The following is a 939,679-nucleotide window of genomic DNA, read 5'->3' on the forward strand; positions in this document are numbered from 1 at the left end:
TCTCTTTCGTTCTTCTTAATTTTTCATCATTAAGGATTTTTTCGTATCGAATATATATATGTATATATGTATACGTAGCAGTTGAGTTTTTGGAATTGAATTCGTAGAGTTTGGATATTTATACGATTTATATTAAATCTGTATGTATTTATATACGCAATTATGTAATAAAATATTGTATCAATATTCAATAACGTATTTCTGGAGCAATGTTGAATAATATCTCTATAAAAAATGGCTCTTTTTTTAATTTTCTTTTCTGAATATATATATATTCAGAACAGTTATTAAATCTATATCCCTATTCTACTTCAATAAAGTATTTCTGGAGCAATGTTGAATAATATCAATGGCATTTTTAACAATTTTCTTTTCTGAATATATATATTCAGTAGAGCAGTTATTAAATCTATATCCCTATTCTACTTCAATAAAATATATTTGGAGCAATGTTGAATAATATCAATGGCTCTTTTTTTAACAATTTTCTTTTCTGAATATATATATATTCAATAATATATATATATTAAGTTTTCAGAATTAAATTTAATAAATAGGTTCCTTAAATATGTATAATCTATATTCTTATTCTACTTCAATAAAGTATTTCTGGAATGTTGAATAATATCAATGGCTCAAGGAATATATGATTGAAAAGGGGATGTTGTTTCTTTTTTAACAATTTTCTTTTCTGAATATATATATTCAGTAAAGTAGTTAAGTTTTCAGAACGAATATTAAATTTATATCTCTATTCTACTTCAATAAAATATTTTTGCACTATTATTGAATAATAATGACTCAAGAAATATATAATTGAAAAGGGGATGTTGTTTCTTTTTTTAACAATTTTCTTTTCTGAATATATATATTCAGTTAAATTTTCAGAATTAAATTTAATAAATAGATTCCTTAAATATGTATAATCTATATCTTTATTCTACTTCAATAAAGTATTTCTGGAGTAATGTTGAATATCAATGGTTCTCTTTTTAACAATTTTCTTTTCTGAATATATATATATTCAGAACAGTTATTAAATCTATATCCCTATTCTACTTCAATAAAGTATTTCTGGAGCAATGTTAAATAATATCAATAGCTCTTCTTTTAACAATTTTCTTTTCTGAATATATATATTCAGTAGAGCAGTTAAATTTTCAGAATTAAATTTAATAGATAGTTTCCTTAAATATGTATAATCTATATTCTTATTCTATTTCAATAAAGTATTTCTGGAACAATATTGAAAAATATCAATGGTTCTTTTCTTAACAATTTTCTTTTCTGAATATATATATTCAGTAATATATATATATATATTAAGTTTTCAGAATTAAATTTAATAGATAGGTTCCTTATATATGTATAATCTTAAATAGCAAATATTAAATCTATATTCCTATTTTACTTCAATAACAATGTTGAATAATATCAATGGTTCTTTTTTTAACGATTTTCTTTTCTGAATATATATATATTCAGCAGAATAGTTATTAAATCTATATCCCTATTCTACTTCAATAAAGTATTTCTGGAGCAATAATAGTTGAATAATATCAATGGTTCTTTTCTTAAAATTCTTCTTCTTAAAATCTTTTCTAAAATTTTCTTTTCTAAATATATATATTAAGTTTTCAGAATTAAATTTAATAGATAGGTTCCTTATATATGTATAATCTTAAATAGCAAATATTAAATCTATATTCCTATTTTACTTCAATAACAATGTTGAATAATATCAATGGTTCTTTTTTTAACAATTTTCTTTTCTGAATATATATATATTCAGCAGAACAGTTATTAAATCTATATCCCCATTCTACTTCAATTTTTAAAATATTTCTAAACCAATGTTGAATAATATCAATGGCTCGAGAAATATATGATGAGAAATATACGACAATTAACCTGGCCCTGTTATCTTACTCACCAAACCCTTCTTCTTCGAAAACCAAAACTTTTTCTCTCCCTCCCTCCGAATTTTACCGTAAAAATATTCGATCATCTCGAGCATTTCGATTTTTAACCGATCTGACTGCAAACTCGTTCGAATGTGACAAGCTTGTTTCGCCTCGCAATCGAGGTCATTTTTATGGCGTAAGATTTCGAAGCGTTTATATACACAACTATAATTTCACGTTCTCGACCCCTTCACGTCCCATCAAAAAGGAAAGAAGAGAAAGAAGAACCTGCTGGCGCAATAATTACTCATCCTCTGCCGCACCTGTGAAACCCATCCCAAGACGCGTTAACAATTCAGGAATGGAGGAATGGAAGGAAGAGGGGCGGCACGAAGGTTCGTATCGAAGAACGGCGAGGAGGAGGAGATTGAAAAATATAAAATAATAACAAAAAAGGGAGGAGCAGCGCAAAGTGTTTCGCCCGGTTATGGAGGTCGAAGTTCGTTACCGGACGCGTCACGGAAATGGCGAAACCTTGTCAGTCGGCGCGGAGGAACGCTTGGAGAGCTAGAAAAGGGGGTCGATGGGGGTGGAAAGGAGGAAGGGGAACACAAACTCCTCCGCCAGGTGGAGGAGGGACCCCTCGCCGTCCAATCGAATTAATTTAAGTCTCTAAGCGAGGTTCCAGCAATTTCCGCAATTTTTCTAGCTCTCCACCATTTTCGACCGCTCTGCCTCGCTATTCCCCCCACCCTCGCTCTTTACACGAGCCGGTTCCGCGAGAAAGAGGGCGAAATATCCGGTTCTCCGTTATTATGCTCCGCTTCCTCTCCTCCAACGTCGCCGCGACGTTGATCTGATTAGACGTTTTCAGATCTCTTGGAGAGATCGGTGGAGGGCGTGCAACAGGCTCGCGTTTAGCGCGTGGAAATGTGTGCGTTTCGTCGAATATTTTTGCGTTTAGCGTGATCTGCGTTCGAAGGAATTTTCGTCGATCGTAGAAATTGTGGAAGTTACGAAATTTGACGATTTATCGATTTGTATTTAGCGTATAGTGTGAAATTTCTTGAGAAAATTTGTCTAAAGGTGTTGAAGTTGAAGTTGTAAAGAGAGTATTTGAATATTTGATATGTGTATAATACGAATTTTTTGAGAAAATCTATTAATAATAAATAATAAATTATAATAATTAAATTATATAATAATTAAATTATAAATAATAAGAATAATAAATTAATAATAAATCTATCGATTCGTGTTTATAGTGTGAAATTTCTTGAGAAAATGTATCTAAAAATGTTGAAAGATGTAAAATATTGAAGTTGTGAAAAGAGTATTGGAATATTTCATATGTCAATTTGTATAATATACAAATTTTTTGACAAAATCCATCTGATTGAAAGAATTAATTGTGGAAATGTTGAAATTGTAAAGAGAGTATTCGAATATTTGATATGCTGATTTGCATAATATTTTTTGAGAAAATCTATTATCGAGTTGTGTTTAGCGTATAGTGTGAAATTTTTTGAGAAAATTTATCTAAAAATTGAAAGAAAGAAATGTTATGGAAATATTGTAGAAATATTGAAATTGAAGTTGTAAAGAGAAAATATTTGATATGTCAATTTGTATAATATACGAATTTTTTGAGAAAATCCATCTGATTGGAAGAATTAATTATGAAAATGTTGAAGTTGTAAAGTATAGTGTGAAATTTCTTGAGAAAATGCATCTAAAAATGTTGAAAGATGTAAAATATTGAAGTTGTGAAAAGAGTATTCGAATATTCGATATATGTCAATTTGTATAATATTTATATTTTTATATATATAATTTATATATTTTTATTTATATATACAATATATATATATAATATACGAATTTTTTAACAAAATTCATCTGATTGAAAGAGTTAATTCTGAAAATGTTGAAGTTGTAAAGAGAGTATTCGAATATTTGATATGTCAATTTATATAATATACGAATTTTTTGAGAAAATCTATCTTAAGATTAAAAGAATTAATTGTGGAAATGTTAAAGTTGTAAAGAAAGTATTCGAATATTTGATATGTCAATTTCTACGATATACGAATTTTTTGAGAAAATCCATTTGATTGGAAGAGTTAATTGTGAAAATATTAAGACGAAGATATATTTGAATATTTAATTTGCGTATAGATACGTGTTAATTTTTTCGATGTATCTGTGTCTGGTTCTGGGGATAAAAGTTACGAATACTTGATCGATTAGACGTGAATTTCCCGAGAAGGCGAATCTCTGCGCTCGAAAATGTTAAGAATTCAGTTTCTTTTTTTTCTCAGAAATCAAAATATAAATTAATTCAACGAATATCGAAGATCTTTCACGAAACTCGAGTTAATTTTCGATTTATTCACAAGCGCAACGAGCTTAGATTATTCGTCGAGGAGAAGCGAATTCATCTCACAATAAAAAAATTCGTGTCAAGAGATCCCTCTTCTAGACCAGGATTTAGAGGGAGATATTTTTAAGAAAAGAAAAAAAAAATCTATGAATAAATTATTTGCGCGGAAGGAATTAAAGCTTATAGCGACGATTCAATATTCAGAAATTGAAATCCCTTTCCCTTCCTTATTTGCCGATCCCGATACAATTGTTTTGAATCAATTCATGGCGATATCAATTTAGCAGAACCGTCGGGGAACATCAATATTTAATCAACCGTCGTCAACCTGACTTCCCTTTGTTCCAAATTAATGAAACAGAGACGGAAGGTTTACGTTGACCGACCCCCGGGATCTTTATTAAAGACGCCGTGTAATACGTTTCTCGGCTGATATTGAATTTTAAAAAAAACCAAAGTAGCGCTTGCAATTTTTGACGAACGAAATACACAAGGAGCCTCGAGACAAAGCCTCCCTTTTTGTATCTGAAAATCATTACGATATACAGGCTCGTGGATACCCGCCATCTGGCCTCGTTAATTTTGATCGATTTCGACGAAAGTGGCAACAAATTCTGAGGAAAGATTTTTACTTCACTTCGACGCGAAGATGTGGAATCGTCAATGTATCGATGCTGGAAGGAAGGGAAACAGTGGAAAAGTATATTTAACGTCGACATCCACGTTTTTCCTTTAACCTATTTGGCAGGAATTAATTACACTCGAAATTATCCCAATCTCGAGTCACCGACTTGACACTTTCGTCGACTTTAACGTCGGAGAATACATATTCTTTTCCATCGATGCACTTTTTCCACCGCGATTACTTAATTGCGGATCGTTTCGCGTCAGAGAGAAGAAGAGGGAGATCCGAATCGAAAGGTACGAGTGTTGGAGGCGTACAAACACCTCGACAAGATAGATCGTTGTTTGCCGTATATAATAAAATCCGCCGGTCGAAAACCGGTTCGCCTGCAAATATTTTAATGCAAACAGCCGCTTGGTGGATTGATCGAAAAAAGCGTAATTAAAGCGAGGCCACGACGGAGCAAGTGAATGTATTATTGCGCCTGTAATAACATCTTCTTCTTATTCTCTCACTTTTTTCCTTTCGAATTAAATTACCGATCCCGAGTTATTTTATGCGAGGCCACGATCTTCCTTTCCTGCTCATCGATACAAACAACACAGCGATCTTTCCACGAGAGAGACCTCCTCTTTTGCGGGAAATTTATTTCTCCCGCTTCTAACGAGGCTGCTTTCAAAAGGGAGGTGAATATTAGAGGGGATGATTTTTTTACTCGAAGGAATCTTCGATCTTCCAATCACGCGAACTTTCTATTCATTTTTATCCGTTTGGGGAAAGGGGTTGAAGGATAAGCGCGAAACGAACAACATCTCTCTGTATCTCTCCCTTGGGCGGTGTCTTTGGGGGGCGTTTAATTTCCGGCCATCATCGTTCTTGCCCACGATACGCGGCTGATGATAAACCGATAGCGATCGCGCGATTTCTTCCTTCGAAACAGGCGACCGAACACAGCGAATAAAACGAAGGGGTTGCAAAGAGTGAATTTTTCGATCTTATCACGATTTTGTTAAAGAAAAGAAAATTTGTTATTCGATCGTCGTAAACACGATGTAACGATTTCCCATCCGGAAGAGGTAATAGCGTGGAAAGCTAACTTGACTAATCAAGGATTCATCCCAAGCTGGCGTGAAAAACACAATTTAAATGTAAATTTCTCTGGTTTTCAACAAGCCTCCTCCCCTGCTTACTCGTTACAACAAGTTTTGATCAAGTTTCTCTTATTATTAATCGTATCTTTTTCTTAATTCTTCGAGAGAATTCTCCGTTTCCTTGCCGAATTTGGAAAAAGGGGTAAGAGAAATTTCAGGTAGGAAAGATTTATCCTTTTCTCTGTGGGAAAGAATCCTCATGCTCTCTCGACAATAATCCTGATTCTGATTCTGAACAAGCTGACAACTTGGAATGCATTTTTCACGGGGAATATTGTTGTTACGGTGGAGGAGGCGCGCACACAGGCGAAGTGGAGAACAGTGCTAATCGCGTTCCCCGCACAATTTACATTTAATCAAAGGGAAAGCCCATTGGCCACGCTTCGTGCTATTTGCTTGCCATTCAAATCCCTCTTCCCTCCCTCCCTTTCTTCCTTCCACACCTCCTCCTCCTCCTCCTCTTTTCTCTCCATCGTGCACGTTTCGAGCGTTCGTACGTGCCGTGGACGGAATACGTAAAAGCCAGGCGGATGGTGCAAGTTCTTCGAGGGATAAAATCTCTACGAGCGGGTCCTGGCTGCTCTCTTTTTCCCCCTCGAAATTAACCAGGATCCTCGTACGATTGTCTCCTCGAAAGCTAAAAGCTAAGAAACTATTAAAACTATTCAAAAAATCACTTTCGGGTTCCAAAAAGTTAAATAAATGCTTTAAAAATTATTAGATCGATGCAACATTCTTTAAAAATCCGTCTCTGTTATCCAAATATAAGTAGATAGAGAGAAAGAAAGAGAGAGAGAGGTGAAACAGGAGAGGAAAGATGCAGTTCTATTCTAAAAATCACTTTCAGATTCCAAAAATTCAATAAGAATGCTTTAAAAATTATTAGATCGATGCAACATTCTTTAAAAATCCGTCTCTGTTATCCAAATATAAGTAGATAGAGAGAAAGAAAGAGAGAGAGAGGTGAAACAGGAGAGGAAAGATGCAGTTCTATCCTATTCAAAAAATCACTTTCAGATTCCAAAAATTCAATAAGAATGCTTTAAAAATTATTAGATCAATGCAGCACTTCAAAAAACCAGGATAGATATATTCTTTAAAAATCCGTCTCTGTTACAAACACACGTAGATAGAGAGAGAGATGCGAAAAAGAAGAGAAAAGATGCAGTTCTATCCTAAGAAATTATTAAAACTATTCAAAAAATCACTTTCAGATTCCAAAAAGTCAAAAAGATGCTTTAAAATTAAAAATTATTAGATCAATGCAACAGTTCAAAAAACCAGGATAGATAGAGAAACATTCTTTAAAAATCCATCTCTGTTATTCAAACACACACAAATAGAGACAAAGAGAGAGAGAGAGAGGAAAGGAAACAGGAAAGGAAAGATGCAGTTCTATCCTAAGAAACTATTAAAACTATTCAAAAATTTCAGATTCCAAAAATTCAAATAAATACTTTAAAAATTATTAGATCAATGCAATTTCAAAAAATTAGGATAGATAGAGAAACATTTTTTAAAAATCCGTCTCTGTTATCCAAACATAAATAGATAGAGAGAAAGAGAGAGAGAGGTGAAACAGGAAAGTATCTTTAAAAATTATTAGATCACCAATGATCGCAATGCAACAGTTCAAAAAACCAGGATAGATAGAGAAACATTCTTTAAAAATCCGTCTCTGTTGCGCAAACACACATAAATACGCAGGAGAAAGAGAGGAAAGGAAGGATGGCTGCGATCGCACCATTCCCCCTCCTTCGCTCCTTTCACAGGACAGTTTCACGTCCTTCAAGCCGGGAGCGGTGTGCGAATCTGTCCGATAAAACAGCGGATGGACCATTAGCTAATCCTCTGGGAGGGCGACAACGCCGCGAGGGAGGATGGATGAAGGAAAGAGCGGGCGAGGAAGGGAGGAGAGAGAAAGAGAGAGAGAGGGAGAGGGAGATTTCAGGGCGGGCGATTGATTGGGGCGACGCTCTCCCCGATCCCGATCCCGATCCCGATCCCGGTTGATTAGAATGGAGCAACACGAAATCCCTCTCTAACCGGCTAATGGCACGCCGCAACCTGTGTTTACCGTGATCTCCGGGTCCGCTGTACGCCGCTCGCTCGCGATTCGTCATCTGCAATGCCAATGAAACAAGCGGCCGTGGAGAAGGTGGCGAGACGGGGATTTCGGCCCGCGATTTCGGCCCGCGCTTCCTCCTCCCTTCCTTCCCTTTTCCTTCCGAACGATTGGCATCGAGGCAGTCGAGCGCATCCACGATTAACGATGGAACCGTGTCGTTTCGAGGATCGTCGTTGGGAACGTCGAGAGGGAATTGGCTTCGTTTTCGTTCCTGCCCGAGATCGAGTTTCCTTGCTTCTTTGTCTGTTTTCACGTTCAAATCGTGTGAGATTTGTGTGAAATCGAATTTTCGTAATAATTATTTATGTCCGTTGTTTCTTTCCAATTGTTATATTGTTCTTCAAACAAGACTCGGTGTCCATTTCGTTTCTGGCGAATCAAGTTTTCTTATTTAAGCTTTTAGCAAATTCGAATTTCGATCATAATCGACACTAGCGCCACGCGGTTATTTATACCCGTTGTTTCTTTCGAATTGTTATATTATTCTTCAAACAAGACTATTCATTTCGTTTATAGAAGATAAAATTTTCTTACTTAAGCTTTTATTTTCTTCGTCGAGAAATCGTATGAGATCTGCACGCGGTTATTTATATCCCTTGCTTCTTTCGAAATTGTTATATTATTTTTCAAACAAGACTATTCATTTCGTTTATAGAAGATAAAATTTTCTTACTTAAGCTTTTATTTTCTTCGTCGAGAAATCGTATGAGATTTCGTGAAACCAAATTTCGTAATCGACACTAGCGCCACGCGGCCATTAACTAGTTGGACTTGACAAATTTGTGCGGTTATTTATATAATTGCTTCTTTCGAAATTATTATATTATTCTTCAAGACTTGGTATTCATTTCGAATCAAGTTTTCTTATTCAAGCTTTTATCTTCTTTGTCGAGAAATCGTATTAGATTTTGAAACCGAATTTCGATCGCCATGCAGTTATTTATATCCCTTGTTTCTTTCGAAATTATTATATTATTTTTCAAACAAGACTTGGTATCATCCATTTCGTTTTATTTTCTTTGTCGTTCAAATCGAGAAATCATATGAAATTTCGTGAAACCGAAATCGACACTAGCGCCACGCGGCCATTAACTACTTGGACTTAACAAACTTGCGTTATTTACGTCCGTTGTTTATTCGCTTTCGCAGTTTTGTTCGATAAATTAATATTCAATTTCGTTTGAAAACGAATAAGAAATAAGGATAATTAATCTGCTTTCAAGATTGTAGCAAAACTAGTTTCATCTTGATAAAAAAAATAATAATAAATCCAGGTTGAAACGAAACAAGCTTAATCTTCGTTTTATCGATATAATACGCGATAATTTGCGATAAAGGCTGACAACAACTGGTGGGATAATAAATTAATGGATGCTTTTAACGTACAACACAAGACGCGGGCGTACGCCGAGGACAAGACACGACACAGGCATCGAATGAAATTATCGAGGTTCTGTGTCCTCCTCGCTATTCACCCTTCGACCATTCCTTCCCTCGCCTATTGGTCTCCATGGTTCATGGGCCAGTAGAATCGAATATCGGTCCGCTCCCGGCAGTCTCAATCTCGATGACAATTATTTCCATTATTAGAAATTTAATAAAGAGTTTCGAGGGGATCGGGGTTCGAGGGTGATTCGTGTCCACATCCATCCTCGAGGAATATCTCATCTAATTTCGTATCGATGGGAAGCAAGAAAGGCGGAATTTGAAAAATATTACGTAGAATTGTTGTATTTTGTATTAATTTATAAACGAAATTTAAATCAAGGATAAGTAACGATATATTTTCGTTTCTTTCCCTCGGAACGTATTAAGACATTTTTGCCAGTGGTACGGATTCAGAAATGGGACGGCGCACGCTGCGTTTGAAATAGGAAACAGGAGAACACGTTGACAGATTCATCTGTATTCAGCAAGGTGAAAATCTTACGATTATGTGCGAGCTGTGCGCCGAGACGTGGAAAGACGTGACCCTTGTTCATCAAAAATTTATTCCGTATATTTCGTCCATATATATATATTTTTATTTTATTAACTTTAGAAACTTTAAAAAATCGACAAGCTTTGTTATATTTCTAAAATATTGCTTTGTAATAAATTTCATATCGCGATTGTCGTCAAACATTTTTTGTAAAGCTTCCTAAATACGATTAATTAAAAATACTGGGACATCCTTTCGAAGTAACGAAAAAAAAAATATATATATATTAATTCTTGTATAAAATTTGACAAAGGTAATCTTTGATAAATTGAAAAAGAAAAATAAACTCCGCTCCAGCGATTACTTGCTCCACCTGCAATATCCCCCCCTCCTTTTTCTTCGATTTTTTTTTAAATTTTCATTCGTTCCCTCCCCCCCACGTTGGAGTTTCGAAAGAACGAAATCGCGGTACGGAACATTTCCGCTATACTCCTACAACTTCTACATTTCAACAGTGTGACATTTGAGAGAATGGAATCGCCGCGTACAACCCCACTCGCTTTATTCTCTTGAAATTTTAACATTACTACGCTGACATTTGACGGAACGAAATTGCCAAGTATAATACGATCTTTCACATTTCTTTCCGTCACTCCTCCGTATTTTATAAACGGGCGACAGAATTGGGCTACGATTAAAATTATCATTATATATCGTTGATAACAACCATTTCGATAACAATATCGAAATTCGATATCGATTCACGTACGATGATGTTGACAATTTTTTCAATCCAAAAAGAAAAGAAAAAAATGGGTACATTCGAAAATCTAAAAAAAAAAAAGAAAAAAATAGGTACAATCGAAAATCCAAAAAGAAAAGAAAAAAAATAGATACATTCGAAAATCTAAAAAGAAAAGAAAAAAAATAGGTACATTCGAAAATCTAAAAAGAAAAGAAAAAAAATAGGTACATTCGAAATTATAAAATTATCAATATTTTCAATCCAAAGAAAAAAAAAAAAAATGGGTACATTCGAAATTATAATAAAATTATCAATATTTTCAATGCAAAAAGAAAAGAAATAAAATACATTCGAAATTATAAAATTATCAATATTTTCAATCTAAAAAAAAAAGAAAAAAATAGGTACATTCGAAAATCCAAAAAGAAAAGAAAAAAAATGGGTACATTCGAAAATCCAAAAAGAAAAGAAAAAAAATGAGTACATTCGAAAATCCAAGAAAAAAATGGGTACATTCGAAATTATAAAATTATCAACATTTTCAATGGGAAAAGAGAAAAAAATAGGTATATTGGAACGTTCGCCTCGAGGATTCTCGCGGAGAAGAAAGAGGAGTTTGGAAAAAGAGGTTGATATACGGCGGCTATCGTGTTACAATTACTAACACGGTCAGTGAGGCTGGCGAGAAGGGCTGGGAACGAGAAGCTCCTTGGTACGAAGGGCTGACCTCAGAATGGATGGTCCTCTTAATTTCTTCAATAATGGGTCTAGCAGTGGCAGCAAGGGGTTGGCTGTTTATCAAGACTACGATAGGTCAGGCCGCGAATCCTTCCGTACGAGCTTCTCGCACGAATGGCCCCGCCTTCGCCTTCGTGATCGGAACAAAGGGACCTGAAGTATCGGTGGAGCAAAGGGGATCGAGAGGGACAAAAGGAGAGGAGAAAAAAATGATTACTCCTCGAACAACTAAACTCGTGATAAATAAGAATCGTGAAATTAGAATAGGGAAAAATTGGAAACGATAGAGATAGATCTCGATCGCGCTTTCTCTTATTTATTATTCCACCGCTTGTGCAACCTGGCTTAAATCTTCCCCGCGCATTTATGCCGCGAAACATAATAATCCTCTTACGAGCGGCGCGACTTCATTAAGCATTCAACCGAGTATCTGACGATGTATTAAGGGTTGTAAGACGCGGTGAATTCGAACCACGGGAACGAAAACGGTGTACAAGCTTTGCTTATATGGGATTTTTTTACTTCTTTTTATTCCTTCTTTCTTTCTTTTTTTTCGTTCGATCGAATGCTTTGAATTCTTTAAAAGTGGAGATCTTCATTTTTTCACTCGGTTTCGAAACTTGGAGATATATACTCAATTGATTGACAAATTGATTGGAACGTTAAAATCGTTGAATCGCGTAAATACTATTGAATAAGTCTATATATATATCCTCTTTTACATTTAATTATCTTTGATTATCGATTCTACCTACCGTTCTATTACCCCCGTTTCTCGTTTGTACAAATTTAAACGGACCCAACATCGAGTGTTAAATTAACTACAGCTATCGTCGAATCGACCGCAATACCGTATTTAATTGATCAACGTTAAATCAATATAACGGTCAGTAAATATAATCAACGCAATTGACAAACTAATAATAATAATAATAACAACAACAACAACAACAATACGAAATACCGTGAAAATGAGAAGTAATTTATTTTCGTCCCATATATTCGATTCACGTTTCTGACACGAGCAATAAATAAATAAATTAGTCGAAAATCGTACCCTTCCCCCCCTTCAAAATTTCCTTCAAACTTTCCATCGAATTTCGATAATATTTAAAGAAACATACATAATTTCATTTTAACAAATAATAACGTACGTAAAAAAAAGAAAAAAAAATAGCAGCGATTCGAGTTTTAAATCAAAAATCTCTCTTTAAAAAAAAAAAACCTTCTCCGAGAATTTCCTTCCTGAAAGGCAACGTTCATCAAGAAGGGGGCGAAGGGGGGCCGGTTACCGGAAAGTCAAAGTCGGTCGCAGCGACCCAATTCGATTATATTTAAAAACCTCTTCCCCTCCTCTCCGTGGTCGAACTTGAGGACGTCGATTCGTCGTGGTTCCTGCTCAAATTTACATTGTCATAACGAGGGTCGCGTTTACAGCGGTTTCCCTCTCTATTCCCCTCCCGCACCGTCTTTCGTCGTCATCTTCGAGTCCTTTCCTCCTCCCCCGCCACCTGGCTCGTGCGCTTCAAAAAGCACAAACGAGCTCGCGATAGTTCAAAGGCGGGCCGAGATATAAAATAAACTGTCTCGTGCCGCGGGTTTGTTATTTCTGCATTACCGGCGAAAGAGAAAATATGTTGGTTGCCGGTCTGTTTGCCGTGCAAGGATAGATTGGCGTCTTGTGTAAATCGTGGTATATACTATATATATATATATATGTACTATATGTATATAGTATATATGTATACATATATACACATACCATTCGATGCCATTAGCCGACAGCAGAAGTTTTCCCTTTGTGCCTTTCCTCGAAATATTCTTCTTCTGTTTCACGGGGATAATATACGGGGAGGAGGGGGTAAATAATGATGCACCGAAGGCACACCCTTGTGCAAGGCGAACTGAAAGAACGGAGGAGGAGGAGGAGGAGGAGGAGGAGGAGTTGGATTGTTACCCCTCGCTTGATCCGTGAAATCTTCTTGGGAAATGATTATATTCGAGGACCGATGGAAATAAGGGGCTTAATTCTTTTCCACGTGGCTCGATTTTATTGGCGATGATTTGGCGGAAAATATCAATTCCTCTTATTCGTTATATCGATCTTATTAAGAAAACGAACTGGTTAGAAGCGTGGAAATTTGCTCTTTAAAAATCTTTCTCCTGTTTATTCCTGTACGACTTCTAGTTTTCAATCGTTAACTCTAAAAACTGTATTAAAATTTCATAAACTTTGAACCGCTATAACTTGGAAGATAATCATTCTTTATCGATGAACGAACGATGGTTAGAAGCGTGGAAATTTGCTCTTTAAAACTCTTTCTCGTTTATTTCTGTACGACTTCTAGTTGTCGAAATATCGTCGTGTAAAGGAAAGGGTAATTTTCGATCGTTTACTTTAATTCTAAAAGCTCTATTAAAATTACGAAAACTTTGAACCGCTATAACTTCGAAGATAATCATTCTTTATCGATGAACGAACGATGGTTAGAAGCGTGGAATCTTGCCCTTTAAAACGCATTTTGATTTATCCTGACACGAGTTTCGGTTCCCGAGAAATCGTCGTGTAAAGGGAAGGATAATTTTTTTACCGTTTACTATCTCCTTCCTTGTTGTCTGCTTTCTCACTCGCACTCGCATCACCTATCCCAAACTTTATACAAGCGACAGACGCATATCTGGATCAAAGATACAGGCCATTGTGTTAAGTAATGTAAAAAGTTTATATAGAATGTATCTATATATGGCAACCGATTGAGATCAAAATGAACCAAAAAAGAACTTTTTCGTCTATTCTTCTTCGTCTAGTCTTCTCTTGCAATAAATCCACCATTCCTTTACTTCATAAAATTCAACAATTTAACACAGTGAAATATAAGTATTCTCAATATTTCTACGGGCCTAAACAGTGATAATAAAATATAAATAAAAACGATAAAACTGTGAGAAGACAACTAAAGTTAGGAATATTATTTCTTCAAAACATAACAATAGAAATGCATTGTAATAAATCTCATCTTGTATAATTTCTAACTATTTAATATATGATTGTTACACATTTTGTCCAGTTAATAATGAGATATAACAGAGACAAGCACGATCCACATCATGAATTAATTTTCCACATGATGAAAGTAATGGGATAAAAGAAAATTTTGTGTCCCTAATAAAGAAAAAAGGAAGAAAAATCCATCTTTAAGATCTTAAAAAAAAAACGGAGAAAAACGAAGCGAGACGATATTTTATATATCCTGTCCATTCATCCCGTGCAGAGAGAGGCAGCAGGTCTCCTTCTGCACGCCACGGATGGCCGTCTCGCTGAAGGTAAATAAGGCGAAATTCAGCGGGTTTCGCATTCTTTGCAGGCGTGCAACCTCGTAAATCTGTCTATCGTGTGTATTCGTCGCGTTATGCGCATCTCAAAACTCGTTGGCGGCGGGCTGGATCGGCATCGAATGGACGCATCGATCACGTGTTTCAAATATGGCTCCCTCCTCCCACAATTCTTCGCCACACACCTTTCCCTTCCGCCGCCAGGGGCACGACGATCGATCCCAAATCGATCCATCAGAGCCTTGCGAGTCACGAGTGGTAGTCGAGGCATGAGATATTTTACGTTACGGGCCGGGCCAGAGCTAACCTGTCTAACAACAAAATGGACAGTCACGTTAGCCCCCCTCCTCCTCCTCCTCCTCCCTGTATGCTTCGTGTTAACCTAACCTCGGAAAATTTGATACGACGCGGAGAGAAAAATCGCCCTATATCCGGGCTACAAATTGTCAGAATTTTTTTCTTTCAGAATAGAACTTTTCTAAATAGATTTTAGAATAAAGTGCACGTGTATATATATATATATATAGATAGATTATTTTCCTCTTCTTAAAAAATTTACGAAAATTAATATCGTTATAAGAAAAGAGATAAAATCTAAAAATTTTACTCAACAAAAGCGAGCAAGAAATACAATATTACGATATATATGTAGTTTCTTTATCGAACATTAATGACGGTAATTTTATCCTTTTTTCTTTTTTTTACGTTTTTGAAAGAGTATCGAGTGAACCTAACCTAAAAACTGGGTGTCCACATTGTTCCGTTCGATCCAGGAGGATCGAAGGATCTCTCGCGTTAAAAGGAGGGAAAAAGTTCGATCGTTATTCTGTGCTTTCGTGTCACGTTCTTACGCGTGTCGTGTATAAAAGTTAAAACCAAAACCTCGAAAAACTGGGAAGGTTGGTGCGAGACTGATCGTTATATTAGCATCGAGGAAACGATTTTCGAAAGAATCGTGCGCCACCGTTCGTTTGAATAAAAAAAAAAAAAAAAAGGAAAAAGCTTGAAAGCGCTCAACATGCAAATCGGGCCATCGGTTTTGTTAATGCGAATATGCAAATGCGGTTTGTTTACGGCGCGTATAGGCCCACGGGTACAACGTGGAGAGAAAAATCGGGAGCGAAGGGAGATCGTGAGACCGAATAATCGAGTCTTTTCTTCCGCCTCTTACCGCCTCCTCCCTCGTTCACGCTTTCGAGAGCGTGTAATATTAATGCTTCGTAAATACGCGGCCCGGCTCGAGCGTGAAACTCCTCTCATTGAAACAGGAATCCAACTTTCGAACCAAACTTTCGATCGTGGAAAATTCCTTCTTTTATTTTTTCCTATTCAATTTTCACTCGATGAAACGAATCGTTGGGACTTTGATTAGTAAAAAATTTCGATGACGCTTGAATATATCAGAGTTAAAAGTTACTCTAAGTGATTATTAAACGTTTATTATTCGATCTCGTTATAAATCATTTGCAATCGCTATCACCGTTTTCAACGATGTACGACAACTTATTTAAATTCATTTAAATTCCTTCGATTTCTTCTCCACGTTTGTGACGATATTCACAAAGATACAGGCGATAAGCAAACGAAATCTCGAATTGATTGGAAGAGGAGAGTTCGCGCTCCCGAAATTAGGCCGATTCCATAAAGCATAGGCGAGAAATTTTCATTGGAACGGCGACGATTTGTAGCGACGAGTGTATACGGTGGTGTTTTGCGGTGTTCCGACCTGGATACAGACATCTCCAATATTTGTCGAGTGTGTAACGGTGCTTTCAAAAGAAATATACGGGCGGGCGTGGTGCAGTTACTAGCTTCTTTTTTCACGGGAACACAGAAGTTATCTCTGTTCCGGGAGAGCGGTATCCGATGAAATCTATTTTTCTTCCACCGTGGAACGGAACCATCCTACCTCCTTGTGCTAACACAAAGGGAAAGGGAACAATAATTTCACGATTTCCGACGGTTCGAAAACGCATCGCGGGGGGATTTTTCAACGGGGGAAAAATCGGAAAAAGATCGGACAGCTTGAAATTGCTACCGCGCTTTCCAAAAAGTGGGAAAAGCTCCACTTTTCTTTCTCTTCTCTTTTCGTTTTCTTTTTTTTTTTTTTTGGAAATGTTTCTTAATTTTATCTCTCGATTTAATTGAAGAAAAATACATTGATTGACATTTTAATTTGAAATTCCTTCTCTATATCCTTTCCAAAATTCTTCGATGATTTAAACGATAAATTGTTTAAATCAGAAAAATACGAATTCAAAGGGATTCTACGATAACTTTTCCAAATTCTCCGATTCCAAATCAATGATAAATTATTCAATTAGAAAATGATAAGAAATTGGATTCGATGTTATTTTTTCCAAATTCTTCGATTCCAAACCAATGATAAATTATTCAATTAGAAAAATACGAATTCAACTGGATTCGAGCTTTTTCAAATTCTTTGATTCTAAAACCAATGATAAATTATTCAATTAGAAAAATACGAATTCAACTGAATTCGATTGACAGCTTGAAATTGCTACCGCGCTTTTCAAAAGGTGGGAAAAGCTCCATTTTTCTTTCTCTTTTCTTTTCGTTTTTTTTTTTTTTTTTTTTTGGAAATGTTTCTTAATTTTATCTCTCGATTTAATTGAAGAAAAATACATTGATTGACACTTTAATTTGAAATTCCTTCTCTATATTCGATATCCTTTCCAAAATTTTTCGATTTCAACGATTTTTCAATGATAAGAAACTTAACGAAATTGAAATTCCTTTTCTATATCCTTTCCAAAATTTTTCGATTCCAAATGATAATTGTTTAAATCAGAAAAATACGAATTCAAAGGGATTCTACGATAATTTTTCCAAATTTTCCGATTCCAAACCAATAAATTATTCAATTAGAAAAATACGAATTCAAAGGGATTTTACGATAGCTTTTCCAAATTCTTCGATTCTAAAAACAATGATAAATTATTCAATTAAAAAAATACAAATTCAATTGGATTCGACGATATTTTCCAAATTCTTTTCAATTCCAAATCAATGATAAATTATTCAATTAAAAAAATACAAATTCAATTGGATTCGACAATGGCTTTTCCAAATTCTTCGATTCCAACCCAAATAATTGATAAATTATTCAATTAAAAAAATACGCTTTTCAATGATAAGAAATTGGATTCGATGTTATTTTTTCCAAATTCTTCGATTCCAAACCAATGATAAATTATTCAATTAGAAAAATACGAATTCAACTGGATTCTACGATAGCTTTTCCAAATTCTTCGATTCTAAAAAACAATGATAAATTATCCAATTAGAAAAATACGAATTCAACTGGATTCGACGATATTTTCCAAATTCTTTTCAATTCCAAACCGGCGATAAATCGCGTTTAAAGAAAAGAGAGAGAGAAAGAAACGCTATATTATAAAAAAAAACAAAGAAAAAGGAGCGAGAAGAAAAGAAGAAAAATAAAGGAGAGCGGAGAAGGAAACGGAAATAGGTATTACGCGAATCCACGCGACATTGAAAAATCTTTGGAATATAATTTTACGCGGCCGCAGCGGCTGTTTACAAAGAAACATTTAAATGAAACTTTCGCCGGGGCAAACGACAAAAGGACACGGGCTACCCAACCCAACCAAGCCCTAAGAGGCATTTTTCATCTCCCCGATTCTCCCCTCCCCTTCCGCTCCTTTTCCTTCGTCCTCTCCCTCTCAAGAGGGGAAACTAAGGCTGGAGGAGCGGAAGGAAGGCGCGAGAGGCGACGGTTGAACGGGCGTGAGAAGGCGCGGTTAAACGTTTGAAATTTCGAGGGCCGCGAGTTTCCGCCTATTCCATTCTTCCCCGTTTAAACAATCCTCTTCTCCTCCTCCTTTCCTTCTCCCACCACTTCGCGCGCCCCTTCCACAACCTCCTCTTGGAGAGATCCTGCTCTGGATCCTTGGAGAAATCGATCGAGGAGAATAACTTTTGAATGACGTTCTTCGAAATTTTTATTTCTCTCTTTTCGACTGATTGGATATGCGTAATTTATAAGAAGGATATATAATGTAATTTTCTGTAAATTACATTATAGGAGGAAAAGATTTTAAACGATAGAAGTCAATTATATATATTAATACTTTTTACATAATTTAAATACGATTAATAAAATTCGAATTTCTGTTCGAATTGCAATTGTATATTTTCACGATATATATATATTCGAGAATTGAGGAGGTAAAATTTTGTTGAGCTGCTCGAAATGGCAGGAATAAGGGTAACGTTAGATGAAATAAGATCCGGCGGGTTTAAGATACCGCGGAAAAGTTTGCGTCCTAACTTTCGCCGAGTTGTTCAACGTTGTCCCAGGAAATGATAACTTCCTCCTCGCTCCCCCTTTCCTCCTCTCCTCCGTTTCATTGAAAAACAACGGACGGAATTTGGAGATATTTCGTCGCGATTCTTCCGTTAGGTTCGCTCTGCGATTTTTATTTATCGCTTAATTAAAGAATAAAAAGGAGCGATCGACGTACCTCAAATGACACGCATCCATATACGGTCGGAAAATCCGTCCCCGCTGGGTTATCGCCGATTCGATTTTTCGAGAACAATTCGCTCGACACGGGGAGGAACAGAAGGAGGGGGGAAGAAGAAGGAAAACTCGCGACGGTAGGAAAACACGGTGGTACTTGTTCCCTCAAAGGGAAGCGCCGCGGGGCGATGCGCATATAGACGAGATTCAGTCCCCCACCGAGGGGTTTTCATTCCGAATCCAATAAAAGCTTTCAACAGATTATGCATGTCCTCTTTCGCGTACGAAAACGCGTGTCCACGCCTTCTCGGCCCAAGTTGCAAATCCGGAATTAACGCGGTTCCCAGGAATACATATGATTCCATTGCATAATGGATGGAAAATCTTAATATCGTTAATCCGTTTCAACATCTCGAACACGATGTTTATATTTACGTTTCGTTCGTTTAAAATATCGAGTCCAAAAAATGAATCGATGAAACACAAATCGAAAGAAGTATTTCCGTTGAAAGCGAAAGAATCTTTTTCAAAAAATATCTTTCTCAAAAAAGTTTAGCTTAAAATATAAATTTAAAATTGCTACTATCTTTTATAGTGTGTTTTATTAATGAAAATATTTATAGTTAAAAAAAATTGTTTATATTTTTATTGATTATTATTGAATGATAAAATTTAATATTTTCAACTCGATTCAAATGCAAATCCTTAAATATATATCTATAAAGAAATCTTATACCACGAATTCGAGGCTAATTTCCAACTTATTTTCCTCCGTGATACGTCGTACGTGTAATTTTTATCGTATTATAAAGCGCGCCGATTATCTCTCGGGCAAAAGCGCATCTGCCCGCTTCGTTGAGCCGTAAAAGTAGAAGTTTCAGGGTAAATACGTCAAGAGTAAAGATGTCAAGTGTTTGCCGGCTCGCGGTGTTGTTCTTTGCGGATGAAATTGTGCGTGCGGCGCACGTCTTTGTGCGGCCGCACGGCGGAGAGGCCTCCTCGCCTCTCTCGCCACCCTTGATTAACCACGACAAACACTTTGCGCGCCACGATTCTCACGGACAACGTTGATAACTAACTAAATGAGAACGTACGACGCGACACCAGCCGTGTGCAATTCCACGCTGCGAAATTAAACGGTGGAGGAGAACGGTGCGGACAACGAAATCGAATATCCCGCCCTGTATCTCTCTCTCTCACTCTTTCTCTCTCTCTCTCATAGTTCACGCATGCGCGTCAACGATTTCAACGAACCATCGAATCGAATTTATAGCGACAAGCTATTTATTTTCTTCCTATATGCTACGCGTATTAATCTTGAAAAAATTCCTGGGTTAAACATCCTATTGGGACGAATTTATAATTTATAATCCATCGTTTGTCTTCTCGATTGAACGAAACGATTTATAAAATTCGTGACGGAAAAAGAAAATATCTTCGTCCACCGTTAAACGTGTTATGTATCCCGGCAAACATGCTGCTACCCAGCGCCACCTACACGGCCGCCTAACTTTGTTCGAAACAGGGTTAGTTTAATCTAAACAGAGTTAGCGTTAACACAGAGTTGGGAAATCTCTTTCCAACCGTGCTTGCTTTCTTCGCAATACGTTCCTTCGACGTATCGTCCACGTTGGAGGAATGAACGTGGATTAAAAAGAGAGAGAGAAAGAGAGGAAAGAAAAGAAAGAGACAGAGACGAGAAAGCGGGTGGGGGAAAAATTTATACGCGGCGGCGAGGAGAAGGGAAGGGAAGGGAAGGGAACGAAGACTAGGTGGCGCTAGTCTGATTATCGCGATCAAGCCGAGAAGGTAGACGCGTGCACTTTAATCTCGTCGAAAATCCAATTAAACTACTTTGCGATTGCGGCGCGTCCCTGTACCATGTTGGTTTCCGACATATACGAGAAATTCGTAACCCGCGCTCTGTAACTTGTTTGGCTCCGCTCTCTTGCTCCCGCTTCCATCCTATTACGTTGAAATATACACGACCATTCGAACACCAGCCGCTCGGTTAACTGCTACAAAATGTTATTTAAATCCTAATAACGACGCGGTTGATACGCTCTCCCTCCTCACCATCCAGTGTCTTGTCATTCGTGCGCCCCTACTTTTAATTCTCGAATATCATATATATATATATATATATACGAGGAAAAGAGAGGAGCGGTGAAAATTGAAAATTGTAATCGACATGTTCAAGTCGGATTGAAACGAATGAAATATTTTTTAACGTTCGAAATATCGTTGAAATAATGCGAAAAATTACATACCAAAGTTTTATTGTGCCATTTATTTAGACTTTTCTAAAAGAATATATATATATATATATATAATCAATATTCAATTAATTGAATCGGACGAATGCTGGCTCTCGGTTCGAAATATTTTTTACCGTTGGAAACAATTTCTTATTTTAAGACAATAAGAAAAAATTCGTCGTTAGTTTACGAAAAGAGGACAGAAAGGAGAAGAGGAATAATGGAATTCTTTTTTTTTTTTAATAAATATACATATATGGAAATACTTCATCGAACATTCTTCCCGCGAATTAAACGAGTTCGAACAGAAGGATCAACTTTGGATGGAACTATCGAAATTCCGTTGACACGAATTCCGTTGCCGAGCTACGATTCTCTCTCTCTCCTAGCCAGGGGGAGGAGGGGACACCGGGGGCGACCCACTTCGCTTCGCCGTCCCTACCACTGTTATTTATGACTTTTGCCGATGGCGAAAGCAATCGACTGTTAATTGAGGCCGGTACGTATGGTCATCCGTGCTATCCAAGTGAATCGAACTAGCTGCACCGGCTAATATTTCATTATCAACCGACCGGTGTGCTCTCTTTCAACCCACACTCTATGATTATTATTTATTTCGCATATCCTGTATATAGATTTAAGGCCGACGGTTATCGCGAACCGAACGAGAAAAAAGAAGAAAAAAAGAAAAAGAGAGAGAATTCGTATTTTCATAACAAAGTTATAGATCGAATCGACGAATCAATCTCGATCCTCTGGGGAAGTGTTGATTGAAAAAATATCCCCCCTTCTTTTTCGAGGGGAGAGTCGAACGATTTTTCAAACTTTTTATCTTTTTATCATCTCGAAAAAAAAGTCACTTAAAATTGTTACGAGCAAAAAACTGTCCCCTCCTCCATTATCAATCGTGAAAAAGAATCGAAGGGGTCGGTTCAACATTTTCTAATTGCAAAACATTAACAAAGAACGACTCACGAAATTACAAAGGAAGAAGAGACGGCCGCCTCCTTTCGAACGTTCGAGCGTTCTTACTCCTCGAGTGCTCGAGTCTCGAGCACAACCTGTTTTTCGTGCATTTATATCGCGAGCCACTCGATCGATCGTTCTTTTTTTCTTTTTTTCCCCCTCCTCGATAAGTAAGTCTCTCTCGAAACGAGCCCTTTGGCCTCCAATTAGCGTAGACAAGACCGCGTAGCTTTTCATCTTTCCCCCTCCCTCCCCCATTTTCGGTTCATTCGAACGAGATTGAACGCGCGTCGATCGTCGTGAATCTCTCGCAGAGGGAACACGAGACGAGGAGGAGGGCCTCGAGAGACGACGGGGCGAAGAGCAAGAGAGCAGCCGATGACGAGTTTGAAAGAGTTTCAAGGACGAGTTGAATCCTATCGACGATCGGGGAAGACAATCTCGAGCAGATCGAATCTTCTCTCCCGCTGTTGTTTCTTCGATTCGATTCTCGATATTCCAAGAATTCTTATCAAGATCAACGAACTTTCGACCAACACTTCTATCTCCATAAAAATTCAAACGATTCGACTCTTAGAAATGGAACAATTTAACAGCAGTATTCAAGCTGAACTTCGAGTCAGTGTTACGTACTACGACCGTCTAGATAGGTGGAATCATCGTTAGGGGTACAGTGGCGGCAGGTCGGTCGCCTTAAGCCATTCCAAGATGGCGGCGAGAGGGGAGAGGCATGGAATCGGTTACTGGCCTCCGAGGTGTCGTTCGTACGGCAAGTTGGCGCGGGCCAAAATCCATGGAAATCCGTCCCCTATCGTTTCGCAAACAATAAAACGTCATCCATGGAAACACTTGTTCCAAATCCTTGCACATCCTGGGATCCTCCGCCCTCCCCCGCCTCGGGGGATTTCTATCGGCGGATGGGAAGAAAGTTCGGCCATGCGAGAAATAGAGAAGCGTCTCCGCCACGAGACTATATATATATAAAATATGACGCGAGTTTAAGTATGAGTAAGGGAAGTTTGTTTGCTTTTGATACCTGGAAGAGGATCGAAGAATCTTCAGGAGGACGAAACTATTTTTAATTTCGAATAAAACGAGAGAGAGAGAAAAATAAATAAATTCTTCGCGAGATAATATTATTGAAATCGAGAAATTAACCCTTTAACTGCGAGTTACATTGGTTTATAGAGAGAATGTAAATTTTCGCCGCTATTCGAGACTCTTTCTCGTCTATATTTTTATGAACTTTCCCTGATATGGATGATAAGCCTTCTACTTGTTCCAGTTCCTCGAGAGAAAGGCGCGTTGAACAAAACGTTCAGTGTAAATTTTGAGATTTTACTGTATATACTCTTTGTAATTTAGAAAATAATTAGAACTATATTCTTTTTCGCCTGTGCTAAAAGTACGTCAATTATTAAAATACTCCGCGACGAACAAAGTTAAAAAAAAAAAAAATAACTCGTCGTTCGACGAAGACTATAGGGAAAAAAAAGGAAGAAAATACCCATACACTTTCATTTCCATTTCAATTTTCTTAAATACTTCTCTCTCTCTACTTTCTCAAACAAAGAGGAAAGCGTTCACCATCTATCTCTCTATCTCTCGCTCTCTCTCGCTCCCATCGTAACGCGCACACGAAAAGAAAAAAAACAGAGAAACAAGGACGGACGAATACAAACTGCTCCAACTTAAACGCACACCTAACCTATCTCGTTAACCGAGCAACTACTTGCGCTCCCTCAACTTTCCCCTCCCCGACTCGATCGCATCCATTCTTATCGTTCTTCCGCGCGCCACCACCCGAAACGCGGCACTGTACAAATTAATCTCCTAAAAGCATCGGTGGAGGAGTGGGAGGGAAGAACCCTTGCGAAGGGCCCTCTCTCCTCGCGAGCGTGCCGTACTTAAGAAACTTGCCACGACTCCGGAAGGGGAGAGGGGATATATCGTGAAAGGGCGTATTCGTCGTCTGAACAGCTGTGTGGGGAGCAAGTTTCGAGAACGATGGGGGTGGGGGAAGGAGAAGTTCACGAAGAGTGTGTGACAAGGATGATTCGACGAACGGTCGAACGCTCCTCCCCTCCCCTCCCTTTTTTGTGAGCAATCGTGGAGAACTCGGTTACTTGAGAGATCGCTTATCGCGTTTGCCGGCCCGAAATGATGCAATTATCGCGCCTTGGCTTCGGTCCAAAATAATCGACGGATCGTATTACATAGTCGCTGGAATGGAATTGTCGAGGCGAGGAGTCGAGACGAGTTGAGATTCGAGAAATTATCGAGCCTTTACTTTTTCTCAAAAAGAAAAATTGGAAATTCGATACGACGATCGATTTAAATTTCTCCTCTTACGATTAAAGAGAGAGTCGTATGAAAGGTATAATAAGATGCACGCGGTTTCTTAAGCGTGGAGCTTGGATCGAGTGGATCAAGTTTCCCTAGGTCCTGAGATGATCCCGGGAAGCCGGGAAACTGAATTTAACATCCGTGAAAATTATATTTTGATATATGGAGCGTAGAGGTTGCGTTTAAGCCGAAGAAACTACCCGCGTAATCACAAATTCACACTGTTTCTGAACCCGGCAAAGGGGTTCATTGTTGTATTCTCCAACAGGTAAAGATATAATCGCGAGATTGCTCCCTCGAAATTGTTGTTCCAGCGAAAAGTTGGAAATGCTTGCGAAATTGATTCCTGTTCTTGATACAATTTGTATTTTTAACCCAATTATTTTGTTTTATTGTTCTATTTGGAAATTATTCGCACGATGAAGAATACGATTAAATCATCTATGCGGCTGAGAAATCATCCACGGGTAAGATAATTTTTTATATTACCGAATATTTATGGTAAAAATAATACAAAAGAATCGATTATATTCGTACAAAATTTATACGAATTCGATAAACAACGTTTGAAACCACATTGACTCGATGCTCTAATTATTTCACGAGATAAATGTAACGTGAATTCGATAAACGGAAATATAATTCTATTCAAATATTCAAATACCATATATATATACAATAACCGTATATTTAAATATCGATTAAATTAAATTAAAATTTTAATAATTACGTTACGGGCATGAAAAATATATCCAAGATATAACGTGTCGCCATCATTGAACCATCCGTTACCGTGTGAGTCGCAACCAACAACTTTACGAACCGCGTCTCGCTCTCTCTCTTTACACAACTTTACGATTATTGCGCAGCATTTTAGGCGCACCGTGTGTACATAAATACGCGTCGAGGATGTAGCGCTAGATCCGGCCCGGAACAGAAACGGTTGAAGAACATTGTCTCGCTCGGCCTCCGTGTTACACGCAAACCCATTCGACTCTCGTTATAGTCCTCTTATTACCGCTTTATATATCTTTGTTTCGCAATTTCGCTTCGCCTTCTTTTTTTTTTAATTCCATAAATAATTTCGAAGGAAGAAACGATTTCAAAAATTATCATTCCGTTAATAGAATTTTTTTTTGTAAATAGAGAAGAAAGTTCAGGGACGATATGTATAACAAGATGTTTTAAAATATTCTTCTACACATACGTGTAATCTCGAAACTCGAAGCAACAAAATTGGATCGGACTTCGAATGAATATAATGGCAGACCAACTGCTGTCGCGTTGCGATATCTCAATCGCGTGGAGAACCAGTAGAGAAGGTACTTTTGCCAGCCGATGTTCTATCCTAGATATCTCCATCGATAATCGTTCAAAGAGGAAATCGTTATAACGAAGAAATATCTGACGAGGCTCGAGGGCGTAAGCCGTAAGTCGAGTTCCCATCCCCGGCATTTCCGCGGTCGGGATCTCGTTTGATTTCTTCTCCTCGTTTGCGGCTTCTACTCGCAAGAATTACGACCCAGTTTCGCCGCCTGGAAAACTTTCGTCTCCACTTCGAACCGGCAAAGTTTCCACCATAATCTCCTCCTTCCTTCGTCACTTCTCCCTCCCCTCCCTTCTTCGAAAGAATCAATCCGGCGACCAGCTGGTCACGCCGAGCAGCCTCCCCCCTCCTCCTTCTCAGAGGTCAAAATGTTTGCGCCTGACGTCTCCACTCTAATTGCTCGAGAGAAAATTATCGAGAATAATAAAATTCTCTTTTTGCTCTTCGATCTATAAAATGATTTTTTTTCTTTTTTTGAAAAAATCGGCGCGATGAATCGTCCGAAAGGAATCGTCGAATATCGAAAGGATTAAAAAATAAATCCAATGCTGTACATAGAAATCGAAGTGAATCCGGGTCCCTTCCAACTTCGTAAGACCGTATTTATGCGTAGCCTATCGTCGATCGTAATAGTCGGACAGACTATTCATAATTGAATACGTATTACGACCCGTTCGATAAAAGCTCATCCGTATTTTCCAATCCGCAATAAGCAGAAGTGGCTCGCCAAAGGAATCGTTTATTACAAACGATATTGAAAACGATGGGCATCGTCGTATCCTCGAGTTCTTCGCCGATCTCGTCCTTTAATAACGTTTGCTTCGAAGCTTTTGCTCATCGTGATTCCTACGAATTTCGATAATCCGAAATTTCGTGTGGTTGTTCACGGCGGGTAAAATTTGTAAGAATAAAGTTAGCTCGATAATTTGTCAACTGTCGAGCATTTGAGAGGAAGTCATCGTTCACGGTAATTTTATTCCAAAAATTTTAACTTTTGTTATTACTTTTTCAACCTAACCTTAATTAATTAACGTCTAAACTCCGTTTGCATTTCTTGCTAGCCTGACTTCTTACGATTTTGAGTTTTAAAAATTTGGTAATTTGTCACCAAATTACACGAGTGATAGTCAGATAATCTAGATAAAACACGAGAAGAGACGAAAAGTATGAAAGATAATTTGGAAACGAGGAAATAATAATATACCACAATTGCGATTCGAATTACTGAAATACTCGTTAAAAATAAACACACGGAAAACGAAATAGTTCGAAAGATGGATCACAGAATCTCTCCCTATCGATTGGCGAGCCTTTTCTCGTCCAGGCGTCCAAGCGACAAGCGCGATAAAGTCAGCGCTGCGCGAGTGAAGATAAATTAGTCGGGCCTTCATAAACATTTCACAGCTGGTGGCGACACCTATTCCCATACGAGTGCGCGCGCATCGTCCATCCCTCTTTTGCTTGCTCTTCCATCGTATCTCCGTCCCACTCGCGCTTAAACAGCAACCGATATTCGGCTCCCTCTCGAATACTCGTGTCGCGTCCTCGAGTTTCGCGGTTTTTCGTCGGTTAATTTCTTTTCTTCCTTTTTTCCCCGCCTCCCCCCTTTCTCGTTCCTTTTTTTCCTTTGCTATACGCTCGATCCGCGCACGGGTAACTGAATCTCGCCGGCATTATCAATGCCGTGGAAATTTATCGCCATCCACGGTGGATGGGAATTTCGAGGAGCAGGATGCTCGATGGAGTACGGATGAAGGTGTATGGATGGAGATGGTTTCGCTTGGCAGTTTTATCGTTATTGTTTTATATTTTTCTTTCCTCCCTTTTTTTTCAATCTCTTTTTAACTCGGATAAAATAAATTTTTCCCCTCTTTCAAGTCACTTCAGTTCCCCTTCTACTATTTTATTTTTGATTTCGTGGAATATTTTGTGGCGTGAGTAAGAGTGGAACGAATGAACATTTCGACTGCTCGTGTATTCAATGGGGATAAATTGATGATTTTAAGGTTAGCAAGATTGGTTAAGAAAAGGGGAAGGGGAGGGAAACTTTTCCCTAATTCCACGAAATAAAATCGGAGATCCAAACCACGCAGTGAGGTTTCCAAGTTACAACCAACCCAAATTGAGTTACAGTTTCGCGAGTTGCGAAATGAGTAGCTTCGAGATCGAGGGAGGAGGAGGAAATGTATGGATCCAGATTATCCAGGCCAATTTTTCTCCCGGCCGACAGGGTGAAAGATCGTCGCGATTTGCGAAAAAATGGTAGCAACCCCCAAGGACGGGGGAGTGGATGAACAAGTTCTCGAACAAACCGTGAAAATAATCTCCGTAACTGGTAATTTAGAAATATAATCGGACAATTTCCTCGTTCTTTCTCACAACACGATATATCAAAAATATCCTTGAATAAAGTATCACAAAGGAAACGATATATTTTACAATAGAAATTAATCAGTATCAAAAATTTTCTTCTCAATTTATATAAGTATCCTCCTCTCGACGTGTATAACTTAACCGTAAGATGATCGATGGGAGTCGTTTACGTCCGTCCATGCGGGCCGTGAAAAAGAAAGAAACTAGTTCGCCGATATATATATATATATATATACACGCCGCGTCCAGCCGTTTCTTCTCCCAAACATTTGTCCGTTTCCCACTGGTATCAAGAGATATTCCACGGAATGACAAGGGGCCAGGACAATGGAGGGGGGAGGCGTTATCGTCGTTCGCGATACACACACCGTTGCCGTAGTCGGAGAGCAAGTGCTTTAAGGGGCAGGAGGAGAGGGGAGGGAGGAGAGGTCCGAGTGGCTGCTTTTAAAGAGTACAAAGAGACGTGTATATGTGCGCGTGTGTATACGTATGTACGAGGTCGCGCCTCTTTGTCGATCGGACCGAGACGCGACTTTTCCTCGCCTTTGTACGACGCCACGTGTACGACACGTTGATCTGAAACCAGATTCGGAAGGGAGGGATTTTCGAGGAGTGTTCTTTGGCCGAACTTACACTCTTCCTTGCTACTTCTTGTGTTCTCTCGCTCGCGCGAGCTTTGGATAAACATTGCGGATAGGAGAGAGATTTTTCGGATGTTTTGTTAACGGTGAGATTAGATATGGAGGAGTTATACAGTTTTATTATAGATTTTGGATTTGTCAAGTATTTTTCAACTTATATTTTTCTACAAGTTTTCGAGAGGTTTTGGGATATTTTGTTACTGTGGATATGGAGGAGTTGTTTGCAATTTTGGGGATGATAATTTTGTGGAAAGGTAATGGCAAGAGTACGAATAAACGATTGATTTTTTAAATATATATAATTTGGTATGATTTATTGATAAGTATAATTTAATTTTCTAATTTTCTCAAACGTATTTTATCGGACCAAAATAATATACCGGCCTCGATTTAATCCACCGGCATATAACTCCGTGCACCACTTCATTAACCGCATATTTTAAATTTCAAAAATGGAACAGCAAAAGAAATTACGGGTTAATTCAATTAAATATCAAACTGAAACACGGACGAAAATGGGAACATTTAATTGGAATTGGTTCCCCGGAAGGAAGAAGCCAATCACGCGCGCGATTTTTAATTCTCGAGAATCTCGGTGGAAACGTAGCTAATAAACGATACCATGACCATCCATTAATCGAAAATCGTATTAGAAAACGAATTCCCTCAACAAAGAACGGAGAGATAGAGAAAAGGATTTCAAAATGAAGATTTTCTTCGATAGATTCAAATTTTAGATATAATATTTCCCTCTAATATGATAAATATCCTATAAATTTTTCACATCTCTCTACGCGTATAATAAAATAATACCGATAAATCATCTTTTCGATCGATTCTTATTTTACAATATTTCATACAATATTCCGTCCAAATACGATAAATATCGATTCACAATTACCAATCACGCTCTCGAAGACGTTTCTTTCCTTCCTTTAATTATTCCTCCACGCAATAATAGGATAATATCGATAAATCTTCGATCGATTCAAATTTTAGATACAATATTTCGCCCAAATACGAATATCGATCCACAATTACGAATCACGCTCTCAAAAACGTTTTAACGTCCCTTCCTTTAATTATTATATTATATTATATATATAATTATTATATATACTAATTATTATATTATATATTATATTTCCTTCCTTTATTCCTCCACGCAATAACAGGATAATATCGATAAATCTTCGATCGATTCAAATTTTAGATACAATATTTCGCCCAAATACGATGAATATTGATCCATAGTTACAAATCACGAATGATTAATCGAATCACATTGCTCTCGAAGATGTTTCGTCATCAACGTTCCTTCCTTTAATTATTATATTATGTATTATATACAATTATTATATTATATATTATATTTCCTTCCTTTAATTATTCCTCCACACAGGATAATATCGATAAATCAGCTGGGACGCGTTTCGAAATTTCCAGTATTTTCGCGCAGCGTTTAAAGTATTCATATAGAACGGTTTAACGGTTTAGAAACCGTGCGCGACACGTCACGCTCATTTCGGGACAGAAGCAGCAACGGCGGCCAACGGGCGGATGACGAATCGCGAAAGTTGATAAACGTTTCGCGCGACATTAAACATCCCCCCAACCCCCTCCTCGCGTTAGTAACGAACGCGCACAACGTTTCCGCCGACACATGCGGGTGTTCGATGGTAATTGATTAATCGGATGTGATCGCTGGACCGATCGAATGATAATGGTGTATTATTTGAGGTAATCAAGCTTATCGTTATCGAGCACACGGGTGAAACTCTGTTCGATAGACTGATTGAGGATAGATTCGATCTTGGCTTATAATTTTCTCCTTCGTCGTCTTGCCACCATTATCGAAATAGAAAATAATTTACAGGCTTTTTTTTTACTAATTTTAATTCAAATTTAATTTTCGAACCTTTTATCGTCCTCTTTTAATTCTTCTTAGAGAAATTAAAGAATTCTCCCAAAAAAATATCGATAAATCCGCACGATTTTCGGTCGATTTTCATCGATAAAGGGAACAAAGTGTATTGTAAAACGTGCATCACTTGCATATTCATCAAACTTCGACGACCATTTTTCAATTTTCTCTTCGTCTTAAGATCATCCCCACTCCTCTATTGCCTCGGGAACGAGATGGCGGTGGTGCCATTTCCTCTCTAAAGATGTACTTAAGGGTACGATGACTTGAGAATTGTCACATTTTTCACTTGTCTTTTCTTCTCTTTTTTTTTTTCCCAATAGAATAGAATAGATTACATCTCTCTTGTAATACAAATTGTCTAACCAATCTTCAAACAGTGGATAAAACTAACATTTTTAATTGAATAATATATTTTTAACAGCATAATTTAGAGAAACTGTAATTTTGTTTTCTTCTTTTCTTCTGTATACATTATTTGTATATCGATCATTTGCTGTCTTCTTTTCTTTTATTCTATATTAATTAAACGCAATGTTAATTTCTTTTATATATTTAATTATACACATTTTTAACGAAACAATAAATATTGTTTTCTAAAAATTGAATGAGCTCAAAATAAGGGAAAAAATATTCTTATTGTTCCTTGTCTCATATTTACCAGGTCCATGGATAGCGATTCAAGATTGATGGCCAATTAACAATGAAATTTCCATCGATTCCTCCTCACCTCGCCCTCCCCTCTCCATCGATCTGTTGGAAAATTTCGACGAGGCGAGAAAGGTTTCGTAATTATCCGTCGATCCTGCGTCTTAATTTCTTCTTTCTTCAAAAGAAGGGTATTTTTAGAAGGAGAGGGGGAGAGGAGAATGGAGCAAAGCTGCTTTCGGACGAAATGGTTAATGCTTCGTTATTTTTTTTTTTCCTTTTTTTTTCAACTCTCCAGAAAGAGTTGAAAGAGCTTTTTCTTTTTTGGAAGGAGATTATATATTCTTATGGGAAATATTTCAAGGATATTTATAATTTAGATGAATTACTCGGCGATATCGTTGCAGGCTGACGGAATATAATGCTCGTGGCTTTCGTTAATTCTCTTTCCTTTTTGTAATGGTGAAATTTCTTGTGATCTAATATTAGAAACCTCTCGTTTTACTTTTTGTTTTCTGCCTTCGATTTGCTTTTAACGTTTAGAAAAAAAAAACCTATTCTTTAATCTGTTCCATTATCATGCATAACTGTGTTAAAATTGTATCACAAATAGAAGCCAAGTTAAAGAGAAACACAATTATATACAACTCAATCCACATTTTAATCAATTTATCTTTCACCCCTCTTTCAAGATAAATTTAAATTTTATCACAAGCAAAATTTAAAGAGAAACGTTCTTATAAACTCGATCCACAGTTTGATCAACTTTTATTCCTTTTTGCAAACTATTCCTCGCGAGAATACGATCAACTTTCCCCACTTTAAATTTTATCACAAACAAATGTGAAAAGGAAAACACGTTAAATATTCTTAAAAACTCGATCCACATTTTAATCAATTTAATATTTGCACAACAATTAATCCTCTTCTCAACTAACAACGATCGATAATTAACCCTCCCCCTCACACTCTTGTTAACTTTCACCCTCGAGAGTCGATGAAAATGTGCACACTGCCTCTCATGAGCCAGTCAAAATCGTGTATCGCGCTTTAAAAAGCGTTTGGCCGCGGGGGAGGGGAGTATAAACTCGTGGAAAAAAGGGAGGGAAAGGAAAAAAGAAATAGAGAGAGAGGAAGGGCGTGTTTTAGTTTTTAAAAACGCTCAACGTCAGCTTGCCTCGCGTGGGGGGCCCTGTTAATCCTTCCACAAGCCTCTTTGTTCCCCTCGCTTCCTTTCGACTCGTCATTGGAACATTTCTTTAGAAAAATAAATTTTTATATCCTTAGACTCCTTCTTTTCGAATTATTTCGATTGTTTTTAATTTACTGTTTCAAAATAACACATCTCCTCCAGTTTTCGATCCAATTCGTTTAAATTAATAAGAGATAACGGGTTTCCTCCAGTTCGTGAAAATTAGAATTAAAATAAGAGAGGAATTATTATATCGTATTATGATCGGTATATATTTATCTCTTACGTTAGATTCAATAAGAAAAATCGTTTCCATTGTATACAGTTTCATCCTCTCGAAAAAGATGGTTCGAAAATGGAACGCCCTGCATGGGCGGGGGAGTCGGTCGCGTGGAAAAAAAATGCTAATTTTTCGTAGCCGCACGTTACCCGAAACGTTCACGGGCCGTCTGTATCACGTTGCTTCTTCACGCTCGAATATCCAACGCGCCGCTTGTTTTTTCACGGGGAGAGGAGAGGGGGCCGTTGGACGTTTACAAATAAGAGGAGGCGGCTTAACGTCCAAGGAAAATGGCCCGCGATATGGCGGCCGCCACTGGAAACGGCAACACCGCGCGAAGGAAATACGATTCCAGTGCGGTGAATCGAGTCAAAGTCGCGTCGAGACGACAATTAGACAATTTTGGAGAGATCGTGCGTCATTTATTTAACAAATAATAATAATAATGCTGCGTGAAAAGAGTAAATTTTTGATGTCGATCTTAATATATCGCTACGTGTACTGGAGTGGACTGTACACGTTCGAAAACGACGTTGAAAAATATTGTCCCGAGGAAAATATATAATACGTTTAAGGATCCCGTCTACGTTTCCTGCACGTGTAACCGTGGCCTTAAAACGTCATAACTCTTAATTAACCCTTCCGTAACGTTATTTTAAGGGATTTTAATGAGATATTTTCCAGGAATGTATATATGTATGACATATCGTGGTAAGATTACGAGGATTGGATGAGCGATGAATGTATAATTCGTGAGTATGAAAAGAGAGAGAAAAATGGGGAAATGCGAGGAGTGATTAGGATACGAAAGCATCGACATTAATTTTGAAGGATTGATATTGAGATCAATTTATTTATATATACTTCTTTCTATTTTTTTTTTAACAAACTTCGATACGTGCAAATAATTATTTTTACTTTCATAAAATAATAAAGATGGAGGAAGAAGTTAAATGATGAAATTCGATGGTTTATTATTACCGAAGGAAGACTTGTCTTTTGGAAATGGAAGAAGAATATTTTTAATATTACTCATCAAATGGAAATAATAAAGACGAATGATGAAACAATCAGCGTTCGATATTTTTGATAATGTATTTATCGATAATAAATTCTGCATGCACGTATACGGCACACGGTCGTGATATTGATCGATGGATTGTTAAAAGCTGGGGCAAAGATAAGCAAAGGATATCGAATTACCGTAACAAATGAGAGATGAGGGGGGGAAGCTTTTTCCTGACTGGAGTGTAAACAAACTTCTAGGGGGGAGGGAAAAGCTTTCATCGATCTACATCAGGTAACGGTTAAGTCAAAGCCCGAAGCTTTTAAGAAAATAATGGAGATATGGTGAAACGTTACACTTTTAGTTCACCAGTGGATAGAGTTCCACGAAGAAGGATCCGAAATTTCCTGCCTGGATACCAATGCTGATGTCCGCGGGATATATCAAGGCTTCGTTCACTTCCAACATTTTTTTAATCTTTCTTTGGGAAAAAAAATTCCACGAGTCGAAGAACGAAATTTTGCGATAAAGATAATATCAAAAATTGTTGAGCGAAAAATTAAAATATTGGAGGGAAAGTTAATTATAAAATTTATCGAAATTAACAAGTGCCTGATATTTTACGAAAAAATTTTGCGATAGTAATAAAATTAAAAATTGTTAATAAAAAAAAATTAAAATATTGGAAGGAAAGTTAATTATAAAATTTATTATCGAAATTAACAAGTGCCTGATATTTGACGAAAAAATATTCCACAAAATTTTGCAATAATAATAAAATTAAAAATTGTTGGTAAAAAAAAATTAAAATATTCGAACGAAAGTTAATTATAAAATTTATTATCGAAATTAACAAGTGCCTGATATTTTACGAAAAAATATTTATTCCACGAAATTTTGTAATAATAATAAAATTAAAAATTGTTGGTAAAAAAAAAATTAAAATATTTGAAGAAAAGTTAATTATAAAATTTATTATCGAAGTTAATAACGAAGTTAGAACGCTTGATATTTTACGATGTTAAAAAGAGTATTGCAATAAAAAGAAATCTCAAGTGGAAAGTTTTTGATAAACTGAATCGCTTAAAAAGAAACAAAAAAAAAAAAGAAAAAGAGAAATGAATCATTCGCGTAAAAATTGTTACTAATTAATTATACAAAATAAATGATAAATTTTAATATGAAAATATAATTTTCAAACGTAATATTTTTGATGCTCTTCCGATATTTCGAATATGAAAAGAAAGAGAATAAACTATGGAATGGACGCGAAACGAGCAACAGAAACGTCAACCGCAATCGGGTTAAATCCCTACCACTTTAACGAGCCAGGAAGAAACTCTTCAACGACTCATAAATTAACCCATAACTTCGCTTCGTTCCCCTATACCGCTTCCAAAAGGCCAGCAGCCGGCAGCTTCTCAACTTCACGGTTACATCGTACCACGAAGATTTACGCGCTTCGCGCGGATGAACCTCGAACGCTCGTAATTATTATTCTTGGACGGTTCTATCCGCGATACGTCATAAACATGCGAGTCCCTTGTAAATTGTTTTCAAATAACAGTTTCATCTTATTATTCTTTGACGATATCCCAATATCCACGTTTGAATTATTACCTTATTCTTACGTTGGTATATTCTCCATAGAACGTTTCAATTTTTCTAGATTTTCATTTGTATTTTTGAGAAGAATGTAGATAGCGCTTCCCCTTTAAAATGAATTTCGTTGATACTTCTCGTCCACGAGGCATTCAAAGCGAGGCGTAAACTTTCGACGCTCTTACTTCCCTCTCTCCCTCTCCCGTTTCCTCTCCCGCTCGTCGCTGACCCAGTCTATCCCCACCACCACCGACCGCGCTCTGGTCAGTGACAGACGCTGAGTCACCGTTTTTTTTCTAGCTATACCACGCACCTTACCAAGGAAAAAGTGGGTTACGCCGAACATTGTACGCCACTTGTCATTCATCGTTTCCTGCGTCATGCGTCGTTTTTTTTTAAAAAGTTACATTTTCCAATCTCGTACAACGAGAACTTATCGAGAACTTGTCGAAACGACGTGCAAAAATAGGATTTCAACTTGTTAATTTTAATTTTAAATTCGATTCATTTTGGTTAGAGTGTTACTTTGATGGATACGAAGATCGATACGATAATTACAGGATCGTAAAATTAAGACTTTTACAACGATTTTTCCCGTTCGATTATTCGAACAACAGAACTTGTGTGTGGCATTCTTCACGTAAGCGTAGTAAAAGGTTATTAAGGTTCATACGCGGCTATTGTTTGCGTAGTAACTCACATCAAAATTGCAGTCACGTCGAACTGTTTAGGCACTAAATCACGAAAGGCGAGAACGATATTTTTAGAGGCGAGATAAGGCACGTTTTGAACTATAAATTGCCTTGTTTGATGTATCACCGCTCTTTTATGCGACCACCGTTCGAGCAACTCGTAAAAAACAGACGGTTCAGAAATGAAAACTACGCCGGTGTGCGCGCGATGGCCAAACTGCATATAGATTAATATAGGCATCGATGATACGGATATAGCCGATAATTTATTACGAAAATTTTTATTGCATTGTATTCAACGTAGATAAAATTGTAACTTTGTTTTCGTTCGATTATTATTATCGTTTTTAAATATTCTTCAAATTAATTTTCCTAACTTGTTCCATTGTTATTGTTATTATTTCTTGTTTTACCGATTTTAAAAATACTTTTGAAATGAATAAACTTTATCATTTAATTAATCGAAAGAAAAGAAAAATGGAATACTCGGATCTGTCTATCTTTGCACTTACCTGTTCAAATACTGTTGCTCCCGTGGATCAAGGAGAAACGCGGTTGTGGTTGTTTCAGGCAAACACGATCGGTGTTTCTTGAGTGTTACGGAACCGAGCTCGATGGCGACAAACGATCACGACGAACGGAAAGATCGGTCGAAAAATGCATGCGAATTGATAAGTAATAATTTCATATATGATAATTTTTCAGAAACACGGAAATGGGATTAATTCGTTTGATAAGACGAGCAGACACACGAGGCACGATATCGACGAATCTGAAACAGAAAAGAAAGTCCTGAGAGGGGCGCATCCTTGCAAAATTGCGAGACAAAAATTCTCTCCACGTTTAAATCACGCGTGATCTAAAAAAAAAAACGTTAAAAATTGTCTTAAAAAATCGAATTATTTATTAATCGTGCGAGAAAAAACTTTTTCATCTCGATGATAATTTTTAGTGACAAACGAGCGCTATAGATTCACCACGAAAAATTGTCTTTCCTCAAAATCGAATTATTAATCGTGCGAGGAATATTTCAACTCAACATTTGAAAAACTTTTTCATCTTGGTGATAATTTTAGCGACAGATTTAGTGATATCGATGAATACATACCTCAAAATTGTTTACCTCAAAATTGAATTATTAATCGTGAAACGATCGCTTGAGCTTTTTTTCATCTTGGTGATAATTTTAGCGACGAATACATATTTCAATATATCCCAAAAATTGTCTTTCCCCAAAATTAAATTCATTTCAACTCATCACTTGAAAAAAACTTTCATCATTCGATGATAATTTTAATCGACGAATAAAACAAAATATATATAGATTTGGAATAGAGGAATAGAAAAATTTTTTTCATCTTGGTAACAATTTTAATAATTAACGAGCGCTGCAGATTTAAAAATTGTCTTTCCTCAAAATTAAATTCATTTCAACTCATCACTTGAAAAAAACTTTCATCATTCGATGATAATTTTAATCGACGAATAAAACAAAATATATATAGATTTGGAATAGAGGAATAGAAAAATTTTTTTCATCTTGGTAACAATTTTAATAATTAACGAGCGCTGCAGATTTAAAAATTGTCTTTCCTCAAAATTAAATTATTAATCGTGCGAGAAACATTTCAACGATAAAACTGTTCATCTCGAATTATTAATCGTACGAGGAATTCATTTCAACTGATCACTTGAAAAAACTTTTCATCTCGATAATAATTTAACGACGAACTAAATTTACTACGAAAAATCGTCTTTCCTCGAAATCGAATTATTAATCGAGAAACACTTCAACTCATCACTTGAAAAACTTTCGTCATTCGATGATAATTTTAGTCGACGAATGAAAAAGATAGATTTACTGCGAGTATCGATGAACGCGTATAACAATGGTTTTTACAAAAAAAAAAAAAGAAATAGGGGAGAGGTGAAAGGCAAGAGCTGAGCCGGGTAAACGTATTACCGTTTCGTAATCCGCGAGGAGACAGAGGAAACAATCCCCATCCAGCCCCCTCTCGTCGAGTTTCTCCTCTCCCTCGAAAAAAAAAGGACTGCGTCGTCTCCTCGAGCTGGAGGGTTTCCACTTGGCGAAATGATAAGGGCAAATTTAATAAAATCATCCCGCGGGGGAAACGTAGGAAAGCTTCATAGCCGTGATATTGTTCGCGGAATTCCTGCAGGAGCCAGAGAGAAAGAGGTGGGAGGGGAGGGGAGACACGTGGATGAGAGATGGTTGGCCGAATTTCGGGAGAAAATCGATGAACTTTTCATCGAGAAAAGATTCGATATGCAATTTTTCTCTTCTTAAATTTCTCCCGTATTATCTCGTTCTCTTCTATTTAAAAAAATCAAAAGAATTATAATCACAGTGGATCTATGTTCGATTTGTGATAAATAATGAGAAAATTTTTAAATAAATACTTTCGAGGGAAACTTCATTCACATACTGGATTCTACTGGTTTCGTATCACTCGTGACAACAATACGAATATCAATGAAACTGGATTATAGAAAAGGAAAAATTCTTGCGTCTATCCGATCTGTTTTCTCATCCTCGGGCGACGGATAGAACAGAAGTTTGTCAAAGTTTGATCTATTTCTCCGTGCGTATATCGTGTTTATCGTGTAAATTCTATTTCTTAAAATTCTCTTTAAAAGCCATCTCTCGCTTTTCGTATCGAGAAACAAATCTCGAAGTAAAATGAAGGGGGGGAAAAAGGAAAAAATACGAAATAAAATTTCCCTTTATATCCATACCTCCAACCCCTCCCCTTCATCGAACATCCAATTGAAAGATTCAATCCATCCTGTCAAATCCCGCCAGTTCATAAAACTAGAAATAGGATTGCACAACATCCGTGGAAACGTTGAAACACGCCTCGATCCAACAACCTTCCACGTCTTCCACGTCTTCCACGTCCTTCTTTTTCTTGTCTCGTCTCCCCCTCCTCCACCTCACAACCACAATCTCTTCAGTCTTATCATTCCGCGCGACACGCGAATACCGGGGAGAGAAATTTTCCCTCCTCGAGAACAGCGCATTTTTCGTTAATGCCGTAACGAAAAAACAGCTCGACGAGCGTTTTCTCGCTAAGGTATCCAGGCCTTCGTTCGAGGCTAAATTCTAATTCTAAATTCTAAAGTTAAAAGAGAGAGAGAGGGAATACAATTCAGTACAAATATAAGGAATACAATTCTACTCGATCATTTTTAAATACCGAGCTAATAAGTGCTTGGTAAAGTTCTATATAACAGCGCGTTCCACCAAATATCGAATATATATAAGTAATTTCTTTTTTTCACACGGGTGTCGCTAGTGTGTCACTAGTGTGACCAGCCAACTTCATTCCAAACCGTGTTGTCACTTACTGTGTTTACTTACAAGAAAAATTCGTTTTATCATAAGACGTAAAGTATAATCACGTTAATTTTAAATGAAATTATTTTTTAATCGACTACTTTCGAGCAACAAATCCACGTATGAATCGTCTCGAGTCGTTGATTCGAGCGAATATATGTAATATAATAAAATTCTTAAGACGAATCCGGAGCGCATATTCGAGCGTGTCGTCGTTTAAAAACCACACGAACAGCGAGCGAGGCGAGAGAGATAAGATAACGAACGAGACAAAGGAAAGGATAGAATCGAAGGAAGGAGGAAGAGAGAAGAGTTAGGGCTGGTGAATGTTTCAGACACGAAGGTGGGAAGGGGGATTATTTTTTCGAGGCGCCTACGTAATTGGCGAGTTGAATCATTGATTAGCCGGCAGGCAGACGGCTTATGCTCGCCGCTCCCTCGTTTCTCCCTCCTTTTCCTGGTGGTTCGCGATCCACCACCGTTCACAAGGGTTGGGGATAAGGACCTAATGTAGGGACGTAAGATATTACCTCGCCGGATTAAAACTCGAACGAGGGGGGTGGGTATGCTGGGCCTGGCTCAGTGATAATGCAGAAATTTAATTAGTCAGACGATGCGTTTTCGCACCTATCCGACTGGTTACCGACCGGTGGATAGAATTAGTGGATCGACACGGGAGAGAGAGAGATCGAGCTCGTTCGGATGCCGCATGAGAATGGAGAAGCGGATGGAGCTTTTTCGAATGATTTTTAACGGGGATTTTTTTTTCTTAAATAATTAATTATATTAATGAATCGTACAATATAAAATTTTAAAAATAATTAATATTCGCGATTAATAATAAATTCTGAAATAAATGAATAGATGAAAGTTCAATGCGGAAATTAAATTTAATAGAGATAAATATAAGTGTCAAATATAAACTTAATTTAGGTGAAACCTTTTGATAATTGTAAATAAATATAATTAAAAAATTTATCAAATAATTAAAATTTTTGAAAATTAATTAATATGGCGGCTCTTTATATCCAATTAGAGAGACTCGTTCAATAATTCGACGATTATTGCCGAATAAGTCTAGTCGTTTTTGAAATTTATTTGGTTTTATCGTCACGATTTTTTCTTTTCAGAGGAACAATTGTACCCTCGTTTCTCTTTATTCGAACGTCCTTTCTAACGAATTAATTTCCACTCGTTACATTATCGAGAACATTTCTTAAAATAAGATACATCCCGCTTCAATAAATGTATCGAAATGCGACGTTGAAATTTGACAGCTCGGTCAAACCAGAATCAATCCTCCGTCAATCTTGCCCGAGTTGAACTCGATCCACGTTGGTTATTTCAAATTTTGCGATTTATATCCAATATTAACTCGGGCCAAGTATAAATAATTTTCGTTAAATCGTCATCTACTTTCGTTCACCGAAGATATAGATTTCGACTTGATTCTCCCCGAAGAGTCCTATATTTTTTTTTTCTTTTTATACCAATCTGATACATTCTTTGCACACGAATTATACGAGAAACAAATTCAATTCAAAAGTCATACTTGAATCGTACTTGATACTCCTAAACCTAATACAAATCAAATAATATCACAATCCCGTTTAAAATAAAAAAAAAGCCGTGATCGAAATCGCGATTCGTGGATGAAATTCCCATCCCACGGAGGAAACAAGTTTTATTTCGTGCGCCGCTTCGAGTCGATAGGCGAAGCGAAGAAAAAGAAAGAGACGGAGGAAGGGGAAAAAGGACGAGAGAGAGAGAGAGAGGAAAAGAGTTTCCATTCTCCCCGACAAAAGTTCTCTCTCGACAACTCGTTCGAACCGCCTCCTCCCCTTATTTTTCCTGAAACTTTTTCTCGATTCCTCCTCGGTTGTAACATAATATTTCTCGCGGTCTGATCGCGTGCCTCGACGGGAAGGAAACGTGTGTGACGTGGTTGTTGTGTGCGATATCAGGAAGCGTTGCTCCAGAGACGGGCAGACGACTGGACAGGTCCTAATTGGGGCTGGGAGTTTTTTGGAGAGGATGAAAATTCCCTGTTCCTCATTTACGCAAAACGATCTTAATTTGGATAAGATGTGACTCGAAAGAAAATTATTTAGGATTCTACAGAAAGCTGAAAACAGCTGTCAGAGTTCATCGACGACTCTTTCTTTTTTCGACCTTGGAAGGAAAGAAGAATTAGGGCGGAAAGTTTTTTTAGGAGTTACACTTAATTGACAAGTGAGGATCAATTAAATTGTGAATTGCGTCAAGTACGGGATAGAAATTTCTTTTCGTCCGATAAAAATCGGTGGATATCGATCGAGGACTCGTTCAGGATGCAGTTATAAGGGGAGGGTGAATAGAAAACGACGGTGGGTGCACTGGAAGGCGAGTATTATTGGACGAGCTATTCAAAGGAATCGTTAATTTTCCATAACCAGCTTCAGAGAAATCGGAAATCGCATCCTGAAAAACTTTCATCGACACTTTTGCCCCGGCTCTTTCGTATCTCCAGAGTGATCTCGACCTGGAATTCGTATTAGAGGATCTTGTTAAGATAACGGGGGCCTTTGTCGATCGCGAACTTGTTACTTCTCTGAATGGCGCCACCCTTGCCAGGAATAATTGCGCTAAATAATTAACGATTAATTACTCGATAAAAGCATATCGAGGAAAAATCAAGTTGAAATTCTCCTCCACGTAATACGCTTTTCGAATAATCCGAGAAAAATTATTTTCACACTCTGTTAAAGTATATTAGAATATCTCGTTTCTCTCTCTCTCGAATTAATTTCCAACCCCGAAATAATCAGCCGAGATAACGAGCAACACGCGAGGAAACATTATTCTCGACAACTGACGCGTAAAAACGTCACAACGTTCTCATCCCGCGTAGGTCTGTCGCTGCTAACCGCGATCGATATTATTAAGTCGGTTACCAGTGTGCGTTCAAACTTTGAACGAACGTTTCCAACGACTCGCGCAACGAAACTTGCCTCGAGATTTCTTTTTTTTCTCCACCCTAATTTCGCGAAAATTCACAGCGTCGAAAAAACAAATTGTTCGAAAAAACAATTCGAATTCATAATTTACGTTAAAACGCGTTCGAACATATTTCGTCGCGCGGTTAGGAAATTCGAAATTCCTTTTCTCTCTCCTCCCCTCCTCTCCCGGAGACAAAGGCGAATGATAGATAGGCGAATTGGAATCATTGGCTGTTCTCCTTACCTTGTCAACGACCAGACCGCTCTCTCTTTTCCTTTTTTTCTTTGTTTTCTCTCCTCGCCTCGACGCCTCGCCGTTTACTCTCTCACCCTGCCCCACTAATTTCAATCGAGAAATTCTCCTCCATCAATTTCCCCCATGAACGCGGCCACCGTGTTATAATAATATCTAGAAACTATCACTCGTATGGAATTTAGAGATCACACCGAAATCAAAGATCCGAGGAATAGGAACGGACTAAAACATACAGATAAAGAAGGAACACAAAAAATATATATATAATAATATCACTTGAATCGATTTTGTCACATGGTAGGCCTTATTGACGTTATTTACTGGATGACGTTCACTCCATGGTAACGGAGATCGATTGTTCGCTCGCGATTATCGAAAGGGACGGGGCGAGATTCGTTCAGGGGCCACGTTCGTTCCGTTGGGGAGGAGAAGGAGGGGAAGAAAAAGAAAGAGGAAAAAGAAACGATGGGATTAATGGGGAAAGGGGATCCGGGGAGGGGATGGAGGGTCTCCCTGTTCGATACCTGTTGCTGGCCGCTTCTTGTCACGTGCCTCGTGTCTTTGATAAATTATCTTCATCGGTCTCCAGATGTATTATTGTCTTTGTAGAGAAACAATGAAGATTTCTGAAAGGATGGTGATTCGTAGTTTGATTTTAGTCAACGAAATGCAAAATACTTTCGCCTTCCTAATTAATATTCCATTATCCAATGTTCTTGATTACATATAATTTGTCAATTTTTAAATGATGATTCGATACTCCAATATTCTTAACTATAAATAAATATACGATAAAGAAAATATGAATATTTGTAATTTGTGAAATGATGATTCGAATTATTCGAGTTTTTAGGAAATACAAAACACTTTTTTTCCTTACTGATACTTCAATATTTTTAACTATAAATTTATTTATATAATGATGAAGAAAGTATGAACAAATATTTGTAATTTGTGAAAAGATGATTCGAATTATCCCAGTTTTAATACAAATGAAAATTGAAATTCAAAACACTTTTTTTCTTTATCGACAATATTCTTAACTATATAACTTAAATATATATAATAGATACAATAATAAAGAAAGTACCAATTAGCTATCAATAATATTTAGAACAAATATTATTAGAAATATTATTAGAAAATTTATTATTAAAAATAATTAAACCAAATCATTATTAGAAATATTATTAAAACAATTTATATATAATTTATTCTTAACTATAAATTTATTTATATAAATATATATATACATATAATGATAAACAAAGTACCAAAGTTATCAATAATATTTAGAACAAATATTATTAATATATATATATAATGTATATATAATATATAGATAGTATGAATAAATATTTGTAATTTGTGAAATTGTGAAACGATTCGAATTATCCGAATTTTAATAGGATATCCAATATTCTTAACTATGAATTTATTTATATACATATATGCAATGATAAAGAAAGTACTAATTAGTTATCAATAATATTTGGAACAAATATTATTAAAAATATTGTTAAAACAAATCATGATAATACACGTATAAAAATAAAATGAATAACAAAAAAAACAGTTTGTCTCCCCCACCGATACTATATTCTTAACTTAAAATCTATTTTGCCTCTACAATCGATCATCCAAACCCCCTCTCCCCCCGCGCCAACTACCCACTCCATCACTACACTCGTAACACACACGAATTCCCAACCTATCCATTCATAATTCAACACGAGAACATCGCACGAGAGCAAACTTTTATTACGATCCGCTCCCCTCCCCCTCGATAAACTATTCACCATTACATCGACCACACAAAACCACCCACCCACCCTGATCCATCAAACAAACCGGATTCTTGCAGAATTCTCGCATCTGCGGATGGAATCTGCTCGATCATCAAACGTGAAACGTTTCAAAGGCGAGAACGATGGAATAAAAGAGATAAAGATCCGCGCAAATTTGGAAGAGTTGGAGAATGCCAGAGGATTGAAAGTCGTCTCATTACGAGCTCCAGTTTATCGGTCGCAGGACAGGGTTAATAGAGGAGTGGGGGAAACGTTACGAAGTCGATTCGATTTTAAACGAATTAAAAAGCGCGCCTTTCCAGTAGGATCGTTTCAGGATTGAATTTCTGACTCGAGAAGATTATTCCACCGTTTCGAAGAGGGTGGGGACGAAATTTGAATGGAGGGGAAGATTACTAGTTTTTTGGGTAATATACTTGGAAATCTTGGAAGTGAAAATTTAACACTTTCATTTCCAAGTTTTAATTTTAATTCAAGATTCGATCGTTTAATTAATCGGACGTCGTTTCGTGCGGAATTTTTAAGAATCGTGATACGGAATGTTGTACGAAATGATGCGATTCGAAGATATCACAAATCATAATTCGCTTGAAACAACACAAAATGGCTTCCATCGATTGTTGGAAGGGATTCGTCTTGATTTTGGAAAACGCGCAACAGAGGGCAGGAAAGTTTATTCGGCGGCTTTAAAGCCAGCAGAGACTCGCCCGCAGCGAGCGTTATACCCAAGCAATAAGCGTTTGCATAACCCAAGATTGACTTTAAGTTCCAGGCCTCGCCGCCGGATAAGCCAACTTCTTGGCTTGCGCCACGTTCAAACCAATGAGAGCGTATGTTTAAGTCGCAGTTAAGCAACCCCCCCGCTTGCGCAACTTCCTGTGCTCCACTTACAAAACCGTGCTACAACCCTTTAATTATCTTCCCTTGTTTCGCGCGTTCACGCGACGAGGAAGAAGAATATTCTCCAGATAGGGGAAGATTCCTCGGATTTGTGGTTCGGTTTTAAATTAAGAATCTCCTTGCTTAAAATAAGGGATTGATAAAATGTAAACTTAATTTTTTACCATCGTGAAGGAAATCTCGAGTCAGAAATTACGCGTTTTCTGTCCCGGCCACTTCAATTTCGGCCACCTCACCTCGAATAAACTTAAATGGAACTCGAAAGTAGTTTGGACGAAGAACCAAAACTGGGTTAAGTCGTCCGTTCTTAATATTTTAGCCGAGGAAGGTAGACGCGTAAATTCTTTTCCAAAGTTTCGAAAATTAACACGATAATTCAGGTGGATAATAAATATTTGTTTACGAAAATACAAAAGAAAAACTTGCGAATAAATATAATTATTCGTCGTCGAGTAAATCTTTCGAACAATTTTGCGTGATTGCATCTTTCGCCTCGAAAAGAAAGAAGAAAGAGAGGGAAAGGAATCTCTGATAACAACAAGTTCACGGCGCAATTAAGTCGTCTCGAGTCGGATTAATTCGAATTTTCAACGAGACAACCAGTTATTCCAGTTTCCTTATTTGATTTTACCTCCTCCTCGAGTAAATTTGATTCCCCGCGCAGCGTGGAGCACGGAGGGTGTGGTGTGCCATATCCCTTTGTGCATGTATTAATTCGCAACTAAATGGATCTTGGCCGGCAACGCTGCGAGGGTACGCTTGAAACATCCCCTCAGGACGCTTCGCAAATCTTCACGCGTTAGCGAGAGGGGCGAGGAGAGGGGGATACGCACGAATTCGTGTAATAAAATTATTCTTCTATGCACGCGTATATATTAGATTATAGGAAACTAGATCGAGAACTTTGGATTCGTTGTTAATATCTATAATTAATTTCTCGTCCTCCTGGAAGAATCGTTTAAATGTGATCGATCGAACGATTATCGAATTTCGAGTGGAAATTTTCAAAAGGAGAGGTTTAACGTTTATACATTAAACAGTAATTAAATACAATTTGGATTTGGTTATACACTCGGATTGGGCTGTTTTAACTTGAACATGTTTAAGCGAAGTTAAAGCCAAGTTAAATTGAGTTGAATCGAATTAAATGGGGTCAGTGGAAGATAGAGGGGCAGTAGAAGTGAATAAAACCGAATTATTATTCGGTCAAGTTGGATTGAATTAAGATCCGCCGAATGGAGCCAAGTTTAATCAACCGGCGAAAGTAGCGTACATCGATTCGATTATTGATGAAGTGAGGAAATATAAATTGGAATAAATTTTCTGGAAGAGAAAAAAAAAAGGATTTCAACGTAAAATAACCGAGCATAATGCGTTATAATTTTAACGCGAATAAAGTACAAAATTTTAAAATCATACCGAGTTATTATTTCACAGATCCGCGTAACAGAATCGTCGAATCGTATTTCTCACCCAATTGGACCCGTCTATTCCATTGATTCTATCTCGTACGTAAAATGATTAGGTAATATCATGATTTGAGAGTGTAACCGGAGCCCCGAAACGTCGGCAATTCGATGGTCCGATAAACTTGTTGACTTTGAGATACAACCGTCGTATGAAATCCGATCGCTATGCACGGCCAATAATTCCGGAAGCTTGAACACGCGGATGTTACAGCAATCCAAGCCCAATCCATAGAGCCACGGCCCGATTGATACCAGATGTAACATGATATGACATCATTAAGCCATTATTCGGTGAATTTATAGCGCGGGATCGGTGGAGAATTTGTGGAGGCGACGCAATTCGAAACAGGGATTGATCGATAAACGTGGACAGAGAGATAGATAGAGAGAAAGAGAGAGAGAGAGAGAGAGAGACTGAGTGTATTACGTTATATCGTCGTATCGATATGTCGACAAAGGTACGTTCGAATTCGGTACGAGACAATTTCTCGATATCTCGATTTTATTTTATATATCTTGTTCGACCGATTCGTCACAATTGAACGATAATTCATCGATTTCGTACTTTGGATACGTTAACACGATACGTGATCATCAAACGCAAGGAAAAAAAGAAGTCGAAAGTCGAAAAGAATATTCGTTTCGTTTAAAAATACTTTAGCTTCCACTCTTGCACAACTAGAATAATAACTTCGTAAGTAAAAATAATATTTACGATTCTGAATATTTCTACTCATAGCTCCTCAACCACTACGTAAGCCTGTGAAGGTCAGGATCGTCAACAAAGCGCGCGTGGTGGGGATAACGTTTGCTAGCGAAGGACCTCTCTTCTTGCCCCTCTCCCGTCCCGCGAGACTTTTTTTCACCAGCGAACAGAGTACGCGTTTCCACGCGACTGCACAAGTTTCCAAAAGATCGTTCGACGAACAGTTCGCGTTAGTCGGTAATTCGAAGCAAATTGTCAGGAAAATATCGAAACCGAGAATCGTTCCCATTTACGTATATATACTTCACGCGACTGTATATACTAATACGATCGATATAAGGATTAATCGGGCACCAGTTAGAACGTATTAGATTACGACGTGCTCGCGTATGCACATATACGTTCGACCGAAATCCGTTGGTCCCGTGTCTGCTAGTCACGTGGCACGTTTACGGCGCAACTTTCGGGATTAGATCTTTCGTGTAACACACCGCACATCCGTATATATGCCGGTCGTTTTCGGTCGTGGATTGAAGTCGACGTGGGATGGATGTTGTGCCGGGCGCGGGAAAAGGCGGAGTAAAAGGTGGCATGGAAAATACAGGAGGGGAGGGAGTAGTAGTAGCTGCCTGCATAAAGCCGCTTTCAACGGGAATATTCGTTGGCAAAGTTTGTTGGCAAAATAAAGTTGGCAAGTTTTAAAATTCCTCGCGACCGGCCTAGAATATAGATCGGTGAATCGTCTCGCGTGAATTTCATCATCGTCCCGCCCCCAGACGATGTCTATTAAAGTCACCATCACTGCCGAAACTTTCGCTGTCCGTTTTACGTGTATGTATAAGCGGTGCTAACTACAAGTTTAAATAAATCGTTGATCCATGTACCGGTAGTATCATGGATTGAGTAAGCTTCGTATTTGATTTAATTTCCGATTTTGGGAATCAAAAATATGGCGCGTAAGATATCGAATTCGACAGGCCCGTCCTCTCGTCACTGAAACTAACGCTCGAACCTGAAACACGCGAAAGATGTCTGGTAAACGAGAAGATGGTGGATACGTCGCATCCTCTATCCGACGGATAAAAACCGTAATACAATAAAGGAGAGCTCGAAAAGCTATTTAGCTATTTAGCTACGAAAAAGGGGCTTCTGCAGGAGAAATAAAACGTGAATCCAATATATAAAAAATGCGCAAACTAAATTAAATTACTGTCGTAAAATCTATCGATATTTGAACAAATTATCTTTATATTTCATATAAATCAAGTAAGAAGAACAATTGTCGTTAAAAGCAATTAATTCTCGTTTCCATCCACACTTAATGGACAAGAAGAAAATACACAGAGTTCCTCCCCTTCCTTCCCATATAATTCCCGTATAATTCACGGCGGAACAAGCCGAGTTTTGATAAAGCGGACGAAGATGAAGAAAAGCGTGGAACGGTGTAATAAACGGAATTCATTGCTTGCAACGTGGCAACGAGAACTCCCACCGCTTCCGCAATGCAGTTATACGCGCGCTGCTATTTACCGGCCGGGCACGCATAAAGAGCAACGTTTTATTCGTTTTATTCGCCCGACCCCTTCCCCCCTTCGCTCCCCGCGTGTACAGAGCCGCATAGTCGTCGCGGTGCCCGCTCGCAATTTGATTCCCGCCACATTCTACTTTCGCAACACCTGCACGCTCTTTCTTCGCCGCCCCTCGGTGACCAACTTTTCGAAATGAATTTTAACGGGGATTCCGTCCTTGCAGTTTTCAAATTTTTTTTTTCTCGTACGAAATAATTAGTCTCGCCTCGCGATTATCATTATCTTCTATCGTAGGATAGAAGTTTTTTTTTTTTAAATTCTCTCGTCAGCTCCAATTAAAACGCGATACTTTCGATACTTTTTTCCTTCGAAAAGACTTTATACTTGGGATTATTAATTTAATCCATTTAAATAATCGAAAACACCGCTCGCTCTTTCTTCGCCGCCCCTCGGTGACCAACTTTTCGAAATGAATTTTAACGGGGATTCCGTCCTCGCAGTTTTCAAATTTTTTTTTTTGAACGAAATAATTGATCTCGCCTCGCGATTATCATTATCTTTTTTTTTTAAAAAATTCTCTCGTCAGCTCCAATTAAAACACGATACTTTCGATTTTTTCCCTTCGAAAAGACTTTAGGTTTAGGATTATTAATTTAATCCATTTAAATAATCGAAAACACCGCTCACTCTTTCTTCGCCGTTCCTCGGTGACCAACTTTTCGAAATGAATTTTAACGGGGATTTCGTCCTCGTAGTTTTCAAATTTTTTTTTCTCGAAATAATTGATCTCGCCTCGCGATTATCATTATCTTTTTTTTTTAAAAAATTCTCTCGTCAGCTCCAATTAAAACGCAACGCTTTCGATACTTTTTTCCCTCGAAAAGACTTTAGGAATCGACAAATATTCGAGATTGATTTTAATCAAGATGTATAATGCACATCACGCTTCTCTAAACGTCGATAACTGGCAACCAGTTCGAGGATAAGCACAGACACGCAAAGGAAATCTTCAACTTGTAAAAATCCTTCTTATTGGTGGAACGGAAAGAGGCACGGAAGGATCGTTCGAACATTGATTTCTTCGTTCGCTTCTCCTGGAGGCGCGAAGGAAAAGGGCGCAGAAGGATAGATGAGGAAAGTGAAGAGGGGGATGCGAGCGAGGTGGAAGCATAACGCATTCTTCCAACAGGGAGAGACATAACTCGGTCTGACAGGTGAGCTCCATTATCCGCGAGAAGAAGGAACAATACGTCTTCTCTCTGCTTCTCCCCGACATCCCCTCTCCTCCTTTCTACATAGTTATACGCACGTAGCTCTGCACAGAGATCGGCAGGCAGGTGAGAGCCGATTCTACCGTTTTATTATTTACTTGCTTCTTACTTACTTACTAACGTACAATTCTTTCGATTATCTAACGTTGTTGAAGTAAATCATCGATTATTTTCAAATCGATCGATGATCTCAACTGGAATATTTATTTGCCTTTAGAATTAGAAATATTGGAAATATTCGTACGTGGACAACGTTTTGCCCAACTTTTCGAGAACCATCGAATTCGTGGAAACTGAGGAAACTTATTTTTATCCAACTTGTGTATAACAATATCGAAAAATATCGATGAATTTTTCAATCCAAATTATCATATTTCGCCTATATTTTGTAGCTTAGAACGTTATTGCTTTAAGAGCGATAGCGAAAACGAATATCAGGAATCAAAGGGATCGCTCGGGGCGAGAAAATTCTTGGAAAAAGTGAAACGGGTTTGGTGACTCGATGCTCGTATTCCTCCATCCTCCATCGATACGTACTTATTGCTTCGCCAATATTAGATCCCTTACCGCGTGTTTCCTGATAAAATGAAGTTGGGAGGGCGAGTTGGTTCAAAGGGAATGCATGGCAACAAGGTTACATATCCGTAGAGACATCCCGTCCGTATCGGCGGTAAGAAAGGAAAGAGAGACAAAACCGGTGGTGGTTGGTATTACTCGATGATCGAAATTGATGAAAATTTTTCCAGCAAAAATCGAAAATTACACACGAAATTTATATTATTTATATTTTTATTATTATACTTATATTGCACGCGAAATATTGATTGTTCTTGGAAAATTTTCCTTGGGGAAAAATTGGTAATTTTTCGGCGTGGGCAAATGGTTAATGATCGCGGAGGGTGGGGGGGCGAGGTGCGAGAAAGATCAACACGACGACGACGGCGGCGGTGGTCGGTGTTGGTGGCGTGTTGTTCTTGCGAAAAGCAATTTAAAGCGGGGCGAATGCGATCCTGCACCGCCATAAATTCGCGCACGGCCGCGATTGAAATCGCGTTCACGTCTCTCGCCGCATTATAATGCATTTTCTACCGTTGCGAGCCGTGACAGTTGTTACGGTTCGATTGATTTGTGCATTGGCGTTGTTGCGTCGCGCTTGCACGCGCGCGATTGGAAGAAGGGGGAAGGGTTGGCCGGCGCTCGCCGATTCGAATAAATTTTCCACCGATAATCTTTGCCTCCATCCAGACTCCGTCCCCTTCCAACGAAGTTGCAAACGTGGAAATTCGCACGATATTTAGAAAATTTTCCATTTCCTTTCTTCTTATTTCATTTTCACGAAAAGGCCTCCAATTTAAATCCAGTTCGAATGATACGAAATTTTTAAGAATCTTTTTGGTATTTAATTTTCACAAAAAAGGCCTCTTCATTTAAATCTAGTTCGAATGATACGAAATTTTTAAGAATCTTCTTGGTATTTAATTTTCACAAAAAAGGCCTCTTCATTTAAATCTAATTCGAACGGTTCGAAATTTTTATGAATGTTCCACTCTGTTGGTGTGTTCTTTTTATTTAATTTTCACGAAAAGGCCTCCAATCTAAATCTAGTTCGAATGATACGAAATTTTTAAGAATCTTCTTCTTATTTAATTTTCACAAAAAGGCCTCCAATTTAAATCCAGTTCGAATGATACGAAATTTTTAAGAATCTTCTTGGTATTTAATTTTCACAAAAAAGGCCTCTTCATTTAAATCTAATATGAACGATACGAAATTTTTAAGAAGAGAATGTTCCACTCTGAGTATTATTTTCGATTTCGTTTTCTTATTTAATTTTCACGAAAAGGCCTCCATTTAAATCTAGTTCGAACGATACGAAATTTTTCTTCTTATTTAATTTTCACGAAAAGGCCCCTTTATTTAAATCTAGTTCAAACGATACGAAATTTTTAAGAATATTCCACTCTTTGTATTATTCTTGATTTCCTTTCTTCTTATTTAATTTTCAAAAAGGTTCTTCTATTTAAATCTAACACGAAAAGGCCCGATATAAAATTTTTAAGAAGAGAATTTTACACTCTGAGTATTATTTTCGACTTCCTTTCTTCTTATTTAATTTTCACAAAAAGGCCTCCAATCTAAATCTAGTTCGAATGATACGAAATTTTTAAGAATCTTCTTGGTATTTAATTTTCACAAAAAAGGCCTCTTCATTTAAATCTAGTTCGAATGAAACGATATTTTTAAGAATGTTCCACTCTGAGTATTATTTTCGATTTCTTTCTTCTTGGTATTTAGTAAGGACTTCTCTTATAAACGTCGTTCGAACGATACGAAATTTTTAAGAAGAGAATGTTCCAGTATTATTTTCGATTCCTTTCTTCTTTAATTTTCACAAAAAAGGCCTCCATTTAAATCTAGTTCGAACGATACGAAATTTTTCTTCTTATTTAATTTTCAAAAAGGTTCTTCTATTTAAATCTAACACGAAAAGGCCCGATACAAAATTTTCAAGAAGAGAATTTTACACTCTGAGTATTATTTTCGATTTCCTTTCTTCTCATTTAATTTTCACAAAAAAAGTCTCCATTTAAATCTAGTTCGAACGATACGAAATTTTTAAGAATGTTCACAAAAAAAGCTTCTTCATTTAAAATTTTTTTAAGAACGCTCCACTCTGTATATTATTCTTGATTTCCTTTCTTCTTATTTAATTTTCACGAAAAGGCCTCTTCATTTAAATCTTCGAACGATAGGAAATTTTTAAGAAGAGAATGTTCCACGAAAAAGGCCTCCGTTTAAATCCAGTTCGAACGAAATTTTTAAGAAGAGAATATTATTATCAAATTTTCTTGTGATTCATCGATCGAACTTGCAATGAAATGTTCCAGCTGTGTTTCACACTTCACTGGTCGAGCAAAATTGAATTATAAAAATTAAGTAATTTCGATTATCGTTAAAATTTTTGGGACGATCATCTATCACCTTGTATCCATTTACATTGCGCGTAAAAAGTTGAAACATTTATAAATAATAAGTTCATTCAACAGGATATTAACTTTCGAAACTTGTATTTTATATTTTATATTCCCCTCGAGCGAAAGTAATGCGGTTGTTGTCATTCGTTTTTAAAAGCGATTTTCAAATTTGTCGATGCGAATGTCTCGCTATAAGGACACCGTACGTTTGCTACGACAATAATATGTTTCCTTTCGCGGAGGAGGAGGGGGAATCCCTGGTCCCGACAGTCTGACCATAGCGCACCTCCTCCACTTTTCGAACAAAGGAAAGTCCGACTCGAGACTCGTATAAAATCCCCTTCGCTCATATCTATCGCATTGATTTCCTGTAAATAAAGAATTTAAAAGGCTGTCCCTTCAGACACGAGATTATATTATGCAATCGATATCCTCTGTATATATATATATATCGTATTCGAGGAAATAGAATTTAAGAAATGAAACGGTAGAATTTATATAAATGATTCTTCTATTCTCATCTTGACTTTATCGATCGATTATCATTCGATCGTACGAGCTAATTTATTAAAGGATAAATCGAATCGAATGAAAAAGGGGATACAATGAAATTAAATTCTTCTCTCTAATTGTTCATTCTTAATTCATCCAATTTGTATCTCTGGAAATTGGACAGCAAGTTTCGTTGAAAATCAGACACGTAATGAGGCAATGTTTTAGAGATTTCTAATTCTAGAATTTATAAATCATTCCTGTTCTCATCGATTTCGTTAATTTTGTAATAAGTCAACAAATAAACTTGAATCTGATAAAACTTCGTTTCAATATATTATTATAAATAAGATAAAGTCGAACATGTGACTCTTTAAATTTGTCGGAGATTTTATCCGTAATATCAAAAGAGAACGAGTTTAAAAAATTTTAAATTTCAAAAAAAGGAGAACCAAAACTAAAAACAATTATATCAACGATTTCACTCCCTTCTTTCTCTCCCTCCAAACCTCTCCCCCCCTCTGGTAACGAGAAATTTTCATTTTCGCGACGTTAATAGAATAAATAGAATAGAAATAAAAGTGGTTATTGAAATTCTTCAACCCCTGCAACCAACCTCCGAACCTCTTTCGCCCAGGATTGAGTCACTAAGGTATTCTCGTGTGAGTGACGTGAGAATGTCTCCCGTTTCACCCCCTTATCCCTTTCTTCGTCTCCAGCGACCCCATGTTTCACCCTTTGTTCCTGCGCCCCCTTTCTCTCTCTCCGTCTTTTTCTTCTTCTTTGAACGCGGGAAAGAGAAAGAGGGAGAGAGGGTTAAATGTATTGGGACGAACGAGGCGGAACCGCGTGCAACGAGGCCATCGAGATTTACTACTTTCGTGCGAGAGACAGTCGAGGTAAATTGATGAATCCTTTCGAGTTTCTTTCTTTCTTTCTTTCTTTCTCTTTTTTTTTTGATTCGAAGTTGGATTTTAGATGATTTTAGCGATGGGATCGGATTTTACGATTTCGGGAATAAATTCAAGCGACAATTTTATTGATCTTTACGTTATAATTAATTGACGTATCGTTTGGTATCATCGATAAGATTACGAGTAAAACATCGTTTTGTACTTTTAAATAAATAATAAAAAGGCAAGCGAATTATTCAAGTAAACCCCGTTTCTATATTTCATTCCCTAGACATTTATCATGTACGTTGCACGATAAATTAATGATATGCAAGATGAATAAATAACCGTAAACGCGAGATAAGGGTTGGACTTTGGATTGACATTTCTGGCCGCTGCTCGATGTATCGATAAATATTCGAACGGTTTTATTACGAATTTACGAGTGGGAGGAAAAGGAAAAATTCCGAATGAATTAAGGGAGTTAAATTCGCCAGGCCTGGAATGGAAGAAAGGCTGGTTCATTTCTCGAAAGATACTCCAATACTTCGAGAATGGAAGAAATAACCGATGAGAAACACGCGAAGCAACGCGCAGGGATAAGGGGCAATTTCGTTTATTGATGACAACACTTTTGTTGAACGCGATTCTCTTATCCACTTCATTTTTTTCATTCCAATTAATAAATCTTCAACGATACGAGATTTCGAAATTTTCTCGCGCACTACTTTTATTTTCGCGATATAAACGCGTGCCGCGAAATTAGCATTAAACCGTTTAACAACAATCGAACTTTACTTTTAATATCGTCGTGATTCGTGTAAATGAATTAAACGAGTACATCTCGATCGAGAAATCCGTCGAGCTGCTCGATAGAGGAAGAGGAGAAGCGAATAATATAATTGGAAGACGCGGCGAGGTGAGCGCTTTCGAAATCCTCCTTTTCTGTCCTTTCGCCTCGAACGCTGGACGCGTTATTCGCTTACGCGTAACGTGCGCTGGCTGCGCATGCGCGTTCGTGGCATGGGACTCGTTTAACAACAATCGAACGATAACCGAGACGATATTTTACTTTTAACGTCGTCGTGATTCGTGTAAATGAATTAAACGGGTACATCTCGATCGAGAAATCCGTTGAGCTGTTCGATAGAGGAAGAGGAGAAGCGAATAATATAATTGGAAGACGCGGCGAGGCGAGCGCTTTCGGAATCCTTCTCCTTTTCTGTCCTTTCGCCTCGAACGCTGGACGCGTTATTCGCTTACGCGTAACGTGCGCTGGCTGCGCATGCGCGTTCGTGGCATGGGACTCGTTTAACAACAATCGAACGATAACCGAGACGATATTTTACTTTTAACGTCGTCGTGATTCGTGTAAATGAATTAAACGGGTACATCTCGATCGAGAAATCTGTCGAGCTGTTCGATAGAGGAAGAGGAGAAGCGAATAATATAATTGGAAGACGCGGCGAGGCGAGCGCTTTCGGAATCCTCCTTTTCTGTCCTTTCGCCTCGAACGCTGGACGCGTTATTCGCTTACGCGTAACGCGCGCTGGCTGCGCATGCGCGTTCGATCGTGGCATGGGACTCGTTCCGTAACACACTGTTGCGTAACGCGCAATCGATTGCTTTGTTAACGCCTCGTTGATACCTGTCGAGAACACGACCGCGCAACAATATGTGGAACCGTGACGCCCACGACGCGACAAATACGTTTCCACGTTTCAAGGGGATCATTGGCAGTTAATTAAAGTCGAACTTCCATTACCTCCTGTAATCTTTCTTCTTTTATTCGAAATATCGAGAGAGATGTAATCGAAAGAAAACTTTTTATCTCCACGCTATTTTTACACGTGTCTACCCGCCGAGTTTGCTCTCGATTGCTTTAATATTTATTTATCGTTCGTGAAAGAAGTTTATTCCTCGGATATCTTTCTCCTTTTCGTTCGATTTAACATGCTCGAACAAGGAGAAATAATATTTTGAAACTGTTTAATTTCAACAGTTCCTCGAAGAAGGATTATTAATTATTTGAATTTCTTTATTATATTAATTTAATTTCCTTCGGATACGTGGTAAGCAATCTTTAATCCGTTTAAAACGTTGTTTAACGTTGTAAAGAGGGGGGATACGCTTATTCACCGGTAAGGATCTTTGTTACGAGACGCGAAATTGATCGAAAATGAAGTTTAAATTGAGCAAACAACTGAGCTATGTTACGCTTTAGATTAAATTTAGTCGACAGTAAGTAAAGGGGTCGATGACCCTCCAAGCTCCTTATTATCGTGTCTGTAACAAATTGAAATCAATACTCGATTAAATGCCAATTTTGTCGAAAACATCAACAATTTGACTCTATTCCCCCTTCCATCGTTGAAGCAAATGTTTATCGCTGTAATTATCTATCGTCGAGTAATACCTTTCCTTTTTCTCCTTCAAAAAATTTTTAAATACATTTCTTCCGAAATAATATATTAAACATTTTATCGCGCGATATTCTTCTTTACTCGCGTTCTCATGCCGGTATATATTTTATAAACTTAAACGAGGCAGCCGGTATATTAAATATTTAATAAGCAACGAAACATATTAAATAAAAAAAAATACGAAGAAGATGAAAATTTCTCTCCAATATTTTCGCATATGGATCCTTGCTCACAATGGGTCTCAAGAGAAGTTATTTAGTCATAAAGATGTCGTGATAAATCTTTAACGTGTTTCGAAGGAGCGACGCAAAATTATAAAACACGATTCTCAACGATCGATCACACAATCGAACACATTATTCGTTCTGAATAAAATAAGGGAGGGAGAAGGGAGGAAGGTGCTATTTCGAAGACAAACATTAGAATTACGAGCTCAATAGCCTTCGAAATTACCCAAACAACGTAATGAGATTATACTCGGATCCTGGCAACGCGCCAACAACCCTGATTGCCTCCTCCTATCCCAAAATCAGACGCGTAAATTTCACGCACCTTTATCAAAAACTCCAAATTTTCAGCAAGTATTTCACACTTACTGAAAGAAACCGACCAAAGAAGGATCCATCTGGAAAGAAACGACTTAAGAAGCAACTTCTTCGTTGAAAGAGAGGGAGAGAGAGATGGTCTGAAATTCAATTAGGAAAGGCCGATTACACGGATGACGCGGTTGTCGATACGTGTGGGTGGACGACAGCGGATCAGTCACGCGTCATCATTCCATTTCATCCCCCGTACGTCGAGTGGAGGCCTCCCCCCTCCCCTGTCTCGCGAGTGAAGGGGGCTCGAGTGGTTTCAGCGTGGCCGTCAAAGGAATGGCCGATACTCGTCGATACTTCGCCGATTTCCCTGGAAAACTATGCAGACGAGAGGCCGAATTCCCTCATCCGCTCTCCACGCAACACCTTAATCGAACCACGCTTGTCGAATGGGAGAATTGAGTGATTCGGCCATGAATCGCATAGTGTGTCTTATACAGGCGAGTCAAGGAACGCCTTTCTCGAACAAATTTTTCAAAATATCGTTTCACAGGATAGATTCCTGTTTAATCTTGCGAAGCTTAACATTTAATTGGATCGATGTTGGAAATATTGTTTTCAAAGTGTTTTGTAAGAGTGGATTAAGAAGCGATGAAAGTAGATAAGGATAATTGATTTTTTTCTTTCTTTACTTGTAAAGATACATAAAATATTGGAATATAAAAGTTTCGTATCGTAAATCAATTTTAAATTAGCTGAGAAATTCACCGAAATCGTGTGGAGTTGTTGATTCGATCGAAAGTTTGGGTCGATAACACGTATTTTTAACAGCACTATAACGCATTGCTCGAAAAGTAATTTCGTTCTTTTTTTCGTGACGCGATTTCTTCCTCAAAATCGCAATAAGAAAATGTAAAATAAACGTCCTTGCATCTTTTGTTACACAAAAAATACATAGAATCGAATTTTTTCTTGCTAAATAAACCACCAAACAAAGAAATACCAAGTAACAGCACCGTTCGAAGTGAAGTTGACCGAATGGACATTCAACTAGCGCCACTCGCGTGAAAAAGCGAAATTACCTTTCGAATACGTCACACGCTTTCCAGTTTTAGGCTTCTTAAGATTCTCGAGAGACGATATTCTCACTCAAAATTTCTCTTTCTACATATATAATACCAAAGCACGTACAAACATATATATAATATATATAATATACTTTGATAAGGAGTCGAGTTTACACAGAGTGGGACGGAAGGTCAATATTGCCGGCCCATCGAACTTATCTGTCCACGTGTCACAGGTGTCTTCTTCACTTCGGTGTGTACACAGGTTGCAATCTGCCATCGGGGGGGAAAATTTTCTCTAGGGGGTCGTCGATGCGTGCACTTCTTCCTCCTCCTCGGCTTGTTATCTTATCCGAGCGCTCACGCATCAACCTCGATCGCGCTTTATTAAGCCCCCGATTGCACGATATTATCGCGCGTTTCATCGTTGTTCATACGTTGCAGCAAGGAGCAGCAATTTGTCCCTTATGAGAACAGCGATGAGAAGGTTTAATAATCAGGAAAGAGGGAGATTTTCGGAGATGATGATATTTTTGGAATGGCGCTGCGATGTGATTAGAACAAGTGAGTATTTTAGATGTATTGGTTATTTCATGGTTTTTTTTCTTTCGAAATTTTAAGATCCAACTGAGATGAAATTCGTACACTTTTGGGATGTGTCACGAAGAGAGAAGGTGGAATTACGATTGTGAATTTGAGTATTTTAAATATTAATTATTTCATTTCCTTTTTTGAAATTTTAAAGATCCAAGTGAAATTCGTACACTTTTTTAAATATTGATTATTTCATACTTTTTTTTTGAAATTTTAAGTGAAATTCGTATACTTTTAGAACGTCATGAAGAAAGAAAATAGAATTACGATTGTGAACTTGAATATTTTAAATATATTAATTATTTCATGGTTTTTTTCTTTTGAAATTTTAAGATCCAAGTGAAATTCGTACACTTTTTTAAATATTGATTATTTCATACTTTTTTTTTTGAAATTTGTACACTTTTGGAACGTGTCACGAAGAGAGAAGATAGAATTACGATTGAGAACTTGAGTATTTTAAATATTAATTATTTCATTTTTTTTGAAATTTTAAGATCCAAGTGAAATTCGTACACTTTTTTAAATATTGATTATTTCATGCTTTTTTTTTTGAAATTTTAAGTGAAATTTGTACAATTTTGTCACGAAGAGAGAAGATAGAATTACGATTGTGAACTTGAGTATTTTAAATATTGATTATTTCATACCTTTTTTTTGAAATTTTAAGTGAAATTCGTGCACTTTTGAAACATGCCACGTAGAGAGAAGATAGAATTACGATTGTGAACTTGAATATTTTAAATATTAATTATTTCATGTTTTTTTAAAAAATCGAAATAACTAACAAGGCTGATTCGGTGTAAAGATAATTTTTAATTTTAAAAATTACTACATCGATTTACGTTTGCTTATCTTCATTCACCGTACAACTACTCGACCATTTACAAAGATAATGGAAAATTTATCAGAATTTAAAACAGCGAAAAACTATAAACACAGGGAATCATCGTCCGGAAGGGAAAAATCGGTACAGGTTTCGAATCAGAATCACAGATTTATTGTATTGGCAGGAAATAGGTCCCACCCTTATTCTTTCGCGCTTTACACTGCCGAGAACGACGTAAATTTCAAGCTCACCAGAGATAAGCAAGCAAGTATCTCTTTCACCCGTGACACGTCCCCTTTTCTTCGCCCTATCTCTTTAAAAATCCAGAACACGCGATGAAACGAATAATCTTACAAAAATAATCCTTCATAAGCCCGACTCATTTCTCATTTCTTGTCAACTAAAAAGAAAGGGAACAAAAACGAATCAATTAATACCCAATTCTTTCGCCACGAGATCTAAAATACTCATCGATAAACGATCGTAAAAATATTACAACTTCAATCTGTCTTAAAATCAAACCGATGTAACAAGTCCTTTCTCAATATAACCTAAAACCCATGGTTCGAACTTGGAGCGAGGTTGAAGATGACTTCGAGGGAGAAAAGTTTCCAAAAACTTCTTTATATAATCGACTTTCGAAAACAAATCGGCGTTTATGCAGCGCTGATAAATTTTTTCCCAATGTTATCCCACGCGCATCGAAAGATTGGCAACGACAACAACAATACCCGGTTTTATCTCGAAACTCTGTGTGGTAACGAAGCCAACCCGATGGCCGAGAAGAGAGAAACTTTTCCTCCCCTCGAATTTTATTTACACGACCACGAATCCCACTCTAAAAGTTAGCAGCTATACACGAAACATACCATGAATTATTCCAACGATCCCCCTGAATACTATATTCATCCGTCAATCCTTCCTTAATTTACAATTAATAAAATCAGATAACTCTTCTCCTTTTTTTCACGAGCTGAAATCGAAAAGGACGAAGAGAACGATTATTATTATTATTATTAAATTTACCGACACACCATTGTACCATTATAAAAAAAAAAAAAATAAAATAAACGAGAAACTTCCCTAATAACGCCCCGCAGAGTCGATACGTTACGAAGTTGTTTCGAGGATTTTTGAATTTCATATTCCACGGAGCAGCCCATCTTGCATGTACACATATGCATATATATATATATATATATATATATCCAGGATCACGGGGGCAGGCCGCTATATTATGCGCAGTTCATACCGCGACGTAGCGTATCATTGTTCCGGGAAACAGAGGAATTCCATTACCGGTTGGCAACTGAACTCTCTGTCGAGGCCGCGTTTTAGTTGCGGTCGACGAAGCGAGTCCTTCGCCTCCCCCCACCCTTTCATCTCCGCCACTGTCTGCCTGTCAGCGGCGCTGTCCCGAAGGGTCCACCCCCCACTCCGCAATCTCCGTCAAATGTTTCCCCGCGTTTAAATGCGAGCCGTGGCCACCGCCGTCGCGCTCCTCAGCCGGTGACAAACTGCGCTCCCCCCTCCTCTTCCCGTGTTTTGCGAGAATAATGAAGGGGAGGGGAGCGTGAGATGAGAAATTTGACGAAATTTTGTCGGCACCATGGGATTATTCGTATTATCTTTTTCTTTTTAACCATCGTTAGATTTTTCTTTCGTCTCGAATTATGGATTTTCGAATGGAAATATTCGAAGTAAAAAGAAATTATTTTTATTTATTAAGAAAGAAGTAGTGTAAAGAGTAAGAGAATAGGATGATTAAAATAATCGGATCGTGTACATCGTTGTTTAATTCGAAAATAAACGCGGTTTGGATCTTCCATTCTGATACGATAAAAGAATATTTTACCAGAATTTTTTTTCGAAACTTCCCCCCTAGATACCCTTCTTCCACCGTTCATTTCGAACCCTCCTGAATGCAAATGAACAGCCGGAAGTCACAAACGACAAGAATTCGATAAATTAATAACATTTCGATATAAAAAACAAAGTTCGTTGGATTATTATTATAGAAGCTCGCCCTGATCGAGTCACCATCGTCCACCGAACGATATTCTTGCCGCTGTGATACCTGTTGCGCGACACACTTAAAATCTCAAGTCTTAAAATCCCCCTTAAAGTAAACAGTAATTCACATACAAATATATATATATATATACATATTATCGGAATAATAACGATAAAAAAAAAGAAAAAGAGGGGAGAACGAAAAACAGATCTTATTCGAGAAATTGGGCGGCCTTTGTCGCGTTTATCCGAGCGGGAGATCCGAAAATGCGGGGCCGACACTCGACCCGTTCCAACTTCAATTAGCGACCTTTCGAGAGGCAAAACCGTGCAATAAAAGCGATCGCGCAGATTCCGGCGATCACTGTGCTCGCGCTTCACGTTCGAACGAGCACGATCGGATGCTCCATTCACCCGTTTCATTCATTTACAAAGGGTCGAAGGCGGGAATTTTTGTTCCCACCGCCCCCTTCGCCGATAACGAAACTAACGTTGCGGAATTTCGCCAATAAACGCGATCGCGGCGACACATCGCGCGTTAAAACGTTAGGCGTGTCGAGGAGGGGGAGGAGGGTAAAAATTTACACCCGATTGAATCGTTAAATGTTTCGAAATTTTTTTAGAAATTTTCGAGGATTTCGAACTGTTGATAAGTTGCGTCGACGATATTTTCGTTTGGAATTCATCTGATGCGTTCGAAGAAAAAAGAAACGAAGAATCATCGTTTGGAAATGTTGTATAGAGAAGCACAATTTTCAAAGGTTAAAAGTTTGTTAATTCAACTATGGTAAACGATAGGAACCGCGGTTGTGAAACTGGTATAATTCGGTGTATAACGCATTGGTCGGGAACATTAGCTATAAATTACGAAAATTCGGCCGCTTTTCCTAAACTAATTCAAAAGTTGGTGCAGCGACACGCACCGCGTCGGTTACAGTCGTTTTAACGTATCGATCGATAGAGGCCGTCCAGTACGAGCGCATATAAACGGCCACCAGATTTCATTCGTGAATTAATAACGATTTTAATCAGCGGATCATAGATCATCGTCCGTATCTCTGATCCGTCCTCGTTTCGTCTCGACGCCCATTCAAAATTGTCCTCGCCATATATATATATATATATATATATATATATCTCGTTTTCGAAAAATTCTTTTGGGGGAAGTGATTTCGAATCGTTCTCGCAAAGATCGTTCGATATCGAGCTTTCGTAAAGAAAGAAAAAAAAAGGAGCGGATCAAAAAAATTCCGAAATAAACTCGAATTATTCGAAACTCTGGAACTCGGCGCAAATTCTAAAGTGCGAAACGATGTGTTAATGGAGAAATCAAGTATGTACGGGTCGCAGATGGCCCAGCTTCCGAGCGATCCCGAACAATCTCGAAAAGTATACCGTAGATCTCGATAAATGGAGAGGAGATATATACGCGTGAAAGCGAATAGGTTTGAGTGTCGTGTCGAGCGATATATCGCGCGAGAAAAAGCTATGATTCGATGGATTTTTACAGTGGCGCGCCGTATAAACGGAACGATCGCCATCAACGTGACAATTCATCGGATTGCCGCCTCCCGAATTCGCTCGCCAACGGTTTTTTTAATAATCGAAGGTCTCTTTCGACGATGGTAAGGTAGGTTTCGTTCATACCTTTCGGTCCTCTTTTTTCAACTTATCGACCATACACGTTTCTTTCGCCTCCCATCGCTTCGAACAGAATCGAATTACGACTTACTCGGGCATTGGAAACGTTACAAATTTCGAACGAGGATTACTCCGACTCGATTCAAATCGAACTGGTCCGTGATAATTGATAAAATCTTGCCGAAATCATCGAAATAAGACACGCAATTTCTACCAAGCAATCAAGAGGAAAAGAAGAAAAGGAGATCCAAAATTCTTCTTTTCCATCGCTTTATTATTTATCGCTCGCCACAAACCTGCGACGAATTCGAATTCGCGCAACGACTCGTTCGAATTTTTCTACTCGAAAGAGTAGAAAAAAAGGAGGAGAGAGCGGAGAATATTGGCCGTTTCTCTGGTTACATTGGCCGGCGAGCCCGAGGGCGAGCTTCGAAAACCTGGCCCCCCGATATCCTGTCCCCCCCTCTCCCTCATTCCCCGTGAGATGGCTGCGGCTCCCCCAAGTAAGAAACTCCTTGTTTCGCCGTGGCAAATATTTAATTCCACGGCCACGTGGAAAAACAGGATATTGCCAATGGTTGCCAGCCAGCGACACGATCCCGCCCGCCCCCTCATCCCTCATCCGGCAATCTCTGCGACCTGGGGAGGGGGAGGAGGGTCAGTCAACCCTCAGGGCCACCTCGATACACGCGCTCCTGGGAAATCTTATTTCGACCAAGAAGAAGCTAATTTGATGTATTTCATTGATTTCACGCCGCTCCGGGCTAGCTAAGGGGGGGCAGAGGGGGAGGGGGAGAGGAAAAAAGCCAAGTGACATCCCGTTCCTGTGCCTCCTCTCCCTTTTCCTTCTCTCCTGAGTGTACACATTTCGATATTTTCAGGTAAACTAGTACTTTAACCGCGCTCGGGGAACTCGATTCCCGATGAATTATTGCGATTCGTGTACGCTCGGTTTCTGGTGGATTTTTAAATTTTTATTTATTTCTTTTTTTTTTTTTTTTTCTTTTCGATTAATGTGCGTTTCTTCTTTTAAATTTAAAATTAATCATCGTGGTACAGTTTAAGCTTGAAATAATTTTTGTAAGTTTATAATCGTACGACGCGTTTCTATTCTATTCTAAATCTTCTTTTCGATTTCTTTATTATTTACGATATATTTACAGCAGGAATTAAATTTCGTCGATCAGAGAAATCGATAATAATTTTATTGTAAAATCTTTTTTTCAATATCCTTATTATTCTCAATAATGGAATCCTTGAGAAACAGATTTAGAGAAAATAAAATTAATCGTTATTAATTGTCGATCAGAGGAATCGATAATAATTCCAAATTTTACTGTAAAATCTTTTTTTCAATATCCTTATTATTCTCAATAATGGAAACTGGATCCTTGAAAAGCAGATATAGCGATTTGATAAAATTAATCACTGCACGATATAGTTTAGTGAATCGAGAATAATTTTGCACGTTTAAAAGTAGGACACGTTTATTTTTGCAACGGGATATTAAATTTCGTCGATAGGAAGAAATTACTCCCAAGTAAATCTTCTTTTCGGCATCTATATTATTTCATTTGAGACAGAAACTAGGTTCAATAAATAGTAAAATTAATCACTGTGGTATATTTATATTTAAGGGATTAAATTTTATTCCAGATTTTGTCGAATCGATAATAATTCTATTCCAATTTCTACTCGAGAAATTTAAATCCTTTTTCCCTCCTATTATATCATTTTCAACCCCCTTGAAAGGGGTGAAATCAACGCGTGCAAATATAGGAAGCGGGGCAAAGAGGCTGCCACATCACACGTCCGGCCGATATTGCGCGGTTTTCGGTGTTTAGCAACGACGTGTCCCTTCCCCGATCATTGTCTCCAATGACTTGGACGATTATCCCTTCGAGAAACGACGAAAAATGGGGGAAAATATCGAGTTTTCTTCAGAAATCTCAGAAAAGTAAATTAATAATCGATTAATAATTTATTATCACATCTCTTTTCGAAGATCAGAACTCGACTTTTATTTCAAAAAGAAAAAGAAAAGTATATATCCCACTAAAATCACTTTATATTTTCATTACGATAAAGTTATTTTATTCTCCCTCTCTGTCTAAATATTTATATCCCGGAAGAAATATTTCGAGTATAATTTAAAAAAGGGGGAGAAAGAAACGGAAACGATTCAATTTTTCCATCTCCGTGTAACGTCGCTTTAATCCCAACCCCCCTTTCCCTTCCCCCTTTTTTTTTTGCATCGTTACATAAACTTCCCTCGAAACTCAACTATATTTCAACTTGTTTTTATTTCCGTTTCGCGTTCCGTTTCCCGCGTTTTTGCCCCGATTGCGTATCCGCAACGTAGCAGAGGTGTAAAGAGACTTTAAAGCTGTATCAACAGCGCAGCACCCCAGCTTTCCAAATATATATATATATATATTTATATATATATACACAGAAAGAGATCTCAAAAAAAAAGTTCCTCTTCACAATTCACGAGAATGCGGGACAGCGCGGCGTGGTACAAATATCTAACAGATAGAGAGGATTTCAGGAATGAAGCGTGGCGTAGGAGAGGCAGAATGGAGTAGTATCATCCCGTGTAGTAAACACCGGGTGCACTTTACGGCCGGTTGTAAAACATACGGTATTGGCCATGTTGCCCCGGTAATTTTGATCTCGAAACACGATCGTTCTCGTCGAGTATTCACCCGTTCCAAATTTTATTTTACTTTGCTTTCGTAATGATCGAAGAAGACGACGCCAGTGACGATCGACAATTTATCTTCTTACCTTATCTCCCCCTCCCTCTCGTGAGATATCCGTTTCCGTTGAGATATCCGGAAGCAGGAAGGGAGGGCGTTACTTGTTTATTCATTGGAAGCGAATTTATTCATACTTGCTCGGGCGAACGAATGCAAAGTTTATAATTAACGGGCCGGTTAATATAATACGAGGATTTAATCCTCCGTTAATGACATTAGTTGGATTACGCGGCGCTTGCACGTCTGTAAACCCCCGGCTGAATGCCGCTAACGTTCATCATAACTGTTACGGGGAAGACTGCTACATCAGCGAGATTAACTGGTAAGGTATACCTGGGTCCGTTGTTTTCGCAAGAACGCGCTGAAGCACGGCTATCCCCGCCCTTTCGCGATTAATCGCCTCTCTCGTCGCGAAAAGTAATTCGAGTGCTTTTGTTTATCCGTGAGGTGTAGATTCTCTCATTGGAAATGATGATTTCGCGATTGAAATCCGTGGGGAAAACCTCGCGTCACCTTTTCATTCATATCTCGATCGAGATGAACGAAGAGACACTTTAAAGAAGAAAGTTCGAACGATATTTTATTTTGTTATTACCGAAAATCATCATGTTCGAAGTTATAATTGTTCAAAGTTTTCAAGATTAAAAAAAAGAAACTCTGAACTTGGGGAATTAATTGATGAATGGGAAGAAAAAAAAGTAATTTCTCTAAACCCATTCCCATTCGTGTCGCTGACCGGAGCAAACACGGAGATATCGGTTGAGCTGACTAAAATTATCTCGAGCTACGGTGGCGCAACACGTAGAAAATCCTTTGAAAGGTCTATAAATAATCTTCCTCTGTGTTCACACGTGTAAATATTCTCGTTCCAGTCTGTCCGCACGTCCAAAACACGTAACTGGCTGCTTCTCGAAAATCCCAAACCAAATCCCGATTTTTCATCCTCCAAAAAGATGACTGCGCCGAATATCCATCCATTTCAACTCGTATTCGCGAGACGTCTTCTAATCGTCTATCATCCACGAAAAAATAAAAGAGATTTCTCTCTTAACATATTCGTCACGGTCAAAGACGTAAACTTGTGCCAAAAGACAGCGAATCCACGAAAAGAGAGAGAAAGAGAGAGAAAATTGAGAGATTAATTGGAAACACAATCTCTCCGACACGACTACTTACTTTTCGTTCTAACGCCCAATTAATTAACCAGGATGTATTATTTCTTTCAACGAACGCTTGTTGTACACGAAGAGCAGAGAGAGAGAAACACGAAATATTTTTAAAACCGATGTAGTTAATTACGAATATCTTTCCTCCATTCTACTTCTCTAATAAATTTCTATCATCGATCAAATCATTTCCACGACCCCATAATTTAAAAGTTCGCCGCCCACAACCCACGGACGGCGCGACAACGTAAATAATTAACGAGGCGCGTACATCCGAGCAAGAGTAGTTATTTTCCAAAGCGAAACGGACAAAAGGTTCGCCCACGTATCCTCTCACGTATATAGTCAGACGCGGTTGGTATTCGAGCCGCGTGTACCGAATTAACGTGATCCACGATTCCAAAAACACGCGTGTATATACGCGCGTGTATAATCGCGTGCATGCGGGGATCCCGTGGAGGCACACCGGCAAGCCAATTAGGGAGAATTAACTTCGAATTGTCGAGCGTAGAAAGGGAAGGTAGCGTACGTAACCCGGGCTCTGCGTGGTAGACGTATTCAACGTATCGCGACGCAATGGAGACGTAGGGCAGGCGCCCCACTCCTCCCACAACAGCTCAGTTCGGCTGAGGAGACGAGGACGAGTAGGAGGAAAGGGGGATCCGGGACGTGGAACAAAGGGGAGAGGAGGGCAAGAGCGGTTGAGCGGAGTGAAGAAGGGGATGGAAGGATGTTGGCGGCCGGTATATATCGTGCTGCCACGGCGCAGTATGTTGCGTGTCTCGGGGAAACACGTCGTGAATGTGACACACGGGGCTTTCAACCCTCCACCTAAGGCAACAAGCTCGCTTGCATACTAATAAGCTTGTGGATGGCTGAATACCCGGCTTTAGTTTGCCCATAATGGCAAGTCCATTTCGGGAGGAAGGGGAGGGGAGAGGAAACCTACACCTACAGCGCCACACAGTCTCCTCTTCTCCTCTTCTCCTCCTCCTACTCCTACTCCTACTCCTCCTCGGCCGCCGTCGTCCTTTCCCGCCCGATGATGCTTTTAGCCGCAAAACGTTTTAACGATACGCCCGCCCTTCCCTTCCTCTCGCCTCCTCTCCTTTGCCGAAAAAAAGGAAAGGGAGGGAAGAGATGAAAAAGAAAGTTTCGAAAGGCGCGCTCGTCGAGTCTTCTTTGCAACGTTTGTTGAACGGCGAGTTTTGCGGCTAATACGCGGTGAGATGTTCGTTCGTTGAGAAACTTCTGTAAAATTGTACAGGGCGTGTATATACATATATGCGCGTATAACGGCGGAAGTGTTTAAGCAACAGGTGCTCGATTAGCCGGCACGGTAACTATGGTGATGTTTGCTCAGTGATTCCTTGCTTAACCCGATTCCCCGATCGTCTTGAATGTTTATTTGCGAAGCGTGCGTGCATCCCGTCCCGTATCTTACTCTAAACCGTCAAAAAGTTATCGATCCTACTCGATCTAAAATAAAAAGTTTGCAACTTTATTTAAAATTGATTTTATATACCTTTTTGTTAAATCGCTTTCGTATCATAATATCGAATTGCTTAATTAACACGTTTCAACGATTGGGATTTTTACACGAGGGAATATATTCTCTGTATCAATCAAGTGGGATTACGTAATGGTGAGCTACGAGTCGGTAATGTAGTTATCCAAAGTTACCATTAGGTCCATTCGTGACAAGATCACTCCGATCGGGAATTTTTCACGGTAGTAATATCCTCCATATGTTTCCCCTCATTCTTGGCGATCACAATGCGACCCGGCTACGCCTTTTACCCGAAAAATCGGGGCGGTAAATCCGGGCGGGGGCTTACGATCTTTTATTTATCGGTACTTAGGGGATCTCCCCCGTTAACAATACCTTCTCGTTCAAACTGCGTCGATTCGGCAGCCTCCGGCCATCGATAGAAGCCCTCCCCCTCTTATAAATTCAGCCGAGGATCTTCGATAGCCCGGTATTTGAGCCCGATTCCTCGAAATAGGGACGATAAGTTCTTTCGTGTCCAACTACGAGGAAATGATCGTCGGTCGAATAACGAGCGCTCTATAAATTTGTTCCTGCCACGGCGTTAAGAGAATATCTGTTGGAAATATTCCCTTACGTTTTCAGATTGGAAAGTAGTCCTCTTTTATTTGATTCGCTCTTAATGATTTTTTCTGAAAAATTTCTCGCGTCCAATTTTTATAATTTTTACGATTCGTTGTTTCTCGATCGATTCCTCGACAGTCCAAATTTCTCCTGACGTCATTCCAATTTTGCTCCACCTTCCTCCTCTGCCTTTCTTCGTACATGGATTTCGGTCTTGAATTTCTGAAACCACCATCGATATTTCGATACGGTTCAAAACTCACGTGCACGATTCTAGTTCTCGAACTAACTTACGCTAGAAAGAACTTATCGATTTGATCTTCGAAAATATACATCCGACAGTCTTTGAGAGGATTTATACTCGCCAATAATTATCCGGGCGAAGCAATGGGCGCTATGGCACGACTTCCAAAAGGAAATTTTCCAATTAGCACGTTTATATCGAATAAACCTGGGAGGTGGATAATGGCGCTGTCCCATAACGAGATTGCCTGTCGAGTTCACACCGGTTATATCTCGCGGCGGATGAGACCGCAAGTCTTCTAATGATCCAGGGATCCATTTGACGGGTTCAAAACCCGCTTAAGAGGCGGATCTCGACGCTGACAATTCCACTTACGAATATCCTGATAACCGGATGTCCGCCCTGTGAAGGGCGGAACAAGCAAGGCGCGCAACAAACAAGAAGAGCCGAGGAGAAGAATCGAAAAGTGGAGAGAATCAAATATTACCAAATGTTTAAAAATTCCTGTATTTCATTTATCTAAATAATTTATAGATCATTGGAAGGTTTTTTTTCAGGAATTTTCATAAATTTCCAATGGTAAAAATTCGAAAATTCTGATATAAAAAAAAATTGGAACGAAAGCACGAAAAGTTTGAAATTAAACGAAAATTTTTACAATAAAAATACACGTGATTCCAGGTGTAGATACTTTCTCCTGTTTGTTTCTGCTGTCTCGTTAAATCCAGATCGTAACATTATAAGTTAATTATTCCTCTGTTGGGAAGAGACCTCTCGCTTAACTATTAATAAAAATGACTATTTATGAATGAGTGCCTATCCTGAAAGCACAGTTAATTCAAAGATGGATATACAGAAGATTCGTCGAGGAAGAAAGCAAATTGCAAAGGAAAGAAATGAAGGAATAAAAGCTGAGAAAGGAAAAGAGAGAAAAGAATTTAATAAAAACGCGATATATCCGAATGTAAAGGAGGCTTTAATTGAATATCTCACGTTCGAAACGCGTCTCTGCAATTTGAAAGAAGAAAGAAAAAAAAAAGAAAGAAGAGGAAGAAGAAGCTCGGTGTCCACGCAACTTGTTGCTCGAAAGAATCTTCATTTTACGAGACGAGAGTGGGAAAAACAGGGGAGTAATGACGCTCTTTGTAGATTTTTCCGACCAAAGGCTAGAACAACTAATTTACTTTATTCGCGAAAGCGAAATTTCCCAGAGTGGAACACCTCCTCCTCCTCCTCCTCGCCTCTTATTCGCGATTTAACCTCTCTTGTTCCCTATTTTGTTCCCGGTGTCAAAGAGGAACCCTTGGGAAAGAGGAAAAGGAAAAAAGGGGGAATAAAAAAGAAGAATGGAAGATGAAACGAAATCGTTCGATCATCGACGAGGAAAGCACGAAAAGTTTCGATGTTTATTCAACCATTTTCATTCCAGGGACACCCCAGGGACACCCCTAGCTCCTGATTGATAAATCAAAACCCGACAACTCGATTCCTTCCTCTAACGGAGATCTCCTTATTATAACTCTCTCTCTTTTAAATCTTCGCTAGACGGTTGGCTGACGATTTATTATATTATCGGCAGGCTCGTCTGTTTATTTTCAACGGGAGATATAGACGCGGAGATTCAAGGAGGAGGGGATTTCAGAGAAAATGAATTTTATTCCAGACGATTTTCTATCTCATCGGTTAAAATATTCTCGCTTTTATTCTCGAATATGTATATATAAGACCGTTTCATCGACTTCCTTTTAATGAAATTTATCTCGGATAGAAGAAAGATTAATAAATAATCCACTTTGTTTGAAGAGAAATATCCTCCTTCCTCTTTCCAATCTCCGCCATATTTAAAGAAAGGTGTCAATTTCTGGGCTCCCAGAGGCGCGTTCAATAATCCAACCGTGATATCGAGCCGTTAAAGGAGCCTGGCCAGACCTATTGCGTCTCCAATCGTCTCCTCGTGATCGCCGCCATTATTAGCAAGCGATGGAAAAGAAACGAGGCGGTTGGCCAGGATTTATCCCCTAGCTTTTCCCTAGCTAACCGGCTCTCCAGGGGAAAATCGAAATATCGAGAAACGAGGGCATTGTTGTTATGTCAGAAAGGCAAAGGTATAAAGAAATACAGGCTCGTTACAAATCGCCTCGTTGCAGTCGAATTTTGATCGATATCGGGTTGGAAGAATATATTCTGGATCGTGCAACTTCGTAGAAAGATTCGTAAGAATGTATCAATATATCTTGGTCGATGAGGAGGGTTGGAAGGAATCGTCGTCTGTTCGAAAAATTTGGAATTTTTTGATAAAAGAAACACATGTGGAAATTTGAAAATTTAAAAATTTAAAATCGCCAATTTGCATGATACGTTGCTTGGAAAATGTACTCGAAAATATTTCGTATATTGACGATGTTTTTGTGGATTTTAATGGAATTCCATATTTCTTTTAATTTTTCCTTTGAAATTTATCTAATTCTTTGCCTATGGATTTAATTATATTTAATTGTATTTAATATATTGGATTCATTTTTTAACGATGCATGTCGAAAGAAAAAATTCGAATAACCTCGTGAATAATCGTCGTGAATTTTTATTGATTCCAAGGAATAAAAAAAATATATTCTTCGTCTGAATCGTAGTTTTCTTATTGGAAGAAAGATTTTATTTTATCTCGTGCATCGATTTGAAGATGTGGAACACGATTTGTAAAACTTTGTACACACGTCGTATATCTTAGTCAACCAGGAAAGCGTTAGAAGGCTCGAATTGAACGTCGCGATTCGTTTCAATAACACGTTATTTCTTTGCCTCGTCGTGAATTTTCGAATCGAGTGACTGAATAAAAATCTTCGTTTAAATTAATAATAATATTAGAAGAAAGATTTTATTTCATGCTGTATTAATTTGAAGATATAGTAAATCTTCACAGAAGGCTAGTAAATTTTATGTATTCTTAAATTAATAATAATATTGTACACTTCGTATTAGAAGAAAGATTTTGTTTTATCCTGTATGAATTTGAAAATGTGAAACACAATTTGTAAGATCACATTTATATATCTTAGTCCACTAAAAATATAATAAATCTTCACAGAAGGCTAGTAAATTTTATGTATTCTTCTTTTAAATTAATAATAATTGCAATTCGTATTAGAAGAAAGATTTTCTTTCATCCTGTATCAATTTGAAGATGATAAAAATGTAGTAAATCTTCACAGAAGACTAGTAAATTTTATGTATTCTTAAATTAATAATAATATTACACTTCGTATTAGAAGAAACATTTTATTTTATCCTATATCAATTTGAAGATGTAAAACACAATTATACCTTAATCGATAAAAATGTAGTAAATCTTCACAGAAGGCAAGTTGAAATCTTATGTATTCTTCTTTTAAATTAATAATAATATCGTACACTTCGTATTAGAAGAAAGATTTTATTTCATCCTGTATCAATTTGAAGATGTGGAGCACAATTTGTAAGACCTTATACGTATCTATTAATCGATGAGGATGTTGGCTCTTAGAAGGATGACAGTGGTGGTATCGTAGGGATATGTTTACGTTAGCAAGCCCGATACAAGAGTCTGAGAGGAGGAAATGCATGGAGGATCTATCGAGAAAAGAAGCTCGTGGAATGGGATTACCTGGAAGAACGGATACATGATTTATATAGATACCGTTTTTCGAATAAGATACCGTTAAATCTGCCTGAATAGAAATATTAATCGGGATTAATTAAGGCTAATACAAGCTGTTGGCCATTTTATGCCAACCGATACGCGTTATTAATGCCGATTATGTTATTAAAATTGTGTTCAATATTTAGAATTAACAATTATCCAGAGTGGCTGGAATTGATAAGGTAAATATCACGTTACGTTATTACGTTTATTGATAATGATATCAACAATAGTTGATTAAAGTGAATAAATTTTAATTGCTGTAAATATTAATTGTTCATATATATCGATCTAATCGAACTCGAGTTACAATAATATACATTTATTTAACGTTTAAAATAATCCCATACATTTCTCATACCGCACGCATCAATCATTAAAAAATTTCCTTCCACTCTTTGCACGCTGTACAGGACTGAAAACTCTCAGAGCGGTCATCTTCTTAAAAAGGAAAGCTCTTTCGAACGGCGACGATAAAGTAATTCGAATATTCACGTAAAATCATGTAAAAACGTTTCTTTTCGTCCTTCGAAAACTGCGTGTTAAAACTATTACGCGAAATAAAGGGAAGAAGAAGAAAAGGAAGGGGTTGGCCGAATAAAATGCAAACTTGGACTTGATTCTATCCATCTATCCGAACGATGATGGGACGTCGTTGCTTGCGCAATTACTCCGCCGACTGTTTGATGATCCACTCGAAGACGATGAGCGGGATGAAAATTTAAGATTAAAATATGGTTGAAGTGTATCGTTAAGGAGGAGGGGTTTTGTCTTTCGACGAGGCGTTAATAACGAGCGAAAATTTTCGCTTCGATTAATTAACAAGCTTTCTTTTTTTTTAAATAACTAGCTCTAATTAACGAAGAAGAAGTTAGTCTCGAGATTCCATTCGAGATTCTGATGAAGCGTGGCATTAAAAAAAAAGGATGTATCCCTTTTGTCCCGTCAATTATCGTCTCTCTATTTCTCTTTATATATATATATATAAATCGATCGATATTTATCATTTCTCGATGAAAACATTTCGCGTGATTATGATATCCGCACAGAGAAATGTTTGGTTTGTGCGAGAACTCGAACCAAATTCGACCGATCCATTACGCAAACAAACGTAAACAGCACCGATTGACACTCCGCCATCGAAGATAAGACAATGGCGAGGGGGCTTCTCCGCTGGGACGAAAGGACGGTCCTCGCATCGGTGGGAACCAACAGTAACAAGAGGGAGGGGAGGGGCGCGTATACGCGGCACAAAAGCTGTTCAAATATTTGCCGTAAGTTCGCCGCTGCCACTCGAGACATCTCTCGTCTCGAAGGAAACACTCGAACGTCATCTCGCGGTGTACAGCCGCTGACACACCGCGTCACCTACGTAGTATTTTCCCCAAATTTCTCGTCCGTCCGCCCTCTCTACCTTACCTTCCATCTTCTCCTCCTTGCCAACGATTTCTAAGCTCTAAGTTCCCTGCACAATTCTCACCGAATAATTCCATAAAACGATCTCGAAAAGTCGTGGCGTCTCCTTCTCTCTCGTCTCGTAAAAAGAGACGGTGCGTAAATTATGTTTCGCAAATTATATATTATTTTCCTCCGGAGGAGAGTGGAGGACGATCGTATCCGGAGCTGGAATCGCAAACCTTGGAATTCATCCCTTAAAATCTTGCGTTGATGTTTACAGGGGAGAGAGGAGGGGGAAGCTTGTTCTAATACGGAGGAAACGTGAACGGATTGGGGCGGGATCCAGAGAGGGAATACATAATACGTGTAAGTACATTATTGTGGAATTTAATGAAGCGTTTGAAATAGCTGTAATATCTCTCCGGAGAACGAACTTCTAACAACGCGCTCCCGCGTTGTATATACATATTGCGTTGTTGAGGGGCACAGCGATCAAATTATTTCTCCTCCTCCTCCCCTCTCCATCCTCCAAACAGATAAGGGAAAATTGAGAACGAAGAATTATTTATTAAACGATATAACGTAATTTTATAATTAATTGGCGAGGAATTGTTTTAATATTAATTGTAATGTAATAATTTTTCTCGTAATAATAATAATAATAATAGTAAAAATATAGATATATAATTTTCGTATCGCCGACGTTCTCTTCTCCCCGCCTAAAATGGGAAAAATATATACGAATATATATAAATGTATATACGTACATTTGTCGGTTGTGTACGCGTGGTAAAATGGTATCGTTCAATCTGGTGGGATATTACGAACGCTTAGGTTACCCCTTTCGTGGCCGGGCGATGATCCTCTTACAGTTTCGACTTTATTAGGCCGTGGTCACACCGGGTACCGGGCGGCGACCAAATATGGACTGTGGGCCCTCGCCATACGGATTGTAAGCCGCTTACCGTGTGGTTACACGTGCATTTTAATGCATTGGTGGCCGGTCGCTGCTGCGTCATTACCGATTACAAAGCGACCAACCCATCGTTTTCAAAGGAATACTAAAAGTCGAATATCAAATCGACTATTCGAATTTTTCGAAGAGCTTCGTAAAGGAAACGGAAAGTTTTCGATGCAGACTCGAATGAACGGATAAGGGGAAAAAAACAAAGGAAAAAAGATTGATACGGGAAAAAGAATCTCGGCAAATCTTTCTAGTTTTCGTACTTCGATCCTCGCGTGATTTGGCGAGGCGGCACGCAACGGATACGAAGCACGCGAGACCCTTTTCACGGTTGGCGGACGACAGTGGAGACATACATCGTTGCCAGCTTAATTGCGATGCTCGTTCGACTCGGACTAAGGTCGAACGCGCATGCGCCAAGTAGAAGCAAGTAGAAACATCGCTTCTTCTTCACGCGTCTATAAACGTCTTTTTTTCCTTTTCTTGTTTCTTCTTGGACGTTTTTCTTAAAAGTTTCTCTTGATTCACGGAGTATAATAATATCGCGAGATACGTTTTTTCCTCTCGATTCTTTTTCACGCTCTTTCCTTTCGAAATGGCGTTCGCGAAGTGATTCGAAAAATGATTGGAAAGAGATCCGAATATCGGAGCGGAGGAAGCGAAGAGTTGCGTAATAATAACGAAAATTCGAGTAATTTTAAGTCGGGTAATTGGTTGAAATACGTTCGTCGGAGAAAATTTTAAATTAGTTGGTTTTTCAACGGGTTAATGGGCCAATTCCGTCGAATGTTTGCGGGTACGAAGGAGGAATGATACGTCATAACATTTTATAGAAGGCTCACGCGAAGGATTCTGTTTCAATTTTCGTCGGATCACGGAAATCGAATTTCCTATTACGAGCTTGTCGCCTGTAAATCCCTGCCAGATATTCAAGAATACTTATATCAATTCTATAAACGATAAGCTTATGACCGCGATAAACTCGTGCACGTTCCATCTTTGAAACGAATACAAGCTTGGTGCAACTCGGTGTTGCCGTCTTACGTGCATTTGCACGTAATGTCGTACATAATTAATATCAATTTAAATTGCAACTTCAAATACAGCGGAAATATTTATGTAACTGTTTCATTAGTCGGTTTGAATTCGTACATAATTTGTACTTTATTCTCGCAGGACGTGATCAAAAAATTTGTAGATTTAAATTCGAATAATCGAATCGAAGTTAATAATTTATTTATTTATTTTCCCGAGTTGTGTAAGCTCGTAATACACTTCAAGTTGGAGAATTTATTCCAACTGAAATATGAATTCTAGCATCTACAATAACACGAGACAAAGGAAATTTTTAAATCGCCGAAGCAATAAGGTGACTTTTATATATATATATATAAAAGAGAAAAGTCTCAGTTTCTAACAAGATCAGGGCCATTGTTAGATTTCATTTCAAGGGAAAGACTAAGAAGAGAGAGAGAGAGGGAGAGAGAAAGACCTCTCCTCTAACAAATGTGTTTGATCCATCTGTGTTTCCACTGCAATTGCCCTCGTTTGTGATAACGAACGAAGAGGGTCTCGAATGATCTGTTGGAAACCTTGAAATAAATCCGATCTTCGGGGATAAATTGCAAACCCTGTTTCCTAGACAGAATACAAAAATCCCATTGTGATTTTAATTGTGTCCGATACACAATTAAAATCCTGCTAAAAAATACGTTGACATACAACAATAATATGCAAATCTCCCTTGTCTCGTAATTATTATGCAAATTTTGGAAGCGGAGCGAACCTGCATAAATTCGGACCTGGTCCACGTAATTGGAGATTGCGAAAATTCAAACGTTGTTGCAATTTTCGAAATCTCTTATCCGTTAACAGATTCTTCCAATTCCACTGCGCATTTATCGAAAAAGGGGATAATAAAGAATTTCAATCGAGATGATCATTTTCAATTAAAATTCTCGCTTGCAGGGAAAAATTAGAGAAAATTTAAAAAAATTTCGAGATATAATTTCTTTTCGCGTTTGGGCAAACACTCTGCGAGACGAATTGCACGCAAAACAAATTCTGAAAAGGTTAGAGGATTTTGAAAAAAAGAGATTTCTCACTCTTCGCTTCCCTGTTCCTGTTAAACGCACGAAACGTTATTATTATTATTATTATTATTATTATTATTCATATCACTTTGAAACCATTGTTCAACGTGAATATAAATGGAGGTATTTTCTCGTTTATTAGCATTATTCATCAGCCGTGTATTTAATTCCGCTTCCACCGTTGCGGTGGTGAAGAAAGAGAGAGAGAGAGAGAAAAGAAAAATAAAAGAATAAATAATCGTATAATTATTTCAAACGATCCCGTTATCCGTTTTTGATCCCATTATACCATCGGTTTCAAACATTAATAACAATGCGCGGTTATTGACACGGTTACAAGAGGCGCTAATTAACGAGTGTGGGGAGGAGAGAGAGAGAGAGAGAAAAAAAGGAATTGTTTATACTCTTGGTGCGGAACACTGACGTCAAACGCACCACGAGAATATACGCCGACCGAATACACGTATATAATATTTTTCAATTTTTCCCGGGAAAAATGTCAAAATGTCGGCTACACATTTCCGTTCGTACGAATTTTCTGAACTTTTAACGATTCATTATCGATTAACGGGTGCGCTGTTATATGCGAAACTTTTTTTTTTTCCATTTATTCTTCATTGAACGCGATAAAAATAAAAATTTAATTCCGAAACGGAGATAAAAATCTTCACTCGATATTTTCAGACCACCCTCGTCGATTTAATTAAAATTAGATTTCTAATTCACGGATAAAAATCTCGAAATATCGACCATACATTATCAAGAAAATACTCTCGACAACACTGTCTCATCGATCACAAAAATTAACAAAAATTACTTCCCCTTTCTATCTCCTCGAAAACAAGAAGAATACGTTGAACGAATCCACCTTGTTAGATTAATGAACCCGTATTTTCCAGTTTTTCAGTGAAACCGTGATCCGCATTCCGCAGACGGAACATGGATCGGGAGGACGTGTAGCCAGAGAAAGGGTTGTGTGCACACACACACAATATATATATATATATACATGTACTAAAAGTTTTACAAGCCTGAGGGGGAGAGAAAACGAAGCAGAAAAATGGTTTCGCTCGCAACAGCCTGATAATTCGATTGTTCGTTACTCCCCTCGCTCCCCGATTCCCTTTGCTCGTGAACCGGCATTAATTATTCCCGTATCACCTTATAACTCGCGTATATAGTATTTTTATACCGTGGAGAGTTCGTCTCTGCCTCGATTCTGCCCCCTCTCCACCACTTTCTTCTTCACAATTTCGTTTCTGTCGGGGAGGGGGGGGAAAAGTGGTTTTAAGAAGTTTCAGGTTCGTCTTAACGCGACTGTGTATCTCGTTATGCTGATAAACGTTGAACTTTTTCTCCAATTTCGAAAAAACGAGGGACGATAATCGTCGATGCGAAAGGATAATTTAATTAATAAACGGGATAATAAAGCATTGCAATTTCTTTTGGGATCCGAATGAACAATGCACTTTAGAAACGAAGCATTTTCAATTGCTCGATGAATTCATTTAACGTTCGATATAATCCTTTGTGATCTCGCATTGCGAACTCGGCTTTATAATGGCGCGAATAAATAAGAGTCTTCGTTAGTCTCTTTCAAAAAATTAATTCGAATCAACCGCGATGTATCCAACGATTTGACGCGGTTGGAATAATTAATTAATTTCCTTTTTCGACAAAGAGATGGCGGCGCACGACAGATTCGAACTTCCACGACTTCTTCTGTTCGATATTCCTTTCTTTTCTCCCCTCTCCTTCCTCGTGAGCCGAGACAAAAATAAGCGAGACAACGCGAGAGAAGTTTGCCGCGAGAGGAAAGAAAAATCGGTTTATTTCGCGTGTTATATAGAAAGATCGGAGAAAATTTTCAATGAAGAATTAACGGCCTCGTCGTTTGTATTATCGTTTCCATCACACGGATTGTTCCTTCTTCGTCGTCGCGTTCCTTATCGCCGGTTTAGAGAGATCTCACGTTCGAGAGAAAGGAAAAGGCAGAAAAGAGAGAGAGAGAGAGAGAGGGAGGGGGGGAAAGAAATTTCTTCGGGCGGTTAGATGAAGGAGATATTCTCAATTTTAAATTTGTGGATATGAAGAAGGGTGAAAATGGCTCTCGGGAAAATATCGCGATGCTGCCTTGGAAATTCAACGTGGAGTTCGATGATAATAACGTTCTGAGTTGTAAATTGTACAGCCAGCTGTCGTTCCGTTGTGTACGTTGGGCAAATTCATTCATTCATTCGTTCGTTCATTCGTTTAAAACTTTTAAATGCATTCCCCCTCTCAATTTTTTATCATTCATAATTCATAGTTAAAGGTAACTTGGTTGTAGGTTGTTAGGTTACAGTTATCTTCATAAAACTGAGTATCATCGGTGAGTATTGTTCATTTTTTTTATAAAAATTATATATATATATATATTTCACCCTCTTCCCCCCCCTTTTGTCGTTACTCGATCCGATAGATTCGTTTAAATAACAACAATGATAATGACAACAATAACAACGATTACGTTTTATTATTCCACCTTCGAGTATTTCATTACGTTCGTTGTAAATAGGAAGAGGATAATGAGTTCACTGCTCCCCCATCTTCACCCGTCGAGTGTTTCAAATACGCTCCTTTGATTAAATTTCGCAAATACAGTCACTTTATACACCCCCAAGACATCGACAATTTATTCTCATCGTGCGCCAGTTCTGTCGTGGAGAGAGCAAGATTCACATCGGAATCGTCCACATTCGTTAAAAATGCCAACGTTCCCAGAAAGGTGAGAGGGAATCGGAATCGAATCGATTTTTTCATCTATTCTATTCTCCAAAATTTTCCCAATAACGATCGAGCAATCCGTTCGAGAATATTTATAACGTACGATACAGGTGGTTTCGTTCAGCGGGCAAGTATTGTCGCCATTAGAATACACGAAGCGTACACGTTCGAAGAAGGAAAAATCAACGGGTTCGACGGGAGAAGAAGATTCCTGCGTGGCCAAGTCCCACTCCGAGCAATCCGTCTTCCTCGAAAACGGTATCGACGATGGTGCTGCTACAATAAACGAGGTACGAGAAAGAATTCTATAAAGAAAAAAAAAACCATCAATCCTTCCTCTCTCCTATTTCCCTTCTGTAATCTACGAATCCTTCCCCCCTTTTACCTCTTCCTTCCCTCCAACTTTCTTCAAATCTCCGTTCGCAACATTCGCAGCGCGGCAACAAGGCATCGGGATCGAGGTGCGACTCGTCATGGGATTATTCTCTGCGCGATAGCGACAGAAGGAGGGGGAACAACTCGAGCGACGACCGAAGGGAGGCGCCACCTGTTTCTCGCGACTCTAGGAAAAAGGACAGGCGGAAAGAGGAGAGGTCGTTGGAAGAGTTGTTGACGGACACGATGGACGAGGGAATACGCGCCGATCCCTGCACGAGCAGCTTGTACACGATTTACAAACGGTCGCGGGATAATTCGAGGAACGCGATCTTGACCGAGGTCGACAAGATCCAATTGGCGGGGACAAATTCGGAGAGCAGTGGGAAATTCGTGGTCGGGACGAATCTGTGGAAGCACGCGTTGCTCGGCAATCGATCGTCGGATCATTTCTGCCCCGGCAAGAGCTCGGCGGCGGCAGTCGTTGGCAGCCAGCAGCCACACAACGACGTGCCCAATTACACGCGTTACACGAACGAGAAGTACACGTTTCTTAGGAAGGGGAACGGCTCGAAGGCGTACAAACGGACAGTGCGTCTACGAAGCACGGCCAACTTGCTCGATTTCAATAATCGTTGGATAAAGGGCTCGTAATTAATGCGATGCGTGCAGCAAATCGAGAAGGAAGAGGAAGGGGGCAGGTTAGAGTTTGCTAGAATTAGAGTTCGAAGCTGGACGAAGCGCGAGGGGGAAAAGGTGCAAATTTTTAAGTGCAATAAAAAAGGATAAATGAAAAGTGTGATTTTGTAAAGAGAGGAAAAAAAAAATTTCGAATTTTTTTTCTTCGAATTCTCATCGAGAAGAAACCTTTTGTCGAAAGCTTGCAATTTAGGCACGAAAAACTGGATTATCGTGCGGCATTTTCGAAGAAGAATGATCCGATGAATACCAAACAGTGACGCGTTGCGGATGCGTTTGTTTCTCAACTATTTATTGAACCCCGATTTTGTTCGAGAAACCTTCGATTTATTTTTAAAATATCGCTCGATAATGAAAATTAATAATCTGAATGAACTTTTGCTTCTCGCGCAAATGGCGCGAAATTCAAATCTCGCGTGAATTCTGGGGCACCCTTTGCGACCTCGAAACGATATCAGCGTTCTTGAAATTCGATCTATCGACGCAACTTTGGGAATGTTGCCAAGTGTACGATCTCGATGATATCGGAAACTCGAATGATGACCATAGCGATGATATCGGGTGCAAAGACAAGTTTGCCAAAGAGATTCCATCTTCTCTTGCGTACAAGTATCTTCGACTCTTATCTTTCCATTCTTGCCTCTAAATACATCGCCGCAGTAATTTTAATAAAATAATTTTAAAACGGAGATTTCGAGAATCTTGATTTCGGATCTCTCGAAATTCCATCTCACGATTTTTATTTTTAATAAAACTTCCCACCCCCGATTCCCATCGTAAATAATTATCCCATATAGCCGTGAACGAAGATTCAATCTATTCCCCCCTCCATACTTTTTCGTTCATTTACGGAATAATCAAATGTTTCGGTTCCGATTGCACGTAGCGCAGTTTCAATTTCAAAACTTTTATTTTTATCCCGGTGAAAAATCCGGGATGAAAAAATAATCCAGAGAAATTGCATCCAAACGTATTCCCGTTAACGAAAGTCGCAGCCGCGGATCATTAACCGAGTCGATGTACAACGCGTAGCAGTCATTAAAAAAGCCATTTGGAAAAAGTTCATTGCCAACGGACGAGCCTCTCGTTCGTTACACGCTCGATATTCGATACACTTGATCCCATCGTTCGTTAATTAAATTTCCAATTCCGGCGGGCGGATTCTTTTTCAAGGATCGAGATAAAATACTGAGGACGTAGAGGAAAGAGGGGAGGAGGTAATCGACGAGCATGGGAACGTGGAAGGCTTGCGAAAAACTGGAGGCCGAAGAGATGCGATATTCATCTTGAACGCATCTTGAACCGTTTATTGCATACACCACAGGCCAATCGTCGAATCCACGAGCTGTTGAGATCGTCGAAAATTGGTTATATATTATTTTTTGATAAACCATTCCTTGAATAATAAATTATTTACTCCGATAAATATGATGGTACATTATCTGGTAATTCAATGTGTTTTTACTATATCGATCAATAGGAAACTTTTGATTTAATTCGTGCGATAAATGAAGAAATTTTTCCCTTTTGAATCGTAATATTACCCTGCACCGCTGTAGATTCTTTTCGAGCTATTTAATAAAAATGATATATCTTACGTATATGATATTTTTTCATTTCATTTGAAATGATACATCGTTGATACATGCTACAACGCTATAAATATAATAATCTTTAAGATTCATTGTTTGTGTAAATGATCGCGAAATTTTTTTCTTTCTTTTCGTCAAAATGTGTCGACAATTTTATCATTCATCGTCGATGATGAAATTCGATCGTGAAGTTTCGTAGAAGATTTTGAATTTGGAGAGAAAAAAGAAAAAAAAATAGGAATTGAGAAAAGGGAAATCGGGAGATTTCTACGTAAAACGATAAAATCGGTTAATTTTAGAATGATTTACGTCGATAAAGCGGTGTTATTACACTATACTGGTTTCTGGTAACTGCGGATCTAAAGTTTAATTCATTTCGCAATTTGCAGACACGTCAAGGGCAGTGCATGCGTGCAAAATTAGTTTACGTTACGGTATGCGTATGTACGCGATATGCCGTGCATCACGTGAAAATTTGTATTATCCTGTGTAAACTATATTTCATTAAGGAAGGATCTCAGAGATGATATTCGTGGAATCCTCGAATCGAGGAATCCGAAACACGTCGCTTTTTCGAAAATTATCGAGCGGATTTAAAACTTTCTTTCGAATCGATAAGAATATCGATAATTTCTGAGCTAAAAAAAAAAAAAAAAAGAAACAAGAAAAATGTAAATCGTAAGTGAACGTAACTCGCTATTACAACACTGCTCGAATTCAACGTATTAATTACAAACAGGGATAAAAATCATCGATATAAAGAAGAAAAAAAATACTTACAATAATTATTAGCGTCCAAAAATCCTCCTCGATAATCGTGAATCGATGAAGAAGAATTATTTCGATCGCTCAAAGAAAAGTGATCGAAATTTATTTTAATAATAACAATAATCGAATTTTTTCTCACTTCTCGACGAGAAGATTATTCGTTTCGATCGCTCGAACGGAGAGAATCTATGAAAAATTTTAAATATTTATTGAAAATCGTTGAAAAGGTTTCGCACAAGACGAATCAACAGATCGTACGAAACGCAAAACACGCGAGACCCGTTTATTAACTCGTCTTTGTTTTCATTCGACGACATTTCGTTTCGACATTACGCTCGTATATACACGTATAAGTGTGTTTACATTTTTCTTGTCCTATATAGCGGACGCGTATATCACGCAAGCCGGCAGTCAAGTTTACGCTCTCGTGCGATTCGGTTCTCTCGTCGCGTTTCGTTGTCGATTGTGACGATCGTGTTAATAGTTTTAATTCTATTTTTTTATTAACACGTTTTAATAAGTAAATATAATTTTTGAGACGATTATAAAACGAGAAAAATAATCGTAAATAAATATTGCTTATCATTTAAGAAAAAATTTATATACAGTGGGTAACGAACGTAATTCGAACGCTTGCATTTGCAATTTTTTTTAATAAACGAAAAAGAAAAAATTATAGAAATATGGAATTCCATCGATTGTAATTTTACAAAATCCATACTTCACAGTATGGAACGTCGACCGAAAGACAAATTATTATCAAAGATAATACCATGAATACATGAAGCGTTCGAATACTTTTGTAACTATTATAGTATCATAACTATTGCACAAATTGGCGAATCATTTTCAAATTTTGCATAACTTTGAGAGATTTCCCTCTCTCTCTCTCTCTCTCTTCTATCGTAATATCGTATAAATATATGTATCGACTTTTCAATAACTACGCAATAAAAAAAAGAAAAATCAAAGATGTATCACCGATTTCGAAGAAAGAAGAAGAAGAAGAAGAAAATCTCTTAAATTTATCTCGAGTAATAAGAAGCGTGACACGGCGAAAGGTACGGGATGCTCGAAAGGAGAGGGGAAGATGTTTCTCCTGCTTTACAATGGAAAAAGAGAAAGAAGAAAAAACATGAAACTCGATATAAACAAAAGCGCTCGAGACACCCGATGCGTTTATCGTAATTGGTTGGAAACTAACAGTTTCCAATGGAGAGAGTTCCGTGCTCTCCTCCCTCTTCTCCCGTTAATACAATGAAATTCCTCGTGTCTTGGATCGTTCGTTTCGTTCTCGAGCCGGGTTGGATAATTGTAGATAGGTGGAAGTGGCGGAAATAGGTCGAGGAAGACGGCTGGATGGAATATAATTCTCCACGAGTTGGAATCGGTGGAAAAATAAGAAAGTCACGTTCACGGCTATCAATTCGAAGATTTTATTCAGCGAGCTGGACAGATCCCAATCTATCTATAACGCGTATAACGCTTTCACTTAGTCCTCACCTATCTCGTTCGCATTCCTTCGCGACAGAAGGAACCCGCGCCATGTTTCCTTCGCGACAGAAGGAACCCGCGCCATGTTTCCTTCGCTCGCTTCTTATCTTTATGTATATTTTTTTTCTTTTCCTTTCTTCAACGAGCGTTCAACGAGGATCGAATATAAAAATTTCAAAGTTTATTCGTTGAAAATATACGAATATATAGATGTTTATACTTGATTAATTGATATTCTGATTTTTCCTAAACTATTACAAGAATCTTTTTTTGTTTATCGATGCGTTTAAGAAAATTTTTTCCAAAAAAGAAAAAGGAGGGCGAATCGTTGAATTTCGATTTATCTCGCAAGAAAGCTCTGTCCTCCATCGAATTTCGATCATATTGGGAGCGATATCGTCGAAATTCCAAAAGGAAGCTCGATCAAGTTTCTCTCTGATCGTAAACGTAAAGTGGAAAATTCGGTCGGCCCTGTTTTTAACACTTCGATTCGATATCTTTAACGGCAGTATCGAGAATCGAATTTAAACGACGGGGACGACGCCACCACCCCCTTCCTCCTCTCGCGAAACGAGACTAACAACTTTCGCCCCGAGCGTACCGAATTTAACGGCGGCTCGCTAACTTTCGCCAACTTTTCTCTCCCCATTGAAGAAAATTTGTTGTTTCCGAATCAGAGCAAAAATTTCGTTTCGCCCAACAAACCCGTTGAATAAATATTTTTTCCATCTCGTTCCAAAATTCCCCTTAAAAAGGATGAAATTTACCGAAAGGATGGATAATCTTCTTGATTTTAGAGAATCGTATTCGATCGCCTCTTTCTTTTAGAATTTCTTTTAGAAAATTAATTGCATTGTGAACCGGTTATTATATAAATTTTTCAAAAGTGCGTTAATGTTTGTGGGAACAATTCATTACCCGCACGATCTTAAATCTATAACGTTGGTAAAATCGTAAAATTTTCCAATTTTATTGATCAAACAAGAACAACCGTCAATCATCCGCCGTTACATAATTGACCGCCCACCCACAATCCCGGCGCGCCTGTCGATCTAAAAACGAAATATTATTATCCCACGACACGCGAGAGGAACGATATACGAATTCTATTATCTGGAAAAACAGGAGAATTCGTGTCGAAACGCTGAATTTGCTTCAAACGGACGGAAGAGGAGGAGGGGGAATAGGAAGAACGATAAAAATTCAGTTGTTACACGTAAAATTGGGGGAAGGATAATTAGCAGAGATGGATGTGGCGTGTTTCGAGCGTGACGTTTACGCGAAGTCTCCTTTGAAACGTTAACCACCGAAAGAATATCAAAAGCCATTTATCTATTCGCAGAAATCCTCTCTATTTCCACCCGTGGATTCTCTGCGCGATGGAAGGATATTAAAAGGGATGGGTTATGGCGAAATTACCGGCAAAGTGTAATATATCTTCTTTCGAAGCTGGAAATGAGTTTTGTCGTTTTCCATCTCGATCGGTAAAGGCGAATAATCGGTTGTACACTACCTGCGCTATTGCAAATAATTTGGAACGGCTTCTTTTTTAGTTCACGAATAATTTATCGATTGAACATGAAGATCAATGAAATAATTCCAATCCAATTATTTCTCGAAATATGGAAGAGAAGATGTTCGGAAAATCGGTCGTTTTCTTCCAGTAAGCAAGTTGAGAAAGAAGATCGCTTCTAATAACGGAAAATCTTTCGTATATAATTCCATTCGAATTTTTGGAATTTAAACGACTCGGTCGGTAATTCGTATTCTCTTTTCCTTTCAAAGATAAAAATATGCAATTAATCGAGTATTACAAATATAGAACGTTATCGAACACTCGGAAGCGCGATCTCCGTGAATATTAAAGAAAACGTAGATCGTGGAAGGCTCGGTCACGTAACATCCGAGCACAGAGTACAGCGTTAAAGAAAGGATAATAGGCGGAGGAGAAAGTGGAGTGAATCGGGAAAGAGAGAAGAAGGACATTTCGAAGATAATAATTTATCGAGGCCGATCGAGCCGCCTATTCCTCATAATTCGGCTCGCTCGAAATTACCCCGGCATACGTAGCGTTTTATTATGCAAAGTGGCGAGGGAGGCCAGTTCTAGGAGATAACGCGGGGGGTGGAAGAGGGAAGACGGAAATCGACCGATTCCATCCTCGATATCCTCGTTTCGAACCACGCGACAGCTTTACGGAGGAAACGTGTGGAATCGTGTAAAAAGCTGTTGGCTCATCTTCGGAGGAGTAATTATGCTTTCGATGGAACACGTTTTATATACCATTTCGAGGAATATATTAATCGTTGTGAAAAGATGAAATGAAAAAAAAAAAAAATACGCGAAGAAAGATCTGTCGAATAAATGCAAAATCATATATTAATTCTTGATGAACGAAAGTAAAACGAATATACATGTATATTAAGTTTTCGATAAAACATCGTAACGAAATCGATATAAAAATTGTTGACATTTATGTCGAGATTGAAATATACGTGTCACTCGAAGCGTAATTTTCAAAGATATAAAAAAAAAAAATAATAAAAAAAGAATTTTCAATCTTACACAACGTAACGTAAATACAAAAGAAAATCGCTTATTTTTCTTCGGTAAACTTTGAACGATGCTTTTCTAAAGGCGACCGGAAATTGCAACGGTTGTTTACAAAGCGGGCGAAGGTTGTTCCTTGTTTCCGATCTCGACGAGGTGTCCGTTAAAGAAAAGGATTTTACGATCGACGAGGAGAGATAAAAAAAAAAATTACCCAATAATTCGTTACATACAAAATATCCTACGAATATTTGTCGAATTCGATCAGTGTCTTTATTTCATCTTCGTCAGCTTCAACTCGACACTGGCGTTAATACACTTTCTTCATAAACTTTTTTCTTGTCTTTTCGATTAATAAAAAAGTAAAATATGCCTAAAACATCTTCATTATCGCATCTCAAAACGTACAATTAGAACACAGTCCGGAACGAAGTTGGTTGGATAAGCGTTCGACTTACAGCGACACTCCTGTGAAAAAACGAAATTACTTTCTCTTAAACAAAAAAAAAAAAAAAAAACCAACGAATTACTTTTTATCACACTTCGAGATTAATACGAGAAATCTATTTAATTATAATCTCGAAAAATGAAATATAGAATAGAATTCTGTCGAAGATTCACCGTTCGTCATCCGCGAAGTGTATATTCGCGCACTCGTATCGAATTTCCATTCCCCTCTCCTCTGCCTCATTGGCGGCCATCGACGACGATTCTTTCCACACGTGCACGAGGAGGAAGGACAAACAACTCAGACGTTTAAATTGCTTCGTTAAAATCGTCGAAGGCGCCGTCTCCTTTCGTCTCCTCTTCCCGCTCGCCCCCCCACTCTCGGTATATATAACCGCCGTGCGGTTGTCGAAAGACTGCACGGATAAAGGAGAGCATGAATAATGTAATCCGTATAATATCGGGAAGGATGGACCGTAACCGGATACAATACACTGGGGTGAGACTTGATGGCTTCATAAACGAGGGTCGGGACGACAGTTCCACGATATCGGGTTTATTTTTCTTTTTCTTCCATCTCCTTTCCTCTTTTCTATCCCATTGCAAATTTCTCGAATTGGTTAAAGCGTTATTTCAAATATTCCAATTATTCGTCAATCGTTATAATACGATTTCGTAATAATACGAATAATCGAGCAATAATGTAAAAGTTTGCGTTTGACCTTGGTTTCGCTTTATTTACGATACGAATGTGTATATATATATATATATATTACGTTCTACGGAAGGATTCGGGAATTTTCCACTCACGCTATCGAAAATTTTATCCCCGATTGTCCCGCAAAATTGTTTTACAGCGTTCCATAAAAGGGTGGGGAATTTTTAATCACGATGCTGTTGTTATCATCGTAAACGTTCCGTGCCAGCCACGTTTCCACGTTTCCAAGAGGAAAGGAACTTTATTGTCTCGCGTTTCCGGGGCCCGAACAATTCGAACGTCGACGACAACGAGCCGTCTACTACGAGGACGCTACGTACAATAATCCGGCCACAAAAGGCGGCAAACCGAGTCAGCGATTCCTACGTAATCTGCCATTCTCAGCGTTTGTCGGCATCGCTGTTACGCTGCTCCCCGTCAAATATGTACTCGAATGAGCGGATACTTCGTGCGATTTTAATGATTTCTGGGAATATATTATTGTTTAGAAAATTTATTTATTTTTTTTTTCTTTTTAAGCAATATGCGTCGAAATTTGCGTGACGGAAATTATATTTTATTTGATAAGCAAAGAACGATAATTGTCGAATATTTAATATAGAGTGTCTCAAAATTCAAGAAGTAATTTTTATACGATACGGCGCTCGATTTCCTCCTTCCTTAGACTTCAAAAAATTAAAGAGAAAAGTCAAATTCAGGCGTTGAATAGCACACGATCTGGCCAATTCCGAAATTACACGACCAGAAAATGACTCGATTGAATAGTTTCTCGAGCTGTATGGCAAGTGTCTCGTCCATATCTTGCAATTTAGGCAAACTGGATTATCGTATCTCAATCGTGGATTTTCCGAGTCCCGATCTTCTCGATTTTCTCGATTTTCTCGATCCATCGAGATGAAAACTGAAGATGATTTTGTTCGAGAAACCTTTCAAAAATCGCTCGACAATGAAAATTAATAATCCTCGACTGTCAGCTGTCTTCTTTTTCTCGCGCAAATGGCGCGAAATTCAAATCCAAATAAATTCTGGAATATTCTTGTATCATCGACGATATTTAAACATTTTGACAAAAATAATTTACAGTGAAAGCTTCGTGTTTAAAAAAAAAAAGAAAATATTTGCACGGGTTTTGGAAGGATTTCGCACGGGTGAAGTGCAACTATTAATGCGCGCGAGGTAAATTCAACGAGTTTCAAAAGGGGTCGAGACAAAAGGGTTTGCGCGCCAAGAAATTTTTCAAAATTAGAATTTTATGAAAGGAAAATGTTTTTTCTTCTTTTTCCTTTTTTTACCATGCCGCGTTGCGTTAAAAAATCTAGTTAGAAGCTCGTTCAAATTTCATCGTTAAATGTCACGTTCAATTTTTATAATTGCATTCGCGCACATTCCAGACGAAAAATACACTCAATCATTTTATTTTTAACGTCTCGCTTCTTACCATCTAATTTATTCTCGAGATACAAAGATATTCTAGATTCTACATTTTTATTATAAATTTCCAATAACGAAACGACACAATTAATTGCAATAAAGTTACGAGATTTAAATCAAACGACTTTTTTTAATCATAATGATGGAGAATCCGCTTGTTTGAAATACGTTACGAATCAAATAGGAACGAAAATCAGAGTCGAAGCGGAAAGGATGCCGGTCAGAGAAGATCGAGAAGATCGATAAAAGGAAAGGTACAATAAGTACTTTTTGGAATTTTTTGGGGTGTCGGTCGCATTAGGAAACAATTAATCACGCGGAGTTGGAGATAAATCCGTGGTATGAGAAAAGGGATTAACCCCCGTTAAGGAGAAGAAGAATGATAAATTGCACCCTTCTTCCCCCGATTTCCTCCAACGACGACCATTTATAATATTGGATTACAACCATCCATCGAAATCACCTGCTCGTCCAAAGAGACAACCCTTCGCTTGTACACGCCAACCCCTTCTCTCTCCCCCTCTCTCTTTCTCTCTAATCGCTCGAAAACGATACTTAATCTGGATTTCCAGAAGAATCCTCATCTCGAACGAAATTTCAATCGCCTCGATCCCCAAAAATTGCACAAAATGATGAGAGATGAAGAGAAGAGAAAAGAAAAAGAAGGACGATTTTAATTCGTGGATCATTTGGGAGAATATGAATACGGGGGTGGAGATTCTCTCGGGAGAATAGTTCCTTTAAACGGTTCAAACTGCTCAGAGATATATATGGTATATCCAAGGGAAGGGAAACTATCGCGAGTGGAGTCGAGTCGAGTCGAGTTGCGCGCAATTCGGGACAATTTCAGGTTTAGTGGTTTCTGCTATTTGCGCGGGAAATTGTGCCTGCTGATGTCACATCCGTTAACTCCCCTCCCCAAGTGGAGCGCCCAATTGTTGGGCTAGCAGAGGGAACGAACGGCTCCCGATTGCTGGATAAAGTGGCTCGGGCTCTCTTGATGCTTTCTGACGCGAATCAAGGGGAGCGTAGGGGGAGATGGCGGGGCAGGCTGTTCTTTTTACCGCCCACTCTCCCCACGGGATCACGTTCACGAATCATTTCTCGCATTTAATATCGGTTTTCCTCGGGAGGTAGACAAATTCTTCGAAATATCTTTCCTCCTGATATCGGTGTAAATATTGTACAGGGATGGGAGAGGAGGAAGTTTTATTCCCTTTCTCTATCCCGAACTTGGCAATCCCTTTATTATCCTTTATTTTCGATGGAAGATGGAGAAAGTAAATAAGATATTTTGCCTGTTTTATTAATTGTGCTCGATAGGAAGAAGGCGCTTGTTTCATCTCCGTTTTGAGTTTGTAACGATTTTCAGCACTTATTACTCTTATATTTTGCGTGTTTTATTCGTTATACTAGATTGGAAGAAAGGGGAATTTTTTAAACATTTCAGTGATAAGCTCTTTATAGTACTCTTGCTCCTTTTTTATTTTCAACTTGCAATCCCTTCATTCTTGATAGATCAAAATAAAATTGCTCCTTTTCCATTTTGAACTTGCAATCCCTTCATTTTTGATAGATCAAAATAAAATATTTTTCCTCTTTTATTTATTATGATCTTGCTCCTTTTTCATTTTGAACTTGCAATCCCTTTTTGATAAATCAAAATAAATAAAATATTTTGCCTCTTTTATTAATTATACTCTTGCTCCTTTTTTATTTTGAACTTGCAATCCCTTCATTCTTGATAGATAGAAAAAATATTTTTCCTCTTTTATTTATTATGCTCTTGCTCCTTTTTCATTCTGAACTTGTAATCTCTTCATTCCTGATAGATCAAAATAAATAAAATTGTTTTTCCATTTTGAACTTGCAATCCCTTCATTCTTGATAGATCAAAATAAAATATTTTTCCTCTTTTATTTATTATATTCTTGCTCCTTTTCCATTCTGATCTTGCAATCCCTTTTTGATAGATGAAAATAAATAAAATATTTTTCCTCTTTTATTAATTATAGAAAGAGAAAGACCTCTTGCTCCTTTTCCATTTTGAACTTGCAATCCCTTTATTCTTGATAGATAAAAATAAATAAAATATTTTTCTTTTTGTTAATTATACTCTTGCTCCTTTTCCATTTTGAACTTGCAATCCCTTTATTCTTGATAGATAAAAATAAAATATTTTTCCTCTTTTATTTATTATGCTCTTGCTCCTTTTTCATTCTGAACTTGTAATCTCTTCATTCCTGATAGATCAAAATAAATAAAATTGCTCCTTTTCCATTTTGAACTTGCAATCCCTTCATTCTTGATAGATCAAAATAAAATATTTTTCCTCTTTTATTTATTATATTCTTGCTCCTTTTCCATTCTGATCTTGCAATCCCTTCATTCTTGATAGATCAAAATATTTTTCCTCTTTTATTAATTATAGAAAGAGAAAGACCTCTTGCTCCTTTTCCATTTTGAACTTGCAATCCCTTTATTCTTGATAGATAAAAATAAAATATTTTTCCTCTTTTATTTATTATGCTCTTGCTCCTTTTCCACTCTGAACTTGCAATCTCTTCATTCCTGATAGATCAAAATAAATAAAATTGCTCCTTTTCCATTTTGAACTTGCAATCCCTTCATTCTTGATAGATCAAAATAAATAAAATATTTTTCCTCTTTTATTATACTCTTGTTTCCATCTTGAACTTGCAATTCCTTCATTCTTGACAGATCAAAATAAAACATTTTTCCTCTTTTATTCATTATATTCTTGCTCCTTTTCCATTCTGACCTTGCAATCCCTTCTTGATAGATGAAAATAAATAAAATATTTTTCCTCTTTTATTTATTATACTCGAAAAAAGAGAAAAGAGCTCTTGCTTCTAAATATATTTTACCTTTTTTTAATTATCGAAAGAAAGGAAAAACTTAATAATTAAAAAATAATAATTTCCTTTCAGGAAATTCTATCCACGAACGGTCCAAGATCCAAAAATATTCCAACATCTTCGAAGAAAAGGAAGAGAGGATGATCAGAACGTTCCCGTATTCAAATCCACTAACAACGTCCCCCCAAAGCCGCATACAACATCGAGCACGCGACGAAACGTCAAGAGACATCTTCTTTCCCCCTCCTCCTCGACTCTGCTTGTCCACCACGCAACAAAATTCCTGCCAGGAGACGTCACCAAAGGAATAACGAATCATCATTTATAACGATGAGATATTCGCACAATTTTATGCGAACGAATCTGCTCGAAGACGTATTCGAATATATACATATATGCATATATACATATATGCATACATGTATATACATGCATGTAATATGTGCATATACGCATTAACAACAATCTGGGTTCGCTTCCAGTGAGACGCAGAGCGGTAGTTCTTTTCGAGGATGGACGAGAAAGAGAGGAGGAAGAGGAGGAGGATGGGGGAGAACGTGAGAAACGAAGGCGAGAGGATGGGACGGGGGTAACGGAGGGGGAGGGACCGACCGAGAAAATTCAATTCCATGGTCGATTTTGCAACCAGTCTGCCGGATTACTGCCGGTACACGCTTCCGATGAAGGGATTATTCCATCCCACGCATAAAAGTGTTTTGTCGATCGTGTCTCTCCTCTAAATTTTTTGGGATTGATTACATCGAGTGGAATATAATTAGGGGAAGATAAGGAGAATCGTGGAAGGATCGTATTTTGATCGATGGAAGGTTCTTCTCTGGTTGGATGAGATATTATTTAAAAAAAAAATTCGATTTTGAAAAATTATTTGTGGGAAGGAAATTTGACGAGAAATACGTTTGACGTATTATTTGATTGGGATGGGATGTCCGAGGATTGGTATAATTCGATTGGTGGGTTCAATTTACTCGTTTCGTGATATGTAATATATACGCGGTTTAATTGCAACGTTTCTTGGAGAAGAAAAGTGATACGAGAATTCCAAATTTCGAGCAAATATTATTTATTGTACACGTTGGAGCGATTAATTAAATGGACTGTGGTTAATTTAAAAAAAAAAAGTGATGTATAATAACGTACAGAAAATATACAGAGAGACAGTTGAATGCGTATATATGGAATCCTACAATTCCGGATATGCATCAAGGCTCACTCTCATTTGTACGGTTGGTTTCAACCTTGTGATTTCTCGCAGCTAATATCTTTCCCGCGACATTCCTAGAAGGGAGAATTATTTGTGCCGTTAGTAGAGTGCACGTCAACTGGCCGGGTCTGGCGAAACGATTTATCGCCCGTAATAAACTTTTCCCTGTGATCGTCTCTTATTACAAAACGCTCGTCCCTCTATTTTTATTCCCACTGTATTGGGAACGTGGATCCAACGTTCGCCTGTTTATTTACGGATTTTACTTGTTTTATCTCTTTTATTTCTTCTTTAATCCTATCTATATGAAATCGTGTATTTATAATTTATTATTACATTAATTCAAGATTGGCGAATCTTGAATTTCACTTCTGAAGGTATTAAAATATTCTCAAAAAAGGAATAGAGGAAACTGTGCTATTGAAGTCATTTTTTGTTTTATCTTGATATCTCAATCGGTTGCCGAGATATAACGATTCGTATTTCTCTTAAAAAACGCGTACTATATTTTAGGAATCGCTCGCTTTGTCACGTGACGCGAGGTCCGGACGAGAATACTAAAAATTATCTTTTCTTTACACGATGATATCTCGGGAACCGGAAGTCGTATAGAGATAAATCAAAATGTATTTTAAAGGGGAAAGTTCCACGATTCCAACGATCTTTCATTCATTGATCAAAAATTATTACATTCGGAGTTAGAATCGTTCAAAGTTTTTCTAATTTTAATACGCTTTTAACGCGCACGTAACGTTATAATATAAACTCTTTAATATCCCGCGAATAAAAATAAGTTTCCCGATTTCACGATACCAGCGAATTCCATTTTTGCTAAAACAAGATCGTACACGTATCGGGATGAAGCGGTCCAAACAACCGTGCGACAAGGATATCTTGTTTGGCGCAAAAATACCGCGTATCACGGCCAGCCAGCCAATAATAATTGTTAATCCTGTATTTTCTGCCACCGGTACCCGATAGAGATATCCGAACGTGGCTATTTCACGGCAATAAATTTTCGGGAATGCGATAAAGCACGCCATTTCGACGGTCGGATTCCATTCGCCACCGCGAATGGATCTAATTTTTTCCTTTTTTTTCTCTCTCTCTTTTTTCTGTTCTTTTTCCCCCTTTTTTCGAGTTCCTCTGTTCCTATGCACTCACGGAAACGCCCACGGCATAACGTAATGCACAAATGCAAAATCGCGGACCCGCGGGGGATTTAACGATATGTACCGTGCCGACGGCGAATTATGTTACCTCGTGTACCTGTGAACTATTCTCTCTCTCTCTCTCTCTCCCTCTTCGTGTCTGTTTTCGTCTCCGAGTCTATGTCTCGCTTATCGCCGGAGAATTGTTACGCTAGATTCGTGATTTGATTACGGCGAAATTCGTTTAAGCGAAAAAATTATTCCGCCATATCTCGACGATGGGGCGAGGTGTACAACAGGTGCGCCGAACCCGATTAATCACTATTTTATTATTTCGTTTCGAATAAATACGATGCACGAAGTATAATCACAGAGATCTGAATTAACTTTTTGCAAAGTCGTTTAAAGTTAATTATCGATATATCATCCCCGCCCCGTGTATAAGTATATTCCTACACTCGAAAATGAATTTCAAACTTATATATAAGCGCTCGAGGCTTCGAATCGTTCGAAATTTAACACTCGCCAATTTTGATGAATTCGCGGAAGTAAGATTAATCACGATTGCGCGGATATCAAGCAAATCAAGCAAATCAAGTTACGAATAAAGGAAGGGGGAAGTAGAAATTTCGAAGAAGATTCTATAATGTATACCGTTTTTCTATAATAATATGCAACGTACGATGATGGTATTTGAGTATTCATAAGGGATGAAAAACGGCGGGTATAAAATTTAAAAGGAATTTATTTAAAGGATGGTATGTGGTCAATTATACTATAAACAGTATAAAAGGGTAATCGTTCACTCGATTCTTTCCCCTCTGTTATGCATTTATTTCACGTTTTTCGTTCCCACACAGCCCGCTACATTTAAATAAACTTTCGTTTATTTCGCCGTCCCCCTCCCCTTCTCTTTCCTTTACCCCGCGATATTTATGAATAAATACACCCGCATAAAAGAAAATTACAAGCACGTTATTTTCATCATAATTAAAGGAAAAGTTCCTTCCATAAATATTATTCTTCCCTGTGACATCTGCATAATCCCGGGAAAAATTCACCGCGGGGAAAAAAAAACGGTGAAAACTTATTTGCAAGGGAACTCTTCTTATCTCTAACGAACCCCTTGGAGATCTTGCCCGCCCCCAACCCCCTCGCAACCCTCTTTTCTCCCTCCCCTCGTGTTCGAATTTAACTATTCGCCGAGATCCGATGATTCGTGTTTGATTCGAAGGAAAAGAAAACAGAAATATTTTTTTAAATCGTTAAATACTTCTAATCTTTAATTAAAATTTATTATTACGATCGATTGAGAAAGATGTTTCTTTTTCTTTTCCCCCGAGAAGAGAAAAAGAAAAAAAATTATTATCGTGTCTTCGAATTACAAAATGTGTTTAATTTTGAGCGAAATTTCTGAAATTAGTTGGCAAAAAGTAAATAGCTTTTCCATAGCGGGGAATTTATTCGATGGAATACTCGTTAAAGGCAACACAGACTCGTTAGCTTTTCTAAACATCAATTTTGAAACGTGTTATTACTCGTTAAAACTTATAATTACGGATTACTTTGTTATATCGAAAAGTTATGGATACGGAACAGATTATACTTGTACATTCCAACAACACTCGTTCTGTTACGAATTTTACGAAGAAGAGATTACGAAATTTTCGATTTTATTATAGAATAATATTGGTGAAAATTATTCTTATAAAACGAATCCTCCATTTTTCTTTAACCTCGTATAATTTAATCCAAACTTCCGTTCAATTAAAAATTTACATATCAAAAGTGTATCTTGGTCGAGAAGAAAGGGAGAAACAATTTTTTCCTTCCCCTCCCCCTTAATTGAATACGATAAATAAACTGGCCGAGGGTGAAATTTACAGTGAAAACTTACAGTCTTCCCTAAGTAAGTGAGATAAGGGATTGTCGGCCTGGCCGGGGATAAAGGTGGATAAAAATGTCTCGTTAACAGCTCGAAACGCTGTTACATCCGGAGAATAATACCAATTAGAACTGGGTGGTAGTTGGCAGTACAAGCGCGATAAGGTTTTATATATATATATATGTTTCACGAGTTAATTTATTCTGGATAAAAGGAGCTTAGACCTCCCAGACAGTTTGCTGAATGCAGCAGCAGCAGCAGCACTTCCGGCTAAAACCTGCAATGCGATCTTGTAATCCTGTTTACCTTTAAGATCAAGTGGCTTTTATATCGATTGATTGAAAAAAATTGGTAATTTCTTCAAAGTTTATTTAATTGTTAACGATTGTGAAGGAAAATACTTTTGTTTTGTTAAATAAATAATTCTTATTAACTGAATAAGAGATATTTACAATTTTTTATTATTTTAATATATAATTATTATAAACAATTAATAGTATAAATTTAATTATAATTTAATAATGTTAAATCGTGAATTGCATTGTGTATTATTGTATTTTTTTATAAACGAATTATCAAGTCGAGTAGAGCTTGAAAGATGTATATTTATTTGGACGATGAAGATATAATGGTTGACAGATAAAAGAATAATCATCCGTTTATATATCAATGTCTCTTCTTAAGGAAAAAAATCGGAACGAAGGATTGAAAGGAGAGAGAAGGGTATATTTACTACCACCGTTGCACAAAGAAAAATCTTGTCGATAGTCCTTTTTTCCTTTATCTCTTGGCTGAAGGGTTTTCTTCGCTCGCAAGCATTCCATAGTTGTAATTCCTGGTATTCTTTCAACTTTATCGAAGCAACGTGTCGTATCTTTTCATCGTGTTCCACCCGACGACGTAGACAGAAAAATAGCTGAGCTCGAATCCGACCTCCTCGGGAGGAGCTTATTGATTGGAACATCTGTTTAAGATTAATAGTAATTTCCATCCTATCGAAAATTTAATATTCCTCCAACATATTATTAAAAAAAAAGAAAAAAATAATCCAATAAGTGCAAAGAGCTTAATTTATTCACAAAAAGCAAATAATTTTCTCCCCTTTTTTGGAAAATCTAGTTTCGACTTTTTTTTTTCACCTGGAATCGGTCCGCTCGTTATATACACCGGTCATTGCGGGACACCGTGTATAATCCAGGCTGCTTTTTAACGAAGTTAACTCGAGCGGCGCGCGCGCCGACATACACACAGGTTAATTCGATATTCCGTGTGTGGTCGGTCGACTAAAGTGTCAGTGCCGGCATCACCTGTTGCTGGCAATTAACGAATGCGTCGCGGCTTGACGCCGGCTTTATGAAAAGTAAACGTGATCTTTTGCCTCGCGATTACCCGCTGCCGAGATCTCCATTGTCCCTTCGTTTTGCGAGAAAAATTCGCCCCGTTTTAAATATTATAACGTACCATGTAAATTCTAACGTATAATGCGATTTACTTACCGTAATTACCGTGCGTGCACGTCCGTTCGCGATCGTTGAATTTGATGATTAATAAGTGGAATAATCGAGAACGTGCAAATTAATTATCGTGTAATTATGCAACAGTGTACCTAACTCGTGAAATGAATATATATTTAATTACAGAGGAAGAAATTGCGGAAGAATGGGTTCGTCGTGAACGAATATCGTTCCACGATTCGATTATATCGAATCCGTAATCGCATCGTCGAGCATAAAAATTTCGATTCGATTGACACGAAAAGTGAACGCGCTAACAAAATGATCGCGATAAGCGTGAAATCGTAATGGATGGTTATGGAAATATACCGATATACCGGTCTTAGAAACTGCCTCGCTATCTAACCTCATTTTCAGTTTATTGAAGATTGCATTCTTCTGCGCCATATGGCGCACGAATATCTAAATCGAATGTTTTCAACGAATGCGTATGAAATATACCCTCGCCGTGTAAACGACACATCTCTCCGTTTCATCGATTTATTTTTACAATCGTGGTTTTTCACGATCTCCGCATAATGAAACGACGTTCGATTTTTCGATTAATCGTTCGTCGTAGGATAAAAAAAATTAATTTAATCGAATATTTTCGTGAACAGAATTTCCTCCAGATCTTTAAACGAATACGAAAGATTCTCTCGTCTTGAACGCACGAGTTTCGATAACGTAACATTGTGTTGTACATATACACACACACAAGGACAACAAACAAAAAAAGGTATCTTATTAACTCGACGTTTTCAAATTAATATAAAGATTTTGTATCGAAGTTCGCTCGATCGTTTCGTCGAACTTTGCAAAAAATAGAAAAAAATACGACTCATTTTCCACAAAGGTAATACGCTGCCGTATTACATAAAGGAATTTTCAAGGGATATGAACTCACGTGTTTGCGCTCGTTCGTGCTTTATCTCGTCCGTCTTACAGACATAGACGAGAGATCAAGTTTCCAACTGTACTATAGATTGTCCGTATTTGCTATACTTTTGTTTGCCGGGCCATCGTTGACGACGAGATCCCTTGGCAAGTCGCTCTATCGCCTGGCCGAACCGTGCCAGAAATCAACGTTATTCCTCTCTTTTCGTCCATCGACCCGTTTCCCTCCTTCTTCTCCTTGCAATCGCGACTGGAATCGATCGATATATAATAGCCCGAGCCGTGGCTTCGAGGAAAAGTCACGGAAATTGATTTCGCGTAACGATGACCAGGTCAGAGAGGCTCTTCTCGACCACCGATCGGTTGGAATTTTTTTTTTATTTTCCCTCAAAATTTGGAATTAATTCCCCCGTGAATACGATCGATTGGATAAATATTCATCGGATTAAAGGATTGACAAATTGTAAACACCGAGAGTGGAAGATTTTCGATTCGATTTTTCGAACGAAAAATATTTCGAAAAAAAAAAAAGAAAGGAAGGAAAATATCAACACTTTTATTCGTTACGTCACCGATACTTGTTTATCGGCAGGTTGATATGTCTCTTGTGCGTACATTCACGGTGAAATTGAATAATAGAGGTATTTTTCCACGAGACCGCAAACAGCGGAGGCAAATGAATCCACGAGGCAGCAGGCCACCCTCCCCCCCGACCCTCCTCCATTTACGATGCTTTTCAAACCCGAGGTAGTAAACTCGCGGCCGTCACAAATGGCACCTCTATTTTATTCCTACCGAAGTACGTTTCTTTGTAGTTGAATAAAAATACAGCCGCGGCTCGGAGAGTTTTAGATGGAACAGAGTGGAACAGTTATGACTTGTTGCAGGGTGTTGGTGCGGAAACAGTGGAAAAAGCGATAATTGAATCCGTTGGTAAATTTTTAGAGATGGAGTTGGGGGAGGGGCGGTAATTATGCTCTTTGTTATCGACCATCTTTCCCCTTCTTTCTTTCTTTCTTTCTTTCTTTTCGTTTGGTAATTTCAATTATTTACAGGACAGGCATAAAATAATTCTCGTTATTCGAAACGATGATTTTTATTTAAACAATTCTTCGATCTTGTCATTAAGCTATAAATAACGTTTGGAAAATTGATAACGCTCTTTAGCTCCTCCTTTTTTCCTCCGCATATAGCAATCCCGTGCACGAGTGTTAAATTTCATTAACAAACGTACACGTACGCTCTCAAAAGGGAAATTTATTTATCCTGAAAAAGTGAACGGAAAAAAAAACCCTCTTCTCTCAAATTTCAAAACGACCGCTGCTTCAAAATTGGATCATCGCGTATTAAAAACGCTGTTTTATTTCTTTATTATTCATCTCGTCGATCAATCGATTGAAAAGAAAAAAAAAAAAACGCTTAAATCATTCGCAAATCGAGTCTAAACACTTTGCACGAAACGAGTGAATTTTCTACACATTCGACGGTTTATTATTCAATCTTAAATAAACATTCTCACTCTCGAGTGCATGGAAATAATCGTTGCCTTCCCTCACAAGATATCAAAATTTCGTATGGTTCCACTTTGGAACGAGACGAAAACGAGGAAAGAGGAGGAGAACGAAACGAAGCGATGGGCGCATTCATAATGTACGGGCAACGGTCGATTATGTCGTCCCTGCCAATTAGAAACGAGGAACCTATCTCTCTCTCTATCTCTCTCTCTCTCGTACACAAGTTGGATTCCTTGGCATTCGGTGTCCTCCTCGGCGCACGGCCGGTTGTATCGATTCGAAACCACTGAATTAATTAATAAAGCGACCATTTTCTTTCCCGTATTGAAACCTTGAAACCACCAACCGCCATTTCCACTCTCCCATCGATCCTTGGGAATCAAGCGCGCGGAAATAAGGCAGACCGACGTCTTTCCGACCCGGTCGAAAGATTGCATGGAAACTAAAGCGGAGGGGAGGAGTGTGTAGGCAGAGAGAGAGAGCTCGATATTGTCAATTTACGAAGATATTAGCTCCGCGGCAGCGCGTGGAATGAGAGATTCGGTCGGAAATATCGGTCGGAATAATGTTTCGATCTTTCGTTAGATTCTTCCTTTCCGTTTACTGAAAAGGGATTGTAAATTTTCAGGTATTTTTACCCGACACCAGTTTAAATTTTATCGGGGAGATATCCCCAAGATGCAATAAATGAATGTGAATGTTAAAACGTTTTAAAATTTCTCAACTTCGATTGAAATTAATCGTTCCTCTATGTACATATTATTTTAATCTGTAAACACATTTTGTCATCAGAAAAGTGTACAACAATTTTAAATTACAATTACACAAAACAATTATTCCATTATAAATTCGAAAATGTATTTTTCCTGATTATCCCGAATTATTAAATTTTTAAACGCTCTGAAGAGGATGTAAAACCATAACAGAATTGTGTTTAACGCGAGATTCGATCTTTAACGCGATTTTGAAATCTGAAAACGCAGTGTGTGTGTGTGTGGATACACCGATAAGGTTGAATCATCGCGGTTAAACGCGTTATAAAGAAAAGGCAGATTAACGATCTCGTTACTTTGTACGACGTCATAGGGTTCATGCTTACGGGGGGAAGCCAGAGATGTTGTTGAGAGTGTACCGCCTCAACGATATCATGATTCACGATAACGATAACTGCACGGATGCCCGCGGCACGGCCACCATATTGAATTGCAATATTCGGAAATGGCGCCTTAATGCAACGGCGTTAAGCCTTCGTCGAGAATTTTTTACGAAGGTTCCTTTTAAATTCAAAAATACGATCGCAAGGGTCGTGTATATTTAAACAGCTGCGTTATTTTTTACTACGTTATCTGCATAATTTTCAATATGTATCAGGGATGAATTGTAAAAAAGGGAAAATGTTGTAGGGGAAAAAAAATTCATTCAGGGGAAGCGAAAAGTTATTATAATTGTGTAAGTAACGATATAATTGTAAATTTTAGAGAATACGTCGTTTACGAAGGAATTTATTTATTTAATTCCCTTCCAGACGTGTATAATTATAAAGTATATATCCGTTTTTTGTTATTAATTTTTAAACCATTTTTATCTAAATGATCGCTTTTTTTCCTCTTTTTGTATTTCCTTTCCCTTCCCTAAAGACGCGATGTATTTTATTTTATGCTTTATGGACCGGAGAACGCGTAATTGAATTTCCCTCTTATCGTTATTGTTGGTTTTAAACATTGAACACCTTAAAAAGTGGCTCCCTTTTTATGCATCATTCCATAATAAATTTAACGTTAACTCAGTGGAACACGATAAAGTTTCCAAAGAAACTTGCCACTCCATCTTTTAGAAGATCTTTCCATAAAAATTTAATTAATATCAATTATGGATGCGAGATAAGTGGATCAACACGAGGCGATGAATAAACATTATGGTTATAATACTTTTATATTGCGTGTATAATGAATTTCATCCGTTTCCATTTTTCTTCATATATATATATATATATATATATATATAAAATCGAAAGAATACTAAAGAAAAATTAAAATTTCAATACTTCCAATTCACCGATGTAAGTAATCGAAATCTATATGGAAAAAGGACAAATTACAGGGGAGGAAGAGTGGGGGTTGGAAATATTGGAAATACGATTTCGTTCCCGATTTTTCCCGACGGTTTATTTTCGAAAAAAAGTGGATCGAAAAAGATTTGTTGTTGTGAGTGGAGAGCATCAATCAATCGCTTCGAAGATTGACAAAGAGCTATTGAAATTTCGCGGTCAAAGTTCATTGTTCTCGCAAGTACATCCCCCTTGTACACTGATCAAAATCAGCTAAAAAAGACTTAGATAGCAATATCCGGAGGAGGGGAGGGATACGTTCGTTTTAATCTCGATGGAATTGGAGCAAAAGCCACATCGATCTGGCTCGATCGATGTGCGTACGTTATGCATTGACACTGACATACACTGTCAATCCGTCCAATGAAACCCTGATATCGGGAAATGTATTTTATTATTAAATTTCCTGTTCGAGTATAGTTGAAATTTTTTTTCTCTCATCTCGTAAAAAAGCAAAAAAAAAAAAAAAAAAAAAGAGAAGAAAAAATAAATAAAATAAAATAATAATAGAAAAAATAGTTACGCATTCGTCTGAAACGTTGTATCTCGATTATTTTGTTCCTCTACCTTTCCGTTTCTTTCGACGGATATTATATTTGAGGGAGAGGGGCAATATTTGAATTGAAAAAAAAATTTAATCATCGAACCATCGCTAATTATTTTTAACGAGCGTTTCGACGCGAAACTCTTCCGAAAAATTTCATTTTCAATTATTTCTGTTTCAATAATGTGTCAAAAAAGACATACAACTAATTTTGGAAATCGAAAAGTTGCGACTAGCATTGTTCCAAAAATCTTGAATATTTCGTATAAAAGTTAACAAAACCTTTCAATTTCGATTCGATAAATTTTGAAAATTTTCGTACCGTGGCGCTTGTTGTCGGGTTTATTAAATACGAATTTACTACAAGGGACAAGAATAATTTGATATGGGCTATGCAAGCGCTTATCGTATATAAACAGAAACTCGACTCTCTAATTGGGTTAGAGAAAGGTGTTACTTGCCGATCGCGTGACTGGCTACTTGCACGTTTTAATTGGAAGGGTGGGCTTCACAACATTTAGGTAACTTTTGATAAGCGGGCGGGACTAAACGAAAAGCGCGATAATTGGTAGTGGAAGTCGTGTTGAAGCGAAACATTTGCGTCGGATAAAGGGCTGCGATGATATATTAGTTAGATCAAGCGAGGAGAAAAATAACTTTATCAAAAGAATAGAAACGTTTAGAAACGTTTTACGTTGCAATACGCAACTCGTCACGTATAACTGTCGACTATTTTGAACTCGCTCGCGAAGTCTTTAGAGCGAGGAGTGGGGGTTCGGTATCGACGAACGGATCCGAAAATTGCCGAAGATGTGAATCGGCTACGCCGATCGAAGCCGAGAATAGCCGAAGAAATAGATGGATGCGAAATTGAAGTAAAAAACAAGCAAGCCAACTTTTTACTAATAATTTGCTCATATCAAATTTTTCGATGTCACACTTATCTTTCTTTTAACTCGATACGTAACACTTCCATTATAAAGAATGGAATTTCACGCCAGTTTACATAAATTTGCCGTTCATACGCATAGAAAAGGTCTGAAAAATTCGTCTGGAATTTCCGCAAGACTTCGTGGCGGCAACGCTAACAACAGGAAGCGTAACAGTTACGTCATTGTCGTCGTCGTCGTCGTCGTCACTCGTGGAAAACACTCGCGGAACGGAAACAAAAAGAGAAAATTTATTTTTGTATCTTTTGAATAACACTTCCAGAGGCGGCGCCCTCGGCTGCGTTCCGCCACCTGATTGGCGCTTTTAATTTTCCATTCATCCGGATGCAGCCGAGCCCGCGGGCCACCCAACGTTTGACGTGCAAATCCGACGTCTCGTTTTTCTATGAGCCAGCTTGTCCGCTTATAATAGAATTCGTGGAAAAATTTTGAACGTTCCCCTTTCATATCTATAAATTTCTCGTTACAAACACCATCTTAAACCCTCATATCATGTATACATATATATACATAGTCATACGTTACATTTTACGGATACCGTAATAGACCTGTAAAACATTCGATAAATAATTAATTCGCCTTTCACGACAAACTGGCCGTCACTTTCTCTAAAAAAAATCTCCCCTCTCGAACCACGATGCTCATTTTTCACCCGATCATCCCGGATAGAGAGACTTCTCCACACACACACACACACTCGAAAAACGCCAAGGTGTACGACGTCGTCATACACAAGGCGATGCGACCAGATGCCGTGGGTTTTCACGTAGATGAAAATTCAAGTAGTAGTCGAGGGGGGAGAAGGGACTCTCGCGTCGCGTCGCGTCGACGGGGACGACAACGTCGACGTCTACGACGAGCCGTCGAGGAATACGTCGTCGTTGGCTAATGCCGTCGACTTTCTCCACCACCAGCCAGTTGGTTGGTAATACGTATTGTGGCCGGAGCCGTGTCGTGATTTTCACCGTGCAACACAGCCGCGCGCCGCTGTTCCCCGGGGCAGTCACGTCTTGCGCCAGATTCAATTTGCCGCCAACGCCCCCAGCCACCCCTTTGCGCTCGTGCCATCGTTCACCCAACCCCTCGAACACACACACACACACACACACTTATCTCTCCTTCTTCTGCCCATTTATCGTCCCCTTCTTCTTCTTCTTTTTCTTCTTTTTTTCATTCATCCTGGACTAACAGGGAGAAGGGAGGGAGGGAGAGATCTTTTCTTCTTTCTTCCGGCTTCCCACTCTCGAGGAGTGCAGTCCGTGCAGTCGAGCAGCATCGACAGACGAATATAAACGATCGGCCAGGCCGAGGAAGAGGAAACGGGCTTCCGTTAAACCGTCGTGACGAGGATCCTCGATTTCTATGAGGAACTGCTGTTGCTTCCTTCTGAGAAAATTCATCGTTATCCACGTGGCGAAGCGAATTCACCCTGAAAAATTATCCCTGCCCGTTTCTCTCTTTAAGTGTGCGGATGTCGAGGACGATTTGGGTACAATTCGTATCTGATCTAATTTATATTTGTTTGTAGTGGTTGTTTTGTTGAGAGTTGATGAATCAATCAAGGTACTTTTAATAAACGTGATATTTTTTTTTTTAAAGAATTCGTAGAGATATTAATATTACGAAAAAAAAATCGTGTTTATTTGTTTCTCCGTTAATAGTTTGAACGAAATTTTTATTCGATAAATTCGCGTACAAAACATTCGATATTTCGTGCCTTTTGTATTTTGTAAACGATAAAAAATATGGATGTAATTAGAGGAGAATAATAGGTATACTGTATCTCGTGCGTGACAAAATGTAACACACTGTATAAAAAATTAACATGGAATTTTGCCCTTTACATAAAAAATCCTACAGTATATACAATATTTTAACGTGTTTGTGTAACGCGACGTGTAATCGACGTTCGGAACAATGTAATTGCGAGGCTGCTTTTAATAAAAATTTTATTTCGAAAAGCATTTTATCTTTTATTCGCATACACATTGTAATTTTACGATGTATACACAAAATCAACGTTGCCATAGTTAATTTTCGCGCTCGAGAGTTCATATTTAACTTTAAAACTTTCGTTTCGAATTATGGATTGGAATCGTTTAAATGCGTCAATATTATATTTTTAAACGATACGCGAATTCAATAAACAAGATTCAAATATTGACTCAACAAAATATCCCCGCTCTTTAACCTTAAAAATTTAAAAAATTCTTGCAATTATTAAGATCGTACAATTTTTATCTTTATCTCATTTCCAATGCTTTCAGACTCGTAGTTATATCGCTCGAATTTTCCTTTCCTTTCCTTTCTCTTTTTCTTCTCTTACGAGAATAATTTCTAACGAGACGAGAGCCTCTCCTCGATGCTCTCCGACAAAGAGTCAGAGTCGGTTAACGGTCGGTTTGGTAGGGAGAGAGGGAAGAGAGGCAGGGAAGAAGAAGTGGAAACTGCCGAAATGGCCGGACGAAGGCAGCAGGTGGCTCCACGTTCGTCCCGACACGCGCTATAACCTCTCACTTTTCGAAAGTTCGGTTTAAACCGTAAGGGGCAGAGTGATCGCGTTAAAAGCACTTCTGTAACACCTATTCCTTCCTTAACGTTACAGTTGTAGCTCGGCCACGGTAATAAAATACGAAACGAGTATTTAGCTCAAGCGACTTCTTCCTTTACTATATTTTCCTCGAGGTATCATATTTCAGCCTCTTAAAGTGTTTTTATTCTCTCCCGAAATTTTTTCATTTTTCTGACCGAGCAAGAACAGGCCAGTCAGAAAGAGTTTAGATAGCACGGCGCGGTTTCAAGTGTCGTAGATCGATAAATAAATTTTTTTTACGATCAAGATATATTTGAAGATGGAAAAATTTCTTAAATTTATTAACTGCCCCCGTATTTTTTAAAAATACGAATTTTCATCGTCGTATCGCGCAATTTGTCTGTCGGTTACGCTCCGTTCTTTTCCGTTACAACAGTTTCGCGCGAGTTCCCTTAACGACTTCTCTCTTAACGGGAGGGGGGATTCTCCTCTTCTCTCTCTCTCTTCCACCAGACTCTCGCCTCTCGTTTTTTCGATTCCTTGGCTTTTTGTTCTCGTTGAGTTCGCCTCTAAATCGTTTTTCTTACTTTTCTGTTTTTCCACCCGCCCAACCTGGTTTCGTAATGTTAAGAGCAACGTCTTCTCGAGTCTTCGCAAATCCTCTTGTGTAACCTTATCCAGTTTTATCCAGTTTTACACCTGTTTTTATCGGGTACATCGGGAACTTGTTTAATTACGGCCATTTGTACGGTTTCATTTTTCCATCCATTCTTCCAAATCTCATTATTTCAATTCCAGTCCCATCCATTCAACGCGATCCCGCTCAATTATCATTGTATTCATTGTCGTATTTTGTTGCCTGGTTTCATTACACGATTTCATCCCGTTCTATTAAATTTAATTTCTTCTCTTTTTCTTTCTTTCTTTCTTTTTTTTTTTTTTTTTAAGTCTTTCTTGATTTATAATTTATTTCTTTCCTCTTCATTAAACTTTTGTTCCCAACTTTGTTCCATTCGCGTAAAAGTCAGTTTAAATTTGAAATCATAATAAAGCGGCACGACTCTTTCTCCTCCTTATTAATTTGCCCCTGTATTAATTCACTTTTCGCTCTTCCCTTCTCCATCTTTCGTAACCCCGTTCATTGTTCCATTGTTCCATTCCTCTCCCCTCTCGTATTTTCTATCTCAGAATTATTAGATTTCCCCTAGTTTCCCACCAACTTGTACAGAGGAGAATGATTCTTCTTCTTTATTACGAATACGATTTGAAAACGTTTATTTCGAATCTTTCTTTCTTCTTCTCTCAATTTTAATTCCACTCTTTATCCAATACCATATCATATTTATTAACGAAGTTAGTTCAATTCTGTAATAATTTTTCGAACAATTCAATCTGATTCTTTTACCGATAAATTCGATACTCCAATTCTTCCATCCTCTTCTCTCGCCTTTCTCAAAGTGCTCTTTTCACCTTCGAAAAACACGAGAAACATTCAAAACTCGCATACGTAACGTCTTCTCCCGAGATTCTTCTTTCGAGGATATCTCTTTGTAAATTTATAGGCAGGTCACGAACCGCCTGGGCGTAATAAGGGGTACACCGGGTGCGCTGTAATTGACACGTTGGATATATCCAGCAGGTTTAAACGGGACCGCGTTTAGAGAACGTGCTCGAAGCGTGGGGGGAGGGGGCATTGATTCTCTTGTTAAAAGGCGCCACGAGATGTCGTCGCCCGACAATTTCCAAACAGTTCAATTTAAAAATGGTGGCGAGCATTATATATATATATTATTTTATTAAATTTTATTATAGTAAAATATATCACAAATGAAAACAAACACGTAGATAAATAATTTGAAGCCATTTATTCGAAAGGATAATTGCTCATTTGAACGAAAAATTATGAATAGTAGAAAAAAGTGTGATAATAAATCGATGATTGAATTGTTAACTTTCCAAATTTTTCTCACATTTATATTCACACTTTTAACGAATTCATATAAAAGAAGTGTAATTCTAAAATAAATCGAATTATCCAAAAAAAAATCTCGGTTATTTGAACGAAAAATTGTGAGCAATTAGATTCCAAGTGTCACACTTGGATGAAATCGTAGATTGATTTAATTCTTCTACAAATCGAGAAAAATCTCCCCATCATTATTTCCTCTTCTCAAAATTTCCTCGAAACTCCTACAACTTGTACAATCCATACGAAAGAAGAAACTCCATCTTCCATCCATAACTTCGAAACGAATCTCGAGCTGCTCGACGAAAAGGAAAAAAAACCGCACAATATTTATCGATAAAAAAAAGAGCATCCCAGAATTGCAAGGAAATTCAAAATTTTATCGATACACGATGAGAGAAATCGAGAGAGAGCCCGATTAAAATCGAGATTCTATCCTATGTCCACCGCCAAGCTTAAGTCCCTTCGTTAACGCAAGTGGGTTCGTGTAGGCCAACCCCCCACCAACGAACGATGGACGACAGATCTCGTCGAACTCGGATTCGACGATTTATCGGGGTCCGAAACGACGATATTCCGCGGCGAACTGGCCACGGACACGTGTTCCGGGAACGGACGTGCGAACACCGACGGCCGCCGCAAATTCATTACGCCGGAAATCGGAGGGAGAGGGAGGGAGAGAGGGGAGGGTAGCCGCGCCTCGCCCGATTTTCGTTAACGACCGTCCCATAAAGTATTCAACCGCTTCGTCGGCCGGCCGTCGTCCAAAACGACATCGATGCCAGCGCCTCCGCAAACGTTTAACCCATTTATACGTACACAGAAACTTGGCAATCTTGAACAACGTTGCCGTTCGACGATGGAAGCTCGCATCGTCCTATTCTATTGCTCGAAGCTACGAAGGATGAGTATGGAATCGTACTTGTTCCGTAATTTTTAATTTTGAACAATCTGTATTTCGCGATGAAAGAGAAGGGAATTTTACCTTTATATTTTCCCCCGTTGCACGTCTTTTAAAATTTAACGTGGGTTTTACGTAAACACGATAAGAGGTTACGTAAGTGAAGGGGAGGGGGAATGGAGGACGAGTCGGTCACGTTTGCACGCGACTTGATCGACGCGACGAATCGAACTGCCGCGTTTCCAGCTAACTCGATATTCTCCATCGGCCACGTAACAATCTGATCTCGTATCGAAAAACTATTACAGTCAAGGTTGGAACGTCCAACGGCGTCCAGACGCCATTTAATAAAGAGGAACTAACTCGTGGCTCGTTGATTCGATTTTAAGAATGAAACTCCTTTAATTATCAACTCGATTCGTTTGTTACTGTATTATATTTGCGCAACTGTCTCTCTCTCTCTCTCTCTCCCTTTTTCTCACTTTTACAACGAAACCATTCATGGCTATTCAAACTATATAAAAATTGTTGTACGTGAAATTGTACAATATAACTTATCGGAAACTTGTCGTGGCGTGCGTAAAATTAAAAATATTCTTCCGAAGGATTTTCTACGATCGATTACGTAAGTAAAAAATAATGCAATAGTTTTCTTTTCCATCATTGGTCGAAGGGGACGCAATTGAAATGAGTGAAACGATGAAAGTCGGGTGTCATTTTCATTAGAAACCTCGAACGAGATAGAGATAGATAGAGAGAGTCCGGCTTCGACGAAGATGAAACGTAAATATTGGCGGAACAACTCCGACCGGACGAACTCAAAAGTCGTTCCAGAGCCTCGTATTAATAAAGATGAGCGCATTCCGTACACCTGGCACTCCTGCTAACTTTTGGATCTCGCCAACTTGCGAGATGGTTTAAACGCACCTCGAATCTTCGCGCTACTCTTCTTCTCCTCCTCCCCCCCTCTCTGATAAAAAGCGTGCTCCACGTTGACAGAAACTTTGTTTCGCGCGTTGTTATCATTCGAATAAGGGTAACCTTGTGAAGGATTTTTACGATGCATCAAACATTCGTGCATTTTTCTCTCTTTATAAAAGAATTCTTTTTTTCATTTAATCAAATAAGATTATTCAAATACAGAGATCCGAGAAGAATGAACTAGTTAGATTGTATTTATATGAACTTATATTTCGTCGTCCTCTTATAATTCTTTCTTAATAATAAATTCTTTTTCAACTGTTTCTCGAGAAGTGGAAGGAATATTCGAAACTGTTACTGTTACTGTACGAGTAACAGTACATTTGAAGCACATCGAGATATCGGGAGAAGATTCTATCGTTGTTCTGTCGTGTAAAAAATTCAGATATGGGAAATGGAAAATCTTGAAAATGAGCCCCGAGGCAGATCAAAATCCATCGAACGAAGAAAGAGAAATCGAAAGGCAGAGGAGAAAAGTGATCCACGAAAAAAATTACACTCGAATGACATCAAGGTGCAAAAGAATTGGAATGATTCGTTATTCTTTTCTGAAACAAGAAGATAACAACAGTATCGAGAAATTGATCAAGAACCTATTCGATCACGTGCATCGCAAATCGCTCTACAAAAATTACAAGAATATACGAGAAATCTTTACGGTTATTAATTGTAGAAAAATGAAATGAAAACTCGAGAAGCTATGATCGAAGAATTTTTTCGCAACAAAATCGTACAAGTTTTATAAAAATGGAATATCGGTTAGAATCTCAATTGGGAAAGGGTTGAATCATATAACCGAATGAAAATTACAATTTCGAAAATATATTATTTTCTTGGTTAAAGAATATAACAAAAAATATCATCTACGATATTATTAATTTTTAACTTTTGTTCAATCTTAAATCGTTAATGGATAAAAAAAAATGGAACGATTCCTAATGGACTGCACCTGTTTCCCAAGTAAATGCTGATCAAGTCAAGGTCATAATTATAGAACGCGCATCCCCCCTCCGCCGCTTCGTCTGGATCTTATTCGGCCACGTCCAGTTTCTCTGGAAAGTTCTCACCTTAGGGAGAAATTAATTAACGTGCATATAAACTGTCGTAGACGACTTGGCGGCGTGGAAACTTAACTTACGTACTGATTTCTTGAGTACACAGTAAATAGGGATGGGGTGGAGGTAGGAAGGGAGGGGGGAGGGGTGGGAGTAGTTCCGGTTAACCGCTGACTAATTGCTCCTTAACCAAGTTAAATCGTACTCCAGTTATTGCGGGAAACTTGGGATGCTGCGTGGCGCAGCTTTTGATCAAAGGGAGCCGGAGCCGCTTCAAGTTTCTCCAGACCGTACCGATTTCGAAATTATAGAAATCCGGGAGCGAGCGAAGGTCGATAACTGCGCTCGCGACCTAACCAACCGAGAACCGACCATTCTACTCCCGTCATAATTGACGCCCCTCCTCAAGAAAAACTTTTCGCGAGATCTAGATCTAGAGCGTTAACGAAAAGAACCGCTCCCGTACAGCAGAGACGACAAATCCATATTCCTCGATTTTTAATCTACTAGGAGAACGACATATACTTATTTCCAAGATCTGTCGAGTATAAAAACGGAAACGACAAGAGAATTTTCGTGGAAAACCGTCGAAGAGAGTTATGATCGACGAAAGTTTTCAAGTTCGATCGGCGCGGAAGTTTCCGGGCGAACAATAAAAGTTGAGGGAATTCTGCTCCAATTTTGTTGTGCGGCTTGTCGCCGTTGGCTGGCGGCGTTAAAGAGGGACCCCGAATTGCAGCCGTGGTTTCGCGGCCGTCACGCGTGGGCGCGCCACCGGTCGTTGGTTCGTAAAACTAGGAAACCCAGTTATCGAAGTCGTTAACCAAGCTGGAGGACTAACTTTTATTACGGCCGATAATTCTTTTGCGAGCAATTCGCAGAATTAAAGGCCCGTTGCGGTTTATTGCGGTGTCGAGAGATCGCCTCCTCCTTCCTCTCTCTCTCTCTCTTTCTTTCTTCTTTTCTTTAAAAGGAGAGTCCTTTTCATCGCGGTAATCGCGATAAATCTTTGTGGTTGTTCTTGGCCACGGTGATATACCGGGGAGACTGGAATGGGGAATTCACGGTTTAATTAGGTTCATTTGTTAATTCGATTCCTTTCCAAATCCTCCCCGACCTAATTTCCCTTTCTCTCTAAAGGTATTCGCGCTTTTCTTATTTCCACGTTTGCCGGAACAAACTATTCGTTGCGAATGTAAATATTAGATTAGGCGCGGTCGAAACGTTTCCCTCGAATGAAACTTTCTTTTCGAAATCTATATCTGATCTAATAAAATAATTCCCACAGCTATTTTCCTGGATGGAAGATCATTTTATTTCTTGCGCTCGAATTCGATTTCTCTTTTTCAAAGTTCAATCGACCATTAGAAAAACGAAACGAAAAATCGTTGCCTTCCAAAATTTAGATATCGAACTATTAACTGAAAAAGAAGGAAAACAAGTCGAGCATTTATGAATTCAGGGAAAAGTCAATAGCAAGGTGATATTCTTTCTCCAACGTGTCTTTGTCGACTTTTTGAGAGAAGGAGGGGGGGAGGGGGGGACAAGAACCGTGGGCAAGAGAGTTCTCGTTGTGCCGCGCGGGGTCGCGCAAGAGAAGGCAAGTAACTGGGTCACTATTTATGTCACCCGCAGAAACAAGAGGCGGACAATCCGTTGAAACTCGTAGCGGTCGACATCTACGATTTTCTTTTCCACTTTCTCGCAATTTAATGCGATGAATTTTCCTTCGAAAATTCACGAAATAATCTGACCGTTGACGGGGAGGAAAGAGGGGAAAATTTCAATTACGCTTTTCGAATAAAACCGCTTTTCAAAAATTTGCTCTTTCGTCGATGGCAAGGGTTGATAATTGGGAAAAGATTTCAGGTTTTTCTATGTGAACGAGATCATAATAAAATAGAAAAAAAAAAATAAGTGTGATTATTTACCATAGAAGAAATAATTTCGTAGTATTTTTTATTTCATTTGTGCAATTTAGTTTCATTGTCGAGAGAAACATCGGATATTATATTCATATTTTATATCGATCAAAGAGAATCTGATGAAGAAGAACCTACATGACGTGAAATTACTTCGAGCGTTGTATTACTCTTTATTCACCGTTGACACATGTTGAACCAGATATCAGAAGTGGAGAATACTTTCACAGAGGACCACGCATAAAAATAATAAAATTGAGGTAAAAAGAATTTTAAAATCGTTTAAAATTTAAGATCGTTCGAAAAAAAACAAATTGAAAATTATATACAAAATTCGAATAAATCTCAAAATTAATCTTTCAGAAATTTAATCACGAAACGAACATCATCAATTTTACTCGATCGAGAAAATCAAATATCTCAAAATTCATGTAATAATTAAAATGGAATTTTTTAAAGAAAAATTTCTATATATTTATACTCTTTAAAGGAAAGATATTTTCCCTCGAAATTAAAAGATAAAATTAACTATACCTTAACGAAAAGAATCAAATAATGTTGTTGTTCGTTTCCAAGAAACTTAACATTAATACGATTGATTGTAAAATTGCGCGATAAAAATAATCATAGACATGCATTAGAGAAAATCTTAAGATAATAACAGCGAAGCCGGAAACTATTGAAATTTTGAGTTAATACCGAGTTAGTATTAATGGATAAAGCAACGCTGCTATTTGGAACGCTGTTCCAATATAATTCGATATAGAAGTCAAACAATCTTGTTTCAATAAGGTACCCCCCATGGACCGTGCCACGCTATATATCTAATTAGCATTAGATCGAATCGATATTTTCACGTCTTGGCCCATTGAAACGTTGCATTTCACGCGACATAATTTCATAATTTAAAATTTATAACGTTTCGTTCAATTTTTTAACGAATGCAACCAGGATCACGTATTTCAATAATCGTAGCCAATGTGTGTGATGCGAAATAATATCGAGATGAAATTAAAAAATTCAGGTTAATTAACCTAGCCACTTTTTAATCAGAGACTTTCCAAAGAATCGAGAGAAATTCGATCTCCTTCCCTTCTGAAAAAAGCGATGCATCGTATTCAACAACCTCGCGTAACAACCTCAATTGGGGTGAAAAAACCTTTTTCGAATACCGTCGAGGTGTATCTTTGACGTTGAAAAAAAACAGGAAAAGAAAAAGTTTTCGACAAAATTATTTTGCGGTTTAATGGCAAATCTAAAAAAAAAAAAAAGATAGAGAGAGAGAGGAAACGAAGATTCGAAGCCAATAAAAAGGGAATTTATATTTACGAATGCCGGTTGCTCGGAGGCAAATTACACGCAAAGGGAATCGCGGCGGAAGTGAAACCCAATCGACCAGCAGCGAAATCCCGGAATTGGATCCCCAGAACTCGCTGGAGTCAATTTACCTAGCTGGTTTCACGCGAAACTGAACGTCTCTCTATAACGTAATCTACGTTGCCTTCCGTGCTTCTGTCCGCATTGTGTGTGTGTGTGTGTATGCGCGTGTTTGGGGGTGTGTATGCGTAGATTATTAAGTATAAGAGGCTTTCGCTGTTAATTAAATCCGCCATTCCGTCATGCTTTGGTTCATCGACATTTAGAAAGGGAACACGTTTCGCGATTGTGTATTCCGCAACGTGGTCCCGCATAATTATGCGAAAATGAAAATTTCGTACATTTATAAGAAAGAAATTTTCACATTAAATTTTATTCTTTTTATTCGTGACGAGAATCTTAATGTATATATATATATATTTTATTTATTCCATTTATCCGCGTGTATATCAATTTAATTTTCTAATTTTAAATTTTCGATCGAGATATACGCGCGAGTTTTTTTTTAAATATATCAGTTAATTGAAAAACGCGTCCTATTTAATTATTATGCGATTGTTCTCCTCCCGGATCGAAAAGCGTAAAAAGCAATTGTTACAATATTGTTATTGTTTTCCCCGAGTTTCACGAGTTAAATGCACAAACGAATTGCGATAACATAATTTGCATTGATGGAATAAATGTATTTCATCAAGGAAGAAAGAAAAGCTCGTCGGAAGGGGAAGGGGAGGAACGGTTTAACGAAATAATTGAATTAACATTTTCGATAAATACAATAAATACTTTAATTCGACAAAGCGATAAAAATAAGTAAAAAAAAAAAATTGCTTTGTTTACCTTACAGATAAAAAGCACACAGATATAATTTTCGTCCAGTCTGATCCTTCCTTATATTCACATGGCACATATATAAATATATTTGTAATATAAATAAAACTCATTTTTAACTCAAATATTTCGAGTCACGACGAAAATATCTTTACATCTCTCTATCCGCAAAAAAAGAGAAAGAGAAAGAGAGAGAGTTCCGATGTAAACGAGCGTTTCATATTCGAGAATGACCCTCTTAATGAGCACGCCAATCGCGAATCCATCCATCCATCCACCACGATCCAGGCGAGCACGTGCGCGCTCTATCGGCGGCCGATCGGACTTAAGGGGAACGAGAGATGTTGCGAATTGTAACAGCGACGAGAACGCAATGTGATATATACCGATGAGTGGCCACGTGTCTGTCAACGTTACTTGACAACCGTGCGCCGTTTATAATGCTGCGTCGCCTTAACGAGGCCCGCGCGTCCTTTGAAAACTTCTCCCTTCCTTCCCCTTCCCCTGGGAACAACCCCTTCTGCTGTCCGTCAACTCTCAAGAGGGGACTGCGAATTTAATGAACCGCCCTTTAAATCGCGATATACGCGCCGCGTCCAAATTCGAAACGGTGTCTCTCTCTCTCTTTTTATCTTTTTATTTTACTTTTTTTCTTATATATTTTCGTATTGTCGATTTTATCTTTAATTATTTGCGATTAATTTTGAACTAAGGAGAATTTTATTTGTATTTTCGAAGAAACCTCGTGGAGCGTTGAACGATGCGAAATTTGATACCTCGGTTATACTCGTTCCCCCGCTACGCGCGCTTTGTTGACAAACATTCACGCGCTTAGCAGTGGAAGAGCTACAATTCGACATTGAAAAAATTACTTCCATTCGTGACGTTGTTATTAGGACGATTATGTAGGAAATATTTTCTTGCTTATTACAATTATTATCTCAACTACTCGAAATTAGGATCGTAAATTGAAGTATTATGAGAATAATAAAAGAAATTTTTATATCGTATCTATACGTTAAAATTCTCTGGATTCTCATGCATCGTTTAGATCACTAGTTTCGAGTTAGTGACAAATAATACATGGTGAGAAGTGAAAACAGTATCCAAGTAGATATCTTCCGGTCAATATGATCCAGAATTAAACCAAATACCTTCAAAATACAAGAGAAGAATATGATACAAGCATAAACCTGGTTCGTCATACGTTGAAAAGAAGCGTCATCATTCCCCGTTATGAAGTTTGACTAATTTCACGTTCAGACTACTTTCGAATAATAAGACTAAAAGGAGCAGATCTCACGAGTTGTCTTCACGAGTCTGCAACATTTTTGTCGTAACTTTCTCTGCAAAAAGCATTTGCTGCTAGACTTACTCTTCATTTTATACTCGTACAAAAAACATACAACCCTATTTTCCATCGTTTACTCGACGAATACGGAATAAATATCTTTGTTACAGATAGAATCGATGATTGACGAGGAGATAAGAGGGAGATGGGGGGCGTCAAAAAACGTTGGATCATTTCCATGAGTGGCTGGATTCCAACGTTGGCCTCCCGAGAATGCCAAGGATTTCGAGGACTGTGCAAAGATGGAAGGAGGGGGATCGAAGAACGTTTATTCACTGGAACTACCCACCGCTCCCAATAAACGTTATATTGAATTTGCGTTTTCCGCGTAATTGAGATCGTACAATGGATACGATATATCTTTACGCGATCTTTATCATCTCAATTAAATCGTGCACGTTCAATCCTCTTCTACAAACGATCGACGACCTAACAAATTTCGAAGGAGATTACTCTTCGAGTCGATGAAAATAATCCCCCGAATGATACATTTGATCGAAAGGCTAAATTATTTCCTTCCCTTCGATTTCTTAAAAAAAAAAAAAAAAAAGAAAGACAAAAGGCAAATGACGTTAACGATAAATGCATTGAGTTCGAAAGTGTTTCGAAAGAGGGTTAGGGACGCGAAAATTGAGGGGGGAGGAGGGAAAGGAACATCGGTGTCCGATTATTCCCCTAAATAGGAACGATACGTCATTTTCTGGATCCATTTTCCTTCCACACTCTCTCTTTTTCTCGATTCTTACGAAACGTCGAAGCCCCGTCGAAAAAAGGATGGAAAAACTGTGAACGCACTATGAATTATTTATCCATGAGATTCGAAAAAAACAAGGATTTCCTCCTCCAGACGGATTATCCCGTGTTTAAAACGTGTTCGTTCCACCGAAATTCTCGCTTTGATCTCGATAACGCCCCGCCATTCCTCGGGCTTATTGTATTCCACCAGTCCCTTGGATTAAGAAACGAGCCTCCTCCTCCTCGGGACGCGAGAAAGTGGAGGCGAAAGGGGATGAAAATGGGGCGCGAGGGGTCACGGAGAGTAATTTCGAGAGAAAGCTGAACGTAGGTGTTCTCTTAGGTCTCTTCTCTTCATTCCTCGTCTTCCTCTCCTCCTCTCGGCCTGAAGAGAAGAAATGAAAAAGGAGGAATAATGAAAGGGACGAGGGGAAAAAGAGAAAAAAAGAAAGAAACGAAGGAAGAAGAGATACGTGGTCGAGTATATGCTCTGCTTCTCTCTCCCTCCTACAACTGCACAGTTCACTTAAAGCTGAACGCTCACCTGTATCGCCCAGTGAGACGGTCCAACTTTCTCCACCTGACCGGCGTAAAGATCGTTTCGATCACTTTTCCAAATGAAGAAGGTTTCTCCTCGAGAGATCAGAATTACAGAGGGGGAGCGAGTTTTAATATAAAAATATTCTCAAACCGTATCATATTCTGAATTTTCTATCCCATCGAAGCAGAAAAACAAACACGCTTTAGGATTTACCCTTTCATTCACTTTCGCAGTAATTCTCACTCTTCTTTCTTTTATATATTCTCCTCAGTGTCAAAATTACTCCGAGTTTTCGATTCAAATTTTTATTACCAACAAAAATTACCAGACACTGTTATTATTCCTCTCTCTCCCCGTTCCGCGTAAAAATACGAAAATGCAAAGCGCGAGGGAGCAACAACTCCCTTCAGAGACAATATCACTTCCACCCACAGAATTCATTTCTGGAGAATTGAAAAAAAAAAAAAAGAAAAAAAGAATTATCCCAGGGAAATTCGTCTGGTCTTCTTTTAGCTCGACGCTGGCAACAACGTCTTCCACGCTAGGCGGGGAGAGGGGGCGGCTGTCGATCCGCCGGACGGACGTTCGACAACGAGTTACACTTTCCGCAGCGCTGGCTTTGATCCACGTGGGAGACGCGCAATGTTACGGGAATCGACGTAACAAGAAAAGGAACGAGCCGCCCCCCACGATGTCGATCAACGATGAATCTTTTACACGACCGTCAATCGATTCGGAGGGGTTGGAGTGACGAGCGCGCCCGACCAGACATCCGCAGATAATCGACTCGAATTTTTATTTCTTCTTCTCTCCCTTGGAAACATTTCCTCCTGGAATTTCCGTATTTTTCAATTTTGGCAGATGAAATTCGTTCAAATTCTTTCTCCTTTTTTCTTTTCCTTCGAGGAATTGGGGGAGAGAGAGGGGTTACCTGGTCGTTCACTTTCTTTCTTTCTTTCTTTCTTTTTATCTACGAGATAAAAAACGAAATCGAAAATACAAAAGTCTTTCCCCGAACGATTACGGTCGAAATGTCACAAAAGGTTACTACAAAGATCTCATTTTTTAAGCTTCCATAATTGCCCGATAAACTAAGTTCGAGTATGGGGGAGGAGGGGAGGGGAGGAGAAATAAGAGAATAAAAATGCAACGCAGGATTGCGACGGACAAACGTTCCCCGACACGGTACACGTAGCGTGAAAAGAACGGTCAACTAATCGAAGGCGCGCACAAAGCGGGAAACGAACTGACTGGATGAAGGGAAAGGGAAAGAGAGAGAGAGAGAGAGAAGGGAAGGGGAGCGTTTGGCCTTTTCTAAAAACGTTTTCAACGTTCAATTATTTTTCACGCTCCCCCTCCTCCGACCCCCAAAGTTGAATCGCGCCGCGCAGCCCATTTGCACGGCCCGCTAAAATTGGAAGCGCATAAAAGTGTGTTCCATTCGGCCCGCCCTCTATAATACGCTTGCACCGCTGCTCTCTTTCCGCTCCCCCCTCCCCTCTTTTCCGCCCGACAATTGCGCGCTCTCTCTCTCTCTCTCTCTCCGGCTCGTAATTACATTCGTACGTACTTTCACTTTCTTTCTTTCTTCCCCCTTTTATTTTCACTTGTTTTATCATTTAAACACGCTCCTTCTGTTCCGTTCTTTTCAACATCGGGCATTGAGCAGCATCGTGAAATATCGAAACGGGAAGATAAAATCTACGAAACGTTTTCAACGAGGTTAATGCTTCGTGTCGTCGAATCGTGGAACGGAGGGAGAAAGGTTGAAAGCCATAGGAAAATCGTCAGCGGTGTGCCGCTTAATGACTGATAATGCTGCCATTATACCGAACGTTATACATACGACGCCCACCGCCATTGATCCAGATGCGAACATCCTGACGCGTGATTGGATTAATCGGCTTAACGACCGCGCGTACACCGGCCAAACAAATTGGCCGTGATCCGCCGCTCTTTTCCTCTTTTCCCGTATAACTCATTGCGCGCGTGATTCCTCCCCCTTTTTCGATCGACGGTGACGGATCCGATTAGAGAAGTTGACCTTATTCTTCAGATACGAGATGGTTTTCGAATTAACCTTTCACTTTTTGAAGAACGATTTGAAGAAATTGATGATAAGAGAGGGTAATTTTAGATAAGAGGAAGTTACGTATTTAATCTAACGTAAAGGAGTAAGTACGGAAAATTCGTATCGATTTGGAATAGTCTTTGTTGGTGGACGGTGGAGAATTATTGTATGAATGATTAAATTACTCGAGAAGATGGAGGAACTCTGCGCGCGCACACACACATATACGCGCACAGCCACGAAGGTAGATACGAAGTATTATTATTAGTTGTGAAAACTCATTATAGTTGAATACCGATTAATTACGATGGAATTTCTTGTTACGTAATTTATTAAACCGAAGTACGCCAGTTCGATTCCGGGGATCGGGGCTTTCTTACGTTGAACGCGGTGTACAACAACCACGGCTATGAACGTTGATCGTTAATTAACCAAAACCGAAACCGTTGCGCTAAAGTTATATTATGAATATAATATCGATTACATTGTTCGAATTCCCCTTTAATCTTGGAATAATTAAGAAAAGGATAGACGGTTCTATAGATAACAGGAATTTCGACAATGGTTTATGGGTACAAACTTACGTAATTGATTGCTTACTAACCGGGATGGCCGTCCCAGGCTCGCTTTATTTCGTAACATTTGAAAGGAATCTACCGGTAATTCAACGAACCTATTAATTTCTATTATTCCACTATGCTGTTCGAGTTGTTATCCTTTGTAATATTTTTAATAAAATATATTATAATTAATACATGTTATAGAGAAGGATAAATTTCTAGGGTATAAGTTTTGGAATATAAAAGATTCGAATTTACTCCCCTTTCTTTAAGGAGGTACATCGATTGTACATCGACGCTCTATCTAACGGTGAACAGTTGAAACTGTTGGTTAGATGGCAAGGCAGGTATGGACAAAGGGAATAAATAGAAGAAAGGAAAAAGGATAGAAATAGAGAGTAGAGATTAGAGAATCAGCGCCATCTCTAAAGTTCGAAATTAATATATATAGGGAAATTTTTTCTCTATCTCCTTCTTCTCTTACCATTTGCTTTTCTTGGCTTATATATATATATATATATTATTGATTTTATCCGCGACTCTGAAGATGACGTTTATTGTCTCCATTCTTGTTTAAATATGCATTATCTATTTATTAAAGCTGATATAATAAAAAAATAAAAAAAAATTGATAAATGAACAATAAAATGTGAAGTAAAAAGTGTGATAAAAATAAGTATAAAAAAATAATCAAATAAATGGATAAATAAGTACATAAATTGTATAAATGAATAAGTAAATTAAAAAAAAAGGTAAATTCGATTTACACAGAATGTTATGGAATGTATTGGCAATTCTTCATAATGAGGGAGAAAAAATAATCGTTTGAAAAAAAAAATTGAATACAAAATGCAACATAAAAACGTAAGAAATAAAATTTGTATTGAATTGCGTATGTAATATCGATAAAATGAAAAACACAAATCGCTTGCGCTCTTGTTTTCTCGCTATATATGAATTGAAATTAATAATTTGAATAATTAGATCCAATTAAGTCGGATATTTTTGGATATCATAGTATCATATTTTTAAAACAGTAATTATTGGCAAATATAAATATTGCAATATGATATAATTTAAAATTCAATAATCAATTAAGTAAAAAAATTCGATGATCAAATATTAAATAAATATTAAATTCTATTCACATTCGTATATTATAATTAATTAATAACGAAAAATAATTTTATATTGTTATAATTTTTTACTAATTTTTCCTTACATTTCTTTCGTATACTTTAAATACTGTATGAAACATGTAACAAAATTTTATACAAATTTTTGTATAACGTAATGTTTGTTGATAAAAACTTTTTGTTAGAGAGAATTTTTAATAACAAAATAAATTATAATAATAAAATTACATTTTTCTATTTTTAGAATACTTGTCGACAGTATCTTGTTTTAATACTTATTGCCATATATTTTTTACATATACTTACATCATCGAAATTTATCATCAAAATAACCTTGACACGTATCGTTTAATTATTCTTAAAATTACGTAATTATAATGAAAGAAAACAATGTTTTGTTTAATCAACATACCGAAATAATAATATTTTTTTTCTTACTTAACAATTACAGAAAAGGAAAAAAATTTTCAAAAATATACAAGTAAAAAAATAGAAATCGTAATTTATAAATTATAATCGATTCCAAATTCGGTCAAAAACGAATGATTTCGAATCGAATTTTGTTTACATTTGTATTTAACGAAAATTCGACTTTCAATAATAATATATGTATATTATTTAATTACATAATACTGCTTTTTCGATATACTTTTTCGATTTAAAAACATAAGTATTTTTTTTTTTAATCAAGCTCTTTATCAATATCATTATTATTCTCTGTATTGTTAAAATCGTAAGAGAAAATCTTGTTCTAAATATAATTTAAAAATTTAAAATTACACCAATCCACGAATAACGTTGATCGAGCATTATATCGTGTATACATAACAAAAGGAAACATTACTTGTCATCAAAATGAAACGTCGATAAATATTTCGATGTATAACTTTTGCAATTTTTACAGTCTCTGGTATCGAAGATAATTCGATTCTTCGAATTTCTTTATTTTTTTCAATACAACGAAGAATGATTCCCTTTTCTTATCCGCGCGACACGATTATTTCTTTTATTCGAATGATACGATCATTTATACCCTATCTTACACTCTACTATTAATTATTTATTGAGAAACGAAATTTATGACTCGGAGGAAGAAACAGAGAATCGAATTCCGTTCAAATTGTAAATCGACTTCCATTTTCTAATGTGAAGTGCCATCGTACAAGTTGTGCGGTCACACAACATGATCGTAAAGATACGTTACGAGATATCTCACGAAATAACGCGTTACGAAAGAATCAAAATCGGCTTGGATAAAGTTAAAACGGCTCGAAAATATTCTCCAATAATTAAATTTCACGATTGTCGAAAATATTACGAATAAACAAACGAGGAATAATTTATATATTTACAGGGCAGGGAAGTAAAGTTACAACGACTAATATTGGATAATTAATTTTAATTAACGATTACATTACACGCGATTTCGTTGTACATATTTCACGTCCACCGTTACATCGTGTATTCCCTTTCACGACTTGGAGCGCCATCGGGTTTATCGCGAGGGAACTAGAATTATATTTTGAACAACGCGATGGTGCGCTTCGATCGCGGAAAATTTTCTTTGCGAAGACTTTTCGCTCTTTATGCGAACAATTATGGTTTCCAAATTATTGCGAATCATTTGATTACGTATCAATTAATCAATTGGAGAGGTTTTTGTTTTGGAAATAAAATCTTATTGTCGTTAATCGAAATTCCTCGATTCCAGATTTTGTGTCGAATTTTTCGACAATGACTTTTCTCTCTTTAAAAGGATTGGCGTCGATCTAAATTATAACACAACGTAAGATATATAACACTTAAGAAATTTAATTTTGATGATAAAAAAATTTTCATACGTGCATGAGAAATAAAATATTTATTTTTAATCGCAATCTAATAAATGAATTTCATCGAAGAATAATTCGATAAATTATATCCGGAAATTCAAAGAAATTGCGAAATTCGATTATTTTTCGATTATAAGAAAAAGTTACAAAATGAAAAAAATAAAATCGGTAGTTTGAATGACTGTAATTCCAAAAAAAAAAAAAGAAAAAAAGAAAAACGGAATAATCGTATTTTTAAATAAATACAAAAACTTCGTTGCGCTGTTTTTTTTTGTTGAATTAAATTTAAAAAAATAAAGGAATCGTATTAAATACTTCCGTATTTCTTATTAAATATTGGATCAACGTGATATCACACGTGGGAGAAAAAGGAAAAAATAAAGAAATTTACATCTTTTTATCTTTTATCTTTTTATGTCTAAGATGACCCACAATTTCTTTTTTCACGTTTCAAATAATATTCATTAAAAAATGATTCTGCGATGATATTCTTTAAAAAAAAATATCAATAAATATCGCGTTAAGATAAATATAGAAACTTGTAGCATTTAAAATCGTGTATTGTCGCATATGAATGAAGCGAGCGAGCGTCTAAAATCTTGTAGAGAAAAAGTTGAATTTTGGATTTAAAAAAATTGTTTCCTTCTGTTTCTCATGCATAATTCTCTCTCATAACATATCGCAAACAAGTATACCAAGTGTGTTACGAAAATTGATTATAAATGAGAGATTGTAATTTATCTGCTTTTTCTAATTTGAATTCAAATTTATGTAAGACTATAAAAATAAAATAGAATTTATTTTTAAAATTTTCACATTTATTATCCGTTTTAATTTAAAGAAACATCATAAATTCTCGATAGAAGAGTATATTTTTGGAAGAAAAACAAAAAAAAAAAAAAGCAAAAATATATAAAAATATTCTTCTTATTCTTTTCGTTTATCTTCTTTTTTCTCTAAAAATATATATATTCTCTAAAATAAATCAATCAAAATTATTTTTCGTTGCCAATAATAAATTTAAGAAAAATTTATACTCTCGATTATGATAATTTGTTTATTTATACGTATATGAATCATCGTACATCCATGTCAGATCGATTTTTATACGTACATCGTTCTTATTAAATAAATTTAAAAAATTGCAATTGCAAAAAGTTGAATTAATTAAAAAGTTGAATTATTAAAAAATTATAGATTAGATATTCGAAAAGGTTAATAAATTAAATTTTAATATTTAACTCACTTCTTATCTTTTAAGCGATTAAAAATTATTATTATTATTATTATAATTATTATCTTTTTACTTATTCAAAATTTTTATTTCGATCGATATTAAAATACAGTATTTGTACTCCTATTAGACCGAACGACTCTTGAAACGGCTATATAATAGACACTTAAAAATCCATCGAGAAAATAATTATCCGTTTAAATTATCCTTTAATGATACGCTTATTTTTCTAACTATTACTATATCTATATCCTCGTATCGTGTGTACAAAAACATTATTATCATTATTGTCTCGAGAAAGAAATTATCGAAACGATTCGTCGTTAAACTAATATTATCCACGTTATCTACAGATCCATCTACAGTTTGTCCCGGCTATTACTGCCAGCCTTTTTACTGGCCTGCTCCCTCCTCCGCGACAACACTGCACCGGAGAGAAGCGAATCGAAGTTGATTATCTTTCAAGGGATGGCCCTACTCTTGATCTTCAACAGTTGGAAGAGAAAGGAGGGGGGAAGTCCGAGGTAATAGGTTCGCTTTAGTTTAACGACAGATTAGTGTATATATATATATATACATATATTTATTTATATATATATATATATATAAAAGATGGATTATAATAGAGTCACTCGTGAAATCGTACACGTGTCGGATTGGTTTTTAACGGATTTTTAACTGCGACGCCAATAATATTAGTGATATTTCGTACATTCGCGGTAAATAAAAGGATACAAATAAACGAAGTGATGATATACTCGATTCGTGTTTTATCCGATGTGGTTCTCGTTTGAAAGAAATATGTTGGTCGCCGATATATCTTCAAGATTTGGACGTGTGAAATTTTGACAGTGGATTCGGACGTTAACGAATTTTAATATTGATATCGATATTGGATATCGACAGCCGAGTTAAATTATGATATAATTATTAAAAATTGTGCGAATATCGCTTGTATTATTAATTTGAACTTTTTTCTTTTTTTTTTCTTTACTTTTCAGATCGATAATATTAATCGAAAAGTTTTTACAAAATTTAGTGGTTGATAATCGAATTTGATCTAATCGAAGGTGAGTCAAAATCAGTGTCAGAATTTAACAAATGGAATATTATTGAAAACGATATAGCTATTTTATTCTTATTTCTTTATTTCTTTTTCTTTTCTTGGACTCAACTCTTGAACGTTATTATTTATTTTAGTCCATTCAAATTACGTTATTCGAATTATAAATATTTTCCAACGAATCGAAAATTACAGCATGAAAATTATATCGGTTTAATTTATTTCAATATCTATTAACGGTCCGATGATTCCATTTTTGAAGATTTTTTTTTTTTTATTTTTTAATTAGTTAATCTTTTTTAGGATATTAGGACAATTTTATTATTTGGGATATTAATATTATTTGTCGAAACGATTTCACAATTTTGACAATTATAAAATTAATATCAAATCAACAATTTGGATAACAATAATTTTTATCGGGTTTAAAGTTTCTTAATTTGAACGATCTAATTTGCATGGAAATTTTCTTACAACGAAGTTTAAATTAGTTTACCAACAAAGTTTGTCCTTATCCGCGTTTTACGCTCCATTTTCGTCCGATCGTTAGATAGATCGCTACTTTTGAACGATTTTTAAATTAAATCGATCATATACGCGAATACATCGAGTTGTAAACACGTGAGAAGAAAAAGCAAAGGGTATGGAGGTTGCAAAAAAAGATGACGCGTACAAAAATGTTGCAAATTTAAATGTAGAGTAAGATATATATATATTTCAAAATGGTCGACAATGACATTTATAAAATTCACTTGGAATATCGTACTTTCGAAATTTTCCATCCTTTCTTTCCACGGAATATCTCTAAATAAAGAAACTTACAACAGACAGACACAATTCAAACCGATGGTACAATTTATTAGCAAAATTAATCGAAACGTGGGAAATTTTGGACGGAATTTCGTCTGAATTTTCTCGAAAATATGAATAACTCTGCTGTGCGTCATTATTTTTTGGAATTATTTATCTCGATCGTCCAAGAAAAATTTATCCTTTCTCATTCGTTCCATCGATCGATACGAAGGAATTAACGATCTAATTGTGTGAAAAATTATACGTATATATATATATATATATATATATATATAAAATTTATTTATTAAATCTTGTCAGATATTTTCCTTTATCGATCCTGTTAAAACATCGAAAAGAAATCGAAGCAGAAAAATTTTTCCAATTTTATTTTCCAAATATTATACATTTCTATTAGTGCTCGGCCGATAAAAAATTTTCGTTCTAATAACATTATAAATCAATACTGAACGTTGCATTGATCATTGACGTCAACTTGGACGACGTTATAAATATGAATAAGATAAACTCACAAAAGCGTAGTGTATTATTGAATAGCACAACACAAAGCATATTTCTCTCTCCAACTCATCCTCAACTCACCATTTTTCGCCGAATCTATCGATCGATCATTCTGAAGTTGGATAGAAAAAAGAAAAAAAAATATATATATATATCGTAAATAAATAATTACACATAACATCCTCCCTCGAAAACATTCTAATTTTTCAGCTTCCCCTTTCTTAAGTGAAACTAACGAGAAGAAAAGAAAATTCCTTCAACATGAACAGCAAGGCGCTCGCTCTGCTGATAATTCTTCGAGTTATTCGCGCCAACCCTTCGGATTATTCGAATATTGGGGAGAAAATCGGTTGCGCCGATCACGAAGCCTCGTTCACCCTGGCGAGGATCGATCGATCGATCGACTGCGCGATAAGCCTTGGATCGTTGTCCAACGAAACGCAATTCGCTGCGCCACGGAAGGAGACGATTAAGAATTTGGGTAAGATTTCATCTTTCTTTGGAAAATTAAAAAATTCATGGAATTATCGAACAGAAAGAATTATAAATCGGTGAATTAGACAGATATGAAGAGATTCGATTTAATTGTTGAAATATCGGTCAACGAGATTGTTAATACTTTAATACTTTTTTGGTATAAAATATAAAAAGAAAATTTTGTCAAAATTATAATATGATCTAATTATCTTATAAATTACAAAAATCTCAAAATTTATTTATCGAAATTTGATCGAGAACTTCACGATAATACATTCTTGAGAGAGAATAACTGAACTTTTGTCTCATGTTCTCGAAATTAAAAGATTTGTTTGAACAATTATAGAGAAAAAAGAAAAGAAAGAAATTCTTTAGAACAATTCAACTAGTGTAATATTTCTGCCTGATGACAAAAATATAAATTCTTCGCTCGAAATATACCCGATTAAAAATTTCGAGGAAGAGAGATTTTATATTGCGACGAATTGATTTCGTTTTTAGAGAACGGCTCGTGTTACGAGAGGAGAACGCTTCCTCTTCGAAGCGAGTTGGGCGACGGGATATCGCACCTGCTGCGCTTCACCCCAAATTTCACGTTTGTCCAAAACGTCGAATGCCGGGAGCAGGTTAACGTTTTCCTGCGCGAGTTGAGGAATTACAAATTCTGGGCCATGGAAAGTGAGTCGAGCCATCTTCCTATACCTTGCATAACCCTCCTACACCTTGCACCCTCGATTCTCTCGATTTGCAAACCATTTTCGTGGAGAGAAGTTCACTTTTAAATAGAATTAAAAAAAATATATATATTTTTAATATAAATAATATATAATATTTAATATAATAATATATAATAATATAATAATAATATTTAATATATAATATTTTTAATATATATATAAATATATATATTTTTTTTCTCAACTGACAGAAAAGAGAGTGCAAACAGAGGGTTGAATTGTTAAATAAACGGAAGGAATAAAGAAGAGATCGTACGTAAAGTGAGTCGAGTCATCTTTTCAACGATTAATCTTCCTATACCTTGCACCCTCGATTCTCTCAATTTGCAAATTTTCCATTTTCGTGGAAAGAAGTTCATTATTAAATAGAATTAAAAAAAATATATATATATATTTTCTCAACTGACAGAAAAGAGAGTGCAAACAGAGGGTTGAATTGAATGATTGTTAAATAAATAGAATAAAAAAGAGATCGTACGCGAGTTTGTTGGAAAATGTTTAAGTTGCACGAGAATACAAATAGCTCGTTTGTGATCCAGTGTTGGACTCGAACGGAAAACTGCCGTCCAGTTTCTTGCAAGGGAACGTGAACCAATACGGGGATTTCGATCGATGCTTGAACGTGATGGCGCACGAGAGGTCGAACGGAAGGGAGATAGAGATACGGGGGAGGTACTTTTTGGCGCTCATAGACGTCGACGCGACCCACCCAATCATGGAAAATCTGGTCTCCATCATGAAGTCGCGTAACATGTTCTCCTCGAGTTTGCACGAGGTAAATCGATTCTCCTTTTCTCGAATAATCATCGCCGATAAATTTCTTTCCAAACTTTCATTCTCGAATCGAGAAGAAACGAGCTCGATTTTTTTGCAGAAACGTGGACACTTTTTCCCGAAATTTCCGCTGATAAGATGGGCGCTCTGCCTTCCGTCCGCTTGCTCCAACGAGGACGCGAAAAGCTTAATTCAACGCACGTTGGACGAGTACAATTCAACAGTGGGGATTGAATTTATGGTTCACGTCGATCCTAACACGAGTTACGTGAAGCAAGAGTCGTCGAGTTATGCGAAAGAAACGATCTACGTTTTGTATGTATCATATATGTGTGTATATATAAAGGGTGTCCCAAAATTTTTTTATCGAAAGTTTCCACGACGTAAATGCGAATTGAATTTCCGAAACTACAGCAGAAAAGCAGAAAATGACTGAATAGTGCAATGATTGAATAGTTCTTGCGTCGTCCATATCTTTAGCCACGAAAAATGGGATTATCGAGCACCTTTATTGGTCATTTTCGAAGAAGAAGGCAACCAAATGGCGCGAAATTCAAATCTTGCCCGAATTTTGGGACACCCTATATATATATTTCTCGATTCAGAAAATTCTAATTAATTGATAAGAAGAAAATCTGACAACGAATGTAGTTTTACTACGAATTCAATCGTTTCTTTAATCGTAGATGTTTCTTTGCAATTGTCGCATGTCTCGTTGCAGCAACAACGATGAGAGATTACTTGGGGACGGATGAGGAGAGGGAGAAAGGTAATCAATTTTCGCGAAACAAGCTTGCTCTTATTTTCAACGATACCTATCTTCTCGTAGAGAACAGTTTGGAGAGGATAGCGATGGGATTCTCGTTAAGAAGGACCGCGAAATCTTTGTTCAAAAAGGAGACGGGACCCAACGATATCACGTGCATACACGGGATGAAATCTATTCTGGCCTTGTTTATATATGTCGCGCACAGGAACATGATCACGTCCATAACGCCCTACCTGAATCGAATGTACTACGCACACGTAAGAACGAACACTGTTCATAATTTACCGGTCGATATGTTAATATATATTGGCTCGATTGAGACTTTGCTAGTGGAAGAAAATACTCTCTCTTTCTCTAATTCGCTTCATCCCCTCTTTTGGAAGAATTAAATGAAATAATTTCGATATTCGTAATATTTATAATTCATTAATCGGTCGATATTAATTTTTGATAGTCGAAGAAAATATTCGCTTCAACCCCTCTTTTGGAAGAATTAAACGAAAGTAATAATGAAATAATTTCGATATAATGTTTAATTTTAGTCGAAGAAAATATTCGCTTCATCCCCTCTTTTGGAAGAATTAAATGAAATAATTTCGATATTCGTAATATTTATAATTTATTAATATAATACTCGATTATAATTTTTGATAGTCGAAGAAAATAATTCGCTTCATCCCCTCTTTTGGAAGAATTAAATGAAATAATTTCGATATTCGTAATATTTATAATTCGTTAATCGGTCGATATTAATTTTTGATAGTCGAAGAAAATATTCGCTTCAACCCCTCTTTTGGAAGAATTAAACGAAAGTAATAATGAAATAATTTCGATATAATGTTTAATTTTAGTCGAAGAAAATATTCGCTTCATCCCCTCTTTTGGAAGAATTAAATGAAATAATTTCGATAATATTTATAATTCGTTGATCGATTATAATTTTGATAGTCGAAGAAAATATTCGCTTCATCCCCTCTTTTGGAAAAATTAAACGCACATCGAACGAGAGAATGAAAGTGATAATGAAATAATTTCGATATTCGTAACATTTAATTTTGCTAGTCAAAAAAAATATTCGCTTCATCCCCTCTTTTAGAAAAATTAAATAAAATAATTTCGATATTCGTAATATTTATAATTCGTTGATCGATTATAATTTTGATAGTCGAAGAAAATATTCGCTTCATTCCCTTTTTTGGAAAAATTAAACGAAAGTGATAATGAAATAATTTCGATATAATATTTAATTTTAGTCGAAGAAAATATTCGCTTCATCCCCTCTTTTGGAAGAATTAAATGAAATAATTTCGATATTCGTAATATTTATAATTCGTTGATCGATTATAATTTTGATAGTCGAAGAAAATATTCGCTTCATCCCCTCTTTTGGAAAAATTAAAGAAAATAATTTCGATATTCGTAATATTTAATTTTAGTCGAAGAAAATATTGGCTTCATCCCCTCTTTTGAAAAAATGAAATAATTTCGATATTCGTAATATTTAATTTTAGTCGAAGAAAATATTCGCTTCATCCCCTCTTTTGGAAAAATAAAATAATTTCGATATTCGTAACATTTAATTTTGCTACTCGAAGAAAATATTCGCTTCATCCCCTCTTTCGGAAGAATTAAACGAGAGCCCATCGAACGAACGAGAGAGAGAGAGGATTCATTAAATTTCTTCTTCAATAAAAAATTGATATTCGCGCGATTGATTACAATTAATCCTCGAATCGAGGGTTGAATCGATCGATTTCTATAATCCGATCATAAATTTACGTTCAAGATGGCGAACCAACCCTTTTCCATCATCCTTAGAATAGCGACTTTATACACGGACTCGTTCTTACTGTTCAGCGGCACGTTAATATCTTTTAACATGATGCACGAGTTGAACGCGAGAGGTGAAATTCGATGGTTCAGGCGGCTTCTTTCCAGATACGTGAGGTAGGTGGTCGAGCAAAGGTCGTTGAACTTGAGAGAAATTTGGAACGAGTGCTTCGATTGTTTAGACTTACCCCGATGTTGTTGGCGATCGTGCTTTATTACGCGTACGTGATGGAGCACACTGGCTCGGGCCCGGAATGGAACATCATCGAGAAAAATGCCAATCTCTGCAAAAAAACCGGCTGGATGAATCTCTTGTACGCGCAAATCGCTTTACCATTCGAGGATCAGGTGAAAAATTTTTATCGAGAAATTTTGTGTGATTAAATTTCTTAAAAAAAAATTATATATATATATATATTCATGTATTTCATTTGATGAACAGTGCGCTTCCCATACGTATCAATTGTCCGTGGACATGCAGTTGTCACTGTTGGCTCCTCTACTGGTATCCGTCTTAAAATTCTGGTCAACGCTTGGGACAGTCCTCGTGTTATTCACCGTTTCGCTATCGATGATATTCCGTTACATGATAATGATAAAAAACAACATTACAATACTGCTGCATTACGGGTTCTCGTAAGTGTTGCCGCCGATTATAGTTGGAAGAAGAGGAAGAGAAAAGTGTTTCGTTATTTCGAGTCGTAATTCGATTTCGTTTCAGGGTGGAGAAATTTTATAGTATGAGCAATCTGATGTACATCGTTCCGTTTTACAGGATCACGCCGTACGTGTGCGGCGTGGCTCTTAGCGTGCTGTTGCACCGCGTCGGAAAAGAGGTTAAGATTCCCAAGGTACGTGTCTCGGGCTGGTGCGAAAAGATTCGAAATCGAGAATTAAAATACTTTTTCCAGCTCGTGGTGAGTGCAGGATGGTCGATCTCGACGATGATCGTAATATGGACGATGGTCTCGCAATACGAAATCGTGAAGGAAGATTACGTGTTCGACATTGTATCGCTGAGCAATTTCGTCGTGATCAGTCAACTCCTGTGGACATTGGCCCAATGTTGGATAATATTCGCGTGTTACACGAATAACGGAGGTACGCGTGAAATTTTTATTCTTCGAGTCGAATCGAGGGGATTTTAATCGAAGAACGTTCGTTTCAGGTGCAGTGAACAAATTCCTTTCTCATCGTTGGTTCGTTGTCTTCAGCAAGATATCGTACTCGTTCTATTTAATCCAATTCATATTTTTTTTCTACGAGGTCGGGACCATCAGATATCCGGATATATTTTATTTATCTAAAATAGTACGTAGGGGATGGGGGGAAAATTTTATTCCTGTTTCCTGTCAAAATATTGTAAATAATCAATTCAATGTTTCAGATTAATTGTACGGAAATAGTTTTGCTCACGCTCTCGTCGATCGTTCTTACCTTGATCTTCGATATACCTATGCAGGAGATTAAAAAGTATATAATGAGAAAATGAGTGTTTAAAGATGGTTTAAAAATGTGCACATAAACTCAAAATGAATTATTAATGTCCAAATTTTTGTATACGTCCTATTTTCGTTCTTATCTTTATGACATTTCATTATTTTCCTCGATTCTTTTTTTTTACGGTATTATTTAAAAAGATCTATGACAATATTTTTATCAAGATTCAAAAATAAATATTGTAAGTCAGTCTAATGTTGCCTCTTATTTTCTTATTTATCTTATTTTATTCATATTTATTCGATCGAAAACAAATTTTTTTTATCAAATAATTAAATATATTTTATACTTTGTACATTTTCGTATACAATGTAAATTTTTAAAATACAACAAGATTTTTTTCTATTTTATCTTGTATATTATGAAAACGAAAAGCAAAGTCATTTGTATCTTCGTTATATTAACATAATTTATCGATTAATATTGAGAACATTAATATTGAGATTTCTGTTATGATAAATCATTATGATATTCGTACTCATTACAAAACATATACGTACGTGATTTATCATGTACACGTTTAAAATTGAAATATAAACGAAGAAATACAGAAATAAAAAAAATATAGATTCTTTCCTTTTTTCCCTCTCATTTTTCGTTTATATTATATATTATAGAAACATATATAAACAAAGTGTAAATATTTTTCAAGACAGAAGGATAAAAAGAAGAATGTTTTTAAAGAATATTAATAAGAATATGATAAAACGATTCTAATTGATAATAAAATTTGAACCAGTGATGCTTAATATTTATTTAATAAAAGAATAAAATATAAAATGGAAGTAAATTGAAAATTAAAGATCGTTTATCTGTCACGAGTACTTTCATTCATTATAGATCATTATAATAAGGATAAAAATTCCAATAGAAAGTTACAAAAAATAAAATAAGAAAAGATAAACAACTCGTCGTTTGATTAAAATTAAATGAAAATTTTTAAATTTATTCAATTGATATTTTGAGTATTGTCTATGGTCAAAGAGTAAACAACAAAAGTATAATAATTAAAACAATAGGATTAAAATCAGCGCCATCTGCTGAAGAACAAATAATGGAAAAAGGATAGAGATATAATAAGAATCGATCATCAGTGCCATCTCTTGAAGAACAAAGATATCTCTTTAACGACAGGGTAAAGTAGAATAGGAATTAAATATCGACCGACAAATGTTCGAAAAAATATCTTTGATGTTCAAGAGATGGCATAGATGATCAATTTTTAACCTAAATTATTATTTTTCTTAAAAATTAAAAATATTTATCGATTAAAAATAAATATTATTATATTGTATTAAATATATTATATGATTATTGTAGATAAGTTAATGGATTATAATATGTTATAATTTTTAAAAAATCAAAATAAAAATTACTTAACTTAATAAATCTTAATAATATAAAAAAATAATTGTTGCAATTTTATTAATAATAATAATTTTTCAAGTTTCACCGTTTAAAAATTGTTATGAATTGGAAAACTACTCTACGATCCCATCCACCTTCTTTTACACAAGAATCTACTCAAAATCAATGATAAATATTTCTTTTAATGTAGATTTGCAAAACATTTCATCTTTTGTTATGCAAAACAAGCTATAAAAGGATTTTTAAGGGAAATGTAAGATAATAAGACAATAAGAATGTAATAATATAAATCTAAAAGTAAATATTAAATTATAATTTTTAAATAATTTTATATCATTGGCCTACTGTTACAATCTTTAAGATCAAAACTACATATCAATTTCTATTTATCTTCAAGCAATGTTTTTACAAATTACCCAATTACATTCTTATATAATTTAATAATGTTAAGTAGTATTAATTCAAAATAGCATTAATTCTCATTTAATTATAATTCTTTTTAAGCAATTCTTTGTAGTTTCTATCTATAATCATATTAATTAAATGTTTAATTCCTTTTAGCATTTGAAAGTAATATCTTAATATATATACATATATATAACTTTCAATGAAATTGAAGCTGTCATATCAAATATAAAAATATTTTATTGGTTTCATACCAATTCCACACTCACCTTAATTAAGCCTGAAACAAATAAACAATTAATAAAATTCTAAAATCATCTTTTAACCACTTCAAAGATGATTCAAAAATTGTAAATGTTCCACAATTCCAGTGGAAGAAATTTGGGCATTCAATATTCGCAACACTACTTCAACAAACGCGATTATTTATCAACGTAATACTACATTTTAAAACAAATTCAATAGAAATCATTATTTCGATGTATCTAAAAAGCTACCGTTAAAAAAAGAATTTAAAATAAGAAATTAAAATAAATGATATAAATTTTTAATACAATTTCATAAGAAACTATAATAATTTATAACACACAAAAAAAAATTCGATATCTAATTCGCGACATTAATACAAACGCGATTCTCATTTTAACGCAACACTACATTATAAATACGATTTTTATTATTAACTGCGATTATTCGTTATTAATCAATCGCAACACTAATAAAAAATCGCGATGCCCATAATGACTGGATTTTGAACGATGGGCCGGCATGCAATCGGCCAGACAACACAACAGTTACTACTACTAGTATTCTAAAACGAGCATAGTGACAAAATAATGACTTCCCATTCTTCGGATCCAAAAAAAGATTCCAAAAAATGAGAAGCCATTCGTTGCAGCCCTCTTCGTGACAGTTTGTCGGGCCTCTTCGGCCTTCCTCCTTCGGGCGCAATGCCCGCTGAAACTTATAGCTAGGCTCGAGATTCCCTACTTGCAAATAAAAAAAAAGAAGATCACAGAAACTGAACGCAGTTCGAGCTCGACGTTCGTCTCGAAATTTATTTCGAGACCACGAAAATTCGAAAAATCGACGAGCAAAACCAAAAACGATTTTGCTTCGTTTCAATTTTACCCTCGATTTTTCGAATTATATTTCCTGAAACAAGTCACGCGAATAACGCGTCTACACGGTCAGAGACAACTTGCCCGACCCTACCTACTTATAATTAACAGGCACACCAGAAGTGTACTACTTGTCCTACCTAGGCCTATATTTAAAAAGTGGCAAAACAAACACACCAACACACTCGCTCCACGATTCTCACGCATAATACTCGGGCGCAAAATGCCTACACTAGGGAAAACGTCCCGGGACGCCTCCGACACCCGAGCTTGGCACGCTACATTCACACTCTAACTGTACGTACCTTTTTCCTGAAATCGACTGACGATTGCTATGTGACCATTGCGTAAATCGCGATAAAAATTAATCTTAATTGTAATTATGAATATTTAGCAACGGAAAGATATGTTTTTTAAAGTAATTAAATTATTAGAACAATATAATAGCATTTTCATAATCGAAAAGTAAGAGTTATAAATAGACGAAACGACGCAATTCCACAGTCTAACCACACATACACAATGTGGAAAATACGTCGTGCACGATGCACAACGCATCGTCAGTCGCTGAAAAATTGTTATAAACTTATGAAATATTGTCATCATGCTCATCGCCTCTCTCTCATCTAAGTAGCACCTGAGCACGTAAATGAGATCCTGGCAATGGACATGGAAAGGGTTAAACCTGGAAATCCTAAACTAAAAAAATGGATTAAATATTTTGTATCTAACGAGCTAATATTCTTTATAATAAATTTACTTTACAAATTTAATAAACTGTTATTAAATTTAGAAAAGAAAAATATATTAACAACAAATAATAAATTTATGTGTGATAATTTGTAATAAAAAATAATTGACTCTAAATGGAATATTAATAAAAATAACCTCAGGTGATCTCTTCATCAAAGCACATTTTTGAAATTATAAAACTAATATTCAACACATTTTGCTCTGATTTAGAAATCTACCTGTCGCGAACTATTTTCTTGCACATAATATTGGATATTTAAATATTACAATTAAAAAGATGCTAAAAATTGTTTATCATCGCAATGATAAAATATTATTATCATTGTTGACTTGTATCATAATTTTAATTTAAGAAATCCTTTTTATTGAAAACATCGGAAAAAATCTTTTCAAAATTTATTGTACATTCGTTCTTACTAGTAAATGATTATAGTGAAAGTATTTTCAATTAATTATAGAATCGAATTAATTATTTATTTCTTAAAAATGCAACGTGCAAGAAAATCTATCCTGATCTAGTAAATATAAAAAAATAAATGTTATTAGTAACGGATATAATAAATATCCGTAGTCACTATGCTCGTATAAAAATCTACGTATACAACCAGTCACTCGTGTCGATTCGGATCTTTCATCCTACGACATGATTGAGTGAACGGAGGAATATAAACGCATGCGACTCACCAATAAATGCGAAGAATCTCCATCAATGATCCATGGAATATTATTGCGAAGTAGTCATCAAATATAGTTAGAAAACTTAAAAAAAAACATATAACATCATAATTTAAATACAGTATTAATTATTTGAAACAAGTAGAAAATATGTAAAAATAATGAATGAAAATATTCTTTTAGAAAGAATAATTTAGAAAGACTGTCTTTGAGAGATTGTCAATTAATGTCAAAATAAACAGATATTGATTGAATAGTAATAAACGAATAATACGAATAATAAATAATAACTATTGAAAAAATATTTATTGCTATATAACAAATAATTCACATATTTCAAAAAAGAATGGAATTAACTCTAATCACTACAAATCGTAACGATACGTCACAATTTCGATTATCGAATCACGAATTGGGAAAGGGAAGTGCACGGAAATATGGCAACTCAAAACATGTCGAAACATGTCGAAACATGTCGAACATGACACGAACCCGAATTCCCAATTTCTTGGAAACGGATTATTATAAAAAAATGTTTCGAGTAAAACGAATAAAAAAGAGAAAAAAAATATATAAACATTACATTACAAATAAATGCATTTAGAAACACAATATTATATATACGTATCATATGTATATTCATGACAACTTGAATTTAATAAAATAAAATTAATCTTGTACTTTTGTTTCAAAAATAGTATATAAAATAAGTAAATATTTTATTAAAAGAAAAACATTAAAATCATCCATTGCAAATCATCGTACATGCTATAAATCGATTTAATTTTATAGCTATTTCAACGATCAAACAATAATTTGTTCAAATAAAAATCAAAACCGTAAAATAAAGGTATAAAAAAAGTATATATATTAATGTAAAGCAACAAGTGAATTCAAATCTAGATTCAACGAATTTTCGAAACAACCTTGTCGTAAAGATCAATAGAAAAAGAACAAAAAAAACTCGAAACACTAATTAATTTCACCATTACAATAATAAATAGATTATTAAATAAACGAAAATGATAATAATTCATAAATTTAATAACAAAATATGAATAAAAGTACTTACTGCATAGTCAAATTAACAAAACCGACACGAGCACACTTTCTATCACGATAACTTTTCACAAGAGACTAACGAAATATGCACAGTTTGAATAGAAGCTTTCTGATTGGTTGACGTCATAAACCAATTTTATAATCGAAATCGAAAAATTAATATATTATATAATATATTTTAATTATTCTAATTAAAAATATATTCAAAATAAATTATTAATTTATTTATATATTATTAATTTTTTAATTATTCATTTAATTTTTATAATTATATATTATTTTATTAATTCATTTATTTATTAATTTATTTGTCGATTATCGATTTCTCGATTATTCGATTATATTTATTTATGTAATAATTTATTTATAGATTTTTTACATACTTCTTTATTTTACATTTATTTATCTATTCCATTCATTTATTTAGTTTATTTATTTTTTTATACATTATATAAAAAAATTTATAAATAAATTATTACATAAATAAATCTATAATCGAATAATCGATAATTTATAAATAAATCAATAAATAAATGAATTATTAAAAAAATAATATTCTTTCTATAAATATAGAATAGAGATAAATAATAAATAAATAAATTAAAAATTAATTATATATAAATAAGTTATTAATATATTTTGAATATTTTTTTTAATTAGAGTAAATATATAATACGTTAATTTTTCGATTTCCATTATAATTGATTTAGTTTGATGTAAGCCAATCAGAAAGCCACTATTTGCTATTATTTTTAGTCTCCTGCGGAAAGTCATCGTAATAGGACACGTATGACAAGAAATGATTTGATTCGGTGATTCGAATGTAATAAGGAATTTTATTTAAACTTTATTGTTGAATTTATAAATTATTAATACTTTCATTTATTTAATAATCCATTCATCATTATCGTAATGACAAAATTAATTAGTGTTTTGGATTTTTTTGTATTTTTTTTTTCGATCGTGTAATTGATCGTTGAGGTTACCGGTGCTGTTTCGTGCTTTATGAAATTGAGATTTGAATTCACTTATATTGATTTTTTATGATTCTGTTTTATAGTTTTAATTTTCATTTGTGCAAATTATTATTCGATTAGACATCGAAATAGGATATATGTGACAAAAAATGATTCGATTCAGTGATTCGATCGTAGTAAGAAATTTTATTTATATTTTATTGTTAATTTTATAGATTATTAATATCTTCGTTTATTTAATAATCCATTCATTATTGTAATGACGACATTAATTAGTGAAATTAATAGAAATTTGGATTTTTTTATACTTTTCCTTTCGATCGTGTATGTGATTGTTGAGGTTACCGGTGCTGTTTCGTGCTTTATTAAATTGAGATTTGAATTCATTTATATTGATTTTTTATGATTCTGTTTTATAGTTTTGATTTTCATTTGTGCAAATTATCGTTCGATTAGTGAAATGATTTGGAAAGAAAAATAATTTTTAATATATATATGACATACGTAGCATTTATAACTGATGATTTTGATATTTTATTTCTTTTAACGAAAAGAAATTTAGATATTTATAATAATATATATAATAATTTCTATAGTTTTTTTATTAAAACGAATATAAAAAATCATCTTTATAACACGTATTGAATTTTTAAATATATTTTTGTGAAATATATATTTATTTATATATTTTTTTTTTCAATTATTAATATCTTATTATTATTATTACGTAATTATTATTACGTTTGACATTTTTTTAAAATATTCTATAATATTTAAATATATTATATATATTAAAAAAATATTCACGTTTTATGTGTTACGTTCGACATATTTCGACATATTCGATTTGCCAAATTGTAAAATATTTCTCCTAATTCTTGATTCGATAATCGAAATTATAATGAGATGCATCATGTTTTTTTAATAATTAAAAGTTCTATTCTTTCTTGGTGTAATTTGTTTGCTTACGTACATATTTTAATATAATTCATTAATTTTATACATTTCATATATTTATTTGAAAAAATTTTTTCTTTTTTTTGTAGGTTATTATTATTTGATTATTAGTCCAACTTAAAAGGGAAATAGAAAAATTCCATGGAATTGTATTGTATCTTTTTGAAGAAAAATTTGATATTTACTTGTAAGTAATATTTTTTTTGTATTTTGTTTATTGAATCAAAATTAATCTTTTTGCATCTTTAAGAATAAAGTTCTAGAATAATAAAATAAGTAATGAAGTAAATACATGGCTAGAATTGTTGCTTAAATAACTTTTTGGCTTGTAGAAATACTGCTTAAAGTAGAATATATTTGTAAATGTATATTATTGATGATAATCAATAATATAAATATATTAATTCCTTATGAAAAACATTTAATTTTGTTTGGTTCTTTAATTTTATAATTATCAATATTTTACATTTCTATGGCAATGAATTTATTGTCTGTGCCATCTCTTGAATAACAAAAGTATTTTTTTGAAATATCATTTTTCCAAGTATTTAAAGATATTCAAGAGATGGTGCTGCTATTTAATTCTTAGTCTACTTTATCCTATCTTTAAAGATATGTTTGTTATTCAAAGGATGGTATTGATGATCAATTCTTATACCATCTTTACTCTTATTGCATTATTTATCATCTTTTTTATTATATATTTTATATATATTTTACTTACCATACATTAAAAATGGCATTGATTTTAATAGTTTTGTTGATTCTAGCAATGTATTTCCATTATTTTTTTTTGTCTATACTTATTCTTGAAAGGATAAGTATACCGATAGACGAGAATACCGATTGAATACACTTTCATCATTTTTTTTTCAAAACTACATTGTATATAACTTCGTTTAATATTTTAGTAATAAATTATTAATTAGGTAAGGATGATTTTTGAATAATATCTAGAAATTTTATGCATTTATACGATTAATTTTATTTTATTTTCTAATTTATCGATTTAAAATCTTAACAAAATCTATTCAATCCAATGTTTATATTAGCCGTAATACATAAATAAAAAATTTCATCTTTTATATCTAAAACAAAATCTAAGTTTATCTTTTTTTACAATCAGTCTAGTAAATCGTTAAGAAATGGTAAATTCACGCGGAACTATCGTTGTCAGTATAATTAAAGCCATAGCGCGATAAAGTCGTAACACATACGGGATTTACCTTCGCAAATTTACGATATCCGCTTACGCTACGACATCGAAACTGATAAAAGTGGGGACGCGCAAATTATCGGTACCGAATTTATCGTGCATCCAGTTATCTCGATCGGCATATCGACGAAGCGTATATCACGATTTCGCCCGATGCGAATCGTCGTTTTCTATCTTCGCAATTACTTTTTATGGACCAATTCTAACATTCGCCTCCCTTTTTATCTATTCCTTTCAATTTCTTTTTAACAATGCAGTTTTTTTTTTTGAAGAAAGAACACGCCATAAGTCGCATCACGACTAATTGATCATCGACAATTTTTTAAAATATTTATACATAAATATATCGATGGTCGCGTGTTAGCATTGTGAAAAATACGTGCGCAAAATAAAATCCATTCCACGCCCGTTTCACAATTAATGTACGACTGGTCCATGTGCGTGCGATAATATACAATTTTAAGTATCGAATTTGACGCTTTGTCACTCCAAGAATTCTTATGATTAATGCACGTGGAAATTTCGAAGCAATGACGAAAACAGAATCTGGAAATCTAACGGATCATGACGATGCACAGCTCGATAAATCACGGATCTGCTCGCGTTGCAATCTGTGATTTTTCATCCGTTTCCTTCATACATCGGGAAACGCGAAGAAACATCGTGTCTCGATCTCGCCGAGATTCGATAAATCACGATTCTTACAATTTCGATGGCATAAAATGATTGAAAAGTGGAACTTTCTTTTTTTTTTTTTTTTTTTTTAGTAATTGGTAATAAAATTTATTTATTATAAATTTATGATCGTGAATCGAAATTAATTTTCAACGTTCGAATTCTTCGTAGAGTGGACGATCTAATTATTATGGACTCATCCTTTACAAAGTTATGATAAAATAACTCTTAAAAAAAAAAAAAAAAAAAAACGTATCAATGTTGAATTAGCATTGAAAGATAAATAAATAATAAATCTTAATCCTGAAAGGATATATAATTTTTCATTTAATTTCGTTTCTTTTAATAATTTTTTTTTAACATTTTTCCCATACTATTTACGTATCTATAAAATGATTAATAAACAAGAGCATTGAACAAATAAACAAACGTTAATAAAAAATACTGAAAAAAAAATTTGCAATTTAAAAAGCAATAAGGAAAAACCAGTTGAAACATCGCAAAAAAGGCAACATTGGTGTCTATACATGTACTATTCCATTTCAATGATTATTTAACATTTCATTAAATGTAATGGCTTGCTTTCCATTACGAGTGAATGTATTTTTACTCTCACGGTCAGTTTGTCTGTTATTCGTGCACTTGATAGTAATTACTGGACAACCTGCATGCACTTACCTTAAACGGCCATCAGGAGTTACGTGTATGACAACAGTGGTAGTCGACTTTTACGGGTGTTTTTTCTTTAAAATCAATTGAACATTTAACCAAAGAGAAATAGAGCATTATTACTTATTATTACGTTCTTTCTTTACATTCTTGTTTTGGATTTAAGGATGAGATATGTGCAAAAAAAAAAAAAAAATAGAACAAGTGAATATCCATCTTAAGATTAGATATTTGATAGCAATATACTGGATTTAAATTTTCTATTATACAATAGAAAATCATAATGAAAAATCTTTTCCCAATATTGTTCAATCCGTAGTAAAATTTGTTATCATTATCCATCATTGAAATCTACTAAAAACTTTTTAAAGAAATTCAACAGACAAAAATTTATATATGATAGGAATAGAATGAATTCTTCCTTAAAATACTCTCCATTGAAGTAGAAAAGTAACACACTTGTCTTGTATAGTTACTATTGTACTATTTCACTATTTGAAAGTAGAATATTGATAAAACCTGCATAAAAATTGTAAAGTTCGATTGGCTATAAAAATATAAACCGATATTATTAAATTTTTCTTATTTAACAAATAAAGTTGGGTACCTTATTAAAATTTATAGAAGTAAAGAACAGACAATGAAATAATATAAAGATTATCCATTTAAAGATTACCATCTAAATATCTCTTTCAATTATGCAATTCATAAGATATTAATATACAAATGTAATTGCAAATAAATTTTTGTGTCAAGATCAATTGAACTTGAATAAAAATTGTATTCGAGTTGGTGCGGCTCTCAAATACAGAAATAATAATAGGATCGTTCATTAATGGTATTTTACTGGGGACACGAACTCAGAATATATTTAAACGCCTGAGTGTGTGTGTATATATAGATATATATATATATATGTATATGTATATGTATATATGTATATATTTATAATCGCGTTCATCATAAAAGTACAATAATAGCTTTATATCAAATCACGAGGAGAAGTTCAATATTCACACGGTAGGCGCGGACAAGTAGCTCTTAAAAAGGTACCGATTTACCGAGAACTTTTTTTTCGTATATTCTTTGCATATTTTGTTTCTCCCTCTCTTTTCTCTCTCTCTCTCTCTCACACACACATACACACACGCACACACTTATATATTTTTTTTTCTTATTCAAAAAAGCTTCTCGTGTTACATACATCAACGTATGGTCTCTCTTTTTTCTCACTCTCTCATTCTCTTTCCCTTCTTTTCTCTCTCTCTCTCTCTCTCTATAATAACAAATAAAACGAACGAAGCTGGAGCAACGCGAAAAATGTATAGCAGAATACTATATATATATATATATATAAACAAATAAAATACATAGACAATGCAGCAATAACAACAGTTACAAAAAAAAAAAAAACGCAAATTAGTTGTCTCGTTCACGATGGAATGACTGATACACATGATGATGGATCGTGGATAAATCTGAACGGTTCACACGAAGCTTCCTCCACGTGTGTTGAAGTCTATTCGTTGCATGGGAACGAAGCTATGCGAACCTATTTTTCCTCTTTTTACAAAGTATATAAATCTTCCTATTTTTCCTTCTTTCGTTTACAACAGTTTTGTTCGTTTGAACGTTTATACGTTAACTTCTTTTTCTTCTTTTTCTCACTCACTCTCTCTCTCTCTCTTTCTCTCTCTCTCTCTTTCTCTCTTTCGCCTTCCCCCTTTTGATCAACCAGCTATCCTTGGAATTTTACACAATTATTGCCAACAATATCATATTACTTCGAAGAAACGGTTTACAAGTAATTAGTTCGGATTACCGGTCCGTGTATGCATTCAATTCAAACCGATACGACTGCTACTCTCACCATTCAAAAGTGTATCGGAGATACATACATACATATATATATATATATATATATATAAAAGACGAGCAAGATAAAGACATAGGAGTGTGAGTTTCGTAAAAAAAAAAAAAAAAAAAAAAAAAAAAAAAAAAAAAAAGAAATATTAAATAATGAAATATATTATTATATCAACGGATCGTTCGCACACAATATATATATATATACGCTTCCCCACATCGATCTTTGATCTACACTCTTTAAGTACGATACTTTTCAATTCACAAGCGTTTTCCCTTCTCGGCTGTACATCGCGTAATAACGTGTATCCGGTCAGGATAGGAGGCACTAAAAAAGGGCAGACGAAACGGTGCTTCCAAGGGCGTTGTAAATTAGGCACTTTATAATGTCCGCCGCCCTTTTCGTGTCGCCCTCTGGTTTCACGAACGATAGATCGGTTTCAAAAGTTTGATACGCTTTTTTCTCTCTCTCTCTCTCTCTTTCATTCTCACTCTTTCTCTCTCTCTCTCTCTCTCTCGTATACACTTGGGTACACTCGGCATTAATTATCCAGCGACAGACGCGCCTGACCGTTAAAAAAGGATGCTTATCTCGTTCATCGGCCATTCACACGATTGGAAAACGCACGCGGACTTCACTGTTCGAATTTTTTTTTTTTTACAACGGACAACGATCACACACTTTCTTCGTAACAAGTGCGCCAAAAAAAAAAAAAAAATAACGAAATATGTCTTTTACTATCACGTTTCGAACGAATTTCTCTTCTTCCGTTTTTCATCATTTTCATTCTTCCCTTTTTTTTTTTTTCTTTTTTTCTCTCTCCTTTAAACCAGTCAGTTTTTAACTTCGTTTTTAACCCGCCCAGAATTTTTTCACGTTTCTTTTTTTCCTCTTCTCATTTTTATATATATATATATATATATCACTCGTTTCTTCTTCTAATTCCTCCTCCCCCTTCGATACATATTACGACGTTTTATTTTGTTTTTTATCCGTTTTACAATTTTTTCACTCTCTCTTTATTATTTTTTTTTTCTTTTTCGGTTTCGTATTTTTTGTTTTTTTGTTTTTTTTTTCTTTTATTTCTTTTTTTTTTTTCTTTCTTCGTTACTTGCTCTTTGTTCATCGTCCCGGACCACTTTGAACGGACTTGAAGCGCGGTTATTAGCTGTCCCCGATCTCGATCGTCACACGTCTCCAATAAGAACCGGCACGCGAAACACGCGATCGGGTCCTCTAATCTGTGGTTTCGAGACCGTGTCTCGTGGTCGTCGAACACTTCGATGGGCAGGTCCGGTGGTTAAACTAAACTTTGCCAAGTGTCTAGGTCATCAGCTCTGGCGTGTCGTCCGCGTAAACATCGTCCGGAGGTTCCACCCTCACGGACAACTGCGTGTAACCCTTGTTCTTCCTTTCCCTTCTTCCCGATATTGCCTGAAAATTGGCCAAAGTTCGATCGGTTCCAAGGGAGAGAAATCGCGGGGAATTCTTTTTTTGTTCCAATTTCAAAACTTTCTATTATTTTTCGAATTATTATTATTATTATTGCCGTGCAAAAGCGAGGTGGACACCGGTTACCTGAAGCACGATGAATATAGTGGCGAACAAGGCGACGGATATGAGACAAATGGCGACGGCGATGGTGGTGGTGGCCGTTATCGCCAGCGAAACCGAGTCGTTTTTATCGGTCGTTGTCCCCTCGTAGCTCGTGTACACTTCGGAAATGGCCGTGTCAGCCGAGGCGAACTCCGTCCCCGGCACCCTTCTCTTCCCAGCCGGCGAGCTGTTCCTGCAGCCACCTGGCGCGTGTTCAAAATGGAATAGAATTTTTGAAATTCAAATCAAAATTCTCCGATTCAATTTTCTTTTAAACCCGCCCGACGATTCGACGAATACGTATTTTCATCGAATCGTGTCGACGGAGAGAGGGAAAATTCGATTTGGGGTAAATTAAATGATGATCAATCTCACCGGTCTCCGGGTCGCAGAGGCAACACTCCTCGGCCTGGCCACCCTTCTCGTTGCCCGTGCAACAGGGCACGCACTGATTGTTCAGTTTGTCGAGGTGCAAGGGGGGCGAGCAAGCCGCGCAGCTGAATTTCCCAGAGCCGGTGCACCTTCGACAATCCGGGTGGCAATTCTTGCAGAGCCGCGTCAGAGAATCGTAATACTGTGCCCCGAGGCATTCTTTGCACAGGCCGTCCTCGAGCATCGAGTGGGGTGGGCAGGAGGTGCACTCCTTCGGCCCCTCGCCTGTGAAATAAAATAAATTAAAACCCGAGTTCTTTCTTTTTCTCTTTCAACTACTTTTACTGACTCGATGAAAATCTCTTTTCCAGATCCTTTTCGTAAACGGATTAAAGAGTTAACAAGGATGACACGTGTCTCAAATGATAGATTTAGTTATACATGTACAGATTGAAATTTGAGAGGGGCGAAAGATGTACGTATGTCGATGAGTTTCGTGGATGAAATCTGGATTCTCCCGAGGGGATGACTGCTCGTTCAATATTTACTCCATCGAGGGGTAGAGGGGGTGCTCATATCCGCACTCTAATTCCGCCTACCTTTGCACGTGCGACAGTAATGGTGACACTTCTGGCAACCGAAGTTGGACTTGAAGAATCCTTCGGGACACTCCGGGTGACACTCGCCCGCCGCTAGTTGCCAACCACCGGGACAGGTCACGCATTGATCCCTTCTGGGCCCGGAACACGTTTTGCACGCCAGATAGCATTTCGCGCACTGACCTCGATCGCTGTAATACCTGGGTCGAGAACGAGTTGTATGTCGACATTCTTATTATTACGGAGATTGTAATTGTGTTTTTAATTTTAAAGCTCGAACCCTCTGTCGACCCATTCGCACTCATTTGCAGTTGGGACAATTCGATTTTCGAGAAGAAAGAAATTTCGTGCAAAATTCTTAATTTTAGTGGAAACCGAGTCTCTTGCAAGTATAATTCATCTCTGCGTTAAAAGTTTGGTGCACAATTCAAAATTTTTGTTACGATCTCAATTTTAATGGAAACCGAGTCTCTTGCAAGTATAACTCATCTCTGCGTTAAAAGTTTGGTGCACAATTCAAAATTTTTGTTACGATGTTTATTTTAATTTTAATGGAAACCGAGTCTCTTGCAAGTATAACAAAAATAACTCATCTCTGCGTTAAAAATTTAATGCAAAATTCAAAATTTTTGTTACGATCTTAATTTTAATGGAAACCGAGTCTCTTGTGTTAAAAGATTGGTGCACAATTCAAAATTTTTGTTACGATCTTAATTTTAATGGAAACCGAGTCTCTTGTGTTAAAAGATTGGTGCACAATTCAAAATTTTTGTTACGATCTTAATTTTAATGGAAACCGAGTCTCTTGCAAGTATAACTCATTCTCTGCGTTAAAATTTGGTGCAAAATTCAAAATTTTTGTTACGATCTCAATTTTAATGGAAACCGAGTCTCTTGCAAGTATAACTCATCCCTGCGTTAAAAATTTGGAGCAAAATTCAAAATTTTTGTTACGGTGTGTATCTTAATTTTAATGTTAAAACTTAAAATTCAAATTCTCTGTCAACTCATTTGTTTGACCCAGTTGCAGGTCAGAGAGGTTCGAGTTGCAAGGAGTATGACACGACGGAAAACGAACTCACCCCTGGGCACAAGAGGACCTGCACTCTCCGCTCTGCAATTGCAATCCGTCTTGACACGCGGTACAGTTTAATCGAGACACACAGGTTTTGCACGTGTGCAAGCAAGGCACGCAAACGGGTCCAGATGGTTGCGCCATCGAGTAATAACCGTCGTCGCACTGGTACACGCACCGTTTCGCTTGGAGGAGTAACGGTTTTTGACAGGAGATGCAATTGTTCTCTCCGGGGCCGGCGCACGTTTTACACGATGCGTGACACTGTTTGCAATGCCCGTTCTCGTAGAACTCGGTCGTTTTGCAACGATCGCGGTGCTCGGGCGCGCAGAGACCTTCCTCGTTCAAACTCCATCCGTCGTCGCAACTCCTGCACGTCGACATGTCGCAGGTAGCGCATCCGGGTGGGCAGGGCACGCATTCGCGCCGCTTCTTGTCCGCGCCGTATCCGATTGGACAAGACGCTCGACAGGCGCCTGAAAATTGTTGCATCACTTTTTCAATACTTACTTCGTGTATAAAGCTTGAGACTTGAGAGATTAAAAGGATTCTTAAAATTGAAGTAAGTAAGTTAATTAACGTTAGAACTAACCAAATTATTGAGATAAATCGGCTGGACTCGTACATTATCGAAAACGTAAAATAATGCAATATCTAATGTAAGACTCGTTGAGATAAAATAATCGATAATACATATAAATGAAAATTTCCAATTCCGATATATATTTATACTTTGCATTTAATAAACGTATAATCGAATTTGTCGCGGAGAATTAATTTTCGCTTAAATTCACGAAATGAAAAGATCAATTCAATCGTGATCTCCCGACGAATATTCCATTCTATGAAACGCGGGAATCGACTTAAAAATCGTGAATTCGCACGAAACACGGAATATCCCTACGATACCAGATACCGGAGAAGTAGGTTTCTAGGTTATCGGTTGCGCTCCGGTGTCGTTTTTAAGGATTAACGTCGTCCGTATATATATATACATATGTATATATATATGTATATATATACATACACACACACGTACCGTTGAGAGAAAACAATCCGGGTCGACAGGAGATGCATTGGTTCTCGGCGGTTCCGTTGCAAGTCTCGCACGTGGAATGACAAGGAGCGCAATTGTAATCTTGTGTCTCGTATGTGTAGAGGGGGCAGGCCGCGTAACACTTGTTTTCATACATGACCAGATGATGCTCGCAACTGGTGCATTTGTCCGGCCTGTCCTGACAACTTGCGCAGTTCGCCTCGCACGGTACGCACGTACTGTTCTCCGTGTCTGCAAATTACCATTCATCTGAATATAACAAAATAGGAATATTTTATTTAATTTTCTTTAAAAAAAAAAAAAAAAAATACGAGTATTACGAGATGGACACTTTTTCCTCCAATTAATGAACCGCTTCGTTCCGTTTAATCGGTTTTATTTTATGAAATACACTCACTCTCGTAATATCCTTCCGGGCATTGCTGCAGGCACACCGCGAGATCGGTAACCCTTAAGTGGGCAGGTGCGCAGGAGAGACAAGAATCCTGGCCAGCACCGGCACATATCTCACAGGATTCGTGGCAAGGCCAACAGACCCCACCCTGATTTGGGAAGCTCCTCGGTGGACATTGACTCACGCAAGTGCTGTAAGCGTTGCAATATCTCCAAACTAATATTCCTTCGAATAATTATCTTATCGTTTCAATGATCCTTTCTTCGATCGAAATTCTTAAAATCGTTTGATAAATTTTAACGATTGCATTGCGAGTAACAAGATGTAAATTTCATTATATCATCAGTTTTCATTTTCTTTTTACTTCTCATTGAAACGGATTAATAATGTAAATCCAATTGAATTTGAATTTCAATTATTCGTATTCCTTCCGATATGAAAAATTATTGTTACTTACAGCGATATCGTGATAGAATAACCGCGTTATATTTATAACTGCGAAATGTTTAAATAATCATCGTGTTTCAATCATTGAAAACCTAGTTTAAAATTTTAATACTGTTGTTACGTAATTGTAATTAACAAAAGTTCACCATTTTTCCCACTATCTTTTTCCAAATGAAAGATGTTTTTACTTCTAATTGGATCTTCCTTTGTCCAAAGTTTTTCCACCGGGACAAATTTAAAAAGAATTACATACGTACAAAGCGTGGAGAGACAAATATCAAGCGTTACAACGTAATAGAAACATGGAAGGTATAATAAAAACAGCTTTAAAAATAATTAAAAAAAAAAATAGAATCTATAAATGATAAAAATCCTTACTTGTCCAATCGATAGTTCTTGCAGGCGATGCACTGGGTGGGCCCTTTCCCGTAACAACCCTGAGGGTCGCACTGGGGGTCACAGTCGTGAAGTATCTTTCTGGTGGTGTCGAGCGAGTCGTCGCCGACCTGGGAGGAGGAGGAGGGCGAGTCGAAGGAGGAGGACGTGTCCCCTGGTAGGCGATTGGTGAGGATCGGCGCCGAGGATCCGTCCAACGTGGCAACGGACGCCTGGACGTTGGACGCTGCCCCTACGTACGGGTATCCTTGGTAGCCCTGAAAGGTAGACGAAGGAAAGAAGTCGACGTCGCCGCGATGACCCAACGCTAGCTGATCATCGTCTACAGGGTATGGATAATGCACGGAGGCGTACGAAGAATGTACCGGGTTAAATTGACGCGTTCTAATCCTGATCGGGTTGGTAGCTGTTCCGTAGAAGATCAACTGCCACTTCTTTAGGATCCCTGTAACAGCGAACGATAATGGTTTTCTTTTTTTCTTTCATCTAGGGACAAGCGTCCTCACAGAGCCTCCACGTGCGGAAAATTTTGATAAAAGAAGGTTGGAGGAGGGAGACGATGGGAATGGATGGTTTTATGAAAATTAATTCTGATGCGCACAAAATCTAGCACAAATAATTATATATATATATATATTTAACTTCTAATCGGTGAGTTTAGGCATCAACGATACTTGATTCCTGAAAAAATAAAGAATAGATTAAATTGAAAGGGACTAATTACACTTGTGTTATTCCCTGTTCCAAAGAAATTGGAAAATCCACGTTAATCCTGGAAGTGGATGAGATACTGGAGATACTTGCCTGGAGAATTCACGTGGCGATTTCCAGCGTTATTGACCTGCAGGGTCCACCGGCCATCCGCCTTTTCGCCCCAGAAGTGCACGCTGAGGAAGGGCCAGTCATCGAAACTCGAACTGAGAACGTCCCGTGGCCTCTCGAACAACAAGGTCGATGTGGTGCCCATTGGAGAGGTGAGCAATAGCCTTAAATTTCCACGTGGGAAGAACCTTAAGGATACCTTGATTGATACAATGATTATTTTATTTCATTGAAAAAGAATCTATTAATTATTCTAATATTATTAATTTTTGTTTCAGTTTCTTAAGAAAAAAAAAAAGAAATTGAACGCATTCGATATTTCGAGTGAACGGTGTGAATATTTTCGAAGGATAAGCTGTTAAAATTTGTGCGGAATTCTGCTTTACATATGCATATGTATATATATATATATACACGTAAAAATTGTTCTTTTATGTGACGTGATGCATGTCAGACGTTGGTATGTATATGTACTGAATAAGCGAATAAACAATTTAAACGAAAAACGAAAAGGAAGTACAAAACGATCGTTGTATATGCAAAATCTGATGGAAGAAAGAATAACGCTTAAAATAAAATTTATTTTCACTTTGCACGGTATATGCAAATGTATATTTTGTTCTAGCTTATGATTTATAAAACGGTTTTTAAAAAAAGAATTTACATTTTAATGATACCGTGAATTTCATTCCGAACCGAACTTGCAAATGTACGTTTGTAATACGCGAATTTAAAGGATTGTACCATTAAAAATATATTTAACCGCGCTGAAAGGTAATACTACACAGGGAATAATGTATGGGAGGGGAGGGGAAAAAGGAACTTCCATTTTCGATCGAATCGCGTGCTTATAAATATTGCTTTCAAAATTATTTTCCCTCCCCGTGTGTGCGCGAAATTGTTGCTGCTGTTAAAATTGGTGTGCACCAATGAGAAAAAGTTATAGATTTTAAAAAATACACGAATCGAAATGGTTTTTCATTTGAACGAATTACATAACGTTGTACATACCACCGATAATGGAAAATGTGAAATATGAGAGAACAAAATTTTATTTTTCCCTAAATCGTTTATCATTTATCATTCAAAGTAGCGAGACATATAAAATTATCGAACTTCTCTTTCTCAAATATCAACGATCATTTTCAACTTCAACACTAATCAAATACGATAATTGTTTAATTTTACGTGCGAGACATCATTCTGTACTACTTTCAGAATTGTGCGAGTGATTGCAACTCACTCTTGACTTGATTGAAAATATCAGAGGAGAAGAAATCTGTCATTATGGAATCAGCACGCATATAATGGTGAACTAACAAGCAAATCTTAAACCCTCGACACACGTACTGTCCGTCCACGAGAAAATGTCAAGCAGAAGAGTACAGGTATTGAGAAAACAGGTGTTCTTTACAAAAATCCTGCTACAATCTTATTAGTATGCTCTCAATCCCCTTCCCCCTCGACCACCTTCTCATGGACAATACAACTTGCAGCGATCCACGTCATTGGACCTCTTACCTTGCACTGCACATGCTCGAGAAACCGGACCTCGTTCACGGATCCAGCGCAACCAGTGACGTCCATGTAAACGCTCAGCGTGTAGCCGTAGGTCGGGTCGATGCGCCTCTCCTCGTTGATCTCATCGGACTTGCAGATATGTTGGGGAGGCACGTTGGTCCACTGCTCGGCCAGGTTCACCATAGCGCCTGCGTCCATGAGCCCGTAACCGAATTTGTGGGAGACCTTCCGCTTAACCCCGTTCAAGATCCAGCCCGACTCTTTCTCGAGGGGGGTCGACCTCGAGGTGAGCACCACCAGGTACTGCATGTCCCTCCACGTGAGGCTTGGGTTGGCCTCGAGGGCCAGGGCCGCGATACCGGCCGCGAGGGGCGCCGAGGCGGACGTCCCCGTGTGCTCGACCGTGCAAATATGGTCCGGCCTCAGTTTCGCGTCCATGTCCACGGTGGCCACGCTTTTGTCGTTGCCGGGCGTGCCGGACGAGTATGTCGAGGCGAGCGTCGAGCTGCATTCCTCCAGGTACCAGGGCTTGTAGCCGCCTTGGGTGGCGCTCGATATGGACAGGGTGAAGATGCTGTTCGTGTAACCGTCGCAGTTGCAAGAATCCGTGTGGCGGCCACCGTTCCCGGACGCCCATACGAAGATGGAGCCCTTGCCTTTGCGCCCCTGTCGAATAATTAATCAAAACAAGAATTAGGGTATCGGTTACGTGGCAAGAGATATGTTTGGATGTTGTGTAACGCGAGAAGGTAATATCTTGGATATCTTGGAATGGTGAGTTTATATGGGTAAATTTTGAAGAAACTTACGCTAGTTACACCGTAGATAAACGCCCTCCTGGCAAGAGGACCGGGACCATCCACCGTCTTGCCATCGTCCTCCGGGCCCCAAGAAGCGCTGTATATGTCGATGTGATCAGGATTCAATCCCAACGCCCTGGCTTCGACGGCGTCGTTAACCGGACCATCGAGCATTCGAACGCCTGAAGATGTGGATAATATAATTACGTTTCCTTCTCATTGAAATTAAATTTTTAGTCTGTGAAATTCTTCTCGCCTTGGAATCTTTGTTTGAGTTAATTTAAAAAAAGTGGAATTCTAGTTGATGAAGAAGATTTATTAAATGGATTAGATTGGATTTTAATAATCGAGTGGGAATCTTTCTATTTAATATAATTTGAATACAGTAGTTTGCATAAGTGGCTTTGATATATCTTCGCCTGATACATTTATCTAATTCAATCTATATTAATTGAAAAATAGCACTCCACGTAACATAAATTTACTTTTAATAATTCTCACTCCATTTACTTTTAATCTCGTAATACGTTACAAAGCTCCATTGCTCCATGATTACACTTTTCTTACATTCCATTTTTCTCTTACATTTCATTCAACTTGGCCTTATTTATTGAATTCCATGAGAGGGAAACGCGGCCACTTTGATGCTGTTATACGTTATTTCGAACGCGTTAAATCGAACACGGGCTGTTGACACGCATTTTAATGGAAACGAGCCGATAATATTATCGAAACCCGATATTCCCACGACGACGAAAACGACTTATAAACTGGTGGCTCGATACGCGGAATGAGTGACACTCGGGTAATTGTCATTGGGAAACGGGAGGAAATTGAACGTAGAATGCACGAAACGGTGGTAAGAATGTTCGCAACAGGCGATGAGATTGTTTAGACGCGATTAAGCGCCTGTGAATGAAATTACAGGGAATGAAAGTTACTCGATATCGAGGAAAAAGAGATTTTACATTAAAATTTTGCTACGTTTGATTGCGTTTCTTTGTAACTTTATTTATTTATTTATTTTGTTAATGAAGAATTGTAAATGAACACTTGAGAAATTGAAATCTTTCTCGATATATGGGAATATTGATGATAACTATTTTAATTATTTTTATCGTTAATGGATCGATCAAATTTTTAAATAAATTTTTCCAAAATTACTTTTTTATATTATGCTTTGTGCTTGATTATAAAATAATTATTATCCATCCTGTATTTAAAAAATTATATCGAAAAGTACGAACATATTTTTTATCTTTTTAATAATGACAACATTCTGTCAAGAATAATACATTTACAAAATTCTAATAGAAAAGCACAAATAACAACAGTTTTTTTCTACATCAATAACTTATAAAAGAAATGCAAATTTTTATTATTATTAGAACAAACGAGCAATATATTCCAAACGCAAAATCAAAATAAATCAGTTGATCTTTATTCCAAACAATTATAAAAACAAATTTTTTTACCTCCTATGCTGGCATTATACGCGACTCCAACGCCGCAATACTGGTTGAAAGCGACGGCAGCGACCTCACCGGCGCAGCGAGTTCCGTGCTTGTTGTCGCCATTGTCTCTTGGCATCGGGTCATTGTCATTGTCGTTGATGTCTGTGCTGGCTTGGTGATCGTAATTCAACGCCAAATCCGGATGATTCGTTTGTATTCCATCGTCGAGGATCGAAACGACGACACTTTTACCAGTGTAACCTTTCTGCCACGCCGGCCCAAGATTCATGTCGTAGCCATCTTTGGCTCCACCGTTCTGCAATTACGTTGTTCCTTGATTTTAACGGTGAGTTTTCATGACTCTTCGATTCGTATTTCACCCAGTGTGAAGAAGATTCCATTAAAAATAAAATTTTCGATTTCGAAAAGAAATGAAACATTTTGAATATTTTTCGAAGCAATCTTCGATTCAACGATCGACACCGATCCAATCAGGATACGAATGTATACGTGAATAAAACTCTCGAGAATTATTTTTCGCGAATAATTGCCACTCTCAATGTGTGATGGGAAATAAAAACCAATTCTCCAGTGTTTTATTCTCGAATGTATTTCCACATGTTTATAATAAAATAAAATAGCAAACCTATACCCGAAATATGAATCTGATAAAGAAAATCCACGTGAACAAAATGAATTTCGGCTCGAAATTTACGAAAGTTAAACGGCGAGAGATACACATGTTCCACCTTGCGGCAAAACAAATGGATTGCAATTCGGTAATAACGCATTTTGTCAAAGATGAAATATCACGTTTGCAATACTTGAAATTAATTAACTCGACTAATGGCTGTGCATAAATATCACGCCCCCCGATTCTTTTGTGTATCGAAACGCCGGTAATAACGGTAAATCATGTTTCGTACGCGTCAGAGAGGAATAGAATTTATAGTTACGCGCACGTCGGAACTTTTCCATATATAATTCTAATAAAATTTTTCCCCGTGTGACGAATGGCTGTCGAAACAGGGAAGGACAGGAGACGAGACACTTCATCAATAACGCATCTCCATCCTAAATTATTGTACTATATATATATATATACATGTATACATTTGATGAAAAATTGTTATCGACAAATGCTATCAAAGAAAGCACTCGATGCTACGTTAGAATAACAGAGTTTTACATAGATGAGTGCATGTCGAAAATTTAAAAGTCATTTTCCTCCTTTTTTTTTTAATACTTCTAGAAGATTCTTTAAAAATTTATAATCTACTCTTTGAAAATTTATAAATTTATAATTAAGATCAACCTATATATTAAAAAGGAACAAAGTTAAAATTTCGAATTAATTTATAATTGATTTTATTAATTTTTAATAATAAGACTATTATTTATTCACTCTCCCAAAAAACTGTAAATTTATAACGAATCAATAAAGAGAGAAAGAGAAAAAAAAAATAGATTGACAATTGAAGTCGAATCCAAGTAGTTGGGCGGTTAAACCCAGTTGTTTGTATTTTCCGCAAATCGTTCAATCGAATCTGCTTATTTCACGGTCGAAAAATCGCGAAAATCTTATCGAGCATGGAAGAACCTTATCGTTCGTGAGAAATCCACCGAATTGAGGATAACGAATTCTCGTCCAATCCGTTTTTTCAAATACGCATCTCTCTGTCTTCCCCAGTTCGTTATAAGCGACTGAAATTTTTAATTCACCTATTTCGTCGCGTTATACCGGAGGAGGAAAAGTAATTTGCCCCCCTCCCCACTGTAAACAGAAACTGCGAGATTGTCCGGCGCGTGTAATAAACGGTGAAAATTTTCGTGCCGCACACTATCTCGATAAATAAAATTGCGCGCTTGTACATAACTGAAAATTAAACGAAGAATGAATTTTTTTTTTCTTTTTTCGTCCCGCTTCTCCTCTTTTTTTTTCGTATAACGAAATGTAAATGTTTTAACTAGGAATCGCGTCGAACACGAGAAAATGGAAAATTCGATACGGATTGTTCCGTGAAGAAAAAAAAAAAAAGAGGAATTCGAACTGTTAACTAGTTAAACATAGGGATAATTGAATGAGGCGAGCCAGAACAAGAAAAATGGAAACATTTTTCAGATATAGAATATTCAACGAGAAATCTATGGAAACTGTGAATCGCGAATTAATTCGGCGAAAATAAATAAAAAATTTTGGTTATAAATTATAAGAAAGGGGGAAAGAAATTTATTCTTTTTCGCATATAATAATACAATGGTCCATCTTCCGAATTTTGAATCCTGAAACACTTTCGATGATCGAAAGTGTATTTCAAACTAATTAAATTAGAAAATGGTTCGAGAGACAAACGATATTTTTCAAAGTTTTTTTCGAAAATAAAATTCGATGAAGATTGATATCATTTCTTGCGAAAATATTCAAATCAGAATTACAAATGATCTCGCGGTCTAATTAGTTTTCGAGGTATTTAGCCGCGTTCACGTAGAAATCCAAAGCAATATCGCCATTATACGCCGATATTCCTTTACACGGTATGTGTGTTGTGTGTGTGTGTGCTCCCTCGATCCGTTCTCGATACCGAGGGGAGAAATTTGAGCGCGGGCAAAGGGCGTGCTTTCTCATGCGATGCTGTTCATAATTCTCCTCACGTCGCCCGAAACGATCGTTTTCGGTATAGTTAGCGGCGATTGCTTGGCCCCCGTCGTTTCTAAAATTAACGACAGGTATTCGATAACACACCATCGTCGCGATCACCAACGATTTCACGCTTTGTTTCTTCTCCTTTTATCTGTTGTCCCTTTTCGAAAAATCTCGCTTCGATGTTTCGCTCGAGAAAAGATTAAAAAAGATCGATCCGAGGAAAAGAAAGGTTCGTTGTAATTTTTTTTTTTTTTTTGAGATTTTTTGGAGGAACGTTTTTAAATTATTTAAAATTGGAGGTACAAGTGAGATTTATTTTTATCTCTAATATTTTTAACTTATTCGGAATTCGATCGTTCGATACATCGTTTCTTCTAATCGAATCGATCGATGGAATGTGTACGTATTCATTTTGGAAATAATTTTTTTTTATCGTTCATTTTAGAAACGAAATTCTGACAAATTGTTTCATCAATAAAATTCCAACGATATCGAACATTCTTTTTGTCGCGGGCAATACTCGAGTTTCATTGTTCATCGTCATACATCGTTCCCGATTTTGGATAAAAAAATTTACACTTTTTCCTATATAAACGTCTATTTCATTTTTTCATTTTTCCAAATATATCTAAATTTGTTTTTTTTTTCTTTATTAGAAATTTTTCTAATATTTTTCCAATTTTAACGATTTGAAATTTCAACAACGATTAAAAATATTCGAAAAATCTTGAAAGAAACGAGATACAATTATCCATTACTCTCCTTTCGAGTATCGTATTACGCACGAAATGAATTTATCAAAGTTAAAAATCGTGAGAAATTGTTAAAAAATAAATATCCCTATTATTACGTTTCCCTTTTTCTTTTTCTTTTTTTTTTTACCATTATTGTTACGGCGCATCGTCGAGAGAATAGAATCGATGAAAAATTCGATAGAAACGGATTGGATAAACGGGGAATGGGATATGAACCGTGGAAACGGAACGGAACGGAACGGAACGGAATCGAATCCTGTCCAGCAAGCACGCATTCCAGAGGTGACAGTCTCGTCACGTCGAGAGTTCGTTTCGCTCGGGGTTCCAGGGAAGTAAAATCGAAGGGGCCACTTACCAGGTACCACTGTTCCTTAAAGAGAGGATCCGTGAACAGGTTTTGAAGAGGCACACCTCTGTTCCTTTGCCGATGGTACGTGGTCTGCCTGGGACGTGGGCCGAACTCGTCGAAAAACGTCGGATAATCGAACGAGAACGACGAGGGCATGAAATCCCTCTTTTTGCGTTTCTTCTCGTGCTGCTGTTGGAACCATCGTACCTGGAAAAACAGTGTGCCGGACAATTTTTATTCGGGGAATAATCTTGAGGTGGAAGGAGTTCGAAGCACGTGCGAAATTCGTGCGTCAAACTCGAATAGAACCATTTATATAAATTTTATCGAAGTTTTATATACGAAATATAAAGTATGACTTTGTATGAAAAGTATTAAATAATTAAATAATTTTTTCTTCGAATCTCGCCGAAAAGAAAAATTGCGTAGAAGAATTGTTTGAACACGTGTGAAATTTTCTGTAATTCTAAGCAAGAGGATAAACGAGTTTAAGAAAATTTTACCCAAGTTTTATATACGTAATATAAAATATGACTTTATCAAAAAATCGTGTTAAATAATTAAGTAATTTTTTTTCGAATCTCGTCGAAAAGAAAAATTGCGTAATTGAATAATTTTTATTGGATAAATTACCCTCCTCTCCTCTTCTCATAGTTTTTTTTTTCGAGTAAAAATTGAACAATTTTTTGATCGATTTGATACAATCTCCGTAATACCATACGTAATAAAGTATCTTTTTAACAATAATAATTCTCCACTTTTTCGATGAAATATCGATGAAAAATTGTCCAACGCGAAGAATGGATTTTCCTTTCCATTAAAGTGTACACATTTCAAGAGAGACAAACCTTGGGAGAAATCGAGGAAGCGAGGGCGAATAAGAAACTCGTTCGTACGCATATATACACATACATACATACGTACATCCAGTACATAGAAATCCTTGGGGTAACGTTAACGTTAAACGAGATTGATTTATCGCGACGGTCGCGAATTGAAATTTATTTCGCTTCGCGTGAAATTTGCCGGTTTTAACAAACGCGAGGTTTGTGAACTGGCCGCGTGTTCGTTCGCGCCTCGATTATAAACACAACAACGAAATTGATAACGATAATATTCGTCAAATACTCGACTCGAGATCGAACAATCATTTTGACCATATTCGATATGTAATAAACGATATCGATATAAATAATGTCTTCCGATCGAAACCTAACCTAAAATTGCGAGCGGCGTTCAACAAGTTGGAAACAAATTCATATTTATTAAATTCTGAAAAATTATAATCTATGCTCGAAATAGTTGTGGATAACGGAGGGATGTGGATAAGCGGATGGCGCTTATCGGCGCGGAACGGCGAGTCCACTTTTTTGGAGGTTGGCCAAAATTCGGGGGCCCGTGAATTTTCCCCGTGGCGAGGGTTTATTTAACGCGGGGATCGTCGGCCGGCCGATATGAATGAAAACGATGACCGGGGCGTCGCGCGTTTCACGCTCCGTCGGCTGCGAAGCTCGACCGCGAAAACGGCACGTCGATGGTCCCGTTTACAAGGCGCCATACGGCTCAATATATATACATATATATGTATATATATTTGGTGGAATTTCTCTCTGCGCTCTGCGCCGGCTGCGTATATTTTTCTCGCGTTATTTCGGTTTCCGGTTTGCTCGCGACACCGTGAACCGTGAACACGCAAAATTCTTAATAGGGGAGGAGATGTGGTAATTTTTTTTTTCTTGAAGAGAGGAATGAAATTAAATATTGAAAAAAATTTTTTAAATTCGAAAAGGGTGGAAAGAGATTGAAGGGAATAGAAGGCGAGAAGAAAACGAAAATTCGCGTGGACGTTTCGATCACCGCGAAATTACGCCTCGTATACACTTCAAGAAATCCAATTTAAAACGCAGTTGGTGATGTAGATACGGGATGAGGGAGGGTGAGGGCTGAAAAGCTTGGCAACGCGTGACAAAAGTTATTACACGTTACACGGGCCGTGTAACGACGTTAAACGATTTGCTGTTTGATGGCAAACTTGATTAGACTGCGCTTAATAACCTTTCCGTGTAATCTGATTGTATGCAACTTCTGTTTACCGGTATATATATACTTATACGTGGATCAGCTGGAAAACTGGCATTTTTGATACCGGATCCTCGCGGTTTATGCACTAGAACGGAGAGAGCTTCAACTTATCGCATTCGCTTTCCTCGATTTCGTAAAATATTGACGTGAGTGGGAAATGCGATTTTTTAATTAATCGTCTTAAATCTCGAGTCCGATTCAATCCTATTGAAATTAGAAAAACTTCGAATCGCTGTAACTCCGAAAGTAGCGACTTCCGGTCAATTAATGAAAGATAGTTAGAAGCGCGAAACTTTGTCCTTTAAAATGCTTTTTTATTTATTTCGAAACGATTTCCGGTTCTCGAGATATCGTCGTGTAAAGAAAGGACTAATTTTTAATTATCTCAAACCCGATTAAATTCTATTGAAATTAGAAAAACTTTGAACCGCTGTAACTCCGAAAGTAGCGACTTCCTGTCAATTAATGAAAGATAGTTAGAAGCGCGAAACCTTGTCCTTTAAAATGCATTTTTATTTATTTCGAAACGATTTCCGGTTCCCGAGATATCGTCGTGTAAAGAAAAAGTTAATTTTTCGTTTACCATCGTCCTCGTCCCTTTCGCTCGCATTCGTGCGATCGACTTTATCCCAAATTCTAAACGAGATTAGTGAAAAGACGCAAAACAAATATAGACGGTATTGAATCGCGGATTCGTTCATAATTCTCGCGATACGTTAAGCAGTTGAAAGAAACTTTGAATTTTGTTATATTTCGGCAACCAATTGAGATATCGGAATGAAACAAAAAGTGATTTCAATAACACGGTTTTTTCTATACCCTGATGACTGAGCTTCGGTGACAATATTTTTCTTTTCGCGTTTTTTTAATATAAAAATTCAAAGTTTTTATGAATGCAATGACTCGTTATGAAGTAAAAATATAATATTCAGCATGTTTTTCTTATACAATGACACATCTCAACTGAATATTAGAACTGAACTTTTTCCATTAACCGAACCATTAATTCGTTTGAATATCAATTGAACGAAAAAATGATCTCCATTAATCACTTCCCCGGTTTTGCTCCTTCGGTTATTTTACTCTGCTTTAGACAATTGTTGCTTCCTCATTAATACAAGATATGTATCCTGTAAATGGTTCAACCTTCGTATTTGTTGAATAAACCTTTTCACTGTCGTTTCATCTCGCGTCGAAGTGTTTCATCGGACGAGAAAAAGACAATGACCGCGGTTGAAAAGAGGGCGCAAGCACAATATTATCTTTGGAAATACCGCTGATATTTTACCGTGTTTTTGCTCGTAGAAAAAGGAACGGGGGCAAAAGAGGAAGAGAGAAACATTGTCGACGTTTCTGAGACAGTCATCGGATGATTACTTTTTTATTTTAACGCTCTGTCTTTTTATCTGTTCCCCCTTCCTCTCTTTTTTTTCTATGATAATATTATAAGATATATTAATTAAAAAATGACGAGATGATTTAATATTAAATTAGTAAAAAAAAAAAAAAAATTAAGAATTTATAATTCGAAATAAAATAGATTGATATTTACGGTTGAAATAATTTGAAATAACATCTGATTAATTCTAGTTAAATTTGTAAGAGGAAAAAAAATAAGAAATATTATTAAAGCTTGAAAAGAATTTCGAAATAATCGATTTTCCATACATTGACCACTTAGTTTCATCGCGTACGATGATTATAAATAATTATATTAATCAGATTCCTTTGCATCATTATATCTTCAAAAATATTAGCAAGCGAATTTCAATTGTAAATAAAAAAATCTATTCTCTTTTTTTTTAAAGAAAATTTAAAAAAACGTCGTTGATATTGAAATGAACAAATTAAAAAAATTAAAAAAAAAAAAAAAGCAACCGAATCAAATAAGTCGCTTAATTCCAACATTTCTGAAAATACCGGGCACGCTGCTTCTTAAAAATTAATCATTTTTATTCGAGAGATAAAAGAGTAAATATTCGGAGATATGGACGATGTCACAACAGGCGACGCCAAGATCATCACCATCTAATTTGCCGTTGTCAGAAAATTAGAATGGAGGAGGCGGAGAGGGGGGACAATGCACCCGGCGCCGATGACAAACGAAGCGAAATTACGCGCCGCGGCTTCTGTATCTCGCACCTGCGCGCCGTTGCCGTTCAACTTTGACGAGGCCAACGCCTTCGCGCCAAACACGGGAATCACTTACCCTCGGCTCATCCCTCAGCGTCTTGTGATGGGACTCGCTGCTGGAGAGGGACCTCTTGTGAAGTCGTTTGTCAGCGAACAGGAAGTATTCCTTCAGCGCTCCAATCTGCGAACAAAAGGAACAAAGGTCTTTGTCACTCCTCCATTGTCCTGGGACGAACAAAACTTTAAACAATAATTTCCCCCGCCGATCCATTTTCGATCGATTCACAATATCGATATATAAAGTTTCTCTTTCCCTGTCCGTGGAAGTTTAAAAGGTTTTTTTTTTAGGGAGGGGGGGAAGATCAATTTGACAATGCTTGTATAAAATTGATTAATTTATGTTCATAAAGAAAAAAAAATTGTAAGTGAGATATTGATACTTTCAACATCGTAGACGCGAGTATCCGTATATATTTGATTAAAAATTATTAACAGCGCGCTTCGTTAAGTTTGAATAGAGACAGGTTTCGAAACAATCGGGTGACGGAGGGCCAGACTGTGTTTGACGACATCTCGACAACGTAAGCAAGCCTCGTCACGTTACGGTTAAATTTGCACCCGCAGAGTTTGCTCGTATTTGCGGTTCATATACCCATATATACATATACGAGTTATATGTACGCGTTATACCTTCGCTCCATTGCCAAACGACTTTTGCGAAACGAATCTGTTTCGAGAGGAAGGGAATGCATGATTTCCCTCGATCGATGCGTCGTTCGAAGAGTTTATGGGACGGTTTACGAGTCTTGCGGTTGGAAGATTCGAACACGTGTTTGCCAATGGTTGGAAAAGATTTGCGCGATCAAATTCCACGAGTTAAAAAAATTATAAAGCGTAGGCGATGTTATTTAAATCTTATCGATTTTTCTAGATTTTTACAACTAACGATAGATTTCTCGTATATTACTTATTTCCTTTTCCTGTTATTTAAAATTGCTCTTTTTTTTCTTGTTATACGAATATTAAAAAGGATTTTAAATTTCATCGATTTTTCTAAATTTTTAAAACGATAGATTCATCGTATACGCATCGCTTATTTTCTCCAATAGAATTATATAAACGATGTTATTTGAATTGCTCTTTTCTTCTTTTCTATTACAAATATTAAAGATTGACACACACTGGATTCTCCGTGTATCCACCACTTATTTTCTTCGTTGGAATTATATATAGACGATGTTATTTAAATTGATCTTTTTTTTTCCTATTACAAATATTAAATAGAATTTTAAATCTTATCGATTTTTCTAAATTTTTAAAACTAAGATTCGTCGTATATTACTTTTCCTGTTATTTAAATTGATTTTTTTTTCTATTACAAATATTAAATTAATAATTTTAAAATGTCGATTTTTCTAAATTTCTCGTATATTACTTATTTCCTCCATTGAAATTGTATAGACGACGTAAATTGAATTTCTCTTTTCTTCTTTTCTGTTACAAATATTAAAAATATTTACATGTAATAACGTACGATTGCTCCCTCTCCCAAATTTCGAAATGTAAAAAAAGAAAAAAAGCCTCGTCTTTCTCCACCCAGTTCGACCCAGATTGAAATAATTTAGCCGACAATAACGCGGAAAGTGGCCATACCGTTTCTTAATGGATCCACCCTAATGGAACATTTAAAGGAGATCCCGGGCTTTTATTTGCGATTTCCGGTCCGAGGAGGAAGGGAGAGGATGTAAGGAGGAAAGTATCATTTATGGGGGAGGAAAACGGGTGTATAAAACTCCTTCTCTTCTCGACTCGGTTAAAGATAATTGCCTCGATATTATTGACCCTCGGGGACAACAACGACCAGGAAACGTCGCCTCGCACGCATCAACATCCGGCCTGGGACCGCGTCCATCCATCTCGACCGACGGCGTTCCCCTTGCTTCAAGTTCTTCCAAGCGTTCCGGGAAAATCGCCGCGATTCGAAAACCCGATGTGTAAAACGACCGAAAACATTGGACGCTCGAAATATAGAAAAGAAAATAGTAGAAAGCAATCGGGTCGAGATGGAGGAATTCGCTCGAGATTTCGAGGAATCCTCTTCGATCGTTTTTTAATCTGTATCAAGCTTCGATTCCGATGCGTTTCGTTCTAAAATTGTACGAAACAGATTTATTCTTCCGAATGTGAGAAAAGAGACTGGCCCCCCGATTGTGGGGAACCCCCATCAAGGACAAGTCCATATCCGCCGAGCCAAAGAGAGTTATCCAAAGCGTTCTCGAAGAATCCTCAAAACCAGTTCTCCACCCATTTTTCCAGTTCATTATCGTTTCCTTCTCTCTTACTCGCTCGCTCACTCGTTCATTCTCTCTCTTTCCGGCTGGCAGCGAGAAATTCGATAGATCGATCGATCGATCGACGGACAGAAAGAAGTAAAAAAAGTAAAAAAAAAGGAAAGGAGAAAGGCTGTTGTTGTTGGCTCGATTCCCCATCGTGCACGGAAATCCATTTCACGAACGAGTGGAGAGAGAGAGAGAGAGAGAGAGAGAGAGAGAGAGAGAGAGAGAGAGAGAGAGAGAGAGGAGGCTTTGAGAAACGCCGATATTGTTTTCTCGCCGGTTGATTTAAGACTGCCTCCTCGCTGCCAGGATTTCGTCGAATCCCCGAATCCTGTCTGCGGCTTCTCGACGCCAATCCCCCGTCAATCCCACGCCTCCCATCCCTCTCTGCCAATTCCCATTGGATATTCTCGAAAACCAGCGCGAAAATACCGTGGAAACTAAAGAGACGAAACTTCAAAAAGTAGCAGCAGAATAATTAGAATCGATACGAAGCGGTATCGTCGTCCTTGTCGAAAGATTATCCAGACTTTTGAAATTTTCTTTCGCCCCTGAAAATTTAGAATCAGATTTTCTACCAAAAAAAAAAAAAAATAGTACCAAAGTTTTAGCTACTCGAATTTTTAAAACGTTGCTCGAAAGATAAATCCACCCTAAAGAGAGAGAGAGAGAGAAGAAAATAAAATACAAAAAAGGAGGAAGTAACGAGGGTGGTAAAATGGAAACAGGGTAAATGGAGCAAGTAGAGAGTGATTTATCGGTATACCGCATGCATACGTGTACGTATACTGTAGCTCGAATATATATATATGTATATATAGCTAGATAACGTTTAAGTTAGCCGACTAAAGGGAAGCCATTAAATCAAACTGGACCAAGAATGCCCCGCGATAACCTCCGTGGGTCATCGGTTCCTCCCTCCCCTTCCCCCTCCATGGTTAACGTCCCTCGACCAAGCTTATTCGCTATTCGGCCTCCTTGGGACCAAGGGCGAATTAAGGGGTAATACGAGGAAGCCCCGGAGTTTTAAGGGTTGGGCGAGGAATTTGGATGGTTAAGGGGGTGTGTGCACTTAAGCTCGCTGTCAAAAGGCCGTGGTCGGGTGGCTTCCCTCCAGGAAATTCGTGGATAAACCGCCGTCGTTTACAATAACCTCATCGTGGCTCTCTCTCTCTATATATATATATATATATATATATATATATTTGTAAGAGAGTTACTCGAGACAGTTCTCTCAGAGTGAAAGTATAAGATGTGCAAATAATTCAAGATTTTACTCGGATTCTCGTCGAGTAATTTCTCTAAACCCATCGTCGTCGAACTTTCTCGATGCGCGACGAACGTTAAAATTTCCGGCCTCGAATATTTCCTACCACTTTTTGCACGCTCTGCAAGATAAGAATCCCCCCTCCAGCGGCGCTCAAACCGTTTCAATAACCTCGACAGCCGGATCTCCTAAACGCGAACGACGCTTGAAATCGTAGCATTGAAAACTTTTAAAGCGGTCATCATGATTCTTCTTAACGCATTGCGTACGTGCCACGAGATATAGGAAATCGAACTTTATGAGTTACTTTATGAAGACGATAATAGGAGAGAAGAAAAAGTTCGTCGAATGGAAGAAAGGAGCAATGTAATTGAAAATTATGCCGAATACCGTTGCACAAAGAAGATATATCCTACTTATTCGAGTATTTGTAAACTAATTAAAAAAGCCTACATAATAAATGTATAAGAAATATATATATAGCAATATACTTTATAAATGTGATATTTAAAAAGTTGAATATATTTTCTTTTTTAGGTCCTCTCAAAAATCCTGGAAACGAGGAGAGTGCCGTGTTAAAAACGAAAGAAGAAAAGGAGAAGTGACTTACTCGCACGTATAATAAATAAGAATTCGAGTGTGGGAAATGGTGCGAAATCGGAACGAAAGTATTCAATAAGTTTCAATTTCAAAAATTCGCTATTTGAATATTAATGTACCTCTCTCATAAAGAAAAAAAAAAAAAAAAAAAGGAGGAACGAATGACAAAGAATCGAAAGCGGTTTCGTTTCTGCGCGTATCCTTTTTCCCCCTCCACAGTCGCGTCGATTCGTGAAACGGATGCACGGTGGAAGAAACAATGGGGACACGATGAGCGGCGAACGTTAACTGGCTGCGGTTATTGTTTCGACGGAGGCAACCCCGTGATAGGTCACTTCCGAAATCCACGTGGGGCAAGTAGAAAAAAAAAAGAGAGAGAGAAAAAATATCAATGCGACATATTCGACATATATATATATATATACGTGCGTGTACACTATATGGTTGCGATCATCGTTTTAAATGGATGCAGCCGTATTCGAACGCAACTTTTTCAAACGTGTGCCGAAAAAATGGAGCGCAAAGGGGAGGGGGCATTCTCTGTTTCTCTTTTTTCCGTTTCTTCCTTTTTTTGGAAGTTTGTTCGGAGGGATGGGTCGTTTTCGCTTTTGATACCTTTGTTCCCCCCTCCCCCTTTTTTCCCATTCATCCATCCAAGCCATTGATTCGTGCACTTCAAAAATTGGGATGCGTTTAATTGCTCGGAAGCGGATCTCACGCGATTTCGAATTGACCGTTTACGTTCTTCTTTCCTTCTCTCTCTCGAATTTTTATCCGGCTGTTATTAGCTCGTCGGACAGATATGTGGAAGCAGACATTGTTCGAAGTATGAGGATAAATTCCAAGTTTGCTCTCTTTCTACTTCTCTTTCTTTTTCCGGGCTAAGTGCTTGTAAATAAAATGTAAATAAATAAATGAAGAGTACGAGATGGAATAAGAAGAGATGGGTAATAATTTCTTTCGAAAGTGATTGACGAAGCTTTTTATATTCGGTGTTTCACGTATAATGTTCTCATTATATATTTTCTCATATTTTCCTTCCCCCTCTATCAATTTCTTAATGAACAGAGATAATCAAAACTCATCTTAATGCTCGAATTAATTTCATTGGTTACAAAAATACTTGGAAAATAATATTTCTATTCCCACGTCGAAAATATAGTTCCACGGTCTAATTTGAGATAAAAAAATTTAAATCGCTCGACGGTACATTATTTCACGCTTTATAAAATTATAGCAAGTAAAGAGCTCGGGAATCTATTCGCGAAGCGATATTTTATAATAAAAATCAAACGTAAGTAAATGTCATTCGAATTGGAACGCCAAAGGGTTAATAATGCACGGATTACATTAGGTGTAATCGAGACGATCCTCGGCTCGGGAGGGCGATGAAAGGAACGATGCTTATAACGTTAACGCGAACCCGAGGCGGATTACTTTGTAACGAGTTAATGCGTTTTTCGTGCCGCTTATTAGCGACGCCGATCGCATTATGGCGTGCCACGGCCGTGTAAAAAGAAATTAATCCTCGTGAAACGAACTGATCCTTGTACGTAAAAAAAGGGGCGATTTCCCGTTAAATATCCTCAACAGTTTTTGGAGTTTTCATGAAGGAACGAATATACTCGTAATTTTCGAAAATAAAATAAAAAAAAAAATTGGAAGGGAGCGTTTGAAATTAAGTAAGTTTGGAATTGGTGTACGTTTAATTGGATCGATTGCAAAATTCTTATGATTTTGAATGTATATATAGATGATCGTTTCTTCTTCCACGATGTTATCGAGATTGTTATAAAGTTAAACAAATAATGGAAGAATTGAAAATATCATATACGAGCATGTATACGTGAAAATTAACAATTTTTGTTCATGGGAACAACTAGATATTTCGAGTTGTATATTTCCATAAGAAGTGTGGTGATAAAGTTTAAAATTGTTCCAATGAAAATTTCATTCTACTTGTTCTACCGTGGAGTCGCTCTACTTTCATTTCATGTATAGTAGGTTTTATTAAGTCGGGGAGAAGGAAAATTGAGCGGACTCGTCCCTCTATCCCAGACGAAAGCATCGAGTAATTCAATCAGTAGTTCTCGCTAATCAACTCCTCCAACTTGTTCGTACGGCGATCACAACGTTAAAAATTAATTGGCACAATTATCGTCGACAATATTTTAATATTTTTCATTGACGAAAAAAAAAAAAAGTAAAAACATTGTTCTAATGAAATTTTCAAATTTGAAACAAAATATTTCAAGTATATTCTTCCTTGAATTGGTTGAAAATATCTAGTTGAAAATTCAATATCAGAGTTCACGTTAGAAATTCAATATCAGTGAAAACTTTGCAATGTGTTAAAAAAAAAAAAAGAAAAGAAAAGATCACCTAAATTGATCTTTGAACTTCAAGGAACGCCTCCACTCTCGGATAAAGTGTATGCACGCGTTACGTGTACACGATCCGCGAAAACATGTAATTTTCACGTACACGCAATAACTTTTCCTTCAACGCGTAAATTTAGAAGTTATTTAGGTGTTACGCGGGTTCACCGCGTAATATTCGTCTGTAATGTATATACCTACGCGTACAAGTATAATAATAAAACATGTTCTCAACAATGTTTATTCCAGCTACGTTGAAAATTACGGAGATGTGGATAGAATAAAAATTCGTTTTAGTGTTCTACGCGTATAAAATAAATTCTTTTGTCGATTCTTTTAGCGCAAAAATTTTTATTTCAATTATTTTCTTGTTATTCAATACACGGGATAATAAATATCGAAATCTGAAATAATTTTACAAATAATATAATGTTCAAGTGGATTCGTCAAAATTTAAAGTCAAACATTCATTCCTTATTATATTCTCCACTTCATTATTGAACGACATTGAATTCAGATAAAAAAAAAACGCGAAGCGATTCGATGAATAAAGTACTCGATTTAGAAAAAATAAAGAGAGGGAGGGAAATTGGAATCAATCGATAAAAACCGTCTTATTTCGAGTCGGCTACGAGAAAGCCTCCATTTTATTCGATAATCCATCTCTGCTGAAATAGCGCCTTAAACGCTCGAGTATCGAAGGAAATTTATACAGTTCGTGGTATACCGGTAAGAGAGGAACACGGGCGAATTATGCGGGAGCAAGTGAAACGTAATCTTTCTATTGCGCCCAAGTTTCGCACGAATACTCTCGTTCGATCGCAATTTATGCCAATTTTTTCTCGTAATACATTCGTCGTTACCAAGACCAAAAAAAAAGGATAAAAATGAAATACAATATAGAGCTAACAACCATTATTGACCAATAAATATTTTACAAAGATAAAGATTCGCAACAAATTTGACTTTCAAATTCTAAATTCTAAAAAAATATATTATCAATCGCTCCGACAAGTTAAAGAAACTAAAATTTCAAATGTTATAGTCAAAGATAACGAATAATTAAACGAATTACATCTTTATCACCAACAATTTTCTATTCATAGTTCAATGTACACGACGAAAACTATCGAATCGTTTGTTTTCACTCGTCCTTAACGAAGCTTAAAATATCGATCGAGATGGAACGAGACTGGACCGAAAATGAGTTTTGTTTCGAGTTTCTGCAAAGTCGAGGAGGAAATCGTTGGAAAAAAAAATCGTTTGAAAAGGAGATTGAAAATTGGCGATCCCTGAATCTCGCTGTTCGTTACACCGAGATTTCGTAGCATCGCCATTTTCGCGATACTAACGCCGACTGGTGGACGTTTTTAACGTTGCGCCGCGCTGCGAAGAAATCCTTTGGACGGTTACTTTTCACGGTAGAGAAGACAATTTCTTTCGATGTTTCTCCGCGTTAAATCGGCCGGACGGAGGAGATCGTAATCGGGAGTAATAGCGTCATTGGCACGGGCTGATGATACCATCACGCCGCCGGCCCTATCACGAAAGGGTGAAGGAGCAGGAGGAAGAGGAGGAAATCGAATTATGGGCGGATATACACGTGATGCGAATAGAGCGGAATGGCTGAATCGTTGATTATACGAAACCTTCCTTGGGAATTTGCGGTCCGCGGTTCCTTAACTTTTACACGCTCCGTGTTCCGTACCGTAGCATCAATTTTAGATAACTACGATATATTTGTTTTCAATAAAGTAAGACTGTTGCTTATGAACACAGTGAGACATTTATAAATAATTGTATATTTATCATATACAGTTCTACATATCCAAATTCTTCCACGACAATTCTCGAAAGTGTGCAAGTGAAATAATACACATCAAGATATTTTTAAATAACTAAGGAGCAGTGATTATATAGTAATTTATATCACACACAGTTCTGCATATCCAAATTTTTTCAACGACGAAATGCTCGAAAGCGTTAAAAGTGGAATAATACATTTAAAATTAGCGAGTGTCCATCGAGGCAAGGACTGGTGATCTCGTTTCGTACTGTCGGTACCTTTCTTATCGGTCAACCGCTAACGATCTCACTCCTCTATTTCTCGACCTTGTTTTATCCCTGGAACGGGATCTAATGTCTGGAAAAACACCGCTTTTCACCGCGTTGCAAAGACGCTCGCGCGTCTCATTCTTATTCAGCTCGGCTTTGTTCGACATCGGTGTTTTATACGCCGCGGCTGAATCGTCGCGCCCGCGAACAGGGCGACAAGAGGAAGGGTGGGGGAAGAGAGGAGGGGCAAGAAAGCAAAGAAAAGATTCGAGAAAGTTCCGCCGTCGGTTTGTGTTGTGGTACGCGTCGCCTCGATCGTTGAATGCGGGAATTTTTTTTAAAACAAGTTTTTTTCCGCGTTTAATCCCTTCAGTAATTATCGCGGACCCGTGCAGCGAATTTCAATGAAACTAATGGAAATGGTGCGAATGTCGATCGAAATGTTGAGAAATTATTATAGAAAAAGGTTTTTTTTTTTTAAGATCAATTTTCGATAAATTGGAAAATGCAACGATTTGGACGATTTCGTAAAAATTTTATTTCACTGCGACAACAATTTATTTATTTTCGTTTAAACACACGCTTTTAATGCATAGAGATAAAAGAAAAGTGTATGAGTCATTCAAACTTAATTAGGATATTTTATATTGGAACAAAGAAATCGAGATCGAACGAATAAAATTGCGCATATAAGGAAACGTCGTGGTTTTTGTTGATCGTTTCGTACGCACAATTACTGTTCCGCACAATAGGCCGACTTGAAAACAATAGTTGGTGGAAAATGATGGAAACCGTGATATTTTAAAAGGGGTCTTGTCCCGAAATTCACTGGTTTGGAAAGGGATTATTGTTTTGTGAAATAAAATTATACCAGCTTGATAAACGGGATTCCTTTCGTCAGAATTTTATCATATTCGCGAGAGTATTAACTTTAATCCTTGAACAACGAATGCTGCGAGTGGGTGAATCGCATTATCAAAATTTTGATAAAAACAATGAAAAGAAACACGAGTAAAACTTTCACCTTTACCTATTTTGCCGAAATAAAATTTTCTTCATTCTGTGGAACAACTTAATAACAAACTCGTCGCAACGTATGCATTCGATGACTCGGCATTATTTCTGACGAAGATTAATAGTAATTCTTACCGCACTCCTATCGCGAAAAATATGCACGAAAAATATGCACGAAAAAGTTTTGACTCGAGTTAAAAAAAAAAAAGAATGAAAAACTATATCGCGTTTCGTGTCTTTGAAATTGTGATATTTATCTTATCTCTCGTTGGTTAGCTTGAAACAGACCTCCAAAGTGTATATTCGTATGATTTATAAAACACACGGATACTTTTATAACGTATATAACGTTGGAAGATGGATTATAATACGAAGTCTATATTTTGAAACTTGTTATAAAGTGCACACTCACCTAAAATAATACTTGTAAACTTTTTTTAAATAACACGATATTTAGTTAGTTGCCTCTTCCTCCCGACAAATAAGCTGTCTGAGGAGGAAATCCATATCTAGACACTTTTAGATATACACATCGATCTAGCGATACGTGTTAGAGTATTTCGAATGTCTGTCCGGTGGTTAAAGTTGGAACGCCTATTAATCAAACGATGTTTTTTAAAATTGCAATCTTCTTTCTTACGAGGAAAAATACATAACCGAAGATCGAACGATATTTTTTTATGAGACACATATTTACCATCCAACTTAATTTTTCAGTGTTCCGTGCTTTAAAGTTTTGAAACAAATAAAATCTTATGTTTCCTCGTTATTTATAGTGGAATGTTATTATTGTCATCACCATAAAGCTTTGTTACGTAATTATATAAAAATTCGATGCCAACTTTTACGAGACACTTTTGCTTCGATTTCTCCTTCTTTCCTTCTTTTCTATATATTTATCCGCATACTTTTCTATTTCTTTAAATATATAAAAAATAATTTTCTAAATGGTGAAGGAAGAATATATTTTTCACTTCATGCTCGATTCGAGCACGTAGCTCATAAAATTTTCATGGGGGAATGAAATGACGCGATCTCTGCGTTGGTTGTCCAAGAGCGTTCGATAGAACGAGACGAGAAACACCGTAGAATCTCGGTGGGCATGCAAGATAGAACGACGTAGCCCCGAGTACATGGCAGACAATTTCCTCGAAGGGACAAGAAGAAAGCCCGGGACCGATGCTCGCGATGCGTGTCACTTCCAGAATGCGAGATCGAAAATCAATTTCCGGTAAACGAAACGGAAAACAAGGATTTGACGCGTGGCAATCGTATATATAAAACGGAACGGAGGTAGAAACATGGCTGTAATCGCTGTTTCTGTTGAGGAAACGGACGTTTGGACGAGCGTTTACGCGCCAATTTTTTCTCATCTAGCCAGAGAGAGAGAGAGATAGAAAAAGGAAGGAAATGAATATATATAATCGATTGCTTCTAGCGATGTATCTTTCATCCAATCTTTTTCTTTTTTAGAAAAATAACTTTCGAGAATACTATAATCCAAATAAAATTTAATACAATTAAGATTAATAAGATAGTTCAAAGTATATATGTACATCGATATTGGTTGCTGGAAACGAATCTTTATTCCGTGGCCTATTTTTCCCCTGTCTGTGCGCACAACGCGGCTAGTAATAGCGAAAAGGAAAGAAAAAAAGTTGAGTCAGTAACTGACCATCCACACACGGGTAAGTGTCGCGGTTGAGGCACAGAGGATTGACGAATGGATGGGAGCGAGACCGACAACGAGAGAGGGACACGCGCGAGAACGAGACGGAGACAATGGTCGACGCTCGAAATTAACGGCCCGCTTTAAACGACGATATCTCGGCAATGGAGGGTCGTATCGGCGTGGTTTAAACGGTATTTTAAAGGGGATGTTCCTTGCGTTTAACTACGTCGGTAAAAGTTTGACGCGCAATGCAACACAAACCGATATATTACCTTAGATAGTTAAAAATGTTTCGTTTCCCATATATGTACATATCCCACGTGAGACGAAATCTAGTTTTTTCTACGTAATAAGAAATAAAATATGATAATAGAATTCGTACGAATTCGTGTTGAAGCTTAAAGTGTTAAATTTAATTCGAGTTCAATTTCTTTCTTCGTAGAAAAGTTTCGAGTATATTCGAGAAATATTTGTACAGCGCTTATCTAAGTTTTCGCAGAAGGACACGATCGTGGAAAGTATAGAATTTATTCTTGGATTGAAAGTTTGTTATTATAACAAACAAGTGTATTCAAATGTGTGCATGAAAAAATAAAACATGAAATTTTGATTAATAATATACGAAAATGATTAAAAATAATTAAAATACATAGAATTTCATTCATTCACTATCTAGTCCATATATATAATAAAATCGATGCGTTCGTTTTATTTTTTTTCGCAACTTTTATTCCCTCTTGTATTGTTTTCTATCGAATGAATCACATTAAATTGAGCGTGAGCGAGCAAATGCCAGAAAGACGAGAGACGGGAGAAGAGGCAAAGTTGACAGAGAAGTTAAGGTAAATAGATAAAGGATAAACTCAATCACAGACGTATCTTGGGAAAATGGCTGATCAGTCTTTGTCTTCGAGTTTTTACCAGGGTAATTCCAGAGAAGAGAAACGGATCACGTTTTTAAAAGCGATTTAAATATATTTTCTGTATAAGTTGAATTATTTTCTAAAATAATTTTCTCTTCGTTCCCCGAAGATATTATTTCCTATTATATTTTCGAAGCTTTCGAATTTTAATTTCCTCCCGTTGATAACGCAACATTTGCGTATCGAGAGAGGTTTTTATCATTGTTTTTTTTCCCGGGGACATCCTACGCGAGCAATTGTTTTGAATTTTCGATGGGGCACACACAACCGATACGAGGCTGGTGGTTTAATATTTATCGGTTAAAAGGGGATCGGTGAAATATTAACGATGAAAAATTGCGCCCGGCTGTTTCACGCTTTCCGATCATAGACCGTTGTTACAGGCTATTAAAGCGGCACAAACGATATATACGTTGAAATCTCGTTTCGCGTGAAAACACGCGACGACACATTGTTTATTCCTACGAATATAAACTGTGTTAGGCTCGCAACATTTATCGGTGAATAATAAACTACACCACTATACGCGTGATATAATCCTTTGAATATGGACCGAATTTAAAGCGATATGTTAGCATATATTTTTATCATTAACTCTTTTCCATAATGCCGTGACAAAAACTATTTTTTAACAATGATTGTACAGAGAACGTATTTTAATATTTTTTAATATCTTTATTGAAAAAAAATTCATTTATTTCAATCGTATTTTTGACGATGTCGAAATGAGTAACACACGATCCGTTATCGCGTCGAAAGTCGAGCACAACCGATCATTGCCGAACCGAGCCGAAGTGTTTAAACTTATATGCCCGAACGAATCTCGAATAACAGTATCGCGATCTTTACCGAATTTTTCCGATTCTACTCGAATTTATTAGCTCCTAACCTATAGTACTTTTTTTACAAATTAAGTAAAGATGCGCTTTAAACTTGAACTTTATTAATTGCTCTTCACATTTCTATGATTTTTTTCCCTTATAAGCTCGATTATTTGGGGATCATGATTAAACATCAGACCGTTAAAGAAACGTGGCCCATAAACACGTCCAATAGTCATGCTCTATTTAACAACACCAGTTTGTCCACATTGACGCATAATCGTGACTAGTTTGCGCGGAGGGATATTTAAATAAGAAGTTGCTCAATTTCCTTTCCTCTCTAATAGCATGGACGAATGTTTTTGTCTCTCAACTTCAAGGTGAAATGCGCATGGACATTGATTAAGCAAATCTCTACGCATTTTCATGTAATACGGTCCATTTATTGTACACGATACGTTTCTGCTTTAATAAATCACGCTCTAATTGCGATATTTGGAAAAATATTTTGAAATGATACACTGTATATCTGAGAATAAGAGACGTGTCAATAGTTGCACGGTACAAATATTTCTCATCGACAAAATATATATCAATTTCATCATGAAATATTTAATAAAATAAGATAATAAATATGTCAATATGAATATTTCCAACAGTTCGATACAATATTAATTTTCCACTTCAATTCCATTTTATTTCAATACCTGTATGAATCGTACAGTTCTCGATGTATTAAAAATTATACGTATATCGAAGATAGAAGAGGAGGAGGTCATCCGTTCCCTATTTCCGTACGATACAAATAATATTTTCATATAAAAATCCACATAATGATAACAACAAAATAATTCTCGCAGAGAATTCATCATATATCGCTACAATACGACACTATAATCACGATAATGCACAAAGCGCAAAGACGCGGCTCTTTGCTCTTCGCGAATATAATTAATTATTCGTTTCCTTTTGCGAAACTGGAAAAGCTGGAAATTTCCCTCGGTTCGACGCGACACCGCAAATTTAATTAAAAATAAATCTATCTAATTTAATTAAAAATAAACCGATCTTCATCGGCGATAGCACCTCGATACATCAAAGAAATTAGTATTTCGCGTATTTATTTCGATTAATCCACCAAAAATTCAATCGTCGAAAATTACAATTCTTTCTTCTCTTCTTTCAGTTCAATTCCCTTCGATTCTCCTCAACATTCAGTTTAAGCAACACCGCCTATATATTCACGAAACGGTTTACTTGCCCGAGAAATCCTAGGGCAAGATCACTTGGATCGCTTCTCTCGAGCCCCAAACAACTTCTCCCAAACAAGCCTCGAGCCAACCCATCGGTATGCAAAAAAACGCTCCGACATCCAACGAACCACGTCCCACTTTTGATCCGTTTCCCGACGAGTCAGCGGCAAGTGTCGTAAATCAAACGAACAAAATTTTAAGCGTTCTCCCCCTCCTCTGTCCCTGGAATCGTTTCCACGAGTTCTCCATGCGGGGAAAGTTAAACGGTTCCGTTTCCAACCGCGAAAAATTCGATAAACGAATAAAATAAAATAAAATGAAATAAAAAAAAAAATAAAAAAAAGAAGGAGAGAGGGAGAAAAGTATTTCACCCTGTCAGTCAACCTAAACGCAACTCGCCAACCTAATTAAAAACATTTAAACAGCGAGAAAAAGATACGTTTAAATTTGTTCAAATATTTCCTTCGAACGTGAAACAAAATTTTGCTCGTTTCTCCATTTTCAATGAATTATTATTGTTAAAGAAACCGTCTATTTATGCGTATCCGGAAAAATTTTGAAAATATTTTTCGTCGCGTGTTCATTAACAATTTTTCTTTTTTTTTTTTTTTCAACATATTTGAAAGCGCATTCGAAGCTCGATTAACGGAGGGAAACTTTTTTTTTTGTTTGAAAAATACGAATTACGAACCGGTGGGCGCAAGTCGGTGGATGGCTCGGCTACATCCGAGCTGCTAGCTTGATTCCAGCCTGTCACTCTCTCCCACAAAAGGAGGAGGGGGAGGGCGATTGTTCCCTCGAATGGAAATACGCGCTATAAAGTATCACCGCGAAACAGCTCGGCGCGCATTATTGTCGTTCTGGGGCCATTGTCGCCGCCCACAATAACGTTTCCCTCCATATAAGCAATTAACAACGACGCCCCGTCCCGTCCTCGATTAATTAGAACCGATAGAAAGAATCCCCCGAGCTTTTGTTACCCCGATATCTCGAGATACGAATTTTCAAACCTTTTTTTTAAGGAAATTTTAACAAATTCAATTTCCAACCTCACGAATTCGTGTCGTTCTCGCATTTCTTTTTTAATTGTGCTTCGCGATCAAATTTTGAAAATTCGATGTCTCAAAAGACATTTCAATTGTTTCGATTTGAAGAAGAGAGCTATAAAAGAAAAAGAAAAAATGTTCGTCTTCACTTTTGCCCGCGGTTCGCCGCCATTGTTATATTTGAAAAAAAAACGGACACAGAAGAGGACTGGTAACGCGAGAAGAGAGAGAGAGAGAGAGAGAGAGAAGAGCCGCGTCTGTCTTTTCGAGAAGAGGGCGAGTCGGAGTCGAGACGCACGCCGCGAAGGGTGCATAATTAAATTCATCCATAGCGGTTTACCGAACCGTTCGATTCTAATTAGAGACCGTTTCAGGGCCGGTGCGACGAGAAAAGAACTCGCCTTTTCGTCTATCTCGAGACGGTGCAAGTTTCTTTCCACTCCCTCCCCCCCATCGTGAATACCGAACCGAGAAAACGGCACAACAACTTTCTTGCGGATTCCACCTTGCTTTGTGACGTAGAGGAAAAGGTAGGGACACGACCACGCCGAATAGTACGGGGAAAGAAGAATGAAATCGTCAACCGAACCGTGCCCTCTTTGATAGAATTGATCCCAAGTTTTAATTGCCTCGATCTCGAGGTGAGACGGAAGTTGTACAAGGGGAGGAAGGGCAGAAGTTCGTAGATCGTTAATTAGATGAATATCTCTTCGAGACTAACAGAGGGGGAGAAGGAGTAATTCTATCAATTACATTCACAAATCCAAATACGAATTCATAATCGACGAATAATGGTCTTATGCACGTAATGTTTTAATCATTCGCAAATTTCGTGTAAATTATCCGCAGATTTTAAATATTGATTTTAAATATTGATTATACACAGTTGTTTACGATTTCACAATACCGATAATATTTTAATCGTACGTAAATTTTAAATTCTACTCAAATTATTCACTAAACGCGTAATATCTATCGAATTCAATCATCTGTATAATTCAAAAATATTTACAATCAACGAACACAATTCTTGATCGATTCTCCAACGGTAGAACGCAACAACGGTCGAAGACACATTTACGCCCATGTATACTTTGCAACACCGCATATTTTTCATATCCAACCTCGCTTCGCGTCTATTCTGCACATTCCCATTGTCCCTATAACTTTTACATCCCTTTTTTTTCTCCCCCTACATTTTATCCATTATATCCACACATATATAAGTACATACAGAGAAAGAAAGAGAGAGAAAGAGAGAGAGAGAGAAAGAAAGAGAGAGAAAGAGAGAAACAAGAAAAGAAAAAATTATTCATTTTCCAACCGACGAAATCAATCGCGATTCCAGAGTCCTCTGTCGACGAAGTTTGCTTTACCGCCTTTACCGAAAGCGCCGAGAAATTCGTATCCCCTCCCCCTCTTTCCACGTGACTCTATTCAAAAGCACGGAGGAGGAGATGCCCACCCAGTGTCGCATGACGAACGAATTATGAACGTCCTTTGCGCAAACATTTTCTCCACCCTTCCGATAAACGTCACGGCAAATAGACAGTACAATTACGCGTTTCAGCTAATGAAGCAATCTCCGCCTCGTCCTTGTTATCTCTCGTCTCGTGTTGTATTTCGTCGCGAGATGGCGACGACGTAGTCGGTGGGGAGGAGGGGAGAGCGAAATGCGCGAGTGTGCACGAAACAGCGCGAAAGGAAAAGTGGGGAGAAGAGGAAAGGAGGAATGAGAAGGGAAGGAGGAGGAGGCCGGTGGCTCATATTCAACCATCGAGACGACAGAAGATTTCCCGGAGGCCCTCTCATGCTCGCCCAAGAGGCAGGGCGAGATAGAACGGCCGCGAGAGTTAGATTTTCGACTGGCGAAATTTAATAGTTTGGTCCCAAGGATCAAGCATGAGACCGCTGTAATTAAATTCATTTTCACCACAGTCGTGCGGAGGTATTCGATCCCTTTATTTCCTACGTTTTTCGAGCATCAAACACGACAGAGAATTTTGCTCGAATTTGATCGATGGTAAATATACAATATTGCGCAACTTTAGAACGGAATATTGATTTTGGAATATTTCCATTTTTCGGTTGACTTTGTAATCGATTATCTCATCGATCATTGCGGCTGCGGATCGCTTTATATTTTAAATAATCAACGATTCAAATTCGATAATGACGAAATTGATTAGAAATAGAAATTTTTTTATATATTGAGTTAAATATTCGTCATGCGTAATTTCTATCAATGAAATTTCTCTTTCTTACTCTTTTTCGTTCCGTTCCCTCTCGTCGCCACCGGTGCTTTCGAGTGTTGTAAACGAAATTTCGCCGGTTAAAAGATAAACGAAACGTTGCTGGCGGTGAAGTTGTTTGGCGAGTGCTCGCTTCAAGTTTGGACGGTTCTTAATTGAGTAACGAGAGACTGTTAATATCTTGAAGGGGGGAAGGAGAAGTTTCTGTAAGGAATTGGTGTACATTGGTTGATCACTTTACGATTAAGTGGAAGCGAAAAATGAAAAGAATACGAAATGGAGAAACTTTTATCAAAATTATGCGACCACGTTATCGAGTCGAGTTAAAATCCCAATCCAGTGGACATTTTTTAAATTTTTTAAATATCTGTCTTGCAGAGCAAAATTTTCAAAGTTGCTCTTATTTTTTGTATTTTATTTATGGTATTTTAAAAAGAGAAAATGGAAAACTTTCGTTAAAATTTTATAATTACATCATTGAATTGAGTTAAATCTGAACTATTTGACATTTTTTTTAATATCTTTAACAATCTGGATCCAAATCCTCAAACTTCTTCTTGAGAAAGTTTTGTTACTTCACCCTCAAAGATCAAGCTTTTTGAAAACGAAAAAACGCTGTGGAAAAAGCAGTTATAAATTGATCTAATTAATTGAAAAAACGACTGATCGATATCGTAACGAATGGGTACATTTATCTTAAATTTAATCTTGAATCATGGCACCAACCGCCATATTACTTCGCTCATCCGATGGGAAAATCAAATGGTCTAATTACAGTTTTACTTAAAGAGCGAGCTGTAAGAAAGAACTTTTCCAATTAGTTTTTACCGAAAATCGAAGAAGAAATAGAATAAAAAGGGGGAAAAAAGAAAGAAAGAATCACTTCAATTTTTAGCAAATGGATATTGTGTCTCACGATAGATAAAAGTTCGTCCATCTTTTTTTCGAAAATGTTGACACGAAACTCTTCGCGATAGTTGCGAATGTTAAAATTATTCCTCTCTGAAAGAAAGAATCAAAATCGAGATATAACCGAGATAGGATAAATAAAATAAAGGGTAATAAAATAAAACGACAAATTCTTCTTACATTTTTCCACCCTCCTCCACCCTTCTGAGTTCAAATTTAAAGCTTTTTTAGGGAAAGTTTTCAGGCCCGGTTAAATTGCATATCTTGAAAGCGATCGCGAGGAAAACTTTTTCGGTCTTTCGCGTAAATTACTTCACGTGATCTACGATATAGTTAATTAAAAAGGCAAGTTTATAAGTGTGCAATTAAAAAAATTAAATTTATATCGTTTCCACTTATAATCATATTATAATTTTCTTTGAGAAAAATACGTTCGATCACTTATACAAATTCGTTCGCATATCTAATTAAATCATCCTATCATATTTAATTGCATATATATATGTAAAAGAAGGAATAATATGTATACTTAAAAATAGAAATAGAGATGGAAATCGACGAATTTTCTATTCCTTTTACGAAACGGTTTGAATAATTAAGAGGAATTTCATGAAACGCTTCTACATCTCTAAGAAACGACTTTTAAACGATTCAGCACGCAACGGAAACCGAACGTTTACCGATTAGCGTTCATCATAGCTTGGCAATTTGGAACGGATTGAATGATTATCGAGCGCATAGGTTATCCTTGCCAAAATGGACTATTGGAAATTACTTAGGAGCTACGGTATATGGAGAGTTCAATCGATCCCTTACGCGGCGATATATGTGCCTCTCGTAACCTGTACAACGATTTTCGTGGCCGAGGAGGAAAGATCGATGTCCAAAGCGGAATGAGGCGGAACAGTAGATCTTACGGTTCCCAGGATGTTTTGGAATACCCGCGAAGCCTTTGAAGTGCGCTCTATATTTATTGAATATTTCACAATAATTTGAATAATAATTAAATTATTCGATCTTTGATCTTAGTTTGGGAAAATCAATTTATTCGGAAAGAAAAATCAATTTGGTAAGATTCGGAGAGAAATAGAGCGATCTTGAATAAAAAAAGAAAGCTTTCTATGACACTGCTACGTTCGATTAAAGCGAGACGAAATTCCGAAGGCCTACGACCGTGGATGCTTGTCACGCTGCGTCGAACGCTGCACGTGCCAGTTCGATATCGAAGTAGAATTATGCGTGGCCACGATTAAACGGCTTCCAGCATGAAATATTTAATATTTACAAACAGGCAGGAACAGGTTGAAAAGCAATTAATTAATAGTTAAAAATTAATCAAAAATAAATTTAGTTCGAGTATATTATTTATGCTTGATCAAAATAAAACTGTTTAACTGCATTGTAATTGGTAGCTTGTTCGGAAAGTAATTTCGTTATTTCACACGAGTGTCGCTACTGTAAACGTTTATCCAGCCAACTTCATTCCAAACCGTGTTGTTACTTGGTGTTTCGTAGTTTATTTATAAGAAAAATTTGTTTAATTCTGTGCGTGATAACAAAGATATAAGATTAAAAAGAGTGTTTTTGGAATATTTTATTATTAGAAAAAATAAGAATGTTAGTGTCAAAATTGATTAAAGCCGATGAAGACAAAATAAAGGCATCGATCGAAGTGAACCGACGAATAATAACACGAGAAATTGCTACGAGATTGAATTGATCGAATTCGAAAAACGAAATTACTTTCCAAATAATCCAATATTTTCGATTATTATTATTATTTCGAACGATAAATTATCGGAGTAATTTAAATCGAAAACGCAACACGCTTGATTATTATCTCTTTGAGAAAAGATTTTTTGTTAGGTTAGATTTGAGGTTCAATTGCGTTTCAATCATTAATCGTTTCGTTTTACAATTTCACGGGCTGGAATGGAACGCGAATTGTTCAAAATTGTTTTGATCAAACGGTTACACGTGCAATCAATCATCGAATTTATACGGATCATTAATAAACATAATTACTGCGTAATTTAAATCGTGTATCCACATTTCATCGATTGCGTGAAATAATTGATGAATCTTCATGCTTAAGTTAAATAATTTCTGCTAAATTATATTTATCGCAATTATTGAGCTCGTTGTTGTAAGATTTTAATTAATTAAAAAAAAAAAAATCTGGTTATCGAAACCAGATTTTCAAATATAACGCGTGAAATATAAACCGGCCGAAGCCTCGTTGCGTGTCTGAAAATTTCTCCGAAAAAAAAAAATTTCAAAAATTAAAAAGTTTCCCTAAGATTTTTATGGCTTCGTGTAATATACTCCTAAATCATCTTGCTCACTTGCTTCTTAATTATTATGCTGTACCCGTAACGTTGTGCAAAAGTTGGTAATATAAATTAACACGATGAAAGAGATATTACATCAACTATATCATACTATAACTATAGCATAATTTTCAAATACCACTTCTATTACGCATCGTATTTATTTAACTTGCCCCTTTTTAAACAAAATTTAAAAAATTTAAGAGAGAGGGAGAAAAATATCATTTCCAAGTATCAAAGTCGAGAAAATTATATACCCGTACAACCGTAAAACCGAAATCAAATTCTTCGCTGCTCAACTTCTTGCGATATCGTTAAGTTGCTAGTTAAGTTTCCACAAAAACAAAAGAACAAAAGTTCGGAAAAATAAGAGAATTCGGGGAAGGGGAGAGGGCGAATAGCCGAATCCGCACACGTCGATACGAATATTTTTTGTATTCTTATCGCGGGAACAGGCGGATACGTGAGACAACTATCGCGTGAAAACGGGCAATAAATATGCGTGGGACGTTCGCACGGCGGCGAGGGCTACGCTGGGATCCGAAATTCGATCCTGATCCGAGGGAGGGGGGCGGCGTTGTCCCCTTCCCTGGTTTACAAAGCGCGGAGAGACTCGACGGCGGAAGAAACGGGATCCGGCCGATGCCAAGCCAATGGGATTTACGCGAAATCGGGATTGCGCTGTGGCCGCGCCGATTATCGCGCTACGGGCGAATAGACGAGAGGAGAGCAGAGAGGAGTTAATTAGCGGCGAGATAAGGAGGAATATACGCACATGGCTGAATATTATTTTTTTCGAGATTACGCGTCGATCACATTTGATGTTTGCGGTAATTTTAACGTAGAGAAATGGGAATTGAATCGATTTGTGAAAATTTTTATTTATCAACAATGGACGAAAGTTTTTATCGGAACCATTGGATCTCGATTAATGTAATTTCTAATGAGATTGGCAATGAGACTAAAAAGAGGAATTTTAGTTTGAAAAAACACGACTCGGCAAGAATTCGAATATGACAAATCTGACATGGACGAAATACGGGGAAGGATTTCGAGTTACGGATGAAGGTAACGGCCACGTGAGGAGACGAGACTGAAATAGGAAATTGAGAAGTGCCGCGTTCGCATAAGCTCGAAAGTCAAACGATTCGGGGTGAGAGATATATTATATTCGTGACGAGGACTGTTAACGTCGAAAATTAAGAGGCTCACGAGTAGACGGGTAGACAGAGTAGATCTCCATTAAGACCTCCTTCAAGATCCAGTTTCTTAACTAAGATGCGTTTTGTTTCGAACAGAAATTCGAAAAGATGATTAAAATATAAAAAATTCTTGATATATGTGTATATACATTATATTCTTTTGTTTTTCCTCGAATCAAAGATGTTCCATAAATTAACGCTTTGTAAAGTATGAAATAGAATATGAATAGAATAGAATTTTCGTTTTTTTTCCAAAATTAAAACAATCTCTGGTTACGATTCCTTTTATTCGCCACGAAATATAAAAAAAAGACGAGATTGCGGTTTTAAAAAAACGAGACGAATCTTTTTCCGCGATGAAAATTTAAAAAAGGAAAAAAAACGTGAAAAGATTGTACCAATCATTGGCAAAAGAGCAACCGTTGGTACCGACGGATCGTGTTGAATTTTCGTGTATAGTTCGTGCAAGGTTTCGTGAAATTGTTGCAACGCGTACGTAATTCGGGATACGGGAACGGCACAGTTTGTTGAATTAAACAACTGGGTTCGTTACTTTGCCCTCTTAATTAGCGAATCGAGAAATCTCGCGGTGCGAAATGATACGGAATTATTACAATGGAATGTTGTTTCGGGAAAATTGCGTTTCACACGTACAAGTTTTTATCGCTTAATTAATAATGCTTGTCGCGCAAGTACATTTCAACAATGTAAGCTCTTTTTTCTTTTCTTTCTTTTTTCACCGTTCTTTCGACGATTGTTCTGAAAACAATGTGCGCAACGCGTTAAATTCACTTCCTGTGATCGAATAAAAGTTTCGTTTTTAATTTTCGTAATATTTTCTTCATCCAAACGATCGACGAAAAAAAAAAAAAAAAAGAAAGAACCATCGATTAAGAATGAATATATAGATCGATATTTTTTAAATTTCTTACGAAATGTTACATATCGATCAGTCTTATTATCCTCGAAGCAACGAAAATAACAAATCGAGAGAATCGTTTCAATCTCAATTAATACAATTGGTCCAAAGAAATATCCAATCGAGCCACATCTTCCGTTCCTCCTAGAAACGTTCGAACGTTATCAGACTATCAGGATTTAATCTCGTTCCATCGTTAAAAATATTCGCAAGGGATCGCAAGGTGTGAGAAAGAATAAGAAAGTTTAAAAAGGGAGAAAGGAGGAATGTGAAGAATTCGATTTTTAATTTGCCAAGGATTTTTTACTTCTCCTCGCCATCACGTTCGAGGTATAACGATGGTGGATCGAATAATCGTGATGCGGGAAAGTACGGGTTTAACTTTCGGCCAACTTGGAATAACGCGGCCTCGTCGGCTGTTCTCCTGTTCTACGATATCGCTTTCGTTTGCTGAAACGTGAAACCAGGAAAATGCGGAACGAACGATGCGGTATTTAGGTAAATTTGAACCGTTCGTTTGAATTTCGGTGAAAATTGAAAATTGTTGATCTTTGGGATGGGGTAAAGTTTGTAAAGACGATAGCCAGATCAGATAGTGTCATTTTTTCGAATATGTGCTTTTGTACGAGTTTATTAAATCCTCTCTTCTTTCGTGCGAATTTTTTTTCCTTTTTTGGAAAACGAAAATGTTTCTTCTCTTTTCTCCAGTTTCTCGAGTTATGTATAATGATAAAATTACAAATTCGTTACAAAGTTCTATTTTAATACGATCGATAGGAAACGTGCTAATTTATGTTTATCAATGAATTTACGCGGTTCCAAAGTTTTGTTTGTTAGAATTTCGAAAAATTCTTAAATTCTGAGATTTAAAAAGTTCAAACAAGATTACAAAGTTCTGATTTCGAAGGGATTCAAACAATTCTGATTTCGAAAGGATTCTCAGGTTCAAACAATTTTGATTTCGAAAGGGTTTTAAAGTTCAAACAGTTCTGATTTCGAAAGGATTCTCAGGTTTAAACAATTCTAATTTTGAAAGGATTCCCGAGTAGGACTGATTTGAGATTGGCTGGAAAATGTCGACCAAAGTGTTTTCAACGAATATACAATTCCAAGGATTTTTCAAATTCCTCACTCATTCATCATCTGTTCAATTCTGTCTCAAAATTACCCCAGTTTAAGAATTTTGTTTATTAGTTTCTATTTTTCCAATTTGTTTCATATCGAGAAAGACTCTGAAACGATTCTTCTCAACAGAATCATATAACGGATATAACGACAACGAAAAATAAAAAAAAAAATTATTATAAAATAATATAAAGATTACATTATAGAACCGATGATAAAAATAATAAATCGGGGCTGATTGCAGGAGAAGGGAGTATGAAAGTCTCGAGAATTACGAGAATCGGATAAAAATCGAAAGGAGGAGAGAAACGAGGCTATGAAGAATCTACGCTCAAGGTTTCCCTCTGCCAGGGAACCGACCGAACAATGAAGATGATGCGGTAAGCTCCCGTTTTTAAGCGGTCGTTACTTGTGTATTACGATAATGCGATCCCGTTCGAAGGCCAACTGGCTGCAGACAGGAAGCGTGGAATCTAAATCCCCTGGAAAAAATTTACAGCTTCGTACAAAAGGCGGTTGGCGCGCGCCCGTGGATGGAACAACCTTTTCTGGCCAAACGTTGCACAGGAAGCTAACCGATCCAGGATCAGCGAATCTTTTTCTCGTTTATATATATATATACAGTAACGAAAGTATTCGAACGCTTATATTTGCAATTTTTGATGTACGAAATATACGTGTCGAAGAAACTTGTTTGAGATAATGATAAGGAATATATATGTCGGCAAAATTTAAAAATAATTCACCAATTTATGCAGTAGTTATAATATATTTATTATATACGCGCATTATTAATAGGTTACAAAAGTATTCCAACGCTGATACATTTTTGTACATCTTTGAAGCGGATGATTAAAGAAAAAAATTATAGAAATATGGAATTTTATCTGTGGATTGTAATCGACTGAAATTATTATCACCAAAGATGATTCAACAAAATATTAATGTTAATCATACTGTATATATAAGTGTAATTCGTATGATAAATTTAGTTTAATTCGAAATTTTATTATGAAGATAGCGAGTCTTTGAAAACGAAAATATTTCACTGATTAAGAATCACTGTTCATCTCTATCTCCTATTTCGCTTATTTTCTTAAATAAATAAACTAGATTCAGAATGAAGTTGGCTGAATGAACGACTAGCGACACTCGTGTGAAGAAACGAAATTACTTTCCGAACAACCCGATGTAACGAAAGTTCTAATTTTCAATATTTCAATTCTCCGCTCTCACAAACAAACAAGAGATCGCAGGAAAAATAACACTGGAAGGCTATCTACGAATCCATCCCTTGTTTAATTTGTTAAAACGTCCCATTTCGTTCGAAACGCGCTTATTTTCCTATTTCCTTATTTCTCGTCTCCCTGTTTTACCGATAAAACTCGAGAAATCGCGCGAGACGTGGCACGTGGTAAATCATAAACCTCGACCGAGCCAATTCATTCTAACGAAACGACATAAAAATAAAAGTTGTCGTTGTGTACGTAACAAGACAGACGAGTGGAGCTGCGGCTTCCATCCATTCCGATTATTATTTCACCAGTTCCCCTACTACGACCCTATAGTAGGACTCTGGCTATTAGTTTCCATCCGTTAACTGGCTTAATTGTATAACGGCGCAACAAGGTCCTCGCGGGCAACCGCAAAAGTGTTAACAGTTGCGAGCAATTTACGCGTGTGCCGATTTAAACGCACAAAGGGAGCGGTGCGAAATGGATGCCAGCTTCAAGAGCTGCTGTTCGAGAGACGACGAGTACGCTGAAAATTATATTATTACAATTTTATTATTATTTTTACGCTCGAACGATGATGACTCTTGGTTCGATGAGATAACTGCTTGCTTCAAGTGATAAATAGTTTTGATTCCTGTTGGAATAGCAATTATAGTCATTGAATTATAGTCATTGAAGTAAAGTAAAATAAATTCTAAAAAAAATTTTTTTTTTCACTTTCATTCGTAACATTCGTAATGAGAAATTTAACCAAATCCTCCGATTAAAAATGGTATAATTATAAAAAAAAAAAATTATTAGAAAGATACTTGTGAAAATAACTTGCAGATGCAGCTAAAAAAAAAAATACAATGATTTTTTTAAAAAATTCGTCGAATAGGATTCACTTGAACTTGGCTCGTAAATCTAAATTGAAGTCGAGAATAGAAAGTTACTTCGATCAAAGTTTCAAAGAGTCGAATAAATAAATAAATAAATAAAATTGCGAGCAAATGAAGTTAATATTCGAAAAAAATATCGACCGATTAATTCTTCGAATATCGATCCTACCCGATACAAGGATCCGTTCCCTCGTCGCGCACAATGTTAATGTTCAATCCAATCGCGACTAATCCCACGACACCGTGAGAAAATCGAACGTGCGCCTGGACTACCTGAGATTTCGAGGAACGATGGCAAGAAGCGTTTCAACAATGGAGAAAGAATTTATATATAAATTTCTAGATAAAGCGCGATCAGCGTGAAATAGAGACTGCTCGAATTAATCGTTTTTGAAAGTTTTTGATTTCTTCTTATTTCTTCTATTAATTACTTGATTATTAATTGGAAGAGAATTGGTCAAAGCTTGTTACGAAAACAAGCAAAAGCTTTCGAAACTGATTCTACGATCTAAACAATCAAAAGATGTTAATTAATTTTGCTACTTGAATCTTTATATTTATCTTAATTTCTATAAAATTTCTTGTTCTACAAATATTAATCAATAATAATAAATTGTATTAATAATATTGTATCGAGTAATTCGAGAGGTAAACGTTACTTAACTAACGATATTTCGGTCGATCAGGAAACGGATGCATTCGAAATAGGTCCTGTATCGAAGAGAAAGTTACGTATGAATTTGCGGCTCTCACCCTTCGCGTTTGAGGTTACAATAGACTGGAAACCGGCATCGATAGTTATCACGTGGCAGAGTCGTCGACCGGGAAGAGCTTGTTTTCCACCGATATGACTCTCTCTCGTTAAACGAACCACACGCGCGCGCGGTTTCCAATTTTTCCTCCTCTTATTCTCTCTCTCTCTTGCGTCACTCGTTTTCCCAGTCGATGGAATTGCAAACGCACGCGTAAAAAGTGGCTGATGAGCAATCGGTGAACCGGAACGATTGCACTCTGTCAGGTCTTTGCGCCTATTCGTGGTGGCTGCATCACCGAAACAAATTCCATTACACGATAATTCTCGGTAATTTACGCTAATTTCTCTCTCTTTCTCTCTCTCTCTCTTTCCTTTTCACCATTTTCTCCTTTTTTTCGAGTCATTCGAGTTCGAGCAATTTTCATTCGTCAGAAATTTCTCTATTTCTTTTTTTTTTTTTCCCTCTTCCAAATCGAGGTTTGCATCGATAATTAAAGATTTTAATTATACCAGAATCTCTCTTTCTCTGTCGGTCCATTGATACGTGATGCCTCGTGTCGGACGGGACAGATACCGTATAACACGGGTGTGCCGTCGTCGCGACGGTGAACGAGACTGAATGGCAGACGCGAGGTTGGCGCCGCTCGATCAACCCGATAATTAGCCAGTGACGTCTGAAAGGAACGGAGGATGAAGAGGAAACGAGAGATAACGTAGAATATGAAGAGAGAAAGAGGATGTAGGTGACGACGATGATTAAATCTTCTTTTTTCTTTTTTAATTTTTAATTTTTAATTTTTTATTTTGTACCGTTTTGGAGATATTTTTAGGAACGAAAGCATAATTCGAAACGTCGATTAATAGTATTCTGAGCATCTGTTTTACAATGAATGATTGTAATCGAAGCGAAGTAAAAATAAGTAGGTAAAATATTGTCAAAATTTATAATAAAATATCGTGAAGAAAATATTGTTGTCTCGACTCGAGATTGAAAAAAGTGTTATAATATTTTTCCGAGTATTTCATGATATTTAAAGGAGACTTTAAAGTAAGGAGTATTCAAAAATCTCGATTAATGGCGGAACGTGTAAAATTTCCTTAAAAGGTAATTCGAAGAATTTTGCTCCCGGAATGAGAGGAATGTCTCCGCGTAACTTCGGTCAGTTGAATTCAATTTTATTTACTATGGCGTTTAATATCCGACCGAGAAGATCGATACAGCTTAACCGGTTCACTGTTAGGGAAAAGGAAATTCAAGACGATCTACGAGCATGTATCCCGACCGAGAGAACTTAACGGCAGAATTTATTTTTATGAGGATTCATCTTGTTGCTTTCGCATCAATCCGAACATCGTAAATTTCTCGCGAAAGCTATGCCTTGTGACAGATTAACTACGTAAAAAAAAAAAACATATTTGAAATAGGCAAATTCGATTCAATTTTTTTGCTTTGGATTTAACTTTTCATTAAATTGTCGAATTTTTGAAAATTTTTCACACTTTTATCGATCTTTATTATCATCGAAATCGAAAGAAAGAATATCAACGTACGAATAGATATTAATTTAAATGTGAAGCGGATCTTCAACCGACGTTTCGACGAAAGTTGGCGAAAGTTGACGAAAAAGGCCGAACGTCAACATCGGCCAAGATCGACCAAGATCGACCAAGATCGGCTCCGTACGATCGCAGTAAACTCGGCGAAAGTTGGCGAAAAAGGCCGAGCACACGATGTTCGATCACTGTAACGAGAGTTGTGTAGTAAAAAAGTAACTAGTTAAAAATAAAGTTATTTTAAGTTAATCACTTATTAAAATCACTATTTAAATTATTATTACACTTTGAACAATAAATTATTGAAATAATTTATGGAAGCAATTTTAATTATTCGTAATTTCAACTAATTAATTCGTATTAAATTTTGCCCCATCATTGTTCATGTGTCACCGCATTGTATCAAGTTCCGGAATGGGATAGAAAAAAAGAATCGTGAAAGTACATTACAATATTCTCGTCGAAATCGATTTGAATCAACAATTTCCATAAAACGAAATTCGTCTTGTCAAACTATTTCAAATCATAGAGGCGATTTTTCATCACGGATTGTTTACGAAATTCATCGACGAACAATACGCTCCGCTGTTTGCCAGAATTTTTTCAACCGTGCTGCCTTCTCATTCAAGCAGAGGCCAGATAAGGTAGGTGAGGCTTTTGTTATACCCGCGATTTTTCGAGGTATCCCCGACAATGAGGGAAGTCGGCCTTCGCGCACGAAAATCTTTCAGAATCTTTCAACGACCAGGAAAATCGTTAGTTCTCGGCCCCCTCGCTAGAAGAGGGTACATAAGAGAAGAAAACCCTTCTCACCGCCTACGTCAGCCCCGTACGTGTGCCCCTCGGCGTGTTAACCTTCATTCTTCGCGGATTAGTGACACGTGGCTACGCACATTCGAATCCCTGAGACGCGAGACGATGATCCCCGTGAAAACAAGAAAGATTTCTTGAACCCATTGTTCGAATATTAGGACCGTTTTCACGTGGTACGTGACCAACGTGGCATGCGCATATGATGCATACGTCCGCCCACGAAATGCGCCCACACTTTTGTCTCGTCTATCCCTCTCCCCTCTCTCTTCCACTTCGTTGGCTTTCTTTCTTCCCCACCTTCTCGACGATGAACCTCTACCCGTCGAAAAGTTTTTCGCCAATCTCGACGAACTTGAAACGACTTGCGAAACTGTTAGCGCGATAAATACGATAAACGTGCACCGTTATTTTAATCGCAGTAAGTTTTAATTGTCTTTTTTATTATTTTTTTTTAACAACTCTAAATTTTAAAAATTTGGAAAGTATATAGAGTTATAAATCAAAGGGATGAGAGTTTACAACACTTTACAAAGATTTCCTAGATCGTTCGAAAATTTCTAAAAAAAAAAAAAAAAAAAAGAAACGAAGCTTACTCGTCCGTAGGATCCCTCAATCCCGTTGGAACGCGATGCTATCCGTCAAGGCCATTGTTGTTCTCGCGCTCTGATGTCTCTGGATTCGGCCATTATTCTTTCGCTGTAATTCACGTACCCACGCTATCTGGATGGCATTCGGATGGACAGGTAATTAATGTTACGATGAATGAGACGAGGATGAAAAAGGAGATACCATAAGATACAACTGCAAGAAAGTTATACACGAGTTTAACGATGGAATCACGTGGTGATTCGTATGAAAGTTCGATATCAAAAATGCGGGACAATTCAAAATCAAACGTTAGATGAATTTTTCATTCATTCACGGTAAAAAGTTTTATTGGAAGATGATAAAAGAAGGAAAAAGAATTCGTTAAGGGGGATTTAGATGTTTACTTCGATGAAAAAAGAAATTGTTGAGAGAACAGTGGAAGCGTGATTGCGTTGCAATATATTTTTTAGTGCCGCTGGCAACATTCAATGATAAAATTACAAATAAAATTGCGCGCGATTTCAGTGAACTTTAAATATTTGTGACAGCAATAAAAGTTTATGGGGCTTAAAAATACGAATTAGTGGAATTGTGATAATATTTTTCAAAAGTTGTATAATTTCTCGTTTCGATCGGGATTTTCGAGATCTTTCAACTTATCGATTATCAACTCTTTCTTCCTTTCAACGATTCAGCGATCGTTACAATAGATTTTCAGTTTATTCGATATTAACAGATCGCAACATGGCGACTTGAAACAATGAATTCGGCCATACGCGAACATTCCATTCGTCTCCGAGACGAGGAAAGAGATTTAAATGGAGTCGTCGTGTGGCTGACACCGACCTCGTGTCGTCTGCTACGAATGTTAAACTGGAACAAATGCGGTTTTACGAATTTCTGAATCGAGGCAGTAACCAAGGATTTCAAGCAAGGGAAATATTAATAGCTCGGCGTATAAAGACGGCGTACGAAACGAGGCTATCGCATTAATCACAGAGAAGAGATGTAAAGTGTGAAGCGAGTATAAATTATAATAGAAAAAATTTTTTCCAATGAAAAATCCTTTGATTAACCGTTTGATATTTTTCTAATAATTTTTTTCCATAAACTCGATAAATAAAGAGAGTAATTAACATGTTATATTATAATAAGTATTATAATTTTTTATATTGGGATAAAATCCAACGTTTAAAGAGTCTGTTATTGTAATTTGGTGAAAGAAAGAAGAACGATGGTAAGGAAAATCCTCTTGGACTATTATCAAATAGTTTCTTTATTAAAAACTCAGCGTAATAACATCGCGCAGCGAGGATAATTATTCGAGAAAATTAAAAAGATCGAAAGAAAAAGAAACGCAATCAAACATCCCCAAGATGAAAACCCAAGCTTCCGTTTTGCACAAATCCAGCTATGAACAACTGGAAACTCTGAATCTTCTCAAGGAAATGAATTTTGGAACTCCAAGGAAAATGTTTAAAATCAATAAATTATAAATAGAATAGAAATAGATAATAGAAACCATTATCAAATATTTAACCATTTTATTCAAAATTATCGATTCTTTAAAAATATACAAACAGATCCTAAAATGTGAATCGTGATCGAGCGTGACAAAATTGGACTGAACTCTACTCAATATACAAACCTTACTTAATCACATTCGCGCACGAAACTTTCACGAATCTCTCGAATTTAAAAAAACTATTCAATATTCTCAACAATTCGAGAGCATAAGGAGAAAGAGAGAGAGGGAAATACAATCCCAACGATTATTCAAGCAAGAATATCAGATACTGGACGCTGGTAAACAACCTCTTTGCGCCAATCCAAATCTAACGTTAGTGGACGTGGTAGAAGGAGGCTCCAGGGCTGGCGAGATAATGGGCTCACGATTAGCGACGAGGGAAGCGTGTAACCGGCGTTACCCCCGATCGAATATTAACGAGCGCTATTATTAACGTCCGACTTCCTATCACGGAATTGAGCCGTGCCGTGCATCGAGCGCGCCGCTAAGCCCCGCCCACTGTCCCCCCTCCCCTCCCCTCCTCCTCGTCGTCTGATCGCTTGTATTTTCGGAAAATTGGACATTGACGCGATCGTCGGGGACCTTCTAATTTCATCGCGCAAACAATCGACGTTAATGCGGCGTTGGACACGTTTCACGTGCGTGTTGCTCGTGTACCGCGGTGTGCTACGGATATTCAAGGATGGAATTTCCAGGGTAATAAGGGGTTAGGATTAGGGATATTATGTTAACAAATATACTCTGTTTGGGGATACTCTAGTGATTTTCTAGCGATTGCTAGAGCATCTCTCTTTTCGTTTCGTCCGGCCGCAAGAAACGTTTTTCGCGTTTTGTAGATTCAAGAGATTTCTTCTTATTCTATTTTTTTGTTCAATTGTGGAGAATGTAAATATGTATTTATAATTAATTTTGTTGAATTATCTGTACGGTTGGTGGGTATTATATTAATGTTGGTAAAATAATAAGAAATTTGGGGATTAAGATCGACTCGAATCGAGTATATAATTTTGTTTAATAATGTTTGTTAAAATTCTCGAATAATATTTATTCGTAATTATTATAGTTCGATTCGTACAGTAATATTTGATGCTTTGAACAATAAATTATTGATTTAATCTTATCTTTGGTTGATTCAAGACAAAAAAATGTTGCTCGAATTCAGTCTTTAAATTATTAATATTACATATCGTTAGTATTTATTTGTATTTATTTATTTATCCTATTGGTATACTTCACAAAAATTTCTCCTCTTTTTTCTTTTTATTATATTAATCTTTTAGAGTAAATAAGTGCCAATATGGTGGCTCCATCTTCACAGGTAAAAAAATTCCGCACGAAAAAACGAAAATTCAACTGAAGAAGAAGAAGAAGAAGAAGAAAAATAAAGAACTTTTTCCTTAAAAACGGTGTACAAGAGAGATTTAATCAAGCAAAAAGAGAGAGAAGAAAAAAGGAAGAGTTCAAACAAAAAACTCAATTTCCTAACCTGTACGATTTTAAAAAAATTTTCATTAACAATATATTTTTCGTTGAGCATTTTATTTACAAATTATATTATTTTCAATATACGCAAAAAGTATATAAATACGAAGAAAAAAAATTTCATAAATTCGTTCGATGAATGAATCGATTAATAAAAAAAAAAAAAGGGAAAACAATTAAACGATCATTACGTTGATAAAATGGACGAAACGGAAAATCGAAGGTATTCGACGAGTTTGCAGAGTGAAATCAAATTAGGTAATTAAGATCAAGAGGTGTACCAGAGGCGAAGGAATATTCTTGCTTGGGTTGCTTGGAATTCCTTGGAAAATTTCAGCGATTAATCGAGCAATTTAAACGATCGAGGCATTTAAGCAATCTTCTTGATTAGGATGCAAGCATATATTTACGTACGTAATAAAACTTGCTTAACTTTTCCTTTTAATTTAGATATTATTTTTTTTTATTAAAGAAATACACCGCAAAAAAATTCAATATTAACACAACGATATTTTAACCAACGCTCGCGTTAAATTTCCATCGTTTTACACGATTCGCGTTTGGAAAAGAAAATAAATAAACAGATAAATATCTCATATTCTCGTCCCATGTATCGACATTTTTAATTCATTTTCCCAAATATCGAATAGCTTTAAAACGACGAAATCGTCGATTTATAATAATATCATATTACACCATTCGTAGCAAACGAAGTACAAAGTCGAACGAGAATAATATCCGTTTACGGGAAGAAAACAACTTGTATTTGTATTTACATTACTTTGTAAATATAACAGTTCGACGTACTTTCATCATCGAAACCGAAAGGAGAGAAACCGATATTCCTTCGACGACGAATCTTTTTACTCTTAAAAAAAAAAAAAAGAAAAGAAAAGAAAAGAATTTTCAATAAGAAAATCTTGGGATTGCAACATCGAAAGAAGAAAAGAATCCATATTATCCCGTTCGATCCCATCGAAAATAAACAAATAGAAAAGAACGATTTGACAGATACCAATTTACCAATATAGAATATAGAATACCAAGTTTTGGAAATTTTTCACTTATCGTCTCCCATCTCTTCCCTCGTTTGTCTCAAGGATATAGATAAAAATATAGAAGAACAGGTTGGATATATAAAGTGTTCGGAAAAGGGAGTTATCTTTAACTCGAGGCAAATCTTGAGATCGGAAAAAGAGAGAAGATTGGCGCAAGAATCAACAACTGCGCACGCTTGGTGGGGGAAGGGGAGGAGCAAAACTCTGTCTCTCTTTCTCTCTCTCCTACCTTTTGTACATATACAATTGTTCTCGAATCGAAAAGAATTTCTTTCTTTCTTTCTTTCTTTCCTCCTTTAATAAGCTCGACTCGGAATCAGCGGCGAAACAAATGAAATTTAACTACGATCTCAGCGGGATTACACGGAGGAGGAGGAGGGGGAGGTCGATTCTCAAAGGTTTGGTCGAGCCTCGAGTCGGTCGGCGCGAACAAGGTAGTGGAGGGGAGGAGGAGGAGGAGAGGGGAGGAAGGAATTTCCGCCGGTGAAATGGCAAATGATCCGTAACAGCGGCGCTGGAAATTCAAATAAGAATGCCCTCCCGTTCGACGCCGTTTGAGCGTTCACTCCGGGCAACCTCCTCGAAGCGAGCAAGGAATATTCCAAGGTTTTTTTTTTTCTCTCGAGAATCGACTTCCGTTTCTTGTCGATCCGTTATCGTTCGAGATACGATAAAGGGTAATACGATGGATTTTTTTTTTCTTCGAATACGGAAAGCGGAGAGAGGTGGAACAATACGAAGTGCAAGAGCTTTGATTGATTCATCTTGGAAAATTTTTTTTTTTCTTATCATCGGCGTCTCCGTTATAATTCTTGCGTTGCTCGTGATGAATGTATCTTTTTTTTTGATTTTAAAATATGGTATGTAAAATAATAATTGTATTTGATATTCTGCAGATAAGTTGAAATAATAAAGGCATTGCTGAAATATTTCTCGATCTTAATGGAATTTTATATGTATGAATATTGAAAACGTCTCATGAAAATTTCGAATTTAAAGTTAAATCTTATATGTAATATTAACACAATATTATACAAATTTGAGCAAACAGTTGAAAAAGAAAAAAACGGAAGGAAGTGATTTTGAATATGACTAACATAAAATGTTTCCAATTAATAAAAATTCTCCAATTCCAAAGTTAAATTTCACGTGACGTCATTTAATATTTCAAATTTATAAGCAAACAAAAAGGACGAAGAGTAGTTTCCAGACTAGCACAACATTTTTCCAATGTAAAAATTCTTGATTTCCAATCCGTTTACACGGATGTCATATTATTATAATATATTCCAATTGATCGTAAACAAAGAGCAGGGAAAAAAGGAAGGAGAGGTGAACGATTTGGAGGAAGGAAGGGAGGTGCGAGAAGAAAGGGTGATTTTTAGACGGTGACCCGTAATGAATAACCCGGAAGCGCCTACGGGCCTCGGCCGAGAGTCGGACCTCTCCTCGAACTGGCCGCCTCTCCCTCTTCTTCCGCGAGCGAAAAAGGAAGAAGAAGGGGAGGGCGAGGATGGATCGGTGGTGGTAAGGGTAATGGCCCACAAATCACAATGCGGAAGGACAAAAAGTCCCCTCCCCCTCCCCGAGAGGAACGAATAATAAATCTTTGAATATCTTTAAATACGAAGAGAGAAAGAGAGGGAGAGAGATAAAGGAGTCAAATGGAGTCCGCGATTTATCTTTACATCTTGTTAATTGCACCCCTCGCTCCCTTGTTCCGCGTCAGAAATCTGAGATAAAGCATTGTAGCGAGAAAAAAAAATTCCCTCCCCCTCGAAATAAAATATATTTCATTTCACGAGAGCGAGGAGAGAATTTCCATTATGCATTATCGTTGTAGTCCCTTTTTCTCTCCTCCTCCTCCCCCTTTTATAAAGGATATTCGAGTCTTATTACATGAGTGTACTCAAATTCGATTCCTCCGATCCGCTCTTTCCAACGTTTCCACGTTGGGTTAAATTCGATCGTGAGATTGGTTGGATCTTAATTCCTTGATTATTTAATTTCATAATTGAACATCACACCGAACGTGGTAATTTTTCTTTGATATTTGGAATAATAGCTAGGAAATCGTGTCATTTCAACGGGATTTCTCGATTGCAAAGAGGGATAAAGGTAGAATGAAAAGTGTTGCGTTCTTAAAAAGCGATCGTTTTAAATGGTCAGAGAAGGGGGAAATAGGAACATACAGTTGTAATATATATCCCTTGAATTTAATGTAGTAATTATCGTGATATTAATCGAATTCAATCCCCCCTCATCCCCGAATCTGACCATTGGCAAAATGATTTCACGCTGGTTTCAAAATACAATACGTTATCCGAAATTATCATATAATAAAATAATTTAATCATACCTGTCTTTCTACGAAGATTATTATTAACATAATCCTATTATACAAATCGATGTCCACGTATTATATACGTACATATATATATATATATAATATAATATAAAGGAATAAAGATTTATCATTGAAAATCCAATATATCGTTTGCTGTATTTAAAATAATTGGTAATAAAGTTTCATCGTATATACGTATAAGTCTTTTATATTAAAATATAAAGTTCGCGAAAATGTGTAATTTTAATTGTGACGTTACGATATATATATATATTTTGATGCAAATATCAATTCTTACGTCGTTTCGTAAAGTTGTTATTTATATCGTATAATTTTTCTTTTGAATTCGTTTTATCATTATATTCATTCATTTTTATTTTTTCGATTCATTTTATTCCCTCGTTATTTTGCTCCCTGTAATTATGCATGTTAATAGGTTTCGTTAACAATATGAAAATAAATAAATTGTTAATATTGATATAAATTATATAAATTATATAAATTTTAACGAGACGAATGCAAATACCGAAAATGAATATATATCCTATTTGAATGTCTCGAATTAAATTATCATCGATATTTCATCATCGAGCCATAACTTTCTTACTCTTTCGCGTTGAATCTTTACATTCGATATTGGCTAGTTTTTAAATACATCCTTTACAACTCCTTTCCCTTCATCGAGGAGAAGAACCTGCTCGACCGATAAATTATCGACCGATTTTATCTTTTCGTTCGAGCTCCTCTTTTTTTGTTAATTCTTCGAAACACGCCATTCTTTTTTTCCACTTCCACTCTTGCCCTCCCCCCCTCTCCTTTCTCCTCGAAAAATTCACTCGATGAACTTCTTCCACCCAGCGTGTATGTGTGTGTACGCCTCGTCGCAAATTTCTTTTCCTTTTTTCAATTAATTCGAACACCCACGTTGAAATTTCTATACACGTGCACGCACGCACGCGGAATTTTAGAAGAATTCCTTTCCTTTTTATCTTTGAAGAGGTCTATGGCATATTGTTATCACGTACAATATCGTAATATAATATTTAACATTTAACATCGTTTCAATCCTATAGATAATAATCCATAATTACGATGATAATATAAATAGCCATTATTATTATTATTATTATTATTATTCAATACGTTCGACATTTACAATCGATTTAATCGCGAGAGAAATCGACAACGGGAGTTATTGTATTTCGAATATTTGGAATTTTGAAATTGTTTCGTTCGAAATTTTAATCTCGTTCGTCGACGCGGCCAGTAGCGTAACCCTACGTGTGGTCGGGCCACAGTTATATTATATTATTCTTCGTCGAGGAGAAGCAATATCAAGGATAAAATACGATATACGATATCAACCGTCCTTGTTCATTCACGTTTCAAAGAATCAAGAGTGAAAGAGCGCCTCTTCTTTCTTCCCCTCGGCAGAGGCTCCCCAAACTCTTTCTGCATTCCTTAAAAAAGGAAATATCTACTCGATCGAATAACAAATTCCTCTCAAGATGTTTCATCACATCCTGAACCGGAAAGTGATGGCTTCCTCCGAACGTGGATCGATCGAATAACGGAAAAAAAAAAAAGAAAAAGAAAAATGGAGGGGGAGAAGAGCTGAAAGATATTTAGATGAAAGAGGCGTTCCACGTTTCTAATTTCCAAATTAGACATGGAGGAAATGGGAGGAGAGGCCAAACAGGTTTTTTTCGATTCGATTCGATTCGAATTCGCGAAAATATGAAACTTTCCTCGCCGATTATTTCATTATTCAGGGAGCAAATTTTCATTCGGAAGATTTATCTGATAAAAAGTTTCGATATTCAATCACTGATATCACGATTTCTTAATTTCGAGAATTTTGCCATACAATTAGATAATCTCTGTATATCCCAATCTCGATATCCAAATGGCCGATCGAGTGAGCTTTCTTGTGTTGAAATTTTGAGAATCGTTTCTTCGAATGCAATTGAAAGGAGAAAAAATTCACGAAAATTCTCTCGTAAAGGATCGATACTTTCATGAGAGAAACAGGGAAATTTTGTTTGTTTCTTAGGGAACGCCCGAGAGATCTACTCACTTAAGCTCTATTTGAATATCGATCGACGGATCGGATTCCTTCTTCATCCGAGATTTCATCGGATCATGTTTAATTCAGAGACAAATAGAGAGAGAGTCATGCTTTCCGTCCGTCTACGTAGGAAGGATAACAGGCTCGTTAACACCTGCAGGATTATCGTCCATAAATCTAGCTCAGTCAAGCGCGCCTCGATGCGTGAAATACGACTACTCGGCTCCAAAGATGTCTCAACTCGTCGAACCATCACCGTCATCTTTCACGAACGAATTTCATCGAATCATTGAGATTTAATAGGTTTCCAACGAAATCTCCTTCACGTTGTACTCCTGTTTTAATAATTTTCGAATCGTTGATCTCGTATTATTTATTTTCGTTATATTGCCCCTCAGTTGTCACTTTACACGAATAATTTTCTGCCTTAATTCGTTCCAATCGTTCGAAAAGAGAAATGAAAGAGTTATGTATTGACCAATTGACTTCAGCTTCAGCTTCAGATAAAATAATATAATAGATCTTGAATTCTAATTTAATTGCGTAAACTATTAAATAGAGTTCGAGAATTCTAATTTTATTAATATCAATATCAGCAGTATTTATAGATCATTATATCCTTCCTCGAGAAAATATAACGTTGGTTTTACATTCTAAATAATCCGTTCAACAAACCATTTTTGCTTTTATATAATTTCAATTTTATAGATTCAATTTCATCCCGTGGAAATAAATCGTCAACTTTATCTGTATAAATTGTATCGATCGAATTTCAACTGCGGAAATTTTAAAAAGAGAGAATTCGAAAGAGAAAACAGAGAAAAATTCGTGTACAGCGCCCTCTGTGACTGATCCCTACGTCGAAGTAATTAATCGAAGCGAATCGGTGGCGCCCTCCTTCTTCGGCCGCCATGATTACCAATCGGGAAGATTTCAAGCGTTATCTTGATTGGCGAGGACAACGAGCGGGAGGAGAGGGAGAGTCACGTCGGGCCACCGTCAAAGGAGAGAAAACTAAATTATCTGGAGTAATTCACTCCTATCGACGACGGCGAAATTGTGCCTCGTCCCTGCAGAGAGAGAGAGAGAGAGATGAAACGGACAAACACTGGGAATTGAAAGACAGGAGGGAAATAATAGATTTCGCTTTGTTGCGCTTTGTTGCAAGGATTCGAAGGGGAGAGGGAGCGAAGGGGGGATGGTAAAGGCTGATTAAGGAGGAGGATAACGCGAGTGTCAACGGTTCGTCATTGGAAATAGGAGGGGGAAGGAGAGATGGCGTGAACGAGATTTAAATTAATTTCGCCACGTTGCACCACGGTGAAAAGAATTCATTGCTTCGCGCTGCCTTTGAAGCATGGAAAAGCCGATAATTCCTGGCTATAGGAAAAATGCATTTCGCGTTCTATCACCGTACCGGAAATACAGAACCATACGTGAAACCATATCAGGACCCTTGATGGATTTTAATGTTTTAACCCCTCTTCTCTTTCCTTTTCTCCCTTTCCTTCTTTTTTTAACCAGCCTTCTCTCACGCCTTCGCTGTGTTCCAACGATCTGGGGATCGGCCGAGGCGATAAGAAGATCCCTTTTTTTTTAACGTAACTTTACTCGTGTTTTTCGTCAAATAATCGAGGAATTTCGATTCTCTTCTTTTTCTTCGTCGGCAAATGATACTCGAACGAGAATATTAGGAAAATTGAGAAAAATCGGAAAGGAAAGGGGGGGAAAAAGGGAAATGTGGATTTTTTTTATTTCAATTTTCGAATCGACGAATATTCCCCGACTTTTCAATCGCGATTTTTGCCAAAGTTATTGTCAATAAAGATCTCGTTCCGTTTCGATTTTCATCGTCGAATTCCTTCCCCATCGCAACGTTTCACGCTGCGCCCGTTTTAAAAGACAATTACGCGCAGTCATAGATGGCGCGACGGTGTAATCGACCATGGGGGCGAGTTCCTAGTGTACAAATAAATCAAAAAAAAAGCACGAACGATGCTTTTTTTTTTTTTTCTTTCTTTCTTTTTCATATTCACGAAAACATCGATTTTTATAAATCACTCGGGCGCACGCGTCGTCAATTTCTCTCCATTTTTTTCTTCCATAGAATCACTAGACATCACTTGATTTCCAAGTCTCGATGACAATGAATATTCCAAAAAAAAAAAAAAAAAAAAGAAAGAAAGAAAGAAAGAAAAAACGATTATTTAATTCAAATCTCTTTGACTCCGAGCGATTCTGGATTCTCTGGATAAAAATCAAAAGAATAATATAACAGTTGGCAATCGAAGCGAATGTTATTTCGATCTGAAAATTCCTTTTGAAGATCGCCCTTAATTTCGAAATTCCGAACTAATCTCTCTCTCTCTCTTTTTTTTTTCAGGAAAAGAGAATCGAATCGAACACTCGACACGATATCTCATCGAAGATCGAAAATCGAGAAGAAGCACTCGGTTAGAGGGGGAGGGGAGGGGAAATGGATCGGGGAGCAGCCATGTAAAAAGTTACGAAAAATGGTGGCCGCTCATGGACGTCCGTGGATTTCCTTTTATCGCCCGCTTCCGGTTCCATCAACGCTGCAACGATCGAGCGAACGTCCATTTTTCGCGCATCCACTTCGAAAATATGCGGCCGCCTTAAAGCCGCGTTTTTGATTCAGAAGGAAAAAGAAAAAAAAAAAATTATCGTCGATGAATTTCACATTCGCTATCTCGTAATACAACAATCGAAAAAGAAAAAGAAATGTAAGAAACGAAATCTTGGATATTAATTTTTTTGTCTCCGTTAATTTTGTTAACATCTTTTCCATGACAAAATTAATGATCAACAAAAGAAAGATTTCAATTTCGAAAATTTTTTCCACCCTCTGAGAAGGAATTTCTTAATTTCCGAAACGCGAAATTCCAACGGATTTCCAACGTTTAACGAAAGAGAGCGCCAAGCCAGGGATTGGTTAGATCGCATTGTTTGTTCGTTGGATGCCATTACGCGTGATCTTCCATTAAACTTCAATCTCGCCACCTTGCTGAATTACAGGGAGAAAGGAATTGTTAAGCAATTTAATTAAGATAGAATTTATAGCCTGTTCGTTTAATAATTTTTTAAAAAAAGGAAGGAATATTTAAAATTTATATTAATATTAAATTAATTAATTTAAAGTATTGAAAAGTAGATATGTTGAATTTAAATATAAATAAAACCGCAAGTAACAGCAATAAAAACGATACGCCACGAGGCCATTAATTCCTCATCATATCTGGTTCCGTTTCAATGAAACTGAAATGTTTGATATGTACACTCGTAACAAGGAGAGGAGGGGGACGGACGTTTTTCGACGAGAATTGTTTCGCGAGTTGAAATAAAGAATGGGGGAGGGGGAAGGAGAGAAAGGAAAAGGGACCGAGTTATCCCCTCCCAAAATAAGTATCGTGAAAAGAGTGTCCAACGAATTCCATTGTCCCTTTTAATTAACCTCGTGAATGTATTGCCTCCGGTTTCCTTGCCTTCTTGTATTATATAGCATGTTTGTATTAACTGCGCGTATAACAACGAACGATATTCGATTACGTATTCGTTGGAACGAGACGAGGTTAGAAAGTTTCCTCTTAATTCGAGTTGTAAAAAATTCAAGAAGAATCTGAAATTCATCATTCGTAAAAAAAACGAATGAACGATCATTGTATCGGGTCAATATATCTTCATTTTATTATTAGATTCGAAGTCAGTCCTTTGAAAAAAAATAAGCAAGATTTATAAGCGTCGTACAGTGGTTCGAATGGTGAAAAGGAGAAAATTAATTTTCAAATGTACAAAAATGTAATTAGTTATTGTACATTGAAATTAAAAAATTTTTTTTTTTACAGATTAAACAAAATACGCGTATATAGGCGGAGAACAAGATCTCGAAACATCTATTTTAATTTAAATCGTTATAAATTATCGAAAAGTTTTTTTTGATAAATTAAACTTAAAGTTAAGTAATCATTTTATATTAGAAATTCACACGAGAATCGAATGTACGAAAAGTATTTTATTTGCGAAACTATATTAAAATTAATTTTAATTTGTCATCTAGCGGATTTTTTAATCGATAGCCATTGATATTCATCATGATATATATATATATATAATAATATTCCTAACTTTAGTTACCAATTTTTTCATTCCTTTCAATCCTTTTGAAGTATGTCTTCTCACAATTTTGAAATAATTTATACGATTCGTCGAGGAGCTAAATATCCATAACCTCCTTTTTTAAACAAGAATCTTTTCTCTAATTATCCTTTAGATAAAGAATAATTCATTTCTTAAGATCCAATTTATTGTTTATTTATTATGTTAAATTCCAATCTAATCGTTACAACATTTTTTCCTTATATTCGTATATTTATTTTCTTTGTTTTTATCCTACATCAATAAAAACTTTTCTTCGCCTTGAGATCGAGCACCGTTGTTCGAAAAACCGTTGCACGATGTCGCTCATGTGGAAACGTGTGGTCGCTTAAGCGTTGATAAATTTATCCTGTCCGTCCATTGGCTGGATTCTTTCAGTCTCTCTCTTTCTCTATCGACAGAGAGAAAACGCTGCGTTGCCATATTCATACTTTGCCTCTTTCGCAGAGGGAAACAGGATTAAAAAAAACGCGCGCGAATCCGGCCAGGGATAGACAATCCCCGATAATGGACCGAGCGAAACGGAACGTGTTTCTGGTCTCCCTTAATGGGTCTCCATTGTGCCGCGTATCGTAACGGAAGCCGGATACCGTTTCGTTTTCGAAGGGGAGGACTGCACAAATCCGTCGCCCCTTCGAATCACGAATACGTTGAGAGCCAGCTTTCCAACGAGATCGATAATAGGATCAATTTGCGTTCTCGTGTCACTTATATATTAATATCTAAACTAAGAACTAAACTTTGAATATTACTGTTGATGCCGTTATATGTACAATCGTTTATACGTTATTGAAAAGACTCGAAATCGCGTGATCTTCTTCCTTACCACTCGTTTTCGAAAATGCAATTAATTTACTTAGTAACACGCACTTGGAAAATATTCTGATCTACTTTACTCTTGGAGTTCGTCCTTAAAAACAGAGACTCTATGAATTTATATTCATATTCGTTTTGATCAAGTTTGATCGGAGAGAATTGAAAACAATTTCACTGGAGGAATCCGCGCGGAGTCCGAGATCTGTCTTTCGCTCGTTATGCTCGTCGAGAGAGAAGGGAGAAACAAGAAGTCGAAGAACAAACGGCAACGGAAAGAGATGGCGTTTCCATGGCATCGTCTCTCTGTCATCGTAACTTCCGCTTTCCAGGGGAACGAATCTCGTTCCACGGAAGTAACGGTTCCACTAATCGAGAGACCGGCTCCTCCGGGATCACGGCCGTTTCCAAACAACCTCGTCCCCATCCCCTCTCCTCTTCTCCTTTCCCTTTCGTCTCGCGCTCATTCCACTCCTTTGACGATCGTCCAATCTCTCTCTCTCTCTTTTTCTCGTCTCGTATTCTTTTTCGCAACAGAGAGGAGAGGCTCAAAGCGGGTTTGATGAATTATCGATTCTTCTCTGGAAGATAAGTGGATGAAGGAAATGGCAAAGAATCGTCGTTATCCGTTCCCGGATTTCGGGGAATTATCTTGAAAATAATATCGCTGTTTGCAGGACGAAACTTTTCGAATTTTTTCCGCGCGCGATTTTTAAAATATTCGAAGGAATTATAATTTTAATTCTTTTTTTTTTATAAATAAAAGATTTCGATTCTTTGTATGTATAATAAATATTCTTTGAAAATATTTTTTCGTTTTATCCAATGTTTCGATCTTCCATGAATGGATGTTTAAAGTGGAAAAAAATACTCGTGGATATCTGTTCACCCATTCGACAATTGCTTCACTTTTATGGCCGAATAAATTACCAAGGTGGGAAATTTTCAAGATTTTGCTAACTAATAACAAGATTTGCTAAATAATCCTTTTCAGTCGTAAGATTGCACTCGTGATTTCGCCCGATCAGAGATTTATCTTCTTATTCTTTTTTTTTCTTTTTGAAAATTCACGAATTATTCATCGATATATTATTTGATTTTTTGATTTTTCTTTTCAAATCTGAAATGTAAATGTAAAATTGTAAAATTTTAGGTAGATTCGTTCGGAATCGATATGGAAGTTATAATTTATAGCAAATATTTTATTATTTCAAATAAATTTTGGCCGGGAGGAAGAGGCTTTCTACGCAAACACCGGATGGAGATTAAATTTAACTTTTGGAAAAATATACTCGAGCTACGTTTTTAATTCGAATCGTCTAGAATTATCGTGTCTCCACGCGAGATGTCAATAAAATCTGATGTAAAACGTGAAGAATCCTTCTTTATAATTATACAAATTTTTTCCAAAATCCACCTTAGAAAGAAATTACAGAGATTCGATCGATCCTTGTCGTCGAACTTGTTGTTGAAAAGCTTGCACAATGCTGGAAATGTTTTAAATAATAACCATGATTAACTCGTCTTTTTGGTCCAATTTCGCGATACGGTATATTTAATTAACCAATTATTGTTGATACCGCTGGGGAAAGAAGGATAATGGATTTCCAGATCGAGTGGAACAACCTCCTCGTTTCGTAGGGATTGAAATTTAATCTGTTAATTTTCCCCCGATGAAAGTTCGAAGAGACTGTTATTAACGACAATTTATCGAAAATAAAATAAAAATTTCTTGTCTCAAAGAAAGAATCCATCGATCCATTGTTTTAATGTTCCATTTCGCTCCTTGTGAAAAAACAATTCTACTAGATGAAATAATTTATCATCGAATAAACGAGGCTCGTAAAAAATAATACAGGTGTTCATGATTAAGAAAAACGTCTCGATTTTTACGATATTCCTAACAAACACGGGTAAGGATCACGAGTGATTGGATCAATGACGAACGTAATCTATTTGTAATATTTTTCGATCCTCGATTTATTATCTCGTAAATCAAAATCAAAAAAAAAAAAAAGAAAAAATCCCTCTCCTCGAATTCTAATCCATCCCTCCATTTTTCCCTCTTTTCCGCTCCCTCGAAACACGAACGCGAATTAAACAGCAGAAAGAGGAGTAATTTGCCGCTCTGTTTCCCCACTGATGGTGAAACAAACCTTGGTCCTCCTTTTTTCCCCCACTCCTTCGAAATAAACCACGAGGCAACCTCGACAGATCGTTGGAGAAACAGCATTCCCCCTCTCCTCTCCGCCCATGTGCGTGGTCGGCGCGTAAATTGGGTCATAAATATGTATCAACGCGTGGTCTCTTCCCTCCTCCTCCTCCTCCACGCCCCGAGGGTACGTATATATTTTAATCAGGGGACGGTTACTAAAATATAACGCTTTTTAATTTCGCCATAACGGCATATATTAACGCAAATTAATATCGTGACGAAACGATTTCTCTCTCCTTTCTGTCTACTACTATTATTATTATTATTATTTTAGAGGAACGGGATTTGTCCGTGTCCATCTCTCTTCGATCCAAGAAAAAAAGAAACACGATTGCTCTCTTTTAACTTTCACAGCCGGGTCAAAGCGATTACGAATAAAAAAGATCCGCGAGACTCGAAAGAGGGAAAGTAGTAGTCTTCGTTTCGTGTCGGAGGAAACGAAGAGAATAAGTTTCTTTCCTCCAAAGCGAGGAGAATTAAGAATAAGGGATATTTTATTTACGTAGTATCCGGAACGAAATTTTTTCAAGAGGAATGGATCGTCTGTCAGGTTTTTTAAGAAGATTTTATAAGAACGATTGGAAGTTGGAATTAATCGATGGATCGATGCAGTGATCCACTTTTAACGAAGTGAATTTTATTAGAGTGAAACTCTGGCAAGTTGTCGTTCGTTCAATCATTTATTTTCCTTCGAATCATCCGATAGGTCATCGATGCTTGTTGTAAATTAATTAATTAATTAATTAACGTCGATATAGAATAAACGAGAGCTAAAAATTCACATAGAGTGTTCTCTCTCATCGAAGGAAATACTATCTATTTTTAATACAATTGACCAACCAATTTTCATTATTTCAATGGCAGTGTGATAATATAATAATTGAATATAAAAATTGTATTAGTTTAATTTCCTTTGCTTTTATCTTTCTCTCCCTCTCTCTCTTTAAGATATATATATTTTCTCTCGGTCTTTCGGTCGGAGAAACACGAAAGGAATTAGTTTTTGAGGATAAGAGAGGGTTGAAAAACTGGATACACCTAGCACAGTTCATAGTCTACTTACTCGGATCAGGATTACGATTCTTCCGCGGTTCGCCACGCGATAAGACCGGATACGGTATCAAAAGTTCTTTTCCTATTATCTAAAGGAGCCGCGGAGAGAGAGAGAGAGAGGGAGATGTACGGTTCTTTTGGAGGAAAACCGTTTTTCTTTAGAGACGGGAATCCACGCTCTTTCACCTAACTTTTTCTTTTTTCCCTTCTAATTTTTTTTGTTTCTTTTCTTCCTTTTTCTGACCTTAATTACTTATTAGCGAGATTTAATAAAGACGGAAGATAGGGGAGGGATAATGAAAGAACAAAGCAACTTGATATAAAATATTTTTCGCTGGGGGGCGAAAAAAATAAAAAGGAAATAAAGATTTATGTTGATTTTATTTAAAAAGTAAAATTTTAAAAGATTAATTTTTTTTATTTTTTGTTTTTTTTTTTAGGCCTAAAAAATTATTGGCTCAATAATTCTCACTGTTGGATAATATTTGATGATTTGAATTGATATGACAAAAATGCGCGTATATTTTAATAATATTTAAAAAATTTAAGTACACGTCAGTAACGATTAATTATAATTTCTGCACGGTTTGATCTTTCATCCATCTATCAAAGAAGATTTCCCGCCCATTTTCCTTAATAACTGTTAACTCACACAAACAATTTTATTTCCAAAGATTTTTTTTTTTACTAGCAATTTTAAAATTTAATTTCAATTTTTAACAGTGATGGAAAATAGTATTATTTGAAATATATAGAGTAATAATGAAATAATTAATCGAAATAATAATTGTTCGAAATATAATCAAGTTTTCTAATTCGATTATTTTAAGTGTTATTTTTGACATTTACTTTATAAATATTTTCCAACATGAAAATCTCCCGATATATTTCTGATCGATAAAAAATTTAAATGGACATCAATCCCATCCTGAACGAAAATTTCCATGAAAGTTATGTATTCGAATATTTCATTGCGTGTAAAAGAGAAAGAAAAAAAAAATTTCTCAATAAGTTACGAGTCCATAGAGAAAAAAAAATATCACTATCACTTTTCCTCGTTTAATTATAAATCCAAATATTCGTTGTTGTATTAATTTATAAAATCAAACGAATATTTCGTACTATAATCATTACGATTAATATAGAAACTAAATTATTACATTAAATTAATTAATTATAATATTATAGGATTATTGGCAATGCGAAAATTTATGTATTATAAATTAATAAATTTGTAGCAGGAACTAGTAATACGTTGTTTACATATTCGAATAATATTATAATTATAATAATTATTAAAATAACATCTGTTCGTGAAGCCGGTGTTGCATGGACGAAAGTCAATTAGCGTAATGTAGCTAATAACCTTTGCCTCGTACTCCACCTCGTCAGTTTGGGGCTCACCTGGAACAGAAAAATATTCGCACAAAGGTTGATACGAATACAATTCATAAAGGAATTAATTCGAGCATGCATAAATATTCCTTCCTTTTTTTCTTTTTGGAAAATAAAATGTTAAGTCAAGAGATTTCGCTCCCCGGTTGTTGTAAATCAACAACGTCGCTCTTACACGGTAATTTCTATTTGCGTATTATTCTCTCTCCCGTTTATGCTTTGCTCGTACCACTCGCGCCAAGCAACTGCACAGCAAGTGGTGCAACTCGACCATGCGCGACACGTGCGATGCGAAATTCTTTTACAGTACAACGAAATATATTTCGAGAGGGAAAGGAAATATTTCGACAATTTTTATTATCTGTCTAATATCAAATTATCCATCGATTTCTTTTGATGTTATACGAGATATTACAAAGATTAAACATCGTTGGATAATCCCCTTGTGTAGGATATATAATTGAGATTCCAAAATTATAGGAATGGAATGGATGGATGCGTGAACCGATTGTGAATTTTGTCACGGTAATAATGCTTTATTCGTCGATATTTTCATTTTCTACCATATTTGATCTGATTTTGCATTAACCGGAAATTGAATTTATTAAATTTGATTCTTATCCGTGTTCTGATAAGGAATATGATATAAGAAGCAAACTGCAATTCGTACAAATATTTTTTTTCGTGCAATTCGTTTCTCATTTCAAGCTGTTTATTTTTATAATTATTGCAATATATTTTGAAAGAGGCTTGAAAAATCCCCGATTAAACTTTTATAGTTTACTCGATACTAACAAATATACCTGTAAATTGGAAGAAAAAGGTGGATACGAAACGAAAATAAATTTCTCGTAGCTTTATTTAAAAGAATCCTGGAAATATTTTACGGAAAGTGTCAGGCGGGATATTTCAACTAAGAAGAACAGGATTCGATGTATCTGTCGAGAATAATCGATCGCGAGAAACGAGTACGTGTTTCATCGTGTCGAGTCGCGAGAAGGGAAAGAAACGATTCTCCTCGCAAGAGATGCCAATTTTTCTTTTCGCGAAAGCGAGATTGTCATCGGCGATCGAATTTATCTTCAACTCGAATGACGGATCGTTCCACGAGACGAGACAAGATTTTTGGAAGCGGGAGCGGAGAAATTTTGCTCGTCATTTCTATGGGCAAATCGATCACAAATAGGAGAAATATTCTAGGTGTAAAAACAACGAATACAAACGCGATATAAGTGAAGTTTACAATTGGTTAAAAAGAATGTTAGTCAAGATCCTTTTTGGACATATTGCGTGAAATATCCAGCAAAATGAAATACACTGATAATTATACATTATACATGTTAAAAAGAATAATCAATTCCTGAGTCGATATTACAATTCAACAATATTCATATTATACTATACTAATTTCTTAATTCTGGATTTCAAAAATCCAGAATTACAAAATATACACGTCCCCTTTTATTCGCTCCTTCCTTTTGCCCATCATCCAATATCTTGGCGCACGACACGGTACGGCCGATCGATTATTCCCGACAGATATATTGGACAGCTGTTTTCCTCGAGGATCCCCCCCACTCCCTCTCCTTCCGTCGGGCAGAGCGGCGCACGCACGCATCGATTGACAAGGACGACCGAGTGGCGTGGCACAGCATAAATCGAACGAAAACCAACAATGTCCGTCACGCGTGTGAATTATGGACCGGCTGTTTTTCTCCCCCATCCCGCCTCCATCACGCGCTGTTATCCGAGTGCGATTATGAGAGCAGAGGCGGGCCAGATTTCCTCTTCCCTCCGTTGTTTCGCGAAAGGATTCCGTCACGAGGCGGACGTATCATGGGAAGGGGGAGGGGAGGGCGCGATTTCGAGCGTGAGATTGCATTCCCGAATTATCGCGCCCGTTCATTTTCGCGCGCTTTCTCTCGCCTCCGACAGAGCTGGGATGAGTTGTTCGCGAGGGAAGTAATTGTGTAAATCGTGTTGGTGAAACGTGAAAATAAGATGGATTTTTATGAACGGCTCCGATTGGAATCGATCATACATGAATTTTCTTTGGATTTTGATGGATAATGAGAGTTTGGATTTTTTTTATTGGAATCGATGAATTTTCAAATTTTCTTTGGAGTGATTCTGATATAGGAAGAGATGGATAGTGAATTACTCGTGAATATACTAATTGTAAATAAGTAAATTGGTTCTCTTTCATTTATTTTTGATGCTTGAAATGGTCGAGAGAAAGATTTAGATTATAATTCCGAGAAATCGCAATTTTCTTTCAATTTCTTGATTTTTTGATGACAGGGAGAGATGTACAATTTGATCGATGAATTTATATTACATATCATAAATAACATGTCGCTTCGTCAATATTTTAAATCATTAATTTAAATAAATCATTTTCATATACCGAATACTAATATAGCACGTCTCATAATTCTTAATAATAATTTTATATATCCTCCCCATTTTTTTTTTTTTTTAACAAAATTTGAATCACGTGTCTTATTCCGTTAATATCGAAACGATGCTAACAAGAGAATCGAATATATTTTTTTTTATACAAAATACATCCATCTTTTCACACATATATTTGCTTCACGTTCTACTCACTCGTATCTCGACACTGAAAACGTGAAAAACAGTGAGCACATAATTTCAAGATATTATTCAAATTTTATTTGGACGATAATGAGGGAAAGATAATAATAATTCTAAAGCGAATGGAGTATAATTAATTGGCCGTTGAATGTGCCGCGCATAAAAGCTTTCGATTGATTAAATTTTTTTAGTTATTTCATTGTCCCGAAAGTTGAGCAGGAATTTATTGGGAACGGACGGATCAATAATGCTCGATCGTTAATTTTTTGATCAAGTTGTAACGAACTCGTAACGAAATTTCATCCTGATAAAAACTCGTTAATTTATGTTTAATTGAAAGTGGAGTCACGGATAAAACGATATTTCATTTTCATAAAAACTTTCGACCTTATTAGACTTTTTGATTGCTTAAAAAAAAAAAAAAAAAAAAGGAAAAATTCATTTCATTTATTACTTCGTTAAATATTCTTCGAGAATTTGATCGTTCGAATTGTTAACGAAATATACAAAATGATGTGTAAAATTAATCGATTCAATTAACCACCTTTTCTTAAGAACTTTTATTAATTAAATTATTTTTTAAAATACTTAAATGCAACGAATAATTTGGATTTTTAATTAACAAAAATTGCCGTTATCACTATTCGCACGTTATTTCCAGTTTCCAAAATTATTTTTATCGCTTAATTCAATTTTACAATATTTGGTGAGATCAAATTTATTTTTAAAGAGACTGTATCAGACTTTTTATTTGTTTAAAAGAAAATCATCATTTCATTTATTTCGTTAAATAAATATTCTTCAAAAATTTTAATTATTCATATTGCACAATATGATGTAAAATTTCGATTCAATTAATCAACATCATCTTTCCTTAATCTTAAGAATCTTTATTAATTAAATGTGAAATTTTTCATGATACTTTAAACGCAACTGGTGAAAATATTTTGAATTTTTAATTAACAAAAGCTATTACTTCCAATTTTCAAAATTACAAATTATTAATAATCCATAATTTAGCTTCGCAACACGATAACACTTGGATAAAAATCGATTATTGTCTTTTTCCCATTGATCCAACAGAGCAGCATCGCCGATTCAAGTCCATTTCCACTTCAAGTTTATCCTTTTGTCTCGCGAATTGCTCTAATTTATTCTCTGAAAGTACCGGCCCTGTTGCGAACTGGAGCACTCTTCACAGTGAACAGCCCTCGATGACTCGGTTTCTCCGCGATTTTAAGAAGCTCCCCCCTCCCTGAAAACGTCTTCGTGGAGACGAGAAATATTCATCATCAGTGTCTGAATTTAATATCCATCGATACTACAACTAAATCTAATGATAGATTCAAATCGAACTTGTTATTTCCTTTTTTTTTTTTTGGTATATTTTATTGATGGAAAAACTTAGAAGAGAACTTTTCAAGCAAGTAAATAAATTAATTTAATTGATTATTTGATTACTAAATAATATAACTGCACATCGTCACGCATATCATTATATAATAACACCATATAACATCATTTAATTTAATCTCAACTTCTCGAGATTGAAGACGCATTGAAATTTAGCTCGAGAACGTGTTACAATGTTTTGCCCGTGGTCTGCACAGGCTGTAACTGGAACAAAGGGAGGGGAGGCATTATAAACGCAACCTAACCGCGAAACTTACATTTTCCACGCATGCGCACATTCTGCCTGTATTTAACCGTTACAATTATATGCCAGTAGTAACTTATTACGGGCACTGTAATCGCTCAGCACAAGATGTCGCGTATTGTACGAAAAGCGATTGGAATTATTATGCATCGAGTTTCTCCGGAAATATAGCATCGGTATTTTGTTTTTATCATTTGCTTCTCACGAAATTCCTCGATAATAAAAATAAAAAAAAAACGATTTTTCTCGAGTACTGTGCACATTCCTGGCGCGTTCAACGAAAGTGCCGCGATGAAGAAATCTCCTGCGAGTTTATCTTTCGATTAAAAATTCTCTCTTGTATTATTCTTCAATTCGTCGACGAAATTGGAAAAGGAAACGTAATCAGAGGATTGAATCGAATTAAAAAATAAATTTTATGGAATTTAACTCGTAACGTACGATTCTTGTCATGAATCAATGCTCAACAAGTTTGGAGAGGTCGTCGAACTTGGTTTGGTAACGGAAACAGTGGTTGTAACAAGGGATCTCGATCTGTACGTTCCTCTTTCTTTCTTTCTTTCTTTCTTTATCGAGCATAAAAGAATTGTAGACGATGGCATATTTCCGAACGAGAGAGGGGAGGAGGAGGATTGGTAATTCGAAAGAACGACCGGTATTACCTCTGCCTCATCGGCTCATCGACTCTCGTCGACTTCCGGCTTCGACGAGCACGTTCTCAGAAAATGCAATAACCTCTCTCTCTTCCTTCGAGGAGGAGGAGAAGGAGAACGACGAGGCAATTTTATCGGTGCAATCGGTGAAAATTTGCTAGAGAGCACTGAGACAGGATGTATATATCGTGATTATTTGAATACGATGTTTCGAAACAGCTACTATTTATTATATTCTCTCCATTGTGTCTTGTATTGTTGCGATCGTTGTCGATATATTTCGACGTTACTGAGGGAGAAAATTGAACAGTTTATAGTTAAATAATTTATCGTCAAAAAAATGTATTAATAATGATCGAAAATAATTGTAATTGTCAAAAAAAATGAATTATAATTGCTTACGAATAAAAGTATTATTCGATTTTATAGCATTTTAATAAGTAATTATTTAAAATAAGTTTATTAAGTCTCTGATAAATTTCAATTTTTTTTAAATTTGTTCTTTTTTGAAATACTTACTATTCTTTCCGTATTTATAAATATACACCAATGTCTTTATTTTTGATAAATTTTCATTTTTTAATGTTTAACAGAAGATTGTTCTCTCATTCTCGAGATTGATGAACAAGTTTAACACGTCATATTCATTTTGGCGAAGCAAGTACCAAAACTTCTTCTTTAAGAAATTTCGGTTCTGAAAAGCTTTCGAAAGCTTTTTCTCGTGTCGCTCGATGCTCGATTTTATTATTGCGAAATCATTGCATGTTGAAATTTTGAAGGAAATTTTTAAAAAAGTATTCGAGAATATACCAAAAAAAATCCACATTATAAAAAAAATAATGTTTCAATAATATTTTGAATAACACATAATATCATAATAATAATAAACATTTAATAAATTAATCCGTGCGGATACGTATTAATAGCTTATCTTTTTCACATTTGATGTTGTGTTTTACGGGCACCGACCCGATTCATAAATTTTCATAAATTCCCCGTTTTTATTCGGATTATGAAATGCAAATGGAAGTCATAAATAAACGAAACATATTAATATTACAGAAAGCATTTCAATATCGAGGTTGGAATAGGAACAAGGAGATAATATCGATGAGAAAGTAAACATTCGTTTCGTTATATACATTTTTTTCTTCCCCCCCTCCCTCACCCTCTAGTGCTTCAATAATTTTATCAATTTTATTTACACATTTTATTACGCAAGAAGAATTCGGTTCATAAATTTTTTTTTTAAATAATTCCAACATCCAAAATTTCCTGTTGTATAATTGTACAATTTTCCTCGTTATTCGCGCGATTGCAATGATAATAGCAAAATAAAATTAAAATCGCACGATTTGATTGAACGAATCATTGCCCGGTCGTATTATTCGTATTCGTGGAAGAGATAATCGAAAGGAATGGATGCAGCATCCCCCATTCATCCAATCGAACGGCAAAGATCGTCCGGTAAACCGTCTATCGATAAAATCACGTACGATTCCGCATCGTTAATCAGATATTAATCATTGGATTCAAATCTAGCGATGAGGCAAACAATTGCAGGAACAATATTACCAATAAAATATCAAATGATAATTAAATTCCGAATATAAACTTGACGAAGTAGGGAGGATAATAAAATAGTAAATGAACGAGTTTCGATTTCAATCGTTTCGATAATGGATCCGTCAACTGATTTTCCGTGTCACTTTTTCAACTTCGGCCAAAGAGAGCTTCTTCCGAACGAAGAGGCGATTAAACCGTCAAGTTGAGAGAGACGGCGTGTATTAAGTGGACAAAATTCAATTTTCGAATTTATAAAGAATAATTGTTTCTATGTAACGTAATAATAATCATACATTGAAACTTTTAAAATTTTAAATCTTCTTTTTATAAATTGAACGAACTATATAGATAAAGAATCGATAAATTCAATTTCAATAGTTGAGAAATAATGTTACGTTAGAATGTTATGTTATAAATGTTAGAAATTCAAATGGAATGATTTCTTATATATATATTTCACGCGATAAGACTTAAGGATAAATAAAGGAATCATTATTTATCTATTATATATATTTAAAGAAATAAGAAATAATAATATTTCTAATAATTATATCCAGTAAGCTCTATCTTTAAGCGCGTAAATCAACACCGGTATAACTCGAGAGAACCGCGTGGTGGGAGAAGAAAACTGGCAACGTCTTTCAAACGTGCACGAGGGAATGTCCTCCCTTTCCCTTCTCTTCCCTTTCCTTTCCTACTTCGTGTCACACGTGCGGCGTTGTTCCATTACGATATTTCCAACGTCATCCGCGCACGGTTTTATGCTTCGATTTAAGTGAACCTTAAAAGCAACGTTTAAACAATGGCGAAGAATGTAATAAGAATTTTAAAAAATTCAAAATGTAAAGTAAATCAATTTGAAAAAGTTTCATCCGATCCTTTCTTTGCTCAACGAAAGAGCGAATCATTAATAATAATTTTCAATTATTCAGTTGCTGTTTCGAAATTATTTAACAACAAGGATCATCTCTCTCGAGTTTGTTACTTTTTTATGTTATGTTAAATAACTATAATATTTTATTTATGGTATATAATTTTTATATACTGTATATGTTATATTATCCTCAACTTTGATCATCGGTGTCATCCTTGTCGCGATTTCTTTGGCGGATTTTTTTTTCCGCATAATTTTCGGATCGTCAATTTTTCTTTTCAACCCGTTTGGCTTCGCCCGCGCACCTCGGTACACCTCGTTCGAAAAAGCGAATACGAAGGAGAAATAGTCGAAAGAACAACACCGATTGTAACACGGTTGGTACACGAACCGGTACACGCGCAGTTTTCATAGGAATTTGTGCGGTACGACTCTCCACAATTTGTTATTGCCGATGCGCCACAATGCCTCTATTTTTTTTGTTTTTTTTTTTTTGTTTCCCTTCTTTTGAGGCGAATCAAAAATATAAACGCTTTAAAAAAAAAAAATGGAAAAAAATGGTTCAACTTACGCTTTGATTTCCTCTTTGTTTAAGATTCTTCCTACATCACGATGAAATTAAATGGGTAAAAAGTAAAAACTTATATATATTTCTTTTCTTTCATTTATTCTATAATTCTATTTATTCAATAATTTCTTTGTACTATTTCCTTACTCGACCCACACATCTAAAAAATGAATAATTGACAATAATTTTTATATATTCGTTATGAAATTATAAATGAGAGATAATTTCGACAGAAAATTGTAATTATAGCAAGAATTTAATTCTTGCTGGGGTAATAAGTAGAGTAACAAGTGGACAATGAGATTATTACCTTGGAGAAACGAGACGAAAGAAACGAGGATTCGAGAAATTCGCAATCCGCACATTCCACGAGGCAACACGTGAGAGGGCGCCACCAAACCATTGGCCGGGAGCCAAAACTAATTACAACGGCCACTCTGTAGACGCTAAAGGAGCTGCTAACTTGGACACGGCCATCCTCCATTTACCTTCTAGTTTGTCTTCGAAGGTGATCAGGATTATCACTTTCGAGTTCGAGAAGAGACGAACAAAATAAAGAACAAAATTATCGAACGATTTTTCGAAGAATACTTCGAAGAGAATATTGAACATTCGAAGAATACAAAATTCTTGAAATCAGAATTATCTCGTTTTAAAAATATTTCTTAGATAGGAGTTCGATTATTGGCCCCAAGATGATATAAGAATTTTAGTTGTGAATTAAAAAATGATAAATCAATTTTATTTATATTGTATATACCATTATTTATAATGTATACGCCAAGTCTAAGGTTATTGGCAAAAATATCCCTTTCGGTACGCGAAAATTAAATAAAACGGTAAAATTAGAATTTTCCAAAATTTTGATATCGAAAAATTTTGTTGGATCAGATTAGATTTAGTTTTAAATACAACATTTTTCCTAAATAAAGATAATAACAATATAACGTATTCGTTGTGTTCGTTCATTAATCCTTTCTCCGACAAGAAATTTTACATCCGAAATCGGATGAAAAGTTTCCACCCCGCCCGAGTTTCAAACTTTCAAACTACGCTAAAATTTTAACCTCATGTACGACGTTCCAAGTAATTTTCAAGAAAAATCGAAACTTTGCCGTTAAAACGATCTGCATAACAGAGTGTATCAGGTTGAAAATATCTCGGTACAATCGAGTGAAAAAATTTTTAGACCTCATTTATAATTGACACTCCTTGCAAATCCACACTTTTCAAACATCTTAAACATTGCAACATTTTTATCGATTCGTTCTAAAAATTTTTTTATATCCCGATTTTTCCAAACGTACACAAAATTTTTCAACATTATTCAATATTATTATTTAACACACGATCGAGAAAAGTCGAAAAATTTTTTGATCATGCTAATTCCGAATTTTTTTTCATCGTCGAATTACTGTTTGAATTATTTTCATACTCGTATATTTCTTCTTGGAAGAAACAACAAACAGAGATGAGAATAATGAGAAAAAAAAGCGGATGCAATGCGGCAGCCAAGCTTAAAATTAGCATTTTAATTAAATGTACGAGTTCCAAGACACGTTTTTTTTCGAGCCGTATCTGTATATATTCTCGCGTACGTTTCCAGGAGGAATAGTCGTCAAGTGAAGGAAGTAGTGGAGGGGGAGAAGAAGAGAGCCGAAATTTATCGGTACGTTATTTGCGCGCACGCTGCCACTGCAGAGAAACATAGTTAAGTAACTGGAGAAGCTGTAATTAGAATGTTTCCTGTCAGCAAGGACATTCATTCTTGAAGATATCGATCAACCGTCCCCCTCCGTTGTCGTCGATAATTTACACAGGTTTTTAATTTAAATTGTATTCAATATTTACACACGGTAGATTTATTGAGAGAGGAATGTGGCGAAGTAGAAATTTATTCGAAAGAAACAGATTTAGAAGTTTTCGTTCGGGAGATCTTTCAATCGAGATCTGATTACCCAGCATGATCAATGAGAGATAAAAAGAGAAACAAAGTAAAAGAAAAGTCTAACAATAAGCTGAAGTTAAAGCAAGTTCTCAACAATGGTTCAATTGGATATCGTCGACTAAATGTCGTTTAAAGTACAATCTATTTAGTCGAGAGAATCAATTTCTCGGGAAACTTTAAATCTCTCTCGATTAATTAAATTTAGATAATTTTCATCGGAGAATCAAGTATTACGATTTCTGTTTGAAAAAAAAACTTAATCAAGAATTGTAATGCTTATAACGAAGCCAAGTGCAACAATACAATTTTTCACGAATTAAATTCTCTATAATTTACATTACAGAATGAATTTTACCTACAACCGTAACATATGAAGCCAATTACAACTTAAAGGTAACAGGTCTCACAGGTTTAATATCCAATACAAAATCGTTCACCCTACTTCGTGATTCAGAAAATCCAGAAAATCCTCTCATTCAAGATTCACGTTTGTCTCGAGGCACGTCGCAAGATAACGGACGGTGAATTTTGGTGGTTTCGAAATTTCCAGTTTCGACAAGGCTCGTTACCAGATTTTCTCATGCTTCTACGAACGGATATGGATGACTGGGGTATACATTTCTGACCACCGATGTATCCACCACTGACCGTGGCCGGGCAGAAACCGCGTAGACGTGCGGTTTCTCTCGATCGTTAGAGATTTACGAGCTGCCAATATGGTGACACTATGTGTGCGTGCGCATTCGAGCGCCGAGGACATCGATCACTGTAACTGATAAGCGAACGAGCAGTAATTCTGTTACTAAATGCCAATTACGAAATTTATATCTTCGTTTCTTATTATTTATCTATCGTTTGTTTATTTACACAAGTTTTTGTTCAACTATCGGTTATGAAATTCTAACCGATTAATTTTTGTCCCTCTCGAAATTCTCGTCGAATTATTCGTTATTATTATTCAATTTATTTGTTGATAAGAAATTTATCGCTTCGAAATGATCCAAATTGGATAAGGATTGGAGAAGGGAAGAGATTTGTTTTATCGTCTTTGAATATTCATTATCGGTAATTGAGCAGAGTTTACGATCGTTATCCTAATAGGTGTGCTTTACGTTGCAGTAACAATTAATAGGACAGTTACGGCATCGACGAGCTCGTAGATATTATCATTATCATGATCTTAATTGATAGAGTGAATGTAGTACACATTGTATTTCGAGATATATATATATATATATATATTCGATAACTAAAACTTGGTATCTTACTATTCATTAGGATTATCGCGTTATATTTAACGTGTATTTTATCGTTAATTATTTTTCGTATAAAAAGAATAACTTTCTAATTTATACACATATATTTATTATACGGCAAGATTATCTTTCTTGAAGGATTCTTCTAGAATTGATCTACGATTATACGCAATCAGAAGCAAAACTGACCTTGATTTTACCTAAATTACGACGATTTGAATTTGTCTGAAATTTATCGCAGTCAAAATATTTAAAAAAAATTGTATCAAAATGGATGAATCGAATTTTGTTAAATATTTATAAAACGTGTTTTAACATTTAATTATTCGACTTTGCTCTCAGGGTTAAACATCAACCGTATATTTTCGAAATAATGCACTAAAATTAGATATTTGTTTTTCTCTATGATCGTTTCAATCCCACTTCGCACAAGAGAGGAACTGGCAGGGCAAAGTGTCTTGTGTACGGGCAAAACGTACATCCTCTCTCTCGTAGCCAGATTTATTCCTCGTAGAAATTCCTCTCGACAATATCTCAATAAGAAATTCCTGTGCAACGTGTCCCGCCAAAGGTCACCCGCAGTTTCATCAAGAAAAGGGGAGCGGACAGCATCTACGTCACGCCACGTACAATGTCCGTACCTCTACCACGCGTCTTACTATACACCCTATATCCACAACCGACCGAGGCGAGGTAAATCCTTAAAATAGTTTCGAGAAAGATGATATTCGTAAGATGAAAGGAAATTGTGTTACCAAGTATCTCTGCTTTATTAAACGTATATTCTGGATTAAAATTTCATCATTTTTCGAAAAAAATGTACACGAAATATTTCCAAAATTCCCCCTTAAAGAGAAAGAAAACAAAAAGACTCGAATATTTTATAGATATTTAGAAGAAATTTAATTTGCGTTATATTTGTTTCGATTTTACATCCAATTTTTTGCCCTTCTCTCCCCTTCCAAATATTGATCTGGAATACTTTTTAATAAGTTGTGAAATTGATTTAATTAAAATAAAGAATGTACGGTGAGAAAGAATTATATTTAATAAATAGGAATAAACTATATGTTATGCACAGTGGTTCGAATAATGTGTATTAAAAAAAATTTATTTTTTTCAAACGTTTACAAGATTAAACAAAATATAAAGACAGTATATAGGGAGAGAAGTGATCGATAAGAAAACCTCGAAAAAAATCTATTTTAATTTGAATCGTTACAAATCATCGATAAGTTAAGAAATTCACACGAGACGAGAGTACGAGATGTACGAAAAGTAGGAACTTTCTATTTTTTTTTTTTGCCATATTGATTTGCAAAACTTTGCGAAATTATGTTAAAAAATTAATTTTAACTCGCCATTTAACGGATTCTTTAATCGATAACTATTGATATTCACCATAATATATATAATATATTATATATAATAATAATATTCCTAGAGAATTCCATCCCATCAAAAATTTTTTTCCTTTAGAATAATTAATTTCCAATTCTCAAAGTCAGATATTTTTTTTTTTCGAATTACAAATATTTGTATATTTTTTATTCCACACAAATTAAATATGCAATATTAATTTTCTTTATATACGTATATTTTTAATGAAATAATAAATTATAATGAAAACCAGGTATCGTTTCCAAAAAAATTAAACCTCCGTATAAACTCGAGACTTATGGAGAAAAAAATAACGAACCACTGCATACAGTTAAAAAAAAAAAAAAAGGACGAACACACGAAGAACAAAATCGAAACAGCGATCCAATGATACACACCGCATAAATACACACGAGTCGCATCTTTACATATCAACACTTTTCAACGTGTACACGTATGCGCGAGAAAGGCGAGCGAGCGAGCGAGAACGAGAGCGAGCGAGAACGAGAGCAAGCGAGCGAGCGAGAGCGAGAGAGAGAGAGAAAGAGAATTACAAGACGGAGAGAGAGAGAGAGAGAGTGGAGTGGGGCAACAGCAGACCGTACTCGTTTGATGTAAATTTACTGGGTGACGGTGGACACGGGGGCGAAGCGCATAATTCACCCCGTGCTACGTGCCCCCGCGCCCATGTACACGCGTTTACCACTCTTGCGCCCTGCACGCACGTGCGTGACCGACAATGAGCCCAGCCAGCGCCAGAGGGCAGAGAGCTTGGCAAGGCCGCGCGAAGGTATTAACCGGTTGATTTATTATCTCGAGAGTCGAAGCGAATTTGCGAAACGCGGTTCGCACGTTCACGCCTCGAAATCGACCGGTCGTGTGCGAAGTCTGCCTGCCTTCGCAACCTTCAACACCGCGCTTTAACCGGTATCGGTAAAGGCTGGATATAATAGATGATGTAGATCCCTATGGATGAATGCTGGAGAGAGAGAGAGAGGACGATTTTAGATTTCGTGGACACAAGTGGGTGAGAAGATCGGGATCGAAAACGATGATTTCGTTCGAAGTTGCAACGTGAGAGACGATTTATGATATTTGAATTTATGATTTGTATAAATCTATTTGCGAGAGAGAAGGAAATTCGAGCTTCACGTACTTTCTTTAAATTGTAGTTCTGTAAATTGTAGTAAAATATGTTTAACTTCTAGATATCTTTAATTTATCGACACGTTAAAGAATGATTTTTAATGATGGTAAAACAATAATAATAATTTATTAGTAAAATAGATAAATAACGGAACGAGTTTCTCAGTAATAGAAAAATTGTTATTGTTGTTATTGATCATGCAATAAAAATGATTGAATCTAGATGAATCATTTTAAATGATAGAAAAAGGAAGATACGCGCTAGTTAATATTAATTAGGAGGGGAAGAGAATATATATATATATATATATATATATATATATATATATATATATATATATATAGAAATGTCGTTGAAACAACGTTTCTGCTCGATGTTATAGCCGAGCCATACGGTGAGCCAGGGATCCTGTTAACCCTCCACGTCGATAACAATAGTGATCCGTAACAATAGGAACTCCGTTAGCAAAATCCAAACGTGACCGATGCAATACTCATCTATGCGAAAGTTGTAATAGGACTTGACTCCACTGTAAGCATGAATATCGAGAGACCACTTTGCCCAAAACACGTGACTCGTTAACTCACTTGGACCTTGTATTATCGTATTATCGTCGCTTTGAACACAATGCTATTTAATGGGAAAAAAAATGAAATACGAAAATTTTAAATAATATACAATATTTGTTGATTAAAGTTATTTCGTTATGTATCTTAGTATAAAAATGTCTCTATTCACCATAACGAATCTTCCATTGTAGTTGTTTCATTCGGGCTTTCCATTCTCGCGAAGGAAAAATTGAAAAAGAATGAAGATAATGCGAAGAAAATGTTCAATTTTTCTGTTCACATTTTCCCTGATTAACTAATTCACACATCTTCCATTTTATTTTGAAATTTTATTTTAAACTTTCTTCGCACGATCTTCACTTTTTTTCCTCCGCGAAATTCAGTCGAAACTATACCAATATTTTCATGTTCCATCCGCATTATATTTCAATTCCCCTACTCTCCTCTCCCTCCCCCCGAAAAAAACGGCACAAACGTTCCCCGACTCCTTCGTACCGTTTAATAACAAACAGGATGTTTCGTTATCGCGTTACGGCGATCGAATCGATTTTAGCACGGATACGTGGACGCTACTGTTAGAAACGCGATACAAACTGGAATTTACGCATCGAGTCGTCAACTCTTCAAACAACAATGCTTATAATACCACCACGGGTGCGGATATCGATTTGCGGCGGCCTGCTATTCAAAACGTTAGTAGGAGCAGGCTTAGAGTCACGTCACGATTTCAAACAACTTGTGGCTTGGTTTCCGTTCTGCGCTTCAGTTTCATCAGTATCATCCGGCGGACTAAACACTAACGATCGTATTGCCGCCTGTCGGTCGGAAGGGAAAGTTTTATACCGTAATACGTAGAAATTCACGAATGACGCGATCGCGCCAACTATTCAGGCACGAGAAGGGGAAGGAGGGGGAAGCGGGGCTGCGATTGTCTTCCCGTTAAAGCCTGGTGGATTATACGGTGCAACCGTATAATTAAACGCATGGTACGGTGCATAATATGGTTCCACCTCCATTGTAACTGAGCATTCATCTCGTGATTGAGAGAGAGAGAGAGAGAGAGAGAAAGAGAGAGGGGGAGAGAGAGAGAATTCTAACGTTCGATGGAAATGGTCTTTTTTCTTTTTTTTTTTTCTCTCCAATTGGGGGTAACGGTCGTTATTGAGAAAAGTATCATTGAGCAACGCTCGATTGTAGATAGAAGTAATCGCGATTTAGGAATTGTAATTGGAGGAAAATTTTCATTTGATTAAAGTATAATAAGTATGAAATGAAATTTTTAGAAATTTATAGATTTAAATTGTTGAAAATTGAAGGAAAATTGGATTTTTCTTGATCAGAGAAATTAAATTTAATCGATGTTTATGGTAATGAAGATCGTTATTGGAATTTGAGATTAATTTTTTTTTTTCAAATGTTAATCGTAAATTGAGGTTATATTTCAAATAACGATTGCTTTTCAATTTCTATACAATTATACGGTGAAAATCAAAACTTTCCCTTGTATTTTAACATAATTATATTTCTCTTTCTACGTCTAAGAAAACTATGAAACTTTTATAATCGATTAATCTTAATATCAACTCAAGAGACATTCATAACGTAGAACTCGAATAATTTCAAGGTTTATCTCTCTTGCTCGTCATTTCATCGTACAATAAAAGATTCCATAAAACGTTTCATACATTTAACGTATACGATGAATATTTTTCAAATCTTAAAAACAAAATCGTTAAAATTTTCCAATTGGTTGTAAAATAACGACGATCATTTTCTTTTCCTTATCTCAAGAAAAACAGGAAAATGGAATAAATTTTTTATTTTCTTGCGAGTGGAGTAAACAGAAATTTAGAAATTATGATTTATTCCCCTTAAAATTAGATTTTCCTTTATTAATTCAACCAAACTTGAACTTCCATTAATGAATTTCTTGTTCTAGTACACGAAATTTCCATTTCAAATTCTGAAATCTGATTATTGAAAATATAATTAGACATTCTCAATATTTTTCAAATAATTCCAACTTCCAACGAACTCCTCAAAAAACTCTTAATCGAATACAATAATCTTAATAGGAATACAATTTTCACGAGTTAACCAAATTAATAATGCATATGTAGAATCGATTAATACCAAAAGTTCCAGAAGTTCTATTCGATAGATATTCTCTCGAGCTTGACGTATCATCCACCACCACTTCGCCCCGCAATCCGCATTTGCGATTCAAGGTTTTTATTAGCACCGGCCGCGCATTTCCTCGAGAGGCCGATAAAACAGGATACTTCGCGACCCACGGTGTATCCGCGAAGGGAATACTTGGGAGGTATAGGAATAAGAACGGGCCAGTTTCTCGTCCCCATTTGCAAAGGAAATTAAACGATTCCGCGCTATTCGCCTCGACGTGGAGCCATAACGAGTCGATTCAACGCTCTCTCGACGTTCATTCCTTGCATGCATTTCGAAAGGTTGCAGGAAATAGGTAAAAAAGGAGAATAGGAAGAAGAAGAATCGAATTATTATTCGAATACTTTGTCATAGGAAAAAAGAGATAGTTAGTTAGGTCGAAGACTCATGAAAGAGTCATGTCACAGAATTGTCGAAAACATGGAAGGATCCACGTGAAAGAGATCTTGTTTTTCGAACATTCTGTCATCAAAAAGTAAAATAATATAGGAAATTGTATGATATTAAAGAGTCTGGTCATAGCGAGATAGTTGCTACAAATTCTTTTTTTTATTTTTCCACACTTTCTTCTCCCATAATAATTTTCTATCAAAGAAATTTTTTTAACAAAGTTGTTTTTCGGATAATTTTTTCATCTTAATAATTTTTCCATTATATCTTTCCCTCTTATACAAGAAATAATAATTATCCAAATTAAATTCGATGTTGTACACTTTCCAAATTACATTCCAGGAATGTAAAAAAAGGAGGTCATTTCTTGTTCTTGTTCTTTCGTCGACATATTCTCATGAAATATAGCCAGTAAAACAAATCTATTCAAGAAAAAATTAAGGAGAATTAAGGAGAAACGAAAGAGACGTGAGAAGGGAAATTTCGCATAAATAATAGAATTGGGAAAAGAATTCATATTCATTTGTCTTTCTTATCAAATTTGTATTTTTTTATCGAAAAGAATTTTTCATTTACTTAATATTATGAAATTATGATTATTAAAATTTGAATATCATTTAAAATGGATGCTATAAATATTAAAAAATTTTAAGAATCTTTCTAACGTGATTTTATCCTTCAAATTTTTCCAGGTTAGAGCACGCAGCAAATCCAAACCTTTGAACAACGATGTGTAAACGATGAAACCAGGAGATATTAGTCACAAGAGTTAGAAATGTTGTTTATGAAAATGTCATGTTATTAAATGTTAAAAAAACCTTTTCATTTTCTAGAGAGAGGGCGAAATTTAGCCCATTTCTAAATTCTTGTTTTTGAATTATAAATCATTCCTGTATGGTCCTTGTTAATCAAAATTTGCTTGCACCGTTCCTAAAAATTTGCATGTTATGAGATGTTGCGCGTATGCTGATGGCCTGAAACTCTTCAGACGCGTGCAACGAGGTGCTCTCCATTTTTTCATTCAATGGACAATTACGATATTACGTTACCGGGTTTCAAACTTTTCGTTTTATCGTCTTTTCAGCTCAATTCCCATATAAATTACAATATATATGGTTAAGAAAAATATAATCCAATTCAATTATTATAAAATGTTTTATTTTCTACTTTACGTAATTCGAATTTAATCGTCCATTATTTTTTAAATGTCGAATAAGTTTAGTTTATTTAAGAGATCAAAGTAAAGGAGTGTATCAGTGATTTCTAAGAAAACTTTCATAATCTAATTTAAAACTATACTTCGTAAATTATAACAATAGAAAACATGGACAAAATCTCAACCTCCTTTAAAATAAAACCTCATCTAACCTATCTTTTAATATTTTATTCATATTTGCAGCATCGATAACAAATAAAAATAATCAGATAAATCTTCAAATCACCTTTCAATCAATTTATTTTCCAAAAAAAGGAAAAATTAAATAACAAAAATTCCAATATTTTGCACAAATGGAAACTCAATCTCCTTTAGAATAACCTGACCTAACCTATCTTTCGACACAATGCTCGCAGCATCGACGTCTCGGTCGATAACGAGAAAAATAATCGGATAACTCTCCAAATCAATCCTTTAATTAATATATCTTCCAAAAAATAAAACAGCGAAAATTCCACGACACTTTGCACGAAAATAATTGAAATATCGCACGATATCATTACTCCGTTAGATCGTTCAAAGAAAAATCTGGATAAATAATAGCACAGGACGAAATAAAAGAAAATTAAAAGAAATGATCTGTTCCATCGTCGAAGTGACCGATTGAGTATCACGCCATAGTTATAAGTAGCTTACCCGTTCTATTAGCTCCATTATTCGACTTCTACCCGGCCCAAGATTTCTCTCTCTCTCTCTCTCTCTCTCTCGCTCACTCTCTCGCTCGCTCACCCACTCGATCGCCCTCGTTTCGGCTAATACCGCTAATTACTCTCTCGTTGAGGCTCGTGCTCGGTGGCTGGCACCGCCTAACGAACGCTAATTGGACGTCGCTGTGACATCGTAATGCCTGCCCGATACCCGGCAATCTGTCCGCCTCTGTCCGCCTTCTTCCTAACACTTGCGCGCTCCACTGTTGCACCTGTGGAGAAAGGCCATCATCCACCAGAATTCGATCATTTTTCTTTTCCTTTTTTCTTTTTTTTTTTTTTTTTCGAAAAACCAATTTTACACGAATATGAAAAAATTTGAAGAATCGATCAATCCCGCCTCTGTTCGAGGATTTGGATTTGGACAAAACTGATCATTTTCGTCTTTCCACAGAAGTTCGGGAGAGGATAGTAGTTGGAGAAGGAATTCAGGAATTCTTCTCAGAGATTCGTATAAATTCTTAAATGTTCGAGAAGAGAGAGAATCGATAAAAATAAAAATATATTTCCCTCTTGGAGCACGAGTGGGTGAATTTTAAAAAATTGAGGGACGGTTAATTCTTTGAACAGAATAACAACGAATTATTTTCTATGTGAAATCGGGAGATAAAATTTAAAATTGTTTTTGCAGGATCGAATTAAAATTTCGCAGTTTCATTGGTTAAAAACAAGAAGAGCTCTGTCTTTTATTAGGAGATATTACATAACGAACTTCAATTGGGATTCAACGATCGAGTATATATTTATAAACTCACGCGAGTTATTTTTTTTTTTTTTTGCAATATTAAATGTTTGCATTGATAATTTGTATTTGTATATTTTATTATTAATTTAAAAAAAAATAAACGATCAATCGTATTTCGTAAATAAATAATAATTGGTCAAAGAGGGAGAATTATCGATGGAAATATTAAAAATTATTTCGATGTATTAATTTCAATGTATCATGCGTTGAATTTTCATTTCGAAAAATTTTTCCAATAAAGTGTGTAGTGGTAATAAAAAGACTCTCAATTCCTATAATTTTTACATTTGAGTCGAAATGATTTTTTTATTAAAATACACTTCAGCGTGTAATATATTAAAATATCGTTATCGATCTATCCACAAAAATGAAAGGTGAAGCTTTCAGTGTTTATGATTTAATGATTATTTTCTCGTTTCTCTGATCAAAAAAAGGGGGGAAGGGAGGAAAGATATCACGATTCTCCAAATATACAATTTTTACAATCGACAGATTTCTTCAAGAACGATTCCTCATCTATTTGCGATCCATTAATATTTTCACGAGGCATTAATTATCCAAAGATCCCAAAATTTCTAATTCCACCGCCAATTAACCATCATCGATATTCCAAATATATAATTTCCACATCCATCGACAAATTCCTCATCTACGTTCGATCCATTAATAATCCACGAAGCATTAATTACAAAGACTATTTAAATATTCCAAATTTTTACATTCATCGACAAATTCCTAATTTAATTGCGATTTATTAATATTTCCATAAAGCATTAATCACAAAAAAGCTATTTAAAGATCTGAAAACGTCACTCTCGATTACATGAATAGATCCTCCAAATATAGAAATTCTATATCCATTGACAAATTCCTTCAAATCGATACCTCATCTATTTGCAATCCATTAATATCTCCGCGAAAAAAAAAGCCATTCAAAAATACCAAAATTTCTAATGATATCGTCAATTGCATCATCGATTATTATCCAAATATAAAATAATGATTCTATCCATTAAAAATTACCCAAAGCTTTCCAACATCAATTTCTAACATCAATTACCTAACCGTCACCAAGAATCACGGAGAATCGTCGATTCTCCCCGAATATACACGTCCACGCTTTACAAATATCCCGACAAATTCCCTCCTGGAGCGGCCGGCCGTTTATCCGATAAATCGAATGATAGCGCGGTGGATCGAGAGAAACCAAGATCCATCCATGCGCAGAGGGGGAAACGCGATAACTTCATCGAAGATAGCCTCGACTCCCCCACCACTACCTACGCGCTGTAACTCGTCCATAACCCAAAGCCGGCCACGTGTCCCGTATAACCAAATAACCGGACGAGATTCGGATATAAAGCTCTCCTCGATCGATTCGGATCGTCCGATCCGAAGAACCGTTGTGTGTCACTCTTAAGAGCGGGCACTCTCGATTGATCGCGTAACTAAACCCACCAGGGAGAGGAAGGAAGGGAGGGAGGAAGGGAGGGAGCAGCCTCAACCTCGCGCTCGAGTTTGATGGAACGTCGAGGATTAAGCGGCCGTTGTGTAACCCGCACGGAGATCGTGCAAACGTATCCATCCGTCCAAGGAAGGATGGAGAAGATTGAAAGAAAGGGGGGAAAAAAAGGTAAAAGGCGGAAGAGGGATGATGATATCGTTTGTTATCCGGTGGTGGAGAAAGGGGAAAAAGGGTGCTGAAAAATTGGGGTGGTCGATGAAGCGTGACGGGACAACGATGATTCGGCTTTCGTAACGAAGGTGGAAGAAAGGGGGGACGTGAGAGTTGTGTTTGGAAACGATGTTTTTGGAGCGATAAGTAGATACAGGATCGCGGATATTTTTTTTGTGATTAATTTTGTCTTTCGATGTTGAAGAAAGCATTGTGCGTGGAAGTATGACAGGTATAGAGAATTAAAAATTGGATCGTGATTATATATCGATCTGAAAACTGAAATTAATCGTATTGAGTTCAATTTACAAATAAAATTTCTGATAAATTCCTGAGACTAATGATATAAATAATATCCTATAATTTAATATATAAAATATAAAATTCATATTATTAAAGACATAAAATCAATTTATTGGATTATAAATAAATAAATTTGAATAATTAAAAAAAAATCATTCTTTAAAAGATAACTTTAAAGCTAAAAGATTGAAATAATTCAAATATTGTAATTTTAGTAGATCCTTTTCGATGAGTTGAAAAAGCCAATTCTAATCCAGAACGGTAACTATAAAAGAAATGAATCGTGAAAATAGAATTAGGGATAATAACAGACGAAATTAAACCAGTAAATATGGATAACCATAAGACTGCGTTAAATGGAAGAAATAGAATTAGAACATGAATATATGCGATAATAAAAATAAACAATTTACATAATAATAATAATAATAATAATAATAATATATTCTATATACAGTGCACCAAAGAGTCTCGGTATAAGATCAACGAAAGCGAAAAATTTAAAAAGACTTTTAATCGAAGGGATTAAACGCGCGAACGAGTTAAACGTGTAATTAGCATAACAAGAAGCACAGCTTAGATTAACATTTCAAACCTTGCTGTTTCTCCACCGTTCATCCGTATTAAACGGAATACGCAGGCGACAAAAATAAAAGGAGGGAAACGGGAGACACGAAAGTTAATTCCGGCTAACTTTAATTAGCGACTGCCTTCCGAGCTTCGTACAAATATCAACAAAGAGAGCGATTAAGAGGTAGTTGCTACGAACGAACTACACGATCAACTGCTCTCGGTTACACGGCGAGGTAAGGTGAAGTTTGACTATTATACGGCCTCGTTACAACTGCATGTGCTCGTTCGCCAACGGTGTGGAAGAGAGGTGTGCAAGAACGCGTGTTCTTGTTAATGTTGAAGATCAAGTTACGAAAGGAAACGAAGTGGCAAGTTTACTTTCGCATTTTGCCAGACGTGGGTAAGCAAGATTCCTGTTTTACCAAATTCGATATCTGGCTTCTAATTAGAAGATCACGATTTTGATTTTAATTTTAATTTCGCGTAATGGAAACTTTTTCTTCTGGAAAATTTATAATAAAGAGAGAAAAAATTGTTTAAATATACATTTGTTTCTACATTTCATTTTATTGCGATCAGAAAAATCATGCAAATTCGTGAACGTACTCGAATTGGAAATTTTTCCAAAAGACGTTATTTTTCCTTTTTACCTTTCCTTCACTATTCCAAACGCATCTTGTATAAATAAATCGCCGTTGTATCGACATCGTGAACGAGGGAGCGGTTCGATAAACTTTTTAAGGAAACAGGAAGATTTGAAGGGGAAAAAAAAGATACCAAAGACACGAGATTAATGCGATCAAACAAAAAAAAAAAAGAAAAAAACGGAAGAAGGAACGATTGTACACAAGTCTTGGAAAGAAGAGTACTGTCCCTTGACAAATGGTTGATCCCTGATCCATTTATCCGGTACGAGGAGGCCATTCGAATTATTGGAAAAGGATATTTGCAGACGAGTTAAATTCATCGAGAGAAATTGAATCGAAATGAGTTTCGATATTTCGATATTTCGATCTGCACCACGTGCGTACCTCATTTGCAACAGGGAAGCGAAAAAATCGTTTCTTCAAACGCATGAACATGACGTTTACGTGTATATTCTGCAAGTTTACTCTTCTTGTTCTGGCAGATATAAATAATTGGGTTGCAGGAATATGAAGTTAACGAAGTGGGAGCGGTCTTTAGTCTAGTCCAGGTATTATACAGGCAATGCTGAGAAACAAGGACTGGAGAGAAATGGAGATTGGAAACTTTAGACCAATGCTGCTTAACAACGCTGAGGATAAAGTTATAGATTGGAAAATTATTAGTGGATTAGTCGTGCAATATAGAGAGGAGAAAGTTATGGGCAGCGAAAATGAGGAAGCTTGTTTAGGATAACTCTTACTCGGCAAACTGTTGCTGAGGACGAAGCTATGGGCTGTGAAATTAGAGGTTGAAAGCTATTATTACTTTTCAGCAGAATGCAGAAGTTATAGATTGAGAATTATTGGGGACTTGAGTTCAACTTGCAGTTGTTTAATAATAGTGAGAACAAACCTATGGAAATTAACGAAGTGGACAATAATAGCTTAGAAATTTAATGCTGAGATGCTGAGAAGAATGAAATTAAGTGAAAGTATTTGGAAATTAAAGTTACTGCTGCTCAGCAGTACCGAGTACGAAGTTATGGGCTGAGAAATTAACGGAGTGGAAGCTTAGAAGTTTAAACTATTATACTATTTACTCAGCATGCTATAAAATGGAGGGTTGAGAGATTAGACTCAGCAAAGTCGAGGACAAAATTATCGATCGTAAAATTAATGAAAAATAAATAGTTCAGCCTGTTCAACAATTCTGAGAACGAAATCAATGAAGTAGAAGAGATTTCAAATTTTAACTGATTGGTAATTCAGCAATGTTGACAAAAATTTTATCGAGCCTAATTTGATGAACTATTAAATTCTAACTTTTAAATTATCAATTATGCGTGAACGTAAAGATCAAAGCAAATCTTATCGATCGTTTTTCACTTATGATATTCTTTTTTTTCCCTTCCTCCCTTTCCTCCCTTCCCTCTTCACTCATTCTTTGTCGATATTTATTCCAACCCTTCTTTCCGTTCTATTTTCAACCGCTCTTTATTTCATCGCTCATATCGCTGGAAAAGCATCTCTGGTCTTCAACTCTAGACGCATCGCTTTTGCTGCTCAAACGATAAAGCCACGTGGAAGCAAAGAGAATCGTTGAGAACAAGCTTTACCACTTTAACGCGTATCTTTGCTAGCACAAGAGACAATTTCATACGCTCTGAGTGCGTAGTGGAATATAGCGCGATGAAATCAAAAAGTTTCTACGTGTCACATGACAGAGATTACCACCTAATCTTTCTTATCAATAATTTACTTTAATCTAATTAGGAAATCAGAATTTTCTAATCGTACTTAATTCGTTGTTCGAATTTTTATAAACATATCATCAAAAATTGTTTTGATATAATCACGCAAATTTTTAAAAACGCAATAATAAAATCGTAGAGAAGTACAGTTTCGCTTTTTACGAATTGACACAACCTAACCTAATTTTTACGAAATATAAACATTCGATCTATATATATATATATATATATACAAGTAAAGACGCGCTTCAAAATTTTGATTTTTCTCACCAATTTAATTGCACAAGTTTTATTTTGTCTTAAAAATCCTCAACAAAAGTAATTCTTCTCTTCTGCGTCGATATTTCCTTTCCCGCCTTAAGAATAAAATTGATAGGCGGAAAAATTGAAAACGAAAACTCCTCGTTCCAAGTTACGAGGAAAAATGATAAACGAATATTCATGCTCGTGCATACCACGAAGAATTCTTCATTTTTACAGTGCTGCGGTGAAAATTCAATGTAATAAGCACCGCAGTTATACGTGACTACTATGCGAAAGCTGATTTATGTAACGAAGCATACGTGCGTTGTGACTCGGTAGGTAAACTCGACATCGCGCGTCAAAGTTCGGCCAAGATTTTCGACTTGGCAACTCTGCAAATACGTTCACGTTATATATTCCGCGCTTTGCGACGCGAAGTTTGTATATTTGACTGCTAACAATTTATCGAGCTATCCTCGAACTAATACGTTATCGAGCGTGAAAATCTTATATAATTTGATCATTAAAGATATTAGAAAGATTTGAATTTTTTAAATTTATTTACTTTCACATTTTTAAAAATATGAATTTAATATTCACAGTTTTTAGGCGAATATAACGAGATCCAGAGCTAAAAAAAAATATTAAGACAATCAAGATTGAAATTGTTAAAAAGTTTCGATTAATTGTAAAAGAGTTTCTCGCTCTCAAAAAGATAAATTACAAAACAGGAACGTAATTATCGAAACTTTAATTTGGTGTAATTCTTCGTAAACGCATTTTTATATTCTTTCTTTTTATATTCTTGAAAGTAGAAAAAGCTAAAAGTCAGAAATATCCTGTTTTGTAAAAAAACTTGTTGCAAACAGATTTTCTCCTTACAAGAAAACATATTGACAGTACAAATACCGCACAAGTATTCTATATTTACTTTTAACGTTTTCGAGAAAAACAGATTTAAAGATTCAGATTCTGCTTCTTTAACAAAACCAATAATTTACAATATATATATAATTTCTCATTTAAACTAAAAAATCAATACTCATCTAAACTAAACTTTTTCTTTCGAAATATGATCAAAAAATTAATCGATCTTAGTCCACTATAATTTCCATCTTGATAAATTTATACTTCATTCGATTTTCAAAGTCTCGAAATTCAACATTTTTCACAAATCAAACGGAGAAAAACGAGGGTTATTAATTAGAAGAAGATCGATGCGAAGAAGAATATAAAACGATGGCAGATTAGAGAACAGGCCACGTGATCATAGTTAATGATTCCTACTGAGAAATCGAAAAAAAAATCTTACTTAGCTACATCATTGTTTTGTTTCGATTTGCTTTCCACATCGATCGTGCTGCCGGAGATTGTTCGGGAAAGGGACCGAGACAATTTCTGTGTAACGAAGAGGAAGAAGATCAGGAAGGGGAAACCTCCATCTTTGATAATCTTTCGCTATGGAACGATGGACTGTAATCGTTACGCGTGTCCAATGATTCGAGTAAAATTTCCTTAATCGAGAAAAGTGCGTGTGCCAGACGATTATCAAATATCACCGTAAATGATTATTTTTGTTTGAATAAATTAATTAATTAATTTATATATTGAATAGAATATATTAAAATAAAGAAATATAAAAATTTATGGTAAATCTTCAAAGATTTTATTAGTAATTGTGATATGAGATTTAATTCTCTCGAGAATTTTTGAGTATTGTATTTTTTTATTACCAAATGAGAAATGTTATGTGATTTGTTATTCTATCGTGTAATCTTTATCTTTATCTGCGTAGATCTTTGGAAAAATCGTTGAATTATTAAGAACGATGATGGATCTAAAAAGTGAATAATCATTTTGTAAATTACTTCCTTGAAGAATTCTATCGATTAACGAATTACAACGAATAAAAAGATTTTATCGAATCAACAACGAGGAGATTAAGCCAATAACTCGGAAAGTTTGAGAAATTTGTTCGTTTTACGCCTCGACATTACGATTCGTTCAGATTAAAAAGAATTCATTTTTCACTGAATCTTTTTAATTTTATATACGTGGCTCGTCGAATCATTTATTTTACTTGAAAACTTCATATTTGGAAAATAAGATAAAATTTCATTGGTATTTATCAGATAAATTGAAAGAAGTGGTATTATTTATAACTTTCTTCAGAAATTTTCTTGAAAGATTACGACAAATTGGCCGATGTTTTCACATTTTTTTTTTAAATTGCAACTTTCCTCTTAGCAATTTTTTCTTTTTAAATAGAGAACTAAGAAATAACTAATTTCTTTATTTATCGCAAAATAATATTTTTATAAATATTTTAATGAATTGTTATTTAAATGAAAAATTGAAAAGACGCAATTGTTTGAATCAGACTCAAAAGTAAAAGTTAAATAAAGTTGTTTAACAAAGCTGCACAATTTCACATTAAGATAAATTGTAATTAATTTTCAAAATTTATAAATCATATTTTAAAATGGATTTATAATATTGAATATACTATTATATATACTATACTATAACGGAATAGGTCGAAAGTTGAATCGTAAAAATATCATGAAGTATTTGCAACACAGGAAAGAACATCCATCTATATGAATAAATAGTTTGAAAGATGGAATCGTGAAATGATAATGAAGACGTTGAAACGACAGTTTGATTTTTCTGAGAGCCATCCGTTCCAAACGCAAATCGCTCGAAATCACGCGAATATTTTCGATTCATTTCGCAAGAGCGGAAAACTTGGAAGAGGCAAATAAATAAATCTTAATTCGAATATTTAAATTTTTAATAAACATCTCTACTTTAAGTAGAAGGAAATCACAATTAAAACCCAAATACAAAATTTTAAAACGATTTTCTTTAATTATAATTATTTACGTTTTAATAAATGAATCACGCTTCCCTCGTTTAAAAAAATTCTTGGCACTTTTTTTTTTCGCAAAAAACAATTAATCATGGCTTTGACGTAAATTTAATCTAACTCAGTTTCACATAGTTTATAATATAAATATAAATCCGATACCTTTAATCTTATCTGATTTGATTGACACATAATATTATGATTTTTGATATCGTATTGATCAAATTTATAATAAATGTGCAAAATTGTAAAATTTGTAGTTTTCTAAAAATTTAGTAAATTAAATTTATTACAATCCTCGAGAGTGTCCGATTGAAAAACAAATATGACACTTTGTCATACACTCTTGGGATCCACTAGGGAACGACGTAATAAATTGGCTATGACTCGTCTGTTTGGTTCCCTGACGCGAGGAAAAATAGATTTTCTTGTATGTACTCTATTTATTGTCAATTTATCGTCAAATATCAATTTTGGCTTTATGTATAAATATATAAACGTAGTAACAAAATAAAATGTCGAAAAAAAAATTTTTAATTTTTAAAAAACTGTCAAATAATAATAATGATTAAATTTTTTATTATAAAACGTATTTAAAAAAATCTAAATATTTATAAATTGTTATCAGTATCGTTTAATAAGTTTCGTTAATATTATCACTTGTGTATCGTAAAACATAATTCTCGAAACAATTTCATCATCCAGTTTCTATCGTTCAATTTTGGCACATTAATATGGTATGCGTGCGATTTAATGGCAGTTTAACAGAGGCACAGGTTAATAGCTATTCCGTTCAAAGTTCCTTGTGTGAAATTGTAGAAAAAGAAAATACGCGCGGTAACACAATAATGTTCAGCAACAATGTTCAACAAACAGAATTTCACGTATAAAATTATATAGTGATCGTGTATCAAATATGTTGGAAATATTAGGTAATTAACATTCATACCTAAAGTTAATAAATTGTTATAATCACGTTCTGAAATACCAAACATTTACAAAAATAAATTATATCATTATATTGTAATAAATTGATAAAAGTATTATTCGTCCTTTTTTCTTTTTACGAAAAGTATAAGACTGATTGAAATCGTTCGATCAAATGATTTAAAGGAATTTCATTTGCCAACAACGTTACATTTCTTAAATTTCTTCATGCCATTTTAATTGAAATCGAAAGATAAAGAAATTTAAGTTAATTTAAGAAAATATTTATTGCATCTTTCTCCCATTTATCGCATCAAAGATCCAATAATGAATTATTATCATAAATCGTTATCGTTCAAACGCGCTTAATTATCGATCTTTCAAATTATGGAAATTCCATTTAACGTTAGAAGAAAAAAAATTGAAAATACGTATACATGATAATCGAAAATTAATTATTATCCTATCGATTATGTTTAACTCGGGACAAGATACGATCGTTTTATCCGATTACTCGCGAGGACATTGACAAAAAACGCGGATTGATCGAATGCAATTTTCAAAGCAGTAATTGAGAGCTAGTCGTGTGAAACAATTCGTGGAGAAAAAAGGAATATCCTTGAAAAAAATTTGCACCTATTTACGTAACATAACGCATAATAATTAAATACATAATCATGAAAAACGATTCTTACCTCATTAGATATCTTACGTATATAATTAAATATATAATTAAATTCATCCAAGGATGCCTTTACTTGGAATTGTTTTTTTTTCTTCCATAATTTTTATATAACGTTGAAGATATATAATCGTCTTTTTTATGGTCATTTTCAATTTACACGAATAACTATGTGAATAATTTAAATTTTCATCTTTCTTTGTCAATTCTGACATGTAATAAGATATTCAATAGAAACAGGATACAATACATCACGTAATAATAATAAGTTATATCTTATAGATATTCTAATATTGATAGTGCAATTTATTTATATATAAAATATACAACTTTTTTCTTTGAATCTTTAATCTTTGAAAATAAGAAAATGATGAATGTAATATACTCGACAAAATTTTTATTTTAAAAAGACACGAATCACATCTGAAAACTAATTCCGTCCATTAAATTTCGACAGGAGTGGTGTCAACGATCATATCCGACAGGATCCGAAAAGTTCCGAAAGTCACCGAAGAAGTGAACGCATCCGAAAAGACCCGAAAAGATCCGTAAAGACCCGAGAATAGCCGAAAGAGTCGAAAGAGAATCGTAGATCAACGGTCAATAGCAATCACGTGAAAGACGAAAAATTATTTAAAATTACAATTCATTTTCTGGTTTGACAAATGCGAAAAATATGCAAAAGATATGAAAAATTTCAAGATTTTGAACTCTTCGATACGTTACGAAGTAATATATCTGTTATAAAGTCATATAAAGTCAGAGACGCAGAGTTAAGTTCAAAACATCGGAAGCCTTTTGAAAAATTTCATAGACCGCGTCCCCAAATGAATTCGAAACGAACAGATATGAAGCGCATTCGTTCACGAAGCTGTTCCAAAGCATCGATATAAAGGGAATCAATACATACACCATTTTTTTTTCGTTTTTTCCACCTGTATTCAAACGTTCTGCGCAAAAAGCCACGTTTCATATGTTTGTAAATGGATTGATGCGGTAATCGATAATAATTATAAACGAAAAAGAAAAGAAAAATAAAAGGGAAAGAAAAAACAGAAAAACGAATTGACCAATTTCCAATTTGACAAATAAAGTTATTCAATATTTGTTATTGATAAAGATACGAATATTTTTTAAATAAATAAATATAGAAAAGAAGCTTCGAATTTTTTTGATTTTCGTAATTAAAACGAGAAACATTGTTGAAAATAGAAAATAGAAAACAAATCATTGATTTATTTGTTAAAGAAACAACAAATGTAGAGACGAAAAAAAAATATATATATGATCGTTATCGACGTGAAAAAATATTTTAACAATGTAAGAACATATATTGACGAAAAATGTGAATAAAAAAAAATCCTAAATTTTAAAAGGGATATGATTAAATGTATACATATATTTATATCAAAAAATCAAACTTTTTATTTTAATTTCTTTCGCGAAAAGATATTCTCTATATTTCTATTCCAATGCAAATTTAATATTCTGCTAGAAAAGAATAATAAATTTGCGGAAAAATGTTCGGTTTTATCTCATTGAATTGTTTCATAAGCGTTTCATATTCTGCATCGATACTTTTAAAATACTTTAAAAATATGGACAGAATAAAATACTTCTATATTTCATTTAGAATTAATAAATATTTCAAATTCATCATCAATTTATAATAATAATACGTTGAATTCAAAATTCCACGCAGCAATCATGCTTATATATATTATTAAATCATAAAAAAAAATTCAAATTTTATCCCTTCCTTTCCGAATCAAATAAATAGTCCCCACTCAGTGACACCTACTTACGTATCCCGACTCAATCCTCTCTCTATTCCATTTCCACTTCCGATCCGCGATAAAAATTTCAAAGCCTCCTTCTCCTTCTCCTTCTCCTTCTTCTTCTTCTTCTTCTTCTTCTTTCTTCGTTACTCGATTTCACAAGACCGAAGAAATATCATTATCGTCCGAAGGCGTCCCTCGATTAATAATTCAACTGACGAGATACATCCGTGTTTAATAACATCCGTCCATTTTGCGCTCGCGCGCCATCTCGCGGACGAGGCTAAAAACAAGCGAGTCTGCGAATCAGAGAAACTCTTTCAAAGAAACTTTCTCTTTTCTCTCTTTCTCTTTTTCTTTTTTTCTCTCCCTTTTACACCATCTCTTTCCAGACCCTGTCGCAGAGGAAAAACCTTTTGCCACCGTATCTTTTTTCAGTCTGATGATACCAACGACTATCGTACTTCCTGTCCAAGGGGAAGGAGAAAGGGGGGGGGGGATATTCCACAAGCCACGTTGGTTCGTTACCGTGGAAAAGCTGATTTTTGATGTTTCACCTTGCGGACGTGAACCGGATATCACAGGAAGAGGGACACGTTTTGCTTCTTCTATCCTTGGAATTAATATCGTACGACTGATTTCGCGGTGGATATCAAAGGTGGTGGACCAACCGGAACCCGTAATTATTCGAGAGGACGAGGGAAACGAGATGGCGCTACGATACGAGATTCGAATATATGATACGGAACATTTTTGGAACATTTGAAGATTTGAGGGAAGTGTTACACTTCTCTTCAAGAGATTAAAATACGATTAGCTCGAATGGGATATCGTACAAATATTGTATTACGAAAATTTGAATTAAAAAAAAAAATGTTTTCCATTAGGAATTTTAATTATGAGAAAATGGAAGTAATTATTTTCTCCTCGTTAGAAAACTTAAACAAACCTTTTTGATTATGGGAGAGTTTATCGTGAAAAAATGACGGGCAAAAATATTTCTTCTCATTTCAGAAATCTAAAATTAACCTTTGATTATGAGAAAATGAAACTGGAAGTAGGAAAAATTATTCGTTTAAAATTGCGAATTTTTTATTCCAATAAAAAAAAACGTTCTATTGAATTAAACGATAATATTGCAAACATTCAAGTTCTATTCGTTATTTAAACCAACACTTGATGACACTCAGCGCACGGCTCCGTCGTAACATACCCTATTTATTATTCGAGATATTCTCTTTCGCTCGGTATTTAACTCGCCAGCGATTGTAATTCATAATTCGACGCAGCGCACAAATAAAAAAAAAAAAAAAACGAAAACGGAAACCAAAACCAAAAAAAGAGAAAAGAGGAAATCCTCCTCGAAAACAAAACCAACGAGGGGGAAAAAAATACAGGGGTGAAATTGCAGAGAATTTTCCAAGCTGACTACAAATAGTATTTCACCGAAACATACTACTATCCAGGCTGTGCACGGATAAAACAAATTCCTTCAAACATTTCGCATTCAGTCTTTAAACCGCCATGTCATCCAACTTTCCGCTCGGTCAACATCAACGTCACGAATAGAGGTGGTGGAAAAATGGTAATATCTCGGAATTCGAAATCTTTGAAAAAAAAAAAAAAAACAAGAGGGGAAAAAATAGACAAAGAAAGAAGAAAAATCATCGAGTAGCAAGATCTCGCTCGACCTAAACGTTATCTTTCGATCCTCTCGAGGTTCGAAATATCTGGAGGGGGGAGTTGGTGGAAGAGGAGCCGGTGCCGTGCGGAAATGTATTAGTGGAGCGTACGTGCACAGAGATCGGCGTACAATTATGCAAAGCGTGGCTCATTTTAAATGTAGAAACGCCAACTACCATTTATGGTAGGTACCACCACCATCACCGATACTACCGCCTGGGAATACGAGTGTGCAGGATGCTCGAGGTTACACGAGCGCGCGTTGGAAACGGTGGATGGTGTACGCCGGGAGCGATACCGCGCTTTTTCATGAAAATTCGTCGTCGTCTTCGTTGGCGTGATCGTGAAATTATTCAGTGGACTCTCATCCGGACGGTATTCGGTATTCCCAGTCAGCGATCTAAGTGCGCCTAAGTTAAGATCGTTTAAAGAAGTTTGTTAAGTAAGGAACTGAGCGAGACTGTGTAATCACCGGAAGGCGGTCGTTACCTTCGACGGTTTTGCATGCGAATCGTTGCGAAAATTTTGATTCTTATTTTTTTGAATCACCCGCTATGGGAGTGCATATCTGCGCAACGGCTCAATCGGCGGAGTACGTTTTTCAGATTGATCTTAATTCCTGAATCATCGCGGATGAAAATAAATCTTCGTATTTAACTCGCTTGATCCTATCACGCAATTTTAATCGAGGAGGAACGAGGAATTCTTGGTTGTATCTATTATGGGGCAATGCACTCACTGTTGTAAGAATGATTACTGTAAAATTTTCTAAATTTTAATCAATTGAAATTATTGTTCTATATATTTTAATTAATTTAATTATTAAATAGTTTAATTAAAAATTGTTGCATTCTACATCTTTGATAATTCGAGTTGCAATTTTGAGTGGTAATGCTAGAGAAATAAGGAAGGAGGAAGAAGAAACATTTGCAACAACATCAAATGCATTACAGTTGATAACCACTCGAGGCTTCTAAATGAAAATTGCCATTGTAATGGGGAGCAAACATACGAAGCTATTTTTCTTATCGTGTGATTATTCCAGAACGCTACTTTACATTCTTTCGCGTAGCATCATAAAAGGCGCGAGAAAGAAAGGGGGACAAGAAGTAGAGAAAACGAAAGCTAGGGATGTTTCTCAGGTTTTTCTTCCCATTTTTTCTTCTTTTTTTCTCTCTCTCTTACGGAAAAAGCTGCGAAGGAAGAAACGGGATACAAGATTCTTTTAGGAAAGAGGTCGCTATTAAAAAGGATCGAAGATTAAACGCGAAAAAAAGGAAATGGAAGAACGAATTATACGAAAAAAAATATATATATTTTATCTAATCCTATATAAATGGAGATTTCCTGCATTCTAGCAAGAAATCTTATAATTTGTGGTTATACTTTCTTTATCACAAGTGTTTTAGAGCAATAAATATTAATGTGATTTAAGAAGAAAAAAAAAGAATTCGAGAACATTTTCTCGAATAGACGTGTGTAAATCGAAGTGTCAATATCGGAAACATAAGAAAACTTGAGAGCTAAAATAAAAATTGTGTACAATATGCGTGGTGAGTCGATAAAAAGTGTCATCCAAAGCTTCTCTTTTGATCACATCGAAATTCTTATGTTTAAATATATTTAATTTTTTTCCAGAGTGCAACAAGATTAATTTTTACGCAAATTTTAATATTTTATATTTTAATAATTTTTATTGACTCACTCTATATATTGTGTTTCCAAATCCTTTGGTAAAGTTATATTCTCCATCGTTTTTTGCAAGGAGAGGAAACGCCTCGAGCCAAGTGTCAATGTTCTAAAATCGATTTACACCCACTCGAGAATTTTTACAGGCCCTACGTGAAAAGATGTATGACATGGTAGTCCGTTATCGAAGAGCAGATGATGAAATAACGATTCCAAAATAATAAATGTTGTAAGAAATTTTTACCTTTCGCGTAAATTTAACCCTTGCTTTACATTTTCATAACGAGTGAATCTTTCTGATTTCGTGAACGTGTATAAAATTGTACATCACTATCATTTAATAAAAAATTTTTAAATATTATTTTTCTGAATCGTGAATACGGCGGAAAATATATTTTTTGATTAAAGATTACTTACAGATAAAAATTACTTATTATTACTTACAGAAATTGAATATATTTAGATCGCACGATATGGTTGAAAATTGTGCTCACCTGAAACAAACGAAGAAATTAAATTAATTTTCATTCCTTGCGAATAAATTTTTTATTTTCATTTTTTCCAATTTCGTGGTGGAAAAGAAACTTAAACACGTACGAGTTTAATTTCTCAACTGTCATCGATATTAAAAAATTCTAAACTGAAACGAAAATACTTTTTCTTAAGTGTCGAAGATATTTTTATTATATTACACATTTTGTTGCTTCAAATATATAGTCTTTTCACTAATTTTTAATATTCTTCTTTTACATTTCCGTAGAAATAGAATATTTATTTTCTATTCCTCTTTAATTGAAAGTAATTAATCGCCACAATTAAATAAGCACAAATTAAATATACTATATGTCACTTGCACATGTTATTATCTGACCATAGCCCAGTATTATGACGTACAATTTCCTAATTCAATCGATGTAATTACATCAATCGATCAAAATGCAGAGAAATAATATACTTAAATCAAATACATCTAATTAAAGACCACCACAGCTTAATCACGTGTGGTCGAGATTTAATCAATATTTAAAATCGAAGTTAATTTATTAATTAATCGAATATTCGAAATAAACGGACAACTCGAATAAATTCAAAATTTTTCCATTATACTTTCGATATTATAAAAAAAAAACTCATACAACTTGCTTATTCGATAACTAGAAAAAAATTCAGCAAAAAGATAAAAATTTTTTAAATTAAAAAAAGAAATAAAAGAACTCAAAATTGATAGATACGGATCCTACAATTTTAACACGATTCTAAGCAACAACGCGTCGTCGATCACGCGAGCTTTACACCCACGATTTCATCTCTTATGCCCTCGTTGTATATGCTGGCAAAATGGTTGACACTCTTTCAGGGGAGCACATAAGACGCGTGAATGGCGGAAGCTGATCGACGACCGAAAAGAGTTCACTCTTCTCAACGTAGAATTTCATTACCGGGTAAAGTTTCGACATAAACGGGAAATTTTTCGCTAACTTTTATGCACTTTGAAAGTCCGCGGACTGCGACGTGGAAAACGGACATTGAGGGTCGAAGGTAAAAAACTTCATCCTTCCCAGGGGAATTCAGCGATGCCCCGAGTGAAGACAGTTGTGTGTATATGGCGAGTGGAAACTTTTCAATAAATACAAGAAATTGATCAATTATTATACAATTTATCAAAACACTTGCTTTGTTCAATTATATTATAACAGGAAGATTTTATTATGTAAACTTTTTATTTTATTTGAACAGAATGTCTTTCTTATTCTATTCTTATTTAATTGATAAAGAGAAACATGATTAATATATATATAAGCAAGCTTTTTGATAATATTGTATTGATAATTGTATATATTTATATATATGAAATTTTTATTCAACAATAAGATCATGAACAGTTATGAAATAAGTGAAGTGATGGCTTAAAATTTTAGATTAGAAGACAAAGCTATGGAAGCTAGAGATTTAGAGCATAAAGGACAAAATTGTGGACAGCGAATCTAGCAAAGTGAGAGCTAAGAAACTTTAGATCACTCTGCTGTTCAGCAATACTGCAAATTTATGGATACGGGGAATGAAAGCAGACTAAAAACTTTTTTAACTTTGGATTACTGTTATTCAGCAATATTGAGGAGAAAGTTATGGATAGCAAAAATAGCAGAGTGAGAGCTTAGAACTTTAAACTACTGAGAGCAAAGCTATGGACAGTAGAATGAACAGAATGGGGGAACTTTAAGCAAGTGCTATTCAAGAAATATTGAGAAAAAAGTTATAGAATTAGAGTAGTGGAAGCTTGGAGATCAGTGCTATGGACAATACTGAGAGAAAACTTATGGACAACAGAAAGGAGCTTGGAACTTTAGGCCAATTGTTCAGCCATATCGAGATAATAGAATTAAAAGAATGGAAATTAGTACAATTATCTATATCTGAGAGTAAAGCTAAGCAAATCCAGTACTACTCATCAGTTGTCTTTGTATAAGTCCTATTAGATTCATTATGAATTTTGCTCCGTTATATAAAAAAATTGTTTAACTAATAAAATGATAATGTATTTTACTCACTTGAATATTTACTTTCACTGCCTGTTAAAGGCAAATCCAAGACTTGTTGACAAATTATCAGATAGCCTCTTAGATTTTATTTTCAGCTTGAGTATCTTCAATAGTATAACGATTTACGAACATGGATACAATTCCCTAACGCTTTTCAAATCCTCGATTTAAACACAGAATACAATAGCAATGACCGCTTCACGAGTCACATTTGCGCGCCTAGTGTCTTGCAACGGAACTAATAGAAACGAACGCAACTAACCTCCTTTTTGCATTTTTATGAAAAATAATAATTGGACGAAAGTCTTCTAGATTAAATCAATAGAATAGTTAAAAATATAATACAAATCAAATAGAATTCAGCAACGATACAATTCACATTAGTGTACAATTAGAATTATTACAGTCAATCAATCGCAAATAGTTAAAATAAATTATCATTCGTTCACTCGTAATATAAACGATTATATAATCTCATGATAGTAGATGATAATAGCATCAATTTAGGCGCACGCACACACACATTTATGCAATGTTTAAAATCGTTCAAATTCATTTTACGTTTTAACACTGCCCGTATGCATCACTCGCAAGTGTCATCAATTAAAACTCGCCTTTACCAACCGAGCCACGGCACTTTAGGCACAAAAGACCAATCACATGCTTAGCGCACATTTTTCTAAATCGAGGCGACAAATTGTGGCTCGTATATATTTTGTTCAGCTCTTGGATGGTACAGCAGTTTTTGACGGAAGGAAGTAGAGTGCACTCGCAAACTAACCACTTTACCCGGTAAATTCTGCGAGACTTTTCACCGTGCCGTTGCGATGTCGACAATGAGATCCGTTCTAAGCGCGGGAACGAATTCAAAGCACGTTAAACTAAATTAAATTGTTTTGCCAGCCTCGAGAAGTCTTTCGTGTCAGAGGGATCGTGTTTCATGGAATCTTTCGAGAACAAGTTATGAGCTATATTATAGTATATTTATGGCGCCTCAAACAGGAGATACGAATTGAAGATTTCATACTTGCATAGCAGTGAAATAAAAGAAATTTTATTATTCGAGGAAAAAAAATAAAAAAATATAGACATATTCATAAGTTTTCAACGATTAATTATTTCTATTATTTCTGCAAATTTTAAGCGAAAATAAATTGTAAACGATAGATGTATAAGCAATCTTAACACAAATTTATACGTTTGAAAATTACAATTAGCAATGCAACAATAATACAATACAAAATTTCAGCGTTCGTTGTTTCGAAGAAATTGCAATTTATCGTTCCGCGCAGCAGTGAAATTCTCGCGATTTTATTTCGCATTCGTTCACCGCGAAGATAAAAGAAGGAAACAAAAGCAGGCCAAGCATAAATTAGAATGAATTTTATTTTCATATAAAAACCCAATTCAAACAGACTTGTAAAATTGAAAATTTGTAATCGAATTAATTATATTGTAATTATAAAATTATTCTCAAGTAATAAATCGCTCTGATTAAAAGCGCGACGATGGATTCGAAAATGATATTCATGCATACCAATCTAAATTTTCTATTACATATATGAAATATAAAATTTTCTTTAAATATTCGAAATAAATAAGATTTTCTACAATATTCGAAATAAATAAGATTCCATGAGAGGGGAGAAACACGGTTGACGAAACGATTTTTTCGATTAATATTATCGTAACTTTTCTTTCAAACAACAACAACCAATCTCGTAGAGTAGACGGAAAGGTTACAAAGGCCGTAGGGAAATCGAAATAAAAAATAATTAAACGGACACAAAGTAAACCTTGAAACGAATTGTTCCATGGAACAAAATTTGTTCCCGACATATTTTTAATTATGTTTCAACGTTCGCCGGTTAAACGCAATGTGTATTAACGACAAAAAATGTAAACACGTATTCCATGAAAATTTCACTCGTATTCGGTTTTTATTGTCAGTATCGAATTACATATTAGCCAGGTGTCTCGATCATAGAGATAAGAAGAGCTACATGGATCAATTTGCTAAAACTTGAATTTATTTTTATAAATTGCGTGTTGTATCTATCGTCTATCGAAGAGATTTTACAACGGAAAATTACGACGAAAAATTTACGATCTATAAATTTTCTGTTAATACGCGTTTTCCATACATTTTCCATCTATCCGTGTCCATCGAAGAGATTTTCACGAATTTGTCCGAGTATGACGAAAAATTTATAACCTAACTTTCATATATACATATATATTTTTCTTCATACCGTGTCTACCGTTATTGAGCGTGCTTTATCGATAGTAACTGCATTGTCGTCAATCGCCAGTTTCGTTTCCACGTCCTCTTTTGTCCGCGAATCTTTGAAGTGTGAACACGTGTTTTTGATTTCGGCTCCATTGTGATCTTATTAAGTTCGATCGGTTATAACTCTTTTATATTTCTTTTTTCTTTTTTTTTTATAGAAGAATGGCTTATAAATAAACATTGTTAACATGTTTCCATATCGGATCTATTTAATTCCGCGTGTGGAATATAATATACGAACGCGGATTGAGGAAAAAAGGAAGAAAAAATTTTTATCTAATAACAAAAACTCTTGTCCGTAATCTCAGTAAATGATCACGATGGAGCTATATAAAATTGATTCATTGCCAGAAGTTCTATTTTAAACGATCAAGAGCAAAGTCCATACGACGACGAGTTTGTCACTGAACGAATTCGCGAGATGCTAACAAAGTTCAATAGTTCGCGCCCTTTCATATTCATCTTGAAGAATCATGAGACACGTGTCAACTAGAGTTGGAGGATTAACTCATTGAAAAAGTAACTAGTTAAAAATTTAGTTAAAATAAAATTACTTTAATACAATTACTTATTAAAATTATAAGAATAATAATCATAAATTAAATCATATCACAGTAAGAATTATAAATTTATTAATTTCTGTTTGGTATTTTCGAGCAATACAATTAAATTATTAAAGTAACTATTAAATTTTGACCAACCCGGAAGAAAAATTCCTAGGACTTATTGTTCACAGAATCCTGTTTCACAGAGTCTTGTTTGTAATACATTTTGATATATTTGATCGAAATATTGGATTGGTTTGAAAATATCGTTTTCATGTTTTTCTAAAAAACTGCCCGCTCTATAACACTCAATATTGTAATTATATTAAAAGTAAGCAATATCAACACTTAAATATCTCTGAAGAGGAAAGATAATCGATTCGTTATGATAAAATCGCGAAAATAATTTAGCATTGCGGGTACAAAAGCCGGTCACGGTTGAAACGTGAATAGCTTTGCCATAGAGAAACTGATTTGTTCTAGGTTGGAACAGAAATTTACTTCTCCTTTGCATTTGCATACGAGCCACGTCCTCCCTGTTATTAGATGCCACTCTCGTTATCTCGTTTCCCAACCCCCTCTCTTCCTCCTTTCCTCCCTCATCGAATGGAACGGACACTGTTCATTGGCAAGGATTTACCAAAAGCAATTTCTTTATGCGAGCATTTAAAATCTCTGGAAGGAGAGAGAGGGAGAGAGAGAGAGAGAGAGAGAGGTTTCTCGGCCATTTTCTTCTTTTCTCTTTTTTTTCTCGCTTTTACAGAGCGATCGAAACGATTTCAAGTAGATTGGAATACGAAAAGATGGAAACGAAATGTTTAACGGGCATCTCGTTTTAACTATCGAAATGAATGGACCATAACCTCCATATCAAATTTTCATTGGAAGTTTGTGTGTGTATAAGTGTGTGTGCGTGTGTACACGTACGAGATATTTACGGATCTTTATCGCACATTCTTGCCACAAGAAATTGAAATTTCGATTTATATCTATTCGGGTTCTTGGCAGAAAAATAAGACGAGATTCGTGGAACAATTATTCTAAGAATAATTGTCGATGGATATATTCGAATGCCTCTTTTTGGGACATATTCTAATTAATTACCGTTTAAATTCAACGATAAATATAACGTAGATACGATTTTGCGTGTATTGAAAATTGTTTTTTTAATTAATATGATAATGTCTACACAAAGTTACGTTGATATTACGTGAATAATATTTCATGAAAAAAATTGGGCATCAAATACTTTTAATCGTAAATACTTTTAAAGTTAACATACACTATGAAACTATCACGAATGACTAATTCCATGGGATAAGAAATATAAATATCTTTATAACTATTATACATTACGCTATTATTATTTTTCAAACTTATTACCAACAATGGATAACACGGATGATATTTCAAAGAACGAGAAACTAGGTATATATTAGTTACAAATATATTTAGAGCCACATTCAAATTATCGATCGGATTAATTTACAATTAAAATGAAATATCAGACAGGAATATTTTTACAGCCATTCTATATTCTTGTTCTTTATTCCAACAATATTCAATTCCAATTATCCAGATTCATTTACAATTGCATTACACAAATGAGAAATCAGACGCGAATATTTTTACATTGCCACTGTATTATTTCTCGAATTTTATTTCAACAATTCTCAATTCCAATTATTAATCATTATACGAATGAGAATAATCGAATAAGAAATCGAATATACTTTTACTATTGTATATTATTCTTCGAACGCTTTACGTTTCAACGATGCTCCTAACTTAATCCCTCACACGACTCGTGTTCGTTAGATTACACGGGATGACAGAGAGAGGAATTGGGCGAGGAAACGGCGCGAACAACGACGAAACTACTGCGCGACGACGAGCAATAAGGGAGGCGCACTAACTTATAACGGGTGGGTCGTATTTCATGGATACAAATTGCTTTGAAACATACGCGGGCGCGGCTGTTTCTGCCACGCATGGCAGGTAAACGATGAGAGGACACGGATACGCGGATACGCAGATTGGTTGAAAAAGGGAAGAGTGGGGGACGTGTCGATCCACGAACGAATTACATCGTTGTTTATGCGGCTCGATCCGCGATTGTAACCTCTACGAGAGAATAGAGATCGCCTTGTTTTCTATTTTTCTTTCCTCTTTTTCCAAATGTTTCGAATTGGAAACGGATGAATGGTAGAACGGGTTTACAAAATCGATGTTACGATCGAGATGGAAATATTTGTTATGCGAGAACAAGTGTCTTTTCACGATCTTAATAAAATATATTGCGGATAATATTGTATGTTTGGAGTTAGGGTAATATTTGTGCAACAGTAGTTGTCTAAAGTAAAAGAGTAAAAGATGTTCTGAAATGTTTAGAATGATTTTTAAAAAATTGAAGAAAGAGAATTTTCATGAAAAAAAATTATCACTAAATAAATATATTATACGATCATCGATTACGCCATATTTTCCTTAGCTTCAAAAACTTAAAAACTTATTTACCATTAACGATATTTCCTCAAAAGATCTCTTACGTAATTATACTTATTGTATTTTATGGAACACAATTGAGCGTAATTACGGAAATTAATTGAAGAGAATTTTATAGGCATCAGGAAAAGAATACGTTACTCGATGAAAACGAATAATGTTAAGTGGAAATAAAAATCAACATAATAGTGGTAATTATAATTCTAAGATTTATCCAGATTAAAAATAATTAAATAATTCTCGATCCTGATTAATATGAAATGAACGATTCAGAAATTTTATATGATTTACAAATTACATATATAAATGAATGGAGACGAAAAAAATCATTGTGGAGAAATTCTCGTATTTTATTCTGATATCAATTTTCAAAAATAATAGAAATTAGAATTATTAGATGTAACGAGTATTAATTAATACTAATTCAAAGAAATCAAATTTAACTTTTTATTTTTTATTACCAAATTTTTTCCTTTTGCAATAATAATTTATAATTTAAAAAATTTGATAAACAAAAATATTAAAATGTTTTCAAAATTTCGATGAAATTATTTTCACGATACCATCGATGTTGTAACGATGTTTTTAATATTTAATCAGAAATAGTATAAATACATCGTACAGAGTATGATTTCGAAAAACAAATCGAATTACTAGATTTACTCGTAATTTTTTTCTCACGAAAAATCGTACAATTCAAGCTTGTTTTCGATCGGCTCGCACTCGTTTACGACATGAAAGCGATGGAAATCGCAGAAACAACTCTCGTTGCACGCTCGAATTCGAATTGACGTGGAAAAGAGGAATTCAGTTTTCAGGCCAAGTTTAGTTACAATTTTCGTAACATTTTTGAATAGATATTTGGAACGATGATGATGAAGATGTTAACTATTAAATTTCATCGAATTTTTTTGATTCTGCCTATTCTTACAATTATACATATAAAACATATATAAAACAAATTTTTAATCAATTCAAGTTAGATTTTCAAAAAAAAAAAAAGAATAAACATTGATGAATACAATTAAAAAAAAGTCTCTCCTATTAACAATTTTTTCTAATATTTTATTAAAATACTTCATATAATTTTATAAAGATCAATTCTTGATTAAACCATTCTTGATTAACTACCATAAACATTCCGATTAAAATTAAAAAAAAATAACCTTTTCTCACAAAGAATTTCAAATTATAATAACAAAATTAGATACCATTGTATCAACTAAAAAAATACTTGAAAAAAAAAACAAACCGTAAAAAAATTTTCTTTCCAAATCAAAACGTTCCAAAGTATGTATTTATCCCTACATCGTCGATGCTCGTACAGGGATTGAAATTCCTTCTTGCCATCGAGAAAAGGCAAAGAGAAGGAAGGGAAGAGCGAAGAGGAGTAAAGAAAATCCACGGTTGGTGCTTTCGACCTTTGCGTAAAAACTTGATCGATCCTCTTTTTGACCATTTTTACATTAAAGCAACGTCCTTTCCACGGATATTTGACGTAACCAGTTCTCAAGGAATCCAGTAACTTGTGAAGCTGCACAAGGAGCTTGCCCATAGGCAACAATTCCTTTTGTCGCGTAAACGGACCGGAAAGACGTGGCTACGATTTTTACTTTTACTCCTCCTCTCTTTTTCTAACTCTGTGCTAACCAAGAATAAGGACACATAGATATATACACACACTTGGCTTTCTTTCGAGGACTCTTTTGTCGAATTAATCCGCTCGAGATCAGAAGGACACGATCCTTCTCGAGCCCACACGAAGCGGGAGGGATGGGTTCGGGAAGTTGTTGGTAGGGATTGTCAATGAATTTCCCTTTCAAATGCCGTTTCCGAGTTGTTTGAAAATTTGAATCGTATGAAAAAGAAATTTCAGTTTTCTCAGTTGGATAGATTTTACTTTCGGTATTCTCGACGAGTTGATCTTTTGTGCGAGAGGGGATCCTTGTGAAAAAGATTCTGAATAAATTTAATCTTTTTCAAATGTCGTTTTCGAGTCATTGAATTCGGATCACACGAAAAAGGAATTTCAGTTTTCTCGTTGGATGGATTTCCTTTCTTTCTCGGTATTGTCAAGTTGAGTTTAACTTTTGCACGCAAGAGAAATGTTTCTAAATTTTTCTCTCTGAATATTCTTTCTAAATTCTAACTAATATTCTTTAATAATCCAATTTTTTCATTAGATAATTAATTAAATAATCCTCGACTAGTTTAAATAAATAAATCGTAAACGAGCAAAGCGCGAGAAAATATATATATATATATAATCCGATCAAATCTTAATGGATCGAATATAAGCATTGATCGGTACGTGATAATAATCACATAATAATAAATTTAAATATATTAGTTTCTTGGAAAAGTATACTTTTTCGAACATATACTGAGACAACAACATAATTCAAAATTGTCGAAATTTTTCACGAGCGACAAGTACGAGGATTACTAAATTCCTAATAATTTCAGAGAAACGTGCATTCCATGATACTCCCTGAGTGTTTGCATCGTTTTATTTAACGCGGATATTTCGTCGAGTCGAAAAGTTAGTGGATCGAGTTTGGAAAAGTATGCATTGACAGGAAGAAACAATACAATACGTTTCCACTTTCCCATACTCCTCCTTTTTCGCTTACTTCGACAAGTCTGGAAACTTTCAGCTGTCTGTATACAGAGTGTTAATATATCCGTTGAAACACCTTTCAAAGAATCGATTCCACATATCAAAACAAAAGTATTTATATATATATATATATATATAAATTTTGATCGACGTTGTATTGTGGACGAAACAAATAAGATTTCGATTGCTATTTTTCTGCTTATTTTTATTAAAAAATACTTGTACTTATATTTCTTATTTATAAATCAATAACAGATCAATAATAGAGAATTTTCTTTGAGCAATTTTAACTAGCAACATAGAGGATAATAAAAGCTAGAAGAATTTTATTTTTATCGAACTAAATACTGTCCACTGCTGAAAACAAGTCTCGAGAAACGGCACAGAGGCAAGAGGGGTTGTCCTTCGCTAGGATCATTTATCCCCACTTCAGACGCTTTGTTGACAAACCTGACACCACACGCTACATAAAAGTAGAAGAGCTATAAAATGACAAAAATATTATTTTCATTCGTGAAGTACGTTACAGGCTAACCGTCCAAGACTGGAAGTTAAAATATTTTCGAAATTGTTATTTGTACAATTATTGTCTCAATTACTCGAATATGAAATTACACTTATAAATTAAATTATCGTTACAAATCGTAATTAATCTACGCTGAAAATTTTTATATTATATTGATACGTTAAAATTCTCTGGATTATATGCCTTTTTTGGATCAGGATATACGTGACAAATATAATACGATAGAAAAATGTATTTCCTACTGCGAGACTTCTTTTTACAGTGAATAGTACGAATATATATAATGAGTATTACCATCCCAAATAACCGTTATTTTGTATAAAAACCTAAAAGCGTGTATAATTTTTCCAATTCTTTCTTACTGTCTGTAACTAACGAACAAGTATCGTATCGTAACTATCGTTGAAATTGCAGTTTTATTCCGTCTTCGAAAGTAAGTTGCTCCCTCAGTAAAACTGTTTCCCGATATTTGGCGATACTTTCTCATCAACTTTCATTACCACGACGACAACAATGTTTCGCATAACAAAATTAACGAAGGGGATGAGGGCAGAAGCGAACGAAATAGCTCGCGACGCTTTCTACAAGGCCTTGACGACTTGGAAATACGTACATCTAACGTTGTCTAACGTCAATTAATCGAGCGACGAATACACAAGCTTAACACGACGTAATAATATGTGAATCTATACGTGGCGGCAACTTCCTAAATGATAAGACAAACTTTCTAAATAACAACCTGCCACCTTCCCTGTTTCATCACGGAAACCGCGTTTATTTCGTTAAAGTTTCATTTGGTGGTCGAAAAGAAGAGAATGTACGATTGGGTAATAAGCAATCACTTTTTTTTATTGTGGAACATATTTTTTAAAAATATATAATTTTATAAAAACATGTTGGAAATATATATCGAGAAAGTATTGGTAGAATTTTGTTAATAAAAAATGTGTGATTAAATACACGAGTATGGAAACTTATCAGCGAATATTGAATATTTTCAAACTATAGGCAATAAGTAAAATTATGAAAAAAATAAGATCGAAATAAAATTTGTAATAGTAAAGGGGATTTTTCATCTCCTCAAATTGAGACTTTTAAAATGAAAATTAAAAAAATTTTTTTTTTGACAGACAAGAAAGATATCTTGTATGTAAGAATAATTTTCTTAACGAATAAAATGGATTTCTTTGGGAATTTTTTGCATTTTCTTTTCCTTCCACAGAAGAACGATGGAAGTTTCTTGGTTACAATCTAGAATTTGATTTGACCTGTGCAAATTCTCGTTTTTGCATTTTTCTCTCGCCTTTACGAGGATCAAGGTGACTTGGACAATTAACTTCGTTTCGAATACTTCTTTTCATTCAATGGAAAACTCCCGATTTTTATGAAAAAGAATATCCAATATCAATATCTCGTGAGTGCTCTTTTTTAATATCGCTATATTGGTTTCAGTGGTTTTATTCTTAAACGTGTTCCAAATGGAAACTAAAAAAAAAGAAAAAAAAAGATCAACTTTTCTAACGAAAAGAAACTATAGAAATTGCAAAATTTAAGCATTTCTCAATTTCAGATTCAGACTTATAAAAAGATTTGCGTAGTCAAGCTTATATATTTTTATCGTAACAAAGATAGAATGCAAATAAATTATACGTGGAATAAATTTTGAAAAATAATAAAACGGGACATAAATCAATTTGTGAAGATAAAATTGCAGAGAATATCAGATTCGCGTTTTGATAAACAAGAAAATAATATATGTATTTATATGTACAAAACCTGTCAATCTTCATCACTTAATTAATAACAAAAATCATTGACGTCCATTTGATAATTGAAATAATTCAATTTCTATTTGTATTTCATTCAAAACAAAAAGAAAAGATTATATTTGACCTATTTATATTTCTAATTCCAAAAAAATAGATTATATGAATTTTAAAAAATCGAACAAATATAACTCGAATCCGTTCCATCGTGATCAATTCATCTAAAATATCCAAAGAATATAAAATTTTATCCACTTTCAATTCCAAAAGAATCAATCGAATATAATTCAAAATAAAACTACTCCAATCTTTCTTATAGATTTATCTAAATTACTCGAAGAAAACCACATTTGACGCTCTTAATTCGAAAAGAATCGATTGAACGTAATTCAAAGCAAATTCCTCACATAGTTCTCACTTTAATTCGTCCAAAAAATCTGAAAAATATTACTTTTTTCATTCTGTACACTTGCAATTCCAAAAAAAAACATAACTCAAAACGAATCAAATCTTGTACCGATCTCACCTGCGGAGAGTTTATCCTCGACGATATACGAGAGTTCGTCAGCACGAGCGACACCGCATTGTCGGCAAACGCGTCGAGTTTCGGAAAACGTTCGTCGATCTCGAGGTAATGGCGTTTCATAAATCGAGAGCAGGAGAAGGAAGAGAGAGAATCGCAATTTCTCATCGCATTTCCATAGGTGCACAGGTCCACGTTTCACGTCTGGCAAATTGGTGGGCGTTGGTCAGCGTATGTAACGCTGACGGGGAGAAAATTACGAAATCCGGCTTGAATATAAACGCGGCAACCGCGCATCCAGCTTGGACGACACGTATTAATCGCCCGTGGCTCTCTTCATCGAACCAGCCACGGGGAAAATTCAGCAGCGCGCGCCATCACCCGGAAACTTAGGTAACACGCGCTGGACAAACGACACTCTCGCGATGGCTGTCGTTATTGCGTTTGTCATCCGGAATAGAAACGAACCTGTCCTGTTCGTTGAGCGACGCGGTGTCAGAGAGGATTTTCGGTTTTTCAAGATGTCCCTTGGTCCACTGCCAACGGTGGTGCTAGTTAACGAGGAATTATTACATTTGACCGAAAATTGTTAGGTTGCCCGAAGCTGGATTAGATATAATTTTCAATGCAACTCGATGAATAATAAGTATTATAATTTTATTTTTATTTATATTAATATAAAATGATTCTCTAAAAGCGTCTTACCAACGTTCGTATTGGTTAACAAGGAATAATTATATCGATCGAAAATTTTTAGGTTAGGTTAGAAAGTTGAATTAATTTTTATCAATTTTTTTTTAATGCGATTTATAATTTAATACATTCCATTTACAATATGATATTCTGTTAGCAAATTTATATTTTTGCAAGTTTTTTTTATGAATTTTTTAAAAATAATTCTCGATTTTTCAAGATATACTTTGTCAACGATACTGTTGATTAAGAATTATTATATCAACCGAAAATTATTAGATTAAATGAAATTAGGTCAATTTAACGTGTAACTTGATGAACAAATATTTCAATCTAATGAATATATTATTATACTGTCGACGCATTTACAATCTTCAAAAATAATTCTCGGTTTTTCAAACCTCACTATAAGATAATTTTAAATTTACCAAATGACAGTTATATTTATATTTTCATAAATATTACTTTCAGAAAAATATTACGACGAATTACGAAGAATTTTTCGTGTTAATTAACTGTACTATGTCAAAATCTGTTTCGTACAACGGTTGCAAAACGATGAATTATGGAAAAATTTTTTTTCCCTCTTCGACAATATATAATAGGTATGCGCGATATTTGGAATGAGCACGTTCCCTCACAAAGAGCTGTTGTTTCATAACGTTAATGCAACCACAGACACTCGAGCAGAGCATTACGTAAACAGAACACGGAAATTGTCAAACCGGTCTAACGTTGTACCACGTCCACTGATACACGTGTCCTGAAATCCCGATAACGAACGTTATTTGTTCACATGCTTAATGACCATTACGATAATTACCGGTTTAAGCGGCACGGCGCCGCACTGAAAACGGCCATCGTTGATGCATCGATGCATGCCTGCTAAGTGGAGAGTGAGTATCGATTCGCCTTCGATCTTCAATTTAAATGAATAATCCGCATCATCCGATAAAAACCCCCCTCCCTTCCCCCACTCATAGTTAAACTCTTTTCTCGATTTAATCCTGGTCGATCGATGACGCTTCACCAACAGCTAGAAGAACCACGCTTTCGCATATAATTCACGTGCACTGTTTTCAATGTAATCTTACCAATGTTATTTCTCACTACGAATTAATAATTATCGAGTTGTAACGCAGAGGCTATCTGGAAATTTAAATTTACGCATTAATATTCGAGTGGATAATTGGGAATTTTTCAGAACAGATATTTTCAGAATTTTAAATTTTTCAATAATGTGAGATCTTAATATTCAATATTTATATAATTAATAATTATTAATATTAATATATACAAAAAAAGATCCATTCTATTGTGGTAACGAGCTGATTTAAATGATATTCCAAAATAATCTCTTCGAAAAAAATGATCACTAATAAAGAATTGAGCTTCGACAAAATGCAACAAACTGTTTACTTTATCCTAAAACACGTTTTCCAGATAAATCAAATAGATCCAAATAGGACAATATGACAATCAAATTTTCGATCTGTAATATAACAACGAATATATAACATATAATCCACTCGAAACGATCGAGTCGCGCCGTCAACAATTAAAACATCGCGTAACACCGGAATGAAAGGTTCTTAATGAAATTCCGCGTGCATTTGTCCAAAGCGTGGATTCACGCGTTGTAGGAAGTTAATTCCAACGAATTGAATCGTGCCACTTTGACGAGCTTAACACATTTTCCCGCCCACTATCGCGCGCGTACACAATTTGAACCAAGTATCGATGGTGAGTAGTCCAACACTTTATTTCCAATACGCGTTCAATAACTAACCGTTATTATCCGCTCGGTTATTATACAGGGCGTAAATACGAGTTAAATTGAAATTTGCTTGTTCGACAACGTCGATAATAGATAATATCGATTAAAAGTGCGACAGTCTAACCTTTAACGAGGATTGAATTACCAGACAATGGCGGATTGTTGAATTTTCGGATATATTAGGGGAGGGGCTTCGATTATTACGCGTTGAAACGCGAATGATTAGTATTTGTTGTATCGAAGTTATTTTCAGCTTGAAAAATTAATACTTTTAATCATAATAGGATGTATAGGAGGGGAATTAAAATTAAAATTTTTAATTATCCCTACGATACAATTGTTACAACTGGCAAAATTAACAGTATTTTACTTTAACAAAAAGAAAAAAAGGTTCCAAGAATCAAAAGAGGATCGTGATGATTGCATTTATTTATGTTTATGTGGATAAGGAGACGAGAGCAACAGGCGATTAGATATCGATTTCCATAAGAATGACAAGGGAAGAGAGTCAGAAGAGGGATAGGGCTTATTTAGAAGACGATATTGTCATCAATTTTTGCAAAAGAATCTCATCCCTCGTCATTGATTCCTCATAATCTCTGTGGGGAGAGGAAATCTGTGTGGTTGTTGGTTCGAAATCTTCCCTCGCTTCAGTGGCAACTCGTAGGATATTCGAGACCTTTGGTCGGAGGGAGAACGTCTTGCCGTGGTTGTTCCTTGAGAGATACGCCTTCTTTTAGGCAGAAACGACCGAACCTGTTGCTCTCCCTTGTCTGGGGTGGTTCCCTTTCTCGGGAGCCACGTCGATCACACACCAGAGAGACGAGATTTCGCTCGTGAAAGGGCAGGCAAGGGTGAACAGGTTACAGGAAGTTATTACGCTATGAAACACGGAGAGGAATCTTGTTTGGGTTTGTTTATAAACGAATTAAACGACGACGCAAATTAATTCAATGGTATGCAAATGAAATTTTAAACTTGAATTCATTAGAATCCTCATTATTTGGAATATTTAATTTTATATGAGATCTTATTTCTTTTAATACTTAAGATTAATTGCGTGAATCAGTCTGAAATGATTTTTTCTAAAATTTTTTGTCGATACATTAAATTATATAATGTTCAACATTAGACTATGGTATTAATATAGCGATCAAATTTCCGGATGTATCAGCTGTGTACGATGTCAATAATTTCCAGGAAAATATATTTTCATTAGGTGAAAAATAATAATCTGACGAATGGAGCTTGAAGATAACAACAATTTTATCGAACCGCATCCGTGGTTACGTCGAAATGTAATTAGTCTCGTCAAAGGTAGCCACGGAAAACATAGCCAACTTCCATTACGAAATTGTTCCGCAGAACGATAATTCACGAGTACAGCGAACCACGACACATCGCCTGCGATTCCGTCACGCTAATCCAATTAGATGGATTAGATCGATCAAGTAGGGAACGCAGTAACCTATCGAGTAAATAGCTTGGAATCGATGCTATTGAAACTCATAGTTCCGTTGACGTTACAACCGAATTACTGTGAATTCGAAAGTTGTTGAAATAAGATATTTGGAACGATTCATTGCTATCTGCTATCTTATTTTGAATAAAATAATTGCTTAAAGTTGATAGACATTAAAAGATTTTGGAAATCCTTAAGTCTCAATATCCTCAAATACTTAACAAAAATTACGTTAAAAGTTAGGTTAGAATTCTATTACCCTAGATTATATTAAAACGTATCAATCATTTCCGTTTTGTTTCCGACATTTTTTGATTGCATTTTTATTTCTTGCCGTTTGTTTTCGTTTCTAACACCATGTGATTCAAAGGTTAGAAACGAAAATCATGGAAGCGTTCACGACCGTTATTGCATCGATCAATCGAAAGTAAAATAGACCGAAAATCACCCAGCTCGTATAAATCCTATTGAATCAGCGAAATTTCTCCGATTAATGTCGAACGAATATGCGTTTAAGTGTGCCTTTGTTGATGGCAGTACCTGTTGCTCCTACGTGCTAAAACGGGACGCGAGTCACCTCCTAGTTATTCGCTACGTACCTCGTTCACCTATGTTCCGATTGCTCGAATATACCTAGGGATTGATTGTTCGCCACTTCGATCGAGACTCTACAAAGGGATTCCGTGACGTTTATTGCACGCGTGTTAAATGCATCGTGTGACGTGTCATGCGATTATTCTCTCTCTTCTCTCTTCTTTCTTTCTTCTATATTCTCGACACTCTCGCTCCATCTCTCTTACATTTTCTCCCGTCTTCTTCTTTCTCGCTCTCTCTTTCTTTCCACTGTTTCTCGCCAACACAAGACTCGACGCAATGTATCGCGAACTATAGATTCTAACCTTAATTGACTTTTCAATATTCCAGCTTGCTCGAACTGGTGTACATACAGTCATTGATGCCTATCTCGAGATCATTGTATACGAGAACCTAAACGGAATACGGATCACTGTGTGTGCGTATTGACGATTCAACCAAACGTACACGTCCGTTGTTTGCCGTTGATTACACGAGGGACACGTATACGTGTTGGTGCGCGTGCAAACCTCGGTACACAAACACAACGGCTACACAACGAATTGCTCTTCGGGATTCTTGTAGGCGTGTAAAGAAATTCTAAATGGAGAATGGAATTAGAGAATTGAATTATTATCGGGATAAGTAATGGCGCGTCAAACTCGTTGCACGTAACGTGAACGTCAAAGTGTTTAACACAACTGAAACTATTGAAATTTCAAACAACTCAGACGAAGTTAGAATATATATATATATATATATATTAATTGGATCGGATAATCATGTTTTTGAGCATGTTCAATGCTTAATCATTTGATGCAATGATTGAAACAGATACTTGTACCAGTTTGCACGATCTTATACATTCTCTTGGATTTCTGAAAGTTCGTATTCAATTCGAAAGTTGAATTTTACTCGAGAAATAAATTTTTTCAATTCGAGATAAGATCCTATTATCAAGAACTCTGATTAATAAAACTTTATCCATTTCTATTACGGAAATTTGAAAAAAGAAAAATTCATGGAAATATCACCGAATTCGTAACCACGAGATTCCATAGATCAAATATAATGCCAAAGAAATTCAATAGCCGCAACGATCCTGCTCGACGCCTGTTGAAGTAGCGCCATCTTTTATAGAAACCACTTGCACGGAGCGAAGAGCGGATAAGATCCGCTTTGACATCATGGCATGTTTCGTTCCGTCCAATAACTGCGCCAGGTCCTTTGTCACGTGATCCTGAAACGAGATTCCTGGTCCCCTCGAGCCAATCATCAATTAAATTAACCTCATGCATGGAGTCGAATCGTGTTTCTTGCTCGTCTCGAGAAACATGTCGCCTTAATCGTATTCGATAGCACGAATATTTGTGTGTTTGCACGTTGTATTGTACGTTTAGGTTAAGTTCTATAATCGGTTCTACGAATTTCTTGAGAGCATAAAGTACGACTTATTAATAAGAATTATTTATTAATTAATATTCTTAATAATTGATAAAAAAATGAAATATAATGATTTTATCATATATTTCATCAGATTTCGTATAAAATTTTAACAAAATACAAAGAAAATATTACTATAAACGAAATTAATAATTGAAAAAGCTGAAATTATTTTTCCAGCGTATTTATAATGCATTTAAGGGATTTCGGGATCACGGATTGTATTTTGATTAAAATAATAAAAATATTCTATCTAAAATCACATTTGACAAATATGCTAACATGTCATTTTACATTCGGCTGAATTCGGAAAAATTTTACGTTTCAATTTCATCTTTTCCAACGATTAAATTCAATATTCTATAAATAAAAATGAATTCGTTTAAATCAACTATCGTGTACAATGTTTTATCATTGATCTACATATCAAACGCAAATTCATACGAAGAAAATTAACTTTCTCTAATTAAATATTTTTACGAGCAATAACTAAATAATATTTTTTTATACAAATCAATATAATTAATAATACAATATGACGAAAAAAGAAAATAATTATTAGAAACGAAAAGTTTGAAATAAGAAAATAAACATTTACATCAAGTACAACTATCGGGATTTCATTAATAAGAAAGTTGAAATAAAAAACGTTTATGAAACAGTAAAACGCTATCGTTGATGATAAACTAATACAGATAACTCTTAATTAACTCTTAATTAAAATACAACACACTTTCATGCGTCGTAATAAATCCAAATTCATTTCAATTGGCAGTTGTTTTTCGCGTAATAAATCGGAGATATAACAGATAGATAGAATGCTAATTAGAAATTTGAACTATATCTCTCAATTAATTGAAACTCGATTTCAGTGACAACTCGAGAGAGGGCATTCATGATTAATTTTTTCTATCGATTACAATAGCAAATATCGATGAATATGAAAAAAAAAAATGTTAAAGTTTTGACAACATATTTTACAAAATGAACGAAATATCGAAATTTGATTATTCCATCAATTATTCTTATATTTGTATCAATATTTGTCTCTCTCTTTCTTTAACGTAATGTAAATATTAAATGTTTTCATTCGCATCAAATTTATATTAATCATAAATATTAATCTTTCAATGAATTTTTTCCAAATGCATAAATAATATGCTCGTTTCTCAAATTTCTGGAAGCTGTTTACTATTTGAATTAATATTGAAATAACTATTGAAGATATTATACGCGCTACGTTTTAAAATATTTAAAATTTATTCTAACAATATATGAACAGCTTTATCGTGAATATAAAGTTGAACAGAGTTTAAAGACCCAGTTGGGATCTGATGAATTTATAATAACACGAGTTGATACAAATAAAAAAAATATTCCTGTCGAGTCATAAAAATTATTTTTATAATATTAAAGTTGCTACAGTAATTATAAATTTATTATCACATATATATATATATTGGAGATACAATTGTTTCATGAATTTCAGGAGCCTTCTCATTCAATCGATTTTTTCCACTTCACTTCATTTCATCCTTAAATAATTTCATTCACAGTAATTTTACATTTATTTGCATTACACTTAATTCGAATCGTCAAATCCAATTAGATCAAATTTTATAAAATAACTAATAAAATTTCATTCCACTCAATATTTTTCTATTAAGAATTATTATTCTATAATGAATCTCAACATCCCTATCGTTATTTATCGAGTGATCCAGACAATTTTAAAATTGATGATTCAACGAATATACCTAACTCGTTTCGATGAAGATATTAATCAGAATAAAATATTTACTTTTGAGATTATAAGTATAAATTATATCGAATTTCGAAAGAGAGTGACTTTTCAAAAATCCTAATAAAATCTCAAAAAAAAGAAAAAATCTAAAATTCAGGCCACGTTTCTTAAAAAAATTAACAATAAACGAATAAATCGTAAACGATAATGACGATAAAACGTTCCACAACAAACACGTTATACAATGAAAATAAAGTTGTTGGAAGCGGATGAGCAGTAATGTAAAAGGTTGCAATAAACGTCTCGAAACGGAAAAGATATGGAAGCTTAGTGTTTCAAACGTTCATGCAGAAAATATAGAATCGCATGAAACGGAATATGGAAGGTAATATTTAAGCAATATTTGGTTATGTATATACATGCCTACTGTCTTCATAGATTTCGAAGGAATTGGACCGCGGTAAGGGGAGGGGGAAGGAGGAGGGAGGGGAGAGATAAGAGATGAATTCACGCAGTGTGCGCCGGAAAATGCTGAAATTCAACACAAAAGAGTCGCTGTAATTGAGGTCGAAACGAAGAAAAGTGCGTGTTTCAAAAGAGAGCGCGCATCGTGGGTGGCTGATTAAATCTGACGACGATAAGACGTTCCTATTATTACTCGAGTTAAATGATTCTTTGTGTGTTACATGTGATTGTAATGTCGATATAAGTCATCTTAAAGGAAAATTATAAGCGCATCGATGGCTTACTGCAAAATATATTCCACGTCGAGTTGAGAAAATTTGAATTTTTATAGAAAATAAGGTGGTTCGCTTATCTCTCTGCCTTTTTATCCGATGCAAAATTAGATTGGTTATAAGTTAACAAGAAAGCTTTCAATCGATATTTTTGCACAGGGAAATTTTTATTTTCACTCTGATATTTATAAATCGATCCTCGAAAGAACCTGTTGTTGAATAATAACAGTTTGTTAGACGAGGTGGATATTTTTAAAGAGAAATTATTCAAGTTATGCAAGTTAGATTCGTCTAATGCGGAGAAAAAGGAATTGTGTTAATATTTTAATTTTTATCAAAGGTATCTGCACATCTTCAATTATTACAACGCGTTTATTATCTCGATTACGAAAATATTTGCATATCTTATAGCATTTATATATTCCGGTCCATTCTTTTGAAATTTAATCGAATATCGACTTCGATCGAGTTGCGAAGCTAAAAGGCTATAAAAACCGGCGGGATAATGCAGTTGAAGTTAAAAAACTTTAACTTTAGAAAACTAATTTAACGAAGTGCTCTAATCCTCTCTTTCAACTTCTCTTCCATCGATATAGTTAATGAAAGAGAAAAAACGAAAGAAATTCGTTCTAAATAATCCCTATTCTCGCAGAGGAAATGTCTCCTACCGTCGCATCACGGATCATTAATATCCTCACGAAACGATACTTGCTATGGGATGCCCTCGATGAATCCTATAGTATAAATTATATTAAAACCAAGAAGACATACTGCTGAAGAAATAAATAAAGAAATAAAAACATTGCCAACTAAAGTTAGGAATATCATTATATATATATATATATTATAATATAAGATAGTTTAAAATTAATCCATAAATATCATTTCACAATCTATTCTCTAATACAATTTTTCGAATTTCTTTTTTTCAAATAAATTAATTAATTCAATACGTTGTTCCATATATACAATATATATATAGAGTGAAGCAAACAGTCAAAGTGAAAAAACGAAACTAACCTCCGTCACGTTCTTTTTTTTTTGTATCCATTTCACAGAAAGGAAAAGAAACACGCTCTTTTTTTAAACCAAACGACTAAGAAGTTTCATTTCAGACGACGGGAATTTTCGCAACGAATCGTTGCGAAGAAAGAGAGGCAAAAGAGGTCACCGAGAAAGTAGAAAAGTCCCCACGTCCTACATCTTGAGGTCTCGTGCTACTTGCGCCTGGCCAGTCCACTCGACTCGACTCGACTCGGTAATAAAAATTCAACTTATCCCCCTCGTGTCGCGATTTCCAGGCCTGAAGGAGGGTTGGTTTCACCTAGCATTTCTAATAATTCTTACTTGTGTACTCGAAACGTTTTCTTGAAATGTGTCGACTCGAAAGGACACGTTTTAGTAACGAATTTATAATAATTACGATTTGATACATTTTGTGAAATAATCTTTGTTATTTTTTTTTCTTTATTATTATTATTCATAGTGGAGAAGGGTGTTTGTTTTATTATTGGGAGTGAGAATTGTAAAAATTCGAAACAATTCGTCTCGATTGAACGGTAAAAGCACGTAAGCTCTTTAGGGACACTATGACGAGGAATTTCTGGAATTGTACATAAATTCCACGTGAATAGAGTATACTGTACTAACGTACTCCATTACAGGAGTTGCGGTTTATGACAACGTTCATTGAAATTTGGGTCAAAATGAATAGCATTTACATCTCTGGTATTTCAATAATTGCATATAATAATTATGCAATTTCTAATTCTGTATAACCTATATCTGAATACGCGAGTATGTGCAATATTATCGAATGTTTTTTTTTTTATGCCGAATGATATAATTTATCAGATCTGACGAATAATTAGAAACGAATTGGAGATTGGACAAAAGAATTTGTAATAAATTTTATAAATGAAAATTTCAGTAAATCGTCCCCAAGATTATCTCTCGAAAGTTTGTCCATCATATATTCGAGATAGCTGTTGTATACGTCCATATAACGTAGAGATAAAAGGTAAAACGAAGTAAATGGAATAAGCTCGTTCCCTATCCAGCCTAATGCAGTAGCTTATCATTAATTTGTTACTGGTCGCATAACGAGTACGTACGGGAATACTAATTATGCATGCATCTGCATACACCCTTAACGTGGAATGTCTACTATCATCAATGAACGAGCATCTAGATAAGCTAAGGTATTAAATTCGTGCCAACAATAATTAGTTAGACAATTTTTTTTTAAGAAAATTCTAATACTTTTTACATTATCCAATATATAAATATTTAATTCAAGAATAATCTTCGTATTTCTTCAGTCAATTTCGATCAAATTTTTCTTCATAATTCGATATATAACATTCCATGAAATGTTTACACAATTCTATTTCCACTCCACAAACAGTCGACCAAAAAAACCTGCACACCGTTTCTTCCCAATTAATTCAAGGAAAATACAAAAATCGTCTCTGGAATGAATTTCAAAGCTCGAAAAAGGGTCTCCTGCATGTTTCCCTGCGTTTGAATATTTCGCTTTTTACTCAAGGAAGGAAACACACCTTGGTAAATTGTTTGGTTTACGAAGCGTTAAGTATTTTGCCAGCTTGAAAAGTCGAATGTTAAGAAAATTCTTTCGTTTTGCGGAGAAGTTCTATAACTAGCCGCAAGAGGGTGGCGGTAAATTTTTCGTGACGCAGAAAATGGGATAAAATTCGACTCTCAGGCCGCGACTTTCAACGAAAACTGGTTTATTTAATCTCGTTTACTGGAAATTTGGGAAAGTTGAACCGTTCGATCGAGTGTTTTTCGAATAATATTGAAAAAAAAAAAAAATGGAAATAATAAATCGATCGATTAAAGGTAAATTGATCGATCGTTTTTGAGGTTAGATTAATCGAATTGTTTTTGATTTTGTTTTTAGTATTATATCCCGAATTCAAACGTCGAAGGATAATATCGATTGATTAGAGATTGATTGATGGTTCAATCGACAATTATTTTTGATTACCAGTTTTTTTTCAAACTTCAATAGAATTTTTTTCTTTTTTACATCGAAGATATCTGATATTAATTGATTAATTTCGAGGTTACATTGATCGAAGGTCGTCCTTGATTAACCATTATTTTTTTCAAAAATTATTTTGTGATGGTAATCGATAGTTCAAAAATTATCTAACTTAATTTAGCCTAATGGTTGATCGAGTAATTATCGGGAAATGGATGAAAGTTTCAAGGAAGGATCGAACTGCTTTAATTAATTAAGCATCTTACAGGATGATTAAATTTTCAAAGGAATAAAATTTGATTTATATCGATCGTGTATATTTTTATACAATATAAAGAATTAAAATCGAATGCTCTGCATTTAAAATGTACAACAGTTTATAATAGTTCCAAGATAAGTTTTAAATACACGTTAGAACCGATATAAAATGTAAAAATACTTCTTTTCAATTTTATTTTTACCATTTATCGTGTCAAACGAAATCAATTACGATGTAATGAAATTAACGATTTAAAACTAGAAATAGAAATATAAAAATAGAGTTCATAATAGACCCATGCGCAATTTTACTACTCGAAGTACTACTGAAATATACTACGTATTTGAAAAATAGCGTGTAACTTTAAACAGTGAATTTATTAGTGAAGAATTTTAAACAAGCGAATTGCCTTTCGAAAATGGATTAATCCTATTAAGAATTTCATGCTTCAAGTATAAAGTTCCAACAGGAAAGATATTTTCCTCCTTATATTATATTCTCGATGGGTAAAGAAAATTCAAAATGATAGTCGAAAATAAGAATATCTTTTACCATGCATTGATCATTTCCATCATCCGTAACGAATTATCCGAAATGAATAATTTTCGAAAAAAAAATGGAGGAAAAGGAATCACGTGCATCTTTTATTATTATTATTATTCTAACCGTATCACGAATCCTGATATTCGGGTTATTAATAACTATAGTAACGAGATTCTGACCAGGCGACAACTTTTTTGATTACGTCTACTCTATAAAAATTTTTCTTCCTCTTGCAATCGAATAATTGGCTGAACGTCCATTCTTATAAACAATTACATAAACAATAAATATGATATTATAATTACAATCTAATTCTCGATTTTTTTTAAATTAATTAGTCGTCTGGATAGCTTCTCTCGTAACACTGCATTTAATTTACCATTGCACAACAACGCGGAATTGGACGAGAACATGCGGAACAATAATCAATCGCGACGTAAAGCGTGATTTACTCCTTCGAGACGCATTTAATTGAACAGAAAAAGGAGACGCTCGAAAGAATTAAAATATAATTTCGTATTTCTCTCGTAACATCACTGCATAACAAGGAACGAGGTATAATTTACTCGCGTCTCCCTTTCGAAATTCTTCTTAGGTTTTTTAGATTAAAAAGAAGAGTCGAAAAAAATTGAGATAATTTTAAGTAAAATTAAGATTAATCCCGAGATTATAGCTGGACGTGAATCAATTTGGACAATTCTTCCACGTGTGATAAATCATTTTAATAGAAGCCTCGTAGTAAATCGGCGACGTCCTAAGATAACTGTAACACGTTTGGCAACGCTCGACGACTCGAAAAATTAATTTTTTTTTTTTTTTGCCGAGGAAATTAAGGCACACTTTGTTCCACACTTTGTCTTGGCATCGAGGAAAAAAGGAGAAGATGTAAGCAGGATGAGGGAAGGAAAAAAGTAGAGGCTTCGTGTGCATTACAACAACATCGAACGATTAATCAACCCAATCGTTTATCAGAAAAACAGGGATCCCTGTTTTTTTGCCAGCCTGTGTTTTTCCTGCACATATAAGTTTGAAGTATCAGTTCTCTTTTTTTTTCTTTCAGTTATTTTTTGTAAATCGTTTTCGGAAACAATTTTTGTTTTTTTATTTTTTTTATTTTACTTAGGAAAAGATAGTACTGATAAGTTCAGGATTTACGAGGAAAAATTTACGTTAGAAGATGAAAGTTAAAAAGAGATATATTAAAGATACGTGTATTTCTTTGAAGTTGAAATAATCTCGAAAGTTTACACAATTTTTTAAGAGATGTGAATGAGCATGATACACGAAGTATCAATTTCCTTGCTCTTTATCATTTCGAGTTTTAAAATGATATCAGAATATCTAATTATATTTCGATATTACGATATTAAATTTCGTTCGCGTAATGTAAAATTAAAATTAGACGTCGTCTTAATCGAAAGAACGAAGTGTAGGAAAAAAAAAATAACAAGGAAAGATTTTGAATTGGAAAAAAAATTATTGAGCAAAATAGCCTTCCCATTGAAAACAAACACGTTTCCACATTTTTGACTATTTCGATAAACTTTCGGCTTCTCTTTATTTATTTTTCTGATTCTTTCAATAGGATTATCAATTCTCTATTTTATCACGCTGTTTTTTTTTATTATTCCACTCTTTCGCTGCCCTTCCCTTATTTTCCCTTCAACCTTTTTATTCCTCCCGTGGATAATATTTTCGCAAGTTATAGGAATCTATTCTATCGAAAATTCCCTTCATAAAGTATATAAAAGTATATTTTCAGGAATATTTAAATATAATGCCAATCGTGTCCAATTACATTAATCGATTAGAAAAATGTTTAAGAACACTTTCATTCATAAAATTCGAGACATCGTTTTAAATTAACGATTTTTGATGAATATAACGTGAATGATATTATAAATTTTTTTTATCTAAAAATGTATTTCAAACACATGGAAGTAAATACATTTCAATAAAATATCGAATAATATTACCGAACAAAACCGAATCGAAGAGTTTAGAGAGAGTTTTAAATTTAAATAAACTTTAAAAAATAATGGTTAAAATTGGTGTCGTAAATGATTGATGATGTAAAAAAAAAGTAAAAATAAAAAAAATTACATAAATGAAAAATGATTCTTTCATCACTTTTTTTCTTATCCAATATTTTTCACTTTGCTCATTCGGTAAACAACAGTTGCGAACAGTTTAACAAAAGATTTTATTCGTGACATTAATTATTCCCAATGCGTTTTGAACGATATTGCCTTCACTAATGAAACGAATCATTAACCGGTTGGGTTAAACTTCTTTCAGAATTACGGGAAAGCCAATGATTCGAGCGCTTTAATGGTAATTTCCTTAAAACTGTTCCATCGAGACGGTGTTAAATGAAGCGGGAAATTAACGTTGCGAATAACTTTTGAGAGATTACGTCAAGCATCTAATTAGATGCAAAGTTTTTTTCCTCCGAAGCTGGACTAGGAAAATTCTGTTCAACGCTGTGAAGTTTAATTTATCGAGTGGAAAAAAAAAAAATAACGAGTATCGAATTACAATGCGAATTTTTCTTTCAATTTTACGCATCAAATCTTAGTATTACTATTTTTTTACCCATTCATAAAATGTTCGCGGAATATTTTGAATAAAATTTAGAAAAAAGTAAATTTATAATTTACTTACGAAAAAGAAATATAGGTTAGGTTAGAAAACATTCGTTCGAAAAGTATCTGCACAAATCTTTATAATTGATCTATTATCCTATTATTTGCAATGTAACAAGATAATTACGTACGCCTCCATTATTATCGACGAGAACGAGTATCGTTAATTATGCAACACGGAATGAATTACATTAAACCGTATAGAGTTTTGATATTACAAGCTTGGCTGCTTATCTTAATTAGCAGGCATTGTGATATTTCTCAACATTAGATAGGGAACTAATATAAACGCAGATACATGGATGTTACTCACGTACTCCTTGACTTTTGCCTCCCGCTGAGAAACTCACCTGAAATGAGAAAACATTTCGTTAATATCTCTCGACTTAGATTGTTTACTGGTAGAAAAAAGTCTCGCGGAAGAAATATTTATTTTCACGCGCGCATTTCTGTTTCTGCTGTTTCATATTCGTCACGTATACCGATCCAAAAAGAGCCATAGAATCCAGAGAATTCTAACGTATCGATATAGATATAAAAATTTCTTTTATTTCTTATAATACGCGTAGGCTAATTACGAGTCATTTAATTTGTAAATGTAACTTCGTGTATTCGAGTAGCTGAAATAATAATTATAAGTATAAATATACGAATATATGTCGAAAATATTTTAGCTTCCAGTCTTGGTTATCCTCCAACGTACTTCACAAATGAAAATAATTTTACGACTCTGAATATTATAGCTCTTCTACTTTTATGTACCGTGTGGTGTCAAATTTGTCAACAAAGCGTCCGAAGTGGGGAGATAGGCGGTCCTAGCGAAGGACCCCTCTTGCCCCCCTTCACCGTCCCGCAACGTTTCTTTCCAACGGTGAACTTTTTAGCGGACTTTTTAGCGGACGTTAAAACTATAAATACAACAAACTGAAACAAATCGTGTCTTTCTCAAGTGTATACAAATACAAATACGATATTCTTATAAATAAAATTAAACTATTTGTTCGGTTAGTATAAACTATTTCTTCTTTCTTGTAATAAAATATATCTATGAATATATATGAATATATAAGCGTATAATAATAAAATATATTTATCATAAGATATCCTCGCTCGCGAGCGTACCACGTATGATAAATTGTCGCTTGTAAAACTGGAGATAAAAGTATATGACGAGAGGAATAAAATAACGATGAATCGTTCGCACATCGATCCACATAGGAATCGATAAACGTGGAAAGACGGAACGATCTTTGTTCGAGTCGGTGTGTCTGCGGAGTTGTGGCGATAGAAAAGGGACGAAGATGCGACGAGTTAGGGGATTTAACGAGCAACGTGCTCTTGAGGCGAGGAAATGTCCCTCGTTTTTCGAGGCATCGGCCGTGAACGTCAAGGGGAGGGGGTGGAAAAAAGCGAGGACGAACAAGGAGGAATGAATCACGTGAGAGAATTCTGATCAGTGTCGTCGAAGGAATTCAACACGGATGAAGAAAGGGACGAGAGTGAATTTCCGCGAATAAAATCACGGATTTTCGAAGCCGTGAAGAGATGCAAATGATTATTTTTCTCGCTGTTAAAATTAGTCAAATTAATTTTTTCTTTGATTGATCAAAGTATTTGTATAACGACGGATTTATTTTATATTTTCATACTTTTATATTTATTTCATTATGCTGCAAATATTTCCGATGTAATATTTCAGATACGATATGAAAATAAATGTTATTTGATATTCCTAATATAAAATAATAATAAGCGTTTTTTTTCTTTTTTTTAATCATAAATATCTTAATTAAGTAGAAACAAACTTTAACGTTTCGATATAAAATAAATTATTATTTAGGAGGGAGCTTGAAGTAAAATGGGAATATTAAGGAGAAACAGCTTGTAATGCGTATTCGTAATTTCAAATTCTCGTAAAAGAGAAATTCCATTTCATTCAATTCCAAGATAAACAGTCACCGATTTAAGACGAAATAGTAAACTACAAGAATGAGGCACAAAGAGGACAGGGATCAAAAAGGAATCACGTGTACCAGCTTGTTACCTTCTAGTTCGTTTAAATATTTTTTTTTTATTTCGAATAAAAGCCAGGATGATACTTCACTCGCTCGTTTCCACGCACCACTCGTAATTATCGCGTGCCTTTATTTTCAACGAGCAACCCTTGCATTTACTCTCTCTCTCTCTCACTAAATTCCTCCCCAAACCAAGGAGGGAGAAAAACAGAGAAATAAGAAAAAGAGAAAGGAAAAAAATATTTAAAAAATCTTTAATCCAGAGGATCTATACGAAAATCACTAATTCTTCTAAATTCCATCCAATTTTCCTCCATTTCACTCACATTCTTCCAATTTAATTCTTAATTTTAATCCCGTCCAAAAAACCAAGTCATTAATGTCAGAAACTAAATACACGAATCCAAGAGGAAAGTAAGAAAAATCGAAAAGGGAAGAGAGGAGAGGAAAAATCAAAAAAAAAAAAAAAAAAAGAGGACGGTATTACCCTCGTAACCCCGGGGTCATAAAATTCCGACGGACGCGGAAAATTGCATGCCGCGGCAGGAACGAGGAAATACAAGGGAGAGGGAGAGGTGGGGGATGGAGACGACGAGGGGGGGAGGACGTTACGTCTGGAACATGTAATGGCGATCCGCCCGCCATCCTCCCACGGGAAACTTCCGCGGAAGTGTACCTTTTACGCCGCATTCTTCCTATATCCCTCGGCGCAAGGAGGAGACAAGTGCGGGGCGACGAACACCTTTGTATACCTGCGGCCTTTGCCGGCCATTAGTATCGCTCACGACGGACGTGGATGGCCCCTGCTCTGCGATTTCGATGTAAATTGCGCGCGCACATAGAAAGCCCCTACGCGGGAAGGAATTCGTGGTATGCCGCGTGAAAGGGGCGAAAATACGGATCGAGTTCGTTCAATTGAACGTTACTAGACGTCGAGAAACTTTGGTAAGGTATATACGGAGGAATAATCAAAATATCGGTGGAACTTTGTCGAGAAAAAGAAATTTCGTCGTTTGCGTGTGATATTAGAGTCCATTTTATATATTCTATTTTTATAAAACTTCTCTTCCGTAACTTTTTTCGTGACGGTTTCGACATTAGCGTCCAATTATTATCCGGATCGCGTATGATTATTCTACTTAAAAATGGACTTGTACCGTTTCGAGTTTTACGATAAGCATAAAGCTTCCAAACGCCGCAACTTTTGATCTTCCTTTTTCAATTTTTTCACTTTATCCAAATGTCTGAACGTGAATCAGCTTTCACTCTGTCTTTTATCTTTGTTCAATTCAATATGGATTTCGGTTTATCTTGAGGCTCATTTTCAAGATTCTCATTTCCACACGTGAATTTTCTTCGAGTATATCTTCTATAATCTAACCTAATATTTCAGCTATATTTCAGATATATTTCAGCTGCAGAGTGAGTTTCGTGGCCCAGTTCAAACTTATACAGAAATAATATTCTAAATTCATTCACTTCTCAAAAAATAATTAAACTGAACATAAAAAGAACTTATTACACAAAGAATAAAATATAAATCAAAATAGAGTTTACAAATCGCAATTGATTTTGTTACAATCTAATTGATGAATGATTAAAATGATACTGAATTTCATTTATCGAGATGAAAATTGAAGTTCGAGTAAGCGAACAATAATAATAAATGTAATGTACGTATTTGTAATTGAATTCATTTATTTAAATTGTAACTCTGTACTTTCTACTCTTATTTGAGTAAAAAAGGCAGTTATAGAAATCTATTCATCGGGAGGAAATGTGTTTTGTTGTTTACGCGTACCGATTAATATTGGAAAAACGATTACAATATGGTGGAATTTCATTAATGAAACTTTAAGTGAAGATTATTCGATTACATGTAAATATCTTTGGAATGAAAATAAACGTCTAATGGTTTAATAATGGTTTAATGTAATTCGAAAAATGAAATAATAAAATCGATAATTTATTTATATGAACATGAATTCTGGTTATTTAAAAATTTTTTAAACAGACGATGAACTTGTATTACGAATCTATTCGCTTATTCCATCGAATAACGTTATTTCATTAGATAATTATTTTTAACAATCGATTTTTTAGATACATAAACTATAAATTAAATTATCGATAAATAATATAAATAAGTAATGAATCGACTATTTCTATAGAGCGAGATACTTTTATTTTTTATAACGTTCAAACCGCCCTCTTCTACAAAATTTTATTAAAACACTTCATAAAAAAAAAAAAATAAAAAAATAAAAAAAATTCTCCACTTTCGAGAACTCTTCCCTCGAACAACAGCCGATCCACCATGAAAAATAAAAAAAATATATATATATAAAGGGCACGAAAATGGAACACGCACGCTTTGTAATTCACCTTTCCCAATTCCCCTTTATCGATCGAAAGCTTCCCTAATCCCCAACCTTGCTTAAAAATAACGCTTTTAGTTATACCTTTGAAACGTTTTGCAAATCCACTCTACGATACCATGAGTGAAACTCGAAAAGGGTTCGTTACACGAGCGCGTAAGCTCGATTTATCGACGATCGACGAGGCGGCAAAAGGGAAAAAAGCGAAAGAAATAAAAAAAGAAAAAAAAAGACGAAAGGAAACGATAACAGGTAGGACAGATTAGAATAACGAGTGGTGGCCATTCGATTGTGGAAGAATCTCGATAAAGCTTACAAATTTCCGCGTTATCTTTGGAACGCAATATTCAGCCGTTCCTTGGTTAAGCGATATTGGTTAGCGCTAAATTATGGCCCCGATGCGGTAGACACCAAGCGCGCTGGCTTTCCCCCTCCAAGTTTATTTTCGGTCGTTCAGCCATGAGAGAAGGAGAGAGAGAGAGAGAGAGAGAGAGAAAGAGAGAGATTTACGTTGACGTCCGTTGTGCGGAGGGACGATAAATTGGTGGCACGAGGCAAGGATCGGTGGTAAACGGGCCTCTGTGGGTAAAGAAAATCCTGGACGGATTGTAGCTCATGTTCGCAGGTCAGTAAGATTGTTAACTTGTTCTTTCGATGCGATATAGTTACGTGTTATATATGTGTATACATTTTGACTCGGTTAAATTTCGTTTTACGATACGTTGTTTCTAATCTTATTTTTATATATTTTGATATTAGCTTTAGAAATCTATCGATCGAGGAGTTGTAAGTTAATATTAGGTTAGGTTAGGCTGGATATACGGATTGTAGCTCGAGTTCATGGATTAGTAGGACTGTTGACTTGGCCTTTCGATACGATATGGTTATACGGTATATATGTATACACATTCGATTAAACTTCGTTTCAGAACAATGCATTGTTTCTAATCTTGTTTTTATATATTCTGATAATATTAGATTAGGAATCACGAGATGAGTGTTTGATATTAGATTAAAATTTGTACTTGTATATACGTACTTGTAATGAGAGAGAGAGAGAGAGAGAGAGAGAAGGCAATTTTCAAACAAAAATTATTTTTAGGCTTATCAGAAAATATAGATAAAAGAAAAAAATTTAAAAAGTGGTGAAGATTGATACATAAAATCGCGTTTTAAATTCTTAATATATCGAATGAAATACGGTTTTGTGTAGATCGTAATGTACAATACAGAAGGGAATCGAATGCAACAATTATTGAACGCGTTATTCATTTCGAAGCCGAAATTATATGGTAATTCCGTTTTTTAAAGCCGAATAACACGGTGAACTGTGGAAAGGATTATTGCCATTCATTACCATTAAATTTAATACATAGTTATATCCTTAATTTTACAATTTACATTGGTTATTCCATCGTGGCTCGTTCAGCGTGATTAATCACTACACTTTTTACACTCACAAACTATTTAAAACTACAAATAAAAAACATTCACTAATGTATCGAACAACCTTTCTTCATAACCTTTCCAATGCCTGGATTTCGTTTTTATTTAAACAGAAAAATTGAAGGGAAGCAGCCGAATACGATAATTCGATCCTTTCCAGACATAACCTCACTTTCAAATATACAATTCTTTCGAACGAACTCGAATATATTTTTATTCTTCACAAATTAATGGATTTAACAATTTTCTGCGATTTAGAATCTCCCTTCGATCGGCGGAAAGCCAAGAAAGAAAAAAAGAAAATCCACGTCAATTACGGAAGGATGCGGAGACGTTCTAGCGCGATGCCCCCGGCTAATTTGATCGGAACGATCCGGTTGGGGAGCGGGATAGGAGCTGCGCACCATCCTCGGAATTCGATGTGATTTACGAGTGTTGCCTGCTTGTTTCCACCGTCTTCCTATTTACACGTTTGTTGGGAAACTATTTGCGGAAAGTGGAGAAAACTCAGCCCGTGGTCCGACGACGTGAAAACCGACGTACAGCTTTCAGAGAATAGAAACCTCTAGAGAAGGAGGAGGAATGAGAAAAAAAGGAAAGGAGAAAAGCCTGGATTGGAAAACTAAGAAGAGGAGGAATAAAGAGAACAACGAAGTGGAAGAACAAGAGGAGCGTAAGAACGAAATATAAAGGAGGAAAGGATGTGTACACACCGAACGCGCGTCGAATGCAAAATACAAGAGTGGAACGAAGAAGAAACGTCCATCTTCGCGTTAATTGGCTTTCTTCGAGTTTCTCACGAAACCATCTCTTGTAATGGATCCATCTTTCCTCCTTCCTTTTTTCCCCTCGGTTTCGTCTATTCTCCTCCCTTCTCCTTTTCTCTCGGATTCTTCCATTTCTCTCGTTTTCTTTCTCGTCGCTTTATTCGATTCTCTCTCTCTTCTCTTTTTTGTCGCCTCGTTTCGCGCATATATGCGACCACTCGATTGCATGGGACATGGGATCTGACCGGAAATAAGTTTCGCTCGGTGTCGTTAAAACCGTTCGCCAACCAGAGAGAGAACTCGAACCCATCGTTGAATGGATAATTGAATTGCCCCGGTATCGTTCCACGCCAAGTCACCGGTGAAAGAAACCATGGATGGGGGCAGGGGATCGGGGTAATCGTTGCGGCATACTCGAAAGGGAATCATCGGCGAGGAATGGATTGGAGGGGGAGGAGAGAAGAAAAAGAGATCGAATGCCCCTTGTTCTACGTGAGTTTGAATCTAATTACGATTTTTTTTTCTCGTGCGTGATAGTTTTTTTTTTTTTTTTTACTACTATGGTATTTTTCGAGAAATGTTTGAAACTTTAATTTTATATATTGTTATATACTGATACTGTACGAGGAGATTATAATGTAAGGAAGAATCGTATATATGCGAACAATTAAAATAATTGGAGGATTATTATTAACGTCTATGCCAATAATTTTCAAATTAATTCACTTCGATTATTATATTGTTGAATCTACACGATACGAAAGAAATGGAAAAAATGTAAAAAAAGAAAATAACTTGATTAAGCATGATTGAGCATGCAATATATATATACGTAATAGCGCGTTAATAACAAAATTAACAGAAAATTCAATAATAAATAAGAGAAGAAGAAGAGTTGATTTTTTAGATATTTCATTAAATTACAACAAACAGAAAGAAGCGAGGTTTTTTTCTATTCGATTCCCAAGTACGTAATCAAATTAAATTTGATTCGATAACGATAAGAGATTCAGGAAAGGATTTGAAGTATTTAATAAGCTTAATGGGAAAGATAATTAATCCGGCTGTAATCCTATTCACCGAGGGACCAAAGAATTTGGATCTAGATGTCAGATATGCATAAATGGGTAGCTAATTATCCGTACGGATAGTATATCGTGAAATCTACCCAGCCCTACCCACTCCCTCCCCTCCTCCCTTTTAGAATTAATAATTCCACGATGAAAGGAAATTTTATACCGAGCACGGCGTCCCCATGCAAATGCGCGCTTTACACGGTGCAATCTCCTTTTTGTTCTCCCGAAAGTATCGCACCGCGACATTAAAACTGATTTAGAATATCTTCACATAGGGTACCAGGTTTATTTGAACAAGTCTATTCCCAGCCAGTTATCGTTTTCAGTGGTGTTAGAGCGCTCGAAAAGCGCTTTGAAAACTGTACAGTGTTTGCGCGCCTTCCATTTATGAGCGTTACAGAGGCTGGCTTTAAAGTTCCGACCTTCGGCCATGAAACGGCTCGACTAAACGGCGAAATTAATAAATCGATAAATGAAAAAAAAAAGTATTGGAATTTCTATTTCTAATTCTAAATTTTTCAAATTTATTTAGAATATTCGAAGTTGAATTCGAAATCGATCATATGTTGTAATAAAGATCTGTCATCTTTCATCGTTGTTGAATGTTCTACACCAGTAAAACTGGAATCGTCATTTTTTTTTTTTTTTATGATAGAACTAGCTTCAGGCTTGGACAACCTGGCGATCAGCAAACAGCAATTGTTATTATTGATACTGGAAAATTGTCAGTATTATAAATCGTGATTCTCCTTTTCTTCTACTATTCCATTTTAATCGTATGGTCTATCGAAAAAACGAAATATAGAGAAATCCTTTCATCAAACATGTACCAACTGTGCAAACGTATTCAAACTTGGTTCACAGTTGGAGAGTAAATTTTAGAAGCAAGAGACCAAAAACAAGATATCACAGTTAAGATTACAAGCAAGGATCAAAAGGACAGGCATTGCACTGCTGTCACGTTCTGGATTCTATATTTGTACGTAGGTACATAATTCGTGGACGTGTGTGGATTATGAAAATATCAGAGCACCACTAATTCTCGTAGGTTGTGCTTAATGCATATAGTTATATGTGACGATACCAAAAGAGAAAATCCCTGTGGTAGGAAATTCTTGTTGCAAAAACGATTTATGTAATGTAATAGATGCTTTTTCACTAACGTTCATTTTCAAATTTGACAAATTACAAAATTTACAATTACAAAAAATTATAAAATCAATCGAATCATTGATTTAGATTTGCGTGATTTGGATTATAATATTCATTTATTGTACTTTTAAAAACGTAGAAAAGAAGATAACAAAAAAAAACTCTTGATACGATCTTGTACACTTGGAAGTTTAAGAATCATATTGTAATCGAAAATGGAACTGTTATAATTTCAAGTTATCGTATCAAGGAATATAAAATTAATTTCTAAGTATAAATTTTTCAAAATAATAATAAACCTTCACCAGAACAATTCTCTATTTCCAGACAAATTCTTTATTTCCTGCCAAAAATCCTAACTGATCAATCTTCACCATCGATTCGCCCAAAAATTGGAATTCGTCCAAAAAAAAAAAAAAAAAGAAAAAAAGGTCAGAAGTTACGATCTATTGTAACTTTTCATCTCGATAACCACAAACTCTCGAAGAAATCTGGAAAGGCGCTTAGCCCGCGGTTAATCCGGGGCTCGATTTCCATGGCCACGTTGCCTAGCTATATGCATGGCAGCTCGTTCAAACTTTCTCGCGTTCGCGAAACTCTTTCCAACCTTCGCTGTTCGCAAGCATTTTTCTCGGAGGCGCAAGATGTTTCCGGTCTGGCGACTTACCTCCTTCTCTTTCCGTATGATCGCAGTCCTCTTCCAGAGTTAAGAGTTCTGGACCCGTACTCCAGCCCTTTCCACAAAAGGATTCGAAATCGAGGAGGCGCAACTAAGACCATCTTCGAGAAACTTCGAATTTTGATGGTTAAAAAGACGATTATATACTGTTCCAACAATGAACAGTAAATGGAACGATTCGAAAATTTTTGCTTTAGATATTTTTCTAATAACTTGTTTGGAAATACAATTGATCCGAGCTGTCTGTTCAGCGATCTTTTAAAATATTATGTGTACTGGTCACTGCTGAAAAAAAGTCTCGCGGGACGGCACAGAGGCAAGAGGGGTTGTCCTTCGCTAGGATCATTTATCCCCACTTCGGACGCTTTGTTGACGAACCTGACACCACACGCTACATAAAAGTAGAAGAACTATAATATGACAAAAATATTATTTTCATTCGTGAAGTACGTTACAGGCTAACCGTCCAAGACTGGAAGTTAAAATATTTTCGAAATTGTTATTTGGACGCATATCGATATATTATTCGTATACGTACAATTATTATCTCAATTATTAAAATACACGAAATTACATTTATAAATTAAACTATCATTACAAATCGTAATTATGAGAAATAAAAAAATTTTTATATTATATCGATACGAGAATTCTCTAGATTCTATGACTACAAATATTTTAACACATTGTACATAATTAAAATCTTCGTAATATAGAATGTATATTTTCTATAATACAATATTTAAAAAATAAAAATAATATTATTAAAAATCACATGATTGATAAAATTTTAATAAAACCTAAATTTAAATCGAAATGGCTACGTTAAAATGAAATATCCGAGAAATCGAGATCCATTTTTTCCTTTTCTCCTTGCGCAGTCAATAAATGTCTCGAATTTTCGTCGTTCTCCGTCAATCAGTTTTCTGGTTGGTCGATGGAAGAGTAGATAGGGTTGAACCTAGTAAGGGCATGCTTACGTATTTCGCATTGAAAGTTTCGTTAACGTTGGTTGATACTCCCCTGGGGATGTATATCTGACTTTCTTTGAAGTTTCGCGGTTTCTGAGTTTCAAACCGGCATATACCGTGGTTTGTACCGTATAGAATGGTGGTTTGATCGTTGCCAGATTTTATTCGAATTGATTAAAAGTGGAAAGATCGAAGAATCGATCGAGTTAATTGAAATAGAGAAAAGAGAGAATATGTATCGATCGATAAATTTATGGAAACTATTTTTTAATTCTTAAATATAGCAACTTGTTAATTATTTGTTAATTTCAATTCTTTATCGTGTAAAATATTTCATTTTTGTTAAAAATCAATTAATGATACGATAAAATAAAAATTTGAGGAAGAAAAGAAAAGAAAAGAATCGATTAATATATAGTTACAATTTAAATTTGTCAATAATTAATTGAATGATTCTGCTTATCGAGAAAAATTGCAATAGACGTTTTTGACGATATTAAAGTATAACTCTATGCATAAGAAGTCGGTTTAAATTTCAGACATAAAACGTTAAAAGTTAAATTAAAAAACGTGCTGTCGAAAAGCATTATGACAAATGGGAAGGAAAAGTGGAACTTAAAATATGTTAATGTTCGGTCCACAGAAATTTGAGAAATTGGGTCGAGTGTGTAATCGACAATTTTCTTGCTTATGAAACATAATGTCATTAATATGTCTGTCCTTGAACGTAATAGGGGGCCGAAAGAATCCCTCAGTTGTCGGCTATTATTAAAAAGAATTTGTCAAGACTCTGTGGCTTTAATTTCGCATGAAAAAATGCTTAGCATTTTTTGCATCTTTTAGAGAGACGCATTTCGGTTTTTCATCTCCACATGAGAAATTGCTGCTTATTCGTTATGCAATAAGCATTAAATTTTTCTATGTACAGAAAAGAGTTAACATACATTTGGACGAGCATATCTTTACTATTTTACAGAGAGAAAAGAAATTCATTTAATTATGGAAATTAATTGTTGTATTTAAAATTCGTGAAATGAAATTTGAAAATGTAGAATACAATAATAAATATTAAAAAATTAAAACACATTGATCTTAAGATTATTTAAATCTATAGATACAATCCGAAGTAACTCTTTTGATATAATACGAATCGAATATTTTCAAAACTCAATTATCATATGTATGAGTATTCTATGAAAGCAGGATAATGGAGCAGTAAAACCTTCATCTTCAACTTATTACATTAAATCCAAGTCAAGTTTCATCAAGATTCTAAAAATACATGATAGAATTTAAGAATTCTTGAGAAAATCAAATTTTTTCCATAAAGTAAAAAATTTAAAACCATACTTTAGAAAAAAAATAAAAAAAATAGAACATTATTTAATATTTAATTTTTCCTTTATTCGAATTAACGGTTCGATGATATTCGGCAAACTTCGGACGAAATCGGAGAAAACTTCGACACTCGATTATTTGTGCCTAAGTGTAACCGACGCAGTTCGACTTCGGCTCGACTCGGCAATAATCGGATATGATCGGTGCCACAGATTATCGTCGAACCGATCAAAGTTAAACCGTCGCTTATATTTACACTTCGAATATTGCAATTCTGGCTGAATTTTTCCAACCAGTAAGCTCGTAATCTCCACAATATAAATTGGCCTTTCGGTATTATCACACCAGAGACTGTTTTATTTCCCGTGCTTCTTTGTATCTATCTTATCGCGAGTCGGCCATCATCGTACGCGACGAAGGCGGTACTACCCTTTTGAAAAATTCAACGGTCGTTCTTCCGCGGGCATAGTTGATACATCACTCGCTCGCGTGTATGTATTTATACACACACCTGGTGGAACAAAAGAGTTGTTCTATAACCCGGCCAGACGTCTCGAGCTGCTTTCCAACGCTGCCACTTTTTGAATGTAACGCGAGGACAGTTATTCATATGCGCGAGGAATACAGCAATCCAATTGGTTCCCTCGGTCTAAAAGCTTTTGCCACGATGCTGCTTCTGAATATTCCGAATTGTAATTAGAACTGTTTGCCTCTGATCTCCATGAAATGGAGGACGTCCAACGACACCTTATTGCATCGGCGTTTCCAGGATGCGAGAGAGTAAGCTTGATACAATATGAATGGTAAGTGAGGGATACAACGGCATTATCGTCGACTGGATACACGAGGAAGAGAGTCGTGCAACGTGAGCATTTGAATAAAGAGCCAACGCTTCCGCAACAGAAACATTTTGTCCGGTAAACTGTCACGGAAAAGCTAGAGCTCTGCCGTTATTTGTGCAATGTATTACATATTTCGAAATAATTATAAATATAGTAAATGTGATAAATATAAAATGATATACGATGTGTGTTGTACAATTATGTTTATTGCAAATTGTGTGGGAATTTCTGAAAATCTTCGTTCAACTATCTTTTAGAATGCGTATAATTTGGTTTGATATAAATCTGATCCAGGGTTTAAAATTGAGATTAGAACAAAGAATTTAAAAGAGAAATCTTGTACGACGATGATCAAAGAATGGAACAAGAAATGTATAAGTTCAAAAGAATTTCCTTATTCAAATATAATACCCCGTTTGAAACTAGAATTGATTAAAAATTCCTGTGAAGTATGTTTCCTTGCTATGAGCAAAAGAGATATACGCACACTGCTTATGAAATATTTCACATTCTTACATAAGAAATAAAGATCACAATATGGGGAAGGATTGCTTGAGAAATTTTTCAAGACTGATATTTCAAGTTCATGATATATTCAATTCAATTTTTTTTCTTAAAAAATTAGCGAGAAATCCGTTGTTATTCTCGAAAAGAGCAATCATTATTTTAAAAAATTCATCGAGATCTCAGATTCACGAATTTATTTTCAATTACTCTGTACAATAAAATCTAATCAGATTCTCTAAACAAATTTACAAGAATCTCGAAAGCAAATCGCAAAATCTCTACTCTCACAATTTCTCTCAAATTATTATCGTCCAACAAAATTTTGAAAAAATTTTATCTCTCTTTCGAAAAGACCGCGTACCAATCAAGCGCACGCATCGCGCAACGTGCATCGATTCCTCGAGGGAGCGTGTGGAAGGGTGGACACGGTATGTCGATGCATTCCCCAGGTACGCGTATCGATCATTCCTGGAGGTGTCCTCGTTATTGTGTGTCGCCGGCTCTTCGAAATTGACCGCCACGCTTGGACACGTTCGGAATAACCATGGAACGCGAGATACGCGCCTCGTGTCCACCTGATTCATCCTCCTCTCCTTCCACCCGTCTCGAAACAATATCATTGTCCCTTTTCAATCGTACCCGCTTCTACATTCGTTTCCTGATAATTATTATTATTATTATTATCCCGTACGACAAAGCTCTGTCCCAGTTCCGTCAAGAGGGACAGGGAGAAGGAAGGGGGGAAGGATTTGCGAGTCGGATCGACCTTGTTTCGCGACTTGCTGCCAGTTGGATCGGAGAGATAGGACAGTGCGAGCCAGCCATTTTTAAGCCGTCGGTCGATGAACAGTTATTTTACATACGTTATATATAATGGTAAACGAATCTTTGAAAGTTTTATAGCGATTTTTCAATTTTCTTCTTTTTTTAAACGTTACGACCTCGTTTCGTAATTCTTGTATCGAACAATTTCGCGGATAAATTTCTTTTTTTTATTTTTTTTTCTTCCGAATTTTTTTTTAGAGATTCTTTTTAACAATGTATTTAGATTATTTTAAAAATTCGTGCAATAAGAAAGAATCGAATAAATCGAACGAAACGGATGTCTATCGAAATTTTTTTCTTTCGTTCTGTGTAATTAAAATTATCGTATACGTCATTTCCTTTTAATACCATCGAATGCAATGTGCACGGCATTGCCCTATTTCGTTCTTTTTTTCAATTTTTAGACGTTAAATTTGAATACTAGGTAGTACTTTCGAACTCTCCATCCAAATATAACGTCGTAATTGTGCATTCGTATCACGTACCTAGCCTCCTTATGCACAGAACTGTACGATACATTCATAGAATTCATCGAGACACGCACTTCACTTTTGAAATAGGTATAGACTTAGATTCTAAGCTGCCATTTAATCTTTTATTATTCTACATGCTCATTATTCATATGTTCCCTTCACTTCTGAAGTTCGTGCACTATTCGCGCAATACGAGCAGCTCTTTTACAATGTGCAAGATTTATACATATTCGCGCAGCAGAATCTCGAATCGATGTGCGTACAACGAGTCAAATGTTTCGAATGGTTGAACATTTAGTATAGGAAACTTCGAATAGAATAGAATAGATTTTTGACGAATGAAAATAAATATAGTAAAATTTTTTGAAATATATATATTATGATTGTGTATAGAAATTTTAATCGTTCTATTTTTTTTTTTTTTTTGTATTTATTTCGCTGAAAATTTGTTCCGTTAATATTAATGCATTGCGAGTTGAAAATAGATTTTTTTTCTATAATTAAAAAATTGATTTCGATTTATTTTTTATATATACAATGATCGAATTTTACAGGAAATTTTATTTTTCGAACAATAAGATATTATACGCAATGTAATTATTACTCGAAAAATCAACGATTTGATATCGATGGTGAAATATCATTTTAACGATATAGTCGATTTACCTTTGTTATTCCTCTCGTTCTTCGTTTCGTTCGACCGTAATAAAATAAAAAACGTTGCAAATAGTAAAAATATTTTACAATTTCGCGTATCCAATTTTATATTTAATATTCGAAGGTTTCCTGGGAAATGGAAGCCTATCAAAATTTCGATACAAATAAAATCTGTATAATGGAATTTTTACGCATTCGGAATCGAATAATTATTAAATTTCCTAGTTTATTTTATATTCTGAAATATAGAGTATAAATTCGATAAAGAAAACGACAAAAGATAGCGGGTAAATATTTTTTCAACTATTTGTCAAGTACATAATACGCGCCAAAACAGTATATGTCTATGAAATTTATATTTTTAATCCTCAAGCTCCTATATAAGTGTGTTTATTATATACATGGAATTTATTGTTGTTATGAAATAAAACAATTTTTTTCTTTTAAGAGAAAAATAATGAATAATATACAGAAAATATATTACGTTAAATTATGTCTCTACGTACATTTCACATTTATTGTATTAAAATCATCAAAATCAAGTTTCCACGTAGCATTTAACGCGTAGCATAAAGATTATGATTGATTCTGCGATTTACATTTATTCATTTGTGAGCGATAAATCCGAATAATCAACAACGAAAGGAGAGATAGTAAACGATTAAAAATTATCTTTTCTTTACACGATGATATCTCGGAAACCGGAAGTCGTATCGGGATAAACCAAAAGCGTTTCGAAGAGGACAGTTCTACGCCTCTGATGATTGTTCATTCGTTGACCGGAAGTCGCTACTTTTGGAGTTACGGCGATTCAAAGCTTTCAAAATTGTAATCAACTTTTAAATTATATAATAGATACGTTTACTCACGTAAAAGAATATTACGAAGATTTTATTAATGATATATTTACGATTTTTAGTAATTGTTTGAATTAAGCAACTCTTCCTTAAATACAAAGTTTGGCAAACAGTTACTGATTTTCGATACAACTATTTAGTTACGGGTTTAAAGTAACTATAATCGGCTTAACGTTTTAACTGTTTGAGTAAATATAACTCGCACCGAATATATTCGCACAGTTCGATCTATGTAACTATTCCGTTCCAATATACGATTTTTGTCGAAGAATACAACGTGTATGTCTCGAAGATTTCTCGACAACGAAATATAAATAATTTCCTTCTCTACAAATATATCTTGTTTCTACGAAAATTGTCACTTTAATTTTGTACAAATCTTCTTCAACGAAACAAAGTACGAAGAATTCCAATTAATATTCTTCGAAGAAAAGAGAATTCAAAAAAATAAAAATTCTATTACAAACTCCATTATCTTGAAAACAAAAACCTTGACGCATTCAACGCGACACGGTCAGCGTGACAAACATTTTCCAAAAAAAAAAGTGAACACATTTTTCACACCCCCTCTCTCAAAAAACATATTTTCAAAAATCAATATCCCCCATTCAAGGATTTTGATTTTTAACGCCTTCCACATAAAACCACCTTCTCTCGTGTCATCCTTCTCGAGACACTCTCTGTACAATGTTGTCAAATTGATAAAATTTCCTAACGAAAGTCAGCTTTCGTGCAAAACGTCGCGTCGAAATTCCGGTTGATCGTTTTGCAAAATCGCGAACGATATACGATGTATAGCAAGATAGGTAGAGGCTGACAATGTTGACGTTGACGCGCACGTTCGCCGTGTATCGACACACAAACGACACGATGCGATGCACCGACAATACACGGATCGATCTCTTATATACCCGGAAGAACGAAATACATAACTCATGCTCGCCGCACGAGAATTGATAACTACGGATAATAATGTCGCGTTTAACCGTTTTGCTCGACTGGAAATTGGCTATACATCGAAGCGCTTGTACACAATTCCATCCCGGAATGTTTTATCAAAATTAGAAAACCCTCTGCGCGACTTAGACTTAAATTTTTACTAACAATAACAGTTATTAATAACAATAATAAAATTCTCGAGAATCGGTGTAGAGTATGGAAACGTTAAACATTTGAATTAAACGATTGCACAGTCTCTAAGCTATCGACGAAACATTCGATCTAAATTTTCCCTCGTCCCCTTGAATTTCAAGAGATTCGATATCGTATAAAATTCGAAAATAACTCGAGGATTGTAATTAATCCTATCCAATCGACTGGAGTATTCTCCCCCTTATACGAAAGGCATTCCAAAGATGCTCGATAAATCTTGTAATTAAATTTCACAGGATTGAAATCCTCCGGCCGATTTTTTCTCTCCACTATTCTCCTGCGGTGCCTGTCTCGCGTATTCCGCAATCCTCCAGTAACGCCATCTCGTCTACGTCCAATTACGCGAGGATCTCTTCCGCCCCTCTCACTCTTTCCCCCTCTCCTCCTCCTTCTCCTCCTTCTCCTTCCTCCCTTCTCGCGAGAGTCCCGATGCGTGAAACGAGAAATAAGATAAAGACACGTATGACGATGCTCGGTATGCTTACAAATGTGTCGGGGGTATTGGAGAAACACATGACGAATATAGTCGAGTCTGTTTCTGTTTTAACGTTTCATCCTTCAATTTTTTTATTCTCTTTTTCTAGATAGAAACACGGTCCAATGATATTTTGCAAACTTCGTAGTACAATGATATCTTATTTTAAGGTAAAACTGGTATATGGTGAAAATGTGATGGAAAAATCTTTCGTTGAATTAAAAATAATTTAAAGAGATACACATAGCATATTGACCTACGAGCGGTTCAAGCTTCCATTAAAATGGAACACGCTTATCTTCCAAGTTCAAATTTACTTTATTCCCGCGTCCCACGGACCTAATTCGGATAACCCAGTTCCCTCCCAACAGTGGAATTACACTCAACATTACCGAACATCTCGCATCTCGATCGATCGATTCAGAGACTCTTGCCATCAGTTACACCCACTCTGCCCGAAACTTAGAGATATACTCGAGTCATTGAGGGAAAGACCGTAACGTGTATTTAATATATTAACAGCGAAGTTTCTCTCGAGTAGGAGAGAGAAAACATTGCACGAAATGAGCGGTTCCCGTCTCCTCGTTCGACAGAGGGCGACGGTGGCGCCTCCTTAATAAAAGAATATCTTCGAAAGTCTTCCATCCTTTAAACCTGTCAACGTGGCCAAGAGTGGTGGAACAGTGGTGCGAGGAGAGAAACGAAGTTTACGCGAAGGTGTCGCCAAGCTCCTTTTAACCTCTTTCTTCCCTATTTTCCAAGGAATTCTCCTCCTTTCTTCTCTCGATTCGAGATCCGTTCATCTTTCCACAGGTTTTTCTGGATTTATCCTGCCTTCTTTCCGTATTTTGTTTCCGGAAACTTCTCGAGTCTAGCCAAGACTGTTAAATCTATCGTCTTCCTCTATTCTACAAGAGATCCTATTTTGCTTTATCTCGAATTAAACCATCGAGACTTCACTTTGCATGTATTTCTACCCTGTTTATTAATTTAATAGGCTGATGCTCCTTCCAACCGATTATCGCTCGTTTCGCAGTCGTTTTACACGAGAAACTAAAACATTCGAGAAGCTGTAATCCCAACAGCATTCGAAGAATTTCTTCACGCGAAGTTTTATAAAAATGGAACACGCCGATAATTGAAATCTCTTATTTTCTTCCTCGAATAAAGAATATCACATTTTCGAAAATATACTGTTCTTCTTCTCCGATCAAAAATAGAAATCGTGACATAAGTCGCGACGAAACAGTTTATTTTACCATTATTTCCAATCTCACTATTATAACAATAATATTATTCGAAGAGTCGTAAACCGAGTCGAACCGTTGAGAACAATCCCGTTTCGGGACACGTTCAGTTGGACGCGGACGATTTTCGTCGCGAGAGCTGATGTCAGCTTCGACACACAGATGCATATATACACACGTCGTCCATTGTCAATCCTGTTGCGCCCACGGATCCCCTCTTTCGATGAATGTTTACCCGATGGAAGGGAGTTGCCACACGATGCGCGCATCAAGAGCAAGTGGCGAGAGCAAGAGAATCACTAATCGGCAGCGTCTCACGATGCTAAATAATTTCATCTCGAGGGACTTTGTGAATCGATGAGCACAATGTGTATATACCTGTGTTTAATTAATCATGAATGTTCGAGAAACAATCGTTGAAATCACGCGTGTGTATATTGAACGAATAAATATTGTATTGTAGGGATAGTAATAACGATGATTAATCTTAAAATCGTATAATAGATTTTTGGATAAAAATTGTACAGATAAATTATACGTGTATATAATTATATCGATCTTATCAATGCATTTGTTCATTAGTTTCGATAAAACATTGCGCGAAAATTTATGTTTCTAGTTTTAGGAGACTGCTATAAACAACTTCTCGTGAATATTCAAGAAAATTATACAAATTTACGCCGTTTGAAAAAAAAAAGTGATGCATTTTTCATTAGCAAACTTTACTTTTGCTTTAATGCAAAATAAAGGGAAATAAGGAATGTTCTTGTCTCGCTGAATTAAAAAATAAAAGAAAATTATAAAAATTCGACTCCTTCCAATCTTCAATCATCATTTAGCTAATTAAAAGTCCAGAAAATAAAAAATGAACTTCATATATCATTTAATATCATCACGAATATAAAATTGTAAAAATTATATATAACCATATAATTTTCTTTCTCATTAAATGATCTCTTATCGTTAAATGAAAAAAAAAAAAAAACCAAAAAAAGTATTATCCTCCACCAATTATTTTCCAGACTATTAATACAATTTTATACATTACATCCTCGATCATCACCGTTATCAAAAATGCAAAGATCGAATGTCCATCAATTATATGATCTTTCCTGCGTTCTTGCGTTCGAGAACGCACAAGTTGCGGGTATTAGAAACAAGCTCGACTTTTCGATTACCGTTATTACGACTTGGATCCATCTCGTGGGCCGGAAGAGTCGAGGGAAAGAGGGAGAGGGGTTTCGCCTCTCGAGGAAATTGAAAAAGGGTGGCGGGAACGACAAGAGGCTGGGGTAATTAATTGCTAGGCCGCGAGAACGCGAGGCTGGAAATAAAGTATCATCGTTCTCTATAGCGGGGGGAGGGGAGAAGAAAAGGGAAATGGCTTCTTCGCGGGAAGTGGAGGGGATTTATGAGTGGGAGGAGGAGGAAGAGAGAGAGGAAACAGTTTGCGCCGGGCAATCGGAAATAAAGGAGAAAGATGAGGAATAAAGGAAGGAAGAGAATCGTGCGTTTTCTTTCCTGCTCCTTGCCGGATTTTCGCTTCTCTCGCTCGAAACTTCACCGTGCAACTTTCATTATAACCGGCGGGCTTTTATCACCGTGCTTGTTTCCGCAATAAGTCCTCGGCCTCAACGTGTTCGATAACGAGTATTGAATATTTATGAAGTTGTCGAATTGTCGAAGGGAATCGCTGATAAAAATCTTTTGAATAAAGATGGACGGAGAGAAATACAGTTTCGTACGTAGAGCACGCGTGTGTTTAAACGTTGGAGATTAAAAATTGGAGGATCGAGGGGATTACATGCGAGTTTCGTGATATATTTAATGATAAAAAGGACGTGGTGGATGAATAAAATCTGGAAATATTCAGAATTATTCCATGTTTCGGATTTTTTTCATGTTTTCTCAAACGTAAAAAATAATATAGTAATATTTATGCAATCGTAAAAGAGAAATCAATCCATTGTGACATTTCTTCTTCTCCGATTTATTGCAAAATTTATGACATTATGTAACTCGAGCAATAATCGGGTATTACGAAGAATAAGTATGAACCGTAAAATTACATTTTTTCTTCGCCACGGTTTTCAACTATGACGATTCGAATTTAATATAATAAAAATTCACAAATTTTTCTAATAAAATTCCTATTGTTATTCGTTTTCCTAATTCATAATCTGAATAAGAATCTTGATCTTTCGACTAATCATATAATTTCCATGAAAAAAACATCGTTTTTATAGTTTGTACAATTCGAGAAAATTTCACACGACGAGATAATTAAAACAACACCGTTCGAGAGCTGACAAGCGAATCGCTCGTTAAACTTCTTCTTCCTCTTCTTTTTCTTCTTCTTCTGGTTGCCGAGCTTATTGCAAACGATGAAAATTAAAGATGGTGGAAACGACGCGCCTCACGATCGAACAATACCCACTTACTCCGACGACGTAACGGAAAAGGAATGGCCATTTTCCGTTACGAAAGGAAAATTATTAACTCTAAGAGTCGAGAGGCGTACAATAATAATAGTTCGAAAAAAGAATCAAATAAGCATTTTGTAAATTAAATTATAGATTCATACACGGTGAATTTTCTTTTTGAATTTTACAATTGATAATATATGATTAATATATAATAATACAAGTGTTGCAAAAATGTAGAGATATCGTTAATTTCTTCCTCGATTCTCGAGGAAATAATTTCAGATAGCTTTGTTAAGCTTCGTTAAGTGTAATTATAGTTCAAGCTCCTTACTTTTATTGCAAATAAAAGGAAAAATTCCATCAAGCCAATTCGTTAAACGTGTTATCTGTGACTGAGCCATTCATCATCGATTCATCATCAACTCGAAATAATTGAAAAGAATGTTGTGAAGAATAATTCGTGTGACGTTTCTCTCTCGATTCTCCGACTTGCAGAGGCGAGAGGAGTATTACCTATGAGTATTTGCTCAAGGCCGGAATTTAATTGAAGACCCACCACGTAATAGACGTTCTGTCATGCGGGGAATAATAATCGGCAACTGTGAGTACACTATCCGTTTTAGATCTAATTTTCCGATGGTGCTGGAAATCGTTGAATAACAGTGAGTGATTCATCAAATTCTTCCACTCAAATTTGATAAAATATATTCAAAATTTTAATTTTACATGATAAAAATTCCTAATGGACATTTACGATGATTAATGATTATTAAAATTGTTGTACGTATATATTTATATATGTATTTTTTTTATTGAAACAATGTTTCAGTTTAACTTTCTCGATAATTGGCAAAATATATACAAAATTTAATTGTAATCATTTTACGGTATTTGTACGATTCCTAAAAATTTCTAATTAGATAACCGATAATTTATTTAAACTGTTATGTGTTTATTATTTATCGTGGATTTTTTTGTTATATCTCTGCATAATTCACTTTTTAATCTTACTTAATACAAGATTAAGATTAACAATGCTATTTATTCAATTGATAAATTATGAATTGAATCTTTAAATTTCCTTAAATTAAATTTTCCCTCGAAAATAACAAAAGTAGAATAACACGATACAATGGCGATACAGTGATTTCGATAATAATGAAGTTATTACCTTGCTCTTTAAATTAATATCGTATTGAAAATGATAATCCTGTAAATAATATACCGCGATGTATATCCTGGGTCAATATAAATCGGAAAAGATTAATCTTTCGTAGCAGAAGATCGTTCGAATTAACGTTATATAAGTATAAAGCCGCACATATATTAAGTACATGTATATTTAACAACGAAAATTTATTTGAAAAGATGAAAATTTCATTTGAATATACATTGATGAAATGGAGAAAATCTTTCAAAATATTTATGACGCGTTCGTCGATCGATCTTAATGAGCAATAATAAGCTAATATATTGTAATTCGAGCGTACAAAAATTAATATTATCAAAAAATAAATTACGAAATATCATCGATTTATTTTCTCTCGTCGATTTTGGATAAATTTATAGAAGCATATAAATATATCATGCTAGAAAAAAGAAAGAAAGAAAGAAATATCACATAACCTTAAAATCCAACCTAACCTTAAAAATTCTAAAAATTCTAATTTTATACAATTAATTGAAAATTAACGTTGAATATTTTCTAATTCATTAATATATATAAAGTTAGACGAGATAAAAAGCAGAAAGAAATCGAAAGATGTTAACCTTTCGTTTCCTCGTATTGCTCAAACTACAATTTATATAGCTGGCATATCGCAGTATCGTCTTTAAAATTTAAAATACAGAGAAACGTGCATCATTCCTGATAGGAAATTCCGTTGTCCGATCAAACTTTTAGTACTTTACTTCCAACATCTCAATGCTTCTCCCCTCTCCAGTTTTTACGATTTCGAATATGAAACGTACGATCGCGAATGGTGTTTTATACGAGCGCGTCTTGAAACGCGGATGGAAATAAATATCGCGTAATGGAAGGATTTTTTTTTTCGAGTTCACACGTTAAGAAAATTCTTTGCGCAAATTTGATTATACAAAATGAATTAAATAATAACTATTAATCCGATGGAACGATTCATACATCTTTGATGCGGTCTCTTATATTGTATAACATATGCAAACATATATAGCATCCAATTAATTGTGCATTCATGTACAAGATACAGATGTATCTCTGAGGCCATTACATGGATACATCTGCAAGCAATTCCAGCACTATCACGATCATTACGCTTAATCATTGCAAATAAATATATCATTATTCAAATATTGTGATATTCAAATTCGTGTGCAAATTGCGTACAACCAAGTTTCAGCAAAAATAAAAAAAGAAAAAAAAACGAGAGAGCATCGATCCAAAAATATTTATTATTTATTCCAGGATTGATTTTTTTCATTCCCACAAACATTGCTCGCTTCTTCTCAAAAATTTCCAACCTGTCATTACGCGAATACTTTTTGAAATTCAAAATTCAATTTCTCTGAAAAATTTAAGGATAAAAAACAAAATTCAAGAATGTTAATTCTTATTTTCACAAAGATTGAATAACATAATAATTAATCGATAACAAGATGAAGGGGAAAATGGAGACCTACTTTTCACGTATAGATATACGGACAGCTTATTCTACTTAGGAATCCCTTACAACCCACCAACTTTAAGCCTTTCCCGCGCCATCCCATTGAAATCTCGTTCTCGAGGAAGCAGGGAAGAGATTTCGGGCGCATGGCGACGCGTACGAAAGCCCCGCCAAGTTTGCAAATCCAATAGACTTCGGTGTTGGTATGTCGTTAACCCGCACCTACTACTACTGCTACTCGCTTCCCTTGTCTTTTTCCCTCCTCCCATTTTCCTCACTCTCTCTTTCTCTCTCTGGTTCGGATAGGAGATCCCGATACCTATTTTATTATGCAATTTAAATAGTTCTACGTTTCACGAATCGAGAAATTATTCTCGTGCTAAAATATACACACACACACACATATATATTTATTACGCATAAATTCCTGTGTACATAAATTTCTCGTATTTTACTTTTGTAATTCAAATCTACGAAGTTGCGGTAGATGAATGCTTGATAATCATTTAATTCCTTGTACTCTCTCGAAGAGTCCTTTCAACTTTTACTAGATTTCCTTATCTCCAAATTGATAAGAGAATGCAATTAATATTGATTTGTGAATAAGTTCCTCAGATTCCTTATTTTTTTCTTCATTAAGAAATGTATGAAATCATTTTATATTGCTCGTAACACACTTGTCGCGCATGCGCAATAAAACTCGAACGGAAATGATTGGCAATCTCTAATCGTCTAATTCAACTTAAATTACACGAATTATACGATCCTAAATACTCCTCTTTTTGGTGAACGATGGTCGAAAAAAATGAAGAAAGATCGGGGATATCGCGAGAAAACGAACAAGGGAGAGGGAGGGTCTTCTCGCGATATGCTGTTAAATTAAATTACATGCACAGTCGCCACGCAGCAGCACTAGTCACGATGGCCCTCCCCCCACCACTCCACACACTTGGCACGGTGTGTTCGAGTTGCCAGCATGCATAATGCATACTGGTATTTTGCTACGGTAGACACGGCTCCTTCGTCGCCGCGAATTCGTGAGACGTGAGGAGTTGGAGAGAACGCCGTTCCAATGGGGGTTCGAGTTTCTTGTCCTATCTTCCAGGAGGAAGGCCTGGATGCGGCTTTGGAGTTGGTGTGTAAAAAAAATATTGGTTGGAGAAAGTTGGTTAAGAGAGAGGTTATGTTTGCTCGTATAATAATATACATTCGTGTGACAGTTTTAAAAAGATTGAAGGATAGGAGAGGATAGACGAGACAATATGTATTTGGATAAGTTGAAGTTGAGGAGATATGTATTCTGTGGATTTTGGAGAATCTGTTGAGTGAGTTTCTATTGGTGTGTGCATATAGAGGACATTAATATAAGATAAATATATCAATTAGTATAGAAATGTGTAGATTGAAGTTGAGGAGAAGTTTGTCGAGAAGAATTGAGATATTACACAAGATATTAATATTATTCATAGATTTTTTGAGAGAATTATACCAATGAATAAATAAAATATTCAATACATTTTCGAGATATGTTACTTGGACTTGTTTACATTTCATAGGAACGTAGCCAATAGTCGCAGCTCGACTAGATGCACTTCGTGATTGCTCAATGTTTTTTTATTAACGTTAATGAAATTTTTACAAAAGAAAATCGTTCCTTGAAATTAGGATGCTCCAACATTTTTTGAATTCTGTATAAATGTGTAGACCAAATCCCTATATAAATTGATGTATAAAATTTGAATAAAGTTGAAAAGAAGCTTCTTAAAGATATGTATGTAATATTACATTTTTTATAAATTAAATATTCACTTGACGTATTTTTGAAATATAGTTAAAATAAATTAGTATTGCTAAGAAAATTATCTTTGCTCAGATTCATATATTCACGAGACATTTTAAAAGAACATCTAGAAATCGAACTTAATACACAATTGATATACAAAAAAATATTAATTGAATTAATACAGAAAATTTCCAAAAAAAGTATCAACTTTACTCATTCAATAATGAATAATATAAATTGAATAATGTACAAAAATATTAATGAATCAAAATTGAAAAGAAATTTCCCGGAAGAAGGAATCGATACGAATCTTTGTATCTTTATACGACGAATAAATACACGCATTGTTGAATTATAAGCAATCGAAGTTTGCATAAGATGACTGCGGTTTACTTTGCCCCGCGCAACAACACATTGCTTCCCTCCGCACGTTTCTCAACGAGCTTTAGCTTCGATGAAAGGCGACGAGATTATCCAAAGATGGAGGGGGCCGTGTGCCAGGCGTATCCAAAAGATACACAATACAGAGAATCCCTGGTAGTAAAAGCAAATCCTCCCCTCCGATCCGATAGCAAATTCAACCACGTACTCATATTTTGTAATGGAATTTCTACGAGTTTCTCGAAACTTCCAATTAACAAACGAAAAATTTCCATCTTACGTATAATTTCTTTCGTCACTTGTTACAGCAAAATAGAAAAAAACCACCAATCATTCGATTCCTCGTCTCATCAAAATTGTCTAACAAAACAATTCCAGTAATCCATCTTTGCTCGAAAAAAATCTTCACACTTTCATCCACGATAAACAGAATATTTTATCTACACGAAAACAAAATCAAAATCACAACGGTTCTCGTTCCTCTTCCCCCCTTTCACGTTATTGTTCAAACTCGAAAGACCATCCAAGGTGTAATGGAATTGCCAATTGGAAACGATCGAGGAACGGAAAAATCGGATGAAAGGAGAGAAAGAAAAAAGCAGCTTTCCCCTCGCACCCTTTCAAACGCACCTCCTCCTCCCTTCCCTCCTCAAAGAAGCAGAGAAATCGCTGGGAACTCGAAAGTAAGTTTCGCGTAAACTCGATTTTCAGAGCGGGAATGGCGGATGAAGGTGTGTATGTGCATGCGTATGTGTGGGTATATCGGATGTCGAACTGCGAACGCACACTATTCGTGACCGGAATCGGCCGCCATTAATTCTGGGCGTCCACGGCGCTTTATCATCCTTGAATCGAATCATTTGCGCTTTCAATAAGGGGGAAGGGGTTCTTTGCTTAATGAATGGATAGAGGTTGTTGGTTTAGAAAAATTTTAATAAATGTTACTTCTTACACGATCTATCGTTATCGAAGCATTTTATTTTGATCAAGTTATTTTTGAAGAATAATTAAAAAATAAGTTTATTCGAAATTTTGTATAATGTTATTATTTTTTTAACAAGTTAGCTAGCTAGTTCTGCTTTCTGTACAATTGATTCTCGAAATATCTTTGAATATTGATTCACGAATATTAGAATTATCGTATTTTTTAAAAATATATCTTACACTGAATTTGAACCTTTATGATTTTCATTACACGGGTTTATATATACGTCCAACTTACGTTTCAACTTGCTCTTCAACCTCCACGATCAATTCTCCGAAATACAATATGTAATATAATATCGTAAAATTGTAATATAATATATTAACACCTCGAAGATACGTAGATTAATTAAACATTGCGAAAAAGAGGTAATAAAAAAAAAAAAAAGAAAAAGAAACTCGAAAGAAAACGCTGACGTTGGACGTTTTGGTCGTAGTAATTGCGAACCGACTACTGCAAGTAGTAAAAGCGTTCTTGGGTCGGACAGTGATATCCGACCGCGCTGTGAAACGATTTTATTCACTGCACAGAGGTAAATTTAAACAGTGTTCAGCTCTTGAGAAACATTAAAGACACATGTAATTTTTCGCTCGACACTTAATATTAATATTGAAATTTATTTAATCTCCTTTACAAACCTCTTGTTTCATATATACACACATAGGAAGCTAATCAAATAGAATTGTAATAATCAATATCTTTTTTTAATTTGATCGATGTGTAGATTAAAAATATAGATAATGTAAATAAAAATAATTAAATAATAAATATATATATATATTTAATTAATAAGTAAGGGAATATGTTTCCAGTACATTGAAAACTGTTTTATCGATCGAGATTGCAAGACCTATCTAAACCTAAGTTGTTTCACGGAGGATGCACAGTTTCTCAAGGATACGCGAGTTCTTGAGAAATTGCTGATTGGCCCGGGCTAGAAGCGGGTATATAACCGAAGTTTACAATGCGTCACGTATGTATTTAAAGTTTACAATGCATCGGGTATTTAAATAGACGAAGAAAGGAGCACTTTCAAAAGGACGAAAATATTCGAGATAAATTTATTTTCGAGAAATTTCAAAAATATATTTTTTAATTAATCAACGAATTTTTTAATTCGTTCCATTTGCCCGCGTAAATTCTTTTTTCCTTTCTTTCTTTTTTCTCAACATTCTTCCCATCCTGGTGTAATATTTCCTCGTGTAAAGTGTAAAGTGTGATACTCGCGAGCAAGCATCTCGAGTCGTAGATTACAACGAGAAGAAGAGGGTAAACGTTTCGCCAAACGAAGCTGCAGCACAGCTGCAAACAACAGATGCTTATATTCTACATGAAATAAAGCAAAAGTTAAAGAGACACGACGTTGACGGACCGATCGTACCCTGTTTTACATTTTCATTTTCATTTTCGAGTAAAACTTTTTAAAACAACTCGAACGAGGAATTCTTAAAAAGGAAGAATTTCTTCGTTTTATACGAGAAGTAGCAGCACGTTCGATAACTTGTTAAATAAGAAAGGGTATTATATCTTGGCGAGAGATACAAATATACGAAAGTACATTTACTACGAAGGTGTAAAAATCCATATATAAACATAGACATTGTCTTTGCCTTGTTGATTTCTATAATACGTATTCCATCCGGGTATTGATTCTTGGAACTGATACCTGTTTGAAAGTCTGAACAGGAATACGAGAACGCCACCCGCGGGAACCCAATATCGGATATATTCGTGTGAAATCATTCTTATCCATGAATATTTCTCGTTCCCTGGAATTAGGGAAATCCATAAATAAAATCGACGAAATATAGAAAAAAAATTTGAACCTCGAACTAATCGAAACCACTGTACCATTCTTTCAATAAAGTAGTCAGAGTGGAAAATCCATTTATTTATCGAGGATACGCGTTCTACATGCTACGCGCTTATATACGTAAGAGCAAGAGTACACCGTTGCACGCGAGTATATATAAATATGAAAGAGAAGATTAAGTTCGTGACTATACGACAAGCTTTCCAGTGGCGCCTCCATAAAGCTATCTTATACGAATAAGGCGGAAGGATTTGTCAAGCTGACTACACCTGAAAGGAAATTTAATGCGTCCCTTTGGAAAAGGAGAAAAAAAAAAGTCACATAGATTCCATTTGAATTATTCAAAGCGACTTTACATTTATTGTCGCCCATAATTACGATCCGAGCTTGATTATATAAATTTAGAAAAATTCTCTAAATAATTTCGCGGAAGAAAAATTCGAAGATTTGAAAAAAATTGTTTAAAAATAGCTAGAATCGTGTTATAATATTTATGTACAAAGAATTTAAAAATTAAACGCATTAATCGCAAGGAATTACGATTGCACCTAATTTCATCAAGCTAAATTTCACGCCCCGTGAACATTACTCGGGCCGAAAGATTTACAAATCGAGACACCGCTCACGCAACGGAACAGCTCCATCTACACTGCACAGTGGCTCCGGTAGATGCGCAAACACGGTTGAAAAGGAAGATTAAAATCGTGACTGTACAGCTACTCCCTGTAATCGACTTTACACACCTCGCAGCTATTTCGTTTAAGATGCTCGAGGATATGGAAGTACGTCCTCGAAAGCGAGAAGATACTCGCGAATAATACCAATAAAAATGTCGAGTTTCGTGTTTACGAGTACGTGTACACTCACTCCCTCCAAACGGATTAACTTTCCTTTTCTTTTTCCATTCCTCTTTCGCTCTACCGCTCTCCGCGCTCCCACTCCCCACCATACTCGACTTTGTTTGCCTTTAATTTTCCCCTGTTTTCGCAACGGCTTCGCCATTTCTCTCCCACCTCTCCTTCCACGTGTTTTTTTCGTTTTCTCGCTTTCCTTTAAAAATTTTTCTCTTTCCCTCCCTTCCTTCCTCCTTCAGTTTTCTTCTTTTCGTTCATTTTCATCCTCCTCTCGTCTAATAACTTCTTTATTTTGATCCTTTTATTCCGCTTACTTTCGCGCTTCCTCCCCTTTCGTTATTGCCTTCGTTTTAAAGCTATCTTCTCCCCCCCTCCAACCGTTCTCGTCGTCGTCATCGTCGTTTCATTTTCATTTCGTCGTTTGTCCCCGATTCATCCCTCATTTTTTGCTCGAGTTACTAATTAACCGCTTCGTTTAATTTTCTCTTAGCATTCGCGCTTAATTTCCTGTTTCTTCTTACGCGCTAGTAACTCTATTCTCCTCCCCCTCCATCGACTTTATTAGAGCTGCTCTCTCGTTTTTTTTTTTTTTGTTTATTTATATACATCGTTCCCATCGGAGATTTTGTCGTTTTGAATGTGTACACTTGTATTATATGTATCTTTTTATGGAATGTTTAGAACGAATTATTTCGTAATTTCGAGGATTTGCAAATATTCATCGATACAATATCGATTTTTAAATTTTTCCTCCCTCCGACAAAATCGATGTTTCCATTATCGTTTGATTAAAAATTTCGTCAGAAGATATCTTTTCTATTGATTCTGTACATTGTTCGTGAATTAATTCAAAAAAGCCTTGACGATTAAATTAAATCTATCGTTATCGTTGATACCTCTTTGTTGACTGGAACAAAATATAGGAAAGAAGAGGAAAGAGGGATATTATTGTTACAACATTGGAAATTCGCTTCTAAATTCTTCGTTAAATTTCAACATGCATTAGGCATTAATATAGATGTTACAGTGGCGTGTAAACACAGTTACAATCCTCGGATGATATTAAATTATGGACATATACGTTGTATTACCGCTATATTATAGAGTCCTAGATTCATATTCAACTGTGCGGATAGATAGCGCACCAGACACAGCGCCCTACGCTCGCGTCGAATTATGTACGTATGTAATATTACGTTGCATCGTATTAAATCATAACGAAATGTTCGCGGATGGGATATTAGTTTCGAAAACACGTAACAACGCGCAATGTTAATCATTTTTAAATGGAAAATTAGAGAACTAGACGGAGAGTGCAATTAAGTAATTGAAACGAATTGTTAACGAATATTTATATTTGTATCTCTTACTTATTACTTCAACAAAGTTATACACAATAAATTATCCAGCTTGCGTCCCAATTAAACGTAAAAATTCGATAAGTACACAGTCCATCACTTTTAAAACTCTCATTTCAGGAACAAAGTAAAAACGAAGCAACTCGATCCAGCCACTTTCCCTCCCATTAAGCGTGAAACAATTAAATTCTTTCGTATTTCACTCATTTCTTTCTTTATCTATATATATATATATATATTTTTTTTCTTTCTTTCTACGTCCAGAGTTGGATGTTAAACGGTTAAAAGTAACTGGTTAAAAATTTCGATTAAAGTTAATTTGAACGATTACTTGTTCAAATGATCCACTTTCTTTTACACAAGTTTGACGCTACAATTATTTGCCATATTATTATTATTATTTTCTTTCTTCAATTCCAAGCGTCTCTTCGAAAAAAAATTCTCCTATAACTAAACTATCCCTCGTCTAATCGGCTGCTGGAATCCCCTCTGCTCACAATTCATCAAACGTTGAAAGCCGTCTCGTCCATCTTCCGCTCCGTGGAATCTCCATCCTCCCGATTGTTACATGTCGCGAGCCCCATGCTTCAAGGAACAACTACATCTCTCTCTCTCTCTCCCCCCTCTTCCTCTTTTTTCCACCACGTTTCCACGTTTTAATTAACGCGACAAGTCTCGAAAAGTCTTTTCTGCGAAAGTCTCTTCGGCATGCTTCCCAATGTGTGCATACGTACGTAGTGGGATGGTGGTAGTGGCGACGGTGGTAATGGTGGTCGGCCGCGACGAAGGAAGCAAAGCGCGAAAGGCGAGGCGAAAGAAGGAAGGAGGAAAAGTGGAGAGTGGAGGGGGGTAGGGACACACAGAGTTGCGAATAGTTGACGCGTTTAACGAAGTGTCGACGCGAAGAAACGGGTGGAAACGGTTACGCGGACTTGAAGAGAGTAGTCGAGGCCGAAAAGTGGTGCAGCTCGTTATCGCGAGAAACGGCCCGTGAGAGACAAAGAGGGAGGAGTGTGGAAAGGACGAAATTCATTTTCAAACGTACAAAAAATAATTGTTTCGATGTAATTTATAATAAACCATACGAAATTATTATCGTTAGAATTTTGAACGTTTACGGATTAAACAAAATATCGAGAATTTGATCGATAATATTTATCTCGATTTAAATTGTTAATTATCGATAAGTTTTCTTTTTCAAATTAAATTTAAAGTTAAGTAATTACTTCATATTAGAAATTTACACGATGTGGTGATTTGTCGATAATTTTTTGTGTTCCACATCGTTCCACATGACAAGAGTCGAATATATGAGAAATAGAAACTTTCTATTTTTTTTTTTTTTTTACTGTTATATTTGATTTGCGAAATTTTGCAAAATTGTATTAAAATTTATTTTAACTCTCTACCTAATGAATTCTTTACTCCATTGATATTTGACATATGATATTAACTTTAAGCTATCTTATATTACATATATAATAATACTTTTAACTTTAGTTGGCAATTTTTTTATTCCATTCGATCTTTGAGCAATCGGTATGCAATATGTTTTCAGTTTTATTATTTTTATTGAATCATCACTGTTTAAATATCGGATATCCATCTATCGGATAATTTATAGGATAGGATTTATAGATCGAGGACATTCCGTGGCAAATAGCCGTAACTTCTTTTTTTAGCAAGCATTTTTTCTTGACATTCATTTCTTTAGAATACCATTTCCAATTCTCAAGATTCAAATTTTATTACGTTACATTTGTCAAATTCGAAACGCTTCATAAGTTAATCATCTGCTACAACTCATAATGCACTTTCCTTTTTATTCCGTACTAATTAATTGCAATGTTAATTTTTATATTCAATCATATTTTTATGTTATACACATTTCTAACGAATTTAATAAGCTATTAAAAAAAATCGTTCTCCAAAAATTTCGCTCAATTATTGTTCGAACCACATTTTGAAAAGCACAGAATAATCGTTTCGCAACAAAACACGATAAATTTCGAATGATCGGGAAAGAGATTTACATAGAATTTCTACATAAAATGACAAAAAAAGGACATTTAAATTATTAATAAACTGACAGGTGCCTATAGACAAATATTATTTTATTTAACGTTCGCCAGCCTGCTCGATGCGAAGAGTAACCCGTGTGCACTGTCACTGGCAAACAGTTTTGCAGTTTCAAATGCTCGCACGTCCACATTCGCTGTATTTTCTGTATTGTCCCGTTGCCACTCGCAATTGTTTTTGCAAATATTACTTTTGCGCGGGCGTTGAAAAAAAAAAAAGAAAAAAAGAAAAAAGAAAAATTTCCCCCACATTCGGTCAAAATCGAATATTGGAGGCGCGCGTGGTGTATTTGCTCGTCAAACGATAATAGCTGCGATCGCGTATTAATAAATGAAACATCGATGGCCAATTGTATCGAATTGTCCACCGGAATGTCCAGATAAACCCGTTAATGAATCTCGTCCATCAACAAGGCAAATGTTTATTGCGTTGGACGATAGGATTGATTTACATTCATCCCTCGTGGAGATTTCATTTTTCTTTCTTTTTTTTTTTTTTTTAGATTAATGATCTTTCGAAAAAGTATTTCACTTTGGGAAACGTGGACGCGTTGAATTGATCGTTTTTTTTTTTTTTTTTTTTTGAGAAAGTAATTTATCTTGTTTCGTGCAGTTTATATATGCGAAGACTGGTTAATTTCGTTAAAAGTAAATTATTAGAATGGGGAAACGTTTCGTGCAAAATGTACATTTTTATGAACACAATTATAGAAATGGAAGTGAAATACAGGTCTCCATTTACGTTACGAGCATTTTGAACATCTTTGCACGGCGTGCGCACAAATTTTTCATACATGCGTACAAACTCGCGCAATAAGTTATTAATTAATTTAAAAAGTGTTTTTAATATGTTATATATTTTTCTCTTCTCTTTTTCAACAATATTCTCTTCGAACAGGCTTTGGATTGTTACACGACAATTGTTATTTACTTTATTTACTTAAGTACAGATAAAATAACTAAACCGATATGTAACTTGATGCATTATACTACGAATAACAATTTAACATTTATACTTCTTATCAATGCTTCCTACATCATCCACAAATTTGAATATTCGAACTTAACTATCCAACTGTAAAATTGCCTTATCAAAAATTCGAGTAAATCCAATCAATATTGAAATACTTTTAACATCTCGACCCGATCAGCCATTCCACGTGTTAAACGACAATTTGTAATAGATCGAAGGAGGAGACCACCTTTCGAATTCCATCCGAAAATTGCCAAGTTGAGAGAATCGAACACAGAGAATGAAAACAGTTCCGCGAGAATAGTTGGAGGATTCTTCTGCAACTACGTTCGGGAGGAATCTTCGACGTCTGATGGCCGAGCCGAGAAATCGCTCTATTCCGCCAGATCTCCCTTTTCACAATGTTCCCTTTCTCTTAGACAATTAGAGTTCTTGGATGAGGGTAATTAAATGAGACGTTCCAGATAATCCCAAGTTTTCCGGGATAGACTGCAGATTTCTGATTTCTATAGGGTGATTCAGAAAGATAAGAAAGATAATCAAAGTTCCTACATTCTTGATTAATTCGCGGTTATTTTCCAGGTTAAAGCGATTAGTGTAAAAGTCCGATCGATGCGTACAGTGATAAGTTGTAATTCAATAATTTATTGTTCAAAATATAATAATAATAATCGTGGTGCCAAACAATCGAGGTTGCACGAAAAATTACACCAACTACGAATATATGTCAGTCGAGCATTTAAATAATTGCTTAAAGTAATTTTTTTTTATTCGAAATTTTTACCTAGTTACTTTTTCAATAATTGACTGCTCTGTCGATATATACATATTCTTATTTCATCTTTATCTTCCTTTTATCGTTCACTGGTTTCGACATCTTTTATATCTACCTCAAAAATCTATTCACTCTACAACACATTCGCAATGTTTTCTTATTACGATTGTAATAAGAAAAAAGAACAACTGTAATGATTCTTGGCCAATTTTTCATTATTTAATCCATAATACATAATTATAAATTTGTCGGTTTAAAATAAAAATAAAGTAAAAATTAAAAGAATTTCGAAAAATGCGAAACATCACGTCACAAATTCTCAATAATTTTCCTCTCCAACGGCAGTATTTTCATTCCGCGTTACCGCGTCAAACAATTAACCAGATATACGCGAATTAACGCGCATCGATTATTCTAAAAACCAAATCCCGGGGGACTTTATTACTCCCCACCCTATGACCATAACAATTTGCCCGAACAAGCCGAACCGTGAACCACCACTACCGGTCCAGTGTCCATTAAAACCACGGTAAAATCACGTATGGACACGCGTTTTCGTCCACTCGTCCGTCCGTGCCAATTAGTTTTCAAACACCGCTCCTCTCGTCAAACGGGTACCGGTGTTCTCTAAAACGGGAGGGAGAAGGATGGAATCCGCTCAACGGACGAAACGGCGACGAGACGCAACAAATGATCCGACGCGCGATAATGGCGGTCGTAATTAGCACGATGGACGCAATTCTGCCAGGCGAATTTCGTACATCCACGCGTATATTTTCACGTTGGATATGGGAGGTTGAAAAATTGGATTAACGATCGATGTCAACGTCTTTCTGGATTTTGGAACGATACGTTGGAAATGGTCGTGTCACTTTCTTCGGTCACGAAAAATTCATAAATTTCCCCTATTCGAAAATTTTATCGAAAATATTCTGAATATTCTTACATTTTTTATTTATTATTATTTTTGGCGATTAATTCCTTTCTCCTTATCCTGCTGAATGTATTCTTTTTTTTTCGTTTTGCCAGAAGATATTGTATTCCAAGTCATCTTTACTGTGAAGGATTATTTATTTATCTTGGACGTGTTCGGTATCATGTTTCAACGGAGAATAAGTTGTGCGATGAATCAGCCTTGCGACGAGTTTTCTTAATATCCTCTGGATTCTTCGATTTGTGTTCATTCCTTCGTGGAAGAAATATTAATCGCGAGTATTAATTGACAACGACGTCGCAAGTATATTCTTTTAATTTTGATAATCGTTTAATTTTATTGTTGAGTGGAGCTTGAAAAAATTTCTATCGTTTTCTCAATAATTCTTAATAAGAATTCGTTTTGGTATTATGAATATATATATATATTAATAATGGAATTTGATCCGATATTTTTATGTAAGAATTAATCTTTAAAATTTGATTTGAAATAAAATAGTCTTATCGAAATTGATTCTTGTATTTAAAAAAAGGATTAAATTTATCATACGACGGAATCATATTCGTCCACAAATAATCCTTGATACTTCTGTGAAAAATTATTTTAAAAACTATATAAAATTCGTATAAGAAATTCAAATAATTATAATAAAATTCGATCAGCCCTAAATAACGCAACGTTAAATATAAATGCATTAATCTTCTAGATTTCGAGAACCCGTCCGAAAATATCTTTTCGTCCAGTAATTTCCCGTCACCCCACCCTCGTCCCTCTATAGATCTTATTAGAGAAAGGGAGGAAATTAGGTTTTCCATAGGGATGAAAAAAAAAAAAGGGAAAGAAATCTTCCACCCTTCTCATGTGCCGGAATTTTCTGGCGAATGACACCGCCATTATTCATCGGCGGAGGGCGTATAAAGGAAAGATTCTCGTATTATCTTTTAATTCGTTTCAACCTAATTAGGTAACTCGCTAACTGGATTCCCCGGGCGTATTCACATCACTTTCAAAATACGCTTCAGCTATCCTAGAATGAAAAACGAGAGCGAAAGAGAGAAAGAATGAAAAAAAAATCCACCCCTCCCCTTCGTTTTAAAACGCGAACCATGAAATTACTGTCGAACTTTTAAATTACGCCTTTGAAAGCATCCGCTGTTCGAGCGTATAATATCCGATAATAGATAATTTCATTAGCTCATGGAAATGGCGAGAGAGAAAGAAGGGGGAAGGGAGAGGGGGGATTGGTTTTCATCAACGTGTTGTCTTTCAGAGAAAGAGAGTTCTTTCGCCACAACAACGGAGGAAAAGCAAAGTTTCGGAAGAGACAAGTTTTAAATTCTAATCCTACTCTCGTGGTATATTATAGACTAGAAGAAAGAGTAACATGAGAGAGAAAAACTTCCTACTTGGATACCTTTTCTTCTTTTGTTTTTCTTTTTTATAGTAAGTTTCGACAAAACTTCGTATTTTTTATTTTCGACTACGATGCATAGTTCTTAAAGTAGCTCTAGCTCTTTGACGATCGACACGGATTTCTTCTTTCTATAAGACGTTCAAGGCACACTGAAAATTTTGCTACGAATCGAAGGTGGATATTAGTAAAAAATGTGAAATGTAGGATTTTATTTTATTTTTCGGAAAAACCAAACATTAATAAAAATGAAAGAATGATTATCGAAATCTTTCCGAGCGACAGAATATCGAATAATTTGCATCATCTACGAGTTCGAAAAAATTATCTAACTAATTTCTAGAGAAACTAGAAGTTTAACTTAAAATTTCAAAATTAATTGTCTCGGCGACCTTTTCAGAACTAACCTCTCCAAAGGCTCGATGATCATCTTAACTTTTTCCTTCTTTGCCTCCTTTTTTACGTTCTCTTTGAAAAATTGTGAAAACTAGTGTCCCTCGAAGGACCCATTTTCCTTCCTCTCTCCCGCCTCCTCAGCACTTCGAAGGAAAAGAGAGTAATATTTTACCTAACTAATAGGATATAAAATTGACTTTGTTCTTTAAAATGCAATTGGGATTGTGATAATTTTTCGAGAAGAACATGATCTCGACAATCAACATATCGAATAACCGTAAGGATCCATTCTCTGAACTGTGACAAACTTCTAACCTCATTTCACTTCATTTTAGATTAACGTGGATAAGAGTTCCTTTCTGCAACATTTGTTAAAATCATAGGATTTTGTTACCTTTTCAGAAAAATAAGTATCCAGAGTAAAAGATTATTCGATTCTAATTAATCATTGAATTACTTTGAATTAGAAGATAGAAACTTTGAAACTTTAGAAGTTGATTGTTCCGACTAACAGATCGTATTGAAATAACGAGACCACGGAAAGTTCCGAACCGAGAGCCGATTGTCGTTCGGGCATCTTCGACTAAGCTACCCGATGTTTGTCGAAAGTAACCGAAAACGATTAACTCTAACTAGGGCATTCAGTATTCAGCTGTATCATAAGCCTGTTTTATTGGTCTTGTGAGATTGACCGAGCAATAATTTTTCCTTTATCTCTTAATTATTACAACAAACTAACCTCTAAATATTCCGATCAATTGATAAATTATTAAAATATATTTTTTTTATTACTTTCATCATTTGCTTTTTTTAAATTAAAATCCCAATTTCACAATCGTCAAAAACTTCCTACACGCAAATAAATTTAAAATCTGCCCATGTGCTAAATGATCATAGCGTAGCGGGCAAGCTTTTCCCCATGGGATTAGCGTAAATCTGTACTACGAGGAGAAAAAGTTTTCACGTGGCGAGTGGCCTCATCGTGCAAACTGGCCGTGTATTTCAAAAAGGAAGCCCGCAGACGACAGAGGAGCGTTAATTATTTGTTTTCAGCCGGCCTTCTTCAGCCGCTCACAGTCGGATAAAGCGAACTCGGCCGAGCGAATTAGTTTCGCTAGGATTAATCGTGTTCGCGGTTAAAGTAACCGCAGGATTCCAGTGGTTGTGCTCGCTGAGCTATCTCCTGATGCTCGCCGCTGGATTTTAAACATTCCATTCTATACAGGGTTGAAAAACGTTTCTCGATATATGCAAACATGCTCTCCAATAGTATTTGTATTAAAAAAAAAAAAACAGAAATAAATTATATTGAATAAGATCTCTATCTAATGATGGATAGCAAAAGTAATTTCTTGCACATTTCAATGTTCTATTTCTGGAATGATAATAAAATACATAAAAGGAAAATTTGAATTATTCGTTTCTGTTTCTTTTTTTTTTTGCTGATATGCAAAAATTTTGAAAATATTCTGGTATATTATAGATATTGTATGTTGGAGAATTTCTGTAGATTTTTTTCATTGCAAATTGTAAATGCAAAGTGTTGAAAAATGTAGATTCTTTGTTAAGATTTTAAAGTGCTTCTATTGTAACACGTATTAAAATAACTAGTATTCTGGAATTTTTCCAGATTTTTTAATGTATTATATTATGTTTAAAAAAGTTGAAAATTCTTTTATCGCATTTTCCGTTTCTTTTATATTTTCTTTATCTTTTAATATATGTATATATTACATTTCCACTTGAAATTAAATAAATAAATTAAAGGAAACAAATTAATTTAATCGATTAAAAATGTTCGATATTAAAATATCTCTATTTTTAACAACAATAAAATGGAAAATCTTAATACAAAAATATATTAAAACATTCAAGATAAATTCAAGTTATAACTTTCCAATAATCGTTGGTCCTATGAAATGACATTTATTTGACAACTGCCATCGAAGTATTCAACTCCACCAAGTCTCGACTTAATCTTAAATGCAATCCAATCGTTCAATTGTCAATTAGTCTATACTCAATAGACTGTCAATCACTTGTTACTAATTATCGAAAGCATATTAGGGCTTTTCACTTTCAATCTTGCAAGAGATCGATTATCAAACCATGTCCCATCAAATATCGACTACTATTATTTGGTATTGATATTATCCGAATCGATTCGGGATTCGAAATGTCAATTCATATAATCCTCGGTTTCAAATAGTTACATTTGAAGAGGTGTGGAATTTCAATTGAAATTAGAAGCAATCTGTATTTGAAAGTGATTAATTTTCACAAATAGTGGTCATTTGCACTCGATATGCTTTTCAATAAGTTTTTGAAAAAAATTTTGGAATAATTTATATAATATCTTTGAACTTCCGAGTAATTTGTTCGAAAGTGTGAAAATTTTGAAATGAACACGAATGATTGATCGATAGAATAAAATTATTATTTAAACATAATTCTTCGTTGAATCTATGTACGTACATAGCTAAATTTTATGGTTTTCGAATCGAATTCCGAGACGAACGTAACGTACAATTTTAATTTATTTCTGATTTTTATTGTAGATTAATAATTTATCATTATTGCAACATACTCATCATAGTGAAATAAATTATTCTGCAATTTAAAATTAACTAACACATATTTTATAATTACTTTAGCCGAGCAATTTTCATTGAATATACTAACGGAAGTAGGGAATAATTATGCATAACTCGCAAAAGCAATTAAAGATCTTTTATTTCGTAGTATTTATATAAATTTATGGAAAATGGATTATAAACTATGTACGTACGTTGTAATTAACAAGATATTATAATTGACAGAATTAATTGCGAAGAATTAATTATTTCATCGTTTTTATTTAAAAATTTTATTTTAATAACTTTTTTCTTTTTATTTATATTTTATATTATCTTACTGAAATTGTAGAATCCTTTTCGAAAGTAATCGAAAAATTCAATTAACTTTTTCGAATTAATTCAATTAACAAATTTCAATTACATGGATGTTCAAAAATAATTGCCATAGTCATCGCTGCATTTATAGTAATCTAAAAAATTTTCGTAAAAAATGGAATCGTCATGGAATGATGAACGAACAAATTACGCAATAAATTTGCACTCGTAATGCTGATTACAATTATTCGTTTTCAGCAGCGAAACGATTCTTAATTAATCATTTCAGTTTTATTTCTTCATTGTTTTACAACATCGATTCGCATTAAATTCGTTATACCTAATTAATTTAGTCATAAAAACAAAATTATGATAATGAAGAAATAAAAATTGATAGGAGTAAATAATATGATGCATTAAAAAATTATTGCAAACGATAAAGTAATTTATAATGCGAGTAAAGATTAAGTAAAGAGATCAAAATTACATTAAAATTCTTTTTTAATAATTTATTTTTTTTTTTTTTGATCTTGCAGACCTATGTATTAAAAGTTAATATCTATGAAAAAAAATTTTTATTTTTATTATTTTTTTACTTATTCTCCATATTTTTTTTATTCCTATTTTTATTCTGTTATTTACTATTCTCTTATTTAGAGTTATTGCTAGTCTTATATTTATATATTGGTTTTTGAAAATAATACTATAAGCTATGAAATATTCGATTGTTGAAGTATATATATATATTTTTCCCTTCAATATATTCTTGCTACGTACATATCGAAAAATATTTTAGATAAAAAAAGACTTACATTGTTAAATTTACTGCGATCCATGAATTTAAACTATGAAAAATTGTAACGTACCTGAAAAAGAAAAGGAAATTATTGATATTTAGTTAAAATTTGAAATTAATTATTAAAAAATTAAATCTTATGCCTTTCAAAAGAAAAAAAATTCACTTTATGCAAAACTATCCTTTAAAATTCCTATTTTAAAATTCGCGCCACATTAATATCAAGTGGGTGAATTAAACTGTTACAATTAATAACATAAATTATTATTCCATCTTCAATTGTTATAGTTCGCTAATTTTCTACATTTTCAAAGTAATATTTAAGTTTCTGATATCTTGTCGTTCTAGTTCTTAATGGTTTTTCTTTATAAACTGATGAAACAGAGTTAAAGTTTATAAAGTTTAATAACAGCAGGAAAGTTATGAAATAATCGTAATTACAACTTTCCATATCGTCCATTTTCTTTACATAGTCACGTTCAAGTTTTGAGGTTAGCAAGTTGTTTTCCGAGTTGAATCTTTATTATTTTATAACGAACTTGTATTCTTCGAATCAATATCGTACACGTAGTTTATTAAAACAAGGAACTTTCGAGGTGAGTATGTAAAAGAACTAAATATCTATTCCTTTTGCAACTTGTGTATTCATTATATCATAATGATATATATGTGGATTGATTAATTAAATCTTTTCGAAAAATCAAGTGAAAATCGTTACAATCTAGAACGATACAATCTGTTTCTAATACATGTGTTAATTTTTCTTTCGAAAATAACTTTCAATAATATCATAAAATCTAAGAAACATATATTAAAAGATCACCAAAAAAGCTATAAACGTACACATATTTCTGTGAATAATTTTCAGAAAATGTTTTCGTATATCTAAATCGAAGTCGAATATCGTTTACTGATATGGTTATATCCAGAACGAAACCGGATCAAAAGAGAGAGCCGAAGGCAAGGAACGGAGGATCCAAGAAAAACGACAGGAAAATAAAACGAGCAAACATTTGATGTCCTACGCTTCTCTCGGAGACTTCATGTCGATACCACGATAAATTGATGGACTATAATTGGCCGTTATTTCAAGATCAAACGGATTTTTATGGGGGATCTCCACATCTCGTACAGATTAATCGATTGAATATTAATATGAAGTAGTTTAATATCGATATTCCAATTTATTAATTTTACAGTAGCTCTTTGACAAATTTTAAATATTCGAAACTCTCTTACGCGAGATTTTAATATTTCATGTATTGATATTAAATATATTTCGAAATTATCGATTCCAGTTTAAATGAACGATACAACTTATCAAAAGAAACAACAAAGCATTAATATTAAAAATATCAAATGTAAAGTAACGAACTCGTTAACTGTTTCCATATATTTTTGAAATCGACGAAGTATTCTTTTTGATCATTGAAAGATGTCAGCAAGCAACGAATTGTTAAAATGTGAGAAATAACATTTTTATATTTTTCAACAACAGTTGGAGTTTGTTGAAAGTGTCCATAAGCCCGCGTTGTCAGCATAGTTTTGTGAATCAATATATTCGATCGTTCCATTTTCGAAGAGTGTTAACACCACGAATCCGTCGTCAAATCAAATAGACCAATCACCCAAACAAAATTGCACGCCACAACCACACTATACTATGGGATCAAACTGGTTTAATCTATAGTTCTGTTTCAAGTGAAATTATAAATAAATCGTAAAAATTTTTTTTCACTCTTTTGCAATCTCTATCATTCTTCAATACGATTTCTTTAAAATACATTGACACAATTATACAGCGTAAATATATCTCTTCTCCACGAGTAATTCTGCGACGTTAACATTTCACCAATATAACCAATTTTCACTCACACTACACCTAATGGTATAATCTTCATAAATATTTAATCAATTACCATCATGGTAGAACACACGTACATTATCACACCACATTTAATCCCTAATCGCAGCATAATCCTCACCTATATCTTCATTATCCACTTAAACTATAAATAATTACCTAAACTAACTACTAAATTAATTTTTTAACAGTGGTCTTTAATTTTTCGCCTTTGGATAGAATAACAAAACTTATAAATTAATTATTATTTATGAAAAGTATCATTCTCTGATTTTGATTAAGTTAGATTAAATTCTTTTGACGATTTTTTTCTTTACTATCTTCATGACTTCAACATTATTCTTATACTATCTATGTTATGTTTAACAATAATAATCCTATCAAGCTATTACCTTCTTCAAATGCTGCGATTTGATAATTTTTCACACGATTTCGATCATAGTCAAATAATTTTCTTTCGCGATTTAAGAATAATTACACACGATCCGCGATTCTCTTCAATTATGCGCCATATTGTTTTCGACTGAAGCGGCTGAACTCGAACGCCATCTATATTACATCTATCACTTAAACAATATCCCTATTACCGAACATAAGTCATTGCTAAATGGCTCCTTTTTCTCTCACTTCTTTCTTTTTCTTCATATTTCTCGATTTTATACAATTTCTATCATACCAAAATAAATATCTACCGCGATTTAAAGTTAATTACAAGTGAACCACGAAAAATTATGTACCATTTTGAACGAAACAAGCTTTCGGTTACTAGGCTGACTGATGCGCCATCTATCGGCTAATAAATAAATACAATATCTCGAAATATTACATAATATTACAGATTATTATTAATCGATTTTCTTTTTATTCACTGTTTTCTCTTCCAATCGTTCGATTTGATAACGTCTTATCGGAAATGACAAATCCATAGAGAGATATTGTTCCATTTCCTCTGAATCAAGAAAAATATTTATATCGAGTAACAGTGGACTCGAGTAACGTAACGGCGTATTATCAAAGTTGCAACTCCACTAGCACTGTGGAGCATGGAAAGTCCATTCGCGCTGAAAGATCGTCGCCCGTTGATTTATCGCCGGATTTTCCTGACCTCGTCTTAATTATTAATCCCTTCGGAACGTATTTACCTCGGCTACGGTGAAATCGAACCGGAAATCGTGAATCTCGCGAACTCAATGTTTGCTGCCCGCCGACAAATTATCTTCCCAAAGAGAGGAAACCGCGATCCACATTTGAATATTTCAAAATGTCGCGTAGTCATGTGTCAAGTCACTTCCAATGCAGCTTTCGTTTGCAATTTTTCTATTTTCATTTTCGATTATTTCTTCGATCCGGAAATAAAATACTGGCTTTTCTTTACTTTTACGATATTGGAAAGGAAATTATTCTGCAGTGATTAATTAATGATGTTTGATTATATTCTTATCGCGAGAAAGTGATTATTTTTTAGATTTATGACGAGCATATAATTATTACATAAAAAAATTAATTTTACGATATTGATTAAATGAAAAAGAAATTAAAAGAACGGATAATGGTTAACCTTTTAATGTTGGTGTTTGATCATTATTACTCGTCGCGAGGAAATGACTACTTTTAAGATAATGACAAGTATATTTGAAAAAATGAAATAGTTTTTGATATTAAAAAAAAGTATGGAAAATTTGTGGATTTTATCAAAATAAAGAAATCGAAAGGCTTTATAACTTTTCAAATTTTGAATGAAATGAAAATATGTATATTCGAGGAAAATGCACGAGATTGAAGTTGTTCCTGTTTGTTACAAAACCACAAAACATGAATCAATAACACGTATCGTGCATGTTATTGCATTAATCAAATTTCTCATATATTAACGAATTTTTAAATAACCTGACTCATAATATTTTCAAAATTTATTTAAAATATTGTCGTTCAATTTTATTTATACTCTTAAACGAATGACGAATTAATTCCTTCGATTAATTAATTATACGAAAAAGAGAAGAAAAAAAAAAAAAAGAAAATTTTTCTTGCTTCTTGTATTATATCCGCACAACAAAATATAACTCGGCGACAAAACTTCCTGCACGAAGTTTGCAATAAAAAGCTTCCATCACCTCGTCACCGTTAATGCAGACATTATTCGACAGCGTTCCTTTTTCTCGCGTTTACAAAACTTTCCATCACTCCACTCTCCCCTCCGCCAAAGAAATATAACACCAGCAACCAGTTTCATACCAATTATCGCCACCTAACGAACTCCTTTTAATTCGTTCCCTCAACAAACCTCCCAATCTCTCTTCCGTCTTCGCCGTCCGCTTTCGAAGCACTGCCGCGGTTTTCGCCCTGCGTTTCCGCCATCATTGTCCGCCTTCTCTCCCTCTCTTTTCTTTGGATGTGCGTATATAACACAGCTCGAAGGCCGTCGACTCAATTTTCCAGCCACTGGTGTTATTATTACTCTTGGTGAAAATTGTCGCGAAGGAACCGGGTTGTTGGAACCCTCGGCTGACAACGGGAGCGAGGTCGCATGAAAATGAGATTTTCGTTGGTTAGTTGGCACACCTGACTAGCTCGCGGCGAGTAATTATCAACTTGTCGCTCACGAGATCCTGGGTTTAGAATTGAACGAAAAGAATGGATGGATAGATGGATGGATGGATGGATGAAAATGACGGACTACGAGATTGGAGAAGGAAGATTGTTGGAATATCGAAGGGATTGGATGCTAGGGTTTTGGGAGAGGGCGAGTCGTCATGTATTGAAACGAAATTGCTTTTTGTTATTTATTATTTTGTGTGAAAGCGTGTAAATACTTTTTGTGAAAATATAAATGTAATTATATGAATACACGATTGTAGCTGTCTAAATGATTCCTTGTAATTTAATATTTGATGATAATTTAATTTTTTTTTTTTGTGAAATTTTTTTTTACATTAAACATAATTGATTTTCCTTATCTCTTATTATTGTATGAAAGCATATGAATTTGAAATAATATTTTAAACAGATTCGTTATACGATTATAGCTATATAATGATGCCATCTCGTTCCTGTGTATCGGAACGAAATTCTTGTCTCTTATTATTTTGTATGAAAGCGTGTGAATACTTTTTGTGAAAATAATATAAATATGATTATAGCATATGATTATATGATTTTGTAATTTAATAATTTGACAATAATTTAATTTTCTTTACGTTAAATGTAATTAATTTTCCTTACCTCTTATTATTGTATGAAAGCATATGAATACTTTTGGTGAAAATTTTCCTTTGAATGTAAGTATACGTGAAATAATATTTTAAATAGGTCGATTGTTCCTTATATGATTACAACTATTTAATTGTGCCTTATAATTTAATTTAATTCTTTTCTTCTTTCGTGTTTCAAATTTTCTTTTCTACATATTCTAAACGGAATATAGAACTCGTCGAAAGATTCTAAATTTCCACGATTTTGAAATCAAGTAATTCAATTTATTGTGGAAAAATTTCTTCAGAAAACACGAACAAAAAAAGAATTACAATTTCGAATCGCAATTTAATCGTATGAAGAAAATTTAGTAGGAAATCACGTTTAACAAATGGTAACCGTAAATTTTGCCGTTACTTTGTAAAACCGCTAATCTTTCCCCGTAACCATAAGTACAACTAATTGCTGTAACCGCAATAAGTGCTAATTTTTCAACAAAAATTTTCTCCACCACTGCTAATAATTTCTCCTGGCCGCAAATTGAACGGTTGTAATCCGTTTCTTTTTTTTTTTTTTTTTTTACGAGACAGCTAATCGAAACTCTCTTATTCGCTCTTATTTGTTTTTTTTTTTTAACCATCATACGTGTCTCGCATCCTAGTTAACTTTCACCACTGCCAATTTCTTCATTAGTCTACTTGAATTTTTCCTATCTATCGTCGTCTTTAAGAGACATTACGCGATTCAAGAAAATCCTTTTTTTCGCTTCCTCTCTATACTTTCTCTCTGGATTTCTTTTTTTTTTTATATTCATCATTTTTTCTTTTTTATTTTATATATATATATATATTATGAGACTGGTTTAAATTAGAAGTAAAAAGAGAGAGAATAAAATGTAGAAAGATGATAGAAGTTGCAAGTTTTTCAAGCATCCAGTAAAATGCTACTAGGATTGCATTAAGAGGATTTGGCCAATAAAGAGTTATAAATTAATGGGAAATGTTCTTTGCGCGATAATTCTTTTTAATGAAATATATATATTATGAATGAATTTTTGCCGGGATTACGAGGCAGAAATTTGATTACGAGATTGATTAATGAACGTTGCGTAACTTTTTCAAGAAGCTTTAGAAAAATACTTCGTTCTTATTTATTCACGAGAAATAAAGAAGAGGAGAAGTGTATTAAAATTGACAAAGTTCAAGTCTGATTCCTTTCACTTATAGCATCCCATTTTAATCAGAAGATCGAACAAAAAAATTTATAGAAAGACATAAAATATCCATAGTACGCATATTTTTGATTAGTTCACAAAAATAAGACTTCACAAACACTCGAACAAAGATAAAAAGAATTTGGGGGATATTAACACTTGTGCAAAATAAAGAAAAAAAAATCAAAACTCTTTTTCACACTTCACATGAAAAAATTATCTCCTATGTATTAATAAATAAATCTCAATTTTGCTCTTGCCTTCTGCAATTTCAACCCATTTTAAGCGTCTTCCAAAATATATATATCAACGCCCTCCTCTAAATTCTATAACGTATCACATGGCAAATCTCTAAATAGAATGGCGAAACAAAATCGTCTCAGGTTAAGACGTAAGATAAAGGGAATGGCGGACGCGTCATTCGATGTGTGCAAAGGGTAAAGGCAGGGAGGGAAAATCCAAATCGGTGAATGGGAGGAGACAAGGCGGCTTATCGTCTTATTTGGCCGCGTAACGCCCGAATCGCGTTCATCCGAAGGCTCAAGATATGCAAATTTCAGTGGCACGGTTTCGAAAATCCGTGCTCACAAACTTCCTCGAGATGCGGCCCCGTTTTTCGACTGTCTGAAACTTCGTAAATTTCCGCCAAATTTTCCACAGATTTTCCCGGCCACGATCTTTCATTTCTCTTCTCTAACCTCGCACACGCGAAATTCCCGCGAATTTCAACGAATAAACGCGCGAGTGAACAAGTTAAAACAAGCGGGGAAAATGTTGGCAAGTGGTATTGTTCATCGCTGAAAAGAAATCTCGCGAAAAGAACGAGGATTTGATTGATTAATTTGGAAGGAAACACTCATTTTTACTAGCATTTTTGTTTCTATCATGGCATTTGTCACATACACCGATTTTCAAATTTATAATTTATAAATGTAATTTTGTATTCGAATAATTGTATGATAACAATTGTATGTATATGAATAAGTTAGACATATCGAAATAATTAACAATTTCAAAAATATTATAATTTCCAGTCTTGGACGGTTAGCCTGTAACGTAACTTCATAAATGAAAATAATATTTTTGACTGTCACTTTATAGTTCTACTTCTACGAAGCATGTGGTGTCAGGTTCGTCAACAAAGCGTCCGAAGTGGGGATAAATGATCCTAGCGAAGGACAACCCCTCTTGCCTCTGTGCCGTCCCGCGAGACTTTTTTCAGCAGTGACCAGTACACATAATATTTTAAAAGATCGCTGAACAGACAGCTTGGATCAATTGTAGGTCCAAGCAAGTTATTAGAAAAATATCAAAAGCAAAAATTTTCGAATCATTCTATTTATTTCATTAGTGGAAAAAGTCTCGTGAAAGAAATGCCGGTTTGATTGATTAATTTCGAAGAATTTACATTAATTTAGAAAAATTTAGAAACATCTATTGTCACATGAATTTTTATTTCTATCATATCTGTCACGTATACTGATTACCAAATGTTTAATTAATAATTTATAAATATTATTTTGGATTCGAATAGTACAGATAATAATTGTACAAAAAACCTAATATAGATACATTACATTATATAATCGATTGTTAAAAAAAATATAGATATTGCAAATAATAAAAAAAAAGATTTTACGATTTTAAAAAAATGACGATACTAAGAAAAATATTAAAAAAAAACAACTATGAGAACAGTAAATGTATGATAAATATTTTTTAAATTAAACATTTTTTAAATTATATTCTCCTGATACGAAGAAAAATTGGAAAAATATTTCGTTCGTTCGATCTATAATTTATAAAAAATTCCAAGAATTTAATATCATTTCCATGAATTTTATAAATTTTGAGAATTCCATGTCATTTCTAAGAAATTCCTGGAAAAATTCTACGAGCAACTTTTTCACATATTATGTTCTCCTAATACAAAACCGAATTTTTGGACAACTTTCATTCATTCGAACATTTCAAAATTTCCAAGAATTTTCGAAATTCTCAGAATTTGACGTCATTTCCAAAAATTTTAGAGATTCCGAAAATTTGACATCATTTCTTGGAAAAATTTCTCGATCGGTCTCCTATCGTATCATGTTCTCCTGATACAAAATCGAATTTTTGGACAAAAATTTTTCTATCGCTCATTTCGATCTCAATCTTTTTTATTAAATATCTGGCTTATTCTTCATAATATTAAAAAATGTTTGGAACAAAAGTTGAATGGCTTCGAAAGGGCTATATTCTGATGCCCTCAATTTTTTCGTAGGTGGATCCGTAAAAAACTTGTCAATCTCAATCTTATTTTTTTAAATAGCATCATATACTTTTTAATACACCAGTTTATGCATCTTGGCATTCTCCATAAAAATGTATAGGATCATTTATAGCGAAAAACCATTAGTTTAAAAGATATTTAATTAAATTTATTTATTTTCCAAACTATAAGTTTTTTGCTATATATGGCTTAGTACTTTTTTATATAAAACGTCATGACACATCTACTGGAATATTGAAAAATGTATACTTCCATTCAAAAAAACAACATTCACTTCTATAAATCCTTTACGCTTGTTCATATAAAAAAATTAATTACAGCAGAATATGTCCCTTTCGAAACCCTGTAACTTTTATCTGAAACATTTTTTAATATTTCCAAAAACAAGCGTGATATATCAGATAATACTATTCGGATACCTGATATAATAAATTATGCAATCCGTATTATCTCGTTAATTTTTTACATTATTAAAAAATATTTCAGGATAAAATTTCGAGCAAAGAATATTCTGATATTACTAATTTTTTCACAAGTGGACGTATCGAGCTATGTTAATTTTGTTATTTTAAATAAAACCACACTTTTTTTATTGTTCATAAAAAAATTATTATAAGCTATTTGTAACGAAAAATCAAAAGATTCCGATTTTTTTTTACGATTAATATAATAAAAAATACTCGAACATTTAAATAAAGCTTAAATTACTTAAAACAAAAAACTTAAATTACACACTGGTTTCTAACCGCTGATCGTGGTTAATTTTCGTTATAAAGGGGCGGCGAAAGGAGAAGAAAAATCCAGCCGTTAGTTAATTCCCCACGTTCGTTTAAAAACGAGATACTCCCGCGAGTACAGTAGCGATAAAATCAAACCCCGTGGCACACCGCGAGCGTTCTTATCGTTAACATAATTGGCTTCTTATTAAACAGTTTCGTTAAACAGCCGTTATGATAGGATTTTCTTCGACATCGAGCTGAGGATAAGTCGAATACGCGGAACGTTTAACGAAAAAAAAGGAGGAAGGAATGGGGAATGAAGAAATAGAATCGAAGAGAAAAATTCAAATGCGAGATCGTGGGATTAAATAAATTTGCATGGAAATAAGAACGGAGGGGTAATGGAAGAAAAATCGAGAAAATTGTAAATATGGTTATTATGATCGTGGTAACACATTTTCTAGTTCAATTTCGTGTGTTGATCAAAATCTCTCTCTCTCTCTCTCTCTGATCCTCGTCGAATTTTTGGAAATAAAATCGTGTATAAGTTATCATTGAATTATAGCAATTTGAAAATATTCAGAATATTTTTAATTTCAAAATCTATTACTATAATATTAATTAGAATAAAAATTTTTCATTATATATGCAAACTTCAAAATCCAATTTCAAAACTAATTAACACTATATATATATATTGGAAAAGATATTCGACTATTATCGTACTCAAGGCAACAAGAACAAGTGCATTGATCCTCTCTTTTCTCTTGTCAACGACAAAAATAACCCTCAACTTTTGATGCTCTTGGAGCACACTGTTGCTAGTTTCGATCGGTTGCAAGTTTCGGTTGAAAAGGAGGAGGCGAGCACAAAGTGGAGACATAAAAATAAAACATCGTTGACGCGTACGATGCTCGAAAATGTTCCATCAAAGAAGACTTGGAGCGATAATCGTCAACACGTGTGCCCGTTCAAAAGGAAACGAAAAATGTTAAGTGGAAAATAGCGTGCAAAATATACACAGGGTGTTGATATATTCGTGAAACATCACTCGCTCTATCTATCTTAATGTGATGATAATTCAATCCAATAATTGAATAACTTAACAATTTAATGTGTTTAACAATTTAAAAATCCTTGAAAATATCGAAAAGAAGAAGGAAAAGAAGGAAAAGAAAGAGATTTGCCTTAATCTAATTAGATTAGATTAAATTGGATAATCAAAGTCGAGTGGAATTTTATAAATATAAATTTGAGGATGAGAAATATAAGCTGGAAGAAATAGTAATAAAATAAACTATTGAAATATATTCTTCAAAATCCTTTAATTACGACACGTGAAGTATAACAATTCTACAGAAATAACAATTTTTATATATAATATAACACTACTTCATTTTAGAATTCCTTTAAAGGAAAATATTTGTTGCACAAATATATTAATATTCAGTAGAGAGCACCACAATTTTTTGTATTATTCTGGCCTCTAGAATCAAATTTAACCCACCAATGTATCTATTTATTTTAGCCTCTAGAATCAGATTTATCCCTCCAAAGATGTCGAACGAATTCATTCTGTGTAAAACGAAGCCTCGATTTTTATATTATTCTGACTTCTACAATCGAATTTAATTTACCAATATACATATCTTGGCCTCTAAAATCAGATTTATTCCTCCAATGGATACGTATGGTTCGTATTCTGCGAAAGAACGCCTGAATTATTTATATTTATTTACTCAAAAGTCCGAGTCAAGAAATCCGGCAAAAGACCCACTCGGAAATATACCGGGTTGATGGCGCCACATGTAACGCCGCCATTAACAGCGGCGGTGGATAATAATATCGGAAGTCCCGCGGTGGCAGAAAATTATTAGAAGTTATTGGCGAACAATGCAGCCTCGAGGGATATACACGGCCATCTCCTCACTCGTTCCAGAATTAATTCCTCGCTATTCCAGGGAGGATTCAACACCGCTACTATAGAGTTTTGTAATTTAATCGGTCGGACAGCTTGCCCTCCTCCTCCTTCATCTCTACCTCCTCCTCTATGGAAAATCGATGCGTTGTACCTGTATCGCGCTCTTATTTTCCTTCTCGCGTATTATCTGCACGAGAGAAAGATTCGACGGAAAAGGGAGGGAGGGGGAAGAGGTTTGAGCCGGTTTGAACCGGTTCGGAATTTTCATGAAATTCCGCCGCCTTCGTTACGCTTCCCGATCTTTGGGGGAGTAATAGGTGTTCGGTATCGGTATCGAGATGAAGAACACTCTTCAAACACGAGAAGTGTATAAAGAGGATCGAAGAACGAGGTTAACGCGTGTAACACCGAAAATATCGAACGAAACGTTTTTGGAATCGATCGCGCACTGGTTCGGGTTATTTGTAGAGGGATTTTAAAATTTTCGTGAAAGATCGCGTTCAGAAGTTGAAAGAAAGAAATAAAACGAGACTTTGTGAAATATAACACGAGAGTATGTGATACTTTTTAATAATAATTTGTACGAATTTGTTTTGGAAATAGATGTTTCTTTTCTCTATAGATGAAGAATTATTTAAGTGGTCGTGTAGATTTGTTAAAAATTAATCGAATGAATTTTATTAATAATTCAATATTAATAAAATTCTTGCAAATTATAATTACAAACTGTGAAGATTAGAATATCTTATCTATATTAAATACACTTTCTACAAATTAATTCAAAACTTGTATCTTTATTAAATATGTATATTCACTTCCATTAATTCTGTTCCTCTTTCTCAAATTAATTAATAACTTACACTTTAGAAAAAAATTTCTTATTTTTAACACCAACTATAACAAATATACTGTTCGTGACTCAAATTAAATTATTATTAGGTTAATGGAATCTCAAATTACGAAACTATTTTATCTTATTTTATTTTACGTAATACGTAATGCAACTATTTTATTTTATGTAATACATTTTAAACGATTTCTTGATGTAATTATTGTAATATAATAACAAAGAATCAAAGATTATTAATACTTGTAATTTCGAAATTGTATGATTTATCGCAGTTTGATTATGGACATCATTAAAATAGCAATTATTTTGTCCAGATTGGAAAGTTAAAATTATAAAGAGCCGCAATTACTAAACTACTATGTTTGCATGCTACGATTAAAGGAATGTTCGGGTTAATATATCAGTTCCACTGATTATTCCAATTACATATATTTTCCACGGCTCCGGTTATTATATATACATCACACACGTTGCCACAAGAAAAAATTTTTAATTATCCCTCAATATATCGCACTATATCGATATTAACGAAATTTCGCTCACCATTTATTAGTTTTTTAAATATTTTTGTTTACTTCTTTTTTGTTGATTAGATAAGAAAAATTGCAATCCAAGTTTTTTTTTGATACATTTCAATTTCTAGATAGCTGAACAATAAAATTGAAAAAATATTCATAATTAAGAAAACAAAATAATCCTATAATAAATAATTAAAAAGTTAAAAAGAAAATCTTTTCAACTTCATAAATTATTTTGTTCGATTGTTACTTCGATTTCAAAGAGTTATTTTAAACTTCGGAATAATTCACAGCCCGTTATTTAATTTTTGATCGAATATTTTCGTTTATAAGATAAAGGAATAAAAAATTTTAAATATGTGGAATAATTCATTAGACGATGTTTATCCAAGGAGAAACATTTTCTTTTTTATTATCTGCTATTCCTTGCACGAAACGTTTCGTCTAATTTCGTCTGTTAATTTCTTAAGTAAGATGCTTTGTGTACACATCTTTTTTTTTTTTATTTGTAATTTTAAACACCCCAGTCTCTCCTCGGTAATACACAGTTGCACAGACATTTATACGAACGAGGAGAGGCGTGCATTGGTAGAAAGTTTTTAATTAACTTTAGTTATTCCACCTTGTTTCGAGCTTTTTTTTGGAACGAAGCATGGAATATGAATAATTTTAATACAAATACTTTTTTGAGAATTACATATTTGTTGAAAAAACAGTAACATCAATCGATCTACAAATTACCATCATATAAAATATTTTATTAAAAATCTTAACAAATCCAATAAATATTATCAAAATTAAATTACTTCAAATTAAAATCAAATTATAATTTCCTTAAATTATAGAAATTGGGACAAATTATAAAAAAAAAACTCATAAAAAAATTAAAAAAATCTCTTCAATAAACTCAAAATCAGCAATACTAAATTTGCATCATAAAATCAAATTTCAAAAATCTCATTGTTGCAACGAAAATCTCCTCAACAACGAATCCAAAATCAATCTTGATATTTTACTTAGTTTTTTTCCGCAAAATCAAATCACCGATCAAAACAAATCGCGAACAATTATCGAAAATCTCATCTCGTCGTATTTCCTCGATTTTCACAAAAATCAATAACCGGTGAATTGTCTCGAATCGTCGCTTCAAGCTCGAAAAAGATAGAAATCCAGAATGTAAAAGATATAGCGCCGTTTTATTCTGCCCTCGAGAGCAATCTCCGATGGGGGTTCAAGCCTCGTAAAAAGGAGCAACAAAAAGAGAGAGAGAAAGAGGAAAATAAAATACTGCCATCACGAGAGAGCCATTGGAGGTATTGAAAGTTGCTCAAGGAAGCTTGTCCAACCGGATTCGTCGGCTAGACAGAGAAAATCGAATGTTCAGCATAGACGAACAAAATTTATTTTAAATTAGTTATACTTTTTCAACCAGTTAATGGAACTCCCAACTCTCTATGGAGCACACAAATCGTCGAGTAACTGTATCCTTGTGGTTGAACGAGGAATGTGGAAGGAAGGGGGGAACAGGTACTGAGGTCCAGGTCCACGAAGTGCACTTCCTTGTACCAGCGTTTGTTGATGATGAATGGAAGAAACAGAGAAAGCAGAAGGTAGAAATAGAATATAGATGATAATCGTGAGTTAGAATATTGTTTTCCAAGGAGATGAAAATGAAAAAAGTGAAGAAAGTGGCGAAAATAGTTTCCATTACATGTAGTTATAGAAACTGGATTTGATTTTTGAAAACGATTGATTTTGAAATTTCGAAGTATTGTTGTTGTACAATCGTGACAATCACACGTTACATAATAGTAGAAAAACCATAATTCGAATATTCAATAATCGTAAAATTATTTTCATTTGTGAAGTTACAGGATGATTATCCAAGACTGGAAACTGAAATATTTTCGAAGCTATTAATTATTTCGACACATACCAATATATTCGTATATGTACAATTATTATCTCCATTACTCGAATACAAAATTACATTTATAAATTAAACTATAATTAGCCTATACATATTATGAGAAAATAAAGATATTTATTCATATCGATACGTTAGAATTCTCTAGATCTAACGCGTGGAAACTTGTACTGGTCACTGCTGTGAAAAAGTCTCGCAGGACGGCACAGAGGCAAGAGGGGTTGTCCTTCGCTAGGATCATTTATCCCCACTTCAGACGCTTTGTTGACAAACTTGACACCACACGCTACATAAAAGAGCTATAATTCTAATCGTAAAAATTATTTTCATTTGTGAAGTTACGTTATAGAATAACCGTCCAAGACTGGAAGTTGAAATATTTTCAAAACTGTTATTTCGATATAATATTAATATATCTATAGTATGTTTAGATACAGATCGTCGTTTTGAATTAATAAATAAATTAATAATAGTTTCTTTCCAAATTAATCAAGTTTCTCAATAGTGAACAATAAAATTTAAAGATGTGAGACCGTAATATATAATTATAAATGATTTTTTACTACGTGTAATCCATTTTTGATCGATGTTAGAATCTTAACACGCAATACATAATAAAACGTGAAAGATATCTATAATATAATATTATAGTTAATATCAAATATTAAATTATATTAAGTAATTTGAGTTTCAGAATTGAGCGATGAAGCAATTGTTGCGTGATTTTATCATGTAACAATCGAAAATATATTGCCTCGTTTAGTTGAGAAGTGTTTAAAAGTGAAGATCGATTTGTAAGTACGAAGGTAAAGAGGTTGACTGCGTGAAGGAGTGAGGCAAGTCGATCGTGCAAAGCTAAGAAGGTTGACTGCGCAAAGGTGAAGAAGAAGTTCAAAGGCGAAAAAAAAACGAACTGTACCTTTCTTCTGCCCATTCAAGATTGCTCGAGAGTAAATTTTACGGTGCATCATTTAAATATACCCCTTCTTTCTCCACCGTCATTTCAACCCTTATCGTTATTCGTTTTCAATATACAAAGATGGAAAAACGGTATAAAAGTGAATATCGAAGCGAATAATATTTATTTTTGCTTTTAAATATATTTACTTTTAAATATAAAAGAAAGTTTTTATTAATAGTTTTATTATTATTCTATCATTGCAATTATTAATATTAATTTTCCTTGCATATTTTTTAAAAATACCAAAATATATTATTATACAATATAATTAACTGATTCAATTTTACAATATTCTAAATAATATTATTACAAATCTGTTTACATTGCTTCGTATATAACAATGTTATATTAGAGGATATAATTTCTTAAATTTATCAGCGTGAAAAAAATATTAGACACGTACGTACAATTTTTTAGAGAATTATATTTCTTGAAGAGTAATTAATTTCGGAATCAAAGCAAACTTAAAAGCTAAAATGTAAGAAAATTGTTTCTCTGTCATTCTCTCCTTTTCTCTTGGAACAGCAGGTATACAAGATACAATTTTTCGCTTTGCATCGCGAAAATTTTAACAAGTAACGCGTCGGTTAATTATCGTACTTTTGCTTCTTGCGTTCAAGAAAAATTATTTCTTTCTGTACATTATCATTTGTGGCTTGTGAAAAACATCAGAAGAGAGATTTACGAGAATTAAAGAGAAAAATTCTAACAAAATTATTAGTGTGTTATATCGAAGTTGTGAACAAAAAATTTCTAAACCTTTTTCTTGTTTTAGATAAAAATTCATATCGAGGAAAATGATATCGTCCACGAATATTTTTATCGAGTGAATTAATATCCACATAAAAAAAAAATATAAACATGAAATACACATTGCACAAAGTTGTTGTATTTACAAACGATTCGTCACCACGTATATTCTAAATTTAATAATAAAACGCTTCGTATTATTCAGTGGTTAATCGATAAACGATGATTTAAAATTCAATAATTCCAAAATTTTTCCAATTATCTCGACCACATATATTTCGATGGGCCAATTTGGCGGGAAAATTTCCCAATTTTTTCTCACCGACCATAAAACGAAGTTAATCGAAGGGTGTATTAGGGGATTGTTAATTACTCCGATTAACAATTGAAAATAGAGGTGGATATTGAGAGTTAAACGAAGCTTGTAATCGCAAAATTCACGAACTGATTGCTGATTCGATTCATTGAATACGTTAGTTCGCAGATTTAGATGTTGGATTTTGGAAAATTGAAAATAAGAGATGAAACTGATAGGCTGGTAAAAATCGAATTAAATCCATGAATCACTTATGTTACATTTTATAAGCCTTCGTGGAATTTCCAGAAAAATTAAAATCGAATCGAGAGAAATAGAATTTGGAAAAATTTTAAAATTTCCATATTTTCGAGAAATCGTTCCCGAATTTCTTTCTTTTTTTCTTTTTTTCAATTTTTTCAACGCGATAGAAAATTTTTCGAAGCCGATAAATTTTAATTTTAATTTTATTTTTCACGCGCAAATGACGTAATTACGTAATCCAATGTAAAATTCAAATTTCGGTAAATAATAAATCGTTACTGGATGTATTGATTTATCGTATTAAACACGAACAAAATATATCACATTAAATATTTGACAAACTGTTTACACGCGCTTTTGATCATATTCGAACTGCTGTTTGTGTGACAGATATGTTATACGCCATCTCTCTTCTATCCCCCCCCTCCTATTTCACAGCAATCGACACGAGATGTGTAAAAGGTATCGATTGATCTAAGATATCTTATCTTCTAGAGGTTGACGTATAGAGAGTAATGGATTCAGGGATTAATAGACTTTCCTTTAATTAGCTTCCCTTTGCCTTGCACTAATACGCGACGAATAAACAATCTCTCTTTAACGATCATCTTACGATTACATTCTCGCAAGTAATATTTTTATTTTTTCGATTTTAGATTTCCGAATCTCATCGATAATAAAGAAATTGATCTGTGTAACGCGTGTACAATATAAGCACATGTGAAAATGAATGTCGAATGCTCGTTTTTTTGCTTCGAGAAGAAAGAGAAAAGAGCAATGAAATCAAAATGGACGAAATATAGCGAGAAATGAAGAGAGAGAGAGAGAGAGAGAGAGAATCATGGTTAAGAGCGATAAATAAAAATGGCGGGGTGATCGATCTTAAGCGGAGGGGGAATCTTCTGACGCATCCGGAATTAATCGTATTTAGCATTCGATACCCTCCCATCGTTCCATCGAGAACGAGATATATCCTCGCTCGCTCGTAATTCTTTATAGCCCCGTGTCGATACCTTTTGTCGATCGTTTGCCGCTTTAATTTATACGGATGGTGGAAATTAATTTTAAACAATGTAACCGACCGAGCAATAATGGTTCTCGTGGCACACGTTCCAAATGAAACGTCCATTCGTTAAAGAGAACTAGCGTGGAAATTAGCGAACTTGGAATCGGGGGAAGAGGGAGAGAGAAAGAGAGAGAGAGAATGGATGAAATTTAGATCGCAGATAAGTAAGAAGAAAGTTTTCTTTTTTTTTATTCGAATGATTTTGCACAAATGAAAATGTGGAATAAAATTTATTCGTTCGTTATTGTGAGCATGAAAAGTGAAGAATTAATTCGAAATCTAGAATTAACATGAACCAATGTCAATGTAAATATTTCACGAATATATGAGAAACATCTCGTATAGAAAGATTGTGGCAATTTTTTCGCCATCTTTTATTTATTGAGTAACAAACAATTTTATATTCGAACGTTGAACGAACTTGAATTAAAAATAATTTAAGCTTTCGCATTTGTTCTAGAAGGAACTGTATATAGATAGATATACATAGATATGTAGAAAATATATCTCTTGAAGTAATAACAAATAAAATTCGTTTGGTTAGTTTTATTTGCTTCTCGTATTCGAAGAAACCTCTTCTCCCTCCTCCAAATATTCCCGCGATTATATTTGAATTTGGATTCGCGGTATCATTTTGAAAATCGATCGAATCAATTTTCGGTCGGTCTCGTCGCGCGTTTACGGTTTCGTGGTGCGCATGCGCATACGCAACATACACACACATGCACATAAAGTATCTGCGAGTTAACCGTGGCATGAAATAGCCGGTGAACGTTTGAAGTTACGTTAGAAATAACGCATAACCAAGATATTTTTTTTTTTTTTCATTCGAAAGATCTCGTTTGCGCATTTCTGTGAAATATATCTTGACGTTCTGAATCAAAATTATTTTATACTGTATTACAAAACTGTGTATTAAAAATTAATTATAGCGAAAGAAAATATTGATAATTACCATGATATTAAATCGTTTGAAAGTATATGAATTATTCTACTGTGAAATATAAAATTATTGTATGTAAAAAAAAATTTCTCAAACCTTTCCAAACTATCGTTTCAAAAATAATTATTTCGACGCATTTTATCGTTGAAAACGCACGCACGCGAAAATCTTGAGATTCAAACGAACGAAAGATCGAAGGGAGGGGAGGAGGAGAAATAAGAAGACGTGTATTCTTGGCAAACACATGAAACACATCGAGGGAGGGAAAACTTTGGGGACAAATTTCTTTCGACATTTCCAAGTGCCTCGAAGCCGTTTTCCCTTCGGCAACCATTTCAACCTGCATGCCTTGGTGTCACGGTATCCTAAGATACACAAGGGAATGGGTGCTTCTTCGATTTCCATCTCTCCAGTGTCGATGATTCCCCCCTCCTCTTGCTATACTCGGTGCTCCACAAATACATTTAACATCGTATCTTACTCTTGGATGGAAAAAGATTACAAAAAGTTTTAGATCAAAAAAGTTTACATTTTTTTGAGACACGTTATACCGGGTGCTCCACAGATACATAGCCATTTACATATATTCGTATTATCTTTTTTATATTATCTTGAAAATTATTTATTTGAAATTGACATTTTCGTTTCATTCATGTTTCATTTTCCATCGGTATGGAAAATTTTAATTTCTTAATTACATAAAAGAGAAGATTATTCGAATATTATCTATAAAATTTTAATATTCTTCTCTCTGTAATGTAACGAGATAACCGAGGATCGAATTGCAATATTTGCTTCTATACCTATCTATTAGTTGGCGCAAGATATTTGGATATTATGCGAGATTATCTCGCAACATTCACTCGCAGCAAGATCGCCGCGAGGCTAATCTACTTTTTGTCAGAATGCTTTACATTTGTTTCGATACTCGTGAAACTTTCTTCCTACTGCATTCCCTTGCAGATAATTATTTCGTTAATAATGATTCTGATAAATTTATTCGAAATTGAAACTGTTATGTTAACATTTATTTTACTCATTAATAAATATTTCGAGCTGAATAAAAATCAACCCTCGGTTCTTCAATATTCTATAAATACCCAGCATCAACGAATAAATAATCTATTTTTAGCAATGCCCACTTTATCCATCTTTGTTTCCAGGCTTAGAAAAAATTTATTCCCCAGAAACACGGTTACAGGGTTTCCTTCTCATACTCGTGTCTCGGCATGCGACGCTTCTACTCGAGACAAATATACATATCGAGCAGTCGAGGATCGATTTCAATCTCCATTATTTGCGGAGACACGAATTTCCTACGAACTCAGCGATTCCTTTCGGGATCAATCGTTCATTGTCCCCTGGCGAAAAAATGTCGACAATAATGGCGGATATTGGTCCATCTTCGTTCGTTATACGCGGATATTATAATGTATTCGATGAAAGAATTCGACGCCATCAGCGCGGGGAACGTTTGCTTTCCAATGTTTTTCTTCCATTCTTCTCGAAAAATCGATCTGTAATTAATGTTTTCTCTGCCGTGTTTATTTATACTTTTGAGAAATAAGAAATTTTAGAAATTTTACGAATGCTTTTCGATTTCGTTTTTGATGATCGATCTGTAACTGATCTGTAATTAATTAGTTACATTTTATTTATATATATTGACTTCGTAACTTTATCGTAAACTTCATATAATTGTTGCTTTGAAATAATTATGATTAATAGATTTTTAAGATGAATAATTTGTTAACTTATTTTTTGTAGAAAATATTTTTTCGAAACGGCAAATATTTTCGTGAAATATTTGACAATAAAATATTGTTTATAAAAATATTTTACAACAGAATTTTCAATCCACTTCCAATTTTTTCAAAAATTTTTACACGATCAATATTTTTAATACTTCGATATAGGATAAGTATATTTATCGTGAGCCTGTTTACATATATTGTTCGTTCATTTTTTCATATTTTTCTAGAAGGGAGATTGGGGAATGAAGAGAATCGATCGACCGTCAAAATTTTGAGAAATTGAAAAGCACAGGAAAGTACATACTTTCTCGGTATATACTTCCGGTTTTCAGCAACGACAAATAACTGCACCGAAGAAACGAGATACAATACTGTTGACTATATTTCCAATAAACTTCACTCAGATTTGAAATAGATTTGAAATCTATGGGATGGCCGAGGTCCAAATCTGGACTCGATGCGATATTCCAATCAACTGATACATAGATGGAAACATTGAAATTGAACTGCTAATATCGGTGCTATATTATTCTTTTAAATCAAATTTTTCCACAGTTCGACGAAAAATATTGAAAAAGAATGAAAATCGAAGAACGACTATCAAGCAACGAAATTGTGATTCACAATAAATATTTTAATAACAATAATTTTAATAATAATGGATTGAGTCACTTGTTAAATTATAAATGACAAACCTTCTTGGAAAACTTTTAATTTCATTGTCGAATATATAGGATCATAAGAATCCATTTAAAATACCAAATAATTGTCATCAAAAATCATAGATATTCGTTCAAAATTTTTCCACATTTCTAATTCTCCAAAGTCTAACATCAACCAATTTTAGAATCGCAAAAAATGTATAATTCAAAGATATTCTAATTTAAATGAATTAATATAACGATACTTAAACGCATAAGCAAATCTTTTCTAAACAATCGAGCAAGAAAGAAAAGATTCTCGTATAACATACATTTATCATCACTCTCCATCATTTAATAAACCTCAAATATTACACGACATTGGCCACGCTACGAATTCTTACAGTACGCACAAGCAAGATGATAGGGCAATTCATCTTCCATCTACCGACCTCGGTGCTTCATCCTCCACTTTATCAGGAAACTTCTTTTAGGAGCGTGTCCGCTCAATAGGACACCGGTGGCTACTTAAATTATCGACAGGCTTCCCTAGCGCGGGGAGGAGGGGGGAGATCTGACAAGGCGTAGCGAGTTTAATCGAGAAATCACGCGAGGGACAAGTTTTTCCTGAAAGAGCGGTTCAGCTAGAGATCGTGGTGGTTAATGAAGTTGCAAATCGAAGTAGAAAGAGGCTAACCTCGAGCAGTTTGCTCGAGGATTGGCTAAAAAGTTTTTACTTTCCACCTCGCTCAGCTATCTCGTGCGGTTTCCGTGCCCATCGGCCGGAACGTCTTCCATCGCAATTTTGATACGTTATGGCGAGATAGAATGAGTGGAAACGAGGAATGAAAAAGGAACACAAAATTACTAGTTATTTGAATTCAAATTATTATTTATTTCATTTTATTTAAAAAAAAATTTTTTCGCGTAGACGCAAAAGTTTTTATTTCAACTACGTTTGTTTCGAGTATTATATTTGAATAATCATATTGAATAAATTTGAAAAATCATTATATCAATATTCTTTTTTTTTTAAAATATTCAAATCGATTATATTTTTAATCCAAATAACAATACGTGACGATCCATTATTATACTTTAAATGCTGTTCTAATTATTATGAGGAGGATATTAATAACACGCGTGGTTAACTACACTTGCGAGAAAATACTTATATGCTTGTCCCTCTAACGGCGCGCTTTGGAAGCTCGCAACAGAAATCTATCGAATCGAACAAGATTTCTCTACCATTCGACCAGTTTCTTGATTGATCTTCGTATCGACGTGAAAGCATGAAGATTTCTTTCGTTTTCACTGGAAAGGAGATCGGTCGTAGGAGTCGGATTTTTCCAGCTCGCCGTTCTCTTGATGAATGATGCCTCTTTCAAGAATTTGAACGAAAATTACTCTTTCGTAAGGAGCGAAACGAGCATTATGAGAAATTTGCGTGCGAGAATCTTTCATAATGGAATTCTGTGAATCGTGAGAAGGCTGGGCTCATAGTCGAGGGAGTTGGAAAGAGGTGGTGCTTTTTATCTTGAATCTTGTGATACGTCAGAGTGAATTGTTTGAATATGAGTAGAGGTTATGTACGAGTAAGAAAGTGATACATGAAAAATTCTTTTTTTTAATATTTCTTCCGTTTTAATATGTGCATAGATAAATATTTTCCTATATATATATATATATATATATATATATATATATATATATATATATGGATATTTGCTCATCGCTCGGCCATTTTAATTATTAACTTCTTAATGAACTGATCGAATCTTTCTTTATATTATAGTACGGTACAATTTTACATGCGTATATGTAATGAAATTTAATCTTAAAATAATATTAAAGTACGATTATATCAAAATCGGATTTGAAGCCACCGATATAAATTTTATTTTTAATTTATAGAAAAAATGAATTCAAATATCGTACATCTTGATGATCAACATACGTTCTAATTCAACGTGCATGATAAAAACTCCTTCGACCATGTAGCAATGATAATCTACTTTCTATAAGATTTAATAAGATCTGATATCTGAACTGAATTACGTTATGGCAACGACAATGTTATTTAAATCTCGGTTAAACGGTGTTGATCGTTCCAACTATGAATATCAATTCTTTCGCGCTACGTTGCACTATTTAATTAACGTTGATCTGTAAATGATATACGTTGCTTGTTTTTCTTGACCCAGATTACTCCTCGAACCTTGCACTATCCATTTAAACCGTTAACACGTTTTCCAGGTAATTGCCAAGTGGAAAAGTACTTATTCGAGGTCTTGGCCGACCTTCTCGCGACGTTTTTGATCTTGCACCTAAGAATCCTCGACAGTAAATTGCGTAAAAACAAGAAGGAAAGGACTTGGAAGGAAACTCGTCTATACGTGCGTCGATTGTTAATTTGAGTTGTCAAGTATTGTCAAATTGTAATTACAGTAGTTTATTAAGGTAATTGGATGAATTTATTTTTAGGGGAGAAATTTTTAATGAAGATGTTGAAATTATATGAATATTTGAATTTTTACTCTTAGTTTTATTATAGTGTTATTTCTACCTTTTTACTATCTTTTTAATTATTATTTATGAATCAAAAAAAAATTAAATCGTTAATAATAGTTTCCACAAAATCAATGAAAGAATCGATAAAAAATAATAAAAATAGAAGAATATATATGCACGTGTATTCAATGTAGAACCAATATAAAAAGTAACAGTGCAAGAACACCGATATAATATCGCTTCCGAAAAACCAAAACCGAAACCGATATAAACCAGGATCGTTACATCCATAATCGTTACATTACTTCGGTTCTCATAACTGTTATCAAGGGCTGAAACCGATATCGTAACTGTTTCCAACCCCTGATTGTTGGTTAGGTCCGATTAAACGACGAGTTATACTCAAATGGTTGAATTTGGGTCGAGTTTGTGCCGAGAATACTTTATAATTATTCAACTGTAAATTTTTATACAACCAAAATGTGTTAAAATATTCAACCGATATACAAAATCACGAAACAATGCCATTAAAATCACTTTTTGATTTATTTCGATATCTCAATCGGTTACTGAGATATAGCGACTCAAAGTTTCCATAGCGCTGAACATAGGGAATTACGAATCAGTTAGTGACTTACGTTTTTTCCCTAAAAATCCATACTACGTCCCTCACTTGTTTGGATACGAGTACGAGCGAGAGATCCGAGTAAGCGTCAAGGAGATAGTAAACGATCAAAAAATTATCCTTTTTTTTACACGACGATATCTCGTGAATCGGAAGTCGTATCGAAATAAACGAGAAAGCATTTTAAAGAGAAAGATTCCGCGCTTCTAATAATCCTTGATTCATCAACCAAACATCATTATCTTCGAAATGATAGCGGTTCAAATTTTTGTATAATTTTAATATGATTTAATCGAGTTTTAAGGTAAATGTAGTTACGTCTTACTAATGATATATTTTTCATTTCAGTAAATTTTTAACGATATAAAATGGATACGAAAAGAAAAAAATGTTCTCCACATATGATTCATTAAAAGTTGTAAAATTTGGTCTCGTTGGACGACCAATACGTATCGTGTCCCAATTAAATCGTACCATCCATCCGAAAACAGAGAGGTTTCTGTGATCGTGGCAAATAGCGCGAACTGCCGGCTCGTCAATTGTTTCCTTGCGTCTTGTCGACACGCCGTGAGAAATTACGTCGCGGGACGAAGTTCAAGAAACCGTTTCCCGGTGCACAACGGAAGTTCGCCACCGCTGATTGATAAAGCGACGCCGGAAAATGACGTTTGATCGCGACTTTTCTTTTATCGATAAATGTCGCCAAAACAACAAAAATTCGCATTCGATTCTCGATTGATTAACTTATTAAAAAGTGAACAGAGAGAGAAAAAGAGAGAAGAAAGAAAAATGCAATTTTTTTATTTTTCTTTTTTTATTTTAATCTTCGTTTTTATTTTGCATGCATAACAACAAAAATTAAGTTGTCACAGATCGAAGAATAAAATTCAATTTTTACGATACACAGAGCCACAATTTTTCACGAGAAAGTATATTACACACCATTATTCGCCATGCGAGTTTAATATATAATATATATCTCCATCTCTCTCTATTTGTAATAATACAAAGCAAGACACGATGTTGACATTTTATAATGCAATTTCATATATGTATGCATCCCTCTATATGATTCTACAGCTAACTCACCATCATTGTTCACAATAACAACAACAACAACAACAACAACAAAAAGGGATATAAATATAGAGAAAAATAAATTGAAAATAATACGAGAACGTGACTTACCTAATAACGAACTTTTTCTCGACGCGATACGAAAAATTATTAACGAAGAAGAATAGCCCGTGGTGGTCGGTTTGTCAGGCGTGTAACCAGTGCCAGATGGCATGACCACACCGCACCCCATATACCGAGTGGCACGTTTGATAAATGCGATTTTCGAATATGATTCAACTCGGTGGTTAAAAGAGCAGGAAGAGGGCCAGAGGAAACTCCATTAACTTTCGATACACGAGGTCGGCTTTCTAGATTAATAATAACGTTCTTCGACTAGTCGACGATCCATTGATAAAGATTCACGATCCGTGAAAATATAATTTTAATTTTCTTCGTAACAATTTCGTAAAGACAGTGCTCGACCTGATTATTTGTATAGCTCGATTATTTACATACATTAATATCTCTTGTTTTTGGAAATGGAAATATTTGATATAAATAAACGTAAAAATAAATGTATAACAAGAGATACATGGGGTAAGCTCAAAATAATAATAATAATAATAATGCTATTATAAATATTTAACAAGTAATTTAAATAAATAATTTTGAATTAATTTTAGTTACATGATAGTTAAGATTTAATTTGATTAACATTTATGTATTTGATTTATTATGATTTCCTGGTGGATTAAAATTAAACTTAATTAAATCAAGCGGTACAAATTACAACGTAAAATATACAAAAAAAATACACGAGGTTATCTATTCTTTTAAAAAATTCAATCTAAATATAGAAAATAAAATTTCGTATCGCGTGAACGACGCCGTTACATGATGTTTCTTCCAAGAAATAAGTAAAAAAAAAGAAAAAAAAGTGCAAAATAATTTTCCAATATATATATAATACATTCCTATATAATTCTCGACCATTTTCAACTTCACCTCACGATCCAGAAACAACAGAAGGAAAGTACAATCTCGATTGCACTCGAGTATCCCGCAACGAAGATGGACACATGGATCCTTGACCAAACGGAAACTCTGCAAGGATGAAGGCATTGCGTGAAGTAGGTCGTGCCTGACGCGTTATCTTCTCCCCTCCTTCCCCCTCCTATTACACGATAGACACGTACGGAGGAAGCGAGTTGTAACGGCTCGAAGCGAGATAAAATAGGATAAATAGCGGTGCGGGCAGGCGTGAAGTTAGAGAAGAATTCGTTGGCGAGATAAAAATTCGAAGTAAAGACGTTGATGGAGATAGAAATGGAATAAATTATAACGATTTGTGTCGAGTATATATAATATGTAAATATGTATACATTACTCGTACTCTTTTGTATATTTACGTGTGAATTGTGTACCGTGATCGCTTCTATTTTGATTCTATTCCTCTGTTTTGAACAGTCGTGCGACGCGAGTGCTCAGATATGGTAGAACGATCCGCATTTATGTAATATAGTTTATTTTTATTCTTTTCGTCAAATCAATAATTATCAATTAACCTATTCTCTAAGAATTTGTTTAAAAATAATAATATAAATTATTGGTTAGATATATATATATATGGTTTAAAAATAGTATATATTTAGAATAGTGTAGGTATAAAAGATCGTGTTTCGAGAAGGATATACGTACTTTGTTTCGATCGTAAAATTATTATGCGATTAAGTCCTAAGTAAATTCTAACCTCAAAAAGATTCTTAACGGCGTCTCTGAGTAAGCTAATTATACAAGCTGTTTCATACACGACCGTTGCAAAGAAGTAACGAATACCGAACAGGGAATACTCGTAAAACTTTCCAACTTTCATTAAACTTCATAAACTTTAAAATTAGTTTTCTCGTTTATCTCGGTGATAAAGCAATAGAGTTTGCAAAAAAACCTGTAACCTAATAATCAAAGCCAAGTCAAATGACGTATAAAAATGGTAATAATATCAGAAAAATTACGTAATCAAAATTCTTTTTTTCCATTAATTTAAAATTTCGTCTATCTTTCTCAAAACTTCCTATAAATTGTCCTTTCCCCTCTCGGTTCTCCAAATCATTATTGCTCATCAACTATTATCCATTATCCATATTTCAGTCAATTCCCCTTCTCCCCTCGACCACGAGTACATTAATTTCACTCGGTTCAGAGAGCCACGATCAACCACGCGTGTGTTAACCTCTTCTCCTTTCTTCTCCATTACACGCGATATCTACACGCGTCACGTCTACGTCGTCGGTGAATTAGTGAATTCTATCGTTGGTGTTTCGTGTTTCGATAATAAAAATTATCGTATCTCGGTAATTCTTTTTTTTTATTTTAAAGCTAAGATCGAAGAGAGAACTCTATTAAATTCCATTTTAAAATTAAGAATAAAAATAAAAAAATATTAAATAATGTACGATTCCAAAAATATTGACAATATCAAATTTTTGTATGGTACGGAAACGTATACTTACTAATACACTTATTTCGATCAAAAAATTAATGAGATTAAAAAAATAGGAAGAATTATAGACAATAATTTTATTTTTCATCAATTTCGAGATTGACTAATTTTTAAAAAAATCATGCTATATTACAAACTGTGTTCAATTAAATTGATTTGTGTACAAATTTTTTCATTCTGACGATACTTACGACTTTTTTTTTTTCATTTTTGAGAGGCAAATACACGGCGATGCGTCGAAACGACGCGGTATCCAATTAACAGCACCGTCAAAAATGATCAGGCGGTTGATTCGTCGGCTCGCGAGAATTTATCATTATAAAACACGGTTCTAATTGTGGGAACGGATTTTTCCGCGTGTCACGGCTCGGCTAAAGAATTTTTATTCGGCGGATTTCACGTCAATTAAGCGGGAGAGGAAGGATGACAACTCGTTATATCGATGGTCACGGGACGACACTCTCGGATGAGATGTGTAAAAAAAAAAGGAGGTATGGAAGGGACGATTATTGTGAGATTGGAGAAAATGAAAGAGGACAGTAGGTATATAGGTGGAAATTTTAATTGAGAGGATGGTAATTGAGAATCCCATCGATATTAATAGATATAAAAATTGGGGAACCAAGTGAGAGGGGTATTTATCGATTCGACGAAAGATGACTCGTGTAATTTTTAATTTGTTGTTGGATGTTTGAACGATGATCTTTTTGTTGTTAACATTTATTCCTGATAGGCTATGAAAAAACTTACGTAAAAAGCACGGTGAAAAATTGAAGTTTATGAAGAATTTCTTGTTTCGTGGACAAATTCGCTTTTTGCGATGATTAAACGCAGGTGTGTCTTTTTATTTCATAAATAAATGTGCAACGAAGTCTGAACGTATTAAATTCTTCTATTAATTATACCTATATACTTATCACAATTTATAAATATCAAGTAAAATTAAATAACCTAAACTGTCAAGATTAAATTACACTTATTTAAATAAAACCAAAAAAAAAAAATCAAATATACAGATATACTCTCTTCATCGATTGTACTCGATATCTCTAATATAATTCATCGAATAATGAACCGTCGATCCAACTAATTTTTAAAATTACTTACCCTGCTTCTAAACCCCTATTATCACATTTTTTTTAAAATTCCAATACGCCTAACTTAGCCTCAATCCTCAGCCTTCCACTTTACAAACGTCTTCTTATATCGTGCACCCTCATCCTCGAGCAATTAACCTTTACACCGCGGCCGATCCAGTCCTCGTTTCTAGAAACTCTTTAAGAAGCGTTTTCCTTTCCCCCACTTCTTCCTTCTCTCACTCTCTCTCTCTCTTGCTTTGGACCGGAGCCTCGATGGAGGGGGAAGAAGAAGCTTGTTCCTTCGAGGACAGCGTGGAACCCGGCCAGAATCGGTTCATCGCGAGCAAGTTATACGTAACGGGCCGATAAAAGGGGCTCTGCCAAAATGTAGACCCGCACCTCTCCTTCCGGGACAGGGATTTCCATTCGATACGAAGAAAAGCCGGCCCATTGTACGATTATTCCGGATTATTCTTGGACGAGTCGCGCCCAACTCGTGGTTAGGCATAAAAGATAAAGCCGCGGTTTTTGTCGACTTAACTTGGTTGTCCGGAGGGACAGAGTTTTTCTTCGATGTTTTAATCAGTGATAGCACCGTGGAAGAATGATACTGTTATTCAACTTGGTTCGGGTGTAATGGTCAATTAATTATTATTAGTGTCATATTTTAATTAATCGAAGGGAATAATAGAATGGATATAATATATCGAGAGAGCTAATCACGAAGAGATAATTGAAATTTTTGGAGAATCGAGGAATAAAATTTATGAACAGTGCCAAAAAAAATTTAACTCTTCAGGAATCAGAAGCATGAGGATGAAAAACAAAAAAAGAATATTTAAATGAAGATTCAGCTTATTCTTCGAATAATTCTTTTTCGCATACCATGTAAATTTATATATACAAATATTCATAAATTCTGTGATCGTAACAGCATAATTGATACGGAATCGTTGTGACATCGTGAATTGTCAATTGTGACTTTAACGCCTTGATTAAATTACGGTTTTGCACAGAAGAGACATTACACGGTATAAAATAGGAGTTTGAATAAAGTTGAGCCGCGTGATTGCACGTCGTTTGAACGAATAATGTTTGATCGATGAAAGTTGAGTTTCATTAGGTCGAAGGGTTTATAATCGAGACCAAGCCGTTAGAACAGAGCGTGATAAAATCGATTTTCGGTAATTATGGCGAAAAGTTATGGAACTGTTTTGGACAGTTATTATAATGTATTAAATTTTGCTCGTATATACGTATGTTCGTGTAAATTAGACGCTATTACGATGCACCAATCAATGTCTAATTACGACAGAGAAATCCAGATTTCCGAGTTATTCTTATTTTCGCCATTTTTAAATTAAATTTTTGACTCGTGCAAAATCAATTAGATTTGATTAATTTTTTTTTTTTTTGTTCAAGGAAGACGACGATCCATGTGATATAATAGATTTATACAAAATTCAATTTCTAAGATTTACGCGCTTATGAGTTTTTTCATCAGTCACTATTAAGTCAAGCATCATTTATGCCGGGAAGAATCTCCCTCCGCCATTGCACCAAGGAGAAGATATATTGCCAGCATCTATAATGCAACCTTGAATGAATAACATAACCTTTATTGAATGCTCAACGAGCATCAAGATTGGATTTACGACAAGCTTAAGATTCAACATCAGTTCCAGTGGAAGATATAACGTATATGGTTAAATGACGACTTAATCTCACTTAAAGATTACTTGGAAGAGAAAATAACGTTGTACAAATCAATCATTTTGATTATATTGAAAGCTTAATATATAATGTAATGGGTATGATACAATGAAAAAATTCTTTGGATTTGGAAATTTCAAGACAGAATTGCAAGCTAAACATTTTATAATTTCAAAATTTTTATCAGTCCATCTCTTCCATTATTAAGATATTTAAGATATTTATATCATCTTTTTAAAATAATATTCTATTTGAAGAATTGTCGCATATGTAATTTCTATGACTGTAAGTAATATAATATATTTAAGCATAAATGAAATTATTCATTAATCGATAAAAAAAATTAAGAAAAAAGTGAATATTAATTTTTGAATATCTCCTAATTTTATATATTTTTTTCCCATTTTTATCCCACGAAGAAAGATATCGATTCTAAAAAAAAAAAGAGAGAAAAAAGAATAAGTAGGAGGAAAAATGGTATTCTCGATAGCAATTAAAAAAGTTTCACGTGGCCAAAAAATAAATCAACGGCTAAGCTTGAAACGCTTACCTGCATACGTATCAAGGAAATCAATTTCATCGTTCGAATCTTATCAAACGCAATTGGTTACGATAAGAACGTATTGCTGCACGATAGACGATTTACGATTGGGACGCGAACAATGAATCACCGAGATGTACGTGCACATTGTTCGGATACAAAAGGTTACGCTATTCGTAAAGTAATTGTATATTAAACCGAAATTGCCGATCATTGAAATATTCGTTAGAAGAATGTGTCTTCTTTCATCTCATCATTTTACAATTTTTTTAATATTGAAAGATTCGTAAGCGATTAAAAGCGAAAAAGATTCTTATCCATTTTCTTTTTCTTTTCCCTTTTTTATTAAAACATCAAATTCGATTAGTTTCTTTAACTGTCTATTTTTGCGATCGCCGCGAATCATACAAATTTAATTAATTTTTGTAATATTATTTTAATTATAATCACCTATCTATCACATTTAATTTTTAGTAATAAATTTATAATGAAACAATTCGTTCCGTTATATCGATAAATAAACGAAAACATAAAAGAGCGCGAAATTCAAAAATCAAATCAACGAAGAACTAGATAATCATTAGCACTGACACTGTTACTACATTTCAGATTCACGCAAGTTTTTATTTCAGATGTCACCGATGTGAACCACAAACGAAAACCATAATAACAAAAAGGCGGGAAATTCAAAATTCCTACGAGAAACAAATCGATTCGAAAAGAATGGATAATCATTATGTCAAAGAGCGTACATACCTAAGCGAATTGTGAAACTTGTGTATTAAAGCGTATCGACATCGAATAACAAGCGCATAACAGGCAAAGAGAGCGCTCGTTCGTTTTCTCCACGGTTCAAACTCACCTGAAACAGAAAGATAACGCTCGAATTAATTATGCAATCCGTGGCAGAGACACGGGGATCGGTTCGGTTGTTATCGTAGGATTACCAAATTATTCGCTATCAATTACAGAGCGCCGAGAATTTATCGTATCCGCGATCAAATATTAATCCGTGCGCGGTTTAACATTCGTTCTTCGTCGTTTTACGTTGGAGGCCCACCGAGAATAATTTAGCATTAAAATCGAATGAGCCTCGATTATTGGCCTAGGCAACGTTATACGGGAATCGTGTTATCGAATTTTAATACAGATACTTCCATCGATTCTTGGTCGCGATAACGGGATAATGAAACGAGATGTCAAACGGGATGGAAATTAAAAGATTCGTTTAATTTTTTCATTGATCATTTTGATCAGTTTATTAATATTAATAAAGTGGAATTAATCGTTTAATAATAGAATATCACTGTAGAATAATCTGAATTTTATTTATGCACTTTGATTCATCCTTAAAAATAAATCTTATAAATATTTATAAGATTTACCACAAGTTGATAACTATTATCCAATTATTATTATGCAACTATTCTCTATCTAACTATTAAAAAATATGAACGTATGTTCATGTAGATATAAAACTTTATTTCTTTATTATAAAAAGAGTCACATTTTAAAAGATATTTAATCTTTCGACTACGAACAACGTCTATAAACATTCGAAGAATGTTATGCAATAATATGCAACACATACAAGATGCTTACTTGATGCAAATATGCTTCAATTTGCATATTTTATTTCTAGCGGTTTCCATCCAATCATTCACTATACAACTATTAAAAAATATGAATACATGAATATTCCAAATATATTAATCTTTTCAGAAATATACGCGCACGTTTAATTTTTTTAAAAAGTAAAATTAATTTACGTAAAAAAAAAAAAATTAAAATCTATTGAAAAACTCTTTTCTACGCCATTTTTTTAAATAATAAAAACTCGAAGCAATAATTTCAATAGTATCTTTGACGTGACGTGAAAATATTATCTCACATCTAAACAAGATGGACGAAATCAATAAGAAAGTTGCATTATCTTCTTGGATATTAATATCGACGAGTAATTTTAGGTTAGACGACATAATTTACAATCGACTATCGTCTCTTTCAAAGGAACACCGCTTCTCATCCATCACGATATATTTAATCAATCGCATAAAGATCGGGCACAGACGGAATTAATAAAGGGGGCGAAACCATTCTGCCAATATGCAAGCTACTTTATGCACGAGAGAGTTTTGAAATTAGAGCCACCTATTGATCCCAGACACGCCATCTCTCTGATAATTTCGATATCGCTGGCATCTGCGCGCATCTGAGCCTGTGTGCGAGCACAACCGGCTATGTGTTAGTAATTCGTGACAAGTTGGAGGAATTACAGTTTCTCTCGATTCGCATCCAATACCGGACGATTATTATGCATGACTCTTCTGAGTTAACGGGCGGCAAATGTATCGTTGGATATCGAATCCTGTGCTCAGTGCATATGAAATCACGTAATCTAAAACTAGTTTAGAGACGAGATAGTTCCAATATTAATGTAGTTATAAAAGCTTTAAAATGAAATTTAACGTAATCACGCGCACTTGTCCGAATTCGTGACGAATCTTATTTAATTTATTTATTTATTTATGAAACTAATACTATTAAGCATCAGCATATAAAATTTAAAGCAAATTAAATGAAAATTGCCACATTTTCACTTTACAAATTACAAATTTACAAATTAATTATTGGATTTACTTTTATTTTCTCTCAAACATACTTTTTAGCTTTTATTAGATGACGAAAACAATTCTCGAGAGTTTTTTTCCTAAATATATTTGAATTAGATTAGGTTATGTTCGATAAATTTTTAACTTTCGAGAAAATTCTAAAATCCATTACCACGAATATTTTAAAAATTAACTCGTACATAATTTATTTGTTTTTTTCATTTTTCCATAATTACTACATTTATATCACTCTCGCAATAATATCGAAAAAGAAAAATATCACATACACAGTGCATCCATTTGCTACGAATTACGTAGTAACCACGCATGCGCAAAGATCGAAGGATCAAAGTCGTTAAATCGGAACGTTACAACATGTCAATGATATCACAGTCAACTGGCATTGTTGATCGTATAACGAAATGCATGGTGTGTTTGGGACGATTTGCATCGAGCATAGTATATTTTGCGGAAACAATAATTTCCCATTGTTACGAACATTAAATAACCTTGTAACGCAAATATCGGTCGAATAATGTTCCTGGCAAATATCCGCGATATTTAATGACATCGAATAAATTGTTATTCACTCCGTCCACCAATTGCTGTTTTGCGGAAATTTTACGAATCGTGTTTATCGCGTGTAATATAAACTTGACTTGATTATTTTATGTACCATCATTAGTTTTTGTACAGTTTTTGTACAAAGTCTCGAATATATGAAACGTAAGAAATCAAGATTTTTAAGAAATTATCGTATTAAAATTAATTGTGAGTTTTTTTAACTAAATATGAAAATTTTTTAAATGTATAACACGTTATAATTGTATAAACAATAAATTGAAGAATTTAAATAGATGGAATTAAAATTTTTCGAGTTATAAACAATTTCGCATTAAGTGAAACTCATTCTTCTTTCTCTTCCATACTCTTATTCCTCCACTATTATATTATAAAAACTTCCAATAAAAAACAGAACTTTTAATTAGGAAATTTTACTTGAAGTGCACTTTTCGTTAATAAATTTTAATACCGAATGATCCAAATTTTTCCTAATTTTAAAAAATCGATTCTCGTGAAATTAACAACTATTTTCCAAACCTTCCAAACCTTGATATTCTTATGTACCATTATCTCTCATCAATACATATACAAATTTCAAACAAAGGAAAAAAGAAAAAAAAATACAATTCGCTCCAACGTCCAACCCAGCTTTACACAGTTGTTTTGCATTGAATAGGATCCATTAATTTGCCGGGTTAAGAAATCGGACGTCCTTTCGCAACCGCAATCGTGGAAAATCTCGAGAGCCCTGGTTGAATAACACGAAGTAATTTCGAACGCGCGGAAACGAATCAACTCGAAAACAGCGAGCCGAACGTGATCGAGTCACGAAAGGGTTCGCTCGTCCGTATCGCGACTGTTTCGACTTGAATCCTCCACCACCTTATTTTTAACAATTTCACCTCTTTCCAAATTTAAAATTTCATTCTCCATCTTATTTTAATCAATTCCTTCCCCAAATTTATTAATTCCTGCTCTCCCCAAAATTTATCAATTTCTCTTCCCCCTTACTTTTATCAATTCCTCTTCCTCCTTATTTTTATCAATTCCTCCTCCTACCCAAATTTATCAATTCCTCCTCTTCCTTATTTGTATCAATTCTTCCTCCTCCTTACTTATATTTATTAATTCAACTTTCAACAAGGAAAACGAAAATGAGACCGTTCCAGTTACGCACGTTTGAACAAAAAAACCGTTCCTATGAAACTTTGTCGATCGATACTCAACTTGTCAAATATTTCTTATTTTTATCAATTCCTCTTTGTCTCCAAATTCAATTCCTCCTCTTCCTTATTTTTACCGCTCTATCTCATTTTTATCAATTCCTTCTCTTCATTTTTATCAATTCCTCCTTCTCCTCATTTTTATCAATTCCTCCACCTTCTTATTTTTACCACTCCGTCTCATTTTTATCAATTCCTCCTCTTCCTTATTTCTATCAATTCCTCCTCTTCTTCCTTATTTCTATCAATTCCTCCTCCTCCTTACTTATTTTTATCAATTCCTCCACCTCATTATTTTTATCAATTCCTCCTCCTCCTTATTTTTATCAATTCCTCCTCCTCCCCAAATTTATCAATTCCTCCTCCTCCCCAAATTTATCAATTCCTCCTCCTCCCCAAATTTATCAATTCCTCCTCCTCCCCAAATTTATCAATTCCTCTTCCTCCCCAAATTTATCAATTCCTCTTCCTCCCCAAATTTATCAATTCCTCCTCCTCCTTATTTTTATCAATTCCTCCTCCTCCTTATTTTTATCAATTCCTCTTCCTCCCCAAATTTATCAATTCATCTTCCTCCCCAAATTTATCAATTCGTCCATCTCCTTATTTTTATCAATTCCTCTTCCTCCCCAAATTTATCAATTCCTCCATCTCCTTATTTTTATCAATTCCTCCTCCTCCTTATTTTTATCAATTCCTCTTCCTCCCCAAATTTATCAATTCCTCCATCTCCTTATTTTTATCAATTCCTCTTCCTCCCCAAATTTATCAATTCCTCCATCTCCTTATTTTTATCAATTCCTCCTCCTACTTATTTTTATCAATTCCTCCTCCTCCCCAAATTTATCAATTCCTCCATCTCCTTATTTTTATCAATTCCTTTTTCTCCCCAAATTTATCAATTCCTCCATCTCCTTATTTTTATCAATTCCTCTTCCTCCCCAAATTTATCAATTCCTCCATCTCCTTATTTTTATCAATTCCTCCATCTCCTTATTTTTATCAATTCCTCCTCCTCCTTATTTTTATCAATTCCTCCTCCTCCTTATTTTTATCAATTCCTCTTCCTCCCCAAATTTATCAATTCCTCCATCTCCTTATTTTTATCAATTCCTCCTCCTCCTTATTTTTATCAATTCCTCCTCCTCCTTATTTTTATCAATTCCTCTTCCTCCCCAAATTTATCAATTCCTCCATCTCCTTATTTTTATCAATTCCTCCATCTCCTTATTTTTATCAATTCCTCCACCTCCTTATTTTTATCAATTCCTCCTCCTCCTTATTTTTATCAATTCCTCCACCTCCTTATTTTTATCAATTCCACATCCTCCCCAAATTTATCAATTCTTCCTCTTCCTTATTTTTATCAATTTCTCCTCCTCCTTATTTTTATCAATTTCTCCACTTGTCAAATCAATTCAATCGACCAATTAGCCATGCGACTTTCATCGAGGAAAACGAAAATGAGACCGTTCCAATCACGCACGTTTGAACAAAAAAACCGTTCCTATGAAAACTTGTCGATCGATGAACTTGGCAAATATTTTTTATTTTTATCAATTCCTCTTCCTTTCAAATTCAATACCTCCACTTCCTTATTTTTACCAATTCCTCTTTTTTTCCAAATTTATCAATTCCTCCTCTTCCTTACGTTTATCAATTCCTCTTCTTACTTATTTTTATCAGTTCGACTTTCTTCGTGGAAAACGAAAATGAGATGATTCCAATCACGCACGTTTGAACAAAAAAAACTGTTCCTATGAAAACTTGTCAATCGATACTCAATTTGTCAAATATTTCTTATTTTTATCAATTCCTCTTACTTTCCAAATTCAATACCTCCTCTTCCTTGTATTTATCAATTTCTCTTTCTCCTTACTTTTCTCAATTGCTCTTCTCTCCAAATTTATCAATTCCTCCTCTTCCTTATTTTTATCAATTCCTGCTCCTCCTCATTTTTATCAATTTCTCCTCCTTCTTATTTTTACCAATTCCTCTTTCTCCCCAAATTTATCAATTCCCCTTCCTTCCCAAATTTATTAATTCCTCCTCCTCCTTACTTTTATCAATTCCTCCTCCTCTTATTTTTGTCAATTCCACCTCCTGTCCAAATTTATCAATTCCCCCTGCTCCCCAAGTTTATCAATTCCTCCTCCTCCTTATTTTTATCAATTTCTCTACTTGTCAAATCAATTCAACCAACCAATTAGCCACGCGACTTTCATCGAGGAAAACGAAAACGAGACGACCGTTCCAATCATGCACGTTTGAACAAAAAAAACCGTTCCTATGAAAACTTGTCGATCGATACTGAACTTGTCAAATATTTCTTATTTTTATCAATTCCTCTTCCTTTCCAAATTCAATACCTCCTCTTTCTTATATTTATCAATTTCTCCTTCTCCTTACTTTTCTCAATTGCTCTTCTCCCCAAATTTATCAATTCCTCCTCTTCCTTATTTTTATCAATTCCTGCTCCTCTTCATTTTTATCAATTTCTTCGCCTCCTTATTTTTATGAATTCCTCCTCCTCCTTATTTTTATCAATTTTTCGAATTGGTATATCGAATCGTTTTCATTTTTTTAGATTTGCGAGATTTTGCGAGATCATTCAAATCTATAATTTAATTTTTTAAATTGAGATTGTATATGAATAATGTTAAAATTAGTGAAATTGTAATTAATAATTTGTAAAAATTAGCAGATAAAGATGAGATATTTCTTCTGGATATCGAATTGGAATATCGAATGGTTAAATTTGTTCAAACCTAACATTTAACTTTTGATAAATGGAAGTTATGTAAATGTTGAATTTGAAATTATTGGCAGTAACAATAATAATTAGCAAACAACCTAACTCTCTATAATTTTCTATCCTAATTCAAATTCAAATTAAGGTTAATTACTTATCATAAATGTTCGATAAAAATAAATATCGGTATAAAATAAGAAAATAATCGATTGTAATATTTTAATTGTTAAGTTAGTCGACTCTAATATTCACAAATATTCATAAAAATCGCCATTATATTTTCTCAACAAATTAAATCAAAAAAAAATTATATTACCAATTCCACAGTCATACGTTCTACGATTCCACAATCGGTGAGAAATAGATGAATGATTCAAAGAAGAATTATATATATATATAAAAACTGTAACTTCTTTATAAAAATAAAAATACGAGAGAGTATCATTTCTTTCACAAAGGCACGTTTGAAAATTAAATTTTATCAACAACAAGGAATTTATTTTAGAAAAAACAAGGAATTTTTGAAATATTAAATAATTGAAAAATTGTTGATAAAATACTTAAAACGCGACACACGTAACGCGAGGAATCAGATACCATGCAATTAACGTTTTATCTATGCACCGTGTAATAAAGGTAAAATTTGAATTTTAAAACAGAAGCAATTGGCCTATTATTATTATTAACTGGCTGATTTTCAGATAAGGTTTAAGACGTAACGTTCGCTTCATTACAATATTTAATAATACGTAATGGATTAATGCGCGCTACTTATCACCACTTACGCAACGTTGCCACGAAATTGAATTAGCTAATCCATTAACGTTTGACCGCGCAACTTTTAAACAGTTGGAAATAATATTGAGGGAAGCACGTGAACGTTTTCATTACTTTTCCACGTTAATTGTAAAATTTTAAAACGAAGTGAATTATTTTCCTGTCACTTTTCGAAATTATCCTTAACTTGTTGAATTAAATTTCCCTCTCTCTCCCCCCACCCTTTCCCTAAAAGCTAATGATTTTAGGGAAAAATGTTCCAAATGGAAGTCGAATCGCGCAGTTTCAATTAAGAGAGACACAAGTAAGCTATTTGAAACGGCTAATTGAATTTCCATCGTCGATAGTCAAGTATGATCTCTTTCAATTCTTCTTTTCACAAATTCAAACTCAAATTTGTACACCGCTTCAAAGAGGACAAATCAAAAAGACTTCCTCGCATTTATTAATTTAACTTTTCACTTCATCAGATGACCATTATTATCTTAATTGAAAAAAATGAGTCAAAACTTCAGAAATTTCAAAAATTAAATCCGTCGATACGTCTTTAATCTCGACGGAAATTAAAACCGAGCAACAATTTGAAAAATTAATGAAATTAATTTACATTACAATAACAAATAACCTCGAATCGAAAGAGTCCTTCCATCAGCGATTAAAAGTATTCTCACCACAAGTTATCTTATTTTTCTCCCCCCTCCCTCTCCCCAAAAGAAGACCGATATCATCCGCCCGAAGGAGGAAGACGTTACGGAACGAGGGCGTCCGTTTCTTTACGAATAATCGAACCGCGAGGGGCGAGAGGGGAAAAGAAGCGCAGCTGAGAAAAACGATGACGTAAAGACTTGGTGCATTAAGGTTAACGAAACGGAAGCACGCACAGGGGAATAAGAGAGAAAGAGAAAGAGAAGGTAAGAGAGAGAGAGAGAGAGAGATAAGAAGCGGAGAACGCGCGTGGTTTATGACATTTCCGTTTGGGACCAAGACAGTTTTCCTTCCTGTCTAATGTCCCGCGCCATTGCTCGCGATATCTCTTTTTATTTATTGCACGGGACTGTTAATGTTACTCGTGACACAGATCTTGATAGGGTTGATTCCACAGCCTCTGCTCGACGATCACTACTAACAGAGTTGGGCATTAAAAAAGTTGAAAAAATGAACAATAAATTATCGAATTAATTTATGTTACTTCAACAATTAGATTTTTTACCGATCGCAATTTTCAACATTTTTTCGAAGATTTGAACAGATAATAATTTTTATTGGCTACTTGAATGAATCATATTGTTTATGGATATTAATACGCAATAATTTGTGAATTTTTAAGGAAGATCGGTCTGATTTCCTTTTATGGATTATTTCATTAAAATTGTCTGAAAAGGAAAGCATAAAGTATGAATATTGAAATTTCAAATTACCTATTCAAGCACTCTCGCTTAAGTTAATCTCAATTGAATCGTTTCAGATCCAAATTCATCATGTAACTGATATCCTTACGATAGACACTCCTCCAATAATTAATCGCAGAAATTCAATATCACGTAAGATGTTAGGTTATACGTTATATTATAATGCGCATGCGTGCAAATAAACACATAAATTTCCCTCGACTTCTCTTCTCTCTAGTGGAAACAAAAGATGGTGAAAAAGTCTAGGCGAACAAAGAAAAGCATAGGAAAGACTAAGAAACCGCCTCGGATCTGCCACGAGTTCTACACATCGATTCCCACATGTTAAAAAAGAAATTTATGCGGCTGCGAAACAGCGTTCCCTTTCAACCGATGAATGCGCGTATTGTCGTGCGCGAGACACATACTAGGATCGTCTAGTTGCACGATTTATGGTATAGCTCGATCCACTGCCATTCATGTGTTTTATAAACTCCGAGTAAATCGATATTACACGTGTCGTTTCGTGTGCAAGACTTTTGTGTGAAACAGAAGAAAGATATATATATATATATATATATATATATATATGATGACAATTTCTTTTAATCTATAATTTTCTTGAATATATTTGTAGTGGATACTAATAGAGTTTATATTAAATAAGACTTGGAAATATGTTATATATGAAAATGGATATGAGAATTTGAATGAGATGATGGAATAGCTTATTGTACGTATACAAACCGCGATTCTCCAAGTCATCATCGAGACTCACAGTAATGTTATTATACAGATAGCTTCGTGTATATAAAACTTGTAGCGAAAGGATACATTATATATTGAATTCTTATTTTAATCTATAATCCTTCTCCAACTTTCCACGATTAAGACATTGCTTTTTCGTTAATAATCTAATTACCCCCAAAATCATTGATTAATTCGAAGTTCCTTTTTGAAAAAAAAAAAAAAAGAAAAAATATTCTTACAGTCAATAAATAAAAATGGATGTTGTATTTTGCACGGTATTTACAAAATTGTGCGGGTAAACAAGATGAAACAAGGAAAAACACGAGATATAATAATTCGGTGTAAAAATAAACCGTGCGCAACGCGGTTTTAAAATTGTTTTCCTTTCGATTTGAACGAGCCAAATTTTAAAACGAAATTCCCCCGAAATCCCCCGTATATTCATATATCTATCCTCGCGGTACGTTCGAACAAACAGAAATCTCCCAATTATATGGACAAAATGCAGATAGGGCGACGATTCGAGCGCGACGTCAGGTAAAGGAAGGAGGAGTGGGGAGGGAGGGGCGTGCAGAATTTATGCACTTGCCTAATAGTTTCGAATTCGTGTTCGAATTCAAAATGGAGGCAAAGAGGAGGGGCGCGCGCGCGAAAGAGAAAGAGAGAGAGAGAAATATCTCGTGTAAGTCGTTGTTAATTTTCAACCGGAACCGGTGTGGAGGGGGGACGAGTTTAAAATCGGCGGCGAATTTCAATGGCGAATTTGAATCGGGATTCAATTTATCATTTTCGATCGATTCAAAGAATAATGAATCGGTGAGATGGAAGAGGAGGATTTTTTAAAAATATCGAGGAAATTCGTACATGTAATTTTGATTCGTAAAAAAAATTTTTTGTTAGTGAATTTGATTAAATTATTAACAAAATTGGACTTTTTAGAGAGCGAAAGAAAAAAATTATTTCAAAACGTTTCATATGGATAAACACACTCTTTCCAAAATATTCCATTCTAAATATTTTTTCTTCTTCTCCTATTTTTATTCAACAATAGAATGGAACACGTTCGAATCGTATCATTTACGGGATGGAGAGAAATATTTTCGATCGGTTCATTAATAACCGAATCAATCAGCTGATATCCATCCTGTATATACATCTCTTGTTTGTATCAACAATTTAATTTGAATGTGCAATTAGTTGATACATGGTATCGACGGCGTTGAAATTAAAGCAAATAACAAACGCGACAAAATATATTTCCCTGTGTGGGCAAATGAGCATAAGCACGCGACTGGAATTTTTGACTATTCTTGTTCGATTTAATTCGTTTGCATTCCGCGCAATAATAATCCATCCACTAATAATTTTATTCATTCGTATCGACAAATCGCAAGCTCATAGACGCTTCGACGTTCTAATTTTTCTCGGATAAAATGATCGTTCGACTTCTATTTGAATTACGATCCGTCTTATTAAAAATTAAATTTTATTTATTTTTACACGTGATATTGCTTCCTCGTTTATAAAATCATGTCGACGTTTATTAAGGAAAAATTAAGGAAGGAAATTATCGTGTTTTCTGATCAAATGTAAATGTAGAAAGTTTTTATTCTTTCTAAATTTTTTTTTTTTATTAAATTTAATTTTCGAGCAAAATCACGAATCAGAGATATGTATTGAAATTAATGAACTGAAAATTTATAAAGTTTATATTGAACCATTTCGAATCTTGTTCTTAAGTTCTTAAGAAATTTTGGAAAATTCTGATTGATCGATTTTTGAGATTATAAGCGTTGAAAAAAATTTATAAAAATTTCTTAATACAAAATGATTTTCAAGCCTTACAAGAATATTCACGTATCTTTAATTTGATTAAACAGAAGATGTAAATGTATTTAATTATTAAGAGATTCGAATTCAATTTCGATAAAAAGCAATGAAATCACCATATTTTCCCCTCGATGCGAAAGTTTCACTGTTCAGACTGTTAAAATTAAACAAATTATCCCCCAAAGAGTCGTAGAATATTCATTTAATTTCCAAACAAATCCTATTCAAGAGAAAAAAAAAATTTGAAAACCGCACACAGAAGTCCCGTCCCGAGAATTCATTAATAAATCATCACGAAAATTGCGACAGAACGATATCGATGCCATCACGATTTCCGTTTCCACGTTCTCACACAGCCCCGTCGAAGGAACAACAATCGACCGATTTTAGAAATCGCGATTGTTTCCTTCCTTTCCCTTCCCCCTCCATTCTCCCCCGTTTAAAAGAAGTCCCCGTGGAAGAAGAAAAAACTGGGCGAAAGAAATTCAGGCTCGAGACGATCGAATGAATTTAGATTAAACTTTCCATCTCTTGGTGATCCACTTCTCTATTTCTCTCCCCTCCTTCCTCGCATTCACTCGATTCGAGGATCCATCGAAACGAGCATAAACGACCGATTTATTATATTAGCCTTCTCGATGGTCGGAAGTTTATTAATAAACGCGAAGTGGTTTATTCGGTTCAATCGGTTCCACGCGGGCGGAACTTTGTTAATCGATATTATTATTAGGGTGATTAGGCGGTGCGTGAAATAATAGCACGATTTTTATTACGATAATAAATCGATAAATAAAAAAGAATTATCGACAAAATATAAAACAATAAAAATTTTGATTGATCGATCCGGTCGTTTTAGAAAAAATTCGAAAGCGAGATTCGATCGCAGCGCCATCTCGAAGGCGGATTAAAAATAACTTCGACGATTAAAATAAATGCGGCTGAATATCTGCCGTCCGATTCGATTTTCGAAAACGACACACATCGGGGAGGAGTTTAGAAATCGCATAGCTCGATCCAACACTTGGCGTCAGCAACATCTCCTCATCCACGTTCCCAGGGAATCGAAGGTTTGACGTTGGACGTTGGTTGGTAGTTTCCAAAGATCCGTAACTAACGGATTAGAACAAATGACGGGGGAAGATAGAGGGATAGAGGAAGCACCACCATCCTACAACGAAGGAGGAGGGGAAGGGTTCGAGGAAAGTTCGAGTTCGATCGTTATATCGCGAGTTCTCGATTTAAATTGAATAGATATCGCGAAATCGATGGAGTTTGGATAGGATCTATCGTTTATCTCCACATGGAAACGTCTTGGCTTCTTTCCACGCTACTCCAATGCGAGAATTTTCCATTGTTGTGTATCTAAGTTTAAAATAAATCTTTTAGTAGATATATTTGAAAAAAAAAAAGAAAATTGAGGTTTGGAAATTTCAAGTTTTAAGTTCTTGATATCTAATCGACATTTATATTAATCGGATACAGTTGGTTGAGAGGTTTGTATGTGTAAATAAAATTGAAAATGACTTATAAAGTACAGTAAATATTGGATTAAATAGAGCAATGTAAAAGTAATTCTATTAATTACAATATTCAATTAAAATTTTTTTATCTTTTATTTATAATAATATTAAATAAAAAATTTCTACATTGTTTTACATGAATAAAAATCATATATATATAATCACGATAAAACTTATCCTTGAAAGTATTTTTTTATTTAATATCCTTTATCTAATATAATGAAAAATAATTCTTGAATTTTCAGTACAAAGTAAAAACGTTTACGATCTATTTTAATTTCTTGCTGCCTGTCTCTTCACCATTCGTAATTACCAAAATTAATTACCCAAACCTATTCAATTACGCCGGTTCTATTACCAGAGATCATGGAACACGGAACTAATTAGCATTCTCTTAAAAAATTTCCAAGCACGTCAAACCGAGTGTTGGATCGAATCTACACCCCATATTTTCTCTGCTCCGGTCCATTGTTCCCGACAAATAGGCCGGAATCGCGTGGAAAAGGATGGCCGATTAATATAGCACAAGCGGAGAGAAAGAGAAAGAGAGAGAGAGAGAGAGACGATTCGTGTCGGGATCCGTGTAACTTTCGCGGTGGAACGAAGGATTCTACGACAATCGTGAATTAATGACGTCTGTTTGCCCTGTTAATAACGTGAATTTTAAATGTGCGCGCCAATGCGACGACCCAATTGAGCGTCGTACAAATTCGAAATTGGTATCGAGGATTTGGATCGAACGAGAATAACCTAGAACGATGAAATTATCGCCCAAGATTCGTCCCGCTATGCGAGTGATGCGCATGCGTGGTTACGATAAATTTTCAGATCAACCGTGCGATACTCTTTGTACAGAGAAAAGGTTATTGGACAAAGGAAGTGATGTAGAATATTTATCGAGAGCAGAGATATTTTGATAATGGAAGAAAAGAAGAAGTAATAATATTTATTAAAACTAATATAGTTTAAGGAATGTGATACGAATTTAAAGTTATTTTCAGTGTTAATTTGTTAAAAATAAATTAGTAAAGAAAACATGAAATTTATTAAATGTTTTTTAAAATGTGAATAGAGTAAATTTGGCTAAAAGAGATAATATATGAGAATTGTTAAAAATAAATGAAACTTTTAAAATGTGATTTTTAAGATGAATAATATAACGTTACGTGATTTTGGTATTTATTAGCTGCAGATAGAAAGAAATGCATATTTGTTGTTAATACAATGCTAGTGATGATTTCGAAACGAGTCTCGAATAATAATATATTTATTCTTTAATAAAGATTATTAATTTAAATATTAATGGTTTTCACTAGTCAATTTTTACAATGCGAAAAAAAGGGAAAAAAAAAGAAATGAAAAATATGATTGCAGTTTTAAAACGAATTTTTAATTTATGTCTTCATTTCGTTGTTATTGTTATGTTAATATCTTTCCGCATTCATGTCTCATGATCATTAATTTCTCGATAAATAATTAGGTTTTACGTAACCTGAGTTTTTATCATGAACGCGGTTGAAAAAGTGTAAACAATTAAATCGAAAGTTGATATAATATTTCGAATTGATGTATATCGTGTTCGTCGAATTCTAATTAACAAATCGACTTCAGTCATGGATTATGCAAATGTATACGATATATTCAATGCGATTTCATGAATATTTTCCATTCGTTTTTCCTATTTTTAATTTCATCCTCTCTCTTTTCAATTCCAAAATTCATGAATCACATTAACCTTCGATCGATGCTCGCCAAAATGAGGTGAGAAATTAATAGACCGAATCATTTTCCAATTTCGACTGAATATTTTATGCCACATATTCCCTAGCTTTTCGTAATTCAATATGCAATTAATTTTTTTTTTTTTTTGCTTCATCAATAAATTATTGAATTGATAAAATTATGACTTTGAAAATCGATATGTTAATCGATAAAATTGTTTAAAAATTATATTATATGATTATAGATTATTATAAATTTGATCAACGGAAGATATTTTTCGCTTTTACAATGAATAAAACAGAGAGTAGTCGAAGGAAAATTTCTTTTGAAAATCACGGTAGAATAAGTAGAAAAATTTTGTTCATATGAAGAGCATGCAAATAATTTTCGAAGCGAAACTTTGAACATAAAGAAGTTTAAAAAGTTTTCCAAGTGGATCCTTTCGTATCCTTGAACGAAAAAAAAAAAATATTCGTCGAATAAACCTGTTCTTTCGGTTATTTCCAATATTATCGATTATTATTATTGGAATAGAGGAAATCTGCAACGAAATAGAACGAATAAAAATATTCTTCGAGTTACTTAATAATTATTAACGAATAATAATAACAATTATTCGTTAAATTCTTATATACATTTTAATGGAAAAATAAATATTTCAAATTATATCGACAAATTTTTTCATAAATTCATGGAAAACTCCGGCTATTACAAAATTAAATAATAACAATTATTATATTCATTTTCCTAGATAAACCTCCTTTTCTTAGAAAATTTTGAAAAATTTTTCGAGATCTCGAAATTTGAAATTTTATTTTTCTCTCTTTTCATCTATTTCATTGAGAATGAAAATTAACAAACAAGTTTTGATCAAATTCGCAAAAAAAAAAATTTAATTTCCAAGTTTCAAAAATTTCGAATTATAAATACAGCAAAAAAGTTTTGAGATTCTCCGAGTTTCGAGATTCAATGATAAAGAAAGAATTCAAAATTTTTTAAATTTTCAAAAAAGTTTCCATTTTTCAATCTCGAGAGAGAGGCTCGTTCAAAAAAAAAAAAAAAAATCCTTCACTAGATGGAATCGTGAAGATGGCGCGTTAATTTCAAAAGATTACCGGAACTCGTGCCGGATGAATCTTTTGTATTTGGCTCTGTCTCCATTCGCTCATCCGGCAAAACTATTTTCGTCGAGCATCTTTGAAGCCAAAGAACTCTTTAAGGGGACGATTTCAGTCCACTTCTGAATTCTTCCACTTACTTCTTTTCGTCTCGAAAACGAGCGGAGAAGTGCTTACATCTTTCCCCCTACTTTATTCTTTCTCTCTTCTCTCCCTCTTTCCTTCCCTCACTTACTTCTTCTGAGGCGACTTGATCTTCTTGAATTAACAAACTCGTCGAATTATCGCGATTAATCGAATCATCCGTTCCGTTCCTTTCGATCGTTTCCTGTTCATAAATCTCGGATGTTAATCTGGACGTATAAATTCAACGTCATTTCGTCAGGTATCCAGGGTCGAAATCGTAAATCAAATCGAAAAAAATCTGATCGAAATAGGTATTAGATCGGTGCATGCGAAATTTCGTTTAAGAATGGTAAATTGATAAATTAATATTTTGTTTTATAATCGAGACACATTCTTTTTATCGATTTAAAAATGTCTCGATCGAAACTTTTAAGATCATTTTAATTCTATCACGATAAAAGAGAAGGAAGAAAAAAATTTTTAAGTACTGCATACTCGTTGTGAATTTACAAAATTAAATATTTAGGTTAGGAAATTGTAAAAATTGCACAACTCGTTTATATTTCATGTTCAATACATCAGTATTATCGTTTTCAAAATGGATTACAATATTGCTTCCTTATTCTTTTGTATATACGGCAAGCTGAGAATCATAATGATGTAAATAATAAATCAATACAACAATGATGTACTAAATCGATACAAGATACAACGTATAAAACGATATATATCTTAAAATTCTTCAAAATGTTTTGAATGTATGATATACGTGATAACGTGATAAAAATTTTATAATATCCGAAAAAGATCCGAAAATCTAATAAATTCGATGTGAATTTCAATTCCATCAACCGAGAAAAATATTACTTCATCGACTCGTGTTAACAAGTAAGGTTCGTCAAACGTTTAAAATTTCTGTCACAAAAATGAACGCGCTCGTTTAATCGCGGCCAAGTAATTCTAACCTTTCATCGTCGATAATTCTCTCTGAAATAATCCCAACGGAGGATGACAAGCGTATTCATCGATCGAGGATCGGGCGTCATTAAATTTCAACCGTTGTCATTTGGCGAGTAGACGGATTTCGGTGGTCGTAATGAAATTTAATGTTTGTAATTAATATGGAAAATTCATCGATATCGAACGTATAATCGGTGTCAAAGCAAAGGGTTTTCGATTCGTCAATCTCTGTCGAAAATGATATTCTTTCGTGACCGGCAAAAGTACGAATCCTGAACGAAAATCATGTGGATTAAAATTTATCCGACGCCACCGGATATTAAAATATTTAAATGTTGAGAATTTGCGGTTATCGATTTAAATATTTAATTCGTTGAATGTTGCGCAAGCAAGTTTATTAGAATTTTAATCGATGGAAATAACTGGCTCTGGAGTGTGGAAAAACAAATGAAAGAAAACTGGAGAATTTGCACACGTTGAATAACTTTTCAAGTATGCGTTTCATGAAAAGATTTTTACGCGAGATTTTTCGCTTTGGAGAATATTTTGTGGTGTTAAATAGAGAAAAATATATGTAAAGTATATATTATAATTTTTATATTATAATTTTTTTGTATTTAATATAACACGAAGAGCATTATTTAATATAGATGGAGAAGATTTGTATTAAATTTTATATTAAATTTTAAAGTGATACATGAAGTAAATTTGGAAAAAACGGAGCGAAAGATTGATGAAAGGCAATATCTTTTTCTATTCAAAATTTTTTGATATTTCATTAAAAAATATATAATATTCTACAGAAAACTTGATTTTAAATCATTTAATCTAAGCTTTCTTGAATTAAATCAAACTATTCTAACTTGAATTAATTCAGAGACAAATTAAGTTAAATTAGGTTAGGTTATGCAACGTGTCTATTTATATATCTGCTGATTGTTTTGAAATTTGTTGAAAATATTATTCTTATTTATTTCAGTAAAATTTTCTTCCTCATAACTGTTTTGAGTTTCTTTTTTCCGTTCTTTCATCATCATTAAAAAAATATAAAACAACCAATTTTGAAAATTTCGATTAAAAAATATTCGAATTATGATTCTTTTCGATCGTACCGAATCTTTATCAAATATTTCAAACAACAATAGATATACTATATTCACACAGAATTTATTTCATTATATCTTTTCCAAATGAGAAATTGAAAGAAATTTATATGTGACGAATAATAAATAATATAATTCAAAATTTATAAAAATATCCAATATCAAAATCGATATAAGATACAGAAGAACATCATTTCATGTATCGAAAATTTCCATGTCCATTCATCAGCGCAACAATTTTTATTCTCTGTACAAAAGAGAATAAAAATTTCTTCGAAACTTATAGAACCACGATTCCCATAAATAACCAACCAACGAACAAACAACCTCGATCATAAATTCACTTCAAGAGAACATTTATCGTAATCATACATTGGTGTGGTTCGATGTTATTATCGCCCTAAACAAAGATCGTTATTGAAAAACGCGAAATCTAAAAATATTTAAATATAAAAATCACAAAAAATGCATATCGATGATACAATGTTTTTACTAATGAAATAAAGAAAAATGATTGTTTCTTCATAAAAAAATGATACGAATAATTTTTGGATTAATAATATAACCTATAACATAACCTATAACTCTTATATAACCTAATATATACTAATAATAGGTATGTGTCATTGCAGAATGGATTTTCAATAATTATTTTCAATAATTTTTTAAAATAAAAAGTATTGAAAAAATATTGTATGATTGCTTATAATTAAATAATTAAGAAAATGTTATTTATTTAATTAAGAAATTGGAATCTTTAATGAAAAATGTTTTATATAAAAATTCAATTTGCCATTTTATAAAAGAAAAAATTAATTCATCATTGATTCAAATGATATTTTTCAATTATGCAAAGTGAATTATTATTATTATTATTAGTCTGTGAATAATAATTTTAATAAAAAATGTTATAAATAAAAAATAAATACGTACTGAAAAATCAAACATCAATAACTGAGCATGAAAAGGAGATGGAATATTTCTTTCTTTAAAACTATAAAAATTTCCAAATATGAACAAATCACGTATCATTTTTATTTTCTTGACACTTGCCACTTGAACAAATCATCACAAATTCTATTACAAACGATTATATCAAAATTTCATTTCTTTCACTATCATTCACCCAAAATTTTCTCAATTTTTACTTTATTTCGATCAAACTGACCAAACTAACCAAACTAACTAAACTAATCAATATCGACATACTCATTAATCCACACACGACACGCCATTTTCCGTGACTTAAGCAAATACGTATAGACCTGCTCAACGCCCTCTATGTTATAAACGATTGCGAGATTAGTCAGCAAAGAGGTTAAGAAGATGTATTGCGAGGAGAAGCTCGATTATAGGTGCGTAGACACGAATTGTGGCGAGAGGAAACGACGAATAAGCGTTAAAACAGCCTTACGCAAAATGCGTTCATTAGCGTGCAAATGGATCGGATGGAAATGGCCGACCGTAAAATAATCTCGTTGCACCCGTAGTCGACCCGTTGCGTTCGTTAACCGTTCGTGAGCCACAGGAATGGATGCAATTACCAAGAACAGAATCGAAGCATTTCTCTGCCAGTTGCACGTGGAAACTTGGATAATTTTGATCCGGTATCGCTGTTTCAACCTAACCTCCTAATATTGTACGTAACATTTTTCTTCTATCTTTTTTGATAATTTTACTTTATTATACTATTTTTTTCCCTTTGAATAATTGTTTTTTGTTGTTTATATTCTTTTTTCTCTCCCTCTCTCTCTCTCTCTCTTCCAAGTCAAAAAATTTTTAGACTTTTATTCGAAAGAACTGGTATGGAAATTAGGTCGATGCAATTTCATTATTTTCTTCCTTTTTTTAATTTTTTTTTTTTTTTTTTAGCTTTTTTGGAGTGAAAATAAGCACAGTCTTGGGCTGAGAAATTGTTTTTGACCCACTTCGTCCGTGTGCACCGTATTTTCCGTGTTCCAAGCTGCGAGAAAGTTGGGCAAACTCGACGAGAGGATCATCACGCGTTTCGAGAATCCGTTACCTTGACTACCAGACGCAAAAACGCAATTCGTTTGGATTCTTGTTAAACTGTCCATAGGCAAAACGCAAAATTCCTTTTATCTTTTCTGTTAGATGGAAATATTGCTATATGGAAATTTTTATTCTGTGCGATAAATTGTACTTGAACTATCTAAATTTTCTTCATTTTATAATTTTTTTTTCTCTTAACTTGTATTGCATCACTTTGATATCTAAGGTTCATATATATATATATATATATTTCAACAAACTATTATGTATTATTTATTGATTTCCAACAATTAGAATTGTAGACATTGTTAAATATTTTGCCAACAAAATTAAATAAATTTATATCAAGTAAAATTGATAAAGAACTAATAAACTACTAAAAAAAAAAAAAAGAAAGACAAATGTAAATTTTGGAAATATTGATTTTTAAAAGAAAAGTATAAATAAAAAAATATACTCTGTGACATATCTTGAAAAGTGAAATATATAGAAAGTTGAGAAAATTGCAATTAGTTGATTATGCCTGAATTTTTCAAAGTTGAAGTTGCCGAGTATGAATACTAATTTTGAATACTTTTAAATGAATGAAATAAATGAAGTGATTCATTCGTGAGGAAATATGTTGAAAAGATTATAAAGATACGTATGTCTCATTTGGAATGCACTATTTTATTATTAAGCGATATACGATATTTACATAAAATTTGTAACAATTTAGAAAAGTAATATATTATTTCACTTCCTCACGTCACCATTCATTGGGATTAAAATATTAATTATATATATTATTCAATGAAATATTTGCATATCGGATTATTTCAAAAGTTAATCATTTACAACGATGAATATTGTTATTTATTATTGTGTGTTATTATTTATTTGAAATAAAATGCCGCAAATGAATTATTTCGATGTAATTTATTCCTTAAATATATTTTAGAATTATCGTGTTTCTGATTTTCGTATTTATTCATATGATATATTCTGATTTCATATTTGTTCCAGGAATTATGTATTATTTATTTATATCTCATTTTAAATAAAAAGCAGAAACATCTTTTTTAAAAAAGACCATAGTATTTGTTGAATAAACTGATTGTTCCTTCGTTTTATATTATTTATTTAATAAAACGTAATATAGTTACAATTTCAATCGCTAGCATTTAAAATAATTCACCGATTCCAATAATTGAAGATATTCTATTATCATAGTATTATTCATTTAATAATCTCGTAATATATTCAAAATCGATAAAATACAATCATTCATAAAAATCAATTTTTTATCCAAATAATTACATACATAATATCGTTAAATAATAACAACAATTAAAATAACAAAGTATCAATTTTTAACTTCTTTATTACGAAATATATTAATTTTCCAATTTTTATCATATTTTATAATCGAATACTATAAATAAATATTAAAATTTCATTTTTTGCTATATAATTCGAATAATTATAATCAATGTTGTACATTTCTTATATCCAATCGACGGTGAAGCACTCGTGAGGAAGAAAAATCAGTGAACCGTAAATAAGTGAGTGGAATGGTACAAAGGACTAGAACAGCCTCGAATCACCGAAACTCGTGGCCTTTACTTCGGCAAACGAAATGGTTCAAATCGAACCCGCCTCGTTCTCATCGCCTTTTACGTGACACTTTAGCGGAACAAACTAACGACGTTACCAACCGAACCGAAGAGCAAAGGCTAAACACGATTCGCTACACAAACCAAATTTCGTCTTGATTTGCACCTCGAGGTCACGCTGGAACAACGATCCACTCGAGGAATCTAAACAGTTTGAAACCTTGTTACGAGCCAACGTGTCTAACCTCTTCCTTAACCTCTCAACGAAGATGGCGGTGCTCTATTATATTTTTTTTACGCCATCTATAATCGTTCTCCGATAAATTTCTATTTTTTTACATTTTTATCGTTACATTTTTTTGCGTTGAATTATTTTGAAATATATGTACGTAGGGATGAAAAAAATGCTAGTTTATATGACACATGGAGGTTAACGGATATGAATAAAGTAGAGTGTATACATCGTGTGGAGAGTTGTTGAAGTTTTCACAGAGTCGATAAAAGTGAGATTTGTTTTGAAAATTTCTAAACGTGTTTTTAGTGTATAATAATACAAAGAGAAAATATTAGAAACTATAAATTATCAAATTGTATGTTTATGTTTTCTGAGATTATATTGTCTATAATGTAATAATTACGATCTATTATTTATTATTCGTGTAAATATGGAAATATGAATGTAATAAAAAAATGATAATAATTTTTGGAAAAGTAAATTTAAGAATATGAAATTCCATCTATCTTGAAAAGATCGATTTTGGAAATTCATGCATGCGCATACATTTAAATTTCATTTTAACGAGCTATTCTATGAACTCTTGTCATTTCTATGTATGAAGTTTCAAATATAATAAATGATGGGAAGTACAAATATGTACACCTGTGAAATTTTACTATTTCATATAAATTTTAACTTAACGACTTAATAATAACTCTCAATTATTAATATGCCAATATTTTATCATTTCTTTATCACTTATCAATTTAATATTTTATATAAAAATATTTGATTGCAATATACCATTATCCAATTTTCCACTTGCAAAATTTTTCAATCATAAAAAATTCATAAAAAATTTTTAAAAATCTTCGAAAAACAGGATTTTTATTTCAGGAAAATTCAAACGATACACTGATCAAAAGAAATAAATCACAAATGAATTAATTCCATTAATTCAATATCGTGCCTCGTCGTGCTAGAACAATAAATTCCATCAATTTCGAAATCGAATCAACAAAATTCCAAATATGAGAAAGAAAAAAAGGCCCAGAAGTAAAAATGTTCGACAAAGAAACTGCTCGAAACGGAAACAGTTGTTCACGTGGCAATTTTAAATCGTGCGAATGTACTCCGTGTCGCAACTTCCTCTTCCTCTCCTCTTTCCCTCGTGCCAATTCCCTCGTTTTTTGATTCGTAAAAAAAAAAAAAAACGGTCGACACGACCGAAAGCAAGATTGTCGAAAATCAAACGGTGTTCCCAAAGCATTGTGCCATGCATGGATGTTTGAATTTCTCACGGTGTTCTAGGCACACAACAAATTCTAAAATAGACGATTTGACGTGGCTCGCGTACAAAGTGTGCCACAGTGATTCCCAATCTGCGGATTAATGGCAGATAACGAGAACGAAATAACTTTAAAATAACTTTAACGTAATAATAATTTCGGTACCTTAAATTGTTTATGTCTAAAAATTTCTAAATTTCTTCCAAATAATTTTCCTTTGTGGTGATAAATCTTTCAAAATTTTTCGTATATAATAAAATGAAGACTTTGCAAGTATTCCAAAATTTTTTCAGATTTTTCGACAACCTATAACAATAAAAGAATAATATTAACATTATTCGATAAAGAATATCAGCAAATAACTTTCACTTCTATTTCACAATTGACAATACCAACAGTCATCGAGCAGCTAGGTTAGGTTAAGTTATACTCTGCAAACTTTATATCGCTATGATATTAATTTTTTAATTTTACTTATCTACGAGTATGGAATCACAAGTTATTTAAATATTCCAAAAAGAATATTTAAATCGCGAAAGAGATTGGAAAACGCTGAGATGTATATAGAATCGAAAACGATTTATAAAGCTATTCTCTCTTCCTCTTTTAAGCCAATCGCGTCAACCAAGCTTGTCTAACGCAAATTGTCCCTAGCGCCACCTGGGAATACTTCCAATTTTATGCTGGATTCGTGCATCGAATAAAACGATATTTTAAAAAAAAAAAAAAACTAGAAATAATCAAGGTTTTCATAACGATACGTTCGACACGGAAATGGAAAATATTTTTAAGCTAGGTACAATCTAAATTTATGATACGCATCAATCTAAATCTAGTGTTATTCTTAAATCCATATTTTTTTTTTTTAATCTTTATAACAAAATTGAATTTATGCTTGCAGAAATTGGAAATTAAAAACGTTACGAGTTTTCTCGTAAACTTTTGTATTATATCTGCTATTAATCTTTCCCGACATGTGTGCAGAGATAAGCGAAAAATATAAATATAGTTTTACGTATGATTCCACGTATTATTCAATATCACGTAAATATTTTGAACGTAGGAAACTTATGTCACGTATCCACTGCAATCGCGACCAATGAGAAATTCGCGTAACGTACCTGGAAAAAAAAGGAAATAAATCTTCGTATATAATATCACTTGTAAATATTTCTTTTTATTGAAATTGAGATATTATTAATAAAACGTTGAACGTTTCAAAAAAAGGAAATTTCATTTTGAATAATTTACAGAAACAAAAAAATACGTATATATCGAGATTGCACGATTATTTTTCACAACAAATAACAAATAAAAATTTAGAAAATGTTTAAAATCCAAAAAATCATCCAGTATTCGCGTCGTATTTTATCCCAAAATCTAAACGTATGGCCTTCATTCCAGAATTTCCTTTCCATTAAACAGAGTAATGCGCAACACGTTTCGAGAATTCACACAGAAGTCGTGTCCAGATTCGAGCGTGTTTGCTCGATCCGTAGAAAAGGATAATGAGGAGAGCTGCAAAGGGTTTTGGCCTAACCCTTCTAATCGAGCCGGTAAATTGTCGAATTTCCAACCAGCTTTAAGGTCGTGTTCAACGTGTTTGTCTCATCCTCTAATCGACGACTGTTTCGCCGATTAAAACGATAAAGGAGGAAGAGGAAGAGGAGGAGGAGAGAAACAGAGGAAACAAAAGGATTGGAACATTACGCTCACGAGGGATGAATTACAACAATGGAGGAGACCTTATACAACTCATTATCATTTTATTAAAGCCAAACTCGAACGTAGTGGCGGGATTATTTTCATTTTTCACGGTGGGATAAAGCAAGAGGAGAAGTATAATTTGGAATATATAGGGATAGAAAAAGAAGGAAGAGACGAGGGTCGATGGTGGGTTAATTTGTTATTCGATATCTCTTTTTTTTTCTTACGTATAAAAATAGAACGAAATTTTGAATTTTTCGAGTTATATACATTTTTATTCTTAGATTTTTATTATTTATCATAATAATTTTCGTCTTATATCTCGTTACTTAACTCACGAGATATTGGCAAGCACGGCCAATTTTTGTCCGCTCGATAGTCTCGTTTCAACTAACAAGCCTAATTCGAACCCTAGCCGTTATTCAGACTCCCTTTTCCTCCCCAAATCTCTTACCGCTCTTTCGTTTCGACCAAACCTTTCGTCACCCTTCACGCCCTCAAATTTCTAAGGTTCCAGTAACCAACGAGCGACAAGTGAATTAGCAGAACGGTGAAAACGTGTCTGTTAGACTAACAGCTGATAATTCAACCGGCTTTGCACGGCTTAAATAGGGGCCAATTTGCCTGGATGCAGAGAATTCACGGGAATAGACGTTAATTTTCCTTTTACATTGAATGGAGCATACGTGAGCACGCGATAAATGATACAAAATCGTGTGAGAATTTAGGGAATAGCGGATTATCTTCAGTTTTAACGAGTATCTTCTCTTTTTATTTGGGTGATTTTAAAAATTTAATCTTAAACTTCCTCGATCCGCTATATTAGATGTGAAGTGATAACAATATGCTTTACTTTTTCGAACGTTCGAATTGTTATATTTTTTTGTAAAAAAAGAAGAGAAATATCTTTCATTGTAAATGAATGATTAGCCGTAAAAATTAAGAGTGGAAATTACATACATGGTACATCGTCGCGTTTAAAAATAAATATTTCAAGAACGAAAGAGCGCCATCAAAAAAAAAAAAAGAAAAAAGTGAAAAGGCACAGTCAACTTTTTCGTAATTATTCAAAAAATGTCTAAAATGGTCGATGAAATACCGATTTCGTAAAATACTCTCCCCTACCGTGACAAAGGAATATTTACACGTTAAATGGAAGGTACATAAAAGCTTTTGCGGGAAATGGACATTTTCTGAATTTTCCAACTCGCAAAGTAACGAGCCAGAAGAGAAAATCGCGAAAATAAGTGATAAAAATTTTCCACTTCTCTCCTCCACGATTCGATAATTAGCGTTTACTTTCGTCTCCTCTTCGCGGAGCGTGTTTCGAGGAAAAGAGACTAGTTTGAGAAAAGCGAAAACCATACCGATTTATCTTCCCTTTACGCGTTTCCTTCTTTACCGACACTACCTTCTTTAGTTATTAGTAAAATTCCATTTAATCTTCTTTAGCTCTACGTTTCCACTACTGCGTGAAACTGCATCGCGTTCTAATATGTAGATATAGAGGTATATTATTCCAACCGCCATATGGCTCGATGAATACTTCATAAAAAATTTTTGAAATATTTATCGTCTTGTCTTTGCTCTCGAAAAATTGTTTCTCGGATATTGAATAATTTTGAATAAATTTAGAGGGTGAAAAAATTTGAGATATTCAAAACTTAATGAATAATATAAATATATGACGTGTAAAATATAAAATAACACGATCATTAATTTTATTTTTTCTTTTATGTTTATGTTTTTATGTTATAAAAAAATGATTCTAGATATTTACTAGATCTAATAACTAGTAAATGAAAAACAGTAATCTTTTTTATCGAATCTTTTTCGTTAAACGAAATATAAATTTATTGAAAAATTGACGCTTGGAAACTACCTTTGGAAGAAAGAAACTCGTACTCACTGGGGGAGGGAGGAGGCAAGCGTTTTAAGGAAAAATCTGAAGTTAACGCATAGGCGATAGATCAGCTTTTAAGGCTGGATGCGTTTTAAATTCCAGCGGCCAAACTTTCTGAATTATCGCACTCTTGAACTTCGAAACTATTCGAACCTCTCCAGAAGGCAGGATCTGGAAACCCCTCTTATAAACCCGCAATTCTCTCAACTTTAAATTTTCACGGGTTCTCCTGGCCCGATTTTCTCCTGGAATAGAATCGATCGAAAAATCGACGCCACGTCAATTCGATTAATCGTAAATGCAAAATTTCTCTTTTGAATATTTAACTCGAGTATATCGGCTCGAGTTAAATTCTGAATAAATTTCATCATGCGCGATCGATATATCGCATTCGACCATTGCTTCGTGAGAAACGGTCACAATTTACTCGACAAAATTTCTTTTTTTTTTTTTCTTTTAAAAGAAACACATCGTCCAAGGGAAAATGGATTTTAAATTTTTAAAAGCACGAAAGAAGGATCGTGTCGTGCATTCGTTCGCCGTGCACTCGGCCACAACGAACAATGCATTAGTCCGCCTCATTACTGATTGCAACGTGCCAATTAGAGGAAGGGTGCGACCCGTAATTTTCTTTGCTCGGTGTTTCGATAAAGGGAGACGAGCGGTTATCATTTTGAGAAGAGGACCGGTGCTTGTTCCGTAATGAACTGTGACATGTAAATGCGAGAAACGTTCAGAGAAAATTTCGAATTTTTTCCTCTGCGATAATCCCTTTTTCTCCCCCTTTCTACGCACTTTGTTTCTTTTTTCTTTTTTTTACTGATGATTTTAACTTACATAACGTTCGTCTGTGCAGACATTTTCAGAAAAGGGCGGTCTATTTATTTTTCTAAATTGTGATTTTTAAACAATTCGACATTCTTGTTTTTCATATTAATATTACTTTCTTCTTTATTCGGTATTTTGTATATATATTTTTTAATAATTCCAATAATTTTGAAGTTTCTTTATTTTAAAAATAAAACTCGGGGAGAGAGATAATATTATCGTTCTGAAGAGGAAGAGGGATATAAATTGATAATGTTCGCAGTTTAAAAATTACCAGAATTATCACTATCAACAGCATATTTCACAGAAAGAAAATAGAATTATCGTCACTATCTCTTTCTTTATTTCATCTTTTTCCAAATCTTAAGAGAGAGAGAAAAAAAAAAGATCGTGCACAAATTGTCGAAGTATTCGAAATTTTCTAATTTCTCTCAAAAAAAAAAGGCTTCATTTGAGAATTATACGGCTACTTTAATTTTTGAGGAAGGAACATTTCTTGCGAAATACAAAAAAAAAAAATCTCTCCGTTATCGTCCTCCATCGAAATACTCCATAGAATTAAAATTCCTAAAACGAAGATGACCTGGATCCGTTTTCGAAGCGGGCGCGCTCATCTGCATTTCAAGCGCGGGCTAATTCAACTTTTTTTTTATCCGCCCATTGGATGAACGAATTTCTTAAACGTTAGAATGTTATGTCCTGTAACTGTAATTCCGCTTGCGTTGCGTTCGACGAGGGAGGGGGAGCGGGGTGGAGCGGGGAGAGAGAAGTATTAATCTCGTCCCGGTTGTGTTGTGCCTTATTTGATATCAAAAGGGAGATCAAAATTTATCGGTGGACGTGGATTTGTATTTCGTATCGGTGCAATTGCGGGAAGCGATTAATATGCAAAATGTGATTCGGGAAAATAGAAATCGCGATGAGGAGGATTTGAAAAAATGATTGGTTAGAATAAAAGATAATGCTTTTGCATTAAATCGAAATGTTCGTTTTCTTAATTGTATGATTTAAAGAAGTTTAAAAGATAGAGTTAATCTTTTAAATTTTATATATATATATAATTATATTGTTATTATGTAAAAGAAAGTATGCTTGATGACAAAAATTGAATATGAAAATCGACATTCTATTGGAACACAATTTTCATTTATTTATTTCGTTTTTATTCGTTCGATAAATTTTATGAAATTTAAGTTCATAATAAAATAAAATTTATTTTTTCAAAACTAATAATTTTTTCAAAACTAATAATTGAAAATAAATCAATATTTTGTCTATGTAGAAAAATTAAATTTTCTTTCACGATACAGCGATTAATTTAATTATTCCAAATCTTTGAAATTTCTTTAGAATGTTCTTTAGAATTAAGTAAATAATATGTAAGTATATGTCTATCTAGTATATAACACTCTTGTTTCATCTTGTATACTCATATGCTATCATCTACTACACAAGTATATAAATTACTTAATTATTGAAAATACAAAATAACGGATAAATGACACAATTGTAATTATAAATATCACAGAACCATTTACAATATTAATTTATGAATAATAATAATAATAAAATAATGTAGCGATTTCATTACTATATAAAAAAGTTTTTTGTTTTTTTTTTCGAACTATTACGAATTACAACTCTGTACGACGCTGCAATCGAACAAAAAAAGCAAAGGGAAAGAAGATAAATGGAGAATGAGAAAGAAATTAAACTACATCGAAAATAACAGTAACGAACAATTTTTTCGAAGACAGTTTTGCGAGTTGATTGTGCGAAATTTTATTCATGGTTTCACAAAAACGTGCCGAGAACGAGGTTGACAATGATGGATACCGTTTTCCTTTTGTTCCCATACGCTATCGTGTTTTACGATTTAAGTATGTCGACGATTTCGCCATTTACCACGATCGGTAATTGCGCAATCTAGTTAACGATTAGCGTGGATTTAGGTACTATGCAAGTTACACGTTCATGCTACCTTGTTGATAAAGTAGAACGAGTAATTTTATTTTTTTCTTTTCGATAAATTGTAAATTTGATCGGAAAAATTATAGTAGTGAACGCGAAATATTTAAATTTATAAGTCGATATTTTTAAAATAATTTTCTTCGAGTACATTTTTTTATTTATGACATTTTTTATTATTTTATTATTACATTTTTTATTTGGATGATTGTTTTAAAATAAAATTTAAAATTGTTATTTTTATATCATTATGTGTAATTTAAAAAAAATTAAATGTATAATTAAATTAAAAAAAAAATTTATTTAAATTACATATAATAATAATTGGAGTTATAAAAATTCAACCGAAGTATCGTTTAATAATTACAAATGGTTAATACGTTCAAAAATAAAATCGTATTATCGGTTGTCATTGATACCCAAAATATCGATTTAACGTAGTCGTGTGTCGAACGCGGAACGGAACGGACGTGTTGCTCTTCGCTCCTCGCGAGAATATTGTATTATTGAATATCATTTAAATTAATTATTGTAACTAATTATATATTATATATTATAATATTATAATAATATTAATTATAATATTATATATTATATATTGTATTATATAAATATAATATATAATATATTATAATTACGTATAATATTGTATTATAATATTAAAATAATAATTATTAATTATTAATTATTGTAAAAATATAGATAAAGATACATCGTGAAAAAACGATATCGATTGAAATTATATTTTTAAATATTTAACATTCGTTCGAATCATATCGACGAATTATAAAGTTGCAAATGTCCTTTGTAAAATTTCACGAGGATATTCTCCTTGGAAAAATTATAATATTTTATAGGCGAAACTCTGCCCAATAAGGCAGAAAAGCATCGTCACGATTAAAACTTTTCCCATTTATTACAGCCGGGGTTAAACGTAGCTAGCTAGTAACAAAAAGCGGACTAACTTTTTTCGTAGATTCGACAACGGATAAAATGACGGATTATTTTCAAATCGGTATTCTATTTTAATTTCAGTTTTTCGAAAAATACAATTAACGATAAAATGAAATACGAATCGATAATATCGCAAATATAATTCGAGCAAATACGCGCATGATATAAGATATGAGAATTAAATAGATATTGCATTATATATTATACATTATTTGTTATGCGAATGATGGGTTTAAGTCACTTCCAACATTCGTTCGAACCATTGATTTAAACCCATCACTTGGCACAATATCTGCATTGCAATACGTTTCAATATTTCTAGTCCACTTTAAGTCGAGATAAATTGGATCAATTGATGCGGAAAAAAAGTTTTTAAGATCTTAAATTTGTTTGTTGTTGTCAAAAGATCTAAATTAAAATTCTATCAAGACTTGCCGTGTTTTTCCAATTTTTATCACTCGTAATAATTATTTGCAACGAAGCTTCATTCTCGAATGTACTTACGTACGTCGTAGTAGAATCGATTTGATGAATCGTGAATGAAAAATTATACAATACGGTGAAGGGGTTGAATATCTTTCGAGTTTTTTAAATCTATTATATTCACGCTTTGTTATAATACGTTTTAATTCGTACAACGTGCGCCATTGTTTCCATTAAGTGTTTCCAGTAATTGTCTTTTGCATCTTCCCTTTCACGATTGAAATGAAGGTATTGTGAATTCGTTACTCTGCGTATCCACTTTTAAAATATAATTCCGATAAAATAACAACAAGAGAGAAATATTCATAATAGTTGATTCCAGTTGATCGAAGTGAAATATATATAATTTCCTCGTACGCTATTTGAAAACCTTTAATTCTTCGATAAAGAAATACAAAAGAATTTCTCGAATTACTCGATAATAATTAATTAAAAATACAATCTGTTGAAAGAAAAATTTTCAGAATCCCAAATAACAGGGAACAATTGATTAAAAATAAACTCTTCTCCCCACAAAGAAATACAAATTGCAAACAATCCCAAACAACAAAGAACAACTAATTGAAAATACAAAATAGAATTCTCCCTTAAAAAGAAATACAAATCGTAGAATCTCGAATTACAAAGGATAATTAATTGAAAATACAACTCTCTCTCTCTCTTTCTCTCTTTCTCTCTCAAAGAAGGAATTTCTTCTTAAAAGAACTCGTCTGAAATCGTCTCTCCAAGAGAAAGTCACGCGAAAGTCACGAAGAATCCGAAGAACGATTCGTTAATTTTAAGGAAGTGGGGGTAAAAAGAAGCCAATGAAACGCCTGCGACGAATGCGCCCCCCTCCGCAACGACACACGTATTCTCGTGTTAAGCTTGCACGATGGGGCAATTAAGCGTGATTCAAGCTCGAAGAAAGTGCAACCGCTACGAAATCGTCGAGCTCTTCAATTTGCGCTTAACGATCCACGAATAATGGTAACAGCCGACTTCCCCTCTGTAATTAATGGTCTCGCAGGTGAATCAATCGAAGAGATCGAATGGAAGAGGAGGAGGCTGCCATTTTTTCGATCTATGCGCAATCGTGTCCAATGATTGGGATTGTTTTCCATGGAAAAATCACGTTAAAAGGATTAATTTACATTGTGATACATGAATGTAATTCATCGTTGGAGATTAGATTGTATTTACGTCTTATTTCATTATAATTGTATTTTTATTGTTTTTAATGCGTATAATTGTTATTTTTAACGGATTATCTGTGTTTCGCGTGAATTTCGAACTTTGTAAATAATTCGATATTATATAATTATTTTCATATTATTATTGAATAATTTCGAGTATCGAAACGAAAGAGATTAATTAAAAAACTTCTGTAAATCATTCGAAGGATTTTTAAAATCTTGGAAATATACGAGATATATAAAAAAAAAAAAGATATCATAATTTTATTTTTCTCTTTTCCACGGTTAGTTGGAGGTGTCTAGAAAAATGGCGTGCATTAGACCAACTGTTTCCCTCATTGCTACAACGAACAAGAGTGCGAGTCCATTTGAAACTCTCGAGATTTACACCGAACGATATTTTTTCACAAATTGCATTTAAAAAACTTATTTCCGTCGACAATCGTTCTCAATGTCATGTATCCATTTATAAAAATTACCTTATTCATCCATTCGTAAATTTCGTCGAATTAATATATCGAAGCAATAAAAATTGCCACGATTAGTTCCACAATTTTAAAAACACCAAAATTCCGACATATAAAGTTGCGAATAAACTTCGCCTGGTAAATTCAATTTAATACGGGCTCGCTAAAACTTTTAATGCGAGGAGAAACATTATCGTCGTTCCTCGTTGAGGAGGGGAGGGGAGGGGACAACTTGTAATTTCTTTCTTCGCCCACTGTGTTTCGAAAATTGTTCTACAGATGTGGGAGAAGGATAAAATGATTTTTTTTTCTTAAAAATTTTAACTCACGAATTTCACGCTCGAACTTCGCGAAGTGTAAAACTTAAAATAGAGAGATTGGTTGGAGGAATTTGCTTAACACTTGGGCTGAAATCTGCTTAAAAACTTGACGAACGTTGTTATTGGGTTAATTAAGTTCGATTAACCCCTTTATGGGTGTAATCCGTCAAATTATAATATTAACTTTTTGATCAAAAAGTTATTCGTGTTCTTCATTTCATTTATTTTACTTAATTTCGAGAAGTTTGCAGCAAGAACGATTTTGAGCTGTTAAAGGTAATATAACAAGATAGGAAAAAAATAATTTAACGTGAATAAATCGAATTTATCATATCTTTCGCGTGATATAAAAATAAAATAACGTTTATAGAAATTTTCGATTACATTTGTCTTGATAATTACATTTGTATTTGATTGATAAAATAATAATGAATCGACAAATTAAACCATATAAATTTCATTACTCGTTGTCAATATAAAATAATTTCTTCTATCATATTTTAATATTATAAATTGGTGGTAATTTAATACTTCAAAAATTTATGAAAAAATAATTACGAAAAATAAATTTGCTCCTTTGAGCTTAATACTGAAAAAAAACATATTTCCTTAAACAAAAAAAAAAAGGAAAAATTTGCTAAATTTTAATTTTTTAATATAACTCAATGCGTGCATTGTTCAATATCCATTGCTCCAGAGAAACAAACTTGATCCAATAACAAGGAATTTTAAGGATAATTCGAGTGGAAGAATCAAATTATCGAACACACGGTGAAACGAGTGGAAATGGAAGGATCTTCGAGCGTTTATTACACATAAAAATACGCAATAAAAAGCAGATTAATTATTTCTAGACATTATCTTTGGGGCGTGAAATGATTCGAGATATTCCTTTCCAAGCATTCTGATTACGCTGCTGTTTGCCTATAGTTACGTATATTTATTATGGAAACTTTGAATAGAGCATAATTCGCGAACAATTCGGGAAAACTAATGCCTGTTGGTTGGCAAAATTATGTTAAAGGTTCTGATTACGTGGAAATTTACGAGATGTCGGTCGTTGTTGAAAGAGAGGAAGTTGTAATCTCCATAGATGAACACGCGAACACATTGTCCAATGTGGTGAAATTTATCAGGCTATGTAGGAATGTTGTCGGGGATATGATGAGACGCGAAATAATTTCACTGACTGATCGTTTGAAATTTGCTCTGTCGACCAAATTGTCGATGGCATATTTTGCAAATGTTCAATTATTTCGAATATTGGTAGAAGATAAAATTTAGAAGTCACAATATTATTTGAGTTTTAAATTGCAAAAGTAAAAAGATTTGAAGAGTTTCGAGGTTTCAAAATAAGAATTTATGTTTTCAAAAATAGTAGTTTTAAAGATTAAGATTTGAAAGTTTGAAACATTCAAATTTCAAACAAAATCACTGTATCCTAATCTATTTCTACAAAATAAAATATCCAAATTTAAATTTAATTACAAGAATAATAATACAAATTTTAAAATAATTCAAAATTCAATATTAAATTTAAAACAAAATCTATACACATAAATATTCGAAAATACGAAAAATATCTTCGCCACAAATTTCAAAATTTGATAATAAGATCCATTAAAACGATCCTCAGACCCTCCTAAATTTCTCAAACGTACCATAAAATAAGCAACTCAAACGCGAAAAACGTAACAACCCTCGGTGTAAAATGTTGTACGTGTTCACGCAGCGTGGAGGATTTACGGTTGCGGACAATTAACGTGTCTCACCCCTCGTGGGGGTGATGGATAAAATAATTGGCCGATAGTGAACGTAGGCGTTGCTTGTCTAGGCGTATTTTTACTTCGGTCCACGAGACGACTCGACGAGATTAATGACGTGTACGAAACACAGACGCGGATCATTAATTTCTCTCCCCCATCCAACTGTAAAAAGATGGAACAAAAGTCAACGAGGTTCACCCCTTTTCCTACTGGCAATTAAAAGAAACCACAAACCCCTAACTTAACGTATTATCTATGGATCTCCTCCTTGTATTTTTTCCATGCGCGTTGACATGGCTACAAATAACGAAACGAATCGCATCCTCTAACGTGTTAATTCCCCATTTTAATGGGTTTAATTCGTCTTGCACGATTTTCAAATGACCACGTTTAATTACGCGATATTTGAGCATTCAATTTTGCGGATTTCGTGAGGAATTTTCGTTTGAAATTTTGTTTCTCTTCTTTTTTCTTTTTCTTTCGTTCGTTGGTTGCTGCTGCATCTGAAGAAGATTGGAAAGGTTTAATTCTAACGTTCTAATGGTGTACGTGTGCGATTTAAATTTTTAAAAAATCGTTGATAAATTGCGAACTTACCAGATAAGAGATTTAAACTAAGAAACATGTAACGAATCTTTCGTATTCTTTTACAATCGAATTTACTTTTATTTTAACTGAAAATATAGAAAAATTGAATTAAAAATATAAGATTCGAAAAATATAAGATGCGAATAAAATGAAATACATAAATGTACGAGTATAAAAAAGATTTGATTAAATTAAACTTTTAATTTAGTTTTGCTTTATAAACTTCGATATTTCGATAACTATGATCTTAAAACGATGTAAATTTTCATATCGTATATGTACGATGCACAATATAAACCAATATTATAGATCACCAGAAAATATCCACGAAAACGAATATCCATTTCCTTCCAACTCCATTGAATCTTGAAAATATACAATATAAGAGGTATCTCGATCTTCAATATTCCAACATTGCGCTCCACGCATTCCCGAACAACGTCCAATGCTCCCATTCAACCGGCTAAAAACACCATTTGTACCTCAAGAACGTGATACACTTTTCCAGCAAACTTCAAACTTTTATAAAAATGAACAGCCATTTTTAAACTTTATCCAGTCACAAAGATTACCAGGAGACCTCCATCTTCGATCGATATTCCATCAACGATACATCGAACGTAACCTATATCCAACGAGATTTTAAATTCTCATCGCGGGCCGGAGACGTCTGATCGTCGTAAAAATGGATCGTGCTATCCATTAAAAACGATATTCGACTTAAGACTCCCTTATTGTCAGCCCTTGGTGATGGAAGTCGAAAGCATTTCGTAAAATGTCGAGGTTTGGCCATCGATCCTCAATATGGGCCATATCTGTCCCATTACCTTGCGAACTGCGACGATTCAACGAAATCTGTGGAGGTGATATCCGTGCGATTCGGCGTAAAGTAAAACTGTGATAAAATATATATAGTAGGCCATCTATGATGTCGAATGGAACTTGGAAATTTAGTTCTTTGTAACTCGTTATGGGTCGTAGATGTCGTTCCAGTAACAGTTAAGCTAGGTAATTTTATTTACTTGGTTATAGCTATTAATACGATTGACAGGTCAATGGATGCATTGAAAAAGATTTTGTGATTAACGAATAGATTTCGATGAAGAATGAAATATATAATTATGCGTATATTAAAATTTAAAATTTATATATATATTAATACGTATATTAAAGTTTAAAATATTTCTGGTAGATAATGTTATGTGATAAATGTAGTTTTCTGTACAATGTATATATATTTCATATTAGTTCAATAATTATAATTTTTCATTTAGTTCTTGCATTAAATATTTTAAAAATTACAATTGATTAAAAATTTTATATTACTTATTTTATGTAAAATTTTTTTTGCAAAAATGAAGATAATAGAAATCTCTAGAAAAAAAAAATCTACGTTAAAATGTTGTCAATATTTTACATGCTTTAATTTAATCTTTCTATGGAGATATATTATACGGAATTAAACGAGAGTTGTGTAATTCAAAAAGATGTAGTCCGTGGATTGTTTGATAAAAAATATATTTGATGAAGTTCCATTCACTAAAGACTTTATTAAAGAAGAAGTTTCTAAATTGCTTTTATGAAATTCGTTAACTTCCTTTGTAACATCTTAGGAAAAGAGGAACTTTTATATTGCACTACTCAATTTTTTTTCAGAAAAAAAAAAGCAAAAATCCTTTTATCCTTGATTATAAATTCCGGCTGTTTATTAATATCTATGCATATGAAAGTCATCAAATCGTGATAAGAAACTTCAAATTTAAAATCATATAAATAAGTTAAAATAATAAATTTTACATTAAATATTCAAAAATAAAAAATCTAAAATTATTCTAACATATTCTAATTTCAAAACAATTATTCTATTTTCAAAAATTTTCAAGATTCATGATGATACGTATAATTAGCACACTCTCGAAAAAACTTTCACTCTCGAGTTGATCATAAACTTCCTAATTTCTCTGATCGCGTGCTAATTTCCATTTAGCCAGGAATAAAGCTCGACAAAGAAAATTGAAACATTACGGTAATTGGTGTACGATAAAACTACATAGATTGCTGAACTATTTTTGTAATTCGACATCAATGTTGAAAACATCGGAACTCACACAAAAATAATTTAAGTGGATCACGATAAGTCAACTTGAAAAATTGGAAAGATAAATGAAAATCATTATTGATTAAGTTATATTAGGTTTGAACATCGTTATGATTATTATCGTTATATCGTGAGTTTCTTTATGCAAAATCTATATCAAGTTCACGCTAATATGATTATAATAAGAATTTTTTTATTATTGTTTAATATTCTCTTTTATATAATCAGTTATAATAATTATGGTGTAGGAGTGTAATAATTATATATATATATATACATATATATGTATATTATATATATTGATGTGTGTAATTATAAATTTTGTACAAAAATTTATGATCTAATAATTGAGTATTTTTTTGTACAAGAATACATACGATATTGCAAGGATACATCGTCTTTTTCGCAAATATGCTGGAAAGACTCTTACGAGTGTTAATAGTCGATTTGCAGACATTACACCACTTTCTCTTTACTGCATGCGGTCTGCATACGTGGTTAGGAACTGTCCACATAGAAAGTGAAAACAAGCATGCACGCAACTTGCCTACAAAACATTAGAATTTGTATTGTATTCATAAAAGCTTCCGTGAGAATTATATAACAATTCAGATTGCGTATATTGTTAATATCGATAAATGTAGCGAATTAAAAGTATTTAAAGAAGTATTTATATTTCATATAATAAATATAAATAAATTTTGATATAAAAATTGTATTATATTATTTATTAAATAACAATTATCTTAAACTTTTTTTGTTTAATATATTTTTTGTTCCATATTATATGGTTTGATTCATATGTTATATATTTATTATATTTCAAAATAAAATCGAACAATAATTAGGTTCTTTGTGATTCAACTCAAAGCCACAATTAAGGTTAAAACTTATCTGAAATTGGTTTCTCCTAACGAACTAAAAATCCTTGGTTACGGTTACCAGGGACTTACGGATCTATTGGCTGTGATTTTTATCGACTGACAACCGTAGAAACGACAGACGGAAGACGGAAGACGAAAGATCCAGTTGAAGGAAGGAGACTTGTCCAGCGGAAACGATTTCTAACCAGATTTAATAGGCATCCTTCCCTTTTTTGGCCAATTTACGTTATTTCCTTGAAAATTAATACAATTTCGAAGCATAAAAAAAATAAGTTATTTCAATTTGATTATGATTTAATTATAATAAAAATATTGTAATAAATTATAATAAATTAAGAAGGAGATAAGAAAGAAATAATAATTTGAACATATGTTTAACAAATTTTCACCAGATTTTCATCATTTGATAGATGCAATCGATTCAGATAAGAGTAAGTAAAATTTCTTAAGTGAAAACTTTCTATTAGACTCGAGAACTTTTAAAATTACTTTACGCTTCGAAGTTTTCGATTTCATTTTTAACTTCATGCTTTAAAATTCTCATCTTTCGATAAATTACTTAAGAGAGGAAAGATTTTTCGAAACCTGTTGATTTTTTTGTATTTTTCACTTGCAAATATAATACGCAGATATATAACGCAGATATAATAAAATTTTTTTTTCATTCACTATATAATTTTCTATATATCATAAAATACAAATTAATTAAGATTAAAATTCCATTTCATTATAGTAATTACTCAATAAGCATTCTAAAATCACAACTCAAGTTGCACTTATGATACTGAAATATAATTTTTATAATTGACGAATTCTTTTTTTTTTTTAAATAACATAAGAGATTAAAAAAAGACTGAAATAAATACAGAAAACTTGGATTGTGATTCAAACTTATGGAATAGTGATGTTGAAAATTACTCTTAATAACAATATTGATCAGAATTCAAAATTCTATTTGAATTTTCCAAACATAATAACAATAAATGAGAAAAAGTGGATCTGGAAAAAAAATATATAATAAATGTTGGATAATAAATGTTCCAAAGTGTACATTTATGGAATGTTTTATAATATACTTACTTTATGTTGAACTTTAATCTCTCAAAATTCTCTTTACAGAAAACATTGGATAAATAACACAAGGATTCTGATTGAAAACTGTATACTTATGGAATAGTTGAAATTTATCATTGAAAATTAATCCTAATAACAATATTGACCAGAATTCCAAGTTCTATTTGAATTTCCCAAATATAAAAACAATAAATGAGAAAAAGTGGATCTAGAAAAAAAAATATATAATAAATATTTGATAATAAACGTTCCAAAGTGTACACTTATGGAATAGTATACTTACTTTAATCATCTCAGAATTCTCTTTACATTGTATACAGAAAAGGGCGATGAATGGATGAGTAATTCAAAATAAACTCAACCTAGTGTCAAGATTAATTACCTCGACCACCAAATTTTACTTTATCCAATATTCCAATATATAAGACACAGGTACAATCTAGTATTATAAGGATTAAGAAAGAATATTCGTTCAATTTCGAGCGCAACACGTAACGATGATATTCAAACTGATGAATAATTTATTTTTATCACATCACCACAAAATGAAAACGATATTTCTCGAGAGATTCGAACGAGAAATAATAACGTTGCTATTTATCACCGGAGCATCATTAATGCTCGATTTAATGGCAAACAATGTTCCCGATGGATGCAATCGATCGATTTATACGATCGCTGGTATGCGGAACACGAGCATTACAATTACGACTAAACATCGTTCCCACCTAATAACTCTTCGTTACGATCTAGGCTGCGATGGGCTAATTTTTTAAACCTTCATTGTTGCATTCGAGCATAGCAGTTGATTGGTCCTCCATGTAAATTAGTTCTGGATTCGATCCATTTAAACTGTAGCACTTCGATTGTAGCAATTTTTGAATACATGTTATTTCCTTTTTTTCTTCTTTGATTTGCAATTCTCTTGGATCCTCTTGAAAAAGAAAATTAAAATTTTAATTTTCTAAGCGTACAAGTATATTTGAACTTTTAAAGTTAATTAACATTCGAGAATTATTCTTTGGTTGAGAGAAAAATTGAAAATTATTCTATAATTTTGCAAATTGGATAGATTGAATGAATAAATAAATAAACGTTCTAATTTCAAAACTCGATTAACAAAGCGAAATTATAAAAAGTTTAATGACATTTAGATAATGAAAATTACCATTTATATGGAATACGGAATTGTACCATAAATATTTAAAAATGTTAATCAAATACGACGATCAGTATCCAGGGCCATAAATTAAACCCTGAAAAAGATTTAAAAACTTCCGCAATCGTGTTCCACAGCAAACATATTCCACCAACATTCTTCCCATTCCATTCCATCTTGGTCAGATCCATTACACCACCGGTACAACGAACCTTGTCCACAAAGGGAAACAGAGTACAGACACGAGGCTCGACAACGGGCTTAGGTCGGCAGAAACCGCCACGGTAACATGCGACACACTGAGTCATCGCATTTTTACGAATCGTTCCTCCGAATCCAATGAATATCACGAAGAATTTTCTCGAAAGCGTTCGTTACATCGGTCTCTCGTTCGAAAGAAGAATTGCCATTTTTTGTCGAGGGGGAGGGGAGAGGAGGGATTTTTACGAGGGAATACGATCAACAGATTTGGAGAAGCATTTGAGAGAAATTCGATTCAATTTTTTGAAGCATCGTTGGATCGATATCGAATCACTATAAAACGAATTTTTGGAATTTCGAGCATTAGATCACACGTTTTACGAAAATGAATGCAAGATACTATGTCGAAAAGTTTTTGGCGGAACACAATGATACACGAGATTAATTAGAAATAATTAATATAACAGATTTTATTGCTCATCATTTCATTGTTATATGTAAATTAAAATTTATTTCGTATTCCTATTACTATTGTCAATATATCTGAAGAATTATTGAAATATCTTTGTCAAAAGTTAAAAAATATAATTTGATTATTTCATTTTCAAAAATAAAATTTCAAAACTCCATCTCTCACCACTCGAAGAGTCAAAATCCCACATCACGATTTCTATCACAATCACAGTACCTAACTCCTGAAATTTGATTTTTCCAGCAATGATCAATTCCTAACCAATGGATGAACATACGAGCAACCTTGCCCCACAGTTATCAAATTATTCTACGTATTATCGAATGCAATAGCGCTTAAAAGCTAACAAATCGAGCGAGAGAGCACGCGTATCTAGTTTTGACACCGACAATCACGCCGATTATCCCAAGTCCACCATTGGCCCATCGCTTTCTCGCCTCCCTCCAACCGTGTGTCTCGCTTTGATCGTGCAATTAAATTTCAACGAGATATTCAATTTTAATTAATCCCACTGTAACGCACGTTCTCGTCGATAATTCGTGTATAATTGAAGTCGGACGTGCGTTAACGCGACTCGTGAATCTGCGTTTCGTATCCCTTGTAGGGAATTGGGTGTACAAGTCGATGGTCAGCGGGGATATAAATCCGGTTATGGTTAATGCTTATGGTTCGCTTCGTTTGGCTTTCGTGGAATTCGTTTTCGATTTTGTTATTTCTTTTCGTCGTCCGTTTCGAATTAATCGGATATTAATCGCGACGGAAATTTGTTTTAACGAAATTTTAATGATGGTCGATTGAAATTGTATGAAATCGTTTGTATTTTTTAACAATCACGAACAAAGAATTAATCAAGATTGCGATGATCGCGAGGCGACACTAGCGCCTGTTAGCGGCTATTAAAGATACTACTAGTAAGATAGTCTAGTAATTTTTGTATCAAGAGAAATATAACTAATATTTTTGAATATTTTTAAAACAAGTAAAAAAGAAACAATAATTAAATAAATAAACAAAAATTTTGTTAGTTCTTGATGTAAAACTTTTATTCTTCTTTTTTTTTAGAAATAGATAGTATTAAAGATAGTATTCAAATCCAAAGATTTATCCTTTCATGAAGCCCATACAATAAAGAAAATGATTCAAAATAATTCTTTGTATACATAATTAACACACCTATGAATTTTCATAAAAAATTTTCTCATATTTCAGCAAAAACATATAAACATATATTACAATGTTTCTCTTTAATAGCAAAAATATTGAATAAAAATACAATACATCTCAGTGAAAAATTAAATGGACGTAATTGATTTTGTTATGCATCCATATCCATATCAAACAAAAAGAAAAAGGATACTTCATAAAACCAACGACGTTTCCACAAGAGAAAGTCCAGTTTTCATTCAATTTCTTCTAGGCCAGTTCTCGAATTACAAACCACGATACATTCCCACCTTCGGCCATTGTCACATGGTCTCCCCCCCTTTGCTTGAATACACCATATATTCCTCCCTGTCCATCCATCCCTCTGTCTCTCCCTCTCTTTTCCGCTTATTTCACACGACACTCGTACGTACTACACATGTTCTACCGATATCAAGAACGTGCCACCCGACTGTTCGTCCGGATATCGACTTTTCTTCCGTATTCCACCGGGAGACGAACGACGAACGGAACAAGTCACGATTATATTTCCTCGCCTCGGATACGTACGATTGTCCGCCATGCTTTTGCATTCGCCAATATAACCCACCTTAAAACGAGGTTTTTTCCTATCATATGTACTTATTTCTCACATTCGTATATTAACCCTTTGGGGAATTATTTTTTTGAGATGTTATAAATCTTATTGCGACTATTTACGAGAAAAGATAACCTTTGAATAAAATTAATAATTGAGATTTTTTTTCTCTCTCTTTATACTTGCGTTGAGTTTCTGAGGATAAAACTTGTTAGATTAGTATAAAATTGTTCAATGTTAATCTTAAAATGCTACGTAAAAAAGATTTAGAGATTTAGAGATTCTAGCGATATTAAAAAGTAGTGAGTTTTAAAATTGAGTTAACATCAAAACACTAATGTGGTTATATTACGTTATATTATTTAATAAAAATTACAAAAAATGGCTATGTGAAACTATATCTTAGGCCATTGATATTACGGTCATTGGGTACAATTCTCATCGTTTCGATTCGCTTAAAGGCACGTCGAACGTGACAAGCGTGCAGAAAATAAATCTTCATCGAAGAAAAACGCTTCAATATGAAGCGTTAATTTACGATACCTGAAGGCTATCTCGAAATTACCTGTCATACGCGTGTGACTCTGCTGGGAGATCCAAGCCCCTTCGGCAATTGGTCCATAATGTAGGGTTCTCGAATAAAAAAGAAAAAAACAGAAAATTGAATGTAATAACAAGTGTTCATTCTAAAAAATATAATATTGATTTATACATGAATTAGTCAAGTTATATATTTCTTAATTGTTATTACAATTATTAGACTTTGAATAAAATTTCACGAATGATTTAATTATGAAGTTTTAAAATTTTCAGAATACATTTTATATAAATCTTTATTCGTGAAATATTTTCGTTGTCCAGAAGTGAATCAATTAACAGCTTCACATATTTGAAACAGTGTCAAAATTCGAGAAAAATTTCCAATGGTTTGATATTAATTTTAAATACAAGAAACAATAAAATGCAATGAAATTCAAATCGAAATCTGTACATATAACTCTTGTATCGAGTGCATATGCATAAAAAAAAAGCTGGATACACATTTCTTCATGACGCATACGTTCATGTCAATCGCCATTGAATAGAAAATCTCCATGACACGCGTACGTGGCATAGAATAGGAAATTTCTATATCGCATACGTTGCGTCATCGATTTCTAATATATCAACGATGATCCATCGAAAAGTTTTCACGCGATCAACTAACCCTTTCATTTCACCACGAGCTTCTTTTCCACGTGGAATGGAATTTTTCTATTCGAAAGATATCGATGACTCGTGTGCCATTCCTCCGACAAAGTACCGATCACTCGGGCGAAAAGTCAAATACTTGCGCGCGAATGGTGAGGAGACTTTATCAATGTCTTTGTACAAGAAAAGGGATGTATCGTAAGAGCCGTAACTCGTGCTCACGTACGATCGAACAATCGCAATTTATTTCATCGTGCTATCTGTACAGACGCGTACAAGAAACTTCGTGCGGAGGTGTATAAAAGATGGTCAACGAAAACTATGATAAAGTCGAGTTTGAATTGTTTGTAATTAAAATCATTTCCTATGGTTAATATTTTCTTCTTTTATTTGTTTTTATTATATTTTTATTTACATATTTCCTTTTTGCTTGGATTTTTTTGGATTTTATTATATCGGAAATGTTTTATGGAAAATTTAAATGTACAGAATATAAATGTAAGAACATATATATGAATACATATATAAAAAGTGAAAAAATAAATATGTAAAATAAGGAATATATATGTAATGTTTAAAGAGTTTAAAGAAGAGATTTTTTTTCTATTAATGTAAAAAATTAAATTCATATAATACATAATAATACTAATAATTGAATCCTGTTGAAATATTTTGAATATTAGAAAACATTGTATATACTTTTTAAATAGTTTACGACAGTTAACCTAACCTAACACAACAAAATGTTCTCCGTTTATTGAATGCACTTTCTTAATAGAATTGAAAATTCTTTAATTAAATTATAAAGAAATAGGCTTTTATCATAAACTTTTTATAATAAATTACATACATACGTTCGAACTATGCATTCAACATTCCATTTCAACGCTACATAACCTCAATCTACATAACTGCCCTCGCATCAATCATGTTCAATTCACCAGTCTTAATCCACCTCAATCATTCTTCATTCTACTTAAAATTGCAAAAAACAAATATTCTAACATAATCTATATTCTAAATTTATATTTATTATATACATAATGTTATATTACCTTTCTAACGCAGAAAACATTGATAATCTTTTTGTGTCTTTTTTATCAAAACTATTCTCTTAAAACAAATACACAATAGCATGAATAATACGATGGTATAAATAATACTGTAGAAATAATAAATCATGCACCTTATCGCTAGATGATATTCACAGTGATATAACATGAAAATAAGTAACATAAATACAACTTCTTTTCTATTTTCCTTTTCATAGAAGTATAAGCTCTGACATAGTTCGGAACAAGTCGGAAAAACTCGGGTAGGATCGTTTCCGATCTTGCCCGAATTTCTCCGACTTTACCCGAAATTTACATTCTTGTCATTATAAAATGACGTTACACAAATTTACTATATAAATAATATAGAGACTTTAGAATATAAATTTCAGATATCAAAACAACGAAAATATATAATACAAAAAATATCAAGTATATAAAGCACAAACTTGCTTTAAAATATCGCATCATTTCTCGAATCACGAAACAAAAACCGTACCATAGTTCTATCGCATTGAAACTCGAAAGAATCAGCGCCCAGTTGAAAATTACACTTCGTAAAGTTCACGAAAACATCATTTCTCTGTTGTACCTATTTTGCTTGTTCGAAATTATAAATTAAATCCTTTCATGCAGATCGTTGGCGCGATCTAAAAAAGACGATAAGATAAGGAAATGAAAATTAAGAGTAGCAACCATGTTTCGAATAATTCGAGGTTTAATAGACTGCCATTTCGATTCTCGAATAACAATCTCTCGAAACTGTTTTAGCTTGGATCGAATGATAAACACGAATTATGAAAGCCTAATGTCTCATAGAACGAACACGAATTTTTAAAATTTTTAGATTCTCTGGGAAGATAGGTATAATTTTCGTAAGATCTTGAGACAAACTTTCAAATTTTCCATATGCTATTTTTTCTATTCATTTTACACAATTTAGCATCCGCATTTCGATTATGATCTTTATCTGATTTTCATAAAAATTTTCTCATAAATTTTAAAAAATCAATTATTTTTAATATAACAATATTTTTCCATAATGTCATAAATTATTGTTGTCGAAAATACAATTGTATCAAGATTATTAAAATATAATTCATTTTCTATATTAGATTACAATCTTTAAATATCGTAATATGTACTTTGCTTTGAATACTTTATGTCTTTTGCATATCATATATCATATATATCATATACAGTTTAATTTTTATGAAAAATTATGCATAAACATCCACAATTTGTTCTTTATAATGTAAATATTCAATTAACATTAATATTGTATTATAATCGCAATAATTTATTCATATCTAGAAATTTTATTATTAAATATTCAATTGCCTATCAACAATGTATGCATTTGTAAAATTTTCCTTTAAACGATCCTTTAAATAAAACAATCCGTACACAAAGCCAAGTGAATCATGTCACAGTCGAAAAAACAAACGCGCGAACCAGATAAAATCAACGTGTGAAATAGAGCAGGAAATTCTTGCGGTTCTTTTTCGAGAATTTATCGGATAGGGTAGGCTATAAGCAAAAATCACGAAGGGGAAGAGGGGCTGTCGTCTATGTTCTGGACGAAAGGAAGTCACGAGATTCGAGCATTTACCATGAAAATCGAGCGACGGTTCAGAGAAAAATTCCTAACGACTTTGAATCCCCTCCGCGGAACAACTTCTAACAGGTGGAACAAAACGAGAGATCTTTAACCCTCGATGGCGTATCCGTGACATGGCTGGTGAATACCGGATCGTTTCCAGCACGAAGCTCAAATTTTCTTTTAACATTTTATAACAAGAGTTTAAACTGAATTTTCAACGTGTTATTTTATTTTTATTTAAAATACACGATTTAGGATATTTTTCCGTTTTTGTATTTGTCCTTTTCTTATTAAAGATCTATGATAAACGAAATAAGAAAATTATTTTATTTTTGTACCGATTCTTTTTTTTCAGAATTTTCTATTCTTTCTTCTTTTTCAAATTCTCTCAAATATATATATATATTTTAATTATTAAACATTAGAAAAGAAGCATAAACGCACTTCGTGATATTCAGACTCAATATTTTTGATAATTATTTTCACGAAACTTCGTACAGCAACATCAATTTAAACTCAGAAAAATGGAGTCCAGCTATAATATGTTTCGTTCCGAATGGCGTACAATGCAATTTTTTTGCACTCCGCTTTGATACACGTTGTACAGGTTTACGGAACGTTAAATAAATTAGCAACCCTCGAAGTAACGTCAGTACAACCGGGAATAAAAAAGTTGATTCGTGAAAACCGCAAACGAATCGCCAGTACTCACGCGACGAGGAATATCGACGAGAACGTTTTTCCAAATGTAATATATAAATCAGAAGAAAAACTTGTCTTTTTCCACCGAGAATTGTACCGTTTGATGTACAGAGATTATTAAAAACTACTTGTTACATTTATTACATTTATTAAGTAAAATCCAATTTTAAGAAATTATTTGTTTCTTGATTTATAATTTAATCAAGTATTTTATGATCTATATGTGACAGATATGAAAGCAATAATTGTGCTTTAGTAATTTAATATATAATTATACGATATCATATGATATCATAAGAAAAATACAGTGGCGAGATTATAAATAAGAATAGTTCTTAATTTATATTTATTTAAAAGATGGTAAAAATTTTTTATATTCTAGATATATGACTTTTTAATTCCATTTTAAATAAAGAAAGAGAAACAGAAATATTTTATAATACAATAATTAAAAGCATTATTGAATTAGAGAAAAGAATTTCTTATTTATACGTTTGACAATGAAAATATAAATCATTGAATTTTTGCATCATTACATTATACAATAGATACATATAATATCTCTTTTAATATAAAAATAAAGATTCATGTATTCATAGTATTCTGATTCAAAGAAATAATGCAATTATAAAATTATTCTTCGTGAAAATTAAAAAAAAAAAAAAAAAGAGACGAATAAATAGCTCTAGAAGCAAATTAAATGTTAAGTACGAGCGTGAAATAGATTCGTGGTCAGAGAATGGTGAATTTTCATGCTGAAACTGCTTTTGAAGAAAAAAAAAAAGAAAGAGCACGATATTTTAATTTATTTTTAAACGAGCTCATTTTACTTGTTAAGTACAACGACCAACGTTTATAATAAAGACTTGATTTCTTCATTATTTTTTAGATTAATAATTTCTATTACTTTTTTACCTTGGCATTATCTTATCATAATTATTGGGAAAATTTTAATGAAACATCTGAAATTTATTTTATTAATTTCCAACAACGAAATCAAAAATATTATTGTTCCATATGCAAAATTATTAATATAAAAATAAATCATTATTAAAAAAATTTTTTCATTAAATTTTTAAAATTTATGAATCTATTTTTAAAATTTATCCTTGAATTTGTATTGATTTGAAAATTTAGCTATTCGAAAAAAAAGATATCAAATGTGAAATGTATTTAACATTTTTAGAAATATAGATATAAATGATCATTATTAAATGAAATTTTTTTAAAATCGTTTTTCTAAAAATCAAGTCCTCAGGACAGAACTGATAAGAATTCTTTCATTTAGTGACTTAGGCAAGATCATAAATCACTTTTTAAAATATCAAGTTTTACTTTTTATTTCTATTGTCGACCAATAGCAAAGCACAGAAAGTTCCACTATCACAATTATATATATATATATAAATGTCTAAAATACTTTTCCAGAACTGATATAAAATTATAAAAAATATAAACTCATATTTTTAAATCTATCTAAAAATAATCGATCAATATAATTCATTCCACTATATTTAAAATGCAAATTTGTAACATTAATTTCCAACATTTAAAATTAATTGTTCATTCATTTTTGATAAACATCGATATCTTAAACGAAAAATAACGATCAGGTTTCAAAATTTTAAAAAATATTTTTAAATATCTTTAATTTTGAATATTTAGAAAATTCATACATATTTAATATTTTATCTATTAATAATTAAGGTTATCATTCATTAACGATCAACTTAATCGAAAAGTCGATTAATAATTTATCGATGAATAATTGGCATCGAAAAACTTATTAATAAGTTTTCAGTAAATAAAATATCAAAATTTAATTATAAAATTAAAGGACTTAAATTAATAACAACACAAAATTTATCACAAACGATATTCCATTATTGAATCAAAAAGAATTTTATCCTCGAAAATATAGCAATTTCATTGGTTATATAAAAGCAACGTTACGCAGAAAATATCCCTAAATATCCCTAAATATTCCTATAATTATAATTTAAACTATTTAAATTATTTATATATTTTTAAGATATGCCTTAAGTCGAATTAATACACAAACAATATAAAAATTCCAAATGACTTATACTCAAAAATATAACTGAAAAATAACTTTATCCACGTAAACACAGATATCATAAAGTTACCACTGGAAATTCTAGCGTTCTTCCTGCGCAAAATCTTATATACTATCCACGCGCATAAAAATCGAACTTCATCATCCGTGGACGATTGCAAAAAGATTCGCGACTAACCTCTTATACGCGCTTATTCCATCGTCAGCGAATTCTCACCGCGAGGATAAATGGCGAAACTTTTCGACACAGGCATCCGTTGCGGATCTAGACGCCTAGCCATTATCCACCATAATCACAAACTACTTCTGTATTTAAGCAAAACAACTTTGTCTTTGTCTTCAACGCGTTCTTACGACTCATCCCTGGAAAAATGACGAAGAGCGAAAGGCGCAAAACACGAAAGACACGGCGACTTTAGTCGTGAAAACAATATCCGCGTCGCGACGTCTAAGTTGTCAGCCCGGACAAGAAACGATTCAACGTGCCGAAAACTTTGTTCGCCGGTTTCCAGGCGCCGTTCGGGATACCGACATTCTCGAAATTAGGAGAACGATAGTAAAACGTTCCTCGTGGCCATCGCTCGTTCGCATTTGCCTCGACACCCTAATCCGATTAATCTGGGTGTAATTACGCGGAGACGGAGCAAATGGATCTCTTAGAAATGAAAGATCCAATGTGGAATGGCGGCATTGACTTCCTTTTGGTTTGGATGTACATGTCGGTGAAAAGTTTTCACGGCGATGGAAAGTTTCGAGTACGGATGTGTTATTTAATCTGATATGAAATGAAAGAAGGAAAGAGAAAAAAAAAATAGTGGATTAAATATAGTGAGATTAAATTAAGGATTTAAAAATCTTTCAATGTTTATGTAACTTATTGTGAGGTTAAGTAAGAAGTTCTGTTGACAAAAGCAATGAAGATTTTATGATTAAATATAATATATGAATATATAGAAATAAATAAGGAAATTATGAATTAGATGAGATTAAGTTAAAATTTAGTTTAGAAATCTTTTAATGTTGACAATCGTAGAAATCTCTGTGTAATATATTGTGAGATTAAATAATTGAGAAATGTAATGAAAATTCTGTATTTAAATATAATGTAAACATATTGAGAAATGATAAGATTTAATAGAAATGATAATATTTAATAAATTTTATTTAATAAATTTAGTTTAGAAATCTTTTAATGTTGTTAATCATAGAAATTTTCATGTAATTTATTGAGAAGTTAGGAAAGAAGCTATTTAAGAAAAACAATTAAGATTCCGTATTTAAATATGATAAAGGAATGACTAAGTTAAGTTTAGAGATCTTTTGATATTAGCAATCATAGAAATCTTTTAAATATGTAAATTATAAAATTAAATTAAAAGCTGGTAAAAGCAATGAAGATTTTAGGTTAAAATACTGTGGCATGTACAAATAATACAAATACAAATAATATATAATAAATAATATATCAAATATTTGTTTTTTAGAGGAATATTATTTAAAAGAATCTATTTTTTAGAGTTTTAGTGTTTTTTTTTTTAATATAGCTTTATAATACTATTTGTTTTTTTTTTCAGAATTGGCTAAGAAGAATAAAGTTAAGTTAAAATTAAATTTCAAACATTTAAATTTTAGATTTTACATTTTGTACAAATTAAATTAATGAAAGACTTATTTTATAAATATTAATAAAAAATATTTTAAACTATTAAGTCAATTATAAAATTAATGAAACAAAATTAATAATGAAGTTATTGTATGAAAAAAGAATTATGTAAATAAAAGACTTACATTATGATATGTTCACTGCAATGATATTTCATGAAAAATTCGCGTAACATACCTGAAAAAGAAAAAAAAATATTAATATCTAAAATATTTGCAATTCTTTATTGAGTATCATATAATTACATTATTGAAATCTTAAAATTAATTTCGAAAAAAAGTTCCAAAGAATTTTGTATAATTTCAGCTTTTAAAATTTTTTAAAAAGTTCTTTTTCAATATATTTTTCAATATATTATTAATTACTACTTCATTAGAAGATCGTAATAAGCTTCCTTTCTTAGCAAGACGACGATGTTTGAAAATTAGTTGGCACACCACGTGCAAAATTACTAAAGTCCGAAAGAATTCTAATTTGAGCACGCTTCACGACGTTGGAGAGATGCGCATCAACCATTTTTGGCATGCAAAAAAGATCCGTAAATTCTTCGAGTTTTAATTAGAATTTCGACTATCCTCGATAAATGAATAAATTAAGAATTACAAAAGAAACCCAAATATTTTCAAGATGTCTACAATGTTTTCAAGATGTTTTCAAGATCTAGGTACAAATGCGACAAGAAAATCATGTTCTTTTTATAAATTTAACTTATTATAGCTTAATATGCTTTCTATAATTTTTAAAAATAATATTCAAGATATGTAGATATATAGTTCTTAGTAATATTTTAAAATATTATTGGCTAATATTTATACATTTTGAATATGATAATATTATATATATAAGTATGGAAAAATTCATCTAAATTCATTTAATAATACAAAAAAACATTTAAAATCAATATTTTAGATAGAATTCAAGAATTTAAAAAAATATCAGATTAGAAAATAGTTACTGCAGAACATTTTTTCATGCAAAATATTCATAAAATATACTTTTTTCATTAAGATGTTAAATTAATTAATAAAATTAATTATTAGTAATACCTTCAATAACTGTCTTCAAATTTAGGTTAGATTATTTCAAAAACAATCTAATTTTTAATATCATAATCTTTAATCTAATTATATTACACGTCTCAGATATTATACAATGATGAAAATAAAATTATTTTCATTATTTCAGTCAAATTACAATATTAATATCATAACACAAGTATTCTAATTAAATTTTTTTTAAATCAATAACATTACATAAATATATTTCATTTCCCATAATGATTAAAAAACCATAGAAATTTCGATTATCGACCTGACGCTTTATCGAAATCGTTGCGCGTGGTCGAGAAAGATCGAATAGGTTCATCCAATCCCATCCAACTACCATCGACCAATCGCCGGCATCCTCATCGTACCGTCAGAATTGCCAATGAACTATTCCCGCGATCGTAATAGATCAAAGAGTTACGCGACACGTTCGATCCATCTCTCTCTCGTATTTGTGCAGGTTTGTAAATTCGCTCGCATAATACGCATAGTAGAATATACGCTGAGGTGTGTTCCGTTTCGCCGCATCTAAACAACGGATGACTATTGTAAGCCACGTTTGCTCGTTCACATTTCACGGAGATTCGAACATGGCCAAATTATTCCACGTTCTCTCATGTCGATTCTCCTCTTGTCAATTTTTCATTCATTTCTTTCTCTCATTTTTCTTATTTATATATTTATTTAAACAAAGATATCGTTAATTTTATTAATTTAATTAATAATAAAATATATTAAAAGTATGTAAATTTTGAAACTTTCGAATATTTTTTTTTGTAATGGTTCTATCTCTATCTATTAATTACATATATTTTATAGATATAATATAAAAAAAATGGATGAAAATTAAACTAATATCACTGTTAAATTTAATATTAGTAATAATTAAATTTGATCAATTTTAAATTCGACTTTATTAATTCACAAAATATTTAAAATTATTAAAAATTAGAATAATAATTTACGTATTATTTTTATTACAAATTGATGTGATTGGAAATATATAAAATGTATTACATATATAAAATTCTAAGAGAATATTATAATTTTTAATTACAAACTTGAGAATCACTAATAAATTATTCTCTAGAGTGTAAAATTGCAACAGCACCACCATGATAAAACGTTCGAATAATTAGAAGCTTAATAATTCACAATACATCTTACAAGTTACCTGGCGAGGTAATGAGGTTCGGAAACTAATGTGCATTATCTAATTATATCATAGATGCAACAGGTGTGATGGACTGTGTTGAAAATTTTTGAAGTATGTATTTACAAGTGTTATTTTCGGTTTATAAAAGTGTAGTGTTAAATATAATATTGATTGATGCATTACATTGGATAAATTATGATAATATATTTTTCTATATTGGTTTAATATTATTTTATGGACAGTGATATAGGTATATTTGTAGTATTACGATAAAATGAAAATATATTTATTTTGAAAATATAATTTGGTAATATTAAAAAACAAAATTTATTAAAAAATAGAAAATATCATAAAATTTTTATTCGAGTTTACCAATTTCCATAATACATCAATTTTAATAAAAATAAATCATTTCGTTCAAATTAAAACAAAATTAACGTATTCAATACGGCACCAAAAATTGAAGTGAATATTGATTTTCATTTTACAAAAAACAATTATAAAATTCAATCTAAAATGACTGTATAGACTGATGACAATACTTGTACTGAACACATATGCAAAACAAAAGACGAATTTGTGAAAAAATATGAAAATCGTTTTTCAATATTATTATAAAATCGAGAATTTCCGTGATTTTAATTAAAAATAGACTTGATATTTCATTCGAATTAACAAATCGTTCTCCTAAGTTAACTCTTCGCGCCAATTACGATAATAAAAGACATTCTCCATAATTAAGAAGATTAATATCTATTGACTCGTGCTTCACATTTGTCTTTTGATTCGTTTTAGGTTCCGTTTTGATTAAATGTCGTTCTATAGACTTTCTCGTACATGTGTACATACATCTACGTATTCCAACATAATACAAGTGCACGCTCGTTTGCCACGCCGTCATTTACGCTCGTGAGGTTTATATCGCGTGCACATAATTACTATGGTGATTGACTAAACCTGTTAATAGTCACGAATCTGACGAGCTGTATTACCGCAAATTTCCACGTGGAAACGTGATCGACGACAAATGCTGAACGAACCACGGTTGCCTTTGACGATACGCGCTCCCTCTACGACGAACTATCGAGTCGAAAAGCTAATTAAATATCGATGAGTTTCCAGCGTGAATGTAGGCGCGAATACTTTCGAACTATTTAAGATTTTTTTCACGAATTTTTGCTCTATTTAAAAACGTGAAAATTTAATGAATTCGGTTAATTAACAAATATGCAACGAGTAAAATGGTTGAAAGTGATTCCGTGGAAAGAATCAAATATTTGTGGAAGAGAAGTAATTTGAGAAAATATATGAGAAAATTCATAATAAGAAAAGATATTGTGAAAAAGAAAGTAGTTTAGAAAAATTTATTGAGGATGTGTAATAAGTATTTTAAGCGAATTAAAATTTTTATGAACTCGATTATAAAGATGAAATTGAAATAAAAATCTATTTTATCTTTTAAATATCATAAATTGGATAACACGATATTTTATCTCTTTTTGCATATCATGTCTGTATTTTTATGTTGTATTTTTATAAACTTTTTTGCATTTAAATTTTTCATAAATGCATAATTAAAAAAAACCTTTGTTTGTAAAATATTTCAAAGATATGTAATAGGAAAAATTTTTTCTTTTTTGATATTATTGATTGATCAATGATACCGAGATTTTCTATTATTATTGTTGTTGTTGTTGTTGTTGTTATTTTGTTCGATCTGATATTTTTTAATGCTAATAAGATATTATATTATACAATGTGACTGTTTATAATTGTCTGATCAATATGCACTCGTGAGATCGTGAAGAATACTAATATTTAAACTGACACGTATTTATATTCACATATTTTCAACCTGTGGATATAAATTATTTTCCGTGTCCATCGGATATTTTTCATTTATATTCATACCAAAAATTGAATAGTCGTGCGCAAGATTACTTTATTCACGATTACAATATACATAACATATAAAATCAATTTTATTTTAATATTCGTGTGAAATAAAAACGACATTTTTTTTTAATTAATTGGAAAAAATTATATTCAATTCATAGTAATATTAAAATCTATAGTTTTTCGTCTAGTTGAAACTTGTTTTAATAAATAAAATTTTATTTCAGGGAGGCGTGACTCTTTCGTTATTCGGATAGTTAAACAAATTCCTGTATAACTTTTCCGCATTAAATTAATTACGTGGTTTTAAAACTTGGGAAACTGTAAAATTCGAAAATTTATAAGGATCAGAAGAACTCCAAGTTCCAGAACGGGGGCGATTGATGCATCATAAACCCAATCGTCGTCTTAAGACTTGCCACGTAATAAAGTTTCATCCTGATTTATTAAACTTACGCCATGAATTTCCTGGATTTTCTTCCTTTTATGGATTTATATTTATCCGTATAACTAATATAAAAAATTTTTTTTCAGGAGATGCGATTACTGAAAATAAAAAAAAAATGAAATTGTATCATTTGTAAGTATATGTAATTGTAAAAATATTAATTAGAACGACATTTATTTTATTTTCTCGTTAATTAATTTTAAACTACCATCATGAATCACTGTAACATAATCAATTCTTCAAATAATTATTTACTTATTTATATATATAGACTATATTATATAAATAAATAAAATAAAATTCTATTAATTATATTTATAGTAAAACCACAAATTCGTCAAGAATTGTCAAAAAAAAATTTGAATATTGGAAGAATGGTAGAAATCAATTACAAAGATAATTAGAAATAAAGGTAAGATCTGTTTTATTGTATTACATTTATATGATAAGCTTATTTTTACTAACTTTGTTTCCACTGTTATGCATTCAGTCATGCAATATAATAAAAAAATAGTATTGGCATTTAATATCTCTATCTAATACCTCAATTTTATCTACGTAAGTAAATCATCAAATTTTAATCAAATCATTAATTAACACACTAATAATTCCTTCCTTATTTTTTAGAATCATCTTTAATCAATTCACACTTCATTCTGACTTGAATAGAAAGAAAAAAATATCTTCTATCTTACTTTAACTCAATTTTATTTACGTAAGTAAATCATCAAATTTTAATCAAATCATTAATTAACACACTAATAATTCCTTTTTTATTTTTTAGAATCATCTTTAATCAATTCACACTTCATTCTGACTTGAATAGAAAGAAAAAAATATCTTCTATCTTACTTTAACTCAATTTTATTTACGTAAGTAAATCATCAAATTGTAATCAAATCATTAATTAACACACTAATAATTCCTTCCTTATTTTTTAGAATCATCTTTAATCAATGATTCTGACTTGAATAGAAAGAAAAAAATATCTTTTATCTTACTTTAACTCAATTTTATTTACATAAGTAAATCATCAAATTGTAATCAAATCATTAATTAACACACTAATAATTCCTTCCTTATTTTTTAGAATCATCTTTAATCAATTCACACTTCATTCTGACTTGAATAGAAAAAAACAAATATCTTCTATCTTACCTCAAAAATACTTATGTAAGTATATCCTCAAACTATCACTAACCTAAAATAACAGTTTCTTTTTAGCTGATATTATGATAATTTACAATCAGTAATCAATTCACTCAATCATAACCGTTCAATTATTAATAATCAAAAAACTTGAACGTAAGTACATTATCTAGCTACAATAAGACGCATACCTCCTTTGTGATTCCGTACCCTGACACATTATCATATCTTCTAGGAAGCTCTAATCACCGATCCGCCCGTCTTTGGTCTTCTGACAAGTATACTAATTCGATCGAGGTCGAGTATCCGACAGACGAGACGCGAAATCGGAGAAACCATGCGATCGTGGTCGATCCAAAGACGAGAGAGGGCCGAAGAGGTAATCACATGCACGGTATATATGGTTAACAGAACGAGCGTGTCTTTGCGGCTATAGGAACGTTTGGAACAATGGCCGTGCATAAACGCATTCTGGCCGATCGGTGTTGATAAACGCGCGCTATTCACCGCGATGTGAAAATTAGACCCTGGATATATCGTGTTATAAACCGGGCATAACGATTTACTTCTATTATCTTACTATCCAAAGGAATTTCTAATTTTCAATTTATTGGCTCTACTGATTACATTGATTAGCCGGATGGATACGATTAAAATTGGCCTGCTTTCTTTTTGCGTTGTCCCATGAATTTTGATCGCGATGATAACTTGTGGATTGAAAAAGTAGGAGTGAAAATGACGGTGTGTATTTATAAGTGTGTATACATAAAATCGTTCATTCGATTGTTTGTAGCATTGTTGCTGGGATGAGGATGTTTGGGCAAATTTTGGAATTGTCATAAATATATAAACATTTGCAGTATGTAAATAATTTTTATTGGATATGATGTTATATAATTTGCAAATATTCTATATTGCATCACTTATTAGTTATATTTTTGAAGTGATTTGAGATAGATAAAACTAAATGAGATTGAATGAGATTGGGTGGATTTTATTTTAGGTGTATTGATCCAATTGCACTTTTTCTTTAAATGAATGCTCATAATTTCTTATGGTATTAATTTGTAGATGTAGAAATAATTTAGCAAGATTCAAAATTAATTAATTTTTAAATTTTTTGGTCAAGAACATGATTTTTCTGTAGATATTAAGAAATTGCTTCTAATAAAAGAATCAAAGTTCAAATCAAGAAATTATAGGAAATTGCATGTAGGAAATTGTGACGATTGTGATTATTGATTTAAATCATAAAAATATTTTCTGTTCAATGCGATCGCGAATATAAAACAGCTTAATTTCAAAAAAAGAAAAAAAAAGAGATTCACAGTGAAATAGGAATCATTTAACAAAAACAAACTGTAAACCAAGTGGAGTAAGGCATAACTGTGTTCAAACGTTCCTCGTAAATTCCCACGTTTCTTTTTCCTTTTTATTTATATTTTAATCAAAGGAAACGCGGTATAATTCAGAAGCAAGTGTTCTTTACTTTGAAAAACGTTCTGTATTAATTGCGGTCTATTCAACATCGCCAATGAATCGATATTCTGATTTTAGAAAGTTATTCGATATTCATAAAAAACTAGAACCTTCTACTAAATATCAAAGACGATTGATCTTTTATTTCTTTAAATTTCTTTTGATAAATAATTAATTACAAAAAAAATTAAAACTTCACCTTTAAAATTTTAGAATCAATTTGAATAAAAAGCATGATGTTTATACATTTATGAAAAATTGAAAAAAGCCCATTTACATATCATGACATTTAAAAAGACATTTAAGATACCCAAATCTTCAATTCCCATTTCTTGTAAACAAGATTAGAAACGACAGAGGGTGAAGATAACTGTAATATTCTTTACAAAAAAATTAATATCTCCTCATCCCAACAACGAATCACCAAACAATCCCTTCCAAGATGACACTATTCGCACTCAATATTCCCCCAATCATGACACAAACTTCCTTTGTCGATCTCCACCCTCGAACGAGCATGTAGGCCGACCTACAATCCTAAACCAACAAAGGAACGATGCTCATCGTCCTCGATCATCATCATCATCATCATCATCATCATCGTCCCCCCCTTCTCCACTCTCAGGATGATCGACAATAATCGTCGATCGGCGTGACGATCGACATCTATAGCCGCGTCGTGGTCGCACTCCGTGTGACACCGCGAATGTGTTACTTCCCTTTAAGTCCAACCTCCATCCGGGTCACGTATGGAATACTGGAGAGGCAAGAGAAAGGGTGGCGGATAGGTGGTGTGGTCGCGCATATCCAGCCTCGTTACGCGGATGGATACGTCGACTGGTACATGGCCGCTATTATTTGCGAGATCGATAACGGTTACCTGCGGGCGCCACCTGAGGGAAAAAGGGGACATCAGATGCATATCTGCCCATTGGACTCAAGGCTTCCATCACGGATGCGATCCCTCTATTCTTTCGTTTTGCTTCTGTCTCTTTTCTCTTGTTTGCTCCTCGTGTTTTCTTTTCTTTTTTTCTTTTGTATGTGTGTATGTGTGTGTGTGTTAGAGAAATGGTTTTACGGTTGATGTCTGTACAGTTATACGTGTATGCACGTAGGGCTTGTATTATTCATATAGAGGAAGGATATGTGCAATGTCTGTTTAATTTTATTTATACAATAATATGGTATATTGAAGTTGTAAGTTGAACAGAAATTGTAATACTTTTATTGGATATAAGTATAAATGTGTATTGATGATTGCAGGAGAATGATGAGGAAAGGATGGTTCAGATTTCTCCTTTATTTTCTTTATTTATCAATAAGATGCGTTTTAAAAATGTGAAATGGAATAGGATGCTGACACACTGAAAAGTACATTGATTTCTTTGTATATTCATCATTTTGAATCTCTTTCAGATGTTTCTATTAGTCCTTCAATCATCCTCCCCTTTCAAACAAGACGCCCATAAGGCCCGGCCATGTATTACATTAACAAGACTCGCCTTATGCTCGACGACAAGCCGGTCTAACGAGCACGGGAGAGCGTGCACCCAAGTCTAAGTACAAGCAGCCATAAAACGGCCATCAAATCGACGTGTCCTGAGAAGGTCGGTAATATCGCATCTACATGACCGCGTCTACCATGGGCGGAAGTCATTATAAGAACGGCCGTCGTAAAAGTCTTTGGATCATTTGTTCCGCGAGAATCCACGACGTCCTTATGGTCATCGTCTTCGAGAGAAAGTAAGTATTGAAGAGGCTTAAGCATTGAAGATACCCTTAAATTTGTGGATCGTTGCAACGGGGTGATTTATGTTTTTTTGTACGTTTTTCATTCATCTTCTCAACTTCTTTTTTTCAGTACAATATCCTGAGCCAGGGATTTATCAGTTTGAAGTGCAAAGAATAATGCTGAGAGCAAAGCTGAATAATTGATAATTAAGGAAGGAAAATTAATAAAATGGAAAATTTGATATATCAAAGCAATTGAAATTATGATAATGGAAATTGGAGATGCTTATTAAGTGCTGAGGATAAAGTTATGGATACCAAAATTAATAGAAGTTAATACTATGTGTTGAGTACAAACGAATGAACAATAGAAATTAACAAAATGATAATTGGAAACTTATGCCACTGTTGTTCAGCAGTTTTGAGGATGAATTGGTACTAAAATTAGTGGAGTGAGGGCTGAACACTTAGACTTGAAGCAAAATTATATTTATTCAGCAATGTTGGAAACAAGACACTAAAATTAGTAAAGTGGAGAATGGAGACTTACATCTAGTGCTGTTCAGTAATGTTAAGAGCAATGAAATTAGCACGATAAACTTTGGAAGCTTATGCCATTCAACAATGCTGAGAATGAAGCTATGGATACTAAAATTAATAAGGATTGAAGATCTAGAACTATAGAGCATATAGAGCAATAAGACATTAGAAATAAGACATCAAAATTAGCATAGTGAAAACTTTGGAACACTGCTACTTAGCAATGTTGAAGATGAAACTATTAAAATGAGGTATCATAATTAGAGGAATAAGACTTAGGCTTAGAGCTATTCATGTTAAGGGCAATGGAATCAGAACAGTACAAGTTGGAAACTTTAAACTTAATGCTATTCAGCAATGCTAAGAAAGTAATGCAAAATAGGAAGCTGAAATCAAAGTTCAGCAGTTGCTATTCATAATATTGAAGACACGATTATGTACAACGAAATTATTGAATTGAATAAAACTATGAACAATAAAACTGACAAAGTGAAGACTTAAGATTTTGAGATCAATATTGTTCACCAACTGAAATATTACAGATAAGATTAAACTTCAGACCATTTCTGTTCAATCAAATGAATTCTATTCAATCTATAATCACAAATTATATGCAATACTTTCAATAATTAATTCATCACCACAATGTACCTCATGCAAAAACTATCTCAAAGGAAGTTGCTCTAGCTTTTCATTTAAAAAATAACACAATACCTTCAATAATTAATCTATCATCACATCTTATGCACAAACTATCTCAAAGGCCTTACCTTTTTAAGCACAAGTTACTTTCTCACTCAATCTCTTAATTATCATCATGATATATGTGCAAAAACTGTCTCAAAAACCTACCTTTTTAAGCACAAATTATCATTTGAAAAATAACAGGATACTTTCAATAATTAATCCACGAGCAGAATACACGCTATGCAAAAATTGTATCAAAGGTTGTTCACCTTTCTTTTTTCGCTCAGGGCGCAGGAATCCCCAAGTTCGCCATAATGCAGTCATTTAGAGGGAAGCACGAAGCGATAATGCGCGGCGATAGGGGGCGCATCTTTGCAATTTTCCCTTTTGGTAACCGGTTGCCGAGGCCTCGGCCATTTTTAGATTCTTATCCGCGGAAAAAGTTTCTGCTTTGCGAGACGTTCGTTTCCGCCCCCTCCCCCCTCCTCCATTGTTGCATCCTGCCCAAGTTTACCACCACCCACACCACACCTCTTCCAGCCTCCATCGGCCACCTTTATTGCCGTTTATTCGGGACGCTCGTAAAAGTTAATGCAACTTGGCAAATTATTTCTCCTCGAGCCGAGCCAACGTGCTTTAATGGGACCACGATAATGACAGGCGGATGCTCGTTTAATAAAAATGAATAAGAAAGAACGTTGTTCAACCGTTTGTCGATCAATTTTCAAGGGGAGGAAGGAAGCGAATTTCGGTCCTGAACATCGGTTCGTTTTAGAGAGAATTCGAGGGTTGAAGATTTGGTGCTGAAAATTTTTAATTCTTATCTTACGAGTATTTTATATTATTTTTCTTCTATCGTTTCGAGGATAAAGATTCGTGTTATTAATATTATCGATGGTTTGTTTCTTCTTGATCGATGCGGATCCAACCAATTTTGTCACCTCGAAATGATAGAAACACAAAGGGGGAGAAAATAGTGGGGCGAAGATAGGAAAGTGTCCGTATACTTTTTTGGCTGCAACGTACTTCGAAAAGATTTTTCTTTTTGTAAATGTTCGTTACAAGAAGAAGTTGGTAGAAATAGAAAACGATGTCATCCTGTTTGATCTATGGTTCAGAAAACGGTGGTACGTGAGTTTCTATTCACAGCCACGACAGTAGAAAGATAAAGAATAATATGGAAAAGTGACGGTTGCGGTTGATCGAAGTCACAAATCTTCAGAGAGTAAAATTCTTATATACGAACGATGACGTCTGGTTTTTAAAAGTGAATATAAAAATGAATTTACAGTTACTTCGAGACTACAATCAATCTCTTTTCCCCATCAATTCCACTTAAACATCAAATATCGAATTTTACAAAATATTAATTTCAACTATTATTCCATTCTTTTGAGTAATTCTCAACGACTTTCCTTCTGCACCGACCGTTAATACCTCTAATTTATCATTGAAAGCATACCATATATTACCGGCGGGATGACAAATTACACGCATACATCACACAATTTCATCAATGCACTACACCCACGCGAACCACCACCTGACACCGGTGATCAATTAAAAAAATCAACGACCAGGCTACCTCGCAAATCACCCTTGATTGCCGTTCCAACGTCCAAACACCTGACACGGAAAGGAGCTCGAACAAGAAAAAAATCCCTTCAAAGAAACCAATAAACAAACTCCAATTTTTTCATCTTCCATCGCCTCGAATCTCTCTTGCATCGATTATTCTAATTTCGTCACGAGCTATGTGTAAATTTTTGCACATTATTTAACATGTAATTAATAGAAGAAGAATTATTTTCATAGATATTTTTATTCATTAAAATAGAAAGAAGTTGACGCCTACAAAAAAAAATTTAATAACAAAAATAGCGCGACAATAACGATTAGAAATCAAGCCAGTAATTTCAAACGAAACGGCCTGTGCTTCAAAGAATCTCCCAACGCGCCTAAACGTTAATTTGTCCACGTCAACGGCACGCGAGTCATTTTTAACGCATTAAGGGCACCCTTTAACAACAACGAAAGGTGTTACGAGGAAAGGAACGAATGCAGAAGAAGGGGAGTCATCGGGGATGGATTAAATTCACGCAGCTTTTTTTTCCATTTAAGTCAACGTCACATTCCCTTCCGGCCGTAAATCTTCGGTTGTAAACGTTACGATATAGTCGTTTAAAGCGAAACATAACGCGATAATGCACGGCTATACGGTGCACACGCGTTGCAGTTCAGTCGGTAACCGCCACTTCCTTCGAACAAATGCAATTTTCCCGCGCCGATGGATGAAGGCTTTTTAAATCGCTCTAGAAAACTTCGAGTTCGCGCAATCATCGTTTCTTCGATTTTATGCGATTACCGACCGAGCGAAACGGATAATCCGTTCCATACGGCGACGATCACTTTATCGCTTTTTACATTTAGAGCGAGAGTTTATTAGAAATTGGGCTTGGTTTCGTTGAGTATCGTGTTGAGTTAGAAAAAGGAACAACTTGACTTCGAATTGGAATTCAAAGAAGAAAACATCGTAAAGTATATAAATTTAATTTTCGAAATATTAAATATTAGAAAAAAATTTATTATATTAAGTTAATTTTGTACGCATATATTATTCGAATTACGAATTCAGTTATTATGGAAAGTCTGGAATATCTGAAAAGTTTGTTACATGAAAAAAAAAGCCAAAGTTATTCTAATATCACAAAATCCTGATCAGACTCGACTTTACAATCCGAGATATCTACATAACCTCAATGTGCATCCATAAAAACAACAATTCGAAAATTCGTATTATTTAATTAATTTCCCACGTTTGATGTGCATAAATATATTTTTCTGTTGCTCAAAAAAAAAAATGTTGACGTTTAATCTTCTGGATCGAGACAATTTACACTTTTTATTGAAAAATAACCTGTAAAGGATTAAAATATAATTACGAGAGAGAGTTTAAGACGTCGGTTATCGGGAGACATCATCTGTCCTGCGTATGTCTAAAACGTTCAAGTAATTTATCATTCGTATCTTTCCGTTTTTCCACTGTCTGCTTTTAGCCCGTTTGTTATTTTGAAGGCCGGGTTGTCGGTGTTCGGTAGACGGTAGACGGGGAAGGAACCCGAGCGTTTTTTAATTTTTCACGAGGCAATCGGATAGAAAGGCGCCTTTCTTTCCCGACAATTCTCAAAATTGTCCCGGACAAGTTAAATTTCATTTGCATCCTTTTCCTTTTTTCCTACAATTCTGTAAATTTTAAGCGGCGGATGAATTCTTTCCACGATTATATCTCGTATTAGAATTACCTTTTATTTAATGCAAGAGAAACAATGGCCGAGCAAAGATAAAGTTTCCCTTTCGGATTAACATGAAAAAGCTGGAGAAAATTTTCATCTTTGCGACCAACTTATTCAACTTTCTTTATTCTCTTTTTCTCCTCTTCCCTCTATTCCCATTGTTCTTTCCTCGGTGTTTGGCGAACTTATTAGAAAGACACCGTTTTAATATCAATTTTAACGAGTTTAAAACACGATGTCGAAGAACGTACACAACTTTCCTTCTCCTTTTTCTTTTTCTTTCGATACAACCGATAAATTAATTATTTTCCCCGCTATTGATATCGGTTCAAGTTTTAAATTTACGATATAAATTCGCCCATCCTTTTTCCATTCTCTCGTCACCGTTCCATACGTCGAAAATATGGAACCCAATTCGAATCGAATAATTTCTCGTAATTACGACATTTCTCGTCCAAAATTCTTCCGATTTGTCACAATTTCAATTTTCTCGAACGGAGGAAATTTATTTCTCCACACACGATACACGATATACCGGTGAACTTGTAGAATCCATTCTCGCCGCGTTCCATCGTTTACCTTCTCTTCGTCCACCGTATCATCATCAATGACCGCGATTTTCATTTGAAACGAGCAGCCACGGTTCACGGTTGAATACCTTTTCGAATCGATTCCCGGAGGGAAAGAAGAGAGAGAGGAAGAGAGAGAGAGAGAAAGAAATGCCGCGGCAACGTTGGCGAAACGGGTGTATTGTTCGTAATCGATTTCTTCGAGCCGTCTAGACTCATTATTCCATTGGCTCGCGTTAACGCACTGCTGGTTTGCGGCTTTGTTAACACGCTATTAATAATCCGCTTGGTAAGATGAAATATCTTATCGATCGTTTTAGCACGCGACGACGCTATTGTAATGGAGATTGTTTTATCCCTGTTTTCTTATTCACGATTCTGGGAAGAATCGGGCAATGGAAAATAAAGAATCCGTTTATTTGTTTATTTTTTCTTTTTTTTTATCGCGTCGTGAAAGCGAATAGCGAGAATTCGAGCGTCTCTGTCTGAAGTGAGAAGAGCTTGTGAGATCATTGTTCGTTCGGTTTAAAGGTTTGTTCGAGTTTGTACAATTTGGAATGTTTAATCAGTTTCGACGGGTTGAACGAATAGAATCCACTGGAATTTATTAATATAAAAATTGAGCTTGATTTTATTTTGTGGATATATCTATTGGGTGTAACAGTGAATTTATACGTTATTGGTAAAATTTTCAAAATCTGGAGGTCGATCGATACTCTTGCATCAAACATAGATTTAATTAACATATGTAACATAATGTAACATAAAGATCGGAACTTTGTCTTATATTATAAATTCCATTTGGAAATAAATGTTATTGAAATGTTTAAAATAATGTATCGATCAATAATGTATATTCGGATAATCCGATTTTTTACAGTAATATTTTTTACAGAATCCAAACTCAAAATACTACAATCAGAGAATACGAATTAATTCGAAATACATTCTTCGACCAACAGCAATATTTCAAATCACTCATTCACGATGTAATTCGAAATTAATTTTTACACTATTCAGGAATATTCCAAAAGAAAATACGATTTTCTACGGTATTCGAGATCTCTCTGAAACTTGAAAAAAATTTGAAAGACCAGCGAATCAGGAGATATATACTGCTCGTTCAGATGCAACAGCATCCAAGGATCTAATCCGAAACGCGATTTCAGCATCACCCCAAATACAAATCATGGATGGAACGCGTAACAACCGTATCGAGCAGAGACATCGTAAATCCCAGCGACCAATTTTCGCCGATTCGTACACTCCCCCCCTCTCCCCTTCTGGCTAATAATCCAGATCTGATTCGCGGTTCTGATCGTATCGTTGCGTATCAACGAGCTCGTATTCCAGGATCGTCGATCAGGATTCTAAGTGAGTATAAATCGGAAAAGATTTTTATTTTTTTCGTTGCAGCAAGTTGAGAATAATTCGGTTTGATATGTTTTACGTTTATGCATATCCAATATGAAATTTCGTAAATTCGTTTCGACAGGGTTGATTTTGAATGGTGGAGCGAGTATTCATCTAAATTGTTACATTTTTTTTTAGAAGCAACAATTAAGATCGTAATAATAATTCTTGTATTTAATAAATTGCTTTTTTTTTTCAGAAACGTGAGTGGAGAATATCGTAATACGTAATTTTTCTACTTTTTACGAATTTATAAAATTTCAACTCTGTTACATGCTTCAAATTCGAATCCGTTTAAAATTATTGTTCCCTTATTTCGAAATTATATTGACCAGATTGACGTGGAAATTTTTATGAGCATAAAAAAAGGAAAAAAAGAAATCGAAGTAATATATAGTAAGAACGTATAAATTTCTGATTGTAAAGAAAATTTTAAATTAAATAATTTACACGCAATGTTTTACTCGAACTCGCGACACGTTTACTTCCATCGCTACGATCGTGTCGCGGGCGGCATCGAAACGACACGCGAGACACATCGTTAGAGGCCGGGTCAGTTGATCGAAGCGAAACGCGTAGATTGTGCCATTCCTCAAGATCGAGTCGAACCACGAAATTGCATCGAGGCCGAACCGAATAACCGATATCGAGGCCCTCCAATGTCAGGAATGCCTCGGATTTTCGCCTCGTAATTGGATATGAGTCGCGTTGCTTTGAGACCTAAGCTCCTCCCCCCACTCTCGCCCCCCCATCTCTTCGGTTTCTGATTATTCCGCGTTCGAAGGTTGCAACCGACGTAACTTTGATCACGGTACGGGACTTATGTTGCTCGAGCAACGATCGAGGCCAAAGGGAAGCTTTGGAGAATAACCGAGTTATGTATATATGTATGTGTGTGTTCGTCTTGTCTTGAACGATTGATCGCGTTTGTTTTATAAAATAGTGCAAATTATAGTGCAAGTGAAACGATAAAATTAGGGATTCGAGGCGTATTTGCTTGCGAATCGAAGCAAGAATTCATTCAGTGCGAATGATCGAGTTTTAATCATTGAAATTGATTAGATGAAAAAGTCTAATATTTATAAAAAAAGCGTACGAAAAATTAAAAAGTTTCTCGTACGATTATAATTTTGATAGAGTGTGAGTATTTTGATGTGAACTGAAATTTATTTTCTTTTATTGAAATTGAGTATTTATTTGTAGATAGTCTGTAGATGAAAAAGCGGAGATTTCTATGATGGAATAGAAGTGTAGATGTAGAAGCGATAAACTACGAGAAAAAAAAAGAAAAAAGAAGTGATGTCTATTTTACGAAGAATATATATCGAAAGATAAGGCTTATTTGTAAAAGATTGGCGCATCCGAATCACGAGATCATGTCACATCACGATAAACGATATCGTGGATTCAACGAATTCGAAAATAACTCCCCGAGTCCTTTGTCCCCGGTGACCGATACAGATCGAAACTGAGCGGTCAATCCGCTCGAAAATGTATCTGTATTTGCCGATTGCTAATTGCTTGTCGCAATAGCGGGATCATTTATCAAAATTCCAACCGCGACGCGAGCATTTGTCTCTCGACACGCGACAATGCTAACACCGTTTCATTATTGCATCGTATCGATTTGTAGCTGATCCACGAATTTTATTCACCCTCGCTTCATTGCTAATTGGTTCGGTCGAGATAATATTTTGACTTATTAAAATAGAACGAATAGAAAAAACTTACGAATTAGAAAAAAAGAATTTTAGAATGAATTTCAGAAAATAGGATGACATGGATAATTTATGTGGAATAGTATAATTGGTTTTAATTTTTTTTTTTTCAAATAAATTATTCAAGATCTTATATTCAAACAAGTTGAAATATAATTTGTCGTAAAGATAAAATTTATGAAGTTTTCTCGTTAAATTTCTTTAATCAATATTTAAATTCAATTTACGAAAGTTTGCCGAAGTTCAATTACATGAAAGTTTTAATTTACTTTGAACGTTTTAAATACAATACGGGGACCATGTTCACTATCCGTTATTTGTTAATGCAAAGAAGCAAATTGAAACATATGTATACGATAAAGTGTAATAAATTATTTCATTCCGTGCGAAACATAATTATAACTTCAATCGTTCGAATATTCGAAAATTTCGATTATTCGATTATTCCTATAATTAATTACGTCGAATAATCAACGTCCAACTGCATTACGATAAAATATCTACGAAATATTCGATTCGAATATTCAAAAAGATGATAAAATATAATAATAAAAAAAAAAGAATGAGGAAAGAATACGAAAGATGAAAGATATTTTGGCTGCGATACTGAATTTTGTTTTGAGAACTTGCATGTTCCGATCACGTTTTCGAATATTTTTACATTTGGATACAAATTGAATAGAAATTTGAATGGAAATGATTTACAGTATGCAGAGTATTCCGTTTCACTCGACTACTTGGAACATTCATGTCTGTAATACTGGTTGATACCAACGGAGAAGAAATATTTCGAGAAAAGATTATTCTTTTCGTGGGTTATGCATTGTGCTCGTTATTGGATATTTCTTGTTCAATTTCCGCATTTTATTGCACACTTTTTTTAAATTAAATTCCAAGACGTTTTAAAAAATGTTTCAAATTCTTAAATATTTCACTGTTAGATATTAATTTTAATTCACCTATCGTGTATCATCTTTCAGAGATTATATATAAAGAAATTAAATTTTGGTTATCTACCTGCAATGCTTATCCTCGGCTATTTTCGTATTTAATCGGCAATGTTCGAGTCACGAAAACTCGAACAGCCATCCTTCGGCTATTCTCGGATATAATCGGCAATACCGATCCCTCGTCTCGGCACTTTCCGGATTCTATCGGCTATGCCACTAAACTGAAACGAAGCGCTTCAAAGACTTCGAATTCAAATCAGTAAATTCTCGTCATTGCTACACTTTCAGTCTCGCTCTCGTGAAACTGACTTAATCCATTCGTCCACGCGTATCTTGTATACGGTTTTAATAAACGGTAAAAAGTGCATCGTACATAAAGTGGAAAAACTAAATTTATTGAAAACAACGATCAATTAATTAATCAATTTGACGTTAAACATTACACATTTACGCTCCTATTTCCATTTAGCTCGTTAAATCTATCGATTCTCCACTCGTCGCACGGATTAACTATCATAAAGGCGAAATATCCGTTTCGAATTTAATTAACCAGTCGTACATCGAGGCGGCTAATGAACAACGTGAACGTGTTACACCTCTAAGAACGTGTACACATGCATCGCGGTGCATGGAACGCGTGCAACGTCAGCTTCGAGAAACTTTGCTTCCCTGAATTATGTGCCGCAAGAGTGTTCCGGTGGATATGATATTAAACCTGTTTGGAGATGTGAAACACGAAAGCGTGGCCGGCAATGCGATTCCCATCGTAATATATTCACAGTACGAAACTAACTTCAACCGGACCCCAAGCGTTTATAACTGTGTCGCTATTCAATTTATGCATCGGTCAACCCCTTCCCCCTCCCTTTCCAAGAATTAGAGACCGTAATTATATTCGGGGCCCAATTCTAATCAAATACAACGATAGACACGAGCACGGATGTCTCGGTATCTCTGCATTGTAATGTTTTACAGGGAAATGCATAAGTATAATTGAGAGATGGATAGAGCTTTTAGTATCTTTGGTATTCGAACGTTCGGGATATTCGTTACAATTTAAATTTCGATTCCAGAGAATAATTATTCGAGTATTTGAATTCGAATCTTTTCTTAGGATTTCTCTCAAAAATGAAAATCTTTTCTTATAAATAAGGATTAAATATATTAAAAATTTTAAGATAAAAATGTACAAAATAAATTATAATCAATCGATAAAAAGGAAATTATTCTTATCTTATTCTTAATTTTAGAGTTATATTATTACGGATAAATAGATTATCTATTCGTTACATACATTCAGGATCAATTTCAAAATTTTTTCTAAAAATAAGATGCAAGGATAAATTACGTTTGCTTAACTTGAATCGATCAATTTAAATTCGTATAATCGTAAAAATCGATAAAATTGAGAAGTTCATTTAAAAAAAGAAAAAAAAAGAAAGAAAGAAAGTAAAAAGCATTCGTGGATAACTCCGTTTCCTATAAAATGAGTCCGGGTAGATGACTAAGATCAAAGCACGATCTTATCGATTCTCAAAAGTGCATCACGATGGTGGAAGAGGGACAATTCTTGTTCGAAAATCCAACCACGATCCTGGTAACGCCTTTGAAATGCGTCTCGATAACCGTGACGATAAAACGAAAAGGGTAGAGAGAGGGGCAGACGGATAATGAGAGTGAGATAAAGTGGAAGAAAAAAGTACAATCGCTATGAAAGTCGATGCGGAAAAGTTGAGTGAATCTATTACGGGCAAATGGTGAATTGGATGATCAATCTAGATGGCTCCACAAGGTCACGTAACATCGAATTGCGACTCGTTGAACGAATTGCGTTGCGTATTACGACGAAGAAATTAGCGGAAAATCTATTTTTCCCTCTTCTTTCGTTTTCTCTCTTCCATTCTAAATTTATTAATATTAATCCGAGAAAATTGTACGTCTTCGAACGGATGGATTAAACGTCTATAATATCTGTTCTTCGAAACATTACGACAAATCAAAGTGATTTTATGCAGTTTGAAGTGGGGGTTAATAACGTTTCTCGGAAACGTTACATATCGAGTCGAAGTAATTTTACGCTCATTACTAATCTCATTGGAATCGCGTATCCCAAGATCGAACAATTTTATCCGATTGAAAAAATTTTTTCATAAAAATATCATTCATCGAAAAATCATCTTTTTTTCTTTTTTTTCCTAATTCCTTTATAACAATCGTCGGGACAAAATTATTTAACATTGATAAATTCGATTTGAATACTCGAGTTAAACACGCGATTAAAATTTTTTCAATCCACCGGTATCGCTCTGATCCTCGGATTAATACTAAAACCCGTTTATTTCCATATCACGGTAATTGAAATCATACGTATCTACGTAAAAGGGAAAGAGTAAAGAAAAAGAAGAAAAGGAAGAACGAAGAGTATCGGAAAATATAAATTGTCCAGTACGGCCATACGATGACACGGGAAATTTGCCTTGTGAATACGCAAGGTGACTGGATGCGAGCAACAAAGCGCCTATGTCGATTTTACTTGGCAATGTTAACGCGTAACAAAACCGCGTCCCTAGTGTGGGGAAAATTGTTCCTGGTACACGAGGTACACGGGAATTATTAAATTCATTATTCGAACAGCTGTGGAGGGGCATCCGTACGCTCGTCACGCGTTCGCACGCGTGTTGGCTTATTATCTCGCTGTAGGCAATCCGTTCTGAAATAAGCGCGTACGCGAGACTGTGTGTGCACGAGCGCAAACATCCATGTCGATGTCGAACAGTGGCGGATGCAAAGGGCGACGATAGCTTTAGAAAAAAAAATTCGCACGAGCGGTGATTAGTCTTCTATTGTAAAGAAATAAATTTAAAAGAAATTGTATTGCATTCTGAGAAAAAATTTAGATAAAGAGAGAGTAATGATTGGCCTTTCGTCAAAAGTATACGTTTAAGAAAAATTGATACGCATTCTGATTGAGAAATTTGTTGATCATACTACTTGATCTAGATAAGCATGAAAGAGTATAAAATTGAATAAAATTTTTGAATTTGTCAGGACAGGAATAATTTGTGAGGACGTTAGAAAATCAACAACATTTCTCAAAACACAGATGTACAAACTGCAGTGCAATTATTAAGGAAAAAATTCTCAGACTGATCTCGATTCAAATGTTATCAATGCTTGTATACTTAGCAAACTGTTCACAATTTGCATGCCTAGAGGATATTGTTGAATTTACATTACATTTAAATGCAGTGTTAAATAAAGATTATATTATACGTCGATTCGTGAAAATTCGCGCAATTGTAGAACAGAATTTATATTACAAAATAAAATTATCCCTAATTTTAATCTTATTAATTTTTAACGAGATTATCACTTATTTTTCATAGGTAAATTGAAAATTTCAAATCATGTAAAAAAAGATTGAAAAAATAAAACGGATTTTTACACTTTTCCTTTACACTCCCTAAAATAATATTTTTGGATCCGCCCCTGACTGTCAACGGGGGAACCAGCCTGGTCAGGATGCACGTGCGCTTAACGTCACCGGTTTACATCGCGTCGTTCTGATAAATCTCGCTCAAACGCGTAGAATTTCGTCCATGGTGCGTTCCATCGTGAGTGGAAAAAAGATAAAAGTAGGATCAGTTTGAAATTAGATTGAAATTATTGAAAGATTGTTCAAATCATTTCTGTACAATTGACAAGGTACTATTCTTCGTTGTTAAACTATTGTTAATTTATACCATTACCGATCATTATACAGTTGGAGACACGATGTTTCGAGACCGCTCTTGGAATATTAATATTTGCGTAGATTTGATGATTGGGATAGGAGTATAATAAATGAATTATATTGTAAATCAAGGTCAACGTAAGTAATCAATTAGAGACTCTTAACAAGTTGATTAACTCTTACATCACTCTATGATGTCATCTTGAATCTGATGTTACCGATTAGTCACCGATTCTTTGATACGTATAATTTATAATCTTGCGCTACAATTTACTATTACAATAATAATAATTTATAAAATGTTCGCTTTGACATTCCAAATCAAAATTCGTAAACTTTAGGCCTCAACTTCGATCAATTTAATCGCGCGAGTAGTCAAGAAATCAAGAAAATTGAATTAAAAAAAATAGAAATGAAATTTTAAACAATTGAAAACACGCCGCAAATCCATAAATATCAATTACTCGATATTAATTTAAGTGGTGTTTTGTCGAGCGTATAAACAAGCACTGAATGATTAATAAACTTTCGTGAAACATTCATTCCACATACCATACCATATAAAATGCAAATCTACTCCACTCGTTAATTTGTATTATTAATACACGTTTATTCGATTACGATTAATTTCATAAACCGTCCACAGCAACGCCACCCGTCATTTCCTAAACATCTATCCACCCAAAGATATCTCGTCGTTCAAACAATTTTTCAATTTTCCATCTTTTTTTTTTTTACTCCCTACAAACACAGAGTTTTACGAAAGAACGGGAAACGATTGTCCATGTGCCAGCTATATTTTTTTCACTCGAAATTGCGAACTACGCAACATCGATTTCGCACGCTTCATACACTTTCTAACAATCGCATAAATGTTTAACGCTTTACAAACTGACCGTTTGTTCGGAGAGGGAGAGAGAGGGAGGGAGGGAGAGAGAGAAGGAAGAGGAGACAGAGAACACGTGAAAAACCGTGTAAACATTGAAATAAACCTAGGTACGGTGGAAGTTGCTGCTTCTACAAAATTCATTCGCCGGGACATTCCGATTCGGTATCACGTAGCGAATTAGATCCGAACAGGTTGTGTATCGGTTGGTCAAAATTTTATACGAACAAGCCCGTCGAAACGGTGAAAAATACTATAAAACCGAATAGTTCCCGATATAAACTCGATTTGCATATATCTGTAAACGGATGTATTCTATCGAATTTCCTTTCTTTTTGTCGTTATTTCGTTGGCATATACAGCGAAATAGCGTTTCACGCTCTTTGACGAAATTTGAGCGATTGAAGAATAAGTCTATTTAGGAATTGGAAATTATTAAAATAAATTGTTACTCGGATAACATTTTTTTGTCTTATTTGTATGCTTTGTTTATTTATATAAGTAATGTTACTTGAATATTGATATGATCGAAAAATAATTTTAACATTTAATTATTTATTTTTGTTATACCTTTTATTGTCCGTTATTGACAATCGTTTAAAGAATATTACAATTCTTTTAAGATTTATTTTTAAATTATCTCTGAAAGAAAATTTTTTCTCTTATTTAATAATTTGTTATCGCAATAAAAATATTTCCTCTTTTTCCATCAAATTTGCTTACACCTTTAACACGACGAAATAAAGCGTACAAAGAAATGAATATCTGTGGAATATTCCGCCTCAATACACCCGACAATTTTATTCAATAAACCAAAACTGCATCACCAAGTCCACACGCGTCTCTGCTTTAAAAAAAGAATGAGCCGGAAGAAAGAAACGAGCATGACGTTGCAAAAAAAAAAAAAAGAAGAATTGGATTGCGGCGATAAAGCAATTTTCCTTTTATTGCCTTTGAATTTTACACACTCTCATCTCCCTAATTGGCTGAATATCATCAACTATAAAATGCAATTTATGTCAGAATGAGGCACGCAATAAAATTCTTGTCAGAGAAAATATTAACAATATTGTTTCGAAGATCAATAGATCAATCTGTAAGAATCGTTATTTGCTAATTATTCGCATTGATTTTATTTTTCATTTTTTCTTTACGATTTTTCGAAAATCTTTTTATATTAATTAAATATTATATTAGACAAGAATCAGCTTGTTAAATTTTTGAATAGTTGTAATCGAAGTAAAATCTAAGTAGAATAACCTCTTAGACAATTAAAAATTAACAGTTATTCAATTAATAATTCAATCTAATAACAGTTATTATATAATTAATATTTTCAAGAATTATTTTATGCACTATCTTGATCAAAGGTTAAAATTTATTTTCCAGATAAACGACATCACAAAAAAAAAAAATTTAAAGATGAATCGTAGATTGATAGATTTATACATATCGCTACATTTTTCATGAATCTTCAATTTTTATAAATATCGATTTTATAAAAATTTTATAAAAATCGTATAAAATTTTAAATTTCGACAAATTCTTAAATTCTTTTAGATTCGAAGAATCATTTTTTTTATTTTTGGATACGGAACACTTTGCCTACAACATAACCTCTTAATCGTTTAACACTTATCTTCGAATTTCCATAACACAATACACACATCACAAATCAACAACACAAATCAACAACGCACGATTAATATTTTCAAGAATTATTTCCACCATTTACACAATTTCAATCAAAGATCGCAGAATTTCCCAAGAAAAACGTGATCACGGAAAAGTATCCATCTCGAAATTGCCTCGATCTATCCGAAGATGGCGCGCGTGACCCGCTATATCGACACACCTTTCGCTATTTCCGATTTTATAACATCTCCTCGTAAAAATCGTATAAATCTCGAGGGACGACGAATCGTTATCTCGGCCGCGGGGCATTGGAACGATATCGTTCAACTTTTAGACAGACATTAAGGTGTCACGTAACCAAGATAAGATGATTCGTGTGGAAAGAAAAAGAGAGAGAAAGAGAGAGTAAAAATTCTACTCGGTGATTGGAACCATTCTGTTTCTAAGCTGTCGAGCTGATCCCATCACAATCCCCTCTGTTATCGTCGTACGTTCGTCTTTTTGAAGTCCGAAAAATCCCTTCGAGAGAGGACAGGTTAAAAGGATCGACCCTCGTTCCATTGGCAGCCAGACAGTAATAAAATATAGATTAGATCGAAAATAAATCCCTATACTTTTAGTTAAGAACGGAGAATAACGAACAATTTTTATTTTAACGCTTTTGTTTACGCGCAATGAATTTATTCGTTTTTATGTATGTTCTTTTTTTTTTTTTTTTTTTGGTTTTTTATCGATGTAATTTGTGCTTTTTCGAGGTAATTCCGTTATTTAAAGGGTTTATTCTCTATTTTTGTTACGTTTGTATGTGTGAGGCGGAGAGAGAGACTGTCATGTTTACTTCAATTTGAAGCAACGATTTTTCAACCATTTACGCCCATGCTGTGGAAAAAAGTTGAATCAAAATTTATCTGTGTCGAGCGTGTAATAAACGTGTGATAACGGAAAATTTTAAAAACAGCATGTTTTCGCGAGGAATCAAGGGTCATCTTGAGCTATTTAAAACATGTACCTCTGCATTTGTCAATTAATCAATTCTTAAAAAATGGACGAATTAAACGTACATAGAATCAAATTAAATTTTTCTATAAGAATTAATTAAAAAAAAGGGAGTAATATTCAATTTCTAATCAAATAAGTGATCGATAAATAAATAAAAATTTAAACAGAAATTTATCGAGAAAACGAATACAGTAAGAAATTTTTGAATTTTAAAGCATTTTTTTACCGAGAAAATATGACGAATATTGAATTTAACGAATACAAAGGCGGACAAATATAGAGATAACTCTGCATATTTTTACGAGAAGACTTTTTTAGCATAGCAGCTTTGAAGTTAAAATTCCACACATTTTAATAAATTTATCATGGTCCGATTTATATTTAAATTTACATAATTCGAATATTTGATCGAAAATTATTATTTCACAATTAAAGAATTATCCAATATTATTCGTCTCGTTTCACGAAAAATTAATTGATGAGAAAAGAACGGAATGCGAAGTCTATCCCTAAAAACTACTTTATATTCCATTCTATTCTACAATGGCACTCGAATCTACGGTGGAAAAATTACACGTTCGAGCACAAAACGATCAAATGTGGTCGGATACTTTCCTCGCTACGAACGCTTACGCGTATTTTGCAACTCTGTTCGGCCTAAAGTGAGACCATCTCTTTTTTTGATAGAATGTACCTTGAGAACATATCGAAATCGATATTTTTTCGAATCTCGCCATTCCTATTTTATAAAATCTCCCTATTGTTTGCCCCGCGACAATAAAGGAAGGAAGTTGGGTCCGTATCATATTTTTATGTTTGTTGACAAACAACAGACAGCCGCTTGATTTTGTCGATCAGATGATCGATCGAAAAACCTATTTCCAATTGCTAATTCACTTCGAAAGGATTCTCCAATCGGTGCGGTAGTTTTCGATTTTTTTTTCCCCTCCAATTTTTTTCGTTTTTAGTTTCTTTTCTCGTTTCGTCTCTCTCTCTCTCTCTCTCTCTCTCTCTCTCTCTCTCTCTCTCTCTCTCTCTCTCTCTCTCTCTCTTTCTCTCTCGTTTCCACTGTATCAAAGTTGAGAGATTGGATCTATGGACGATGTTGTCACTTCAATCGAGTGACATACCTTTGAACAACGATCCCTTTTTTTCTTCGTTATTGATGAAATACGTTTTTCAGATACGTTTTAAAAATATCGAAATAATATAAATAGCGAACACGTTGATAGTTTCTATTCGAGGACTGGGATTGAATATTAATCAAATCTTTCTCTGGTTGAGTTTTATCCACGTATAAAAAGTTATTATCTCCTCTTGTAAACGAGATGGCTGTACGTTTTCGTAGCCATTCGACCATCCCATTCTAAACCAACTTTCACGAGTAACTTTCTAACACTTTTAGTTATCCGAAAGATATTAACAAACAACATTTCTAATAAAAATTTCAACATCTTCATACCGGACGATATAAATTTCAAAGATTCTTCGATCGATTTTTTTTCTAAAATTTCAGTTTACAATAAATACCGACGATAATAATTTTTCTCGATATCCCACGTCTTCCAATCGTAAATTGGATCCTCTCCAAAATATCGATATTTATCGATAGCAATATCGCAAATTCGATCATTTCAAAAATATTAAAGTATCGATATTATCGATACTTATCGATATATTAATCGTAACTCTACCTCGCACACATCAAATTCGATCATCCTCAAAATCTCATTTTCACCCGCTATCGATATATCGAATTGTCGATAATCGATGGTCACAACTTTGATCGATCCTCCAATCGCAAATTGAATCATCACGAAAATATTAATATACACTCACAATCCTACTTTATATATAACTCAAATCATTCAATCATCACCCTCAAAATATCAATGCACACGATATTCAACCGCGAATTTCACTTCTTCTCAAATATATTATCGATTGTCGCGACCCAAATCATATCCAAATTTCTTTCAACTCGATCGATCAATTTCTCATCCCGAAAAAAAAATCCACGAATATTTATGCCTGGCGATTATCACGAACGAACAACACGAGGTTCATCGAGCGGGTCAAGTGGGTTGCATTTCGCGTTTTCATTTAATCTCCAATCTGCAATCCACTCGAATCTCTCTAAATCTGAGCTGGCGAAGGTCGGCCAAGCGGCTCCTCGCTCTTTTCCGCAAACACGGCCGAGGAGGGAGGAAGAACAAAGGAAAAGAGGGCACGTCTCGAAAAGTGGAGGGAAAGAGGGATCTCGTTTTAAGTGGCGAAAGGATTCGTGGTTGACGCGGGAGGGTGCTTTCGATTAAACGGATAATTAGGCTTGGATGGATTATATAGCTCGCCCATAAGAAGGGTTAATTTTCTTCGCGTGATGGAAGGAACCGAGGCAAAAATTATTTTGCAAAATTGCATCTTAAAATGGGATTGTCCGAATACACAATCGATGAAATTTAACAAAATCGTGGAAAAAATCGTTTCGATCGTTGACTCTTTTAATTTCCTTCGTATTTGATATTATTATCGAGAAGATTGAACAAAATTTATCATAGAGATCAGATAATTTTAATATAATTAGAGACTTATCGTATGATTGAAATAATTTTAATTTTCTGCGTGATAATTTTCTTCATCTCTGATCAAGATTTCGAAAATTTCAATAAGATAAAACAAGGGGATGGAAAAGGAATTGAATTGAATTAACGCGGATTCAATGAAAAAAAAAAAAAAAAAGAAAAGGAAAAGAAGGAATTAAAAACAAAAAGCAAGAAATGAAACGGTGCACGTGCGTTTGAGCCGCGCGATTATTCGATACCGAAATAAAGGAGGGAAGGGGGGGTTAAAATACAGGAAACATAAATGCAAATAAAGCATTAATTTACACGCTATTGTGTACCACATAGTTGTGTCACGGTATCGAAACGAAATAACAGCGGCTATAAATCATACGTTCGCTGCTCGCGCGAAACAAACAATTGCCAGCCGATTCTTAATGCACCGTGATATTTCCAAGTGGAAACGCGCCTTGAACGTAGTCGCTTATCGATAATCCAATCGAGAGGAGAAACTCTCGAAGGTTACCCCCTCTACTCCCGTTGATCTCTCAAAGCGATGGCCGCCATTATTCAGGGTCCAGGAAAAATCAGGCAGCGCCGCTTTCAGAAATAAGTTCCGCCAAGTTTTGAAAATATTTCGGATGGAAACGCGGCTCGTCGTGCCTTTGGCGAAATATATCGAACGACGTACGGGGAGCAATGAGACCATGTTTTTCCAAAGGAAAAAAATATTTTCGAAAATTTGGTGTGGATTTATACACAGAATACGAGGATTTTTATTTTAATCCTCGAGGATGATATTTAGATTAATAATCGAATTCAAAAATGAGAAGGATTAAAATCGATCAAAGTTTTTCAAATACCTTGAAAAGCAAGTCACGCCTTTTTCTCGAAATTATATAAGACGACGATGACGGATTTCATTGGAAAATCACTAGGTCGAGCAGACTAGGGGAAAACTAGGGAACCGAACGATATTATCGACCGAAATCAATAGAGAATTCTTCGCCTTAGGGGCGATTCCTCACGGACGGCCGCCTGTCAGAAGTTGATCGTAAACTTTTTCATAAGTTTAATCGAGTCGTGCCTGCCGTTTCGTTGGCACGCGATTAAACAACAAAACCTCTACAAATACGAAAGTTTCAAATCTTCCGACATTCGTTCACGATATGTCTCGAGAATTTATAGTGTAAATTTGAAAGATTTCACTTCCTCCGCGATATGTATCAATAGACTCATTGATTTAACTCTTCGCCTTGCAATTTAATTCAGGTGTCGTTAATGAAACGTCATATATTAAGACACGTAATTTTTGGATTCCGGAATTGTTACAATTTTTTTTGACGACTGCTAAAAACAAATTTACCAAGCTTCAAAATGATCGTCAATAGAAAAATTTATCTCCATTAATACGAAAATAGGAAGATTTTCTTTCTGAAGATCCAACGACGATGCGTATCGAATTATAAAAATATAACTATCATTTCCTACTATTTTTTCCCCCCATTCCTCGTTTACTTTATTCACTTACTCAATACTCGATAAATCCAAGGAACAAAAATCGAGCAAAAATCTTTCCTCGAGAAAGTGTTCGATTCGTTTCCACCGTGACGCGACGTAATCCTTTCGTTTCCACCACGTGTACGCCACGGAGGATATCCCCATCCGTTCAAACGCAGCATCCACGAAGGATCCTTACAAAGGGGATTAATACCCAAACGCGAGACACGTTGAATCCGTCTCGAGATTTGACGCCTGCACGATCACCGCTTCCTCCAAAATTATACACGCGCGCCCAACCGAGGCGAGGGGTTGGGTAGAAGCGAGGGGTAGGGGGCTTGGTTGTTACCGCAGCTGTCAGCAATTAGCAGCGCGGAATAGCGCCGGCATTCGTATGCACGGAGGAGAAAATCGTGGACCAATGGATCTACGTGCCTCCACTTAATTTCTCCTACCTCGCTTTTCTCGATACCACGGATCACTTATTCGCCCCTTTGGGTCGTTGAAAGGGAATAGCTGGACCCTTTAATAGGGATTCAATGATCCGAGAAAATTTGAGGTTTCATCTCTGGGATCGCTTCGATTATTGTTGTCGTTGGATCGAACGAAGCTTGCTTTTCAATTATTTCGTTTTAATTTTCTGTGCAGGAATATGCGTAATATTCCTCTGTCGCGATTAAAATTGAACTCGACCGATCGTACTTTTTTTTTTATCTTTGTTCTCGGCACATGATCTGATGTATCTTTTTAATTTCGCGATACAACGATTAAGGAAGGAAAAAAAAAAGAGAGAGAGAAAATAAGGAATTTTACGTGCACCGAAGAAAAAAAAAGCGAAAAAAAAAGGAAACCGGAGAGAGAAATTTCATGCGCAGCGAGAGTCAAGAATCCACGGCACAAAAGAGAAAATTTGCGAAATATCTAGAGATTGAATCCTTGGGCAAGACACTGGGATTCTTGCTCCTGCCTCGGTGAATAAAAGGCGGAACGACGTTACGTTGTTATAAGAAACACGTGTACGTAAGGTCGAGTAAGAACCGGTAAATATACACGGGTGGAATGTAAAATTTAATAAATCCAGCGGAAGATTAGTTTACGAAGCGTAACGAGCAATTTGCGCTAGAAAATGAACGGAAGGTGGAAGAGGTGTTTAAAAATATCCGTATAGCGAGGGAATTAATTTTTACGATATTTCTTGGAATCAATTTTATTCAGAGGCTGTTGCGTTTATAAGCCATGTTATTAAGCCATCGTGACGTCAAATTAAGATTTAAGGGAATGACGATATAACGGTGTATAGGAATTAATTAGACTTTTTAATTAGCACCAAATGCTAGTTTGAGTATTAAAATATAGTCTGTTGATGTAGTAAGTATGTTGACGTAAGGTGAAATACAACGTAAAAAAAAAATAACAGTAATATTTATATTTCGAGATTTGATTAAATTCTTAATTTAATTTTTCTAAATTTTTATTAATTCGTAATAACTTTAAACGAGTAACGTTTCTTATTGTATAAAAATAATTTCGAATGAAGAAATTTTCATTCATTATTTTCGAACTTATATCAATAAATTCATGATATAAAAATCAAAAAAGAAAATTACTATTATTGGTAATAAAAGAAATTAAAAACTACAGAAACTTTCACGCACTAGATCTTGAAGAAATCTTTAACAAATTCGTCCATTATTAAAAAATAATGATAAAATTTTTCATTTCACTTAATATATACATATATCTATACCTTAGTGTACAATTGCTATGTAACAATGCTCGGTGAATTAGGCAGAGATCTGCTTTTGCTACACTGTGCAGGAGACGAAAATGAAAAACACGTGATCGAGTCTCGCAAATGATAATCTGTTCGAGATGTGAAGGTTTCACTTTGAAGGAAAATGGGACACGCGTTTAATAAGTGATAATAATTTTGAAAATATTAGTTCAACGAACCTATTACGAACGATCGTTCTATTGTCAGAAGTGAAAGTCGATTAAATAAACGGTGTTGAGCACGACAAGCGGTATCCGATCGTTGAATGGGCAAACAAAATACAAAATTGACGCGGTCGTTTGGTGTGCAAACAAAATGCAAAATGATGTGTCGATCGAAATAAATGGGCAAAATACGACGCGACTTATCAATCGTATAAACAAAAACGGTGCCATAAGGTGAAACGTTACGAGTAACGTTACGAGTTCGTTTTATAGATACAAGTTTATAGGTTAGATCGTAAAATACATCTTATTTTGATCAATTTTAAACGAAATGAATTTTAAATATTCGGATATAAAGGGAATGTGAGATGGAGAAATTGTGTTTTGAGATATATGGCAATGATTCTCTCTCTAGGAATACGTTTTTCTTGAAAAGTTCGTCTTATAAATGCAACTGTATAGGTTATGGAAGAATTGCAATTGTATAGTTTATGGAAGATAGAGAAATTGTGTATCTTTGAAATGTATTGGTAGTGGAATACCGAGAAACTATCGATTTTTATGATTAGTTTTCAACTTGTTTGGAATTGTTTTCTCAATCTAGGAGTCGCTAAGTATTTTCTGAAAAATCATCTGTTATTTTTAATGGATGTTATTTTTAGATATTATTTATTTTATTGTAATTACTTCGTACAATCTTCATGATTATTATGAAAACAGCGATTATCCAAAAATTTTTTTATAAATATATATAATAATGTCGCTCTATTAATTCGAGTATTAAGGGTTTTACCGTATTTTTATAAAATATATAAAATAGATTGCACTAATTAGTTCAAGTTAGATAAGATTTAGAACAACAGTATTAAAAGAAATGACCCGTTACTTGTGATCTCGTAAATTTATAATATAATTCATTTTCTTCGATAAATGTCTAAAATAAAAAAATTTTGAAATGAAAGATGATAGCATCTATATTTGCTAACCTAACTTTTTAATTTTTTTTTCTTTTTTACATATATTGAAAATGTCTAAAATTCATAAAAGATTAACTGTAATTTTTAAAACATAAAATATTAAAATGTTATCTTATAAATATTAAAAATTGTATGTTATAATTTTAATAACTTCAATGTTAATATCAACATATATATATGTAATAAAAATTATGGAAATGTCACAAAATATGAAATATTTTAAAAAAATAACATTCATTCTCTTACAAATTCATGATAATGTATATGTTAATATTTTTTCCCCCGTCAGTCAAAAATTTTTTCCCAATTACCATTTTATTTTCTCCTTCATACATACATAAAAAAATTTGAATTACATTTTTCCCATTTACCTGTACCATTGATTTAATAATATTCCCATATAATTTCACACCATTTTTAATAAATTTCGTTTAACTGAAAATTTTACCCGAGAATAATATAATTTTAAAAATTTGCTCGATTTTGCATAAAATAATAAAAGCTTTGAAATTTATATTATTATTCAAATAATGCAAACGATCTTCACATTTTTTTTTCTTTTCTCGTTAATCGGATGATACGAAGATTTTCAAAATTTACTCGATTTCCAGATTTACAAAATTTCATCTGCACTTTAATGGAATAATCAAACTCGCCAATCATGAAAAAACGGGAAAGAGTGTCGAAGCATTCATTCGGGGTCGAAAGAGGTTAAACGCAGGGAATTTGGAACAAAGAACTTCCCCGTCAAGGGGTGAAACGACCCTCCGTTAAATAGTTAAATAGAAGATCCGGCAAATCGTTTACGACCGTCCAGAGGATACGTTTCCAGATACAAACACAAGTTACAACGATGCAATTCGAAACACGTGAAATTTGAATGAGAACGATAGAAGACGCGCGAAATGAAAATTTCAAAATATTTTTCGAAGAATCCATCGCGTCGTAATAATTTCCTAAATTTCATTTATCGTAAATTTGAATTTGATTCGAAATTTTCTTATCTTATTTTAAAATTGAATTTCGAGTTCGAATTCAAAAATAAATAAATTAGAGTTTTATATATATATATATATTTCAATAATCTCTTCTGACAATAAAATACAAATTTCTTGAAGTATCAATTTTCGGTTGATATTTTTTTTTAATCGCAAACGCTAGTTAATAAAAAGATGAATTTTTAATTTTCAAAAATTAAAAAAGACGGCAAGAATTGGAGAAATAAAAAAAAATTGAAACCTAAAAAATTAAAATTAGTCTCTACACTTTTAATATTCAAATCCCTTCGCATTTTTTCGTAATAACTTTTCCATTCTGTTCCATAAAAAATTCAAACGAAACACTCTCCACTACGAAAATTTCATAATTATTCAAACATCGTGTTAAGAAAAGTAATAAGTCCGGAATTAAAATGACGAAAGTTATATGTGGTGCACGAAAATTCTCGAGTCGTAAAGATGTGCGTGTGCGCATGTATGTGTGTGTGTAACTGACAGTTTTGTGCTGAATTATTCCGCCTAACAGACCGGTTTACGACAACGTTTTTCGTCACCGCATTGCCCAGATAAAACGAGCTTCAAATTTTGTACGACGAAGTCGTAATTTAAACGCATTTGGTTCTGTAATCAAACTTTTAGATTTTTATGGGAAATAAATTTCTCGATAAAAAGCATCGATGGAATAAATTTGTAATGTCGCAATGATTTGATGCAGAAAAAGAGAAAAAAATAATTATTGGAATTTATAAATTGTACGTTAACTTTTAGATTCTAATTTTAACAACTTGTAATCCAATATTTATATTAGACTTTCCATGAATACATTAATATTTATATATAGATATAGACAATAAAAGAAAGTGAGGTTAAAATTTGAAAAATATACATATATATATTTTAATAATCATTAAAGATAAATGAAGATTTAGTAGAAAGTGAAAATTCAAGTATAATATTTTGCGACGTTCGCGTTTCGAGAATTAAAGAGAAGAAACGAAAAAAGACAGACAGAAAGACGAATGGAATGTTATTCATCACGAACGAATTCTTCGCGCAACTGATTGTAATTAAGAAATATTTTCGTGTCGCAGTGTGTACCACTGCAACTCTCTTGTGGAACTTTGAAAATTAACGCAAAAAGTCGAGAACGAGGTGGAAAATATTAAAACATGTCGCAAGAAATCTTGACAAGAGTACCCATCTACATATTCATGAAGAAGATGCATACCCTTCTATTTATTAAAAAACTTTTTACAGAAAGTTCGTCTCGCCCTTAACTTTGTTATAGATCCTAAGTACAACCATCTCCTCTTCCAAGATTTAATGCTCTATTTTTCTTTCTTATACGTCTGCGATCATTTTTATTCTCTTCTCAAATGGATCTGATGTGTATTATCGATTATGAGGATATGCATGAATAAGCAGTTTGGTAGAACAACAAAATAAAGGAAAAAAAAGAATAATGTTAATCGTATATTAAATATAATGTAAATTAATTTTGAAATTATATTTTTAATTATTTATATTTTTTGCTCGCTGCAAATTAACTTACGAGAAGTTATCTATCTATCTATCTATATGTATGTAATAAAATTTAAAAAATTTAATTAGAAAAAAAAAGTTGAATAATTTTTCTCTAAAGTTCAAATCTTATCTCAATATCTCGTTTAATTTCATCTTAGCATCTCAAATATTCACTTATTAATGATATGATTAGAAATGTTGAAAAAAGATATTATTTATGTTATAGTTGAGACCAATCTATTAAGAATTGGAAACAAATTCTTCTTTTACAATTTCTTTTATCATAAATCAAGTTATCATAAATCAAATTTTAATGATGTGATGATTTTATTAAAAATTAAAATATTAAGAATAAAATGATTTTATACGATCATACGCTACAATGAAATCAAACATTCAACTTACATTATCGGGAGCGCGGATCGTTATCGACGATCGAATCGAAGAAAAAGCAGAATCCTCTCAAGCAACGAAAAAGTTTGATTGGCGCGTAGGGGAAATGGAGAACAAAACTTATGGCAGGAATTCGTCCTATTAAGGGGCATTGCTGGCCTATCGAGAACGAGAGGAGTCGCACAGTTCTCAGAAACTTGGAAATCTCGATCTAACTTTATGAAGTGTGGCGCCAGCCTTACGGTGCTCCGTGCCAGTGGTATTCGATCCAGCCTCCTAATTTCTCTTTCCTTTCACGACTCTACTCCCAAAAACGATTCTCATCACCTGAAACAATTTATCTTCGATACTGTTGAAATCTGTCGAAGAATGTAATCTTTTTAAGTAATTTAAAAACTCGAAGCATTGATAATTTTTACTTGACAACCACTGCTTTAAAAATATTGCAACGTCTTATTTTTGAAAATCTCTTTTTATGAAAATCGTATCTTAAATCGAGTAAATTAAAGTTTTTGTTAATAGGAGATTAATAATATTTAGAAGAGCAGATCTAAGAAAACTGACACATGCTCATGTTTTTTCCAGGCTCCAGAGAAATTCTGGCTATAAATTTAGTTGGTGCTGTTCAACTTGCCATTTTGCGGATACAGGTGACTGCGGTTGCCCGCGAGCATTTGCCCGAACCGTGGGCAAAGCAATGGAACGAGCAGAATGGAGGCTTTCGGTCAATGCTGTTCAGCAGTTACTTCAGTCAATGCTGTTCAGCAGTTGCTACAGCCAATATCGAGGACAGCGAGAACAGGCTGGATGCTTTAGATTAGCCTTGTTCGGTAATGCTAACGTTCGTCGAGCAAAGCTACTTAACTTGACTTGAGATCTTGGAGCAGTTGAGTGACACTGAGAACGAAGTTATATTAGCAAAACTAACGGAGATTATGTGCTTAAGAGTTGATCTGTACCGAGACCAAAGCTGTTTACCAGTTACTGTTTAGCAATAGTGAGGAATATTAGTAGGAAATTGAGAGCTTAGAGCAATCAATGGTATTATAAACTCATTACAAATATAAACGTTTTAAATATTGTATATCATCGATTCAATTGTCACATCTGAAGGTTCCAAACAACGAAGAAATATAGAAAGAAACGAAACTGTACTACTGTTCACTGCTGAAAAAACTCTCGCGGGACGGCATAGGGGCAAGAGGGGTCCTTCGTTAGGACCGCCTATCTCCCCACTTCAACCGCTTTGTTGACAAACCTGACACCTCACGGTTATACAATAGAAGAGTTATAATATGAATGTTCAAAAAATTATTTTCATTTCATTTCATGAAGTTATTACGCTATAGGATAATCGTCCAAGATTGGAAGCTGAAATATTTTCGAAACTATTAATTATTATAATTTCGACGCATATCGATATATATTTGTATACGTACAATTATTATCTCAACTAATCGAAAACCAAAATTGACTTTCTCTGTCACAATCAAATTAGTACGTGTGACAAATATCACGGTAGAATCAAAAATGCGTGTAAAAATAGATATTCCTCCGCTGAAGACTTCTTTCCATCGATCTTCCCTTCCTTCAATATCGACAGATCGAGAAGAAGTGGCAAATTGATCGGTCGGTAAAGTGAACTCGGTGGGACTATAATTGAAGAGAGGAACAAGATATCAACGTATCATCCTATTTCCACGTGTTGGAGATTACCGTGGCCACTTGGATGCAGCTTCTAACGAGATTAACAGACAGAGGAGAGGAGAAGAGAGAGGAAGAGAGAGAGAGAGAGAATAGGCAAACGACATTAGCGACAGGTGACGTGCATTAAGAACGATTGTTATTGACGGATCTATGGATGGAAACAGGCAACAGGATCGCTGGAAATACCGATCTTGGGACAGAGGTCTGTTCCAAGGGTGACGTTTATGAGGGAATTACGGACAAGGGCGTTGCTGCATTAGATAATTCTGTGGTAAACTGTATTCTACATCTTGTATCGCCTAATGAGGAACGTGGTGTTGCCCGATTCTCGAACAATGGATTTCGAGTGAATTGGTGTATTCGAATTCGTGGGATTTAATCGAAGGAAAGTTTGGGAAATAATATTTGTACTCGAGGAACGATGCAAATTTCTGAAGCTTCGGTAATTTATATTTTTATCGTACAATATCATACAGTATCGTATATAATATCGTGTATATTTTTCCGTGTGCATTAAGTAACAGTCTGACAAATTGTATTAATTAATTTAACGATAATTATTGTATTTTACTTTGATATATCGTGTATTGGTTAAAATTCCGTGTATATAATATGTTACTTCTTTTTTAAAATGATATTAAAATATCAAAAATTTTCTTAGACATTAAAAAATGATTCAACGTTTCGATCGTCTATAAACAATTTTTCAACATTCTTCAAAAACATATTGATATCAATTCCAAATTACACATACGGAATTATCCCCAACTTTTCTAAAAATTAGTTTAGAATTATTAGAATAATTCGGACAAAGGCTAGGCAAAAAAAAAAAAAAATAAGACGGATAATAAAAAAATAACAGAAAGGGGGGAAGGAGGGGAAAGAAATAAAGGAGAGACGAAAGGAAGACGTAAAAACGTTTCGACATTCGGGCCGAAAGCGAGCCACCAACATGGGAGAACAATGGTGGAGCGGCGGCTCGTTAAAGCATTAAAAGCACTTTTGTCTTCCGTGGCCGGTTAAAAAGTCCAACCCCGACAGACCAATCTACCATGGGCTCGAAAACTCTGCTCCACTTCTCCCTCTAAGTGTTTCCACCCTTTCTCCTCAACCTCCCCAACCCTTTCTTCGTTGACAAGCGTGCTTGCTGATACTGTATTCATATTTTTTTCTTCTTTTTTCTTTTTTTTTTTTTCGTGCACGATTTTCACGATATTTGAATAAGAATTTTTCCACTCTCGATCATATATATTTTTACAATGCCTATATAAAATTCATGTGAACGAATGCAAATCCCTATATATATATATATATATATATTACAATAAATAAGTATAAATAAAATCTGATACGGATCGAACTCTCTTACATTCCGTTAATATAAAAATATAAATATCCAAAATTCTTTCATGCAATATCGCAATATTCAATTTTTTAAAATCACCATCTGTATTATTTACTGTTTTTTTATTGTCGAAGAAAAAAATTTTTCCAAATTAATATTAGGATTCGTTAAGTCGAGTATTAATTGTTCCAAAACGATATAATAATCGGGGATAATTGTGACGGGAAATATAATCGAAAAACATCTACGAGATAAAAGTGAGCGAAATTAGTTCATTCGAAATTTTTCATCGGTTACTCTTTCGATACTTAAGCGACACACGTGGCACAAACTCGAACTACTTTTCCCCACTTTTTCTGTCGTTCGAGTTGAACATATCTCGAGCGTTACTTTAATGGTAATTCGAACGCGTTCTCGGCCGGTTGTTTATTAAGGCGGTTGAACGGGTTGGAAAACGGGAAGATTGAGAGGATTTCGAAGATGGGATTTAGATACACTTGGTTACGCGTTTAAGCGTTAAAGTTGCCAAGTATATATATATATAATTTCATTGCACAAAGTTAATAACATCTTGGATGAATTTTGCTCGTTCGATTCCTCTCGATCGAGCCACGCCAAGAAGCTGCGACCAATGGATCGCAACGACCAGTTCTCGTTTTATCTTCTCCCTCCCCTCCTCGCAATTTGTCATCAGAGGTTACGAGATAACCTCTCCCTTTTGTCATCGTGATATTGAATTGTGATATTATTATTATTATTATTGTTATTAGTCCATTAATAAATTGCCCTATTTCTTCTTGTAGCTGGAACGATACAATTCCATTTGGAGAAATGAAAGGAAGTGACAAGGAAGATAGTGAATTAATAAATAGTGAAAAAATAAACAGAAGATAAAGAAATAACGAATGTGAATCTGATTTATTTTGAAATTTATTGAAATAACGATAATTCGATTGGTGCAAAGGAATTATTGGAAAATATTAGACGACATCTGACGTTAACTTAACTTAAAAATGGATTCTATTGAAAATCTGTAATAGAACAGAAAGATCCGTTTCATCCTTTTCCAAGTTTCCAAAGTAAAGTAAATTTTGAAGCAGAATAATTTATCCTGTAACGGGTAACTGTTCACAAGTAATAAAAAATACCAGAATATAATATTTCAAATTTTAAAAATCGAAAAATCGATATTTTTATGATACTCTCGTATTCATTCCCTGAAATAATAAAATTAGATTCGAAAACCGTAGGAAATCGTATGTGTCGTTAACGGGTGTAAATTTCATGGCGTAAAATATATTCGATTGGAACTGCATAAACCTTGCCCGCTCCCCCCTCCCACTTCAAAACCGAATCAAAGTGGATCGAAGTTGATAACAGAATGTTTCAACATCAACACGGACGAATTGGCACGAATGAAAATGCAATGGCCACGACAAAGGTCTCCTCCCATCTCCCCCCTCCATCCGCTCTGTATGTTTGTTTGTACGTATACCTCTATCATTTACCAAGTTTCATTAGCATACGTGATTGTGACAATGCGGTGGGATCCGCACGCGACAAAGACTCTCATTAAATTTATACGGTGATATGATTCGAGTAATCAACTCGTGGGATAAAATCGAAACAAATTTTCATTTTGTATAACGAGTCGAACGGAAGGATTTAATTTTTAAGAATGAATTAAATCAAATAATTATATCGCTTATTATGATCACCAAGTTCAAACAAGTGCAAAGGGTAAAGAAATTTATCTGGGTAAAGATCGAAGAGAGAGGATTTGTAAATAACAAAAACGAGAAAAATATACATAAACGGGTTTAATTCAAATTGTTATTTACTTAAGTACATATTTATTTATCTTCCACGAGAAACGGAACAACTCACGTTACCTGAAACAGAGAATAAAAGTACAACGTCAATTTGATTGCAATTCTTTGTATGTTTCAATCTCGAGAAACGTATTACCCTAAAAATATCATTCACGAACAATTCCCTCGAATGACGAAAAAAAAAAAAAAAGGGGAAGAGAGACGAAGGAGAAGGTTTAAAAGATCGATTCGTTTCCATCAACGACGGTCAATCAACGTCCACGACATTCCGTGAGGTCGTCACTCTTTTCGAGACTCGGCGCATATAGGAGAGCTCCTACGTCCTAGCAATCCGCCGGCATTCATCACCATCTCCCCCTAGAAATCGTTCGATCCCACCGTGGACGGCGGCGTACGAAATTCCCAGCAGCGACGGTCTTGTTTCGCTTATGAAACAAGCGTCTCGTTTCTCAGGGGCAAATAGCTGCGGTGGACGAGGTTGGTTGCGGAACTGCCACGACACATGCCTAAACTAACCAACCTGGAAACTAAGCGAGCCACGCTTAAGCCCTCGCTAACTGCCGCATCCATCCTCCCTTCTCTTTGCACAGTTAACAAAGATGGGTGGATTGTCGTGTACGTAGGATGAACGTAAGCGTCGGAAGGATAAGCGAGTGTGTAGGATATAAGGCCAAATTGTTTCAATCTCCTTCATTTGTTTGTATTGTACGCGTGAGTATCGTCCTTTTTCCCTTCCTACTTTACCGATAGGTTCGAGACGATGGAATCATCATGCGTCTCAATTTTGCAAGGTAATGCAACACGAGATAATATATTATTTCTGAATTGCATCGGCAATTTTTCACGAAACGTGAGATCGATATGTCAATCGATTGTCGAGATACAACGATTCAAAGTTTCCATAGCGTTTAACGTAGCGTGGAGATTATGAATGGACGTGTGACCTATATTAGTAAACGGACAAAAATTACTTTTTCTTTACACGACGATATCTCGAGAACCGGAAGTTGTGCGGAGATAAACGAAAAAGCGTTTTAAAGAGCAAGGTTCCACGCTTCCAATGATCTTTGATTCGTTGACAGAAAGTCATTATTTTCGGAGCTACAGCGGTTCAAAGTTCTTTTAGTTTTAATAGAGTTTAATTTTAAGGTTTGAGGTAAATGATTAAAAATTACTTTTTCTTTGTGCGACGATATCTTGGGAACCGGAAGTCGTATTGATATAAATCGAAAAGCATTTCAAAGGATAAGGTTCCGCGCTTCTAACGATCGTTCATTCATTGACCGGAAGTAATTATTTTCAGAGTTATAGCGATTCAAAGTTTTCTTAATTTTAATACGATTGAAAGTAAATCACTCTTTTCCTAGGAACAACGATATTTCGGGAATCGGAAATTGAATCGAGATAAACAAAAAAAAAAAGTTTCAAAGAATAGAGTTCTGCGCTTCTAAAATCGTTCGTTCATTATCAAATAGTTAATTATTAAAGTTGAATTTTTTTTTCAAAATTTATAAATGAATACATGAAATATATAAATATTTAACAAGAAAATCCATTTATCACGAGTCTATCCCGGCCTGCCGTGATTCCAATTAAATCAATCTCCATCTCCATCTCAGATTTGTCGCGCATAATGAATTTCAATTTCCATTTTCTAGATCCTTGAAAACCAAACAAACTTTGACCGAACAAAATTTACTGTGCTAGCTAGAGCAACTTACTACCCTTGTACAATCATCCTTTGGCTACGCTACAATCCTCTCTTCTCGTCGCTTGCTTTCCTTCGATATTCGCCGAGTACGCCACTCCCCCAGCCCCCCACTCCTCTCACCATTCTCAGGAACGAAACCGTGACTCTGTTTGCGGTTAAGTTCCACGACTGTTTGAACGAGAAGGTAGCGTCGATGTCTCCTCGTTTGTGTATAGGCATAGGTGGAAAGGAAACGAAACGTGATAGAACAGTCAGAAGAGGTGGCTGCTTGTTATCTTTCCCCTTCTCCTCCTACTGGCTTCTACCATTTCCCTCCTTCATCTATTTTCGATCGTTTATCTGCTCGTACATTCGATTATTCTTTTGTCTTCTCTTTTTTTTATTTTCCTTTTTTTTAATTAGATTTTTAACTAATTGTTAATAGGATATTAACGTTTCTAGGAATTCGAGGAGGACAAGTGAAGTCAAGAAAATTATCGATCGTTTATATTAAATACGATACGTGTGACTAGGTTAATAAACAGATGTCTATGAACTTGATTAAGATCTCGATCACGATCTTCCATCATTTCGATAATTGAGACATAGATTAACAGACTAGGCCTAAGGGAAAGCGTATCTCCTATCCACAAATTAATCGTGCAAGGGTTCAAATGCATGTACATCGAGTCTATATATATATATGTACATATATACATACTAGATGTTCGTGTAATTAAGAACGGAGATGCATCTATAAAATTTTTTAGCTCGATTCTAATTAGGCTATATTTTTAATCTAACCCTTCGAATTTATATATAACTGCCAATCCATCGATAATTAAAAATAATTTCATTTTGTTACACCATTCTCTCTATAGATTTACAGACATACAAGAACAATCTTTTAGAGTCATTCAATATATCATAGACCGCCTATCATAGACCGAATCAAATTCGATCGTTATCAAAAATACGCAAACTTAAACTTAACTTTGATATCAACTCTCCGAAACCACTTGGAAATTCCCTTACTTCCATTCCAAACTTAAAGGGCGTCGTTACGAGGGTGGAATATCGAGAGCGGTTACACCGATTCGTGGATCTTCCTCCTTTCCTCTGTATACACAAACAGGGTGTCTCAAAAATTTTAGAAATTAGAAATTTCCAACAACATTTTCCTTCGCAAAAATTTTCGTTAACGAATTATTAAGAGAGAAACGCTTGGTAGCTTAATGGTAGAGGTAGCAATGGCTACGATCCACTTATGAATCACAAACAAGAATAATATCGTATCTCGAAAAAAGTGTGTTGGAAATTTATTAAAATTTTTTTTCGTAATATATAAAGAAATATATTTTATATCTCGTATGTATTCTACGATATATATATTGTTTAGATTAATCAAACACACTGTCCAACGAAAATTTTTGAGCAAAAGAAAATCTTCAGAATTTTTGGGACACCCTATATATGTACACGTGAAAAGCACACCTGAGCTTTTAACCGGGGAGGAAGATCCGGGCTGTGCCTTTTCCTCGAGGGAATCGCGAGTGTCGGCTCTTGGAAGGCGATACGCGGCCCTGTTAACCCCTTACTACCTCGGTTTTATGGTGGCGACGTTGTAAATGCATTAAGGCGGCGACCAGCGATAGGGAATCCACTCAACGGGGGGAGGGTTTACTTGCATGGTTTAGAAAACCAAGCTTTTGCCTTTCCCTTCTCGAAAATTCGATAATGGTTAACGATATTGGTATTTATAACGGTGAGAATTGGGCGGATTTGGGAAATCGTATGAAATTAGCTCGATCGAGGTTTTTAAGATGGATGGTTTTTAGAAAATAGGTAGGTATATGAAGTTTCGAAAGGCATACGCGTAGTTTGATTGGATAATTTCGATTCCAGGAATTGTCCAGCAGCGCTGTGTTTATTTTGTTGAACTAGAGCCAATCGTAAATGGTTATTGTCATTTTCGTTACCTTAACCTCCTGTTGAACGTTCAAAACGAAATATTTTCTGGATCAATTGGATTTAGTTTCAAGTTTTCACAAGAGATGATAATCCAATTGAACAAAACATCCTGTATATTAACCTGTATTTCGTTTTATTTGAAATTTTTATAATCGTAAGTAATAGAGTAATTGATACTCTAACTATAATAAAGGCAGGAAATGTCATCAAATAATACGTTTTAAATAATCGCCACGCGTCTCTTTAGAGAATCAATTAAGCAACTATGTTCCGCACGATCGATCCGTCGAGTCGAATACAATGTCTGCCAACTACTAAGTCATTAGAATCCTATTATACGCACTGGTAATGGTGTTCATAATTATATTAACTGACGCGACGTTTCGCCTATGGTTAACTGCTCGTTCATCCAGACATGTGGAACGCGATACCCGCCATGATTAATGGAAAAAATTTCTCTGTCGATACATCTATCTTTAATTTCTGTTTTATCGATTCAGTCGATCCAAATCAATGTCTATCTTCGAAAGTATTCGAATGCTTCTCGTGAATGAAATAACTCTTAACGATGGGAGTATATTTGTCGAATTTAAATTCTGAAAATATTAATTGTAATTAATACGATTTTTTTTTCACAAAACCGAATATTTCGAATATGCATTCGAAACATGAAAGAATGTCGAAACTTTGAAGATGAATTTCATTTTTCTCGAAAAAATTTTTGTTGAAAAAAAAAATTAATTCACGTATAAACTATTATGTTTTGCAATCCACTTTAAAAAAATTTTATTAATCCAACTCTGATCTATTATATGCTTTACTAGCGAGATTTTCATTAAAATCAGAATTTTCAAGGTGAATTTCTCATGCAATATAATATGAATATCTTCGTGAACTGTTTCACCTGTAAATTTTCCACTCGAATAGCTTTTAAGGATAATTGTTTCAGTTGAGAAATACGTTTTCACAAATTTTCAACCATTATTCTTCGAAGACAAAAATAGTCACCGCTGAAATCGACGTTTAAAAATATCTTTTAGATCTGGAATCAACGTTTTGATTCACGAGCTTGGAATTTAGAAACGTTACGTCAAAATTCATTTTCACGGGATAAAATGTATTGCTGTTCCATTTTTAAAAATATTTAAACGTTTTAGAGAAATTAATCGAACCTTGTTATTTGAACTCGAATAAGCGATTAAATACATTAAATTTAATTAGAGAATATTCGAAGATTAACTTTTGATTAAGCGAAGTTTAATCGAACGTTTTCGATTAAATATTGATTCCAGCTAATTTATGAATCGTTGATTTAATTAAAATAAAGTATTCCGTATTTCATTTTTATAGATAATTTTCAGAAAATTTATAATATATTTATTGTTAAATTATTATTATTAAATTTATAATATATATATTTTATATTTATAAATTTTTAATTAATTTTTTTATTGATATCGATTTATTTACTAAATAAAATGATAGGCGAATGATAGGCGAAACGAAAAATTTATAATATAAAATATGTTTTATTTTCAAAATATAAAATTCAAAAAACTTTCTGAAGTCTCTTTCGACATATTCATTTATTTATAGAGAATGAAATACATCTTCTTCTCACTCTTTTAATTTTTAATAGACATCGAAGAACGAGGATCACTATTTAACCGATATAAAATCGAAATAAAATATAATAAGAAGGAACGGTCATTATCTTGCCATATAAAAGACAAAAAAAGAATATCGTCTTAAATTAAAGATTTTTCGATTTTTTTATAATAAAATAATTAATTATACCGATGAACAACAATGCATAAAGAAGTTCAATTTAAATTAACTTTCACGATCTCTATTAAAAAATTATCAACACCAATAAATCAATTCTTCTCTCAAACAATTTGACTACTTCGAGATAAACTGCACATGCGTGAAAAGCAAATGGCGTGTCGTCACAATGAAATGATCGCGATGAAAAACAAACCTGACTGATCCCATGAAAGAATATCGGAATAATCGAATAAATGTCGAAGGAGGGAAAACTTTTCAAGGATTCAAGTTCACAGAGTTTGGAAACGACCGGGCTCGAAAACGGCTTGGCTCAAAGAGAATCAAACGAACAAACGATTCGGGGTAATGAATGTCGAATTTACTTTGCGTCCCGGGAATGAGAAGAGTCCGTTCGAATTTACCGAGTTGAAACGATTCCTGCGATCGAAGCGCCTCTATTCGAATTCTGTTAACGAATTCCATTGGATTTCGCCCAAGTTTATTTATTTTCGCGGTTTACAAGCCTTCCTTTCGTTTATGCGGGTTAAACGATCGGATATACTCTCGACATCTCGAATGGTTAATCAGACGAGTCAGTTTTTTTTTTCTTTGTTCGTTGTTCCGATTGTAGAAAACTCGATGAACTTTGATAAACTTCTCGGACGAATGAGGGAGGAAGAACAGACTAGCGAATTTGAAACAAATGTGGCAACAATGTAAGGTAATCGTGCAGTTTAAACTCTCTTTTTCTTTTATGGGATTTCCGATCGTTCTTTTATTCCGTAACTTCTATATCTTTGAAGTTATTCGTCGATTTATTTTGGAATTTATTCAATTCGATATTGTTTGGAAAAAAGGATAGTAAATTTAGTATAGAGATTTATAGAATGATTATTTTTCAAATACGAACGTTAATTAATGTGAATTTGCAACGTATCTTTCAATAATATTTTTTTTTTTCTTTTGACGAGAATACAGAGGAAATGTGAGATAATTTGAACGAAGACTATTAAACAAAAACTCATAATATTACGAATGCGTTTCGTGCTTGGAAACTCATGAAATTTATCATCTTGCATATTTAGCATACTCTTCTCTGACCCGCTATGAACAAAAATTGGCTCTTCATATCGTATATTGCGTTATCCTATATAATTTCTTCTAAAATATGCCAGAAAAATTTGGTTAGAGAAAGGGGAAAAAAATTCTTGGAATAATAAATTTTAGTTAAAAATTGTTAATTAATTAATAACTTATATAACGATAAGAGGATAGAAAAATTATTAATTTAGAAAACACGTTTAATTTGAAACATTTTTAAAATAGTTTCAAGAATATTCGCGTGGTTTTGCTTCTTATGATTCATCCTACATATAATAATACAAGAGATATTTTCTGTCCAATTAATTTTTTCCTTTACGATGTAATGTAAATAAAAATGCCAGTATTAAAAATTTTAATTATATTTTTTTAAAATGTATTTAATTAGAGAATTTAACAAAATGGATATTCTTTATGGATTTCAAATGTTAAATCTGTATTAATCAGATTTTAATAATAAATTGCGCTACATATGTATATACGATTAAAATTATAATCTCAAAGGATATTTTATATAATATTTATTTTAATAAAAGCATATTCAAAAATTGTAATATCACTTCATATGGTCCTGTCATTAATTAAATAATTCCTATCATAAAATACAGATCTTTCTAATAAAAAATATCACAAATAAAAAGATATATTTTTAACTAACAATTAATCGTTTATTTTAATCATTTAGATTATTAACAAATTAACAAATTAAGATTTATTATTATTATTATTACTATTTACACGAAAAAACAAAGAAATATCGATCATTCAAATTTTTACAATGGATTAAAGTTATTATCCATATAATAAGATAAGAAAAAAAATGAATAAGAAGAAGAAGAAATAAAAAGAAGAGAAAGGAGAGATTAAAAAACTACTGGAGGTTAGCTCCACGAACGACTTTATCCGCGAGAAAATAATTTCCACAGTGTTACAACCCCATTAATGTCGGACATGACCGTTGTAAAAGCCCCTTTCTTTCCCAAAATCGCAAGAATATTTCAACCTATATACAAAACCCCGTCTCGTGGCCAACCGTCACTTTTTTACAGCTCACCTCTCCCCACTCTCTTCGTCTCTTCATTACAAGGAATAAACAAACGTTGACGCGATTGGTATACGAGATATACGAGACAAAGTGGAGAGTAGTTGGATTTCCACGAATAATTCAGAAACATTGATATGAATGCGAAAATGCGCATTCCACGATACTGTATAAAGCGATGCGCACTGAGATCTCTGTTTCCCTTCTCTTTCTTGCGCGGAGAAAAATACTTTTTCTTCCGCGCAACGATGACGTTTCAACAGCGCGTGACTGGTGGAACGCTTTATCGAATTGAAAAACTGCTCGTCCAAGCGTGAACGGTAAAAACAGTGTATACGTATGAAGGTCGTCACTTTTTAGAGAGAGACCTTCCACTTCAACCACGAAATTGAATTCTTTTAGGTTTTGGTAAAGAAATCAACAGTAGTTGAATATATATCATGTGATTCAAGCAACGAATATTTGATCTTGAGTTACGTGTACAGAGGAAACGATAAAAGAGTATTTGAACAGCGAACTAATTATTAATTATTAAAGTGTTTACGAATAAAATGTGTTGATAGATGTTTATTAAAAAAAACTTGTTGATTGAAATGGTATTTTTGTTCGATAGTATTAATGTGTCGATTCGAAGTTTGATTTCAGTTTAATCAAAGTTAAATAAAAACCTTGATCGGGCTGATTTGAATTTTATTCGTATTGGTTTTCTTAATTCGGCTATCGATTTTCCGTAACAATAAACCTGATTAATTTTCGTTAATAACGAACCGAATTAAATCTTTATGATCTTTAAGTTGATATTAAAAATTCATCAAGAATGAATGATATCTTTTTATAAATAAGTACGATTTTTCTCTCGATAAATTTTCAAACAATTTTTCAATGGAAATCGTGCAAAAAAATGTGAAAAAACTTTTTAGGAAATTAGAATTAAAATAACATTTTATTGTTCGATTTAAACATATAATATGCTTGTATTATATCTACTAAAAATCGTAAATAATTACAAACTGACAAAGGAAATATTATGAAGCATTAAAAAAAAATTCAGAAATACACATTTCTTATTCGATAATCGTGAAAAGGTGAATGATATATATTGAAAATAATGTTAATCGTTAAACACACACTCGTATTACATAAATGATCAAAGGATCGTCCAGTGGAATAACTTCATAATTTATTCGATGTTCAAAAAGAGAGAAAAAAAAAAGAGGGAAAGAAAGGGAGAGAGAAAAAGTTTTGCGATACAGTGCGCGCAGTTCGCGATGTTGAATATGCGGTATAAATATCGTCGTATTAAATAGGCAGGTGTGTCTCTATCTCCCGCGCCAAAAATATTGTACGGATTTCCGATATCCTCCATTTCTTTTATCTTGCATTGAAACGAAGAATATTGAAAAGCTCGAATGAATATCTTTCCAACACAAACAAACCTTGGTAAATTGGTATCGATAACCGCATTGCGCGGATATTATTCAAAAAAAGCGCGGCCTCCGCTCGTTTCTGAAAAGGAAATTACCATTTGCCGGTAAAAATTTTGTTCTGTCGATACACGTCGATGAAAATATTTTATTTCCGTATTCGTTTTTATTATCGACTCATTACGTGAATAAGTAAAAAAATCCATCTGCGCAAATTATCATTGAATTGCAACAGTAATTTTTGAAAAAGAGGAAATTCTTTCGCACTAAATCTTCGTTCGTTTTTTTTTAATTTGATCAAAGAACAGGATATTTTTATAGTTTACGAAATAAAATTAGAGGAAAATAGAAAGGAAATTTATAACATTTGTATCTTTTAAAAAAAAGGATTTTTCTTCTCGACGTTATCGACGATTTTAAAACGAGTATCACATTTGTTCGAGAGAAATCGTAGAAAAACTCGACTATACGATAAGAAAAAGACAGAATTTCATCTAAAAAGATAAGGAAAAAAAGATTGGCAAAAAAAGAAGATGCCTTTACTTTATGAGATTCCTCTTTATACAAAAGAACTTGTGCTCAACAAGCTGTTCTTTATCTTCTATACTTTCATAAATATTAATAAACTGGTAATAAAATAATAAGACTAGGAAGTCGGATGTTTAACGAAAAATTGTTTACTACATTGTTTATTCATTTTATATAAATTTTTCAATTAATTGAATTTATTAAATATAAAAACTGATATTTATTTTACTTACTTCAATTATAATCTTTCTTTTTCGTCCCTTTATCTTTAAACATTCCTTAAAAATTATTTCAAATATTAAAAAAAAATAAGATCCATTTTCTCTTCATTTCCAAATCTTAAGAAAAATTTATAAAAAAAATCGAAACGTCACCAAAAAACAGTAATACATGTTATAAAAGTATTTGAACCGAAAAAATTTACGAAAACGTGACGAGGACGTTGAAAGCAAAATCAGAGCAGGACGATAAGGGTTTGAAGAGCTGCTCGCGTCAATTATCCTGCGCATCCGTCGTTATTTAATTAAGATGCAAACTGCTTTCGAAACTTGAACGCGGTCAAACTGTTGGTAATATCGTCAGTTCGCTTAGACGAATGGTTCGTGTTTAGATTAAGGACCGCGTTTCATCCCATGTTCGTCTATTTCACAGTTGAAAAATATCGTGAAACAACGAGCCATGAAGGACGACATGAAAGACCCGTTATGTCCTTCCCGTTGTTTCACAGTGCTTCGCCCATAAGCCGCGACACCTTTCAGAACTTCCTTGCCATTCGATAATGGCCAAGTTCCTATAACCTTTTACAATGGCCTAAGATTTTACAACTTTCCACCTATTATGGTTTAATGCGAATTTACGTAACGAATTCGACGTTCAACTTGTGCCAGCCAATAAATTTTAATTTGGAAAGATTGGATTTTCTAATAGTTCAACGTAACGTATAAATTATGATTTTTTTCTTTTTTTTTTTTTAAATCGTTCTGGAGACAATGGATGTTGTTCAGAAACAAATATATGTTTGGAAATAATTGATTTAACAGGATCGTTCCGTCCAATTCGAAATTAATTAATCAATTGAAGGGTTCGTTCAACAAAAACAATAATTAAATTATGGTTATAATTATGAAATAAACTTGTATGTAATGAGCTTGATACTTCATTAAATTCATTAGATTACGATATAAATTTTGTAATATAAACATGAAAAAGATCTAAAATTTGAAAGATAAAAAGTTATCCAAAATGTCATGTTTTACAGTTTCATTTAATTTAATTAATTTTACATTTCTATAAATAATACGAATATTTAATATTTTTCTTTCTTCTATTTTTTTCTGAAAACACCAATGATTCTCTATTTAATATCCGTAAGAATAAACGTATTATCGTGAAATTTCAAAGCTCTCCATTAATAGTATTATTGATTAATTTCACAAAAATAAGTAACGAAAACATATCTTTTAATATCTCGAGAAAACGTTTAAAAACCGTTACACAAGTTCGGCTCTAATCGGAATTACCGACGTATGCCGAACATTACCGAAGCTAATCGTAATCTTCGGTCAATGCCGAACATTGCCGAATAATGCCGAATAGAATTTTCGGTATATAGAGCATTGATCGACTTTGATCGAAGCTGTCAAGTTGGAAGTTATTGTTATATAAAATATGCTTATTTACAAATATTTTTCAATAAATATAATTACATAACGTGTCAATTACAATCAATCGTTGTACAAGCAATAATTTCAGTCGCTCACCTTTTAATTTTACTATCTTTAATCGAATAGATCAACTTAAGTGTCCGCGCCAGGCACAGAGGGTCAGTAATTAAGAAAATTGTTTGTCTTTGATAGTGCTTAATTCAATCGAATCAATTAAACCAGATTAAACCCGGTGACATTAATTGCAGGAAATCAACTGTTCACAAGGGGAAAATGCTTCTGGAGATTGAGTAACGAGGTTTGTGTCAATGACAATGGCGGAAATACGCGAGGAAAAAAGAGCTTGTCGCGGCAGGAACGTCGGCAAAAAGCCAACGGTCGGTCACCAAGCCGCATACAGCATTGTGGTAAACAGGAAAAAGGAAATGAGAGCGAGTGTGCGCCGACGTTTGGCGCGTGCCATTCACTGATACAATATGACTTCTCGTATCTCTGCTATTGTAAAGTCTTTGATATTACAAATTCTTCATAATTTTATTTTTTAATTAATACATCTCGATAAGAGAATTGATAAATCATAATGTAAATCTAATCGATAGAAAATGGAATTGTGCTATAAATATTTTAAATTATATATGAAGCTATTTCTTTTTAAATATGAACTTGTAAAGATAATTTCCATTCATAACTTATCTCACTAGATACAAAATATTCGGTTATGAAACATTAACAAAAATTATTCTTCCATGACTAAAATATTCCTAAAATAACTCTTTTTCATTAATTCCAGAAAAATTACAACCTCTTCTCAATCTCTATCTACAAAAAAAGAAAAAGAAACTATATTGTTCACTTTCATCAATCTCAAAAAATCACGACGACTCTCTCCTACCAGTATAAATATTTATACACCTATCGATAAACGGAATCTAAAACCTGTCTGCCACGAAGGGTGCTAGAATGCCATTCGCGAGCGTTTCGCGAGGCGAGCATAGCTTTTATTCAAGTTCGCCTGTACCGGTGTCAATGGAAGAAAGGCTAATGGACATCTGGCCTGTCTCCTCGATCTCGAATAGGAAAGAGTCGTTCGAGACCGTATCGATATCCCGGAAAGCTACGCCCGTAGTCACGAGTCCGTTTCACCGGAAGGATTGAAATTCCGTATCCGTCACCTCGGTTTCTTCTCAGAAATCGGTGCTCTTTCCATCGATTCGGAATAGCTGTCGATCTTGAGTGGATCGTCAAATATGGAATATAATATATGTACGAATAAAGCAGTATTGGAATTTTTACGAAAATATGGAGCAAAGAAGTCGATAGAGGTAGGTAGACAAGTGGATATTTCTTGCTATGGATTTAATTTCGATTTTTTTTTTATCGTTCTTGAGTAGATCGTCAAATATAGAATATAATTATTGAGTAAAGGATGGATTTTTACGAAAATACAAAGGGAAGAAATTTAATTTAATTTGAATTTAATTTCGATTTTTTTTTTAGGATATTTATAAAGAAAGAATCGATCAATCGATTTCGATTTTAATTCTTAATTCGCAAATGACAATGCAAATTTCTGGTTGGAATCGAGATTAAATTTAAATTTTTCGTAAATGATGAAATTAAAAAAATTAGTATTTGAAGATTTATCGAAATAATTTTTTTATATTATAATTGGCACAAGTAAAGATACAATATAAAGCTTAAAGCAGAGGATTTGGTAAGTAAGTTGGTTCAAGGTAAGATTCTTAACTGAAGTTTGGAGCAAATACTACTTTCAATTTTTTAGTTTTGCACTCGTTTGGAATCTTGAAAGGCTTATTAGGAACCGTTCCCCCGAGTTCCAACTTTATTAATCCTATAACACGATTCTTGTATTTTTCTATTCCCGAATCAAATTGAAAAGCAACTTGAAATAGTTTCAAGCAGTTTTTTCTTTTTACTTTTAATTGAATTACATATTTTTTATCTCTTTTTACATCCGAAAAAAATTAAAATTATGATCAAACTCGTAATTGCAAAATAAAGTAAAAACTATTTATTTTCATTAATAAATTTATATTTTTACAGAAAAGAAATTTCGCCTAATCTATTTACCTGCGATTATCTCACAGCCAAATCGCACCAAATCCGCACATCATCCCGGTGATGAAAACTTATTTCCCGTCTTCTTCCATCCCCCCCTCCATAACGAAACATCTCCAATTCTAATATAGAACACCGTCCAAAACATCCCGAATTATTTCAAACGTACAAACACCACCGTTCCCAATTCCACCTTTCCGCCAAGATCAACAAAAACACAGAGCGACCAAATTCGTTTTCGGGGATTCGTGCTAAGAGGACAAGCTGAAACAAGCTTACAACTACCGCGTATAGAAACGCGTGCACGGAATTGGGGCGCGCTCTTGTTCCCGTGGACCAATTATAGAATACTGTGGCAAGTTTTCGTGCGGAACTTCATCCGTCGTGGTCGTTGCCGCGGAACGATGTCGGATCAACTGATTAAATAATTCCAAGCGGTATTACCAAAAAGAAAGGGATAGAAAGGGAGGAAGATAGACGGAAATGCGAACGAAGATAGAGAGATAGTAAGGTAATAGATAGAGTTAGAAAGAGAGAGAGATCAAAATCAAATCAAATTCTTTTCCATTAATTAAAAAGGAAATCACCGATCTTCGAGATTTAGAACAATTTTTAGAATAAGAGTCTCCATAAGAGCGAGAGCAATTTGAAATTTTTATTTTTATTTTTCTTTCAAAACCTGTTCTTATATAAATTTTCTGCTCCACTTTTTTCCACTCGTATCTTCGCCATCCCATCAACCAATTTTGTTTCATTCTAATAGAAATGAGAGACAGACGGACAGAGAGGCAGAGAGAGAGAGAGAGAGGATGGAGGAAAGTGGTGGATTTCCAAAGCTCGTCGAGCAATCACGAAAACCTTTTACGTCATAGGGTTGGGGCGAAACGAGCGTTTTCACGTTCGAAAAGGCGGCGACCGCGTGGAAAATCGGGAACAGGTGGTAGATGGTTTAATCGTCGATGGGGCTGACCGTTCGTAGCAAGACAACGCGTGTAATCGCGTTAACAAATATCGCGACGCAGGTTTAAACGAGGGGCGACATTCGAATCACGGCGAGGAAAGAATTATTTTGAGCGGCACGATCAGAGAAATGGATTCACGTATAAAAAAAGAAAAGAAAAGAAAAAAAGAAAAAGAGAGGAAAAGAGGAAAGTTTTGACGGTAATTTTTCTTGATTTTTTTCATTCTGTTAGTTTTTTTCTTTTTTTTTTTTTCCATGAATTATTCTCTTGTCGGATAATTGGATGAAATTAGTTTGTAGCAGAGGAAAAGATTGAAACGTTTTTTTTGTTCCTTTTCTTTTTTTTTTTGTTTTTTTTGTTTTTACTTTCGTTGAGTGGTTTTTGAATGAAAGAAAAAAAAGGGATTCGGATATTGCTTCAATCGCATAGAGCGTCTCGTGTGATCAAGATTTTTTTGGAAAAAATATTTCTTTAAAAAAAAAATAATAAATTTTTGGATAGAAAATGAAGAATTTTTGTTGAGTTAATTTGACTTTTTTTTTTAAATTTATTTTGAATTTTTATAATATTGTAATTCTATTTTTTATTTTCTCAAGTTTCTGAAAGTTTACAAAGAAACGGAAAGAAATATTTGCCTCCAGTCGTCTCGTTAACTAAATTATCTCGAAAAGCGCAAAGCAATGCATTATTTGCGCAATGTTCATTAATTCCACGACTTAATCGTGAAATATTTGGAATACGATCGAAATAATCAGCAAAAGAAATCATAAAACGCTTTAAATCTTGCCGCGGTCACGCGAGATGCTACAATACGGAGAAACAAATATACGATAAAATCATGATCATAAATCATTCGAGAAAAAAAAATAATAAAAAAAAAAGAAAAAGAAAAAGCATCCATAACGATACGAGAATCGCGTTTGCTTCAAATATACATCGAACAAACGTTTGTTTTGCGAATTTATTGTTTCTTTCAAATTAAGAAAAATTACCCTGCAATTCCTTCTGATTAAGATGCTAATAATTGGCGCTTAACGCGGTTTATATTTGAAAAAGGGGCCATTTATCACGGAAATATGCTATTACGAAGTAAGTGGCTCTCTTGCCAACATTAAGACATTGCTCCAGGTCATACAATATAATTCTACGCTTTCCATATCGGTAAAAGAATTATTTTGAACATTTTTCGTGAAAATGATAAAGTCATCGTGACAAATTTTCGTGCGCTTTTTACTTACTATCCAACTGTTTGTATGTTTGATTTTTTTACTTTATCTTTTTCTGCGAATATTTTAATAATGATAATTTTTATTTTTAATATTAGTTTTTGTTTCGGGTTTTAAATTAATAAATTATATATAAGGGCACACAAATATATATAATTGGTTGTATTCGATCATTTTAGATATATTCGGTATATTTTATGTAAGATTCGTCGGTAAAAAAGAACAATAAAATAAGAATTCTAGCCAACTTTTATTATTTTATTTTTAAGATTCTAATCGTTCTGAAAATTATATATATACGCAATTATCCGACAATAATAAAATAAAAGAAATATATAGCAAAACTTTTTAATTATTTTATATTAAAGAATGAACAAAAACTTTTTTTGTCACAAAGTATATGATTTTAAATAATTTTTTCCTGTCAATATTCTTTTTCTACCAATAAATTTTCAAGATCAAATATAATTAAAACTATAATTTCTCTTTCATTTCAATCATAACGACAAATTCACACTCAAAAAACATAACCTCATCTCGTCTTAAAAAAATAACTTATAACAATTTACCATCGATCAATTCACTATATTATTGTAAAATTTTTATTCGTACACCATTAAAATATAAACTCAATATCAAACTATAAATGATATTACATTATCGAATCTTCTCTAATAAATCGTGATATTCTATCAACGATATATGCACACATACACGTGCCCATATATAACTGGCCCTTATGCGTACGCCATTGAAAAAAATGGCCGCTTTCGGTTAAGCCGATGCTCGTTGCGAGGCGCTGTTAACGCGGTTACGTCAAATTAGTATGTTAAATTGGAACATAGGAGCATAAGTTGTGGCCTCGATATAGAGTTAGCGCGCGAAAACGGCCAAGGGATAGACTGAAATAACGTGGACCGGTAAATAGAACCGCGTATGTATACGCGGTATTTATGTATATACGTTTATACATAAACACGACAGTGATGTGTGCCAAGTGAAAGTGATTCGAGCCCATGATTCGCGACACATTTGGCCTAGTGATGAGCGATCGTAGAATACTTGGAAAATTTGACATGGGAATATTTGTAACGATTATCTAATATAAGAATGTGAATACGATTGTGAGTGAAAGTTTCGAGAATCGTTCTCAAGAAATATTTTTGACGAATGTATAAGAAAAAATATTCTTCAGTGTAATCTTCGAAAATTTTACTTTCTTATTCTCAATCTAACCTAACCTAATTTTGCATATTTACATCAATTATTGAAAGTGTGAATATTTTTGAATATATATATAGTTGGAAAGTTGCTCTCGAAAATATTTTTTATAAATGAATATTGCAAAAAAATATTCTATAAAAGAATTTTCGAAAATTTTCTAATGAATTTATATTCTAATGAATTCATATTTCACTGACTTGCATATTTGTATCGATTATAAGTGTGCAAATATTTTTGAGAGTGACATATGTATATATTTAAACAATTTTCGATGTATTTATGATTAGTGATTAATGTGATTTTTCTCGTGATTTTTAAATAATTCTGTATTCGTGATGCTATCTAATTATCAATGTGATAATATTCGCATATATAATCACAAAAAAATAATTGAATAATAAGGCATAATAAAAATAAAAATAGAATGTTTGTTATAAAATAGAAATGTCAAGTTCTAAATTATAATTTACAAGATCCATCAATTTTATAATTTGAATGAGATTGCAATTTGATTGTAAAATTTATTATCAAACTTATTGTTAATAAAAATACATAAAATAAAAATTGCATTAAATCAATATTTAATATTAATCCATGAATAAAACTACATAAGAATGCTTATTAAACAAATCAAACAATTCACTTTTCTTTCTTACAATTTACACAATCTTGAATATTTAACAAGTTCAAACATTTTCAAGTTTAAGAAGATTTAAAATTTGAATTATGTGAAATCATCAATGCATACTTTGTCATCAATCATCTCTCTATTGTTTAACTCCCGCATATTACTTAGTTTAAAATACAGTGAAACGTTCATGGCTCATCTATACCCAATGTAACGAGATCGTCGATCGCTAATTCGCTGTTCCCTCAGGAAAATTGAGCGAGAACACATGCTAAAAGCATTATGCAAATTTCGCAAGAGGAGCGGCCGTTTAAAATGCAAAACTCGGAGAATCGTGTATGTTAAGTTGACCGATTACGATTGGATTAAATATATCAACAGACTTGCATGAATAATTGCGAGATATTTCATTTAATTTTTTTTTTTTTTTTTTGAAAAAGAAAACAGAGAATGTCTTGCATGCCGTGTCGTTAAAAAATATTAAAGATATATATTTTTTAAAAATTATAAAACGATTGATTTTTAATAAATGCTGTGTAATGAAGATTTATAAATAATAAATGGTAATTGGTCATGCAAATGAATCGATTTTTTTTTCAAATCTTAGAAAAAAAAGATAAATAAATGATTCAAGGAAAATTATATTCTCGTTATCATAATTCTTGTCGCAAATATAATGATGCATTTTGCAACTGCTGTTTTTTTAATAGATCTAATCCAGTTATGTAAATATAATAATTCTTTTTTTTCATTGTATCATTAAAAATTAATAGTTAATAAAATAGTAATAACTACTAAATAAAATATTTACGAATTAATAATAAATTTTAACAATCCTGAAATATAGAACAACATTTTACTTGCAACCGATAATGGACTGCTCGAGAAGCATATTTTCCGCCTTAAGATGTATACTTCTGAACGAGCTACGGTTTTAACCATTTCGCTATCCCTCTATTGTTCTCTTTCGCTTGCTGGATGGTGAACAATTCGCAAAGTGTGACCCAGTTACTCGTTGAAATATAAAACGGACAAATCTACAAACTTCGCTCAACCAAAATAGCCGTAAACCGAAAATTTGCAAACACAAGTTTCGGCAGCCTTTGCCAATTAACGTCTTTGATTCTCATCACTTTGATTACATAAAACGTTGAGATTTGAGTAGTAGTAGATTGCTAAACTTTTATGACAAATTTTTTTTTAAAAATAATTAGAATTAGAAAGTATAAAAAAATAATTACAGATTCAATCAGCTCTCTTTGTAATTCAATTACTATGATCTGAATATTGTGCACATTTATTTTTACAAAATATATTATTTTTTTTTTTATCAAAAAACTTTTACATAAAATTCAATAATGATGAAAAATTTACTATGCGACATGATAATAGATGCAAATTTATAATTCTACAAGCTTGTAAATATTAAATTTCTGATTTTAGTAATTAAAAAATAGTAATAAAAAAAGTTAAATATCTTAGATTTCTTAAAATTCTAACAAATAAATTGAGTTTATAAATTAAAATTTTCGAAATTTCCTACTTGCCATTGTTATCATAGCAAAACTGTACTCGATAATAGATACAAATACTTTAATTTATGTAAAAATGTCAAAGGTAAAACGATTTCGTATCGAATTATGTGATCGTTATGAAAAGTTTCATAGCATTTTCGAAATTAACAGAAACGACGACCGATATGTTATCGTACAGGGCACGTACCGGGTTCTGCCGTAAAACTGGCGATTGCACTTTAACCGCCAGTCATTCTCATTTACCTGGATCATTAAGGAAACCATAGCCCAAAGGCACGAAACGTCTCCACGGCTCGCCATAGAATGTATCGTAATAATAAGCACGATTGCCGCTAGATAGCGCTCTCTCCCTTTCGTTAACGAGGAACCCGCGGAATTCTAAGAGCAATAAACGAAATGGCGACTCAAGCCATAGATTCTCGCGAGTTCGAAAGCCAATGAGAACGTGCTCGATAGTTTATATAATAAGTTTGACCATTGTTAAACATTGGAAAGGAATGGTACTTACGTATTATTCTTATTTGTTCAACAGAATATATCTATTTTTACAATTCTTGAATTTGCATCTCGTGAATTTAAAAGTTTGAATATTTATATAATTTAATTGTTGCTAAACGTTGAAAGAAAATTGTGTTTTTGTGTTTTAATTGAATTAAATTGAATTCGTTGGAATTAATTTCAAAGCAAAGGTAAATATTTTAACAATTTATTTTTGAGGTTATGTTTTGCATCTCATGAATTTAATAAGAATGTGATCGATAATTATTATAAATGAAAGGAAATGATATGTGGTCAGATTTAATCGATCAGAATTAATTCGATATTGTTTAAGCTTAAATTATTTTAACAATTCATATTTGTGGCTAATAATAGTTGATATAATAATAGTTTTGCAATTGATTTCATATGTGATTTTCGAGAATAAAATTCAACGAGTGTTCGATAATTTATTGAATGTTGGAAGGAAATAATATTTATGTATTATAATTAGTTAGAATTGATATTTTATCACATAATTGTTCATTGTAACGATTAATTTTTGTAATTATTTTTTTAGATTATGTTTCAACTGTGTTACCCATATATATAAAAAAAAACATTTTTAAAATATTAATGAAATTAAAATTGAAAATTTCAAAGAGAAATATGTTACATCTAAATAAATGGAATTAATTTAATGCATTGATTAATTTCTTAAATTATTTTGTGCTTTATACAAGGATATAACTATATATATATAATAAACTACATAATAAACGCTGAATTATCGAAAGATCCGTTAGATCAACACAACACTTGCAGAGTTGTAAATAGTTTCTTTACAATTCTATCTTATTTTTCGCGAGAACTTTGTTGTTTATTGTGCAAAACAGCATAGGATGAACATACTTTTTTGCATTGAGGAAAGTTTCATCGCTTCGGTTATGCGAAACAGGCGAACAACTGTATCGTAAAGCTAGGCTGTATCGTTCGTTACGAGACCATAAAGAATAGTCTGAAAAAAATGATTCCGCTTAATGGAGCAACGCCGCGATTCCAGTGAACACACTTATTTCGATGAACCGCCATTGTCGCGAATACCTCTCAATGATCGAAGTAAAATGCATTCTTATGAACGTAATTGGATTACGCCCCTATTGTTTGCCTCGTTTCCCGTGTCGTCTTATTATTCTTGTTACACATGCGACGCCAATTAAATGAAATAATATGTCGGCTCGAAATCTGAAGCTTAATCTTTTTATTCGTTCATTCTTCATTGGCGCGAGGTATATAAAAGTGAAAATATTTAATAATATCAAAATTCTTAAATAAATTCTCTCTTTTTTTTTTCAAATGGATACCATTGACAGTGAAAATTACCAATTTTTATCGTAATTTCGAGAATTTTATTCTTAGCGATATTTAATGTCACACTAAACGCATAGTGTTAAAACAATACAATTCCATGGAAAATGAATATCATATCGATCGATATTTATTTTCAATCGATTAATATTCATTTTTCGTTCAATTGATAACTTTTTAAACTTGATAAATTTTGAAAAAATATTTAACTTTATACCTTGACAATTCATTTTCAATCGAACGATCAGAACTGGACAACGCGAGAAAGGCTCTAAATGCAAATTGATCACTTCTTTTTTCTTTCTTATCGCTAACGGCTAGCCTTAAGGTAACGCTTGATTACGATGAGAAGTTAATAAAGTGCAGGGGCGTAGGCGGCGTTACGGATACCCGGATGCACTTTCTACGGAGGGAGGGCATTAACGAGGGGATGTAATGGAAGCAGCCACGTCTCAGAAAAATATGGTCGTTCGTTTATCGTGATAACGCCGCCCCCTCGCCATACCTTTTCTCATCCTATTTTCCACGGCGAGGCGTTTAAAAACATTGCCGGCCAGCAACAACCCGGAAATGCAATTTTGAAAATGTGATACACCGCCACCCATCATATTTCGTTTATCATTCGTCACGCTCATAAATGTCTTAAATGCTTAAATAAAGCGTAACAAATTTGTGAACAAAGTAAATTGGCGAAATAAGATATTGATAGAATATTCAATACATATATATATATATATATATAGAATATGTACACTTAATGAAGAATGGAAATGTTTATGCAGGTAATATGTAATGGAATTGTTTTTAATAGAAATATATTATTATTAATTTTGTTTTTTTTTTTTTAGATATTGAAAGTTGGAAAGAGGAAGAATTTTACATGAGGCATTAATGTAATGGATATATAAAGAATTATGTTCAATGGAAATGTATTATTATTAATTTTGATTTTGAGATATTGAAAGGAAAGGCTATAAATATTGTGCATCTAATGAGGAATGAAGATATTTATGTAAGAAGCATTAATGTAATATGAAATTTATGTACTAAGAAATTATTTTCAATGAATATATATTAGTCTTAATTTTGAGATGTTGAAAGAAATGCTATGATTAGAATAATGAAATTCTTCTAATGTACCTTGACCTAAAATGTACCTAATGAGGAATGAGAGTGTTTATGCAGAAGGTAATTAATTTAACATGTAATAGATGTATAAAGGAATGATTTTCAATAGAAATGTAAGAATTGTTAATTTTAGAGATATCAAAAATTGGAAAGAATACTACAAATATGATTATATAATATGACAAAACTCTTGTATATATGAAAGAACAATAGGAGAATATTTGTGCATGAACCATTAATGGATGTGTAAGAAAATTGTTTGAAACATTATAATGTATCACAAATATTATTTTCAAAACATTGGAAATTGGAAGGAAAAAAAGTGCTACAAATTATATACAAATAACATAATGAAACTTCTGAAGGTATGTTTATGTGGAAAACTTTAATGTAACATTGGATATAAGAAAATTATTTGATTCTCCTCTGTATGAAAAATTAGAAAGAAGAGAGAAATATTGGAAATACGAGAAGATATTATTCAAAAGACATTAATGTAATGTCAGATAAGAGAATTGTTGGATTGGAAGTGCAATTCCTCGTTAATATTATTTTCGAGATGTTAAAAATTGAAAAAGAAGAAAAAATTACAAATGTATTGCAAGAATAGATTCCAAGGTTTCTCGTGAATAATAATGAATGCTATAATAGGAACTTGACTTTCACCTTCTCTAACAAGTATTCGGTTGGTAACATTATTATTCAAACATCTGTTACTCGTTTTAACGAAAAAAAAAACTCTCTTGTCATATATATGACATAATAACGACGCACAATACAAAAGAGAGAATCCAATTTCTTCATCAAAATCTTGTAAAAGAGAATTATATTATATTTTCTTTGACTGAACTGAACAAAGATGCACTTGAGGATCTTAAATGGAAGCATTCAACGATTTTAAATTTCTTATTAATCTGTTAATAATATAAATAAAAGAAATTGAGGAAAAATATAAAAGATAAAAGAATATTCTATAATGAATATTCAATATATGATACATACACAATATATGCATATATATATATATATACTCTTTCCATTATTTTCATTATCTTTGCAAATTAAATGTAACAATGGAAATGTATTATTATTAATTTTGATTTTGAGACATTGAAAGGAAAGGCTATAAATATTGTGCATCTAATGAGGAATGAAGATATGTAAGAAAAATTTACTTTTGGATAGGTTGATTTTTGAAACAAAAGGTATGTATAATGTATATTTACTTACGTATCTATCTCCACGACAAATAAGATATTCCATCGCATACCTGAAACGAGAAACGAAGGTATCAAGCATCTCGCGTGTAATTCTAATATAAATCATTATATTAATTATTAACAGGTGATAAGAAGAAAGTTTATAACTGGAAGAGAAAAAGTGTTGCAACGTTGCTAAAACTTGTATTGTTTTGCTTCTTATCTTTCCAATCGTCGTCAACTCCATCTTATCGCTTTAATAAATCCTCGTGGTGACAATTTATTATATCGTAACGCTTATCACGATGGGACGAAATACGAAATATAAAAGCGACAGAGACCATATTTTATGCATCATGGATCTCCCTCACGTGTTCACATTTTCAAAATTATCAACCTCGTGAAATTATCCAACTTTCCTTCGACAAACTCGTTTTTCATCATCTCGAAAATCCAATTAAATCATATATGAAAAATAATCGCAAATGGACAGTTTACGTAACAACGTGAAGCAATGTTAAAACGATGTATGTAATTGTATTCGAGTTTCGTTACACGAAACTGAATTGAAGAGATTATACGGGATATCTGTGAAATTATAGCAAGTCGAGCGATGATTCTACGTAAAAATAAATCGAAAAAAAGAGGGAAAAAGCTTGAAACTTCGTTTTCAAGTAAATCGAATCTGAAAATATTTCAAATGTGAATGAAATTGGCTGATTTCCGATTGGATACAAGGATAGACTATACGTGGGAACTGTCAAAAAATGGTAAAATAAAATTTTACCTTCCGATGGTAAAAAAAAATCGAGATTGAACATTTGCAATCAACGAATCGAGTAGTCGTAATTAAAATATCAAATTCAATTCTTTAAAATTAATTTCTTCTTTATTCTTATGGATTATTCTTCTATGATCGATGATCCACTCTGATTAAAAATTTGTCGAAATTATTCGAAAAAAAGTTATTCCTTTTTTCGACGTGATTTAACTAAAAATAATTCCAAGGATAATTTCAAGCAATCTTTTTCCTTGCAAAAATTTTCGTTAACGAGTTATCGACGAAAATATTTTGTTGGCCAATCGCGAGTAGCGTCGGCTACGTGCCGTGCTCGAACACGAACAAATCCATAAAATTTCATCGAGCATGCTGAACGAGTTTGTTGAATATTTAAGATCAGTCGTATCTTACAAATTAATAAAAAGCACCCAATTCGTAATTTCGAAGACACCCTGTATACACACGCAATTCAAGTTTCCCATTTTACAAGCACTTTCAACATGCGTTTGACATTTAATTAAACCCGGTGCAATCATTGGAAATTTTTCTCGAGGCTGTTGTGTAAAAACATTCACCTTCGATTTTGAAAGAAATGACACCCGACCGGGAAGATAATGCAATATCTACCTGAAAGTTTTCTGCTCGTTTCATGAGGAAGCTCGATGCAACACTTCCCTTGATAAAGACGTCCAAGAGCAAACAACGTTTAAATGTATATAATAATATAGGAACATTTTGTCGCGCGACTTTTATCCGATTGTTTGACGAAGTTAGGTTAGGTTTAACGACGAACTGTCAGATAGGATAAATTTGGAAAATCTGATAGAGTTACATTCACTTTTTTTTTTTTTTATTGATGAAAACTTAAAATATAGAATTTTTGTCGAAATATATATTTTTAGAGTGATTGAAAAAAATGTTGTTAATAAAAATATAAAATTGAACATCGCATGTACGTGTGAAATATTGCGAAAAAAAATTTTTTTAAATTTTAGCAGCGTAAAGAGACACGTTATGCGATATTAATATCAATTTTTGCTTTTCAAATGCAACAATATATTTCAAAAATATTAAGCTTCAAAAAGTCATCACCTCGAGGGATTATTACAAAGAAAGCACGAGCAATAAAATATCTCACTCTAAAATTCCATTTCCGAAGAATAAGGTTAATAATAAAAAAGTTAAAAATCTTGTTCTGCCAAAAAATTAAAGATCTGCGAAGAAACGTCACTCGGCGCAGTAGCAAAAAAAAGGGGTTCGTGTCTCGTGAAAAACGGTTGGGAAACGTCACTCCAGGGAGTGGAACTAAGAGGCGTAGCTTTTCCTTTTTAAGTCTCTTCTAAATCCTTCGCCCGCCGAAAAACGATTCCAACGATCGAAACCGAACGAGTTTTCTCGATACGTTTACGTTTACGGCAGCGTCTCGACATCGCTAACCGGTCGATAATTCACCGAGCCGATCGGTTTCTGGTTCAACAGGCCAGATTGCGGATTTTCAAAGCGCTCCAAACGATATAGGTGCACACTTTGATGAGCAAATGATTAGCCTTAATTAATAAACAAACGGATGAACGCCTCGTGAACGAGGGGGGAGAGGGGAAAGGAGGGGAAATTGAGTTGGGGAATGAAAAAAATGGAAGGAGGGGGAGGAGATTCGTGAAAGAGATATTTTTTTTAAAAATATCAATTAACAGTGATTGACTAATTGGATCAGTAATTAATAGATTGATAATTGACTGAACAATGAATGACTAATTATTGGTCATTAACTAATCAGTGATTAGTTACTAGTCATTGATTGATTGATTACTGAGTAAGTAGTAGTTATTAGTGATTGATTGATTAATTAACCGATCAATGATTGACCAGTGAATCGTTAGTGATTTGTCATTGGCTAATCAGTGACTGACTGATTATTGATCAGTGACTAGCCATTGATTCATGATTGGTTAATCACTGACTGGTAATTGATCACTGGTTGATCGACTAATTGACCGACCAATAATTGATCAGTGAACGGTTAGTGGTTTATCATTAACTAATCAGTGACTGATTAATGATCGAGTGGAAATTGGCTAATGATCGATTAGTGATTAGCCGTTGATCGATCTCTGAGTGAACAGTGATTGACGAATGGCTAGTAATGGACAATTGGCCATTACTCGATCAATGATTATCCAACTATCCATCGACCGATTCAAATTTTGCCTCGATCGCAAAATTCATTATTCTTTCTCTTTCGATAAATTTAGAATCGCTAAATTCATAGCCAGATATTTAATGATAATGTAAATGTCTCTTGGACTAGAAGGGAAAAAAAAAATTTATAAAATACGATATAAGGGGATGTAAGGAATAAAATAACGTTTGACGTTTTGTTCATCAACGAAAATCGAAGGTGCGCATTACTCTTGTTGATGAATACATACGCGAGAGAACGCGGTGGAAAAATGTTTATGTAGCGCGTTATAAACGCTTTTCTTCTTATTTATGACTCGCCCGCCCTACGGGGTATGAATAAAAAAAATAACCGAGACTGGACGGGCAACATTTCATAGTTTATCGTTATCATATAACTGAAACACAGAGTTTGGTCTTCCTGCGGGGCTCGTACATTTTCGAGAATCGTGGATCCTAAGTGATGTAAGGCGTATTTAACGCTTCGTATTATCGACTTTCATCGCGTGTTCCAATTCAAAACCGTAAAAATTGTCGTTTGAAATTGAAATATTTGCAAAAAATATGGTTGGAAGGATTTTAAGTTAAAATTGTAAACGATTAATTATAAAATATTTCAATCGAATCGAATTTAGAAAACGTCGAGAAAATGTAAATTAAACGTTTTCCATTTCGTACAAATTCGTATAATACGTTCTTAATATCGATGAGAATATTTATATCTTGGAGTAATAATTATTTGATTCGATATGAAATAATTAGTTAAAATTGTCGAAGTGAAATTTATAACTCGTAATTGTAAATATTATATGATAGTTGGTAAATTTATTATTTAAAGGAGTTCAGTTAATAACTTCTTCGATGTCATGGATCAATAACGGCGTTTTAACACGAGACCAGGGATGATGTAATACTTACGAACAGAAGCGTATACTTTAATAAATAACTTCTTCCATTACAATTTTCTTGCAGTTATTAACACTTTGACGCAGTTTCATAACTTGTCTCTCACAAAACTTGACACTGTCCTATATTATTGCCTGAATTTCTGCTCGTTCGATGTAGAAAAAATGTAAAAATTCGCTTTTAATTTTTTAAACACATTGGCAGCCAACAACGTTATTTTATCGTTGAAATGTTGTCACTGACATATTTCCTCGATTTTGAAAAACGATGTATTTTTACATCGACAAGATTTTATTAGAAATCTTAATTCAATTTCGTTGTTCTACTTTTATAAATTTTCGATTTTTTCATTTTTTAATTTTAAATCTGTAATTACAACACTTCTTTATTTTTATAACCAGTTAAGAGACATTACTCTCACGTTATGACCATTAACTGTTAACATAATTAAAGAAAGAAAAAAAATAATTCTATTTTTGAAGAATTTCAAAAAATTTCGAATTCAAAAATCTAAAAATTATTTTTCGATTCCATTGTCCTAATTTTCTCCTTCATTATAAAATAAAATCTTGAAAAAAAGTTTAAATACAAAAACATCGTAAAAATTGACAATTGACGAAATTACTCTTTCAAAAATCTACTCAACTAAAACTGTAAAAATCTAACAAAACAAATTTCACAAACCGAAAATCAATTGCGAAAATTCTCGAAATAGGATGGTACGCGAATTGCAACTAGGCCAATCCGCTATTTTCAATCCCCTCTCTCACGAATAATACATTTTACCTCAAGATCTCGTTGTTCCATAAACGGATAAATGGTTACAGAATCAACCGGTAATCTCGTGGATGTGCAATTATTCCAATCTTCTAACAGGCTAAGAGCCTTGGTACATCGGCCTAAATATGTCGCACGGAATGATATTTTCCTGAAAAGAACCAGTTAGATCGATAAAGTAGAGGATGACATTCTCGACTAAGGATGCGAATGAGAATCGTAATTAACGAGACTGGAAACGTTCGTTAGACGGAACGTCTCGTCGAAGGAAAAAGCGTTTGTGCGCTCACTACTGTGAAATGGGTCGCTCTTTGTGCGCAATTTTGGTAATTGGATATTATAGATTTTTTTTATTTTTTTTTTTATAATATCTCTAGAGATAGGATGGAAAAACAGGGAGGAAAAATAGAAATCGATTTGTTGAGAACGATAGCGATGGGATCGAATGTATCGCGAATATTTAAACATCTACATTCTATGTTGATGTTAAATAGCGAATATTAATTTTCTGAAACGATATCAAGGAAACTAATCTTAGAAGTATTAGTAAATCTATCTTTTTTTATTTTATTTAGTGGAAAATTCTTCTAAGGAAAAGTAGAAATTAGAAAATAAATAGTATTATAATTTATAACGTCAGTGTTGTGATATGGGCTTTGTTGAGATAATTTTAAAATTACTCATACTTGATACATTCAACGAAAATATTGGCAATATAAAAAAATCAACAATAATTAAAAAACGGAGAAGAAGAATAATTTTCGTTCAAGATAATTCATATAAAGGGAGACTGAGGAAAACAATCTTATAATTAGAAAATTATAGGCGTACAAATCCAAAGAAATCTTAACATTGGAGACGAGGCTAGCGACAAAATCGGAAGAAAGTTTCTAAATACTCACAGACAAATAGTCATCAATCCGAGTACTCGCCGTTTCTCAATCTTAACTCGAGCGAAATTCCAGAAACTCGTTCACATTGCGGAACCACTTGGAAACGTGCAATCCAAACACGAAAACAGATCCGCCTAGATCGACACACTTTCTCATCTCTCTAAATCGCATCCTGACAAATTACGTTCCCTTAGAGTCTGCCGAATTTGAGAAAAGTATCATTCGTTCCATTATAAGACAATCTTTTAATAAATTCCACGATAGATATCGTAAATCAAACGTTTCCTTGATTTTTGAGCTTTCGATCTTCGTGTTTTTTAACAATTGCTAGTGATGGGATCGAGTTCGTCGCGTATTTATAAATTTAAATCAAACGCAAAAGATTCACTTTGCTTTGTTTCGAATTAGTATTCATGAGAATGTGAAAGTGAATTTGAGAGTGAAATCCGATTTTTGAACTTTCGATCTTCGTGTTTTTTAATAATTGCTAGTGATGGATCGAGTTCGTCGCATACTTGTAAATTTAAATGAAACGCGAAAAATTCACTTTTCTTTGTTTCGAATTAGTATTCATGAGAATATGAAAATGAATTTAAAATTCACAAGATTCATTTTTTTAATTTTAAATATCCATCTGGAATCCAAAAGTCCAAATATCCAATATATTTCGAAAATAATTCTCAAATTCATATTCATTCTCTAATGTACAAAAAATTTGTAACTAAATTTTTTAAATAAATTTAAAATCCGATACTCTGATACTTTTTTCATTTTCCAAATTTGTGATTTCACACAATGTGATCAGTCGACTATAAATTTACATTCTCTGCATTTTATTCTAGGAACGAAGTTCTAAATAAAAGAACAGCGAAGATAGAACGATTCTTCTGATCAAAAAAAATTCTTACTCATCATGCCATATGGTTACATATGGAAGGAAACCTTAAACAAAACATAAACCTTTCCACATCTTCAAGAAAGGATTCAAATGTACAGTCGTCTCGGGAAATAAGTTCTTCCGTCAAGTTATCCATACTTCATTTGTAAGCAGAGCTGGAAAATTAAACTAGCCTTCTCTACTTGATCCACAACATATATAGTGTACACGGCTAGAAAAATATCTCGCGGGACGGCACAGGAGCAAGAGGGGTTGTCCTTGGCTAGGACCATTTATCCCCACTTCAGACACTTTGTTGACAAACTTTGACCACATGCTACATAATAGAAAAGCTACAATTCGAACATTCAGAAACGTAAAAATTATTTTCATTTGTGAAGTTATAGGATAACCATCCAAGACTGAAATATTTCAGTATCGTAATTAGCCTTATTAACGCATATTATGAGAAATAAAAAAATTTGTATATCGTACGTCAGAATTTTCTCGATTCTATGCGTATATTAATACATCGACATTTAGATACAGATCGTCGTTTTGGATTAATATATATAAAATCCGCATTCCTTCGAGATTTTTCTCTACCAGTGAACAGTATGTTCCAATTAGATTTAAAATAAGACAGTATCTCCTAAAAGATTAATGGCAAGAATTTAAGAATCTTCGTGAATTTTAACAAAACAATTAACATTAAATTAAATATTCGAAAATTCCAATCGAATTATCCAAGACTAAAATTTCAAAGCAATACTACACTCGAACAGTTCAATCTGACGCAACCCAAAAATTGAGCAAAGTAAAAAATTCGTAAAAATTCACGACAACAAAGTAACCATCGCTTGGAGAGAGAGAGAAAGGGAGACTTCCGTTTCCGCCACCACCTTCTGAAAAGCATCGAGAAAGCTAGAGAATAATCTTAACCGCCACCCCTCTTTAACTTCCCCTCCCGTGGCACGAAACTCGGAATCAAAGCTGGAACCTATAAAACGGTGGATGCGGCGGAATTGCCTCGAGAAGCGGCCTACTTCCGGTGGCGAACGGAAGGAAAAGTTGGGCCGGGCGAACGTAACGGGCTCCTTGAACGAAATGGTTTTTCAGAAAACGCAGCGGACCGAATCGCGAGTACAGGATCGTCCAAAACGAGAGCCACGTTTTTTTTTTTTTTTTTGAAACGAAATGTAAACCGTTCGAAGTATCTTTTTCTTCTTTGTTTTTAATAATAAAAAGTTGTAATTAGCTTGAACGAAGGGATCGTACAAATTGATTACTATATATATAAAATTAAGTGAATTAAATACTTTGGGATTTTTCTTTTAGTTTTAATCTTATTAATCGAACGAAACGCAGAGGGATCGTTCAAAGTGGCACGTTTTTATAAATAAAATTGTTTGAGATATTTCCTCAGATTTCTTTTTAATAAAAAGTTTCGTTATCTTGAACAAATAATAAATATATGGGATTATACAAATTGATTTTCTCATTTTTAAACCTAAAGTATAAATCGAGGATCGAGCAAGAAAGAGCTCCATTTTTGATAGCTTTATTTTTGATAAGATTTTTACAAGATGCGTGATGTAATAAATAAATAAAAATTATACATTACTTGATGCAAAATGAATGAATTAATGGCATAATACGAAACTGAATATTTAATCAATAATAATGTTCTTCATATTCTGCAAATGGAGAGATTTCAAAAATTTACCGACTTAATAATTATTAAAAAAATATATTTTTTAATCTCCTTATAAAAGCCACAAATTTATAATAATTCGATCAAAAGAGAAGCTACATCCCTTTCCCTCAAAACATCCTCGATTATTCCCCCCATTTTAATACAAATATCCAATCCATCCAAAAAGATTTTCCAGAAAACTCGCAACTCGTTCGAAATATTAAGAGAGACGCGGGTTTTCCTTGACCCAGCGCGCAAACACCATTCACTGAGAGCGCGCAATCCATACACACACACACACAAGAATCGGGGAACCGTGAAATTTCGCCCTTTCCCTTCGATCCGCGCACGTGAGCGGGATAGCTTCCGGTTTTCGTAACCTACCGCAAAAACCTTTGTGCGTCTATGCTTTCTATCTGACGAAGGATCTCCGCTCCGCCAATTGAAAAAGGTGGGGGAACCTCGATAAAATCTCGCCTTCGCGGCCATATTTATGAATCGGTGAACGGGAACGAGAATTACGCACTGCGACGCTGTGATAGAAATTCCGCGCGAGATTAATCGAGTAATTTTTAGCAGTGGCGAAGTGGCAAAGGAGAGGGGATTTTGCCCGATGATTGATTGGAATCGAGGATCTTGCGGCAACAGGGGATAAAAATCCATTTTGAGTCATATAAAGAGTATATTTCACCTGATAGAGATCTGATAAAAAATTTGATAAAACGATTCATTGTTATGTAATATACATTGCAGATGCAAAATTGTACAGGGGATTTAGTTCCTTCAGAAGCTGAAGCAATAGTCTGTAAATTTGTCGAGATATTCTTCGAATATTTTTTTTATAAATTCTGTATCTTTGGAAAAAATTATTTGTCTAGCTGATTAATTTAATTTAATAATGCGTAAAGAGTGTAATGTGTAAATGTACGATTGAGTAAATTTTGAGAAAATAGTAATTTTGATTTTTTAAAAACAGAAAGAGAAGATTGCAGTAAAATTTAATTACTTGTATTTAAATTAAATATCGTTTTTTTGTCAAATATTCCGGTTTCTCTGTTGTATTTGGATATCGTAATAATTTCAGCGATAAATTTATGTGATGTTGGAGATTATTATATACATGTCAGATAATTACAAAGTATTAAATTGAATAAATATCGTATAGAACGATATTAATGATAATTACGTGAAAATTATTAAATACGCACGAAAATATTGTAATTAATTAATAAACAAAAAAAATTCTTTCAAAATAATATTAATAGCTTTATAATATTGAAGATAAAATATCACCGACTTATTTAAATTTGTAATATTTATGAACCGATTACGAATATTCCAATTTGTTCCAATTGAACATACCAATATATGTATATCCATATGTATATCCATAGCATATGTTTGACAGTTCAGAATAACATTCGTTCGTTCCATTTATTTATTTTTTTTTCCATTTGTACGTTAAAAATATATACATGAAAAAGTAATACTTTAATGCTTCAATATTTTCTAAAAACAGATCGGATCAAATCGGTGATTTCCGAATCTGATCGACTATCTTCGAATCCGATTGGAGATTTTTGGATCGTGATTTCGCTCCTGCTTCAGAAAAAAATATGAATTGGATGAAAAAGAATAAAAAAATAAAGAAAAAAAGATAATAAATCAAAGAACACGATCGATGAAAGAAATCTCACGATTCGAAAGAAAAATTTGACGTGGAGTTTATGTTCCATCTGTGATTTTTATCGATGTAATCGAACGTTAAACTTTGATGATTTATCGTGGCGCGAAAGATTAATTTTTTTTTTCTCTCGATTTTAAAGGAGTGACACAAATTCCGATTTCGATAAATTTTTACGGTGATTTTATTGCACGTTGTAAACGTTACACATCAAAATGTCTTTCGAAACAAAAAGGTTAAATAATAAAATTTAAGATTTATTTTTCAATCGCTGCACAATGCGAGGCAAAAAAAAAAAAAAGAAAAAATATATATATATAAATCTTGAAAAGTAAGTACGCACACATATATCACAATCTTTGAAAGATTTCAAACATGGAAATATTAATCTAAGAACGATAAGCCGTCCTTCCATTACCATTTCTACCAAAATTGAACAAGAAGCGCAAGACTCGACCAAGACATTCCATTCCATCAAATCAAAGGTGCAAGAAGGGGAAAAGGTACTCGGCAAAATAATGAAGTGTTTGCACACGCGTATGCCAGGTAAAGCGCACAAAGTAACTCCTTTATCACGGGGCTAACGTGGTAAATGAATAAAACTGTAATCTTCAGTTCCCGCTCGGTAAGGTAGAGTAGACGCGCGAGGAAAAGGATCCGAAACCAGAGATGGATGTGTGCAAAGAACTGCGAGCCAAGAAAGTCCCGAGTATATCTTGAGAAGGAAGAACTGATCAAGGAAAAGTAAAAAAAAAACAGAAAGGAGAGAGAAGAGTAAGGAAGCGGAGAATGGAATCAGAGAAACAAAGGTAAAGGAAGAATGAAAGCGGAAAATAAAAGAAAGAAAAGAAAGTCCCGGCAAGTTCAGATCGATACATCTGCCTTTATCGTGCGCCTGCTCTTCGACTCGATGTGCACACTACGGGCAAGTAACACGGACAAAGTGCAAGCTGCGCTTCCACGAGTCGATCCCACGACCCTCGATTCTAATCTCGGACGACATTCACCCCTTCCTTCTCTGCTACTTCCCTTATAACGTCTTCTTTGCACGATCGCGCTTACGAGAAACGTTATTCGATTGATGAGAAAATCGCACGGATTTTTTAGTATCGGTTATCCGTGTCTCTTTTATGATGATTGTTGAAATAAATGTTTTTGTATATAGTAATGCGTTTAAAATATAAGTTTTTTATGATAAAAATAATAAAAAAATTATTAACTGCTCTCTTATCTAACAATAATGCTAAATAGCATACTGTTTACTAAAAAGTAAGGTTATGTTTCACGAAACGTTTTTCAAAATACAATTGCAATATTTTAACGATCAAAAACTTACAAACCTCCATAAATTATGAAAATTAAAAATTCTTCGCGAGAGATTAATTATTAATTGGGAAATAAATTATCGAATTAATTATGGAATTAAGTGGAAATATTAATTTGTCAAATTTTTTTTTCAGCAAAAGCGTAACGATTTCGTTTATGGTTTAAGGAATCGGCGAAACTAAACACGTGCTCGTCTCCTTGAAAACTCGTGTCTAGTGAAATTTTCATTACTAAAAAAGATAGTCGAGCATTCGTAAGCTCCCACGTATGTTCTAATCCTATGATCCCCCCTGGTCAATTTCCTGACAACGGTGTACCATCTTCGTTGTCCTAGATTTACGGCACACGATGAAATGCTAAATAAAAAGTTTTTCTGTGTTCTTTTTCCGTCATGTATCCTACATCAATTCGATTGCTTCGAGCTTTTAGCAAATACGTACGGTTTAATCTATTTTTTTTTCTTCTTTTTTTTTTTTTTAACGGAGAAATAGATGTATCCGCATAAATGACAATAGAATGTTGATTTCTAGATTTTAAATGTATTTTGAATGTGTGCACGTCTATGCGCGATGCGTAAATGTAAAATGTAATTTTAGCAATATTCGTGGCTACATTTTAAATTTTCCACCATAAATTGTATGCTCGAATGCAAATTTAGATTTGAACTCGTTATATTTTCTCATTTAACTTGGATTAAAGTTGTTTCAACTTGGCGAAATGAAATATTATTAAGGATTAAATTGAGATTAAGAATTAAACCTTTTACGACACATCGTTCCCGACGATTTTGAAAATTGAAAAATAAAAAATATCTGTTTAAATAAATAATTAAATTCGAAGGAAACATTTGGAAATTTATATTTATCTCGAAGGAATAAAAAAAAAGTTAGAATTATTTTTCAAACGAAAATAAAAAATAAGAAAATTCTGACAGAGTATATAATTTAGCAATCGTAAAAACGTTTAACAGTTTCAAGAACGAATTAATTTTTTATTTAAATTTTAAAAAAATTTCCCTTTCAAATACAGGAAACTCCATTGCACCAATGGACCGCAACAAATTCTTAAATTCGCATAAAAAAAACCGCAATGCTCTCGCGGAAATAGCAAGGATACATTTGGCAAAACTGTATCGATGGAATAACATCGATGCACGGAAATGAATTTTTGCTTAGATCGCGCTGAAGATACGCGGGCCGGAAAATTCGAAGATGACTACATCCGCGCCACTTCCGGCTTAACTTTCCGACCTCGTGCTTAAAACCGCGTCTGTGATCCCCTCTCGGCCGCAAAACTCGATTGCAACTCGAAAACTTCGGCCGAGAGACCGTGATACTATAAAATGCGGTAAAAGGGGGAGAAGAGTGGTATACTCTTGGAACGTATATACGATGTGCAAATGTCATAACTTGTTGCGTAATATTGGAAATTCTTTGGATAATATTTTGCGGATGAGAAGATAGGAAGAATGTTTAACGAAAAGCGAGAATTGATTGGGAAAGAAGGTGGAAATATTGGGGAAATTTTTTTTAAGATGTATCTTTTTTAAAAATATTTCAATTGACTAAATAAATCATAGAAATCATATATATGAGAATCGAGTCGTCTTTGGTTAGAAATCGATCCGAAACGAGGGATTCACTTTTATAGATGTCAAAGATCGGACAAGGTATGAAAAAGTAAAAAGTCATATGGCCTAGTTAGGGCTCAAATTCCTGTCGAGTCAAATAAGAAGATCGGATATAGCCAACGAAACTTTCAAACTGTCCAATCGATTTATGGGATTCCGATATTATGAGAGAGCGTGGTCCTTGACGAGGACAAGAAGTAAAGGAGTGAATAAAAAAACAAGAGAGAAAAGGACGTTGGATATCTGTAACTTCAAATCGATAAATTTAAATCGAATATTATTGGTTGTCGGTAAAAAAAAAGTTGAAAAATATTAATAAAAATATTAATATTGATATAACACAAAAGTTAAATACGCTTGAATATACAAAAATTTGTTGTCCGATAAAACCTGATAGATATCTAAACATATAAATTTTTTGAATTTCATTAAGCCATCTCTTGATCGCGTAAAAATCGAAAGGGAGATCGATTACACGCGACACTGGTCGTTAATAAACGACTTTATGAAACGTCGCAGAAGTATGAAATATTTCGTTCGAAATAATTCGAGTAACGTTTATATCGAAAACTTTGGTGAAAAATTCTCGTTAAGCCAAATAATGTGCAAAATCCAGATATATGACATAGGACATAAAACTTAATTTATTGAATTTAAGAACTTGTAAATCAAGGTTTTCAATATATTTATTTTATTTTTTTCAAATTTTTAACGATTCCGTGTGATCTCTCTGTAAAGTATTCCTATTAATACTATGATGAAGCAATAATAATGTCACATGACTATTAACTACTATACTTTCAATACTTAATACATTTAATCATTCATTTATTTCAATTTGCACTTTAATTCAATTATATATTATAATTTCAATTATTTATTACTTCTATTCTTTTACGTTTCAAAGATTCAAATTTCATATTATATTTCTCGTAGCAAATGAAAAAACAATCACCATTAATTATATATTAAAAAATAAAAATAAAATAATTATTTTATCAAAAAAATAATAATGTCAAAAAATACGATAGCAATCCTACAAGAAGCGTGTCTGGCCACGAGGACAATATCGAGATTACGTAGATTATCGCTTGGCCAACTTGGAATTCGCACGGATATCCTTAACACCTCTCGAATATGTGTCGCGTTAAATCCATCCATCTGTGTAACTTGGAATGCTGGACACACCCGCACCCTTTATGTATACACGATTCTACGCGGCTGCGATCACGAACACGTTGATTATCCGGGACTACGGTGGAGACAGTTATGCCAGTTACCTGCGATCTCACGCCTAAGTACAAGCATATAACCAAGTCCCCCTGATTGCGCGTACAAAGCAGCCGAGCTATTGCGAGTCGACATTGACGATTACCTTGACACTCTCTGAACGTCGAAAGGGTTTCGTTTAACCATGATTGTAGCAGTAGTTACGATTGACGATGAAATGATTTTCTCCGAAATAACATCAAGAACGTGTACAATAATGCCGTGTTTAGAGTTGGAAAAGTCTTAAAATTAGTATAAATGGAATGATGTAGTTTGAATTTATTTTAAAATTGGAAATAAAATAAAATATGAAAGATAATTAAAGATAATTTAAATAGAAAAATAAATAGAATTAAAGATATTAAGAGTGTAGTAATAAATTATATTTACAAACTTATATCAAAATATCACTAACTACTACCATATTATTAATAAATTATTTTAAAATTTAACATTCATGAATATCCATATGTTGGATATAATTTAAATGAATAACCGTATACAAAATTCAATGCAACTTTTAAACATGACACGTATAACACATTTTTCAAGAAAAGATCAAAATAACTACAAAAAAAATTGCTTTTCAAAATTCACTTTTTGTTAGTTTTCATTTTTTATTTCCCAAGACAGCCCAAATTTTTTAAAATTAGTTTAGAGTTTTTAAAATACATATGTGTCCACGTAGAAAATGTTATTCCGCGTGTCCAAAATCGTTTCGGTATTTTCCATTTCCGTCCGTTGTTCCCGCAGTCAAATTTGCAATTTTGTTGGCAAACGAGTTAAATAGCCAAACGAGCATTTAGAGACGCTTTTCGTGTCCCGTACATCGCATTCTCGTGGATTCCGGGTCGGATGAATCCCGTGGCAATAATTTCCAACAATTACCGGTCGAAATGTGTAACATTTACGCTTCCAAAAATTACATTCAGGATCTAACCAAATTCATGCCGCATTTGTCACTCTGTTTACAAAATGTGCAATGTTTATCGGTAATAATGTTATTCTCGTTAAAATTCATTAGTATTCACTATCTTGTGAAAAGGAAATAATCGAAAGGGAATAAATCGCTTTTTCGATAATGAAATATCAAGTAATTATGAACATCGTTACAACTTTTATAATAGAAAAATTGCACTGAATAGAGTAAAGTTGTGATAAATTTTTAATTCTTTGCATAAAATGAACTCGCGAAGTACACTGTCAGACGCCATGGCGATTAAAACTACTTAAAAGCTTCAATAGATTTTGAGCTCTCGATCGTGACCGACTATTGCCGAGCTTAACCGAAGTCAGTCGAGCCTACGAAATTATCTCGATCTTGCCCGAATTCTTCCGATTAGTCACGAAGTTCAATTTCCCGAATTACCGTATTCCGCATACAGTGATAGACAAAATTCCAAGCTTTTAACATCAGAAACAGATCCATGAATAAAAGCAAAGAAACATTCGTAAGGATTGAGGAAACGTAGTTCCGTCTGGAGCTACCACAGCAGGAAAAGGAATGCTCGATCGTTAAAGAAAATCGTTTGGAGCTTAACCGAGGAAGAAATCGCAAATTGCTCCGCTCGTTTGCTTCTAGGCGACACGGAGCAAAAAGGCCGATTATCAAAACGGTTGAGCCAACGTTTTATTCGGCATCTGGTAGGCGACACAGGTTCGCGACATCCCACAGGGACGGTTTACGCGCGCAATTACGAATATCGGTGCCAGTTATAAGTTTCTATCGTGATCGAGTATCGGTGATCAAAACCATTACGGTAAATTGAGAACGGGCCAGGCTCCGCTGTAATTCCGATGGATCGATTTCGTTCGTTATCCGTGTCGCGGTCATTACCCTACGGGAGAAAGAATCGCCTCGCGCGATCCCATATCGCGTGATTGCTTCTCGACGAGCGGAGATACTTCGATTATTGGATTAAATCACGTTGTAACGCGTTTCGAGAGAGATTTCGAGGACTTGAGTATCGTTTATTGCAAGATTTATACGATTAATAGAAAAATATGTTTTCTCTTCTTATGTATTTTTCTTTTATTCAGCCTTTATATCTCTTATTTGCTGTTGCAGCTTTTTCTGAATTTTAAATTATTCGTTAACCAAATACTAATAAAACAAATCGACAATAAAAAAAATTACAATTCATAATAAAGAAGACTATAATATTAAATCTCTATAATGCTTCTATAATAGATTCTAGAAAATATTCAATTATTTTTATATCTTTTGATGACTGCCGCTTTTATGTTTTTACAAAACATATTGTTTAATTTCTCATTACAGGCTCAGATAAAAAATTGTAAAAAAGGATTTTTTATTATTTTCTTCGCAATTTTTCTAACAATTTTTTCTCATTTTGATAAATTAATTTTTTTTTCAAAAAATCTCAAATTATTCGATCCAATTTTTAAAAAATTAATTGCACTGACTCTCTTCGAATTCTATAATAATTTCTAATCCTACTTCTCTGAATTCCAAATTTCTCGGTCGATGAACCAGAAAAATCATACAACACACGATACAAAGAAAAGTTTTAAAAAAGATAAAAAGATTACGAAAAGAAGACGAAGCATTGGCTTGAAAATTTCAAATCGGTAAGATGAATTGCACTCGATAGAGATGTGAGAAGCAATGACGGAAGCTCGAAACGGCAGAAAGAACAAATAGAAGAGAAAGAGGACGAGAAGACGACGAGAGAGGCACACGACTTCTTCTAAACCCATTCCATTCGACAAATTTATGCGCGCCTTGGCACCGATTCATAGCCCTCGAAGATTATGGCATCGATGTATGGCTACCTAAAGCTTCCTTTCTCGGCCCGCATTTCTTTACACGTTTCACTACATCATACACAAATGTCTCTTTCCTGTACAGGACATACTTGGCACAAGGCAGCCAACTGAATGAAACGATACGGTTAACGGCATGATTTACGAATACTTGGATACAAATCATATTGCTGGCTACCATATTGTGCAGATTGTATAACCTATAAAATGAAAAGCTTTGCACGCGGAAAATCAATGTTGCGTAATGACGAATTATGAAGCGACGATAATGATGATAAGAAATTTTTGATCGTGAACGTTAAATATCTGTAATTGGTGAAGTTTTAGAAGTTTGAAAAGGATTTATATAAATTTCTAACCTAAATTTTATCTAAGTAAATATTGAATCTAGATGATGTATAAAAATTGATTTCTATACGAGTGAAGTTGTACAAGAGGAGAAAAAAGGAAATATCATTTTTCTATATTAAGTTAAAGATCTTGCATTCGGTAATTGCAAAAATAATTATTTAGCTGATATATGCTCGCAACGATATTAGGTAAAATTAAAAATTTGTTATCTTTTCTTTAAACAATTTTTAAATTCTTCTATGGCTTGTTTCGATTTATATATTGTACAAAAATTTAAAAATTGCCAAAAATTATTGAAATTAAAAATTGAATAATATCGAAAATTTATTAACACAAGGATTAATAGGCTGCCAATAAATAGGATATTTATCGATTACTGTGCACCTGCTTTACATTCGCGCATAATAAATTGCAACATTTCCAAATCGATAGAAAATACGATTCAAAGGTGATTGCATTAAATAATTCATTTGTAGACTCGCGATAAATAAAGTGTTTCAATACATATAAAATCGTCTTACACATATATATATATATATATATGTACAATTTCAAATCTGTTCCAATTCTAGTTTGCGATTGTAAGTTGTTTCCTTTGTAGCGTTGAGAGCATCTGATATTGCTTCTACACTACATCTGACAGGACTAGTGTCTTTTGTTTCGGATCTTGCCGAGATCCTGTACAGAAGATCTCTAGTCTGACATGGTTTATATTGAATATTACGCTGCGTTGGGAGGATATGCATTGTTCTGCGCCTATTCCAGAACAGCTTCAATATGTTAACTTACAATATCAACCTTTTGTTAAAAATTCTTTGTTCTCTCGTAAATTTCAGATTCTGAAAATAATATGACGCTCCACGACGATTATTTTACGATTCTTATCTCGATTCCCGTATCCAGATCTTATTGCGTATTATCAAGCTTAGAAATCGATAACGGTTAATTATCATTCAATTTAATTTTGAATCATAATATTCCTAACATTATTTTTTTCACGCATATACAATTTCATGTATATTTTTATTCTAGTGTGGGTTCTTAGGAAGGATTCAAAGATGATTGGCTTCATTTTTTTTCTTTTTTTTTTAATATCCATAACGTTGTTTTCCCGCTTCTATTTCGCTTTAAATTTTCGATTCTATGCTAGTTTGGAAGTGATTCGAGAATTCATTCGATTTTTTCGTTGAATTGAAAGTTATAGTTGCCGGATTAAGCCATTTCCATCGTGGATGTATGTTAATATGCTTTTAACGAATAATATCGGTGCCATGCGTATTTATAAGCAAAACTGTAACGCTAAATTATGCGAGATATAACGTATATTGTTATTAAGGAAATTAGTGCACACGCTTCATGCTCTCGTTGGAAAGTACAAAATATATTCGGATGTTCTATGAATAACATACAACACCACTTTTGCGTCGTATAAATCCAGCGAATTAACTTAGTGAAAACTGAGCGGGCAACAAAGCAGCACCCTGTTTAATATCTTTCTTTAAAATTTATCCACCTAGAGATTATTCTATTCGTCGCAGAGATTTGAAATTTTCCAAAAGAAACAAATAACGAATTGCACACATATATATAATATAATTTATCCACGTGTTTATTAAATTTTGTTATAATTGGATACAGAAATATATATATATATATTTTTTTATATAGAAATTTTTTATTTGATCAATTAATATCGGCCAACTAACTCTTATTCTAAAATATATATAAAAAAAGAACTGACGTTCTATAATTACTTTTTATGTCATCAGATTTTAGTAACACCATTAATTATAACAATCAGGGGAGAAAGAAATAGAAAAAAAAAAAAGGAAGAAATCAGCATGGAGCTTACTTGTTATTCGTCCCTCGTCATCCTATTCGTTAAAATACGATAAATTGATTAATGGACGAAGAGAAAAGCGACAACTGACGCAGCTAGTTATGAAATCACGTAATGCTACGTGGTAACGACTAATGCGTGGACATTAATCAGATTATGTTATCGACATGTGGCAGACGCATACGACCCTTATTGTTTCCGGTAAACTTTTCCTCGATATTGTTATTTATTCGCTATAATCGTTTATTATCGGATAATATCTACAATCATGTACAGAGGCATTCGATTGTTTATTAATCCTTAAACCCTGATAGATTGGATCGTTTTTTATCCAATTCTTATACTGCTAAAATATATATCAATTTTGAAATACGAATTATTTCTGCTGTTTATATATTCAATATTTTCATCTATTTGTTTTATGATCAAATTTCTTTTGTGGATCGTAGAAAATTTTAAATGGATTATTAAATATATATATGTATATTTATAGGATTTTAAAAATATTGGAACATATTCTGGAGGAAATTTCAAGAAACATTTTCCTTTGCAAAAATTTTCGTTTAGGCTTTGTTAACGAGTTATTAACGAAAAAATACTGACCAATCACGGAGCGCGTAGCTTAATCGAACCACGACAATAGCGTTGGCTACGTACTGCCGATGAGCACGAACAAATCCAAGCAACGTATCTCGAAGAAAATGTGTTGAATAAAATAAATATTTTTAATGATTAAAAATTATATCGAATTATATCGATATAATGAACGATGAATAAATAAATAAATAAATATAATATTCAACAAACTTTCTTCGAGATATATTGCTTGTGTTTGGTCAGCTAATGCTATTGACGCGGTTCCACTAAGCTATGCGCTCTGTGATTGGCCAGTGTTTTTTGTTGGTAACTTAATAAAACAGTAACGAAAGTAAATATGTTGTTTGAAATTATCTCAGAAATCTCTATTTTACGAATATTCCAACATTTTTGGAATCTGTGTATATTGTAATTTCTCTGAAAATTTTAACTAATAAAATTAAAGTTAATTTAAAAATAATTTAAAAATTTATGTAATTTCCCATTATTTCAACCATACTTGGAATATAATAAGAGAAAGTCACACTCCGTAAAAGTCATCGTTAAATAAAACGATTTCTTTAAATTATTCACGAGTTGTGTATAAATTTATTCTTAGACGAGATACAAAAATATATATTTTTATGATGATTTCTAAGTAAACATAGCAATAAGATATGTGATAATAAATGTGAAACACGCGTTAAAATAGATTGATATGTTATATTATATTATATTATGATACGTAGTTTTCATTGCCATTATCATTCAATTGGTCGATAAAGAATAATCCTCGAATTTTCATCTATATAAGCTGGATTTATTTAGAATCGATATATTTAGTACGTGTATTACAGATGTGACTGAAAATTACGTGGAACATCTGGCACAGGTACTTGCCAAAATTTTCTTAATTCTAACTCTGAATATATTTGAATAGTCTCAGCGATTGCAACCAGATGACTCATTAATTCCTACTTTCTCGCAAATCTTCGCTTTCATTCTGATACCTGTACAGAATATTCTCTTCAGAAATAGGTCAAAATGAAAAAAGAACGTACAAACATAATTTCTAATAGAAAACAATATCGAGCAGCTAATTTTCTATTTATTCAAAATTTCGAGATTCTTTATAGAAATATTCTAATTTACATTTATTTTTCTTAGAGCTTATTTCAAAAATACAAACACGATATAATATCATTAAGAAACGAGAATAAATCGATGAAACATCATCTCTTTGGCAAAGGAATTGCTTGTTTGATCGAATAAGTGGCTAATTGATTACAAATAAAACTAGATACTATCAACACCAATCGCAATTACCCAACGTTTATCACTCGTGTAACAATAAACCGTGGTTTCAGGAGCAAGTATAATTTGTCTTAGAGGGAGGAGTGCAAACACGATGCGCCGATAACCGGTTTATCAGAAAATTGACTTTCATACAATCGACGATTCCACGGCCTGTGTTCTCGTTTTCTATTGCTTTCCATTATTCAAAACGGTCCCCGCTGTCAGTTGCGTGCACGCGTTTTAAATTGCAGCTAACCGAGCAAGAGCACACAACTATATACGGTGTGTTATTTCGTAAGCTCAAGGAACCAGATAATCTTTCTTCTTTCCTCTTTCCCTTCTTCTCTTTCTGTCTTCTATTCTCCTTCTTCTTCTCGTTCCTTTTTCTTATTCTCGTTTTTCTCTCTTCTTCTACTTTTTTTCTCTTCCCTTATCTCTCCCCCTTCTTTTTTCTTTCTCCTTTTATTTTATAGAACTCACCTCTTTCTCTTTCGGCCACGAGACACGAGGTTTACCCCCACTACTTACACCGCCTTGGAACACCCAACTCTTCGTTCCAATTTGCTCGAGTGGAGTACACGATATTCTAGAATAATAATTACTCGCTTATATGTCAATAAGATTCGCGTGACGACATCAATGTCGTCGATAATCATTCCGTGCTCATCACGCTTCACCTCGAATGGAAACGCATCAGAGAGAGAGATCAAGTTGCGGTGGTAATCCACCGATAAATAGTTATATTTTGAATCCCATCACGTTCGGTTGGTATCCGCCCAACAAGGCAGATGCTGTTATGGGTCACGGTGAGCGAGCGCCACGAACCAAATCTTTTATACACTTTTCGTATACGAATTCCTCTCGTTTCACAAGCTCGGTGAGCCGTATTTTATCAAGAGACGAGATTATACCCGTTCCCTTACCTGTTCCTGGGAGCGTGAATTCCTTTGCAACATCAAAAATCGTGAATCAAGTTCGATTCGAGAAATCGTATCGCGTCGTGAAGTATAATTTTTCATTGAAATTTTTCTGATCAATCCCATCCGTTGTAAATCTTTCAATTCCATTAGTCGGGTAAATACGATTAACGTTCGATCGTCGAAAAATAAAACGATTTATTTTCGTAAATACGTTCGAAAAAAAAAAAAGAACGGTATAAATCATAATCGTAAGAAATCAAGATAAGTCCAAAAGAATAATTTATAAGCCTATATATATCACGTGGAGATTATAAATATTATTATATAACCCAGATAAAATCATTAATTCCTATCTTTTTACATTGAAATTACGGTTTCCTTTCTTTAAAAAAAAATGAAAATGAAAATGAAAACGAAAATGAAAATTGAATCGTAGAAGATTGAAAAAAAAATTGGTTATCGTGTAAATTGCGCACGATGCATGGGCACGTGCAGACGTACATAGCAATCGAACAAGAAGCATCGATGTGTAAAAACCACGATTCAGATTGCAGGAAACCGGTAATTGCGGGGCCATTTCATCGCGTTTACACGTTTTCGAACAGAGGGGCGCCGTATGAAAGCAGGCAAAGCCTCGTATGCATATAAATGAGAACCACGCGAACAAAAGAGAAAACACGGGAGAAAGCAACGTGGTAAGGGATAGAGGATTGCCAATTATAATTATGTTTTATCACGATATCTATATTATTGTAAGTATATACCAATTGAAATATACATTCATCGAGTGAAATTAACACTTAGAATTATTACCAAATTAAAAATGTTCGTTTCAAATTTATTTTTTACAATTATCCGAGACGTACGTAAGATGTATCCGTGAAACATGTTTGGAGGATCGATTCTAGAGGTCAAGACAAATGTAAAAGTTGGTATGCAAAAATGCCGGTTGAGGCTTATTTATTAAGTTATTAAGACGATTCAAGTTATTAAATGTTAGATGAAATGAAGCAGAAATAGAATGGAATAGCGGTGTAACGAAGACAGAGCATCTTTAATAATTTCAATTGGTTATAACTTTAATGGTCATATTAGCTTTTGCGTTTGTTTTAATCTGTTAAAATCGATCCTCCAAAGATGTCACGCTGTTATCATATAATCTTATATAATTTCTTTTTTAAAATTATTTTTAAATTGTTTTTAAATTCTTAAATATATTATTTTTAAATATATAGGAAAATATTGATATGTAGTGATATAGAAGAATAATAATTTTTATAATAACTCACAATATTAAAAAAGACGAGATATTTCAATAATAAATATTATTTTCCAAATTAATTAATAACATCTAAAACATCATCGCCATTACAAATCCGATAAGTATATACTGATAGTGAATATGAACTCAATAAGTATAGATTGCTCAATGCTGTGTACATATATTGCCATTATAATTTGCGCGCAATTATTATTCCAGTGTTGCATAATGTATCGCGAATAGTGTCTGTGAAAGAGACTGTAATTGTTAGAGGAGAAAAAGCTATAAGTATTTTGCAATGTTATACTGTGCTATATGGAACTAAAAATGGCACTTTTGCAAACATGAAAATTGTGCGTATATATATATATGTATGTATGTATTTTAGAAGTGTGTATGTATGTGCATGAACAAAATTTCAAGAAGAGGAGAGTTAAAAGGGTAGCAACCGATAAATCGATAACAGATCGTTAACAAATGGTATGCAATTCATTCTGCCGTTCCACCTCGAAAAAATCAATTGCATTTTACGGGGTGAATGTAAAATTCCGTAATTAAGGGGTGTGTACGTGCTAAAAGTGCCTTTACTATTTCACTTGCCACATTGAAAAACGGTTAAAAATAAATTTCACTTATTTTCTTTCACAATTTTATACCGTTGAAATATTGTTCCCTTCGTTTCTATTATAAAATATGAAATTAAATATGTAATATGAATTTTATTTAAAAAAAAAACACGATAATATCTTTTTTTATGAAATTTGTCGATGAAACGATGAAGTAAGATTTCATGATAAATAAACAAGAGAAAATATATATGGAAACTAATGTCAAAATTTCAGAAATATAACCTTCAAAATAACTGAAATAATATACAGATAATATAAATCTAAATTTAAATCTAAATTAATTATTTTCAATTGAAATAATTAAGAAATATATGCAAATTATATAAATTTAATAATAATTAAAAAAATGATAATAAAAAAATCAAATTATATGTATATAATTGTATATTATTCAAATTTTATTATTTTATATAATTCATGTTATAAACAAAATACTATGATATTCAAATATGATGCAATTATCAAATCATAATATATTTATGCTGATTTAAATGATAATTTTTATTTCAAATGATAATAATAAAAATATTTATATAAATATAAATATTTACACTTTACATTACAGATAATAAACTTCTTCGTGTGTAAGAAATACAAATTTCGTCAAAAACTACATAAAAAGGATTATATCGATATCTAGAAATAGTAAAAGTAACTTTGGAGAATAACAATTCAAAAAATGTATAAAAATCGTATCATAGCAGGATATATTTTTTTAATGAAATCAAGTAATAAATTACTATAATTTATTCTAAAAATATAAACTTATTTATAATTAATAAAAATTATTTGTAAAACTATTACTATTTGAATAACAAGAATTTATTTGATAGTTATTTGATAGTAACAAGTAACAAAATCAAATAAAATAACGAATATTAAAATAATTTAATTCTCTCAAAATTAAAATACAAATAAAAAGTGAAATAAAAATTTTATTCAAATAATTTGAATAATAATTCATTTCGATAATCCTATGTTCAAGTACCATGTAAAACCGACAAAACCAACCGGCTAAACAACACATGGCAAGTTTATAACCACGGTCGAGAGAACGATTTAGTAAATTCCATATACGCGCATTTATCCACCGTCAGAAGATCAGTCGGCGCTAAACTCGTTTACAAATTGTAATGCTTCGCGTGTCAAGTATGTACATACCGTTGATTTAACAGCCAGATTTTAAGCACCGAGTAAATTTGACGCACCTGTCGTAATAACGACACTTGCCTCCACGATCGCCAAGATTTACGATCGCGTCAAAGAGAAACCGTGAAGTCGAGTCTCTGTTACTGCGTTATGTATATATACGACCAGAGATAAAATTGACGATCGTTTAAACCTTAATGAATCTGGTTGAGCAAACGAATGAACTGGTGTTGTTAGTGACACGAAACTGAGAATTACGCTTAGAAGCAATTTCAACGTGTGCTAGGTTATTTGTTAAACGAATGATATTTAATGTGTTTCAAAAGTAATCAAATTTCTACGGAATGGAAGAAAACAGTGGTGACATCTTTTGTTAATAGTTAGAAATAAGTTACTTGGTCTGATAGGTTAATTTTTTGGCAAACTCAATATGTATTCCCTAGTGACTTTTTCAATCATGAATAATACATGTCAAAGACCGTGCAATCCAATATGCTGTAGAAGATATAATGTAACGAATTGATAGAGTCCTATTCAGATGAAAAGCAAGTATTTTTGAATATTTGAGAAGACAAGAATTACTATTATCAAATTGTAAGATTCTAATAATTTATTTTAATATATTTTTTTTTTCTATAAAGAATGAGAAACTAAATCAACCGATATATTTAAAAATAATTTTATTAAAAATATTAATTTTTTCTCAAAATTATCATTGGGAAAATTATAATTTTCGTTGGAAAATTTTTTTTGAAAAATTATATAATAAATAATTCTGAAGATATTAAAAACGATCAATTTAAATGGAACAAATCATAATAAGTTTTTAATGTTATAGGTTAAACACTTATGCAAAGTTTAAAATGTGTTATATTACATGCAGTTTGCATATATTGGTACTTTTAATCATGTTCTCTTGAACTTTCACTGACAAATACAACGAAGCAGACGAATGCAATTGGATAACGATAATTCCTGACATTCGAACTTATCGGTTTTTGAAAGATTTAAACGATACGGAAGTTCCAACTGGTGATAATATTTCAAAATAACGCAATGCGGTGTTTCGTGAGAAAATTTAAACGAAACTTCGAACGTGCAACGCGTTAAAATAATTTATGTACGAAATCTATGTATTTCCGCGATATGGTTGCCAGAAAAATATTCTCTATGGAGAGAATGGAAGAAAGTAGCATGCATCACATATAGTTAGTGAACTAGTGACGTCATTCATACTTCAGCTAATAGATAAAAGAACTAACGAATGAAATAATTCAATTTTATAAAATAAAAGAATGAAAGTATTTGTGCAATTAAATATGATATTATATTTTTTTAATTCGTATGTAACGGACTATTTTATAAATTAAATATATTTTTTAAATTTTGATATTTACGATATAAATTATTTTGATAATTATAGAAAAAAATGATTTTAAATATTATTTAAAAATCATCGAAATCGATGAAGTGTGCTTTTTTTCTATTATTTTATTTATATTTATCAATAATATTGTTATTGTTTGGTAATAAAACTTTGTTCTTAATGGATTCAAATAAATTTATACTGAGATTATTATTATAAAACAATAATGATATTTCCTTAAAATAGAAACGATTAATTAGTATCAATATTGTATTATAATCAATAATGTATTATAATCATATTATAATGTTTAAATCTTGAAACATTCCATTATAAAAACATTCATTATTTCACCAATTATTATTCGATTGCATCATTAAAATGTTCTATTGTTCATACAATACATTTTATATTGTATATATTGTATATATATATAGTTTATGCATAATATAAATAATTTCTAGTGTGTATAAAGTTCACAATTTAATAAATTATGTATATTCCATCATATTTGAATTATTCATAGATGCATATGTTTTAGAATCTAATGTATAATAATGAAATGTTGACTTTTCTATGGCGAAGTACAATTTTGTTGGATGTTGACTTTCCCAAGGGAGGTTTATTTCAAAATCACTAGCAACAACAAGAAACAAGATGTTTGAATTGCTTAAGGAGATTAAGTTATATCACATTCCTTTATAGAAAAGCACTAGTTATTAACTAGATGATATTTTATTTTCTTATATAATATGATATAATAGTAATTTTCACTTTTAAATTTTCATTCTATGAATGTCTCTTTATGAAATTTTTATTTTAAATTCCATTATGAAGGCAAAATCACATGATAATGTTTTTCTTGCATTTTAAATATATTTTAAATCTTTGATTTTGGTAAAATCTTGACAATAAATATCATAACATTGGAATATTGAATTTTAATTTTATTTGTTAATCAACTTGTATAAGTTTGATTAACTTTTTAATACATTACTACTAACTCCTCGAAACCATTTAACTTTTATTTGAAATTTCTCATTACGAATAGTAACAATGATGTAAATCCAAATGATAATATCAGGTAAATTTTATTTAAATGTAATTTACTCAACTCTCTTAAGAAAATGTCATTTCCATCTTTTTTTTTAGTTACAAATATTTCAAATGTTTAAAATTGTAATTTTTATACTTATGTATGCAATGAGGTAAAGGTTTTCTGTTTCTTTGCTTATTTAACTCTTGGTTGATGTTTCTAATAGAATCGTTTCGAAAAAAAAAAAAGTTGTACAAACAGAATTAATTAAACGATCCTTAAGTAAATATTCGAAAATACTAAACATACAGTGTAATACAAGAAATATTCACGAAACAATTTCGCAATTTTGAATTCATTTGATGATAAAATTTTCAGAATTTCTTTCAGAAATTGCTCTCGCCAATATTTTTCTTTAAAAATTAAATTATCTTCCAAGAGTATTTTTCACAAACTTGGACACTTGTCTAGTGACTATCAGACAATGACTTTCACTCTCAAGTAGTGTCCAAACTTTACTTCACTTTCAAATGAATTTCCATCTTAACTTTCACTCTTGACACAATGTCGATTATCAAGCAATTCTCAAATTTATTTTTTTACTCTCAAATTTATCCACACACTCTTTGAATAGAAAATTATATATATACTTAACGATGACACACTATATCGTGAAATTCATAAACATCTCATTTTTTTCGCATCAACGCTTGCATTATTCTCCGCTTGAAATTCATCGTGCATACCAATCATGAATATGCATCTCTGCTTCTTCACCGTTATATTACAAACACCGGCGAGAAAACACTCGTTCTTGTTCATTTAGAAAGAGACCAAGACGCCATTTGCATGAACAATGGATTAAATCGATCAACAAAAATTAAAATAGAATAATATTAATGATTTGGCGAATTATCGTTGTATAATTGAACAAATTCTATGAAGGAAATTAAAATTTTGGTAAAATTTAAAAAGAATTCTTGATGAAAATCTCAACGAATTTACCAAAGCAAATAAATTTAGAGATATATTTATAAATTTAATTTTGAATTAATAGTAGATTAGAAAATTCGATATAGGACAAGATTGGGAAGATGATCTCATATTTTCGTATACATTTATGACTTTTAAATTTTAAAACAAATTATTAATCATTCATTTGTGATAAAAAAAAAAGAAAAAGCTTGAGAGTCACTAATTGATATTAAAACGTGGATAATTTTCTTCTTTTTTTTTCTTCCATCGTTATTTCATTGATTTTTGAAATCTTTGAAGCTGGATTTCTATCAAAAAAATTTTTCTTTGAAAAAAAGTTGCTTTATGTATAATCCATTACATTTAAATTAGATTTTTTTCAGATTAAATTTTTAAATAGAATAGTTCAAAAAATAATTAATCATGAAACTAGTAAGAAAGATCACTGAATGATCAAGGATGAATAAGGAATGACATTGAACTGGCAGGCATCCGGTTTAATTATCAATTTTAATTTTCTTTGCGGTTCGGAGATGAGGCGATTAATGTAAAATGTGCAAAATTACAACCAATTATTGGCAAAGTTACGAAAAGTTTCAATTACGTGATTGTTCAATTTGACAAATATCAAATTTGTAAAATTATCTTCGTTTCAAGAAATATGAAAGAAGAAAAAAAAATAAATTCATTATTGAATGAAAATAATTCATGTATAATCATATGTAACTGAAATAACTAAAAAAATAACTAGCAAACTAACAAATGAAACTAGAATAAATTACCGCAAATAATTTTCATTCAAATTTATTTCTAATTATTTGAAAATAAATGGAAGAATTTATCTTCTATTATATCTTCAATTTTCCGAATCTTTACAAACTTAATAACCAACTATCTTCACAGAAATCATAATAATATCACGAATTCAGTCTCATTAATCTCGCAACGTACATATTTCATTTCATTTTCCACTCTAAAGAACATTCGCAACACAAAAGTTAGGTTATGTGTAAAGTTTATATCGAACTATGCAACAGTAAAACATCACACAGATTATTCTAATTTTAATCAAAGTACATATCACGAACATGAATAACATATAATATAAAATATACCATGTTGAAAACGATTAATTTGTATCAAAGTTACTTTCATCGAAGTTATTAGATTATTTCCGTTTCTTCCGGCAATTATTCATAGAAAAGTGAATAATTAAAAGTGAGTGAAAAATTAATCTACCAACGGGATCGAGATGGAAATATATCGGCGAAAGATCACTTTCGAATAATGGATTTAATGATTGTACGATCTATTCGTGGTGAAAATCCTTTCCCTTGCTTTTAACGTGCATCGATATAATATTGTGCAATCGCGCGTGAGGTACGTACGCTTTGTATCAGCGGTTCTCAATCGGTAATATACGATATTTAAAATTTTTCATCACCCTTCTATTCCTACATTCTATTCCTTTGATAAAATAATTATAATATTGAATCGATATCAAACATAACCACAGCGAAACATTTTTTTCGAACGAAAAGTGAAATGAGAGGTTAAGCCATAACCAAAAAATATTATTTTTTCGATCCATTCGATTTGTTTCTATCGGTTAAACGCGCTCGCGATTCGAATTAAAAAAAATAAACGAAACCGTGCGCGTATCGAAAATAGGAGAGAATGGAACGTGTCAGATACCATAACTCGAACGTATTAACGAAGAATTCGTGATTAGCCACGCGTCGAGGAAACAATTCTGGTTACCACGGCGAGGAATAAAAACAATGAGTACGTGACGGAAGTCGGGGTTGGCGAACTATAAGAAAAGGCACTCGGAGCTTTCGAAACGTTTCCACATCGGGTGGATATATATATACCGGGGGCTCCTTTATTCGCGAGTATTCGCAACTTGAATTATTTACCCAAGAAGGCTCCACTGGAGTACGTGCAAACAACGAGAAGACGTGTTTCCACGATCGACTCACGATCCGACGTTTCGGTGGAAAGAAAATAGGATGTCCGTGAGAAACGGCCACGTTTACGGATGCATGGGATTTCCCTTTCCTTTACACGCCGTAACATCGAGCGAAATATTCCTTTCCCTACGTGAAAAATCCTTCTTATTCTTCATTATTTCTCCTTCGGTTTCGCTTTCTTCCTTTCTCTTCCTTTTTTCTTCAAATTTCTAATAAATACCCATTTTCTCTCCAACAATTTTTATCGAAATTGCGATTCCATTCTCGCGAATTCTATCCTATATTTTTCAAATATTCCTTTTCTTTCGAACGATTGCCTCTTGAGGCAAATAACTCACGTGCTGATCCATCTTCGTTTTTATACAATATACCACAACATATATATATATATTTTTAGAGATGTTCTATTTTCTAGATACGAACTTCTATTATAATTATACGACTCGAAATAAATAGAACGAATTTTATCGAATCGTTCTATTTGATAAAACGGAGGGGGAGGGGAATTGTATGAAGATTATATGCAAGAGTGTCTTGCGTGTTTTTATCTCTGCCACTGAAATAGCTACGTTGCACGGAACGGACGCGATGGGACGATGGAAAGTAATATCGAGTAACAGGAAGTAGTGGGAGAGGGGAGGGGGGAGAGGAGGATGGTATTCCTTTAACAAATGCAATAAAATATGATTCTACACACGCGTGTGAGGTATGATATTGTACGATATTGAGTTATACTAGCCACTAGTCGATAGACGATGTTGAAACGACGACGAGTTCAACGACTTAATACGCTTAAAATGACCTTAGATTAAATATCTAGGTCTTAGCCATCGCTATTAATCCAATTTGCTATTAATCAGAAACCAGATAATAATATTACGTCGTAAGTTTTGTCTTAGGTTTGTTCTTAAATTATGAGATTATCGTCGCGTATCGTTGGATTTATTTAATCATCAAAGAGTAATAATGATAATAATAATAAACACTCGAATAATAATAAACGCTTTTTTACAATTTTTACAATAAGAAAAAGAAAAGAACGTGAGATTATATTAGTTATCGTTTAATTAAACCTCGACAATTTCTAAACTCTGGGACTCTGAGGCATAATCGATTTTACTCGCTTTACGTGTAACGATCGCTTTCACTTTATAAAATAGGCTGGCAAACGAGTAGCCTTGAACCACGCAATCCAGTTTTTGCGAGGAATTATTGTTGTCTCTGGAGAGGGGAACAAAATATGAACTCTTAGCGCATTCTTACGCCCTCATTCTGAAACATTCTAGATTCGAAAAAAAAGCAGTGACACTCACGCCAATATCTTCGGAATAACAAAAGTTTCCTGGATATCAGAAGAAGTGCAATTTCCTTCGTTGGCAGGAATAAAAGGATGCAATAAGAAGGGGCGAAACATCTCGATCTACTCCAGTGGTTCTCAAACCAGGCAAGGTTAGAATTTTTCGTTCACGTAGAATGAATTTCATTCGTTCGTGTCTCCCACTAGTGAAAAAATAACAATAATTTTATTCCACTCTTGAATCGCTAATCCGTGATCGTAGCGTACACACGGTTTAATAACGAATTAATATATAAGAAAATTTCATTTCCACTACTTTTCACTTAATTCCAATAACTCTTTTCTTCGTTTAAACGTGATATCAAACATCCTAGGGAACCCTAGACAGTTTGAGAAACGCTGCTCTATTGGATCGGTAACAGCTGAGGGGCGAGATGCCACGGGTCCGGATGAAGGAAGTGAAAGTAATTTTCAGAAATTCGTGACTTACGTATATATACACACACGTATGTACATACGTATGTATTCGAGTTGTGCTCGCAGAGCAGTCGAACCGCGGATGCACGCGATAGCTGAAACTAGGGGAAAATGCAAGAACCGTGTTCAACAATTATTCGACTGTACAAGCGTTGCAAAGTCGATAATTGCAAAGTCGCTGACCGAGCTATATAGTTCGAGAAATAAGTGAATTATTAATGGAAGTAACTCCTCCCTCCCCTCCCCCGCAAAATAAATTTAAACATCGCTTCTGAGCCATGAAAATGGTAACTATAAACAACATTTGGTGAAATTACGCGAAATAATTACAGTTTGCAAAATGTAACTAAAACATTTCCATATATATATATATATTGATCGTGTAACTTTAACAAGAGATAAAAGAAACTAGGGGTAAATATTAATCTGGAGAAGTTGTCGAAAGATATTAAAAGATTAGTTCAAAGTTAGAAGATGGATTGATTGATTATTCATCGGGCAAGTTTGAAAGTTTTTTTTTTTTTAGAATTTCTTATTTTCTGTTATCGATCGAAAAGTTTTTATCATTTTTGCATATATTTGTTGTTACATCTTATTTAAAAAAAATAATAATAATAATAATAATAAAATGTATTTGTGATATATAATGATATTATAAACATCTTTTTTTCATTATTTATATTTCCATTAACATGATTGAGCGAAGAGTTTGCTTGTCAAATTGTATTTTGCTGTGCGCAGCGTAAATACACGGAGACATACAGGGAGGAGGGAGGGGGGGAGGGAGAGGAACAATAAGAGAAAAATCGGAGCGGCCATCCACTGGTAATCGGAACGGCACCTAAGGATATTGGTTGTAAGGAATATTGCCACTTTATCGATAATGCGACTAAGTCCAATGGCAATCTTAATCCTCGATATCGATTACGATATCGTGGCATAGGCTAACGTAATAACGCAAAGAATCAGAGAAATTGATTTCTATCGAAAATATTCGAACAATACGGAGGAAAAATAATTTTCGATACGAGTGCCGATTACGGGCACGTGTAAAAGTGCAGTAAAGTAAAATTGAACGTCGTAGAAAATGTAAAAACATTTGAATATTTTTTTTTTTTTGCTGTAGAAATAAAATTTTGTATAATATCTAATACGTGCGAGAGAATAAATTGTTTTTGTTCATTGATAAAAAAAAATAAATGAAAAAATAATCGCAATACGAATCCACGAATCTAAAAATAATTTGTTTTTCAATTTCATTAAATATATATGTACGTACGCTCTTTCGTTATAATTGTTGATTTGCTGATATTAGAATGTTACACTTTTAGAATTGTTAAGTTCCTTAATTATCTCACATTGGATGCTATAATTAGCAGTACGCGTTTCCATATACGTAGACGAGATTACAATGCTCTGACGAGATTACACCGTTACATTCATATTGAATTATACACGTGTGAACTATTACACTATCACGCGCACTATAATTAAACCAGCTCGGCAGAATGTTTCTATCTCAAAAGATGAATGATTCATAACAATACGGAAAATCTAGGTAAAAAGATGTTTAAAAAATATAAATGCATATAATACTCGATATGCGATATACATACAATGCTTGTTATTAAGCTTAATAAATGCTTTTAATAACGTATATAATTCGCATTAAAAAGGTCGTATATACTAGTACAGATTATCTGATTTCATGCATAACCATATCTTTCGAGTTAATTATATCCAATAATTGTAATAAATTAATCATTGTTTTAAATATAATCCCATATATTCTCAGTCTTGTTAGCTACAAAATGAACGAAACACGCAATAGGCTTCACATGATCAGCGCAGATCTCTGCCGGTAAAGTAGTACTCTTGCCTCAATAAGTATTTGAAAAATAAGGTTTCTACTTTAATCGATCCAGTTTCTATCCTATCTCTATTCTATTAATTATCCTTGAAACGTGAAAAAGATCTCAACGGTAATACTATTACGAACACGAATCGTCTACAAAGTTAATGATGGGATTTCTTACTCTTTCTTCCGTACAAATTGCTCTTTATCTGTGCATTGGCACGTCCGCTCGCTTTTATGATACTACATACTTTCCGACTACTACCGTAAACGTAAATTCAAGGACGAGCTCGTCAAGCCTGGGCGCCATCGACGATTCGAGACTGCCCATACGGCCGTGTGTTTCGATGGTCAATAAAACCTTCTTGCCTGCAAAATCCAAGCAGGAAACAGTATTAAAATAAATGTTACGATTGTGAAATTTGCCATCGAATGGCACGATTGCGACATGGAACGTCGTAGATGTAATTCGACGATCGCCTGAAACATCCTATTTGCAACGATTCGACATCCTGAATGAAAATAGAAATCTCTGATGTCGCGTATTCATGTCTCGTTTATTAATACATCGCGGGCAACGTGATATTAAGCGTGTATAATTTTAGTTTTTTTTATGGCAATTGTAAAAATTTATAGATGTAACATTTTATACAAATTTATTAGTTTACGCGCTGTACATACATGTATGTAAAAGATACATTTAAATGTTTTATTTCTTCACGGAAATATGAAATTTCGAAGAATTCGATGTATGATATTTTATATATATTTCTCAAACAAACGATTATTTAATGTCGCTTTTTCAATGATCATTCGCTTCACTTGATTTTAATTTAACCATTGTCATTCTACTATTGTACGTATATAAATAATGGCAGGTAATGCTTGAACGACAATTTATTTAAATGTCAACATAATTTTAAATGCTTACATTGAAAAAAAAAATTTCTAAATCAAATGTTATTTCAGTGATGTGACCACATCAAAACGTAATATATGCAAAGATGAATTTCAAATGGTCGACAATAAAGAAAGGAAAACCTAGAACATTCCAACAAATTTCGTCGATCGTGAAACTCGTTTGGAATCGTAATTCTTCTGGAGAGCGGTGATTCCCTTGAATACAATCAACGTAACACTTCTTGAAATTACTATGGTTAACCTGGATTTCGCGTACACGTGAACTTCTTTCGCAGACTATACGCGATTTTGTTCCCGGTGGGACAAAACGTCTCATTACGACACTGCTGTTCATGGAAACCTATCAACGAGAGAGAAATAGAGAAAGAAAAAAATCACTTGTGAGAGACGAAGAAACAAGTACATAATACTTTACGTGAAATAATTTTAATATTAAAATTAATTGTCAAACGAAGAAACAGAAGATATGCGATATAAGTCATTAATAATTATTAATAATTTCATAACAACATTTAAACAAGAAAAAAATATACAACATATAATAAAAATAAAAATTTGGCTTTCTTAAAATTCTTTGAAACTTTTCATTAAACTTTAGGACAACGTGTTAAACAAAGATAAAAAATAATTACCGAAAAAGTTCTAAAAAAGAATATATATCCACAGGCAAGAAAGAAAAGAAACGAAGGATCGAAACCATCAAAAAAGATATTACAGAGAAGTTGCCCATCTTCCATACCGCAGAAAGAGAGAGAGAAAAAAAAGAATAATTCTGAAACACAAACCAGGAAGAACGAACTCGGAAAAGGAACGAGCAAAGAAAAAGATAACGCAACAAGCCAGGTATGAAAAAAGGCGCAAAAGAACGAAGAACGAGACAAGCAAGAGGGGAGTTCCAGTGAAGAAAGAAACGGGAGATGCCAATAACGAGATGAACAAGGGGGAAGCGGAGGCTCGATGGAGAAGGAATGCGAAACGAGGATAGAAGACAGAGGCAGAAATCGAGAGTAGCATAGCTGAAGGATGAAAGAACGAGGAGAAAGTCGGAACGAAGAAGGAACGGAGAGTTGCGGTTAAATCCTCCTTTTTTTCGTTCTATCTTCGTTGCTCCAATATGGGTATACAACACGAACTCAGTCTCGAACCGGTGAGCAGAGCCGCATCTGTGCAACGGTATATCGACGGTAAACGGGTTCCGTGAGTTGTGAAGTTACCGGTTTCCACGGAGAACGTATACGGGGCCCTGTTGCGTGAACGAGGTCCGATAGGTAACCACGTGATATGACTGCGTTTTTTCACGGGATCTTGAATCCATGGCAAATTTTTGCTCGATGGATCGATGACGTTTGTAACGGTATTCGTTGTTTAGATGATGTTTAGAGGTTATATTGGTTTGTATGCAATCATATGAAAGTACGTAAAAGATCTTTTTTGTGAAATTAATAACTATATGGAGAATATACGATGGAATCTTTTAGAATCTTTGATTTCGTTAATCTCGATGGATAGATGATGTTAGACGTTATGTAAATATTTATGTATGAACGTGTGTAGGATAAATTCTGTGTGAAATTAATTCGTAAATATTTACGTGTGAACGTGTGTGTAAGATAGATTTTGTGTAAAATTAATAACGATATAGCTTTCTGGAATTTCTTATGTATATCGAAGAATTGGTGATATTCGTAACAGGATTCGCTGTTAGCCGATTAGTTTGGAGGTTATGTTGTTCCATACGCAGCTATGTGTAAATATGAATGTGAAAATTCTTTTGTGAAATTGATAACGATATGCAATATGATATCTTTTGGAATCCTTGATTTTATTACTTTGTCGTAAAATAATTAAAAATATATAAAGTATAAAGTATAGAAATTATTTCGATTTCTTTTTGAAATATTAAAAAGTTTATGTGAAGAGAGATTATGCAATTTTTATTCTCTGAAATATTCATTTATTTTTTGATAAAGAAAAATGATAATAGAAATAGTTTATATTCATAATTAAATGTTAAAACAAGAATACATTGTACATATGTGCATACATGTATAATGATGTTAATTTTAGTACAAGAGAAATAATGTAGATAGCGCCTTTAATCGTCGACACGGTATTCCATAATTTATATAGTAGTAAAGTCATATTTTCATGAACGGAACTAAAGACGTTTAACCGAAGATTTCATCCATAAAGTATTTAAACTTTAAATAAAATAATAGCAACAAGTAAATTTATATCTTTGAAAGAATATAACTTCAATAGCATTAAGAAAATGGAAAAATAAATTACAAACATCGTAAAATGGAAGTTTTTCGAAGAATATATCTGAAGCATAACACTTTTTACAATTTCAAAAATAAAAAGAAAGGAAAAAAGGAGAATAAAAATATGGAAACATTCAGAATAGTTTTATTCTACTATTGGTTTAAAAAATATTGCAAAACTTTCGTTTCCAATATTTCGTTTCCGCAAACTGTAGCAAATACTGGGTAATATTGATATCGACGCAGTCCACAAGCTGTTCGAGAATTTTCCCTCGATAAAATCGTGGTATAACATGATTCCTCGATTTTACAGTGGAAAGCGTAACGACATTATTTTTAAGTGCATCACGCAATTTCATGATATTACAGTTGAAGAAATGTACGTGTTATATATTTAAATTGCAATACTGTACTTCAATGTATATATATATATATATATATATATATATATAAAATAGAATTTCTAAATTCTTTTGAATTTTCTAATTATATAGCATTTAATAAATTGAATGAATAAATTCTTTGGTGAAAGATGTTGCAAATATTCCAATATTCCGTTAAATTAATATATATCGCAACGATCATCGATAACTACCGAATTAATGACTACGTAATTACTGTAAAAGATGAAATTCAATTCTGAAAAATTTTATTTCTTATAAAAAAAGCGAGAAGAATTTTACGTTTCAAGATAAAAAAAATGTGCACTTATTGAATAAACATGAATTAATGAAATATTTATACATATTTACAATTGAATATGAAGAATCGCAAAAGTTTCTATCCACATTAAGAATATTCTGAAATTTTTAGAAAATTGTTCTATCCTCTTACCCATACTTTCCTGAATCAAAATTATAATCAATATAATTAAACCAACACCAACCAAACGTACATTATAAAAATTATAAAATCAATCAAATGATCCATTTCAATCAAAAATAATCGAAATCGTCGATCGAGATTAAAAATTCACTTTTGACAGAAAATCACAGTGTATACACGTTTTATTATCCAAGCTAACCTACCTCTGTTAATTCGCGAGGAACGTAAATGAGATTCATTGAAACAGAGAGAGAAAGAGAGAGAGAGGTAAAGAGGATTGAAAGTCGGCGGGAAATTCAAATGGAAGCGGGGAATATTTCCACGCGAGAAGATACGCAGGCAGTGCGAGGGAAACTGATTTTCCTCGGTCTGTCGGGGTGAAACGATTCGCGGAAATTGTCGAGGAGGCATAAATCCCACATCCACAGGCGTCAAGGAAGGTGGAACACCTTCTTCCTTTCCTCCTTCCAACGCGATGAAATAAAAACATTTTTCAACATGCTCGACTTTCTACGAGCATCGACACCGGGCCCAGACCAGTCGACTGGAAAATATAAATCACCACTTCCCGATCCCCTTTTCTTCTTCTTCTTCTTCTTCTTATCGAAAATTTTCATTCCCAGAACGGAGGACAGAAACGAGAATCGCGCGAGACAGGAATGTACAATATATGGTGGAGGGGGGAATACGAATTATTCGATCAACGAGATAATCCACGTCTCTCGCTTCGCCTCTTCTCGTGCTTTCTTTCGACTTCGACGATGCGTAAAGAGGGGTTCTGAAAAAGATTCTACGGAAGGTCGGGAATTTGAGAATTCGACGGCGATTAGAGAGAGGAAGTCGTCGTGTAACAATCGTGTAAGTTTGTGAGGCATAATTGCGATATCCTTGGAGGTTATGGCGAGGAAGTGGAAAGATCCAGAGATTCTCGTGATAAGATCTTGTTGGAAAATTGGTAAGCGTTCTTGTTTAATCACTTCTTTTAACTTGAAATATGACATATCGAATAAAATAAGGATTTACGATTCGAACAAATTAAACTCGAGTAATGAAGTTTACGAGCAATTTAATTTTGCAGTGGTATAAAAAGCAAGATTGACACAAAATGATTCATCGTACAATTTCTAGAATCGCATTTTTCCACCAATTTCTTATCGAATTTTATAATGTTTGTGTATATGATTATAATTCCTTGTACCAGATTTCATATCAACGACAAGCGTGATAAGTATTTTTGTAACGCTTAATTCCACGATTTCTTAATAAAGTACGTATCGTATATTTTCTTTCTTCGTAGACGGTTGCGTAATCGTAAAACTTGTAAATATCAATATCGATGTTATCAATTATCAAGTCGCGTTCTCTGACCTCTCGAGGGTCATCATTGTTAGATCTTATGAGGCTTGAGAGGTCGCGTCTATCGTGTTCCAAAATACCATAGTCATCGGCAATGTGGCGCTTTTCGCGCCATCTACAATAAACTCGTGGAAAAAGAGAAGAAAGAAATTTTATACATCTGGAATTAAATTTTCTCGTATCGTTTCTTTTTTTCCCCCTCTAAATACAAAAGTCGAATATTTGTTCGAACAACAATGACGAACGTTGTTAAACGGCGGTGGATATAAACTTAAACATCACCTCTTTTCGAGCGAAATTCAATAGTTGGGAATAGCATTACTCACGGGATAACCCAATAAGCCGAAGTGCGGGGCTGTTTCGCGTCGAGAGGTAGACGCGAAGTGCACAACCGTTGCGAAACAGTTTCTTCGAGTCGAGTTTTAAAGGAAAAGAAAACGAAGAAGGAGACAAGAAGGAGAGCAATATTCCAGCGTCCATTTCAAAGACTGAAAATATCGGTAAAATATTATAAAAATTAGACCTTTTTTTCTTTCAGAATAATTTTAACCTTACTTTTATTGTATCGTATTAACGTAACATGGAAGAGAATAATATATATCTTTGGAGACTTTAAAGGAAAACTTGGTTAAAAATTAAAAACTGTTCGTGACTTAATAAATAAATCTCTTGCAACATTTTTGTACGTTCACTTTTGCATATTTATTTTGACTTCTAACCTCTCCAACGCCCTCTACAAGCACCATTACATACCGACTTCGATCACGACTTAACCCTTTGGAATATATTAGGTTAGAAAATGTCTCGCCTTTCTTTCATATGCATAGCATATCTTTCAAAAATTGAAATAGTTACAAACATATATGTTACATATACGTGATAATTTAATTTACTTTTTTCATCCATATCTTTAACCAATCCAAATAACCTTATTTCCGTATTTTATTAAAATTCTGCAATTTTTTACATCTTCAAGAAAGGAAGTAAAAGATGATCAATAAATTCTTCGACATACAAGAGCAAATTCTACGTGTTTCTCTCCTTAAAGAAGGTACGAAAATGAATAGACGAAAAGATTTCTCTTCGACTCTACCATGTTGCACGAACGGTGCAGTCTGTACAAACACAAACAGATATGCGCAAGATAGTTGGGCGGCACCCACACGTGAGAAAGGGCATTGCGCGAAATCCTTTCTCTCGTCGAGGCCTCGCCTTAATATTGCGTCCACACCGATGAACTTTTGTGGGGCGAGACAACTCGCGCGCCCTATATACCCGATCAAAACACGTTTAAATCGATCCCCCCACCATTCCACCGGTGATTGTATCCGCCAGACCTCGAGTGAACCGCGTGGAACTCTTGCCCGAGGGATAAAGAAGGAGAAGTAGAATCGGTAAGAGGCGAACTTCCTCCTCGTAGAAGCGAGGTTTCTGCGGATAATCGTGTCTCTCTGTTATTGTAAAAATCCTTCGTTCTGTCTTTTCTTTTTTTTTTTTCCCCCTCCATACATTTATACGATTACAAAGTATTTATTTATATATTTATTGTTTTCGTATACGTGATATATTATTGAAAAGTTGGTGAAATATTTTTTGTATTTTTTTATCAAAATCTTTCGTTATCACGGAAATTGTTGTAAAAATTTTCTTTCCTTTTTTTTTTTGATATATATTTGATATTAATCGCTGGATTTCATTTATTTGATTTCGAAATATATCGTTGCGGATGAAAAATCGAAATGTTTTTTGTTTCCTTGCATTAACGTTGCAGATATTTTTCACATCACGTTGAGGTTATTGTGAGTAATCGTGCCTTTCGAGTTATTATATAATGATTCTTGTGTCTTTTTTTTTCTTCCTTGTATATTTGCTTATTGATGATTTCACGTATATTTATTTGATTTTGTTACGTGAATTATTATTTTGTTGTAAAATATTCAAATACAAAAAAAGTTGATGGAATGTTCTCTTTTTTTTTTTTTTGTTTTTCGATATTGATAACATTCCAGATATTTTCCACATCAGACGTTGAGGCACCGTCCGACCAGATAATTGTGTCTCTCGTTGCCTCTGTTATTGTAAAAATCTCTCGTATTTTTGACTTTCTTTCTTGTACATTTGGCAATTGCACGATTTCACGTGATATTGCGAATTAAAAAATTGAAGCTAAATATTTTTTTTCCCTTCCTTACATCGACATTAACACAAATACTTTTTTATCGAAATCTCAATATCTCTCGTTCTTATAAAAATTCCCTCTTTCTTTTCTTCTTCTACATTTGATACAATTGCACGTATTTATTTCCTTTCGCTATTTGCACTATTGTATTGGACAAAAAAAAAAAAAGAAAATTGGCGAAATATTCGAAAACGTTTCTTTGATCTTCCTGTTTCTCTCTAATTTCATCACGTGATGTTGAATGAAAAGTTGATAAAAAAATTTCTCTTGCCGATAACCATGTCTTCTATTAATAATCCGAATTTCACAATTGCTTATCATTATCGTGTGCAACGCGACAGTTTCGTCGAGTAAATTTGTTCTTTGATCGTCTTCAACAAGTTCAGCACCTTTCTAAAAAACTAAAAAATAACGAATAAATTCAAAAAAATAAGCCTTTTCCTTATCGCCGTTTCACAAATTGTAGGGCAACAATCGGTTAAATTTCAAGAATGGACGAGTCCGTGGAATAATCGAATATCGAAGATTCTTTCCAAAGGAAACGTGAAATTAAATAAAATATCAATCGGAGGCTACCAAGAAAGATCTTTTATCCATCATTTCGATTGTATTTCTCGTATTAATTCGATTGGGGATCGAGATTTTATCGAGGGCAAATATATCCATACACACGCGCTTTGTGTCAAACGGAAGCTGGGGAGAAAGGAAAATTTGCATGAATGAAGTATCGATGCATCCCTCTTCTTACTTGTTTATAGAAATCTGATAATTTATGCTTCCAAGATTGAAAGGAAGTAATTCGTGTGTGAGACGAGGAACTCGCCTCGATAACGAGTGAAAGGGAGTCAAAGGGAGTAGTCTGTCATTCACAATTTGATGTAAATTGAACCGTTTGTTTAATCGTGGAATGAAAAAAAATAGAAAAGAGAGTTTGAATACGAAAAGAAGAATTTTATTTCCACCCTTTCTTCTCCCGTTCGCTATTGATACGATTGTAAAGGAAATAGGTAATACGTGACGTTAAATGAGAATTAAGAGGTGATTAATTGCAAATTGAAATTTTTATTAACAGGTACAAAGCAAAGTGAAATTTGAATAGAAATCTATATTCATTGTTTGTGCATTTTTTTTTTATCTTTAATTATAAGTTACACTCTTATACGATAAATGGTGATAAGGTAAAATTTAAAAAATGGAGAAAAAAATATCTTACTAATAGTTTTATTTCCAAATTGATTACTCGCTCGATTCGTTGTACAATTTTTTTTAAAAAAATTTATACGAACGATCCGCTTGAAAGATTTAAATCCATATTTAAATCTAATATCAATAATTTTATCGAATAATAAAATTTGGAAAAATTCATAAGGATCGTTCGTAAGTAAAAAAAAAAAAAAGAAACAAATTTCAATCGTTTAGCTTCGATGACGAATTGATTTTTTTATTTTTTATTATTATTATCTTTTTTAATAAATCGATCTATCACGATCCGTAACAAACATATACGATACGAATCACGACGGTATCAGAAATCGTAACGGTATCACAGGCAAAGACAAACGATCCGAAAAACGTTAAAAAGCAGGAACCGATATCGTCCATGAATCCCAGAAGAGTCGTCAATCGTCGAAACTCGAACTGACCTCGAAACTGCGTGAAATAAATATGTGGCGAGGATAGAGAGAGAGAGAGAGAGGAAAGGAAGAAAAAAAGTGAGTCGAATCGGTGACGATAAAATGTGACGAAATTTCACGCGCGAACAGCCACGTTCGAAACGCGATCAAAGAAGCCTGCTACGTTCGATTATATATAGTTTTCGCCATTCTTTTTGTCGAGCTGATCATCAGGGTAGCATCGAATGATTAAAGTGATTTTTATCATGGTGATTTTTAATTTTGAAAATTAAATCGCGAGATGGAGGGAACGAAACGAGAGTGTTTAATCTCGTTGTAAAAGTGTAATTGTGGAAATTGATAAAATTGTAAAGAGGTAAAAATATCGGAAAAAATTTGATTTTTTTTTTTTGATATTTTCGATTTGATATGGAATGTAAAGGTTTCAAAATTATGTATATATATATATATATATAAAAGGATTAACGGATTGTTTAATTGCAATTAATTTTAAAAAAATCTGGAAACATTCAATTATTATGAATTATTATATATGGATTATTTGAAATTGAACTTAAAAAAAAAGCTTAATCTCGAAATATTCGAAACAATCATCTTAAATGAATTATTATATATGGATTATAAATGGATCATTTGATTAAGTTTGATTGTTTTGAATATTTCGAGATTTTTTTTTTTGAGCGAAAGACGAAAATTTTATCTTAATTTTAGTTACAAGGAATTATGAACATTCGTGATTAATTCGGAATATCGAATCAATTTTTTCTCAGCCTCGAATAGGAGCTCAAATAAATTAAGCAGAAATTTAATTTTTATCGAAAGTGAATCATGCGATAAGAAATTTTTCTTGGCGAAGCATTTTCTTGTCGAAAAAAAAAAAAAAACGTGACAAGTGAGAGTTCATTGTACTAACTCGACTCGACTGCACATATTTATGCACCATAGAAAGAATTTGAATGGAGAACCGTTCCGCCATTCAAATATCACGGTTACACATATATCACTTCTCAAAATTTTCCAAAAATTCACACGTTACGAGAGAAATTACAATATTCTTACAATATTTTTGTAAAAGAATTAAAATCTAATTTATTTGCAAATAGCAATTAGAAAACATTGGATAAAAGAGGAAGAGGAAAATAAAACTCGAAAGGAAATTCCAAAAATAAAGCTTCGAAACATGGGATACACCATGTATTATATTATTATTATTATTCGCGCAGAAGAGGAACTTTCAAGGAGATTTTTCAGGATTCAAGATTGTGAACGGCATCCACGAGAGAGAAAACTTTTTAGAAGGAGAACCAAGAGTGCGGAGAGAAAAAGGAGGAGGGGAAGGGACATGGAACATGGCAACGATCGCCATGCATTTGCCAGAAACAGGTAATAAACTTCCGTCTCATGACGCGTTTACGTCCCAACCGACACGCCATTCCCCTCCGCCATTTTTCCCTCCTCGATATTCCATCGCCTTCCCCTTCCTTCTCCCTTCCCCCACTCCTCCTTTATCATCCAAACCTACCGTTTCATCGCGAGAACGCCTAAGGTCGATATTGAAAAAGTAACTGGTTAAAAATTTCGGACAAAGTAATTAATTAAAGCAATTGAAACACTTATCATATAAATATATTATCATAATTATTGACAATTGATCCGTTTTCCACATAACCTACAATTATTTGCCATTATTACTGTTACCTTTCGAACAATAAATTATAGAAGTAAACTTATATAATTTTGCTCGTGATTTTGGATTATTTATTTAAATTTTCCGCGAGAAAGAATGGCATCGATAAAAGGGAGAGAAGGGATGCGAGTATATTCCTGTTTCGAAGATGGAAAGTTCGTCTATCCGCGCATGTCGCGCGAAGGAGTTAATAGTTGGTCCGAGATGTGTGTGGAGGAAGCGTGTATGGGAGAGAAGGGGGGATGATGCGTCCGCCTTTCCGAGATGGAAAGTTCGGCGTTTATTCGCGCATATTAGGCGAAGGAGTTGATAGGGAACTGCGAATTTGTAAGTAAGCCTTTGTTGCTAAGATGGAGGGAAATTGTTGGTATTTTTCTTTTTCTTTTTTTCTTTGAAAAGTTACGTACGAAGCGTGCATAAAGTTAATAGAGACACGTGGTACGGTTATGCGAAAGAATATATATAATTAGTCAGATGTGTGAATATATAATATATACGTATATGAACTTCTCTATGCGAAGAGAATAGTGGAAAGAAAGAGAGAAAGAAGGGATGCTCTAAGGTATGTTTCTGATAAAGATGAAAAGTTTGAGAGGTTAAGAATTAGTCTCAAATGTGTTGGTGTGTAAGTGAACAAGACAATGAGAAAGAAGGTATGCTGTAAAGTATTTTGATGTTTCCTGGATGAAAATGATTTGTTTATTTGTACAGTTAATAACTACCTAACCTCTCGAATGTGTGAGTGAACCTTTGTCTGTGAAGATAGAAAAAGAAAGAAAGAAGTAATACTCTAAGGTACGTGATATATGATACCCTATGATGTAAACAAGATGATGAAAAATAGAAAGAAAGAGAGATAGATAGGATATGTTTCTGGAAAGTTTGGAATGGAGATTTGTTAACAATTAGTCTTAAATGTGTATATAATAAGTCACATCAATTGTAACAGCTCTTTTTTTTTTTTTTTAAATTCGATTAGCCTAGAAAGGCTGAAACCGTTCGTTCGTTCATCCTGCTTCCAGCGATTTTCACCATGGTCACGATCTTGAAACGTAAAAACGGATCTACAGACTGGTTAGAAAGTTCGCTCGAATGAACGTACGTTTTTGCTTTATAGAATATTAATCCTTCAAAACAAACATATATATAAAATCGTATCCTCACTTCCTGATTCACGATATAATAACTTTCCAACTTAAATAACTTTTCATTTTCACAATTACTGCTTCACCTTCAATAATAACCTAAACGCCACGTTCGAATATTTTTTTGAATCCTACTCAAAAGCATTCTCTGTTCTTTAATTCGTTTCGAAAAATCAAAAAAAAAAAAAAAATAAGCTCGAAAAATTGACCGAACTATCCAAGGATGACGAAAAACACGGATAATAAAGAAGGACGAAGAAGACAGAGGGGGAATGCAAATATCGTAATTTCGTAGCCCCCCTCCTCCCCCCCTCCTTTTTTTGTTTTCCGTTTTACCATCGGTGGTAACAAAGGTCAAAAATTAGCACGAAAGCACGAAATATCTCCCTGGACGGTTGACACAATGAAATTTTCACCTGTGCGCGGCACGCTGAACACTGGCAGGGAGGGGAGAGGGGAGGGGAGAGGATGTTTCGCGCGGTTGCATAAAAATACAACACCGCGAAACGGACGGAATGGAAACGGGCACACGAATTCACAAAAGCGTGGGATCGGGAATGCGGATCGTGAAACTTGTACTACGCCGAGCTAAAACGTGATTTATAGTTTTACGATCATGAGACTTTTTAGAGGTGGCGATAACCGTTCTGGTTGCGAGCGGCCGCAGTTCGGGCGCGAGTTGTAAAAATTTTTCGATGGCGGCCGCCGTGATCGTGAACGGCGGTGGTGGAATTTTTTTTTTTTTATTTTCTTGAAAAATTCATGGAAATCGCCTTTGCAATCGATACTGGCGATCCTCCCCTCCCCCCCACTCGTATTAGATGCTAGAATCCTTTGGCTTTGAAATTGTACGTTTAATCTAGAAGTTAATTTCAAATGTGCTATTTTTAGTGAATGGAACGATGGATATTGTTAAGTGTATATATATATATTTTTCATAAATTATCGATGCAAATTATTCGTGAAGAAGAAGGATAAAAATATTTGTTGTTTGAAATTATTGCGTCGATTTGATTTTATTCGATTATCAAATTCAAAACGACATTCCATATCGACATTTGATAAATAGATTGGAATTGGAAGAAACTCGATGATTTCGAACTCGAAAAATTGAAAATTGTGTGCACGATAAAAAAAAAAATATTTGTCAACGCATCGAACGAGAAAAAAACGTAAGATGAAAGAACGAATTACGCTGTTCCCATAACCGAATACATTTATCAAATTTAACTATTAGTAACGACAATTAATCAGGTAATGGAACTTATAGCGATTCACGTTTACTGCAATTCTGTTTAAATAGTACTATTTTAAACCTTAATTTAGTTAATGCACCCAATTAGTGTCCTTCCCTTGGAATAATTATCGTCACAAGTTTTTATGTCCTCGCCCTATCCGCTCCATTTAGCAAACTGATGTCTGCCTCGAACTAATTCAAAGTTTGAAGTTGCTGCTCGCGTTCCGTCGGTCGATGTAACTTACAGAATTCGCGATAGTTTTGGTTTCGTGGGAATTTTATAGGCGAAGCTTAACTGACAACTTTATTTCATCCTGTTTCGAAGGTTCAAGAGAATTTCTCTTAACGAAATTCCGTAAATTTGTATTTGGTTGCCTCGGTTGATAAGGAAGATATCGTAATTAACCCGCCAAACAGTGTAATCCTCAAAATTGAATATTTCGTAATAATTTTTCCTCCTTTTTTTTTAATATCATATATTATATAAATCGCTTAAGATATTTCAATATTGAAAAGTTTTAAATATTTTGGATTCGTAGAAATTTTTTACTCGTAACATTGATATTTCGCGCATCGGCGGCCATTAATCGGTAATTACGGTAATAAGTTTGGTGGTCAAGGTTAATATATCTTGGAACACCGATGAGCCAAGTCTTTGCAAACTGTCCTTATTAATTCCTCCCTTGAGTCTATTTAAACTCTATTACAATGACTACTTTGGAATAATAGCTTCTAACTAGAATACATTCTGAATAACTCAAATCGAGCAAGCCTTTATATAACGTGTTCCGCCATATTTGCGAATAACTATCTGCGACTCTATCGGTAAAACAATTTATGAATAAGATATTAAGCAATTGTAAAAATTCACAATCAAACATAATATTAATTCTTTAATTGTAAATATCAAATTGTATTCATAATAGAGATAATTTTGCAGTTTGCTTCCTAATTTTCTTAATCTTATTATTTTATTAAGTTTTCCCAGAAAGAGCTTAGATTTAGTAATCTTTCCCAATTTTACTTTTAATCGATGAAATTAATTTATCCAAAAATTGTCATTTCTTTTTTAATCCTCGTTTAATTTTTCTCTTCTATTTTTATATTTATATTTATATTTTATATTATATTCTATTTTTATATATATATCCATTATATTGTCCGTTATATATATGAATAATATATATATGAATATCCACTTAATGCAGAAAATAAAAAGTTAACTATTACGTAGATAATTTTAATAATAAGTTGTTGAAATACAATTAATATATCGTAATATAATAACTTGATTTTTTTCATTGCCTCATGCGAAACGTGAAAGAAACCGAGATAAAAAAAATGCGAAACCGGTATCCGTGAAAAAAACTTGTTTTTTATCTCATCAGCTGTAACGCGTAGCCATCGAAAATACTTTTAACTATGAAATAATTGTATCCGTAAGTGTCCTTGATACTCATGATAAAATGAAAATTAAATATGCGAAAAACCGGAGAAAAACCTGTTATCAAAACTGTGTCAATCGAAGCGATAAATTTTTATAACGAATTATGAACGATTACAAGTATAACGGGTTGGACACGCACGAGCAATTTCTTGCTTGAATTATGTTGTTAATGAAGGACTATTGAACCAAAGTGACTGGAAGCCGTTGATCAAGATAAAACTTCTTGTAGTATCCGATTAATCATTTATGATAAATGCGAGTAATCGAGTAATAAATCGATATAATAAAAATGCGAAGGTATACTTAAAAAAATGAATTTTACAAAACGATTTAACGAAAATATGATATTAAATCGAGAATAAGTTGTACGCCTTTCATTCCTCTGTATAATTTAAATTTTGTTTGCTCGTGATAGATAAAAATTATATTGCTGTTTAATATGTTTATAATCTGAGATCAACGAACTAATAATGATTATTAAAATCATTTTTTTAATTCCAATATAACGATACTTTAAATAGAACGTAACAATATATGATAATTAAATAAAATAAAATTCAAAAAATAATGAAAGATAACTCGACTTGCATTGCATCGAGTAAAACTGAAATACGTTACTTATAATTATTTAGCTAAATATATCATCGATTATTATCAGTTTGTCTACATAAAATTAAACTGTTTATGTGACTCCATAAATAAACCTCATCTATTGATATTTTTTTTTTTTTTATATCATTTTTTTTCATCATTTTGATATCTAGAATCTAATTTCTATATACAATTATAATAAGGTTAGTTTTATACAAAATTGTCCCTTGACACGAGAATTCGAATTTCGGATTAGATCGGGAAACTTCGGCCAAAGTCGGATCCGCTTGATACCGAATCTTCCCGACTCGACCCGAAGGTGTAATACAGTACGAAATACAAACAATTTCTATATCATCCTACATCTATCCGCAATAATAACGTTAACTTTCAAATTCCATAACGTTACAGAAGATGAACTATAAGTAAATGAAAGAACCAACTATAAGTAAACAAAAAAAAAATAATCAATACTCACCTGTCCATAATTGTCGAATCCGTACTTGGCAGCGATCTCCGCGGCAGCGTCCGGTCCATCTGGCACGTGGACTGCGAACTGATTGGTGAAGATCGGCGTTGATCGCGGTCGTGGCCCAGGTTCCGACTTTACCAACAGAGCACCGATCAACATCACTAGTAACACGCACAACGAATCCGCTTGAACGATCATCTCGTCGACTTCCAAACGGACGAGATTCTATCTTCCAAAATATCGTTACGCGTAATTTTTCCACCCGTTCAACCCGAGATTCACGACCGAAACGAATTTTCAAACGTCGTAGACACGGTACGACGGGGAAAACACGAAATCGAAGGTTAATATTCCCGTGAAAACCGGCGGGAATCGCGAATCTTCATCTAATTTCCGTGTACCATCGTAAACGTTACGACGCATCCGAACGACACGAAGGAGGAGGAGTGAAAAGAGAATAAAACGATTGAGGGGGATACAGTGACGAAATCGCTCGCGATACGCGACACGACACTCGCGGAAACAATTTCACGATTTTTTTTGCGATCAGCTGGAGAAGGGGAATCTTGTCTGTAACAGAAAAAGAGAAAAAAAAATTACGATGATTGGAGGGAAAAAAGGAAAAAAATGTTGGCTGGTCCGGTCACGATGCCGGAAGGATATCGCACAAGGATATCACGAAGGGATCTTTGCGGTGTGATGATATTAATTATCGCGGAGAGAATTTTTCACGCTCTCTGGACGCGCATTCTGAAATTTAATTCGATTTCGCCGTGGTCACGTATTCGACGATTTTTAATCTTTTGCTCTATTGTATTTTTTTTTCTATTATATACATATGGTGTTATATATTTCGGTGTTATATAAGGGATAAAACAAAAATTAACACGTAAAAATGTTAATTTGTAATTTATTAAGTTTTCAACTTTAAGTTTTTAATTATATACGTTAAACGAAGTGAAAGCTAGAATTGACTATACACAGCACAAAATAAGCCAGATAAATTTATATGCTTTCCAAAAAGCATAGATGCAAGATTTCGTTCCATGAATAAACTTTTTGATCCCTGATTATTCCTAATCAAGATATCGCGTTGACTTATAATATCTTTCGAAAGATAAAAATGAAAAATCATTAGAGAATCATTATATTTTATATATACAATTTACCACACAAGTCAAAAACAATTATTACTGATGATATTAAAAACCTGAGAAAGAAAGAAATTCAGGTTGAATTAAAATCAATAATGTAGAATGCCTTTTTTTATACATATATATATATTTTTTGCACGTATCGTCGCAAAAGAAAAGAAGAAAAACAAAGAAGAAAACTCGAGATAAAACGAAGAGTTGGTTCTTTCACGTAGGAGGGAAGGGGAGCACGCCTCGAAAGATTTCGAAAACTGTGTTAAAGCCATGAAAGCGATGAAACTCGCTGGATTCCACGGGCGTCCGTGGAATTGGAATCAAGAGACGCGACGGGTGAGTAATCAGAAACATCGGCAAGTACTCGTGGAGTACGGAGAATTGTTCGAAACAAGAAGAGGAAACAATTTCAAGATGGTGGATAAGTGAAAAATGAGTAGAATATCAGAAATGTAGTGTGTTTTTGAAATTAAAAAAAAAAAGAAAAAAACATTTATATATCCGTCGTTGTAATAGATCGTGAATGGATAAAGCTGTGCTCAGAATATGCATTTGTATTTATAGATATAAACTTTCGTACGAAATTTAAGAATTTAATTTTAAAAATAGTAGAGGCAATTGTTGATTGTAATGTATACGCGTGTGGCATAATATATATATATAATGTTTTCTATGATGTAACGTGATATGTAAAATCGTAATGCGAGAGATCGATCCAGATGACACGAAGAGAATAATATAATAAAGGCGATCGATAATTTTATATTTTTCCACCGAATGATAATTAACTTAAGTTGGAATGGCGAACGAATATTTTCGTGGGACGAGAAAATTGAAAAGGAGAGGGGTAACTAATCGTGAAACTAATCAAAAAAAATTTCCAATTCTATTGTGTATCATTCTGATTTTCAAAAAAAAAAAAAAAAAGAAGGAAGCAGACAATATTTTTAGAGAATCACATTCGCATTACACGGAAAAAAAAAAAATTGGTTTTACACAACCATACATCCAAATATTTGTTATACCAAGCGCATTTTTATAAATATTGCACGATCTACATACGTCCAACGGTATTGAAAAATGCTGCCCATCCGAACGCCATTTTTTATTTACAGTAAAAAAACATTGCACAGAGACATATGCAATGAAACAGTTCCTGTTACGGGAACCAATACAGGAACTCAACTCAAATTTTAAATTTTTCACTTGTAAATACCACTCTAATAACTTGGAAACGAAATACCAATTTTCATTCAAAATTATTATTAATTTATTACACAAGTAATAAACGTGCTACATACATATATATATTCAAAATTAAATTCTTGATTTTCTGGGGAAAAGAATTGCAGAAATTTAAAATATAAAATAAATTCTTAAGAATTAAGAACTTGAGAATTCGACTTTAACAAAAAAAAAGAAACGTATCCAAGATGTTGCAAGTCGATCGAAACATTAGATTCCACGAGAATCGTAACGGAGAGCCCTTAATACATAACTACTTAATATCGGTCGAAGAAGCGCACGTAAGTGGTAGAATTGTATCGTGGTCGAACACGAGAATTTTCGACGAAACAACAAATCGAAATAAATGGCGAAGAGAAGGAGGAGGAAGAGGAGAGGAAAACGGTCGGTGGTCTAATTTTGATCGCGAGATACATATGTGTGTGGAGGGGGGGGATAGAGAGAGAAGGTACACTCGCGAAAGTTAAACGAGCGTTGGTTGGTTACAGGTGAAAAGGAGAGGTTGATATACTTGGGCGTATTGTCGATATAGAAAGGAGTTGAGCTTCGAGTTAACCGGATTTTGCTCGCGAAATTGCCGTTAGACGTAATAAAGTTTAAGACGGAGAAGACTAGCGAACGATACGTTTTTTTTTGTTTTTGTCTTCGTTTCTCAACTGGTAAACGTATTTGAAAGTTGAACCGTTCTAAGGACAGGTGTTCGAGAGAGAGAAGAAAAACTCGAGAGGGATCGCTCTCAAATAATATTCGCGTTTCAAGGGCACGAGAAGAATTCTCGAGAGTTCTCAAATATATAAAGATATAAATTTGAGAGAAGAACTGAAGAAAGGTGTTCTCAAAGGATACAAGGATACAAATTTGAGAAAAGGATTCTCGAGGTTTGCCCTCAAATACAACGGTAGAAATTGGAGAAAAAATTTATTTTAAATGCAATTTCGATTCTTCGCATTCGTTGTTAAATTTACGTTGATACATTTTATTTAAACTAAGCCAATTTGTTAATAACGTCTTTTTAATCGATCCCAGTTATAATCAACTCGCTCATAAAGCTAATCGACTAACATGAAATATTAAAACGCTTGGATTGTTGTTGCTACAACAATTAACTTCGATCCAAATTTTCCTCTATAGTTTCACGGTAATCAATACTCGATTAATAAAATTAAAATATTAAAACTGTAAAAGCAGATCTTTAAAAATATAAATCATAAAACAAGTAAAAATACCTTTATATTACATCCTATCAGAAATAGTTGCATAACAAGATAAATTTCCAATCCATTTTTACCCAATGTTACAACATTGACAAGAATCTAATACCCATGTATCACGCGTTAAGATACTTTTCCCCAGTTCCAACCAGTTATTAAACCTTCGTCGAGAGACGAATCAGCTTTCCTCCTTATTCGCCATTCCATTTTTCCAACGTATACTCGCAACATATAGGGCGTATCTAAACTTTCGAGTACAAAGGAGCGGAAGCTCTAAAGAAAAATCGAGCGTGCTCGAGGAACAAACGTGGAAGAAGCGTATCGGCGAAGCAATAGCCAAAGCGTTATCTAACAACTGATCGGATCAATGACAAAGTGACTTAGACGGTGACGTCAAGATGAGGTATTATTAACGGAAATTCTAATCCGTGGTAGAAAATCGACAATGTTTACGCTGCAAATTGCGCAGATCGTCGACAAGAGAAAATTTATTTAAAAAAAATTTGAGAAATGGAATCGTTCGTTCTAAAATCTCTACTCGTTTAAATTATATCGTACACTGATTCTGATTGGTGGTAAACGAGGAAACGGATTTGGAAAATTTAATATAATTATATAATTTTATTATATAATTTAAATTTCGATCATTCGTTGAAATTATGAAAAAAATTTTGAAAATCGACAAATTACCCTAAAATTGCCATTCGATGATAAAAAATGAATTTTGAAACTATTTTCAAAAAATATCAATATTTGCAAATAAAATATCAACGTTGAATACTCTTATTAAATGTAGAAGAAACATTTAAATTGTTAGCTATTTTTCTCGAGCACGTTTTCTCAGAGAATGATATTCGCCGAAGAACAAAGAAAGAACCGTAATCAGAAGAGGAAATACCAAGAACCTGGTAATTAGAGGCTGGATAACCGTTGAAATATCGTGGACACGCGAGTATGACACGAGTAAACCCGAGCCGATTGCAATTAGGCCTGTGAAACGTGCAACTTTGTCGCGTGAAATAAGCCACGGAGGAACAGCTGCACGATATTTCTGTTCTAATTACCGAAACAGCTTGGAGTAATTTAGAAAATGTCCATCAGAGGGAGGAAAAGTTTTCTTGATAAAAAGCTAAGTTCCCCAACGAATTTTATCCCTTATATCAAAAATTATCTGTTGGCTAAGTAAAATCGTATTAAATGATATATGATTTGAAAAAATTAATACAATTTTGATAGAATTGATAAAAATGTAAATAATAACGGACGGTATTAAATGTCTTAAATTTTTTTCGATTTTTCAACAAAAGAAAAAAAGAGAGAGAACATTCTATTATTTGAAAATTCGACTATCGCGTAATTTTTTCATTACAATTTTTATTGTCTATCGATAACTTCATCGTCGTCAATAATTTTCTTTTCTTTAATTTTAGATGGATTAAACGCCCTACGATTCTCGAGCAAGAATATTATCCTATTCATACGTGCAGAAGCTTTACAATGCGCAAACGTATAGTACCGTTATAAATAAGCGAGACATGATGCAAACGAATAAACTTGTCGCTATATCCCTAATAAATACCTCGAAAACACAGCGAGACTGCGGACAAAAGCAAGAGAACGAAGGGGAGGGAGCAGAAAGAGAGAGAGAGAGAGAGAAGTAAAGAGGGAAAAACGGGGAGAACCACGAAAAACAAGGAATATTCAACATCCGAATTACGAGTGATGACGCATTAAACAAGTTGGTTTAACATTGCGTCACACGGTTAAAAAAGTAGGAAAAAATTCTTACGATAAACCGTCGTTCAAGAACCGCAAAGAAGAAGAAATTTGTAATTCGAAAAAAAAAAACGAAATAAAAATTTAAAATAAATGCATTGTCGATAAAATACGATTAAAGGTATGGAACTTTACACAGGATGTTTCGAAATTAATAATGGTAGGATAAATGGTACGAATAAAAAAAAAAAAGGATAAAATATAGACAATTGGAATTTGTATTGAATAAATATTTTATTAGAGATAAAAAAATGTACAGGTAAATAAATAAAATTTGGATAATGAGATTAGTAATGGAACGATAAATTTTTTTGCATAAAATTTACCGATGTTGAAAATTAACAATTTTTTTTTTTTAAATGTACAATCCTTGCACGTCCAGTTATGTAATTACGATGAATGTGCAATAACTAATCGAAGACATGGAAATAAATTAAAAGTGAATTTTTTCTGAGTTCTTTTGTCTTTTGCGAAGAGTAAAGTGAAAGGTTAAACATTCTAAATTTAGTTTCCTTTTAAAATTAATCATATTTATGCGGCACGTGAAAGGAGATGTAACTGTTTGTAAGTTCAAGAGCTCATTTTACTTTGTTACAAAGCATTGAAAACGCGGTTAAATTGGGGACACACGAACATAAGCCAACGTGATTTGAATATTGAACGTTCAACCGTTTGAATAGTTCTTTATTTTAGGAACACAAAACGAGATATAATTGAAAAGGAAACGCCATATAAAAGAAATAGAAAAAATTCTTAACGAGATGAAAAATTTCGTTTTTTTGAAATATCTAATTTGATTGTATTCCGTTTGAAATTTCACACGAAGAAATTATATCTCATTTAATTTTATATAAATATAATTTTTAAAAAATATATACGAATCGAATTAATAGAAACATACATTATTAATTTCCAATGATATCTAAATCATTTTCACATAATAATAATCAATTTATAAATAAATGATTTAAATTAAACATAATGTGTTTCCATGAAACTATGTAGATAGATAATTAATTTTAATCAATATTTTTCATTTACATCATTAATTTGACATTAATATGTTCTAACACGTGATAAGGTGCACTAAACTGGGATACATGTTCTTTACACAGGATACGCAACTTATTTTTATTACAAAAGTGTTACAGACTTGCAAGTAGGATAATAAAACTATGATGGCTAGAAACGAGAAAATCTAGTCAACCGTGGAATCTGGACGACACTATACACCACACATGTATAGTTTTTTATAATTCGGGAAATTTTATTTTACTTTGAAAATTTATCATTAACGTTAAAATTAAAATAAATCTATTGATCATACGTAAAAATTAAATTGAAGATCGGCATTAGTTTCTCTATTATAAATCGATAGATATTTATAATAATTATAAACATAAATATTATGTATTTTAGAATATCCTATATGTATAACATGTTTCGGTATTGGATGCATTTACGAACAACTATCTTGCGTACAGAATTCAATTACCAACGTACAGGAAGATGTTGATGACGACAACATTGAACAAACATACGTCTGACCAGTTTAGTGACAACTAAACTAATGAATGTTCGAACGTTAATTCGTAAATTTAATGTGCACATGGATATTTAGAATAACCAGAGCGCGATTTCGTAACATTTTATGATTAAAGATTGTGTTAATTTCTTTATTAAATTAGTATCAAATACGACAATTTAAATATTTGTATATTAAATATTTGTTTTAACGTTTTAATCTTAACATTAAAATTACGAAATGACTGAATTTATTATATTTAATTAATAAAAAGAAATTAGTTGTTATCATAATGATAACTACTTATAACAAATGTTAATAAAAAATACTTTAGTATTTGTTACAATAATTAATTTATATTTTCATCGTTTATAACGAAATAAAAATTAATAATTTTATAAATACTGCAAATCATAATATACTTTCAAAGTTTACACAATCTGTAATCTTTTTCGAATAATTTATTATATATCTTCATAAGATATTACCATTTCCAACGTTTATTTCGCAAAACAAAAATCACTTTAAAAGTCGTAAATTGTATCTTCTTCGCAAATATTATTACACAGTTAATATTATTAAAAACTTTTAAATATAATCTATTTGCAACTTTTTGACATATATTGTATGTCATCGAATATTCTAGAAGATATTATTTTTTTTTAATAATTATTTCGCAAAATAATAATAAAAGATTAGTAAGAATAAAAGAAAAATTATTTCATAATTCGCAAATTATTTTCAAATGATAATAATTACATTATCCATAATAAAAAAATTATACAGCCGATAATAAAATACCCTTAATATCGACAAGATTGTAGCCAATCACGTTCGTAAACATACTCCAATTTGAAATCTAACGGAAAACGAGGAAACAGAGAATCCAAACACGGACATTCTATACGTGTAAGTACACATATATTACCATATATATCACTGACAAGTTGAACTCGTTCGATCAGGATAGAACTGCAATTTTTTGTGGTGAACTCTCGAAAAGATGAAATTGCATGTAAAGAAGAATGTGGAGAAAGAAAAAAAAAAGTTCTCTCGAATCTCGACGGAAATGGTGGATTGATAATTCATAATTATTTCCACGAACAAAATATGAAACCATAATTAGTTTGAGATCAGAAAAGAGCGGAGTGACTAAAAGGTTTTACACAAGCCCGCATGATTAGAACGCGACATTGTGATATTTCTTTAGCGATGCTTCATGCATATGATACATATTCGCACACACGCGTGCTCGCATGCCGTGATGATTTTTCGCACGCCACTCGCTTTGGCCCAAATTACATACGCTCGTAGCTTCGCGAAACGCTCTAAAGCCAGTTGCTGCTTTCACAGCCTTTTTTTCTCTCTTACACAACGCGTACACATCGTACATTCTGTATGCGAATCACGGTCAGCCTGTATTTTCGACGAAAGTGAAAGAATTGAGATCAACGACCTTTGGCGAGGGAGAAATTCACAAAAGAATATCGACAGTTAAAATACAAATTATGCTCGCGTTTAACATTAATCCTTAAGAGCAAAAACTTACAACCTTAATCAAAAAACAGGATGGAGAAGTTTCACGAAGAGAAAGTCTGTGGTACACGAGGACGCCGTAATGTCAGCTGACAGGAACAAGAACTGCGAGAAAGAGCCATGTAATCGGTCATTGAAGAGAATATTAGTCGATATATAGAGGCATAATGAAAACATAACCGTGATAGATGTAGAAGTGACAGGAGGTTAGTCGTAAATAATGCGACATCAAATCGTATGCAATTTGATGAACAAGAACAATGACTATGTTTTCCGTGTAACTGAATAAGAAAAATGCTTGCCTGTTAAGTTGTAAGCACACGGTGTTACAGGTTTCCACGTTGTATAGTGAAATTCCAGCGATCTTGCGTCTACGACACAAATGTCACCGACTTTGGCACACGATACATACACAGAACGACTATGTTTTGGCAGTGGTTCGCGGCATGTTCTTCCGGCACGAGGTCTACGACGAGGTTAAATAGACGTTGACATGTGCGCGATAGAAAAACACGACGGCACCCACGCACTATTCGGAACAAATTGTCAGAAGAACGAGGCCGAACTTTCGAACCGAACTACCGATCGTTCCGACCACTACAGACCAAGTGTAGCACCGCACTGACTGCTCTCGCCGTTCACCAAGGCGATAAACAAACTCGTCGCCTCTCCCTCGCGAGTCTGCCCTCCTTCTCCGATGCTTTCTCCTCCTTCCTCCAATGGACTACTATCCTGTTTCCACGGACAAACGCCAACTGCCGTGCACTGCTGAGCGAAATTTCGGTCTTTCTCGCACCGCGGCGTTCGCAATATGGTTTGATCTCACTCTCATTACTCTGTCTCCTTCACTCTACAATTGTATATCTTTCTTACTTTCCCTCCCTCTACTTCGCTGCTCCGTTTAATGTACAGTGCTGCCGCCACACTTCGTTCCCACTATCACATCGCATCGCATTCTGTCACCTGGCGTTTTTAATTTTCTGAAATTTTATCAATGCTCTATTACAACTGAATGATGTCAGTTGACAAAAAGCATTCGTACTTTTTAAAGAACTAACTGTCACTCGCAAGAAAGGCAAATGAAACGTATTTAAGCTTGATCCATGACGCGACAACGCGATGCACGACATGTTTTGAGCCACTGACGTTCGGTACTGGTTTGCAAACAATATTGATGTTACTGGCGCCACCTACTGCTATCAATTGCAACATAATTTTGTTTAAAAAAAAAATTTTTTAATTTTTTACAAATAAAAATATCTTAATTTATTAAATGAATTAATATTTTAAATTAGAAAGTAAATCATAATTGCAATTAAATATTTGTATAAAAATATAATTAAATTTTCTATATATTATTCTATATTATTCTATATTATCTTCAATAGAATACATTAAATGTTATAAATATAAACGAAATACAGAAATTGTCTTACGATTAGAAGAAACTTTTTTGTAATAAAATATTTTATTAAGATAAAATTGCAACATTAATAATAATTGAAATTAAAATTAAATTTTTATATAAAATTATAAATAATTCTTTTTTACCGACAATTAATTCTTGTTTACCGACAAGTAATATATCGAGGCCTATAATTTATATAATTTTTAAGATTTCATCTCCTTTTTCACAAACTGAAGAATTTTATGATTTTATCATCTGATGATTAATCACAGTTTATCGCTAGATGATTATGTTTTGATATTGATGAATACAATTTTTTAGAGTTGTATATAATTAATAAAAAAAAATGAATATTGAAATAAAGTCTTGAATTATGATTATAATTATAAACTTTGAACTTTCAAAAGCTAAAAGATTTAATCTAAAGAACATTTTGAACATAATCTGACGATAATTCAAATAGAAAAATTAGTTCTCTCGTTGGCCGTTGATATCTTTGTGGCGGTACTATATCTCTTCCATTTTGTAGTTTGTCTTTACGGAATATTAGTCATCATGGTGCGTATATTTTAAAAATCAAAAAAAGTAATAATAATCCGTTATTAATTTCACAAAAGAATCATATAGCAATATATTTTTAATAATTTTAAATAAAAGAGTTAAAATATTAATGGTTAATGTGCATTATAATATTTAATTACTTATGTGATTTACAAATTTTGAGGTTATATGGATGTGTTTAGTGTATCGAATATTTTATTTCTAGATTTATTAACTAAATATAAAATATAAAAAATAATATAAAAAAATATAAAAAATAATATATATATAATATATATATTATATATATATATATAAGATAGAGTGAATTTGAAATAAAAATAATACAAATATGGTTTTAGAGTCGTGTCAGGACAAAGACGGTCAAAAAGGCCGCAAAACTTATCATCGAAAAATACTATACTCGATTAACTATGGACTTCCATACAAATAAAAGGATATGTGAAGAAATTGCTATTATTCCTAGCAAATCTTTGCGAAACAAAATTGCTGGGTATGTATTTTGAAAAGTGGTTATCTAGTATGAATATATTGTAATTATATGTTGTAATTTATATATAAAAAACAAAGACAGAAAGTTTTGAAATTTAGTGAATGAAAATATATTTTCTAATGTTTGATTTCATTGTTTTTAGATTTGTTACTCACTTGATGAAACGTCTTAGACACAGTCAAGTACGTGGTATTTCTATCAAATTGCAAGAAGAAGAAAGAGAACGCAGAGACAACTATGTTCCTGAAGTATCTGCTTTGGAACATGATATTATTGAAGTTGACCCAGAAACCAAGGAAATGTTACAAATGCTTGGATTTAATAATATCCCAGGACTTCAACTTACACAATCTCAATTACCACCATATAGCAGACGTTCTTAAAATTTATTTCTTTATATTAAATAAGATTGTTAGTGTTGCATTTTTCAATAAAACTGCAAGCTGACATTCTAAAACTTTATGTTTTTAATTGATTTTATCATTCTACCATACAAAATACATTATTCCTCAATAGATATTATAGATATTAATTTTTTATGGTAAAAAATATATCAATGTAAAATAAATTTTATAAGTTAAGATCAACATATCTTATTACATATTTTTTAATAAAAATAATTGCATTTATTAAAAGAAAAAGTATAAATAAATTTCAAAATTGTGTTTTACAAGTTGTCTTACGAGAGAGTGAAAAGTTTGAAATAGAAATGCGCATGCGCAGAAATCGGCCATTTTAATTAGACTTGGTTCTATTTATTACATTATGATAGTTATTAAAATTAATTTCTCCATCAGACTTTTCAATCTTCTATGAAAATTATAAAATAAAAAATTATTGAAGGATATTGAGGTATAAAATATTTAATTATATATTTTAATAAAATAAATATTTTGATTTAAAAATTCATCAAATTTATATTAGATTTGATATTTTTCATAGATTATATATGCATTAATAAATGTAATATTATTTTCAAAGTAACGAAAAGAAGAAAAAATGATACAATCGTAAAAAGTCTACGTTATCGATTTTTTGCTGCAATTATAATTTACTTTAATATGCGTACGCATATAATTTATATTAATATTTAGAATATGTTTTTTAATGTATATATGTATTATAAACGATTTTTTCTTTCCTTTCTACGAAATGAATCACTCATTTTACATTGCAAATATAGTAGTAGCAATCCTATCTCTGATATCATATTTATCAGCGATACCATTTGCTTGTGGTTCAAATTGCGAAAAACCAGAATATCATATCGAGTCGAGTTTAGAACGTTAAACATTTTACAAGAGATAACGCTCAATAAGTCCGCGACTGCATTGTGGTGAAATGCGTCGCCCTTCCAAAGCGCCCACGCGCTTAGGCCGGACCTGGATAAGTTGTTCAGAGGCTGCGCGACCTAGCACGATCCAAGGCTAGGTAGCCTAGCACAACCTGGTGAAAAGAGTAAGGTTGAGAAGAAAGAGTAAGAGAAACGGAGAGAGTAGCTGTAATCACACGCCTGCGAATGTTGGAACTCTCGGGAGCAGGGAGGAGAGACCGTACAACCGGCGAGTCAGTCGACTATTAGTGGTCTGTGACTCTGGAGGTAGCCCGACCACCGCAGAACCGAGCCCGACGCAGCTCGGTTGCGTTCGGTCGGTAGTCGGGGCCAGTCGGGCACTCCACTGCTCTTTTCGGTCTGGTCGTTTTCCTCAGTCCGTCGTCGTTACGCATCGAGAACAGTTGCATTCTTTCTTTTTCGTTAAAGACAACGAATAATACCCATCTTTTTCCGCACTATGTGACGGATATTAGGGGGCACCGAGCGTACCCCGCCTTCTTTGTATATCATTCCCACCCTATCCTCCTGCCTGCCACTACTCTCCTTTGCCCAGAGAGAGAAAGAGAGAAAGAGCACGTTGTAAACGCAGGCACGTACGTACGCAGGCACTCGCCGACGAAGGGGCCACGAGGGCCCCGTGGAATTGTGCTTAGGAAAACATGGAGTGTCCACATCTTGCTCAAAGCGTCCAATTCGGCGGTAACGACGTAGAAGCGAATTGTACGAAGGATCTACCATTCGTCTGTGCAGGTAGGACCTTAAAAAAATCCTTTATCCTTCTAAAAACTTGAAAGAAGTTGTATCTAGAAAATTAAACCTGACCCTCTTTCTCTCTGTTCCTCGACCAATCCTTTCTTTTCAGATTTTATTTTGCACGTCGGCTCGATCTCGATCTTTCCTTCACTTCTATTGTCTCCCATCTCCTTTCCACTCATTTCTTTTGCGTTCTTTATTCTCTGTTTCTCTCTTTTTCTCCCTGTTTCTCTCCTTGCTCTTTCTCTTCCTCTTTCTTTACCTCTCGTGACCGAGGCCCCGGCCGTTCCTCTCGCGGCCTTGAGCCGTCGTAGTCGACAAGATGAAGCGAGCCATTTCTATTTCCCTTTAAAGAAACTAATGCATGTTTTCGAAAAGTATAGCAACATATATGTTTGTGTTTGCTTTGTATTTCACAGTTAATACACGCGAGTATCGATGATGGACGCATGACTGTACGTACCGTAGTTCGTATGCTTCGCGAATCGAACTCGTCGTGCGAATATGTACATCTCTCCTCGATATAAACGCGAATGTGTACGTGTGAATACGTATGAATGCGAGACAAGTCTTGCACGCATGTGTGCGAATGTATATGAAAGTCCACTCCTTTTCTTCGTGTATTAGTGTATATACAATATAGTGGTATGTATATGTATCCTCCGTTCATGGGTGTCTCTCTACGGACCGAACAAGAGCGTCGTGGACGTGCGCGTGTGCATCGTCCTGCTGGGAGTTCTCAGTATGCGGCGCGGTCGTCATTGGAAAATCAATACCAGACGGCACTAATCAGCTGGCCTGAGATCTGTCATTAGAACTCGCCAGATAAACGTGCTCATCGTTCAACCGAACTATTCCCGCCTTTCGTTTTTCCTAATTTTATTCATTTTCACTTGACAACTCGCTTCAAGATTTCTTAAAAATCGGCTTATGATATAATATATGATAAATATAAAAATATATTTGCAAAATCAACGAAAAAGAATGATAATCTTATAAATATTTTTTGTTTTTGTTATGATATGCTTTCTACTCGACTGTTTGACTCTTTATTCTCTCTACTATACTCACTATCTTTGATACTATATTTATCTTGAAGTAAGCGCAATACTTTTATTGCATCCATTTAAATCTCCCTTTCCCTACATGTTCTTTCTCTTGACTTGAGGATTTTCGTACAGTTATTGATAGAAAATTTTATAATAGAGACTTTCTCCTCTGTTCAATGATTGATTTTGGATTACGATACTTTTTTTCTTTTAGCGACCTCTTACGGTAGCAAGGAAGAAGCGTTTACAATCAGCATGGTCTCGGCTGAAATTTATAAAAATTGAATATTTCTTCATCATTTAATTGTAACAAATTCTTTCAAAAAAATTAATCGTTGAGTAAACAAGAATTACAAAATATATTTTACAAATGAATTTAACATCTGTAGTGTAATCTTTTAAAATCAAAAGAAATCTATCGCAATTCACAAAGTATATCCATCTTCCGTTCGTCATCTTCGTCAAGAAGTGAGAAAGAGAAAGGAACGAGAGCACATGAAAGGAAGGGAGAGGGAAGAATAATGGAACGAAACAAATAGTCAAGGAGAGAGCTTTTCATAGCTAGCTGCACTAGTACGATCGATGAGTCAGGCTAGGGATTTTTTTGCGAACTTTCGATTGCTCAGTTCGATTCAGCACGCGGTTCCTCGAATTCGTTCAAGATGGACAAAGTTACACGATTTCACCATCGACTATCGTCATCGCTAGTCGTCATGTTCTCCCAAGAGATCGTTCATGCTTGACGAATCGCAACGTATCCAGGTTGCAAGATCAATTTAAATATCCCTGTGGTCTCGCGAGCAGAGTGACGCTAGTAAAAATTACCAAGCCTGACTCTCATACGAGTCACGCAGGAGAAAAATCGTCCCTTGTGGGCTATAAAAGAACCCCATGTTCCACACCTCTTCTCCCCCTCTCTCACCCCTCTTCTGCCTCTTTTCCTGCGCTGCAAGCTGGTTCGGGTACGACGTTGCAAAATCGATAACGGCGTCGTTGCTAATCGGATGCCTCGATACGAAGTGCATTGCTCGGGAAACGAATTTTTCCGTCATTCTTCTGCTCTTGCATCAATATCAAGCTTAATACTGTTGTCGTTGTTATTTTTCCTTATCTACCGTGCCGTGGCTTGGACAATGCGTCGACGAAATTCTTCGACGACGTAACACGCAGTAGGCGTGGCGAATCGAATCGTTCGTTACCAAGGCGAGAAAGAGATAGAACGATGACAAAAGAGATAGAGGAGTAAAAGAGGCGCAGAATGTATGTGTACAGGTTAGATTATTGTCAGTTACCCTTCGAGTTTTTTTTCACGTTTCACCTTGGAATTGTCCGTTAACATATCGGAAATTTTCAAATTTTCAAATTTTTATCATACTTATACACGCGTTTATCGACGATTTTCGTTCGATTTCGAACTTAGCTGCACTGACGTGATCTTCCAAGAATATATCATGATGCACAGTTTCCACGTGAAATTGCGAATTATCGCCGACTTTCAAAAGATTCGTTTCATAGTGCGTAACTTGATTATTTTGTAACATTATCTTTTTCTACGATAATGAAAGTTTAATTATAGTAATCTAATAAATTTTATGATACTGTTTACAATATATAGTTATTTTAATTTGAGAATAAAAGTAAAATAATATAGTGATGTAAATTTTTCAAAATTCATTTTTTAGCAAAATTTTTTTTCAGACAAAATTGAAATTGTATATGCAAGAAATTGTATATGACGTTTCAAATTATTGTTCGTATGTTACCAATACGTCTTAAATATCATTGTAAAACTATCTTCGAATTTGATACACAAAAGTATCTATTCTTTCATACATACCAATTGAATAAAATCTTAAAATATATATATATATATATATCATTATATTCCTATCATTTTTTATCATTATTTTTAAAATTACAATTTACAAAAAATAAATACAATGATTATGCAATTTCGATCAATGTTTCTTTACTACATAACTCTTCGTTAATTAAAATTATGCGTTATATATTCCATAAGAAAATAGGACAAAATAATTCGCATAGGGCGTGGAACTATAATACTTCTTACGTGAGATTGTAAAATAAACGCTTGTATAGGTATATAGGATACGTGCTTCTGGAAGATTGGATTTCAGTTGCTTTTCGTGCGGCCGACCAGCGTCTCAATTTTCATGTTCTCGCACTTTTTACATCTAACAATTTTACATTTTTTTCTTTCGTTGTATATTGTAGTTTATTTGGATAGCTAAAAATAAACGTGTATCAAGCAGGGCGATGTATACATTCCAGTAAACACAAAGGAATAAAAAAAATGATCTAGACCAATTCGATTCCAACGGTATGTAGAATCGACATTTCGAATTTTATCGTCGATTCGTCCAACTTGCCTCTTCGTCACAACTTAATTGCAGTAGCGCGTCTTCTTGAAATGAGATCAATTAAGCTAACGCATGTGCATTGCTTGCTTCTAAAACTGTGGATATGTCGGGATGTTAGAAAAAAAAATCGTGTAAAGAAAAAAAAAAACGTGCATGCAGAATCTCAAACGTGATAGCACTGCGAGACATTTTGCGATCGATCGACTGCGAAGGGGGTGTGTCGAACTACCTTCCTCCCATTCACCCTGGTTTTACGCGCTCTCTTGAGAATTACGTAAGCCGAGACGAAAAGATGGTACACCGACTTCGAACTTACATTATCTCGTAACAATTAGTATTTATATCTTGTTTGTTTTTGAAATGTGCTAAATATAAAAAAATGTTTGAAATTTTATGAAGGTTGGAAATATTGGATAAAAATCAAAGAATCTAGAATATCGTTAAATAAAAAAAAAAAAGTGTTAAATTGATTTTCTACGCGTGAAATACACGAGTAAAAATAAATTTTGCAATTTCAATTTAAAATTAATAAAACAATTTTTAATGGATAATATTAAAATAATGTCATTTTTACGATGTAATTTTTAATCGTGTAATTGTAGAAGAAGTATAAAAGTTTTTAATTTATCAATCTTCCTGCTTTCTACAATCTGCACATGTCCATTGAATCTTTAGAAGGATTTTAATAATATGGAATAAATGAGATTAGTGGGTCAATTTTATCTTATTTTAAGAAAGTTGTAGTATTACCATAGAATTCGATATAAGAGGAATAAATATGAAGAGGCATTGCTCTCAATCTTTGTTTTAACCCATTTAATATTACTTCCTTACTTTCATATCATTTTTAACATTAGAATGATAATTTTTTTTTTTAAATAAAACGTGAATTACGAATGCAATGCTTTTATCGAACGTACTTTGTTATTGTCGATAGTATGTGGCACCGAGAAAAGTACGTGGCTCTGTCTGTACTGTGGAGCCATTCACTGTGGACGATACGTGGCAGGCCATGCATTACAGCATCACGAAGAAAATACTCAACACTGTGTTTGTATCGACTGTGAGAACCTGGCAGTATTCTGGTAAGTTAAACCCTTCGCTTTCGCCATTCTCCGCAACACAGATCGACGATCCTCCTCTTCTTCTCATCATTGATACGATTTTTAATCTCGCCCACTCGCATTTCCCTCCAGTTTCACTCGGTTCGTGTTCAGCCATATTCCCTTTCCATTCTTTTTTTAAACATTAGAAAACAAAAAACGAATATGAAACATTTTCGAAATGTCTCGAGTTTCGAAACTCTCAACTTATAAAAATTTTATTATTATCCCTTTTTTTTTCTTCCATCCTATCATTTCGAATTTTAAACGTTTAACGTTTTAAACGTCGTCGCGAGAATTGCTCACGTTCGGCCGAACAATACGTTACATGATGATAAGTCGTTGCCTTACTTACAATTAGTCATTTATCGAACATTTGATACCGAAAGAAAGAAAGAAAGAATCCAACAGCAGCTTAAGCGCTTCAATTACTTAACTATGCCATCTTCGTCGTCGAACAGCCCGCGCTTACAAAGGCACGCACGTTTCAGTTACATGTGCGACGAGTATGTTATCAACGACACAACGAGCGGCCAAATCGAGAAGATACGTCGCGCCACCTTCCGTAAGGACGAGCACAAAGAGAACGAGGAGAATTGGAACACTTCGCCATCTACGACGCCGTCCTCGAGGAGGGAGAGCGAAGATAACGACGCGGACGCTCTCTGGAAAGCAGAAGTGGTCGTAAGAAACCTCCGGCCGAGGACAGCGCGAAAAAGATTACACTCGTTGGATGGCACGAGCGGGGACAATAGGCCGGCGACAAAGCGTAGGAGCTCGAAGATAACCAAGGAGAAGAAAGTTGTCGGCCTGAGGAATCTCGGCAACACCTGTTTCATGAACGTTGTGTTACAATCGTTCAACAATATCAGCCATTTTTGCGAGTATCTCACGCAGATGCCGTGTCTCGAAGGTATACCGTTCGACGAGCCACCCACGCACAGAGGTCGAATCGTCACACCCGGTAGAGCAAAAGAATTCATGAGCGACGCCCTCCTCGCGGAAGAGTTGAGAAAGGTTCTGCTTGGCTTGAATCTAGGCGGTTCGAACGGCCAGGCGATATCTCCCGAATGCCTTTTCCTCGTCATCTGGAAAGTCGTGCCAAGATTTCGGGGCTACCAACAACAAGACGCTCATGAATTTCTCACCTACATGTTGGACAGACTACATACGGAACTTTTGCAATTGTTGCCCAGACTGGGACACGAACCTCTCGGTTTGCGTGGCAAGCAAAGCATCGTTACAGCTGTGTTTGGAGGCACTCTTCTTAGCGTGGTAAGTCGCCGGATTGTTCTCGGAGGAAGCTCTGTTTAACCCTCGAAATAACGGACTGATCTGATCTGCATTACGGTCGGCAGATGCTGTATCATTTTGATCCTTGAGATAAATATATATAAGAGAGAAAAAAAAGTTTAGTATTATTAAAAATCTGTTCTATTTATCAATAATTCTTTTAATTTTGATATTCAATTCAATTCAATATATTCGACAATATTTTCGGATTTATCTTTTTACTTTTATTTTTCTTAAACACATTTAATGTTGAAACATTCTTGTTATAGATTTATCAATAATGATAGTGTTTCGGTAAGAGAGTAATCTGTGTTACTTGAATATTCTATTACCGGCTATTTTCTATGCATGACACTTCATGGATTAAAATGATCCGGCGTGCAACGGACGAGGGTTAATGCGTTTCCGGTTACACTTTGTTATTTCAATGCGGAATGATGGGAGGGAGTGCCGAATTAACATTTTTTTGGAGAGTCATTTTATTATTCATTTTCTTCTTGGGAGAAGCGCGGACAAATTATGGATCGCGTTTCCTCGCGCAGGTCCACTGCATGAATTGTCGTACGGATTCCAAGACGCACGAGCCCTTTCAGGATCTTTCATTGGATATACCAGACAGATTGCAGAGACGGACGAAAGAGCAAGAAGAGGTTTGCAGCCTCACGTACAGTTTAACGAGATTCTTCAAAGTTGAAGAGCTGGCCGATAGCGAACTATACTTTTGTGACAATTGCATGGGGAAACAGAGATCCACTAAGAGGTTCTGGATACACAGGCTGCCTAATGTTAGCATACATTTATTAATTACGTTACTTATGATTACAATAAAATTAATTTAATAAAAATTTTATTTCTTTTTGCATTTTTTTTTCAATTCTTCAGATATGTTTTATTTTTTAACATGTAACCGTGTATTTTTTGATAATTAATTAATTAATTAATCAATTTTTGATGGAATGGAATTTTATATATTTTTAGTATTTATATATATAAATGATAATTATGTGTTTTATTTTAGGTGTTGTGCCTTCACATTAAAAGATTTAGGTGGTGCAATTCCTATCGCTCGAAGGTGGATACACAGGTGGATTTTCCAATGAAGTCACTCGATATGTCTGCATTTACAGTGCGTGGCGTGAATGGAACGAAATTGGGCGCTTCGAATAGTCATCTGTATGATTTAGCTGCCGTTATTGTGCATCATGGTTCTGGGTATGCTCTAACCTCTTTTTCCATATTAATTCTTCTACGTAAAGTAGAATCAAACTTATCCATTTTATTTATTCTTATATTTATTATTACCTTTTTATTCTTATATATTTATCTATCTTTTCTATCTTTCATATCAACCGATTGTATACGTTAAACATAATATTAGAAAATATTGTATTTATTTATAAGAAGCAAAATTCAATGGATTTTATCAGTTTGTAATCACAATTCATAAATATTGTAAAAAGTTATTTTCTCATTTATTGTATAACGATACACTAGGATATCTATTTTGAGAATAAATATTGGAATATCCATTTTAGCGCTGGAACTGGACATTACACTGCCTTCGCTGTTCACGATGGACAATGGTTTCACTTTAACGATAGCTCTGTACGACCAGCAACCACCGACGCGGTCGCCAAGTGTAAACCTTATATTCTGTTTTACGTGCGGAAAGAGTTTTCCATTCCACCTCCTTTGTGACGTCGTTTCCCCAGTCAGTCCCGTCCTGATGATTCGAGCTTCGACGACGATGATGATGAGATGACGAAGAAGTAAGCGAATTCGAGCACAAGAAGTTAAAATGGTGCATACAATAAAAACTGGCCAAACTGAAGAATGAGTAGACCTATATAGTTTCTCGAAGTTTCTAAAAGAGAAAGGAAGAAAGCAAAGCTCGTCTTTTTTTTTTGTTTTGTAACCAATTTTCTGTTTCTTAAATTCTTAGCACGATTGATCGATGTCACGTATACACGGGGTTTACATCAATGATAAAAATGACTAATACTTCATAGATATATTTTTTGTAAACTGAGATAATCGGTTGCTCAACATCGTATAGGAATTTATTAAATGTTATAATAATTAGCACGATGTAAGAGTATAACGTTAAATCTTCGAGTGGTCGTTTGAAGCGAAACAAATTTTAATTGTTCGCAAATGAGCGACTATTATTAATTTTTAATTATTTTATTGATTTTAATTTTTCTTAGATCATATATATATATATATATTTTTGTTTTCGTAGCTATTGATTTTATATGGTCCATTTCAGTTTTTTTTTTTTTTTAGATCATATTAAATGATTTTTTTTTTTCGTTTTCATATTTGTTGATTATACGGTAAATTAACCAAGTATTTCGATATAGTCCTTTTACGGTAGATAAAAATACTATAAGATACACCATGCATACCGATTAGTTGTATACGCACATGAACATGTAGGGATATAGCACGAGAACTGAGAGCTTCCTTTCCCTTTTTAGAAACATTAGAAAAAAGCAAAAAAACAAAGAAGGAAAGAAAGAATGTACTCTCGAGGCAGATTGCGGAAACGCGTTGCCTTTAATGTTGATTTTCTTTATACTCCTTTTCGCTGGTCTCTCTCGGTGGTCGTTGACCACCTCCCTTCATCGAATCGATTAAAGCTCCTCCCGGCCGTATAGCGGAATAACGCGTAACGCGTACCTCGTATATATATATATATGTGTGTGTGTGTGTATATATATATATATATATATATATATATATACATAAATACATATATAGTTTTAAAACGAAAACGACTGGTCTTCTCGGTAGATAGATTTTTTCTAGGCTTAGAGCGATATCATCGTTATTTCGAGGGAGCTGGTAAACGAAAATACGAATATAGAGCCAACCACTCTGTTATTTCGGAAAACATGTTACCTACATCCTTGAATACTTAACACACATACTCGTACATATATGTACACACAACGTACACGATTATCATTCGAACATATACATACACCATGATTACATATACATTACAAATCGTTTACATGTGTGTTGACAAAATACACGTATGCATGCATGTATGTATACAAACACGTTCTCTCTTTTCCCCTATCCTCCTTTTTCCTCACGATCCTTGACGGCTCGACAACTCTTATGTGATTATTTAAAGACTTATTTTTTCTATAATGGTAACGATAATAACGATAATAAGTTAAAGAAAGCGTAGCGAAAGAAACGTTTTATTAAGGCGATAAATTCGGTAAATGCGCATCTTCAGCAAAGACTCACTCGTATGCAAAAAAAAGCGAAAGCGAAATGGAAAAAAAAAATTTAAAAAAAAAAAAAAAGAAAAAAAAAGATGGAAGTAAGCGTGCAACACTATTATTGAGAATAAATGAGATATGTATGAACGACGTATAAATAAAGAACATGAACGACGATATTAATATTCCTATTTATCACTCATATTATTGATTTTCGATGTACAATTTCTTGGCAGTTATTCATAATTTTAGTTTTAAAAAATGAAGACACATTTTTTTCTTTTTAATGTAACACGAAGATACATATATGTATGTATAAGTCATGAAGAGACTTGAATTGTTTAAATACGTTGACATAATTATCAAATGCGCAGTATTTATCGCAGATGTATATGTACAAACAAAAAAACGTATAGAAAAAGGTAAAGCAAAAGATCCCGAAATTAATTTTCAACCATTTGTTAATCATTTATGTACATATGTAGTTATAAAAAATGAAACAAATATTCGTATTGTATCAGGAAACGACAGATGAGCGTCAACCCTTTTTTCTTTGCAACGAGACAGGAGATCTCTTCTTTATCGACGGCGAATTATCATTCGTTTTCGACCGATGTTTAGAAATCGATCCAAACGACCCCGGTATAATCATTCGATAAAATCGCAAGCAAAAACATCCACTTTCCATATCTTTGCTTTTTTTGTTACGTTCGGAATTTCTATTTTTGGATTTCTCATGTATATTTTCGTTCGATCGTTTCGGAACGATTACCAATGAACTGTTATGAAACTTTACACGATTCGACTTTTTCTGTGCCAAAATGTTTTGCTTTTTCTTTACGCTTTCCGAGACGAACGGCCTGGCGGAAGTTTGCGGTGTTACTTGCGTGCTTTTAACAAAGAACACCGAATAAGGATTCTTCGCTTTCGTTCCATCCATTTTTCTTGACGTTTCCTCGTTCTTCTTTTGCTCTTCACGGCTAGAATTGGAATCTTTGAGATCTTGAACCCACAAATCATCGCGATCGTACCGTCTACAAGGATTTTCAACGCTTGTTGACACATTTTTAGAACATTCACCCATGAATGGATGATCGTCACGAATCACTGACGATTTCTCGTCCGGAGAGTCCGGGTTAGGCTCAGGTTTACACAATTTCTCCTCCAAACTCTCGTATATCTTGAACTCCTGCAACGAGGACGATTCCGAACAACTTTCCACCGAGCTCTCCCTTTCTTCCCGATAATCCCGATTTTTGTAGATAATGCTGGTCGTTTTCCCATCCGCCTCTTCCTCTTCTTCGCATTTTTTTTGTTTTTTCCACCTAGCCGAAAATTTTTTCACCAATCCCTTCATCCCGGACGATTTACCGTAACGATTCTCCAATTCGGTCTGTGCCACGTAACTGATTATCTCCGTAGGTGAATCCTCGAATCCAGAGCCTGCCAATCTAGTTATGCTTGGATGCATGTCCAGTGTATAGCCTTTGTTCTCCGCGTCCTCGTCCAAATTGCCGAGTCGGCCGGGGACCTTGAATTTCATCGAGGCGATGCTGGTTTTTTCCGAAATCGTGAAAGGGAATCTGTCCTGGCTCTTCTTCTTGAAACGTGGCGACTCTTTCGACTTGTCGTGGCGCAGTTTAGGCGTCGAGGAGGAACACGAGAGAATGAATTGTGGCATCTCGCAAAATTTATCGGTCGGGAAGAACGTGGCGGTGTCCGATTGGATGATTTTTGTCTGTTCCGAATTCATGGTTCTTCGGAACTGTTCGGCTGCCAATTTTTCCAAAGAAAATCGTTGCGGCTTGTAATTTTCCCTCTCGATATTTATCTCCGTTTTGATCACTTCCTCGTCGTCCGGCGAGGCGTTCAACGATTCGTATTTCAATTTATTCGGATCTTCCATAAGTATCTCATGGCCACCGTCCCCTATCTGATTCTCGAACAAATTCGGCGGCTTCCTATTCTCCACTATCTTCTCGAAAATTTCTCCCTCGTAAACGTTCACGTGCTTGTTTCGATAACTTGTCGACGAGTCTGAGGGACCGATTCTTGATGGAACGAAAGATTCCTCGTACACCTCGATCCCTTTAACCGATTTTTGAACACTGTAATCACGCGACGACGAACTATCCGAGTCGTCGTTCGAAGAAATGTCCTCCACGCATTTTGATTTGCCGCTCTTTTCAGACTTTCTCGAGTTCTCCGCGGAATCGCTCAGTCTGAATCCGTCACTCCTCGTCACACGATTAACATTAGATTTCACGAATGCATTCTGATCCCCTTCTTTTCCCTCTTTATTTTCCTTGCTTACCTCGCACGGCAAAGATAAACAAGTTTTGGATGGAACAGCTTCCAACGTCAAAGTCGATTTTTCCACATCTTCCAATCTCCCTTTCTCCCTTTCACTTTTCGCATAATTCGAATCAGAATATTTCTCTTGCTCCATCGTATCCGTCGTGTTCACGCGTCTATACGTAACCTCGCCACTGTTCCTAATATCCTCGTAACTTTTCGCGTATGGAGAGCTCTCGTGCGATTTGCACGTCTCGTTGCTTCTCTCAGACTCGTATCGATAACCTTCGGGCGACGACGTGTTACTGCCGAACGTTTGTCTGCTCGAATCGTTCAAATTTGTTCTCTGGCTGAACGTTCGTTTCTCGCTCTCGCTATATTTGCTCGTCAATGACATTCTACTTCTATCCGTGGGAATTTTCACGGGTATCTTGGATCTTATGCTGAGGAACGAGGATCTGCAAGACGTCCTCGACGTTATGAGTTTCGTGTGGCTCTCATCGGACTTCAATCTCGATTCGGCATTGGTATCCATCTGTAAATTGTCGAACGAGTCCGGCCGAGAGATCGTTTTGCTGTCCGGGCAAGACTCGCTGCACGTGTTTTCCGAAACGTCCTTAGTCGCTTTCTGGTCCAGGGACGCGTTTGACAGTGCCATGATCAACGTGTCCGTGTCCAAATGTCTGTCGGAGCAAATTTTGCTGGCGGGCGACGTGGAGAAGGACACCTCTTGCGAGTTCAGGACGAGAGTGGGAACGTTCACGAATTCTTGATCGCTGTTAACCTTATCCTCGTCCAGGATACGCGTTTCCTTGTTGTTTCTCATGAATTCCGGGGAGAATATATTCTCCCGCGATTTGGTCGAGTCGCCCGCGAAAAATTCCGTGAACGACGATGTTCTGCTCTGAATCTCGCTCGAACCACAAATCTTGAATTCCGGCGGGAGCATGATGTTTTGCAATTGAGAATTTTTATTCTCGTTATTGCTCTCGTAGTTCAATATACGTTTCGATATCGCTTCCTTGAGAGCTATCGTATTCGTGATATTGGACGGGTAAAATTCTGACTTGTTCGCGTCTAAAGAATTTTCGTACGTTATTGGACTTTTCAATATTATTTCCGGTGATCGTATAGTTCGCGGAGTTAAAACGAAAGTCTGATTAACGCAGGGATTGGAATTCGTAGGATCGACGTATTGATTCGTGGATATTTCCGTTTGATCGGCGAAAACAATGTCACAATTTTTCTTCGTGTTCACATCGACCGCGAAATTTTGCTCGATGTTGATCACGTCGTATGACGTCACGTTTCTCGAAGTTTCGGGATTCGGCAGAACGCGGGGGGAGATGGGGTAGAACGAAGTTTCGCGCAACGGTTTCGTTTCGAAGCGCTCTCTATTGTAATCGCGAATCGTCTCCTCTCTCGCCGAGAAGAACAACGGTTCGTCCGCCCCGCTTTTCCCCACTCCGCTATTTCTCATGTCTTGACTGCAATCGCTCCTCGACGTGTCCAGTGCTCTGTAGAAAGATCTGTCGCGCGGCAGGTTTTTCCTCATGTTCAACGCGAATGTCGGGGGATCGTTTAAACTCTGTTGTTGAAATTTGTTTTCGATATAATTCATGCCAGAGACGGGAGATGCGACGATGTTTTCCATGTAATCGTTTCTCGAAGATTTCACGAGGACGTAATTGGACGATTTTCTCGACGATAAAGGTACGGACAACGGGCTATTGTTCATATTCTGAATTTTCGGACTGCCGCATAAATGGAGTGAAATTTCAGTTTCTTGAGGCGTGATTGGGATCAGACGGTCGATCTTCTTCTTCATCCCAATCCTGTCCGACATAACCTCAAAACCGGACTCGGCCTCGCTGCCCGAGCTGAGGTTCTGCAGGATCACACCGCGGCAAGGTCTGTACTTGTTTTGCGGCGAATTTTTTATTGAAATTGGCGAAAGTGGTTGCAACTCGATCCTGTTTTTCGGCGAGTTCTCGCAAGAGGCGCTGGAATAAAGATGAAGGAACGACGCGCTTCCCCTGGATCTTGACGAATCATTGCTTCCCTCGTCTTGTTGGTTGCGATACAGACCAGAGGTGCTTGGCAATCTGGACGACAACGGCGAGTAACGTTGGGGATCGCTCGTCAATACATCGATACCGAACGACGTTTGTTGCTCGGAATTCTCCTCCTTGATTCCCTCCATCTTATTGTCGAGCAACGAGTTTCTACCAGACCTTTGGCCATTGTTCGAATCGTTCTTCAAATCAGGTGGGCATATCTCGTTCGGTTTCGAAACGACCATCGCTCGATTCCTCTCGTTCTCCAACCGAATTTTCGCCCTTCTCCGAGTCCGAGCGTCTTTCGATTTCAAATCGCTGTACGATCTTTTCGAATAAACGGTTTCCCGTTCCTCTCTCTCTTCCCTTTCAATATTCTCCTCGATTCGATTCGTCGTACCGTGAAAATAATAGTCTCGCTTCCGGGAAAGACGACGGCTTATGCTAATCACGCGATTGGCGAGACGCGCGGCTTCGTTCGGCGATGGATGATGTTGAAGACGTTTCCTCAGATCAGACGGGGAACTACCTCCGGAACTGCTCTCGCTCCTCACGATGTTTTCTTCGTCTTCGTTGATCGAACGATCTATCAGAGATACGTTACGTTCACTGTTTATTTGTTGTTTAAAGATTCTTTAAATGATTTTTAAATTTCACGTTAAATCGTTTTTAGATCATCTATGATAATATAAGAAGAAATGAAATTTAATTTCGACGATTTAACGTCAATGTATATAAAAGATAAAAAATTCGTAAAGTTTTAATATCGTAAAATTTAGTTAAGCTAAGATTTTCTTTCGATATTTTGACGCAATTATATCGGATTATTAAAAATTGTAATCGAAGATAATACTTACGTGTATACATGTGTCAATTAAAATTTTTAAAATTTAATTATTTTACATTTCATCTTTACGTTTTGTGTAAGTCGTTATTAAAATACTGCTATTGCATCGTGATCGACGATAAAAATATCGATATTCTTTCAACTTATGACGTGAAAGAAAAATGCCATAGGTTAGGAAATAGAAAATGAATTACAGATGTTTTCGATCATTAGACTTGATTACCTTATACGTAATATTATTTATTTGGAGATTTTTTCTTGAAAAAAAATAGAAATTAAAACATTTAATAATTGTAATTAAATTCTGTATCAAAAAATCATAATTGGGTATTAAGTCTAGATCTAATTGTCAACAGAAAGACGAAAATAAAGAAAAAAGAATTTGCGATAGATATAAACAGGAGAGATTAAAATTCCTACCAGCAGAAGAAGGTATAGGGCTAGGTGTCTTCACTTCTATATTCTCCAAAATCCTGTCGTTGCTTAACATAACGAATCCATGGAAAATATTCTGCTGATCTTCCATGCACAGATAGTTAGAAGAGGTTAGTAGAACATTTAAATTGTTCTGTGCTTAGTATGATAAAACATAAGAATGCATTTTTTGTTCCATGTCTCTGGGAGCTTCAGAGCTTCCTTACCATTTTAGTGTTGTTTTCGACATTACCGATGCAGTATACAATAAAATTGGAAATGATGTATGTATTATTACATAAATTACATATAAATGTAATTTGTCGTATAATATTAAATTAATATCAAATAATAAATTATTAATAAAATAATGAAAAGTATAATATTTTATTAAAATAATTCGTTTGAAATGTACAAGTATCTATACATACTTACTTATCGTTAATTATATGATTCGATAAAAATAAATGTATAATATATATGTCTATACTTACCATATATAAAAATTGGATTTAATAAATCATATTAAAATTTATAATCAATAAAATATTCATAAAATTAATAAGATATCTTGACTCATTTCTTGAATGTAAATTTTGCAAAACAGTATAGACAAGGAGGGCAAATAAAGAAAAGGACAGAGATATGGTAAAAATTAGGGAATCAACGCCATCTTCAGAGTGCCGCAAATGAAACATAAATATAGACAAGAAGAGTAAATAGAAAAAGAAGGATAAAAATAGAGTAAGAATTATCTGTCAACGCCATCTGTTAAATATTTTTGGAAATATATTTTTTGATATCCAAGAGATAGCGACAATGATCAATTCTCATCCTATTTCTATCTCTTTTCTCCTATTATTTATCCTTTTTATCTACATTTAATTTTTAATTTAATATTTAATTTTCGGCATTCTGAAGATGGCATTGATTTCAATATTTTTACCTATCTCTATCTTTCTTCCGTTATTTGTTTTCCTTCTTTATATTTATATATTTATATATATATATTATATTTTATATTCGAAAAATTTAATTAACTTTTTTAATTACATCGCTAATTTTTAATTAAATTAAAAAAAAAAATTAATTAAAAATTTTATTAGAAAGTTTATTATACTATATTGAAAAAATATTTTTAAACAATATCAAGCTAACCATTATATATATTCAATCTAATATATATATATAAGACATATAAAATATTCAAAGATTTAAAATTTTCTCAACGTTTAAAAGTCATAATTGGAAAAGTAAAATCAATAAAATTGCTCGTATGAAATATACCACGAAAAATTCATATTCATCATAAATACAATGATAATATAATATATAAGAATTTATTTCTATTCACTTGCACATAATTTTACATGGTGGTCAATTATGTTGTAAACAACGCTCGATCTCGTTTCTACTCCTGTGAAATAGAATTCTTAAAAAATTGTATCAATTCGCTAGTTGTCAAATTTTCGCTAAGAAATACTTTACGTACAATTGCACATTTTCAATGACAATTGTTTATGAATAAAACCAACACTCGCGTGTGAGCGCAGAATCCGAACTAAATGATGTATAAACAAGAAAAGAAATGAAGGAGCTCCGTCACGTCACCGACCAGTCAATAAACCAATTAACGCCTGTTTTTCCTTCTCTTTTTTCCGCACCGTCTCTAAATTCCGTTGTTTCCACGAACTCTTTCGTAGCTTTATGGGTCGTGAGCCTACGTATCGTCCTGAAAGAAAATAATTTCATTAGATCGAAGTTATTCTTACGGGAAGAAGAGATATTTTTTTTCTTCATCTTTATTTCTCCTTTTTTTAATTAAAAATAAATAAATAAGTAAATAAATATAAAATGCTTCATACATAACCTAATTTAATAATTATTAACTTGAAATTATATTTTGATTACTATTGTTATGAATTTAAAATTTTATTATCTTTTCTTATTTTCATTCGAATAATCAAACTTGTATATTGCAATCTCTCACCCAGGGAGTCACTGCGATTATTTTTGTTTGAAATTTTTTTTTTTGTTTCAAGAAAATTTCACCAAGCAAATTTTTAATACTTATTTCATATACAGTTACATTTGATATTTCATTGTGAATCATAACATTAATTTTTTTTATTCAAAGATTATTATAAAAAATGTTTCAAAAGAGATCAAGAAAAGAATATATATACTTAATATTCATTTAATAGTAATTAATTGATTGCAATCTATGAAAAAATAGGAATGTTACTAAATTGGCTTAAGAATACGTCAATCATTCTCTTTAAAATAGAAAGTAAAGCTTTGACGTACTGGTACGTCATCCGTGAAGATGACCAGTACACCTTTGACGTATCTATACGTCATCCGTGAAGATGGCCAATACGTCATTCGTCGTGATTGGTTAACCTCTTAGCTTACTATATCGAGACCAATGATAAATTATTTATTCTGATTTTCATTCAAAATGATACGTGGTATAAGAATAAACCGTTTTAAATTAAATTTCAAATCATTTTTTTTTCTACATTTTTTTCTTCTTCTTTTAAAATATAATCAAGTTACAATTTCTAAAAATGAAATCTCTCCTTCTTAATTATTTTTCCCAATGCAATATAATTTCTAATTAAAGAAAAATTCACGAACAAATTAAATTCGAGATATCATTACTGAAATTGTATTTATTGATATGGAAATTAACATTATTATTATTATTATTATTATTAATACAAAATAAACTACTCGAATAATGAAGCGAATTTATCAATTATTGAAGTTTTTATACATCTCTAAATACACACCTACAGAAGCATTGAAAATACCATGCCAATTATCTCGAAATATCGTTCAATTCATTGAATTCTACAATGGATAGTCTATACGCATAATCTATACTTCTCAACTTATTATTATTAAATGCTACAAAGAAAAAATATGGAAAAATATTTTTCAATTTCCTTGTGACGTGATTGTTTCACCTTATTAAATTTTTATCTATCAAATCATACCACTCGATTCTCGTAATTCGATTGGTTAAATTTTTTTATCATATTTATATATCGTTGTTCGATACAAATTTTACAAAATTTTATTACGATACGATTATTAATTTGTGATATATACGATATCCGATACAGTGATATTTCAAGTAAGGATTAAAATTACACGTGTGCAGGAACAAAAGGAGGATATAAAGTCACCGATCAGCTGTGTAATCTTACTCAAAGCGATTGCAAGGTTACACCTGGGACAAGGATAAAAATCAAAGTCAAACCAGGTACCTCAAACATCCACTCATATATCCGTTCAAACGGTCATCATTTCAGTGACTTAACATTTTACATCTATAATAAGAGAAGGATAAATGAATGAAATAATGATTTTTCAAATTAAATAACAAGAAGAAAAAGTGGAAATAAATAAAAAATAAAAATCGATGTTTGCTCTCTATTTTATAATATCAAAGTTCAGAGTTGTGTAATTATTTTTTTTTTTTTTTTACTCATTGCAAAAAAATCTCTTAAAATTTTTGTAAAAACGTTTCGAAGAAAATTATGGAAGAAATCGAAATTCTTGGAAGCAATCTTCTCATTCATTCGCTCATACGTGTGTTCGAACTACTTGTTGCGTGCCCGATCAAATTCTTGCCTTACCACTTGCCTCTGGCGCATCTACCGGGTGTCTCGTTTTGATATCGAGAAACTTTTCGTAGATTTTAATGTAGAATCATATTGCGACGTAGAAAAAGAAGTTTGACAAGCTTTAACAAGAATAATTATCTTAAAAAACGTCATACATCACCACGTGATAATAGTTTAAAAGAAAATATCTTAGAATTAATTGAGAGGAAACAATTTGAATAAATTTGATTTAATATCGACCGATCGATATTTCTTTAAAATAACTTTTGATTGCAAAAATTGTAACTAAAATATAAATTATTAATCTAAAATATTATAAATTTAAATTTGGATCGAAGAAATTTTGTAAAATTATTTTTAATAATTCAAACGATAGGAAAATTAATTTATATATCGACGTAATAAATATTCTTATTTATTCTTATTAAAATTCAAATTATTGAATTATTAATGGCTCTTCGTAAAAACAGAAATTAATTTCATTGATTTAATGTAATTTATTAAAATCATATTCGTGGAGTTTTTAAAGTAGGATTTTTCGAAATTTTAATAGGAGTTTTAAAGTAGGATAATTTCGCAATTTTAATTATAACGTAAAAGAAAATATTTCGTGAAAATTGTGTAATATAATAAAACCATATTATAAAACAAAAAAAAACAATAATCTTTGTATTAAAAATTAAAAAACGAATATGAAATTATAACATATTTTAAGATAATTGAAACGAATCCATATTTATCGTATGAGTATAAACTCTTTTTTATTCATTATTTTTTAATCTACATCTAATTACTTTTATCACTAACTTCTCGTTTTTTACATTGTACGTTTAGAATTTATCACTGTCCATTTTTTAAAAATTTATTTAATGTAAATTAAAATCAATCATTGAATTCATTCATTATAAGGTGAAATAACACGTTCATAGATATTTTGAAAGAGATTGAATCATCCAATAATCGGGTAATACTTATAATTCCAAAAACTTCAAACCACCACTTATGAGGTTCAGTTATAGTTCACCACTAGTGATCAAGCACAGATGTTTGAAGGGTATTGCATGTGGTATCACTCACTGTTCTAATTTAAGTTTCCAAACCAGCCAAGTTCGGTTGGATATATTTGAACATTAATACCTTCTATCATCTCATCATCGAGCAATATTACATTTTAGATAGTGGAAAGAACGAGATGTGGACAGGGAAGTGTGAATATGTGTAATTGTGCAATATAGAATTAGACAATGTAGAATTATACGTGAAAACTGAATGGATCTAATGTTTCAAAAATGTTTCTGTTGTATAGAAATTTATAAACTCTAATTAGAATATAAAAGATTTATAAAAGATTCTGGTGATTCTGAATATAATAATAATCATCTTTTTAAATAAATAAAAATTTAAAACGAAATTAAAAAAATTTTCCAAAAAATAATTGATAATGGATAAGATAAAAAAAAAAGGTGATACATATCATTGATTCATTCTTATTCATAGAAACGATAACATTCAATTTATTATTGTAGGGGAATAGTTCGGATAACTGAATGATTCATATATTAAGAATTTACTGATTGTCCCACTTATTTATATTTTTTCATTCAAATAATAATTAATCACAATAAAAACTATGAAAATTATAATTATATAATACTCGTATTCGTTAAATTCCTTTATTTCAAAAATCAAATAAGAAACAAAAAATTTTATCACATTGTAACATACCATGTGTAATTAAATTTCAGGATGTGTATATCGTACATTTGAAAATTTAAATTCAATAGAAACAAACAATTGCATTCAATTCGTGAAAAGCTAATAATGCAAAATTTCCTAAAAAAAAAAAAAAAAAAAATCTGAGCAAAAATTTGTTACTCAATCCAATAAACAGCCTAAATCTTCCAATGTTTCGAGCGCTTGGAGGTATCTCCCGTAATATACGACAGAGGCTTCAGAGACAATATGTTTATTTTGTAATCGAGTCGTGGTCCCTCGGCCGGTAAAATAAATATATCTGACTGAAATATTCGCGCTATATTCACACCCACCGTGTGACCACCGTGAATATCGCGAATCAGAATGTGTACGACACTGATTCATCCATCGTGCGAAACAAAATGTGAGAGAGGAAGAAGAAAGAATTTCTCGTGAACGAGAAATGCGATCGACCAACCACCGTGAATCGATTAATTTGGGACCAATAAGAATGGAGATAAAAAAAGAAAAGCTAATAATAACAACGAGGAAGATAGAGTAAAGCAAAAAATATCTCTTTCTATCGTGTATTATATCGTACAATGAGAAATGAATTTATACGATAAAATAGATTTCTCCAAATTTTAGTATTCTTCCTAAGGATTCACTTATTCCGATTTTCTTTAAATTACGAATCTCTGAATAATATATTTGCTATATTAAGAAGAGAATAGAAAAAGAACTGTCAAGAAAAACTTACGGAAAAAGTGAGGAAAACGACGTGAAAGCAACGATGACCACCGCGAAGAGGTAATCAACACAATAACGATCGTGATGACGAATAAAAAGGCGCGATGTACGATCGGTTGTCTGCCAAAGACGGCGATTCTGATTGGCTACTTTGCGATCAAGTAGAGGGAGGGGTTAGAGGGAAGAAAGGTACTGGTAGGGGTTGTTGAATGAGTACTGGGACGAGCGACGTCGCAACACACTCCGTCACAATCACCCCGACGGGTAACGGATGTTCGAACGATTCCGTATTCGCGCGCCAAACTCACGAGCGATATACGAACAGTCCGACACCACGAATTTCTTTAAACTCGAAAGAAATCGACTGAACGAACAGACGGCTGTGTCCACGGTAAGTTTATTTTTTTCTTTTTTTTGCTTTTACGTTTATCAATTAAAAGATTTTTTTTAAAGAAACATATTTACATTAAATATGTAAAGTTGAAGAAAATTTTTTTTCTCATACTGTTTTTTGAAGAGAATATTTAAATTTGTAGAATCAAAGTGATCAATCTTTTATTTTTTTTTTTCTTTCTTTCTTTTTCTATTTGTCTATGAATGAATTTATTTTGTAGAAAAAATTTTCTTAATTTTAGATTATAGTTTTTTGGAGGAATATTTGCACAGAATTATATTGCATTTTTATATTTGCACTTTGTTGAAATAAAAATTAATTATAAATTTTTTAATTTAAATAAATTTAATCGATAAAAAATAAAGCTAAAATTCATGAAATGAATTCTTCAGATGATCGTGAAATTAAAGTATGAAAAAGAAATAAATCTTTTTAATAATCTTTTTAATAAATAAAATTGTCATTATTAGAGCTAAAATTATTAAAATAATTACAAGAAAAATTGTATTTCGTATTAATTAAACTTAATATTTCTTAAGAGCTTTTTTAAAGAACGGAAATTACAGAGCAAATTAATATTAAATTAAATTAAGATTAATATTAATTAAAATTAAATTAAAGAAATTAATATTAAAGAGTAATTCATTTCCCTTTGCTAATAACAAAATTTTTTAAATTATATTTTATAAACAATATTATAAGAAATATTTAAAAAAACCAAGAAACACGTTAAAATATTAAATTTCGAATTAAAATATATAATATATAAAATTTTCATTATACAGAATGAAAAATGCAAACTTAATTATTTATAAATATTTCAATTATTTTTCAAGCAAAATTAAAAAATAAATTAAAAAATTTTTTTCTTTTAAATTTCAATATTTTTCTTTTCTAATAAAGTAATAACTTGACAGAAAATCATTAAAACATTTATATATATAATAAATATGAAAACTTGTAGCAATGTGAGTATAAAATATTGAAGATTAATTATTGAATTTCTCAAAGAGTAAAATTTTAAGATATTAATACATCTTTACTATTCATCTTTTTTAATAATTTTTAATCAGTTTAAATTTATTTTTTCACTTTCTTTATGCGTATATAATAACAAAATACAGTTAAACAAAAATTATTATTCTATAATTCTATATATTTTATTAATTAATTGAATACCAAAAAATTCATAACAATTATTTTTCTTCTACAAAATTATTCTAGATCATATTTTCCTCAATTTTGCCAATGCAAACAAATAAAGATAACAAACAAAAATAAAAAACACTAAGCAATTCTTAAATAAAAAGACAAATTAGCAATCTTTTGAAAAAGATCCTTTGATCCTCTAAATCACGCTTCTCTTTCATTGTCAACGAGCGACAATGTCGCTACTCCACCTCAATCTCATTCCATGGTCACTAAAATCGGCAAGTTGGTTATTCACCGTACTAACTTTAGCAGGAATGTTGTATAAATAGTACGTAACCATTGCAGAAATGTTTCGAAAATGTAAACAGCATAACTGGATGTCGTCAAATTCGAAAATTTGTGACCAGCCTAATAACGATCACATCCGATCGTCACAAAGCTCAGGCATGTGAACAACGAATATATCATCCACATTTTGATTAAATTTATATCATCGGTGTACTGCATATATTATCACATTGAAAATTTATCACATTTTTACAATACTTTTCAGAATTCGACAAAGGAAACGACACACCGCTGTATCTACGTATTAACGAATCGTTTCACGGAAGTGAAAACATTAAACGAACACGAGATATAATATATCGATCGAAAAAATATATTTGAGACATAAAAAAGAAAAGAAAAAAAAAAAATGTTCGCTGCAATCGTCTTTGTCTTCATATTGAACATATTATGGATAATATGTCAAGCAGTACCATTACTTGATTTAAAGAATGCGTTAGAGAAAAATGAATTGAATACCATAGTCACATCAGCGTGCTCTACGAATGGAAAATGTACGGAATGGTTACCAATGCAAGAAGTTCAAAAAGATATTCCTACTATACCTGAAAATTTATCCATGTCGAAGTAATTCTTATATATTTTTTATAATCCTTCAATTTTTATATTGCTCTGTATATGCTAAAAAATAATGTTGTTATGGATTGTAGAATTAATATTCAACGACAGGCTTCAGATTTAGATCCAAATACAATAATAGAGACATGGGGTGATGCTTCTGCGCCATTAAATAAATTTTATCAAACTTCAACATTTGGTACCAAAATTGGAAATAGATTATCGAAGAAGGATGTTGTTATGTCTCGTAATTGGAGTGCCGGTGGCATGCCCTTTTCCGTTCTTTATATGAAACCACATGGTTCTCGTGGAAATCATGCCAGTAAGAAAATATTAAACAAGAAATAAAATAATAATATATCATTACGTAGACGTATAAACATAGATACACATGGTATATATGTATGTTAAGGTACTGTTCAACAACAAGAACAAGGAAAAATTGAAATTACGACACCAGCTACAATGCACTCCAATTCTCGCATTGCAGTACGTAACGGAAGTACTCGAAGACAATATTCAATAATACCACAGCTTTTTATATCATATGGATGGGGTCCATTTGGCAAATGATAAGAATTCACTATTTAAAATATGACTGTTCAAAAGGAATACTGATCTCATAATTGTGGTATACGAAATATTTAATTATTTATAGTTTTAAATAAGTGTTATATTTTAATACATTCATGATAAATTGCAATTCTAAATTTTAAAATATTCACAAAACAATAATAATATTATCTGTAAATATTTAAATATTTTTCAACGTCTTTAATATATCAAAATTCTCCTTCATTTTATTAATTATGAATAATTTTTATATAATATTTAGAAAATCGTTATATATTAATACATTTATCAAACTAAATTATGATTTATTTTTTTTTTTCATAAAATCAATAACTAAATTATTATAATAAAAGAATTATTTATTAACTTACCATTCATTTCTTTCATTGCTTTGATGAAATCTTGGGGATCTTTGAAAGATACAAATCCAAATCCTTTTGTCTTGTTTGTTCTTTTATCTCTCACTACTTTTGCTTTTTGAAAACTCGGATATTTTCCAAAAACTCTTACTAGCATTTCGTCTGTGACATCGTTGCCTAAATCTCCACAAAATATTCTGAAATCATCTATAATATAAAAAAATTGTAAGATTTATTTATTATTTATTTAAAAATAAATTATATGAACAATATAGATATAAATAAATAATTAACCTTCATCCCATTCAAGCAAAGAAGGATCTTCCCATATTTGTCCACCAGCCATTCGTACAATTTTTTTATTTTTTTTCCCTTTACCCTTTGGATGAGTTTCTTCTGCACTAGCATTAGCCATGATGGAACTTGCTTTTCCTTGACTAATTGCTAACTCTGCTGCAGTACTAACTCCTTTTACCTTGGGTTTCTTTTTGCTGTCATCTTCTGGGATCTTTGTATTGATAATCTGTTCAATAATTTCTGGATGAATCATTGGTGCTGATGTAGATTCATAAGTTTTTGGAGTAGCACTTAAACACGGATCCACCATATTTGGTAAATATGGATTACTTATCTGTGCAGGTGATGAATATGTTGTAATAGAAGGAACCGTACCTATATGAAACAATATTTTATTGATAAACTATTTACTATTAATAAAAGTTTTATAATATATAAAATATTTTGTAATCATTAACCTTGTCTTGCTACTTGTTGAGGAATTAGCATTGGTGGTGGTGGAGGTGGTGGCGGTGGTGGTGGAGGTGGAGGTGGAAATCCAATCATTGGAGGAAAAGCTAAACTAGCAGCAGCAGCGGCAACAACTGGTGTTGGAAGTTCGTGTTGTTCTAACTGTCTAGCTACTTGATTATATGTGTTTGCACCAATAACAGGCCTGACTATTGGTGTAACTAATTGACCACCAATTTCAGCTTCAAACCTAAAAATAAGTTTAAATTTGTAATTAATTAAAAAGATTTCTATTTTAATCATAAATTTTTAATCATACAATTACCTTTATCTAAACTTGTAATAATTTATTTGCTTTATAATAAATGAGCCACATAGTACAATTTACTATGTAAATTACAAACGATGCAATACTTTTAAAAACGTAAATGATATAATTAGTTACAAGGTAAAAAGAAGTGAATATATACAAAGAAACGATAAAATAAAAGAATAGTGCAAATAGGTTAGAAAGATTCTAATATGTTTATAACTATCTTATACCTGTTCATTTCGTCTTCCATTTGACGTAATTTGTCATCCATTTTAATATCTTTATTATTTCTGAATTCCTTCACTATATAAATATAAATATATATATTTAGATTAATTGAAGATTTACAATCAAACGCACTTCAACAATATCACTTTCAATGTTTGAAGATCGAAAAATCGCTTAGTACTCACTAGTTACTTCAGTACTACCAACATAAATTATACACAACTTTAAATAGTTTATATCCTGTTTTGTCAAATATATTGCTTATTTCAATATATTTAATATAATCTTTGGAATGTGTAATGAAATTTTCTGTTTTAAGAATATTAAAAATATTATTTAGAATAATTTTCAAAAATTTATTATTTAGTGAAAATTATCTATAGTTTACTATACTGGCAATATTTAGACATTTAACATTAAACTTCTTGTATGTGGAAGCTCATTCAATATGATTATGCATAAAAGTTTTATTTTTCTTCTTTTTATTATTGTCAACATCTCCAATAAATATGTAATTGCCGAAAATGATGAAGACGCATCGACAGATTTATATGTTATCGAAGGAAAAGTTTTTCCATGGGAAAATGGAGCTCCAAGTGGCTGGCAATTAATGACCCATGTCATGGCTAATGGTGGAGAACACTATGGTTTCTTAAGGTAAATATGCGTTAAATATTTTCAATTGCTAAAGATTAAAAGTATTATTTATACATAAAAAAGTAATCAGTTAATTAAAGACATAGAAATAATATAAAATAATTGTTTTTTAAAATTTCATATAGGTTAGGAATATGAGAAATGTTAATATTTTTTACTTTGCATTTAACATTTATAGAGAAGATGGAACATTTGTCATTTCTAATGTACCATCAGGATCATATGTAATCGAGGTTGTAAACCCAAACTGTGTTTATGAACCTATAAGAGTAGAAATTAACTCAAAAGGAAAGTTCAGGGCAAGAAAAGTTAATTTGATTCAGACATCACAAGTAATACAAGTTCCTTATCCATTAAAAATGAGACCTTTAACACCATTTCGATATTTTCAAGTTAGAGAACAATGGAGAGTAACAGATTTTTTATTTAATCCAATGGTATAGTTGTTATTTTAATTATTACTATTATTTTATAGATTTGTAAAGAGAAATGAAAACATTTATTTTTTTTTTATTTTTTGTAGGTTTTAATGATGATATTACCATTATTGTTAATTATGATTATACCAAAAATTATGAATGATCCTGAAACCAGAAAGGTTAGTAAATATTTCAATTATACATATAATTACATAAATTTATTATATAATGATGAAAAATATATAATAAAAATATATGTAAATATAATATATGTTGAATTTATATTTTAATATTATTTTTATTTTTCTTAGGAAATGGAACAATTAAATAATTTTACTAATTATAATATGCCAGAAATGTCTGAGGTAATAACATCATTTTTATCTGGTGGAGAAAAACAAAAATCAAAAGCAGTAAAAGCAGCAAAAAAAAGACAATGATTGAAAAGTCTATAGGATGTATGTTTGCACTTTTACTCTAGTCTTTTAGTTAATCATATTTTAGAAAAAAGATGTCGAATTTTTCTTTCCACATTTGAAAAATAACAGTGAATTCTAAAATGTTATTTTAGTGCATAATTAAATATACTAATATCATGTTATATAATTTTTTTATTAGGATGTTTTTAGATGGCTATTAAAAAATAATAAATTTTAAGAAAATAAAAAAAATAAAATGTATTTTCAGAAATATTAATAATGGAAACTTTTTGTTTCTTATAAAATATTAATCTATAATTTCGCATATTGTTCACGAATTATTTTGGATGTGTTTATTTATAATTATTTTACTTTTTCTTTATGTAATATTAAAAGTATCTAGAAAGAAATAATTTAAATATTAAATATAATGAATGTAATATAGTTAAAAAAACATTATATCAATCAATATTTGACAGAATATATTTATAGTTTAACAAATAAATATTCCAAAATTGCATTTATATTATTATTTTATATTAAGAAATTAAAAACTTAATATTTATCTAAAATTCATATATTCAATAGAATAACTTAAGTAAGGTAATCATGAATGAACAGATTATTAATTAAAAAATATTTAATAATATTTAATTAACTTATATTATTGCTCATATTGTCATATGTTGTGTAGATTTTGATTTGTCAAAAATAAATTTAATTTATTATTAAAAAAATAACAATAAATAAAAAAAATAAAGATAGTATTAAAGAATTTTATTAAAATATTTTAATTATTATTTTCTTAAATAAATTATTATTACAATAAATTGAAATTTATTATTATTACTTACATTATATCACAGATTATTTTTTCTATTTAAATATAATTTTTTTTATAGTCATTGATTATTTAAATAATTAAATATTTAAATTTCGAATTTGTAACATACGTTCTCTGGCTGCTTTAAATTGTTCAAAAATATTGTCTATATTAGACATAAGTTTATCTGTACTCAGTTTTTGAAAATAACCTAATTGATCATTATTCTTAATTGAATTATGAGTTTGATGAATAATATTCATTTTTAATTTTATATAACCACTTGATGTAACATTTAATTGTGATTTATTTAATATTTTATCTTCATGTCCTTTGGGAATACTGCAGAAAGTTATATCTTCTAGTTCATAAGTACCACCTGTGAAAAATCTTCTAAGAGAATTAATAATACTTCCTGATGGTCGCCAAGTAGGAATATTGAATTTATATAAACCAGGCAGTACAGGCAAAGGTATAGCTGCATAACCTTCTGTACGATATCTGAAATTTTTAATTATTTTAATTAAACTTAAAGTTTTTTTACTATTTTTATTTAAAGTATAAAAATATTTAATCGATTTACCTAAACCAATTATCAAGTGATGTAACTGATAATAAGAATTGAGGCCAAGATGATAGATTATTCATATCAAGCTCAGTGGTTGATTGAAATTCTAATGATATTTGTGAGGCATAACTAAAATATGCTGAATTATTTTTTAAATTACATCTTTGAGTTCTTCCAAATAAACTATCACTCTGACTTGTACTCCAATGTTCTGGCAAATAAACATGATAAGAAATACAAAGCCCATCAAAAAAGAAATCATGAGCTGATAAAATATCTAATTTTATAAAATATTTATATACATTTGGTAATACTAATTGCATGCTTCGAAATATTTCTGCTTCTTTGTGCATCAGTTGTTCTTTAATTTCCTATAAAATATAAAAATTAAAATAATATTTAATAATTTTACACTTATAGTCATAGACATGTTATAAAGATTAAACTAAATAAGTAATGAATATTACAATTATAATATTTTTAGCATTAAATATATTTTTATTTAATTTTATCAGTAAAAAAAAATTTTGTATATATAACATAAAAATATAGAAAGTAGATTATACAATCGCAATACTACGAAATTGTATAAAAGTTACTTTTCCGTTTAAATGACAGTATTGCTCCATCATATATGTATAAACAGAAAGATATATATGTGGGTTGTGTATATATGTAGACAGACAGATAAGTGTAAACGTGTTCAAGCAGCTATTCAGTGCCATAGGATTCAGTCGGATTTCAGACCACACCGGTTTAATGTACTTCATCATTCTCATATATTAGATGTATCTTAAATAACTGATAAATCTTGATTACACTATAATAACATGGTCGAAAATATACAATTAAATATGAAAATAATCACATCATATGAATGTGTTCTAACCAAGTGCAAAATAAAACAATTAAAATCAGTTTCGTGAAACACATGTTTAATTATAAAAAATTATTAATAATAGTGACAATTTTTTGTTAAATTTAAGAATTATGTTTTATCCACAAAGAATGATGAGACAAATTTCTGAAATCTCCTATGTTGGGTATGTATATATTTCGTTATATTTTAGTAATAAGATTGCGTAATATATAAATAATTTCTCATAAAAATAATTTTAAGAAATTAGTTAATTAAATTTTAAATTGTAATATATAATTTAATTGTAACTATTTGATGTGCAATTTAAAAAAAAAAGTAAAAATATAATAAAAATGTTAATATTTATATTTTTTATTTGAAATATATTAAAAAAATGAAAATATATTTAAATATATAATGCAAAAAAATAAGATGAAAATATCCTTAAATCGGTTTATAACAAGAACTTAAACATGCATTTTATAATAATATACATGCTTACTCGTTGCATTTCGCTTTGTTGTTGTTGTAATTCCAACGATGACTGTTTCTCAGAAACATGTTCAAGCCAATAATTAAATTGAATTCCACTGGAATTCGTGATAACGTAATAATAATCGTCCGTAAAATCAGGATTTATTGTTAAAATTTTATGCAATCGATCGTATGTAATAACAAATAACACTATTTCCGTATCCTCATCAGAACTTATTAAGATTTTATCTTGTTGAGATAAGTCAACCATGACATACATTGTAGAATTATCCATATAAAGATAATGATTCGTTCGAATCCTAGTTTCATCAGGTACATTATCTATAACCATTTTATTATATCTTTCAGAAAAGGGTTTGCGGTTTTGCAAAACCGGTAATGCAGTTTGATTTCTGATCGCTAGTTTTGTCTTATAAGGTTTCGTTAATAAGTCATCATTTAAATAATAAGAATCATTTTGCGTATAGGTATAAAGTCGAGAACCTTCGATATTTTTTTCTTTAATTTCTTGATAATATGCTTTTTGAGATTCAGTTAGACAATTTGTCTCGTTGCTATAAAAATTCACTTCGAATGGACTGAATACTTTTTCTTGCCAATTAAAAATACGATCTTCTTCTTCAAGAAAATTTGAATCTCTGGTATCCCCTTCATTTTCTAAGAGTTCTGCAAGCAAAGGTCTTTGCTGTACGATTTTGACTCTGAAACAATAAACAGGCAGAAGATAAATACAATTTACAAGGTAGAAACAATTTCTGCCAGATGGCTGGGATCTAATTCTATCGTCATATCTGTTTTCGGCGGTAAAACAGTTGCGTTATTTCATATTATAATGATCATTTCAACAATTGAAGTTAATTATACAGTTCAGCAGTATATAAAAATAAACAGAAAAAGCAATAATATTACTAATTATAATTTTTGAAATTTATCAAATTTTTATTTGTTACTCATTAAATTTATTATTAGAAATTTTGAAATGTTACCTTATTTTAAAGTTGTTTATAGGTTCTTTAACTTTGTAATTAGCAGCTATTTTTTGCTTTCGTATTTTATTTGCCATTTCTTTTAATAAAATCGAATATATCGATTATTTGAATTGTTGATTCGAAAAAAAGTACATTTAAGTATCGGTCAAAAAGACTAACTGAAGAAAACTATCGACAATCGTTGCACGAATGTATTTATCGATTTTTCTGTTGCCTAGTAACAGATATGAGCATACATATACTAAGCTAGGTACATTTTATATTCATTTTTATATCTTTATGTATGATTGTAGCAAGTTACTTTTGTCATAGAATTAAAATATAGTTATAAGATCCTTATATCCTGTTGAGTCAGCTTTTTAAGACGGTATAATAACGTAATAAAAACAGTAATATTTCATAGGCATCATTCGCAATATATAGGTATATATAAATATCCGTGTAAAATATTTTTCTTGTATTAAAAAAAATAATAAACTTTTATTTTTACAATTTTTACAATTATGTATATTATAATATATTTTTCGTTTTATTTAATTTTTACATATAATTTATTTTAGAATCGAAATATCTATCTTGAATTAATTATAATACGATATTATATCATAAATTATTTCTATAATAAAAATTAATATATTGTAAACTATTTCCAAAAATAAAATTATATTTTTTTTTAAATTTTTAAATTTCCTGAAATAATATTTACAACATATGTTTTTATATATACATTTTAAATTTCAAAATATAAAAATAATTTGTGAATTGACATTTTGTCTTAATCTTTCATTAAAATAATAATATTACAAAAAATAATATTAAGTTCCTGTTTTCTCATATTCGACAATAGTATTTAGATAGTTAATTATATGTTTTAAGAATGTTTTATAAAAAAAACAATATACAAAAAAAAATGATTCGATAAATAATTTTTCAATAGCATCGATCTTTTTTGTTATTGAGACAAATTTTTATTTATTTAAATCTCATAATTATCACTGAGCGATGTCGTCAAAACACATATTGTATAATATATGAAACATATTTATATGTTATATAAAAAGATAAAATAAGAATTACCAGCGCCATCTCTATAATATTAAAGAAATTTTTTTAAAAGTAGAATAAGATAGAATAAGAATTGAAAATCAACGCTATCTCTTGAATATTTATAGGAAAATAATCATAGAGAAATGTTTTTGTTACACAAAAGATGACGCTGAAAGTCAGTTCTATCTCTATCTTTCTTTTTATTATTTTCTATCCTTTCTTTATCTATTTTATTTGCGGTATGCTAAAGATGGTGCTGATTTTCGAATTTTGATTCTATTTCTATTCTCTCAATATTTATTGTTCTTCTTTGTATTTATTCTTCAAAATTTCTTTAAAGATTCTTAAAAGAATCCGAGGATATAAATAGGATATAAAGCTTCGATATTTGATTAATTTTATTGTCTTTTTTTTGTTGTTTATTGATTAAAAAAATCTTAATTCTATTATTCGAATAATATATATTATAATAATTATTGTTATTTGAAATAAAATATACAAATTTAAACTATTTCAAAACTGAATATATTTTTATGTTATGTAAATAATTTTTATAATTTTTAATGATATGAATAATATAGATAATATACAATTTTATGGATGAATAATTAAATCTTTCGTGTAATTTTTGATAAAAAATAAAATTTTTTGATTATTTTATAAGATTTATTAATATATTTTAAATAATTTTTTTAATAATAGTTTTTAAATAATATATTAAATTAATATATTTTATACAAAATTTTATAAATATTATAATATTTTATAAATATTCTGACGATTTTCTTATTAATATGCCGAATTATATTTTATTAATTATATTAATTATATTTAAATACTTATCAACATCAAAAATTGCTTTGAACTTTATTGATTTTTGTTAAAAGCAAAACGAACTATCGTACTATCTAAAGTATTACATATATACAGATATTATGATTCACTAAGAAAATTGAATGAATCATCAAGTTAAATGTATACATATTCGTTAATATGCCGGTGCACGTGAATTGCAACTTTTTACTATTATATTTTAAAAATAAATATTTCTATTTATGTTCATCAATCTTATTCATTTGTTATATATATACACATATTAAATTATAACGTATAAATTATATATATCAATCAAACAGAAATAATTATTTTATCACCAAATCATGCGTCATTTTTTATATTAAATCAAAATAAATAGATATAAAATATAATAATAGATAAAAATAAAGCTGAAAAAATGTGTTAATAATTGATAACAAAATAATTATTACATTCTACCATACTATATCTTGCGGCACTTTCTATTCGTGCAATGTACTTGGTCGTTTGAGTTCACCTGTTGCGACGCTAACTACCTTCAGCTGTAAAGTCTTTTCGAACGTGTCCTGTCGTAATTTGTAGCTGATAATACGGATCTGGCTTCATACTATAACTGATCAGAGTAATGGGCAATTTTATTTGAAGATAATTTAATTTATCTTGCATTGCTGATTAAAATTTATTTGATCTCGTGTACAGGTATTAAGGTCATTGGTATTTTTCAAATAAATGAAACATGCCAATATACAATTATAAATCACGCGGATATAAAATACATATTCAACTGTATATCTGTCAATCGTTCACTACGCAAGGTTTCTGTGTCAATTTTCCGGATAATCGATCTGATAAGATAAAATAAATGTGTATCATTTGTATGAATAATGCTAAAGAAAAATTAATTACGAATCTACTCATAATGATTAAACGAAGAAACAATTTCATAGATTGTGTGTTGCACGTGTATTAAGTAAATGTTACTTGTATCGTTTACAGTTTATATATTTAGCGTGCAATTTAGTGATTAATCAAATACAGGTACAATATATTTAATTCTTTGTGTATACATGTGAAATTTAATGTGTATTTTTGTTGTATTTTTTAACAAAGATAAATTATAATAGAATAATTCACGTTATTTCTTTATTAGTTTATTTAATTTTTTTTAATTGAAATAATTATAATAATATTTAGAAGCATTAACATAAAAATTTATACATAATATTAAATATTAATATTTTTATCATATTTAAATTATTTCATTTTATTATATTACAGAGGTTTCAAATTAATTAGAATGGGAAGTAATCAAGAAGGAGAATCTGCTATAACAATACCATTGCAATATAATAATTCTGTAAGAAATTATATTTATAATTTTTATTATATAATTTGTCATAACCTTTATAAATATTATGTATAATAAATTTAATAAAAAATTTGATTTTCTATATATTGCAATAATTTTGATATTTTCAGCATTGGAAAGCTATATTTGAAAAATATGATTTAGATGGGGATGGAAAAATCACATATCAGGAATTAAGAGCTATGATACGTAGTTCTTCTTATTCCAATGATATTCCAACTAGAGTTGTTCATATGATTATGCATAAGGCAGATCTAGATGATTCAGGATATTTAGATTTTCCAGAATTTATAGCTATGGTATTTTTGCTTTTATTGTTACATTAAATTTATTATATTCTTTACAATTTACAATTATGTTTTTAAAATAATATATTATTTATTTATATATTATTATTTATTCAAATTTTCATTTATGTAATTAAAAAATTAGGTATTATATTAATATTATTTTCAAGTATTTATCATAATTTATTTTTTTTTGTAGATACATAGAAAAGATATGCAAGGTGTTTTTGGTCATTTGGTGCAACGATATGTACAATCTATGGTCCCACACAGACCAACTACTTTTCAAATAGCACGATCTAGTGATATCACTGATGGACAATATGAAGAAGAATATAGTTGTAAACCTCCAGCATTAGCAATGATAATTATTTCCATATTAGAAATTATTTTATTTTTATATGATGTAATTGTATATAAATCACCTTCTGTTGAAGGACCAGCAGCTACATTATTTATTTATAATCCACACAAAAGATATGAAGCATGGAGATATTTAACATATATGTTTGTACATGTGGGGTATGTATTTGTTCTTTATCATCATTGAATGTAAATATTTTTACATGATTAAGTAATTAAAGATATTTTTTTTTATATAGGGTATTTCATCTAGTGGTAAACTTACTTGTGCAAATAATGTTAGGTATTCCACTGGAAATGGTGCACAAATGGTGGAGAGTATTAATTATATATGTAGCAGGCGTTTTAGCAGGATCTCTTGGTACTTCTGTATCAGATCCTACAGTATATTTAGCAGGAGCATCAGGTGGTGTATATGCATTAATCACTGCTCATGTAGCAACCATTCTAATGAATTGGTCGCAAATGGAATTTGCTGTTTTACAATTATTAGTATTCCTTGTCGTAACAGTTGTTGATGTCAGTCAAGCAATATATAATCGTTATGTATTAGAAACCAATGACCAAGTTGGATATGTTGCTCATTTTGCTGGTGCCATTGCGGGCCTACTTGTAGGTATAAATGTACTTCGTAATCTTGAAGTTAAAACATGGGAAAAAGTTGTATGGTGGGCCAGTATTATTACATATACTGTACTTATGACAGCTGCTATTTTATGGAATATTTTCTATACATCTTATTATAATTAGTTTTCATATATTTATTTTTTGCTAAACGTTTTCTAATGTAACAGAAATTGAAATCTTGCCACTATGTAAGTAAGAGAGCAAAAACTTTTCTATAAAAGTAGATAAATAAACAAGGTGCTAATTTAAGCATTTGAAATAAATATTAATATATTGCATACTGTGATATAGAAAATCTCTATATATTGCACAGAAAAAATAAATTAATGACAATAATAAATAGTTTTACACTTGATAATATTTTTTATTAATAAAGAAAAATAATATTTTCTAATTCAATTTTCTTTGAAAATATATATATATATAAGAACAAATATATTTTTTATAATAATAAATTACATAAAAAATTTAATAATCATTTAAAGATCATACAAGTATAAACGAGAAGAACATAATTCAAATAGTAATATTAACAATTCATATGTTTAGCCATTTTTTACTAATATAAACATATTCAAATTATATTAATTTAAACATACAATTTTTTATTGCATCTTATAAATACAAATATTACTATGAATTTACAATAAATATAAAATAATAATTGCAATATGATATTTTACAGTGCAATGTTCTCAATATTTAAATATATATTAGAATAATATTTTATTACTCATAACACTTATTTTTGAAAAAACATGTTTTATTATTAACATTATAATATATATATATATAAAGTATTATTGATGTAAAAATACTATTATCGAAGATCTTCAAAATCTTCAAAAATAATTTTTGTTTAATAAGTTACTGCACTTCATTATCATGTATTTATAATTCACTATTCATGTACCTGATTTGCAAACTATTAATACAACTAATTTGACTACATTTACAAATGTATAAAGATTCTCACAAACTTGATATTTTAATTATGAAATCTATAAATATTTTATCGCTAATAAAATAAAACTATTTATTTCAATATATCTATATGTTTTTAGAATAGAAATTCGGAAAAATATAATTAATAGAAAATTAAATATTAAAAATGCCATTCAATTATAAAATCAGTTCTAAATTTCAATTAAATATAGAATTTATTGTTTTATATTTTTAAAATTTATTTAGAAACGTGCTGTATCAATTTTAAAAACAAAATAAAATAGTTCAAGATATAATTTTGAATACATTTATAATAAAATATTGAGTATAATCCTTATACAAAAAAAAATTATAATTTAAAGTACAAGATGTAAAGTTATAGAATTTTTTTGATTCGTAATTATTTAAAATTTCTCTCTCTTTTTTTTTTCTTGATAACATATTATAATTCTAAGAGTACATTAGCATGACAGATAGAGAGGGAGTGAGTGAATAAGTGTGTGTGTGTGTGAGAGAGAGAGAGAGAGAGAGAGAGAGCCATGAGGTACATCATTTAAAACAATAGAGAAACTGTATTATCATTCATTGTTATTTTAAGAACAATAAACTTTTAGTATTTTTAATAATTATCTAAATTTGTGTCATGCACAAGTAATAATATCTATTATATTTTATCACTACTAATTATATTAATTATTATGATTAATACACAAAAAAATTGCAAATATTCTTTAGTCCTTATTTTCATCGAATAAAATATTCAATTTATTTTTTTTTTATTTTGTATTTGTTTTGTTTTTATATTATATATTAATCATATATATAATATATATAAAATATATATTTAATAACCAAATTCCTTAAATACGCACAAAATGCAACAAAAGTATTGAATATAATGTAAATTCTTTATTTTTGTACTTTCATATGAAACAACATTTAAAATTAAATTATTTTTAAATAACGAACTGTTAGATTATATATAATAAAAATAAAAAAAATAAGTTTTGTAAAAACTTGTTGCTCTTTCTCATTTTGATTCTTCTTTTTAAAAATACTTACGTGTTATAATTACAGTTGAAATTATTTGAGATGATTTATCACACATAAAAAAATAAATTTAAATATATATTTTTTACTTATCATTGAAATATTTAATATAAGAAACTAATGGAAAATTTTATAAAATATTAAATTAAAATGTTAAAATATTAGTCATATTTTTTTTAAAGATTTAAGATATTTTATCAAAATTATAAAAAAAAATGTTATCTTTTATTATTGGTTCCTTTATATAATGAAGAGATTCTGAAATTTTCAAAACTGAAATTAATAAATAATTTTTCATAATATTAAATACAATTAATTCATAATAGAAATATAATTAATAGCTGTAATAAATTAATCTTAAGAAAAATCGAGAAAATCGAGAAGAAAACGAATATTATTATTATAAAAAAAATATTATTTTAACGAAGAATAAAAAAAAGTTTATCAAGGGACTTTAATTTTATTTATTAATTATATTTTTATGATTTTTCGTATAAGTGTTTCTTATTATCTTATTATTTTGTGTATGTAAATTTTGTAATAAATATCAATTGTTAAGTAAAAAAATGCCTATTTTTTTTCTATAATCACAAATAATTAATAAATAATGGCATTATGTATCGCTCATAATCAATTGGATAATTTTATTAAATCGAATCATTTTACTAAAAAATATATTTTTCATTTGTTTTTAATATTCAGCGTTACAAAATTTCTTCTCTTTTTAATTAAAAAAAAAATTAGTAATTAGTTAATTAATCCTCTTTTTAATTAAGAAAAAAAATTATTAATAATAATGAAATTGATATTTAAAAAAATTTTATTTTGATATCTACAAAAATTAAAATTAATGTTTTTATAAAATAAATTAAATAATTACTATTACTCGAAAGAATTAATATGTTATATTTCTTGTCTGAATAACCTTAAATTAATTTTCATTTAATCACATCATTTATTGTTTTTATTATTATTAAAATTATTAAATCATCAAATAAGCTGCTAAACAAAATTAGAATATAAATCTCTTATTATAAAAATAATTATGAGCGACATCAAATACACATGTATATTCAACCTAAATAAAATAAATTGTTCATTACGATGAAAGAGATATTATATTCGTATTACTCATCGTGTATTTTGTACGCGCCTTTTCTATATAAAATAGAATAGAATAAATTATAAATAATCGTCGCTTTAAATAGATACGATTTCGACGTTAAAATACAGATAATTGTTAAGTTAATTATTAATTATTAAGTTTTTATTTGTTCGATAAACAGTTCCTATCTTAATAATAATAAGTACCATTATTTTGGACAGGTACGATCATTTGTAATCGTGACACATCTTTCTCTCTGTATATATATACATATATATATATATAAGTATATATGTATTTCTTTCAGTCAAATATTACGATATTTAATAATAAAGAAAAAACGATATATCGTTACGTCTTATTTTTAAATGATTAACTGTACAATTAAACCACAATACGTATTTGTATCTATTTCAAAAGAATACGTATTGAATATTAAAATTAATATATATATATACTTCAAAATTTATTAATCCTTAATAAGTTCGTCATTGTGTACGAGTCATCAATGACCCCCCGGAAGTATCTTCATTATAATTTTCAATTAAGATAAAATGAGGTAAAGGAAGATACAAATAAATTTATGGTATGTAATCGAAATTTTCTTCTAATTGAATACTTCGATATAATTTTTCTATTTAATTTTTTTTTTAAACTTCAGTTTTATTTTAATCTACCAGGAACTTTGAATTTTATACGGCACTGAAGTATTAAAAAAAAACGTTCATGTACGCTCTGTATATCCATGCTTGGCCATATAAGAAAATAACACGAAGCGTTTAGAGACAAGACTCAAAAGGGGTGCTCGTTATTATAACGGAGGTGATTTTTATTTCAACAAAAATAACAATTTTTTTACATTGAACTGTTTTGATAATAATATTATCGTGTATGCTACACCTGTAGTTTACTGTAGGCGTGGTATGTTCTCGCTCGCTATTAATTGTAGTTAATTTATTTGAATTAATCGCATTAATAGCGGGTTTCATAGGTAATATCGCTTCTTAGCCTTTTTTTTTTTATTTATTTATTTATTTAATAATTATTATTTCACTTCTCCTTCCTCTTTTTTTCTTTTTCTCCTTTTTTGAAATCTCGTTTCGTTTAACTTTTTGTCTCCTTAGCTTCTCGCGTTTTGCACGACCGCATTGTAAGCATTATCATCGTCATCATCATCATTGTTATTACTATTATTTATTATTATTATTATTATTATTAATATTATTATTATTAATATTATTATTATTAATATTATTATTATTATTGTTATAATTATTATAATAATAATTATTATTATTCTTATTGTTATTGTTATTATTATTATTATTATTATTATTATTATTATTATTATTATTATTATTATTATTATTATTATTATAGTACAATATTTTTAGGAGGGAGCTGAGTACCTCGGCGTGTTTTATTTCGTTCCTTTTTTTTTCTTCTCTTTTATCTATATACAGACTTTTTACTTGAAAGAGATCGATCGATAGATATCGATCTTCTTTCAGGTTACAAACGAGTAGGTACTTACACACACACGTCTTATATCGATACCTTACGTCGTTTCTAGTCTATAGAATAGTCTAGATGTGTGATTTGCCTGTCATATCAACGATAATATTCGTTTCTTTTTTTTTTCTTTTTTTTTTTTTTTCTTTTTATTTTTTATCGTGTCTGTATATTTGTGTATATATTTTTATTTCCATTTGATGTTTTACGTTGCTAAAAAGTACTTAAAAAGAGGGCTGCCATTGTCGTACTCCGCTTTCTAACTTTATTATTTTGTCTAATGTACGGCATGGCATTCCACCATTTACATACAACAGTATCATTCGAGTAAACGTTAATCTTGAAAATATTTTTACATGTGATTGCGATATTGCATCGTACTTATACGTATGTACAAAGATTAAAGCACGAAAAGAGAGTTCAACATTTTTTTCGATACATATATAATATTTCGTGGAGTTTAGATTTGATGCAACGCAAACATGTAAATGTACATGTAGGAAGTTTCTTCTTATCACAATTGGAGAGATCGAACTGTGTTGGTAATGGAATTTAATAATACGATAAATGAAAAAAGTAAATACATTCAATCGCTTCAATTGCTGCAAAAAGAAAGCAGAGAAACGCCAAGGGGGCACTCTTCGAAAAGTACAATCGGATTGCGGATGATCGCATTTAAAAATCGCTGTTCACATTATACCTTTCCGTTTATTTGTTTTAGCTTAATCTTTCCCATAATCTTATTTCTCTTTTCGTTATTTTAGTGGAAGCATTTAAACACAGTATTCTTCAGGACTCCGATTTTGTATTATCTAAAAAAATTTTCTTTTCTTTTTTTTTTCATAAGTGTAATAATAAAAATTTTTGTAATGATACGATTTGTGTTGATTGAGAATTACCTTTATAATCGGCTAAAATAAATGCTCTGTATATCTTATGCGAGGCTGAAAAATTTCCATATTGTTTTATTTTTTTTTTCTTCTTTTTCTTTTTTTTTTTGAGAAACTGAATCTATAGTGTACGCATATTTATATATATATATATAATTCCATCCACAAACCATGTGATTAATTTTTTCACGACTGCTTTTTACACGAAGACAGATTATCAAAATAATAGTGGGAAAATGTCTTCTGATCGATACATTTATAACACACATCACTTGAAATATCATTTACGTTGATAAGTTGCACAGAACGATATATTAGATTACTATTAAGCGTTAGAAAAAAATTTGCGTCAGATTTTATCTCTTTCTTTTATATCTCTTTTGTTTAATATTTATGATTTCATGATCGAAATAATATCAGTCATTATATAGCGAAATAATGATAATGCCGAGTATTGCAAAATAATAATGATGGCGATCATAATTTTTTTTACAGATAACGTAATATAATTGCTCGATCGACACAATCCCTACTATAATCATAACAATATGAGAAAGGACAATGTGTTGGTGTAATAGATGATTACGTGTTTTTTGAGATCTTTGAAGATTCTTTTTTTTTTGTCGTTTAAAAATATGTAAAAATCGCGATATAGAACACAGAAGTTCTTTTTTTCGAAGTCATAAGTTGAAAAGATATTAAGAACCTTAACATGAGACTGGCGAAGCGAAGGTTAATAGTTTGTTTATTTACAGACACAGTTTTATCAAACGATTTATTTGCACTCATTCGTTCTTTCTTTCTCTCTCTCTCTCTCTCTCCCTTTCTCTCTAAAAACAAACGACGGTAACGTGTAACTCGCGAGAGGTAAACGACGAATTCGCAATCCTGAAGTGTCCCGATATATATACTACTGTTTATTATAAACTAAGGAGTATTTTCTGTGCTAAGTTAATATGAACGTCTATAGGAAAACTTTTCCTTTCATTTTTTTTAAAAAAAAAATGAAATCGCTAAAAGAAATGTTCAAGAAATATTAACACACAGAACTGTTTAAATTTCAAAATCATATTATTTTATCAACTCGTAAACTCGAGTATCAAGAAGACTTTATAAGATCTTTTTTTTTTTGTAATATCAGTTTCGAGACATTTGTTTTTTTTTCTTGGATATTGTTCAATATCCAATTGAACAATCAGCATACATACATACATACACATATATGTGTATATATATATATGTATTTATATAAATGTAAACGAATTCTATTTTACCAATATTATGATTCAAACATTCTCTATCGAACACGTTTCACGTGTATGCAGTTTGTACATATATATTGGACACTCCTCCGATATGATCCTCGCGGAAACGAAATGGAATACGTAAAACGAAACGAAAATTACCGCGACCCATAATATAAAGATAACAAAATTATGTATATTCATTTTATAACAATAGGCTGCGCACATGTAGAGGCACTCGCATTATTTGACCGAATGTATTTTACTTCTCAAGAGCTTTCGTAAGCTCACACAAAAGTGCATACTGAAATAAAGTACAAGAAAATACACATATATTAAATATATGTATATATTAAGCATATACATACATACATGCACACATACATACATACATACATCATACATGCATACATCATACATACATTCATACATGCATGTATATGTATATCGTAACACGTTTGGTAGAAGCGATTTACGGTGCAGCAAATGTTGCAATAAAAAGCAATAATTTTCTTATGTCAAAGGGACTAAGGCTCGTTTTGAGTGTCGCGTGACTAAATGAAGGAGCAGATCGCATGGTTGAACTTACATTTGCATACAAATATAAAATTAGGCTATATAAAAATTTTTTATGTGTACATGTGTATTCACCGATGTATGCATGTGTATATATGTGTGAAAAATGTAATTTGTTTTGTAATATGTATAATTGCATAATGTATTTTGTTTGTTTGATAGTCAGAGCGTACATTCAAATTCTATAATTTCAATCAAATAAAATAAAATTCACATCCATTCGCTTATGATGGATGATAATTTTTTCCATCAATCAAAATCGCCTGTATACGTTTTCTTTTATCTCTTTTTTTTATTAATAAGAGAACATAGTTCGGGAAATTTTTTCCCTAGTCAGTTCATGGCGTCTAATTCCTAAATGCTAGCTACGTCACTTATACTAAGTCTAGATTCTTACAATATAGCATTACGATTAAACTAGCCATCATATACCTACTTGTTCAACTTAAAAATTAATATTGTGTACTATGTACAACACTTAGAATTATACTTTTTTTTTGTTGTTTTGTTTAAAACCCACTTCACCAAGGAGAGAATATTTAAAGTGATCTCTTTAAGACAGTACACTGTCAATATGTGCGAGAATGCATTTCATATGTCTCTTACGTCAATCATATTGACTCCTTGTCAAATTTGAGGCTAATATGCCTTTCGCACTGGTACAACAGTTGAAGCTATTTTTTTATAATTCCAGACACATCACAGACTCATTCCAAATAAAAACACGTATGCCTTTTTAGCGTTGTATCATTTTTTTAACGATTATATATCATTCATTATATACAAAAAAGCGTCTCCATTGTAAACTTGGGCTAGCCTGGACGTTCCACAGGTCGAATTTTTCGATAATGTTTGTTTCTAATCTTAGAAAGGATCGAGAACTTTTGTATGATGCACATTTTTTTCTATGTATAAACATAAAAATGTTTAGAATGATAATTTAACATTTTCACGAGTTTTTGAATGCATTAGAAATATTTCATATATGTATTTTTTAGGTTAAAAAAATATTAAATATCACGATCCAATATATGTACTTCGTAGATTTAATAATTTTATTATTAACATATGCGTAGATTGTTCTGTGTCGTTTTAAAATTAAAAGATCCTCATGGTTTATACTCCATGTTAGAAATTAACGATATCTAAAAAAAAAAGTATTTTCTTAAAAAACAAAAATAAGTGGCGTGAAAATGGAAATAATTATATTTAATCTAGCTGATAATTATACATAACGTTTACGTACATATTAGCATGAAGGATAAGTAATGCGTAAAAAAATATCAATTAATAATTAAAATTACGCAGCTAGTTAGTTTCTCGTACGCTGGATGAGCATTAAAAAAATAATAGTGCTTCCGTAAAATAATCACATTTACATGTACACTAAGAGTACGGAAACGATCCTTGACTAAAAGAATACATTGACGGAATATGAAATTTATAAAATAATAAACTCTATTTAAAACCATCGTATTTATAATTTCCATTTCGGAATACGATAAAGTTCGTGATAAAAAAAAGGAAAAGAAAAAAGTGAAAGTGAGCAAACGAACGAAATGGAACGAAATAAGAAATTCTTTCGATTCAATTATCATTAGAAAAATTATTAGATACGACCAGTTAGAACGCAATGGCTAACGCCCGAAAAACATTGGTAATTGTGAAATATTCGATATTCATTGTTGTAGTCTGAATAAGACTTTCGTTCATTATGAACGAACTGCATAAATACCCTAAAAACATTTCCACAGCGTGTGGATTAGCACACGTTGCTAACTTATTAGACTATCAATCCTCATCAGAAAGTGGCTCGTACTGTGCAGAAAGCAATGGTGCTGGTTCGGCTTGCATTTGTTCAGATTTTGTCACAGAAGCAGATCCAGAAGTTGGAGGTGGTGGCGCGGGAGGTGGGCCAGTATGAACGCCTAACGCACTGAACGGATAAAAAGTTGTAGTAGGCGCTGGTGCAGGTGGTTGAGGAGTTTTATTCGGTGTCTCGTCCACCATCATTTCTCCACTTGAGGGACTTTCCACATTTCCTCCAATTTTCTCATCTTTTTCTGCACTTGTGATGTTTCCTCCATTTCTATCAGTTGTGTTACCCCCTTTATCATCTTCAGATGTACGCATCACTTCAACGATCTTATTCTTTACGTAATCCAAAGGTGACAGATGAGGCTTGGAAGGAGTTCCGGAAGTCGATGTGGCAGTGGTTGTTTCGTACAGGCGACGCCCATAGTGATTGGTACCTGCTTCTGGAGGTGAAACAGGTTCGACTGAATGGAACGATTGTTTTCCTACCGATGCTGCTGACTGTTGATGTTGGTGTTGCTGCTGCTGTTGTTGCTGTTGCTGCTGCTGCTGTTGTTGTTGCTGCGATTGTTGCTGTGTAACTCGAATTATTTGACGTTCATCTCCAGTCTTCACGGAATCGGGTTCGCTAGCTTTTCGTCTCTTCCACTGATCTTCCGAGATTTGATATCTAATCAAACGAAAAATAATCTTCGTATAATATCGATTAATTTTACTTAATATAAAAAAATTGGATTTTTATATAAGTAATTATATAAAAACTATATATATATTAAATGGATATATTCCGTGATATATTCTTATAATGAACAATTTTTTCCATTCTCAATTGCTTATTCAAAATTTTATTATTTGAATATAAATTTTACATATGAAATTAAAATAGTAAATTATATTGTATTGAAAACTTACCCACTATACGATCTATATGAGGAATGTGGAGGACCATAATCTTTAGAAACAATATGATCAACATGTTCTCCAAGAGTAATAGGTTTATTGCCACCTCCATTACCGCCTGTATTCCCAGCTCCGCTATTGCCACCATTTCCATCGCCAGCAGGACTGTGAGCCATTCCATTAGGTTCTACTGGAGCTTCTCGGTGAAATCCCTAAAAAATTTTCTATTGTATAAGACATATCTGCGGTTTATACATAAAAAACATTAATAAACAATATTTGATCGCTAACACTAACACAAGTTACCTGGAAAAGACGATCACCAGGTCGTTGTGGTTGGGCATTTCCACCAGTATTTTCAACACTTTGATTAATTTGGTGTGTTATAATAGCATCTATCAGACTGGCAGCAGTTAATGTAGACGCTGATTCATTTTGTTGTTGATTGGAGGACTGGTTTTGTCTAGAAGATGACTGTTGTTGCTGTTGTTGTTGTTGCTGGGATTGTTGCGGTTGTTGAAGCCTAGAAGATTGAGTAAATCCACTATTTATTAATCGACTATCCCTATCAAGTTGTTGCTGCTGCTGATCTCTGTACAATTGAGCCATATGTTGCCTTCTTTCAACCTCCATTCTCTGTTGCTGTTGAATATGTTGTTGAAGATGTTGTTGTTGTTGTTGTTGTTGCAAATGTGCTAGATCTCTTTCTCTTTGTTGTTGTACAGCCAAACGATGTTCTTGATGTTCTTTTTCACGTTGAGCAGCAGCTACTACCATTTGCTGATGAATCTCTTTTTCTCTTTGTTGATGGACGGTAAGACGATGATCAGTGTGTTGTATATCTTTTTCTCGTTGCTGTATTGACAATCTGTGTTCAGCATGTTGTACATCTTTTTCTCTTTGTTGAACCAATCTGTGTTCTTGTTGTTGAATCTCCTTCTCTCTCTGTAATCTATATTCTTCCTTTTCGCGCAAATGAACTAGATCTCGTTCCCTTTCTCTATCACGTTGATGATGATGAGCTACTGCCATTCTATGATCTTGATGCATAGTTAAACGATGTTTATCTCCGTAACGGTCGGCCAACAATCTGTCTGCCATGGTCTTACCAAGACCTTCGTGACTGCTACTCCCAGATGCAGGATGTCCATGTGGATGAGGAACCGGAAGACTTGGTTGCTGTACAGCAACATCCACCAAACTGGAAAAGGCCTCCAGTCCTGGTGGTGGTGGCGGATAATGAATTTGCTTTTGTGGATTGTGCCTTTGTATCACACCTTGACGAGGTTGTGTATGGGTTTGAGGTGGGGGTGTGCTGGTATAATATAACGTCGAAGGTCCTTCATTCTTACTATTACCCTCAGACGTGCCAGCACTTCGACTTCGCGCGTGCATTTGTTGACTGGTTATATAATCATTCATAATAATTTGTCTTGACGATAGCTGTTGCTCCATAGTATAGCTAGGAGGTGGTCGTCCTGAATAAGAATTATATTGATTGCTATGCGTCACTACTACTGCTGCTGTTCCGGCTTGAGTCTGACCTTGGCCAGGAATGTTGCCTGTTGTTACAGGTGAATGCCTGATTGTTCTATGATAATCATACATTGGTGCACGCTTATCCACATAAGGATGAACGGGAGTTCCTTGAGTTATGGATCCTGTTTCTTTAGGTCCTTGATTACTAGGTGCATTCACAGCCCCTGCACCGCTAGTTAAATTAGGTGTTCCAGTTGCACTGCCAGGATTTCCTGGAGGAGTCATCTGTCTAAGAAGACCTTCATAACGTGTATTAGATACAGGAGTTCCGTGTGTAATAGAACCACTTTTATGGCTTGTTGTCACTATTGCGCTCAATTTAGGCGACAATTTAGGATGTGGTGGTGGTACTGCGACTTTATTCATTTTAGGTGTAAGAGGTGCTTGAGGTCGTGGAGACGAGGCGTACACCAATGGACTTTTGGCGCCACGACCTTGTTCCGCATGAGCATGAGGATGATAATAAGCACTCGAAGGTTCTGGCCGATAGAGAGTGACCGTCGGTGGTTTATGAAGTGTTTGAAGGGAATGATTATATTCTTGCTGTTGTCTTGGTTTTTTAATGCTCAAATCAAGAGTGCCCTCGGTGCTTTCCCGTAATGCTTGTTGTACTTGCATCACAACTAAACCTTCCTTTGGAAGTATGTCTGATGTAGATGACTGATTATTCGATGGTGCAGGTGGACAGGGAGTAATTGTTGCTTGCATTTGACCTAATAAAATAATTTTTATATACAATTGTACAAATTTATTTCATAGTTCATTAATTCAATATAATTTCTAAAAAAAAAAGAATCACTAGTTTTTAGAAATCATTTGTAACAAAATGATTTCTTTTATATAACTTACCAATTTGCTGAGGACTAGAAGCAGAACGATGACCATGGTGAGGACCGGATACCACCGACAAGGTAGCCAAATTCGAGTCCCTTGACATATTAGTATTTGCCATAGTTGATGTTGGTTTATATTCTCTCACAAATGTAATATCATTTCTATGATCCGTTTTTAATATGCTCGATATCGTTGGTGTTCCAGAATTTATTGATACTGAAGGACCACTGGTACCAGCTGGACTGTTAGGATTACGTTTCAATTGCATCTCAATAACACCAAGCATAAGATCCTTCACAGTAAGAGGATTGGAGTTGTTGCTAGTAGTGGATGGTGGTGAATGCGAAGGTTGTGCAACTTGTTGATGAGATTGCTGATGCTGTTGTTGCAATGATGTGGGATTATTAGCAGTTGTCAACGTGACAACCACACCATTATTTTCTAAATCGGTACCTCCCTGACCTTCGTCCGCCGTCTCCTGAAACAATCAGCGAACCTCTATCAGACGGCCCTATCAAGTAACAAACTTCTTTCTATATTTAAATATAAAACAAAATAAGAAAAATAAAACATAAAAATGCATTGGGATCATTTTAATACGTTTAAATGCTGCAAGATAATTAAATTGTTTGATATGATTTAATCAATTCTTAATTTTTAAGTAATTTTTTGATAATTGTTTAATGCAATTTTTAACATAAAAGAAAAAATAATATAAAGTAATTATTAAATCAAATATTCTTATATTATACATATATCCTTGGGATATGAAAAAATTTTTATATATAAATTTTATGTAAATAATTAAAGAAAGAAATTTAATCACTATAAATTTACATATAAAAATATACATGGCAGAATGTGTTTTGAAAATAACGTTTCAAAAAATAATTATTAAATATATAAATATATAAAAAAAAGAAAATAAATGCATTAATAAAAATATAATAAACATCTTATTGAAATAAAATTGATAAATACTTTAAATATTAATATTAATCATGATTCATGTAGCAAAAAACGCATTAAAATGTTTCTATCACAAATACTAAACAAGCTATATAATTTACTCTAGTATCTCCTTCGTAACTGTCAACCGGATAAAAACTTTAGTCTTACCGTGGCGGAGCTATCATAATCTTCTCTAGTACCAGCTGAAGCAGCATTGCTACTTCCACTGGTGGAAGACTGTTGCGACGGACCTATGCTCACTGGCGGTACTAATGATACCACAGCGATATCCGCTAATTTCTCACCAAGTTTTTGATCTGTCGATCGCGAGAAAGCTATAGGCAAATTCGAGGATGCTGTGGCACTAGGAGTACCTGGTGTACCACTGGACAAATTGTTCGCTGGACTGCCTGCACTAGCCGTATCGCTTGAATCATGGACCTAAAAAAAAAAATGTACAATTTAATCATTTAAGTATTAGATATTCTGAATGGATTTTTTTATAAAGTATAATTTTAAAAGAACCTAATACACTCGTTATAAAATATATCTAAATTAAACCCATATTCTTTCAATATTATCATCAATCAACTTACTGCCAATTCATCACAACTACTCGTACTGCTACCACTTTCTTCTTCATCTGTCAAACAAGGTCTCCTTTCTTCGCCTAGAGATTGATAATACTCTGCAACCACCTGATCTAAGCTTAACTTTTTCCGATAAGCAAAGTAATAGTTCTTGCATTGATGATTCGTTTTTCCTGGTATTTGTTCGGCAACTTTCACCCAATTGGTTCCATGCTCTCGAAGGGCTCTCCTCAATTGTTCCAATTCCTCGTCTGTCCATTGTCGAGCAAGAGAGTCGGCTGAGTCTTCGGGCACCTCGGCACTTCCTGTTAAGTGCGGCGCCAATCGACGAGATATTCGATTGAAGCAGGCAGAACAACATTTTGTCGCGTTACTTGGTATTTCTGGATGAAAGAAAAATTAAAAAATAAACATTATATTATCGATAAATATTTTTGAAAATTGATATTTCGATCAATATATAGAGAAAAATAATTCGACGCATAATTTTTGTTACTAGAAATTTTGTTTATATTTTTTATGTAATTTTACAATATATTAATTTTCGTATATTTATTCATTGATTACTTACGAAATTCTTGAATAATTGGATCACGAATTTCAGCTGGTAAGTCGAGCCACTTAGCGGGTAAAGCTCGCAATCTTTTTACTCTTGTCTTTGAAGCGTTGTTCAAATTCGGGCAACCTGGTAATGGACACGCTGTATATCGTCCTCTAACTGCTTTACACCTACAGGTATTGCACACACGCGCACCAGGTGCGATCTGATCCTCTCGCAGACCGTACTGGGACGCTTGACTTCGCGGCAATGCCCTGCTCTGCGTGTTTCCTTCCACGATATTTTGACAAACCGTGCAGGCGTGGGGACCAATCTGTCTTCCACCTTCTGGAAAAAAAAAGATATTTTATTATAATATCATAAATTTCTTAAATATAATAAAATTTTTAAAAATTTTTAAATATTTTGAATTCTAATAAAATACTAAACATATTGTTCTACTAATCGATCATTATCATCATCTATATATATATATCCCGATTATAAAATTATTTTATATTTGAATTTTTTTTCTTTCGAACATTACTCTATATTTTGAACGTTTTCTTCGTTACGAAGTTCAGCAAATACCAATCGCTTGATACGACGATGGCAGCGCCAAAGCTTCGTAACAAGAACTCTACGAAAATACGAGAAGAGAAAGAGAAAGAAAGAAAGAAAGAAGAGAAAGAGGGAGGAGGACGAATGTGTAGGAGGATGAGGAAAAAGCGATGAAGCAGCAGGTCGGATGAGAGGAGGACGGACAGGTCGGGGCCGTACGGAAACGGAGCGAGAAACAGAATAATTACCGAGACTTTGCTGGTTAACTAATTAAGGGTAGCCAATTAAAAAGTTCTCTCTCGCCCGCAGCCTCGCAAACATTGACGTAGAGGCGGGAGACATGGTAAAATCGCTTTGATGGTTTTACCCCCGGAAACTGGGTGGGTGCCAGGTGAAAAATTTAAGTTTATTCTTTCCACTGGGCCATTATTGCCAGGGTATCGTGGGGTCATTTACGTAAGTAGCATCGGTGAAAAGCGGTTGAAAGCGAAAGAATATGACCAGGTGCGCGATTCCAACGAAATATTTTTTTCTGCGACCAAAGAACAGGTTAGGGAAGCAAGAGCGTGAGCGAGAGTGAGAGCGAAAGCGAGAGCGAGAGCGAGAGCGAGAGCGAGAGAGAGAGAGAGAGAGAGAGAGAGAGAAATGAGCTTAATAATACTGATTATGTGAATCTCTTAATTTTTACAAAATAAAAAAAGTTCAAGAGTGGTTTTTTTTTTTAGTAATTACCTAGAAATATCTCTAGTTCTCAATTTATGATAATTTTTTAATTTTGATTTCGATAATATGAAAAAGTTGGAGAATTGACTTATTACATGGAATTGAAAACATTAGAATATTAATTGTTAATAGATGTATTTAATCGAAATTTTATAGAAAGATATATTATAGAAAATTTTATTTTATTTTTAAATTGAAATTGGAATAATGAATGAATAAATAATTAAATTATAATTAGAAACTTACTTAATATTATATTTTATTTTATATTTTATTTTGTATAGAGAAAAAAATTATATTAAAATAATTTAATAATAATCCAAAATGTTTAATTTTTAATGGCGTCGTTTATTTGAGAAATTTTTATATTTTTCCATTGCATATATGATGTAATTAATCAATTTGTAAATTATACAATATTCGCAATAATTATTAATTTCTAGTATGAGATGAACGTCTTGTTAGTTTTGTGTTATTTACACCAATTAAATAAATCAATAGAATGTTTGATATAACAGACAATTAAAGCTATATTAATAAACTAATTTATGATTTTAAAAATCATTTTACTTGTGTATTATTATCTATTATTTCTTCTCGTAAATTTAATAATTTATAAGATGATTTTTTTAAATATATGAACCATTTAAAATTCTTAATTACATTAAAGATTAAGTTTTTTATACTTTTATACAATTTTTCATTTTACATAACGAATAAATAAATGAATAAATAATAAAAATAAGGATTTAATTTATGATTTTTAATAAGGATCGAGGCAATTATCCGATCAATTCTATTCAAGTATTTGTAAAATTATCCATTGAATCGTATATGCAATGTTAAATTATGAGAAGCAATTTCTCCAGCACAAGGGAATAACTGCCAATCAGTGTCGCGAATATTCCTCGTATGGCATTTATATGATTGCTCGGTAGATAATTCTTCCTCTCGTCTCTTCCGTTGGCTATATCCGGCCGATACAGTAACATCGGTAGTCCTGCGTCAACAATAATTTTCGCCATGTTTCGAAAGATACGAGTATAGTGTGTGACAGGCCTCTAGAGATTAGTGTATGTATCATCGTAGTCCAATATATCAAAGGCGTGCAGATCACTTTGAACGATTGCAAAATCGCAGCTAATTGTTATAATATTTAATATTGCATTGGGATATATTTTTGTGTGATGAGCATCACACGAAAACATACATCACAATTATAGGTTAGAATTGTTGCATTACTTTTTTAGTATATATTACATTTGTAGGTTATCTGAATTTCAAATGGTACCCTTAAGTCATAAAAAATCAAAAATATAGAATGAAAGATAAAAATGAAATATTACTTATTATAAATGTCGCGGTACATCCATGGAAAGTAGTACATCCATCGAAGGTTAGCAATTGAATGCCATGGAAGTCAATCAGCATTATAATTACCAGTGGCGCCATGAGGCTCACAAGTGACTTGATTCAACAACTTAAATTGAAGAAAAGAGAAAACAGTCATATTTGTAAAGTTTTTAAGTTTTAAGTTTTATTATCAATATTTCAATATAACAATATAAATTTTTAATGAAATATATTTTTTATTTCTTAATAAAATATTAATAAAATAAAAATTATATATATATCACTAATAATTATATATATCACTGAAGTAAACGACAGTATATGTATAACTATCGGCAATATGTAATTTAATATTGAAATTATTTTATAATTAATTCAAACTTTAATTGTCATCCCTCCAAATAACTATAATATATAATTTATAACTATTCGAGACAAATTTAAAATAATTATCAAGAATAGACGCGATGAAAAAAAATACATGTTGCAGCAATTTTCATAAAGGAAATCTCTTGGATATCTAACATTTCCCATAACTATTTTTATTCTGTGTAGAAACATTCAAGGCCGCGAAACAAAGGCTATTACAATCGGAAGAATGTCGTCGAGCTTGTTCAAACGATAAGTCAAAAAGAAGGGGAGAGTGAGATAGAAAGAGAAACAGTGTGAGAAACAGAGAAACAGAAAGAAAGAAATGAAATAAAAGTGGTGAGAGAGGAAAAGGTATGGTATCTCTGGTAAGGGAGAAATATTAGCCACGTGCTAATTAAGCTGGCTCGAAACAGAATAATGACAAGGAGTATACCTTGAATATTTCATAAAGAGTATCACGAGAGAACTAGTCCCATACACCTTTCCCTTTCCCTTCTTCCTTCCTATTTTATTTATTCACCTTCAGCTCCATCCACGCATGTAATTCTTTTATTCTCCATAATTCCCTTTAAACCGATCAATGATTTTCGATCGAAATTCATTAATCGTATCAACGAGGATGGATTATAGTAAAAGATTTTCACGAATATGAATCACGATAAAAATTTTCAAATCAAAATTAACAAAAATATTTGCACCAAAACCATTTTCACGTATTGATCATTGAATTAGAATTTACAAAAAAATTAATATAAAATGAACTGTATACATCAGATGCATTTCAATTCTCTAATAATCTATTCTAATCTTTAATGATCAAAAATTATATTCACGAATCATATTTAAAAAACTTAACAGTCTAGATGCACAAAAATATTTAAAAATATTAAACAATTTTATTAATCATTTTTATTTATTAAAACCATTTTAAACAAAATGAAATATTTAATCGTGATTCAAATCATCCTCTGTTTAAAACTTTAATATCCTAATCAATTAATGTTAAATCTGATAAAGAAATTAGAATTATTTAATTATTTATTGAGATAAAATAATCGTATATAGAATATACTAAACAATACATTTAATTTTTTCTTTCTATCTCGTAACAGCCGTATGCGTATCGATGATTCAAATATGTGAACAAGCATGCAAGGGTCGACTAATGGGTTAAACCAACAAGTGAGCATTATTACACGTGTCCCCTACGTGCATCCACCGGTTCTGGTGTTAATAAAATATTCTCTTTGATTTTAATCGTTCACGTGTATCTGCGTATTATGCGTCGAGCAAACAGAGAATATCGCCGTTTATTCATTATGTCTGGGAATTAAGCATAGAAAGAAAGCTCGATTAAACTGGCTTAAGCAAATGGTCTTTTAACGTATGTGAACTAAATGAAATAAACAGGAGTTTATTAGCGACGAAGAAAATGTTCCGTTTCATTTTTATTCATAATATTCCCGAGTTTAATATATATACGCAATTCGTTGATAGAATTGCAAAAAAGAACGAGAAAATAAATTTTTTCTTCATTTTGCACTTTTTTTGAATGTTTGACGAGTATAATTAGAAAGTTAATCGATCGAACGATTCGAACGATTTTCTTTTATTTAGTATTGTTTTATTTGATTCAAAATTTTGATAAGTAGATTTATTTCGGTTTCATTTTTTCAATTATCTAATATATAAATGATAATTGATTGAGTTATTAAAATAATTAATTCAACAAATTGTTTCGATCAATAAATATTTTAAAAATAAAAAATAGAATGAATAAAACTTGCACTTTTAATCATCCAATCATAAATCCAACATCATAATTGGAATAATTAGAATAAAAATTCAGAGCAAGTTTTTTTAATATTGCAAGATTCATTTCGCGAGCAAGAATGGAAAATTAAAATGGGTAATTTAAATGTGTTTGAAGATTATTAATAGATTCGTGCCATTCATTCTATTAATTATTAGATATGAATTATTTATCGATTGCTTTTGAAAAACTAACTTTGTTAAAGTGATTGAAATTCTTCGTTCGATTATTATACAACGATTATACAACGATTTCGTTAAGAGAGATAGAGTGTAATTTAATGAAAAGAAAATTCTTTCGAAAACGCTCTTCCCTCTATCGATTCTAACGAATTTTTGTTTACGATAAATTCTGCAAGAGCAGCGTTTGCACATCATTAAAATGTGCTGCACTGAACACACATGGCCAAACATCGGTAATCGAATCATTCTGGGCACGGATATATGCGTGTATACACGTGTACACATGTATTTACACGTAGACCCCATTCCATAAAGTTCCCCAATTCCAAAGATTTTATTCCATGGTCAAAAACCACGAGAATAATATTCATCGATATTCATAACAGGAATAAAATAATTCGACGTAGTAATTTCCATTATCGCGTTACGTTTTACGTATTTTCCGTTATATGCATATGTATAACGTTTCGTTTTAATGAAAAATACAGTTGAATCGGGATGAAGAGGGATGAGCAGGAGGGAAATGTATCCTATATATTGAATTATAGAAAAATGAATTTCTCGTTATCTGCCGTAATATTACGATTGATTTGACTTGGTTTGTATCGTTGTATTATTATACACGTTCGACGAGATTCCTTGTCCTCGTATTCGCCGGATCACGAAAAACCCTACCGTACATATTTGCTTTTAATCATTTTTGTCGAAACCGTACCGTTATGTAATCTCATAAATACGTAAATAAAAAAATGCGTCGTTTCGATGCCTCGAACGAAATGTTGGCTCGCAGAGAAATCTATCTACCTTCCTCCCCCTACCCTTAACCCCTTTCAGTTATTCGTTTTAATTTCCATACTTCTTTACTAAATAAATCTATGTTCATCGAACACGTATTGCGTCAAACAGAAAGAAAATGAAATTTTTTTAAATTTCCTTCTCTTCTTTTTTTTTATTTTTAATTCAAGAGACTTTGAAAAATATTGCTTTTTTCTTTAAATTGAATTTCGAAATTTCGTTTCGGAAAAATTGATAAAAACGAAGAGTTAAATATAATGTTATGAAAAATTAAATTTAATTAGAGAAATAATCGATAATTTATAATTTCTCAATTAATATTATTAGTTCATGAATTATCAAATATAGAAATTCAGATAATTATTCCATTTAGAATATTTCTAAAATAATATCGAAACGAAGTTTTCTAATTATTAATTGTTTAATTCTAATAAACGAAATTTTAATTGAATTCATATATCTGATTTAAGATATGTTTGTTTATAAGCAATGTTTAACAAAAAAAATCTTAATAACAAAACAGAATACTTTTTATCCATCATAAAATCCTAAACAAAAACGAATTCAGACGAATTTTCACAACCGAATAAATATCTTATTCTTTTAAAACACCCAAATTAATTTTTCAATCTCAAATTTATCTCTCATGCATTAAGTAACATTTTATACACGATTATATCGTATATATATACATATTTTCAGCCAGACATATATATGTATATTTACATGCTTACAGGCAAGTAGAGCACACGCGGAAGGCTATATTAACCGTGCACGATGTGTACCCATACGTAGATAATCCATTATTTGCACAACGAAAACGCGGCCATGCCTCTCCTGTCGAATTCAACCACATTCTCTCTCCTTCCCTCTCTTCTTGCCTCTCCATCTCTCTCTCTTTACCAACTGTCTAATGCACACAGGAACGCGACGACTGTGTGTTGCTCTGCAGCTAAAGGCATTAATTGGGATTAAGTAAATCAAGACGCTAATTAGCTCGCGCCAAGTGTATGCGCGCGCCTACCAACGGCCTTTCGAACTGACGATGAGCTACTACCTCCCACCACTCGTTCATCTATCCATCTTTCTCACTCTCTTGCTCACTCTCTTTTCCTCACTCACTCTATACCAAAATGTTGCCATCCCCTCCATATCAAACTCTCTAACCAATGTAACTAACTACCGACACCGAGAGAGATCACCGTTTCCCACCCGGCCATTTAATTTTCCCACCCATTTGCTATGGCCACTGGCTGCTACGATTACAAATTATCCGTGTAGACAGGAAACACGTGTATTTGCAGATAATTTTCGTTTATATATATATATATACATATATATTGGGGATACATCATTAGCGGATATTTTTCTCTGTGAACGAATGTTTCAAATGGATAGATAGGATACTTTGTCAATGTTCGATAGATGATTATCTTTGAATAGGGAGCGATGGACTGATTTCGTTTGTGTTTTGATTCACGCTTTAAAATCGTATTACGATTTCCTATAGAGAAATTTCCGATATATTGGAATTTGTTTTTAAAAATATTTAATTACTATGTTTCATGCTATAATATAGACGTCTATAAAATAAAATGAAATATAGATTCTTAACATTTTGAATTCTAAATATATTCTTCTCAAATATTCGATTAATTTTTTAATCGATATAATGTCAAAATTATTGTGATATTTGGGAATACAAACCTAGTTAAAGCAATCAATTTAACAATTATTATCAGTTTTATAATTATTTAAAAACGATTTTAAATACACATATTTTTTATTTTAAATTTCAAGCATCACTCAAGAGTCTAAAAAAAATGAAAATGAAAAGATCAGAGAACAAAAAGTCAATTATTTAAATTTTTTTATATTTTATCAAAGCTTCAATCAACAATATCAATCTTCTACAATTAAATTATATCACCCACACAATATATTTACAAATATCAACCTCTATATTCGTCACGATCAAAATCAACACCAATCATCTCCCTCCCTCCCAATACAAAACCCACCATCCTGTTAAAAATCTCCACAAATCCCATCACAATTGGAATATAAATTCAATTGCTTTGCCAATTATATACACCATCCAATTAAAATTAGATCCCGTAGGGGATCGAATAAGGCACCATATGGGTCGATGAAACGCAAAGAAAGAATAAGTGAATTTCTGAGCAGGTGAGTATTTATTTCATTACAAGTGAAAGAGCGTATCTACGGGAGACACAGAGCAAAAGAGATAAAGCAAATGAACTGAACATGTTCGGGATAGAGAGAGGGAGAAAGAGAATGAGTAGTGGGGGAAGCGGTGAAGAGAAGCCGCAGAAAGCCCGTACGGATCCTGGTAATATCGCGAAAAGTGTTTGCTCAGCTTGTCTCGACCGAGCTCGGAGCATTAAACCGCGAGAGCGTTCTTTCTCGTCTCCCCGGGATCCGGGGAGAGCGATACCGACCTCTCCAATGTGTACACTTCTGCTCCCGATTATACGTTGCGAGCCCGAAGGGCTATCTCCTTCCTTTCCACCGTGGTGAATTTCGATTCTGCCAATTGAGGCGGCGATCAGTTTCCATGTACTTTGTCCCTGTCCCGGCGACAATTTAACTAACAGCTCGTGGAAACACGAAAGGATGCGCCGTGGATGTTTTCACGAGAGCTATAGGATGGATTTGGTGATATGAAAAAGAAAATTTTTGAAAGTCAATAACGGGATAGGACGTACAAAATTTTCCTGTTGAGAATTTGTACTTCCGAGAAATAAATAACCTCTATGATATTACGATAATATCGATGAAGAAAACTTTAATTTAGAAATTCAAAAATTTCATAAAAGTAATTAGTATATATATATATATATACATAAATCTCTTACATAATCTAACATTTAAAATAACAAATTCAATTTTCAACATCACGTTAAAATTTAATCTTAACATTTTGTTTCATTTTTTTCGTAGAAGAAATTTTCTTAAAAAATTTCTGATTGTTTAAAAAAAATAGTTTTAAAAAAATTTTCAAAAATACTTGTTTTTTCTACACAAACTAATCTATAACCTCGAGAGATTCTCGATAATGTAATAATTAAACAGTAGTCAGAACACGGTAGATTTTCCGGTATTGCGATATATGACATTAAGGCAATCGGTATTATTATTATCAACAATCACGACAATGATACTAATAGCTATGCAAACGACGATTACGGTAGTAGTTGTTGCTTTCGATCGCGATACAATAGGGTAGGAAACGAAGGGGGACAGAGGAGAGCCGCGTCTGTTAACTCCGGTTTGAAGCTGGCGGCCTCTAGGGAAATGTGCGTAATCGCCATGTCCCACTCTGAATTGGTGGCGACGCATTCTTGCCTGGAACCAAGCCTGTTCCACGCTACCGTGTTATGATGACCCACGATTAACTTCAACTATACTCTCCTCCTCCTCTTTCTTATCTTTTGTTATTTATCTTTATTTGTGTTTCAGAATTTCCAATTTGCTTTAATCTTGAAAAATGATTCGAAATCGAGGATCTTGTAGCGAAAATTCACTTTTCACAATTTTTGAGATTAAAAAAAAAATTTGTTCTTTTCTTATTGCAAAATGCTCGATTTATTGGTAATAAGGGAAAAAATGATTCAGAGGGTGGATAATTCATAATAATAAATTAAAGAAAATTGGAAAGAATTAAAGATGAATTTTTTTATGGAAATAGAAATTTGTAAGAATAGAATTAAAGTTCTAATTTTATTTATGAAAGAGAAGTTTTTACACCGATAAAAATAGAATTGGAAGTCTAATAGTTAGAGAAGAAATCACAAAGAAGAAATACGAAAATCTTCGTTCGAATGAAATTATATTTTTCTATCATCTTTAAATGATTCTTTTATAATTGTTTTAATTGTAAAAATATTTATCTCCGATTGAAATTGAATTATTATTTTTCTTTTAATCGGTTTTTTTTATTCGAGAAGAAATTTCTTGAATTTAAATTTTATAATATAAGAAAAATAAATAATATTTATCCAGAGCTTTATTTAATCTTCACTTTTGTGTCTACACAATTCGAAGAATAATATCAATTTTATTGATTCGAAATCGTAAAATCAATAATATAAAACCTCGAGTTTCTTTTTAGAAAAATCATGAAATACCGCTATTGAAGAAAAAAAATCTTTCCACGATATGAAAATATATTCTAATGTTTACCGTATACATACACTTTTCCCGTTACACAGATCGTTCTCCCTTCGAACGAAAAAGAGACGTAAATTTTCCAATACGGCAAGAGAACGAAAGAAAAGAAAATAATACATGGTGACTCAAAATTTTCCCATCAACCTTTATATTTTTATGTTTTATAAAATGTAAACTTTATATACGTCAAGTTATAGGTCGCAGATAAATAAAATTACTTTAGATTCTCTGGATGAGATTGATACTTCATATTATAGATTTCAATCACTCTTTTCACTCGGTATTTTAAAATAGAAAAATATAAGTAGAATAAATTAATATTAGAAAGACCAAACCCGTGAAAAAATCTTATATTTTACGATTTATCAAAAACATTTTTGAAAATATTTTTGAAAATTAATATTGTAATTTTAAAAATGTACATATATATATATATATACATATTTATTAAACAATTTTAAAATTATTCATACCATTCACACAAACAATTAGATTCGTATAACCAAAGTTTGTACATTATAAATATTTCATATACAACAACCTAGTAGATTCAACGTCCGTTTCACGGACATCGATAATTACTAAATTTATCTCGCAAGCGTCTCGTTTTGTACCATGAATACGACAACACTCCTCCCTCCGTGCCCCCTCCCCCCCTTCTGCCATATAATATTTCTTTCTCTTCGTTTCACGAACGAATAACAACGAACGTCTGCACAGGATGGAACCGCGGGACACCACGGGAAGAAAGAGCAAGACAGTTCGATCGAGAGAGAAGAAGAGTGGGCGAGGGTCGAAAAAGCGAAGAGAGCGAGCAAACGAGCGACCTGTACGTATACGGGCCACCAGCCAGAATAAAGTGGAATTCAGCGCAACCTGAATTATAAACGATATTATGCAAACACCGTGGAGAAAGAGTACCTCGTACCGCGAGAGTTAATTTGATGAAAAACATCAGAGAGTAGCCACGGTGGAGGGAACAAGAGGGGTTGAGTCAGAGAGAAATAAAGAGAGGAAAGAGGAAACAGGCAAAAGACGCATCCCGGAAAGAGATCTCTCCTCGAGGAGGAACACAAGCCTCTTCATCCAGCTTTTCGACTTCACTCTTTCGACGAGGAGCCCGCTCTAATCATTCGTGAGGGCCGTGATAAACCACCGGTGGTCACCACCCTTCCTCTCGTTTTTTTTTTTATTCTATATTTATATTCTCCTTCTTGTTTGCCTTCCTTGTCCTCGTCGAGCGTGTTTTGGTAATTTTTTGAACGGTGTTTGATTTGATAAAGAGGGGAGTTTTGCGATGGACGCGGCAGAGTGAGGGATCAGGTGTTTCATTTTGAATGGAGGAGGAACGAATTTTTTTTTTTTATTTCTACTTCGTTTTTTCCTTCGTTTTATCTTGTTTCACCGTCCATTTGATTTGTTTGATTTCTTAACCAGTCGTTTTCTTTTTAATTTAAACAATTTTCTATAAATTTATCGCTCATAAACGATCATTTCTTTTTATTAATTCTATCTTTTTTCGAACTAATTACGTAGCATTATTCTCTTGATCGTTCCCTATCTTTCAATTTTCGAGATTATTTAATAGTTTTCTTCTCTCCTCCCCTTCTGGTCTTTTTCTTAATTAAAAGTACTTGATTCATATTATTCGAAGAAGCGGATGCAAAAAAAAATTTAGATCTTTAACTTTAGATATATATCATGCAAAAAGAGAATTCAAACTTCGTTCAAAGTAATATTAAACTTGAGATGATCTTCATTCGAATTATAACTTCTGTAATTTAGGATATCTCCAACTCGTGAAAAAGGATTAATAAATTTTGTATATTATGTATAACAAGCATCTATCCGAATCTCGTTAATTTACTGTAGTAACGTTAACTCGTCCGTCAAAAATCACCAACCGCCCTCGTAACAACGAAAAAATAACCACATCGATATTCGTAGGACTGATTGAATCAACAATCCGATCTCGACTTGCTTTCATCCTTTTTACATCATCAGAGATAGCGGGGTACGTCACCGCTCCCCATGTGTGGAGGGGGAGAGGAATGGCGGCAAAAAGGAAAAACAAAGCTTCCATATTTCGCGTGAATCGAATCGCGATCCTTCCTTCTCTTTCTCTCTCTCCAATTAACCTCTCTGTCTTTCTTTCTCTTCGTTGTTATTTCTTTCGTTCTCCCTTCCAATTTCAACTACATATCAATTAGCTGCACTACGTCTAGCAGAAAATTAAAAGAAAGAGAGAAGAAAGAAAAGAAAAATTCTCTTTTCGTCATTATTCTCTTTCCTCTCGTTCTTCTCTTCGATAATTGTCGTAACTATACCACATCCAAGAAAACAGAAACATACATTGATCAATCTTTCTTTAACTTGGGCTAATTTTGGAATATATCGTTAATATATATATATATATATATATATATATATATATATATATATGACTTTAGTTTTTGAATTATATAATAACAAAATTTTGATATTTTGAATTCAAAATACATGCGACCTTTGAGAGAATATTTTTTCTATAAACGAGCGATCCACAAATTATTCTACAAGTAAAGCAAATCTCTAAAAAAAAAAAAAGATTTCACTTTATAAATCCACCTTCGATCGCTATTCCCGTTAAAAAATGGTCAAAAGACCCGATATTTTCCAAAGAACCTAGCAAACGTTCAATGTTGTTCGCGATACGCTCGATCTCGTCACTAGGCCGAAAACCGATTCAAAAAAAAAAAAAAAAAAAAGAAGCCATCCATTCGTCCACTCGCGACACACCAGACTATCCGGCAATAGGAAAAGAGGAAAGGTGGAAGTGGAGGAGATATACAGCAGGTAGGGGAAAGACGGAAGAAAGAGGCTCAGTACAATCGTCGACACGGTAAATATACGAGGCGCACGTGCAACTCTGCCAGTAATCGAGCCACTACCGCCAATCTCGGCTCTTTGGGGGCGGTTCTCCGGCGTACGGGGGTTGGGGTGTGCTGCACAGGGACTGGCTGGTTAGCGGCTGTCTGGAGGAGGAAAGGGCGGTAGGAACTGGTGGAAAAAAGAGGCGATGCGACGGTGGTGAGGCGCGTGACGCTACCAGCAACCGACTCCCGGCGTTCAAATCACGGGCAATCGTGACACACGATGGTCACCCCCTTAGATTTCCGCGTTTATCTGCAGAAGGAAAATAGAATATTCCTCTGATTTCATTTCGTGAAACTCGTACGAATGGTGACTATTCATTACGAGTGACTGGAAAATTGATTTAAGATAAGTAAGGGTGATTTTGAAAAAAGAGTCTTATTACTCGTGATCTTTTTGAGATTAACATGTGTGACACGTGATAATCGATTTTATCAAAGGATTATATAAATACGAAGTGACTATTCGAATTATTTAAATTTGTGAATCATTTATACCATATTACAGTGGGTTTGTATTACAGTGGCATAAGATGCCTAGGCAGAATATTTCTCACTCTATTTCATCAGAAAGGAAAGAGAACGATGAAGTTTCGTTCGTATAACCTTCTAGTTCTGTTTGTTTACAATTGATGTTTTAATGAGCCGTGAGAGTATCCTATTTCACTTTGTTTCGATCTTTCCGTTACCTTATCCTCAGCCAACAAAAATATATTAAGAAAAATGGAACGGGATACACTTTGTCTTGTTATCTTCTGAAAACGTTATGTTCGTGAATCGTGATTTATATAACATTCCCCTTTGGAATCGTTTGAAACATTGAAATGATAAAACCGGACTCCAATAATAAGAATTAATAAATTGGAACGATTCTGGTTACGATGTACAGCCTGTACAGAGCTTGGTTCGGCGATACCGTTACAACGGACAATTATTCGCGGCTTCAAGAAAGCTTGTCGCCACCCGACACGGTGGTGAGAGTCGGAAACGAAGGCGAGCATCAGTTTATCGCCCACAAAGGTGTCTTGGCCGCTCACAGCGGTTACCTGAAAGCTTTACTCACGAACGCGGCGACGACACCTAATTCGGGCGTGAGCGCGAATATTAATTCGAATGTAACTGGTAACAATTTGTCGGGACAGTCAACGAGGCAGCCAGTCACATCTGTCTCGGTTTCATCCATTGGTAAATATTGTGAAATACGTGAATTATTGGTATTCCAATTGGCTTCTCGAGTTTGTTGGAAAGAATTATATTTTGTTTAATTTTGACGATGATGAAAAAATAATGAAAAAAAGAAAAATGAAGTTTAATTTTAAAATTCGATAATTAAAAAGAGAACGTTGTACCTAATATTGCAATATTATTTCTCTTTCTCTGTTAAAATTACCGTTAAATATATTCCATTTCTCCTATGTTTGTTTGTAAATAAATTGAAAGTTTCTTTGGAATAAACGAATATAAACAAATAAAATATCGTTAGTACAACATCAAAAGTAAATGTGATGTAACTTAGCGCGGAAATAAGAAAAAATTTGAAAAATATTTTTCTCGCCTCGCAAAAGAATAAACAAACAAACGAATCCAAACTTGCAGGTGGAGAGGCGTTCGCGCCATTGCTCAACTACATGTACACAGGCCGGTTGGAAGTGACGTTGGACAACGTATACAGCGTTTTATTGGCTACACATTTATTGCACATGCCAGGGGCATTAGAGCAATGCAGAGCAGCATTGCTAAGACTAAGGGCACCTCCGCCATTGCCAACGCCGATTCCAGTTCCGGCTGGTCCGACATCCACGTTGACGTCCACGCCACCCACCGGCAATATACTCAGACCCATACCGAGCAGATTGATGATAGATCCGACCATGTGCTGGCCACCGACCGCTCCTCTGTACCCACCGAGTGCACCACCATCCGCCAGTATCGGTATACCGCATTTGTCCCAACTACAACCGTCGGTCCTCATGCAATCCACCGTGCCACTCGGCGTCTCCGCTGTTCCGTCCTCCAGTGTACAACAAACGCACACCTCGACGACTTATAGGTTTGGATCGTCATTTTTTTCGAACATGCGTGTGCACACTATTCATCCACGAGAACATTTTAACGATAATAAATGTGACGAAATAGAGATATTCTCGTGGACAAACAGTGCACGTATAATGATTTTGAAATTATTGTAATTGAAATTTCATTTGGATATCAATAGATTTCTAAATTTTGTTTGTGAATGAAAAGTATAAAAAAAATATTTAAAAAAAACGGATTTCCTCACACTTTGAAATATGAAAATTTCTGCTAACAGGGACGTGCCATCGCCAAAATCATCGCTGTTCCAAATAGAGAGAAATCGCGGGCTAAGGATGGAGTCGAGGCCAAAGTCGCCAGAGAATGTGTCGTCGAGTACTCTCCCGTTCGTGGCCGCGGCAGCAGCCGCGTTCAACGCGTTCACCACGTCGAACGCAGCCACGTCCACAAGGACATCATCTCCCTGCCAATCGATCTCTCCCACGCCATCGTCCACCTCACGATCATCGATGCCTCCGTGTCACAGCGGCAAGAAACCGATCGACCATCAACGAGAGACGAAGGAAGAAGTCGACTACGAACATCCCGCCACCAACTCGAGTAACAACCGAACGAACGATGCCCGATCCTCGCCCCCTCTAACGCCTGTGGACGACTCGAGCGCAGCTTGTAACAACAGAAACATAGAGCCGCCAGTGTCGTCAGAAAACGACAGAGGAAGATCGAGGCGAAGGGGGCGCGGCGCAAACGGGAACGATAGTTCGTCGAACGTTTTGTCGGTGGTCTATGACGTGGCGTGCTGCGACGGTCCAGTGAAGTTTCATCGTGTACTGAACGAGAATTATTCATCGTCCTCGTGTGGATCTAGCGCGATGCCGCAATCTCGTTTGCAGAGGCCGTGTTTCGAGGAGAATGACGGTTCCGGGGAAAACGACGAGAACGGTGGACCGGGGGGGGGAGGTCCTTGCGACCCGATCGAGGCTGGGATGGACACGAGCAACAACGGTGGAAGTTATACTTGCGGATACTGCAGGCACACGTTCAAGTCGCAGTATTGTTATAGGAAGCACACAAAGAGGCATTTGCTGCCGACCAGAGTGAACGAGTCGATTGGTAACAGACAGAGACAGCAAGATACCGGTGCTAGGAACAGGAGAGAAGTGAGACTGTTGGACTTGAACGTGCAATATTATCCTTGCAAAATTTGCGGATGCAAGTTCCCGAGTTATTATTTCGTGCACAAACATAGGAAATTGTGCCACGCGAACACAGAAGAGAGGGCGCAGTCGGACGAGGCTAACAGTACGATAACGGAGGATCAGGAATCGACTACTTCAACTACGAATAACGAGAGACAGTGAGAGGAGTTTATGTATGGTTTAGTTGAAAGAAAAAGAGATAAATTTAACGGGCGATTGAATAGAATTATCGTGCAGAAGTTATTAATAAGATGTGTACAGTTATGTGAATGGAAAGATGGAAATGAATAAATAAATAGAAGTGAACGATATTAAGATGATAATACGTTTGTTTAAAAAAATAATTCTCTAAATTCTTTGTGTTTTTTATAGAAGTAAATGGTAGATGTAATTTTAAATATAATAAAAGATAATAAACGATAGTGTTAAGGATTAAGATTGAAAAAAGGTATCCCAATGGGAAAGTAGATCCTTTGTGTCTTATAGAGGTTAATCAGATTAATAATATTAATTGCAAATCAAAATGGAAATAAATAAATGAAGTTAGATGATATCGACATATCGTCAATTAACTAAAATTTATTCTTATCTAAATAAGAGAATTTATGAACATTTTTAAAAAAAGTAAAATAAATTCTTGGTGTTAAATAAGCGAAGATATAAATAAAGTAAGTAAATTAAAAAAATAGTAATAGACAAAATCAAATAATGTCAATAATATCCATAATCAATGAAGAACAATTAAAATAAATTTCATTAACTCAATTATTATGTATATATCTATGTAAATATTCGAAACCTTAATTTTTGATTTTAAAATTAAACCGATTGTTAACTCGTTAAAAATTATTTAATTGTATTATATAATGTATTACATATATGTAATAATTAATAATAATATATAAAAGAGAAGAGATAATTGATTGTTTACAATGTTTGTTTCAGTATTATCAAAAAACGAGAAGCTCGCATTTATTCTAAAGAAATTCAAATAATGAAAATATTTACAATATAACTGAGTGCAAGTTGAAATACTTTAGAAACTGATTATATGATTAAGAAGAATTAGCAATATTAAAATTTCAATGATACATATAGACGATGATTACAAAATTAACAATTAATCTTCTAAGTTTAAAAATTTTAAATATCTTATATCGAGAATAGTTGGATAAAAAATAATTATAAATTAATATTTGTTATTTCATCGTATTACGCAATATTGGAATATTACGATATAAAAAAAAACAAAATTCTATTTGTAATTAAATACAATTGCATTATCGTCATTATATTATATACGAATTAAATTTTCGTGCGTTTTTTGTAATAAAATAACAATATTAAATTTTTAATCATAAGTTAACTGTGCTTTAATAATAATTTTACAAATGATGCGGCCAATAAAATCGCCATTGACAACATAAGTCAATGATGCATTAATAATCAAAATTTCGAAAAATTATAAATACCAAAAATTAAAAAATAAATGAATATATATAAAATACGCGTTCCATGCTTAAATATAAAAATTCGAGCTTCTTTCGATCGTCGAATTAATTCTATTCAAACTTATTACAAATTCCACCTTTACCTTTTATTCAACCCTCTTTGAAATTTTAAATCGTTCCACTCGACACAATTCCAACCCTCCTCTATCGCGACTTCGATTAATATTATCACGGCCGTGCTTTAGATTAAATAAAACTTTTTTTACAATTTCACAATTGTATCAAAATTGAATTTGTCGATTTCCCCTATTTTTACATCTTTTATCTTTAGAATACATGAATGAATTTTTCTTAAGCGAAAATTTATCTTTACTTTAACTTCGTTAAAAAAATAGATATAGGATGAAATGATGATTGTTTTCACGTGATGAAATAAATACATTTCTCTTTAAATCATAATACACCAATTAAAAATAAATAAAAAAAAAGGATAAGAAGTATATGTAAAAAAATACAAAATATCGAAACTTCTTTTTAAATTGATTAATTAATTAATTAAAACGAATATATCTATTGTTATACCGGTTCTTCAATTCATATTGCATGAGATAACCACTATACAAATTTGTCTCGATTCATTTAAAAAAAAATGAGAAGAAAAATGTATCACTTTTTATTAAATAAAATTTTTCTCAATCGTGAAAAGAAGAAAGAAATAAAAACAAATTTTATCAAATATACTATAAAAAATAAATTGTATCGCTTATCAAAGTATCCATGATAAAATCGCGAAATGTAAATAAAGCAAATTAGTAAGATTTTAAAAAAAACTCACCAATGGTGTCCATCGATTGGGCTTCCTCGTCGCTGGTTTCCATAGGGGTGGCGTGGTTATCTTTTTTCTTTTCCTTCATCCTGTTCGTAGTTACCACGCTACCACCACTCACGTTGTTCGTCTCCCTGTAATGTGATTTTTTTTTTTCTCCTCTTATTACCCTTCAAATTTAACAATCAGTTCGATTTATTTTATAACGATAAATCTACTACTTAACAAGAATTAATCTTCTTATCATTTGATAAAACTTTGTTTAATTATTGAATCGTTTTCCTCGAAATTTTATTAATTAAAATTGTTTGAATTTATTCAAAATTGTATAGGAACAATTGATGCAAATTATAATTTAATCAAGAAAATAATATGATATGAAAGAAAAAATTGGTATAAATAAATCAATAATACGATTGACTCGTAATTTTTTTAAATTGAAAAAATTGAAATTAAGAAAATTAAAAATTTTCCATTTTATTAAAAAATTTAATGCAGCTACAGTTTAATTTTATTCTCTTTTCGTCATGTGTGGTGAAAAATTCGAAAAATTCCTTCCCGAGTTAAATAAAATTAAAAAAAAAAAGAAAAAAGGAGAAAAAGAAATTTTTGCCCGAATTGTGAATACAATTTTGAGAGAATTAATAAAACGTTCTATACGTCATTCCTAAACGAACGAGGGGAAGTCCCTCGTTCCAATCTTCGCACGATTCGGAATCAGATTTTCAACGATCGACTCCATTTCGATGATGAATGCCTACGTAAACATAATCCACTAACCAGTAACCATTGATTAGCATTACAATCTGCTAATAACTACCCTGTCTTCCCTCTCGAACCTCCATTTTACCTTCTATTTCCCCCTATCTGCCTTCCATTCATCCCCCCACTCCTTCTATCCTTCTCTCCACGCTTCAATAATTTATTCTTATTACTTTTTCTCTCTTTTATTCATTCATTGTAAATTAAAAATTATTTAAATTGTAAAAAAGTTCAAAAAAAAGATTATTAAATTATTGTAAAAATATTTATCTAAAAAAAAAAATCAAAGCTTTATATTCATCCGATCTATATCTCGTCTATTAATATTTTTGTTACATTAATCTGAAAGTATAATTATAAAAATTTGATGCGGTGTGTATTAAATTAAATTTGTGCATAAGTGTTCTATGTACAATTTCTTATCTTTATTATTAATCAAAATTATATTTATCAATTTTAATTTATTTATTATTTAAAAGTAAAAAGATTTTTCTTATAACGATTGTTTATATAAATTTTTGAACGAATAATCTCTTGGATTATTTTTTAATATTTTAAATGTAGTAAGTAATAATTAGAATGGATCGTAAAACTGATTTGTTTGCTCGATGAATATCATTAGTAAAATGAAGCTCATTCAAATAATCGAACTGTATGCTTTTATATCAATTGCAATTTTTAAAATGATTTTATCCTTTTATATTCTCTTTCAATTCGACAATTTTATGTAAAAATAAAAGTCTGGAAGAAATTTGAAATTTTTTGATGTATTAAAAAAAATTTTTGAACAAGATTATATCAGATTTATACATTATATGTAAATTATATGTAATACATATAGATATTTATGAAAAAATTAATTAATTTAAACAATTAATTCAAATTATTAATGATGATTATGCTCTAAAAATAGAATTTAAGACATGTAATATATATTTATAATATAATATTATTTTATTAGGAAAATATTTTTATTTTTTATAGTCATTAATGTAATATTTATTTATATAACACTATATTTTAAAACAACAAAATAGAAATGTAACTAGTTGATCATTTGATCAATATGAAATTCTATTTTGAGACTTATAGTACCCAAACTTTTAACTGAAGTAGAAATAGAAACAGTTATTTAATCCGATGACCGATTCTGCGTATAAATTTATAACTAAAATAGTTTGCGTCCAAAATTCTAGTTAATCTGAACAGAAAACCAAATGTAACTCTTTTATTATATTGCGAAACAAAATCAATTTAATTTCATCCCTTTTATTATAGAAAAAAAAATTATAATAAAGTTTTATTTTTATATGTTAATAAATATTAATGTCAAAACTATGATTATTAAATAATATTATTGAAATATTATAAAAAATATTGTAAAAATAAATCGTCATTGAAATTGCTTTATTAATAATTTATTAAAAATTAAAATGTTTTTAACTCTATTTGCTCTTTTTTTCTATAAATAATTTTGAATATTTTATACTATAAATAGAAAAAATTAAAAATTACGGCTTTTAATTTTGTAAATTTCTGCAAAATTATTAAAATCATCCATGCTGTATAAATTATAATGCATTATTATCGTTATCTTATTATTTAAAACAAATATATCTTCTTCTTGAAAAACAATACTTCTGTTTAAATATTTAATTTTAGAAATAATAATTATTAGTTATAATTATAAATATGCAAAATTTAATATACAAAACTAATATGCAAAAGAAAAAGTAACATTTTTAAATAAAATTAGTTTTTTACTTTTTTTTTAATTAGATTTTTTTAGAGTTTTATTTAATCAGAAAATTAATGTTTTAATTACCATTAAAATTATACCTGATAATAATTAACATTTTACTTCTATAAATAGTAACATTTTTCAAATAATTTTACACAATTTTATTAATTTAGTAATTTATCCTGAACAGTTTTTTAATATTCAATCATCAATTTTTCCATAATACATATAAATAATTAGCATTGCTTTAGCTATAAATTATATTTATATATGTAAAACGGCTACATATTCGAATATTATAATTTTACTATTCGTAAAAAATTTATAAAGCCCTTACAAATAAAATTATTTTGAATTTATTTAAAAACTAATGAAATATACTACTTTTCTATACGTTCCCATAAATAATATATATACTTTTCAAATTTTCTACAAATTTAATTAAAAATATTTATAATTAATAGAAAAAATATATTACGTACATTTTGATGTCCTTCCCTGATACCGTTTCCGAACTTAATTGTGGTTCTTCTTTCACTTCCACCTTGATGAGATGCGATTCTTTCGATTCTATTTTACTTTCTTTGTTTTCTTTATTGGTTTCTCTATTATCCTTCGCGTTTGTTATCGTCGATGACGTCGTGACTGACGATGTCGTAGTACTCAATACAGATGTCGTTGTAGCTGTCGTTGATGCTATTACAGAATCTGTCGTTAAACATATACTCGACGTTGATGAACTTAAAGGAGTTGTCGAAGTGGTGACTATTGTTGTCGCAACAGCTGTTGATACACTCGACGTTGTCGTAGTCGTCGTCGTCGTTGTAGTTGATGTCGCTGCTGAACTATTTTGAGGATTTTCTTGCGTCTTCTGCTGTTGCTCACGTTGCAACCTTGTCGTAACACCCGTAGTTAAAATATCTAAAGTTCCAATACTTGAACTGGTATTATTTACCTGAAAAAAAGATATAAAAGTTAATTGTTATAATTTTATATCTGTCTTGCAATAACTACATGTTCGTAAGGGAATGCAAAATTAATATATAGCAAAAGAAGAAAATGCGAATCTTTAAAATTTTATACGCAAGTATTTCTTAGTTTAAAATAGCAAGTGAGAAATAATTGTGATTGAACTTACTTTATTATTAGGATTATTTCGAGACCGTGTTCGTTGCCGCGACTTTCTCAAGAGCTGCTTATAGTTTTCTGCTTTTTTAGTGAGGTAGTAATGATGCACACAATCTGGAACGGACTTATGTTCTAAAGATTGAGCTATCGTTCCAAAGTTCTTAGGATGTTGTAAATATTTTTCTTTAAATAATTCGTGTTCTACAGAACTCCATACATTGATTAACTTCCGTTCGCTATGAAGAGCTTCTAATTCTTCTGGCTGAAGAAGACCATTACGATTTTGAAACGCGATTCGTCTCTGCTTCGTATCCAATAATAATGGAGGTATGACTGCGTACGAACGCATCTTTTTATCTTCCATCTAGAAAAATAATTTTAAAAAATAGTATACTATAGTTACGGTTAATTGTGTTGAATATTCGAAATACTTGAATAAATTTTAGATATGTATTTCTTAGATCATGTGTATTGACGTGAAGTTGTAAATCTTAATTATACATTATAAGTTGTAAATCATAAACTATCCACGAATCTAACATTACTGATTACTTTCAATTAATATTGAAAGATTGTTTCAAAAATGTCAAATCCAAATTAAAATATTATAAAAATTATTAAAATTCTTGAAAAGTTATTATAACTAAGCTATTTTAATAATTTATAATATTTAATATGCACCTTTTTTATAATTAAATATATACTATATATAATACCTAAATCATTTTTATAGTAATATTGATTTTTTTAATTTTTCCCTTAACTCCTCTAATAACTCTTATGAACTTCCCTTTGATTTTCTTTTTTTAGTCTCTCATATAATTAGTTTTGCAACATTATAAAATGTCGATGTTATCATTAAAAAAAACGATGTACCTCTTGTTCTTGAAGGCCATCCATAATTTCTTCTAAATCAGCTTCACTCTTGATACGAGCACCAACTCTATTAAAACGTTCTTTATCTTCTCTTTGTTTACGCAACTCTGGAAATACTTTTTCAAAAAATTCACGATTCTTCGCTTCCTTCGACTTCCTTTTCTGCGTTGCTTCCAATCGTTCTACTTTACGATGCCACTCCTGTACCAAAATAGCGTACGTTTGTGACTGTTGTCGATGAAGAGATGCACGTTCAGCGTGTTCTCGTCGAAGCCTCGCTATAAGCCTTGCTCTCATACACGTTTGATGTTTTGTTCGATTTTCTTGATACACACTTGTATCTGATGGCTGATTGTACAAAGGTAATTCCACTTTTGGACCCAGCCTTTCTAAAAGTCTATGAGCTTCTTCTGCCTTTCTCTGTAATTAACATATAAGTCATTAAATCACGCAATAAAAAATCTTATGTATTATTATTTATAAAATCAACTTTTCTTAACTCTCAATCTTAATCCAAGAGGCAATATCGCATATGATTTAAAATGTTTATCTAATACTGATGACGCATCATATATACATTGAAAAGTTATAATATTATCAGCAATCAAAAAGTCATTAAAAGTCAAGAGATAACATCAAGCGAAAGTATATAAAAATTAAAACACAAAAAGATTAATTTGATAAAAATTAAGTTAAATCAATTAAGATTAAGTTAAATAAGTTATTGAGACTTATATTTTATCTAAGTCATTTCTAAAGTAAAAAACAAATTATCCATGTTTTCTTTAAATGTGTTATTTATAAATTTATGATGAATCATTCCATTTTATTCAATATCCTGAGAAGTCATATAGAGAAGTCATATCCGGTAATGAATTAACTCATCTTTCCCAATTAATAAATTAATTTGATATAATATATAAGTTATGTATAATTTATGTATAGTTAATTTAAATTAAATATAAAATTTATGAGATTTTACCCTATTTTCAGCATAAATTTTTTGTGCCAGAGATTGATGCTTTGGTTGCTGAGACTGTTCCTCAACTTGCCGTTTAAGACCGCTAGCTTCCAGAGGTTTATTAGCCGCTTCTTCCAATTCTTTTAATTTTTTCCGAAGCTTATTTATCTGAGATTCCCTTTTTGCAATCTCCCTATCAACCTTAGAAATTTGTTGCAGAAGATCATCTTTCGTGCTTCTGAACTGTGCATCTTCTTGTGTGTTTGGCTCCGGAAGGGTAGGCGAAATCGCTTCAGTTTGCGGTGTATACGCTTCTGTTGCCGGCTGCTCCTAGCAAAAATTTTTCATATAATACTAATATCTAACTAGTATTAGAATTATGAATAACCTTAAAAATTTTTATTAATTTCAATACAAGTATATACGCATTTGCTTCATATACTTAATGCTTAAATTATTATGCTTATTGCTTAAATATATTATTATTATTATTATTTTTCTTTAAAAACGCAAAAATTATTGACATAAGTAAGTATGTAACGCAATAATTATATTAACGTTAAATAGTTCCATTACCAATAATAAAATTAATAATAAAATAATAATAATTCTACTGCCAATAATAAAATTCATATTCTTATGATAACTTTCTTTTAAAAATAATTTTCAAAATTATTTCTAAAACAATTTGTTAGATGTCAAAAATTTTTTCATATTTATTCTGAATCATCTTTTATACGCGTGTACCTATGTACCCACCCTAGTATCTATCCTAAGCGGTTGCTGCAACTGTACCACATGCTCCTGCTTAACACACGGATCAGCGGGTGATAAACTATGACAACGAGATTGCGTTTGGGACTGCAATTGAATCTGGGTCGGTTGACTGAGGCGTATCTTCTTGAAGGGCGGCGCCTCCTGGAGATTAGCCATTTCAACGGCTGTACGATTGCAATACTGATCCGGCTGGACGGGCATCAGGGCTATTCGTGAATTTCTAACTCCAGACATGTTATGTTGATAGCCTGGTGCTGTTGGTGAAGGTGTCGGCGTTACCGAAGCAGGTGGTAAAAGAGATATCCTCGGTCTCTCTCCTCTTCCACTACTTATACCGCTATTTGCCGCATATTCGGCTGCAACTACTCCAACATCGACTCCAATCTGCGACAAAGGACTACTGCTCACACTGATGGCAATCCTCTCGTTCACCTAAAAGATACTACAATAAAAATCTATCCTTTCTTTTTATATTCATTTTATGTGTGCATTCTATTTTTATCCTCATCTTGTTTGATTCAAATATATTTATGTGTTCTAATGCCTTTTTCATCGTGCGTTTTATTCAATTTATCTTGCCTAACCTTCTCTTGTAAACCTATTTCAAGAAAATCGATGACCCGGTTCAAGAGGGCAGACGGTAGACTATCTATATACCTACAACCGTCATACGTTCCTTGCACTCGTATTATGAATAAAGCTTGCTTTTAGTTTTTTCATCTTTCTTTCTCTCGCCCTCTACTACTCGTCTTGCTTACATTGCATTTTAAGATCATAATCTTGCACCCAAACAGATAACATATATGACTTCTTACTGACTGCTGTTTATCAAATTTACTTAATAACAATGTATATATAACGTCGAATATTATTCACTTCAAAAGAGATAATTAATACAATATATTATTAATTGAATACGTAAATAAATTAAATCATCAAAAATAATGATTTTCAAATTTGATATATTTTTTGTATCATTTTTTTATATCATATAAATAGTAAAAAGTATGTTAAGTAAATAATCTGTTTTTTCTAATAAATTTCATTACGTATTTTTATTACATATTTTCTACATATTTTCAAAATATAATTTCATTAATTAAAAAATTGAACTTCAAATTAAATTAGAAATTATATAACAATATAAATATTTATTATATATATTTAATATATATTTCTAATATTCGGATTAAATTATTAAAAATAATTCCACTGTTAAAAATAAATAAAACAAAATTTTTAATAGAACTATTTAAAAAACTATCTCATCAAATTCCTGAATTTTTATATCGCAATAAAATTGATTAAAAATTGTACACGTTTTGCAATAGAGAAAGTAGATTATATTATGATATGAAAAGAGAACGGGAGAGGGCTAATAGTGGTTGAAAGTCAAGGGCAGAACACATACAATATACACGTTTCTACGTACAATATAACGCGTACCAAATATTCGATTAACTACAAAAGATTACTATATAATATACATTTACAAACACTGGTTACTCATGTATATGTATTAAATTAATGTGTTTTAACTTTCTCTGCAATATACAGTGTGAAAAATATTTCTACAGCGATCAATTTAAAATAAAATTTTATATACCTACATTTATAATAAATTTTAACAAAAAAGAAAAAGAATTCATTAATAAATGTTTTTAGATGTTTAAATGAATTCATTATACTCTTAATATTTATAAAAATATCAATAAAAGCAGAAAAAATAAACATATAGAAAGTATTCGTTCAAGAAATAAAAAATCAACTAAAATAAACTAAATATTTAATATTATATATAAAATTTTATTTTAAATTTTTGTACGAATATTTTCCACGATGATTTGTATTTTTCTATTTATGATTCTTACGAAATGAAAGCAAGAGAGAGTACGAGATGAGGGTGCAACGATTTATCATGGGATAAATCGAAGAGGAAAATACCTACATTCGTGGTGGCGCTGCGATATGCATCTCTCGCGGCATAAGCAGTTCCCGAAAGTGATGGTGGTGGCGTTTGACTAACTGTAGGTGGATTGACAGGCGCAGCTGCGGGTGCTGGAACTGGCACTGGAGTCGGTGCCGACGAGGCTGAGGTAACCATTGTCGCTACAGCCGGCACCGATGCCGACGTTGGCGTCGATGGATACGGATGAATGTACCGCAGAGCACCAGCCATGGGAACAGCAACATAACCCCCTGGTGCACTACCCACTGTACCACTGTTTCCACCACTGTTGCTTCCCGTACCGGCACTGTTACTGGTACCGTTGTTGTTACCATTTCCGACTGATGCTACGTTTCCAACGGCACCGGCGCCAGCTCCAGTCCCAACAACTCCAGTTCCACTATTCGCGCCACCAGCGTTGTTGATACCACTGCCACCTCCTCCGCTACCGCCACCGCCTCCTCCGATTGAAGGACCTCCGCCACTTCCACTTCCGGTTGTCCCCGCAGCCGTCGCTGAAGATGCAGCCGCACCACCCTGCACATACGTCACTCCTGCTCCTATCGTTCTTGGAGACACAGGACTGCTGCTCTTGATGTTTACATAACTTTGTGCCGGCCTGCAACATTCAAAATATGCACTATGTTAGTTAGGCCGTTAAAAAAAATTTAATAATTAACAATTTAATTTTAATTTAACAATAATTAAATTTAAATTAAAATTTGTCAATATGAATAAGAATATTTTTCTAATTTACAGTGATTTTTAAATTTCAAAATATATATTTACGATTTGAAAATTATAAAGAAAAAAATTATGTATTTATTAATATCTATGTATGTATATGTAGAAGTATGAAAAGTATTTACACAACTTTATTTCTTTATTTATATAATGAATAATTAAATTAATAAAATTTCATATTTAAAAATATTTTTATATGAAAATTAATATATTATAAATATATATATAAATATTTATTAAATATATAAAATTTAGATATACGATATCTTTGCAGTATTTCAATAATCTTTGCAGTAATTATCAAATATGTTTATATTAAAAAAAATATTTATATTTTTAAAAATGATAATTTTAAATTATTTTTTTAATTTTAAATTATTACGATTATGTTTCTAATGCGAATATTTATAATTTATATTTCTTTTAGAAAAATTGCATAGATAATCCATATAATGGTAACGGTTTTCTTAGGTCATTTCTTAATATACCATGTTATAGACTATATATTATGTTATAATATAGATTCGCTATAACTAAGCATTCATATTATTTTTATATACGATACTTAATAAATAAGCAAACATATAAAATAAAAAAATGAAAAGTTAGTAGTTTATTATAAAAAGAAGCGATTTAGGAATATTTTTTAAAGAGTATTAAATTTCTCTCTCATAATATGTTCAGCCATAGCAAAAACATGGCTTCTACTTATATGTTCAAGACAGCAATATTTGTGCAACGTAGACAGTAATTTAATTATTCATATACCATTTTAAACAAGAAGTCTATCAAGAGTCATATGATTTTTAATATCATTCATTTTAATATCATTTTAATATCATATTTTAATATCATTCATTCTATCACACATTAGTGGATATGTGAGTTTATACATATATTTATAATATGTAATCCAAATATGAATGAGATAATTGTAAATGTATTAAAAATATTGACATTTGTGATAATTTATACTATTTTAAAATTTTCCAATTTGTGCTGAAATATTTTTCAATTGTTTTTAATCATTTAAAACAGATTAAACTGATTAGTAAATTATAATAATGATATTAAATTATCTAACAATCTTTTAATCTAAAGATTATTACCAAATCAAATACATTTATATATATATATAAATATATATATACATTTATATATATATATAAATGTATTTAAAAAAAAGTGTATTTCACATGAAAAAAAATAATAAGAAAAAATTTAATATATTAAATTATAAAAAGATAGACAACAAGAAATAAATGTATATAAAAGATGACGGATGACGATCGACTAACCAATCGCGTCACGCGATAAAAATATACTTCACGTAAAATCATTGACTATACATATGTATAGCAGAATAGTAGATACACGACCTTTCGGCGGTAATTTGTCACATGTGGCAAAATACGCCGCGCATGCGCTGTAAGATATAACGATATGCGATGTCGCAGTGTTCCAGAGATCATGGTTCCGCGTGCCGGTGCATCGGTACTTATTCTCTGTAGAATGACTGCGCATGCGTTGAACATCACAAAGGGTGAATGTGCCTGTCTACTTTCGTAAGGCAACGTTGCTGTCGCGATGTTGCCATATCGTCAAATACATTCGAGGCTTTCGAAGCGTTCCTAGCATTATTCGTTGGCGGATAATGGAGAAGGATTAATCGACGTTAGCTAATATCGCATTTATCTATACACATTTTTTTTATCGAAATTCAAATTACTTTATATGTAATTATTTCAAATTTTATTTTTCAAAATTAAAGAATCCTAATATACATTTCTAAAGTATTTATTATAAAATTGCATTATATAGTATAAATTTATTTTATTTATTTTCATTTTATCATGAAAATTACAAACTAGATTTTTTATTAATATTTTACTAGATTTACTAGATTTAAAATTTTTTTAAAATATATTAATAAATATATAATAAAAATATTTTATTACATATAAAAAAATATTTAATATTACTTATATTCATATATTTAATAACTTAATTATTGGTTTTCGTTATAATTATAATATTATTATAATTCATTATAATATATTTTACTACGAATTTGCGTTTTAAATATTTGCGTTTTAAATATTTTTCTATTAAAAAAATTTTTTAATTTCTTATTGATTAATTATTTTGATATAATATGACAATTGTTTACATTATAGTATAATGTGACATTGAATCTTTTGAACTATATACCAAAACAAATAACGGTACATATATTCTCCTTTTCAAAACTATATTTTAGGGTATTTTGTAGAAACCCTTAAAATCTTAAATATTATCAGAAATATAAATAGTTTTAATAATTATCATTCATATATTTAAAAAAAGATTAAAAATAGAAATATTAAATTAGGGAAACTAGCATAATATTATATTAATAAAAAATATTTATTATAAAAATGTTTACTTCATTATATTATTATATATGAAAAATATTAATTCTTTCTAATAAATTGTTCAAATTTAAATTATTATATCTTTTTTGTATTTAAAACTATATTCATAATTAAATGGCGACTTTATGAATTTTCCTAGACTGAGTTCTCGATGATGTAACGGTCACTGACCCCCCTCCTCCCACTTTTAAAATCTTCTCCCACCCATGTATTACCTACTCTTTTTCCCTTTTATGAATGATGCGCATGCGATAGAACGTTATGTACGTGAAATATACATATATACGTAGGTCACGAAGAGAATGATAACATGACATGCACAAGTTATATGTACAAATCTATATAGATTAATGATGACGAATTTAATACATGTATTAAGGTGAAAAAAATTACAATGTTCGAAAATAAATAAAAATGCGTATCAATATAAAATTTTTAAATTCTAAATTCTATAATCAAATAATAAAAATATAAATTAATTTTAATATTATTTTTATTTATGTTAAAAATAATATAAGTTTGTCACTAAAAAAAAATCATAAAAATAATATGAAAGCTTAAAATATAAATATATTCTATAAGTAAAATATGATAGCCAATGAATATGTTTAAAATAAAAAAATTGTAAGAAATATCTACAAATAAAATATGATACATCCTTTAGATATATCAAAATAAAATAATATATCAAGAAGATAGAAATTATATTCTCTGGCATATATTTTTACATCAAACAAAATTAAATTTTATCATAAAATAACAGTAAAATATAATAAATAAAATAAAATAAATAGAAAGAATACAAAATTGCACTTGTGATAACGAAACCTCTCAATACTTATGAATTTTGTCATATTTGTAAAACTGACATAAATGATATATTCAAGTAAACAATAATAAAATGAACAATAAAAAAAAGATAATTAATTACTCTTATAATAAAATATAAAAATATATTAATTCATTCATTCAAATTTATTATACTTAAAAATTATTTATGAGATAAATTTTTAATAATTAAATGTAATAAAATAAATGTTGAATTTAAAAAAATATGTTTTTTGTTCTCTTCCAATAGAGAATTGTAGAAAATAGAAATCAATATAACCTTGACTTCCTTTCATCAATTCTATTTTTTTTCTTTCTTTTCTTTCTCTTCATTAATGCTCTGATTCTTCACTCAGTATTTTCTATTTGAAAATGTACTTATTTCAATTATTTTTTAATTATAATTATAGATTTTATAAAGATATTTTTAAAATATGTAAATTTTAGATAACAAATACTTAAGATTTATGAATGATATTGATAAAACTTTATTTAATTTAAGTGGTTGAAAAAACTGACAGGTAATGTTTAAAAGTATTATTATGAAAATTTTAACTATAAATTTAAGTGAGATACATATTAATGCATTTTTTTAACCTATTCACAAATAAAAAAAGGTGCATTTCCGCTATGACCGCCATCTTTTATCCCCGCCGTACGACCCACTATTAGCTTTCTCTTTCCCCGTTCAACAAGTTCCTGCATTTATTGCCATTTTTCAGTAATTCAATATAATACAAAATAATAATATAATATTAAGTATGAAAATATGTTATATTTTTTAGCTTGTTACTTTATTCATTTAATAATAAAAATATATTGAATAAAATGATCTTTTATTCAAATTTTATTCAATATATACATAATATAAAGTATTTTAATAAAATATAAAAAATAAAAATCATTTTAAAAACAAATAATAATGAAAATGATATTTAATTTCATTCTATTTTTACAAAAGTTTTATTTAGCTAATGATCAGATTCATAACTCATAAATATATAGTATATGTACACATGCATATATATATATGATATATATACATGTATATATATATATATATATACATCTATATTTATGTGTATGAATGTATGTATATATGTATGTCATGTGTTGTTTTATATACATATATACATATATATATATATACACAGTATACATACTGTTGCTTCATGTTTTTCGATTCATTTATACAATTCTCACATCGTACCTAACCTAACTGGTTTTCCCGCGTTTTATATATTATTTATATGTATCCTCCTAACTACTGTATATTAAATTTCTGAAGTGTTAATTAATATTAATTGATAAGACTTTATTTGAAAATAATAAAAATTCCGATTACGTTGAATAAAATAAAATATCGAAATTTTTATATTAGAATAAAATGAGAAGTCATTCAAGTAAACAAGATATTTTGCAATAATTTCTACATAAAACTTTAATAATTATATCATTAAGAAAATTATCAGATGTAATTAATATTATAGTTAAAAATATAATGTATTAATACAAAAATAAGTTATATAAATAAAAAAATAACATAAAGATATTAATTTGTGCGAAGAACAACGAACACCGCACAGAAATAACTGCGTGGACTTACTTCATCATGCAAACGGACAATCTTGAGTTTCAAAGAAATCTTTCCTTTCTGCATACATTCTCCATTTGCACATCTGGTACATCTCGTTTTCGAAATTTGTAATTTCACTTTATTAATTTCATTAAAATACACTACATAACCGTTCATATATATATTTCAGTAAACTATAAGTCTTAAATATAAACCTGGCAAGGTTAAAAATCAACGTTGCACGTTGACGTTTGAGGTTAGAATCGACAGGTAGCAGTAGTGGTAAAATTGGAAGAACGCATGCGCAGTATACTGAATATATGTTACGCATCCAACTTCAATGTTCTGTTCACCGCGTATTTCAAGTTTTAATATTTGAGCTTGTACAATATATTACAAATAATTAGTATTATGTATTATTAAATTTTTAAATAATAAAGATATTAAAATAATGAAATTTGAATAGAAAGATTGAATGAAAAATTTATTTCAATATTTCTTTCATTAATTATAAAAATTGAATTTATTTATATTTTTTTTAGATTCTTTTTATATAACTTAATTTTTTTAAATTTTATTTAATTTCTTAATCAATTATTTAATCAATTTTTAAAAATGTCATCAAATATCTATATCCACATCTGTTATTTGCAAATTTTGATAAATTACATCTCATTATTACTTTACATATTATTTTATTTTCAAAAATATTATAGACAAAAGAAAATTAAATTTAAATGAATTGCAAAATTTAATTATTTATTTAGAATTGTTTACTATCTTCGCTATTATCTTTATTATCTTTATTAGATTTGAAAATTGAAATTATTTGCACATTTTCCACTATCAGAATTACAATTTCCATAAATATTTTGTAATTTTAATTCAGTATTTATTATGAATTTCATGTTATATATTTTAAATGATTTAACAATTTTATTATTATAATTAGCTTTTAACTATCATATTGCCTTTTAAAAAAAAATTTTCTATTTAAATCAAGAATTAAAAAAAAATAATTTTCTGAATCGAAATTGCTCAATTCTCTCTATTAATATATTTCTTATATTATTTCTTATACTTCGTTTATATTACACAGGCATTTCCTCAAATTAAACAAAATGAATTAAATCGTTTTTTGCAAACAATCAAATGCATGCATGTAACTTTAATTATATCATACAAATTACACATGAACAGTGTTATGTGTAATGACTGCGATAGTAATACATACATTTATATATTATATGTACATATCTATACTATGTATGGATACATACATATAGGTAAACACAGGCAAGAATATAACTTACCTATGCAGCTGTACCGGAGTAGACCTCGCGGGTAAATGCTGGTTATGCGAGACCGGTGGTTGTGTCTGACCCCTGCCAGGGGTCGACGTTACACCGACCAGTGAGTGGCCATGGGGTCCGTGAGGATGACCGTGGGGGTGGGCGTGTGGGTGTGGAGGATGGGAGTGGGGGTGAGGATGATGATGGTGATGCAAATCTGCCCCCACTGGACCCACAGGGCCCACCGGACCCCCCACCCCCAGTCCGCTTACTACCTGGACTTGCTTGCTCACTGTCTCCATCACTTCTAGCGCATTGTGTACTGAAACAAAATGCATAAAAATTCATTAAAAATATTATTTTTATTTATTTTTTTTCTAATTTTTTGTTAATTAATTGCTTCTAATCATTAAAATATTTTATGGGAATTTATTTAATTGAATTTATAAAATACAATAGAAATATTAATGTAAATTGCAAAAAAATATTTAATATATAATATAATGAGAAATAAAAAAATCTAGACAAATTTTTAGATTCTTTTGTCCATTAAATTTTTTATATCAATATATTGTTTTATTTTTCTTTTTAACAATTTTTTACCTTAATCAAATATTTCTTCATATACATTTGAATATATTTCCATATATTAACAAAGAAGATAACAAAGAAGTACAACATATTATTAATTTGTGACAAATATACAAATATTACAGATATTAAAAATATATATATATATATCCATATATATTTCAATTTATAATTATTTTATTTTTATTAATATTTATACACATAAAAATGAAATTAAATTTCTTCAATATTTCAATGATTATCAGAGTTTATCATAGAAATTCAAAATATCATTAAATGTTATCACTCTTGAAATATCTGCAAAATATTTTTCTCTATCTATTCCATGCCAATATATGTTGACAAAAATAATTAAGTAATCTGTTATTTTAATTATATCAGTGAATTTAGTTTTGTTAAACCTGTGATGAAAATTTCTAAAAATTTTTGTTTATATTAAAAAATTTATTGAATAAGTATTTTTTAGGGATTTGAAATTCACAATCATAAATAATATTACTATATGTATTATTTAACAATACAATATAATCTTATAATGATAAGATCAATCTAATAATTGATATATGTAACATAATAATAAAAAAATGTTTCTATTTGAAACAACAAATGATAATATTCGTAATTTGTAATAAAATTTAATAGAATTTTTTCGGGATATATTTTTCAGAATATATTTTTTTTTTGTTTTTTTAATTCATGATGTGATTAGTAATAAAGCACATTAAGAACAGATGAAAAGAAAGGTCATGAGAATGTTACACATTAGAAAGTATAAGTGTGTATATCATCGTGCATATCGTGTATATCGTGATGTACATCAAGCAAAACACAATACCATTATCGGATTTATGATGAGAAATATTGTAGTCACCGATTTTATTTAAATTTTGAATAATATTTAATAAATTATATATTGTTATATATTTTGTGAAAAAAATGTTTCAGCATATTCCCATTATTTAATTCCATATATATTTTTATATTTTAGAATAAATATTTCTAAAAAAAATTTATTAAAAATTATTTCTATCGAAAAAAAAAAAAGAAAATTTTCATAATAAACTCAAGCGAAATATTTTTTTAATCATAGTTTATTATTTTTATGATTTTATTTTTAACAATAAATATATTTAATTAATATTATTAACGATATTTTATATATATCCATCAAATTATAAAAATATATATATATGATTATTTCTTGAATTTATAATATTTCTTTGAACAGATATTCTAAGAATCAACTATTAAAAGAATAAATTATTTTCCTTTTTCCTATTATTCGTCTTTTCTTTCTTTTTAATCTTTTTTGTTATTACTTATTTTTAACATTTTAATTTTTATAAATTATTTACGAATAATTCGACCAAAATTTAATATTATACATTACGTAATATTATACGAACATCATTTAAAATATTATATGTTATTTTATATTTAAAAGAAGACATATTAAAAAATGTAAAAAATCTTAGATTAAATTTAATTCTCAGGTAAACTGACGTAAAAAAATGTCTGTTCATTCGAGAACTTGAATAACATCGCTGATTCACTATGATGCGTCATGTTAAAGACGATTAACAAAGTGTAAATAATTTATATAGACGTGAATGTCACATTTGCACGTGAAATAAATGAAAATCAGCATTAACCCGTGATCACAGTAACGCGATTCTTAAAAAAGACGAAGAGAAGTTCGCAAGGACATCAAAACGGTCGGCATCATCAAAGTAACGGTACTTTAATGATACTCAAAGAAACCGACACGTGTATACATGCATATCTACACTATATAGCGAGAACATATATATTACAAAATATACTTTAAAACATTCAAAAAATAATTGAAATCACGAAATTTTTTTTCAAACGAAATTGATAAATAAAAATTTCAAATTTGTTCGGTTAATATTGAAATGATATTTATCTTATCTTTCCAATCTTTTTAAAATAAAAATGTTACCAAATACGAAGATATTTATTACGTTTGAAATTTTCTTTTAAACGTTTTTGTTACATTTTTAAAAATATCATGTAAAAATGATATTTTACGTACTTTTCATCTAAAATTTTTTAATTAGTTTAAGTTTTTCCATGATAATTTTCAATAATATTAAAATATCCATATATTGTTGTAGAATAATATTTTAGATGATTTTTTATAGAATTAATTTAAATATTATAGATTTTAATATTTTTAACTAAATTTAAACATATAATATCTTCGGTTCAAATTAAATTTTAATTTTTAATATTTTTAATTATTATTTCTTTTATTGTTATTGAAAAAATTTTATTATTTTATTATCAATTACTTAAATAACCTATTTGTAATAAAATAAAAGTGTTGATAAATAATGAATATACAATTTATTTATTTTATTTTCATTTCCCATTATAATAATGAGAGTTCTAATTATATTCTTTAGAAAAATATCTAACAAACGAAAATAGCAAGGCAATAATATTTCGAAAAATCGCGATTGCATTTCTACTAAATTTGTTACGTTAATTCTTATAGATATAGTTTTTTATGAAATTCTAATATATAAATTTTATCATGGATCAATTTTAAAATTTATAATATAAATAAAATTTTAAAATTTATAATATAATATAATATAATTTATAATTTATAATAAAGATATTTACTAAAAATATGGAATATATTATGATTAAAAATTATAGAAAGAAAATAAAAAATGTTTAAAATTTTAAGGATTTCCAATTCCATTAATTTATTAACCTATTAAACTATTTTAAGATAAAAATTATATCAATAAATTTCTTGATATTTTTATGATAAAGTTTTTTAATTATTATAATATATCATGCTTAATTAATTTAGTTACGCGTCAAAATAAATAATAAATTATAAATTATCATATATTATTAACATTAAAAATGTTTTATATTTATTTTTCATATTTATTCTCATTTATCCACAGTTTACATAAAATAAAATAATTCAAAGCTTTTTCTTCATTAAAAAATATTGAAATAAGACTATCTAATTTTTTTTTGTTACTCTTAAAAATCTAAATAATCTTTTGACATATAATTTTATATAATAGATATATGTGTTCATTAATAAATGTGAACACTTGTTAAGTCACTAAGATCTCCTTCTTGTTCTCTGATCTCTTCATATGAAACTATTATGCTTTTATTCAATCATTAATAAAAGTAACATGCTTGTTATATAGGAAATTACCACAATATCTTACTTAATGAATTTTTGCAAAATAATCTACAATTGTATAATATAAAAATGTTTAAAAAATCAGAAAATCAATTAGAAATAAAATTAAAAAAAAATATTTATATATAGAATAAATAAATATATATATATATATATATATATTTAATGGAACAAATATTTCTTTCTATAAATCATCAATTAAAAATAATTTTTATCATATTTTTATGGTATTTTCATATACATGTTTGTATATTATTATCTTTATAAGATAATAATATCAATTTGATAAGAGAGGACAAAAAATCAGAGTGCATACTTTTCTCAAAAATATATTATATTTTTTTTATTACACATGTTATTAAAAGTAATATTAAATCCAAACTTTATAATAGATTGCACATTTGGAAATAAAATATTTTAATATTTTAATATGTATATATAATTATTTAAATGATAAATTATTATTATTTAAATAAAATAATATTTTATTTTACTTATAATTATTATAATTATCTATATTATATTAAGAAGAAAAAATTAGAAATTTAGATTTATTATTCTCAAATATGAAATTGAAATATCTTAAATTTTTTAATTTATTTTATTTTATTTTTTTTTATTATTTTAAATAAATATTTTCTGATAAAATTTTTCAAATAATTGAAGATTATTTAAAAATAATTTATTTAATGTTAACATAAAATATATAGTTATCCTGTTATTTTTAAAATAAAAATATTTTTATAGCATATATATACATATATATTATATGAATCTAATTTAAATATTAAAATTTAAAAGTATTGCAAAAGAGGGATAATTACATATTATTATACACATTACTAATAAAGTCAAAATCAAATGAAATAATTTTGATTTCGGTATTCTATTATTTGTCATTATTCCTATTGCTTCTTTGCGATAACTGTGTTCATAGTTCCATGAACATTATGAAGTACGTGCTTCTAACATAAACGCATGCTGCATAATAAGATCATCAACGTGGGTCATCGGTAATCTACGCAGCGTTAACGAGAAGACATAGAAAATCAACGCGACGTGAAACGCGTTTGTATGCACAATATTAGAAGAATATGTTTGTCTTTATATATATTGTTTCTTAATTTCAATTCTGTTAATTTAAAAGTTTTACACTATTGATATATCATTATCGAGATATGTCTAAATCGTATATATTAAATTTTGAAAATAATTCTAACCTAGATTTCGTATTTATAATTCATGCTTTTCAACTGCTCATTATTTTCAATTTTGATAAATCAAGTCAATTCTCCTAAAATGAAACAACTATTTTTATTAAATATATAAAACATATATAACATATATAACATATATAACATATATAACAATTATATATAAAAAATATATAAAACAATTTATACATATATTTAATATTTTTATATATTATATATATTAAACATATATATATATATTAAATATATAATACAAATATCATATTATTTCAAAGATATAAGAATAATCCTTTTTTTAAAAATTAATTTTATATGAAATAACAGTTAAGAAAAGTAATCAGAAATGCATTATATTTTTAATAATATGCGTTATATATTTAATCCTACTATTACAGTAAACTGTCAATAATTAATATTAAACATTATTTTATGAAAAAATATAATATAATTCTTTTGATTCAATATTTAAGTAAAACAAAAAAATATAAACACAAATTAATACATAATAATATATTTTATTCTTTATGTGAATAAATATTAAAAATAAGAAATATATACTGTTAATTTTAAAGCATTAAAAAAAAACTTCTTATAAAAAATTAATTATTCATTCTTAAGTAACAAAGTAACAAAGTAAAAAATAAGAGGAAAAGAGATTACAGTAACATTTTTAACATCACAAAGATATAAGTCTACTAGTAACGGAAAAACAACTTACCGGTAATGACGTCAGCTGTGGAAGGTAAGCCGGATCTCGAATTTCCCCCACGAGTAGTCGATCCGTGCGAGAATAATTCACCGCTTCAGTCTCGAGTGAAAATCACGTACATGTGCGCGCGTAATCACGCACACATGCGTACGCGTGCACATATGTGAGTATACCAACCGATCTATTTATAAATTCTATATCGACTTTTAAAAACTTTCGCGAAACACGCTACTCCACATTATACTGTACGTCGCGCAAACTTTTGCTTTTCTTCTCACAAGCTATTCCCTTCGTAGATTTTTTTTTTCTTTATCATCTCTGTTTTCTTTACACTATTACTGTCTTCTCTTCGTTTCTTCGTTGTTGCGTGTTGTTTGTTTCTCGCTACCTCTTTTCTCTTATTCTTTCGTCGTTTTTATCTTCTTGCTAGCTTACGTACACTTTCATGCGTTCCATATCACTCGATATTATACACTTGGAACATAATTTAACCGATTTTTCAAATTTCTTTCTTCCGCTGTTGCTCCAGCGACGATTTCTATAGATAACAGTCGGAGAAATTTAAAATTAGTATCTGATATTTAAATCTTCCCACGGAACTGAATGTGGATAATACATAAGGAGTTACATTTTGCGCGTGTAAAAATATACGCGATTAATTTCTGTGTATAATTTTTGTTACAATTCTAAAAATATAAAAAAGGAGAATTTGGATTGTCAAAATCACATAAAATTTAAAGTAAAACTTCTAATAAAACTGTATATCGGATTAAATTTATTCCATGCATAAAATATGGCTAGAAGTTTGAATAAATTTTTCTCATAAATTTTTTCTCGAAGCATATTTTCTATTTTTTTTAAATATTTCAAGTATATTTATATTCTCACAATCATTGTTCAAACTTAAAGGCATGCTACAAATTTAATTATACAAATGTAACTACAATTTACACAGACAATACATATATCGAAGGAACAAATTTCATGATTTAAGCACCAATTGTCTTAATATATACATGTATTTAGGAAAGTATACCTTTATTATTGTAAGAAAACGCGACGCGGCTTCTATACGACGAATTCTCATTTGCATTATTCTTCCAACATTTTAATTGCGTATCATTATACAAAAGTTTCAATCGAAATAAAAGACGAGATTTTTTTTTCTCTATCGATAACTAAGAGAAGAAAAATATATAAAATAAACGAATGAATTGCGTCAGAGTTTGAGAAAAAGAGAGAGGAAACGAAGTGAAACAAAATGAAGTAGGAAAAAGGAAGGGATGAGGAAAAGGTGATCGCGAAAGATGCCGCGTTGCCGTCGCTGTGAACGCCAATTTTGTCTTCTTTTAACCGACTGACCCTATCACCGATTAGGTGGAGCGCGTTGCACTCCACTTGTTCTCACAACTTCCGCTTCAGCTGTTCGCACAAAGGTCCGCATATCTTTCAGTGCCCCGCTCTCCACGAGAGTCTTGGTGGCTTCTATCTTTCTGTCTCCCGCTTTCTCTTTCTCTACTAGCACTCACAATCAGTACGAATACACCTCACAGAAATGCAACTGCTCATCATTGCCATATGGCTTACACTTAACTTGCACATTATATTCCACTTGTGATTTCTTGTTGCCGTTAAAACCATTGTCATATTCGTTTTTCTTACTGTTACTAATGTCATGTGTACTGTTGTCGAGATTGTTGTTACTATTGATACTGCTCTCACTATTAATATTGTTAGGACACTTTTTGTCACTCCCACAAAGAAATAAATTTATCGACAAACTCGCTTTCATCGCGCAGTTTTACTATATGCTATCGACAAATCTTTATTTTGCAGTTATTCTCGAAGCGAGATTTCTTCGCTTATAGCAACTTAGCACAGTGCGTGTACGATGCACGCACCGTGCACGCTTCCCGCACACGTGAGCCAGCGCCACCAAGAGAAAGAAATTGGATGACTTTCAAGATGGCAGAACGAGAAACATACGCGCACAGTTTTACGTATACACAATCACGTACACACATACGCACATTTGCGAATCATCACAAAACTGGTCGTGCGAAAAATATTCAAATCAATATTCTTTTCTTCTTAAAGTATATATCATTCTATTGTTTCTTTCACTATCATTAATCTTCTTCTGCTTTCTTTATGTATTTATTTCGTTTCGTTTCCATTCGTTTTTTAATACAGGCTTTCTAATACATATTTGAAATTAATAATTCTGTTTCTTCCTAATCTTTTTATATTGTTGTGCAAATTATTTCATCTATAGAAGCATTTTATCTTTGGATATCATTCTTCTTATATTTTTGTGTAGTGATAATGGCAGCAACGGCAATAGTCCCGGCAGTATTCCTGTAAACAAAATAATATTTATTATATTTTATTTTATTATGTTATTTAATATATAAAAAAAAATATTGATATTAATACATTTTGATATCAATGTCAGAATTATATCAATAATTTTGAATTAATTATTAATTATTTAAAATTTATTATTTATTTTTTATATATTATTTTTATTTTATATACTATTTTTTAAATTATATTAGTATAATATTCAAACATGATTTTGAATTTTTTTAATTTTATTAATATTTATTTGCAATTTATATAAATAAATGTAGAGTCATTACTTAATGTTGAGAATTAAAATTTATAAATACTAAATATTAATATTTTACAATTCCATAAAAAATATATTTTTTATATCATTTTATATATCTTATTATTTTTATATATATAATTATTTTTTAAAATGTTTATTTTTTAAAATTTTTGAAATATTCAATGCTTCTAATTTTAAAATAAAAAAAAAAGAAATTAAGGATCTACATTCTCATTCGTAGAGAAAAATATTATCTAAATATAAAATAACGGATGTTTTCTCGATATTTTTCTAAAAGTCTAAAAGTATGTTATGTTTAAGTTTTTTTCATATAATTAAAACCATATGTGTATTCATATATTAATTGTTGCACTTAACAATTGACATTTATAAGTTTATTAAATAATAGTATTTAATTACTAGTTATTTAACAGTACCAGTTAGTTATTTTAATTAGTTATTAATGTTTAATTTAATGACTAATATATTATATAATATATGACTATAATATATATATGACTAGTTTATAGTTGTGCTATAAAATAAATATACATAATTTTTATTTCAAAATAAAAATTAAATGTATACAGAATTTTCTTCTCACACATTATTAAATATATTAAAGCATTTAAAATCAAATAGAATAAAAATGATCAATCTTCATATACCACCAGTATACCACAATAATTTTTGAATATTTACATAAAAATTTATATCAGGATATAAAACATATTCATATAAAAGGTAAATAAGTATCTTATTAAATAATAACAAATAATGCAAAATTCACATTATTAAATAATATCTTTAATATTTTAAATAGTTAAATAGTTTAAACTTTCTATAGATCTAAAGTAAGAATAGAGGTCTTTTACCTTGCAAAATAAAGATATAGTTACGTTTCATGAAGCACATTTATAAGTCTTGACTTCTAAAAGATTGCGAAAGAGTAATGTTCGGCCAAAAAGATGGATAAACATAAATAAGTTACATCAAAACGCTTTCGTAACGAGATATAATGATAACAATCTCATAAATAAACAAATTAAATAAATAATAAAATGATAATAAAAATAATAATTGAAAGAGATTAAAATATTATTCATACGAATATATATATTTATCATTTGACATAATCTATTAAAATATCAAAAATAATTTAATTTTAATACGATTAGAACAATTTCTAAAATAAAATAAAATTTCAACAAACAAAAATATGTATATAATTTTTTTTAAGTTTCAAATAAATGTATAATTTATATGTAATTTAAACAATATTGTAATGTATTTACAAAAAAAAGAATATGATATTTTGATTCTGATAAAATTTATATTATTTATAAAATTTTATCATTTTCACAAATAGTCAGAAAATATAAACAAATTCTATAATTCATTATACAAAACTGTAAAAAATAAAAAAAAGACAATAAAAATAATTATCATGCTAACTTCTGAAATGATAATTGAAACGAATCTTTTTTAATCTAAAAAATTAAATTTAATTCGTATTTTTGTGTGTATGTGTAGAAATTTTAACAATATATAAAATAAATCTGATAAAAATATTTTTTGTATATATGTTTTAATAATAATTTTTTTAAAATCATTATTATATTTTTATATGTTAGTATACAATACAAAATTAGTGAAATTTGTATTAAATTCGAATTTATATAGGTAACAAGAAATACCTTGTTTTTTCGATTATATGAACATGTGTAAATAATTTGTATTTTATGTATAAGTAACATTGAATTTATTGCGGATGCGTGTATATTATAAAATTAATTTCTATAATACACACATAAAAATAAAAAAACCCATATATAAAATTGTAATTTTTTATTTATGAAATTCATACATGAAGTTTTATTCAAGATATAATTTGAAAAAAATATAGTCAAGTCAAATTAATTATGAAAAACTTTTCAATAATTTAAATTTTTATAAACATAGAAAGGAAAATTAAAAAAACAATATATTAATATTTTCGAAATAATTGATCTTCATTAATAATAAATAATAAATAATGAATAAGAGTTGTATAAAATCTGCTAACAAATAAAATGTTACCAAAAATGATTAAAAATATAGTCTTTTGGAATATACAATATTCTAGTTAATATTAAAACTAATAATACCAATACAGCAGGTTATAAAATATATACAAGAATTCATTCCATTCCTGCTGAATACATTCCATCCGAATTATTATTATCTTGCTAAACCTAGAACGGTCGATAGCTCCGCAGTCGTTGTGACTCAAAGTCGGCCCGAATCGAACCGAGAAGAGTCGAATCAAACCGAACTGGACTGTAGTTTTGTAGCGCGTCAACGCGTAAAAAGGGCAAACGCGAAGAGATAGATCATACCAATGAAAGGACTGTTTTTGTTCAGAAATTCTTTTACTTATTCTGATGATTGTTCATAATTATGTTAATTTATATATTAAAAAATATTTTTAATTATTAAAACAATTTGTCTAAGTATTTTTCAAAACAAAGTAAAAATAAAGTACAAAATAAGTTATTTATAAAAATATTAATTTTCTATTATATATTATATATTATATAATATATATTATATCAATTATATGATGCGTTCATCACGAAAATTATATAAGAAAACAAAATACATATTATATAAATTATATATAGATCATAATACCTGTTTCATTTATTTTCAAGAATATTTATAATCATTATTTAATATATCCTAATATTTTGAATGTATCTTGAATCTGTATATATAAGGCATTAATGTTTAAAAAATTTTAAACATTTCTATTTTTTTGATAGTAATGTAGACATATAAAATATAATATATATATGTACATGCATTTCACTTTTAGTGTATACAATTAAAATTATAACAGTTAAGTATTAAAGTATTAAAGTTAAAGTACAGTTTTTGAAATGTCATAATTAATATATATAAATATTAATAAGATATATGAAATAATATATGAAAATTACTTTCCTTTTAATTTATTAATCATATCTGTAAAAATAATATAGAATGCAACTATATTAAAAAATACATTTTTTAAAGATTATTTTAAATATTTTTTTCTACATTTGTTTTCTACGTTATATTTAAATATTTAATAATATTTACAAAACATAGAAAAATCTTTGAATCAATAAAAATACAATTTTAACAAATACATAATTCAATATTATACATTATATTTTTTATATCATATCATAAATGATTATGAAATGAAATTAAATAATTGCAAAATCAAAATAAAAAAAATATTTTTTTGTCTATTATGATTCATTACGATTTTTTATGTAACAATAGAATCATAGTACATATTTATCCTATAAATAAAAAAAAGAAAGATCTATTCCTTATACATTACTTACATAAAATAATTATACTTGAAACTTTTTCAAATAAATAAAGCACAAATAAAATATAAATTATAAATATAAAATAAAAATAATAATAAATTATAAAAAATCATTATAATTTAAATCATTATAATTTCATCAAAAATAATTATAAAATATAAAAAATCAAAGAAATACGATATGAAATTTTGGTAATTTTAAAGTTTTAATTAATTTTTAAATTTCATATATGTATTTTTATTTCATATACTTTAGCACAACATAAATATAAATAAAATTTTAATAAATTTATATTTTTCTTTTATAATAATTAGGATATAATTTATTAATAAAAAATATTATATGTTTTTAAACATGCAAGAAGAACGAATAAAATACATCTAAAAAATACTTTTAAATTTTACTTTATAATTTTACAAAACAAATACTGTACTGGTATTTAATTATAAAATATTTTAATATTGTACAGATTCAATAATAAGATGAAAATATACTATGCAAATTATATAATGTTATATTATTTTTTCAATAACTTAAAAATTTATTTTAAAATTTTATTTTTTTTAAATATTCTTTAAAGAATCAATTTCATAAAATATGAAAAAACTAAGTCATTTATAGTTTTCTTGATTTTTATAATCAAATATTTATAAAAAATATATTTAAAAAAAAATATTTAGAATAAATATTGCAAAAACTAAAAAATCGAACAGAAAATGTTTTAAATTAAACAAAAAACGTAGTTATAAAAAATTTCATTAAAAAAACAACATGAATTATAAAAAAGAAAATGAATAAATAAAATTTCAAAATAATAAATGATAAGTTTTTATTATAGATAATTGTATGTAATGATCAAAATCATTGTATGTAATGATCAAAAAAAGCAATTATAATTTTGACATTTTTTCTTTTATCTATATTAAACAAAAAAATTTCGCTTATGAAAAAAAATCAAGATAAGTAAATAATAAAATAAATACTAACTAATAAATAGTTAGTAAATATTTAAAATAAATAAAAAATAATTAAAGAACAAAATAATAAATCAAAGGTTATAATAGAAAAATGAAAAATAAAATGATAAAATGATAAAAAACAATGCATGAATAATAAAATCAATAAAATGAAATTAAAGAGATTCTAGAAAAATTAAAACTAAATTGCAAGAAATCAAAATTAAAATAGCAGAATTGCATTCGTTATCTAAATCGTAAAAAATCACGAAAAAATTGCAACTGAAATCAAAGAATCACATATTTATATGCTAACAGCAAATAGAAAAATCGTATTCTAAATGTAGGAAATCATGAGCAATTGAAATTAAAGAATTTTAGCACAAGTAATAAATTATAAGAAATTGAAATTAATTAAAATTAAAATTATTCTTTTTACGCAATTGAAATTATAAAAAAAATAAAAATTAACTAATAAACTTTTATACAAATATAAAATTGTAATAATTAAATATAATAAAATATAAAATAGTATCCAAAATAAATGATTGTATTTTATATTGTCTTATGATTATCTTTTATAAAAAGTTTTAATTTTCGTATATAAAAGATTTTTCATATATTCCATTAGATGATTATAGCAATTTTATTTAAGAATTTTATTTAATTCAATTAAGATTTTGATGTTCATAAAATGTAACTTAATTTATTAATTTTATATAACTTTTTTATTTAATTAAAAATAAGAGAACAATTTTATTTTTTTCTATAAAATATTCTATTATTATATTTTAAAGATATAAAATTTAAAAATTTATATCTAAAAAATAAGATATTAAAAAAAAATAAAATGAATTTAAAAGAACAAAGAAACAAAAAATTCTGAGAGGCTTAAGTAAAAATGCGTTTATTACACGATGTATAGCAAACTCAATGCGAGTAGTATTTAGTGAAATATCAATATCGCAGTATCGAACTGTTTTACCCGATCAAAGTACTTTGCAGATAACTGATAAGGTACTCGATTCTTGTATAGTTCACTTACATAACAGTAGGCGTGTACTCAAAATTAGATAGTCGACGTTCTCAAATGTAATTTTTAAGGTAAAAATGAGAGACGAAATTTTTCGAAGCCATTTCTATAAAAAATTGATTTCAATAGAATCAATATGAATACATAAGTATGATTAGAATAAATCTATATATTATGAAATGAAAATCTTCAATTCAAAATCAATTCACCAGTTCAAAATTCAAAAATAAAACTTAAATATTAGTAACATTGAATAAAAAAAAATAATAAGAGTGTAAATCTAAGAGTGCAAATGAAGAATAATTTGAAGATTTTTTTTACATTTTACTATAATAATATATATAAATCAATTGAAAAATTATGATCATAGTTTGAATAAAAAAAAGCGCGCTTTTAATGAAATATTTACACAATTATCAAAAGGATTACAATTATCGTATTCTTATCACTTAACTAGCATGTTGTGAATCACCAATTTCGTTAGCTAATTAAAACGTAACATTGTCGTTTGTGACAAGATATGAAGAAAACAAAGTTGATATAATGTAAAAGAATGAGACACGTCACCATCGGTTCAACAGTTGCGATCGAGTTCGCTTGTTCCTCGGGCAGTAAACGTTTCACAGCATGGCTCATAAGAATTGCAAGAAAGAAAGGATGATCGTATTAAATTCATCCACTCACAAGGGTAACATTTTTTTTGTTTTTTGACATGTAACAATTATATAACATACGTACGATTGTGTTCGTTAATTAATCACACGCTGCGTTGTTATCTCTTCAAGTTCACACGAAAAGTGGTCGGAATAAGATATCGCCTATTATTAGATTTGCTATTTCAGGATCTTGAATACTCTCCAGCACTCTGACACTACTCCGGACACCATTATAAAATGCGATTCTCACGAATGAAAAAAACTTTTGTTATCGGTAAAAAAAGGATACACTGTTGAAATATATCACCAAAACACAAATTCATCGAAATAACACTTTTAAATTTGTTGGACGTAAAAGAAACAGAACACACAGAGTCTAAATATGCAAGTAGCCAAACGTTGCAATGTTGCACAGAAAAATAGAAGTAACACTCGGTCGGTAACTTTTAAACACCATGAAACACTATATAAACACATTATTCTTCATAATCTTAAAAATACAGTTCAAATAAAGATAGAACTGTAAGAGAAATAGGAAAAATGTATATACCCAGAAGGCTGAAGAATATGAAGTAAATAAATTACCACGCTACGAACAAAACGAATCGATGGATCGACCAACCGATTAGAACGTATTTTAAATGTTGCAGATGAACATTACAATCGACGAACACAGACGGCACATATGTATCGTATATATGGAATCATTTTCAGTTATAATGCTATGAGAATACATGGTTTCACTTCGTAATTACACCGTATAGCTGTTAGGTTTGCATATAAGTGCAGATGTATTCATTTTCTCTCTTTTTCTATTACCCCGTTTATTTTATCCAAAGAAAAACAAAATAAATGTAAAGAGAGGACGAAAAAAGGACAGATAGAGAAGGAAAGAAAAGGATAAAATATATTTTATGATATAAATTAATAATATACGTTGATTCGAATATATATATATATATATATATATATATATGAACAGAAAGGATAAATTATATACATTTACGCATATTCTTCAAAGAAAGGAAGATAAAAGAAAAGGATAGTATGTACAGTATAGAATGTGTATGTGTGTGCGCGCGCATGCATATATATGTATGTGTATATGAATGTGCATGTATATGCACGAGAGAAAGAAAGAAAGAAAGAAACAGAATCTAAAGGAATATGTTTAGGTAATATTTTCTTATGCACCAACATTTTTTTTATCAAACACTGGTCGTTTAAAAGTTTTTTATACTCCTTTAGGAGTTTAACACGACCGAGAACGTATCGGTTAGTTTCACCACACATTTCTCTTCTCTTACCCGAACTAGTCTATGATATATTCCAGTGCGGTGGCTGCGATGATTAAAAAACACTCGCGTTTTACATTCGCGCCCTAACGAGAAGGGTAGTCAAAATCGTACGGTCAGTCCAACGTTTTCAGGGCCGCCAGGTTAACGTCACGAAATCCACCGACACAACCATAGATCCAAACGGTGGACGGACGGACGTAAGGACGGACGGCTGGCTGGCAGCAGGCAAGGCGGAATCAGAGAGAGGATCGGGGGGAGGGACTGAATGTAGCGGGGTGAGGGTAAAGTTTCTGGATACGGGGCAGGTGGGGTCATAAGGGACCGGGGACGTATGAGTTGGAGTGGGGTGAAAACGAACGAGAACGAGCGAGCAACCGAACCGACCGACGACGTAGCGTCGCGGGGGACGGAGGTCTACACAGCTCAGGACCGTTTATTGGTGGTTCCTACGGCGCCACCGTTTATCATCTAACTAACATTTTTTCATTTTTTATTATTATTTTCATATTTATTATTATATTATATATCAAATTTTAAATCATTTATATAATATACTTAAAATTTTTAACATCACAAATTAATAAAAAATGTAAAACGTTTAATTTGCATGTAACGGGATGAAGAGAGATATACATACACAACCCTAAAGATCTCCGCGACTTAAAGGTGATAGTTTAAGAATAAAATGTGATATATACATTAATTATAATATTGCAAGATATTTCAATACGTTACATATGTTTCTATAGTTTATATCATATATTATTTTCCAAATATGAATTTGTATAATGTACTTTGAACATTTATTTATACATGCTATATATATACTATTTAATATGTTTTAAATTTGATCATCTATGATTCATTTATATTAAACTTTTTTTAATTTTTTTTATCATATTTATTTTTAACATTTTTTAATTTGCACTTTGACTTAAAATTTATTATTTTTTATAAACTATTAAATGATTAATATTTTGGTATTTATTTAAGAGATTCATTGATTATAAGAATATAAAATGATCAAAATTATATTATAATCTATACTATTCATATATACTATTCAAATAGTAAAAAATATTGAATATTAAATAAAATTGTATAACTATCATCAGTTATTAGAAATTATTTATATTGATATACTAATATCTCTTTAATTCTTATATATTTAAGATTAAATTTAATTATAATAATTCAGTTCACGTAATTCAATGTAATGTTTCAATACAATGATTCAAAACGAAAAATAAAATACAATAAATATGAAATATAATAAAACATTCATTTTTATTATCATTAATGTATTAAATATTATTTATTTTATATTTTATCTTTATATAGAAATTCAATATATTATAATATAATACTTTATATTTGTTCAATTAATTTTTTCTTTAATTTTGAAAATAATATAAACATTATATTTATATCTCATATTTCTGTTTTTATATGTTTATAAAATCTATTTGTTTCCATATTTTTATAAAATTCAATTTATTTTTTGATAGTAATGAAATTTGTTTTTTGAGAAATGTACATACAAGTAAGTTAAAGTAATATATACGGCACTGTACCGAGCACAAGCAAACTCGCTGCCTTTGCGGCTGGGTAGAAGGGAAGAGAAGGGTTGGGTAGGGAAGAGTAGAGAAATGACGCGAAGGGGCAGAGGGACTGTGAATAGTACGGGTAGGGATATCGGCCGTTGGCGGAGGAGGGTATATGGTTGATCCTGGCCGCGCACATATGAAAGTACGAGAGAGATGAAATGAGCATGTGAACGAGCAAAAAGGAACGAAACAGTGCAAGAGCCCGGCAACGATGCATTACGCATGGCAACGTCGCAAAAGGCTTCATGGACGCCAAGCAATCCACCAACACAGAAGTGTACGGAGAACGGCAGCCAGAGAAGGAAAGAATCCCGTTTTACCGAGTTGAAGGAGATAGAAAGAAAAGGGAGGGGGCAAATACACGAGAGAATGAGAGATCTACTGAGTCTTAAACAGGCTACGAAGTTTTCCACCGATCTCTTGAGATTTCAGAAAAAACGTTCGACATATTTTAAATAAATATATTCACATATATATTTATATAAATATAATAGTTTTTTTGCTTAATATTATTTTACTATAAAAATATATTTTATTATAAATTATATTATATTAAATACTGAAATGTATTATCTGTACATATCATTTATTATACATTTTACAAACTAAAAAGAGATTTTGTTATCGTTTGTCGATACCAAATTTTATTATAATAAACCGTATTTAATATGTAATAATTATATTTATAGGAATATATTATATTTTCATTGAAAAATATATATATGATTTATAAATTTTGATAAAGGAATTATTAAATCTTAAAGATTTATGAAGATATATTAATAATTTTATTTAAAATTTTTTTAATTTAAAATTAGTTAAAAATTTAATTTTTCTATATTTTTAAATTTAAAATGTTCTAAATCAAATATTTTTTTAATGCAATATGTAAGTAAATCCAATATCCGCGTATTTGAATAACAAGAAATAACAAATTAATTCTTTATCTTACAATCGTGAATTCTCATTATGCTCTGCAAATTTTTAATTTGTTTCAAGATAAATAAAATATCGTATCTGAACCAGACTCAAACCAAGAATCCAGGGGCGTAGACTGACATAAATTATATACTATTTCTTCTTTATCGATAAAAGTGATTTTGATACTGAATTATCATTTTTTTCTTTTTATTCCGTTCATATAAATACTGCGATGTTTAAAATATCGCCAATCGATACATTATACTTCTTGTACTGAGAAATAATAACAGAAGTGAAACTGTAAAACAATAACACTGATTACTCGATGGCAAAAGGGTGTGGCAGCGCCATTGAGTCGTTACTCGCAGGAATATAGCAAGTAGTGGGATAATACGTGCGATTGCGTATATTTGTGTGCGCGCACGCGTACATATATATGTATATAAGTGAATAAGCGAGAAAGAAAGAAAGAAAGAACAGAAATAAGTGGGACGAAGAAAGAAGTGATTGAAGTGCAAAAGAAATGGATAGAATAAGAAGAGAGACGAATGTATAAAAAGAGAAATAGAAATGAAGAGAGAAAGAGAAAGAGAGAGAAGGTAGAAGTGGCGGAAACTCAGAGCGGTGGAGTGTGGATGGGGACAAGGATGAACCACCTTAAAGGGGATAGCATGAATCATAAGTAATCAATATTATACCTACGACCGATATAGAAAAATTTTGGACGACATTTAATTTCTGAACATATATAAAAATTATAATTTCAGATTTTCATCTTCTTTTTAAATAATATTTACAATTATAATAATTGAATATCTTTAATTTAAAAACTTTATTAATTAAAGAAATATTATTTATTTTTAATTTTCTTTTAAAATAATATATATAATATATAAGGTTTGCATTTTAAATTTTATATATATATTTTTTTAATTGATAATAATATATAGTTATAAAATTTTATTTATAAATATAAAATTAATATTTTTATCTCATTCAATAATAAAAATATTCATTATAATTATTGAATTAAAATTAAAATATTTATAAAAAAAAGGGAATGAAAAAAAAATCAAAATATTTATTAAAAATCTATTCAATTTACAATTATATATGTTATATTATGTTAATTTATATATACTATAAAATATAAAATATAAAAACGAAATTATATAAATATATATATTTAATTATATAATATTTAAAACAAAAAATGTAATCACATGCACAATTATAAAAATAATTTATATTTTTATAAGCAAAAAAAAAAAGTAAATGAAATTATTTTTTCATATTATATCATATATGCAATAATTATATTAAATTAAGGATTGAAAAATTATTTCAAGAACATTAACATTGAACAAATATTATAATAAATTATAAATAACTTATATCAATTTAAAGATTCTATTGAAAGATATTAATATGTATTGGTTGTAATGTATATATGTAGTTTCTAAGTACAAATTATATTAATCATAATATTTTTATAATGTGAGAAGCTATTATAACATATAAACTTTTTTTAAGAATATCAAACACCAATTAAAACAAAAATTATATAAAAAACACTAAATATTTTGAGCTCTTTTACTATACGCAAAATTTTGTCAATACGAACGCTAAATACCGTTATGTACTTTTTCGTCACGTTTTAACTACGTATGTGGTTCATTGGATTCATGAGATGGCGATCTCGTAAAAGTAAAATAATATAACCTTTCAACTAATCAAAATATTTATATTTTAAATCACATCATATATATTTCGATTTATTTTTCATAAATTTATACATAAAATGATATTATATATTTTAATTTTTTATTATATTTGTATATATTCTTCATATATTTTTTTTCAAAAATTGAGATTAAAATATTTATTGAGATTAAAAAATTGTAAACTTTTAATAAGTTTATAATGATATATAGTAATATATGATTTTATTTGTTTCTACATAGAAATCTTTTAATTTATAATAATTTAAAGATAACGATATTTGTGGAAAATTAAAAAAAAAAATTAAACAAAAAGAATTAAATTTACACAATGCACTAATATACAAAAATATTTAAAAAATATAAAATATGAAGTAAAAAAAAAATATTTTGATTATTATTTATAAACAAATATTTTATCATTTATCATATTTTTTTTACTAATTTTTAATTTTTTTTAACATTCTTTTTGTATCATTTAATTATTTATTATAATTTATTTTATAGGATAATTTCAATAAGAAAATAATTAGAAAATTAATGTATTACATATATACATATATACATAGCTATAATTTATATTCTTAAACATTTTAAATATATTGTATACAATTTTTATCACATAACAATTGCTTTTATACAGATATATTTATTTTTTCATTAAATCGTAATGGTTGACTTGAATGTAATAATCCATACATCTGAGATAATATATTAATGGCAGCTACATCTTTTGCCTCTGCAATAGTTTGTCCAAAACCTACAAGTATGATTTATTAATGATTTATTATATATATTGTATCAAATTTGATATCATTACCTGATCCCAAATATTCTTTGTTTGCATAAATTCCAATATGATAAACTGATAAAATTGTGTTCTTGCCACCTTGTCCAATAAGTCTTGCTTCTATAATTACTTTCTTTTCCATAGAAATCATATCAGTTAACGTTTCAAATGGTTTAGTTGGACACCATATTTCAGTTAAGTCTTTGCTGGCTAATCCTGCTATTAAAAAATCTCGAACAAAAATACCTGCATGATTGACATCAACACTCTCTGCAAGTGCTCCCACAAGTGCTAGAAATGTTTGTGCTAATGTTTCTTGGGATACAGGATATTCCTAAATATAGAATTACTAATTTATTACTATATATAATATATAAAAAAATTAATGTATTTTACTTAATAAATATATAATAAAATAAAAAATTCAAAATGCAATAAGTGCAATAAATTATATATTATATAAGTATATACAAACACCAGTCAAAATAATGTCTTTTGTTCCAATATGCAAGGATGCTGTAGCTAATAGTTCTTGAGACATAAGATAGTCATGAAATGCTCTGAAACAATATATTTATAAATATAAATATAAAATTTGATTAATTAAATTATTTTATACATTAATCAGATATACATATATTCATATAATTTATGTATATATATATTACAATTTATACATACATAATACCATTTTCAGGAAGACTTGATAAATTTTGGTTTAAATATTTTTTTATAACTGCTGATGTTATTTCCTTTCCTTTTTTAATAAATTCCTCATTACTTTGTATATTAAATAAAGGTTCTTTTATTCCCATTTCTTTTTGTTTTTTTATTTCTTCAAGAATATATGATTTATGTATAAATGCTTGATCCAATTTCTCAGTATTAAATTTTTCAGAAAGTCTTTCATTAAATGCATATATTTCTGCATTTCTATTCCATTCAATAAAACTATTACGATGTGGTTCAACTTGAGGTGGTAATTTCTTCTTTCTTTTTGTTATTTCTTTTTGCGTTGGAGCTACCCATCGTTTAATATGTCTACAACCTATATTTATAAATATAATACTATATTTTTATATATAAATAAAATTTTCTTTCATAATTTTTGTATATAATTAAATTTACCTTCATAATTTATATATTTTATATTTGTAAATGTTTGAAAATATAATTGTAATTTATTCATATTTCGATTATATAAATAATATTTATATAATTAACAGAATGTCTTATTGATTTTCACTTTAAAAAAGTATTGTTTTTGATATCGTAAATATAATTTAATATATAATTTTTTTTTTTTTAGTTATTTTTATACTGTTTACACAATAATGTTAACTTGTATCTTATAGTTATCATTTTAAACATACCATGCTTCATATTTTTAATCACGAACATGAACGCAGAATTGTGATTATCGCCAACTGAAAATATAAAACTTACTAGTTTATGATAATAATAATAAATATTTTAAATATTTTCTTTTAAAGCACATAAATTTTTACTACATCAATTGTCAATAATTGTTTCTAATTTAAAAAGATAATTAAATACAAAAGAAAATATGAAAATTTATACAAGATTTCATAAAATCACTAAAATAAAAAGAGTAAAATTAAAAAGATTATAAAAAAATCAATGAAAAACAAAACTTTATTTACGGAGAAAAAAAAATGATTTTATAGAATTATATTTATAAAAATATATATATAAATTAAACAAAAAATAAATAAAATATATTTCTTAAATTTCTATATTAATTCGAAATTTAACTTAAATTTAACGAAGAATTTATATTTTTATGATAATAATTATTAATATCTCTATTGAGTTAAAAATTTATTAAACATTTTATAGGAAAAAATATAATAATAATAATTAATTAATAATAATTCAAATAATGATAATTAATTTGAATATTTTATACAAATATATTTGTATAAACTATTTTTATATTGAGTCGTATATCTATATTCGTATTATCCTATGATAAGTCCAAGTGATATAAATATATTTATATGTAGATTGTGTCAATAAATGAAACGCATATTTTCATAAAATTTATGTAATTAAAATCGTATTGAATCTTGATAACTTGATATATTATAAATATAGATGATTATATATTATCGATATTAAAATTTTTTTTATGTGAAAATCTTAATGAATATGTTTTTATATTAATTATTATATATATCAAGATGTTGATTTTTTGTAACGTAAATAAGTAATTTCATAATCATTCTATTTAAAAATAAAATTTAATTCATGAATATAATTATAATAACGGAACTAATAATTTTGAACAATGTTTAAATCAAATCAAGAACCTGATATACCTGCAGCATTAGGTCTATTGTCACATCTAACAAACGACGAACTAAAAGAATTATTAAATGATGATTCAAAATTCGAAGATATTGTGAAAGATGTAAAACAGGTAATTTATATTTTTTTTATAATTATTTTATTTCTATTTTTATAATTTATAATTTGTTCATTATAAAATTTTATATAATGATTCATTTCTTTTTATTTTCCTTTTAGTTTAAAAATTTAGAAACTGAAAAGGAATTATTAATGGCAAGTAACACATCTTTGGCAGAGTTTAATTTATCGAAACAACCTGAATTACAAGAGGGTAAACAAATATTAAAAGAACTTAGTGAAAAAGGAAATAGATTATGCATAAGTGTAAAAGAAAAATTAGAAGAAATAAGTATGTATTCTCATGTTACATTTAATAATTTTAAAATGTGAAAATTTTAAAATATAAAATTAATAATGAAATCAATAATTAAATTATTTATTATTGCTCATTTATCATTAATTGCTATCATATATTGTTATAATATATTTTAAATAATATATAATAATAATTATAAACAAAATTCAGTTTATTTAATTTTTATTTGTTGTTTGTAGAAAATAAATCTGGAGAAATGACTGCTGATACTGCATTAGATTTATTACAAACAGCAGCAGCTGAAATTGAAGAAGAATCAGAAGTATGATTTTATTATAATTATTATAATTATTAACATACATTGCTAATCTTGTAAATAGATTAATATGATAACTTTAATTTTAAATTTCATATTATTAATTCTCATTATTTTTTTTTATTTAATAAATTTAAATAAAATTTACTTGATTGGCAATGTATTAAGATTATTAAATTAACATTTTATTAACATTTATTATTTTTTTATATAATATCTTTATTTTTTAATATAGACCATAGCTGAAAAATTTTTGGCTGGAGATATAGAGGTCGATGAATTTTTAGAGCAGTTTTTATCACGGCGTAAATTAATGCATCTACGTAAAGTTAAAGTAGATAAATTAAGAGAATTAATAAGAAAATCACATGCTGTGACTAGTGGTCCTGGATATCCAATTGCTAGTAATTTTCATAACTTAGTTCCTGCAATTCCTTATCCAACTGGACCTGTTTCAATGCCAATGCCTGTACCATCAGGTTTATCACATTATAGGCCATATTAAATTATATCTGATATAGAATGATGTTATATATTTAAAACAATTTAATCTTTAAATATTAAATTTTGCATTATATATAAGAAATATTTTAATTACTAATAATTTTAATGAATAAAAAATATGAATATTGCATATAATAAAACAATTATTAAATCAATCATTTTAATTTATAGTTAATATAAAGTTAAAATAATTTATAAGTAAATTTTATAATGTTATTATAATATAGACTTCATTTCTTGAAATATATATTAAAATTACTATATGTATAAACTATATACATTTTTAAAATTTTACAAATGATTCATTTTGATCCATGTTTTTTTCTATCAGTATAATATTGGTATGACATTTAATGTTAGTTTTTTGATTGAATTGATATTAATATTAATAATAATTAATTCAAATAAATATATAATTTTAAATATAATTTTTTTTAAACTAAATTTAAAACTAAAATTAATAACTAATTGCAATAATTTTGTTATTAAATTAATTTTAGATTTAAAGTTTTTAACTATATTAAATGTAATAGATATGTTTCATTAATCAATTTGTAATTTAATATAATTAATTAGCAATTAATAGTAAAAACTTACATAGATAAAAAATTAAAATTTTACATATATTTCTGATTTATGTCTGGATGAATGAAATAAACTTAATATTATTTTTTATATACATATATTATGTTTTATATTTTTAATTATAATGTTTTCCTATATAAAATCTTTTAAATAAATAATAAATAATTCTAATCAGTTGATTTGTTGTCCATTTCTTTTCCTATTCTTTTTATAAGTATTTTCTTCTATTGATATTTTCAGATATAATAATATTGATATTATTATTATCAGGATTATTGAAGAAGGTAAGTTTAGCGATTTATCTACATTTGCTTTAACATTTTCTTCATATCTTTTTTCTATATCTTTTATATGTAAATTTTTTTGAAATAAATCTGAATAATGTTGTTTTACCCATTCATCAAAATCATAAATTCTACCTGTAGTATTACCTGTATAATGACAACTATTTTTTGTTTCATTAACATTGTACATTTTCATTTTCTTGTGTTTATGATGCAAATGATCATATTTGACTAAAAGAGTTCTATCATATTCCTTACGTGTATTATATTTACTAAGTATATCATATGCATTTGAAATTTCATGAAACATTTTTTTTGCAGATTCAGTTTTATTCTTGTCAGGATGATATTTTAACGTTAATTTGTAATATGCTGATTTTATTTCCTTATATGTAGCAGTTGGAGGTACTCCCAAGATATCATAATATGTTTTGACTTTTGTACTTAAATTTACTTTTGCATTTAATATCATACACTGTACAATTTTTTTATTTATATTTATCATCAAAAAATGAATAAACATAATTATATTCTGGGATATAATTTTTATGTTCTTTCACATATTATTTTATAAATTTTTATATATTTTATATTATTTTTATTAAACATTAGTATAACCTATAAGATAAAAAAAATATAATTGAATAGATATTACGAATCGTTAATGTAATATTATAATAATTTAAAATCACCATATTAACTAACCAATATAACTATCTAATTTTATATATATTTATAATATATTTATTATTATTTTTCTTTACATAAGGCATAATATTAAAATATATACATATTATACATACATATAATATATATATATAATATGTATAAAATAATAAATATTAATATTAATTTACAACACTTATATTATAATATTTCATACTATACATGTAATGTTCTATCAAATTTCATAAAACATATTAAAATTTTATATGTTAATATGATATTGAAAAATTTACGTAAAGAAGCACTGTCAAAAATCACGTGTGATTATAGATTGTAGATCAATATTTCTAATTTTTTATTAATAGCTATATAAATAATTGATTAATAGATTTAATATATTTAGATAATAATATAAATAATATAATGTAATATAATATAAATATAATATAATGTAATATAAAAATAAAAATTTAATTAATATATATAAACATATATGGTAATTAAATTTGATGCAAATAATAAAACAAAAAAATTGATTTAATCATTAATAAACGATTACAAAATACTTAATATTATAATTTTGATTTTAATTCTAATAATTGCAAGATTTAATTTTTAAATAAAATGTGATAACATATTTGAATTGAAAGCCTATTTCTATGTACCAAAATAAAAAATTAACTAATTAATATAAATAATTGTGTGTATGTTATATACATTATATTGCATTTTATCATAGTTATAATTGTTATTTATCATAAATATAATATATAATATATCTATTAAAAAAATAAATATTTTATAAAATTATAAAAAATTATAGGTTATATTTACATTATGATTAGACTTTTTCACTATTCTAGCACAATATATTAAGTATTTGACTTTAGTTTTATTTATAAATTTAAAGCAAGTTTACAAGTTTGAATTATAATAATTTTGATAATGAAAATTTATTTATTATTGTATTAGAAATGTATTAGAAATTTTCTATGATATATTCTATTATATTTAAAAATTGTATAATGTAAATAATAATTCATTGAATTATATTCAGTAATTATATATTTGGGCATTTTTAAATAACAATTGATGGCGCATCAAAGTATATGTAAACTCTTCGAAGAAACTATTAAGTTTGTTTTGATTGTATCATACGATTTTAACCTCATTTATTATATGAATGAAATTAATTTGTAATGTTAATACATTAAAAATTTAATTTAATTATATGTGTGTGCGATTTTTATTGGTATAATATAATAAATAAAAAAAAATATATTTTTAATAATTGTCAATTATGCCGAAACGAATTGAAATTGGTAAATATTATAAATTATTTGAATTTTATCATAATATAGGAAAAAAATATAAATATTTTTCATTAATATCATTATAACAAATTTATTTTTTTATTTATATTATTATATTATTTTATTAATGTTTTTAGTATTTTATATAATTATTTTTTTATTTTATATTTTTATTAAATTTGAATTTTTGAATAATATACAATAGATTGTTATTATATACAATATTTATTTTTTTATTTATATTATAAAAAAGCTTATTTATGTGATATATACTTATTGTTTAAATAAATATTATTAGTATAAAAGAAACTGAAATTAAAAAAAAAAAGAGATAATATTTAATAGAAAAAATTAATTAAATATAAATATTTTATATAAATATAACATATAGGTATTATTCCTGATAACTTAAGACATGAAGAAACTATTGTCCAAATTGCTGAAGCTCTTGATAATTTAGATTCTGCTGTTAATTATATATTTGAATGTATTGATAAGAGACTTTTTCAAAATAGTCAAAGGTAATTTTTTATCTATATTCTTAAAGATTTTTTATTTCTAAGTAAAAATTATGTTTTTATACATATTTATAATTTTAAGATTTAATAAAAAAGTATAATAATATATTTAGATGAAAAATTAATATACATTTTTTATTATAGATTATCTAATGTTAAAGACAGAGCTACAAAACTTCAAGATCGTTTAAAATATTTACAAACTAATTTAAATTTAAAAGCTGTAAAAATGTATTCTGCTGCAAGATATCCTGCTAGTCATACATATAAGGAATATGAGTTAGCTGTACCACCTCAGTATGATAATATCAACAAAATACCAAAAGTTTATAAATGTTCTGTACCTATAAAAGATATTGCTGGAGCATATTTATCTTCTAATTGTAAAACAGAAGATGGTCAATATATAATAAATAACAATTTACAAGAAAAGCTACAATTTTATCATGTTCGATCTAAATCTAATAAAGAGATTTATACAGATAATGAAATGACATTTCCTTTTCATTTATCTTCAATTAGTGCATTCTTGTTCAATAGTATGGATGATCCATATAAAATATCTATGAAACAAACTTCCCACAAATTAAGTGATAAACAACAAATAGAAGATGCACCAGATTCTATTATACAACCATGGTTATCAACTGAAATGGATTTACCTAGTAGTTATCTATATACACCAACTTTAGGAGAGGTAAGATTTTTTTAATACACTAATTCATAAAATCTAATTTTATATTATTTTTACATATTGCTTATTGATTATATATTACTATTAAAATGAAAAAAAAATTATTTTTATCTGAAGAATTTATATTAAATATATATGAACAATAATAAAAAATTATTACATAAAATATTTTCTACAGGTACCGCAGATAAATGTGCCACCTTCCCTTCCTGATTTACCTGGAATTGTAGATGATGAAAAATTCATTTTAGATCTTAATTCTCAAAGTCCTATTGCTCCTTCTTCAGCAGTAACGACGCCCACAGTTCGTCTAGATCTTCCAACACCAACATCAACAATGGACGAGAAGGATTCCAATACAAAATTAGATGAAATTATTCCAAATGTACCTAATTTTGTTGATAGCGATTATTCGAAAAATCTCACCGAGCTTGCTCCGCCACCTCCTCCTCCACCAATCTTATTAAATACAACAAATTCGGATTCTTCTAAGAACAGTAGTCATTCATCATTAAATCCCTCGTCATCAGCTCCTTTAATAACGCCACCACCGCCACCTCCACCACCACCACCACCACCGCCACCGCCACCGCCACCAGCACCGCCGTCTTCAGTTTCATCTGAATCTACCGCTATTGATTCTCAAGTTAAAGATTCAGTTAAAAAAAGTGTTGAAGATCCGAGAAAAATGAAATTGGATGATAGATCGAATTTAATGGAAGCAATTCGTAATGCTGGTGGCATAGGAAGAGCGAAACTAAGACGTACAGTACCACCAGAAGAAAAAGGAAACCGTTGGTCCTCCGCATCTGTTGGAGGTGATCTAATGGCCGATTTGCACGCAAAATTAGCTCTCAGGAGAAAAGGAATTGCTGGATCTGGAGGTAGTGCTCTGGAAAGAATGTCCAGTATGATTCCTCCACCTCCTAAACCAAACGAAGCAGCTGCATCGGATAGAAATTCGGCTACTAGTGAATACGATTCTCAACCAGATACTGATGATTGGGATGAATAATAAATTACTCGATTATTGTTAATTATATATATATATATATGTATATATATATATAATTGCATATATATGCAATTTTTATTTAACTTTCAATTTTATGTTGAATAATATATTTTTATTGTTATATTTAATAATTTCATGTAAATTTTTTTCATTTATGTATAATAAAAGTGAATTTATATAAAAATGAATTCATAACTTAAAAGAAGTTTATATAAGACGTTTTAAAGCGCTCAAATTAAATCGTGAGATATTTAAATTAAAAATAAACTCAAAACGCCAACGCAACATTTTTAGGTCGAGTTTTATCTGAATGGAAATTCTTGATAAGAATTCCTTCATTAAAATAAAGATCTTTTCGATTTCGTTTAGGAATTAAAAATAAATTGCAAAAGATTTTTACTGTTTTTGTAAAATTGAATCGTCATAATTGTCATCAATATTCAAAAATAAGATCATAACGGCAATGTATTTGTATGGTTATCGGTTTTGATTTAACACTTGACCCCAGATTACTGGACCAAGCATTTACATGGATTTATAAATGTTAGTTCTACTACAGAAATTTCTACTGCAGTTTTTGCTTGGTATTCGTAGTGTTTTTTTTCGTAAGAAAAAAAAAAAAAAAAAAAAAATTGTCGTTCCTTTATTAAGTCATTCATGTTTTAAACTATCGGTTAAGATGTCGTATAACTTTGCAATCAATATTACCATTTATACCCATTACTATTAATTTCTTCTTTTATACAAATAAGTTTTATTTTATAAATATGTGATATGAATTATCTACGAAAATTTTTCAAAAAGTGTCATAGCTTGTTAAAATTCTTCGTATAAATTTTTCTCCATAAATTGTTGTTTAATTTAATCTATGTGCATCGAAACAGTTTAATCAGAAATAAATGAGAAACATTCGTAATAAAGCATATAGAAGAATATTTTGTACAAAATGTTCGAAATGTTCGAAACGGTGGATAATTTGTTGAATTGATTGAAATTTAGTGATTATATTTTAAAAATTAAAAAAAAAAATAAGCAAACAAATAAAAAATAAAATAGAGAAGAAAAGTGATAATTAATCGAAGAATTAGAAAATTAGAAAATTTAAAAGTTTAATAAAATTCTTTTTTGCGATGTTCAATTGAACATTATGTGGTTAAAAAGCAAACAATTATCTCTATTTTTATTTAAATATCAATTAGAAATTAGAATTTGGAAAAATTGAATAAATTAATGGAAATCTAAATTGCATGAAAGATGGAGTGTGATTTATAATTAAAGTACAAATGATTTATACGCTATTTTACAATAATTAGCAAATTTTCAAATAAGGTGAGTTGACTAGAATTATCGATATCGATATCAAACTATATGGAAAATTTAGTAATAGAGAAGAAAATGAATATAGTAAAATACACGACGTTATGAAATTACGAATAAAATGATATATTTTTATTTAATCTATATACATATAGATTACTCAAAAAATTAATGATGAACACGCTTTTTACACGTGACGAATGTTACAAACAAAATATTGCAAACAATTTATTTGTGATACAATGTATCACTTATACCTCATCTTTTCAAGAAAGAATCAAATTTTTAAAAATCTAATAAAATTAACCATTAAAATTAGAGATAAGAATACTAGAATAAGAAATATGAAATCTCTCTTAAAAACTTTTGATTTAGCTATTTTTTTTTACTCGAAACTTAAACAATATTTTCGTTTAATTATATTCAATAAGTAAAAGTTTTTTTAAAAAAAAAAGAAGTTAAAATTTTTGTTCTTTGAGAAGATAAATATTTGTTAGAAAAGGAAAAAAAAGCATTCCGACTTTCGAGTGATTCTCGATCTTAAAATAAATAATATTTCGAATTAGAATTTTAAAGATTAATTTAAAAATCGCTATTTTAATTTATCTTTAATTAAAATGTATTACAATACTATATACGGATTTTTTGACATAAAATATAATTTTTTTCGTTCTTTTTACATAAAGAATTGCTATGATTTAACGTATAATTAATATATACGAAATAATATATTTCGATGATAATTTATCTAAATGCAATCTCATTTATATTTGATTGAATTTGTTAAACAGAATTTTTAAAAGTTTGACATTATGGGAAGCAATATAAAAATAATCACCACCGCGGAATTAGACAATTCGCGGGTTAATAATTCGAATTACACGGAACTACTACCGATTGATATGCGATTCAACGAAGGTCATATTGTTAGTATTCTATTTTACAGCGTGTTAATGATAATATCCGCCATAGGGAACACGACGGTGTTAATATTAATTACATGTCGTAAACGTGTATCGAAATCGAGGATACACATTATGTTAATGCACCTTGCGATCGCTGATCTACTTGTGAGTATTCAATATGAATTTTCCTCAAATAGTAACACGTTAAACAATTAGAGGTGTGCAAACTTTGGATGAGATACTGATCAGATAAAGTCGAACGCTCAAAATGTAATAATATTACTGTAATAAGGATACATTGATGAATCAGGAATCTGAAAAACTTTTAAAATTTAGTATCCGTTCGAATCTTAAGTTAAATCTTAAGTTAATACTATATGATGTATGATAAAATCATTAAGATTTAATTGTTGAAAACTCGAAATGAAAAATCATGAAAGATTATTGTATTTGTATTATATTTATATATATAAAAAAATTTTTTTCAGATTTATGAGCATTGATCAATCCAATTTAAGATTTAAATATTAAAAAATTGTAGAGTTCGGGATAGATCAGTGCTTCGTCCAACTGGAGAGTTTATGATTATTCGTAATTTAATATCTTTTGTTTTTGTTATAAGAAAAAAATAAAAAAAGGAAAACGATTTTCAGGTTACTTTTTTAATGATGCCATTGGAGATTGGTTGGGCGATCACTGTTTCCTGGAAAGCAGGGGACGTGATGTGCCGAATAATGGCTTTCTTTAGAATGTTTGGTCTATACTTATCATCTTTTGTTCTGGTATGCATAAGTATGGACAGGTCAGTAAGAGTTAATAATCATTTATTATGAAAAATTATGTATTAGTAGAAAAAAACTTGATATCAATTTTTATCTATTTATTATTTCATTTTATAAATAATCCAGTTTGTTTAAGAAAAAAAAATATAGAATATGATGAAAAATCACATATTAAAAAAATTTAGGAAATAATATTTAGGAAGTCATATACTTTGAGATTAATTATAATATAACTAAAAAGCTTTTAAAATGTGAATTGTATTGTAACTTTTTGCGATTTTTTTTTTAAATTATTTTTTACTCTATTAATATTATATTTAATAAATATAATGCTATTAATACTAGCCTATTAGCCTTATTTATTTTATTTATAATTATTTAATTTTAGATATTATGCAGTAATAAAACCACTTCAATTGTGGGATGTTGATAAAAGAGGTAAAATTATGCTATCCTTTGCTTGGATAGGATCTGTCGTGTGTTCATTACCTCAGGTATAATAATTATAAATAATTATATATTATATAATATTATAAATAATTAATCAGATAAAGAATCTTATATCTTTATTTTTATTTTATATGTATAATATGTTATATTTTTTTCTTCTATGATTCAATGTTTATTTTGAATGCAATCAATTTGAAATAGGAAATTCCCTAAGGGTGTGAAAGATCTTTTCTAATATAATATTAATTTTTTTACATATTTCTTATTATTTCTATTATTGTCTCATGATATAAATATTTATTAATTGTTGTTGATTGAATTTAATTTTTCTTATTACATTTTTTTTTTTTAGACGATTGTATTTCATCTAGAAACTCATCCAAATATCACATGGTATTCACAGTGTGTCACGTTTAATGCTTTTCCAACGTATACTCATGAAATAACTTATTCTCTATTTGGAATGATTATGATGTATTGGTTTCCTCTAGTGGTAATAATATACACTTATATGAGTATTTTATTGGAAATACGTAGAAGGTCAAAAAAAAGCGAAGATGGTACGGAAAAATTTATATTAAAAAAATCTTTATTTAAACAAATTTTTTTCTTAATTTATATTTTTTTTAAAAATTTAAAAAATAATAAATAGATATAATAAATAAATATTAAAAAAATTAAAAATAATCTAAATAATATCGTAAGAGTTTTTAAAATATTTCTTTAAAATTATTTTTTTTAAATTGATGTACTTTTTAATATTTTTTTATTTAAATAAAAAAATAGAAGAAAAAAATCATAAAGAATTATTTTTATTTTATGTAGGAATTTTCATAAAAATCTAAACAAAAATTTATTTATTTTTTATTTTAATGTTTTCATCTTCTTTAAATTTATATTAAAAATTAAAGAACAAACAAAGTTATCACACTTTTTTATAATTTAAAAAATAGATAAAAATTTGTGATATCAAATTTATTTTTATAATTTATTATTAATATAATATCAATAAAAATTAATAAATCATTATTAAATTTCAGATAAGATTCGTCGTTCTTCAATAGGTTTTCTTACACGAGCAAAAATTCGAACTTTAAAAATGACAGTGATTATTATAGCTGTATTTTTTATTTGCTGGACACCATATTATGTCATGAGTCTCTGGTAAATGTTATTATTTTTATATTAATATATCATAGATAAATATTATGTTAATATATATTTTATATATTGGATTTATTGGAATGATTAGGTACTGGATTGATCGAAATTCAGCATATAAAATTGATCAACGAATTCAGAAAGGACTCTTTCTATTTGCTTGTACAAATTCTTGTATGAATCCTATTGTTTATGGTGCATTTAATATTAGAGATCGCAATAAGGTAAATCTTTTATCTTTTTATCTTTTATCTTTTGTTTAAAAAAATTAAATATCAGTTAATTTATATGATTATTTCAGACATCTGCAAGACCAACAACTATAGAAACTAGAGTCACACCATTATCATTATCGCTCAAACTTCTTGATTAATGTTCGTTTATATGAGATATTGACTGTATTTATAATATTAGATCTAGTCGTTAAATTTATTAAATTTGACTGTGATTATGATAAATTATATAAAAATAATAGTTGATTGAATGATTATTTAAGAAATTCATAAATAAACATTTATTTATTTAAAAAATTAGCATAATAATAAAATATTTTTTCATATGAAATTTCATATGAATTTATAAACTGTATAATATGATAACATATATAATTTATAATCAAAACAAATTAAACACAGAATTATTATTAAATTCAAACACAGAATGTTATAAATATCTGTTTTATTTATCAATACATAATTTTTGATAAAACATTATGTTTTTTTACATTATAATAAGTAACTTTTTGCCTGAAAGTGTATTTTAAAAAATTAAAAACCATTACAAAACTATATCAATAACATGCTCTCTTAAGAAGAATCAGTCGAAAATGGAAGCACACATTCTCACGTTACATTGATAATAAACGAAATGAACTTCAAAATAATTGAAACATTGTACATATTGTATTTAATCATATCTTAAATCGCGTATGTGTGCAAATAGTTCATGAACGTCTACTTTGAATAGTCAGTACAAACATATAACGCAAATATGAACGCAAATATTCGCGTATATAATTATTTATTAAATATTAATGTATGTAAATATTTTCGAACGGTATTCATAGTCAATGTAAGATATTTAGAAGAAATTCTAAATTAATATTACTCATAAAAATAATATATGCGGCTTTCTTTATTTTCAAAAATCATTATTTACGAATTAATGATAAACACAAATAAATTCTTCAATATATTTATCGTTCGAATATTTTTTAAATATTTTGTGTGATTAGTGAATATGCATAGTTCTTTTTTTATTTCAAAAAAATAAACATTATTTATTTAAGAAAGAAATAATTCTAACATCTTTATGTTATCTTTTAAGAAAAATTAAACTAAAAATAAAATTAAATGTAAGTAAACTATAATATGAAAGATATATTCGATATTACAGACAATTGTATAAAAAAATCATGAATATATTTTAATAAATTATATTATTATATTAAATCAAAATAGGTTTTGATTTAAATTGAAATTATAATAAATCAAATAGATTGTTGATTCTATTAATGATCCTAAATTATTAATGTTATAAATTGTATTTGAACACTTTGATTGTGAATAATATGAAAAATAATTTCAAATGATATCAATATAACAGATATGTTATTAATATTTTATAGCATTATTTTCTTTTTCATAGAGTTTAATTATTGTTATTATTTTTAAAAAAATTTGTTTTAATTTTATGTTCTTATTCACATTTTTAATTTTGCATAAGTATTTAAATTTATGAGAAAAATAAAATATAATATATTTTAACTACAATTTATCATATAAAAAAAATTAATGCATAGGTAAAATTTTGCCAAAAATCTTTGATTCAGCATAAAACGTTTCATATGTAGTATAAGTAGCACCAGTACTTACATTTCTTCACCATTGTGGATGAACTTGATGGAAAGACCACTGTTGATACGTATTATTGATATCACATGGCATTAATGATAATTGTTGAGTTTGAGGATGAAGTGCCATGCACTTTTTGTGCACTCTATGTAAAAGTGTTTTTGTTTTCTACGAAAATTAATTATTTTTATATAGAATTCATAATGAAATAAAAATTCAATGTTTAATAATATTTACTTCATCATATTGCCATGGACCATCTACAGTCCCTAAGCGACAAAATACGAATTTCACTCCTTGATTATCAGCGGATATGCAACGTTCTCCAACACCTAATTGACCTTTTGCATTTAATCTAATTAACTGAAAAATATAAATCATAATTCATTTATAATAATAATTTATAAAATTAAAAAAGAATTGTTTAAAAATAATTTAAAATTACCTGATTATTACCAAATCCATGACAATCAGTTGTAGCCATTAAACTAGGAGGAGAATGACTCATTGTATCCAAACATGTTCCTGTTGCTACATTTCGTAACTAAAATTTAATAAAAAAGATAATATATAGTATTATATATAGATATTGTATATCTTAAACTGAATTAGTTGTATATTGATATAGATGCTAGTTAAATATAAATATTTTCTTGTCAAAATAATAATTACAATAATAAAATAATGATAAAATGTAATTCAAAACAGTGAAATTATAGCTAATAAAATTGAACAAAATATATAATAATATTTTTAATATAAATATTATTTTTCTTACTTCTCCCCAATGAATATTAGGTGGTAATTCAGGAAACTTATCAAAAACATCATAAGCTACATTTTCCATATACCATTGAAAGCTTTTACATCTTTTCCGCCTTTTAAATTCTAACTGTTCCGATATATCGCCATGATCAAGTAATTGCGCTAATGGTTCTCTTGTATAAAAGAACTCTTTGTATTTGTCATCAAACCATGTTTCAACAACTCTCTTGTAATTCTAGAAAGAAAAAAATTTACAACTTTTATATTCATTTTATATAATTATATATCATTTTATCAAAATACATTAATAATTATAATTCTGAAACATTAGAAACATTAGAAAATATTGCTATATGTAATTTTTATTTAAGAATGAATATATTTTACTTACTATAGTTATTAGTGGTCCTTTTTTTTTTTGTGCTAATTTACCAAATGTGTAAGGCATAAAACCTCTATATACATGACCAACATGTGAACATGGTACCCAAAGAATGCTTCCTCCACATTGCCATATTTTAAATGAAAGTTCAAAGTTCTCTCCACCCCACACAAGTAATCCATCATCATATCCACCCAATGACAAAAAATATTCACGATTTATTGCGAATAAGCCACCAGCGTGAGTAGGAGACCTAAATTGAGTGTTTTCCTAATACATGAATGTTAAATAATTTTGTTCTGTGCGTCTAAATATATTTTTTAAAACAAATTACTTGTACGGCATGCTGTTATAAGGTCGAATTTTTTTCTCTCGTGCAGGAAGTTCATTTTCTTTATATAACATTCCCCATTCAAAAATACCTCGATACAAATGTCCTTCTTGATATACAGGTCGATATTCAAATGTCTTGTGATCAATACCATCAATAATGGGAACTGTCATTACAGTTCTAAAATTTAACAAATATGATTAATTTTTTTTATGAAATTTATATATAATAATATATTCTATCCAAAGAGAAAAGTAAGCGTTTTGTAGAATTTTAAATTTAAACGGATATTAGATTGAATTGACAGAAAAATAACATTTGTATTAAATCTTTAACATTTTAAATCTTTTTTTGCATCTACCTTACTTGAAGAATGCAGTAAAGAATATTTTTGTTTTTCTAATAAAAATTTTCCTTCTAGCAATTATTGTGAGCCATCATTGGTCCACTGCGAATGGACCATGTTCATAAACTCTTTCTTTCACTATTTCTTTGAATTTTTGAATTATATATTTATAATTTTAACTGTTAAAAGAACATTATCAAAGATAAGGATATCATAATACGCTACTTTTCAGTATGGAAATTATTCAATAAAGGAAAAATTACCTGTCAGCAGCTATGGGAGCTAAAAGAGGTGGTAACCAATTAATATTAACTTCACAATGTGCATCCAAAAATACTATAACTTCGCCCTTAGCTTCACGTGCACCACGTGATCTTGTTCTTATTAAACCTTCTCTTTTTTCATTTCTTATTAATTTAACTTTATCTCCCCATTGTTCAATATAAGACTCTAGTTCTCCCTTTAAATTATCTATAAAAATATAAATATACTTTAAACATATTATAAATTTGAATTATAATTTTATATATAATTTTTCTCAATAATACTGAATGAAATTTTTTATTATTTCTAATTTAGTTAATATTTTTATTACATTATTATAACATTTACCTTTATCAGAAAAATCATCTACAAGCAAAATTTCTTCCAAAAATTGTGGTGGAGTACGATTTATAACACTGTGAACAGTTCTCATTAATACAGACCAGCCTTCATTGTGAAATACAATAATTACACTAGTTCTAGGTAGTATTTCTGGATAATTCCAATGTTTACATCTATAAATAATAAATAATAAATAAAATAAATAATAATTTATGATATATTTATCATAATGGTATCTAATTAGAATTATACTAATATTTATACTAATACTATATTATTATTTTTTCTTTTATGTTACATTCTAAAATTTGTTAACTTTTATATTAAAAAATTATTTATTTGAAGTATTATTTAAATATTTATATTTATTTGAAATATTATAAAGTATATTTATTTTACTAAAATGTTATTTAAATTTTAGAATTTAGTTTAAATAAAATTACTGATTAAAAAATAGAAAAAAATATTGACTTACTCAGGCATTCTAGTATCAGGAATTAATCTATCTAATGAAATTTCATCAGAGCATACTATATTCATACCATAATCTATTTCTGATTGTTGAACATCATTCTGTTGATCATCCCTAAGAATATGAGGTTTACCTTTTTCTCCAGGACCACTTTTCATTGATATATGTTTTGGTTCAAAATTACCAAGTTCCTTTGATAGAATTGGAACCTACAAAAATTTATAATATATTATAGCAATATAATATTTATTATAATATATTACATTTTAAATTACATAATTAAATTATTAATAATAAAAGTAAAAAGTTACATATTAAAATTAATTTTTGCAATTTATTTCTGAATAAAATTATTTTTTTATAAAATCTATATAATATAATGATAAAATATATAAATCTTATATTTTAAGAATTTTATTTGATATAAAATTATAATAATATATTTACCTGTTTATCTTTTAAACTCTCAGACCAAATTTTTAAATTATTGATAGGTTTGTTAGAAAAATAGTTTAGAATAATATATAATGTGTAAAGAACAAATATAGTGCAGATAATAATACTGAAAAAACGATTTCGTTTTAATTGGACAATTCTCATTTTGTTTAAGATAATTACACCTAAAATAAAGATTAAACGATTATATTATTATTAAAAAATTTAATATATTAAAACATACTTTATATTTAAAATAAAGAATATGAATATGCAATAAAATTGGTTAAACATTGATAACATTGATAACAAATGAATAAAGATAAAAATGAATGTAAAAAAAATGTATAATAGATAACTAATTTATATTATCCATATGCAATCAAAATATTGAATATCATAATAAACAATTTTATTTATAAAGAAAAGCAAATATCAATTACCTTAAATAAAAATGCATAGACTATGAAATAATATATATTTCAACAAATTAATTCTTTAAACGTATTATAATAATATTAAAAATTATATCATAATGAACAGAATCATTATTTAAAAAATCTGAAGCTACGTTGCTTCACACCACAGCCAACGTGTCTTTTGCACACACTCAGGTACTTCTAATCTACGTATAGGCAAGTACTTACCTATATTTCAATTTTCATGCAAATATACATTCGACATTTCTATATTTCAATTTAAAATTTTTTTATCGTAATAATGTTATTTAATCTTCAACATTATTATATAAATTTGGCAAAAAAAAAACACCATTCAATTATAATCATTTAATTCGATGCCATAAAATAAATTTATTTAATTGAGAATTGCATATATTTATTTTTATCATTGTTTACAAGTAAATTGTTTACAATTTTAATTTATATTTTATATCGTTATGTACATTGTTATATTTTTAATAAATATCAAAAGATAGTATATAAATAATTTATATTATTTTATAGAATTGGAATTGATGTAGTCATATAATTTAATTTTTAAAATAAATAAAAATATGATTTTTATAATTAGACATTAAATTTGAGTAGACATTAAATATTGAGAAACGAAACATTTTTATTCAATTGTTTAAATTTAATTTTATTATAAATATTATATACATATTATTTATGTATGCATTATATGTATTCTATAACGATAAAAAAAATTTTTTTAAACATTTTTCGCTAAAATTACTAAATTAGTTAAATTATATTTTTATAACTTAAATTAATATTTAATTATATAATTATGTAATTATATTTAATTGTTTAAATCAAAATAAAATTGAAGTAAAATTTTCAAGATTTGAATACATCAAAAAATTAGTCAAATATATAATTTTACAGATATATTTTTAAATTTTATCAAATATATATATATTATATATACAATTTTTATAATATAATATTTGCTCTAAATAAGAAAATGTTATTTATTCTAATTAAACAATATTTATTATTTAATTTAAATAATTTTTTACAGTTCATCTATAATTAAATTTCTAAAATATAAATGAAAAGACATATTTTCAAATTAATTAAAAATTTTTAAATTATTTTATTTATTATGAAATTTGCTTAAGTTAATTAATTAATTTATATATATTTATAAATTAATTAATTATTTTATAAATTTCAAATAATTTTAAAATAATGAAAAGATCATTTATTTAAAATTTAAAAAATATATAATCTAATAAAAATATCATTTATCAAAGACAGAAAATTTTCTTTATTTTTTGAAAACTTATATAAAACTTATTCCTAATTCTAATAGCATCCGTTAGAGTACGCTGATATATTATGTTGACCAATCAAAAAGGCAGACAATTTTGAGCCGGCGTCAAATCAGTCATGTTTGTATATACATGTTTCTTTAGTTTGCAAGATGTAGATTTTGTTTATATTATTGAACATGTACATTTGATTCTCTTAATCTTTTCGCCTATTAATGCAAAGTGTTCTTAAAAATTGTATTATATTGTTTTACACGCTTCAAGTACTTCAACAAATAGTGATAAGATATTAAATAACTCGTATAAAATATAATTAATATATTTTACATTAAATAAGGATATAAAAGTGTACAGTTATATTTTCTTTTGTGTAGTAAAATATACATGAAATATTGAATAAACATAAAAAAATAGATGAAATTAAATATCGTAAAGTTATCGAAACATTAAATTAATTATTAATTATTAAAATTAATTATCGTTGCTGGAAATTAACTATAGAAGAATAGTTAATTATTTGAAATTATAAAATTCTTTAATAATATAATATATTCATATATACATAGTAAATGCAAGTGAATATATAATTGCAATAAATAGAAACAAAGAAAAAAATATTTATTTTTATAAAACAAATCTTTTTGCATATTCTATAAATCTATAAATCATATCTGATTTTTAAAATTTATTTTATTACATATTTTATTATACATAAATATAATTTCTAATTCAATAATTCTTTTAATGAAATTACTTCTTACATCATATATTATTATATTAAATTTTTAAATAAATAGAAATTTTCTTTTTATAAAAAGAAATGATAATATTAATTATTATATATTAATGTAAAAGTATATAAAATGGCATCTTCTGAAATTGATGATTTATTGTCTGGGCCTTTAGTAACATGGGTAAGTTTCTTTTTTTCTAAAATTTTATTATTTGTTTATGCTATAAACTATGTTTTTTTAAATAATTATTAAATGTGAAGTCAATTTTATAAATCTAATATAATAAATCTAATATATTTTATTCAAATTATTAATATCCAAATTATTAATTAAATATATTCTTTATGTAATAGTTTGCTAGTTGCTTAGAGGATCCTAATTCATTGACTAGTTATGATGATTTAGTGGGTGGTGTATTATTACACAATGTATTTTTGCAAATGTAAGTATTTTAATCATTTTAATTTATATCTATTTTTTTTTTAAATTTTTATATTTAAATATTTTACAAAATTTTATAGAAATTTTATACTTTATATTTTATATTTATATTAATATATTTTATATTTTATAGAGATCCAGAACCACTATATAATGAAGTTATACCTCCAGAAGGAAATCCATTAATTCGCACAAAAAATTTAAAAGTTATTGTAGATAATATGAAACAATTTTATGAAGAAGAATTAGGTCACTTACTTCTAAAGTTACCAGATACTGTGAACTTAGGCAAAGAACCACAATTATATATTGCTGAAATGAAATTATTATTATTATTACTCCTTGGTTGTGCTGTTCAATGTCCTAATAAAGAAAAATTTATTACAAATATAAAAACATTAAATGTTGATACTCAGCTTGCAATAGTAGAATGTATTAAACAAGTATGTTTTTGAAAATTTTTAATTTCTGTTATTCAATTATTTTTATTTTTTTTTTATTTTTTTGCAAATAAAATATTTTGAGATTTTATTAGGTTACAGATCATCAAGATATAGTTATCACTCAAGATGCAATGGAGAATGTAAATATGGGATATTTATTTACAGAAATAAAAAATATGTCTCAAGAATTAGATTTATATCGTCAGGTAATTATATCAATACTATTACGTGTTACATTAGTAAAATATCTTATTTATTTAACAGAAATGGAGAGATACTATTATAAATGAAAGTGTTGAAAGAAATGATTCATCAATTAATGTTGAAGCTGAAGAAATAAATAAAGTACAACAATCTAATCCTGTTATTAAATCAGAACGAGAAGAAAATCATCATTATGCAGTTGAATTGGCTGATTGGAAATCAAAAGTTAGAAAACAACGTCAAGAATTGTATGTATTATAATTTTTTAATGACATAGCAAATTATATAATATTTCTAATTATTTTTATGTTTCATATATTCTTTCTTTTGTTAATTATTTATTTATTATTTATAGAGAAGAAAAAACAGAAGCATTGTTGGAATGTAAAGAAGAACTTGAGTATCATAAAATATTAGTAACTAAATTAAAGCAAGAGGTACAATATTATTTTTTATATATATAAAAAAATAAACTAAATGAATTGATTATTTAATAAAATAAGTAAATAGTTAAATTTCAATATTATATTTTGCTTTTCATAAGAATGGAAAAAGATTATAAATAAATCTATAATTTGAGCATTTTTTTTCTTTTTGAAATACGAATATTTTTTTGATTTAAATAATTATATAATTATATAAATAATGTTATAAGAATACATAATACTTACTTTTTGAATTATTAAAAATGTTTTCTTTTTGTAAATATATATTTATTTTAAAATTAATGTTTTAAAAACTATTAAAGATATTTTAAAGTTCTTAACTTATTATTTTGCAGCATTAATATAAATGTTTAATTCTTTTAGTCAATTTTATTATCACCATGTCGCTACTGCGACGTAACAATCGAATTCATATTTATTATATATCACAAACTATAAGTAAAGACTAATTTATTATGATTCATATTATTTTCAATGTCAGAACATCTGTTAGAATATTGTTTACTTATAATAGAAAAAAATGATAATATTTATAATTTTCTATTTAACGTAAAATAATTCTCTAATAACGTAAAATTTTAATTTAAACAAGAAGTATTTATATTTTGATAAATAAGAGAGCTATGTTTATATTTTAATAATTTATAATTTTTTTTCATGAATAGCAAATGTGGTATTAAAGTCTAACTATTTATTGTTTATTTTTAGTATATATTTAGTAAGTAATCTTCAGTAATAATATTACAAATCTATAATTGTAATATTTTTATTATTTTTTAGAATCAAGAATTGATGCATGAAGCACGCACAGCAAAATCTTATAGAGATGAATTAGATGCTGTAATTGAAAGAGCAGATCGTGCTGATCGATTGGAATTAGAAGTAGTAAGATATAGAGAGAAACTGACAGATATAGAATTTTATAAAACACGTATAGAGGAATTACGTGAAGATAATAGGTATATAGTCATATATTTTTTTTTAACTTTTTACATATAATTTAAATGTATTTTTTTTTACACAAAATATTTTTTTATTTTAGAGTTTTAATGGATACTAGAGAAATGCTTGAAGATCAATTAAATTCATCGAGAAGAAGGGCGGATAAAGTATTGGAACTTGAATCTGAAATTATTAAATACAAACAATTATTGAATGACATGGCATTAGTATGTAAATCTATAAGTAAAGATCAAAATGCATTGATAAATTTAATTTTTTAATTTTTTTTTGAATTTTTAAGGAACGTGCGGCTGATAAAGAAAAATATCAAGAATTAGTTGAAGAAAATACTCAATTGCATAAATTAACAAAAGCTGCTGCAAATGAAGCTGCCTTATCTAGCTCTATAAGTGATTCTGAAGAACCAGGTAATAAAAAAAAATAATTTTTAATATATAATAATATTTTATTTTTCTATCATACATAAATATATAATGTATATTTATATTTTATATAGCACATGCTGATAACAGATTATCTGAACAATTAACAAATAATGCACAAACACGAGCTCTAAAATTAGAATTGGAAAATCGTCGATTGGTTACTTTAATAGATTCTTTAAAAGAAAGTTCATTTCATGAAAATTCATCTCGTGTATTGGAATTAGAAAAAGAAAAAAAGAAATTATCTTTAAAAATTGAGTCATTAAATGACAATATTGAAAGATTGACTCAACAAAATTCAGACTTGGAATTAGTATGGAAACAAGCATTAGAGGAAAATAAAAAATTACAAAATTCATTAAAAAATCAGAGAGCATCATCTGAGAAACAACAACAAGAATTTCAAGTATTTCATGAAAATTTTTTTTATATCATCTTAATATTTTTATGTTCAATATTTTATTTTGTGTATTTATTAATTTTTAGACTCAACATACAAAAATGATAGAATTGGAAAAAAATTATGACATAGCGGTGAAAGAAAAACAACGTGTTCAATCTTTATTAGAAAGCGTTCAAAGACGAGCAGATGATTTAGAACGTAGTTTAGAACTTGCGAATCAAAAAATTGAAGAATTAAAAATTATCGAAAATAATATAAAAGAAATTAATTCTAAATGTCTTGATCTTGAATCAAAACTTGTGGCAGTAGAAAAAGAAAAAGATATAGCACAACGCGATATTCATCGATATCGAGAAACGATAGAAGTATGAATTTTATAAAATATTATTATAAAAATGATTAGTTATTTTATTTAAATTAATTATTTAATTTAATAATTTTTTAATTTAATTAAAATAATTTATATTTTTATTTTTTTAATTTATATTTTTATTATTTTAAATTATTTTATTTAAATTAAAATTATATTTTTAATTTTAATATGAATTATGATAAATGAAATATTAAATTAAATTTTACTTAGCGAGATAAATTTCAGGATAAGGATGTTGCATTGGATAAAGCAACAAATACTATTGAGGTTTTAGAAAGAAAAATAACACAACTTGAACAGGAACTTCATGATTCTGTTACACAAATTTCAAGGTACGAAATATTTCAATTAATATGTACAGGATATGTGATTTATCTGCTAATATATAAATATTTCAAAAAATATGGATGAAATAAAAAAATGTTTTAGTTATAAGTTATGAGGTTTCAAGATAAATATATTCGGATATTTATTTAATTTTGAAAATTATATTTAAATTTTTTAATGATTTTTTTTATCTTGTAGCATGATATCAAAATGTTTTCAAAAAAAAAGATTCATATTTAAAAATTTAAACATAATTCATAAAGCTTTTTAATATACCAAAATCAAATAAAATTGAACATCCGATCATCAGATAAACAATTTTTATCTAAAACATTTTTGTCAATATTATTTAAATATCATTCATATTTTTTGGAATGTTTATATGTTTCCAGATAAATGCTCTTTTAATAATAAAGAAATGTTTGTTTATTGACAGGTTACAAGAAATTGAAAGATCTAGTAAAGAATTAGATTCACGAGCGGCGATCGATAGGGAAACGTTAGAAATTTTACAGTCGAATTTAGTAGCTGAAAAATTGAATACTCAACAACTATGTACAGTTTTAGAAAAGCTTGGTCTCAGTGATAATATGTTATTATCTCTTCCATTGGATAATATTATTAAAAAGTAATGAAATTTTAAATTTTAATTAAAATTCTTAAATTGATAAAAATTTTAAATCTTAAATTAATAATTAATATTTAATAATTACAGAATTGCACAAATTCCGGAGGTTATTGATTATATATTGAAATCAAATAATTCCTGTTCTAATGAAAAATTAGTACCTGAGTCTATAAATTCCGAAAATACTGTAACTAGCAGTATTCATAATACATTAGAAGCGACAGTAGAATCACTTAAAGTATGTAAAAATAATTAATAAAAAAAAAAGAAAAATATATTAAAAAATAATTAAAAAATATTTATCATTATGGAACATAATTTATAATATAATTTTCTTATTTTAGAAAGAACAAGAACATTTAAATATGAAATTAATTACTGCACAAACAGCATCAGAAAGTTTTTTATCTGAAAATGCGAAACTTCAAGTACAGATAACAACATTACAATCCCAAAATAATTCTTTAACAGCACAACATACAGCATTGCAATTGGCAAATTCGCAACTTGTTGCTGAAAAAGAAGAGGTAAATATATTTTATTAAACTTTACCTATATCTAATGTTTACTACAACTTTTTTGTATGTATGTATGTATTATATATATTTATATGTATAATTAATACCTATATATTATACTGTAGATATTAAAAGATAAAGAAGTTAAATAATTTTATATTGATATTATATAAATTTTTAAATCTTTATTATTAAATGTTTTAATTTAGTTATTAAAAGAACGAAGCGCACAACAACAAGCACACACACAACTTCTTCATGATCAAGTCACTTTGCAATCATTGCATGAACAATTAAATAATGAATATGAAAATTTATTCCATGAACATGATGCTTTGAAATCAAATTTACGAGATGTAAAAAATGAAATTAGAATGTTACGCGAATCTTATGAAGGGTTAAAAGGAAGAAATAAGATATTGCAAACTGAAAAAGAATCATTGGTCAGTGATGCGAAAAGTTTAAATAATTTAAGAGGAGAACATTCAAAACTCAAGGTATTAAATAAATATAAAAAGATAGATAGATCATGAATATTAGGAGTTTAATTTCTTAATTATTTTAGGATGATTTTAGAAATTTGTACACTGCTACAGAGAAATTGAAAATGGAATATAGAAATTTACAGGAAGATTATCGGAAAAATAAAATTGAAACAAATCGATTAAGTTTAAAATTAACAGAAATGCAAGGTGAACTTAGCAGCAGAGATGAAAGATGTTCGAATTTAGAATTTCAAATCAATACATTAAATCAACGATGTGAGGTACAAATTAATATTGAATTATATAATGTTATATTTAACATATATTTATTATTATCTTATATTATATTTTATTTATTAGATGCTATTACATATGAATTCCGGCTTAGATAATGATAGACGATCATTAATGGATCATATTAGTTTATTGTTTAGTCAATATCATGAACTCTTAACTCATTCACTTGAAGATAAAGAACATTATCATATGGAAGAGAAAATGTACACGTTAGTATTTTAAAAAACTAAAATTTTACATTATTAAATTTGATAAATATACTAGTAATTATTTTTAAGTTTTTTAAAAAAATTTTAATTTTTAAAAATATTACTTACATATATAATTTAATAATAAAAATATTATTTAATATATTTATATGATATGATATTATCTATTATATTATTGTATTATTATGTATTGTATTATATATATTAATAATAAATATTATAGGGATAAAGTGAATCATCTATATAGGCAAAAAGAAAAATTGGAAGATAAGATTATGGAACATTATAGAAAATTAGAAAGTTGCACTCCAAAAAAGTAAGTATTTTTGTAGATTTAAATATAAATTTTTAATTATTTTTAATTATTTATTTTACAAATTTTTATGTATATATATATATTTTTATATTTATATTTAAAGAAAAGGATTTGGAGCTAATTTTGTGCGAAGAGTTCGGAAAGTTGGGTCTGAGTTCCTTAATAAGGTGAACAATTGACGCACATAAATATAAATATTTAATATAAATATCAAAAAATTTTATAAGATCTTTATATATAAATTATATATACATATATATATATATTATATATAAATTATAAATTAGAATCGACGATCTTGGGCGGAAGATTCCAAACACTCAGAAGGAAAAACTTATGAATCAGAATCTGGTGGAAATGATTCCGATGCTAGTACAGAAGATCATCGCATAGCAGGTAAAAATGTAATTTAAATATATATAAGTTGTTTAATAGTAATAATAAACTGCAATAAACTACATTTCATGTATTAAAATAAAGAACAATTATTAAATTATTTCTTATTTATTTATATTATTTGATTTTTTATAAATAAATAAATAAAAATATTATTAATAAAGAATGTTTATAATTAATTTTAGGATCAACTAGAGGTCTTGGATCGGATGCATTGTCTCTTGGTCATCCAGGAACTAGAAGAACAGTATATTATACTGATGATTCTCCACCACCATCAAGTACATTACCAGTATGTACGAATTTATTAATTTATAATTCTATGAGTTTTTTTTTTTTTAGTAAAATAGTTCTTTTATAAATACTTATTTTAGGAACAGGGAGACGATAGACGTTCTATATTATTAGAACAAACTTCAAGATCGGAAGTGCAAGTAGAACCACGACCGGTTCTGATATACAATAAAGTATCAGCAGTTATAAATGAATCAAAAAATCTTAATAATAGCGGAATGAAGAATGTAGGACAAGAGGAAACAATGATGGAAACGCCTGTGGATAAAGATTCAAAAACAGGCAATCAAGTATGGTACGAATATGGTTGTGTATGATTTTATATTATTTGCGTGCTTCCATTTATTTGCGTGCTTGTTACGAAAATTGCATTTTTAAAATTACATAATATAAATAGATTATTTACCATTGTAATCCAACGAATATTTTATAAAAATTCGTATAAACGCTTGAATATTTTAAGACTTCATATATTACTAATTTTAATTGAATGTTTACGAGTTCCTAGAAAGTTTTTATAATGATAATATAATAATTGATAGTTTATGTCAAATATGACTTTAATATTTATTTTAAATATTTGAATGTCTTTTTTTTAATATGACTATGCATTTATTTTAATATATATAAAAGTTGATAAATAATCAACAATGTACTATGTAAATGTATAATCTGTAAGTGATAATGCGAAAATATTTTTTTTTAAGAATGATGTAACAAAATTATGTATAGTATTAAGTATGAACTTAAATATTGAATATTGCCGTTTAATTAGTTTTTAATTATCAGTCATTATACTAATTTTACTGCCATTCACATTTATAAAAGACTTAGAATATCAGAATTATAAATATTGAAAAAAAAAGTTCTTTTTTAATTATATCCAATAATAATATAAATAATATAAAACATAATTATTAAACATAATAAAGGAATATTATATATATAATATAATATATATATATATATATATATATATAATATATATATATAATATAATATATAATATATAATAATAATATAATATAAAATATATATATAAATATATATTTATATTTAAAATTTAAATCTAAATTAAATAATTTTATGCAAATATATAATATAAATGAATATAATATAAAATCGATGAATAATCTGATAATAATTAGATTTTAATTCTAATTATTACAATAGAATATATAATCATATAAATATAAAATATACTTTAGAAAAATGAATGAAAATAGTTTTTTATATTTTTTATTCATATATCTTTCAATCGAAGAAAGTTGAATTATATCTTGATAAAATTTCACGAATTTCATCGTCGAAAATGTAGTTTACTATTTTTTGCTATTTTCCTATGGGTTGAGAGCAAGAAGTTCTAATGAAAAAAAGTTGACTATCATATGTTCCATAATCCTTTGAATTATTTTTCAGGTTTCAAAAATTTGCATATGATGTATACCCAAAGAATTATATTATTATTTCATAAATCTAATATTAATATTTTTTCTCTCAATTTATTTGTTAAAAAAGAAATAGAAGATTAAATATAAAAGTGAATATTTATAAACTGAACTTAAAAAATTGTTTTATAACAAGAGAATTTTAATAAAAATTCAAGCTATTAACATTGATTAAAATATCAGATTATATCATAAGTAATATATTTAAAAAATATAAACATGAAAATTCATTAAGTAATAAATTGAAAAAATAGACAAAAAACTGTTATATAATATAAAAAATTTTTCTTTTTTGAAAAGAACAAAATATGAATAGTATTTATATTACATATTTATTTACTTAAAATTAGATCTATTTTATTATTATTAATTATTAATATTTCTTACTTTATATAATAATATATTAATTATTTCATCGTTTTTTTAACAAAAACAAATTTTCTTATTTTAATTTTTTAAAATATTTAAATTATGAATTAATAATGAATAAATTATATTAATAATTTCAATAAATTTTTATTAATATTAATAAATTAATAATTTCAATAATTTAAATAAATTTTTCGTAAATAAAAAATATGAGATGAACATTATAATTCTGCAAGATAAACTTCAACAAACTTCTCAACCCCGTCTTTCCTAACTTACCCTTCGACGAGCTTGTCGACGACGAGGGCGAAGCAAAAAATTTCGCTCACAGCAGCGGTTGGCTAGCAAAACCTCCCTCTCTACCCTGGTTTTTCCATTTACGAGAATAAAAATCTTTCTCTCTATTTCTACTGGTGCGGAAAAGGTAGGCCAATGGAGTGGGAATAGTAGGGCGGGAAAGGTAGAGGGGCAATAGTAATAGTAGTGGGTGGACAGGCGTAAAAATAAGGCTGGTAAAAATAAGAGTAGCAGACTAGACTAGGAAAAGAACTATGATGCCGTTGGATAGCAAAAAATGAAGAATCATTCACCGCAATCGTGAGAAATGGTAATGGTAAGAAAACAAATTGTACACGTAATTGATCTTTCGACATTTTTCAATTTCTTTCTTGTTTATTTACTTTTTAACTTTTTAGAAGTTTAGTTTAAAATTACAAAAAAGATATATCATGATTTTAAAAAATGGAAATGATAATGATGTTTCAAAATTTAGTAGATAGATATAATAATAAGTATATGTACATATTTTAATCATAAAAATATTGATAAATTTTAATTATATTATAACAATATTAGACATTAAGACTATATAATATTATTAAATTTTTTTAAAAGATGAATATAAAATACAAATTTATTTGTGTTTATTTTAACGCAAAATTTTTTCAATATTTTTTTCTTTCACTTCTCTCTATAAATAAATTAATAATAATTCAAATGAATATTATAAATTTATTAATTATATTATAAATATATATATATATTAATTTAAGAATTCGCAAAATATAATTTGCAAAAATATTGATTGTTCGTGAACTAATAAGATGAAATAATTGTAAGTTCCTTCTAGGGGATGCATAGGACGAGGGGCGGAAAGATAGCTTTTTACAATGAGTCTTCTTTCCGTTTCTCTTACGACTATTCATTTACCAGAATGGTAAAGATGGTAGGCATAGAAGAGGGATTTTTTATATCGACATCATAATCTCAAGGAGGAATATATATGTTCTACATATACAAATACTATGTAAGTAAATTATCTACGTAGAGGAAAGTAATAAAATCAATATGGTTAAATTAAAAAATATTACAGTTAATAATCTTTCATTATTTGATGATTTTTTTATATTGTAATTGTATTGTTTATTGATTAGATTTATAAATTTAAAATTAGCAAAAATTCATTTATATTAGCGATTAATTAAAATATTGTTTTTAAGTTTTTATTCATTAAGAATGAATTAAAAAAATGTATTAAATAAATTATCAACCTATTCCATAATTTATTCAATATAAATCATTCATACTAATATTTAAAAAAATCAAATATATATATATATATATATATATATATATTGATTTAAACTGATTGAATTGAACACATTGAATAATAAATATTTAATATTATCAAATATTAGAATGAGGTATCTTTTAAATCAGAAATATTTAATATGATCAATTCTATTAGATAGAGATAACTTTATTGCATTAAAAAATTATTAATACTATAATCTTCTAAATACATATATATTTGATTTATTTTTCATTTAATAAATAAAATATTAAATTTTAGTGAAATATAAATCAAATATTCAAGAAGATAAGTATTATTTATATTCATTATTTATCTTAGTGTGGGAATTGCGGAACATAAGAATTTGAGATTTACGTACTGTGGTTAACTCGGTAATGTCCATCATTCCTCATTGTTCTGAGAGGTGGGGAGACTATTCGAAAGGTAGGGATAACCGCACGTGAATATGTCTATGGTGGGGGTAATATTGCACGTTGTATAGTTGAGTGGAGGGGGCACGACACAGACACGTAGTGGAATCACTCGATGGCCGGCAATGTGCACCGCGTCATCGTTCCAAGTATCTCGCTGTTGCTTTTCAAAGTGTTAGCGTTAATTTATTTTATTTACTTTATCTTTTTTATAATAACAATTTCAATTTCACATATACATATATTTAACACGTTTACAAAAAAAAAAACAATTGGTGTTGCTGAAAGGAGATAAATATTAAACTATTAATTCTTCGATAGAAAAAATCATAATAATAAGGATATTGACAATTTCCACAATTTCAATTCACGTGTTCTAAGTGCCACCGACTTTATGTGTCTATAGGAATATAACTTACATTTGACTTTGTTTTTTCATATTTAGATCTTTTTATATAATGAAACAGATCTTTTTTTATTGAATTATTGACTTTCTTTATACTTTCACCGGTGTTTCACTTACCACGTACATGTTCATTCATCGTAACTACTGGTCAATGATGTCAAAATACAATTATTTCACTTTTTCAAACACTTTTTATTGATGATTAGTATATTTCTCACGTTCCTATTAGAGATGTAAGGTACCAAGTAAAAGGTGCGTGATATCATAAATGCATATAGTACCTTTTGATGCTTTTGAACGCGACAAACATTGTTGCTCGAGTGTAGTGAGTGCGTATCGTGGGAGGTAACGCCTCGGTGCGATCCTCCCGGTGAGGAAAGAATCGAAAGTGGTGTTAACTATTGAAGATGGAGAGTCGCGTGCTTGGAGGCCCCACGCCGGAAGAGACAACAGCGGCGGTAACCACAAGCTGCGGTATCGGTACAGCCTCTCCAGTGTCAACGGCGCCGATCAACGCGGTTCCTGGTGTCACTGGTGCCGGCGCTCTCACTTCAGCCACTTGTACTATACAGAATTCTGTGGTCGTGGTGGCAAGTCCGCCGACGAAACATCAGCAACCTGCTACCGTACTATCCACTATCCCTACTGTCCCTCCTGTTCCTACTGTCCCAAGTGTTTCCGCAGTCAGCGCGGTTACCGCTGCTGTACCGAAGATACTCAGCAGAAATGTCAATGGCACGCGTAAGTTATATTATTAGATTGTAAATTATATATATTTTTTATATAAAAATTTTTTTTTCTATATATTTTTTTTTAATTAGAAAGTTATTGTAAAAATTTTTCCAAAAAAGAAAACTAATAATATATTTAGATTTTTATTCGCTAATATTTTTGAATGAGATTAATAGCTAGATTAATGACTATATCGATCATATTATATAATTTTTTAAATCAATATGTATGAATGATTGATTGTCTGTTATTTTTTAGAATAAATATCAATTATAAATATGTGTTATGTAGGATACAAGAGATAAAAAAGACGATAATAATTATGAGATATTAAATATTTATCTACACATAAATACTTATGTTGAATGTTTGAATGTTTTACATATAAAAATATTATGGAAATATAGATATTTAAAAAATGAATAATTTATAAAAGTTATAAATTTTTTAATAAAATATACAATTTATTTATAAATAATGGAATCTTTATTAAATTATGCTTTTAATTTTTTATATGATAAATGAATATAAACAGACACATGTGGTCATATTAAAGAAATACAAATTTTGAAACTGACGATTCAATAAATTAATTTTTCCAAAAGATATTAAATTGATAGTATGAAATAATTATTAATGTGAAATAAATGACCAATCACTACGCACATCTTATAGACATATCTGAATAGACATCTAATTCATTTTCAATTATTATTTAATTAAAAAGAATTTCGAATTAATAAATTTGTAATAAACATACATTCAAGAAACAAGATATTATATAAAAAACGAAAATATAATTATAAGCACAATAATCAGTCTTTTTTTTCAATCATTTGTTGTATTTAAGAATCTCAATTCTTATATCCAACATTTCAATTTTCTTTTTGAAAAAGTCATTTTTAAAATCCCAGAAATATATATATATATAGATATACATATATATAGACTATAAATATATGCGAACACATAAAGTAGATGTGCTTTGTCTACTCGGGATAGGAAGAGACATGACTCAGGAAACGGGCAAAAAGCGTCGCGTCGCGCAAAAAGATGCTTTTTCTTCCGCCATCGGTGAGCAACTATTGCGAGAACGGTTTTTGTCAGTTTCTTACAAGATGAAACAGCCAACGGTAGTATAACAGTATAGAGGGCACACGGAGTTGACCATTGCAGACTAACAATAAAAAAGCGCTGGTTTCGCGGTTTTGCCCGCCGTTTCTCCGAAAGTTGAAATTGCGAGAGAGAAGATATCGAAGACGGCAGTTGGTCCATTGGCTGCAAAAGACTCCTTTTCCACTCCTTTTCTCCTTCTCTCTTTTCATCTTCTGTTTATTTTTCTCCGTTTTTCTTTCTTAATATTTCTTTATTTTATTTCATGTTGAAACATTAATAGAGAAAGCTATTATACGCAAATCGTACCGTAACCTGAAACATTAGAAATTATTTCGTGCACGAAATCCAAGGAAAAAGAATCCCATCATCTATTTTCTTTTTTTTTTTTTTTGTTTAATTCTTCGGTATTTTTCCATTAAAACGTTTCGTAATTCTCGTTTTGAATTCGAAAGGTTAAGTGTTGTTTTTTTTCTTTTTTTTCACATTTTTTGCTATCTGTTCCTTTTTTATGACCTCGAACCGATAAGAAAAGAAAAGATTCTGTGATTTTTTTGTGTTTTAATTTCAAATGAAATCGAATGACCCTGTTTGCTTAGAATTAGTATGCAAAAGGCGGCCTATTCGAAACACTGGGATAATTCGGTGCGCCATAAATTTGAGGCCGAATGTATGTAAAAACGGCCACTTGCTCGCTACTCCGCCGCTATGCAACTTAACAAAAAATGTTGAACTTTTTGCAGCAAGTTTGTCGGATTCCCGCGCTTACTTAGAACTTATTGAGCCAAGAATTTTTTTTTTACAAATTAATTTTACGGCACTGATCCCTCTCGCATTCCCAAGCCTCTCTTATTTTACGATTATCTCCTTTTGTGACTGGTATGGACAAAGAAATAATCAATTTTTTTCTTTTTATATATCCATAAAAATGATATCTTTTAAATAATAATCGTAAAAGTGAAATTAAATAATTTTTTTTGTATTCTTTATTCTTATTAATAATTGGAAAATTAAAATTAATTAAATAATTTTTAATTTTATTTGTTTCTTTAATTTTTGATAAATTAAGTTTATTATACTATTTTTTTTTTTTTTTACAAAGTACTTATATATAGTTCGTAAAACGAACGCTCGTAAATTGTCTATTCGTATCTATAAATAAATAAAATTAGTAATTTCTATTTCTTGAGTTAGAGAGAACTGTTTTAAATTAAATTTTTTTTTCGATCGAGATACAAATTGTAGATAATATCTATTTAAAATTCTTTTTTTTAATAGATTCAAATTTTGAAAGTATTTATTTCCATTCAATTTATAGCATATTCGAAAATAGAAAATTATTGCTTACTATTTCTATTCATTATATACGTTAAAAATATAACGTTAATAATTTTTACAAATATATAAGAAGAACGAAAATTACATCTCTTTTTTCTTCTTTCATCTTATTTGAAAAGAATCATGCAGAAAAAGGGTTACGCTTTTTTTTATTTCATCGTGTCTTCACGAATCATTTTAGTTCACGTTCCGGTTTGTCATTCGAATTAACCCGTATTCGAGTGCATCCACCCACGGATCGCACGACTTTTTGATCATATTCAGATTACATTCAAGCATCCCTTTAATGTCGGAATAGAGGTACAGAAAACTCGTTCAGAAGGCGTGCAGAGTACACAAGTGGAATCAAAGAGCTCGTTAGAATAAGCAGCTGCGTGTACGCCGCTAATATTTGTGCTGGCCGAACATTTAAAATGCTAGAAATGAACTGCTATCGTACATCCTATGACACGAAAAATTCCTTTTTTTATGAAATATTAACGATTCCCCTCGAAATCGGCTGAATACTCGGCCGATTCTTTTCACTTCCAACATAAGTAAAATTTTTCTCTGTTTGTATTACATCAAATTTATGCAAAAAGAAATATCTAAAATTCTCGTTACACCTTCCATTCTTTTAATTGTACTCTCTTAAATTTACGAATTTACATATCCAATATCGTAATCAATACACCTATCACATAAATTTTCCTTCCCATTCTAATATTCAAGATGTAAAAGTTGAAAGACGGTAACTGGATTATGGAATGTTCTTTTCCATCAAGGATAATCGATCGAACGGCTAGGTGGATCGTTTGTCAAAATGTAGAAGCGAAGAGCCGAGCCAGAATATTCCCACAGGAGAGGGGAGGGTCTTTATTTCGCGAATAAATTAACGGGCAAGAAGTCTTTTGCCTCATCACCGGCGAGAAGGGGTGGGGGGAGGGGGATTTTCTCGCGTGCACCTTTTCCCATACACTTCTCCTCTTTCTTTCTTTCTTTCTTTCTTTCTTTTTTTTGTTATCTCCTGCCCTCCCCTTCTCCCTCTCCCCCTTTTCCTTTTCTTGTTCTAAACTTCTATAATCCCAAAAAACGATGCACAGTCGCGCCCTCGCCTCTCTACCTGTCGATCCAACATTATCCGTGCGGTGGTCTAACTGGAATAAAATACGTATACGAGGCTCAGGGTGATCCGACCGGACCCGTTGGTCCGGCCCCCCTTCTTCGAGCATATGCATATCGTCACCCTTTCCATCAGTCTGTCTTTGAAAAAAAAAAAAAAACTCGAAAGAGTGGTCTGTCCCAGAAGACGAACGAGAGAAGGAGAAGGTGGTGGAGAAGAGAGGAGGGGGGAAAAAAAACAAATACCTCGAAAAGAATTCTTTGTCTCTCCCTCCTCGGTGTACGCTCTTCCCTCTTTCTTTGCCGCGCGCGCGGGCTCCCCGACGTTCTATCTGATCTCTTCCTTTCTCAGGACGTTTTTGCCTCGCCGAGTTTCCCTCCGCCACCCTCAGCTACGCTCGCTCCCCAAGCCCTATGATAGAGAAGTTTTTCTGCCGCGTTTTTATCAGTCTTCAACCTTGCGAGACCGAGGGAGAAGAAGAGCGGCTGGGTGGCGGGAAACGTATATATATGTGCGTGTATATGTATATGTATATATATGTATACGTATATATACGCGCATCGTATACACTCGCTTCGTTTGCTCGTCTTTCGCGCTCCCGTATTTCTTTTTATCAGGGCGGTGTGTTACGTTGCGGTTGGAATGTTGTTGAAGTACGATGAACACGGAGGAAATCGCCTTTTTTTTTCTCTTCGAATTTTTTCCATTTCTCATTAGAGGGGGAGTAACATTGTTAATATTGTTCTTATTATTTTTGTAGGTAACAGGTATTGGAACGTGATTAGATAAATACGGAGGGTAATATTTTTCATTAGAAGAGAGAAAAAGAGAAATATTGTTCATCATATCGTTGCTATCATTTTTCGCGTGTAGATAATATTGGGACGTGATTGGAATAGGATGAATACGGAGGAAATTATTGAATACAAGTTTTTTTTTATTTTTCATTAAATAGGGAGTAATGTTGCTGTTATCATTTTAGAATTGGAATGAGGAAATTATCTAGTTGGTTTTAATTAGTGAAATTAATCGTTTTAATCGTTTCGATATCAAATTCGTTATTCGTATTTTTCGATTATTGTTTTAATTCAATTTGACATATCGTTCAGCTTCCATTATTATTAGGCTTATTTGCTTATCGAAGATGTATAAAAGCAAAATAAAAGTAGCTATCGAAACAGTGAAGTGAGCCCTTGCTTTTGAAGATCGTGTGAGTGTGACTAAAAAGTGGCGAGCGCTTCCATTTAAGAAAAAAAAAAATTAGCCCCCGATGTTTTGCTTATAACCCTTTGCTTCATCTTACTTGGACCCGAGAAAAAACTTGCTGAAAAAATGGTTTATTCACATTGGATGCCCGTGGGAAACGTGTCTTCCGACGTTTTACACCAGATTTATATTTTTTCATCTTTCGTCTTTATGTAATTAATAACGAAATTTTTTATTTTTTATTTCATTATATACATAAAAATTCGTTTTTTTAATGACAAAAATTAATATATCTATCGCTTAAGTATCAACAAATTAAAATTAATTGTGCATATCAGAAAATAACGACAAATTAACGATACTATATTAAAAAGTATTAATAATATCTGTTAATTTGATTAAAAATTAATCGATGCTTGTTCGAAAAAATACTCAATAAATACAAAATACTCGATTTTGCATTAATTTTTCTCTTAACTTTTAAAAAATCAACTCAACTATCTCTACAAAATAAAAATTATAACAAAAGATATAACTTATTATTATTATTCGATTGATCATTTAATTTAAAATTTTTTTTTCTCCACATCATCCAATAATCAAATAATATAAATAATTAAACGCAAAAGGCCGGTGCAATTTATTATTACCGGAAAAAATCAATTCAACTATCTCTACGAAATAAAAATTATAACAAAAGATATAACTTGTTATTATTATTCGATCGATCATTTAAAATTTTTTTTTCTCGATATCATATCCAATCCAATAATATAAATAATTAAACGCAAAAGGCCGGTGCAATTTATTATTACCGGAAAAAATCAATTCAACTATCTCTACGAAATAAAAATTATAACAAAAGATATAACTTGTTATTATTATTCGATCGATCATTTAAAATTTTTTTTTCTCGATATCATATCCAATCCAATAATATAAATAATTAAACGCAAAAGGCCGGTGCAGTTTATTATTACCGGAACGTTTCGATCGCATTCACGATATCGATTCAGACGGTCCCGTGTACACTCAGGTAGAAGAGAGATACGGTGCAAAAACGATTATCATGCAAGTATATCGCTAAACTCATCGCTATTTGCGATGGAATCCAGATTTATCCTGTTTATTCGGCCGAACCCTGTCGCACGACTTTTTACCCAATCTGTTTTCGTTACGTGGACGAGAGATCTTTTTGGTCGACCTCCGAACTCTTTCATTTTGTTCCCCCGTCGAGTTTCTGCATTTTATTTCTCTCGGTCGGGATTGTCTATTTTTGCGCCATGCTACGCGGACGCGTCATCGTTTCTCCGAACAGAAACTTAGATTAAGTATCTTCTTTTCCGTTCCGGTTACTTTTCCACGGAGGCGAAGAAACGCATCAGACAAAAATATTTTATATCGCGATACTATGTTGTTATATGCGTTTTAATGATTTTTTTCTTTCTTTCTTTCTTTCTCTCATAATCGATTCGATTCATTTTATTTGTACGAAGGATTATCGAGATTGATAAAATATCTCGATTCGAATTTATTCGAACGTTATTCAATTGAAATAAGGGTTATGTCGTATAGAAATTTAATTTAATATACAAAATTTTATGAATTTTTTTTTCTGCTTTGATGAATAATATTGATAATAATGATTGATCATGAAATATAAAAATTTTTAGGATATTAAAAACTTTATAGATATTTAAATAAAAATTCGATCCAATTATAATACTTAATCGGTAAACGCCGATACAAATTAAAATACCGTGTCGATAATTGTTTCGATGTTAATATAACTTGTCGTAATGTATACGTTGTTCGAACTTCGTCACCTTTAACGCATCATTGAGGGGTTAATAGTAACAATGAAACCCATTAAGTACATCGCAGCCGAAGAACTTAACCGTCTCCCACCGGCGATGACGTGGATTTCATCCCGCTCTGTGTCCCGCCACCAAATAAAGATTACGTGTCGTGGTGTTTTGCAATTTTAACGGACTGCCAGTTTTTTCTCGATGGCGTGGCATGCAGGCACAAAATCGGTCGACCATACTTTAAAATGCGCCTAAGGGAAGGGAGAGAAGGTTGAAACAGCAGGGGATGGAAAAGTGGATGGAGGTTGGCCGTAGGATGGAATTTGGGCCCCACCCTGCTGCATAGTCAAAAACGGTACCCAGCCAATGTCTGCCTAACCATTGCTACCCCCCAAGACACGGGAAATACGTTTCCTTACCCTGGGCCCAATCGATCGTCGTGCTACCCTTCATTTTTTAAATGTCGCCATTCCAAAGATTATGGCTGAAAGTTGAGATAGAAGGATGTCGATCAATGGAATATAGGAATGTGTATAACCAGTCTAGAAGGATAAATTATTGTGGGATAAATTTATTAAGATCGTAAAGAGATGATTGGTTTTATCCTTGGGAAAGAAATAACGTGTAATTATCTGTATAGTCTTTGAATAAGAATATTATTTCTTTATGATTCAATAATATTTTTAGATGATCAATATAAAAAACGTTTTATGAATTTTAATCATGTAAGATTTATGATGATTTCAATATTTTTGAGAGAAAGAAAAATAAAATATTCTCATACGATTTAACAAACAAAATACTGCGTTAAAAGATTCTATATCTCGCAGCAATATATCTCTCTCTCTTTCTCCTTCGTTGATCGTTGACCAGCAAATTAGTTTTTTTCCTCCCTTCTCTTTGAAGGGGAGTTCACCATCGTCGAAAGAGAGGGTAGGCAAAAAGTGGGGATAAGTAAAATACTATCCTAGAGAAGCATCGGTGGTGGTGCTGGTATATATTAGAGGGAGGGGCTCAGGAGGGTAACTGTGTAGGGAACGAAAATGGTAAGGTAAAACGGGGATATATACCTACGAAGAAGAAGAAGAAGGAAGAAGGGGTGGTGCACGGAAAGTAACGTGAGAGATAAAAAGGGGGCTGTTCGGTGGGACAGGGATAGCCGTGAAGATAACCAAGAAACTGAGAGAGAGAAACATTGCAAAAAGAAGAAGTGGAAGAAAGAGAGAGACGGGAAAGATTTAGCGCGAACTAGATAAAGAGAGAAAGAGGGAGAGAAATAGTGAGAAAGGGAGAGAAAGGAAAGGTAGGGGGATCGAAACGGCGACTCAGTCCATCTGTCCGGTGTTTTGTCCAAGCGGCGGCAGAGGCACTAGACAAAAACTCACCTAACCCTTCCTTGATTACAATGCCGGTAAAAAGCGAAATACTAACCGCTGCTGCTGCCTGGTGCTGCCGCCAGTGGTGTGCGGTGCCGTTGCCGCGCGAGAACGGCCGCTTCTAAGAAACTAGACTCGTTTTTGCGTTGCATCGGAAGAGCGTCCGTACCGTGAGCTATCGAACAAAGAAGCTGTACCATTCGTTCGCTCTCACCCTCATCCTCTCTTCTCTTTACCACGTCCAACGTCTTTTACCCAGGACCACCTCCCTCATCTACCGATGGCTGCTTCTAGACCACTCCTAACCTCACTTCGCTTAGCTACTGGATCCTTCTTGGCTTTCTTTTCCTTTTCTCTCATCATCATCTTCCTTCTTTATTTCGTTCATCCTTCCTCGCGTTTCTAAGCTTCGTTTATATATATATGTTCCATTGAACGGTTATTTTCTTAATCCCTTCCCGATTTCTTCGTATCATGATCATGCTTTTTCACTCCCTGCCTAACTTTTCTCCCTGTCCATTACGCTGGAGAACTTATCGATTCTTCTTGAAGCATTTGATGGTACTCCCGAAGGAAATCTCGTTTCTTTTTCTTCACTTTTACGAAGTTTATTTCAGTTGATGAAAACTCTTTAGATTGTCCCTTAGTTTTGTTTGATTACACGAAAACGGTTTTGTTATTTAATAAATTTGTTCAATTGGAAAAAGAAATATATTAGAACGTGAAAGAATCGTTTAAGAATAGAATCGATTGATGTAAAATAATTATTAAAAGTATAGCTGTTTCTATAACAATTAGAACTATTATTTGATATGTTCAATTTAATAGACGAGAAGAAGAGAAATTTCATCAACAATGAATATTTAAAAAATAGTAAATTAAGACTATCAACTGTAAAAAACATTAAATTACTTTCAATAGATATGATATGCATACAATCTATGAACTTTCAAACGAAAATTCATAAATAATCTCAGAGATCAGAAGTTATGCGAAACATATTATTGAAACTTTATCCATGTAAAAGATCTTAGATATCGATAATCTTTCAAGCATTTCGTTAACAAATTAAAATGGAGATTTATAAGTAAAAAAGAAAAAGTATAAAGAGGATGAGGAGACAAGAGCAGAAGATAGTAGAGCATCTTGTAATCCGCTGAAAAGTGATGGAATGACAGTGAACTGTGGACACAAAAGAGAAAAGTCGGTGGTGGCAAAGAGGTGGCGCGTACGCATCGTTCCCAGGGAGGCTGAGGAGACCACGGTAGGATCAGGTTTTTCTTAGCGCGTCCCTGGTGCGCGGTATTGGATGCTATGCCGTGACGACTCTGCCTCCGACTCGCGTACGTGTTCCCCGCCGACAAAAACGATTATCTCGTGCCAAAAAAGTTGTTATGTAAATGCACTGCCTGTCCTAGACTGTCGGTCAGAAGTATAGCTACTTTACTTGATCGCGCGAGGAGGATGTTCGCTAAAGAGTCTTTCCTATCGGCTGATTACGATCAGAGTGGCTCAAATTAAATGTCTAAGATTAAATTAAATTTACCATTGCCCTGCATCCATACGAATACACGTATTTTAATTACGATTTTCTTTTACATATCTAAAATTTCCAATTATATAGCTATGCATCTCTTGAGCGTCAAAGGTTAGAATTGTTTGATATACTTTCACCTCAATTATTAGATCAATTTGTAATTTATAGAATTTCATTTGTTTTACAACAAATTAACTTGTATAATTATCATAATAAAATCAAAATTTCACTAATAATATTAATCCATCCGTCATGGATGTTAATTTCACAATACGCTGCTATTCAAATAAATAAAATTTTATGGCACTTATTAGAGGCGCATAACGATGCTCGTTTCGTGAAATGAACCCAGCGGAAAGAACGTAAAAGTGGGGGAATGGGGAACGTAGGAGATCGGCGCCTCATTAGAAAGATCCACATATCCCTTCGGGTTCAGCCGTGGCTGCAGGGGCCAACGTCAGAAAAATCTCGCGGAACGAGTCACCCCGCTGCTGTCAGGGACTTACTCGTATCTCGGTCGGTGTATATAAGCGTGAGACCGGGCCCCAGCTTCGTAATAAGACCTGACGGCCAGGTTTTTCAGGGGCCGGCTCTACCGTATTGCTCCGTATCTCCTTCTGCATTTCTTCTCTCTATCGTTCTCTCTTAGCTTCCTGTCGCTCTCTTTATTTTTTGCTCTCTATCTCTCTCTCTCTCTTCTCATCCCTTAAATATATCCCTTTTTCTCTCCTCCTCCTCCTCCTCCTCCTCCTCCTCTTCTCGCTGATACTTTTGCTCTCCTCTCGTTCTTCCTCTCGTTTCTCGGTTCATCTTCCGTTTTATCTTTCTCCCCCTTTTGTTTTAATTTCTATCCTTCCCTCCTTGTCGCGCACAGGCATACGGTTCTTTCTTCGGGACACACCATATCTCTCTCTCTCTCTTTCTCGTTCCTTTCCTCGACCTGCGGCGTCCGATGCCATGCCAGCGGTACCGGTATTAATTTATACGCTGTACGTGTGTGCACGCCGCTTTTTCTCGCAGTTCCTCGAAATTTGCAAGAAACTAGTCGGACACCCTGGCGGCTCGACCGTCTGCCGCATACTGTCGGGGCCGAGAGCCACTCGCGGTGAGGTGAGCTCGGCGAACCGGCCTCACGAACCGAATGATCGATCAACCAACGATCCACCCCTTTGATATGTCGAGATACCGGGAAATTATTTTCGACGAATCTCGAATCTCGAAGGAACGTGAATTATGCCGGACTCCGTGCTTCGTGGAGAATAATCTTCGCGTTTTTTTCCTCTCCCCCCTCCCCTTTTTCTTCTTTCTGTCTGTCGAGAGGTATTGGCATATGGGAAATATATGTTTGAATTTTTATTTAATTATTCATATTCCGAATAACTATTTTAATTATTCGCGGACGATTAATTAATTAATTAATTCTTTTCCAGATTTTAATAGAATTTACAATCGAAGAGAGAATATGACGTGATCGATTGCTTTTGAAAATGATAATCGTAACACAAACTGTCGGGACATAAAATTTTTAGATGAGATAGATCTTTCTTTTGTTACTATTTAAGATTTTTTTTTAAAAATTGTTTTATCAAGTAAAATTAAATTTTATATAGTTATATGTATATATTTTAATCTAATCAATGAATTTTTACACGAATCAGTCGTGCAGACATCCGTACCTCAGAATGAAGCGGAACTTCAACTATACAGGGTGATGCAACGTGCCTCTCTGTTGAGTTACTATGACACACTTTTAGAAATGGGTAAAGAGTATTTCTTTTAACTCATTTTAATATTAGATTGCAACATTTACATGATTTTTAATTGATAAATTCTTAAAATTTAGTATTAATGTTGAATATCTTAAATTTATTATCTGTTATAGTATGCACCTTGAAAATATGATGAAAAAAAAATTAAACCATTTCTTATAAACAACTATAGGTGGTGATGACGTGCAACAATTATGTGATGCTGGAGAAGAGGAATTTCTGGAAATTATGGCACTCGTTGGTATGGCGAGCAAACCTCTTCATGTCAGAAGACTTCAAAAAGCTCTTCAGGAATGGCTTACAAATCCCTGTAAAGTATCATGATATTGTAATAAAAATTGATGATTAATAAGTGTTTTTGATTTATTTTTCACAAGAAAATTGAAATATTTCTATGTACTGTATCAAAATATATTTTTATCTTATCAATAATATTAATTATACATATAATATAGAATTTAAAATTACATTTTTATATCAATAGTTAATATGAAAGGCATCATAAATTCTTTCCTAATGAAATCTTTTTATAAATGAATCATAAAATGAATCATTAATTAAACTATGAAAATTTTGTTACAGCACTTTTTCAAACACCAGTCGTTCCAACGTCTGCCACATGCAAAACTCCTGCCGGCATGGGATTCCCCTGCGTGAGTCCCAGGCCACAAGTGCAAAATCTTCAAGGTTTCACAACGACCTCTCAAACGCCAACTCCTACACCTTACGTCTCTTCACACGTATCCCTAACACCATTACCATGCAGAAGTACCAGCCCTATTGTATCCGTTACAAGTGTAACAGCACCAGTCGCCACGACTACATTTCGACAAAGTCCGAGTCCCAGTACACCTTTACCTTATACCACTTCTCACAGTCCTGGTGTGTTACAGGTATGTATCATTCCAATTTATGTAAAAGAAATTGCATTAAATATCTATGTATAATTTCTTGCTTATTAGAAAGAATAGATAGATAATTACACTTGAATTATTTTTATCACAACAAAATAAAAAGATTAAGAGTGAGATTTTTTGTTCAAAAGAAGGTCATACGTCAAATTTTTTATCTATATGATTTATCTATGTGTAAAAGATAGATAAATTTTTAAAAAAATAATATTTCTTTTAGGTAGGAACATGCGAATCATCTTGTGGCAGTGGTACAACCCCAAGTCCCAGTGGTGGTGGCGGTGGTGGTGGTGGCGCACCTGCAAGCCCAACACAACCCACCCCAACTCTTTTGCAATCTCAAATACAAAGACTTGCAGAGGCTGCTGAAAGACTCGCCACTACTATCCGTCCGGTCGATCCAAAGCCTCATAATGTTAAAAAAAAGATTTGCAAAAATTTGGAAGTACATATTTTAACGATCTATCTATTATTTCTTCTTTGATTGTGATTTACAAATTTGATGTAATCGATTGTTACCATTGTAGTTGGTAATGGCTATGCCTGACAGTGATCCACGTAGAATGGAAGAAATTCGAAAATATGCTGCAATTTATGGAAGGTTTGACTGTAAGAGGAAACCGGAGAAACCGTTGACATTGCACGAAGTGTCAGTAAATGAGGCTGCAGCGCAAATTTGCAGGTTCGTACCTGCCCTACTTACTAGAAGAGATGAACTTTTTCCTTTGGCCCGCCGTGTTGTGAGAGATTCTGGGTATCATTATTCAAAAAATCATTAGTAAGTATCTTTAGTAATTTCTTATAAAATATTTGTCAAAATTTATCTTTATATTTAGGTAAGAATCGAAAAATAATTCAATTAAAAATAAAAATAGCGGATAATCTAATACTATATCAAGTATCGTGAATTTTATTGAAAGATAATTATTATTTTTCTTCTTTCATTAATTTTTTTAAAGATGTATAAAATTTGATAAAATTCTATACGTTAATATTATATTTATATATTTTATTATATTTATATTTGTAACACTTCAGTTTATCCGTTTCGAGGCCACGTGAAAATGGCGAGGAAAACGATGCCGAGCGTACAAAGCGACAAAAGCTCGAGCTCGAGGGTGAGAATGAAGATGCGACGCAGGTTAGCTCACGTCGACCATAAAAAGAAGCCATGTACAGGTGATTCCAGTTCAAAATCATCATAAATTTAGGACAAAATCAAGAATTTTGATATAAATTAATTGTGACATACACATTCTATAGGTGTAGTATGGTACAAATAAAAAAAATAGTCGAACAAATATTTTCATCATACTTGAAAATGCATTATAAAAAGGCATAACAAAAATCAATTAATTTAAAAAAAGTGCATATTAAAACAAAATTATCTTATTTAAATATATTATATACCTATTTAAATAAGTTAAGTAATTATTATAGTTAATATTATAATTATAATTATTAAATTATTACGGTAAATAATTTAAAAATTATTGAATGATCATAAAATAATATATAAAAAAAAATGCTTAAATATAAAAAATATGTAAAATATTAAAATATTACTATACTCCAAAGATAGAAAAATATGATTCAAAATTCTTGATGGAATCCTATAGTTGTGATTTGATCTGGAATCGTTGGCATATTATTGAGCTGCTGCACTCGCATGAGCGCTAACCTACTAACTTTGCATCCAGCACGCAAAATAATTACAACACATAAACTACTTCATGTACACGCGAAGCACAAACAGAAAAGGTCAAGTATAGCTTCTGCATAACATGCATGGCTTTGCACTGATTGTTTGTATATTGATTCTATGTTATTTATTTGAATATCAAAATATTAGAGTATTAAATTTAAAAAAAAATAATAGAAAATAAAAAAGAAAGAATGAGTAAATGAATGAGAGAGAATGAGAGAGAGAGAGAAAGAGAGAGAGAGAGAATTTCTTTTTTAAATTAATTATTTAATATTTCATATTTTATTTCAAATATTCTTTTTTTAAAAATTGTTTAAAAAATATTTTTTATAAATTCATATATATTATCTACAATATAATAAATCGTTTTGTTCCACACTTGTTAGGACTCTATGCTTTGTTCCTGGTGTCCTTACGAGTTGTGTATATTTGTTGTATTACTTGTCAAAAATATTAATTATTATTATTCTTCTGTCTTTCATTTAACGCACTATATTTGTTATTTCTACTATCTGTAGCAGTTCACTGTTCTAGGAGGAGTTGGATCTACGTTGTCCTGAAATGGATATAAATAATTCGACAATCAGAAGACATAGATCTTCAAGGTGATTACTTTCAACTCAGTTGGATTTTAATCCAATTAAATGCATATATGAAGATATATTTTTCATTTTAAAAGAAATTTATTTTTTTAAATCTAAATTACAAAATGTATTTAATATTTTTCATAGAATATTTAAAATCTTGGATATCACATAATAAAAAGATCATTTTACAAGTATATATTGATGTTCAGACATTTGCATTGTTTTAGTCCAGTTTGGAGGAAGAAGAATAACAATGGCATGTTCAGTGCGAGTATCGAGGAGATTAGTGATTCGGATAGTCAACTTTCATTTTCAAATGAAGAATCTTCGTCGATACATGTAAGCGAATAAATTACATTTTACTAAATTTTATTAAAAATAATTGCTTTAAGTCAATATATTTCACAATTGTAAATTAAAAATTTTATTAAAAAATTAAAAAATAATAATTTTTCATATATTTCAATCAGAGTAATTTTATTTGCAGGACACTAATGAAGTTGAAGCAGATAATACGGATAAAGAAAGTGATTTTAATCTTAAGGTATATTTTTAATATATCGTTATAATATGTACAATGTTACGTTAAATATATTTATTTATTCTGATTCTAATTTAATCAAATAAAGGTAATAGCTTCGCGAGGAGATAATATAATTGCTGTGGCGAATCCTGCATTAATGGAATGTAATCATCCTATAAAAGAAGAACCAACAGATGAGAAACCAACACTGTGATATTGTTAGAAAATTGTATTGTCATATTTCCATCATTCCTAGAAACATATTTTAGCTTATATTACAATTAGTATTATTATTACTCGTATTTGACCATTGTTGTATAATTTACTATAATATACATATAATTTTTTATCGATTATACATAATTTTTTATCAATATTATACATGTTATTATACATGTAAAATTTTCTTCATTAAAAATTATTTAAAACAGATTTTATAATTACATGCAAGATGAACAAAATTATGCTAATGCAACTCTGGTCGGTATAAAATTTTTAAATAAATACTTCGTATATATTTTAAACTATGAAAACCTTTGTATATATATCAATTTCTTTAAATCAAAAAAAGCATATGCTGACTGAATATAATTGCGTATTGTATAACATTAAAATTTGTAAATATAATGAACATTTTTTCATTCAATGTATTGTATTTTTAAAAGAATCTATACATTATCACTCAATTTATGTAAAATTAATAAATATATATAATAATAATTATATTATATTATTGGAAATTCATAAAAATATCCATAATTAAAAATATAAAAAAGAAAAGTAAATAATGAGAGAAAAATAGAAATAAAATAAAAATTGAAAAAGTACCGCATCAAAGCTCCATCTTTAGTGCCGCAGATAAAACAAATATAAACAAAGAAAGAGAATAATGAGAGAAAGACAGAGATAGGATAAAAATATTGAAATCAGCGCCATCTTCAGAGTGCCGCAAATGAAACTCAAAAAAGGACAGAAGATAGTGGAAGAAGGATAGATATAGAATAAGAATTGACTGTTAACGCCATCTCTTGGATATCAAAAACATTTTTTTGAAATCTTTTTATAGAAATAATTGAGAGATGGCGCTGATATTTAATTCTTACTCTACTTTATCCTACTTTATCCTATTGAAGAAATACCTTTGACGCTCAAGAGATGGCACTAATGATCAATTCTTATTCTCTTTCTATCCTTTTCTCATTATTTTCTGTCTTTTTTTTATATGTTTCATTTGCGGCACTCTGAAGATGGCGCTGATTTCAATATTTTTATTCTATTTCTATCCTTCTCTCACTATTTATTCTCCTTGTCTACGCGTTTTTGGCGCGTGATAAGACAAAGTACGAATTAAATGTCAATTAAACGCACTTTTATCATTTCTTTTTTAAAAGTTCAATGTATTTTAATCTTTAACGTAAAAAAATAGATATTACATTCTTGGCCTCATAATATTCAAAGACGATAATTATTAATAATAATTTATATATAAATTATTCTTAGATAATTTTTTTAATTCATTTTATTTTTTTCAAATAAAATTTAAACAATATTTGTCAGAAAATTTTTAAGATACAATCATGAAAGCAACAGCCGTCTAGAATTTTTCATATATATTTATTTTACAAAATAATTTTTTTTATTTTATTTTTTATTTTTATTTTTTATTTTATAAAATATATTTATTTTATAAAATATTCATCATTTCAATAATTTTATGCATGATGTATCGTAAATTTTAATTAAAAAAAATCCATTCTTACATACATTTCTTAAATAAATAAAAATAAGCTACTTATCAGATTAAAAACCAAATATCTATAAGAATTTGTACAGTTTTTTTCTAAACCATTCCATGTCCAGTTTTTTCTTATCGTCATCTAAATACTTAATTTTTCTATAAAATTAAAGTTTCCCACGCATTTTCGAAAATGATGATCTTTATTCTTCACAATTCGTTATACTTGCATCGCTTGTCTCACTAATATTTCCATTCGCATTTCCATAGCGGGCGTCTATTATGTTTTGATGTTTGCATTCCCACTTTTATTCCGATCATCCCAGAGATTCTCATTCAATTTGACAAGAAGAATTTGACAGGAAGAATGTTTGTTGAATAAAAATTGAGTAAATGATGATATTCGTAATATTACAATCTTTATATACGAAATATTAACATAAATTAATGTAAGTGAAAATTACGAGTGTCTATTATTATGCACGAAAAAATTTGCTCGATAATTTTATTTGTCAAAATATAAAAGAAAATATCGATTAAAAATAATTTTTTTCAAATATATGAATTATTTTAGATAAAATAAATTATTATATTATTTGAAATTCAATCATATAGGAGAAAATTCGAAGAGTTAAAACCTTCTTGAATAAAATAAAAATATGAATAGAAAATTTATTTATCCACTTATGAATTTTCCAAGAATTCAAAACTTCTATTAACTATATCTTAATCATCAAATTTCGAGGTATGCGATAATATTATGTTTAATTATCCCCAAATATCGATTGATAAGAATATTTACTTAATTATACATTGAAACAAACATTACATCGAGTGTAACTTAAACATTTATCGTAAAATTTTCAATACTTTTATTATTTGGTATAAAAACAAAATTTTCTTTTAAATATTTGCATTAATTGCTTCTATTTTGAAGATTACAAAAAATGAAATTTCGTACAAGTTTCACAATATTGATTGTGAATCGTCGAATAACGATAACCTTCCAAGTAAATAAAATAAAATAAAATAAAATATATTTTTTTTAATTTTCGGTGTATGAAAGATTAATTAAATTTATAAAGTTACAAAAAAAAAAAAAGAAAATGCGAAAAAAGAAAAATTAATATTTCGTATAAACTTCGCATAAACTTCACCTCAGCGAATTGTTATTTCAGTTTCAGGAGGCAAGGGCCATTCGAGAGAAAAATCATTGGACAAATGACTCGATGCCTTCCTTAAATTGAGAACCACTGTTGGAACACCTGAATACTTAATAAATGGATAAAATTAACATTAATAACGACTGTCTGTGACCGATCCACATCTTATCCGATGACAAACGAGTTCGACAGTTTGCGTGTGATATATGTCTTCGAGAAAAGTTCCTCGAAGAAGTAGATCGACAGTACCCTTTACCACCTTCTTGGATAAACTGTTCTAGGAACGATCCGGCCGATATTTCTCTTAATAAGCATTCGATTCTTCGGAATGGACTCGGAGGAATACGGCAACGAGTTGTCGCGAAACGAGGTAATGTCCCTTCAACCCCTTGTCACACATAGGTAGAGGTATTTGTACAGAAAGATGCAATTTTCAGATTCAGATTTTTATTCATTTATTTTTTTTTTTTGGAAAACTTTAACGTTGTGATTTAATTTTTCCAGTTACATTATGTTATATTTAAACTGTGTTTTGAAATTTCTTCGATATTAGATTTATTTTAATGCGTTACTTATCTTGTTGCGTATAACAGAAGATTTCTAAAAATTTATTTTTAAGATATACTCGTAAAAATACTTGGAGGAAATACGCTTAAATTTTATTAATAATAAAATTGAAACATGGACAAATGAAGGAATTATATTTAATGTATTTCTTAATAAAAGATTAATTTAAAATAATTTAATTTAGAAATATAAGAAAAAGAACAATTTTCTTTATTCGACATCATAAAATATTTCTTTCAAAAAATTTCCTTTCGAAAAGTCTCTTCTCCATTCGATATAATTATTTCAGGAAAATCTTCTAAATAGGATATCATATTTGTTAATTAAATGTTTCTAATATTTTTAAATTATATATTACATTTGTAATTATTTTTCAAATCTTTTTTCATTATCCACAACAGATGATGTATATGAAAATTATTCTTATAACTACGTAATAATTTTTAATTTTATCTTATATATGTTTATTATACGTCAAAAGGATTGATCAATGAAATTTTTGAATTCAATGTTTCATTTCGTATAATAATTAATCGAATTTTTAAATAATTTTTTACAAAAAAAAAAGAACCCTTCTAAAGATCGAAAATTTTTTTAATTTCTTTTAGTCAGAAAATGATAGCGAAGAATGCGCTCATTCGCCTATATTGTTGGATCTAGATAAAAATTCTAAACAACAACAGCAAGAAATCTTAAATCAAGAGAAAAGTTCATCGTCTAAATTGCCCAATGTCAATCAATATTTACAAGATCAGTTAATAAGAAATGGATCAGGTATATTCATGGTATATATTCATTAATTCGTAATATTTATTTATATATGTATACATATAATTTTTTTTCTTATACAATATGTAGGACATGATATACAAATACATATAAAGGATATAATTGGCAGGTTTATACAAAGAAATATTTTATTATATGTTTATATAATATTATTCAATTTATAAAGCTGTCATCTTATTATTTATTGATATTAAACAGTATTAAGTTATTGTTTAATATTAAATATAAATACCATATAATAATATTTTATCATATGATAAAAATATCTTTCTATCGAATACTTTGTCGTGAATTGTAATATCAATTTCTGTTAATTTATTATTTAAAATTATTAAGATATAAAAAAATATTTCAAAATGATGATCATTGGAAAATAATTATAAAATAATTACAAGATATTTATTTATAGAAAATTCAAATATATCTCGACAATCAATAAGAAGATCATGGCACGATGGAAATTTCGAAAATCGTCAACAAAATGATGATCGAGTATTTGTAATAAGAGTTCCCGAACCGGAAATGATTAATACCAATCCTCATTTAGAAATTCTTCACGAGACTAACATTAAATCAGTTCAAAGAGAATCATCACAAACTGAGAAAGGTGAAGTAAATAGTATATAATTCTAATATAATAATAAATAATAAAATAACTTATTTTTTTATATATAACATTTATTCCTACGTTATTATCATTTCATGTTACATCTCTGTGTTAAAAATTAATTTACAAATAAAAAATATATAATTTATATTATTATAATTTATAATTATATTTATATTAAAAAATATTTCTTATATTTATATAAGAATATATAATTTAAATGTTATATATCTTTTTAAATTGATTTCTATCTCATTCTCAGATTACAAAAAATCAGCTTGTGATCGTGAACGCACAAGAATGCGTGATATGAATCGTGCTTTTGAATTGTTACGATCAAAGCTTCCAATCTGTAAACCACCTGGTAAAAAACTTTCGAAGATCGAATCGCTTAGGCACGCGATTACATATATACGGCATCTGCAAAGTCTTCTAGAACCACAATACAATTATGTTCCGAACGTAACAGAAAGGAACTATTACGCTAATAATGCACCAGTTACTACAACTACTTCTTTAAATGTTCAACATACATCCCGATGGGAATCATTTGCTTATTATCGTTACGATTATCACACACCATTTGTTAATCCTTCTCCGGTAACATTACCTTCATCTATTCATCCTCGAATATCAACGGAGCAGAATGATCGACAATTTTCTTATGAGATACGACATTAATATTTCTATTCAATAAATATTTATATTTATTATCATTAGTATTAGTTTTTTGACAATCATATTCGTTTGAGAAATAGAAATGATAATGCACTAAACTTACAGATTAGAATTCAATATATTTAATCACTAATATGATTAAAAATTACAATAATTAAATATAATAGTTAAATATAATAATAATAATATAATAATAGTTAAATGTAATAATAAATATATTTTAATTTCAATAAACAAATGAAAATGATATAATAATGATTCAAATTATTTGTAATATGTGCATCATCGCACTATTCGTAAAATTATATAAGATCATGATATATTAAGTGTTTCCACCATTTTGAATTTATATATTTTTATTCATTCAATCCGTAAGAATATTTTATTTTAATAAAATGATAAAAGTAATTCAATAAATTCAATAATAATTTAGCATTAGAAAATTATTTTATAGAAATAATATTTTATTGTAAAAATTATAAGTCATATTTTATCATATTGTATAAAATTTTCTTTTTAATATATATACATACTTTTTTTTTATTGAAAAGTAAAAATATTATATGAATGTAATAATACACATATTATAATTTCACAATAGTTTTATGTTAATTATAATTCTTTGATTAATTCATTATACTTATGAAATAAAATTTATAACAGTAATTTATAATTTATATACAAAATAGAGTATATAATTAATAATAAAAATATATATAAATAATTTTATTTTATTTTTAGATTAAACATTTTTTTTCATCATAATTTAGTATATTTAAAAAATATTTTATATAAAATTCATGAATTAGAATATTTTCATGAATTAAATTTCATTAAAATAAAATAATAATTATATGATATAATAAAATATTATTTATATTCATAATATAAATAATTTTTAAGTATTCATTGCACAATATGAAAAATCTTCTTTTAAAAGATTGTAAATAAAAGTTATAAATAAAATATTATTAAAGAAATAATTCATTATCAGATTTTTCTTCAGTAAAAGTTAAACTACTTTTTAATTTCTTAGAGTTAAAATTATTTGAATAATCTTTGCTACTAGATGCTTCATAAATTATTTTATCATCAGAAATATTATCAGTTTTTTCATTTTTCTGTATTTTTTGTGGCTTATTATTAATAAAAGATTTTCGCTTATTAATGATAGATAATGTAGAATTTTCAATTTGATCTTCTTTTTCAGATTCTTCACTTCCATCTGTACATACATCAAAAATTGATTTTTTATTACTTTCTTTTTCTTTTATAATATTTTTTAATTCTTTAATTTTCTTTTTTTTTGAATTTAGGAGTACTGTAAATTTTTTATAAAGATTTTGTTCCATAGTAGTTTTGATTTCTATCATGTTTTCTATTTCCAAATTTAATTTTTCATTTATATGTATTAAATTTTTATTTTCTTTTTCTAATGTAGTTATTTTATTTTGAATACTTTGGTAAAATTTTAATAGTTGTTGAAAATTTTCACAAAGTTGAATTTTTGAAATAGAATGCAATTCAATTTTTCCAAGGATCCATGTATTATTTCTCCATTCTAAAATTTCATTTTTAATAAAATATTTAATTTCTGTATCTTTCCCACAAAGTATTTTCTTTGTTTCTGTAAAATACTCATCAAATGATTTAGATAATTCATTAGAAAAATCATTTATATTTTTAGTGTTCATCTACAATATAACAATTTTTTTATTGAATAAAACTTATATATTTTTAAAAATTTATATAATTGAATTCAATTTTTTTTTTTTTTTTTTATTTATGAACTAACCTCACCAATCAACGGTAATATTTTTGATTCTAATAACATTATTTTAAGATGTGAATTAAACCATTCTACATAAAGTGTATAATATTTGTCATCAACTTGGTTAAAAATTTCACATACATTTATTTTTGCCATTGTAATAATAATTTTTATTATTAATTCACTAATGATTACACAATTTAAAATAAAAAATTGATATCATTGTGATACAGGTATTTACAAAAATAAATATTATTTTTTTAATGAACTATATTATTATAACTTGTATTTCTAATAAAATACTTATCAATAAATATTGAATCATCAAGTGAAAGTAAAGCATTATAATTAGGAGAAACAAAATATAGTAAGAAACAAATGGATACGTATTAGAAATTGAAATTTTACACGTGTAATTTGTTTTTAAGTCTAATAGTTTAAATTGAATTATAACAAATTAAATAATATATATAGATACAGTTTATTAATAGATTGAAATATTGTAAACTATATTTAAAAATATTGTATATATGCAATTTATATATATGTAATAATAAAATTTGGTACTCTATTGGTACTCTATATATTTATAATTCTAGACTAATATTAATGAAATCTTAAAAATGTCAATTTTGAAAATAGGAGAGGAAAATAATAAAATGAAGTTCACAAATTGAAAATAATACATGAAATTAATTTTAAATATCATTTTGTAATAGAACGGAAAAATTGAATTTTTATAAAATAATAAAATATGAAACGAATTTTGTGACATGAAATATTTACATTATAGGAATAAACATATTTTAAAAATTATTTAACAAAAATATTTGCAATTTATAACAAAAATTATGATTGAAATAACAGCAAAATTAATTAGAGGACCCGTATATTTTTCTGGTGAAGTTATAGAATGTTTAGTCTCGTTTAGTAATCCTCCAAATCCAATTCATCAAATTTCTCAAAGTCATAGGTAATATTATTAATTTATTGATATCAAAAAGATCTTTCTCTACTTTTTATATGTAAATTATAATTAATTTCAGTGATATTTTTGAAAGTCTTGCATGGGCTAGTGCTCAAGTTCATTGTCAATGTTCCACAAATAGTAAAATTGTTTTTTCAGAAAAATTAAACATGACAGCTCAATTAGCTGCTATTAATGCAAGTAAGTTATTATGTTTTACAATAATAATTTTTTTTTATTATATCTCATATATAAATTTATTTAAATATTGAATTATTTTTCTAATTTTATAATTCATTCAGCTTGTTTTTTACAATAAGTATCTTGCAGATACTACATTTGCACCATGGCAGCAAGATAATGGTCATGTTGTTCTAAATACAAAGCCTAAAATTTTATTTTGTGATTTACGTTTATCTCCAGGTGAAAGTAAAACATGTGAGTTTGTGATAAAAATTTAGATATATTTTAGATTTATGATTAAAAATTAAATATTTAAGTTTTATAGATCTTTATCGGGAAACAATTCCAAGCGATGCACCTCCATCTTATAGAGGACATGCAGTAAAATATTCATATAAAATTACTGTTGGAACACAACGAGTAAACACAGCTATAAAATTGCTTAGAATTCCATTTAGAGTACTTTCTTTGAGTGGTAGTATATTATTTATCTGGTTTATTAAACTTATTTTTTATATACAATTAAATGAATAAATTTATAATGCTTTCAAAAATTATATATCGCAAAAATATAAGAAAATTGCATTTAAAGTTATTATTTTATTAATAATTGTATTAAATATAATAGAAATTTTTCATTTATTTTATCAATTTATTAGTAATTTTTCTTATAATAAAGATATGCAATTTTTTTGGATATGAAATTAAAATTGTAAAATTTTGCCTGTAATGAAAAAAATTAATCATTTAAAAAATAGTTTTATATCTATAAATATATATATATATATATAAATAAAATAGTTTTTTTGTTAAATATAAAATATTTAATAATTCTATATTTGCATATAATTTAATAATTTTAGAATTGCCTGAAGTAGCTGCTTGCAATGATAGTGTCGATTTAAGTCCAAATAATCCATTCATGGAAACACAACATAGAGAAACTCCATTAGATGTGGCACTACAAACTCTTCAGGTTTATTAAACTTTTTATTAAAAACTATATATATATGATATATATATATTATCAATTAATATTTTGTTTTTATATTTAGAATTTAACAGCTAGACGTAGTCCAAATTTTTATAATATTACAAATGGACGTGGACGCGTCGTAAGATTTTGTCTTTTCAAAAATTCCTATAAACTTGGAGAAGATATAGTTGGAACATTTGATTTCTCAAATGCTACTGTTTCTTGTGCACAAGTATCTGTTGCATTGCAATCAGAAGAACATATTTCTGATGAATACAGACGAGGAAAGGCTATAACTCCAACTTTAGTTAGTTACAATAAACATCATGAAATGTGTATGGGTTTAAAATATTCTCATTTAGTATTACCAATACCATTACATGTAACACCGGATTTTACAACTGATTTAATGACATTAAAATGGAGATTACATTTTGAATTTGTTACAACTTCAAAACTAGTAGAAATGCCAAATGAAACTAGTATTAATTGGCAAGGACCATTAGTTTTGGATGTTGAAACAATGATTTGGGATTTACCTGTTCATATTCATCCAACAACTACACCACCTAATACTGCACAACAAATAAAGTATAATATAGTGATATAGCAAATTGAAAAATATTATAAGAATTTATAAATTATTTTTCATTTATAGTAGCATAAATAATTAAATTTTCATATCTATTATATAAATTTTTCAAGAAGATAGATATAGAAAAATGTACATAAATAAGGTATTTATATAATATGTATGAATTTAACAAAACAAATTATATTTAAATCATAAATTATATTTAAGTAATTTAAAATATTTTTAATATCTTATTCATATTATAATTAATTGTAATGTTTCTTTATATATTCAATAAAATTTAATTCATCTTCATGAAATATATATTGATTATTTAAAAAATTAAAATTTTGTTAATTATTTTTATTTAACATTTATAAAAAAATAAAGGATTGATTAAACAATTTTAAACAATTAATAAATTAATGCAAATTAAAATAATATATTAAAAATAAATAATATATTTTAGTGAAACTAATCATTAAAATAAAAAAAGAATCTAATTTTCTTAACTAAATGTTTCAATTTTTTTAAATTTTAAGTATTAATTTGAGATATTTTTATATTTTTTTTTTTTTTTCGTTTCAATAAATAGTATAATTTTTTATTATATTTTCTATTAATTATTGAAGAAAATTTAAACTTAATAGAAAATAATCCAAATAAATTTAAAAAAATTAATTTAAATAATTCCTTAAAGTTTTTTATTAATTTAAATTCTTAAAAGTTAAAAAATTTCAATTTTATTATTTAATATTAAAAATAATATTAAAATAAATTAACAATACTAAAATAATATTTGCGTTTGTTTGAAAAAATATATTAAATTATAGTTTTATTATGTATTTTACTTATGGTTATGCAAATAAGTACATAAATTTGAAACTAATATCACGTGAATACATAACCTTTCTACTATTATACACGTGAAAAATGAAGAATAAACAGAAAATTTCAAAAAGGAAATTGAGTAACACAAAAATTAAAAATAATGTTACAGAAGAAGAAGAGAATTCAACAAAATCTATATTTAAAGAAGAATCGGTAATGTTTCTTTAATACTTCATTCTCATTTATAAAAGATATACAACTTTTTAAAATATATTTTTTAAGCTAATTTTTTAATAAAAATCATTTTAATACGAAATAAATTATAGAAATATTATCTTATTAAATATTTTTTCTTAAATATATAAATAATTTAAATATTTAAATATTAAATAAGTTTTATGAAATTTTATTTCATGACAACAATTTATATATAAGTTGAATTTAAAATAGTTATTATTATTATGATATAATAAAAAATTATTGATATTGATATATATTATTAAATCTAAATTTAAAAATATAAAAATTAATATAATAATATAAAAAATATAAAATAATTTAAATGGAAAAATTATTTAGGATTCAGGTGCTGAAGATTTATTGTCTGCTGAAATGAATAACAATGATGAAAGCACAGATGAAGAAATAGATGAAAATGAAGATATTCCTGAATCAGATACCGAAAAAGATCCAATTGTTTTTGAATCTAATGATGAAGAAGAATTAAGTTTTGAAACAGATTCAGATGATTTTGATTTGGATAAAGATTCAGATGATCTTAGTTTGGATAAAAATTATTCCGAAAATGATGAGGAAAATATTTCTCTCGATAAAAATACTAGTGAAGATAAAAATTTGAAAAACTTTTTAAAAAATAAAAATTTCAAATCTAAACAAAATAAATCTGAAGAGATAAAAAAAAATAGATCTTCTATATCTAATATCAATAACAAAAACAATGCATCTAATAAGATACAAATTAATAAACAAGACATATACTTTATAAATAAAATTAATAAATCAAATGTATCAACTATTTCTAAAGTTACACAGAATAATAAAATAAAAAATGATAATAATTTTAACTTAAATGATATAAAAAGATCTAAAGAAAAAGATTTAGAAAAAAATATTGAATCTAGCATAAGCAAAAAAATAAATAGTGATAAAATGATAAAAAATCAAATAGATGAATATGAATATGATAGTTCTGATGAAGAAGATATTCGCAATACAATTGGAAACATACCAATGAAATGGTACAATGACTATGATCATATTGGTTATAATTGGGATGGTAAAAAAATTATAAAACCTCAAAAAGGTGATCAGTTAGATAATTTTTTGAAAAGAATGGAAGATCCTGATTTTTGGAGAACAATTAAAGATCCTCAGACTGGACAAGATGTTAAATTAAGTGAAGCAGATATAGATTTAATTATAAGGATACAAAAACGAAAAATTCCTGATATAACTTTTGATGAATATTCTGTAAGTATTTTATTAATAAGATTAATTATAATTTTTATTGTTTAATATTTTATAATTTAATAATAATTAAATCATTATTAATTAAATAATTATCATTAATTGATCTCCTGTACTAATTCATTTTTTAATGTTATTACTTTATTATAGCCATGGATAGAATGGTTTACTTCAGAAATAATGAAAACACCATTACGTAAATTTCCAGAACATAAACGTTCATTCTTACCATCTAAACCAGAAGCTAAAAAAATATCAAAATTAGTTCATGCACTTAAAATGGGTTGGATAAAATCTACAGAAGAATTAAAAAAAGAAAAAGAACAGAAAAAAAACGATCCACAATTTTACATGTTGTGGCAATCAGATGACCAAGCTGAAGAAATGCGTAGAATTCATAAACACATTCCACCACCAAAAAGATATTTACCTGGACATGCAGAAAGTTATAATCCTCCTCCAGAATATCTATTTGATAAAAAAGAATTAAAAGAATGGAATAAATTACAAACAGCACCATGGAAACGAAAATTACATTTCATTCCACAGAAATTTAATTCACTTCGCGAAGTTCCTTCTTATCCAAAATATGTTAAAGAAAGATTTCAGAGATGTTTAGATTTGTATTTATGTCCTAGAGCATTGAAAATGAAGTTAACAATAGAACCTGAAGCTTTAGTACCTCAATTACCTAGTCCAAAGGATTTACAACCATTCCCTACAACAATGTCTATGGTATTTAAAGGTCACACAGATATGATAAGAAGTATTACTGCGGAACCAATGGGACAGTACATTGCTTCTGGTAGTGATGATATGAATTTAAAAAGTAAGTTTTTTTATATGAAATATTGTATATTATATACAACAATTTGTATATTATATTATATATTATATATAACAATTAATTGTTTGATAGTATGGGAAATAGCAACAGGCAGATGTGTAAAAACAATTCCATGTGGAGGAATTATTAGATCTACAGCATGGTCTCCAAATCAATCTCTATCACTTATAGCGGTAGCTGCAGATAAAAAGATTCTTTTGATAAATCCTGGTATAGGAGATCATTTAATTACTAGTAAAACAAATCAATTACTAGAAATAATACCACAAAGTGATGTTATAGGTATTTTAATATATTTTTTATATTATGTTATATATTTTATTATATATATTTTTAAATATATTGTATTATATTTGTATAATTTGAAAATGTAATATAACTATTTATAATATTATAATTTTATGAACATTACTAAAAAATAGTAATTAGAATAATTATACTTATAGTAAGTGAGAGAGTAAAAACTGCTGTTCAATGGGAACAAGCAGAAGGTAAACATTGGACTGATGGAATCAGAATAATTTTAAATCATTTTAAGATAGTGAAACAAGTAACTTGGCATGGTAAAGGTGATTATTTTGCTGCTGTTATGCCAGATGGTCAAAACAGATCTGTCTTAATAAATCAATTATCGAAACGAAGATCTCAATTACCATTCACTAGATCAAAAGGTTTAATACAATGTGTCTTATTTCATCCAATTAGGCCTTATTTGTTTGTAGCAGTAAGTAAAAAATACAAATTAAATATATAATTTTATAAATATAATTGTAATAAAAAAAAAAATTTTAGACTCAACGAAACGTACGAATATATGATTTAGTAAAACAAGAAATGATTAAAAAATTATTATCAAATTCACAATGGATATCATCAATGGCAATTCATCCAGGTAAATAAATCGAATATTATATGAATAAATATTATCATTATTTAATTATATTTATTTTTTTTTCTAGGAGGTGATAATATTTTAGTAGGCACTTATGATCGCAAAATGCTTTGGTTTGATCTTGATTTAAGTACAAAACCTTACCAAACATTACGTTTACATGGTACGGGCGTTCGAAGTGTTATCTTTCATAAGCGATATCCTCTTTTTGCATCTGGTTCTGATGATAGGAGTCTTATTGTTTCTCATGGAATGGTGTACAAGTAAGATTTATAATTATTTAATATAATTTTCATTATGTATTAATTATTTTCATAATACATTTTAGTGATTTACTGCAAAATGCATTGATTGTACCACTTAAGAGATTATGCAATCATGAATCTTATAATGATTTTGGTATTTTGGATGTCATGTTCCATCCTATTCAACCATGGGTATTTTCTGCAGGTGCAGATTCAACAATACGAATGTATACTTGAATTATATATATATTTATAATCACAGTTAACAATGTTTTTTCTTATGAATTTTTTAATGTAATTTTTAATGCAATCAAATTATGAAACTAAAATTATCATATTAATATCATAAAAATTTTGATGAACGATTTTTTATAAATAAATTTTTTCCTAATATTTTTATTTTGTGCGCAAGTTTAAAGTATAACTTTTGCAGTATAACTGTTTAAAGACTAAACATATAGGAACTTTCGTATTGCAATAAAAAATTATGCGATATAAATTAATATAATTACAATAAAAAATCATAAAAAATTATATAGAATAAATATTTCTTAATTAAAATAATAAAAGATTTATCTACTTTTATCATAATTTATAAGATTTTTAACATCTTAGCATTTAAATAAATTTTAGATTAAAAATTAAATAAATCTTTTAAATATATTTATATATTGTAAAAAATCTAAAATTATTTTTTACTTATATAAAAAAGAAAAAATTCAAAAAAATTGATTGTTTTCATTAACAGTAAAATTATTAATAAATAATTAAAAAGAGTTAAAGAAAAAACATATAATTAAATATTTTACTAAATTTTCATAAAAAAATAATGTTAACTATATAATATAAATATCAAAATGTAACTTGAAAACTTTGAAGTTTATTCGTATAAAACAAATAAATTTATTTAAAATTATATTTTATTTCTCAATGATAATAACAAGAAACAAGAAAAAAAAGATTTTAATATTTGATTCATAAAAATAATGATTCATAAAATATTTTTGGCTTAATCTTATAATATTCTTAGTCAATTATTTGTTATTAATTGTTTATCATGAAATTTTAATATTAAATGTAAATACAATCATTTATTGTAATTTATAGATAAATATTAAATTAAAAATACCAATTGTAATGCATAAAGTTTTAAATAAGCATTCCTCTAAAGTTTCATAACGAGGAAATTTTTAAAAAATATATGATATAGAAATAAAATATATTATAGATATATAAATTAAATTGTTCGTTCATTCATATATAATCAACAATTTTAAAAATATAATAGCAAATTAATGTTATATATATATAATATTATGTATATGCATATATATGAAGTGTATATATATATATACATACACACACACATACATGAGAAGTTTTTTAAGATGAGGGTGGTGAATGACCCAAGCATTGCCATTCAGGTTCTCCACATTCGCAAATACGACCAGCGTGTTTGACTTGGAAAACTGTTACTATGCCGTGATTGTCATCAAATCTACAAGTGATATGTAAATCGTGAATTAAGAAAGTATAAAATTGACTACCCCATCGTTGTCTTAAATATACAGATCTAGGATCTTCGCGCAATACATTTTCAATTGCAATCTTTTGATCGTTAATTTTAGTTCCTAAGATTTCATTTAATTGAATTAAAGCACGATCGTTAAATACTACACATAGAGGTGTTCGAGGTCTTGATATCCATTCTGGAATTCTTACTTCTGAAGAAGAATTAGCTCTTGATTCTCTATCTTCAGCATTTCTCAATTCAGAAGAAAATATTAAATGTGCATCTCCATTGTCTGGAAAACTATTATTTGATGTAGTTCTTATTACTTGATTCGGTAAATGTTGCGGAGTGAGAATTTGTGATTCTAATCCTTCTTCTCCATCAGGAGCTTCTCGTACCCCCATTCTTATGGGAGAATTGTCGATTCTTGAATTTAATGATCGTCTATGAATTAAATCTATATCTGTACCACAAATGGTATTTGGTCCATCAGCTCCATCTAAAAGTCTAGATCGAGAAGCATGTGTTTCTGTATAATTAGATTCTACATTTCTCGATTCATGTGCTGATTCAATATTAGTACGACCATTTATATTAATATTTTGTAATCCATTATTTATATCTAATAAACTTTCTGATTGTTCAACATTAGACGGAAGAATGTTGTGTCTAATTATATTCAAACTTGATCTTGTATCAGATAAAGTATCAGAAAATGTATGAGGAGTTCTATGTATACCAGTTACATCTACATTATGTCGTAATGTACTATTATTGTGCAAAGTGATATCATTTAATTCAGAAAAATGTCTTATATTGGTATAATTTTCGAAATTAGAATTTCTTTGAAACTCTTCAGCTTGTAATCTTAAAGCAATTTCTTCATCTCTAGAAATATCTGTTTCTTGACTTGTTTTATGAATAGTTTTTCTATAACAAGATTCTGAAAATAAATTTCTTGTGTCATCTCCAAGACTAACACTAGTTGTACCACATATTTGATTTCTGGCAGTTTCTTCTATGCAATCAAATGCATCATCTATATTGGATTCTTGTGATCTATTTCTTAATTTCTCAAAACATAATGGACTGTCATATTGTGGTATATAGGGTTTTATATCTAATACAGGTGATTGATCAACCATATCTACACCTTCAAAATATATTGTATGATTTTCTATACTTGTAATTTTTACTAAACTTAAACCAATTGGACATGGACGATGTGGAGAACGTGTAGAAAATACACCTGTTTTTGTACCATTTAATCTTGGTGGTGCAACTTTGGCACGAACATGTGTGGATTCATTTCTATGAAAGTAGAATAGGACCCTGTTGAAATAGAAATTATTCTATATTAAAAGAATAAATAAAATAAAATTTTTATATGCTATAGATTAATGATTCATAATAACTCATATAAAATTAAAAAAAATATATTTTTTGTTATATTTAATCAAGATTAATATAATAATAAGTCAAAAATAAATTATATTTAAAAATTTTTTTAATTATTTTACCACAAATGTGAAAAATCTTGTAATCCTTCAAGTGCATGATCAGGATTGGTAAATATTGAATTATATAATAATAGTTTTCCTGGTACTTTTCCACAGACTCCTGTTTGTCTGGGTGTAGCACGTTTACTAGGAAAACAAGTAGATATTACTCCAATTGGTTTTAATTTTATAGCATCATTATCTGTACTAGTGCTAGGTTTCACATCATTGGAACCTATAACTTTTGTTTCAGACATAGATGATCCATTTTTGTATGATTCCAAAAGACGTTTTATATCATCAACATCTTTTTCATGAATGTATCGAAGACTTTTTATTTGTTGTCTATTATTAAAATTAAAAAATCACATAATAAAATACATTAATATTTACAAAGATATATACGTATATATATATATATATATATATATCTAATATAATATATATCTAATATATATCTAATATAAAATATTATAATTTAAATATTAATATTTTTAATTATATCGTTTATTTCATTCATATGAAATGCAATAGATATTTCATGTGAATATTCTATGTGTAATATATATATATATACATATATGTATGTACGTATGTATATTCATTAAGATATTCTAATGTATGTAAAACAATATATTTAAATGAAACTTGTTGATATTTCGAATTATCTATATAATATTCAAAATATCCATTCTATATATGAATTTATAAAATAGCAGCAATCAAATATAAACAATACCTTAAATTGTTAATTTCTTTTCTAGCTATATTTAACTGACTAAGCAAATATTTATTACTAAAGTCCGAATTTTGACACGCAGAATCCATAACTATCAACTGCTCTTTTGAGCGTAATCACCGGTTAAATTAAGTAGAGTGAAACGAGAATCACCTGTACCATAGATCAAATATATGCAATAGTGAAACTACTGATTCTATAGAGTTTGAAATAATTAAGTAAGAAAAGAACGGATGTAGAGGCGATAGTATCGCTTAGATTTTCATTGTAACAAAATAATTTTGTTAAAAATTCTTAATTATTTTTTGTTTAAAAAATTATAGTAAAATATCGTATCTAAATATATAATATAAATATATATATTCAAAAGTTTTTATAAAAAATATAAAACAGTATATGAAATAAAAAAAATTATCAAACTTTATAGAAAATATTGATGACATGAAAAATTTTTTGTTTATATCATACATATAAATTATTAAATAGTAATTGAGGAATATCTTAGTATATTAAATTTAAAATAAATTCTAAAATTATATTTATGTATAAAATATAATACATATAATAAATAAAAATGAATTATGAATTTAGATTTTATATTATATAAATCTATTAACATTTTTATAACTTTTATATTTTTATATTTATACAATCTTTTTTTTTCTAAACGTTTTCTAAATTTTTTCTAAATTTCTAAATGTTATATTATAAAAAATAATATAATACAAAAAAATTTACTAATATATAATATATAAATATAATATAAATATTTACTAATATATTAAAATTATTTTATTTACAAAAATATAAATATACAAGAATAGGTTTGATACAATAAAAAAACAAACATTATTTAACATTTTAAATTTTATATTAGAATATTATATTACATATAAGAAGAATAAATATATAATATACAATAAAGTTGTATTATTACTATATAAATTATTTTATTGAAGATTTTAAAAATTTTAAATAATTTGTTATTTAAAATAAACAAATTTTTATTATTTATTTTATTAAATAATATTTTTTCATTTCATTATCAAATTGCTACAAACCTTACAAAATATTTTTTAATAAAATATACAAAATTAACACTTATTATGTATTAATTGTTTTAAATCTAGCATCCAACTTTTTCATTTGGTAATTTAATTTTACCAAATAAAGAATTATATAGTTCATTTTTTGCATGATCTGTCCATATATCATTTATTGTGATAGGAGCCATAAAGTTTATTAATTTATTATGTACATTATATCGTATTCTTCTACCTTTAGTAGCTCTTGTATCTATTTTTCTTTTCATTTTATGTCTCATATTTTGTAATTTTATCCATTGTTTACTAAGTTGTACTGGATCAGTAATATCAGATGATTTATATTCAATTAAATCTCTCAAAAGTTGATGATAAAAATCATCATCATCATAAATTTCAGAATCATATTCTTGAAGTTTTCTACCATCATTATCTTCTGTTAATTCTGATTTCCCAATAATTTTATATTCTGACCGTTTCAGTCGACTTCTATTACGCAATTTCTGTTTATCATTTAAAGCAAATTCAATTTGTTTTAATGTTGATTCACTTGTATTTTTATTTAATTTACCACTAGCTATCTTTGTCTTTTCATTCCACTTTTGAATAATAGAATTTCTGTAATTTATATAAGATTTATGATTATTATTTAACATTTTTTCATAGTTGTCAAGTTTTAATTTCTTTTTAAATATATTGTTATTAAAATTATTTGTATCTTCATCATCTGTGTTTTTTTCATTTTCATTTTCTACATCTGAAAGAATTTCTTCATTTATATTTTTATTTTCATCTTCTATATTTGAATTTCTATACTTTTTATCATCTTTATTTTCATTTTCATCTTCTGTATCTGAAGGAATTTCTTCATCCATTGAGTCCCTTATATTTGTTACTTTATCTTTGCTTTCCTCAGCTTTTCTCTTTGTATTGTATCTAGATGTAGATAAATGTTTTGTTTTAGGACATTGTTTTAAAAGAAAATTTTGCAATTGTAACATATTATTTAATAATGTTTTCAATTTATTTTTCACTTCATCAGCTATTTTCATATATTCTGTATTTGTTTTAAAGTTGTTGTAAATATCATATTGAGGCATTTGATTACTAGTAATTAAACACTTTTGTAATTTTATTCTAACTTCTAATAAATTTTCCCAAAGTAATAATTGATTTCTAACACAGTTACTTTTTTCTAATTCGGTTTCCATATTTATTTTTGATATTGTTTATATATTAGATTTAATTATTTTGATTTAGAATATGTACAAGCACGTGATATTCATACTATCTGTATCGCCATGAGACTATCTGTATGCATCTTTAAGGAATTAGGAATGACAACGATACATCGATATTTAGAAATTGATATATCGAAACTATCGATATTTTTAGTATCGATATTTATAAATTTATATATTTAATTCACCAATATTTGTTTGTTGGATTTTATTATTTCTTCTAAAATTTATTATTATAAGAATTTATTAAATACTCAATTTAGTGAACGATTTAAAAATTTTAACAAAACATCCCATTTAATATAATATTTCATCCAATATAAATATATTCAACTTGAAGTTAATTGTAAGCAACCAAATTCAGATACATTCATGTTGGATATTGCATGGAGCGAAATTGATATTTCAACATTAAATCAAATGCTTTGTTCAGTGATAAAAATTTTTTATTTTCTATTAAATTTCATCATTTTTGTTCGTACATTACATTTTATATTTTATTATTATGCTTGACTCATAATTATCAAACTACAATTTATACAGTAGTTGATTATTTATATTACATCTCATTTTTTTTATTCTTATATATACTTTCTAATCTATAGTTCGTCTTTATTCTTAAAAAACTATTTAACTAATTTAGTTAAGAAAATGAATATGTTAAATATATTTTTTTTAAAAATATTAATTATATAATAGGACTAAGTCATTTTTCAAGAATTTGATCTTATGTTTAATTTTATATTTTTATCAACTATCTTTTTCTTAAAAATTCTTACAGTTTTTAATGAATTTTTTTAGTATAATATTTTCTAAAGGAAATATTAATATATTATAATTATTCCTTATTTAAATTTTATTATTTATTATCATTATCTTCTTCATAATTACTATCATCATCTTCAATATTTTCTTCACTATTACTATCATTTGTTTCATCATCACTTTCTTCTTCTATGCTATCTATATTTTCATTTTTTGATATATTTTGTATATTGAAATTTTCATTATCCTTATTAAATATGTCTTTTCTTGAAACTTTTTTACCTTTATATCTAGAGTAGAAATTATAATATCATTTAATAATTTCATAACATAATAAATTATTCATTAATTTAAAATAAAATTTTAAATTTACCTTTTATCTATTTGATCCAAGAAATAAGCATTTTGTTTACGTATCTCTGAAATTTGAATATTATTATCTGAATTATCACTTTCATCATAATAATCAACTATCTTTGCTTTTGTTTCTTCAGCCTCATCATCAGAATCAAAATTTATTGGTGCTGGAGTAACCAAAGAATTTATTTTATCTGCTAAAGTTGTTCTTTTTTTTTTCAAAGACATTATTTTGATAAAAATTAATATAAATTAATTTAATTATAAATAATAAATTTTAATATGTATATTTTTCTTCATGGATAATCATAAATATAACCTATGCATAAAAATATTATTATGTAGTTTTTCATTAAAATATATTTACAATAAATTTATATTTTATATATAATAATTATTACTTAATAATATAATATATAATGCTTTATATTATCATAAAAGTTAGTTTATCTAATATTTTAATAATTGAACATATATATTTAATACTCAATATAACATAAACTATATAACATAAACAATAGGTCTAATATTCAATATATTTTTTTTATCCTATTTTTGAAAGCTCCCTTATTTTTATTTTACTCTGAATCGATAATATCGTATATAACATGAGATGACAATGTAGATTAATATAATATAATAATAATAACACATACCTACTACGTGGTGCGCTCAAATTGTATTGATGTATAGAGAGAGTATAACATTTCCTATAGTAAAAAAATTTTTAGTAAATTTATTATTATATCATAGTATTGAGCATGCTCAAATATGTTTGCATTTGGATTTCATAAAAAGGCTATGTTTTAATACGTACAATGTATGATAGTTGAAAATCATGATAATATCGTGAAATTTGTCACAATAACATTTAAAATAAAGAAATAATAAATAATATATACATAATATACATATACATATATATATATATATATATATAAAAATAAAAAACAAATCGAGATGGAATCTAACTCTGTACAGAGTACAATTATAAAAGTGCGAGCAAAATTTAAAGATGTTCGAAAATTGTTGGATGATGTTGACAAATCTACAATGGAAAGCAAACCTTATAAAATAAAATATCAAGCAATTGAAATGTTGAAATCAATGGAAGCAGATCTGATTAGTATTTCAGAGAATATGTCACAGGAGGAACAAAGAGAAAGAGTCATAATGCTTGCTATGATTCACTTAAATCGTGGTTTATTACATGCTGACACGGAAGAATTAAAAGCAAGTGAAGAACAATTTATGGAATGTATAAAATTATTGAAAAATAAAGAATTAGAACCAGAAGCCATTATATCAGTATTAAGTGCTTTAAATCAATTGGGTATTATATGGTCTCAATGGAATCAACCTATAAAAGCAAAAAATTTTTTAGATCAAGCAGAGAAAATTTATAACAATTTTATAAATATTAATAATCCCTGTAGAGATCCTATTAATATAGCTCAGAATTTTGGTATTGAACAAATTAAAGATGAACTAAGTCCTAAAGAGGTATTAGAAAAAGTTAATACCTTAACATTATATTATCTAGCTCAAGTATACAGTTCTTTGAAAGATCATTGTCAATCTGCAATATATTGTCATATGACTTTGCGGAAGCAATTAGGTCATAATGAAATTGTGCAAGATTTAGATTATATTGATTGGGCATTAAATGCAGCAACATTATCTCAATATTTTATGGAAAATAATAGTTTCTTTCAAGCAAGACATCATTTAGCAGCAGCATCTTACATATTACAAAAGTATAAAAACATATTAGAACAAAAATCCAAAAATAATGAGGAGAATGAAATACTTGCAGCTGAATGGGAAAATTTTAAACATAGAAGTGCAGATGTTGCTAGATGTTGGGCTAAATATGGAATTTTGCTTATGCTTTCATCAAAAGAAAGACTTATGCAGAAAAATGAAACAGGACAGGATAACAAACAATTAAATAAAAATTCAAAATCAAAAATAATTAATGATTTAAGATTCAGTATTTTAGAGAAAGAGATAAAGCCAATTACCAATCAGATAACTGATAAATATTTATTAGATTTTGATGATGCTAGATCAGTTTTCTTAAATACTCAAAAATGGTTAGAACAAGCTAAAACTTATTATACTTTAGAAAATCATGCATCTGATTATATATTAATTATACAAGATAATTCTCGAGCTTATAAATATTTGTCATTTTTTGAAGAACATGAAGATAGACAAGCAAAAATGCATAAAAGAAGAATAGATATTTTAGAAAATGTTATCACGGAATTAAATCCACAATATTATGAATCTGCCTGCAGACAAATTTGGATTGAATTAGGAGAAACATATTCCGATATTCTTGATATAAAACTTGATCGTTTACGATCGTCCGATGAAAAACCTTCACCACAAACATTAACAAAAATTAATCATTTAGCAAAAAATTCTATAAAAAATTTTCAAGCATTTCTTGATTCATTACATGTTCGTAATTCTAATTTCGAAATGCAAGAATTTTCTGATGATGTGATGCAACCAGCTTTATTTTCTTACTTTCATCTTGGTAGATTGTACAATAAGATAATTACTCCTGATAAAACGATTCAAATAAAAAATATGCAAAATAGTATCAATGCATATAAATTTGTAATTGATTATTGTGAAAAATATCCCAAAGCAGCTGAGGTAATGAAAGTTGAATTAAACTTGTGTAAAGAATTAGTAAATTTATCAATAATTAAATCAAATCATTATCAATCAAAGTAAATAATAAATATGATATAAGAAGGAATAATAAGGATTAAATAAAATTAATAATATTCAATGTTATTTAATGGAACTCTAAATTTAACATATTTTATATAAATTGTTTTGAAATAGTTTTCAAAAGCAAAATATTTTCATCTCCTATCTTTATAATTGTGACAAACTTCATTATCATTTTCGTAATTGTATTATAGTTATTTTATAATAATAGAATTATTATGATATATGAAATAAGATTATGTATTACTAACATTAATAAAATTAAATTATAAAAATATATCTCGTACGTATTTTATATTTCTTAAATATTATATTGTATTTTTTAAAAATAAATAAATTATAAATTTATTAAATTTACTATTATTAGAGTTTTTGTTAATTTTAACTTATTTTTCTTACAAATAGAGATGAAAGGTAATTAAATAATTAATGCTAATTGTAAGATAATTTTGTATTTATTTCATAGAATAAAAAATCACTTCTTTTCAACTTTTTTACTGGTACCTGTAGCCTTTGTTTTCTTAGCTTTCTTTTTTAATCTGTAAAATGCATCTGTCCTCAATTTGTTTCTAATTTGTCTTGCTTTTCTTAATTTAAAACGATCAAAATCACTAAGTTCCAGCCGCTAAAATTAAGTAAATATATTTTTTATTACTATATAAATAACTTTTTTTTATTATTATGCATAAAAAACATATAAAAATGTGTATATGATGATTTAATATATATATTATGTATATATATAATTATACTTACTTTTTTCTTGGCTTCAACCTTTCTTGCCCACATAGTTTGTTTCCAAAGGTCATTAATGTTTGCAGCTTCCCATGCTTTACGTACAACACGGGTGGATCCAGTATATGGGAAACGTATACGGAATTTAGTTAAATGAAGATCATTTAATCTCATTTCACAACGTGGAACATTTGAAGAAGGCCCATCAACTAAAACCTAAAAAAAAAAAAATTAAAATTTAATATAAAATACTATTATTTCCTTAATATATAATTATTAAATATTTTGCATCAGTGAAAGTATATTGACATCAATTATATCTCAGTCGGCAATTCCTATCAAGATACTGGATCATCATTATTATATATAACTTATATTTATAATTTATATTAAATAATCTTTAATTTAATATTTAATAAAAAATATAGTATATTTATAAAATTTTATTTTACCCGATTTTGATCAATGATGTCTACAATGGCAACAAGTTTACCTTTATGCGGCCCATCGCTCACATAAGCAATACGACCAGATTCTACAAACCTTTGAAATGGCTATTTAAGAAAAAAAAATCCAATTATTTTTATAATAATGAAAAATTATATTATAAATTATAAATAATTTCTAATTATTAATTTAATATATATAATTTACAATACATACCATGTGGTTGAAAACTATGAAAAATGCAAGGTTATATTGAATAATTTTTATATTTCTTATGCATTTTTAAGAATAAATAAATATAAATTAAATTATAAAACATATAAAAACAATTTTTTTTAAATGATAAATTCATAATACTATAAATTTTATGAATAATATCAATAAATTTAAAACTACGCTACACTTACCATGGTTTACCGGAAGCAAAAGACCTATGTAATCTATAACCGGATTAAGCATTGTTGACACCAACTGATAAAAGTAATTTTTCTATTCAAAAATTCCCTAGATACAATTTATAAAAAATAAATAAATAAATATTAATTTATTTTGTATTAATTAAAAAAGTAATAAAATATATATACACGTAAATTATTATATCAAATAATTCACTTAATATATCATATATCATTATATATCATTAAGCTCGATACAATTCATAAGAAATGGCAAATTGTTACAAACTGTTCATTTAAATTGAACTTAATATTTAGATATTAAAAAAAAAAAAAAAAAATCTTTATTTATATTGAGCTTGATACTTAGGTGTAAAAAGAATATTTTTATATGTGATATTTACAATATTTAATGAAATATATATATAATTTCTAATTTTATTATTTTAAATCGAAGACTGTAGAAAATTTCTGATTTTTGCATTAATATTTTAATTTGTGTGATACAAAGATTTTGAAAAGTATTAAATCTATCGTATACTTCGTCTGTGGCATAACTGTTGAAAATATTTATATACGATATAAATATTTCTTATTAAAGTATCTTTTAATTTCTAAATAGATAAAAATATTAAAAAATGACTTTAACGAATATAAACCATACAAATTATGCAACAAAATTTAATTATATAGTAGAAAAATTACTTGTATTGACAAAGAATTATGAAACGAAATTAATTAACAATTATCTTTGTGTTCTTAATAATCTTGATTATCGTTATTTAACAGATTTAAATAATGATGTAAGTTCAATCATATAGTGTAATAAAATAATTTGTTTTATTTTAATTAAAATATAATGCAAAATTTATATATATATATGTATATATAAACAAATATATATGTATGTTTATGTATATATCGTAATAATGTTTTAGGGAGTGCAATTATTAATTAAACAATTATGTAATATCATTACATTTGCAGAAACAACTTTGATTCAAAGTTTTTGCAGATTTTTAATCAATATAATTCAAAATAATATTAATTTTCAAGAACATATATTTATACATTGTAAACAGTGGTTTATAGAAGTTTTTAAATTTGCATTACCTATTACGCATAATGATATTCTTTTAGCTCTAAAAAGTTTTTTAATGAATAAGCAATTTAACGATATTGATGTAAGTATATATTTTTTAAAAAATATATTTTATTATAATTATTATGAATATATAATATTTAAAATACTTAAATTAAAAATATGTATTTATAGTATTTGAAATTATTGATTGAAGATAATCAATTATTAAAAAAATATTTAAATTCATCTGATACACAATGGAATGAAACTCATTATTATGCAATTAATTGTTTAGAAGGAATTTTGATGAGTGGCAATGGTGTTTTTATAACAAAGGAATTGATATATACCATTAAAAATATTACATTAAATATTGTTTCTTCTTTGTATATAAATGATAATAAATATTATCATACTAAAGTAAGTAATAGATATAAAACAGAAATTAAATTTTATAATATTAATTACAAATTAAATTTATAGATATTATGTTCATGTTTACATATTCTGCAAATGATAACAGTTAATGAAGTATTACCACATTCTATTGACTTTATGGGTGAAATTTTGGGAGTTGTACAAGCATTTTTATTTTATGGTCTTAAAGATTATTCTCCTTTAAAACCACAATTACTTCGTCCAGCAGTAATGAATCTTCCAGAACGAATTCATGTAATTCCTAAATGTAAAAATTTAAAAAATCATAAAGCAAAATTAAGAAAGCAACCTATTAAAAAAGTTGTTACAGAAGTAAAGAATAACATTGTATTAGAATGCAAAGGAATTAATATATATTCAAGTGATTCAGATACCTCAGATACTGAAAATAGTAATTCTGTTATTATGGATTCTAAAATAAGATTAGAAACTGTACGATTACTTCAAATACTTATTGAAAATTCACCAAGTCGTGAAATATTTGGATTTTGGCCACAAATTATTGCTACTGGATCACGCAATAATGCTAGAGTATTGACTAGAAGTATTTTAAAAGAATCTGTATCTAAAGTGAAACAGCACATGTTAAGTACATTAACAGAATTATTGATTGATGTTAAACCTTTTTTAATACATGCAGAAGAAGTTGATCAAATGTCTTTTAGTACTTTTTTTGGTACAGTTTCTCTAATGATTAAAGAATTGCATTTTACTTTATCTTTGATCTTAAATAGTGAAACAAATGTGGCAGTCTTAACACATGGTTTAAAATGCGCTGCTGCTCTAATTCAGGGTACACCATATGCACGTTTGAAAACAGGACTTGCTACAAAATTAATGAGAAATTGTAGGCCATATATATTTTACAAAGGTATTCTTATTATTAATACTTTTTATTATATTTATATTGTTTTATAAGAAATAAAATGTCATGTTCTTATTTATTATATAGATCCAACAGTTCGTGTTGCTGCATTATCAGCTTTTGAAGCCATTGCTTCTTGTGATCCAGTGACTGTAGAAATATTTGAAATACTTGGAAAACAATTAACTATAAATAAAGATCAACTATATTTAAATACTTCAATTGATAAAGCAGAAAAAAATATAGAAGAAGAAAATAATGAAGAAATTGATATTGAAGATCTTAAAGATAATTTGACAAATGAATATAATAATAAATTATTCAAACAGACAAATATCTGTTTTCTAATTCATGTTTGTTTGGAAAATATATCAAATAAGGTATACATATATTTTAAGTTAGCAATTTAATTATAAAAAACAATTTTAAGAAATAAATAATGATTTATTTGATTATAGACAATGAGTACACCTGTTCGTCTTCAATCATTAAAACTAATTGGTAGAATGGCATTTAGTACCAAAAGTCTTGTATTTTCACAAATAGAATTGATTACAATAACTTTAATAGAAGTCATACAAGATTCTGAAACACAAGTAATATTACATGCTTGCAGAGCTCTAGAAATTATGGCTGGTTGTCTCATGAACATTGATTCAGAAAATAGTAATGCTCTAATATTTTGGAATATTATATTTGATCCTATAATATCACTTCTTCAATATCCACAAACAATAATAAGAGAAGCTGCATGTGATTGTTTAGGCAATATTAATTCTATTGTATTTGCCCAACTTCAAGTAAGTATTTATACAAATTAAAAATTTAAATAATTTGTATATATTTTTATATAACATTTTTTTACATTATAAAACATATTAAAACATTTAATGTAAAAAAAATTTATTAATTATTTATATTGTTATTAAATATAATAAAATAATAAATCATTTAGAAAAATATTTTAAAATCTAATATTTATATATAACTGTTATAAATATTCTTTTAGAGAAAACAAGCAATTTTAATTATTACAGTACTGTTTGGTACAGTACATGATGAAGAAAGTGCTGTAAGAGCTGCTGGATTACGAGCATTAGGAATGTTAGTCACATTACCTGCATTAAGAGAAGAAACTGGATTTTTAATGGATTTAGCTGATATAGTTTGTTTAACTGCTGATGATAAAAATCTCGGTGTTCGTATCAAAGGAGCATGGGCGTTAGCTAATTTGTGCAATTGCCTTTCTAAAGAAAAGTTAGTTATAGATATATAAATGTTTAACTAATATTTTTTAATTATTCTAAATTATTTTATATTTATAAAATCATATATTAATTTTATATAAAAATTTAAGTTTTTTAAAAATTTTTATAAAATATTTTTTGCAGAGATTATGAAGATATTGAATCTATTTCTTTAGAAATTTTATTACCAAAGATATATCAAATCAGTATTAAAGCATCTAAGGATAATGATAAAGTAAAATGTAATGCCGTTCGAGCCCTTGGAAATATTTTATATTTATGTTCTAACAAACATATATTGAAAGATACATCATCAGGTTTAGAGACTTTGATAAATTGCGCTATAGTAGGAAATGATATGAAGGTATGTAAATTAAAATATATCAATTAAGCAATTTGAAATACAATCAAGAAATTTGTATTTCATATCTTATAATTTGAAAATTTTTATATGTATTAATTATTTTTATATTAAATTAAATATTATTTTAATTTCTTTTTATTATTATATTTTATGTTTTAATATATTTTTCTATATTATATATTAAAGGTGCGTTGGAATGCATGTCGAGCTCTGGGTTTAGTTTTAAGTAATAATCCAGATAATATATTACCATCTTCTTGGCGAGTATGTAATAAATATAATAAGATTTTAATTTTTTATATTATAATTAATACAATTTTTTTGTTTTAGTAGGATCAAGTATTTCCAGCATTATGCAATCTAATTTGCAATAGTCCAAATTTTAAAGTGCGTACTAACGCAGCATGGGCATTATATTCTTGTAATTCCTATGGAAAATATATAATAATTTTATGGAAAAGTCTTATTTTAGCTTTTGAAAATTCTCAATATGTACCGAGTTATATCGAGTATCCTCATCGTGATGCTCTTATTCAACAGGTAATTAATATTATTATTAAATATGAAATAATTAAATAATAAATCTATAATCGAAATTATATGTATATAAATATTATCATTATTATGTTTTTAGTTGTGCCTTACTCTTAGTCATGTGGCTGCTTATACAGAAGTATCAGATTTACAAAATCTTTGGGCAGAAATAAGTGAACATATAAATGATGTTTCTAGTTACATAAAACAATTTCAAGTATGATTTCCTTATTTATTAAAAAATTAAACTATTTATTAAAATATATTAATTTTATTAATATTATCATATTTATTCTAAACTTTTTATTCTAAAAAATAATTTTTATTAATTTATTAATTTAAAAATTTGTTCATACATATATGCATATATGTATATATTTTTTAGGAAATTATTGTTCCTGAAAAAATGGGAGATATAATAAAGGCAAAATCTCAATTGGAAAAATATATGAAAAATGCTTTATTATTAGAAGAACGAAAAATTGCCCAAAGTTTAGCAAGCATTTTTGAAAGAACTAACCGATTTGATAATTTAGATGATATTATTTCTCTAAATAATGTACAATAGTAAAAAATAATTAATATTATATATATATGTTATATATTTATAAATTAATTGTATACTATAATTGTATATATGTATATACAATTATATATATATATATCCTGCATTCGAAATTATACATATAATTATATATATTTATATCTATTATATATATATCTTAAATCTTGTATCTATTATATTATATATATTATATATTATATATATATTTAAACCATGTAAGTATTGTTCGCGACTGACAAAAAAAATTTTTCGTTATAGAAACATGACAAACTTTTTTTTATAATACATAATGCTACATGATTTTATTGGTATATTTTTAATTAATATATATATATGCTTATTTTTATGAATATATCAATTAGATTCATCTAATCAACTAATCAAATTCATCGAAATTAACTAATTATATTTTTTTTTAAATTTTTTAAGTCGCGAACAGTATATATATATATATGTACATAATAAGCATATAGAATGATTCTAAATAAATATTTTAAAAATAAAGATTATATTGAATTGAAAAAAATTTGTTTTTAGGAAATAAATAGAAATAATAAAATATATAAATGTAAATGCAAATATTACAAATATTAAGATAATTTTTAAATTAAATAGATTTTTTAAAATAATATAATAGTATATTTATCAGTATGATAAAATATAAAGAAAATTATATTATATAATTTTTAATTGTTGAATTATTTTTATTTACATGGATTACATTATATATAAAATCTATAAATTTTAAATATATCATTTGTTATATATCTGAAATATGTTAAAATTAACTAAAATGTAAATATTTTATAATTTTTTTATTTAAATTTTTCTCTAATATTATTTATAATATTATTTAGATTTTTCAAATTTTACTTATTATTAAATGCCTATGATATCTTTTCTAAAATAATTTTAGCCAAAAAAATATTAAAATTAAAATTACAATTTTTTATTTATTTTTTACTTTAATTGTTATAATTACTGCTTTAATCCAAATCTTTTTTATTTTTGTTAAGGAGTTGAATTGTTTACATTTATATCTATATATTCTATATTATCAACTTTATTTTTATTTGTATTTGAAATAGAATTTGATTCTTCGGATTGACTAAAATCTTTTGAACTTAATATATTTTTAATTATTTTATCATTTTTATTATTTAATTCTTGTTTATTTAAATTTTCTTCTTCTGAAGAATATATATTATTTTCATTCTTGCTGTGTTGTTCTACATTTGTAATTTTTATCTTTTTCTTTTGTTTCCATTTCTGTTTTTTTTTTAATCTTTTTGCTCTTTTTTTTGCAGTTATTTCCTTAGCTATTCTTTTATTTTCTTCAATTTTTTTATGATATTCTGCATCTAAAAGCTCCTAATGAAAACATTAAATGAAATAAGAACAATTTTGTATTATTTATTTCTACATTTAATCTAATAAAAATAATTTTTATATTCAATAATATAAAATTTAATTCATGTTAAATAATTATATTTTAAAAATAATTTATATATATATAAAATCATATGAGTAAAATTATTTTTGTTACCTTATGACCTTTTTCTTGAATAAATTTTTGTCGAGCATATTCTTTACGTCTTAAATGTCTATATACATGAAATTCTCCACTACCAGCACCAGCACTACTACCCATTACATTACGAACAAATTCTGGTACTGTAGGTGTACTTTTAGCTTTAGGTCTTTCTGGCAATATAATAGGTTTTTCCTATTACCACAAATAAATAAATACTTTATATTAACAATATTAGGCATTTGAAAAAAATAAAATCAATTTAATACAGAGATCATAGACATTATATGAATATATTATATGAATATATATTTATATATTCATATTATATATTGTCAAATTATTTTTAATGACAATATTGTTATAAAACAATAAAAATGATTTGTATAACATTTTTTGATTTGTTTGAAATTAACAAAGAAAAAAATAAAAATATAACTAGAAGAATGTTTTTATATTTTAATATTTACCGGATTTTTCATCAATTTTTGAAGTTTTAATCGTTGTAAATCAATTGCTGTTTTTGCAACAACAGGTTTTTCTTCTTCTTTTTCTTTATTCTCTGGCATAATGACATATATTTTTATACAATAAGAAACTTTATTAATTTTATTATAATTTATACATTCGTTATCAAACTATAATAATAAGAGGTTATATACATGATAACAAAAGTGAAACGTACAATATAAAATCAATATAATTACAGCGATTCTTTATATACAAAACTAAAAATATAATTAATTATATAAAAATATATGAGTATAAATATTATATAAAAAATTTAATTATAAGAAATACTAAAAAATATATTTTTCCATAATTAATAACTTAAAAATATTTTATAATTATATATTTGTATGATACTATATTATATTTTTATTTATGTATACTTATATTTCTTTATATATAAACTTATATTATATTTTTAATATAAATATTTCTATTTTTCTTTATTATTTTATTTTAATTATTATTTTATTATTAACTATTAACTTTTATGCTGTTTATTAAATTTTGTTTGTTACATTTAACAGAGATAAACCTAAGAAAATTTAAGTACTAACATTACAATAATTTATTTCGATCACAAAATTTATTTGAAATAAGATTTATTCAAATAATTAATTATAATTATTTTTTTTTAGCAATATTTTTATTGTAATTGACTTTTAATAATCTTATTAAAATAAATACGATTAAATTAATACAATTTATATTATAATATATTTTAATATGCGATGTGAATACATATTATATATTATTATATGTTATTATATATTATATTTTATTATATGAAAACTATTTATTATAATAAGAATATGAGTACTTTATCAAGAATTTTTTATTAAAAAAAGCAAAATTAAATCATTTTTTCAATATAATTTTTCTTAGTAACTATAGTAACATATTACTAATAATTTTTGAAATGATCCAGTTGGTAACAGTAATAGTAGCAGAAGGCTTTCAATATTGACGCACATTGACGCTTATTGAGAATCTTGTAATCGTCGAAGACTAACAAAATTGTATTGTCAAATTCAAAGTGATTTTCACGAGACAAAATATATTATTGCATATTCTAAAAATGTCAGAGACGATAATAGACGAAAGGTAATTTTTGTAAAATTTTAGATTAGATATGCTTTGATGAATATTCAATTTTTTGAAATATATGTTAAAATATTTTGTAGAGTAACCGATGAAATTGAAGCTTTAAAAGCAATTTTGCTTGATGATGAGTTAAATATAAAGGAAAATGATAGGTAAGTTTTTTTCTACAAGAAATTTGATATTTGTAACCTAGTAATTGAATTAATTGTCATTTTTAAATTTTTAATCATTATAAATTATAGAAATTAATTTATAACAAAAATATATTTTTTTTAAAAAATAAATATGATAGTTAAGTACATGATTTATAAAAATTCAAATTTAATTGCAAAATAATAATTGTTAATTTCAAAATTCAATGAATATATTTTTTAAAAAGTAAAATATATTTGAATTTGAATTTTAATTTTAAAGATTAATATTAATTTTAAAAATAAATTATGATATATTATAATAATAAGATTATAACCATTAATTTAAATTAATTTCGTATAATTTGAATTATAATTTTTTTGAATTTATTAATTCATTTGAAAATAATATTACATTTATAATATCATGTAGAATTATTTAGTATATTTATTTTTTAAATCTATATATTTATTAATCATAGTAATGTTATAATTCTTAATATGATACAAGATCTTAATATTATAAAATTTTTATAATATTATAATTTATATATATTATGTTTATAATATTTAATATTATTTTTATTATTATTAATTAATTATTATTAATTTTTATTAATTATTATAAAAATAATATTAAATATATTTATATATTATATATTATATTATTAATTATTATAAAATATATATTATATAAGTTATAATAAAAAACAAATTTATGTTTTTGCAAATATATAATTATATATAAATTTAAATTTTCTAAAAATAAAAAAATTTAATTATTAAGAATTAAAATATTCAAATATTTAAATATTGTATAAAATATTTGTACAAAAAATCTGTAAGACAAAGAAATTTTATATGTTTACAATTACTATGTTATTATATAATAATAATTGTTATATATATTATATATATATATATATATTATACATTATAATTATATACATTATCATATAATAAATGTAATAATAAATATTAAATATTATAATATGATATATATATATATATATATAGAACAAAATTATCTTCATAAAAAGAATTATTAATCTATTTTTATTATTTTTTAATCTATTTATATTTATTTTTTAAATACTATAGAAAAAAAAAGCATTATGTATTTGTATTATATTTTTCTTTTTAGTTAATTTAATATTTTATTAATTAATATTTAATTATTTTATGTGTCATCAATTATGTGTATAAAATTATTAATTAGTTAATTTTAAAATTATTAATTAATTTATTGTTAGTTTTATTATGAATTATGAAAATCAATCTTTTTTCAGAGGTGAACCAGAATATATTGAGACTGTATTATTTCCTTCAACTGGTGAAGATTCACAGTCTCAATATGTTTGTGTAACTCTGATTGTTCAGTTACCTGCAGGATATCCTGATATATCACCTACTATTAATCTTAGAAATCCAAGAGGTTTGGATGAAAATACTGTAAGACTTATGCAATCAGATGCAGAAGCAAAATGTAAGAATTTTATAGGTCAACCAGTTATGTTTGAACTCATTGAGGTATGTATTACATATTAAAAATAATCAATTTGTAAAGTATTTTGTATATCAATTTGTAAATAACAATATATATTGAAATATATTAAAATATTGAGTTATTATATATTATATATTGTTATATGTTATATATTATATAAAAAATATATGTTTTTTATATTTTAGAAAAAAATATATTTTTAAATTTTATTACTATTGAAAATATTTACAATTTATATTGTTATTTATTAATTTATTAATTATAAAACTATTATTTTAATGATTGTATATTCATTATATTAATGTGATATTATTATAACAGTTAATAAGAGAACATCTTACAAGAAGTAATCTTCCAACGGATCAATGTGCCATATGCTTGTATGGTTTTCGGGAAGGAGATGAATTTACAAAAACTGAATGCTATCATTATTTTCACTCCCATTGTTTAGCAGCACATGTTGCTGCTGCAGAACGATATTATAGAGAGGAGCAAGAAAAATTGCCTCAATGGCAACAAGATACTACTAATAAATTTCAGGTATAATATTATTTAGTTAGTATAATTTGATATAAACAAAGTTGATTAATGACCATTAAATATATTAATGGCCATTAAATATATTATAATTTTATAGGCTATATGTCCTGTATGTCGAGAATCCATCAATTGTGATGTAGAAAGTTTATGGTCTGCTCCACCTCCAATTGATGTTGAAGCTGCTATCGATTTTTCAGTAACTGCAGAATTGAGAGAATTACAAAAGCAGATGGCAGCATTATTTTTAAGGCAACAAGAAAGGGGTGGTATAATTGATTTAGAAGCTGAAGGTGTAAAGACATTAGTTAGAACAGAAGATGAATCTGGTGCTACAACCGAAGGACCCAATCCTCCAGGAACTAGTGTAAATACCTATTCAGTGCAACCTGTTAATCAGATGGTATGTTAATTACATGTTAATTATATTGTATAAACATATTTTTATATAAATATTTTAATTGTTTTAATAAAAAATATATGTATAGTTGGGAATAGAGTTGATATTTATGATGTTTAATTTTATTAATATATAAAATTATATATTATATAAAATAATTTAATGATAAGTCGTTTTCTTTTAAATATCACAGTCAAAACAATCTTCACATCAAACTCAAAATGCTCACTATCAATCAAGACAATTACATCATAATTACCATGGGCATAATAATCATGGACATCGAAATAGAGGTCGTGGACGAGCTCATTATCGTCGACAATTTGACAGACTTAGACAAACGGAATCTACTCCCAGATGACAATGGGTTCGAGATAAATTATTTACTGTCTGGTCTCCTATTTTGCTAAATGTATACAATAATATGAATAGCATTAGTAGCATAATTATGTATGTATTATATAACAATTATTTAATTTTAAATTACTTTTATATTATGATATTATAGGTTTTATTGTTCAACAACATTCCCGTTATAACGTAATGGTGTATAAAATGGGATATGTTAAAACTTCCAAGGACTGTCTGTGTAGACTGAAGCCATGGTGCTCTTTTAAACGATCTACAATCGTACAAAGTTAGTTCTTTTTTTTAGTATAAATATGTATACAGAGCTGTAAGTACTGTAGCATATTACAAATAAATAAAAAAAAAATATATACGCAATCAAAATAATATATTAAAAATATTTTATACTAGTAATTTAATGATCTCAAAATATAAAAATAATATGTATTGCTTCCAAATCAATAATTTTCAAATAAATTTAACATAATTTATAATACTCATTTTCATGTAAAAATTTATTAATAATATAGATCGTGCTATATAACAGAGCAAACATGGATCAGTATTTAAACAGATATTTGTTTATTCCTTTTAAAGGAATCAAAAATTTAATTTTTGCTCTATGCATACAAAAGCAATGTAAATCCTTAGTAAAAATATGTAATGCTATTATATATCAAATTTAACATATGAAATATACCTTTCAAGAGTTGAGAATTTTGATTTAATGCATGAATCAACCACTACTTCTGAAACTATTCAAACAATGCACATTAGCATATTTTCAATGCAGAAAATTTTTTCCGTAAATATGTAATATTTATATTCAAACAATGTAAGTTACTTTTGTAATTTATTTGTATTTAATTTTACTATTACTTTATTTTTAAATATCTTGAAGAGATTTATTGTAAATATTTCTTTATTATATGCAAAAGAAGATTTTATTAATATGTAAAAATCTTCTTTGTAAGTGTGATATTTATAAACAGTATAAAATAAGAAAAAATTAAAAAAAAATAATTATAATTTTAGATCATTCCAATTCAATTAAATTAAGATATTAATTTTGTTATAATTATATAATTTTTTTTAGAATAATAAATTTGAATTAAAATTAATTATACATTATTAAGACTATTATGATGTCCAAGAATGCTTTTCTAAATGTCAAAATATATTAGTAAAATTATGTAAATTTCGTTACAATTAATTATTACCTATTTTTTTTAAATAGAATATGATAAAGTAATTTTATCCATTTTTTATAATTTATATATATATATATATATATATATATATATATATATATGAAATAACTTATCTCAATTAAAAATAAAAAATAATTAAAATGCTTAATTAAAAATTATCATAAATTAATATTATATATTTATTTGCTTTTATTATATAATATATTATATATATAAAATATATTCTCTAGTTCAATATGAGAATTAATTGTAATAATATAAAAAATTCTTTTTATATAAAAATTTTAACTTGATTATATTTTAAATATTTTTTTAAATTTATTTTTTTAATCAAAAAAGAATATACCTATCTTCTTGATGAATTTATATTTCATTTTTTAAAGAAAATCAGATGAAAAAAATATTTTTAAATTTGATTTTGATTTTAAATAATATTTATTTATATATCAAAAAAAGAAAATATTTCAATTATATTTAAATTTATATTTCAATATATTTACAATATAATTTTTCTTTTCTTTTCTTATATTTATAACATTGATATTATATTTATCTGTGATATTTTCAAAAAGAAAACTATATTTCAATTTCTACTATGCTTATTTTATAAATATATGTATATATATTTATGAAATTAAAATTTGAGAATTCATTGCATATTTGTGACTATAATCTTGATATTAAATCTTATAATCTTGATGTTTGTTTCTTATCAATGTAATAAAAATATTCAATGGAAAATGCTTTAAATTGTATTAATATTAATAATCGCAATAAACATTTTTCCATGAATAAAATTGTAATGTATACTAAATTAAAAATAAAATAAATTATAAAAATAACATATATATTGTTTTTGATTAATATAAAATACTTATATTATAAACAGCTTAATAAAAAATTTTAAATAAAATTTATTTTTCTATTATACATTCATTTAAAATCCATTTAATTAACATATAGAATTATACATTCATTTAAAATCCATTTAATATATAGAATCCAATTAACATATAGAATTTAAGATAAAAATTATAAGAATTTTTAAATGTAAGTAATATTAATACATTTATATTCTTATCTTTATTCTAAATTAAAAAATATGATCTAATAATATATAACAAAAATAATAAAATAATTCATTTTTATTATGTGTTTAAAATTTTACAACAATATTTTCATCTTCCATTAAAAACATACATTTGTTAGAATTGATAAAATATTTATACAAATTTTCAACTTAATAATATTTGTAACAATTATAAAATTACTATAATAATAATAATAATAATAATAATAATAATAATAATAATAATAATAATAAGTAATCAATTTTTAATCTATGATTTTTTTGAATGTAATACATAATTTGCAATTAAATCATAAATAATTAAAAATAAATAATAATTAGTAAAATAATTAAATACTATATAGTACACTGTTCTTTCAGTTTATTAAGTTTTAATTTTAAATGTTCAAGTTCTGTTTGTACTGGCTTATAAAAATCTTTAAATTGCAGCAAAATATTAGATGCTGTATCTAATAATACTGGATTGATGGATTTAGGTGATGGAATGTCTATAGAAATGGAACTAACAATACTGTTGTCACCATATCCTTCATCAATACTTTCATCTGAATTTTTTGTTAATGCTTTCAATTGATCTTTTAAATCCTATAAAATAATATAATTTTAATAAAATTATATTAAAATTCAGATTGTTTAAAAAAAATAAAAAAATATGTATTAAAAAATTATTAGCGAAAATTACTTTATTTCTTATTAAAACTTGTTTTAGGCATTCTTGTAAAGAAACATCCATCTTATTTTTCTAAAACAAAATATATATAAAATAATTATGTTATTTTTCCACTAAAGTTTGTTAATCTTACATAGATATTATAAATTTTATTTTTATTATTTTATACCATATTGTTCAAATGTCCCTTGATTTGAATACCATGAAGTTTATTTTCTAAACATTTTATTTTTCGTTTCTCTTGCCTAAGTTTTCTAATTAAAGCAGTGTTAGCTTCATATGATAATGTTTTTAAACGCTTATTTTCATTTATTATATCTTGCATTGAATTTAATTTTTCCTCTGCTTCTATATTTTTTGATTTTAAAAGCTTATATTGTGCAATCATTTTTGTTAATTGTAATCGCAATTGGAAAATTGCATCTTCTATCTGACTTTGTTCTTGCTTAGAAGAAAATAGAGTAGTCTGCAATGCTTCATTCTCAGATTTCAATTTTTGAATTTCAAGTTGTGCTTTACGCAATGTATTAACAGTTTGATTTTTTTCAGTTTCACATTTTTGTATATTTTCCTCCATAGTTGTAATTAATATACGTTGTTTGGCTAAAGCATTTTCCATCAATGCTTTGGAAACTTCATTACCTAAAAATCGTTTTTCTAATGCTTTTAACTCTGCCTTTGTACTTTGTAGTTCATCTTCTGTTAATTCTAACTTTGTAGAAACATCTGGAGAACTAGAAGTATTACTAATATCTAATGATTTTAAAATATTATTTGATTGATTTTGTGTCTTTAAATTTTGTATTTCACATTCCAAATCTTGTTTTTCTTTTTGATGTTTTTGAAGAAGTTCAATATAATCTGTATTCAATTGTTTATATCTAGTATTTATATTTGCTATAGTTTGTTGTCTTTGTTGTAAAATTCCTTGATAAGTATCAATTTCTAATTGTAAAGTCTTCTTGTTTGCTTGTAATCCATGTACTTGAGACTGATACCATTTTACAGATGTTTCTGATGAATCTAAATGATTATTTACATCTGTTAAAGTATTTTGTAATTTTTGTTTTTCTTGAATTACTAATTGCATTTCTACATACAATTCTGTTATTTTTCCTTTAAGCCCTTCATTAGCTGCAATTCTGGCATTGAGTTCAATGCGCATATTTTCTAAATCTATTCGAAATCGTTCATTTTCTAATTCTAGTAATGCAATACGTTTTGACAATTCTATATTTGAAACATCTGGTGTTGATAAATGTCTAATATGAAATTCATCACTTATTAATTGCAGGGAATCTGTTGATGTAGCAGAATCTAATTCTGCTTTAAATGAATCAGACAAATTGTCCATTATTTTAAATTATATAATAATTTAATATGATTAATGAAAAACTTTTTCAAAATTTTCTTTCATTAAATACAATCATATTATCAATAAAGTATAATTTAATTTTATAATATTAAAATATATTAATCCATTAATTTAATAATTCTACATTCTTTTAGATTTAATAAAATATATTTATTATATATATTTCATTTTGCTAAATTTTTATATATTTTTTTTAATGTTAAATTAATAAATATAAAAGATACTAAACATGACATATGTTAATATAAGTTTTTATGTTCTTAGATATCACGTTTAAGAGAAATACGATTATCATGTTAACATACCATTACAAATAATCACAAATATATAATGTAAAAGTCTAAACTTATTATACATATTAATTTATTTGATTTAAATGTAAATCTCAGATTTTAAATATCTACTTTGTGGAAAGAGCATAACTATTACTATATAATTTCATGAGAATGAACTTTGTATTAAAAAATTGTATTGAAAGTATTGTTATTTAACATTAAAAATTATGATAAAGGATTAATATTTTTTATATATAATTTATCATTTTAAATTTTTAAAAAATTAAAAAGTATATTATAATAAAAATATAAACAAAAATAAGAAATAAGAAATAACCTATCAATTGTATGACTGAATTTATGAGTAAAGATACTAAAATTATTTTATATCATGGCGCCAGCATCGTATTGGATGCAATTCACAGAGACGATAATCTCAGTTGCGCGCATGGTCGTTCAACGTCTTTAGATTAAGGGTGGGTCTGTTCTTTTTTCGGGAGGGGTCATGTAAATGTCTCTACGTATAATAATTAAAAAATATAATAATATCCACATCTTATGTATATTTTGTATGAATTTGTGAAAATTAATATTGTGTAAAAGTGTTGATATTATATTTCTGTGTTCAATGATCATTGACAACGTGACGGTGACCAAAACTTTTTGTTGGATGGAGTTTTCTATGATTTGTGCTATCTTTCCCTAATTTCCAGACCCCCTCTTTATTCGACCCGATTCCCCATAAAGATTCATTCCCCTATATACTCTAGTCGCTCCCGTTCATGGCGGCCCAGGGTGGGGGAAAACAAGCTGTATAACGACGTAAAATTTCGAAGCTTGTATGCAGGAATATGTCTAGTTTAAAAATCGGTAAGCTAATATTTATTTGTTTTTTTCAATAATAAAACGAGAAACTATCTTATTTCATAAATAATAAAAGGAACGGCTGAGTTAACTCGTGCTAATTGTTGCCCCTTTGCATCCAACACGCTTCTACTTTGCTTTTGTAGTATGGTAGACAAGAAGGCAATGAACGTACTCTATATACGTGCTTCGAAAATTACCAATTCTTCTTTAAGTTTTGCGCGAAGGGGAACAGAAAACAATTGTCCAATTCTTGTATACACGTTCCTTTGCGTATGTAAATATTTCACAATGGGCGGCACATTCGCGTGTTTTATCAAATCATCGCTTATGACATTTGTCGAATTTTATAATATATAAGCTATCTATAGTTGAAATTGTATTACAATTCTTTTTTTTCAATTTTTTCATAAGCTTTTTCCATTTTTTTCTTACATATACCTATAAAATATTAAATAATATTTTGTGTTCATTTTTTTTTATAGATATTTTTTATTTTATATTTTATATATTATATTTTATAATATAAAATAATATTAATTATAAAATAATTAATATTATAAAATAATATAATATATTTTATAATATATATTTTTTATTTTAGTTATTATTTTCATCATATGTTTTGATTCTTAAATGATTTTAGTAATATTTTTTATATTATTTTATTTTATAGTATATTGTAGGTAGCATGAATGTTTAATGTTCTTTTTATCGATCAATGATAGTATTGAAAATATTTTATTAATTATATCTTTTTAAATAATTTTTATAATTTTTTATTGAAAAAATAGATTAATAAAAATATTAAGTTTAATAACAATATTTAATCTAAAATTATATTTAAAATATTTATTTAATATATATATATATATATATATATTTTATTTCTAGTATTAATGATTTAATTTATCTTATCTTATCTCTAAAATATATTTTTTTAACAATTATATATACTTATCTTTAGAAGAAGATATAGTTTTTAATTAAATTTATAATATATTTTTTTATTATATTATATTTTTTTTTAATATATTTTTTTAAGTTATTTCATTCATGTATTTATATAATTAATTTATAAAAATATATTAATATTTCTAAATAATATTATTTTATATACATAAATATATAAATTATATATATATATATATAAAACATAATAAAATAGATTTTATTTTTTTCTTTATATATAATTTGTTATTTTTAAAATTATAAATAAAATATAGAATACAATATAAGAATATACAATTTTTTAATTAAAATTATATTTTTATATATTATATAAAATTTTTTTTAATAATAATTAAATTATATAATTTATATTAAGAATATTTAATAATTATTTATATTTGTAGTTATATTAAAAAAATTATGGAGATAATTTATATTAATAAAATAAGTATTCATATGTTATTTAACAAATAAATATATTTTTTTATCAAATATGTATATTTATATAAACTGTATGTATCATTTTTTTTGTGATATAAAAAAATATTATATTCTATAATATATCTATATGATATCAAGTTAATGATTGTTTTATTTTTCCTAAAGTGTTGGTAATGCACTTGCTTGCCCTACCCTTGAGAACGATGGACTCTGAGCAAAGAAATCAGCAGGTATATCAACACTAAACAAAAAGCTAAAGAATGAATGCCTGCTGCACTCACGCTGCCAACACAGAACAAGCAGATTTAATATTTATTCAAGTAGTGTGTGAGTAGCAGCTACTCACGCCACACTCAGACGTATATATCTGTTTTCGCACATGGCAGCCATGAAGCATGGTACGTTTTATTCTTGTATGCTTTGCTTTGTATGTAAATTTGTTTTAATGGCCATATCAGTATAATTTATCAAGAAAAAAGAGTTAATTAGTATATCTTTAATATATCTTAAAATATATTTCTAAGTAAATAGTCTATATTTTATTTTTTATATTAATTATATTAGAAAATATATAATATGGACTAAAAAAACTTAGAATAATTTTTTAAACAATTACATAAGTATATATGAAAATTTTTAAATTTTCAGCTAACTATTTCATAATAAATAATATTTCATAGTAAACATCAATTTGTTGATAATAGTTAATTGATAATAAATAAATTAATTTATAATATTGTTTATTTAATAATTTTTTTAAATTTCAGATTTTTTCAAATTTAAATTATAAATTATAATATATAAATTATATTTTTAAAAATATAATTTATTATCAAATATAATTTTTTAATCTTAAAAAATAATTATAAAATATATAAAAAACAAATATAAATAAATTATAAATAATATAGTTTATACTATATTAGTATATATAGTTAATATAGTTTATATCATATTATAACTATAATATATTTAATATTTTTTATTATTTTTGAAACATATTTACTCAATGTAGATAATATTTTATATATATTTAATTTTGCATTGCAGATAACATTATACATATACATAATTATTTTTTTTTAATTTCACAGACATACTATTCATGTTTTTTTTTTCTCGAGAAAAATATTACAGAAAATTATGAATAAATAACAATTTAATATCTAAATTAATTATATTCACTTAGATATTATTTAATATTGTAGATTCTGGATATATTAAATTTTAGATTTTTTATTTTTTAAATTTCAATATTATTTATTTTTTCTTTTAATTAATGTTATTATCATTAAATATATTAAATTTTATAAAGTATTATTTGTTTTATTTATGTTCATTGTTTTATTTAAATAATAAATTTTCTTATGATATAATATTTTTAAGAATATTTTTTTTATTCTAATAATTTTATATTTAAAAATTAAGAATATTACTAATCAAATTTTCATTACATATTTTGTGTATTATAGAAATATTATATTATTTTTAAAATTATAATAAAATATGAATTAAAAAATTTTAAAAATAACCATTTTCAGGCAAGACAAGTCAAGACGACGTATGCTATGTTGTCGCCAAATATGACTATGGAGCACAAGGTGCTCAAGAATTAGATTTACGTAAAAATGAACGTTATTTGCTTCTTGATGATTCTAAACACTGGTGGAGAGTACAAAGTGCGCGAGGGCAAGCTGGTTATGTGCCAAGTAATTATGTCAAGAAAGAAAAACCATCTCTTTTTGATAGTATCAAAAAGAAAGTCAAAAAGGGTTCTGGTTCAAAAACTCTACCATCCAGTAATTCACCATCTAGAGCTGTGGAATCTCCTATTATGGCTAGGCGCTTACCTGCTGATCCAAGTGAAGCAATAGGCACAGCAGTTGTCAAGTACAATTATCAAGCACAACAAGCAGATGAATTATCACTTGTTAAAGGTACTAGAATCTTAATATTGGAAAAAAGCAACGATGGTTGGTGGAGAGGTCAAAGTGGTACACAAGCAGGCTGGTTTCCATCAAATTATACTCAAGAAGAAGGAGATGCAGATGATACTCTTCATACATATGCAATGGCAGAAAATGTTCTTGATATTGTTGTAGCACTTTATTCATTTTCTTCTAATAATGATCAAGAACTATCTTTTGAAAAAGGTGATCGTTTGGAAATTCTTGACCGTCCGCCAGCAGATCCTGAATGGTATAAAGCACGAAACAGTCAAGGTCAAATAGGTCTAGTACCACGTAATTATCTTCAAGAACTCAGTGAATATTTGACTCAACCATATCGTGAAAGAGGAATGACAAGTAGTGAGATTAGTACAGGAGATTCCCTTGAAAGAAGGCCAGATCCTGGTGATAGACCACATCTTATTGGAAAACCTTGGTACTATGGTAGCATTTCACGTTCACAATGTGACACTTTATTGAATCAACATGGTCATGATGGTGACTTTTTAATTAGAGATAGTGAAACTAATGTAAGTATAATAATAAAAGTTATTTTAATTCAGTTTAAAATAATTTATTTGAATTATTATTTTACTAAACAATAATATTTTTATTATTTTACTAACAATAATAAATAATACATTTTTAATAAATTTTTATAATAAAATATTTTTATTTCTATATTATTATAACTTTTAGGTGGGAGATTATTCAGTATCTTTAAAAGCTCCAGGTCGTAATAAACACTTTAGGGTACACGTGGAAGGAGCATTATATTGTATTGGTCAAAGAAAATTTCATACATTAGACCAATTAGTAGATCATTATCAACGAGCGCCTATTTATACTAATAAGCAGGGTGAGAAATTGTATTTGGTGCGCCCATTGCCAAAAGGCAACCCCAGTAGTAATGGCTGCTAGGTGAATTCGTGCCATGAAACGGTCCATGCGCTTTGGAATGTATCTCTGAGATACGCAATGCCTGCCTAGTAATATCAATATCACACATCTCGTATGTTTATACATAATTAATATAATTGGTGAACTCATATATTAGTGTTTCTTGATTGTTTGTCCATTTACACTGATAAATAATTTATTACTCTAAGTAATTATCATCAACAATCTTTATCATTCATTGGAGCTTCCATACTATTTAGCAAACAAAGCTAAGAAAAACAAAACATTTGTACGGCAGCTATACGACAATTGACTAGTTGACACACAAAGCTTCTCATTATATCTACATATAATTGTAAAACACGACCGACCATGTTATTACAATTAATATATTTACAACTACGCGTAATGTAGACTGCAAGTATAATGATCAAATAATGGTTAATTATCATGCAATTATGACCGGTTAAGTGAATCTCTACTCTGAATCTATTGGTATTGAATTATGACAAAGACTAAGTGTTCATTTGTGATTTTGTATTTATTAGAAATTTTTAAGTAAATAAACTATATTTAAGTGTGCATCAGGTAAAATCTAGTTCTTTTACAATCCTTTTATTATTACTATATATTTTTGTTTACTATCTCTACTATTTTATATTTAAATATGTAATAATTAGAAATATATAAAAATTGAATATTTTTGTTTCAAATATTTAAAATATGTACATATTTTAATATATATTCTAAAAGATAAAAAATATTATCATATTTTGATTCAAACACTTTAACAATATAAATAAAATCAAATCAAATTAAATTAAATTAAGGGATAATTTTACTAGATAACTAATACATGATTGGTAACAAATATTAATCTTTATTTAACGTGTATATTATATTCATAAATAAAAGTATTATTTAGTTATATGAATAAGAGATTGGTGCTCCTGTAGATAAAAATTAATGGCACTAATTGCCAATAAGGTCACATATATAAACAATTGCCCTAAGCTAAACATATTTTAGGTCTATATTATTTGTTCGTAATTCCATTAAAAACTTATGCTTATTTAATCATAAGAAAGGATTGTTCGAATTTCTTGTCATGTTGCTCACACCAGAACCAACCTAAAAAAAACTTCTATGTTTTTAGATATTTATATATGGGTATATATTACAAAGTTAAAGCGAAAATACTATTATACCATAAATGGATTTGCATGATATGCAGGAAGAGTTGGTTGCCATACTTTATTTGTCATTAATTGACTAAATTGAATTACATCTCTGTTACTAGATGGTCCAATACCTACCCATTGTGGATCTAAAATATTTATATTTTTTTTAATTATTTTGGACATATTCAATTTTTTATTATTTAAATTAAATCTTACCATTATTCACAGGAAATTGTACTGGTTTAAAAGGATTAATAGGATTGTATAAAGAAGTATCAATTGATTGTGTATTATTATTAACCACATTAGATGGTCGCCATAAATCACCAGTTGTAAATGGATTTGAAATTACATTTGTAGTTTGATTTCCTACACTCCAAATTGAATTTGTAGCTAGAAAAAAAATAACAATATAATTCTGTAAAATTTTAACAAATTATTTATTGCCATATGAATATACCATTATTAGTATTCCATGTAGATGTATTTAATGTTGTTGCAGTATCATCTTTCAATTGTATTTGCTTCATTAAGGAATCTAAGTCTTTCAGTGCCGCATAACGATCTTCTGATGGAGGTACATGTGTACCATTTGCATTCATTGTATTAGTCAAATTTCCTGTAGTCTGACTAAGTGGACTTAAGGATTCAACATCTAAAAAAAAAATGATTTAATATACAAATTTTATTGTATTAATATGTAAAAATATAAATATTGACTCAATTTACTTGTATTTTTTGGACTATTAAAAACAGGATTGTTATCAAAATTGGCAAAGAATGGCTGAGGTACAATTGGTTGACTGAGTTTACTTGCAGGTGTTGTATTAATAAATGGATCAGGAACTTTGCTGAAATCAGCTACAAAATCTGTTGAAAAATTATTAAAATTAACTGACTCAACATTGTTTATTTTTGAAGTTGATGTGGAAGATAATGTAGATGTTCCAGAATGTGGAACCCTTGGAATGTTGATTTGATTAGATGATTGTGACTTTTGATTGGAGTTTTGATTTGCCATGGATGGATCCAAATAATATCTTTTAAGTTCATATTTTGCACTCATTAAATCTTTCATTTTTTGTTCATCTTTTGTATCTAAATTTTGAGATGAATTTTGATTCATCAAGCCTAACCATATTCTTCTGCAATATTCATTACCACGTTCCTTTATAAAATCTATTTCCTCTTGTGTAAATGTTGCCATAGAAATTGACTTTACTCTATGTGGTGGTGTTAAACCTCGTCTGTAATTTTAAATAAAATTATTAAATAAATAAAATATAATAAATAAAAATATAAAATTATTTATTATTTTTAAATAAAAAATTGATAGAAAAATCTGAAAATAAAAAATAATATTTATATTTAATATTTTTATACTAAATATATATTTATTATATTTAATAATTTAGTCATTTGTTTCATCTAATAATTATATATATTATAATTAATTTATATTATCTTCATAAGAAGCTAATTATAATATAAATTATATAAAATAGCTACTGATTTTCTATATTATTTGAAAAAGTATATTTTGATCATTGTTATCAACTACTACTACTACACGCACAAAGAAAATACTGATGCTGATAGTTAACTTCCTGACTGTAAACATGAACATTTAATAGAGATCTATAATCTTTCCAATATAATATATTCAATACATGTGTTTCAATAAAATTTATTATTGATTTTTATAAAAAATATTTTTAATTAAGACCAAAACAATCTATTTAATGTATTTGAAATGTTGACATTTATCTAATAAATATTATAATTTTGTAATCATTAAATATCATGTAAATTGTAATATATATTTTATCATTTTTATTTATAATATGAAGAAATGTTGAATAAAATAATTTTTAAATTATTTCCTTTATAAGAATGAAAATTTGATACACTTTATAGGTTTCTTATAAGTAATGAGTACTTACAGCATACCAGAACAAGAAGTACAGACGAATGAACCGATTGTCATGTTGACGTAAGTTGGGCCTCGTTGATGGCAGTCAAAACATTCTTTATTACCAGATTGCGAAACCAGTTCGCGTAATATTTTCAAATTCTTCTCGTCTTGCTTTCTTTTCGCGGACGCCATCATATACGAATGTATTTTATAATTATAAACGGAACAGAGACACAACCGCTCTCGCGCTCTGCTTGCGGAACTGACTCAATTTTCTGTCACGACAGTCGTGCGTGTTCCGTAACACATTCTAAAAATGTTTCATAAGAAAACAGATCAAACGTAGAATATGTTAGCAATGATTTTTTATGGTTGATTTTCACTCATTAGAATTCTCATTTTTATGAGAAAATACAAGAGTTCATTGGTCAGATTTTATGAACTACAAGTATATGTAATTAAAAGAATGTTTTTAAACTATTAATAATAGTAAATATATATGTACAAATTTATTTTTAATTTAAATATATAATAAGATATGACCAACATACTTAATTATACTTTCAAATATTTTTTAATATTTATAAAATTATTTAAAAAGTACAATAAATATTAATGAAAATTAATATTTTAAAAATTATATTTAAATGAAATGAACGACAATTGTATCAATGATAAATTTTATTTGTAATTAATAATTATCATTAAATATTATATATTTAAATTAAATAAAAATTAAATAAAAAAAATATTTAATATATATTATGTATCATAATTATTATAAAAAAAAATGAAAAAAAATGATATGATATATAATATTATTATATAGCATGAAATATAAATATTACGTAATTTTTTATATATTTATGAATGTATACGTTTTGTGTTATACTTATCTAGAAATAAAATACTTAAAATTAAATATTTCATCTTAGATATTTTCTAAAATGTATTTGCTATGATTTAATAATAAACTAAAACAAAAATAATTATTGCAAAAATTCAATTATAACTATAACTTATTAAAAATCTTCTGAAATTTTTTATTTTGATTTATTTATATAATGAAATAATGAAATATTAAAAAATATTTTAAAATATAATTGTTAAATTTAAAAATTTTTCATTTCGGTTTATTTTAAAATAAGTTAAGAATAAATCTATTAACTGTTGCAGTTTCTATTTATAAGTTAAAGATAGCAAATAGCTTCTATGTGCCAATTACATAGATAGTTTGATTATAGTATCAGTAAAATAAGTATTCAAAAGAACACAGTCAAGGTTAATGCGCGTATATGTATACGATAATCAAAGAAAAAACTTATTATTTTAGTTATATAGTTAATTGTAAATGTAATTATTTCATATTGCATTAAAAGATTTATTTTAGATATTAAATACTTTATTATAAATAAATGTTATCGATTTTAAAGAAACAAATAGAAATAATTATTGCTATTATTAAATGAATATGCGCATTACTAAATAAGATCAACTTTAAAAAAAGTTAAATTGATTATTATGAATAAGATGACATCTATTGCGACAACATCTATGAATACAAAAAGGTTTAATTCTGTGTTTTATAAAAGAAAATGTGATTTAAAATATAATTAATTTATTTATTATAATTAAATTTTAAACCATTATTTTTTAAATATATAGATCTCATATTAGAAATGCACGTCAAGGTAGTGTTATTGATTTGGATATTGACATGTTTCTCAAGATATCCAATTATGAAGATACAGTTAGACAACTTGATATCTATTATGGAATTGGTATATAATAAATATTTTTATATTATTTTTTATTATATATGTTATATTATAATATAAAATTATTACAAAGAATAATATTATAAAATATAAAAATTATATACTTTTTAGTTAAAAGACAATTATTACGTTATCAAAGTTGCATAACAGGTCTTTTTCCACAAGTTTCAAATGATAAAGTAGTTGGAAGTGTAAGAGAAAGTATTTATTGTGCTGCTGCTATATGGAGTTTGTATCAAGCATATAGGTAATAAAATAAAATCAATAGTTTAAATTTAATATAATCATTATATTACATTATTATGTAATATATAATAAATAATATATTATGTTCTTTAGACGTATAGATGATGATCGTGGAAAATCGTATGAACTTGGACAATCTGCTGTAAAATGTATGCGTGGAATTTTAGAATGTTGGGTAAAACAGTCACCTCGAATAGAATTATTTAAACGTAATCAATGTAACCGTTTTGCTCTACATTGTAAATTTCATTTAGATACTGGTGATGAAATTTTTAAAGATGCTGACTATAATCACTTACAAGTAATTATAATTTATATAAATATAGTTAAAAGAAAATAGATTTTTATTTGATTAAATATTAAAAGATTGATAAGTATTAACAATGATTTTCTAATACTTTACAATTATCTGTTATACAATTAAAAAATATTGACTTTTTGCAGATTGATATTGTTTCTCTATATTTGATATTTTTGGTACAAATGATTTCTTCTGGATTACAAATTATATATACTCAAGATGAAGTAGCATTTGTGCAAAATCTTGTCTATTATGTGGAAAGAGCATATCGTACACCAGATTATGGCATGTGGGAACGAGGTAGTAGATATAATGATGGTACACCTGAAATACATGCAAGTTCAATTGGTATAGCTAAAAGTGCTCTTGAAGCTATTAATGGATGTAATTTATTTGGAGAAAAAGGAGCTTCTTGGTCAGTTATATATGTTGACATTGATGCACATAATCGAAATCGTAGTATTTTTGAAACAATGCTTCCAAGAGAATCAAGTTCTAAGGTAAAGTTGTTTTTATAATATAATTTTTTATATGTTTTATCTAAATAAATATTGTAATATAATACAATATACATTTAGAGTGTAGATATAGCTTTATTGCCAACAATATCTTTTCCTGCATTTGCTACTCATGAAGATGTATTGTATAATGAGACAAAGGCAAATATTGTTAGGAGATTAAAAGGAAATTATGGATTTAAAAGATTTGGCAGAGATGGATATAAAACAGCTATAGAAAACAAAGATCGACGATATTACAAATCCGGTGAAATCAAGGTCTCTGATGTATTTGATTGTTAGTATATATTTTTGAAAAGTGCTTAAATAATTTCATTATGCTTGTAATTTCTATCTGTTTAATTATTTTTTATAATTCTATTTATTATAATATTAAGTGATTATAATATTAAAAAACTTTTTTATTGTAGGAATTTGATAATATAGAATGTGAATGGCCTTTATTTTATATATTTATGATTATTGATGGTGTTTTTAAAACTTTGCCAGAACAAGTAGAAGAATACCAAAAATTGTTAAAAGAAAGAATATATAAAGATATGAATGGAGGTATTGAAAAATATATAAATATAGATTTAATTATAATAATATAGAATTATAAATATAATATTATATTTTATTTAATTAATAGATCCTGTAATACCTATGTATTATTATGTACCTGAAGAAAATTTAGAAGCAGAAAGAAATGATCCTGGTAGTACATATCGAGTTTCAAGTAATGAAGGCAAAGGTCAGAAAAGTTCTGCAGATACAGAACTTGGACCTATGTATTTATGGAATCAAGCTATGTTTATAATTGCTCAACTACTTACTGCTAGTTTATTACATATTAATGAATTAGATCCAATTAGACGTTATCTGCCTTCATATAATAGACCACGAAAAGCTGGAAGGTATTCAGCTTTCCAAGTAAGTAATAATATAATTTAATTAGCATATTTATTAAAATATATTATAATTAGTTGCATAAATTATTTGATACATATTTGTTTCATGCAGGCTAAACCAAGTATTGTAAGTAAATAATATGTGTAGTATAGTAAATTTTGCAGTATTTTTTTTTAATGCTTGACAATTAAATTTATAAGAGCTTTATAATTTTAATTAAATAATATTTATATATTTGAAGCTTTTAAATTAAACAAATATAATATATGCTTGAATAGTAGATTTGTATTAAATTAATTGTAGTGTTAAATGTATACTATTTGTTTGATATTAATATCAAATTATTATGTTAATTGTTTATTATATAAATAAATTTTTAATAAATATACATTCAAAGCTGTTTAATAATATAGTGCATGAAGCTTGAAACAAGGCATGATTTATTTGATCATTTATTTTTTTAAAAATCTTCTTTGAATTTCAAATCTTTTGATTTTAGATATATTTAGACATAAAAAATTTAAATAATAATATTAGCAATATTCTTCATACATTATTATAATGCATGATTTATCTATATATTATTATAAGATTTTTTTATATTAGGGTACTCATACTGATCTTGTAGTACAAATTGTTCTTATTGCTGAATCTATGAGATTACAAGCTATGATGGCAACATATGGTATTCAAACACAAACACCACATGAAGTAGAACCTGTACAAATATTATCATCTACACAATTGGTAAAAGTCTATGAAAAATTGGGAGTAAATACTAAATTAAACCTACAAGGCAGACCAGGAAGACCTATTGGATCTTTGGGTACAAGTAAGGTATGTTTGACATATAAAATAAAAATTTTATAAAAATCATCAATATTTATTTTTTTTATAGATTTATAGAGTATGTGGTATGACAGTACTTTGTTATCCTCTAATATTTGAAGTATCAGAATTTTATTTGTACAGAGATATGGCTTTATTAATTGATGACATTAAAACTGAGCTTCAGTTTGTAGGCAAATATTGGCGACTTTCAGGTCGACCCACTGTATGTCTTTTAATTCGAGAAGAACATATGAGGTATTTATTAATTTTATTAATTTTTAAAACAATTAATAATATATTAAAAAATAATTTGTCTACATAATTTTTTAATCTACAGAATTTTTTATATAAATTTTTTATTTAGAGATCCACAATTTAAAGAAATGCTTGATCTTTTTGCTATGTTAAAAAAAGGATATTGTGATAAAACAAAAGTACGAATTGGTCGATTACAAAATCTCATTTCTTCTTCTTGTATTGGTAATAATTTAATATTTAATAACTATATTAATATTTATATCATTATTATCGATATCATATTTATTGTTAAATATTAACAAAATTAAACTTTTTATACTATAGAACATTTAGATTTTATAAATACTATAGAAACAGATCTTGAACTTAGTCAATTTAAGCAATTAGAACATGATTATATCGGATATCAAAGTTTAACAGATGTACCTAAAGCTTTAACTTATACAGAAGATACAAAAGATTATTCAGTAAGTATCTGTAAATAAATATTTTGTAATAAATAATCTATAAATATTTTTTTCTGTTTATTTTCATTATTTTATGTTTCAGTATTATATAAATGAACCATTGTATAATATATTAAATGAAATTCGTAATAATAAAAGCTTGTATAGTTTATGTCAACTTTATGGTATTTTATTAAAACGAGAAGGAATTAATTATGAAATTAATGGAATAACTGGTATTAAATTTACATTTTTTAGAAATAATATAAATTATTATTTAATAATATTGTAAATAATTTGATTAATGTATTCTAATTAATTTTATTTTAGTTGAAGATCATTTAAGATCATTATATCAACAAGCAGGTTGTCTTAGATATTGGATGGTTGTTCGTTATTGTAGTAGTTTATTGCATCATACTGTTGATAGCATAAGTCCTTTTATAACTGGAGTTCTTGTTAAAGGAAAACAAGTATTTTGAATTAAATAAACGATTATTAATATAAATAATATTTATAATATAATATAAATAATATAAAATTTTTTTATTAATAATATTAAATATATTAATAATATTATTTAATATTAGATAACAGTTGGAGTAATTGGTCAAGAAGAAACAGTATTTGATAAACCAATGACACCTATAGAAATTCAGTCAGTTATGTATTCTACAATTCAACCACATAATGTAGTTCAAACTGTACTTCAACAAGAAGTTTTATTATATTGTGGTCGACTTATTGGAACAAATCCAGAAATGTTTAAAGGAATATTAAAAATTCGTATTGGGTATATATATATATATATATATTTTTTAAATAATATTAAAACTTATATTAATATTAATATTAAATATTTTTCATATTTATAGATGGGTTTTAGAAGCAATAAAGCTTTATTTACAAATGTTTGTTAAAAATATTAAACCAATTGAAAATTATAGTCCATATGAAATTCGACGATTTCTCATAAAAGTATTAACAGTTAAATATTGGGCTAAAGATGAAAAGTATATTAATTTATTTAAACAATATTTAATTAAATATATATTATACACGCATACACATACACATATATATTTATATTAATATATTTCTTCTATATATTTGTATCAGACTTACAGTTTTAGGACGCAGGAAAATTGAAGGTTGTTTATGTAGAGTACCTGCACATTTTTATAATCACGTTTGGGAAGTATTAATGCGTTGTCCAGACGGTATTTGTGTTAATGGACGAGAATTACCTCAACAACCTACTTTGTCTAATATGACTCGTTCAGAACTTACATTTGCTTTGTTTGTGGAATCTTTACTTCATAATATACAATTGCCAGAATATCGACAAATTATTGTAGAGGTAATTTTTTTTTATTTATATTTTATTTTATCTAATTTCTTTTTATTTATATTTTTATTTTATCTAATTTTTTTAATCTAAGAACATTAAAATTATAAAAATTTTTGAAAGCTTATATATTGTCTTTTTGTCAAAACAAATTAATTATGATTTTATTTAATCTTCAATTTTTATATTCACGGAAAAATATATAATATAAAAAAATATTATATACTTATACATATTATATATTTTATATTTATTTTACATATAATATGTATAAATTTATAATGTTTTTTTATAGTTATTAACTATAGTGTCAACAATTTTACTTCGAAATCCAGAATTAAGTTTTCAGAAACAATTGAATCTAAATAAACTTGTTGAAGACAGTTTCTTTATGTATTGTAAGGTATATATAATATATAATTTTATATATACAATTTAATATACAGTTTTATACATAATTCAGTATCATTAATAATTGTATTCAAATTTTTTTGTAGGATCATAATTTAGAAAAAAATGCTGATCAATCATTATTTTTTTCTGCTAATTATTCAATAACTACAGGATATCTTGCTAGAGCTGTAGTTAATAACATGCTTACTGGAGGATGTTTTGCAACTATTAATGATATCAATGATGCAATTGAAAATAGAGAAACTTGCAAGATTACATAATAAAAAATGTAGTCTTTTATCATAATAAATTATTATGTAAATATATTAAAAGTTATATTAATATATAAAAATGTAGTATTTTCTTAATATATATATTTCTTCAATAAAAATTTATATATTATCAGATATTGTCATCATATTATAAAAATTATAAAATACACAAATATATATTAAAAGATATATATATTTTTATAGATTACATTTATAATTCTAGAAATAGTTCAATGAAATTTACATAATTGTATAAATTTAGATCAAATTTAAAATCACCTTCTAGCAAAATTTATATCCATAGCTCCTCCAGATCGTTGTATATTATTTATATTAGCTTTAATTCTAGAAGCAACTGTTCCTATATCTGCAGCAACTGCTAATTGTTTTCTAAGAAAATCTTGATTATATATTTTTCTATTATCTATTTCTTTTTTTTCTTCTTCGCGATATTTTTTAACATTTTGTTCTCTTTCTTTATCTCTCCATGTTGCATTTGCTATCATTTCTTGCCTACGTTGTTCTTTTTCTTCTTCTGTAAGATTTTGTTTCCTCTTAAAATTCCATTTATCTCTATTTTTGTCTTCTTTGTAATACTTTTTAGTTCTATCAGAAGATAATTTAAAATATGTTTCTCTTTGATGTAATTTCTTTGAAATATTTTTATCTCTGTCCTCAATATTATTTTTATCATTATACTTATTGTTAAAAAAATTATTTTTCCTATCTTGAGGACTTTTCATACGAATTTTTTTGTCTCTATGTTTAGTTATATCTTTTTTATATAATTTATCTTTCCTTTCTTGAATTGAACTATTGTCACTTTCTCTGCTTAAACTACGAGTCCTAATATATTTTTCATGTAATTTACATTCTTTTTCTTTTTTATCATATATAGATTGTTTTTCTCTATTATATTTTGTAATTTGAACATTTATCTCTTTACTTTTATTTTTTTTTTTTTTATATTTTTTTATATGTTTATTATTTTCACTTTTTTCACTATTTTCTGATCCGTTACTTGAATTATCATTCTCTTCTTTTAGATTTCTTTTTTGTTTATGTTTTATCTTTTTCATTGATTTTATTAAATCTTTATTATTAATTTTTTCTTTTAATTGTTTATATTTAGTAGCCAATAATAGATCTAATTGTGCTTCATCATCACTATCTACATCTTGTCTATTTCTTTTTTTCTTCTTTTTCTTTTCACTTTTATCTTTTTTTGTTTGCTGTTCTAACTTAAAATAATAAATAAAATAAAATAATTAAATAATAATAATAAATAAATATTAATATTATTACTAATAATATTATTACAATATCATTATTATATTAAATCAATATTATTATTTACATACCAATTGTCTTAATTGTTTTAATTTAACAGGATTTTTTAATAATTGATTTCTTGTTTCCATCTCTTTTTTCTTAATAGCATATAAAGGATCTTCTTGCATTTTTCTTACTAAATCCACTTGTTCATTACCAGAAAAAAAACGTAATGATGGTGGAATACATTCTAAAATTATAAATTAATTATATATATTGATTATTAATTACTAATGATTTATAATATTATATATAAATATAAAAATTAATACCATGTTCAACATGATTTCTTGGTACTTGACTTAATTCAGTACCCTTTTCTACTTGAACCATTTGTTCAAAAGATTTATCAATTGGTCGTCCAAGTAAATATTCTTCTCTATTAACTAAATGATTTGGTCCTTTATACATCCAATCCAATTTTTTGTCATCTTTTTTTTCGATCACACCTTGTTCCATTGCATATTTTTTTATGTCTTCTCGATCTTTTTCTATTTCTATTTCTTTTTTTAATTCAGCTATTTTTTTTTTTTCTTGACATTGTTGTTGTTCTGCTTTCCAAACTTTTTCTATGTTTTTCATAGTAGATGGATGCCATGATTTTTTTAAATTCTGTTTTAAGTTTTATTAAACAAAATCATAGATTTATTATATTTTTATTTGTATTTCTAACCTAATATGTTTTCATATAATTTAAAACTATTCATATAATTAAAAATATTTATCTTACCAAATCTCCTCCACCCATTTTAAATCGAAAATAAGATATTATATTATATAAGATAAGATATTATATTATATTTAAATTCATATATTTACTATTTTCTTATTATATACGATATTTAAAATTAAAATGAAGCTATTTTTCTTTAAGAAGTGACAATTTATTTCCCTAACGATTTTTTGATATTATACTGGCAACCATTTTATCCCGATATCTAACAATTCTGCGCATATTCATATCGTTAGAGAAATATATAGTAATAAAATTTAAAATGTTCAATGGCGCGATATTTAAGATTCACATATTATTAAAAAATGAAGATAAAAATAGAGAAGTTTATAAAAATTTTTATAAATTATTAAAAAATATAAATATATAAAACAAATTATATAAAGATTATTTAGAGAATTTATTTAGAGAATAAAAATTTTAATTATTTTTCATATTTTAATTTTTTTTTTTAATTAAAACTTTTGAAAAATATTTAATTATTTTTAATTTATAAGTTATAACTTTATTAACTATTTAAATAATTTTATAATATAAATATATATAATTATATGATTTTAAATTATTTTTATTACTATTTTTTAATTATATATTATTTTCTATTAATAATTTTAATATTTAATAAATTAAAATTTATAATTTATTTTTAGCTCAATATAACTTTTCTAATAATTTAATTATGTAACATTGACTTATATAGAACTGTAGATAAACAATTTTTAAAATTTTATCTTTATAAAAAGTTATACAATATTATTAAAGTCATGAATTATATAAAACTTCTATTTCAAGATAGTAAATCGAACATTAGTTTTTATACTTATTTAGAAGTTTTCTTAATGGTCAAGTTTCATCGTATTCTGGGATACGACCTTGTAAATCAGAATGATTTAGACATTTGAAAATATATATCAAAGTATGACGTGTTAATATGAAATTGAACGTGAAATGAACGTGTGTGTTTATTTAATTTAATTAAAAATTTTTTTACATGTGATGAGTAGTGTACATGAAAATTCGTGGTCGTGGATAGAGTATTTGGTGGAAACAATCAATAAACTTGCTCATGACTTAGTGAGCTCAACAACATTTGACTTATCATTTCATCCAATTAATAGTGTCATTGACGATGAATTACAGCAAAAATTATCTGATTTTTTTAACGACTTTATTGGTTTGGTAGCATTTGATGATTTTCAGTTGCAATTATTGAAAGTCTTCTTGTTTACATTTATTAGTACTGTGGCTTTAATTTTCATCGTTTGGCATATTTATGGTCCAAGAATTTCCGAACAATTTATGGAAACAAGTAAGAAAATTCATATTTTTATTTTTGTATTTATATACATTCATAATATAAAACTTGTACAAATTATTTTTGTATATAAACTTGCAATAGTAATTCTCTATCTTTTTTTTCGAATATTTGTTTCTAATATTAATATTATTAAGATGAATATATCTATTTATAAATCTTGTTTTAACATGATTACTCATCAAAATTAAATAGTTTATGGAATATTTATACTTATATCTCATATAAGTTTGTGAAAAGAAAAAAAATTAGAAGAATATACATTTTATGCTACGCAAAAAATCAACAATTTTTAGATAGATAATTTAAAAAAATATGTATCTAATTTGTTTTAAAATATAATTTCACAAAAAATGACATTGATATTACATAATCTTATTAAATATAAATATATATAGATAGACACTAACTTTGTATGTTATTATGAATAAATGTTCATATTTTTATTCAAATTTTTATTTTAAATTTTTTACCAATTTCTAGTGAAATATTATCTAATTTAATTAAAAAGATTATCATCAAAATTTGAATTTTTTTAATGGAAACTTAATCTTCGAGAAAAATTTAGTCTTCATCCGTCATGATGTGGCGTGAGCTGTTTCTCGTAATAATAAAAGCATTTCGTTTTTATAAATTTTTATTACTAATGTCAATGATCTTATTTTGTTTTCAATTCTTTCCAAGTAAAAATTAATTTATTTTTGTTAAAAATCAACTTCAAAGATAAAAAAATAAAGAAATATTTCATAATGTTCATTTCATGCTATTAGTAAATAATATTAAGTAATTAGAAAATAATTTTCTATGAATTTATAATATCAAAATTGTCACATTTTCGTATTTAAAATTTGAAATGTTTTAATATTAATGATATAATTTTTGTCATAGACTCTGCATCAGAAGATCTTGACTCTTCATCTGGAGAATAATTTGTTGCTTAATATAAATTATTTATTCAACTTATAATTGTAAGTAAAATCAAATTATTTATAAATGTATTTATATATATTATTATACAAATATAAGGAATTTTTATTCATTTTAGGTTAAGTTAAAAACAACAAAGTTATTAGTGAAAATAACTAAGAAAGTAAATTTTTATAAAATTAATTTGCTCTTTATAATCTCTCATAACATTAAAAAATAACAATTATGACAGAAAAAATTAAATCACTTTTTCAAAAGGCAAAAATAGATGTAAAATTTATGAATGCTGGAAAAGGACACAAGTAAAGTTTATTATAATATATTATAATTAATTAACATTAATACAAAGGATACAAGTTTACAGACAATTTTACAAATAATTTTATTTCAAATATTTGTTATTTTAATATATATATATTTTTTGTTTATTTTTATATATTTTGTTAGTATTTTTATTTTTTTTAATTTTAATTTTAATAATTAGTGTTTAATAAAAAAATAATTGGATTTTTAATCACATTATTAAATCTAGTTATAAGAATAGAAAAATATAAAAAATCAAACAAAATTTATTTTGTTATAATTTAAAATAACTGAAACTTGTAATCTTTGTTTTAATAATTATTTTAAAATTATATTATTATTTTATAAATATAATTTATTTTATAAGTTATTATTTTATCAAATGATTAGAACTAAAAAAAACTTAATAAAAATTGTTATTGTATATCAATATCATTTTTAAAAATTTTTTTTATTGAATAATCATGTTATAAATATTATAATTATATATAACAAAATCTTATATTAGAAAATAAATAAAAATAAATTATAATTCATTTATTAATATAAAATTACTATAAAAAGTTATATATAATAGCTTTAAGATTATAAAAAAATATATAAAACATTTTTAATTTGGTTTTCATATCATAAAGATATCAAAATAAATATAAAATTTTTTAAAGTAAAATAAATTATATTTATTAATTATGTGATAGAATTTTATGTTTATAATTATTATCTTTATCATATAACAATAATTTAATTCAACATTATTATTAGATTGACAGATTCAACTAGTACTTCTGGATCTACTTCTATAGTAGAACCCATAAAGAGGGTAGAACCTACAAAAGAAGCTAAAGTAGCTGGTCAAGCAGCTTTAGCAAGATTAGAAGCAAAAGAATGTAATACAAAAAGATTTAATACGTAAGTTGATTCTAAAAAAAAGATTTTTATTTATAATTAAAAAATATTATAAAAATATATTATTTGTAGATCATATGCAGCTATTAAGGCACAAGTAAAACGAGAATTAGAGCAAGAAAGAAAAGCACAACAAAAAGCACAACAAAAAAATCATGTGCAATCAGAAGAAAAAATTGAAAATACAATTAAAGATAATTTCACATTAGCTGTTACCAATGTATGCTATCGTTGTCCATATTTATCCGATGAAATATTATCACAAGATGAATGGAAAATAAAGATAAAAAAATTTTTATATGAACAATTGAAAGGAGAAGAAGCAGGTTTAACATCATGTTTAATTATACGAAATTGTAATAGTAAGAAAGAAAAAGTTGATATTTGTATTGAAACACTTGGAAAATATTTAGAAAATATTATAAATTATCCAGAGGAAGAAAAGTATAAGAAGATTAGAATGCAGAATAAAATATTTCAAGTAATATTTTTATTTTATTGATAGATCTATTTTATATAAAAATCTTCTATTCTTGTTTAATAAATATATTTTTTCTCATACATATTGAAATTACAAAAAATTTTTTTGTTTATATTTTGTTTATGTTTTTATAATAAAATTATTGAATCAAATATAATTATATTTAAATTAAAATTTTATTAAAAAAAAATTACTAAAATATTTGTTTCAATCTCGATGAATTTTAAAATTATTTTAATTTTTATAATATAAATTATGATTTATTAATATTTTTTTTTATTTATTAAAATAATACATATCTAAAAATATATAATAAATAAAATAAAAACAAAATAATTAAATAAATATGGAATTGAAGATTTTTATTCTTTTTTTTTATTTTATACTTAAAGATAGCTGTAAATTTTAAATGAAATCAATATTTTTTTAAAGGATAAAGTAATGCCAATTGAAGGTGCATTAGAATTTTTAAATGCAGCTGGTTTTCGTCAGAAAAAGATATTAAATAATGATAAAGAAGAGGATTTCTTAATTTGGAGTGCTGATAATTGTAGTATTGAAGATGTTACAACGTTATTTGAGGCACTAAAAACTGCACAGCCCATTCCACTTGAACTAGATAGAAATCTTCAAGTATTATTACCTATGCAAGCAAGCACAAGAACTGAATTACCACCAAGTTTTTTCAATTTAAGTCCTGAGGATATAGAAAAAGAACAACAACTTCGGTAATTATATATTTATATCATAAGATTTTTAGATTAAATATATAATAACAATTTATTAAACAAATTATATTAATTGTTTTTTTTTATCAATATTAATAGAAGCGAAGCAGTTGAAAGAGATCAGATGTTAAGAACAAAAGCTATGAGAGAGAGAGATGAAAAACAAAAGCTTAGAAAATACAAATTCTCATTGATTCGTATCAAATTTCCAGATAATCTTATTTTACAAGGAACATTTTTTGTACATGAAACTTTTCAAAATGTTGTTAATTTTGTTAGTGAGAACTTGATAAATAATGAAAGACCATTCAGTTTAAAAAAGCTTCCTCAAACAACTTTTAGTGAAGATACTTTTGATAAAACTTTACTTGAATTGGGGTTATTTCCTGCTACTCTTTTGATGTTTTTTTGGAAAAATAAATCAGAAGAAACAAATCTCAATGAATCTGTAGGATACTTGAAGGAAGAATTACTTTCTATGATTCAACCTGCTTAAAAAACTATTCTTTATACAATTTGGAAAAATCTTATTTAATCTTTATGAATTGTGATTATAAATGTTGAAAGAGATAAAAATAAGTATCTCAACGCGACTTACTTTTTTTTCATACAATAGAAACAATATGATAAAAAGCAGTGTAATATATATATTCATTCCAAGTTCTAATGAAATATGAAATTACAGTAGAGCTCTGTGTAACGTAGAGATAATATGTTTTGTTTCCTTTTCTATTGTTCTTCAATATTTTTCAATAAAATTTATGTGATTGTTAGATTTAAATGTACTCTTTTGAAAAAAAGATATTATTCAAAATTGCTTTAATAAGTAAAAATTTCAGAAGTAATCACATTAGTTTAAAGGAGATATATCTTAATACATTCATACTTTCTTATATATGCATAATAATGTATCAGTACAAAAATTATTAATTAAATTTATGCAATGATTGTTTTCAATTCATATTATATTCATATTTTAAATTCAATTCACTAGTCTTTTTATTTTTGTGACTAACAAATCATTGAAACATTAACTTTTCTATAATTTTTTAAATATTTTTATTATTTATAATGACAAAATATTTAATGATAAATATGATGATAAAGATAATATATATATTTATTTTTCCTTTCCTTATTATGCAAAAGTTATGAAAGAAAGAAGAAATTATAAATTGATTATATTAAACACTTTAAAATAGCATATATAAAAATCAATTATGCTTCTTATTGAATTATTGAAATATTTTTTGTTAATTTTTCATTATATGAAAATTTTTAATATATAAGATAAATACTTTTGATTTAGTATATTAAATGTAGAATAAATAAAATTAGAAAAGAGAGAAATTATGATAATTTTAATTGAAATCTAAAAGTTGGAAATTTATTTACTGTTTTATATAGAGGTCTACTGTATTAATGATTGATTACATAAAAAAGTTTATATAAAATTTTATATTTTATTATTATTATTCTAACATCTATAAATATTAAATTTTATTACTTTTTTAAATTAAATATTATATAAATAAATTTTCTGTTTAATAAATTTATAAATTTATTGTTCTGCATCTTAAATTTATGAAAATTTGAATCTTAAATTATGAAATAAAAAATAATATCAGCTATTATTTTTTAATGTTTTTATAAGATAAAAATATATATATATATAAATCAAGTAATTTGAATTGCAATTTTACATATCTTATTTATACTATTTTAAAACATAACAAAAATCATAATTTATCATAATTTATGTATACAATAATCTTGCACATTTGTGCATTTTGGCACTTCTATTGTATATTAACATTTAATATTTTATATCAGTCTTTGTACAATTCTTATATGTTTTAAACTTACTATTGCTTTTTAAAATATTAGAAAAAGATAAATATATATTAACTTATGATGTAATATATATAATATAATCCTATTCATTCAAATAAAATAAAATTAATCGGACATAAAAAATAATATTAATTATGCACATATATGTAACTATAAAATTATAAAAACAAAATAAATGAATATTAATAAATAAGAATAAGTTTTCTTTTATCATTAAAGAAATTGTTAATTTAACAATTATTAATTGATATAACAATAGAGTGTCAATGGAAATATATTTTGTCTTTTAAAACATTTTGATATTAAAAAGAGAAAAAAAACTGGAATATTCATCGAAATTTTATCTCGTTTCTTGAGACTCATTAGATGTACGATTTTTCACTTCGACAGGTAAAGCAAGTGTAGCTATTGCAGCACATAATGCTGTTGTAGCATAAATTGCCATTGCTCCAGTAATAGACCATTGAAGAAATACTTGTGCAATATATGGTGTAACCATTGCACCAATTCTAGCCATTGCGCTACATGTACTAACACCAATGCTACGTAAATGAGTTGGATATACTTCTGGAGTATAGACATATGCTGCTTGAAACACGCCTGCAATTAAAGCTCTGGCTAAAAAAATTGTCAATGTTAATGCTACTCTGCTTAATAGGCATGCTCTGCCTAAAAAACAAATAAGCATGGCAAACATTATTAGTTGAAAAGCCATTGTTTTTCTTCTACCAATTTTTTCAATTGCAAAAATAGTAGAAAAAATTCCTGGAAATTCAGCTAATGTTGTCCAAAGAAGATCAATATAATCGCTACGTTCTAAACGACAATCTAATTGACAAACATCTTCTTTTTCATTTTCCCATGAACTACATTGTTCGGATGACGTATGAAATAATTCTGTAGTCATTAGTACAACGCCATAATAACAAAATGCTGTACTCATCCTAAAATTATATTAATATTATTTATATAAATAATATAATGTTAATATATATACAATGCAATATTTACCATACAAGCCAAAGTAAGGTAGATGTTTTACACATTTCTTTACTTAATACATCTTTTAATTTGCCATGGTTAATTTGATAGAAACGATCCATAACTAATCTTCCTGGAGGTAAAGGTTTTTTGTTTTCTCTTGCTACTCGTTCTAAAGTTGAAACAGCTTTATCCATTCTTCCGCTTGTTATATCAAATACTGTAGATTCTGGTAACCACTACATTAAAATAAAAAATATAAAAAATTATATATTTAATATCTATTATAATTATATTGCTTGATTTTTAATACCTACTGGAGTGATAATAGCAAATATAAAAAGTGGTATTGTCGATAAAATGAGAAGCCATCTCCAACCAAAAGTTGGCATTATAGCCAAAGCTATTGCTACTTCAAAACAAGCTCCAAGTGCCCAAAAACACTATAAAAAATAATTACTTTATACAAATATATATATAATATGTATTATTATATATATTGTTATATCAAATACTGTAGATTCTGGTAACTATTACAATGTATATTAAAATAAAAAAAAAAACTTATATACATTTAATATTTATTGTAATTATATTGCTTGATTTTTATATATTTACTGAAGTGATAATAGCAAATATAAAAAATGGTATTATTGGTAAAATGAAAAGTTATCTCCAACCAAAATATATAATATACATATAATATATAATATAATATAATATATATATAAATTTATTTATAAAATTACTTATAAAATTACTAATAAAAATTATTAATAAAATTATTACTTACATCTAATAAAATTACACATTTTGCTCTTTGTTTTGCTGGAAGAAATTCTGCATATAATGTAACACTGGAATGATAATTAATGTTGTTCATTTATAAACATTGGTACTTATTTATAGAACTTATGAAATACTTACGATTGTGGTACACAACCAATAGCAAATCCAACTAATCCTCTAAGCAATAAAATCCAAAGGAAATTTGGTGCAAAAGCACTTAAAAAAGCATAATAGACTAATAATATTGCACATAAAGTTAAGGATTGTTTACTTCCATATCTGTCACTTAAACTACTCCAAAATGTAGAACTTAACATCATACCTAAAAAGACAACCTAAAATAATAACATAAAAATTATTAAATATCTTCTTTAGATATCAATATTATTAAATAATATTACCGTAGTTGTTAAAGCTTGTTGATATCTGGTTATACCCCAATCACAATGTAATGATGGACTTAAAATGCTTAATATTGTTATTTCCATACTATCTACCATCCAACAGAGACCCGTAAATAAAGATAACTTAACTTGAAATTTTCCAAATCCTAATGCATTTATAGCTTGAACAACAGTAAATGTATCTGTCAATAAATTTATAATATCAGAAAAAATATTTAATAAAATAGATAAATTTATATTAATAATTATTATATATTATATTATATATTTAATTACTTACATATTTAAATTAAAAAAAGAAAAAATAATGTGTTATAAGTTATTTACATACAATATATTTTATATTGTGTGTAATACAACATATATAGATTTAATATGTGTATATGACAAATCAACTAATTCTAACATTGTATAATTATAGCTTGTTAATATTTTACAAAAATATATAAAAATATTCTTTAAATTATTACTTTGTTTTACATGCATTTATAAAATAAATTGTTAGTAATGTTTTATTCATATCCAAGTAGAGAATGAAAATATCATTTTAAGATCCTTGCAAAAAAAAAATCATCATTACAATAAATATTAACTAAAGCAATTCTATTTTTAAAAAATCTGATGTTATATTCCCACGCATAATAAAATATTTACATAACTTACAGTTACCCGCTCCTTTACAGATAAGTTTAAGCAGATTATCCTGTACATAAAAATTGCCAGCAATATTGTGAAAATACATAATAATTTACACATATTACAATATACATTTCCTAAAGAAATTTAATTTACCATCTGGAATAACTACAACAGAAGAAAGCTCCAAAGCAACGCAATTTTCAAAATTTCTATTGCATCTTGAAACATTTTCTGAATTAATATTTAATTCTGAACCACGTAATTCTTCTAATTCACGATAAGGTTCATTAGAAATTTGTGATGAATTAGACATAGTCATTAATTAATATATACACAAAATAATCAAAGAATTAAAGAAATTCAAATACTTATAACTATCATTAGTATATTTAATTCATTCGGAAATTCAAATGAAGTAATTAATTATTGTGTACGAATCTCCATCAATATATATATAAATATATATATATATATATAGAGCGTAACGATTTCTAGAAAAGTGAGGTTAGGTTACTATTATCAAAACAAACACTAAATAGTATAAATATAAAAAAAAATATTAAATGTATAAAAAATAAAAAAAATTAGTTAAATAAAGAATTTTGTAATGATTATTAACTAAATTAGAATTGATATTTGAAATAAAATTTGTTTTTCATTAATATTTGAAAATAGTAAATTAAAATTTAAAATAGTAATTTGTTAGTAATTTGTAATTTGTTATTTATGAATATATGTTTTTTATTATTATAATTATCATTCTATGAATATATTTTATTATTATATATTTTTATATAAAAATTTTATTTTTATCGTTGTATTGTATTTATCGTTTATTGTAAATATGCCTTAATTATTTTCTTTTATAAGTTTAATTAGATATCTAATATCTAAAAAAAATTAATAAATTTTTATCATTTCATATTGTATATTAAAATAATCATTTTATGATTATAGTTATGTAAAAAATTAATAAAATTCAATAATTTAAAATTATATATAGTTTTTTTTTTATTTTTAAAAAGTTACATAAGTTATTTAATAAATAAAGTATATATTGCTAATAAATATAATAAATATAGTATAATAAAACATAATAAAATGAATTATAATTTAGAAAATTTGTTATTTGAAATTGAAACTAATTAATTGAATTTGTTAACAACGTAATCCAATAAAAATTTAAAAATTTCAGAAAATCCATACATTATACAATATTAATAATAAAATTTTAATAAGAAAAAATAATAATTATTTTTTTTTTCATTTTCAAAACTATATAAGAAAGTTCTTCTACAATCATATATAATTTCAGAATACTTATTGTTGATACTCCATATAAAATAAAAATAATTGCATAAAGAATGTCACAACATTTTTACAATGAAAATAACATTGAATGTATAAATATTTTTACAATTAAAAATAATATTTTTACAATTAAATAAAATATTTTTAATGTATTTGAAATTTCATGTACAAATATTCAATGAATGTCATTTGTGACATTTCATAATTATTATACGTGGTGTTTAATTATAAATTATTTGTCTTTATATTGTTTAATTACGTTTAAATTATGAGTGTTGATAGCGAAAATAAATCAAATGAAGCTATTGTTTCATTTTCACCATCAGCAGAACAGGAAAATACAGATAATGGAAATATTGCAGAAAATATTATAACCCCAGAAATGGTGCTACGATTACCTACGATTACTGATAGTAAAATAATATTTTTTTAATTTATATAAGAAAAGACTAAACAAATATTATATATTGATATTAATTTTAGAATATTTGTGTTCTCCTGAGGCAAACATTTATGACATAGATTTTACAAGATTTCAAATTAGAGATTTAGAAACGGGAGCAATATTATTTGAAATAACAAAACCACCAATTACTGGTTAGCAATTTAAAAAAATTGTTATGTTAGTGATGGTTATAAAGATTTATATAAAAATTTATATTTCACAAAATTTATTTATATAATTTATTGTTTATGTTTTAGAATGTGATTTAAACCAAGATGTAGAATCAGAAATTGAAGAATCTGGTTGTGAAGATGCTAATACTGGCCGTTTTGTACGGTATCAATTTACACCTCAATTTCTTAAACTAAAGACTGTAGGAGCTACAATTGAATTTCTAGTGGGTTCTAAGCCAGTAAATAATTTTCGGATGATTGAACGTCATTTCTTTCGAGATAGATTATTAAAAACTTTTGATTTTCAATTTGGATTTTGTATACCAAATAGCAAAAATACTTGTGAACACATTTATGAATTTCCTACTTTACCTGCTGATTTGGGTAAGTAATGAAAAAATTATTGAATATGATTTTGATAAATTTTAGTATATACATATGATAATGATAATTACAGTTTCTGAAATGATTGCAAATCCATTTGAAACACGTTCAGATTCATTTTATTTTGTGGACAATCAATTAGTAATGCATAATAAAGCAGATTATGCTTATAATGGTGGACATACACATGATGTACTTTAGTAGGTAAAGTTCGTAGGATATTTGCACTTTGCAAAAGGATTGTGATAATAGTGGGAAATATTTAGCTAATTTAAAATTACAATTCTATCTTTTTTTTTACACATAATTGCAATTTTCTTAAATTTTCATATTAATATTTAAATATTGAATTTGCATAATGTGATCAGAGTTCACTTTTTTTAATTGTTGAATTTATATCTAATTGAGTACTTCTGTATTAAATTTATAATTGATTAAATATATATAGTTTATTTTATTTTTAATATCAAAATAATTTTTTTTGTTTAAAGTTTAAGTAAGTCATATAAAACTATTTTTAACAGTATTAAATTTTAAATAATAACATTAAGTATGTATTTTTATGAAAATAACAAACAAGAAGTTAAAAAAATGTTAAGTTTTTGACAAGCACAAAATTTATAATTTATTTATACTGCATAAAATTATATTTTATTTCACTATTTTTTCTTGTTTTATATATAATGTCATAAGATTCACAAATAAATGTATATATTTACAAAACATACTGTGTACTTTTTTATATATAAAATGATAATAAATTATGATTCATTAATGAAATTAATTGTTATTTTTAAAAATTCTCCTGGTTTATCTGCATGTACCCAATGATTTGCACCATTTATATAAGTAAAACGAGCAGAAGGAAATAATTTTTTAATTTTATCATGATCTTCTATTTTTATGTAATCACTATTAGAACCACCTATGAACAATGTAAGTCCATTGTAAAATTTTGATCCTACATCTGGGAAAGTAGCAATTTGTGGAAAATTTTTTTCTATTATAGGTAAATTAACTCGCCATTTATATTTTCCAATATCTGCTTCTACTAAGTTCATTGCTAAAAACTATAATAAAAAAAAATATTAATATAATTATTAAATGAATTTTAAATATAAAATAAATTATATGAAATGTGACCAATATTTAATTACCTCACATATAGCTACTTGTTTAATAACATTTGCAAGTTGATTTTTTACCATATTACGTGCTTTTGTCAATGTTTTGTTTCCTTCTAAATTTATTGAATTCATTGCTTTGAATACTTTATTCATGTCTTTGAGATGAGGACTGGTCCTCACTGGAGACATATCAACTACTATTAACTTTTCTACTCGTTCTGGATTATTTAAAGCTACATACATCATTGCTGAACCACCCATACTATGTCCTAATAATATAGATTTTTCAAATCCTAAATCATTCATAAGTTGAACGATATCCTGTCCCATATGACTATATGTCATATTTGTAGAATGTGGGGAATCTCCATGGTTTCTTGCATCTATAGTTATCACCTATAAATTTATTTCAAGTATTCTTTATACTTACATAAAATCTAGGTATCTACCTTACGATCTGTTTTTTGATGAATTGTTTTTGATAATGTATTCCAATTAGTCTTTGAACCAAAAAGACCATGCATTATTATTATAGGATGTTTAAGAGCATTTTTATTTCCATCCATTGATTCATAAGAAACATATGCAAGTTTTACTGGTACCACACTTGAAAAATAGTAATAATAAAAACAATATTATGTAATATATATTTTTTTATATAATGAATACATATTTATATACATTTAATACGTACACATTTGAATTATTACGTATTTGTTTAGAAGATAAATATGATATAAAAGACGAAGTAATAACGAAGTTTTGTCTTCGACAATGGAGAAAAATATTTCGTGATATTATTAAATATCGACACACACCACTCATATTTCTTATTTTTTATTTTTTAACAATATTTTTTAATATTTTTTTTTAATAATAATTCTCATTTATATATTTAAAATTTTCATAACATTTTTGTTGATTTTAAAAAATGTGATTTTTATGTTACTTTTTAATAACATAAAATCATGAACCATGAATGATCTACATATAGTGATAATGCACTGTAAAATAATAACACTTATTAGAACTTAAATCAAATGATGTGAATAAAATAATATATAAATAAATAGAATAATGTTGCAAAAATATATTTATATTATATACATATATATTTGTTATTTATACAAAAGCACTTTAAATATTTTTATTTATTTATTATATATATCCTGAAACAGTAATAATAAATAATACTTGGATAAATATTTTTTTGATAATAAAATTGATATTGATTATTAGTTTTAATTCATTGCTTTTAGTTAAAGATTCTAATTGATTCTAATTATCTAATTCAAATTATAACTTATCAAAAGTAATATTGTAATCTATAATAGCTACGCGGAAACATTTTTAAAGAAATAAATGATATCGTAATTTGTAATAATTATATGTTTTAAAACGTGTAATATTTTTATCAAATGAACGATCTATAATAGCCATATATTTTAAAATCTATAATATTTTATACATTATATTAAATTATATAAAATAAATATAATATAATTATGAAATGAGAGACAAATTTTATATAAAACATTTAATTTCTCTTTTAATTTAATATTAATATTAATAAAATATTAATTTTTATTCAATTATACAAATCATTTTTGTACTGAGATTTGATTACATATATATAATTATATAATAAAGTTCGATAATATGATATACAAAATATATATTTATAATAAAAATAAATTTGAAATAAATTTAAAATAAATTTAAACAAATATATTTTATGTAATAATTTAGAATTACAATTTTAAAATTACTTCAGAAAAAACTAAAGACAATTTTTGAATTTCTCTAATTTTATATTTTTTCTTATGTGAATTTATAAGAATTTTGAATCCAGGATCCGATTTGATATTTGTCTCGATATAATAATAGATTAATATCATAAATTATTAATAATAATTTTTTAATTTTTTTATTATATTAATTTAGTTATATTTATTTATATTTGTTTATAATCATATTAATTTTATTTATCAATTTTATTTTAAAAATATATCAAAATCAAATAAATGTATTTAAACTAAAAAAACATTGATTTTTTGAAAAATTATTTAATTTTAATATCTTATTTAAAAAACGATGTAAATATATACTTACTTATTTTTATAATTTCGATGTAAGTTATGTACGTAAAATATTATAAAAACACATAAAATTTTAAATCAATTGCATAATTTCTTTCTAAAAAATAGTTTAAAACTTATTTTTGAATATAATTTTAAAAAAATGTTTAAATTTGATTGACTTTCAAAAATTCTATATGTCTTATAATGTCATATAATAATGTCATATAATATTTTACATATATGTATAAAAATAAAAAAAGATTCATATTACATCATATATACATCATATATATCATTGCTAGTTATTTACATTTTTATAATACAAATAAAATAATTTTTAACTAATATTTGAAGATATTATAATTTTTTACTTAAAAAATATTTAATCTTTTATTTTAATAATAAAATGTTTATTATAATAAGTAGAATTTATATCTAACTATATTATTAATTTTATGGCAGAATGCATACGTGGCGCTGTGGTAGCAACATGCCACTGTGAAGTGGCAGGAAAAAGAAAAAGCGTATGTCGTTTTTAATTGGTTCATATTGTAATTTAATAAAATGAGGTGGCTCATTTCCTGTTTATTTCTAATATTTTTGAGCTGTAGTGCAAATTGTTATTTCATTACTGTGGATGCACATGCCGAAGAATGTTTCTTTGAGACTGTGGAAGCAGGCATGAAAATGGGTTAGTTCTTTTGTATATAATTGTATATATAATTGTATATTTGTATATAATTGTGTACATTAAAACACTAAATTAGAATTTTCTGAAATAAAATTTTGACATTAAATCGTTTTTACATTTCAATATAAATATAATGTAAATATTAAAGTAATTATTCAATGTTTAAAATGCCTACATTAAATAAAAGAATTTTGAATTAACAAAAAGTATATACATATAAAAGAATTTTGTTAGAATTATATGTGTGTATATATATAATATATATATATATATAGTGTGCATAATATATATATATAATTATTAATTTTATTTGTATAAGAATAAAAATACTAATTAGATAATTTTATAAAGTTTTGTTTTATTTTTATATTTTTAGGTCTTACATTTGAAATAGCTGAAGGAGGATTTCTAGATATAGATGTAAAAATAATTGGTCCTGATGGAAAAATAATTTATCAAGGTGATCAAGAAAGTAGTGGTAAATATACATTTGCTACACATGTTCCTGGTGTTTATACTTATTGTTTTGGTAATCAAAAAAGTAGTATGACACCAAAAGTTGTTATGTTTAATATGGACATTGGTGAAAGTAAGAAACCTATTGAACAAACTTCTGATGGAAAAAATGCTGATTCAAACCATAGCAAAATAGATGATATGATTAAAGAATTAAGTACAAGTTTATGGGGTGTGAAAAATGAACAAGAATATATGCAGGTAATTTTATTTTTATTATGTTGTTTAATTATTATTATGTTTTTTAATATATAAATTATAATATAGATATATAATTTCATTGAATTAAATTAATATTATTTATTAATTTTTAGGTTAGAGATCGAAATCATAGAGCTATTAGTGAAAGCACAAATTCTCGTGTAGTTATGTGGGCATTTTTTGAAGCTATGGTTTTGGTTTGTATGACAATAGGACAAATTTTCTATTTAAAACGATTTTTTGAAGTCAGAAGAGTTGTCTAATTAAAGATATACAATAAGATAATACATTGTACATTCACATTCATTGTACATTTTTTATGTGATTAAGTTATAATAGAATTAAAAAATTTCAACATTTTGAAGTAATTTTTTTCCTTAAATTTGATATAATTAAAATATGAATAAAAATATTAATAAAAATTTCTGATTAAAAAAATTAAAAATAAAAAATATATATTTTTTATGATTTTAAATATTTTAAAAATAATAAAATAATTAAAAATAAAAAAAATTAAAATATTTTTTTTCACCAATATTAATTAAAAAATCATTTTATTTGTAATTTAAAAAACATAATTTACAGAAATATTTTTATTTAAAAAATATATATAGAAGTTTTTTTATATTCAAATTGATATTCGATAATTAAGTTTGATAATTGATAAACTATTTGTACAATTATATAGAATCTGATATAATAAAAAAATATAAATTAATTGTTTAATATTTCTGTTATATATATTGAATTTCATTTACATATATATATTGTTAATATTGCAATAATTTAGATATGATTTTAACAATAATTTTATTGATATTAATATAAATTGAATTGGAAATAATAATAAATTGTGAATTTTAATATATCAATAATATATATTTATATTAAAAAAAGAAATTATTATATTTAATATTTATTTAATTTTTAATTTACATATTATCATTAAAAATATTTCAAAATAAAAATTTTTATACTTATTTTATATTAAATGTATTTTTTATTTTTTATAAAATTAAATCAAATAGCATTATATAAAAATATAGGTATATAAAAATAAAGAAATTTCTGAAGATTAAAATTAGTTTATTTATTTGCTTAGTTATTTTTTTATTTTGTTTTTAACATGAATATAAAAATCATTAGTAACTCTCATTATCATTTTAAATTGAAATTTATATATATTTTATTAATAAATAATTTAAAAATTTAATAAAATAAATAATTTATACGTTTAAATGTTTAAGGAAAGTTCTTATTTGTTACATTAGTGATTTATGAAGTAATAATTAATTAATAACTAATAAAAATTAATTTAATTAATTTAATTAATAATTAATAAAAATTAAATTTAATTATTTTTTATTAGTTATTAATTAATTATTATTTCATAAATCATTAATTATTAATTAATTAAATTAATAAAAAGTATTAACGTGAAAATTATTTTAATTAAATTATTTTTATTAAATAAATAATGATTAATAATGACTTAAATAATTTTAATCTTATTATGAAAGGAAAAAGATTTAATCGAACTTCTTTATATTGAAATTCGATTATATGATCTACATTATTCCAAATATCGCAAAAATCATAAAATCATTCATAGTGGAGATCTATCTAGTCAGATAACTCGTCTGATTCGTGAAGCAAGCGTGAGAATAAATGAATGAAATAAGAAGGGTGGTAAGAGTACCCTTCTGGCATTCACCCTAGGGCACTTAAGTTAGAAAGGCTCATTGTTCGCTCCTTCTCATTAGATGCCACCTAGCAGTTCCATCGACCCTACGTAGTAACAATACTGTGGATGCTTTTTTTCCTCCTCCTTGATCTGTAGCTGCAGGAAACACGAGCGGATTGCATGTCTCGGTGTCTGCTCTAATCCCGACTATGATTATACCGAAAGACAATACTTTTAATATTTGAAATTTGTATTTTATAATTTGTATGAAATGTCAGAAATGAAATATTACTACTATTGAATTATTCATTCAAGTTAAAAAAATCAATAAAATTTTTTAATATATCATTTTTATATAATTATTTTTATGTAAAGTCGAAATTTATAAATAATATTATAAATACTACTGTAAAAAAGAAAAAGAAAAAATAAGCTAAAAGTTGTACTTATTTCTGTTTAATTAAGATATTTATGATAGATCAATTATAGACATACGATTTACACTTTAGTTGATATATTTGATTATCCTGTCAGAGATTCTGCCATTGGATCTTATCATTTGCCTTCGTTATCGTTCATAATTGATCAGAATATTTTATGCATTGTTTAGGCTTGAATATCTGAAATTATCTATATTTATATCATATTTATACTATATCATATTGATAAATTAACATTAATTTATATTTATAAAATATCATTATACATAGTGCTCATCATGTCTTATTATTACAGTGCAGAAATAATGATAATTTATTATTATATAAGATTACTAATTATTTTTTTACATAACGATTAAAATAAAATTTCACAAATTCTCTAAAAGAACTTTATAATTTTTATTTTTCTACTTGATTGATCGTTTCAATCATTAACTGCAATATACGTTTAAATAGATATTATAGGTATTGAATAGGTATAAAATTACAATGTTAATCATCAGATTATCAATCAAATTGATAAATTTATATTTTATATATATAAAAATATATTTTATATATTTATATAGTAAATTTATATTTTTGAACTAAATTTTTATTCTGCTTTCATAAATTTTATCATAAGTTATGTATTTATTTTAAATTGTGCAAAAGTCTTTCGAGATTGTTGCGCGTGATGATTATGAATTATGCGTAATCTGTACAATATCGATATTGTTTATGATTTTTATTCATATCATTCAATCGGCACGTAATCAGAACTAAGAGTACTTACATATAACAGACGATATATGAGACGGTATATACGTAATATTGAGTTTGCTAACTGTGTGATTTGATCAGCGTTTCGCATAACACAGACTAGCATTGTAAATGTCGATGAAAAACGTAACATACGATCATAAATTCATCACCATTATAGCGCGATATGCGAACGAGGAAAACGTTTGATTATAAATGTTCCACGAGCAACTACGAATTACGAGTCATATATTTTATTTAACGAGTTTTTTTTCTCGAGATATTTTATAAATGTTTATCTAATTGACAATTATAAATATTTTATCACTTCAAATATAAATTAAATATGAAATTTAAAGTGTAAGAATTTTTTTAATTTATTGAAAGTAGTTGTTAGGAAGAAAGAGATTGAATATTTGTTTAAATCGATCGTTAATTGCAAATATTAATTGCAATATATTTCGTTAATTATTATTTATTTTTTTTCTATATAGAAATTTATATCGATAAATGTTATATATATAAATTTCATGTTATATTATATTATAAATATAATATACGAAAATAAATTTTTTTTTTGCATTTTAATTGTATGTTTTTATAATAAAATTGATTTAATAAATAAATTAGGAAATTAAAATTGCAATTATATACGTATACGTTATATATTATATATTTTATTGCGGAAAATATTTTCGGTTTTATCTATTTTTTTTTAAGATATTATTATGTACATATTATAATCATATATTTAAATATTTAATAATACTAAAAAATATCCATTTTCTAGATATTGTTATGAGTTATTATAATTCTGTATTATATCTGCATAATTTTAATATTATAATTATAATTAGAAAGTACATACTAAAACATGATATATAAATTGTTATAAGAGTAATAAAATAATATTTTTAAAGTACAAATTTACTTATCAAAATACGAATTACAATAATAACGAAATATATTTGTACAATTTGAATTATTACAAAAAATTTTTTTTAATTTAGCTAATTTTAATATATGTCTTATGTATACACATAAAAAAAAAAAAAAATTCAATAATTTCACTAGAATCCAATTACTTGCACCTTTAGCTGGATCAGAGAAACTACTCTATAATTTAACGCTCTGGTTGGCACGTGTGTTCTTGACAAGAAATATGCAAATTTATTAGAGTAATTGCATGACTCTAACGAGGGGTCTTAAAGGTATAATTACCACTGTCCTATCAATGTCTGAATGAATTCGACTAACTGGAAGAATTTGTAATATCAGGCACCCTATTCGTGTTATTCAATTGCGAAACTACCCTTTTAAGTTGGAACTTTGCTAAATGTATTTTTTTAATAATTCCTTTATGTTAAATATTTTGTAAATTAAAATATAAAAATATAGAATAAAAAAAAGAAAAAAAAGAATTCAGAATTTTAAAAGTAGATACTATTTGTTAAATAAAAGTTATATTAATAATTTTTCAATTTTTAAGTTAAAATACGTAGTTTATATAAAAATAATGAATTATCGTATCATTTCTTTTCGTAAGAAGATTTTCTATATGTTTTATATATGAGATAACAGAAAATATTGAAATGATAAATAAAATAAAAAAAAAATTATAAATTATGGTGTGTGTATGTTTTAAGTGATATTTAAAAATAAAAATTCTATTAAAAAGAAAAGAATAAGATGTGTAATCTTATTAATGATAACTTCAATACTATCGAATAGTCGATTTAATTAATCGACCGTAATATATTTATTCTCCGATCGAGAAAAGAGATTTACAGGATAAATTACTGGATTTATTGAGGATAGGAAGGATTTTGCCTTCCAACAGAAGAAAAAAAGAATGCTACTAATTAAGGAGAGCAATTACACCTAACGGTATAATTAAGAGAAAAAAAAAAGAGGAATTAGAGTCGATATTATGGCTAGTAAACATTCTACCTGCAAAGGATTAATCGAACATGCGAGAAGTACGGCTTGTTTAACGAGATATAATATATTTATTTTTTTTTTTTTGAACATTTTGTTTTGTAGAATCAGAGATTGTGAGTTTTCAAAGCAAATAACTTGATATTTTATTTTTATATTATTTTTGCAACGATTGAATTAGTAAATAATATTACTTATAATATTAAAATTAGAAGAATAAAATATATTTTTAAGATAAAATGTATAGATAGAAAAAATTGAAAATTAATATTACTTATTAAATATTACTTAAACACAATATATTAAAAAGATTTAAATTTGATAATAAATAATTGAAATTTATAAATAATTTTAACATTATTTTCACCATTTAAAATAATTACTATAAGAAAATTGTTGTCTTTTTATTAATTTAAATACTTTAATATAAATATAATATGTTTTCTAAAAAAATATTTGATAAATTATTATTAATTATTAGGTATGAATCCCAATGCTTTAATGTGTTTTAAAAAAAATTAAATTATTTTTTATAGAAGAACATTCAATATTAATTCAATAACAATAGATAGGAAAGTACGAAAATGAACCTATTCAATTATCCGAGCAGACCGTGTTTACATGTAAAACAAGTGGTTTATCGTGTTCATCGATGTGAGTAAGAGTTCTGCCTTTCTTACTAATGACCCAACTTCATTCCGAAGGGAGACTACCTTTAAAGGCGATAATTGTATCCACATTCTTTTTCCGCAGAAAGTTAAACATTCTATCGTATCGTCGAAAGTTAAATATTTTAACTATCGTGATATACGTTCATATACATTTGTTACATTTAGTATGTTTGTTTAAATTTGTTAATAATAAATAAAAAATTTTAAATAATAATGTTAAAATAAACAATATATATAATAAAAATAATAATTTTTAATTTTTTCTAATTTAAATAAAAAATATTAATTGTTGAATATCTTATTGTTTGTTTATGAAAGTTTTATTTACATACCATTCATATACTTCTTTCTAATTGCTTTCTATGATTGCTTTCTTGAATATTTTCATAATTTGTATGCTTGTCAACACATTTCTTCAGACAAAAATTTATATATACATTGTATGTATTTGTATAGAAATAAAATAATAAAAAAAAGAATACAAATAATATAATAAAATGTTTCTTCTATTCGTTTATTTTACTGCTAAAGCTGCATTTAATTTTCGAGCTATATCTTCATAATCATTAACTATACTTATACGAATAATTATCTGAATACTTATCTGAATAATAATCGAAAATAAAAAGTTTTATATTTTTAATTTAAATAAAAAGGAAACTGCTATTTCTTAAATTTAAAATATTTAAAATACATACACGTATATTTCTAAAACAAGTCTTTCAATTCATTGTTATTAATCTATGTTCGTTTTTCAGCGAGAGCGTTCCACTTCGAATTCCTAAAAAGAAAAGAATCTTTGTTGGAGAAGAAGAATCATGAAACAACCCCTTTGCCTCTCCAGAATCGCTCGAAGGATATAGAAGGAAAGGGGAAAGAGAGAAGTCGAATCGAAATCCTTCTCTTGGTCCTTCGCGAAAGAAAGGGTTGCATTCGGGCAAAAAAAAAAGGACTGCTAATTGACACGAGCGATTGCACGTAACGGTATAATTAGAGAGAAGAATACGGAGCCTGGACCGGTGCACCGATGAACCAATGAACCGGCCAGAAAGCGGCAAGAGAGGGGAAGGAGAGAAACAGAAAGGCAAAGGGAAGCAGGGGAGAGAAGCAGCCGGCAAGTTCTGTTGAGGGTAGTGATGGGCATTCAGTTTCTGCTATATCGTAAGTTTTCAAACAATTTATACTAACTATGTAATCTAATAAGTAATTACTAACCTGTTTACATCTCTCTCACTTTTTAAACGAATTTGCTAAAGGACCTTTGTATTTTTCAGACCTTTAAGAATTGATTATTTTAATAATTAAAATGAAATTATAATATGTTAGTAATATTAATTTATATGTATATTTTATCACTTTTTTATATTTTATCATTTTTAAATAAGTCAATTAATAATTCGAGAATCCTGGAAAAAAATTAATTATTATAAAAAATGAATTAAATTTTAACATTATCTTAATTTATGTTTATAATAATTCATAAAAACATAATTTGAAATGTATTACACATACTAATTAATAGATTAAAAAATAAAATAATGAAAAATATTTATAACCTGCAAAAATATTTTTATATTTTCAAAAGTTATTATATGATATTATTTTATTATCATAATATAATTTTATTATTTTTTATTTGCAAAGAATTAATAAATTTAAATTATATTTTATAAATTTATCTTTTTAATTTATATTTTATATACTTACATGCAGTGGTTAATAAGATCAGTTTTTTTATATTTATATATTACATAAAAATACTAACTTAAATTATTAATTGAAATATTTAATTAAAAATAGCTTAAAAAAGAAAGGAGAACTTTAAAAGAAAAAGAAATCAAAAAAATCTTGAAAAAACTTATCAAATTAACGAAGTTTATATAGATGAGTCTCGAAAAAATTGTTTTAACTGAACTGATCTACTAGTCACAATCGATTAGTGACGTGTATCGATTTGTCACAGTTTCGATAGATGTCTCGCGAAACTCGTTCGGTTATTATTCCATCGGACGATTATTCCATTATTTCGATAGTAATATAGGGATGTTTTCGATATCGATAGAATTCAAACTGGATTCGTGGTGCCTTAAGGCCATCACTAGTCGAGGGGTCTCCCTCTTTGGGAGTACGAGCAGGAGAGACCGATCCCGTGGTGTACAGGAGAGACAAGGGAACGGGAGAGAACGAAACGTACCATGGTCTCATGGATTCTGCCTGCACTCTGCGACCATTCCGCAGTAACACGTCGTTCAAGTCGGTTTCGCAGCGTTCCCTGGTCCTAGCCTCTTGCCACGAGGCACCACTCGTCCTCGAGATGCTCAAAGAACTGATTTATCGAGGGACCAACTTTTTTTAGTGATCCTCTTCTCTGAACAAACTTTATCCTTCAAATGATTTTGATTTCCTGAAAAGTCTCTCGATCGGTGGAATTTCACGTGCCAAATATGGTTAGGATTCTTTGAACTCTTTGGTTTCGAGGTGGTGAACGGTGAACAAGATAACTTTAACAAATTTCGCGTCAAAGGATATCGTGGCCGGTGATTCTCGAGACATTCGAGATCAAATAAGAGTCATTGACTCTTAGGAATCAATTGTGTTTCGGTTGTTCCGATGACGTTTCGTTTTTCGAATCTAAGAAGATGAAAGATCACGAAGAAGGTCGAGAGGATTTTATCATGGTGAACAACGATGCTTGTCGTGAACGCCTCGAGAAGCGGAAGTGACAAGAATCTTTCGGTGTTTGAAGAGTTCATGGGATGATTGAGAATTAAAATGTGTTTGTCCATTGGTGTTTCGAGTGACTGCTTTGGCTGACACTTCCGTGACCGGTTGTTCGACAAACAGGTGATCGTCGTTTCGTTTTGATTGACTTATTCGTTTTCTTTATCTATCAACGATTGCATCTTGATTTTAAATCAATATTCGATCGAGATTTGTAATGTTTCTAACAAAAAGAAATATAATTAGTGAATACGAATTAATAATCAAAATATTTTTGAGTAAGATTTAATGATAAAAATGTTTACATTATAGAATTATTTTCGTACATCATAAATTTTATAAATTTTATTTTTAAAAATTTTGTTTTGAAAGTTTAAAACTCATTTGAAACTTCATTGGTTTATTTATACATTTATTAAAATTTTAAATTTATTTATATTTTATTTATATTATATTAAAACAGTTTTGCTTGTTTTTCTACAATTATTTTCTCATTTATGTGTATTAAAGGAAAAATTCGATTCCAAAGTTTAATTTTTAATCTAGATTTTACAACTTTTTATTTTAGAAAATAACATAAAAGTAAAGTTAATTTAAATTATCGCTGATAATATTTTATAATAGTTTTTTTTATAACGAAAAATTATATAAAAATTAATCCGTATATAAGAAAAGCAAAAATGAAAAGAAAATTTTGTTAATAGAAAAGGATTTTTTTTCATTTATTATCTCATTTATTTGTGAAAATCAAGTGTTTCGATATTTAAGATGAGATATGAATTACGTCGTGTGAAAAATGATCGATTTCCCGCGAAATATCGGAAATTTGAAGAACGATACGATGGAAATCGTCCAACACGGATTGTGTTATCGATATTAATTCAAAAGTAAAGTGGTTCTCTCCGATAAAAAGTGGAAAAGTGGTCAATCTTGTCCAGAGCAATAATTAACTCGTCTTTAACGACTTTGGATACACCCGGTTCGGTGAGTAATCGTTTAATCGGTTTAATGGGCCATAATAATTAACTATCGATAATATAACCTTGCCTTAGTTATTAACGTATTAATATTGTAATTAGAAACAAGAGTCGATAGTACGTATTATAAATATATGAAAAGCCAATTTAAAAAGGTTATGTACCGAAATATATATTCTTAAAGAATGTTGAAGATCTTCGTCATTGAACTCGAATTTATATATACACAGGGATGTCCTAGTTTTCTTCCGATCACTTTATATAATATTATGGTATTTTTGAGTATAAATAAAAAAAAAAATATGTCAATTTATAAATATAAATCTTTTAAAAAATTTATTGAAAAGTTATGATAAGAATACAAAAAAATGAGAATAATAAGTTTTCGAGATTAATCGAAGTTTGGGCCACTAAACTTTTTATGTTTAGGGAATTTTGGAAGAATAGATTACATCAAACAACAATTAATACTAATATCAAAAATTAAATAATTAATTTATTGAAATAAAATCAACAAAACATTATAAAATATAATATTAATAAATTCAAAAAAATTTATTTTAATCCTTGTCAGTCTTGAAAGATAATTTAAGTTTTTTGAATATTCTTTCTTATGTATAATATTTAAATTCATCAATTTTACTCATAAATTAAATTTTTTAAATTTTTGTTTAAATTAATTCGAAATTAATAAAATATAATCGAAAATAAATATTTCTATGTAATAATAAATAAATAATAATAATAATAAATAATAAATAAAAAGAAAAAAGTTTAAATAAATGGATATGATTATGATAGAAACGATTCATATTGTTCATTGATAAGTTGATACTTGTATCGATTCATATCGAATTGCAACTCAAGACAATTTATTCCGAGTTCACAATGTCCCGTTGAATTTTAAATGAACACCCTTATCGAAACTAGTCCGAAAAATGCAACTACTCTATCTGGTTTCATTTACATCGCATAATAAAGAAATGTGTTTTGAACAATAAAACATTTGACGGATTAATTATATTAGTTCTCTTAGATTTATTGATATTATTCGTATAATCTTTAAGAAAAAAATGCATTTATGTGCATTTAATTGATAATTTTTATTTAATGAGAAAAAGATGTAAATTTTAAATGCATAATCATAATTTGATAATCGCTAAGTTAAGTTGTCATTAAAGTTTTTTTAAATTTTATCAAGAAAATTTCAAATAATCAAATATTGTTGCTTTTGTTAATATTATTGTTAATTATTGGTTTTTTGTCTTATTTCATTATGATTATGAATGAGGTGTTATATCAAGCAACTTTATCTCATCAATTTGAACTTTTTGCTAAGTAATTTCCTTAGTGTGCGATACACATCGTGTAAAATAATAGTCTTTCGTGTAGCAGATATAGATTGTTTATGCATTGCAAATAGTTGAAAGTTGTTCGGAATAGATCGTGGAATAATATTGATCGGAAAGATTACAATATAAATATTAATGGAATTATATATTTATGTATTATATTTTGAATATTTATTGATTTAACTTTATATGTTTTCTAATTATATTTGCCAAATATTTTTTTACTCTTACAATTAGTCTTAGTAGTCTTTTTTTTTTATTCTTGATTATAAAATATTTTTAATTCCAAAGATAAAATAATTAAAAAGACCAAAATTATTATTTTTGTCTAGTATTATTTCACTAAGTCTAAGATTAGTCTAAGAAAATTTTTCAATCGTATTTTTTTGGAAAATGATTTTAGAAAAACTTTTATGAATTAATCGCATCGAATTATTTGATATTCAGTTATAGGATTTCATTAACAAAGCAATGCGTACAATGGCGTTTGACATCGATAAAACATAGCCATTAAGGTAAGCTTTCATTAACGTGATAGAGGAACGCGACGTAACATAAAACATCGATCGATCGATCGACGAACGTTCGCGTTGCTGACCCACGACTTCCTTTCGATGATCGCCGCGTCAATGATTTACGAGACCCGAGGCAGATTAATTGCCGCGCACTTTTAACGAGGCTCGGTGCTTCTGAGCCGATGATTGTCCGCTTTTATCGCGCTCCTGCATCCACCTTGCCATTATCCTATATCGAACACTTTTAATCTCAAGCTTTTTTTTGTTTTCATGAATTTTCCTAATTTTTTAAGATCTTTTGAAAATTTATAAAATTTGAATTATATCGGTGTATTTTAATAATTTAGTTAGAAAAATATGATAAATAAATAAAATTGTCATTGTCAAAATGCTAATTTCAAATGAAAAGATTAAATTATAAATATATGAATATGGGAATGGATTTTGAAAAATTTTTTTCACTTTTATTATTATTAATACAATTTTCCTTTTTTACAACTTTTCTAAATCTTTTGAAAACTTTTTAGAATTCAAATTTCTATGGCATCGTGTACTGCAATAATTTTGCTTGTCACGAAAATGATGGTATAATAATCTGAAAAAGTGAAATGAAATTATGAATTTCTGAATAAGTAAATCTTGAAAACTTCTTCGTGTAAAATGCATCAACATAATTAAATTCAATTTGTTTAATTCAATAAGCGTGCATATCAATTTACCATTTCCATAATGGTAATCGTTCGTTACATTACATATAATTAAACGCAAAAGTAGCCATCTGACTGAGAGACATAATTTTACTGTCGATAAACCTACTGAAATCCTATAATACCCGTATCATCGTTCAGGTAACATTCAATGCGATAGCAGAGGTAATAACGGCGTAAATTATATGAATACTCTGTGATCATTTCGCTTATCAAATTTTATAACAATTTTCCAAAATCCTGTCGAAAAAATTTCGTAAATTTCACATCAAAATTATTTATTTCATATTATTCTTCTAACACTTTAATACATTTATTTATTTATTATTATTATCATTTTTTTTATACGATTTATACCCTTTCTAAGTTTTTTCGGATCTTTCCAGATATAAAGTTTCTCTCATTAAAATAAAATTTCTTATGCATTTTACAAATTTTTTTACAAATCTCGAAAATACAAATTTTTCTCGCCTAACAAATAAGATCAACATCTCAATTCCTTCTCTTAACTTAATCTTATCCATCATCCCCTTTCTAGACTTTCCGTCAAGTTTCTTCTTTTTTTTTTTTTTTTAATCCATTCAACTCTTCATCGTTTCCATTTATTCCTCTCTTCTTCCTCTTTCCTTTCTTGCATGTTTACAATTTCTTTAACTTTCTCTTTATCCCCTACCACCATCGCATTTCTTTTACTTTTTTTTCCCTCCCACCCCGCTACTCCTCAACCGAGAGAATCCTCCGCACGCATTCCTTTCTCTCTTCTCTCGAGTCTACAAGCCCCGAGTAAGCACGCTCTCGTTTTCTCGCATGCACGCGTACCATGAATGTGGTGTCGCTCCCCGTATCGTCCCTATCCCCCAGCAACTTCGTTAAGAGGACTCGAGCCGTTCTGCTCCTCCGTGAAAATCCCATGCCCGTCGCGAACAGGTTGATTCAACAACGCGCACCTTTTCCCTGCCTGGAAAACAACGATCCGCTCTCTTACCTGGGTGTAAAGTGGTCTGGGTATTTATGGATGTTTAAGAACGCGAAATAATGGCCCCCGAGATAAAAATACTTACACGATTGCGTATCGTTTCGAACGGGGCACGGTCGAACGATACGCCTCGAAGATATATGTACTCGCGTGTATTTTATTCCGCAAGTAATTCGAAAGCGTTCGATGTCGCATAAATCTTGCGTCGCGATCTGGAAAGATTAGTTACAGACGTATGGTTTGGAAATGCGACCGTAGCGAATATAGATGTGTTCTGTACGTGTCCCCAATTCATAAATATTAAGGTATAATATTAGAAAATGGGATAAAATTCAGTCGACTTTTACGTTTGTGCACGTTCAATGTAAAATTTAATTTCTTCGCTAAGCTTGTTTAATTATAACCTATATCAAGGTTAGCAGAAAGTATTAGCATTTGTCAACAAAAGATTCTAACCGTGGATGGATTATTTTTGACTCGTAATTGCCTCGTATTCTAAGGGTTAACACATCGTTGATCGACCACAAATGATTCGAATCCACCGGTGCGGATCACTTTTAACTTAACCATTTCAGTATTGCGAGTCCCATACTGTAAGGGTTAACGCATTGTTAACTGACCATAGATGATTGAATCTATTGGCATGGGTCACTTTTGACCTAGTCATTGTTCTGCATGTTCGCTATTCTAAAGGTTAACACATTGTTAACTGACTAAGAATATTTGTATTTGCTCGTATGGGATTATTAAGGTACAATTTTTTAAATTGTTATTATTCGATTATTTATATCGTATATATATATATATACATACTGATGTTCTTTAACAGAGAGATATGAACTACGTCGTGAAACATGTTAGATACGACATCTCCTTTTTAGCAAAACTGGTAATAAAGTTAATGGTTTAAGTATGAGCAACATCTTGGATGTGTTTTATAGATAATACAAACAAGGAGTGCGAGATAAAGTTGATTTATGTAAGAGACAAAATCGCTGTGACGTTTCTTAGATTGATATCGTCGATTATTATTAAAATTATATCACAAATATTGTCTAGATCGTTATGATTTTATGTAATTTTCACACATTCTCTTTGAAAGGAATTTCATAATCATTTTTTTTTCATGCCAAGAGATAGAAAATATATTTTAGTATATTTAATTTTTATTCAATAGATTTTAATTCTTTTTGATATATTTTAATATATTCATTTGTTACATTGTAATTGCACAAAATTACTAAATTATTGTATAAAAATTACTATAAATATAAATATAATTATAATTATAATTGTATACTTTGTGAATTGAAATTAGAAATTATTTATTTTGTCAATTCATTTATTCATTTTTCAATTTGAAATTTATTTTTTTCATTTTGAGACAATTAATTTCATTGAATAATCGATATACCGTTAGAAACATATATCTTTATTATAAAATATCTTTCCCAAAGCTTTATACAATACCAAAACTGTTGTTCAATAATCTTGATTCTAACGGGTGTGATATATTTGCAGCAAATTCAACTTTATATATTTGAAATGCTTGCGTAATTACGAGTCTAACAGGAATTAAACTGCTATGTTAATGCTTTCCTGTCCGCTTTTATCAATTCTTGGCTTTCTTCTTTCTCTACACTGGAATATCCATGGCTAGCGTGTACCGCAGAATTTCAGTGAGTTTATCGGCAGTGAAGTTACGATAATGTTTTCTGGTCAGGTGGAAGGAGACCGCTTTGCGCTTCTCTACAAGGCCAACAACAGTAGTAAAATAATGAAATTATATTTAACATTTTACATCAGTTTTCTTTTTACTTATTCATATCAAATAATTTCCAAATAAAAATTTATCAAGTTGATGCATATGAAATATTTTTCAACGGTTTGAATTTCGACGGAATAATATTATTTAAATTATACTGGGTTTTGTTATTATTGACGATCGATCGTATTATAAAAATTTCTCATAAATATATTTGTAACATTTATATAATAAAAATATTAAAATTTGATTATTGGTTGTTATGAATCTAATCAAATTATTAAAAATATAAATTTGATATTTGAAAAATACATAGATATTATCATGAAATGTAAATATAAGTTAAATAGTCTTTACAAAATTTTTGAATTCAATTTTCTCAAAATTTCATATTAAATTGTTTTGACGAAATATTTCGCAACGCGAGGACAGAAACAAAGAAAACGGAAATAAAGAAAAATTTATTTTTAAAAATAAAAATATATTAGCGATTTCTTTGAACGATATCCGTTTTTTAATGAAAAGACACACAAGATATCTCGCTTAAAGCATCGTACAAACGACATTACATCGCGAGATAACTTCATAGATGCGAAAGAGTTGAACAATTTTATTCGATATTTTCGGTTTCATGTAGAATTGCTTCATGTTTTTCCACGTAGAATTATCTTATTCTCGATTGTATCACTCATTGCGGAACGTCCTGCATAAGTAAATAGAGAAATAACTAGATAAGTTATCAAGATAAATTTATATTCATATAATGCGTTAAAAGCTTTTACTCATAAAATTGTTAATTTAATCATCGAAGAAATCTTGAATACCTTTCAAGAATTCAATAAAACGTAAAATATCGTTTATCCAGAAAGTTGTTTCGGCATTATCTATATAAAAATCTAAGAACAACGATTCAAAAATTTAGAAAATTATGATATTATAATTTTTAAATAATAAATTTGATAAATTTAGAAAATGATTAGTCAATTATTGCAAGAATCAAATGATACAAATAATCAGAGATTTTTTCACTTTATCGAAATATCGATAAGAAAAGAACTAAAGAAAAATAATTAAAAATAAAAAAAAAAAAGAGACATCAAACATTCGAACTAAACAATAAAATAAAATAAACTTTCTTACCTCCATGTTAAAATAAAACTTTTTCCTTAGCAAGGTTAACAACGGCAATATCATCACAAAGGATGAAGGCGCGCTCTCTAGGCGACGATTGAAATTACAATGTTTCCATGATCTTAAGGATTTTTACTTAATTTATCGTTACGAGTTCGAGGATTCTTCTATTGAAAATCTTTTTCTTTGCTTCGATGCCACGGAACATCTCGTGTGCGCTTTTAATATTAGATCAACGATCTCTTTACGATCGTTATAGCCAACGTGATACCATCCAGCTGCGCAAGGATCAACGATCACCGACGAGAGGACCCAACTCCATTCAGCAACAAATGTAGCGGTGCTTGCACTACCGCCGGTCATGTCTTGTTCAACACGCCAGCGAGATACTTTATTGCTGATAATTCGAGGCTGGTCCCGCGAGAGACGTGGTGAAGTACGCCATTTACATTCCTGTCGTGATCACAAATGCATTTTATACACCGGCTAATATTCTGCCCGATCGCGTGGGCTAGATAGACGGGGATATACTGGGTGCTTCAAGTATACTAGGAAGTTTGACACGTTTAACCTGTATGTCTTTAATCCGAATTGACTCGTGTACACATATACATACACATACACATACACATACATATACACATACACATACATATACACATACACATACACATACACATACACATACACATACACATATACATACACATACACATACACATACATATACACATACACATACATATACGCACTAGGATGAAGAAAAAGATAAAGAGATAAAATATTTTTCTTTATATTATAAAAAAGTTGTTTTTTATAGTATTCTTTAATATTTTTATATAATTTTATTAATTGCCTTTATCCAAATTGTTAAAATTTGAATTGTAAAAATTTCAAGAATTATTTTTTTTTCATATATATTCCCCCAATCTCGGTAAATCTAAAAATCACTAGGAAAATTTATTAAAATCTTATGTAACCTTAACCTTTTTATGCATAATATTACTTGTGACATGTCATAGGTAAAAACGAAAATTTATAAACGATATAACAAATTTTATTAAGACGAAACTGTTATAAATGCGATTTAAAATTTGCACAATTAAATAATCTACTATATATACAAATTTTCTTCACGCATAAAGGATATTACATTTAGATTTTTAGCTTTTTCTCTAAGATAATTTGCCAACATTATTTCGCAATTGATGACAGGATACCATGTTCTTTTAAAAAGCTCCCGTTCGCAAGCATGTTTAATTTGTTTCACGATCGTTCCACTGAAATTATAGCAAGCCGGGATCAAAAGTTACTAAATTTACGACTCGTTACTCCAACGGTCAGCATATATTAACTAGTCGCAGCGGGCAACTCTGAAGCGCAACAGCCACCCGTCGTGGCCGAGCAAGGTGTAATGCAAGAATCGATGCGCCATAATCGAGCCCAGTGCTTTTTGATTTAACAGCGCACCGTCCCCTTAATGAACGACGCGCCTCCTTTCGCCTCTTTTAAAAACCAGTAGCGGAACTTTTTGAGCCGCGATCGGGTTACCCAAGATCGTTCACTCGGCGAACAAGAGCCGAGGAAATTTTTTTATTGTGATACTCCCGTCATCGATTACCAAGGCCGGCGATATAACGCGATTATTCCAAAATGAGATCATGGTTATTTGATTTGAATAACAATGTTTTGCATCTTGAAGATAAATAGAGAAATTAATAAATTTAAATACTGCAGAGAGAGAGAGAGAGAGAGAGTGTTGGTATTAACCCAACTCTAAATGGAAAAATAACTAGTAATGTGGCTATTATACTTGATCCGCTTTTCTAACCTCAACCATTCGGTGTCACCATTTAAGATTTGTGGTTATTCGATGCTTTGAATAATACATTATTGAAATAACTTTATTCTTAACCTCAACCATTGACTATATGATAAGATAAGGAGAAAAATTCGAAGGATCGTTAATCCTCGGAATAGAATTGTCCAAATCCATTTAATTAGCGTTATCGACCAGCGTTAAATCGTATGAGTAAAAAAATGACCACGATTGAACCACGAGGATTAATTCGAATGTTGAAAGTTCTATTTTTATCTCCTTTTTTTGTGAATCAGAATAAATTGCATAGTTCAAATCAATAATAGATGTCTCCTAACATTCAATTAAGAGTGGCATATTGCAATCAAGACGAGGATCCAATCATAAATACAATATTGTCGTTACACTTCTACTCATCAGCAGGCACAGTTCTCGTGTCACTGTAGCGTAACAGTGGAAAATGAAAAGTTATAGTCGTTTACCGGTCGTAACTCAAGCCTGTAGTTTCTGTTAACCAGTCGCCGTGCAGCTCGAATCCCCAGAATCCCGTGTGCAAGAAACCGAGAGGACTCTCGGCGAGTCGCTTCAAGGAGCAAGCAAGGTGTAATGTCGAATCGATGTACCATAATCGTCCGGACTTAGGTGTCTTTCGTTCCAAGCCGAGTCTACGGCGTGCTTGCAGCCCACGGAACTGGTATACACATATTATAGTACGCGTGCTCATGTACTCATTTTGTATACCGGGTGAGGCACTCGATGCTTATCGTTTCGTTTATTTTTCTCCGGTGAAATGGATTTTCAGAGTTCTTCGCGATTCCCCGAGATACGAGATACGAGAAAAAAATGTGAGAATTATTCACCCGCGCGTATTTCGAACGGAATTTTAAAAACCGATGGATTTTTAAAAACTTTGACATTACGTTTTCTTCTTCTCCTCGTAAATAATTGTAATATTTGAAATATACGTGCTCTTTCGTTTCGATCGTTATTTAAAATTTAATCGATGAAAATGATGATGAGACGACTTGACACATAATATTTACGAAATTACTTTGCAGGCAAGATGGCGGCCTGCAGCGGCTTACTCATTATTCTGCGATTACTTCTCATCGCCGTGGCCTCGACCGTGCCAGGAACATGGATGTGAGTATTCATTTCCCCTTAAAATTAAGTTTCCTATATATAGGTACGTTAAAAATTCCCTCTAAGGGAATAATTCCGCGTGAAATTCTGTATCCCACGGAAAATTACCTAATTACTCCGAGGTGTTATCTTCAGGAGAAACAAATCGAATGGACACGGCCGGCCTATCAAACGACGATAATCGATAAATTAATATGTCGCGAGGAGAAAGGCCTCGATTCTTTACCCTCATCAAATTCCAGCAAAAATTGCCCACGCAACAACTGCCGTAATTTATAGCTCTTTGTACATACACCGAGACGAAATCACGTCGTGGGAACACGATCGAAGGATTTTTCATACCGCTCCATTCCTCTTTCCCGGCTATATCCCCGCCAACGGTGTGTCTAATTTCTGAATCGAGCCTAGTCGCCCCTAAATTCCACCCTTGCACGTCCATGACAAATCACTGAATGGTCCCGAGATCGGGATACGAGTTTTTCATCGAAATGGAATTTCCCTTTTATACGCTTTCGTGCCTTGCATTTCGTGAACTTTAGAAAAATCATCGAGCCGATCTCAACGTTCGTCTCTCTTCGAATCTTTTTTTCTAAATCTCTTCTTACTGTTCTAATCACGGATTATGGAAAGTATTTATTGCGTGATATTTTTATCAGTTAATCAGATCCAAGCATTAAATTTCGTGTTATTCATTGGTGTTTGTATATATGAGATGTGGAATAAAATGATGGGTAAACACTTTTAATCGATGATAGATTCAATCTTTTAGTACGGCAGCTTCTCATTTTCAAAAAAATGACGGTAATAGATTTTGATCGATGATAAATGATCATTGGCCCCATCCACTCATTACAGCGGTCTTCTTCTTCTTCTTCTTCTAAATCCCTTTGCCCGACCGATCGTGAAAATGCCTAATCACATGGGCGGGACTCAAAGGATCTCCATAAAAGTTAATCCTTCTTATATGGGCTTAACTTGAGAACCCGATGGATTTAATCTCGCCCCTTTAATTTTATCTTTACCACGGTCTAATTAGATCTGAATTTTTAAACGATCTCCCTAAAAAGCTTTCGATAAATATATACACTTCCAAATCCAGGTTACGTACAGGTAACGTACAACAATCTTGCTTGGAAAATTAAAAATCAAATCCCACTCTAATCCCTTGCAACATTAACATTGCACAACAATTCGAAACAATTGGATCTTTTTAATTTTTCTAATTCTCTTAAAAATCGATCGATCAGTGGAACAAATATATTTTGTAAAAATTTGAAACGAGAGGAACCGAAATTCTGATCGACGACGGATTTCGTTCCCCGGCAAAATAATCAATTATTAACGCGGCATTGGTTATTAATAAGCGTTATATTTAAAATTGGCGACTCGAACTTATGACCGGGAGTGTACACGGTTTAACAAGAATTCTAGCATGAATATATCGTTCCATTCACTGCATACGATACACTTAAATCAACCGGCGAGCCGGGATTTTACAAAAGCAAATTAATTACACACGTGCTCGGGACGTGCCGATATATACCGTGACTCGTGCAAAGTCCCGTGGTCGATAAAGCAGTTTTCCCGAAAAAAATTTTACTCTCGTTCGATCTACGCCCCGGTATCTACGTAACAACCCCTTAAGTCAAGACTAAGAGCCGGCATACAAGATTAGATTCCGGATCCAGGCGCCGATCGCACGTGTGTTTAAGTCGACCAACGAATTGATTCACACCAGCAGGCCATTTCCAGGCTACATTATTTCTCCCGTGAATCGGAGCGATATCGAAACGGACGGATTAAAGGGTTGTCTCCGGATGTTTTTCTCGTCCCACATCGCGCAGTGGAAAGTGGCCATCATTGTTGGCCGCGTTGCTTTACTTTCCAGTGTAAACGTTTTGCTTTCGTTTCACGTTCGGCTAATGGAATACGGGAATACGAATGAAATGGAGATGATTCTCGAATTATTATTTTATACACCGAACGTGAGAAATAATTCTTTTTTCGAATATATTCACGAATCGAAGATATGTTAAAGAGCGTGAGTTTGAGAGAGAAAGGGAGAGAGAGAGAGAGAGAGATTTCTTAAGTGACAAGTGAACGTCACTTAACGTCGGGAACGAGAGTTAAATCGATGTATACGCTTAATTAAATTCCGGATCTAACAATCGGATAATAATTCATTTCTGTATAAAAATATTTCGTATTGAAAGACGAGGAATGCGAGGTGGAACGATATGATATTTTGAAATATCATTTACACGTTTACGTGGATTTTTCACAATCTTTAAAAATCTGTAAAAATTCGTATGCACGGATTTCGACATATTCTACCTCGAGTTGACATTATGTTGATGTTAAATATCGAGAGAGAGAGAGAGAAAAAGAATAGCTTGAATATAGAATTTCAGCAAGATATATAAAGGATATATTACTTAATTTAATCGATTCGTGGCAATTTTTGAAACGACAAAGAAACGTAAGTATTTTTAGTAGCATTAATGGAGAAATATACCTCACCGCGGATAATTTAGTACTGCTAATAATAATCATTATCTCGGCCCTTCGCCTCTGCTAACGCTCAAATAATACGGCTCGATTACGTTACTCCTACGCGAAATAAGGTGGATGACGTATACCTGAGCATTGTGAGGACGATAAAATATATCGTCAAAATCTGTAAAATCAAAAATTATTTTGTTCGTCACGGATCTTAAAAAACAAATATATATATATATTTTTAAAATTAATCGAGATAATAATTTTTAATCGATCTACTCGAAGTGAAAATTATTCATGAAAATCTTCGATGTAAAAAAATAGTAGTTTAACTTTAAATTTTTACATTTTGTTACAACACAGCATTCTAGGAATATTAAAATTTAGAAAACGCGCAAAAGCATGAAAATAGAAAAAAAAAAATAAATAAACGACTCACGCTATTCAACGAAGCGTTCGATACTGAAACTAGAACACCCGGTATACACAAAACTATACGATTGCCGCTACAATCTTTTAAGAGACACGGGGCATTACTTTTTAGGACGGCAAGGCCTGCGGTGTGCCCCACGAATTCGCGTGGGTAGGATCCTTCGAAATATTATCGTTCCCCTCCCATGATTCCCCGCGTCATTGTTTTAGGGGAGTGCAAAGCTGATAATATATCACAGCCAAAACGTGTTCCGGAATATTAATGCGGTCTATTATATGCACTCCCATAGCGCAATGTGTATTGGTACCAAACAGAACTTTAATTCTTTGGATATGTAAATGACAGGAGAAGAACACGATTGATTCGAAAGTAAGTCATGTGATTTATATGACGAATCGAATCATCGAAGTTTTCGAGTAAGGAAGATTTCGGTAAACTTGAATTAGTTTTTTTTTTTTGTAAAAATTATAGATTTTTGGAAAAGGAAAATGTTTTAAAATGAAATTGTGAAAATGTGATCCCAAACTTTCGGCCAATAGAGTATATATATATAAAAGTGTTCGTTTAGGGATGATGGCAGGTCTTGTTTTATTTTTCGAATCCATCTCGAACTTGTAGTTGTGAAACCTGTTCTTTAGATCGTTTCTGTATAATCGCCCTGAGAGATTTTACTAATTACAATACAAGGTGAGAGACATATAAAACGTGATAAATGAGCATGGATAAAAAAAGTTAATAGGTAAGGTCGAAATATTTTATTTTATCATTTAATTCATATGGAATATGAAGCTCGAATTTTTATCTTAAAAATTACAATGCAACAATTGTAATTCATATTGATATTAAATTCCTATTAAATTGAAAACAGTTAAATGCTTCTTATACAATTGTATCCTCGAACATTTTCTCCCAGCATTGTATGTTGCCACAGGATACGTACTATCATATGCAACTTTCACCCTAGTAAAAGAGATTAGAGTAAAAAGAGAAACTGCAGTAAACAACAGTATAGAAACATCTGAGGTGTAATAATACAGTTTCCTTGATATCGACTCGACATCTCTCTCCACATGCATTATTATATTATCAAACGCGATATACTCCATTCAAACTCTTCTACGGTACTTCTTTTCTGATTAAAAAAAAAAAATCTTTCGAAAAAGTATCAACAACGAAACTAAGTACATACAATAAAAAATAAAAATAAAAAAATATCGTAAAAATGATTAGAGTGCAAAAATTGCCGTTCCTTTTCTCCTCATCTTTTCGCCCTAAAAAATGACAAAACTTTTCTATTGTTTCCCATAGCGTATTTCGTTCGCTCAATTAGCAATATTAGAGCATCCGAGTGTGTACACCCGTATTATGTCTTCGGTGAAACCTTTACGAGCGCCCGTTTTGAATTTCAGATTGGTAGCTCCGTTAGAGCACCCCATGACTTCTGTCCGTGACGGCGTCGTTCCATCATCTCGCTCGGTTGACTCACAAATGTGCCATTAAAAATCGGCGCGGAGAATCGTTCCCCGCCCACGGCTTTCTCCGCTCCGAATTTGATACGTAATCGGCGTAACAAATCCGCGCGCAGCTTCGATTGCGTTTATGCACGCCCTCCTTTCAGAAAAAAAAAAAAAAAAAAAGAAAGGGAATCGTGCGTTGTTTAACGAAGGGTAAACCGAGAGAACGCGTTTAGGGAGCATCGATCGAGCTCCTTTTTGCGTGAAAATTGTTAGGGATTAAAATATTAATTCTCAAATTAGATTACTTTTTTTGACTTAGATGAAGTTAAATCAAACTGGCATGGGTCATTTATTAATCCGGTTCAACTTAAAGATTTATAAAAAAAATCTTTTTTTTTTAGGAAGAATGAAGATGAATTTTGGTTTTAAAAATGTTTTTTTTCTTACATAATATCGTTTTATCGTTTCAGAAATATCGGTTTGCAACACTATCCACAATTGGACACTGCTCAGATGATGGAGACTTATGACGTAGCCGCGTCTAGCATTTGTCACGGGTTGAAAGGGCTTTCGCAAGGCCAAGGAAAGCTTTGTCAATTATCGGTGGATCATATGCCGAGTGTGGCTAAGGGTGCAAAATTTGGGATTCTTGAGTGTCAACATCAGTTCCACGATCGAAGATGGAATTGTTCCACTGTCTCTAATGAATCCGTGTTTGGACCTATGCTTAGAATAGGTATAAATCTTTTGTACGGTAGAGAAAATTATTAATTTGCTCGTTGAACACAATGAGATCACACAGAAAGATGTCTTTTGAGGGAATGAAAGTTTATGATTTCTTTCTCTGAAATATTTAACAAGAGATGCAACAATTTCATCATCCTTGTCAACGGATAAGTTATAATAAACAAGAGAGTGAGATCAAGAGTTTATAAAAGAGAGATCATTGAGTTTATAAAACAGTCAGAACGAGATACGTTTCATCTATATGATTTTATCATATTATTTGTTTCAATTAAAGACAGGGACATGTTTTATTAAATGAAAATAAAAGTTTACTATTTATAAATTATATAAATTTAAACAATTATTTGTAACTCAATGATTATTATTAAATGATATAAGTTAATTTAAGTATTAAATTAAATTATATATATTATAATTTTATTCTAATACCGTACTGATTAAAAGTTCACATATAGAAGTTCAAGTTAATATTTGTAATGCTTTTGAAAAAAAAATCACTTATATATAAAATTTTATATAATTTAAAATTGTATATAATTTATAATGTATAATTATTTTTAATAGCGAGTAGAGAAACTGCATTCGTTCATGCAATCACAACTGCAGGAGTGGTGTATTCAATAAGTCGATCTTGCAGAGACGGACAATTATCTTCATGTGGTTGTTCTAGAAGTAGCAGACCCAGAGATCTAAAACGAGATTGGATCTGGGGTGGATGCGGGGATAATCTCGAATACGGTTACAAGTAAGTATTAGAAATAAATTTAATTTGTTTAATTGAATATTTTAATTCATTTAATTCTTTTCTACTAAAAATATTATCCTTTGTATATGGAAATAAAATCTTTTAATAAAATCGATCTGAAAAGATATTTGTTTTTTTGATTTATAATTTATCTACAATTTATTAATACTAAATATTTTGTTATAAAATTATGTAAATTAAAATTTTTTCTTGATCATACATTGTATTGATTAAATTTTTGTTAGATTTACACAAGCATTTGTTGATGTAAAAGAACGTGAACGAAGCTTTAAAAGAGGTAGCAGAGAACAAGGTAGAAGTCTAATGAATCTTCATAATAACGAAGCTGGACGTAGGGTAATTTCATTTTTATTAATTTTTTTATTTTATTAAATAATAGCAAAAAATAATTAAAATAGAAATATATAAAATATCATATATTATATATTTTTAGTTGTCAAATTATTTTGCTCGTTATTAAATCAATAATTTTTTTAAAGGCGGTTATAAAACGATCCAAAGTAACATGTAAATGCCATGGAGTTTCTGGAAGTTGTAGTTTAATTACTTGCTGGCAGCAACTTGCATCATTTCGAGAAATTGGTATGTCTTCCTTATTATAACTAATTTTAATATTACAATAATTTAAATTATTTATGTAAAATATAATAGAATAATTTTTAAATATTATTTTTTATATCCTCTATTCTATATTCATATTCCATACATTTATTATAATTCTGAAATATAAATAATTAAATTTTTTTCTCTCTTAGAATTTCTTAAAAGTAATAAATTAAACAATAGCAAAATAAAATTCTATATAAATAAAATTTAAAATTATTTCTCACCTCAACAATTTGTAACAATTTCATGAAAAATTAATTATTTTTACAGGTGATTTTCTTTTAGATAAATACGATGGAGCAACAGAAGTCAGAGTAAATAGACGTGGCCGTCTATCTATGCGAGATCCAAGATTTTCGTTACCTACAGCGAATGATTTAGTTTATTTGGATGACTCCCCAAACTATTGTCTTCCTAATGAAACACTTGGATCATTAGGTAAACATTTTTTTTAAAAATGAAATTTTAATAAAAAATAAAATTAATTTAAATTTTAATATAATTTTTTCTAATTTTATATCATGAAATTTTGAAAGAATGTGTATTTATAATTTTAACGATCTTAAAATATTTAAAATTGTAATCGATTAATTTGTTAAATTTTTAATTCCAAAATAAAACTATTTGTTCTATCATAATATACGCATAAATGCAAACATTGTACATATGTATGAACATGTTTATTTATATTTATATATACAATGTTTTAAAAAATGTATATGTGTCTTTTTATATAATTTATTTCGGAAATTTTGGAAATGTTAAATAAGTTTATATAAGTTTTTAAAGAAGAATAAATAATGTTTATTAGGTACACATGGAAGAATTTGCAACAGAACATCATCTGGCATGGATGGATGTAATCTTCTTTGTTGTGGTAGAGGTTATAATACACAAAAATCAACTATCAAAGAAAGATGCGAATGCAAATTTCGTTGGTGTTGTTTCGTTGAATGCAAAACTTGTGTCAAAAGCGTAGATATTTATACTTGCAAATAAAATTTAAATTAATCACATTTAATAACTTTTAAAAAAATATTTACCTTTTGTGATATAATTTTTTTCATATTTCAGATAAATATAAATTATTAAAAAAGATCACATTTTTTATGTATATATATATAGATATATTATTATATATATATGTCATATTCTGAAATTAGTCAATATTTACTTTATCAAAATTCTATTAAGCTATCTATTAAATGCTAGTTAATTCCAAATATAATAAAATAATTAATAAAAAATAATTTAAAAAAATTAAAATTAAAATTTTGATAGTTTTTATCAGGTAAAAATAATTCTTATTGTATTGAAATATGTAGTTAAAAAAAAATTTACATTAATATAGTTAGATATTATATCAATCGGAAGATATTTTTTCGCATTTCATTTTTATTTCTATTTTTCTTTAAATTAACTGCATCCATTATATAAATACTATAATATTTTAAAATATTTCATAATTCTGATATTATTAGAAATTATAGAAAAGTGATTTTAACTTTAAAAAAATAAAAACAATTATAAGTGATGAATTTTGAATTTGATCAGTAATATATATATTTCTTAAAATTATAATAATATTATAAAGTTATATTATATTATAAAATATAATATAAATTATTTAGAAAAATATTTTAATAGAATATTTATTTATTTTTATCATTTAGAAAATTTTATATTTTATCATATTCGACTCGAAATATGTATTAATTTTTTATTTTATACTATTATAGATTCTTTTAAAAATTGCCGAACAAATAAATATAAATAGCGTTTTATTGTTTTAATTATAATAATTTAATAAATTTAAAAAATTAATATCTTAAAAATTATGAATTTTGTAAGAAAAATTCTATATTATATTATCAGTATTCAAAATTCAAATTTTAATTTATAATTTGAAAAGTATTATTATTGCTTAAGATTAAATATATAAATTAATTTTCCATATATATATGTGTGTGCAGGATTTTTTTATAAAATTTCAATAAATAAAAATTTTTTTTATATTATATTTTTATATTAAATTTAATAAAATAAAGAAAGAAAAATACAAGATAATTAATTTTTTTTTAAAAATTGATTTTAATTTTTTATTTATATTATTTTTTTGTATATTTATTTTTAATATGATGAAAAACTAATCAATAAAGTAATATGTACATATGAATTTTACACAAATTTTTTATGAATAATATGTATTATTCACTATATTATACAATAGTCAATTAATATATAATATATTCAAAATATCTAATCACATCATCTAAATTACAATAATTATATAACTTAAAATCTGTGGTTTCATATTCATTATAAAAAAAAATTAATAAAAGATATAAATTTTTTGAGATAGGTAGATAATTTATTATCAATATTTGATAATAAAATGATCAAATAATTATAATATAATAATAAATATCAATGCATATTATATCTGCAAAAAAAATTTTATTACAAAATAAATCAATTTAATTGCTACTTTTGTATTATTATTATTAATTTATAAAATATATTAATGTAACAATGATCCTGCACAATTATATTTAACATTATTAAGCATTATAAATTTATTATATTTATCAAAAATTATATTTTATTTAATATTAATAAATAATCATTATTTATTATTATCTTTATATAATGTATACTGTACAAATTTATATATTTGTGTTAAAATAAATATAATAAAAATAAGTGATATTAAAATAAAAATTGTGTTTCTAAATATTTTGTTACATTTTTCAATAATTTTAAAAAAAATTTGCAAAAAATCAAAATTGAAAAATTAATATCATATTTTGGTTTATTATATAATAAATTATAATTAGAAAAATTTACATATATATAGTATTATAAAGATATATATTATAACTTAAATTTATTGTCATATATTCATTATATATATTGTCATTCATTATACATTTATTATATAACATTCATATTGATATATAATATTCACATGTAATTAAAAACTATTCATATGTTTCCCAAGGCTTCTCTGGATGAACCAATATACCAGGTTTTGGAACTTTATATCTTTCTGGTTCTTTTAAGCAAATTCCACATTCTGATAATGTATCTAATAGTAATTGTACCTTACTTCCAACAATAATTGAATCATTAACATAAATTTCAGATATACCACTTTCTAAGCAACGTTGTGCAAGCACACGTCCTACGAATTTGTATGCTATAGTGTCTTTTGTGCTAAAATATAATTTATAAAATTTTTTTTATATTTTAACGTATTTATTTATTAATATTAATAACATAATATTTTTATAATTTCTATAACTTTATAATTTACAATAAAAAGTGTTGTATTATTTATATTCAAAAATTAAAAAATTTTAAATACTTTATAAATATATATCAAGTATTAATAGTTGAATTTATATATAAACTTATATACAAACCTAAATAATTGTTTTTTTATTCCCCATTCCATACTTGAGACTCTAATAATAGGACCATTTTCAAAATGATGTATTTCTGTTATAACATTACGCTGAGTGGCGTATATTTCAAGCCTAAACAAATTTTTAAAATGATGAATATCAAAAAAACAAAAAGAAGTATTAGAAAGTATTAGAAAATATGAATTAAAATTTTTTAATATAAAATGTTATTAAGGTTATAATAAAAAAAATCATATAATAATTATAATTATGTCTTACTTATGCCAAAATGTAATTTCACGTGTATCAAGGGCATAACCTATAGGTTTTCTGGCGATCCTTAAACGTTCTAAATTTCGTGGATTACGGTTTATGATTTCCTTACATTTCTCTATTATTTCTGCATTTCCATGTATTTGCCTTTTAATTAAATTATTTAAAGATATTCGAAACATTTTGAAATTTTAAATATATGAATAATTTTATCTATTCAAATGCTAATAAAATTCACGTATATTTTCAATTAAAATCTTAATAATTTTAAATATTTTGAGATATATAATCATAAATTATAACAACTTGGTTAACTCTTCTGGCAGCAATGTTTAATGATGAATAATATTATAATACCTATATATATTATTGAATTATTTAAATTTAATGCAATTAAAATAATAAAAAATTAAATATAAAAATTGTTATATAAATATAAAATTTTATAACAAAACTTATCAACTTATACATTATATAAATGTATATACATATATATTTAAAATTATTTCAATTATTTTAAACAATTATGATATAAGAATAATAATTATCATGAAAACTTAAAATATTTGTATTAATACAAAATAACAAATAAATAAGTAAATATATATATATATATATGTATATACATATATATATATATATATCATTTAAATAAATTTTTTTTCAAATTTTGAATTTTTATTCAGAGGCAGCACAATCTACAATCCTTTATAGGGATACAATCTTCATATCTAATATTTTGTTTTTCTAAGTTTTAAACATAACCAACTTATATATGAAAAATGAGAATTAAGAATAGATATATGCTTTACAATTAAACAAATGTTAATTAACAATAAGAAAATTTTATATTATTAAAAAATAAAAATTAATTTTAAAATGGGTACTGTAGAATATGGTTTTCCAATGGTTGGTGGTTTAATGCCAGTAAGTATAAATAAAAAAAATATAATTAATTTATATATAAAATTATATCATATATATAATTTTGTAAATATATTTATAATATATTTATATATATTTTAAGTATTTGACTTCAATTTTTAATTTTTATATTGTTAGCAAATTCAAGCTCTCATAGCACCACCTGTATCAGAAGATTCTAAAACAGCAAAAAATAAGAAAGATAAGGAAGAAAAAAAACATCCATATTTTAAAAGAAGAGGACGTGGTCATAATCGTGATATTTGTGATGCTTGTCGAGATGGAGGAGAACTTATATGTTGTGACAAATGTCCTGCATCATATCATTTACAATGCCAGTGAGTTTAAATATTTGAAAATAAAAGAAATGAAAATCAATTTTTCTTATTTTTGAAATATATTTTATATTATTTTGGAATTGTTAAATCTTATTTATATAATCATTTTTAGTTATCCAGCTGTGGATCCAGCAGATATTCCTAATGGAGAATGGTTGTGCTATGCTTGTCGGTGTGCATCAAAAAGAAATCTTTTAGATAATAAAGGAAATGAAAAAAACAAAAAAAAATCTGCATTAGAAATGCTAGCTTTAGCAGCATCTTTAGTTAATCCCAGAGAATTTGAATTACCTAAAGAATTGCAATTACCAATTATGTTTCCTGGTAGTAATAAAATAGATTATGTTTCAGGTAGAAGAGGAAAGCAACAAAGTGGAAGTAATAATGGTATATATTATTAATTTTTTATAAATAATTATTATATTAATTATTTTTAACTATAAAATATTTTTTTCTTAGTAGGGAAAAGTCATTGTTTAGATAACAATTTAATGGTACCTTTGCCAGCACGATTGTGCTTTGAATGTGGTCGTAGTTGCAGAAAAGCACCTTTAATCGCATGTGATTATTGTCCATTATATTTTCATCAAGACTGTTTAGACCCACCACTCACAGCTTTTCCAATTGGAAGATGGATGTGTCCTAATCATCCAAATCATTTCATAGATCAGAATTTATTAACATCATGTAGAGTAACAGAACGTATTAAACTCTGGGACAAATATGCTAATCAACGTATAGATCAACATGCTGTAAAATTGGACTTTTTGCGGAAAGCACGTGCAACAAATCCACTTTTTCGTACAAAAATTAAGTTAGAAGGTCGTACAAGAGTAAAGGTACCGTGTTCTGTTAAATTTCATTATGAACATCCACCAGAATTAGATCCTATACAATTTTATCATGATGCTGTTATAAGACCAGTGATTAAAGATAAAAATATGCAAAATGTAGAAAATAATGATAATAAATCTCCTAAAATAGAAAATACAGAAGTACAAAATTTGGGAGAATTAATGGAAGTAGAAAATGAAATTGAAGAAAACAATGAAATAAAAGAAGAAATTAATTTAGAAGAGACAAATAGCATGGAAATTAGTATTAAACAAGAAGAAAAAGTAGAAGAAAAAAATACAATTGAAAATAAATGTGATGATAATAATAGTACTGAATATTATGCAGAACAATATGGTTATGATGTAAAAGAAGGTATACAGTTACTTGAACGACCAGTTTTGGAAATATTGGCATTACAACGTTTAGAACAAATATTAGATCCAGATGGAGAAAATTATGATATAATTAATTGCCAGATGAAAGCCAGAGCAGCACTGTTTTCTTTAAATCACAAACCCAAACCACCAGCTTTTATGGTTCATAAAACATTAACTATTGGAAGTGGTCCAAATTGTGATTTAGTTTTATCCAATTATGGTAACTGCAATTTTACATCCTCAAAACACGCTATTATTTTCTTTGATGAGGTGATAATAATTATTTTAACATTAATTTTGTTAAATGGTAAGGGACATAATATTATCTTAATTATTTATATTTTTTTATTTACAGAGTACGAAACGTTATGAATTATTAAATTATAGTGAATATGGAACAGTGGTTGATAATGTACTTTATTCTTGTAACTATACAGGCGTTATAGAACAAGTAAAGGAAGAAATTGATGATAAATTACAATCAATGAGTAAGGAACAAGAAACAACAGATGCAGTAAAAGCTATTATAAAAGAAAAATTGCTATCTCAAGATCAAATAGAAGATCAAAAAATATTATGTAAATGTAATTCAACAAAAGAGACAAAAAATAAAAATCATTTAGAAGAAGGATGGGAAGGAAGTGCTATTGTTGCTCATGGATCAACATTGACATTTGGATGTCTAATGTTTGTATTTAATACGATAAATGCACATTTAGAACGATGAATCATTATAATGTAAATATTTTATCATTTTTATGTACAGATATTTTCGTAAATCAACGTTAATTAAATTAATGAAATAAATTTTTTTATTTGACATTATTTTCATCTCATAGGTATTAGAAAATAAATTTTAAAGAATGTTTTATAAAAATATTTTATTGAGTAAAATCATTCTTATGTATTTGTATTATAACTTGTATCTTTATCATCATCCTCAATAAGTTCATCAAAATCTTTAATTTTAACATCAGCATCCTCTCCATATTGAATAATATTATCAATTGTTAATTTAATATCTGCAATACTTTCTTCATTTTTTATATTTAATGGATAAAAACGTACTAAACTATAATCCTCTATAAGCCTTCCTATTGCTTCAGTAAGATTCCTATACTTTTCATTCCAAGGATCTTTCTCCATATCTGCCAATAAACTATGTGGATCAGGTTCTAAATACTTGTCTAGTTGTTTCTTTGCACTTTTTGATAATAAGTCCATTTTACTAAGTATATTAATATGTGGTAGTTCTAAATTTATCATTACACTAAGTGCAGCCATTGTACCAGATAAAAATTTTGATCCATCAACCATAAATTGACTATCTATTAGAAATATTCCACATATACGAAAATTGAGATTTTGTAACATTGTTATTAATTGACGAATGACTGTCATATGTGTATATAATTCTATTTGACCTGGACAATCAAAAATAACATAATCATCATCCACATCACCTAATTTTTCTTCTAACCATGATGAGTTTTCTATTAAATACCTATAAGTAAAATTTAATAATAAATTTTATATCTTATATCTATAATTTTTATATCTTATAAAACAATTTATTTCTTGAACTTACTCCATACAAAATACAAGACCACCATTTGGTCCAAATCTTAATTCATCATCTTCCATTGCATCATCTAATTGAATTAATTCTCTTATATCAACTAAAGGTTCATAATCAAAATATTCTGCTGCTGGATCTAAGTTTACTACTTCTACTATTTTCCTTTCATCTATTGCATGTTGTTGCATAGCAGAACAATATGTAGACTATATCATACATAAAAAAAAATTATACATTAATAATATTAATACTATAAATAAAATAAAATACATAACTTATACTTAGAAAAAAAATATAAATATCATCTTATTATTATATTAATATAACTATAAATTCATTTTCACATTTTTAATAAAATATAATTGTAATTCAATAAAATACATATACATTATTCGTATATAATATACATTTTAAAATTATAGATTTAAATAAAAAAGAAAAAATACCTTTCCGCTACCGGCTGGTCCCATTACAAGTTGTCCATATCTCATTTTGATTGTTTTTAAATTAACATTAAATGAAATACTCTGTCTAACCTCAATTATTAAAAGTTGAATCACAATAGTGAGAGAAGTTTAAGGTTATCAAATTTAACGATTTTGAGTAAAATATATATAGGTTAGGATTTCAGTTTGCAATATAATTTTTTCAATAAGACTTTAATTATAAATATATAAATATTTTGTATTTTTTGTTAAAAATGGATAGAAAATAAAGATTATAAATTTTTATGTATCGAATTTTCAATATATGTTTATTATATGATTTTAAATAATACAAATTTACGTATATATTTTTTAATAAATAATAATAATACTATCAATAGATCAGATAATTTTCATTTTTTTATTATGAATTTATAATAAAATTATAAAATATTACAAAAATAAAATGAGCTCTAAATAAATGCAAATAATCTTAATTCTTAAATTTAATGAAATTTAGTTTAATTAGAACTACATCTTACAGTATTTTATATAATTTAAGTTGTTTTAAAATGATCATCTGTACTTGTTGTATATATGTGACCTTCAGAAACTAAAAATTCTATGATATTATCTACATCTGATAAAATTGATTTTGGAACTTTCTTCTTAATCTCTGATCTTTCAATACCACATTCAGTATCATTTTGTGCATAAATAATTTTATAAACTAAACTTTGTTGTGATGACATTCCATAATGAAGATCATCTTCATTTGATACATCATTTGTTGTATTCTTTTTTAATTTTCTGTTTTTATTAAGTTTTGCTTCAGCTTTCAATGATGCATAAATAACTTCAAGAATATGATTTGTTAATTCATTTAAGTTTTGTAATGGCAATAATCGTAAAATTAAAATATGACGTTTATCATTTTGTTCTCTAAGCATACCAACTATACGAACATATGTATTTACTTCTGCTACACGATCTGTTTCTTGTTTATTTGCTTCTAACCACTTGAGTGCAGTTATAGTTCCTGAATATATTAAAAATTAAATAAAGAGTTAAAGAAGAAAAAACACAAAGAAAAAATGTAACTATCTAAATCAAACCTGTATCATCTTCAATATCATATGATATTTTTGTTGCCGTTTCTTCAACATTGCGTATTAATCCAACAAACGTAAACATACGTGCTTTAATACCCCAAAATGTTGGGTCTTCGATAGGAGAAATAGAATGTAACAATTTTATTGTAACTGGAATAAGAGTTTGTACTCTTTGTACATTTCCACCTTGTCCATCTTTTCGAGTATTATTCAGAAATCCACCATCAGAATTTATACTGGTATTTAGATTTGTTGACCACATATTGATATTTAATTATATATAAAGACTTTTTAAAAAATAATAAATTTTAGAATTTCAATTAAGTTTGGTTAAATTTTTAAACTTCAGTTTCGACAAATGGCTGAAGATCGAAAAGTTTAGTAGAATAAATAAATTTACGCGCGAAAATATAACCATGATTTATGTAAAGACTAGATTTGTAATTGAAAAATATATATAAATTTATAATATTCATTCTTATAATTACAAATTTTATATAATATATATTACATACATATTATATATTCTTATATATTTTATATATATATATATTATTTATATATTTTTTTATTGTATATTTTAATTATATTTTAATTTAATATTAAATTTGGTTTGTAAAAATATTTAATTTAAATTTATTTATAAGATAAAAACAAGATTTATAAGATATTATAAGAATATATTATAAGAATTAAAACAAATACTTATCGAATACTTTTAAAATTAAAAATTAAAAATCGTATCAATTTATTAAATATTTGTAATTAAAATAAAAATTTTGTATATAATATAAAATTAAGTCAAATATTGTTATAATAATATAAATTAATGATTCATAATGAAATAATAATTTCAATTTTTTTTATCGTGAATTAAAAAATTTGGATTTTGAATTAAATTATATATAAAATTATATATATTTATTGCATATTTATGTTGTATATAAAATCTATAGATTAATATTTAATAGTAATTTTTAAAATAAATAATCAATTAATAATGATTTGTAAAATAAAAATAATTTTAATATTATAATAATAATTTCTTTATTTAATGTTCATATATATAAGATGAATAGTTTATATTAATTTAAAAATATTCATGTTTTCAAGAGAAGAAATTAAAACTATTTTTAAGTGAAATTTTTATCTCTTTGAAGTCTTAAAAAATCATGTACATATAAAAAACTAATGTAAATGTGCCTTATGATATGAATATGTAGCGGACGAAGTAAAACTTTGGTTTGTTGATTTAAAACTATCATAAAAAGTAGTATCATGGCGTCTAAGATCCGTGTGGACAATACCGTTAACGAACGTCGTTTACGTCCGATATATAGCAAGTACACTATTGACATTTATATCAATGAGAAAATGAATATATTTTTTAAATTATAAGACAATGTGCTTTTAGTATTTGACCGGTAATGAGGTTATGTAACGTTAGTATAATTTCAGATTGGTTGGATAATGGAAATAATAAAAAAGCTCTTCAAGAAGCAGATAAAGTACTTAAAAAACAACCAAGCAATCAATGTGCTAGAGCGCTCAAAGCTTTGGCTTTATTACGACTTGGTAAAGAAAATGAATGTCAAATTATTATGGATAAAGTACGTTCAGAGATTCCTTGTGAGGATTGCACTTTGCAGGTCATGAGTATTTGTTATAGAGAAAGACATCAACGTAAGTTTAAATTATATTTTATTAAATTACATTAATTGTATATATAATTGTAATTGTTATGTACATTAAAATATTACAAATATTAAATGAATTAAAATTTATTTATAGCTGATAAAATTAGTGAAGTATATGAAGCTGCAGTTAAAGTAGATCCTAGCAATGAAGAATTATTAACACATCTTTTCATGTCTTATGTTCGTCTTGGTGATTATAAAAAACAGCAACAAACAGCACTTGCCTTATATAAATTAAAACCAAAAAATCCTTATTATTTTTGGGCTGTGATGAGTATAGTTATGCAAGCTATTCATGTAGATGAAAAATTAGCAAAAGGAGTTACTTTACCTTTAGCAGAAAGAATGGTTTGTAATTTATTAAAAATTATTTTAATAATGTAATATAAATTATTTTATTGATGTTTTTTATGTGAATAAAATCTAGGTATTGAAATTAATTAAAGAAGGAAAAATGGAAGCAGAACAAGAAGTACAACTTTACTTAATGATATTAGAACTTCAAGGTAAAAGTGAAGAAATGTTAAATGTTTTATCAGGACCCTTAGCTTCACATCTTTCATCTGTTTCACAACATAAAGCAGCACTTTTATTAAAATTGGAACGTTTTTCTGAAGCGGCTAATGCATATAAAGAGCTCATCAGTGAAAAGTGAGTTTAATATAGATATATGTATATTTTAAATAATAATAATGTTTTATATTATTTGTATATCATAAATATAGTGTTGACAATTGGACATATTATCAAGATTATCTTCTTGCTGCTCTTAAATGTCAAAAGCCAGAAGAATGTTTAAATTTTTTTAATAAAATTATAACAACATCTGAAAAAAAATTTAGAGGTCCTTATCTTGCAAAATTTGAATTATTAAAACTTACTCAAAATGATGATGTTATTGAAAATATTACTGAACCAATTGATTTAATGTATCAATATTTTTCACAATTTGGAGAAAAAATTTGTGTAGTTGGAGATTTACGTTTATATTTACATTTATTAACATCTACAGGAAAACAACAGTTAATTCAGAAGGTAAGTGACAGAAAAAGCAAAATATGATGATATTTGTGACATTTTATTATAAAAGTAATAATTATTTTAATTGAAATATATATTTTTAGATAGAAGAAGATGTTGGTGTTAAATCTGAAGGATTTCCAACTACTGTGCAACAAATGCAAAAACATATTCATTTAGAACAATTACGTCGTATTTGTGGTTTTCATTGTCCTCCATATGTTGATATAAATAAACAAAAACAATTAGTAGAACGATTATGTAAATTATATAAAAAGGGTAATGAATTATGTCCAATCCAAGATAGATTACCAACAGACTTTTGTCCAGCAGATTCTTATATTCTTTTAGCAACGCATTTATTACATGAATTATGGTATAATACAAATGATGCAGTTTATCTTTATAGGTAATTATTATTTATATTATTAAAAAAGATATATTTAAAAAAATTTAATAGTAATAGTATTGAAGTAATATATTTAATAATATGTTTTTATAGGGCAATGGAATTATTAGAATGTGGCTTATTATCAAGTCCTGCTAATTTTTATATAAAGATTCTATTAGTACGAATATATTTAGAAGCAGGATTAATTGGTGCTGCAGATCATGTTTTTACTTTATTGGATGTTAAACACATTCAATTAGATTCATTGGGTTATTTACATGCACCATTACTTGCTCCACTTGGCCATCTTTCATTAGCTTCCATAACATTAGATCATACAACCAAGTTTTTTATTGCAAATTACAAAGATGTATGTATTTGCATATTACATTTGCTTTATTAATAAGATATTTTATCTAATTAATTATTATAATGTGATTAGAGTGCAGATCATTTAACATTTGCTTATAAATATGGAAGTTTTGTAAAGATTCAAGAATTTGTGGAGTTAAAAGAACGTTTGGAAAATTCTTTTCACTTTGTTATGACTACTGTAGATAAAATGCTTCTTGAATTAAGTTGGTGTAATAGTTCCACATCTTTAATTTCTACTTTAGATAATATGGATATACAATTAACTGAAGATTCTGTTCGATTGAATTCTTTACGAGATAATCGTGATTTAGAGGTAATTCTATTTTTATGATTTATTTAAAAAAAAATGACATTAAAATTTCAAAAAAAAATTTAATTTTTGATATCAGGTTGTTCCTGGATGGGAACCACTTGCAGAAAATGGAGAAGATTGTAGAATGCAAGAAGAAACACGCATATGCATGCTGAGATTACTTGCAGTGAGAGATTTGATTTTAAAAATTTTAGCAGCATGCGTAGCATCCGATAGTTCCTCTCTTCTTATTCGATTTTCTAATGAATTAAAACAATTGAATAATGAGCAAATTCCTTCTATTCTTCAAAAATTTGAATTAGAGGGAAAAAAGATTAAATCATGTAAAATGTTAGTTCCTATGGATGCAGTTGAAAGGTTAAGCGAAGCTTATTACTCCGAACAACTGAAGACAATCGCCCGACTTGCAGAATCACTTGCACAATCACGTTATCCTGATCTTGAATGTATTCAAATGCTGCAGACTTCACCATGTCTTCAGACGATAGATATTCCTGAAAAAAGAATTCCAGTGTCTTTCAAGCATTTTTTATTAAGAGCATCCACATGTAGTGAATCTCTTGCAATTATTAGTGCCATATGTATTCTGTGTGCAACACAATTACAACCTAAAACTTCGCAAAAAAAGAACAAGAAAAAATGTAACAAACAAATAACATCTCTTCCATTAAATGATAATGACCATGTAAGTCAATTATAAATATAAATATATTTGTATCAATTGTATTATAATTTGAGCAATATTTTATTATAGTTTATTATGTTATGTTACAGAATTGGAAAGAAGTAGCGATATTACTTGAAGAACGAATTCAAAATTTAGATTCAGTATTGTCAGAATTTGAAAAATATCAATTACATACAGGATTAAATAATGACGAAGATGTGTGTGCTACAATAATTAAATATGGACAGGATAGTTTGGGACAAAGTTGTAGATCGTTAAAATCTCGAGCTCAAATCACTTTAAAACTTCTAACTAATTTAAAAAGCTGAAATTGTACGAAAATTCTTGTACAAAGAATATCCATCCAACTATTCACTGATTTTTAAAAACGAATCATTTATTGTGTACATAGTTCTTAGTCCTAATCAATTATAAATACCGACTGAATTCCTTATTGCAAGTCAGTTTTTAAATGGCCTTAATTTTGTGTATTAAATTCATAAATGTTTAATAATTTAATAATTTTTTTTTTGTGCACAATTTTCATTTGATATGTTCACGTTGAAATAGAGTACACTGCCGTCTTATATGAATTATTTTCAAAAATAATGAATAAACAGTATATTTGATAAAATTGGATTGAATTAATAAAATTTGAATCCAAATTTTGTTATCTTTGATGCATAACAAGATATTGAAAAAGATTTTCTAATTACTTATTATTAACTTTATTTATATAATCATTTAAAAATTGCTGTATAATTTTTTATTGTTTTAAAAATGACGAAATTAAAAAATTTTAATTTGTATTGTTATATTTACATGTGCATTAAATATGTATTTTCATAAAGATGTGTATAAATAGATTATAGATAAGTGTTATAAAATTTAAATTAATTTAATGAAAGCCATTTTATGTCTTTTTTTCTTTAATATCAAACAAATTTATATTTTATTTTGATTCTTACATTGTATATGAATAAATTTATTACTTGTTAATCATGTAATTTTAGTAATTAGTTGATTGAATTGTATGAAATTAATAAATTGGATAAATTTATACGAAAAGGAAATTTGTTGTATCAATTATTACATTTATTGATGTAATAAATTGTTAAGTGCACAAATTAAAAATAAAAATTTAAAAATTGTTAAATTATTGATCATTCTATTTACAAAATTATTTTTTATTATGAAAATTTCGAGTGCATGATGCATGTTATAACAAGATTATATATAATAATTAATAAGATGATTGATTGAAAAAAAAAAAAGAAAGAATGAAATAAATTAAAGCCGTGTCTTGGACATGTAAATTTTGTAGACAGATAAGATAATATCAGATAAGAGAATATAGATAAGGAGAATATAAATAAGAAAAAAAAGATAGAAATAGGATAAAAATATTAAAATCAGCTCTATTTCAGAGCGCCGCAAATAAAACTCATTAAAAAAGAATAGAAAATAGTAAGAGAAAAAGATAGAGTAAGAATTGATAATTAATGCCATCTCTTGAATAACTAAAAACATTATCTTTTGAAAGATATATAAAGAAGAGCAAGAATTGAGTATTAGCACCATCTTTTGAATGCTTTAGGAATAAAATAAAGTCAAAAGATGGCGTTGATATTCAATTCTTATTTTATCTCCATCCTTTTCTAATTTTTATTCTTTTTTTTGAGTTTCACTTGTGGCATTCTGAAGATGGCGTTAATTTCAATATTTTGATGCTATTTTTATCCTTCTTCTACTATTTTTTTTTTGTCTATATTCTTGACGCATGGTACAGACAAGATAAGAAATTTCAATTGAACATATTTTCAAAATAACAATATTTTTTTATCTTTTAATATTTTTTAATCTTTAATATAAAAATTATATTCTTGATTTTAAAATATATCTCTAAGTAATATTATAGAACATCTTATATATATTATAATATATATATTATATATTATAGTATATTTTAATGCTAGTATATCAAATATCTTATGTAAAATATATATATTTTATAATATATATTTTATAATTATATAATATTATATTATAATTGAATAAAATTTGATACTATGAAAAATAAATGATAAATAATATAAAATATATTTTTTCTGATTTTTAAAAATATTTTATTAAAATAATTATAAAATAAAAATTTATTTCTAATTCTCATTTAACAAAAATAGCTTATTAAAAAAACGTACACAAATAACATGAAATCAATTATCTGTTTTATAATTTATATAAATATAATCACGTATAAAATGCAGTATTTCATATAGAGATATATTATAAAATATTTTATTATAAAAAAATATTTATTTTTTTATATTATTATAGTTTTATATCGAAATTTATAGTTTCAATTTCAACCATTACTAACATTGCAATCTCAAAAACACATGACGATGACAGGAAATGATCCATTTGAAAAAATGTCAACGAAAAAATATAATTAACCCGAATTATGGTTATTCGATACAAAATCCTAAGTGACACTTTTGAAATCAACTGGATTCAACCGGAACAAAGTTCTATGAAATTTTAGCGCGAAATTTGAACTTGTGCAATGTGTTTTCTTCAAACAATTATATAATTCGGAATTTTTTAGGCTATACAGTTGATATATTACAGTTTATAATATTTTATTTTATTAATATCATTATTAAATATGAATTCCTTTGCGGAAAGCCCATTATTTTTTTTCATGGATAATATGTCACCCATCATTCCTGTTAAAGTTACCAAAGATACACGAAAAATCATTGAATTATCGGATACAGGTTGTGATGCCAGATTACCGGCGACCAAAACTTTACAAAATACCGATCGATCTTATCCTCCAAAATCTAAGATAAAATTAGACGAAGATTGGCAATCATATTGCGATGAAAAAATCGAGAACAAATATTTTGAAGAAAGAATGCAAAATGAGCATAATACAATGGATGCTAACGCAGGCTATTACTCTTTTCCTAAGAAAGATGAAATCGATCAGGTAATTATTAAGAGCTCGAATCAGATATTATATCAAAATTATTAGGAAAATTGTACAAATTTTTATAAAAATTCTAATTTATTTAAAGATTTAATTTAATTTTTAATATTTAAAATTTCTTTCTTATATATAGTTTTAATAATTTTTTAGTTACTCGATTTTATAGAACATCCATTACATTTTAGATAATTTTTAAGTAGAATCTACTCTACTTATTTGAATATTATAAATTTCTAAAAAAATTATTCTTTTTTCAATAAAAATTTAAGAACAGAAATATTTTTATGTTTAATAAAAATCTTTTAAAATTATTCTTTCTTTAATTATTTTTACAGAATTGGGAAAGCTTCTCTCCACTTGAAGATTTCATGGAAAACGTAAATTTCAGAAAAAAGTTAGAGACTAAAGAAATCAGATCTAAATTAAAAACACCAGAAAAAACAAGACCAAATTCTTGGAAGCACAAAGATAATGAAATTTTATCAACCACCATTCCCAATAATCACAGCCAAACTCGACAAAACGTTCAAAATAATATGAACGATATAAAAAAAGATACTACTTCTCACACTATAGGATCAAAAACGACTGGGTATAAATTCAAATTTTCTCGTTCTAATTATCCCAAAGTAGATCCCCGACTTACCGATCCAGCAGTTACCAATAGAGAAAAATTAATTTCTATGGAACAAGAATATTATGAAGAGTTTCCATCTAAGGATATTCCGGAGAAATCATCGAAAAATTATAAATTTAATTGGCAAAGAAACGCTAACATATCCGATTACACGGAGAATCTTATGGATGAAATATCGCATAAAAATCCTAGATTTTCTAGATATAATTCGAAAAATGAAAAATTCATTAATTCCAGGAAAGCTAACGATACGTCGAAAAATTGGAACGAGACAAATGCTAGCAGAATACGATCCAGAACTTGTTCACCTCCCATCAATCGACGAAAAAGAAGTAGATCTTTCTCCAAAACGTTTTACGAAGACTTGAACCAACAAGAAGATCAACGAAATACAGAAAATTCGGAATATATGAATAACGACGAGCCTCGATTTTCACAAAATTCAAATTCAAATGAATCCGTAAATGAACCAAAGTTTGTGGATCGTGGAGTGGATAAGGACAGTTTATCCGACTTGCAAAATGTTTGTACATCCACTGAACGATTATTCAGTTCGAGGACAACGATCGTGGATCCTTTGTCGGATACCGGTAACACAAGAGTTAGCTTCTGGGAGTTCATTCCATTGGATGATATCGATGATCAAAAATGCGAAAAGATTACTGAACAAGAAAGTAAGAGAACTGGTTTCCTGCACCAACAAGTTCGTTTAAGTAACGAGAATTATTCTTCCACTAAACGTTCACCCAATAATTTTATAAGAGGAAGAACAGAAGTTCAAAAAGATATCAGAAAAATACCCGAAGAAAATTTTCCGAATTTCAAATTGTACGAAAAAGAATTTCCGAAAAGGTTAAACACGGAAAAAACTGCGTTGCTCAATTCTTTTCAGAACGAACGATACAATGATAGATCAAATACTACTGAGACAAAGTTTATGAATTCTAACCTCGAAAGACAGAGAATAATGTATTCGAATATTCCTATAAAAATGAAAATTGTCAATACATCGAAGAATCAAGAACGATGCAATTACGAATCCAAAAGTCAAACCAAGATTGGCAGTAGATTTAATTTTGGATGGACAAATAAGACGAATCGATATTTAAAAAGACCAGTCAGTGCGCCCAAACCTGAGATCATCGAAGATAAAAAGAAGAGAATGATAAATATGCAAAACGATGCATATAAACAAAAACTAAAAGCAAATATTATGGAGAGAACGGCGGCCTGTCTGAAACGTAAACTAGATAAAACGAAAATCAAGGAAGATCTGACAATTTTGAATCAGCAGATAATCCAGAAGAAGATAAAATCTGAACAGTCTGCTTCCAAACTACCTGTAAGAATAGGAAAACGTCTTAGATCGAAGAATCCTATCGTTAGAAATCGAATTAATGAGGCAATGTACAGTACTAAACAAGAAAATAAAGAGATAGAAATGAAGGAATTTAACGATACGTGCCAATTGAACAATATAAGATCTCGAACGAAACCAAAGTTGAGACCGAGCGTGATAATAGATGAAGGAATGAATGTTACCGAAACTTCAAAGAATCTTCCATTGATAGAGAAAATGCAGTCCATCGTGAATGATTGTAGAATTGGAGTTAAAGCTAATTTCAACGAGGATTTGAAAAATGTGAAATCGACAATGATTAAAGATCACGGTAATGATTAAAGATAGATTGAAATTAAAGTGTCCGATTTTATAATACGCAACACTAAGGTTAGAAATTGTTCGTCTTAAGTCGGAAAATGTTCGGATCTCATCGGGAATTATCGGTTCGAGTCGGATTAAATCGAGTTCTCGAAACATACAAATATCGAGATTTCTAAAATTTTGAAAACTCGAATCATATTTCGAGATCAATTTTGTTGAATATTATAATGGATTTACGAATATGAATAGGAAGTGTTTATGAAGTTAGTATTTATGATTCGAAATTTTGATTTCAAATTAAAATCTTGATATTTATATTTCGTGTTCTCGCATATTATTAATAGGAAACTGTGTGTTCTCGAAACTCTCGAAACTCTTCTTATTTCTGAATGGACGAAATTATGTGTTTTTTAGAATATTGAATTTTGATTTCTAAAAATAATTTTGTAATTCCAAATTTTTTAAAGTATAAAATTTCGAGATTTCGACTATTCTATACCTTAATAATGACGATAATTAATTTTGCAGATATAAAGAAAGATGCGAAATCTTTGAACGAAGAGGATAAGAATGTTGAGGTTAAAGATAGAATCGAGTCGAAAAAATTTATAAATATCGAGGAGAATCGACGGAAAAGGAATAACATGAATGATAATCGAGAGATGAATCAAAAGAATTTTTCAATAAGAGAAGAAATCGAAGGTATATCGAAAAATGGTTTGAAAGAAAAATGCTTTTTTCGTTTGAACGATAATATTACCTGTGATAATTATTACGATAAAGAATATAAAAACGTAAATCCACTTCGATCGCGAAACATATCAATTAGATCGCAATTTTGATTTTGTTAATATTCATTTTTTTTCAAAATAATTTCTTTATTTCAAGGTACGTATATTTCACGTTCAAAATTTAATGTAATGTAAAATTAAAATTTTTTTAAACATATGATTAATACAAGTATTAAACATCTGTATCATAAAGGTTCGATAATGTTATCAACTGTATAGCCTTTAATAGTGAATTTTCTTCAATTGTATATGCTTATATTAAATATCAAATTATTCTCAAATTTATAATATTCTATTTCAATGTAATTTCTGTTTTTGTAAATTTTTGCAATAGTATTTTTAATAATTATCTACATATTTATTTTGTTTGATCAATTTTCGTGATACAAAAAAAAAATTTTTCAACTTGTCTCAAGATATAATTGATTGATGATGCAAATACATTGACTCATCGAAAAAAAAGATAGAAACATGTAAGTTCGTGCAGATGAACCATAATTTTTGGGACATACATATGTATCGACGAATCTGTGGGGAATACATCATGGGTTACCTCAAAAGAAGATCCCGAATGATACCAATTATGTCATCAATGCACTATACAACTCTCTGTCTCTGTTAATCCGATGTTGTACCATGGGTTACGCCCGCATGTCAACCCCTGTCAGACTTGCCGCCCTCGTATTTTTGCTCTTGGTTCATGTAAGAATCCCCTAATCTTAGAATCAAGAGAAAGATATGTAATTGTCTTTATTTATCTTTCCGTCTTTTTCACGATCGGATGAGAATATGATATAGTAAGGAAATATGCACGATCAAATGAATATATATAGATATTGATATAATCATGGGATACTTTTGGAAAATCGATTCTAAAAATCAGAACAAAAATAAAAGTTGGTATGTAGAAATGTCAAATAAAACTTAAAATGTGAACACATCTAACAATGTCAATTTGAAATTAAATTTTATTTTCACTGTTGTAATAAAGAAAAACGTTTAAATTGTGAAAACTGTTTAAATATTAGGGTATTTATACAGAAAGGAGATTCTACTATATTTATTTATAAAAATATTTCTGTATTTATTTATCAAGTTTATTCAAAATTATCCCTTTATTCAATTACAAAAATTCAATATCATTTCAAATAAAACTGAAAAAACGTATCATTAAAAAACACAACTATAACAAATTTTATGTTCATCATTAAATATGCGGTTATTCCTTTTCAGGGATTCCAGATCCATCGTATGTAATTTTCCAATATACGCATTAGGATGGGCGCGCGCGAAGATCGCCTTTAACGTCAGACACGTCTAACCCCCTTTGCACGTGTCATCCCGTGGACCAAGGGCGTGAACTCACGTCCACACACGCCCACGCACCAAAGGGGAAGATAACTGTTGCGGGGTCACTCGACACGACACTCTCTCGTGCCATCTTCCTCTCCACCCTGTCGAAACGGCGACAGTGTAACAACCCTTACCGTCACGGTTTCTCGTCTCTCTTTCTCTTTCTCTCTTCTCTTTCTCTATATGCCAGGGGTTGCACAATCGCGGCCTGATTGATAATTTATACGGTGCGTGCAGGTTATTCGATTATCCGTCCCTCCAACTGGCCCACTCTCTTCTTCCGTTTTTCGTTTCATTTTCTACATGCCGTTTCTCTGTTCTCTTCTCTTCTTTTCTTTTCTTTTGTCTTTCTTCGATGTTGCGTTATTCGTGTTGATCATTTAGGTTAGGTTGTTGGATATTATTGTTTCATGATTTTTGAATTCTTTGTAATTATTTATAATATATAGTTGATAACAATGGTTTTTTGGTTGAGTGTAGGATATTTTAGCGATTTATTTTAAGATGACTCATATGATATATAAATTTATAAAATATTACGAAATTTATAAAATATTACCATAACTTGATAACAAAGAAATTATTGATCGTTTATAACTTGTGATTCGTAAAAATGTTCTAATAATATTAATTCAATTGTGCAAGATACAAGTTTAGATTTTTTTATGTTATTTTTTGATCTTTGTTTTTAATTATACGAATTGTTAAATCAGCTTATGGTTTGAGACCGTAAATTAATACGATTTTATCTTATTATGTGGCGAACACGTGTATCGTCTCTTATCCACCTTGCACGTTCCGAACGTCGCTTAGAATATTTCGGGGTAGGTTGTATCTCATCCATTGCACGTGCCTGGCTAGATATAGAACGATAATTTACGTATACGTATACTCACGTTTATAAGGAAGAGTATAATAGCATCATTTCCTTAATTAACATCTTTGTGTATGCTGTACGTGTTCTGGACAAAAAAAAGAATAATAAAAAGAAAATAAAAACAAAGAATAATTTTGATATTGAATTATTCTGAAATTAAAAAATCATACAATAAAAATAATCTAATATTTATATTTTTTTTACTTATTCTACAATATATTTACTTAATATTACATAGCATTAGATTTTTATTATTAATTTAATGTTACAAAGTTAAGTATATTCTCTAAAGAACAGAATATTATTAATTTTATTAATAAAATTGAATAATTTAATATTTTGTTAATCATTTTTTATAAAAAGTAAAAAAAATTATTAAATTGAAATTTGATCGGAAAGGATCTTGAATATGTAGTATCGTAGACATCCCACCGAATATATGTACACAGGATATAACGCGTAGATCACGCACGAAAGGAGTGAGAAACTGTACACACGTAACCACATACGAACATAACCCAATTAGACTTCGAAAGGATACACCCTAAGGCATTTCAGTGTATCGAAATTAATTCGCGCGTAATTCTTCGAAGCATGTATTGAGACGCTGTTACTATATAGTAGAATTTTTTTTCAACGTATTCAGATAGATTTCGAAATACATTTTCTAGATTTTTATATTTCTTTTTGTTATCGATAAAAGTAGTCGTAATAATAAAAACGAAAGGATCGCTTTCACGCTAGAATGTAATGAAAATAAATAAACGTTAAAATCCAGAGCGTACGTTCCTCTGCTTCATGAAGCGGAATGTACCTATTAAACGATGCAGCCACGCGCCAAAATAAAAGATCATGGGGGAGACTAAATAGTTTCCTATAGCCGCAGGCAGTGCACGATTTGTGCATCGAACTGTCATAGGGACATAGGGATATTAAACGTTCTCACGTTTTTCACATGGCCAACTCGAAATGTCACTTTTGATATGCGTGGTGTTCAATGAACTCAATGAACTCAACAATTGATAAAAACATGTTAGATTTTTTAATTTTTTATTATTTATATGTAAATAATTATAAAATAGAATTCGTTTTTAGTACAATTTAATTATTCGATTTAACACGGCAGATTATGTAATTACAAATTATAATATTAGCTTCTATAAAGAATTATTTAAAATATAACAGATTTGATAATTTCATTATTAATCATTTCTTTAATTAAATTCAATAATTTTAATTTTAGATAATATAACTTTCAATCGTTATTTTCTTAAAATTAATTTAACAAACATTGAAAATCTCTCATTAAGTAATAATTATATGTACATATATAATAATAATTATATATATCTATTACTATTCTATATCTTTCTCATATTCTATTTTCGAATTCCATTAAATCATATAAAACATGACACTTGATCAATAATATCAAACATGGAGCAATTAAAAATTTTATATCGAGAGAAGAAACGAAATCGAATCATCGACCGAAGAAACGAGATCCGTCGATATCAAAAAGAATATTTTATCGCAATCGATCGATACCGCGAGCGTTATACTGCAAGCGCGTAAATGGCCGCAAGCCTTTATTTAATAAGTTGTTATAAATTAAAAGGCTACTGCATATTAAACCACTCTCGGCATATTTATAATGATTCTTAAGAGACTATGCCGAGCGTATGGATATGTAAATCAACCTTTGCCGCTGTTTCGATTCCGCTACATTTCGATCCTTGTTCGCCTCGCTATAGCAGCAAAGAATTCTTCGTGATTTCTTCTCTTTACACTCTTTTACTTCTTTGCGTTACCGCGCGTCCATCTTGACTACCGGATATTGTGTAAGTGAATATATATAGTGTTCGTGTATTTTCGTGTAAGTTCGTGTCCACGTCGTATCGGGTGAAACCAGAGGTCCGGTCTCCATACACGTGCAACATGTTTATGAATTTATCTTCGACGATGAAACGACAAACGGTTTTAATTGCCGCCCCGGGCTACGTAGAGATCGCCGCAAGTCTTATAGGATCTTCCGTTTCTTCTTTGCCTCGTTATCTCGTGGTGAAGCCGCACCGATAAGTGTTTCGACTTTATCCATCGTGTAGGTTATACTTGAACGTGTTTTTAATGTGAACGGATATTTTATATAGAAGTGTTATTATTATATATTGGATTAACGGGAATAAAATTAACGAATGATCGATGAAAACACACTTTGTCGAATTATAGTATTGTCTCATTAATTATCGTTGAGTTATATCCAACACTTTTTTTGAGGTTCTTTCGAAAAAAAGTAATATCTGCAATATGTTCATTTTATGATAGATGTTTTGGTTAATGATTTAAGCAATTGGTAAATTATATTATTATTAATTTACATGCATAACAGAAGTATTTGAATATCTTTTTCATGAATTTTTTGTATATATATGTATATATATTGGAATATCTTATAATTAAAGATTAATTGATTAAAGATTAATCTTATAATTATCTTATAATTTTAATCAGATTTCTATTTATTCATAATCGTGACAATTAAGAAAAATAAATATTTTTTTTCCACTTTGTGAGAATGGATCTTATGAAAAAATTTTCAAGTAAACACGATCGAAATCATGTACTATGATTATCATTACCGATCGTAAAATGTTAAAGAATAGATTGCAAAGTATGCCATTTGCTTCATCCAACTTGATTTCACGAAGTATAAACATATATGCGTTTACATATATTCGAGGTCGGTATTATTAGTGTGTATTTCACTTGAAACGTTTACGAGCAAAAACTTTTAGCGATGCTATTATAAATACCGCTAATTTTTACTGCTATAAGAATCGTTTGCATAGGTGATTACAAAACCATGAAGTGATTTGTGTGAGATACTCAGAAAATTTTTTCGAAGATTAATTATTTAAAAGTGAAATTTTCACTGAATAACTTATTTTAGATCAATGTTTTCCAATCTTTTTGATTTGTGAATTCTTTTTTTAGAATATCCAAATATTTTATAATTTTCTTATATTTTTAATTGGATAAATTACAGGTAATATTTCATTTTTAAAAATGTATGAATAAAGATTTAATAGAAATTAAAAAAAAGATATAAAAGATGTTTTATTTTTAGGTTATGTTGCATATTTATATTTAGAAGCATTTTTTCAACGGTAATTTGTCATTAATTTTTTTGTCGTAATATGTCATAATTTTGTATCAAGAATGAAATTATTTTCGAGTAATTGTATAATCAAATCTTTCAGGATAGAGATGTAAGATTCGTAAAAAGACGCAAAAGAGAAGTAATCATAGAGATTCTGATTCGAAGTCTCAAGGGTACTCGAAGACGAAAATGGCAAAGAAATCGCAAACGGCAATCACGAACTAAGTACTAACCTAATCAACCAATCTTCGTTTTGTTCCTCTGTTTCACTGCTTCTCGATTCTTTTACTCAAAGAAGCGAAATGATTCGCTACCCTCGAATTATCCTTTTTGTTACAATTCTTCTTATCAAATGAAGTTTAATAGTTTCAACTATAGGTAAGATCTTTTTCATATTTTAAATTTGCAAATATTTAAAATTTATATAAATAATACTAAAATAATAATATTAAAATTATTTAAGATAATTTATATTAAATCTATATTACACAATTTAAATGATTTCTAATTATTTTTTTTATCCGCATTGTTATTTTGATTTATATAATTCATGATTATGATAAATGTATTTTTTTTTTCAATTTTAATTAATATTGCCAATTCAATATTGTTATCTAAATCGCGTAATTAACAAACTAATTCATCTCACAATTTCTTTTGTTCACACTTCTGTTAAAAAGATATACCGGAATTTTGTTCGGGGCTATCGTTAAACATCCGATCGTGGTTCATCTTATTTGCTTCTCATGCAATCGTCCATCTTTCAAATCTTCTTTCGCAATCTTCTCTTTTCGCCAGTTTTCTTCTCTTCTTTACGTGGGCCTTCATACATTGAGACCCACAGACATCTCTTTCTCTCTTTTCCTCTATTCCTTTCTTCTCCATTGGCCTCTTTCTCGTAGTCACGAATATCGTTCCTTCATAGTTCATATATCAAACGCTTAGGAAAGGCGGCGACACATAAATACCTCGTACACGGGTATATAAAAGCCACCACCTCGAGAGGATATATCCCACCAGGTAAAATATATTAACCCAACCTGGGCCGCGTGGGTTTCACTATTTTCGGGGACACTGCCTCTCTTCCCGTTTCACCGTCTCTGTTCGACCAATAGTTGAATTTGATTATATTTTCTTTTTCTAGATCGGTCCACTCTTTCCCGATTGGAATGACTTATGGGTATGCGGCGTGCTTTTGGTCTTCGCGAGTCTATCGCGGGATTATAGTGAGCCATGCAACTATAATAATCATCCTCATGGCGATTTTATTTCTCTTCGATAATATTGGAATTTTGATTATGGAGTGTTGGTATTTTTAATTTTTTTATTATTATTTTTTATTCGTTAAATCGATATCTAATCCAATTTCCATTATTTAATTAGGATTTTTGCGGACTTTTAAATAAAAAATATATCAAAATGGATCAAAAATGGATAAAATAACTCTAGTACAATTGGATTATAATCTCCAAAACTTGTTCACAGAAAAATACAAAACAAATTTACCATTGCTCTTCTCTATTCTCTGCGCTCAACATTCCAATTAATGTAAATCGTAGTAATAACGATACTCCACTGGGATCGCTTCGTGGAAATTTCCTTGCATTCCGAAAATTGCTGGGTCCCCAAGTGAGCGAAAATTGGATCGTTTGTATCATTTGCGACTGTAACGTCGACAAATGCCATCCCAGGCTATTATAAACACGATAGAATGAGGTTTGGCAGAGAGTAGGCCAATGATCGGATTATCCTGGAAACTTCTTGGGCAGAGAAACACCCGTCAACTTAGTATGTGCTGAGAAGCGTGTACCATGCGCTCGTATCGACATAAGGCATTGTTAGGATTCCCAGGGGACAAACCGAGATCAAACGCTGTTAGCACAAACTATGCCCTCGATTCTCACTTAAGTTCATTTTACTACCAACCTCGTGTTGCTAATGTACTAATGCCTTTTACTTGAATTTGTTTTTATTCTTTAATTCTAGTTATTCTTATTTATTAAATGATAATTCTGATCTTATTTATTAGTAATCATTCCTATTTTATCGACATTTATTTATTTTTAATAAAAAGATATAAAAGAAGATATTTTAATAAAAGATATTTGCTGAATACAATAATTGTATGACTTAATATAAAATTCTATTTCTATTGATATTTAATTAACATTAGCATATATTTAAAAAAATTAAAAATTTTGTTTCAGACATAAGTAATTCAAGTTGCCTTATAATAATTATAATAATAATTATAAATATATTAGATATTGGATTAATCATCATTATTATATCAACTTTTTTATTTATTTTGGAAATTAATCTTCAAGAATAGATTCTCCAAAAATTTCTTATGAATATATTAACATCCTATATACACATGTATCTGGTGCACACGAGGTTTGGTATATCGTATCCGAAAAAAAGCATTCGTGAAGCGGTGGCCCGACAATGGCGGCCAGTAATAAATTATAAATCGAAAAAAGGAGGAACAACAGCAACAAGAAGCGGCAACCGCGGCGAGTTACGGTTTCGCGTTAAATATGAAATATTGCTATCCATGCTCGAAAGTGCGCATGTATACAAGGTAGAATGTATATATGTATACATATAAAAGTAGTACAGTATTAAGTAGCTGTTTAACATATTTTAATTGCCAAACTAAAATTTGAAATACCACTATATGCTAGTTATAACTTTTCTAATATCTATTATAAATCTTTGTAAATCATTTGTCTATAAAAGTGGAAATTTGAAATAAAAGATTATTATTATTTATTTCTTATCTCTGTTTTATGTTTTTTGTTATTTCAAGGAAAAACGAAGCCAACAAAAAAAGTTTAATTAAATTGTAATAATTTGCAGGTATTTTTGCAGTAACTTTTTTTTTTATTAAATTTTTATCTTTATGTTAAATCGTTTAAATATTATCAAATATATTTTAACTGTATATATTTATACATACAAATAAGTTTCCAGGAATTTATATCTAATTTATATCTAGATAATGATTTCTATAAAAAAAGCATTTATTTCATATGTTATACATATTTCAATATTTACGATTCTATTCATCTATTTGGGTTTTCAACGAGTTTTAGGATGACAGATCTTGGCCAAGGGCGGAGATCATCAGCCCATTAAAAGGACCTTATTAATATTGTAATTCCCTTTTAATACGCGTAAATTTAGAATCGGGACAAGCCCACCTTGGAGACTGTTTTATAGTCTTTTTTTTTCATAGATTTTTTTTTTTCGATGCAACATTCCTTGGGTTTTGGAATTGATCTTTACAATGAAAATTTTTAAATGTGTAAATTATTCATTGAATTACTTTAATGAATAATAAGAATAATAAGAAAGTAACTAGAATTTTTTTCTATTATTTAGTTATTTATTGTTATCTGTTATAACAAAAGAATTATTTATTTTAGATTTGAGTTAAATTTGGGTTTAGATTTCTTAGAATAGAATTAAACTTAGTTCTAATTGCAAACTTTACAAATCGATGAAATATTTTTTTTTATAAAATAATTTTTAATCATAATTTTTCAAATTCATTAAAAATTTATTATTATATTAAACTTATTTTTAATCTCTTTTCCTTATTAATGACATCTTTACAAATTAGCCATAAAAAAAATTCTCAAAAACTCAAATAAAAATGTTCAACGAAGTGAAATAAGAAAAAGCTTTGGTGTATATGTTCAAATTGTGGTCCATCGTATATTGCATTCACACATGTCATTTACCAAACGTTCTCTTGCATTGGTTTTCCATAGCCACGGCACAAACGCAAAAGACCCGACGGTGATCAGGGCACATAGGTAGGCATGCGTATATGTATACATAGATAGGTGAAGCAGCGGTTTGTACGGTTAACAAACGAACACAGATATCTCGTATCATCGGCGGATGAGTTAGATGGTCGGTGCGAAGTCAGTCACTTGATGGTGCTGGTATGACGTGGTAAATTATTTATTCACCGGCGACTGCGAGTGAATAATGGATCTTCCTTCGCCGCGAATGGCACCAAGAAACGTTATTGATCACCGAAATATCAAAAGTAGGCGTATCCATCACCGATGGACCACCATACGTATATACAGGGTGTTAAGAAACATGTGAGACGAAAACAAGATGAGATGAAAATAGATTCTATTATTTGTCTCTATCTTTCTACATCTAACGCAAACTTAAATTGCTCATAATTTAATTAATAAATCAATCTATATATTTTTGAGTTTGTATTTAAAAATCTTTTATTTGTTTTAAAATTTAGAATAAGAAAATTGTGTTGGAAACTTCACCCTATATACATGTATAGAAACGAACGTATATGGAAACGATCCGGTAGAGGAACTCGCGTATACGCGATTATATCCTGAACACAAATGGGAAGAGTGGACTATACATATAGAAGAAGAGAGGAGATAGAGGTGAAGAACGGATGGATGGATGGACAGACAGACGGATGGAATGCTCGGGCTGCATCGGTACAAGGCCTGTTCTCGACAATAAAATCGATTTTTCATACGAGGCATTTATCATACACCCGCGATAATGGGTGTGTATGGAGATACGGTATAAATATTTCGAGGTAAATAATCGTTAGCTTTCGAGTAACGGAGTGTGGAGAGAGCATTAATAATATCGGTGTCCTTTTCATGTGGTGGAAAGAATTGACAGCATGGTAGAATCCTTCGTTACCAATGACTGTGCGCGCGTGAACGAGAGTGAGGTTATGTATACGCGTGTGCGTAGCTCATATGTAAGTTCGAATGATAATAAGCGTCAAGATTCTTGTTTGTGAACATTTCTCTTTTGAGGAACGGTGTAAAAAGTGTCCGGGAAATTCGAGAACCAATAATGGAAGGTATGAGAAATCTTTCGATTAATTATTTGAAGTTAACCTATCAATTTTCTTTTTCATCTTCTCCAATATTCTTACGATAAGAGAAATTTTATTCCAAGAGGATTTGTTCAAGTTTTATGAATATTTGATCATCTGAAAATAATAATTTTATAGATTTTATAAAGATTTTATACTATATTAAATTTATAAAGTTAATATATTATATATTAAAATGACTAGAAATTATTTTATTATTATGATCTTAATGTCGGACGTTTAAAACGCCATTGAATTTTGGTTTTCTCGCGGTCGACAGCGCAATTAGTATCCCGCTGATTTTCAAAGAAGGGTGTTGCTATTCACTTTCGAAATACGCACTTGTGGACACTTCGGTCTCTTCATGGCCCCTTTGTCCTGATCAATCGAGAAAATTTTTCGGATGGCTTGTCGAGATCGAGGGCTAAATTATCGACGACAAGTGTCCCACGGTCGAATGATTGTCGTTCAGGCAGATACAATAGCATCCGATTCAAACGAACGTGCTTATCTCGGTAAAAAAGTCTATTTAGATTACTCGTATAGCAGATATACATATCTTCCCTACAATCTATGTAAGTGAGCTTTCCTCTTGCATTTGTCTCTTCCTTTTTTCTTTTTAATCTTTGCATTAAATCTCGGATAGACATGATATATACATATATTTTTTTTTATTATCGAAATGAAGATTAATTTTTTTCGTGTATTTTTTTCTTGAATTTCTTTTCTTTTCATTCTTTTCTTTCTAATCTTTGATCAAGTATGTATAAAAGAATTAGGATATTTAGACTGTTATCCATTAATCGAATAGTAGTGTCTTTATATATATTATTAACTAATATAATATTCATAGATAAACAAATTTGAAATTTTAGGTTATAAATTTTTCCCTTACAATTTTATTTTACCAAATAAATTTATATAGTCGACAAAATTTCACGTAACATATAAATTTTTATTTGATTAAATTTGTTGTTCCGTTATTAAAATTCATGAAAGTGCACGATAATAAGAATTATATCTGCCCGTTTGTTATATTTCCTACTATTGCGAATCTTACGAAACTTTGCACCTCGGTACTCTCGGTTGAAATTTAGATCCAAAGATGAAATGAAAGGCGAGGCTCAAAAAAGCCTCGTAATGACGTCCGTGACAAATCCGTATCGATTAATCTCCCATAGTGGACGCGAGCGTATCCGTTTCTGTTTATTAGTATCGGTAGACACCGGCCGTTTACAAGGTATAACTATGTGGCCAGGTGGTCGATCGTCGAAACTCGACCAATGAAAACCCTTTGCACCGTGGATGACCCCCAGCTGAGAGTTCCTCCTGGCTTCTTACTTTTTATTTTCTCGCCTCCTACGGCGTTACCTCTTCATCTTCATGGGTTCACTTCGACCCGATGCCATGCCGGTCCTCTACCTATTAGAGATCGGCAGAGGTGGCGGTGGCGTCGACTTCGAGATAATTACACGATCGATATGCTAAATATCTGCCGCCTCAATCACGTGAATAAACGGAGGTACATGGTAAATTGGATTAACCACGAGATTACCGACAACCTAGGGGGATGCAGTCGGGAGTCTGTTTGCTCATGCTACAGACGGTGTTTTTGGCGAACGATCTTGACACGATGAAGATATATCTACGTCAGTATCTGTGAATTAATTATTATCGCGTAATTTATTTTATATTAAAATCTTGATTAAAAAAATATTAAAATTTTATAATAGAAAAATTTTGAATCTCCGATCATTCTGAAATTTCACACATTTCCAAATCGCGGGATGGATATTTTAAATTTTTTTATCTCGACAATTAATTGAGACATCGGGAAAAAAATAATTATATGTTTTCTCTACAAATATTTTCTGAGCGTGTATTTTAGTGATACTAATTATAATATAATAATACGATTATTGCTAAATTATAATGCTGGTTGAATGTTTGATTAAGTTAGGTTAAGTTACCAATTATCAATTTCCCTTCCACTCTTAAATTTAATATCTTTTTATTGAGAAGATATAATTATAGCAATCGATAAAGAAAAATTGAAATTAAAGAGAAACAATTGATCAAATTTGTGCGTATCAGGGATACGATTTCGTATTCACCTATGTACAGGAAACGTTGCCATGTAAACGCGTTCAACTTATGCACTGGACACGCGAGAAGCGTGAGTTTAATCTACTAACCCATAAGCCTGGACAGACGGTGCCGGCCTAAAGGGGATCGAGGATAAGAGATACAGTGGACCAAGGGGTATATCCCATGCAAACCTCCGAGAGGTGGACTTAAAGGCTCTTCGGATTCTTATTTCCCCATAAATAATTTTAATGACGCGTCGCGGCAGTTCAGGTAGGGCGAAGCTATGCGGAGCCCTGGACCTGTAGCCAGTATTGTTATTTATTATATTCGTCGCATGTGAGTAAGCCTCTACACTCGAATACAGTCGTATTGTGCGTGTGAAAATGCGAAAATATGATGTATCGCGATCGATAAAACTTGCAGAATTTTTCGTACCCGAGTTTCTTTTTATTATTTAGCACAGCAATTTTTGTTTCATGGCAAACACAGATTAATAAGTATCAAACTATTATATTATATTAACGTAATTTAAATTAACGTTTTTAATAACTTATATTATATTCTTTCGATATATCAAAAAAAAAAAATAACTATAGATCTTTTTACGATAATAACTTTTAAATCATTTATTTAATACTCAAAAAAGTAATTCGTAAAATTACGTTATCTAACAACGACCTAAAGTTCAGCAATCTATATTTCGTTCCATAAACAAACATAATCAAAACCGAGGAAGAAGATTTTCGATCGTGGAAAATTAACGCAGTTATTTGCCAAACATCTTAAAAATTCCCAGTTTCCTTCGAAATCCCCCGAAAACTTGCCAACCGAGAGAATACTTCTCGTCGTAACCTATCACAACACGCTCGACAATTACGCGGAGCTACCCCATCCCAGGAGAAAGATCTTCGAGAACGATCCTTTTTCACACGCGGCACTCGCGACCAATCGAGAAAGACTCGTATCACGGGTCGTAGTGGGGGATAGCGGCGTGCGCGTGTGCGCCTCGCGGTGGATCGAGTTTCGTGTCATTGGGCGTACCGCAGCTCGGCCAATCGGAGACGGCGCAACGCTCGTGCCCACCCGACCGCCCCAGCCACGCCTATTTCTCGCCGATACGATACGCGGCTCTCTCTCCCCGTGCTCGTAGTGTAGTGTAGGAATTACGTTTATTATACCGCCGAGCGCATCGAGTCTCGGGCCATGCTGCGCTCCTCGGGCGTAGCAATCGCTTGCTTGCGGGTCGCGAATTATATTTGTTCGTGCGATTTTACGCGATGCTATTGAGGCCGCGGATTACTCTCCTGTGACCGATAACCAGAAATTATTAGGGAATCGAATAAAGGGAAGTGTCTCTGGATCCGTTGTACCTAAGGCAGTCATGAAGGTACGTGATATTTGAAAGATATACGTTGGAACGTTGACTAATTTTTTTATTTTTTTTTTTTGAATTTGTTATTTATGAATGAAATTTTGTATTTGAATAATTAAGGTAATTGTTTTGATTTTGATTTTTGCTGAGGTTTAGGTTTGGGGATTTTTACAGTATAGAACTTGGTTGCGTTATGTTGTAGAATGTAAACAAATTCGTATTAAATGATAGACTAGTATTATTATATATTTATTTATATCGAGTAAGATGTATAATTATGCAATATTTATCATTCATTCACTAAAATAATTTCTATTAAAAAGATTTTAGAAAGAATTCATCGATCGAATAACATGTAAAAATTTTAAATTTTAAATGTTTTTACAAGTTCGTCATAAACTATTCCATTTCGAGTATTCCATTTCCATTTTTATAATTATAATCAATAATTGTTTCGAAATTTTTAACACTTGTCAAAATAGCGATAAATTTTGACAAAATTTCAATATTTATTTCGTTAAAAATGTTATTAAATATATATATAACATCGAGGGAAATATCTTGAAATTAGTGAAATTTTCCAATTTTTCGAGATATATCCCTAGATGTAAAATATTTTTTTTACATGAAAATTTAATCGAGATAAAAAGGAAAAAAAAAATAAAATTCCCAAGAAAATATCACGATGAAACGCTACCTACTTTCGTATAATTTACCTGTGTCATAAAATCCCTAGATTCGTCGCGGTCGTGAGTTGATGAGGTTGATGAGCGTTGGTGGACAGCGACACCGTGCAAAGAAAAAGAAAAAAAGAAAGAAACTGTGTGAACATATGCACTCGAGGAATTCTCGAATCGGATCTTTAGTCGATTCGCAAAATTAATTTAATAACATTCATATTAATATTTTTCTTTCTCTTTTCCTATTTAAATCGCTCAAATATAACCAACTATAAATTCTAGAATCGATACCTCTTTGATATCTGCTCGAAACTATCGATACTCGTTCGACATATTAATATCGGCTAAGATTATTTAGTTATTAATATTAAAAATTTTAAATGTACAAAACAATAACTTATTCAGCTTATTATTATTGTTAAGAAAAAAATATTCGATATTTTTCATCGTGTTAGGTTAGATTCGAGATCAAATGATACTTAACCTAACCTAAAATTAAGATACCTACCATCGATATTTTTTTCTATCTTAATATCGAATATATCGAATATATCGATAGTATCATTTCTAACACTGTACGTAATAATTACGAGCAAATACTGAAAAAAATTCAAACAAAAGAGAGAATAAGTGATAAGTAAGTGTCTTCTCGGAACGAATGCGACGCGCGTCGCGGTAAATAACAGTCACGGTGTATTCGCGGATATCTATAAAGTATACCTACGCAGAGACGGGGCGAAATCGTAAATATCTGTAAGATCAGATCCGTGACAGAGCGCATCCCACGCGAGGGGCGAGCTTTTCGAGATGGCACTCGGGTACGTGTGTGGTCCGGTAAATTGTCGGCGTAAGGCGCAAAATGGCGCATCACCCTGATCCCGAGTTATATGGCCTCCTGGTTTTCAGAGGACTCGTGGAGGCGCTCGGTGACCACGAGCACGTGGCTATTTTTTTTTCTTTTCTCTTTTTTTTTTTAAATGCTCTCTGTCACCACGATCGTGGAAGATTCTTCTCTTATTGGATTGTGAAACGAATGTCGATAATTTGGCAACTGTTTTTAACGATGTGGTTTGAAGTAACGAAATATTCGATCTTCGACAGTGTATAAAGAAGTATAGTTTATCTATCTTTTAAAATTTCATATTCCTGAATCCTGGGATATTCTGTTGCAATTTTCTATTATATTATAATATATTATTAATATTTGGTAACCAGTTATTTTATCAATTTAATATAGTTGGCATTTCGTATTTATATTTAGATGTTATATAAACAGTTATACCATTAATAAATTTTTATTCACAATGAGAGGGCAAGTTATTCAAATCGTACGTCGCGGGTAACGTAAACTTTAAATTTCTATTTTAAAACGAAATAAGAAGAAGAAGGAAAAAAGAAAACTTTGATCATTTTTTTAAAATGTCGTCAACGATCCATTTTATTATTTTTCATCGAGATTATAATAAATCGTCGTATGATGTATTCAAACGTCGAGAAATCCTTTTTTTTTTTTTTTACGACAGAAACCATAAAGTAAGGATTTGTCGATAACGTGAAAGTCGACATGATCGGGGAATGGCGCCGATCCCATACTCATCGTAACTCCGGATGATCCGTTTTACGAAGGTTACCAGTTAGAATCCTCGCGTTTTTTTCTTCGTCATTAATCTTCCATAATCTTTTAAAGTCTTTACTTTAATACTATTTTATCGACCCGATTCACTTAACGTTTCAACTATGATCTATCGAGTTTCATCTTTTTTACACGAAGGATCTCACTTTAATTTCAAGTTTTAAATTTATTTAACAAATGTGATCGTTTTTCTTTTTTTTTTTTTTAAATAAAATTAAAATACCCAGGAAAAGAAATTTTATAGCAAGTGAATAAGTTAATTATTCGCGGTCTAATTATTAGAAGATATGCAAAAAAAAAAAAAAAAAAGAAAAATCAATCAAATTTAAATACCCGTCCAATAAAATTTAATTCTCCATTCGAATTAATAAATTTCAATCGATCTGCTTATCTATTGAAAATAAAAAAGGAAGTCTGGTCCCCTGCCAGACCTAAAACTATTTCGTATATTTCTTAATTTGAATATTTACATAATCCTTTACGTGAAAACGCAGAATCGTCGAGGCGAGTTTGTAAATTCCCTCGTTAAACTTGCTCCATAAAAAGTGAAGAGGGATAGATAGGCATGGTGAACGAGATTATCGAAACGAATGAAAAAAAAATAGATAAATAAATAAATAAATCTCGAAAAAACTCGAGATCTTGATAATAAATTGATTGGAACTGGCCGAGGAAACGCGTCACATTAACATATGTTTGCATTTTATTAATAGAGTGCCATAAGTGTGGCTCCATTTGTTTTGCTTCTATCGCGTATATATTATCGCCTCTATTCCTCATCTCTCTCTCTCTCTTAATCCAACGAATATTCACACTTTGTCATCGATGCGCCGACGTGTCTTGGCGCGACCGTGTCGAAATAAAATTGTTCCCCGGGAACATTAGCATAACCGCCACGTTCCGTATACCAGGTATACAGCGACGGGATAAATCGAGCCCCAAAGACTCGTTTCAGGATCGAACGTTACATTGGAAATGCTCATTTAACGTTCGAGAGTAAAAGTAAAAGTTCGCTTCATTTTTTCGGAATAAAGTTATTCGAAACTTTTTCGAACTTACGAGACGTTCGATCCCATCGCTAGAACTAAATAATTCGAACGATATTTCGTCGAAGTGATTTTTAGAAGGAATTTTTTTCAGAATTAACGGGAGCGGATGGAAAAATCTCCTTCGTGCAAGACACATTTCGTTGTGTAATATTTAAATCGTACAAAGATGTATTTACATATTGGAGACGTGGGAAAATATTAATAATCCAATTAAAATGTTTCTGGAGGAGACAACGCGCGGTTCTTTTTCCTCCAGGAGGTTTCGGTTTCGGTTTATTTAGCGACAGACTCGAGCTAATCGCGAGACGGATCTGTTTCTTTCGATCTCTCGACCGTTCAACGATGAAAGGAACGGGAAGAGGAGGAGGAGGAAGGGAAGAATTATCGGGAAAGTGGACAGTGCGACATTTTGCGCCCCGTGAAAAAGCAAGAAATCGGATGGCGATTTAAATAGATCTCGAGTGGCTCCTCTTTACACGGATCGTCCATTGTGCCATCCGCAAGGTATACACCCTGTGAAACCGAGGGTGGAGGATTTTTCCACGAAGAGGCGTGAAAGGAGGCTCGTGCCCTTGGCGGTATGCGCGCCACTCGAAACTCACAAAAACCGGCATTATTCTCTCTCTCTCTCTTTCTCTTTCCTCCTCTTCCTCCACCGTCTCTTTTTCGTTTCAACGGGGTACAGATCGGAGGAGTATCGTCCTCGTTTTCTAGAAAGAAAACGGGGACTCCGGAGAAGAAGGATGGCGGGCCACTTTGTCAACTTGTCACCCGGGTCGAGGAGATCCGCGAGAGAAAACGAACGAAAGACCCCTCGGGATGAAGGGAAGAACCACGATCGTTCTTGTTCGCGCCAGGAAGTCTTAGGCTCCTCTGCTCCACGAGACGTTCCTCTTTTTCTTGCTTCCCTTTTATCTTTTTTCTTTTCTTTTCTTTTCTTTTCTTTTTTTCCTTTTTTTTTCCTTGGAGAGGAAGGGTGCAAAGCTTTTGTACGTGCATAGCTTTTACGTCCGGCTTTTGTTTGATATCGTTCTCGATACGATCGAGTTTGGATAATTGATTCGAGGTTAGGTTCAACGAAAGGAGGATTTTTAATGGGAAGAAACGAAAAACGAAAAATTTATAATATGAATTTTGTTGTTAGTGTTAATTGAACAAGAAGTTAGATTCGTTTTTATCTAGGAAGAAAAGTTAGGTTAGATTTTGTTCGATATCGTACTTGATCGTTTGGATAATTGATTCGAGATTAGGTTCAACGAAAGGAAGATTTTTAATTGAAGGAAACATTGCTTGAAATTTATAACATAAATTTTGTTTTTACTATTAGTTGAACAAGAGATTAGATTCGTGCTTATTTATGGAAAGAAAAGTTAGGTTACGTTTTGTTCGATATCGTTCTCGATACGATCATTTGATGTTCAATGATAGGAGGATTTTTAATGGAACTGTATAAAAGATCGTAGAAGTTATTTAAAATTTAATGTTAATTGAGCAAGAAATTAGATTCCTGTTTACTTATCTAGAAGGAAAAGTTAGGTTAAGTTTTGTTCGATATCGATCGTTTGGATAATTGATTCGAGGTTAGGTTCAACGAAAGGAGGATTTTTAATGGAACTGTATAAAAGATCGGAGAAGTTATTTAATATTTATAAATTTTGTTTTTAGTGTTAATTGAACAAGAGGTTAGATTCGTGCTTATCTATCGAGAGAAGAAAGTTAGGTTATGGCGACATTTCACATATCGCGTACATTTAACACATGTATTCGTGAAAGGCATTTAAATAAAAACGATTTATTTGCTAGAACGCTAGAATTAAATAAGGAAGACAAATCGTAGAATTCGAACAAGATTAAAAAGATTGAAACGAATTAAACGATCTGGGTGAAAGAAGTGTGTATGGGAAACGGGGTCGTATATCTGCATATTTATACCTGGCACGTGTGACTATATCGATATAGCTTAAGCGTTACATTACTTGCATATATCCACAGGTGAGAAATTCAAGTAGGAAGGCGTAGCTTAATTAACGACACGGGGATAATTTGTTCGATATTGTTCTCGATACATCGACACTATCGCCTATATAGAAAATCGTACGTTTATATTTTTATAGAATAGTATTTTAAAATTAATCAAATATTCTCGCGTAATTTCGATCCCGATCGATCCTGTTATCTTATCTCATCGTACTATATGATGAATTCATTCATCATTTTCATATTTATTCGATATATATATGCGATAAGAATGCAAAAGAAATTCGTTTCAGATTAAAAAATTCGTACAAATGAAAGTCACATTTTCAGTAAAAAACTTTCGTTGGAAAATAGGGAGAAAAATATTCCATTTAAATCTCGTATCTTTTTTCTAGAGAAAAAAAGACCTCTCTTTTCCCAAAAAAACGCGTTTCGAAACGTAACCGCTCGGCAAAGGCCGATGGGTATCATCGGTTATTACCTACGAGGCAACCTCCTCGGATTGGCGGCCGAGCAGGGAAGCGACGAGTATCGGTTTCAATGGTGTCGCGCACCGAAAGTGACACGGAGCCGCGGATGCCGTAGAAAAGCTTACAGGACCCCCAAAGGACCTCCCGTCGACAGCCTTTCAATGTTTGAAAGTCATACCCCGGTGGTGTGCACCGTCGACAAGGGGACCGAAAGCGAAACCACTCGAGAGAAGGCCGAGAATGGAGGGGCCTCATGGCCGTTCTGAATAGAGGCGTGTACAAATCCTGATGCACGAGAGAGAGAGAGAGAGAGAGAGAGTGGTCTCTGCGAAAGCGATCCACCTTTGTGTAAATAAGGCAATAAGGCGAACCGAAGCGGGATTATTCTTCGGTTAAGTCTGTGGATCGGATTATGGGTGGATGATATCGATAGTCTCTATTGGGATGTCACGAGGTATTTTTGAACGCGTCTTTTTCGAAAGAAAAAAGTGTGTATGCTTCAACTACGTGTTCCTATTTACGTGTATAATTAATAATTACATCTATCTGATTGTTCGAAACTTATTTATAATTCTTATTCAAAGTCGATTTTTAAAAAATAATAAATTACAGTTACAAATAACGTAAGAAAAAAATGGACGATTTAGTAAAAAGTCGGATACAGAAGGAAATTTTAATTGCGAAAAAAAAAAAATAAATAAATAAGAAGAAAAGAAGTTTCGAATTTAAAGAGCTTAACTTCGAAAGCTTCGAATCATTTCCCCTTCGAGGAGAAGCCGGGGTCTTGGTGGGTATAATTCTCATAATAAACCCGAAAAAAATCACGCCCCTGACGGTGCGAGAGCAGAGAGAGCCGAGGAATATTTCGGGTAGAAATGGGAGGGGTACGTCGGTTTACCATAACTTATGGGGCTGGTCGAGACGAGATCGCGTCTCCATGATGGGCACGAGGAGCCCCATACAACGCGCGTGTTCTCTGAAGCGTTAGGTGTTAGGTATAGAGGCAGCACCTACGGCTTGCAGGTATTACGTTACAATGCCATTATGTAACTCCCGTACCATTGTGGGGACCCCGTTGTGACGTATGGTTAACCACCGACCATAACCAACCAAATGTTCGCACGTTCTAACAGAGGAAGTATTTTGTATGGTATTTGGCCGATGCGCGAGTATCGACCGTGTATCGAAGCCGGGAAGCGGGAAATGATTTTTGGAGGGGGCGTGATTGTTGGCGGTACGATTAGCGGGGTGGAAAGGAGAGGGGAATTGAAAGGTATCCGATTCGTTGTTTCGAAGTAAGTAATTTCGAAGTTAGGTTGAGAAGTAATTTTTGGGATAGGATTAACGTGGAGTTTGTAATTCGTGGAAAATTAGAATTAAAAGATATCATTGTTTCGAAGTAAATAATTTAGGTTAGGTTAAGAGTTAAAAGTAATTTTTGGGATATGATTAACGTGGGGTTTGTAATTCGTAAAAAATTAAAATTAAAAGATATCATTGTTTCGAAGTAAATAATTTAGGTTAGGTTAAGAAGTTAGAAGTAATTTTTGGGATATGATTAACGTGGAAAATTAGAATTAAAAGATATCATTGTTTCTTCGTTTCGAAGTAAATAATTTAGGTTAGGTTAAGAAGTTAGAAGTAATTTTTGGGATATGATTAACGTGGAAAATTAGAATTAAAAGGTATCATTGTTTCGAAGTAAATAATTTAGGTTAGGTTAAGAAATTAAAAATAATTTTTGAAATATAATTAACGTGAAGTTTATAATTCGTGGAAAATTAAAATTAAAAGATATCATTGTTTCGAAATAAATAATTTAGGTTAGGTTAAGAAGTTAGAAGTAATTTTTGGGATATGATTAACGTGGAAAATTAGAATTAAAAGATATCATTGTTTCGAAGTAAATAATTTAGGTTAGGTTAAGAAGTTAGAAGTAATTTTTGGAATATGATTAACGTGAAGTTTATAATTCGTAGAAAATTAGAATTAAAAGATATCATTGTTTCTTCGTTTCGAACTAAGTAATTTAGGTTAGGTTAAGAAGTTAGAAATAATTTTTGGGACATTAATTATAGAAAATTAGAATTGAAATTGAAGTTAAAAATAACTTTTGAAAATGATTCTTGAAGTTTATAAAAATTAGAATTAAAAAGTATCGTCATGCTTCTTCGTTTCAAATGTAAATTAAGTTAGATTAAAAGGAATATGATTAGTAGTGAAGAAGTTTAAAATTCGTGGAAAATAAAAATTAAAAATTATCATTGTTTCTTTGTTTTCAATTAAAAATAATTTTTAAGAATACGACTTTTCGTTTCAAAGTACAATTTATATTTAACAAATTAGAAATAACTTTTACAAATAATTGTATTACAATAACATCAATTTGTTTCGAAATTTGAATTAAAAGAAAATTTTAAGAATAAATCCTGTAATTTTATTCAGAGAATTGTTCTCTGACTTCAATACCGACCGATACTCCTTCTTTCGAAACTCAAAACTTTTGTCCATGGCCCCGATTCAATATCTTTCCCACCAATTTGTCCACCCGTCGAGACAATCACCAAATTATCGTATCTAATTCTGCCTTTATCTCACCTTTATTTCATCGAGGTTAGAAATTTCGCGTGTATAAACATACATAAACTCGATCGTGAAACGCTCGATTAATCTTCCTCGTTCGGTCCCTTCCTTTTCTTCCGTCGTAATAAATCCACGGATAAAATATTACCCGCGTTTCGACTGGTTCGTTCGCTCGCTCGCACGTGTGTCGCGACTTCCACACCCACAACTCACAGGCTGGACAGAGGTAGACTTATGCCAGCATATGTGACAATAACGAGCCACGGTTGCATACGAGGCGGGATCGTAAAACGGAGGATTAAACTCCTTTCGGCTATTAGTCTAATATATGCGTTCCAATATCAAAAAAAAAAGAGCTGCGAATCGTGAACGTGGCGATTCAAAAATCTTTTTCTCTGAATGAATCTTAATGGTGAATCTCATTCTTTCATCTTGAAAATTACCTATGATCAGTGTGCTCCATAGATGTATAAAAAATGTATAGATTTGAATGAATTTTCGATATCTTGCGGAAATTTTTTTCGAGGATAAAATTCTGCAAGTTCTTCCAAAGAGAGTTTTTTTTAAGCAGAGGGTTAAAAGAATGGAACTCGACTCGACTTCTGCCTGTTGTCCGTTGAACGTGTGAAAAAAGAAAAAAGAAGAAAAAGATCGGGTAACGGGGTAACGAAATCCCCTGTTAAACATTTCCGCGAACGGCATTGTGCCACCCTATCCCATACAGAAATTCAAACTACTCGGATACGCTCTTGTCACGAATGCCACACTTGATGGATGCGCGCGTTTCGATCAATCTGTTACAATGCAGTTCGCCATGGCTGCTATTCGGATAATCTTTCCTTTCCATTTTTAAACAACGAATTCTATTCCTGGCCAAAAAAAGAAAATCGTCATTTATCATTATCAAATTTCCATGAACTGCATAATATATAAAAATAAAAATGTTTTATATATAATTAATAATATAATTAATAATTATATATAATATATAATTAATTATTTATATATAATTTAAATAATGTTTAAATTTACAATTTTGACTAATCAAAAATAATAACGGTTTTGTTGGAATAATTAATCCATCATTTTTAATTATCGATCGTTTGTAAAAATTAATTTGAACGAAACCAAACGATTTTTCCTTCTCCAACCCCTCTCTCCATCTTCCCTCGTGCAAACTTTATTTACGCGGCACGCCCCGCTCGTTCAGGAATCATTTAGGTTGTATCGTTTTGTAGCCACGGGATCGGGCCGTGAATCCGCACACGAGTCGTGGTAACAAGAGCGTGGACACAATGATAGAGAACGGTTCGAGAAAAGGCTGGCTGGACGCCACGGTTGCCCGTTTAAACGTCCCCATTGGAGGCCCTCCAACCCCCCTATCGTTCGAGGGGATGTCACAGGGCTGGGCCAGCCACGTATATTACACCGATGCTACACATTGTGCACAATGACACCTCCGTATATATCGAAAAGAAGGGGGCCACGCAGACTTTCGAGGGTTCTCGAGGCCTGCATCGCACCTCTACCGTGTCTACACTGCGCTTATGTCGGCAACGGTGTAACGATTCTCCGCAGGGCGCCCTATTCGCTTGACCAGCTGTCCACTGGAACGCTCGTCGCGCCTCCAGTGGGAAAACTTTGAATCAGAGCGACGCATAGGCAGTGATGGGAAAAATTTAATAGTTGAAGTTTAAAGTTGCTGATTTATCGTTCGAATAATAATAATTGAGAATAATTATAATGCCAAATGGCCGAGATTGGTATGAGACACGGATCAACCGTGTAATATGTGAATAAATGTTACTCAAGCGTTTTAATTACTCGATGTAACCTCGTTCGAAATTTTTAACCGACGTTACTTTTTCAACGCGTTAATCCGGCTGTTGAGAAAGATCGATGGATTTTAAATATATTTTCATAACGAATAACGATCTTTTTTAAAACAAATGCACAACATATATCTATCGTATTTCGAATAATTTAATGCAACATTAATGAAAATGAAATTGCAGACAGAGGTGGAAGACATGACGAGCGACGGCGTGTGCGACGGAACCGGGACGAATCTCACCGCGCCGGAGACTACCGGTGGCTTGATAGGACCGGAAATGCCGGCGAACGTGATGGAGTGCGGCGGATGCGGAGAGCGCGTCCGCGAGCGCACTGTCCTCTGCGTCGGCGGTCGAACTTGGCACTCTAGGTGCTTAAGGTGCTTCGCGTGTGCCAGGCCGCTACACGATCAACACTCGTGCTTCTTGAAGGGCATGAGGCTCTATTGCAGGCACGACTATGCTCTGTAAGTTTAACGAATTTTTCACCGTTGCGAATCCGTTGTGCAATTATCAAATTCAATATTAATTGTACAATATAAGTTGCTTTCGAGTAAAGATGTAATATTTTACAAAGTGGTTCGAAGAATATTAAAATTCGAGAAATTCGTAGATAATTCGATAAAGATATCAAAGAATTTTTATCGAAGGTTAATATGTTCGCTAGGATAAAGGCATAAATCCAGGTGTAATTGCCGTCGTGTCGTCAAAGATGTGGGTTTTCTTGTAACGGCAATTTACAGATCGAAAGAGATTCAATTATCGCGATAACGCACAAAGTAAACGTTCCTGTTATGTGTAATATTCAAATGCGCGCGGTTGATCTAACTAGTTGAATAATAAAGCACGGTGAGAGATCGGTGCGAGCGTCGTGTTTGCGTTATCAATGCAATAAATAACAATTCGTTGCGTACGAAACCTCTCAATCGAACCGCGAAAACGAAACTAGAAATTTTCCCTCGACACGACACGACACGATCCTTAAATGACTCGTCTACGGATCGATAAGCGTGTAAATCAATGTTAACGTTTCTATAAGTAAATTAGCGATGCGAGGTATTTTGTTGTATGGTGGATTAAGTGGTTGAACTACTTTTCGAATCTTTCTGATTTCTTGATCTTTCGTTGCATCTTGTTCTGAAATTTTTGCCTTCAAAATATCTTCGATACGTTCATTAATTTGTCAAATAGATTTTTAAAGCGCGATGCGAAATTTTATTCGCTAAATTATATAAATCGATATCTAATGTATTTATAGAAATCTCGATGTTTGATGTGTCACGAAATACTTTCGAAAAGCCGAATTAACCCGAGTTGAACCGAACGATTCCCGAATAATCCCGATCTAACCCGAACAATTCTCGACTCGACCCGAGTAACCAAAATTTTCGAATTCTCGTACACTTCTATTCCTTGTTGTGTTCAAAGTTAGGTTAGATCCGATAAAGAATACTAAAAACACCAAGATCTCTCGTTCAAACTACCCAACAAAATTTCGTCTTACTTGAAAAATATCATCGATCGAAATAAAAAATATAACAATAGTTTCATCTCTTATATTTTTATAAGATTCGAGTTACGCGAATCGAAATACATTCTTTCGAAAATCGAAAGAAATCACAATGCGTACAGTAGTAAGCACTTATAGATAATATCTCTAAAGTTGAATTTATCTCCCTTCGTATTTCCTTTCTTCTTCGGATTACATTGATTTCCGCATTCGATAATATAGACAGCGATACCAGTCGCGCGTCACGATCGGATATCGCGATATATACGTGATTTAGACAGGTCGGTGCAACAGCCAGGTGACCGAACCAACCATTGATTGACAGTTGGATAAACACGTTGGAAAGTGTTCGACTCGGATCCTTCGCGTACAATCGGCCAAGTCACTTCGAGCTTCTTTCATTTCGATCGATCGTGACTCTCTCTCTCTCTCTCTCTTTCTTCCTCCCTCTCTTGCGACCTTCCTCCCTACGAAAATATTCGAAACAAACCGCTTTCGACCGGCCATTATCGAATTCCGCTACAATACGATACGTATGTCGAACGTTGTGTAAGTAAATAGAAAATCTAATTGAATTTTTGTCGTTGAATCGAATCGGCTTGATATGACTTATTCACGAGACTGGATTATCATTAGAGTTAATTTAAATTTTTAAATTTTATTTGAAATTGAATATTTAAGAAACGAAATGTTAAGATAATACGATTCTACAGATAGAGGTGGACAAAATTTTTACGATTCAACTTAAGAATAAAATTTCTCCGATAATTTATTATTCAAAGCACAGATAGCTACAGTCACGAAGTTAATCAAGTTAATTTTCAATAAAGTTATCAGCATCCAAAACTCACGATCCAATCCTTTCTTGCGAAATTAAATTTAAACAAATTTTCAAGTTACTCCAAGAAAATCATGAAACGGATTTTTATCATTTCGTCAGAGAATATTATCTGAAATATCATCGTCGCTTATATCACTTATCGAAAGGAAGAGTTTAACGAGAGTTTAAGGATCGGCATTCCTCGCAAAGACGGTATCGGTATGAATATTTTCGTGGCGTGTCCGTCTTTTCGAGGGTCAAAGTGGCGTGTATGCGGGAGGTCCCGAGGAATCTGCCGCGTAATTTTTTTCGACCGACGTTTTTCGCCTCGTAATGCCGGCTTACGATGACCCGGTCGACAGGATCCACGACCCCGTAGACACGTCGACAACCGACTCGGGGAGGAGAGGCGAAGCCGCGCTGCCTATTTCGAATTTACGCTCGGCTCGTCGTGATAAATGATCGAAAACTATATATATATATATATGGTGGATATATGCCACGAACAAGCTCTGGACTGAAGAATCGAGGACACCGAATCTTTTATACGACTCGTGATCGAGGAGTGTTGATACAATGCGACCTAATTAAATACGCCATTTCGATTCGATATACCGTTCTAATTTTGTTGAAAGTTGGCGCGCGATTTTCAAAAGTGAAATTAAATCCCCTTTCTCTTGTAAATAGAGTATAAAGATGAATGCGACGAGGGAGAAATTTCAATAATTCTTCACAATTTAATTTAATTTAAAATAACATGCATAATGGATTAATGGAAAATGTAATTGGAAAACAATGAGTATCATGTTGCGATTTTATAACGAGCCCCTCTCGAGGATTAATTTTTATCTCGCTTTCGTGTCAGCTCTTTTAGGACAGGATCTACATATGTCGCGATAAAGGAAACTCGGAAGGAGGGATAGAGAGACAATCGGTCGCTCAAAATTCAAATCCCTTCCTAGAGATTGACGTGGGCGAGACGAGAAAGTTGCTCTTGCGATCACGATGAATTAGTGATTCGCCGAGAGACAATAGGATTAAAGTGCTTTTTCTTTCTCTTTTTTTTTTTCTATATAATACCTATCTCTGCGCGAGATTTACGATTACGCATTACAAATATCGTTTCCATTAATTATCGAACCTGAAAAGTCGAAAGAGAACGCCTTAATTCGTCTAATTGACTTTTTTTGTTCGATCGTTCCACCTTTTCGAAAATCTGAAGATCTCTCGCGATTAATTACGATTAATATAAAAAATGCAAAGAATGGAAATTTTAACTTTCTTCGATCGATCGTTTTGAAAAAAAAAAACAATCGTGAGATCCAAAGAACGAAATCGTAAATAGCGAAAAAACGTTATAATAAATCACTACTACAATCGAATATACATAATTATAACGAAGCAAGCAATGCGCAATGTCTCGCACGATCGACTCCATTAAGCAGCTTCTTATAGCCGTGAAAATATCCGCTCCCTCTCGCGTACGAATCCTCCTCTTAATCCGCTCGCTTCTCGGTTGTCGAAACACACGGAGCAATAGTGGTGGCATCTAGCAGCTCGTCCGGGTATATAAACCGTACATACTTACTCACTTTCTCTGGTTTGGTGGTGGGGCCACCGGGATAGTCGCGTGGCCCCATAAGATACGTTGGCGGGGAGGGAGGGAGGGCATAACCCCTTACACGGGCCGTATAAACGGCCAAGTCTCGGTTCGTAGCCGGGGAGGAACCGGACGAGGAATCGGGATGCACTTTCCGTGTTCATGAATATGATAATGGGCTAATGGCCGGCTAGTCGTTGTTTAATTACCAGCCGCGGCGCACACCGACCGACCACACCACGCCACGTCGGCCGTGAAGAAGCCACCGTGTGGTCGTGGTGTCTCGTCGTTAGGCCGAGGACTTCACGAGGTTGTGTTGCTGGCAACGGTGCACCCGTAACACCCACCTCTCCGACCCATTCATCGTTGCCCAGCGTGCGTGTGTCGTGTAGCATGCTCGTGTCTTGCCGCTACACGGCTACCGTTTACATCGAGCTAGACTCTCAGAGAGAGAGAGAGAGAGAAAGAGAGAGAGACTTTTTCGCAAGAACCTTTTCTCGATGCGGTTAGATCGTGGGGCAACAGCAACCACGTAGACCAGAGAGATTTCACGAGAGAGTTTCAGAGAGTTTCAGAGATGTAAGTTACCTTGGTCGTTCGGTGTAAGAACGAAGAAAGAAACGAGTAAGAAGCGGGGGTGTGAGGATTTGGTTGGTGCATCGTTTCGGGGGAACGTTCGTGTTTAGCATCGTTGCAAAGGAAGTTTGGTTTAAGCAGTGAGAAAGATCGGAGGGTATACTATAATGGAGAAATACGTTTATTTTTGGATAGAAGAGATTCTCGTAATTTTCTTTTTCATCCTACTAATCGCGTTCTGTTTATAACTGTTTATATTTTTTTTTTCTATTTTCCTTTTCACTGCTTTCTCATTTTCATTTTCCCTGCTCCTAACCATACACATTCCCTTCACTTCCTCCTTATCTCGCGACTCTCGTTTCTTCCTTTTTCACCTTCTCTCGTTTATTATTCCTTTTTCTTTCTTCCTCCCCCCTTCTGCGATGTTCATGCGCGGCAGCGCGAGTTTACATACACGCAAACATACTCTTGGAGGTTAGAGCTCGCGCTTCGGGATCCAGGAGTCATTTATTTGTCACAGGACGACCGGTACAGGCTGGCTTGTTCCAGGTAAACGCGCGTTCGTGCGCGACGCGTTATCTAAGACCGTTCTCTTTCTCTCTGCTCCCCGAGTACGAATTATATTCTCTGTTCTGAGCATTCGTGTCGGCCATTGCAACGCGCAGGAGCATTGATAATCGAGTCTCGACCGTGTGAAATCGTGCGCACATTTTTGGCGCACCGTCCAATCTTCCTTACCCACGTACGATAATCTCGAGTTTTATTGGTTGTTTTGCCAAGAACAGTGGGATACCGTGGCTAATTGTAACGCGTGATTAAATTCAAATTATTTCCTTGACGTTGTAATTATAATTTATAATTGGAGTTATAATTTATATTCGGTATATAAAACTGTGCAAAGGGGGACAAATTTTAGGACCATATATAATATTCGAAACAAGGAAAAACATATCAAATATCGATAAATGTAAGCTGAGTTATCTGTTCTTTTTAATAAGATGTTGCTTCTGAATATGTTCAATATATATTTTTTTTATGTCGACTTAAATTCGATAGATTTTTGTATAGTAGTATAGTGTATGACAAATCAATCGTTTTAATAATTCTCCTATTGACGAAAACATCTCATAGATAACTTTAGAATTAATGATTTTTTAACATATATTTATTAAAATTCTTTTACTTGTTCAACTCTATACATAATATATCTATGTATGAAATATATACATGAAACATTTATTACTTTTATCTTTAAATATTTATCTTTGCATTTCTTTACTTATTTCTATGCAGATTTAATTTTAAAAATCTGCACTTCAACAATAAGAAATAACAAACAAATCCTAGTCAAATGCTCGAATCGTCTACCCTCAAGGTTACTAATAATTCGTCGAGCCGAGTGTGCAGAAAATTCATAAAGAGGATTTGCGTTTTTCTTCTCGTGCAGTTCCTATCGACAGTTGAATGTTGGCGCACGCGAACACCCGAGGGAGTTGACGCGAAACGTTTTCTTTAACGTGCGTTCGTTAGAGTCAGAAGGAGTTAAATCCCCGACGGTTCACCTTCCATCGTTGAATTTATTGGCGCCATTGCTGCAGGTGGCCGCGTGCTGCGTGCCTGCAAATTCTTTACGACGCTTCGGATTTCCCGATATGGCAATGCGTAGTTAGTCACGTTAGATTAGAAAAACTTTGAACTCTCGACTCGTTCTATTCAAGCCGCGATTGATAAAATTATTAATGGAAAAAGGACAAGAATCCTTGACGGTATATATTCGAAATTACTTTATATTTTTCATACAATTAATCTTTGCATTTATAACTTTGCTGAAGATGATTAATTATTCAAAGTTTGAGTAAATAAATCCAACACAGTCTATTAAAAAGCAATTCGAAAATTCTCATTTTTCAGAACGTTCGGTGCCAAATGCGCGAAATGTGGTCGAAGCGTGGGTGCGGGGGATTGGGTGAGAAGGGCCAGGGAAAGGGTGTATCATTTGGCGTGTTTCGCCTGCGACGCCTGTTCCCGTCAACTCTCCACAGGCGAGCAATTCGCCCTCCTGGACGCCAGATTGCTTTGCAAGGCTCACTACCTGGACGTCGTCGAAGGCAACAACACTTCTTCCGATGGTGAGACTGTGCGGATACCTTATACACATTCCTTATAAAGTAAATAACGAAAATTACGATATGAGCCAAAAATATAAAAATATTATCACTTATTCGATACATTTCCCTTAACTTTTATTTTACTGATCCAAGTTACTGATCCGAATCCAACGTAAAGTAAAGAGGGGGGGAACAAGGATAGACCTCTGGAGTGACGGATCTCTGGAGAGGCGTATAAATGGTGGAGCACCTCTAATTGGTACTTTCGCAGAAGGCGGTGACTCCGAGAGCGGGCACAAGAGCGGTAACAAGGCGAAGAGAGTGAGAACCACGTTCACGGAAGAGCAACTCTCCGTTCTTCAAGCGAATTTCCAATTGGACAGCAACCCGGACGGCCAAGATCTCGAGAGGATAGCCCATGTGACGGGACTCAGCAAAAGAGTTACGCAGGTTTGGTTCCAGAATTCTAGGGCGAGGCAGAAGAAGCATCTGCACACGGGAAAAATGAAAGGGCAACACGGTACTTCTTGCGTTTGTTTCTTTCATCGATATTTGTCTAAGTGGAAGAAGATTCTTTTTTGTGATTTTATTCCGAATTCGTTTTATCTTTTCGTTGTTTTATCCGAATGATATTCCAAGTATAATTATTTATGCAAATACATTTCTCTCCCTCCCTCTCTCGTATAATGATATATTTATTTCTTATATATATACATATTTTGTGCATAATTTTTCTCGAACAATTATTATTATTATACATCTAATCATATTCTATTGTTTGAATATTGATTATTTTTATTTTAAAAATGAAATATATACTATAGTGAATATTTTACTGTATCAAATATAATAGATCCATTTCGAACGTTTTATGTCCATTGAGATATAGTAGAAGACACGATTTTGAAAATTTCTTAGCACAACTCGAAATCAAAGAGATATTATTTATTGTTGCAGTTCATCAATCACCACCAAATTCTAACGCGTCCACTGGCGATTTCGGTCGACACATCAATTTACACCTAACCTATTCGTTTCAACATCAACAGCAGCACCATCATGGCCAGCAACCTCCGCAATTAAGTCCGGCTACGTGCAAAAGTCCCACACCCTCGATTTATCATAATCATGGTGAGAATATTCGCTCATTTCTTTGCATGTATATAAAATATTTTTTTATGAAAAATTCTTCTCTTTATTGATTTATAACGAACTTGGATTGGAATTAGTAGTCGGTTTACTTTATAACCAAATGTGAAGCGGGGAGGACGAAATAAAACTTTTTTATTTTGAAAAAGGTCTGTTCTCTATCGAAAGACCACCATCAATTTTGTCCTCAGGCTCGGAACAATCGATGGATGAACTCTCGCAAGACTCGATGATGTTGTCGATGCCGAACGAGGTTTAATGCCGCCGTTGGACCACTTCTCCTTGTAAATATTTCTTTATTTTAGTTAAGAAGATCTTTGAACACGTTCATTTCATTTCGTATCTCGAAGACGAATAGAATTCGTCGCGATTAAAAAAGAGAGAGAAATTTTGAGGTTCTTCAGATAAATATATAATTGATGTACGATTTCATTTTGATTTTTCATTCATTCATGAAATTTTTGAGAATTTTGAGATCCAAGATTTCGATTTATCTGTCAAAATTTTAGATAGAATTTTATTATAAAAAGAAAATAAGGAATAAGAGAGTTTTCCTTAATTTATTACTTTTCTTTTTTCAATTTTCAAAAAGGAATCGTCCGAAATGAATGTCGAAAAAGGAAAAGAAAGCCGTGGAATTCTGATTGGTTTCCAAAATATTTTTTACCATCGCGTTTTTAAAACACGTTTATCGATTATCTTATTTCTTTAGTACTTATTTTGAAATAACATATGAAAATCACAGAAGAAAAATTTAAACAAGTTCAAAGAAATCTATTTTTCTTTTTTTACATCACGTTTTTAATTGAAAAAAATTAGTTTAATATTTCGATATTGTAAAAGATAAAAATTTAATGATGTTACGAATTAAAAATTTTAAAGCCGATTATTTTTCGATCATCTTCGATTAATTCGATCAGTCGAACGTAACTGAAACACTTCGTTTAACTTCGGACATTCTCGGTTATTTTCGAGAATCAGAATCCAATAGCCAATCCTCTTCTGCTGATCTTCGGCAAATTGCCGATATTAATCGAAAATAACCGAAACATGATTAGTTCTATTATAAATTAAATAAAACTCGTATGAAAATATTTTAATAAAAGATATTCTATTGTAAATATTGAAAAAAATGACTTATCAAGTTTTTCGTCTGTGATCTTCATATTTATTCAATTAATTAATCCTTTGAAGCGTGTTCTTGAAACAAAGTATATTTATACAAAATATATTTATTTTGATTTGTAAGTTAAAGAATACTCCATGTTTCGATCAAAGGAAGGAATATTAATTAAACGGACAACATTTAAAAAAAAATGCTTAAATTTGTAACATCGTTTCAAAGGATTATATATTTCGATATTTTTAAACAGCATCCGAAATAAAACGTCGTTGATCCGAATATTTCGTATAATTTAGAACGAAATCCGCCCAAATCGTTGTTAACTTATTAAGATAACCAGCAAAATGTAGAGAAGCCAATTTTTAAGACTGGATGGCAGCACAGCTCTCTCGCACTGGATGTTAAGCTTATTATAAATAAGTGAATGCAATTAAACGTTCCATATAATGCATAACAAATCTCCGTGCACCAATATGGAAATGAATCGCGAATATTTCCGTAGCGATTGATAGGTGATGATCAACTCGTAATCAATTTTTTAGTTTCGAATCAAGTTTTAACCCTTTCCATTTGCATGCTTTCTTTTCGAATTAATTAATTTTTAATTTTATTAAATTCATTAAATTTTTTTAAACATCGAAACTCAAAGAATATGATGGCTCAGAAATAACCTATAATAGTAAATTCAATGGAAAGGGTTAATCACGAGTATTAAAAAGCTCGATCCAAATCCATCGATTTACAAACTTCGATTATACGAATAAGGAATGTCCTTTACGGTTCTAAAGAAGTGATAAATGTGATTTTCCTTCTTTTTGAGAGAATGATATATATAGTTGTCCTCACTTTGATTGATCCACGGAATTCCCTGATATAATCAGGTTATCGTTTTAATAAAACGTGTAAGATCAAATATACGATTAGCGTAAACGATAAAACTTCGAGAGACGTCGGTGTCCCCGAAAATTGCCGAAGTTTCGTTTCGTGTCGACTCGGATATATTCGGTATATCTCGGGGAACATCAGAAAGCAATGTTCCGAATGAAAGTATCTTTTACAGTGTTTAGGTAATTAATTGTGTAATCGTAAAAAGAATCATTATTTAATATACTTAATGTACTGTGATGTAAATATTGTAAACTAAGTATATATACAATATAAAATGTTGCACATATTTATTTACTTCCTCGTTGATTTTCCCAACCCAAAGAAAAAATATTAATGTCGTATTATAAAGAATTTTTTTTATCCTTTAGATATAGTGACGTTTATTTTATTTTATATATCACATAGATGTAGATATTTTTTCATTATTATGTAAATTTTCTATGATTTTAAATTTCAATAATAGGTATATATTCGATATAAGGAAAGCATGTTTTTTTTTATAGGTTATAACACGATTTGAATACATTTAGCTGTATTTTAGAAAAATTCATAGTGGTTAAAAAACATTAGTAATCTTTTCGTAGATTTACAAAAAGTTTTTAAGGAACATAGAGAAACGTAGGATCGAAAATAATAACTAATGATATTAACAGTAAAAGACATTTTTATTATTAACAGTACGGTTTACAATATTGCGCTATGAGTGTACAATACGGGGAGCGATATCAAATACTCATGCACGATTCTTTTTGAAATTTATATACAAAAGCTACGGAATATATTTATGTACAATTTTATCTTAAAAATAAAATACTTTATAAGAGACGTGTGCGTAAGTATTTAATGAATACTAATGAGCGTAACAATTTTTATCGCTAAAAATGAGACCTATCGTTATTTAATCATACATTCAATGTGTTGTTATAATTTTAAAAATTAAAAATAAATAAAGAATTATCAATGGAATTATAAAAAAAAGTTGAAATTATGGAAATTTGAATAATTATTTGAAAAATAAAATTTATAAGATAATTTTTAATTGTAAAATACAAGATTTTTATGAACACATTCAAAATTTTAACTTTCGTTTGATTGCACTTTTGATGAATAAAACACTTGTTAAAACAAGTTAAAACAAGATTAAAAATCATAATGAGAAATCAGTCGTGGGAATTAATCGAAATGGAATAAATAATTAATTCATTTCGTTTATTCGTATCCTAGAATCCTCATAAAATCCTATCCTATCCGTAGTATCACTTTTACTTTTTTTACTTGTTTTAAACAATTCATTTTTGGTATGTACAAAAAGAGAACATTGAAGAATTCAAAGAGGATTAATATTTTAATTTTTCATAAAGTTCCATCATAGATTCATTATAGATCTTTTTTTTTACCAAATTTACATCATATTTAAATTTAAAAAATCATCGTGTACTAAAGTAATTATAAAAATATCAAAAATTTCCGCTAATTATAAATCAAATTATCCTCTTTGAAATCCACGAATTTTATTATTATTTTTTTTGTTCTCTGAATTTTAAGAGATCAATGTTTTAAAAGATTTTAATCAGAAACTTTTTATCTTAAAAAAATCAGAAATGTCTTTGAAACTCTGAAGAAAATTTGAATTTAATCATCGGTTTCAATTCTTGGACGAAGTTTTACCCTGTTTGATGACAGAACTGAGCTTGAAGGTGATTGGGCGTTGTTGGGGTTAGAGGTGTCAGAGGGGTGAGAGGTGTCAATGGACTGCCAGGACTTTCACTTCCTGCGCTACCACCCTGATATCCTCCTAAATAGGCGCCTACCATGTTCACGCTGGTTGAATATAATTCTACTGGGTGATGTTGCATCGGTGGTGAATGGTGCACTAAATTTTTGAATGCAGGTATTAAAAATAAGATTTCTAAATTTCTGATTTATTAAACGTTTCATTTTTTTTTTTTTTTAAGAAAATAATATCTTTTATATTCTCTATTTCAGTACCGCCATTGATATTTTAACCATTTTAATTATTTTACTTTATACCCAATATCGAACAACAAAATTACAGTTTAATTTAATTCAAATTCATTTTTAAATATATTCATCATTTTTGCGATATAACACAAAAGATAAATTCGAAGTACAACGAAAAGATTCTACTCACTTTGGGTCTTGATCTTCCCACTGTGCTTCTTCTGCCTGGCTCTCGAGTTCTGAAACCATACTTGCGTCACGCGTTTGCTCAACCCCGTGACATGCGCTATTCTCTCGAGATCTTGGCCATCAGGATTACTGTCTAACTGAAAGTTCGCTTGCAAAACCGATAGCTGCTCCTCCGTAAAAGTCGTCCTGACCCTCTTCGTCTTGCTACCTTTCCCACCGTGTTCAGAGTCGCAATCCTCCGAGGACGAGGTATTGTTTCCCTCCACCACGTCGAGATAGTGAGCCTTGCAGAGCAATCTGGCGTCCAGGAGGGCGAATTGCTCTCCGGTCGAGAGTTGGCGAGAACATGCGTCGCAAGCGAAACAAGCCAAATGATACACCCTTTCCCTGGCCCTCCTCACCCAGTCGCCGGCGCCCACGCTTCGACCACATTTCGCGCATTTAGCGCCGAATGTTCTGAAAATTGAGAGAAAACTGATATTTAGAAGATTGATATTATACAGAAATATGAATTGCAATTGATCAATGATACAAATAATTTTTAGATTTAATAAAATTAATATGTAAGGATTATTCAAAATTTTAATACCAAAGAATTTCTGTAATATCGAGAATTTATATTTGCAAAATGAAGATCATGAAACTTATTTGTTTTCATCTATATCTATCACTATTCCATTATTTCGTAAAAAAATTACAATTAAATTGGTAGATGATTTGAGGAAAATTATTAAATGCATTAAATTACTATTCGAGCGACAACTGGATTTTTTCAAGGTTCGCAAAAAGCAAGAATCCAACGAGGAAAGGGAACGAGTTTCAAGGTGCTATTTTGGTCAAGATTGCAGGTTCATTCAGGACCTCCGTGCACGAGAATCCGACGGTCCTGTCCTCATTAACATACTCCGCCACTCGCTTGTCCTTTGGAGGCGCGTCACAAGCGCGAGCCACGGTTTAAGGGTCGCTCGACCTCTCGCGATTTGGTCGGTAGATTACGTCGAGATTATCTCGACGTCTCAGTCCCAAGCCTTCTCTCGCCCTACAAATGACTCGAGATCCTTTGAATTTCAGCCGCCTCGACACCAGGAAACAGATCACACATTTACGACTGTTGCTTTCGAAGTGATAGATATGCACGAGCGATTTCTGGCTACCAATTACACGAAAACCGATATATCTTTTAATGAGATCTTATGCGAAGATAAAATCTACTAAAGATGATAAAGGTTGATGTATGTGATTGATATTTTGCAAAATATTCAATATTTTATCTCTTGGAAGAAAACAATTAATATTTATATACGTTTGTAAACTTGTAAAAATGTCATTTAACATTAAAAAAGATTCTTTTATAAATAGTTAATTCTACGTTGATAAATTAGTTTTTTACTTCAATATAAATAATTTGTTCCTCGTAACTAAGAATTTTGCTACGACAAGATGAAGAATACGAGATGTATAAGTGGTAGATGAAAACGAAGAATGGATCGAAGGATTGGTTATTGTATGGAAAAATATGATAAGCTACGGAAGGATTAGTTGGTTCACGAATTGCACCGTCACCGTCGCATCCAAGATATTTTTGGGCATTATTGGTTATGGTGATCGTGCACAGGGCACTCCTAGAAGCGCATGCGCGTTCCTAACGAGACCTGACTTTGAATACCATTTCTCACTCCTTGAAATTCTATTCACGAACAATATAACTATACTACAAATTCTTGTAACATTTTTTTATTGCTTTATAAAAACTTGAAAATTTGAAATTGTTCCAACAAATTGAAAATTTCCCATTCTAATTAAAATTTATCATATCGCAATATATTTTAAATAACATAAACTTTAAAGGTTAGGTAGCATACCATCTTCACGATATCTTCACAAATTATTTTCTTAATCGTACCAATTGAGTCATTTAAGATATTTTGTGACCCGAAACACCACTATTTTTCTTTCGAAACCAGCAAAATGCAAAAGATGATGCAATTTTTCAATTCTATGTTTCTCATAGAACTCGTGAACGTTCGACGAGGTGTCATTAGCATAAATAGTGGCGCCACCCTTTTCTTTTCTGCCGCGTTTACGTGGGATCAAGCGAGAGAGGGGGCAGGGGAGACGAGTGGAAGAGCACCGTGTAACCAGACCAGGAGAACTGGTATTGGGTATCTATAAATCTTCAGGGCCGTACATCGGCTACCAAACGACCCCGCCCTAATTTATTCATTTGTTCTTCCACATAGGCGGGCCCTATAAGTCAACAGGGGATTAAGTCGGCCGCTGCACAGTAGAGAATTCATGATCCCTCCTTACACCTCCGTTCCTCGTTCGAATGCATTCGATTCTCGCACTACGTAGCCAGATCACGATCGCTATCTTCGATATCATTGCAGATGTAAATGGATCGCATAATAAATTATAAAATTCACGATATTTTACGATTGAATAATCGTTCTCCATAAAGATATGATATTCGTATGCATGATGACATTTACGGTGAGATATATATTCTAAATGTAGAAGAAAAGTAGAAATTTTTTTATTATCTGAGAATTGATATTTTTAAAAAGTAAAATTGAAAGAATATTATAAGAAAATTAAGAGAAGAATATTAGAAAATTTATATAACTTTAAAAAATATTTATAATTTAAATATTTAAATTTTTTTAATTATTTAGATAAAAGAATATATATTAATAATAATAAATTTAAAGGAACTATCAAATTAATTAGTTCAGCATTTTTTGATAATTATTTGAATTATAATAAAATTGAATAAATAAGTAAATGTAATATATTTAATTAGTAGTGCAATTTGTCAAAAATTTTTACGAGGAGTTGTTTTACGAAGATTAGAAATGGTAAATGACCTGACACAACAGTAATGAAATTATTTTTCGAAAAAACTAGTCAAAATGAGGAAAATGAGGATGCCTTCATAAGAATGTATTGAACTTAATGGAATAAATGTTTGATTATTAAATATTATTGTAAGTTAATAAATATAACCTATATTTTTATATATCAACTCTTTACTTTAGCTTTTCTTCAAAAATACATTCTTTAAAAGTATTCTATGAATACATTAATATTATAACATTATATTCGTAAAAAAATTTATCAAAACAATCATGTTTTTTTATTAATTCCAATATCGATTTATCATATCTTCATAATTTCAAATTCGTATACTCGAAATTATCGGCTCCTCTCGTATGTTTAGGAAATCGTCGAAATCACGACAGTAGGCAGAAAATGTAGATTACCTCCGGGTCGCGGAGCATCGTGCATCTCGAATTCGATACCTTTCTCAGGAGAGTGTAGGCATTCGCATTTAAGTGCCATTAAGGCAGAAACGATAAGGTCGTGATTAAAGCAGCGGCCGATTCGGTGTCGCGGAGCATCGGCCACACTGAATTAAGAGAACCGGAATTCCGACGCTCTGGCATCGCTAATAGAGCGATTTCTGCTTCATTCCGCTCGTTTGAAATTCGTGTTCTTTTCCTTTGTCATACTATTATTTTTTTCTTTTTTTTTTTCTTTTTTCTGATCCATGAAACGATATTCGCGAAAAAGATCGTAGCAAAAGCAGAAAATAATGGCGAATATTTATTAATTTAAAAGATTAATCTAAAAGACACCCGTTCACTGGTTGAAAAGCACTGACACACGAGGGTGGACCAAAGAGAAAGAATCACAGCTGGTTTCGAACCTTACGAGGCGAATTCTTTAGTCCGATGGAACACTGACGATATTTGCTCGTGCAACCACGCACACGTATTAATATTTTCGTGATCTTTAATAAAAAATATCGAGAATATTGAGATAAATGAATAAAATGTTTATTATAAAAGAAAACAAAAATCAAACAAAAATTATGTATTTAAAAATTCAATATCGATACCGCATTAATTATAATTTTTAATTGTAATTAAATGTCTAAATTTAACATTATTTGCTATCCGACTATTAAAAAAAACGAAAGAAAAAAATCTAAATTTGCACATTTATACAAGAACAAAGCTATATGATCTAATATTCATTTCGCAATAGTTAGGTTAAGTTATTTGACTCGATTAAACTATAAAAACCTATAGATTTGAAAATATTCGTGAATATTCGAGAGCTTCGATCAAAAATATATTTTTTTTACCTTCATAGGCTTGTAATGAGAAAATGTCAGTTGAGATGTCCTTTATTCGTTTCCAACCTCAACGTCACAAGGTGACTCGCAACTCGCGCGCGAGGTTACACGTATAAATCCGAAGATGTGAATAGCTGACTATACGCGTGAGGTCCAAAGAAGAAAAAAAAAACGCGAATCAAAAAGAAGAATACATCGCAAGACATTAATCACCCACTGGCGAACATCTCGAATATGCGACTAAGAATATCTGTTCGTATATCGAGAATATCTGCACCCACGTGACAACCACGTGACTCAAATAGAATATCTTTCTTTTAGTAAAATCTTTAGCAAAACCGTAATCACGTTTTTCAATTTAATTGATCTTTTTAAATTTGCCATTATTATTTTTAAAAATAGATAGATTTATTTGATGATTTATTTAACAAATTATAAAGAGGAAATATGAAAAAATCCTACGTCTATAAATCGAATTAAATTAGAGATAAATCAAAAATCGAATACGATAGATCGAAACTTTACAAAATCTTGAAACTCGAAACTCGAATCTTCCAAAAGCCAAAATTCTTTTAAAGGAATATTTATTTCATTAAAAATCAAATTTTTTCCCTTTAGATTAAAATCGCCAGATGGCGATTCATATCATTTCGCGTTTTACCCTAGAACGAATTGGCAATCATGGTTATAAGAATTAACTGTGATACATTTCTGTCAAATGGATTCTATAACCTTTATGCAATATTTTTTATTTTTAAATGATATTCTATATTTCCGCATCGTAATTTCAATACGTAAACAGAATGAACGATTTGTTTCTTTGATGACAGAAAAGGTAAGCTACTAAGATCATTTTGGCGAGTCACGAAATCGTAATTCAGAACGATATCTTTTAAAATCTATCCTAAAGGACTTGTACGAATCCTTTGAAACTTGCTCGATAGGGTGCCCGAGATATCTGTTATTCTAATGTCAGCGTACTGTACAACTCCGTAAGTCGAACAAATGATCGTTTCTTCCAGGAGCTCCCGAATAGTAGTCGAGAAATGTCCTCTTAAGCTTGGCTTTGCTCACCGATTACGTATCAGTAGGGTGTCTTTATCGATTTCAATCAGTTGTGATTATTGGATTCATCGATAATCCTTCGTATTGCTTCTGGATCATGGGACGACTGTCCCTCTTAATCGATTATGGATCGCAACTGAATGATGGAACACTTTGATTTGATGAACGAGGTATAGTCAAATCTTTTTTGATAGTTTAAATTTCGAGAAAATGTAAAATGTTTAAATAAGAAAAATTTAACAAATAAAAAATACAATGATTCTAAACAAAATTAATATTTTTTCAATTTAAGGTTAGGTTCAGTTATACGAATAAAAGAAAGTAAATATTGCGATGGAAAATTGATTTAAGAATATATTTTTATAATGTACAAAATTTATTTATTTAAGCAAATGAAAGGAAAAAAAATGTTAAATTCATTTAGATTAACACTTAAATTCATATAGATTTATTAGATTTATATAAAAAAAACAAATTATATGACCATTTGATAAACAGACTTTTCAATGATAACACTTATGATTATAATCGACTAAACTAAATATATGGATTACAAGTTTGAATTAATCTAGCCAAAAAAAAATAAATATCTCTAATTATTTTGCACATGCGGATGTTTAAAAAACAAAATATTTCAAATGAATATAAATAAATTTAACTTCTTATATCATCATATGCAAAAAGTATATATATATATATATATTATATTGATTCCTTTTTCAAATTTTATTTTAAATTAAAACTGCATTTAATTATATCATTTTTATTGATATTAAATAATTTATTCATTGCATTTTAATGATTCTTAATTAATATTTAAATCAACATAAAAAAATTAAAATTCAATTATAATTTGAATTCTTATTAAAAGTAAAGAAAAATAAAAAATTATAGAGGATTAATCAATTTCATACAAAAAAGCTATATAAATCACGAGACTGTAGGAACACAAGTTTTCTCGTAATCTAAGAAATAACTAAGATTAAAGGTAAGCTTGAGAAATAAATAGAAACCAGTCTTACAAACCGTACTTACAAGGCGTAGTCGTGTCTGCAATAAAGCCGCATCCCTCGAAGGAAACAGGAGTGCTGATCGTGCAGTGGCCTAGCACAGGCGCAACATTTCAGACATCTGGAATGCCAGGTACGACCCCCTACACAGAGGACAGTGCGCTCGCGTACGCTTTCCCCGCAACCACCACAATCCATTTCCATTCCATCGTGGCTGTCGTTAGTCGTGATATTGGTACCGGACTTCTTAATATTCACATTATTATTGTTTGTGTTGACGTTGTTGTTGTTTGAACAAAGGATACCGTCCGTGCACTCTGTCTCTGTTTCAATCTCAGTCTGGAATAGATTATTGTTATTTATAATATTTTATTATTAGGAAATCTATATTAAGATCCTCACTTTTTTTTAAATTTTGCATTATATGAAATATTCTATTGTGAAAAATATGGATTTAAATGATTGAAGATTTAATTATTATAAATCTTTGAGATTTGAAAATTTGGGAATAGCAATTTTAAATTATGAATTTTTTAAATTTATCAATAATGCTGTAATTAAAATTTGATCGTTTATTTATTAAAATTAAAATTAAAGAATTTAATTTTATATCAATAAGTATATAAAATCAATATTCTCAACAAATTTATGAAAAATTTGTAAAAATTTATTATTGTTTAAAATTAAAAATTAAAAGGAAAGAGAAGTAGAATGTATATTTAGATAGTATTAATAAGAAACTTCGAAAATACAAAAAATAATTCTCCTAGACAACTTAATTACACAGCAACTAACCCAGAGGAACCAGTTTTGCCTACAATACTATTCTCTGCTAATTTTTCATCTTCTCACATGGTTTACAACCTACGTATATACACTCCACTATCTTCCACCCTCTTAAGTTCTACAAACATCTTGTACAAACCAACATAAACACAATTCCTTCAATAAACCTCTCAAACAGCTGCTACAAGTCACTGCACAGTGTCATCGTGCAATTTACCAGCATGTGGCCATGTTATATCAAGTTGTACGAATTGTGAAAAAGAACCATGGTATTAACGTTATTAGAACCGAGGATTTGTTAGAATTTGTTGACCAGTGAATTATGCTCGATCATAAAAGTGTCAATTTATACGAACAAAGTTTGCGCTGTATTTCATAGAGTGAAAAGTTATTTTGAATTTTCTATGATCTAATAAAAATTAATATCTTCAATATCTCAAAACCATCTTCAAAATATCAATCATATATTATTTTATATAATGTATGTGACTATCATAATGATGATAGCATATTATTGACAAAGTGTTTTGTCAAAACCACTAAAAATATCAAATTTATATCATTTATTTTTAAATAATATTTTTATAAAAAGAGATATGCAAGACTCAATCCTGAGAAATATCATTTTGTACCATATATTCATCCTAGATTATGTAACCATAAATTTCTCACAACATATGAGAATCAAAATTTTTTCATCTGATTTCATAGTTATGACATGCAACGCACTATGGCCGTTTCCGGGTATGGAATATACAAAAAGATTGGCTGCGGGCTCCAAATCTCAATTAATACTCGGCAAAGTGAAATAATAAACGAGCGGACGGCCGCCGGCTGATAAATGATGCCGCTCTGGGCATGATCCCTCCTCGATCAGCGGCTTGGACCAATGTTCACGATTCGCATGACTACGCACACATCGTGCATCGAACGTGCGTGCACGCGAAACGAGCTTTAGAAGAGGCGCAAATTTGTTCATTGTGGGCCTCTTGAGATTTAAGACAGACACGCCCCTAGGGATCCATAGGTAATAGAGCTTCCTTTTAATTGAACGCGTAACATGGTAGAAATTTTACAAATTTCGATACTGATTTCTTTCATTTGAGATTTTTAATCTGAAAAATATTGAAAAATGTGAATAAATAATAAATATACGTGGTGAATATTTTATCGCTATGCATATTTTTTAAATTATTGTTGAAAGTTATAAGTAAGTGAATTTAGAAAATTTTTATTTGAAAATTTTGTTATTTTTTATAGATATTATTATTTTAAAGTGCAGAACATATTTTTTAAAAGAATTTATTTTTTGCAGGTTTCGTAAGATTTATTAAGTAATTAAGACAATATTTTCTATGCCATTATTTAAATTTTTAAAATTAAAATAATATTAACAATATTATGAACATCATATGTTAATTATATATATCTGAAGTGACTTCAGAAAAAATTTCAAAAATAATTCACGATTCATTCACTAAACTACCTGAAACTATTGCTTTAAAATTAAATCTGAAACGGATCTATGAATGGACCATGCTCAAGAAACTAATTGATTGAATGCACGAGAGATATCCCGGCCTTCTCTCGTTTAATTAATTAGGCTCGGTCGTGAGAGTAATCGAGGGATCTCTTCTCATCGCCAACTATAAACCGGAAAGAGGTTTCTATAAGATTAACCGCGCAAAAACTTTGAATGTCGTCCGTAAAATTTACAGACGATATATTAATTTACATTAATATAATATTCGGAAAGATTTATCGTTCGACTCAATAATTAGATTATTAAATTCGAAAAATTTGTTAATAATCTTAAATCAAACGATCTGGCAAAATTATCAAATAGAATAAATCATAAAATATGTACGAAAAAAAAAATAAAAATAAAAAAATAAAAATCAAAAAATATTTACGAACATATTTAAAAAAAATTAAAACTTCTTTCTAAAACTATTTCAAAAATTAATTTTATAGAATCTATCTTTTTCACATTAAATTTTAAAAAATTAAAAGCATTATATCTATATTTATATTTATAATAATACTAAATTTCTTAATAAAATCTAATATTTTAAAAAAAAAGAATTGTATTCTTTTATAAAAGCATGATCATCGATTAAAATTCATCCTTCTAATTGTCGTTCATTAGTCAAGAACCGCTTAAACCAAACCTGTATAAGTAAGTACTAGGGTTTCGACTGCGATTAATTGACAATCGAACGACACGATGCAGCTAATTTGTCTTTTTTCTTTCTTTCTTTCTTTCTTTCAGTCCAGTCTCTGTTGTTAGAGGAGCAGAGAACAACAGGGGGATAAAAACAACGAAGGGAAAGAGAGAAAGTCATTGTGAGTGCGTAGAGAGATAAACGCAAAGATAACGCGTATCTGATCTGTATGCAATTTTTTTCTTATCAGTGTGTCATGGCACACATGCTTGTACTTATATACCTGTGCGTTATACAAGTGTGTGTATGTAAGTATAGGTTATGTTTTACCTCGATAATATTAATTGGTACACGAGTAATTCACAAAGGTTATTGTTCGACTCAGCATGCAATCAATGAGTTAATTACATTATGTCTTTCGATTTATTCTATGTTCACATATTTATTTCTTTTTTAACTGGACAACAGATATATGAAACTTGTTTTGTATCACGTTTTAATCAAAATGTATACAGGTATAATGAAACACAATATAATTTCAGAAAATAACAATCAGAGACCTCTTGCGGATTAATTTAGCAACTAATAATATTAACAGTTTAACAATTTACGAGTTATATTTTATAATTTTTTTTTCTCATTAAATAAAATAATGAAAGAATTGTAATTGTTAAAATTTATAGATATAAGTTTGTTATTATATTTTTTATTATTAACTTTATGATTGTTATTTTTAGCAAGTACTATTATTATATATATAATATTGTTATATATATACAAAATTACTTAAAAATAGGTTAAGAAATCAGAAGTTAAATCAAAAAAAAAAAAAAAAAACGATAAGAATTTTAAATGAAAATCGAATCAATTTTGATCGAAAATAATTCTTCCTAATAATTTTTTTACTTCAATCAAAATGATGTTTCAGTTATTTGGTTAGAAAATCGCATTAGAATAGCAAAAATTATACCTGATGTGCGACACGTTGTATTAATCGATGGTGTTATGTCGAAGAGAAACGTGGCTCGATTTCCGAGGGAAGATCGAAATGCCAGAAGGTATAAATCACAGGTGGGAAATTCAACTTTGCCTTCGGCAGATCATAAATCAATGACCGTCCAGTTAAACGTGAAATGATTACTGACCGACGGTAAAAAGAGTGACAAGGAGAGAAAGGATAGAGAAAAAGGAAAGAAAGGATAGAGGAAAATGAAACGAAAAAAGACAAGACTATGTAGTATCTTCGAAATTGGCTGTCGTCGACGTTGTCTCGAGGTGTCGGTTGTGCAACGGCTCTTTTTTTTTTTTGACGATTCTTCTCTCTACGATTTTTGAGATAATTCGTATACAGAAATTCATGTGTTCAATATTTAATTCAACGATGATGGATCGAAAAGAGATTTTATGATTTGAAATATGATAGAATCTTCTTTATCGAACAGGTATTTTTTCAGTTCTGTTTTTAATTTTCTCGTTCGCAAAAATCGACTATTCAATCATGAACTATTCAGGCATGCATTCATGCATTAGATAATTTAAAAAAAAATTTATTCCATATTTTTTAATTTATTTTATGAACCATTCCTTTTCTGATTGTATTTATGATTCATATCTGTTTTTATATATTCAGTGTTTTTTTTTTATTTGTTTTCTTTTCAATTTTATTATTCTACACATATTTACAAAAAAAAATATACGCATATAGCATTTATCGCTGATTTATTGCAATATTAAAATATTACTGTCTCAAGTCACTCACTTGCAGCTATTAAATCTCAATCGTGTTTAATCATAAATTCCTATTATCACGTAATAAACTACACGATGAAAATATTGTACAACACCTACTTGAATATTGCATTATATAATTGCAGTTCATTAATTCCATTGTTTGAGAACGAGACATTTTCACGCTTCGTCTGTCAAATTTAATCTCAAAAGTATATATTCAATACGATGATAAAGATTATACAAATATTTATTCAATTTTCCCTCTTGTTGATTCCTGATTATTTGTCAATCGTAATTCTCCACATCTCATTGTTTCAACCGTTAAAGTAGGTATTTAAATAATAAAGTAGAATCTTGATTGAATTAAGAATGTGTTCTAACAACAGATCCTATTTTTTAATTATATATTAATTAATTACTAATTATTTTTAATTAAATATTTTTTATTAGACATAGTTACATGTAATGTTTTCATTATGAAAACTATTCTATGAAATATAAAAATTAAAAAAAAAGTTAAGTTAGAATTTTAAAAATTTCATAAATTTTTCTGTAATAAATCTATCGAAATAGGCAAAGTTATTATTGATATCTATGTTCATTAATTTCGAATCTAAAAGATTCAATAATTGAATACAACAATAATAATTAATCAAATACAATAATTTTAGTATTTAAATTTTTTAATTACACAATGATTACACAACAAAAGAGTCGAAAAAGAAAGAAAGAGAATGAAAAAGAAAAGAAAGAATAGAATGAAACATTTCAATGACCATAGAATTTTACAATGGCGTTCTTGGCATTACGATCCACAAAAAAGCGAGTCCACAAAATTCAAAAGGTAATTTACAACAGGTCGAAATTCGTCGTTTCTCTTCAAGAACCCTGAGAATCCGCCTTGAAAGAAAAAAAATAAGGATGCTTTTTTTCGAAAAATTCGATTAATAATTAATCTAGTAGATTTGAATAAATTACATCAATCTATACATATACCAAAAATATTTTCAATTTCAAAAAAAATTTTCTTATTAATCACAATCTAACAAGCACAATAATATGTTCCGTAATTATTATTATTCCGTATATATATTATCAAACACATCGATAAATGTCGTTATAATTTATCTTATATGATTCCAATTTCAAAATCCACAAGTATCTAATCTTATAAGTCAGTTAATACAAAATCAAATCTTCATTGAAATAAAAAAAATGAATTCTTCGATCGATCTTTTTTGTAGGTGGATCTCCGAAGAATGCAATCAGCGAGTAGTTAAGAAGAATAATAGGAGTCATTTTTTATTGACCAGCACTTCGAGGCGACGGAGATGAGCTGACAAAGTGAGAAATGCCGGGGTGAAGAGGTCAAACGGACCTCACTATCGACTACTGGACACCTAAGATCCTCGTATACATTCGTCACTTGGCTACATGGACGTTTAATGCTACAGGTGAGTAACATTCCTAATGATTTATCGTTCCTTATACTATCGTTTCGCCAATGATTGTAAATAATTTTTCGTAATATTTTAAAATTATCTCGATCTGTGTATCAATCCGTTCTAAAAATATTTTTTTTTTTGGGGGGGGAGAAAATGTTACTTCTCGAAGTTTACGTATTTTATATTTGACGTTTAGTATATCGCAATAGTAATAAAATAATAAAAATGTAATATAGTTAAAATGTTCAAAGGACTGACAAAATATTTAAATGAATCCCAATTATAGAATATTATTCGAAAATAGTTTGGAAAAAATAAAATATATAAGTTATATCATACGATTAAATTAATATCATAAGAAAAGGATAGTTGTATCATATAATAAGACTTTAAAGTATTTATTTCTGGAAAATTTTCAATCTTAATTATTTATTTTTTTCTAATTCTCAAATTTTAAAACTACCTTCTAAAAATTTCGACCTACTCACCTTCATCTTCCTTCGTTCCAGAAATTTTTGTATCTCATAAACTTCCTCTTTCCGATTCCATAATTATTAAACAATCAAAAAAAAGTTTCTTAAAACAAATACACGTGCTACGATATTATGCCCTCCATTCACGAAGTCCGTATTCACATCACTCGATCCATAATTGTAAAACTGAAACTCGCGCTTCAACTTTTTCGAAAATAAATTTAATATCGAGAGAAACCAAAAACAATCACAAAAAGCAAAAGAAAAGTTATTGTTGATCAACTGGAAGATCGAATAGAATCACACAAGATATCCTGTCCCGATCCGTGGCCCGGGAAAGACTGGCATCCTCGATTCTGCCCCTTCCACACGTCGTTCGTTCACACACACGTTCGCTCGGTTTCTTTGCACAGCTTCTACTCTATGCATTCGCTTGTTCCATATATGTATACGATTTGAGTATGTGTACGAGACGCTGCAACGTGGAGGGGATTCGTGTTGCGTGACTCGACTCGGGGTTGTTCGTGGCACTAGGTGGCACAGAAATGACGCTTTTCAAGACGAAGACTTCTGAAACGAGAACGAAGCTCCGCCTATTAGAACACGCCCATGTTCCGTGCGCTCCACTGGAACCCCTGCTATCGTAAAGTTCCGAGGTTGATAGAGTGGGGGCAATCGCGATTCTCTGGAAGCGAATCACACGGGAATGGAATTTCTGCGGGCAACGTGTTTCTCGTAGCGGTGTCAACTCTTCCTATTTTATTTTCTTTCTTTTCTTTCTTTCGATTCCGTCTCTCACTTTCTATTTCTTCCCACTCCTTCCGTCATCGTCTTTGAAGTTCTTTTACATTTTCTCATGAAGTTTTCTCATATCTATAGTTTTCATTCCTTTCCATTCTTTTTTATTCATTTTAGCGTGGGATTATTTGTTTCTTCTTAGAGTTTTAAGAATCGCGTTTTTTCTTTCGTTCGTTTGAGAAATATTTTCTTTTTTTCTTTATTGTTCTTGTATTATATTTAACCTCAATTTTTATTAATACTATTTTAGAAATTCTTTATAGTTGCAATCAGTCATTTTTTTCATAAATTATTTATGTTTAATTGCTTATCATGTTTATAGTTAAGGAAATACGCTTTAAAAAAAATTTATGTAGATATTCATATCATTCCGCCTTTATAAAATGTTGATTATTCCGCTAAATATATACATAATCAATACCTCCTCGATTTCCTGAAACATTAACATCTGCATGTGACAATCAAGTGATTACGTGTACTCTTCGAAAAATTATCCATCAATCGTGCTCATAAAGTTTTTTTTCAATAATCGATAATATATATTAAATGTCACGTATTGGAAATTACACAATTCATGAATCATGCAAATCACTTCGAGCAGGAAAAAGAATAATTTTATTGTTTTCGATAAACGATTTCGTTTTCGATAAACAATTTTAATATTGTCAGTTTATAAATCATATGTCTCAATATATAATTTACATCTGTAATCATAGAGAAAAAGAATCTTAAATTATTATTTCATATAATATATAAATAATATATAATTAATAAACATTTTATAATCTATTTTATAACTATAGAAAAAAACACTAGATCAGAATAGTATCTATGATTAAAAAACTTCTGTTCTCTAAAAGCAAGGTCAAAACTCGTGACTCGGTTAAGCGTTTAGTTACGGTTTACCCTCAGAGGGTCCACTATCCCCTTCCAGCATATTTACGTGTGGATATATATTTTATATTCCCTCCGTTCCTTTTTATTTTCGATGAGTTTGGGTTCTCGAAGAGGTTCGAGCACCTGTTTGTATTTCTGCTCCGCCGACACATAAATCATTCTCGAATGGACTAACGCCTTTTATCACTGCTATATCCCTCTCCTCTGCATCATCCTCTTCTATCGAAATGATGCGAGTAGATACATAGACGTATATATACGAGGTCCTAGATTCGTATACGCCCACACCTAAAATGAATATGAATTTTTTCTTCGGTTTCAAAACCCGAGAAAAACTGTCAAACGAATTTTCGGCCCTATCCACTGTCTTTTTATTGCCATCATATCGACGTGCGTGCGTCGTGCCTGTGCATCCACTGTTTCTTGAATTATATGCCTCGAAAAGGAAAAAAGGCATCGATAGAAATAGGAGTTGGAATATGGATTACGTCTATCAGTCAATTTTTTAATATGTTTGCTATCACATGTCATATCCTTTTTCTTTCGACGAATACTGCTTATTAATTTTTGATGAAATTTTTATTTAAAATGATTATGCTTAATTTTAATAATTATAATTTAATAATTAATTAAAAAGCAATTACATTTACTCATTAAATTTTTTTTATATAGAGTATAATACTAACCTAAAAATTTTCCCTAGAAACGACAGTAATGAATATGTTAAGTATTGGTGTATAAAGAAACTTCAATCGGTATTTATGTTCATATTTATTACCAATTCTAACATAGATGACAAATGCTGATCACTTTCAATATTTCTTCTAAAAGTAACAAGGAACAAGAAACGAATTCTCTTCATTTATTGTCACATTCCTCCAGTCTCCATGTACTTAATATTTTCAAGATAAATACGCGTTATACGTTTTCAATAGAATCGCGATACGCCCTCTATTTAATATCATCGTAGACGCGTGTGCGCATGCTTGCGAATCTCGCGCGTGCAATCGCAACGCGATACGGATGTATAGGTTAAGTGTGTAAACGACGTTCACGCGTGCGAGAAAAAGCAACAGGGGCCGTCGTACCCGCGATCGGCAGGATACGGGCCATTAGTAACGCTTACCCGGCATAAAGCGAGAAAAATGGCGGTCGAATTATTCCGCTAGTGGGACCGAAAACGAACAAAGGTTCCTACCTCGCGAGGACACGCGGAGGATTCTTCAAAAAGAAACCACGGGGTTCCAGCGATGCCGATTCTTACTAAGGGGACAACCGTCGCATTAATCGATACTATCGAGAATCCTGTTCCGCGATCGATGTCTCTTTCTCCTTAGAAACGTAAATAATAAGTGCGTACATCGTTTATCACGATAATTATATATATACATATAACTTTAATTTTAATTCTTTCAGACTATCAAGAAGATATCCTAAGATAATTTTTATAGATACATTATAAACAAAGTTTTATTATATACAATATGATTTCTGAAAAAAAATGTTTAATTACCATTATGAATTGATGTGAATAGAGAATAAAAATAAAGAATTTTTTAAAAATTATTTTTCACTAATGAATATAGCGTTGAAAGTTACTATGAAACATAATATTCATTTGCAAAAAATATTTTTGAAAGTAACTCTCAACAGTTTTATTTTCAAATGTAATTATTTGTACTTTATTAATCGAACATTTTTCTATATATGTAAATTAGCAATGTAAACAATATTGTAACGATAATGTAACGATAATGTAAATAACATTGACAAAATAAAAAAAGATGTGAAAATCGTGAGAAACGAGGAAATGTAAATCATGTTTAAAAAGTTTCCCATTTTCTACCGAATATTCAACATGCTGGGAAAGAGTCCAAAACTTGCGGTTTCTCTTCAAACATTTTTCGAGAAATTTTCCAACGTTCAGGCGGAATTATCATGATAAAAGTGGTCGCAGAGACCTGTTCACATTCAAAATCGAGGGGATACATTGTCGCATACAGCCCTCGATACCTTATAAAAGAATACAAATTCGAAAAAGCAGTCTGACATGTCACTCGCATTGGTAACCACCTGCTGTGCAAACACGCACTGTTGTCAAAATCCGACCACACCATAACCGACTTTCTTTCTTGGATACCTTCACACGGAACACTTGAGTTTAAAGGGAACACTGATAAACCTGGCCTCGACCTAGTCTTGTATTGGCTGAAATATAAAGCATTTTGTAGTTCTAATTTGATGAAGTAGAAATATTTACGATTCTCAAATTTTTTTAACAGCAAGATCGTTATAAGATAATATTTATAACAGAATTTTAATATTTTATTAATACTATATATAAATGTTATTTCGTCTCTCAATAATGAAATATCATTAACATAAAAACTAACAATATTTAAATTGAAAATAGGAAAAAAATCTCGCAAATACAAAAATTTCATAAAAAAAGTTTCCAATACTAGTCGAGTTCATTAGCCAGTAATCGTATCGTTAACCTTCGTTAGCATATCCACGGCACGTCTGCGCGAATTCAAGGAATTGCTTCACAACCGGAAATTTCGCGAGATATTTATGTACAGGTAGTACAGAGGCCTGCAACTGTATCACTACGGTATAGTCCTGTAATTTTGGGATTTCCACTTTCAGAGAAGCATGGTAAAGTCGAAGAAGGAACAGGATGGAACGAGGGACTGGAAAGGAGTATATAGGCGACTATAGCAGCTTCCCCAATGTATCTCTCATCCTCGCGCTCTCAGCTTCCTGCTCTGTGATCTCAGCCCGTCTGAGTTTCATCCCTCTTCAAGTTAGCTAACAGCAGGATCCTGCACAATGTAGTCGTGATTGCAAATCCGCTCGTTATCATCAAAACTGCGCCCAACCTAACGAAACCCACCCTCTTGCCTCTTCTCTCTCTATCTACTTGATTTCTCTCTTTTCATCTTTCTTCTCTTCATCTCGCTTCAACCATTTCACTTTTGCGCTCTCTATCTTCTGTCACTCCTTTAACACGACCAAGTAAGTACTTTTTAGAAAGATTAAAAAGATTTTTCAATATTTTTCTCCTTGATCGAGAATTTGAAAGTCTATCTACATCTGTGCCTCTCAACAAAAGATATATGCTTTAAGATATAATTTAAAGCTTATAGATAGACTGTAATTTATAATTATTACTAAATAAATAATTATTGAAATATTATTATTGTTAATATAAATAATAAAAGAAACTTGAATTTAAAAAAAGAATCTGAAATTTCCAACATTCCTAATACAATATGAATCTAAAGATAATTTTATCACTAACATTAATTCTTTCATGGGGAACTTAAGAATTTTCGTTAGATTTGACTGCACTGGTGAGAATCAAGATAAACAGAGTACAATAGTTCAAATCGTAATAAGATCATTGGAACGTCGAAATCAGAAGTATAGGGAATGATTGATCTTCGAAAAAGAAAATTATGATATAATAAAAGAAATAGTTTTGATAGCGGATACTGATCATTCTTACTCACCTGTAATAGCATAGGATCATTTCGTCATTGGATGAGAATGTCATGAGTTTTCTTACCGTATCCCGAGGGATATGTCACGTTCGAAATGTTTTCATAGTTACAATACAACTTTCTTCGTGTCACTATGATAGATCGAAAAATGATTTCTCAACAGTTATATGGAACTTAAATAAAATTTGAACTTGGTTTATTTATGTTTGATATCTTTAAATATGACGTATAATTATAATTTTAAATATGAATAATAAATTTTGAAAATGAATATTATGAATACACGTTTGCATCTTTTTGAAAATGTCACTAATTACATCATAACCTCATAACCTCATTAAGAAGTTAAAATTTTTGTCAAATTCAGATAAAAAAAAATTCACATAGATTGTCAACTTTTATCGAAACATACTTTCAAACATTCTACATTACATGACACGTGTTAAATAAGATCATAATCTTCACTTTCTATTATTTATTCATCTCACTTATTAATCGTACTAACAATAGACATATATGCAAACCTTAACCTATCTTACATAGTACACGAGCACTACCTATCGTTGCTTTGACAAAGGAGGATCATCATTAATCCGAAACACAGTCGACACTGAATACGAGTACAAGTTTAAGCGCGTAGCATGCGCGCATCTCGTTTCGAATTTGTGGGATCTGTACGATCCCGAGATTTACGACAATATGTATGCATATACGTTTCCCATTCACACAATTCACCTAGGAACAAATCATTTCTGCAGAGTGTTCAAATGCTGTTGTACCCATTAATGATTCAGCTGAATTTCGTCTCGACACAGTGATAATGTTCGCGATAATTAGTCAAGAGAAAGACTAATACAATCTATAGATGCTGTAATATACTATACCACCAATACCGAATTTTTTTTCGTCGTCAATAGATTGACATTCTACATCAAGGCGTAGAGCATCCAATAATAATCGAACGAATCATCTTTTGCATGATTTCTTTGCATGATAAATAAAAATCACGATGGAAAAATAAAACAATTATTATTGATCATTATATAAAAATGTTTATACATTAAACATTTTTTTCAAAATTTGTCTTTTCGACGGATGACTATGCAATTGCTAGGGAATAATTAAGAGTTACATGAATGTTGGAAACACACCAGGAATCGATTTTGAAGATTTTTGAAGAATAAACAAAGAACATATTATATTACAGGTATAAAATAATTTTTAATTTTATTGTAATATAGATTTTTCGATATAGATTAGAATAAAATTCGTATTAAATATGAGTTTTAATAAAACGAAGTAAACGAAGTATGATTGAGGTTATGACAGGTGAAAAGTAATATTAGAAACATCTGTCTAAACATTAGATGCACAAATAAATTTAATAAAACATCTTTATCTTTTATATCTTATATATCTTTTATATCTATTATCTTAAAAATATCATTAAAAAATATCTTTATTGATTACATTTATGTTTTTAGATTACAATTAAAAATTTCATTATATTATACATGATTTATAAAACAAGTAAAAATTAAACAACGACGAATCGCGCGTAACGATATATCTATCTTCAATTCCCCTTTCTAAATTCAAAAAACGAAACCACTGATTCCACATCGTCATCATCGATACCGTCACACTCGAAATGATCGCGTGGGATTGCGATTCGAATGAATCGCGAAAGAAAATCGCAATCGTCGCCGCTCTCACCGACGTTCTCCTAATAAGAGGGTGTTCGGGGGTGTAAGTCTAATATTATGTAATAGGGGCCACGTGGCAGCCGTTCGGTCCCCCGGAATCGAATTCGGTCAGACCTCGGGTCTCCGCTGTGTCGATTGTCGTAGGAGAAAGGAAACGTAGCCGCCCGTATTCCGCATAGCTACGTTGGGTTTCATCCCTCTCGAGTCAACGTTCACAATGAACTGCACCCCGCGGCAGCGGCAGCCAGTATTCAGCCTTTAATCCGATTATTCCTTTCGAATCAACGAGCACCACGTTTCGTTCCCGGATCCGTGTGCCCACTTACCGAACCGATGTTCGACCTGCGCGCGTGTAATACGGGCGAGAAAGAAACGTGCCGCGCGGAAAAAATCCGTGTAATCGGTTACATCTCGATCAGAGAGACGAACCTTTCTTTTATTTACATTTCACCACGTAGGCTGGCTAGATTCGTTAGGATACGATTGCTTTTTCGAGCGAAAATTGTCGAATAGGATTTTTTTCGGATATCGAACCTATTAAGAATTTAAAGAAAAGTGAGGTTAAGATACTTACTACTTATCGTAAAATATTTTCGTAAAATATCGATATAAGTCGAAATTAGAGTATATATATTATAAATAGGTATTAATAGATATGTATTAATAGTTATAAATTCGAAATAATAATTTTAATATCAAAATGAATATGCATATATATACTATATATATATATATATATATGTATTATGTAATATATTTCTATATATTGATCCAATTCAGATTCTGATATCTTTGCAAGAATTTTTTTTAAAAATTATCAAATTATTTTCCTTTCTTTGACTAACATCATTTTATTCTTTTCAGTTTTCAAGGTTCAAGAACGATACCAAAATACTCCAATGCATTCCAATAGAAGTATAATAATCTCTCGAGTGACAATTAAATCACCCCTTCAATGACCATCGCGTTTCACCTTCGAATTGAGTCGTTCGTAAACGATCTTCCGCAGATCGGAGAAGGGAAATACACGACTATCGAGGATAAAATAAACGAAGCGATGCGAGCGTGTAATGGCAACGTGGGTCGCTCAAGAGGAAAGAAATCGGTTCGGCCGTGAAACCGCGTACGGTGAATTGGTATTTAAAAATATGCATGCCGACAGATGCGGTTTCCATGTCGCACGCTTCCACCGGCTCCCATAAATATGATAAGGCCCTATAAAGAGATATACGAGCCTATAAGCCGGTTTCACGTACCTACCAACTCGAGAAGATTCAACCGAGCTCGTACATTGCAAAATGAGGAGCAGAAACGAACGAATGGACCAAAGATTACGCGTTAACGTTCATTAATTAGAGGGTTAATCGGTAGTAAGCGAGATACAACGTAAGGACTCGGTGAAGATTTGGGATGAGGTCGGTGAATGGTATCGTGGTACACAACTTAAAAATAGTAAGTTACATGTCTATAGTGGTAAAAAAAATTAATTAAAATTACCCAATCCAAAAATTATGATTTTAATAAAAGTTCATACATAGCTGTACAGAATATAATATATAATAGATATATGAAGTAATTATATCTTTTGGAAGAATGTGAAATCAAAAGGTTTTAGCATTTTTTCATCTTTTTATAATTGTATAGTGTATAAGTGTATAATTTTATCCAGGAATTTTTTGCAACAGATGAAGTTCTAAATTCTGAATATTATAATTTAAAAGGAAACTGCAGCATAAAACTTTGAGCATTGATTTCACTTCTTTTCATAGTGATATTTTAATGATAATGATAAAAAGAAAGAAATTGTCCCATATATAAACTCATTATGCTTTAAAATTTAAATTTCATTCAGAAAGAAGCGTTCAAATACTTTCATGAGCCACTATAGACATATAATTCACTATTTTTAAACCGTGTATGTTTTCATCAGACTATAGATTTTTACCTCGTCGAGAGCACGTGAAGGGACGAACGCGAGAACGAAGGGATGTTCGCATCCCTCTCTCCTCCTCACCCTCGCACGTTTCGAACGGTAACAGGGCCTCGGTTGAATTTTCACGAAATCCATCGGCGGAAAAGTAAAATGGCCGTTGGCGTGCGTACGGCCGTTGATCGATAAAAGCGTCGCGACGCTGGGCGTGTCCGTCCGTGCAAGCCGCCTCCGCAACGCCCCGCGAACCGCCGCGAGATACTCTCACGAAAAGTTTACCCCGTGTCGTCGACAAACGGCGCAAGCTGCAAAAAGGCGAGGTCCTCCTGCTAACAAACTGCCGCCGTGTCCCCCTCATGTTCCTCTTCGACCTGTTTGTCGACCCCCTCCCCTTCTTCCTCGAAATAATCCTCCACGATCCGCCTTCTCGCGTCTTCCGCGAAACTCGGGGAAAAAATTTTTCCTTGTTGGAGGAGAAATCTTCCTTTCTGGAAACTTTGATTTTCGTTCGTGATTTAAAAAAGAAAAAGGAAATGTAACTTATCATTGAAATATTTATCATTACTTTCGTGACTTTGTTAATAAAATTAATATAACTGGTATAAATTTGGACATTCATGTAATTAAATGGAATGTACGGTTAATAGAAAGATATGAATGGTTTCAAGCTTCTTAATCTGGTCTTTTGTTTTTAAGATTAAGTAAAAAGAAGGATCTCTTTCTTCTTTTCATTTTTTCCTTTCCTTTCAGGTCCACTCTCTTTCATTGGACTTTGGTACTACGTAGTCGCGGAGACGATGGAGCATCCAGGACGAAGGAGCATAAATGGATTAGAAGGGTCCTGCCGGATGACTAAGTTTTAGCCAGGGCAGCGCCGGCGCCAAATCCAATTTGATCTTAACGTTAACTCGATCCCGCGTACGGTTACACGGTGAATTAAACGTCGTTGACAACGTGGAGGTAACCGAGGTCTCAAAAATACCCCCTTATGGATACCACGCCGATACAAGCCAACAAGTGGCGAACCGATCACTTTTTTCTTCCCAAAAATTTAAACTAATTACCTAACAAATATATTCTATTTTTTATAGTGCACGAATAATTAACGTGAGTCATATTTAAACTGTGTAATCACTATATAAGATACGTAACGATTCGTAGAATTTGTAAAAATTTCTAGAAAATTTACACTTTAAGGTAAAATCAAAAATAATTGAACATTCTTACTTATATATTTTATAATTCACAAAATCTTAATAGAATCATTATATTTGATTATTAATAATAATTACAATTTGAATTAAAACTTAACACACGATTCATCAAATTCATAAATTTTCAGATATCCTCATCTCAACGCATGGGATGTAACGAGATACAAATATTTATTGCCATCCATATCAATCAAGTTCCGACATCCATTTCAACAACCTTGTGGGACATCAAAGCGTTCCCCTGCTTCCGTATCGTGCTCCTTGATCATCCTCGTGCTCAAAGGAGAGCTCTGAAATCTCGATGGCGTATATACAGAAGCTCGCGTAATCGCTTCGAATCCGATTATGCATTAAAGATCCTGCCGCTGACTTCGCGATTTCGCGATGATCTTCGCGCTTTGTAAACGGCCAGGGATGTTCCATCTTTGCCACGTACCCAACTTGAAAAGTTGCTGGATCCCCACGACTTTCCGTTGGAAAGGACCAGAGCCACGGAAGATGATTACGGTGGAGGGTAGACTGGTAAAATTGGGGAGAACAAGGTGAATTCGGGTGGCTCGGGTCCGGTTTATCGAGCTGGAACAACAAGCGGCAATCAGGCATAACTCGATCATTTCATTCTTCTACGTCCGTGCTCCGCCCTCGATCTTCGTGGCCCTTCCTGTGTCGCCCCCGAACTGCTCGCGATACACACGCGTAGAGGACGATTCAAAAGTATGAGGATGAAGTGGAAATGGACGTTTGATAGACTTTGACTTGGCTAATTGGAATTTAATAATTTGTTTGATGAAAATAATATGCAAAGTACATCAGGTCATAATAGGAAAATATGAGAATAAAATTTTTCTTTGTTATTTATTTATATATTATATATATTATTATATATTATTTTAGGTGTGATGATAACATGCATAGAGGACGATTCAAAAGTATAAAATTGAAGTGGAAATGGACGTTTAATAAACTTTGGCTAATTGAAACTTAATAATTTATGTGATGAAGATAATATGCAAAGTACATCAGGCCATAATAGGAAAATATGAGAATAAAATTTTTCTTTGTTATTTATTTATATATTATATATATTATTATATATTATTTTAGGTGTGATGATAACATGCGTAGAGGATGATTCAAAAGTATAAAATTGAAATGGAAATGGACGTTTCGTTTGATAAAGTCTTGTAAGTACATTATGTCAGATTACAACAAAATATGAGAAATATGAGCTTATGAGTATGATGAAATGTGCAAGAGTATAAGATAATTCAAAATAATAAAAATGAAAATGTATAGTTTAATATATGATGCAATTATTCACATCAGATCATAACGAAAAATGAGACTAAAATTTTTCTTTATTACTTAGGTATGATAAGAAGACGATTCAAAAGTATACGATTGAAGCAGAAATGGATGTTTCCTATGGTGGAATTCCTATGGTCGTATGGAGAAATTAGTGAAACGTAGATATCAGATAGCAGATATCTTTGTGGAATATATAGTAAGATATTGTCGTTGTTCGTGTAGATAAAATAGTAGAACATAATTATCGTCATTAAGAGAAAATTTCGAATTGAATCAAAAGTATCTATATATGAATATGGAGATTTCAAAAGCTCAAATCGTGCTTTGTGATGAATTGACAAAGAGATGTCGTTACATCGACATTGTAAATAGATATTTGAAACTATCTATATACTCGTACTATATCTACAAGAAACAACATAGGCGATTGTGTTAAGATACCTTTGTAGAATCTCTCCCCTCGTTTCGCGGAATCTCGATGGAATCGCGAATCCTAAAACCAATCTGCTTCAGTTCGCACGTGTTTCGAATATAACTAACTCCTTTTCTAATAACAGAAAAGAAACACTGATAAACTTCTTATTTTTCCATAAAATGATCACAATTTTTGAAGTTACTTTTATCTAATGAGATGTTCAAAATTAAGACCATCATTATTAAGATTCAATTTTTAGGATTATTATTGAATAATTCCAATAATAACGTTACTTTCGATATTTCGAAATTATAAAATAAAATTCCAGAAATTAGAAAGAAAAAAATAAGTCGTATCCGAATGTAAAATTTGTATGCAGGTATTACGTTTGTACAGAGTGCATACTAGCTAAATATTATGCACCCCCGATAGTCGATTCGTCATTGGTCGATTCGGTGGCTGCATACCGCGCAGGCGGGTTATCAGAGAGGGAGGTAGGGGTGCAAACCCCTAATTTCTGGAACAATAATTTTAGTCATCGGCACGGTGGTCGATTTGCGAATCGCATTACGCCACGCTCAAAGGGCCAACGAGACTCGATTCTCTCTGTTAGTAAATTCTGTCGGTCGGTCGATTATTATTACTACTCGAAACAGGATGGCATATGTAATGGTCCAGGAATCGGAGTGGGCGGTCTGTTTTCATTGAAAGAAAGCTTACCTTTCTTCCTGCCATGTATTTGTGCCGGTTTAATGTACATAATCGATGAATCGAAAAAAGATTCAAAAGGGTTGAGGGTGAAGGCATTGCGGGTTTATTGTGAGGTTCGAACGGATATTTTTCTTAATTTTTAAATGCACGATGTCATTTGGCGAAAGACACGTAACATTTATTTTATGATGTTTCGGAATATACACAACTAGTAAAAATTTCCAAGTCATTAACGTGATCAAAAATTTGAAAAATTGAAAGAAATTTAGATTAATGAATCTTTCTTTCAATTTTTGATGAATTTTTCAATTTTTTTTCAAATTTGATTTCATTTTTCAATAAAATTTCAATGAAAATATTTGTTTTGTTAACAATAAATGATGAAATGCAATTTATCGATTTACCGTTATTTTATTAATAAAAAATATGATTTTTTTGTTAGGATACGAATACATTTAAAGTAAAAATTTTATCAAATAATAACTCATAATATAAAAAAAATATATTTGCATATATTTCTTAAATGTAAAAAAAGAAACAGATCAGAATTTAGATTTTTATTATATTTAAAACAATATTTAAGTAAACTCAAATGTATAATAAATACTAGCTTATAATTTTTTCTTGTAGGATCTTCCATTAATCTAAATCTTTTTCTTATATTGCAGATTTTTAAATAAAATTAAATGAACCATCGATAATAAAATCAAGGAAATATTCACTCAGCTTGGATTTGCAATGCGCCCCAGCTTTGCACCTTCCTGTACCGCACAACATTATTCGGTCCACTTGTCGGCACCCCTCGGCGTGGCAACCCTTACACAGCCACCCTTCCGTAATCCTGTTACCGAACACGACGGCTTCTACGCACCTACGCAATCGTCTACCTACCCTCTTTGTTCTTATAGCCTGGTAAAAAACAATGGATGACACGGATCACGATTCAGCGATCGTCGAAACTAACTAAAAAACAATCTTCCATATTTGAGATTTCTTCTTTACCTTTCTTTTCTTTAATTTTTTGAAAAGTAAAAAAGGTATGCAATACTTTATAAATATTATTAACAGATAATTAATAATAATAAAATTATAAATAATATAAATCTCACATGTTAAATTATTACAGATATTTTCTCAAATCTATAAGAAGAATAAAAAAAAGAAGAATCTTATGAATTGTAATAGAAAGTTAATGAAGAAACGATCGGTAGAGAAGAAACATCAAAGAGACCAGTGGAATTGGAAATTGCATGCAAATCACAAGGAAAGAAGGAGTTTATTTCTTCCTTTATCTTGCCTTTAGCTCCCTTCATTTCCGATCGCTTCCTTCCTTCCTGTCAAACCATCCTCGTAGCCGCAAATTAGCCGCCAACGTCCAAAAGAAAGTTAAAAGAGGGTTTGTTCGCCACAGCCATTTACATTTACAACCCCAATGCTTCGTCTTGCAATCATCTGTGTCTATCTCTTTTTATACTGTTCATTCTAACTGCGGAAATTCGTGATCGATCGACCGTATCGACTGGTATTTTTCCACCATGATAATTATTGTCTCCCAAACGACAAGGTAATTTGCATGAATTTACATCTCGATTTTTCCTTTCAGCAGTGATGAATTTGCTTGAAAGTTCGATACGATGCAAAAATAATTATATTTATTCATTTGTTTTATCATATAATTATTATATATCATGCTTCATCAAAATAATTATATTTATTCATTTATTTGTTTTATCATACAAAGAGAGAATAAAAAGTAAGAGTGTATGCGTGAAATTAAAGTTAAATAGTGATTGAAATATGTGTCATGCAGTTTTATACTGTATTCTTTAATTTGTATGCATTTAATTTATCTCTGTGTTTTTGCGGAATAATTCAATAATATTAAAGAATTGGTAAATTACAAGCTATGAATTATCGAGAGAGAATTTTAGAATTATTGAAGTATGGTATTAATATTTCTATGGTATCTGTATTGGAATATTTCTATTAATATTTTATTTTTTATTTTATTTTCTTTTCTTTTATATTTCTTTCAACTTCCTAAATTTTATTGCACTATTGAAACAATATATATATAACTACTTATATAGTTTCTATCATAATATATTAACATTACTTCGACATCTAATTATTATTACCACATGAAAACATATCCGAATTGATAATTCAAATAACACCAGTAGCAATAATTTTATGTCTCAATTACATAACTAAAGATACCAAACTATATCGTACCCCTATTATTACAGTTGTAACTCTTAATCCTCTCATGGGGATGGTCATGCTACCACCCCAGTACCATCGTAATCCCGTAAAAATGTAAATTTCTCGTGACCCCATACTCATCGCACCGACAGAAGTTGTTTGTGATTCGTCTGTGTGTGCCGCTTCCGATGCGTCGAATCGTAGAGAGCGTAGTTAGAACGCATTACAACGCGCATGTAATGCGCTACCCACGGGCAAATATTCACAGATGCGAGAGCCGGGAAAATTCGGCTTTGCGCCGCTCTCGCGCCGCCTAACAGGATTTATTTGTATCCACGTGCGCGTACCGTTCCGCGTTTCCAACTTCTCTTTCTCTCTTACTCTTTCATAGTCTTTCTCGTTGTCTCTCTCATGTGCCAATAGAGGAACAGTACATATGTATACACGTATGTAAGCATAGTCGGTATATAGGAGAACGGCGAGAGAAAGAGACGAGTTAGACTAACTAACGGACTACCAGTTCATTAGAGATCGCTAAACTTTAGGGTGCACTGAAAAGGGTGAGTATTTCGTTATTGCCGACCAACGTGTGTTTTATACCAGTCCAATGCTAATAAAGATGAGTCTTTAAGAGGATTTTTCCTTCACGACCACTATTTTAATGCGACATATGTGAAAAAATTCTAATAAACAAGAAAAGAAAAATAAAACAAGTAAAGTTTGATGCAAAAAAGTAAAAATAAGATTATAATCTTATGTCTTAAATAATTAGATAAATAAAAAAAAATTAAATAAATGAAATTATTTTAATGCTAAGAATTTTCATAACCTTTATAAAAATTGTCAATCATTGTCAAAAACATATTGATCCTGTTATCTCATTAAAAGTTTTAGATTTGGTTAAAAAATTTTTAACAAATTTTCAATTATAGTTTTTTAATTCTGAAATAATTGTCTTTACTTTATATATGAACATCTATTTATATGAACATTTTTTTCGCTTTAATCGTATATGCATCACTTGACATTATCATCATTCAAAAGAAGTTTTCATTTTTTGGAAGGTACGCAATTATTACATCGATCAATTCGTTTCATGAAGAATATACGATATACGATTATACTGACATGCGTTTAAGATTAAGATTAAAGCTACTATGAAAAAATGAAACAAAAAAAAAACAGAACACTCGCTCTTTGAATATCAATTTTTGTGATAATGTATCGCGGAAATGAGTAAGTTAATTAGAAATATTATTTAATTCAATTTAATTTTTTTTATAAATAGTTAATAAATAGCCAATTCTATTTCATCATTGTATTCAAAACTTTAAAATTTTCAATAAAATTTCATACTTTTATAACCTCAAAAAAAGTATTCGATTTCCAACAGATTCTAATTTCATAATTTAAAAAATATTTTTCAGAAATTTTATATAATATTATATATATATTATATACATATCTATATAATAATTTTCCATACGATAGTTCTATTCATATATTTATCGTAAGTATTTGGCAGACGGAAATGAATATTACATTGTGCAAAAAAGATCAATGACGATGAGACTAAATGATATCTCATACCTTTCACAGTTCGATTTCCTTCAGACGAAGGAGGAGAAAAAGAAAAAGGGGAAGAAGAAGCAACGGTTGTCGGTGTAGATGTCTATCGATCGCTGATAATCTATGATCGAGACATCTGATGGCAGCAAGTTATGTAATGGGACGACAAGCAGGAAATAAAATCGACTTGTAATGTCATGACGCATCTTGCGGCGAAGCTAAAGTCACGCACAATACACGAAACGACAGGTAGATACGAGCATACATTCACCGACATAAATAAACGATTAAGATCTTCGATGCGACGGTATCAAACCGATCGACAATAGTGGACCACCAATGAGCCGATCGTCGATCAACAATATATTCCTTCCGGTCGAATCTTGATGATAGCATTCATACTAATCTTTATAAGTAGATACATCTTTTATATTAGATATAATTTGAATCAATTATTCTAATAATCGTCTATATTTATTGTTAATTTTTCATTGGAAATTGCCTATTTACGTTGAAAATTAATTAAATGAAAATATTAGATTTTACTATTTTATTATTTCTAAAAAAAGCTATTGAAATGGAATTATTATTAAGATTGTTTCTTAATTTTATTAGATTTTTATTATTATTATTATTATTATTATTATTTATTAGATAATATTAATCTTAGAAGAAATCAGAATTGAAGAGATTGAAATATACAACGTGCGAACATGTACGATATCTTCGAAGCTGGATTTCTCAGTGCTATGAAGTTGACGAATGTGCTAAGATCACTCAAGTGACTGGCAGATTGTTCGCTAGCATTCTCAGCGGTGGTCCACGCTTACCACAGTTTCAATCGATAGATTCTGATCTTAAACGAACGCTTCGCCACGCCTTTCGCAAAATAAGATTTCTAGCTGATCCTGATTCGAACTTCGATATAGTCCAAGTTTGCGATTAAACGATTTATTGCGACTTGTACATCTCTGTTTAATAACTCAATATGTGTGTACAATCATGAATAGTATTTATGTAATTACATATATCTATATATGTATGTGTAGCATATGAATATGTTGGAACGTTTACATTAACACAATACGTTTATAGAAATATTTTATATTTGATATAAATATATTTTAATATAAAATATTACATTAATATAAAAATAATTTTATATTTAATTTGCAAGAATTTTTTAGAACGAAAATTATAATTAATTAGTTTTATTTATAAATTTATTTATATGATATATAAGTTTATATATATATTATTATACTATTATATATTAAATAATATTATTTATATGATAATAAAATAATCTAATTTTTTTTTAATTTCTAAATTCCTGCAATTTTTAATCTTGTACATGTTCATGTTAAACATTATTTAACAATAAAAAAAAAGATAAGGTTTTTTAATATAAATGAAAGCTTCCGTGATGAGGATGATATCATGGCGGCTGTTCTACTGATTTTTTAACGATCTCATTCTCGATCGTAAAATTCACTATCTCTGATTAACCAAAAGCCCCGACCATAAGGGTAGCAGAATTGTTTCAAAGCGACAAAGTAAAAATTCTGTTTTAATGACGAGGGCGTGTTTACGATAGACAATGTCTCTTAGTTTTTGTTTAAAGGTTAGACATTTGAGATGGCGGTGTTCTTGATCAAACTTTGATTATCTCTTTTTCTTTTTCTAATATACGAAAAAATCAGTTATTAGCACGAATATTTCGCAACGATCTTTATGATGATCTCTGAAATTATAAATCAAGCAATCAACTGCTATAAAAGTCCACCTACGTACTTTTTTCCGCTATCAAATGATGAATTTTTCGTTATTATCTTTTTTTTTCTTTTTTGAAAAATGTAACAATAAAGATGTAAAAAAATATAGAATTTTGAAATAAATCGATGAAATTATTTTTCTGTTGATTTATTGTTTTGAAATTATAGGTTATAGCAATGGGAATGTATTTGGAAAAGGATCATGTTAAAAAATTTACGCTTTATATGAAAAAAAAGATCAATAATTTCTCAATCTATAAATCGCAACATAACATGCCGAGTTAAGCAGTAAAAAAAATTGAAAAACATTGCAAAAAATTACAATATCAAAGATAAAAAAAATTGAAAATAACTTTTGAAATCATACAATATATATAGAAAAAAAAGATTTTTCTCTTTTGCTATAATATAATAATAAGAATAATAAGAAATTTAGATAGTCTATTTTGTATAAATATCCTTCCTCTCAATACCAGCAATCCTCAAAATGTCGTGTCGCGATTGCGATTCGTCATGGTAACTTTTTTCCGCCCGGCGCGGACGGGTCGAGCGAAGACGATTGTCGCACCAACAAAATACACGAGTGGCCGGGGTCCAGGTGAAAAGAAATCAGGACCAGTCCGGAGCCTGTGCATTGTCGCGGCTAGAACCGACGTGTACGCTATATATAATCGAGAAGTTTAAGAGTACAATACCGCATAAATCAGCGATCATCGCGTAGCCTTGCGCATGGCCAATTCACGCAGACACTCGTGTGGGCGTGTTACCGCACGCGCGACCCGAATCCGACCCGAATCGCGTACCTTATCGCCGATTTTCCGTTCTTTACGAGCCTTGATAACCGAAGTAAGCCAGATTGCATGCGATACAGACGACCGATTATGATTTAATGGAGTAGCCAAAAGCTACGTTGCGGCGCTGCAATCGCGGAATTTGATGGATATAAATGTTCGAACAAATGAGAATTTTGGTCGATAGATTTATAAGAAATGAAGATTTATATTCATAAGATAAATATAAAAGAAATTGGAATTATAAAAATTGATTTAAATCAATTTAATATATATAAGTTAACCTACATAAGAAAAAATAATTTTCTACTTGTAAATTTTATCTATTACTGTAAATCTTCATAAATAATTGATTTATTCAATCATTTAATCACTTTTTGAGCTCTATATAACTTAAAAAGAAAACTACGAGATTTTTAATATATACCCTTATGTCTATGTTTTAATCTGTAAAAAAAATTCAATCAGAATTATAATCTTTTCAATTGTTTTGCAACAAAATATATACATATAAATATATATATGTATATTACGAAAATACTCATATTCTATGAATATACGATATTATCATATTATGCATGTAAACAAATAGACGTGAATCTAGATCGCAAATGATGGAAACGTATTCTGATTTGTATTCACTGGTCGTGCAAGCCCAATCATTCTATTTGCGAGTGGATGAGACGAAATGAAATCCAGAAATTTGGCTTATTCTACCCGCGAACGCGTCAGCTTTATAACTTTCATTAATAATCATTCGGTTTCTCTTTGGATAAAGTAATGAATATCTGATAAATTTGTACTTGCCATGAATTTTCTATATATTTTTCAGAAGAAATTTTAGATAACAGTAGGAATCAAATGTATTTTATAAATTTTAAATTACATAGACAATAAATAATTGTGAATTAATATTTTTTTATATTTTATATATTTTTTTAGTTATTTTTTTAGTATTAAATTTGTATAATTTTTCATTAAGATTATATGATATTGATTCTGTCTTGTATTCGATAAAATTAATTAATTTGAATATTGTTATACGTTTTTTAGGAATGCTTTAAAAACAAACAAAAAAAATAGATTCGACAAATGAATATTCAATAGTGTTAATTTTTGATAAAATGATTTAAAATTTTTTTTTATTTCTTTGTTATTGAATCGAAGTTTTTGTTTTATGAATTTTTGTTTTTTAAATTTCATTGTAATCATCAAATCATTAAAATATTAAAACTTGTATTATATCAGATATACTAAAATATTTGCTATAACATATTATGTTTTGTAAGATTGCTCAGAGATACATTAGCTGAAAATATAATATTTTTATTTTTTAAATTAAGATAGATAAAAGTTAAGATAGATTGTAATTCTGAAAGAAAAATAATAAAAGTTATTCTTTACCTGAGATAAATTATTTTATCTATGATCACATATGTCAAAATCAAACACAAGAATAGTGAGAAAAGGACAGAGATACGATAAAAATATTGAAATCAGCGCCATCTCTAGAGTGCCGTAAATGAAACTTATAAAGAAAGGATAGAAAATAATAGAAAAAGATAAAAATAAAGTAAGAATTGATTACTAACGTCATCTTTTAAACACCAAAGATACTTTTTTAAAATCAAGTTAATATAGAGAATTCAAAAGATGGCGTTAATACTCAATTCTATTTAAAAAGAAACTTATTTTAAAAATGCACTTAAAAGATGGCACTGTTAGTTAATTCTTATATTTCTATCCTTTTCCAATTATTTGTTTTTTTGTCTACATTTATGTTTAATTTGCGGCATTCTAGAGATGGCGTTGATATCAATATTTTTATTCTCTCTGTCCTCTTTCTAATATTCTCTCTCCTTGTCTACAAAATTTATATACTCAGAAGACCAATCTAATAACTGAGTAATTACTTAGAGATCTTAAACTTTTTATATAAAAAAAAAAAAAAAAGATTTGTTTTTTATTTACTGCATATATTCATTATTCAAATGCAATATAAAAATGATAAGAAATTTGGTTTCAAATATTGTAAATAAATAATAAATATATGGTGCTAATGTGCTTAAATCAAGTATAATAAAGAACAAGATTCAATTAATTATAATATTACTAAAATAATGAATAATTTATTATAAATTTTTCTTTTTCATATTTTAAAGTATATATTAAAATTAATAATTTATTTTTGAAAAAATTTAATCACTAAAAATTAAATCACTAATAATAATTATGTTCTAACCTCATAGTTACGTTAAATTTTCACTAAATACTTAACATCTACGTATATTTCACGAATAATTATTACGGATATGGCATCAATTTTAAAGACTTTTAATGGAATTCAACTATTCAATAAATGTTTGAAACAGAGGTATTGCTTAATAATTATATATAATTAATAAATTTAGTTTATTGTATATTTAAATTTTCAAAAAATAAATTGATTATTTATTCAAATAGTTATTTCTATTAATATGTTTATTTTAGTATTGATAAAATATATATTCCAAATCGTGGTAAAAGATTGAATCCTCCACCAAAGAAACGTCATCCAGAATGGCTTCCAAGACCAACACGTGTAGTATGTATTTTAAAAAATAAAAATAAGATTTAATTTTTTAATATTTTTCAAGAATTTTATATAAATATTATTATGTAATATTGTTTATATTAGTTATATAATGAAGAACTTACTTCAGAAAATAAAGAATTTCTCTCAGAAATTGTTTCATCCACTAAAGGATTACTCAATAACAATATATCTCCATTAAATAAAGAAATAATTCAATCAAATGTAACATGGACTCCAAGTTCTAAACGTACTGGTTTAATTGGCAAAAAGATAGGAGTATATCCAATGTGGTTAAAAAATGGAAAAAAAGTATTAACTACTCTAATACAGGTATTATCATATAAAATATTATAATAAAATATTGAATTTTATATAATCTTATATAGAAATTCTCCATTTCTTAATAGATTGTAGATAATGAAGTTGTAAAATATATACCACCAGAAGAATATAAACCAGTTAAACCTATTAGATCTAAAGTTAAAGTAAAAAATGGCTGTCTTGTATTAGGTGCTATAAATATTGATCCACAATTAGTGAGTTGTAGTTTATCTTTTATAATGTTTATTCATTATTTTACAAAAATAAAATTTGTATTATTAATTTTTACAGCTTACCAAAGAATATTATGGAATATTTAATGCAGCAGGAGTTACACCAAAAAAAATATTAATGAGATTTACAATTTCACCAAATGCTGTTCTCCAACCAGGAACTCCTTTATATGCAACTCATTTTAAACCAGGAGAATTTATTGATATTCGTGGAAAAACGTAATTCTTTTATCAATATTTGTAAAATCAAAATCTGAGATTAATCTGAGATAAATTTGAAATATTTAATAATCAATCATAATAATCTTTATAAATATAGAATAGATCGTGGCTTTCAAGGTGTTATGAAAAGATGGGGCTTTAAAGGTATGCCTGCTTCTCATGGTGTAACTAAAACACATAGAAGACCAGGCAATATAGGTTCGGGAAGTGCATTGGCTAGGGTAATGCCAGGTACTAAAATGCCTGGACACATGGGAAATCGTTGGCGTATTCTTAAAGGTGTAAAGGTAATTTATAATTATATTTTTTTATGGAGAAAGGATTTTAAATTACTTTTACTTTGATTATATCTGATTGATATCTTACACAGATTAATAAATTTTTATTTTTTCTTTTGCAAACATAATCATTTAAAAAAATCAGCATATAATTTTATATTATATGAATTCTTATAAAATAATATATTTTTTCATGAGTTATATTTTTTCTTAATTTTTTTTTTATTTTATTTATTTTATTTATATTTATGATAAATTATAAAAGTTAAAAAATGAACTAAAAAAATAATTCATTCTCATTCATTTTCAAAAATGTATGAAATAAGCAAAAGAAGTCAATATAGTTTAATCTTTTTTCTTATTATTTTTTTATGTATAACAATATATTAAAAAGTACAATTAAATTTCTATTTTTCAATAGAATCACGTAATTTGTTTTAGCATTTCCAATTCATTAATTAGATTGAATAAGTAATTTATTAATATAGTAACTGTATCAAATTATTATAATATTTATACATAATATATTTTATATATGAACACTATTTGTTGTAAATATTTTTTTTCAAGTTTTATACAAAGATAATGAATATTTATTTTTTGTATAGAATTTTACAAAAAAAGTATTTGAAGGGTTGAGGATCAATATAACTACAAAAATCTATTTAATTTCTTCATTCATCTGTAATAATTGTTAAAAATTATGCATAACATGTATAACATTTCAGTTAATTTTTTTTATACAATTCGTATTTAAATGAAAATGAAATATTTTTTCCATATAAAATAAGATATATTAAATTCTGAAATGTTTACATGAAATACTAGAACATTTAAATATTTATGATGAAACATTTGAAGATCTCTTTACATTATTAAACAATTACAAAATATTAATTTAAATGTATATTACTTTTGAAAGGAAGATATTATACAGCAATGACATTCTAAAATTATTTTACAACAACTAACAAGAAACATATATTCACAATTTATAAAACTTATATTATTCATTTATTATTTATTTAAAAATTATAGATTGTAATTATAGATTGAATCATATAGAAATTTTCAAGAATGATAAATTAGTAATACATCAAACAATTCATTAATGAGACACATAATAATTATTCCTCCTAATATTCTACAAACAAACAAAAATTCTAATTATAATTTCATTTAAATATGTAAAATTAATACAAAAACAAAATTATTTTTTTGTAGCTTTTTGACCATTATATGTGACTACATATAGTTTTTTCCATTAAGTAAAATAAAAATTTTTAATTAATAAAAATCATGAAATAAAAAAATCTTAATTTCATATAATTGCAACAGCGAATTAGCAGTAATTATAAATCGTTGTTAAGATTCAATTTTTAAAAAAAATTATAAATAAAATAATAAATAATTTCAACAATATAATATATTGAAAGATTATTAACAATATTATTAAAAATGATTTCAAATCATTATCGAACTTTTGTATGTATGTTGCAGATACTACGAATAAACACTAAATATAATGTAATTTGGGTATTAGCTCAAAACGTACCAGGAGAGCTAAATACTATGTGCTATTTATACGATACGATTTTACCTACTAAAAAAAGTACTTCGCCATATTTTCCTACATATTTGCCAAATGAAAGTGAACTACCTGAAAATCTTTATGCAGATGATGTTCATCCATTTGAGAATCCTACAATTGAATTCCAATCAGAATCATAATTGTAATAATGTAATAAATAAAAAAAATACTTTATAAGAACATGTTTTATGAAAATATTTAAATCTCTTCAAATTTTTAGATAACCTGTCTATTCACGCTATCGAAAGACTAGGCAAAGATCGGCAATTAACATTGCCGCATTTACATAATAGTTTTATTGTTTATCCTCTTCCCCTTACAGAAATAATTCATAGTCATGAATTAAGCTAATAAAGAGTAGTCAATTGATTTATTTATTTAGTAATCAATATTATTATAAATTTAACATGCCTAAAATATACACGAATTATTTTATAAATGTAACATCACTAACCAAGATTCATCTCAAGTTAGAGTGGAGAGCAGCACGATCAAACAATAAAAAAGTTTTTCTTTTTTTTTCTGCTCTTCAATTTAGAGAGCAAATTCATTAATTTACTAGAATAATTTAGTCGGTGTAATGCATATCAATAGCTGCATTCGGTTCCGCTCCACTAAGCATTTTAATATGTGCAACGGAAAAGGAAACAAGGTAAAGTACACATCGTTCAAGAATAAAAAAAAGGAAAGAATACAAATTCTTATTTCAATAAGAAACTCCTTTGCTCTGTAACTTTAGCCTCGTTTTTTTTCTAATTTCTCACTTTTTGGACAAACCAAAAATGTAAGTCATAATTTTATGTTTTTGAATTAGTAAAACCAAATACAATTGTTGATTCAACAATGTCACGTTGAAATTGCCACATGTAGTCGTTGAAGAAAGAATGAGACAGAATATAAAAGGGTAAGCAGAATGGCTCCGTAATGGAGATTTTCGGGGGACGGCACGATCAGATAAAAAATAATGGAGGCCCTCTCAGAATTTAAAACCTTCATTCGAAATGCTCGTCGTCTGATCGAATTCAAATGTTGATTCCACAACTTGTGGTTCCAGATTTGTGTCATTCGTCTAAAAACATTAGAAAATACATATTTTTTCATATTAAAAACAATAGAAATTACTTCTTAATTATAAAAATAAGATAAATACATACGTCTTCCGAAAAGTATTGCTCAATAATTTCGTATGCTAGTTTATAAATATCTATGTTGTCGTGATTTTGCAATGTTTCGATTTTATCCAATCCTGTGAAAATACATTTTATAATATAAATTTATATATTTATTTTTTTACTATACACAATATTATATATTATAAAAGAAAAAAAGATAAATACTAACCTGAACATTCTTCAATCATATTAGCCAAATGTTCAACTTGTGATCCAGCAAGTTTAAGCATATTATGTATACCATCTAAAACAACCTGTACAACTTGAGTATCTTTACAGTCGAGAAGGTTACAGAATGGTCCAATAACACCTTCTTGTATCATTCGTGCAACCTGTTCTTCATTACCACTTATTGTTAAATTGCTAATTGCCCATGCTGCTTCTTTTTGTGTTTGGAATTCACCCTGATAAAAAATAAATTTATTATTAAAACAAATGATTCAATTTAACAAATTTCAATATTTTAATAAAAGTATTTCTTACATTAATTAAATTGTGAATAATAAGAGGCAATAATCCAGCATCTATAACTGCTTGAACCTGAGATTGATTGCCAGCAGTTACATTTGAAAGGAACCAAACTGCTTCTTTACAAATTTTTTCCCTCGTATGGGTTAATAAATTCGGGAAATATGAAAGCGCATCACAATTTAATACAGTTTGTGTTTGTTCGTCTGTACCTGTTACTATATTACCTACTGCCCTTAAAGCAGCTGTTTGCACCTTAACTTCTTTGTGCGAAAGAAGTGGTATGAGACGAGGTACTACACCACTGTCTATAACCATCTGAATTTGTTCATTACCACCATCAGTCAAATAACTCAATGCCCAAATTGTGTCGACAAGAATCTGCAATTTTATTTTGTATATAAACAATTATTTTTAATCATAAATACATCAAAGATAATTATATATAATATATATAATATTGTAACTTACATTAATATCTGAATGATGAATAAGTACATTAAGAGCAGGTAAAATTTCTTTAATAGTTTGAACAGGTGGTGGTGGATCTTTATTCCTACATAAATTTACGATTACCCAAGTTACATTACGTAAAAAACTAATTGGTATTTCTGGTTTGATAAACGTTAACAATGGCGGTACAACGCCAAGCTTGATAACATAATCCCTAGATGCTGGGCCATCTCCAATAATATTTCCTATAATGAACAAAAATATACAAATAATAATAGAAATATATTTTAGTTCAAACAATAAAAAATGAAAATGAAATAATAATATACATTATATAAATTAAATATACAAAATATAATTTAAATTTAATATCATAAATGAATTTTTTTTTAGATATGTTATAATTTTAATTTTTTTTATATTTATTTATATTTATTATTTATATTAATTTACCTAAAGCCCATACAGCTTGTTCACAAACATTCTGTTGACTTGAAAGTAACAAATGCAAAAAATGTGGAACTGCACCAGCTGCAACAACTGCTTGTGTTTGAGGTGATGTTCCACTTGCAATATTTGTTAAAGCCCATGCTGCTTCAAATTGTAATGATGGACTATAAAGTATTAAAAATTAATAATAATGTATTAATACTAAAAAATTACTAAACTAATAACAAAATAATAATAATAAATAAAAATAATAATTAAAAATAATAAAATCAAATACTAAAACAGAAAATTTATCATAATTAATCATAAATATATATATATATATATATATTCCAAATTTATACAAATATTAGCAATCAAATTTCATTTGTAATCAAACTTTTTTTAATAAAAAAATAAGCCAATTGTAATGTGCATGCATATGCGCTATAAATTAAAATTGTATGCAAATTTAATCATACCTATTGTGCTGTTCAAGACAATTAACTAAGATCGGTAAAATGCCACTATCAATTAACTTATCGATCGGTGGATTACGATCTGAAGATAATAACTTTCTTGCTGATTGTACCGCTTGCAATTGAACAGTTGGGTCTGAACTAGCAGCTTTCATTACTAGTTCTTTTAAATTGATTTTTGATAAATCAAGATTTTGTTTATCACTATCTTCTTCATCTAAAATAAAATATTATATTATAATTTATTTTTTATTTAATTCTTTATATTTATTTTTTCTATTTATAAAATATAAAATATATTTTTATATCAATTTTTTATTTGTAATAATTTTACCTATTAAATCTGTAGCAGGCACATTTCTTCTTTTCTGTAAAGTCTCATCACGTTTGTTTTTCCGTAGTTCTACTGTTGCTTCATTTCTTCTTCTTCTCATTTCCTAAAACATATTATTATCTAAATGCTTTTAAATCAATATTAAGTAATATTTATGTAACACTTTAATCTTTTTTAAATTCAAATTTATCTAAAAAAAGATATTAGATTAAATTAAAATATTTATATTGCAAAAATAATATATAATATATGATAAAAAAGTAACTAAAATTTCTCTACATATAAAAATGTATTATAGCAATTTTAAATATTTAAAATTTTTTGAATTTTAATATTAAAATTAGTTTCAATAACATTAATTTTAAAAATTAGGAAATAATATATTGTGTAATAATAATTAATATTAACTATATTTTTATGAATATATATAATATAATATATAAAATAAAAATTAAATTAAATTAAATTAAATTAAAAAAAAATAAAAATTAAATTAAAGGTTAAATATTTTGCTTTATGTAATATAACAAAATATACATAATAATCATATATTTTTTACAATTTAATGATATAATTATTTTAATACATATTTATTTGAATAAGTTTTTAAACTTTAATGAACATATAAAATTTCATAATTTAAAATATGTTTAATAATAATATTAAAATCTTATATAAAAAGATAAAGTACATATAAACATAATAAGAAAATATACACTTACATTTAATAATTAATAAAATATTAATATTATATTATTAATAATTTCCAAGTATGATAATGGAAAACTTCACTTTTTAATATTTTTTCATCAATATTATTTTGATATTATTATAATATCATTATAATATATATTATTGATATTATTATAATATATATATAAAAAGATATTATTTACATACTATAGAATCAAAATTATTTGTAATATCTTTTGAAAGATTTTTTTAATTATAATAAAAAATATGTACAAAGAAAAGTGAATTATTTGAGTCAAAAATAAAAGGTAAATAAAAAATGTAAATAAATTATTTATAAAATTTTCAAAGAAATTTTCAAAAAATAATTAAAATAATATAACTTTTCTTTCTTACAATTATTCATTCAATTCTATCTTTGATAGTGCTATATTTGACATTAATGTAACGACACTTTCCACTTGTTTCAGAATGGCATGATTCTATTCAAAATATAATGCTGTTATATTTGATAAAGTTATATTAAGAATTTTTATGGATTCTGTGCAAAATAAATATACAGAAATATCCAAAATTCCAACTGAAATAACAAAATATGCAAATAAATTGCACAAATTTGGAAAAATTAGTGCCCATGATAATGTTCATTTAGTCGCCCAGTTCAGTAGCCGAAACTTCCAGACGTACAACGTAACTGCGCACAACGAAGAACACACTGAATACTCACTTCTTGATCTTTGCCTTTGTTCTTAAAAACCATCATTCGATTCTTGCATTCCGCCGCCATTTTTTCAATAACCAATCCTTCGTACTCGCGTATATTGATATGTGCCGGCACCCAGATACCCGTGTACTGCGAAAAATTCTGTATCCGTGTTACTCCGGTCGATTTACTTCGACAGCTGCATGCCGTTGCGCGACAGCCTTAATGTACGTCAATATACAATGCAATATAATGTATAACACTCGTTCTCTTAATCACGATCGCCACACAATGTTCTCTGTAGTCACGTTTTCTCAGCACGAAAGCAACGTTTCAGCCATTCCGAAAAGAACATCGGAAATGAGCAAGGTGGCGCTTCGGGAGACGCGTGTTTTCACTATGCAATCAGTAAAATCTAATCGGCAAGCAATAGAGCCACAGATTATAGCAAATTCTTATCATCTTAAAGCTATATGTTCATGAGCATTTATGTTTCATAAATAACTTCTATGTTTTTAAAATTATAATTAAATAATAAAAGAATTAACGTTTGGAATTATTTTTAAAAATGATTTATTATAATAAAAAAAATATATTATTAATAATAAAAAAAATAATTTCAAACATAATAATAAATTTATAATAAAATGAATCAACAATAATTGGTGTGAAACGATTGCAGTTAATATATTTATGTTGGTATCTTATGTTGGTATCTACAACTAAAAATTAAAATCTCTATACATTATTCGATTGTAATTATATTACAACTTATAATATAGGAAATTTAACTAAAATAATTATTATGTTTGTTTATTATGTATAAAAAATAAATAAAATAATGAAACTTGTATTGTTGCTTTTATAATATAATAAAATTAAATTTTAAATGTGTAAAAATTTTTTATATGTTTTTATAGATTTTGACAAATAAAATTTAGAAATAAGAATCTTAATTGCCAGAATTAATGATATAGGAATTATTTGCACATTTCGTATTTTTAGGGATTTTTGCAAGTTACGTGGTGGATTCTTATCCAATCCGGTTGAAGAAACCAATTCAAGTTATTTTTTAATTAAAAAACTTATTATAATATGTTTACGATTATTTATTCAAAAATATATTATTATAAATATTTGCATAAATAATAATATGAAAAATTATCATTGTGATGTTATTTTCTTTTTATATCTATGTGACTTTTTAAATTTTTAAATTTTTGTATTTGTTTAGAAATTTAAGATTTACACAAAATTAATAATGATATGCTACATACATTAAATATAATTTCAACAAAATGGAATATAAATATTAATTTTTTGAAAAAAATTAATCGAGATATACATAATATTTTGAATTAGTATTTACTTTCTGGATGGGGTATTTTTCTATCACATAAATAGTCACAATATTATATTGTTTTCGAGATAATCGAATTACAGCTCCAAAATAAGTTCTAAGAGTAAAATAATATCCAAATTCTAAAGCTACAAAAATAGAAAATCCTAAAAAAAGGCCTGCAATACCACCGAATGATACAAGTAAATCTAAATAACCAAATTGCATTTCTCTTTTATGGAGAGCTGTTGGCCAATTTTTTAACATAATTTGATTTTTATTTTTATTTTCAAATGTTTTCATACTTTTTACACTATATGATGTATGATCACAAAAGAGCCAACAATTACATTGGGTTTTATCGATATTAATATTGTTTAAACAGGGATATTTTGAAATTGGACATTCTGTCTTATCGACAAATGATAAAAACCATGGCAAACATTTACAATATTTAAATAGTTTATCGGTTATGCAATCAATTTCGCAATCAATAAGATTTTTACTTTCTTGCTTATAATAACATTGTCGTTGCCGAAGAGATAAATATTTAATATCAGAAGTCGTATATGTTATATCAACAACAAATTCTATATCTAGAGATTTATCTACTATAAGAGATCTTTCACCTGGTTCTGGACTCGAATTATTTTGTTCCATGAGATAAAATCTACAATATAAAAAATAAATAATAACATATAATAATTATATTAATATTTTTCATATTCTATTTTATATATTGTATAATTTTTTCAGATATAATCAATAACGTTTATGATAAAAAAATTATTTATAAAAATTAAATTTTGATATAAAAAAATTATTGATTTGAATTAGTTGAATTATTGATTGAATTAGTAAATATTACCTTAAAGGAAAACTTGAATTAGAGATTTTAAATTCAAGATTCCATGAAATATCTATATATTTAAGTGACTCTAAATTTTTAGATTTACAGCATATACCCACTGCAGTCAATACTTTCGTAAATATATTTTTACACGATCTATTCATTCCTCTAAAAAACAATATTTTATAATTTATAATTTAATCAAATATAAATGAATTTTTTTATAATTATAATAATAATTATTTCTTTTTTTAAAATAATTTTGTCTTATTTTAAAATATTAAACTTTGAGTAATTATGAATATGCATATAATATATATACATAACGTATATAAATATATTTAATAATATTTTTAATTAAAATAAATAAAATAAAAAAATTATATATTTACATATGTATTTATCATATTTACCTGTATGCACAGTTACTAAATAAAGAATCACAATCAAATCCCATCATTTCAAAAATTTTTCGAAAATTGTTTTTATTTTTATAAATTGGATTAAATGATTTCACATCAATATATTTTCCAACATTCCAATTATATAATTCCTCATATACATACATTTCATTCTATATATATATACATATAAATATTGAGATATTAGTGTATAAATATAATGATATAAATGTAATATTAATATATATTGAAGTAAAATAAAATTATATTTAAAAATGCGTTTACCTCAAGTATATACGAATGATTCAAATGAATCCAGTCGAAGCAAATAAAGATTTGAGGAAATTCGATATTAATATGCTCTGTTAATACATCCACTCCGGTTATTGTTGGTTGCGTTTGAAATTTGTTCAAGATAATTACGATTGTAATAAAAATCGCTATTACTGATGTCATTGATAAAAATAACCATATTAATCTGCAAACATATCAAATATATATATATATATATATATATATATATATATATAATAAGTAATATTAATATGGCAAATATTATGGCGTTAATTTCATTATTTAATTTGTATATTAATTAAATTATGATATTACCTTTCCCATTTAGGTCGTGTAGGATCCACGACATATGGAATGCCATGTAAACTATTCTGTAACAAATATTCTCTTGATCTATATTTCAAACTACTACGTAATTCTTTTAAAGATATATTATACTTATATTTCATTTTGAATCAACTATCTTTACAGTTATATTAATACTAAATAGAATAAGGAAATCCAATTGATCCCTTTCTCGAATTGCATGTCAAGTTTGAGCATGTATTATGCATGTTGTGCACATAACACGATTAATTTATCAGTTTTATCAACTAAAAATATGATTTTAAATTAATATATTATAAAGCAAAATAACAAAGTTCTACAAATATTCGTAATATAATAAAGCATTTTATTTAATTATTTAATTTGAAATTAATACATTTTTTATTTAGTATTATATTTTATTTTTAAATAAATAATAAAGATATCATTGATTTATTATTTGTTTCAATGCAATTTTATATTTTGCTTGCAATTAGCAGAATATTATCATTTTAAAAAAAATAACAGAAATATCTTATAATTTTTAATCGAAAAATAAAAAAAAAATGTTACATTTCTCATAAAAAAAAAAACAAAATAGAAATAATATTTATTGTTTTTTTCTTTTTAAGCTGAAAAACGATTGTCTACAGGAAACTATCGATAACTATTGGTTTATTCGAAGTATTGTCTTTCGAATATACGTTTTTCCAGTTGTATCTCGTCATTTAAGAATCGGCCATCGTACGTGAAAACACAAACATTCCTCATCTTCGTGTCAGCTTCTTTATTATTTTAGACTACCCCCTCTTACGACCACCATCTGCATGCATACCGACGTTGTTCCGGTGCTCAAGGAAAATCGGCGATCAGCAACTTAAGCGGGTGTAAACTACCCTCTTGATGTCTTCCTTGGATCCAATTTCATTTAAAAACTTCCCATATTTCGGAACGTAATGGGAAAAGTTATCGCTTTTCATCGTCAACATTGGAATATTGTTTTCCTAACCTAAAAGACATATTTGTCCATTAAATATATTAATCGAAATTTCGTAACTTCGAAAAGAAATATCATAGAAAAATTTAAACAGTGAAACCTTTATCTTTTTTCTGAATTGTTTAAATCTTCCCATATTTGAAAATGAAAAGGATAATGACGACAAACAAAATAGCTCTTTCTCTTTTTAACTGCAATCGAAATTATATATATTGAAATAATGAAAAGCTCATCTAGAAATAAAGCAAAGGGAAGAAAAAAAAAAGAGGAAGAAAAATATAAAAAAATTCGCTTTGTTCAGGAAGCTGTTTGACGCACGGACGAGAAAATACTTCGGAGAAAAAAGAAGCGGCGCTATTCTTGCGTCCAGGTGTGAGCCTGTAACGCCAATGTAAATATACAACACTTACGCCATTCCAAAGGAGCCTCTTCGAAAACTATTAACGTATTCCTCTTGTGTTGCGGCTTCGTCGACCATTTTTCCGTTTTGGCCCATTTCTCTTCCCATTGGACCATTTCGGCACATTAAGTGACACGTGTTAGAGAACTTAATCAGATGGACCACCGTTGTCAAACACCCAGCGACACGATCATCGTTTACGTTTACGATCGTTCAAAGATTTCAAATGTCATCAAGTGTTTGAGAATGATTTTCCGAGTTGTCAACTATAACAAACAAGCATGTGATCTATGTATGGTTTTACATTAAGGTACATAAATATACATAAATTAATTCTTCTGATGTTCTAAATAAATATTTGATAGTGTTGAAAAAAAATGGTGAATTTCGTTTAATCCTTAAATGAAGTGACATAAATTTTAGAAGAATCGAATAACATTTGGATCTTTACGTAAGCAGATGCAATTGTACTTTAGGATAGAAAAAAATTGTTAAATGGAATTGAAAATTTTCCTCCATAATTTTTTTTCCAATTATTACCAACATAATTATAATTCAATTATTATAAATATTCTTCATAATACGTGGTAATTGTCCTCGATTTTCAATGGATGTGAACTCAATGTTATGATAGAAATTTATTATCACAAGATTTGTGACTTTATTATTATTAATAGATAATGTTTCACTAATTTTATTTATTGTGCGATATATGACTGTTATGTCGATGAACTTTTCTTAATTGGTGACTTTTCGTAATTGATCTGCTTCTTGTTCAAATTGATTAGATTTCAAAGCTTTTCATACACTTAATACTCAACATCGTTCAAACTGAAATAGAATCGGATTACTGCGCGTCAAGAATACGATAGTAAATAAACGATCAATAATAAACTAATAATATAACTTATTAAACAAATAATTTCTAGAATACTATTTATAATGTATTTAATTTTATGAAACATCATGTTACAAACATTACAACGAATAAAAAAAAACAAGAAAATAAAAAAAACTCAATATTTTTCTTAAATTATTTCAATTGTTAAACATTTTCGATGACAATAATAATACAAATTACGAATTTTTAAATAATAATTCGTCAAGACGAATAATTTATATTCACATATCGTCTAATTTCATCATAATGAAGATTTGATATTTCAATATGACGTTAATAAACATAACATGATTTTCATTCCCATGATTTACGTAACGCGTTTAAAGAAGCAAAACAACGTTTCGAAAAGCTAATTTTTATACTTTTACATCCGATTAATCGAGATTATACACATATACGAGAAGATGAAACTGGTGTAGTGGTGGTGATTCGTTTTATCGCGATCAGAAGCTGAAAAGTCAAGTTATTCACGAACAGAGTGGCAGAGTGGGGTAAGTGGCGCCCAGTTGGACACCAGTGTATCAAACTGATCGCGATATACACTGGTTAATTATTAGTGGCGCAAAATGCAAGCCATGTCATTACGAATAACTTTCCGACAGATTTGATCTTCACGTTTTTTCTTTTTTTTTTATTATTTCTTTACTTAAGTTTCCTTTGAGATCTCATCTTTAATAATTCTGATAGTGATTGATAGCCTCGTTGTAACGCGAATCCTTTGGAGAGGTTCATTAAATATCCACGCATACTTGATCAGGCCATCCAGGGATTGGACAATATTTATTTGAAACGGATGCAAGAGATAGAACGAACGAATAATTATATTTCATTGCAATAAACGATTGCCTTATAAATTATCTCTCATATTATATATTATTCATTTATACGTTATAATTTATGGAATATTTATTGAAAGATGAAAATGTTTGCAAATAAATATCAAAATTTTATTTGGAAAAATTATTTCCAAATAATTTTGAGAGATAAGACGAAGTGTGACTTCGAATCAAAATATATTTAATGATCAGAATTTTAATTTTACACATATTTTTGTGCAGAATTTTTATCAGTGTTTTATGTATCTGCAAGTTCATATCCGAGCATCGAATCATAATAAGTTATAATTTGCACAGTTGCGTTAACAATTTATTTTTTATACAAATTGAAACTTTTGAAAAAAACTTAAAAATTTCTAAAAATTAAAGAGAAGAAATTTTGTCAAACTATTAATAATTACACATCACATTTGCTTAATTCTCCAAAATAAATTTGTACGTTTTTAATAATAATAACAACGTTATCGACAATTGATTAAAAATATTAATACAAATATTCATCCGATTACCACTACACATCCAGTAGTGACACGTAAACCCGCACAGAAATTGCCCTTAGGATCAAATCGATCACAACACACGAAAGAAATTAAGTTTAATTTCGATTAAAACGAAATTTCATCCGTGCCTAATAATATCGTGGGCCAAGGGTGGAGTCTCGTAAGTAAGTTGGCACGTGTCAGAGATTAAAAGGCGCAACAAGAGGCCTCTACCCTTAAGTCGGCCGAAAAACCGACGAGATTACGAGGAACCACATCGCTTCTGCCTCTCCCCGATAGCGTAGGTCGAGCCACGACGATGATGAACTACGGCTCGTCCCTCCTCGCGTAAATCCTTGCTCGGTCTAAAATCCATGTGGGTGCCGTGAACACGCTTCGATCGTACATGTATGAGTGGCCGAGTTCCCTTGTGTTGCACGCCAATACGAGCGAGTTCTCGAAGGCGGTCTTTACTCGGTCTTTAGTTTCGAATAAGCATTCGTCGAAGATAGAGGACCCCTCCTCGATTTATCCTTTAACCGGCGGGTTTCCTCTTCCGGCTTAACTCTTCGATCCTTGTCCCTCGATCCTTGGCCCCAAAAGTTTCCAGCTTTAATCCCGCTGGACCTTGTACGGTGCTCTCCTGCAAATAAAAATGAATTTATCCTCGAGTCGACTTTTTAATTTTTAATTTTGGAAAATTAATCATTTGAAATACTGGCAAAATTAGGAATTTCGGGGGGAAAAAGGAAAATCTTCCGGTTAAAAAGGAAAGAAGCAATTCGAAATTTGAAAAAAAATTATCGAGAATGAAATTTTGAAAATTTCGTGTCGTCCATTCCAGAGGAATCGTTTAGAGGATTTTGAAAAAAAAAGAAAAGAGGAGCTTGTTTCGGATTACCAAATTGTGAAAAATATAAATTGAAGCTGTCTAATTAGAGGGATGCGGGTACAAAGAAGGTGACTGTTTCGTGGTTTGATCGATTCTCGAAGGAACTCATGAAAAACCTACTCCTCGTGTGGTCCAATCAGTGCGAACAATTGATTTGCAAATATTACTGTGTTATCTATCATGTGATTACTTTTTTTTACAATGTAAACCAATGACGCGTCGAATTCTGACTCGTTGACTCTCAAAAGTTTAGAGTGTAACGATGGATCAATGTCAAGGAAAAAGTGAAGGTATTAGTGCGAAACGATAGTTCTTTTTTTTTTTTAAACGGGGGTGGTTTCCTTCCATTTTGGTCCCAGAATGGAGAGGAGAAGAATGCCAAGAAGAAGAGGCCTTTCCTCCGCGGAAATTCGACAGGGTGAGTTAATATATTTTTATTTAAAAAGTATCATCGATACTCTTTATAAATTTTTATGCTTCTAAGTGTAACGCAAATTAAAATCTCTTATTTTGAAAATTAAAAACTAATAATTGAATAAGAAAAAAATCGAAGATATATAATTTTAAAATTTAACAATGGAAAAATTCTTGGAATTATGCATTGAGACCAAGAACAAGATAAGGAAAAAAATGATTTGCAAATATATTCTCTATTTTAATCCAACATTTTCTTCATATTCTGTGCATGTCGAGTTCAAATTTTTAGAAATTTTTTGGGCGAATGAAATTTTATCAATGTTTCTTTGTTGCTGTTAAATTATGCGTAATAACGATCCCTTGATATTTTTTATTCAAGAAGAAATTCTTAGAATTAACCCACTTGGAATCCACTTTAAAAATGAAAAATTTAGAAACCGAATCAGTGAAGAAATCTCGTTGCGTGACATTTTGTTTATTAAAATTTCCGAGATAAAAACTACGTTAACATAAATTATATTAAATGTTGTTAGAATTGCAATATTTACATTACAAAATTGTTATGAATATATATATGTAATCATGTCGTACATGTTTAATAGTAGATTAGACAAAAAAAAAAAAAGAAAAAGAAAAAAGAGATAAATATATATTCCTCATAAATTGTGCGTTACGAATAATTTCTCTATTACGATGGATTAAAAAAAAACTCGATTCTTCTCTTGATGCGTCGTCGCAGCTTTGAGGCGTAATTTATATTTTCTTAAAACATAGAAATAAATTGCGATTAAATTGCAATCAAAGTATACATTAATTGAGATAAACTGTTTATTATTATTTAAATATTTCTAGAATAATTATGAAGAAAAATTTCTAGAATTAATACTTGAATAACTTACTGAAAAAATCGTTAAATGTTGAACGATTACAATTTTTTCAACTAATTTGTAATTAAATCTTTATTTATATAAATTGAATTATATTTATAATGTATGTATGTGTCTTATCATTATACAATAATTATAGTCATTTATCCGATCGACAAACAGGCACGCGTTGTGTTTCGTTTTGTTAAAAAAAAATCACGAAAAATATATAACAGTTAAAGATGAAACATATATTCATCCAATATGGAAATATACACATAACGATAAAGCTAATAAATCTGATATTAAATAATAAATTAAATGCATTAGAAATTCCTTGTATGATTCATGGTTAATCGGTATTTGCTTTAATAAATAAAGGAAAATTAGGAAAAGTAAACAGTAAGTAACGATTTTTCGAGTAAATGACAATTTTTCTTTGATCTTTCTAATCTTTTTTTTTTATCGCCTTTTCTTATCATTTATCGTACATTGCAATCATTCTTCTGTGAATATTTATAATTTCCTTCTTTAAAGAACAAGAAACAAAAACTTGGAAACGAAGAAATGATAATTTTCCCTAACTTTTTTTAATTTGGATTATCTCTTTTTGACATTTATCATCGTAATATAATTCTTCCTTATTGTATTTATAATTTTTCAGAAAAGTAACCTTTTCATTGATCTTTTATATTTTTCTTTTTATGTTATTATGTTATTTAAATTATTGCTAACGTGTAATCTTTTTTACAACACAAAAATTATGTAAAAGTAATCAACAGTTATCTTTATAATTATATACTAAATATATATAGATGTATTTCAACAGATTCAAAGTTCAATTCATTTATTTCCCGCCAATCTAATATAATCGTATCTTCTAGAGATAAACTCATGTGCTACAGACATGCACAAAGGCACCAATTTGAATACTACAGATAATTATTACCAAGGAAGAAGAATCTCTTTGGTTAATTTTCACGTGTTAGTTTCACTAAATTCTATCTTGGACAACCTTGAAATTTTAAAACATTAAGCTTGTCATGAAAAATAAAACATTATAATAATTGCATTAAAACAAATTAAAATTGCTTTAATCTATTGTACAATATTTCTATTTATTGTATATATACTTCTTTTGTTTATTTTTATTTAATATTTTCCTTATATTTTTAAATTAACTATTTAAATATTTAATATATTTATTGTAATAATAAAAAATTAAAAAGTATTTTATTTTCGATCTTATTTAAAAACATATGCAGAAATTTCTTCAGAGATAATAATATAAACAAGTTAAAAACGAAAATTCAAGTACCAGTCAAAATAAATATCGAAAAGATAAAGCTATTTTATTTCGTGTCTATATTAGAAGAAATATTAACTACTCTTGAAACCGAGTATAAAAAAATTAACCCTATTTTTCTGACTCTAACTTATCTTTAATATCGACATATACGACCTTCTGATAACGCTAACCTAAAAGATGATAACCACGTGCGCAGTATTCAAATTTTCCAATAACAAAAAGCTTCTTTAATGATTATACAAAATTTGAAAAAGATTTAATTTAATTCACTATAATTCAAAATCAATTTTTATTAAAAAAAAATAAAGTATTATAAAATATTCAATGTTTGTTATACGTGCTGAGAAAAATAAATTATATTATTTTATATATTTATTTTTATGAATAAAAATAATCTTTTTTTATGTAAAATATAGTAAGATATATTTTATATTATTAACGAAAACTTTTGAATTAAAATTCATTATCCATTGGATTAAAAATTATTATTTATGAAATTATTACATTTTCTTATTTTTAAAATCTCTTATTCTATTTATTTAAAATGGTTTTAGATATATATATATATATAATGTTATAATATTAAAATTATATGTTATAATATATGTTATAATATAATGTCAAAGTTATAAAAAAGAAATTTTTAGAACTTTATGCCATTTTCTGTTTCGAAAACAATAGTGGCTGATTTGAAGAGGATTTCAGATAGAAACGAAATACAATATCTATCGTATTATACATAATATAAATTTAGAAGAATACATTATCCAAGCAGTAGTCGATCCATTGTTTGCTTAGTATTATAGCAAACAAGCAATGATGACACATCAACGAAAAAGAAAGCGGGTTGCTCATCGTTATGTTAATCCTCTGAATGTCGTAATTCTCTTTCCTACCCTATTATATTTCTAAAATTTCGCATGAATATGCAATTTAGTAATTTAATAAAATTTTCATTGAAAAAATTGTAGATCCAATGAAAATTTTACGTAAATATTATTAATATTTAAATATTCTAAACTTCATACATTTATGATAATTTAAATGGAATTTATTTATAACAATCCAATTATTCAACAGAAATGATTTCGATTAAAACTTTGATTTTATTTAAAATTACTCAAATTTTTTTTTCTCAATAATAAAATATAAATATAATAATATATAAAAAAACAAAAAAATATGTTTAGAATTGTCATTTTAAAAAATGTTTTAAATTTATATTATTTATATTATTTATATTATTTATTTGTTTATAATATTAATTTTTTAAATGTAATGTTTTTATCTCTTTTATTTATATATATCTTTTATTATATATAATAATATTAAAAATAAATTCAATTTACTTTTCAATTCAATTTGTTTCTATAATTTAAGAAAATTTGATAAAACTATTCTCCCAACATATCGTGAATAATCTCGTTTTATGATGGACGATTCAGTTGCGAATCGTTTGGGAGGATAAACCACCCGCGCATATAATGCCCCTATTGTAGTCTCTGGTCTAAACTTCGGATTTGCAAATAAACGTAACTCGATGTGTATATCCACGTTGAATGCTTTTCAGTTTCCAAAAATGATGAATAGTGAAAATTGCAGTAGTAGATTCTTAACAAATTACATTATTTTTTAAATTGTATTTGAACAATTCTATATTTTATATTCAAATTAGAACTTCATAACAAAAACAAGATTTTATTCATTTTTTCTATGCAATTCCCATAAATATTTATAATTATATCACAAAGGAACTGAAAAATTTTATTAAAATTTTAAATTGTGAATCTCATGATTGAAATTGAATATAAATCATTTTGAGTCACATCAAGCATGAAATTCAATTTAAAATTTTTTATATATCAATTTTTTATACATCAAAAATATATAAATTTATACTTAATTAAATGAGATTTGAAATTAAATTTAGAGAGAAAAAATTGTTAATTGTTTAAGAGAAATGAAACTTGATATAAAAATCGTGGTAAGGGTGATTCTCTCACTTTGCGTCAAAGTACGCTCGATATCATAGGTCACGGTTCATCCATCGACTTCCACGTATAATAACAAAGTGCAAAGATTACGAACGATTTAGGTAACAATGTTGAAAAATATTTAAATTTAATTAAATAAAAATATAAATAATAAAAATATTCGTTCGAAGATTTCGAACTTGGAAATGTTAGATTTACAATTAGTATATATACTTCCGCGTGTTTGATAAACAATCCCATTTCGTAGAATTATAATTACTGCAATGTTTATTCTCAGTTGCGTTATTTCTAATCTATATTACTCTCGCTGTTGAACTTCCATTAAATTTTTTTCTCGAAAATCTTACGATTAATTTTACAAGAATATTACTATATTATATTATATTACTATATATTATAAAAAAATAAAAATAATAAGATTCTATACATACTATGCATTATATTGATTGACAATTTATAATTCACGATAATATCATTTTTTTAATTAAATTATATGTTCTCTAACCTCTTCAATTATTACATTAATTAACATTAACATTAATTAACATTATTAAAATTACCTGTAATGTATTTCATCTCCAGACAATTAAAAATTAATATAAAAAATTCAAAATAAATCTGTAAATTTATGTAATTGATCAATATAAATATAATTTATATAAAATTATTAAATAAAGAACTTGGCAAAATTTCATATGTATGCAAACAAGTCGTTTCAAAATGTCCCTAGATTTCTCGTATATAGAGACCAGTTGTATAATTGTACCGCGCATGAGCAATTCCATCCGTATCGAAGACACCGAGGTCAACTTTCATATAACATCTTTTAGGGTATGAATACATTTGAAAATATTATAATTTATTTATAAAAATATTATTCTCTCGAAAATATTTCTATAAATATTCCATTGAAAGTTATTATCTAAGAATAAATTTCATTCTTAATGTGAACAATATCCACTATCGAAAGATGACTTTCGAGATCAAATTGAGTTTCAATTTTAAACATCGTTAAGTTTGATTTATTGACCTTTCTTAAATGAATTGTCATCTTTTCAAGAAAATTAAAACTTAGAAACATTTACTAGAAATCGAGCGATCTCGTGAATACGGGCAATCTTCGTTTAAGATGCATAGTAAGAGAAGAAATACGGGGCGATAATAGGTACACATAGCGAGACTCGTTGTCGGAGAGCGCTGACCGCAGAGATAACGCTTTGACCCGTTACAAGCTTCAAGCACGAAATGAATGCCTTCACTGTCTCATCCAAGTCGGGCCCAATCCAAATATGTAGCCCTTTTTCTTACCAGCTCGCCCTTTATTAACCGTTACCACTGTTATGCCTAAGTTCCTAACCTAAATTCGACTACTTTTACCTTAAGCCTCTATTTACTTTGAAACGAAATGAGTTCACGGGCTCTTGGGATCCTTTATATCATTTCTTGGAAGATCTATAATTTATTTTAAACAAGATTCATATCAATTTGAAATTAACGTGAAATGAAATAGAATTAATGATACAATATTTTCCAGACTAGGGGAAATCCAGTTGGATTGAATATCTAAATAAAACTGGGACCTATTATTACATCTAAAACGGTTAGACATTTTTTGATATGGTTATAACCGAATGTCGTCATTATTCAGATAATATATCATCATTATTGCTTCCTTATTACAGACCTATGAGAACCGCAGAACCATAAAACTTATACGATTAAGAAGATTAGAAAATTATTGAAACTATGCTGTTCTACTATCAACCACTAAAGATATATATATGTTGGATAATGAAAATAATGAAATTGAATTTTATTTTTGTTATAATATTTCTCTTTGAAACACCACTGAATATTGTATACAAATACAAATACGAATTGTTTGTATTTGTAACATTGAAAAATGCAGTTTTTGTTTCGTAGGACATTTGAACTTAAAATATATCTTTCTCCTTTCAAATTCTATAGTACATTCCAATCCATGAATATTTCATCCAACAAAATTTTTATTTAATTGTATTTATAAACTCGATAGACATAGTCATTGTAAACTGACATAGTTGCGATAACATGTAAATATTGTTTCAGAATTATCAGTAAATGCGTCCACACAACAATCGGAAGTAATAGCGAGGTTACTGCCTATCAACGGGAACCCCGAGATCACAGGATGCAAAGATCGACCTCATATTTGTGGAAAAGAAGCGGCATGTCGTAGCTTTAAAGACAACACATCCAAATGCGTCTGTCCGCACGATCTATCCCCACCAACAACGGATTTAAAATGTCCAAACCGTCTAATAGGTTAGAATCACATATCGATTCGATATTTTTTTTTATGTCGGACGCCAGAGATAAAACCAGAGCGATCTAGGGATCACTAGATTTTGAACTACATATTTTTTCATTTCATAATGCTTTAGCACATATTATTATTTATTATTTTATAAATTAAATTTAAATATATCTTATATCTTACTATAAAATAATCTTGTAGAACAAAAATCACTAATAAGTTTTTACTAAATTATATTTTTGAACAAAAAATTACTATATTAAAAATTGTTTTCTTCTTTATTCGATATTATTTTATATCAATTAATAATACAGATATAATATAAACAACAAGTTAAAGACATTAAAACATTGAATTTAATTAATGCATATCAAAATTAATATGAAATAAATTTTAATTTCAAGATAAATAATATTGATAATTAAAATTGATAAATTTGTCTCATATTAATCTTAAAAAGAAAGAAAACAATCTTTTTACAAATATTTGTTAAGTATTATTTTTTTTTTAGTTCCCCTAACACCTCGACCTATACCCAACATAATCCCTCCAAATGGTAATTCTACCAATAGCACGACTGCTCTTCCAGAAGCAGAACAGGTAATTATTATCAATTGTTTTTATAAATATCATCTATCGATTTATAAATATGCATACAATTTTTTACAAACATAGTTTTGTAGTATTTTCATACTGTTCAACAGGCAGAGCGTGTGAGACAAAAGGTACCTGAAATAATAGGAATCACCATAGCATTCGTCGCGGTATTAGCAATATTGTTGAGTATAGTCTACTGCGTGAAGAAAAGAAGTTATAACGTGAAATCACAGAGGAATTCCCTGGATGTATGTCAAACAAATACATAATATTGAAGTGTTTCTTCAAAACTAACATTAAAAAAAAAAAAAGAAAAAGAAAACTGTTATTTACAATTCATTTACAAGATAACGTTAGATAAACGGAATAATAACTTCAGTCGATTAATGTAATATTATATTTTTGAATACAATAAATACAATGATATTGAATACAATAACATTTTTGAGTATATTAATATATTTCCTGGAAAGTCATATTTTTTTTTCCAGTGCGAAAGTAAATTGAATTTTATAATTCATCTATATTTTGTTGATAGATGATAATAATTTTTTAATATTTATTTTTTTCTTTTTTCTATTCTTTTCTTATATTTAAAATATTTCAAATATTTTTTAATTTAAATATATATTAAAAAATTTTTAATAATATATAAAAATATAAAAGGAATATCTATTAATTAATATAATATAATTTTGTTTTATTAAATACAATCTTTAATAATACATAAATGAATCAATCTATTAAAATTGAATAATAATTAATTAAAACTGATATTTTTATTATTTTTATTATATTGAAAAACTCTATAAATAAGCAAAAAAGTTCATATTTTATTTTTTTATTACAATTTTCTATAGTTGTATTTATTGTGAATAATATCACATCAAAATAATTGTATGTATAATTCATACATACATATATAACTTTAAGTTAGAAATCTAATAAAATATATAATTTTATTTCATCTTTCAAATTTCTATCTATTATATAAAACTATGTTAATTTTAACTTCTTTCTTATTAAATTTACATGTACCGTCAATAATAAAAAAATAATTAAATAATTGAAAAATTGTTATGAAAATAGCTTGCATATGTTCACTTCAGGGAACGCCGATGAATCTGAAAAAGGGATTGCTGCTAGCGAATAAGTACACACCTAACCCACAGTATTTCAGTTGCGCTTCGCCGGAAGTGTCGATTCTGCAACGTGAGTCTCTTGCATTTTTACAAGAAATTGGCGAAGGGTGTTTTGGAAAAGTATATAAAGGTATAAACCAAATTAAATAATTAAAAATATATATAAAACTAGTAGTTTTTATATAAGTCATCAAATAATTTTCTTTCAGAAGCTTGAAAAATTTATTTAAAATCAATTATTATAATTCGTAAAGAATTAAACTAATAACAACAATAAAAAAGTAAACAATTTAATTAGTAGATATTAATATATCCATTTATATTCTTCTTATTCAATATTGAATGATCATTTATTCTGTTTAAATCTTTCAAATAATAAAATATTTAAAAAATGAAGATCATTTAAATTAATATTAGATATAATTTTTAATTGAAAAGGCAAAGAAATTTAAATGATTGCTTAAAAAATAGTAAAATAAACACTCTCAAAATGAAATTACTTGTGAAATAAATCAGTGTAATAAAAAGATATAATTGAAAGAAATAACTTTTTCTTTTTTGCAGGAGAATTGTGTATCGGGGATTCGAAAGAGATCGTCGCTATAAAAGTTTTGAAAGAAACTGCACCGCGAGAAGCTGAAGAAGATTTTATGCGAGAAGTCGACATCATGTCCACTTTTGGGCATAGAAATATTTTGTCATTGAAAGGTGCAGTGCTTCGTGAAGGTAATAGTAGTCCATGGATGGTTTTCGAATACATGCCGTACGGAGATCTCGCTGAAGTTTTACGATCGAACTCTCGACAATTTAATAGATCGCCGAAACCTGAGATGCAACCTTTAACTGAGGTAAAAAATCATTTAAATCTTCTATTTTCCAAAATTGCATGTAAGTATTTCAAACTTTTTCAAACTAGCAAATTTTCTATTGAAAATATTTAAGCTCATATGAATAACATCATAATAATTTGTCATTTCTTTCCCCTAAAAAGAAATGCACTTGGAAATAAAATTTTTGAAATATATTTTCGATAGTTATTTATCACTGATGAGCACTGCTAGTATCAGAGAATCACTTTCAATCATTACGAAAAATATTCTGGAGAATAATTTGCGAGGGTTTTATTCTGAAGTGAATTTATTTTTCCTTTAAAATTTTTGAGAATTGCTTTTAAGAATATTTTTTTAGTAAGAGAATGACTTTCATTCTGAAAATAAATTTTTTTAAAAAGATTATGAACGATTGACTGATATTACAATCTTAATTATGTTTCAGGAGTCTTTACATTGGATAACAATCCAAATTGCAGCTGGTATGACATATTTATCGGGTCAAAGATTCGTTCATAGAGATTTGGCATGTAGAAATTGTCTAGTTGGTTATGATTTCATTGTTAAAATAGCAGATTTTGGAATGTCACGAGATGTTTATACTTGCGATTACTATAAGGTAATGGATTAACTTACATTAACTTACATAATAAATTAAAATATTTTAATGGAATATTCAATGTATATTATATTGAATTTTATTATTTATTATATTTTGCAAAATTGTTTATATATTTCATGATTTAAATTATAATTTATTTCCCCAAATTTTTTTATATAAAATAAATAAAACAAGATCTTTATTGTCTTCAGATAAAAGGTTCTAGACTTTTACCAATCCGTTGGATGTCACCCGAAAGTGTAATGTACGGACGATTTACATTGGAAAGTGATGTATGGAGTTTTGGCGTTGTTCTATGGGAAGTCTATTCCTTTGGCAAACAACCATATTACGGACATAATAACGAAGAAGTAAGTAAAATTATACATAATCAATTTTTAGAGAAATTTATTATTTTAAAGTAATCAAAATTATACATTTTTATTATAGTTTTACATTTAAAATGAATATTAACGTCGCTATACTAATACTATATATCCATATAGTATATATCCATACAATATATTGTTAGAATAATAAAAATCTCCAATTATTATTAGAGATTAATTATATAATCTACAGTCAAAAATCTAAGTTTATAATAATATATTAATTCATCATAAATATCATCATGTCGCGCTTTTATACCATTTTACTACTTAAAGTTAATACAGCACAGTTTTTTAATAGAAATAGATTCTTTATAGTTATCATTTCTTTCTCTGTATGTTATTACAATTTGAAATATTTTAGTGATAAAGAAATGAAAAAATAAATGCTACTTTATTTAAAATTATTTATTGCACGAATCAGCTTCATTCACAGGAATAGATATTTCTTTACAATTATCATTTTTTTCTCTATATGTTACAATGATCTTAATTATTTCATATTGATAAAGAAATGAAAAGATAAATGCTTTATTAAATTATCCTGATACCTTCAGGTAGTGAAGCTAATTTTTCAAGGCATAATGCTTATACCTCCGGAAGGATGTCCACCATTTGTCTGCCAAATAATGCGAGAATGTTGGAAAACTGATCCTAAGGATAGAATTAAATTTCCGGAGATATTAGAAAGACTGGAAAAAGTTAAAGTTAAGTCAATTCAAGATACGTTACCAAGACCACCTCAAGGTCCAGTCACCATTCGTACACCAGACGTATTAGATCCTGATGGCTATTTATTACCAGCACCGGCAAAACCCCACGAATACTTGCAAACTTTACCATCTTTGTCCGATTGATATTCATCAAAATCATGCATGTTAACAGAAGTTAACAGAAGTCATAAAATAATCAAAATTTCTAAATTGGGAAAAAAAATAGGATCAAATAGAATCAATAAAATTCGTTGCAATTTTCTTAAAAGTTATTGTTTTCGTAATTAAAGATGGATACATTTTAAGGTAAAAAAATTATTGAAAAATACAAAAATTTTGTTTTAATCGATATAATATTAATAAATCCATAAATAAGGAATGAAGGAATGTGAATAATGAAGGAATAATCAATGATAAAATATTGCAACGATATGAAACGATATATTGCAGAAATTTGGAAATTTTTCAAAAAGATAATTTCTTATGTTATTTTTATACATACATATGTATATATTGTTATACTTTGTCTTTTTTGATCTTTGTCTTTTATAGCGTCCGGATTGAAAGACTGATATGAATCGATTTTGATAATATTTCTGTATAAATATTTTGACATAAGAAATTTACAGATAGCCTTGTTTTAATTAATTTAAATTAATTGTATCGTTGTTATTGATATTAAATATAAAAAAAAACATACAATGAAATTCAAACATTCATATAAAAAAAAATAAATGTGAATTAAAAAAGAATAACTTATAAATTGTTTATTGTAATCGAAATTGTAAATTTTATATATATAGATATACATATTCATTTTGTTAAAAAATTGTTAAAGATAAAAATGATAAAAGAATATAAAGAAAATCATCAGAGATATATGATATTATGAAATATTTTTTATCTTCTATGAAAAATGAATATTTTTTTTTTATATGTAAATTGTAACAATATCTTAACTTTTAAAAAACGAAAAGAAATATATATTTATTCGATTATAATAATTAATAAGTAATTATTAATATAATTCATTCAATTCTTTAACAATCGATTATTATTTATCAATTATATAATAGGTAATAAATAATAATTGATTATAATTAATATTTTTTTGATAATTTTTATCTATAATAATATTTAATAAAATGAATAATATATCAATATTGTCAATAGATATAATTATTGGAGTAAACTTTAATCGGTTATAATTATTGATTAATTTGTAAAAATGTAATCAATAGATGTGTCAATACAATTATTGTAATCGATTATTGAAATACCAATATCAGGGAAATTATGAGAGTTCGATATATCGAACTTTCATTGTCCAGGAAATAGTATTAATATTTTTTAATATTAAGGAAATGTGAAATAATACTTTTAATAATTTATTATTAATTATGATTATAATAATTATTCATGCATTCGTATACTATAGTATGATTTCTTTTATAACCTCACTTTTTTTCAAAATGATAGTTTGATAGTTTTGCATTGCGATAGTTTTGTATATTGGAATTGTATAAATTGATGCGTAAGAGACATTTTAAATACATTGTTGTTTTTTAGTGTACGAATCATTGTATTAAATCATACTGTTTTTATTAAATCTTATAATGTGCATTTCTTAAATTTTATGTTCTATTTTATTTATTATACGAAACAGAAAAGTAAAATATATAAATATATAAGTAATGAACTTTATATATATAAGTAATGAAGTAGAGAAAAAATAAAAAACTTCAGTATTAAATTATTACATTTTTAATTATTACATTTAATCTCATTAATTTAATATGTACTGGTATGTGTTGTTTTTTAATAATTATACGTAATGGCCTATATTTCAAATATTAAAATTCTTTCTTATATCCAAACTCAACACTATGAAAAAATATGTAAAAAATAATCGTAGATCAATTATATTATTTATATATATATATATATATATATATATATATTTAAAACATTAAACATATATAAAATACATATAAGATTCAATACAACAGCTTTCATATCTAAAATATAATAAATATTTTAAGCTCGCGCCAAAAGGTTAAAATAATTCGATATTCTATCAATTCCGAAAGAAGAAATATTGTTGCCGTGATACGATAGTTTTTTGTTTGCAAAAGATACGCGATTAGATTCGAGAAAACAAGACTCTTATATTTAGTTTTGTTCTGTGTTCTATCAATATAACTAGAAACGTAACTTCGAAATCGAGCATGTACGACGATTGCATATTTCTTTCGTTGCGATTTCCGCAAAAACTGTGGCGTATAGTGAATGAATGTAAGAGTGGCGCGATACGTTGGAGTTTAAATGGCAACACAATTCTTCTTGATTACAAGAAATTTCAAGAACAGTATCTCGACGCGGGCAATTCTATCTTCAAAACGAAAAATATTACAAGTTTTATCAGACAATTAAATCTTTATGGTTTCCGGAAAGTAACATCCCATAATAGAGATCCGATTTGTAATTCTCATAATCCGGACGTTCACGAATTCTTACACGAAAACTTCCGTACCGGCAGACCAGATCTGTTACCAAGGGTGTACAGGAAAACAGCGGGAAAATTGAAACACTGTCAACGACTTAAAGTGAAAAATAGCGCGGAATTGAATTTTTTAAGCAAGGACTCCGATCACGTATCGCGTTTGCATATGTGCCGGGTAAATAAATTAAATGTGTTTAATTTCTCTTCATATATTATACATTGTATTTCGAAAAACTTTCATATAATATACTAGTTACATTTCTTAAAAATACGAATTATAGAAAATTATTATACGAAATCGTATTATATGAGATAGATTATTATAAGAACAAGAAACAAAAACTAAATTTAAAGAAGATAATATTTACTAAACTAATTTTATTTTAACATATTGTAGAATTGTTATATATATTTATATATTAAATTTATTATGTTCATATATTTATTAAAAGAAATATGTATACTATTATCAAACAAAATTTAATTATTAATAACCTAACAAATTGCATTTAATAAAAATATATATCTTAGATATTCAATTTAAAAAAAAATTATTATTAATATAATTAATAATTTTCAATAATTTTTCATTCATGAATAATTTACATATTATTTTAATATATTTTATATTAAAATTTTATATTATTTTATATAGAATAAAAAATTATTATTATCATTATTATCAAAAAAAAATATATATATATTTTTTTATATATATTTTTATATATATAAAATTTAAAATATTAAATAACAAAAAAAATTTAAATATTGATATTATAAATAATTAATTTTATGTATTAATTATATTAATGATATTTAAAAAATTTGAAAGCATACAAGATTAAATGATTTTTAAAAATATTATTTGTAGTATTTTTAAATATATATATTGTACGAGTATAAAATATTACAAATATTCAAAATCAGTTTATTTCTAATGGATATTATTTTAATTGTTCTATTATTGTTTTTAGTTGGCGTTAACAAAAGCTTTAGAACAAATATCGCGAGAATATCAACAAACACAAAATCATAGAATAAAAGATGAAAATACTTTAAATTCTTCTGAAAAAGGTATAATTTAATATTTAATATCAATATTTTTAATATTTTAAAAATCATATTGGTTAATAAAATAAAAAATTAAATTTTAATATTAAATTTTTTTAGAATTCTAATATTAAAATAAAAATAAATAAAAATTATAGAATTTCATTTCTTTATATGCTCCATTCTTTTTATATAAATATTATATTAAAAATTAATTTTAAATGTAATAATTTCAGTATTTAATCTTGGCTTATATGCATCACAAAATCATGAACCATCCACCATAGACTGGATTACAAAAAATTCGATCCCAATTTCTTCAAAAAAGGAAAACTTAAATGATACACAATTAACTTCTAATATTTATGTAAAGTGGACAAATTTTTCTAAAAATATTAATTAAATTATCTGTAAAATTATATTTATTATTTGAATTTTCAGTATTATTGCAAGTGTTTTAAAACACTTAATAGTATCATAATATCTATTTCAAAAAAATAATTATGTAAAATAGCAATTTCTATCAAATGTAAAATATAAAGTTCAAAATATAATGTATTTATATTAAATGTACAGTTTGTTTATCAATAATGAAATTTATTTTTTAATATATATAATTAATAAATAATAAATAATATTATGTATTATTGCTTGTGGATTGATTAACTATATGTTTATTTTGTTGTATTTTGTGTCTGTTTAAAAAATTTTTGAAGGATTCAGCTTCTTTTCTTTCTTCTTCATCATCTTCTTCATCTTTAAATGGATTTTCTGTACCTTCTTCATCTTCACTTGATTCATTACCAGCATGTTTTAAATATATATCTGAAATTTCTCTTCCACTATTGATTGTTGTTATTAATGGTATACTTTCTCCTGAAACTTCTTGACTTGCTTTTTCAAGTTGTTCTTTCTCTGCTTTTTGTCGTTGTGCATCCCGTTTAATCTTCATTTTTTCCCAAATTTTTTTATATTCTCTTCAATAGAAAATTCATTTTTTATATTTTATACTATTTTATACAAATATTTAATATTATTCATATATCTAATTTACCTTTCATATTCTTCTTCAGCATCTTTAATAAGTTCAAGAAACTTAGTAATACCAGCTCCTGTTGCAGCAGAAACTCCACAACTACGTAAGTGACTATAGAATTCATCAAGTGCAAGAGCCATACTACGTGTTAAGTTACTAATATAACTTGTTTCTGAATCCAGAGCTTCTTGGAATGCTTCAAAATCCTGCATCCAGTCTACTGCATAACTATGTTCAACTATATCAATCTTAAAATTTATAATTATAATTATATTGTTAGATTAATTGCTAGATTAACTACTTATGTGCTTTAATAAAATTGTTTCTTATTTAAAAAAAAAATCCTCATAAAAATATTATTATACATATATATTATTTTTAAAAAATTTTCATTTTTAATGTCATAATAATTACCTTATTCATAGCCACAATAAATGGTAATTTAGTCTTATAAAGTATAGAACATGCATAAAGCATGTTAGACATGAATGTTACAGGATTAACACTTCTTACAGTATCTAATATATATACTACAATTGTTGGAAATTGAGATGCTAAAGCTTCTGTTATGATTGTTCCACTTGCTGACCATGTAAAAACTTCTATTTGTCCAGGTGTATCCAAAATTACATATTCATGCTCTTTGCCTGCTTTATCAATAAGTTCTATGACTTGATCAAATTTTGTAGAAAAAAGATTTAATGCAGTAACAATACCACCATTGGGTCCTAAACTATATTGTTTCATTACTTCCTTGTAATTCACGGTATCTCTTATATCTAAAATATTAGAAATGTAATAAAACATTTTAATAAAACATAATAAAAATTTATAATTAAAGTATAACAAAAATATAATGTCACCTATGTTAGCTGGATAAGGAACTTCTTTACATGCAGGATCCAAATTTATTACATATGGTTTTTTTAATTTGTATAATACCGAAACAAATCTTTGTACAAATGTAGTTTTGCCAGATCCAGCCATTCCAAGAATAATAATACATGTTGGTTTTTTTTCTTTAGTATTTGATTGAGCAGAAACATCATTTTGTACAAAAGTATTGTCTTTGGAAGATTCAGAAGTATCCATAGATTTAGATATTTTAAATTCTAATAATGAAATGATAATATAAAAAAATTTAAAATTAATTTAAATTTTTAATATATTAATATTCTATTTTTTTCCTTTATATAGAATTATATTTTTTATAATTATATTTATATAGATTTTTTTCCTATATATAGAAAGATTTATATTTGCAAAGAAAAAGAAATTTTTATTAAAAAGATGAAATAAAAAATATTATAAAATAATAAATTACAAAAATTATTAAATCTTATTCTTATAAATTAAATTATATTTATATCATTATATTTTTATTTTATAGTTTTATATATGTTTATATATAGTTTATACAGTTTTATATATGTTAATATTAATACATCAATTTCTCCCTCATCTTTAACCTCATCTTTAACTTTATTATTAAAAATTAAATGTATAAATTTTACTAAATATAATCAATTAAATAATCAAAGATTATATAATTAATTTTAAGGAAAAAATAATCAAGGATTATCAAATTAATTTACAATTATAATGTAATTTTAATATTCTATATTTGATAAATATAAACAGCATTTAATATTTTAAAAATTTCAAACTATAACTTACACATATATTGATCTTTTATAAATATTTTTATAAATTATAAATATAATATAAACTTTTTACAATAAATATTTTTATCGTAATAGAACATAAACACTTCATCAATCATATAATTGATAGATATTAAAGAACCACCTAGCGGTAAATAAAGGAAATATAAGTTAGATATTGCATTTATATATAAATAAATGGAAAAAAAAATTTAAAAATCCAAATTTTTTAGTAAATTTCTTATTTCTGAAAACTTAAATTTTTAAAGTTTTTAAAGAAATTATCTAAAATTAATTTTATCTTTTTTTTATTTATAATTTTTTATAATAATGTAACTATAAACTAAATTATTTCTTAAAGTCTATCTTTATGAGTGTTTATAAATTAAATACTGAGAAATTTAAACATTTGAATTATCGAAAATAAATTGATATAAAAAATATTGTAATTTTAATATTTATAAATATAATATATATAATTATAATATATATAATATATTATATATATAATAATATTTATAATTATAAATATAATTGCAACTAGCTACTAAAATTTCTGATATCAATTATAATTTCATAATTATAATTATAAGATTTATATCAATTTATATCAATATATAAAATGTAATATATAAAATATAAAAAATCGGTTGATTTTTGCTCTATCAATATTTTTATAACAATGAATTATGAATAAAATGAAATTGTGAAAAATAATTTTTGTATTTTGTATTTTGAAATATAATATTTTATTGATTATTTAATAATTACTATTTATAAAATATAAAACATAAAATATTTACATTTTTTTAAGTAAAAAACAGAAACTATAATAATTATGTAAAACATATTAATTTAATAAATTTAATAGAATTATAATTTAAAAAATAAAATAAAAATTTTATTATTTTTTTTTTAATAATATATAATTAAGTTGTTTTGAAATGATTATCTGTAAGTGTACTATAAATATGTCCTTCATTTATAAGGAAATCAATTATATTATCTACATCTATACTTTTTGGCACACAAGTTTTAATAACATTTCTTTCTATTCCATTTTCACTATCATTTTTTGCTTGAATAATGTTAAAAATTATGCTTTGTTCTTTAGTTAATCCAATAAAGTTATCATCTATCATAAAAGCATTATCTGTATTAGATTTCTTATTCTGTTTATTTAACATTTTCTGAGATTTTAATATTACATAAGTCACTTCTAATAAATGATTAGTTAATTCATTTAAATGAATCAAAGGCCAAATCCTTAAAATTAATATACATTTCTTTTCATTCTGTTCTCTTAAATGTCCATATATTCGTACATAAGTATTTAAATTAATTAATGGTTCTGATATTTTTCCTGTTTCTAACCATTTGAAACTTTTGATGTGATCTATAAATTAATATATTTATTACTTTTATTTTTTTCATATACATATTCATATACATATATTTTATAAAAAAATTATAAAAGTATATAATCTTATTATTATTAAATCGTTAATTATAAGTGATATAAATAAATTATATATGATATAATAATATAATTACATATCACATAATATATTAGTAATAAATAAAAAATAATTATGTACAATATAAATATTATAATTAATAAATGATATTAACATTAATACAACAATGATATTAACATTAATAATCTATTTGAGAAAATAATTTACTTTACAATTTAATAATGCAATTTTAATTAAATATAATATGATAAAATATCTCTTGAATATAAAATTTAAAAAAAATTACAAACAATTAAAATAAAATTTCTATCCATATAAATAATAATTTAATATCTATATTTAATATCTATATGGGAATTATATCAAAATATTATATTTTTTATACCTGTATCATCTTCTATTTCATATGTTATTTTATTATTATTTCGTTCTATACAATTCACAATACCAATAAAAGTAAATACATGATTTTGTGAATCATTGTTAAATGATTTTATTTGTTGAATCATAACTGGAATTATTTTGACAATTCTTGCAATTTTTTTACTTCCATTACTTAAATCATGATTGTTATTCAAAAATCCATTAAATGTATTAGCCGCAATATTAATGTTGGCACACATTATTATTTATAATTAATAAAATATAAATTATAATGAATAAAATTTAATAATGAAAATCTCAATTAATATTTAAATTTATTAATATTTAAATTTTATTTTATTAGAAATTCTAATAATAATATTTACTATTTGTTCACACAATAAATATTAATTTTATTTATATAAATTTATAACATATTTCTAATGCGTAATAAGAAAACAAGTGAATATGCACATACAATATGGTTTTGACTTCACGTTGACACAGAGTATGAGTAATTTTTCTTTTTTTAACAAAAGATTTTCCTTCCTTTATTATTATCTCATAACTATAATATCTTATCTATACCATTTATATTTATCGCTTATTAAACAATAACCATTCTGGAATTATTAATTGATTTTTTCAATCGATTTTTAATTTCAATATCTATTTTTAATTTTTTGATCTTTCGACCTAGTAATTAATATATAATACTAATATTAATACTAAACATAAAATATAAATATAAAAATATAAAAATATAAAATATAAAATAAAAAAATATAAAATAAATCTAACATTCAATGCATTTTTATGTTTCATGTCTTGAGATATTAAAACTCTCTCTTAATTTTATTTATCATTAATTTTTTCATTTTTAACAATACTAATTCAACTCAAATAAGATTACAACATTAGTGATGATTGAAATTGAAACTATTTCAATGTAAAATTTAATATTTCGTAAAATTTAATATTATGTAAAATTAATATTTCAATGTATATTATAAATAATATAATAAATTCAATTGACATCTTGTCATTCAAATATTCAATTTCATTCTAATTGTAGCTCATATATTTAAAACAAGAAGAATAGACACTGAAAAGAATAAATAATAGAAGAAGCATAGAGATAGATTAAAATTATAATACTATTGTTAACATAAATTTAATATGTTCTAGTTCAATTATTTGTAAATAGATACAATTATATGTATGTCAATTCTCTTTATCTTAACAAAATCATCAAAAATCAATTCCTATGCAAATTAAGAAAGTTCTAATGGAAAATATATATACTTATTCTAAAAATCAAGTTTTAAAAAAAAAACATGATTGAAGTTTTAATGAAACTTTAAAAATTCATTGAGAAAATAAATGAAAAAAAAGATGTTTTAAAAAATATATGTTTTAATAGCTGTATCAATAATATATCAACAATAATAGAGAATCCACATATAATCGTAATAAATAAATAAATTAATATACTAATAGTATATAATATATTTAACAATACATTGTGTACATTTTATGAGTACAATAACAATTCTCTTGTATCTACAATTATATGTAACTAGTTCACTATTTAAAAAATTTTATCTCTATCTTTATCTCTATCTCTTAATCGAAGTTTCCATTTTTAGACACACTATATAATTAAAATAATATAGCTACTATTTTGAAAATAGCAATATACAATCTTGACTATTTGAATTTTTTCGCTCTATTTCGAACTCGCACATACTTTTTTGAAACTCTTTTTATAATACGTATATGTATACATATACATATCTATATTTAATATAAATGATTAATTTTTACTCTATAAACATTTTTAGAATATTTCAAAAATATAACTCGTATAAAAAGTTAATACAAGCAAAACTATTCTATTCATATTCCACTATTCTGTATTGTATCTAATGTTCTAAGTATCTAAGAATTGTATCTAATGTTCAAAATCTAATATTTAAAGGATTAAAAAATGCTTATGAATTACAAAAATTTATTTACAAAATCTGTTTTTCTATAAAATAAAATGTGTTAAAATATTGGAGAACAACAGATTTATTATATAAATTATATTCAGACTTTTAATAAAATCTAGCAAACTGAACATTTGATCTTATATAAAATATTAGATTTAAGATATTAAGTTATTAAAATATTAAGTTTGCTAGATTTAAATATCATTAAAAATATAAAGATATATTATGATAATAAAATTCATCATATATTAATACCAAAACTTATTACTAATAAATGAATAACCTTTATGATTATGATAAATATGAATTAATAATTATTGATATAATTATTAATATTTATTATTTCAATATTTTTGCAATAATATTTTTAGAAAGTATATATTTTACTTTCAAATAACGAAATAGAATCATTAAAAAAAAACCGAATGTTACACAAAAATTGCTCAAAATATTGAGCACTTTCTCTATTTTTAATTTGAAATTATTTACTTGTTAAAATAAGTATACTGGTATTAAATTTGAAACTTTAAATGAATTATTAATGTAATAATTATATCAACTCATATTTATAATAATCATAAATAAATAATATGCCTATACTAAAATAGATTAATCATTTCGATTCCTAAGTGGTGTTATTGGTTTATGTGGAGAAGAAAGAGGGGTTATATAAGTACTCTGTGAAAGTCCTAACATATTCTCTTTTCCCTTACTATAAGCACGTTTTTCTTCTGCTTGTAATTTTTCTATTGTTTTTTGTTGTTGTTTTATCGTCCTCATCTTCGCGTATAAATCCTAAAAAATATATTATATATTATCATGTCTATAATTAAAATTAAAATAATAACTCTTAATAAAAATTTAAAACTGAAAAAAATATAAGTTAATTGGAATGAATAATAATGAAAATAAAATCGAATTACTATCATAGAAATATAAACATTTATTTTTATACATATTTACTATCCTAATAAAATATATATATTCACATGGACAAATAATTTAAATACATTATCCAGGAAATAATTAAGCAATAAATTATTAGTTTAAATCATGCAAAAAATTAAATATTTTCATGCAAAATAAAAAAAATAATTTATCATATATATTATAACAATAAATAAATATTTATTAATAATAATATAAATATTAATTTATTAATAATAATAAATATATATAAATAAATATAAATATATATATATATAAATAAATATAAATATATAAATAAAAAATATAATTAGTGAATTGAAAAAACATGCAATACATATAAACAGAAAAATATTTTCATTAAAATAATATGATCACAAATGGTGAATATTAAAAATATTAATAACATCTTAAAGACATTGTTAAACTATACCACATCCAATATAAAATTATTGCGAATCCAAAATAAAAAATTAAACGCACCTGTTCGAGTTGATTGATTTTATCTTTCAACTGAGACACATGTTTAATTCTTTGCTTATGATTCTGATGACCAACAATCTCAGCATATTTTTCATGAATTTCTTTATAATCTTTTAAAAGTTGTTCATTATATTTAGAAAGTTTCTTTACTTCCCTAAATAGATAAAATATATTTATTATTAATATTAATCATTTTATTTTAAATACTAATAAGTAATAAATAATAGTAATTACTTTATTTTAAAACAAATAGAAATCATAAGAAATATAATAATAATAATAAGAAAGAAACTCACTCTTCAATTGTTTCCCGATAGACTTTTTCTTCTTCAAGTTGTTCTAAAAGCACTTTCTCAAAATTTTTCCATTTATTTCGTTCTTCTTCAAGTAATTCAACATTTTCCTATATGCATACAATATTCTTATCAGTACATTAATTATATATTTACATAATATATTACTATATATCATTATTATATACTTTATATATATATCAATGTATATATTATAAAATATAATTACATAAAATACAATATAGATAAAAGCTCTCATATTATTTTTTTAAAATATTTAATTAAAATAATAAAAAACAATTAATTAATTAATAAAAAACAATATAAATTATTAAGTACCTGTGTATAAGTATTGTTTTCTTCAAGACATTTAATTTTATCAGAAAGTTCTTGCATTTTAGAATTTGCCTATTAAATAGAGATAATTAAATTAATATCTTATTAATCACAAAGAAAATATTAATACAATAATTTTTATGGCATACTTCATTTAAGGTAATTTCATGTTTCTTTGATTGTTCTTCTAACAATTTGTTCATATCTTCTATTACTGTTTCACGTTCTTTCAATTGTTCATTAAGTTTATTGTTAAGCATTTGTACTTGAGAAGTTTCAAGTTCTTGTGCATCATTTCTTTCTTCCAACTTAAGCAACATATCTTGTGCTTCGGTTAGATAATTAGACATTTCATGAAGTTGTTTTTTCATCTAATATTTCAAAGTAAACAATTTTTTTAAAAACAATTATTTGTATTATATTTAAATATTCAATATTTATAAATAATATTTTAACATTTTAAACAAAATATTAAATTAAATTAAAAAGAAAATTATAAAAGAAAAAGTACCTCAACATTTTGAACAGTTATTTCATTATTTTCTGCTTGTAATGCTGCTACTTCTCTAGTTGCTATTTTCCTTAGATCATCAATTTTAGCTTCAAGTATAGATCTTAATGATTCTACTTCACTTAAACTTTCAGCTTCAAGTTGATCAACTAATCCCTTTTTAGCATCTAATTGTTCCATTAATACATGTACTTGTTCATGTACCATTTGAGAATTATTACGCATGATACTCAGTAAATCACGATGCTCATTAATGCAATCTTTGTCAAGTTTTAATTCATGTTGAAGTCTTTCCACTTCAGCAGTGCTTTGGGCTAAACGTGTAGTTAAAGCAGCAACTGATGCTTGATTTTCAGCCATTATAACTTCGAATCTAAATATGTTTATATATATATATATATATATTTATATTATATAAATATAAATATAAAAAAATAATATAAATAAATATATAAAAAAATAAAATACCTCTTTTTCCTAGCTACCATTTCTGCAGCTTCATTTCGAATTTGATCTTTTAAAGCTCTTAATTCTTCTTTCTTCTCTGCTAATTCTGTTTCTGCTCGATCTAATTCCATTTGTAAACTTTGACCAAAACTTTCCTAAATTTATAGAATAATATTTTTAATTGAATTTGTATATTAATGAAAGATAAAATTATATTTAAAAAAAGTTATTGTAGATTATAGAATTCATAGAATTTACTTGTGTTTCTGCAGAACTTCTTAATTCTTCAAGAGTTACAGAAAGTCTGGTAATTTCTGCATCTTTCTGTGCTAATTTTTCATCTAATGCCGCTCGTTCCATTTCTACACGCGCTAAACATGTTTTATATCTTTCTGCAGTAAGTCGCATTTCTTCTTCTACAGTAATTTTGGCTTCTCTGATCATAGCATTTATCTATATTAATAAATTCATATTAAAAAATTATATATAAATGCTCTTACAAAAGAGCATAAAATATTTGGCAAACATCACAGAAACTGGAAAATAAAAAAATTCGAAAGCATTTGAGAAAAGAAATAATATCAACAATAAAAATTCTTTTATATAAATTATTTTTTTTTTCTTTTTTGATATAACAAAAAGAATTTTTATTAAAAGATTAGAAAAAAGCACTCAGTCAGTGATGTTTTTCATTTTACGCACGTGTGAGCCGCTTACTTTCGCGTCACTCTCAGCAATTACTCTTTTTACTCTTTCTTCACATTCAGTACGACAAGCTGCCAATGTTTCTCTAGTAACCACCTCCGCGTTTTCTATCATTTTGTCAGCATGTTGTTTGATTCGTTTTGTTTCTTCTTCAATTTTTTTGTCAGCTGCTTCTTTTATATCTACTATTTCTTTATCTCTTGTTATTATCAACTATGTAAAAAATTAATTTATAAAATAATCATAATAAAAAATAAAATTATAATATAAAAATATAAATCAATTTATATACATTTTCTATTTCTTTTAAATAATCTAATCTTGCATCCTCTAATTGTTTTTTTAATTGAAATTTTTCTTCATCGTGAAGTTTCATTATATCAGCTAAATCTTCCTTATGTTTTTTTAAAATGAGATTATGTTTTCTATCTGAATCTTCTAATTCTTGATGTGCTTCGCGTAAACGATTATTGACCTATAATAAATAAAATAGATAACTATTTCTTTCATTTGAGCAATTAAAACTTTTAATACTTACATCTTTATAAAGTTTTTGTACATTTTCCAATTCTTCTTTGAGAAAATTATTTTCTTCATTAAGATTTTTTATTTTGATTTCAGATTCCTCTTTATTTATAAGAAATATTTTTTGTTTTTCAAACTCAATTTTCAATTTATCAATTTCTTCTTCATGTTTATATTTAAGATCGTTTATTTCTTTTGAAGAATTTTCAACAATTTTTTCATATTCAGCCTTCAGTTCGTCTAATTCACATTGCAAAGTAGATAATTGTCCTTGAAGTTCAAGAATTACGTTTTGTCGTTTTTGTAATCTTAATTCTAATTTATCGCGTTCGTCTGTTAAATTACTAATACACGAATTAAGTTGAGACTTTTCTTGCTCCAATAAGTTAATTTCATCTATATGACTTATTGTTGTTTTTTCTAATTGTGTTGTCAATTCTTCGATTTGTACTTTAAGAAATTGGATCTATAAAAGAAAAATTAGGAAAAATAATATGAAATTAAAATATTTTCAGATATACAATAGATATATAATTAATAAACAATTAAATTTGATATTTACTGTTTCTACATCTGTGTTTTTTTTATCAAGAAATTCAGATTCTAAAGCGACTATTCTTTTTGAGAAATCTGTAATACGATTTCTAAGATCACCTTCCATAGCTTTTCTTGTTTCAATTTCGCGTTCTTTTTCTTCCGAAACTTCCAACAATTGAGAACGAAGATTTTTTACTTCAGTTTGATGCTTTTCGTCGTAACCATTTAAAATTTCTTGTTGCAATTTAGCCTGTATATAGAAATTATAAATAAAAATTTTCATTGAATATTATAATTCGCAATAGAAAACATTTTACAACCATTGATTCTATGTCCCTCCTATGTTGTGTCTCTACTTCCGTTTGTTTTTTACGCAATTCTTCGAGTTGTAATTCCAATTTTTGCACTTCTTCTTTCATATCTTCAATATGATGTTCCAATTCCTGTATTGTCTTGTCTTTATTGGAACATTCTACTTGAAGATCAGCGAGATGATTCTCTGATTGGTACTTTAATTTCTGATCATTAGTAGAAATAAGCGTACGTTTAATTTTAGAAGTTGATCTCGTTTGATAATCTCTATTTTGTTTTCGTGGTAATTGTGGCTAAAAATAATTTATAATTGAAATTAAAATATTTCATTTTTTGATAATTTTGATTTTTTAATAAAATATATCAATTTTTAAATAATTTATTGATACAATAAAATGCGATTATAAATAATTTTAAGTAATGTATAGAAACTTAATAAAATAAATTATAATATAATAGATTTATTTAAATATTATATAACATATATTTTTTGTATATATACATTCATCAATCGCAAATTTTTTACCGTTTTAAAATTATTTGCTGCAATGCATGCGTGTTTAGTACATACTGATAAATTACCGTCAGCACTACCAACACTTTTATTATCATTAAATCTCTCTGATTTTTCAATAACAGATCCTTTCACCTTACTATCAAACTTTGGATCATACGCCCCAGGTGGAGGTACATCATCTGCAAGATGAATGATTTTTTAAAATCGAAAAAAATATATTTCTAAAAATTTTTAATTGAACAATCTTCTAAAAAATATATATGAATGTAACGAAATAAAATCTTAAAACCGTACTAGATTTAAAAAATATTATTTATGGATAGTTTATTTACATGATTTTGGATTATTAATTATTATACGAAATATATTATCAAAATCTGTAATTAATTAATTAAGAAACTTTAATTATTGAAATAATTATTTATATGAACATTTATAAAAATTTTTATTTGTTTTGATTATTTATATATAATTTTGTTTATTTATTATATATAATAAAAAAGTGGAAAGAATAATAATATATGCAGAAATGATAAAAAAATTTCCTGTTTCGGCGGGTGTTAGTTTACAGGATGCAAACGTAAATGAGAGACAGCTGTTTCTAAATAAAAAGAACATGTCTATAAAGGGTCATCGAATTTACCAGGTATTATATCTTGTGTTCAAACCATCCCTTCTTTCATATAAATCTGTAACGCAAACGACTGTGTTATGCAGCTTTTTATTCTTCCCTCCCTCTTATTCTTGCACGCAACATTTAAAAATTAAATAGCTTTTAACATTTTTTTATTTCATTTTGTTATTTTATTTTAATATAATTTTATTTTATCAGAAATTTATTGTAATTATATGTAATTAATTTTCTTTGTAATTGAATTTTGATTTATTACTTTCCTGATTATAAATAAATCAGAGAACAAAATAGAATTTCATTTCCTTCTTGTTTTTTTAGACGAAAAGTATTAAAATGTCATTCAACAAATAACATATCAATATTCGTCGTTTAATTTAAATTATTACAAGAATTTAATTATTTTAATATATTTTAATAAATAAAAAATAAAACATTAAAATATATAGCTAAATTAATTTATTATCATTTATTATTATTATGAACTTATTACTTTATTATTATCATTTTTTATATTAAATTAATCTTATAATTGTTACATAAAAAATATAAAATAAATAATAAATTTAATTTTATTTAATTTTACTTATTAAAATAAATGTTAAAATAAATTTATATTAATAGAAATTTTTTTTATTAATCCATGAAATTAATAAAAACAGGATGCTTTAAAATTTAGAAAAATTTTAAAATCAAAGTTTATTAAATTAATAAAAAATCTTAATATGTAATCTAATAATTAAATGTAAATTCAAATATTAAGAGTTTCGAAATTATAAAATATTTTTATTATATTTTGTTTATATCATAAATTCAATATGACCGTTTATTTCACAGTTTGATATGTATTCATAGAAACATATATATATATATATATATATATATATATATATGTTAAAAGATTCAATATTTCTTTTATTTTTCAACAATAATTTTCAATTCTCAATTCTCAATTCATCTAATTAATTTATTTAAACATCATCTAAACATAATTTTTAAATGTCATTATAATTAGCGAATTTAAATTTGATAAAAGCTAACTTAATTTTGAAATTGATAATTGAATTCGAATTATATTTTTATATTTTATTATTATTAAATAAAAAATAATTTATTATTTACAATTATTTATAAAATAAAAAGTTAATTATTAAATAAAAAATTGTTATTAAATAAAAATAAGATAAAATTATACATTAAAAAATAATATAATAAAAATAATTATATATTTATACATACGATATAAATCAATTTTTTTTATAAATAAATTTAATTTCTTATAATAATATATTTTTTTAATTATCATAATTAAAAAAACAATAAAGAATAATAAAAACAATATATTTTTCTATATATTTATTATAAAAGACTTATAATCCATATATTCAATATAGAATATTTATATTTTTTAAAAAATTATTGTATTGTATAATCTACTTCCCGCCAAATATTCTATATAAAAATTACTGGAACTTCAATAATTTCATAAAAACTTCATAAAAATTTTAAAATCCAACAAATTACAAAAATAATATTATTATAATATTATTATAATTTATAACTAGTATAATAATATTTAAAGTATACTATGCATATCAAACACATATTAAAAAAAAGCAATGAATATTATATATTTACTTACTTTCAAATTCATTAAATCTTTGGATTCTAGCTTTCGAAAATGACATTATCAAATGTTTTTCACGTATTTAAACAACAATAAATAAGAAAAAATACACAAACAAAATAACTTTAATGGTTAATACTTTTAACGGATTTTAATTTAGAGAGAACACGGTGACGACAGTCACTATACGTCTGTCCCCTTTGAACTATAACGCTCGTGTGCAAAGAAAATTGTTACCTCACTTTCTAGTTAAATCCAAACATTTCTCCATGCGGAATTCTCCACCGGTTTTTCTGATTTGAAATGACGGTTACACAAATGGAACAATAACAGAATAACGAATCACAAGCAAAGATTGCGCAAGCAACCAATCCAGTAAAAGATACGTTTCTGTTTCAAATTAGTGACGTACCAAAGAATTAGATTACCACATATTTAAAATTGATATATATAATTAAAAATTATTTTTTATAAAAAAATAAATCATAAAATATGACATTATTAATAAAAAATTAAGATTTTAGATATTTAATATATTTAAAAAAAATGTAAATATTAAATTGTAATTTTATATTATGATATTGAATCTAATATAATAAAAAAATTTTTTGATACGCTCCTGTAGAAATTAGAATCATAATGTTTATAATATTAAAATATATGTTTAATAAATTATATTTAAAAAATTTTTGAATAACATAAATAACATAAATTTTGTAATATTTTTTATTATTTATTTAATATTATAAAACCTGTTGAAAATATTCTCACATCTAAGTCAAAACATTCTCACGTCAAATGCCACGTTGTATCAAATAGACCAATAAGCTTCCTACGTTATCCGTATGATTGTACCGTGTTTGCGGTAAAAAATTACTCGTAACTTTATAATAATGTTCACAATGGATTATAAAAAATTTATTATATTGTTGGGAATAATTTTAAGTTTAAGTTATGTCTGTTGCCAATATAGGATGAAAAATGTGAGAATTTAATTAATTTGTTACAACTGTCATACATGTTGAAATGTCAATTAAACTTTCAATTTCACTTCTATTTTAAGATTTATTAATAAAATAATCATAATAAACATTATTGTTAATAACTTTAAATAATTTTATACAATATATAATTTTTTACGATAAAAAAAATTTATTTAACCTAGCAATTAACCTAAAAATCAATTAAATTTTCTTATGTTTAAGTATGATGATATATTTCAGACTCAAGGATCATCGTTATCAGATAGAGTACAGCAATTAACAGAATTATCTCTTACAAGACCTGTAATTAAATTTAATGGTGCAAAATTTAAGGAATATGTCAAAACTACTCCAAGAAATTATTCCGTTATTGTAATGTTTACTGCTATGGCACCTCAAAGACAATGTCACATATGCAGGTAAATTTAATTATTATATATTTTATTATAAATTTAATTATTATATATTTTCAAATTTTGTTATATTTATATTTTTTTAGACATGCAAACGATGAATTTGTAATAGTAGCAAACTCATTCAGATACTTACAATCTCATTCAAAAAAATTATTCTTTGCATCTGTAGATTTTGATGAAGGATCAGATGTATTTCAAATGGTATGTAAAATATTATATTATTATATACATATTCTATGGTTTCATTTGAATAATGTTTATAATAGATGAGATTAAATGCTGCACCAGTATATATGCATTTTCCACCAAAAGGTAAACCAAAACCTGCAGATACTATGGACATTCAAAGAGTAGGATTTGGAGCAGAAGCTATTGCAAAATGGATATCTGAACGTACTGATATTCAGGTATTTATGCAAATGAATGTTTATTATTATAATATTTATTTATATAAATGTTATTATTTTCAAAATATAGATCAGAGTATTTAGACCACCAAATTATTCTGGAACAGTAGCAATAGTAATGTTACTAATTCTTATTGGTGGATTTTTATATCTAAGGCGCAATAATTTGGATTTCATTTATAATAAAACAATTTGGGGACTTAGTGCATTGGTAATAATCATGATATAAATATACATATTTAAATAAGATTTTAGTTCATAATAATATTTTTAAATATTATTTAAAATAGTTTTTTACACTTACAATGATATCTGGACAAATGTGGAATCATATTAGAGGTCCACCATTCATCCATAGATCATCCAGTGGAAATGTAGCTTATATACATGCTTCTTCTCAAGGACAATTTATTTTAGAAACATACATCGTTATGGTTTTGAGTATCCTTTTTTATTAAAATATATAAATAATAACTTATAAAAATTTTAACTCTTTTTCACAATCTTTTTCACATTGCTGAACAAATATATCATGTTTTTCATTATTAAAAAATTAATCTTAGAACTATAATATATTTTAATTAGGTTTATTATTATTGATTTTTTTAAGTTAATATTTTTTTGATGTTTTTCTTAATTAAGAATAATTAGATGGAGCAGTAGTGTTAGGTATGATTTTAATGATCGAAGCTGCTTCACGTAAAGGTGATGTAAAAAAGCGACGAATATTCGCAACGATAGGTGCTGGATTGGTCGCTATCTTTTTTAGTCTATTATTATCGATATTTAGGAATAAAGCACAGGGCTATCCTTATAGGTAAAACAAATTTTTTTTTAAATTATATTTTTTTAATTAATAACGTATTATTTTTATAGTGGAGTATGTTAATATATTTATAAAATGTTTATTTATATAAATATATCAGCACACTCCATTTTTTATATTCTTCTGAGAATTAATATTATTTCGTATCCCAGAGAGGAATAATTAATATGTTTCAGCTTATTGTTCAAGTAAAAGGATAAGTATAAGAAGTTATTATTTGTATATATTGAAAGGAAATCTTTCAACTTGCCTGGCAAGATTAAAAACTAAACTACATATAATAAAAAAAATACTTTACATTTAATTATTGTTAAAGTGTTGTATTATAATCAATTTACATTTGTTTATATGTAATGTAAAATAAATTAATATTTAAAATCATATATTCTTTTCCATAATTTTTTAAAAATATTACAAAAATATTTATATTATTAAAATACAAACTCTTTATTTCAATATTCCAGTAATACAACTCTTTATGGTTTAATTAAATATATACGAACATTATTTAAAATGCTTATAATTATAATTATTTATTATATGTTTTAATAATGTTTAATAATATTATGATTTTTATAATAATATTGTATAATATCAAAAATTTTATATTACTTAAAAAATAAAAGGAATTAAAATTTTTCGAGATTTTGGATAATTTTTAAATTTTTGCATGTACCATTGATGAGTCAATATCGCAGTCCATGTCTAGAATAAAAAAATTTATTATTTCAACTTAATATACATTACTAAATAATAATAAATATATAATATTAATATGATATACCTGATTGCATAAGACCCAAATTGTAACATAATGAAATGTAGAACTTTGCCATAAAATCATAGAAAGTGTTATATAAATAATTATCTCTGTAATTTGTAATGCACCTGATACATACTCAAACAGACCATCATGTGGTATTTTATATATTGTAGAATTAATCTTTCCATCTTCATTTTTTCGTAATTTACGAAGAATAAAATTTGACTTAAGTTGTACATATGTTGATAATATAAAAATAATTGAACATAATAAATGAAAATATGTAATTTTATTCCAAGTAAAATTTCCTTTTGAATCTAATATAATTTAAATAATTAAGCAATTATTTTAATCTTAATATGAGAGCAAAATATATTTATATATACCTTCAACAAAACCTTCAGATTCACTTATAATACATATTAAGGTTCCTATATAATGATAAAATCCAATTATATAATGAAGTATATTCATTTTCTTTTCACTGAAGATATTTATATAATATGTTTCATATAATCGTTTCCAACAATGAAAAGTTAAAAGTAGAATTGCTGTAAATGTACTTTCTGATGATACTAAAAATGTTTGTTAATTAAATGTTTAATTCAATTTTATTAATTTAAATATAAAACTTAAATATAAAATTCAAGTATTTACCTAATGGTTGTCTAAATGATCCCAGACATATATCTAATATCCATATAATATTTTTGGAGATATTATACTCCCATAAATATATACAAATAACTAAGTATAGTACATAACTTGAAGCTGGTGCAGCAAAAATATAAAAATGTTTAAACCATCTGAAACATTATAGATTATTTTTATTCATTTATAATATATTAATATATTATATAATTACAATATAATTTTAATATTATTACTCACTTTCTAGGTACTTCTGTTTTTGCAACTATTGGTTCATAAATATTAACAGAATATTTACCATAACGATAAGTACGAGTTAAAAAAATAGGTAAATAAGATTCCATGTAATAGATTAGTAGTCCAACAATACCCGTGAATATCGTACAAAAAATAAATAAAATACGTATAATATTTATTTGCATCTTATATCGATTTTTATTAGAAGATATATATATATAAAATTATTTTTATTTCCACTTTTGTTAAACTACTGTAACAAAATATGTTTATTACATAGTTAAAGTATATATAAAATATATTATCATGAATTTTAAAAATATTAAGGAAAAATATCTTAAAAATAATATATATATATAGATAAAACTTTTATTTAAATTAATAAATATGTACAAACATATTAAAAAAAAGAAATATTTTATTAGGACGGATTGTAGTAATAAAATATATAGACTTATTATACATATATATTTAATTTATATATATTTAAAGCTCAATCATGAGCAAACACTGTAACTAATATCAAATTTTGAAATTTGATAAATTAATAATATTTACAATCATATGAGTATTTGTGTATCATTTGTAAAATCTTATAGCTATGAAAAATATTTTACATTGGATATGTAAAATAGATATTTGTAAAAGATAAATTATATAGAATTATATAATATAGAATATAGAATTATATAAATTACATAGAAGTAGGAATTTATACCATATTAAGAATTAATAACAAAAAATGTAAATAAAAAAACATGCATCCTATAAATATATTTACTATTATATATTTATTATTATATATTTTATATATGGAATTTTTCAATCAATTGAAAACTAATGGAAACAATTTTTTACATTTTCACATATCTTAGTCTTAGTTTATTCTTAACTAAAATCCTATCCAATTAAACTATAAATAAAAGTTAAAAGGTAACAATTAAAATTCAAAGTTTAAAATCCAAAGTCACAGAAGTTTAAAATATGTATATATATAAATATGTATATATATTCAATAAATCCAGAATATAAATCTTACAATCTTAATCTTACAAAGTGCAGAATACAAAATCTAGATATTTTTAATAATAAAAGAATTTAAATTCGTAAAAACAATTGATTAACATGAAGGTTGTATGATTGGATCATAGAAATTTGTTAAACATAATAATTAATTTTCAAAATATATCCTCTAAACTTATGATGTTTGATGCTCTAAACTTATCATAAACACAAACTTCTATCCTAAAAGTTAAACAGTCATTTTGCAAAAATTCAAGTAAATCTCGTATTCGTACGAATTCTGTATAACCAAAACTACGCTTATTCAATTCACATATTGGTTTTCTAAAAGCTTCAAGATCAGGTCTTGATGATGTTATTTCGCGTATATCTCTTTCACTATTAAGAGGATGAACCAAAACAAAATACATTGTCCCATTAAATGGCCAATCAAGACCATCATCATTTTCTGATTTCATTATATGTAGAAGTAATGATAGAAATTCAGGATCTTTAGAAGATACATTAATTCTAGCACAAATTTTGTAACCATTAGGACTTGTATAAAAACCAGGACTATAAAACATTTTTAATGAATCATTCATCATACTTTCAAGTTTTTCATGAAAAGAATGTAATCTCCAAATATAAACACCATTACAACTACGTAAAAACATTTCTTCCTGATTAAATCTTAAAGAAGTTTGTAAAGTTGTAAGTTGAGTTTTTTGATTAGAAACTGTTATAGATAATTCTCTGTTTTGTTGTTCCAATACCACTATTCTTTCATATAGATTTCTAAAAAAAAACTTTATGTCAGCATGAGAAAATATTTAATAAATTTTATACAAATTTTTTATATACTGAAATAATAAAATATACTTTAATAATTGTTGCCATTCTAATGATGGTTCACTTTTTTCCATACAAGATGTACTTTTTGGAGGAGGATCCCATAATTTAGATTCTGCAGCTATTGCATTAATATTATTTTGTGAAACAGATATTTGTGGTAATATTTTTAGAATCATCTATGAAATAAATAAAAATTAAATGATTATATTATTATTAAACATGATTCTGTATAATAAAAATAAACTAACAGTTAAATGAATATTTATATTTTTTTCTAAATGTGCATACAAATCTTTTTCAATGGAAAAAGTTTCCATGCAACCAACATTCTTAAAGGGACAATATACATTTTGTAAATCTGGAAGAGTTCTTTTATATGTACATTCATTTATATGTGTTTCCATATCTACTGGGGATACTTTAATCTCACAGCCAAATTGTTGGTAAGGACAAGGTGTACGTTGTTGTGATATCTCTCTGCTTGTATACAAATCTCTAAATAAATCACTTTCAGATTTTAAAGGTTTGCTATCAACTGGACAACAAGCACCTTCTTTTCTAAAATAAAAATTAAATTTATATATATATATATATATATATGTATATAATTTTTAATATATATAAATTTAATATATATATAATATGCATATAATAATAATATATAATAATAATATAATATAATATAATAATAAATATATATATTTATACATACATTTTTTAAATTAATACCATAAAATATAACTTACTGAAGCCAAGTGTATATACATTGCGAACAAAACTTATGACCACAAGATGTTAAAACTGGATCACGTAGCCAAGTTAAACAAATAGGACATTCAAATCTAGGCTCAAGAGATTCTTTCATACCATCATCATACTGCATATAATAATTAAATTATTAGTGAAAAATAATAAATTGTTAATGCAAAATAAAAGCAAAATTTATTAAAAAGTAAATTAAAAATATAATACAAAAAAATCAATTTTTATAATACAAAATTTAATGCAAAAAATTAGTCAACAAAAAATTGATATAATATTAATATCTACTAATAAATTTATTATTTAAATTTATTAAAAGGACGAATACATACAACAATATTTTCTTCAGCTACTTTAACATGATTTTTAAGACTATCTGACGAGGCCATTATCTACGAAAATTTATAATTTCAAATATATACAATCTGATATTAAAGAAAAAATAAAAATAAAAATTATTTCTAATATGAAAGTAATACATATATACGAAATATATAATACTTACATGTTAATAATTTTTAAATTATAAGCACAATACAACTTACTTGCAATTATAAGTAACGAAGTTTATACAGCACAATCACATTATATAGTACACAATTTTTATGAACACATATTCTCTAACACAAATATAACATATAATTATAAACAAAATAAATAAAAAATAAATTTTTTTTCTCTATTATATTAAATAGTTTTTCTATCATTATATTCATAGAATAGAAATATTATATATAAATATTTAATTTTAAATTATTGAATTTTTAAAGTAACAATTACACTTCATAAGTACTTTCTTAAATGTATAACAATAGTATCACTTTTGATTATGATTTTGATGGTATATATTATGAACAAAAATTAAAATTTTTCTTTATTAATTATTTTTATTAATTTCGATATTAAAATAGATTATGAACTAATTTATAGTATTATAAATATATATATAATATATTAAATTATATAATATAAATATATTTATCACACAAATTAAAAAAATTTTCTACGTTTCAAAATAATAATTAAAATAATATTTTTAATTATTGTTTACTTTAAAAATCAAAGCTAATAAAATAAAAATCAAAAAAATTAATTTACATGAATAGAGGAATTTCGAATTTTAAAATAATTGATGATTTAAAAGAAAACTATCAATCATATAAAGAAAAGTTATTTTCTTTTTATTCTTTAAAGATAGAATTTAAAAAAAGATTTAAAAAAGAAATTACATAAATGTATAAAAAAAATTTCTTAATTTCGAGTTATATAATTATGTAATTATAATTATAAAAACTTGTAGATATATATGAATACGTAAATATATATATATATATGAATATATAATATGATATATAATATATAAAGAAAATGTATATTTTTTTATTCTGTATTTTGAAAAAATTTAAAGCCTTGTTATCATTTTAATATCATTTTCAATGTTACCGATTCAGTATAGAATAAGATTACAACATTAGCGGTTGGAATTAAAACTAAATTTATAATAAAATTAGATGAAGAATAAAAAACATATCGAGTAATAGATCTATCTTATATCGTATTTATGGTTGAATTTTCATTGTGTACTACTAAATCGGTAATGTTGAAAATGATACGAAAATGGTAATGATGAATTAAAGCCTTAAAATTGTACAAGAAATTTATTTATTTCTTTTGCCAATTCCCAATTTATTTATAATAATCTATTGATACATTTTATTTGTAATATCATTAAATTTTTTTATTTTTTAATCAGTTTCTTATTAATAATATATGTTTATTAGAATTATTAAATGTCGTTAAATTACTTAACCTTTTTTCAATGATTACAATTTCAATTTTATTTTAATTGTTATCATAAAAAAAGAAAGAAAAAAAAACTTAATTCAAATTTCACGTTAATAAATCGTCATCATTAAAAGAAATCATTTTTTTATTAAAATATTCCAAATATTTTTGATTCAAGATGAATGTACATGTCAAATACAATAATCTTAATTATATTAATATTACATTCAATAGTGTCCATGATAAAATGATATATATAAGAAAACTGAAACAAAAAATTTACAAAGAATGTGATAATTTTGTTTAAATATAAAAAATGAAACTGGCATATTAAAATAATTAGTATATACAAAACACTAAACGGAAGGTAAAATCGACGATGGAGAGGAGAGCTTATGGCCTCTCTACATTTACCGGAGTAAACCATTCTTGAATTGATGTTAGAGTTCACGGGCAGATCGCGGGAACAACCGCACTGGACAACGTTATAAGAGTGGCAGATCACTCATTATGAGAATATACCGATTTTATAATAAAATCGATCGTGTTAAAGTCACTGCGAGTTTTTTCTGATTTCAATGGTAGACGTGCTATTGTACATAGTGGCATGCTTGTCGACATGGAGAACCTGATATATCTCGATAAACCGGAGTCGTAAGTATCAAATTTGCTGCTTCATACGTTTAATCGGGCCAATATAAGAATTGTAAGAATGTAATCAGTATAGAAAACATTATAATTATAAATAAAAATTCATTTTAATCATTTAAAATTTTATGAAATTTTATGAAAAAAATTTAAAGATTTTTATTCCTTATTATTTTGTATAATTTAAATTTTCCGCAACCAATTATTTAATAATACAAATACAAGAATGAATAAATTTTCGTTGCAAAATTTTTAAATAACTTTTATGATTTTTTATATTTTATTTTCAATAAAATTAATTTAATATTTCATTAATATATCATTGTTATAATTAAAATTTTTTTAATAATAATATATTACGATATTTATATTATTATTATATTAAATATATTTTATAATTTTTTTTATGATATTCATAATGTAATGCTCTTATGATATTCATATAATGCTTTCAAATATAATTTTATAGTAGATTTATAATAGAATAGAATTGAAACTTTACTATATTTCCAGAATTATCGATATAACTATTTAATTTTAATTACGTTCATAAGGTTCAATAAGATTTTTATCGCTAGAAATGCATTAAAATTAATACGCGTGTAAATGGTAGTAATCGATAGATTTGTAATATCATTTATGCAGAGAAGTTATTATATATACTTCGTATTACAAAGATTTATATTCAATAAATTCGAATTAGATATCAAATTTTCTTCATTCTTTTTCAGTCAACATTCACGTTATTATCATTGGAAATTCTGCAAAATTAATACTTAAATCAAATGAATGCACCGAATTAATTATTTTGAATTATCGAAGAAATCGTGCCAAATAATAAAATAATTAAATAATGCAATAAATAGAGTGAGTAATATTGTTTGTTTTCTGCTCGATCAATAATAATTACAGTAATCATGAAAAAAAAGTAGTATTGATAGTGCATGCTATCGCAGATCGACGTTCGTGGTAAAAACAAGATGATGTCAGGAGGTGATAGGACTTCGGCAAGAAAACGGGTAGACAACTGGATCTGCGTCGACATGTTGTTATTTCCTTCGAAATTGTGCGAGAAAAATTGCATGGGGTAAGAAACATTTATGTATTTGTTGTATTTGTATATTTTTTGATTAATTATACTTGTTTATCTTTTATATCATTAATATTCATATTTTGATAAAATATTGATTACATATTAAACTACAGGAAAAAGTTAAATTGATATTGATTATGAAATTCATTTAATGATTTATTTAAATTTATTTCATGAATCATATTATTGATAAATACATGTTATCACAGCGAGAGGAATTAGAATTATCATACATATATAATTACAACAAAATTTAAAAATAGTAAATAATTACTATTTATAATATAAGAAAGTATTATATTTAATTATATTATATTTATACTATAAAAAATTTGATATTGATAATTTTCAGAAATATAAGAGAAAATAATTTTTGTCTATTAAAATTTGTAATAAATTTATCGATTCGTTATGTATAAAATTTGAAAAAAAAAAGAAATATTAATTTTTGCAAACTTTTCTAAAAATAATTTTTGTAAAAGATTCGAATGTTATTTTAAAAGATAAAAATTAAGAAATATAAAAATATTAGATAAAATATTAGATAAATCGTTATATTACATTGATTTTCTCTTTCCATCGAGTACTTTCCATCGATTGTGATATCGTTATATAAGATAAATTTGTTCATAACTTTTTCACCCTATTCCATCGTCATATCTTGTTATGGTCCATCGAATTAGTAGAATATTACTATTAAATATAATCGAATAAATTTTTATTAATATTTTTATAACATAGAAAGAAAACAATTTTTAAATTATCATGAAATATTTAATCTATATAATATATATCTATATCTATATATTATATATATAATATATATATAATCTATATAATATATAATCTATATAATATATATATATAATATATATCTATATCTATATATTATATATATAATATATATATAATCTATATAATTATATCTATATAATAAATATTTAAATATTTAATTTATAATAATATTCATATTAGTTAAATATATATATTTAATAAGAAGTAATATATAATTAAATTGATAAATTAATTTTATTTTAATATTAGAATGAAAGAAGAACAAATTAGGATATTAATATTAAAATATTTAAACAATATATGATAATTTAAATAATAAATTTAAATAATTCTTCTATTCTATGCATTAATTTCTTTGTATATATATATATATATATGCGTAATGAAGTTGTTAAAGTAAGAGTTACATATAAATTGGAGAAAAGTTCCATGGAAAGTTAGAGAAACTTATTCGTGTTTATTCTTTAAATGATGATTTTTCTTTCGTTTTAATAATAACAGATTGCTATACATATGTATAAGTATATACAATAAGATATGTAGATATGTAATATATTGCTAAGAGACTTTTCCTTATTCATTTTATGGGAAGAAGCAATACAACAAAACATTACTTTCAATTACTTCGGTTTCACTGATTTTTTAAAATTGAACTGCTTTCTCTCATTATACATCATAAATAGATTTTACGGTTATTTGCCTACATAATTATGCTATCTATGGAATTATGGAATATAATTATGGAAGATCATCTTTTTGATTTTATTTCAAAGTTAAATAATGATAATGTAATTGAATTGAAGAAAATATTATTTAAATGTAATTATAAATTTTCATGTCATGTATTTGAAATATTAGACAAAATTTAATTCTTAATTTCAATCATTCTCTTTAATACATTTAATTCAAGATACTTTAAGATTATCAAATTAAAAAATATTTTATATCTGCAATTATAAAGTAAAAATGAGTTTGCACGTTATTATTGTACATAATATTAATGAATTAAAATATTAATATTGAAAAGTCAATTATATTTTAAAATTAGAAAAATGATATACTTGATATATGATAACTTACATTAAATTTATCTTCTTTGTCCTTGTACGTGAAATATGACTATTTTTATAAACTAAAATATTCTCTTCAGCCTCGTATCGTGAATTATTCATAAAAATCAGTGTTTGTGATACGTGACATAAGTTTATTTGTTCTCGATGGTATGACACACAAATATTTACACAAATCTCTAATTCCAAGGGAAAATAGTATAATTGAATCTCGAATCATGAGAGAAGGAAATTTAAAATCTCAAGATAACATCAATTATTCACAATCCCAATTAATATTTATTCGAAATTCGAAAGTGGCAAAAATCATTCTCAAAAATGACAAAAGTTTTGAAATTTTTACCAGAGTTTTGAAAGAGATTTAAGGGATGGGAAAAAAGAGAAATAGATGGGAATGTCTCTAAAATAGAGAATTAAACGGTGACTCTCAGTTCAATTTTCAACAATTAAACACAATCGACTGGCACCGGTTATCAGGAAACTGTCATGGTTTCCATATTTGTGCACTACTTATTGTCCGATAATAAAAAATGGTAATCTTAGGTTATCGGGAACTCGCTACATTCATGATAATTAAAATGGACAAAGATACAACTGAGTCAATTGGAAGACAGTTTCTGTCGATATCGCGACCGTTCCATTTGACATTAGAGAAAATTAATACAGATCACCGTCATTTTCTCTAATTGCATACACGTAGCAAGGTTAGTGATACTTTGTGAACGATCTTTGAGAAATTAATAATAGACTGCTGTTTCCTTAGTTTTTTCAGAACATGATTAACTTTTATTAAATTTATAAAATTATTTTAATTATCCTATACAGAGGATAATCATAGTAATGTAAGTCATAATTATTATGAATTATTATTTATATTTATAAATTAGTATTTAAGAAAAAAATAATTTTCTTCGAATATTTTTATATAAATATTCTATAAATATCTCTAAATTCTAATGTAATATTTTAAATTAATCAGGTAATTTGAAATTGAAATTGTAAGATAGTTCCATTTTTTTTTATTAATATGTGATACTTATACTGCTATGATTCTCAGCTCTTCTAATGAATTAAGGAAAATTTAAAAGTTCTAATAAGTCTTTTTTATTAAGAGTATAATTTTTATATTTATAATATATTATGATAAAATATGATAATATAATAAAATAATGAAGTAGAAATTATCAATTAAAAATAACAATAAGTAAGAAAGTTATAATTTGAAAACAATTGATTATGAGTAAGTAAGAAAAATAAAATTTAAAACTTTTATAGTCTTTTAGTGTCAAATAGAACTTGTCAAAGATCAACTTTAATATATTCAACAATATATTAAACAAAAAATAACAAAATTATATATTATATGATACACAAACTTAATTTGTTTATTTAATTTTGTTTATTTAATTTTATAAATTTATAAATTTGTTTATTTAATTTTAACTTTTTGTTTAATAGTAATTTTAAAATAGCTCTTGTTTTTTTTTCCAAATGAGTCAAAACGTTTGATTCATTTGTTTCTTGAAATCGTACTAAAATATCTGAATCTTTTTATAGATAAAGAAATTACTAAAAGTGGTAAACGTATGATAAGTATAATATAAAGAAGAAAAAAATTATATTTTTTGGAGATAATATTATTGCACTTGTTAATGAATACATTTGTATGATAAGATATTGTATAAATAAGTTTCATAACATTTATTAATTGAATTTCAAGATAATTATTTTTCTATGTAGTTTATTTTAATATTTTATATTTATATTTACCATTTTATTTGGAATTTTTTGTCTATCTAATGTTAGAAAAAATATTTCTTATAATTTAATTTAATAATATTTTATAATATTTACAACAATGATTTTTTTTATATAAAAATATGATTATTTTGAAACTTTTCAATGATATATATATTTATGAAATAATGGTATATATTTCTTTGATTATTGAATAGGTCAATAAAACTATACTTTACTTCTTTTATTTTTATTCCTTTGATTATTGAATAGGTCAATAAAACTATATCTTACTTCTCTCACTCTTATTTCTCTGATTATTGAATAAGTCAATAAAATTATATCTTACTTCTCTCACTTTTACAAATATTTGTCTCGATATACAATAAAAACAAGAAATTTAAACAACAGAAAAAAAAGTTTGTCTTTAGAGTTAACAAGCCAATGCAAGTTTGTAATTCAACGTAACTGTATTAAGACGACAATCATGATAGAAGCGGATACATTTTAGAGTTCAAAAGCTATTACCGCGACCGGATGTGTGCAACTAACTCTCTGATGACCCTCGCATTTACCACACGTATCTTTGATGAGAGTGTAAATAGGTACATGTTTTGAAGCTTGTTACAGAATCACGTTATTTCAACGTATATCTTTGATAAAACATAAAATAAATATCGTGACCAATTGAGACATCTTTGATGGGCGAAAAATGATCTCGATTAACTGATAAAGAGATAACTGAAGAAAATTATCTTATTCGATCGTTGCTAGATACGTAAATGCTAGACGTAAATAATAATAGGAAAATTTTATACAAAAATTAAAAGTGGAACACTCGAAACTTCGAAACACATCGAAAAAAATTTTTCGAATTTCGATTGATTACGAATCTTATAAATTTGATAAAACTCTGATAATAAAATTTTTTCAAAAAATATAAATAAATATTCTGAATTTAAAAATTTTTTGATATTTCGAAAATTTCATAAAATGTTTCAATTTCATAAAATTTAAAAATATTTCGATTCATTTCCAATAAAAAGAATTACGTAAAAATCATAAAGCTCTATATTTTGAATTCGATGAAAAAAATTAATTGTTCTATTTATTCAATTTATTTATTCTTTGCAGCTCTTGAACAAATATTTCAGTAAATATATAATAATTTTCACGCGTAATAGATATACGGATATAGAGATTACTTTTGGTATCGAAGGTCGACATGTAAATGATTTATCAATATCTAGTGATTATGCTACATGGAAACTTGGAAAAAATAACTTCCGTAATCCAAACATTCCTTCTTTAGACGTGTCATTGATGCCAAACACTCGTCAAAATTTTACGTCATTTCAGCGAATTTTACCGTTATTTATGTTTATGAGTCAGATAAGTATATTGAAGTCATTTTATTGTTAAGTATTATTCAAAATAATTACAAAAGTTTCAGTAATTAAGCAGTAGTGGAATAGAAATGAAAAGTACGATAAAAAATTAATAATAATATTCGAGTTATTTAAGCAAGAACAAAAAAATTAATACAACATCGACACAAGATAATGAATATTATATGAATAGATATTAATAAATAAAAAATTTATTTGGATGAATCATATTTATTGAATTTATTTGAAATATTTATTTTTATATAGTTATAAAAAATTGACTTAATATTTCTAAGCAATAGAATTTATTTCTAGGAATCGTAAATCTTTTTTTGATTTTTTATTAAATTTATATTACAAAAAAATTAATACATCATAATAAATCATAAAGAATTGTCAAAAGAAACTAAAAATAAGAATAATAATTCAATGGACCAAACCTCTATCCATCTCGTCATTCAAGCTTATTCATATCCCATGCAGATACAATCTTGTTAAAAAATTTTAGGATTTTTCATTTATTATATTTGCAAGAACAAGATAAATCATTAATAGATAGTGCAGAAAATAAAAAAAATAAAGAAATATTGAAAATCTTTCTAAGAAATGCACTCAATTATTTATATTTTATCAAATAATAAAATTTATAAAAAAATAATTAAATATAATATATAATAATAACATAATTTTTAAATGATAACTTTTTAAAAATTTTTTAAATAAGTTTATATTATTTTTCATTAGTCAGCATAAATGTGCAAAATATACATATTGATTTCATTCTCAATACAATTATTATAATTTATTACTAAAATATAAATATACAACTACATATTTATTAACTGTTTCTATAAAACTATTATACGTATATTATTAACGTATATTATTAAAGATAACTCCTATAAAATATTATTAATTATAATTTATTGCAAAGTAATGAATTATTATTTAATATAAAAAGAAATTATGTTAAAAACCATAATTAAAAAATTGATATTTTATTACAGTAATAATTTTTAATCTTCAATTTATAATTAATTAATAAAATTTTATATTTGAATAATATATTAAAATACTTATGGATGGGAGTGTACAGAGAAGGAGGGATCAAAAATTCTTAATTCATAACCTCTCCTCTTAAAATACTAATCCTTTGAATAATATCTTTAAGAATACGTCATCTCATAATATATATATATCATAAAAATAATTTCCAGGATGACTATTTACATTTTACAAATAATGCATTCTCTATTCCATCTTTTGTATTGTATATATGAATATATACAGTAGTAAAAGTAAAAGTTAGATAATACACGATCTATGTGTTTGCTACTTATGCTCACTACTGAAAGAGATTATCTTTTATGCACTCATTGAAATATTAATTTTACTTTAGTTCTCTTTTCTTTTACTCACTATCTTTTTTTATGTTCGATAAAATATAAAGGGAACTCCAAACTTCAGTCGAGCCATATTGGGATCAAATTTCGACTCAACTACTGCATTAATGCCTCGCTTAACTCTCGATTTTCATATAAGTTTAATGACAACTTGAAAGTTTTTGAATAATTTGAAGGTATTTTTTAATTTTTTTTATATCAGAATTTGTAAAGAATTAGTTATTAATTAGTTATATAATTAGTAAATTTATTATTTTTTTTTTTGACAAAATTAAGTTCAATTGGTACAAAATATAATGAATTGTTATTTTACTTACATATTTCTAATTTTTTATAATGTAAAAACATAATATTTTTAACATTTATAATATTATATTTTTATTTTATATAATTATATCTTTATTTTATCATTATCTTTCTGGTTAACATATGATTAATTATTATTTCCTTGCACTTTTTAGCACTCATAATTCTTTATTTTATCATTATCTTCTTAAAGATAAAATAAAGTCTTTTGTTAACATATGATTAATCTTTATTTCTTTGCATTTTTATGATTCTACAACTGGAATAATATTTTAATAAAATATTTTCTATATTTTTAAAGAAAATTATACGTATAATAAATAAAGACTTAAATTTTATCATAAAAATATAATATTTCTTTTTTTAAATTTCTTTAAAAAACTAATTAATTACATTGATAAATATTTCTTGAGGGAGATACAATAACTGGGCTGTTATCCTATACTTATATTTGACTCACAACAGGGTTCCGTCAAAATCTATCGTTCTTTTTTCATTCTCTCGTCTTCCTTACTTCGAGCTCAAGAAAAAAGCAATAAGCAGCTCGTTGAAACAGGAACACACAGTGGTTCTTTCCGTTCGAGCCCGTTATCATGGTGGAGCGTGGATGACGGATATAGCGCGTTACAGAGGCACAACAAGTTGCATGGTTCGAGGGGACAGAAGCGGAGGAGACCTCTATTGGCTCGATTGAAGGCTAAGTGACGGTAAATAGTACGGTGTAACATGTCGTATGTATACATTTCGAATTAAAGTTTTGTTACGATTTTTGAAGTGAGCTGATTGTAAAAATGTTTCTCGGAATATTCACTACCGGTAAACCACGTGGCCTTAGTGATAATCATCCGGTGTACCATTGTTTTTCTTCATGGTATCAAGTGTGTGACAACCACATCCGTCGATTCGTCGGCAATTGTGATAGATATGAAGGATCAAGTGATATTTCGTTATGTTTTGTGTGTTAATGTGAGATAATTTCATTTATTATATATAGTTTGAAATGTGATCATCGTATAGAATATATTCTGATAGATCGAGTTATATTGAATTGCAATATTTTTTGTGTTAATACGAAATAATTCTATTCGTTAGTAATTTGAGATCATATCGTAATATATTTATTTTGAAAATTGTGATAAATAGTCACTTTTGAGTCATTAATGAAATATTCATGAAACAAATATGAAGTAATTTTATTGATTAATAGCTTAAAAAGACAATCATAGTGAAGCTATTTCATAAATATACATATATTTGGTGTCTAATGTGAACAATTAAACAATCAAGTGATTTTGTTTAAAAATTTTATATATAATGAATAAAAAATTCTTAATTTCAAGCAATTAATTAATTAATGTCTTAGAAAAATTAATATTTTAATGATTAGAAATAATGTGATAAATTTTTGGACATCTAGTCCGGACGATTGAACAATCGAACGATCGAAAACCTCATTTTAGAATCAAGCATATAATCGATGAAAAATTATCTAATTTATCATCGTAATTATATTATTTTATTTATTAATAGTGAATAAATTTAGAATAAAAGCTATTGTAAAATGTATTCATATGAAAATTTCTAATTCTATGTTGTCAAGTTGAATCTAATACTTATCAGATCAGATCTACTGATAATTTAGATTTATGTGCAAATTTTTTTACGTAAAAAAGCAAACTTCTGATTAATCAAACTAATATTAAAATAGTTCGTTATAATTTTTAGTTTCATAATTTATAATTTATGAGAGAGTCAACTAAGAAGTGTATATATGTATACGATTTGTTACTAGATTTTAATGTCTAATATAACGACAAATTTTATGTCAAGTTTTATAATAAATCGGTGAAACAGAGTTTTTATTATTGTTCACTATGCGATAGTATCGTGACTGACTAACATCACGTGTTAATATGAGTCTATTACGTCAACTATACTTTGTTTTGATGTTGAATTTATTTGATCGACTTCTAAGAGTTGTTTGAGCTCGTTACGTGATATAATTTCCTTGTTATATGCAACTCTGTACACGTGTATCTTCGGAGAGTAATAATAATATCATTATTTTTTAATTATTATGATAATACATTGGATAAATAATAAATCGAAAAAAATAATGAATAATTTTAACAATTGAAATATGAAATAGTTTAATTAATATAAAATATAATATCTTTTTTTTTTAAATTTTTAAATAAATGCTAAATTAGAAAATAGAATAATTATCTTTTTTTAATTTTAATAATTTATTCTTCAATTTTTCATTCGCAGTTTATATTAATTAAAAAACTATTTTAAATTAATAAACATATTTCTTCGAAGATTAATTCTAAATTTCATTTTTTTACAATGAGAAAAAAGTAAAAAAAAAAAGGTTAGAATAGAAAAAGAACGGTAACTCTTAGCAAATGGAACCATGGTGATCTTCTGCGTACATATACATCTATAGCCGTGTGTGTGATATGTTGTACGACAAAATAGGAACGTTCACTTGCATGGTTTTGCTGCAGGGTCATGGCTGTGAAAGAATGGTTCAGAAGACTACAGCCAGTCCAGTTGTACCTGGTCCTGTTCTTCACCACCGCTTTCTTCCTCGTCGAGATAGTCGCTAGCCATGTGACTCATTCACTGACATTGCTACTCAACGCTTATCATATGCTGTGTAACATTATTGCACTTGTTGGCTGTATCGCATCAATTAAGGTAAGTTTCAAATAAAAATTATAAGCATGTATAAGTTTCATTTTAGTATCTTTTTAGTAATTCTTATAAGAAAGTTTAAGTTTTATATAGTAATAAGTCAATAATAATATAATATATAAAAATTATAAATTGAAGATATCTAAATCCTTTTCCTTTTATATGTATAATTGTAAAAAATGTATTAATATATGTATAGTATTATTATATTTTTGGATTTTTAGCAAAACATGATATTTATTTGGATCAAGTGAGAGGTAATTATAAAATGATTATTATCATTTTGAATATTTTTCTTCTGTTTTTATTATATTTATTGTTTTTTTATCGAATATTTATTTAATAATTTTTATATCTTTTTTTTTTATTTATCGAATTTCATAAATTCATTGTATTTCATATTGATGCATTAGAAATATGTTATCTTGTCATTAATAAAAAAAAAAAATGAAATGCAATAAAGAATTTCAAGGAAACTGATAAGTTTATCCATATTATGTAAAAGATTTAAATACAATCTTTTTTCTTATCTATGTATATATATCATTAAGATTACCTTCAAAGTTCTGTTTGCTTGAAACTTCCTTAATAACATGAAAACTAACATAACGTAAAATTTAAAACTCATTCTTCAAAATGATTTCTGAAAAAAAGATATACAATTTGCGAAAAAAATGTGAAATTTTAGAGATTATTTTTCTCTAATGCATATTTTTTTATATTGCATTGTTATTTTCTCATAGATAATAGCTATTAATAAATCATTTTTATACAGAATATTATTCGATTTAAATTCGTATTATGTAATTAACACAATTATAATTGATTGAAATTTAAATTTGAAAGAAGAAATAATTAATATATAATATTATTAAATAATAGTATTAATAGTATTAAAATAAATATTTTAATCATATGATATTATAATTCTTATTACTAATTATTATTATGATATATCTTATAAATCATCATTATTATTATTTTTAACATTATTAGTATCATATTTTTATTCTGATTATTTGATTTCTGTTTCAATTGCAAAATTAAATTTTAAATAGAAATTATATAATAAATTTTTAGATATTTAAATGAAGAACAGACAAGAAAGAACAATTAAAATAACATATTTAAAACTAAATTAATTGTTTTTATTTATTTATGATATAATATTATTTATTTGTGACTTATTAATTAGTCTTATTCAAGTAAGTACTAGCATATTTCTTGTTTGTAGTATAGTCATCGTCAAAATGGTTACAATGGTAACAGCACTTCTAGTTCGTTACGAAATTCTATTATTTGTATAAATGGCGATGAACGAGGTTCTTCCACATCTTTATCAACAAAAACTAAGGTAATAATAAAATGATTCGAATATTTATTTTCTTTTCGATTAACAAATTTTCAAATCAATTATTTTATTGTCTGAAATTTCAACAATCTTATATCGAAATTCTAGTCTATTAATTGTCAATTATAGTTTATTATATAGTTTATTATATATAGTTTATATAAAAGATTTAAGATTTTTCTAAAGAAAATTCAAAAAAAAATTAATTAATTTAATCTGAATTTAAACCAAAAACAATTCAAATTTAATTCAAACTTATCTCAAATTCATCCTAAATTTACGCAAATTTATTTCAATTAAAACTTATATAATATTAAAAATATTTTTGCATATATCTTTGAAAATAAAATCGATTGACAATTATATCTAAGCATTAAAGATAATGATAATAATATTTATATAAAATATTTTAAATTAGTTAATATATAATATATATAAATATTTTAAATTAATTAAATATTCTTTATTTTAATAAGTAAAATAAATAAAAAATTATTTTTTTTTAGCAATCACGATCGGATAGACGAATGAAAAACACTTTCGGTTGGGCGAGGATAGATATTGTCACGATGCTCGTCTGCTGCGTATTTCTAGCATCTTTCTGTTTTTCTTTACTGGTTGAAGCTATGCAGACTTTGATACATATAGATCACTTGGACGAAATGCACCATCCACTGCCTGTTCTTACAATTGGTGCATCTGGAATTCTCCTTAACGCGTTTTGTTATATATTAATTGGAGGATATACCTTCAATCAAGGTATTGTTCTCCACGTTACGATGAACGGAGATGTGATATTACGAAGGTTTGTAATCAATGTTATAGATACTGTAGAATTTCTTGTATCTAAATATAATATATGAAAAATAATACTTGATTATTTAATATTTGAAACACTTTTAGAGTTGATGAATTGATTAATATATTGATAATTGAAAATAAATTAATTATTTATTTTTGATTTCATTAGATTCAATGATTATTTTATAAGTGGATACTTTATTCTCATCTAGTTTAAAATCAGATAAAACATACCTGGAAAATTGATATAGATTTACTTATTTTTAAAAATTCAGATAAAATATAGAAAATTTAAACCAAAGTCATTATTGTATTCTGATAATTTAAAAGAAAATATTTCCAAAAGTTAAAATATACAATTATCTATTCTTGAAAATGAAAGATAAAATATAAAAGATTTTCAATATTAAGATATGTATTTATCTATTTTCCAGAAATGTTAATTCACAACAAACGAAGGAGGGTGAACAACAGTTATCTTCGCAAACCAGGCGAAGTCCATTGGGCATACCAAAGAGCCAAGGACTTCGAGAAACATGTCGTGACGCTTTGGGCTGTGTTTTCGTTATCTTGGTATCTATTCTAGTATATTTCACCGATTCTGGCGTAGCCAAATATATCGATCCATTTTTTGCTATTATTTCTTCCATTTCACTCTTCGCCCTCAGTTATTCATATAGTAAGTATTTTCGTGTAATTTTAATTTAATCTCTTTGAATTATAAATTATATTTATGTAATATTTTCAACTTACGATATTCTTGATATTTTTTTCTAATATTGTTATTATATAATGCTCATTATATTATTCTCATCATTTATAGAAATTTTTATTTCATTATAGTGAAAGAATCAGGTTTGATATTGCTTCAAACCATTCCTAATCACATAAACATCGATTCTCTCAAAAGAGAATTGTTAGAAGCTTTCCCCGGGATTGTGAACGTTCATGACTTACACGTATGGCAATTAACGGGACAAAAAATAATATCGACAGTCCACATCATATTCTTGGATCCAATGGTAAATATCTTCTTTTTGACAAATATATCTAATAAAAAATAATGTTAATTAGATCGCAAATATTTTCTTGTGCAGGTATATACCAGTATTACTGATCAAGTAACAGCATTTTTTATAGAAATGGGAATAACTCAAGTTACAATACAGCCAGAATTCCATAAGGTATGTAAAAAAAATTAATTTATAAATATTATGATAAACAAATAATCATGAAAGAAATAAATAAGAAATAATTAAAAGTAACATAAAATATAAATTGATTATAAAAGTATTATTTATATAAGAGTAAATCATAACTTAAAATAAGTTATAAATAAATTATATAAAAATATTAATAAATTGATTCAATAAATTTTAGAAAAATCTGAAATTCTAGCGATTTTGTTTTTTACGTATATTTAAGGAGTTTAAGATCTAATTAAAAATTTTTATTTTTTTATAATATCAAAATATTCAAATAAACATTAAGAAATAAATAATGCAATAAAGAACTTCTTCATATTATTTTTAATTTGATCAGATGAGGCCAAACATGGAGAAAACCGGTTGTCTAATTCGTTGCCACGGTGAGCATTGTAGTTCATCTCAATGTTGTTCAAAAGAAAAATTTATCGAAGACTCATGTTCAGACTTATCAACTAAGAAACAAGGACAATCTATAAACAAGAAACTCGAAAAAAAGGAAATCATTCCTTCTTCAACTACAATTGATCTTAAGAAATTCGCTATTCATGATGAAGAAAGTTCACGATCATGTCAAACGATTACAAATCAATCTGACGGAAGTTCATGCCAATCAAAAAACAAACAAAGACAAAGTGATAATACGAGAGACGAAAGTTCCTATGCGATAAACGTAGATGTTAATGATGGAAATCATGTTTCATGTACCACGAATCACAGTAACACTAATCCAGAGGTCGCACCATAACGTTGATTTTTAAAAAAACATTATAGAGGACGCTTTACTGAAATGAATCAAATGTAACCTCAAAACGATAGAATATAAATGTTATAAATAGAAAAAATTAGTGTATACAATTAAAATTTTGACTGATGAAATATATAATGCATCATATATAATGCATCATTTTCAATATAAAAATGTAGGTATTTTAAAAATTTTAATAAAAATGTTATTAAAAATTTTCATAAATATGTAAAAGAAAAAAATGAAAACATTAGCTAGTATCTTCGTATAATTAACATCTTTATATAATTAGAATTTAAAAAAAGTAAAAATAATCTTGAAATTTTAAAATACCTTCATTTTCAATTTAAATACATATACCGAAATTTTAACTAAATTTAATTTTGCCTTATGAGATTTTACATATATTATATATATTTGCTTTTTAAGGTTATAACTTGACTCAATTTCAAGAATGTATAGAAATCAAATTATTATAATGTTTTTAATTATATTTTTTAAATTTAAATTTTGAACTTATTTTGAAAAAAATTTTTTTTTTTAAATAATAAAATATAGAATAGACTAACTAGATATTAGATTATTTTTTAATTATTTAGTTTTATTATTGACATATTAGTGACATATTTACTATTTCATTATTATATATTAACATTCAAAGATAGGATTATATGAAAAAAATTGATTCTTATAAAATTTCTCAAAATGATATTTTATATTAGTCTTAATGAAATAGCAAAATATTGTTTTACTAAAACAATATTTATCATTCATTTTTAAATATTTTAATATAATTTCATAAAATATACTTAGAAATAGAATTATGATATATATAATTTTTTTATATTATTTGTTATTAAGATATATTTTAAAATAATCATTTATCTTAAATTTATATTTAATATCAAGGATAAGAAGACTGGAAGTTATATTAATCCTTCAATGGCACATAAGTTTTTTAAGTTAGATATGACTTTTATTTATACATATATAAAAAAAATTCTGAATTCTGAAAATTTTGAAAATTAATTTATGTACATTCAAATATCGATTATATATTATATCCATTTAAAGAAAAATTTAAATAAGTTTTATATTTATATTTAATTTGTGTGATAATGAATAAGAATATGAATAAGAATATGAATATGTATTGCAAGATTAAATATTTCGTGATTTGTATATTATTTAAATAGATGAAATATTAATAATTAATTCGTGTAATAATATATAATATTTATTTAAGAAAATTTTAAGAAAATTATTTTGAACAATCATTGTTGCAAAATTATATTGATTATGTTTTAATGTGATCTTTTTGATGTATTGTAATTTTTAATAAAAAGCGTTATGATCCTATTATTTTAGCATAGTTATAATTATTTTAAAATATTATTTGATATTTTGTTATACAAGAAATTTGCATCAATTTGTAATGTCATTTTTATAATTTACAATGTATAATACATTGTTTTATCTATAGTTATATATATATATATATATAAAAAAAGAATGTTTTAAAATGTATGTAATAAAACAATTGAATCAATGTGAGATTCTTATAAATTTTTATTTTAACAAATAAAACTACTATAAAAAAAAAATTTTTAAAATAATGAAACTGAAAATAATATTTATTCAATTATTTAAAATATTATTTTAAAAATTCAATTTTTTTTAATAATTTATGTAATTGATCTATTTAATTTTAAAAAATTAGAAAAATTTATAAAATTTAATTAACGATTATATATATATATGTAATATATAATATATATAATATACTAAAGAAAATCTTCTAGATATATATTTCATTTTTCATTATTTTTATAGCAATTTTTATAAAAAATATTTTAATTATCAATTTTTTTTATATGATTCAAAGTTATCGATATATTTTCAATAAAATTTTATATTTTTTTTATCTTTATTTTATTTTGTTTTTATAAAAGTTTTTTAGTGTTAAATTGACAATTAATAATTTAAAACTATATTTCAATTATTCATTGTAAAACAAAAAATTACTTTAATATTATATTATAATGTATATTGATATTGGTAGTCCAAGATGAATGTACTCGTACTGTTCTACTTTCTACTCGTCAAATACCAATGATCTCGACTGATTCACAGCTAAATCGTGTTAATTTAAAAGTCACACTTATGTCGACCTTTGAAAATCAAATGAGCCATGCTAGTTTCTCAATGAAAAATATTTTATAATTTTCATTAATATCGTTTTAACTTTTCAATAAATTTTTTAGAGAAATATTTATATGTATTAAAGTTTGAAAAAAAATTTTCATAAAATTTAGGACAATAAAAAGTAGAAGAAAAATCAGGAAATAGTTTTTTAATGTTTTCAATTCACCATAACTAAAAAAGTAAGCATTTTGTTCCGAAAGTAGTAAATTTTATTATTTTTTATTTTATTTTATGAAAACATTATAATATTATTTTAAATAATTATTATGTTCATGTTTCATATTTGTTGTTTTGTGGAACTTATTTATTAATATATGTCATAAAATAAAAGTTATATTTTATTAAATTATATTATTAAATAAAAATCAAGAAATTTGCATATATATATATATATATATATAGATAAGTTAATTTTCAGTTAATTGTGTAGTTTAAATTTATTTAAAAAATAATATAAAAATATGTATACTTCAAAAAATGAAGTTTCAAACAGGAATTGTTAATATAACTAGATGATAAGCAGATATTATATATATATTAATAGGATTGCAAATTAATAAGAAAATAATTATATGGATCTTTCTACATAGATCTCTAAATATATTTTTTACTATTTTTGAAAAATTTTTTATATCATTTCCATAAAATCTATCAATTAAAATTGTTTATTTTTTTATAATAATAATTTTTGTTAACGAGGATTTCTAATTTATATTTATATTTTTTATCAATTTTAATTCGTATATATAGAATTAAATATCTTCTCTCATTCTATTTCTATTTCTATATTGTAGGAACTATCTCTAACTAT

General features: G+C 30.6%; 61 protein-coding genes, 31 long non-coding RNA genes and 1 pseudogene across 186 annotated transcripts; 52 read left to right on the forward strand and 41 right to left on the reverse strand.

Annotated features, from left to right (window-relative positions):
- Nucleotides 1-127,720: 127,720 nt before the first annotated feature.
- LOC107994685 (nose resistant to fluoxetine protein 6-like) lies at nt 127,721-136,008 on the forward strand. Of its 3 annotated transcripts, none has more exons than XM_062073974.1 (15): nt 127,778-127,873; nt 128,351-128,419; nt 129,937-130,207; nt 130,705-130,881; nt 131,480-131,715; nt 131,815-132,029; nt 132,401-132,483; nt 132,544-132,740; nt 134,270-134,430; nt 134,496-134,661; nt 134,756-134,949; nt 135,035-135,164; nt 135,225-135,414; nt 135,482-135,624; nt 135,701-136,008. In XM_062073974.1, the coding sequence occupies exons 3-15, from the start codon at nt 129,988-129,990 to the stop codon at nt 135,803-135,805; spliced, it is 2,217 nt and encodes a 738-aa protein (XP_061929958.1). In that variant the 5' UTR covers nt 127,778-127,873; nt 128,351-128,419; nt 129,937-129,987; the 3' UTR covers nt 135,806-136,008. The 3 variants fall into 3 exon arrangements, with proteins under 3 accessions (XP_061929999.1, XP_061929958.1, XP_028521133.2); XM_028665332.2 differs by lacking the exon at nt 127,778-127,873 and adding an exon at nt 127,981-128,259; XM_062074015.1 differs by lacking the exon at nt 128,351-128,419 and having other exon boundaries at nt 127,721-127,873.
- Nucleotides 136,009-146,615: 10,607 nt separating this feature from the next.
- On the reverse strand, nt 146,616-523,011 carry LOC107994951 (furin-like protease 2). 2 transcript variants are annotated; one of them, XM_062077343.1, is made up of 17 exons: nt 522,160-523,011; nt 513,423-513,986; nt 166,131-166,235; nt 161,846-162,046; nt 158,113-158,407; nt 156,647-156,819; nt 155,838-156,503; nt 154,299-154,515; nt 153,860-153,939; nt 153,477-153,751; nt 152,655-152,842; nt 152,240-152,488; nt 151,208-151,676; nt 150,126-150,325; nt 149,530-149,811; nt 149,137-149,357; nt 146,616-148,992 (listed from the first exon to the last, which is right to left on the reverse strand). In XM_062077343.1, exons 2-17 carry the CDS (start codon nt 513,612-513,614, stop codon nt 148,882-148,884), a joined length of 3,924 nt encoding a protein of 1,307 aa, XP_061933327.1. In that variant the 5' UTR covers nt 513,615-513,986; nt 522,160-523,011; the 3' UTR covers nt 146,616-148,881. The 2 variants fall into 2 exon arrangements, with proteins under 2 accessions (XP_061933327.1, XP_061933323.1); XM_062077339.1 differs by having other exon boundaries at nt 153,477-153,939.
- LOC133666455 (uncharacterized) lies at nt 154,599-155,949 on the forward strand. Its single transcript, XR_009830628.1, has 3 exons — nt 154,599-154,776; nt 155,535-155,704; nt 155,813-155,949. It is a non-coding gene; the product is annotated as an uncharacterized LOC133666455 (long non-coding RNA).
- Nucleotides 158,297-178,022, forward strand: LOC133666440 (uncharacterized). Its single transcript, XR_009830606.1, has 2 exons — nt 158,297-158,437; nt 170,195-178,022. It is a non-coding gene; the product is annotated as an uncharacterized LOC133666440 (long non-coding RNA).
- On the forward strand, nt 194,762-207,308 carry LOC114577130 (uncharacterized). The gene is made up of 2 exons (XR_003696938.2): nt 194,762-195,224; nt 206,848-207,308. It is a non-coding gene; the product is annotated as an uncharacterized LOC114577130 (long non-coding RNA).
- Nucleotides 213,081-347,010, reverse strand: LOC133666442 (uncharacterized). 2 transcript variants are annotated; one of them, XR_009830612.1, is made up of 4 exons: nt 346,877-347,010; nt 317,938-317,991; nt 248,815-248,864; nt 213,081-214,122 (listed from the first exon to the last, which is right to left on the reverse strand). It is a non-coding gene; the product is annotated as an uncharacterized LOC133666442 (long non-coding RNA). The 2 variants fall into 2 exon arrangements; XR_009830611.1 differs by lacking the exon at nt 213,081-214,122 and adding an exon at nt 276,882-276,918 and having other exon boundaries at nt 248,828-248,864.
- LOC114577128 (uncharacterized) lies at nt 223,669-224,958 on the forward strand. The gene is made up of 3 exons (XR_003696936.2): nt 223,669-223,849; nt 224,321-224,370; nt 224,459-224,958. It is a non-coding gene; the product is annotated as an uncharacterized LOC114577128 (long non-coding RNA).
- On the forward strand, nt 229,076-231,766 carry LOC133666462 (uncharacterized). The gene is made up of 2 exons (XR_009830636.1): nt 229,076-229,315; nt 231,596-231,766. It is a non-coding gene; the product is annotated as an uncharacterized LOC133666462 (long non-coding RNA).
- On the forward strand, nt 246,789-250,914 carry LOC107994906 (uncharacterized). 2 transcript variants are annotated; one of them, XR_009830613.1, is made up of 4 exons: nt 246,862-248,234; nt 248,320-248,599; nt 249,728-249,969; nt 250,290-250,914. It is a non-coding gene; the product is annotated as an uncharacterized LOC107994906 (long non-coding RNA). The 2 variants fall into 2 exon arrangements; XR_009830615.1 differs by having other exon boundaries at nt 246,789-248,234; nt 248,320-249,969.
- Nucleotides 259,080-265,202, reverse strand: LOC133666461 (uncharacterized). The gene is made up of 3 exons (XR_009830635.1): nt 261,689-265,202; nt 261,570-261,599; nt 259,080-260,881 (listed from the first exon to the last, which is right to left on the reverse strand). It is a non-coding gene; the product is annotated as an uncharacterized LOC133666461 (long non-coding RNA).
- On the forward strand, nt 281,113-285,443 carry LOC114577132 (uncharacterized). Its single transcript, XR_003696939.2, has 2 exons — nt 281,113-281,586; nt 282,666-285,443. It is a non-coding gene; the product is annotated as an uncharacterized LOC114577132 (long non-coding RNA).
- LOC107994904 (uncharacterized) lies at nt 347,149-352,602 on the forward strand. 2 transcript variants are annotated; one of them, XR_001765428.3, is made up of 4 exons: nt 347,149-347,736; nt 348,271-348,846; nt 348,981-349,266; nt 349,735-352,602. It is a non-coding gene; the product is annotated as an uncharacterized LOC107994904 (long non-coding RNA). The 2 variants fall into 2 exon arrangements; XR_001765429.3 differs by having other exon boundaries at nt 348,981-349,238.
- Nucleotides 368,674-369,822, forward strand: LOC133666445 (uncharacterized). Its single transcript, XR_009830620.1, has 2 exons — nt 368,674-369,186; nt 369,420-369,822. It is a non-coding gene; the product is annotated as an uncharacterized LOC133666445 (long non-coding RNA).
- LOC114577129 (uncharacterized) lies at nt 370,217-373,543 on the reverse strand. Its single transcript, XR_003696937.2, has 3 exons — nt 373,054-373,543; nt 372,827-372,967; nt 370,217-372,754 (listed from the first exon to the last, which is right to left on the reverse strand). It is a non-coding gene; the product is annotated as an uncharacterized LOC114577129 (long non-coding RNA).
- Nucleotides 379,516-385,762, reverse strand: LOC114577133 (uncharacterized). The gene is made up of 3 exons (XR_003696940.2): nt 385,135-385,762; nt 384,830-384,906; nt 379,516-384,735 (listed from the first exon to the last, which is right to left on the reverse strand). It is a non-coding gene; the product is annotated as an uncharacterized LOC114577133 (long non-coding RNA).
- LOC133666443 (uncharacterized) lies at nt 386,341-389,653 on the reverse strand. Of its 2 annotated transcripts, XR_009830617.1 has the most exons (5): nt 389,160-389,653; nt 388,883-389,084; nt 388,721-388,801; nt 387,872-388,035; nt 386,344-387,465 (listed from the first exon to the last, which is right to left on the reverse strand). It is a non-coding gene; the product is annotated as an uncharacterized LOC133666443 (long non-coding RNA). The 2 variants fall into 2 exon arrangements; XR_009830616.1 differs by having other exon boundaries at nt 386,341-387,465; nt 387,872-388,801.
- On the reverse strand, nt 389,682-396,590 carry LOC133666449 (uncharacterized). The gene is made up of 3 exons (XR_009830627.1): nt 394,696-396,590; nt 390,045-393,082; nt 389,682-389,810 (listed from the first exon to the last, which is right to left on the reverse strand). It is a non-coding gene; the product is annotated as an uncharacterized LOC133666449 (long non-coding RNA).
- LOC133666459 (uncharacterized) lies at nt 402,095-405,999 on the forward strand. The gene is made up of 5 exons (XR_009830631.1): nt 402,095-402,243; nt 405,063-405,257; nt 405,370-405,415; nt 405,605-405,695; nt 405,911-405,999. It is a non-coding gene; the product is annotated as an uncharacterized LOC133666459 (long non-coding RNA).
- On the forward strand, nt 406,157-412,163 carry LOC107994753 (uncharacterized). The gene is made up of 4 exons (XR_001765378.3): nt 406,157-406,456; nt 406,668-406,811; nt 409,328-409,654; nt 409,773-412,163. It is a non-coding gene; the product is annotated as an uncharacterized LOC107994753 (long non-coding RNA).
- On the reverse strand, nt 440,814-488,798 carry LOC107994743 (uncharacterized). The gene is made up of 3 exons (XR_001765375.3): nt 488,692-488,798; nt 463,885-463,924; nt 440,814-440,900 (listed from the first exon to the last, which is right to left on the reverse strand). It is a non-coding gene; the product is annotated as an uncharacterized LOC107994743 (long non-coding RNA).
- On the forward strand, nt 489,141-490,553 carry LOC133666464 (uncharacterized). The gene is made up of 2 exons (XR_009830637.1): nt 489,141-489,273; nt 489,518-490,553. It is a non-coding gene; the product is annotated as an uncharacterized LOC133666464 (long non-coding RNA).
- LOC133666446 (uncharacterized) lies at nt 494,887-496,716 on the forward strand. The gene is made up of 2 exons (XR_009830622.1): nt 494,887-495,478; nt 495,701-496,716. It is a non-coding gene; the product is annotated as an uncharacterized LOC133666446 (long non-coding RNA).
- Nucleotides 523,012-523,680: 669 nt separating the features above from the next.
- Nucleotides 523,681-524,776, forward strand: LOC107994716 (small ribosomal subunit protein eS17). The gene is made up of 3 exons (XM_017051739.3): nt 523,681-523,823; nt 524,168-524,319; nt 524,462-524,776. The coding sequence occupies exons 1-3, from the start codon at nt 523,821-523,823 to the stop codon at nt 524,700-524,702; spliced, it is 396 nt and encodes a 131-aa protein (XP_016907228.1). The 5' UTR covers nt 523,681-523,820; the 3' UTR covers nt 524,703-524,776.
- A 439-nt stretch (nt 524,777-525,215) lies between these two features.
- LOC107994965 (ubiquitin carboxyl-terminal hydrolase 3) lies at nt 525,216-535,650 on the forward strand. Of its 3 annotated transcripts, none has more exons than XM_017052157.3 (6): nt 525,216-526,405; nt 530,776-530,923; nt 531,433-532,216; nt 532,777-533,019; nt 533,253-533,446; nt 533,770-535,650. In XM_017052157.3, the coding sequence occupies exons 1-6, from the start codon at nt 526,315-526,317 to the stop codon at nt 533,930-533,932; spliced, it is 1,623 nt and encodes a 540-aa protein (XP_016907646.1). In that variant the 5' UTR covers nt 525,216-526,314; the 3' UTR covers nt 533,933-535,650. The 3 variants fall into 3 exon arrangements, with proteins under 3 accessions (XP_016907646.1, XP_061933517.1, XP_061933521.1); XM_062077533.1 differs by lacking the exon at nt 525,216-526,405 and adding an exon at nt 527,685-528,729; XM_062077537.1 differs by lacking the exon at nt 525,216-526,405 and adding an exon at nt 529,486-529,798.
- On the reverse strand, nt 530,640-531,487 carry LOC133666490 (uncharacterized). The gene is made up of 2 exons (XR_009830699.1): nt 531,297-531,487; nt 530,640-531,073 (listed from the first exon to the last, which is right to left on the reverse strand). It is a non-coding gene; the product is annotated as an uncharacterized LOC133666490 (long non-coding RNA).
- A 6,760-nt stretch (nt 535,651-542,410) lies between the features above and the next one.
- On the reverse strand, nt 542,411-552,043 carry LOC107994996 (RNA-binding protein 42). Of its 3 annotated transcripts, none has more exons than XR_001765444.3 (6): nt 551,841-552,018; nt 551,306-551,547; nt 550,845-551,222; nt 550,563-550,757; nt 542,579-542,818; nt 542,411-542,503 (listed from the first exon to the last, which is right to left on the reverse strand). XR_001765444.3 is itself a non-coding variant. In XM_028665283.2 (6 exons), the coding sequence occupies exons 3-6, from the start codon at nt 551,391-551,393 to the stop codon at nt 542,694-542,696; spliced, it is 786 nt and encodes a 261-aa protein (XP_028521084.1). In that variant the 5' UTR covers nt 551,394-551,547; nt 551,623-551,710; nt 551,841-551,988; the 3' UTR covers nt 542,411-542,693. The 3 variants fall into 3 exon arrangements, 2 of the variants coding, with proteins under 2 accessions (XP_028521084.1, XP_016907699.1); XM_028665283.2 differs by adding an exon at nt 551,623-551,710 and having other exon boundaries at nt 542,411-542,818; nt 551,841-551,988; XM_017052210.3 differs by having other exon boundaries at nt 542,411-542,818; nt 551,841-552,043.
- Nucleotides 542,818-550,822, forward strand: LOC107994997 (uncharacterized). Of its 2 annotated transcripts, none has more exons than XM_062077635.1 (5): nt 542,818-547,557; nt 549,058-549,156; nt 549,266-549,627; nt 549,711-549,940; nt 550,031-550,822. In XM_062077635.1, exons 3-5 carry the CDS (start codon nt 549,410-549,412, stop codon nt 550,189-550,191), a joined length of 609 nt encoding a protein of 202 aa, XP_061933619.1. In that variant the 5' UTR covers nt 542,818-547,557; nt 549,058-549,156; nt 549,266-549,409; the 3' UTR covers nt 550,192-550,822. The 2 variants fall into 2 exon arrangements, with proteins under 2 accessions (XP_061933619.1, XP_016907701.1); XM_017052212.3 differs by lacking the exon at nt 549,058-549,156 and having other exon boundaries at nt 545,575-546,184; nt 546,467-547,557.
- LOC107994711 (ER membrane protein complex subunit 7) lies at nt 552,023-553,853 on the forward strand. Its single transcript, XM_017051734.3, has 4 exons — nt 552,023-552,495; nt 552,674-552,932; nt 553,019-553,093; nt 553,226-553,853. Exons 1-4 carry the CDS (start codon nt 552,287-552,289, stop codon nt 553,352-553,354), a joined length of 672 nt encoding a protein of 223 aa, XP_016907223.1. The 5' UTR covers nt 552,023-552,286; the 3' UTR covers nt 553,355-553,853.
- A 242-nt stretch (nt 553,854-554,095) lies between these two features.
- LOC107994990 (tectonic-like complex member MKS1) lies at nt 554,096-557,282 on the reverse strand. The gene is made up of 4 exons (XM_017052202.3): nt 557,065-557,282; nt 556,086-556,779; nt 554,740-555,095; nt 554,096-554,657 (listed from the first exon to the last, which is right to left on the reverse strand). Exons 1-4 carry the CDS (start codon nt 557,139-557,141, stop codon nt 554,255-554,257), a joined length of 1,530 nt encoding a protein of 509 aa, XP_016907691.1. The 5' UTR covers nt 557,142-557,282; the 3' UTR covers nt 554,096-554,254.
- Nucleotides 555,240-561,931, forward strand: LOC107994991 (rhomboid-related protein 2). 5 transcript variants are annotated; one of them, XM_017052206.3, is made up of 6 exons: nt 559,268-559,552; nt 559,630-559,968; nt 560,209-560,287; nt 560,410-560,598; nt 560,786-561,108; nt 561,189-561,931. In XM_017052206.3, exons 3-6 carry the CDS (start codon nt 560,228-560,230, stop codon nt 561,697-561,699), a joined length of 1,083 nt encoding a protein of 360 aa, XP_016907695.1. In that variant the 5' UTR covers nt 559,268-559,552; nt 559,630-559,968; nt 560,209-560,227; the 3' UTR covers nt 561,700-561,931. The 5 variants fall into 5 exon arrangements, with proteins under 5 accessions (XP_016907693.1, XP_028521029.1, XP_016907695.1 ...); XM_017052204.3 differs by lacking the exons at nt 559,268-559,552; nt 559,630-559,968 and adding an exon at nt 555,240-555,767; XM_028665228.2 differs by lacking the exon at nt 559,630-559,968 and having other exon boundaries at nt 559,266-559,552.
- A 4,372-nt stretch (nt 561,932-566,303) lies between these two features.
- On the reverse strand, nt 566,304-615,298 carry LOC107994839 (uncharacterized). Of its 11 annotated transcripts, XM_062077505.1 has the most exons (16): nt 615,253-615,298; nt 609,549-609,849; nt 602,674-603,292; nt 600,708-601,157; nt 599,970-600,272; nt 598,988-599,407; nt 598,122-598,475; nt 597,466-597,938; nt 594,490-594,614; nt 576,099-576,413; nt 575,534-575,910; nt 575,106-575,378; nt 574,002-574,464; nt 571,911-573,865; nt 571,626-571,825; nt 566,304-571,383 (listed from the first exon to the last, which is right to left on the reverse strand). In XM_062077505.1, the coding sequence occupies exons 2-16, from the start codon at nt 609,827-609,829 to the stop codon at nt 570,690-570,692; spliced, it is 7,302 nt and encodes a 2,433-aa protein (XP_061933489.1). In that variant the 5' UTR covers nt 609,830-609,849; nt 615,253-615,298; the 3' UTR covers nt 566,304-570,689. The 11 variants fall into 11 exon arrangements, with proteins under 11 accessions (XP_061933489.1, XP_061933465.1, XP_061933450.1 ...); XM_062077481.1 differs by lacking the exon at nt 615,253-615,298 and having other exon boundaries at nt 599,970-600,278; nt 600,708-601,109; XM_062077466.1 differs by lacking the exon at nt 615,253-615,298 and having other exon boundaries at nt 576,099-576,410; nt 599,970-600,278.
- On the forward strand, nt 576,828-580,507 carry LOC107994841 (uncharacterized; annotated as a pseudogene).
- Nucleotides 588,833-593,122, forward strand: LOC107994840 (uncharacterized). Of its 2 annotated transcripts, none has more exons than XM_017051936.3 (3): nt 588,833-590,155; nt 590,567-591,020; nt 591,282-593,122. In XM_017051936.3, the coding sequence occupies exons 1-3, from the start codon at nt 589,852-589,854 to the stop codon at nt 592,363-592,365; spliced, it is 1,842 nt and encodes a 613-aa protein (XP_016907425.2). In that variant the 5' UTR covers nt 588,833-589,851; the 3' UTR covers nt 592,366-593,122. The 2 variants fall into 2 exon arrangements, with proteins under 2 accessions (XP_016907425.2, XP_028521097.2); XM_028665296.2 differs by having other exon boundaries at nt 588,837-589,323.
- Nucleotides 615,299-615,655: 357 nt separating the features above from the next.
- Nucleotides 615,656-626,528, reverse strand: LOC133666488 (uncharacterized). The gene is made up of 2 exons (XR_009830698.1): nt 625,175-626,528; nt 615,656-617,601 (listed from the first exon to the last, which is right to left on the reverse strand). It is a non-coding gene; the product is annotated as an uncharacterized LOC133666488 (long non-coding RNA).
- Nucleotides 622,850-624,468, forward strand: LOC107994842 (uncharacterized). The gene is made up of 2 exons (XR_001765410.3): nt 622,850-623,899; nt 624,054-624,468. It is a non-coding gene; the product is annotated as an uncharacterized LOC107994842 (long non-coding RNA).
- Nucleotides 626,529-629,940: 3,412 nt separating the features above from the next.
- On the reverse strand, nt 629,941-631,833 carry LOC107994718 (large ribosomal subunit protein mL44). The gene is made up of 5 exons (XM_017051742.3): nt 631,333-631,833; nt 630,886-631,252; nt 630,680-630,764; nt 630,235-630,538; nt 629,941-630,174 (listed from the first exon to the last, which is right to left on the reverse strand). Exons 1-5 carry the CDS (start codon nt 631,391-631,393, stop codon nt 630,050-630,052), a joined length of 942 nt encoding a protein of 313 aa, XP_016907231.2. The 5' UTR covers nt 631,394-631,833; the 3' UTR covers nt 629,941-630,049.
- A 395-nt stretch (nt 631,834-632,228) lies between these two features.
- LOC107994721 (vacuolar protein sorting-associated protein 37B) lies at nt 632,229-634,477 on the forward strand. Its single transcript, XM_017051745.3, has 4 exons — nt 632,229-632,647; nt 632,755-632,926; nt 633,133-633,215; nt 633,445-634,477. Exons 1-4 carry the CDS (start codon nt 632,516-632,518, stop codon nt 633,712-633,714), a joined length of 657 nt encoding a protein of 218 aa, XP_016907234.1. The 5' UTR covers nt 632,229-632,515; the 3' UTR covers nt 633,715-634,477.
- Nucleotides 634,379-636,138, reverse strand: LOC107994739 (dnaJ homolog subfamily B member 14-like). Of its 2 annotated transcripts, none has more exons than XM_062077621.1 (2): nt 636,083-636,138; nt 634,379-635,200 (listed from the first exon to the last, which is right to left on the reverse strand). In XM_062077621.1, exon 2 carries the CDS (start codon nt 635,103-635,105, stop codon nt 634,470-634,472), a length of 636 nt encoding a protein of 211 aa, XP_061933605.1. In that variant the 5' UTR covers nt 635,106-635,200; nt 636,083-636,138; the 3' UTR covers nt 634,379-634,469. The 2 variants fall into 2 exon arrangements, with proteins under 2 accessions (XP_061933605.1, XP_061933603.1); XM_062077619.1 differs by lacking the exon at nt 636,083-636,138 and adding an exon at nt 635,288-635,422.
- A 293-nt stretch (nt 636,139-636,431) lies between these two features.
- LOC107994682 (WASH complex subunit 1) lies at nt 636,432-638,972 on the forward strand. The gene is made up of 4 exons (XM_062077542.1): nt 636,432-636,570; nt 636,953-637,082; nt 637,224-637,776; nt 637,952-638,972. Exons 1-4 carry the CDS (start codon nt 636,549-636,551, stop codon nt 638,786-638,788), a joined length of 1,542 nt encoding a protein of 513 aa, XP_061933526.1. The 5' UTR covers nt 636,432-636,548; the 3' UTR covers nt 638,789-638,972.
- A 144-nt stretch (nt 638,973-639,116) lies between these two features.
- Nucleotides 639,117-643,877, forward strand: LOC107994681 (adipokinetic hormone/corazonin-related peptide receptor variant I). 5 transcript variants are annotated; one of them, XM_062077570.1, is made up of 8 exons: nt 639,117-640,117; nt 640,897-641,175; nt 641,664-641,812; nt 642,181-642,286; nt 642,595-642,802; nt 643,283-643,406; nt 643,495-643,627; nt 643,705-643,877. In XM_062077570.1, exons 2-8 carry the CDS (start codon nt 640,918-640,920, stop codon nt 643,774-643,776), a joined length of 1,050 nt encoding a protein of 349 aa, XP_061933554.1. In that variant the 5' UTR covers nt 639,117-640,117; nt 640,897-640,917; the 3' UTR covers nt 643,777-643,877. The 5 variants fall into 5 exon arrangements, with proteins under 5 accessions (XP_061933554.1, XP_061933559.1, XP_061933561.1 ...); XM_062077575.1 differs by having other exon boundaries at nt 641,052-641,175; XM_062077572.1 differs by lacking the exon at nt 639,117-640,117 and having other exon boundaries at nt 640,560-641,175.
- A 187-nt stretch (nt 643,878-644,064) lies between these two features.
- LOC107994693 (N-acetylgalactosaminyltransferase 7) lies at nt 644,065-649,255 on the reverse strand. Of its 2 annotated transcripts, none has more exons than XM_017051702.3 (11): nt 649,037-649,255; nt 648,606-648,778; nt 648,162-648,367; nt 647,693-647,859; nt 647,344-647,551; nt 646,738-646,914; nt 646,413-646,656; nt 646,035-646,256; nt 645,702-645,800; nt 645,494-645,619; nt 644,065-645,424 (listed from the first exon to the last, which is right to left on the reverse strand). In XM_017051702.3, exons 2-11 carry the CDS (start codon nt 648,756-648,758, stop codon nt 645,284-645,286), a joined length of 1,743 nt encoding a protein of 580 aa, XP_016907191.1. In that variant the 5' UTR covers nt 648,759-648,778; nt 649,037-649,255; the 3' UTR covers nt 644,065-645,283. The 2 variants fall into 2 exon arrangements, with proteins under 2 accessions (XP_016907191.1, XP_061933513.1); XM_062077529.1 differs by lacking the exon at nt 649,037-649,255 and adding an exon at nt 648,838-648,912.
- A 1,016-nt stretch (nt 649,256-650,271) lies between these two features.
- LOC107994695 (protein Daple) lies at nt 650,272-659,000 on the forward strand. Its single transcript, XM_062079363.1, has 23 exons — nt 650,272-651,245; nt 651,419-651,507; nt 651,640-651,949; nt 652,042-652,155; nt 652,214-652,401; nt 652,509-652,590; nt 653,380-653,558; nt 653,642-653,768; nt 653,843-653,969; nt 654,059-654,393; nt 654,474-654,755; nt 654,989-655,095; nt 655,527-655,718; nt 655,806-655,956; nt 656,063-656,245; nt 656,446-656,733; nt 656,802-657,002; nt 657,082-657,227; nt 657,451-657,543; nt 657,647-657,710; nt 657,831-657,939; nt 658,125-658,231; nt 658,314-659,000. Exons 1-23 carry the CDS (start codon nt 651,195-651,197, stop codon nt 658,548-658,550), a joined length of 3,762 nt encoding a protein of 1,253 aa, XP_061935347.1. The 5' UTR covers nt 650,272-651,194; the 3' UTR covers nt 658,551-659,000.
- A 3,142-nt stretch (nt 659,001-662,142) lies between these two features.
- LOC107994968 (NGFI-A-binding protein homolog) lies at nt 662,143-678,887 on the forward strand. 9 transcript variants are annotated; one of them, XM_028665281.2, is made up of 11 exons: nt 662,143-663,201; nt 674,331-674,432; nt 674,614-674,751; nt 675,024-675,334; nt 675,573-675,797; nt 675,880-676,034; nt 676,391-676,493; nt 677,592-677,662; nt 677,872-677,983; nt 678,132-678,188; nt 678,274-678,887. In XM_028665281.2, the coding sequence occupies exons 1-11, from the start codon at nt 662,868-662,870 to the stop codon at nt 678,379-678,381; spliced, it is 1,716 nt and encodes a 571-aa protein (XP_028521082.1). In that variant the 5' UTR covers nt 662,143-662,867; the 3' UTR covers nt 678,382-678,887. The 9 variants fall into 9 exon arrangements, 7 of the variants coding, with proteins under 7 accessions (XP_028521082.1, XP_061933672.1, XP_016907658.1 ...); XM_062077688.1 differs by having other exon boundaries at nt 677,595-677,662; XM_017052164.3 differs by having other exon boundaries at nt 662,144-663,201; nt 675,880-676,130.
- Nucleotides 678,888-681,095: 2,208 nt separating this feature from the next.
- On the forward strand, nt 681,096-683,953 carry LOC107994738 (uncharacterized). The gene is made up of 4 exons (XM_017051781.3): nt 681,096-681,435; nt 682,241-682,406; nt 682,831-683,028; nt 683,291-683,953. The coding sequence occupies exons 1-4, from the start codon at nt 681,394-681,396 to the stop codon at nt 683,707-683,709; spliced, it is 825 nt and encodes a 274-aa protein (XP_016907270.1). The 5' UTR covers nt 681,096-681,393; the 3' UTR covers nt 683,710-683,953.
- LOC107994698 (DNA repair protein xrcc4) lies at nt 683,806-685,637 on the reverse strand. Its single transcript, XM_017051711.3, has 2 exons — nt 685,502-685,637; nt 683,806-685,400 (listed from the first exon to the last, which is right to left on the reverse strand). Exons 1-2 carry the CDS (start codon nt 685,631-685,633, stop codon nt 684,678-684,680), a joined length of 855 nt encoding a protein of 284 aa, XP_016907200.1. The 5' UTR covers nt 685,634-685,637; the 3' UTR covers nt 683,806-684,677.
- On the forward strand, nt 685,576-688,497 carry LOC107994697 (RAB6A-GEF complex partner protein 2). Of its 2 annotated transcripts, XM_017051709.3 has the most exons (7): nt 685,576-685,710; nt 686,271-686,450; nt 686,524-686,645; nt 686,775-686,882; nt 686,953-687,102; nt 687,491-687,603; nt 687,683-688,497. In XM_017051709.3, exons 2-7 carry the CDS (start codon nt 686,329-686,331, stop codon nt 688,211-688,213), a joined length of 1,146 nt encoding a protein of 381 aa, XP_016907198.1. In that variant the 5' UTR covers nt 685,576-685,710; nt 686,271-686,328; the 3' UTR covers nt 688,214-688,497. The 2 variants fall into 2 exon arrangements, with proteins under 2 accessions (XP_016907198.1, XP_016907199.1); XM_017051710.3 differs by lacking the exon at nt 685,576-685,710 and having other exon boundaries at nt 686,432-686,450; nt 686,765-686,882.
- A 245-nt stretch (nt 688,498-688,742) lies between these two features.
- LOC107994694 (ribosome biogenesis protein BOP1 homolog) lies at nt 688,743-692,873 on the forward strand. The gene is made up of 8 exons (XM_062077750.1): nt 688,743-689,221; nt 689,588-690,499; nt 690,647-691,325; nt 691,416-691,625; nt 691,790-692,067; nt 692,136-692,235; nt 692,303-692,498; nt 692,564-692,873. Exons 1-8 carry the CDS (start codon nt 689,111-689,113, stop codon nt 692,715-692,717), a joined length of 2,640 nt encoding a protein of 879 aa, XP_061933734.1. The 5' UTR covers nt 688,743-689,110; the 3' UTR covers nt 692,718-692,873.
- On the reverse strand, nt 692,709-696,520 carry LOC107994700 (uncharacterized). The gene is made up of 3 exons (XM_017051713.3): nt 696,232-696,520; nt 695,514-695,837; nt 692,709-695,325 (listed from the first exon to the last, which is right to left on the reverse strand). Exons 1-3 carry the CDS (start codon nt 696,318-696,320, stop codon nt 693,864-693,866), a joined length of 1,875 nt encoding a protein of 624 aa, XP_016907202.1. The 5' UTR covers nt 696,321-696,520; the 3' UTR covers nt 692,709-693,863.
- An 837-nt stretch (nt 696,521-697,357) lies between these two features.
- LOC107995008 (protein AATF) lies at nt 697,358-700,585 on the reverse strand. Its single transcript, XM_062082504.1, is given in 6 exon segments — nt 697,358-698,519; nt 698,630-698,721; nt 699,381-699,570; nt 699,654-699,956; nt 700,294-700,347; nt 700,455-700,585. Coding segments are annotated over 4 exon segments (1,656 nt in total). The 5' UTR covers nt 699,866-699,956; nt 700,294-700,347; nt 700,455-700,585.
- Nucleotides 700,586-700,597: 12 nt separating this feature from the next.
- LOC107995007 (KIF-binding protein) lies at nt 700,598-702,667 on the forward strand. The gene has a single exon (XM_017052226.3). It carries the CDS (start codon nt 700,598-700,600, stop codon nt 702,386-702,388), a length of 1,791 nt encoding a protein of 596 aa, XP_016907715.1. The 3' UTR covers nt 702,389-702,667.
- A 157-nt stretch (nt 702,668-702,824) lies between these two features.
- Nucleotides 702,825-704,119, reverse strand: LOC107994709 (large ribosomal subunit protein eL14). 2 transcript variants are annotated; one of them, XM_017051728.3, is made up of 4 exons: nt 703,978-704,119; nt 703,576-703,677; nt 703,145-703,339; nt 702,825-703,013 (listed from the first exon to the last, which is right to left on the reverse strand). In XM_017051728.3, exons 1-4 carry the CDS (start codon nt 703,978-703,980, stop codon nt 702,864-702,866), a joined length of 450 nt encoding a protein of 149 aa, XP_016907217.1. In that variant the 5' UTR covers nt 703,981-704,119; the 3' UTR covers nt 702,825-702,863. The 2 variants fall into 2 exon arrangements, with proteins under 2 accessions (XP_016907217.1, XP_016907218.1); XM_017051729.3 differs by having other exon boundaries at nt 703,787-703,994.
- Nucleotides 704,120-704,303: 184 nt separating this feature from the next.
- LOC107994777 (HEAT repeat-containing protein 6) lies at nt 704,304-709,588 on the forward strand. Of its 2 annotated transcripts, XM_062077771.1 has the most exons (12): nt 704,304-704,768; nt 704,904-705,149; nt 705,242-705,469; nt 705,533-706,358; nt 706,440-706,732; nt 706,811-707,152; nt 707,362-707,609; nt 707,744-707,963; nt 708,150-708,227; nt 708,297-708,503; nt 708,598-708,714; nt 708,883-709,588. In XM_062077771.1, exons 1-12 carry the CDS (start codon nt 704,604-704,606, stop codon nt 709,063-709,065), a joined length of 3,153 nt encoding a protein of 1,050 aa, XP_061933755.1. In that variant the 5' UTR covers nt 704,304-704,603; the 3' UTR covers nt 709,066-709,588. The 2 variants fall into 2 exon arrangements, with proteins under 2 accessions (XP_061933755.1, XP_016907318.1); XM_017051829.3 differs by lacking the exons at nt 708,598-708,714; nt 708,883-709,588 and having other exon boundaries at nt 708,294-708,436.
- A 154-nt stretch (nt 709,589-709,742) lies between these two features.
- LOC107994776 (PRKR-interacting protein 1 homolog) lies at nt 709,743-711,657 on the reverse strand. Its single transcript, XM_017051827.3, has 3 exons — nt 711,064-711,657; nt 710,609-710,788; nt 709,743-710,433 (listed from the first exon to the last, which is right to left on the reverse strand). The coding sequence occupies exons 1-3, from the start codon at nt 711,160-711,162 to the stop codon at nt 710,074-710,076; spliced, it is 639 nt and encodes a 212-aa protein (XP_016907316.1). The 5' UTR covers nt 711,163-711,657; the 3' UTR covers nt 709,743-710,073.
- A 384-nt stretch (nt 711,658-712,041) lies between these two features.
- Nucleotides 712,042-716,328, forward strand: LOC107994774 (E3 ubiquitin-protein ligase RNF25). 2 transcript variants are annotated; one of them, XR_001765381.3, is made up of 7 exons: nt 712,042-712,207; nt 712,288-712,359; nt 713,628-713,868; nt 714,167-714,385; nt 714,483-714,785; nt 714,976-715,194; nt 715,291-716,328. XR_001765381.3 is itself a non-coding variant. In XM_017051826.3 (6 exons), exons 1-6 carry the CDS (start codon nt 712,182-712,184, stop codon nt 715,141-715,143), a joined length of 1,029 nt encoding a protein of 342 aa, XP_016907315.1. In that variant the 5' UTR covers nt 712,042-712,181; the 3' UTR covers nt 715,144-716,328. The 2 variants fall into 2 exon arrangements, 1 of the variants encoding a protein (XP_016907315.1); XM_017051826.3 differs by having other exon boundaries at nt 714,976-716,328.
- Nucleotides 716,329-717,459: 1,131 nt separating this feature from the next.
- On the reverse strand, nt 717,460-720,121 carry LOC107994771 (tuftelin). Of its 2 annotated transcripts, XM_017051822.2 has the most exons (4): nt 719,782-720,007; nt 718,271-719,424; nt 718,114-718,173; nt 717,460-718,016 (listed from the first exon to the last, which is right to left on the reverse strand). In XM_017051822.2, the coding sequence occupies exons 1-4, from the start codon at nt 719,831-719,833 to the stop codon at nt 717,768-717,770; spliced, it is 1,515 nt and encodes a 504-aa protein (XP_016907311.1). In that variant the 5' UTR covers nt 719,834-720,007; the 3' UTR covers nt 717,460-717,767. The 2 variants fall into 2 exon arrangements, with proteins under 2 accessions (XP_016907311.1, XP_016907312.1); XM_017051823.3 differs by having other exon boundaries at nt 718,271-720,121.
- Nucleotides 720,122-720,166: 45 nt separating this feature from the next.
- LOC107994773 (cytoplasmic protein NCK1) lies at nt 720,167-725,450 on the forward strand. Of its 2 annotated transcripts, none has more exons than XM_017051825.3 (3): nt 720,167-720,621; nt 723,549-724,486; nt 724,656-725,450. In XM_017051825.3, exons 1-3 carry the CDS (start codon nt 720,603-720,605, stop codon nt 724,875-724,877), a joined length of 1,179 nt encoding a protein of 392 aa, XP_016907314.1. In that variant the 5' UTR covers nt 720,167-720,602; the 3' UTR covers nt 724,878-725,450. The 2 variants fall into 2 exon arrangements, with proteins under 2 accessions (XP_016907314.1, XP_061933928.1); XM_062077944.1 differs by lacking the exon at nt 720,167-720,621 and adding an exon at nt 722,167-722,405.
- A 266-nt stretch (nt 725,451-725,716) lies between these two features.
- Nucleotides 725,717-729,158, reverse strand: LOC107994772 (arf-GAP domain and FG repeat-containing protein 1). The gene is made up of 6 exons (XM_017051824.3): nt 727,981-729,158; nt 726,767-727,284; nt 726,498-726,692; nt 726,254-726,430; nt 726,065-726,183; nt 725,717-725,987 (listed from the first exon to the last, which is right to left on the reverse strand). Exons 1-6 carry the CDS (start codon nt 728,145-728,147, stop codon nt 725,934-725,936), a joined length of 1,230 nt encoding a protein of 409 aa, XP_016907313.1. The 5' UTR covers nt 728,148-729,158; the 3' UTR covers nt 725,717-725,933.
- Nucleotides 729,153-735,369, forward strand: LOC107994770 (probable phosphorylase b kinase regulatory subunit beta). Of its 6 annotated transcripts, none has more exons than XM_062077803.1 (20): nt 729,153-729,520; nt 729,618-729,733; nt 729,842-729,977; nt 730,070-730,277; nt 730,421-730,777; nt 730,856-731,053; nt 731,206-731,344; nt 731,427-731,707; nt 731,798-731,812; nt 732,293-732,523; nt 732,585-732,772; nt 732,855-732,997; nt 733,100-733,242; nt 733,325-733,457; nt 733,552-733,694; nt 733,812-734,014; nt 734,097-734,234; nt 734,341-734,581; nt 734,865-734,972; nt 735,067-735,369. In XM_062077803.1, exons 1-20 carry the CDS (start codon nt 729,474-729,476, stop codon nt 735,241-735,243), a joined length of 3,345 nt encoding a protein of 1,114 aa, XP_061933787.1. In that variant the 5' UTR covers nt 729,153-729,473; the 3' UTR covers nt 735,244-735,369. The 6 variants fall into 6 exon arrangements, with proteins under 6 accessions (XP_061933787.1, XP_016907309.1, XP_061933808.1 ...); XM_017051820.2 differs by having other exon boundaries at nt 732,882-732,997; XM_062077824.1 differs by lacking the exon at nt 734,865-734,972.
- Nucleotides 735,370-735,409: 40 nt separating this feature from the next.
- On the reverse strand, nt 735,410-737,977 carry LOC107994769 (pre-mRNA-splicing factor CWC25 homolog). Its single transcript, XM_017051817.3, has 4 exons — nt 737,297-737,977; nt 736,839-737,178; nt 736,596-736,756; nt 735,410-736,475 (listed from the first exon to the last, which is right to left on the reverse strand). The coding sequence occupies exons 1-4, from the start codon at nt 737,312-737,314 to the stop codon at nt 735,510-735,512; spliced, it is 1,485 nt and encodes a 494-aa protein (XP_016907306.2). The 5' UTR covers nt 737,315-737,977; the 3' UTR covers nt 735,410-735,509.
- Nucleotides 737,978-738,123: 146 nt separating this feature from the next.
- Nucleotides 738,124-744,009, forward strand: LOC107994768 (UBX domain-containing protein 6). Of its 3 annotated transcripts, none has more exons than XM_062077928.1 (7): nt 738,124-738,608; nt 739,503-739,582; nt 739,660-739,843; nt 740,607-740,753; nt 740,823-741,231; nt 741,664-741,959; nt 742,059-744,009. In XM_062077928.1, the coding sequence occupies exons 3-7, from the start codon at nt 739,767-739,769 to the stop codon at nt 742,453-742,455; spliced, it is 1,326 nt and encodes a 441-aa protein (XP_061933912.1). In that variant the 5' UTR covers nt 738,124-738,608; nt 739,503-739,582; nt 739,660-739,766; the 3' UTR covers nt 742,456-744,009. The 3 variants fall into 3 exon arrangements, with proteins under 3 accessions (XP_061933912.1, XP_016907305.1, XP_061933906.1); XM_017051816.3 differs by lacking the exon at nt 738,124-738,608 and adding an exon at nt 739,012-739,218 and having other exon boundaries at nt 742,059-742,945; XM_062077922.1 differs by lacking the exon at nt 738,124-738,608 and adding an exon at nt 739,193-739,297 and having other exon boundaries at nt 742,059-742,945.
- Nucleotides 744,010-744,071: 62 nt separating this feature from the next.
- Nucleotides 744,072-747,114, reverse strand: LOC107994680 (synaptic vesicle 2-related protein). 5 transcript variants are annotated; one of them, XM_062077875.1, is made up of 9 exons: nt 746,780-746,860; nt 746,651-746,690; nt 746,268-746,542; nt 745,985-746,169; nt 745,722-745,918; nt 745,588-745,651; nt 745,112-745,237; nt 744,825-745,033; nt 744,072-744,757 (listed from the first exon to the last, which is right to left on the reverse strand). In XM_062077875.1, the coding sequence occupies exons 4-9, from the start codon at nt 746,081-746,083 to the stop codon at nt 744,154-744,156; spliced, it is 1,299 nt and encodes a 432-aa protein (XP_061933859.1). In that variant the 5' UTR covers nt 746,084-746,169; nt 746,268-746,542; nt 746,651-746,690; nt 746,780-746,860; the 3' UTR covers nt 744,072-744,153. The 5 variants fall into 5 exon arrangements, with proteins under 5 accessions (XP_061933859.1, XP_061933843.1, XP_061933833.1 ...); XM_062077859.1 differs by lacking the exon at nt 746,268-746,542 and having other exon boundaries at nt 746,780-747,114; XM_062077849.1 differs by lacking the exon at nt 746,268-746,542 and having other exon boundaries at nt 746,642-746,690; nt 746,780-747,114.
- Nucleotides 747,115-747,124: 10 nt separating this feature from the next.
- LOC107994764 (protein unc-119 homolog B) lies at nt 747,125-749,719 on the forward strand. The gene is made up of 4 exons (XM_017051812.2): nt 747,125-748,350; nt 748,421-748,534; nt 748,640-748,939; nt 749,013-749,719. The coding sequence occupies exons 1-4, from the start codon at nt 748,206-748,208 to the stop codon at nt 749,138-749,140; spliced, it is 687 nt and encodes a 228-aa protein (XP_016907301.1). The 5' UTR covers nt 747,125-748,205; the 3' UTR covers nt 749,141-749,719.
- Nucleotides 749,564-752,381, reverse strand: LOC107994763 (protein ABHD11). The gene is made up of 5 exons (XM_017051811.2): nt 752,179-752,381; nt 750,761-751,070; nt 750,516-750,672; nt 750,097-750,462; nt 749,564-750,009 (listed from the first exon to the last, which is right to left on the reverse strand). Exons 2-5 carry the CDS (start codon nt 750,889-750,891, stop codon nt 749,701-749,703), a joined length of 963 nt encoding a protein of 320 aa, XP_016907300.1. The 5' UTR covers nt 750,892-751,070; nt 752,179-752,381; the 3' UTR covers nt 749,564-749,700.
- Nucleotides 752,382-752,390: 9 nt separating this feature from the next.
- On the forward strand, nt 752,391-753,910 carry LOC107994765 (transmembrane emp24 domain-containing protein). Its single transcript, XM_017051813.3, has 3 exons — nt 752,391-752,838; nt 753,215-753,555; nt 753,669-753,910. The coding sequence occupies exons 1-3, from the start codon at nt 752,712-752,714 to the stop codon at nt 753,816-753,818; spliced, it is 618 nt and encodes a 205-aa protein (XP_016907302.1). The 5' UTR covers nt 752,391-752,711; the 3' UTR covers nt 753,819-753,910.
- A 710-nt stretch (nt 753,911-754,620) lies between these two features.
- Nucleotides 754,621-756,688, reverse strand: LOC133666527 (uncharacterized). Its single transcript, XR_009830759.1, has 2 exons — nt 756,455-756,688; nt 754,621-755,446 (listed from the first exon to the last, which is right to left on the reverse strand). It is a non-coding gene; the product is annotated as an uncharacterized LOC133666527 (long non-coding RNA).
- Nucleotides 756,689-759,311: 2,623 nt separating this feature from the next.
- LOC133666526 (uncharacterized) lies at nt 759,312-760,945 on the reverse strand. Its single transcript, XR_009830758.1, has 3 exons — nt 760,737-760,945; nt 760,245-760,435; nt 759,312-759,810 (listed from the first exon to the last, which is right to left on the reverse strand). It is a non-coding gene; the product is annotated as an uncharacterized LOC133666526 (long non-coding RNA).
- Nucleotides 759,807-779,659, forward strand: LOC107994761 (protein Wnt-5b-like). Of its 9 annotated transcripts, none has more exons than XM_062077953.1 (9): nt 761,110-761,873; nt 762,455-762,734; nt 772,051-772,135; nt 776,995-777,260; nt 777,836-778,016; nt 778,262-778,373; nt 778,517-778,619; nt 778,914-779,081; nt 779,455-779,659. In XM_062077953.1, the coding sequence occupies exons 3-9, from the start codon at nt 772,056-772,058 to the stop codon at nt 779,640-779,642; spliced, it is 1,098 nt and encodes a 365-aa protein (XP_061933937.1). In that variant the 5' UTR covers nt 761,110-761,873; nt 762,455-762,734; nt 772,051-772,055; the 3' UTR covers nt 779,643-779,659. The 9 variants fall into 9 exon arrangements, with proteins under 9 accessions (XP_016907292.1, XP_016907295.1, XP_061933937.1 ...); XM_062077958.1 differs by having other exon boundaries at nt 762,503-762,734; XM_028665205.2 differs by having other exon boundaries at nt 762,519-762,734.
- LOC107994766 (uncharacterized) lies at nt 767,602-771,618 on the reverse strand. Of its 2 annotated transcripts, XR_003696870.2 has the most exons (3): nt 771,475-771,600; nt 769,183-769,626; nt 767,602-768,026 (listed from the first exon to the last, which is right to left on the reverse strand). XR_003696870.2 is itself a non-coding variant. In XM_028665206.2 (2 exons), exons 1-2 carry the CDS (start codon nt 771,616-771,618, stop codon nt 769,321-769,323), a joined length of 450 nt encoding a protein of 149 aa, XP_028521007.1. In that variant the 3' UTR covers nt 769,169-769,320. The 2 variants fall into 2 exon arrangements, 1 of the variants encoding a protein (XP_028521007.1); XM_028665206.2 differs by lacking the exon at nt 767,602-768,026 and having other exon boundaries at nt 769,169-769,626; nt 771,475-771,618.
- A 1,778-nt stretch (nt 779,660-781,437) lies between the features above and the next one.
- On the reverse strand, nt 781,438-782,505 carry LOC107994977 (large ribosomal subunit protein uL18m). The gene is made up of 3 exons (XM_017052183.3): nt 782,330-782,505; nt 782,069-782,182; nt 781,438-781,859 (listed from the first exon to the last, which is right to left on the reverse strand). Exons 1-3 carry the CDS (start codon nt 782,503-782,505, stop codon nt 781,625-781,627), a joined length of 525 nt encoding a protein of 174 aa, XP_016907672.1. The 3' UTR covers nt 781,438-781,624.
- Nucleotides 782,506-783,018: 513 nt separating this feature from the next.
- Nucleotides 783,019-785,678, forward strand: LOC107994975 (PHD finger protein 12). Of its 2 annotated transcripts, none has more exons than XM_017052180.3 (5): nt 783,019-783,250; nt 783,386-783,585; nt 783,698-783,972; nt 784,045-785,069; nt 785,155-785,678. In XM_017052180.3, the coding sequence occupies exons 1-5, from the start codon at nt 783,203-783,205 to the stop codon at nt 785,524-785,526; spliced, it is 1,920 nt and encodes a 639-aa protein (XP_016907669.1). In that variant the 5' UTR covers nt 783,019-783,202; the 3' UTR covers nt 785,527-785,678. The 2 variants fall into 2 exon arrangements, with proteins under 2 accessions (XP_016907669.1, XP_016907670.1); XM_017052181.3 differs by having other exon boundaries at nt 784,048-785,069.
- On the reverse strand, nt 785,666-787,105 carry LOC107994976 (GPN-loop GTPase 3). The gene is made up of 3 exons (XM_017052182.3): nt 786,825-787,105; nt 786,388-786,584; nt 785,666-786,303 (listed from the first exon to the last, which is right to left on the reverse strand). Exons 1-3 carry the CDS (start codon nt 786,867-786,869, stop codon nt 785,700-785,702), a joined length of 846 nt encoding a protein of 281 aa, XP_016907671.2. The 5' UTR covers nt 786,870-787,105; the 3' UTR covers nt 785,666-785,699.
- LOC107994719 (replication protein A 32 kDa subunit) lies at nt 787,104-788,444 on the reverse strand. Its single transcript, XM_017051743.3, has 2 exons — nt 787,919-788,444; nt 787,104-787,842 (listed from the first exon to the last, which is right to left on the reverse strand). Exons 1-2 carry the CDS (start codon nt 788,175-788,177, stop codon nt 787,361-787,363), a joined length of 741 nt encoding a protein of 246 aa, XP_016907232.1. The 5' UTR covers nt 788,178-788,444; the 3' UTR covers nt 787,104-787,360.
- Nucleotides 788,445-789,100: 656 nt separating this feature from the next.
- On the forward strand, nt 789,101-793,534 carry LOC107993083 (N-alpha-acetyltransferase 25, NatB auxiliary subunit). 2 transcript variants are annotated; one of them, XM_017049287.3, is made up of 10 exons: nt 789,101-789,254; nt 789,374-789,598; nt 789,707-789,960; nt 790,040-790,263; nt 790,338-790,647; nt 790,737-791,041; nt 791,135-791,393; nt 791,466-791,711; nt 791,788-792,396; nt 792,486-793,534. In XM_017049287.3, the coding sequence occupies exons 1-10, from the start codon at nt 789,194-789,196 to the stop codon at nt 792,705-792,707; spliced, it is 2,715 nt and encodes a 904-aa protein (XP_016904776.1). In that variant the 5' UTR covers nt 789,101-789,193; the 3' UTR covers nt 792,708-793,534. The 2 variants fall into 2 exon arrangements, with proteins under 2 accessions (XP_016904776.1, XP_016904777.1); XM_017049288.3 differs by having other exon boundaries at nt 789,108-789,258.
- A 2,184-nt stretch (nt 793,535-795,718) lies between these two features.
- Nucleotides 795,719-798,556, forward strand: LOC107994760 (MATH and LRR domain-containing protein PFE0570w-like). The gene is made up of 2 exons (XM_017051801.3): nt 795,719-797,680; nt 798,202-798,556. Exons 1-2 carry the CDS (start codon nt 795,742-795,744, stop codon nt 798,513-798,515), a joined length of 2,253 nt encoding a protein of 750 aa, XP_016907290.3. The 5' UTR covers nt 795,719-795,741; the 3' UTR covers nt 798,516-798,556.
- A 4,061-nt stretch (nt 798,557-802,617) lies between these two features.
- LOC133666438 (uncharacterized) lies at nt 802,618-806,636 on the forward strand. Its single transcript, XR_009830603.1, has 6 exons — nt 802,618-802,795; nt 803,689-803,740; nt 803,822-803,861; nt 803,955-804,232; nt 804,999-805,159; nt 805,238-806,636. It is a non-coding gene; the product is annotated as an uncharacterized LOC133666438 (long non-coding RNA).
- Nucleotides 806,637-808,091: 1,455 nt separating this feature from the next.
- Nucleotides 808,092-832,490, forward strand: LOC107994742 (LIM/homeobox protein Awh-like). 5 transcript variants are annotated; one of them, XM_062077294.1, is made up of 6 exons: nt 808,092-808,727; nt 822,610-822,893; nt 828,844-829,061; nt 829,312-829,560; nt 829,998-830,171; nt 830,339-832,490. In XM_062077294.1, the coding sequence occupies exons 2-6, from the start codon at nt 822,625-822,627 to the stop codon at nt 830,446-830,448; spliced, it is 1,020 nt and encodes a 339-aa protein (XP_061933278.1). In that variant the 5' UTR covers nt 808,092-808,727; nt 822,610-822,624; the 3' UTR covers nt 830,449-832,490. The 5 variants fall into 5 exon arrangements, with proteins under 5 accessions (XP_061933278.1, XP_028521120.1, XP_028521119.1 ...); XM_028665319.2 differs by lacking the exon at nt 808,092-808,727 and adding an exon at nt 811,836-812,217 and having other exon boundaries at nt 829,315-829,560; XM_028665318.2 differs by lacking the exon at nt 808,092-808,727 and adding an exon at nt 811,848-812,217.
- A 356-nt stretch (nt 832,491-832,846) lies between these two features.
- Nucleotides 832,847-848,158, reverse strand: LOC107994713 (LIM/homeobox protein Awh). Of its 5 annotated transcripts, none has more exons than XM_028665286.2 (5): nt 847,183-848,158; nt 841,986-842,468; nt 840,593-840,906; nt 834,353-834,807; nt 832,847-834,073 (listed from the first exon to the last, which is right to left on the reverse strand). In XM_028665286.2, the coding sequence occupies exons 2-5, from the start codon at nt 841,986-841,988 to the stop codon at nt 833,865-833,867; spliced, it is 981 nt and encodes a 326-aa protein (XP_028521087.1). In that variant the 5' UTR covers nt 841,989-842,468; nt 847,183-848,158; the 3' UTR covers nt 832,847-833,864. The 5 variants fall into 5 exon arrangements, with proteins under 5 accessions (XP_028521087.1, XP_028521086.1, XP_016907225.1 ...); XM_028665285.2 differs by lacking the exon at nt 847,183-848,158 and adding an exon at nt 843,849-844,063; XM_017051736.3 differs by lacking the exon at nt 841,986-842,468 and having other exon boundaries at nt 847,183-848,155.
- Nucleotides 848,159-850,622: 2,464 nt separating this feature from the next.
- LOC114577116 (uncharacterized) lies at nt 850,623-852,633 on the reverse strand. Its single transcript, XR_003696918.2, has 3 exons — nt 852,378-852,633; nt 851,361-851,865; nt 850,623-851,070 (listed from the first exon to the last, which is right to left on the reverse strand). It is a non-coding gene; the product is annotated as an uncharacterized LOC114577116 (long non-coding RNA).
- Nucleotides 852,634-853,853: 1,220 nt separating this feature from the next.
- Nucleotides 853,854-861,422, forward strand: LOC107994751 (uncharacterized). The gene is made up of 9 exons (XR_009830767.1): nt 853,854-854,629; nt 854,939-855,197; nt 856,755-856,964; nt 857,347-858,031; nt 858,113-858,232; nt 858,323-858,402; nt 858,588-858,722; nt 860,321-860,689; nt 860,779-861,422. It is a non-coding gene; the product is annotated as an uncharacterized LOC107994751 (long non-coding RNA).
- A 6,369-nt stretch (nt 861,423-867,791) lies between these two features.
- On the forward strand, nt 867,792-871,392 carry LOC107994942 (large ribosomal subunit protein uL3m). 2 transcript variants are annotated; one of them, XM_017052123.3, is made up of 8 exons: nt 867,792-868,153; nt 868,242-868,366; nt 868,483-868,576; nt 868,670-868,897; nt 868,975-869,103; nt 869,180-869,340; nt 869,441-869,630; nt 871,122-871,392. In XM_017052123.3, the coding sequence occupies exons 2-8, from the start codon at nt 868,305-868,307 to the stop codon at nt 871,350-871,352; spliced, it is 1,095 nt and encodes a 364-aa protein (XP_016907612.1). In that variant the 5' UTR covers nt 867,792-868,153; nt 868,242-868,304; the 3' UTR covers nt 871,353-871,392. The 2 variants fall into 2 exon arrangements, with proteins under 2 accessions (XP_016907612.1, XP_028521008.1); XM_028665207.2 differs by lacking the exon at nt 867,792-868,153 and having other exon boundaries at nt 868,180-868,366.
- A 162-nt stretch (nt 871,393-871,554) lies between these two features.
- LOC107994941 (importin subunit alpha-3) lies at nt 871,555-877,105 on the reverse strand. The gene is made up of 9 exons (XM_062078107.1): nt 875,968-877,105; nt 874,548-874,650; nt 874,217-874,430; nt 873,759-873,919; nt 873,324-873,550; nt 872,868-873,233; nt 872,554-872,788; nt 872,367-872,458; nt 871,555-872,281 (listed from the first exon to the last, which is right to left on the reverse strand). The coding sequence occupies exons 1-9, from the start codon at nt 876,025-876,027 to the stop codon at nt 872,189-872,191; spliced, it is 1,551 nt and encodes a 516-aa protein (XP_061934091.1). The 5' UTR covers nt 876,028-877,105; the 3' UTR covers nt 871,555-872,188.
- LOC107994971 (sodium channel protein Nach-like) lies at nt 875,086-883,120 on the reverse strand. 4 transcript variants are annotated; one of them, XM_062078129.1, is made up of 8 exons: nt 881,794-881,835; nt 880,541-880,796; nt 879,969-880,142; nt 879,143-879,198; nt 878,819-879,011; nt 878,546-878,706; nt 878,151-878,300; nt 875,086-877,952 (listed from the first exon to the last, which is right to left on the reverse strand). In XM_062078129.1, exons 5-8 carry the CDS (start codon nt 878,987-878,989, stop codon nt 877,274-877,276), a joined length of 1,161 nt encoding a protein of 386 aa, XP_061934113.1. In that variant the 5' UTR covers nt 878,990-879,011; nt 879,143-879,198; nt 879,969-880,142; nt 880,541-880,796; nt 881,794-881,835; the 3' UTR covers nt 875,086-877,273. The 4 variants fall into 4 exon arrangements, with proteins under 4 accessions (XP_061934113.1, XP_061934109.1, XP_061934100.1 ...); XM_062078125.1 differs by lacking the exon at nt 881,794-881,835 and adding an exon at nt 882,981-883,120 and having other exon boundaries at nt 879,143-880,142; XM_062078116.1 differs by having other exon boundaries at nt 879,143-880,142.
- Nucleotides 883,121-883,386: 266 nt separating this feature from the next.
- LOC107994970 (muscle, skeletal receptor tyrosine protein kinase-like) lies at nt 883,387-895,527 on the forward strand. 2 transcript variants are annotated; one of them, XM_017052172.3, is made up of 9 exons: nt 883,387-884,056; nt 890,313-890,528; nt 891,032-891,120; nt 891,204-891,365; nt 892,227-892,389; nt 892,824-893,107; nt 893,535-893,708; nt 893,903-894,061; nt 894,637-895,527. In XM_017052172.3, the coding sequence occupies exons 1-9, from the start codon at nt 883,999-884,001 to the stop codon at nt 894,934-894,936; spliced, it is 1,605 nt and encodes a 534-aa protein (XP_016907661.1). In that variant the 5' UTR covers nt 883,387-883,998; the 3' UTR covers nt 894,937-895,527. The 2 variants fall into 2 exon arrangements, with proteins under 2 accessions (XP_016907661.1, XP_016907662.1); XM_017052173.3 differs by having other exon boundaries at nt 891,225-891,365.
- Nucleotides 888,774-890,306, forward strand: LOC133666550 (uncharacterized). Its single transcript, XR_009830845.1, has 3 exons — nt 888,774-889,055; nt 889,759-889,824; nt 889,907-890,306. It is a non-coding gene; the product is annotated as an uncharacterized LOC133666550 (long non-coding RNA).
- A 149-nt stretch (nt 895,528-895,676) lies between the features above and the next one.
- On the forward strand, nt 895,677-898,933 carry LOC107994746 (heat shock transcription factor, X-linked member 4-like). The gene is made up of 3 exons (XM_017051790.3): nt 895,677-897,470; nt 898,270-898,369; nt 898,582-898,933. Exons 1-3 carry the CDS (start codon nt 897,021-897,023, stop codon nt 898,746-898,748), a joined length of 717 nt encoding a protein of 238 aa, XP_016907279.1. The 5' UTR covers nt 895,677-897,020; the 3' UTR covers nt 898,749-898,933.
- Nucleotides 898,922-903,375, reverse strand: LOC107994677 (GPN-loop GTPase 1). Of its 2 annotated transcripts, none has more exons than XM_062078109.1 (5): nt 902,909-903,375; nt 900,245-900,493; nt 899,796-900,160; nt 899,400-899,629; nt 898,922-899,322 (listed from the first exon to the last, which is right to left on the reverse strand). In XM_062078109.1, exons 1-5 carry the CDS (start codon nt 903,144-903,146, stop codon nt 898,983-898,985), a joined length of 1,422 nt encoding a protein of 473 aa, XP_061934093.1. In that variant the 5' UTR covers nt 903,147-903,375; the 3' UTR covers nt 898,922-898,982. The 2 variants fall into 2 exon arrangements, with proteins under 2 accessions (XP_061934093.1, XP_061934097.1); XM_062078113.1 differs by lacking the exon at nt 902,909-903,375 and adding an exon at nt 901,059-901,214.
- On the forward strand, nt 903,346-910,908 carry LOC133666554 (uncharacterized). The gene is made up of 2 exons (XR_009830847.1): nt 903,346-903,394; nt 910,596-910,908. It is a non-coding gene; the product is annotated as an uncharacterized LOC133666554 (long non-coding RNA).
- LOC107994983 (hyaluronan mediated motility receptor-like) lies at nt 904,378-913,092 on the reverse strand. Of its 3 annotated transcripts, none has more exons than XM_062078056.1 (15): nt 912,969-913,092; nt 910,483-910,652; nt 909,965-910,249; nt 909,670-909,894; nt 909,121-909,573; nt 908,875-909,057; nt 908,580-908,795; nt 908,136-908,330; nt 907,899-908,032; nt 907,431-907,803; nt 907,069-907,290; nt 906,923-906,991; nt 906,587-906,693; nt 906,291-906,444; nt 904,378-905,675 (listed from the first exon to the last, which is right to left on the reverse strand). In XM_062078056.1, exons 3-15 carry the CDS (start codon nt 910,061-910,063, stop codon nt 905,490-905,492), a joined length of 2,616 nt encoding a protein of 871 aa, XP_061934040.1. In that variant the 5' UTR covers nt 910,064-910,249; nt 910,483-910,652; nt 912,969-913,092; the 3' UTR covers nt 904,378-905,489. The 3 variants fall into 3 exon arrangements, with proteins under 3 accessions (XP_061934040.1, XP_061934039.1, XP_016907679.1); XM_062078055.1 differs by lacking the exon at nt 912,969-913,092 and adding an exon at nt 912,747-912,962 and having other exon boundaries at nt 908,595-908,795; XM_017052190.3 differs by lacking the exon at nt 912,969-913,092 and adding an exon at nt 912,747-912,962.
- Nucleotides 913,093-913,446: 354 nt separating this feature from the next.
- Nucleotides 913,447-915,744, forward strand: LOC107994699 (tumor suppressor candidate 3). The gene is made up of 8 exons (XM_017051712.3): nt 913,447-913,714; nt 913,955-914,133; nt 914,214-914,331; nt 914,397-914,537; nt 914,608-914,748; nt 914,828-914,978; nt 915,189-915,354; nt 915,540-915,744. The coding sequence occupies exons 1-8, from the start codon at nt 913,625-913,627 to the stop codon at nt 915,553-915,555; spliced, it is 1,002 nt and encodes a 333-aa protein (XP_016907201.1). The 5' UTR covers nt 913,447-913,624; the 3' UTR covers nt 915,556-915,744.
- Nucleotides 915,745-915,785: 41 nt separating this feature from the next.
- LOC107994914 (polyprenol reductase) lies at nt 915,786-925,175 on the reverse strand. 2 transcript variants are annotated; one of them, XM_028665169.2, is made up of 6 exons: nt 925,035-925,175; nt 917,018-917,267; nt 916,784-916,932; nt 916,513-916,701; nt 916,148-916,443; nt 915,786-916,068 (listed from the first exon to the last, which is right to left on the reverse strand). In XM_028665169.2, exons 2-6 carry the CDS (start codon nt 917,197-917,199, stop codon nt 915,976-915,978), a joined length of 909 nt encoding a protein of 302 aa, XP_028520970.1. In that variant the 5' UTR covers nt 917,200-917,267; nt 925,035-925,175; the 3' UTR covers nt 915,786-915,975. The 2 variants fall into 2 exon arrangements, with proteins under 2 accessions (XP_028520970.1, XP_016907551.1); XM_017052062.3 differs by having other exon boundaries at nt 917,018-917,264; nt 925,035-925,174.
- Nucleotides 917,466-920,549, reverse strand: LOC107994913 (TNF receptor-associated factor 6). 4 transcript variants are annotated; one of them, XM_017052055.3, is made up of 6 exons: nt 920,179-920,549; nt 919,966-920,025; nt 919,618-919,748; nt 919,120-919,429; nt 918,899-919,047; nt 917,466-918,814 (listed from the first exon to the last, which is right to left on the reverse strand). In XM_017052055.3, exons 2-6 carry the CDS (start codon nt 920,020-920,022, stop codon nt 918,193-918,195), a joined length of 1,269 nt encoding a protein of 422 aa, XP_016907544.1. In that variant the 5' UTR covers nt 920,023-920,025; nt 920,179-920,549; the 3' UTR covers nt 917,466-918,192. The 4 variants fall into 4 exon arrangements, with proteins under 4 accessions (XP_016907544.1, XP_016907545.1, XP_061934122.1 ...); XM_017052056.3 differs by having other exon boundaries at nt 920,139-920,549; XM_062078138.1 differs by lacking the exon at nt 919,966-920,025 and having other exon boundaries at nt 920,139-920,435.
- Nucleotides 921,830-936,837, forward strand: LOC107994912 (proton-coupled zinc antiporter SLC30A1). Of its 6 annotated transcripts, XM_062078078.1 has the most exons (13): nt 921,848-922,072; nt 922,798-922,933; nt 922,999-923,153; nt 929,600-929,728; nt 930,324-930,565; nt 930,634-930,824; nt 932,369-932,561; nt 933,793-933,912; nt 934,416-934,714; nt 935,145-935,389; nt 935,554-935,732; nt 935,808-935,894; nt 936,253-936,837. In XM_062078078.1, exons 6-13 carry the CDS (start codon nt 930,808-930,810, stop codon nt 936,661-936,663), a joined length of 1,551 nt encoding a protein of 516 aa, XP_061934062.1. In that variant the 5' UTR covers nt 921,848-922,072; nt 922,798-922,933; nt 922,999-923,153; nt 929,600-929,728; nt 930,324-930,565; nt 930,634-930,807; the 3' UTR covers nt 936,664-936,837. The 6 variants fall into 6 exon arrangements, with proteins under 6 accessions (XP_016907537.1, XP_061934046.1, XP_061934062.1 ...); XM_017052048.3 differs by lacking the exons at nt 929,600-929,728; nt 930,324-930,565; nt 930,634-930,824 and having other exon boundaries at nt 921,830-922,072; nt 923,023-923,153; XM_062078062.1 differs by lacking the exons at nt 929,600-929,728; nt 930,324-930,565; nt 930,634-930,824 and having other exon boundaries at nt 921,845-922,072.
- Nucleotides 929,903-930,360, reverse strand: LOC133666553 (uncharacterized). The gene is made up of 2 exons (XR_009830846.1): nt 930,252-930,360; nt 929,903-930,117 (listed from the first exon to the last, which is right to left on the reverse strand). It is a non-coding gene; the product is annotated as an uncharacterized LOC133666553 (long non-coding RNA).
- Nucleotides 936,838-939,679: the final 2,842 nt, after the last annotated feature.

The sequence above is a fragment of the Apis cerana genome, linkage group LG1 (assembly GCF_029169275.1).
Source record: "Apis cerana isolate GH-2021 linkage group LG1, AcerK_1.0, whole genome shotgun sequence".
Lineage (NCBI taxonomy): Eukaryota > Metazoa > Arthropoda > Insecta > Hymenoptera > Apidae > Apis > Apis cerana.

Excerpts from the sequence above, each read along its gene's own strand:
- LOC107994971 (XM_062078125.1), bottom strand. The coding sequence starts at position 879,276 with ATGAAATATAAGTATAATATATCTTTAAAAGAATTACGTAGTAGTTTG. Across the intron at positions 879,012-879,142 it reads ACACGACCTAAATGGGAAAG|ATTAATATGGTTATTTTTAT; the intron begins GTAATATCATAA and ends ATATGTTTGCAG. Across the intron at positions 877,953-878,150 it reads AATTCAAGTTTTCCTTTAAG|ATTTTATCTCATGGAACAAA; the intron begins GTAATATTTACT and ends TTTATATTGTAG.
- LOC107994739 (XM_062077621.1), bottom strand. The coding sequence starts at position 635,105 with ATGTTTATTCATTTTTTGATGATAAATATAAATAAAAAAATTGTACAG.
- LOC107994914 (XM_028665169.2), bottom strand. The coding sequence starts at position 917,199 with ATGCAAATAAATATTATACGTATTTTATTTATTTTTTGTACGATATTC. Across the intron at positions 916,933-917,017 it reads AAAACAGAAGTACCTAGAAA|ATGGTTTAAACATTTTTATA; the intron begins GTGAGTAATAAT and ends ATAATGTTTCAG. Across the intron at positions 916,444-916,512 it reads ATCTGAAGGTTTTGTTGAAG|ATTCAAAAGGAAATTTTACT; the intron begins GTATATATAAAT and ends AAATTATATTAG.
- LOC107994772 (XM_017051824.3), bottom strand. The coding sequence starts at position 728,147 with ATGATGGCGTCCGCGAAAAGAAAGCAAGACGAGAAGAATTTGAAAATA. Across the intron at positions 726,184-726,253 it reads ACAATTTCCTGTGAATAATG|ATCCACAATGGGTAGGTATT; the intron begins GTAAGATTTAAT and ends TAAATATTTTAG. Across the intron at positions 725,988-726,064 it reads ATCATGCAAATCCATTTATG|GTTGGTTCTGGTGTGAGCAA; the intron begins GTATAATAGTAT and ends AGTTTTTTTTAG.
- LOC107994951 (XM_062077339.1), bottom strand. The coding sequence starts at position 513,614 with ATGATCGTTCAAGCGGATTCGTTGTGCGTGTTACTAGTGATGTTGATC. Across the intron at positions 156,504-156,646 it reads TTATCTACGGTGTAACTAGC|GGGCGCAAAGGCAAGGGCTC; the intron begins GTAAGTTTCTTC and ends ATTATTCGACAG. Across the intron at positions 152,489-152,654 it reads CCCGGAAGGATATTACGAGA|ACACGGAGAACAGTACGTGC; the intron begins GTGAGTGTATTT and ends GGTAATTTGCAG.
- LOC107994693 (XM_017051702.3), bottom strand. The coding sequence starts at position 648,758 with ATGAGAATTGTCCAATTAAAACGAAATCGTTTTTTCAGTATTATTATC. Across the intron at positions 648,368-648,605 it reads AGAGTTTAAAAGATAAACAG|GTTCCAATTCTATCAAAGGA; the intron begins GTAAATATATTA and ends AAATTTTTGTAG. Across the intron at positions 645,801-646,034 it reads CTAATATTCATTGGGGAGAA|TTACGAAATGTAGCAACAGG; the intron begins GTAAGAAAAATA and ends ATTAAATTTTAG.
- LOC107994968 (XM_017052164.3), top strand. The coding sequence starts at position 662,868 with ATGGAGAGTCGCGTGCTTGGAGGCCCCACGCCGGAAGAGACAACAGCG. Across the intron at positions 663,202-674,330 it reads CAGAAATGTCAATGGCACGC|TCGTGCAGACATCCGTACCT; the intron begins GTAAGTTATATT and ends TACACGAATCAG. Across the intron at positions 676,131-676,390 it reads CATTATTCAAAAAATCATTA|TTTATCCGTTTCGAGGCCAC; the intron begins GTAAGTATCTTT and ends GTAACACTTCAG.
- LOC107994913 (XM_017052055.3), bottom strand. The coding sequence starts at position 920,022 with ATGGCCTCGTCAGATAGTCTTAAAAATCATGTTAAAGTAGCTGAAGAA. Across the intron at positions 919,749-919,965 it reads TAGCTGAAGAAAATATTGTT|TATGATGATGGTATGAAAGA; the intron begins GTATGTATTCGT and ends TATTATATGCAG. Across the intron at positions 918,815-918,898 it reads GAATGGCAACAATTATTAAA|AAATCTATATGAAAGAATAG; the intron begins GTATATTTTATT and ends GTTTTTTTTTAG.
- LOC107994766 (XM_028665206.2), bottom strand. The coding sequence starts at position 771,618 with ATGGTACATCGATTCGACATTACACCTTGCTTGCTCCTTGAAGCGACT. Across the intron at positions 769,627-771,474 it reads ACAGGCTTGAGTTACGACCG|GAATGTAAATGGCGTACTTC; the intron begins GTAAACGACTAT and ends TGATCACGACAG.
- LOC107994975 (XM_017052180.3), top strand. The coding sequence starts at position 783,203 with ATGGGTACTGTAGAATATGGTTTTCCAATGGTTGGTGGTTTAATGCCA. Across the intron at positions 783,586-783,697 it reads TCATATCATTTACAATGCCA|TTATCCAGCTGTGGATCCAG; the intron begins GTGAGTTTAAAT and ends AATCATTTTTAG. Across the intron at positions 785,070-785,154 it reads CTATTATTTTCTTTGATGAG|AGTACGAAACGTTATGAATT; the intron begins GTGATAATAATT and ends TTTTATTTACAG.
- LOC107994700 (XM_017051713.3), bottom strand. The coding sequence starts at position 696,320 with ATGGATTCTGCGTGTCAAAATTCGGACTTTAGTAATAAATATTTGCTT. Across the intron at positions 695,838-696,231 it reads AAAGAAATTAACAATTTAAG|ACAACAAATAAAAAGTCTTC; the intron begins GTATTGTTTATA and ends TTTTAATAATAG. Across the intron at positions 695,326-695,513 it reads CAAGATTTTTCACATTTGTG|GGTCCTATTCTACTTTCATA; the intron begins GTAAAATAATTA and ends CTATTTCAACAG.
- LOC107994677 (XM_062078109.1), bottom strand. The coding sequence starts at position 903,146 with ATGTGTGCCAACATTAATATTGCGGCTAATACATTTAATGGATTTTTG. Across the intron at positions 900,494-902,908 it reads TGAAATAGAAGATGATACAG|AATTTAAAATATCTAAATCT; the intron begins GTATAAAAAATA and ends TTTCATTATTAG. Across the intron at positions 899,630-899,795 it reads TTATTGTGGCTATGAATAAG|ATTGATATAGTTGAACATAG; the intron begins GTAATTATTATG and ends ATAAATTTTAAG.
- LOC107994977 (XM_017052183.3), bottom strand. The coding sequence starts at position 782,505 with ATGTTTCGAATATCTTTAAATAATTTAATTAAAAGGCAAATACATGGA. Across the intron at positions 782,183-782,329 it reads GAAATTACATTTTGGCATAA|GCTTGAAATATACGCCACTC; the intron begins GTAAGACATAAT and ends AAATTTGTTTAG. Across the intron at positions 781,860-782,068 it reads ATAAAAAAACAATTATTTAG|CACAAAAGACACTATAGCAT; the intron begins GTTTGTATATAA and ends ATTATATTTTAG.
- LOC107994965 (XM_017052157.3), top strand. The coding sequence starts at position 526,315 with ATGGAGTGTCCACATCTTGCTCAAAGCGTCCAATTCGGCGGTAACGAC. Across the intron at positions 530,924-531,432 it reads GAGAACCTGGCAGTATTCTG|TTACATGTGCGACGAGTATG; the intron begins GTAAGTTAAACC and ends CGCACGTTTCAG. Across the intron at positions 533,020-533,252 it reads GGATACACAGGCTGCCTAAT|GTGTTGTGCCTTCACATTAA; the intron begins GTTAGCATACAT and ends GTTTTATTTTAG.
- LOC107994983 (XM_017052190.3), bottom strand. The coding sequence starts at position 912,792 with ATGTCATTTTCGAAAGCTAGAATCCAAAGATTTAATGAATTTGAAA. Across the intron at positions 906,992-907,068 it reads ATGAAATTACCTTAAATGAA|GCAAATTCTAAAATGCAAGA; the intron begins GTATGCCATAAA and ends TCTATTTAATAG. Across the intron at positions 906,445-906,586 it reads TATCGGGAAACAATTGAAGA|GGAAGTAAAGAAACTTTCTA; the intron begins GTGAGTTTCTTT and ends TTATCTATTTAG.
- LOC107994764 (XM_017051812.2), top strand. The coding sequence starts at position 748,206 with ATGAGTGTTGATAGCGAAAATAAATCAAATGAAGCTATTGTTTCATTT. Across the intron at positions 748,535-748,639 it reads AACAAAACCACCAATTACTG|AATGTGATTTAAACCAAGAT; the intron begins GTTAGCAATTTA and ends TTTATGTTTTAG. Across the intron at positions 748,940-749,012 it reads TACTTTACCTGCTGATTTGG|TTTCTGAAATGATTGCAAAT; the intron begins GTAAGTAATGAA and ends TGATAATTACAG.
- LOC107995007 (XM_017052226.3), top strand. The coding sequence starts at position 700,598 with ATGGAATCTAACTCTGTACAGAGTACAATTATAAAAGTGCGAGCAAAA.
- LOC107994698 (XM_017051711.3), bottom strand. The coding sequence starts at position 685,633 with ATGGCAAAAATAAATGTATGTGAAATTTTTAACCAAGTTGATGACAAA. Across the intron at positions 685,401-685,501 it reads TATTACCGTTGATTGGTGAG|ATGAACACTAAAAATATAAA; the intron begins GTTAGTTCATAA and ends GTTATATTGTAG.
- LOC107994839 (XM_062077452.1), bottom strand. The coding sequence starts at position 609,829 with ATGGAGACAGTGAGCAAGCAAGTCCAGGTAGTAAGCGGACTGGGGGTG. Across the intron at positions 598,476-598,987 it reads ATGGCCTTCAAGAACAAGAG|ATGGAAGATAAAAAGATGCG; the intron begins GTACATCGTTTT and ends TTATTTTTCTAG. Across the intron at positions 574,465-575,105 it reads ATTATGATAGCTCCGCCACG|GAGACGGCGGACGAAGGTCA; the intron begins GTAAGACTAAAG and ends TGATTGTTTCAG.
- LOC107994763 (XM_017051811.2), bottom strand. The coding sequence starts at position 750,891 with ATGAGTGGTGTGTGTCGATATTTAATAATATCACGAAATATTTTTCTC. Across the intron at positions 750,673-750,760 it reads ATACGTAATAATTCAAATGT|TGTGGTACCAGTAAAACTTG; the intron begins GTACGTATTAAA and ends CTATTTTTCAAG. Across the intron at positions 750,010-750,096 it reads AACAAGTAGCTATATGTGAG|TTTTTAGCAATGAACTTAGT; the intron begins GTAATTAAATAT and ends TTTTTATTATAG.
- LOC107994760 (XM_017051801.3), top strand. The coding sequence starts at position 795,742 with ATGGAAAACGTAAATTTCAGAAAAAAGTTAGAGACTAAAGAAATCAGA. Across the intron at positions 797,681-798,201 it reads GACAATGATTAAAGATCACG|ATATAAAGAAAGATGCGAAA; the intron begins GTAATGATTAAA and ends TTAATTTTGCAG.
- LOC107994697 (XM_017051709.3), top strand. The coding sequence starts at position 686,329 with ATGATTGAAATAACAGCAAAATTAATTAGAGGACCCGTATATTTTTCT. Across the intron at positions 687,103-687,490 it reads TAGAGTACTTTCTTTGAGTG|AATTGCCTGAAGTAGCTGCT; the intron begins GTAGTATATTAT and ends TAATAATTTTAG. Across the intron at positions 687,604-687,682 it reads TGGCACTACAAACTCTTCAG|AATTTAACAGCTAGACGTAG; the intron begins GTTTATTAAACT and ends TTTTATATTTAG.
- LOC107994770 (XM_062077803.1), top strand. The coding sequence starts at position 729,474 with ATGAATAAGATGACATCTATTGCGACAACATCTATGAATACAAAAAG. Across the intron at positions 732,524-732,584 it reads GATCTTTGGGTACAAGTAAG|ATTTATAGAGTATGTGGTAT; the intron begins GTATGTTTGACA and ends TTTTTTTTATAG. Across the intron at positions 734,973-735,066 it reads GTTTCTTTATGTATTGTAAG|GATCATAATTTAGAAAAAAA; the intron begins GTATATATAATA and ends ATTTTTTTGTAG.
- LOC107994719 (XM_017051743.3), bottom strand. The coding sequence starts at position 788,177 with ATGTGGTCAACAAATCTAAATACCAGTATAAATTCTGATGGTGGATTT. Across the intron at positions 787,843-787,918 it reads TGATATTGAAGATGATACAG|GAACTATAACTGCACTCAAG; the intron begins GTTTGATTTAGA and ends TAATATATTCAG.
- LOC107994774 (XM_017051826.3), top strand. The coding sequence starts at position 712,182 with ATGTCAGAGACGATAATAGACGAAAG. Across the intron at positions 713,869-714,166 it reads TTATGTTTGAACTCATTGAG|TTAATAAGAGAACATCTTAC; the intron begins GTATGTATTACA and ends TTATTATAACAG. Across the intron at positions 714,786-714,975 it reads TGCAACCTGTTAATCAGATG|TCAAAACAATCTTCACATCA; the intron begins GTATGTTAATTA and ends TAAATATCACAG.
- LOC107994681 (XM_062077570.1), top strand. The coding sequence starts at position 640,918 with ATGGGAAGCAATATAAAAATAATCACCACCGCGGAATTAGACAATTCG. Across the intron at positions 642,287-642,594 it reads TCGTGTGTTCATTACCTCAG|ACGATTGTATTTCATCTAGA; the intron begins GTATAATAATTA and ends TTTTTTTTTTAG. Across the intron at positions 643,407-643,494 it reads TATTATGTCATGAGTCTCTG|GTACTGGATTGATCGAAATT; the intron begins GTAAATGTTATT and ends TGGAATGATTAG.
- LOC107994769 (XM_017051817.3), bottom strand. Across the intron at positions 736,757-736,838 it reads AAGAAATCATGTTGAACATG|AATGTATTCCACCATCATTA; the intron begins GTATTAATTTTT and ends TTATAATTTTAG. Across the intron at positions 736,476-736,595 it reads TAAAACAATTAAGACAATTG|TTAGAACAGCAAACAAAAAA; the intron begins GTATGTAAATAA and ends TATTATTTTAAG.
- LOC107994765 (XM_017051813.3), top strand. The coding sequence starts at position 752,712 with ATGAGGTGGCTCATTTCCTGTTTATTTCTAATATTTTTGAGCTGTAGT. Across the intron at positions 752,839-753,214 it reads GGAAGCAGGCATGAAAATGG|GTCTTACATTTGAAATAGCT; the intron begins GTTAGTTCTTTT and ends TTATATTTTTAG. Across the intron at positions 753,556-753,668 it reads ATGAACAAGAATATATGCAG|GTTAGAGATCGAAATCATAG; the intron begins GTAATTTTATTT and ends ATTAATTTTTAG.
- LOC107994991 (XM_017052204.3), top strand. The coding sequence starts at position 555,715 with ATGTTTTATCCACAAAGAATGATGAGACAAATTTCTGAAATCTCCTAT. Across the intron at positions 560,288-560,409 it reads CATTGCAATATAATAATTCT|CATTGGAAAGCTATATTTGA; the intron begins GTAAGAAATTAT and ends TGATATTTTCAG. Across the intron at positions 561,109-561,188 it reads TATATGTTTGTACATGTGGG|GGTATTTCATCTAGTGGTAA; the intron begins GTATGTATTTGT and ends TTTTTTATATAG.
- LOC107994738 (XM_017051781.3), top strand. The coding sequence starts at position 681,394 with ATGGACTCGGAGGAATACGGCAACGAGTTGTCGCGAAACGAG. Across the intron at positions 682,407-682,830 it reads GTTAATAAGAAATGGATCAG|AAAATTCAAATATATCTCGA; the intron begins GTATATTCATGG and ends ATTTATTTATAG. Across the intron at positions 683,029-683,290 it reads ATCATCACAAACTGAGAAAG|ATTACAAAAAATCAGCTTGT; the intron begins GTGAAGTAAATA and ends TCTCATTCTCAG.
- LOC107994682 (XM_062077542.1), top strand. The coding sequence starts at position 636,549 with ATGCCGAAACGAATTGAAATTG. Across the intron at positions 636,571-636,952 it reads GCCGAAACGAATTGAAATTG|GTATTATTCCTGATAACTTA; the intron begins GTAAATATTATA and ends TATAACATATAG. Across the intron at positions 637,083-637,223 it reads CTTTTTCAAAATAGTCAAAG|ATTATCTAATGTTAAAGACA; the intron begins GTAATTTTTTAT and ends TTTTTATTATAG.
- LOC107994695 (XM_062079363.1), top strand. The coding sequence starts at position 651,195 with ATGGCATCTTCTGAAATTGATGATTTATTGTCTGGGCCTTTAGTAACA. Across the intron at positions 651,246-651,418 it reads CTGGGCCTTTAGTAACATGG|TTTGCTAGTTGCTTAGAGGA; the intron begins GTAAGTTTCTTT and ends TTTATGTAATAG. Across the intron at positions 657,228-657,450 it reads ATGGAAGAGAAAATGTACAC|GGATAAAGTGAATCATCTAT; the intron begins GTTAGTATTTTA and ends TAAATATTATAG.
- LOC107994742 (XM_028665318.2), top strand. Across the intron at positions 829,561-829,997 it reads AAAAATGAAAGGGCAACACG|TTCATCAATCACCACCAAAT; the intron begins GTACTTCTTGCG and ends TTATTGTTGCAG. Across the intron at positions 830,172-830,338 it reads CTCGATTTATCATAATCATG|GTCTGTTCTCTATCGAAAGA; the intron begins GTGAGAATATTC and ends ATTTTGAAAAAG.
- LOC107994997 (XM_062077635.1), top strand. The coding sequence starts at position 549,410 with ATGTTCGCTGCAATCGTCTTTGTCTTCATATTGAACATATTATGGATA. Across the intron at positions 549,628-549,710 it reads GAAAATTTATCCATGTCGAA|AATTAATATTCAACGACAGG; the intron begins GTAATTCTTATA and ends TATGGATTGTAG. Across the intron at positions 549,941-550,030 it reads TTCTCGTGGAAATCATGCCA|GTACTGTTCAACAACAAGAA; the intron begins GTAAGAAAATAT and ends ATGTATGTTAAG.
- LOC107994718 (XM_017051742.3), bottom strand. The coding sequence starts at position 631,393 with ATGAATAAATTACAATTATATTTTCAAACATTTACAAATATAAAATAT. Across the intron at positions 631,253-631,332 it reads AAAATATATAAATTATGAAG|GTTGTAGACATATTAAACGA; the intron begins GTAAATTTAATT and ends TTATAAATATAG. Across the intron at positions 630,765-630,885 it reads CTTCCTGAAAATGGTATTAT|AGCATTTCATGACTATCTTA; the intron begins GTATGTATAAAT and ends ATATTGTTTCAG.
- LOC107994777 (XM_062077771.1), top strand. The coding sequence starts at position 704,604 with ATGACTTTAACGAATATAAACCATACAAATTATGCAACAAAATTTAAT. Across the intron at positions 708,504-708,597 it reads GTGATGCTCTTATTCAACAG|TTGTGCCTTACTCTTAGTCA; the intron begins GTAATTAATATT and ends TTATGTTTTTAG. Across the intron at positions 708,715-708,882 it reads GTTACATAAAACAATTTCAA|GAAATTATTGTTCCTGAAAA; the intron begins GTATGATTTCCT and ends TATATTTTTTAG.
- LOC107994713 (XM_017051736.3), bottom strand. Across the intron at positions 834,808-840,592 it reads TGCAGACACGACTACGCCTT|AACATTCGGCGCTAAATGCG; the intron begins GTAAGTACGGTT and ends CTCAATTTTCAG. Across the intron at positions 834,074-834,352 it reads TGGGAAGATCAAGACCCAAA|TGCACCATTCACCACCGATG; the intron begins GTGAGTAGAATC and ends TCAAAAATTTAG.
- LOC107993083 (XM_017049287.3), top strand. The coding sequence starts at position 789,194 with ATGGCGTCTAAGATCCGTGTGGACAATACCGTTAACGAACGTCGTTTA. Across the intron at positions 791,394-791,465 it reads TTATTGCAAATTACAAAGAT|AGTGCAGATCATTTAACATT; the intron begins GTATGTATTTGC and ends TAATGTGATTAG. Across the intron at positions 791,712-791,787 it reads GAGATAATCGTGATTTAGAG|GTTGTTCCTGGATGGGAACC; the intron begins GTAATTCTATTT and ends TTTTGATATCAG.
- LOC107994990 (XM_017052202.3), bottom strand. The coding sequence starts at position 557,141 with ATGGCAAATAAAATACGAAAGCAAAAAATAGCTGCTAATTACAAAGTT. Across the intron at positions 556,780-557,064 it reads ATAAACAACTTTAAAATAAG|AGTCAAAATCGTACAGCAAA; the intron begins GTAACATTTCAA and ends TTATTGTTTCAG. Across the intron at positions 554,658-554,739 it reads TCACTTGATAATTGGTTTAG|ATATCGTACAGAAGGTTATG; the intron begins GTAAATCGATTA and ends TAAAAATTTCAG.
- LOC107994771 (XM_017051822.2), bottom strand. The coding sequence starts at position 719,833 with ATGTATAATAAGTTTAGACTTTTACATTATATATTTGTGATTATTTGT. Across the intron at positions 719,425-719,781 it reads ATTTGTGATTATTTGTAATG|AATTAGATTCTGCTACATCA; the intron begins GTATGTTAACAT and ends CATTTAAAGCAG. Across the intron at positions 718,174-718,270 it reads AGGGACATTTGAACAATATG|AAAAATAAGATGGATGTTTC; the intron begins GTATAAAATAAT and ends ATTTTGTTTTAG.
- LOC107994912 (XM_062078062.1), top strand. The coding sequence starts at position 923,011 with ATGCTATCGCAGATCGACGTTCGTGGTAAAAACAAGATGATGTCAGGA. Across the intron at positions 923,154-932,368 it reads TGCGAGAAAAATTGCATGGG|GGTCATGGCTGTGAAAGAAT; the intron begins GTAAGAAACATT and ends GTTTTGCTGCAG. Across the intron at positions 933,913-934,415 it reads CTTTATCAACAAAAACTAAG|CAATCACGATCGGATAGACG; the intron begins GTAATAATAAAA and ends ATTTTTTTTTAG.
- LOC107994711 (XM_017051734.3), top strand. The coding sequence starts at position 552,287 with ATGATTATGCATAAAAGTTTTATTTTTCTTCTTTTTATTATTGTCAAC. Across the intron at positions 552,933-553,018 it reads ATTTTTTATTTAATCCAATG|GTTTTAATGATGATATTACC; the intron begins GTATAGTTGTTA and ends TATTTTTTGTAG. Across the intron at positions 553,094-553,225 it reads ATGATCCTGAAACCAGAAAG|GAAATGGAACAATTAAATAA; the intron begins GTTAGTAAATAT and ends TATTTTTCTTAG.
- LOC107994768 (XM_062077928.1), top strand. The coding sequence starts at position 739,767 with ATGACAGAAAAAATTAAATCACTTTTTCAAAAGGCAAAAATAGATGTA. Across the intron at positions 741,232-741,663 it reads TGCAGAATAAAATATTTCAA|GATAAAGTAATGCCAATTGA; the intron begins GTAATATTTTTA and ends ATTTTTTTAAAG. Across the intron at positions 741,960-742,058 it reads GAAAAAGAACAACAACTTCG|AAGCGAAGCAGTTGAAAGAG; the intron begins GTAATTATATAT and ends CAATATTAATAG.
- LOC107994685 (XM_062074015.1), top strand. The coding sequence starts at position 129,988 with ATGAACAGCAAGGCGCTCGCTCTGCTGATAATTCTTCGAGTTATTCGC. Across the intron at positions 132,030-132,400 it reads AAAGAAACGATCTACGTTTT|ATGTTTCTTTGCAATTGTCG; the intron begins GTATGTATCATA and ends CTTTAATCGTAG. Across the intron at positions 135,165-135,224 it reads AAGAGGTTAAGATTCCCAAG|CTCGTGGTGAGTGCAGGATG; the intron begins GTACGTGTCTCG and ends TACTTTTTCCAG.
- LOC107994942 (XM_017052123.3), top strand. The coding sequence starts at position 868,305 with ATGGCATCAATTTTAAAGACTTTTAATGGAATTCAACTATTCAATAAA. Across the intron at positions 868,898-868,974 it reads TATTAACTACTCTAATACAG|ATTGTAGATAATGAAGTTGT; the intron begins GTATTATCATAT and ends ATTTCTTAATAG. Across the intron at positions 869,104-869,179 it reads TAAATATTGATCCACAATTA|CTTACCAAAGAATATTATGG; the intron begins GTGAGTTGTAGT and ends TAATTTTTACAG.
- LOC107994746 (XM_017051790.3), top strand. The coding sequence starts at position 897,021 with ATGTACGACGATTGCATATTTCTTTCGTTGCGATTTCCGCAAAAACTG. Across the intron at positions 897,471-898,269 it reads CGCGTTTGCATATGTGCCGG|TTGGCGTTAACAAAAGCTTT; the intron begins GTAAATAAATTA and ends TATTGTTTTTAG. Across the intron at positions 898,370-898,581 it reads TTTAAATTCTTCTGAAAAAG|TATTTAATCTTGGCTTATAT; the intron begins GTATAATTTAAT and ends TAATAATTTCAG.
- LOC107994941 (XM_062078107.1), bottom strand. The coding sequence starts at position 876,027 with ATGGCGGCGGAATGCAAGAATCGAATGATGGTTTTTAAGAACAAAGGC. Across the intron at positions 873,234-873,323 it reads TTCATCATTCAGATATTAAT|ATTCTTGTCGACACAATTTG; the intron begins GTAAGTTACAAT and ends ATAAAATTGCAG. Across the intron at positions 872,789-872,867 it reads TTATTCACAATTTAATTAAT|GGTGAATTCCAAACACAAAA; the intron begins GTAAGAAATACT and ends ATTTTTTATCAG.
- LOC107994996 (XM_017052210.3), bottom strand. The coding sequence starts at position 551,881 with ATGGATGACAAATTACGTCAAATGGAAGACGAAATGAACAG. Across the intron at positions 551,223-551,305 it reads TCAACAAGTAGCAAGACAAG|GTACGGTTCCTTCTATTACA; the intron begins GTTAATGATTAC and ends TGTTTCATATAG. Across the intron at positions 542,819-550,562 it reads AGCAATGAAAGAAATGAATG|GACGATACGTAGGCTCACGA; the intron begins GTAAGTTAATAA and ends ATTTTCTTTCAG.
- LOC107994840 (XM_017051936.3), top strand. The coding sequence starts at position 589,852 with ATGTACAGCCTGTACAGAGCTTGGTTCGGCGATACCGTTACAACGGAC. Across the intron at positions 590,156-590,566 it reads TGTCTCGGTTTCATCCATTG|GTGGAGAGGCGTTCGCGCCA; the intron begins GTAAATATTGTG and ends CCAAACTTGCAG. Across the intron at positions 591,021-591,281 it reads CACACCTCGACGACTTATAG|GGACGTGCCATCGCCAAAAT; the intron begins GTTTGGATCGTC and ends TTCTGCTAACAG.
- LOC107994721 (XM_017051745.3), top strand. The coding sequence starts at position 632,516 with ATGTTTAAATCAAATCAAGAACCTGATATACCTGCAGCATTAGGTCTA. Across the intron at positions 632,648-632,754 it reads TTGTGAAAGATGTAAAACAG|TTTAAAAATTTAGAAACTGA; the intron begins GTAATTTATATT and ends TTTTCCTTTTAG. Across the intron at positions 632,927-633,132 it reads AGAAAAATTAGAAGAAATAA|AAAATAAATCTGGAGAAATG; the intron begins GTATGTATTCTC and ends TGTTGTTTGTAG.
- LOC107994709 (XM_017051728.3), bottom strand. Across the intron at positions 703,340-703,575 it reads ACATCATTGATCAAAATCGG|GTTTTAGTTGATGGGCCTTC; the intron begins GTAAAATAAAAT and ends TTTTTTTTTTAG. Across the intron at positions 703,014-703,144 it reads AGGTTGAAGCCAAGAAAAAA|CGGCTGGAACTTAGTGATTT; the intron begins GTAAGTATAATT and ends ACTTAATTTTAG.
- LOC107994694 (XM_062077750.1), top strand. The coding sequence starts at position 689,111 with ATGAAGAATAAACAGAAAATTTCAAAAAGGAAATTGAGTAACACAAAA. Across the intron at positions 691,626-691,789 it reads ACCACAAAGTGATGTTATAG|TAAGTGAGAGAGTAAAAACT; the intron begins GTATTTTAATAT and ends TTATACTTATAG. Across the intron at positions 692,499-692,563 it reads TCTCATGGAATGGTGTACAA|TGATTTACTGCAAAATGCAT; the intron begins GTAAGATTTATA and ends AATACATTTTAG.
- LOC107994776 (XM_017051827.3), bottom strand. The coding sequence starts at position 711,162 with ATGCCAGAGAATAAAGAAAAAGAAGAAGAAAAACCTGTTGTTGCAAAA. Across the intron at positions 710,789-711,063 it reads AAAAATTGATGAAAAATCCG|GAAAAACCTATTATATTGCC; the intron begins GTAAATATTAAA and ends TTGTGGTAATAG. Across the intron at positions 710,434-710,608 it reads TTCAAGAAAAAGGTCATAAG|GAGCTTTTAGATGCAGAATA; the intron begins GTAACAAAAATA and ends TGTTTTCATTAG.
- LOC107994970 (XM_017052172.3), top strand. The coding sequence starts at position 883,999 with ATGGAGAGGAGAAGAATGCCAAGAAGAAGAGGCCTTTCCTCCGCGGAA. Across the intron at positions 884,057-890,312 it reads CTCCGCGGAAATTCGACAGG|AATTATCAGTAAATGCGTCC; the intron begins GTGAGTTAATAT and ends ATATTGTTTCAG. Across the intron at positions 890,529-891,031 it reads ATGTCCAAACCGTCTAATAG|TTCCCCTAACACCTCGACCT; the intron begins GTTAGAATCACA and ends TTTTTTTTTTAG.
- LOC107994716 (XM_017051739.3), top strand. Across the intron at positions 524,320-524,461 it reads TTGCGAAACAAAATTGCTGG|ATTTGTTACTCACTTGATGA; the intron begins GTATGTATTTTG and ends CATTGTTTTTAG.
- LOC107994680 (XM_062077847.1), bottom strand. The coding sequence starts at position 746,945 with ATGACTATGTCTAATTCATCACAAATTTCTAATGAACCTTATCGTGAA. Across the intron at positions 745,652-745,721 it reads ATTGGTTGTGTACCACAATC|TGTTACATTATATGCAGAAT; the intron begins GTAAGTATTTCA and ends TTATCATTCCAG. Across the intron at positions 744,758-744,824 it reads ACCTTACTTTGGCTTGTATG|GATGAGTACAGCATTTTGTT; the intron begins GTAAATATTGCA and ends ATATAATTTTAG.
- LOC107994699 (XM_017051712.3), top strand. The coding sequence starts at position 913,625 with ATGTTCACAATGGATTATAAAAAATTTATTATATTGTTGGGAATAATT. Across the intron at positions 914,134-914,213 it reads AGACAATGTCACATATGCAG|ACATGCAAACGATGAATTTG; the intron begins GTAAATTTAATT and ends ATATTTTTTTAG. Across the intron at positions 914,979-915,188 it reads ATACATCGTTATGGTTTTGA|ATGGAGCAGTAGTGTTAGGT; the intron begins GTATCCTTTTTT and ends AAGAATAATTAG.
- LOC107994761 (XM_017051803.3), top strand. The coding sequence starts at position 760,166 with ATGGGCATTCAGTTTCTGCTATATC. Across the intron at positions 777,261-777,835 it reads TGGACCTATGCTTAGAATAG|CGAGTAGAGAAACTGCATTC; the intron begins GTATAAATCTTT and ends TATTTTTAATAG. Across the intron at positions 778,620-778,913 it reads TGCATCATTTCGAGAAATTG|GTGATTTTCTTTTAGATAAA; the intron begins GTATGTCTTCCT and ends TTATTTTTACAG.
- LOC107994976 (XM_017052182.3), bottom strand. The coding sequence starts at position 786,869 with ATGAGATATGGACAACTTGTAATGGGACCAGCCGGTAGCGGAAAG. Across the intron at positions 786,585-786,824 it reads GACCAGCCGGTAGCGGAAAG|TCTACATATTGTTCTGCTAT; the intron begins GTATTTTTTCTT and ends TGTATGATATAG. Across the intron at positions 786,304-786,387 it reads GGTCTTGTATTTTGTATGGA|GTATTTAATAGAAAACTCAT; the intron begins GTAAGTTCAAGA and ends TTTTACTTATAG.
- LOC107994773 (XM_017051825.3), top strand. Across the intron at positions 724,487-724,655 it reads TTAGAGATAGTGAAACTAAT|GTGGGAGATTATTCAGTATC; the intron begins GTAAGTATAATA and ends TATAACTTTTAG.